The sequence below is a fragment of the Vulpes lagopus genome, chromosome 8, assembly GCF_018345385.1.
Source record: "Vulpes lagopus strain Blue_001 chromosome 8, ASM1834538v1, whole genome shotgun sequence".
Taxonomy (NCBI): Eukaryota; Metazoa; Chordata; class Mammalia; order Carnivora; family Canidae; genus Vulpes; species Vulpes lagopus.
In genome coordinates, this window is record NC_054831.1 from 131,418,262 (window position 1) to 132,539,872 (window position 1,121,611).

A 1,121,611-nucleotide genomic window follows, 5' to 3' on the forward strand; every position below is an offset into this window, starting at 1 on the left:
TAAGAAAAAAGGAGGCTTTTTAGCTTAGTCTTGAAAGATGGGTAGGATTCTAGGTGACAGGAAAAAAAAGATTCTAGGTGGTTGAGCAGGGAGAGATTATATAGAAGAAAGGAAGAGAAGCCAAGAGACCGGGAATAGTGTGGGCCCATCGGGTAGGAGGGGAGGCCAGGAGCTGAGACTGGAAACCGAAGGCCCACGTCAGCCCTCAGACATGTGTGTTTGGCCTTCATAGCATGTTAAAGACTTTTTAAGTAGTTGCTGAAGGGTTTGGCCTCTTTCTGTGGAGTGATGGAGAAACCAATTCCACCTGGTGTCAGCATGAAAGCAAAGTCACTGGTTGGCATAAATGAAAAGTCTAGAGAGAACAGGTGGGCTCAGGCCCAAGGGATGTCATCAGTCCCTGGCCTTCAGCTCTCAGCGATGCTTTTTAGCCACGGGGATCTGAGTTTAGATAGAATCTCTGTATCATGGTCACAAAAGGGCTGCCATAGCTCTTGCCCTTACAGCTTCTCAGCCTTGAATCCCATGGGGAAGAGTGACGGTCTTTTCCCCCAAGTTCCCCCAAAGGCCTCACTGCTTCTCATTTCCTCTGATTGGGGAACAGGCCCATTCCTGAGCTGATAATCGAGGCCAATAGGCTGCTCTGCTCTGACTGGCTGGGCTTGAGGCACATGCCTCTTCCTGTGGCCAGAGATGGTGTCCACACAGCCTCTGAGAGAGTGGGCTGAGACGGGGCAGAGATGTGGTCCCCAAAGGGGGATCATAACCCCATAGTATTTGTAGAAGACGGGTACCGGGTGACAAAAATTTCATGGTGGCCAACGTGTCCAGACCATTTTAATTTACATTAAAATCTGGATTCATGCCTTTTCTTGGAAAATGGGGACCCGGGCTGCATTCTCGCAGGTGGGTCAGCAGCCTGTGAGGGCTGAGCAAGGGCTGCCCTCCTGCAATACAGTCTGTGTTTCCCTGGCCGCCGCACCACTCATATTTCCTCTCTGGCCCCTGGGAGCACTTTGGTTTTCATCCCCAGCGTAATTTGATTCTATAAATAAATCTGTTGCTCCCACCAGAATGGCAGTGCCCAAAGTACGGGGGTCACATAGCAATTCTTGTGCTCCCTTAAAGTCCTGAGGGCACATGCCTACCGTTTTTGACAGCCTCGTTCCCTGCTCATGTGTAAATCCCTCTTTAGAAAGGATCTAATATGTGGTGATTTTAGAAGCTGCATCTGAGAATTCCAGTGTCTGGAGTCCCCGGGGCTGGGGGGGGGGGGGTTGGTGCGTGGTGGTGGGGTCTCGATCCCTTGTCTGCCTCAGCCTGCTCTGGCTCATACTGGCTTGTTTCTCAGACGTATAGCAATTGGGTTTTCTTTCTTTTTTTTTTTTTTTTCTTTATTTATTTATGATAGTCACAGAGAGAGAGAGAGAGAGGCAGAGACACAGGCGGAGGGAGAAGCAGGCTCCATGCACCGGGAGCCCGACGTGGGATTCGATCCCGGGTCTCCAGGATCGCGCCCTGAGCCAAAGGCAGGCGCCAAACCGCTGCGCCACCCAGGGATCCCCGCGATTGGGTTTTCATCTCATTTGTGCCTGAACGTGACCTGTGGGACTCCTGAGGGCGCTGATCCCAGGCTGCCTTCCTCTTAGGAAAGCTTTTTGTTGGGTTCAGCGGGATGCCAGGGATGCTGATAACCTGATAACCTGTGACCACTTACACTGACTCCCTTCGCTTGGAGTTTCCCCGCTGGACAATTTGAACCCCAGACCCACGTGGTTACAGGTCTTCCAGGTGACAGGCATCTTTATTATTATTGTGGCCATAATTAAATTTTCCTCTTCAGGCCCACACTGAAAACAGACAGACTGCCTCCTAGGCTCCCTTTTCTAGCAGCCGAAGAAAAAAAAACTTTTCAAGCCCTCCCTGTGCCGGGATGTACAGCACCTCTGAGGATGCTGGCTGCATCTGGGCACCTGAGCCTTGGCTAGCCCCTGGGCAAAGGTCCTAGTCCTAACCTCCCATTTCTGCACCTGTTAGCTTCCCACATTGGTAGAGGCGTTTATCTGTTTACACTGTGGTTGTAGCTCACTCGACCTGTGCTGTATGCTCGCATGTTCCTTTGAGACTGCTTACATTAAAAACCTGTTTTTATTTATTTATTTTGTTTGTTTATTTATTTATTTATTTCATGGGACTGTTGAAATATACCTGAGAGTAGAGAAAGGGTATAATTCAATGAACTTCAAGGACCCATCATCTCGCTTCAATATTTTCCCAATCTTCTTTCATTTCATTTTTTCTTCCTTTTTGATTTTTTTTTTTTTCTGGATCCATGTAAGCATTTAAGGCAGATTGTGTCATTTCACCCATGGATACTTCCTAACCGAAAGGAAGATCCCATCCCTTTACAGTACCTGCCACCCTCACACCCACACATTGTCACACTGAACAATACTTATAATTCCTGAATATCGTCTAAGAGTCCATGCTCACATCTCCCTGATTCTCTCAAAGATATTTTTTCACAGTAGGTTTGTTAGAACAAGATGCAGACAAGATCCACACATTACATGTGGTTTTTATGTCTCTGAAATCCCTTTTATTCAGCAAAGGCAACCATTCTTTCCACCTGTGTGCCACCCCCCTCCCCCCCATTTTTCAGCCACTGATTTATTGGAGAAACTAAGTCCCTTGTCCTGTAGCATATTCGCATCCTGGATGTGGCTGATGGCTTCCTCATGATTTCCATTGACTTGTTCTTTTTTTTTCTTTTTAATATTTTATTTATTTATTCATGAGGGACACAGAGGAAGCGGCAGAGACACAGGCAGAGGGAGAAGCAGGCTCCCAGTGGAAGCCCGATGTGGGACTTGATCCCAGGACCCTGGGGCCACGCCCTGAGCTGAAGGCGATGCTCAACCCCTGAGCCACCCAGGTGCCCCACTTCACACCCATTAAACCACAGCTCCCCATTCCCCTGACAACCACCCATCTATTTTCTGTTTCTGTGAATTTGACTAAGTGCCTCGCATAAGTGGAATCATACAGTATCTGTATGTCCTGAGCACACAGGTTTATTTCACTGAGCATCATGCCCTGAAGGTCCATCTGGGTTGCAGCAGGTGTCAGAATTGTCTTCCTTTTTAATAATATTCCTGAATAATATTCCATTGTATGTAGGTACCACATTTTGTTTACCCATTCATTCGTTGATGGACACTGGGACTCATCAACTTTTTAACTAAGAGTTTTAGGGTTTTTTTTTTTAAGATATTTATTTATTTATTTATTTATTTATTTATTTATTTATTTATTCATGAGAGACACAGAGAGAGAGACACACAGACAGAGGGAGAAGCAGGCTTCTTGTGGGGAGCCCGACATGGGACTTGATCCCGGGTCCCCAGGGTCACGCCCTGGGCTGAAGGCAGGCACTAAACCGCTGAGCCACTGGGACTGCCCCAATTTTAGCTTTTTTTGAATATCATTCTCTAGATCCACTATTTCCTTTGGGGTTGCTAAGTTTTGTGACTTTTCTGATTGCTATTCATTTGGTAATTATTAGCTAGAATTCTTTGAGAAAGAAGGGTTTTCCTTCACTATTTATCATAAAATACGGCTTGTTCAGGAAAGGCAGAACAAAGGATCGGTTCTTTCTTTTTATGTGTCAATATTCAAAGTGAGAAGCAACTGCCAAGGTGACTGATGAATTTTTAAAAAAATTTCAAAAAAAAATTAGGAATCTTTGATTCAAAGATCTGCAGGGGTGCCTGGGTGTCTAAGTCAGTTGGGCTTCCCACTTTTGATTTCGGCTCAGGTCATGATCTCGGGGTCATGGGATTGAGCCCTGCGTGGGGCGCTGTGCTCAGTGGGGAGTCTACTTGAGATTCTCGCTCTCTGCCCCTGCCCCATGCGCTCTCTCTCTCTCTCTCTCTCTTTAAAAACCAATGGATTAATTTTTTAAAAAATTGTAGATGAAAAAAAAAAGTTGTAGATGTGTCCCAGCCCATTGAAGCCATTATTTGGATTGAGTGTCACACTATGCCATCTCAGGGGTCCGCTGAAATGGGCTCTGTGTCCTTTGTTTTTCCCCGTGGAAACCACGCAATCGTTATTTACAGCCTTCCACGTTTGTACCCCATTGGGGTAGTCTTTAGGTAAACATCTTCGTCTTAGTTTTCCTTCTCTGTACGAGGAAGCTCATCCCTAGATGAGCTCTAGAGCCTTCCTGCCCAAAACTCTACTTTTTGTAGCATTTGCACATATAGTTTGCTCATTGGGCTCTCCCGAGTCTTGTCACCCGAGGCAACTGTCAACATCTTCACTTGACAAACATGGAAATTACAACCTGAGCGATAACATTTTTTCCAATTTCCCATCCCACATTCTTTCCACTAGACTTCAAGCTCTGGTTCTCAGTCGGGGATATTTTGCATCCCAGGGGACTTGTGACAATGTCTGGAGACCTTTTTGATTGTCACACATGGGAGAGGCTACTGGCACCTAGCTGGGAGAGGCCGGGGTTGCCGCTAAACATCCAATGGTGCGTAGGACAGCACGCTCCCCACCCCAGATCGATGTCATCCAGCTCCAAGGGTCAATAGTGCCAGAGTCGAAAAAACCCTGACTTGCATATTCCTTTCTAACCCAATGTTTATTCAATGAAAGGATGTATAAAAATGTACATATCTGAGAATTCAAGGATACACGAATCACAATGATAGGACAGCCTGTTCCTAACATGTCCATAGATACATTCTCCTATGTTTCCCCTCCAGTCTTATTTCTGGCTCCTACTCTGCCCCTTGAGACTGTTCTATTATTGGCCTAAAGGAAGATTAATGGACAATTTTTATTGCTTTCAGGCCAATGGGAAAACTTAACGCATTCATTTTTTTTTTCCCTCTGACCTTGGAAAATAAACATCACAATCAAGTTTATCCCATTTAGTAGTCAGCTTTTTTGGGGTCGCATTTCTTTGCCATTTTGATCAATTGGATGTTTTCAATAAACCTCGCATTACCTTTAAAATTCATTAAAGTTATGGCTCATGGCTTTTCCCCCATATCTCTTTTTCTGCTGCATTTGTACTGAATTAAAACAACCCACTCGGTGGTGGACTAGTACATGAATGCGATTTTTAAAAAGAGAGCTAATTCATCAGAAACAATAAATGCAGCTTTTTATTTAACTGGCTCAATTTTTCAACTGTATTTTATTTTTTTTAAACATTTTATTTATTTATTCATGAGAGATACGAGAGAGAGGCAGGCAGAGGGAGATGTAGGGACCCATCCCAGAAGTAGGGACTCGATCCCAGGACCCAGGGGTCACGCCCTGAGTCAAAGGCAGATGCTCAACCACCGAGCCACCCGGGGGTCCCACAGTGTTTCAGTTTTAGGTGAGGCAGGTGCACTTATTCACTTGCTTATATCAAGTATTCACAAGGTGTTTCTCTTATAAACACCTGCTTACAGTTTGTCTAGTTGCTACCACGTTGTTACATTATCTTTCCCTCTTTTGTGTTTTGTTAAAGTAGATGCTAATAATTTCTCTTGACTGGACACAACTGCCAAGATGCTTTCTAAAATAAGACATCTTGAGGATAAAGAGTAAGAACATTTTTGGGTTTGAAGTTTCCATGCACCTCTCAAAGTTTATACGGTACTGAGCCCAGCTCATCCCTGAGAAGCATACTGTATTACTGTATTACTGACATCTTTTTATTTTTTTTTATTTTTATTTTTGATAGTCACAGAGAGAGAGAGAGAGAGAGGCAGAGACACAGGCAGAGGGAGAAGCAGGCTCCATGTACCGGGAGCCCGACGTGGGATTCGATCCCGGGTCTCCAGGATCGCGCCCTGGGCCAAAGGCAGGCGCCAAACCGCTGCGCTACCCAGGGATCCCTCTTTTTTTTTTTTTTTTTTTTTTTTGAGAAGAATTACATTCCAGAAAAGATCATGCTGTAATTTTTGCTTCTCAAATTATATCCTAGTTGTTTTATTTTGAAATATAGCCTTCATTAGCCTTTTAAGTAACCTAAACTTTCTTAAAAATGTATTTGGGTTTGTAAATACTACTGACTATTCTCTTTCCCACATCCTTTAAATGATAGTTAATAAATTTCAGTGGAGAGTTTTAATGCCCAGAGCAGGGACTGGGGATGGAGAAAAAGAGGAGAGACCTATTTATATCATGCTGTAGAGAATGAGATTTACAGTTCTGGATTGGGGACACTTTGTAAAAGTGACAGTTTTTTTTTTTTCCCTTAAAGGAAAATCATAAATATCATACTCAGGCTGATCTCCAAGGATAGTGTTTCTTGGTTTTTGATGGAGCTGACTCTGGGTGGCCAGGCTCTACTCTCAGAGTCCTCACTGCCCAAGAGAATGGATCTTCCTATGTCTAGGGCAGGATTTGTCAACCTGGGTGGTTGACATCACTGTAGGATGTTTAGTAGCATCCTGGCCCCACCAGATGCCCGAAGCAGCCCCCTTACTGCCACTGTAACATTCCAAATGGCCCCTGGGCAGCAAAGTTAATCCTGGGGGAGAACTGCTCATCTAAGGTGAAGATGTCCAGTTCTGGCATTTGTGTGATTGTTTAACAGTGTCACTGGGAGCTGAGGATGTTTCATCCCATGTTGTGCAGTGTCCCCCATCTCTCATTTGTAAGTGCACTCGTGGGTGGCATATAGAGTTCACCTGGATATTCCAGGATACCCTCATCTCAAAACCTTTAACTTAATCACACCTGCAAAACCTTTACCTTGTAAGGTAACATTCTCAGATCCTAGGAATTAGGTCCTGATTATCATTTGGGGTTACATTCCAGCCCACTACAGGCCCCCAACCTTTCTCCCTCAAGGAAGGTCTAGGCCGGGCAGACGCCCCACAGGATGATCTACTACAGCCCACATTGAGGGACGTTTCTATCATTTGGAACCTTGCTGTTCTCCTTTTTAAAGATGTATTTAAAAGGAGCAGAGGGAGGGAGAGAGAATCTCCAGCTGATTTCTTACTGGGCATGGAGCTCAACGTAGGGCTCTAACACAGCTCTATCTAGCCGGGGCTTGATCGCACGACCCTGAGATCATAACCTGAGCCCAAGTCAAGAGTTAGAGGCTTAGGGACGCCTGGGTGGCTCAGCATTGAGCATCTGCCTCTGGCTCAGGGCATGACCCCGGGGTTCTGGGATCGAGTCCTGCATCCGGCTCCCTGCACAGAGCCTGCTTCTCCCTCTGCCTGTGTCTCTGCCTCTCTCTGTGTGTCTCTCATGAATAAATAAATTTTTAAAAAATTAAAAAAAGAGTTGGAAGCTTAATCAACTGAACTACCCAGCCTGCTAGTCTCCTTTTCTTTTTCCTTCTGTTTGTCTTCCCATCAGGAGGAAGCATAAAGAATAAGCAAAGAACAGGCCCAGCCCACAGATACAAGGAGAGCCATAGGCTGGCAGGCAGTGGGCTGAGACCAGACCAGGCCTCTGGTGTCTTAGCCACCAGGCAGGTCCTTGCAGCTCCTTTGTCATAGATGGATTTGCATAAGTAAAGTGAAAGAAAGGTTGGAATTTAGACCCTGTTGACTATCTGAGATAAGGAGGTGATTCACTCCTTACCTGCTCCCCCTTCCCTACTAAGCTTTCAGGGCCTCAGAACTTACTCTACTCCTAGCCATGCAGACTCCACTTCATGCTCAGCCATACCGGGAAGGCAGCCTTGGACTCAGGTGTATCTTCCCAGACTCCCACTCCATGGGCAAGACCCCAGACGTCACTGTTCCTCTCAGCAGCCAGCCGGCCCCTGGGCATTCTCATAAGCTGTACTGCTTTCCTGGGCTCCAGAGGGCAGGCACTTTGCCCTGTCCGTGAGGACATGCTGACCTGGCCTGCATGAGCATACAGCCCCTCTGGGCCGGGTTTCAGGAGGGGGATGTTGGGAGGTTGTTTAGGGAGGTAGGAGCTACTGTCTAAACAGCCACAATGTTCTCTTGAGCATTCAGTTTGATGGTGCAGCCCCAGCTCTTGGGAAGCACAGATCCTCCTTCCAAGTCTGAAAAAGCCCTTTACGCTGAGTCACACAGTAGAGCGTTGAAAGAACTCAGGCCCTGGAGCCAGACGGCCTGGGTTCAGACTCCAGCTCTGCTACTCACTAGCGATGTGACATGGGGCACTTTACCTAACCTGAGCCTCTGTGGGCTAACCTACCGAATGGCAGTGATACCAGGATGCAGATGAAATGGGGTAACGTATGTGAAATACTTAGCACAGCGCCTGGTGATATGACCTGTTTTGTGCAGATTAGCAATTATTATCATCAGTGATGTTTCTCCCTATGAGGAGCTGCCATCCATGGGAATTCAGTGCCCAAATGTACTACATATAAAATATTTTATTATAAAAAGCTCAATTGCACAGCATTTTAGAAGGAATAAAACATCTCCTACAGCTTTCCTTTCTCGCCCTTACGCAGGAGTCACCAGGAAAGCGTACCGGTAGAGGCTCTGATCTCATGCACCCCCGGGCCTTGGGCCCTCGGAGAACCAACAGCTTCAGGAGCTCCGAGAGAGCCCCACCTCGTCCATCAGCCTCCTGTTTCACTTCATTCATGAAACAGCCCCACATCCTTTCCAGAAAGCCAAGTCACGTCTCCATCCCGAGGCTCAGGACTCCGGTGAAGAAAGCAAAAGGCCTGTCTTGTTCTCTTTTTGAAACAAAACAGTCCTAGTGGAAGCAAAACAAAATCACAACCTAAACCAGCTGCTAGGTGTCCTGTCCTGATTGGAAAGACAAGTGTTGTCACCAACAACTCAAGAGTTGGGGAAGAAGGGCTGGGGGAGGGGGTGCCCTGCGCCCCCCACGGGGTCCACGTCCCCAGCTCCGCGGAGGCAGCTCTTTCCGATGCACCTGCCACGTGTGGCTCGGTGGATGTTGTCAGTCCCTTGTCAGAGGACCCCCCCCCCCCCCCCGTCCCCATCCCCATCAATCTGTACACGTCCGGCCCCTCCGCTTCTCAACTGCAGCTGAAGTGGCTTCCCCGGGGGTCCGTGGTGTGGAGGGTGAGCGCCCGGAGGGACACACCTGCAAGCCCGTCAGTCAGGTGGCCGGGCGTCGGAAGCCTTCTCCTGGACCTCATCGTACTGCGGCGGGGGCGTCAAAGGCTCGATGGAGGGAGGAGGGACGTTTTTGTCGGGGAGGTTGATCCTGAAGTCTTTGAGGTGCAGCTTTTCGGATTTAATCCTTCGAACTTTCAGCGGCTTCAGGCGTTTGGCCAACTTGGAGTTCTGTCTGTCGGGGGGGTTCCCCGGGCTGGTGTCCGCGCTGGCCCTGGCGCCCGTGGGGCTCGTCTCGTCAAGCCCCGTCAAGGACTCGTAGGAGGGGAGAGAGATGCTCATCCTTGGGTTCTGGTCCCGCTCCCTCGCTTCCGAGTAGTTTGTGTTCATCACTTCCTCGTAACTGGGGACATAGTACCTGGAGGAGGCCTCCTCCTCCTCCTCCTCCTGGCTGCAAGACAACAACACCAACACGGAGAGCGTTAGCATGCGCCCAGGCTGCATTTAAAGTCACAAGGAGACGAACTCCGGATCCTGTGTCAGCACTGGGTCCTCATACACCAGCCTTGTGAACAACCAGTGGGTCCCAGAAGTAACGAAAACTAACACTTCAACTGTGTGCTGTGAGTCAGGTACTGTTCTAAGTACTTTCATAAAGTACTAAGTAACACACATCAACCACTTTCACCTTCCTAACAAGGCTATGAGTTAGGTACTGTTTTTACACCCATTTTACAGAAGGGGAAACTGATACATCAAGGTTATATATTTGACTTGGTCGTGTATTTAGGAAGGGGGAGAGCAGGAACTGGAGACCAGTTACCACAGGGACTACCCTGGATTATCTGGAAGCCGTAACACAAGGAAGTACTAAACCCCCTTTGCTTTTCAGGCTCACACTTAACCATATGCCGGATGGGCTGTTCTGGTGCCCAGCTGTGTCCGTTGGCCAAAGGCCACATAAACGTGCATGAAACAGCTGCTGATTTGAGGCAAAATGCTTGTCCCCAGGTAGAGAAGGAACTTCCATTATAAAATTTTATGTATTTCAAGTTATTCTATAATATTGTCTTCCAAGTTCACTATAAGGCTCAAAGGTCTTATCGTCAGGCTTATTCTCATTTGACGGTTGAAAGAAAAAAACCAGAAAGCCAGGGTGTTTTTGTTTTTGTTTCTTTACACACATATAGGGAGTCATGCCATTAGCCATTTTCTAGGACTCTACACTTGACCCTGTGGGGTGATCATGGCCAACACCACCGTCCCCCTACCAGGTTGGTCCAGACCCTGCATGCATTGCCCTTGGGCATGTGTGTGCTCATGGCTAGGGTGGGTAGTTCAGGGTGACTTGATTTTCCTTCTTTGTTCTTTTCTGTATTTCCTAAGTTTTCTCGACTGTGCATGCACGATCTTTTATGATCAGAGAACGGATTTAGTTTTCCCAAACTAAAAGCAACTCCCCTCCCTTCCTGCTAGAAAGATGACAAAGTCATAGAGAATCTAAACAGCCCAGAAAAACAATAAAACCATCCAACTCCTTCCACCTGGAGACAACCACCGTTAACCTTCTGTTGGACACCGTTCCCAGCCTCCCTCTAATCCCACAGCTGCAACATTTGATGCCTTTAGAACCAGAGATGCTGTGTTATAACCTCCCTTTCTCACCGTGGTGTGTGTGGTCCCAAGTTAGCAACTATAGATCAGCTACGGCTGTGCCACAGCCACTGATGGGCGTGCCAGATTGTAGCTTGAATGATGGCTATTTAGGCTGTTTCTCCATTTTTGCTATTCTAAGCAATGCTCTGATAAGCCCAAGGCACAAACCCCTTTGCATTTGTATGATTTTTCTCCCAAGGGTAAACTCTTAGGAACAGAACAGATAGGGACACGCATCTTCAATACCTCCTCTCACTGTGAAACTGGTCTTCAGAAAGGTGGTGTCAGTCAACACCCCCATTGGTGACCCAGTTCCCCACAGCTCTCCCAACGCCGGGGGCTGTCCGTCTTGGCCACTGAGATAGGCAAAGACTCATGACACCTTCTTTTTTTGCATTTCGGTGACTAATGAGGATGAACATGTATTGTCTGAGCATCTACGAGAGGCTTGCTTGTATCCTTTGTCCATTTCCCCACTGGTGTGTTCACCTGTCATACTCATTCGTCGGGGCTCTTTTTATAATAGGGATGTCAGCCTTCATCACGTGTTCCCCAATTTATCGTTTGCCTCTTACATGCGTTCCTGGCATTTCTGGTCAAACAGAACTCTGCTTCCCAACCCTTCCAGCACAAAGCATGTACAGCAGCACAGCACGCCGGAGTGAATGGACAAGCGGCCCCGTCTGGAGGCTCTGGCTACCCCGGGGCCCCATGCAGCTCCCCTGCAGGTGTCAAAATCTCGATACGCCCCTAATCCATTCATACGACATCATCTGGGAAACTCTGAGATAGAAGTATGAAGTTATTTGGCAACTTGTACCCTGCTTTACAGAGTCTTAGGAGGGGGGGAAGTAGAAAGGCAGAGTTTCCCGGACTAAAATAGCCTTGTTGGTGAACCCTATGAGTGTGTCCACCCCCCGCCCCCGGGTCAGGCGTGTGTGCGTGTATAGGGGGTAGTTGGCCGGGCCTCACCTGTCTTCCTCTGGGGTGCGCGGCTCGACCCCCGGCGGGTGCTGGATGTGGGCCATCTCCTCGCCTTGCCGCTGCTTCCTCTTGTCCCGGATGCTGAGGCAGATGGAGAGCAGCAGGAGCATCACCCCGGCCCCGACCAGCACGTAGGCCACGGAGAAGGTCTTGCTCTTGAGAATGCCGCTGCCTATCTCTGTCTTGTTCCCCTGGGCCGTCGGCTTTTCGGAGGCGCTGAAGCCGGGCACCAGGTTCCACATGGCCATGATGACTCCAAGAACCAGCATCCCCAGGCCGATGGCAGTGAGCGCGTAGTGGGAGCCGTTGGCCTTCGACTGGGCCATCATGCCACTGGGAGCAGGGCGAGGCCCGGTTCAGAGAAAGAAAATAAATAAACGAGAGTAGCAGCAGCAGCAGCAGCAGCAGCAGCAGCAGCAGCGAGAACAACAAAATCCCTAGTGCCACGCTAGAGACCCAGCAGCCGCGCTCTTGAGGGCCGCCGTCGAGCCGATGCGGGGCCTCCTGCGTGGACAGCTGCGGCCGAGAGTTCTGGAAGGAAAGCAGGAAGGAGAAGGAGATCAGTGGGGATTCAGGCCGCTTCCGGGAACACAGCGGCTGTCTCCCTAACTCCTGGTGGAGCTTCGGAGCGGGCCGGGCCACGGGCTCGGGGGGCCTCGCCGTCGATGCGTTCCAGATGTCTCACGCTGCGCCGGCTCCTCGGGGAGCCCGCGGCTCGACGGGGACCCGCCTACCCCACCCGAAAAGGAAAAGCCAGACCTTTCCATGCAGGAGGCCAGAAAGGTCGGGTCCTGAAAACATTTTGTGGAATTTAGGGAAGTGCAGTAAAGTCCAGCTCGGAGCGAAGGACGGGGCCCACATCGCCAGGGCGACGGGCATCGGCGGTGATCCGTCCCAGTCCGCACCGCCTGCGGGCTGCTCCCCACCCTCTGCGGCGCCCCGGTTCCCGCAGCGGGAAATCCGGTCCCCTACAATCACACCTGTGACCGCCTCTCGGCCTCCATCTCTCACCTCGCCCTTCCAGCACTTCTGCAGTTCTCTGGTCCCTCCCCCTGACCCCAAGCCACACTCTCAGCCGCCCCTTCCGTGGGCTCCCACAGGCCCCCAGTGACGACTGTGGCCAGTCTCTCTCTTCCCGTGACACATCTCCTCCATCCGTGCGCCGGGATACAGCAGGGCTCCAAACACATCTGCAGCATCAGATGCAGGATAGACCAGAAGAGGGCTCGCCTCCCTTCAGCTACACAGAGTTTTGCTTTTCTTTAAGGGGCAAAATCGTGGCTATTCCTCACCTTAGCTGCTGGCCAAGAAACTCTTCCCATGAAGCAGCTCAGAGACCTTGTGCTAAAGGGAGCAGCCCACGGTCCTGGGATTCCACGGCCATCTGTTGGCCGGAGAGTGGGCCAGAGAAGCAGGTCACCTGAAGGTTGAGCTCAGAATACTTTCAGGGGCCAGGAGGACCAGCGAGCAGCGCCCTTCCTGGACGACTGCTCCTCAATACATTATTCCCAGGACAGCGACCTTTGCAGAACAGTAGAGCCTGACAGATGTTTGGATGGGCAAGGTCCTATTTTCAATTCTGCATTCTTTCCGATCTTTCCAGAAGGACGGCTAACCAGGCCACTTGAAATCTAATGCTGCAGAGATATTTTCTCATCAAACAACGGGCTCGATCTGAATGTGGCCACTTTGTTAAAAAAAATATTCTAAAAATATTTGGGATAATATCCTTCATTGGCTTGAGGCCTGTTCCTTCTTTTTTTCATTCAACAAATATTTCCTGCGCATCTGCTAAGCAGCGTTGGGCAACGGATGGACCACCAGTGAGCAAATTAAGGGTTAGTGGTGCCTCCAGGCCAGCAGGAAAAAGTCTACAAGGAATAATAAGAGAGTGGGAAGAAAGTCTAGAAACAAATTTGGTAGGTGGGTGTCCTAACTCAGGCCGGAGGGCGTATGGAAAGTTGGTGCGAGAGAGAGGTCCCATTTCATATAATAGGGTCTGCACCCTGACTGTGCTGTGCTGGGTGCATTTGCACCTATGCACATATGCGTGCATGCTGGTGTGGGGACGTGTATGTGTAAGCACGCAGGGCACTGCCCAGGGGTCCCATCCCGCTGCAGACAGTTGCACTGGGTCAGCTGAAAGCCCACCATACACACAGGGGTATTTGTTTCTCAAATATCACTCACAGCCAGCAAGGGAAAGGACAAGGGGTTTAACAGTTCTGCCAAATGGATCTGAGACCAGGCCAGAGGAGGGGAAGGGCTCACTGGTGCAGAGGTGCATATCGAGGCTGGTGCGGGAAGCACGGGATGAGAAAGCCCATCACTGACCACCTGCTAGGGGCCCAACAGGTAGGCCTTGTCCCTAGGCTGCCAGTTTTCTAGACCACTGATCGGTGCCCCTTTTACCTTCCACCTTGCTCTCTGGACTCAAGCTTTGCCTTACCCTTCACATGAGTAAAACAGGCCCCTGGTAAGAGTCACTGACCGATGAAAATGTCAGGATTCAGGCATTTGGGCCTGTTAAATTGTCAGTGATTGAAAACAGGCAATAATAGCCGGTGTGAGTAATGGTGTTGGGATAAGCAATTCTATAACAATTTTTCCAGATGGCAAATTTTGGCATTTATGGATCAAAAGTTACAAAAATGCTTATACCCTTGGGCTCTATAATTCTGACTTCTAAGAATTATGTACCAGGCAAGGATATTCATTGTAGCTTTATAGTAGCAAGAAACTAGAAAGTATTTAAAAAGCCAATAATCTGTATCTGGTTAAATAAAATACAGTACCTGTGCTTGTTCAATTATAGTTTCAAGCCAGCTAATGATACATTTTAAATTCAAACAAGGTTAAGAAAAACAACAACCCAGTATGTTCAGTGTGATTCTAATTTTTTTTTAAAAAAAATTCTATATACAGATCTAGATCCGTGAATATATAGGAAGACTGGATGATCCTCCTTATGTTAAAATTAACAAGAGACAAAAGATTTTCATCTGTGCAAACATGTGTGTAAAAATCTCAGACAAATGGCACATTCCAAATGTAGCATGATTGCTTCCGAGAATAGAGAGGGCTTGGGAAGTGTACCTGTTACTCTATTTCTGTTTCTTGAACTAGTTTTAATCAGAACGTATTGGCCCAAGGCAACATAGCTCGGTGGTTCAACATCAACGTTGGAACCAGGCTGCCTGGGCTCAGATCTTCACTCTGAATTTTCCCAGCTGTGTGCCCTTGGGGAAGTTACTTAACCTCTCTGTGCTTCAGCTTCCACAACTGTAAAGTGGAGATAAAAGCTTTCTAAGTTCTCTCTCTCTCTCTCTGTGACTATCATAAATAAATAAAAAAAATTAAAAAAAAAAAATTAAAAAAAGGGATCCCTGGGTGGCGCAGTGGTTTGGCGCTTGCCTTTGGCCCAGGGCGCGATCCTGGAGACCCGGGATCGAATCCCACATCAGGCTCCCGGTGCATGGAGCCTGCTTCTCCCTCTGCCTATGTCTCTGCCTCTCTCTCTCTCTCTCTGTGACTATCATAAATAAATAAAAAAAATTAAAAAAAAATTAAAAAAAAGCTTTCTAAGTATTCACCTCATAGGAGAGTTATGATAAGTGTAAATGTGCATAAAGCACCTACAATGATATGTGACTAAGCACACAGAAAGTTCTTATAGAAAAGTCTGTTATTTAATAGTATTTAAAGCTTGCATTCCCAAAGGGGTGAGACAACCTTTAATGGGGGCAAAAATTCGTTCTTGGGGGTGGTGTAAAATAGTCTTAGATATTACAATGGTTTGTGGCCCGCTGCAATACATAAACAGACACAGAGCCTGTCTGCAGCATTAAAATTTCATGGGGTGGGGGGTGAAGTAGGCGCATAATAAAAACAATATCTAAAAAGACTCTTTGTGGGACAACATTGGAGAAAAAAGGTTGGGAAACACTATTTAGTGTATATTAAATTTCAAAACTCTCAAATTATGCATACCGTGGTGTTTTCAGTTGTCTTCCGTGCGGTGCGGTTAGAATGATTTTTATTTTCTCTTACTGGGAGAGTAACAACTGGAAACACAGAAATGTGTATGTGTTGCTTTTAGAATAAAAAAACGAAATAAAAGTTTTTGTGTTTTGGGTTCGTGGCAGGGTTGGGCGTCCAGTGGTCACTTAAAATTGCCCATCGATTCTGCCCTCCCTCTGGAGGAGACCAGGAGCCTGGTGGGTTCACCAGGGGTGTGGAACCCAGCTCCCGAGCTACAGCTGGTGGCTATTTATCTTGTTTCTGGCTTGTTGACCCATGTTATATTTAGTAAGGTGTTCTTTCCCTTTCAAAAATATGGAAAGAAGCTAATTTTGTGCTTAGAGGATTTGGACCACATAGTTTCCAACACATCCCTAAAACAGAGCAGCCTTGGCGGGCAGACTGGGGTCCCAGCTCAGCCAGACTTACCTCTGGCTGGACCTGTCACGGCTCATGTTCCAGTCGGACCCGAGGAATAAGTGAGGGATCCTATACTTGGGTTTTCATGTAAAGTGGTTATCCAGTTAGGAGAAGCACCTACCTGTTGTTACCTGGGGGCACTCGGGGCAGGCCGAAAACAACTACAACTCTTCATGTTACAGTCTTGAGTTAAGGATCCCTCTGCAAAAAACCAGAAACACAGCTTTCTCAGTTAGCTGTGAGCATTTCTATTTGGGGTGCTCATAGGGAAGGAATGTGTTTTCTCTGTTTTTCTTGGTGGAGGTGGACGGCATCGGGTTGGGGTTGGGGCACATGTAAGGGAAGTTGTGCCCGAAGAAGCCAAGATGCTGTACCAAAAAAGTAGGGCCGCAGAAGGATGACAGTCTGGTAGCTGCATTCACCAGATCCTTCTGAGATTTTATCCATCTTCTACAAGTGCTCCAGAGGCTAAAAGGAGAGGAAACACTCCCCTAAGTCATTTTATGAGGAGTGTAGAACCTTGATACCAAAACCAAACAAGAACAAGGCAAGAAAGAAAATGACAGGCCAATCTGATCTGTCTGCACACAAACCAAAATCCTCAAGAAAATACAAGCAAATGGAATCCCAGTGTGAGACAGGGATCCATCAAAATCCTAGAGGAGAACACAGGCAGCCACCTCTTGCTACTTCTTGCAGCAGCAACTTCTTGCTAGACACGTCTCCAAAGGCAAGGGAAATAAAGGCAAAAGTGAGCTATTGGGACTTCATCAAGATAAAAAGCTTTTGCACAGCGAAGGAAACAGCAAAACTAAACAACCCACAGAATGGGAGGAGATATTTGCAGACATCTTATCAGGTAAAGGGCTAGTATCCAAAATCTATAAAGAACTTATCAAACTCAACACCCAAAGAACAAATAATCCAATCAAGAAAGGGACAGAAGACATGAACAGACTTTTCTGCAAAGGAGACGTGAAAAATGGCCAACAGACACATGAAAGAATGCTCCACATCACTCGGCACCGGGAGAATACGAGTGAAAACCACAGTGAGATCCCACCTCACACCAGTGAGAAGGGCTAAAATGAACAAGTCAGAAAACAACAGATGTTGGTGAGGATGTGGAGAAAGGGGAAGCCTCGTGCACCGTGGGTGGGAATGCAAGCTGGTGCAGCCACTCTGGCGACTGTGTGGAGGTTCCTCAAAAAGTTAAAAATAGAGCCACCCTACGACCCAGCAACTGCACTACTGGGGATTTACCCCAAAGGATACAAATGTCGTGATCTGAAGGGGCAGCTGCACCCCAGTGTTCACAGCAGCAATGCCCACAATAGCCGAACTATGGAAAGGGCCCACATGTCCGTCGTGAGATGAATGGATAAAGAAGGTGTGATTTATACATACCATGGAATATGACTCAGCCATTAAAAAATGAAACCTTACCATTTGGAATGACATGGATGGAACCAGAGGGTATTATGCTAAGGGAAGTAAATCGATCAGAGAAAGAGAATTATCATACGATCTCACTCGTGGAATTTAAGGAACAAAACAGAGGAGCAGAGGAGAAGGGAGGGGAAAATAGAACAAGATGAAATCAGAGAGGGAGACAAACCGTAAGAGACTCTTAATCACAGGAGACAAAGTGAGGGTCGCTGGAGGGGACGGGGGGTGGGGGGATGGGGGAACTGGGTGACGGGCATGAAAGAGGGCATGTGATGTGACGAGCACTGGGTGTTCTATGCAACTGATGTAGCACCGAACTCTATCTCTAAGCTAAGAATACACTATATGTTAATTGAATGCAAATAAATAAATTTAAAATACATTTTAAAAGATGACTACATAATACATCACAATCACGTTGGTTGGGTTTATTCCAAGAATGTAGGATTGGTTCACCATTAGAAAATCAAATTAAAAATAAAATAAAATAAAATAAAATAAAATAAAATAAAATAAAATAAAGTAGAAAAGAAAAGAAAAGAAAAGAAAAGAAAAGAAAAGAAAAGAAAAGAAAATCAAAAAGGCCATGCAGCACCAGGAGAAAGGATAAGCCATGACAGGGTTATCCAGGGGCATACCACATAGCCATGTGTACCCCGAACATGGGTCCCCCATAGCTACGTGCGCCAGCGCGGCCCACTCTGACGAATGTGATGCTGAGCAGAAAAGCACACGTAGCACGTTTCCATTTACCTGAAGCTCCCAGCCAGGTAACACCAAACGACATGTGGGTGTTTATTCATCACATTAGTCCTTAAACTGCACAGATATCTTATAGACACTGTCTTCATTGGCTGAATTACTTTGTAACAGGAATTTCCAACACCCGTCAACATCTTTCCACCACTCTTGGCATAAATTCCAAACTCTTTTGCTGTGGCCTCCAGTCCCACCAGACTGGCCTGGCTCCTGCCTCTCTCATACCTTCTCTCTTGGCTCACCAACTCTCGGTGGCTTCTGTTCTGTTTCTCCCCCACACCAAGCACTTTCTGCCACAGGGCCTTTGTACTTGCTGTTCCCAATGCCTGAAACTCTCTTCCATCTGTCTCTTTGGTCTGGCTAGTTCTTTACTACTTCTGTTTCTCAGTTCAAACGCTGCCCCCTCAATGAGGATTTCCTTAACCACTCTATTTATAGGGTGCCCCTCCCTCACCCGGCTATCCTTAAACCCCAGGCCTGGTGTCTCCCCATGGCTGGATGACATTACCTTACAATCTGTAATAGTCTTGTTTTGCTTTCCTGTTTGCTCCCTGGCTCCCCCATTGGAGTTTAAACTCCTTGAATGAAAGTTCTTGTTAGGGAACCTGGCAGGTGCTTAGTGACTATTGGTAGAATGAATATCTGGCAAGGTAGAAAGTTTGACCCGTGTCCCATATCGAGTTGGGGAAATTCCTAGCCACGGTTGGTCCCGAGGGAGCGAGGATGGGTTGGAGCAACTTTCCGGAGTATCCGTAACGCAAACCATTTGCCAGCAAGGTGGGAGAGGCGCCCAGGTTAAACGTGATTGTGACCGAGAGGCGACTCTACCAACATTCCCCGGTGGAGTCTGAGCCTTCAGGGTTCCCTGGCGTTCCTAGGCAGAGGTCGGCAGGGGTGAGAGCCCCCAAACCGCCCCCTTCTGGGCAGCGGCTCTCCTCCCCGCCACCTGCACCCTTGGCTGACCAGAGCCAGCAGGGATTTCTGGGGTGGGGGTGGACGGTCACAGCCCTGGACACGAGAGCCCTCCACCTGGCTGAGACCCCAGCGCGCCCATCCCGCACCCGCCCTGGAGTCTCTGTGGATCTAATACGGAGACAACGCTTTGAATAAAATTGAACAAAGAAACAAAAAAAACCAACCAAACGGGGCTGTCGGAGCGGAGGCAGAGCAAAGGGTCCCAAGTGATGGCAAAGGCTTCCCGTGCCCCGTTCCCGCTGAATCCCAGAAATTCTATGAGGATTTAGGAACCAGGACCCCATGTGGCCTCCGAGCCCGTCGCCCGGCCCAGGGAAGGCGCAGTCCCAGGGGCGCCCGGCCCTGCTGCCTGGCCCGGGAGGGACCTTGGCCGTCGGAGGTGCCTGGCCGCGTGACGGGTCCCCAGCACAAAGGAGCTCCTTGACCATTCTCCCTGCACCCCAGCCGCTTCCTGCCAAGAGGCATAATTGGGCACCGGGCATCTCATAAAAGGGATCCCCAGCTGCATTCCCAGGAACCAGGCCACATGCCCATCACAAAGGAAGAACTCAGTGGGGCCCAGGCCCCAGTCACTCTGGTCACTAAGTTCTGGTCCCACGCAGGGGGAGAAAGGCGCTGGGCGCCACCACTGCTGCTGTCCCAGTCCTGCCAGGGAGTTTCAGGCCACCTTCCCACCAACCAAGGTCAAAGGTGTCAGGTTCCCATTCTCTTAGAAGGCGTTCTTGTGGACTGAGCATTCAGGAAAAATGACGATCACTGTGCAAATGAGTCATAAAGGTAGAAGGGAGGGAAGAGGGCTGCTGGGCTAGAGAGAGTGGACGGGGGTAGAGGACAAGAAGGGATGCTCAGGAATCTGCTAGGCAGGGCAGTCGCTACGGGAAGGGTCAGGCAAGCACCAGCCGCAGCCGCCCCTCAGGAATGATTAGCCCCGCCACCCGTGAGCCTCCCAGAGGTTACGCCACCTGCCCTCGGGGACACAGCTCCGAGCAGCAGGCAAGGTGCCCCGTCAAATCCAGCTGGCTTTGCAGTGCACCTCCTCCCCTCGCCCCCACCACTCCCTGGGCAGGGCGGCCAGGCCGCGGTGAGCGCCGTACTTTATCCTCGGAGGTATGTCACCACGAAGGCACCGGGGGAACAGGTGTGCCTTTCTTCCAAATGGCTTTTTAAAAAGGATTTTATTTATTTATTCATGAGAGACACAGAGAGAGAGGCAGAGACACAGGCAGAGGGAGAAGCAGGCTCCCTGCGGGGCAGTCTGATGGGGGACTCGATCCCAGAACCCCAGGTTCACGACCAGAGCCGAAGGCAGATGCTCAATCACTGAGCCACCCAAGCGCCCCCTAAAATGGCTTTGTAGAGAACTTGAGTCCAGCAATTCCTGGACTGGAGGCGGACTCTGTGCCAGGCCCTGTGTTGAGCTCCTTCACGTGGTTGTGTGAATGCACAATCACTTGATAGCTACGATTTCTGTTTTACAGAGAAGGCCTCTGGGGCTCAGAGAGGTAAGGTAACGTGTCCTAAGTTCCACAGCTGGTGCAAGGCAGGGATAAGGTGTGTCTCATTCTAAGACCCATGCGTTTATCCACCAGGCGGTACTGCTAAAATGGGGCTTAACAGGAGGCTACAGAAAGAGCAACAGATTAGCTTTGAAGGAGGTGGGGGAAGGAAGATAAAGCAGTTTGGGGCGGCTGAGGGCTCAGTTGGTTAAGTGTCTGCCTTTGGCTCAGGCCATGCTTCCAGGGTCCTGGGATCGAGCCCCGAGTTGGGCTCCCTGCTCAGCGGGAAGCCTGCTTCTCCCTCTGCCTCAGCTCCTCCCCCACCCAGCTCCCTGTTCATGTTCTTTCTCTCTCTTTCGTGCTCCCTGTCTTGCTCTCAAATAAATAAAAAAAAATCTTAAAAAAAAAAAAAAGCAGCAGCTTTGCAAAGCCTTGAGGTGTATGTAAATCTACATTGGATGGAGTCTGGGGGTGGGAGGCGAGGAAGCAGATCTGTGGGACGGGTCCATCCTGAGACACTGCACAGAGCTGGGAGACAGGACGGTTCCCGGGAGCCCACCACTTGTTGTGGAGAAAAGAAAGGCAGCCTCCCCCTTCCCTGCAGAAGATGTCCGTAAATTTTCTAAGACCTGGCATCTCCAGGCTCCTTGCTAATTCATTTAAATGTTGGTGACATTAAGGAAGTCCAGTTCATTCTGAAGACTCCAGGAGCCAGGAACAGAGGAGGCGAGTTAACAAGCCAGGTATCTAGGCTCCTGGCGCCTGACGCAGTGTCTTTCTCTAAGCAAGTGGCTGGCGTGTGACCCGATTTACGAGGCTGGCACTGGGGAACCAGTCTCAAGGGCTCCAGCCACATTCCATATTTCTTGGGAAATATGACATCACTGCCTGTTCCCCTGCCAGGACAGAGTCTGGTGCCCATATGAGCTGCAGGGCAGCAACCAGAGCTCCTGTCACCATCAACTCAAAGTGAGTCTGACATCTTGATCCCTCTCCGGACTCCGGGGATGGGCCACCAGTGGCCTCCCACGCTGAGGAGCCGGGCTGAGCAGAGGCACCACCACCCCACCTGGCCCCAGCGTGCAGCCGGCAACAGGTAGATCTGCTGGCATTTCCTGGACACCAGTGTGTGTGCCGGGCTCACACTCCGCGCTTGCATGGGTTGGCTCATTTATTCCACCCAAGCATCACATGAAGGCGGTGCTCTTATCCCCACTTCCGTCCACAGTATCACCGAATACACGAGGCCCAGAGAGGTTGAGAAACTTGCCCCAGGTCTCACCCAGAGTGTGTAAGTGGGAGCACCTGTGCAGGGTCTTCTCGTTCAGACCTCCCTCATCCACGAGGCAGTAGGGGAAACCAGCCTTTCAGCCAAAATCACCAAGGCAGGGCAGTGGCACCTGTTATGCCCTCCCCACCCACCCCTGCTCTGAAGCTGGTGAGATGTCACAGCCCCGGACAGGGAGCGTATGCAACTTGGCTGCTCGGGTCAGTGTGCTGGCTGCTGCCCAGGCTTGTGTGAACCTGGGCACTTTGTGCACAAAGCCTGTGTCCTTGTGCAGAAGGTCAATTTGGACATTGACCTGATTCATTTGTTCCTCCTCCCCAGGAGGCATTTTGCAGCAATAAGGAGAGGCGGGCAGAGGGGAGAGCTCATATGAGGGAGCTGAGATGTGTTTGTGAGTATCGACCCCTCCTGGCACACGGTGGGGTCCCCAGGGTGGGCTCTGGGCCAGCGGCTGTGTTCCCGTCTCAGCCCGGCTACTTCACACTGGCCTAGAGGCCACCTCTCACCTCCGTCTGCTTCCACTGTCGGGGGAGCTGGACTCCAATGACCTCATGGGTTGTTATGCATTATGGGCTCAAAGTTTGGGGGTTCAGGTATGTAGGGATTCACTCAATGAAACATTAACAGAGTATCTGTCATGTGCAGGGGAGAGAGGAATGGCCAAAATGGACAACCACCTGTTGGAGAAAACTATAGAACGCTGGGTGGGGCGGACGAGCTGGGAGCGATGATGCTGCCGCCCGGCCGGGTGGTAGGAGCACCGGGGTGGGGACTCTAAGTGTGCTGCTCAGGGAGCACAGTCACTGAGAAAGGGATATTTGAGCAGGGGTTTGAAGGAGGCCCGGGAGGGAACCCTGAGGGTATTTGGGCGAAGGACCTTCCAGGCACAGGGAACCGCAGAGCCAAGGTCCTGAGGCAGGAGCCTGCCCGGCTGTTTCTAGGGCCAGGGGAGCTGGAAAAATCAATGCGGGGCTGCACCGAGACCAGAGTAACGGCTCCTGATGGGCTAGCTGGCCCCGAGCAGGGGGGCGGAGGGAGAGGCTAATTCAAGGCCCTTGAATTGGGCACAGAGAGGAATCTGGGGTTCAGCTGGGGGCTGTTTGCCATCACTCCGTGTTTTTCAGAATTTGAGAGAGGGCGTGAGGGAGGCTAAGCAATGACCCCTCCCCCCCACCCACCTACAGACACACCAATATCCAGATCCTAATCCCTGGAATTTGTGACTGTTAACTTGATAGGGCGAAAGGGACTTTTCAGATGTGATTAAGTTAAGGATCCTGAGATGGGGAGATTAGCCGGGATTATCCAGGTGAGTCCAATTTAATTACAAGTGTCCTCAGAAGAGGGAGGCAAGAAAGGTCAGAGGAGGAAGCAGGAGCTGTAAGGGCAGAAGCCAGGGGCTGCGGCGGCGGGGAGGGGCCGTGAGCCAGGGGGTGCAGCTGTCTGGGCCCCAGAGGCGGGCGAGGAGGGGACTTTGCCCCTCAGCCTCCAGAAGGAACGAGCCCCGCAAAGCTGCTGACGTGAGCCCGGGAGCCCGTGCAACCTGACCACGGGCTGGGCTCCTGCCTTAGGAACTGCAAGAGAGTAAGCGGCCACCAGGTCGGGGCTCCTTTGTCGCAGCAGCCACAGGCGGGCCGCACGCCTTCCCCGGGGCCTGCCGGCACGCGGACCGTCTGCCCGCCCGCCCGCCAGCTCCCTTCCCCGGGCCGGTTCCCCGATCCTGCTAGAATGGATCCCGGGGTGAATTCGCCGCTTCCCGTGCCGGCTCGAGGGAGGCTGGGGAGCCCGGCCCTCCCGCACCCGGTTTACATTTTAACCCGAGGTTTGTCCCGAGGCAAGCCTGCACTTGTTCCCAGTCGGCTGGGGTCAAACTGGAACAAAGGGGTGCGGGGCGTTCTCACCCTCTCCTGGTGGCTCTAAGCCCTCGGCACAGAGCTAGGCAGACGACTGTTTTCTGGGGTCGTTCCCTGGGGGGTTCCTAACCACGACCGGAGGTGTGCAGGGAAGGGGGGGATCCCCTGCGGCCCGACAGAGCCCTCCCGCGCCCAGGCCTTCGTCGGGGCTGCCCTTGACTGTGGAGGGGAGGACACAGTCCCAGCGCGGTTATCCTGCCCATATCTGGACATTTTCTTTTTTAGCCACAGTGATGCTGCTTCCACAGAAGTGGTTCCCAAACCTTCTGCCAAGTGCCCTCCTGGAATCCGCTCAAGCTTGCCCATTCCTCTCCCTGCCCCCTCTTCCCTGGCTACCTGTGGCTCCGCGTGAGGCCCCTGCCTTCTCGAGCCCTCGTCTCCTCCTGCTTCTGGTTTTCAGGAAGTCACTTCTCTGAAAGACACCCCCAATTCCTTTCCCAACTGTCACGTTCTGGGATCGTGGCAACAACAGTGGACAGTCTCCTGAGCGTTAACCAAGCGCCGGGCACTGTGCTGGCTGCTTTCATGCATTTATTATGATTGTTATTAATGGTATTTTTAAAAAAGATTTTATTTATTCATGAGAGAGAGAGACACAGGCAGAGGGAGAAGCAGGCTCCCTGTAGGAAGCCCGATGCGGGACTCGATCCCAGGACCCCAGGGTCATGGCCTGAGTCAAAGGCAGATGCTCAATTACTGAGCCACTGAGGCATTCCGGTTATTAATGGTATTTAGATAATTTAGTCTATCTTATTTATTTTATGTAAATATCAAAGACTTATTATTTATGATTTATTTAATATATTTATTTTTATTTAATTTTAAAGATTTTATTTATTTGAGAGGGACAGAGACAGCAGAGCAAGAGAAGGAGCATGAGCTGGGGGGAGTGGCAGAGGGAGAGGAAGAAGCAGGCTCCCCGCTGAGCAGGGAGCCCAACGTGGGGCTCCATCCAGGGACCCTGGGGTTATGACATGAGCCAAAGGCAGAGGCTTCACGGACTGAGCCACCCAGGTGCCCCAATATGCTTATTTTTTAAATGTATTATTTACTAACACAGTTAACATGCCCAAGACCCCTGATGAGAAAGTTTCTAGAGTCATCCCCACTTCACAGAAGAGGAAACAGATGTTCAGAGAAGTTAAGGCACCTGCTCAAAGTCACCCAGCGAATGGCACAGCAGAGAGTCGCGCTGGCTATGTCTGAGCGCAGAGTTAGTGCGTTCCAGCACCCCGCATCCGGCGCCCTGCGCCCCGCGGGGAGACCCCTGCCCATACCTTGCACCGTGGCAGAAGGCCCCCTGTCTGCGCCCTGCACCCCTGTGGGTAACCCCCTCCTGGCACCCGCACCCCCTGCGGGGAGCCCCCTCCTGGCACCCGCAGCCCCGTGGGGATCCCCCTCCTGGCACCCGCAACCCCCTGGAAAGCCCCCTCCCGGCACCCCGGGTGCCTCCAGCCCCTCCTAGGCTGACCTCAGGCTCTGGGGCCAGGTGGTAGTTTCCCTCCACGTTATTTCCCTTCCTTAATAAACCAACTTTCCCGCCTGAGTCACCGGGCCCCCTGCAACCCCGATAGTCATCAGGACATAGTGTAAATAATTGACGCTGGGATGTTTAATCATAAAGCTGGAGCAGAGGTTAGGGTGGGGCAGGCAGGACACGGGGACAGACAGACCGGCAGCCCATGGAGGAGCTTGTTGGCGGCAGCACCTCCTCCACTTGGGACCCGAGGGGAGAAGGACTGGGTGCCGTCCGCAGCCCGAGCTCCCCAGCCTCCTCTCCGTGTGGCTCCCAGTGGCTGGGAGCAAAGTGCTACTGTAACCCCCCCAGCAGCACACGGAGGGCTGGGCACAGCCCTGTGTGATGGGTGCACCCGCCCATCTGTCCGCTGGCACTTAGGGCAGTGTCCACTGCATGGGGTTGAGGAGGGACGCAGTTGAGGCCCGGGTGACATCTGGATTCTATACTCACCCCCACCCCCCAGTCTCTGAAGGCTCACTGTGCCTCCTGTGCGGCCCCCGCATGACACTGAAGTGGTCCCATCGTCCACAGATGAGCCCCCGGATGAAACCTCTGGGGTGCACAAGGATTTCTCAGGGGCCTGGAGGGGGGCAACACCTTGGCTGCCTTTCCTCTGGGCCACGTGGGCCTGTATATGGCAGTCAGGCCCCAGCTAAGTGCTGGAAAGGGCGATGGCCTCCTCGGGATCCGCCAGGGCCAACAGGCTGCAGGGAGACGGCACCTGGACGGCTTGGCTCACCTCCCCGCACAGCTCACCTGGTCTTTCCTTCTCCCACCTGTGCTGGAGCGAGGCAGGAGGAGCAGGTAATGCTGACTCACCAGCCTGACAGTCCCAGTGGGGTGGTTCCGTTCTGCTAGCTCGCGGCTCCACATATGCACTCTGCCCTTCCTCCATCGGAAGAAAACTCCCGATGCTTCCGTTTCCCAGGCCTTCCCAGAATAAAGGACATTACCAGCCTCTCGAGCAGCCAGCTGTGCCGCACGAGCTGCGTCCCACCCAATGGGACATGAGCAGAACTGTGTGTTGGGGAAGGGGGCCTGCAGGAAGGGTCCCCCTCCTTTTTTTTTTTTAGAAGGGGGAGGGGAAGACCGAGAGGGAGGGAGAGAGGGAGAGAGGAGAGAGAGAGAGAGAGAGAGAGAGAGAGAATCTTAAGCAGGCTCCACGCCCAGTGCAGAGCCTGATGTGGGGATTGATCTCACAACCCTGAGATCATGACCTGAGCTGAAAGCGGGAGTTGGGTGCTTAGCTGACTGAGTCACCCAGGTGCCCCTCAGGAAGGGTTCTTAAGTAGAAGAGACATGCCTCTCTCTCTCTCTCTCTTCCCCTTCCTCCTTCCTATTCACTGTGGTGTAGATGTGATGGCTGGAGCTCAGCAGCCATATGGAGCATGAAGAAGATGGCAGAGCAGTTGAGAGAGGAGGAGCCTGGGACCCTGGTGCTTGCTGAGCCATCTTCCCAGCCCTAGCCGGCTGAACTCCGCACTCTGCATGGAAGAAAAACAAACATTTATTTTATTGAATCTATTGTTACGTAGGGCTTTTTTTTGTCACCTAAACCAGCTCAGGCCGGGTGAATAGTAACAGGGAATGTGTTATTATTTGAGCCTAACAGCTCTGCCAAGGATAGTGCTAAAAGCTCTACTTAGGGAGTTTATTTAACCATCCCATGAATGCATCCCATGAATGCCAAGAATCAGATGCTATTGCCCCAGTTTTACAGATGAGGACCCTGAGGTCTTGCCTAAAGCCGTACAGCAGGTCTCTCCGACTCCACGGTCCCATCCTGCCATTAAGGAAGGAGAATCAGAGGGAAAGCCAGCAGGCGGACTCATAAAGTGACCCCACAGTCCCTATCTCCTGGTGTTTGCGCCCTCGCGTGGCCTCTCCGCTTGAGCGTGGGAGGAACCCGTAGTTTGCTTCTGGCCGATAAAATATGGCAAGAGTGATGGGATGCAGGTTATTGTGCGAGACTCTATCACCTGCGACCGTGATGTCCACCTTGCAAGGAGACGTTCTCTTGCTTGGAGAGTTTAATAAAGCGAGTGGACGCTTTGGAGAGAGACCCACTCGGTAAGGACCTGGGGTCGGCTCCCAACGACGGCCGGCAGTAAACGAGGCCCCTGGTCCTACAAGCGCAGGCACCAATTTCGCTGTCAGCCCTGACAGCCACCCTGCAGAGGAGACGCCATCCCGGGCCTACACCCCGACCTGGCCTCGCAGAGGACCCGGCTGCACTCCTGACCCACAAGAACTGCGACATAATACACATGAGCTATTTCATGCCACTAAATTTATGGTGATTGGGTATGAAGCACGAGGGAAACTTTAGGAAGAGGGTAACAGCTTGTTGTCCTGGGCTCCGGGGAGATTAGGAGAGGTCGGCGGAGGACCCCATCTCTCCCCACAGGAGAACTAGGGGTGAGGACTGGAAAGGGTGGGAAAGTCTGAAAGTCAGGCCGAGAGGCTTACAGCGTGGGAGCCGAGCCTGGAGGCTGGCCGTGGGCAGATGTAGCTGTGTGGGGTGAGGACGCCCCGTTCCAGGCCTTGGCAACTAGGCCGCGTGCGGATCAGGACGGGGAAGACTAGGGCTGTGTGTGCGGGCTTCCGTCCGGGCCGTGGCTCCTCTGCTCAACTAGCTGTTCCTGATACCCCCGAGCCTCAGTTTCCACATCTGTAAGGTGGCCATAACTACACCTTCCCGAAGAGAGAATGCGCGGACCAAGTGCTTGTCGGTGCAGCGCTGGCCAAGAAGCAGTCTTTGCGGGAATGAGGGGCACGGGAGACTCGGTGCCGGCTCTCTGAGAGCCCGGGCCTGAACTGGGAGAAAGGACAGTGTGGACACAGAGGCTGAGAAGGACTCTTTAGGCAGAGAGGCGGGGGGTCGGGAACACAGAGGTTCCAGGTGCCCGGAGACGGCCCGAGGCCACAGCTGTCCCCATTCCTGGTGGATCAGTGCCTGGATTTTCTTTTGCCGGGACCTCCCCGCTCTCAGGCCAAGCGCATGACCCTAACCCCGGCTCCAGGGCCAGCACCTGCCCGTCACGAGGGCTAATGAGGGCACTCCCCGCAGCGGGGATGGGTGCTGGGAGAGGAAAGTGGAGCTGGGGCAAGGGGGGCCAGGGGGATAAAATAATAGCAACAGTAATAAAATGAGAGAGAGAGGCCCGACGTGACCACTGAAGAGGATGTGGCACAAGCTAAGGGCTGGATTAACCCAACCTCCAAGCTGAGGCCCAGCACCTCCGCCCACCACCCCACAAACAAGTGCTCGTCCCCTGATTCCACGACAACCCAGCCACAAGAAGCTGCGGAGCCACGTGTGGCCAGTGTGAGCCCGAGCTGGATGTGAGCAGGGATGGGCTGGTGGCTGCTGAGCCCCGTGGGTGGCACCACAGCAGCTGCACCCGGGTCACTGTCTCCATGGGCATCGGCTGTGTGCCAGAGCTGCTCTGACCACTACGGCCGTCGCTGGCCACATGTGGCTGGTGAGCTCTTGAGATGTGGCCAGTCTGGGGGAGCCTGGGGGGCTCAGGGGTTGAGCGGCTGCCTTCAGCTCAGGGCGTGATCCTGGGGTCCTGGGATTGAGTCCCACATCGGGCTCCCTGCACGGAGGCTGCTTCTCCCTCTGCCTGTGTTTCTGCCTCTCTCTGTGTGTCTCTCACGAATAAAAGATAAAATCTTAAAAAAAGAGGAAATGTGGCCGGTCGGCACTAATGATCATCTCTGCCTGTTACTTTGTACTTTTAAAAAAATAACGCGGTTACCGGCCACTGGAAATGACACACGGGGCGTGCATTCTATCTCTAAGGGACAGCGCTCCAGGGCAGGGGGCTTCGCTCTGCGTTGCTCACTGCTTTCCCTCTGTCCTACAGCAGGCCCGGCACGTGCAGGAGGAGCCTCATAAATGCTGGATGAATGAATGGCGTGGCGTAGCGCTATCGCGGAAAATACACGGGTTTTAGAGTCTGTCCGACCTTGGTTTAACCCCGCACGCCCGCGGCCATGCACTCACCTCTGTGAGCCTCGGCTTCCTCCTCTGTGTAAGGAAGCTGCTGCTCCTGAGGGTCCAGGGACGTGCCGGACGCCAGGTCTGGCAGCTGCAGCCACGTGTGCGAGCCCGAGGGCGCTGCCGGGAAGCTGCAGCTGTTTGGGGTTGTGTGAATGATAAACCCAGGTTGAGTGCCAGGCTGTGGCCCCCAGCAGCTGCTAGGGTGTTTGTGCCCACGCAGGGGTATCTCTACTGATCCCACGGAGGGAGCCGCAGCGCGTTCCCCATGCAGACAGGCCCCAGCGGCGCCGAGTAAGGACCGGGGGAGGCACACTCCGCGGACACCTGTACCGGCCGGGATTTAGAAACCTCCAGAGCCATGCGACACGCTGTTCTGTGGGGCCTCTCTGAGTCTGTTCCAGAGAAGAAATGCCGGGGGAAGACATGCCTTCATCTCAGATGTGCTACGCAGAGGCAGGGGGGCCGCCGAGGAGGGGGGAAGGTGGCGTCCTAACACCTGAGGGATGGAAGCCCAGGTGGGATGCCCAGAGGGATGCTCTGCACCTGCGACTGTTCATGATCTGCCTGTCAGTGCAGGTGGAAATCTGAAAAACCACCGCACACCCTCTCCCGAGGAGGGTTGTGTTGGTTTCCTGTTGCTGTTGTGACAAATCACCACACACTGAGTGGCTTAAAGCAACTCCCTTTCATCTTCTCACAGTCCTGGAGGGCAGGAGGTGTCGGCCGGGCCGCATTCCCCCTGGAGGATTCCGGAGAGCATCTCTTTCCTTGTCTTCTTCAGCTTCTAGAGCAGCCTGTGCTCCCCCCCTACACCCCGTCTCCCAGGACGTCATTCCCAGCTCTGTGGCCATCAGCACACCTCCTTCTCTGACACCCCATGCCCCACCCCCTTTTTAAGGACTCTTGAGACCATGACACACCCACCCGGATAATGTGAATCTGCAAAGGCCTTTGATCACGTAAGGTGACATAATCACACAGGCTCTGGGATCAGGTGGGCGTCTGGGGGTGGCGGCACCGTTATCCCATAATAAACTTGTCATCCGGCCTACGGTAAGGGCCTTGGGCTCAGCCCTGCACAATCTTGGGGCCACTGGCCTTTCGGGGATGGTCCCCCAGGATAAGAAACCCCAGCCTGGAATCTACCCGCATGGCGCTCGGAGCTTCAGGTGACCCTGGGTATAGACAACACACGTCAGACACGCACTGGGGGCTGACGCGTCTTACAAAAGGGCCTTTTGTTTTCAAAAGCGTGTGTCTTTACATCAAGATAAGAACAGGCAACTGTTCCTACCTGCTAACTTACCTGCTAACATCTGCTTAACTAAATGCAGTGAATGCTTACTCTGAGCCCGGATTATCTCACTTAATCTTCACACGGAGAAGCCGCTACCATCACCCCCATGTTACGGATGCGCACACTGAGGCCCGGAGAGGTTACGGAACTTGCCCAAAGTCTCATGTTAATAAGTAGCAGGATGAGGCTGGGAACCAGATGGTCTGAGTCTAGAGTCCCTCTAAGATCCTGCCTCTCATCTGCTCCCCTAAACTGGGCTTTAAAAGAACGAGTCTTTCAGATGTCACTACACGGCTTCCGTGAACAAGGTACTCCTTTGTGTGCCGTCGGCAGCCGGGGTTTGCTGTTGGCACCGAGATGGAGGGGACCCGGGTTTGTCCCAGGCCGCTCAGTGACAAAGACAAACACCAGTGTCTTGAGTAATCTGCTTGGGAGCCCAGGGTAGGGCTGAGTGCTGACCTCGTGCTTCTCGGCCACCTGGGCTCAGCCCCTGTGACCTGAGGCTTCAGGTGGCTAGTCACACGTCCCAGGACTCTGCCCCCTCTCAGGCGCCGCAGCACAGCCCGGGGGGTTGCAATTCTTTCCTGGCACTGAGCTGGACACTTCTGCACGTCATTTTTGTAACCATCAACACACTCCCTGGCTGCTCCGCCGTCCCCACTGCAGAGGAAGGAAGGGGGCTGAGGCCGGTGAGCACCCAGGCACCACACGTCCGAAGCAGCGCTGTTTGCATCTGGGCCGGGATCATCCCCCTGGAAGCCCCACAGCACGGTGTCCCGGTCTGCGGTGCCTCTGTGCGCATCCCAGTCGTGTCCCCGTCCCCTCAGGCCAGGAGCTATGCCAGATGGTCTCTACCCTACAGGGGGCCCAGGCAGTGTAGGGCTTTATTAAATATCTGTGAGCTCTGACCCTGATGCACCCATCAGCCAAGGGGATGGTAACCACACATCTGGGCGTCGGATGCAATTACTGAAGCAAAGGGGCGGGTGGGGGGTGAGGTCCAGCAAGGGTCAAGATTGCTCCCTGAACCAGGAGAAACTTCCAGGCTGAACAATAACAATGGCCATGCAGTCACAAGAGTAACTACAACAGGGACGATAAATAATAATGATGACACAGATGGTGATAAAATAGCCCCTATTTCCTGAGTACCCGCAACAGAGGCAGATGGAGGAGGCTGCCCGGTGAGGGTGGGGCCTGGGGGCAGGCCAAGGCTCCCGTCCTCTGGCTTGCCAGCTGTCTCCTGGCAGTCTGTCCCCACCCCCCATACACATGAACTGGGCGCCCACGGCATGCCAGGCGGAAGTCCAGGTGCTGGGGGACTGAGGCAGCCAGCCCCGCACATAGGCCCTCTCTTTGCAAAGATCCGGTATCAAACTGGAAAATCCTGGGGTGCCTGGGTGGCTCAGTGGTTGGGCACCTGCATTTGGCTCAGGGCGTGACCCTGGGGTCCTAGGATCGAGTCCTGCATCGAGTTCCCCTGCATGGAGCCTGCTTCTCCCTGTGTGTCTCTGCCTCTCTCTCTCTCTCTCTCTGGTTTCTCATGAATAAATAAATAAAATCTTTAAAAAAAGGAAATAAATAAAAAATCTTTTTTAAAAAATTGGAAAATCCCAAAGAGGGAGTCCGAGGGTAATCTATTATTATCACAAATGCCTCTGCAGGGACCCTCAGAAGGAGGCACTACTGTGCCCACCACAGTGCCACGTCATCCAGAGCCGGTGGCACATGTCACTCCCAAGGATGGTCCCTGGAGGCCTGGGGTCCGGGCTACACTGGGTTCCGAGAGCCAGGCTGCCCTGGACCAGGACGCAGGTGCCCTGTGGCCAGGCTGGTGCTTGACATCCCAGCCCCCTTCTCCTGGCCCTAAATCTGGGCGCCACCAGGCCTGGCCAATCAGAGCTTCCTACGGCTCAGAGGATGGGGCCTGGCTGGGAAATGCCTCGGAGGGGAACCCCTGCTGGGTCCCTAACCCCCCCCCACCCCCCACCATCCCCTCCACCCCGGGGTTTGCTGGAAGGGACAGGAGATAGCTGGTGGCAGCTGGTGGCCATCTGGTTCTCCGGGGGAAGAGGCTGCCCCAGGAGGGAGCCAGCATTGGAGGAAATGAGAGCGGAGGTGGACGGCGAGCCCCATGCCAGGAGACATCACTTGAACCCAAGAATCCAGCTGGACTTCCCAATGTGTCAGCTGCATGAACCAATATAAACCCTCTTGTCTAATTTAAAATTATTTTTAAAAAATTAATAATGACAAAAAAAAAACCCCAAAGCAAAACCAAACTGGCTAGTTGCCCCCAACCGTCTCCTTTCTGAGGCAAGCCTGGTGCTGACCAAGTGAGCAGTGACCACCACCTCCCCCTAGGGCACCTCCTCACAGTCCTCTCTGATTGCGCCGCCCGGCCGCCAGCACCTGGACAGGTAGGCGTTCTGGAATGCAGGGTCAGGAGTCAAGGCCTGATTGCCAGGTTATTGGATCTCCTTCCTTGGTCGGGATGCTTTGAGGATGACTCTCAGGGCCGCTGACTAACAGAGGCCTGTGGCCGTGGCAGTGACCGAGGAAGGATGCGGTCCTCGGGCTGAAAGCCGGCAAATCTCTCCCTGGGCCGCTGCCCTCCCACACGCCACCCCACAGACACTGCCGTAAGTCACGGGGCTGGGCGTGCCTCTAGGCTGTTGGCAGGAGTCACAGGGCAGGAAGAAGCACCAGGCCTGCCCTTGAAAACGTTACTGCCAAGGTCATAACGCACATAGCCAACGGACACGTGCAGGAAGAGAGGAGGACAGGAAGGCACTGGAAGGGGGAGGAGAGATGACACAGGGTGGGGGCGTGGGGCACAAGGAGACAGTGAGGCACAAGCGACCCAAAGGAGAGAAAAGTGAGCCAAGATGCAGGATGGAGGGGCCCCGGGTGAGAGCACAGGAGGAGGAAGAGATGCTAGTAGAGAGCAGGAGCAAGGAGCACCCCGTCCCCAACAGGGAGGCCCTGGCGGTGGGGCGTGGATCCGGGGCTGGCGTGTGAGCTAAGGTTTTGGGAGGGAGGGTGAATCCGGTGCTGCTGGGCTCCCACGTGGGCAGCTGCCGTGGGCCTGCCTGGCATAGCACCGTGCACACAGCGGGCAGCGGGCAGAGAACCCCCGAGCCGGGCTGCAGGGCAAACATCTGCCTCCCGACCATCATCGGGCAGGGGTGCCAAGCACAAAGGGGACCCAGCAAGCAGGTGGGCCCCTGGGGAGAGTCCACAGCCCACGACGGCCCCCTCGTCCCGCTCCGTAAAGGCCAACCTCACCTGGATGTGGACCATGAAGGCCTCCTCGGTGGGCCCTGCCTCCCAGCCTGTCCTTTCTATGCTGCTTTCAAGGAGGACGGGGTGGGGTGGGGGGGTGTCTTTCCAAAAGGCAAATGTCATCATGCCACCCTCAGTCAAGATCCCTCCATGGCTCCCCAGCACCTCCTGGTCCCTAGCCCCTGCCTGCCGCTCCCCTCAGGCCCGGGCTGATTTCCACGCACTTCCATGCACAATCTTGTTTCCTCGCCACCAGCGCTGGTCTCACCCCGTCCTACAGACAACTGAGGCTGGGAGAGGCGAGGGACCGGTGCCAGTTTCCCACATCGGAGAGTCCCGTCCCCATCTGAACTGGAAAGCCGGCTCATCTGTGGCTGCGGGCTCCCCCGTCCTTCCCATCGGCCCCGGCCATCCCGAAGGCCCATCTCTTCCTCCTCTTCTGTTTCCACTGCACCAGGGGACAGCCCTGCCCCTCGCTGCCCCGACCTGGCTTCCTGCCCCCGGTCTTTCCCTTCTATCCAACTCACCCGGCATGCTGCTGCCACTCTGATCCTCCAGAAACAGCCCCCCCTCCTTTTTTTTTTTTTACCATCACTCTCCTGCTCAGAAACAAACCCTCGGTGGCTTCCCAGGGCCACAGAATCAAAGGCCAAAGCCCTGAGCTTGGTGTTGAGGCCCTTCTGCCCAGCCGGAGGCATCGGGGAAACAGGTTAGGAGCCTTCCCAGGGAGCCACCCCGATGCACCTGCCTGTCCCTCACCAGACGTCCCCCCTGCCGCCCCTGGCCTGCTGGGGTCCTCACTGCTGCCGGAGCTGACCTCCCTGGCCTGCGGGGTCCTTGCTTGGGGTCCTACAGTGGCCGGGCATCGTTCTCTCCACTTCAGGGGGCCCTTTGGGGTCTCCCCCACAGGACGGGAGCATGAGGATGGGAGGGAGGCCCGTAGCGCTCTGAGCATAGAGTCTACACGCAGCGTCGAGGAGCAACAGAGCTAAATCACGTCTCCTCTGTCAGTCACTGTAACCAACCGCACGTGCGGAGGCGCCCAAGGGGAAAAAAAATCAGAAACATAAGCTGTCACCACACATCACATTAAAAACCTGAGATCAAAATCCCAAAATATTAAGAAGAGACTATTTATTATAAAAGGAATTCCCCATTTGCAAAAAAAAAAAAAAAAAAAAAAAAGTCTCTGGCCTTGGTTTTCCCATCTGAGAAATAGGTCGGCCGAGACACTAGATGATCCCGAAGTTTCTTCCAACATTGAAATTCTCAGGTTCCGGAAGTTAGCCCTGTCACAGAGGCTGCCGCATCACAGTGATAGGCAGTTTGTAGACAGCCCTTTGGAAAAAAGGAAGAATTTCACGACTTTTAGAGCAAAGAGGTTTTAGGCCACTTGCTACCTCCCAGCTCCTGTGGCTGGGCCGCGACCATCATCGTGCGGTGAGAGCAGAGCAGATTCAGCAGATTCAGGGAACCACATACCCTCCTCCCGACCCTGCTCCCAAGTTGGGAGCAACTGCCGCACATGCCTTGCCGGCCCAGGTGGTTTACGGGAACGTGCGCATATGCACAGAGCAATGTGGTCATTGGGGCACCGGCAGACGGGGTGACAAAAGGGGGCGACATACTTCTGACTGTCTGCATTTCTCCACCTGCATCACTGCAGGTCAGGCCGACCGCTCTTTGTCGAGGGCGCTGTGCTGTGCATCGCAGGCGTCTCTGGTCCCTACCCTCTAGAGGCCGGGGGCATCTCAATCCCCACTGGGGCAACACGAATGTCTGCAGACATGGCCACGTGTTCCCCGGTGGTGGTGGCGGCAGCGGCAGCAGCGGGGAGATGCCCCAGCCAAGAACCGCTGCTCTACGTCATTACTGGTTTAGGATTTTTTTTTTTTAAAGAAGCATGCACAATGATTTTTATGGAGAGCATCAAGGAGCTCTCTATTCAGCCCCTTGGCAAGTGGTGTCAGTTCCCCTCGCCCAAAGGGGTCACATGCACCTACTCCCAAGCACCCCTACATCTGCTTCCCCGGCTGCCACCATCACCTGGATGGCACACGCGCCTCCTGCCTGGGTCCCCTCAGTTCCGTGGCTCTCCTGCCGGGCTCCTACTGCCCTGAGCGCACGATCCAAGCTCCTTCCGGAGCTCTGTCGCTCTGTCGACTGGCCCCCCACCCCCTGACCCCCTCAGCCTCCTTCTGGTGGCTCAGAGCGGGGTCCCCGGCAGCCCTGGGCCCCGTTAGCAGAGAAGCAGAGGCTCAGGTCTGCCCCGGGACCTGCTGCATCGGGACCTGCGTTGTCACAGCGACAAGCATCGTTGTCAAGTCTGTGAGGAGCTGCTCCAGTCTGCCGCCCCCCCACCCCTGCTCCCACCACACTGCCCCTCGCCACTGGCTCCTGCTCACCCATCACTCAAATGTCACTCCCGTGGGGAGACGTTTGCCGCCAGACGTTGGCGCGCAGTAGCCTCTCGTGTGACCGCGTGTGTTAGCACCTGCTGGTTTGGGACGCGGCGATGAGTGCGGCTCGCAAGCACCTCGTTGCTTAACACGGTGTTTTGTCCGTCCCCATCCCCGGACCCCACACCCCAGGGGAAGCTCTACGCGGTCAGGTATGGGGCGGATGGAACCAGACACACAGAAGGTATCGTGCAAATATTGTTGGAGCCCAGAATGGCCACAGGTATCGCACCCTCACTACGTGGTGACAGTGTTTTGACCCGGACTATTTTGTTTATTTTTCACAAAACCTACGAGGCGACATAGGTAATGGTTACAATAACCCCCGTTTTACAGATGAGGAACGAGGGGCCCATGACACGGGTCTTACAGGTGACGGCAGGCAGAGTAGAGTTGCCACCCGGAGCGGGGGGTGGGCGAGATCTGGCCCCATGACTGCCCCCGTCACCACTGCACAATCTCGCCCTCCTATGCCGATTCAAATAGCATTTTACACGCACACGGGGCTCGACATGGAAACGAATTTCCTGGCGAACACTTCTCCAAAATAAAGACTTCTGCTGGCTGGGGAATCATTATCCCCCCACATGTTTTTTGGGGTCAAAGGCATCTTTGTATTCGGAATCTGTTTAAGCCGGTCTGTCTGTCCCTAAGTTCCCAAAGCCGGTTGCTATAAACCATTGTACCTCCAGACCTGGGTCCAGAAACAAAGCCACCAGGGAAGACACAGGGCCAGCCAAGTGAAGGAACCGTCGATATTTCTGTGTCCTCTGGCCAGCTGGGTCACCTTTCCCCCTCAAGGCCACCGGGTAAGTCACTGTTCATCTTGGGAGATCCAGCGCTTCCCTGCTACGACCTGTCCCATCTGCTCTCCAAGGAGCATCAGCCATGTCCCCCGTCACTCAGGGCCCTACCAGGTACTCCCAGCACCACGACTCTGGAGCCTTCCGGGGAGCGGGGACTTATGGCCCTGCTCGCCCTCCCTGAGAGTGAGGGCCGTTCGTGCCCATCGCCGTATCACTGGCACAACCGCTCCCACGTCTCGAGCACTTGCAGGTCCCAAGCCCTGTGCTGGGCTGAGTTTGGAGGTCATGTCTCCATTTAACCCTCAGGACAATCCTGTACATGAGGAACGCAGGGTCTTAATTTTGCAAATGGAACAACCTAAAGCGCAGAGAGGGGAAGTAATTTGCCCGAGGTCACAGGGCCAGTCACCGAGGGACCCAGAATCTGAAAGTCAACTCAGAAGGGGCCTGGCATACGGATCATCGTGTTAGCTGACGCCAGGCACGGTGCAAAGAGCCCACGACAGCCCCGCGAGGAGGGCGCACGACTGTACCCATCGTACAGATGATGAAACCGAGGCTCAGAGAGGCAGGTGGACGCGTCCCTGAGGTCACACGGCCAAGAAGGGAGGAGGGGTCGGAATCCAGAAGCGCCGTGCTGTGCCGTGGCACCACGCCGCTTTCAGCCTACTGCAGTCGCACGTGTGTCACTTGTAAAGCAGCCCGTGCGGATGTCTCACGTAGGCAGGGGGGCGTCGGCTTGACTTTTGTCTGCGACAAGAGCCCGTACTGTGATTCCCGGGAGGCAGGCAATCAATCAATCATCAATCAATCACACAGAACCAACAAACACAAAGGTGGTTGATGGGCCTGGAGCTCGGTCCTGTGGTCACGGTCGCGGCTCGGTGCAGCAGGAGTGTCTCCCGAGGGTGTCACCGTGATGGTCGTGAGCAGCCTGGGATGAAGGCCTGGAGCGGGAGCACCGAGAGGCTTCAGTCGCAGACCTTCAGATTCCCTGCACACGGTTCAAAGAGGCTTTTGCTACACGTGTTGCCACGGGCCAGGGGGACGAGAATTTATTCTAACCCTCTCCAGGTGCTACAGCAGTCCGGTGGGCGGTAGGGTTCCCTAGGGTCCTCTCTCCTCAGCCCTCCATCCGGGGTGGGGTGGGGAGGCCCCCGAGCTCACAGGACCTGCTCCGGATCACAGAGGAATCCGTTTTCCTAACCGAGCATCATTCCACATTTTGATTCACGTTTAGCTTTGAAAGCTGAGCTGCATCTGGATGGTTTGTTCTGACTAATGACATCAGCTGTTCATACCAGGACTTAAAAGCCCATAGAGATAGTGCGAGGAGTACTCCGGGTGCCACGGCTTTTTTTTTTTTTTTTTAAGATTTACTTATTTATATGAGAGAGAGAGCGTGCACCAGTGTGCACGAATGGTGGGGAGGGGCAGAGGGAGAAGGAGAGAAGCAGACTCTCCGCTGAGCGGGGACCCCCCCACACACACACACAGGGCTGGACCCCACGACCCTGAGATGGTGACCTGAGCCGAAATCGAGAGTTAGCTCCTTCACGGACCGAGCTGCCCAGGCGCCCCTGGGTACCAAGGCTTTGATGGAGTTTCATGGCTCCTTCCCCAATAGTCTCTGGATTGAATGCACTGATGAAAATGCATCCTCTGCAGCCCTTCCTCTAAACCCCACCAGGGGCCCCGAGGGACACCCCCCAATACCAGCTCAGCAGAGGTAGTAAAGCGAGGTGGTCAGAGCCAGGGGTGATCAAATCCAGGTCCTCTGAGCCTCATTCCCCTCACGTGTAAAACGGCGATGCTTTGCAGTAACAGGAGTGAGGATTCAACAGGCCGAGGCCTAGAACAGGAGGTGGCCGAGGTCGGCTGAGCAGCAGACGGGGACCAAGAGGCGGAGGGACTGTAACGTGAGACCCACGGCCAGCTGAGGACTTCCGCATCCCCGACCTTGCACAGGCAGGGCAGGTAGGGCAGGGTTGGCTAAATAAGCAGGTTCCGCGGCTCCATTATGGACTCACAGAGTCAGCATCTGGGGTGGGGCCCCGGATCTGTTTTAGCAAGCTCCCCGAGATGTCCTGATGCGCACAAAAGCCTCGGGTCCCGAGGCGCATCCCGAGTGTGGACCAGGGCAGAGCCCAGGAGGTCAGCTGGACTGGAGGATGTAGCGACAGGTGGGGGTGGAAGCAAGGGCAGGTGGAAGGAGGCCCGGGGCGGCCAGAGATGGATTTATTCCTCCACCAAGACTGCCTGCTGGCTCTGCCCGGGAGCTGCAGCCACGCGTGCCTCACGTGGCCTGTGGGTCAACTCAGCCAAGCGCTATCACCTTAGCAAGACTGGTGTTACTGGGCCAGGGTAGGTTCAACTCCCAGCTACACCATTTCCCGGCTCGATGAACTTGAGCAAGTTACTGCAGTTGAGCCGTAAAAATGGGTCTCATAAAACGTCCGGCTTCGCTAACGCAGCTGCCAGGAGGGGGTCACGAGCTCGCGTGGGTGGGGGATGTGACACACGCCGGGTGGCCGTCACACGGCTAGTGCGGAAGGCGCTCGGACTTCACGTTGCTTCCGCTTTAGGTCTGGGGACGCATTTCCTGACAAGTGAGACACGTTCCTCAACCCGAATGGCGGGGGACGGAGGACACGGCTCTCTGGTGCGTCCGGCGGGGAGCCTGTTTCCCTCGGGCCGTGTTTACCTCGTTCTGTCTCAGCTACCACGTGGCTCCCCCAAGATGCTCCGGTCGTATCCACTTGCTGAGCTCCGCGCAGGTAAGCAACGGGGTCTCCGGCTGCCAGGGCGGCCCAGCTCCGCAACCTGAGTGGGGGTAGCGTGCAGGCACCTTCTCTGCACTGGCTCTCAGTCTTCTCGCCTGTAAGGTGGACGTGATACTGGAACCCACCGTAGCGCATTGCCGTGGGGGCTTACGTCAAACACTTAAACCAGGTGCGCCCGGTGCCTCGCTCATAGTAAGTACTTAACAAATGTCGTCAGACTTCGTGGGCAACTATTACCTCCCGAGCAGCCTGTGTCGCTCTCTCTCCTGCAGGGACTGTGAGCCCCCAAGACCACAGGACCCTCGTCGGACAAAACCACATCCAAACAGGCATGCAGAGGCCTCAGGATGCTCCGCAACATCCCTGACCAGGGAGGGGGCCCGTGGCTGTTCAGGTCCCCTTCCCACGCGGCTGGAAGTCCCTCGATGGTGACAGGAGGTTCTTTCGGGCTGTTTGGGGTGTGCTGTGGTGTTAAGTGGCTGGGGGAGAACAGATGGCAGCAGCTGGAAGTTTCCTCCTCTGCCTTCCACCTCCAGCCGAAGTGTGTTCAGATTTCAAAGGGGACGTCCCGAGACCCAGGACGGGTGAGTGGAGCCACGAAGGACACTGGGTTCAGCCCGTCTGTGTCCCTCATTTCAGAAGAGAAGGTAGGAGCCATGCAGGAGGGAGGGGAGCCAGAGGCAACAGTTTTAACCATCGTGGGTGGGACACGAGCCCTGGGGAGAGGCCGTGGATGCCTCCCTCCAACCCATCAGGGTGGGCATTCTCATCCACGAGGGACAGAGACCCAGGAAAGTGCGGCCAAGAGGGACTTGCCCAACGTCCCTGACGGCAAGGGGCTGGACCAGGACTCCAGCCGTGTCCCTACGGGTCTAACACCCGAGTTCTTACATTTGCCTCCTGCCGGGGGCCGTATCAGGCTATCTTAAGGTGGGGGGCGGAGATAAAACACAAAAACAAAAATTCCAAAATCAGGACAAACCCCTTACAGAAGCACAGCGGCCCCAGGGAGACCCCTTCCATACCCGTCACCGGTTGAGCGCACACGGGCCCTCCCTCCAGTCTCAAACCCACCGCCCTTGCAGTTCAGCAGCTTCCCAGGATGAGCTGTCCTGCCAGGCCGTGTCCTCGGTCATAAGACCATGCACATCACCCCGGCAGCCTCCGCTCCACCCACCCCCTCCTTCCTACTTCCTAATTACAGTGCGAGGCTCACTATTGTCCTGGTGACGGTCTTGAAATCTCAGCGCCCTGGGCATTCTCTCTGCTTCTCACTCTATCCCCCAACACACGCATGTGCATGTGCACGCGCACACACACGCACACACACACCCCTCCAGGTCTCAAACTGGCAGCTGACGGTTGTCTCCGACCTGCAGAAGCATCTTATTTGGACTGTGGAGGGTTATTTATATTATGTAATGTGGAGCGGTAGCCAGTATTGAGAGCATCGGTGATCTCATATATAAAACTTGAAAATCTGGTAAGCCGGGCCCCAATTCTCACATGTTATAAGCAGCTGGTGCTGAGTCAGAGCCGTGTCCCATGGAAGGGGCCTGCCTTCCACTTTGCCATGATCCCCACCGCTCCCTGATGCCTCACACCCGGCCTGACTCTCCTTAACACGCCCTGCTGCCTCTCAGACACCTGCGACTGCAACCCCTGTCCCCTTCCACATTCGGTTGGTCCCAAATTCATTTCTTCTCCTTTCCCAAAGCCTTTCTTTGGACCCCATCCACCTCCTTCCTGCTTCTCAGGCCTGGTGATTGTGATAATTATTATAAGACACTTCTCTAAGGCTTTCTCAGCCCCCAAGGCTCGGTCCAGCCGTGCCAACCCTCCGGCCACAGTGTCTACCAAAGCTTCAGGGGAGTCCCTCACCACCTATGGGACATAGTCCAGCTTTTCCAGGAGTGTCCGACTGCCCCCCACCCCCATTCAAGCTTACCTCTACACCAGTGTTCTTGGAGCACCTGCTTTGTGCAGAACCCGGTACCAGGCACCATCGGTACAGGGTGGAGAGAAATGTGCTTTCTCCCAGGAGAAAGATCAGTGTGATGTGAGGGACGTGTCCAAGGACGGGAAACAGTCCTGCTGTCACAACTCCAGTCACATGGGTCTGCCTTCCGTCCCCTGCACACTGTCCGGTCTCCCTGCTTTTGCTTTCTCCTGTCCCCCAGCTGACCCTGAAGGCCTAACCTTCCACACCCAGCTCCCATGCCCCTTCCCCTTGAAGCCTCCTCCCAGGGCCAGCGAGAAACAGCTCGCCTGCTCCTGAGCTGTGTGAATGCCGGTTGTTTGTATGAGCCACTCGATCCTGGCCATTTGGAGGGGTCCGGAGGGGGTGATTTTCATGCCACCTTCTCTAACTACATTTGAAGTTAGGCAGGCAGGGCTTAATACCTGTGTTCTTATCACTGCTTCTGCATTTTTACATCTCCCTGGGACTCGCCTAACACTGGGCACGGAGCTACATCACAAAGTCTCAACGAGTCTCCCTGACCTCATTCACTCAACTAATGTTCACTGAGCAATACTGGGCGCCAGGTGGAGGAATGAACACAGTGATGAGCAACACAAGGCCTGGGAGATGCAATGTAAGGGATGGACCAAGAATGGTTCAGAAAAGGAAACAGAATGTAAGCATAAAGGTGAAGGTGATTGAGGAAAGCCTCTCAGAGAAGGAAACATTTCAGTTGGGACCCACAAGGTAGCAGCACAGCAGGATGCGAAGGTGGGAGGAGTCTCGGATGGAGACAGCAGTCAGTGCAAAGGCCCCAGGCAGGAATAACCTTGGAAGACAGGCAAGGCACAGGGGCAGCAGGGAGCCAGTTAGGCACCCAGCCAGGTACCGCCCTAGCCCAGGGCAAAGGTGACAAATGGAGATGAACTTATTACAGATTTGATTTTAACCCGAGCAATCAAGAGGAAGCTAGGGCGCTGTTAAGAACCGAATTAAAAAAAAAAAAAAAAGAACTGAATTTAAATCCACGTGTTGAAGCCCTGACCCCCAATGTCATGGTATTTGGAGATGGGGCATTTGGGAGGTAATCGGGGTTAGAAGAGGTCATGAAGGGATCCCTGGGTGGCGCAGCGGTTTGGCGCCTGCCTTTGGCCCAGGGCTCGATCCTGGAGACCTGGGATCGAATCCCACATTGGGCTCCCGGTTCATGGAGCCTGCTTCTCCCTCTGCCTGTGTCTCTGCCTCTCTCTCTCTCTCTGTGACTATCATAAATAAGTAAAAATTAAAAAAAAAAAAGGAAGAGGTCATGAAGGCGGGGCCCTGATCCGATGGGATTAGTGCCCTTACAAGAAGAGACTCGAGAGAGCTTGCTCTCTCTCTCTCTCTGTCCACACACATGAACCAAGGAGAGGCCATGTGATGAGACAGCAAGAAGGCATCTGTCTGCAGGCCAGGAAGAGAGCCCTTGCGAGGACCTGACCACGCGAGACCTTGATCTTGGACCTCCCAGCGCTGTAAGAAAATAAGTCTCTGTTATTAAGCCACCCAGTCTATGGTATTTGTTACAGCAGCCTGAGCTGACTAATACAGATCCTTTACGGAGATGGGGAAAACTCCGCAAACAACGAATGATTCTAGGATAAAAAATCTTGAGCTGAGACTGAGATAGCAAAATAGTGAGATCACGTCGCTGAAGCCAAGAGAGGTGTGTCTACGGTGTGGAATGCTGCATTCGCTCCGGGTCGCCCCGTGTGCCCTGGCACCTCTGCCTAATGTTGAAAGCTATTCTCCAAAGGCCCTCCGCCAACCTCCCCTGATTTCTGACCATTAAAAATCATCATTTCCTTTCTCACCCTTCTAGCAGCTGAAACGCAAAACCCTGTTTTCCTTATTGCTGCTTTTGCTTGGTTTGGGAATAACAGTTGCTTTAAAAGCACACTTCAAAGCCAAAGTTCCTTTTATCAACCAGCCTGGCCCAGGAGGGCTGCTTTCATCCTCGGAGGAGCAGACATTGTGAAATCTTGCAGCTTGCTTTCTTGGAAAAGCGGTTGGTTCCGTCACGCAGACCATAGCAATTCACTGAGTGTCAAAATGACAGGCGTGAGCGGAAAGATGTTTATGGAAATGTTCCAAGCAAACACCAAAGATTCCAGATGCAAGAAAACGTTTTGGGATGCAACAGGGCTGGAGGTTAGAATGGTCTGGACGGACTCATTTGTAGTTAAAGGTGGAATTTGTGAAATGCGCCCAAAGAAGAAATAGGCTACTGATACTTTTTTGTTGTTGTTGAAGAACCTCTTTAAAAAAAAAAAATCCAAGTATAATTAACAGATTGTTATATTAGTTTCAGGTGTACAATGTAGTGATTCAGCAATTGTATACACCACTCAGGACACATCACAACAAGCGCACCCCTTAATCCCCTTCACCTATTTCCCTCTGGACAAACCACCAGTTTGTCCTCTATGGTTAAGAGTCTGGGTTTTTTTGTTTGTTTGTTTGTTTGCTTCTTTTTTTCTTTGTTTTATTTCTTAAATTCCACATATAATTGAAGTCATATAGTATTTGGCCTTCTCTGACGTAATTTCACTTATTATAGTATCTAGCTCCATCTATGTTGTTGCAAATGGCAAGATTTCAGTCTTTCATATGGCTGAGTAATGGTCCATTGCCGACAGACACATCTTCTGTATCCATTCACCCATCGATGGACACTTGGGCTCTTTCCATAATTTGGCTATTGGTGATCACGCTGCTATAAACATTGGGGGGCACACATCTTTTTGAATTAGCATTTTCATTTTCTTTGGGTAAATAACCAGGAGTGGAATTACTGAATCATATGGTAATTCTACCTTTCTTTGTTTTTTTTTTTTTTTTTTTTTTTTTTAGGAACTCTATACTGTCTTCCACAGTGGCTGCACCAGTTTGCATTCCCACCAACAGTGCAGGAGGGCTCCTTTTTTCCCCCTCATCCCCGCCAACATCTGTTGTTTCTTGTGTTTTTGATTTTAGCCATTCTGACAGGTGTGAGGTGATATCTCCTTGTGGCTTTGATTTGCATCTCCCTGACGATGAGTGATGTTGAGCATCTCTTCGTGTGTCTATTGGTCTTTTTTGGATAAATGTCTGTTCATGTATGTCTCCTGCCCATTTTTAAATTGGGTTGTTTGGCTTATTGGGGGTGTTGAGTTGTATCAGTTCTTTATATATTTGGGATACTAACCCTTTATCAGATATGCCATTTGCAAATATCTTCTCTCATCCAGTAGGTTGTCTTTTTGTTGATGGTTTTCTTTGCTATCCAGTAGCTGCTTTTTTTTTTTTTTTTGGTGTAGTTCCAGTAGTTTATTTTTGCTTTTATTTCCCTTGCCTCAGGGGACACATCCAGAAAAATGTTGCTACAGCCAATTTCTGAGACATTTCTGCTTTGCTCTCTTCTAGGATTTGTAGGGTTTCAGGTCTCACATTTAGGTCCTTAACCTGTTTTGAGTTTGTTTTTGTGTATGGCATAAGGAAGTGGTCCAGTTTCATTCTTTTGCATGGAGCCGTCCATTTCTTGATGAGATGGTCTTTTTCCCACTGTACATTCTTGCCACATTTGTTATCAATTGAAAGTAAAAGTGTGGGTGTATTTCTCAGCTCTCTATTCTGCTCCATTGATCTAATGTGCCCATTTTTTTAATGTGCCCATTTCTGTGCCAGTACCATACCGTTTGGTAGTACATCTTGATATCTGCGAGTCTGATAACTACAATTTTGTTCTTTTTCAAGATTGAAGCAACTGATCTTTATTTATTTTTTAAATTTCATTTATTTATTCATGAGAGATACAGAGAAGCAGAGACATAGGTAGATGAAGAAGCAGGCTGCCTGCAGGCAGCCCGATGTGGGACTTAATCTCAGGACCCCCGGATCATGCCCTGAGCTGAAGGCAGACGCGCTTAATTGCTGAGCCACCCAGGCACCCCAAGCAACTGATATTTGTATGAAATAATGCTTGGAGTATGAATGGAGACACAAGAAAAGCAAGTCTGGTTTTCATGATGTGGGAAAACAACATATGTAAAAATATGGCCAGGTTCAGGCCCAGATTCCTAAGAAGAAAGAGAAGACTCTGGGCTTATCTGACATACCCCCAGACATGTCTAGGCACAGTTATTAAGTGTATTAAGTGCCATATGTTATGCACACCAGAAGTTTATGATACATTAGGTCATTCAGTCCCCAGGCCCTTCCGTGAGGAAGGCAGGCATTATGCCCATTTTACAGATGAGTCAACAGTATCAGATCAGGAGGGATAAGCCACTTGCCCACGATCACAAAGCTACTAACTACAGGACCAGAATTTAACTCACGTCTGTCTGGCCCCAGAGTGTACTTTCTGCTTCATATGTCAGGAGTTCCAAACTTGGCTGGATGTCTGAATCAACTACAGGGCAAGTGAAAAATCTAGATTCCTGGGTTCCCGTCAGAGGCCTGAGCTGGGGCCTGGGAACCTCTGTTTCTGTAAGTTTCCTAACAGTTCTAATCCAGCTGATTGATGCTCTGAGCAGAGGATCGATGGGGTGGGCCACATCTGTGCCAGCCAGAAGGTCCTGCTGGGAGAGCTGGGGAACCCACAGCCAAGGGCCTCCCCCCTCCCCAAGCACCCATGAGTTCAGGGAGGTAGCTCCATGGCAGGGACTGATTCATCTGTTATGATAACTTATGTTGTGCCAACTTGATAAAGCTGGAATTGCTTCCCAGAATCTGCCTTCCTATCAGCTCTAGGTTAGGAGTTTGTGGGAAATCTGGAAGTTTGTGGGAAATCTGGAAAGTGGAAGTGAAAAAGTAGCCAGCCATCATGCTCTTGAGGTAGATGCAGTGATGGACAGGCACCATGGGGGCCAGGCAGGTTTGAGCCCATCCTGCTATCTGGTCTGTGTCCAGCTCCTCCCTCTGACTGCTGGTCCTGCTGACCGACAGTGTCCCCAGGCTGCCACCAGGCACCTAGCTAGGCACCCACCAGGCAATAGCTGCCCACGGGCTTCTATGTGGTCTCACTTCGTTGGCTGGACATCCTGGTCTCTTGGGTCCCATTTCACCTGACCTTCTGCCCCTCCTCCCGGTGTCCTCCACCCCCCATAACTGGGCAAGATCTAATTCTTATAATAAATCCCAAATTCCATTGGTCATAGTGGCTCAACTTGCTGAGTTCAGGCTGGATGAGCTCATCATCCGCCCTTTCCTGCAGACCTTTCAATCTTAGACAGTGGTTCTCCAAATGTGGTCCTGGACCGACAGCATTAGCACCACGGGAGCCTGTTAGAAATGCAAGTTGTCAGACCCCAACCCTCCAGACCGACTGAAGGAGAAATTCCGGGGGAGCTTCCGACACGTGCTGAAGTTTAAGGATCTCTCCTGTTGGCATTTAACAAGCCTTCCTCCATTTCTGTCGAGGATGACGAAGAGGTCCTGGAAATACATCTATGGAAAATATGTTGTATTCTTGATGTAATTTTATTATATGAATTTCTGAGGCCTGTCTGTGAGCGCTGGCCTTTACTGAGACATCGTGCTAAGGCTTCGCAAGCTTAGCACCACTTCATCCTCACCCCCACCCGACAGAGATGACATTAAATTATCTCTATTTAATCGAGGTGGAATCCAAATAGTCTGACTCAGACTCCACATGTTTCCCAATATGCCATTATGCCCAGAACCCTGCCGTTATTTCTGTGCAGCAGACAGAAGCCAGACATCAGCCGGAGCGCCCCTGGGCCGACACTTAAAAGCAGTGTCTCAGACACTCGGCGGTGCCCTGTCCTGCAGCAGAGGCCAGGGGGAGGCCGGACCTCCCCAGCACACTGGCCTGCTCACAGGTCCACGCCCCCAGGCCCGCTGCCATAAAGCCCCCACCTCTGGCCACTGGAAATGGTTCATCTGGATATGGAGTGGGCTCATCAGAATGGGAAGATTTTTTTTTTTTTTTTGGAGGGGGAAAGACTTTTAAAAAGCAATTAGGACAATAACAGCATCTAAAACTGTATTGAGCATCTACTGTGTGCCAAGTACTTTCTACACATAGCTCATTTACTCCTCATAAAATCCTAAAACTCTCCTCCCATTAGGGGATGTTCAGCAATTGGCCAAGTCACTGCAGTCATGAGGGCCAGCACTTGAATTTAAATCTGTAACTTTAGTACGTGTTTCTCTATAGGAAATTTAGAAATGGTCAATATTCACATTTTTACACGCTTAGTATCTTTTTTAAAATTAAAAAAAAAATGGACTGGCCTTGTAATCTTTTTTTTGCATTACTAGATTAGAACGGTCTATGTCTCTCAAGGTCTCCATCACCGCCATGTTTAACGGCCATGTGGCATTCCCATGGGTGGTTGTACCATAGTCTATTGTCCTGGTCTTTATGTTGGACATTTGGGTTGTTTCCATAAGAAGACACTTCAACTCGGGAGACACGTTGTAACCAGGGTGCTGAAATTTAGCAAGACCTCCTCCCTATACAAGTGGCAACATGGGGCAATCAGCTCTGCACAGATGACATCTGTGGCAGAAAGACCCAGGCGTCAGGCATCAACACAGCTGACATACATTTATTTCAGGTGCACACTTTTTGGGGGAAAGGGCTTTCACTTATATGTGCAGAAGACGAGGTAAAAACGTCTCTGAGATTTACCCAGCTTGCTCCTTAGCCAGAGGAGCTTGATCCCTTGGCAATGAGGCCCCAGTGTTCTCCAGAACGCCCTGTTATCTCCCTACTTCTCGTTCTGAGGTGACACACCAGGTCAATCTAGCTAAAAGCCAGTGCTCTCATTCCTCACCATGATGTAGTGATTAAGAATACAGACTCTGGAACCGGCCTACCTGGGCTTAAAACCCATCTCTACAGCTAGGGGGTAGTGTCATTAGCTCGCCAAGGCCTTGGAAACCAAGTGCTGCAGATGGACGAAGCCTGGGTCCCTGAATAACCCACCCAGCAGGTTACGTTGTGACCTGTCCTGAGTCCTTGAGATGTGAGGCTGTGTGCACAGCAGCTAGCCTACTCCTGCCTCAGTTTCCCCATGTCACTAAACTGTTATGAAGATCAATGAATTATGAGTTAATATACTCAAAATGCTTAGAATAGCTCCTGGCACACTGCTGTGTGCATTTATTTTTTTATTTTTTATTTATTTTTTTGCTGTGTGCATTTAAACTGACATTGGAAATACCTTGTGGGGTCAGACCCCCTCTCCAGCTTGCCAGCCAGGATCTGCCTCCCAGGGCCACCCCAAAACAAGGGTGTGGGGGGGGCTGTTGGTTCTGCACCCCCAACTCCATCAAGAACATTGACCCCATAAAGGGTCATTTCCGCCAAACCTTCATGACTTACGACACCGACCAGCTATGGCTCTTCTAGCTCCCAGGAATTTCCCTAAAATCTTTTTAAATGTTTTTCTGCCTGAAATCCTCTTTTCGGAAGCAAGTTCTTCTCCTCCTTCCTGTGAGAAGTTCCCAGTAAATGGGTAAATGGGTAACTCAGTCCCGGGCAAGAGCGTGCATGTGTTCTAAAGCTGCCAACACACTTCCCCACAGGCAATGAGTCAGTGAAATGCGGAGGGAAGAGCTCGGTGAAGTTCACGGCCTCTGGCTCGGCCAGGCACAGCTCCCCTTGTCCCCTTGTCCGTCCGGGACAACACTACTCAATCAACGGCTCCGTCGGCTTCCAACCATAAAACTAGGGACTGATGATCCGTAAATTCAGAACTGGTCCCCGCCCCCCCCCAGCTAATTACACATTTAACTACTTTTTAATCAGTAAAGGGTTGCTTCTCTCATACCCTCTGCTCTGCCTTTTTGTGTGTTTCTTCGTGTGTGTGTGTGTGTGTGTGTGCGTGTGTGTGTACACAGGCCCTCAATGAAAACTAACCCTCCACAGGAAAATGCAGAGATGGAAGTTTCCCGTAAAATTTTAGGGGGTTCGTGGGTCTTCATAGGCAATCTGAGGACCCCGACATGAGCAATTACTAGTTTAAAAGTACCCAACAATTTCAGAACGATGCTGACAACTATAACACTTGAACATCAAAAAGCATTTAAAAGCATCTTAGACACCCAGAAAATGTCTGGAGGCCTATGCCAGAAACCGTGAGCCGGGCTCTCTCTGAGGAACGAGACTGGGCTTCTGAGATGAGAGGGAGATTTATCTGTTTTCATTGGGGAGCCCTTTACAGTGTGTGAAATTAAAAAAAAAAAAATTTACCATGTGTAAAAATTTTTTTCTAATTAAATCAAGAGTCAAGAAAAAAGTTATTTAGGGTAAGACCTAGACACAACCCACTGCGACTGTCATTCCTGCAACATGGGGAAGGGACAGGTCACCAATGGGAAAAAGGTCCACTTACCTCCTCCCGGAGCACTGGGGCCCTTTTTTTTTTTTTTTTTTTTTTTTAGAGATTATCATCCAGCTTTATTCACCAGTTACATATGATTTACTCTCAAAGGCTGAGGATGATATAAAAATATGTTCCTAGTTTTGAGCACAAATGCAAAGGTAGTTTTAATGAACATATTGCTTCCTAAGGTGACTATCTGAAGATATAAGTTCTGGTGTTCTTTTAAAAAGAAATCAGTCTCGCTGCTTTATAATTTTGATATTTGAATTAGTTATGGTCAGTGGACGTTAATCACAACTTTGAGAAAATAAATTTAAAAATATTAGCTGGTGGACTTGAACACACAGTTCCTAAGATTATCTTGAAATATTTCAAAATCAGAGTTTATAGTTTCAACTCTCTAGGAAAAAAAAATGGAGAAAATCCTATCATTTTATTCAGATTCAAGTTCAAACATTTCTTTTAAACCACAGTTCTCAGAACATACTTTCATTGCCAAACTCTCTCCAAGGGGTAGGGGTGGCGTGACGCTGTTTCTCCTGGGCGTCCAACATCCAACATTAAAGTGCCACGTTGAGGGAGGGGGTTATTCATCATCTACCAGGTCCCTACACAGGAGGAGTTGGGCAGTTCAGGGGTGTGTGCTCAACCCAGTCGGCTCTAAGCCCCGGCCGGGGGTGATGAAGACAGTAAATGCTAGAACAAAGCTGGAATGTAGAGGGAGGACACGCAGAGGAGGATAAACAGCCTCCCACCACAACCCTGTCCAAGTTCAAAGAGAGTGGCTCGGCATTTATCAGGTCAAAGAGTGTGTAATTGCCTTTTCTGTGGGCAAAGGGGTGGCCGGAGCCCGGTATATCCTTGGCTGAGCTGAGGACCACTGAGGCTGTGCACTGGAAAGCTCCAGGCGCTGGGAGTGCACACAGCAGGTGCTCAGCAAGAGTCAGTGCACACAGCAGGTGCTCAGCAAGAGTCTCCCGCTCCCCTCCCCGGATCTGCAGCCCAAAAGTTTGGCCACTTGGTAGGAAGATCCGCTCACCAGACACACCAGGCAGTCCCACTCCGGGGGATCTGCTCAAGAGAGACGGAAAACGTTTACGTTCATATTAAAACCTGCGCGTGAATGTTTATGGCAGCGATCACCCCAAACCAGAAACAATCCAAATATTCTTCAACAGGTGAAGGGTCAAATGGATCTACATTTGTTACATCCGAGCAACGGACAATCCCAAAGCGTGATGCTGGGTGAAAGCAGCCAGACTCCAAAGGCTTCATACTGCGGGATTCTATTTGTGTGACGTCCTGGCAAAGGCAAAACTCTAAGGATGCCCAACACCAGTGGCTGCCGAGGACCAGGGGGCAGCACCAGGGAATTTGGGGGGTAATGAAACTTTTTAAGAAAGATTTTTATTTATTTATTCATGAGAGACACACAGAGAGAGGCAGAGACACAGGCAGAGGGAGAAGCAGGCTCCATGCAGGGAGCCCGATGGGGGACTCAATCCCAGGACCCCAGGATCATACCCTGAGCCAAAGGCCGAAGCTCAACCACTGAGCCACCCAGACATCTCTAATGAAACTTTCCAATATCTTGATTGTGGTGGCGGTTACACACCTGTATGCCTTTATCAGAACTGGAGAACTATACATGAGAAAAGGTGAGTTTTCCCGTTTGTAAATTTAGAAGGATGTACATGACACGATGACATAGATGACACAGCGCTGGGAGGGTGGCGTCTTAGCTCAGGCTGCTGTAACAAGCACCACGCACCGCGCGGCTCTACCAACAGACATAGGCTCCTCCCCGCTCCGGAGGCTGGAAGTCTCAGGTCAGGGTGAGGGCCTGCCTCTGGCTGTGGATGGCAGGTGGCCTTCAGGCTGTGTCCTGGGTGCTCTCGCTCTCTCCTCTCCTCCTAAGGGCACTAATCCCATCATGATAGACTCGCTCTGGACCTCACCTAAGCTAAATTCCTCCTAAGGCCCCACCTCCTAATACCATCACCCTGGGAGTATGAATTTGGGTGGGGACAAAAACGCAGCCCGTAGTGACAAGTGGCTTTCACAGGTGCAGACCAGTGAGCTGCTGTGTTTTCACCACGTTCACCTCTCAGCTTTTTCAGCCTGGGAAGGGAGAATCAGATGCGCAAAGTTAAAATCATCAAAGGACCACCTGGAGCAGGGGCCAACCTAATGCAAGCCCTCTAGAGCTCACAAATACCCTACCTCGCAGTCACCCTTGGGGGAGCCACTACAGCCCCAGGGGATTTAAAAAAAAAGAAAACATTTTCCTCTTATTATAAAACCAATGCTTCTTTATTAAACAAACATTAATAAATCTAGATTAACAGAAAGGATATGAAAATCACCGATAAGCTCGCCATCTGTGACTACTGATAACATCCATGATGGTGTTCAGACTTTCTTGTGTTTTGTAAGCAAACATACATTTTTCTTTTCCTTTCCTCCCCTTCCCCTTCCTCTTTTCTTTTCTTTCTTCTTCTTTTCTTTCTTTTTTCTTCTTCTCTTTCTTTCTTTCTTACAAAAATGAGATCTTACTGTAACATGGCGTGGTGACCTAACTTTTAAAATGTTGCTATGTAACGAACAATTTTGCACATCATCAGAATTCACTGAAACCATAACTTCTAATGGTTGAGGAATATTCTGGTATGTGAAGGACTCATCATTTACATAACTAACCAGTCCTTTATGGCCAGACACATGGTTGGCTTCTAATTTTATTGCTATTTTTAAAAATAACAGTATTGAAACCAACCCATTACACAATCGTGTTTCCTCTGGATAAACTCTTGGTATTGAAACTACTGTCTTTTTTTAAGCTTTGAGATGCATTTCAGACTGTCCTCATCCCCACCATGAGCTCATGAAAGATTAGCACTCTTTGTTTAACTTAAAATTTTGAAACACTTAAAACATTTAAAATTTCATATGTGAATGATGGTATTGGGTTTTTATGGGTTTTTCAAAAAGATTTTATTTATTTATTCATAAGAGACACAGGGAGAGACAGAGACACAAGCAGAAGGAGAAGCAGGTTCCCCATGGGGAGCCCAATGTGGAACTCGATCCCAGGACCCCAGGATCATGACATAAGCCAAAGGCAGATTCTCAACCACTGATCCACCCAGGCACCCTGATGAATACCATCATGAATTTGACATAAAATTTATTTTATTTTATTTATTTTATTTTATTTTATTTTATTTTATTTATTTTATTTTATTTTATATTTATTTTAAAATTTGACATGAAATTTATTAAGCGGCATTTTCTTTAATATGATGAGGGTGAATGTTGGGGTTTTTTCCCCCATGTGCTTACTGGCTAAGGACATTTCTCCTTCTCCTCCTCCCCTGCCTTCTCCTTCTCTTTCTTCTCTTTCTTCTTCTTTCTTGAGCTCTGACCTCCAGTGCTTCTTGATGTGATGCAATGACAACTATACCACAGCATATGTGAAAATTTCTTGCCATAAAAGTTTAAAACTCAACCAGCCATGAGGTGAAAAGCAAACAATGAAGACATCAGCTTCATCTCTTCAAATGTATCAGTGCCACGGGAGACCAAACATGCTTTGGGGACTATCTTGGAATAAAGGAGACTATCAGTCACCTGTTGCGATGAGCACGGGGTGTTGTACAGAAGTCCGCATCACTATATTGTACACCTGAAACTATTATTACACTCTAGGTTAACTACCCGAAATTTGAATACAAACTTAATAAAAATAAAATCAGTGGGTGATCCTGATATTATGGGGACTCTTGAATACAGACAATTAATTAGAAAACATTGGTGTATCATGGTTACATTTCTTGATTGTTTCTTTTTTTTTTCTCTTCCCCCTGCCCCTACATGCTTTTTGGCCAACAGCATCTTTTCCTTATTCCGTTTCTTTTGTTTGTTTTTTGTTTTTCCATTTCTTGAGGGACTTTGGCTTTTCATACTAAGTGGAAAAACTCGGTCTGTGTTTAGAAAACAGCCCATTGTCCACCCCCTGTTGCAAATTTTGCTCCAGTGTATCATGTGCTGTACTGAAGCTTTTTAATTTAATTTAATTTAATTTAATTTAATCTAATTTAATTTAATTAATTTTTAAAAATTTCTTTAAGCTTTTTAATTTTAGGAGCCTAATCTATCAACCATTTTCAGTCATTTATTTTATGATTTTACTTTTGACTATCATCCTTTAAAAGCCCCCTCCCAAAAGGGGCTGTAGTAATTCTACAGTGGGGAAGTCTTACAGACACCACTTCTAACCAAATGACCAAGGTTAGCACCACAGGTTGAGTCATGTTGCTATATATGAGGTAAATCCCAACATGATGCAATGATAAGGATACTTCACCACTGTCGTATTCTTTCCCCAAACCCCAAATCCCAGTCTAATTATGAGACATCAGACAAACCTGAAGTTAGGGACATTCTACAGAATACTGACCAGTACTCCTCAAAGCTTTCAAGGTCACAAAATTCAAGAATACCCCTAGAAACTGTGATAGGCCATGAGAGACAAAGGAGACAGGACAACTGAATGCAGTGTGGTGTCTTGAAATGGATCCCAGAGCAGAAACAACAACAAAATAACCTGGTGAAATCCAAATAAAGTCCACCATTTTGTGAGCAGTAATTCGAATTCCTCAGTTTTGTTACGTACGTCATGTTAGGTAAGATGCTAGTATTAGGGGAAGCTGAGTGAAAGATATAGGAAAGCTGTATGATTTCTGCAACTTTTCTATAAATCTAACATTATTCCAAAATAAAAAGAGTTTGGGTGTATGTGTGTGTTTTTTAAGAGTTTTGGGGCAGCCCGGGTGGCTCAGCGGTATAGCGCAGCCTTAAGCTCGGGGCGTGATCCTGGAAGCCCGGGATTGAGTCCCACGTTGGGCTCCCTGCATGGAGCCTGCTTCTCCCTCTGCCTCTCTCTCTCTCTCTCTCTCTCTCTCCCTGTGTCTCTCATGAATAAATAAAATCTTTAAAAAAAAAAAAAAGAGTTTTGTTTAGGACAGAGAATGGTCTAGGCAGAAAAGTAGAAGGAATAGAAGAGAAAACCATCATAGTTCATGGCTGTGGGTGGGGGTGTAGGAGGCAGGTGGAGGTGGGCAGTGGTTCTGGTTCTTTACAACTCCTCCATTGGTTGGGGGGAGGAGCTGGGGCAGAAGCAATGGGTTTGGAAAGGGAAACTGAGCCTGAACTCTATGGAGTCCAGTATTTAGGAGACTCCAGTCTTTAGAACTTTGAAGGCTGAGTGTCTTAGCTTAGCCTTGATCCTGTAGGCAGTTGAGGGAGTGGTAAAGATTTTACTTCTTTCTTAGATTCTTGATTTCACTTATTTGTGTCCTAATTTACGAATTCCTTGCTCCACCCCAATGAAATGTCAGCTCCATGAGAGCAGGGACCATGTCTCCTTGATGGACCATGTCTCTCCCAAACCCACAACACCTGGCCTGTAGAAAAAACTCAATAAATACTGGCTGAATGAATCTTACTTCCAAAATGACTTTTAAGAAGAAATTGTACAAAAGGTTTTTCCCATCCCATCCTTCACATCTAGTATCCGCCCATGTGAATTAAGCTCTTCTCTATCTCGGGGCCTTTACTCAGGCTGTTGCTTCTTCCAGGTGCCCCCTTTTCTGCTGCTGACCTTCTGCCCCTCTTCAGATTTCAGCTTAGATTCAGCTTTCTGAAAGCCCGTCCTTGACACTCCAGGTCTGGGTGAAATTTCCTCTTCTGGCTCCTGGGCTACCTCATCACTGTCGGCAGAACTGCCAGCTCCCCACCCCCGCCAGGCCGATAAGCCCCATCTGGGGGGCAGGAGCCGGCCCTCTAGCTCACCCTGGTACACAGAACATACCGGTACATTAGTTAAAAGTCACAGCTTGTGATGAGCCAAAGATAATGTTCCCCGACCACCATAGAAGAATTTGCACCTGTCACTATTTGAAACCAATGACCCAAGGACAACTCTGATACATAATTGCTACCATCCAAACTGCAGTTAATTAAGACATAATATTTGAAAGCGTGTTTTATTTATTTTATTTATTATTTTTTTGAAAGCATGTTTTTTTAATCAGATCCTCCTCCACCAAGTGTCAATGAACCATGCCTGTACCCTAGCCAGTATGGGCATACCTCAGAGATATTGCAGGTTCAGTTCTAGACCACTGGAAGAGAGTGGATATGGCAATAAAACAAGTCAAATGAATGTTTTGGTTTCCCAGTGCATACAAAGTTATGTTTACAACATACTGGAGTCTAGTAAATGTACAACAGCATTATGTCTAAAAAAGAACAATGTACATGCCTTAATTGAGAAGTCCTTTATTGCTAAAAAATGCTAAGCATCATCTGAGCTTTCGGCAAGTCATGATCACTGATCACAGGTCACCATACAAAGTAATAAGGAAAAAATCTGAAATATTGCAAGAACTACCAAAATGTGACAGGGACCCGTAGTGAGCAAATACTTTTAGAAAAATGGCACCAACAGACTTGCTGGACACTAGGTTGCCACAAATCTTCAATTTGTAATAGACACAGTTTCTACAAAACACAATGAAATGAGGTATCCCTCTGCAAGCCCAGCCAGTAGGTGTGGGGAAAATGTAGAACAAGGTTAAGGTAGGTAAATTCTCTCTCTCTCTCTCTCTCTCTCTCTCTCTCTGTCCCGGACCAGATATGGAGAGGACAAAGTGGCAAAGACATAAAATTCACCAAGAATTAGAGCCACCTGGTTCTACATCCTGAATCAAAGAAACAGCAGAACCTTCTGGAGACAACCAGAACTGTACATCCTGTGAGGCCACAGTCTTTAAGAAAGGAACTCACCTACCACGGTGAGTCCTCACCCTGGATCTGCCAGGATTTGCCGGGTGACCTTGGGCCCATCACCTCTTGGATGCTTCCATTAGTGAAGCTCTGGGGACATTAAAAAAAGAAGAAATGCCAAAAGGGACTTACCAATCCTGTGATGGGTTTTAGATGCTGGCATTGAACAAACTAATATTTTGTGCACCGTAGCCATATAAACTGAGCATGACAGTTAATGGGTTTTATGATAAACATGAATTCCTAGTGTACATTAACAATGTGGCCTGTGGGGGACGCGGGCTCATGGTGAGTGTGGGCTTCAGGCCAACAGCTCTGTCTGACACTGACTTTGGCACCTCATCTGGAGAGTTGTCGGGGGCTATGTTTAGAGGTCCTTGAGCGTGTGGCCGGAGAGCCCACCTGCCCCTACTGACTCTCTGTTTTCTGGCCTCTGTTTCTTTTCTAAGAATTGAGGTGGCTAGATGAGCACTGGTTTCTAGCCTGCTGTTTCATTTTGTTTTTAAACCCAAAGAACTTTTTTAAAGGAATCTTTTACACCCCGACATCTGGAACACTTGTAAACAGAGCTTCCTTCCAGCTGGCCCTGCCTCCCACCACTCTGTCCCTGCAAACGTCTGACTGCTTCTGGGACCCATCCAAAAAATTCCCAGTTTCCCAGGATCCCAGTATAAAAAGCAGTGGACCGTTACGCCATACACAAAAATTAACTCACAATGGATTAAAGACTCGAATGTAGGACTTGAAGCCACAAAACTCCTGAGAGAAGACAGGAGCCCTAAGCTCCCTGACATTGGTCTTAGCGATGTTTTTTTGGATCTGACTCCAAAGGCAAGGAAAACAAAAGCAAAAATAAACAACTGGGACTATGTCAAACTAAAAAGCTTCTGCACCGCAAAGAAAACCTACAGAATGGGACGTAAAGAAACCTAAAGAAAACGAAATGAAAAGAAAACCTACAGAATGAGAGAAGACATTTGCAAATGATATGTCTGATAAGGGGTTAATACACAAAATATATAAAGAACTCACACAGCTCAACAACAGAAGAAGCCCACAAAGGATCTGATTGAAAAAAATAAACAGATGATCTGAGTAGACATTTTTCCAAAGAAGACATCCAGATGGCCAACAGGCACACGAAAAGATGCTCAACATCACTCAGCCTCAGAAAATGCACATCAGAACCACAATGAGCTATCACCTCACACCTGTCAGAATGGCTGTCATCAAAAAGATAAGAAATAACATGCGCTGGCAAGGATGTGGAAGAAAGGGAACCCTTGTGTACTGTGGGTGGGAATGTAAATTGGTATGGCTACTGTGGGAAAAAGGACGGAGGTTCCTCAAAACACTGAAAACAGAACTACCCTATGATCCAGCAATTTCATTACTGGATACTGATACAAAGAAAATAAAAAACACTACAAACAAAATCCACGACATGGAAACAACCCAAGTGCACATCATTGGATGAACAGATAGAGAAGACTCGACATAAATATTTATATACACAGATAAGTACTACCTAGCCATAAAAAAGAATGAAATCTTACCATTTGCAGCAGCAGATCCAGAGGGTATTAGGCAAAGTGAAATAAATCAGACAGAGAAAGACAAACACCCCAGGATTTCACAAATATGTGGAATCTAAGAAACAAAACAAACTCCAGGCTCATGGATACAGAGACCAGACTGGTGGTTGCTAGAGGGGAGGGGGTTCGGGGGGGGGGGGCGCAAAATGGGTGAAGGGGATAAAGAAGGACAGACTTCCAGTAATCAAACAAAGAAGTCAGGGGGTATAACGTACAGCATGGGGAACACAGTAACATCTTATTAACTTTGTCAGGTGGCAGATGGCAACTGGATTTGCTGTGTTGATCATTTTGCAATGGATACACATGTTGTATACTTGGGACACATAATATGGCATGTTAGCTGTACCCCAATTTAAAAAAAACCTAACAGGGCAGCCCGGTGGCTCAGCGGTTTAGCGCCGCCTTCAGCCCAGGGTGTGATCCTGGAGACCCGGGATCCAGTCCCACTTCGGGCTCCCTGCATGGAGCCTGCTTCTCCTTCTGCCTGTGTCTCTGCCTCTCTTGCTCTCTCTCTGTCTCTCATGAGTAAATAAAATCTTTTTTTAAAAAAAAAAAAAAAACAACAACAAAAACCAAACCAACGGACAGGAGCAGGGCTACCCAAGGTTCTTACCAGGCAGATGGAAATATATTTATCTGGTGACTCAGTGCATACCCGCACCCAGAAAATTGAGATGAAAGTTTCCTTGAAGAATGCATCATCTCCTGTCGTGAGATGCACGCTGTTTTCTAGTCGGCTTTCTTCTATTTCACTTTTAAAAAGCCAGTGGAAAACTACGTAACTGATTTTCAAACCCACTAAGTTGCTGCCCACAGTCTGCAGGCACTGGCCTAAGGGATCCTCTGAGGCCACTTCTAGCATTGACAATTTATATGGCATTACCAAAGCTGTGACCCCATTAGAGTCTGACAGTTGCCAGGAGACCCTGTCCCAAAGGTGACCCAGCCTGGATCACCTGAGTAGGCAACTCAATTGTCTGCCACTGAAACACTTGCTGTCCAAGAGGCAGGGCTTGGAGACAAGCAAGCCAATACAGTACTGACTTTCCTAGGAACCCACACTTGCCACCCCAGTGCCGAACCCTGGGGAGATTCAGGGCAAGGGTGGTAGCAGTGGGGTGGGAGCACTTGGCTGGGTTAAAACCAACACAGCAAAAAATGAGAGGAAACAAAGACATCTTCTTCCCTTCTGTAATCTTTGGATCCCACCCATGCCACCTGGATGCCTAACTTCCTCCGTTTCTAAGAGGCTCCCCAAGAATTGATTTTTGCATTACATTTTGTAAACATGCCCTTCCCCACACCGCGGCGGTGCAGAGAAATGGCCCCCTGAAGTCCCACGGAGGTGAATAATTTGCATGGCCTGCGAGGATTTTGGTTGCTGGAGGGTTCTGACAGAGCCACAGAAAGCTGGCTCCTGAGTCATCTCCAGCCATCGGATGGTAGAAGCGCGTGAGACTGACAGGTAGGAGCTGGGCGAGCTGTCACACGGGGAAATGCACGTTATGACGACGGACTGAAAAACCAGGGTATGAAGTAGCAGAGCAAGCGAGCGAGCAAAAAAATCTGTGTAAACACCCATCAACAGTGGTTGCCAGCATATCGTGATGTTTTCCATCCAAGTTTTCTATGATGAGCGTGTCCTTCCTTTGTAATTTGGGGGAGAAAACAACTTTAAATGCCTGTATGCTTAGAGGAGCAGCAAATAATGTCGGTTAATCACTAGCTTATTCCCTGGCCTTAATGCCAGTTTGAGCAGATAGAACATGAAAATGTCAAGATATATACTCCTTCTTTCATTTTTTAAAAGATTTTATTTATTTATTCATGAGAGACACAGAGAGAGGCAGAGACACAGAGACGTCCCCTGCAGGGAACCCGATGTGGGACTCAATCCCAGGACCCCGGGGTCACGGCCTGAGCCAAAGGCAGATGCTCCACCACTGAGCCCCCCAGGTGCCCCAAGATATATACTCCTCAATGTGCACCCGTCTTCCAGGTCCCTCAGCATTTACCCCTCCTGGATACGTCACTGTGGATGTCTCCAAAACACCTGCCAGTGTGGAGAGTAGAGAGAAAGAGGCTCCTCTGATTTCATTGCTTTGGTTTATTTTCAAGAACCATCCTTGAAATCAGGAAACGGGGTCTAGTCCTAGCTCTGAACTCAGGCCAGTGCCTTCCTTTCCCTGGGCCTCAGTTTCCCCATTTATAAAATAAGCAGATTAGACTTTCTGATGGCTCTGGTCCCCTCTGGCTTCAGAAGCCTAAGGGCTAAAGGGATCGGCATTCAGGTTTAAAGGCTGCTAAGTCTGATAAATCTAGGGCAAGAGAGAATAAGAGACTGTTGGCAGCTTAGCCCAAGTAAACAACACTGGATAGAAGGCAGGGCCAACCAGCCTCCGGAGATAAGGGTTGGGGCTGAGGGGAGGGAGGAGTCAAGAATCAGGTTGAGGCCACAGCTAGTGGGAGAGCTCAGCTGGGACCCTCGGAGGGCTGCCTCTGGGGGAAAACCAAACAAGCGGCCTGTTTCTTTGGGGGGCCAGAGCTCCCAGGAGGGGCAGCCAGTGTACCAGGGGCTCAGTCCAAGAGGAAGAGAACCAAAATGCCAGGCCACCTGTCCAGGCTGGGGAGGGGCAAGACTCTATGAAGTGGCCGGCAGGAAGGAGAGCCTGAGAAACCACCAAACCTGTACTAAGCTGGAGTCCAGGCCAGGTCTCCTGGGAGGACACAGGGGACCCCGGAGTGCTCAGAAGGTGGGTGGCAGTCCCTGCTGACTTGCTCTGTGGCCTTCCCCACTCTGAGTTTTATTGGTCAAATGAGAGTGGTCCCCTCCACCCAAGACATTCTGGGGTCCTCCTGCGGCTGGTGAAAGACAGTGGGGTTCCCCCTCCCAGCAGAGGAAGACCTCCAACATGGAGATACCCTTACAGCTGCCAATGGCAAGAAATGAGCCGACCAAGCTTCAGAACAGACATGACCAGAAGCCGGAAGCCAGATGCAAGACCCCTCGCCCGCCACATTCCCAACAGAGGACATTTGAGCTTCCGGAACGTCCCCAGCACTTAGGGAGAAAACTCTGCTCAGTCCCTCGAATTCACTTTAATTTGGAACTGGGGGGAGAGAAGCCCAGAGCCAAAGCCCCTCTTCCAGCCCGAGGGTCCTGAGGGGTTTACCGCCAGCCCCAGAGAGGGAGAGAACGTTTACCAGAACAGGCCCAGTGAAACAGGAGCCCTGCGAGGCAGGTTGCCCAGGAGGTGGGCCGCTGGCTCTGCCTCCAGCTTGCCATCCCTCACGTAGAGGGCCTTGTGCCTTCTGGGGCTCAGGGAGCAGGAGAGGCCTCACGGCTGGAGGGGCTTGGGCCCTGCCAAGGTCCCGGGCACCCGTCCGCGCTCTCTGGCAGGAGACAGGCTGGCAGTTTGGGCCTCACACCAAATCCACAAACCTCGCCCTTGAGCAGTGGTCACGTGTGAAGACCACCTGTTCATCTCTGGCTCCCGGGCGGGGCTCCACGCCAGCCCCCCATTCCATCCCCACTGCCCGCACCCCGCAGGCCAGCCTGCCCTCTCCCCGCAGCCTTCCCCCGAGTCTCCACAGACTTCCACGCAGCCAGAATTATCTTCCTCACATATCAACAGGATCAAATGACTCCCCTGCTTAAAGAACGTGAATGGAATTTGTGTCTGTCTTTGTCGCTCTTGTTCAGTGATCTGTCCTGAGCACCCAGAAGGTGCCTGGCCCACTGAAGGTGCTCAGTCAACACACGTTCCTTCGACGGCTCCCAGGCATCCACGTGATAAAGTCCCACGGGCAATGCCCGACCCCCTGCCTATCTAGTCTAGCTCATTCCAGACCCTCCATTCCCTTTACTTTCCCCACCTTTCCACAAACCCATCTGCCACGGCCTGAGCACACTCCCCCAGGCCCACCACGCCCCATGTGCCTTCGCACCTCTGGGCCTTTGCTCGTGCTGCTCCATCTGCCCAGACACCCCTCGTCCCGTTCCCCGAGGGACTCCAGTACACTGTTGACTATTCCAACATTCTTTTCCTAGCAGGACCTCGTGGCACACCCCAGCCTGGGGTATTTTCTCTCTCCTGTTCTCCCCCTAAGCCCTGTCATGGAACTTCCTACAGAGCACGAAGGTCCCACCTAGGAGGCTGTCACTCAGGCTCAGGGAAGCAGGTCACATCACACAACCAGCCTGGGGTGCTGGGGCCTGACTGTATCACCACCTCTAAGCGACACTTGTCATTTACTAGGCTGGGAGCTCTCGAGGTCCCGAGGCTCTGCATCGCGAGGGACAGGCCTGGCCCTGCTTGAAGCCCAGGAAGCCCTCATCATCCAACCACTGGACAGAGCATCGCGAGGGACAGATGCACCGCCAGCCTCTTCCCCTTCCTCTCTTCGGCCTTTTCTCCTAGTCTGGGCAGGACCTCTGGCAAGCGGCGGAGGGAAGCATCTGGAGGGAACCGGGATCCTCCCCAATTCCATTTGTTCCTATCAACCGAGGTCAAGATCTTTGTGTGACAAGTCTCTGCGGGGTGAGAGCCGTTCACAGGTCCCGGAGCAGACCTTCCTCCTTCCACTAGGGAAGCCAGCTCTAGAGGGTAACCCCTCCCCAGCGCTCGCCCACCTGGGCTGGCCCCGGCCCCGCCCACACGGCCCCGCCCCCGCCCCGCCCACACGGCCCCGCCCACACGGCCCCGGCCCCGCCCACAAGGCCACAGGCCCCGCCCACACGGCCCCGCAGGGGTTCCGGGGCCTAGACCACCCACTGCGCGAGGAGGGATCTGGCCTGGGCAGCACAAGCTCGCCTGACAAGGGTGCTCAGGTGCCCCACGGCGGCTGCCGGCCAGGGAGGGCCAGGGGGGCTGACCCCCGCCCGCAGGTTGGGGAAGCTTTTACTTTCTGTAAGTGACCATCCCATCCCATCCCATCCCATCCCTTCCCATCCCATCCCTTCCCATCCCTTCCCATCCCATCCCATCCCATCCCTTCCCATCCCATCCCATCCCATCCCATCCCATCCCATCCCATCTCTTCCCATCCCATCCCTTCCCATCCCATCCAGCCCAGCCCATCCCATCCCATCCCATCCCATCCCATCCCATCCCTTTCCCTTCCCTTCCCATCCCATCCCATCCCATCCCATCCCATCCCTTCCCATCCCTTCCCATCCCTTCCCCATTCCCATCCCTCCCATCCCATCCCATCCCATCCCATCCCCATCCCATCCCATCCCTTCCCATCCCATCCTTCCCATCCCCAGCCCAGCCCAGCCCAGCCCAGCCCTTCCATCCCCATCCCAGCCCATCCCTTCCCAGCCCATCCCAGCCCATCCCAGCCCATCCCAGCCCATCCATCCCATCCCATCCCTTCCCATCCCTTCCCATCCCATCCCATCCCTTCCCATCCCATCCATCCCATCCCATCCCTTCCCATCCCATCCCAGCCCAGCCCAGCCCAGCCCAGCCCATCCCATCCCCATCCCATCCCATCCCATCCCATCCCACCCCATCCCATCCCTTCCCATCCCATTAGACCTGGCACGTCCAGGCCGCACGCCTCATCCCGGGAGGTCATCACGCCCATTTCACAGTGAGGAAGCTGAGTTTCACCTCACTTCGCTCACGCCCGATTTCGCACCGTTTTTGGCTGCCGGGACACCCCCGCGAATCGAAATCCCCCCAAAGCCTCGGTTTCCAGGAAAGAGTTAGGGAGGGGGGAAGGGGCAGCGCTGGGGCGGCGCCAGGGTGGTTTCCAGGGGCTTCCTGGGAAGGTGCCTCGCGGGCCAGGCCGAGGGTTCGAATCCCGCCCCGCGCTGGCACCTGTCCTCGCCAGCAGGGGGCCCCGGAGGCGCGCAGCCTGCCCGGCCGAGGTCGGCGCGCTGCGGGGAGGCGGGGTGTCCCGCACCGGCGGGGCGCGGCTGCAGGGGTGCGGGTCCGCAGGCCTCCCGGCGGCCCACGCGGGGCGGGCAGCTCCCGGACGGACGGACGGACGGACGCATCGACCCCGACGGCCCTCGGCTCCCTCCCGGGCGGAAGGCGCGGCGGCGCAGACTCACCGGGGCGGCTGCGGGTCCCGCTGGGTCGCGGGCGGGCACCGGGGCTCCTCGCCCCGCGCCCCGGGCTGCCTCCGTGGGCGCTGTGACCGGGCCGGGCGGTGCGGGCGCGGGCCTCGCCGAGGGAGGCGGCGGCGGAGAGCGCGCAGCGCCCGCGCGGGCCGGGGATGGGGACGCAGGAAGCGCGGCCTCGGAGCGCGGGCGCGCAGGGGGGAGGGACGGCGGGAGGCGGAGGGCGGCGCCGGCGGGAGCGGCCTCGGGCCCCGGGAGGCGCCGCCCAGCAGCCGACCCCCCCACCCCGGGCCTGCAGAGCCCAGGCGCCCCGGGTCTCGCGCCCGCGCGGGGCAGGGCAGGGGTGCGGGGAGGGGGGCGCTGCGCCAAGCGCCCCGCCCCCCGCCGCTCGGGGTCGGCCAGGCAGGGACGGGGACGGGAACGGAGCCCAGACATCCCCGGGATGGGGCCGGGGCCGGCCACTCGGGACTCCAGGTTAGTTAAGTGTTTAGACCTGGGGAGACCCCGCCCCCCGCCCCCCAACTCGGGCGCGAGTACGCAGGTGCAGCACTGCCGCGCCTTCACCTGGCCGGGCGCTCACCTGGCGCAGGCTGCGCCCGCCTCCCACCGCCCCTCCCCCCTGCTTCCGGGGGAGGCCGCCGCCTTGCTCTTCGGCCTTGGGCGTGTTCGGGGCGCTGGGACCCGCCTGCACCGCCCAGGGCTGGTGGTTTGCGAGGTGACTGATGGGTGGAGGTAGCAAAGGAGGAAGCAGGTTCTTAAGAAGCGAGTCAGATCCTGCCCTCGGCCCCGGCCCCCCACCCCGTCTCCCATCCCCTGCGCGCCCCCTGCGTGTTCCAGGTCGCACAACCCCCCGGGGTGGGGGAGCCCATTCGGGTGCCCGCGCCCGCGGCCCTTAGGCCCAGAGAATCCCCCCTGCTGGCTGCTTTCGTTCCCTGCTTTCCGGAGAACCTTCCCAATGAAACACGGTTGGGGGGGGGGTCACTAACCACCAGGTTGCAAGCGGTGGCCCCCTCTGCTTAGAGCCCCAGAACTGCTGCCTGAAGCCTGGCTCTGGGGAGAGTAAACCCGCACTGGTGAGGGTGCCTCTTAGGTCCGCCCTGCCTCTGCCCCCCACCTGGAGGTCCCCCCTGGAACCTCCCGGGCACCCAAACCCGAGATCACAGCCAGACCAAAAAAAAAAAAAAAAAAAAACCTGGATTCTAAACACAGAGCGAGGAGACAGCCCGCTGCCTCTCCCAATCTTAGATTGTTTTGAATTCCAAGAGAAGCCAGGTGGGGGGCCCCCTTCTCCTGTGACTGTCCAGGCCTTTGAAGTTCAAACCCTGAGGAAGGCCAATAGGCCCTTGGCTGGGTGTCAGAGAACCCAGCGGAGGACAGAAGGCGCCTCCTACTGGGAATCTGCTGTGTCCAGGGCAGAAATCAGAACCCCCAGTCGCCGTGGAACTGCAATCAAGTTCACTGCCCTACTGCCAAGTTCAAGGGTCCACAGCATCCAACCGTGCATGTACCTATATCGTCCCGTGTCGGAATTTCATCCCACTGTTGCTTTTTAACTTGAACAGTAACAGGTCAACAGGTCCCTGGTGTCCACAAATAGGCCAGTCTGGGGCTGACTTGTGATTTGGGGGATGAGGAAAGCATTTAGGGCAACAGTGATGAGTCTCCATGAATATAACAATAAGAGCGTATTCCTCACGTCCTTACCGGGAATCGTGAATCCATCGCCAGGCTGCCGCTCACTTCCCCACCCGTTTAATCCTTACAACAACCCCAGTGGTGCTTTTGGGTGACACCCACTTTATAGAAGAGAAAGCTGAGGCTTCGGGAAGTGAGGTCATCATGTGCCCAAGGCCACACAGCTGGGAAGCATCTGGAGTTAGACCCCAGTTGGTCAGCTCCGGAGCCCGTGCTCTCCCATCTTTGGAAGAATTCCTTGTCACTCTGCACACACTCCCTGCCCTGAGACAAGGTTCCCTGCTTCTCCTGTCTTTCAGGAAGAGAAGTCACTTTTGTCTCACTCTGCACGGTGACCTAATCCTTTACAAGTCTGCCTCCTGCTCTCCTTAGGGATAGGGACCCCTGTGTCCTGCCCATTTCTCCTGCCCTCTCCCCTCGCCGCCTGCAAGCGCTTGATAAATATGTCTTGGCTAAATGAAAGCCCCAAATAGTAACATTAGCTTATTGAATGGCGAGAACTGTTTGTGTAGGCAGGTACCTGTGACAACAAGCTCACGTTGGAGAGCTGTGTATCCCCTCACAACGTTTAGACAATGAATTTGGGAACCTTCCAGGCTCCAAATGGTTGATGAGAAACAGTCATGTAGCTCTCCGATAAGACCCAGAATCTGGCTTTCATTTCACTCTGCAAGACCAACTTTGGAGAGGCCGGGAACTGGGGATGATCATGTCAGGCAGGAGGCAAAGAGCCCCAGGACATTTCTGTGCCAGGGTCCAATTCCAGACCCGCCCTGCTCCGCCACAAACCTAACTGGGCAGGTCTGGCCCATCTCAGCAACTCGTCTTCGGAGTGTTCCTTTCAGGCAGGCTCATCCTGCCTAATCTGGGGAGAGGCTGGAGAAAATCTCCTTCAAAGTGGAGCCACAGACGAAACTAGAAACTCAAGGGAAGCATGTTTCTCCTTGTCATCGTACCCCTTCATGGCCCTCTCCCTCAATTCTTCCCTGGTTCTCTAGGTCCCATTGAAGCGCCTGACTTAATTTAACTGCCAACTTACCTGTCAGCTAACAAGGGCCCGAGATACGTCCTTGAGGAAAGAGCCAAAGAAGTAAATCTCTAATGGTGGAATTTCTGTTACCCGTCACCATAACAGGCAGTGGGGAGGATTACAGTTCCCATTTACTGAGCACGATGTTTCCAGAGCTCTGCAGCCATTGTAGCGTTTGATCTTCTCAACAGCCTTGGAGGGACATTCTATGATTCCAGTGTTTCGAGTCAGGCTAACTTACTGGGACTCAGAGACATTACACACCTCCATCTGCTACCAAGCAGTTGAGCCAGGATTCGAACTGATGTATATGCTTGCTCTTAACCACTATGCTAGGAGCCCCCCGGGGTAGACAGGATAACGGCTGCTGAGCCATGTTCCTGTTCTAATCCCCCGGACCTGGAAGGTGTTACCTGACATGGTAAAAGGGACTTTGCAGATGCCCCTTGAGGTGGGGCGATTATCCTGAATCGTCCTGGCGGGTCCAGTGTAGACTCAGGTGTTCTTCTAAGACGGAGGCAGAGGTGCGGAAGCAGAGTGCAGAGTGATGTGGTTCCTGGGAGGGCCCTGAGCCGAGCCAGGCGAGCAGCCCCTAGAAGCTGGAATCGCCGGGGACGGGTTCTCCCCTAGGCCTCCAGCAGGAGCGCGGCCTTGCTGACGCCTTCCTTCTAGCCTCCCGAGGCCGAGTCTGGGCTTCTGACCTCCAGGACGGTAAGCTCATGGATCTGTGTTCTTCCAGGCCTGGCGCTTGTGGTAGTTTGTCACAGGCACTAGAGGAAGCCAGCAGGTCTGGCAAGCTGAGCCGTGCAGGTGGCTGTTTACGTCACCCACCTTTTCAGCGAAGTGTCCACCCAAGAGGCCGGTGACACCGTGCACGGTGGACTCAGGAGGAACGCAGGATTTCATCAGATCTGTCTCTCGTTTCTGGGTCCCCCGCCGCTTACGAGCCGTGTGACCCTGGATAGACGACATCTCCTCTCTGAGCCTCAGGTTCAAAATCCTCTGCAAAAACAGTGATGCTAATAATACCTACTTTGCGGGACCAAGATGAGGGTCAGGGGAGACAGGATGTGGCCCAGTGCCCCGCCAACGGCCCGGGATCCTTGGAACACGAGTCGCTTGGCGCGTCAGCCTGTCCGTTTCTGAAACCCTGAAATCTAAGAGGAGAGGATGCTGCTCTGAGCCTTCTCCTGGCGAACATTTCTATTTCCTCTGGCTGAGCGGTGAGCGGGCAGGTAGCTAATTTAAAGTATTAGACTGTCGCCGCTTGGTGACCCGACCTTGGTCTGTCAGGAGGTGAGGCTGAGAACCTGCTTAGAGGGACACATCGCCACGTAGAGCTCCCATGGGTGACTGCCAGTGGCAGAGGGGAGCCGAGTTGAGGTGTGGGCTCGGGCCGGAATGCCACGTGGTCGTGAGAAAGGAGGAGCTAGGGCTGCCTGGGAAGAATATCCGAGCTGGATCATGAATTGAGAGAGGCAGGAGACTGAGCATTATGAGGCCACACAAATGTTGTCGTTGTTATTGTTTTTTAAGATGTAGACACACATATATTTGCTTATGCATAGAAAGTATGCGGCGGGGGGGCGCCTGGGGGCTCAGTCAGTTGAATGTCCGACTCTTGATTCCAGCTCAGGTCATGATCGTGGGGTCGTGGGATTGAGCCCCGTGTCGGGCTCACATGCTCAGCGTGGAGTCCGCTTGGAGTTCTCCCTCTCCCTCTCTCCCTCTGCTCCTCCTCCTGTTCATGCTCACTCTCTCGAAGAAGAAGAAGAAGAAAAAAAATATGTAACTTGTATTATGGGAAGGATGAAACCAAACTGTGGTTACCTTTAGCAATTGAAAAGCAGTGTGTGCATGTGCTAAGAAAACACAAGAAGGAGGCGCCAGGAGCCCTGTGTATCGCCCCCCAGGAGCACCCCCTCTGCTGCCCCTGTGTCTGCCCTCGGCTGCCAGTCTTCCACTCCTTTCTGAGCAGGTGGTTTGTGATGAGGGCTCATTTCTCAACCCTTGAGGAGCTGAGCATTGTCTCCACTGTGTGACTCTTGCGTGCAATCAGCAGTAAATCACACATGTACGTGTCCTTCACCTGGAGCGGTCCACATTAGTCACCGGGAAGGGATGTGTCTTACATGCAGGTATCACCGTGACATACTGGCCCGGCCTCTCGGAGGGTTGAGTCAGGTCTGGGTGGCCGAGAGACCTTGCTCATACGGTGCAAGGTGGAATCGTGTAGTTGGACTATTGGTTTAAAATGAAATCCTTTGGGGATCCCTGGGTGGCTCAGCGGTTTAGCGCCTGCCTTTGGCCCAGCGCATGATCCTGGAGTCCCAGGATCAAGTCCCACATCAGCCTCCTTGCATGGAGCCTGCTTCTCCCTCTGCTTGTGTCTCTGCCTCTCTCTCTCTCTCTGTCTCTCATGAATAAATAATGAAATAAAATCTTAAAAAAATAAAATAAAATAAATGAAATCCTTTTCATCCCACTTTCTGAAAAATGCTTTGAAAAATATGTCTCTGCCTCAGTTACCATTATAACGGGGCCTGTGTAGATGAATCAGACAGCCCAGAATGGAGCTAGTGAGGACCTCGTGGCATTAGGGTCCTGGTTCTTGAGGCCCCTGAGCACAGAGAGCCAGAGATTCTTTCTCTTTATCACCCATATTCCTTGGTGCCCCATCCCCTAGAACCTTCCTCTGTGTCCCATCTTCAATGCAATTCACCCAGCTGCTTCCTACCTGGTGTCCTGTGTCCGGGCTATCCCCCTGGAATGCATTCTGCATGTCTCATGGTCAGCAGTGTGACCCAGTCCTGAGCCAGGGTTCCCCGGGGGCCCTCAGCACCGAGTTCAGACTTCTTGCCCAGGACACAAGGGCTTCGTGACCAGGTGGGCCCTCTGACTTGCTCAGGCCTGTTACTCATCGCACCCTCAGGCCCCAGGCCCTGTCACTCCTCTGTGGTCCCTTTTCCATCAGTGATGAAACCTTTCCCAGAAGCTCCCCGTAAACTTCCTTTATACCTCCCTTGCCGGAACTGGGTCACATGCTCATTCTGCAACCTATGTCCGGCAAGGGCCCTCGAGCCTGGTGTAGACTCTCAGGATTCACCTGGAGTCACTGGGGTTGGCGCAGACACCCGAACCACACGGAGGCTCTGCCAGCAGGAAGGAGAGGCCAATGCACCCACCCAGCAGGCACCTAGAGCAGGGCCCCACAGGTGCAGGGAAGCCGCCAGGTTGGGAGCCGGCTGCAGACAGCACGAGACGGAAGCTCCCTGGATTGCGGGCCACCGTCCTTCCTTCCTGATGCTGAGCTGCAGTCCTGTTTTTCCAACGAGTTTCCTTTTTTTTACTTAAACTAGTCTGATGAGTTTCTGTTTCTTGCAAGGAAAAGATCCTAAGAGGATCCATTTGAAGCTCTTGCAAGCGGCTGAAGGCAGCGCCAGAGGCTGGGCACAGATGTCCCGATCCTCTCCGGGTTGAGTGACTGCAGTCACCAGCACCCGGCACGGGGCGGGAGGAGGTGGGGGCGTGAGCATGGGACTCGGATTCTGGATTCTGGGAAACCCATCCACTTCTAGGATAAGTAAGTGACAACAATAGCAGGCCGCACTCCTACAGTGCTCACTACGTGCCGGGCACTGTTCTACACACTTTGCACGTATACACGCACTGTCTCATTAATCATCCTCACAAGCTCAGGAAGATGAGGTGTTATATTTCCCCCTTTTACAGACGAGGAAACTGAGACCCAGAGAGGTTAAGTGACTTGATGAAGCTCACCCAGCGGGCAGGTGTTGGTGTCTGGCTGTGACCCCGGGTGGCCTGCGGTCCATGCACCCACAGGCTTCTCTGCCCTGGCTCTCCTGCTAGTGCGGCTTGCGATGCTCTTAGGGATGTCTGATCCAGGCTTGGAGGATGGGAGATGAGCCTGGAGACTGAGATTCAGCTTCCCCTGGCAGAGAAGGGCCCAAAGAAGGAGCCCGACAGTGTCTTCCCCCATTCCACACACACTGCTGGAGTGGGCTAACACTTAGTGATGAAAGGTTTTGTTCTCTTTTTTTTTTTCTCTCCCCTTTTGTTTTTTTCAGCAAGCAGCTCTTATTTCAGGGTAAACCAGATGCAGCAGGAAAGCAGAGATAACATTTTTGAGTTTTAAGATCCAAGACTTTGGGATTAGAAGAATCTGAGCTTTGAGTTTCAAAAGTGGGAGCCCTGGGCGTAAAGTTTGTGTCATTAACAAAAGGTTTGGGGACTAAGCAGGATCTGATGACCATTTGCCCAGAGCCAGGTCAGATCAGGTGTCTCTGGGCTGGGGGTCCACGCAGAGGGGCAGAGGATGATGTGGGTCTCCAGAGAGGTGAGTGGTGGCCAAAGCGATGGCCCTTTGCCCACTCTGAGAGTGGGTGTGGGCTGGGGGGAGCCCAGGAGAATGTCTGTCATCACCCACTGTGGTTCCGGAGGGGAGGGTCACATGGGGTGGCCGGCAGAGGCAGTGAGACTGCTCTGCTGCAGTTTGCCAGGCCCTGCCAGTGTCTCCCATGTGCCCAAGAGGAGAGCAGAAGCTGAGAGAAGAAAAGAGGGAGAAGCTGGGCAAAGAGAGGGCTTCCAGGAGGCGAGAAGGGCGCGTCTGCCATCCGGAATATAGAAATGAGGCCGTGTCAGCAGGCGCCAGAGAAGACCAGATTGCTGCTGGCTCCTGCCCAGGTCTTGGCACTTTGTGAGCTCCTTTCACCAAAAAGAGAAACACAGACGCAGCCCAGAGCAAGACTGAGTAGCTGTGATTAAGTTTCTCCCACCAGCAGAACGGGGATTTGAAATAGAAATTGAGCCTAGTTCTGAAAATGAAGTTACGTTTCTCGCACGCTCCACGATGCGGACCGAGCATCCTGCTCACTTCCCTGCTGTTCCTAAAAAGGCCTTGCTTGTTCAGCTCTGCTCTCTTGTGCATTTCTGCCCAAAGGAGGTAAGTGAGGTTCTTCAAGGGAAACGGAGGAAGAGAGCATGGGGCAGAGGTGCCAGTCCCCTGCATGTTCTGCGTCCTCTTTCAGGCAGCCCACCAGGCGCCGGCGTCTACCCTGTGCCCTCATCCCAGTATTGATGGAGTGGAGGTGACGGTGCGTTGTGCCTGCTTCATAGGGACCCACATCAGTCCCCAACCTGCGGTGTGCTGCCTTCACCATACCTGCCATGCAAATAATTCTGTCCCGGTGGGGGTGGAGGTTCAATATTACACTGTGCTATCTAGGTGGTCGCTATCTTTGTCCGTGATTCTTAGGGCTCTTTAGACCAGAATTTTGCAACCTTAGCACTATTGACATCTGCACAGGATAAGTCTTTGTCGTGGGGGCTGCCCTGTGCACCGTAGGGCGGCTGGCAGCTGCCCTGAACCTCTCCCTGCTAGATGCCAATAGCAACACCTCTCTCAAGCTTTGACTCCAGACATTGTCAAATGTCCCTGGGGGGAGGAGGGAGTCAGCCCCAACTAAGATCCACTGCTTAAAATACTGCATACAGGATCCCCGGCATGTGCTTTTGCTCTGGAGTTGATGCCTGTGGAGGATAGGTGGCGAAATCTAACCAGAAAAGTAGTGGCCTGGAGGTTGGAAGATGTGGGGTCAAGTCTCACTTCCTACCTGTGTGGCCTTGAGCAAGTTATATAGCCTCTCTGAGCTTCAGCTTTCTCTGATGAGTATTGGGGATAATCAACGAGGAAGGGGGTTTTAGTCTATTTTTTTACCACTATCTCCCCAATATGTAGAATAGTGTATAGTATATAATAAGTGCTCAGAAAAATGTGTTGACTTACTGACCCCCTGAATCTCTGCCCTGCCTTCCTCCCAGGGCTTCTGTAGAGCTCAAATGAAAAAGTCTGTGCAAAAAAAAGAAAAAGTCTGTGCAAATTTCCACGACTGAGGGATCACAGAAAATATTGTACCCTGTCCAAACTCAGAACACAGATGCCACTGGCTGTCATTTTCTGAATTAATTGTATTAAATAAAGAAAGAAAAGGATTCATAATAGCCAAATACTGGAAACAACCTAAATGCCTTTCAATGGGTGAGGGGGTAAACTGTGGTATATCCACACCGTGGAGTACTAGGCAGCAATACAAAGGAACAGGCGAGCTCTTGAGGTATGCAGTAATCTGGATGGCTTTCAAGGGAATCATACTGCTAAAAAAAAAAAAAAAAATCCAATCTCAAAAGGTCCCATACTGTATGGTTCCATTCATAGTATTCTTGAAACTACCAAGTTGCAGAGATGAAGAACATTGCCAGGAGGTGTGCTTGTGCCAGCATAGGTGTGGCTTCCTTGGAGCACACCCCCCCCCCCAACATTCTGGTGGGAACGAAACAGTTCTGGATACTGAGGGAGGCGCTGGTGACCTGAACCTACACACACAGATAGAGACGCAAATGAATATAAGGGAACATGGAATCCAAATAAGCTCTGGGAGTTGTACCAACGTCATTTCAACGTCAATCTCCCCCCTGCGATGTTGTACTGAAGTCGTGCAAGAAACTACCACGGAGAAGGACTAGGCGAAGGACGCACAAGACCTCCTTGTGATTTTTTTTTTGTCCATTTCCTGTGAATCTGTTATTATTTCAAAATAAAGATTTGAACCTGAATAAAATAAATACACAGGGACAAAAGGGAAGAAAGAATTGCCCACAACATGTGCAGTATAAAAATAGTTAAATTCCCCCGGTCACTAGAAGAGGTGTGAGACTCAGACCACAAACTCAAGCTGGCAGGAAATGGACCTATTTTTCCATGACTCAGCCTTATTTATCTTAGGAGCCCCTATTCAGCCAGGTGGCAGAGATGCTTTCCTGCCCCCCCTTCTGCAAGGGTTGCATCTCAATTCTGAAGCTTTTGTTTCATGCCAAAGCTTCCTAGGGGCACATCTGGTGCAGATGCCATCGATCCCTGTTCCCAGGCTGGCTGCCGGGCTGTTGGTCCTGGCAAGTCCATGCTGAGCTTGAGGGAAACCTAGCAGGACAACAGGTCACCACCCGGTATCCTCTGACTCACATGTAGTCCACAGATCCGTTTCATTTGACCCATATGGTGTTTTTAAAGAATCAGTTGCCAGTATTTGGAACGGGAATTTTCACCTAAGAATTAGATAGTTGAAAGAAAAAGAGGATTTTCATGTCTCGTAAAAAAATAATATTTTCTTGTTTTGTAGAAAATAATAATGATTTTCACGTCTTGTAAAGAAAAAAAAAATCTAGGAATCTGGAGCAGATCACTCCAGGAACACATCCCAACAGGCGGCAATCTGCAGGCCCCTTCTGCATGGTGGCTGCCCCTAGACACCAGGCACGCCTTCTGTGGGCTTGCCACAGTCCCCACCATTCCTTATTACACCGGGCCTGGGATCCCTGGGTGGCGCAGCGGTTTGGCGCCTGCCTTTGGCCCAGGGCGCGATCCTGGAGACCCGGGATCGAATCCCACGTTGGGCTCCCGGTGCATGGAGCCTGCTTCTCCCTCCGCCTATGTCTCTGCCTTGTCTCTGCCTCTCTCTCTCTCTGTATGACTATCATAAATAAATAATATAAAAAACAAAACAAAACAAAAAAACACCAGGCCTGGTTCACTCATTTGCAAAACCTGCCTGGCCTACATGGATGTCTGAGTTGGCAACCTCGCTCTTTCCTATTTCTGTGTTCCTTTTGGGTTCCCCGGGCGCATTTTGATCCTGCTCCTTGCTGGGGTGCAGAAAAACATTGTGGAGCTGTCTCAGACCCATCTGCCTCCATCCATCAATCCAATGGCCATTCAGCCCCGGGGCCTGCGGCCCTTGCTGGCTCCACACGGGAAAGGAACACAATGGGACACAGCCCAGGGCCCTCGTTCTCTGTTTCCCTGGTTTCCTTTCAGACACTCCCTCCTCCTGATCTGGGAACTTTGTCCAGTCAAGAGGCAGGAAGCTTCTTGAGTCCAGCATCTGTGTCTCTCCCCGCCCTGCCCCCCCCATCCTATTGTCTATACACACTAGTCCTTTCTGTTTCCCCGTGATTTCCTAGGCTTTCAAGATCCAAAGCCAGGACTGTTTGGTTCTGTCTTTTTCGCTGTGTCATTAATTCCTGGAGGCGTTTGATAACAGCTGCCTCAATTTTGGGGGGTTGGGGGGTGGGTGGGGTGGAGAGGATCTTGAAGCAGCAACAAAAACTGGGAATGCAAAACACATCAGCTAATTTCAGGTGTCAGCCTTCATCATCTCTCTGCATGCAGGGGCTGGGCTAAGCTCCCTAGGAGCCTTACCTCATTTCAGCCTCAGTTTGGAAAGGAGGCTGGAGATGAAGGGTTTGTCCTGAGTCAAGGCCCGCGAAGGGGCACAGCTGGGACTAGGACCCGGAGCTCATCGGAGCCGCCCCGTTCCCCCCAAAGGTGCGGCTTCATCGCACCTCCACCCTGTCGGCTTCCTGAGCTCCCAGGTCCCACCTTCGGGCGCAGGCACTCAGAACCCTCACCTGGGGGAAACTGAAAGGCCATTGGTCGAACTTGCACTAAGGCCCGCCCACCCCCAGCTGATTGGCAGGGCGGCCGTGATTGACAGGGGCCGATCCCTGCACGGCGAAGTATATGACCTCCCCGCTCCCCCCCGCCCCCACCGCATGTCACTTTAGCCACAGCAAGAGTCCAGACGGCCGGGGACAGACAGATCGACGACTCCCTGGAGAAGAACAGTGATAAAAATGGAAGGACAGACAAGAGGTTGAGTCAGAAAGTTGGCAAATCTAGTTACGGGAAAGGGGAGATGCTGGCTGCTATCACTTTGGAAATCAGCAGCCCGCCTTGCAAAGTGGAAAAAGCTTTTTTCTCCGAAAATCTAATTATGAGACAGAGCCTAGAGAGCCACTCTGGGTTTTCTGCTCAGCTCCCTGCAGACCTTCCTCCCCCCCTTGGCTGTCCCTTGGCTGTCTCTGGTCCAAGGGCCTGGCTAGCAATCCCCGAGCTTGCCAGTCACGGGGCCACTGGGAGAGCTGCTCCTGCTCCCTCCAAGCACTTGGGTGCATGTGCCTTCCTGGCCCTTGGTGGGCCCTGCACCCCCAGGGCTCTGCTCCGAGTCTCTGCAGCCAAGCACCTGGGAACAAGGAGCCGGGGCAGCCCCCAGAAGACAGGCCCACCCCAAGCCCTTGGGTGTTCTCCCAGGTGGCATCTGCCCGCACAGCACCTGGACCAGGTTTGGACGGCACCATCGGGCCAACTGGCCTTCTGTTTGGCCAGAAAAAGGGAAAGGTTTTGTTTTATTTTTAGTTCAGTGTAATTCAACGTTAAAAAAAATGTGTATTAATTGAGACTGAGATATTTTCCTGCCAGAAATGTAACCCTTTCTTTGACCTACGCTGCTTTTCTAGCTAACACCGGGCGCCTTCGACATGCTGGCCCCTGTAGTTAGAGTCGTTCCTATAGGAGGAAGTTTAGCTCGGGGCTTGGGCACATGGCCCTGCAGCTGGGCTGCATGGGTTCAAATCCTGGCTCTGCAGTCACTGACTACAGCTCCTTGGGGGAGGCATTTAACCTCGTGGGGCCTCAGCTTCTTCATCTGTAAAATGGGGTCAGTAGGAGTCCTGAACAAGTCCGTGTCTGTGAAGCGCAGCAAGCAGTGCCTGCCTTGCCATAAGCTGCTCTGTAAAAGGAAGCTCTGACTATTGAAGAGAAACTCCCAACACAAATGAAGCTGTTCTAGGCCAAGGGAGGCTAGGGTGACAGGGTGGCTGCCCGTAAGGCGGGGGTCACTCTGCAGACCTATGATTGCAGTGTCAAGGACATAGTCCTGCCAGTTGAACTCTCCACGGCCTTGGCCGCCGCCGGAGAGCCAGCCGCGGGACTGACCCAGCGAGCCGCCTGAGGCCTGGAGGAAGGTGCCAGGCGGCGGTTTCCTGTCCAGCCCATCCTGGGTTATAGGGAACGCTGTTGGGGCAGGAGGGCAAAGGATGGAGAAATGGGGCCCACTCAGAGGGCTCTCAGGAAAGGGGTGGCAGGCGGGAGGAGGAGCAGTGGAGTGGAGGCAGTGGGGCAGGGAGGAGCCCAGGCACCTGGGACCAGAAGCAGCTGTACCCCGGGTCCTCTCTGCTTCTGGGGACCCGGCTGCTCAGAAGGCGGAAGTCTCGGCCAGACATGCTGAGCTCTGAATTAATGACTTTGTGGGCTGCCAGGGGAGGTGGGAGCCGCCACCCAGTCCCGTGGAAATCCCCTGTCGGTGGGCAGCAGGGCATCTCCCTGTGCGGGAAGCCTCCTCCCGCTCCCTCCAGCCTTCGACTGATTTATATTTATTTATTCTTATCGAGTCACAATATACACTTAGCAAAGTGCAAAACGCTTAAGTGGACGGCTCACTGGGTTTCTACCAACGTGCAGACGGTGTGGTCAGCGCCCGCACCAAAATCTAGATTGTTCCCGGGACCCAAGAAGGCTACCTCATCCCCTTTCTCCATCCAAGATTCCCCGGAGTCCTCAATTCTAACCGTCATCCCTTTCAACTACTGTTGCCTGTGTTTGAAGTTCAAATGAACAGAACCACCCAGGATGTATTCTCTTGTGGCTGACTTCTTCCATCCGACGTTCTGTCTGGGTTTTGTACATCAGTCCTCCGTTCTTCTTCACTGATGTATAATATTCCACCGTGTGACTCTCCCCCAATTTGTGTTTTCATCCAGTTCCTTCCTAGCTTGGGACTATTAGGAAAAAAGCTGCTGTGCACATTTCTGCGCCTGGCTTGGGGTGCACAGAAGCCCTCGTTTCTGCCAGGCACGCACCCCGGAGTGGTTTCAGGCCTTTTAGACACTCTGCTTGAAAACGCTCCAAGATCAGGGAAAGGAGAACTAACGTGTTTCCCGCCCCTCCCCTCCCCTCCCCCAGTACAGCCGCCTTGGGATTGCAGGCGTGAGAGTCTGAGAGGCGGAACGGAGCCAGAGGGCACTGCTCGACGGCAGCCACATTCGGAAGAAGATATAAAAGTACATTGGCCAGTCATCAACAGCATTTCCCCTTTCAAAAAATGTCATCTGACCTTCTGGGGGCAGTGCACGGAGCGATCTCCTGCAACTTGGGAGAAAGCCCTGCCTCTTGCCCATGGTGCCTGTCGAAGGCTCGGATGCCAAGTAGGAGCTCAGAGATGATCGAGTGTGTGTTCCCCATTTTACAGATGGGAAAACTGATACCCAGGGAAGCGACTTGCCTAAAGCCTCACTGCTGGTTTGAAGGACAGGACCAGGGACACAACGAGGCCTCTGTAAACTGGGAGGGTGGATCATATTCATTGGTTTTTCCCAGTGCTAGCTGGCTGAACTGGGACTGTTGTTCCCAAAGTGTAGAGTCCTCTGATAATCACCCCTCCACGGCTAGTGGCTGTCAGAGGGTCGATTTCCTCTATGGGTCACCTGCCCTGTGCCAGGTCCTGTTTTAGTCTCTGGGCCTACAGCTGGGGAGGAACAGACCAGCTTCCTGCCCTCATACAACGTTGCATTCTCACAGGGGAGAAGACCATACACTCGCAAGTAAGTACATAAAGTGAAAGGAGTTGGGTGTAGATCGTGCTCTAAGTAAGACGGAGCAGGAAGGGGCAGGGGAAGTGCTGGAGGCTTAGGGGACCGGGAGGGTTGGAGTGTTGAACAGAGTGGTCACAGCAGGTGACATTCAGAAGCCCTGGAGGAGGTGAGGGATGCTGTGGGGTGAGGTGGCCGCTGTGGGATGGGGAGAGTGTTCTGGGTTGGTGGGGAACAGCAAGTACAAAGGCCTCGAGGTAGGATCCTGGGGTATCCAGGAACATTGAGAATTGTTTGGCCGGAATAAGCTGAGCAAGTAAGAGGGGTGTGGGGGGTAAGGTCGGAGAGGTGAGAGGCAGAGGGGCCATCTAGGTGACTAGCGCTTTGACTTTAACTCGGTGAGAGGCAGGGCCTTCAGAGTTTCCCCAGAGGAGTGATAAGATGTGACTTAACATTTCAAGGGGGAGCCGGCTGCTCTGCGGAGAATAGCAGGGGGCGGGGGGGGGGGGCAGGGGGCGAGGACAGAAGCAGGGAGACCAGGGAGGAGGTGGTGGCAGTAATCCGGTGACAGCTGATGGGGCTCGTCCAAGCAGATGGGGATGGTGCCCGGATGTAACGTGCAGAAGGAGCACCAGTAGGACTTCCTGGCCCAGTACAAGACCACCTTCAATGCAGAGCAGATGCACTTTGCAAAGAGGGCCATGAGTTTCAGGTACAAGGTCTTCTTCTAGATCCTTCCTTCAGGTTCCCGTTCCCAGACTCAGCCAGGGAAAGGCCTCACTGTGTCCTCCCCCAGCCTGGGACCGAACCCTTCAACCAAGTAAATGTGCCAGTGTGGAGATGTGTGTGTGTGTGTGTGTGTGTGTGTGTGTGTGTGTGTCTGGGGCAGGGGAGGCCACGTCGATGCTTCTCTGCCTGTCCTTTACCTGCTCTCCCAATTTCTCTGTTCTCCGGGAAGCGTGTTGCCGAAGCTCTGACCCCTCGGCAGGCCTCGGAGCACCTGCGCGAGATCGAGCCTCATGTAGGCTCCTTGAATATGCTGCAGCCTTCACTGACCTTTCTCCTTGCGGCCCCAGGGCCTTTGCCTCCTCTGGGCCTTTGCACTTGCTGTTGGAACCTGCCCTCAGTGGCACCGCCTTCCTCACCTTTCAAGTCTTAGCTCAAATGTCACCTCCTCCTTGGAGAGGCCTTCCCTGCCCTCCCTGCTGGAAGTGAGTCACCCCTGCTGCTCTCTGCTTTCTTGCAACACTGCAGTCTGTAATGATTTATTTATTTGTTTTCTTGTTGATGGTTCCTCGTCTCTCGTGCTGTCAGGCTTTGGAAGGGCAGGGGACGAGCTGGTCCTGTTGACTGTCAATTCCCCAAGTACAAAGCTCAGTACCTAGAGGGACAGATTTGTGAGGAAGTTGACAGAGCCTCTGAGATGGTCTGGGTGCCCCCCCACCTCCTGGTATCACACCTTGAGCATCCCTTCCCACACCCAATAGGGCTGGCCCTATGGGATAGAGTGCACGGTGATGGGGAGGTGACTGTGTACCTTCCGTCACATACATACGTACTCATCATACATAAAGGCTTTTAGAGGTTAATTCCTCCCTCCCTCCTTCCTTTCTTCCTTCCATCTTTCCTTTCTCTCCCCCCTCTCTCTCCCTCCCTCCATTTAGATACATATAAAATTTCCTACTGGTCCTGCTGCTTTGAACCCTGACCGATACACAGGCCATCAAGGATTATGTGCTCTGAAGCCAAATTACCTGGGGGTTCAAATCCCAGGCCTACCATTTACGTGCTCTGGGGCTGTGGACCATTTCTTAATCTTTTGCCTTGGTTGCTTCATGATAAAATAGGAATTATACCTACCCCATTGCCTTGTGCATATTAAATGAATTAGTCAGCATAAATGCAGCTAGAACCCACACACACTTGCTATGGGAATGTCAGCTGTAGCTTTTTTACTTGGCACATAATAGATGCTCAATAAATATTCTCCAAATGCATGGCTGGTCAGCAAGTGAGAGGGGCCGGGGCCCTTGCAGGCCACCATCTGTCCCGAGCTTGCTTTAGAGCTCAGGTCTTTGTACGCACAAGGGCTTTGAGAGGGTATTTTCTGCCTCCCCCCACCCCCTGCCCTTCCTTCCTGGTGCTCTCTTTCCTATTTTTTTCCTAAAAAATTATTCATTGTCTAAAATTCAAACTGAACTGGACATTGGATCTTGGACCCTAATCTTGGCGGCTCAGTGAGGTCACCTCTGTGTGAGGGACACTGATTGATGCACCAACGTGGCCAGGTTCTGCCCTCAGTTTCGCGGTCAGATGCTAATGTGGGTGTTGCTGCAAAAGTGTTGTGCAGATGTGATCAAAGTCCGGAAGGACTGACTCTAAGTGAAGCAGGTTGTCCCAGATAATCTGGGCAGGGCTAGTCAGCTGAAAGGCCGTGAGAGCAGGACTCAGGTTTCCCTGATGCAGGATGAATCCTACCTGTGGATCCTATAGACCCGGCCTCGCCCCTGCCTCAGAGTGCTGGTCCGCCCCTCCCCGGGCCCCGCCCCTCCCCGGGCCCCGCCCCTCCCCGGGCCCCGCCCCTCCCCCATGGACAGCCCTTCCCGGGCCCGCCCCTCTAGGCCCCGCCCCCCATGGACAGCCCCTCACCAGGCCCCGCCCCTCCCGGGCCCCCCCTCTAGGCCCCTCCCCTCCCCCATGGACAGCCCCTCCCCGGGCCCCTCCCCTCCCCCATGGACAGCCCCTCCCCGGGCCCCGCCCCTCCCCGGGCCCCCTCTAGGCCCCGCCCCTCCCTAGTGGACCGCCCCTCCCCATGCCCCCCCGCCCATGGTCCCGCCCCTCCCGGTACCCGCCTTCTTCTGGCCCCGCCCCTCTCCGGGCCCCGCCCCCTCGTGGCCCCGCCCCGGGCCCCGCCCCCGTGGCCCCGCCCTCCCAGTGCCCGCCTTCCTCAGGCCCCGCCCTCCCGTGGCCCCGCCCTCCCAGGGCCCGCCTTCCTCAGGCCCCGCCCTCCCGTGGCCCCGCCCCTCCCCGGGCCCCGCCCCCTGAGCTCAGGCTCACCTCTCCAGCCCATCAAACTCCTTGTATAAATTCCCGAGTATCTGTCTGCCGAGGGTTCTGCTTCTCGGGCCGGACCCTAAGGCATCCGGTCCACTTCTCCGACACGAGGCGGAGGCTGGGTCCCCGTGTGGCTGGTTACTTCAGCTTCCGGCTCTGATGTCGGCCAGTTGCAGGATTAGGTTGGGGAACAGGGTCTCAGCTCGGAGGGACGGGGAAGCCTGTGTCTTTCAAGTTGGAGGGCTGGGGTCACGGAGGTTTGCTCCGGCTGCCCGGCGTCCCTCCGCCCTGTATCCCCACGCCTCTGATGTCTTTTGGGGGGAATTACTCCTCTCTGCACCCAGTCTGGCAGAGAGGAAAGGAAGGTAATTGGGAACTCTGGCCTCCCGCAGCCACGGTGCTGGCATAGGACCCAGGCCTCGCCAACCGGATGCTCCTTCCCTGGATCTGCATTAGGGCAGGTCCATCAGTTCATCGATGCGCTGAGAGCAGCTTCCAGTAAATTCCGTTTTGCAAAAGCCAGGCAAGAGCTGGTGTCAGCTACGGACTTCCTTCTTTATTGGTGTCCTTTCCACTAAAATGTAAACTCCAGGACAGCGGAGACTGGCTCAATGCAATAACCCCCGTGCCTAAAACAGTGTCTGGCACCTAGCACGTGCTCAGTTAAATGCTTATTCAATGAATAGACAACAGTCAGGCTGGAGGAGAGGCTGCCTTCTATTAATCCAGAATAATGGCTAATAATTCAGTCTCATGAGGCAGGTTTTGGGGGTCTCTCTCCTGAGAAGTGGGATGTCTCCTGAGGTTACTGTAAAGATTAAATGAGTTAGCCTCGTTGAAGTAGTCACACCAAGGGCCAGCATACAGGAAGCGCTGTTAAGATTAGTGCTTATTGGGAAACCAGACAATCAACCCTTGTTTGAGACAGGGGTGCCAGCTACCATCTTTATCTAAGGTTTACCAGGTACTGTGCTAAAATCCGTATACACATGATGTGGTTATTTCTTATGCCTTAAATCTTCCACCTGAGAAGTAGGTCACCTGCTGGGGAAGTGAGGCTCCCCTCGGTGGAGAGGATGCATTCATGGACTATTTGTGCCCTGCTTGCTTCTCTGGAGGCAGCCATCCGAGGCTTCAGCGGGCATTGGCTGCTCAGGGCCGGCAGCAAGGAGGGAAGGCCTGCTCCTGTTTCCAGGCCTCTGCTGGAGCAGGTCAGTCCATGGGGGGTCAACTCCAGCTGTGCCTCTGCTGTTGGAGCCCAGTGTTCAGTGTTCATCGGTTTCTGGTTCTAATTCATACACGATCCAAAACAGGGTGACCAAGCTGCTCTGGTTTGCGGGGGACTCTCCTAGTCTTAGCCCTCAAAGTCCCACATTCTAGGAGGCCCCTCAGTGCTGGGCAGATTGGGAGGGTTGGTCACCCTAATCCAAGGTGACCTAGAGGCGTCCTGGCATGTGAGCAGTTCACAGCTATGGAGAAGAAGTATAGCCGGGAAGGCAGTTGGCACCTGGGAAACTTGTAATCAGCTAACAATGCCCTAGTCACCGGTCAGGGGCTCCGGGGCAGGAGTCCAGCTTGAGTATGGTCCATGGTGAAGTGTGGGTGTTAAGTAATGTGATAGGATGTCTTTGCCATTTGCAAGTCAAAAAACAAAACAAAACGCCCATTGACTTAAGCAGAAAAGGGATATGCCAAGTCCAGGACTATAAGAGCTTCCCATGTGGCTGGAGCTGAGTGAAGTAAAATGGTGTCAGCTAGACAAGGTCTCTATCTTTTGGTTTTACTTTTTCCTGTGCTGCCTTATTCTCAAGCAGCTTCTCTCTCATCTTGGTGGTTCCGGCTGCTTTAGGGCTGGCACCCTTCCAGGCATAAAGGGGAAAGTGGGTGATTCTCTTGGCCAACAATTTCAATATGAGTCTTAGGATGGGATCTTCAGGCGTGTGACTGGTCACATGGTCACTGTTGAATCAATCACTGGGGGAGGGGGCAGGTAGGGGATGAACAGGACTCTTACTGGCTTAGCCTATAGCTCCCATGCTCTTCCCAAACCCCAGGGTAACTGGCACGGGGGATACGGGGACAGGTGGCCTGAACTTGCAGCTGCGACCAAATGCAGATGATGGTAGTAAAAAGGCAGGCAGCATTTACACGGCTGTTCAGGTCTCAGCAGCAAGAAGGACGGGGGCGGGGGGGAAATGTTTGGCATCTGGGCTAGATGCACCTGTCAAGTTGTCTTGGGAAACTCTTATATTGGGTAGGGACTTGGGTTAAAATAATCAGTGGTTCATCGTGACTGCATGTTAGGAACACTTTTAGAGAATAACTATGAGCCGCACCTCAGACCAACCGAATACTAATCTCTGGGAGTGGGGCCCTAATATTTGGGTGTAAAGGACACTCCAGGTGTTTTTACCGTGTTTTGCCATTTAGTTAGCTCAGTGTGTTTCAGGAGCCTCTGTATTTTAAACATCCATTCAGGTGTTTCCTATGCTCGGGGACCCCTGAACCAGGGCCCTGCTTTCCATCACAGCTTGGTACCCTGAGGTCAACAGGTAAGACTGCTCTTGGGTAGAGTTGACTGGTCCGGGTGCACCTGCTGGCCTCCTAAAGGCTGAAGGGATGAATCTCTCAGGACCCTTCCGCCACTTAGCAGTGGGGACTTAATCCAAAGTCTTTTATGAATCTACAAATCTTTTCAAATTGCTCTAGCCCCTTTAGAAGGACTCCGGTTTAAATTTTTGGTAGTCTCATTTTCCTGTGAAATGAGTGGTGCCTTTCTTCACTGGAAGGTTTTATTTTTTAAAATTCATTTAAAAAAAAAGATTTTATTTATTTATTCATGAGAGACACACAGAGAGAGACAGAGACACAGGCAGAGGGAGAAGTAGGCTCCCTGTGGGGAGCCCGATGTGGGACTCGATCCTGGACCCCGGGATCACACCCTGAGCCAAAGGCAGATGCTCAACTGCTGAGCCACCCAGGCACTCCCACCCCGAAGGTTTTAAATTAGATCTTGTCCCCTACACTGACTTAAGAGTTATTTCTCCCCTTCCAGGTGTGGAGTTCTACAGATCTGGAGCGTCTTCCACAGCATGGCTGCCTGGGGGAGGAAAAGGTATTTCCATCCTTATTTACCCAATGGCATCGCCAGTGACCATAGCACACTGAATGCTCCTGGTTGAAATATTCAAGAAGGCTTTATGAGAACTGGCCAGCCCGTTATGTTCCAGAGGTGCCTTCATAGGTGTGTAAACTGGAAATCAAATCTGCTTTCTTTCTTTCTTTCTTTCAAGATTTTTTATTCATTGGGGGGGGGGGCGGGGAGGGAAAGCACAAGCAGGGGCAGAGGCAAAGGGAGAGGGAGACACAGACCCCACTGAGCGGGAAGCCTGATGTGGGACTCGATCCCACGACCCGGAGATCATGACCTGAGCCGAAGGCAGATGCTTAACCATCTGAGCCACCCAGGCGCCCCTCAAATCTGTTTTCTTTTAGCACCAATGTTATTAAGGCCCAGGTGGTTTTCCAAGCTAGCCAGCAGATATCTGTTCAACTTGTATGAAGAATTGTTGAACTATATGAATAACTTTGCATGTATATTATTACTTACCTAAGATTATAGATGGAAAAAACAAAAACTGGTTCCAGAGTTAAGAGACTTCGTATCATTTCGTTCGTATCGTTAGAAAAATATTTACATCTCCCTCTTAAGCTGTATGTTTTGGGTTTGTAGGACATTTCTGTCTTCCAAGTCTATATTATTTCCTGAATAATATCAGTACAGCAAATGGGTGGTGTGTGATAAAACACATTTGTCAGGTGGCAGTGGGGAGGGGCAGTCCCGATAACGACAATCCCCGTGGTTGACATACATAATTGAGCCTGCAGTCCATGCCCCCAACTGGACCCCCTTAGCTGAGCCCTGGGGGGCAGTCAGGACAGCCCTGCTGTCCATACGTAGCTCAGCGGCCCCATGTCCCACGTGGTATAAACACTAATTACTGGGGCCCCACTTCTTAAGAGGAGCCAGGAGGGCAGTGGGATGGGCCTCTGAAGAGTAGACACCTCTGGGCAAAGGCAGCGCTCGGGGTGGGGCGGGGGTGGTGGGGGTTGTTCCTGGGGCGGACACCCTCCCTCCCCGCCCCCTGGTGAATGCAGTCCAGCTGAAGCACCAAGCTCAGGGTCAGTCTAGCAGAGGTTCTAATGGGAACTTCACCGTCTTTTCTAGAATCCCCAATCTGTCGGGGCTGGAGGGGCTGCATTGCCCAGATGCTTTCGTTTCTGGATGAGAAACGGGGACCCGTGAGGGCTGTGGCTCCCAGGCTGGGGGGATCACACAGAGGCTCGACCCGTATTCTGATTTGTCCTAAACCCAGCTTCCAGATTTTGTCTGTCCCACTGAAGAGGTGTTTTCACCTTCCGTGGGGGAAACAAAGACAAAAGACACTTCTCCATCAAGAGCCACCCTCTCTGGGGTGCAGGGAGGGGCACAGACCGTAAAGGGAAGCTGCCCATGGAGGCTGTGCCTGCTGGGTGGGGATCCCTGGATGATCTGCGCTGCTCAGCTCCTTCTCGCGTGGAGCTGGATTGGGCGGCCAAGGGGTGTAGGTTCTTGCCATCTAGTGGTGGCTGGTGCGACTGGGAGCTACAGTGGCTCAAGACCGGTCTAGACCAGACTTGGTTATCCCCGGGCCCTCCATCCCAGGTCCTGGATGTGCCTCAGGTTCACCCAAAGAGGTTTTAAAAAATATGAATGTTCTACCCCACACCTGCTGCACCAGAAACTCCGAGGCCTGGAAATCAGTTTAGCTTTAGAATATAGATCCCCTCTAAAGGGGGATCTATAGGATCCACCTCTAAACTACTAGGATTGGGATAGGATTTGGGAATCCAATTCTTTTTTTTTTTTTTAAAGATTTTATTTATTTACCCATGAGAGACACAGAGAGAGGCAGAGACACAGGCAGAGGGAGAAGCAGGCTCCATGTAGGGAGCGTCATGCCCTGAGCCGAAGGCAGACGCTCAAGCACTGAGCCACCCAGGTGCTCCTGGGAATCCAAATTCTTAACAAGACTTCTCTACCAACTCCCATGGGCAACTTGACTTCAACACCATTGACTCAGCTGGCTGCAGGTTAGAGACAACCGTGGGATATGGATTTTTAAAAACTCTGATGCTGTATTTGGTCATCTTACTAGAAGCATAATGCCTGCGTTGGAGAGGATAAAACATAGTGGTTACTTCAATATCTGGGTTCGAGTCCTGCTTTTGTTGCTCCCAATCGTGTAACCATGGGCCCATGTCTAAGCTTCTTCCTGCTTCTGTAAAGTAGGAGATAAGAGTACGTGTCTGTCAGGGTTGTTTCAAGGGCTCAGCGAGATCATGTGCGAAACACTTAGCACAGGGCCTGGCCCCTAGGAAGAACAGTCCCCCTGCTCAGATCTACTGGGGGCACCGAGTGTGATCACGGGAACATATTTATAAGAGGAATGTCCCGAGGAGGAGGGGATGGAAGAGCTGAGGGACCTGGGGGAGGCTTAAGGGTCTCTAAGTTGGGGGTATTTGGGGAGCAAGGCATGTGCTGCGTGGAAATGCCAGGTCAGGCTCTGGCGTGCAGGAGGGAATAGGGATCAGGAGGCGGCAGGTGTGAGCCGACCCCTTGGCAGCCCCGGAGCTAGGAAGGGTACGGACTAGCCGGCGGGTGGGGAGCCTGCTGCCGCGGACCCTGCGGGCGGATGCGAATGAGAGGAAGCGGGTTCCAACGTGCGGCTTGCACCCCTCAGAGGGTCGTGGGGGACTCGAGGACAAGCCTCTGCCACAATAGCCGTGTGTGTGCTTGCGTATACACTTGGCACACACGTGTACGCGTACTCGGTAGGCGCATGCACGCACCTGTGCGCCTACGTTTACGTGTTAGAGCACATAAGGCCGGCGTCTTGGACCTGCGGCCTCACAAAAGCTCCAAGCGACATCAGGCCGGAGCCAAATTTAAAATAGACACGTCGTAGGTGTTAGGGACTGGATGCTGGTTCCCTCTCACATTCCTAGGTTGGACCCTAACCCTCTGGGGACGCCGTTTGGAGGAGGCCCTCAGGGAGGTGACCAGGTCATGAGGGCGGGCCGTCATGGGCGGGCTGAGCACCCTTCTACGAGAGACCCCAGAGAGCCCCCTGACCCCCTGCCAGCCGGGGCGACGGGCACAATGAGCAGGGAGCGGACTGCAGCCCCTGGGAGGGGCCTCACCAGACCCCCTCTGATGGGCTCCCTGGTCTCGCCCTGCAGCCTCGGGAGCTGCGGGGAGTGACTTTCTGTGGTTTTCGAGCCCCCCTGCCCGGGGCACTTGTTACAGCAGCCGGCGGCACGGAGACACCGGGTCTGTATTTGGGGGGCGGGTTCGTGGCCGCGGCAGAAATAGGGTGGTCTTGGGGAATCCAGCCACCGAGGAGCTTTCTGCGTGGATTTGAAGATTGACCTCGATGATGCTGTGGGTTGCTTTTTTCCACAAATGCAGTCTGCACCCCACGCCCCCACCCTGCCAACCCCAGGAGCCAGCCAATTCGAGGTTCACCGAGTTAAGTGGCCAAGAAACCAGAGCCACGGCTGGTCCAGAGAGGGAGGGAGCAAGAGAACCTCCCTCGTGGCGCCTCGCCCACCTACCCACCCCCCCCCCCCGACCCCCGGGCCTCTCTGTTGTCTTTTCCCCTTGCCTGTGTGATTTTTTTTTTTTTCCCTCCTCACACTAGCTTCCATGTTAGGTACTTTTTTTTATCCATCACTTGAGGCCAGAGAGTGGTCCCCAGCTCTCCCGCGGGCGGTGCTGCCTCGGTGGGGTTCCCGGTGGATCCCTGCTCCGGATGTTCTGGGCTCAGTGTTGTCGGGGATACTGGCTCCATCCTCTTGGCTCTGGACCGACCTCTAGGGTGAGCTAGAGCCGGAGTGGTCCTGCTTGGCCGGAGCAGAGTGGCACGGAAACCCCATCAGGAAACCGAGAGACGTGTGACATCCTGTGGGGTGTCCCTAGATGGTGGCTGCATGGTGGCAAGGAGACACAGGGCAGCACTGTCCCCAAAAATGCAATGTCACAGGCTCAAGGGAGCGTGTCTCTAGCTAGGAGGATCAGGTCAGGTAAGAAAAAAAAAGGAATTTAACATCATTTCATCCTTCCGTGTTGTCCTGTGTAATGCAGGGAGAGTGTTTGAAATGCGGGGTGAGGCTGTGTGTGCACATGTGTGTGTGTGTGTGCACGGGTGAGGGCCTGGAGGAATTAGGAGAAGGGACGGGGCACTTCGGGGTCAAGCCCGGGGACAGCGTGTAGCTTAACGGAGGCTCTTCTTGGGTCAGGAGACCCAATTCCCGCTGATTTAAGCAGGGAGTGTGTGTTTCGGGGGGAGTGTTATGGGCTGAATTATGCGCCCCCCCCCAAATGTACATGTTGCAGGCCTTACCCTCAGGACCTCACAATGGACTGTGCTTGGAAACAGGGTCTTCAAAGAAGTGATTAAGTCAAAACGAAGCCATTAGTGTGGGCCCTGATCCAGCATGATTGGTGTCTCTGTGAGAAGAGGGACCCGGGGCACAGACAGGTGCAGAGGGAAGACGCGTGAGGACCCAGGGGGAAGACGGCCACCACACCCCCAAGGAAAGGGGCCTCGGAGGAAACCAACCCTGCTGACACCTCGATGGTGCATTTCTAGCCTCTAGAACCGTGAGAAATTAAATTTCGATTTTTAAGCCACGTTGTTATGGCAACCCTAGCAAACCAGTGCAGGGGGGCAGAGGCTGGCACCCCCAGGACTCAGGAAGCAGGGGTGGGTCTGCAGGGACAGGTTGGTCCGGGGAATGCAACCGTCTTGTACTGTGGCCCTGGGTCGGTCCCATTCCCTGGGCTGTCCGGGTGTGGGAGGGACGTGGCAGCCCGTAACTCTGGGGCCCATCTTACAGCCCAAGACCCGAAAAGTCCCTATTTTGGACCATCTGGGTAAGCATGCGGACTTGCCCTCTCAGATCTCAGGGCCATTTGCATCGCCTGGGGGCCGCGGGGCTGGACTCCCTGCAGCCGGATCCCAAGACCTCCCTGAAGGCAGGGATGGGGTTGCGGGGGGGCGGGGGGGTTGGGGTGCGGGCAGCAGGGGCAGGAGGAGACCAGGGTCGCCCCACCCCTGAGAAGTGAGGGCAGAGCTCTCTCCCCAGGCGGGCAGAGGAGGGGAAAGCATGCTCCGCGCGGACGGGAAGGGAACTGGCCGCAGGCCCCACAGCCTGTCTGTGCTGAGCCTGGGGGGCCGGTCAGCCCGGGGTGGGGCTGGGGGGGGGTCGGGCTCCCAGCAGAGTTGGAAGGGGGAGGCCACTCTCAGGCTCCGTCTAATTTGCCGGGAGGTCTAGGGCAAGCATCCAAAACCCATGCTCCTTCCCTATCGTTTTTGTTTGTTTGTGTTTTAATAAAATGGGGGTGGTGGGGGTGTGGTGTGAGATTAGCTCCCATAGGAGCTCACTCAACCAGACCCTTCTCGCCCCTAAATTACTACCTTGTTTTAAGTCGGGAGCTCACGGGGCCGCCTTCAAACCTGTAATTTACAGAGCGATTTTCTGCCGAGTGGGTTGGGGTGGGGGGATGGAGCTCCCGATAACCTAGAACCTACTACGGAGGAAGTCTGCTCTGCCCTGGGAACATCTGGCTTTAGGGATTTTTTTAATTGTAAACAGCTGGGTGCCGGCGGCCAGCCTCAGGCCCTTGGTTCCGAGCCCAGACTCTGCCAAGAGCCATTTGGCTCCGCCCCTCCCACGTGCTCCTCCAGGACCCTGGGAGTCTATGTGACCGCTCCATGCCTCAGTTTCCCTATCTGTCAGATGAGAAAAGCCATGCCTCTCTGAAAGCCATGGTCATGTGCAGCTGTGACTCCCAACCGGGGCACTTCTGCCTCCCAGGGGACGTTTGGCGACGTCTGGGAGAATGTGGGAGTTGCCAGGCCTGGAGGGGGGGTGATGCCCGCATCTCCTGAGTAGAGGCCCTGATGCCGCTTAGGATCCTGCAGTGCACAGGGCAGGCCCCTGACAACGCGTGTCCCGAATGTCGATGGTGCCGAGGTCGGGAGACCCCGCGGTAAAAGGACAGGGCCAGTCGAGGCTGTCTGTTAGGTCTGACCTCTGGGTCCGACCTGGAACCCTTGAGTCTGTCTCTGGTGCTTCCGTGAGCTGCTGGGCGCCGGGACTCAAATTTCTTTCCTCCTGTGAATATCAGGGGGCTGCTCTCCCCTGGGGTCCATGCTTGCCCCACTGCTAGGGAGAGGAGACCTCTGTCCGGGAAGGAGGAAGCCTTTGGGCCACACGAAAGCACCCGTCTGCTGGAGTCCCCTAAGAGCCACTCATCTGCTCAGGACACGAGCCCCGGTGGGTGCTGCAGACCCCGTCCCACGGAGACTGTGCTAGAACTACCAGGTGAGAGCGTCTCTCTCGTGCAGGGCTTGCTCAGCTGGGAGGTTGTGTGTCTCGTGGTCACTTGCCAACAGTGGGGACAACCTGTCTGAGCATGGCCCTGATATAGAGAAAAGCAAAGCCAAGAGATGAAGGGCGATGAAGATCCTGAAAATATCATCTGACGCCCGGGATCCAGCCGCATCCAAAGCCAGTCACAGTCACAGTCATGGTCCCTGGGCTGTGCTTTCCGGACACCAGTCAGTACATTGCTTGGTACTTTTTAAATTTTTTAAAAAAGATTTTATTTATTTATTCATGAGAGACTTGCAGAGAGAGGCAGAGACCCAGGCAGAGGGAGAAGCAGGCTCCATGCAGGGAACCTGACGCAGGACTCGATCCCGGGACCCCAGGATCACGTCCTGGGTCGAAAGCAGATGCTCAACCACTGAGCCCCCCAGGTGTCCCCTGCTTTGTACTTTTAAGCCAGTTTCTGCAGTGAGTTTCTATCTCCGTTCACTGGCTCATACAGAAGTCCCACCTGCCCTAAAATCTTTTTCCCCCCAGTTATGTTTTTTTCTAGAGAGCCCGCAGCCGTGAGCTTCTGAATGAGGCCGTGTTTGGGTAATAAGCTAAGTTCCCTCTGGACGCTGTAGCAGCCTGAACTTTCTGCCTTGGTGGGAATGTGCTGGATCTGCCCAGCAGGCAGCCGGCAGCCCCAGGCAGCCACGGAGCGGAGCGCTTGAAATGTGCGGGGCGGGGTGGGGGGGCTGAGGAATGGAAGCTTAAATTTCACTTAATATTAATTAATCATTTAAACGGCCCCCTGTAGTCTGTGGCCACCTCTTGGATGGCACGGCTGCACTGCGTCTTGCATGTCTCCCTCCGTGAATTTAAATTTATTTGTTTTCTATCTGTTCACCTGTTCAACCCAAGTGCCTGTCGGACGCGGGACGGGGGGACGTGGTCCGGTCACAGGCGCCACATGAACGGCCTTAATGCAAAGCTGAAGCGCAGAACGTTTGGGAGGACGCCCGGGCTCCGTCCTCTGGGTCACAGACAGAGAGGGCGGACCAAGCAAGGCTTCTCCGGGAATCCACAGGTGCTCCCCCGAGGATCCCTTCTGGAAGGTGGGCCCACGTCGGGGAGGCACCCGGAGGGGCAGGGCCAGGCCGGGTGGGGTGTTTGCAGACGGACGCGCGTGCAGACGGTCCCCCACTCACCGTGTCTGTCTTCTCATCGGTAAAACGGAGATGCTAACGTACGTGCCTCTCGGGGCGGCTTCGGGGTGAAACGGGCCACGCGAGCCACGCGCTTAGCGGACGGTGGGCGGCTGGCGGGGACACACAGACCAAATCCCAGCTGCTCATTGTGTTTGAGAACTTGGCCCCCTCCCCTGGGGGGCCTGGTGAGGCTCAGAGACCCTCAGGGCAACCCAGGCTACCTCCCGCCGCGGAACCCTCCCGGGGAAGAAGCTCTGCGGGCCCCATCTAATCGGGAGTTTGGTGACGTTTCCTTCTAGGCTTTCCCCTTGCTCGTAGAAACCAGCAGTACATCTTTTGACCGGCCTGGCTTAACATAGACATCTCAGATTTCTACCTGGGGTCGTGAAAGAGGCACCTGATGCCTTGTTGGCCTCAAGCCAGCTCTGCCCGGACAGCCCCGGTGCCCCCTCCTGGGCCCACTGTGTCATTCTGTATCCCGAGGAGCCCAATTTGGCGATGAGTCAAAGGGAAAGAGGGACGCGTGCGCAGAAAGTGGGAGCTTCATGTCCAGTTAGGAAGCACTGCTTGCAATTGGGGGTGACCCAGATGGGCAGATGCCACCTGCCCCTCCAGCACTCGCAGGAGATGAGCCCCTCACTTCTTTCTCCCAGCCTGTTTTCAGCCCAATTTACTCTGGGACCTTTGCACATGCTGTCGTGGCGATCTAGAACCCTTTTCCCTTTCTCCTTCTGCGGCTGACCTCTCCTCCGTCCAGGCCTGTCCTCCTTCCGACCACATCAGATGCCCGTGTGGGAAGCCCTCCCACTAGACCTCCGCTCTCAAGGCTGGTCACAGTTACACTCTCACATTCTGGAGGAGTATTTGATTTGTGTCCCCTTTCCCCACCGGACTGGAAGGTCTCCAAGGGCAGATGCTGGGCAGGACTTAGTTCACCACCGTGTCCTCAGCATCTCTCTCGGTTCTGACTGCCTGGAACCTTCTTCCCCCGGGTCTTGGCGGGGCTGGGTCCTCAGAACTTAGGTCTCAGTTCAGAGGTGCTCTGGGAACCCCCATCCCTCCACCGCCCTGGCCACGGGCGAGCTTCTGCGAACCGGGAAGAGCCCTCACCAGGAGTGGGAGCCGCTGGCATCCTGGCCTCAGACGCCCAGCCTCCAGGGCTGGGAAAAAGAAATGTGCTCTGTGTGAGCCCCCCAGGCTGTGCTGTTTCGTCAGGGCAGCCCGAGCTCACTGAGGCCGGCACTGGAGAGCTGATCTGGGAAATCTGAAAACGAAAGAACCCCTTGGAGGGGCGTCTGGGGGGCTCAGCGGTGGAGCGTCAGCCTTCAGGGCCTCACCCTGGGGTCCTGGGATCGAGTCCCGTATCAGCTCCCTGCATGGAGCCTGCTTCCCCCTCTGCCTGTGTCTCTGCCTCTCTCTGTGTGTCTCTCATGAAAAAATAAATAAAACCTTGCAAAAAAAAAAAAAGAACCCCTGGAGGAGGGACGCAGAAAGCCACTGACGCTAAGGGAAGGGTCACTTACTGGACGCTTCCCTCCTGCCAGCAGGGGTCGGGCCCAGACTCTTCCAGCGGGACAGAGCGCATCTGAACTCCACTTTGAGTGATGCCACCTGGTGAGGTAGGTCCTACACTGGGAGGCAGGGGCGGGGGGGTGGTTGGAAGTGCCAGCTGGGCCGGAGGAGCCTGCGGTTGCGATGGGAGGCAGATGACCGAGTCTGAGCCCCTGCCTCGGGAATTCTTAGCTGTATGGAGCTGGGTGAGCCTCTTTGCCTCCCCAACCTCAGTTTCCCCACCTATGAAATGGGCCCATAATCCCCTCTCAAGGCGGCTGCTGGCAAAATGAAATGAGAACGCACGTCGCAAAAGGCTACCTGGTCAGCGGAGCTCTGCGCGGTAGTGTTTATTGTTACAGTGTTAAAATTCACTCCTGGGAAGACGCGGGGGCCGTGGCCCCGAGGAGAGAACCCAGACCGTCATCTCTGCTCGTGGATCACGGATTCCCTTCGCAGCCACGGACTCCGTCTGCGGGGGGCGGTTCCTCTCCCCCGCCAGCCGCTGCTGGCAACGCCGGCCTCAGAAGCCGCTGTGTCCCGGGCTCTTCTTGCCTCGCCACACAGCCGCCAGGAGCCCGTGGGAGCCTCGAAGAGCAGCGTGGAAAAGACGGTGCCACAAGGTGCGGCTTTGGACGGGACGGGGGCGGGCCAGGTGGGAGCAGTGGGGGCCCCCGCAAGTCACGTCCTGCCACACGCGGCCCTATTGAGGGGCCTCAGGATTGGGGGCCACTGTCCTGCCCGCCCCTCCGTGCTGGCCGCGCTCTGCAGACGCCCCTTTCCCTTCTCCTGCATCTGCTCCAGATGCTCGTGTGGCTCCTCCCGCCTCCTACAGCCTGAGCCCTGGGGACGGACACGCAGATTTCTGGGAGAAAGGCTCTGTGGGGCTAAGGAAGAGGGGGCCTCTCAGAAGTGTCTGGGGCAGAGCTGAGTCTGCCGGGCAGGTGCTTTCTGACGGCTCTGGCCCCCAGCTTCTCGGAGAGATGTGGGGTGCCTCCACCCCCTTCTGGGTCACCCCAACCTCTGGCACCAACTGCCTCTTTTTAAGGGGCTAGCACCCATGGGCGCAGGTGCCACCTCCCAAAGAAGCATATTCACATTTTCCCAGAAGCCCTGTCACCCCTTGAGGCCCCTTAGGGCCGAACATGGCAGGTCGCTGCTCTGCAGGTGGCCACCCTCCAGCCTTGGTCAATTAGCCACCCGAATCTCTCCACCAAGTCTGTCTGCACCCCGTGCTCTCCTTGCCCACCCTCAGAGCAGAGTTGACATTTAGGATTTTTTTTTTTTTCAGCAGACGAAGCTCCCGGGATCTGACCCTCTGTGGAGGTTGTTCACTCATCAACCAAGCTGTCCTCGTGTTGCAGAGCCAGCTCCACGCGCTCAGCTGGCCGCCAAGGATAGCAGCGGTGGGCAGGCGAGAAGGTGCCATCGGGGTAGCATTTGGACTGAAAGGTACTTTTGATGTCCACGTGGCCCCGGGCCTGTTGGCCGAATGCTGCAAATTTTGTTGTCCACTTGCCCATCTCATGCCCCGTGGGATTGAAGGGGGGGGATGCAAGCTTCATTTCCGACAACTCAGGTCAACGCTGGCTTCAAGCAATCAGAGCTGCACGCAGGCACCATGTGCCAGCCTTGCTCACCCCGTGGGAATCATTTCCTGCCTGGTTTGCTGCTTCCCAAGAGGCAGATCCAGGGGTCCCAGGTCACCGAGCCTGGACGCTGGCTTGGGAGTGACCTGTGTGCGGCATCAGGCTATGGGGGAGGGGGTTTACTCCCCCTGGCAGGCTGCAGGCTCTGCAGCCTGTGTGGCCGAATGGCATTAACATCCCGGGGTTTGGAACCCCAGCAAAGCCAAGTTAGACGCCAGAGCTTCACCCCTGAGGCCCTGGAATCAGAGATGCCACCCCAGGAGGCTACACATTCAGACAAGAGAGGGGCCGTCCACCTGCCGCCTGCTGGGCGCTCGGCTTCCAGTGGCAAGAAAAGCTGTGCTTATCTTAGGGTCAGAGTCGGGCGTTGGGGAGGAATCGTTCTCAGGTTCATCAGGCCTCGGTTTAGGCTTTTCCTGAGAGGAAACTGTTCCTTGGGTCGAAGAACCTGCGCTTTGGCGGGTCTCGGAGGCTGACACCTGTTCAAGTCTTGGAAATTCAGACCTGCCCTCGGCTCTTGTGCAAAAGGCTTCAACGCTGTGGTCCCGACAAATGATGTGCTCTGACGACCGAGGCGTCAGGAGAACCCCAATGCGTTTGTGCCCCCGAATCATCGCTCGGCGCGGACGTCAATGGACTCGAGCCTGAACACGTGGCTCAGATGGATTTTTCCACGGTCGTCCACGTGAACCTTTCTATCTCTCTCTTTGGTCAGGGCCCTACTGGGGGCTCTGGAGAGTCCGAACGTGAAGCAGTCCTCGTCCTCCTTTTGGCCCAACCAGTTGCGGGGAAACCGGTTCAAGGTCAATTCTGTGTCCCACACGGGAAACCGGACACTTCCTTCTGTCCCCGTACCTTCCCACCTGTCCCCAGAGAGGTTACAAAGCGTGTTACAGACATTAGCAAGTGTTAATGCTCACAGTGTCCCTGGAGGGGACCGGAAGGGTCGTAGATGAAGACGTTCAGGCACAGAGAGGTGAGGCCCCTGGGAAGGAGCCACGGAGCAGAACGGTGGCGGGGCCGGGAAGGGGCTGGGTTCTCTGCACCGCCTTCCTGACTTTGCCCTGCAAGGTTCGTCTCAGCGAGGGCACTGGCGAGCACACCTGTTTCAGGTGCCTGAGCCATCACCACAGAGGCTTGTTGGGTAAACAATGACAAGCACTTCCCTGCTCCCGATCCCAAACCCACTGTTGCACGTGGTTGCCACTGAGTCGATCACCCGTGCTGGCTCCTGTCCTCAGAACATCCTTCATCCTGACGACAGGAAGTCTGCATTTCCTGGAAATGTCGCTGCTAAGCCCCACCCGTGCAAGGATCACCCACCTGCCTCCACTCGCGGGAAGAGAAGGCAAATAGCTTTTCTACAGTCCACCCCCCGCGTGACACACAACTTTTAGGGGCTGGGAGGGAATGACCGTCTCACTGTGCATCCTCCCAATCCCAGTGGAGATTCAGGGACCCAAGTCAGAACCCGAGTTCCCCAGTCATGGGAGGAACGGAGCCAAAGCCAAGGGCTCACCCGGCCGGCCGGAGGGCTCCAGGTGCCCAGGGTCAGCCTCAGGCTTGGCTGGTGCCTCGCCCCGTCCCGGCGCTGGGCTCTGTGTGTCCGGCTGGAGTCCCACCTGCGCCTTCCAGGAGGGTGTTTTGGGGACCCCCTGGCCTCCTTCCACCTTGGCAGCTCAGCTCGAGGCCGCGGAGACCGCGTGGACTGCTCAACGGCTGACAGTCCCTCTGCGGGGGGGCCTGGGCTGCCGAGAGGCTGGGCTGACGGGTCCTTCCACGCAGCGGGAACAAGCAGGTGCCTCCTCGCCCCCTGGAGCCCCCGTGTGACGCTGCGCCAGTCTGCTGGGGTTCCGTCCGGGAGCAGAGGAGCATCCTCGGCCGCGGTCCCTATGTACAGAGTGGTGCCAGCCTCTGGCGACTCCCTCGGCGGGCGTGTCCGCGCTGGGCCTGGCGCGGCGTCCCTTCCTTACACATTGGTGACCTCGAGGCCATTGTAGCCTTCCAGACGGCACTGCTCCGGCCTGCCCTGGGGGTCATCGTCTCCACAGTCTTCATTTTGAAGAGAGCCGTAGTCGTCGTGAAAATCGGGGTCTTTGCTGCTGAAGCCCCTTCCTATCTTCCCCAGGGGGAGCTGAGGAGAGAGAAATGAGATGAACGGGCGAGGAGGAGAGGAAAGGGATGAGTGTTCTCGGACCTGGGGCATGTGGGGTCCCCCATTCTGACCGACGCGTGACCTTAAGCCCCTCGTCCAACCTCTCCGTGTTCCTCCTGTGAGATCTCATGCTCTGTCGCTCAGAGACCCGGAGAGGGTTTCACGAGTTAACGTCGGGGAGAGCTTCGTGTTCCCAACCGGAGGAACTGGACGGTTGCCGAGGGTGAGGACAAATAAGGTCTTTCTGATTGTCCTCAAGAGCCTCCCATCTCCCTCGCCAGCAGGCAGGAGAGTCAGGGACGGGTGTGATGGGGGAGAGGCCAGGGTGTTTGCACATGGGCCTGAAGTCTGACTGCGCCCCCGGGTCGGGAAGAAATGTTCTAGCACCTGCCGGGGTGGTGGAAAGAGCGTGGCTTTCGGAGACTCACAAGCCAGAGTTTGGACTCCTGCCCTGCCACCTCCCAGCTGCGTGACCCTGGAGGGATCACCTGCCCTCTCTGAGCCCCTGCTTTCTCAGCTTCGGAGTGGGAAGAGCACTTCCTTCCTCCCCGAGTTGTGGTCAAGAGCAGAAATCGGATCTGCACGGCGCCTGGCAAGGTGCTGGCAAAGGGCTCTCGCTGTCGTAGGACCAGGCTCCCGGTGCCTGTTTACCTCTTATTTTGAACATCCCTCTGTGACAATGATCCTGACAGCGCTTTGGAACCCTTTAGTTCCTTGACTGGTTTTGTTTCCAGACCAGGGGTTTCCCAACCTTTTGTCCAATGTTGCCACCTTCAAAAAGGAGCCTTTTTAGAGACGTTTCCCCCAATCACGCCCCCACCGTGAAATTTCCACACGGCAGATACACCGTGCTTCTCTTCACGTCCCGTACGTATACTGAGCCTCACACGTAGAGAGAGTGAGGGGTCTGTTCCCCTCCCCTCCCGCCCCGGCACCAACTTTCACCCGTACTCGAGACCACACGTTCTAGACGGAGGGCGCCGTGAGTGGGGGTGGGGGCTCAGTCAGGCTTGTCCCTGTTCATGCCTAGGGTGGTGCCCAAATATGTTTGCTGAACGAAGGAGAAGTTTTGGATTACCCGCCTCTCCCTCTGCGTCTACGCGCTTCCACCGAGGAGCCTGGGTCAGCCTGGGTCCACGCGAACAGGCGCAAACTGATGCACTTTCACAGACCAGAGCCTAACCTGCGGCTGTCGGCCGTCGGCTGGGTCCTTGGAGCTCAAGAGCTAAGTCAGTGGTTCTCGGAGTCTGGGCAGCTTGGCTGCCTGCAGGGTTCCCCGTCACCCCAGAGGCCCGTGGCTTCAGGAGGCCCAGATGGGCCCCAGAATCTGCTTGTTAAGCAACAGCCCAGGTGATTCTGATGCGGGCAGGTGAGACCTACTCTAAGCCTGCGGTGGGGGTGGACTGGGGGCTTAAGCATTACACAGGTCAACTGAAGGTGGCTTCCTCTCTCCTGGTCGCACCTGTGATCTGGCCCCCCCTCCCTCCTCATCCTCAGGCCAAGATTGGAGGTGGGAGGCAGCACCAAGGGCCCAGATGACAAAAAAAAAAAAAAGACCTTGCCCAGGTGCAAGACTCTCAGCCGAAGCCATCCGTAACTTACCCGGCCGGCCTTGTACTTGATGCCACTGCTGTTCTCCTCCTTGCCCGCCCGGGTGATGCTGGAAGCCCTCCCGGGGGGTGTTCCGAAACGCTCAGCCTCCCGGATGCCTGAGGAGCTGGGGAGAGACCCATTCTGAGTCAGCAGTGCGGGGGGGGGAGGGCCCAGGCGGCTTCCACCCCCCGGAGACACGCACACTCACACAGGTGACAGTGGCCTTAACTGCTGTGATCTGCTGCGTCCCTCCTGCGTGCCACCCCGTGCTGAGCACTGTATGAATGCAACCCTTACAACATCCCTGCATGACAGTTGGGGCAACGGGATGGGAGGGCTCAGGCAGGTTAAGCGACTTGCCCAGGGTTACCCAGATGCAAGTGGCCGAGCCGAGATCTGAACCCAAGTCTGTGAGACTCTGAGGTCTCCAGGGTGCTGCACACCTTGCCAGGAGAGGGGAGGCTTGATGGGAGAAGGCCCACATTTGAGCTAACTGGCACGACTGGAGAAGCATCAGCAAAATCCCCCTTACTTTGCATTTGAAATCTGTGTCCCCCACTCCACGAATTTGATGCCTGAAGTGACCCCGTTACTCCCTTCTCTGTGTTAAAGCATCAAGGGCTTCCGTTAGAATGGGACTGGGCAAGCGGCACCTGGCTGGCTAGCTGGTTTTGCAAATAAAGTTTTATTGGAACCCAGGCACGCCCATTGGTTCACATGTTGTGGAAGCCCGCTTTCTTCGGGGTGCTTTACGTTTGACACAGACCAGATGGTTCTCAGGTGCTCCCGTATTTACTGTCCAACCTTTTATAGATGAAATTTGCCTGTGAGGACACCAGTGCTGTGGAGGACGAAGCGGGGAGGACAGAGGGGCACGGGATGGCCCCCGCCACCACCATGCCAAAATCTCTCTCCTTCTTGCTTTTCCCACCGCAGCTGAAATCCCACCCCAGTTCCTCCTTTGGATTAAAATGGTGAAAACATCAATGCTTCAGGGAATAAGCCAAGCATTAGATGAAGGCCTTTGGAGGCTAGAAATGGCCTCTTGTGTACTTCTAGTCACATTGTCAGACCCTGAGGGGATGGAATGCTGAAAGGATGCGTTTTGATAAAGGTAGGCTCTGGAGGACCCGGCATCTCAGTGAGGTTTCTGGAGTCAATGTAGAGGGTATCCTGGACCCTAAAAAGCCATCATGGTGCAGGAGGGAAGGTCAGGAGTGGGAATCAGCCTTGGCTGCAGGCCCACCTGAGAGTTGAATCTGACCCGATCAAATGAGGATTTTTAAGGCCTGTGAGGTACAAGATGCTCTGCTCTGGTGGAGACGAAAGAGGTGGGGAAGGGAAGAGTATGAATGGCCACCTCCTGGGTGCTGGGTGTTAGCCAGGTCCTCACCCATGTGTGGTGCTTGAACCCTTCTGGAAACCTTGAGAAGGAGTGATTATCCCCATTTCAAGCTGAGCAGCTGAGGCTCAGAGGGGGGCAGGTTTCTTGCCTGAAATCACACAGATGGTGAAGATGGAGAAGCCAGAGGTGGAGCCCCAGAGGCCCTGCTGTGGCCCCTCAATACAAGGGACCACCATCAAATGGTCCGGGGCCTGGTCTCTAGGCTCACATTTCAGTAACTGCTAGGGGTTGGGTGGCAGGATGTCACCACACATCACCTAGGTATGGGTGCCCCAAAATCTCAGCATGCCCCTCCCACCCCCACTTGGAGCACCCCCACCCCCGACTCTGTGGCCTGGGGAGCCTGCCAGCCATGGAGGCAGGAGACATGGCAAGGCCTCTTATTCCATGTGCTGGACGGTGAAGCATGTCCAAGTTCACAGAGGAAAGGCTCCTCCCCGCTGTGATGCTAAGGAGGAAGCTGGAGCACAGCCCCGGAGAAGGGCGCCCTGGGCAACCAAATCCAGAGGAAAGTGCATCAAGGAGATGCTTTGGTCCTCGTGTGAGGTTGGGGGCCTGAGCAATTAGGTGCTGGGGGGGTCTGTGTCAGGTGCGCTGCGTACAGTTTGCCTCACTGAACCCTGCTAACGGAGCTGCCAGGAAGGGAAGGCTCCTGTTCCCGTATTACAGATGAGACACTGAGGTGCAGAGGCCTGGAATCACCCGCTTGTGTCTAACATATTAGAAAGCGGCACAGCCAGGATTTGAACCCACGTTCCAGCCATTTCCCTGTGGGGGGAGAAAGGGAGGCAGCAGTGGAGGTGCAGGTAGTGAGTTCAGAGTAATAATTGATAATCGTTGCACTGTTGGACACCTCACAGTGCCCAGGTCCTCTGCCAATTGCATTATGTGTCATTTCACCTTATCTTTCCATCAGGCTCCCCCAGCCTTGGGTTCAATCTGGGATGGAGTCCTGAGCTAGCCCTTGAGAGCTACTCAATAGTTAGGGATATTTCTCCATCTGAATCTTCCCACTCAATCAGGGCATTCTGGAAGGACTCACCCCAAAAAGCCAGCCCCACTTGCCTTGCCCCACCTCTCTCTGGAAAGCTGAAGTCAGCAACAGAAGGAGAGGAAGCAGGAGGGCAGTGGACAGGGCAGCTTCACTGCTTGGACCTCTGCAGAGATGTCCTGGGGCAAAGCCTGAAGAGCCTGGTTAATATAATCCCCAGCATGTGGTTAAACATCACCACAATATTTAACCACATGCCAGGGGATCACCATCTCCACTGGTGTTTTGTTTAGCTGGGGACTCTTGTACCAACAGGGGTGGTCTCTAAAATTTCTTAGGAACTCATAAAGTTCTGTTTCTCCCCAAGCTGACTGAAATTGCTCCCTCTGGCCTGTGTTCTCAGCAAAGTGCTCCAAAATGCGACACGGAGACCTGACACATGGACCACAGGCAGACACGTGTAAGAGAGCAGCACTGTGCGGAGGTAACAGTAGGGAGCCGTGCCTGGGGTCTGGGCTGGCACTGCCTCTCAAGACCCCGGCTGACCAGCTCAGACTCCTCATCTATAAAATGAAGAGGAGGACCGAGGAGTCCACTTTCCTCTTCCTTATCCTGATATTGGAAGGTAAAGGAATCCCTGGCCTGCCGACAACGTAAGAAGCCACCCTATTTGTGCCCCATGAGTGCTCACCCATGAATCCTAGATAGTCCTTGATGCACCTGTTACTTCAGGGGTGGTCAAGGGTTTAAACTAGGCACACGAATGCCTGCTAATGTTTAGCTAGCACTGCCCCTCCAAGGCTCAGAATATATTAAGGTCATTACAGGTCACATGGCTTCAGAAGGAAGGTTCAGGAAGGTGGATAATGCTTAGGAGAAAAGCCCTTTTTCTGCACTGTTGATTCATGGCTCATGGAATAGGGGGTTGTTGTCAAACACTGGTCTCTAAGAAGCTACCTCAAAATGTCCAAAATGTAGATTCCTGGGCTCTCCTAGAAGATCTTGGTCCTGTAGATCTGAGTAGGGCCAGGGGATCTGTATTTCACAAGAACACCAATGATTTTGTTGCAGGAGTTTGTGAACCTTATTTTGAGAACCCCTTGGATATTAGCCTGCCTATGGGGAAGAGCAGTTCAGGACTTTTGGATCATTGCTACCGATGCACAATTTCCCCCCCATGCCTCACTTTCTGTATAACATGGGTTGTGACCCAGCTGCTTCCTGAGGTTTCATGTGGTTTGGGGGTTCAACACTCAGAGTTCTGACTCAGAGAGTCTCAGATTCACATATGAGCTCTGTCAACAAAATAGACAAAGCTTTAGCTATGCTGACCAAGAATTACAGAGTGACTCAAATTACTGAAACCAGGACCGAGAGAGGAGACATTACTACCAACACTACAGAAATAAGATTATAGGGAAATGCTTATATAATCCACTGTATGCCAACAAACTAGCTAACCTAGATGAAATGGACAAATTTCTAGAAAGATACAAACTAACTATTCAAACTGATTCAAGAAGACATAGAAAATCTGTATCTATAACAGATAAAATTTAAGTAGCAAAAAACCCAAACCAAAACAAACAACAATTTCCACGAAGAAAATCTCAGGACCCTGTGGCTTCACCAGTGAATTCTACCAAATGTTTATGGAACAATGAACACCAATCCTTCACATACTTTTCCAAAAAACAGAAGAGGAGAGAATGCTTCCTAACTCATCCTATGAGACCAGTATTACTCTGATTCCAAGGCCACACAAAAATCTCACAAGAAAAAGTCCCTACAGATCAACATCCTTTATAAATATAGATGCAAAGGTCCTCGTCAAAATGCTAGCAAACCTAGTCCAGCAACATATAAAAAGGATTCTACACCACAACCAAGTGAGATTTACCCTACGAATGCAAGATTGGTCCGACATATGAAAACCAATGTAATATGTAATATTAATAGAGCAAAGGACAAATCTGGGGTCTGCTATTTACTAGCTGTGTTACCTTTGGCAAGTACCTTCGTCCCTTCGAATGAGTTTTTTCCATCTATGAAGGAGGGAGAGTGACACCGATTTCTTGGTATTGTCATTAGTGCCCATAGCAAGTATCCAGTAAATGGTCACTTTAGCTTAACTGTAATTAATTTAAGGAGAGAACCCACTGGGAGGGGGTCTGGTTTATCTGTCCAGGTGCTTTTTCTCTGGTCACTTTTCAGATGAGGAGACTGGAGTAGGTAGGTGGACATGGCCTCTCACCTGGACTGTCAGCCCATTGCTATGCTCCTCCCTGCCTCTAAGCCTCTGTCTCACCAGCTCTCCCTGCCTGGAATTGGCCACCTTGACCTCTCCAGCCAGTGAGACTCCTCCCCAGCTCAAATCCCACCCTTGCATGGCCTTTCCTTACACCTGTGCTGCTCGCACTCCCTTCCCTAAACCCCTGGGTGGTTTGGGGGGTTTCTCTACACACTTCACTCAATACCTGACCACTTCTCTGCCTCTTTTTTAGCTGTGATCTTCAGGCTGAAGCACTTTGCTTCTTGGAGCCTCAGGGTGTTGTAGGGAAGAAGTGAGATATAGGGAGCGAGGGGCCCAGGAGGTAGTCAGGATCACCTGCTTCTGCAGCCCACACTCACTTAGCCGGGTGGAAGATGGCGCTCATCTCCTCTGCCAGGTGTCTCCGGAGGATGTGCTTCCCGCTGGGGATGCCCAGGGCAGTAGCCATGGCCTCGGCGTTGAACGTGGGCTCCAGCACCAACACAGCACCGTGAATGCCGCTGTTGGTCAGGTTGTCTGCGTACTCCTGAGGGCAAGGCACAGGGCTGGTTAGCCTGCGGCGGGGGGCTGCCCTGTTAGCTTGACAGGTCTGCCCTGGTGTCCTGCCTTGCTGGTCAAAGTGGGCCACCGTGTTGTCCTGAGGTGTCCTGAGGACCTGCCCTGCTGGCTTGAGGTGCCCTGAGCTCCAAGTGGGGGGGCCTGCCCCCAACAGCAAGGGCTTGTGCCCCTGGGGACCATTAGTTTAAGCCTTAGAGGGATCCCCCAACTCTTTCAGGGCCATGAGGACAGTGACCAAGACTATTTTGTCGCTGATGTATCTCCAGATCTTGGCAGGCATCCCAAAAATACTTGTCTAATGAGATGAGCCTGGATTCAACCCCAGGCTCTTTTCAGAGGACAGCCCAGCCTCTCCACCCCTCCTGCTATGAGAAAGGCATCACTAATGGGGGGTCCCACTGCAGGGGTGGATGTCCCTCTTCTTTAGCGACAAGAGGCAGGCACTCTTGCCAGCCTGGCAACATAAAATGGACACACAGATGTGCATGGGATGTGTATATGCCTGTGAGTCACCCCAGCTCCCCAGCCCCTCACTCACCTTCAGGTCAATGTCCCGCACCCACTTGAGCACCCGCTGGTTGGTCCAGACCACAGGGTCTATGTTCTGTGTCTCGCAGCGGGCGCGGCGCTCCTGGAGGGCCTTGGGATGGGGCGGGGGGAGACAATGGGTCAGCTGGAGGGGGGCATGCAGAGGTCACAAGGGATGAGCGTCCACAGTGCTGGGGGGACTCCAGCATGCCCGTACAAGGAGGAGTCCTGGCTGGCGAGCCCTGGCTTCTCTGGCCACGTCAATCTGGGGCTTGGCCTTTCATTCTGGGAAATGGGGAGAAGCCTGCTTCTGGGGGTGGAGGGCTGGGTGAGACCCCCCAGCCCCTGCTGAATAGGTGTCCAACAATGTGGCTCTTCCATGAGGGGCTAAGTCTCCCGCAGGTCTCCCACGGGTCTCCCCCAGCCCCTGGGGCAACAAGTGTCTCCCTGGTACAAAACATCACCTATGGCGACCTGTAGAGGGATCAGCCTGGTCCCCTTTCACCAGCCTCTGGGGGGCTGGCTCTCAGACAAAGGGCTCCTGGGATGGTGGTGGAGACAGGGACGCCCTGGCCCATGGATTCCTCCAACGTGCCCTGACCAGCCCCAGTGCACCATGCCCATTTCCACACTTTACTGTCACAATCTTCCTGCACATCTGCCTCCTTCACCAGAGTGAGGTTCTGGGGGTCGGGGACCAGGGTCTGCACCTCGCCACTCCCCATGCCCAGGGCCCTGTGGTGAGTGTGTTAGAGGCGCTGAAGAATGGACAGCTCCCTCCTCAGTGTCTCTCCTCCTGACCCTGAGCGGCTGGTACTTTGACATCACTCTAGGAAAAGTAAGCCTTCTGGGCTGACCCTCCTCGCAGGGCCCAGCGATCTGGGGAATATTTGGATCCTAGGGGAGCTGAAGCAGATGCCCCATACTGTCTGACTTGGCAGGGCTCAGAATAAAAGGGGGCATGCAGAGTCCAAACTCTGATTCTCCTCTCTGGGTCCATGGTCTCCTGGCTGGCCTTGTTCACGCCCCTACCTTGGACCCAATGCCGGGACCATATCATCTGTCCTTTGGGCCTTTGCTTGTGCTGTTCTCTCTGCTGGGTTGATTTTCTCTCACACCGCCTGCTAACTGATGCCTGGAATTCCTCTTTCAGATCTCAGTCCAGCTGTCACTACCTTGGGGAAGCCCTCTCTGATTCCTCTGGAAGTTACACCTTCGGGTTTTCATAAAACTCTGGACTTCCCTTCTTGGGGCAGCTTTCCATGGTATGGTGGCACCAGGCTTTTGTGGTTCTTCCTGATAAACAGTGAGCTCTTGGAGGATGAGGGTTCCCCACTTCCCCTACTTGGACACAGGGCATGACCCATGCCCAGTAAACAGCTGTTGGAAGAAGGAAGGAAGAGAGGAAGGGATGGATGCATGGAGGATGGCTAAGTGGATGGATGGCTAGGTGGATGGGTGCATGGATAGCCAGGGGGATGGATGTATGTGTGGAGGGATGCAAGTATGGATGGGTGCATGGATGGCCAGGTGGATGGATGTGTGTGTGGATGGGTGTAAGGATGGCCAGGTGGATGGATGTGTGTGTGGATGGGTACATGTGTGGATGGGTATATGGAGGGACAGGTGGATGGATGTGTATTTTGATGGGTACAAGGATGGGCAAGTGGATGGATGTGTGTTTGGATATGTGTAAGGATGGCCAGGGGGATGGATGGACAGACAGTGGGTGCCAGTGGGGAAAGTAGGGCTGTGGAAGATACCTCCACCTCCTGCCCTGGTCCTCACCTCCCTGCTGAAGTTCACTTGGTACAGCAGCTCGATCCCCAGCAGGATGCTGACCTGGTGGAACTTCTTGGACACGTTCAGATGCTTCTCCAGATCCCGCTTCATCAGGGAATGCAGCATTCGCCCGTCGACCAGGTGGTTTTGGAAGGCCTGAGAGTACTGGGACAGGCCGATGTCATTCAGCCAGGCCTTGGCCACCCAGTGATGGTCCAGGTCAGCGGCTTTGGACAGGCTGGTGAGGACAGACATGGCCAGAGAGAGGGACGGGTGGGGCCAGGTGGCAGAAACAGAGGGACGGGTAGAAATGGGGCAGAGATGGGCAGAATTGAAGATAGAGGGAAAATAATAGGAAGAGATTGGGTGGGGTAGGGCGGGGGACCGAGCAATTACAGAGACGGAAGGAAAAGGGGATGGAGTGAAGAGGCAGAGAGGAAGAGAGATGAAGCAGAGAAGGGGAGAGGGGGGTGCAGGGAGTGGACGGAGAGAGACAGAGACGGACAGATGGACAGAGACAGAGAAACAGAGTGAGCCCCACAGAGCAGAAGAGGGATCGGGAGGGAGGGAGGCAGAGGGAAGAGGGAAAGGGAGCAGGGCTCACTCAGACACCGGTGGGAGGGGACCGTAGCGAGCAGCAGGGCCCTGTGCGGCTGAAGCAGCACCGCGGGAGCCCGCAGCATCCTGGGGCTGCCCCCGGGTGTGGCCCCGGGCCTTGCTCGGCTCCAGAACCCCTGAGCCCACGAAGCTGTGGCCTGGGCCATCTCGCCTCCCTCGACAGCCCCAGAAGCTGGCTTCGCCCAGAGCCACACTGTGGCGCCTTGGAATCAGAATCAAGGCCCCTGGCTTGCCTGTTCCGAGCCCTCTCTCCTCCCCGCCTATCTCACATCTCCCCGCCTCGCACCCCTCGCACCCACATCCTTGCTCGGGCTGCGGGCTGCGCAGTTGGTGCGTGCCACGTGCTTCTCAAATGGTTAAGGAGGTGGACGTGCGGCCTGCGGTCCCCTGCGCGGGCTTTCCCCCGGTCGCCACACGGTGGCAGCGTCACAGAAGGCATGAGAACAGCCCGTCCACCTGCCGGTGACTTGAAAGATGACCCGGGTAGGGACCCCAGGAGGGGGTCGGGAGGTGACAGGGAAATGCGGGCTCACAGAGCGACTCCCTCCTCCCCAGGTCTGGGATGGGGACCAGCATTCTCCACCCTCCCCAGCCCCCGTAGAATACCCTTCACCCGCTTCCCAGCCTGCTCCCTGTGCACCCATCTCTAGCTGGAGACCCCTGTGGGATTTTCACCTCCGCCGGACTCAGCCTCTGGGTTCAAGCTACCACCACCACCTGCACAGATTTCTGCAATTGCCTCCTTACTCTCTCCCTGCTGCCCCCCTGTATCTCCTCTCCCCCACCCTCCCCCGCTCCTTTTTTTTTTATTTATTTATTTATTTATTTTTTTACCCCCGCTCCTTCTTTTTTTTTTTTTTTTTTTTTTTTTTTTACCCCCGCTCCTTCTAATCCACTTTCCCCACAGTGGCCAGATGGTCTTTTAAAACATCAGTCAGATTGTGTCCCTCCTCAGCTTACAACCTTCCAGTGGAGGAACCCTAAATGCACGCTACTAAGAGAAACAAGCCAATCTCGAAAGGCTGCATACTGTGTGATTCCAGTTATATGACATTCTGGAAAAGGCAAAACTATGGAGACAGTGGAAAGATTAGTGGTTGCCAGGGGTTCGGGAGAGGGAGGGATGAACAGGTGGAGCACAGGGGATTTCTTAGGGCAGCGAAATTATTCGGTACGATGCTGTCATGATGGATGCATGTCATCATATGTTCGTCCAAACCCGCAGAATGTACAACACCAAGAGCCAACGCTTCTGTAAACTATAGACTCTGGGTGATCGTGAGGTGTCAGTGTGGGTTCATCGTGTAACAAATGCTCCATTTGGTGGGAGATGTGGATTATGGGGGAGAGGGGGTAGGGAGGATGTGGGAGCTCTTGTACCTTCTTTTCAATTTTGCCATGAAACTAAAACTGCTCTAAAAATTCAAGTTCATTTTAAAAATGAGGGAGGAAAAAGGCTTTTTAAAAAAATAAACAAAATTTAGAGAATTTATCATCAGAGAAATGAACGGCAGGAAATGTTGAAAGACTTTCTTCAAGAGGCAAGAAAATAATAACCGTACGGAAACTTGGCCCACACAAAAGAATAAAGAGTAGAACTCCTAGGAGTCACAATAAAAAACTGGATACGGAAATGGGTAGATTTGAATGGACCTTTCTCCAAAGACAAACAGGTGGCCAATAAACATAGGAAAAGATGCCCATCAATAGCTGTTAGGGAAACACAAATTTCTCTACAATGAGATACAACTTTAGACCCATTAGGATGGCTAAAAATCTCGGAAAACAAGTGTTGTTGGGGGTGTGGTAAAATCAGAATACTCGTGCGCTGTTGGCGAGGATCTAAAATGGTGTAACCACTGCGGAAAACAGTACGCATTTCCTCTAAAGTTAAAAATAAAATTATTATATGATCCAGCAATTCCACTTCAGGGTAGATACCCAAGAGAATCGAAAGCAGGGTCTCAAAGAAGTGTCAATACACCCATGTTCACAGCAGCACTATCCATAGTAGCTAAACCGTCGAAGCCGCCGGGTGTCCACCGACAGAGCAATGGATGAACAAAAGTGCTAGATACACACAGTAGAATATATTCAGCTTTAAAAAGGAAAATGACACCTGCTACAACGTGGATGAATCTTGAGGACGTGATGCTAAGTGACATAAACCAGGCACAAAAAGACAACTACTGTGTGATTCCACTTAAATGAGGTACTGAGAGCAGTCAAAACCATAAATGCAGAAAATAGAAGAGTGGTTGCCACCATACAGGGGGGAGGGAATAACGGGGAGTTGGTGTTTATTGTGTTATTGTGAGCATAGGGTTTCAGTTTTACAAGATGAAGAGAATCCTGGACTGGAGGGTGGTGATGGCCGCACAACAAGGTGTGTACTTTATATCATTAAGATTGTACACTTAAAACCAGTTACGATGGGGGGTGCACCTGGGTGGCTCAGCCGATTAAGTGTCTGAGTCTTGATCTTGGCTCAGGTCATGATCTCAGGGTTGTGAGATCAAGCCCCATGTCAGGCACCACACTGGGCATGGAGCCTACTTAAGATTCTCTCTCTCCCTCTGACCCTCCTCCACCCTTTCTGTCCCTCTCTCCAAACAAAAAAACGAGTTACTATGATAAATATGTGTATTTTACCACAATAAAAAAAATTTTTTTTAAGGAAGGAATAGAGATGATTGGAAATGGTAAATATCTGGGTATTTTTCTCATTTGCTAATCTCCTTAAAAGATAACGGTCAATTTAAAAGAAAAATACACCACTATTACGGAGCATCTAATACACACAGATAAAAATGTATGAAACCAATAGCACAAAGGCAGGGGGAAAACACATCCTACACTGTACACTAAGTTGTATGATATTATTTGAAGACGGTGTGAAGCTAAGGAGGCGTGTTACAAACTGTAGAGCAACAATGAAACGTGAAACAAAGACGTATGGCTCCTAAGCCAGCAGTGCGGACGTTCAATTAATACAAAGTCAGCAAAAGAGGGTGAAAAGGAGCAAAGAGTAGATGTAAGTAAAACAAAAGAAAACAAGAAGCCTCTCCTGGCTGCCCTCTGCGGACGTAACGTCACAAGTCCTTGGAGTGGCCCCAGCAGGGTCGGGCCTCCCCTTGGGGCTCAGGGGGCACGTCCAGGCCCTTCGGGTGCTCCCACCCAGGTCCTGGCCCCCTGGGGCGCTGGGCCTGGCCTCTCCCGGGGCCCACTGCCTCCCAGCCCTGCGCTGGCTCCCTGCTCCCCTGCCCGCTGAGGCTTGCTCTGACGGCTCTGTCTGACGTTGCCCCCCCAGCCTGCGGCTCTGCCTCTAAGGATTCCCTTCAAAGCACCGATCACACGTGGAACTTTAAAAAACGAAGTGATCTGAGCACAGAGACTCTGCGGAAGGGCCGGCCTCGTCTCGACACACAGCCTCCCCGGGAGAGCCGCCGGAGAAAGGAGGGATGGCTCCCCGCGTGGCCGCTGCCTCCTGCTCCTCTGCCCCCCAGGACCGCTGGGCTCTGCCCCGAGGCCTCCTCGTCTCCGGGCCGTGCTCCACCCCACACCACCCCCCTCACCTGCTTGAGTCTGACAGGGCTCGTGCCGGGTCAGAGCCCGCCTCTGCACCCAGAGCCCCCTGGGCGGCCCCGTCCCTGCCGCTGTCACCCTGCTGCTCATCTGGCCTGTGGCCCACCAGATGGCCCGCTCCTGGACAGTGGGACCTGGTCTGGCTCCCCTCCTGGCTCCGGCCTAGTGCTCCACAGCCTCTGCTCTATGGTCCAATGCACAGAAGACAAAGCAAGGCCAGGTGAGGGGGCATTGACTCCAGTCCCCCAGGAGGCCGCCCAGGACAGAGCTCCCACACTGGAAACTTCTGATGCAAGACAAGCTCCCCTCTAGGGAGGAAAAGTGCCAGGCAGGCCCCCTCTTGGGGCTGGGCTCCAGCCTTGTCACTTCAGAGTGGCCCTTCCCAGGCTTATCTGCCACTGTCACGGCTCTCTTGCCTGGGGCCCCGAGTTGGAGCTCCCAGCCCTCCGAATCAGGTGCCACGGGGCCCGGTTGTCACTGGTGGGGACCAGAAGCCCCCTTCTCCAGTCCGAGGGAGGGTTTGCTCAGCAAATCAATGGTGCAACAAGACATGGGGTGGGAGGGTGGGAGGGGCCCCTGGCTGAAGCTACTTGGGGGAAGCCATTTAGAGTCAGCAATATCCATCCGCATGCTGACAGCTAATGCACTCTTGCCCTTCAGAACGGTTCTCTTTTCATTAAAGTTGTCCCCATGGGGCCTCGGCTTGGCAACACTTTCCCAGCTGTTGGTCTGAGCTATTGCAAGCGCCCAAGTTGAAGAAAACGGCACGACTTTAAAAGTAATTCAGATGTTTTGTAAAATTTGACATTTCCCTGCCCCAAACTGGGGCTGGATTAGGCCCTGAAATCCGAGTTTGGGCACAGAATTTAGACATCGTCTAGGTCATTATTCAAAACAGAAAACACAAGGCCACTCTGGCTCCATCACCCTGAGCTCTGGGACCTTGTGTCTCTGTGCCCCAGCCGTCCTCAAAGTGGGGCTAATCGTGCCCACCTCACAGAAGGTGTGGGGGCTGAAAGAGACCGGGGAACATGAAACCCAGGACACCTGGGTGGCTGAGCAGTTGGGGGTCTGCCTTCGGCCCACGGTGTGACCCCGGGGTCCTGGGATCGAGTCCCACATTGGGCTCCCCATAGGGAGCCTGCTTCTCCCTCTGCCTGTGTCTGTGTCTCTGTATCTCTCATGAATAAATAATAATTATTTATTATTAATAAATAATAAATAATTAAGATTTTTTTTTTTTTAAGAAAGAACGTGAAACCCTTAGCATAGAGTCTGGGCTCATTCCATGTTCCATAAACACGAGTAGTGGGGGTCGTCGATGTTTTTGACATTGAGGCGACATGGGATAACGGAAAGGGGATCAACTTGGAAGTTGGGTATTTCATAGTGTGATTTTGCATTCAGGATTTCTCCGGGCCTCACTTTATCCATCTCTAAAATGGGGTCAGAATGTCTACCCCGCATTTCCGTTTTGATGGTTAAATAGAATCATGTCTATAAAGCGACTGGTGACCGGGCTGGTGGATTTGGTGGTCGGTACTTTAGAGATAAGAGGAACCAGGCCCAGGGAGGGCAATGTCATGCCCCAAGCCACGCAGGATGTGTTCTTGAAGATGACCTCACTGGGGTTCTTACCCTAGAGGTCACGGGCCCCTGAAAGTTCCTTTTTTTTTTTTTTTTTTTTTAAGATTTTTATTTATTTACTCATGAGAAACAGAGAGAGAGAGAGAGAGAGAGAGAGAGAGAGAGAGAGAGAGGCAGAGACACAGGCAGAGGGAGAAGCAGGTTCCCTGCAGGGACCCCGATGTGGGACTCGATCTTGGGTCTCCAGGATCATGCCCTGGGCCGAAGGTGGTGCTAAACCGCTGAACCCCCCGGGCTGCCCCCACCGAAAGTTCCATGAGTGAGTCAGAGGGTCCCAGAAAGCAAATCGTGGAGTTTCTGTATATCGCCTCTGGGGCAAGTGTCAATAGTTTTTGTCAGATTCTCCAAGGGGCCGTGGTCTCCAAAAGTTAAAGGAACCGCTGTTCTGATTGAACCCCCTTCACTTCACAGGTGGAGAAACCGTGTCCCAGAGAAGGCAAGGCCACGGCAGGTTAGAGACAGGCCAGATTTCCGCCAGGAACGAGGCCTCCCTCCTGCAGGGAGCCTGGGGGTGTCTGATGTGGGGGCACAGGATCCTCGGAAACAGTCCTGACCACGGCTCTGGGAAATTTCCAAACTCCCTTCACATCTGTCTGCCGATTTGCGTCCGTCCACACCCTTCTGGGTGCTGTTGCATCTCTGTTCCTAGGGGTTCTTGGGGTCAACCATGTTTTGGGGGGAACTTGGGCAGTGATCCTGCATTTTTGCAAGGTGTAGGGGCAGCCCCATGCTGTTCAACAGGCAGCATTTACTGACCACGTTGGGAGTGGGACAAGGGGGCAGGAGGGTGCTCCTGCTTGGGTGGCAGAGGATACGGGGGGAGGCACCGGTTAGAAGGAGGTGGTGAGTGGGAAGTGCTTGTGGGGCCCTAGGGAGGGACAGGCCTCCGAGAAAGCAGGCTCGTGCCTGCTGTTCCCCTCCCCTGCCCATCACTCCCCTCCGCCACCCTTCACCCCCAGCCCTGTCCTGCAGGGTCCTGACTTGCTGACAAGAGCCTGGCACCTTCTGGCTTCGCTTGCTTTCAGTCGCCACCTGAGTTTTGATCTGATCTCACATGTCTCTGCGGCCACCTAGGAATCTCGCCAAGGGCCCAAGGCAGGACGCACACGAGCCTTTGGTTTCCTGCTTCCACACTAGCCTGGGTTCCCCGTCTTAGCCCCCTCACATTTTAATCCACAAAGCAGCTTCTGCAAATAATAGCACACACCACCAGGTTTGATTAATTAACTGCACGAAAATGATGGGGAACCAGTGAAGGAGATAATTATGCAAAAACAGAAAGTGTCAGATTTACTACGTGCGCTAGTTCTTTCTGCATGCTGAGGACTGAGGGGGGTGTTCTGGTTTCCCTGGAGCTGCTTGGGGAATGAGCTCCCCCGCCAGCAGCTCCTGCTCGGAAAAAGGTCAGGAGGGAGGCAGGAGATGGGACAGAGGCGGGGTGTGTGGGAGGGGGTGTGAGCAACGGGGACAGGACACACCTGATGAGAGGGACCACAGGCCATTCCCAGGTGTGGTTGCTAAAGGAGCCCCTCCGGGCCGGCCCTAATCCTCTGGGGGAGTTGGTGCCATAAAGCCCTTTGCTCCATTTCTTCTCTGTCCCATTCTACTTCTCCCTGCCTTACGCCATCCGTCCTCCCCCTGGAAGGGTAGACCCGGGGTTGAGGTGGATGTAGGAAGAGCAGACATTCTGGCCCAGTTCCCCGACCTGCTTGGGCCGGCCCTCAGGGATAGAGGAGTTTCTGGGGGTGTGTGAGGCCCCCCTGCCTCCCGGCTTGGGGATCATGGGGGTGGGACCTCATTGATTCCCAGTAGCTCCATCTTTCTATGGGGAGGCCTGGCCCAGAGCAGGACTGGGGAGCACCTGACCCCCACCCAATCCCCGGGGAATACCCCACCGCCCTCCATCCCTGGCCCAGTCTACAGTGCCCGTTTGCCCCCCACTGTGGGATCTGGGGGTCTCGGGGTACACCTTCGTCCCTTCTCCCTGGAGGCCCAGCCGGGTGGGGTGCCCAGGCATGCCGACCCACCTCCTGCCCGCCTCGGCGTCGCGGTAGTCCTCGATGGCCAGCCGGAGCTTGCGCCGGTGCAGGGAGCTGCACACGCCCAGACCCAGCTCCAGGTCCTCGTCACTCAGGCTCAGCAGCACCTGCTCCCCAGGAAGGTGAGGACTGAGCGCCCAGAGGGAACGTGTGCGGTGGGCGCCCGAGACCCCCAGGACCTGCTGCTGGCTGCGGCTGAGCCCGGAGGGGTCTGTTAGCATGAGGCTGGGGCCCAGCACCCGCCTGTCTCCCTGCACATCCTTCTCTGGGGTCCACGCAGAGCACTTGGTGCATCCCTGCTCCAGGAGGTGGGAGGAATCACATCCTGACCAAAAGAGCCCTCTGGCCAGTCCTGCCTTCCTCCAGCCGGGTACGGAAGGTGAGACCCAACTTAAAGATGCAGAGGCCGAGGCTGGGAGGGCTACGAGCCTTGCCGGGGAGATGCGATGATTTACTGGGGACACTGGGGCCTGAGGCCAGTTCAGCTGGCTCCTGGAACACGGCTCCTCCTCCCCCGGATGGGGTGGCGTGGGGGGTGGAGCAGGCCAGCTCGGGGTTGGTAACGGTCACGGTCACGGGAGGGAGATGCACGCTGGGATCCCGGAGGCGCCCTACCTTCCCGCTCTTCACGTTCTCCGCACAGGCCTTGACGTACATGGGCATGGCCATGACCACCTCCAGCCAGGCCTGGACGGTGCCGGCCTTCCAGTGGGACATGGGGGTGGTCCTGACCAGCTCCACCTGCTGCAGCCGGTCCATCTGCTCCTCGCCCTCCGACAGGCTGAGGCTCTGCCTCGTGGGGCTGCACTGGCTGTCCGAATCTGCAACACACAAGCGGGAGCTGCTGGGGAGGCGGGCGGGGGCTGCGGGGGGGCTGCGGGGGGGGCGGGTGCAGGGCCTGGGCAAGCCGCACCCCTGCCTCTGCACTCCCCGGGCGCAGGGGAGGGCAGGGCGTCTTCCCCACCCATTTCTTCTCTCCAGAGTCAACGGGCTCCTGTTTCATTTTTTTTGCCGCCCCTCCCCCATTACAAAAGCAATCGGTCCCCGCCCCCCAACAGAAGAACTGGGTCTTAAAAACGTAATCCAGGAAAGGATGAAAATAAACCAGAAAGTGAAAGTCGCCCCAGATCCCACGCCACCCGGAGACAGCAGCTGTTAGTTGTAGTTAAATAGTCTTTGGGATACACAGATGCCCACGCTCACGAACACACACAGACCCACGCGCAGACACGGTGCTCCCCGCTGCGCGATGTTCCCATTTACCCCGCGGGGGGCCATCCCCCCACCTCCGGGGACATCTGTGGTTTCCTTCCACAGCGCAGGATGCCTCAGGGGATGCTTTGTACTCTATGTCGCCTGCCTCCTACTGACGGGCATGGGTTGTCCCCGTTTCTCACTATTGTGAACGACGCAGCGTGGTTATCTCCGGGCAGCCGGGTGACAGCCGGGTGACTTATTTCCTTAGGATAAACGGAGCCTCGGCTCCGCTCCTTACTGCACCCACACCTGTTTCCAGAGGAGCCCCTCATCAACGAAAATGTTTATCCCCCTGCATTTCCCAGCCCGACTCTTCGGTCCGTGGTGGGACGTAACAGCACCTGACGAACGGGTCAGGTTCAGGCTACAGAGACTTGACGGAGACAGAGAGAGAGAGAGAGAGAGTCTCTTTCTCTAAAGCAGGGTTACAGATAAACACCCACACAAACCCACTACCACGAGAAATGACAAGTATTCAAAAAAATAATAAGCCTGGTTAGAAAGGACCCTGCCGATACTGTTACATTAGAAATGATCATGACGACGTAAAAAAAAAAAAAGGGCTTATCCATCAAATCAGCCACATGGTTACAAATCTGCGTGCGAAGTCCCTGAGCTCGGGTGCCGGGAAGGATGAGATTACTCTCCTCTTGCTGTACTTACATGTCTCATCAAAGTTCCATGACAAACGTGTGCAAATTTTTAACAAAAATTGGAGAAATTAAATAGGAAGCGGTATAAATGGTTATTGAGGGGAGGTTGAATGATGAGCAATGCCTCATTCGTGTTATTGGAATATATGTGCTTAATGAGGAGTGCGTCACTGCGGAATATTTTTGACAATAATCTAATCGCCAAGTGAAGAAGGACAGGTCACGACAGCAGGTGCATCGTCGGCCCAGCTGCCTTTTCGAGGTGACGTAGACAGGAGTACAGGACGGAGAGCTCTGACTGTGTGTGCATGTGTATACGTGGGCATTGACACGTATAAAATACTAGTTGGGATAAATGTTTAAAGCCTGAGTGCAGAAAGGGGTGACGGGTTAATCGCATGTGAACGTGTGCGTGTGATGGTTTTGTGCCCGTGTGAGTGTGCGAGCGTATTTGCACGTGTGTGCCTGCTTTCCTGTTTCCCACGTTTCCTGCAGCGAGGTATGCTATTTTTGAGGTGTTTTTATTTTCGAAATGGAGAAACGCAGCCTAGAAATCTTTTTCGAGTTACGACGAGTCCGCTCTCCCCGGTGCCTTCACCCCTCCCCGGCCCTCGTCATGTAGACTCTTGCCAAACGGCTCCGTCAGCTTGGGGACCACGCACACACCCCGCTCTGCCAACACCTTTCTCCCCAAGGCCGCGAGCCTCTACCTGGTAAGCCCAGAGCCCTTCCCCCTCCCTGGAGCACGCAGCGGGTGGGCAGGAGGATGCCGCCCAGGCGGAGCCACCTGACTCGGGGTGGGCAGCCCTCAGGCCTCATGCCTCAGTTTCCAGCACTGTAAGATTGGCTCGGTGCTGCTCCCTGCCACCTGCATCCTCCCCTGGGCTGCTCTGGGGCCTCAGTGACTGGGGATGCTGGGGCCTGTCTATGCCAGATGGGGAGGGCTTGAGAAGCTCCTGGAACATCATCGCGTTTCCCTTCTCGGGTGGGAGGAGGCCTCTTCCCTGCCCCCAGGGAAACGGCAGATGGGCACAGAGCTCCGGAGCTCCGTGCAGGTCGCCAGCCTGAGCACACGTTGCCATGACGCCCGGGAATGCGGGAACAGAAGCCTCCTCTGCAGCCCTGTCTGGGGCCCCCGAGTTTCCACTCATCGCCAGCCTAGGTGTCCCTCCCGCTGGTCCCTGGCTCCGCAGGGCAGGTTTGGCTTGCAGGGATTGGGCCCTGCAGGTGTGAACCCCTGGCACACAGTGGGGGTGTCCTCCCAGGTGGGAGAGAGCCGAGAATCACTGCGCTATTCCTGTCACTGAGCCGTGTCTCTGTCACACGCTTCCGGGAAGGTGAGAGACGAACATCACTCCTCCTCGTCGTCGTATCTGGGTACCTGAAGTTCTAGGACACAGCCCGCGATGTCCATTTGGACTGGGCCTGTGGAAAGAGGTTTTGGAGTTGAGCAGACGTCGGCTCTGGGCCAATTTCTTGACCTCTCGAAGCCTCTGTTTTCCCGTCTATAACATGGGTATAACGATCCTACTACTGTCTACCTCCCGGGTTAATGACTCATGAACTCCGCACAGGAAGCGATGGTAGGGCACTGGGGACTTGCCTCAGGCCCGCCGCCTTCCTGGGGTGAACTTGGCTTGAGTTCAGCTCAGGAGCTTAGGGGTCCCACTTGGGGTCAAGCCCACCGGGGCCAAAACGCATCGTCCCAGCAGGACGTGGGCCTGGTCCGGGTGGGAGAGGCCGGGCTCCCCACAAGGTGAGGGGCGGGCTCGTGGGTCCCAGGCCCGGGGGGGCGGGGGTGGCGCGTGACTGGGCCTCCCCAGGGAAAGGAGGAAGGAAGGAGAAGAGAGGCCGCGAGAGTCAGAGAGAGACTCAAAGAGCAGAAGCCTTCAGGAGAGAAGCAGCGCCCAGGAGCGACAGGTGTGCAAATACTTGGGGGTCATTCTGCAGCTCGAGGGCCCGGCCGCTGAGGAGAGCCGGCTGTCCTCACCTGTCGTCACCTGCGGGTGGCGGGTGGCATCCGGCTCCAGCATGCGGGAGGCCCCGCTGGGCTCCTAGGAACAAACCACGCCTTCGCCACCGCGCTACCTCTGTCCCCCTCTGCCCTTGCCCGCAGGACTGCAGAAGGCCCGACGGGGCGGGGGGTGTCTTTGGGGTTGTAAACCGTTAATTAAAGGCAACTTCCAAAATGCAGGCATCACAGGGCCAGGTTTTCTGTTGGGGTTCCATCAGTCCTGGCTTTTATTCCCCTCTGTCTCAGCCCTGACGGGGGGAGTAGCTCCCACGTCGAGTCAGGTGGGGAGGTGGGCCGGCCGGGCCCCTGGCAGAGGCCGAGGGGGGGTCCGTCTGGATCCTTCCAGGTGGGTCCGGAAGAAGAGGCTCTATGTTCTCCCGCCAGATGGATATTGTCTGGTCCCAAGAGCCTGAAATATTTCCTCTCCGGTCTGTCACACAAAATCCTGTTCAGAAACCTTTGGGTTCTGAGGTCGGCGCGGGAGTGGAGAGGCCGGGGCCTGACTGCTGGCTCTTCCGTTGCTCTCAGGGAAGAGTCTGGAATGTGCTTGGCCTCACCATTGCCATCTGTGAAACGGGAGGACGGTAACGTCTAACGTCACAGGCCTAGGTGAGGCTGAGCGAGGGGATGGACGCCGCTCACGGTGCCCTGCCCGGTGTCCCACACGGAGCAGGGGGTCGGGGGCCGAGCAGGGGCCTTCACCCTCTGCAGCCTCACGGCTCGCACACCCTACACCGGCTCCGGCCCGCGAGGAGCTACACGCCACACGTGGCTGTTGAGCACCTGCTCCGTGGCTCGCCCACACTGAGAAGTACCTACGGTATGGAATACATGCTGAATTCTGGAGACTTTGTCCAAAAAAAAAAAAAAAAAAAAGAAGAAGAAGAAGAAGAAAACATAATCTCAAGAATTTTTATGTGGATCTCATATTGAAACGACAATATTTGTGGTAACTACACGTTACGTCACCTAGTTGTTAAAATCCATTCCACCCGTTTTTACTTTGTAGTAGGTCTCCTAGAAAATCTAAAATGACATATGTGGCTCACGTGATCCTCTTCCTGCACCGAGCTGGATTAGACGGAAGGTTTTGTTTGTTTTCCCATCGCCTTTCCCCCCTTCTGTTGGTGTGGAAATGAGGGAGGCACCTGATTTCTCTGCTTTGGGGTCAGTGGTTCTCAAAGTGCGGCCCCAGCGGCACCTGGGGACTCGTTAGCGATGCAGATTCTAGGATCCCACCCCGGAGTTCCTGGGGCAGCGGCTCTGAGGGCTGGGGTCCAATAATCTGTATTTTAACAAGTCCCCGCCCAAGGTGTTTCTGATATACACCAACTTCTAGAACACTCTTTATTAGCTACCCTTGAAAACTTACCATGCGTATTTGACTTAACAAAACCTATGGTTGAACAGGATCTTAATGCTCTGCCCTAAATAGTAAGTTATTTGAACATTCTGATCACCCCTTCTGACTTACCACCTACTGTGTCCATTATTTTAATTCTGTCCTTTGGGGAAAAATAAAACCTCACAATTTTAGACACTGTTGTCATGATGATTTTTATCCTGATAATATTTGCTTAAAATAATTTCCCTGCACGTTAATCACGGTGTTCACCACTTCTTCTTGAGCCTCAGACCTAATGTCTAGGATGATTTTTCTTATTCCTGGAGAACCTGATTTGAAAGTTCCTCTGATGAAGAGTATTTTCTGGGGGGTAAGCTCCTACAGCTTTTGTTTATCTGAAAAAAGCCTGTGTTTCCCCCTCGTCCTTCAAAGAGCTTTGCTGGGCACACAGTTGTAGGTCTACGGTCATTTCTTTCCGGCACCTGGAGGACGTTGCGCCAACACCGATTTCTGGCTCGTTAGCTCCTTTTAAGGTTTTTCTCTTTGTCTTTGGGGTTCTGCAGCTTCATTACGATGGGGCTACCTGTGGATTTCTTCTTATTTTGACTGATTTAAATTGAGCTTCCTTCCTGTATCTCTTGGTTGATTTTTGGAATATCCTCAACCATCATCTCTTAAAATATTGCCTCTTCTCCATTCTCTCTTTGCTCTCCTTCTGGGATTGGTCTTTCTAATTCTATCTTCCCTCTCTCGTAAGCTGGTGCTGTCCACCAGAGATTCCTGTGATGGTGGAGATGCTAGATCATCCGCACGGTGTGTTATGGCAGATGGAAGCCACATATGACTGCGAACACTCAAAATGTGGCCAGTGCACCTGGGGAACTGACCCTAAAGCCTTATTGAATTTTAATCCAATTACTGATTTACATTGCCACATGTGGCTAGTGGCTGTTGCATGGTGGACCAGGAAGCCCTGATTTCTCATGGTTTCCAACAACTTATTTCTCTGCGTTGCAATCTGGTAATTTCCTTTGACCTATTTTCCATTTTTAAAATTCTCTCTTCAGCAGCTTATTCTGCCGTTTAGTCCATCCTCGGATTCTATTTTATTTTATTTATTTTTTTCCACACCAGGCGTGGAGCCCAACGAACGCTTTGAACTCACAACCCTGAGATCAAGACCAGAGCTGAGATCGAGTCAGATGCTTCACTGCCTGAGCCACCCAGGCGCCCCTGGATTTTATTCTTTTAATGTTACTCACTGTATACTTCCAAAGGTTCTAGTTGGTTCTTTTCACCTGGCCTTTTCATATTAGTCTCTTGTTGTTTGCTCATGTTTATGACTTCGTGTTAAATTTTTTAAAGTTTTACATACATATTAGCTTATATTTGATATTGGTAATTACTGTATCTGAAAAGCCCTTGGAGGGTCTACATCTGCTGTATTTTTCTGTGGACTCTCATGCATGCAGAGCTCACATTTGATCTTCTGGGAATCTCTGAGTCTGAACAGCAAATGCTTTCCTCCAGAGAGGATTTCTGTGATCCGCCAGGGGGGTAGGGGTGGGTGGGGGGATGGCACCTGAGAGCAGGGACCATCTCAATCCTGTTAGGATGACCTGGAGAACGAGAGACCACTTTGCCACACCCCAGCGTTTACTTCCCTGTTCACAGTCCTGACATCAGCATCTGCCCCCAGGACAGACCCCGGTTTTCATACTTGGTTATTGCTCACTGCTTCTCTGCTCCCGTTCTGGTCTTAGCTCACGAACTTTTAGTTTTGGATGGGGGCAGCGTGGGGATTTCCCTTACTTTTGGTGAGGCCAGAGACTAACATTAAGAACTATGTTTTATTTTTTTGATTTATTTATTTATTTTTATTATTATTATTTTTAAATATATTTTATTTTAGATTTGGTGGTTTGGTGTGAGAGGACATCCTCTTGCTGTGTGCACAGTCCACGCTGTGCTCTTCACATTCTGCTAGTGCATGGGTCTGTCTATATGCCCTGCCACAAAGGTCAGGGGTCAAGTCTATCCCTCTCTTTATCACCCAGTCCTGCTTCATGGTCATGCCACCATTAAAAGACCAAGTTATGGGAAAGGGATAGTCAATAGTTTTTTTGTTTTTGTTTTGTTGTCATTGTTTTAATTTGAATCTTCCCGGGGATCTCATGTGCTCAACATCCATCACTGTCTCCCTGGATAAAGCCCAAGCTCTTCACATGACAAGGCTGGGTGTGACCCAGCCCTTTGCCGACTTCTCAGTGACACCCCCCCCACACACACACACTTTCCAGCACTCCCGGTCCCCTCTCCCCTCTCGAATCAGTCACGCCTGCTGCTCTCTGCCTGGAAGCACCCAGCTGCGGGCTGCTCTGCTTGGCGAACTCCTATGAAGTCTGTAGGCTCTATCAAAATGTCACCTCTTCCCGGGACCCCTTCTCTGGTCCCCTGGTGTCGGCCGGTCACCACTCCCTACAGCACACGCGCGTCCACGCCTCCACTCCACACGCATGTACTCACAGTACTCTCATTAATCCAGGTGCAGTTCTTGCCTGCACTTCTCACGGCTGACATTAATGAACGGCCATGGGATTATTTGGTGAGTGTGCCCCCCGCTAGGATGTAGACCCCATAAGGACAGGCGCAGGGCCCTCTTTTGCTCCCCAGGTATCCCTGACACCTAGCACGGCCTCAACCTCTGCCGATCTCTGTGGTGTAAACTCATCCACCTCGGCCTGTGTCAGTGACCAACGAGAGGCCACGGGGTGTGGAGCCGGCACCCAGTTTGGGAGCCTGTATGAGCCAGAGTCGCCCACTACTGCCTGGACAGAAGGCACCCGTAGGTTTTGCTTAAAAGAAAGTGAGCAGGGAGGGGAGGCGGTGAGGAGGAGGGAGCAGGCCTCTCGTCTCCTTCACACCTCCTTTTCCGCCACATCCAACTGCTTGCAGGCAAATGCACCACCCAGGCTCATTCCTTTTACTTGGCCGATGGCAGGGGCTCTGGGCCTCAGCACTACTGAATGGCATTGGGGACCAGCTTTCTTTGTCGTGCAAGCTGCCCTGCTCAGGGGAGGATGTTTAGGAGCACACCCAGCCTCCATACCCTGGATGCCTGCAAGCCCACGGCGCAGCTGCTCCCAGTGCCCCGTCCTCCTGTTCTCAGCCTGCCCCATCCGGGCTGCCAGCTCTGGTCAACACTCACCCCCTCGGGCCGTGGCAGGCGGCCCCGGCACCACCTCACCAGCCAGAAGCTGAATTCTCATTTTTAAAATACTGCATTATGAGGGATCCCAGGGTGACTCAGTGGTTCAGCTCCTGCCTTTGGCCCAGGGCATGATCCTGGAGTCCTGGGATCAAGTCCCGCATCAGGCTCCCTGCATGGAGCCTGCTTCTCCCTCTGCCTGTGTCTCTCTGCCTCTCTCTCTCTCTATCATAATAAATAAAATCTTTAAAAAAATACTGCATTATGAGATGAGAAAGTAACGTTTTATGGCCTGACAACCGTTGCTGCATTGGATGGAGATGCTTCGCTGGGGCCTCAGCCTCAGCTCCAGTGAGCTCTGTGCCAAAGGCAGACCCCAGCATGCCCAATCAGACAACACAGGTTCAAAGGGCATCAAGTCACTGGGCGTGTAGCTGCCGGAGTGACAGCAGGACCCAGGGGGAGGGGTGCTGCCCACCCACAACACCCTGTCCCCAACACCCAGTGGGCCCTGGGGGGCCTTGAGCTGAAAAGCTGACCGCGCTCCTGCACCCACATGTCCCTTAAAGTCCACGACACCACGAAGCACACAGAGAGGCCCAACAGAGCTACTTTACATGTTCAGAGAAAATGTCACATTCCTCTGTTTCCCCTCAGTTTTGGTGCCACTGTCTGGCAAGGGCCTAAGCTTGTGCTCACTGTATCTGTCTCCTGGCCCAACAGGACCCCTGGCCCCAGCCTCAGGGGACATCCTGCCCCGGTTACCGTGTCCCACCAGCCCCTTGGAGGCAGGGAGTCCAACCCCTGCAGCTGGCAAGGCTCCGCCCACTCTGTGCTCATTTCCCGGGTGGACGCCTGGCAACTATTTCCTGAGTTTACAGACTTAGGGGCAAGATATGAAGAAGAGGCCCAGGGAAGGCCAGCTTCCCTTCTGCTACGCAGTGACAACTACGGCCTGCTTAAAAAATATACACAGCAACGCTCCTCCTCGTTAACCCGTCCTTGTGCTGAATGGTGCCCACATTTGGGAAGTCCTTCTTAGTCTGCAATTGGAATTTCTTTGCTCTTTCATTTACGTGAGGGGCACATGCAGCTGGGGGCCGGCCTCTACCTGCATTCCCGCCGCCTGTCTTCTCTCCCCACACATTTTCCTGGCTGGCTTTTCCACTGCTGCGTGGGACTGGAAGGTGAAGCAGGGGGGATCTTTGAGAGGAGGCTGTGGGCTGAATGACTCTCCTCCTGGCGTCCCCGTGGAGATAGTGCGAGTTTGCATCTCTACGCCTCTTGGAGGCGAGGCTGGAGCTATGGGTTGCTGTGGGCTGTGGGGGCCCAGCTGTGCCCCGGGCTCCCTGAGCAGATTTTCAGCCTCTTCCAGTCACCGACCCTCCTGACTCCCCTGGGCCTCCGGACCTCTCAGGTTCCTTCTGGCTTGGCCCAACCTGCTTCCGTGAACCCTGTGGACTGTGGTCATCATGATGGTTGTGAGACCCTTATGCATTTGCTCGCTGGCACAGGGGACCCCCGCAGAAAGCCAGGTCCATGGGCCTCTCGTTCAAGGAGAGGCACTTGGAGGCAACGCCTTCCATGGGATCCTCCTAAGCAGTTACTGCAAACTACCCAACATCCTACCTCCTTCAAACTGCATCCCGGCTGCCTAGAAATGTCCTATACAAGCGGGGAGCTATTTTGCTTCTTGCATGCAGGCCAGTTTAGGAAGAGCAAAGACGCCGATGACCAGTATTTCTTTAATGTTCTTCAAATTGAAGACAGAGCTTTGGCGAGGCTCACGGGGATGGGGGGCATTCTTACAACTTCGATGCCTACTAGAAATGCCAAGGAGAAAACTGGTGCCAGTCTTGGCTTTCTGGAAACGAGAGCACTAAGGCACTCGGACAGCCTCACCAGCATCTGCCTGGAAGCGGCGTAGTGCACTGCTGGACCCCAATTCTTACCCCGGTTCCCTCACCTGCTGTCTCCCTGGGCTGTTTCTATCTGGCTATTTCTGTCTGTCCTGCCTGAGCTCAGTTTCCTGAGCACAATAATATACACTTCACACGAGGACAGCATTAGGGTAACTTAGGTGGCCTCGTGTTTACACCTGCAGCCTCAGCCTTAGCCCGAGGCCTGGCATGCAGGAAGTGGCCAGCTGGTGTTTGTTGAATGACTTACTGAGTGTATGCCAAGGGCCTACACTCCCCTGACACTCAGTAGACGCCAGCAAGTCATGTCCTCCTCTCCTCTGCCAGCTTTCCTCACTCCCTTCCCAACCCCCCCACCCCCCGCCAGAAGCCAGTGCTCCTCCTCAGTCCTTGCCCTGACACCTGCACCATGTCGCTGGGCCTGCAGGGTTACAGCTGTCTCCACGCTGGTGACCAAGCATCCTCCTGAGCACCTTCACCTGACCTCCTCCCTCTCCATCTCTGAGTCCTGCAGAGAAATGGCAGAGTCGCCTGGTGGGGCTCTCAGACCACAGGCAGGTTGATCCCCCATCTGACTGCAGCGCCAGCCATGTGGGCCTCTGGGTGCCAGGCAGGCTCTGATTCCTGTGCTGACTCCAGAGTTTGGAGGGCCATTGGGCCCTGCCACTCCCCAAACACCCCAAGCTCTGGAACCCCTGCTCTGGACCCCTGCTGCCTGGCTGCACAGTGAGGGTAGGGCAAGGCAGGGCAGGCAGGAGAGCCCTCTGGTGAAGGCAGACACATAGCCCACGCCAGGCAGGCACCCCGACTCCTTCCTTGATCCAAGCGAAACACAAGCACCCCCCAGAGAGGATCTAGACTGCAGGGAACAGAGCAGGTGACCTGCAGACAAATTGGGGCCATGCAACTTTCAGTTCCCCAGAAGAACTCATGTTCTAAAAACAAACAAACAAAAAAAAAAAGTTGCCAATATTAAGGAGTGTAGTGTATTCTGTGATGTTTTTGACTTCTCTTGAAAGATCAGGACTCTGGAAGCCCTGGAGCCCAGCGGGGCTTGCTTCCTCACGTGGGACAGCCTGCAGCACCCAGGCACCCACTTCCCTGACCGCCCGAGGCCTCGGGGGCTGAGAAATAGCAGGAATGAGGCCGGGACACGGGCAGCCCGGGACCGGCTCACTGGAGCGCTCAGAGGCGGGCCTTGGCATCACCCACAACCCCCCTGCTACAGCTGATCTGAGACAGCGCTGGCTGGCGAACGGCCTTCCAGCTCACACGGGGAGCCCCCGGCACGGGGACAGGGACCGGGACCGCGACAGCTCACCTTGCCTGCTGCTTTACAGCCTGTGGGTGAGCACGCTGCACCCCCGCCGTGAGGCCCATCGCACAGATGAGGAAAGTGGAGCTCAGAAATGTCCACCAGTCATGCAGGCAGAGCACAGCCGGGTCCCCGAGCCTGTGTTGCATGTCACCGGCCGCCGCTTCTTCGCGTGGGAGACTCCGCCACAGCGGGACGAGCAGCTGCCATGGGCTGGCCGTTTCTATCTGTTGGTTATTTCCTCTTTGCAACAGCCCCAGGAGATAGGCAGTGTCGTTTCCATTTTACAGAAGGGAAAACTGAGGCTCAGAGGACCCAGTGATCCGCTTAGGGTTGCACAGCTAAGTACTGGCTCTGGGATCAAGCCCGGAGAGCTGGGTCTCAAAGCCTGGGCTTCCCTCAACACCCCTCCCTGCAGGGCTTGGTTTTTATCGATTCTGCTGGGGTCAGGCTGTCACTAAAATGAATCTGTGTTTCCTGCACGCACAGGAAGGGATGGAGGGACCCTGGCGAGGGTTCAGACACCTGAGTCCCGGCCTGTTATCTCTGAGCCTTGCTCTGTAGACAGCCGTCCCATTCCCTCTGGCTTGCAGAGCCTCCTCTCCTGTCACCATGGTCCCTGCAGCAACAGCTGTCAGGGACAGTCTTCTCTCCTCCCTGGCCTGCCTGCCCCCGAGCACAGGCTCCCTGTCCCCCTCTTCCGCCCCCCTGACACATCAGCGTCCTAACCAGGCGGGGAGCTGGCACCGTGTAGGCACGGAGCCCCTTGGGATGTGAGGCCAGGATCTGTGGCCCGTCCCAGGGAAAGCCATCGGGCCACTCAGAGCTTGGGCAGGGGACAGGACAGGTGGGGCCCGATGTCCGGGCAGGACGGCGTGCCCGTTGCTGTCCCTGCCCCAGCGCCCCGTGTATACCTGGGACCAGGAACAGCAGCGAAGTAAGTATCGTGGGGCTGGCGTTCCTTGGCCAGCCTGTGGGGCCTCCCCCGGGTAGAGGCTGCACGCTGACTCGGGGTCTTTCTGGGCACAGCGGATGCTCAGCCACGGAGACGTCCCCGCTCCACCTGGCCTTGCTCCTGGCGCCCTCCTGAAGGCCCATGCGCATCCCATCTGAGCCTCAGGGACTTTCCAGGGCTCAACAAGGTCAGGACGTGGCGCGCTCAGAGCTCTCCGAGAACCCCCGACTTGGCACCTCCAGGCACAGAACACAGGGGCTGCGGGGGTCGCCGGGTGCAACACGTCCCAGAGGGCGCTCCACGGAACGAGATAGAAATGCACGGTTCTGTGGTCAAGTACATTTGGGAAACACGAAGTGGGAAAAAGGGAGATATTTTTCTTCACTGCAGAACTTGTCAGAGTCTTGAATAAGCTAATATGTTGTGTTCAAGATCTCTAAGGGTTGGAGACACAGCATTGTTTCCAAAACAACTGACCCAAGGATTTCTTCCTTCCTTCCTTCTTTCTTTTTCTTTTTCTTTTTCTTTTTCTTTTCTTTCTTCTTTCTTTCTTTCTTTCTTTCTTTCTTTCTTTCTTTCTTTTTCTTTCTTCTTTCTTTTCTTCTTTTTCTTTCGTTCTTTTCTTTCTCTCCCTTTCTTTTCTCTTTCTTTCCTTTTCTTTTCTTCTTTCTTTCTTTTCTTTCTTCTTTTTCCTTTTGTTCTTTTCTTCTTTCTCTTCTTTCTCTTTTTTCCTTCTTTTTCTTTTCTTTTCTTTCTCTCTCTTTCTTCTTTCTTTCTTTCTTTCTTTCTTTCTTTCTTTCTTTCTTTCTTTCTTTCTTTTTCCTTCCTTCCTTCCTTCCTTCCTTCCTTCCTTCCTTCCTTCCTTCCTTCCTTCCTTCCTTCTTTCTTTCCTCTTTCCTTTTTCTTCCCCCTGCTGAATCTTGTACTCTGCAGCAGCTCAGAACACTGGCCTGGGAGTCAGGAGCCCTGGGTTCCAGAACCAGCTCAGCCACTGATGCCCTGCTTGGCAGTGGGTGACTCACAGCCCATCTGTATCATGAGAGGAGTGGGCAAGAAGCCATCGAGAGCCCTGTCAGCTCTACAGGTCCTGCCCCTGGTCCTACCTGGCAGCCTGGCTACTACTGAGCTTGCCTGGGCCTGCCTTTGCCCCCGTCCCGAGGGGCCTGCCCTGCGTCTCTCACGGGGCTGGTAAAAGGCTGAATCGGGATCTGTCCTCACTGTCACTGTCATCACCAGCATTTACTGTGACCCGAGCTGAGCCTTTTATACCCAGTCACTCGCTTCTTCCTCGTAGCCACCTCTGGAAGCGCCTCGCTGTCCCATTGTACACATTAGGAAGCTGAGACCCAGCCAGGTTCAGTACCTTGCCTAAGGTTGCCAGGTAGCAAATGTCAGAACTAAGGTCTGGACCCGGACAGTTTGCCCAGATGCTACCCCCTTAAGCTTGACCCTGATCTGCCCCTGAAAGAGCATTGCAAACTATAAAGGGCTGTGGCCTGGCAGGGACATCGCTCTGTGTGGTGTTGCTGCGGCTCATCTGGGGGATGGGCATAGCCTCCTGGGGAGGGTCTCTGGCCCTCCATCTGTAGGCTTTCCTGTTCTGCTAGGGTGAGGAGGGAAGGCATCTGGGCCAGCTCTCTCTGGAACAGGGCAGGGGTGAGCAGGGGAGGCTGGGTGCCCACGGGGAGTGGCTTTTCCACAATGGGGGGTGCAGGAGGAGGCCTGAGGATGGAGCTTAGAGACCATCTCACCCATGGGTATCACACTGTCTTGGTGTTGCAAACCCTTAGTGCAAATGGAATCAAATCTGTAAGAGCAATCACCTGGAGCTCTGGGGTGAGGGGAGGGAGCGTGCTGGGGGGTGGCCAGAGGGAGGACCCCAGGGACTTGTAAGGCTCCACAGGCCACCACTGGCCTGCTTTGTTTGGGAGGGAGTCTGAGGCTCAGAGAGAGACTGACTTGCCCATGGGTCACACAGCGAGTCCGTGGCCACGCTGGGAACAGGAAGTGTGGAGCCAGGCCTCCCGACCTGGGGCTCCCGACCGTGCTGGGCTGGGCTGGTAGGGCTTCTGGACTGAGGCCTGGGCCTCCTTAGGAGCCTGAGAACACTGCTGGGCCCCTCCCTCGGGGCCAGCTCCACCCCCGAGCACAGCTTGGGCAGTCTTGCTCCCACTTTAGGGCCCCTTGTCATCACCTGGTGTTCACAGGGCACCACCGGCCCCAGGTGGAGGCCAGCAGGTCCACCTGAAGCTCGGCAGGAGCCTGGTCGGCCGCGGGGCAGGTGCAGTCTGAGACGGTGGATGTCACGCTCAGAACCCGGGCGGCAGCAGGCTTGCCTTCTGTCCCCGCCGCTTCCTGGCTGTGTGCCTCTAGGAAAATTGGGAGCCTCTCTGTGACTCTTACTGCTGCAGGCTTCTGAGGCTGTCCGGGGGCAGCAGATCGGCCACACCAGACCCCTTGTCTCTCCACTCAGCAAGACCCAGCAGAGGTCCTGGCAGCTGGTAGGCTTGAGTACCTTCCTCCCTCACAGGGGGGCCCTGGAGCTGCCCCAGAAAGGTTGGCCGCTACGTCCCTTATCACGGTGCCCTGGGGAGGTTGCCCTGATGGCAAGTCTGTGCTAAGACCCATGGACAGGGTCCTGCCCCCAGAGACCGCCCCGCGCCACCTCTTGCAAATGAGCCCACACTGGGCAGCTTGTTGGAAACGCAGATCCCAGCGTCTCACCCTCCGACCTGATTGCGTAGCTATAAGATGAAGCCAGGAAATCTGCATCCTGCACACTCAAAGGCCTGGTCGGGTTTGACAACGATTCACACGTGATTCTCGAACTTTTTTTTCCTTCTTGATCACTTTTTTTTTTCCACCCCCCGCCATGGGATCCTTCAAACGGACTCCTGCATGAAGGTCCAGCGTGCAACAGGTAAGAGCAGAACTTCTCGCTTGGAGGGGGAGGACTGGAGCCCTTTCCAGCTAGGTCTTTCACCATCTATGGCAACCTCTCAAGGGTCCTCTGAGGAACCCCCAAGTGTGCCATGGAACACACTTTGAAAACTGCTGCTTATTCCAATTTCTTCCTCTACTCGTAGAAAGACTGAGCCCCAAAGAGCCAGCCTGCACAGGGCTTGGCCAGTGAGGCTTTCTCAAGTTCTCTGAAGCTACCTATGGGTCAGTTGTCCCCCGCCGCCCCCGGCCCCCTGGGGGGAGAGCTTGGTCAGAGGCTGCGCAGCCCAACAACCCAGAACACGGACTTCTGCAAGCCTCCTTGGGAGAGCAGGCTGGCTCCGGGCTCTGAGACACGTCTCCTTATTCATGTGCCACCCTGGGGTGACCTTGGGGCTTCTGCCTCAGGAACTCAGGCGTGGGCAGCCTAATTGCTTCCCATGGTCTAAATTTCTCTGCACCGGCCACAGCAAGAGTATGTTTCTCCCTGGAATCTAGAAAGAATATTGGCAAGGCTGGAGGGTTCTGGGGGCAAACATGTCAAAGCCTCCCTGTTCTTAGGCACAAAAGCCAGAGTCTCTCATGGAGCCACACTGGAAAGGAACCTGGACTCGGATGAGTGGACACATAGCTGGAGGGAGGTCAGGTTCACACGGCCCAATGCCCTGGTTTTACCCCTCGGCAACGTGTTTAGATCGAGTCACCTTCGGGCACAAGATGTGTATCAAGCTGCTTCTTTCACACTTCTTTCCTCTGATTGAACTTAACTCCACTCAGATCATGGGGGGCACAGGCCCTGGGGCTAGCCCTTTCCAGGTTCCAAAACCCACTCAGCTCTCATTGCTGAGCCTGTCAGGAGGGCAGGGTTATTGCACCCACTTCACAGATGAGAGGACACCGAGGCCCAGGGGATAAACAAGGTGCCTGGAATCAGAGGCAGGGCCAGAGCTGGAGCGATTATCCACGCGTGGCCTGGCCCTGCGGGTGGGCCGCGAGGGTCCCTCCCCCGACAGAGCATGGGACGCAATTTCATAGAGTCTCTTGTTTTGGTGCAATTAATGGCCATTTGCTGGCAGTCCGTTGAGAAAGCAATCGGACAAAACCTGAAGCTCAGCGATGCAGGCGAGCGGTCAGCCAGTGCTTGCTGGACTCTGATTCGGAAGCGTGGCTGCTGCACGTCCTGACGTCCTGACGACGTCCCAGGGCCCCGGGGCACCTGCTGGGGAACGGGAAGGCCTGCAGGTTCCAGGAAGAAGAGGGCAAGGCTTTCAGTTGCGGCTTCTTAAAGCTCAGCCCTCTTGGGATCAGTTTCTCGTGGATCCGATTGTTGGTTGGGGCTGCTGGGCATTGCCCTGGGGGGCAGGGTGGGCGAGGTGCGCATTTTTCAGTGGCGGGGCTTTAAGATGCCAGGGAGCGATGACTCAGGTATGAGTTGTTCACACCCCAGTTGCCAGCAGGATTTTCAGCCCCTATAACACTTCCCTGGCGAGGTACTTACTATCCTAACGCACAGCCAAGACCAAATGCCTAAGCTATTTTTGTTCAGAGGGCCTTCTTCTATAAAATAAAATTATGAATCCTTTTATAAGATAAGGTGAACTATGTGTACTCCCTCTGGATTCCTTATTACCACCCGGGTCTTTTTCCACTCGAAAGTGGGAACAGGTGGGAGCTGGGGGGGACCATGGTGGCTTTGCCCCGCCTAGTGGGGTTTGAACTGCAAAAACTTAAGAGCCATTTGTTCAAAGCAGGTGGGGCTAGGGGTGGGATTTTTGTGAGGTCCTGTTTGGTGAAATTGCAAGTTTTTGGTGAGAGGCCCCATAGATATTTTAAGAACTCACATTGGTGAGATGGCTGGTGACCTCCTATGCTATGGCCTCATTGCACTGGGAGCCCCTCTAGCCCATCGGGCCTTGGTGTGTTGGGCAGCATGCAGTGGCCAGGACAGGACCCTCACCTCTTCGGGACGCTCACCTCCTGGCTCGGGGGCTGAGCTAACCCCGAGAGCCTGGCAGCCCTGGTGCAGGAAAGGGCTCCAAAGCAGGGCAAGTGCAGGCAAAGCCTTGGCCCCAGTGGAGCGCTAGTGCAGAACATTATTAGCTCGTTTCTACTCTGCCCTCCCCAGTTCCTCCCTGGGGGTGGGTCTCCTGGGCCCGGAGGTAAAATGCTGACAATTGATGGAACAGACGCAGTCACACCAGCAAGGAAGTGCTAGGTTGTGCCGGAGGCGAAGGGTGGGTGAGGTGCAAACCTGGCCCCAAGGAGGCCTCTGCGATGACCCCTGCCCGGGCCCAGCCCCTCCCGCTCAGATGATGGTCAGAGCGCCAGGGACTCCCTAGGTTGGCAGTCCGGCCCTACTGTTTACTAGCTTCTTGACCCTGGACGATTTACTTAACCTGAGTCCTTGCACCAAAAACGCAGATTGTTGGGAGGGTTAACTGAGTTAATGCATGTAAAGTACGCAGCATGGACTGCAGCCCATGGTAAGTGCTTAATAAGTGTTAGATATTATTATTGTTATTATATTACTAGGTTACATCTGTCGGAGCCTGCCAGCATGGGTGGGAGAGCACGCGCGAGGGCCACTGAGTGCAGCCGTGCGGGTTGTGCACTCGGCACCTGAGCACAGTAGTGCCTTCTGGAATAGTGTGGTACACACGACCTGTGGGGCTGTACACTGGCCCTAGATGCCCTGGGCATGCCTGCTTCAATTTCCAATAGGTACCGCTTGAAGCTGGTCCATTTGGAGTCGGGTCTCAACGAAAATAAAGGAGGTAGTAGGACTTTTGAGCAGAGCTACGAAAACTTGGAAGAGGTATGACCCAGTCCTTGAAAAGGTTACAGGACCGTAGGAGCAACAGCTAGGATCTGGGCCAAGTCACTCCGCTCTGGGTCAAAGTTTTCCCCATCCGTGCAGTGGGGGTGGGGTGGGGTCTAGTTTTGGGATGGCAAGTAGGCTTTCTCCCTGTATGCCAACTCTGACTGGTGGTGGCTGAGGCTTCGTAAAGTGAGCACCTCAGCGGCCACTCTGGGCGGGGTGGGGACGTCTGCATGAGGCCAGGGAGCGGGGAACAGCGGCACATGTGCTCGGGCCCCTTGCCCGCTGCAGACTAGCCCAGCGCTTCTCAATGCTGGCCACACCCCAGGGTCACCAGAGAAGGTTTAATGACACCCTGACTCGGGGATACGGCCTGGTACTGCTAAGTGTTTTCAAAAGCTCTGCAGGTGATTCCAATGTGTGGCCGGGTTGAGAGCTGCTGGGTCCCTAAGGCTCCTGGAGGTCCTGAGTGCTACGACTTCTTGGCATGGTCTAGATCTCACGGGGCTTTGAGCTTTCTTCCAGCAGAAATGACGGGGGTGTTAAAAGGCCAGTCTCTCAGTTCTATTGCTGGAGAGGATTCATCTTTAAGTTGGGAGGCAGCGGTTGAGGGCACTGGCTACACTCCAGGATCGGGGCATACAGGGGGACCTCTTCTTGCGCCACACTATGGAGTTTCACTGGGGCCGAGGCCTAGGCTTTGCATCCGGGGGGGACCATGGGACTCACACTGGCTTTTTCAGGGAGGCCCTGTGGCTTCCTTGAGTTATTTCTTAAGCTCCTCTCTGTCCCGAGGGAAGGTGGGATGTTGGCACGGTGCAGAGGCCCAGTGAGGTCTGCAGGAAGTAACATGCCCCAAACTCACAGGCGCACTTTCCGGGCCTTTGGAAGGAGTGCCGGGGGTAGAAGGAAGCGATGAAAGCTGACTGGGGCCGCAGAGCTTGGAGAACACAGGGCCAGGGCGCCAGGCCTGGAGGTGGTGCATTAGGACCACAGGCAGCCCTGGATGTGACGGCTCCTCCCACTTACAGTCGGGGCGGCCAAGATTCGAGGTTTCTGGAGGCCACCTGGCCTCAGCCCCACCGAGGGCCCAGAATTCAGCCAGCTTTCCTCAGCCCCTCCAGACCCAGCCCTGGAATCCAAGGAGCATGCAGGGGCTTTGCCTCCCACCCGGAGCAAGATAGAAGCAATCAAATAACATAGAATTCAATAATATTTTAAAATAAGCTTTATTTAGATTTTTTTTTTATATTTTATATTTGCATCCATGCCTTCGAGAAACCTTTCCCATGGGAAAAGTTATTTTCATCTAATTTACCCATAACTCATTCGCTATTTGACGTAGTTCTCTTAAATAAATCATCCTTAGTAACTCTTAGATTTATCTCCTAATTTACAAAAACTGAAATGAAAAGGAACTACTAAATCATTACCAGGAGTGGTTGTAATTTTCTCATAAGCAAAGGGCAAACCATAAAAATCAACCAAAAGAAGAAGAAAAAAACTCTTGGGGGAGAAAAGTATATTCTAAAATCTCTCTCTGTAGAGGAAGATGCCAGCTTTTCCTCACCGCCAGGCTTGGTTAAACGGCTTAGGGCTTAGCCAAAGGAGGCCAGAAAGATCCTTATTAGGCAGGGCCCTTTGCCTGCTCCTGCCCAACCGCCCCACCAAGTCAGAAGGAAAGGGAGCAGCCTACTGGTGGTTTTTTGTTGTTGTTGTTGTTGTTGTTGGTTTGTTTGTTTTAGAGACTTGGGACAAATATCCTATCCTTCTAATAGAGACTCTCCAGCACTCTCCAATCTCCTTTCTTCGTAAGAGCTGAAAATGTTACTGCTAGCAGAAAGCGCAACTACTGTTGTGCAGGGGGTGGGTGAACTGAGCTGTGTTAGCGGTTAAGGTGGAGCAGGGGACGAGTGACAGGTCAAAAGAAAAGGGGAAGCTAGTTTTAGGCCTCAGGAGGCCCTGGCTTAGCTCACGTGTTCTCCATCACCCGGCGTTACATGCACATGGTTCCTCTGCTGGTGAAGCCTCATTGAGGCCAACACTGCTCCCCAAATAGGCAGATAGATGTTCCTGCCAGCCCTTCTCTCCTGGGGTGAGCGGGCTCAGGCTGCGGTGACAAAGGGGAGGACAGGGCCGGAGGGATCCCGAGAGATTCTGTTAAGTGTGGAACCAACCAGAATGGGGAGGGCAGAGAGGCTCTGGTGCTGGTCCCTGTGTCCCTCGCCGCCCTCCCCCTGAGACAGGCACCTCCCCCAACGGCCCCTGCCTGGCCCACGGGCAGAATTAACCGAGGAGGAGAAAGACACAGCTGCAGGGAAGAACCCATGCGTCTCGAGGACCCTTGTGGCACCGACTCAGGCCCAGTCCCCGTGGTCATGTGACTGGCTGCCTCACTCTGCACTCAACCTCTCTCAAAACAGACCCGAGAGAAGGTGGCCGTGACAGTAGGCCCTCCGCTCACTGGGGTCCGCGTTCCTCATTCCAGATAAACAAATAGATCTACAAAGGCTTGGAAGGGAGCTATTGGGGGAAGGTGGGGGAGAGAAAGGTGGAGTGCACTTCCATGCGAGGGCAGGAGAATCCGGGCGAGGGAGAACAAAGAACGGGAAAAAAGCAAGCTTTGAAATCCAACGGTCCCTGGGTTCTGGCCACCCTAAAGTCTACCTTGCACAGTTTGGCAGCAGCATGAGAACAGAACAGACAAGTCCACACAGAAACACCCGCCTCCCGCCCACCCCGTGGAAAAATATACATTCCATTATTTATGTAATAATTTAGATAGAATAAGTCTTCTGCGTTTGTGCAAATAAATTAAACGGAACAGTCTTTTTCTTTTTTCTTTTGTCTTTTTTTTTCCATAAAGAAAGAAACGGCAACGCAATTTAAAAACTGGCAGGCCGTGAAAAAGAGCCCGGCGGACCTGGCAGCCCGAGCCTGGGCCTGCGGTCCGCACCCTGACCACGTGGGCGGCCTGCGCTCGCTCTGCTGGGAGGGCCTCGGCCGGGCCTGGGGGTCAGGGGGCGGGTCAGGGCCCGCGCTCACACCGGGGAGGGGTGGGGGGAGACATCGAAAACAGACCACATCCTTGGGCAGACGGGCTCCAGAAGTAGCAGTTCGGACAAGGGACATTTACAAGCACGGAGTGCACAACAGTTTTGTTATTTACAAATACACAGCAGTCCTTCAAGTTTTCAAGTTTCATAAAAAAGGAGGATGGAAGGGGGGAGGATGGGGAGGGGGGAGGGAAGGGGGAGGATGGGGAGGATGGGGAGGGGAGGGGAGGGAGGAGGCTGGGAAGGGGGAGGGGAGGGAAGGGGGAGGATGGGGAGGGGGGGAGGGAAGGGGGAGGATGGGGAGGATGGGGAGGGGAGGGGAGGGAGGAGGCTGGGAAGGGGGAGGGGAGGGAAGGGGGAGGATGGGGAGGGGGGAGGGAAGGGGGAGGATGGGGAGGAGGGAAGGGGGAGGATGGGGGGATGGGGAGGGGAGGGGAGAGGGTAGGATGGGGGGATGGGGAGGATGGGGAGGGGAGGGGGGAGGATGGGGAGGGGAGGCAGGAGGATGGGGGGAAGAAAACAAAACAACCCAACGAACCGAACAAAAAGAAAAGAAAAAAAAACACGTAGAAGAAACGAAAACAAACAAACCCAGGTTAACAACACGACTGCATCGCTCCGAGGACGACAGTTGACAGAGTCACACGCGGTCGAGTATGTACAGCAATTACAGAGGCGGCGCCGCGGGAGGGGGCGGGGCCCGCGCTCGGGGGCGGGGCCCGCGCTCGGCCCCGCCCCGCCCCCGCGCCAGCCCGCGCCCGCCCCGCGCCCGCCCCGCCCCCCCGCCCGCACGTCCACACGCACAGACGCGCCTGCGCGGCAGCCAGGGGCGGCATCACCAGTCCGCGTCCTCCTCTATGTAATAATCGGGGGCGGTACCATCAAAGAGGCCGGGGTCGAGGGACTTCCGCTGCTTCCCTCGGGCGAAGACGCGCGAGATGGAGCCGAATCCCATCTTCTCTTTCTTCTTTTTCCGTTTTTGGTCTTCAAGATCCTCTAGTGACTGAGGAGCCGGCCGCGCGGGGTGCGGGGGGAGAGCGAGAACAAAGCCACCTGAGCTGGGGGCGGGGCCTAGGGGTCAGGGGGCGGGGCCTAGGGCGGGGCGGAGGGTTAGGGGGCGGGGCGGAGGGGCAGGGGCGGGGCGGAGGGGCAGGGGGCGGGCCGAGCGGGCAGGGGGCGGGGCGGAGGGGTGGGACGCCGCGGTGTGCCCCGCCCCCGCTCGCGGAGCCCCCGGGGCGGTGGTGGGCCGTGAGCGGGCCGCGGGGGGACCACCGGGCCGGGCCTCTACCCCGCAGTCCCCGCCAGCTGCCGCCGCAGGAGCTGCCACTGTCCCCTACATTGAGGCTGCCCACAGCCTGGGGGCGCCCCCCGGGCACCTGCCTCTGGCTGGCCCCCTGGGCGGGGGCACATGGTTCCTGTGGGAACGGCCCCGTGGGGACAAAGGGGGCCCGGGGAGCCCAGAAAACGAGGAAGGAGAAACCTGAGCCTCGTGCCGCGGAGAGCAAGGCCCCGGGGCCTCAGGGTCCTGGACGAGAAGCAGGCCTGGCCATGGCAGGGCGGGGAGGCTGGGGCTTGGGTTCCAGTCCTGGCTGTCAGGCTGTGGACTCCTGCCCCCCCCATCAAGCCCCCCAGGCTCCCTGAGCCCAGTTACTCATCTGTGACGTGGAGACAACAGTGACCACGGGGACAGCCTCCTGCCTGGGGGCCTACGGGCCGGAGGGTGGGGTCCACAGGAGGGATTTACGAACCCAAAGACCCTGGGTGATGTTATCCACCAAAAAAGGTGGAGGTGAGACTAAAGATTCCCCAGACACATCAGAATGACCCGAATTCCGGGCCCCACCCCACCCCACCCCTGGCGGATCAGAATCAGGGTTAAAGGCCCAGGAACCTGCATTTGCAAAGTTGTTCCTGGTGGACGCTGGTGCAGATGAGCAGCGCGGGGACCAGCCTCTGGGAACCCCAGGACTAAACAGCTGACCTCAGAGACCCCTTCTGACTCCATTCCTATTGCCCCCCCCCCCCCCCGTGGCCCCCTCCTTACTGATGGCGGGGTCCTGAAATGTTAAAAATGAATAAGGAACAGTTTCCTGCAGCCGGGGGCCTAGAGTCATCGGCTGGGCCATCGCCGGGGCAGGAGGATGGAAGGTGCCCTTAACGGGTCCACGGACTGGAAGGAGGGCAGGGGAGTGCAAACCAGGGACTGAGCCTGGTCCAGGCCCCAAGCCATGGCTGACAGGCAGGGGATGAACTCCTCTCTGCCTTAGGTGTCCCCGGTATGGAAGTGGGGTGCTGAGGGCCCAGGGGAACAAAGGGCGGGGTCGGGAGGGGGGGTCATGGTCAAGATGGGGTGGAGGGAAGGCCTAAGTGGCCAGGGGAGGCGCACCTACCTGTACAATGGGGTTGTGCAGGTTCTTCTGTACTGGGCCGGGACTGTCGCCCTGTAGCCAAAAAAGAGGGAGAAAATGAAACCGCAGGGACGCACAACACGTGGGAGCAGAGGTGGCCCAGGGAGAGTGGGGTCTTCCGTGGAAGGAAGCCGTCTCTTGGGGACCGCCCTGCCTCTGTACTGGGGAACCCACCCTCACCCCTGAAGCAAACATCCCCAAATGGCTCAACAGTGGCAGCTGGGCTTCTAGGTGCTGCCTGGACCAGGGGTCCTGGGGTGCTCTCCTGTCTGCTCAGGCCTCTTGACCCCCAACACCCTCTGTCCAGCAAATCAGCCCCTTGAAGGCTTCTAAGTTCCTGTCCTAATTGGTCCAAGTTGGAAATGGAGATTGGTTATACCTGGTGTTGTTCAGAAAGATGCAATTTTAAAGAAAAAAAAAAGGCACAAAAATAAAGAATTTCAGGACAGGAAGGCTTCACTGCATCTCTTCTTTTGTGTGTGTGTGGGGGGGCAGCAGGACTCATTAGTCTGATTTACAGACACAGAGAGGCTCGGGACCAGCACAACGGAACGAAGGGTGGAACTGTAACTCGTTTGGGGCCGTTTCTTCCCGGCCCAGTGCTCCTTTCAGGGGGCACGCGAAGGTGGGTGTGCAAAAGCCTTCACTACTACGTCCGTCCCAGAATCCGGCTGCCCTGCCTGGGGGGACACACAGATCACTGGGATCACGAGTCATTACTAGGGAGGCCCCTGATGGTTGTTTCCAGAATTGCAGGCAAAAAAGCAATAAAGAAACCGTAGGTCACTTGGGCCAGAGTCCATCAATCCCTCCACCTTCCCTGCACTCAGTCCCGACCTCGGCTCTAAATTAGCGGCCAGAGAAGAAGGAGAGGTCCTTCATCCAGGCTGGGCTGTTTCCGCTGGTGCCAGGTCACAGGCCTGAGAACAGTTACCTGGTGCTTTTTCCAGGCTCTTCTTGGCTTACCTACGTGCACAGCTGTTGAAATGGGGGATGAAGGTGGCTGAGGGGGGCGGGGATGGAACAGAGGGTAGTTTAGTCTTTAGTCCCATCCCAAGGTTTGCAATCGGAACCCATCTGGCAGGCAGCTCAGGGGGGTCTACCCTGGGAATAGGGCCATCTTCGCCCAATTCATGGGGCAGAGAGTGAGGCCAGTGCCCACCGAGATGCCCACATGCAGACATGAAAGCACCCGTGGCTTATGAAAGCACCCGTGTCCCGGTGGCAGGGCCGTGCCTACGTGAGGTGATCCTGGAAACAGATATGCTGGACCTGTCGTCTGCTCAGCCAGGATGTGCCGAGGCCAAGTTGGGCAAGAGGGGAGGTCAAATGCACTGCAAGGGGCCTTTAGAGAGCCCCTTCTGCAGAATTTTCCAGCAGTATTCTGGCTCCCGGAGCCACCTTGGGCCTACCAGGAAACTCAAAATATAGCCTCTGGGGAAGCGGCTACTCTAGGTCTCTAACCTGTGCTCTCTACGAGCGAGGGCGCTGTCGGCCGTAGGGACAGCTCAACAGTGGCCCTCGGGACCAGAGGGCAGCTGCCAGAGGCCCCCTTCCTTGCCCTGGCTCTGTCATTCACCACAGCCCTTGTCACGGGGTTCCGTGCCGAGAACTGGTGACAGACCAACCGCTTTAAGGAAGTCGAAACAGAACCGCAGGCTTGAGCGTCGGGATCCCGGCCTTGAGCAGCCTTCCCTGCATCCTGACGGGGCGGCGTGGGGGCGAGGCCCCGGGCCTGCATCCCTGATGCCCTCGTCACCAGGCGAAGGCAACTAATTTTAAGTTCAGTCTTTGCTATTTTTATCAGTAGTCTTTAGCTACTTTTCCACTGTTCTTTTACAGGAAAAAAGTTTCCATTAGGATTGTTCGTATGTAGAAAAGTTACTGATTTTTTTTTTTATATATCTACATTAATTTACAACCAGTACCACTCACGTACGTGGTCATCATTGGTTCTAATAGTTTTACACCTTATTCTCTTGAGCTTCCAGGTAGGTGATCCTATCACGGGCACGTCGTAGTTACTTTGTCCTTCTTTCCCACCGTATTCACCTCCTTATTATCAATCACGCTGGTTAATGAAACATTAGCTGAGCTTTTGAGAAAGCTTCCTAGTGCACTGGGAGGCCCGACCCCGTGGTGTGTCTGTCCTCACGGCAGGAGAGCCTCCATATTTCCTGTCCTCGGATGCTTGACCCACCTTTGTCCCCTCGCTCCGCCCGCCAGTCACCAAGCGTCAGGGGCCTAGGGACCCACAGTCTTGGTAGCTGGTGCCCAGCACGCCATCAAAAAGTGTTTGATTAAATAAGCGAAGCAAAAAATCCTAGTAACAAATTCACGGGACGCCTGTCCAGAAGCAATACATGCCCCCCAACTCCTGGAAATTAAAACATCTGGCTCATTCCCGGAAGAAGGACTGAGAACTGGCTCCAGAGGGGAATGAAGTACTGGTTAGGCCCGAGCTCTGGAAGGTCACATCTGGGAGGAGAGGCCCACGGTCCCAGACACAGCCCACCAGAGGCCGTCCCGGGCCACGCAGACCCTGAGCCGACCCAGGCCTGCCTTCCTCGGGGATTTTCTTGCCCTCCCGGACACAAGGAGCAAACAGGCCTCATTTCTTTCTCTCCCCACATCCATCTCTTCTTGCAAAAGGAAAGAACAGAACAGGAATTGCCTCCGCCAGAGTGCTCCCTGGGTGGACGAGAGGAAACAGCGGGTGCGTCTTCGCCCCCCCACCCCCCCAGCCCTGCGGTCTCCAGGCAGGGCCCCTGGCCCGGGCCCTGCTGCTGCTGGCCTTACGTTGCAGAGGGAGTGTGTCCGGTGCCGAGGGGAGTTGATGTCGCTTGGCGTGGACGACCGGTCGCCTTCGGCGGCAGATGCGTCGGAGATGACGGAGGGCTGCCGGGAGTGGCAGGGGCTCACCCTGACCGCTGGAAGGCAGGGACAGCTGGTCAGTGAGGGGTGGACAGTGTCCTCGCCGGTGCTGCCCTGCAGGGGTGCACCCCGCGCCCCCGTGATACAGAGGAGGAGGCGGAGAGGAAGGGCTGCCTGCTCTCTGCCCCTCCGTCAACAGGCCCACACGTCCCCAGACAGCAGCTGCTGGGGAGAAGCCCCGGGGCCTCTGGATCCAGTCAGGGCCTCCCCTAACCACACGGAAGGAGAAGAGGCAGGAGCTTCCGGGCACCTGGGTGACTGGCCTCTCAGTGCTCCCACCACCTGGGCGTTTCCTGGACCTCGCACGATCCCAACGGCTGGTCAACACCAGCTTCCCTAGCGAGGAGCCCAGAGGCCGCCCCCAGGTCCCCACCTTTTCCCACACCCCACACCCCATCATCACCAGCGCCAACCTCCAGTCTGTCCCCTTGTCTCCAACCCCAAACACAGTTCCCAAGTCCATGTACTTCTCTCTAACCCCAAACACACCCCCCGAGTCCGTCCACTTCTCTTCAACCCCAAACGCCCCCCGAGTTTGTCTACTTCTCTCCAACCCCAAACACAGCCCCTGAGTCCGTCCACTTCTAATCCCAAACACCCCTCCCCCCAAGTCTGTTCACTTCTCTCCAACCCCAAACACACCTCACAGGAGGGACAGGAAAGGAGCAGGTGGGCTGCAGATGTGCAGAGGGTTTTGGGGCTGGTAGCATGGCCAGGGGGTGCAGACGTCACCTGGAGGCTGCACCCCCGCCCGTGAGAACACGTATGACACGTGTGGCCCTCCCTCGCACCCCGTGACTGTGTGGAGCTGCGGATCAAGGAGCTTTGTGCCCCCTGCCACGGGGGTCCCACAAGACCCAGGCGGGAGGGTCAGCGTATCGCTCCTTAGACCCATCACGGGTCCAGGGGCTGGCTGTGCGACCCAGGATGGCCGAGCAGATCCTTCTTTGGGATTTAGTATCAACACAGGGAAAGAGAGAGTTTTTCTTTCTCCTTCAAGCCTGAGCTTGCGGGAGACGGTTTTGCTGCTTCGTGGAAAGAGACGGTGCGGAGATGAGGCCAGATGGAGGCAGGCAGAGCCGAGGCCGTGGTGGACGCACCTGGACACCAACTGGGCCTGGAGACCCGCCCCGCCTGGGTCCATCCCTCAGACTCTGCGTCCCACCGTCCATGCCCTGCAGGCAGCCACTGTGCGGAGAGGGCTGCGGCCCACGCCGGGGAGGTCGGTGGCCCCCGAGAGTCCCCAGAGCCGCAGCAGCGGCAGGCCTCACCTTGCCGGTCCGCAGGGTGGGGGGGGTGTGAGTGGTAGAGAGTCTGCTGGCTCTGCCGGATGGCCGCGGTCAGGGGGAGGTCCGCCTGCACCACCCACTCCTGGTTGCCGTTCAGCACCGTCTCGCCCGGCATGGCCAGAGAATGCCGCTTGGGGACGTCCTTGGTCAGCGTAGCTAAGGACTGCTTGGCCTGGGGACAGAAAGAGACGATGTGATCGAGAGGGGACCTCTTGGCCCGTTGCTCGGCTAAGACGCACGGTGGCGAGGAAGCCGCGGACCGACCTTGGTAGCAGGCCACCTCCGGCTGCGCATCGAGTGCCCCTCAGGGTCAGCCACCTGCCCTGCGGGCTCAGCGGGGGTGACCCCTTAGCTCCCGCTAACAGAAGGGCCGGGATTGGGAGAGAAAGGGGGTCCAAGGACACTTATCACCCGTCCTTTCGGGCTCTCCAAGGAACTGCTGGGATTTGAGTGAGAGTGGGGGACAAGGCACCGCCTTCCTGAGCCTCGGCTTCCCCACCTGCAAAAGGGAAACCCCAGAGCAAGCAATGCTGGGGGCTCGTCTAGCCTGGACGCCCCGCGTCTATGAGCTCACTCCCCTTCCGGGGCAGGAGGCCGAGCCGAAGGTGCCTGCCCATCTCCCAAGCAGGGAGTAATCTCTTCTCTGGTTTAGAAAACGATCATGTGCTCAGTGCGACAGCCCTGGGTTTCGAGGAGGGACTGGGAGATTATCTGTGCTTGACAGAGAAGGAGCCAGAGCCCAGAAGCCACAACGTTCAAGTCGGGTCGTGAGCCGGGGAGTCCGGCCATGCGCCCGCGGTCTTGACAGCACCCACGCTCCTCCGGGCAACGGCATAACCACAGGTAACGCAGACTCCTGAGTCCACGGAGCAGAGGATGGGCTGTGCTGGTCACCGCCGGTCACCGCGGAATCCGCAGGCGCTGGCTGGCAGCTGGGCCAGTGCACGATCAGTATAAATCCTCAGAAGTAACGCAAGCAGCCTACGTCGGGCTGCTGGCTCAGGGAATCAGCTCTGTCGCCCTAGCCTGAGAGCATGGGATGGTCCTGCGGAGGCGGGCGGGCGCGCTGTGACCCAGGGTGCTGCAGGCTTGCGGCCACACGGCCACGTGGCCACACGGTCCGCTCCCGTTTCCGGGCCCGCCGCACACATCTGCCTGCCCTCCAGGGCACGGGCACCTGGCCTCCCGGCCCCCATCCGGGCACCGCTCCAGGCACCAAGCTGCCCTAGTCCCTTGGCTTCCTCCCACCTGATCCATCCCGGCTCCTGGAAGGCACACTCGGGGTTGGGAAGCGAACCCCAGCTCAGTCTGCCCGCGTGATTAACCCGCAGCATCGCCCCCCTGCAAACAGCCCCAGGCAGGTGTGCGGGAAGCACAGGGAAACCCGAGGCAGCGTCGCCTGTGTCCCCACCTGGCTTTCTTCTCCCGGTGGGGCCTCAGCTCTGTGTGGGCCTGGGAGAGGCGCCTCCTAAACTCAGTGGGCAGCTTGGCACCATTGTACCTGCCATCTGCGGGGGCTGAGGGGAGGGGGCGGGTCCCTAATGGTTAGTCCTGCGGGACAGGGCGCATGGTGGTCAGTCCTGTGGGACAGGGTGGTGGTCAGTCCTGTGGGATGGGGCGTGTGGTGGTCAGTCCTGCGGGGTGGGGTGAGTGGTGGTCAGTGCTGCAGGACAGAGTGGTGGCGGTCAGTCCTGCAGGATGGGGTGTGGTCAGTCCTACGGGGCAGGGCAGTGGTGGTCAGTCCTGTGGGACGGGCGGGTTGTGGTCAGTCCTGCAGGATGGGGCAGGTGGCGGTCAGTCCTGCAGGATGGGACAGTGGTCAGTCCTGCAGGACGGGGTGGGTAGTGGTCAGTCCTGCAGGATGGGGAGGTGCTCAGTCCTACGGGACGCGGCAGGTAGTGGTCAGTCCTGCAGGACAGGGTGGTGGTGGTCAGTCCTGCCGGATGGGGCAGGTGGCGGTCAGTCCTGTGGGATGGGGCAGTGGTCAGTCCTGCGGGACGGGGCGGGTAGTGGTCAGTCCTGCAGGACAGGGTGGTGGCAGTCAGTCCTGCGGGACGGGACGGGGCAGGTGGTGGTCAGTGTGGGATGGGGCCGTGGTCAGTCCTGCGGGACGGGGCAGGTGGTGGTCAGTCCTATGGGGTGGGACGGGGCGGGTGGTGGTGCCTCCGAGTTCTGAAGCACAGGGACCCCTTACATGGTCCTCTCACAACACAGCCAACAGAGACAAGAACGACAGAAGAGGCCGAGGAGCTGAACGGAACACAGGCGTGTGTGTGCACGCAGGGGGCTGCGGGGATCAGCTCCCCGCGGCCGTCCACACAGCGTTCCCTGGGCTGACCTCTTCCCCTGAACGCAACTTAGTGCTGGGACTCCCTCCTCCCTCTGAGCCTCTACCCCCTCCTCAACACTCTGCGCCTGGAGTTTCGAGCTACTGATGTCGTCGGTACATTGGCTCAAACACCCTCTGGCGACAGGAGTCAGGACCGGGTTCAAACTCCATCCTACGATTTAACTTGCTGCGTGACCCTGAGCGAGGCCTCACCAGTCGGACGGAGAACGGGGAGGGATCACTTCCACGTAAGGAGCACCCCCTGCAGTCGTGTGACGAAGCGGCCCAGCAACGTGCTTTAGAGTTTGGGCTCAGATATCGGCCTGTTCCCGTCCTGGTGGGGGCTCCGGCGTGAGGCCCCTCACCCCTCCGCGCCCTCCTCTGTCTGATGGGCGTCACACGGTTGCTCCAGAGAGCACGGGGCCGTGGGAAACACGCTCAGTAAGGGTCAGTGCCTGTTACCATAAGCGTCGACGTCACAAGCAGGAGCTGGACGTGGCCCAAGCCCCCAAAGGCCCAGGATGCCAGTCACACGACTGCGTGGTCCCTAAGTCACAGCTGGGGGCTGTGGATCCTTTATGTCCTTGCTAAGACGGGGTGACAAGACCTGGGGGGTGGGCAGCACCCTGCCCTGGGCCTCCCTGCGGGTTGGGCTGATGAAGGCCCCGGGTGGCTGGAGGGCCAGCTGGGGGCACACGGAGTAATCCGTGGTGGCGAGTGAGCCCGGGCGCTGGGAGCGCAGCTCAGCGGAATCCTTTGCTGTCGGGATTCCTGCCTGTCCCGGGACGTCTCTGCCGGCAAAAGGCCCAGAGGAGCCTGGTGCAGAACCTCCAGGGAGACGAGCAGGTCGGTCCACTGCTCCATGACGGCACCGTCCAGGGCCAGGAGGTGTGCTCGGCAGAAGCAGCGCCAGCCCAGAGCCCGGCCGTCCCCGTCATCCCCTCCTGCGTGACCCTGCCTGTCACCAGCCTCCCTACGCCTGACTCTCGCCTGGGCCTGTGGCGACCCCCAGTTTTACAGACAAGGAAACAGAGGCCCGGGCAGGTTAAAAGTGATTTGAGGTCGCTTGGTGACTGGCGAGTGGAAGGGACACGTCATCGTGGTGGCCCCGAGGAAGGATGTGGCTAGGGCAGGATGCCCGTCAACATCTGTGCGCACCTGCCCTGACGCACCGTCGCCTCCCCCCACCGTTGCCCTGGGAGGAGAGTGTTACAGTCCTGACTTCATACAAGTGGGGACTGAGGTTCAGAGAGGCTGAGTGCCCGTCAGAGGTCACACAGCCTGGGGAGGGCAGGACCCAACGGGGACTCCGTTAGCACTGAAGGGCCAGGGCGCAGACCGATGCTGAGACGGGGCTGCCCCTGCTCCACGCTAGAGAAACATTTACAGAAGAGGGGTTCTCACCTGGGGCGGGAGCTGCCCCCACCTCCCCGGAGCACTGGGAAACGTCCAGAGATTTGGGTCTTCCCGGCTGGGAGGGGTGACTGGCACCTCGGGGATGGAAGCCGGGGAAGTGGCTGGACGGCCCCGCCACAAAGGCTTCCGTGGCCCCAAGTGTCAGCAGGGCTGAGGGTGAGAAGCCCCGTTGACAGGAGACCAGGGCAACACGCACCAAGCTCCTGGGGGAGCCTGTGATGTGCGGGATGGCAGTCCTGTCCCCCTCCCCTCCCTGTGGAGGAGGCCAGTGGGGAGGGCCTGAGGGGCAAGCCACGGCGGGCGAGGGGCCTCCTTCCGGCCAGCAGCTGGGCGTCCCGTCGAAGGCCTTGCAGACGAAGCTGCCCCGTCAGGCGGCTCAGGGCCCGCCGGGCTCCCGCCTCCGCCTCTCCACCTGCTGGGCACTCGGGGCGAGCTCCTGCCCGCTGAGCCTATTCCCACCTCCCTAAGTGGGCACAAGAGTAAACGCCGGACTGGACGGACTGCTAATGGGCAGGCGCGCCCTTTAAGGTGGTGCACTTGTCCTGGAGTCGGTCGTGCTGATGGTTGCGCAGCCCTGGGGACATACCGAGATCCGCTCAGTCCTACATCTTGAAAGGACGAGTTTAAGGTACGTGAATCCTATCTCAATAAGGGAACACACACCCCACAGGGTGGTCCCACGGAGCCACGGTGGCTGCAGAGGGGAAACCATGCCACGAGCGGTAATGCCCGGTTTGGCCGGGAGGCGCTCTCAGGACTGTTGCCCCCGAAGGGCAGGTGGCTGAGTGGGAGCGTGGGGGCTGCCAGCACCGGACACCCAGAGGGCTTGGCTTCCTGGGGAGCCGAAGTCTTGGGCTTTCACTCAAGTGGAGCAGGCCCTTCAGAGCCACACGCGGCGGGGGAGACCCAGAGCCCAGCTCCCCGCAGAGGCGGATGGGGTGGGGGGTGACGCCTCCTCAGGAGCATCTGCTTAAGCCCATCAGGCCCCTGCTGCGTCGCATGGTCTTAGCGTCACGGGCAGGTGGGTATTCACCAGCTCAGCTCCCGTCGCCTTGGTGGCACCTCAGGGTCACTCAACACATCACTCCTCACCAGTGGGCACAGCTGGGGCCCCCAGGTACGAGGTAAACAAGTGACCCGTGATGGGCCCTTCTGCTACCCGGTGCTGCTTCAGACTTGAAGGAAAAAAACCGAAGTGAAATCAGGCTCGTCCTCCCCAGGAGGCGGCGCCGAGCAGGCCCCTGACTAGCACCTGGGCCTCCCAGGCCCTGCGGCCCCCCCGGCCGCTGCCTCCCATCACACCTGTGAGCTGACTTCCTCCTGGGGCCGGCGTGTGCCGGGCCGGCCGGAGCCGCTTGCTGCTGCTTGCACCGAGGACACGCGGCACACGCCCGGGGAAGGCGCCCTCCCTCTGCTCTCAGCCTGGCCAGCAGCGCCTCAAGCAGGCAGTCCTGGAAGCTCCAGGTGTGAAATTCTGCATCGCGGGCAACAGAAGGGACCTGCAGTCTGCTGGACACCCCGACACTGGGGCTGTCCTGCCTCTCAGCAAGGCCCTCCTGCAGCCGCCGAGCCCGAGGCAGACGTGGGCCACGCTGACTGCTAAGAGGCCAGTGCCCTAGGCTGCACTCACCGTACCCCTCCACACGAAGCAGGGGGGCTGATGCCTGCCAGAGGACAGGGCAAGACGGAAGCAGCTGCCCATTGTGGGCGCAGGGAGAGGAGGACAAGAGGAGATCTGGTTCCCAGTTCTCAAAGACCCCAGAAAGCCCCAGAATGCTTGACGCCAGTGCCCCGAGGTCAGGAAGACACATGTGCCATCCACGGGGCTCTGGGCACACCCGCACCCACTTCCAGGTCTGCAGCTGGGAAGGCTCCTGTGTGAGCGGCAGGCACCCCCGATGTCACCGGGCAAGGCACCCACCCTGAGAGGGGACCCAGCAGCTGCAGCTTCTTCCGGCCTGGGCAGTTCTCACCACGAGGGGTCAGTGTTGTACAGGACACCCAGGGGGGCCCCAGGGACCTGGCCTGCCACAGGGCGTCCCACGATCCCCAAAGAGACACCTTTGTGTCACCACGGCACCATGACGCACAGGAACCATGCTGAGCTTCCCCTGCACTAGTCCTTTGAACCCCCCAGGAGGGCCCAATGGGGTAGATGCGATGATCCCTATTTAGACTCCAGGGCAGGCCCCGGGAGGTCAAGGCCTGAGGTCACACAGCTGGAGAGCGATGGGGACTGGATTCAAATCCAGAACCCGTGGCCACCACCACACGGTTGGCGGGCACCGGTGTTCTGCAGGAGAACGTCGTGCTCTGAGAGCTACGTGGGACCCGCTCACCCTGCCTCTGTCCCACCCCCCCAGGAGCACCCTGCACGCTCTCCTCCCAGCCACGGTCACACTGAGCCCCTGGTGGTTTCAAAGGCACCTCCCCACATTCCGGCACCGAATAATGGGTGCTGAAGCCCAGAGGTCAGGGCGCCACCCAGGGTCACGCAGGAGTCAGCAGAGCAGGCTCCAGGGCTCTGGACCCCTTCCACCAGCCCCGGACTCGCACCCGGGCTCTTCTGTCCCCACATGCAGGCGGGGCACGTCCATGGGAAACACAGCGTTTGGAAGTTTGTTTTGGATTAGAAAAAAAATAATAACATTTTTTCCTTGACGACCCAAGTAAAACATTTCACTAGAGATTTCTTACAATCCTACCACCCAGAAATCACCACTCTTAATTTTTTGGTGCGTTTTTTCCCAAACGTTTTCCTAAACAAGTACGCGTATTTTAAACAAAAAAAGGGCTTTGTTTGCGGACAGCGGCCTGGGAGCCTGGGAGGGCGGATGGGCTCCCAGCTCACTCACCTGGTGCTCAGGTGAAGGAGAGGCTGTGGCCCCGGCTCAGGGGGCTCAGGGGGCTCAGAGAGCTCAGGGGGCTCAGGGGCCCACGCGGAAGGAAGCTGACGGAGCATCACAGACCTCGCGCCCAGCTGCAGCCCCTCCTCGCCTGCCCTGCCCGACTCCAGCGCGGGCCCCCGGGAGCCCAGCACACACCCTGTCCCCAGCGGGCCACACGGCTTCCAGCAGGGGCCGGGCACCCCGTGAAGGTGGGGCGGGCGCTCACCATGGCCAGCTCAGCCTCCAGCTCCTTCATCCGGTTGTCCTTGAGGTCCAGCTGGGAGCGCAGCGCCGTGGCGTGGTCCGTGGCCTCCTTGGCTTGGCGCCGCAGCTCCCACTTCTCACGCTCCAGCAGGTCCTTCTCCTTGGCCAGGGCTTTGACGGCATCCTCGCTCTCCTGCGGGGACAGAGCGCCAGGCCGTTAGAGCGGGGACGGGGGGCCTCGACCCCTGGACCCCTGGACAGAGGGAGGGGCTGTGCTACAGATTAGCCGGGGGACGGGACAGAGACCACCACTAGCAGATGCTCAGTAAACATGGTTTCCACGAACAGAGGAGCAAACGAACGTGAGGAGTAAGTTGCTTTTACCCCATCAAGTCTTGGGTGGGGGGTGATCCTAATGGTTTCAGAGAAAGGTTATAAAGATGAAATGATTTCACGTGTGGGAAATACGTGGCGTCTGAGGGAAGTTAGGGGGCTTTGTCCAGGTGCTTGGTAACGTGTGTGTCACCGTAAAGGGGAGTCAGAGCAGGAGACCCCCGTCCCCTCGCCCCGGGGTCCTGCAGCACCGCGCAGGGGCGCAGCCAAGGACGAGGCAGGCTGAACCCGGCAGCGCAGTGTGTCTGCAGGCGGCCCGGTCTCCTGCCCGTCCCTCGCCACAAGCCGAGATGCACAGGGAAGGGCCCGGGGCCCCAGCTGCGTCGTGCCAGAGCAAAGCCAAGGAACGACGGCTGCACTGGCGGCCTGACCTCCGGGGGCAAGAGCCAAGCGTCAGATCGGCAGGCACCTGTCCCGAGAAGAAGGGTCCAGCACAGGGCCCTGACCCAAGCAAGGTCATCCATTCCTCGGGGACCGGGTGACGTCCTCAAGGTCCCGTGTGCCTGGGGGCCGTGGGCAGGGGCGGCCGTCCTACCTTGTTCAACGGCCCTGTCGCCGAGGGCCTGACAGCCGGATGGCCAGAGCCGGGGAGGCCAAGGGCTGGCCTTTCCCTGGGGCCATCCCATCCCAGAGCCGAGGCTGGGGCCTGTGGTCTGGGACAGGGAGTGGGGGTCAAACCCTGGCTTTGCAGGGACAGGCTGCAGCGACTACGGGGCCTCGGCACCCTTGTCTGCAACACGGGCGTTATCTTGACACCTGAACGGGATCGTCCATGCGCAGAGCTCAGTGCGGCCCAGCAGTCCCTGCTGACGTCCTCTCTTGGCGGCCTGCACCCCCTGCCTCCCCCAGAGCAGCCCGGGGGACCCCAGTCTTTCAACCGCGTTCAGGGATGCTGTTGGCAGGCACGGGCCACGCAGACATCCTGCACCCGCAGACGTCTCGGAGAAGAACCCTGCAGCGCCGTGGGCAGGGATGCGCCCCTCCAGTCGGCGGCTCACCTGGGTCCCAGCAGGGCAGCCCCCACTGCTCAGGGCAGCCTGGGGGGCGCGGGGGACCGTCCCTTCCAGGACGCGCTGCTGGCACTGCTCTGGGCTCAGGCTGCCTGGGTGACGTGCACCTGCTCTAACCCAGTCCATGGCCACCTGCAGGGCACGGGCCGAGTCACTCAACTTCCCCACACCCGACCGGCCGCCTCGCTCCTGAGAGCGACAGCACCGCCCCCCGGGGGGACGGAGGCTCAGCGGGCCCGGCCATGCAAGCTCCAGAGCGAGGGACGGCGCTATCGCCCAGTCCCAGGGGGAGCTGCTCCCTGAAGTTCTGGAGGCAAGGCTCTGGGCGCAGGGAGGGAGGCCCCCGCGGGTTAGTTCTCCTTCCCGTGTGGAGGGGGGTCAGGTGGGGGCCGCGCACCAGGGACAGGGGCCCCAGCACCCACGGGGATGCAGAGCTCCTTCCCCGGGGGCCGAGCCACATCCTGGGCATCTGCCCCCAGCACCAGCCATGGGCCTGGATCATAGAAGGGCCCGGGAAAGGGGGTGCGGGACTGAGTAACTGCGTAAGGACCGTCCCTTAGAACTGGCTGCTGTACGAGGGGCTGCTTCTGAAACCTTGTTGCACTCGGAGGAAGGTCCCCTGGGGCCCTCAGGATCATCTTCGTCTCTGTGTCTGTCTGCAGTCGCTGACCGCGCTAGTCACGAGCAGACGGGGGAAGGCCCGTGGGTGAAGGCTCTGGGCCCCCTCCCTGATCACGTTCCCTGGCAGCAGGAGAACGACACGGAATGTTCCCAACACAGCCGTGTACGGTGCCGCAGCGTTTCAGGCAACTATCTGTGAACCTCACAACCCCGTGAGTGTGATAGGGGTCTCGGTCCTTGCAGGCAACTGAGGCAGGAAAGCCACAGACAGGAGACTGGCCAGGGAGGCTGGAGCCAGATGGGGATCAGGGTGGCCGGGACTTAGGACGGGAGGGTGTGTCCCGCTGTGCCGGGCCTCAGATGCTGGCACGTGGGGCTCAGTGGACAGAAAGAGGAGGGGGCGGCAGGGGACACGGGCCTGGCTGGAGGACAGCAGCCTCGCCACCCAACGGCCCTGTGTCCGGCCCTTGGTCCCCCACCCGGCTGCCTGTTTTGCTGTGAGAACTTCCTCAGCTGGATTCGTGGAGACTCCCAAAGCCCCCTCCGACCTGCGCCCATGTGCCAGGGAACATGCCTTAGGCACGACTTTCTGTGAGCTTCCTGGGGGGCCCCCAACCCCCCATCTCTCAGCAGCCTGTGTCCGTGCTGACCTCAGGAGCTCAGAGAACTGGGGTCCTCCTACCTGCTCCAGGCAGGCCTGCAGGGGTCCCCCAGATGAGCGGGGTGGGCCGTGGCAGGACCAAGCACGTGGGACACCTGAGGGTTCCCTTAATCCTGTGCACGGGGACACTCATCCTGTGCATACAACGGAAGTCATTTTTTTTTTTTTTTTTATCCAGTTGCAAGGTCTTGGAAGAGACAGGCTGAAGCCAGGGCTTGTGGTTTTCACGTCTCTGGCTCTCAATATGTGGCTGTGGGTCAGTCTCTGGCCCCTTCACGGCCCCAGTCCTCCCATCTGTAAAATGGGGTTGGACCTGGCAGTGATTAAAGACCGTCCCAGTGTTGCTATTTCACTGATGTGCTGGAAGCACAAGAACAATGTGCCCCACGTGACGTTTAAGACGGTAACTTAAAAAATTGTTTTCCAAATTCCATTTTTTTTTTTCTGAATGGATCTGGAGGGTCTTCTGGAGGCACTGCGTACGAGGGACAGCTGCCATTGAGCTGTGGCCATCTACGGCTGTCCCGGTGGCTGCTGCAGCTACCACCCTGCCCCCTGTTGCTGGCTGGACATGGAGGGGGGAGTGGCTCGTTACCTGGGAATTAAAAAAAAATGGCACGGTCCTGGGGGACGGTAGATCTCTGTGGAAATTTTTTCAAGTACGAGCACAATGAGAAAAACAAATTTGATGACCTGCTGCAAGACAGAAGCGCTTGCTTGTAAGCCCCGGGATGGCCGCTGGAGTGCTCACACGCCGCCTGTGCTCGGTGGCCGGGCAGCCAGCAGTGGACATAACCCATCTGCTTGACTAAACTCCTACTCAGCCCCCAGAGCCCAATCCTAGGTCACCTCCTCTGTGAAGCCCCCAAGGTTCCTCCCCTGCAGGCAGACTTTCCTGCTGTCTCTCCGCACACTGTCGTTACGGGAGCAGTAACGCGGGCTAGGATTTACGGAGCCCTGGCTCAACACCAGACGCCACGCTGGGGGCTTTGCTTTCATCACCTCGGCCAGTGTTCCGCACGCCCCTGCACGCTCTGAGGCTCTCCGGGGTTAGGCAAGACGCCCTGGGACACCCCTAGGGGGCGGAATCTGAACCCGGGCCTGCCAGAAGCCAGAGTCCACACTGTCTGGGCTGCACTGGCCCGTCCAGGCTTGTCTGCCCAGCAGGCCAGGGGCCCCCAGCTGGGGCTGTGCCCCTTTCAGCTCCATACCCAGGCCCAGGCCACATACATCGGGAGCCTCCTCAGGCGAGCATCAGGTGACACGGGAGTGAGTGTGTGTTTGGGGGCTGGAGAAGCTAGACCTCGGGATGGCAGAGAAGGTGTCCTGTACGCTGGGGGGTGGTGGGGTGGGTGGGTGGGGTGTCTGGGGGGGGCGGTGGGCAGAGAGGGAGGAGGAAGGGAGGGGAGGAGAGGGAGCTGGTATCTGAGGCGGGGAAGGGAAGAAGCTGGGGTCTGGGGGGGAGGGAGGAACAGGGGGAGGGAATTGGGGAGTCCGGGACAGGGAGGGAAAAGTGGGTAGGGGAGGAAGAGGGAAGGAGGATGGGGAGGGAGGGGAGGCGGAGGGGAAGAAGGGGGAGGAGAGGAAGGGAGAGGGGAGGAAGGGGGAGAGGAGGGGGAGGGGAGGAAGGGAGGATGGGGGAGGAGAGAAGGGGGGAGGAAGGGGGAGAGGAGGGGGAGGGGAGGAAGGGAGGATGGGGGAGGAGAGAAGGGGGGAGGAAGGGGGAGAGGAGGGGGAGGGGAGGAAGGGAGGATGGGGGAGGAGAGAAGGGGGGAGGAAGGGGGAGAGGAGGGGGAGGGGAGGAAGGGAGGATGGGGGAGGAGAGAAGGGGGGAGGAAGGGGAGGGGAGGGGGAGGGGAGGAAGGGAGGATGGGGGAGGAGAGAAGGGGGGAGGAAGGGGGAGAGGAGGGGGAGGGGAGGAAGGGAGGATGGGGGAGGAGAGAAGGGGGGAGGAAGGGGGAGAGGAGGGGGAGGGGAGGAAGGGAGGATGGGGGAGGAGAGAAGGGGGGAGGAAGGGGGAGAGGAGAGGCGAGGCGGGGGGGGGGGCAGGGCCCACCTTGCGGTGCTGCTCGTAGTTGCGGATGAAGTCGCGCAGCTGCTCCTCGCGGCTCTCCAGCGTGGCGTACAGCTGCTGCATCTGGCTCACCAGGTCCGTCTTCTCGCCCTTCAGGCGCTTCCGGTCGGCCTTCATGGCTGCAGGGCACAAGAGCGAGTGAGCGCCTGAGACCCTGCTGCCCCACGGTCCCGGATGCCGAGGAGGGACGCCGCCTCTACCGTCTTTTTAAGAGACCGAAAACGGGGTTCAGGAAGATGGCGTTTCTGCGCCGCGTGCCATGTCCCTTAGTGGCCTTCCCAGGACTCGAACCCGGGCCGCCCGTCTCTAGACTCCGTTTCCACCTCTCGGGTTTACTGATCCAGTCGGGGCAGCAAGTCCTAGATGGAGCATCCCTCCCAGCCCGGACTGAAGGGGTCTCTGCAGGGAGAGGGAGCTGGGTCCCGGCCCCGGAGGCTGCGGGCGCCCGCCTCCCCGCTGAGGGAGCCCCCGCGGTCCACTCTGAGCCCCGGGACCGCTCAGCCCAGCACGACAGCCCATCGTCTGGCTCGTTTCCTCCGCGGGAGAAGCACTCGATTAAAAACACACAGCGACATACGACACGGAAAGTATGCACAGCGGAACAGGTACGACGTCAAAACGTAGACCTGCTTCCAAGGCCACCGCCAGGGACGTAAAAAGGGGATGGGAGGAGACACGTGCACTCCGTCCCTCTGATACGGGGCTTGCGTGTAGAACACATAAAGAACTCCTACAACCCAATAACGAAAAAGACCACCCGAGTAAAGCAGAGGCAAACGGTCTGAACAGACTTTCCTCCCAGAGATGGTCAATGAGCGCCCAAAAAAGAGCTCGGCATCGTTTGCCAACGGGGAAATGCAAATCGAAACCCGAAGAGATACCGCTTCACACTCACGAGAACGGCCAAAGTAAACAAGATAGACTCAAGTGTGGGCAGGGATGTGGGGAAACTGGGACAGCTGCTGGGGCCGGATGGAAGGGTGCTGCCACCAGGCGGAAGCCGGCCTGGCAGTTCCACACGTGACTCAACATCAAGGTGCCTTGTGACCCAGCAGTCCCCTCCTAGGCACACGCCGAAGGGAAATGAAAACATACGCCTACACAAACACACAAACACAAATGTACACAGCAGCATGGGTCCCAGAGGCAAAGGGTGAAAAACCGCCCCAACATCCACCGACCGATGAATGGATTAAATGCAAAACCCCACGTGGTGCGTCCTTACAATGGAACATCATCTGACAACGAAAAGAAGTACCGCTGTAGGCCGCACCGTGGGCGAACCCCGGAATCATTATGCTAAGTGAAAGGAGCCGGTCACACGGTGTGTGATTCCTCGTACTTTAGCAACAGTGCACGGTGGGGACGGCCACGGAGAGAGTACGCCAGTGGTGGCGAGGGCTGGGGGCTGGTGCTGCCGGGGATGTGCGGAGGCGGGGTGGTAGCTCAGCGCATGGGGTTTCTTTCGGAGGTGACGCCAATGTCCTGGTGTTGATGGCGCCGATGGAGGTACAGTCCGTGAATATACTAAAAACCACTGAACCGCACACTGTGAATGGGTGAATTGCATGATATGTGAATTATGGCTTAATGAGGCTCACTGTCTCTCGCGTGCACACACACACACACACACACACACACACGCACACACACGGGGCCGCGAGCCCTAGGCAGCCGCCGGTCAGGCAGGGTGGCTTCCGCTCCCTGCAGACTCCGTCTCCTTGTGCCCTGTACACACTGGCTCTTCGGCAACGGAGGTTGCTGTGCTCGGGGCAGGCTCTGGCTGCAGGGTGGGCTTCACTGCCTTTTCCCAGGGGCCCCAGAACTCTGTTCCCTCCCTGGAGAGGACACTGAGGAGGGAATTGTGGAGACACTAGGGAGGAGGGCAAAGCAACTCCTTGGTTCCAGAAGCTTCCAGCGTGAGAAAGCATAGAGCAGTTAAGTCATTTTCCCGAAGTCACGCAGCCATGTCTGACCCCCAAGCCCACACAACGGACCCTACATTATGCTGCCCTTACAGGGAACGTCCCACATCTGGAGGGTCCTGGCCCCACGGCGAGCTGAGGGCAGCGACAAGGGGTGGGCAACGGCTGTGCCGCCCCACCTCGTCCTGGACAGTCAGCCCTGCAATCTCAGCCTGCCAACATGAGAGGCTGAGCCGCCGGGGGTGGCCTGAGGACCAGGGCCCCTGGGCTCCTGGCCTGGTGTTTGGCAGAAGCTGATGTCCCTCTGGCCCGAGGGGGCCTCCTTCATCCTCCAGCCCGTTGCCTCCCTCCCCGCAATCGGGGTAGAGCAGGGTGGAGGCAGGGCAGCTGGGGCCACGGGGAGCCCCACGCAGCGGGGACCCTGGTGCCTGGGCAGCCCTTCAAGTTCCAGCTTTCGGCCTCCCTCCCGCAGCTGGGCCGTGCCCCTCAGGCAGCCGGGAGGCGCAGCAGCTTGGATGGGCAGCGCGGGGACTCCAGGCCTGCAGGGCTGGGCGCGTACGGGACGGGGACAGCGTGGGGACGGAGAGCTCATCTGTTGTTCCTCCTGTCGGGCAGGGGCAGGGGTGGGAGGGGCACAGGGCTGGCCTAGTGCTGTGCCCCGTACCCCAACACGGTGTCACCGCGTTCCCAGTGAACTTTAGGAAACCCAACGTCTGGAGACCTAAGTGGCTCGGGAGGAACCTTACAGAAGAGCCCAGGCCCAGCCGAGGCCTCGGACATTTCCATCTGCATGTGTCACTAGATCCTAGGTCCTGGCGGTGCTCCTGGGACAGGGGTGCGGGGTGGGGGGGCATCTATCACCCCACTTTATAGGGAAGGACACTGAGGCCACACAGCCAGTAAATGGCAGGGCTGGGTTGGTCCGGGCGCCCAGCTCGTGGGCTTCAGACTGTGGAGGGGAGCAGTTCCTGGGGCGGGGGGTGCTGACCTGAGCAGTCCCCGCTGTGGCTCACAGGGGAGACTCGGGGTGGGACCCTCCACCCCAGGGAGCAGCTGCTGCTGAGCACGTGTCATGACTCCCCCGGGGAGCGCGCCTCCGCCCTCTGGTTGGACGTGAGTCCCCTCTGGGCTCTGATTTGCCTCCTTCCTCAGCCTTTCTGACAAACACCAAATTCCAGGCTTTGCTCTTGGCTACTGGAGCCTCTGGGGGGGGGGGGGTTGCCGCCCCGTGTCCTCCGCAGCACTGCTGGGCCCTCCTTCGCGGCGGCCGAATGGCCTTGGGGAGGGGCGATGGCGAGGCAGCATCCTGGTGGCCCCCACGGGGCCCTCGCACCTCTGGGCGTCTCCAGGGGCTGCTGCACGGGCCACCATCCTGTCCTTCGGTGGAGCAGGTGCGTGTGCACCTGTGTGCCAGGGCCTCGGCGGTGGGGATGGGCCACTCCCGCCAAACGGCTGGTTACGCCCCTTCTGTGTGCCAGGCTCCACGCCCGCTGCGGTCGGGGGACAAGGATGGACAAGACACGGTCCCGACCCCGTGGGCTGCTACACAAGGCACAGCCCTAGCAGGCGGGGATGCTCCACTCCACCCGTCCTCCTCACCACGAGAACCCGACGTGCTCAGTATCCCAGGCTCCCTTGCAGCTAGAAGGGGCCCATGTCCAGTTTTGGCCACTAGGATGTCCAGGGGGTCTCCTGGGAAAGCCCTCATTTTCTTTTCCTTTTCTTTTTGAGACAGAGGGAGAGGGGGAGAGAGGGAGAGCGGGTGAGCAGAGGTGGGGTGGGGTGGGGGGCAGAGAGAGACGGAGAATCCCAACATCCCAAGCAGGCCCCACGCACGACCCAGGGCTTGACCTCACGACCCTGAGCTCACGACCTGAGTGGAAGTCAAGAGCCGGATCTTAACCGACGGAGCCCCCCAGTCGCCCTTCTCCTGCTCCCTATAAAAGTCCTGGCAGGCGGCAGCAGCTCCTCCCTCTGCCCTTCCGTTTCCTTCCTGCTACGAACACATACGCGAGATCCCGAGGCACAGCAGCCGTTTTGTGGACACAAGAACGAAGACACAGAGCGGAGAGACAGACGGAACGGGCTGGACCCCCCCCCCCGATGGCACCATCTGGGCCAGGATTCCTTATGATGGGAGAAAAATAAACCCTGCTGTTGGCGGGATTTCCCGCTTCGGGCGCCCACCACGCTCCTGACGGACACACGGGGGCAGGCTGCGAGCAGCGCTCCCGCCCCCACCACGCACGGCTGTGCCCCGCGGTTCCCGCACACGAGCTCTCGCCGTGGGAACCCCTGCCCTGCGAGTTCTGGACCCCGCCAGGCTGAGGACCGGGAAAGGCGAAAGCGGCACCTCTGGGAATGAAGGCCCAGCGAAGATCCCTCCAAAGGGGAGACGCGGCCCGTCGGGAAGCACAGCGGGAGCCGAGCAGCCGCTGTGAGATGCGCCGCGGCCCTTCAGAGGCACGCACGTCGTTCCCACTCAGCGAACCTCCACGGAGAAGTGGGACCTGGGGGCAGGCCTCGGGGGGCCCGCACCGGCCGAGGTGGGGAAGTGCCCGACTGCCCCCAGGACCAGGGGCTGGGCCGCGCCGTCAGACGGGGCTCCCTCGGGGGCGGCCCCGGCATCCCATGTAGCTCTTGAAGGAAACCAGGAGGCCCGCTCGATGGGTCCCCAAGAAATAGTTTCACCTAGTGATTCGCACGGGGCGCGTCCTTCCTCCCTCTGCCACGGGCCGCGTCTGCTCTCCTGCAAACCCGATCCCAGATCCCACGTTCTCTCTCCAAGGGTCACTAATGCGAGGTGGGGTCTGCGGGGCACGAGCCTCCCTCTCTCAGCCGCCTCCCCACTCGGCCGAAGCCCCCAGCTCCACTTCACCCTCCCAGTCAACCGGCTTCACCCAGGCGTGTCCCGTCCCAGCAGCCAGGCCGCCGGAACCAGTGCCGCGGTGACTCCAGTGGGAATGTGGGGGCTCCGAGGGTGGGAGGGAGGGCGTGCGGGGAGGGACTTCTTTCTCTAACTCACGGGAGGCCTCGTGCACGCGTGAGATGGGGAGGGACCCGCCCGCCGCGGCCCCGCGGAGACGGAGCGTGTCTGGGGATGCCACTCCCTCAGGCTTCTGCGGTGGGCTGTTGGGCGGCGCACCCCCCTTCCTGTCCTGGCCTAATGTGCTGCAGCTCCTCGCAGACATGGGGCGGGGGGCAGGGGTGCAGCGTTAGCCCCCGGTTAGCTTCTGCAGATGCGCATCCGGAAGGGCATCCAGGAGGGCATCTGGGAGGGCGGAAGAGGGCTCTGGGCCCTCGCCCCTCACTCCCGCCAAGGGTCCAGGACCCCCTCAGCTGCAACGCCCAGGTGGAGGGAGGCCTCAGCCCGCAGGCAAGGGAACCGGGAGGCTGGTGCCTGCCTCTGAGCCTCTGGGGGCCGTGCACCTCGAGGGTACAGGATGTTATAGGGCACGCTTGAGCACGAGGGGACTTCTGTTACCCACCAAGGCAGTGCGTGCAGAGACAACCTCGCTGGGGACGGAGGGACCAGGTTCCCAGCCCATGGCCCCCAGCGGGAATGTGGCCGACTCTGTGAGCTTCCTTGGGCTTCTGAGGGCCTGGGAGGCAACACCTCAACCACTGTCCCCCATCCCCGTTGCAGACCTGTCCACGGCCTGGACCAACACCACCCAGTGGGGCAGGATGGGCATCAGCGTGGAGTCCGAGGATCGGGGTCCTGTCCCTGACTCTGAGCCCCGGAGCAAGTCACTAGCCCCCCACCCCAAGACTCGATTTCTTAGATGTTCAAACGAGTCCCGTGTGCCAGGCACTGCTCTAAGCCCCCGACCCGCTTCTGTCACTCAGCTGTCACAACCACTGCATGAGGTCATGCCAGGTTACAGAATGAGAAACTAGGCACCCAGGGAGACTGGGCAACCCGGCCCCGTAGTGAGCGGTGGTGCATCTGGCCCCCATGCACCCTCCCTCCGACTCTATTGCTCCGTCGCTTGCAAAATCATCCACCGCCGACCAACCTCCTGCAGTCCCGCTGGCCCCGTGTGCTCCTCGGGACCCGGAGTGTGTGTGTGTGTGTGTGTGTGTGTGTGTGTGTGTTGGCAGGACGAGCACCTGCCTTATGGAGGAAGAAATTGAGGTCCAAACGGTTAACTTCCTCACCAAGACCCTCACAGCTCAAGTTGCTCAAGGATCCCGCCCGGGACTTGCATCCCTGACACCTGACCTTGAACCCCTCTCACCCTGGCCCACCCTACTGTGAGAGCACGGCCGCTGTAAACAGCAGAACCCGCATCGATCCACAAAACTACTGGATGATCCAAAAATCCACACCACTCACTCCTGCTGCCAGGCGGTTCCCGCAGCCTCTCACGGTCCCGAGGGGGCCTTTGCAGGTTTCCACGAAAGGCGGCCTGACATTCTCGCGCACACCGCGTGACTGCTCTGTGGCTGCTGGATGGAGGGTGCATGTGCACGCGTGTGTGCGTGTGGGCGTGCAGGTCGGCAGCTCCTACAGAATCCTACCCACCCCCCCACCCCCACGGCCTGCAGGATCCCCAGCCCAGGACACACGGTCAGACTTCCCAACGGTCCGACCCCGGAAGTCTGCAGGCCCGGCTCTGGATGGTCCCGAACCAGGAGACCTTATGAAAAGCCCCAGGCTGGTGCACCCCGGACTGGACCTGGACCCCGACGACCCCCAGGGCTCTGGGCAGGGGCGGGCTGGTGCTGGGCGGGTTGGGGACCTCAGCCCCGGAGGACGATCCCGGCTGCCGCCAGCAGGGGGCGCCCCTTTATTCCCATTCGACCTTCGGGGCGGGTCTGGCCTGCAGCTGCGGATTCCAGGAAAGGAGGGCTGAGCAATCCTTCTGGAAAAACACCCTCCAAAGGGGCCCGGGGATAAGAACCAGGGCGCAGGGAGTCTAGTCCGTGGTCCTGTATCGGCTCCGCGGGGCCACAGGTGGGGCTGCGCTTGTGGCGAGCACGGCGGCGAGCTGCTCAATCACTATCTGTACGCCCGAAACTAGCGTTAACACTGGGTGTCAACCATACCCAGATTTAAAAAAATTCCATTAGACCATTTTTTAAGAAATAAAAGAAAGAAACCAACTCTTCCAACTCCACTTCCCTCTACAGAGCGGCAAAGGGCAGACCCAGCATCGCCCAGCAAGCAGCCCGGGTCTCTCGATTCTCAGGCCAACGTGGTGGGGCACAAAGCGTCAGCTCTGGAGTCTAAGCGTAGGTGAACCTCAGTTTCTTCATCTGTAGAAGGAGGACTGGACTGGACGTGCACTCACTCCTGCTCGATACAGAACAGGCTGCTGCATCTGGAGTGAACGGTCAGGCGTGGACCCCAAGCACGTGGGGGGAAGAGAACCCCGGAGAGACGCAGCTGCGTGGCGAGGGCGGTTTAGCGTCCAGCTCTTGATTTTGGCTCAGGCCTTGACCTCAGTCAGAGTCGTGAGGCTGAGCCCCGCGCTGGGCCCTGCGCTGGGTGTGGAGCCTGCGTGGGACTCTGTGTCCCTCTGCCCCCTGCCCCCACTCCATCCCACCCCATGCTCTCTCTCCAAAATAAAAAAAGGAAAAGAAAAAGACATAGTTTCAGATTCACAGCGCAGAGCCCTGGATTCTAGTCTGGCCCCGCATGTAACTTCTCTGGGCGTTTCTCTTGGCTGTTAAGCCGGGGGCGATAACCTCTACCTTGTGAAGCTCTGTGTGACATGACCCAGCACCTGAATGCAGCAGGTGCTCATTAAATGTTAGCACCTTCTCCTGTCTTCCAGCTCCCCATGGCTCCCAGGCCTCAGGAGGCCTCAGCAGACACTGGTTGGCTTGACCAACAGGCTGGAGATTCTGGGAAAAGGGCCCAGAGAAGAGGCCGGGGGCAGGGAGAAGGAAGGACCCACAGACTCGTGGCCCCAGGACAGGCGTAGCCGGGTTTATTTTGGTTCTTCCTGTTTGAAAGCTGAGCAAGGTGAGTTCAGAACAGGGAGAGGTGAAACAGGCTCTCGCCCTGTCAGGTGGTACCGGGGGAGGAGGGAAAAGCCAACCAAGCACTCGGGCAGGTGCAAGTCTCACCACCGTGCACCTGCTGAACCAGGCCTGGTCAGACGTGCACGTGGCTGTGTGGCCCGGGCTCCGACCTGGGGTGGCTCTGCCTCTTGTGAACAGAAACTTCTTTTTATGTCTCACCGCCAGGTGGAGCGGATTGATTGGCCAACTCAGCCAGTGAGTGGCAGCATCGGCACTGGACTCCGGCACTTTGGTATTCGGGTCCCCACGGCTTCTCTCTCCAAGTGCAGCCTAGAAAGAGCCGGGTACTGTGACCTTTTGCAACCTCTTGCCTGCGTCAGGAAAGGCGAGTATCCGGAATACAGGGTCCCCATTCCCCATACCTGACCGTGCAGACATGACTAATCAACCACACTCTCCAGGAACCTGGCTCGACTGGAGATGTCTGCCACGGCCTGGGGAGGGAAACGCGGACTGCGCTGTGCTCGCTTGGTTGCGTCCAAGGTGAACGGAGGGTTCCTGGGTCGACTTACATATTTCTGTGCCCGGCCCTGACGGGCAGTGTAAGATCCTGGGGGGCAGGGACCTGCCCTGCCTTTTCACCACTGTCCCCCAGCATTAGGACGGTGCCTGGCCGGTAGTAAGTGCACAGTAAATACCAGCCAACGAGTGTCAAAGAGGTGGACCTCCCTGGGGACGTGGGGACCTGCTCCACAGCCCTCGGCGAGCAGCGTCCAGTATTTCCTGCACCCCGGGGGCAGAGCCTGCTTTCCTTTGCGTGCCTCCCCTGACCCGCCCTGGGCTTGACGGGGCAGGCTAATTTCCCTTGTGCCTCCTGACAGGCCCCACGAGCCTTGGTGCTCTCAGACCTGACTGCAAAAAGGCGACAGCTCTCGCCAAACTGCCTTGGGCTCTGTGCACTGTGTCCACGGCCACTTCACGTTGCTCCAGCCACATCCCGGGCAGGACACAGGAGACTCCAGCAGACACCAGCTCCGGCTGGCCCAGGGCACCAGTAGGTCAGAGCTGGGGGCGGATCCCAGACACTGTGCTTCCAGCACAGGCAAGACCCAGCGTCCAGGAGCAAGGTGGCCTCCTTCTCCCCCGGGGCTCCCCTGATCCCAGCCTGGCCACAGCTACGCGTTCCCTTCGCCTCAAGGCCACCCACTCTCCTGCTGGCTCCCTGACCCCCACGCTGGATGGTCTGTTGAGGCCGCCAGGCTTGGACAGGCCCGGACCCATCGGAAACTGAGGCCCCCCTTCTGTTACAGAGCCCGCTCCGATATCCAATTCCCTGCACCTGGCTCGTGCCTTCCGCCAGATTTTTCCCAGCGTGGCAGGAATGTGCAATTCTCTCTCACATCACGGAAAACCTGCAAGTGACCCCGCGCAGCTTGCTCTCCAGCTCTCATTCCATCTCTTTTTCCTTTAGGGGCATAACCTCTGGGTTGTGTGCCCTCGTGCCTCATTTCTCCCCTCCCTGGAGACCACCTGGACTTCTCCTCGACTGGTTCTTCTCAAGGTCACCGTAACCTCTGTGCTGTGAACCCCACGGCCCCGTCTGTCATGCTCAATGGGCACAGGGGACGCCTTCTTCGTGGGCCCTCCCAGCCCCCTTCTGCTTTCTTCTCGTGTCTCTGGCTGCTGATCTCTCTGAGGGGTGGGGCTCCAGGCACGAGAACCTTGTCCTTTCGCACCGTTTCCGGTGGCTCGTCCAGCCTCCCCCCTGTAGGTCCAGCCCTGCGCTCCGCATCCCGGCTGTGGGGCTCCAGCCTGGCCCTCGGCCCCCACCCCACCCCCCGCCTCCCCACGCCTCCTCCGGGGGTCTAGCGGCACCTACAACTCAGCATGTCCGGGAGGGAGACCCAGCCACCCCCCTACGCCCTGTTCCACTCGGTCCGCCTCAAACCCAATTCATGGTAACCTTTGCCACCCGGTCCCTCTGGCCCCAAACTCCAGAATCTTCCTTCACTCCACTTCTCTCACGCCCCACACCCAATCCCTCAACAAGCCGAGTCAGCTCTACCTTCCACATGGTACCAGAATCTGGCCACATCTCACCACTCCTCAGCCCCACCCTGGTCCGTGTCACCACCACCCTGTGCCTGCGTCACGTGGTCGCTTCCCAACGGGTCTCACAACCCTGCAGTGTAGCCAGCTCAGCGGGGAGCGGTCCTCTTCGATGCAAATCAGAGGATGACTTACCTGCCCTCTCCCAAGGCTCCCATCGCACTGGTGAGCAGGTGCACGGAGCCCCTGGGATGGTCTCCCGGAGCCAGGTGTTGGTGGCCCCTGCTGCACACCTCTCTGACTCCCCCCCTCCCACCACCCACCTGGCTCCTTGCTGTTCTGGGCTCAGGCAGCTGAGGCTCCTTCCTCCAATGGGCCTGGACCTGGACCGTCCTCCCGCCCAGGACGCCCGCCCCCTCCCAGGTCTTTCCTCCGACGTCACTTTCTCAGCGAGGCTGTGGACACCCTCCTCCCCCTCCTCAGCCCCGTCCATGCTCCGTGGGCTCCCCCCCCAACATGCTGTGTCCTGTGCAGCACCGAGGAGGCCTGGGAGGGCTGCCCAGTGCTCTCCTCGTCGGAGCTCCAGGGCGCTTCTTCCAGGGTTTCCAAGCGTGTGTGGAGTGGGTGCCCGGGGCCCTGCACCAGACCAGCAGCCCGGGCCCCCGGCCCCCAGACCAGCCTAGATCGCAGGGCCTGGGCCCCACCTCGCAGTGCTGCGGTAGCCGGGAGGAGGCACGGCCCACACAGATGAGATGTGTGACGTGGGGGCTTGAATAGGGTGAGGAAGGGGCCACATATCTCCAGCTCCCCTCCCTGGATTCTGTAGCTTAGGGGCTCTGGAGAGGCCCACCCCCGGGTGTAGAGCGTGCGGCTGTGCACGGGGCCCCGGCAGGCCCGTCGCTAGGAGAGGGAGTGTGGGGGGACCTGCAGGGCCACCGGCTGCCAGGAGGCCGCCCTTCCAGGACTGCACGGGGCCCAGCACTGCCACGCTTTCCAACTTTTCCAGACAATTCCATGCTCTTTAGTTTTCAATTTTGGCCATTAATCATGCTACTCAACCACGGCCGTGGGCCTCGTGTGGGTGCTGGCCCGCTGCTCGGAGCAGGTGTCTACAGAGGATGGGACGCAGGTCAGGCATGGGGCCACCTGCAGCTCTGAGACCAGGGTGAGACCAGGGCCAGCTCGGCGGAACCAGGGTGTGTGGACAGAAGCCTGGCTCCGAAGCCCAGCTCCACTATTCACTAGCTGTGTGACCCTGGGTAACTTCCTGAACCTCTCTGTGCCTTTCGGCTCCCGTACAAAGCGGGGATAGCAGTTTGCACCTCGCTCTACTGCAGCGACCCGCAAAGGAGAGCAAAAGCTCGAGCGGCACCTCCAACTGCGTAGCTGTGCCTTGCCATTCTCAGTGGCAGCCAGCAGAGGGGCCTCGAGGGGGAACAGGCACCCTGTCGGGGGCTGCTGTCTGGGAGGCCGGGCAGGGTGGTGATGGGAAGAGGGGTGTGTGGCCTTCATCCATCTCCAGAGTCCCTGTCTCGGGCTTCGACGCCAGGGGCTCCCGACGAGCAGATGAGCAAACCTGAGGTTGGATGGGTGAGGCGGCCGACTGGGGGGGGGGCGGACACAGATACCTGCAGGGAGAGCGGGGAAGAGGTGCTGCAGGGGTGGAGGGGGTCCTAGTTGGGGGTGGGCCCCGAGGACCCCATAGCTCTGCAGTTACCCGGAGCTCACCTGGAGGCCCAGAGGATGGCGGGGGGGGGCAGGAGCCAGGACCCCACTTCCTGCAGAGGGAAATGGGAGGGCTGAGGCGGGGGGAGGGGAGGGGGTGTTTGTTTTCCAGCCTCCAAAGGCGAGTCCAGGAAATGTCCTCCTTCCTCCGAATCACCACTAAAAATAGTGGCAGGGGATGGGGCTGGAACACTGACATTCCCTAGACCCAGGGTGAGGGTGGGGGTGTGGCGCAGAGATTTCTGGAAATGCAGCATGGCCACGGCCTCACACCCCACACGAGGACTATTCTTAACGGCTCACGTTGGTGCGTAAGGTCATTCTCGGGCAAGACAACGGCCTGGGGAGAAGGAGGAGGAGGAGGAGGGAGAGGAGGAGGAGGAGGAGGAATAGGAGGGAGGAGGAGGGAGAGGAGGAGGAGGTGGCAGAGAATGGTCTCCAGGCAGGGAGGCCCACCAGCGTGCTGTGTGGCCTTGGGGACGCATACACCCTCTCTGGGCTTTGGCGCCATACTCTCAAGATGGCCCATCAAGCTCTCTGGAACCCTCGGGAGGCTGCCCTGCGAGCCTAGTGGTTTGGGAATTGGCCTCACCCGGCTTCTCTCCAACAGAGGCGCGGCAGGGCTACGCAAGGTTAAATGCAGGCGGGAGACTGTGGTCATGGTGCGCCTCTTCCCAGGGGAGTTGGGGAGAGGGGCCGGAGACGTCTCCAGAAGGACGATCCTGGAGGAGGCTGCCTGGGTTCAGCCCACTTTTGCCGTCCACCAGAGGCGTGGCCTGGAGCAGGTCCTAGCATCCGGGACTTTGACATCTGCGCAGGAGGGGCTGAAACAGTTCTCCCAGTGCGCACGTCCGACAAGCACGCCTCGGGTCGACCAAGGATCTGCTCTCAAGATTCGCGACGGCACCGTGTGTACAAGCTCCAAACTGGAAGCCGCGTGAGTAATGCTCAGCAGAGGGCCCGCACCCACCAGGTGTGGCTTGATGACCCACACGGACGACCCCGAGGCCTAGGAAGCCAGACACGAGGGCCCACTCGCTGCGTGAGTCCCTCGACGGCACACAGAGGAGGCGAAATGAAGGAGGGAAGAGGCCGTCCCTTGAGGGACGCAGGCGGGAAGGGGCCACGGGATGGCTTTCGGGATCTGGGTGCCGGTGTCCTACACGTGTGCTCCGTTCGTGACAGTTCGCCGAGCTGTAAACTTGCACTTTGCTCTACGCGTGTTCTAAAGAAGGCTTCAGAAATAGCATCTACCTCCTCGGCTGGTTGGATACACGCATCACGCCTGGAACGGGGTCCCGGGTGGGGGGAGCACCCAGGAAACATCAGCTCTTATCACCTGGGGGGGACTAGGCGGCCCCCGTAGCAGCGGGTGACACCCCACGAGATGGGCAGGTCCAGGGGTGGGCAGGGGCCCCGTGGACGTGGGGCGGCCTCGGATTCAGAGCACCCTCCCTGCGGTGCGCCAGCGAGGATTAAGGGGAAGACTTCCATGCAGGTGCCCAGACCGTGCTCGAGCCAGGAAGGTCAACGTGGGCCCGCAGCCCCACGATGACGACGCCACTGTGATCACGACAGTAACAGGGGTTGGTACTTGCTGGGGTTTGAGGGATTGGGTATTGCTCTCCCTTCTGAGTGGTCACTCAGTTTTCCCTTATAGCGATCCTGTGAGGTGGTTCCCATCAGCGATCACCAGTTTACATACAAGTAAGGAAACTGAGGCAGATTGGGTTGCTGACAGCCCGCTGGTAAGCGGTGGAGGCAGGATGGGGCCCAGATGCTCTGGCTCGGAGTCCCTGCCCTTAGGCTCGTCCAGGTGGCCAACGCCCGGTGCAGCGTGGCCGGGGTGATGCTGGCCTTGCTGCGGGAGGAGCGGAGCCTGGTGGCCCCATCCCGTGAGATCTCCCTCTCCTGTAAACCTCCGGCTTCTGACCTCCCTGGGGGCCTACTGGGTCACCTCACAGACCCAGGACAGCGGCTGGGAAAACACGAGTCATCGTCCAGCTGGGGCCCTGCTCTGCCTCCCACCGGCCACGTGGCTCTGGGACGCCACGCGACCTCTCTGAGACCCAGTGTTCCCGGGGAATGGGTGTGAGGAAGGAAGCCCCGCCGACCTTCGCGACTGAGATGCGTCTGAAGTCGAGCTTTATAATCCACAGGGAGCTCCAAAGGGACAGAGACAGCTGTTAGCACGCGGGACAATGGCTGGGGCCCGGCAGGTGCCCACCTGGGCCGTCGGGGGGGGGGTAAGTCTGGCATAAAGTGTTCACCGGCCACGTGGCCGCGCATCTGGGCTCCTGCAGCCACAGAACACACTCTGATCTCCATTCACCTGCCTCTTCGGAGACCCTCTGCAACGGCCTCCCGACTTGGCAGAGGAAGAAAGGGGGGCTTTTTCATCGACTCCCTAAAGCCTTGGCAGCAAGGATTATGATTATTTTTTAAGCTTTGCTATAGTGTCTCCGAATTCCCCTCTTCTAGAAGAAACGTGACTGCAGGTGACAGAAGTGCGGCAGCGAGAAATCACGAGAACAGATTTCACCCTCTCTAACCGTCGGGCCCTGCTTCTGTGATGCGGCCTGGAACCGGGACCCGGGCCACCACGCCTTCCCTGCAATGACGTGTTCTTGCCACCAGCCTGGCCAGGGCCCCGGGCTACCTGACACCACCCTTTGTTGGCGGGGCACCCGAGTTTTATGGCAAGACTGGAAGTCTGCTGTAATTAAGACCTCTATAAAATATTTAGACCGCCATGCCCAGATATATTAATGATCATTTAAAGGTTAACGAGCATAATTAGATGAAAGATTAGCCAAGCCTGTCACTAAATATACATTCAGGACTGATAAACTCCCGTGCTGTAAAATCACACGTGTGGGCGGACAAAAGTACGCAGCCTTCTCCGGCGGACTTGGTCTCACCAAATAAAAGCTCAACGGGTTGCCCAGGAAAGGGAGAATTAGTGGGCTCGGCGAGAAGTGGGGGGGATCAGAGGAGAGGGCCCTAAAGACTCCATAGGGTCCCTGGAAATTGAGAAGATCGCATGGGTTGGTAAATGTAAAAATTTGCATACCTCCATGGATGGAGAACTCACTATTCTTAGGAGTGGCCGGTTTCAGCTCTAATGATCACCTCTCAGAGGTGGGGTCATGCAAATGGTTTCTAGGGGTGACACTGGGGTCTCCCGCTGAATAGTAAGAGTTTAATTCAATCATACAAAACGAGTGAGATCACGGTATCTGCAAACGGTGCTTTAAAACAATGTAAGATCCCGTAGGTCGAGAACAATCGAGCAGGACCTTACTACGGCCTCACTGATAGAAGGCCTTATATTTGTTCATTCAGCAAAATCTTCCTGTGGGCTGACTGTGTGCTGGGCACCGGGCCAGCTGCCGGGAGCCTGCGTCAGCCGGTCGGATCAGGTCTTTATTCTGATGGAGAGTGTGTCGGGGCAAGGGAGATACAGGACAGATGAATTATTTAAACACGCGTGGAGGTCAGGCTGCGGAGGAACTAGCCAGGAACCTGGGGAGCCGTGCTGTGGTGGTGTGGTCCCGGAAGGCTGGCCCTTCTGAAGGATGGAGAGCCGCATGTGCCAAGAGAGGGGAAGAATGTTCCGGTGGGAGGAACAGCAGATGCAAAGGTCCTGAGGCAGCAAAGGGCTGCCGTGGTGAGAGGGCTGGGAGGTGATGTAGAAGTGGGCCGGGGCCGGATCATGCGGACCCACACAGGAGCCCGGGTTTTCTCTAAAGGGTAGTGGGAAGCCACCTGCATTAGTTTCCTAAGCCCCACAAATCCGGTGGCCTAAAGCAACGGAACCGTCTTTTCTCACACTTCTGGAGGCCAGAAGCTTGAAATTGCGGTGTGGCAGGGCTGGGTTCCCTCTGAAGGCTCTAGGGAAGGAAACTTCCTTGCCTCTCAGCTTCTGGTGTGGCCGGCAGGCCTTGGCATTCCTTGGCCTGCGGATGCATCGTTCCAAGCTCCGTCCTCCCCTCGCCTTGTCCTCTCTGTGTTCTTTCCATTCTCACACAAGGACACGCATACAGGATGCTCTTTTTTTTTAACGATTTTACATAGAGGATGCTCTTGAGATCTGGACCCTAACTACACCTGCAAAGACCTGGACCTTACCTACACCTGCAAAGGCCCGGACCCTAACTATACCTGCAAAGGCCCTTTTTCGACACAGGATCACACTCACAGGCTCGGGTGGACCTATCTTCTGAGGGGCTCCCTACGGCACGGAAGGGGGACCTGCCTTACAATCACTGTGTTGCGTCACAGAGACCGAACTGGAGGCAAGTAGAGCCAGAGGCCAGGCACAGGGGACCGTGCCCTGGAACAGTGGGGCGGGGAGGGGGAGGGTTGAGGAGCAGCAGAGGCAAGAGGATGAGTTGGAGACGGGGAGAAGCGCAACTGTGCCTCCCAGAAGGGAAGTGGTCAGAAGGAAACCCTCACATTACAGAGGGGCGGGGTGGGGGGGCAGACCCGGCGAGGTGCACCCAGCCCTGCTCAGGACCCAGTCCTGCCCACGGCAACGCGCTGTCCGCCCGGCGGGTGCCCCGCAGAGCAGAGACGGAAGCCCCACGTCGCTGCCGCTCGGCCCGCCAGCTGGGGACGACCGCAGAGCCCACGCTCAGGGTGACAGCGAGCGCCGGGCGCACGAAGCATCAGGAAACCACACTTCTCCCTGACGAGTGACGGAACCGGCACTGTGGGCTACACATCGGTTTCTCGTGAGTTCGATTCACACGAGTCTGTCACGAGAAATCTGACTTCTGTGGAGCAGAACGTAGAACTGGAACAAGGCAACGCTCCCCCCCCATCACACATCCACTTCACACAGACCTTACTGTGTGCGAGCACCACTCCGAGTACTTAATACATTATTATCCACTACAATAATCCTACAGGGCGCCTGTGGGGCTCAGCGGTGGAGCGCCTGCCTTCGGCCCAGGGCGTAACCCCGGAGTCCTGGGATCGAGTCCCACATTGGGCTCCTGCACGGAGCCTGCTTCTCCCTCTGCCTGTGTGTCCACCTCTCTCTCTCTCTGTTTCTCATGAATAAATAAATAAAATCTTAAAAAAATAATAACCCTACCAATAAGGTACTATCATTATTATGAATTATTATCACTCCCATTTCACAGATGCGAAAACTGATTGGCAGGTTAAATCATGTAGCCAAGGCCCCACCCTGGGAAAGCACCGGCCTTCTGAGGCTTATTTCTCAAGATCCAAGAAAACAATCTGGTGAGAGTCGGGAGGGCTAAGGGCAGGGACCTGGTGTGCGTGTGGGGGTGGCTGGTCCTGGCCCCACCAACTGCCCGACTGTCCCTTTCGGCTTGCCGGCCCCCTTTAGAGCGCGGCTCTCCCTTCCCTCCGGCGAGGGGCCTGGGCCAGGCTCCCCTGGGAGACAGGCTGCCTGACAGCCACAGTGCCCCAGAGTGCCCGGGGGCCGTGGGGTCCCCCTGCCCCGGAAGCGTGCAGCGTGGTCCCAGGGTCTCTCCCAGGGCTCATCAGCCCAGCGGAGCGCGGCTCCTCCATCGCAGCCTTGGCACTCGGGTGGGAGCAGGTGACTGAATTACACACGAGAAGTCACAGCGGCGGCAGTAACAAGCCACCTGACCCCCGCGGTGAAACGCCGTGTCTGACCGGCACCACCCTCAGTCCCTCCTGTGTGCGCCCTGAGCTGGGTGCGGCGGGCCCGGGACTCCCAGCCCACCCACGTGGAAACCGAGGCTCCGAGAGTGAAAGTCACTTGGCTCACAAATGAGTCAGAGATGGGGCTGGACTCAAATCACGGCCTCCTGACCCTGAATCCCCTGCATGGGGCAGACTCTGGGGAGGGATCTGGGCAGAGGGAGCCCCAGCGGTTTGTGACCTTTCCAGAAAGAAGACCAAGGGTGTGAGGTCAGCCTTTCTTCTGGATTCAAAGGTCAAGCTTCCTCCCTACTCAGCCCGTGAGTCTTCCCCAGACGGAACCCTCCCCGGGAACGGGCTCTAGTGGTCCTTCCCACGTGTCCCAGGAGGTGCTACTGCGTTGGGTGTGCGACACGCAGAGGCGAGGACACAGGCCAACGGGCCACAGAGTTCCTGAATAGTAAGATGAGTTTCCCTGATGTGCCACAGAGCCTTGGCACATGCCATTCACGCGGCCTGACATGCCCGACCCCGACCCCAAGCTCACGGCTCACAGCTCTGCCTCCTTTAGGTCTTTACTTAGGTCTCCTCGTCTCTAAAACTGCTGTTACCGACCTGCTACACTGACGATCCCTTCTGTACCTGCCTCCTAAAGCCCTTTCCCGTCTGGCCTCATGTAGGGCTTGCACTTACTTGCTTACTGTCTAGCGGCCCCCACCCCCACCCCCATGAGCCTAGATGGGGACCTCGATGATTTTGCTCCCTGCTAAACCCGCAGCACTAAGAGTAGGCTCTGGCAAAGGGAAGGTGCTCGATAAACATTTGTGGAGGCATTTGAAAGCAAACACTCCCAGCGGGGCGAGTACGGGTACGGAAGAGACAGGAGGGCAGAAGAGGTCTCCTAGAGGGAGGCCCCAAGCTCCCGAGCCTGGGAAACGGAGGCTGAGGGTCAGTGCAGGGGAGGGGATGGGGTCTGCAGAGCTATGACGTGTGCAGCACCCTGCTGTGGCTGGGGGCTCACTCGGTCCAGTGCGGCTCAAGCTTGGCTAATGGGAGGGGGGAAGAGTTGCTCCGGGTGAGGAAGGGGCCGCTGACGGTCCGGGCAGCTTGTTCAGGACCATGCCCGGTACCTGGGCTGGGCAGGGGCAGAGCAAACATACCTGTCCTAAAAGCAACCTTAAATTCATATTCTTTTTGGCCCAGGGTGGGCCTCTGCCAGAAAACTCAGAGGCTCAGAGGTTTCAAAGAAGGTTTACATCCTGTGTGTGCCTCCTGGGTCCAGATTCTGTGCTGTGCCCTACAAGGGGGGCGGACAGGGTGGTGGTGGAAGAAACGGGGTTATCGTAGGCCAGTAAGCCGGAGAGGTGACAGTTTGCATCTCCAAGTGTGGAAGGTTCCATGAGGCCAGAGACCAGGCACCCACTGTCCTCCATCCCCCATCCCATCCCTGCCCGCAATGGAAGAGACGGGCTTCCCCGGGTCTGCCCAGGACAACCCTCCTGGCATTGAGGACACAGGGGGCGATGTTTGAGCAGAACCCACTTTCTCCACCAGCAGGCAGCCGGCACAGCTGGCAGCGGTCGGGCTCCGTCCCTCGTCACCTCGGCTCAAGTCCTGGCCCCTCTACCGACCTAGCTGGGTGACTTTGGGTGACTTTCTCAGTTTCTTTGTGCCTCCATCCACTCATTTGTAACGTGCAGACGGTGCCGGTCCCTGGCTCACAGGCTACTCAGAGAGTTGGACGAGGGGACACACATAAAGACCCTAGAGCAACGCGTGCAAGGCCCAGGGTGTTGGCTGCAGCCGTTATGAGCAGCGGTGGCGGCGGCTGAGAACGGATCCAGCCTGAGGCAGGGGGTGGACAGAGGGGCTCCCCAGAGCTGCCGGCAGCCCTGGGATGGCCGGGGGCAGCAAACGTGCTCACACGGAAGGAAGGGGTTGCAGGCGCTGGCTGGACTGCGTCCCCCATCCACCCTCCCACCGCCCCTCCCCTGCTCTGGACCTAAGGATGATGCTCCGTGGTCCCTCTTCCCCGCCTGTGACCCTGGGTCAGCCGTGCAGAAGACAGATCGCCCGCTTTTGAGGGATTTATGGCCAGGTCAGAAGGAGGTCTCGATACAAACGTTAAAGAGTCACGTTTATTAGTTTTCCTCATTCACGTATTCATTCAGGCACACTTTATGTGATCTGCTTTAAGCCCGGTGCCACGCTAGCGCAGAAACGGAGGTACCCGAAGCCTTGAATAATTAATCCAAGGCAGGGAAGAGATAAAAAAAAAAAAAGGCTGTGGAAACAAGCACGGGACGGGGGGAGAAGGGTAATCAGAGAGAGGGAGACGAGAGAGAGAGGGAGAGAGGTCGCGAGCTGGACAGATCTCTGGAAGGGCCTCCAGAGGAGAGAGGACGGGGCCTCCCCTGAATTTCAGAGCTTTGGGGTAAAGTACAACCAACCGCCTCCCGGGGCTGCAGGTCCTAGTGGCGGGCACTCTGCGTCCACAGAGCTGGGCCCTTGTAGACCTCAGGGCATCTGACAGCAGGGGGGGGGGGCGGGGGGCAGGTGTCACGCACTCAAGCCCCATCACGGGGCCTGGATTCTAGAGAGAACACGGGCAGACACAGAACCACCCGACCTCTGTGCTTGTTCTCACGCACAGCATCACGCCAACCGGCTACAACACCAGGGCCGGTCCCACTCTGGAGCTCAGTCTCCTTGCCGGCAAGATGGGAATGTACGTTTCTCTCCGAAGACTGTGCGGGGTCGTGCCCTGTTCACGAACGCACTGGTATCTGCTACGTTTGTACAGCACCGTTGGCTACCTTGGAGGACACGTCATTTTGCTTGAGTTTTCTAACTAGTTGAGCCCTTTGGCATCAAACTCTAAGCAACCGTATTGCCTGAACCATCTCCTGATGGTCTAAGCTTCTGAAACGGCGATGAAAGCGAAGGAGCGAGCTCCTTATTCTGAAAACCGGTAAATAAAGGGGAAGAAAATCAAGCCTTCGTCCTGCCTCCTCTGTAAGAACTGTCCCGGCGGTAAGTGTGTGGATGGCTGAGGGTCGCTCTACAGGATTCTGGCTACCGCACTGCGGTGCTGCCACGTGTCCTCGGTGCCGGGACTCAGGTGCTGCATGTCCAGGGCTGCCGCGCATGACAAAGGAGGGACAACCAGACAGCCTGTGCCTCCTGGAGGGAGGACCCAGCGTCTTCTTTGAAGGAGTCTTGCAAAAAATAATAAAACGATCAAGCCTCTAGATGAACTCCGAATTTGCAGGGAATACAAAGGACAGAGGAACATGTTGAAAGACACCACGGGGACGCAATTAGCAGACTCCAGACTTCTAAAGGAGACAGAGTGAAGAATCTCCTTGCCGACTGGCTGACGGGGAATAAGGCAAACACCATGGTTCCGTCAACCAATAATTAGCAAGGAAAAAAAAAAAACAGCGAAATGAAGAGGAACTTTTAGATTTTTTTAAAGGACGCTTCGTAACTAATCATACTAGGTGGATTTTACTTGGATTCTGATTCCCACAAAGTTTAAAACGTAAATTTATGAGTCAATTAGAAATTTTGAGTCATGGCTGGATATCCACCTGATTTTTTAGGTGTGATGATAGTTTGGGGATTATGTTTGTTTTCTGAAACTTGACGGCCTCAAGACAGTTTTCGGGGAGCGTCACGTCCCTCGTCTCCATCAGGATTCTGGGTGTGGGAGGGAGAGGCAACTGGTGCTAACGTCGACAGGCACAGACTCTTTCCACACCATCCTGGGCTCTAGCCCTGGGCCTGCTTTGAAAATTGTCCCCGCCTTTGCAGCCCCGTCTGGGCTGCCGCTCGGACAGCTGGAGACCGGGCTGCAGGCTGCCTCTGTTTCCCCGATGTCCTCGGGCCCCTGGGTGGGGCTGGCTAAGGCTGCAGGGCAGGGGGCCTGCAGGCTGCCCTGAAAAACTGCCAACTCAGCGTGCAGCATTTATTTATTTCTGCAAAGAGAAAAGCATCTGGCCTCTTAAGGAAACAAAAGTGAAGAATTTCCTGGCCGATTGTCTGGCAGGGAATAACAGGAACTGAGCTAGTAACAGGCCAAACAAATAGCACTAAGCGTTGAGGACGAAGCAGAGGCCTCTGGGACCGTGGCTGGGAGGGAGCGGGACTTCAGCTTTCGCCCTCAGGGTCCCTAACCACCACCACTGCAGCTTTGCCCTCCCCGCCAGGGGCCTGGCGCCGACTCTCAGGATAGCAGCGGTGCCTTATATAGACCTTGGGCTTGGCAGGCAAGGTAGAAAGAGCCTTCATTTTAGAGCCAGGTACCGAGGCCAGAGGCCCTGGCCTGTGGGCCGGTCACATAACCGATGTCAAGGCTCACAGGGAATGGCTTCTGTGAAGTGTTCTGCTAACTGTGAAGTGCTCTGCAAACACGGTGGGGCACTCGCGCTCCTCACGGTAGATCTCGCACCCATCTGCACTCCGTGAGGACCAGCGTTCCCGTCTTGCGGAAGGACAAGCAAGGCTTAGGGGGGTTAGACGACTTGCCTTTGGTCACAGCCTGGGTGGGGTCTGCCCAGTTCAGGGACTCGCTGCAGCCCCTGCAGCCACGTCCTCACCAGCTGCGCAAAGCCCTTCCCTGCACGATGCTGGCAGCCGGGGGCCGGAGTCCCCGCCAGGTCCCAGCCTCGGGGGCGGGGACGCCTGGACGGGGAGGTCTGGCTCGCGTGCTGGGCTTACGGTAACGGGCTCAGGGCTGGGCCTCCGGGGAAGGCCGCTATCCGCTTCCGTAGGCCACAGCCTGAGACAAACAAAGCTTCCAGATCCTCACTAAGCCTCATGAGCAAAAGAGTTATTTTATTAAAGAGGGAAGGAGGGAGGGGGCCAGGACTTGGCAGGAGGGCCCCCCACCCCACGGGCAGGGCCAGCTCCTGTCCTGGGCGGCCAAGGGGGCAGCCGGGCCCCATGTGCGTGGGACCTGCCGGGAGCTGGTGAATCTATCAGGGAAAAAACTTCTTATGCAAATCAGAGCCCAAGAGTTTAAGGGGCGGCGAGCAGGGAGGTGCGGGAAAGGAGTGTGCTCTGCTCCCCATCCACCATCCACCCCTCTGCTTGGCAGTGGTCTGCCGGGCAGGCGGGCGGGAACGGGCTGGTCGGAGCAGCAGCCAGGGGAGGGGCAGGGGGCCTCCCACCCCGACCGGCCCCCGCCTGAGCCTGCACCAGGTGCTCCCTGCCTCTCCAGGTGAGCCCCCGGGACGGCCCGGCTCACAGCACACCTTCCCAACTCCGGGCCCAGCCCCTGTGCCCTGAGGCTCTCGGCCGTGCACCGTGCACCGGGCACCGTGAGGTCCAGGCCTCACAGGGTTGCTTCTGAGAGAAAAGACCGGGAGTGCCAGCTCTGGGTTCAAATCCTGACTCTGTGGCTCACTTGTGACCTTTTCTCCAAGACAGCTGGGGGTAATCACACTAACAAAGGTATGGCACCTCGGGAGGGGCTACTGTCCTTCCCATTTCACAGCCAAGGGAACCCGATGCTGTCTGCGGACGGACGTGGGGCAGCAGGACGGTGACGGCCGTGCTCCTGGCCCGCGCGTCCGTTGTCCGGATCCCGAGGCTTCCGGCCTTCCCTGGGTGAGTCTCAGGGCTGCTACATGAGTGTCTCGAGTTCTTTGCAGGAGCCTGGACTCGAGAAGGCACTAAGGAAACTCAGCTCCTGTTGTTATTAGTGACATCATTCCTGCCCTGGAAGTTTCTAGAAGTGCCAACAGTGGCGCTTCACCCGCTGCTCTTCTTCCCTGCTTTCTCTCCTCAGCACCTAGTACCAACCACTACCCCCCGTATTTTACTTTCTTGGCACGTCTGTTGTCTACTGCACACCCTTAGTGGAATGGCATCTCTGAGACAGAGGGTCTGTCTGCTCTATTACCTGCTGTACCCTGAGCGCCCAGAACAGCGCCTGGCACACAGCAGGTACTCGGTCGGTCAGCATCCGTGGAATGAATGAGTGAGTGTGCGATCATTACTGCCCGCATTCTCCAGCTAGTCCACCAGGGTCTATGAGGCTTGTGCACAGGATTCACTGTGACCGGAGGACACAGAGGGAGAGCTCCTGCCCTTCTGCGAGCGGGTCCCACGGCACCAGCCTGAGCCACCTGGGTTTCCCTGGTTCACGTCCAATCCAATCCCTCCAGGACTCAGCAAGCAGCTACTATATGCAAAGGCACCTGCCGGGTCGCCACAGACTCCTGCAGGCGGAGATGGGAGCTCCTTCCTTCCCTCAGCCCGACAAAGACCTAGCGCAACCTCCCCTGGCCTGGAAAGCCCGCGCCAACCAACCCCAGTCTTATTTCCGGCTACAGGAATCCTCTTTTGCTTAAACAAAATGCTGGATGCATCCGTTTTGTCAACTGTAAGGTGTCTGACTTCTGTTTTCTATTCGTGAAGCGTTCACTGGGACAGCAGGGCTGGCCGGGGGGTGGAATCCGCAGACCGCAGCACTGCCAAGTCTCGTGGCAGAGGAACCTGTCTCTGGACACAGTTCTCGGGCCAGGGGCTCAATGGTTCACACCTCTGACCCTCCAGCCACCCCAAGACCCGCCTGCCTGGCTATGTGTGGGTCCCCGCATGGTAAAGTGGAAGGAGAATGAAAAACCCAAGCGTCACCAAGTCTCCCGAGGTGCCCGTCCCACTGCAGGAGGGACGACAGCGTGGCACTAATTTCCTGGCTGCCACAGTGTAAACAGCAATCCTCTTCAGGTTCAAATTTAAACTCAGAAGGAGATGGGAAGGGGTAGGCTCGACTCTGGCTAATGGGGAGCCCAGGGAAAGTGGGGCAGTCAGGGTAGAGGAGGGGGCGTGCGCTAACAGACGGCACCTACCCCGTGACTAGACGGCAAACACTGGCCGATGTTTGGAGTCGGTGAGACCAGACTCCCGGGGGGCCAGGTGCACGCCCAGCAATCTGCAAAGACAAAATACTTAGCACAAGTTAAAAAAAAAATGTCTTTTTCCAAATAAAACGAATGATGATTTTAAATTCTGAAAGTGTATCTGTAAAAATACAGTGTGAGTCTCTGTGCCCGAGAACGCCCCGTGCTCTGGATGCGGTCGGCCGCAGTGCCTCGCATCCTCAGGCTGGGCCTGGCTTGCATGTTCTCCTCCTCAATGTGTATGAGGCTGCGAGGTCTCAAGGCACCTGGATCCATCCCCCGCCGTATCCCCAGCTCAGGACAATCACCAGTACCGAGGGCATTAATGAAAACTGGGTGCCTAGGCGCCTGGTTTATGCCCCCAACGAGTGCACTCGAAGTGCCAGGTACTCGGGGCGCCTGGGTGGCTCGGTCGGGTAAGCATCTGCCTTCGGCTCAGCTCATGATCCGGGGTCCTGGTTGAGGCCTGCGTCGGGCTCCCCACTCAGTGAGGAGCCTGCTTCTCCCTCTCTTCCTGGCTCATGCTCTATCTCTCTCTCTTTCAAATAAATACAATCTTTAAAGAAAAAAAATAACAGGTACTCTCTGCTGTTTCAGTGAATTCTCACAGCCACTGTGGCTGTAGGCACTATTATTATGTCCATTTTACAGGCAAGGAAACTGAGGCACAGGATCTAAGTGACTTGGACTCCACAAAGCACAACGCTGGAAGCACCTCTGACCCCAGACTTAGTTTCCCCGGAGAATGACTATGAAGAGACACAGTCTCACCTTCTTGAAGACGGTGGACAAAATCACCTGCCACACGCCTGGGCTCATGCCGGGGGATTCACACAGGCTCACCCTCAAAACAACTCCGAGGAAATGCCATTGTCCCTGTGCTACGGTGAGGGACGTGCCCTGACCTCCCGACAGCAGAAAGCGGCAGGGCTGAGATGAGACCCGAGCCTGGGGCTCCTTCGGCTACGTGCTGGTGCTCGGCACGCCCAGCCCATCCCCGGGGGACGTCCTCGGGTCTCGGGAGCTGGCAGGTGTAGCATGCACCCGCATGTCAGGGGCCATCAGGAAACACCGCCAATGAAACTCTGACCCATCACCCGGGGGGACGCACCCTGACTTCAGACCCTGGTTCAGATTTAGAATCACTGAAACACGGGCCCGTCTGGGACGACCTTCCAACAGCCTTGTGGAATCACCCCGGTGGTGCGGATGAAGGAGCCGAGGCCTGGCTTGGCGAAGACATTAGGTCAGGGTCACGCGGCTCACACGTGACACGAGCCACGGCCTGGGGTGCGCAGGCCCAGGTTCACCCAGTCCTTCCCCAAGTAGGGCCACGGGCCCCTGGGCTTGCCACCCGGGAGCTGACGCCACCAGCCTGGGTGTAAACCAGGACGTAGGACGTTTAAGAGGCAGTTCCTGGGGCAGACCAAGTGGGGGGACCCGATGGTGACGCCCGGGAGCGGGGGCGAGCCCCGCTTCCCCGCAATGGAGCTGGAGCAGCACGCAGGTGAAAGACACCTGGGCAGACACTGACTCCCGGGGGAGTGTGTGTGCGGGTGTGCGGGTGTGCGGGTGTGCGGGTGTGCATGCGGGTCCCGGGCTGGGAGATGAGGAAGGGCCCTCGCGATGACACGCAGCAACGCTCACAACAAAACCCCCGCACCGGCTTCCACAGCCCCCGTCATGCTAGAACACAACGGCCCCCCCAGGGCCCCGGACACATGTCACCAGGCATCTCTGTTAACCTGGGCAGATCCCCAAGTAGCCAGCCGCTAGGGCGCGGACCGATCCCTGCACGGCGCTTCGCATCCTGCACGTGTCACCAGCCAGGCCCTGGGGGTGCTCACGGCCCCCTGCTAAGCCCCGACGGGGAGGCCGCGGGCCGAACAAGTGCCAGCTGACCCGAGTCCAAGTCCCTGGGTGCGGCCTCTGGTACCTTCCTTTGCTCCTCTGGGCCCCTCCCTCGCCGGAGGGAAACCAGAGCACCCGCCCCACGGGTCCGTGGTGGGGAGTCAGAGCCAGTATCGTTCTCGAGAGTCAGGACAGAGCCTGGCACGCAGGGAGGGCTCCGGGTGCGTGAGACGAAGAAGGTGATGACGGTGCTGATTTCCTTTGAGAGGGAACCTGAGGTTCCTGGAAGTTACGTGACTCGCCCAAGGGCATTCAGAGAGCGACGGGCCCAGCGAGGCGTGCACGTGGGCGGCCTGAATCAGCGCAGGGGCTCCTGCCCCCCACGCCGTCGTCTCTGGGAGGGGGGCTCAGAGCCCAAGGCTCCCCGGTGTCCTCGCCCGTGTGGCCGCAGACCCGCCGGCTCCTGCCCAAACCCACTGGGCAGCAGGGTGGGCAGGCGGTGCACCCGGATTTCTCTCTGCAGACTCTGCTGAACCCTTTCTGACTCCCTTGGGCCAATCTGTGTCCTCACCAACAGGACAGGCGCATTGTGGCCACGGCAGGGAACATCCGAGACCCACGTCCAGGCATCAGTCCTGCCCAGGTGTGTCATCCGTGACCTCCGGAGGCCTCCGCCTCGGCAGCCCACAGAGGCCAGCTCCTACCCTGGAGCTCTCCGGTGGGACACGGAGCCCTGCTAGGGCACTCCCAGCTCCCGGCACTAACGCCGGGGGAAGCTGCTGCCCGTGGAAACAGCTCACCCTGGAGGCTGAGAGCCGAGCCGGCCCCCGTGGGCACTGCCCTCCCCTCCTACAGGGGGGGACACCGAGGCCCAGCAACTCGGCTGAGCTTCGCTGCAAAGCCTCCCTGGGGAGGGTGAAGCTCGAATCTGAACTCAGATTCCAGCAATTTCGATCCAAACCCACAGCCGCTGTGCTGCCCGCACCCCATCCTGCTTCTCTGTTGCAGACGACACGCACGACGAGGACAACGACGCCGTAATACTTTCATGCGTGCTGAGCACCAGGGGCCGGGTCAGGGCCTTATGTTCCCAGGAACATCTCCCAAGAATCCCAGGTGAGCTCCGGCTCGCAGAGGTAATCCTTGGGGCTCGGCGTCCCCGCAGCCCTGGCCCGGACGGAGGTGCTCGGGGCCGGGGTGGGTGTGGGGCTGGTACTAGGCTCCCGCTGCTGTGCTAATAAACGGCCACACGCTTGAAACGACACACGTTTACCGTCTTCTGGTTCTGGAGGTCAGAAGTCTCAATCGGGCGTCCTGGACCAAACGAGGTGCTGGCAGGGCCAGGGTCCTTCGGGAGGCTCTGGGCCAGGAGCTGCTGAAGTCTGTTCCTCTGCCTTCCCAGCTTCGAGAGGCGCCCGCTTCGGGGCTCGGGGCGCTGCCTCCGTCTCCAAAGCCAGCCCTGCAGAGCCACGAGCGCAACCTCTGACTCTGAACCTCTGCTTCCATCCTCACATCCCGATTCTTCTCTCTCTCTCTCTCTCTGATGCTCCTGCCCCCCTGGGACCAGGGCCCTTGTGGCCACATCGGGTCCACCTGATAATGCAGGATAAGCCTCGGCCTCGAGATCCTTAACTGTGGGGATGCCTGGGGGGCTCAGTGGTGGAGCGTCTGCCTCTGGCTCAGGGCGTGACCCCGGGGTCCCGGGATCGAGTCCCACATCGGGCTCCCCGCAGGGACCCTGCTTCTCCCTCTGCCTGTGTCTCTCTGCCTCTCTCGGTGTCTCTCATGATTAAATAAATAAAATCTTAAAAAAAAAAAAAAAAAAAAAGAGATCCTTAACTGTGAAGTGGTTTTTGCCACGCCAGGTAACATCTCCAGTTCCAGGGGGGCCGTCGCCCAGCCCACCGCCCGAGCCAGCACCCCCCAAAGCCAGAGCAGTGCGAAGGACAGAGCCAAGCCGAGGCAGGGCAGACTGAGGTATCCGGCACCCAGTGGCACGGAGGTGGGGAGACCCAGGGCACGGCGCCCACACGCCTCCGGCCTGGCTCCAGATGAGGCTCCATCCGCAGGCTTGTTCCTCGAAGAGCAGAATTACTTTTAAGTTCTAAAAATACCTTCCATTGCTAAACAAACACCGGGGCTCTTGTGAAATAAAGTAGCGACATGAAAGGCCTGGCAAGGGGCGCCCCGAGATTCTGATCTGCAAGCGGTTCGGGGCAGTGCTCTCCGCGGCGGCAGCCAAGGCCATTTCCGAAGTCCCCGCGGAACTCCAGGCCAAGGTCAGGCTCTGGACAGGAGCCAGCGCCTGCAGCTCAGGCACCGGGCGGGAGGCAGCCCCGGGGAAGGGGAGGACGCACACACTCGTGGGGTGACCTCTGGGAGGGCTTCGCCTGTGCCCCTCCTCCTGTCCCCCCGCAAAGGGGGCGTTTTCACGTCCACTGTCCTCAAGGTAAGATGAAGGCTCGGAGAGGTGAAGTGACTTGCCTAAAGCCACGCAGCAGGGATTCCCAGGTCCGTGTGACTCTAACACCAGCGTGTCCTTTCGACCTTGCCACCTACACTACCACGGGTTGGGTGTGACCTTGACAAATACCCGCGGACTCCAGCTCCCGGGGGAGCGAGTGGTTGGAGGTGCTAAGCCCTGGAGCCCGACAGCCTGGGTCCGCGTTCAGGCTCCACCGAGCAGAGATCTCAGCCCTCTGTGCCTCGGTTTCTTCATCGGTAAAGTGGAGCCAGTGGGAGCACCTGCCTCAGGATGCAGCGGGGATTTGATGCGTGCGTCCAGGTAGAGGGTTTGGGCTGGAACAGCACAGAAGCCGAGGGCCCGGCCCCCTGTGACCCCTGGAGGCCCCGCCCCCCCGCAGCCCCGTCCGCTGGGTGGGCTCGCTCTGCCTGTCTTCCCGGGAGAAGTTAGCAACATCCTCACGGCTCCTTGGGCTGAGCTGATACGGGGAGAAGGAGCACAGGGCCCGGGCCCCCACACAGCAGGTAATCCCCAAACCCACGCAGGTCAACCTCTGGAGCGTCTTCTTGCTACAGAACCACATCAGTCCCTGAGCAGCAGGAGACGGCCCACCTCCCACTGTGCCCCGAGCTGGCTGGGGAGCCCCTGAGCCAGTTCCCACCTGCGGAGAGTGGGGAGCAAGGAGGACAGGGTAAGAGAGGATCCAGGACCGTATCCACAGCCTACCTCATCCCTAGGGCACAGACCCACATCTCCGCCTCCCGTCTGCCTCATTCCAAACTACACACACTCAAAACTCGGGCTCACCTCCGGACAGTCGTTTACGGGGTGCTCGGCTTCCAGGTACTGCCCCCGAATGCCTTACCCACCTCCCTGCATTAACTCCCACTGAGTTGGAAAGCTCTGGCCCAGAGAGGTTAAGTACCTTGCCCAAAGCCACACAGCAACGAAGCAGCCGAGCTGGGACTGGAGGGGGCCTCTCTGATGTCTTCGCTCCGTGGGGCCCCCGTGTGAGGCCTCTCTGGAGGTCCTACTCAGCCTCTGAGGCTCTGGGTCCTGCTGCCAACCCTCAGCCCAGGCCCTGGCCCCCATCCTCGGGGGGCTGCTCCGCAGAGCCAGCCTGACGCGTTAGCTGCTCCTGGCCGAGCACTGGTCTGTTGGCTTGCTCACCGAGAGCCCACGACATTCTAACTGTGGTCTGGCTGCTGGGGACAGAGCAGAAATACATCAGGCACGACCCCTCTGCCCTCTGGCAGCTGACAGCAAATAACCAAGAGCCTAAATGCGGAAAATAGTCAGAAAAACTATGAAATGTACTGTGAAGGGAACCACTTGGGCCTGACACTGAGAGTACCTGGAGGGATGGGGGGTGCAGAGGGCAGGCCTCCTGGGGAGACCAGGAGCAGCTGGCGGGAGGAAGCACAGGGATGCGGCTGGCGTCCCCCGGCAGCATCTCCCGGGCCGGTCGGCGCACCCTGCTGCAAAGCGTGTCCCTGCAAGACCTCTTCCAGGCCGGGCGGCTCCGTCTCTGCCTGCACCTCGGAGGGGAGGGTAGCAGTGAAGGGGTGGGGTGGGGGGACCTGGTATCTTCCTTAGCACCTCATGCTACGTGCTCTCCACTCCTGGAGCAGCCACGGCAGGCCAGGCCCCGAGCGGGCTTCTGATGACACGGTGATGACTCAGCCACACGCCCAGCCACCTGCGAAGGGACCCGGGAAGTGAAGGGGAAGGTGTGAGTCACTGTGCTTGCCGGCAAGAGAGTGAGAGAGAGGGAGGGGGGTCAGGAAGCAGAGGCAGAGGCTGTGGCTGCAGAGGGAAGCGAGAGAGAAGCCCACCGGGTGACCCAGAGCACATTGAAGGGTGCGGGTGGGGGACCGAGGACTGCGGGCCCAGAGGGCTGGGCCAGCTCTGCTGGCGGGAGGAGACTGCAAGCTGGTGTGCCTGGTCCGGGGGACAGAGGCCGGGCAGAGGGGGCTGGGCGGGGTGCCGCAAGTTGTCTAAGGGGGTGGCTCCAGCGGGCTGCCCATCGGATGCATCAGGGCCCCGAGGGGGGGGTTAGACCTGCCTGTTTTCCAAAAAAAGGTGGAAATCCGCACTGTGAATCACTTCTGACTTGTGAACAGTAGCAACACATTCAAACACGAAATAAGCAGCGCACAGGCTCAACAGAACGTATCTGTGGGTCAGCAGCTCTCCAGCCCGGAATAACTGAAGGAAAAGATGAATAAGCAACGGCGCTGGCGCTGCCTGAGGGTGCCTGGGCCAGGCAGGAAGGGGCTTCTGGCAAGACGGCTGCTTTGCACAAAATGCTGAGGGCAGGAAAGGAGAAGCCAGTTAAGGAGCAGAATGGGTGAGAAGGGCAGAGCCGTGGCCGGCCCCACTGGTGGCTGGAGGCTGGCGTGGGGCCGAGTGCTGGTTCCCGCCTCTCTGACAGCAGGGCTATGGGGATGGAGGCCCAGTTCAGGGACGTGGTGCCCTGGGCTCCCGGTGCCGTGGAGCCAGTAACAGTGAGTGCTGGATGCACCCGGGCTCTGCGGGAAGGCCGTGGGGAAGTCATAAGCTCCCAGGCCTCGCTGCCCAGTGGGATAGTTGGGCCCAGCCCGGCGCTGGCACCTGGGGGAGTCCCGGGAGGGTCACATCCCAGCAGAAGTGCACATGGAGGTGCTAATGCGGAGCTCGGATTCTCCCTCTCTGCCCGTGGTCCAGCGCACGGGGCTCCCACAGGCTCCCGTGTCCCCTCAGCGTCCTCCTGCTGCTGCAGCAGTGGCCTTGGGGGCTCACGGGCTGCTCCGTGCTGGGTCTGAAGCCTGGCGGGGCGAGCAAGAAGGGACCAAGAGTAAAGGTGTCCCTCTGGTCCTGGGGGCTGCTCGTGCCCCGGGCAGCTGGCCGAGCTGACAATCCATCCCCCCTGCCCCGCTTCCAGGCAGGTCCTGGTGTCCTCCCTACTTTGCAGATGAACAAACTGATCCTCAGAGGGGCCGAGGGATGGGTGCAAGATCCTGCAAGGTCCCAGGATTTGAACCCAGCTCCTGCAATCCCAGCCTCCGCACATTATGGCCTCCATCGATGCCAAGAGGCAGCCTGACAACAGACAAGTGACAGGCCGCAGTCTGAGAGGAAGGCTAAGAGAACCCGGTGCAAACGGACTGTGCAACCACATTTTCCCAAGTACAGAAATGAATATTCCCGGGCGACCTTGAGTCATTTAGGAAATGCTGACCTGTGCTCCTTGGAGCCTGGCTGGGAAGGTGGGGTGCACGCGGCTCTGGGAAAGCTCGCTGTCCAGGAGACGGTCGCGTGTGGGGACCCCAAGAGCGGGGGAGGGGGTCCTGCACGCAGCAGCAGTGTGCTCAGAGCTGGGGCTGACGGCGTGAGGGCAGGAGCCAGCAGCCAGTCTTCCCTCAATTCCACGGCCTCCGGGGCTGGGCTGCACACCCGACCCCACCTGGGTCAGGCCGGCCCTTGGGAGCGAACTTGCTGTCCACCGGCTGAGTGACAGCCGCCACCCCCCTCCGCCAAACAGGTAATGATCAGAATACAGCTCGCTGGATGGATTTCACAAATCCAATCAGCACTATATCCGGACTGAACGTAACCCGGGGTTATTGGATTTTCTGGCTTCAAGAAAGCCAGAGCCTAGGACAGCAATTCTGAGAGTGGAGTATCATTAGTCTAAGCAGCCGCCCTGTTTCTAATTACAACCCCCTCCAGCAGGGCTGGGCAGGGCAGCCCTCACTCCTCCCCGAGGCCGGCTCTGCTCCTGCAGGCTGGGAGGAGAGGGCGGGCCGGGTGGGGGTGGAAACCCTGATGCCAAGCCGTGGGAACGCTGCTTTGCCTGGGAACGTCGTCCCCACAGGGGAGAGGCACATTCTCCCTCCCCTGAAGGAAGACGCAGGAAGCCAAGAGGAGGAGGTGACCGTGCAGGACCCCTGGTGAGGGGCTGGAGGCCACACATGAGGAGGAAACAGGCCCCGCCCCTGCCTACTGCATCCTCTGCAGGGAGACCCACCTGCCCTCCCTCCCCTCCTCCCTGGCCAGGCCTCTGGCTCCCGGCTGGACTCTGCGTCTATGCCTCCGGGCTGGCTTCCTAGACCCCAGTGGGACCCCAGCGCGCCCTGCCTGAAAGCCTGCCAGGGCTCCCCACGCCCGCAGGCTGGAGGAGGAACTGCCCCACACCAGGGGCCCAGCCACACCCCTGGGAGATGTCGTCTTCTCTCTCCCGCATCTGATCTGCCAGCAAGTCAGGTGGATTCTCCAAACCTGTCGTGCCGGAGGATGGAGGATGGCGGTAGCCTCCTGAGAGCCTCCTACGACCACCCCTACCCGGGTCCCTTCTGCACAGGGCGGCCAGGGGGCTGCTTCTAATGCAAATCAGGTTGAGCTGCTTCCCTGCTTAAAACCAGCCCAAATAAAAAAATCTGACGCCTCACTGGGATGGCGAAGCTCCGCCTGAACCAGCCTGTCGTCATCGCCCTGTCCCTCCCTGTCCTTCGCCCTCCAGCCACACCGGCCTCTCTGTACCCCCGCCTGGCGGGCTGCCCCCCTGATGCCTCCCCATCAGCCTTGAGTTGGAGGCCCCTGCCTCAGAGAGGCCTTCTGGGCCACTACTGCGAGCCACGCCCCCCCCCCCCCCCCCCCCCCCGCAGCCTTCCAAGCCGCCCCCTCTTAGTCCCTTATGGCACGTGCTTCTATCTTATCTTTTCCTCGTCTGTTCACTAATTTATTACTTGACTCCCCCTCTAAACTGCTGAGCTGTTCTGCTCTCCACGATATGCTCAGCACCTAGCCCTGGGCCTGGCATGTGGCCAGGGGTCCATCGATATTTCTGGAACGAGCGACTCTCTCCGCTTCCGATACCTGGCACGGTGCCCGGTGTTGTGCATTTGATTAAATCGAACACGGAAAAGGCAGCACCAGCCGCGGCTTCTTGAGGACCTGCTCATCACTCAGCCTTGGGTAGATGCAGCCCCCGGGGAGGTGGCCAGCCAGGATCCCAACACAGTCCCACGGCCCCCGGCACACAGCTTAGACTGGGAGATCTGGAGTTGAGCCACTGCCTCGGGGGACTTCAGAGGCGGATGGCGACGGTATCCCCGAGGTCCTGCGAATCCCACTGGAGGAGGGGCGGGCGCACCCACACCGCGCTCGAGGCGCCCCGTGCTCCTCCCGTGGCCCGCGCTCAGGCTGGCCCCCAGCAGGCCGGTACAACTGCCTCGAACGCGCCAACCAAGAAGAGCGGCAGGTCAGCACTTTCTGGGATTTGCTGCTTTAATATTAAAATATTCATCAAGGGAAGCAATATCAGTGTACACGCGTTTCCTATCTGCAAACGAGGCTTAACATCTGCTCCCGGCCCGGGGCCAGCGCAGGGCGCCACTGGGGGAGGCGTCTGGGGCTGAGGCAGGGCTGCGGACCCGCCGGGCCGGCCTGAGCGCTGGGCCGAGCCTCGCTGTGCGCCACCACCGATGGAACCGATGGAACCGATGGAACCGATGGAACCGATGGAACCGCCTCCCCGGCTTCTGGGGCTTTCCCACCCCCTGGGCCACGATCCCAAGCAGAGTCACACATGCCACGGAGCCACCCCGACTCCTGGTTCTCCTTCAACCTCGGGGGTTCCCTTTGCCTTCTCTGGGTCTTTGGTGACGCCGAAGCTGCCCTGCTTCCAATCCAACCAACCCACGGGTGACGTTGTGTCCTCTGGCTGGGTCCTATCAGGAGGCCCACAGTAGGGCCGTTTGCCGGCGCGGGTGCTTTTCTCGCTGATTACACATTTACTGACTAGCTTTCCCTTCTCCCCTCCGTCCCCCGTGAAGAGTCTCATTTTCTCATTGTTTCGGATGTTCCACGGTCTCATCCGTGGCGGCAGCCCTCTCTTCCAACCAGGGCCCGGTCCCTGACTCCTCCGTCCCTTGCTTTCTACAATGTTCTCGTCACACCTTCTTACTTTGCACTGCCCGACACCTGGGATCCTGCAGGTGGGCCTAAGGAGCCCCTCGCTCCTTCCCACGGGGGGAGCAGCGCTGAGAAACAGGGCTGTGGGCCCCAGGCGTGTGCGCTGCTACCCGGGTCACTGCTTCCCCGTCCTCTCTGTGGTTGCGACTTGTCAATCTTAGCTCTACGTGCACATGTATAAAATCGATGCACACAATATACATATAAATAAAATCAAGAGCACATCGATGCCTCCAGCTCCCATCCAACACCTGCTCCCATTTCAAATTCCCGTTTCCCACAGAGACAGTCCTGGTACCTGACAATGTATGTTTACCTATTTGCTTTATTCCATGGTAACAAAGTAAGCCTGGAGCTGTTAGACCAAGAACACTATCTGCAAATCTATTTAAACTTCAAGACTGGCTTCCCGTTCTTCGTTCTTTAAGCCTCGGATGCTGTCTATGAGGAGCATAGAGAAGCTTGTTTCATACTCGCCATGTCTTATCCTCGAAGTGGGTCAGTGGGCAATGCATATGGGATTTTGCTCGATGTACCTCAATTTGCCCCCCTGGGGTCATACCGTCCGGCCTTTCTGCCCATCGTGTGTGAGAGTGCTATTTCCCGCAGGCATGTTGGTGTGACCTTTGCATTTTCACCAATCTGAGAGGTGAACAATAACATCTCTGGGGGGGTTAAATTTGCATCTTCTTAATTTACTGCTTCTACTTGCAGCCCTGGGATGAAGGCTCTGGCCTCCGGGCCAAGTCCGGGGCTCATCCCAGATGTGCCAGGCTGGGCATCCAGCAGGGGCAGGAGGGTGATACATAACCCCGCTGTGCCCACCCACCTGGGCACCAACAAGGCAGACAAGTGGTGCTCAAAATGAAATGCCAGCACTGGTGTAAGGGGAAGGAGTGCTCTGGTGTCTGGACAAACCTCAGGAGCGGGCCCTTCTCATTTCTGGGGTAAAAAAGCTCCCTGCTGTGTCTCCGACAGGCAACAGCAATATTCTGGCCTTTCGTTCTCATGATCAAGGACAAGCTGCCAGGCTCCTCCCGTGGGAAGAGCTCTCTAAACAGTGCTCCGAGCAAGTGGCCAAGGGTGCTGGCTGGAGGGAGCCTGGGTGAGCTGTCGCTATTAACTGGAACTTCTTTTTCTGAGGGAGCACCTGCATGTCCTGTACGAGGCTCATGGGCCACAGGCAGGTGTCTTTAGAAATTCAGGTGGTGAGGGGCGTCTGGGTGGCTCAGCTGGTGGTGTCCGACTCTTGGTTTCAGCTCAGGTCATGGTCTCGGGGTCGTGAGGCTGAGCCCCGTACACCATGCTCAGCGTAGATCTGAGACTTTCTGCCTCTCCCTCTCCTCAACTTGCATACTCTTCTCTCTCTAAAATAAACAAATAAGATCTTAAAAAAAAAAGAAAATCCAGGTGGTGGAGAGATCCAGCATTGTGCCTCCAGTCCTCCCGGCTGTTACAGGGTCACCAGCTCCTGCTGGCCCCCATGCCAGGCACTCCCGAGGTCTCGGGGTGCTAACAACAGTCGCCTCGACTCAGAGGGGATGGGAGGGGAGCCCTTGTCCGACTCTCCCAGGTCCAAGCCTGCTCACCTCCACCCAAGGACTGCATTTTAAGGGCCCAGAGACACTTCAGGCATCAGTAGGGCCACAGGACTGTGTTCGATGGGAAGGGGTGTGTTTTCTTCATCTGTCTGTATGGTTGCTTCTAATTTGCACCAAGACTCCACACAGGGTAGTGGGAGCCCCATTAATGCCTAAGAAAACCCACATTTACAGATTGGTGATCGGTCTACATTTTTTGAGCTAAGATCCTCCTCTACTGGTCAAGATTCCATTATAGTTTTTAGAAATCCATTTTAGGAACAGAGACAGTAAAAAGCGAGGACCCCACTAAGTGTTCGGCGAGGCCGGGAGTCAGGACATGGGTCTGGGACCAGCTTCCAGCTTAGCTGGGGGCACGTCTTGGCCCCCAGAGCCTGGTCTGCAGGTCCTGGCCACCTTCCTCCCTCTCTCTGGGGAAAGGTCTTCCCCGAGCATCTCTTGGACTCCACTATTCCAGAGGGGAGGCTGCTCTGACCCTTCTGGGAACCCAACTCCCCAGAGCGCTCGGCTCCACTGGGACGCACAGGGGCCCTGTGGGTGCGTAACAGCAGTAGCCTGGAACCCTCCTTATCAAGGGTGCAGCGGAGAAGTTCCTCTTCCTGTCCAGCAGGGCAGGTGAGCTCCACGGCTGGCCCCCTCACGGTCACCTGCGGGTACCACGAGCATCCAACCTCCACACCTTGGCCTAGGTCACCCCCTGACCCGGAGTGCCTGCCCGGCATCTGTCCACCTACTCGGACCCCGTGTGTCGCTCAAGGGCTACGGGTCCTGTCTGTCTGGGACAGTCCCAGTTTACTCCTCTGGTCCCAGTACAGCTTTCGTAGGCCCTCCCTCTCCTGTGAAGCCCTCCCAGGTTGGAGCATCAATGGTACAGTCGCACTGGGCTCAGTAAAAGAATAACGACAAAGGAAGAGCAGCTGGTATTTCCTAAATGGATCTTGCTGTTCTAATCTCTTTCTATGAATTTTCTCATTTAACCCTCAGGACTGTGGGGCAGGTGCTGCTATAATCCCTGCGCTGCCCATGGAGACGGGGCGGGCGAGCAACCTGCCCAAGGTTCGAGGGGAGCCAGGTCCTGTCTCTGCCACCCACGCGACCTCAGGAGCTTCTGTTCTTCACACATAAAAGGGAGACTTTGAGGTATCCTGTAGGACGGTGGGGAGGATGCCACGAGCTACCGGTGGCTTTCCCCGTGTGGACGGCACTCTGCAGGTGTTCAGCAGAGGACACTCCCTTCCGGTTTTCTTTTAGTTCTTTTTTTTTTTTTTTTAAAGATTTTATTTATTTATTCATGAGAGACACACAGAGAGAGGCAGAGACACAGGCAGAGGGAGAAGCAGGCCCCATGCAGGGAGCCCGATGCAGGACTCGATCCCAGGATCACGCCCTGGGCTGAAGGCAGGCACCTAACTGCTGAGCCACCCAGACATCCATCCCCTCCCTTCTGGTCTTCATTTCTTTCCTGAGAACTTGGGCTGACCTCAGAAACTCAGAGGAGCACCTTCCCTTCCCTTCTGATTGGTCGGTATGAACAGGGACGTCTCCGCTGGCCCTGCTCCTGGAGCCCCCCCCAGAGTGTGAACATGGCAGGGGGGAAGCCCCCTTACCGCGGGCCACTGCCCTCTCCCTGTAAATCCCAATCCCAAATTATTCACCAACAGAGGCCACCGTGTCTTGGCATCGTGTCCCCTGTGGGGAGCAGCCTGGAAAGGCCGCCTCGCCCCTCCACACCCGCAGGGGAGTAATGCGGCAAGCAGCGCCTGCAGCCTGCCCTCCAGGTGCCCCGCGGCCACCAGCACCAACGTGAAACTGCTCCTTAAATCTGCTCCAGCCTGGTGAGGGGCAGGTGTTTGAGCTTCCAGAAGACTGAGAAGAAGAAGCCCTCTTGGTGGAAAGGAGCTCCAACAAGCAGACGACTCTCTAGGGGCTTCACTGGTGGGTATGGAAGATCCCATAAAGGGGGAACCTGTCATCTGAGGAGGGGACACAACACGCCCATCCAGGGATCACACACCTGTAACTGACCCCACACTCATAATCCAGCAAGTCACCAGGTGCCTTTGATAATCCTGACATCCAGCAAAACACGGCCAACCCGCTCCTCCCTCTGCTCCTCCCCCGGACCCAGGGGCTCTGATGAGCCTCCAGAGTCCTGTTCCCAAACAACAGCCATCAACCTTCGCAGGCCCCGATCCTGGAGAAGCCGTTGGTTCGCCCACGAGCTCTGGGCTGTGAAGATCCAGAAGAACCGTTCCGACTCTGCGTGCAGTGCCCAAGGACTGAAAGAGCCACGGCTGGGGATGGGACAAAGACGGGAGCCCTCGGGGACACAGACTTTGCCTGGAGCAGAAATCCTGCCCTCAAGACACCAACATGCACCTGCCGGCGGGCTCAAGGCTCACCTGGGCGCTCAGCCCAGCCCCGGGGAGCAGGTGAGAGGTCGGGCACTGGCAGGGCGGTGCGGGGCCGGGCCCTCGACGGGCTTGGTCGGTCTGTCCTCCGAAGCCACGCTCGCTCCTTTAGCCAGAAGCGGCCCGGCTTTGGTGGGACCGCCCACAGCCCCCGGTCCTCCCTGGGGTGCCACCCAGGGCCACCCCCGCCGGTCTGCCCAAGAAGGAAGTGCGTCTCCCCCAATCTGCAGCCACCTAAACTATGAGGAAGAAAGGGGTGTGCGCTTCCTCTCCACTGACCCCAGTGCCCAGCGCAGATTCCTTGAATGACTCAGAAGCAGGGGAGCAGGACGCATTCCACTGGTCTTTGTGGCGGGAGACAAAGGTCGGCGCTCGGCGCTCGGGATGGCACCCACAGGTCACAGAACCGGAGAAGCCAGCCCTGGGGCCACTGCCCCACGAGGCAGGACCTTCCGGAACTTGTGACAGCCTGGGGGCCGTGCCTGGGGGCCGTGGGCCCTCACCCTGCTCTTCCCCGGTCCTGAGCAGCTGCTCAGTGCCAGCCCGGGGGGCCCCACAAGCACCTCGTCCCTGCTCGGTCCCTCCTGGCCGCAGCCCTGCGTACTGCTTAGCAGCAGGATGGAGGTTGCAGACATACAGAGACAAGACGCCTCAGACCCTGCTCTCCAGACGCTCCTGGCCCTAAAATGTGCAGTCAACAGCCACTCCCCCGGGAAGTGACGGGCTCAAAGCCTCCAAGATGTTTTCAATCTCATGCCTCCACCTCAGGGCCCACTTTCTGAGCCCCCTGCGGGTGGTGAGCCCGCTGCGGCACACGGGCCGGGAGAGGGGCGGGTTGATCGCAGCAGGAAGGCCGGCGCTCCGGCTGCCCCTGGCTGGGCACCGTCTCCAGGGCAGCCAAGGAGCAAACCTGACAAGGGAAGCTCGGCACGGCCTCCTCCTGGTGCTTGGCAGCGGTGGGGGCATCGACCATCCTGAAGCCTTGGGCTCCTGCTCAAGACTCCTTCCTTCCCTTGGGCCTGAATCACCCTGAATCACGATTCTTCTAGATCTTCATGATCCAAAGCTCGTAGATGAGCCACTTCTCCAGAGTCAGCGGGCGTGTAAACCCTGAGCCTGGGGTACTGGGGGGAGTGAGGGGCAGGCCCCGGGGCATGCAGCGGCCCAGCGCGTGTGACCAGCGACGTGCCCTCCTTCCACGCTCCCGCAGGAGGTCGGAGCCTCGGGCTTGTCCGGGCTCCTGTCCGGCTTCCTTGGCGGTTATCCCCCGCCCCCTCCGGCCCCTGCACTCTGAGGCTGCTGCTCGCAGTGCGTGGCAACGGGGTTCCTAAGAACACTCAGCCCAACCCTCCCATTTTCCAGGAGAGGCTGCAGAGGTCAAGGGCAACGGGCAGGCCAGGGCCGCGGCCTCCGGACCGCCCGCTCCGATGCGCCCCACTGCCTCTGATTCACAGGCCCAGCCTGTTCCCAGGATCCACGTCACCAACGATTTATCATAAAAACAAACTGTTAACCGCTTAAACAAACAGCGTTGGGCCCCCCACGGGGCTGTGCCGCCTACTGGCTCAATCACGTGGGTCCTAGAGCCGGGCACGCCTTCCCGGGTCTAAATTCCACCTTTCCGGCAGGCTACTGCGCCTTCTCTCAGTCCTGGTCTGAAAGAGGTGTGTGTGTGGGGGGGTCACCCAAGAGAACTCACGGGATTTACAGCCCGAGCGTCCCGGGCCCATAAAAATGTGCAGTAAATACATAAATGTTATATCATTTACATACGCGCCAGGAGCCGCTGGGTGTTTCACCTCCACCTCTTCTCTCCAACAGCACCTGGCCCTGAGCGGTCCTGCAGTGCTTCTTTCTAAGTTTCCACATTGTTCTGAGTTTTTAGCTCAGGGCCAAAAAAATGCCTCTCCCCGTTCTGTGCCATTGGCCAGGCTCGGGCACGAGAGCTTGCCTGGTGAGTAGCAGTAGCTTGTGGCCCCGCCTGGCCAGTCCCTGTGCTTGGAGCTTGATTTTTTATTTTTTAAAAGATTTTATTCATTTATTCATGAGAGACACACAGAGAGGCAGAGACACAGGCAGAGGGAGAAGCAGGCTCCATGCAGGGAGCCGGACGCGGGACTCGATCCTGGGACCCTGAGGTCACGCCGTAAGCCAAAGGCAGATGCTCCACTGCTGAGCCCCCCAGACTCCCCTGCTTGGAGCTATTTAAAGAGCTGGGCCGGGAGCCGGGGCCGCAGGCGTGTAGCCTGGGACCTCTCGGGTCTCCGCCTGTCCCTGGAAGGTGAGCCCAGGAGCCCCGCGTGCAGGGCTGTGACAGTACAGGGGCTGGGTCCCCTCTGTGGCCCGCTCCCCGCCCCCAAACGCCCCACCCCCGGGACTCCTGATTCACCTTAGGCTCCTCTCAATAGAGCTTTACTGATTATAAGTGACACGGAATCGGCCGTCCGGATCTAGCCTGGCACCGGCTGTCACCATCCGACCGGGCATCCCCCGGAGAAGCCATCAGCCCGCTCAGCCCTCGCACCTTACGATTCACGTCCATTTGCTAGGGTCTCACGCGGAGGGAAAATCGTCCGGGACACCCTCTGTTTCTTCTCCCCGGCCGTGGCGCTCAGCGTGGTTATCTGGAGATCCGCCAAGCTGCCACACGTATCCACAGTTCTGGGGCTGTCGGGCCAATCAGAACCCCCCGGGAGGACGTGTCTCCCTGCACCTGCGGGTGGTCGTGCGGGCCGCTAAGGGCTTGGAGGCGACACAGGTACCGCGGTGACCACCGCGTGCGGCGCATCTTGGCAGCGACACTTATTTCCTAGGCGAGCAAATGCCAAGAAGGGCCGGCTGGGCCGGAGCTCAGAACTGTCCCGTTGGGCCTGGCCACGTCCCGACACAAAATCATGACATGTAAGGAAAACGGTGGTTGTTTTATGCCACAAAGAGTTGGGGCCAGGGTGTTGCACAGCAGGACCCTTCTAGGATGCAGGCTCCACGAGAAATGCATCTTTTGTCTTTTTTTTGCTCCCAGATCCACCCCGAGGGCCTGATTTGTGAACAGCGAAGCGATACCTAGTGATCAGGAGCTACCAGCGGTGGGCAGTCACGGATCTGCGTCACGCACGGGCTTTCAAGGTCAAACCCTGAGACGTGCAGGCCGCACCATCCTCCCGGAGCCTCAGTTTCCCCAACCATAGCTGGGCAGACTGCACCTGTGTCATGGGGTCGTTCTGAGGATAACACAAAAATAAGGTGCGTGGAGGGCTCAGCACAGGGTGAATGACCCCGGGTGGCTCTCGGGAAGGCTGGCGACCCCTGCTCCCCACTGGTCCCCTGTGTTTCACTCGAGGCGGGGAAGGACCACCTTCTCCTTTCCTGACCAGATATCAGCAGGGGCAGCTCCTTCAGGGAGGGCACCCCCACCCCTGCACCCCTGCCTTTGCCCCGGGTCTCTGAGGCCAGCACAGTGTCCCCAAACCAAGGTTGAGGAAAATCATGGTCAAGACCCATCAGAGGGGCATCTGGGCGGCTCAGTGGTTGAGCATCTGCCTCCGGCTCAGGGTGTGATCCTGGGGTCCTGGGTTCGAGTCCTGCATGTGGGGGGTCCCCGCAGGGGGCCTGCTTCTCCCTCTGCCTGTCTCTGCCTCTCTGTGTGTCTCTCATGAATAAATAAATAAAATCTTTAAAAAAAAAAGAGAGAGAGAGACCCCCGTCTGACTTGACCCGTGTCCATGGCCCTCTTGGGCCCGCGCTCACGCCAGCCGAGCCAGGGCGCCTCCCCGCCTGCTCACACCAAAGCCCCCCTCCGAGGACAGGCCAGCCAGGCTTTCCTTTTCCTGCTCGAGGCCCCGGGCCGTGTCCTGACCGTGTCCGGGGGACGTGGGCTCAGCACTTCACGGGCGGCGGCCACGGCTCCAAGAGGATTTAGTGAGGTCTGGGGCGACGGCTGGGAAAGGCGCTTGGGAACGTGGCTCTTCCCACACGTTTGTTCTCCTTTGAGCCCACCAATCGCCAGCCCTTCCGGGGAGGGAGTGGGGGTTCGCCTACAGCAGAGGCCCAAGGTCTGCAGCCGCGGCACAGCCTCGGGGCAGCCTTCCGGGGCCTCGGTGCTGCAGGGCCCAGAGCGACTGTCATGGACTTACACGGGGAGAGTTGTGAGCCCTCCCGGACCCCCAGGAGAACCCCTCCTAGGCTTTCCTGGTACCTCAGGACCCATCTTGCTAGGACACGCGCCCCACAACCGGAGACGAGCATAGATGCTCCCAGATGTGCGTGACGCTCTGACGGCTGGAGCTCGGATGCGGAGCGTGGTTCCGGGGTGGGGGCACTTGGCGGGGCCACACGTGCTGCCCCTACAACAGCGTGCTGCCAAACAAATGCTGAATCCTATTTTTACTTTTTTTTTTTTTTTGGTAGAAGTAAAAATAATCCTTTCAGGTTTTTTTCAGTTAGCAAAACCAAGTACTAATGTGGGTCTTTCATAAAGGCAAAGTGGCGTGACATGAACTTTCTCAAAGGGAGGGACCCCTGTACCTCCAGGGGTCTCTGAGCTGCGCTCCCACGTCCACACCCGCTCCTCCTTCCTCTCCTCCCATCCCGCTGTCTTCCTCTGCCCCCAAGGCCCGAGCAATCAGAGAAGGGTCTGCTTGGAATCTGCTAAGAATAGAGGCTTGGAAACCAGGCTCAGTGGACATCCAGGAAGTCTGGACTCTAAAACCTACAATCCCAGAGACCTCAGAAAAACTCCTTAACCTCTCTCACTGCTGTGCCACCGATGGGGAAACTGAGGCGAACAAACACTACCCATCTCACAGTGAGCTCGTGAAGGCCATGCAATCAGGAGAGAGCCTGGCACGTTCTGAGAACTAATTAAGTATCAGCTGCAACGTTACTACTCAACAGGGACCCACCTCAATCATCCCACCTGCAGAATGGGTGCATTTCTTTCTTTCTTTCTTTTTTCTTTTTTAAAAGATTTTGTCTATTTATTCACAAGAGACAGAGAGAGGCGGAGACACAGGCAGAGGGAGAAGCAGGCTCCCTGCGGGGAGCCCGATGCGGAACTCGATCCCAGGACCCCGGGATCATGCCCTGAGCCGAAGGCAGATGCTCAACCACTGAGCCGCCCAGCTGCCCTGGGTGTACTTTTTCCCCGAATAGGAAAGGGAAGTTGGGCTCTGCAACATGCTTCTAGAGCCAGTACCAGACGAGAGTGTGTCCAAGAGGGTGTGTCTGCTTATTTCCAAAAAACCCGAGTCTTTTGGTTTTTCTGAGAATAAATGGAAGATTTCTATAATTACAATATTAATACATAGTAAAATCTACTGAGAATTAGACCCAAAGTGTTGAAGGACAGTCCGGAAGGGCCGCTCTTTGGGAAGTGATGGAGGAGACTCCTGACGGGCTTGCCTTCCCGACTCACAGGCCGAACGACTCGGTGTGAAAACCCCCAGACGAGGACATCCGTCGCTCAGCTACAAAGATGGACGAAAAGAACAGTAGCCAAAATGGACAAAGGTGCTGTCATATGCTGAACTCCAGCCCCTGGGCAGATTCTGGAAACGATTCCATTTAAAATACTCTCTGCGGTGGAGCCACAGAAACAGCGGCCAAGGAACCTGCGTCCCTAGAACATCCACAGCCTGGCAGGGTCCCCGTCCCCGTGACACCCGGCTTGGTCACGTGGCTCAGTCTGACCAATGAGACCTCAGCAAACGCAGTCAAGACAAGGCTCCACAAGTACCTGTGCACCCTAGCGGGTAATTTAAGATGCTGACAATGAAGGCAAGTAGGTGTACAGGGACTCTGCAACCTTTCTGCATACCTCAAACAAGAGGATATTTATTATTACTGTTATTGTTTTAAAAAGCCTTCGTTCATTAGGGCTTATGCCCTTTTTAGGGATCCAGCCACCATGTGAAACCGCTAACCAGCTGGAGACAAACGGCCCAGCCCAACATCTGCAACACAACAGCCAAGATTCTGGGCACTTCTTCACCTGACTATAAAATTATTTTCAACTGGACCCAACATGAAGCCTAAGATGCCTTTGGCGGGGAGGGGGGATCTGTCAACAATATTTTAAAGTGGTCGGTAGTGTATTAGGAAGATGTTCTGTTTGTAGAGTTAAAACTCCCTGGAGACTCCCACTGAATTCTAAGCCTTAGCAGCTAAGACTCTTCCACAATGGGGCTGTGGGTCGGAGGGGCTAGCTTTGGGTGTGGCCCCTGTAGGAGCCTCAAGGGCCACCGGGTTGGATCTGGGGCCTAAGAAATGTGGTAGCTTCACGCGCACGACTTAGGGAAGAGGAGCATACACGTTCAATCCAGGGCGATAAGCTGCCCTGGATGAACAAGTCTTAGGTGGAAGGAATGAAACAGAGAATGGAGTGTGGATGTGGGAAGGGAAGCAGGAAACGCCGAGCTACGTTCCCAACCCACACAGCGCTGGGGAGACAAGGATGTGTGTGAGAGGAAGCAGGCGGGCAGAGCCATCCCAGCACTGAGGACACATCATTCTATTGGACGGCCACTTGGGCCACCTGCCACCCGTTGTCTGCAGGTCTCGTTACATCTGCAAAGGCAGCCAGGGCATGGCCACACCTTCTGGGAATGTAAAGGGCACTGGTGTCCTCCACTCCTACCCAAGGGCTAAGGCATTCTCTGCACCCTAGAACTTTCCAAAGCAGGAAAATCTGTGGCACAGATGCTTATCTACAGGTCTGGTTGGCCATTAAAAAAAATATATATATATATAATTCAATTAACTTGCACTGAGTGTGCTGTGGGTTCTAAGCATGTCACTGGTTTGGGGCAGGGCCTGGGTCTGATTTGCCCCTGAATTCTCTGAGCCAAGGCACAGATCCTGATGTGGGGAAGTTTTCAGTTTGTTGAAGGAGCAAATGAAATAAGGCTCGGTTCCTTCAAGAGCCTGGTCTAGGGCGGGTGACTTGTTTTGAGGCAGGCCAAAGGCCCCCACAAGGCCTTATTCCTTCTGCTAAAGAAACTCAGGCTTCATTTCTTCTCCTCACTCAGGGAAGGCCTGCTTTGTGGAGCTAACGAGGCCAGCTTCGTGCTGGGTGCTGTGCCCTGTAGGAGCCCGAGGGTGGCGAGCCAGCCAGGAAAGCGATGTCCCTCACTATATGCTCAGTCCTAAGAGAGGTCAGCATCTAAGGCTGCGAAATACAGGGAGGAGGGGACCTTACCAGCTTTTTCCTCCTGCTCTAAGAAACTACTACAGATTTAGCAGCTTAAAGCAATGTAAATGTGCTGTCTTCAGTTCTGGAGGTCGGAGTCCAAAATTTGGGAGGTTAAAATTAAGGATATGTTCCATCTGGAGGCTTTTGGGGAGAGTCTGTTTCCTGGCCATTTCCTGCCTCCAGAGGCACCCGTGTTCCCTGGCTCGTGGCCCCTGCCTCGATCTGCAAAGCCAGCATAGCAGGTCAAGTCCTCACGCTGTCTCTGTTCTGTTATCACACTTTCTTCCCTGCCTCTGACCTTCTGCGCCCTCTTCCACTTTGAAGGACTCTCGTGATCACACTGGGCCTGCTGGATAACCCTGTATAACCCCTCATCTCAAGGACATGTGATTAATAACCTTGATTCCCCTTTGGGCCAAAGAACCTAACATATTCACAGGTTCTAAGAATTAGGATGCAGGCATTTTGGGGGTGAGGGTGTGATCCCGACAACCACAGGCCTGAACTATCAGACAGAGAACGTTCAGGAAGGTTTCTGGGGGAAGCAGAGCCTGAACCAGGGCTTGGAGGAGAGAAGGGAGGTGATCCAGGAACCATCTGCATGTAATCACACATATGTCCTTGTGCTCAAGGGATAGAGATGAGATTGCAAAGGCTGGGAGACAGGCATCGGGACCTGCTATAACACCCCACTCGATATGGTCTCCTGCCCCAAACCTTCCCAGTCCCCGAACTTCTGAGCGTGCCCTCAAGGTTCTCTAGGATCCTCTCTCACCACCTCCCTACTGCAAAGTCTTGGCACAGGGCCTGCCTTCCCACCCCATACACAGACTGGTCTTCTTGTCTCTGCTCAAGCTGTTTCCCCTGCAGCAGTACCCCCTGTGTCCACCTGTGTCCACCCTGCTCAAGTCCAAACCTGGCTCTAACCAGGTAGTGCACGTACTCCTGGCACACTCACAGCCCACCTCCCAGGCTTGCTGAAAGGATTAAGTGAGCTAAAGGTCTGCAGTATGTGGCATATAAACGATGCTCTGAAATGCTCACTGTCACTACTACCACCAGCAATACCATTTTAGGGGATCCACGAGGAAAGCTATTTTTATTTATTATTTTTTTAAAGATTTATTTATTTATTCATGATAGACAGAGAGAGAGAGAGAGAGAAGCAGAGACACAGGAGGAGGGAGAAGCAGGCTCCACGCCAGGAGCCCGACGCGGGACTTGATCCCGGGACTCCAGGATCGCGTCCTGGGCCAAAGGCAGGCGCTAAACCGCTGAGCCACCGAGGGATCCCCGAAAGCTATTTTTATAACGATACCATGACGATATTTGCCCTTTTTCATTGTGTTTTTTTGCACCGTTGGTACAAAAGCAATGGAGGGGAAAATGCTGACATCTTGGCAAAAATCATGGCAGAAACACCAAACCATATTAGTAGTCATTACGTTCTTAACACCATGCATTTGTTCTTGAAAAACAACAACAACAACAACAACAACCAGGGGGGCATGACTGGACTTATGAATGTCCTTGGTGAAGCAGCAAGAATTATTAATTTTAATCTGGACATGTCTTTTAAAACAATGGAAGTACACCTAATGTTCTTTGGTGTGCCCCCAAAGGCTGTCTTGTGGAAAAACATCTGTAGGGCTGAGTTGCAAGCTAAACTAGCCACTTTTTCCATAGAACGCCACGTGTACTTGAAGGAACGAGTAACTGACATTAACCACGATAGCTGGCAAACTGCGAGGTCTACAAATGAACTAAGTGAGCCTGTTGTAAGAAAAACAACCGGCCGTGTTTGTCGTCAAAGATAAAATCTGAGCTTTTGAGCGAAAGTGAGACTTTCAGCAGACTTGATGTGTCACTATGATTTCACAGCTTTTCAAGACTCAAAGATGTTCCTGCTGAGATGAGTGGTGACGGTAACAAACGTGACTTCTGGATCATGGGTAAGGAAGGATGTCAGCACTGGGAAGGTCAGCATCACTCAGGTGATGTATCATTACTCAAGTGATCGATAGCAGATGCTAAAAAAAAAAAAAATCACGTGTGGTACAGTATCTGCTCATGCAAATGAGACCAATGGCTTTGTCCATCGTTAACAGAGCACAAAACCCTCACCGGCTAAGGTGTGAGATACCACGCTGCCGCAAATCGCTAAGGCGCTACCTTTTGGTGAGTTTTAGTGTGCCAACAAAGAAAAACACCCACTGTTACCTAGTAAGGCAATCAATACACTCCTCCCTTTTCCAACTAATTGTCTGTCTGATGCCAGATTTTCAACCCAGAAGACAAATCACAGTAGCCTGACTGAAGGAGCAGATAGGAGAATTCAGCAGTCTTCCGTAAAGTCAGACATTAAAAGCTTTTTGCAAAAATGTAAAACAATGCTGCTCTCTTCACTCACATCTTTTTGTTTCGGAAAATAGAGTTATTTTCCATTAAAATTTTATTTACATTGCCTTTTTTTTTTTTTTTTTACTATGTATTTGCTGTAATGGGTTTATTGCTGTTGTTTAAAAATAAATTACTGGGATCCTTGGGTGGCTCAGTGGTTGAGCATCTGCCTTCGGCTCAGGGCATGACCCCGGGGTCCTGGGATCAAGTCCCACATCGGGCTCCCTGCATGGAGCCTGCTTCTCCCTCTGCCTGTGTCTCTGCCTCTCTCTCTGGATGTCTCATGAATAAATAATAAAATCTTAATAAATAAATAAATAAAAATAAATTATTGAGGATTTAAAATAGGTTTTCGGCTTTAATTTCTAGAATAGTAAATACCTACAGAACTAAACCACATAAACAAGAGCTCTTCGGGTCCTCAATTTTGTAAGACTGTAAAAGCAGTAAAAAAAATACAGATTCACGGGCACAGATCTCTAGTGTAGTGGGTATGTAACAAAAAGACCAAAAGGAAGAGAGTGGAAACAACTTAAATGTCCAATAATCAGGAAGTGGCTAAATAAATTAGGGTGCCTCCATTTGCCAGAACATTATGTAGTCATTAAAAATTATGTTTCCAGAGAGTATTTATTGTGAGAAAATGCTCAACACGCTCATCACGGGAGGAAGCAAATGTTCACCATCATGTTTCTGTAATGCCTGGATTCCTGGGGGAATTGGGGAAACTCGGGTCGGGGGGGTGGTGCTGAGCAAACCGACAGGCTCCCAGAGGGGTCCCATGGGCTAGGGCCTCACTGCCACGGGTAGGGCTGGAGGGCCTCTGTATGTCTAAACACGCTAAGACACCATTCCTTCTGGAACAATCCTGCCGAGCTTCTCCCTTTACACCCATGACAAGACCAACTCCTAAACCTAATGTTCCGTGCTCACCCCCAAAGGAACAGAGGAATCTTCTACTCCCTGCTCTCCCCAAACTTGATTCTTGTCTTTGCTTCGACACTGGAACCCCGGGCTGACGTTTCCGGTGTTTGCTCGAGTTCCTAAATCTCTCCCAAATCTCCTCATTCTCCTAAATTCTGGGAAATTCTGGTCTCATCCAACCTCAACCCAAAGACAGGGGCAGGTAGCAGGGAACTGCCAGGGGTGGAAGTCTTTGGGGGCTTTGTGTTTTCCCACTGCAGGGACGCCGGCTGCTAACAAGTGTCACCCAACATCTGCTGCTTACTCGGTTTGCACATTTATTCTCATTCTCCTCATTATGGGCATATAAATCCCTTTTCATGCTCCAGCCTCCTTCTGCCCACATCTGTCTGCAATTTACTCACCACGTGCTGGGCCTGGGAGGAAGCATCTTATTTACGACTTTCTGGAATGCCAGGCAGGATGCTGGGGCCGGCTGAAGGTGCCCACTGCTTTTTGGGAACCCTGCTACCTGGAGCTCGAACGGGCTCCAGGGGGGAGGGGGTCTAAGGTCTGGGCCACCCCTAGTGGGAATCAGGAGACCGACATCTCCAGGCAGAGCGGAGGAGGTGTGCCAAGCCCCCCATCATCTGATAATCACCAAGTATCTGCACTAATCGTGCCGGGCACTGGGCCAAGCGCTTTCTATCTCATTTAATCCTGATGACAACCCTCTGAAGTAGCTACTATTATTAGTCCCAATTATGAGACTTTGTTATCGTTACCCTCAGCAGGAGAACTGTATTAGTTCAGAGAGGTTAAGGAAGCTGCCCCAGGCCACAAAGCCAGTAAGTGGCAGAGCTGGGATGCAGGCCAGAGTCTGCCGTCCTCATTACTGAGCTAGGATGGCCTCCTGTCTGTCTCGTCCAGGGGGAAGAAGACGTGTGTCTGTGCAGTGGAGAAAGTTTCGGACTCCGCTGGTAATTCGCTCTGGGCTCTGGCCCAAGTTATTTAGGCACCCTGAACTCCCTTCAGGTGCCTCCATCTGTGGCCGGGGGCGTGCGGGGGTGTTTAACCCCAGTGGGACTGGGGTGAGGGATCCATGCAGTGCGGGCACACAGTGCGTGCGCGACACAGCTGTCCTATCAGCAATACGACAGGTCCTTGCTGTTGAGATTGCTGCTTACAAAGGAGCCGCCCCAGCGGGCAGATCTCTGTGCCCCTGGGTGACCTGGGGTGATGGGGAAGCTACCTCACGGCGCAGTCAGGAAAATATGCCTGCACGGCTGTGTCCTGTGGGCCGAAGGGAGGAGGATGCCCCCCCAACAGCTCTCCGCCCTCAGACATCGCCCCATTTAGTTCACTGCTACTGTCCCATTGCTCAGACTAGGAACCTGAGGTCCAGGGAGGGGGCAGGCGGTCTGTGCCAGGGGCTGGGCAGTGGTGGAGTAAGTGAGCTTCCGCTTGGCCCCTGCCCATGCCTTTGGGCCCAGAAACAGCACAGAGAGATTTGGCTCCCCCACTCCACCCCAAAGGTCCAGAAGGGCAGATACGGGTGAGGATTCTTTCCCCGGGTAAGGACGGACACGCGAGGCAGGCTTCCAGTCCCTGGAATAAATACCAGCTAAGGCGGCTGAGACTGCTTCGAGGCAGTCCCAACTCTCCACAGGGCCAGAAGGCTTCTGGAGACCAAAGGCCGTCAGCTTGCATGGCCCTGGGCCCGGCAGCGCATCCTCGGGGAGACTCCCGTGGCTTGAGTCTCCGACCTGAAGAGGAGGGGGTGTCAGGAGGCCCCAGAAGCTGGGAAGCTCGCACAGCTCTGCCCAGACTCCCCCCTGGACGGTGCGCACGGAGAGAATATGGGTGCGTGCTCGGCACATGACCTCCCAACGAGGCCGCATCTGCTGGACCGCGGCACATGCCACCGCCCGCTCCGGCCTGGAGACACCCCCGTCTGGGCGGCCCCGCTGGAAGCAAAAGGCCAACAGGACAGGGCTGCCCTGTTTTTAGAAGGACCATGCATTGCTGAGAAGAGCTCAAAGGGTGCTGTTTACCCTCAAAGATGATTCCCGAACTTCCTGGGGACGTTAGTGGGATGCCGGACGGACAGCCTGCTTGGCCAGCGTGCAAGCGTCCTGCTGCTCAGGTCCCAGCTCCGGCCAAAGACACCCACCACGACAGAGCCCACGGACCGTCCCGCAAAATCCACTCTCCCTGCCCCCGCGGCTCCCTCCCGGTTGGCCTCATAGCTGGACCCCGACATGCAGCCTCGAACGACGTTTCCCAGCTCTCCCTGCAGGCCGGCGTGGCCCTCCCACCGAGCTCCGGCCAAAGGGAATCTCGGGCTCTGCCCCTGGCTCTCCCCCAGGCCGAGGGGAGCAGGGAAGCCCAGCAGCCTGACACGCTCCTCCCGACGGTGACAGGAGACAGAGACACCCTCTTTAAGCTGCTCTGTTTTGGGGTCTCTTTCCTCGAGCAGCCTGGAAATCAACCTAAGGAACCCGCGCTGGCTTCCGAAATGAAGTTTCCAGAGAACTCATCATTCTAGTAAACCTAAGTGGAAAGCGGGTTGCCAAGGTTTATCACCTTTCTCTTTTCCCCCAGAGAATCAGAGCCAGTCAGGCGGCCTCGAGAGAGCGTTCCGCGTCAGAGCTCTCCAAGCAGGATGAGCAGGATGAGAGGATGACGCCCCCAGACTTTCTGGAATAATCGATCGAGACCCCTCCCGAAGCCCACAGAGTGTGGGTGGGTGGCTCCCAGGAGAGATGGGCACGTCAGCCGCCGTGGCCCGGGTGGAGCACACGGGAGCCCACGGCACGCCTCGTTTCCTAGCGTGGTTTGTGGTGTAGACACACCGGCCACGGGGAGGTCAGGGGTGGTCGGGCTCAGCACGGGAGCACCTGGGCACCTATATGGCACTCTCACCCGCCTCCTCCCCTGTCCTCTCGGACGCGGGACCCCAGACACGGCCCTTCCTGCTGGGCCGGCATCCTGGGTTAGTGGAGACGCCCGCCTGCCACCCGGGCCTCAGAGGGGGCGACCCCGCACGACCACGGACGGGGTGGTCACGCCCACGCGGGACAGCACGAGCATCCCACGCTGCAAGAGGCGGAATTGCACCATTAACGGGCAGGGCGGCCTGAGCGGGGGGTCGGGGGGCTGCAAGGCCCCCGTGTCCAGGCTACCCCCCCAGACGCAGGTCCCTGGTCGTCGGCGGCCCCGGGGCCCAAGCCTGAGCCCCAGGAAACGGGAGGGAGGAACCTGCCGCCGCCTCGCCACTTACCCTGCAAGGCCTCTTTGGCTCTGGCTAGTTCCTGCTCCTTCTGGGCCAGCTGGACCCTGAGCTCGGTGGCCGAGAGGACCTCGGAGGACTTGCCGCCCTGGGTCTCCTCCAGGTCCTTCGTCAGCATCTCCTTCATCTGGCGCAGCAGGTGGACTTCCTCCTGGAGCCGGGACACTTCCTCCCGCAGGAGCCCTAGGGGACAAGGACACACGGTCAGAGGGAGCAAGACACCGGCTCGCGCTCGCTCACTGCTTCTGGGGACGCTTCCAAGGTGCCTTGCTCGGCATTCAAGGGCTTTCCTGCACGGGTTCTGGCGAAGAAAACCCCCAAAGCTGGTAACCTTATTCTGCGAGGCTCAGCCCCACGCACCCGTCCGGTCCGCAGAGCAGCCTGTGGGACCCCCCACCCCGCCGCTGCTCCCGCTGCACCCAGGGTGTCCGCTCCCAAGGCCGACACCACCTTCCCGCCAACAGGCGGGTGTAAGGTGAGAATGGGGAGTGGACAGGAGGCGGCATCCGGCTCCGACTTTGGACACACCAGCTCCTTCAACCCTGTGGACGCCTTCCGAGGCGGCCACCGCCATTGCCCCCACGCCACGGATTCGCAAGTGGAGGATCGGAGACATGAAGGAACTCCACGGGGTCATAAAGGTGGCGGGTGGCAGAGCTGGGATTTGAACCCAGACTCGGCCACCTGCAGAGCCTGAGCTCCCAGGCTGACATGCCTGGGAAACAGTCCCCAGAAAGCACCCTCGACGCGGGTCATGAAGCACGGAGCCTTCCGGAACCCAGCACTGTGCGACGCCTGCAGGAGGATGAGCGGTGGTAATGGGGACGCCGTGGACGGGGGGGGGGAGGGGGGGTGGCTCCCCGCACTTACACCCAGCCCTGTATCCACGAGGGCCCGGGGATGAGGCCGAGGAGAAGGCGGCCCCCCCAGGCCCGCAGGCCAGCTCAGTTCTGCAGGTGCCAGACCCTGTCCGCGAGCAGACTGGTGCTCGGGTGTCCCCTCCTCGGGTAGGGAGACTATACACAGATGCGGGCCCGACAGCACGGCCTCGGCCTTCTTCGTGAACCCCACGCCTTGCTCTGCGCCCCCCCCACGCTGGCCCTCCCTCTGCCACGTGCAGATTCCCCTACCTCAGGGCCTTTGCCCCTGCAGCGCCCGCCACCTACAACGCCCCTTCCTTGTTCTTCCTGAGGCTGCTTCCTCCCTGTGACACAGACCTTCATCCCCGGTCACCTCCTCGGAGGGGCCTCCCCTTCCGCCCTGGCTCCTCCTGCCATGGGAGTCGGGGTGCAGCCCTTGCCTCGGGGGGTTGCGGCGGTGGCACAGCTTTATAGAGCCCCTGGGTCCCCGGCTAGGTTCCCTCCCTGGCCAGGCACGTGGCTGTGAGCACGTCCCTCCTCCCCCGAGCCCCTGAGGCTCCCAAATGGGTCCAACGCTCATTGGACTGTGAGGCTCCCCCAGAGGTGGCCCCCTCACCCGGGCCTGCTCCAGGATGTCCTCACGCGGCACAGGAAACGCCCGGTCCTGGGGAGGCGGTGGCTACCACGGAGGGACGTGTCACCTCCGCCCGCGCCGGGTGTGCTAGAGCACGACGCCTGCGCTCCTCGGGCATCCTGGGCTCACGGTGGGGGGTCCCCCCACCCACAGGCCTGGCGGGAAGGCCACCTTGACTGCGACCTGCCTCGTGCTCCCCCTGCATCACCTTCTCCGAGGCCTCCTGGGTTCATGTGTGGAGGGGAGGCGTCCCCACCGGCCCAGCGCCTCCGGAGCCCCCCTGTCTCCCACCGAAGCCGAGGGCCCCTGAGAAGCTCGGTCCTTCCCTCCCCGCCCGGGCACAGAGCCAGCGGGCAGCAGCCTCCCCTCCCCGATCTCCCTCAGCCCAGAAGGTGGGACCTCAGGGCTGCCAGGACAGCTTCCTCCCGTCCTCACAGGTGCCTTCCTGCCACTCAGTCCCCACCGCCACCCCGAGACCTAAAGCAGGCCCCCTCCGACCACCTGAGCACAGCCCTTATCAGTGTGGGAGGCCCATCTGTGCCCAGCGGGTGCCCTCCCCGCCCAGCAGCACTGGTTACCCCGTCCCGGCGCCCTTGCTGCGGGGTCTGAGATGCTCTGGACAGCGTGTGGTGCCCCCCAGACAGCCGAGCTGACTCCCTCGGCCCACCCGTCCAGCCAGAGTTCATGGGCATTTGCTCCGTGGCAGACACGGCTCCGGGCGCGGGGGCCTTGGGTGAACGTCCCAGGAGGTCCCGACCTCAGGCCAGTGCTCCCAGACCCCACCGTGAACACGGGCCACAGGACCCCCGAGCCGCACTCTGGGAAGGCAGGTCCCCTGCAAGGGGGCGCCCGGTGCTCGGCCGTCGACGGGCTCAGGTACAGGCTGAGAACTGCCCAAGTCTCTCAGCGAGACTGGAAAGCAGGAGGCTCACTGGGCCGCACCCCCCGACTCCCCTTGCCGCAGCAAGCGCTGCGGGCTGCCCACAGTTGAGGCCCGGGGCAGGGTGTCCAGGAAGGAGAGGGGAACACCTTGGCCTCGAGAAATCTCCCATGAGCGGAAGCGGAACACACAAGCAAGCATAACACGAAGACGGAGCTGCATGGGCTTGCAGCACAAGGACGCCCGAAGTGCAAGATGGAGAGGGAGAGGGTGCTGAGCAGAGCAAAGAGCAGGAGCAAAGGCTGCGAGGCTAGGACGTCAGCGGTCCCTGGACAGGTGGGTGGACGGAGTGCACAGGCATGAGATGAGGAAGAGCGGGAGGTGTCCTGGAGAGCCATGCCAGGGTCAGATTATAAAAGGTCTTAACCCTGACCACCTTTGTTGGGACCCCAGCCCTGGCTGTCTCTAGCGGTACTCAAGACTCTGGAATTATCATTCTATATGTACCCTGCCGTACAGCGAGTGTGTCGCCCCAGAATTCACGCTGAACCCTCATGTGTGGTGGTATTTGCAAGTGCGGCCTTTGGGAGGAAGGAGGCCATGAGGGTGGTGCCCTGGTGTAGGATTAGCGCTCTGACACCAGAGACCCCAGAAAGCTTCCTTGTCCCTCCTACAGCACGAAGGCACAGCAGAGAAAGGCAGCCCCCAGGAAGAGGGTCGTCCCCAGACCCGGAATCTGCCTGCATCCAGGACTCCAGCCTCCTGGGGCGGGAGGGACGCTGTGGGGTCAGCTGCTGCGGACGTCCGTTAGGAGCCGGGAGACACTGACGCGCTCTCTCCCACCAATTCTCCTCCCCAGGGTCCGTCCCCACTCAGCGGTCACCTAAGGTCTGCTTCGCAGGACCCCCGTATCCGTGGTCACGGTCGCCTCATCCTGCAAGCGGGGCCTACTTTGTGTGTTCAGGGATGCGCTGCCTTCAACTGCCCCCAAGGAGCCAGGAAGGTTGTCCTCTATGTGCAGGTGGCAGAGAGTTTTCAAGGGACCTGGCTTCAAATCCAGTCCGGGCCAGGGCCTGGCTGTGACCCTGAGTGAGCCCCCTCATCTCTCGGGGTCGCAGGTCACACTACGTGGGGCTAATGCCACCTGTGGGGGGGTTGCCAGAGTTAGGGGGAAAAATAAAAAAAAAAACAACCCCAAAGCCCCCCTGACCTGCCCCGATGCACAGTTCAATCTGGATTTCGGGTAAACAATGTTTTATCCTAGAAGATTCTTTCGGATAAGCGTGTCCTGGATACTCCACGGGACGTATTTATACTAAAACTCACTCGTTGCTGATCTGAAATTCAAGTGTGCCCGGGCGCGCGCTGTTCTATCCTGCAACACTACTCCCGTCCCACGGGGATTCGGGCAATGATACGGACGGTCACGGGATAGGGCTGCGCCCGGGCACCTCAGAGGAGGGAGGTGGTAAAGGCAGAGGCCTCACGGCCTTCTCTGCACCCCGGCACCGAGCTGGGGGCGCAGAGCAGGATGGGGCCGGGCGCCCCTCTCTGCGGCCAACAGTGGCCAAGCAGAGGGTTGCTGTGCTCACCTTTCTAGCAGGTGCACCTGACAACAGGGCCCCGCCCCTCGAGAGAGGCCCTGGAGCAGCAGGAGGGCGGGCCCGGGAGGCGAGGCACCTGCAGGAGCCAAGTCTTAGGAGACCAGGCTGGAAAAACAACTTCAGGGAGAGAGAGGCTTGGCCGGGCTGACTGCACCTGCCCTGGCTGGGTGTGTGCACACCCTGGGACCCTCCCAGGGGCACGACTCGGGACCACAGCCCATGTACAGGCTGGGGGGTGGGGGCCGGGCACGTGGCCTCTCTGGGCCTTGGATGCCTCACTTGTAAAGTGGGGGAGAGGGGACCACACAGCCCTGCTCGGCCAGCGTCTTGCCCCTTCGCCCCGACTCCCGTGCCCCTGTGTGCAGACGGCACTGGCCATCCAGCAGGCGGCAGCTGGAGTTGGAAGTGCGGGGTCCGTGTCTCCGGGGAGCTGCTCCCACGCCATGTGACCTCGGGCGAGCCGCTGTTCCTCTCTGGGCCTTCGTACTATCGGTGCACGCTCTGGGGCTCTGTCGGTTAAGCGCCTGCCTTTGGCTCGGGTCATGATCCGGGGTCCTGGGATCGAGCCCTGCATCTGCTTCTCCCTCTGCTCCCTGTGCCCCTTTCGTGTGTCTCTCCCCACCTCTCACAAAAAGAAATAAATAAAAATCCTAAAAACCCACATGTCGGTGCCCACTGTTAATGCACCTGGATGGGTGCCACTGACCCTGCATTTCTACCCTGGGTGGGGGAGCGGGGGGGGGGGTCCCTCCTCGAGTCCACGCTGCTGAGCTGCTCAGGAGGGCAGTGGGCGAGTCACCTGTGGCTCCTCAAGGGCAAATGCATCAAAATTTAATTATTTTGAATGTAGTTATTTAAATATTTACATTGAATTTAATGGAGAGTCAGATCCTGGGCTGCACCGGCCACGGTTCAGGCACCTGCGCGCAGCCAGTGGCCACGGGGTTGGGGTGCATGGGGCTGCGGGGTGCCGTTCAGTGCTAGTGTGCGGGGCCCAGGGACAGAGGGAAAAGGGGGGATGTGGAGCTTGTTAAGTGCCCGGCGTGGCGCAGCCCCACAAACACCCACACAGGGAGCCCTTTGCCAAAGGCCAGGGGTGCGGAGGAAGAAGCCACCTTTGCCCGAGGGCGGGAAGAGGGAGGGAACTGCGTAGCCCCTGGGAGAGCTGGGCAGCTCGCACCTCGGGGTGGGGGCCCGGAGTGGCTGGGGGGGCTGGTGCCACAAACACCGCACACTCAACAGAGCTCCCCGGGCCCAGGAAGCTGGAAGTCGGCGCTGCCAGGGAGACAGAGGCCCCCCGCCCCCGGGGATGCCGGCGTTGTTAGCAGGGCACTGCCCTGGGAGGGGGGCAGGCCCACTCACAGCCCGCAGGGGCGCCAGGGAGACCCCGCCCTTCTCTGTCTAGCCTGCTATCTCCTTTGGTTTGCAACAGCAATGAGCGCCTGGTGTTTATTATTATTATTTTTAAAAGCCACTTCTAAGCCTTCCTTGCAGCTAGGGCTGTCCGTGCGACCCGGTTCTGGCGGGCAAGATGTAGGAGAAAGCCCCTGAGGAGGATGACCTTTTAAGGAAAAAGGGCTTTGCCCCTTGTCTGCCTTCTCGCCTGGAAAGCGGACCTGCAGCTGGAGCTGCAGCAGCCACCTTGTAACAAGGAGGCAACGTGCACAGGGCCGAAATGCACCAAGTGAGGAGAATAGACCCTGGGGGGCCCGGAAAGCGCAGCTCAGCCCTGCCCCTGCACGGAGACCGAGAGCGCCCGCTGGGCAGGAGAGCCTCTATGTCCCTGCTGACTCACCAGGTCACCGGAACCACCGCACTGTGGCCCACGGTGGGGTGTGTGCAGGAATCCCTGTAGCAGAGGGACGTGGGAGCCCCTGCCCCAGGGAAGCCCCTGCCTCCAGGCTTACTTTCAGGGAGCTCCCGGGGTCAGGGCAGGCGCGGCAGGAGAGGAGGAAGGAAGGGACTTTCCGCGGCTGGAGGCCATTCGCCCGAGCGGCCTGGACAGGGCCCCGGGGGCCCGGGCACCAGGGAGGTCTCCCGTGAGCTGCACCAGCCCTCGCGAGTCAGGGGTCTGGATGAAACCAGCTCTGTAATCACTGCCTCACGGCAGCGGCTCCTCCTTCCCCACACTCTTCGCGGCAGGCTCTGTCCGGAGCGTTTAACGTGGCTTAGCCGGCTCATTCCTCACGGCCCTGCTGTGGTCACCCCCGTTCTACAGATGGGCACGTCGAGGCCTGGGAGTTAGGCCACCTGGCCGGGGCCACACAGAGTAAAGAGCAGCTCCTGGGTAAGGACCTGGACGCGGGGCCAGCCCTTCCATCTCCACAAGAGCAGGGGCCCTGCTCTTGTGCTCGTGCCCGGCATCCAGCACCGAGAGCCCCGTCGGGGCTGGGCTCCCGGAAGAAAGGTGCTGAGCACGGTGCCTGGGCGGCCTGGGCAGGACGGGCGGGTCTGGGGTCACCCCGCCTGGGGCTCAGGCCTGGCTCCTCCGCGTCCTAGCTGTTGACCTTTGAGTAAGTGACTTCTGAGCTGATCTGAAAACGGAGCCCAGACCAGTCTCCCAGGCCTGTGGTAAACATTAAACAAAGCAATCATCTAAGGGGGAACATTCCGGAAGGTTCTAAATAGGGGTCATGCGTAGCTTCTTACAAAACAGGGCACATTTCCCTGATGTGCTGACGGAAGGCCCTGGCCTAGATAATCACAGAGCCCGGGTGGGGAGCGCCCACCCGGGGACAGTGGATTAGGTGGCACAGAAGGCCGAGTGCCGGGTCCGGGGCTGAGGGCAGGGGCTCTGGGTGGAGGCCAGGCTGCATGAATGGGGCCAGCCTGGAAGGGGCCGTCCCTGGTGGCACCTGGGTGTCACCCTGATAAGCAGACAAGCCTGCGCCCGTCAAACCTTGCCAAACTCACCCAGGACAGGTAACACCTGTGTGTTGTGCTGTACGTACATTGTGCTTCAAGGGGTAAAAAAGAAAAAAAAAAATCCAACTACAGCACTAACGTATTTTAGACGTTCCACTAAAAAATCATTTTTATAGTCTGTCCCCCAAAACCCGGGTACGGAGCCCGGCAGTCCCATGCCGCCCAGCAGGCCTCAGTGATAGGTAGTGGGCCCCAACCCTGCCCATCTGGAAGGTTCTGCGGCTGACCTCGGTCCCCGCACGGGAGGCCCGCGTCCCAGGAAAGGCCAGGGCGCTCACCCGAGCTACGCACACGCTGTGGGAGAAGCCAAACGCCAGGAGAAGGCTCCCAGCTGCCCCGGCCAGGGGAGGTCACGTCCAGGGGGCGCACCGAGTGCTCATGAGCTCTCTTCTGGGCCCGTCACCCCTCACGGAGCCCAAGGCGGACAGCGCTGCCATCTCCTGAGCACCCGCCTGCCTGCTCGATGCCACCTGCGGGACGGCCGGCTTCATCTCACTGCTTCCTCCTAGCACCCCGTCCAGGCTGTGGTGACCCCGCGTGAGGATCGCAGGCGCTGGGGGTGCGCGGGGTCGCCCCCTCCAGCCACGTGCCCGGGAGGTGCCCCGCAAAGCCTGCCAGGCGGCGGATGCCGAGTCCCTGCCAGGGCCGGGCTGCAAATCTTCCTGTTAAGGTGGAGCTTGTTCCAGAAACTAGCAATAGGATCGCCCTTAGAGGAATAAGACGTGAAGCCTGAGCTACTCCTGTGGGCAAATCACCGAGAGACGGGGGCTTCTCAGGCCCAGGCCTGACGAGTAACAGGACCAAATGAGGCCGGTAGCCAGAGGCAGAGGGGAACCCCGAGAAGGCGGAGCCCGCTGCCCAGGGCGGGAGGGGGGCAGGTCTTCAGGGCCTAAGCGCACCTCCTCTGCGCTCCTGCCTTTCTGCTGGGGGAGCGCAGGGCGAGGAGGCGCGTCGGGCGGCAGGGCTATTCGCCCTCTCTTCTGGAATTCACTCTTGCCATCATCCCGTGAGACCAGGTGCCCCGTGCGCTGCTGCAGCGTGCCCGGAAGGTCCCAGGTCTTCACACGCACGAACTCTCAATCCTTAGGGCAACCGTCGGGGGGCTCACCCGTGTGGCAGGAACCGAGGCACGGAGACAAGAGAGCTCCCGCAGTTGGGCCTCGCGGTCTGGCCGCAGAGTCTCGGCCTGTGGCCACGGAGTCCCGCTAAGCCCCTTCTCCCGCGGCCGCGGCCGCCGGACTGCAGCTCCCGCACCTGCCCCTCCAACCCTCCTGGTGCTTTCCACGGTCCGCATCCCGCCCGCATCCTGGACGGCCCCAGACCGCGGAACCTCGGCTTCTTGCTGAAGCTGCCCCAACTTCCGAGTGGGGCCGGGAGCCCTGGTTTCGGACAGTCCGGGACGGCGGGCAGCGGTGGTGGAAGCAGCGACGAGACCCTTGGCTCCAGCCCCAACCCCAAAGGGTCCTTCAAGCTCTGTCAACGACCGGATTGGCGCAGGGAAACCCAGCCCGGTCGGCCTTGAAGGTCCCGGTCTGCCTACGGAGAGAGACAGCCTGGCAGAGCCGGGGCGGCGGGCTCCGGGCCCGGTGAGGCCGCCCTTAGCTTCACTCCCCTGCAGGCCTCCCGCACCACGCCTGTTCCCACGCGCCGCGCAGGTTCTCCTGTCCCTGCCTCGGTGCCCCCTTCTCCTGGACACAGAGCCGGCTACGCCAGGCCAGGCCCAGCAGCGGGCAGGGAGCGTCGGGACTGCGGCGTGCTGGCGACCTCTGTGGTCTCTGGGCCTCCGTCCTGACGCTTACAGCCGTGGGGGTGACCAGGATGCAGGACAGCACTCGCCAAACACGACGGGGTTCTCAGATATCACCCGGCACTCACTTCTCGGCAGCACTAGTCCCCGGCAGCTCCGGGTCTGAGAGCCACCTGGTAGCCCCTACTACAGGTGGGGGGGGGGGGGTGACCGCAGGCACCCAGGGGATACAGCCCTTGTCGTTTTCTCATATTTCATAGTAATTATTATTTTTTTTCCCCTTCAGGTATGCCGTTTAATCTGTCCTGCGGAGGCTGCCCCGTGCAGCTGCTGGCCCCTAAACACAGCTTTTAGCCAGACTCTCTGCGGGCCCCTGCCTGCCACACTCATCCTCCGGGCGGGCCTGCTGCCCACGGGCCCGTGGTTCCCACAGGAGCACTCCACATCCCAGAAATCCGATTCTCTCCAGAGACAGGGGCCTGCAGCCTCCTGCTCCCCCCACCCACGCGCTGACTCAGCGGCGATTGCGGGCCAGGCACCAGCGACGCAGACCAGGTCGCAGGCTCAAGACGGACAGTCACAGGCTCAGAAGCAGGGAGTCGGGGCCGGGGGGGCGGGGGGAGTGGAGGGATCACAATCACACAGGTGCCTCATTCACAGGCGGAACTAAGCCTGAGCATCGGTGCTGCAGGACGTGCTCCCTGAGGGCGCCTTGGCCTGATCCCTACAATATGCCCCATGAGGTCCCCGTGTCCTGTGTCCACGGCGCTGCATGCCCAGAAAGCCCTTCTCGGGCCGTGGTTTGATGGTGCCAGAGCACTGACGGCCAGCAGGAACCCCATGGTCCTCTGGGATCTGCAAAAATCACTCAGCAAGTTGTTCTAGCTCTAGACACCATCTGGCTGGGACTGGGAGAGGCAGCATTCCCCTGTCACCTGGGCAGCCTCCAGGAGCCTGCCGCCACCTGCTTGCTGGCCTCCCCTCAGGCCCTGGCCACCCCTGCCCCGGCTCCAGATGCACCGCGTTCCCATTGGGGCGCAGCAGCGCCCGCAGGAGCCAGTCCACGGCCTCGGGTGGGCTGACGGCGGCTGCCCCGGGACCCCGTGTGGTGCACAGAGGAATCTCCGCACACGTGTCACGCTGAGCCACCGTTACCACTTCCTCTGCAAGGCAGGCTCATCCCGCCTTTTCCACCTTTCTCGTTATCCCCTCCTGGATGGCGCCGTGGACGTTTCCAGTCTGCTAACATCTCTGGGCGCCCCCTGCCCCTCCATTCGTCTTTTTTTTTTTTTTTTTTGATGCAGCACTTCCATGTCCCTCTGGAGAGCCGGTCTCAGGACCTGGGGTTCAGGCCTGGAAATGTGGCCCCGTCTGGCCAATCAGAGCCCAGAATCACCCTGGCCTTGGTGATTGGCTCGGGAGGGGCACAAGCGACCCCAAAGCCAGCCGGTCAAGGCCAGTGTCTGGCCCACCCATCCCTCTCCAGACGTGAGCCTGAGGATGAGGCTAGAGATGCCGGCAGCGGGCTCGCCAGGGGAGGCGAGTGTGGACGACATGGACTGAACTCAGGCAGCAGCTGTGTCTCGGGCCACACCAACCCGAGGTCAGGAAAAACCCTGCACGTGAGCTAATTCGTTCTTAAGCCAGCTGGAGTTGTGTTTTCTATCCCATCTCCCTGGGAATGAATTCAGGGAAACTGCTTTTGTGCAGGATCGTTTTCTGGGCACCCGGCATCCCCACAAACTTAAAGGCCATCTGCCGTATGCCAAGCGCTCCGAGCTCTCGCTCTCCTTCCTGAGCTGACAGACAGAATGGATACTGGGGTTCCCTTCCTTGCACAACATCGATGAGCGCTCACGCCGTGCGTACTTCAAGCCAGGCTTGCCTCTGCACTCAACAGTCCCCCTCTGGCTTGAACCCCGGAAGGCACACACTTTCACATCCTGCCTCAAGGCCACGTCCAGACGTCTCCCGCCCACATCAGCCTTTCTCCTTTTATCCCACCTGGAGGGGTCCGTGGACACCAACCCCACCCTCAGCCGCTGGGTCTCCTCCCTTTGCCGGAGGGTTCCAGCTCCCGTCTGGGTGCTGACCATGTGCCTGGCACTGAGCCTCAGCCCACCCAGTTCTCTTGCCGAGCCCGTGGGAGCGGGGCTAGCATGTCGCACAGGCGGGGACACGGAGGCCGGGACAGAGGCACTGGCTGGTTCAAGGTGGTGCAGGTGGCACGGCTGGATCCCAACCCAGGAGTCTGAATGATGGCAGAGCTCGTGTTCCTAACTACTGGACTAGGCTCCCAGCCCAAATACCGTGCTGTGCATATTTCTTGAGCTAAATGCCAGAACAAAAAGCCTGACGAATGGGCGCAGTTCTAGAAGGAATCACGCCTGACTTCGAACTTCGGTAAGAACGTCTGGGCCCTCCGTTCTTGGCTCTTGGAAACAAGCGTCGCCCTCCTCAAGGGCTGGCTTCTAAAGGAACAGATCCAGAACGGGACCCCAACCGCTCCGTGGCGTGGCCTCTTTCCCTCTCCCCCTCACCATGCGTGGCTCTCGCCTCTCACCCCTCCTCTCTCTTCACCACCTCCAGGGGAAAAAAAGAAAAAAAAACTCAAAACATAAAGGGGAGGGCGTGGTATTGGTTACACCCACCAGCTCAGGACACAGCCCAGCGTGCAATGAGCACGAAGCTCACAGCAAATTGGGTGGAATCAACTTGAGTGAGGGAGGCCTTGGCCTGCTCCAGCTTCCTTTCCCACCCCTGAGTGCGAGTCAGCAGCAAAACACCTGCCTCCGTGTCCTTGTCCACCCATTAGCAGGAGGCACCGGGCAGATGGACGCTGCCTGTGCCACGGTTCGAGAGCGGGTTTTCCGGGGCGAGCTCCCAGTGGGAAGAGCTCCTTCCTAGGACTGGGAGAAGAAAAGCATTTCTATCTCCAGCAGTTTATACACAAAGTGAGGCCCAGGGGACGGGGCCTGGAATCCACAGCCTTGACTGCGAGGCCACTGGCCACTATGGCCTGGAAACCAAACTGGAAACACGCTTCGGCTGGAATATTCTGCTCGGCCAGCCTCAGACATCGGCGCAGGGGTTAAAGGCATGGAAACGCGCCAGGCAGGCCGCGGGCCCCACAGATGTAAACGATTAGGCAGAGACGAGAAGCGGGCGACGGGGGCCAGGCGATGGCTCTCCCAAGCGTCGCCTCCACACAAGGGTGGAGGCTTGGGGATCCCTGCATCTTCAGGTCCTTATTGCAACCAGATCTGGGCTTTCAGAAGAATTTAAACCAAGGTCCAGAAGGTGGCCTGAACATGTGGGGAACCTGCAGGGCCCCGTCCCAAAGGCGGCCGTGGAAGGCGAACTGAGGCCGGCGCGTCTGCTAGGCCACGACCTCTGTCTCCCAGCGTGCTTGCCCACGACAGGGCGGCCGTGAAGGCGAAGAGCAGCGGCGGTCCCAGGACCACGTCCTGGCTCTGGCCTTTCTCGCCTGTGTGACCTGCAGGCCCCGTCTCGTTCTCACGCGGGGACCCACACAGTAAGAGGTGCATCTCCTGGTGCTGCCGTGACGTTCGTGGGCGATGGAGAAAAAAGCTGGAGAAGGGGCCTGGCACGGCGCAAGCCCCCGCTCTGAAGCCCCCCCCGGAGGTGGTGGGTGGTGGGAGAGGGGAGGGCATCACTGTGGGGGGGGCGGCCGGGAACCTGCAGCGCAGCAGGGCAGCCCGGGGAACGCGCTCCCGATGATTCTCCGGCCCAGCTGAGCAGCTGCTCCGGGAAGAAATAAAATATGCTCCGCATACTTGGAATGTTTCGCTTACGAGCGCTGGGAGGGCCGCCTCTCTAAATGGTTTAGCAGGAAAGTCAGGAACGAGCACGGGTCGCGGCTCTCACGCTGGAGCCCGGGCCAGGCGGAGCCGCAGGGGTGGGGGGCGCGCAGGAGGGCAGGCTGGCCGCCGGCGTGGAGCCCGCTGGGGCTTCCAGAAGGCGCCATCTGGGATTTTTCAGAGGGGCACTGGGATCACATCCTGGTGTCCTAATGTGAAATTGGATCCTCCCTCTGGAAACCAGGCCCCGGGCAGCCATAGGGGCAGAGGGGAGGGCCCTTCCGGCCTCGGCCGGTTTCCCACACTCCAAGGGCGCCCCGGGTTTCAGCCAATCGAGTTAATTGAAAAATTACCTTGGTCTGAGAAAGAGCAGGCCTAAGCCACGGGGGACGGGTTCCCAGGAGACCCTACTGGGTCCAGCGCGGCCGGCCTCGAACCTCGAACAGCCGCAGCTGGGAGGTCGGGCAGGGCGCTCAGCCTTGCGGGGACACAGGTCCGGTGCGACCTCCCAGCTGCCTCAGGGGGTGGTGCGATGCCCGCGTCACCAACGAGGGCGCTGAAGGGCCTGCCCCGGGCCCATACCTGGCGAGGGGTGGGCCACTGTCACGGGGCCACCTGGCTTCCCCCTGCCATACGTCTTCCCAGGATTTTATTCTCTGACGTGTCCCAGGGCCCCCAGCCCCAAATCCTGACAAATGTAACTCAGAAAGCACGCCCAGGCTGCCCAGCAGCTAGCGAGGCGGGATGGAGGCCTCCGGCCCGGACCAGGTGGCGTTTTCTCACGAACAAGGCCGTGCGGCGGCCTGATCCTGTGGAGCTCATAGGGCACTTCTAACTGCTTCTCCCTACTGACCTCGTTCAGGGCAGTGACCCAGGCCCAGGGAACAGCTGCTCGTCCCAGCATCCATCCGGGGAGCGCGGGGTGCGTGAGGCCTGGGCCCGGCTCCCTCCCCACCCCTGCAGGCTCTGGGGGCGGGGGACAACCTTGCCTCTCGGGCTGCTCTGTGCCTCCTGTCCTCCTAGCCTCTGTCTGAAGGGCTGAGGGAGGGAGCCCACGATCCCAGAGTGGTCCATCCTGTCTCCGGAGACCTTGGTGGTAGCGGATTCCTGGACTTCAGGGCGAGGACCAACAGGGGCCCCCGCGGTCATGTCCCTCCTCCCGTCAGGCTACACCCTTCAGAGCTAAAAGTGAACAAAATTGATTAGAAAAACACCCCTACTTCGCTTGGGGAGCTTCAGCAGCGTGGGCTGTCAACCAAACAGAATCCAGGCAGAAAAAGGTGGGGAATTTTGGGGGGGGGCGAGGGGGCAGGAGGGTCACCTCAGGCCCCTAATGAGCTACTGAGCTTCTTCCCCTCGCAGGAGACCTCGGCCCCAACATAGAACCTGCGTATCCGTCTTCCCGTTTCTGCCAGATGCTTGCTGAGCACCTCCACGGACACGCAGAAACGTGGCAGGGGCGAGGCCGTCGGGGCTTGAGTCCCAGCCTCTCCGTAGCCTCCCTGTGCCTCCGCTCCCTCATCTGTAAATTGGAGCAACAGGAGCCCCTCTCTCCCGGGGTGCTGCGAGGAGGAAATGAGCCACCGTCCGGGGGCCGCGGCTGCGCACAGAACAGGGCTCGGCCTCGGCCGGGCCGACACAGCGGCTTTCCTGCTGGTCCCCGCCCCCCCACCCCCCACCGTGGGAGCCACTGCCTTCTGGTTCTGAGACCAGCCCCAGCCTGGCAGCCTGGTCCCGGGTCCCCAGGGGCGTCTCCTGGAAACTCCTGACCCTGCTAGAACGTTCTCTGCGGGGAGGTCTCCAGAGCGGCCGGGCCGCGCAGCCCACGCGATCCGAGGCTGGAAGCCCACGGGGAGGGGGCACAGGAAGCCCCTGTCTTTGCTGCCCACCACCCCCGCTTTCTCGCTTACGAACCGAAAGAGATGTGACCCGGACCCTGCTCTGAGCGGCCACCAGCGTGCCACCCGACGTCCCCCCGTCCGTCTGGCCCACTCCACCAACATTTCACAAAGGTCAAATGCTTACTCCACTCCGTATGCCGCCTCTTGGGAGAGCAGAGGAGGAAACTATTTGAAAAATGTAAATTGAAAAAAAAAAACCCCACGGTGCCCCACCTCCCATCCCCGTCCCCCACACGCTTGCACACGGGCTCGCACACGCACGCACGGCTCACACCCAGCTCGACGGCACACATGACCGTGCCTTGGCACCGCTTAAAAGAAGTAGGAGGACAAAGAGACGATGCGGAAATTCTCACCCACGGTGACCGGCCCCCAGGCTGCTTTCCCTGGAGGAATACAAACAAGCCTGCCAACCCGGACAGGGGGATCTTGAACGGAACAGCATCCTTCCAGGTCTTTCCGGAGCACCTCCCGGCAGGAGGCATGCGTTATGTGTCCCAGCAGCTCGTGGTCGGGGCCGCGGAGCTGGGGCCCGGGGATGCCGCAGGTCAGGGCTGCCCTCTCCCCACAGCCCTGCGCTCTCTTGGCCCGAGGTGCTTTCAAGACCAAACGTGCTTTTCCTTGAAGTCTCTCTTCTACACCCTCCCCTGCCTGCCCCCACCAGGGAGACAACGGCACCCACTGAAGAACAGCGGGTTCTAGGTTCGGCTGCTGCGGACCCCGTGTGCGGCCCCAACGGAGCAACGATCGGAAGCTGGAGCAGAGACCCTGGACGTGAGCGGCCTGGGGCGGGCCAACGGCTTTCTGTTGGTCCGTGTATCGCAGTCCACGCCAGCCTCCTCCCGCCCTACTCCCTTGAGCTGAACTTCTAGATCTTTCCTCTTTCGACTCCACAAACTCCAAACCTGGAATGTCCAAGGCCTCGGGTTTGCTGACACATCTGAAATGGTCTGATGGCTCACGGCTGCATGAAGGAGGGCACGTGCCGCTGGGGTGAAGCGAACTGGTGGGGAGGGGGGTGTTCAACAAAACCGAACACACAGGCCACGGGTTGCGCGTCCACGGTCGGACAAAGCGGCAGAAAGTAGGCCAAATGCAGAGTCCTAACGAGGAGCAGGTGTTCGCACTGTAACTGACTTGTAATAAGAAAAAGCCCCGTGTCCTGTGGGCACGCTGCCATCTCCCCCTGGAACTGCAGGCTGGTCACCAGCCAGGCCAGTGAGGTCACCCCGTCAGGGGTGGATGGCACATAGCTGCGGACATTCCAGGAATCAAAAACAAAACAAAACTAAACAAAAAAAAAAAAAAATCAAATGCAAGCTCTGGTTATTCTTCAGCCAAAGGCCCTGGATGATGAAGCTCAAACCCAAGAGGCCCAGGGACAGGGGGACAGCACCCCTCCGGTGCCTTTGCAGGTTAGCGGTTAGGTCAGCACAGCTTCCAGCCACGGCCAGGAGCAAGGCCAGAAGGGTGTTCAGCTAAGATCCTTTCAGTACTTGTGAAAAATAACCCGGGATAACCCCCCAGTGCCCAGGAAATTGTGCCCCTGATCCCCAGAGAAAGCTGTAAATCTCCTTCCAAATGAGCATTTTTTTTTTCTCTGTGTGCACACCTGCAAAAAGCTCCTTTGGGGGGAAGTAGGGGGACAACCAGACCCCTGCCCTGGGCTGGCCCGGCCTGGCCTGGCAGGCAGGCAGCTGACTCAAACATTTCCAGGCAGAAACTCAATCTCCTTTGTCACCTGGCCTGCAAGTATTGTTTTTCTCCTCCACCTTTGTCCTCCCCTTTCTGTAATCCCTCGGCTGCCTGAAAACGTTCACAGGACCCTCTTGCCAAGTGGCTGTTTATTTGGCCACGGATGCTGCCTACAGGGCCCCAAAAGACGTATGTGAACTTGTCACTGCTTAGGTTTTGGTTCCTTTTGAACCAGGAGCTGCCAGCAAGGGCGGGTGGGGTGGGTGGTGGTGCAGGGCTTGGAAAGAGGGAATGCAGAAAAGGGGAAAGAATGGTGTCCTAAGTGCACAGCCCCGGCCCCACCTGTCCTAACAGCATCCTGTGGAGTTTCTAGCTGCCTCTCCCCACCCCACCCACCCCCGCCTTGCTCCCAGGGGGTGCTGCTCACGTCTTCAGGACCCTGCTGAGTCCCCTTCGACAAACAGGAGAGACGGAACACACAGCTCGGTGAGGGGACACTGCTAGACGAGCAAGGGGTGCTTCTGGCACCAGCGGCTCTCATCTAGGTCAGAAAGGGTGCCCGGAGGGGGAGGAGAGAGGTGAGGTTGGTCAGGCCGGGGGATCAAGGCAAGATGTCCTGCCCACCCCCTGCCCCTAGCACAATCCGCTCTGTCCTGACTGGGAAGAGAGATGGGGGGGAAGGGGATGAAGCTGAGGTGCAGGGAGGTGTATGGGATCCTGTGCCATGGCAGCTGTTGTCTCGTGTCAACGAAACAGACTTAGTGTGGGAGATCACCTGGTAGGATGTGGGCCAACAGGTGGATGCTACCATGAGATCGGCTCGGGGCTCCCTATGAAGGTGAATGCTTAAAACCGAGCCAACACTGTAGGGGCTGCCTGGAAAGGAAGTGAGTTCCCAATCACAGGAGGCATTTAAGCTCAGGGGGAGCACCTCGACCGGACAGGAGCAGTCAATGTGTCGTCCTTGCCCCAAATTCTCGAAGTTAGCTACTTGCCCACAATCTGGAAGGACGCAGCTACACAGGCCAGGGACCCCGCCACCTGTACAGATGCAGCCGGGCCAGGACAGTCACCTGATCCAGGGTCTGCCGAACTACCGGCCAGGCAGGGACCAGTCAGGTTCCCTCTCCCAGGCACTGACGGGACTGTAAGAACCCGGCCAAGGGGCAGAGCAGCAAGGCCGAGAAGGCAGCTGCGGAGGGTTCTGGGGTGGAAAGGGTAGGGGGGCGTGCTGGGGAGAGACGGCACTGCCCCAGGCTCCCAGGGTTCGTGGCCGGACCCCATGTGGCCAGCCTTGGGCTTCTCGAGGTTGCCTGCGGCGTCCGTCCAACAAGCTGCAGTGCTTTGAGCGGAGCACCTTCCCTCACCTGAAGCACCAGAGCATCGCTGGTGGGACACGCTGCAGCAGGTGCAGGGCCCTCCCGCGGGATGCAGGGCTGGGCGAAGGCTCAGTGACTGTCACTGCAACCTGCCGTTCCTGAGGCTGCGAAGGGGATCAAGCCCCAGAGCACCTCCCCACGGCCAACTCACATTCCCTCGGACTATGGGGTTCACGCCCGGCCTGTGCCCTGCACGTACCTCCCGTCATCACCGCTCAGCACAGCGCCCTGATCCGACCACGTGCCACGGACAACAAGGCTCAAAGCTCAGTCACAGCCAAGACTCTCCGAGTCCCACCAGGCAGCAGAGTGCCCAGGGGGCGCACACTAACCTACCCCCACCCGACCCCGCGGGAAGACGCTTCCGATACCGCCAATGCCAAGTCCATGCTCAATCAACATTTTATTTGCAACCCATTTGAGATGGTTTATTATATGGCAGTGGCTTTACTTAGTAGGGACCTACTGTCCGTCAGGCTGTGCAGGGTGGGCTCCTCATTTCCATTACAGGATGAGGAAGCTGAGGCTCCGAAAAATAAAGCAGCTTCTTCAAGAGCCCCCGATGGGGGCTTCCCACAGTTCGTCAGTCTCTGACAAGCTGCTGCCAGACACGTGTCCCCCCGGCAGATGCTACCTCCGAAAATTCTCCCCAGCCAGGACCTCACCCTGTGTCTCCCACTGATCACTGACGCTGAACTTGGGTGATGTGGGGCGTCTGGCCGGGGAGCCTCATCTCTCCAGCACCCATTTTGGTATCAAACTCACACAAAGGATAGTCACGAGCACCTACTCTGGGCCGAGGCCATGCCGAACACCTGCATAAACCATCTCGTTTAACCGCCACGAAACCTCTACATCCCCGATTCACGGATGAAGAAACCGAGGCTCACAGGGCTTAAGGAGCTTGCTCTAGGTCCCCACGGTTGGAAGTGTGGCCTCGGGGCCCCAAGCACTTGGCACACGCCTCCCGTGTCCCCACACGCGGAGCCCCGGGTCCAGTCCTTGTGTCAGTGGGGGACCTCACGCTCCAGCCTGAGCAACGCCAGTCACAGAGGCAAGCCAACCACCCTTCCCTCTAAATCCTGAGCTTCCGGGCTGCCCACTCCCCGCCCTGCTGTGAGAAGCTGGCATCTGTCTGTGGGGTGTGGATTCAGGTCATCTCTGGGCGGGGGCGGGGGGGGGATCAATCAGTGCTTTCCAGGGACATGGCCAAGCTTCACGTGCAGCCTGGAGAGCCTGACCCCCGATGGAGAGGGTGAGAGAACCAGATGCCATCTGGAGTGCCCGGGACCAGCTGCTGCCACTGACCTCAGTGTGTTCAGCAACCCCAGGGAAGGGGCAAGAGGCTGGCAATGGGGACATCACACATCATGCACTCATGCAGGCCCCCCCGGGAGCATGGAGCACGCCCACAGGGGCAGGGGCGGGAGCGTGCTCACACCAACCCCCGTCCAGGCCCAGGCGCAGGGGGCCAGCAGATCCTTCTCAAAGCCCACCTGGGGCAGGTGTGACAAAAGAGGTACACAGAGAGGGAGGGAAGAGAGAAAAAGGAGGGGCCATGATTACGTATGACTGGGAGACGGAGAAGGAAGCTGAGAGCTGGCCCTTAGACAGAGGGAGGGAGAACGAATGATAAATAGAAGAGAAGCCTGAGCTCCTCCGCAGGGTGTAGAACAGCGGCCTGGCCCATAGCAGCTGCTCAAGAAAACCCGCAAAATCCTTAACTGACAGGATCCGCATCCAAGGCTCTTCCTTTCACCGTCATGGCACCTAGCGACGGGCACAGACACTCACCTGCTGAAGGAATCAGCTCACACTCTGCAGGGGCCAGACCGGCACCCGCCACTGGGTTTCCATTCCCAGGCCGCCCTCCTCCGTTGGCTGACACCCCACTCTCAGCTTGTGGGCTTCACGGGGGGCTCCCAACCCCCACCCCAACTGACTCCAGGGCAGGGCGCAGACCCGGGCCTGGCCAGTCAGTGCATTCTGTGCTACTGGACCAGGTGATTGGTTCGGAGCTGTCACATGGTTGAAGCTCAGCCAATGATAATCAGTCCTGGGATTTCTGGAAATATTGGGAGTGAAAGACTTTCTACACTGGAACCCCAGAAAGGTTAGTGTGGCTTCGACTTGTTAGGGGTCCTTTTTTACCACCAGAAAGGATAAAGGCCAAACAGATGAGTGGAGAGCTGCGAGGTGATAGCATGTGAGCACCTGGATGCAGCTATGCCTGAAGCTAGCTTACCTCCAACTATCTGTTACGTGGAGCTACCGATTTCCCTTTGCAGGAATTGGCTTCAGTTGTGTTTCTATTATTTGCAACTCAAAAGGTTTGCAGCTACATGGCTCTCTGTGCAAGTGGTAGGACAGTAAGAAGTGCAAGCAACACAAAGTTGATTTTTTCCTTAATGGTTTCCTCTGAGCCTCAGGTGCCAGTCTGAATGATGGCGATCACGCCTCCCTGCCTCATCAGGGGCAACGGGAAACACGACCTGTTATCCTTAACGTGTTACAGCCAAGAGCAGCGAGACCCACAGCCCCGAGAGGCGACCACTGTCAGGGAGGCCTGTACAGGGCTCACCCACACCTGAGCCTCTGGCTGGAGTTTGCTGAGCTGCCCCACGACCCTCCCACTTCCTAAGCGCCCGGCCCGGCCGAGGGAGGCACCCGCGGGGAGCGCCCTACCAGGGCTGGGGCCCAGCCTTTGAAGGGATCAAGCCCCTGTGTCACTGCTCACTTCAGACAGTGCCATGCACAGCTGAGGACGGGTACAGGGGACCCTGCAGAGTACACAGCAGCGGGGACAGGAGGGCAAACGGCGACTGCGGGCTCCAGGTGGGGCTCCAGCTGGACCCTGGGTTGAATATTATTTTTCTCTCTGCTTCCTGGCTCCAAGGCCTGGGCCAGGTTTCTCCACTTCCCGGTGCCTCAGTTACGTCATCTGTAAAATGGGGGTGATTCATGGACCTAATTTATTCGGGCTGTTTAATGTAGGCCATCCTGCCAAGGAGTCGTCCCTGGAGCAGGTTCCCCTGCATGGTTCTCACCTGAGTGTTCCCAGGTGACGTCAGACCTCACAGGGACGTGGGGGATGGAGGAGAAGCAGGAGGCCCTCTAAGCACCCAGCTGCTCAGGACACTGGGTCATCGACCTGGCAAACAGCAAGTCTCCGAAAAGGACCCAGGGAAGAGGTCGGGGAAGCAGGAAGGCAGAGCTCGTTCGGGACAGGAGGGCAGGGCTCTGCCCCAGAGGTCGTCGGGGTTGGCCGCAGACAGAGGCCCAGTCACCTTGGAGGGACAGTCACACAGGGATGCATGGGTTTGGGGAGGTCCCTGAGGCTGAAGACAGGGAAGCGGTGCTCTGGGTCATTCCAAACACCCCAGCAACTGCTCAAACACACAGCCAAACCTCTGCTCTCTTTTTACAAAATTTTACTTATTCATTGGAGGGAAACGGGGGGTGGGGGGGGGACGAGCAGGGGGGAGGAGCAGAGGGAGGGGAGAAGCCCGCCGAACCTCTCCTGACAGGGCCCTCTAGCTCAAGTGCCCAGCTAACCAGAACTCTGCTCTAGGCTTGAGGACAAAGAAGCAAGCGATGAAAAGCCTCAGCGATGCAACGGATTCTTACTTTCTTGAACCCGAGCAGGGGAAGCTGTCGGCCACGAGCTCAGGCTCTGAGGTAAAACCCCAAAGGGTCTGCAGAAGTTCGGTTCCAAAACAGGGGTCACCCAGGCTCCATGTCCCTGAAGCAGGGAGGCTTTTAGGAAATTTTCAGTGACACTTAAAACCCTTTCTGTGTTTTCAGTGTCTCGTCCTCTGAAAATACCCTTGACTTCAAGCAAGCGGGCGGGCTGTGTCTGGGGCAGGCCTGTGTTTTACGTACGATCACAGCCGTGACCCTTAAGCAGGATTCTGATCCAGGCAGGGGCACCACAAATATTTGCAGGACAAACGAAGAAAGGAACGGCGGGGCCTTTACCGCGCTCGACGACTCTGGAGACGGAAACACAAACCGAAAGACTTGTTGACGGAGACACAGTGGCCCGGGGACGCAGAGGACCAGCGCAGCCGGGAAGACAAACGGACCCATGATGTCACATCTCAGACCCAGGCGGAGTGAGAACGAAGCCCGGGGCAGGGGTACAGGGCGAGGAGCCCACGGGGCACAACCCAAGTCACACTCTAGCCCTGTCCTTTTCCTGCCTCGATCTTCCCGCCGCCTCCCAATTCCAGAAGAGAAGAGGGATATATTTACTGACCCCCTCAAAACCCAGACAATTGCTGGTGGGGCCGTTAGGTGTTCTCCTGGTGCCACCCCACCTGCCAGGTGGGGCCAGACTGGATTTCTGCTAAGGTCCTGCGGCTCAAACGTCCACGTCCGCGTGTTTGCTCCCAGTCGGAGCATTTCCTGGAGCCCTGTTCTGGGCTCCGGATGAACACGGCGGGAGACAGATGTGTAGGCGCCCTATATGGGGGTCCCTGCCCCCTCAAAGGTCCCAGTTTGGAGGAGAGGCCTGGGTGACACTCAAGAAATGCTCACGCAGGACTTGGTCACAGCCACGCTGTGCTCCAGATGACAAATGCCCGTGGCAATGCAAGGGCTAAGCAGAGGCAGCGGCGTCCACGAGAAAGGCTTTGCGGAAGGGCCAGGGGCCCAGGACAAGGTGCCAGCTGGAGCCAGTGTGGGATGGGGACAGAATAAGGAGAAGGTGACGGGTGGGAGTGGTGAGCTGGCTGGCTCGGCGGACAGTGAGGAGACGCTGAGCTCCTCAGCAGGAGCCAGAGGCAGGTCGTCAAGACGTCCGTGGTCCCCAGCACGAAACCCAGGCCGGAGCAGGTACTGCACACCTGCCAGTGGATGAGCCTTGGCAGATCCGGGGTGAGGCTGAGGGAGCCCATCCTTCTGGGTCAGTTTAAGGGTGCTAGACAGGAAAACCCTTGTCTGGAGTGCAAGCACCCAGGGGGTAGGGGGCCCTCTACCTGTCAGCCCCACGTACCCCATCCATCAGATGACATTTATCCAGGGAGTAATTAAGCAAAAAATAAAAATTAAAAAAAATCAGATGTGATTTTAAAAAGGTGCTCAGTTGGAATCTGAGTTGTGGGTCAGCCCGACCAGCCCGACCATCAGTCCAGAGAAGTGGATGAACTGGGAGAGACCAGCGAAGGTAGACAGGTCAGAGGTCAGGCAGGTGACGCCTTATTGCAGGGGGTGCAGGGCTGGGGTGCGGGGGTCACTCGCCATACAGCAGCGACAGCTGCGCGTGGCCTGCACGGCTGAGTGTCCCAGGACCCGCTGGGGTGCCGAGGGAGTACCGACTGTCCGGGTTTGCCCGGGGCCTGGTGGTGGTGGGGGTGTCATGGTGTGGGACTTCCAGCACTGAAACCAGGAAAGTTCTGGCAACCCAGGATGAGTTGGTCACCTGAGGCACAGGGCTGCCCCCACCAGCATCCCAGAGGGACAAGACTACGGGGGGTGCATGAATCGCATTTCATGAAACAGGGAAACGGAGGCATAGGCGTGTGTGTGCTGAGGAAGGGGGGACCCACAGTGGGTGGGCAGCGTGGCCAGGAGAACGTTCCGGCCCCCACCCCCTCTGCTTGCTCTGCACCCCAGGAAGAGGTGAAGCGCACCTGCACTGTCTGCTGAGCACAGCTGTGAGCTGTGCCCACCTCCTCTGAGCCCCTGGACACAGGGTTGGGAGGAGCTCACAGCCCCGTCCCCAAGAGGGGTCCCAGGCACCCCCTGGGAAATGGGCCCATCTGGCTCTCTGCTCTTCTGAGATTCTGGCCCAGGGTGAGCAGGGGCCACCACCTGGGACACCGGGGGACGGGCACGCTGCTGCTCTGCTGGCCTCCCCTGGGATGTCCCCATTAAGGCCACCCCTCAGGGAGGGCCAGGACCCCCAAAGGCAGATGCATCATGTGGCCACACGCCCTGTGGTCCTTGGGTTTAGAAAGGTCTTGGCAGCTCTGGGCAGCCGGTGAGAAAGTGGGACTCGGTACAGTGGGAGGTGATGGGGCAGGCGAGGGAAGGGAGGACGGAATGGGGGCTTGGGGGGAGATTTAGGTAGCAGGGGCCTCCTAGAGCAGTCCCGTATCCACATCAGTATCCCCCCAGGCGGCCGGGTAAGGCCCACAGTTTCTGCAGTTTCTGATTCTGCAGCTCTGGGCTGGGCTGAGAATTTGCATCACTAACAAGTTGTCGGGTGAGGCTGATGTCACTGGTCCTGGCACCTTATCTCGAGGACCCCTGGCCTGGAGCATGTGGTTATGGTGGGGGATGCGGGGGGATAGGGGGTGGGGAAGGGGCAAAGGCACGTGGTGCTGATGGGTCACTGGGAGCTGGGAAGACCCATGGGAGTCAAGATGGAAGACGCTGGAGGCCTGGTCCCCACCCTTCAGAGAGGGTCAGAGTCACGTTGGAGGGAACTTATTTCCAACGCAGATTGGTGGGCCCATCCCCAGGTTCTGGGCTGTCCAGGTCTGCGAGGGGGCCCAGGAGCTTAGAAACCACAATAAGCTCCGAGGGATCCCTGGACGCAGGCGGTCCAGGGGCCAGAGGGAGGAGCAAGCAGGGCGGCCTCAGAGCAGCACGGTGGGAAAACGCATTTCTCAGGTTTCGTGAGCTGTGCCAGGACCACAGGAACACCTCTTGCCCTAACTCAGGGCCACCTGCACCACCCACCCACCATCTTGTAGCCACTAGCTACATGGATGGAGCCTTTTTCAACGAGGTAAAATGTGAAATTCAGTTCCTAAGTCATACCAGCTACGTTTCAAATCCAGTGGCTACCCTATGGGACAGACATATAGGCCTAGGACGCTTCCCTCTTTGCAAAGAGTTATCAAACAGCTCTGGCCTGGAGAGATCCTATTGCACCTGAAAGAAGGGGTTCCTCCCCCTATCTTTCCCAGCGTGCAAGAGAAAGAAAAGATGCCACAAGAGTGACATTCCCACCCCACACCTGAAGACCCCCTGTACCTGCCGGGGGGAGGAGGGGCTCCAGTTTGGCAGAGGCAGCAGCCTCGTCTGCCCCAGAGCCCCAGAGGATGGTTCTCCTTCCTTCTGGTCGGCTGCTGGTGCTAGATTCCCCAGGGCAAGGAGCAGTCCTTAGCAGTCAGCTTCATAATCACAAACATGCTGTGGAAAACAAACTCGTAAAAGCCCAAGCAATTCCCCTTCAAAGGAAGCGACACCGCACGAAACCAACCACACACAAAAAGGTATGGTTCACGCATCACGGTGGCAGAGGCGTGAACAATGTACTGGACTTAATCACAGAGCAAAGGTGACTGAATTTATTTCTTCCCCAGGGCTTCCCAGAACACGTGTGAGGTGGTCATGGTTTCAGGGAAGGCATCGAAAGAACACTGGAGCCAAAGTCCCGGGGACGGGGGATCTCCGCAAGTGGCTCCCGGACCCCTAGCGTGGGGACAGGGATGGACAGTCTGTCGGGAGACTGGGAGGAGTGCAGGGTCCTGTGGCTACTGTATCAAGTACCCACATTAGGCAAACGCATAAACACAAAGCAGGACGGCGGGTCCCCAGGGGCTGGGGCGGGGAGTCATTACTCCGCAGGTACAGGCACAGGACGGGGCGGTGCCACCGTGCTGGAGACGGATGGTGGTGATGGTTGCACGTGCCGTGAATGCATGTAATGCCACTGGACTGCACACCTAAAAATGGCTAAAATGGTCAGTTTTCCGTTATGCAGATTTTACTGAAAAAAAAAAAGTGCAAGGTCTGAACTCCACTCTGGACCTACTGAGTCCACCCTGGAGGCGGCCTCAGAATCTACATTTGAGTCCCCTGACCCCCGGGACTCAGATCCGGGGAAGCACGACGGAGCACGGCGGCCGTGTGTACGACGATCCAGGTGGGGGGCAGGGAGGCTGTGCGACCTGGGCCGGCGGGGCAGGCCCCAGCAGCCGGCTTGGGAGGAACCAACCACAGGCCAAGAGTGCTCCCCCGAGCATCCCCACCATCTGCTCCGCGCCCTGCCCAGTGCCTGGCTCCCCCCAGGTGCTCAGGGTTGATAGGACAGTGGCTGAGGGAAAGGCCCGGGCATGCTGGTCGGGACGCAGGGGGTAAAGCGGACTACGGGGCCTCCTCGTTTGCTCTAACATTAACCCAACGCCAGAACGGCAGAGGGCAAAGAGCTTCTCAAAGTCAGGTCCATGGAACCCCTGCATCAAAATCACCCAGGGCACTCGATAAAAATACAGAGTCCCGGGCCCCTCCCCGGACCTCCAGGCAGAAGAAAGGGGGAGCCTGAGGATCGGACCCTGGCAGGCACCCCGGAGCACGGCGGGCCCCAGGCTGCAAGCCCCGCTCCCCAGTCAGGAGGAATCCGGGAAGGGGGTTAAGGGGAAATTCCCCGCTAGGCCAGGATCCCGCGGGGATCTGGGAGTCTCCGCATCTGGCCCCGGAAACCACGTGACATCTTGCAGTTCGGTCCCTTCCCCAGGCTGGGCCTGTTCCCTCACCCTGTGCGGGCCGGGAACGGACGCTGTTCCTGCTGCAAGCTCCATGCCAGGACTCTGCCCGGGTCGGGCCTCTTTGGATTCTGGCTGGGGCACACGGGCGGGGTTGTGTCCTGGAGCTGACAGAGCAGCTCCGGGCCCCGGAGGCCCTCCCTCCCAACTGCCTCTGGCTGACTGGAAGTGGGAGTGTCAGAGATGCCACCAGGGAGAGTCCCATGAGCCCCAGCGCCGCTGTCCGCTGCCCTGGCGGCCCTCAGGGAATTGTCAGCTGATGATGGAAACCACAGGGAGAAGCAAAGGTCCTGGGGCAGATGGCAGGGCATCCTGGAGCCACTGCCTATGACACTCTGGGTCACTGCTTCAAGCCCCAACCGTGTCACCTTCAAGGTGGGGAGGGGCCGGCTGTCCCACAGGAGGAGAAGCCAGCAGGAGGGCAGGTAACAAAGCCCCAGTGGTGGGCAGCTCTCGGGCTTCGCTGCTTCAGCATGGAAAGGACCTTCCCCACCCCAAGCGCCAGTTCCTCCCTGCCTGGGAGCACGGGGCTCGAGTTCGCAGGGCGCCAGCGAGCCAGAGCCCGAGCCAGAGCCGCACCGTCCAGGCAGGAGGCACAGGAACTAGCAGCTGCTGTTTCCACGGCTCTCCAGGCCCCCAGGGAGGGCTTTCGGAGGCTTCTGCACAATTAAAAGGTCCCGCACACGCTCCGCGCCTGTGATAGAGTTACAGCCCCAACTAGCTGGGCGCCCGAGCCCACCCCCAGGTCCAGGGGTGACAAGGGAGGAGGCTGTCGGCACCTGCAGGTGGGCCCCCGGGAGCTGGGCGCTCCCCGAAGCGGTCTCCAAGGCCCGGCACACGGGCGGAGGGTGCGTGCGGGTGGGTCGTCACCCCTGAGACTGCCCCCCCCCCCCAGCTCGGGGCCGGACGTGCACCTGTCCTACCTCTCTGGCTGTTCATTTCTTCTAAGTCTGGGGCTGCGGCAGCACCTTGGTGGCTGATGCCACTTGGCAGGGGCTCTGGGGAGTGGCCAGAGTCTTCCAACGGCTTCCCCTGAAGGCGGCCAAGCAGCACAGGAGAGAAAGCGCCGAGTCCCCACCTCCTCGGGGGCTGCCTCCAGGGGCACAGAAGGGTGGTCCTTTGGGATAGGAGTCAGGCCGGACTTCCCCCCTCCTGGGCTGGCGCTCACCCGACACACTCGACATGAAATGCATTCGCGGGGGGTAAGTCCACAGTAACTACACACGCGGGTGTGCACACGCACACCCGCACCTTGTAAACACGGCTTGCCGCCCTCTGGAGTGTTTATGGCCCTTAGTGACTGACTCACAGCCAACACGGCATCCCCACAGTGCTGCTCGGCCAGCCCCAATGACCCGGGGCCGCGGGCCGTGTAAACACCATGACTGACTCCACGTCTGTCAACTGGCTGTGGTGTGGGGAGAGGGGCCGGGTCTAGGCTCACGTTTGCAGTTTTCCTTGAACCGTGCACTCAAGGGACTCTTGAAATGATTACCAGGGAAGTGAACTCTTCCCTCAGAGCGGCTGGAGGGTCCTAGCGAACCCTCCACTTCACCCAGTTAGAGTATTAGGAAGAACACAAACCATGCGTAACGACGACTATGGAAACTTCCTGATTATCCTGAAGGCCAATTACGCTACGGGTCCTGCAGAATCAGCCAATCTCATCAAATCCCCATACTTCAAAGAACTTTTCTTTTTTTAATTTTTATTTATTTATGTATGATAGTCACAGAGAGAGAGGCAGAGACACAGGCACAGGGAGAAGCAGGCTCCATGCACCGGGAGCCCGATGTGGGATTCGATCCCGGGTCTCCAGGATCGCGCCCTGGGCCATAGGCAGGCGCTAAACCGCTGCGCCACCAGGGATCCCTACTTCAAAGAACTTAAAACATTTTACACACACACACACACACACACGTACACCCCATCGATTGGATAAATGGATAAATGGAAACCCTCCTCCCTCTCACGGCCCGGGTAGTGCCCTAACCAGACGCATTCCTGTCCAAGAACTCTGAAGTGGGTAATGCGATCCCCCTTTATAGGTGGGTAAACTGAGGATTGGGGCGTCAAATAACTTGCTTGGGGACACAAGCTCGTAAGCAGAACCAGGGTGCATTTGATTCCAAAGCTGGAGCCCCGTACTCGCTGCCCGGGCAGAGGAATGTTCAACCCGTCTCTGAGCAGTCACATGGGACGAGGGTGCTGCGCCCCAGGAGAGCTCCCTAGGGAAGCCAGTGGGAATTGTTTTCAAGAGCAGTGGCTTTCACTCCCGGTTGGCCAGGACAGCCAAGCCCCAGCTGTCTCCGACCCACGCAGGTGGCCAAGGATGCCCACACGAGGCCCACCTCATGGCTGGCTTTCTAAGAGTGTCCCCAGTTCCAGCGGGGAGATTTAATCTCAGTCTCAATCCAGCAGAAACCCTTTATAGAAGGGAGAACATGAGCCCAACCAATTGCTGAAATTGCTGAAGGCACACAGATAAGCAAATGCTTGACTTGCTTAAAACAAGGAATGTCAAGGAGAGGACAACCCCCGCCCCCTCTTTTTTAAAGATAAAAATTTAAAGAGAAAACAGACCTGAAACTTCGTGTGAGTCTGCGTTTTTAGAGATCAGTATGAGGGCTTTGCACAGTGCTTTGGGGTCTACAATCTGGGACCACAAAGTCAAGTCCTGGCTGTGATACCTACCAGCTGTGGGATCTTGGGCAAGTTACCAAACTTTCCTGAGACTAGCTCCTTCATCTGTGGATGGGACTGGCAACGGCACCTCCCCGCTGGGGTCCCTGGAGGACTGATTAAGACAAAGCATCCCATTTGGTGAGCACCATGCCTGGCCCCCGGGAGGGTACAGTTCAGCACAAGGAACCAGGACATAGACCCACAAGGGCCTGGTGGCCTCGGTTTGGGGGGGGGAGGGGCTAGAGGAGATAAGAACCTAAATAGCTAAGAAAAAGGTGGAGGCTGGAAGAGGCTCCATGAGGTCCTGGGGATGTTACAAGCTGGGGTTACGAGAAAAGCTTAAGGAGGCACGTGAACTGGGCCTGCAAGCCTGGGTAGGACGGGGACAGACAGAGTGCCCAGTCTCTAACTTACCAACAACTTTTAAACAATGACTTGGTGGCTTCAGCTGATCAGCAGCACTCTCTCTAGCCTTAGGGACTCAGCACCCGGGCGGCTCACGTCATTCGCTCTGACCCCGCTACCCCAATAGTCACTAGCACCCGCTGCCATCATGCTAATCTCTCGCTTGGCTTTCCTTTTTTTTTTTTTTTTTTTTTAAGATTTAATAAAGGGACAGAGATAGAGCAGGAGCAGGGTGGAGAGGGAGAAGCAGGCTCACCCGCTGAGCAGGGAGTCTGATGTGGGGCTCGATCTCAGGACCCTGGGGTCATGACCTGAGCCAAAGGCAGACACTCAGCAGACGGAGCCACCCAGGTGCCCCCCTCACTTGGCTTCACTTTTCTGCATAGCACTTGCCATCTCCTGACACATCCTGTGTGTACTTGCCTGCTAGAAATCTCCTCCCACAGATAGAAGCTCCATGGAAACAGGGGCTGCAGATGCCCCCTTTGCTACTACACATCCCTGGCAGCCACAACGGCCTGGCAGGAGTAGATGCTCAAGAAATGTGACTGAATGAACAGACCACCAGGGAAGGAGTAAGTCACATCGCAGTCTAAGAACTCTCAGGGAGCACTTGGTTTACTCTGGGGGGGGGCGGGGGGTGGTTCTGGATGACCTCCCCTCAGGTGGAGTTATTCCCACGGTGCCACCAGTAAACGGAGCGCCTGAGTATCTCAAGGTCACACAGAGATTTGAGGCAGAACCAGGTGCAGACTGAACACATCTCATTTCTGCATCTCCAGCTCTGGTCCTTAGCCTGTGCACGGAGAACGGCCACCTCTCTCGGAAGGGTCCCCACCCTGGAGGCCAGAGCTGTCACCAGCACAGAGCCTGTCACCCTGCGGATGTCAGGATACCCTCCATGAGCAATGTCAAGGTGTCCAGGCTTCCATCCTGCCAAGCCAGCGTCCCCTCTCGCTTCCCCCTTCCCCACACCTCTGAGAGCGCCAATCCCCAGACTCTGCCATCCAACAGGGCACCGCTGAGCTCCTTCAACTGAACATCGCACCCCGCTGGGGGGCCGATGTGCTGAGATGCTGGGACGAGTCACCTCACAGCCTGGCTGAAATGTTTATTTCAACAATAATTTCAGCTTGAAGAGCTCTCATTGGCTTCCCAGAGGAAAACCCCTGATAACAGCCAAAGGTTTGAGAAACCACGACCATGACAGGCCGACCTCAGTGCCCAGCCACCGTGAAAGTTCTCAGAAGCTGCATCTGATCTTTAAGAACCAGGGGATGAAGGGTGGGTGGTGAAACAGAGGATGCAAAACTTTCTGGTTTAGCTGCCGGCTTGATCCTGATTCACGCCAGGGATGCCATCTGCAAATTATGAGATCTCCACTGTTCTCTGCCCTAAAGGGATCCCACCAGGGCCATCGGAATAACCGCCACCCCCAAGACCTTGGAGACAGGCGTTTCTCAGCTACACCATGTCATTAGGATATTGTTATTATGAATACACAAATGGGAGTCTATGTAGACACAAAGTAAACACATCTCTCTCCACCCAGCCATCTCCGACATGTTTACATAATAACAACCCCCGCTGGCACAACAGTCAGCCTTGGGTCACTGAGGTACTTTACAGACAAGACAAATCTCATCGTGACACAGGTCAGGAGGGCGGAGATGGAACAGACAGCATCACATCCTAATGGGACACTGGGTCAACAGGGTCATGGACAGGTGCCCCATAAGTGAGGCTGGTAACTTTTATTGAACATCGACGATGAACCAACGAGGTGATCTGCAAACACCAGCTTTTGAACGATCGGAGTGTTAGCGGACATTAGTCATTACGAGCACTCTTTGGACGGGTAAACCGAGGCTCACAAACATCAAGCAACCTGCCAGGCCCTCCTATTTGCTCGCTCTCCGCACCTGCTCTGTTTTACACCAAAGATGTCTTGGGCTCTAACTGCTCTGTGCAGCCGGGGAGCAAGCAGGACTGTCTCCAGCAGGCCCAGCCCCAGGGCCAAGGGGTCTGTGTCCCATTTCTAGACACTTGGTGACCCAAGACTTCAGTGGCTCCAGGACATTGGCGGCAGCTCGGCTAATCACAGCCAACGGGTCGGTGGTCCCAGCTCCCGTGGCTACGACTGTGATCCTCAGGATCCCGTCTCCTTGGGAGACCAATGCAGGCAGCCTGGAATTAGGGGGCCTTGCTGCTGGCTTTTTCTCATAGGAAAGAAATAATTATTAGGTAAATAAGCCCGGTGTTTCCCAGCTGGTTAAGCCTGCTGTCTGGGAGAGGCATTCCCGCGTCAACTGACGGAGAAAATCTGAAATTGAGGGACCTTGGGCAAGCTGCTGAAACTCTGGCATTTTCTATCCTTATCTTCACGAAGATAACACGACTTCCCTCCCAGAACTGTGATAAAATTTTAAGGAGGCACCGCACGTAAATCACTGCAACGTAACAGGTACTCGGGATCTAATGAATGATCCCATTGGACTCCCCCCCCACCCCCGTCTCCCATTTTTCCTGGAAAAAAGTGTTCAAACTTCAAACTGACGATGACAGACGCTTCCTGGGGGCCGGTCATCTTCCGTCTACTTTCCTCCTGGGGTCGAGGGGATGCTGGGGGTCCTGAGGGCAGCTCAGCTCAGCTCCCCCTCCCCCTCCCCTCCCCAGGATGTACAAGTGGTCCCGCTCCGAACATTTTCAACGTTAAAACGCGGTCCGCGGCCTGCGGCAGACGAGCCGGCGACACCCAGACCCTCGCGCCGAGCCGCCACCGCCACCGCCACCGCCGGGCGCCTTCCCGCACGGGTCCCGCGCGCGCGGCCCCATCACTGCGCCCCGGGGCAGCCGCGGCCAGGTGCGCTACAGGTGCGGCCGCCCCGCCCCCCGCCCCCCGCCCGGCGAGGTCTCGGGCCGCGGGATCCCAGGCAGGCGTCGCGGGCGGGGGGCCCCGGGAGCCGAACCCCGCGCCCCCCCGCGACCCCGGGGCGCGGCGCGAACTTCGCCGCCCGCGCTCGCGATCCCGGCCCCGAGCGCCCCCGCGCGCCCGGCCCCCGCCTCCCCGGCCCCGGCCCCGCCGCCCTCCGCGCCCCGCGCGCACCTACCCGGCCGGCCGCCGTCGCCATCCGCGCCCGCCTCGCAGGCTGCGGGCCCCGGGGGGCGCCCCGGCCCGGCCCCCGCCCCGCAGGACGGCTCCGGCTCGCCGTGCGCCGCGAGCTGCCGGACGCGCTCCCAGCTGCCCGAGTCGGCCGCCCGCATGCCGCCGGGGGGGGGGGGGCCGCTGCCGCGGGGCGCCGCGCTCACGGCCGCCGGGGCCCACGCCGCATCCGGGCGCAGCGCAGCGCCGCCGCGCGCCGGGCCAGGCTCCCCGTCCCGCCGCCCCGCCGCCCGCGGCCGCCGCACGCGAGGACTCCGCCGCCGGCCGCTCACGTGGGAACGACTCGCACTCCCGCGGCTCCGCCTCCCGCTCCTTCCGGGCTGGCGACGGCCGCGGCCCCGCCCCCGGCTCCCGCCCCGCCCCGGCCGCGCCCCTCGGCGGCGCCCGGACTCGCCCCACGGCCCCGCCCCCGCCCCCGGAGGCGCCCGGATTCGCCCCCCGGCCCCGGCCCCGCCCCAGCCGCGCCCCTCGGCGGCGCCCGGACTCGCCCCACGGCCCCGCCCCCGCCCCAGCCACGGCCCCGCCCCCGCCCCTCGGCGGCGCCCGGATTCGCCCCCCGGCCCCGGCCCCGCCCCCGGCCCCGCCCCGCCCCGGCCCCGCCCCCTCGGCGGCGCCCGGACTCGCCCCACGGCCCCGCCCCCGCCCCAGCCACGGCCCCGCCCCCGCCCCTCGGCGGCGCCCGGATTCGCCCCCCGGCCCCGGCCCCGCCCCCGGCCCCGCCCCCTCGGCGGCGCCCGGACTCGCCCCACAGCCCCAGGCCCGCCCCGGCCCCGCCCCCGGCCCCGCCCCCGCCCCTCGGAGGCGCCCGGATTCGCCACAGGGCCCCGGCCCCGCCCACCGACCCGCCCCCGGCCCCGCCCCCTCGGCGGCGCCCGGATTCGCCACACGGCCCCAGCCCCGCCCCGGCCCCGCCCCAGGCCCCGCCCCTCGGCGGCGCCCGGACTCGCGCCACGGCCCCGACCCCGGCCTCTCGGCGGTGCCCAGACTCGCCCAACGGCTCCGCCCCGGCCCCGCCCTCGGCCCCGCCCCCAGCCCCTGGCCCCGCCCCTCGGCCCCTCCGCGGCGCCCGGACTCGCCCCGCGGCCCCGGCGAGCGCTCCGTGGCCCGGTTCCGGGACGCCCGGCGCATCCCCGACGCGACCACTTCTGGACCGACCGCGGCTCAGAAAGGCGGCCCGTGGCGCAGAGGTCGGAAGGAACCGGCTGCTCCCAGGTCCCCGAAAGCCCGGAGCGACTGCGTCGGGCGGGGGGGGGGCGGCCCGGCACCCCGATTTGCATAGTCTCGGCTCTTCTGACACCCCCGCCCCCTCCCCGTGACAGCGCTGCGGAACCGCTGAAGTCCCAACAAGCGGCCAGGAGAGGGCAGAAAGAATGGGACATTCCCAAGCTCATCTGCGCTGTGCGACCAGACGTCCTCTAAGGGGACGTGATGCTGAGCGCGTTCACTGTGCGGGTGGGGGGGAGGGGGGCGGGAACCCACGTGCTCCACCTCCCCCCAGGACACCGTCATCTGCTGGGGGGCCTGTGTCTGCATCTCACTTCCCGAGCCTATTTCCTCATCCATAAAATGAGGCATCAGTAAGTCCCACCCCGTGCACGCTCAGAGATGCTTCTGAATGTCCCTCTGCCACAGCCAGGACTGGACCCCGGAGTGGGTGGGGGGCCAAGCCCGGCAGGAGGTGGCACCTTGCCTGCGCACACATCAACCTGCCTGCTGCAGTGGGTGCTCCAGGGGCTGGCGGTGCTCGCTGTAAAATGAGTTTGCAGCTCGCAGCCCCCTTTGATCTGGGGATTATGATGCTCTTTAGAGGGACTAATTATCTCCCTGCAACCCCAAGAAGCCGGTCTGGTCCCCACCCCCACTCCTCGCAGTGGAGACATGGGGAACTGAGGCCACATAGCCAGGTGAGAACTCACACCCCCTCGGTGATGTCCCCGGCCTCCCCTTCCAGGCAGCACACACCCAGGCCTGGCTCCGTAACCTACGGTTCCCACAGGCCCAGGCCGGAGCTCTGGGAATTTCTAGGTCACGGGCATAGGGCTCTCCAACAACCAGGGGAAGCGAACTACTTCCCTCCACCCAGCCCCAAGTGTCTAAAACTGTTCACAGGTCACTTTCCTCTCTGTGGGCGAGGAGCCCTGCCTCTTAGCAGGCACTGTGGTCCGGCCACCATCCATCATGGCCTTGCCAGCCATCCCCCAAAAAACGTCTTCCTTACCCTTCCTATAATGCAAAAACTGACCCAGTTGTAGAGGCCCACAGGGCTGCCTCAGACCCCCCACCCCTGTTAACTGGAACCCCAAATGCCCAGCAGAAACCTGACCAGTAACACCAAATGCTGGTGGTGCTCCCAGCCAGGAAAGGAAACTACCCAGAGGGTGAAACACCCACACCACGCTAAGGGGAGGAAACGGACCTCACACCACATGAGAGGAGATGCTGGGGATCCCTCGATTCTTTTGCCTTTTCTGGGATAATCGGCAAAACACAACAAAAGAAAGATTGCTCCGAGCCACCCTGGGGGGAAAAACTGGGAATGCCCTTGCATTCTGGAGACACCTGGCACAGGACTCTCCGTTCCAGATGTCTTCAGGGACCCAAATGAGGACATGAATGAGTGCTATGGGCTGTACTGGGCTCACTGTGGTTTGTTTCTTAGGGACTTTTAGGTTGTATTCTTTGGCTTAGACACACTTTGCATAATAAGCAGATAAGAAGGTGCTTCCGTGAGGCCCCTGGGTGGCTCAGGGCATGATCCCTGGGTCCTGGGCTCCCCGCAGGGAGCCTGCTTCTCCCTCTACCTGTATCTCTGCCTCTGTGTGTCTCTCATGAATAAATAAAATATATTTTTTTAAAGGAAGGTGCTCCCACAAAGGAACATGCACTTTCCCATATTTCTTGAAGTACATGGAACTCTTCCTCTATCTTTCCACTTTTGGTAGAGACACGCAATTTTCCCTTGATTCCGTAACAAGAAAACAGCAGCACAAGCATGAATGTGTAGCACTTGCCACTTGGATTCAGTGTCAGGGAGTCTTTAGGGAGGGGTGGGGACTGTGGCACGTAAGAAGCAGTAGATTGCTGTCATACAGGAACGTGGCTCTAGTGTCACCAGAAATTCATTTATTTATTTATTTATTTATTTATTTATTTATAGCTACTAGGAATATGGATTTTTAGGCGTGATCCAAGTTCAAAATGTTGACAACTCTTTAACACGGAGAAGAAAGAGGAGAGGGTGAGGAAGGAAAGAACAAGAGAGTAAACAGGTCTAGACGTTTCAGAAGGCAGAAGGCAGAAGACTCACCTTCCCTTGCTTTCTGGGGGCTCTCAAACTGCCCAGGCCTCCCCCCGTTGGCATTAGCCTCAGTCCCTGCTCCTAACTCTGCTAGTGGGCAAGCTTTTGGCAGCAGCGGCAGCCTGAAGCCTTCTAGAAAAAAAAGCCACCTGCCTTGGGTGGGAGGTGTTTCTTCCTGGAGGTAGGTTTCTCATTAGGAGGATACCCTGCACCCAGGAGACGTTTCTGCGCGGTTCTGCAACAGGAGATCCAGGAACCAGGTGACAACTCACTTTCTGCCCTGAGCACTTGGGCAGACCCTGCAGGAATGATGACGCCAGGGTGGTGTTGACTGGAGGAGACTCCACGACAGAGCCCGCTTCTGAGCATGCAACCTGGGAAGACGTGCCTTGCCCTTGGGTTAATGCTGTGCTGTCGGCGCCTTGAAATTCTTAATTATTTTTGAACTGGGAGCTTCACACGTTCACTTTGCACTGGGGTCTGCACAATTTATGTAGCTGGTTCTCCTCCCAGGAGATCTTCCCAGCCTCTCCTGGGGATGCTGGGAATTGACGTCGGAGACAGCTAGGCCTGGGATTTGGCTCATTCTGTCCTTCTCCCGGGCACGTTGGGTCCGGCCTCTGCAAGGCAGCAGGGAGGGAGGATTTGGGGGCTGGGGCAAGGCAGCAGGCACTGTCCCCGTCCATTCCTCCAGACAACTAATTAAGGAGCCATGGTAGAGAGGGAAATCGGATGGGGGGGAGGGTGGCCCGTCAGCCAGACGGTGGGGCGGATGCTCTGCTTCTGAGCTCTGAGGCCAGATGGTGTCCCCATGACCCTGACCTCAGGTGCCACCAAACAAAACAGAAAGGCAGCTGAGGACAGGGACGCTAGGGATCACAGTATCCCTTGGCTTCCAGGGGGCCTTCCTTTAGATCACTGGAGAAAATGACTAGATAATCTGACTTAAGGGAAAAAAAAAAAACCCTAAACATTGTGTTAAAGGACCCCGCTACACTTGATGTGTGCTCGAAGTGGAATATTGGAACCCACTGGAATTTTCAGGTATTTTTTTTCCCCCTTGGCTGTGCTTTCAGTATTTGTAGAAGAGATTTGACTAAGATCTCCAAGCCAACATTCCTGAAGTCCTCTCCAAACACCTGAAACCAAGACAAAGTTAGCAACTCTAGATTCCTAGGAATCTGCACAGTTTTGTCTGTAACACCTTCAGGAACTCCTGGCAACACTTGCCGGGGGTCTGGAGACCTCGGTAGCCAGGTGGCCACTAGCTTGTGTGGGCCTGTGGAAAAGGACCTTACGCCTAAGCTCCTCACTGGCCGAGGTGGCCTTTGCTGTCCTTCTCGGGGTGACTGCGTGGGGGTGCTCTGTGCGTGGGTCACTAGCAGTGATAGCAAACGTATTAGCTATCTGCTGCTGCATAACAAATCACCCCCAAAACTTAGCAGCTTAAAACCACCAGCGTTTATTATCTCTCAGTCTCTGTGGGTCAGGCCCACGGTTCAAGGTCCCCGGAAGGGCTGCCATCGAGGTGTCCACTGGGGCTATAGTCAACTCAAGGCTCTCTGGGAAAGATCTACTTCCAGCCTCACTCATGTGGCTCTGGCAAGATTCAGCTCCCCGTGGGCTGTTGGCCGGAGGCTGGCCTCGGGTCCTTGCCGTAATAGAGCTACGGGTGTACTCACGAAATGGCAGCTGGCTTCCCCCACAGGGCTCTGAGAGAGAGCAAGACAGGTTGCATGCAAGGTGGACACCAGGGTCTCTTTGTAACCTAAACTCGGAAATGACATCCGTCTCCTTTTCCCTGTTTGTTAGAAGTGAGTCACCAGATTGTGCCCTCACTCAATGGGAGGAGGGGTGATAGGAAGGTGTGGATCAGGACCAGAAGGCAGGGATCGCTGGGGGCCACACTGGAGGCCTCCTGCCGCAGGAGGCTGGGGACACAGGACTCGAATCCTGACTCGGGCACACACTAGTGTATGATCTCAGACAAACAATTTTGCCCCTGGAAGCCTTAGGTTCTTCATCTATAAAATGGAGAGGATCGTGGCTACTATCTCGGAAGGTTGTGCTGGGGGCAGGTTTCAAGGACAATACATACACGTAGAGCTCTGAATGGTGCCTGGCACAGGGCAAGCCCTCGAAAAATGGGCTGGGGGGACATGGCTGGAGGAGGCTGGAGGGACACGGCCATTGCTTCCGAGTCAGACAGGCACTACCTGCTATCTCCATGGAGATCTGCAGCCCTGTGACTTGGAAGGCCTTTGGCAGGCCCTGGGATGCCTTTGTGACCAAGGCCACCAGCAGGGACGGAGCTGGTCTTCCCTTGGCCATCCCTGTAGGACTTTGGGGCACAGGTGCAGCAGGAGGATTAGACAGGATTTTCCCCCAAACCTATTTAGACCTTTGCCCTACGGGGATGGAGGATTTTACCCGCGATCCATCCTGCCATCTGTCCTGGGGAGGCCTTCCTGGCTGGACACTTTTGTGTGCCTGTCATGGGCTCACCGGTACCCTTTGACGATCTTCCTGGGGCCCCAAATGACCTGGCAAAGATGCTGATCCCCTCTGGGGGCTTCCAAAGGGCCAAGGCTTAGCTCAGTCCTCGGGCGGAGCTGGGCATTAAAGCACTTGCACGGAGTGCAGCTGGCCTCCGCGTCCGGCCTGTAGGACTGTCTCGGGTCCCAAACTAGATTCTCAAGTGCAACAAAAGGAAAGAAGCCTTTATCCAGGGGCCGCATCTCCCCCATCTCCTCTAAGCCCCTGTTCTGGGGAGTTTACGTCAAGCAAGGAGGTTTCTGCAAGAAGTTGAAATGTTGCAGCTTATTCAGAATAAAGACAATAACATCAAAATATCACGACTTACAACAGTAATACTGGCAAATACTGACGGGGCACCGACTCTATGTGTTCTAAGAACTTGACACAGTCATTTAACCCTCCCAACAACCCTGAGAGATACAAGTAGACGGTACACAGTATTATCATCCCCATTTATGGGCGGGAAAACAGACACAGAGAAGGCAAGTCACTCACCCAAATACACACAGCCAGGGAGTGATGCAAGCAGAGCTCAAGCTCATGGAGTCTGGCTGCAGACTCAGTGCTGACACCCCTGATGCTACTTTGGCGACAGATGTTACCACTGAGTGCTCCCTTCACCCCAGGGGTGCTCTTTCTAGCTCATTCAACCCTCCAAAGCACCCTATCCCCATCCCAGATGAGACACAGGTTTATGGAGACACAGGATTTACCCAAGATCATGTGGCTGGTAAATGCGGGGGGCGGGGGCAGTCTAAGCTTCAGAAGTGTGGGGTGTCATCTGGGGAAAATCCTCCCCCGTCAGAGTTACGGAAAATGCCTGCCTGTGGGCCGGGGGGATAGCCTGCTCCTTGCCCTCGTTCTGAAGCCGGGAGTCCAGGACTCCCCAGGGTAGTTGGAGGAGGGGGCATGGGGGGTTTGGGGGTGTGTGGGGGTGTGTGTGGGGGAAACGGGTCCTCTGCTGCCCAGGGGGCCACTAGCGGTACTTCCCCTTCTCCAACTGGTTCAACAGCAGGTTTGAACCAGGGGTCGGGGGCTCCCCAGAGTGGGGCTGGCGGCCACCCCCACAGTTTTCAGTCCTTGTGTCTCCCCTTCCTATGTGTGACTCAAAAGACACAGAGGGCCATGGGCCATCAGAGTCCGAGATAAAAATAACATGGACTGGGGCAGCCTGGGTGGCTGAGCAGTTTAGCGTGCCTGCCTTTGGCCCAGGGCGTGATCCCGGGGGTCCTGGGATCGAGTCCCACATGGCGCTCCCCGCAGGGAGCCTGCTTCTCCCTCTGCCTGTGTCTCTGCCTCTCTCTCTCTCTGTGTCTCTCATGAATGAATAAATGGAATCTTTAATAAAAGAATAAAAATATGGACTGTTTACTGAGCACCTCTGCTTTTGTGCCAGGAACTCCTCTGCTAGGTACTTGTTACATATACATATATATTTAATTTAAATTCAATTATTTTTTAAAAGATCATTTATTTATTTATTTATTAGAGACACAGAGAAAGAGAGAGAGAGAGACACAGGCAGAGGGAGAGCAGGCTCCATGCAGGGAGCCCGATGTGGGACTGGATCCTGGGACCCCAGGATCACGCCCTGGGCTGAAGGCGGCGCTAAACTGCTAAGCCACCGGGGCTGCCCAAATTCAATTATTAACATAGAGTATTATTAGTATCAGAAGTAGAGTTTAGTGATTCATCCGTCTTACATAACACCCACGGCTCCTGACATCACGCGCCCTCCTTCAGGCCCGTCACCCAGTCACCCCAACCCCCCGTCCTCCTCCCCTCTGGAAGCCCTCAGTGTGTTTCCTATAGTTAAGAGTCTCTTATGATTTGTCTCCCTCTTTGATTTCATTTTATTTTATTTTTCCCTCCCTTCCCCTATGATCCTGTCTTGTTTCTTAAATTCCACACACGAGTGAGATCATATAACCATCTTTCTCAGATTGACTTAGTTCACTTAGCCTAATACCCTCTAGTTCCATCTGTGTCATTGCGAATGGTAAGATTTCATTTTTTTGGTGACTAGTATATTGTATATACACATACACCACATCTCCTTTATCCATTCATCTATCGATGGACATCTGGGGGCTCCTTCCATGTTTTGGCTATTGTGGCCATTGCTGCTATAAACATCGGGGTGCAGGTGCCCCTTGGAATCACTATGTTTGTATCCTTTGGGTAAATACCTCATTATTTAAATGTTAATTTACCAAGGCGCAGAGGTAGAACCATCACTGTTAAGGGTTATCAGTAGTTTTGGGTAGAGCACTTTACACATAACCGCTCCGTTCAATCCCCACAACACTATGTAAATACTATCCTTATCCTCACCTTATCAATGGGGAACCCAAGAAACTGAGAGCTTTAGTAGGTTGCCTGAGGTCACACAGTGCTATACGGTGGAGCCAGGGTTCGGACGCCTGCCATTCTGGCTCTAGACTGTTCTCCTAACTTTTATTCTGTTACTGTAATTATTGTTGTTTTACAGTTGAAGAAACCAAGGCTTAGAGAGGTAAAAGGATTGGTCTAGGATCACACAGCAGGTCAGTTTAGACCTAGTACTTCAACCGAGCCTGTCTCCCTTTAACCATCCACCGACTCAACAGATACGAATTGCACACCAACCATGTGCCAGGCACTGCACTGGGCTCCCGAGGCGATGCCCGGACAGTGGAGCCTGTCTCGGAGCCCTGCGGGGACACCATCCCTCTCCCCGCTTCGTGTCCACGGCCGTTACCTGCAGGGTGCCCGTCCAGGGACATGGAGCTGATTTGATGGGAGAGGGGCTCTTGCGAGGGGCTGCGGCATGGAGTTCTGCATGCATCTTGCTGCATCTTCCCTGTACTCACTAGTGAAGTTGAACAAGTCAGGCCACCTGGGGCCTCAGTTTCCCCACCTGCGAGATGGAAGCTAGGATAGTCGCCTATCCCCCAAGACTGTTCTGTGACGAGCAGAGGAGCCCCTAGGTGGGAGCACCCATGGAGCTGCAGACGGCAGATGGAAGACAGCTGGGCTCTGGGGCGGGTTCGGTAAAGGATCCATTTGCTCGTTTGCTCATTCGTTTTGTTTGGTCACGTCTGTGCTCGGCGCCTGCCGCGAGCGCACGCCTGTCCTGGATGCTGTGGGAAGAGGCAACAGGACCCCAGCGTGTGGAAAGCTGACACCCCACTTGGACGTTAAGATGAGAAAGGGGGCCTGGGGGCAGATTCAATCTCTCTGAGCCCCCCCACGCCTCATGGGCGGGGCTTCGGTGGGCCTCTGCCACCACCTCTCCAGGGAAACGGAAGGATCCCAAAGCCCACAAGCCTGGTGAACCCCTTCAGGGTTCTTGCATGCAGGGCAGGTGCGGAGGCCAGAGATGCTGGCCTGGGCTGCCCCTTCAAGGCTGAAAGTGCCCATGTCTCCTAGGGCGACTTAACCTCATAGAGGCTAAAGCAAGTTTGAACCACTGGGGTAAGAGCCCTGGGCAAAGGCCGGGCCCTTCGCCTGAAGGTCTCTAAGCTACCGACAGAACCGGGCATCCCAACGCTGCGGTGGGGTGCAGTTGTTCAAAGACAAAGCCGGCTTCTCCGTCTAAGAAAAACAGAAGCCCAGAGAAGTTCAGACACTTGCCCAGACACACACAGCAAATCAGGGCCCCAGGCAGACGGACGTCATGGGGTCCTAGAGCAGGGATTCTCAAGGTGGGACCCCTGGACCTGCTGCATCAGCACCATCCCTGCACATGTATGAGAAATGCAAATTCTCTGCCCCACCCCGACCTCTTGAGTCCCAAGCTGTGTCTTCACAGCCCTCCAGATAGCCCTGGCGATGATAAACTTGAGGGCCAGTGCTGTGCCCAGAGTGAAGGCTGCTGGATCTCTGCCTCTTCCGAGGGGGGGAGGACCAAGGCAGTGGAGCGTAGCAAGGTCACTTTCTGGGTGACTGTGACGTCATAGTTACATAACCACCCCTCCCCTGCCTCCGGTGGATTTCTGCACCCGGACTCCAAGCTCCAGGGCCCTCCCCTGTCAGGAGGCCACCTGCCTGGGCTCCAGGAGGCCCGTCCGCACATGCCTGAGGCTGCTTTCCCATAGATACGGGCTTTACCTGCTTGTCGGCCCGCCTGCCCGCCCCTCGGACCCCGGGCCCATCAGCCAGAGCAAGTCGGGGCTCCTCGGACTCTGCACGCAGAGCAGCGCGGCCTCCATCGCCTCCACGCAGCACCCCAGGGTTCTGCGGCTGCCAGTTTTGCCCCTGGCAGAGCCGGGAGCGGGCCTGACTCTGCCCCACGCTGCTGGGGGGGCCAAGCCCAGGGACCAGGGCAGAGCGTTCTTCACTCTGGACATCAAGAAGTCACTTCGGGCCCCGGGCTCGGGTTCTCAGGGCAGAGATCCGCGACGGCCTCCAGTCCCACTGGGACCAATTAGAATTTGTTCTAAGTTCTTCTTTTCTCAGAATTGTCCTTAAATATCTTTGGGACTGGTTTCAGGAGGCAGATACATAGGAAGGACCGGCGTCTTCCCCTGAAGTTTCTCCGCCAACAAGTAAAAATGCGTTGGGCTAACTGTAAAAGAAGCTGCGTTCTTCTTGTTTTTAAGGCCCCAGGCTTTGAAAGCCGCACGTTTCTCCCAGAGCAGCAGGCAGGGGCCCAGTGGAGGGATTCACGCATATTTCTGGGGTGAAGGACAACCCCACGGGCTGCTGCTTGGGCTTCTCCCATCTCCCCCGGCAATTCCAGGAAGGGGCAGATCTTACACCTGAAATATGCCCACAGCGCCAGGCACACGGCAAGCGCATGATGAATTTTGTGGATTCATGCAAAGATCCCGAGTCCCAGCTCAGGGCTTCCCAGAGTTCCCCTTGTGCCAAACTCAACATGCCCTTTCCGTCACTCCAGTCCCTCCCCATTTTACCTAAGGAGAGCATCCCATGTCCTAATAAATAACAATAGGTCCCATTTGCCGTGGGGCCTGGTATGACAGACCCTCGAGAAGCATTATTGCATAAATCCTGCAACTCCCCTGTAAGAAGGGGATACTGTTATTAGACCCATTTTAAAGCAGAGTCAACTGAGGGTAAGAGAAGGGAGCAGAGACTGCAAACTGGTTGCCCCAGAGCCAAACGCGGCCTTGGAATATACGTTCTTTTCTCAGCACTTGATTAAAAAAACATTTAAAACACCGGTTGCCAACTTTTTAAATAAGGATGATTTACACCAAAAAGCTCAGACATTTAGCTTTACCTCTGGAAAATCAGGAAGTCTGGGAATAGTGACGCCCCATTCCAACCCGCATGGTGACTGCGAGGCCCGCACCACCTCCTTGCTCTCCCTCTGCCCCCCTGCTCCCTACGATCTTACCCTGGGCCCCCTCACTCCTGTAAATGAGCTGCCTGGGTGCTCTGGGCGTGGGGTGTACAACCACCAGTCTTACGCCGCAGCTAATGACAGGCAAAGTCAGTGCTTATCCTGAGTCCATCTGTCTGTCTGGCATAGCTCACCTGGGCCCACCCCTGGGCGACCCGATGGGGCAGGGGATGCTGGTGTTTGTTGTATTGGCTGGGTGACCTCGGGCAGACCCCCTTCCCTCCCTGGGCTTCCCTCCCATCGATACAGCCCAGAGGCTGGACGGGGCGGCCTATTAGGCTCGCCAAAGCTCCCCGCAGCCACAGAGCCAGTTGGGAAACCGTCCTAGGGATACAGAGAGGCCAGGTGTGGACTTGCCCACCTGAGCCGTCCTGTGGAAGTGAGTACCTGGTGGCAGGGGGACCATGTCATTAACCGGAGCTTTGCCATCAGCACTTACAGGGGCCAGCGATCTGACCCTCCCCAGCGACAGGAGGCTGGGTTCCACCCTTGGAGCGGCTTCCAGCAGCAGTAAGCTAATTGCACGGAGCAGAGAGCCCATCAGAGACGACCCGACTCCCTACTCCGAGATGCAGGGTGCCTGAGCTGGGAGGTACAGCCAGCTTGTCCCTGCCGAGGTCAGTGTGAGGACAAAGATGCCCTGTGGGCACCGGGCAAGCTGGTCGGGCTCCGCGCTGCCAAGGGGAAATGCTCATTCAAGTCTCGAGAACAGAGACCATTCATTCAACCTCCCTTCTCTGTCCTCATTCTGCAAACATTTGACAGGAGGCATCGGAGGCCCAGAGAGGGTGGGTGGGGAGTGGTTGCCTAAGGTCACCCAGCACAAGAGTCAGGTGAGGGCGCAGGCGTCTTGAGCCCCTTTTGCGGGGTCCTTCCCATATTCCCTCTCCTTCAGGAATCCTTGAGCCTGGATTTCCGAGCCAGTGGAGTGGCCAGTGCGGGCAGGGAGTATCTGTGTGGTCCAGAGACCTAGTGCGGGGCCTTGTGCACGGTCCCTAGGACACAAACCACGGCAGAGAGAGTAGGGACCTGCGGGCTCAGGGGTGGCATGAGCCGCCTGAAGCTTCTAGAATGGAAGCTCGGTCTACAAGAAAGTTGGCAAAACTGACAGCCAGCAGCCCACATTTGGCTCACAGAAATATTTTGTTTTTCCCCACAGTGTTTTAAAAAAATTCACATTAGCTGCCAACATTTAAAAATTGGGGGATTTCACATAAAAGACAGGATTTCGGGTTTCTCTTGAAGAATCTTAAGATCTGGCAAAAGCTGGGCCACATTTCCACCTGGTAAGGATGGGCGGGAGCTAGGCCTACTCCCTCTGCTTCATCGTGCTCACACATCTTGCCTTGTCTGTGTGACCTCCCTGTATGCAGGTTTGGGGATTTCAAAGGCCTCTCTGTAGCCTCCTGGGCTAAAGTCACCCCTCTCTCATCCCGGTCACCCCGGGGAGGAATTCTGATCATCAGTGGTTCTCCATCTGGGGGCATTTTTGCCCCCCCATACCCAGCCCCAAGGGGTATTTTCGTGGAGACATTTTTGGTGGTCACAACTGGGCGGGGGGTGCTTTGGCTTCTCGTGGGTAGAAAGAGGCCAGGGATGCTGCTGGACATCCCACAGTGCACACGATGCACTAAGAATTATTCAGCCTCGACTGTGAGGTTGGGAATCCCTGGGCACAGTCAAGAGACACCAAAAGCCCCCAGGCCAGGAACAGGGCCCTGAGAGGGAGGGTCAGCCACGCGGGCCCTCTGCGCCCAGTCCTCTCCCGTAGTCACGAAGTGCCAGGGGTGGTCCCTCGGTGGAAGGAAGGGGGAGAAAGCACATACTGTGGCAGCCACTTGTGATCCAGGGTCAGAAAGGAATATTAGGAGGGGCAGGGCAGAGGCATCCGCAGGCGTGGACAATCCACGGGGAAGCCAGGAGCTAACTGGCCTGAATGGGGCTTGGGCCAGGCTTTCGGTCACCGTGCATTTATGAAGCACTGACTGCATATTCCGAGCACTGTGTTAGAAAAGTGCGAGGGGGCCCCGGGGTGGCTCAGTGGTTGCGCATCTGCCTTTGGCTCAGGTCGTGATCCTGGGTCCTGGGATGGAGCCCCACGTCAGGCTCCTGCTTCTCCCTCTGCCTGTGTCTCTGCCTCTCTGAGTGTCTCTTATGAATAAATAAATAAAATCTTAAAAAAAAAAAAAAAGCGGGAGAAAGCGACGATGTGCAGGACACAGCCCTGGCTGTCCAGGTGCGGGAGAGGAGGCCCGCTGAGCGCGGAGGGGCCCGAGGGATGCAGAGGAAGGGGGCCTCCAGCCAGGTATGTCCATAGGGGTGCAGGTGTGACTTCGCCCGGTTTCGGAAGGTGCCACGGGGAAAGGCGGAGATGGGGAGGTGGGCCTTCTGGGCCGAGGAAGCAGCCCAGGTGGAGGTGTGGTGACGGTAACAGGCTCAGAGGCACGCTCCGGCGACAGGATGTGGTCTGTTGGTTGGAAGGGAGACCGGCTGGGACGCAAGCACCTGCCGTGGGGACTGGAGGTTGGAGCGTCAGGAGCCACTGCATCAAGCTAAGCGGGAGACAGAGGGCAGAGCCCGTGGGGGGTCCTTGCAAAGGGAGCAGGACAGAACCATAACCCTGGAGACGTCACTTTTAAATTCTTAGAGCCTTGGTGTCCTGCTCTGCTCAATGTGGATAATAAGAGTAACGGCAACCATCACCCCAAAAGCTCCCCACGGGCCACGGCGGCCAACTGCACGTGATGAACACAATCCCCACGGCAACCCTCCGCAGCACCCACTACTGTTAGTTTCCTTTTATAGAAGAGGAACCTTCCAGGTATGGGCCAGCGAGCGGGCTCTAAGTCTTCTAAGGATGCTCCTAGTAGGTAGCGAGGTAGGATTTGAACCGAGGCACTGGGGCCCCAGTGCACATGCTCTCTTAACCTTCTGCTACTCTGCCTCTCTAGAACCTTCCGAGAGAATGGTCTTTAAGAACAGATGCAACCCAGCACGTAAGGTGCCCAGCACAGTGCTGGCACAGGGTGGGTGCAGGAGCTGTGACGTTTCACGCACAGGCCTGGCCCAGGTTCATGGAGCAAAGTTCAGGCCGTGGCACCAGAGATGTGCTGGAGGGGGCACGTGGGCGCAGGGGAGACGTGGGGGGACAAGAATGGTGCCCCCCCCTCCAGGTGAGCAACCGCTGAGCCAAGCGTCTGGAAGTGCCTCCTCCCTGCCTCCTTAGGACTCCTTCCTTCTCTCCCTTCCAAACGGAGCTCAGGGGACACTTCTTTCTGGAAGCAGTTTGGGACATGCCCGGGCAGAGTAATCACGCCTTCTTCTTTGTAACCAGAGCAATTTTTCAGACTCGGCAGACCCTCTTAGGGTGTGAGGGCATCATCCCACAGGGTTTCTCTGTCTTTACTGGGCATCTGCATCTCCTGGGGACCTGGGGTAGGGTCTGAGGTTCTGCTTTTCCAACAACAAGCTCCCAGGAGATGCCTCTGCTGTTGGTCCAGGCACCACACACTGTTAAGTGCCGTCCTCTGAGTGGAAAAGTCTCAGGGCACTTGCGAAGGGCCATTCCTCCTCCATGGGCAAGGTGCCCTCCAGGGGCGGGGGCTTCATTTTACGAATCTTGGCCTGTGTCAACCCCAGCACTGGGGGACAAGGGGAGGGAAGAGTGTTGATCCTGCCAACTTGAATGCTTCAATCTGACCTCTATCTCCTGTGCTTCAGAGACGCTCCCTGCGCACCCCCCCCCCCGCCCCCCGATCCTCAGAAGAGGGAGGCATATCCAGTGACTCTGCAGCCAAGGGCAGCCTGGGATAATTCCATCACCACCTCACCTCCATCTAGGGTCGCCAGCACGTCCTCTGGAAAACTATGAGATCACGAGTAAGAGTAAAACACAATGATTTTTTCGATTTTAAGAATTAACTCGCATGCTTCAACTGATCGTCTGCTGCGCTTTTTAAAACAAAAAGAAATCAGTTTTCCTGTTTCGTGATATTGAAAAAAAAAAAAGAAATAGAAGCATGCCGATTTATTTATTTATTTATTGATTGATTTTTAATTTTTTTTTTTTTTTAGCATGCTCGTTTTAACATTTTCATCTTAGGGGACAGATGTCAAAACGGCTGGACTCCACGGTGAACTCAGGACACCTGGGCAGGTGCTACGTCCCCCAGATCCCCAGCTGCACCATAACTCACTTCTTTCTCCCCCCACCACCAGCTTTATGAGGATAAAACCCACACGTAGCACTGTGTGAATTTAAGGTGCACCGTGTGATGGTCTGACACACGGATGGTCACATGCTCACCACGCTAAGGTCAGCTAACACGTCCTTCATCTAATGACCATCTTGTCGTGGTGGTGGTGGTGGTGGTGGTGAGAACGTGTAAAATCTACTCTCTCTGCAGCTCTGGATACAACACGATCCTGTTAACTACGGTCATCCCGCCGTGCACTGGATCCTCACAGCATATTCCTTCTTCTAACTGGACGTGTGTGCCCTCCAGCCAACGTCTCCCCATTTCCCCCATCCCGGAGCCCCTGTACCGACTGTTCTACTCTGTTTCTGTGAGCCTGACGGTTTTTGTATTTGTTTGTTTGTTTTCAAGTTCTACTGTGAGTGAAACCATAGGGTATTTGTTTTTCTGTGTCTGGCTTATTTTTCACTTGGCATAGAGACCTCCAGGTTCAACCATGTTGTGGCGAATGTCAGAGTTTCCTTATTTTTTATGGCCGAGTAATATTCCAGTGTGTGTGTGTGTAACATTTTCCTTATTCATCTAACTGTTGATGGATATTTTGATTGTTTTCATATCTTTGTTCCTGCAAATAATGCTGCAGTGGACACGGGTGTACAGCTCTCTTTTTGGGTTAGTGCTTTCATTTCCTTTGGATAAATACCCAGCGGTGAAATTGCTGGGCCGTACGGTAATTCTATATGGAATTTCCTTGAGAACTCCCCGTACTGTTTTCCAGAGGGGCTGCACCAGTCTGCACTCCCGCCAACAGGGCGCGAGGATTCCCTTTTCTCTACATCCTCACCAACATTTGCTGTTTCTTGTCTTTGCCATTCTCACAAGTGTGACGTGACATTTCACCGTGGTTTTTGATTTGCATTTCCCTGATGCCGAGTGATGTTGAGCACCTCTTTGCGTCGTACTCGGTCATCTGTACGTCTTCTTTGGAAGAATGTCTATTCAGTTCCTGTGCCCATTTCCAAAATGGATTTTTTAAAAAAATATTGGATTATCTGAGTTCCTTACATATTTTGGATCTTAGCCCCTTATTGGCTGTATGGTTTACAAATCTTTTCTCCCACTCTGTAGGTTGCCTTTTTGTTTTGGTGGCTGTTTCTTCTGCTCTACGGAAGCCTTTTAGTTCACACACATTTAGTCTCATGTGTTGATTTTTGCTTTCCTTACTTGTGCTTTTGGTATCACATCCAAAAAAAATCGTTGCCAAGACCGATGTCGTGGAGCTTCTCCCCTGCATTTTCTTCTCAGACTTTTATGATTTGGGGTCTTACATTTGCATCCTTTTTATTTTTCCCTGAATGCTCCTTTTTTTAAAAAAGATTTTATTTATTTATTCATAAGAGATACAGGGAGAGAGAGGCAGAGACACAGGCAAAGGGAGAAGCAGGCTCCCCTTAGGGAGCCTGATGCGGGGCTGATCTATGGACTCCAGGATCATGCTTGGGCCGAGGGCAGGTGTTCAACCGCTGAGCCACACAGGCGTCCCTGAATGTTCCTTTTACTTATTTATTTATTTTCATTTGTTTTTATGGAAGTTCGATTTGCCAACATCCTTAACCCATTTTGAGTTAATTTTTGTGAATGGTATAAGATAGGGGCCCAGTGTCATTCTTTTCCGTGTGAACATCCAGTTTCCCCAATACCATTTGTCGGAGAGATTACTTTTCCCCTTGCTACTTGGTCCCATTTTGCAGGTGGCAGCAAGACAAGCCAGCAGGACTTTCTCTACACCAAGTGCATTTCCTGCCCCGTGGGGAACGCCAGCTTTGGAGACAGTGGCACCTGTGAGAAGATGCATGTAAACCGGGATGAGTGGAAAACAACTTCATTTGCATCTGGAGAGACCCAAGCAGTGGCTTCTGCAGCAGGGACTCTGACAAACAGCACACAGACCTGTCTATACCGTTGCCCAACGTGCCTGCAGGCTTCTCAAATCCTTGAATTCTGCAAGCCCACATCCTCACAGCTCCTGTTTGGAACTGGGTTGCAAAGCTGTACTCCCAGCTGGAACTCAGCATCACAGCAGCTGTTATTAAGTACCTACCATGCACCAGGTTTGAGATGCATTTATGTCCTCGACCCAAAACCAAAACCATATAAGGCAATTCCTGTTTCCCTCTTCTGAGGACACGTGGAAGGCGGAAGTAATTTCCACAAGGCCACACAGCTCAGAAGTGGCTGCGCTGAAGCTGGAACCTGGGTCTGCTGACTCAGCCTGGGCCCCTGACAATCTTGCTGCTTAACCAGTTCAATGAGCTAATCACCCAACTAACAAACCAGTAGACCCGCCAACCCTCCACTCCAACCCCCCACATGCGTACGCTGAATGCCAGGCCCTGGAAACAAAGGGAGATGATGACAAGAATCCCGCCCTACCTGTTGGCCTTTAGCAGATTGCTCAACACCCCAGGACTTTAGTTCCCCCATCTATAAAATGGAACAATAATGCTGCCTCCCTCCCTCACTGGGTTAAGTGCCTGTAAAGCACTTAGAACCGCGTCTGCCACAGTTCAAGCATTCGGTAAATGTTATCTACTAACGTGACGTTAATGGAACCGTGATGTTTTCACTTACATTTTGTTTCCAGTGCAATGTGGTGCAATCGATTTTCAAACAAAGCAACTTTTTACAAAGCCTGTACCCAGGGATGGTGGAGAGGGCGGTGAGCTCCATTCTCAGCCCAGCAAATAGATTCACACGTCACCCTGGTACATCTCTATCTTTAGCCACAAAGGACAACAAAACAGGACTCAGCCTTCCACTTTCATCCTCCCTCTGCCCATCTGGTGAATGCGCGGGGGGAAGAGCAGTCCTAACCTCTCTGGTCCCCCGGGTGCCCAGGGGGAGGTCTGCCCCCAGTAGCCAAGAGAGGAGCCCTGGCACCCGCCCCCCGCCCCGTGGCAGAGCGAAGGGGTGCCCGCCCAGCTGCCAAGGCCTGAAGAGCTGGGACGGAACAGAAACCTGCCCTGGTGGCCCACGCCCAAGCGGCCCCAGGGCCACAAAACAAAACTTGCCTTCCTGGTCTCTTTCCTTGAAAAGCATAGTCTGGATCCTGCGTTTGAGTTCACAAGTGTGGAGGCGTTATTAGCATTTATCTGTTTTTTTCTTTTCCTTGCATCCCCTATACCCGGCATCCTAGCAGGTGACCTGAGAGACCATGGTAGGGAAAAAAAAAAAAAAAAAGGCAGAGAGGAGATTATAGAAGGGGCAAATAAAGAATTATTTGTGTCTACGGGGATGACGCCTTCAATTTCCAAGCCAACAACAAACCAACAACAACAACAACAAACAGGACATTCCGTGTTCCCAGGCCGCCTGCCCACCCCTTCATTCCCCGTGGGCGGCCCGCTGGCTCCATCTCCTCTCACTGAGTTTTCTGTAAGAACTTTGCCTGCATTCACCTGGGCTTGATGATGCCATTTTCCAGAACATCTCTAAAGCTGGCTTTTAAAAGGACCTTTCCAAAAGCTGCATAATCGGATCCCCTTGGAAATAACGTAGAAGATAAAAATTGCAGTTCTCCGAACCTCGGGTTTCCTGGCCTGTAAAGTCGTACGTCCATCCGAGCAGGTCGTGTTTGCCCACGGCGTCCTCGGGGAGGCAGCGATGTTGGGTGCATGCTGCAAATCTGGCCGCACAGGCGGTCCAGGTGCTTCACGCTCTGCGGGGACCCCGCGTCCCTAACCCGCCCGGCGGGTGCGTGCCGCGGTGTGTGCGTATCACATCCACCTGCGTGAACTGCCCTGGCCAGGCCCATCAGCGGAGACAGCCTGCCACCGCCGGAGACCCTCCCAGCCCTCTGGTTCAGAGCCGCGTCCCCATAGCTCAGCATGTCGCTCTCATCCCCTCGAACGTGTCAGCGCAGATTTTCAGCTTTGGTCAGACCGACCGGCTAAACCTTGTCACCCAGGGAGGCACCTACGGAAACACAGCTTTAACAGTCCTTTGAGCCTTGATCTTGGACACTGGGCTGCAGGGGGGCTTCTCCCACTGTGGCTGTTCTTGGGGTGTGACCTGGATGGACCTACCTGCTAGCAGGTCCTCCAGGCTCCACCTCCAAATGTACCTTGAATCCAATGGCTTCTTACCACGCCGCCTGCTGCAGCCGGGGGCCAACCCGCCTCCCTCTTTCTCTGGGACCTTGGCAATAGCCTCCCGGTGGCCTCCCTGCCACCACCTTGCTCCTTTTCTATCCAGCCTCCACCCAGAAACAGGACTTATAGCCAATCAGACCATGTGACCCCCCTGCCTAGAACTTTCCACTGACTTCCCTTTGTTCTTTAGGCAAACTCTGAACTGCTGACTGTGGCATAAATGGCATGGTCTATCCCCTTCCCGGTGCTCCCCGAATTCCATCCTTGCCCACTCTGACTTCATTCACTAACCTCCACCAGCCTCATTATCTCGTGACTAAGCCAAGCTGCTTCCCACCTCAGGGCCTTGACACGTGCTGCACTTCCTGCCCAGAGGGCTCGTTCCCTGTTCCTTTTATGCCCCAGTCCCTGTCCCCATTCAAGTCACAGTCAGATGCTAGCTCTCTAGAGGGCCTGCCCCCCTCGTCACCTGAAGCAGCTCCTCCTTTCAGTTTGTCCCCAGCTGATCATCCCACTTTCTTTTTTCTCGTAGCACGGATGCGTCTCAAGATCATTTGCTGGATGCTCATTGGTTGTCTCTCTCTACCATACAATAAGCTCGCTCAGGACACAAGCCATCTGTGTCTCGTCACCACTGAGTCCTGGACCCTGGAACAGTGCCTGGCACAGCGCAGATGCTCGTCATTTGTTGAATGAATAAATCTGTGGACAGTTTGGGCAGCATACCCTGGCAGGCATTGTATCCGACCCTGGAGCCGTGGCGGTCCGGGTAGGGAGGCTTTCTCCCCTGGACTAAGCACGCCAGCAACCCTCTCCTTCCAGTGACCTCCCATGTCCAGACAATGGCAGAAACCAGCCAGACTTCAGCCCAGCAGCACCTGCGAGGTCCTCCCTATGAGCCAGACCCAGTGCCCAACTTCGTCCCAGGCATGCAAGCCTCCCGATGACCCTACAGGGCAGTTACTACTCTTGTACCCATTTTGCAGATAGTGAAGTGGACGCACCGAATGGCTTCAACTCATGCCAAACAGCAGAGCTGGCTGTAGAGCCGGAGCTCTCACCTCTCCCGGTGAGCACCTGCAAAGTGCAGGATCTCCCCCGGGGGAGCTCAAAGCAGAGCTCGAGGCCGGGAGGCGACGGCCCCGTAGGGAGCAGTTCTGGGTTGGGGATGCTCCTTCCTCTCAGCAGCCACCACATCTTCACAAACCCCACGCCACCGGGGTGCTCGGGGTGCTCGGCGGGGAGCTCACAGGTGCAGCTGCTGGGGCGAGCGAACAACCGAGCGCCCCGGGAGCATGCGGGTCAGCAGGGTCTGTCTCCCCAGCCAGCCCAGTCCTCCCTGCAAACTTGGCCTGAATCCCATGAACCTGCTGCGAGAGCGGCCCCAGGCCTGGAGCAGCGGAAGAAGAATGAGGGAGGAAAGACATTACTTCGGTGGATGGAGGGGTGGATGGAGGGGGCGGGCAGGAAGGCAGGATTATGCTGGCTTTTGTTGGCCGAGGGGACAGGGCGGTAGGAACCTGCCACCCTGAATGGTCAGGGCGGAAGTCCAGGGTCACAAAGGGGGAGTGAAACGGGGACACTGCCTCTTAGGAGGGTTGTTCCTATCCTCCGAGGGTGCAGAGGAGGTTGTGGAGTCTTGGGTACTCTCCAGGGACCCAGAGGAAGAGGAGGGGAGGGGAAGAGAGGGGGCTGGGGCAGGGAAGGAGACAAGAGAGGAGGTGGGGGAGGAGTGGAGAGCAGGGGGAGAGGGGAGAGGGATGCCGGGGAGACTCAAAGGAGACTCAAAGCCTGTGTGCATGATCTTGGTCAAGATAGTGCACCTCTCGCTCAAATTTCTTGGGACACTGACACTCGCCGTGTGGAAAGAAAGTCATGTCTGTAGTTCATGAGTCTAACAGAGGCCTGACATCACAGGTGCTTGATAACCTTTCATTCCCTTCCTATTTGCCTCCCCAACCTCACATTTGGAAAAAGGAGATTGAGCCTGGGAATGAAAATGACTTCTTTCCTACGATTCATTCCTCTTGGCCCAGACCCAAGTTCACAGGCCTCAGCTACGGGCAGCAGGTACCCCGAAACCCAGGTGGAGGGCCCTGACCTGCAACAGGTCAGGGGCTGGCGTCCGTTTGTAGGCTTGCCGAGGTACAGGGGTGCTTCAAAAGGGGGGACCCATCACCAGGTGTGGCCACAGCCCCAAGTCTCCGGGTGCCCTGACAAACTACCTCCCCCGTCCCACCTGCGAACCTGACCTAGTGGAATATTCCATGTTCCCTGTCGTTGGGATTCTGAGCCCCTCCCTCATCAGCATCCTCAGGTGCCTCTCTCTCACTGTCTGCGGAAGGCTTTTTGCATCAGTCCTGGGAGCAAGAGGGAGTCTGGGAGATGCAATCAGGATGCTGAGGCATGGGCAGTTCTGGGATATGTTGATGGGTCTTAGGGGCAAAGATACAGGGTCACTCGTCCAACCAGTCATTATAGAGGAGCCACCACGTGCGGTGCTCTCAAGGCTGCAGGTACCAGTCCCTACCCTCTTAGGGTCTTTTGTCATCGGGATCATTCTGCAAGCTGTGCCGTGGCCAGCCCGTCACACCACTGCTCTCCGTTTCCCCTCTGTGCAAGGGCCTGGGTCGTATAAACTGCCTGCCCAGCTCCACACCTCCATGTGTGTGTGCACGTGTGCACACGTGTGCAAAAGCATGTGCACCAGCTGTTCCCTGCAAGCGAGAGGTTGTGACCTTGGCCTGACATGTCGTGCTCCTTCTGCCAGCTGACCCAGGCCTTGCCTGCTCTCCCCTGTCCTGCTCTGACTCCCCGACACCATCTGCTCTTCAGCTTCCGTCCCCGGCTCCAACTGCTGACCAGTGCTGACGCTGGATGCTTCACTTTGGCTTCTGGAGCCTGGACTGTATCTTCCTCTATCTGCACAGGCACTCCTAGAAAGGCCCCAGCTCTGCCCCTGTGACGGACCGTCTGCAAGCCTCAGGCTCACTTGGATCCCCGACTTGTGCCAACTCCGGCTCCTGCCTCCCGTTCTGCTCGGGGAAACGCAAGTGCTCGAGTTAGATGGCTTCAACTGCTTCTTCCCCGGTGTAGAATCACTACGCCATTTCCTTTCCTGTAGCAACGAGGGGGTAGCTTTGCTTTCAGAGTCGTAGCAAGGATGATGGCATAACGGGATGCATGTGGGTGGAGGACCCTGGGGAAGGCGACTGAGAGGTCAGTTCATCTGAGTAATGGGTTTTGCTTTTACCTGTGCTCACTCCTGGGCACCATTTATTAAGCCCTGTGTCGAGTGCTTTACAGACATCATCTCCCTTAGTTCCCTCTTAACAACCCGATGGAGTAGGGGCGATTACTGTCTCCATGGACTGGACATCGTGGGTGTCTCCTCCACACCTGTGTGAAGCGTGATCAGACTCGGGCCAGCTCCAGGGATGAGCCCTGCTTTGGTTTAAGCAAGTGGTTGGTACAGTGTGATCTGAAGACTGCTGGGCTCCCCGAGACCCTTCCCAAAAGTCTGTGAGGCCCCCACTTCCCAAGCCACATATCTGCATGAGGCTGGACCGTCCTCCTAAACTACAACGCCAACGACATACTATTGCAACAGCCTGAGCGCAGAAGCAGCGCAGGGATGAGAAACCTGCTGTCTTCGGTGGAGCCAGATTTTAGGGAGATTTGCAAACACATAAAATAATTGCCACTTGTTTCAGTAACTTTCCCCCCCTTTGGAAAATGTAGCTGGTATTCATAAAAATACGTTATTTCTATCCACAAAATGTAATGGGTTCATTGTTATTTTTACAAAGAGTAAATATTTGATCTTTTCAGTTTTAGTTTCTACAGGGTGACGTGGGCAAAGTGAATCCACAGAAACAACAGCTCGCAGGAGACCTAAGTTTTAAAAGTGTCCTGGGGGCGGTGGGGAGGGGGGCAGGAAGGTGGTCCCGATTCTGTGGATGATGATGCCGGGTCTCGGGGTGATGCTGCGGTGAGCGTGCAGCAGGGGAGAGCGAACCCCGGGGGCGCGGAGCCGAGAGCGTCAGCGTCAGCAGGGATGGCAACGGAGCTGCGGGCCGAGGCCACCGCCCTCTGAGGGCAGCGTCATGACTTAACTCACGTCCTTATCGTCTATGCCAGTTTGGATTCGGATGCCGAGCCCTTACAGAGGAAGGCGCTAAACTGCGAAACTTTTACATCTGCAGAACTTCCTCTTTCACATCTGAGGAAGCTGAGGCCCGGAGAGGGTAAAGGTGTGCGGGTAAGTGGACGGGCCAGGACCCCCACCCACCTCGCTTTGTAAGCCTTCATTTTCCCACCATGCTTTTCCCTGTCCAGGATCCAGATCACAAGAAGATGCCGAGGGCTGCGGCCACGGGACGCGGGGCGGTTGGTCTCAGATACTCAGGAGCGCCTCCCAAAGTCCCCCTCCTGGCCTCAGAAACGACCAGCTCTCTAGCCCACCTCTAGGGGCGTCGAGGCTGGCCCTGGGTCTGCTCCCTCCAGCCCACCGAGCTTGCCCCCCACCCTCAGGATTCCATTCTTTGCCGACCGGATGAGACCAGGGTGCTAGTTAGAGCTCGGTTGCAAGCAACAGAAACCAGGAGCGGCTAATTCAAGCAGAAAAGGCGCGTGCGTGTGTCTGGCCAGCTCATGCATCCCCCGGAGGGTGCGGGAGACAACCGTGCAGCGTGAGACACCAGGGCTAATGGCCCAAATCAAGGCGGGCTCCACTGCTGGGCGCAGACGCTCTACCTGCCCTACCGCTACTATCCATCACGGTCCCGTGGCTGCTCCCATCACAGCCTTGGGAAACGGAACCGAATTTGCACTTCTTGCCTCTTCTTTGGGGGACTGGCCTCCAGGTCTACAGGCGAGACGGTGGCAACTAAGTCACTGAGCTGCAAGGGAGGCTGGGAATACAAGTAGCCAACACTTTTCGACTTGATGGAGGGGCGCAGATTCTTCCTTAAAGTACTTGGAGCTTCTCCAAGCATAGAAAGGAGGTTTGCACGCCATGTGGACCAAATGAGTGACAGATGTCTACTGCAGAAATATGCTCTGGGAGCCACTTGGAGCTCCCACACGGTAGGCGTGGGGGGTAAAAGCTCCTGAGTGCCCGGGGAGCAGGTTTTTCCCAGGGACAAATGTATGGCTTTTGGCAGGGATTTGGGCTGCCAGTCATACCGCACAGTGGGTCCCTCGGCTCCCTAATTAAGTACAAAGGCAAACCCAACAATAACTAGGGCCATGCATGGGCTCAGACTGCCTGAGCTCAAAACCTGGCTCCGTCCGCTGATTTAGCCTCTGTGTGCCTCAGTTCTGTCACGTAAAATGGAGACAACTAGAGTCTCGCAGGGTAGGGCACTGTTAAGCCGGTCAGAAGGTTCAGTATGTCAGGTGCCTGGCCCCCGGCCGTTATCTGTGACCTGGGACACAACAGCAGAGGGTGAGCCACGTGGAGCCCGTCTGAAGCCACCTGCCACCCTCTTCTCTCCCACCGCACAGGATCTGCTTCTGAGATGGAGGAGCAATAGCAAAGCACTCTGTCTTCTAGAAAGCTTCCCTGGCCAGCCCAGGCCCCAGCGGTCTCTCCCGGCGTTCAGTGCCGCCAGCCTGCACTCATTCACTCATTCCCCCGACCAGTTCCTCCCTCGTGCCTCCTCTCCCGGCCCCCCGATGCCTTACCAAGCTCTTGAACACTGGCCTCCCTCCTCTTGTAGTGAGAATCTGGCTTTCCTCGTTTGCTGTCCCTTCTCCTGAATGCCATCCCCCCCGCCCCTGGATCATTGCCAGGCCAGCGTTTCCTTGTCATTCAAGTCTTAGCTCCAATGCCACCTCCTCTGAGAAGCCTTTCAGACTGTGTGAAGCAAAGCAGCTGCCCCTCGTTTTCCCCTTTACTTTCTCCTAGTCTCTGGCCCCTGGTGCTCTGAGCTGACCTGACTAGACTCCCGGGGCCGACTGTGACAGGCGCTGTGGCGGTGGCCCAGGCCGGGGTGCAGGGTGGCCCGGACTCAGGAATGGACGTTCTGACGCCGGGCACCAGGTCTTGGAGTACCTGGTGTAGAGTCACGTGTGGTGAAGGGCTGGAAAGACTTGGGGCCCGAGGTCGGCAGTGAACAGCGGGCGCCCCTCTGCCAAAGCCCCGTCCCCAGGAAGACGAGCCCCCGGCTGGGTTGGACATCCGTGGATGCCGAGGGCAGGCATGGCCCTGCCTGGCTGGCACCCCCACCCCCAGAGCCCTGGTGTGACCCGAAGGAGGCTGCTGCGGGATGGGCCGTGGGGGCTTCAGCAGCTGCCACGGGGCTGGGAGGCGCGTTAATGAGAGGGCCTGCTGATCTGGCGGCTTTGCTAATTAGGCTGCGAGGCTCCAGACCCAGCCAAGGAGAGGAGTTGCTTGCACTAATCAAGGGCGGTCTGCACTTCCTTGGCGGGGCTGCCCAGGCCCGAGCGGGCTGCGTGCGGGGCAGGGCAGGGGAAAGCTGGGGTGGGAGCGTGGGGGTGGACGCCGGGGCCCCCCGGCCAGCTCCGGGGGGCTGCTCCCTGGATGCCGGGGCCACCCTCTGCCCCGCTGCAGGGAGAAAGGCTGGGATGATGCGGAGGCCGCAGGGAGGAGGGGAGAGGAAGGAGAAGGGGCACGGGCCACAGGCACCGCTTAAGAACCGCTCTCTGGAAGGCGCCGCGCAGGAGGGGTCGGGAGCCTCCCTTTGCAAAACTCAGCCCAGGCGCTGGCGGCAGATGGGGTAGCTCAGGGCCTTAGGGCCTGGACTTGGTGCCTGATGGGGACAGCGCCCTGGACGCCCTGGGACGGCCGGGCAAGCCAACCCACCGCACCCCAGCAGGGCCCGAGAGCTGCCCTCCCCAGCCCCAGTCACCCCGGGGACCCGCGTGCAGCTTCACCCAATCATTCGCTCAGGCAGCACCTACTGTGTACCCCGGTCCAGCCCCTGGGAACACGGGGATGAACGGTGCCAGCCCTCTGCCTCGGAGGAGTGTGGCGTCCCAGCCAGGACCACACACCTGCAATGACATGACAGAGAAGTGACGTCACACGGGCTGCGGCGGGGCATCCGGGAGGCCGAGCAGGCTCAGGAGGTGGCCCCTGAGCAGAGGCGGGCAGGGTGTGTCACAGCAGGGGCTGACGCTCACAGAGCAAGGACCACGTGCCAGGCCACACGCTTACCCCCACTGTCGCGTCCAGGCTTCCCAGGGACCCTAGGCCGTGTGACTGTTAAAACGTCTCCATTTCACAGATGAGCAAACCGAGGCACAAAGCGATTAAGAAGCTTTCTTGGCATCGCACAGGTGGTAAGAGGCAAGTCCAGGGGCGGGGAGGAGAAAGCGGCCCGGAGAAGAGGGGACAGGGTCTGCAGCGCCGGTGATGATGACGATGCCGCCGCCGGAGGGGTCCCCGTGAGGGCTGCGGGCCGGGCCGGAGCCACGGAGCTGAGGGAAGGCAGGTCAGCCTGAGACCTGCAGCCAGAAGACCGGAACTGCCGATCGATTATACCTTCGTCGACTACTTAGCACCTCCCTTCCGTGGCTGGGGCAGGAGCGGGGCTCCGGCTGCCTCATCGAGAGTTCAGATGTGTCTTCTTTTCAGCTAAAGATGAGCTTGTCATTGCACGACTTTGAGACACCTCAGGAAGCGAGGCTGTGTGTCCCCACGCTGGGGGCGAGACTTTTGCATGCAGAGGGTGCCTCCCGCGGGAAAGGGACTTTTCAGACAACTCCGGCACCTCAAACAGAGGCTTAAAGGGGACAGATCAATCCGGCCCGCTTTGAGCTCCGACCCTCCCTGGCCACCAAGCACGGGGGTCTTAGGCCAAGTGGTGTGAACAGCTCCAGGCTCAATATGGTCAGAAGTTGTCCCAAGGTTGTCTTTTGGGACCCGCTGGCCTCCCTGTCGGGAACGTGGAGGTGGGTGTGCCCATGCCAGGGAAGGGAGCGGGGTCGGTTAAGGTTAGGGGAAGGGTGAGGGTGGAGGTCTTAGGACGTGCTCTGCACCCTCCCAAGCTCAGCTAGGCCTTTGCTTCCCTGGGAGGCCCCCAGCCCCTCCCCCGGCCAGATCCGGAAGTTTCTACCCTCCCTGGGTAGCTCTTGTCATGGGAGCCGTTTCCCTCTATTTCTTAGAAAGGATTATTTGCTTATGGTGACCTCCTGCTGTAGACCGTCAGCCTCACGAGGTTAGGGAACAAGTCTAACTTTGCTCATTATTACACCCTAGCACCTAGCATGGAGCCTGGCGTGTAGTAGGTGCTCACAAATACTGGTGGAAAGGATGCATGAATGAGGGATAATCTTGGCAGATCCATGATTCATCCCTTCCTCTTCCTCCCTCCCTTCCTTTCTTCCTTCAGGGAACTTTCTCTGGGGGTGCCGGGGATACAAGCTGAGTCGGAGGATTTGGTCTGGGCCCTGGCCATCAGATGGCCGGGCCTGCAGGAGGCCCCCCTGCCCTATGGCAGGAGCCCCCTAGGCCCATCCGCCCACACCTGAGGAGGCCGGGCAGATCTAACCCTCAGCGTGGACACGGATGGTGGGCGATGATGCACAGACCAATAATTCAGAAGCCTGCTTTGGAGACACATTCTGGAAGTTCCCTGCAACCTTCCAGCACCTTCTTTTCTACTCTATTGCTCACAGAGCCTATAGGAAAAGCCTGCAGTGGGCTCCTGTGGGCTGTCAGGGAGGGGAGGTTGGATGCTGGAAGTGTCGTGGGGGAAGCCAGACTTCAAACAACCCAGGGGTTGTAGGATGTGGGGTGGGGGTGGGAGGAGAGAGACAGAGAGAGGTGCCTCTAAAAGACAGAGGACTGTCTTGCCATAAGGAGGGCACTGGGAGGGCATCCAGATACTGGGTCATCAGAGATGACCCAGAGGCAAGCCCCAGGCAGGGACTGAACTCTCTCCTGCCGGGAGTGTTTTCTCCCTGGAGTTCTGGGAGGATTTAGTGCTTGTGGCAGGTGCTTGCCTGCGCTCCCGGGAGACCTTGAGCCTCCACTGAGGCCTTGAATGAGAGCACAGATGAAGCACACATGTGAGCAGGGCCGCCACGCGGCTGCTCTCTGCCCGCCACCTTGAGAGGGCACTTATTTCTGGGTGTCTGCAGGGCTTGCAGACCCTTCAGAGGGAAGCCAGAGAGCAGAGGCAGGAGGGAGCCCCAAACTCCCTTCAAGCTGCCTGGTAGCTCCTGTTCACACCCACAGGCAGGGCCAGATCCAAGAGCAGGAGACACCATAAAACCTCACCCAGTTAGGCCCCAACTACTGCAAATCCCAGGATGCTTCTTCCCATCCCACTCTAACTAGGAGATTACTTTACGGATGACTTTCTGATTTTATTTTATTTTATTTTATTTTATTTTATTTTATTTTATTTTATTTTATTTATTATTTAAGATTTTATTTATTTATTCGTGAGAGACACAGAGAGAGAGGCAGAGACACAAGCAGAGGGAGGAGCAGGCTCCATGGCGGGACCCCAGTGTGGGACCTGATCCCGGGATCCCAGAGTCACGCCTTGGGCCAAAGGCAGTGCTAAACCACTGAGCTACCTGGGCTGCCCATGACTTTCTGATCTTAAAAGACGAATCTACTCATTGCATGAAAGTTGAACAAATCAGAGAAGTTGAACGAAAAGAAAAAAGGATACGTCACCTATAAAAATCACACTTTCCTGGTTGTTACCTTTACTGGCTTTTTTTTTTTTCTCAAACAGATGACAACCTAGAATTTTCCAGAAATCAGGTGGCACTACACAGCCTACCCTGCCTCTTTAAATTAATTAATTAGTTAATTAATTAGGTTAAATTCAGCAATATTCCACGGACATATTCCCATGCAGATTCATACAATTTTAAAGTGGTGGTTTTCAATCCCGCACGTGCATCAGACGCACTACAAAGTTGGCTAAGATGTATAGATTCCTGGGCCCCACCTGGAGACCCATGGGCAGATCCGCTGTGAGGTCTAGAAGTTTCTGTATTGAAAGAGCCCGTAAGATGACTCTGATTCACAGAACCCTGATCTATACGCTACCTTTAAAAGTCACCCTTCCCTATATTTTTAGAAGGTGAGAGAGGGAAAAAAGATTTCAATTTGCTATCAGGAATTTTTAAAGCTTTAGCTTTTATAGGTGCTAAGGATACAGATGGTTGGCCGCAAGTTATGTTTTACTGGATTGTCTTTGTATTTTCACCTGATAATGAATAAAGTCGAATTCTCAGATCATTGATGGCACAGGGCCTGGGTCCCCACCATGGTGGTAATTCAGAGCAAGTAATAGAAGAGAGGATGTCTTTAGTGGAAGGGATGTTTCTCTTTATGTAGAAAGAAAAAACATTTTTTTGAAAAAGAAAAACACATCCGCTTTTGGGGGATGTCATGGATTTGGCAGATTTGTTTCCTTTGTCCTTCACTTTGCGACACAATGTCCCATCGATGGGGACCCATGGCCAGTCTGAGCGTGGGACTGAACACTGTTCTTGGGTGATGGGGGGCTCTGAATGACGTTTGCAAGATGGACTTGTCTATCAGGAAAAAATAGGCATCGGGAAGAAGGGGCTTCACACACAACTGAAAGCTCTTCCCCTAGGGGCCACACGGAAAGGACCTCCTGCTTCATCTTCCATGAAAGAGAAATTTCAATTGCCCAGACCAGCCTGTTTCCAGAGTGGAAGGATCCCAGCTGACCGAGCTGGGCTCACTTACCCTCACTGAGCCCAAACCCAGACGTGCCGAGCTGGAAGGGGACAGGTGACAGTTTGGCAAGTTCCTAGAAGCCCCATGGGTTCCCACGGTGAGCTTCCCGAAGCGGCCCAAACCGGATCCTGACTCTAGGGTTTGGCATCCACCCACAAGGTGCTTGTCACTGATGTCACTACAGACAGTCTGATAGTCACCGTCATATTTGTCGTGTTAAGATCGAGGGCGACAGACTTTTTTTTGTAAAGGGCCAGAGAGTAAACATTTTAGGCCCTACAGTCTCTATGGTCTCCATCCCAACTACTCAACTCACACTGTAGGCCAAGGCAATAATAGCAGCCTGAGACAATATGCAAATGAACGGGTGTGGCTAGGTTCCAATAAAACTTTATTTATGGACCATGACATTTAAATTTTACATAAATTTCACTTATGAAATATTCTTCTTCTGATTTTTTTTTCCCCAGCCATTTAAAGACATTCTTGTTCAGTGGGTTGTACAGGGGGGAGTGAAAGGGCTGGATACGGCCCCTGGGCTGGGTCGGGGGATGGGAGTGCAGACTTTTCCAGAGTCAGGAGCTGTCTCTAATAGGATAGCAATTCTGTCCGGGGAGACAATGAGTGCTAAGGCCTGGAAGCCATCTCAGTTTGGGTTTTCCCTCCAAAGCAGACCCTGAGGCAAGGATGTGGGCACAGTTTATTTGGGATTTGGTCTCAGGTAGCAAGGACGGGGGAAGGGATGGGTTAATGCTATGACAACTGGGGTCAGTCCTCTACGGCTTTCCGAGAGACTGACACACGGAGCATTGTCTCCAGGGAAGGGTGAAGAAGCCGCCGTGTGGCCATTCCAATTCCTGGATGCCACAGCCCGAGGTCGTTCCGGAGGCGTTAGCTCTCGGGCACCTCTGACCCTGCTCCTGGAGGGTGGGTCAGGCATGCTCTGTGGCCATGGCATGTGCTCAGGCGGAGACCCAGAAAGTCACTGGCATGCATGAGAACCATCTGCACAGGCTCCCCGGGGAGGACAGTGGTGATGGGGTGAGGACAGGGACACCCTCTAACCGGAAGGGCGGCTCGATAAAAGATCCTACATGATTCTATCATCCTAACCGACTGGGGACCACACGGACTCCTTTAAACAGACCCCAGCAACGCCTTCTCAGTCTGGACCTGGCTGCCCTGACCCAACCCACACCACATTGCCCACTCTGTCCCTCTGGTGCTGTCGGACTCTGGGATCCATCCCACACATCACCTGTGGTCCCATTTCTCTCCACCCTGAGCTGGAGGCTCTCTGAGGTTACCCTGCTCCGACCCCCAGGGCCCCGCCCTCCCAGGCAGTGCCTCTGCAGGCCTCGCTCACTCCCCACTCCCGGGGGATAACCAGAGCCAGCCTTGGCCCATTTAAGTGCTGTGAAAGGGCATGGCCCCGGGGCCAAGTCTTTACTCAACACTTAATTAATCAATCGCCACTTACAATATAATATCTACCTTTTTTTAAAAAAAAACAAAAGCATTGACTATATGTCTAGCCTCGTGCTAAATGCTCTCTGCACGTCATCTATCACCCTTCCACGCATCCAGGGAGGCAGCTTTTGTCATTCCCACTCAGCAGACTGGATTAGGCAGGCCCCAAGATCACAAGGTCAGCAAATGCTGGGATTTGAACCCAGATCTATTTCCAAAGCCCCTGTTCTTCCCTTCAAAACCAACTCTTGTGTCATATTTGATACATAGACAGTAATATGCACAGGCAGTTATTACCAGGGCCTGCGGGAGGGGAGTTAGAGTTTCAGTTTTGCAAGATCCTGAGAGGTCCAGAGAGGATAGCGGTGATGGTTGCACAATAGGAAATGGCTATGATATGGTGACTTTCATGTGATATGTATTTTGCCACACAAAAAAATAGAAAAAAATATACAACATACATGCCAGTCATGAATGCTAATAATGAAGTATACATCTGTGCATCAGCATCATTAGGATGCTATCTATGTGCCTCCCCCTTATTTCAAATCCTTGCCTTCCCCGTCGGGGGTCGGTACGATGGAAGGGTTTGGGGAATATCAATCCTTTCTTTAAAAAAGATCTTATTGAATCAATATGTATTCTTAACATGTTGTTTAGTCCCCCCCTTTTTTTTTAGCTTTTCAAAAACAGTATCAATATATGTAGTCCTCTGTGACTTGCTTTTTTTTTTCCATTTAATGTTAATTCTAAGACCCCTCCATGGCGATAGTGCATCTATTTCATGGCTTAATGCTATTCCATTAAGAGCATATATCACAATTGCTCGATTTTTTTTTTTTTGTGATTGCTTCTTTTTGTAATTATAAACCGTAAGCCCACTGGGGTAGACTGCTATTTTTCAGAAATATTCACTACTCCTCTCTGGGGGAAGATTATTATGTTTTCCCCCTGATGATGGTGGCTTTGACCTTGGGACTTTCTCTAGCCAATGAAATGTGAACAGAATCAGTGAGTGTCCCCTCTGAGCAAAAGCTTTCAGTGTCGGCATGAGATTTGCCCCTTTCTCTTTTTCCTGCCAGCGTTTTAGATAGAGGCTGCTCCATCAGCCTGGGTCCTGGAATGAAGATAATACGGCTGTACTGGACGGGAGTAGAAGTGAGAAACTCTTGTTTGAAAGCTGTGGAGATTCGGCACCATTTGTCACTGCAGCATAACTGATCCTATCCTAACTAATATATCATATTCTTTCCACTGTAACCCAGTGATTTCTGGTGTAGGGGTCAGAGGTTGCCATTTTTCTGCAAGACTGAACTCGTCAGTAATGCATAAAGCCGTATTCAACAGGTTAAATGGGGTCTCACCCCCTTCTGGTATGTGTATTGACAGTGACTCATTCACTAACAACTAGATAGTGCTTTGAAGGTAATTAGCATCTGGGGGACCGGTTGCACCTTTGACCTGAATTCTGGGGTCCTTCACTTTCCTCCTCCTTCCCCCAGGCCTTTGAGGTTAACACTCATGCACAGAAGGTCCAGGAGGCAGAGGGGGGCAGGCTGGAGCTTCTCCGTCCTTAGGGTCCCAGCGCTGGCCACGCCAGCTGACACACAGGAGGAAAGAGTCGGGGAACAAGTCTGGGCTGGGGCTTTTGTGCTGGAGCCTCCCGGGCGGGGAGGCTCGCAAAGCACTTCCCCAGGCAAGGCGAGTTCACCCCAAACCTCACAAAGGTGCTCATGTGCTGGAAGAAGACAGGAATGTGCCCGGGTCAGTTCTTTTCCTTTTCTCATTAAAGCCGCAGCAATGAGGAAGGACACGCGGAGCTGCGTTGTGCGTCCCTGTTTGCTCCCCACGATCACCCAGAGAGGCCGATAGGAAAGTGGCTCATTCAGTGCCATTTTCGTTCCTTGTCACTTTTCTTCTTGTTGCTTTTTCTTTTTTCTTTATTCCCAGTTCTACAGAGGGCCCCTTAACCATTCCCATCCACACAGCCTGCTGACTCCGGCATCTCCATACCCACACCACAAGGAAACTGTAATGAGAGAGAGAGAAGGAGAGAGAGCGCGAGTGTGCGTGCGGGGCCAGAGCGACTAATCCATCCTAATGATAAAGATCATTATGGACACAGAGAAGGAGGGGAAACAGCACATTTCATTGTAATTAGGCTCGAAAGCTCATTACTGGGAGCAGGGACGGAAAGTGATCAAGTAGTTGCACCCTGAAAAATGCCTCCTCCAGATTCCGCGGGAGCATGGCGGCAAGGCCTACAGCGCAGGGCCCACAGCTCTCAAACCGGGGTTCCCTGGGGCCTGCTGGGGGACGGGATTCACAGGGAGGGCTGTGAGTGTTTTTTAAGAATCTAAAAAACGCTTCATGGAAACTACTATTTTACTCCCGATGACCCCGCATAGGCAGACAAATAAAAAATGTCCAGCTTCTTCGTCTAGGGCTGGAATTTTATCAGCCTAGTGGTAATACCGGCTCACTCAGACCAATCAGAGGTCTCACCAGTTGTTGATGACATTGTAAGAATTTCTGGGATCGCAGTGGTGGCCCAGGCTCCACCTGGGATCAGGGTGTTCCTACGGAACGCAGTCATGGATTCTTCATGGGGAGGCTCATGCTCTGCACAGCCAGCCAGGTCTTGGCTCCATGGTACGGGGGAGAAGAATACGTTATCTCATCAATGTAGGGGAAAAAAAAATCTTTCAAAACCTGGGGTCCGTGAAGAGTCAAATAATAAAAGGGGTCCTTGATAGGGAAGGGGGAGGGGAGTGAAAGTGGAGAAAGGAAGGGTCCTTTACTAATACCAAGCGCTACGCTAACTGCAATACACAGATAACCTCATGTAGTCCTCACAGTCACACCTGGGGAGCTGTGGTGGTGGTGGGTCACACTGCAGGTCATTTACCGAGTTTTTATGAGCACCTACTAGGAACTAGGCGTTGTTCTCAGTGTTGGAAATGCAGCAGTAAACAAAACAAAGGGTGTGTAATACACGAGTAAACACACACGTGTTTAAGTACATATGTGTATATACCACGTGGGCGCATGTCTGTGTATACGTGTGTGTGTGTGTGTGTGTGTGTGTGTGTGTGTGTGTGTGTAATACGTATGTATGTAATCAGTGGTTCCCAACTAAAGGTGATTTTATCTCCTACAGGACATTGGGTCTATGGAGACTGATTGCCATGACTTGGGGAAGGTGCTACCGGCGTCCAGTCAGTAGAAGCCAGGGGTGTGGCTGGGAGAGGGTGGTTTTTGAGAGAGGACCCTTGAATACACTGGGATCGGGGATAGAGCGGTGAACAGACATAACGCTAACAACATTTTAGTGCAACAGACAGGCATGCGACCAACAGTCGCGTGCATAGATACATGCTTATCGTTTTGATGAACGCTACGAAAGGCAATAGGGGGCACAGTGACAGTCTTTGAAGAACCTGGCTGAGATTGGTAGACTCGGAGAATATTTCGCTGGAGAAGCGGGGACACTTAAGAGGGATCCCGAACAATAGTAGGAGTCAACCAGATGGCGGGAAGGGGGATGAGCGCTCTCCACAATGAGCTCAGCAGGTGCAAGGGTCCAGGGGCAGGCGCTGGGAGCTCTGGAGAACCGGACCGGAAGCCAGACTGGCTGGGGAGAGGTGTGCAAAAGGAAGGCAGAAAGGGCCACCCTTCCCCAGGCTGCACTCCTGGGTTAACCTAAGCGAAAGCTCAGTGATTATCTCATTTCCAGATTAATAAAGGAGAATTTAGGGATAATGTTATTTTTGTTGATTCTTGGTAACTTGTTAAAGTGTTCTTTGGAGAAGGCGCGCATAATGACTGGATACCAATGGATAATAGCTTCCTGCTGGGCATTTTCCTGTGCAAATAACGTCCTGCTCTCCCTGGCTGACCCCTCAGTGAGCACAGCTTTATGCTGCATGGTAAATGGTACCCGGTCTCAGGGGCTACGGTCCCCTCTGCCCTGCCCCGTGGGCCGATGGCTTCCACCACCATTGGTCCCGCTCCCAACCACACTCCTCCTTTGCAGGCTCTCCGATAACACCGCTTCCTGCTCCATTATGGAAACTGTTCAGGGAAACGCAAGAGGTTGGTCTGGCCTCCGGCTACACACAGTGCAGATCTCTGGACCAACAGCATGGGCTTCGCCTGGAATTTGCTAGAAATACAGAATCTTGGACCTAAGGGCGACTGAATCCAGAGCTACTGAATCAGAGTTTGCATTTCAATGAGAGCTCCAGCTGATTGCCATGCACATTGAGTCAAGAAGCACTTCTCTAAAAAAAAACCCTCCAAAAATGCTCTCCATTCTGGGTTTCTATGACTCCAGAGACAAATCTCCCCAATTTGGAGAACTTGACAGTATATATACTCAAATCAAAGCCACATAGTCCACATAGTTATACATTAAAGGCTGATTTCATTCTTTAATTCAATGGCACAACAGGAAGGGATGTGTTGGTGTTGGGTGCTCTTTGGGCTTCGTTATTTACAGGCTGCGGAACCCTGGGCGGATGCTGTCCTCTCTTTAAGGCTCAGTTTCTTTATCGGTGAAATGGAGATGTGCAGAACAGATTGGGGCTGGGGACCTGAGAGAGGAAGGCTGATCGTAAACAGGAAGGCCCGGGAACTGCTTAATGACTTCAGGAAAGCAAGAGATTTCCAAGGGGGTGGCACACAAATACGTGGCGTGCTAATTGCAGAATCACAGCTCAGCGTTACAGCAGGACCCTTCACTGTCTCTATTAGAACTATTTTCCTGGTTCCTTAACTAGGACTCTTGTCTGTGCGCGTGAGAGGGAGATGAGCAGCCTTGGAGGCAGGGGACGGGGAATAGTCTTAAATCCTTTGAAATTGGATCCAATGTTGTGGGTTTGTGCATTTTTTAAATAAGTTACACCAGATTCTACCCCAGGGGTAAAAGATAGGGGCATGTAAAGATGCCCCCCCTCCTCTTTTTGGGTCTGTCTCAGGGTCGCATCTTTGGGAAGGGCGCAGCTTTGGCGAAAATGGTCCAGGCACAGCCATGGCCTGTATTTATTTTCCAAGGGGAAGGGTCATCACTTCCATCAAAGTCCTAAGGAGCCCTGTGCCCCTCGACAAAAGTGCTTAAGAACCACTGCTAGAGGGGCACCTGGGTGGCTCAGTCGGTTACGTGGCCGACTCTTGATTTGGGCTCAGGTCATGATCTCAGGGTCATGAGATTGAGCCCTGTGTTGGGCTCTGAGCCCAGTGGGAAGTCTGCTTGAGATTCTTTGTCTCCCTTTGCCCAACCCCCACCCTCCACTCACACATTCTCTTTTTCTAAAATAAATAAATAAATCTTTAAAAAAAAAAAAAAAAAACAACCCAACAACCCACTGCTAGAGTTATCAATAATGGCCAAGGAGCAGCTTTGTAGAGAAATTCCTGAGCTTGAATTCCATTCCCCACTGAATGACCTTTGACAAATCCCTTTGCTTTTCTGTGCCTTGGTTTCCTCAGCTGTAGAAGGGGGATGATAGCAGCACCCACCTGGCAGGGCTGTCATGAGACTTCAGTGAAAATAATCCATGCAAAGTTCTTAGGGCAGCCTCAGGAAGATCAGGTGCTCAGTAAATGCCAACTAATTTTTTAAAGTGCTCCGTAATTGCTTTTATTTTTGCAATCATTCTGACTTGCCCTCCTGAGTGCAGGGAGATGAAGGGAGGTTTTTGGAAGAGCAAGGTTTTGATGGATGGTGCTTTGAGGAGCTGAACTCTAAATGGCACCTTGTTCTTACCCTGAGCCCTCAGAGTTGGTGTGTCACTTTGCACGACCTTACTCGTGTACTCAAAGCTCTGACCTGCCAGAAATAGTAGGTTTAGAACAGGAGGTCTTCGTTTATCAAAACCATCTGTGTGCCCAACCCTGGGGAGGTGGTTTCCAGGCATCATTTCACACCCTAACAGCCCCCAAACAGGCCAGTCCCTCTGCAACAAACAAGGAAACTGAGACTTAGGTAAAATAAACAACTTGCCCCAGGGGAGAAGCTAACACACAGAAGAGGAGTTCTAATTCAAATTCAGAACTGTCTTACCAAGCCACCCTTCAGAAATTTCAAATGGGCTTTTTTTTTTCTAGAAGAACCTGAAATTTTGCATTTAATTTTTTTTATTTATTTATGATAGTCACACAAAGAGAGAGAGAGAGAGAGAGAGAGAGAGAGAGAGAGAGAGGCAGAGGGAGAAGCAGGCTCCATGCACTGGGAGCCTGACGTGGGATTCGATCCTGGGTCTCCAGGATCACGCCCTGGGCCAAAGGCAGGCGCCAAACCGCTGCGCCACCCAGGGATCCCAAATTTTGCATTTAAATATACTCTAGCCATAATTATTCAGAATGACCCTCAGAGTCACAGTAAAATATGCGGTCCAGTCTTAATGACCCAACAGGCATTTGCAGAGTGCCAGCTCCAACGGCAGCTCAAACTAGATCCTGAGAGACACACAGAAGGAGCAGAGACTAGTTTTTGCCCTGGAGGCGCTCATAACGCATCTAGAGAAGGAGAGGAAGTTGCCACCACCCGCGACAGCAGCAACTTGGAGCTTAGGACAATGCCTAGCACAGAACCAGCAGTCAGTAAACACTTGTGGGTGAAGGAATAAATGAACAACGAAAGACCAAAGCCAGGGGGCAAACAGTGCCATGGTATGGGTGGCAAAAGGTCCTGTCTCCTAGTCTTTTTCAAGCTTTAGGGTCCCCAGATGTTTTTTACAGCCCTCAAAAGGGGCTCTGCCTCCTGGTTCTGCCATCGTTTCACCTGCCAGCTGTGTGTGCTGCCACCTATTGCTGCACTCACCAGTCATGACAGATGTTGGGAAGTGGTTTGCCGGTGAGCTCTCTGCCGGGTCACTTTGCTGGCTTTTCTGGTACGACTGGAAACACCCTGCTTATCAGGAGAATTCACGCTTGGGAACGTTCAGCTTAACCTGGTTGAGCACAATGGGTGGAGGATTGGTCACAAGTAACCAAAGAGAACACAGCATTGCTAGCAAAGGGGACAGGGCTGTTAGGCTGCTTCCATGTGCTCTGAGATGAGCTCCATGCCCACGGCAGGACACAGAGGCCTCGAGAGCACAGGACAGGCTGTGGTGTAATTCTTCCAAACCAGAGTCTCCCCCGCACTAGACTGGGAGCTGCTCAAGGGTGAGGGTTTGTCTCACTGTTCTCCCAATCCCTGGCACCACCAGTACAACTATGTCCCAGCCCCTGGAATCTGGTCTGTTGGTGATTGCTGTGACCGGTGACATACAGAAGGAGGGAAGTCATGTGACTTCTAAATTAGGTCCTGAAAGGCCTGCAGCTTCCCATTGTTTCTCTTAGGAAACTTCCTCTTGGAGACCCCTGGGTGGCTGAGTGGTTGGGCGCTTGCCTTTGGCTCACGTCAGGATCCCAGGATCCGGGATCGAGTCCCACATTAGGCTCCCTGTGAGGAGCCTGCTTCTCCCTCTGCCTGTGTTTCTGCCTCTCCCTCAATCTGTGTCTCTCATGAATAAATAAATGTTAAAAAAAAAAAAGAGAAGAAAAAAAGAAAACTCCCTCTTGGAACCCAGTTGCGATGCTCGAAGACGCCCAGGTGACATGGAGAGACCACAGGCAGGTGCTGTGATCATCATTCCCAGCTGAGCCAGCCTTGGAGTCAGACCAGCCCACTTCTTTAGATGACTCAAGATGCCATCCTGAAACGGGCCCTCTGGCCTGGCGGGTCAAGCTCTCAGCTATCCGAGTCAGCTTCAGCTGAGGCCATGGAACTGTGGAGCAGAAAGCAGCTCCCCCAGCCTCGTTGGGTTTCCTGACCCACAAAACTCCCGAGCAGAATAAAATTATTAGTGTTTTACGTCACTAAATTGGAGATGGTTTGTCATTCAGCCATGGGAACTAGAACAACTCGAGCCAGACTGTGTGGGTTCGAACCCTGGCTCCGCTAATTATTACAGACATTTCCCAGAGAAAGCCACTGGGCCCCCGCAGGCCTTGACTTTCTTATCTACAGAATGGGCGTCCACAGAGACTCTGTCTCAGAGAGCGGTTGCAAGCACTAAGCGGGAAAGTGTACGTGAAGCATTTAGCACGGGTCTGGTGCAGAAGCGCTTGCGGTTCTCTTATCATCAGCTCAGAATTTTAAGGGGTACCTCTCTTTTGTCCTATCACCTCCCCCCACTCCCTGGATCCCCCGAGCACGTGACAGAGCCTCTATCCTAATGCGGGTCTAGGCACTTCTGTGTGCTTGTCTGCAGCCGTCGGGTGTCTGAGAAGCCCAGCGTAGGGGCCCACCTGTACTGTGACTTACTTCGCAGTCCTTGGCATGGGATTTAATCTTTCTGAGCTTTTTCATCATTTATAACAAAGGGTTAGAAAGCCATAAGGACTTATGAGATAATGCGCACAACGTCCTTAAGGTGGTGGCTCCCACCCGGGGCCCATTCCGTTGTGGTCATGGTCTCCATGAGGACATGAGGCCCCGAGTGTATCTTAGACACGTCCACTCCAGGAGGGAGGGTCTTTATTCCTATACAGTCGCACGCATCTGATTATACTCTCATCATCCATTTGGGAACCTGCTGGTCCTCACGGAGGTGGGCCCAGCTCTGTGGCACGGATTTGTCAGAGCTAGGCTTTGAGTCCATCTGAGCTGAGCCAACAAGTCCGCATCCTGAATGATTGTTCCAGTGAGAGATCCAGGCTGTTTCGACCCTGAAGCCAGTGCAAGCATCGCCTGACGCTGATGGACTGTGATACTGACAGATCGTATCCGGCTATTTTCCTCTGGAAAGCTGGCAGAGTGATATTTATAATGTTGATAACATCCTCGAATTATTTAGTCTCATAAGTAGCATTGAAGAGTTTACAAAGCACTGGATATAAATAATCCCACATGACTTCTCAATCATAATCTATGTAAACTATTGATGAATGATTTTTTTTATTGAGCATTTTCTATGTGTTAGGAACTACGCTAAGGGCTTTACATGTATTAATTCACTTAATTCCAACAACAAATGCACACGAATGGGGTATTTACTCCAGTCTTTGTTACCTAATTAGAAAACTGAAACTCTGAGGACCAGTGACCTGCCCGAGGTCGCTAGCCAGCTATTGACCCAGTTGGGGTTTGAGAGGAGACCTTCTAATTCCAGGGCCCAGGTGCCAATGTGACACCACACCTGTGACAGAGGTCCATCCTGCTCGTGGCAGGTATGTGTGGGCATTTAAAGGGAAAGGAGAAGGCTCTTCATTTTCTTTGCAAAGCTGAGCTGCAAGAAGATTACCTTTCAAGAAAACCAGGGCAAGTTCCCTCAGAAACATGAGGCCAGGGCCAAGAGGCCACTCTGGTGGGGATGAGGTCATTTCAGGTGCCAGGAACCAGATCAATATCCACCACAAAGTCTCCAGTAGGTTCATTAACACTCAACTGACTCTCCTATTCTCTCTGGGATGCAGGAGGGAGAGGTGTCTCTCCAGCACCTGGGTCAGGGTGGTGGCCAACAGGCAACTCAGCCAGGAAGAAGGCCCAGAGCAAGGGAAGGGGCTACAGAGGGTGGACACACGAGTGTCTGGAGGTCTCTGTAATGGTCCAGCTGAAGCTCCAATGGCCTTTCTCTTCCTTGACCTCCTTGTCCTCCTTGTCTCCTGCTGGTGGAACTTGGCTGGATTTCACCGTAAAATCTGGAGTTGGGGACAACTCTTCTGCTTTGGGGAGGTCTCTGGCTATCCATCTTCCGGACCAAGCCATTCATTTGACAGATGGGGGAACAGAGGCTTGGGGAGGGGAGCCTCAGACCAAATGCAGAGAGATTCTTCTAGAGCAGTGGTTCTCAAGTAGGGGTAGGTGGGTGGGAGGGCTTTGCTCCCAGAGGTCATTCAGCAATCCTGTAGACAGTTTTGGTTGCTTGTTACCTCTAGAGGTATCCGGTGGGTAGGGACTGGGGATGCTGCTTGTCATTCTACGGTGCATAGAAGAGCCCCAGCAAGGAATCACATGGCCTCAGAAATCCTGGTCTGAATCGATGAGCCCAGGTCTGTAGGGGTGTTAGGCTGTTGGGGTCAGAACCTACCAGAAATTGTTGTTCTATTTTAGAGAGAAGAATGTTGAGGCCAACCAAGAGCTATGCACTGTCCTCAAGTCAAGCCCATCTGGGTCAGAGCTGGGGCCTGAAGTCAAGCCCCATGTGTAGGTTGGTTGGACTTCAGCCTTCTTATCTTTCCACTTTGCCACTTTGCATAAGAAATCCCTCCCTCCCCCTCAATTACCGCATAATCGTTCGCATAATGTCTATCTCTCCCCATGGGCTGTAGGGTCCAGCAGGACATCTGGGGCCTGGCATGGGGCCTGGCATATAGCCGGCACTAAAACGTTTGTTTAATTAATGAAAGTATTTGTAGGATATTCACGATAACTGCGAATATCAGATAAGACAACAGGCTTTATTGAGCGTGTATTTCCTAAGTGCCAAGTATCGTTCTCCATTATATGTTACATTTTTTGTTCCCGGGAGCCTCATAAGGTAGGCGCTATTACTACTGCCATGTTACAGACGTGGGAACTGGAGCACACAGAGAGGGGGAATGAGCTTGTCCTAGGGGACCGGGGTAGGCAGCGAAGGAGCCAGGATTTGAACCCAAGCTTTGGAGGCCTCTGGAGCCTTTCTTCTGACCGTTACTCTGCCTTTGGAGAATCAGCTCTTCTGGGCTAGCTGAGCTGGCTCCATCTGCTTCTCTTTCAGTCCAGGGATTAGCCTATGGCTTTCGTCTGTCATAGACTCTACCCTTCTGGCTATTATGATTGGATCAGGGGTGGGCATGTGGTTAAAGGTGAGCCCATCAGAGTCGTCCCTGGGACTTTTCCTGGAGCTCCTAGAAAATATGCTTTCTGTTCCTTGGAGATCCCTAATGTAAGGATGATATTGGAAGCCAGCTACCTCGCTACACGGGAGAAGGCTACCTCGGCTGGAGAGAATGGGGACAGTATACGAGGGGAACCAAACGAAGTGGAGCCACAAGTTTTAAGGTGGGAGGAGAATGTGAAAGAGATGAGGTGACCCTGCTTAGCTCCTGGACCCAGCCATACCTGAAGGATCCACCCCAGCATTTTTAATGACCTGAGCCATATTTATTGCATTTGGTGGTGGTGGTGGCGGTTGCTTAAGACAATTCAAGTCGAGTTTCTCTCACCTGAAACTCAAGCACATTTGACTAACACAAGTTGGTTTCAACTTGCCCAAAGACCTCTTTATTTTCTCTGGTTATGATTCCAGAGTGAATGGCTCTGCAGTATCCGACGTGGTAGACCAGGCTTTTCCAAATCCAGACATGCCCACTGGGAGAAAAAAAAAAAAAAAAAGCCTGGAAGGGGATGATAACAGCTGACACTTATTAAGCTCTATGTGGCAGGCACTGCTCTAAATGTTTTACATAGATTCCTCACGAACCCTCACAAGCACATGACTTGTCGGTGCATCGTCATCATTTCATCGTCCTATTTTTTTTAAAAGATTTTATGTATTTATTCATGAGAGACACACACACAGAGAGAGAGAGGCAGAGACACAGGCAGAGGGAGAAGCAGGCTCCATGCAGGGAGCCCGACGTGGGACTCGATCCCGGGACCTCCGGGGTCATGCCCTGGGCTGAAGGCGGCGCTAAACCACTGAGCCACCCAGGGATCCCATCGTCCTATTTTATGGATGGGCAGGACTCTAAGGTGCACAGAGAGGGCAAGCAATGTGCTCAAGGTCACAGAGGCGGTAAGTAGCAGCGCGAACCTTGACCCCAGACAATGTACCTGCGGACCCCCGCATCTAACTACTCTACGACACCATGTCTGCGTCCCCTGCACAGTCCTGCAAAGAAGTGATGGGCACAGGCACAAGCCCGGCTCCTGCCTGCACACCCAGGGCGGGGCTTCCCGACCATCTGTCCTCTGCTTCGTGGCCGCGAGCAGGTTCAGCCACAGCCCGCAGCAGCCGCCGTCCCTGAGGCCGTCCGGGTTGCCGGCTGCATCTGTGCAGGTCGTAAACACGGATCAGACACTGGACAGGTGACGACCGAGGTGGTGATGTGCCGGTGAGATCGGGGACAGGCAAATGATGACACTAACGACTACGTCAAGCCACCTCCTCACCTCGTCTTTCTCGCCTTTGCCACGAGCCTCTCCAGGGCCCTAAGAGGCGAGATCGTGACATCTGCCATGATCACAACCCCGCTTGGTCCCCTTCTTCCTCCTCTTCTCAGCCAAACTGCCTTCCATCTCCCCGATCACGGGAGGGCAGCTGTCCCCCATCACGCTGTCGCTTCGCAGGGCGTGAAGCTGGGCACACCCCCGTGAGAGTCTGTGGGCAGCACATCTTTCCGAGCTGCTCTGTGTGTGTGACAGTCATGCCTGGGCTCAAGCGCTTTCCTTCCAGGGAGGCAGGACGCTCCCGAGACGGATCCCAGAGGGACAGGTGGAGGCAGTGGCGAGCTGGGAAGCGTCGAAGGATCAGCTCTGGAGGCAGGCAGGAGCCTGGGCTGCAGATGATGCCAATCGCCCTGGTGTAAATACTCTCACCACCATCGTGCTGAGCTGCCAGTGTGAGGCTCCCCACGTCCTTGAGAGGTTAGCCCTGGGCTGCCCGGAGCCTGGCACAGCCGACTCCAGAACCCCTTGGGTGGGAAGCCCGGTCCGAGCCTCAGGCCTCCCAAACTGCCTGATTTTCAGTATCAGGAGAAAGGAGAGGCTGCTTCACGGCAAAGAGGCTTTTTAATTTAAAAACAAAACAAAACAAAAACAAAAATGTGAAGGACAATGCAAGACAGGCTGACTGACTGGGCTCCAGCCTCCGTGCTTCCTGAGGAAGGATACCCAGAGAAACCCATGAAAAGATAAATAGCACTTTGCATAACATCTCTAGCTCCCCGGACTACAACCTACAAGCGCATCTCAAAGCTTTTCTCACTTGGCTTCAAAGTGGAAGAGAATCACCAGGACGCCTGCTCGCAGAGGTAGGTGGCTCTGCAAATCCGCTCTCCTAAAAAGGCAGGGATGTTTGGCAAAGTGGCGGTAAGGCAAATGCAGACACAAAACCAAGTGAATCCAGAATCCCAGAGCTGGCATTTTTTTTTCTCAGCCCCCCGCCCCCCTTTCCCTCCTCAAGCCTCCAAAAGAGGAAAAATTCAACTGAGAGCATTATGGGTAATCACAAGGAGACTAATGAAAGCGGGACGCCAAGATTCTAATCTTGTAACGAGCAGAGGTCACAACAACATTTCCGGGCTAACCCTGGAATTTGGGGAAATGGACAAGATTGGTCCTGATGGCTTTTGGTTCTGGCATCCAGGGCGTCAGGCAACATCTGCTTAATTGCTGGGACAGGTGAAGGGATGCTGCAGTGAGCTGCATTAGTCAGGTTAACCTTCCATCCACCCACCTCGCCAGCCAGCTGGCAGTTCATGCCAACACTCCTCTGAACAGTCCAAGGTCACCACTGACCTTCACGCTCTTAAACCCAACGGTCAATTCTCCAGCTTCATCTCACTTAACCCCCCAGCAGCGTCGAACGGTTACTCTCTCTTCCTCGACACGCCTTGCTTCCGGGCCCCGTGCTCTGCTGGTTTCTTCCTAGCTCGCCCGCTCCTGCTCCTTTTCCATAGCCTTTGCCCGATCCTCTTTCTCCTTCTGACCTCCACGTGTCGGCGGGCCCAGCGCTCAAGCCTTGGGCCTCCTCTCTTCTCTACCCGTATGCACCTGCCCGGTATCCTGGCTTTAAATACCATCCCTGTGCTAACGAGCCCCACATTTATACGACCAGCCCTGACCTCTCTCTTGAATTCCAAACTCTTGAATGACTCGTAGACACCTCAAACATGACATGCCCCAAACTGAACTCCCGACTTGCCCCCACCCCACACTTTCTCAACTAGTTCCTGCCCTTCCTCCTTCCAGCTCCTCAAGCTAATATTCCTGAAGTATCCTTGACTTTTCTGCTTTCCCCTACCTCACGTCCGATCTACTAGTAGAGGGAGTCGGCAGGGATGGAGGGACAGAGTGAGAGGGAGAGGGAGAGCCATAGGCAGGCTCCACGCTCAGTGCGGAGCTCAATGTGGGGCTTGATGTCATGACCTTGAAATCACGACCTGAGCCAAAATCAAGAGTCAGATTCTTAACCAGCTGAGCCACTCAGGTGCCCTGAATCCGCCACTAAGTTCAGTTGGCTCTACCTCTACCCCAAATCCCGAATCCTGCCACTTTGCACTGTTCCCTCTGGTTCCATCACCATCACCTCTTCTTGCCTGGATTAAGTGCCAGGCCTCCTTATCTGTCTTCCCCCCTGAGTATCTATTATCAACACAACCTAAACATATACCGGATCCCCCATCCCTCCTCTTCTCTAAACCTTCTACCAGCTTCCCACTTTACTCAGGAGGAACCCAAACCTTATAGCAGCCTTGAAGGCCACCCCCTCTGGGCTCCCTCTGGATTCATCTCTGCTCACATGGCCCCTGACACACTGGTCCAGCATCCTCACCTCCTTCTCTTCTCTGGGCTCATCCCTCAGGTCCATGCATGGCTCAATCTCTGGCTTTCTCAAATGTCGCTTTACTAGAGGCCTTCCCCCCACCATCCTTGTGAACTAGCTTCCGTCCATGGCACTGGGCCCCTTCTCCTGACTTTATTTCTCTCCACGGCACTACTGCTATTTGATATTATTTTAGTCATTTGTTTTCTCGTGTGACGTTCAATTCTCCTCTTTGGAACATAACCTTCATGAAGGCATCTTCATGGTTCTCTCTCTAACTGCTAGAACAATGCCAAGTGCACAGCCAGTGAGAGGAGAATGAATGGATGAGTCTGTCCATATAATTTCCTACTGGGAATTAGGTTCATGGGAGGTCCAGTGTATTAACTCTTCACATATGGAAGGAGATGTCCAGAAATCAGCTTCTTTTGGGGTCTTAAGCCTTCCTGAGATCACTAGTTACAATAATAATAAGCACGATATGGACTTATTCATGTAACATCTGGTCCCATCCATGGATCTTTCAATTTAGGCATGTGGTGACTAGTCCTTTACTGCCCTTTACAAAGCAATTTCACATTCATGATTCCATTGACTACTTCATAGCTGGGCTGCCTGGTATGGCCGCTACTAGTCACATGTGACCCTTTAAATTCAAATTCAAATTCATTATAATTAAATAAAGTAAAAAGTTCAGTGCCTTAGTCACACTAGCCATATTTCAAGTGCTCAGCAGCCACATGTGGCTAGTGGCTGTCATACTGGACAGTGCAGACATAGGACCTTTTTATCACTGTAGAAAGTTGTTTTGGACAACAAAACATTAGTTGGTTATGACAGTAGTGCTGCCATATAACCAACCCATGAAGTACTTTTTCCCATTCTGTAGATGGCAAAGAAAAACCCCAGAGAGGTCCTACAACCAGCATGAGATGGAGGCTAGCCTTGAATTCTGGCTTTCTGACTCCAAGTCCATTTTCCTCTCAAAACAGGGTGGTTTCAGAGCTGGGTCCCCGAAGGCTTGTGCCCTAATTAATTCCGCCGGCAATATTGCAATCAAGGTGTTTATCTATCTGCAGGTGATGGCCTCTTGCCATGTTGTCTGTGCATTATTCACGCCCTTTTCTCTGGCAACAGCAACCCCCTTTTTCCTGGCCACCTCTCTTTCCCCCTACTCTCAGTTCACCAGCCTCAGGTGGGGTTGACCCCACTCTGATTCCAGGATGAGCTTGTGACTCAATTCTGGTCCGTCAGAGCACTGTTTCTCCTGCATTAAGTGAATGAGTGAAGTCAGAGAATTAATAGTGCTACACGGCATCAGGACCCCCACACACGCACACTGCTGTTCATGCAGGCGGCTAGGTTCCCTGCAGGTGACGTCTCTGGTTCAGACTGGGGTAGTGGGGAAGATGCGCAGAAAACGTCTTCCTTACTTCTCCGTCCACAGGCCCACTAATAATGATGGTGGGACATGCCCCATTGAGATGACAATTTGTGACTGATTTCAGTGCTATGAAGCTCCAGACCAGAGCTACTTAAATGTACAGTTCTCTCCAGTTCCCCTGCTCCAAGAGAAAGCGGGTCCTTCAGCCCCCGGGCCTCCGGGAGATCTGTATACGAAAGGAAAGCAGGGCCAGCTTGAAGGCACACTTCCCTCCTTACCTTTGCTCCTCAGACAGGAAGCTCAGAGGAAATTAGGCCAGGGGAGGGGAAGAGGTGGTGCTTCCAGGGATGGAGATATGGATCATTCTAGGAGGAGGAGATTGGACAATTCTCCAAGCCTTAGAAGGAGAGGTCTGTAGGCCTGTGGATAGTGGGAACCCGTACCCAGTCTCTATCGGCGCAGTGACAAGGTGGCAGGGCTGATAGAGGGGGTGGCCACATGTAGGCACCACACATGGGGTGCTGTCTGGATGGGTCTGGATGTGGGACACGGGGGTTCCCTACATTGCCAAAGAAACCCATAGGCTTAGGCAGAAGTGCTTCCACCCCTGGGGGGTCAGGTGGGCCTGGACAAAGACCAGGTCAGCTGAGCCCAGGGTAGATGGAAGACTCCACCACTCTCTGGTCATCAGATGAACTTCCTGGATTACCGCGGGACCCCAGGCAGGTGTGGGGGGCTCACTGACACGAGGAGTCGTAAATTCTCACCACTCCTGGTTGGCCTTGGTCAGGGCTCTTGCACGTGAGGTTGTAAAGTAGGTTCGGCAGGTAGTAATGAGAACAGCAGTCGGCAGGGCCACCGCCACCGTACAACCCTCAGAGCTACTACCCTGGGTTAGAGCTCACTATGCAACAACTCCCGTGCCAAGCTCCCCTTCCCACCATCCTCAGCCCATTAGACATCATAGCAACTCATGAGAGTGTCGTCATACTTAGCCCCATTATACAGATGGAGAAACCGAAGACCAGAGAAGTTAAGCCATTTGATCAAGGCCACACAGCAAGTTAGGAGCAGAGCTGGGACCCAAACCCACAAAGCCTGTCCCAGCTCCAAAGCTGGTGGTCTTCACTTTTGAGGAGAAGGGACTTAATTTTCCCAGAGTTGAGCCCACAGACCCAACCCTCAGTGGATCTGCCCAGCATGATCAAAGGCCAAGCCCAACCCTGGATGGATTTTGAGACTTTCCACAGAGATGAGATGAGGTGAGACGGAGTCCTCACCTCAATGGGGGAAAAAAAATCTGAACTTGTGAGTTTTCTCACCCTTTTCTCACTCCTCCCTGGAGACTTCGGGACGAATGGCAAAGTAGTGTGGGGCGGGTATGGGGCGTCTGCAGGAAGGAAACGGCAGAGGGCAGGGGGCTGGCACCGCCTGGCAGCCACCGCATGGAGCGAGGCTCTTAATAACGCTGGATTTTTCCAGCAGGTCTGCTTGCTAATTAAAGCTGCTTCTCGCAGCCTCTGCAAAATGAAGGCGCCGCACCTGAAAGCCTATAATTTGCCAACATGAAGGAGAACAGAAGCAAGGATTCAAACGTCACCCCCAACCGCGGCTTCGGGATATCGATTAGCCAGACACGGAGCCAAACCCTTGCTTTCAACCCCTGCAACACAATCAAGACCGGCATTTCTCGCCCTGCCACGCAGGGAAGACCCTTTGCACACGGAGCTGCAGGCAGGCGGTCCAGGGACGGCGACATCTGCCAACCCCACTGCCGGGCTCTGCTTCGCGGAAAACACCACGGCAGGGGAAGAGAGAACCACCACAGAACTCGGCCGGGGACACCGCGACGCCCCAGCCACACGGCCTCGTGACTCACGGGACGACTGGTCTCCGGCCGCGGCCCGTGATTAGAGCCGCGCTGTGCGGAACAGACACCCGGGCCCCTGGGCTGGCGTCCGCGGGCCCGGGGCAGCCCCCCCAATTGTGTTCACATGGGGCAGGCCACGCAGGGTCGTGAGCTCGCCCCGAGAGGCGAGACGAGACATCAGAGCCGGGGAGAAGCTCGAGACCCTCCAAAAACGCAAGTGGCGATTTAAAGAAACAGATGGGAAGGGCCGACGCGGGAGGAAGTGGGTGTAAGTGGGAGGTCGAGCTGAGGCTTTGATCCCAGGCTGGGGCCGGAACTGGGGCGTTCCCGCTCACCAGAACATTCCAAGATGCCAGCAGGGACTGTTCCCGGACGCCCCCCCACCCCCTCCGCTGCTTCCCGTTCAGCATTTCAGGGCCACCAGCAACACCACGGGGCTCCCTGGATGGAGCGGGAGGGGAGGGAGAGCAAGGAAGGGGAGCTAAGCCCAGCAGACGCCCCCAAAGTCAGTTTTCACTTCCTGGCCCCATTTCTGGAAGGATGTGCGGGAGCGAGGCCGGCAGCACAGGGAGTCTTGACTGGATCCCTCAAACTCGAGGCTTGTCCAGGGGTTCCCAGGTCACGTGACTGCAGGCTGCCCCGTTGAGACGGGGCAGCGGCCAGGTGCTCACTTGGCGCAGTGCCCCCCGCAGGGGCGTAAGATCTCAGCCTCTGGGGTCCGTCACCTGGGCTGGAATCCCAGGTCTGTTCTGCGCTGCTTTGGGGGAGTTGCTTCAACTCTCTGAGCCTCAGTTTCCCCATCTCTGAAATGGGACAGTGTCAGAACAGTGCCTGACACCCCGTGAGTGCCCAGCGGATGCAGCGGCGATTATTAGTGGCGGTGAAACCCAGCGTTTCTGGGGGGGCGTCAGAACAGTTCCCCTCTGGGGGCCTTGGAGGCAGCTCTGGCTGTGCTTCTGTGGGGTCGTCTGTGCTCAGCACAGTCTAGAACCTTCTGCACATCTCAGGCTCAGCACAGCAAAGCTGAGGGCGCAGACCCTGGCCCGAGCCCACCGGTCCAGGGTGGCCCACCTGCGCTGCCGTGCTCTGGGCGGCGGGGGGGTGGGGGTCCCGAGGTGCCGAGCGGGGCCGACCCAGAAGGCAGAGACCTCGCTAAGGCACCGGGCAGGGTGGCCGCTGGTGCCATTCACGGAACAAACACAGTCCCCGGGAGACGGGTGCTAGGAGCTTCCCCACGTTGCAGGGCAGGGAACAGGCATAGAGACGCGAAAGAACCCGCCGTGCCCGTGGTCCAGGAAGGGGATGGATGCCCCCAGACTCAACGGTCACTCTGCCTCCGGCAAGGCGGCTGGAGTTGGTCTCGGGGGAATTGAATGCTCGGAACTTTCTGGTTTGGTGCCCTGGCGCCCTGGTTTCCCTCTCAGCCCACGCACAGCCTTGGTACAGACTACATCTCCCCACCCAGTGGAGGGCGAAGGGGAGGGACGGGAGCGACGCCTTGGCTCCGAGGCACGTTTCCATGTTCCACTGCTCGGGGCCTGGCTCCCCTGCCCCTCGGCGGACCCTGGCTCGGCCCTATCAAGCCCTGCGGCCCGGGAGGCCTGGAGAAAATGAGACTGACCTTGGGGTTCAAGGTCAAAAGGTCATGGCAAGGTGGGGCTGAGGGGCTGGGGGAATGGCCCTCCTCACTCAGCTTCCTGCTTCTGTTCTCCTTTCATTTTCTTTTTAAAAAGATTTTATTTGTTTATTCATGAGAGACAGAGAGGGGCAGAGACACAGGCAGAGGGAGAAGCAGGCTCCATGCAGGGAGCCCGACGTGGGACTCGATCCCGGGACTCCTGGACCACGCCATGGGCCAAAGGCAGGTGCTAAACCGCTGAGCCATCCGGGCTGCCCTGTTCTCCTTTCAAATGCAAGTTTATACCACGGTAATAATGGGATTCTCTAGGCCACCAACCCCCACAGAGTTCTCCCCAGACTAGGGTCTCCCCGCAGGGAACTCCACCATGAGAGCCTCAGGCTAGGTGTGAGGACGCACACGGAGCCAGGCTGGCGGCCTTCAGAGGGCTGGAAGGACCCTTGGACTTCTCTGGGCTCAGCAATTTTAGGATTAAGCATTTTCTATCCATTAACTCAGTGCCAGGCTCCAGGGAGAGAGGGATGATAAGGAGAGAGCATCCATCTTACTCCGCAAGAGCGTATGGGCGGAGGCGGGGGCGCTTCCTTTCCGTTCACCTGCTAGAAATAAGGTGATTTCCTAAACACGCCTCTCTGAGCAAAGTCCTCGCAAAAGAGAAGGGCAGGAGGTCCAGGGAGCTTACGACATGGGGGCCTCATCCCATGGGGGTGACATGCATCATCCACTGGCATTTTCAACTGACCAGTGAGCCACAACTTGAGGCCTTTTAGTGGAATGGGACCACCTTTTAGTGGTTGCTGCCTTTTTTTTTTTTTTAAAGATTTTATTTATTTATTCATGAGAGACACAGAGAGAGGCAGAGACACAGGCCGAGGGAGAAGCAGGCTCCATGCCGGGAGCCCGACGTGGGACTCGATCCCAGGATTCCAGGATCACGTCCTGGGCTGAAGGCAGGTGCTCAACCGCCGAGCCACCGGGCCGCCCAGTGGTTGCCGCCTTGTTCCCCGTGGTGGAGGTGGTGCCAGAGGCCAAGAGAGGCTCACAGCACAGCCACGCGTGGCCAGGAATGTCACTCACTTCAACGACTACCGCACATTATCCTCCCGAGGTCCCACTGATGCCAGCGACAATGCCAGGCCCTGAGGACGAGCCAGGGGACAAGACCCACAAGGGTGGTGCCTTCCCCAAACCCACCGTCTAGTGATGAGGACAGACGTGGACATATGGTTATGATAAATCACAATCAGGGTCAGGAAGGGACGTGCAGGGCTCTGGGGGTGTCCGGCGAAGGGGGGCCCCTAGTCTGGGGAATCCAAGAAGGCTTCTCACCTAAGCTGAGGTCCTAAGCAGAGGCAGCACGGGGGACACGTGGCCGGGACAGAAGAAGAAGTTGGGGGGTGGGAGGCAGCCGGGAGACAGTCCCGGGCAGAGATGCTGGAGGAAGGACCCTGCGACACTCTCCTGGGGCTCCCATGCCACGGTGCCACACGCAGGGGGCCCGGAACACAGACGTGCATCCTCCCCCAGCTCTGGAGGCTGGAGGCTGGAAACCAGGGTGTCGGCAGGGCCGTGCTTCCCCGGGGGTCAGGGGCGGGTCCCTCCGGGAGCCACGGGCAGTCCTTGGCATCTCTTGGTTTGCGGATACATCGTTCCAATCTCGCCTCAGTCACCCCGTGGGCTTCCCCGTGTGTCTCCACGTGGTGTCTCATAAGGACCCAGACGTAGGGTTAGGGCTCACTCAGATCCGATGGGACCTTGACTCGTTATATCCACAAGCTCATACATCCAAAGCAGGTCCCATTCTGGGGGTCCAGGGGGACGTGGAACGTTCGGGTGCGGGAGGCAGACGCTTTTCCACCTCGAACAGTCTGGAGGGCAAGCAGCAGGGCGGCTTGCGTGGGATTGTGCCTTCGCAGGGAGGCGGCCGGCATCTCCCTGGCTTGGCAGCTCCCGGCAGGACGCCCGCCGGGTGCGACTTCGAGGCTCCACCGGGGGGACACGGCTACCTGGGCGGCAGATGGCAGGGCTGGGGGCGGGGCGTCAGGAGAAGCCGGGCTGCGAGGATCTTGTTTTAAAATACACCAAACCAGGGCGATCTGTCATCCCCGCTAAGCAGATGCATTGTAGATTCTATTAAAAGCACAAAATGAACTTTAGAAGACAGGTCCTAATAAGCAATTCTAATTATCACCTTCATTAGCTACTCCAGTCCCAGGGCGACCTATTTTCATACTGGGAAGGAGCCGCATCCACATATTTGTCTGGAAAAGTCAGTTCCTCTGGCGTCTCCAGGCGTGGCGTCGGGGGTGGAGAGAGGCGTCCCTGACCTTGGGCGGGGGGCAGAGGTGGGTTTGCCACCAGAATCCCTGGCTCCCTCGTGGACCAGCTTCCCGCTGCGTGGGTCAGTCCGCGTGGGAGGGGAAAGTCCCCCGGGGCCGGCCACCGCATCTGATCAGAAACACGAGCCGGTGAGCCGGGCCTGGGGCTGGGTGACCACCAGCAGCGGCGGGCACCGGGCGGTCAGCGGCTGGGCTCTGGCTGGAGCCTTTTACGTGGAGAAACTCGTCGTGCGCGTCCCCCCGGAACACGACAGCCGCCTTGTGGGGACGATGTGGGGTCCAGGGGGAGAAGTGCAGCAGACACAGGGCCGCTGGTGACCTGAATTCGGAGCCCAGGCTCTGAGTGCGACGCGCGCTGCCACTTGCGGAGGGGACGCCGGCGTGGGGCAGGCTGGAAACCCGACGGCCTGCTCCCTGGCTCTGCCAACATTTCCACTTCAGGGTTTGGGGCTGAGCACCCCCCTGCCCGTCCGTGTTGACACCCCTGAAGCAAGTCCTGCTTGGGAGCCACCGTGGAGATGGTCCCTTTCCCTTGACAATGTGTTTGCAGCCTCTCTCACTTGTCAGAGGGAAGTCATCGCTGAACTTGAACAGCTGCCCTGTAAAAGAAGATTCCAGCTCTCCCGACACTCCCGTGAAGCCGTGAGCGAGTCGGTGGGGGTGGAGTGCCCCCTCCACCCCCAACCTGTGCTGAGCATCCTGGAAAAAGAAGATTCATGTCCTACGGAGTCTGGCTGACGTCCCTCCTGACCCAAGGCCACTCATTGCTCGGCAGTTGCAAAGACTCCGCCGTGGAAAGTGTCTGTGTAGGAGGAGCAGGACCCCCCAGTAGGATGAAATCCCAGCTTTGGCCCTTCCTGGCTGGGCCCATCCCTTAGCCTCTCTTCCCTCATCTGCAACACAGGAACGACACCTTACTCATCTCAACGTTATCACGAAGATGAAAGGAGAGGCGGTACAATGGGGGCAATAATTCGAATAATTAGTAGCCAATACAGCCCATGCATTGTGCCAGGGATCGATAACCGGTGACACGGGCCCTGCGTCCTGGTTTGCAAAGCTGAGCACGTCCTGGGGTCTATCTGCAGGGCCCAGACAGTGTGAGCCCTCCGCGGAGCGTGTAATAGGCCGCGGCCCCCGGGATTAGCACGGCTGTTTTCACGAAGCGCTCCGGTCACCATTTGTCAGAAAGCCTGCTCACGTCCTGGGTACACTCGGGGATGCAGATTTAAAAAATTCTCTTAAATCGTCTTCACCCCTGGCTGATTTTCACTGTAGCCGGTAGGGAGCCTCCCTGACGTGACTAATCTCTCTTCGTCCCCGGGCTGGGGGTTCGGAAGGCACTGGTGGCAAAAATCAATCCAAAGCAATTAAACCCCTACCGGGTCTAATCAGAACAGAGCTGGATTGATGGGAAGTGCACTGGAATGGGAAACTCTCAGGGGTCTCTGCCCCCCCCCACCGGCCTCCCCCCAGGAGAGCCAGGTGCCGCTTCCCAGGCTCAACACCCTGACGCCACAAGACCCCCAACACTCCTCCTTGCAGAGGGCTTTATTATTTTATTTTATTTTATTTTATTTTTTATTTTATTATTTTTATTATTTTATTTTATTTTGTTATTTATTTTATTATTTTATTTTATTTTTTATTTTATTTTGTTATTTATTTTATTATTTTATTTTATTTATTTTATTTATTTTATTATTTTATTTTATTTTATTATTTATTTTATTATTTTATTTTATTTATTTATTTTATTTATTTTATTATTTTATTTTATTTTATTATTTATTTTATTATTTTATTTTATTATTTTATTTTATTTTATTTTATTTTATTTTATTTTATTTTTGCAGAGGGCTTTCTGCAGGCAGATGGCCACAAGGTCATCCGCGTCCCCTCCCGGGTCCCCGGACCCTCGCATCATACATCGCTTACAGCAATCATCAAGTTGTATTTTCATTATGGTCACTCAGTTGTCGGAGGGTTGCGAGGGGGCCCTGCCTCCTGCTCAGGCTGACCCCCTGCTTCCCTCACGGCGCACCCGGGAGATGTCAGGCGGGGTCCTCCGGCGTCAGGCAGGTCCTCTGTTGTCCCACACGCAGACCCCTCGGTGGTGCATGGGTTCACGGGCTCCCGTCCCTGGGACGTGCAGGGACCGATCCACGTTCAGGTACAGGTTTGCCAAGAAGCTCAAACTGTACCACTCCCAGGCCTTTCTCTCCGCCTTCCTGGCTCCCCTGGTCGGGTCGGTTGCTGGCTCAGACGGGCTCCCTCCTCCTGGCGCCAGGACAGCCACCAGCAGCCCCGCTCAAGTTCGCGTGGGTACCTGTGCCTCTCGTCCCGCGGTCTCGGGTAGATTCTCGGTGCGTGTCTCCGGCTCTGGCTGGGTCAAGCCCTGGTCCCGGAACCCACCAGTGTGGCCCAGGGACCGAGGTGCTCAGGACTGGCCTGGGCCCCACCAAAACCACGTGGACGAAGAGCGGGGGGCTTCCTGGGGAGACCCTCAGAGCAACTGACAGGTGGCGGCGGCCAGGACACCTAACGCTCGGGGAAGCAACAAGCAGAGGGAGGAAATCGGACCTTCTAGGAGAATTCCTGCGGCTCTAGGGACAAAATGCCTCACTGCGGTTCCGTCCTGCTCCTTGCATCACCCCAGGCCTCTCTTGGCTTGCTCTCCTTCCATTCCTTCTGCTAGAAAAAGGCCACGCAAATCACCGAGAACTGAGTGAAGGCCAAAGCAGCCCTCTTAGCAACTTGAATCTGATAAGAAGTGATTGTTTTCATGAGCGGCCCCAGTGCCCCAATGCCCACAGATGCTTCATTAACTAGACCCCGCTTCTTCCGATAATTTATTTTAGGTCTCTTGGAAAAAATACTTTGTGGTTTCACTTGATAAACTTTGTTTCGGGGGGTCCCTGGGGTGCTCAGCAGTTTGGCGCCTGCCTTCAGCCCAGGGCTTGATCCTGGGGTCCCGGGATCGAGTCCTACGTCGGCTCCCTGCATGGAGCCTGCTTCTCCCTCTGCCTGTGTCTCTGCCTCTCTCTCTGTGTCTCTCATGAATAAATAAATAAAATCTTTAAAAAAAAAAAAAAACAACAACAACTTTGTTTCGCTTAGCTGTATTCTGAAGACACAATTCTCAATTTGACATACGTGTGTGTTGAGCACCCAGCACGCGTACAGATACCAAAGAGGAAACACCTGCTCTCTTTAAAATTCCCATGGATATTTATAAACACTGACAACACCCTGGACCACAAAGAAAATCTTAATAAAGCCCGGAAGAGAGTCTACGGGCCTCTCTCCCCAACCACAGCGCCGGAAAGAAGAGGAAACATTTTAACGGAAAAGGCGAATCCAGCTACATCTGCCGCATACCTGAGGAAGAGAGACAGGGTCTCCCCACGGAGGGTCTCTGGGCCCAGCGAGCGGAGGTTCGGCTGTGGTTTGCGATGGCTGCTGAGACCACCACCAGGCCCTCCCTAAGCTCACCTCGCCCGGGAGGCCCGGCTGCCCAGGGTTCTGCGCCAGGGGAGCGATGACTGGGATGGGGAACATCCAGGCAAGCCTCCGAGGCTCAGTGGTCCTGCCACCACATCCTGCTCGCTTTCTCTTACTGATGCTTGCTGGTTGATACGAGAGGTCTAAGGAGATATGGTGGGGACAGAAGGACAAACCGCTGGAAAGCTCCAGACACACAGAAAAGCCTAGAAGGACAAAAGAACCCTGCCTTCTCTATTAGTTCAAGCAACAGATGACGGCTACGGTGGCGAGAAGACATTGCTGGACAAGGGGCTTTGATACCAGGCTGTCCCGATGGCCTTAAAATACCGGGAGGACATTCTAATTCGATTCAGAGCAGGTGAGCAGCGATCAGATCGGGGATCAGATCGGGGTTACGTGAAGCAGTGGGTGAAAGGAGTTAAAGACGGGAGGGTTCTACGCCCCACCCTCCACATTCCTCAGGAAGAATTTGAGGCGGATTTTCAAAAATGCGTACAGTCATGCAGACAGCGCTCCAGAGCTCCAGACTTGAGAAGAAAAAGGCGCCAAGATTTGCAACCCGGCTCTGCCAAACTCCTGCCGGGTGACCTTGGGCGAGTCCTCTACCTCTGCTTTCTTGCGTGCAGGGTGGGGGTCGTAAGAGCTCCCGTGTCCCGCGGGCTTGTCGGGAGGCGACAAGGGCTAATGCACGGAGAGTGCTTAGTACGGGCCCTGCTCTGAACAGTCACTAGAGCTGGCCTGGAAATTTGCCTCCGGGCACCAGGGTGAGCAGGGCCCAGAAGGAGGTATGATTACCCACAGGATTCATGATCCATAAGCTGAAACCAAGTCCGCTACTTAGAATTACGGTTCTCACGACGTTGACTTGAGAAAGACCACGTAATTGTAAGAAAGGAAATTTTAACTCGTGGATCTTCATAGGATGCGCAGGATAAACATGTGCAGTGACATCTTTCCAGCTGATTCACGGGGGCGGGGGGGGGGTTCCAGAGGCTGTTTGGTGGAGGCCTCCCAGTGCAAGCCAATGGAATAAGGGGGCAAAGACGGGGTTTTGGGTATCTTTCAATCTTCCTCTAAATTTGTACCTTTCTCAAGTATGTTGTCTTCAGCTCTAGTTAATACTGCCAGTACTTGTTCCCATGGAGATCTGTTTTTAAGGGAGAAACAGAACTCAAAGGAAACTTGTACATGAGTGTTCACAGTAGTATTACCCACAATGGCTGGAAGGTGGAAAAAAAATGTCCAAACGTCCATGAGTGAACGAATGGATACACAAAATGCGATACATCCACGTAACAATATTATCCTGTCATAAAAAAAAAAGGGAATTAAGTCCCGACACATGCTACCATGTGGATGTACCTCGAAGACGTAATGCTAAGTGAAAGGAGCCAGTCACAAAAGACCAATATCGTATAATTCAGTTTAAGTGAAATTTCCAGAATAGGCAAATCTACAGAGATAGAAAGTGGAGTAGCGGTTGCCTGGGGCTGTCCACTGAAAGTGGGCGGGTTTTATGGTATGTGAGTTATATCTCAATAAAATGATTACAACAAGAAGGAAAAAAAAAAAAAAAGTAGGCCAGCCCTGCTGTCAGCCACACGTAAGGGACTCTAAATTGAAACAACTAGGATGGTTTTTCCCAGACAATGAGCAAAATAGCCTAAAGGGAAATCAAGTGACAAAACATTTCAAAAGGTTTTGTTGGGAGAAAGTCACCGACATGCTGATGAATCCGTGAGCATCCTCAAGGTTGCAAAAAAAGAGCTGGGTCCCAGAGAATCTAAGGGACCCCCTTCCCAATCACATTCACCCCAGTCTTTAGAGTCCCACAAGCCCGCGGCTGGGTGGCCGGGGCTCTGTCCGCAGGATTACGGACGTCAGAAGAGCTTCTTGGGGTCTGCGTCCTTTGTGAAGACGTCTCCTGCATTCCCCCGGTGCTCACCCGTTTGCCATTTCACACTGGTAATATGAACAGCAGTGACCGAGTGCTTGACATTCATGACCTCATTTCATCCTCCTGATACCCATTTTGAAAAAACAACAACAACAAAAAAAACCCAACAACCAAACAAACAACAAACAAAAACAAGAAAGCTCTCCTTTTTGCAAAGAAGATCTGTGTGACTCACAAAACCACGTGGCCCGTGCGAGGTCCTGACCCGAGCTCAGCTGACTCCCGAGCCTGTGCTCTTTCCCTTCACGGCTGCTTGGCCCGCGTCTCTCTCTCGACCGCCAACCCGAACCTCTCCTGTGCACTCGAGCCCATCTTCCCCTGTTCCGAGTACAAGTTGGTGTCCCCTGCGGAGAGTCCTGCATGTGGCTGAGGGTGGTTTCTGAGGTCTCTCGTGGCCTTCGCTGCTTAATGAAGCAGCTCCCGTTCCCCCACCTCCCGGGGAGGAGCAACCGAATGAGAAGAACCAACCTGAGTTGCTCTTGAATCGTAAAATCTCTAACTGAGGCCGCAACAGCCCAACAACTCACGCACGCTCATGTGCCTCCCGGAAGAATGGGCGCGATGGGGGATCCCTGGGTGGCGCAGCGGTTTGGTGCCTGCCTTTGGCCCAGGGCGCGATCCTGGAGACCCGGGATCGAGTCCCACATCGGGCTCCCGGTGCATGGAGCCTGCTTCTTCCTCTGCCTGTGTCTCTGCCTCTCTCTCTCTCTGTGACTATCATAAATAAATAAAAATTAAAAAAAAAAAAAAAGAATGGGCACGATGGCTCTCGCCATTGGGAGAATAAGCTAAGACTTAAGAAACATGAAAAATGCAAGTTCCTCAGGGCCTGGCCTCTGCAGAAGCGGGGAATGTGCACTCTTCACATTTATTTGGCAATGGTGTGAGGGTTCTTGCCGCCCCCCTTCCCCTCTCTGCGCCCCTCCCCAGCTGGCAGGGCCATCATCCTCACAGGGCCAAGAGCCACAGTGTCGCCCAACACCTCGGAGGGTCTCTCTGCATCTGATCTTGTAGCGCAGGCCTTGCAGCAACTACTACAGGGCTTACACCCAGGCCCCAAGGATGTAGGTCCTCTCATCGCCTCCCCGCCGTATCCCAACGGTGCCTCGCAATTACTAATGCGCTCCGTGTCAGGAACATAAGGAGTAAATGTACCATCGTCTTGGTGGCTTATTGAAAAATCAATCCCTCAACTGAACCGCTTTGACAAGCAGCAGTGGAAGCAGCCTCTCCCTCTTTTCAAACTTGGGTGTGGGGGGGAGCATGCTTCGTCCTCTCTTTACTCTGGAAGCTTCTATTCCAATTGCACAGGCAAGCTGGTGCCTTAGTGCAGGCGGCGAGCACTCAGAGGTGCTTTCACATTCTAATGCTGCCATTCACCAGGGGGCACTTGGGCAAGGTTGGGCCGGGGGCCAGGATTTCCCTGTGTGAAGCGGGATCCGTCCTTCTCTGCCCAGGCGTGTGCGAAGTGCCCAGCACGTGACGGCTACCCGGAGGTGAGCTGGTTCCCTCCCCGGCTGCAGGTCAGTCACCAGGGTTGTGTTGCAGGCTGATGCCACCGCCAGGGAAGGCCACACACGTCATGGACACTGGTCTGGGTGCCCCCAATGCCACAAGACCATGCCAGCCATGCAAGAGGACACCCGGTCAGGTAGGCAAGGGAGTGGCAAGTGAATGGGACAGGGAGCACAGATGTCTAAGGGTGGGGTTTTGTGTGTGTGGAGGGAGGTGTCGGGTGGGGGGCGGGGACTGTTGACAAAAATCAGATAAGACAAGCCATTTAGCCTTTGGGCGAGGTGCAAATTCATTTAGAAACTCTCCTTATCAGCTGGGCTGGGAAAGGATCATTCCGCCCAGAACAATAGGCAACAGATAAAAATAACCCGCTGGGTAGCAGGGAGACGGACACCAAGGCGAGGAACCAGAGAGGGGAAACGTTCTATTCTTAAAGTCACCGTCAGTTTATCGGGTTGCAAACAGGCTGCTAAGGGCCCTGGTAAATTCTTGGGCCACGTTTCCTGGGACCCCTGATCGCAGAGCTAAATTAAAAACAACAGGCCCCTTCCCACCACCCACTGCCTCAGTGCTGCCGAGCCCTGCTCCCAGAATCATCACACTTGCAGGTCTTTCGGGGCCGCTTCCACAGCCGGGTGAGTTTCGGGCCACAGAACCATCTAGTGTCACCATTTCTGGAAGTCCCCCTCCTGAGAAGAGTGGCTGGACCCCAACAAGCTCAGAAACACCCAAGCGACTGCGAAGTGTGCCTCTCCCACCTTGAACGGGGCCTTGCATTTCATGGATGAGATCCTTTCCCTTCTCTTCCCCCCTCCCCTTCCCCTCCCCCCGCCATCCAACAACTAGGAGAGCTAAGTCATTACTGCAAGGAAAGCCCCAACATGCAAGGGTCTTCCACAAAACCCCAGGGACACTGTCGGTCTTTATGCACCGGGTGGCCTGCTGGTCAACATGTGGGCTCAAGAAGATTTTGTGGGGCAGGTCCTTTCCCTCTCTCTGCCTTAGTCTCTGCCTCTGTAAAGTGTGTGTGGGGGGGGAGCTCAGTCCCAAAGGACCAGCCGCGTCCTTGGGGGGCTTCAGGGATTCTCATGGAACTGAGACTATGGCCCCAGACCTCTGGCGCTCCTCCGGGCAAGCTGGGAAGGGGGCATCGGCATGCAATGCCCAACAGGCCACAGTAGTCGTCCCTACCCACAATTCTGCAGCTTCCCTGGGCCTCAAAGCCAAGGCAGCCTGACCCAGAAGCACAGCCTTGCCCCCTAAATTGGCCGTCTTCACTCTCCCTCGGGTCTCTGTTCCTTGGCCAAGAGCAGTCCACGGGCCACCGGCCCCCTACTGCTGTGGTATCTCAGGCCTAGTGGGAACTTATGAGGTCCGTAGGGGACTCAGGCGGTGGCCCCATCTGTGCCAAGTGGCCCCGGGCCAGGCCCCCATGCTTCCCCGAGCAGGTGCTTCTGGGTCAGCGGCAGGACGGGGTGGGAGTGGGGCCAGGAGGCAGGACGGGAGCCCAGGGCCGTCACCAAGTCAGTGGAACACACACCCTCCGTGGCCTCAACAGCCCCAGCGCTACGCTCCTCTGCCCGGTGGCCCCTGTGTGCCCTCCCACGGTCAGCGCCACGTCGTCGTAGCCATCGTCCTATGGATGTCCCGCCTCCCACTAAGCCGCAGGTGCCCGAGGATGGGATAAAGTCGGCTTCCCCTTGGAGTCTCTGGACCCGAGCCTGCCACACAGGTCCTCCAGGAGAGCTTGTTAAGTGAATGCAGCACGTGGCTGGGCTCCGGAGCGAGCCAGAGGAGCTCACATCTCGGCTCTGTGCTTTCTGGACCCTCCGGGCTCCTCACCTGCAAACGAAGGCCGAGTCTGACTCAGTGTTTCTCAAGCTTCGGCGAGCGCAGGAACCACCTGGGGATCTGCTTGCGATGCAGGTTTGGATTCAGCAATTCTGGGGAGGGCCTGGGATTTTGCATTTCTAACAAGTTCCTGGTGCTGATGCTGCTGGTCCGCGGACCACCCTCGGAGAAGCAAGAGGCTAAGCTCCCTTACCTAAAGACGCCTGCGGTCTGGCACACAGGGATGCTCAGAAGAAGGCTAACTCTCAAAATCCTATTACAGGGGCAGAAAAAAGCAGTGTTTCTGATCACAGGGGTTGCAGTCCATACCCCTGGGCCCCTGGGTCCCATTTCAAAACACTTCTCTGTGCCCACATTTGTCATCTCCTGCCAGTGGCATGAACTCTGGGCCAATGTTCCCAGAAAGACCATCTGGCCCTTTGGAAATGTGCCTGGTGCTGGCGATCCTGGCATGGGTAGAGGCTGGAAACGCTGACCAAGCCCAGACATGGGGGCACCTTGTGTGGGGGCCGGCGGGAGCTAGTGGACGGGGCTTTAGATGCGAGGACATACAGCGCTGAGGCCCCCCAACCCCTCGGCGGGACCCCGGCTCTGACTCCTGCCCCTGTCACAGGCCCTCTAGCATCCTCTGATCACCAGGTGGTAGGATTTGGGCAGCTGGACCACCCCATCCAAGATAAGCCAGGCCACAGCGCAGGTAGGTGCTCTACCCACATCGCCTGGCCTCAGCGTGGCTCCCAGAGCCGTCTGCATCCCTCCTGTCCCCAGGGCCCCAGGAAAGCCAGGCCCCCAAACACAGACACCTGGAGCTCTCCAGGTGCAGGCCTGGGGGAATGGCCCCCGGGTGCAGGGAGGGGAGGCTAGGGATGCCGAGAAAGGGAAAGAGAGAGAGAGGGAGACCCCCAAGATAGAGCCCCACCGGAAGACACACCCCGAGGTATTGCCCACGGGTGGAACTAACGTTGCTTGAGCACGGGTATACGCCAGTTGTTGCTCTCTGCCTTCTAACGGCCTTGCTGTCCCACTTGCCAGCTAAGACCACCGAGTCCAGAGAGGTTGGTCCATGCCCAGGCGGTGGGGGGAAGAGCCAGGATCCAAGCCCCCCGAGGTGAGCCTGAAGGCCTAGCTCCCGGCTCCAACCAGGTTGGAGGCGCCTGCCTGAAAACCCAGGGGAGCCTCTGCGGAGAGGGCGCCTTTATTCCCGTGGCCGAGGCCCCCCCCCCCCCCCCGCCCGTGCCGGCCCGCTCCCTGCACAGCGGCAGCAGCTCCCCCTGCCTCAGGCCCCAGTGCTGGGGGAGCTTCACCCCTGGAGCACTGGGCCAGGGTCACGGGAGTTAGACATTCTGCTCCGAGGGCTGTGGCAGGAGCAGGGACGGAGGACGGCTGGCGGCAGGGGTGTGGGGGCCGCACTTGCCACGGGAGGAGAGAGACCCTAGCTGTGAGGCGTGCACGGCGGGCCTGGCGCGGGGGCTGGTAAGGTGACGGGGTGGGGCCCAGCCGAGGCAGCTCCGACGTGGGCTTCTCGGACGTGCACACACCTGCACTGAGGGAGGGGAGGCGGGTGGTGTGGACCAGCCGGGGATCCTGGTCGTCGAGCACCGGCTCATCCATCAGCAGGAGGGCCCAGTGCAGGAACACCCAGCGAGCCCAGCTGTACCGTGGTGTTAGGTGCTGGCATCCGCGGAGAGGGACCAGGCCCAGCGGCAGGTGCTCGAGGAGCTTGTGCAGCTAACGCACGCGCGTGGGGCTGGCCTGGCAGTGGGGTGGGGGGGGGCACCTGGGCTCGGGCTGCTTAGGCACGGATCTGGCTCCACTAACAAGCTGCAGAACCGGGTGAGCGACTTAAAGTCTCTGAGCCTTGGTTTTCCCATCTAAAAAATGGGGGTGATTTTGGCAGCACCTGCCTCCGTGGGTTGGGGTGAGGATTTAAGGGAACACGGCCTGTCTGCCGTGGCTGGTCGGTGAGGGGGTGGCGTCCGGTGCACGGGGACACTGTTGGTTTAGGGGTGATCTTCCCACGCACATCGGTGTCTCGAAGCCGTGGGGCAAGCTTTCTCCAACTTACACAGGAAGCCTCAGCAGGAAATGAAGCTCTCAACAGCAACAACAGAAAAGTAGAAAATCTACCCACGTGCCTTTCCCTAAGGCAAGCCGGGGCTGGCTTCACAGCCTCAAGGACCGCGGGTGCCCGGCTCCATGAAGCTATTTGGGGGACCCGCGGGGGCGGGGGATGGGAAAGCTTGAAGACGCTTGTCTCTGTATGAAAGCGACCGATGAATGGTAACGACAACAGTCTGGATCCGATTTTTAATTTTGATGACAAAGATCTCAATCAGAAGCAAATGCCTTCTGGGAATCAACATCTCAAAAGAGAAAGCATGAGGGCTGGCCGTGTTCTCTGAGGATGCCTGGAAATGACCCACGGGGAGGCTGGGTGCAAATTCAACGGTGCTGGTGTTCTTTTTTAATTTTAATTTAACTTTATATTTATTTTCATGTATTTGAGAGAGAGAGCGCGCGATCTCCTCACCCTATTCCCCTGAGCCCTGCAGCTTCGGGGCAGGATTTTACAGAGCGTGGGGTTTCCAGGTCACACGGACGGCATGACAGTAGGAGTATCCGTGTCAATGTGTGTGACGAGCTCAGCACAGTGCCGGGCACGTAGCCAACGCTCACTAAGTGTCAGGTGCTGCTGCTGCTGCTGCTGTTGTGATCGCTCTGCTGTGTCGACAACAATGAGTAGAGTTCACCACAGACAGAGTCCTACACACTCAAAGGAGCGGCGGACACCTGGGCTCTAACTCCAGGGTGGCCAATGACTCCGAGACCCTGGTCACCACTTCTTGCAAATCAGCAAGCACCACAGGGCACCTGCTGGCAACTTGAACCCAGTAGGACCCGGGCCCGGGGGCGAGTGAATGACCTCACGCTGGGTGGCCAAACCCGGGGAGCGCGGCTGCCACAGCCCCAGCCCCAGCCCCAGCTGTACAACGTGGGCAGAGACTGGCGACCCCCAGCGCCCTTGACCTCTCTGATCCCTAGCGACCTCTCCTGACCTGGTCCCCACGTCCCTCCTCCAGGCACGCGGGCCACCCGCTGCCTGCCAAGCCCTCAGCAGCGTTTGCGGCCGAGGTGCTCCCGCGCCCCGCAGCCCAGATGTCTCCCGCCACCCCTGCCTCGGTGCAGCCCACGGAAGATGCGCGAAGGCCCTGTGCACACACGGCCTTGATGGAGCGCCAGGCCGCGAGATGATGTATAGTGCGGGGGATGGATGGTGACGTTTTAATCACTCACGCGGAGAGCGGGCAGCTGCCTAATGGAACTGTCGTTCTCGCTGACAGTCGACATCTGTAGCTTCAGACTCCGAGTCTGGATGTTTGAGCTCCCCCCCCCACCCCGGGCGGCCTCCCGCGAAGCTCCGGGTCAGGGGCTCTGCGCATCCCTCACGTGCCCGCCTGCAGGGACATGGGGGGCTCCCTGGTCAGCACCCCCGCAGGGCCCCCGGCTACGGCCGGCTCACTGCCATTGCACCCCCATTTCACAGATGAGGAGGCGGGAGCTCAGAGTGGAGGGACTCAGGCTCCCAGCACATCAGGGACCGACAACCAGGGCCTCTTTGTTCTTGCCTCTTTCTCTCTCCGGGTCACCCCTGAGGTCTGAGCTCGGGGACCTCGTCTTGGGGGAAGGAGAAGACGGTCAGAGGAAAGCAGAGAGAGAGAGAAAGGCCCAGAGAGGGGGGCTGGGCAGCAGGGGAGGGCAAAGAGAGGAGGGACCAGGCCCTGGGAGGGCGGCCCGGGCATCCTCGCCTTGGACTTGCTGATCGCAGAAGTGCCTGCGCCACGCACTTACGCAGCATCTTAGTGACGGGCACCTGCCGCGCAGCACGCGTTGCTCCAGGCCGGGAGTCTCAGTCACTCCAGGTGCGGGCACCACACTTGCCTGGGGGGCTCCGACCTGAGACCTGAACGCGGGTGTGGGAGCCCCGCATGCCTGGGGCCCCCCTGCTGTTCCCCGGCCAGCAAGCAACTAAACCCGAGGCCGCACCTGAGGCCGTGGGCAAAGCCAGGTAAGGGGTGGGGTCGGCTGGGCCTCGGCTGGCACGGGCACCCGGAGCCCCCGGCCGCTGGTTGCCAATGGCAACGTGGGAAGCCCCGGGTGGGGGCGGCTGGCTGCGGGGCGCCGGGGACATCGGTGCCCGGCATAAATCCGACAGCTCGAATCCTGGAATCGCGTAAGCTTTTAAACAGATTGCCGGCGTATCTTTTATTTTTATTGTGCTAGAAACGCAAAGGAAAACAGCGATGATTTGTCCCTCAATAAACAAAGGCAGTAAAAGAAAGGGGGAGAAAAATCACCATCCACTTGGCATTCCCTGAGCCTCCCTCCCGCCGCGATACAGAGCAGGTCATAGCAGCGCCGCTGGGGTGGGGGTGGGGGTGGGGGGCGGCACCGGCGTGCTGGCCTGTCAAGCACGGGAGGGGCACCACGATGCCAGAGGGGTCGCCGGCCGCTCCCTGGCCGCGGCCGCGTAGTGGGACCCAGGTTGGGTTGAGAGTCTGCGGCTCGCCGGCTGTGTGACCTTGACTTGGTCACTTAACCCCTGAGCTGCGGTGCCCTCCCCGTGGGGGAAGAGCGACGCTAATAGAGGGAGAATTGCTTCGCTTAGCATCTGGCACTTAGAGGGCGCCCCGTAAATTCAACACTTATCACCACCGCACACGATGTCCCTGTTAGCGACGAAACGAGGACCGTAAGTCTCCCGCCAGACTGGCTCACGGGATTGGGGTGATCCTCTCAGGCGGCGGCAAATGGGCAGGGGCTTTATCAACTGTAGTGCTCTGTGCACACAGGGGGCCTGATGGGTTTTTTTTTTTTAGAGATTTTATTTATTCATGAGAGACACACACAGAGAGGCAGAGACACAGGCAGAGGGAGAAGCAGGCTCCGTGCAGGGAGCCCGATGTGGGACTCGATCCCGGGACCCTGGGGTCATGACCTGAGCCGAAGATGGGTGCTTCACCGACTGAGCCACCCTGGCGCCCCAACGCAGATTCTTTACACACATCTATCTTTATAGAAAAAATACATCTGTGACATATTTTAATTTAAACAATTTTTGGATGGGGCCCCTGGGTGGTGTAGTTGGTTAAGTGTCTGACTCTTGATTTCTGCTCAGGCTGAGATCTCAGGGTCATGAGACTGAGCCCCGCGTCAGGCTCTGTGCTCAGTGCTCATTCTGCTGAAGTTTCTCTCTTCCTCTCCCTCTGCCCCTTCCTCTCTCTCAAATAAATAAATATACCTTTAAAAATTTGTGTTTTGGGGGACTGCCTGGTGGCTCAGCGGTTGAGCGTCTGCCTTCGGCTCAGGTGATTCGAGATGGAGTCCCACGTCGTGCTCCCTGCATGGAGCCTGCTTCTCCCTCTGCCTGTGTCTCTGCCTCTCTCTCCGTGTCTCATGAAAAAAATAAATTAAATCTTAAAAAAAATTGTTTTGGTATCTCACGGTCTGTCGATACTACCAGCGACACGCCGCTTCTCCCGTGATTTGTGTTTCTGTGTGTGTCCTGCCTCTGTCCGTGTGCAACCATTTCTCTCTCACGCACACATTGTTTCCTACTCTTTCCTTCCCTTTCCTGGCCTGGGAACTCTTGGGCTATACTTAGACCACCGGATCTCAAACTCTATTTTTTGGAACCATTCTATGAAAAAGGCGGCATGGCATGGTCAAATAAATTTGGGAAATGCTGAATTCTATAGGTTTCTTTATTGCAGGGCTTCTTGGCACCTTTGCTAGGCCGACATGCATCCCAAGTCCCCAAGAATTGTGGAATGCAGCAATATCAAAATTTATATGTCTGTAGAACTTTCCTCCCCTCTGTTGGCCAGGAGAATGCACCTTTACGACTTCCAAACACAGGGAACACAAATGATTGAGCGCCCCAGCTGCTGCCTTTGCACAGAGGCCATGCTTCCCTGAGGTCTGCTCCCAGCCAGTGATGGAGCATGATAGGGAAACAAAGTCAGGCCCACTCTTGGGAGACACAGGACTCCTCTGATGGCCAACTTTGATTTGAGGACACCTGGACAGCTTTGCTAAACCTTCCTTAGGGGACGATAGTCTAGGAAGCTTCTACTCAACCCTTTTTCTCTCTTGCTTCATGGTCTGATGGCTCACCAGTGTTCTGTAGCTCCCTCTCCATTTTCCCTCACACAGGCATCTCCCCTGATGAAACCTTCCCATGTTTAATCTCAACTTGGTGTTTGCTTCTTGCAGACTAACACACCTCTTGAAGAGCACCTATTAATATCACAAGGAATATGGGTGAACCATAGAGGAACTAATAGCCTAACTATCAAGGGCCTTCAAGACTGAAGGAGATGCTCACTCCATACTTCTCTCCTTATTTCCCTCCCTCCCTTCATCCATCCATCTGTCCACACATCGATTCATCTATCCATCCATCTATCCATCCATCTATCCATCCATCTATCCATCCATCCATCCATCCATCCACCCAACTCCAAAACCAGCCAGGCACTATGGTGGGATGTTGGACAAGCCACTGAAATCCCTGACTGTGGAGCTGCCAGGTCCTCAGGCTGTCCTTGTCAGCCCCATGAAGGCCAAAAAGAGATTGAGGAAGAAGCTCCCTTTTCTCCCTGTTGGGAAGGGACTCTGTTGTCTGAGTTGATTCCCACTCAGATGAGACAAAAATAAATCCTAGGGCTGCACACATTTTCTTCATTGAGAACAATCTCATTTAAATCTTGGCTCCGTGCCCAAAGATGCCTGCAAGACACACTTCTTCCAGCACATGTTCAGCCAGGCTGACAGCCCAGGAAGGATGCCGTTCCGTGAAGTGGGGCTGAAGGAGTGTGAAGTGAGTATCAGGCCATCACGGCTAATCATGGAAAGGGGAGACGAGGAAGGTCACAGTTGCCAGGTGCCTGCTCTGTCCCAAGCCTGTAACTTGCAGTACCTCGTTTCATCCCCATGACAGCCTTTAGAAGAGGTAGGTCTAACTGTTATCCCCATTTTACAGATGAGGAGACGGAGGCTCAGAAAGGCAAGAGCAATCTGCCTAAAAGGTGAGCCTAGAGAAATACGTGTGAGGGTGTAGGATGGGGCAGGACCCTCAGTTCTGAGGCGGGGGCCCTGTACACTCCCGAGGCAGCCTCTGAGGCTGGGGGGGGCCGGTGCTGCAGGTAGAAACAGGCTCGCTCCACACTGGTGGTCAGAGGCTTGCTAATGAGAGCTCGACACGTATCTTTTCACGAGGGAAACTGGATCGCTCTTGAGGATCTCTGCCTGTCTGCACATTTGGATCGTTGTCTGCACATCTGGAGGGTTGAGGATGAGGGGTAAAGCTCCAAATGTGTTTTAAAGCTGTAACAATCATGCTCTCTCCTGTGGGAGGAGACAGTTTAAAGCACTGGTGGTGTGAGACCCAGCATGTCTTCGCCCTGTTGGCTGAGTGGCCGCAGTGGCAAAGACACACCGAGGTTGGGATTCTCATGGAGACTCCCCAGCACCTGGAGACCCGCTGGTGGGTTCCACAAACTCGAGACCAGTGGGAGTGGCAATGATGTAAAAGAGTCTGTGCAGAGATGAGCACTCAAAGGGGGTATGTCAGGGCATACCCCTGATGGTGGGGGGTATTTCTTAAAAAAAAGTCTTAAGGTTATAAAATGAAGACTTTATTTATTTATTTATTTATTTATTTATTTATTTTAAAAAAGATTTTATTTATTTCAGACAGAGAAAGAGTGAGAGAGAGCACGAGTGGCAGGGGGTGGAGGAGGAGCAGAGGGAGAAGCAGACTCCCCGCTGAGCAGGGAGTGGGATGTGGGGCTCAATCCCAGGAACCCCGAGATCATGACCTGAGACAAAGGCAGACACTTAACCGACTGAGCCACCCAAAATGAAGAATTTAAATTCAGTGACAGGGAAGTAGGTTTGCTGGAATCAACCCTACCTGTGATTCTTGGCCATTCAGATTCCTGTGCCTTGAGTAATCTCCACCCCAGGCCTGCCTGCCAGTGCCTTACTCAACTTTAGGGCCAAGCCAAAAGGTCAGCCCCTCCAATGAGCCTGATTCCCTGTCTGATGGCAGCCACCAAGAGATGCGGACCTAGTGCTCCTCTGCATGCCTGCAAAGCTGTCCCTCTGTCCACTGCTTCCTTCCATGGACTCCCTCCTTCCATCCTTCAGGCTTGGCTTAAATGTGGCCTCCTCCTGCCTCCCGCAGAAATGGGTCCCTTATAATTCTTTTTCTCAACATCTTGTTTCCTTCTTGGACCCCCCATCCTCAGCTCACACAGTGCCCTGCGTCTAGTATACACGCCTACGCACACAGTAGTGTAGATTTGAACAGCATGGCCATTCTGAAAGAAGCTCAGTACACTTCCTGACTCTACAGTGGATGTGTTTTTCACAAATGTCAATGTTGACCACTGACTGAAACTAAGAACTGTGGTCCAGCAATATTAGGAGGATCAGGGAGGGACAGGTGGGTGAAGGGGGTCCACCATCACAGAACATCAATAGGTAATGTCTAAAATGGATAAGCCAGACATAGCAACATAGGAACTATTTCAAAATATGGAGATGAGCGAAAGAAACAGCTAGAAGTGTGGGAAGGAGTTGGCTCTGGGGAGCTGGAATCAGGGGAGAGAGGGGTGGGCATGGGATTGGCATTATTCATTATAAGCCTTTTAATACTCTTTGATTTTTTAATTATGTGCATGTATTACTTTAATAAAAGTAAAAATTAAAAAAAAAGTGCAAAAGGAAAAAAAATCCCATTGCAAATTGTACTGCTCCTCTGATCCTTCCAAGGAACATGCCTTTAAATGATAGCACAGCATCAAGGCAAACAGATTTCTCACAGAAATGAGTAATGGAGGCGTACTGTAAACAGATGTCAATTCCGTTCAGTATGATAATGGCTTTTAGATATTAAAATTCTGGGGGGAGTATTCCACTGAATTATGTGAGACAATGAGACTCCCAGGGCTGCTACCTCACACAATTGAACAGAGGGGTCCTGCCTCAGGCCTTCCTGCTGTTGTAAGGCAAGCCCCTCACTCCTCCCATTGTGTGCCTCACTGAGGTCTGCTGCAACCTGAGTGTCTATCCTTGTTCTGGGAAAAAGAGGCAACACCAAACAGATGGATCCACCAGAGGGAAAAGAGAAAACACAGATTAGACCATTCTTTTGTGCATTCAGCAACACATGAATGAGCACCTACTATATGCCAGGCATGGTTTGAAGTGCTGGGTATAAAAACAGTGAATCCCCATTTCTTTCTGGCACTTATACTCTAGCGGGCGCTCACGGTGAGGCACAAGATGCAAAAGATAAATCAGGAGAGAAAATCCTGAGTGAAATGGTGTTAAATGCTACAGAAAAGGAGTGGGGGGAGGACAGGAAGTGTAGGGGGGACACGTCCATGAAGTCTGAAGGCCATTGGAGAGCCAGGCCTGCAGATGTCATGAGAAAGCCCAGAGGCAGGAGCACAGCAGGCCTGGCCAAGGATGTGAGTGGAAACCACAGCGGCTTCCGCAGGGTGGAAGGGGAGAACAGAGGACAAGAGCTGAGAGGGGTAGCTGTGCAGGTCCTGTTCATTGCCTGGTATGTTCATTCCCAGGGAGGCCCTGCCCGAAGTCAGTGGTGTGCTGGCAAACATTTAAAAGCTGCCTTAGGGCAGCCCAGGTGGCTCAGGAGTTTAGCACCGCCTTCATCCCAGGGCCTGATCCTGGAGACCCAGGATCAAGTCCCACGTCGGGCTCCCTGCATGGAGCCTGCTTCTCCCTCTGCCTGTGTCTCTGCTTCTCTCTCTCTCTGTCTCTCAAGAATAAATAAAATCTTAAAAAAATAAAAACTGCCATAAAAAAAATCTGATCTGTAGCATTTTCTGATTTCTGTGGTGATGTCATTGAATGTAGAGTTGGGACGGAGGGGGCACATCCAGCTCCAGCTCCAGCTCCAGCTCCAGCTCCAACACCCTGTTGCCTGTGTGGGACCCTTGACACTTTAAAGCTGCAGAGATTTAAGAAGGGCCTCCCTCCCATGCCCAGAATCCTTCACTTAAATGCCTTGGACAAGGTATGTCCTTTTCCTATTTTGAGCCTTGTGCATTAGGACACAACCCATTTTTGTCTCCCTTTCTATGAGAATTACACATAAAAGTGTACAGGGCCATGGCCTTGCCAAACTTACTGTTATCTCCAGCTCTCACACTTGTTCTGGAGATTGATGACATTCTTTGTCAACATTCAGACTTTGGCTCAAATGTCCCTTCCTGAGAGTCCTTCTGGTCACCCTTTTGCCTGTCCCCCATTACTATTTTCACATTACTCTTGTTAATTTTCCTCACAGCCTTTATTACTATGTTAAATTATCTATGTACCTACCTACCTACCTACCTACCTACTCTATCATCCATCCATCCATCCATCCATCCATCCATCCATCCATCCATCCATCTATCCACACCTTCTACTATATGAAGAGGGCTGTGGTCTTTGATATCTGGCATCCTGGCATTGCTGTATCCATTCCACATGCCGAGATAGTGTCTGGTGCACAGGAGGAATGCATTTAATAATTACAAATACATGATCCTCTGTCTGATACCTGCGATAAATGAGCGCCCTGCGTGGACTTGGAGGCTGCGTCCCCATCAAAGACTACTGAGGCACGTGGTGGACAAGAAACAAGTTAGCAAGAGACAGCCTCTGGGCTAAATGACCAGGCAGGTGTAGTGGCTTTTTCTGCCTGAATGACAGTTGGATTTTCCAGCTCGAGGGCAGCCTACAGTCGGATGGCAACGTCTATTAAATACAGCTCAGAAAATCACACCCAGAGCCCTTCTGTCACCCACTACGAATGGTGAGAGCAATTTCAGCAGGCAGTTTGCAGCAGAATCTCTTCTCAGCATCAGGAAAGACTTCAATCTCAAGTTCACATTTAAGAGGAATGTAATGTGCTTGCTAAAAGTCTCCCCTCCCTTGCACCCGTATTCCCACAGACCTGGGTTCCAGGAGGGTGGACAATAGGGTGCAAATGTCCATAAAGGAAAGAGCAGCTCATGATTAGGGAAGGAAGGCTGAAATGAGATGATTTGCTAGCAATTCTGTGTGTGATTAGATTCCTCTACCCCAGACTTCCCAGTGCCCAGCCATCTAATCATTTCAATGGTTATTATTTAAATACAGGAGATAACTGACCTCCACAGGGGAGCGTATTCAAATCGACAACGGCCGTGCAAGCGCTCTCCCAGACTCCACGAAGAACCAGAAGGGATTCTTAGTTGGAAGCGGCCAACGAGAGCCACACAATGTGAGGGAACGTCAGCTTTCTGCAACGCCAGGTGGTGAGGAGGGTCAGAAAAACTAATGGGCTGGGGGGCGGGTTTGGAAACTCAGCTTGGCATCTGGCTAGAGATCCTGGAGGAACTGGCGAGGTCCTGGCCAGGGCAGGAGGCAGGACACAGACAATTTGGCTCCTCCTCTTCCCTCGGAATTATTGCAACCCGGAGGAAATGAATGGATGCAGGCAAGCAAGCAGCCCTCCACATGCCTCTAAACCCAGTGCTCTCTCCACTTTGTCTCTTCATTTCACAAACTGAGCACCTACTCCCTGCTGGCCATCAAGGGTGCAGGGATGAGTCAGAGGAAAATAGTTCCTCTCTGGAAGAGATCGTGATCTAGCTGGAGAAACGGAGCCGTGTCAGGAACAAAAATCACCAACAGGGAGAGAAAAACATACCCTGACAGGTGGGATTATGAGCTCTGCACCAAATGCTGTCAGACTAGAGAGGCAGGGAAGGAACATCTCAGTGAGATTTCAGTTGGGTCTTGAAGGACGAATAGGAGTTTTTCTGGTAACAACCACGATACGAAGCTTGCATTTATTAAGGACGTGTTTCACTCGAGAGTTTTCTCAGTACATTCCAGCTATTATTTGGCTTTTGAAAAACAACACCTGGTGTTAACAGAATGCTTGCTCTCTGCTGGACACTGTTTGAAGCAACTCCTACTCTCTTTTAATCTTTGGGATGATTCACTGAGCCTCCTTATCCCCACAATATAGACACTGAGGCCAGGGATAGTGGAGGGTTTGTCCACAACTTTCAGCCAGCAAACGGGTAGGGCGAAGGTGTGAACCCAAGCAGACCAATTCAATGGCCATGGTCCTAACTTCTATCCTCAAAGATTTCTTTTCTCAAAAATCCTTCTTCTGGGATCCCTGGGTGGCTCAGTGGTTTAGCGCCTGCCTTTGGCCTGGGGCACAATCCTGGAGTCCAGGGATCGAGTCCTGCGTCGGGGTCCCGGCGTGGAGCTTGCTTCTCCCTCTGCCTGTGTCTTTGCCTCTCTCTGTGTGTCTATCATGAATAAATAAATAAAATCTTTAAAAAAATCCTTCTTCCATGTATTTGATGAAGAATATGGAAGAAATGCTCAGCCTTAGTGCCCTAAAGTGGCAAAACAGGACAGGTTTGCAAAAAAATACCTATAGTCTGAAGTTTTCTCCATGGGTTGACGTGAAGTCTGGAATTCCCACCATGCCCCTCGTAGCAGACCGTCAAGGGTGATGCGGGCAGCTTGTCCAGCTCTCTTTTCCTTGAAGTCAGTTGGGTAAAGTGCAAACCCTGAGCAGGTTTAAGAGTCAGGACACTAAACCTATTTATAGTTTGTGAGATGAGAATGAGAGGGGAGCCTAGGAAGCACCACTTAGGAACACAATTGAGTGTGATCTTGTGACGTCAAACACAAGAGGCAAGTTACTGGTGCTCTGGGTAGCTGACTGGGATGGTGTGGTTCTTTCTCCCAAGCTGAGCCTTGTACTCTCCAGTTCATTGTATACCCCAAACCCAGAAATGTCCCTCCTACTTATAACCCCAAGAGATGTTCCAGAAGTCATGGATAAGAACATTCAAAGCAGCAGTGTTTATCATTGTCCACTTCCTGCCCCCACAAAACACCATGATGGTCCATCATGGGTAGAATGGTTAAACTGTCTCCTCTTCACACAGGAGAATATGACACAGCAATGAGAATGAATAAACCACAACCACCTAAAAGAACACAGATGCAATGTAGAGAAAGAATGTTGAGTTAAGGAAGCCAGCTAGCTACAAGAAACTACATAAAATATTTTTGTAAATTTTTTAAAAAAATAATCATTATTTAGAGATCTATGAACATGTGATAAGACAAAAAAAAAAAAAGCAAAAGAAAAGAAATGAGAAAGATAACACCGTGTGCTTAGATCAGTTGAGCTTGGGAAGGGGAAGAGCCCAGAGGAGGCCTCGGCAAGGCTGGTCACTATATAGTTCCTCAGTGGGGTGGTGGGTCTATGGGTGCCATTTGTAAAAGTTATACTTTAAAATGTTCAAATTCATTAGTAGGGAGTTTTAACCATATTATCATTATTATTGTTTTTGTTTGTTTGACCTGTATTATATGTCATATAATGAATTCTAAAAGAGGTAATGCCTGGGGGCCTGGACTGGCCACCTCCTGCCCTCCTGGTCCCCGCCCCTCACGCACTGCAGGCTTCAGCCGTACCCTGATCCCCAGTCTTGGGACCTGCTGCCTGCAGGAAGCCCCCTTGCTGGCTGGTTCCTCCATACCTGAGAGCAGGTCATTCCCTTGGGGTAGGGGCCCCATTGGCCTGTGGCTGTCCAACGGCCTGGGTGGACTTACATCCCCATTCCTCTCTTTCCAACCCCGGGGGGCTTGCCGGTAATACAGGTGACATTTTGGTCTCCATCTGCTGACTCTTGTTTTAGGCCACATTTGGTTAAGGATCAGCAGCGATAACTGGAGTACCATTTGTCGGTTCCTCGAACTCCCTTTTGCAGGGAGGAAGGTGACACAGGGGGAGCTTCCTGGCCTTTGGGTGGGGCCGGGGGGGTGTCCTTGGGCCGTGTGTAAGCCAGGGGAGTCCTGGCCAGGGGCTGGGGGCAGGTGGAGGCAGGAGATGGGGTTACAGGGACAGAAAGGCTCTTGAAGTGCCATGTAGAAATGCTGTCTGTAGCTGCCAGCCATGGAGCTTTCCTTTCCTTCTCTTATTTGCCCTGTAGTCACCGGAAAACTTTATGGTAAATTTTTACTTTTTTTTTCCCTTCAAATTTAGAGCTGGCCACAGACACCATCATCTCTCCTTATGGCAGCCTACAGGGCGGCATCTGTTTGCAGCGACCGTAGGGCACAGCAGGTTGCTCACTGCCCTCCTCCACCCCTACCAGTGCTCCCCAGAGCCCCCTCCTCCCCATAAAGAGCATGTGCTCACAAGCGTGTCTGCTTCTGGGATATCCCACCCTAAGGCAGTGTGCAGAGGAGATGCCTGTCCCCCCAGAAACCCTCTGCCACTCTCATCCTGTGCTCGCTTAGCTGGGCTGACTCTACCCCCAAAATCCAAGGGTGGGCACTGAATTCAGGACCCCACTGGCTACACTGCGTGTAGACCAGAGGTTGACAAACTTTTTCTATAAAGAGCCAGATAGTAAATGTTTGGCCTTGTGAGCCACATAGTCCACCCCTTATAGGACAAAAGGGGCCTTCGACAACACAAACAAATAAGCAGGGCTGGGCCCCAATCAACCTTTATGGACACTGAAATATGAATTGCATATAATTTTCTTTTTTTTTTCCTAAAGATTTTATTTATGTATTCATGGGAGACGCAGAGAGAGAGGCAGAGACACAGGCAGAGGGAGGAGCAGGCTCTCTGCGGGGAGCCTGATGCAGGACTCGATCCCCAGACCCCGGGGTCATGCTCTGAGCCGAAGGCAGATGCCCAACCACTGAGCCCCCCAGGCGTCCCTGAATTTCATATAATTTTCAGATGCCACGATACACTGTTCTTTTGACTTTTTTCTCTCAACCATTTAAAAGTGTAAGAAGCCCTCTTGTGTTGTGGGCGACGCAATAACAGATGACAGGAGCTGTCTAGACCCTAGATCCATGACCGTTGCCGAGCCAATCAAAGACGGAGACCGTCAGCCACAGTTCGTCTACGGAAAAATTTGGTGAAAAGACGCCTTCTTGCTGTTGAAGCTGCTCAACTGTAAGAACATGTCTCGGACATTCCAGGGACCCGTTAAGATTCTGCTTAAGAATGAAGCCCATGCACCAGACAAGCGGGCCCCAGAGATGGAGACGGAGAGACACAGAGAAAGAGAGACAGACAGACAGAGACAGAGAGGGAGTATTAAGCACTGCTGGGATCTCTCGAGTGTCAGGATCCAGCCAGACCTGAAGCCACACGCTGCTGGATTTTCAGTTTTGAGGGCTAATCAATCAGCTAATTTTTGCCTGTGCCTATCGGAGTTGGGTTTCTGTCACTTGCAACCCGACAGAGTCTTGAATCGCACAGTGGGGGCCTGAGAGGAGGCCTTCCAGAGGAGGGAAGACTGGAGGTCGTCCTGGAGGCCAGGCAAAGGTGGTCTGTGCCCCAGCTAAGCTCTTGTCCCTTCCCTGTTTCCCACTCAGGGGGCAATGCTCTCTGTCGACGCAGAGTCCAGACGGCAATCTACCCATATTTTTGTAAAACCTTGCAGGTGAGGCTCAATATTTCTTGTCAGATTGAGAGCAGACAAGCCGCGCCGTACGTGGGACCCGGTAAATCGATGCCTCGTGGTGGCGACACCCTGGTGAGGCTGCCGAGAAACTGAACAGAACGCCCCACACGGGGCCCGCGTCCCCACGTTGTGTAGGATAAGATGACCTCAGCATTTTTTAAAAATTAAAGATGGAATTAACCAACGTGGGCCAAGCCGTGCCAGGTGAGGAAGGGAGGACGGTGGGGAAGGTGCCGGGGGGATCCCGTTGCCCCCGGGAGCAGTCATGGGGCAGCGGCAGATGGAGCTAGAGCATGAGAAGCACTTCTAGCCCGGGCGGGGGAGGACCGAGGGTCACTGTCAATGCGGGGGAGCCCGTGTGAGTCAGCGGGTTTGGGGGCAGGGGAGCAGTGGGGGGACGGCCGAGGGGGGACAGGACGGTAGGAGCTGCGTCAACACAGGAGCGGCCCAGACAGCGACAGGTGAGGTGAGAACGAGGCAGGAGGGCGCCGGGCCGCCGGTCTCCTGGAGGGCAGGGCTCTGCACCTCAACTTCTTTCTGTCTTTGCCCCCTGCGTCGGCCCCTGGGGTGGGCTCCTGCCCCAGGCCCCCCCGTTAGAGCCCAGCGCCCATGGGCTCAGAAGGCCGCTGAAGCCTGGCCGTGTCACCCGGGATGAGCCCCCCTCGGAGGCTCCCCTGGAACGACCGCTCCTTCCCTCGGGGGTCCCAGGTTCACAGAACACATGTCCAGAGCGCCTGAGGCTCGCCCGCTAGGATTCAGGCGCAGCCTGTATGAGAATGAAGATAACACAACGGGGGAAAAAAGATCTAGAAGAAGAGAGAGATGCATGGTGACGTCGTTTGACCTCGGGTCCAGCTATGCATGAAGCCAACTATTCTTGAATTTTTTATTTTTTTAAATTTTTTTTAGTAACATGCACCAATCACTACCCTCTCTCATCTTTTTTTTTTTTTTTTAATTTTTATTTATTTATGATAGTCACAGAGAGAGAGAGAGAGAGAGGCAGAGACACAGGCAGAGGGAGAAGCAGGCTCCACGCGCCAGGAGCCCGACGTGGGATTCGATCCCGGGTCTCCAGGATCGCGCCCTGGGCCAAAGGCAGGCGCCAAACCGCTGCGCCACCCAGGGATCCCTTTTTTTTTTTTTTAAATTAAACAATCCCTCTCCCCTGCCCCACTGCCAACCTATCACCATGAGTCTTGACCAAAATACAGCCATGACTGACACTCACGTGCTGGCCAGGTGCTGGGGGGGCCAGTGGTCGGGGCCACTTTTACCTGCCCCTTCGTGGCAAGGGCTGGGGGGGCAGACATGACCCTTCAGATAAGGCCTAAGCTCAGGCTGGCTCAGGAGGTTCTCCGGTACCTGGTGTCTGTCTGTCTTTCCAGGCTCACTTCCCACATTCTGGCCACACTGGCCTCCTCCCGTCTCCGCGCAGGACGGGTCTCACCTCTTGCTCCGTGGAAACCATCATCCATACTGTTCCCTCTGCCCGCAGCACGCTTCTCCTCCCACCTCCGCGTGCATCCACCCCCCCACCCTGACGCGCACACGCACACACGCGTGGGACAAGGCCGCAAACTCTCATCTTTCATCCTCGGCTTAGAGGCCACGTTTACTCATCCTTAACCTGTACTTCTTCTCATATCCTAGCACAATTTCTGACATCCATTGGGCACCTATTAAATCTACATTAAAGGGATGAATGAATGAACACGGAACAACCGAGTCATGCATGGCTCCACTACTGACGCCCGGCGTGGCTCAAAGGTGAGTTGGGGCCCTTTGAGCACCTGTCACAGGCACCATTAGTTGTCTGTCCAATTTCCAGGCTCTCCTTTCTTCTAACAGAAACCCTGCTTGTTCAGAATAACAGCCTCAGTGCAAGAAGGAAGACCATGCTGGGCCTAAGGATACCCTGTGCCTTGCTCTCCCACCTTCTCTTGCAGCAAGCGTGGCCCTGTGACTCTGTCTCGGCCAAGGAGACATAAGGAGAAGCCTCCTCTGGGCTCTCCTGGTAGAAAGGACAAATGTTGCTGTCGCTGTCTCTTCTGTCTTGAATGCAAATGTGGTTCCTGGAGCAACAGCAGCCATTCTGTGACCATGAAGCGACGGACCATCAACCTCCCAGTGATGACCTAGGAAGATGGAAAGAGATGGGGCTCTCGATTCTCCTGTGGAAATGTGGCACCAGGCCAGTTCCACCGACCACTGGATTTCTCATTTGGTGGGAAGACAAAAACAGTCCTGGCAGTTTAAGCTGCTTGCTCTTAGTCAGGGTTTCTGTAACCTTGAGCTGAAAGCATCTGTAATGTGTGTGGCATCGTCCTCTTTGGGGGTGCTAGGGACGGCTACCCCAACTTATAATTGTCAAGTGGGCTGCCCCACAGGTCGGGACTCATTCTTTCTGGTTCTGAGAGTCTGCTTAGCAGAGGAATCAATCCCAGAGCTCATGTACCCCCCACCCCCACTCTCAAGCCAGGAAGGTTCTAATTACCCAGTGATTGTAGTAATTCTTCCATTCAATTGATCTGTAATCACTGTAATTCCTAAACATGCTTTTCCATTAATAATTTGCAATATATTTATTGTTTATACTCAAACAAAACAGGCTGATAATAAGACAGAGATGGGATCCCCAGGGTCCCGAACACTTACACAGCGCAGTGGCATAACACACACGCATCTTAACTGTAATAACGTGTATCGTTTTCCCCTTTCGAAAGAGCAAGTGTTTGCTAATTGCTCAACGACTACAATTCTGGCCTGAAAGTTCCCTGGGCGGTGACTGGGCAGGCCATTCTAGGGGTGACAGAGAGTGTTCGGCGATCAGTTGTGGATGTCTGCCGCGGGCAGAGGAGGGCTGGGGCATGGCATGTGTGCTGGCAGTTTTCACCTCTCTCTCCAGCTGCATCATTTAATAAGACAAACTCTGGGATAAGAAGGTGGGCACAACCAGCTTTTATGCATATGGAGGAGGAATAAAAGGCGCCCAGCCTAAGTCCCCGGTTTCTCCTAAGAATAGGTGAAAGGGGCTCCTGTTCTATCCTAGGAAGGGCTGAGGATTTGCAAGTCCCACAAACAACAGATGCCTCAGGCCCAGCTCGCAGGTGAGGAGAAAGGCCAAGCTGTGCCGAGCCTTGCATGCATCAGTTTATTTGGTCTTACAGCAATTTTTTAAAAAATATTTTATTTATTCATGGGAGACAGAGAGAGAGAGGCAGAGACACAGGCAGAGGGAGAAGCAGGCTCCCTGTGGGGAGCCCGACGTGGGACTCGATCCCGGGACCCCGGGGTCACACCCTGAGCCCAAGGCAAGTGCTCAACCGCTGAGCCACCCAGGCGTCCCCCTTACAGCAATTTTAATGAGTTGGGGTTGCTTCCCATGGTACAAATAAGGACACTGAGACTTGGGCGGGGATTTGGTGAACCCCAAATCACACAGCAACCGAGTCAGGATTTGGACTCTATTTGGTCTGGTCTCAAATGGTCCATTTCCCTGGGGCAGCCTGTCCTGCATGAGACTGTGTGTGTATGATCAGAACCCCGGCACCTGAACTCTTTTTAACCCAGTTTTCCAGCCAGGCATGCGGAGGGTAAAAAAGCAAATGAAACTGGGGATCATCCTTCAGCAGGCTCGCGCTGGCAGAGTGGGTGCGCCGGGTTCCATAGAGACAGACGAAAAAGACCCAGTCGCTGCCCCAGAGGAACTCACAATCTCGCTGGAGAAGCAGATGAAAAATCTGCCAGAACCACCCCCAGGGGACGGGGAGGCCAGGGTGGGTACCAGGGCTCAGGAAGCACAGAGGAGGGGGCGACACTCCCGGAAAACAGGGCATCTCACCCCCAAGGAGCAGCAAGGGAGCTCTGTAGAGGTTTCTGGAAATTGCAACCCAGCTGTCAGAGAGCGCCCGTGAAGGCGGTGCAGGCTGGGGGCAATTTCAGAAGCAGACGATGACTCACTCTTGTGTTTAACAGAAACTCTTTTTCACAATACAAAAATCCACTAAAATAAACCCATATGGCCAGGCTCGGAGCGCCTGACAATGAGGCAAGTTCCTGCCCATTATGAGCATCAACAGATAATTAGAACACGCCTGTCATCAGACGCCGAGAAATTTCCCCTTCTCCTGGTTTCTACCTTCTTTTGCAATCTGGGAATCAGAGAGGAGCGATCGCAGGAGGTGGCCGGGATGGGGGAGCATGGGGGTCCCCGAAGGGGAGGCCAGGGGGGCAGCATTGAGCTGCGGGTTTGGAGGACATAAGCCAAACTGATGTTCAGCCACTTTTTTGCTGCGTGGCCTTGGGTGAGCTTTTGAACGTCTCAGGCCTCGTGACTGTCCATTCAGCTGCCCACGGATGGAGGCTGGGGACACCCGTGTGCCCTCCCAGGGGCTGTGGGCCTGAGAGATGGCAGTGAGCCCACAGGGACAAGTGAGACGTGAGCGCTGGGGTCCTCGAGGCCTGGGGATGGAGAGGCAGGACCAGGTAGAGGGCAGACGGCGGGGCTGCACCAGGAGGCCAGGGGACAGGGCGGCCTGGGACCCACGCACGCGTGCTTTGTGGCCCAACGACCTGCGTTCCAGGCCCGGCTCTGCGCCCCACGGGCTCTGCGCCCTCGGGCAAATGACTTGGTCTCTCTGAGCCTCCGTTTGCCCCTCTGGAAGATGGGGCGGTGACGAAGTGGCCGGCTCCCTGAGGTTCTGTGAGGATGACCGGAGCCTAAGCGCAAAGCACCGACACCCGGACGCAGAGACGGTTCCACGACACGCGGCAGCTCGCGGCGTTTCTCACCCGCCCACGCAGGCTGGAGGCAGTGCAGGACGACCCAGAAAGCATGATGGGGGCGCGGGGGGGTTGCGGAGGAGAAGCGCAAGAAAGGAGCAAGGGCGACTTGTTCTAGGGCCGCTGAAGGGACCTCCAGGCGCAGACAGCAGGAGCGGGCCAAGCCCCACGACTCGTAGGGTCGCAGCGCGTCCCGAGCGCATCCCGCAGGCTGGACGGGGTGCTCCTGGCCCGAGCCTCCCAGCCGGGCACACACGAGCCGGAGCTTCAGTCAACAGGAGTCCAAAGGCAGCTCTTGCTTGCGTGTGCCGAAGGCTTGAACGCCCCCCATTTGGGCCTGGGGCGGGGGCGCAGGCTGGGGGGCTTCCCGGCAGAGCGGGCGCAAAGCTCAAGGCACAACAGTCAGACGCAGGGCCTCATCTCAGTGGCCTTGTGCCCTCGTCTCCATCTAAACAGCCACGAAGGGTGGACCTTGAAAAAAGAAACTTGAAAAAACCCCCAAAAAACCACGAAACCAAATCCTCATGGTTTGTAGAGCCAACCAAGGGATTCACCGCCACCCAGAGTCATGAGGCCACAGAGAACCGGATAGAAAGAGGCTGCGAGGGTGAAGGACAAACGCCATAGAGATTGCGGCCGGAGCAAGAGGAGGCCACCCCGAGGCCGGATGAGGTGACAGGGCGGTGACCACGGGGACCATGACTGCGCGACCATAAATAACAACGGTGGTGCCGCTTCCGGGGACTGTCTCTCCCACCCCTCCTGTTGTTTCATCCCGACGACCGCTTCCACCACATGCCTCCCCCGCCCCCCCTGCCGCCCCGAGCTGCTGGCACAAGCGCTGTGTCCCGCTGGGTCCCGAAAATTCCCGAGGGCCCCGCTCTTTGCCCCGCAGCCTCAGGCAGGGCCGAGGCACGTTTCCCTTAAATACAATGGTGGGACCAACGGTCCCCGTGTTTTTACAGACAGTGTCTGGAGGACAGGTGGTGGCAGCAATCGGCAAGCCTCCGCGCCGCCCGCACCCCGTTGGTCCCTGCCTCCCTCCGGCCTCCTTCCCGCTACCTGGGCCCCCCGGGAGGTAACCGCCCCTTGCGCTGCACCTGCCTCCACTGCTCCTGCTCAGCTCTCGTCCTCATCTGGGGCTTTCTGGAACGCTCGGAGTGGCTCCTCTCCTCCGGCCGCCGGCCCAGCAGCCTTCCTGGCCCTGGCTTCCGTGTTCTGCACACCTGCCCCTGCTCCACACGGTACGAGCCATTCCTTGTCTGGCTCTTTTGCTTTTTCCACGCGGCACAACTGGCATACCCGCCGAACGGTTCCTTGCGTGCGACTGTCCCCTGCATATGGGGACATGTGGCTTCCTTGGCCACTACCTTCTAAATGCCAATAGCTACCCAGGCTGGTGACAAGCATGGCACCCACTCTCATTCTACATCCCAATTCCAAATGCTTCCCTTGGGGGTGGACACAACCTTCTTGTTTAGGTTCTTAAAGCTCTATAGTCACATCCTCATGACGCTTCAGCCCACGGGGCTAGCCGACAGCTCCTGAACCCAGACAGCTTTCTGCCTGAAGATTCCACCTCCACCTCCAGCTCCAGCTCCAGCTCCAGCTCCAGCTCCAGCTCCACCTCCACCTCCAGCTCCAGCTCCACCTCCAGCTCCACCTCTACCTCCAGCTCCAGCTCCAGCTCCACCTCCAGCTCCACCTCTACCTCCAGCTCCAGCTCCAGCTCCACCTCCACCTCCAGCTCCAGCTCCAGCTCCACCTCTACCTCCAGCTCCAGCTCCAGCTCCACCTCCAGCTCCACCTCCAGCTCCACCTCCAGCTCCACCTCTACCTCCAGCTCCACCTCCACCTCCAGCTCCAGCTCCAGCTCCACCTCTACCTCCAGCTCCAGCTCCAGCTCCACCTCCAGCTCCACCTCCACCTCCACCTCCAGCTCCACCTCCACCTCCAGCTCCAGCTCCAGCTCCACCTCCACCTCCAGCTCCACTGGCCCCGGGTGAAGCTCTGTGCGGGCAGTGGCAGTGGCACCACCTGGCTGGGATGAAAGCTTATTTTCCAGGGCTGGGCCATCCAGCGCGGGGGAGGAAATGGGGGACAGCGAATCGGAGGGAGCCAGAAGGGCAGGAGCAGGAGTCCATGGCTGCTGGGAGAGCAGAATCCGAGAACTCCAGGAGAAAAATCATTATTTAAAAAAAACAAACAGAGGCTAGTTTGCTTTAGTGGCAGCAAATTGTTTGAACAAACTAAACTGTAGACAGGGAGATGGTCAATATTTCATGATGGAAGAGGCAGCACGGTGCGGTGAAAAACAATCACTTGCCTGGAGCCGAGAGCCCTGTTCAGTAGACCGGACGAGACCCTCCCCTCTCTGGACCTTAATATTCCCATCTGTGAGACAGGAGATCCAGCTGGGTGACTGTTGATTCTTCTGGGACCGTCAAAACAAAGCACTGCCGACCGGGGAGCTAACCAACCAAGGTTAACTTCTTCCAGTCTGGAAGCTAGAAGTCTGAGGTCCAGGGGTCAGCAGGGTTGGTTTAGGCCTCTCTCCTGGGCGTGTAGATGGCCGTCTTCCCTCTAGGTCCTTATGGGGTCGTCCTTTTGTGCCTGTCTGTGTCCCAATCTCTTCTTATAAAAAATCCTCCTTCATTGCATAAGTAATGCGGAGGCCAGACACCAGTCATGTTGGATTAGCACCAACCCTAAGGACCTTATTTCACTTAATTACCTCTTTAAAGGCCAATATCTCCAAATACAGCACATTCGGAGGCACTGGGAGCTGGTTTCAGCAGATGAATTTCGGGGGGACACAGCTCAGCCTGTAATGGTGACTCTGATCTTTTCGAGCTACAAACCCATCACTTATCAATGTTTCTTCCAGTCTCTGCTGATTTGGTCAGTGGGGCCTCTGTTCCGCAGGCATTGAGACTCAGAATCAAAATGAGGATGATGATGTCCTGTTTTTATTCCTCACTTGCTCCCCTTTCTCCCAACTGTCCATCCCAGAATAGGTCATAGTCCTGCTGCATCCAGAACTCTCCATCCTCAATGGCACGGGGCTTCATCCCTTTCCTCTGTCCATGTCAAGCATGCCCCTCCCCTGCATTAGACCTTCAAGGGGCTCTTCAACATCCCTCATGACCCTCCCCAGTCTCAACCCCACTGCTCCTCCATGAGAGGAGCCTTCAAACCAAACCACCATCATTCCCCAGACCCAACTTGTAGCTTCTCACCTCTGCCCTTTGCTCAAGCTCAGAATGCCTCCCTCACTGGGGCCCTGATCCTCCTCTTGAAATTCTATTCTCCAAGATCCGGTTCACCGACCACGGAGCCCACTTGGCCAGGCACTGCCAACCTACTGTGGGCGACAGTGGGAAACCTAACTTGATGTTCGTGCAGCTCATTCGCATGCTCCAGCTGAACTCAGGCAGCTGTGCAGCCCAGGACCGGGGTCTGCAGCTGTGAGAACAAACCCAGTTGCGGCGCTAACGGGAGCCTATGGAACAGGTCCCATTCGCCATGACTGCCTCCAGGCTGGCAGGCAGACACGGGCTCTCAGGGGCCCTGCCAGATGATGTGGCACTTGGCACTGGCAGATGGCTCCAAGAGCAGAGGCTGTGACTTAGCAAAGTCACCCTGAACCCCCGAGAGGGAACAATCAGGAGCAGTTACTCCAACTGTGCTTCTTGGTCCAGCGGCATCAACATCCTGGTTCGGATGCAAATTCATGGGCCTGCCCCCGTCCCAGCGGATCTGCGTCCCTGGGGATGGGGCCCGGGAAACTGTTTTCACAGGTTCTCCAGGTGATGTCTGAGCACATTAGTGTTGAAGAATCCCTGGATTACAAATTAAAGTTACAGAGGGGGCAGGGTGGCGGGGGCTGGACCATGGGAGGCCCTGGAGAGGAGTCTGGGATCATCTTACACGTGACGGGAAGTTGTTGGAGGGAGTATTCAGCGTTCTCCAGAGAAACAGAACCAATAGGAGATGCTCATTCATTCATTCATTCATTCTTCATTCATTCATTTATTTGAAGGAATTGGTTCACATGATTGTGGGTGCTGACGAGTCTCCAAGTTGTGGGACAGGCTGGAAACTCAGGCAGGTGTTGATGTTGCAGTCTGCAGGGTCTGAAGTCTGCAGGGTGGGTTGGCAGGCTAGAAGCTCAGGCAGGAGTTCGACGGTACAGTCTCGAGGCAGAATTTCTTCCTCCTTTGAGAAATCTCAATTTTAAAATTTGTTTTTAAGGCCTCCACTGATTGGATGAGGTCCCCCCTGCACTATCCAGGGTAATCTCCTTTCCTTGCAGCCAATGAGTGTAGATAGTAATCCCATCAACAAAATACCTTCACAGCAACATCTAGACTAGTGGTTGACCAAACAAATGGGCGCCGGAGTGTAGCCAAGCTGACATGTAAATTTAACAGTCTTAGAGGGCTGGGTCAAGCTCTCCTTGAGGCCTGAGGATTTGGGGCATTTTCTAGGTTTCTCCCAAGTTCCCTTACAGTGAGCTCCCAATGGTTCAAGATAAACTGAATGAGTTCTTTATGCTGCAACTACATGTGCCCATCACCAGGCACCTGCAAGGTTTTTGCCTTCAGCTAGAGGCCCTCTCCCTCTGGGCAGAGGATGTACATCTACTTTTCTTGGGCCTCCTTTATGCTGGATAGCTTCATCCTGCTACCTTTCTCAGAGCAGCAGGAGCCTGCCCTGGATGGCATGCATCAGTGGTCATTGGGCCTGGCGCTTCCCCTTGGGTCTGGCCACTGAGAGGCACCAGGAGGAGCCTGGAGGGTGGAGAAGGTATGGTTCCCTCACTGTTACTGGGGGTTGGGCTGCATGCCTTGAACTCAAAGCTGCAGCTTTGACTGAGCTTCCCCCATTCTGCACATGTACACTATTCATATTCCCTTAAGTGCTCCCTGCCCTTTGCTCCTTGAGACTTAAAGGGGTATCAGCTTTGTGCTATGGCATCCCCAGGGTACTGTGCTGTCCCTGTGGGATTCTCTACACTCAAGCTGAGCCCTCGTCAACAGCCCTTTTATTGAACTTGCTATGGACTAAGTACTTCTATCCCCCGAAATTCATATGTTGAAGGCCTAATCCCCAGTGTGGTGGTGTTAGGAGGTGGAGCCTTTGGGGGGTGATGAAGTCATGAGGGTGGAGCTCTTGTGAATGGGATTAATGCCCTTATTAGAGGAGACACAAGAGGGATGATCTCTCTGCCATGTAGGGGCACAGCAAGAAGGCAGCCACCTGCAAACCAAGAAGAGGCCTCTCACCAGACACTGGATCTACAAACGCCTAGGTTATGGGACTTCCCAGCCACCAGAACAGTGAGAAGGAAATGTTGGCTGTGTAAGCCACCCCATCTATGGGATTTCTGTTACTCTTCTCAAATCACTCAGTTTGAGTGGGCCAACTGTTTCTGGCCATCTGACTAATACACTCTCACAGCCACATGGGACTGGCCACCTCGTGATTAAATGATACCAACCAACTAAATCAAAAGACACAGAATATTCCAGAAGGCTAAGGAGCAACAAAACCCCCAGCATTTTCATCTAAAGGGCCAGGTTTTAACTCCCAAATACGTTGTGCAATAAACCACCAAGGGCAATTAAAGTGGGGGTGCCTACTGGGGGTGGAAGCAAAGGATGACACCGGATATGCAGGGGTTAAGCCTCCAGGACAGGATGGCCAGCACAGCCCACTTTGTGATTTTCTGCCAAAATATTTTAAATGAAACAGCTGTGTATGAGCAAAACTGCTGAGAATTGTTCCAGCTCTAAGCATGAATCTGAATCACTCATGTTCGGTATTTGATGGGCTGTGTAATTGCTCTAAACCCTATTATCTTCTCTAGCAGTTGTTGAAGTGTCATTAGGACACCTCAAATGAAAGGCTAAATTCTCCTATATACACAATTTTAATAATTACAGTCCTTTTTTTTTCTCCCCCCTATTTCGAAATGCAAAGCTCTGCTCAGAAAGGGAGGTGCCAGGATGTGGGATTGCATCAGAGACTTCTGAAGCCAGCCTGGGATGTTATTACATATATTTTTTTTAAACTTTCTCTGGATTTTCCTGACCAATTAATCTTTAATGATTTTTATTTTCTACACTCTGCAGGACAGAAGAGAGCATGGCATGCCAGGTAACAGGACTAGCAACTGTCTGCAAACATTACTAAGCACCTACTATGTGCTAGTCACAGTGTAGGTTCTGGGGACATAAGAATGGGCCAACCTGAGGAAACCATTGTCATCTTTGTGCCACACCACACTACCTCATAAGTTATGTCTGTGCTCTGCGATAGAGTGAGGGGCTGGTGAAGTAGAGTTGCATCTTAATCCTCTCTGTATCCAAAGTACACAGCCCAGCTTAATGAGTATTTGCTGAATGAGTGTTTACAGAGAGCATACCCTGGGCCGGGAACCCCTCTGGGTGCAGGGATTTGGCCACAAACAAGGTAGATACAATCTTTGCTTTCCTAGAGCACATAGTGGGGGTGCAGAGGCAAGATGCACTGAACAAGTACGTTATCAGCACAACGCCTGTCACTGAAGAGAAGGTAGTGGATATTCTGGCCCAAGTGAATCAGGCAAAATCAATGCACAGGTTATCAGCACTTTGCATTGAGGACATCGAAGGGCATGTGTAGAAGTTACCCATTGGCCATTGATGAACTGTTGGAGCTGGGCAAGTTACCTCTCTCAACCCCAATTCCTTGTTTAGAACATGAGGATGATGCCATGTAACTCTTGAGGCCCTGGCGATAAGGTGCGTTCTAAGATGGCTCCCTGGACCTCCACCTCTTGGGGTTAGAGATGGTAGGTGTAATCTCCTTCCCTTGAGCGTGGGCAGGACCTGCGGCTAACTTCTAACAACTATGTGATGAAGATGATGGGATGTTACTCCTGTCATTAGCTTGTGATTGATCTATCATATCTAACTATTGGTCTATCAATCATCTCGTGCTGTATCTATGTATCTATTATCTACTTCCTGTCATCTCTCCATCTCCATCTCTCTACATGTGTATATCCAGCTAGCTAGCTCTATCATCTCTCTATCCGCATAGGTCTACCTACTGATGCATCTCCCTACTAATCTATCTGTGCTCTCCCTTCCTTGTACAAGGAAGAGAGACTCCGCCTGTTGGCTCCATAAAGTCAGCAACCACATCGGGGAAGCCCACAAGGCAAGGAACCACGAGCAGCTTCTGGATGAGAGGGTGGCCTCCAGCTGACTGCCAGCAAAGTGCCAGGGCCTCCACTTACACAGCCACAAGGACACGAATCCTGACAACAACCTGAGGGGTTTGGGAAAGATTCCTCCACAGTCGAACCCCCAGATGAGAATGCATCCCACTTCCCACCCTCACTGCAGCCTTGTAAGACCCTGGGCAGAGGCCCCAGGTAAGGTGTGCCTGGATTCCTGACCCCTACAGACTGTGAAATAACAAACATGGGTTGGGTTAGGCTACTACCTTTGTAGTAGTTGTCTATGTAGCAATAGATAATGGATAGATACCTGGCACATGGGACGTTCTGAGAGTTGGAAGGAAAGAAAAGCACAGGAGGGCAGATCAGTGAAGCCTCTCTGGTGGCCTCTTGTCCCCCTGCCCCGAACCCCAACAGAAGTGGGCATCACGAGAGCCTCAGGCCCACAGCAATGTCAGCCTTGCTAAGATGCCTGGGTTTGGAATGAGAAACATCACCCAAGAACGCTTCCTAGAAGGGCAGATACCCCAAGTTGTCTGCACTCTGGGTTCACTCATCTCAGTACTGGCAGCTGCTACGCTGGAGCTGAGAAGAGACACCAGAGAAACGGCAGGATCCCTGTTATCTGCCCAGAACGAGGACGACAGCGCCAATAACAACGGGCTGTTAGCTTCCGCGTCACGGCCTGATGCAGGCACAGATGTGGAGCGGCGCAGAACTCCCCGGCCTCCGCCAGACAATGCGGTGGCCCTGGGTGGAAGAGCACAGGCTCCACCATCTGCTTGGAAGATGTATGCAATTGCCCAGGTCTGTGGGCACAAAAAGGGAGATGGATGTCTGGTTTGTTTTACCCGATTTAATGTCAGCACCACTTCTGAATGGCTCTGATTTCTCTGGATTCGCTCTGCCCTGCCCAAATCTGTGATGATTAATACTGAGTTTTCAGAGTCTCCAGTTCTCTGTCACGGAGGACCCAAGACCCACTTCAGAAGGTTGTTGGAAGACTATCGTCAGCATCATCACCCAGAATGGTACTAACAGCTTGTACTGCACCAGAGTCAGGCCAACGGCTTGAATGTAGCATCTCCCTGAACTCCCCCAGCACTCTGAGAGTTGGGTGCTCCAGACGGCCCCTGCTACAGGTGCGGAAGCTGAGGCACGGGGAGGCAATGGCTGGCAATGCCACCACACGAGGTGCACTGGATGACACTCAGCACAAAGAGGGACAAATTCCTCGGCCTCCCCTCCCCTGACCCAGTTACACACTATATCATGTGGCCATCTTCCCAGTGGCATCCGCAGCCCCTACTCTGTGACCTTGCTGCCTGGGAAGTGTTAGAACAGGCTGCCCCTGTGTCAGCCCCTCCCCTACAGGTGAGAGTGGGGGAAGGGCACTGAGAGCTCAGGCAAGCATCAGAACAGGCCCATGGGTGGGTGCAAAGCCCACCCGACCCTCCCCACCTCACCCCTAATGCCCTTTGTTGCTGCCTGCTGGGCTGGAGCCCTGCCCAGGGGCATTTCAGAAGTAATAAGCTCCAGAGCCCCAGGAAGCCTTGGCATGTCCCGTGGGCTGGGGGTCAGGGTGCTGATGGCCGGGCACCTGATCCTTGAGCTGGAACGGGACCCGATGGGAGCCCTTCTGGGGTCCATGAAGAGGTCTCTGCATGAGGGAGAGGCCAGTCCCTGGTTTGCCGGTAGTCAGAGCACCAAGTTGGACACTAGGTGCAGCCTTCAACATGCTGTCATATTCAACTGTCTTCTGAGGACACGGGAAGTCATTGGCTTTAAATCCCAGGAAACTTGCCTTGACGGACACCAGGGTGGATGGTCTAAGACTGGGCATCGCCCAAAGGCAATATGCTCCAGGACAGCTGGCGATGGCTACCTTAACAGGTGACAGAGAGCAATGTGAGGTCTAGTCAACACGGAGTCATGGTGATGCCCTGCACCCACTTCCGGGTGGATGACCACACTGTCCCACCGGGACACAAGAACCAGTAACCACATAGATCACGCACTGGTTACTGGCAAGGGAAGGAAGAGAACCTGGCTTCACTCAGGGCCTACTGTGCGCGGGCCAGCACTTGGCCCTACATGCTGGTTCTCCTCTCACTCCCAGCACCACCTCTGGGTGAGGCATTAGTTTTATTCCCACCATTCCATTTACCCGTGAGCACATGACACATCGCCCCGGAACTCGGTGACTCAAAATTACAGCAATCATCTCTCTTGGTCACAAGTCCGCAGTCTGGGCACAGGGACAGCCTGCATCTGCTCCACATGGCATCCATTGAGGCAGCTCCAGGGGGGCTGCAAGACCTGCTTCCAGGAAGGCCCACTTGCATGGCTGGCAGGTAGATGCCGGCCCTCAGCTGGAGCTTCAGCCTCAGGCCTCAGCTCCTCTCCACGTGGACCTCCCCGTGGGGCTGCTCGGGCTGCTTCCCCCACGGAGGCTGAATTCCAAGAAGCCTGGGTGGAATCGCCAAGAGGCTTTGCAGGTGAGCCAGCCCCCAAAGTCCCAGAGCGTCAACTTCTGCCATATTCTTCTGGTCAACTCAAGTCATTAAGACAAGTACAGGTTCCAAAGGCGGGGGTGGGACCCCACCTCTTCTTCTGCTCTGGGAGCATCAACAGAGACCAGCGGTCATCTTTAGCCACCACACCCATGGAGACCAGAGGTTCCCGCAGGGCACGGCTGGCAGGCAGCCGGATCCACACGGAAACCCAGCGCTGAACGAGCTCCAAACACGAGCTCCTTCTCCTCTACCAAGTGGTGCTTCAGACCAGCAGGCTAAGGTAACGGTCGGCTGGCTCAGCTACGAGGCTGTGTCTTCGGGAATGGGCCCAGAAGACCATTAAAAATAAGACCGTGCTTGGATTTCTTCAGACTCTATGAGTTTTCCCAAGCATTCCGTGTCTTTCCTGAGAGCCAAACGTGGTCAAAGTTTTCACAGGCTGACTTCAGCGGAACACAAAAACCAGGCTCAGATGATAAACGTGATCTGGGCTGGAAAAATAATTCCTGAATTTGTCCGCCTCTTCCTCCCATCTGTCAAACGTTTCTGGTCCCACCGCCCCCCCAACTGAAGCCCAGTTGGAGGCAATGCGGGTGCCGTCGGCGCTGGGGTGCTGCCTATGGGTGCTCAGGGCGTGCACGAGGTGGGAGGGGCTGGTCTGTGCTCCTCTCTCCGAGCCCGGTGGCACAGAGTGGGCGTGAGGCCCTCTGCGGTCAGGATGCCGTTTCCTACTCTCTGCTCAAGCAAGGTTGACCTCCCAGAGGAGACTGATATTTGGGGCAAACTTCCAACCAGTGCTACCTACATTTTCTTGAGAAGAAGCTGAACACTTCAAGGGAAGGTGGAGGAGGAGAATGTGACAACTCTTCTGATGCCTCACGTGGTTAGTTCTGCTCTGGTCACGCATCTGTATAATCGGTTCCGAAAAACGGAAACTCTTGCTTTGGGGCTACCTTCCAGAGTGGGCAACTCAGAGACCGTATATCTCTGGGGTTTTCACACGCTTTTTACGGGTCTTGCCCTTCTTGCTGCGTGATCTTGGGCCACGTCTGTAACACCCCCCGGCTTGTCACCTCTCCTGAGAAACAGGGATCGCAATGGAGGGCATCTCATTAAAGCAAAGACACTATTATTTATAACGTGCGTCGTTATTTTTATGTATGATGGAGAAAACAGACCTGCCAGTTAAACTGATGCGGCCTTGATTCTAAGATGTATCCTAATTTCAGAGATAAAAATGGAAGCAAACTAGGTCTTAGAATTGACGGATTCAGTAACGGAGCTGGCCTCCCTATAGGATGTTGTGCAAAAAAAAAAAAAAAAGAAAAAAAAGAAAAAAAGCTTTGTAAACTCTAAGGTGCCAAAAATATGAATTCTTCTCAGACACATAAACTTTCAAAGGACTTCATCTTACGGACTAATGTACTATTAGATCCTCCCGAGTCTTATATAATTAATTGCTTTAATGTCCTCACTAAGTAGTTCAAAAAGCTACATTTTTATAGTGCAAGAGTCTGCACTGCTTTTCTACGTTTGTAACATTCCCACCCTCTTATGATTTATTCGTGTAGAATCAACTTGTGAGTTTTCCCTTGAATGGGATTCAAGATTTGGGGCTTGATTTATGGTTCAAATTGACAAACATTTGGAAACAATGAACTGTGTTGTCTAAACACATAAATACCACCAGGGAAAGCTGAAGTGCTAATTACTGTGAGAGGAGGGAGTGGGGGAGGAAAAGCACAAAATCCTGTTGAGCCTCAGGGTTGGGGGACGGGGTGGGGGTGGTGGGTGGGGGGACTCCTCAGGGCCACATTTCCCAGGCTGCTTTGAGGGAGGAAACGGCAGGGAGTTTTGGGCTGCGGTTTCCCTCTGGAAAGAAAAAGAAATAGTTGGGAGGCCATCAAAGAGCCGTTGATCCGTAATTCTTCCAATCTGAAAACACACAAGCTCTCTGGGGCCTTGGGCGTCCGAAGGCCTCCGCAGGACGAGCTGGCCTTGGCAGCCGCCAGGCGCCAGGTCGCGGGCTCTGACTCCTCCCGCCCTTTGACCCGCCCAATCCCCCCCGCCCGCCCCCTGCAAGCCGCCCTCGTTAGGGGGGCAGCCTGGCGCCTCCAGACAAGCCATACCTTGTAATCAGACAGCCGTGAGCTGACGTCCTGCCTCAATCATCTGTCAGCAGTCCGATACTAGACTTTTCCGGGCCTCAGTTTCCTTACTTGTCAGGTGACACGAGCTCAGGTGAGGGGAGCGTCCATCCAAGTGTCCAGACCCGAGCGGATGCTCATTAAGGGACTCCTGCCAGGAACCCCCCTCTTGGAAGCCCTCTGACTCATATTAAACTAATACTTGCTGAGCCTCCTCCGGGGGTGGGGGGCAGGCGGCGTGGGCATCCGGGACCCTGAAGCGAGGATGACACATCTGGTCTCGGCTCCCACAGTGCTTACAGGCCTCGGCTGGCAGCAGATAAGGAGCCAGCAAACAAACCAACCTAACAGGATACACTCGCTGGGTGGCAAGGGCTTGGGGGACTATAAAGCATGACCCGGGGTGCTCAGGGAGGCCATCCGTGCCCACCCAGGTACCTCAGTCTCCAGGCTGTGATGCCCCAGCCCCAAATCCTTCTCACTACCCCCCCAGTGACCGTCAGCAATGTCTAGTGACGTTATTATTACAGCGGCGGGGGGGGGGGCACTGGCTCTAGTAGGCACAGGCCATGGATGCTGCTAAATACCCCACTGCACGCAGAACAACCCTCACCCCACAAAAAAACCCAAAGATCGATCTGGCCTTAAACGCCGACAGTGCTGAGGCACAGCAACCCTGATCCATCACCCCGTGTGATGTTCCCTGTGACACTCAGTGGAGCTGATGCCCATGGAAACTCCTCAGGGCAAGTGGCCTGGGATGGGTGACCAGGTGTGCAGGCCGTGGTGCGTGGGCCGGCTGCGATGCCCAGCAACACGGTCCCACCCTCCCGGCCTCGGCTGTTCCAATAAGCTGTTCCAAAGCTTATTCTGCTAAGGATCCAAAATAATAATAATAATAATAATCATCATCATCATCATCATCATCATCCAACAACATAGGAATCTGGGGGTGGCTCTAGCCAGCTGTGGGGAGAAGGGACGCAGAAATACCTGCACACCAGTGCATCCGGATACTCAGGAACAGATACCGTCCTGGCCCAGGACATGCACCGCCCCCCGCCCCGAGTTCCTGGACTCGGTTAAAGGAATAGCTCAGACACAGGGGGAGATGCGGCCTCTCGGGGGCATGAAGATAGGGCAGCCTGACAGTCGGGGACGATGAGGGACGCCACGCCAAGGCAGCTGGAACACTTCTGAAAGCACGATGGTCTATGGCCACGTGGATCCCGCGGACACTGCTGTGTTACCCGACACGGGGACACTGGGGCCTGGTGGTGTCTGTCCTGCCTCCGCAGCAGCACCTGCCCCCCTCACCCCTGCTGCCGCCGGGATGGCCCCAAGCCCACCTGAAGTCAGCCACGGCCATTTCATCTGTGTTGTAGGGACGCTCATGTGACCCTGTTCTTGTCAGTAAGACGTAAGGAGGCTAAGTCGACTTGGGCGCTTCTGGGACAGGTTCTCCCCGCTGATAAAACAGAGGGCCACATGCCCCGAAAGTCCATTTTTAAATTTTATGTATTTGTTTTTAACCACCACTCCTTTGTTCCTGTTTGGAAAATGAGCTGACAAGCAAGGATGTGATGCTTGGGGCTGTGGCAGCCATTCTGTGACGAGGAGGGAAGGCTTTGCCAACACGAGTGGATGGAAGGACACAGAACCTGAGTCCTCCGTGACAGTGCTGAACCCTAAGCCAATTCTGCAAACTTATGACTTTTTTTTTGTCATGGAAGAAATGAAAAGCATTTGCCACCTAAGCCTCTGTTAGTGGGGAGTTCTGTTACCTGTAGCCCCAACACATCGTAAGTAAAAATGGCTTCTTTTTGTAGTAAGTACCTCCCAGAAAAATGTCCATCCCCAGAGGTTACCGTTTTAAAAGATGCCGTCTCTAAAAAGGACAAATCATCAGCCACTGAGAAACCTCCTTAATCTGGGACGGCGTCCTCTGCCTCCGAGGGTTCCACCAAGTACAAAGGACTCTACTTAACTGCACGCAGGGTCATGTGCTCTTTGACATATTGTCTCTGCTGCCAGCCGTGACTTAATGCTCATCATCTCCATACAGACACAGAATCTGGATCCTGGGCATGGCCCTCGGAGCCCATTTCCTCCATAATCTCCTCTACTGGTGTCTGTCTCCACCCCCTGCCTCCGATAGGACTGATCTGTTTGCCTGGTGAGTCCAGGACAAAGAACTGAGCCCCCCAAACCAGCCCCTGCTTTTTCCTTCTTCTTGCAACGGAGCTGCCCGCAGAAGGGCTCTGCGCCTCCGCCCGCTCAGGAGTTGACAGGCGGCCTCCGCCGCTGGGGGGCCTTGCTCCAGGCCAGGGCTGCTGGCGTCCGGTGTCTAGCTGGGGAGACACGACCACTTGGGGATCCCGTTTGCCTGCTGACACAGGACACATCCTCCAGTGTCAGCTTTATCGAAAACAAAGAAGATATTTGGGGCTTGTGTGGTGTGGTGGGGTCAGTACAGAGATGCTGGCGGCCCCAGAATCTTACCTCCTCAGCCACAACCCTCCTGCTGCTTCTCCTGCAACCGCATCATCCCTGCCACCTCCCAGGCCCTGCCCGGCCCAGTGGCCACTGCTGAAGTGACCACGGACAGAGTGAGGACCTCAGGTCCTTGCCAGATGACATCTAGAAGCAGCAGGATTGTGTCCCTGCCTCCCCCCTACCTCCCGAACCTCCTCTGAAGCCATCTGTGTGGTCCAAGCAGAACCACGTGCAGAACTCTAGCTGCAAGGGAGTCCCGACACATGTTCCCTGTGCTCCCACCTGCAGGACAGGGTTGGCCCAGGAGAGCGAGGGTGGAGTGGTCGATGGACTTCTATTCTCCACACCCATCTGCACCGTGGATAGGGGGACACACGCCGAATTGGACTCCCTGCCTTCAAACCCAGCTCCACTGCGTACCAGCCCGGCGGCATCGGGCGTGCCCCTGAGCTCCGTGTGTGTAAGTGTCTTCATCCGTGAAACGGGGATAAGAACAGGACCTGCTTTATGTGGTTGTCATGAAGATTAATAAATCTTCCCTTTATGCAAACCCTTGCTGCTGGCTGTCATGAAGACAAAAACAGAGCTGATTCAGACAGAGAGGGAAGCCCGGGCCTGGAAGATGCAGAACTGCAGCCAGCTCATTATACGTGCCGTGGAAACATTTGCTGCTACGGCTTCAAAACTTCAGAAGCTACTCCCCAGTAGCAGCTTAAACTGAGGCTAGGATGGTAGTGGTGAGTAGGGGTGTGTGTGTGAGGATCTGTACAGATCGACACATAATTAACTACGTCCAAACTCCTTAATGATAGCACTGTCAAGAGGCTTTGTGTTTGCCTGAACGGGGGCTGCTGAGACCGTGAAGAGCAGGGAAAGGAGGTCATGCCCGACTGCGCTCCCTCTGCCTCCCCGGGTCTTCCCTGCCAATTGGACTCGTGTCCATTTTCTCCGAGGGCCATCCAGTTGAGGAGGCCCGAATGAGAAGGTGTTCACAGGGGATGATGACTGGCTTCGAGCATAATTCAGTGTCCTGGCAGGAAGTGGGCCTGACAGCTGATGAAAACAAAATATAATTAAATGTCAGCGGATGTGAACATGGCAGGGCATCGGCTCACACGCCTATCGGCCGCCAATACCTGCCCCCCCCCCCGCCCATAAATGCCAATCATGTCTAGCTGCCCGTCCTGGGTGATGTGGCCTGAAGGAGCTGGCATCAGAGGCTGAGACACAAGGAGCAGGTGTCCGGGGCTCACACCTCTGGGGGGCTGCTGGCTTCCCCCCACTGCAGGCCAGGGGGCCCCCTGGAGTCCCTCCTGCCTTCTGGAGCCTGGGAGAAAAGAATGTCAGGGGCTGTGTCCTCACATCCATGTTCCCGTCTGACTTCCAGAACTGGAATATGGAGAGGAGAGATAATGTGCCTGTTCCTCCTAAGGAAGGTTACCCCAAAGGACAGCAGCCACTCGTGGAGTCCGTCCTATGCAGGAAGCCTATACCAACTGTCCTTCAATCGCTTTATCTCGCTAGTGGCAAAGACGGTCCATTTAGTCCCGGGATCCGTTCCCCTTCTGTGTGTGGTTACGGAATGTTCCCTCCACCCTGCATCCCTGAACTCCAGCCCCCACCCATCTAGCTAGGCACAGGGGAGCCCCGGGACTTCACTTTCCCAGCTTCCCTTGCAGCTAAGTTCAGCCACATGGTACTTTCTGATCAATGGAAAGTGACCAGTAGTGGCTCGTGAATGTGCAGGTCGCATGTGTTTAGAGAACCTGTCTCCGCTCCGGCTTACCCCCTCCGTGGGCTGCAAAGGGGATGGAGTCAGCTTCACCCACGGGGCAAGGCCCTGATATTGGGCAGAGCAACACGGTTGACAGAACCTGGGTCCCTGCACAACCTCATGGGCCATGGACATGGACCACCGTCTTCTAGACTTCGATGAAAGAGAAAAATGCACTTGTAGCATGTTTCCTGCCTTTCAGGACTTTTTTTTTTTTTTTTTTTTTTAAACAGCCCTGTAGCTGTACCCTGACTCATGCTTCTTCGATCTTCACTGTGACTACATGAGACCAGGTCTGATTTTTCTCCCCATTTTATCAAGGAGGACCCCAAGGTTCAGAGAGGTTACACAGCCTACCCAAGGTCACCGCGGCAGGAAATGGCACAGCTGGGACCTGATTCCGAACGTGGCTGTAACCACGGCCCTCAGGGATTGCTCGGGGCCCGGCCTCCCGCTGCAGTGCCCGTGGCGCCTCTTGACCTATGTCTGCACATTTTCAAAAGTTGAGACAAAGAACTTGATTTGTTCTCCTCAAAGAGAACAGAAGGGGGGAGGCTCCCTTCTCCTTTGTGAAGCTGAGCGTTGGGGACTTGGAGGGTCAGGGTGTAAGAGGGGTGATGAGTTGACACCTGTAGTGTTTGTCTCCACGCCCCCAGCTGGTACCAGCAACCAGATTCTGTGTGAGAAGCCTCCCTCCATTCTTGATTCACATGCTTCTGTCTGGTTGACCCCACTGGGCCCGAGTTAGGCCGATGCACCCCCATCCCAGGCATCGGCGGAGACACGAAGTCTTTCAGGGTCAGAGATCATTCATTCCAGCAGCAGCTCCCCGCAGGACCATCCATGGGTCCCTGTTACCTGGAATCCTGTGCTGTCCTGAGTCCTGACCCTTCAGAACCTTCCCGTCAGCTCTCCCCTTGATGTGCACAGCTTTGCCACATGCTTCTAGGCAATTCTGTCTCTGCACATTTTTTCCAGGGCTGGTCTTTCTGCCTTGCAAAGACCCTGCGTGCTAGAGCTGCTCTGAGCCAAGAGATGGCACCGACCACGTCCAAACACGACATAGAAGGTTCCAAGCAGACCATCTGGGAGCCCTAGAGCGAGGCTCAGATGCCAACATCACTCGGTCAGGAGCTGGCAGGCCCGGGAAGGGGCCAGGAGAGACTGGGTGGGCAGGGGGGTGTTTATCTTGTTGGCTTCTGGGGTGTAGGTGGGTTCAGATAAAAGGTTCCATGCTGACTGGGGGACAGGCTCTCCCGTTGGAGCTCCGTGTGTCCTGGCACATGGACCAGGCCACAGAAGGAAGCCCACCAAGGCTTTGCCTACTGGCCATGCCCACGTCCCCGGAGCGCCACCGTGGAGCGCCGGCCACCCTGGAGCAGAGGGCAGCACAGCGAGGCCTGGCAGTCTGTCTCCAGGCCCGGTGAGCACAGCGCCTGGGAAGTGCAGCCAGAAAGCCCTCGAGTGCCTCTGTCCCCAGACGGAGCTGGATTTATGGGGCCCACGCGTGGCTCTGCTTCATTTCGGATGCGGAGCCCCAGCTGGGGCATCGATCGTGGCGGACAGCCCGAGAAACAGGCACGCGGCGCGGAGCGTGTGCCCAGCACGGAGGCGGCGCTGGCTCGGGCCCCCTCAGCTCAGCCAGCCTTGCGCCCCCGGGGTTCCCAGAGGGACGGCAGCTTTGCGCCCCGTTTCCGGGTCCTGTCTGCCGGGGCCTCTGCATGGGCTTTCTGTCCCTGAGCATCAGGGCCACCCCGCACAGGGGCAGGTGAGTGCTGGCCAGATGGTGGGACGGCTCACAGGCAGGGGGGCCAGCAGGGAGCACAGTGGGTCTGCAACCTGACACCCCCCTCTGCAATTCTCCGCAAACCTTTCCTTTTCAGGCTATCGCGTGGGTGAAGGAAGGCCTCTACCGTGGCATTTGCTGCATAATGAGCCCTCAGTCAATGGTAGCCCGTGGACCGCAGTATTGGGCACAATAAACACAAAAGTGTCTTACTTTTCTTGCAACCACATCCACGTACATAATCACTGTCTTCCCGACCACACCAGGAGGAGCGCGGGGCAGATGGCAGCACTTCCCTGTTAGCAGCGAGAGAGCCGGGCCCCAAGAGGTCAGGCGGCTTCCCTGCGTCCCCATGTGGGGACAGAACCAGGACTTTCGTCCACGGTGTTCCCTCCCGGTTCACCTCTTATTGCATCGGGTGCGGTGAGAACCCGGCTCTCCGGAGAGGATGGTGAAAGAATGACAGGCACCGAAACTGGTGCTTCCTGGGTGCCAGGCCCCTGGTCCTATTAATAATCTTACTTGGCCCTTAAAAGAAGCCACCTGTGAAGACACGATCAATGTCTGTAAAGAAGTCTTCAGTGTAAACTCTCAGGGTTGGAACCGTGAGTGTCACTGGGGCCGCGATGCAGGGAAACGGAAGGAGCCCTCCTAACGGAAGCTGGTTTCTCACCCTTGGCCTTGTAGACATTGGGGTGGATGCTCCTTTGGGGGGCGGGTGTCCTGTGCACTGCGGATGCTAAACAGCATCCCTGATTCCCAGGCACGAGATGCCACTCACACACCCTGCCTCTCACACACCAGTTAACCAAATATGTGTCTAGACACTGCCCGGTGTCCCACTGGGGCAAACCTGCCCCCCGGCCCCCGCCCCACTGAGAACCATCGCATGGAGACAATGGAGGAAAGCTTCTTGGAAGAGATCACTTTATTTATTTATTTATTTATTTTAATTTTTATTTATTTATGATAGTCACAGAGAGAGAGAGAGAGAGGCAGAGACACAGGCGGAGGGAGAAGCAGGCTCCATGCACCGGGAGCCTGATGTGGGATTCGATCCCGGGTCTCCAAGATCGCGCCCTGGGCCAAAGGCAGGCGCCAAACCGCTGCGCCACCCAGGGATCCCGGAAGAGATCACTTTAAAAAAGGAGGGAATGGAGGGATCCCCGGGTGGCTCAGCAGTTCAGCACCTGCCTTTGGTCCATGGGGTGATCCTGGAGACCCGGGATCGAGTCCCACATCAGGCTCCCGGCATGGGGCCTGCTTCTCCCTCTGCCTGTGTCTCTGCCTCTCTCTCTCTCTCTCTCTTAAAATCTTTTTAAAAAGGAGGGTATGAGCAAGGGGGGTTCTAGAAGGGTCAAGAGAGCAGCCTTCTTCAGTACAGAGAAGGAGGGATTGAAGAGAGACCTTGCAGCAAGCCGTGGTGGAGAATTCATCAGCGGTGCGCGACAGACAGAGGAGCTGTCACAGCCTCCCTGACGCAGCCTGGATGTGATGAATGGCCACCGTTGTGAGAGGCACGTCCTCCTCTTCCTCCTCTTGGGAAATGGAGATTTTACGGAGGGCGGCCCGTCCTAGACCACCCTCCCTTCTCGTGCGGCCCCAGGAGGGCCCAGGATGCCCCCACCCCACCCCAGGTCAAGGACTCTGCTAACATGTGAGACGTCTACAGCCTCGCAGGCACCTGTGTGTGTCACGGGTCCGTGCAACACCGACAAGTAAGCTTGGCCCCAAACACGTGCACGTGCTCCTGCTCTTGGTTCCCGGAGCAAAAAATTCCCCGAGGAGCCTGTCGAGGTGCCACGGGAACACCCCGAGACCGCTCCGTCTGGCGCTGGCGGGCCGGCTGTCGAGGAGTTCCAGAATCACCGTCGGCTCTGCTCAGGGCAACGGTGAGAATGAACGGCTCACCTCATCACGGAGGAGCTTGCCCTGCAGCACTTTTTCTCCTACACGTCTTGTTTCGGGTTCTTCATTCATAGACCATAAAATTCACCTTGGAAGTACACAATTCAGTGGTTTTTAGCAGATTCACGAGGCTGTGCGAACCACCACCACCATCTAATTGCAGAATATTGTCATGGCCCCAGGGAAACCCCCACCATGGGCAGCCACCCCTCCCGGGCGCGGGCAACCACTGATCTGCCTTCTGTCTCCGTGGATTTTGTCCAGTCCGACGTCCCCCACGAATGAAGTCGCACAACGTGGCGTCTCCCGTGACCACCTTCTGACACTTAGCTGATGTTTTCCGGGTTCCATCCAGGTGAGAGCCCATGTCCATGCTACGTTTCTTCCGATGGCCGGAAAAGATCCCATCGTGTGGACATACCCTACTTGGTCTTCTGCTCGGCTGACCCACACCCGGGTTGCTCCCGCCTCCGGCTGTTCCGACAGGGCTCCTGTGGCCACTCACGGGCGGGCCTGTTCCGATGCTGGTTTTCGTCTCTCTCGGATACATACCCGCGAGTGGGACTGCTGGGTCGTGTGCGGTCCTTGGTTTCAAGATCCTCAAACCCGTGGGACTCGACGTGCTGGGTCAGTCTTCGGGTACTTGCGGGCTGGGATTCTGGGCCACCCTACGTCCCTGCTGTCTTCCCGTCTGGCTCATCACGGAACTGCCATCCTGCACGCAACACACCAAGTCTTTCAGAAGCTACTGATGCCGCAGCCTGAGTTCCCGTGGCGCGAGTTCTCTCGGTGCGTACGTAGATATTCTGACAACGCTCCGTTATTCAGGACAAGAAACCTGCCTGGTACGTATAACTTCGCTATGGCCTTTGGGGACATCGATGATCTGATACTGTTTTATCGGTGTCATCAAGATATCAAAGCAAAGCAAGGGGTGGTGGGGGGGACCCTGGGGTCTCCAAAGCTTCTTGTAAAATATTGTGTAAGGTTCCAGAAATGAAACTGTATAGTACAGTAGGTTTTCTTATTTAGTTAGAACCTACTTTTTAGGGATCCCTGGGTGGCTCAGCGGGTTAGCGCCGCCTTCAGCCCAGGGCATGACCCCGGGGACCCGGGATCGAGTCCCACGTGGGGCTCCCTGCATGGAGCCTGCTTCTCCTTCTGCCTGTGTCTCTGCCTCTCTCTGTGTCTCTCATGAATAAATAAATAAAATCTTTAAAAAAAAAAAAGAACCTACTTAAAAATATTCTTCGTTTCATCCGGGCTTCTGGATAAAAGTCAAATCCGCTGGTTCATTACATCCTGAGCCCCGTCGTCACATGAGGAGTTTTGTTTTCTCGACATTGACTTGATCGGATTAAGTTAATGGTCTGGGAGATAATGGCATCCCCTCTTTGCAGAGCTGGCTCAGGCCAGGCCCATTTTTGATCATTTTAACAACACGACTGGGTCCTCTAAAAATTAAATGGGAAGTTAGCCTCAGACCTGGAGGTACTTTCCCATTCACTTACTGCTGGACCACGCCAATATTCTAAAGAGGCTTCAGGTGCTACTCCTTTTTGAATAATTTATCACAGCTAATGAAAGCTTTAAAAATTGGCTAACATGAAAGCAAAAGAGTCATTCCCACAAGTGTCTTCCATGAAGCCTTTCTGGGCAGAAGCGGTGAAAACACCCATTTGGGCCCCGGCAGCCCCCAAGCAGTTCGGCTAGTGGAGCTCACCTTGCCTCGCCCCGACGAGTATTCACTGCTCATCTCCCCTGAGCACCCAGCGTGCGGATTAGACACAAAGCAGTGTGAAGAGGGCGTAGCCGCCAGGACAGGTTGTACCGCGCCAGGTAACGAGCGACCCCACCGGAGTCAGAGCTTTTAAATAGCGAGTGTTTGCTTCTAATTCTTTTTTTTTTTTACTTAATCATTTTTTTTTTTTTACTTAATCATTTTCTACGTATACCATAAGCGAAGGACGTCGTGAGTCCGTGAGCTCTCGGTGAAGGGTGCAAGCAGTGTAAGGCCAGAACCGTGCTTCCTACCTCTTGTTAGCTCTGGTGCCTTCTCACAGGGTCACGTGTGGAGGAGGTGACCAAGCTGCGTGGAAGGCTGCAGAGCGGAACACAGACCGAGGTCACACTCGTGGGTTTGAACGCTGCTTCTGGCGCTCCCGAGCCGTGTGACTCCGACAGCCTTCCTCACCGCTCTGTGCTCAGTCTTCTCATCTATGAGGTGGGGAAGGGATGTACGCTGGTGCACAATGAGGAGCAGCAGAATTATCGCCTGTCAAGCACCGAGGAGGGTCCCTGGCACGTTGCGGGCACTTATATTATTAATCGATCAATAAATGAGCTTTAGCATCTTTCAAGTGTTGATCGAGCAACTGAACTATGAGGATTATTCCGTTACAGCCTCACAACAACTCAATGGAGCAGGCGTTGTTGGGAGGCCACTTTGCACATAAGGAAACCGAGGCTTGAGAGCTAAGCAGCCTGGGGTCCGGTAACTAGTCGGAGACTATCTGAGCCCAAGTCAAATTGTGATTTGAACCCAGGCACTCCGGACTCCAGGGCGGACACTCTGCCTCGAAGCTATGGAACCCATACTTGCACCAAAAAAAAAAAAAAAGTCTTAGGTGGGCAAGACGGTGCCCCTCTGCCCTGATCTGATGGAGCACCCCCTCCGTGCTCTGTCTTCATTCACTCTGTGAGCGTGCTTGGTTCCAACACACTTCCTAATCTTCTCACATCGATCCCGTTTTTGTAGGCTCCCGTCTCCTGGAATTGGTTCTAGGACCCACCGCGCTATTCTCGGATCCTCAGCATTTCTTGCACAAACCAGGGCTTAAAAACAGCACCACGGTCTCCCTTCCCAGCCCTGCTGTGTTACTCAAGTGGCTGTCCAGGGATATGTCCACGTAGCTGATGTCTCAGCCCCTGAGGCCCACGATGCCATCTTTATAATCCGCACCCAGTGGATCGGAAGCTGCTTTCACCACGGAGCTAACTTAGGCCCCGCTTCTCTCTGTTGCACTTGTGCTTTGGACAAAAGGGCACGTCACGCCCTCCTCTGTTCAAGCCTCTTTTCTCTTTCTGTAGAGTTTGTCTCTCTTAAGCTCGCTTCCTTCTCAAGCTCCTTCCTCAAGTGACAGGGGGTGAGGGCTGTTAATGTTAATGCAAAAGGCAGTTCTTTGAGGGAACAACCAACAGGGCCAAGCTTGCTAATGGTGGTGGGGGTGGGGAGGGTGTTATCTTCCAAAATAGGGCAACATGTAGAGCCAAGGTGAACGGGAGGCACTTGTGTGCCCTTTTGCAATAGAAATGCACCCCAGAGCTCACTAGCGGATTCCGGGCTGCTGGAGAACTGGCAGGCACCCTAGTCTTCATGACACCCCTACGATGCCAGGCTCTGTCCGTGGGACTGCAGAGCTCTGGGGGAGAGAAGGCACCAGAACAGGGGATGGAGGCCAGAAGGGAGTTGACCTGGCATTTCCGGTTAGAGGGACACCCTGCAGTTGGGAACAGACGAGAGGTGGGGCCCACAGAGAAGCGGGTAGATTGTCTCGCACAAGGAGCTCATCACCAGTGGAGAAGGTGGGGGAGGACAGGTCATACACAAGCAAGCAAACAGGCCAGACTATAATACATGAGGTGGGAAGAAATAAAAGTAGGCTGCGGGGATGAAGAACGGGGGTGCCAGTGAAGAGTCCCCATTTCAGACAAGGCTTTCTGAAGGGGACACCCGAGCGATGGGAGGACGAGGAGAGGCACGCCCAGCAGGTGCAAAGGCCCTGCGGGAGGAGAGCCGTTGACATGTCACAGGACTCGCAAGGAGGCCAGAGGCTGCACAGAATGAGCGGGAGGCAGGGGATGAGGGCTGAAGAGCAGAGGGAACCAGATCCCACAGGGCAGTCGGAAGGAGCGAGATCGGGCAAATTTAGGTTCTATTTCAGAGGTTCTGATGGATGGGTGGAGAGGGCGCACTTCAACAGTGCCATGAAGCCTGAACTTGAAAATAAGCCTAACTTGCAGGGAGGGTGGCAAGTCTGTGAATGGGACAATAAAAAAGGCTTTTGAGCCGAGCTCCAAGCACCAGGTGGCCACCGACTCTGCACCCTGCATGCAGGACAAAGATTGCAGCTGGGCCTGTGCCCGTGCCCGGCCTGCCCTGGGGCCCCGGGTGGGTGCTTGCAGGCAGTCGGTCACAGGGTCCCCGTACACACGCCCTGCTTCTCACTCCCTTAGGGCCTGGGAGGGACGGGCTGCCGTCCTATCGGGCGCTGTGCTGCAGCCAGCTCCCTGTCCCTGCGAGGGGCTCACCGTGTCCCGGCTGCGCCATCAGGGATGTCAAGTCAGCAGCTGAAGTATTTACACTGAGGCAAGCGGGGGTCCCTGCGAATAGTAACCCCCCCCCCAATCCTGGGGAGAGCTGGCTGTTAAACCCTTGGCAGCACGGCCCTGGCTGTACCCACCTGGCAGGGGAGGCCGCCCCTTTGGGGCAGCAGGGCCCCGAGTCCAGGGGTCCCCTGCCCTCTGTCAAGAATGATCCTGGTGGCAGGTGCTCCAGTGACAGTTAACCGAGATTTCATCTGGATGCCGTGGGAATTTTTAAGGATCTCGACACCTCTTTTGGTTCGTAACTGTCACCTGCTTTAGAGTCAAGCCTTCCAGGAAGTGAGCGACCCCTGCTCCCGGCCCCCGAAAGGTTGCAAGAAGACACCCAGAGAGCTGTGTCGGGAACGGGCTGGGGGTGCCACTGGGGGAGATGCTGGGCTGCATCTTTAGGAGCAGGGGCTCGAGGTGACATTCAGTAAATGCCACCTACATAATTGCTGGGGAACAAAAGGTCGGGCCCTGTGGTATTACTTTTGATTACACTGAAAAAAACCAATCCAGTTTTTAATTTCCTCGAGTGAAGGCTGCGGGCTGTGCGGGTTCATGGGGTGCTGACGGGGGGGGGGGGGCGGGGTGCGCGGCCTGTGATGGGAAGGCTTGTTGGCCAAAGAAGGACCAGCCAGAGGGGCTGCCCCGGGCTCCCTTATGTCCAAACTTGTGGCTGACTTCAAGATCTTATTATTCATGAGACACACAGAGAGAGGCAGAGACACAGGCCGAGGGAGAAGCAGGCTCCCTGTGGGGAGCCCGATGCGGGACTCGATCCTGAGACCCCGGGGTCACGGCCTGAGCCGAAGGCAGACGCTCATCCCCAAGCCCCCCAGGTGCCCACACTGGCTTCAAACGTAAACCGGGCCCTCTTCTGATCTGTCTTGAGCCGCACAGAGCAAGGAAGGCAAAGTAGGGACAATGAGAGCAAATATTTACCGAGCACTTACCGTGCGCCACGCACTTTACACACACACAGACACGCTCGGGTCATGCGCACAACGCCCGTGACTGGATACCCTCACTTCCCTCCCGTCCATCTCACGGCCACCCCAACAGTCACACAGAGAGGCCAAATCACTTGTTTGAGGTCACACAGCTCACAGGTGGAAGCGCAGGGGTTTGAAGGCAGCTGATACGACCCCAGACTCCAACCCCTGACGACTCAACTGCGCGGGGTGGGGGACATTTCCTCAGAGGAAACTGGGGAAGTGCTACGGGTCCTCGGGGCTCCTTCAGAGCTTCTCCTCCTCGGTCCAACAAAGCCTGGTGAGCCCCAGAGACGCCACCACCAAGGCCTCATCATTTGTCGCTGGGGCCACTGGAGGTCCCTGGAGGTCCCCTCCTGAAGCCCCACCTCCTCCACAGCCCTGCCGAGGGGCGTCCGTGCCCATCTGTCTCCTGCAGAAAGCCATCAAGAGTGGCGCTGCCTGGGCACAGCACGCAGACCCCACTGGCCTGACCCTCATGTGTCTGCTTTCCCGGCAAAACCCCACGGGCTGCGACTCAAATGCACGCTGCCCCCCGTGCCTTTCCCTTGCCCACATGCTGTTCCCTGTGCTTGGAACACCCTGGTCCATGTTGTGCACCTACTAGTTCCTCATGATGCTGGTAAGTTCCTCTCCTGGTGGAGACACCTTAACCTCCAGGTGGAGGTGGGAGACCCTCGGGGTTCCACTGCACCTTGCAGGTGGCTGCAAAACTCCTCCCCCTCGGTGTGGTCACTGATGTCTGCCTGCCTGCTGGGCTGGGCAGGGTTGGGGGCAGGCACACGGTCTTGCGCAGTTTTGTCCCCTTAACACCCAGCAGAGCAGCTGGCACATAGTAGGTGCTCAATAAATAGCCGCCGACGGATGAATGAGCGGCTGGCCCCCTTTGTGCTCTCCATCCTTTCCACCAGGTAGCAATCCCTGCTCCTGCCCCACATCTGACAGCCAAAGGCAGCCCTGCGCTTTGGGGGCAGGCAGGCGTGAGGACAGGTCTGTGAAGATGAGAATCAGCGGGACGGGCGTGAGAGGGGCCGGAGCAGGTGTTTCATAAGGACGGTCACAGTAGTGACAACCAAGTGCCCTCAGCACTGACTGAGGTTGCACAGGCTAAGGTGGCTGTTCCTCCAGAAATCCCACCCCCAAGGTCAGAGACGGTGGCAGCCACAGTAACCCGCAGTCCGCGCCGTGGGATTGAACGCGTGCCCGTGGGAGGCCGTGCAAGCACAGATATGAGAGGCCGGCGGCTGCTTCTGTCCTGGTGCATCAGGTGAGCGTGGCCCGTGGGCCGGGGGCGGGGGACGGATTAAGCTTGGCCAGCTCCTTAAGCAGGGACTGAGCCCGCGCTGGGGTCCTCAGGGGAGTCCTGGGCGTCTTCATTGCGGCGGTGTTGGGAGCTTCGTGGGCAAGTGGAGGGAGGTGACAAGGATGGGACACGGGTCCAGTGACTAGGGTGACATTCCTGCATCGGGCCCCCGCCGGCAGGTGTTCGGAAGTCCCACGATGCTAAGTGGCCCGGCACGTGGGCTCACTGGCCCCCCAGAGCCGACGAGGGGCGTTTTCAGTGGGGCTAACGGACAAGTCTGGGAAGCCTTCCCTGGGGACGGGGCTCAGGAGTGGGATTTCAGGACAGAAGCAGGAGAAGGTCGAGTGGCCTCCGACGTGGGCGTTCACTCGCGGAGGCTTCGGGTGCGGCCACCACCACTCATCCAGGCCACCCCCCCCCACCCGCCGGCAGGGAGACGCCCCTGCCCCTTCCTTCTTCATGAGGCCAAGTCAAGGTTCCTGGTGCGAGCTCCGGTTCCCGGGGCGTGAAAGCTTCATGCCGGGAGACACGGCATCCAAACAGGAGCGGCGACGGCACCGAGTTCAACGAGGGATCACTTTTGATGATTCGGACGCATCTCAAGGCCGTTGCAAGCGCGGAGTTCTGTCCTCGGCCACGGTCAGCAGGGGAGGGAGTGGGGGTGCGACGGGGAAAAGGCTGGGAAGCTGGGGGAGCCCGACGGGTGGGACCAGCGAGCCCCGACACCTCCGGGAGACCTGGTCCCAGCTGCCGGGGTTTGCATCGCGACACCGGCGATTTCCAAACAAGAGCACTGTCATCGACTTAAAGTTAGCAACGAGCCCCCGTACTTTTTAGGATGCTGCAAACGTTCTGGAATCAGAGAGCAGCGGCGGTTGCACAACCTCGTGAATACACTAAGAACCACTGAATCGCACCCTTCAAAACGGCAAGTTTTATGGTATGCGAATCACATCACAGTAAAAAGGGCCGAAAAAGCCCCCTATTCCACATCCCACCCTGGGTCAGGCAACGCAGGGGACACCGAGATGCGGCGACGGCGGTGCGCGAGACCATATTCCACAAGGAACGGAAACAAACAAACGACTCCTTCGGAAAAGAGGGGGCCGGGGGTGCCACCTGTCCAGCCCGGGAGCACGTTCAGCGGAGGATAAACGTCAGCGACGCAAGCACACTCGCCGGACACTGTCCCGGCCTCGGGAGTCCCGAGAGATGGAGAGACGGGGCCTTCGCCTCCGAGGAAGAACGGCGAGGAGGACCAGGGAGCAAACAAGTCCGGCGGGAGGCACAACGCGCCGCGGGCGGCGAGAGGCTCTGCTGCTTCACTTCCAAGCGGAATCGTGCGAGGCGACATCCCACCTGGTTACAGGGACTCAGGCCTGAGCCGAGGCCCCGAGAAGTCGGCATCGAGCCGGGGCTTTGAAGGAGGGTGAGCCCCGTGACGGGCGGGGGGACGGGCAGGAGCACGGCTTCGTGGCTGGGACACGCTTCAGGCGGCCGCAAAGGAGGGCGCGTGGAGGCCGCGGAGAAGGACGGTAAGTCCCAGCTGCTCGGAAGGAGGTGGATTTGGTCCGTTTCAGGCCGTCACCTGGGACTGACTTGATCAGGTGCGTCCTTCCCTTCCACCCCCCACCCCCCAGCTCCAGGGGTGGTTCTGGTTCTAAATTGCGAGCAGGCCAGGTTTGCTGGGGGGAGCCCTCCCTGCAACTCGGCCCCCAGTCCCTGGCATCTCGTGCCCTGAAGGCACTCAGCTTTGGTAGGCCTGCCCCCGGGAGATGCTCAGAATATTAGATGAGAGAATGGATGCAAGAACTGACAAATGAACGAATGAATGAGTGAATGAATGCATGCTCCGGGCAGGTCAGACCCTCATCTCCACATCCAAACTGACCCGTCCAGTGTCTCATTCCTTCAGGACTCCGCCAGGGAAGAGCCAGGCGATGGCTGAGCACTGGCGGGAAGTCCACGGTGCCCCTCTGGGTAAGGCAACGGCCTGTGGGCAGTAGTGCCCTTCTCCGTTGCCCGTGGCCGGCCGCGGTCTGGAAGCAGATGGCCCTCGTCCTGACGTCGCGTCCGGCCGCTCCGACACAGCCTAACGCTGCATCACGAAGCCTGCGTCGTTCACCTCATTTCATCCCGTCACGTAGGCACTTTATCATCCTCCATCATCCCGAGAAGAAGGGTGAGTACAGCACAATCAGATACTTTGGGAGAGAGGCCACACTCACATCGTGTCTATCATTACACTCTACTGTCATACCTGTCACTGTCATATCATCTCGTACTGGCCTCATTTCTAAATTAAACACGATCACGGGTATGTGCGTAGAGGGAAATAAAGAGTATAGATAGGGGCCGGTCCTGCACGCGACCTCAAGCATCCACGGGGGGACTTGGGACTTATCTCCCACACATAAGTGCGGGGGCGGGGGGCTGCAAATCAGTTCTCTGTTGGAAATCTTAACCTAGGGGCAACCAGATCTTGTCTGTCCATGCGCCGCAGACAGCACCGCTGCCCTTCTTGGGCCCGACCTGCCCGCATGCTCAACCATCTTAAAGACGATGCAGCTGCAGAAGACAAGCCATCTCCAGGCTGGCAGGTGGGTGTTGGCAGGAGTGGACTCGTTGTGGCCAGGCCTCTGCATCAGGTGCTTTGACAGGGGGCCCTGGGCGCGCTCGGTGTTGACTGCATCTCTGGGCATCTTTTATTCATGCAGACAGGTGCCCGCCACCCACGTCCTCATCACTCTCACGGCCTGATACACGGAAAAGCAGCCTCCTACGTGTTTGTGCTGCATCCGTCTTCTTGGACAGACACCGTTCCTCAAGGTTCTGTGAGCTGCCTCCCCAAGAATTCAATTTACCCATTCCAGCTTCCCCGGAGTGCTCCTTAGTATCTGTGCTTAATCACAATCCATCTGGGCTAAAGATTTCTCTTACGTGCCCGTCTCCAGTTGCAGTCCAAACCATCTTTTTCCACCTGCATGCCTGTCTTTCAGGACGCTCCTGGAGGGAGCAATCTGAAGCCAACCAAGAGATGAGCTCACGAGATCGGAGGCCCCGGAGCCACGTTAGCCCTGTCTCTAGTCCACAGGTTTGGGGGTGGGACAGCCACAGAGAGGCAGGGCAGGCTTCCCGGGCACGTGACCCGTGCAGCTGCACAAGACCCCATGCTTAGAAGCGCTCCGGGCTGGGCTTAACATTCTGCTGTTCCTCTCTTGAAATTCTTTTTTTTTTTTTTTAAAGATTTAATTTATTTATTTGAAAGAGCTAGAGAGAAAACAACCTGGGGCGGAGGGGCGGAGGGAGAGGTGGGTTCTCTGCTCAGCAAAGCAATGTGGGGCTCCATCCCAGGACCCTGGGACCATGACCTGAGCTAATGGCAGATGCTTATTGAACTGAGCCACCCAGGTGCCCTGCTTCTACCTTGAAATTCTTACTTTTTTTTTTTTTTTTTTGAGAAAAAGACTCTGTGTGTGCAAGTGGCGTCAGGGAGAGGCAGAGGGAGAGGGAGAGTATCTTATTTTATTTCACTTATTTATTCATGAGAGACACACCGAGAGAGGCAGAGACACAGGCAGAGGGAGAAGCAGGCTCCATGCAGGGAGCCCGATGTGGGACTCGATCCTGGGACCCCGGGGTCATGCCCTGAGCTGGAGGCAGACGCTCAACCGCTGAGCCACCCAGGCGTCCCAAGAGGGAGAGAATCTTAAGCAGGCTCCATGCTCAGTGCGGAGTCTGATGGGGGTCTGGATCTCACAAACCTGAGATCATGACCTGAGCCATATCAAGAGTCAGACGCTCAACTGACTGAGCCACCCAAGCGCCCTGAATTTCTTCATACTTTTTGCATGAAAACTATATAGTGGGTCCTGCACAGAGGCCTGGCTCTCACTGCTGATTGGCTTGGTTTTCTTCTGGGGCCACCGACACGGTCCTAAGTCTGGGTGATCTTTCAAAAATGTTGAATCACTGATAATGATGCTTCTATGGAATTGGTTCCCCTTGTGCTTTCCCCACTGCCCTGGTCAGGCCTCACCATCTCCTCCCTGGGCTACTGGGGATTCCCTCCTGCCTCTGCCCACTCCGAGCCACCCAGAACAATGCCGGTCAACAGGGCTGTTGTGTTGCAAAGCTCCAGGGGTCCAGTCATCTAGGACCCAGAGCGGAAGGTCCCCCAGGGTGCCCCTGGAGTCATGCACAGGACAGGCCCCGCAAAGCAGCTATTAATCACGGAGCAGCCAAAGTAACTGAGCTCATACTATATTCCAGGCAGCATGCTAAGCTCTTTACGTGCATTTGCTGTAACATTTAATCTTAAAAACAATCCCAGAAGCAGATATTAGTATTGCTGTCATTTTATGGATGGGAAAGATGACGCTCAAAGGGAATAAGCCAAGCACTCTAGGCAAGAGCAGGGATTCCAGAGGCAAGATCCCTGGTTCAAATGCCAGCTTGGTTATACCTGGATCTTGACTCTGGGCAAGTTATCCAACTTCACTGTGCCTTGGTTTTCTACTTGTAATATGGAAATAATAAGAAAAATATCTACCTCGTAGTCTTGTAAATCTAAGGTGTCGACATACAGAAAAAGTACTTAAAATACTCCTTAGTACAGGTAAAGTGCAATATTCATGTTAATACATGTACTGGCTCTTACTGGTATCAACACATTCAAGGGCACATGGACAGAAAGCGGCCAAAACGGGACTGGAATCCAGAGAATCCAAGCTCCGCGTCTGTGGGTTTAACCGCTGGGAAACACTGCCTTCCAGGAAGAGAACCAAGACGGGCCATTCGGAAAGACGTATACAAAACGTGCCTAACTCGGTCTAAATCTTTTTTTTTTTTTTTGATTTTTTTAAAAAATTTATTTATGATAGTCACACAGAGAGAGAGAGAGAGGCAGAGACACAGGCGGAGGGAGAAGCAGGCTCCATGCACCGGGAGCCTGATGTGGGATTCGATCCCGGGTCTCCAGGATCACGCCCTGGGCCAAAGGCAGGCGCCAAACCGCTGCGCCACCCAAATCTAAAGATGCTGGAATTGAGACTCAGAACTTAATAAGCAGAAGAACACGATTCAAAGTGTTGACTCTTATCCCTAAATGTATGCTGTTCGTTAGCTCAGAAATGGGTAATTTTGCAGCACTTCACTGCTTACTAGAAAATTCACCCTGGCATACTTCTGTAGAGCAACAGTATTGTTACAATAGGAGATGTCAGCACAATATCCTTCTATTAAATGTCTCGCAGGAGTGCAGGGGAGGGTGCCGGGGTTACCTGAGAATTACAGGGTATGCAAATTGTTCAGGCACTGCTCTATACACAAAGGTATTTCTTTTTTCTTTATCCTGATTTAGTGAGTTGGGAGAGGGAGCAAGCGAGTGCATTTTAAAGACAGGAATCAGGTTATTTAGATGCAGCGCAGTGGCCTTTCCCTGAAAATGGCAGATAAAATGAAATGCGCTTACAGTGGCTCCTTATTTGAGCTTAATTTTCTTGCAATCCATTCAAGGTGCCAAATCACCAGGCCTGGTTTGGCCCAGTGTGGGGTTTCGGCTCCGTGTTCTCTGCCGGAGAACCCATGACTGAGGGATTGTGCGCTCCAAATTCAGAATTGCTCCAGTGCCGTATGCAAAAACCCCAGCGCCGCTCCTCAGACTACATGCAGATGCCCTTGAAGCCAATGACAGCGCTGCCCAGCTCAGAAAACATTAGCTACAGAGTCGCCAGCGAGAGGAGGCGTATGAGCCGGAATGGTTAATCACCAACCAGGATCGCAGGTGCCGAGACAGAAGTGACGTCAGATTCCGAAAGTTCATCCGATTTAGACCCTTGTTACGATGGAGGCGGGGAGTCATGCTCCTACGTAGAGTTTCTTTGACCAAGTGGTTTAATAATAAGAGTTATAATTATTAGAATGATGAGATGATAGTAATAATGATAAGAATTCCCTTTTATTGAAAGCCTACTATTGGGGCGCCCGGGTGGCTCAGTGGTTGAGCAGCTGCCTTCGGCTCAGGCCATGACCCTGGGGTCCCGGGATCGAGTCCCGCGTCGGGCTCCCTCGGCCTGGGTCTCTGCCTCTCTCTCTCTCTCTGTGTCTCTCATGAATGAATTACAAAAAGAAAAAAGAGAGAGAAGAAAACCTACTATTTAGCAGGCATTTTGCTAAGCATAGCAGGTGCAGGGCCCTCATGTGATCCTGTCAAGGATTCTGCAAGACCATCATTACTGCCCTCATTCTGCAAATGGGAAAACAAGCCCAGAGACGTTGAGTAACTTGTCGCCCAGACACTCAGGGGCGGGGCTGCGGTGTCCGTCCAGATCCGGCTGGCTCCGAAGCCCTCGTCTTCCACCCCCACCCAGGGCCCTGGGCCGTTCGCTGTCCTGAAGCCCAACCGGGCAGCGAGGAACACTTGCCACCACGACACCAATAACAATAAAAGCACGCGACCATTCTACGTACGGGCTAAGAGCCGAGTACGAATTCACAACACTTCTACAAGACAGGTGTAGTTTTCGTGTCCATTTTAGGATGGAGAAGCCCGAGGCTCAGAGGGGGCACGTGTTGTGTCAGGGCTAAGACGGAGAGGTGCTTCTGAGGTCTGCAGGAGGCCAGATGGAGAAGAGATGGACAAGGCGGAGGGCAAGGTCAGCGCAGGAAGGTCACTGAGGTAGGGGCCCTGCTGAGGGCAAATGGCAACCGTGTACAACGCTGTACGAGAGGGGGCCTCCCTGACGACTCCTTTCTGTGCACAAGGTAAGGCCCAGCAGCCACGCGTGCTCGTCACGGGGCATCATCAGGCCGGAGCTGACTGGATGCCAGGTGAACGCCTGACCCAGGCCATCCACTGAGATTCTCCCTCAAGAACTTGAACTGAGAGGCGCTGAGCCTGGTGCCCACTGCGTTTGGTCAATAATAAAGTTTCCGAGAGAAGGGCAAAAATGTGCATTATGGGGGTCCAGGGGGCTGCCCTGTGCCGGACTCCGTGAGCCCCACCAGTGTCCCTTCAGGGTTTCCCGCTGGCTCCAGACTCAGCCTCATGCCCACCCCTGCTCCCCGCCAGGCCAGGTCCCTCGGCTTCCAGGCTTCCCCCTCTGCCAGGAACCATACCAGCTTGCCAGAAAATGCCAAACCCTCAGCTCAGGCCCACCTCCTACAGGAAACCCTCTGTGACATTTTCAGGCAAGCCATGGTGTTTTTCCCTTTATATGACAGTACGGGGATCATTTCTTAGCATTTTTCTGTTTCCTTGGCTTGGCAGGAAATTTTCCTCTTGAGGACAAAGAGTGTGCCTTTTTCGTATCTTATCTCCAGGGTCTAGCTCAGGACCTGGGACAAAGTTGAATTTTTGTTCAATATTAATGCACGAACGTAGGCATCTATGCCCGCCCGGGGTGCTGGTTTTGCAGATGCGACGTTCGGGAGCAGAAGTCGGACCACACCTGGCTTCTCAGGGTCACCTTGAAAAGGCCAGTTGGTCTTTATCAGCTCTGTGCACGCGGACTCTTCCCCTTCGCAGTGGCTCTGTCTGAAAGAGGAGCCGAATCTCGTTGGTGAGATTTCCCTGGCTTTGGGCTCCATTATTAGGATGAATTCCTGCATGACCTTTAAGATTAAAACTAAATGTTCTGATCTCTCCCCAGACAGGTATTAGGTGCTGGAAATGGCATTTTACGGAGACTATGTTCAGTAGCAAACTCCAAATATCAGCCTCATCACATTCTGACATGTTAGGGCCGATCTGAGCTGGGGCTTGGCTGCGCATTCCAAGGCCAGCAGCCACTCTAGGGCAGCAATTTTCTCTTTTTCACGCTGGCCCCGGCGGCTAGCCGTCCTGAGTCCTTTGAGAAGCTCCCGCCAAGGGAAAGGAGGCCGGAGTCCTTGGTGTTGCCTCTGTCTGCTGGGACTGCGGAGGGAACGGGGTTGTCAGCCAACAAAGTTTAGCAGGGCTGTCGGGGGAAAAGGAGCCCCTCCGAGGATGCGACCAGGCCTTCCGCCATAATCCGTAATGAGAACATTTGCCACGAGGTTGGGGGGCAGCCTCCACTCTGGGGTTCCTCCAGCGACTCGGGGAAACCACAAATGGCCTTCATCAGGAAACACACTAAGAGTTCCTAAATGTGGACTCCTTTGATTAAAAGCAAAAACCTAATGAGATCGCCGTTGCCACAGGAGCCTACGCATATTTATTATTTTATGTAATAATAAAGGCTTTTGTAAGCCTCTTCAGTGACTCCAACGGGAGAGCACACTTGTAGGTCACGGGAGGCGCGTGTCGATGGGGAGCTCGGGACCATGAACAAGCGGCTGCTCGCTCGCAGGTGAATGCATTTGCCCAAAGAGGGTGGCCGGCTCATTCCGAGCTCCGTAAACGACTCCTGGCCCAACTAATACTAATTTGATGCCGACAACAGCAAACACAGGGCGTCCTTTACAGGTGCCAGACACTGCGGTGACCCTGTACATTCATTGTACAGGGGAGGACTCCGAGGCTCAGGGGCAAGAGGGGAGTTGCCCGGACGCAGACCTGCGACTTGAAGGCACACGACACAGCTTGGCTCCGGGAGCCCAGCCCTCAGGGGAACTAACAGCTATTGAAGATGGTTTATTCCTGGGGGTCGAATTCATATCGATTTAAGAAATTACAGTAGCTTACACTTACTGAGTGTGTCTGTGCGCGGGGTGTCATGCTAAGCGTTTTCCTTGCGTTGTCTTCTTGTGAATTCTCTGAACACACTATGCGACGGGGGGGGGGGGGGGGCTATTGGACTTCTGGTCTACACCTAGGACAGCGAGGCTCCAAAAGGTTGTTGTCCCCTGGCCTCGATGGGTGTTAAGGTCCCCGGGGGGCGGGGCGGGGGGAGCCGAGCAGACTCGTCATTCATAGCCCTTCGTGACTTTGAAGGCCGAGAAACCCACCTCCTGTTTGCACCCCCACCCCGACCCCAGCTCCAGCTTCTCCACGTGCCATTGTAAGGTAGGGTCCCGGCTGTTCAATCTGCATTCAGATCCTGCTTTTGCAAAGGCTGTTGGGGCACCATGTTCGTAGTCGTAAATATTCTCCTCTGAAGTTGACGCTTTGCTTAGAAAAGACTGTGATTCGGGGCACCTGGGTGGCTGAGCAGTGGAGCGTCTGCCTTCGGCCCAGGTCATGACCCCGGGGTCCCAGGATCGAGTCCTGCATCGGGCTCACCGCAGGGAGCCTGCTTCTCCCCCTGCCTGTGTCTGCCTCTGTGTGTGTGTCTCTCATGAATAAATAAATAAAATCTTTAAAAAAAAGAAAAGAAAAGAAAGAAAGCACCATGGTTCGTTTTAGAATCTGGTAGTGAAGAGGAAGTATTAAAACTGAGGATATGATTTCTCAGCACTTGACACAGGTTTTCTGCCTTTGAACGCAGGTGATTTACCCTCAGGCTTCCGGAGCTCCGCGCCCCCCACCGCCCTCAGCTTCTGCGGCTCCGGGAACTCCGGCTCCAGGCACGCAGGAGATGAGTCTGCTTTTCCAGAAACACCAGCTCCTCTGAGCCCCTCCTCCTCTCCGAGCCAAGATTAAGAACACTTTTTTTTTTTTAAGAACACTTTTGATCTTTAAAGTTTTATCAGTTTCTGCCTCAGTCGATAGCGGAGATCGGGGCTCAGTCCATCCCTGCCCGGTGATCATCATCATGGTCCTTAGAATAGAACCGGGCACAACGCTCCCCCGAGTGCTCACAGTGCGTCAGGTGCTAGACACCATATATTTTATTTATTTTATTTTATTTTTTTAACACCATATATTTTAAAATTCCCCTATGTTTCTGTATCTTTAGTGTCTAGAAGAGAACACTGTTTTGATGGGCTAAACGCCTACGCGCCATGAAAGAGCTGAGATGTTTATTTGTAGTACCTCGCTTGAATTCTCCCACCAACCCTTTGGGGCAGGTTCCAATTAATGTCCCCATTTGACAGATGAGAAAGCTGAGGCTCTGACCAGCTGGGGGAACTTGCCAAGCTCATGCAGGCACTGAGTGAGTGGGTGGGAGACACTGGTTCACTTAATAGTTTTCTATTCTAAATATTTTTAAAATTTATGTACTCATGAGAGACACAGAGAGAGGCAGAGACATAGGCAGAGGGAGAAGCAGGCTCCCTGTGGGGAGCCTGATGCGGGACTCGATCCCAGGACCCCAGGATCACAACCTGAGCCCAAGGCCGATGCTCCACCACGGAGCCACCCAGGCGTCCCAACAGATAATTTTCCAACTACCAAAGGCTTAAAAGGACCCACTGACTAGCTCTTTCACATGTTCCAGAATGGAGAGCACTGCACATCGCCAAATAGAAGAGCATCGCTAGGAATAACACCAAGCAGGGGGTGGAGAGAGATGGGAGGCTGGGAAGGACCAGTGGGCCGAGGGAGGCTCTGAAGATGTGACGCATGAGCAGAAACCTGAAGGACAAGGGAGAGGCACGGTGCAAAGGGCAAAGGATGGGCCGTGGCTTCGAGGCAGAGGTAATAGCAAGTTCAAAAGCCCTAAAGAAGACAACATGTTTAGCTAAAAAAAAAAAGAAAAAAAAAAGTTTGTCTCCGACACTCCAAAGCCTCTCCACACCCTAAAGCTGTCCCTGTGGGCATCTACAATGCATGAGATAGTATCAGGGCCTCCCTCGTGGGTTTATTGGGGGGAATTAATGAGATAAAGCCTGTCAAGCACTTAGCAGTGAGCCTGACACAAACTAAATGTTACCTGTTATTGCAAAGTTATCATTAACCCCAGGTACACGGCAATTAGCATCAGCGAAGGGGGAGCTCGTCTACGCCTGTCGCCAGCAGCGCGGCAGCTCTTAGGGATGAGCAAACTCCCCGCACCGAGCGTGCCCGTCGCTTCACTCCGCGAGGTCACCGGTAGCCTGGCTGCCAGAAAAGCCAAGCCGGATGAATTCTCTGTTGAATAACCGCCTTGTTTAGAATACACAGCACCCGAATCCCAGGAAAAACGGACAAAGCCAGACCCTTCCGCGGCGCCGTGCAGGGGAGCGAGCCCTGGCACGCGGAGATTAACAAAGTGCGCAGCGGATAATCAATAGTCATCAGCCCAGGAAATCAGAGAGAAAGCAATTGCCCTGCAGACCTACATCGTGTTTGTTCAATATTTCTGCGAGGTCAGGAGCCAATGCCAATCCATTATGGTTCTTAAATTCAGAGGTAAATATATTCATGAGCTCCCCGCGGCGAGGGGTAGCCCTGTTTGCCACACAGGACAGGAGCCCGCGCAAAGGGCCGCGAAGCTCTAAGAGAGCCTCCTGGAAGCTTCTGTTGCTACCTTCCCATCACCATGGGCTGGGAACCCGAGGGCACGAAGAAAGCCCCAAAGGGAAGCCAGTGGAGCCCACCCTTCTTCCGAGCAGCAGGATGCGCAAAAGAGCAATCAACTCTGGGGTCTGAAGGAGGCTAACTGGGAAATTGGATGCGGTGGGTCGTGTTGCCGGCGGGGATTCTTCCCATCTCACATGTGATGGGGCTGCTTTGGGGAAGGTGCAGGGAGGGCCCCTCTGGGATAAAGGAACCAAGGCCTGAATGACAGGTGAGGAGGCAGGGCGGTGAGAAGGGCTGGGGAGGACAGTCCCAGAAGGTGAGAGGTGAGAACCAGGTACCTCGACCTTGGAATTGCAATGTCCTTGTCAGTCTTCTGGCCGATAAAACCCAAGGGCAGCGATGCTAGTGAACTCCTGAGTTTAGGCCTCAAGAGATCTGCGAGGGCCCCCTCTCTACCGCAGCAGTCATTCTTGGAATCGCCCCCGCGGGGAAGGAGCCCCAGCCAGTCACATGACAGGAGGCACGTGCAGAGACAGAGAGAGAGAGATGGAGAGAGACGGAGAGAGATGGAGAGAGGTCTCAGGCTCCCAGGTACCAGACACACGAGTAGAGCCACCTCGGGGATGTCAGCCTAGCTGCCACCTGCATGCAGCCTCAGGAGAGACCCCGGCAACACCATGTGAAGCCGACCCGCCCTGCCCAGCCCAGCCCAGCCACGATCTCTGACTCGCAGAATTGTGAGCAGACGACATGGTGGTGGTGCTCTGAAGCCACAAAGTCCTGGGGTTGTTTGTCACGCACCAAAAAGAGAGGCGAAACACCAGATTACCGACGTCTAGGATGTGTGTGCGCCTTGCTGTGTGTCCCCCCTCCCCAAGGACCGCAGGCGGAAGCGGGGCTGTGACAAAAAGGGAAAGGTGGCTTTGGCATTGACCTTCTGCCTCCAGAAGCACATCTAAGAGACTGTCCCTAAACAAGTTCCCGTGGCTCAAGGTGGCCTGGAAGTCAAGGGAGCAGCTTGCAGCTGGACAGAATCCAACAGTCACTCCCGAGGAGCTCCGGGGTTGCTTGGAAACCCTTGGCTAAGCTCCTCCCTTCCACGGGCAGCATCCGGCTCCTCGGGACACGCGCGCGTCCCGGGGCCTCGGAGGGGCCGCCGCTGAGGTGCCATCGCCTGAGACGCGTGGAGCAAGGACACACACAGCAGCGGCCCTTGGGGACACAGGTGCCCGTTCCGGCTCCGCGGCGCGGCCTCCCAAGCTTCGGTTTCCGTATCTGGGAAGCGAGAACCTGCCGTCGCCTTCGCAGGGTCCCGGGGGCAGGAGGGGGCGGCCCACTTCCTGCCTCTTTCCCTCGTGGATCCCAGCGTCACCAGGGCTGGGCCTTCTGTGCCGGGGGCTTCCCGTCGGCGTAATGTAGCTTCACAGAGCTGCTGACGGGGCTGCTTTCTAGAGTTAACACCCCCCTCCCGCACCCCCCCCCCCTTGGGAGCCAGGGCCTGGCCGAGGAGCGGCTTCCCAGGCAGTGCCCCATTCAGGAGGAGGCACAGGCGGGCGGTGCCTCCGATCTCTTCCAGCTTCCTCCACACTCAGGAAGCGGCCACCTGCTCTCTCGGGCCAGATCTGCCACCTGTCCAGGGCCTGGACCCCCGCCCCAGACCCTCTGGGGTGCGTGCCACGGAGTGGGGTGCGTGCCGCAGAGCCCCAGGTGCAGATGCTGCCCGTGGAAGTTCTGGCCTCTCGGTCGAGGGGTCACGTGGCAGCGACGGCTCGTAGTGCAGAATCTGCTTGGGTCCCTAACCCCCGCCCCCCAGCACTGAGAACCCCGGGCGCAGAAGGCAGACGCCCTAAGCCCCAAGTGGAAATTTTGGGGGGCGATGTGCAGCTTCGAAATGGCTCTGAGGTAAGTAATGTGGGCCTGGATCAATTCTTAAGATCAGTCCGTGATTAGAAGTATCTGGTCCATCAGGAAGGGGTCTCAAGCCCGCTCTAGACTCCCCCCAGAAAGCTTGGCCAAGGCCGCCCGGGGCCCCCGCGGTGGCCTGGATCAGCAGCGGCTCACGGCTCCGCCGAGACCAAACGGGCTGAGAGGTCAAGTGCACGGTGGGCCCGTCGTCGCTCAGCTGCAGACGCTCCCGGACGCTTGCGTCTCCACAGAGCACCCAAGACCGGTCTGCTTTTCATTTGTTTTAAATTTGGAGGCATCGCTTTCCTTCTTTTTTTCCTTTCTTTTATTAAATGTCTTTGGTGAAATATTATTTATCAAGACGAATGTCCCAGAGAGTCTTTTTGCAAAAATGCAAATGGGGCTGTGTCACTTCCCTGCTCTGTAACTTCCAGGGGCTTCTCGGCGTTCTCGGAACGAAGCCTAACGCCCTCCGCAGCCTCCGGGCCCCGGTGGCCGTGGCACCTGCTGCTGCTCTGCACCCCTGCACCATGCACCCCTGCAGGGGTTCTGCACACACTCCGCCCGACCGCCCCCCAGTTGGGGTCTTCTCACCTACTGCCTTGGCTCTTTGCAGAGCTGGCTCCTCCCGGTCATTCAGGTCTCTGCTCTGGGGTCACCTGTTTCTCAGGGGACACTTCTCAGGCCTCCCTCGGCCTCCTATCACTTTGCCCACTACGTCGCCCTCACAAACCCGCTATGGCACGTGTGAAGCCATCTAGTTCGTCTCTGGGATGGCGTATCTATCATTCGTCTCTGCCGTCGCCGGGGGTGGGACTGTGTCCCTGCAGACAGATATGCTGAAGTCCTGACTCACGGTAGGTGCGGAGGTGGCCTTGATGGAGCCACCACGCTACGCGGCCTTCCAAGCTGGCTGCACCCATTTGCACACCCCCCCAGCAGAGCCTGAGTCTCCCAGTGTCTCCACGGCCTCGCCTGTGCTCCTCTGTCTCGGACTCCAGCATCCTGACGGGCGGGAAGCGCAGCGCACGGCGGCCAGACGCCTTCCAATGTCACCAGCAGCGGGGGCCCTACCCCGAACGCCTTGCCCCGCGTCCCTGGGAACCTGCTAGGTCACCCTCCCAGACTCTCGTTACCTGGCCCAAAGGGACCTCCTCATTGAGGAAAACGTCCAATGCGGGATGAGAAGAGAAATACTCAACGAGCCAGAGAAAGCCTGACTCAGGCCATCAGGAGCGGACCCTGGCCTTGCTGCCCCGACCCCAAGTATTTGTCATCTCGGAAGCCTCAGTGCTCCCTTCCTCCTCTCCCTCCTTGGCAGCTCGGAGATGCCGTCGGCCTTCATGGCATTTTTGTTTCCAAGCATGATTTTATTTTTGTGTTTTTTTTTTTTTTTTAATTTGTTTTCAAGAGTGATTTTACATCTTTGGTCTCACCTATCCTCAGAACGCTCTTCTAAAGGAGTCTGGGGCAGCGTTTCTATCCCTTTATTGGGTTAAAAAAAAAAAAAAAAAGGTCTGTCTTCCCTGAGGCCCTCCTCCTCTGCAGCAGCATATCGTCGTAGCAGGTCGTTCTTGGCAGGGTCTCGGCCCCCCTGCTCCCTTGTCCGGCAGCAAGGCTGAGGCCGGGGCCTGAGCGCCCAGGAGGTGGGGATTTCCAGTCCCTTGTGGGCTCGGTTCGGACCTTGAGCTGGGACGGACGGGTCTTAGGACATCTGGCCGGGTTCACATATCCTTGGCATTATCCCTACTCCTATCGGAACTTGTCCAATCAGTCCTCCATATTTCAGCGAGAAAGACCTTTCCGGATGCAAATTGTCACACCTCATTCCTCTTTCTTTCTTTCTTTCTTTCTTTCTTTCTTTCTTTCTTTCTTTCTTTCTTTCTTTCTTTTCTTTCTTCTTTCTTTCTTTCATCTAAATGCCTTCATCTATATTTTTTAAATTTTTAATGGGAGAAGATTTGCTTGCAATGAATGTATCTAATTTTCAGAAAGCAGCCTGGGCTTCTTTATATTCTGAAGCGTTATGGTTTAATATTTTTCATCTTTTTTTAATTAAATTTTTTGTTTTATTTATTTATTTATTTATTTATTTATTTATTTATTTATTTATAAATGCCTAATTGCAGCGTAGTCAACACACAGTGTCGTGTGGGTTTCAGTTGTTCAGGGTGCTGACTCGGCGATTCTGTGCGTTACTCGGTGCTCAGCACGGTGAGCGGTGGCGCTGACTGACCCCGGCCTCTGCTCCTCCCATCCTCCACATCATGCCTCATTCCTCCTGTACGCCCCTTGGTGGCTTTCTCTCAGCTATAGGCTGAAATCAAAACTCTCGCCACAGCCCGCTGCAGGGTCTGGCCCAGGCCAGCTCTCCCTCTCCAGCTTTACGCACCTGACTCTGTCCCATGGTCTCTTTAGTTTTTTTGATTTTTTAAAAAAATTTAAATTCAATTGATTAACATAAGAGTGTATCATGAGTTTCAGAGGTAGAGGTCAGTGATTCATCAGTGGCACAGAACACCCAGTGCTCATGACATCACGCGGCCTCCTTCATGCCCGTCACCCAGTCACCCCATCCCCCATCCTCCTCCCCCACGGCGACCCTCAGTGTGTTTCCTATAGGTAAGGGTCCCTTAGGGCTTGTCTCCCTCTCTGATTTTGTCTTATTTTATTTTTTCTCCCTTCCCCTATGATCCTCTGCTTTGTTTCTTAAATTCCACATATGAGTGAGATCATATAATGGTCTTTTCTCTGATTCACTTATTTCACTTAGCGTAATACCCTCTAGTTCCATCTGTGTTGTGGCAAATGGCAAGATTTCCTGTTTTCATGGCTGAGTAATGTTCCCCTGTATGTACATACACCACATCTTCTTTATCCATTCATCTATTGATGGACGACTGGGCTCTTTCCATAGGCTGGCTTTGCGGACATTGTCCCGTGGTCTCTTTAATCTAGCCACCCCGGACTTTTCTCAGTGCTGCTGGCTCTGGACCTTTGCACATCCTGCTTCCTCTGTCTCCCTCTTGCACGGCTCCCTTGACGGTAGCCCTGTTCACCTCCAGCTCTCAGTTTACACATCACTCCTCAAAGGGACCTTCTCTGACCACCAAGCTGAGTTATGTGCACTCCTACGCTTACGATCCTATAGCTTCATCCCCAGCTCAGCACACTTGCTATGACTTCTTCATCTTCGTATCCTGCCAGACTGTTAGCAACCAGCAAGTCTGCACTTCACCCCTGGAGCCCCGCTACTGGCACACAGCAGATGGCCAACCCATGTTTGCTGAACAAATGAAGGCCTAGATTTTATTTCATTCACTGAAATACTAATTAAGAACCAACCATCAGGGCAGCCCGGGTGGCTCAGCGGTTTAGCGCCGCCTTCAGCCCAGGGCGTGATCCTGGAGACCCGGGATTGAGTCCCACGTTGGGCTCCCTGCATGGCGCCTGCTTCTCCCTCTGTCTCTGCCTCTCTCTCTTTCTCTGTGTCTCTCATGAATAAATACACAAAATCTTAAAATAAAAAAAAAAAGAACCAACCGTCAGTAAGACATTATACCAGGAACCTGGAAGGATAAAAATCTGACCAAGATAGACTTTCCGTGCTCAGGGGACTTTCCAAACCTCCTGAGGTCCATCGCCTGGTTCTACAATTCAGATGGGGGTGGTCCTGGCGATCGTAGCCCAAGCAAAACCCAACTGCTACTAGTAAACCACGCTTCTGAGGGTTGAGGACTGTTGATTACCGGCCAGACTCAGCATGGCTCTGCTTCTACCTGTTGCTGGTGAACAGGCTGACAAGGCCTGGTGGGAGAGCTGGGTCCTCCAGTGGGCTCCAGTCGTGACGTTATTAACTCAAAAGCTCTTGTGGAAAGCCAGCTAGCTGTGAAGAGCTGTGAAGGGCTGTGAAGAGCTGCGCGGAGCTCTAGGAGAGAGGGGGCTGCTCGTGGGCCAAATTCAACCCTATGCGGTGGCACTTTGGCGAACATTTCAAATGGGTTTGACAACGACTGCAAGATGGTGAGGTTTCACATACCTCCGATCTCCAGCTTCTCTTGAAAAGGCAAACCGCTCGGTCACATGGGGCCTGCAATCCCACAGGCCTGCAACTAGCTGGAGCTGTGTGCAAACTTCTTCCTTTGGATGGAGCAAGGCCTCCCGCCTCCCCCTGTGTTCCTTGCTGGTCTCCATCATCCGCCAGGCATCTGAGGGCCCTGGAGATGGCATTCAATGCTGCTCGAGGACTACCAACAAGTCAGTAAGAAACGATGGTTCCCCCTTGAGGAGCTCATAACGAAACCTCGCACTGTGTCGCTCGCTCCGGGCGGGTCACATGAAAAATTGGGAGGATGGGGAGACCTTGGAGGGGAGAGGCCACCTGAAATGCTATGTTGTGTGCACTCTATGTGTCCTGCATTTTTATCGCAGGGACGCGGTTTCAGGAAACTCTTTGACACAGTGACAGTGGTGATTCAAGCACAGGGGTCCTGCCACTGAAATCTCCAAGCCTCTATGTCCACGGGCACCAAGTGGGAAGATTCCACCTTCGTACACAACACTGCAAAGTGGTCACTAGAATTATGATGATTCTGAACGTAAGGCGCCGAGCTCACAAGAAGTGCTGCCCAAAGGTTAGTGTCATTAGTATCCCCATCAGTCCACGGAGAACGGATGATCATGTCCCGAAATAGCGTACCCTGGACTCTCAGACCCGGATCTTTTTTCTGTCTTTGGTTTTAATTTCTGATTATCGTCGGAACCCATGCTCCTTATAAAAATGCTCAGAAAAATTCACACCGTAGTGAGAGCGGATGCTTAGACATTCTAATTGCCCCGGCTCCCTGGTCATTACAAAATACAGACCTCGTGACGGTGACATGTACGCGCACGGGAACCGGGCCAAGGCTAAGGCGTGAGCTCGCCCCCCTCTGCCCCTCAACTTCGCCCTTAGGTTGGACGAAAGGCTTGGGAAGGAAAATGAAACTTTGCAGCCGCCTCAGTAATATTCTCCAGGATATTACTGGAGAATAATACTAGTCCCCCTCCCTGGAGCCGTCACCCCAGCTATGAGTTCCACACCCTCGCAGTTCAATTAAAATCCCAGAGCCCTGGCTCAGGAGGGTGGTCACCCTGAGACACCAGCAGCTGAGGCTCTTTCAAGTGGCACCTGCTCTTGTGCCCTGGTGTGTGCTGAGCCCCCCGTGGCTCCCGGCTGCGTGGACCCGTGGACAGGACCCCCCACCCCCAGACCCAGGATAGGGCCACGCAGTGACCTTCCCCGCCATGTCCGGCCGCCCTGAGACACTCCTAAAAGCCGCTTTCCCAAGAAGGACAGCTTCCCACTCTGGTACTTTGATGCTCGTGTGTTCTTTGGGCCCAGCTCTGGTCCAAGTACTTAAGAAGTGGAGTTCTTGCAACAGGGAAAGCACCACGTGGTCCCCAGGCTTTGCCTATCAGCTAAGGAAACCTCTGGGGCAATGAAGGCCTGGCGCTTTCTGTGGGATTCAAAATGATCTCTTCTCGGTTTCTGCGGGTTTTGGCCTCACAGATGGAGCTGGTGTGGGGGGCGGGGTTGCATCAGGGTCCCTCCCACGTGGAGGCAGTGGTTTGGGTAGAAGACAGAACAGGCTCAAATGAGTGGTGGGACTTTCCAGCCGTGGGGAGAAAGGGGACCGCTGCTGTGGGGCCGACGGCTCTGACGGCCCCGCCACCTTCCCCACACGAAGGATGCACACATGCTGTTTAGGTTGCAGCAGACCTCATTACCAGGGTCTGCAAAATGGAAAGGAAGAGAAACACACACACAGAGAAAGTGCACCCGCCCCCTGGTTACCAAATGCCAGGTGCACGTCATGTGCTGGGGATACAGGTACGAGCCAGACAAACGAGGTCCTGTCCCTCAAGGAGCTTGCTGCTTGCTGGACTGGGTTAGGACGGGTGAATCCAGTAGATGACCCAAGGTCATGATGGTGCTCTTTTAGGACTCTTATCTGCCTTAGTGGGGCCTCTACTTAGATTCGTGCACAGGACAACGTGCCCTCGTGGTGACTCAAGCAGAACTGGGTTCCGTTCACCAGCAAAACCCTTTCTCATGGGAGGAAAGGGGCCTGTATGTACAATCCTGGACATGGGATGGAGTCAGAGACTCTTCAGGAAGCCTTTACCTGACAGGTCTGGGGTGTGGAGTGATGCATTCGGGAGGGTAAAGGGTCAGGGAAGAAAAATCTGTTCAGTCTTGCCGTCTTTGGAAACACGGGGCCTCTCGCCCAGAGAAGAGACCACTCGCTGCCCACAGAGCATCCGAGCAGCAGGGGTACTCCCTGCCTGTCTCCCACGTGGGGTGAGACACGCAGACCACACGGCACCTGTGTGCTCAACGGTTGCACCCCAGGAGAGGAACCCCCAAATTATGAGGCTCGGAGCTCACATGAGGTGGCCCAGATATCTGTCCCTTCTCCTGCTCTGGAAGACACTGAGAGCGAAACCTTTACTCTGATGGAAACCGTCTCCGGGGAGAGGAAGGGAGGGTCCCTGGGTTTTCACTGTCCTCAGAAATGCAAATGTCCCCAGGGCAAAGGAGTCTCATCCCTCCAGAGCACTACTGCATCTCTAACTTCAGCCGTGTTCTCCGGTCAGCCGTCCTCGGACCCAGCTCGCCAGGGGAAGGCCCGGGCAGTGCAGACCATGACGATTCTCGTGGCCCAGCGAAGCCATCCCCGGGGAGCCCCTAAATGCCAAGGGCTGTTCTAAGCGGCGACACGAATGGGCACAAAGGTACGAACTCACTTCAGCATCACGACATCCCATGAAGTAGGTGCTACTCTTAGCCCCATCTTACAGGTGCAGGAACTGAGGCCCAGAGGATGTTACAAACCTCATCCACAGACACACAACCAGGGATTCGGGCTTTGAACCCACAGTCGGACTCCGGGGGCCTGGCCTGTCACCACCACCGCACTGGCGCCTCGGTCACCGCTGGTTGGTTTGGGGATCTGGCTGGGGAGCCACATCAGCTGCCACCCGGGAGCTGGACCTCGGAGACTGTTGCACGGCCCCAGTGCGGAGTGTGCTGGCGACCGTCTCCGGCTCTGGACCCTTGGGGAGACGCGTTGCTTTTCCTGTCTCTGTGCACCATGAGTCAGAGCTGCTCTCTCTGTGGCTTTATAAAAAAAAAGAAAATTATGCTCTCAAACAAGCCCCCAGCTCCCCCTAAAACCATTTCGTGGTGTTGTCTGGGACAAACGGGTCACAAGGCAGAGGGGCCCTTCTCAATCCCGCGCGCAGTCTTGTCTGTTTCCTCCAAAGGATCCCACTGGTCGCGACTTTCATTGGCTAAATGGTATTTGCTAAATGATAACAGGAGTCTCCAGTTTCGACCAGTCCGGGCAGCCGGGTCCACTGGCAACGATGGAGGGGGAAGCTGAAGAGAAAGAACCGTGGGGTTGGGCCTGGGTTTGAAGCGCTTCTGGCCGACTGTCTGTCCTCACCTGTGTCACTGTGCCACCCTCGCCCTCGGCGTCCTCACCTGCAGAATGGGGTGCACAGTCCCCACCTCCCGGGGCCACAGGGAGGGCGTAAAGTGCTCCCCTCCAGGCACGCAGGCAGGCCAACCTCGTTCCTGGGGTCACGGCCCACACATAAAGGTACCCGGGAGCCCCTTCCTTCGCCGTCCTTGGAGACAAACTAGCACAATCTGCGTATGATGCTGGAAGGGAGCCAGCCACAGGACTATGAACGCGTGGCCTGAGGATTTGGGGAGCCCCCTGGAACTCCAGTCGAGGGGACCTGGGTGCAATCTCCAGGAGACAAGACTGGAACAGCGGGTAACGACGTCATAAGGACAAACTGCGCCACACCCAGCGGGAGGTGGGCTGCGTGCTCGAAAGAAGGGTGGTGGGCATGCAGGAGGGCCCCGGGGAGGCTGAGACGGGGCTTTCGGGCATGGGCATGACGCCTGGGGGCTGGGCACTCCCAGGACTGCCGGATGGGCCTGGCCGTTGCAGCTTGGCGACCGCAGGTGGGAGGGGCCCCCGGGCACGCATCCTCCAGGGGGTTCCTGCCCAACACAGCCCGACTTGCCCTGCAGATCTCCCTGGGGCGCGGGCGGCCGGCTACGGGGCTGGGTTCCATTCCTCCAAGTAAATAGAAGTGAGGGGTGAGACTCTGGGCCTCAGTTTCTACATCTGTAAAGTGGGGATATGAAGAGGATGTCCCCAGCCGGATTGTTCGGACGACTGGGGAGGTGATGGAAGCACCATCCCCGGCCTGGCAACGGAAGCACGCACGCAGCCCGCCTGCAAGGCCCAGCGCTCAGCCCTTCGGCGGCTCCCAGGCTCCGGGGCTGCTTTCCGCGAACACCGGCAGCTCTGCCGGAGGCTCCTCCCGGCGTCTGGAGCAGGCTCGGCCAGTGCCCAGGGCAAGCAGCGGACCAGGCGGTCTGACCCTCACCGTCGTGCAGCTCTGGGCAACTCCCAGCTGCCAGTGTCCGCACCGCTTTGCCCGAGGGTCTCCACTCCCTCATCTCGGAAAACCCGGAGGCCCATGTCCTACACAATTTCTAGAACTCTCCAGCAGGACTGGGCTCCAGGTCCCTGCAGCGGCCCCTGGCTCCATTATGTGCCCTGCCTGGCTTCCCTCACCCCCGGCTCATGATCCTTTGCCCTTACTGGGACCCCACCCTCACCCCCCCACCCCCGCCTCTAAGAATCCATGTGCCCCATCTCAGGGTCTGCCTCTGTGCGTGCCCGCGCTGAGGACCCAGAGAAACAGCACCGGACTTATGCCAGCGGCCGGCAGCAGCGGTGGTTTGCTCGGATGCGTTAGGCTAGTGGGCCCGCTGCTGGCTGCGGGGGCCTAACTGACCGCGGCTCCAGTGGTGGCCCATCCATGGGGGCCTAACTGACCCTGGCTCCAGTGGCGGCCCTCTGCAGCCACAAGCGGGCTCACGGCAAGGCCGTGGCAGGTTCCGGGTGGTCTGGCCACTGCCCGAGCGCAGCAGCCACCTGCGGGGGAGCAGGGCCGGGGTCTGTGAGGCCTGCCTGACGGGAGCAGGGGACCCTTGAATCAAGACCCGAAGGAGGGAGGATTTAGCCACGGGGCACGCGGAGGAGGGATGCTCCAGCCCAGACAAAGGCTCAAGGCCTCAGACACACTGCAGCCAGCAAGGTGGATTCCTACCCGCCGGCAGGTCTTTCTGAGAAGGCCCACCTGCCAACTGGACATGGGAGTCATCCTTGGGTCCTTCCGGAAATGGATTCCTCTGCAGCAGAATAAACAAATGCCTTAATCTTAAACAAGTATCAATACCCCCCCCCCACAGACCCCCACTTCTTAGCACCAAGTCATAATTGGGACTAATAAGCCACCATTATAGCAGCTCACACGGTTTCAAAGGAACAAGGCTGTTGTTGTCCATTTGTACTTGTTCATTTGCCCAATTCCTGCCTCGAATAATTGCAGGTGATTAAAGCATCACCCAGTGCTCATTCCAGTTGAAATCAGACCCCCGAAGAGCAATGCCACTGCATTCAAGTCCAAGGGGAGGCGGGAGCTACGATCCAACACTTCGATCCTATTCTCTCAAGACAAGCCACGGAGGCTACGTAGCCAGGGACGAGCTTCATCTCAAGGAGCCCGGCTGCTCAAAAACACGGGTCAGTGGGATCCTGTAGGGCGTTCGGATCCATCAAAGTGTGACACTTGCAACCCAAATCATGAACACCGACTGGAGTTTGGTATCGGGACTGGGCCACAGAGGGACGCTGCTTCCTCACCAAGGTCTCCTAAGGCATGTTTGGGTCACGCACAGGGGCACTGCCTTCGGCACCAAGGACACCCCCCACCCCCGCCCCTGTTTTTAATGGTATTTCTTGAACGCTGCTGGTTTTCCCGGTGTGGCTGCTGTACTGGCAACATTAACTAACACTTGGTCAGTAGAGCTGCCAAGAGGCCTCTTAGGGCCGAGGCATCACATGAGGATGAGGAGAAAGTCCACCAAAAACTCACGTACCGAGAAGGTCTGAATAGCTCCTTTTAGTGAAGGATTATAGAAAAGGCACCTGATGACCAATTAAAAGCTCATAAAAGACTTGCTACAAATAAGTTTCAAGCACTCACTATCTCAATCTTCTCAGTAACCCAGAGAAGTAGGTGTTACTCGTCGCCATCAGAGCTGAATAAAATCCAAATTCCCAGAGATGAAGTGGGGGCCTGCCTCCATCTGGCCCATGGTGACCTCGGTGACCTGTCCCTGGGGGTAGGAACACCTACCCCCATGTCTGAATGTATCTCCTCCTCTCCTTTCCCGATGCCACCGTGCCAGCAAGGTCCTTTCACTTCCCCCCTGGAGCTCTAGAGCCACCTCCTGCCCGGGCTCCTGGCCACCAGTCCTCCTCCCTCACACCATCGTCTGCACGGCCACCACGGAGCATCAGCCAGGACCCCCCGCAGCATACAGGATCCTCTCTCATGCTCCCTGGGTAGGATAAAGCTCATATTCCCCAGCACGGCATTTAAGGCCCTCTGCCACCTAATGGCAGCCACATTTCGGACCACCTCTTGAAGCCCCCTTGGCCCTCTTACGATAGTTGATATCCAGGAACCACTGCTCTTAGGTATTAAGTAATAAAAAGAGCCACTGCCATTTAGGGGGTCACATCATGATGAGGCGGATTGCTTCTCCAAACACACGTCCTGGGTTTTGCTGCTCAACACATCACATGTCTTGGCGCCACGGAACCCACAAGAGTCTCAGCTTACGGCCCAGTGGAGTCTCAAGAGGGAGGTGTCAGATGGAACAATTAGATGCACGTATCAGGTGTATCATGATTTCTGCTTCCTTTCTGAAGCTGAGTAGGAAAGGGAAAAAACAAACCCTGCCACCCAGATGTTAAGTAACTCCTAAATCCCTCTTTAATTAACTGGGTAATCTCAATGTCATGTTCAGAGAACACATTCCTCTTGGTGTTTTTAGCCTTGGAAATGGAGGTGTGCAGTCCTAGGCTGGGGCTGAGAAAAGAAAAGTGAGGATTTGCTCAGGCAAATCCTCTGATGAGATGTTCCATTTAGCGGGATAATTGACAGGGAAAGAGGAGAGGATGTTTATTTGGAGTTTCGTGGGTTTGCCTTGCAACCAACATAACCAGTGCAATTCCGGTGCTCCTCAGGCTTCACAAACCCTGTACAGTGGGGGGACAGGGTGTCCTAGAGACCATTAAGCAAACAGACACTTATTGAGCACCTACTAAGTGCCAGATCTTGTGCAACGGCCTAAAGATGCTCCAGGAGACAATCAGATAATGTTGAACCCTGCCTTCCCGACAGATGACAAACAAGTGATTGGGGGAATAAATTAACCACTGGGATGATGTAGAACAGCGGGAATGGAGTGGGGAGGCCTCCGGAGATCTTGTGGGCACATGAACACCTCTTTGAGGAGGTGGGATGTGAGTTGGCACTTGAATGATGACCGGGAGCCAGGTATGCACAGGGCTCCCGGAAGAGGGTCCCAGACCCAGGTATGCACAGGGATCCCGGGAGAAGGTCCCAGACCCAGGTATGCACAGGGCTCCCGGGAGAAGGTCCCAGACCCAGGTATGCACAGGGCTCCCGGGAGAAGGTCCCAGACCCAGGTATGCACAGGGCTCCCGGAAGAGGGTCCCAGACCCAGGTATGCACAGGGCTCCCGGGAGAAGATCCCAGATCCAGGTATGCACAGGGCTCCCAGGAGAAGGTCCCAGACCCAGGTATGCACAGGGCTCCCGGGAGAAGGTCCCAGACCCAGGTATGCACAGGGCTCCCGGAAGAGGGTCCCAGACCCAGGTATGCACAGGGCTCCCGGGAGAAGATCCCAGATCCAGAAAGGGGGCCAGCTGCACAGACGCCTGAGGCAGGAATATGCTGGGATTCTCCAGGAGGCCTGTGCAGCAGGAGCAAATGAAGAGGAGGAGAGTGGGTCAGGGTGAGGCCCATGGCTGGTGAGGGAGGCAGACCCCACACCAGTTAGCTGTCTTGTAGACCAGGGGTCAGCAAACCATAGCCTGTGGGCCAGATCTGTTTTTATGAATAAAGCTTTATGGAAAGCATCCATGTCCATTGGTTGACATATTGCCTGTGGCTGTTTGGTGACACATGGCAGTCAAGTGGTTGCAACAGAGACTCTGGAGCCCACAAAGGCTAAAATATTTACTCTCTGTCCTTTTATAGAAAAAGTTTGCCAACCTTCCCCATTGTAGGTCATGGTGGGAAATCTGGCTTTCGTCCTGTATGGAATAAAGTAGCCATGAGAGGTTCTTACATATTTGATTGGTGTGTTTTAAAAGGTCCTGTGCGCTGCTGTGTGGGGGTGGATTGGGAAGGGGTGGGAGGCACCAGGGAGAGGGGTGAGGAGGTGTTTGGGTTTTCCTCCCACACTTTTTGCAGACCAACCATGTTCAGACCGGGCCAGTGTGTGTCGAGTTTCTACTGTGTGTTAGTCATCGTGCTTCCAGAGACCTTCCTTCGTTACAGCATTCCCAGAGAGAATGCATTTCAAACATGCAATTCCATGCCCAGCACCCCAAAACGCGGAATAAAAGCAACTGAAAATAGTTTGTAAAAAAAAAACTGGCATGAAGCATCAGTCTGCTATCTAAGGTAGGATTCCGTTCTTAACTTTTAATTAATTAATTTTATTTATTTATGAAAGAGTGAGAGAGATAGCAAGCACAAGAGGAGGGAGGGAGAGGGAGAAGCAGACTGCCCCCCTCACCCCCCGAGCAGGGAGCACAATGGGGGGCTCGATCCTAGGACTCCAAGATCTTGACCTGAGCTGAAGGCAGACACTTAACCGGCTGAGCCACCCAGGCGCCCCTAAGGTAGGATTCCTTAGATGCAGACCTTGAGATCAGGGTTAGGGCACAAGTGCCATAGGAAAGAGGTCTTGCAGGAGGCTCTCCTGGAAGGAGGGTCAGGGAAGGAGAAGAAGGCAAGTGAGGGTTGATTTTGAGTAAGGGACAGGCAAGGCGAGGCAGGGAGGGACAGGTAGGGGGCAAGGGGGCTGGAGTCATGGCGGGGAGCCCGGGGTCTATGTAACCAGGCTCACAGGCATCCTACACGGGAAGAAATATACATGATATTTACAGGCACATTTGTTCTCATGACGGTTACAAGTCCACCATGTTTGTTTGAAATAGAGACGAGATGCCGTGATTTCACCAATCCCCATGATACTGACACGAAGGCACCAAGTTCCCTGGTCGGTTTCCTATAAAAGACCAACCGTAAAAGCCCTCAGTGGCAACCCATGGGGACCCTCTCGCTCGAGACAGCTCCTTTTCTATCCTTTCTGTTCTCACCTTCACTTCATAAACCTCCACTTGGGTTCACCCTTTGGTCCACCCTTTGGTCCACCGGATTCATTCCTCAACTCCAGGAGACAAGAACCGTGCAACCCTGCAATGATTTCAGGCAAAGGTGCTCCTGGGGGAGCCCCGGCCTGAAACTGCAGGGGGCTCTGGGGTGCGAGCTGGGCTTCCGTACGCCCACACTGGTCAGTCACTGGCTGAAGGGCTGCCCCGAAGGGACATCGCTTCTCAGGCATTCCCAGCTCTGTGCGTGTGTGGGCAAAGTGGCTCCAGAGGCCAAGGGTGATTTTGGAAGAAGCGTCTCAGGTGCAGGGTGTGGGCTGCAAAAAGACGCAGAAGCAGGCAGGGGTGGTGCACAAGAAAGGCCTAAAAAGGGGTGCAAGGGGGTCCAAGCAGAGTGCTGCCTGCCACCCCCCCCCCACCCCGTGTGGATGAGAAGACCGAGGCTCCCATGCTGAGGCTCACTGACCTGCCCTCCGATGGCAGTCAGGATTCCAATCCCAGCCTGAATTCCCAAATCCCCGCGTCTGCTCTCTTTCCTAGTAAACCCCTCCTTCCTCCCCGCAGTGGTCATGAAAAATTCAAGCCCTCCGATGCCGACACTTCCCACTGCAGGAAACGATCCTGCAGGTACTCTGAGCGCACTCTTGCAGATTGTCTTTTAATGCCTGTAATTGCCTAATCAAAAACAAATGATGGTCATAAAAATTGGGAGTGTTCGGTGTCCTCTGAATAGCCAAGGAAGGTTATCAAAATACCAAAGTTTGGGCAAATAGGACTTCCTTTATGGAGTGTCTCTAGCAGAAGACTGTAAAACAATCCTCTCTCCAAGAGGCGGTGGGGGATAAAGAATTTCTTCTTCCAGCAGTAATAAATCAAACAACACTCCGTGGACAGTGGAAATTGATTTTTCTCACTCCGCACATGGCCACGGCACTACCGGAGCCACAGTGCCACGCTCTCGCAGTGACAAGCTTCAGCTTGGCCACATCAATTACCGAAATAAGAAATGTCAGGGCGATGCCGGGATGTCCACTCTCGCTACCACCGGGGCTGCCCTACATATGCCCCCTCTCCCCAGCTTTTATTTAAAGTCCAACAAAAAAGTCAACCAGACCAAAGCCAAAGTCAATCTGCAGGGGATTCTGCTTCCTTTCCTAAAGTTCCCTTCAAGCTGTTCAGAGAATCTTATATTCAGCCCCAGGACTAATTCCTGGTCCAGGGAAACTGGTGGAGTTCAAGGCTGTGTGGACCTCGCCCGCCCCCCGCCCCCAACTCGCTCTCACGCTCTCACTTTTGCTTTTTCTTCCATTTATTTCTAGATTTCGATGGCCGTGGAGCTGCTTCCCGGAGAAATCACAGCGTAGGGTCATCGTCTGAGAGGCGGAACAGACCTCGAAGTCCCAGTCTCTCCAGAAGTTCTAGTTCCTTCTACTGTGTCCCGCCCTACCCTGGGAATGCAGGAGCCAGGACCTTGAGCGTTGTCCTACAGAACAGAGCGGATCTGAAGTTCCTTCCCGGCTCCTGCCTACAACACAGTGGCTAACATGCCATTGGCCAGAGCAGGTGACGCGGTCGGGTCTAAAGTCAAGGAGGCCATGGTGACAAGGAGTGGAGACGTGGGACAGCAATTCAGCCTACCGCGCGTTCCAGTCAACGCAATGGGGTCACTGTTGTCCAACCTCCCTTCTTCCCTTGCTCCTTAAACAGAAGGTCAACCGTGCTGATGAGACATGACATGAACAGTTAGAGTGGCCAAGGCTGCGGTGTGAATTCTTCATCCATACGTAAGATGTCCAGGGCGCTCCCAAGAGATGACATCAGACGGGCCCCCTGAGCCCAAGGGACAAATTTTGATCCCTTCATACAACATCCGGGTGATATGGGACTGTAACAGCATGTCATCCGAGGGGCGCCCGGGGGGCTCAGTCAGTTAAGCAGCGGGTTCTTGGTGTCGGCTCAGGCCATGATCTCAGGGTTGCACTGAGTGGTGGAGCCTGCTTGAGATTCTCTCCCTCTCCCTCTCTCTTTCTCTCCAAAAACGAAACTAAAAATGGGGCTGCCTAGGGGGGCTCCGTCGGTTAAGCATCTGCCTTTGGCTCAGGTCATGATCTCAGGGTCCTGGGATCGAGCCCCGCAGTGGCCTCCCTGCTCACTGGGGACTCTGCTTGTCCCTCTGCGTCTGCCCCCTGCCTCCCACCCCCACCCCCACCTCTGGCTTGTGCTTGCTTGCCCTCTCTCTCATGCCCATTCACTATCTCTCTCAAATAAATAAAATCTTTAAAAAAAACTAAAAATAAAAAATAAAATGAAACAACAACAGCAAAGTGTGAGCTTATTCAAATAGGTCCCCTAAAAAGCAGTGGTCTGCTCCTACGCTGCCCTCCAGGTAATGAAACCACTAGCAGCATCCGATACCTGTGCAGTACTTCATGCGCTTTCCATAAATGTTCTCTTTCCCCCCCCATAAAACTCCATGAGCGGGGTTGCTGTGTCACTATTTTGCGGATGAGGACAGGCTCAGAGAGGTCAGCTAATTTGCCCGAGGTCACACAGCAGGTGTGTGGCCCAGCCAGGGCTCAGACCCAGTCTTCAGACTGGAATCCCTTTGCTCTTTCCCGTGGATTCCAATCCTTCCCGTGGCTTCTGTAGCCAGCTCCAGCTGTCTTCTGCCGTCGGAAGTGGGACACCGCGGAGAAGGGGGGGCAGACAGGCGCTGGCTCAACCGCGGGCTGCGCTGAGCAGGATTCCGGGTCCCAGGGCGCGCCGGAGGACAGTCTGTGAACGCCAACAAAAAACCCAACAAAACCTCCCCCACATACTGTAACTATTGACGTCCCGGGAGCCCCGGGAGCAGAGCAAGGCTTGGGGACGTCCAGGGGGCGAGTCCTCTAGCAGAGCCTCGCTGGCCTCAACATCCCGGCTCTGGGAGCTCCTGAAATGCCGCAGGGAGATGCCGCGGCCCGTCCTGACCCAGGAGCCAAGCCAGGTTCTCCCTCTTGCATCAGACGCTCCCAGACCCCAGATTAAAGGGAAAAGGACATTTAGCCAAAATGTCTGCAGAACGGCAAGCCTGTCTTTACCCCTCCGCTGGCAGGAAGACACAAGGTTTTGTTTCTGTTCGTTTTTCTTTTTTTTTTTTTTTTTTCCCCTCTTGCCAGTATTGCCATGTGGCCAGGCCGGTCACGGCAGAGAGATGAATTGTTCTCCGTTCAGCAAAGTGCTTAATAAGAAGACCTCCGAGCCCCCCGACTTCTCCCCTCGATGGTTCTCAGTGTGTGGGCTGGGGCGCAAGCAGGGGTGCGGGGGGCCGAGGCGGTTTCATCTCAGAGCCGGGCACGTCCTCGAGGCCCCGAGTGCCCACACCCCCGACCACTCGGGCCTGTGCCACGTCCGCTCTCGGCTCCGCTGGACTCAGCAGTGGGTTTCTTTCTTTCTTTTTTTTTTTTTAAAGATTTATTTATAAAAAAAAAAAAAAAGATTTATTTATTTATTTATTTATTTATTTATTTATTATAGACATAGAGAGAGAGAGAGAGGCAGAGACACAGGCAGAGGGAGAAGCAGGCTCCATGCAGGGAGCCCGACGTGGGACTCGATCCCGGGACTCCAGGATTGCGCCCTGGGCCAAAGGCAGGCACCAAACCGCTGAGCCACCCAGGGATCCCCAGCAGCGGGTTTCTAAGGAGAAATGAGTGGCTAAAGCGAGCGGTACTGGGGATGCGAGGGATGCCGGTCCCACGCCAGAAGGGTTATTTCCAGAACCTCAGCCCCAGATACGCTGCAGTAACAATCCCACTGGCCAGGATCCCCGGGATGCCCGGGTCCTGGGGGTGGGGGGCAGTGCTTTCCCCAGCACGGGCGGCCCGCCTGCCTGGCTCGGGGTGAGGAAAGTCAGGAGGGAGGCGGGGCTGCCCGGAGACACAGGAGGCTCCAACGGGTGTCCGCTCAGAGGCCCAAGGCCACGGGCGCTGGACCACAAAGGCCTGGGTTTGCATCCTGAGTCCGACCTGGGGCAAAAGCCGATTTCTGTTGTGGGCTTCGTTTCCAGCGTGCACTGTTATGAGGGTTTGTTATGAGGTTGAGATTCGGCGTCTCGGTTCAGACTCCTATATATAACAGTTTGCCAGACACTGGTAATTTTAAACAACAGACATTTATTTCTCCCAGTCCTGGAGGCTGCAAGTCTGAGATCAGAGTGTCAGCACATGGCTGGGTTCTGGTGAAAGCCCTCCTTCTAGTGTGCTTGCGTGGGGGAGGGAGAGGGAGAGGGAGAGGTGGGGGGTGGGGGGCAGGACCTCAGGTCCCTTCGTCCCCTTTTAAGGGCACCAATCCCATCATGGGGATTCCACACCCACGGCCTCATCCAAACCCACTTGCCTCCCAAAGGTCCCACCTCCAATTACTGTCCAGTTGGAGATAACAGTTTCCATGTATGAATTTGGTTGGGGTGGGGACCCACAAAGGCTCCGTCTACAGCACGAGGCACTCGCAGATGGCCGGAGGCCTGGCACGCGGAGCTCCTCCAGAAGTATGTGTTCGGGCTCCCTCTCCCCCACAGTGGACGTGGCCTCCCAAGCTCAAGGGTACGATTCCAAAGACGGGTCACTGTGTAGCCGACTTCCTCTCCAGCCAGCGGGGCGTCTGGAAGCCTTTGAGGCCTCTGCTCCAGCCATGAAGTGGCTTTGTGTCCTGCTAATTCTCTAGGTTTCTCCCAAATGGGCAAATTCCCCCAGAACATTCACCCCACTCGGCCAGCACTTTCCTCCCCGCTCTTAATTAGAAACGAAATGCCACTTGAGTGGTCATTAAAGCCTCCTTCCGAGGGGGACCCCGCGGAGCAGGGGCACAGAGGGCACCCAGGCCAGGCAGGGGCTGCCCTTCACGCCGAGCCCCTGCAGGCGGCACAGGAGCCGGCAAACCTCCGCGATTACGCAAATCCAGAGTTTGCATCTCATTTCCTTTTCTATGACTTTGGGGAATCAGCCAAAACGTCCTTCTTAATGAATGGTAGTTACTTCCGGAGATTGTAACTTACCAGAGCGCTTTTTTCTCCTGTCCTTAAAAAAGAACCCCCCCCCAAAAAAAAACCCTACAACCACTTATATTAGTACAAGCTGACTTTCTGCATTTATATTCTTTACAGAAAAGCTTTCAATTTTTTTTTTTTTTAGCTTTCAAATTTTTTTCTCACTTGAGAGTTAGGGTTGCATCTGATATCAAAATCCTCCAGGTGGAGGGGATCCCCAGGTGGCTCAGTGGTTTAGTGCCTGCCTTAGGCCCAGGCCGTGATCCTGGAGTCCTGGGATCGGGATCGAGTCCCACATCGGGCTCCCTGCAGGGAGCCTGCTTCTCCCTCTGCCTGTGTCTCTGCCTCTCTCTCTGTGTTTTTCATGAATAAATAAATAAATAAAAATTAAAAAAAAAATCCTCCGGGTGGAGAGGTGAGGAGGTGGTGGGTTGGGTGGAGATGAAAGAGAGTATAGGGAGAAGCACAGAAAGGCCATTTTGCAAGCCTTGATTAAGTTAATTTTCTCAACCTGGGAAATCCATGATGTTCCCATTTTATAAACGGGAGCAGAAGCAGAAGCTCTGAGAGGCTAAGTGATTCGTACGAGGTCACATAACCGGCAGGCAGCGGAGCCAGGATTTGAAAGAGCATCTACCAGGCTCCAGAGTCCCTTCTCTTCCCCCTGGACACAGCTCTCCCTCTTCTTGCACGAGAACACGTTTCCCCACATGCCACGACCTGAGAACCGCACCCACAGACTTCAGCCACCAACGTCGTGAACTTAACTCAAAGCGTCCGAGTTCGTAGATTTGAACTGGAGACCTGCTCAGTTTGCAAGGTTCAAAATACTGTGTTTTGGATCTAGTTACGCCCCACAGAGCCCCTCTGCTGTCCTCACTGTGTTCCACGGTCCTTTCCCCGTCTACGTCCAGGAGCCAGGGCTGGCCCTGCGTCCTGTCCACCTAAACTGGCCCCAACTCACAGGCCCAAACCTGGGGAAGGGTCCTACGTCAACTCTTCCCAGAGGCTGGAGCCCCACTGCCATCCCCCTTTCTGAATCCCCGGCACCCGAGCCAATTTAGCAGAGGCTGGTTAGAGAAGAGAGCCCCTGAGTCCTGGCCAAGTGTCCCCGGAGGGAGCCCCAGTCACCCACATGCCAGGCTCCCCTCTGCCCCTTCACTCACTCCTGCCTGGCTGGGAAGTTTGGGAGAAGGGAAGAGCCTGCCCAGCGTCTACCTGCCCCCTGGGGGTGTACGCATTCTGGTCTGTTCCTCGCCAGAGGTTAAGTCCTGGGAAAGACCAGGTTCCTGCAGGTGGATGATAGAGGCCTGTGGTCCTTCATCCCTGCCTGCCACTGGGGCCCTTGGGGATGAGAATTGGTCAAGGCCCAGGTGTCGTTTCCCCGTCAGCTCTGTCGGGAAACACCGTGATCCCTACTGTCTTCCTCCCGTGTCTTTACTGCTCAGTGAAAACAAAACTGGGGATGGAAGGAAAAGGGTCCTCTCTATAGGAAGCCCCACCAGTACCACCTTGTCCTATTTGTGGCTTTTGCATGGGTATAAACAGGAGGCGCTCAACGCATGCTTGTTGAATGAGTGAACCGACTCCTTGAAGGCAGGCTTCCTGGACCTCCCATGGTGCCCCCCAGAGTCCCGGACACTCTCAGTAAACTCCTGGCAATTGACATCAAGCCAGGTTTGCTGCCCCCCCTGGGCTGTGGCCACTGCATAAATTAAAAGCACTGATAACACTAATGCGCTCCATTTGGCAACATCTTCTATAAAGTGCGTTGTGATAAAATGATCCTCTGCGGCCCCTCCTCTCTGGTTAACTCTGAGTTATCCAAAGGCACAGCTAGGCTGCCACGAAACTCTGATGAGCACGTGTCCCCCAAGGTAGCCATCGCTTGCTCTGTTCCACCTGGGGAGACAGCGGTGTAGGGTAGGGAGAGAGGGGACTGGTAACGGAGGGGACCAAGCAGCAGCCGTGGCTTTGCTCCTCACCTAGACAAGTCAGTTCCCTCTGGGCCTGATTCCTTACTCTCAAAGGAGGGGAGCAGCATTAAACAGCTCAGGGAAAACATACAGGCATCGTCCCCAAACCTATCCCAGTGGCTCGACAGTCACTGCCCGCGTGGTGATGCATCAAGAAAGAGCCTAAGCCAGTCTGGGATCCTCAGAAGAATGGAGCTGGGCTCAATTAGTAATGTCTGCCGTGGAAACAAGAATGAGAAATCGTGTTCTGGGCGTCAGACGTTCGCCCTCCCAGGAACGGATGAGTTCGGTGATGCCTGGATTCAGGATTGAGCAGCAGAGTAGCCCTGCAAGTAAGAGCATATCCTCTGGCACCAACCGTCTTATTCAAGTGCCTGCCCTGGGTGTGCGGTCTCGGGCACGTCTCTCACCTTCTCCGTGTCTCAGCATTCTCTGCTACAAAAGGGAGGCGGTGATAGTACTCATTCTGTAGAGACGTTGGGAGGAGTAAGTGAGATCGTCTGCAAGCTGCGACTAGTGCTTAGCGTTGAGGAAGGGCCACACATACGCTGGATAGAAGTTGGACGCGGTGATGAAGTGAGGTTTGAATTCGGTGGCGATGGGCCGTAGCCTCTAACGATGCGGATGGGGAAGGTAGGCTTCGGAATGGCCCCCGAGTACACCTTACCTCCATGTGCACACTATCTACGTGTAATATCTACACGTGTCCAAAAGCCTGGAAAGATCTAGGGGAACACTCATCAAAATGTTGGGGCGATGGCATCCGGGTGGAAGAATGGACTTAGCTTAGCTTAACTTAGACTTAGCACGTATCGTTTCCCCCAGGCAGTAAAGTGATTTTTAAGAATTGAAACAGACAAACACAAAAGCCTCACATGGCACATCTCCTCTAGAAGGAGAGAGGCCAGAGTCTAGATTGCGTTAGGAATGATCTCCCCACACGTCACAAGAACCCCGGCTGTGATCAGGCTCTTTCCACTTCTAGCTGGAAACCAAAAAAGGTGTCTCAGGGGTTGAGCTGGACCTGTCCATTGACCCAACAGAAACTGTGGCTTATTTTCAGCAACAGCCTCAGGATGTGAGAACCCTCCCGGCAAGCTCTCTAAAATCATGTTTTCTAAAATGCAGACTCTCTGCGTGCCGCCCAACCAGGCAGCACGGGCTCACATGTAAGCCGTCTTTGGGAGATGAGAGCGGGTTTAGAGGCCTCCCTCAATACAAGAGTAATTAATGAGTCTTCGAATTAATCACATTTTCCCAGGGCTTGAGCTCCTCGAGGCCCTGTAGCGGGAATGGAAGACAAATGGGGTTGAAGGCTTTTTAAAAAGAGAAATCTTGTCATGTACAGAATTGAAGAAACAGCTGCTTTTAAGATAGAAAGCATCCCAGACTATGAATTTGGGAGAAAAACAGAGAGAGAGATGCCAAGTTACTAGTTTTGCCAGGTACCTGGGGTTGCTCTGACTGAGGCCTTGGTGTTCATGTCTGGAGTATGGAGCACTTACAACTCTGATCCCCTCGTGAACTCAGGTAGACAGGTGGCCTGCAAGATGGGGGACACATTCAGCCTCTTGCTGTAAATACAGGGGCTGTGACTCCTTTCTTTTCACTGGACCCTGGACTCCTGGCACCCAGTAGAGGAGTTCACATCTGGAGCTACAGCCCAGGTGTACTGTCTTGAAATGTTTGATGCATTTGCAAGAATTTCATAAAAAAAAAAAAAACCAAAACCTTCTAGGGGTGCCTGGCTGGTTCAGTCAGTAGAACGTGTGATTGTTGATCTTGGGAGTGTGAGTTTAAGCCCCACCACACTGGGTGTAGAAATTCCTAAAAAATAAAGATCATAAATAAATAAATAAATAAATAAATAAATAAACAAATAAACAAATAAATAAATAAAAATGGAAAAAAAAACCTTTCAATTATGAAATAATAACAAACCCCAAACTTCAAAAACAAGACAGAGGCCCCCTGTAGCTATAATAAAGCTTTACCCAGTAATGGCAGCCCCATAACCACAGTGTGATATGTTGAAACCAGGAATCTGGCACAATGTCTCAGGTGCTATCAGTCTTTTTGTGTATCTTTATTTCTTTCTTTATTTTGTGGTGCTGGGGTATGTCTTTGTTCGAGGACATACAACTATATGTATAGTCCCTCCGGACCATCCGAGGACAGTGGCTTCTAGAGCAGGCAGGAAATGGAGAAGCCAGAGAATGTCGATTAGCCCCCAGCTGGAACAGTGAGCTCGTGGTCTCTGTGAGGCAGAAGGGCCCATTCCCAGAAAAACCAACCTAAGGGGAAATACTCCCCTTTCGCCACTGGGAAGTCTGTGGTGCCCTCTCCCCTGCATCCCGCTCTCCTCTCTGAACCGTGGGCACAGCCCGGAGAGGCAGACTGCACCAGGGGTACCTGTCACTTCCCCTTAGGACTAACTCCCTGATTCGTGTTCTCCTCCTCATGCTAGGCTGAAGCCCTCTTCTGGAGGAGGTTTAAGAGTAGCTTGAGAGTACTTCTTGCTCCTTTGAGGGTGTTCTCCGGGACCTGGCCTAGTGAAAATACTCAGAGGCTGTAACTTATCAGATACTTAAAAATCCTAGCACGTCTGCCCATGTTTATGGTGGTGTGGGAGAAAAGTTTGTTGGTGGAGTCAGGATTTCCACTTAGGACATCAAATAGGGTTCGACTCACTAACCAACTGCAGTGGATGATTAGTTGCTGCCTGTAGTGCTGTGTTGAGAAGGACTCTGAGGTTGAGGTTGGTCTCAGTGGGTAGGAGTCCTGGGATCAGTTAGTACTGTCTGCCATGGAGACTAAAGGCACACAGGCCATATTTATTTATCATCTTTGATAAGGTCTGTGAATAGCAGGAAATCGAGGCCCAAAGATTGGAGGGACTTGCCTATGGTCAAACAGAAAACTAGAGGGCAGCCCGGGTGGCTCAGAGGTTTAGTGCTGCCTTCAGCCCAGGGCCTGATCCTTGGGTCCTGGGATCGAGTCCCACGTCAGGCTCCCTGCATGGAGCCTGCTTCTCCCTCTGCCTGTGTCTCTGCCTCTCTCTCTCTCTCTCTCTCTGTCTCTCATGAATAAATAAATAAAATCTTAAAAAAAACTCCCAAAACTGGAGATGGATCAGGAGAATAGAACATGTATCTTTTGACTAATTAATGTTCAGGAGACCATTACGGTGTTTGTGAAGCTTTCTTCTCACAAGCTACGTATGGCTCAACCAGATTTGGAAATCGTCACAATCCTTTGAGCTAAGGATAAGTACTTGCTTGTCCAGGGGCACTGGAGGTTAGCATCAGCCAACCTGGCAGTGACATCATGACCCAGGCATACTGAGCAATCACCGTGTGCCAAGCCTGTCCCAAGAACTTTACATGCATTGGATCCATTAGTTTACACAATGGCCTTTGAAACAAACTATTATTAGCTCCATTTCACAGAAAAAGAAGCTGGGGCTCAGCAAAACTAATGCAAGTTAACAGATCTGGAACATTCCCTATGTGCCAGCTATGGTTACAGGTGACTTATAGGCATTCCATCACTGAATCCTCCAAAAACCATATGAAGCTGACCAAATATCCCCATTTTATAGATAAGGTAACTGAGAAAGAGAGGTTAAAAAAAGGTGTATAACTTTCCCTGACCCCCCACTCACCAAAAAGAGGTCAACTTGCCCAAAGTCACAGAACCAGTAAGTTGTTGGGCTCAGGTCTGTGGACTCCCAACCATATGATGTTCAATCTATTTATAGTTTTCCCCAAAGGGAGGTTCATTCCTGAGCTGAGTTCCTCCCACATTTCTGTGAACTGAAAACTGTCAGAGAAGATGAATTAGTGATTCCCTCCCCCCAACCCTCACATACGGCTCCTTTAGATTCATTGTTATTAAAGATGATGTTCTGGGAGAAAACCTAGCAGACACTGAAGAAATCTGCCTTTCTAGTTGAAAAGAACTGGGTGGAACCTGGTAAACTGTGTCCAGGTCACAACAAAAAGGAACTAAAAGGATGGGCTGGTTTTCCAAGCCAGCATTTGATGACTCAAAAGCTCAGCTTCTCGAAAGGTCCTCTCTGGTTATCTTGCCACAGTGTTATTCAAGAGGGGAAAAGAACAAAAGTTGAAATCTCTGCAAATCAGGAACATGAGCCAGCTGAAAATCTAGGGGACGGTACTCAAACCAAAGAAGTTGTTGCTTGAGCAAATATAAACCTAACACCACTTCGTGTCCATGAAGATGGTTATCAGTATAAAGACGGAAAATAACAAGTGTTGACGAGGATACGGAGCAATCGGAACCCTGGCCCACTGCCGGTGGGAGTTTGAAATGGAAAACAGTTTGGCAGCTCCTCCAGAGATTAAACACAGAATTACTGCATTATCCAGCAATTCCACTTATCGGCATGTACCCTCAAAGAACTAAAAAAGCAGGGATCCAAAAAATAAAAAATAAAAGCAGGGATCCACACAGATGCTAGACGTACACCCACGTTCATTAACAGCAGTATTCACAGTCCCCAAAAGCCGAAAACAAACCAAATGACCCTCAGCACATGAATAGATAAACCAAATGCGGTGCAGACGCACAACGGACTATTATTCAGTCTCAAAAAAGCAAAGACGTTCTGATACACGCTGCAACATGGATGAAGCTCCAGGACGTTCTGCTACGTGGAATAAGCCGGTCACAAAAGGACAAATGTTGTAGGACAAATGCAAGTGTACGCACTTGCATGAGGTGCGTAGGGTAGACACACGCACATTGGCAGAATGTAGAAGAGGCTACACCAGGGGCTGAGGGCAGGCAGGAAGGGACCTATATGGGAGCTACTGTTTAATGGGTGCACAGTCTGTTTAGGATAATGAGAAAGTTCTGGAAATGGATAGTGGTGATGGCTGCACAACATTGTGAAGGTACTTAAAGTCTTTGATGTATACATTTAAAAATTCTTAAAAGGGTGACTTTTATGTTATTTATATTTTAATACACACACACACACACACACACACACACACACACACACACACTTGCCTACCAGGAAGCAGGTGTAGTCGCCGAATCCCGAAAGGTCTGCTTTGACCTCCGGCGCTGGGAAATCCCTACTGGTGCCCCACCTGCCTCCCAGTCATCTGACTCTCAAGGATGTGCATGAGCGGCTTCCCTCACTGCTCCCCAGGTCTGCCCTCCCACCTTCCATTCCAGCTTCCCACCTCCAGCTTCTACCTGCCTCTGCTCATCAATGTCCTCCTGATGCTTTCAGTGCCACCCCTTCTGAGAAGTCTTCCTGGACCATCTCGCCTGCCAGAAAGTCTAAGCCCTCCCTGACCTCCTCAAGCATGTTGCCTACGTCTTGGGGTTTGCAGTTATTTGTCTGCAAGTGGCATCTTCTTCGAGACACTGGGAGCAGAGGTTGAGTCTTTCCCACCTTAATCCCTCTATAACCCTTGCTAGAGGGCCTGGCATCTTCTCAACTGCTCAATAAAATAATAAATAAGTCAGCACACGACTCTGCCATCCTCTCTACTCCAGAAATCCCACCTATGTCTTCAGGGAGAGATGATTTACTTGGTGTGAGAATCAAGAGAAAATCACCTCTTGGATATACTGAGTTCACTTCCCTTGGATATACACCCAGGGGTGGGATTGCTGGGTCATATGACAGTTTGATTTTTAACTTTTTGAGGAACCCCCATATCGTTTTCCATAGTGGCTGTCCCAGTGCACATTCCCACCAATAGCGTACGAGTCACCTTTCCTCGCCAACGTTTGTTATCTCTTGCCTTCAGAGAATAGCCATACTGTCAGGTCGGAGGTGTTATCTCACCGTGGTCTTGATTTTGCATTTCCCTGAGGACTCCTAATGTTGAGCAGCTATTCCTGTGCCTGTTGGCCATTTGTATGTCTTCGTTGGAAAAATGTCTATTCTATTCTTTAGCCCATTTTTCAGTCGGATCATTTACTTGTTTGCTATTGAGTATCCAGTATCTCAAAGAGATATCTTCATATCCATGTTCACTGCAGCACGATTCACGGTAGCCAAGATATGGTCACAGACTAAATGTCCCTCCACAGATGAATGCACGAAGAGGATAAGACACACACACACACGCACGCACAGAAGAATATTATTCAGCCACGAGAAAGAAGGAAATCCTGCCACTTGCCATAAGATGGATGGATCTGAAGGGCCTTATGCCAAGCGAAATAAGCCAGACAGAGAAAGATAAATACTCAAATACTGTTTGGCATCGGTTATATGTGAAGTCTAAAAAAAGAAAGGCCTATTTCATAGAAATAGAGATTAGGGTGGTGGTTGCCAAGAGCTGAGAGGAGGGAGAAATGGGGGTGATGCAAGTCCAAGGATACAAATTTTCAGTTACAAGAAGAGTAAGTTCTGAGGATCTAATGCGCAGCAAGAGGACCACAGTCAAGTAATATGATGATGCACACTTGGGAGTTGCTGGGGGTAGGTCTTAAGTGTTCACACACACACACACACACACACACACACACACACACACAGTTAAGTATGTGAAGGCACAGATGTGTTCATGACTTGATTTTGGCCATCAGTCCACAGTACGTACATATATCAACGATCATACTGTGCACTTTAAATATATACAATTATATTTGTTAATTATTCCTCAATAAAGTTAAAAGAAGTCTTTTAAAAAGGAAAAAAAATCACCTATCCTTCTATCTTTATTAACCTTAAAACTAGAGATTGTGTGTCGTTAATTAGATGCAAAGTACCTGCACTCATACCTGTACACGGTCTGCCAAGGACTTGGGGGTGGGGGGGACTTTGAAGTCGCACGACCTAGTTTGGGCTGCATGCAACTATGATTTTAAAACCAGGGATCCCTGGGTGGCGCAGCGGTTTGGCACCTGCCTTTGGCCCAGGGCGCGATCCTGGAGACCCAGGATCGAATCCCATGTCAGGCTCCGGTGCATGGAGCCTGCTTCTCCCTCTGCCTGTGTCTCTGCATCTCTCTCTCTCTCTATCTGTGATTATCATAAATTAAAAAATAAAATAAAATTAAACTAAATTAAAAACCAAACCAGGGGCAGCTCCTGACAAATCATACTGCACATCTGATGAGATGCTTCCTTGAGACACAACTTCTGTTACATTTTATTTCTGTTGGATTATCCACTCCATGAGGGCCGAGACTGCTGGCTTCCCTGGTGGGGGGGGGGGGGGGCGGGTGTCTCCCTCACATGGGCGGTGCCAGCAGAGGGCTTTGCCAGAACAGGTTCTTGGAGTCCTACTCACGACATAATGAAAGTGCTCTGCCCCCAACAGAAAGGCAAACGGAGCCAAATGGGGATGACAGCCACAGAAGCCAAGAAAATCGTGTCTAAGTCAGCATCTGCCTGCATGAAGCTCTGGCGGAGGAGCCGTTGATCTTGTCATCAGGGGTAACGGCTCCAGGACGAAGGCGACCTCCCTCTCTGCTCCTCCCTCCGCATAAGCGCTGTGCTCCCCATCCAACCTCAGGAGCCCAGGCCAAGTGCCCGGCCCCGGGGAAACGCAGGATCCCCAGTGCTGAGCTTTTTGCCACCTGGAGCAGTTACTCAAAGGTGAGATTTTAAAAGCCTCCTTTCAGTTTTATTATGATTCTTAGTAACTGGTAATTAGAATGTTGTAGAAGCAGCAATCACTCCCCCCTCCCCACTGCTCAGGGTGGTAATTACTCTTGGCTTTGCTACCAGCGGCGGGGCGGGGGGAGCCCCACTATTATTCTGGAGGGTTCCTTATTTACCTTACTCTACTATCATTCCTATCTGTTTTGAGCTGTTTATCACTTGGAAACAGTCATGCGGAGAAGCCCTTTTGTTCAAGGAGGAATGTGGTTTTCCTACTCGGTGGTGTAAGCCCATTCAGCTGCCAGGCTGGTCCTGGCACCACGTGTACTTGGGTCCAGGTGGCACCGGCCCCATCAGGATCTGTCTGGGTGTTTTGGATAAAGCTTCTGGTGAGATTGTGAGGCAAGGGGATCATCCCGAGACCTCCTCTCATCCGTGTCGTCTCCTGAGACTTGAACTACGCAGCAAGGCCTTCAAAAACATAACATGACCCACGGGTGGGAAACCACCGAAGCCGGGAACGTGGCTGGAGGCCAGAGCACCCGGGGGAGCTGCAGCCCCTCCCGTGCTACCGGTCAGGACTGTGGCTGCCTTGCGGAGAGGAAGCGACCGGGAGGGGCTGTGGGTGCTCCTGGGTGCAGGTGATGCTCTGCTGCTTGATTTCAGGGCTGCTTCTATGGAGGTGGCCACTGGGAACATGCTGCCAGCTGTTCACGTAGGCACTAGGCTCTCCTTATTTGTAAAATGGGGCCAAAGATTCCCACTTTACAGGGTTGGCATGTAGACTAAATGAGATAATACTGAACATGGCACTTTGCCAGCGCACAGGAGCCACACATTGCGTGCTGGTGGCCATCAGTCCACTGCTACTGTGATTATCAACGTGGAAATGGCCATGCCATGCCGCTGGGATGTAAGGATGAGTTTAAGGTCATGACGATGCCCGTGGGGAGCAGCTCCATTCTTCCAACTATGGGAGGGGACATTATCAGCTCCTAGGTGGGAAGAAGCCATATCAGCTGACTTTCCCCAATCCCACTGTTTTATAGGTGAGGAAGCTGGAGGTCCAGAGAGCAGGTGCGACTTGCCTGAGGAACAGGAGGATTTGCCCAAAAAGCACACGACAACCTCTCCATTTTCAGCGGGGCTCCCAGGAACTGCGCCAATAACACACATCACTGGGTGGGCACCTGACCCAGGCCAGGTAATCGGCATATTCCAATGTCCTGGCCATTAGGGACCTGAGAGCAACCCCAAGACCCTTGCTGGAGCCACCGAGAAAGTGCTGATGCTAAAATGGTTCTAGAGAGCCAGAAGCAGCAGAAGGCAGGACGACCCCAGAGGACAGTCTGCCTGAAACCAAAGCCAGCCCAGAGGATGAGAGAACCAAGAGCTGAGGACAGATGACAACCCATGACTTTGCAGGTCTGGGAACCAATTAAGGCTTCCTTCCGTTTTATTTTGCGGAAGTCAGCACGGAAAGCATTTGGGCTGCTATCAAGGAAGCCTCACTCCCACCACTGAGTGACCCGTGGCCACCATTGAACCTACAAAGCAGTGTAGTAGCGCAGACCCGTGACCTGGACCCCTGGGCTCCTTCCTCTCCTCCCAGGCTCCCCGGGCCCCACCTGAGACGCACCAACATGCTGCAATTCAGCTTTGCCCTGCCTCCTCTTGCATTTCAGCTCCACCAAAGCAAGGATCGCAAGGGCTGCACGTCTCACGCGTCCACGCACTGAGCGGACGCAGGAGCCTCTGTCCGGCCGGGCTCGCTGCTAGGCGCTGTGTGTGGTTACGAGGAGCGTGAACCTCTGTGTCAGAGCCACGAGGGGCTTTCACCACCTGGGCAGGCAGGTGTGACATACGCTGAACGCCAGTGACTCCCGCCCGGGGTAGAGCCTGGCTCTTTTGTCATCTCTGCCTCCCTGGCTCCTGCCACCGAGGCTACCTGCAGGAGGGGCTCAGGTTTTTGACTGTGCTCAGCGGCGTAGATAAAAAGTGACAAAGTAATCCAAAAGCAAAAGGATTCACATCTCACCAGATGGGATGATTCAACGAAATGGCACACGAACTGACACTTCACGGTTTGGGGAGGCAGAGATGGGAAGATTCATCAGAGCCAGCAAAGCAAGTGAGAAGAAGTACAAGGAGAGACATCTCAAGGCTTAGTGTTCTAGAACTAGAACAAAGGGAAATGAAATTGGTTATTGGCTGGTGGGTTGATGGGCTTATTGTTTTTTTCCAGTCATTTATCCGTTTATTTATTCAATCACGTCTGTGTGAAAGCACTAGCTAATACAACAAATATTTATACGGGGCCCCGAGTAATCCCGGCACAGAGCAGCTGCTGGATGAATGAATGAGCTTCTATTTCGTGCCTGCTATGATGTTAAGCTGAAGGAGCACGCTAGTGAATAAAATAGACATGCACACTGTCCTCGCCATCCCAGGGCCTATAATCTAGCAGCTTGTCGACAAATATTTACTTACCCAGCACCTACTATGCACCGGGCATCGCGGTGGGGAAGGACCTTCCTAATGGATTTGTCCTTTTGTTTATTCTGCTCATTGACAACTGGAGGGGATTGCTTCCTGCACTGGGTTTTGTTTTTTTTTTTTTTTCCAAATGTGAGGAGCCTTTTACTGTGGATGGTTTTGTTTTCCTGCATAGTTAACTCAAGCATGAAGAAGGTGAATGTGCCTTCCTACAAGGAAAACTCTTTTTTAAAAAAAAAAATCACAGTAGACAGGCAACATTGAATTAGTTCACAGAAAGGCAATATTTGGGTTCTGGCTCAAATAGCAAGATTTAAATATATGACAGGGCCGCTCATCAGTTTCTCATAAAACATGCCACCAAACTGAAATTTTATCGAGGTTTACTTTCGTTTAATTTACCTTGAAAGGATTTTTTTTTTTTTTTTTTTTTTTTTTTGGTTTCAGAGGGCCATTCTGGAAAGCCAGTCTCTGAGCAAAAAATGAAAGCCTATGTATGGGCCAGGAGGCAGAGCAGGTTCTGAAACCCTGGAGGGAGGTCCCCTCTGCCCTCCTCCCCATGATAGTCAACATTAGCATCACTTAAGAGAAAAACCACACCACGCAGGTTCAGAAGGAAAGCCCTCGACAGACTACCCTGACCCTTTTACCGTGTGGATTGTTGCTCCCAATCCTCTGAACCTGGTGGGTGCTGCTATTGCACCTTCCCTTCCAGGAGATCCAAGACCCTCAACTGTTAGAACTTTGCAAGGCAACAAACTCAAGAAAGCATTGTAGGTGCCCAGGTCTCCAAATGCCCATGGGATTTGCCTGGGCCGAGGTAATCCAAGTGACTGGTGCTGCCAGCCAACCCCTCCACCAACTTCCTTCCATCGGACATTTATTAAGCAATTATGTGCTTCAGGCCTTGTGCTGGGGCTGGGGAGGTGAAGGTGATGAAGACAGGATCCTCATCCCGGAGTAGCTTGCTTGAGTAGTAGCTTGAGTAGTAGCTTGAGCTTGAGAGAAAGACAGAGCCATCCATCCATCCATCCTCTCAACCTTCCTTCCCTTGCCCTTCCTTCCTTCCTTCCTTCCTTCCTTCCTTCCTTCCTTCCTTCCTTCCTTCCATCTAAAAATCAAGCACTAAAATAAAATAAAATAATAAAATAAAATAAAATAAAATAAAATAAAATAAAATAAAATAAAATAAAATAAAAATCAAGCACCAATGGGTCCTGGACATAGGGTGGATGAACCACGGGCTCCAGCATCCTAGGACAAGTGCTTGGCCAGTACCCAGGACCTCCACAGGAGCATAACGAGGGAGGCAAGTGATTCTGCCCCAGACTCTTGGGGGTGTTCACCGCCCTGAGAAGAATTTCCAAACATTAAGATCATGGCCCACAGAGCTCCCTGTCACTCCCCTCGACACAGAGGGCAGGACCCCCATCCCTACTGGCACCATGGAAGGCAAGTGTCAGTCATTCCCCAGGAAATGACAAAACTAGACTCCCAAATGCTCTGTTATTCCCAGATTTAGTAGCTGGAACCCCCAGCGTCTGGGGAAGATGGAATCTTTCATTCTCCTGGGACCTGGCAGGAAGGGGAGCTAAGGGATTCCAGGCAAAGGCAGGAGAATGAGCGACGAATGGCGAGGAACAGCCTCACGTGTGGCTCAGAGTCACGGTCGCATAAAGTGTAACGAGCAAGTGTCCGCTGCTGGAGCGGGGTCTGCGGGGCCCAGGCCAAGCCACCGAGGGGTTGGAGGAAGTAGAGTGAGGTGATCAGATTCGTATTTTTCTTTTTTTTATTCAGGCACAGGGTAGGATGCAATTGGGGTCGAGGAGACTTTAGTGGGCGGTTGTTAACAATCCAGAGGCGAGAGGCAAACATGTGCAGCTGTAGGAGAGGTGAGGAGGAGAAGGGACCGGAAGGACGTAAGTGAAGGAGTTTGCTTGGGACTGGACGACCGGGGGACACCTCAAATCCCACTCTTCCCCCAGTAATTATCTGGCCATCAGGTTAGAGGCTTCTTGCCCAGGAATACAGTCTGTGCACCTGGGACTGTAGCTCTCCAGCACATCACAGCGTCTTTGGTGCTATTATTCATCACCCCATTGGTTCGTTCCCCGAGCTGTAAGGATTTCTGAAGCCACAGCTCCCTGGAGAAGGACCAATTTGCCTCCTGGGGGCTGCTGGGTATTCAGCACAGCTCTGGTCTGCCCAGCTTGGTTCTGATCGACAACAATGCAGTTGTGCACGGCAGATGGCCTCCTGCTCGCTGCAGATGTGCTTAGGTGCCTTTAGGAAAAGGCTGGTTTCTTTCCTCATTTTCACTGGGTGGCAAACCACTCAACACACCGGCATCCTACCTCCCCTTCTCTCGACCAGACGGGCTCAGGGTCACATTTTCTACAGCAGAATCCCACAGGCTCACCCCAAGACCCCTCTTGCTTGTAACACCCCAAAGCAGATGCAAGCCCCCGTTAAGTGTGCACAGGAATCCCTTGCAGGTAGGCAGGGAGGCAGGTCAACATTTTGTGATTCTGAGGCTCAGTGAGGACACCCCAATATTTCTTTGGCTCTTTGGAGTGCCCCATGCTTTGGGCTCAGCCAGTCTGGCCCCTTAATCCATTTAACTTATTGATTTGAAGGGACAGAAAAAGAAGCGGGGTTGGGGGAAGATGCTGGAAGCTCTTTGATGCACCCCAAGGAGAGAAACAATATGCCCTATTTCCTGAGCCACGTCTGAGAACGGGCCCTTAGTTTCTCTTCTATCCGAAGAGGATGGAACACTCTGGATTTTGGAAGCATTTTGGGAACTCAAGGGGTTTTCGAGGCGTTTTGCTACAAAAAGAGTATGAGAACACTCCCGTAGGGATGCAGGTGCAGCAGACAATGCCCGCGGTCTCTCGCTTTCATTCCAACACCAACATCTAATAAGGCTAAGCCAGGGGAGCAGCGGGCAGAGGACCTCCACGCAAATATTTTCTCGCTCTGCACCATCCTGGATCTAAAATTTGTCTCCACCATTGAAATTATTTGTCACTTGGATCTGCATTTCCAGCATAGCATCGAGGGAAAAGAACATGGCTTTTGGAGCTTAGACTTAGTTTTGAACCTAGATTCTGTTCTCTACTTGCTGTGTGACCTTTGTCAATTTGCTTCTCCTCCCTGGGGCACAGTTTCTTTCTCTGTACAACGTGGATCATAATCCTTTTTTTTTTTTTTTTAAATGAATGAAATCTACTGGGTAAACCTCTTTTGAGGGAAGAATAAGGTCTCATTTATAAAGCACACAGTTCCTAGGGGCAAATACCCTAAAAGTCACCTGCCCCACCTTCCTTCTCCTCTCCTAAAGCTCATTAGAGGGGGGTAAAGCCTAAGCTCCATCCATGCCGGTGGTCAGGAAGCCAGGGAGAAGCCTCTTTGCTGCCCTGAATGAGTGGCCACAGGTTTATGATTTATTTGTTGATTAATTGGACACTTGGAGACAATTCCATTTCAATTACCTTATTGGCATGACAAGATATACAAAGGCTGCCAATGTCAATACATTAAGACTGAGTGTACCGGGGCAGCAGCCAGGGTTCACGGCCGTGCTGTGTCATCTGTGCTGTGGCCCAGGCAGCCTGGCAAGCATTTCATCATGATTGCTTCCTCCTTTCTGCTCCCGGAGAGAGGAGGTCCCTGCACACGATGGGCAAGCAAGGCTGAAACTGGTTTTAGGACCTCCACCCCCTCCCGGTCTCAGCCAAGGTTCTCCCACGAAGGGAGAGAAGCCTCCGTGGCTCTGGTGCCAAGAACCAGAAATCATGCTGGCACCTCGGATGGGAGGGATTATTCTAAGATTCCAACCCCTAGGGGACATGTCTCATATAATCCACTTCCCTTACGTGCACACAGGACCCGTGAAGGAGATGGCATTTCACTCTCACCGTAAGGGTGCGTGCAACTGGTTAGCTGATGCTGACCTAAAGAAGAGTGGCCTGGTCAGGGTGGGCCTGACCTCACCAGGCGAGCCCTGCAAAGGGCCTGGGCCCTAAGCATTGAAAAACTTGAGAGAGGCACTGCAAGGGCAGAGGGGCGAGGGGGTGCATGTGGCAAGGAACTGCGGGCTGCGTCTGGGAGCGGAGAGCCGCTCCTGGCAAATGGCCATTAAGAGAACAGGGGCCTCAGTCCCACAGCTGCAAAGGACCGAATCTTGCCACTCACTGCACGAGCTTGAGAGAAAGAGCACCAGCTCCTGGGGGATCCCCAGGTGGCTCAGTGGTTTAGTGCCTGCTTTTGGTCCAGGGCGTGATCCCGGAGTCCTGGGATCGAGTCCCACGTTGGGCTCCCTGCGTGGAGCCTGCTTCTCCCTCTGCCTGTGTCTCTGCCTCTCTCTCTCTCTCTCTCTTTGTCTATCATGAATAAATAAATAAAATCTTAAAAAAAAAAAAAAAAGAGCACCAGCTCCTGAGAGGCACAGAGCTCAGGCAACGTCTGATTTCCGCCTCGTGAGACCCACGCTGAGAACCCAGGTAAGCTGTGCCCAGACCTCCGGCCCCCGGAGGTGGTGAGCTAGTGTCATGTGAAAGCCACTAAGTGTGAGATAATCTGTCATCCCAGCAACAGTACAACGCAAGGCAAGTGCACGGCCGCTTCCCCAGCCCCTCTCCGCTTAGAGACCTGCGGTGTCGGTGTCGGCTTCGCCCTGCACACCCGCGCCGTTGCTCTTTCCCTAGACGCTGGATCTCTTTGCTCCTGTCTGCACTCTGTGCATGAGGCCAGCCCCGTACCTCCCGAATGGATTCACTCATTCAAAAAATACCTGCTGAGTGGCAGCTATGTGCCAAGGCTTGTTCTCAGTTCCAGCTGCAAGTTTTCTTTGAAATCCAGTTCCAAAATCCGAGAGGGAGTCTGCTTGTCTGGGTTTGATTCATTGTGCAACGGCCGGTGTGAATGGCAAGGTCACCGTGAGCCCTGCACGGCTGCCGCGGCCTCGCCCGTGGACGGCCCCGTGACTCTGAAAGGGTGGGGTCATCACGAGGGGAGGACGTTCCCCTAAGGGGCTTCCAGAGCATTCTCTAAAGGGGACGGACGGCTGTGAATACGTGAGGCTTTAAGGGCCACGTGGTCTAACTTAGCTCTGCCCCTGCAGAGTGCCAGCAGCCCGAGACAACCCGTGACCGGCGAGCACGGCCGCGTGCCAATAAAACTTTATTTACAAAAAGCAGGCAGCGGGCCGAAGTTTGTGGACCTCTGTTCCAGAGTTGTGGTGAAAGAGAAGTCCTTCCCCCAATTCTAGAAGGAGAAGCACCCGACTTCTAGGGACCGGGAGGCAGGAAGGTGAGAGGTCGAAGCGACTGCTCGGTGGAGCCCGAAGCCCCGGGCCACTCCATCATTTGCCACTGGTGCCGTGAACGCGGATGCTCAGAAGGACACGCACTCGTTCCCTCACAGATCTGCAGGTCAGACATCAGGCAGGGGCTGGAGGGCCAACATCGAGCGTCAGCAGGCCTGTGTTCCTTCCCAAGGCTCCGGGGAGCATCCGGAGGCCGCCTGACTCCTTGGCTTGTGGTCCCAGCCTTCAACACCAAAGCACTTCCCTGCACCCTCCGCCTCTCCTCCTGGCGCTGGCCCTCCGGTCTCCCTCTTGGAAGGACTCCTGTGAGGACATCGGGCCCACCTGGGGGATCCAGGCTCATCTGCCATCGCCCCTCTGCAGTCTGCTCTGACACACGAGGTCACCCGGCCAGAAGTCCCAGGATTGGGACACAGGGAACTTCGCGGGGGGGGCGGGAGGGGGGGACTATTCCATCTCCCGCGCCATGGGCTGCCTCTCAAGGGCTCCCCTTTCTCCTACTTGCGCTGCCCGAGTCCGTTCTTAATTCAGCAGCCAGACGGGGCCTCTTGCAATCTAACGAAACCACGTCAGCCCTCTGCTCACCCCCGCCCCCCCGGGGACTGATCTCACTCAGAGCCCCAGAGTCCTTACAGTGGCCTATAAACAGGTCAACGGATAATTATTTTATTGTTCAGACATGGAACTTTCCAGAGCAAAACCATTAATCCATTAATCCAAAACTGATAAACCATTAATGGGGGAACCATTAATCATTGTGCTGGGATTTGGGGCTTCAGCAGGTATTGCCCTGAACAAACAGGACAGACCTTCGCTTCCCCCCCCCACCCCGTGCTCCCCATCTACCAGGTTCCCGCCTCATCACTCCTCCACCACATGCCTCCTTGCACGTCGGGGCGCCCTGAAGTCTCAGGGCCTCTGTGCTTTGTCCCCGAGATCCGCATGGACCCCTCACCCCCCTTCAAGTCTCTGCTTAAATGGCACCTCCTCCGCGACGCCATCCTGGACCGCCCAGTTTCCAAAGTTGCACCATTTGCTCTCACCGTCCTCCCCGCCTGCAATATTCCGTCTCCGGAGTATTTCCCACCTCCTCGCCTACTCCTAAATGTGCCTTAACGTACTCGACATCCTTCTTTTTTTTTTTTTTTTCGACATCCTTCTTCATCTGTCGCATTGTTGAGCTCTCCCATAAGGAAACAGGAATGTTTGACGTCAAGGATTTGGGCCTGCCTTGTTGTCTTCACCCTTAGCTCACCCACGGCAGCTGGCACACAGTTGGTACCCAAGAAATATTTGTTGAATGAACGGATAAATGAACGAAGTGGGACTATGGCCCTGTCTCAACTTCTGTAGCCTAAATCTGTTCTGGAAATTGCATTTCAGGCCATGTGAGTGAACATACTGCTCCTTCTCCCTTGATCATCCTGAGCTCGACAGCTGACTGTCTCTTCTTCCTATTCCACAAACGCACCACCGCCAGTGTTTTGCAAAGTGCAGTCAGGGGACCACCCGCCCCAACAGCATTTGGGGAGCTTGTTAAAAATACGTGCTCAAGTCGGGGCACCTGGGGCAGCCCAGTCAGTTAAGCATCCGACTTGATTTTGGCTCAGGTCGTGATATCAGGGTTGTTGAGATCAGCCCCGCGTTGGGCTCCAGGCTCAGCGAGGAGTCTGCTGGGGATTCTCTCCCTCTCCCTCTGCTCCTCCCCCTGCTTATGTTCTCTCTAAATAAATAAATAAAATTACATATATATATGCTCAAGTCTTTCCCCAGCTTTAATAGGCCTGGGGCCCGGGAATCTATATTTTTGATCGTGAAGAAGTACCCCTCTACCCCATTCTTAGGCACGTGGAAGTTTGAGGAAACCTACAGGACTCACAGGAAACCTACACCCACCGCCCCGTCCGTCTGTCCCGAGCCCGTGCACGGTTTCTGGCCTGGCCGCTGGCGGTGATCAAGCCGGGGACGGCCACCTGCAAACGAACAGGTGGGCTTGGGATTCCCGGGGGCCCCTCGCATCCCCAGGTCGCGCTTCTGCCGGACGGCCCACCACTGCTCTTCTGAGCCATCTCATCCGCCTGCACATTCCCCCTCCCCGAGGCTTTTATTCTTCGAAGGCCACAGGTTGAGACTGTCGCCAGCCTCAAGCTTCAGCTCAAGCTCAAAAGCTTAGAAATCACCAAGTCCCTGGGACAGTAAGTGGTTATTTCACAGCGAGCCCCTTTTACGATTTATAAAATCCAGAGCGAGAAAAGGAGCTTTCTCTTAAAATCGTTGGCGTTTCTCCTTTCTGGTGCCAGAGTGGCTATTACCCGGTGTGTTGCTTTGGAAATCCGGGAACAGGTGGAGGGGATAATAGAGAATGTCTGATAAGTAGCTTGGGCGGCTCCTGCTGCTTCGCCCTGCAGCAGCCGTCTGATGTTTGGGTATTTGGATCTCAATCTGGGGGACTGCCATGTGAAAATGGGTCATTAGGTGTGCTGGGGTTTGGCATGCTATCTCAGAGCCCGGCTGCTTGGAAACCTTCACTACCCGGGCCTTGTGGGCTGTGGGCGGCCTCCGGATCCAGCCCAAGCACCCCAGGTGGGCAAAAACCAGGGGGGGATTGGTCGGAAGAAGAAGGAAATCCTCTCCTGTGTTGCCTTCAAAAAAATAAATGCCTCTTTGGAAACAACATGACCTATTTCACATGGTAAAAGCCACGAAGTGGATCTTCATACGAGCACATCTAACACCCTTTTGATGTGTCAGGCCTTGGGAACTTTCTGGTCTGCCTGGAGATTGGGGAACCCGTAAGGAGTCATGGATAGAAAGGGGAGGAGAGAGTAGAGGTGCGTCTAAGGTCAGACCAGGGTCAGAGATGCCCTGGGCCCACAGCCCGGCTGGGTCACCTGGAGGGAGGGCGGGTGGGCATGCTCTAGAAGCGTCCCCATACACACAAGGAGAGCTACCGCGGGGGCCGGCCAGGCCCGTCCTCTGCACGTCACAGGCCCCATCACGTGTAACGCCACAAGACAGGCGCTTGCTATCCAGAGTGTGGCCCCTGGACCAGCCGCATCCCCGTCACCAGGGAGTCCATTAGAAATGCAGGATCTCAGGTTCCTCCGAGACCAGATGGATGCTCATTGGCAGTTTACTGAGATCCCCAAGTGGTTCCGGGGTACCCTAGCCCCCGAGAGGCACTGAATTACGTGCTATTTTATCCCCATCCTAAGGGTGAGGAAGCCCCGGAGACCCAGGACGTTCCTAAGGGGTGAGGTCATCACTTGAACTCAGATACTCTGACCACGATTTGCAAGGGTCCCCCTTAGAGGAGGGAACCCGTGAGCTGAGCCTGCAAACGGCGGGGGTAGAGATGAAGGGCCTGTGTGCAGAGGGCACGGCGTGAGCCAGGGCAGGGAACACAGAGCAGCTGGGACCAGCTGGGGCTTGAGCTGTGAGGTGAGCCAAGGGAAGGTTCCATCCGGAGAGGCCGGCAGGGGCCCAACCCCCGGCGAGGCCAACGAACCGAGCTTCCATGGCTGAGGCTACAGGTCCTTGAACCCGCCTTGAACATCGAACAGACCCTGGGAAGTCACAGGGCCCCGAGCCTTGGAGAAGTGCTCCATTTGCAGAACCTTCCAGAACTTCCGTGTGCTCCTGCAAGAAAGGTCATGTGGACACCTGGCAAGGAGCATCTACCCGACTCCAGAGGCTCCCAGGAGCCCCCCTGGGGGCACGTGACCACATTTCCAGTCATTAATGGACCTGCTGGAAAGCTGCTCCCGCTGTGGGCAGGTCTGAAAGCGGGTGCGGCGTGAGGGCAGAGGGGCCAAGACCTTCTCTGTCCCCCACCCCCGGAGCTGCCCTCGGGGCTGGGGACAGGGGGCCCTGCTTCCCTAGAGTCCCCCTCGGGCCCCTTGGCTTCACAAAAGACCTACACCAGCGTAGTGAAGTCTTAATTGGTACAAGTGAAAATCCTCCCCAGGTTTCCCCGCACCAAGCAAAACAGGCAGCAGCAGAGATCCTTTGGGAAAGTGGTGTGGGCGGCGCGAGCCCTGGGAGCGGGTGCTCTGCGCTTTACGCCTGGGCTCACGGAGGGTCTCACGGCAGCTCTGCACTTGTGCAGAGTGGGGGAGGGGGGAGCCGCGAGTGCGAGCCCGTCTCCCCCCCCGCCCCCCGCCTGCTGGGATCTCCTGGGCGCCTCTCCCCTTGCTCACAGCCCCACCGTGCACCCGGGCCACTTCCATCACCCGAGCAGCTGGGCTTCCACACCTGTGCGGCAGCAGGTGCAAGGGCCCGGGGGCCACAGGCAGAGCTGATGAGTCTGCAGCCAAGGATCCCAAGAAACCCTCAGAAGGACAAGAGTCCAGCACTCAGCCACTTGTCTTCTCAGAAAGTGGTTTCCCAAGCTGTCTGGAGCTACGTTTTTCTGAGAGGCCTCCACTTGTGTTCTGCGACCCCAGGCGGGAACCCCTCCACTCCATCGCTGCACACAGGGTGCAGAAAAAAGATGTGCTTCCATTCCTCTGTGCATTCAGAAAATATTTACCAAAAAAAAAAAAATCTAATTTGCAGAAGATACTGAGAAAACCCCTGGGTGTGCCTTAGGGCAGAAGTTGCCAGATTTTTTTTTTTTTTCTGGGCAGTCTTAGAGTCTCTATAATTTTTCATGGCACCTGTAAGGCTACAAGAAATCCCTAAAAAGCTTTTTTTTTTTTTCTAAAAAAACATGTTTTGTTTTTTTTTTAATCAAGCAGCTAGGGCCAAAAGCTTCATAAGTCTTTTTGGTCTAATAATGTCATAGCCCGTTGAAAAGAAAATACACACAGATGGAAAGGAAAAGCAAACTGTTTTGATGGGAAAGGGAGAGTCGAGGAAGGAGAGAGAGGCCAGAAGAGGAAAACCATGTCAAGGGCAGGCCCTGGAGCAAGACTTTCAAACTGTTCTTCAATACACACAAGTGTACAAATGGAGTGTGTGGGCCTGTTGGGCACCGCAGAGCTCCTCCCACCCTGAACTCAGATTGGAAACGACCACCCTCATTTCCCGAATGCGCTGACTTCCTTTTTCTCTCTTTTTTTGTATATTTTTTTGTTGGAGTTCGATTTGCCAACATATAGCATAACACCCAGTGCCCCCGTCAGTGCCCATCACTCAGTCACCCCACCCCCCGCCCACCTCCCTTTCCACTACCCCTTGTTCGTTTCCCAGAGTCAGGAGTCTTTCATGGTTTGTCTCCCTCTCTGATGTTTCCCACTCATTTTCTCTCCTTTCCCCTTTATTCCCTTTCACTATTTGTTATATTCCCCGAATGAGTGAAACCATATGTTTGTCCTCTGATTGACTTACTTCACTCAGCATCATCAAGACAGTGTGATACTGGCACAAAAACAGACACGTAGATCAATGGAACAGAATAGAGAACCCGGAAATGGGCCCTCAACTCTATGGTTCAACTAATATTCGACAAAGCAGGAAAGACCATCCACTGGAAAAAGGACAGTCTCTTCAATAAATGGTGCTGGGGAAACTGGACATCCACATGCAGAAGAATGAAACTGGACCACTCTCTTATACCAGATACAAAGATAAACTCAAAATGGATGAAAGATCTAAATGTGAGACAAGAATCCATCAAAATCCTAGAGGAGAACACAGGCAACACCCTTTTTGAACTCAGCCACAGTAACTTCTTGCAAGGTACATCCATGAAGGCAAGAGAAACAAAAGCAAAAATGAACTATTGGGACTTCATCAATATAAAAAGCTTCTGCACAGCAAAAGAAACAGTCAACAAAACTAAAAGACGACCTACAGATGGGAGAAGAGATTTGCAAATGACCCATCAGATAAAGGGCTAGTATCCAAGATCTATAGAGAACTTATTCAACTCAACAGCAAAGAGACAAACAATCCAATCATGAAATGGGCAAAAGACATGAAAAGAAATCTCACAGAGGAAGACATAGACATGGCCAACACGCACATGAGAACATGCTCCGCCTCACTGGCCATCAGGAAAATACAAGTCAAACCCACAATGAGATCCCACCTCACACCAGTGAGAATGGGGGAAATCAACAAGACAGGAAACCACAGATGTTGGCGAGGATGTGGGGAAGGGGGGGACCCTCTTGCACTGTTGGTGGGAATGTGACCTGGTGCAGCCACTCTGGAAAACTGTGTGGAGGTTCCTCAAAGAGTTAAAAATAGACCTGCCCTACGACCCAGCAATTGCGCTGCTGGGGATTTACCCCAAAGATGCAGATGCAGGGAAACGCGGGGACACCTGCACCCCAATGTTCACAGCAACAATGTCCACAGTAGCCCAACTGTGGCAGGAGCCTCGGTGTCCATTGACAGATGATGGATAGGGAAGCCGTGGCCTGTCTGTATATGCTGACCTGCTTTGGAAGGGAGGAAATGCCCAAATCCCAGCTTCGCGAAGAAACGGTGTCATCAAAAGGCGTGTGGCAGCATCTAGGGAACCAGGACTTGCCTCGAGCTAGTCCTTTCCTCAGTGACCGACAGGTGTCGCTGTGGGTTTCTTTGCAAACTGAACACCTGCCACAGCACCCGGCACTGCACGGGGCATCCAGGCACGCGGGTGTCGTTGGGTGCCGTTGGGTGCCGCGACCGCCGAGCCTGCCAGCTAAGGGTTACTCCCCACGCGCTCTGCACACAGGCTCTCACCGCACCGCGCGACCACCGCACGAAGCAGGGACTCCCATCCGCCCCTTTCACAGGTGAGGAAACTGATGCCTGACAGCAGGTGAAGGCGCTTGCTCAAGATCACCAGGCACGGCGGGGACTCACACCCAGGCCAGCCGGAGCCAGAGCCCGTGCTCCTCACCTCCCCGGCCCCAGCACAGTCCAAGGCCTGGGTTCAAGGCTAGGCTGAACTTACTCACCGGCTGTGTCTTTTTTTTTTTTTTTTAATTTTTTTTTATTTATTTATGATAGTCACACACACACACACACAGAGGAAGAGAGAGAGAGAGAGAGAGAGAGGCAGAGACACAGGCAGACGGAGAAGCAGGCTCCATGCACCAGGAGCCCGACGTGGGATTTGATCCCGGGTCTCCAGGATCGCGCCCTGGGCCAAAGGCAGGCGCCAATCAGCTGTGCCACCCAGGGATCCCCCGGCTGTGTCTTTTCACGAGTGTCCCAACCTCTCTGGTGCTTGAGCTCACAACTGCCGTTTGTGTACCTCAGGCAGCTTTCTGCAAGTGGATGGTTTTTTTTCTTTTAATTCTTTTTTAAAAGATTTTATTTATTTATTCATGAGAGACACACAGAGAGAGGCAGAGACATAGGCAGAGGGAGAAGCAGGCGCCCTGCAGGGAGCCCGATGCAGGATTCGATCCCAGGACCCCAGGGTCACACCCTGGGCCAAAGGCGGCGCTAAACCACTGAGCCCCCCAGGGGGTCCCAAGTGGATGGTTTTTACGACAAGGGACACAGGATGTATGGAGAAGGCTCGGCACTAACTCAGAGGCAAAACCTCCTACGATGGGAAAGGGAGAGTCGAGGAAGGAGAGAGAGGCGGGAAGAGGAAAACCATGTCAAGAGGAAAACCTGGAGCAAGACTTTCAGGACCACAGGGAAGGCACAGCGCTCGGCCCGGACGTCCCTGGCTTGGGCATCTTGACGACTGGCCTGGAGCTGACAATGCAGGATTTTTTAATCACCGAGTTCAGAATGGATGGGAAAATGCGTGGTGCCTGATGGAAGCTTTTAGTCCTAATTGCCCAAAAATAATAAGAATAAAACCCCACCAGCCTCTGTAATTCCCAGGCAGTGCTGCTTTTCTTTTCATTAGGCATTTCTCTCTGCTCGTGATGCTATTGTCAAGTGTTCATCAATGCTAATGACGCAGTTCTCCAGAGCCCCATTTTGCCCCAGAAACTGGAAGGGACATTGTTAAGAAAATACATTCCTCACGCCACGATGGATACATCAGACAGGAAAGCGAACAGAACCCGAGCCGGGGCCTCCTCCGCAGCTAAGGGGCTGGGGGGTGGGGGTGTCCTTGCAGGGCTCGTGGAATCTGCCAGGCCTGAGCCCCGGGTCCCCTGCTGTTGCCCACGGGGGAAGAGGCCGCCGTCAGGGAGCGAGGGGAAGGTGACATTCGAGACACCTGTGTCCCGGTCCCGGCTCCGCCACTTAGCGGCAGGTCAGGAGGGAACATTCTCCCGAGAAAGCATCACACCCACTGGGCCGAGGTCTCAGGCAGAGATTTTGGGTGCTGGCCTGGGAAAATCTAAGCACCTCGCCTTCTGGATGCTTCCTTTACGGCTCAAGTTTGGCAGAACCCGGGCAGGCGAGGAAGTGGCCCCACGTGTATACTTTGGCTTCAGGCTCCTGGGCTTGGGTCCTAGGCCTGCCGTTTCCCAGCTCCTGACCTACGGCAGGTCTCGGGACGCTCTCTCTGCCTTTGCTTCGCCGCTGGCAAGGTGGACGTCCTCGGGTCTTATAAGGATTGAACCGGTTAAAACACGGGAGCGAGGTACACAGGAAGCGCTCGGCACGCCAGTAAACACACGCAAGCGTCTTGATAAATGATCAATTATGAAGGGGGGTCAGCAAACTTCTGTAAACGGCTGGACGGTAAATACTTGCAGCTTTTTTTTTTTTTTTAAAGATTTTATTTATTTACTCACAAGAGACACAGGCAGAGGGAGAAGCAGGCTCCACGCGGGACTCGATCCCGAGACTCCGGGGTCACGCTCTGGGCCGAAGGCTGACGCTCAACCGCTGAGCCCTCCAGGTGCCCCTACTTGGGGCTTTCTTTACAGCCTTGCACCCCCTCTGACACAAGTGTTAAACCAAAGCACACGAGCGTGGCCGTGTCCCAATATAGCTTTACTTATGGACTTAATCACCGAAATGTGATTTTCACCTAGGGTGGAATCTTCAGACACTTTTCTTTTGTTTTTTTCCCCGATCACTAAAATATGTCAATGCATCGGAGTTCGTGGGCCGTCCAAACCAGGGGCAGGTGTCTGCTGACCCTGTTTTCGGGTCCTAATGTTATTCATCTCCAGTCAGTGAAGTCTCTGGCCTGAGACATGTCCCTCTTCCTCTTGTTCTTCACGGAGAGCCAGCAAGTCCTGCAAAGGAAAACATTCTGGGGATGCAGAGCGGAGCAGGCCCCGGTTCGAAGGGTGAACTCTTCACCAGCCGCACCGCGTTCGTGAGCCAACACACAGGTCTGAATTTGTGCGTCTTCCAAGCTCTGGGATTCCTGGTTCTTCCTTCAATCTCTTGATGCTGTTGGAAAGGATTCATCGATGGACATTTTACAGATGAGGACACCAAAGTCTGGAGGGGTTAAGGGATTTGTTCAGGGTCATAAAGTCTGTGAGTGCCAGAAGCAGGATTTGAACCTGTGATCCCTGAGCCCCAAATCTGTGGCCTGAAGTGTTAGGCGGGCGAGGCGGCCACGTCAGCGTGCGGGCTCAAGACCTCGGCAAAAGCAATATGACCCCAAGGAAAAAGGCTTGGGACATAGGAAGCTGAGACCTGGCGGCGATGGGACTGTCCTGCAGAATCACCTGGGGGCCCTCTGCCAGCGTGCGGGCTCCCGGGCCACGTCCTAGATGCCCTGAATCAGCCTCTCTGAGGGGGTGGATCCTGGGAACCCGAACTTGAGCACGCAGCCAGGTGATTCTGGGACTCGCTGTACTGGGCCTGTCAGTGTTGATCCACTTAGCTCGTAATTAATTCATCCAAATAATTCACCGAGAGGTGCCTGGGGCACTGGGAAGCAGCTGAGTCAGGAAGGCCTGGATTCAAGTCCAGGGCCTATTTTGTTCCCCTCTGCATCTGCATCCGCTCTGCCCAGTGTTGGATTATCCCACAGCCTTATTGAGCAAGAAAAGGAAAAAAAGAACATTTTGGGACAACCCAGTATTTTATAATCCAATGTTTTGTCAACATCTTTATTTCTTTCAGAAAGAACACAAACAACCCACGCCATTTGGCTTGACAACCTCACATGTGTATATGGTTTATACAGAGAACTGGTTTTGGGCGGGGGTGGGGGGTGCGCGCTCAGAGGATGATGTGCAGATGGCGGCTCAGCCTCTGCCACCAGGGGCCTGAGTCCGAATATTGCTGCCACCACCTTCCAGACGGGTAACGTCACAGAGGTAATTGCAAACAGTTTGCATTTAACAGGGTTGGTTTTAGGATGAAATAAGTTCATCTATGCCTGAGGTCTGCAAACCCAAGTGTGCATCCAAGTCACCTGGAGGGCAGGTTACCACACCGATTCCAGGCCCACCCCCAGCGCTGCTGATGTGTCGGGTCTGGGGTGGACCCCGAGAGTCTGCATTTCCCACAAGTTCTCAAGTGATGCTGCTGTTGCCAGGCTGGGGACCCCCCCTTTGGGAACTACAAGTGCAGGTAAATAGCTCAGGCAACGTGTCTGACCCTCAGCATTGCAATCACTGCAAGGATTTCTTGGTCTTGCTGTCATTCTATATAGGGGCACTGTAATGACCTTTGCAGGGCTCACAGGTGCTTTTTATTTTTTTTCCTTTTAATATTTTTCCAAGGAGTATTTTTTTATGAGTTAAGTCATGATTCAAAATCCCAGGGTGGGGATCACCGTGTGCCCAGCTCTCCCTTCTACATCTGGGGCAAGGACGGAGGGCAGAGAAGAGGTGGCACCAGTTCAGATGACCCCAGAAATGTGCTGTCCACCTGGTGGTCATCCTCGCTGACAGCCGGGAAGCTCGGCCAGCAGTTCCTGGTCTGGGTCTGGTTGGGAAGGCAGCTGCCGAGGGAATAGTCCAGTAGTTCTTGGCTTTGGGTCTTCTGTCTTGGTGCAGGTGCTAAAGCAGCTCAGTGCCGTGGGGCCCAGCTTCTGACGGCCTTTGCGCAGCCTGGTCCGGCCCGGCCTCTACTCGCGGGACACACGCTCTTGGAAGGGCGACTGTGGACAGCGCCCTCCAGCCGACCGCTCCGTGAGAACGATGAAGATTGAGGTAGGTGTGGGGGACCCTGGGGCTCGAGCACACATCTGCTGAGATGCTGGGAACACATCTCCCGGGGGGCACTTCTTCCTGAAAGGAAGTAGGGACCCCCTGGTGACGAGAGCCCCCACCCACCTGCACGGACCCCATATGTGCTCTGGTTTTCCCGGTTGTTCTGCATGATGTACATCTGCTTCTCCCAAGCACCAGCTGTCCGTGCCCAGCTGGGAGCTGCTTCCTCAGCGAGAGCCCAGGTAGCTCCGCAACGAGGGCTCGTCACAAGTCTTTCTAGTCCCTGTGGGTGGCCTCGCCCAGGAACCAAACCATTAAAAGCCTCACACACAAATCCAGTGGCAGGTGAGGTGACGTTGCCATTCGGAATGTCCCAGCCACACCTGTTTGGGTGTTTAGACTGTCACCACACACAGACGTCTGGAGCAGAACTGGCGCCAAACGAGGACAGTGCCCGGCATGACCGGAGGGCTCCGTGTGGATGGCCCCCTGAGCCTGTCCAGTTTCCACTCTCCGAGAGCAACGAATAGCTCGGGCCTTGCTGCTCCAAGAGTGATCCAGGACCAGGACCGTCAGCATCACCGGGACACATTACAAATGCAGGTTCTCAGCCACCCCAGACTTGCAGAGTCAGAATCTGCATTTTGGCGAAATGCCCAGGTGGCTTGTATGCCCAGGACAGTTTGAGAAGCGCTGAGCGAAGGGGCTCACTGGGGAAGGCGCCCACGGGAAACTGGGACTGCAATCTTGGCCTAGTAACTTAGTAACTGGGTGATGAATGGAGTATCCTCCCTGGGCCCTCCGAGCCTCGGCCTTCTCATCTGTAAGATGGGAACGATGGTGACACGGCTGTTGCAGGCTTAATTCATCCCTATGCCAGATATCTGGATGCCCACCATGTGCCAGGAGACATGAGAGGCGCTGGAGCTGCAACAGGAAGAAAGGATAAGACCGGCCCTGCCCCTAGCCTCACAGAACCTAGGGTGGTTAGGGGGCTTAGGAATTCATGACACAAACCAGCGTGAGATGACGTCTGCGGCAGAGTAGAGGCTGCGGAGGAGAGGTGCAGAGTTGCCACCCCTGGGAGCGGGGGTCCCTGATCAAGTGATATCCATACTGACACATGAAGAAGGGCAGGTGAAGGTGAATGAGGTAGAAGAATGTTCCAGAGTGCTGAATGCGTGGGAATTGGGTGCACCTGACACTGCAGTATCTGCCCAGCAAGGAAGGCAGAGTATTAGTCACCGACAGCTGCATAACAAATATCCCCAAACCACTCTGTATTTAGAGTTAAAATTCAGCATGTAGCTCTCTCCTCTCCTTTGGGAAATTAAATTATACGCTCAGGGAAGGAGGATGCTCTGTTTGTATTTTGGGGGGGGGGCAGGTAAGCAGACAACCATCTCCTATGCGCCTTGTGCTTGCTAATAGGAACTCAATGCCTCCTTCTCAATGAACTGCCCTGTGTCCTCAGGCCTTTTGGTCGTTTTCTCCTAACACTTGGGATGCTGCGGGGTGGAGGCAACAGCACCAGCTTCTTCCGAACTTGACAGGGGAAGCGAACATTGATGAAGGAAGAGGGAAGAAGGACAGGAGGGAGTTTGAGAAGCAGTAATTGAAAAACTAGACAGACCGTGGAAGAATTATAAACAGAAAGCCCCATTCTGCTGCGGCCCATCAGAGCCAGAGGGGCGGCGCACGGAAGGGATGAGCAGAGAAATCCCAAAGACCAGGATCGGAAACAAATGAGCTTTAATGGAACATTTCAGTTCTGGAGAAAAATGCGAACACCGAGTAGAGATAACCACAGAGATAACCACTCAGGCACTACATTTGTGGAAGTGTCATCCAGGCACCAAACGGGGAAGAAGGAGGCAGAAACGCAATTGGTTTAATTTTTTAGATTAATTGTGAGCAGTCAGTAATGTGGCTCATCCGGGGGCCCAGAGGCGTCTAAGCTATGCTGAGTAATCTCCTTAGGTTGGTAATTATTGTTTGCATTTACAGAATCAAGGCCACAAAAAGGTGGTTTAGAGAAAGCCTCACGGAGCTGGGGGACCGTAATCCTAGCTTTCCCAGCACATCTGGAATGCGGCAGCGATACTACGGTTTCCAGGCGGAGTGTAAGAAGAAAAAGAAAAAAAGAAAAAAACAAAAACCAAAAAACCTTCCTTTTGTCCCTTGCTTTGTGGCTGATTCACCCCCAATTCCAAAGAACTCACTTTTTCCCCATTTTTTTTTCCCCATTTTTATTTTAATTCAAAAAATTGGTTGGGCGATTTAAAAAGTACATAAAAGAACAAATAAAATAATAGTGCGCATTCCCCTCACCCAGAATTACTCACTGTTATCGTCTTGCCCTGTGTGCTTTCTTTGTGGTTTTCGTTTTAAGAAAACACATTTTTTCTTTTCTTTTCTTTTTTTTTTTTTTTTTTTTTTTTTTGGTAACAACAAAACAGATTCTTTTGAAAAAAAAAAAAAAATCAATCAGTGCAGAACATGGCCAAGGCAGAAAGCGGGAAGATGATCCCCGATTCGACCACATTCGGTGGATGTCGTTGCAAACGGCTTTCTGTGCTCCCGTGTGGGGAGAAACCTCATGAGGGCAGGGCTCCCGTCTGTTCCTATCGCCTCTGGGTTCCCAGGGTCTAGGACAGTGTCGTCTAGTGTAGCTGCTGAGAGACTGGCCGAAGGACAGACGGTCTGGGCCAGGCTGTGCGCCACACTGGGCAGCTGGTTTGAGGCATCGCCTCCCACCCCATGCCCCGGTGTTCAGCTCTGGGGGGCACGCAGGTCCCAGGGGAAAAGCAGAGGCAGGTGGAGGAGGGAGGAGGGAAGGCCAAGGCTGACCTGCCGTCTGCACCAGGCGGCGCTGTGACCTGGCATCGGGCACAGGATGCCCTTCGTACAGCTCACTGGCCTCAAACCGATGAGGCTCCTTGCACCACAGGCCACAGTCAGCAAGCTCTGGCCGCCGATCCCTTGCGCACCTGCAGCCCCCTTCTGGGCCTCTGCTACCATTGGGACGCTCAGGTGGATGCATCTAAGACAGGGCTCAGATCGGAGGGTCAGAGGGTCCCTCCGGGGAGGGCAGGCGGCAGCCCTGCAGGCCGGGATGAGGATCGGAGGACATAACCCACAGGCAGTAGAGTTGGGAGCAGGAAAGGAGATGCTGAACCGAGGCCTGGGATTTGCTTCACCTCCCCCAGGACCTGCGGCAGGGGAAGGGGATGGATCCGGGTTTGGAGGGGGTTGGACCAGCTAAGGGCTGATGGGGTTGGGTGACGTATGTGAGCGCTCTACGGCGCTGTCCATCACTCTGCAGGTTCAAGTCCCCTCAAGCAAAAGATGAAGAGACAGAGAGACACAAAGTCAAAGAAAAAGGAAAGTAACTTCCCCTACGTGCATTTTATTATTATTATTATACAATGAAAGACGTGCTCCCTGGGAAGAGAGCTTCAGCAACCCAGGAGTGCAGGTTGTGAAAAGCATCAGTGAGTGCCTCCCGGGTGCACACACCCACTCCCCAGGGGCCTCCGGACACATCCCTCTCACTGTTTTCCTGTGAATGTGCAAATATCTATCTGGATGTGTAAGGTCAACACATTTCCACATGCACTAAAGCAAAACAAAACGAGGTCACGATGAAGGACTATTTCTTCTCATCCAATCAAACGGGACTGTGAACGAGGTTTTTCCTGCTTTTGAACCATACGTTGTATGTTAACAACGAGAGAGAGACTAGTACAACCACTTTGTGACCTGAGAATGCTACAACGTGTAAGATTTGCAAAGCGCCCAATTTCTCTTAATGACAAGATCCAGCCGGCTCTCCAACGGATATATAATTGCATGTTACAGAAGTGGATCGTCCAGTACACAGAGGCAGGGCAACTTGTATTTTATTTTATTTTATTTTATTTTATTTTATTTTATTTTATTTTATTTTATTTTATTTTATTTTATTTATTTTATTTTATTTTATTTATTTTATTTATTTTATTTTATTTTATTTATTTTATTTTTTATTTTATTTATTTTATTTATTTTATTTATTTTATTTTATTTTATTTTATTTATTTATTTATTTATTTATTTATTTATTTATTTATTTATTTTTTCAACTTGTGTATTTTAAACAACTCTGTCCCCCGGTCACCTCTCTGTGTCCGTGTGGACCCGTCTGCACACCATCTTTAGCAACCTCGCCTACTCCTCCGTATAGGGAGGTACTACCGTGTATTTACCCAGTGCGACCTGCTGATGGTTCGATAGACAATTAGGATTTCAACGCACTCTTACAAGAAGCGCTGCTGCGGTGGGCGGTCTCGTCTATAGATCTCGGCCAAACCTGCTTAGTATTTCTGAAATCCCGGAAATGTGTTGGAAATCTGAGCAGACATCACCAAAGTGCCTTTCAAACAGACTGTACTGATCGCCACTCCCGCTGTCGGAAGAGCAACGTTACCCCTGGGCTAAGGACCCAAGCCCAACGGGATGTCAGCCAGGGACGGGGCTGCGTTCGGGGTTCCCATCTGGCCAAATGACACCTGCGCCGAGCTCTGTGATCCTCCATCGGGGCTACCATCAAGGGCACCACCCTGTCCTGGCTTCTCAGGGAAACCACACATCGCCCCGCGTGTGCACCTGCCTCGGTACACGTGACTGAAATAAAGGAAATAAAGGAAGGGGCCAGCGTAGACGGCGAAGGTCCCAGGGAAACATGCTGGAGGGTCCCCCAAACTCCTTGACCCTGGAGGCAGCAGGGAAATTCCTTCAAAAGGGAAGATGAGGCAGCGAGAGAAAGCAGGGACTCCCGACACGAGTGAAAGGCTCGTGGAAAGTCTGCAAAAACGGTTAAGAAGAGCCAAGATGAGAAGGGGAAGCGGAGACCACACGGAAAGGTAGGCCGAGGGAAATGCTGCCAGGAACGCGAGGCAGGACAGGGCAGCCGCCAAGCAAGACGACTGCGTCCGAGCGAACGCACAGAAGTCATTCGGGGACTGCGCAGGTGGATGCCCCCCATTAGATGTATTCCTGGCAGGTTCCAGAAGGAGACAAGAAACTTTCGGGGCAAGAAAGAAAAACCGGGACTCGGAAAGGAATCCGAGTCCCCGTGGCATCGTTCAGCCAAGACAGGCGCAAGAAGGACCGTGGAGGCATTTGGGATCCAGCTGGGAATTCTGAGCGCAGCTCAGACCGAAACAACGGAGCCGCCGGTTCTTGTCCCGTTGACTAAAGAGGCTTCAGGGGCGAGAGAGGGGGAAGGGCCGCCCTTCTCCGGTCCAAGCTGCCGCTGCAGTAGGCAGGCTCGGTGGGCCTCGGTTTCCACCTCACAAAAGCTGGCATCTTCCAGCGGCGGCCCCTCTTGGTGCATTGAGAGGAGACACAAGAACCAAAACACAACCCCCCCTCGCTGGCTGGGGGGCTTGAGACGTGCCCCTTACGCTCCCCAAGCTTTGGCTGCCTCAACTACCAGCCCCTTCACCCGCCCACCCCTCTCCTGCTCTCCCTCTTGTTCACTCCACTCTAGTCCCTCCGATTTCCTTGCTGCCTCTCAAACCTGCCTCAGGGCCTTTGCACTGGCCGGTCCCTCTGCCTGGACCACCCTCCCCAGCACCGGCGCGGCTCTCTCCTCTCTCTGTCACCTTTGTTCGCATGTCACCTTCTCAGAGAGGCCCACCCCGACCACTGTCCTTAAAACTGTACTTTCCCTCTCCTTCCACGTTTTTTCTTCATAGAGCTCATCACCTTCTAACAGACCCACTGAAGGGAACCTCATTATTTATTTTATTGCCTGAGTTCTCCCCCTGGGATCTAAGCCCACAGGAGCGCTCGGTGGACGCCTGCTTTACTCCTTCATCCCCCGTCGTATCACCGACGTCCAGCGCAGGTGCCCGGCACACGGTGGACGTACATCTACTGACGAAGGTAGTGAGGACAGCTCTGTAGGTCTGTCACCAGTGTCGTCATCGTCATCGCTGTCGCCATCACCAGTGAAAGTATGTCATTAACTCAACCAAAACGTATTCCTCGCCCAGTATGTTGTCCGCTGGACACAATCCCGGAGACCAGCAAGCAGGCGGACGTGTAACAGCCTATGTGCCAAGTGGAGCGTGTGGCTTGGTCACAGGATGATCGTAACCAGATTGCGGCCACATTCCAGATTAGGGCCGTTCTCACAAACCAAGGCCTCACTCCTCAAGGTTCGGACGATCCCGGTCTCGACACAAAGTAGTCGGTGAGGTTGAAACGTGTTGACCTCAAGCTCCCCGTCTTCCCCATCTAGGCCCTGTTGACCACGCCGTCCGAGCAAGCACATGGGGGCCTCCTGCTGCCTCCGTCACACCCCACAAGGACCCAGGGCTCCTCTTGATCATAAGATAAAGGCAGAAAGAAAGGGTGGAGGCTCAGAGACTCGGGGCCTCCCCCATTGCTCCCCCATTGCTTCTGGAGTGTGGGCATCTGGAAGGCCAGTGGCACTCGCCACGGAAGGTCTCCTCAAATACGTGGCTTGTGCTAAACTCCCACAGCTTGAAAACCGAGAGACAGGAGGTACCAAATATTTATTTATTTATTTTTAATTTTTTTTAATTTTTATTTATTTATGATAGTAACACAGAGAGAGACAGAGGCAGAGACATAGGCAGAGGGAGAAGCAGGCTCCATGCACCGGGAGCCCGATGTGGGATTCGATCCCGGGTCTCCAGGATCGCGCCCTGGGCCAAAGGCAGGCGCCAAACCGCTGCGCCACCCAGGGATCCCGAGGTACCAAATATTTAATAGTCGGCTTAGAGGCGGCACCACATGCAAACTAAGTGTAAGGGGCACATAAAGAAGGAGAATCTCATATAATTCGGAGAAAATCATTCTTGCCAGAGCCCAAATTTTGCGGAAATTGTCAGCAATTCTCTTCTTACTACAAAAAAAGATATTGTGAGATACTGAGACCGTCCAGAAAATTCCCTGCAAAGATACCAGCACGCTGGGTCAGGGCGTATTCGGTCTGTTGTGTTTGAAAAGCAGATGATCCAGGGCCCGTGCTGAACGCCGAGCGGCCAAGAGGGCACACCGCCGGGCACCGTTTAATCACACGGCAGGGCAGGGAATGGAAGAGGGCAGTGTCCACCGGGGGAGGCGGCACTTAAGGAACAGGACCGACGTTTTCCTCCCGGAGAAGCAGAATCAACCATTAGGAGGGGTGATGTGAGCAGCTGGCAGCTAAGACACGAAGCTCACTCCCCGGGGTATTCGCGTCACTGTGCTCCGCTCCAGGATGGGGACCAGCGGCTGATGCCATTGGTCTTGGCGTTGTCCCCTGAGTGATGAGCCAGGCGTGGCGGAGGGACCCTCCCCATCTCAGTCGCTGCAGACCCAGCCTCTGATCCAACGGGCTGTGAGGCCCTGTTTGTTGTCATATTCTGAGCCGAGGAGCAAGCCAGTGGCCCCCTGTGCCATCTGGGGGTGGGGCGAGGAGTGTGCGCAGCGGGAGAGCATCCCCTTTGGAGTCAGAAGGCTTGGACACCCCCCTCCCCAACCTGGTTGGGCCTAGTTCAGCCTTCTGGCCCGGGACAAACTGCAGCTCTGGGCCTCGGTTTCCACCTCCACGTTAACCCTGCGAGCACGCCGTGAGGGCCGTCAGAGAGGGTTGCTTCGTGTCCCCATCGCACCCAAAATCACGTCCAGCCAGGACCTCAGAATGCTGTTTAAAATAACAATCTTAGCAAAATTACAGTAAAGATAGAGATGAGGGGCGCCTGGGGGGCTCAGTGGTTGAGCGTCTGCCTTCAGGGAGTGACCCTGGGGTCCTGGGATCGAGTCCCACATCAGGCTCCCTGCATGGAGCCTGCTTCTCCCTCTGCCTGTGTCTGCCTCTCTCTTTCTGTCTCTCATGAATAAATAAAATCTTATAAAAAAAAAAAAAGGAGTGTCCTGATAAGAGACACAGAGACGCAGGGGGAAGGCCATGGGAGACAGGAGTGATGCAGCCAGAAGCCCCAGAGGGAGCCCCAGATGCTGGACGTGGCCAGGAAGGACCGTCCCCCGGAGCCTTGGAGGGAGCATAGCCCTGCCGACACCTTGATTCTGGACTTCTGGCCTCCGGAGCTGGGAGAGAATAGATGTCTGCTGCTGCGGGCCACCCAGTTGGTGGCAGTTTGTCACAGCAGCCCCGAGGAAATGAAATAAAGCCACTTAAAAACTGCCCGGGATCTCGTGCAGCGCTGCCCGCCCTCCTGCCTCGCCTCCCCCACCCCGACCCAGTGACAGCCGCGCTCAGTCCTCCTTCGAGGTCTGGCAGGTGCCCACCCAACCTTCCACACTTGGCCCTCTTGTCCGCCCGGGACCAAGGACGCCTCCAACTCACTGCCGCATCTTCTCTGTCTTCACCGCAATGACCCGTCCTCCAGGGAGCTCCCTGGCCCTGACCAGTACCCTCCACTGCACAGCGGCTTCGCCTTTGTTGCTTTCCTGTCACTTCTCACACAGTTGTCATCTCTGAACTGGTTTTAAAAGTCTCACTGGTAGAACGTACGGCCCATTGATGGCAGAGATGCGTCTTTTTTTATTTAACACGACAGCCCCAGCACCTTGTTTTGGAGAGTTTTTTGAATGAGTGAATGGATGAATGAATGAGATAACTTTGGGCTCAGAGTCCATCTCCAGGGAGAGGCTACCAGACGAGGACGTCACATGGTGGCAGGTGCATGCCCCCCCCCTCCCCATGACAGAGCTGCATCCCCGCACCTGCAGGAGAGAGGGGGCCTGCGGGAAGGATGCTTCTCCGTCCTGGAGCGCAGGCCTCCCAGCTGGAGGGGAGGGCACTCCCCGGGGGAGGGAGAGGCCTGAGTGAAGGTGCAGGGAACAGAAAGCTTAGAGCCTAAGGGAGCTGCAGGGAGCACATCACTCCCGAGGGGCAGGATCTCTCCTTCTAGAAAGCAAGCACGGGGCCTTCAACCGGTGCAGTGGATTTAACAGAGCACGACAGGAGCTGCAACAGATGGAGCCAACAGAGCCGTGTGTGGGGCTGCAGGGGGTGGGTGCTGCGTTCAGTCCCGTCCCCGGGCCCCCCACCCAGGGGCAGGGGCCAACCAGCGCCAAGGGCGAGAGCTGCGGTCGCCGTGGGGGGCAGAGAAGGCCAGACAGGAGGCTGCAGGCCCGGACTCTGGGATGTGCTCCGATCGCAAGCACGACCTGCTGGGGGGGCACGAGCCGGCCGGGAACCAACCTAGCAGCTGAATCCAGCAGGGACGGAGGAGGAGGAGGCGGCTGCAGACCAGGAGGTCACTGCAGCGGTCTGGGGGGCAGGGGGGGGATCATTGGGGCCTGATTGCAGGGTGGCGGTGGGTGGGAGGGGGAAAGAACAGAGAGATGTGACAAAGGACTAGAAAAAGGAAAAAAAGTCTGTTTGGCTGATTGCAGGAAGCCCTTGCAGTGGGGGAGGGAAGGCGCTGGGGACTACACGAGGCCTCGCACTTGCGGAGAACGTGCACTGCCCGGCCCAGAAACGTCGGGAGAAACCTGCTCTCGTTCATGTGAGCGCCCCACGACCACCGGTTCCATGCTTGTGTGGGGAACAGAGAACGTGGGGGGGAGGGAAGTCAAGGAGCCCCTCCCGGCCCGCACACACACGCGCGCACACACACACGTGCACAAAGAGGACTGGAGACCACGGGCCCAGGCAGCTGGCGTCCTGCCTCAGCGAACCCCGGCTCCGCTCCTGAAATCCCAACCTTCCAGTGACTCCAAGGAAATGCCACTTCCTCCTGTTTGCTACCGGCCCTGGCCCCGACTGGAGAACACACCCCAACCTCGGGCTAGAAGAGGGGCGCTGAGCTTCCTGGTGCAGGGACCAGAAGCCAGGCCCGCGTTGGCTGCCGGCGCCTCCGTCTCTGCGGCTCTGGGACGAAGGACGGGAGACCTGAAAACGAGGTACGACTTCATTCTTTGGGTACTGACCCGAGCCCGAGAGAGGAGGCGGCGAGGCTGTGGAGCGCCGCAGAGGCAAGAACACCGGCAACTGAGCTCGGGCCTGCCAGGCGACCCGGGCCCTGGGGGGGAGCAGGCTCTCCGGCGGGAGGGTCCGGTACCGAGGCCCCTGCCAAGCCCGCCCAGCGCGGCGCACGCGGCCTGGGTCCCCCGAGCAGGGCTCTGACGCGGGCGCCCCGCTCCACCCGAGGGCAAGAACACCTTCATTCTCAGAGCCGGTCATCCTTGGACCCTGAGGGTCGCCTCGTCCTGTAAATGTGGCCACGCCCCCTCGGAAGGCCAAGCGTCAGCGCCCTGTCCCTCCCATCAGACTCTCAGGCTGGGACCGGGCCCCGCGATGCAAGGGGCTGCTGGAGACCACGGGCAAGGCCCCCTAAGCCTGTCACCTTGTCCAGCGACCATTCTGGTGCCGCACATGTAGACCCGGGAAGAGTCCCAATCGGGCCGGGGGTGGGGGCGCGGGCGGCATCCCGACCCCAAGGCACGCGGGCGAGGCCTTCCCTGGAGCTGCAGCAGGGGCCCTGTGATGTGTGTGGCCAGCAGCCCCTCCAGCCAGCGCCCTCCCAACCAGCACTGCCCCCCCGGTCAGGGCCCCCCATTGCCAGCACCCTCTGTGGCCAGGCCCCCTCCAGCCAGGGCCCCCCAGCCAGGACCCCCGTGGCCAGAGTTCCCTGCGGCCAACACCCCCCATGGCCAGTGTTCCCTGCAGCCAGGGCTCCCCCCAGCCAAGCCCCCCCTGCCAGCACCACCCCCCAGCCAGGGCCCTCCATGACCAGCACTCCCCCAGCCAGGGGTCCCCCAAACCAGGCCCCCCCAGCCAGCACCAACCCCTAGTCAGGGCCCCGTGGCCAGGGCCCCCTGTAGCCAGAACCCGCTGTGGCCAGCACCCGCTGTGGCCAGCACCCCTGCGGCCAGGGCTTCCCCCTGCCAGCACCCCCCAGCCAGGGCCCTCCGTGGCCAGCACCCCCCGCTGAGTGCCAGCCCATGACACAAGGCTGCTCTGGTGCCGCCGGGTGGGGGACCCTCAGCTTTGCTACTAAAATGTTGGGGCTGCAGCTCTCCAGGGGGAAACAGAGGACGGGCTGAGAGGGTGGAAGCAGGGTCCCGGGGACAGGGAGCCTTCCGGGCGCCTCCTGACCGTGTGGCCACTCTCCGCACCAGGCGTGTTTCACTCCCGCAGCCACCCGTGCCCTGGGCCGCCTCTCGGCTCCTTGGAGTTCCGGGTCTGGCCCCGACAAGCTGCACGACTGTGGCCACACCCTTGGATGCTCCGAGCCTCAGTTTCCACGTCTGTACGAAGAGGATCCTGCCACGGGACAAGCGTCTGCCTCCTCCTCCTGTCCCCTCCCTGTGTTCCCACTGCCCCCGTCACCACGGCCACCACGCTCCGGGCATCCCAGACCTGAGCCTCCCCACGGGAGTGTCGATGGCAGAGACGAGAAGCAGCGGTTTGGGCCTCCTGTTGGCCATGGTTCAGGGAGGGCCCCGTGTTGGTGATGTTAGTGACCTTCGGAGCTGAAGCCTCCGTTCTAGAACCACAGGAGCCGAATTCTCCCGGCAACCATGGGGGTTTGCAGGAGGAAGCCGAGCTCCAGCGGACAGCACAGCCTGGCCCGCGTCTCCATTCAGACCGGCAAGTAGGAAACTCACGCACCCTCCGAGCCCCGCGTCCTGCGCGCTGAGGGCACCCGGGGCCTACTGGACCCGTCCGAGCAACTGGCACGTAATTAAACAAATGACTTCTTGGGTGAGTGAATGAGGAGCAGTATTTTTGGAAAAGCAGTACAGTGAGGTTGTTAGGCTCCTGGATTCTAGGGTCAGGTGACCAGGCCTCTGCCGCTTATCAGCGGCGTGACCTTGGGCAAGCTGCCTGACTTCCCCGGTCCCTGGTTTCCTAATCTGTAATGCGGGGACGGTGACGGTACTTTCGGTCGCTATGAGGATAAAGAGCTCCCTTGTTTAAAGTACTTATACGGCGCCTGTTACGGGACAGGGCTTGCAAGAATTCGGCACTGCTGCTGTTTTATGGTGTTTTATGGGGCCCAGGTTTGTAGCTCACTGTTATCTGATCACGGGGAAGCCCCGATACCTCTGTAAACCTCAGTGCTCCCGTTTCTCAAACACGGGTGATAGTCCTGCTTGCCTGTCGGGCTGGGAGATACTCACGGGAGAAGGTCTCTGCGTGCACCGTGCAAACCGGGAACCACTGCGCACAGGTTTGCTGTTGGGAAAGGCAACTGACCTGGACCCAAGCCCTGGGCAGCCCCCACCCACCGGTCAGGGGGCAAGACTAGGCTCCATGGATGCAAAAGGGAGAGAGTAACGAAGGATCCAATAGAACGTACTCCACAGGATGAGTGTCCTCGGATCCACATCGTCCTCAACCGTGGCACCATCACTATTTCGGGGCCGGGCAATCCCCGGTTGTGGGGCCAGCCTGTGTACCTGCGGACGGTTAGCAGCACCCCTGGACTCTACTCACTGCATCCCCACCAGTTGGGACAACCAAGAATGTCTCCGGATGCTGCCAGAGGTTCCCCCGAGGGACAAAATCACCCCTAGTGGAGAGCCACTGAGCTACCATAAAAGCAGCACCGCCCAGCTTCATGAGGGACAGCGATGAGCAGGTGCTTTTACAAACGTGAGACACCCAGGGGCCCGTGTCCATTAAGGGGAGACTGCAAAACGTCCCTGATTCCTCGCCCCAGGTGCGGCCACGTGACTCGCTTTGGCCCACGGGGATGCTGATGGACGTGGAATAAGCAGGTGCTTGAAAAGCACGTGTCCCTCTGTGCCCTCTGCTCCCCGCAGGAAAATAAGCCCGAGCCAGCCCAGTGAAAGAGGAGACACCGGGAGTGGAGACGAGGAGCCCCCCCACCCCCCAGGCAGCCAGAGGCCTACAGGCACCGGGCCGGCGCGGTCAGCATCCGCGGGGTCTAGCCCACCGTCCAACACAAGCGAGCAACACGCGCTCAGAATCGTTCACGTTTGGTGGCTGCGTGCAGCACTAGCAGCGTGAACAAAGCTAACAGGTATGTGAGCGTCTCTGGGGAGGGGTCACCTCGTAGCACACGCAGACGTCCCGGAGCCCCAGCGTCACCAGGGCCGGGAACACCCGGCTGCTTTTTGACGGCGCCGGTGTAGGAGGGAGCACGGGGAGCGGGGGGGGGGGGGGGCGTCCACTTTGCAGCAGCTCGGGCCCGGCTCCCAGCTCCGTGGGCTGCACCAGGAGGCCCTTCCGGCCTCTCACCATCTGGGCCGTTTCCGCCCTCAACTTCCAGACTTTTCATTTCTCCTTTCCAGCTTTGGTTCTCTGGGTCAGAAGGGTGACCGGGCATCCATCCGGGACCGAGGACACGGAGCACCCGGAGCGCCCACTCCAGAGGTCGAGGGCTGCTTCCAGGGCGCGGCTCTGGCGGGCAGGCCCGGGGGCCCCCGAACCTGAAGGACTGCAAAACGCGCCACTTCCTGGGGTGTGCTCTCCCCTCCCGCTGGACGGGGCTGGAGCTCACCCTGCTTTTCGGGGGGCATCACAAAACTGCCGTGACGAGGACGGTGCAGTTTCAAAGCCGTTGGCATCAACCCAAACCAACAAAGCACCTCACAGGCCTGGGGCTTAGACCAGAGACCGAGGCAGAAACTGTTGAAGCCGCAGAGCAGCCTTGTGACGTCTCCTTCCCCCTGCCCAACTGACGAGTCACCAAGTCCCACGGGACCTTCTCTAAAACGCCGCTAGGACCCGCAGTCCCCATGCCCAGTGCGAGCACCACGGGGGGACTCAAGGCCTCCAACACGTCTTCCCACCCCACTCACTGCCCAGCGAATGGAGTCTCCTCTCTACATCGGCCAAGGTGACCTTGTCAAGGAAAACGTCCAACTGGATGTTGGAAAACTGGCCAACGTCCTCCCGGGCTTCAGCCTTTCGATGGCTTGTGCGGCCTCCCGGGCTGGGCCTCCAGCTCAGAGCCTGGCCTCGTGCCCTTTCTCAGCTCAGCCTGGGTCTCCCTTCCCGTCGCTCACACAGCTCTGGCCTCCCGGCTTCTTTGCACGGTACCTTCCCTGCATCCGTCTCCCCCGAGACTCGCGGGGCTGCCCTGAGCGCCGTGCGCCCCACCTGTGTCCTGCGTCTCACCCGCTCCCGTGCTGCTTCCCTACTGCTGTGCCGCAGATGCTTTCAATCCGAGTGGCGCAAAGCAACGCGGACGAGCTCAGCTTCTGTGTGTCGGGATCCCCGGGTCCCCCGAGCTTCCGTCTCGGGGTCTCCCCCGCACGTTACGAGGTCTGAGCTGTGGCCGCGGGCATCTCTGGGCGGGATGCAGACGGCACCTGCGCCCCAGCTCATGCCCGTGGTTGCCGTGCTTGGTGGCAGTGCCCAGTTCGCTGCGGCTCGCTGGGCTGAGGGTCCCGATTCCCCCCTGGCTGTTAACTCAGGCCTCCCCCTGGCAGGCCGCCCCAGTCCCTTGCCAGGCGGACCTCTCTCCCTCACTTGCAACCTGGCAAGTTGCTTCAAGTGGGCAAACGAGAGCGCCAGCAGGACGGCAGGGGCAGTCCCGTGGAGTGTCTCCTGGACGCGACACCCTTGGCCACACCGCACTGGGTAGAGGCAGGCGGCAGTTCCTGCGCACACTCAGGGGAAGGCAAAGGCACGAGGGCGAGAGCACCAGGAGCTGGGGGATGGGAACCATCTAGGAAGTGGCCTCAGCACCTCCCTTCTTCCAAAGACCTCAACTCCGACGCCCAAACCAAACCGCAGCCCCTTAGCCACGTCTTTAACCCCTTGATAATTATTGATCTGAGCCCACCGTGAGCCGGACACCGTTCTCAGCCCCGGGCACCCAGCAGGACACACAGCCGGCCAAGGCTCTGGCCTCATGGAACTTTCATCCCGCTCGGGAAAGACAGACGATGAACAAATGAACATAAGGAAAACCATATGGTGGGACGTCTGGGTGGCGCAGCGGTTGAGCGCCTGCCTTTGGCTCAAGGTGTGATCCTGGATTCCCAGGATCGAGTCCCACATCAGGCTCCTTGCATGTAGCCTGCTTCTCCCTCTGCCTGTGTCTCTGCCTCTCTCTCTCTCATGAATAAATAAATAAAATCTTAAAAAAAAAAAAAAAGGAAAACCATATGGTGATAACTTCCATGGGAAAAGCAGAGCAAAGAAAGAGAGACGGGGAGGGCTGGGCAGGTGCAACAGGAGCCTGCTCTCCGGAGCCCTAGGGAAGGTGAGGGTCAACGCATATCGATGCAAGGGGGAGCGTGTTCCTGGTAGATGGAAGAGCCGGTGCAAAGGCCCTGAGGTGCAACCAACTGGGGGTCTGCAGGAAGTACCAAGAGGAGGTAGTGAGGCTAAGCTCCAGCTCCGTGGATGGGGAGGGGAAGGAGGAGGAGGAAGAAGGGGAGGAGCGGTGAGGTGACGTGGGCCTCGTGGGCCATGGCAGGACTCTGACCTCTTTCCTGAGCCAAGTGGGAGCCTCTGGGGGCTTGAGCGGAGCAGTACCACCGTCTAATCTGTAGCTCAAAGATCCCTCCGGCTGGCCTGCGCAGAGGCTGGGGGACCAGCGGAGAGACGATGGCGGCTGGGCCCAGGGTCGCGGCCGGGGAGGTGGGGAGCAGTGGGTGAGCCGGGACGTTCTCGCAAGCACGGCCCTTCCCTTGAGCGGCACCTCCTGTGGTCGTGGACAAGCAGCCAGCCGCGCAGCAGGTCATGGCTTGTCGTCTGTTTCTCTCTCCGCCCTGGTGCCAGGGGGGCAGAGGCCGCGTCTGGCATGTTCTCTGTCCTGAGAGCCTGGGACGTGCTCAGAGTTGACCGAGGGGTTTGTACAGTGCACGACACAGCAGCTCCGCGTGTGCTGCCGAGGGTGGCGGGGCAGGACGGGGGCAGGGGGCGGGGGGACGCCAAGTCCAGAGCTTTCCCTTGGATCGAATCCTGATTCCGCCTCTGACTCTGTTCTTCTCTGGGTGAGCGTCTCGCCCTCTCCGAGCCGTGTCCTCCTCATCTGTGGATTGCCGAGCACAAGGCCGATCTTGTTGAAGAAACGTCGGCGGGCAGATGGCGTGCGACCATCACTGGCACGCGGCCGACACGGACACGCAGGGGCTCATTTCCCTGCTAACCTTCCGAATCTGCCTCCGCTCATAGATGGGAAGGCCCAGGATGGCCTGGTTTTTTGCCGTCCCCTGACTTTGCCCCCAACGTTGTCACGTCCTGGGAGCGGTGGCCTCTCAGTGGCCAGCACGAGATACTCCGCTTCTGGTGGGAAACGCCAGCCCCGAGTCCTGTGTCTGCTGAGCCCACCGAGTGGCTCTCCCTGGCAGACTGTGGGGTGCACCTGGGGCTTCCCCAAGGAGCACTCGGTCCCCCTCGGGAGGTGCTTTTGCCACCCTCCCCCCACCCCCGCCCCAGGAGATGCTTCTAGGCCCTGGCAGGCTGACATCACCTCTTCAGGACTTTTTGGGCTCAGTTTGTCATCATCAGGTTCCTGATTCTCAGGATTTCAGTGTCCAGGGTGCTTCACGACGGCCTGGGCCAGGGCCTTCACAACTCCCACTATTCCCGCCCTCGTTGATGCCTCCCACATGGAGCGAGCAGAACCGGAAAGACAGACAGACGTTTTGCACTTGACGAAGCTGATCTTCCGTTCCAGAGTTTAAGACGAGACCTTGGGCTCCGGGGTGGGACCTGTGCAGACGAGGGTCTCAGCTCTCCCGTCCCTGGAGCGTGCCCCCCCCCCCACCCCTGGGATGGTCACATGCCGCTCGCTGCGCATCTGCTTCCTTGTCTGTGCAAAATCAAGATCGTCTCCCCCGAGATGGAAGCTCTAGAACCTGGTGCACAGGACCCCATGCTGTGGAACCACGGGGGTTACAGGATTTTGATGGCAGTTTGGTACCAAAACGCCCTCGGCTGGGGAGCACTTCTCCCCTATTCTTGATACTTCCTTCCATAAAGCTCATTGGTTGGTACAAGCTCTAGGACTTTCCACTTTTGCCCCCAGGGAGCTGGGGTGACTGGTCTGACGGGCAAGTCTGGAAGGAGAAACTGGGTATGCACAGCCCCGCCGCCCCCTTCTCTCCTTCCTCCTATTTTTTTTTTTTTTTAAGATTTTATTTATTTGACACAGAGCGCGCACAAGCAGGGGGAACTGCAGAGGGAGAGGGAGAAGCTGCCTCCTCACCGAGCAGGGAGCCTGACCTGGGGCTCGATGCCAGGACCCCGGGATCACGACCTGAGCTGAAGGCCGACGCTTCACCGACTGGGCCCCCCAGGCGCCCTCTCCTCCCTTAGGGCAAATTGCCTTCTTGCTCCTTCTTACGGGGAACCGCCCAGAGGCAGGGATGCGCTGCAGCATGTGGAAGAGCAGGGTGAGGGGTGAGGGTGGTGGGGGCGGGGGGAGGCCCACAGGGATGCCGAGGTGGGGTCGGGGTGCGGGTGCACGGGGCGGAGGAAAAGCGTGGCAAGGGGCAACGAACGGAGCCAGTGCGCGACGGGTCAAGGGGAGGCAAGGAGGCCGCCTTCTTCTTCCAGCCTCCCTCATCTCGAGTGTGAAATCCTGGTGCCAGGTGCCCGGAGGCTGCTTCCCCACTTCTTAAAAATTAAACTAATGACACGTTTTAAATTATATACCCGTGCCCCGAGGGCGAGGGGGGCACATCTTTGGAACAGCCTGATGAATAAAGAAGCAGCCTTGGGTGGCTCAGCAGTTGGGGGTCTGCCTTCGGCCCAGGGTGTGACCCCGGGGTCCCGGGATCGAGTCCCGCATCGGGCTCCCCGGCAGGGAGCCTGCTTCTCCCTCTGCCTGTGTCTCTGTCTCTCTCTCTGGGTCTCTCATGAATAAATAAATAAATAAAATCTTTAGAAAAAAGAAAAAGAGGAGCCGTGGCTGAAATCTTCTGCGGCTTCGAGGTCGGCCCCCTGCGCGCTGCGCCCCAGGAGAGCAGGAGGGTCGCCGCGGACCAGGCTCGTTCTCTGCCGGGAGCTGGCTGCCGCCGCCGTGCCCTCCTGTGGGTCCCCTCCTGGCCCTGTGACCCGGCTGCTGGGATGGGGACAGGACAGGCCCAGGACCGCCCACCCCGCGGCTCCTCTGCCTCTCACCGCCCTGCTACTCAGCGCGAGTGGACGCGCGTCCTCAGCTGCTGCCCGGTGACATCCACAAGCGGACGGTGGCCGTGAGCACACGTGTCACCACAGGATTTTTTTCCCTGTTGGGGAGTCTTCGAGCCTCTTCAACAGTCTACAGACCATCAGACCCCAGGAGGGCAGGCCGGGGGCGGGGGCGGGGGGCCAGTGTCAAGCACTGCACCTGTCGGGTCAGAGCCACGGGCAAGGCCTCCTCCGTGCAGCGCCCGTCGCGCTCCATGTGCTGCTGCCCAGCCCACTGGTATCGCTGGCAGCGCCACCCCGCCCCAGTATGCGGCCATTGCCATCTGGGGGTTCAAAGACTTGGATGACCCTGATTCCTTCCTAGGGCCCACAGGCGCACGGAACCCAGCCTCTTCCCCGCGGGACCCTCTAAGCATGTTCAGTAAGACCCGGCTGACCTCCTCTCTGTGTTTTGAACGCAACATGCTTATTCCTGCCTCAGGGCCTTTGCACTTGCTCTTTCTTCGGCCTCTACTGCTCACTCTCCAGGCCTTCGCATGGCTCCCTCTAGGGGGTGCTGCGGGGCTCCCACAGCTCACAGGAGCTGAGTGTGCACATCCCTTCCCACGTCCAGGTGACGCCTTGAAATTGGCCATGGTGGGGTAATCAGGCTGCGGAAACTGGTAAACTCTCCGAGTCAGGGTTGGTTCCTCCCTCCCTCCCTCTGTCTCTCCCTCCCTCCCTCCCTTCTTCCCTCCTTCCTTCCTCCTTTCCTCCCTTTCTTCCTCCCTCCCTCCTTCTTCTCTCCCTTCCTCCTTTCCTTCCTCCATCCCCCTTCCCTTCCATCCTCCCTCCCTTCCTCCCTCCCTCCTTCTTCTCCCTTCCTTCCTCCTTCCCTTCTTCCCTCCTCCCTCCCTCCTCCCTCCCTCCTTCCTTCCATCCTCCCTCCCTTCCTCTCTTCCTTCCATCCTCCCTCCCTTCCTCCCTCCTCCCTCCCTCCTTCCTTCCTCTCTTCCTTCCATCCTCCCTCCCTTCCTCCCTCCCTCCTTCCTCTCGCCCTTCCTCCTTTCCTTCCTTCCTCCCTCCCTCCCTTCCTCCCTCCTCCCTCCCTCCTTCCTTCCTCCCTTCCTCCCTCCCTCCTCCCTCCCTCCTCCCTCCCTCCTTCCTTCCATCCTCCCTCCCTTCCTCCCTCCTCCCTCCCTCCTTCCTTCCTCTCTTCCTTCCATCCTCCCTCCCTTCCTCCTTTCCTTCCTTCCTCCCTCCCTCCCTTCCTCCCTCCTCCCTCCCTCCTTCCTTCCTCCCTTCCTCCCTCCCTCCTCCCTCCCTCCTCCCTCCCTCCTTCCTTCCATCCTCCCTCCCTTCCTCCCTCCTCCCTCCCTCCTTCCTTCCTCTCTTCCTTCCATCCTCCCTCCCTTCCTCCCTCCCTCCTTCCTCTCTCCCTTCCTCCTTTCCTTCCTTCCTCCTTCCCTTCCTCCCTCCCTCCCTCCTTCCCTCCCTCCCTCCTCCCTGCCCTATTCACAGCAGGTTAACTGAATAGGGCACACCAGTGGCCGGCTCCTCCCCTCATTCCGTGTTTAGCTCCAGTGGCACTTCAAGCGGTACCTGCAGCATCGACAAGCCCTCCCGCCCACCATCCGTCTCCCTCACATTCCCTGTTTTTATTGTTGTTGAAGCGTTTACAACCCACAACGAGGTTATTTATTAGCTGCTGGTTTTCGGATGGTTTCCCCTTCCCCGTTGTAGGCTAGAGAAGCCGCCAGCCCGCTTCACTCTCCACTGTACTCCCCTGGCCTAGTACAGGGCCGGGCCCCTGGCTGCGCACAGAGATGCTGAAGTGGGTGACAACAAGCCCTTATGAGCCTCCAGTTGCCCAGGAAGGGCTGGGGAGAGGCAAAGGCTGCCCCCGGGAAGAGGGGACCCCGACCACATGCGGCTCAGAGGGTGTCGGGCCCTCCTGGGCCCCGCCTCAGCTGCAAGATCCTCCCTGGGCTCGGAGTTTGCCGGTGGGGACAGCTGTCCTAGGGTCAGCCCCAGGGTCGCCTCCTGCGGTCCATCAGGGGTCCCAGGAGCCTGGACCCCCGCCAGGGCATTCCGTCCCAGTGAGGGACACCTGAGCACCATTTGCTGGGACTTTCTTTCTGGGGACGGGCCACGACTGGATGATGGAGGAGTAGAGATCAGTGGGCTTATCTTCTGCAGCTCTCGTCACCTCCCCCGACAGGCCCTTATGTCCTTGTCAATCCAAGTACCCTCGCCTGTTTTCTTTTCCTCAAGGAGGACTCACGGGGAGACAAACGGGCCTGTTTCTCATTTCCCGTTGGGCCTGGGGTTTACCAGCCCCAGGGGTTTGAACACTCTTTGCGTCTTCATTCAGCAAACTGTGCCCATGCTCTCTGGCCAGGCCTCACCCTGCATCCCGGGAATAGGGGTAAACCACAGGCTGGTGCCAGCCCAGTGGCAGGGGTAGATGGACCAACGGTTCTTGCGTGGGACAGCTCATGCAGGTGTTATCATCAGCACAGGTCCTCCCGAGGATCAGAGGATCATTCCAGAGAGGGAACACTGGGTGGCTTCGTGGAGAAGATGGAATTGGAGCCTGGCCCTGGGACCTGAGCTTCTGGAAGCCCCACGCTTGTGGAGCGCCAGGATGATCTCCATGCAGCAGGCTGTCCACCCCGAGGGGCAGCTCCATGTAGCTGTGTGCCTCCCGGGCCAGGGCCAGATGGCGTGCTGGGGTCTCCGCAGATGTCCGGGTGCACAGGTGCCATCAGGGGCCTGGGCGCCTAGACACTCCCCAGCCCCACCGCCGTGGGCTGAGGGCACATTCCCACCACTCTGGCCAAGAGGGGCTCAAAGCTGAAATGGAAGCTGCAAGTGCTATCGGGAAATCTTTAAAATGTGTACAAGAAACATAACGAGTTTTGCTGATGGAAACCCCCGGGTACCAGCAGCCACAGCATGGAGACTCGCAAAGGCCTTTGGGGAGGAAGCCGGAGAAGCCGAGGCAGGCAAACCTCAGCAACCCGGCCAAGGTCTGGCTGGTCTTGCCTCGCGCTCCAGAGAAGGGGACCAGAATTTCCCGCCACCTTTACTTCATTGACCCACATTTCTTCTTTCCCCGATGGCTCCGCGCTCTGCGCAGCAGCCTTTCTGGTGGGCTCTTTGGCGAGAACCACAGCAGTATGGGTGGGAGAGGAAAGAGGCGGCGGGGAAGGAGGCTGGCAGTCAGGGGCCCGGGCGGGAGGGCATCATCCTGGGGCAGCACTGGCAGGCCTCAGAGACCATGATCTCAACCTAAGAAAATGTGACATCTTGGACTTCAGAACGGAGCTGCTCTTGATCAGCAAGAAGAGCTTTGTCTTGGGGCCCTTTACACCCGCACTCTCCCAGTGGGCTGAAGCGTTTGATGGACCATGAAATCTGGAGTGGGAGGAAGGCCTGGGGAGAGGATTTGCCGCGTGAAGCTGCAGTGTTAGGAGCTGCTGCCCACTGGTGCTGTACCCTGAGATGACCGGAGAGCTGTGAGATGGGAGACTGTAAATCATGGAGAAAATAGGCTTCCAAAATAAAGCCTTCGACGTGCAGCACTCACCCTCCGAGAGACCAGAGACGATGAAAAGTAAAAAGGGAAATGGGTTATGTTTCCGGATGTAGCAAAGTTGCGCACAGTTATGAAAAGGAGGTGATTATTTCCTTACCATAACTGTAGCCAACACAAGCCGGATGAATCCAGGATTATCAGCTGGACCGGAGAACATGAGCTCAAGGACAGCCTGTCCGTGGGCAGCTGCACACTTGGCTCCTTCCCACTGTTTCCTGGCCTGCTTCTTCTCTCTTGCTGGCTTTGGGGGCCACGGTGGCTCCTCCTGGCCGACCTCCTGAACGTCTAAGCAGCGGTTCTAAGTCTGGCCCCGGGGCCAGCTGCAGGATCAGTCTCACCGGGGCACTCGTCAGAGTCGCAGATTCATAGTCCCACCTTAGACCTACTGAACCTGAATCTCTAGGGGTGGGATCCAACCACCTGAGTCTCACCAAACCCCCCAGATGATTCTGATGCACACTCAAGTTTGAGAACCACCGGCCTGTGGTATAGACGCTTCTTCCATAAATGGTAAAACCACCTCCAAGAGCATTCAGTGGGCAGGAGGCACTGCTGTGTTGCCCAGACTCCTCCCCGGCCCACTCTGCGCAGGGCACCTTCCTGCCCATCTCCTTTGCAGGTCTCCTTGCCCATGCCACTCCCTGCTTACCTCTCTAGGCTCAGCAGGATTAACCCACTTAGATCACAGTTTCCACCCTTCTCACCAGCCTCAGGCTGTCCATTGTCTAGAATGCCCATACCCTGTCTCTGATGCACCCCGCCCAGGCTGGTGACCCCACTACCCGCCTCTGCAAACGTTTCAGCATACTGTATAGTCATTCCCTGCTCAGCAGTGTGGGCTCCCGGGAGATAAATGCAGCTTTATTCACATTCCACCAGCTTCCACGAGCACAGAGCTTGGCACACGGAAGTCCTCACCCATCTTTCTAGAATGAACAAACGGACCCGATACTGATCCTAGGCATCGATGGAAGAGAATGACCCTCAGACCCTTGTGAGGTCTTGGGCTCACGTGGCAGGAGGGAGCTCAGCGTGAGTAGCAATTTAAAAATCCTGTGCATGCAAAATTAATTTAATAGCTAAAGGAAAGCTGAATTATGTATAACATGTTGTGTATTAACACATCTCTTGGAAAGGTTCCTTACAGTATTCACCAAAACAAGCAAGATTTATAAACAAATTTACAGGATCATACTTCTTGCAGAAATCAAGGTACACGTGTGCTGGCTGTGGAGGGGAGTTAGAACACCCCTAAGAGTGACGGCTTTTGGGAGTGTGGTGAACAAGGAGTGGGCTGGGAGGCCAGGGAAGGAGGTGGCATTCCAAAGTCGCCTGGGCCCCCTGTTCCCTGCACCCCCCGCCCGTAATTCCTTTAACCTCCTGGGCGGAGAGCAGATGCTGGGGGAGGGCCCCTCCTGCAGACAGTCCAAGAGAATGGGGTTCCACCCCTTTGTAACCCGCCAGACAATGATAAAGCGGCCGGTACGGCGAAGCTTGTACATCCACGAGGCCAGCTGGAGCGGCCCCCGGGACCGCGTAGGAACAGACCCGGATCTTCAGATCTTTCGGCATCTCTATGTGGCTACAAATCGGCCACCCGCTTACCTGGTTTTTCAATGACGGGCACAGCAATACGATTTGTTCATTGCGGTAGAAAGTGCTAGAAATATATGCCAGGTACACACTCCCTATCTGCAAGGACCTACTCATCGAAACAGAAGACAGGGATCCAATTAAGCCCAAACCTGGCAGACTGGGAACACTCACGGGAGTGGTAAACCCCCAGAGAGGGAGCCAGCAGGTTCCTTCCGGCTCCCTGCTTGAACGGGTGGCTTCCCTGACCTCTCGGTGAGGCAACCTTTGCTGTAACATATTCCCTTTGTACCTGGTGCTTGCTCTTTAAAATACAATTTACAATCGCACTCGATAACAAACCCAAGAATTACTGACCGTCCCCTAAGTGTGTTGTTCGCACTCATCTATTTAGACCTTCCGACAGTCCTGTAAGGTAGGTACTGCTATCAGGCCCATCCCACGGACGAGGGAACCGGCGCACAAAGAGAAGTCACACGACTCCCTCCAAGCTGCACGGCCTACGAGCAGCCAAATCGGGTTATGGAGCCTAGACTCTGCGTCTCCAAATCCCACCCCCTAAACGTTCCCAACTTGTCTGGCCAACGTCCATCCCACTGCTAGATGGTCAGCTGATGAAGGCTCGGACCTCACCTGCTGTGTTCATCCCTGAGTCTGTGGCACCGAGCACAGGGCACTAGGGAGGTGCTCCGCAGATGCCTGGTGAACAAATAAGCAAATGAACGGACATGTCAGCTGGGGTGATGGGGACGGGAAGGGTGAGAACATGGACAGAGGCATGACTGGAATGCCAGAGTCCCGGGCATGTCTGGCCACTTCCTCTCCTTTTTTTTTTTTTTTCTCTTTTCCAGATGTGCTGTTTCTTTTTTTCTATTCTCAACATTCCAATAAAGGGCACCAGACCCACTGACCCCTTGCTTGGTCGGTGACAGATGGGCGAGCAGAGGCATCTGGGAGCTGCCTGAGTTCCTCTCGGAGCTGGAGAGGTGGAGGGGGTCAGCCAGCAGGCTGAGGCCAACTGTCATCTTAAAGGCACAGAGCTTGGGAGAGTTTTGCACTTTAGCACAACAGAGGTCCTGCTTTTGGAGGGAGACCCATAAACAATGGCCCCATAGCTTAACAGGATTGAAATATGATGCTATCCAAAGGGAATGTCAAAAGGATTAATAGTCCATCTCCTCCTATCCTGGTGCTAAAGCCGTGCTACTGCCTCAAGTTAAAATCACACTTAGCCTGCGTGCTACATTTTAAATCTTCTCTATTAAGTGCAGACCATCACCATCACAGCGTGGGGCAGGCTCTCGGGACCCCTCTGTGCATTAGCACAATTCTTCAGTTGGGCCTTTTTAATGGGGACCCAGCTGAGCTCCTGGAAGCAGGCACAACTCAATACGCTGCATCCAGAAATAAATATCTTGTCCCTTTCCTGGAATATACTCCTGGATGGATCCCGAAACCCTCAAGAAAAGCAGGGCGCCCTCAAACATAAAGTGACCGTCGTGGATATTGTTGAACGCCAAGAGTCACATGCATGATGGGACTGAATCCTGCCATACACCCCCCCCCCACACAACACACACACACACACAGATTCGTTGGGGGGAGAGGGAAGTCAAGGTAAGGAGGGTGGAGCATTTAAATAAAGAAAATCTAAGCATCTATGCTGGCAGCGAATCTGCTTTGCTGTTCAAGGGCAGGTTAAAATAACACCAGACAACAAACCCAGCAGATTTAAGAGTTTCATATCCAACACTGGGATATTCGCCTTGGAGAGGCAGTTCCCGAAATGCAGATGAGACCCAGAGATGAGGATTCTCCACGTGGCCTGCTGCATAGCGGTGAGCAGCCCCCGACGTTTAGAAGGAGGGCAACGTGGTTTCCTTGCTTCTTTTTTTTTTTAATTTTTATTTATTTATGATAGTCAAAGAGAGAGAGAGAGAGAGAGGCAGAGACATAGGCAGAGGGAGAAGCAGGCTCCATGCACCGGGAGCCCGATGTGGGATTCGATACCGGGTCTCCAGGATCGCGCCCTGGGCCAAAGGCAGGTGCCAAACCGCTGTGCCACCCAGGGATCCCGGTTTCCTTGCTTCTTGATGGCAAGAAATGACGAATTCCATTATCCTTCCCTTAGCATCCCACTGCCAGGAGAAACAACCGCCCCTCTTGCTCGGGTGTTTTCTCCCCCCTCAGCTTTATTGAGGTGTGACCGACAAACAAAAAGTATAGACACAGAGGTCTACAAAACGAAGTTTTGATGTACATCTACGTTGTGAATTGATTACCACAATCAAGTTGTTTAACATCTCCTTCACCGCATAGTTACCCTTTTCTGTGTCTGATGAGAACGCTTGAGATCTACTCTCTTAGCAAATTTCAAGCACACGATACATTATTATTATTTATTTAACTAGGCTCCAGGTTGGGCCTGAACGCACGGCCCTGAGACCAAGACCTGAGCTGAGATCAAGAGCCGGACGCTTGCCCCGCTGAACAACGCAGGCGCCTAGACTAGATTATTATTATTACTACGTGCAGTCGCAACGCTGTACGTGACGCCTCCAGAACTTACTCATCTCATAACTGAAAGTATGCACTATTTGACTCCATTTCCCCATTTCCCACACTTCCAGCCCCTGGAAACCACTACTGTATTCTCTGTTACTTTGAGTTCAGTTTTTTTTTTTTTTCAGATTTCATATATAAATGATATCACAGGGGATTTGCCTTTCTCTGGTTTCTTTATTTCTTTTTTAAAGATTTTATTTATTTATGCATGAGAAACATAGAGAGAGAGAGAGAGGCAGAGACACAGGCAGAGGGAGAAGCAGGCTCCATGCAGGGAGCCCGACGTGGGACTTGATCCTATGACCCCAAGGTCATGCCCTGAGCCAAAGGCAGATGCTCAACTGCTGCGCCACCCAGGCGTCGCTGTCTGGCTTATTAACTTGGCGTACTGTCTTCCAGGTCCATTCATCCACGTTGTTGCTAATGGCAGGATTTCCTCTTTAAGCCTGAAATATGTATATATAACAAATAACAATTTCTTTATTCATCTGTAGACAGTCCCTTACTTAGGTTGTTTCCATACCACGGCGACAATGCTGTAATGAACACGAGGGTGCGACTATCTTTCCGAGATAGTGATTTTACTTCCTTTGGATAAATACCCAGAACTGGGATTGCTGGAACACATGGCAGTTCTATTTTTAATTTTTGGGGGAACCTCCACACTGTTTTCCACAGAGGCTGCACCAGTTTGCATTCCCACCAACAGTGCAAGAGGGTTCCTCTTCTCCACATGCTCGCCCACACTTGTTATTTCTTGTCGTTTTGATCCTAGCCATTCTGACAGGGTGAGGTGATGGCTCGTTGTGGTTTGGACTGGCATGGCCCCGATGAGGAGTGACGCGAAGCATCTTCTCATGTATCTGTTGGCCATGTATGTCTTGTTCAGAAAAATATCTATTCAAGTCCTTTGCCCTTTTTTAAATTGGGTTTTTTTATTTTTTGCTACTGAGTCATGGGAGCTACATATTTTGGATGTTGATCTCTTATCAGATACGTGGCTTGAGAATATTCTCTCCCATTCTGCAGGTTGCCTTTTCATTTTGTTGATCGTTTCCTTCGCTCTGCAGAAACTTTTTAGTTCGAAGTAGTCCCACTGGTTGAATTTTGCTTTTGCTGCCTGTGCTTCAGCTGTCAAATCCAAAAAAAATCATTGCCATGACCAACGAATGTCAAGGAGTTTTCTCCCTGTTTTCGTCTGTAGGATATTTTATTAAGAGAGGCAAATAAGAAGGAGGTGATAGTGAGGTGGATAGTTCTTTTGTTCTATTCAAGTGGTCAGACCAAAACAGTTGGAGGACCACTGCTCTTTGGAGAAGAGCGGCATTATCATTCCCACTTAACGTCGCAAATCAACGTGGAGCTTTCAGACACCAAAGTCAGTCAAAGGTGGTTACTTAGTGATCTAAGTAGAGACATATTTCCATTCCCTTTAAAAATTACCCCAAAGATACAGATGCAGTCAAACACTGGAACACCTGCCCCCCCCCCCCCCCCCAGTGTTCACAGCAGCAATGTCCACAATAGCCAAACTGTGGAAGGAGCCTCGGTGTCCATCGACAGATGAATGGATAAAGAAGATGTGGTTTATGTATACAATGGAATATTCCTCAGCCATTAGAAACGACAAATACCCACCATTTGCTTCCACGTGGATGGAACTGGAGGGTATTATGTTGAGTGAAGTAAGTCAATCGGAGAAGGACAAACATTATATGGTCTCATTCACTCAGGGAATATAAAAATAGTGAAAGGGAATAAAGGGGAAAGGAGAGAAAATGAGTGAAAATATCAGTGAGGGAGACAGAACACGAGACTCCTAACTCTGGGAAATGAACAAGGGGTGATGGAAGGGGAGGTAGGCAGGGGGTTGGGGTGACTGGGTGATGGGCACTGAAGGGGGGCACTTGGCGGGATGAGCACTGGGTGTTATGCTAAATGTTGGCAAATTGAACTCTAATAAAAAAAATTAAAAGAAAAAAAAAAGAAACTGACAGACACAGGATGCCTGAGTGGCTCAGCAGTTGAGCATCTTCCTTTGGTTCAGGGCAGGATCCCGGATTCCCGGGATTGGGTCCTGCATCGGGCTCCCTGCAGGGAGCCTGCTTCTCCCTCTGCCTGTGTCTCCGCCTCTCTTTCTGTGTCTCTCATGAATAAATGAATAAATAAATCTTTATTAAAAAAAAAAAAGAAACTGACAGACATAGAGGATCGTCTGTGATGGGTTCTATTACTCACTCAGGTGGTCGGGATCTACTGTGTGCTCCTCACCTGGCTCATCTCATGGAAGGCTCTCCACAAAGAGAATAAACAGTTATGCTTAAAGATGATGACAGTAAAACCCCATAAACCCAGAGTTAATTTTTGTTGAAATTTTATTTATTCTTCTGTATGTGCATGAGAAGACACCTGGAAAAATGAATATAGTATATATGTCTGTGTATTAGCATAGGTATATATGCATGATATGTGTGCATATATATATATATATATACCCACTACACACTTTGTATATATATATATAATATATATTCACATATATATGCAAAAAGCTACACAGATAAACATACGTATGTGTGTTATGTATATTAGCACAGTTGTGTGTATATCTGTGTGCACACACACGTACATGGGATCACGGTATATTCACTGCTTCTATCTTGCTTGGTTTGCTTATTAATACATTGTGAGCACATCTAAGATGCATTGGACACATTATTTCTGAGACACCAAGACATAAAGCGTAAAATTGGGGCTTTTTTTTTCCCCTCACCTAACATTTGAAAGTACTGAGCTATCCATCAAGAGTCAGAAATTCCCAAAGCTCTAAAAAATTTAACATTCAGCTAAATATCTAAGTCAGCACTTGTTCTGTCAGCAGAGTAATCCCTAGTCATGACTAAAAATTATATATTTGCCTTTAATTGCCACATCATTATCCCTATACACCTGAGATATAAATGTAAATTCAATATTAGCTATTAAAATATGCATTTGTTTTCTAAATGGCCTTCTCCAGCAAATGACTCTGCAAAGTTAGGAAGAATAATAATGGACCAGGAGTGAGAAATAATAACCAGGTATCCCAAGATCTCTGTAAATCACCACGTACACCCTGCGTGTGGTGGGGTGGGGGAGTGTAATTATACAAAAAATAAGATAAACCACCGTGCGGCCTCTGGAGTCTGCCTTCTTGAATGAATTATGGATATTAGAGGCCTATCTAAGGCAAAGTTATTATGGACTTTTATGGCTGGTGTACAATGGTAGTCTGAATAAAAGAATCCTATTCTGCTAAGAAAAGGTTTGGGGTTGGTTTTGGGAGCAGTATTCCTTTCTGGTCAATGGCTTTGGCCAAAAGCAGAGTGCAACCTTCCTTCCCTGCCTTGATTTAAAAGAACTGGGGAAGGAGAAAGAGCGTGAAGGAAACCCCTTTGCATCTCCAGGGGCTGCTGTCACCCCCATCAGTCAGCCAAGCCACGGATGACCCGGGGGACAAGGAGGGGACCTGTCATGACGCTCCATTCCGGGCTGGCCTTGGAGAAGGGCCAGCTCGGGCTTCAGCATGTGTACACAAACGTGCTGCATCCTCTGCCTCTCTCCCCGACGTCTGCTTTGGCTTTGTGGCCTCCTTAAGCCCTGCGCCTTCAAGAAAAACATCAGACGGCCACCTCAGGGTCACTGTCATGTGGGACTTCGCGGAGTCTATGTTTATAGGGCCTTTTGGATATTGCAAGCACTCAAGAAAGACAAGACAAGGGGCGGGGGGAACAACCCAAAGGCCCACAGATGCATAATTCATGACCAGGGCTGCAACTGCCGAGTGTGACAAGCCTCCTGGATGAAATGTGCGGCCCACTTTCATTTGCTCATAGAGGGCGGCCTTTATCCGACCGTAGAAAATGATGGTGTCAACGCAGCAGGTTGCTTTGGCCACGAAGGGAGGTTTGTGCTGCCAGAGGGTCTCGGGAATCCCCTCCAATGCTGAAAACATACGCTGTCAATACGCGGGCAGCTCGGAAGGGGCCCCTCCACCATCCAGTGAGGCGGTTTCCCAGAGAGAAGCCGGCAGCCCTGCAGGCACTCGGATGCCCGCTTCACTCCGTTTAAGGAGAATAACCCTGTGAAATAATGTTCTTTATTAATAATGTTCTCGGTGACACCCGTGCCTGGCTTTGCACACAGCCTTTGTTTTGCACTAGCCAGACTCGACGGGTCCCTGCCATCTCAGGGTCTCACCGGGCCCTCTGCCCCCAGAACAAGCTGAACTTCGTGAACCGAAGCTTCAGCACATCCCTGCCGGGGTCTGATCAGTCCCCAAGGACCGGGCTCTTCTGGTCCTTGCCATCTGGCGAGGGGAGCCTCGATGACGCACCAGGCTCCGGGCCGCTGGGGGTCCTGCACCTGCTCCTTCTTCGTGGCCACTTTAGGTTTCACTGGGTAAACCACTCCCAGTTCTTCCAGCAGAACAAACTGGGGGTCCTGCTGAGGAGTAATCCAGACTGAGCTGCCCTCCCGCATTTCACTTATCAACTCCCCAAAATCCCGGCAGCCTCAAACGTGGACCCCCCCCAACCCCGGGGCAAACATCTGTTGGGCTCCGAGAGTGTTTCCGCGCCGTCTGCATCCCCAGCAGCTTTGCCCCCAAGCCTCCCCCCAGAGGCGAGCTCACGGATGAGGCCCGTTGTACGATCAGAAGTGGGGCGGGGGGGCAGCAGGGATGTTACTCGTTTTGGTGGCCGTCACGTGGATGTGAGTCACTTGTCAGACCAGGTCCTGAGCACGTCTCCATTTCTTTTTTTTTTTTTTTTAGATTTTATTTATTTTTTCATGAGAGACAGAGAGAGAGAGAGAGAGAGAGAGGCAGAGACACAGGCAGAGGGAGGAGCAGGCTCCGTGCAGGGAACGTGGGACTGGATCCCGGTTCTCCAGGATCGCGCCCTGGGCTGAAGGCAGCGCTAAACCGCTGAGCCCCCCGGGCCGCCCCGACATCTCCATTTCTAAGTTTCTTTCTTTCTTTCTTTCTTTTTTTTTTTTTAAAGATTTTATTTATTTATTCATGATAGTCACAGAGAGAGAGAGAGAGAGAGAGGCAGAGACACAGGCAGAGGGAGAAGCAGGCTCCATGCACCGGGAGCCCGACGTGGGACTGGATCCCGGGTCTCCAGGATCGCGTCCTGGGCCAAAGGCAGGTGCTAAACCGCTGCGCCACCCAGGGATCCCCATTTCTAAGTTTCACAAACTGCAACACAAAACTCAGAACGGTTTCACCTACAAACTCTTAGACCAGCCTTCCTTTTTACGGGAAAAAAAGTTACCTCGCCCAAATTCATAATCTCAGTTGAGAAGGGAAATCGGGGCATTACTTTGCTGCTCTGCATGCAGAATAACAGGTAACAGCATCCACGCGTGGGGAGGAGGTGAGCCCCGGAAGGGTCAGCGCCCCTGAACGGTCAGGGCCTCGGGGAGCCCTCGCCCCTCCCACACCCCACGCATGCCCACAGCTGTGGGCAATCTGGTTGCGCTTCCTTCTTTGCCAAGATTCCTCCACTGAGATGAAATGGAATCAAAGAATTGCACAGAGCAGCTGCTCCTGCTGCCACAGGATTTTGTCCCCAGTGGTGACCGAGCCCAGCGCTCTTCCTCCCACGCCTGCCCGGCCACCAGAACACCACTTGGCCAACGGGCAGCGTGTCCGTGAGCCTGTCCCGCGGGTGCCAGAGGCTGGCTATGAAGACGTTAAAAGCAGGGACACACACACACAAAAAAATAAATAAATAAAAAATAAAAATAAAAGCAGGGACACAGTAACAGCAAAGGATCCCAGAGGAGACGTGTCCGGGTTGTGGGGGTGGACAGAGCCAGACGGGGTCGGCCTGATTCCAACATCAGAGGCGGGTGTCAGGTCCCTGCCCCCCCCGCCCCCCGCAGCGGGGGCGCTACAGGGCTCCAGCGCAAGTCACTGGCATGGGGCCACACGCAGACTTTGGGCTTCATGCTGGAAATGAAGAGAATAATTCTTGCCTCTTGGGTTTGCATAATTAAAACTGAAGAGCAGAATTTGCCTATCAACTTAAGCCCCATGAAAATGCATAGAACACTCTTAAAATATGAGTCATGAGCACACGGATAAATCACTCAGGGCTCCTACCTCCTACTTGCGGCTGAGTCCCCTGACATACGACGCAGGTACAGCCAGTGTTCCGGGGTCAAATCCCCGCCCCTTGGCAAGATCCAGAGACCCCACCGGTGGGAGCTTGTCTCCATCTCCAGACTGCTGTTCCCCTGCTTCTATCCTCCGTCCTGGCCTCAGCAAACTCCCGGAAGCTCTTCTAATGCACCATTTGTAAAAAATTATTTATTTATTTATTTATTTATTTATTTATTTATTTATTTATTTTTATTTTTAATGCACCATGTTGCACCTCACCTTGTGCTTTTGCTCAGGCCGCCCTTAGCACCTTCTCTCCTTGTTTAATCCATGCTCATCCTTCCCGGCTCAGTTCAGGCATCCCCTCCTCTGGGTGTGTGCTAATAGGCCCAAACCCTACACACGGAGCTGGAGAAGCTGCCCACCCTCTGGGCCCCTATATTACCCTGCATTTACCTCCCTCATGGCATGTACCGTGTGCCTGCTGCCTCCCATCTCTTGGCCAGTAAAGGGTTATGCCCAAGTTCTGGGACTGCCGTGGACCAGGCCCGACCACAGTAGGCACGCCATACACGTTACCCAACAGGCCCTTTTCACTCCAGCTTCCTAAAAGGCTGCCATTTGGATACCGAAGGAATTACATACCAGCCAACTTGCCAACCAACACATCCTTTAAAAACAAGCAAATAAACCCCCAGGAAAAATCAGGAAGGCTACTTTTTAGATGCCGGTAACCACGGGGTAAGTTGATCAATCTTCCATTCAGAGAGGAGTAAGAACTGCCTTGTGGGAGCTGCATGCCAGCCATCCCCACATTAGTCTGCTGATGGGTCTCCAGACACCGCTTATGGAACTAGTACTCCTGGGTGAGCTCCCTTTCCTAGCCACCTCTGCAGGGAGTTCCGTATCAAATGGAAGAAGGAACCAGGCCAGTCCGAGGGGGTGTTAATAGCTTGGTTAATAAGCTCTGCTTCAGTGGAAGCTTTTCCCTCTTCCCTCAAACAGAATTCGCTAGAGCCTAGACTCAGGCACTCGGGACCAACGTGGAAGCCTCAGGCCCTGCATCCCCCCGTGTGAGGTTCTTCATTGATGTCTGATTCCTGTTGCTCTCATAATCCCAAACCTGGAGATCCCTGAGGGCCAAGGCCAGTGTCAAGGCCATTCCTTAGGGCCTCCCTCTAATGCCCTGAGATTGGGCAAAACAAGAGAGAGAGAGATTGACCAGAATTTCTGTTAACTCATCTTTGCTAGGAGATATAGAGCTGGGCTGACTTTGCTATGATTTTTCAGATGTTCCCATGGTCTATACGAAGTGGTAGTTCATTAATGTCAAAAGAAGTTAAGGAAAGGTAGGATAAAAAAAAAAAAAAAAAAGGTGGGATAAAGATATCATTTCCCTTTTTCCATGAAGGAAGCTCCCAGGCTGGGGAGGAGTAGAATTGCATATATTTGCCTAGAGTCCCTTCCACCAACATAGGATGGTGGTGTCAGCTCCTGGAAGCCGGTCACATTGGAGGGGGTGTGCTCTAGACACCCCGGCATGGCTTCTGAGAGTGGCAGACTGGGGTTGATGGGGAGTAGTGCAGGACCAAGAGGGAGACACCATCATTCAGGACCTGGGGTGATTTACTTAACCACTTTGGGTTTCTTCCCCTATATTCAACAAAATGGGAATAATACCTACCTCATGGTATTATGAAAACTGAACACACACACACACACACACACACACAGAAACCACACCCACAATTCATCATGGGTGACTTCCAGCTTTGAGTTTCTTTAAAAGGAGAAACAACTACCCCTTCCGGAATTCTGTGGTTCTTCCTCCCCTGCCATCATCTTCCACAGCTGTTGAGACATACCTAATTGAGCAGCACTTTTTAAAATCAAATTTACTCCTATCAAGTCTTCATCTTAGCGTCATTAAATAACCATACACGTAACATTCAACTTGGTTTCATTACTTGACTGTACGGCCAGCATAAACAGGTTTGGGGACGAGTGCAAGGGACTCTCAGCAGGCGAATGACCTGACTGCTTGGAGCTGAGGTGCCCAGGCATGGTGATAGGTGGACGGCTGACCATGAGCATTCAAGGGGCCCTGGGTTTCTGTGGGAGACACTGCCGGTTACTGTGCCCACACACCCTTGTCCTTGGCACGTGGCTGCACGTTGGCCTGACTTCCAGCTGCCAATGCCTTCATTTCTTTGCCTTCTCTTACTGCCAGAGCTCACTCTGCCACCTGTACGGCAGGCCAGGGGGCCACAAAACCATGTCAATTCTCACACCAATAACAACGGGAACTGGTGTATAAATACCCTCACTCCCTCACCTGTAAGGCTGGAGGACTCTGAGATATGTTCTGCGTGGGCTCCCCAAGTTTCCCCGACGGGATTAAGCTCTAGTCTGCTACAGTGGTAACTGGCTTGGAAGGTCAGTGTTCCCTTCATCTCTTAGATAAATTATATGCTACTGAATCATGATTCCATTTGCTTTCAAAGGAACCCAAACTAAGGATTCAATGCTAAGTTTTACTCTGGGAATGGAGAACATGGGTCAATATGGCATTTTGGTTACTTGAAGGTCAGCATACCTACAAGTCCAGTCTCCCAAATGTCTTCATTCTAATCCCTGGAACCTATGCGTGTGCTACTTTACATGGCAAGAGGGACTCTGTAGACGTGATTAAATTAAAGATCTAAGGGCACCTGGATGGCTCAGTGATTGAGTGTCTGCCTTTGGCTCAAGGTGTGACCCCAGGGTCCTGGGATCGAGTCCTGAATCGGGTTCCCCAAAGGGAGCCTGCTTCTCCCTCTGTCTATGTCTCTGCCTCTCTCTCTTATTCTTTCAGGAATAAATAAATAAAATCTTTAAAAATAAATAAGATCTATCTTGAAGTGGGAAGATTATTTTAGATGGTCTGGGTGGGCCTGATGTCATTGCGAGAGTCCCCATAAGAGAAAAGGGAAATCAGAGATGAAGGCCATGTGACGGCAGAAGATGTGAGCAGCAGAGTTGGAACAGGAAGATGTTACCCTTGGTTCTGAAGATGAAGGAAGGGGCCATGAGCCAGCTCCTCTGGAAGCTGGAAAAGAGAAGGAAAGAAATTCCCCCTTGGAGGCTCTCAGAGGAATCAGCTCTGCTGACACCCTGATTTTAGCTCCATCAGATTCAGTCTGGACCTCTAGCCTCCAGACCTGTAAGAGAATAAATCTGGGTTGTTATTAGCCACTGTGTTGTAGTGGACACAACTTATCTCTATTTTTCGGATGGGAAAACTATTAGGGCGAGTAGAACAGCTTGGCTCTGACGTCAAAGAGCTGGCAAATGGCAGAATTGGGATCCAACTCAGTGTGTCCAATCTCAACAATTAATTCTACCCACCCACACCCCCAACATTGACTCTAAGAGGCCACCCTGCAAAGCCAGGGGTTGGTTTTCCTGTGTCTACCATGTCATTTAAAGGGTCAACAACAACAAAAAAGAGACATGTCAACCCTTGCAAAGGTGATTGGAAAAGTTCACAGGTGCTTCATATGGGGCCAGAGCCTGCCTTGGGACCTAAGCAATAAAACCTGCTTACATGAGGCCCCAGGAAGTTTTGCTGATTCAGTTCTGGGGTGAAGCAGGATCGCCAAGATAACTCTTAAGGGTACTTCAGAAGAAATACAAATGCTCCAGTGAGTTAGAAAAATGAAATTGCTGCTTAAATGTTATTCAAGAATTACTATGTACCTTTCGGGCTTCCTACTAGGTGCCAGACAGCTGCTAGATGCTGGGGGATCTGAAGAATAAGGAACAACAAGAAATGATAACTGCCTCAGCAACGCCGAGGTTGCAGGGGCAGGAGGTGACACGCACACACACAGCAATAACTAGGATACGACAGGATGTGCGCCGTATTCCGCAGTTAGCCTGGGAACCTTGCCGGGGTACCTACTATGCACCAGGCGATAGGCTGGAGCTGGAGAGAAGATAAGACAATCACTATCATGAAGGAGCTGATAGCCTGATGAGGTTAATAAACAGGTAACAAATAAGGGGCATTCCTTCTGCTTCCCTTTATTTAACAAATATTAGGGAATGTGCTCTGCATGTCAACACTGTGCCATGATGCTACAGCGATGGAGACATTCAGGAAACTGAAGATTGAATGGAGAGTGCTCAGGACCCCCCTGGAGGGTCCAGGAAGGTCTCACAGTAACTCACGATGAGGTCCAGCAGCTGGGGAGCATCCCCCGCCCCCCTGCACCACGGAGAAGGGGTAAGAAGTCTTTGCACCATGTCTCTGCATTAACATCCCATGAATACAGTTTGTGTGTTTGACCTACACATCTTTGGGACAGACCATGACGGTCTAATGTGGGTGACAAGAGTTTGAATTGCAGGTTTGATGGTTTCTTTGCACTCCCGGAGCGACTCAGTGCCCAGGCGGCAATTAAACTCCACCCGTTGTCCTCAGGTTCATTCCCACCAGAGACACCTGGCAGTCCCGGCTCCGCTCCGTGAGGCCGCTGCAGTCAGAGTCAACACAGCTTTCAGCTCGCATTTCCCATCCCATCGCGCATTCAGCAGGCACTTCCTCTCAGGTCTGATAGGAAACTTGCGGGATGTCAGATATGACAAATACGGTTTTAAAACAGCCGAGGGAAATATAAACAAAGAGATCTGCTTTTAGACTCTGGTATGAACAGTTCTGGAAAAGGCAGCGGAAAGAGGATCTTAATGGATTCACTGGGAAACCAGTTCAAAGGAGAGAGAGTAGGTGCTGATGGTGGCAGGTGAGGGGCTCACACTCCTGATGCATCCCGTCTTTTACAGGAAACACAACAGTGGAATCTACTTTGTGTTGAATTATCTGCATTTTGAGGTCTCCCGGACCTAGGATATCATGCGCGCTGACACAGCCCAACGGGCCCTGCATGAGTAAGGGAAGAATTTATAGAGTTTCTGGGTCGGGTCACTGTACGTTCTTTTCAAAACTCCTTTTATTAAATTTTATTTTATTTTTATTTTATTTTATTAAATTAGATTTAATTTTATTAGATTATTAAACTCCTTTTATTAAATTATTTTTTCCCTCTCTTTAAGAAAAGCGAGAAGAAGATGTGCATACACACAATGGAATATTATTCAGCTTTAAAAAGGAAGGACATTCTGACACGTGCCACAGCGTGGATGGACCCTGAAGATATCGCACGAAGTCACGTAGGCCACAGAAAGGCTGAATATTGTATGACTCCACTTATATGAACTACTTGGAGTGGACAAATTCACGGAAACAGAGAGTGGTGGTTCCTAGGGGCTGGAGGAGGGGAGAGGGCAGTTGGTGTTTCCTGGAGATAGAGCTCCAGGTTTGCAAGACGAAAAGAGCTCGGGAGATGGATGGTGGTGATGGCGGCACAATCACGTGAATGTGCTTAACGCCACCGAACCGTACACTAAGGATGGTTAACGTGGTAAATTCTACGTTACGTACATTTTACCACAATAATACCCGTGTAACTACTGCAAACACCACCTTGGAGCTGAAACAGAGTAGTGACGTTTTGGAGCTGAAAGGGACTGGAGTCAAGAGCTGGGCACTGAGGGGGGCACTTGGTGGGATGAGCACTGAGTGTTATGCTATATGTTGGCAAATTGAACTCCAATAAAAAATCGAAAAAAAAAGAAAAAGAGCTGGTCAGTGCAGAGTTGCCACAGCGTCAATGCTGCAATGAATCAGTGAGGGGCAATGCAGGCGTCCCAGTCCTACGTATTTCCCCGGGAGAAATGAAAACATCATCCTCTAAAAGACTTGCGTACCGATGTCCAGAGGAGCTTCGTTCACAATAGTCTAAAACTGGGCCCAATCCAAATGTCCATCATTAGAAGAGATAAACTGATTGTGATATATCCGTACAATTTCGTAATCCTCAGTTACAAAATGAATGAATACGGGAAGACGCAACTTGGACAAATCTCAAAACTGTTTCTCTGAGTGAAGGCAGCCAGGTATTAGGCGCACGTATGGTAGGACCCGTTTCTGCGAATGGCAAAACCCGTCTCTACCGACAGACCTCAGAAGAGTGGTTTGATGGGGGGTTAGGGGGCGGGGAAGGTCAGTAAGGGGAAGGAGCACAAAGGAATTTTCCACAGTGAGAGAAATATTTGGTATCTCCACAGATGTACGGATTACACAGGTGTGTGCACTTGTCAAAACTCATCAAACGGTCCACCAAAGATCTGCGCGTTTCGCCGTACGCGAGTTCCCTCACAATTTTTGAGAAAGGTAATTTTTTTAAAAGATTTTATGTATTTATGATACAGAGGGAGAGAGAGAGAGAGAGAGAGAGGCAGAGGGAGAAGCAGGCTCCATGCAGGGAGCCCGACGTGGGACTCGATCCTGGGACTCCAGGACTGCGCCCTGGGCCAAAGGCAGGCGCTAAACCGCTGCGCCACCCAGGGATCCCCAAGGAAGGTAATTTTAAAAAGAGTCACACAGGGAGCTTATCAAGAACATCATCCCCCAGAGCTTCTGGCTGGCCCGGCACCTGCAGGCTTCAGATAGGCACAGGCGAGCTGCATGGTGCGCAGGCTCTCAGCCGCCCCACCCGCTCCCGCTCCTGCCATGATGCTCAGAGGCAGGAGAGTCTTCCCTGCAGCCCCTCCTCCCTGCAGCCTTCACCTTGGAAGGAAGCAGGTGCTGCCGCCTTGGACCTCAGCTCACAGAGCACAAGTCACTTCTCAGGTGTGCCCACTCATACTAGATCAAACCCCTCCTGATGCAGAGGCCACGAATGAGGTCCTTAGGAGTGCAGACTGTGGGGCCTGTGGGTTCAAATCCCAACTCCTCTCTGACTCACTAAGGAGGCGTGGGCAAGTTCCTGGGCCTCTGATTTCTTATCTTAACCCTCCCAGGGGTAGCTAATTCCTCGAGAGAGCGAACAGCTCTCCTGCCAGCCTGCCTTTGACGTGCATACCCAGCAATCCGGAGCCCACGCCCCCAACCAGCTCCTTTATCAAAGCCTGACATAGTGAACCAGTATTGCCCCTAAGTTGCCCCACGGTCACGAACTGGACATTCGGGAACCCCCCGGATGGCCCAGAATCCACCCAAACTAGTCAACACACACATATATATGTATTTTCCTGTCACCACTAGCAGCTTTTTGATATATTGGTGCAGGCGTCGAAACTATTTTGGACTTGGCAGGTCACATCCTGGGCCCCCGTCACAGATGGGAGCTGGCTCACAGGATCCCCATCAATGAATGATTCTTGGAAGGGGCCTCCCCATGTATCACATAGTTGTAAAGCTGAATCGCAGCCCTTCCTGGAGGGAACCCTGGAGCAGCCTCCCTAGGCTTTGGGGTGGTGGGTGCCTGTCAGCACCAAAGCTTGGGAATGGGTCCCTGTGGTATCTTAGAGCCTTTCATCAACTCTTGGAATTCTTGGATTCCACTCCTAACCCCCTAAGCCAGTGGAGACTGGCTGATGGTCTCATGGGTGAGCAGTTGATGAGCCAGTTGATTTATACAGCTTGGAAGTTCCCCTTAGACCGACCATGGAGATCTCTGCCCTTCCAGTGGGAGTCTGGCTATCACCCTTTAAGTTCCGAGAGCCATTTCAGCACTGGTCACCTCCAAAAACTAAGACTGATTATACCCAAAACCTTGAGCCTAAGCAATAGCAGCATATGACTGAGGTAAAGGTCTTGGCCTTGGGGTCAGACGGACCAGGCCTTGCGTCCCAGTCTGGCCTCTCAGCAGCCCTGGGATCTTGGTCCTATGACTTAAGTTCTCAGATTCTCAGTCTTCTTTTTAAAAATATTTTTTTACGATTTTATTTATTTATTTATTTATTTATTTATTTATTTGAGCATATGCATGAGAGAGACAGAGAATGAGAGAGAGAGAGGGAAAGAAAGAGAGAAAGAGAGAGAGCACAGGTGAGGTGGAGGGGCAGAGGGAGAAGCAGGCTCCCCACTGAGCAGGGAGCCCGATGTGAGGCTCCATCCCAGGGCCCTGGGATCATGACCTGAGCCAAAGGCAGACGCTTAACCGACTGAGTCACCCATGGGGCCCCATTTCTCAGCCTTCTTTATAAAATAAAGGTTCATTATGTGAACCAAGGCATGCAAAGCTCCCGTCATAGTGCCAGGCACACAGTCGGCACTAAATAAACGTTGAAACGTGATGATGCTGTCGGTGATGATAATACTCCAGCTGTATGCATCGTCACAGCCTCTTCAGCCATCTCCTCAGACATTGAATGCTTGGGTGCTTATTTACTTTATTATTGAGATATAATTCATAGCAAAAAAAATATGCAGCCTTTTAGAGCGTATATTCAGTGGTTCTGAGTATATTCAGAAAGTTGTGCAATCATCACCACTGCATAATTTTCATCAACCCCCAAAGACACCCTAGACCTATTAGCAGTCACTCCTCATTCTCCCCTCCCTCCAGCCCCTGGCAACCACTAATCTGCTCTGTCTCCACGGATTTGCCTCTTCTGAGTGTTTTGTAAGAATGGATTCACCATACGTAGCCTTTTGTGTCTGCCTTTTTCCACTTAGCGGAGTGTTTTCAAGGTCCGCCCATGTCATAGCACGTATTAGTCCTTTTTCTTGCCTGATAATATTCCATCCTGTGGACACTCATCCCCTGCTGGGCCTTGGGTTGTCCCTGCTTCCTCGTTCCCATCCATTCTTTCACTTGACCCTCACGACCCTCCCTAGAGGAGGACAGGACAGGTGTGATCTCATCCATCACAGGGACGGGAACCAAGGCTCAGGGAGGGGACGTGAGCCCTTGAGGTTCCCTTAGCTGGCTGTCCACACGCTAGGGATCAAGGTCAAGCCTCCTGACCGAGCTCAGTCAAGGTCACAGAGTGAGACCGGGAGGACGGGTGTGCTGTGCTCATCGGAAGAATCCAACAGCATATTAAGATCATTTCAGCCTCGCCCTTGCGGGCAGAGGGATGAGCATAATTAAAGATCATCTTGCTTTGTAACCCAGCAGGGTGGTCAACAGCTGACTCCAAGTGGATCAGTGCCAGCATCTAAGGAGGGAAGACAGCTTATTCTTACTAACTAGAAAACCCAGGAAAAATCCAGTCTGCCCGGGGACTCTCAGGTCGCGTGTGCCCGTCCCCCTCCCTCCGCCATTCCCGACGTGTCACCTCACAGTCTCCTTTGCCTCCTCTGTATTCTTTGCGCCTTTTTGGTTCTCTTGTGCTCAGACCTGGAGGGGCTGACTGTCCAGCTGGCAGAGGCCAAAGCCAACGGAAAGCCACCCACAGTCGGAGGAAAGAAAGACAGAAATAACCCCCAAGGCCAGAGGGGAGTTCTCGTCTCCCCAAGACAGGACTGGAAATTCCTCTGCAAACAAGTCCGGTTACTCCCGGGAAGCTCCCTGTGCACACGCAACAATTCCTGAGCACGTACTTGTACTCAACATTCACTCGCCAAGGTACCTCCTCTGCCCCCACTGTGTACCAGGCCTGGAGGCATCACAGGGCAAAGTCAGAAGAAAACACGGGGTGTCTCTGAGATTCAAATTCTCATCCTGGAGACAGAGAAGACGTAGGAGAAAATCAAATGATAAAGGAAGGAAATGGGGGTGTCGGGGTGGGGCGGGCAGCGTCAGGCTGTCCTATTGCCCCAGGCTCGGGGGACACAGGCACGAAAGGCCCAGGAGCATCTTCCAGGTGGAAGGGCCCGAGCTGCAGGAATGAGCAGCTGAAGCAGGAGGGGAGGGTTTATGGGGAGCACCCCCCAAAGACCAACCATATGGTCACCCACCACCTCCCCCGTCATCTCCTATGCATGTCCAGGGGTCACCCCGAGGGCCCCTCCTGCTGCTGGGCATCTGCGGCCCATCCCGAGGATGTGACTCTCAGGGCTCCTTCCAGCTGCCCCTCCAGCGGCAGGTCAGGGGGAGACTGATCTTGCAGCATGAGCACGACACAGCCCGTGGCGGGCAGTGGCCTTTGCTCCTAGAGGTTGTGACGTCTCCAGAGGAGGACACACCAGCTGTCCCAACAGGCTACACAGAACAGCAGAGTCAAGTCACTCTGTCCAAGCAACTGACATCCCAGAACTGACCCCAGGGCCAGCACGAGGCACCTGGAAGGGAGGCGACATGGATGCCTCTATGACAGCATGTCATTGAGAACATCTGCAGACAGTGTTTTCCCAACTGATTCTGCTTTGAAACCAAACCTCTGCGTAGCTCCAGCTAAGGGCCCGCTCACGGCGCCGCGGAGACTCGGAGAGCAGCGTCCCGGAGTCGGCCAAGAACCGCTGGGCCCGACGTTCAGCCTCAAGCTGTGCGGCCCCCTCCCCTCCCCACCGGTGAGCGCGAAGGCGGGGGCTGTGTGAGTCTACCTGGGGAGGGCGACCCTACCTCCCCGGGGGCGGAGACTCTCCAGGGAGAGGAGGGGGTACGCCTGGCGCCTACAGCGTGCCCGTGTCCTCCCAAGTCCAGGCCGAGCCTGGCTGCGAGCCGGGAGCCGCTAAGCTTACCGCGCCCGTACCCAGCTGCCCCCGGGCCCTGGCCACCACGGCTGCGTCAGGAGAGGAGGCGTGTTACGGCTTTGCAGGGAACAGCTCCTGGCACCCGGCACGGCGCAACCTGGTCCTCCTGTTCCCCTCAATGCCTCCTAGCACAGACACACCGGAGCTCTGCGGTGGAAGCCAGAGGATCGGGGCCTGGACACCTGGACTGGGGAATCCAGGCTCAGCTCTGCAGGTGGCCATCCGTCTACCATTTTACTCCCCCTAGGATTGACTGATTCATTGATTGATTGATCGATTTGAGAGAGAGAGAGAGAGAGAGAGAGAGCGCACTTGAGCTGGGGGAGAGGCAGAGGGAGAAGGAGAGAATCTCAAGCAGGCTCCCTGCAGAGCCGGATGCAGGGCTTGATCTCGTGATGCTGAGATCATGACCTGAGCTGAAATCAGGAGTCCGATGCTTAACCCACTGAGCCCCCCAGGTGTCCTGACCACCTGCCTACCTCTGAGCAAGTTTCTGCTCCTCCCTAGGGCTCTGGTCCCCCCATCCAAAGACGAGGAGGTTGGATGACATAAGGTGGTTCTAGAACTTCCATGTGCACAAGAATGACCCAAGAAGCTGCATTAAATTCATATCCATGGATATCACACCAGAGTTGGACCCAGTGGGTCCAGGGATGGGGCCCGGGCATCTGCACTAATCAGATCCAGGAGGACTGGGGACCACGCTTTTGACTCTGGACTCAATGACCCACAAGGACCGTTCTCTACATGTTGGCAGTTCCCCACCTATGAGCCCCCATCTTTTCAGATTAGAAGCGAGAAGTTTTCTTTCTCAGCCTCCTTTGCACGAGATCCAGTTGCGCCCCAGCTGGACTGAAGCTTGTGTCTGGGAGAAATGGGCTCGGGGCAGGTCTCAGGCAGGAGCACGGCCACTCCTCCGGGTTGTGGAGATGGCCAGGACAGCAGCGTAGAGGCGACACTTTGTTCCCAGCATCGGGGCTACGCTTTGTCTGTGTCCAGAGGTGGCTCCACACGCATCTTCACAGAGCAATTCTGTGATGACGATCCTGCTCCCCGGCCTCCTAGAGATTCTGCCAGCGCCCTGGATCGACTTGGCCAGAGAGCAATCCCACTGTCTGCACCAACGTGCCTGGACACAGGTGACACACTGGATGCACACAGAGAAGGGAGAAATGATTCTTTGGGCAGGACCTACGACAAGTGAGCTTCCAAAGATCCTCTGAGGCCCGGGAGCTCTTCAAGAAAGAGCCGGAGGGTTGGGGAACTGACCTGTTGAACGGCAGGGCTCAGGCCAACACCACGTTCAAAGGCTCCTCCTCTTCTTGAGGCAACAAGGACCTGTTCACATCACAGCCCAGCTAAGAATATGGGGCAGAAGACATGGGAGAAAAAACCCAACTGGTTCTTCCTCTTCCCCCTCCTCCTCCTTTTCTTCTTCTTCTTCTTCTTCTTCTTCTTCTTCTTCTTCTTCTTCTCCTTCTCCTTCTTTCCTTCTTCTTCTCCTTCTTTCCTTCTTCTCCTTCTTTCCTCCTCCTCCTCCTCCTCTTCTTCCTCTTCTTCTTCTTCTCCTTCTCCTTCTTTCCTTCTTCTCCTTCTTTCCTTCTTCTCCTTCTTTCCTCCTCCTCCTCCTCCTCCTCTTCTTCCTCTTCTTCTTCTTCTTCTTCTTCTTCTTCTTCTTCTTCTTCTTCTCCTTCTCCTTCTTTCCTTCTTCTTCTCCTTCTTTCCTTCTTCTCCTTCTTTCCTCCTCCTCCTCCTCCTCCTCCTCCTTCTCTTCTTCCTCTTCTTCTTCTTCTTCTTATTCTTCTTCTTCTTTTCTTCCTCCTCCTCCTCCTCCTCCTCCTCCTCCTCCTCCTCTTCTTCTTCTTCTTCTTCTTCTTCTTCTTCTTCTTCTTCTTCTTCTTTCTTCTTCTTCTTCTTCTTTTCTTCCTCTTCCTCTTCTTCTTCTTCTTCTTCTCCTCCTCCTCCTTCTCCCTCTCCCTCTCCCTCTCCTTTCCCTTCTGCTTCCCCTTCTCCATCTACTACTCAATTTGGAGGAAATGAACCAAAATAAGTGAACCGTGAAGCAAAGGCTGTGGCATGGGGTGGGCTTTTGTTCCAGCAGAGGGAATGCAAATGCACTCAGAGCTGCCCCCCCCCATTGTGGTCCCGACCCCTCTGACGTCACACTCGTTAGGCAAATCCAGCCACCTCAGGCTCTACCGGTAACCCGTGGGGATGACGTGTCTCCCCAGGGAGGACAAAGGACAAATCCTCAGGCAAGGATGTTCATTTCTAGGCTGCGGAAGCTCTAAAGTAATAAAAGGCCAACAATAATTAGAAAGTGTTTTTGTAATATTCTCCTCTCTGAAGAGAGCAACACAAAGGTTCTCGGAGACTGGTGCTAATGGGAAAATGGGATGTTCTGAAAGGAGCTGCTTTGAATCCGTGCTCCCCGGCCAGCTCCCTGGCAATCGCAGACACACAAATTAAGGGTCTGATTTTCCAATTTTCAGAAAATACAGGGCAAGAACTTTCTGGATGGAAATGAGGTTTAAAAAGAAAAAAAGAGAGAGAGAGAGAGAGAGAGAAGAGAGAAGAAAGGCGGTGAATTAAATGGAGATGTAGACAGTTATTTTTCCTTTTCTTGGCTCCATAGAGATTCCTCCCCGAGCATCATGAAATTAGGATGTTTCCCAAAAAAGTATGGGCTCTCTGCCCATTGGGGAAAACTCTACGCTCTTCTCTGAATGTTCAAAAGGCAAGATCCGAAGACGGTGGCCTATCTCCTAGCCTGACCGTGAACAAACCAAGTGGGTGCCCTGGGAGTCGGTGCAAGGCAAGTCTTTAGGGTACATTTATGAGCGAGTGAGTGAGACGATGCTGTCCCCTTAGGCTGCAGCCCGGCATCCACGTCCTTTCCATTTTCCCAAAGACCCTGATCGCCACTCACTCACGTAACAACCGTCTAACTGAGCACCTACTATGTGCCCAGCCCTGTTCTAGGTGCTGTGGATAACCAAGTGAACCAGACAGACAGAGGACTCTGCCCTTCTGGATCTTTCATCCTAGTAGGGAAAGCAGATTATCCCCCACTCACGTGAGTAAAATTATGTTAGATCGTGGCGGGCGCTACAGAGCAAGAATAAAAGGGAGGCGAGGGACAGGAAGTAGCAGGGGAGGGTGACAGTAGGTCTAATTTAAGTAGTCCCCCCTCCTGAAGTCTTTGCTAGCCACCCCGGCCCATTTATCGATGTTCATCCAACTCCTCAGTGACTGTGTCTACCCAGGGTTTCTCAGGGTCAGCACTGGCCACACACTGTGCTGCACCATTCTTGGCTGTGGGGGTGTCCTGTGCCTTGTGGGAGGTTTGGCAGCACTCCTGGCCTCTACCCACTACGTATTAGGAGCACGTAAACCTTTCCAGCTGTGACAACTAAAAACGTCTCGGGACATTGCCAATGTCCCCCGAGGGGTAAAATCGCCACGGATGAGAACCAACGGTCCACCCCTCCCTATCCAGAAGATGCTCGTGGACCAGCAGCATGGGCATTGCCTGGGAAAGGGCTTGATGTGCAGCAGCTCAGGTGTTATGACCAGATGAGCTTAATCAGCATCAGTATTTTTACAAGATTCTTGGGCGATTCATAGGCATATTAATTAAATATCTAGGAAGCCGAGTCTACACCGCTCATTGGACCCTTAAAGCAATGAGTCTCGTATGCATCCTAATCCCCTGAAAGGCTTGCTACAAAGTAGGGATGCCTAGACCCCTCCTGGATCTATGGAATCAGAATCCCAGGGCACGGGGTCATGGCATCTGGGTTTGTGACCAACATCCGAGGTGACTGATGCACACTAACACCTGAAAACCTTTGTTTCAGGCCTACTGGTTCTCAAAGGAGGGTCCCCAGACCAGCAGCATCAGCATCCAGATTTCTAGTTCTACTAGAAATGCAAATTGTCAGGCCCCATCTCAGCCCCAGTGAAGCAGAAACTCCAGGGCGGGGACCAGCAACCCATTTTAACAAGGCTTCAAGGGGAGTCTGAAGAAGCTTGAGTTTGAGAACCACTGTCCTTGGGGGGTTGGTTATAAGGACAATCGCCGCCGGGGCTGGGCAGGCACGTATGGAGCTAACAAAGAGGAAATATCTTGAGAGGCCCTGTAGTATGCTCGAGAGTCTAAGTTCTTGCTCCTGACATTTGAATAAAAAAAGAAAAAGAGAGAAAGAAAACTCTCCAGCCAAATAAAACACCCCTGTAGACCGGATCGGCTGGGGGCCACCACTCTGCCATCCTGCACGAGACGGCACATTGCGTGGCTGTTCTCCTTCTAAGAAAACCTGGATGCTTCTTCCTCCAGTTAGCAGTGATCTCCTCGGGGACCGACGTCTACCTCTTGGGAACCTGTACTAAGTTGGTGAGACCCACCAGGCGCTGGCCAGATTTTGATGAATTCTCATTGCCCCAACCTGCTTCAAAACAAATGCACAGAGGAAAGTTGCGGCTAAGAGAGGTTTGGCGGTGGAGGGCCGGGTTCTCAGGAAAGGGTTCGATGAGGGGCGGGAAGGATCGGGGGAGGATGGGGTTTCTCAGCCTTAGCTCTGTGGACCGGTGGGGCCGGGCAGGTCCTTGTCATGGACGGAAGGGCTGTTTTGTTCCTTGAAGGATGCTTAGCAGCATCCCTGACCTCTGCTCACTAGATGCCAGCAGCACCCGCAGCCAACCAAAAAGGTTTCCAGGCGCCGCCAAGCATCCTCCGGGGGCAAACTGTCCCTGTTTGAGGACCACTGAATAAGAAACGGGAGAGGATGACAACAGGAGTTGTCTCTTCTCAGGGTGGCCCCGGCCAAGGATGGAGCAAGGAGGCAGGCCGAGGGCTGGCACTGCCACCCAGGACTGTTGGGGACCCTCCTGTTGGGGTCCTCCTCTAACAGGCTGGGCTGTCTTTGCTCTGGAGCAACCTTCGGGCCGCCTGAGCTTTGTCAGGTCCCCGTGACCCCCCCTCCCCACCGCAGGACCTAATCCCCTTCCTCGCCTTGCCCTTCACACCCGCTGTTCCCTGATGAATCCTCTGCACCTGTAGCACCCGCCCACGTCAGCTTCCAACCTGTGAGAGTAGCACGCCGGGCGCAGCAGCCCACGTCCCGAGCCCGCTCTGCCCGCAGCCGTGTGTGTGCTCACAACACCTGCAGAATCGAGAACCCTTGCGTGGTTCTAAGCAGATGAAGATGCCAACGAACCACATTCGACCTCCTGGGGCGGGGGGCAGTGAGGGCTTCCCCACCTGGGGCAGGGGCAAGTGGCGGGCGCCTTCGGGAAGGGCTCTCAGCCTCTTTTTACAACGCCCCCCCCCCCCCTCAAGCAAGAGAAGAAACTTCCTGATGACATGAGGCTAAAAGATATTTACGAACAACATAAATCATTGGAAATCCCTCTTTGTCCGAGTCTGTGATAAATGTTCTCTGTCTGAGGGGGTCTCCGGGGGTCTCCGCACGGCTTCCGGTTCTGTGTGCGGCTCTGCGAGAGGAGAGGTGCAAACCCCAACTCCTTTTAAATACATGGCAGGTCACGGCTACAAATCGATGTCAAGCGCGTGAGCTGCAGCCGGCTCCACGCCACTGGCACGCACGTGTTCTATTATTTATTTTTAAATAATGAGGGGCCTAAGATGCACGTCACAGGAGGGGAGACCCCCGTCTGAATTCCTGCCACGGACTCTCACTTCACCTGGGCCTGGGTAGGAAGCTGCTGACAGGTTTTTAGAGCAGCACCAACATCCCGCAGGAGGTGGAGGTGGGGCGGAGAGCCAGAGAGGGAGGGAGGACACAAGGGAGGGACACATCTCTTCACCAGGCACGCTCTGGGATGGAAAGCACCCCAAATCTCTCCTGGGTGCAGAGAAACAGTCCCTCCGCCGGAGCCAAGGAGACCTTCAGAGGTCACTCTGAGCGTCCGAGGCCTCCAGAGCTCACCCAGCTTCCCCAGCTGAGACGTGAGGCTCAAAATCCTCCTGCCACTTCACATGGGTCCTTGTGAGGTCACGTGACTCGGAGTGAGGGCACCACGTGAGGTAAGAGAGCCCATCTCCGTGTCCGAGAAGGACTCTTGGGGGCACTTTGGGTTCAGTCCAAAGTGGCCTGAGTCTAAGCCATGAGCATCTTGAGTAGCCTGAGGTCAGCCCACAGCCACCAGCTCCTGTGTCCCTCAGGACAGGGAAGCAAAATGACGTCCTGGAGGCCAAGGGCAGGGCGGCCGGGGGGCCGCTGGGTTTCCTCCAAACGCACATGGAGGTATCCAGATTCCTGGATACTCCGTATTCCTGGATACAGAGGTATCAGGATTCCTCCAGACCAATTTAAAGACAAGAACCTGACTTTGTTTCTCTCTCTCTCTCTCTCTCTCTCTCTCTCTCTCTCTTCAAAATGCTGAGTTTAGGAACCAGGGTTGCAAAGAGCAAAGATGTTCTACGTAATGTGCCCAGCAAAGGGGTCCATCCCGTGTCGGGGAGCTAAGCCAGAAGGCAGCCACCGCGCCCCAAGGATGTGTGAGGAGCCCCTGAAGCAGGATCTGGGCTCCCCTGGCCCAGAGCGCACTTGCAGGGGCACACCTGAAAGATTTTATTGAAGATTCTTCTACTTGCAAGAGAGGAAATTCCCGGGTTTCCTGGAAACCAGATTCCACTCCCTGCCACCGACCCCCATTTTTCTCTCCAGCTGAAGAATTTATTTCAAGGTGCAGGAACGTCTCTGCGGGGCCGCACAATCCTAGGCTGTTTAAGCAACATCAGAATCAGTGGGTTTTCCCCCCTAGTTACCTCCCTATCGCCTTACACGAGCGCAGTCACATCAGAGTTCATCCCGCAATGGAGCTTAAAGGATTTCTATTTTCAAAAGGAAGATGAAGAAGATGGATTTGAAGGTGTTAAGTGTGGGGAGTCAGGGTTTTGTCCTGGTTTGGTTCCAAGGAACAACGTGATCACTGGAGTCGTAAATCACGGCATCCAATCTGAAACTGAGATCTATTTTCATTTATTTTTCCTTTCCCCCCCCCTTTTTTTGGAGAACTCATCTACATATAACAGGGGAAGTAGGTTGCAGACGGCACTTATCTGAACCAACTTGACGCCGCTGTGTTTTGAAGATATTCAGTGGGAATCCTTCCACCTAGAAGGCATCGTGGTTCCCACCGGGACGTCCTTTTCCATTTTCTCTGTTTGTTCCAGAATAATTACAACCTGAAGAGAAATCTGCCTGAGGTTAAAGTCAGGTGTTTGGTTCAGATAAAATACAGCCGGCCTGCCTGGAAAAGCACAATGCATCCAGTGTTCCTGGGTTGTGGATGAATTCAGAGCCTCAGACGCAGAATCAGAGGTGCGTGCTTCAGAGGAGGGCACCATCCTCTCATGTTCTTGCTAAAATAGTCATCTCCCCGGCGTCTGCACGCTCAGGGAGCTGGGGGCAAAGGGATCATCGGCTGAACGCTCCCCAGCGTATGCTCACCTGCAAGTCTTCTCACTGGGCCAATTCGGACCCTTTGGAAGGGCCAGGCCTGCACGGCAGGCTCCACACACCGAACACGCCGGGGAAGCCAACTGGCTACGCCAGCTCCGGGGAAAGCAAGGGCTCGTCTGGCCTTGCCTCTCCTCATCTGTCACGTGCTGACTGTGGCTGGCAACGTAGGTAGTAGCCGTAGGGGACGGGACGGTGTCCCACTCCACCAACCCCTTCCCCCAAAGTCAAGTCTACCTGGCATCTCAGAATGTGAACCTTATTTGGAAGAAGGGTCTCCACAGCCGCAAGTCGTAGTGATGAACCTAGAGATGAACTCTTCTTGGATTCAGGGCGCGCCTTGCGTTCCGTAACCGCGTCCTGGTGAGAAGAGGAGAGGACGTGGAGAGACGCAGGGGCGGAGAAGGCCACGGGGCAAACAGATGTTTGCGGGCAACAGAGATTATGACGCCACAAACCAAGGAACTCCTGGAGGAGCTCAAGGAAGGAGCCGTCAGAGGGCGCGTGGCCCGGCTGGTGCCTCGATTTTGTCCCTCCGCTTCCACAACGATGAGAGATTGTATTTTGTTGTTTTGAGCCACCAGTTTGCGGTAATTTGTGATGGCAGCCCCAGGAAACTAATTATTAGTTTAAAGTGATCAATGAACTAATTAACCTTAATTATTAAATGCTATTCTATTAGCATAGATGCTATTCTAGTATGATATCTTAACCGTGCGCCACTCCCCAAATTCTGAATCTCCAGGTGTCTCTTTCTGCAAACCTTTTCCTTCCTACAGTCTCCAAATTGCCAAGGGAACGTGAAACCTCTGGCCCCAGTGGTGGGGAGAGAGCAGCTGCCTCTTACCCAAATGAGGTGACTGTGTCTTCACAAAACAACTGGAATACAAAGAGCAAAGACGGTACCGGTTGATGAGGGTTCGGTGCGAGACAACGGGCCAGCGTGTGCCAAACACCCTCCGAGCTTTTTTAGGCTGACTCCTGGGGGGGTAAGGGTGATTGATCATCACACAATCAATCATCCTCTGCTGCCACACAAGGGGAACCACGCAGCAGAGGTTAAGTTCCTCGGGCGAGCAGAACCGGCTTTGATTCCAGGCCTGCAGCGTCTGCATCCTAAGCCCCTCTCCTGCCGCCACCCTGCCTCTCTTCTCCTCTCCACCCCTGCCGGAACCCTAACAAGCACCCAACGGTTGACTCTTGCAACCTCGGGCTCTGCAACAGAAAATATAAACGTACAGCACTTAAATAATTGATTTTGACGGAAACAAAACCACTGCATAACTTATTCATCAATCGCTCTATCAGCACAGCCAATAAATGTCATTCTTTTGATGCCAAAGCACTCCATGGGATGAAAAGGGGAACAGTGATAACACATTTCCAACGCACGGATCATTTTTTTTTTTTTTTTTTAAAAAGGCAGCTACTGGACTTCTTGGAGATTGCTCAAGGTAACACAGAGAGCGGTTCGCTTAATCGGCTCGGATCTCCCGCTCATTGGGATGCCGCGGTGGCCTGCTCCCGGGAGATGCCGCCGGCCTGATGGGGGACCGGGCTAGTCACGGCCTCTGGTTATAGTGCCTGTGTGGATACGACCCCTTTGTGGGGCAGGGCTGGAAACGGGGATACATGGGCAGCTCCAAATGCCTCGCTGGAATACAGAGCCCGTCACGTTCCTGGGTGGAGGGACTGTTTGTGCTCACGGTTCTGAAACACCAGGAGTCAGTATTAGTCCGAGAGGCAAAGACCATCAATTCAAGACAAACAGAAATGGATGCACACAGACTTCTGAAGAACCGACGTGCCCGCAGTTTTGAGGGGCAGCTGCTACCTACGGTGCCGGGACCCCGTGAGTAACTGACCCCGTCCTCCTCTAACATGCGGTTGTGAAGACCACACTCGAGGAGCAGATGGAGACGTGCCCGGATGGGAGTGTGTGGCTGCCCAGGCCCCACGGCCGACCGACACCGAGGCCCCAGCCTGTGGTGTCGGCTGCCGCTGACCCGCCGCTGCGGATGCCCCAGGAGTCTCGTCTGGACCTGAGCCCAGAACATGTAACTAGTAACAGGAGCAGCAAAGTGCAAAGGAAATGGCCACTGTCCAGTCCGGGAACAGGCCTCTGCTAAAACCCCCCACTGCCGCGTGGTAACGAAGTCGGTGCCCTTGGCCTTTTCCCTGGGAGCCGTCTCATCTCTCCTTCCTGACCCAGGGCACACAGACACCTCATAAAACCCGACACGATAGGTCTGATCACAGACCCACTTTATGGATGAAGACACCGAGGTGAAGAACAGTCCTCAGGATCACCCAGCTAGTCGTGGTGAGGCTGTGATTCTACCCCAGGCCTCTCTGACGTCAGAAGCCATGCCCTCAGGGGTCAGCAGGCTACGGCCCACTACTTGCTTTTGTAAATAAAGTTTTATTAGAACACAGCCAAACCCATTTCTTTATCTATGATCTGCACCTGCTTTCCTGTTACAATGACGGCAGTGAACAGTTGCCAAGGACACTGAACGGCCCATGAGGCCTAAGATGGTCCCTATCTAGGCCTGTACAGAAAGTTTGCTGGCCCCTGCTCTTAGCCATAACAATGTGCAATCAATGAAGGGGTGCAGGGACCGAAGCAGACAGAGCAGGGTGGCTGAGCCAGGTGGAGAAGGTCACAGGGCCCTTCTGGATGGCATCACCAGAGACCAGGCCCACCTCACAGCTCCGACCTCTAGCATTAGAATCATCTCTTCCCGGGGACTCAAGAATCACTCAGTCTCTCAGTGCCTCAGTTTCCCTATTCACAAATGTGGTGAAAAGGGACGCCTGGGAGGTTCGACCGTTGAGCATCTGCCTTCAGCTCAGGGCATGACCCCAGGGTCCCAGGATCGAGTCCCACATTGGGCTCCCTGCATGGAGCCTGCTTTCCCTCTGCCTGTGTTACTGTCTTTCTCTCTCTGTGTCTCTCATGAATAAATGGATAAAATCTTAAAAAAAAAAAGACAAACAAATGTGGTGAACAGCATCATCTTCCTTCGTGGAATTGTCATGACATTTAAATGGGATTTATAAGAGAAAAGCCTCAAGACAGGGCTTGGCACTGAGTTGTGAACTCAGTGCCAAGCTTATTCCCTTCTTTCTAACCAGCGACGTTACTCTGTGTCCCTGGCAAAAGTAAGGGTAGCACACGGGAAGCTCCTGCCACCGGCCTGCTGTGTGACGCACCCATCGGGCAGAGGCACGGAGGGGGCTCTGCTTTCTGGATAAATAAGCAAAAGGCAAAAGCAGCACAGTGGAGGACCATGTGACCCACACGGCCACCACCCCGTCTGGCTGGCAATACCTTAAACAGGGCCTGCCGCTCTCTGACCGGGTACAAGTGGAGGCAGGGATCGCTTTTTTTTTTTTTTAAGATTTTATTTATTTATTCATTAGAGACACAAAGAGAGAGAGAGAGGCAGAGACACAGGCAGAGGGAGAAGCAGGCTCCATGCAGGGAGCCCGATGTGGGACACGATCCCGGGTCCCCAGGATCACACCCTGGGCTGAAGGCGGCGCTAAACCACTGAGCCACCGGGGCTGCCCAAGGGCTCGCTCTTAAATAAAAGTTTTCCAATGGATTTGAGTCTTCCTCAGTTAAGTGCCCAAGCACCCAATCCGGTAGCTCGACCGTGGCAGTGAAAGACAGGGCTCGGCCGCTGGAGACCTGGATTTGAATCCCGACTCTGCGGCTCATCAGCTGGGCCACTCCGGGAAACTTAGGGTCCCCGCTTTTCACATTTGAGAATGGGGGGGGTGTGTGTGGCTATAACAGAATCTGACCTAGATACTAAATGTCTGAATGGAAAGGAGAAAAAGCGCGTGAAGTGTTGAGCCCACGGCCAGGCGTAGAGGGGGCCGTGGGTAAGTGTGATTACTCACCTCATCCCCGAGCCCCCACCGTCCCCCATGGCAGGGGTCCGCTGCACAATCATGGGGAGAAGGGGGCATCTGTGTTCAGCCCCCCGGCAGCCGGCGGTGGCTCGGCAGAGCTCCCACTTCCAAGCTTTCCCTCTGCCTGGTCCCAGCCCCATTCAAGCGAGCGCTAATCGCATTATCGGGATTATCTCCCTGCGGTCGCAGAGCGGCTGCCCTGGGACTCGGGCTTAATTCCGTTTTAATAACAGATTCTTAAACACATTTGAAAACAAAATTATGATGCCCTTTCATCCCTTCAGTTGGGGGAGAAAAGCCTTCCTAATGTACAGAAATGTGTTGGGTTTTGTGTCGTCTATTGTTTTGTTGTTTGGATTTTTTTGTTGTTGTTGTTTTGTTTAAGAGCCTGTATGGTTTGGGAGATGGTTGGGGGCTCGGAGTCCAGGCTTTTTCTCTTTCGGAATGATTTCCCTGGCAACAAAGGAAACAGCTAGTCTTCCCAAATGCAAGGACCTGCCTTATTTGAAAGTTGCCTTGTTGTAGGGCCAAAAGGGATCATGGTTTCTAAAAGCTGCAAACTCGCTTTAGGACGACATATCCAATTCAGGGACAGGCTTGGAATGCTTTGTGCATCTTGTATTTATGGAAAACATAACATTTTACTTTCCCAGGCAGGACCAAGGTGGTGGTTGGTTTTCTAGAAGTTTCCATTGATTATAAAGGACACAACATATAGCGCTAGCTACGGGGGAGAGGAGCTCACTGGGCTTAAAGGTGAGCAGAGAGGCTGGGCACCTGATGATTTTCACTCCTTCCTCTTTTAATACTTTCCTCCATTATGAGCCACATCCTCCTCCCCCCAAAAAACCCCATAGTGTCCTAGATTTCCTCAAGGTTAAATGACATCTCTTCTCCTTGGTGATCCATAGAACTATCCCTAATTCCACCCTTAGTAACACATTCCTTTGACTAGATTCGGCCTTTTCCTGGCAGCCTCCTTGGCACTGAGTGGGGCACTTGACGGGATGAGCACTGGGTGTTATTCTGTATGTTGGTAAATTGAACACCAATAAAAAATAAATTTATTAAAAAAATAAAAATAAATAAAACATAAATATCATCAAAGCAGGTAAAAGTAGGATCTCTTGCTAGTCCCTAAAGATTCACGTGTGAATTAGGGTAACTCCAGGATTACCTGGAGTGCCCTAAGATAGAGCAGAGTGGATGAACCTGGTGGAGAAGGTCTGCTGTCGGAGAACATGGGACGGGGAGAAGAAACGTGGGGACACAGAGAAGCCGCCGACAGACAGTGGCCTGGGCAGCTTATTCGTGGGCACACTTCCACTGCAGAGAGTCTAAACCTGGTTTAAGAGGTGGCTTAGGAGGCCAAAGTCTCCGAGCCAGTGCGCAAAATGTCATTATAATTGTATTTTTCTCCAAGTCTACGGTTTTTATCAGATTCCCAAAGAACTCTGACCTAGAAAGATTATAAATAAGCATAAGCGCCGACGTCTCTTAAGGTCAATCCGGGCGCCAGGCCCTAGGTACCCGGGTGGCCGGCCCGCCCCCTCCCACGGGCGCTAAGTCATCGCTCGGTTCCCTTTCACAGATGGGGAGCCTGAGGCTCAGGCTTGGTCAGGCAGCGGAGAACGCGGCGTAACAACATCGGCTCCCACGTAATCAGTGCTCACCGCACCGGGCGGTGCTTCCAGGTAACGTCAGGCCCCGCAGGCTCTGCCGTGGAGCCGGGAGGTTGTCAAGGACCCCGCCAGGGCCACGGGGCCAGCGAGTGGCAGCGCGCCGTCCAGCGCCCTCAGGAGCTTGCACGGCCCCGACCGCAGCCCCGAGCACGGCTCCTGCCCCTGCCCCTGCCCCTCCCAGCGCCCCCATACGAGGCTCCCACCCAATTTCACATGGGCCTCAAAACTCCTCCAGGAGCAGCGGCTCTGCCCCCCGAGCGAGGCTTGCACGGTCCTCGCCATCAGGAGCAGGAAGGGAAAGCACGTCCCGGCGCCGGGCTCTGAGGTCGCAGCGCCAGGGCTGTTCTGGAAGGTGTTTCGTCGGGGATCAGGAGAAGCCGGGTCCCTGTCTCACAAAGCCCTAGACTCAGCCTGAGGGCCGCAGTCTCCACCTAAGGGCCTCACAACCCGCAACCCCCTTCGGCGAGAGGCACTTCCTAAACTTCAGGTTTTGGGGTCCAGCGCAGGTGACAACCGCCACCTTCTACTCTTTACCAGCCAGGGTCACTCTAACAGCCAGAGGAAATCTCTCGCGGCTGTTTCTTCACCTGCACACGGGTGACAGCAGCACCGCTTTGCATCGTCCTGAGGACGCAGAGAGATGGTCTGAGTGACACAGCTCGGGTGACGGCCCCGGGTATTTCCACTCTGAGGCCTTCGGAGCGCGGCCTGCATGACACGTCCTGCCACCAGCATCCTCTGAGCCGGGTGGACCCACTGGCCGGATGCCCCAGCCCTGAGGGCCTCCCCAGGAGGGATGTCAGTGCTCACACCAGCAGAGCCTCAGGCAAGCTGGGATGAGCCGGTCACCCTGTCCTAAGCAGGCCGCTCCCTCCCAGCCTGGGGACCCCGGAGTGCTTGCTCCCCACCCCAGGCCGTTACCAGCACGCAGGGGCCTGAAGCTGAATTATCTGGAACAGAAACCTAAGAGGCTTTTCCCTTTCTGAAAAACAGCTCTGTATCCGAGCCACCAAAATGTCACCGTTTCCCCATCAAGCTAGAGAAGCAAATTGTTCTAATCTATATCTGTCCCTGCAGCTCAGCCTGCTTGTAATGAAGCACTATCCGAGCACTCACCGGAGAAGGCATTTCAGGCGTCCAGTGATTTAAACCACCTCCGTTAAGCTCAAACAAACAAAAACCTATAAAGAGGGATTTCACTAATTCACTCTAATGACCGGGAGACCCATCTAAATACACTACATTATCAAGGGGATGAGAAAAATAATTAAAAAAAAAAAAAAAAAACCCAAAGAGCTGGTAGGCATATAGATTCACTTCATTGAATCAGCCAAGTACTTGTGAGCAGGTTACGCTACTACTCGGGGCCGGGAGCACTTGGTTGTGGTCTACAGTGGTCGGGGCGGCCCCAGGCACAGAAACCAGAAAGAGCCAGACGGGCATCCCTCAACCTCCCGGGCCGCCCTGTGCTCCGCTTTCTCCGCTGCAGGGAGGACCCAGAGCTCGGGAGGTAGGGAGTGGGCCTCTTCGCCAGAGCTCAGAGGACTGGTCCTCGAAGTGTGGCCCCTGGGCCAGCAGCAGCAACAGCACCTGGAAGCCTGTAAGAAAGGCCAGTTCCTGTGCCCTCACCCCACCCAGGCAGATGCACGGGGAAACTTGGGACGGGTGCCCAGGACTCCACTTGAACAGGCCCCCCAGGGGGTTCTCAGGCTCAAGTTTGAGAAGCACCTGCCTGGATCGGTTAAGGGCCCACTCAGCTGGTTCAGCAAAACCAGCAGCACAGACCTGGGGCGGGGGGAGTGGCCTCCCTGGCCCTGGGGACACACGGGCGGTGCTGGTGGCCCTGGAGCAGAGGGACTAGTCTCCCAGGCCTCTCCCAGCAGGGGGGAGCAGGCCAGCATGTGTGCAGTGTGAGCTGCCGACACGCCCAGTCTCCGAGGCATTTCCGTGCACACTAACCCAGAGGTGACCTAGGCCTTGACGAGCTCCAGAAGCAACGGAGCCACAGGACGGCCTCTGTCCAGTGGGGAGGAGCCCGGGTGCCTGTCTTGGGGGTTGTGGGGGGCAGGAAGACAGAGATGGCCTTTCCTCATGTCTTCCTACGCTCTCTATCCTGGGTTGATGGATGCTCTAAGAGGCCACAGCAAAGCACTCGTGGCGCTGAGTCAGGCTGTACTCGCGGGACAAGTACGCAGTTGGCAATGTCCGGAAGCATTTTGGTCGGCACGTCCAGGGATGAGGGTGGTGCTCCTGGCATTGGCATCCATGCACAGAGGCCAGGGATGTGCTAACTGCCCTATGCAGTTGGCAACGTCTGGAAGCATTTTGGTCGGCACGTCCAGGGATGAGGGTGGTGCTCCTGGCATCCATGCACAGAGGCCAGGGATGTGCTAACTGCCCTACGGTGTACAGGAGAACCCCATGTGACAGAATGATCCAGCTCCAAATGCCAATTACGCCAACACTGAGGAAGACACGCATGGATGAGGTATTCACACCTGAGCCATGTTTACTGCACATCTACTGTCTCCCAGGCACCACATTGCTTATCATAAGCCTTCATTCATTTAATCCTGAGAACAGATGTCAAAACCCCATGGGATGCAGCCCACTGACGCGCTGTTTGGCCAAAGCAGGGCTTTTGGTGTGTGTGTGTGTGTGTGTGTGTGTGTTTAAACAAATGTTGAATTAGTTGTTGACATTTAAAACTCAGGAGACTTCATAGAAAGTCTGGGCTTCTAATCTTTCCTTAAAAATCAAAAGGATCTGGCCGCTCTGGGCCTGGAGTCTTAGATGGAGACTGTTGACGGGAGCCACTGCCTGTTTTACCTGCTCCGGACTTTGCCACAGTCCCTACCGCTCCCCAGGGAGATCGATCAGCTGCCAGTTGTCACTGCTCTTGTCACCTCACCTGGCACCTGCCGGTGTATGAACTTGTTACCTCTGCCTCAGAGCTACGTTCCAGGCCCCAACCTCTAGCCCACACTGATATGTCTCGAACACGTATCTGTGACCCTTTTGTTCACTCAACATCTTTCTCCCTATCTCCAGTTTCTACTAGACCTTCCCAGAAAAGAATCTTCCTGTAGAGCCCCAAATAGACTCATTGCTGAGCTACCCCTCCCCCAAGGGGTAAATGATGGGAACAGCCATGACCTCACCAGTAGCATCAGCAGTTTCTCTGTGTACCTGTCAGTCTCCCCTGCTCTACCGTGAACTCCATGTGGCCAGGTACCCTGTTACTTATCTCTAAGTTGGCAGAGTTTCTCAACTCTGGCGTTATCATGTTTGGAGCAGGTAATTCTGTTGTTGGGGGCTGTCCTGTGCATCATGAATGTTCAGCAGCACCCTTGAGTTCTACTCACTAGATGCCAGTAGCACCTCCTCACTCCTGGGTGTGACAACTAAAAATGTCTCCAGACATTGCCCCCAGGAAGACAAAATTGCCCCACTTAAAAATCACTAAGATGGTGAATGGCCTGGAACATAGATAGCACTGAAATGTTTCATGGATGGATAGATGGATGGATGGATGGATGAGTGGGCAGATGGGTGAGTGGGTAGATGGCTGAAGGGACAGACAAATGGATGGATGGATGGATAGATGGATGGATGGATGGATGGATGATGGGTGGATGGATGGATAGGTGGGTGGATGGCTGAAGGGACAGTCAAATGGATGGATGGATGGATGGATGAATGAGTGGGCAGATGGGTGAGTGGGTAGATGGCTGAAGGGACAGACAAATGGATGGATGGATGGATGGATGGATGGATGGATGGATGATGGGTGGATGGATGGATAGGTGGGTGGATGGCTGAAGGGACAGACAAATGGATGGATGGACAGTTGGATGGATAGACAGTTGGATGGATGGATAGGTGGATGGGAGAGCAGATGGGGTGAGTAGGTAGAGAGGTGGATGGAAAAACAAACATATAAGAGCAAGACTAGGGAGTAGGTGGAGAAGAAAGTAGAAAAATTCAAGTCACAACCAAATGAAACATAATGAAGAGTGAAGCTAATACAATGGCTCTGAAATGGCAATTTTAAACGAGAGCAAATTGGGCTGAAATGCCACACAACTGCCCAGGGCTGCTGCTGGTTATTTAAAGTAAAGAGCCCTTGTTATAGATCATAACGGGATCAAAATGACATGGCCAGGGTAAGTCCTCGCACTCAGAAAGATGCAGCTTCCTAAATAGGATTTGTTTTCTACTATTTAGCTTACTTCACTCTGGATTTTTGTTCTTGAAGCTGGACCCTGAATTGTGGCCCGGTGACCTGGCCCTGCGCAGACGTCATTCCGGTGCCAAAATATCTTATTCTGTAGGAATTCAGTTAAAGCACACGATGGCAAAGTTTGAGAAACTACAGCGTGGTGAGTGGGTTTCCTCTCGGGGGGACTATTTCCATGTCAAAAGCACCTCGTGGGATCAGCAGTGCCATCCAAACTACCCCTGTTTTAGGTAAAGACATTGAAAGGGTGAGCAGGGGGCTCTGGGTTCAGGCATGTTGGCCATCCCACCAGGATCAAGTAAGGCGCGTTACCCAACCATCGAACGTCACGAGCCACATCATGATTTGTCTTTTCTCCTAATGCTGGAGTTCAAATGGTTCATTTAGACCCTACAATTATCCTCTTGGGGGGAAAAAAAGCCCCAATCAAAATTTTGGAAAATAAATCCAATCAAGTAAATGTTGTTCTTCGCAGTGATGCTTCCACAGAATAACACTCATCAAGATCGAGTTAACGGTTTTGTGCGAGCTGATTCCTGCCTCTTGGTGGAAGCGTTCTTGTTTCCAGAGGTCGGAAGGGGACAAACTCTGCTCTCCGGGATTCACACGATGCCCCCCCGCCCCGCCCCCATCTCTCATCCATTTGATAGAAAAGATTAGGAGGAAAGAGGCTGATTTCTTCCTTCTCATGCACTATCACTCCGGTCCCTGTTCATTAACAGGGAAGGCAAGGACGGAAGTTAAAGGAAACCTCCCCGGTCATTACCAGCAAACCCACTGAGATGCTCCCGCGTACAGAGAGGCCTCCTCCCGCCCCCGGACACAAAGGAAGACTAGGCCTTCTGGCCACTAAAGCAAGTCTAAATATTCCTTCGAAACCATGCAGCTAGTGAGAACAGCACTCAACAATAGCTTTTCCCCCAAAGTCCATAAAGCCAAACACAGCAACTTGGAAACGAGGTTGAGGTGAGGAACACCAGGAAGCGCTTCACGCTAACCTTGCTCATGCCTAATGTGGTCACTTAGAGAACAAACGATTTTATCTTGATGCCCTTGGATTTAAAACGCGTCGAGTGACTTTCTCTGAATCCGAAATTCATACAGTTTTAGGAAAACTACCTGACCTGCGTCCAGGTGGGTTTGCCCTCCAGCACGCTCTCCCGCCCTGTGTGCACACGTAGCATTTGGAGGCTGAAGGTTGACCTGTCCTCTCTCTGATTCCCTGAACCGCCTGACCCCAATCTGCTGAGCCGCTGACCCCCAGGAGAGGAGAAGGGGCCCGTGGTGTGGTTTACGTGGTCCCAAAACCCATACATGCACCAAACGCTCCTTTTGCGTGGGCTGCCCAAGATACCGGCCACATCATTTTCAACTGTTTGAAGAAACTACTGATTAATAAAGCGCAGACTTATTTAAAACACCCCTGAGTTCATAATGTCTACGTTAGTTGTGATTTCTATCAGTCAGACGATGTTTAAGGGGGAGCTACGCCACGCGGGATGGGAAGCGTGTTGATGATGAAGTCGGTTGTCATACATGATAACAAGAGAGCGCTTCTGATGACTTCTGGTCCCACTGTAATTCTTTAATACACACTTGATTTAATGTTTCCTTGTAATTTGTTTTTTAAGATTTTATTTATTTATTCATGAAAGACACAGAGGAGAGAGAGAGGCAGAGACACAGGCAGAGGGAGAAGCAGGCTCCATGCAGGGAGCCCGACGTGGGACCCGATCCCGGGTCTCCAGGATCACGCCCGATGGATGGATGGATGGATGGATGGATGGATGGATGGATGGATGGATGGATGGATGGATGGATGGATGGATGGATGGATGGATGGATGGATGGATGGATGGATGGATGGATGGATGGATGGATGGATGGATGGATGGATGGATGGATGGATGGATGGATGGATGGATGGATGGATGGATGGATGGATGGATGGATGGATGGATGGATGGATGGATGGATGGATGGATGGATGGATGGATGGATGGATGGATGGATGGATGGATGGATGGATGGATGGATGGATGGATGGATGGATGGATGGATGGATGGATGGATGGATGGATGGATGGATGGATGGATGGATGGATGGATGGATGGATGGATGGATGGATGGATGGATGGATGGATGGATGGATGGATGGATGGATGGATGGATGGATGGATGGATGGATGGATGGATGGATGGATGGATGGATGGATGGATGGATGGATGGATGGATGGATGGATGGATGGATGGATGGATGGATGGATGGATGGATGGATGGATGGATGGATGGATGGATGGATGGATGGATGGATGGATGGATGGATGGATGGATGGATGGATGGATGGATGGATGGATGGATGGATGGATGGATGGATGGATGGATGGATGGATGGATGGATGGATGGATGGATGGATGGATGGATGGATGGATGGATGGATGGATGGATGGATGGATGGATGGATGGATGGATGGATGGATGGATGGATGGATGGATGGATGGATGGATGGATGGATGGATGGATGGATGGATGGATGGATGGATGGATGGATGGATGGATGGATGGATGGATGGATGGATGGATGGATGGATGGATGGATGGATGGATGGATGGATGGATGGATGGATGGATGGATGGATGGATGGATGGATGGATGGATGGATGGATGGATGGATGGATGGATGGATGGATGGATGGATGGATGGATGGATGGATGGATGGATGGATGGATGGATGGATGGATGGATGGATGGATGGATGGATGGATGGATGGATGGATGGATGGATGGATGGATGGATGGATGGATGGATGGATGGATGGATGGATGGATGGATGGATGGATGGATGGATGGATGGATGGATGGATGGATGGATGGATGGATGGATGGATGGATGGATGGATGGATGGATGGATGGATGGATGGATGGATGGATGGATGGATGGATGGATGGATGGATGGATGGATGGATGGATGGATGGATGGATGGATGGATGGATGGATGGATGGATGGATGGATGGATGGATGGATGGATGGATGGATGGATGGATGGATGGATGGATGGATGGATGGATGGATGGATGGATGGATGGATGGATGGATGGATGGATGGATGGATGGATGGATGGATGGATGGATGGATGGATGGATGGATGGATGGATGGATGGATGGATGGATGGATGGATGGATGGATGGATGGATGGATGGATGGATGGATGGATGGATGGATGGATGGATGGATGGATGGATGGATGGATGGATGGATGGATGGATGGATGGATGGATGGATGGATGGATGGATGGATGGATGGATGGATGGATGGATGGATGGATGGATGGATGGATGGATGGATGGATGGATGGATGGATGGATGGATGGATGGATGGATGGATGGATGGATGGATGGATGGATGGATGGATGGATGGATGGATGGATGGATGGATGGATGGATGGATGGATGGATGGATGGATGGATGGATGGATGGATGGATGGATGGATGGATGGATGGATGGATGGATGGATGGATGGATGGATGGATGGATGGATGGATGGATGGATGGATGGATGGATGGATGGATGGATGGATGGATGGATGGATGGATGGATGGATGGATGGATGGATGGATGGATGGATGGATGGATGGATGGATGGATGGATGGATGGATGGATGGATGGATGGATGGATGGATGGATGGATGGATGGATGGATGGATGGATGGATGGATGGATGGATGGATGGATGGATGGATGGATGGATGGATGGATGGATGGATGGATGGATGGATGGATGGATGGATGGATGGATGGATGGATGGATGGATGGATGGATGGATGGATGGATGGATGGATGGATGGATGGATGGATGGATGGATGGATGGATGGATGGATGGATGGATGGATGGATGGATGGATGGATGGATGGATGGATGGATGGATGGATGGATGGATGGATGGATGGATGGATGGATGGATGGATGGATGGATGGATGGATGGATGGATGGATGGATGGATGGATGGATGGATGGATGGATGGATGGATGGATGGATGGATGGATGGATGGATGGATGGATGGATGGATGGATGGATGGATGGATGGATGGATGGATGGATGGATGGATGGATGGATGGATGGATGGATGGATGGATGGATGGATGGATGGATGGATGGATGGATGGATGGATGGATGGATGGATGGATGGATGGATGGATGGATGGATGGATGGATGGATGGATGGATGGATGCGGGTCTCCAGGATCACGCCCTGGGCCAAAGGCAGGAGCTAAACTGCTGAGCCACCCAGGGATTCCCCTCCTTGTAATTTTTAATATGTATTTGGTATAAAGTTATAGGACAGTGGACATCTCCCAAAACCTGTTGGTTTCCTCTCACACACACAGAGTCATTTCTGTGACTTCTGTCACCTACTTGCCAAGTGACCCTGGAAAAGGTACAAAATCTCTCTAGGCTTCAGCTTCCTTATCAATAAACTAGGAGTGATGATAACAGCACCTAACCTCCCGGGACAGTTGAGAGGATTAAGTGGTACAGGATTTAGGTGTCAAGCCCTGTCCCCGGCACACAGTGGGTTTTCCTGCAAATGCTATCTCTCTAACCTTTACCCTCTTTTCTTTAATGTCATTGCACCCACTCACGCTACCTTAAAATGTGCAAATGAAAAGCAATCAGACACGAAATGTTTTTGGATTTCATGGGATCACGATGATCATTAGAATCAGATCATGTCGGAGTGGGATTTCTGGCTTTTCTATCTCAGCTCATCTTAGTTCATGCTGTATCTTTTTTTTTTTTTTTTCCTAATCCTGAGCTAAAAACCGCCCACGGAGAGACGTTCCTAATTAGCAGGCTTCATGGGTTGCCTTTAGGATCGGTCTGTGTTAAAGCGGCTACCTATTAGAACGGCGTTTCTGCAGTGTGCCAGGAGGCCGACCTCAAGATCTTCCTTGGGCTTCACGTGTGTGTAAACACAACTTCATCACAGTAATAGGCAAAATGTGAACCTGGCCCTATGGCGATGGACTAATCAGGCTCTGGGATATAATGTAAACCACTTCTCCTAAGATCAAGGGCTTTACAGAACACGACTTGGGGTTAAATCCCAGCTCTACCAATTACCTGCTGTGTGACCTTGAACAAATCATTTAACCTCTCTGTGTTCCAATCCCCCAGCTAGAAAGTTGGAAAAACAAGAGTGTTTTTTTTCTCCACTCTTAAATGTAAAGGATGTAAGGCTGGATGTGGCATAAAGTAGGTGCCCTACCGGTGGTCTGAAGGTTAGGTCTTCTGGACGAGTGTGAATCAGAGAGTGGAGCACTCCTTGGCCCAGAGCCTTGGGAATGGGACAAACCTTTATTTGGCTGAAGGACCCAGGGCCTGACCACCATCAGAGAAATGACATGGTGCCCGCTCCAGGCTAACTGATCCCTGCTCTGTCGTGCTCAGACCCAATGGCAAACAAGTTGGGATGATGCACATCACTGTTCCCGGTGGTTTGGGAAACCGTCCTGGAAAATGTAAATGTGTGGACAGAACTGATGCGTTCGTTCGAATTCCTTTGCTGCCAACTGAAAAGAAGTGAGTGCAACAAGCGGCCTGTTTTTAATGTGACGGGACGAACGGAGTTGTCCAACTCAGGGCAGAATGGCCTCGTACCCAAAAGACCCAAGGAACTTCAGCCATTTGCAACTCACTCAGGGGAGAGGCCAGGGGGAGGCCAGGTCCTCATGGGACGGGACCTAAGGCATGCACTTCAGATGAGGACACTCTATTATTTCTCCACTTTTACAACAGTGACTCCCATCCCCTCAGTCCCGTAAACATCCTGGGAAAGAAAAACCCTCCAAATTGAGGGTTCTCTCCCTGTGTCTGAGGGTAGATTGAGGATTGCTCCCCTGCAGGGGTCAGACCCAACACCTCCTCCTCAGAATTCCCAGGGCAGGGACACCTGGACGGCTCAGTGGTTGAGCATCTGCCTTCAGCTCAGGTCCTGATCTTGGGATCCAGGATCGAGTCCCACATCGGGCTCTTTGTGGGGAGCCTGCTTCTCCCTCTGCCTGTGTCTCTGCCTCTCTCTTTCTCTGTGTCTCTCATGAATAAAAAAATAAATAGTCTTAAAAAAAAAAAAAAAAAAAGAACTCCCAGGGCAATGTCCAGCCCAGCCTCTCTGCAATTCTAGTCTCGTCTCCGACAACCTCATCCGAGATGTGTGCTACGGGGGGGTCAAGCCGTTTTTCTTTGGATCAACTGAGGTCAGAATCCCTACCATTGGCCAAGCTAAATAAACCCGTGGGTATCTATCAAAGAGTCTATACTTACTAAGTGCCATTACCGAACTGTCTTTACGTCTCTCATTTAGTCTCCAAAGAACACGTCTCTTTTAAACATGTTTTCTGTTATAAATTAGTAATAGCGCATTCCCAGCACGAAGAGCTTAAGAAAATACAAGAAAAAGGTTGATGGAAAGAAAATGACCTCCAGTCCCAAGCCCAGAGTTAACTACTGCCCATATTCTGCTGTATTTCCTTCTAGTCTGTTTTCCGAGGTGCAATTTATGCAGTTTACTTGTCCCCCAGCTTTAGTGAGATACAAATGAACATGTGACCTCGCCTTAGTTTCAAGTATACGACACAATTATCTGATGTGCGTGTATACTGCAAAATGATCACGGCAGTGTCAGCGCCCACCGCACCCACCGCCTTACAGTTAAAATGTCTATTCCTGTGATGACAATTTTTGAGATCTGTTCTCTTAACAGCTGTCAAATACACAATATGCTATGGTCAACTCTAGGCGCCATGCTGTCCGTGACATCCCCAGGACCTACCAACCTTATAGGCGGGAGTATGGATCATCTGACCACCTTCCCCCATTTCCCCTGCCCCCTGCTCCCCGCCTCTGGCAACCATCGGTCTATTCTGTTGGGGTATTTTTCGATTCCTCACATACGTGAGATCACACGGTACGTGCCTTCCTCCTTCTGACTTCACTTAGCATAATGCTCTCAAGGTCCATCTATGCAGTCACCAGTAGGATCTCCTGCCTCTTTATGGCTGAATAATATTCCACGGTAAATAAATGCCACATCCTCTATCCATTCATCCATCCATGGTCACTTGGGCTGGTTCCACGTCTCAGCTGTTATGAATAATGCTGCACTGGACATGGGAGGGCAGATATCTCTTCAAGAGAGTGATTTTGTTCTCTTCAGACCTAGGCCCAGACATGCAATCGCTGGATCACAGGGTGGTCCTATTTCTAATTTTTTGAAGAATCTCCGTACCAGCTTCTACAGTGGCTGCAACCAACTTACACTGCCGAGTTCTTGCCTGCGATCTTTACGGAACCGTGGTCATTCCGTCCACGCAACTTCATAGCCGCTCTTCTCACGGGGGCTTCCGGGCTTGTGCATGTCCTGCGCTGCTGTGGTTCTGATCACACTGCGACTATTCCCGTGGAAAAGCTCCGTCTTAATTTTAGTCCGGCGAAGGGGAGAAGGGACCCATTCTCTCTTGGCTGGACGGTTGGGGCAGCAGGAGGCACTGAGAGGCCAGCTGGGAAGAAAGAACCCTGGAGGACCAGGGGGAGCGAGGGAGCCCGTGGAGGTTGAGAGCGGGAGTTGTAACCACAGTGAATTTCCTCAAAGGGCGCCCAGCGAGTTGACCTTCAGAGGTTGGGGTGGGGAGAAGTCGCACTCCCAGGGGCCCCAGGACCTGCCTAGCCTGTAGGCTCGTTCTGCACCATCTGAATTTATTGCAGCATTGATCAATCAGGAGGGATCAAACAGAGACTTGGGTTTGCAGCTCCTACCAAGGACACAAGATTTGACGCTCCCAGGCCAGGTCCTGTGGCTTCCACTCGGCTCGCTCCATCGCTCACCTGCCAGCCCAGCGTCGGCAAGCACTGGCGTTTGTCCCCCCGTGTTCTCTGCTCGTCCCTGATTGTACGATAATCCAGCAAACTCCCTGCCGGTCCGTAGGGAGAAGACGGAAACGGAGCGGCCCTTTTCTGGCTCAACGTCCCGAGCCACCTTTGGACTAACTGAAGCCCTTTTGAAAGAAAAGACTCGCATGAGTCCATGATCTTGATCCTGGGCTGGGAAGCGGGTGAAATAGGAAATGCAGCAGAGCAGCAAAGGGGGTCTAGCGTGATGGAAGGCGGGTGGGCTCGGATTTCTTTTCATTACTTTTACATAATTTTGCAATTGGCCGCGGGCTGTGTTGATCATTATTTTTTCACACAACGGGAAAAACTGTGCCCTGGGGTATGATTATTAAAATATGTTGCTCTTCTATAGTTAAATAGTGAAATGGCTTTCCTGAGCTTTCAAATGAGCCACGGGAAATACCTATGGCTTAGGATGTAACTAAAATGGGGGGTTAACACTCCACCTCTTGGCGCCCATCGCTGCCCAGGGCTCAGTCTTCCTTTGCAGGGAACGGATATAGGGACAGAGAGGGGTGACGGGGGTGTGGAGGGAGGGTGTGGGGAAGGCAGACACCTGCGGTGGACAGATGCCCCGGACCGCAGGAGGCGAAGTCGCCTCACAGCCCCGCGTGCCGTGGGGGTCCCGCCCTCCTGGGTGTCCCGCGATACCCTGCAAGTTCTCAGGCGCCTGTCACAGAATCAAGAGCGGAGACAGTGAAGTCGGGGGGCCTCTGAGAAACACACTCGGGCTCGCTCAGTGGTTCTCAACCAGGGGCAACGATGCTCCCCGTGGATGATCCACACTGTCTGGGGACATTTTGGTTGTCCCAGCGGGGTTGAGGGGGACACAACCGGCATCCAGTGGGTAGAGGCCAGGGATGCTGTGAACATCCTATGGTGCACACAGGGCTGCCCCCTCAACAGAGAATGATCTGGCTCTAAATGGCAAGAGCACTGGGATCTGAGAAACCCTGCCCAGGGAATGTGCTGGTGAGGCACCGGCGGGGACCCCCCCTCACACACACCCAGGCCTCCTTTCCACTACTAATAACACCGTTTATAAGAAAACAGACTCTTGGGGGGTGCACGATGTCATGGATGTAACCAGCACCACAATCAGGACACAGAACAGTCATATTGCCCCCCAAAGCCTCCCTATTGACTGCCTCTTTGGAGTGGCCCCTGCCCAGCCCCACCCCGCGGTAACCGTGAATCTACCCTCACTCCCTAGCTCCGTGTTCCCGAGAATATCCCATCAATGGAAGCAGACAGTGCGCAGGACTCTTTTCTTCGACTCAGCCTGACTCCTTGGAGATCCACCCAAGCCGTGTGCTGTACTCGTAATTCCCTCCCTTCCCCCCCTGAGTAGTTTCCCGTTGTATGGACGGCCCACCGCCCCTCCGTCCACCTGCTGGGTCACTTCCTGTGTGGGGCTGTGAGGAGCCACCCTAAACCCTCATGCACAGGTTTCTTTATTGCTCCAGGATAAACGTTCAGGTGCACGATTGCTGGATATACAGCAGCTCCAGCTTTAAGAAGCTGCTTTTTGACTGGCCGCACCGTCCTACGTTCTCCTAGGAGGGCCAGGTCCTCTCTGGACTTGTCTCCAGACTTGCCGGCAGGTGGTCTCGCCCACGTTTTTGATTTTCACCATTCTCACCACTCTAACAGGTGTGGAGCCCGTCATGGCTTTATTTTATTATTATTATTATTATTTTATTTTTTATTTATTGATTTTTTTTCCGTCGTGGCTTTAATTTCTGTTTCCTGAACAGCTAACGATGCAGTGCATCATTTTAGTCCGGCTAAATGGACTAATAGTCCATTTAGTCCATTTTAGTCACCTCCCATCTCTCTATTCTCCTTGAAGAGGTGTCCATTCAAACCTTTGTCCATTTGAAAAAAAATGGGCTGTTTTCAGGGTTTTCAGGGCACCTGGGTGGCTCAGTGGGTTGAGCGTCTGACTCTTGGGTTTCAGCTCAGGTCATGATGTCAGGGTCATGAGGTCGAGCCCCACGTGGAGTTCTTTTTTTTTTTTTTTAATTTTTTATTTATTTATGATAGGCACACAGTGAGAGAGAGAGAGAGAGGCAGAGACACAGGCAGAGGGAGAAGCAGGCTCCATGCACCGGGAGCCCGACGTGGGATTCGATCCCGGGTCTCCAGGATCACGCCCCAGGCCAAAGGCAGGCGCCAAACCGCTGCGCCACCCAGGGATCCCCCCATGTGGAGTTCTGTGCTCAGTGTGGAATCTGCTTGAGATCTTCTCTCTCTCCCTCTGCCCCTTCCCCCTCCCCTGTGCTCGGCCACATGCCCCCTCTCTCTCAAATAAATAAATAAATCTTTAAAAAAAAGTAAAGGGAGGCCCGGGTGGCTCAGTGAATTAAGTATCCGCCGTCAGCTCAGGTTATGATCCCGGGGTCCTTGGATCGAGTCCCTGCTCGGGGTTGGGGGGGAGGGGAGCCTGCTTCTCCCTCTGCCTCTGCTGCACCCCCTGCTTGTGCTCTCAGTCTGTCAAATAAATAAATATTTTTTAAAAAATAAAAAATAAATTAAAAATGGGTTATTCCCTTACTATGTTTGAAGTCTTGGGTATACTATGGATACAAGGCCTTCGTGTGACCTGCAGTGCGTTGCTCTAGTTTGTAGCTCTTTGCTTCATTCTCCTCATTCATGTGTCTCACGGAGGGAGAGGTTTTTTATTTTTTTTAATTTTGATAACATCCAATTGACCAATTTTGTCTCTTACGGACTGTGCTCCTGCCGTCATGTCCAAGTGTAACATAACTTCTGAGCAGCTCATGGGCACACTCCACTTTTCTTGCAGCTTAGGTGGCCACGTGACCAAGTTCTGGTCAACAGAAGGTGAAGAAAGAGGCGGCAGGTTCTGGAAACCCCCCTAAAGGTTGGCAAGTACACTTGGTCTGCTCCCTCCTCTAGTGTCTCCGGTCTGGCTTCTGGGAGCGGGGCTGGAGCACGCGCTGTGCCCTCAGGGCTGCGGGCCATGTAGCAGGGACGGCCCGGTGGGGAGCCAGGAGGTGGCGAGCCCCTGGTCCTGGAGGAGCGGGACCCTCGCACCGGCCATTTATGGGAAAGAACAATAATGTTTTTTTTTTTTAATTTAGGCTACTGTAATTTCAGATTTTCTGCCATCGTTGGCCAAATCTAGACTGGCCAGATGCAGCGAGATTCAGGGATGTCTCGTGCAACCGACTCACCTGGGTGTCCTGGGGCCGTGTGCTGCTATACCGGCTGTCCTGGGGGTTTTCATAGAGGAATCGGTTCAGTGATGGGCAAATGACTCAGGGCTTTTGCTGCAACCACTAAGAATAAGGCCCTGTGATTCATCTGGGGACGATGAGTTCCCGGGCAGCCATGGCCAGTCTGCCACTAAAGAGAGAGCCTTCCTGGGAACACAGCCGGATCAAAGGACAGAAGAGCCAAGCAATGGATGAAAACATGCGGCTGAAGCACAGAGACTCAGAGCAGGGGCCTGGGAGCTCCGTAAGCCTTTCTAAGCAAAGAGACATTTAATCTGAGACCTGAAGCAGCAGAAGTTAATATGGTAAAGGGGATGGAGGTGAGGATACCTAGAATGCGAATAAAGAGTTATCCAGGCAGAGCAAGCAGCATGTGCAAAGGCCCGGGGCAGCCTGGCTACCAGGTCAGAGCACAGGCTGCAGGCCTGCTGTTTGGGCTGAGCTTTGCAGTGAAAGAGAAGCCTCCTTACCAAGTTGCAGCCCTTGTAGTTCTTGCCAAGGAGGCTGCAAAGCACCAGATTAATGCTTCGGAGAAAGTGTTAAAACAAGAACTAACTACCCAGGGAGATGGGTAGTAGTACCCAGCATGGAAACCAAGCACCTCAGAGCACCAGGGTGGCTCAGTCGGTCAAGCATCTGACTCTTGGTTCTGGCGCAGGTCATGATTTCAGGGTCATGAGATGGAGCCCCACGTCAGGCTCTGTGCTCAGCGTGCAGTCTGCTTGAGATTCTCTCTCCTTCTACCCCCCTCGCTCATGCGTGCTCTCTCTCTCTCTAAAATAAATAAATCTGTATTTTTAAAAATTTTATTTTTATTTATTCATGAGAGACACAGAGAGAGAGGCAGAGACACAGGCAGTGGGAGAAGCAGGTTCCATGCAGGGAGCCCGACGTGAGACTCGATCCCAGGACCCCAGGATCATGCCCTGGGCCAAAGGCAAGGGCTAAACCACTGAGTCATCCAGGTGCCCAATAAATAAATCTTAACCCCCCCCCCAAAAAAAAAACGAAAGAAAGGAGGAAGGAAGGAAGGAAGAAAGAAGGAAACCAGGTATCTCTGCTATGCCTGCCCCTGGGAATGCCCACAGTTCGAGGGTGCTCTGGCAACACAGACTCTTCTGGCCTCCTTGCCCCCCGTACCTGTGCCAGCAGCAAGGGCGCAGGTATGGAAGAGGAATTGATGGAATGATGAAAGTCCCAACCTGTTGCCTCCCCCACAGAAACAGGACAGAGGCTTATTCCACCTGCAACCGAATGCACAGCCTCAGGGCACATCCCAGCAGGTCCCATACGGTTGAAACCTGGCAAATACAAATTAGCTTATTAGACTGTAATTTTATTAAGCAGCATCTAATACAGTGAGTAATTTTGAGCTTTATTATCTAAAATGTAAAGGGGTATTTTTAAACCTAGCTGAGCAGCAGATTGGGTTTTTTAAAATATTGCTGTTTCAGGCCCAGCAAACTGAGAGCATTTCTCCAACAACCTTTCCTGGCTTTCCAGATTCCCGGCTGCGCCTGTGGCTCCGCCCTCCACCTCTACCTGGGGTGCTTGGCAACCACAGGGTCCTCATCTTCTCTCTGATCTCAAGGGGATGGGGAAGTGGGGCAGGGATTACAAGTTCCAGAGGCGCAGTAAGATTCGAAGCCCACCTATAGAGCAGCAGCCCTGGGACGTGAGCCTCGCCTCCCCGCCCGGGATGGCAAAACAAATCACAGGAGATGGGTCTGAGGATGCAGCAGCCCCACGGACGGGACGGGACCTACCTCCTCACATACACACACCCCCGGGCTGCATATGGGGTTAGGACGGGAGAAACAAGCTGGGGTTGCAAAAAGCCTCTGAAGCTTACAGACTGCTGGTGAGAGTAGAGACCACGGAGAAAGCTTCTCTGCCGCTTGCCTGGGCCATTTAAGACCAGCTCACCCCCAAACGGCCTCTACTCCACAGGGCATTTATACCATCCCAAACGGGCCCATAGTCATGGTCCCCAATGTCCCCTACGGGGGCAATTTCCAGACCTTGAGCTCCAGGGGGGACATTTGACCACGAAAAGCGTTGATGTTCAACATTAATTTTTAATGTTTCAGAAAACCATTAAGCTGGTTTGTATTATGCATCACATTTTTACAGCTGGTCATTTCATTCCCAGCCTGGAAAGCGGCTGGAGGAACCTCAGTGGGGCTGTTTACTGGTCTCTTTGCCTGAGTCCGCAGGAACCTCCTCGCTTTGCTCCATGCTGTCTGCAGGGTCCCCTGGGTGATCACGCCCTGGGGGCCTGGGATGGTGAGAGACCCTCCTTCCTGGCCAAAGGACCACACAGAGGACGGCCTGAAGAAAAAGCCAGGAGATGGGCTTCTGGTGCAGAAGCACCTTCTGGATGGTGACGTCGGACAGGTAGACTGAGGGGCTCCGAGGAGGACAGCAGGACCCACCCGAGGGCCTCAGCTGAGAAGTAACAAGAAGACTGGCTGCCAGTTGAGCATGCCCTGGGAGGAACGGGGCTGGGCCGGGGCAGGTGGTGGTGCTGGGGTTTGTAGAAGCTGGAAGGCAGGAGGCAGGGAGACCAGGGGGCAGGTTGCCACTGTCTACACAGGTGACAGATGATGACGGCCTGAATTGAGTGAGTGGCCATGTGGATGAGGAAGCAGAAGGACCCAAGACCCATTCAAGAGGAACACTCAACCCCATCTTTCGGGAGAGCACCCATCTCCCCGCTGACTCTCCACCGACACACACAATGGTTTTCTACCGTGGGCAGGGCCTGACCCTTACACATCTCAACAGGATCGCCACCCTTAACACAACCTCAGTTGTCTGTGTGCATGCACCCATGGACGCACACACACACAGGGAGCTCGACCGGGTGCCTCCGGAATTCACGGCCATCGGGGACCTCAGAACGTGACCTCATTCGCAAAGAGTCTTGGCGGAGGAGATCAGTTGAGATGACGCTGGCCTAGTGAGGGCCCTAAGTCTAACGACTGGCGCCCTTCAAAGGAGAGAAACAGACCTACAGAGACACAGACCCGCAGCGAGAGCCATGGGGAGACGAAGGCAGAGACAGCAGCGGTGAGCCTGCGAGCCGAGGACACGGGGAGACGGGCCTGGAGCAGACTCTCCCTCGAAGCCTCGAGAATTAAAAAAGAATAACGTTTCTGTTCTTTTAAGCCACTCGGTTTGTAGGACTCTGTGACAGCAGCGCTTAGAAAGTAATACAACAGGGCAGCCCGGGTGGCTCAGCGGTTTAGCGCCGCCTTCGGCCCAGGGCATGATCCTGGAGACCCGGGATCGAGTCCCGCGTCGGGCTCCCTGCGTGGAGCCTGCTTCTCCCTCTGCCTGTGTCTCTGCCTCTCTCTCTGTGTGTCTCTTATGAATGAATAAACAAAATCTTAAAAAAAAAAAAGAAATACAACACACACAGACACATGTGTTCACATGTACACACACACACATGTACACATGACTGGTTCCTAACCCCAGCTTCCTGCACAATCACCCAAGGAATTGGAAAAAAAAAATGATGCCAAAAAAATGATGCCATATCCAGGCCCCACTTAGGACTAATTAAACCAGAATCTTATCAGGTAGGAGCTGAGGTCCGATCCTTTACAGAAGCTTCCGGACGACCCCCCAGAGAGCCAGCCTTGAGAACTACCATTGTAAGAGGTATCTGAGGAGGGTGGTGACCAAAAGGTAGCACAGGTCCTGGTCAAGCTCCCTGTGTGTCCACCATGTGCCACCCTGGGACCTTGGCGAGTCCCATGACATTCGTGAGCGTCAGGTTCCCCATCTGTGGACCGTGGATAAATAATTGCACCTTCCCCCGAGGACCGCAACAGCACTGAGAGGAGAGAATGCAAAGCAAAGAGCTTAGCTCAGTACCTGGCACGCAGCAGGTGCTCAGTAAACGTGAACGCTCGGGCCGTGATAGGACTTTGGATATAATCACGTCGCATGACTCCGCGCATCCCCACTTCCATCACCTCCTACACTTTCTGATGAGCTCTGCCCAGGTTATTCTGGTTCTGTGCTCACTGCACAATTCCCATTGCACATCCAAGGTACCCGGATTGGGAGGGGTAGGGTGGGGTGGGGGAGGTCCCCATCCCAGAGAGAACACACAGCCGGCCCACAAAGAAACGAGAAAGTCAGCACGGCTGGGCTCTCCCGCCCCCGGGGTCCGGCCTCTCCAGAGGTGCCCTTGGAAATCACAGCCCTCAGAGCTTCGTCTTCCTGTGGAACGTCTGAACTTCAGGTGCGATTTCCCCTCAAACACATGAGTGGGCTTTCAGGGTCCAGGGGTGATGTTCGACTCCTGCCGTTCCCCCTTCCCGTGTCCTCTGGGCTTCCCGATCCCCTCCCGAGGAGGGTGACATCCTGCAGATTAGCTTCATCCAAAAATGAAATTGTTTAGAGTCTCCTCCTTCAAGATGAGCAGCAAAGCAGGTGCTCGGGCCTGCGCTCGGGCCGCTGGGGAGCCAGCGGGTCTCACTTTGTGGTGGAGACACGGCATTCCCAGCTCTTGCTGTGCCTCTGTTTCCCCATCCGTAAGGTGGGAGAAATGAGAGCCCTCTGGCTCACGAAGCCGATGAGTGGACCAAACGAGTGCCTGCAGGGGACCCGTGTTTGGCCCGGCGCTGGTGCCCGGTCAGTGCTCGCTGTCAGCTGCTGTTGTTACCGTCACGGTTATAAGGGTTTTTAGGGATAGAGGGGGGCCAGAGGTGCCCGACAAACACAGGCCGCCTCCGATCCAAACGGCTCAGGAGCAGCACGCAGATGCCTCCAATTCATTTCTCCTCCCTTGGAGCCGCGGGTCAGATAACACCATCCCCAGCAGGACCTAGACAGGGTGACCTCCTTAGTTTACAGTTGTAATTAGGAATTTTAGAGCCGAATAGCTTATATCCAGCCCCACCCTTTCATTGGACAGACGACAAACCTGAAGCCCAGAGAGACACGGTGACTTGCCCCAAATCACCCCATCCAGGAAGCATTGGAAGTGGGATCAGAGTCTTGGAGTCCAGGCCCAGCCAACACCCTCTCCCCTTTCACCCCATTGTGATGCTTTGCCTTCCTCTTTCCTTTGCGATAGTTGTGTTGAAGTTAGCTTTTTTTTTTTTTTTGAAGTTGGTTTTAAACAGTGGGGGCAAAGAGTGTATTTTGACCCTTAACCTTACTTGACAACTGTGATTTTCCATATGCCAACAGACCTGGAAGTGAGCAGACCCCGGAATAAGCAAACCAATGGACTAAAAGCAAATCAACACGTGGAGAAACAATACATCACCTGCGACACCAACTAAGTCAGGCTCTCTGAACCTTGGACTATCGGCATTTTGGGTCAGGGGCTGTCCTAGGCATTGTAGGGTTTTTAGGAGCATCCCTGGCCCCCGCCCACTAGATACCAGCAACCCTCCCCGCTCCGGTTATGACTTCAAAAAAATGTCTCCAGATATTGCCAAATCGCCCTGGTTGAGGACTGCCGGTCTGAGGACTTCCCATCCAGCTGCGACACATACACAGCCACACCTGACGCAGGTAGGGCTCAGAGGCATAGGTGGGTTTCCATTTCCTGCAATCCCGTGGGGAACGTGACGAAAGGGATGGGGGTGTTCGAGGAGGCCTCCCATTACTGAGAACAGTGGTAGCAGCGGAACGAGGAAGGAAGGAAGGAGGAGGAAGCCCCGACGCAGTGCCGGCTGGGGGCCAGCGCCCGCCAGGTACCTCGCACCGTCCCCGCCCAGGTGTGCAGAGGAGCCCCCGTCCGGGCAGTTAGGGACTGGCCCAAGGCCCCAGTGCCAGGTCACGGCTCGGAGGATTTCTAGATGTCCGAGTTGTGTGCTCTACTAACCTATCGCCTCTTCTCACCCAATGGACGACAGCTTGTATTTACCGGGACAAAGCAGGAGCCAACACAAGCAACTTGATATTCACTCCACCCTCCTCTTCCTCCTCCTCCTCCTCCTCCCCATAATGCCCCTGGGGTAGGTACCACTCTTACTCCCCCACCACGTTGCAGGTGGGGAGACCGACTCGTCCAAGTTCGCTCGGCTATGGCGAGGCAAAGCCAAGTTCCACCCTGAGCACCTGGACTCCAAAGCACCATTTCTGAGCCACTTACAAAAATGGTGGTTTTTTGTTGGTTTGTTTTTACGCGCACACAATACGCAAGGGCAAACCTGCAAAGGTACTCACGGCCGGGGCGGATTCCTGCCGAGGAAGAGGTGTTAGCTGACGCAGGAGAAGCGAGGCGGGCAGGAAATGTTGCTCGCGTCCCAGCCCTGGAAGTCGGTGACCTCTGGGGACCCCTCCAGAGCCCGCCGGCAGCTCGCTGGAGGGCCCGGCCTGCCCTGCCTGCCGCCCCTTACAAGAGGCGACCTCAGCAGCACAGCCGGCCTGTGCAGGGCTGCAGAAGCACGAGGCGGCTAAGGGACCGAGTGGGTGGCGGGGCTCGGAAGGGCAGGCAGAGGCCCCCCACCCCCGCGGCACACCCAGCCCGGTTCCTGCCCACCTGCCCTCGCCACCGTGGGCCGCGCCGCTGAGCGACCGGGGACAGGAACACATCGTTCGCGGGCTTTATTTGCGGTGCTTCCTGCACTCATCTGCACGCTAGCACCTGAGTCTCCGACCTCCTGCCCACGGACGGTCCACTTCTGAAGACATTCTCCAGGTGAGGTTATGACACCGAAAATTTTTTTTAAAAGACTTTTTTTTAATTTTTATTTTTATTTATTTTTTATTTTATGATAGTCACAGAGAGAGAGAGAGAGAGGCAGAGACACAGGCAGAGGGAGAAGCAGGCTCCATGCACCAGGAGCCCGATGTGGGACTCGATCCCGGGTCTCCAGGATCGTGCCCTGGGCCAAAGGCAGGCGCCAAACCACTGCGCCACCCAGGGATCCCAACACCGACATTTTTAAGACAAAAAAGATCACTGATCTTTCATCTTTTATCAGCCAGGCTTTATTTGAAAAAAACAAAAGAAAAAACGGAGCCGGGAGGCATCTGATACGCTGATTCCCAGGTCCCGGGGAAGGACGAGTTCAAGCGTGAGCGCAGCGTAAGCCCAGAGCGCGTGTGACAGCCACGTCACGGTCAGTGGCACCTGCTGCCTTCTGAGCACATACACGTTAGCTCCTTGCGACGCTGATGGGAGGTCGGCACGCAAATCACCCTAGGCTCCAGCCTCATAGCAGCGGACACATCCGGGGAACCCTCCAGAACGTGGGAAAACTCGGAACTCAGGACGGAAGAGCTCACGGTTTTGTGAGGCTCCGCAGTAGGCAACTGGGGTGTTCTTCCTTCCGCTCCAAACGATCGCGTTCGTGGCGGTTTTGGTTTTAAGCCAGCCCCGCCGAAGCAGACCCCGTTTCCCGGGCGCTTTCGTGACCAGCACTCATAGAAGGGAAACTTATTTTCATAACCACGTCTCCAAGGCACAGCAGGAACCTCGAGTATCTTCTGGATCGTCAAAGAAAGCACGAATCACGTTCTGTGACCCGAGAGCTGAGGGGTGTGCGTTATTGTAGTGCTCTTGACGGGGGATGTCTGCATGTCCTATTGCTGCCCTAACAAATTGCCACGAACTCCGTGGCTTAAAAAAAAAAATAATAATAATAATAAAAAATTCATGATCTTGCAGTGCTGGAGGTCAGAAGTCTGCAAACACACCTGCCGGGGCTAACAGCAAGGTGTCGCGACGCTGCCTTCTTCTGGAGGCCCCATAAAGACTCCATTTCCCAGACTCTTCCAGCTGCTAGAGGCCTCACAGTCCACGTGGCTTGTGGCCTCTTCCCAGCAGTGACATCTCTCTGACCCGTTGCCCAGGACACACCCTTCTCTGCCCTTCTCTGACTCTGACCCTCTTGCCTTCCTCTTATAAGGGCTCTTGTGGGGATGCTGAGCCCCCCACTCCCCCGACCATGCGTGATAACCTGCCACTTCACATCCACAAAGGTCCTTTTGCCATGTGAGGTTTCGGGGGGATGAGGACGTGGACATCTGGGGGCGGGGGGCACAATCCTGCTGCCACAGCGTCTCAGCGCCAGGAGATGCGGTCGTTGGAGGTGGTGTCCCATCCTCCCTCCCAGCAGGGGACCACCTACGCTAGACAGTAAGTACCTTGAGCTACTCTTCCCGTCTAGCCCCGATGACGGACTGTTCCGGTCCAGCCGCCCCCCACACCCGGCTCGGCTCGGGGGAAGGACGCCAGCAAAGGTGGTCGGTCGGGGACAGGAAGGCAGACGATGCCCGCGGGATGAAGCCAAACAGGGGTCCTCCGCGGGGCCTGCACTCGGGAGTCGTGGCTTCTCCTGCGCGGCCTCGGCCGACGGCAGGACGAGACGGCACGGCTGGCACGAGCTCGTCACCTGCGGCTTCAAGGAAAACGAGCAGAACTGAGGTGAGCAAACCAAACCCATAAATAAAATAAAAGCCTCCAAGGAAGGATTCTCCTGCCGGGGTGGGGGCGGGGTGGGGTCTTGGCCGACTTTCCCAGAACACTTCGGAACCTCTGCCATCACCCTTCGGACCATTTACTCTTTCCGCCGCGGACGATTCTTTCCTTACGGGTACGTTGCTAATCTCACTTTACCGGGGAGGCATTTTCTGGCGGAGGTCCCTGGGGGATTCTTTCCCGGATAGAAGGATTCGTCTATTTATATTGGGATTCACATCTGATTCCCTTAAAAAGAAACCGCTAGAGGGGCGCCAGGGGGGCTCAGTGGTGGAGCACCTGCCTTCGGCTCAGGGCGTGACCCCGGGGTCCTGGGATCGAGTCCTGCGGGAGAGCCTGCTTCTCCCTCTGCCTGTGTCTCTGCCTCTCTCTCGAATAAATAAATAAAATCATTAAAAAAAAAAACCACTAGGGAGACGCTACGCTTCATAAAAGTCTGTCTTAAAATAAAAACAAGTGGGATCCCTGGGTGGCGCAGCGGTTTGGCGCCTGCCTTTGGCCCAGGGCGCGATCCTGGAGACCCGGGATCGAATCCCACGTCGGGCTTCCGGTGCATGGAGCCTGCTTCTCCCTCTGCCTGTGTCTCTGCTTCTCTCTCTCTCACTGTGTGCCTATCATAAAATAAATAAAATTAAAAAAAATAAAAAATAAAAAAAAATAAAAACAAGTATCCCGTCTCCCTTCACCAACATGGTCAAAGCACGTCTTGGCGTCGAACACTCTAGCAAACGTGGTCCTGCGGTTCCACGCCCGCCGCCAGCCTGCCCAGCACACGCCGTTACACTAGGTGCACCTGTAAATGATACTGGGGGGCAGGCGGAGCCCCGAGAAACCTGGCATTGCAATGGGGATGCTCCATGCAAGCTGCTACCTTTCCTGCCTTTTTCTTTTTTTAAAAAAAAACTTAACAGTTTGGCAATCATGCTTCAGTTTGACAGGGAGCTGTGAAAATGTGTCACTTTGTCGTCTCCAAACCTCTAAACCCAACCAAAATAACATTTATTAAAAACCTGGGGGTGCTCGCCAGCATCTGCGGTGTGACATTAAGAGAGGCGACCCCCAACTCTCTCTGTCTTTCCTTTGTGTCTATAAAAACGGCGCCGGTGCCTCAGACACAGCCCACGCAGGTGCGTTATACCCACCAGCGCCCTCGACCACTTTGGGGCTCGGGGGGGTGGGTGGCGGCGTCTGATTCCCTGGGGACTTGATTCCCTGAGGACGCACCGGGCAGCCCAGGGCTGCAGCTCGCGCTCCAGCTCCCTGGTAAGGACGCATGTGACGGGACAGGCCGTGATGCACATGTCTGGAGCCGTGCACCTCGGCCGCCAGCTGGAAGCTTGGAGGACACCCCTGCGGAGGCAGCGACAGGGCCCAGGTGGGAGGAAGCAGGGTCCTGGTGTCTCTGCTCCACCGAGCATGGCAGCGCCACGTTCCCGGGCTCAGCGTCTCCAGGGGTAACGTCTCAAACAGGACTTGGGGGGCTGCAATCGGTGGAAACTCCCAACCCTAACCAGCTTAGAAACAAAAAGAACAGATGGAGGTATGCAAATTAAATATCCAAGGATGAGGCCCTTAATCCAGGCTCAAACTATCTTAGCTCCCGCCATCTGTTGAATCATGCTCCCCTGGGCTCTTCCTCATGGTGGCAAAATGGATGCACAGCCCCGGCCATTGTCTTCCAGGTCTCAGGACAGCAGGGAGTCACTTTCTAGTAGCTTCCATGGAAGCTCTTGGGTGAATTCGGGCTGGTCCCGTCAAGTAGTATCAGTGGTCGGGGGCGGGGGGCAACCTGTGTCCCCTTCTCCCCCTGCCTGCAGCTCCCCCTGCTTGTGCTCTCTCTCTCATTCTCTCTCAAATAAATAAAATCTTTTTAAAAAAATGGCTCGGGTCGCCTGGGGGGCTCAGCGGTTGGGCGCCTGCCTTCGGCCCAGGGTGTGATCCTAGAGTCCCGGGATTGAGTCCCATATCGGGCTCCCTGTGTGGAGCCTGCTTCTCCCTCTGCCTGTGTCTCTGCCTCTCTCTCTGTGTCCCTCATGAATAAATAAATATTTTTAAAAAAAGACTTATAAAAAATTGGCTTTTTCATTTCCTGCACCGTTACATGCTCCATCTTATTCAGTCTTTGCAGCAACACTTCGAGATAAGGCCCGTTATTACCCTCTACTTTCATGATGGGAAGACCGTGTTTCAGAGAGGCCAGGTGTCTCCTCCGTAGTCACGCGGCTCATAAACAGCAGCGCTGGGACTTGAACCCAGGCCCGTCCAGCGGCAACAGGTGCGAGATGCATCAGACGGCCGGGCGGACGGCGTTTCATTTCATCCTCACGATGCCCTTTGAGGGAAAGGTCATTCCTCTCATCTCTTTACGGCGGGAGCTATCAGGAAAGGTCCAAGGACTTGCCCGAGGGCCCCAGCTGGACTTTCTGGCCTGAGCGGCACTGTCTCCGCCGCCCACAGGCGCAGAGAGACGAGCCAGGGCTCAGCAGTGGCCGGGGGCGGACCAGCGTGATGCTGCATCAGGAGATGCCCGGCCGCGCAAGGGACGTGGGCTGAGGAGCCCACATCCACGTCTTTTCCTCCCTTTCCCTTTGGCTTGAGGACTCATCCCGCCCCCTCCGGGGTCCCCAGACACCGGCGGAGCTGTCACTGTGCAGTACTGGCCTTGGCGCCAATCACACAAGCGCTTCCGTTCCCAAGCACATGCCCAGTGGGGCTGCACTGGCTTAAAATCACCCATGGCAGGGTTATTTAGACCACAGAAATGGGCAAATGATGCATTATTATTATTATTATTATTATTATTATTATTATTATTTTGCCTCTCCCTTTGCTTCTGGGGGGTCACCTGTCAGACACTGAGCAGCACGGCCCTGGGTGAGTCCGGCTCTGGATCCGGAGTGTGCAGCTCAGGTGCTGGGACCCAGCCCGGTGCCCCTGTACCCCTCCCTCGCGCTCGCACCCGATCCAATCAGACCTATGTCCAGGCCTTTGTCCTGAAGAAGGGACAGACTTAGATCTTAGCCACTGGATGGGAGTGACCAAGCAAGGGACCCTGGAGCCAGGGGCCACCATCCCGGGGCGGGAAGGGTGAGGGTCACTGTGGGCGACGGAGGCCAGACTGAGGAGGCAAGAGGACGCGGGGCCTGGCCGCTGCGCTGGGCGGCCCGTGGGGTGTGCTGGAAGTGCACGGAATGTGCTGGAAGCCCAAGACGCTTTGCATCCTGAGAGTCCCCTCACCGTTTCAGCCGGTTTAACCCGGAGTTCCTTGCAGCACCTACATCTCAAGCAACACAGGAGCTCATCAAAGGGATGCTCGGCAGGGCCGGGAGCTCGGTGGAGAGCGGTGGTAAACAGAGGAAGCCCGCGGACGGAAGGCTCTCAGCCAAAGAACAGAGGCTCCTGACCCGTGTCAGACGCGAACCCGCCGAAGCCACCCCAGCACCTTGCGCTGCGTATCCGCGACACCCCGCCAGACCGTCCAACCATCGGCCTTTTAAGAATGAAAGTTGAAGATGTGCAAGACTTCCAGTTGCAAAAAATAAAAAATAAAAAAAACGGACTTCCAGTTGCCTTATGGGCTAAAGATGGAAGCGGGATGCGTCGGCCCTCGGAGCGAGGTCGGGGAGCGCCGCCCCGCGTGGGGTGACAGCAGGGACACGATGCAATCAGGCAGGTTTGTGCAAATAGATTCCAAAACGGGCCCGGCGTCCTCCAAATGAATTCCATTTACATGTGCGTCTGAACTATTAAGCCACATAAAATGCCTTCGTTTCACTTGGGACAATAAATGAAAACTCTTTTGACATTTGAAGCATTTCATGTCTCTGGGCTCGCAGAGAACGGTTCCATTTAACTTGAAAGGGGTTTTCAGCGTAATTCACGTTTAATGTTATGAAAGCATTTCTCTCTCACATCGGGCTTTATCTAAATTTTTAAACAAGGCCTAATTTACAGGCCCCAAACGACTTGGCAAATTTCCTACAATCTCATTGAAAAAGTCCTGGCTGCCTATATGCTGCGGGTGTGTTGAAAGGCGGCTTTGTCCTGGGTGCCAACTCAAACTCAAACCGCTCCGCCGACAAAAGGTCAGCCTTTCAAACGAACCCACAGAATCCATAGGCACAGAACTGCCCCCCACGCCAGGCCCCGGAGCACGACGCCGCGGACCAGGTGCATTCGGTGCACATGCCACAGAGCGGGGGTGGCGGGCGGGCCCCCACCGCCCAGGGAGAAAATAACGTGAGAGAGGACGTTGAATTGTTGAATTCGTTCACGAGAGGACGGGTGCAGCCCGCTTCCCGCGGAGGAGAGGGCGAGAGAGTCGGCCGAGCCAGGAACTCTGGGCTGCCTGGTCCTCCTGCCCACAGCGCCGTGGGCCGCCGGGCACAGCATCTGCACGCACGCCCGACCCACAGCCCGGCTCGGGGTCCCATGAGCAGAGAAGAGCCCGTGCCCACCGAGCGTGGCCTCCCCCCCAGGCACCTGAGGCCCCCAGCACAGCACACGCCAGGCTTGGGTGCAGAGCACCCCTTGGGTTGCTTGTTTTTTTTTTTTTTTTTTGCCTGTATTTTTTAGGAGGGTCACGTCACAGAGACCACGAACACGCTGCCCCCCGGCTCTGCTCATGGCTGTGGCCCCCAAGACGAAGCAAAGCTGCTCTGGGGACCCTTTCACCTGCATCGTTAGGTAGCTTCTAGGAGGCAGGACTGGGTGAGCTCTGGGGCTACCAGCACATCAACGACACACAGCCCCTGCCTTCATAGAGCCTATGGGCGGCAGGAAGACCCCAGATTAAATCAGCAGCAGCAGCAGCAGGGAACGAGGGTTGAGGCCCTTACTTTTTTTTTTTTTTAAGATTTTATTTATTTAGTTAAGAGAGAGCAAGAGTAGGGGGGTGCGGAGCAGAGGGAGAGGGACAAGCTGGCTCTGTGTTCAGCACGGAGCCCAACAGGGGCTGGAGCCCAGGACCCTGGGATCATGACCTGAGCCGAAATCAAGAGTCAGACGCTCAGCCGGCCGAGCCACCCAGGCGCCCTGAGGACTGAGTCCTTTTAAATCCTGAGCATGGTATATCGGGCCTGTGCAGAAGCCCGTCCTCTGGCTTCCCAGATCACTAGCTCCCCGTTCTCGCCCATTCTGCAAGGTGCGGGCCAGCTGCCCCTCTGAGCTCATCTCTTACCTCCGACCCCTCTCCTATTTGCTGAGCCTCCTGCTTCAAACACACCCGGTGGCTGTAGCCGCATGGGCCTGTGCACCTGCTTTTCCTTCTGCTCAGACGCTTGTCCCCTGGACAGCCACACGGCTCACTCCTCACCCCCTCCCGCTCTCTGCACGGGGCCTTCCCCGACCCCGACGTAAAGGAGCTCCCACTCCACCCTCACTGTCTGCCTTAGCCTGCTTATTTTCCGTAGAGCCACCCAGCCCCTTACAGACACGTTTATTTTCAGTATGTGTCCCCTTCCTGCCTACGGTTCACCGCCTCATCCCCCACGACTCCAGCAGCTCCTGGAACGCAGCAGATGCTCGTATCTATTTACTGAGAAGCAGGGTGAGTGCCTAGAGCCTGCCATGCGGGCACGCAGTAGGGGCACAGTCTCGGGGAGTCTGGGGGCCTCCTGGAAGCAGCACAGAAGGGCCAGAGGGAGTTTCCTGTGGGAAGAACAGGGAAGAGGACTGCAGGCAGCGTGAGCAGCTTTGAGCAATCTGGGAGAGGCCGCGAGAATCCCGGTGTGGCCGGAACGCGGCCCATGGGGCCAACGGCGAGAAAGGAGAGGAAGGAGGACGGGCCCTGCGGGGCCCCGGGAGCCACGGTTAAGTGTCAGGTTTGATCCTGAACCACTCAGAGCCACACAGCGGGTTTCCAGAAGCAGAGCCGCTCAGAAACGCTCGCATGTTAGGAGGCCCACGCGGCAGGGGCAGGTGCGGGAGGTGCTGCGTGATCCTGGCTCGGCCGCAGGGACCTCAGCATCCCCAGGGCCCGCCCCGTGACCTCCACCGGACCTCCACTGTCTCATCTGCCATATGGGCTCAGGGAACGGCTGCGTCCATGCTGCTGCTTCCAGGGGAGGGTGAGGTTAAGTGCGCCTGGAGAGCAAGCGGTTGGGATGACGACCAGCTTCGCGGCCTAATGGCTCCGGCTTCCCATTATCCTCCCTGCTTAGCACTTAGTGAACGTGTCAGGAGCTAAACTCTGATGAATTTAAATAATGGTGCCAACTGACTGACAGCCGAACGTCAGGCTTTCAGGGTAACGGGTGCAGACGGCCCGAGGGAGCGGGGCCCAACGACAGGCCCCTCATGGCACTCGCGCCCCCCCTGCGGGCTCCGTCCCCCTGGCTGGTGTCTTGATTCCCCAGCGCCGCAGGTGTGATGGGGCAGGAAAGAAGGCTCCTGTGTGGCGCCAGCCCTTCCGGCTCAAGTCTATGCTCCGAGAACAACAGCATCGAGATCAAACTCTATGACATACCAAGTGTCCCTCAAAATCTCTTAGGTCCCCTGAAAACTGAAAACCCCGTAGGCCTCCAGGCAGGTTTGCAGGTGCGGCCGGGGAGAAAGGGCCACCGTTGAAAATCGCCCAGACTCCTCCGCCAGCGGGACTGACTCTCCCCACCCCACATCCTCTGGGCTCCAAGGAAGCTGGAAACAGTCAATGGCACCGTGTGCGTCCGTCCCTGGGAAGCGACCACATTGTCCCCCGCGCAAACCCTCCCGCCCTCTTTCATGTCTAATTGCCTGCCGTGCCGGATTGAGAGACTTTTGAAAGGGGAGGATGATAATTGAAATTTCACATAATTACATTTTAAAGTAACGCTTTTAGCTTCCCTCAACTTCAGTCAAAACTGTACCTTGTCAAAATAATCTTAAAGTTTTTCTCTTAAACAAAGATTGATGTAATACCACCGAAACCTTTCAGCTGCTAATTATAAGTCAAGCCTCTTTGGGGCTCTTTTGAAATATCTCTTTGACTTCTCTGCGTGATGAGTTTGGTCTCTGCTCTTAAACTGTTCACGTTCCACTCGCGGGGAAGAGTGAAATCTCTTCCCCGGTTTTAATTACCATCGGAGCGTCATCCCCAGATAGTCCCCGAGCCAGGCTTCGCAGTGCCAGGGGCCCCTCTGTCGAGCAGGGATGGATCGCGTCTACTGTAAAGGCCCGTACCTTTCATTCCATTACCTTGTTGGTCTAATTAATGGTATTACCCTCTGAACCGTGTGCAGAAGCTTCAAGAAATTCAACAGAAAACATTTTGCTCAAGGGGGAAAGCAAGGAATGTGTAATAAAGCACTGCTCATCGCACCCTGGGTGCCGCTGCTAATTCCTGGCCTGATTACTACCTGGCGGTGGTGGGGGGCGGGGGCAGCCTCCAGGGGACACAAGCTGGGCTCACTTAGAAGCAGTGGCGATGCCTGTATTTTGATTTCTGGCACCGACTGGCAATTTACCTGTGATATTTCATTTAAAAAAACACACACACACACACACACACACAGAAAACAAAAAACCAGACATCACCTCATCGAAACCTAAATGTTGTTCCTGTTCATTCACATGAAGTTTTTGGTAATGTCTGGTGAGAGCAGGTGGGGTAGGTGGGAGGGGTGATCTGGAGGGAACAAGGAAGTCTTCCGCTCTTGGGTCACTAACCCACCTCAAGAACGAATATCACCGTGAAAGGCTGGACTGGACCGTGTGGGTTAGCACAACACCACGAGCTCCACCACTAGAGTACGAACGCTTTGCAGACAGGGGCCAGGTCGGGGTCAGCTGTGACATGTGCCTGGTAAAGACCCACTACGTGTTTGCTGAATGAATGAATGCACTCCCTACTGAGTCCTTAGCTCCGTGCAACAGCGCTCTGCGTCGGTGGCCGGCCGCGCGTGCTCCGTGGAGATTTTGTTGAATCCTCAACACTCTTTACTTGCTTTTTAATTTGTAACTGAACATAAATAAGGGAACTTACATCCAACGAAGTCAGGCAAACTTTTTTAAGGTCATGCAGCTAAAAAATAAATAAATAGATAGATAGATAGATAAATAAATAAATAAATAAATAAATAAATAAATAAATAAAAGGTCGTGCAGCTACTTAAGTAACAGAGGATGTGAACCAGGTTTGTTGGACTCTAGAGACAATGCTCTGGAAACCAGAATGTACAGGTAAATGTGTGATCTGAATTTCATTTCAGGGAAGGTGTAAAGGTGATGTGGAGGTTTTGACAAGTATCAGCGAATGTTTTATGAAAATGTAAGAAATCTCAAAGGTACCTTATTTTATTAAACGTAATATCATTTATCACTGTTGTATTATTTTTTAAAGATTTATTTATTTATTTATTCATGAGAGACACAGAGAGAGAGAGGCTGAGACACAGGCAGAGGGAGAAGCAGGCTCCGTGCAGGGAGCCCAATGCGGGACTCGATCCCGGGACCCCAGGATCACGCCCTGGGCCGAAGGCAAGTGCTGAACTGCTGAGCCACCCAGGCGTCCCTGTTGCATTTTTTTTTAACGTCCCCTGAGAGCCTATGATTAAGCAAACCCATACTTCCTGATCAAAATATGTCAATACAGTCTCCTCCTTCCAAGATGGAATCCCAGAGGGTTCACTTTAGGGGCCTGTGGTCAGTCGACATTTATTAAACGCCCACTGTGTTTTGAAAGAAGTCAGAAGCATATCTGACCTCAGGAAGCTCACGGGGTAAAAGGGAACACAAACCTGTGTGCTTTTCTTCTAAAATCGCCCTGATGAGTGGTGTTGGGAAGGGGAGATGCTGAGTCAGTCGCTGACCGTCTGCCTCACACAAGGTTAGAAGGGTCTGGACCTTGCCCCCTACACTTCACGCCCTGCCTAAGCTGGAAGTACAGGCTTTGTAGGGTTTCCTAAGGTTTGCAGTAAGGTTCCCATACCCTTGCTACTTTCTTGTCTTCTGTCGAGCTCCCCAGAGCAAAGGCCCACGTTCTTTGGAAGCTTTAAGAAGGGAGGCCTGGGGAGACGGTCCCATTCTTCGCACCCCAGTCTTCGGGGGTGAACACTGGGTGGTGACAGGTGCAGAGAAAGCAGACTGGGCCCTGAGAGTCAGAGCGAGGCAGGGAGGCCTTTGTTCCATCAGGGTGGTCCTGAGAGGTATCCGGGGGAGGGTGCAGCCCCGTGGTTCCTCATATGATGTCTTGCAAAATGGACAGAGTTAAATTAGTCGTCAGAGCTCAACTTAAATGCCTGGATGGCTCAGCTGGTTAAGCATCTGCCGTGGGCTCGGGTCACGGTCTCAGGGTCCTGGGATCGAGGCCCACCTTGGGCTCCCCACTCAGAGAGAAGTCTGCTTCCCCCTCTCCTTCTACCCCTCCCCACCTGGCTTGTGCTCTTTCTCTCTCTCTCTCTTTTAAATAAACAAATAAATAAATCTTTAAATGAGCATGTGGATTAAACCACAAACTTTCTGCATGCAAAAGCAATAAAAACCTCTCCGTGAACTACAGCACCCATTTTCGAGAAAAATATAACCTTACGGGCACAGTCATCCCGAAGACCCCAGCGTGGTTCTGGTCATCGCGGGCAGTAAACCCCCCTCTTTCCACCCTCCCGCCATTGATTAGCCCCATTAGCAGATGACAAATGACATGGGTGGCCCTCGTCCAGTCCTTGATGGACCAGCACACAAAGGATTCAGCCTCCATCTCAAGTAATTGTCTTTTCACTTGGCGGCTCCCTTGGGAGGTCAAAGCTCCAACAAAGTGTCCCCCCTTGGAGCTGCCCATCTGCTCTGCGGCCTCCTTCGGGCCAGCGAGGAAGTCCCCGCACAGAAAGGCGGCTGACGGGATGGCTCCGCTTCTCGGGACGAGCAGACGTAATCAGGTCCCATCTGTGCCACCGAACTAGCACGCTGATGGCCGGGACGGGGACACTTCCACTGAGGTTTAGTCCGTGCAAGGGGCACCTCCTGGGATCCTCACGGCCACCCTAAAATGCAGATACTCTCATCACTTTCATTTTAAAAATGATGAAACGGAGGCCTCGGGAGACCACAGACTTCCCTCAAGGCCACACGCAGCTGCGAGCGGAGGGGCCGGGGCTGGAACCCCCCACGTGGGACTCTGCAGCCTCTTGCCCCACACCCCGCACCCCCCTGGGCCTGCTTCTTTTTAACCTGCGGTGCTTCAGGCTCACGCACATTCACTTTGGAGTTGGATTCCTCACGGGAGGGGACCGCTCTGGGGATCGCCGACACCAAAGCCGCTTCCTGACGCCACGGGTCACCCGCTCACCGAGGTTGGCTCGCAGGTGGCCCGCTGGGGACGGAGACTCTGGAGGCAGCCAGGGCCGAGGGGATTCCCTGGGCCGGGCCTTGCTGTCATCGAAGAAGCGAGGACAATCCACACTGGCACCTCACGGGAGGGCTGAGGGGGTTTAAGAACGAAATCCCTCCCGATAAAGGAAGCTGCTTTTATAATAAAGACGCACGGGGCTCACGAGCACGATTCCCGGACACAGTGAGCGCTGAAAACTCCGAGCTACTACTCTTTCTTCACGAGATCCCAAATACGACGTCCGCGGTCCGTTCTAGCCAGAGATATTCTCTCCCCTTTGAACTCCTAAAGGGTGTTAACACTTCCCCTGGGGATTCTCTTTCTAGGATGCTGGGTGGCTCAGTCGGTTAAGCATCTGCTTTCAGCTCAGGTCGCGATCTGGGGTCCTGGGATCGAGTCCTGCGTGGGGCTCCCTGTTCAGCAGGGAGTCTGCTTCTCTTTCTCCCTCTGCTCCTCCTCCCGAATTCAGGCTCTGTCTCTCCCTGTCTCAAATAAATAAAATCTTAAAATATATGTGTGTGTGCATATATATATTTAAAAAAAAAAAAAGAAATTCTCTTTTCCAACTTGTGATACATAAAAAAGCACACGTGCTTTCTCCTTTTTCAGACAATGTTTTTATTCGAGTGCAGCAGACACAGCGTGAGTTTAGTGTCAGGTGTACAGATCCTTTTAATTCATAAGCCTGATGACCGGATATGTTTTCTCCCCCAAATAAAGGTAGAACCAGAGCCAGACTCCGCGGTGCGTGCCATCTTACAGATGAGGACACTGAGGCCCAGAGCAGTTAACTCACTTGCCCGGGGCATGCGGGCAGTGACACCGAGGCAAGGAGCCAAGTCCAGGCCACGCGCCCTGGGGCTGGGGTTGTCGCCGCTTAGTCTAAGTGCTGGGTTATCAACGCCTCGGTCGGACGGACACCAGGGCCTCAACCACTGCCCTCCCCCGCCCCCTGGTGCACGGAGGTCCCGGTAGTTATTCTAGAAAGAAGAGGGACGTTTCTGCAGTTACACTGTCACAGCTCTCTGGGCAACGTGTGCCCCCAAGTCTACGCAGCAGGGTTCCCTCGTAGGCTGGGCGAGGTCTGGGAAGGCCCTCCAGCCTCCTGCCGCCCGGACAATATGGGGCAAAGGGGATGCTGTACCAGTTATAACAAGGATGATAACCCCAGTCCCCGTCGCGACCAGCAGTCACCGGGTGCATCCGATCTGCTCCTGGCGCCTTCCTAAACGGCCACATCCGATGCCCCCGAGGACGCTCAGGAGTGGGTGCCCCACTTCACACCTCAGGAAACGTTTGCTGCGCTTCCTAAGTACAATTTTCGGAGCTTCAAACAATTTCAAAGAGATGTAATTTCTCCCCCATGCCTATGACTTAGGGAGAAGCAGACGGGACACCGTAGCCGACGGCAGAAGTACACACGCAGGTGCGCACGCGGGTTCGCAGGTGCACGAGCATACGGCCGGCACGCCCACACTCCGTGGGGTTAGGGGGCCAGCAGACAGGTCTGAGGAGCGGAGCGGGGGCCAAAACGTAACTTGAAACGGTTCAGCGCCGCTGTTCGCGGCAGCCAGGGGGGAGGAGGGCCTCACGTGCCCGTGGGATGCGGAACGGGTGCGGGCGACAGAGCAGTGCTCGGCCACGGGAGGGAACTGAGGACGGCACTTGCCGCGACAAGGGTGCGCCGGGAAAACGCGATGCCTGACGCAGGAGGTCACATATTGTGTGACTGCGTGATTCCACTTCTCCACTTATGTCCCGAATAAGTAAATCCCACATTTATGCAAAGTAGATGAGTGGTCGCCAGGAGCTGGGGAAGGGGGGAGGGGTACTTAACCAGTACAGGGTTTCAGTTTCTGCCATTAATAGCACCAAATTGTAGATTTTAAAATGGTTATAGGGACGCCTGGGTGGCTCAGTGGTGGAGCATCTGCCTTCGGCTCAGGGTGTGACCCCGGGGTCCCAGGATCGAGTCCCACCTTGGGCTCCCTGCATGGAGCCTGTTTTTCCCTCTGCCTGTGTCTCTGCCTCTCTTTCTCTGTGTATCTCATGAATAAATAAATAAAAATAAAATGGCAAAAATGGTAAACTTTGCATTACGTGTTATCTTTACTACAATACATGATTCTATGCCTCTTCCATTGTACAAGGTGTCAAATTCTTATTTCTTCTCTTCGTTTTCAAGAAACTTCCAACTGTGTCCTCTCCACCTGGTCCTCCCCCACCCCCACCACCGGTTCTTTCTCTCTGGACGCCCACCACCCCTGCAATCACACCCAGACCTGGAGCCCGACCCACCCACACTCTAGCCGTTCCCCTACAAGCCACCTGCCACCCCGCACCATCCCGCGGTCTATGCTCCTGCGGCGAACCCAGCCCAGAGCCCCCTCCTGCACCTCCTTCACCTGAAGAATGTCCACTTGCCCCCCAGGACTCAACTCAAGCACAAGGTCCTTCGGAGGCTGTCACTCGGCCTGGGCAGGGCTGACACAGCCCAAGCACGTACCATCACAGGACCTGTCACAGCATGTAGCAAGCAGGTGCTTTCCTACGACAGAGGAACACGTGCCGGTTGCAAACCTAGGCTTTGGGGGTCTCTGGACTGTAGTTCGAATCTGAACCCTACCTGCTGCGTGAACGTGGACAAACTGCTTAACCGGTCTGTGCCTCGGTTACCTATTTTGTAAAAACTGGGCCAATCATAATACTTGATGTGACGATTAAACACAGAAATATACACACAGCTTTTAGAACAGCGCCTGGTCCCTCCTAAGCACGGAGGAAATGTTGGTGTCATTGTGATGCTCACCCGCACCTTCGTCCTCCCTCTGCCCCAGGAGCTTATGACGAGGGCCTGCCGTGAGGAGCGGATGCCCACGAACCATAAGTTGAATGAAGTTATGATCCATCGACTCAGTCCCTTTCATTTTACTGATGGGCAATTGTGAAGGCCATTTGTCCCATCGTGCAACCGGCTGGAGGTGGAAAGGGGCCGTGAACTTCCCACATTGGGTCCCCACTCGCCACTCAGACATGACGGGGCAATATTCCAGCGTATTTCTACGGACGTGGGCTGCACATCTTACAAACCCCGTCATGCGGCACCAACAGAGCTGCTCCAGGGGAGCGAGGCCAGCGCCGGACTCAGCTGCCACCTCTCGGCACCCAAGGCCTTTCTTTGCCTCGCGTCGAGGGCTGGAAATATCAGCAGGCCAGCTATAAATAACCGAGAGGAAAATAATCCAGAAATTAACGGAGGGTCTGCCCGCGAGTCAGTGGGGCTTCCTCTCCCAGGGAGGATGATGCATGAGCTGTCGGAGATAAGACTTTGCTTGGGCATATTTAAGGTAAGTGCAGACAGCAGTGGGGCACTCTGGGAGTCCCTTCCGCAACCACCAAACGGGAAACCCCACAGATCAAACCACAAAATAAATGAGGACATTAAGGCTTCACACACTCTGGGATTTGTATTTGAAAAACCAAGATTCCAACTTAAAGTGGCTTCTCCTTCAAGGATTCTGGTACCGACCCCAGGAGAAGCCGCTCTTCAGCACTAGAGGTCTTTCTTGGGAGACTACGGCCCATCGTCCTAAATACTCGCGGCTGGTGTTTACCAAATGCTCGGCGTCCGGATGCCAAGCGCTTAGCACAGCACTGCCCATATATTACCTCGACGTTAATTTAATCTTTATAAAAACGCTATAGGGTGTGAACTACTCTCAGCCCCGCTGTGCAGCTAAGAAAACATCTGTCATCCGTCACGTGACTCAATAAGATGACACACTCGAAGGCGGTGGGACTGGCAGTTAAACCCCAGAATCTGGCCGGTCCCAGTTAAAGGAAGGTGGTCATACACCCGAGGGTGCTGTCTTGTAGGGTCCCTAAGAGGCTCGCCAGGAACAAAACGGGAGGCTCCAGTGCCCACAGCGGCTCAGGACACCAAGTGAGCGGCCCAAGGTGTGGGCCACCTTAGCCCCTGCCCCTGCAACGCACAGCCCAGCAGCCCCCTCAGGAGCCCGCTGCAGAGTTAATAGCTATTTGATGGGCACCCACCACTATATTACAAATGGTCAGGAGCAAAATAAATGGAAATGAGACCATGAGGGCAGAAAACCAGCCTTCCCATGCGGGTCCTGTCGGCATTGAAACGCCTTGCTTCCATCCCTCAGCTTAATATTTCATGCAAAAGGCAACACAGAGATCGTCGCTCCAAGAAAAAACCCAGGGGAGGACGATCAGGATGACAAATGGAACCCTCCCCCTTGTATCTTGGAAATGCCAAGAGGTATGGGTGATGGGCTAAAAGACCTAACTTTGAGCGAGCCCTTGGCTGAGGCTGATTTATGGGCAGAGTGGCCCAGCCCTCACCTTTATTTACGTTGCTCGGAGCACATAAGCTGCAAGAAAATTTAGTGTTTTAATTGGGGCATCTGGCTTGTATGGTTTTTTGTTTTATTTTGTTTTATTTTAACCATCCTCTTCCGTGCTCACTGGAAAGCTTGGCCGCGCTGCAAACCCGTGCCGGAGGGCTCTTGCCTGGTTCCGAATGCAAGCTCTTTGAGGGCACAAAGAGGACGTGTTCACGATGCACAAAGGACTGGGCTGGTACCCGTGCGTCTGTGCATCAGTGAGGACCACGCGCGAGGCCGGGGAGCCAGGTCCTCACTCTAGCCTGGGCTCTGTGTCAGAGCACCGCCCGGACGGGGTCTGCTCCCAGGTGCTTTCTGGCCTCAGCTTCCCCAGCCGCTTAAATAAAACCGGATGAGGCAGCCGGCGATGTCCCCTGCGGTATAGCATGGACACTCTGTGATTCCGGAAGCCCACCCGAGTGCCTTTCTCTGGCGCTTCCAGGTTCTCTCCGCCCGTGTTTGAGTCCCTCTCTCCCACGTGTCTGCTGCAGAATCACGGGCTTACATGCTCTCTGCTTAACTCAGGGAAGATGATATTCCCCACATTCAACAACCTGTCTCCTCTAAGACATTCTTTAAGGTCAACCTGTTGGCTGAGTGACGTTGTTAAGGTCACATGTTGTAGGAATTTATTTATTTATTTATTTATTTAGATTTATTTAATTAAATAGATAGACATAGAGAGAGACAGACAGACAGAGAGGCAGAGACACAGGAGGAGGAAGAAGCAGGCTCCATGCCAGGAGCCTGACGCGGGACTTGATCCCGGGTCTCCAGGATCACGCCCTGGGCCAAAGGCAGGCGCCAAACCGCTGTGCCACCCAGGGATCCCCATGTTGCAGGAATTTAAATACGGGAGGGACTTGGGAGAGGTCTCACCCAATGCGCTCATGGTGACCCACCCCACATCCCAGCTCCTGAGCAACTGTCGTGGCAGGTGGAGGTGGGAGTGGCATGAGGCCTGTCTACGGTCCCACCGCTGGCATCACAAGGCTCTGTGGTGGCTGGAGCAGCCCCTTTTCTTCCTTGTTAGCCTCTCAGCTATGAAGTCAGGGTTAGAATCCAGTCTTCTAGAGACCGTCACTGTGCCCTTCCCTGCTGTTCTTTCCTCCTCCAGTTTCCAACAGAAAGCGAGCACCTCTGTTGTCCTGGTATCCCTGGCGCCCACCACGTGCCTCGTCGATCAGAAAACGTGCTTGATAACTGCTGACAACTGGATGAATCAACAAAAAGAACGAACTCCGTCTCCCACCCCGGCACCTGCCGGGATGCTGCACAGGTGTGCACGTTGGCGGCACCCACGTGCGGCCCTTGTGGCACATTCTTCCTGTGGTTTTACAACAGCCCCAGATGTCGGGATTAAGTGTCACGCCTGGGAGGAAACTGAGGCCTGGGCTGCAGGGCAACCTGCCCACCTCGCACAGCTAAGAAGTATTGAGAACAGGGTGTGCACGCAGGCAGCAGGCTCAGCAGGGCAGGGATTCCTGTCCTGCACCGTAAACACTGAACTTGTGTCGGCATCTTAGTGTGTTCAGACGAGTCATTACCGCGAAAGCCAGTGAGGCCCCTTTCTAGTAATTACTGTGTCTCTACATTTCTCTGAGTTGTACCTAGATGATGGCCTGCTGCGGCTGCTAAAATCTGCATTTTCTTTGATGGCCCAATCTGAACGGAAAACACAACCAAAGTTTGTTTTTCTCTCCTCTCAGAGATCACGTTTGGTGTTGCTCTCATTTTTTTACCTCCTCAACTTTAAAACTTGGTGCAGGAGTTGCTTTGTCACCACCCCGGGCAGCTGGTAACCCGGGCTCCGGCGTTGACCATGCTCTGCTGCACAGCTCTCATCCTCAGCAAGGCGGGCCGCCTCCGAGCAGAAACCTGCCTCTCCCTAATGTTGGCTCCTCAGTCCTAGGTGGCCCACCAGCCAGATAATCCCAACCAAACACAAACGAAAAGAAATGAAAACCGCTGCTTGGGTCTTCCAGGTGATTTTAATCACAGGTTATAAACCACTGTTAAAAGGAGGGTTGATAATGAGAAAGTGCAAACCAGCGGAGGGTGTTTGCAGCAGGACGGTGAGATGATTTTGTAAATGCCATCTCCTCTAATAAATCTGAATGCTGCTGGAGAGATTAGGCCATTATCCAGCACTGGCATAAATGAGAAAATGATATGATGGATCACATGCTTGAGGGGTTTTAGGAGTTAGCTGGAGATGGGGCAGGATGACGCTAGTTAGCAATGGCAGTTGGCCAATCAAATCACATTGCCCGAAATCTAGTTTAGGGCCAGTTCTGCTATTCCGACTGTAACTGGTGCTTTCTAATATTCCTGCCAGGAGGTTGCTGTGGAATTTTTTGCCTACATGAAGGAAGGTTTTTCTTAAAGTCAAGGGACCAGACTATAGATCAAACCGATTGTGTTACAGTGAGGCAGAGGTGGACGTGAGGAACAGAAGGATCCTTTAAAATCAGCGAATCGGGGGCACCTGGGGGGGCTCAGCGGTGCAGCATCTGCCTTTGGCTCAGGGCATGACCCCGGGGTCCCGGGATCGAGTCCCACATCAGGCTCCCTGCATGGAGCCTGCTTCTCCCTCTGCCTGGGTCTCTGCCTCTCTCTCTCTGTGTCTCTCATGAATAAATAAATAAAATCTTAAAAAAAATAAAATAAAATCAGCGAAACACTCAAAGTTCTGGAACAGTAGCCCTAGTTTTCCAAGGCCCTTCTCAGGAACCTAACCACATATGACAATACCGAGGATCACACCAACCAGGACCGAACACACACGTCCAGATGCATTCAGTAGCAGCAGTTCCCAACCTGTGGGGCACCTCTGTGTGACCAGAGGGCACAGCTTAGAGGAAATCCCAAGTCTCCAACATGCTGCCTGTGGACAGAATAAATCCCTCTTCTTGCACGTATGCACCATCGTTCTCAAGTGTACGCAGATGCAGAAGCAGCATCCATTTGACAACGCCACAGATGGAATTCACTATATTCTTATCCATTGATGTATTTTTTTTAATTTTTATTCATTTATGATAGCCACAGAGAGATAGAGAGAGAGGCAGAGACACAGGCAGAGGGAGAAGCAGGCTCCATGCACCTGGAGCCCGACGTGGGATTCGATCCCGGGTCTCCAGGATCGCGCCCTGGGCCAAAGGCAGGCGCCAAACCGCTGCGCCACCCAGGGATCCCCATTGATGTATTTTTTGAAAGAAAAATTAGAACTGCTAGTGTTAGAGGCCAGAATTCGTTCGTTAAAAAAAAAAAAAAATCCCTCCCTCTCTCTCTCCATCATCCAAAAGAGCGTATGTAAAAACTAGGAACCACTGTTCCAGTGGGAATACGGAGAGCAACATCATTAAATCTAGAAGAAAACTGATGGGATGGAACAGCCATCTAGGCCAAAGTTAAAAATCATCAAAAACTGGCCTCTGGCTAAGGTTAGAAGCACGCGTGTGCTCCGTGGGGACGTGGTCGTTTTGCTGGTGCTGGTCTGGGGTACATTACCTGCTTCCTCCGAGGACACCCGCCTAGCTCGGCCTTTGCGAGTTAAGCTTTACAGTCTTTAAACGTCCTCGTCCACTCATGTTGCAGACATCTGGAGGATTTCTTACACGAGCTATTTACGGATTCTGACCACAACCTCAGATACAAGTCTAGGGTACACGTGTGTGGAAAGAGCTGGAAGCCATACTCAACAGGACATCGTGGGAAGTTTAGCTCCTCTCAGGAGCGAGGCCGCGAGGCAACACAGAGATATCAGGAAGAAGACCTGAGGTGTGAACAGAAATACTCTTGCCTCTGGGAGACAAAAACCGGCTGGGGAAATAAAGAGAATTTCATTCAAAGGGGCGAGAATTCAGCGTTCAATACTACAATATGTTACTAATAACGAAGAGATCTCTCTGCTGAATCCCGGAGTCCGCCGAGCGCTGTGCCCGGCACACTCTATGTTATTTCATCAAACCAGAGGGGCCCAGCCAGGAAGGAATCTGTCCCCCCTGGGGCAAAACAGTGGGCAACCTCTGAAGACTTTTTTTGGTTGTCACATCAGAGGAGCATCGCTAGCATCCAGGAGTAGAGACCAGGGATGTGGCTAAACGTTTCGTGACGCACAAGACAGCCCCGCCCCCCAATAGCAAAGAATTTTCTGGCCCAGGACGTTCATGGTGCTGAGGTTGAGAAAGGCTGCGTGAAACCAGCCTAATCACCCTGCAAAGGAGGCGCTGTCAAACTCTTGTTCTAGATGTGGACACCAAGAGCCACAAGGTCCCGCACACATAAGTCACGTCGCCAGGATCTGGGTTGGGTCCGTGCCATGACCTTAAACCCATAGATCTGCTCTATTATCTTGATGAAGGAAGTGACCTCCTCATCTCACAAATATGGAAATGCCAAGTGTCTCGGCTTGTATCTCACCGTGACCAGTGACTTTTGTCCCTTCATGGTTCTTTTAAGGTCAATAATGATGCCTAAACACAGATGACTGCACCTCAAACCACAGAGCTGCCAGCACACTCCTCCTTCTCTTGTCTCTTAACCATTACACCCCTAGTGACTGGCTTCTTGTTTCTGCTCCTCTAACACTAATCGAGCGGTTTTATTGTTCACATCTGATCCACTAGCTTTACTCACTCAATCACCATTTATTAAGCTCCTCTTGTATGCTGAGCGCTGTGAAGGTGTTAGAGGTAAACAGGTGAGAGAAGACAAGTGAAAGAGAGCTACAGAGTCCAGGGTTGGCCAACTAACAGCCCAAGGGCCGCCTGTTTTTGTAAGTAAAGTTTTATTGGAACAAAGGCTTGTCCACTCATTTACCTATCCTCTACGGCCGCTGTCCCTTTACCACAGCAGAGCTGGGGAGCTGTGACAAATACCCAGTATTTGGGTAAAGCTTAAAATATTTGCCATCGAGCGCTTTGCAGAGAAAGTCGGCCAATCCTACGCCAGCCAGCTCCATCATTCACGCCACAGGGCAGGTATTGAAGTGAACTCCAGACCAAATCAAGACATATTTCCATTAATACATGCAACCAGCAACTACAACATCTATGGGTGGGGGCGGACAGATCTTAAAAGTTTAACGCTAATACACATCTACAACTCAAAAGCACCAGAACGTTCTGATCCTTAAAAATACTTTCTGCTGGGCAGCCTGGGTGGCTCAGCGGTTTAGCACCGCCTTCAGCCCAGGGCATGATCCTCGGGTCCTGGGATCGAGTCCCGCGTCGGGCTCCCTGCATGGAGCCTGCTTCTCCCTCTGCTGTATCTCTGCCTCTCTCTCTCTCTCTCTCTCTCTCTCTCTCTCTGTATCTGTTATGATTGAATAAATAAAAATTTGAAAAAAAATGCTTTCTGCTTTTCTCGGGTCCATTGTAAATACATCTTCAAATGAAGTTCAAATGTATGTTATTTCTATGCTGCTGTCAGAGGTGTGGGAAGCCCATAGAGAATGTTCCTCATCACACTGAAATTCAAACCAAGCTCAGACCCCAAGCATTGGATTAGCTGCTAAGGGGTCAGCTGACCACAGCTGGTTGTCGGCAGCAGCACAGAGTCCTCCAAGGTTGATACCCCCTTCCATCCTCTAAGACACAAGACTCCGTCTGATTTCCCCTGAGTTTCCTGCCACACTCTTGGCCTTTGGTCTGTGGATGATTCCGGTCCAGCCAAGAACCTGGAGCAGCAGGAGGCCCAGGTATTCAGGCAGTTACGGCCACAGCAGTAGTGAGAACATGCACCTACACAGCCAATAGGTCAGGTGGAGAATTTACACCAATACGTTCTGGTTGCACATCAACTCAAGGACCCTGATGAAAGAGATCCCAAAGGTTTAATGGAGTCTCCCTGAAGGGACAGTGAAGACAGTAAATAGGCACATTTATCGAGGTGGCTAAATCCTGCCCCCAACACTTGGTGAGTACACACACCCGTACACTAAGACCTTAGGTCTCTACCCCGGTGTGCTTCCCAATATTCAAAAATCTCAAATGACAGTGGCAGTGGGTGCAAAACATTTTCCTCCAAAGGACAGTTCATTCAAAGACAAGAAGATCCTTGATGCAGCCCTGTCCTGGTTTCTAGATCCCTAACTGCTTGACAGGTAGGCAAGAAGAGAAGCTCTAAGCTTAGGCATTGAGAAGACAAATCATTCGTAAAGCTGTATTCTCCTTTCACCATAGGCAGATCTGGGGGCTCAGAACAGGACCACACAGGCTTGGGGTGACAGTGTCACCGTCTAGGACAGGGTGGCCCACACCTAAGAAGGAGAGGCCTTCAAGGCAAGGTCAGAGCTCACCCAATCATAAGCTATTGGCAACCTTCTTTTGCCATCATGAAGCCAGGTCTGATCTTGTGATGGAAGAGAAAGAGGAGAATTTAACTCAGTGACCAGCTCAACAATCTTGAATAAGTCAGCTTAAATCACCGTGCCTCAGTTTCCTTATTTGAGAAAGAGACTATTGTGTCTACCTCAATTCAGTCATGTGGGCCAGTGAGTAGAATCCACAGAGGTGATGTCTGTGAACGTCTTTTTATACTGCAAAGAGCCGGGTAGTGATATCATTCAGTGCTTCCCTGGTGCCCTCCTGGATGCAAAGAAAAGAGGAAGAGCAGATAAATGCAGTGGAATCCTGGAAAGTGGGACCAAGCGTTGGTTTTGGAGCCTGAGGGTGCTAGACCAAGCTCTGATTTAGGTAATAAACTGCAAGTGTTGGAAGGTGGTTTCTGAGTTAGCCCGTAGTGACCCGTAGTGGTCAACCCATGTGTTGACCAGCCGACCTATGACAAGGTTCTACTCTATTGGCCGATGACAGTGACCCGCTCCGTGCAACAGCCCACCGTGGAATCATGATGCTCCTCCACAGGATGTCCATTAAGACTTAAACATGCCTCCTTGCTCCAGGAGGGCTGCCTGGCACCACGTCAAATTGCACACAGAGCAACTGGAAGACGGCTGCTAGTTAAGGGGCCAAGAGTCTCTACACAACGGCAGCCAGGCATGGCCTTTCTCTTAACCCTCAAAACTACAGATATTTCAGATATTCCCATTTTTTCTCACTTCATAATAGTAAATCTTGTAGGAATAGGAACAACAATCAACTTGATGAACGCGTTAACTAAGACAGTCGATATACATGTGATCACAGGTCCGTTCCCCCCCAGCCATCATCTACCACGCTCTGGGGCACCACAAGGGCACTCTCCAGGGGCAGCAGATTTCTAAATTTCATACCTAACTCTCATCAAGAAATGGTGAGTGAGCACAGAATTTCAAATGGCACGACTGTGGGTAGGCAGGAGACATAGTCCCACAGTTTTCCAAGTTGTACTTACCGAATTAAGGCAAATACACCACGTTCAATGGTTTTTAACAACAACAACAAAAAGTCCAAGGTAACCAAGGAAAATGAACTAATTCATTTGTTGCAGCTGACAAAGAAGCCCCGGCCTTGGCCAGGAGGATAATACAAAGAATCAGCTTATTTTAAAAGACGAAGGGCTACACCTGCACTGAAATTCATATGTTTCCTTGTTCTCTTCGGGGAAGAAGAAAGCTATTATTTAAGATCAGAGCCCGGCATCACCCACATCTTCCTTCCCCTTAAGGGAAGGGACCTCCTCTGGGCGAGCAGGTCCCAGCCAGCAGCTATTCCCCTGCAGTGCCCAATCCCAATCTAGCCAAGAGGTCGTGCTTTTTAATCATCTCTCACGGTCAGTTTAACCTTTCGTAGCAAAATTAATGTGTTTTCACAGCACGGCTTTATCACACATCGCCGCCGTCATGCACATCTGTGAAGGCTTCTATAGTCGTCACTTTATCTATTTTGCCGTTACATCTGTGTAGACCTTTATTAGAAAATGTAATTATGTTTCCATGTCATTCACACCTGCTAGACCGTGAGCTCTAAGATAACTTGGCCCCTATCTTATTAAATCTGCGGTCCCCGAACCTATGTGCCCAATCTGTCAGGCTGATGGACACAGAGAGAAGAGAGGGAGAAGAAAGGAAGGAGGGAAGAAAGAAGAGGGAGGCCGCGGGGTAAGAGCGTAAGCAACAAGGCGAAACCATCCTACTGGCGTGTCCTGCCCCGTCCACGGCATCCCGATATTCTTGCCGTGGCGCGGCAGGCCGGCTCCAGGGTCAGCCGAGCCTGGGTTCCAGTGGCCCGTTCTTCTGTTCAGCAGACGATCACTTTCCAGAGCGTGGAAAAGCAACCTAGCCTTTCTAAGCCTCAACTTCTTCATCCGTAGAATGGGGGTGATGACATGACCTAATGAACTGCACTACCAAAGTAAGACAGGGAAGCGTCCATCAAGCGTGTGCTGCGGCGTCTGGGAAAGCCAAAGGGCTCAACCCACGCCAGGAGTCACGATCACTATTACTCTCGGATGGTCTCAAAAATACCTCCAGCTCCCCAGTTGTGGCCCCAGAGCACCCCTTTTTTCTAAGAGTAAGTCAAACCCCTGCTAAGAGGGGTCCACTGTCCCCTTTCCCAGAGAGGAAAGAAGTTCAAGCCCTCTCTGGGATGCTCTTGAGTCAAAGCCCAGCACTTTGGTGAAGAAAAAGAAAAAGAGAAAAAGAAAAAGAAAAAGAAAGAAAAAGAAAAAGAAAAAGAAAAAGAAAAAGAAAAAGAAAAAGAAAAAGAAAAAGAGAAGGGAAGGGAAGGGAAGGGAAGGGAAGGGAAGGGAAGGGAAGGGAAGGGAAAGGAAAAGGGGAAGGGGAAGGGGAAGGGGAAGGGGAAAGGGAAAGGGAAAGGGAAAGGGAAAGGAAAGAAGATTCTCTCATATTTGAACACGGTTTTCAGGCACTAGTCTGCCCCCTTACCTCTGGCCAGACACCAACCCTTCCTGCTACAGCTTCTCTGGCAGTGACAAAGCATATTTCATACAGTGGAGCCCTGAGGATTTATGATGAATGACTTAGTGTCGAACATGCAGATCCTAATTATAATTGCCACAATGCCAGCTTTAGAACAAAAATGATTTCTTGGGCAGGAATGGGGAAAACTATGCAAAGCTGTACCGTGCCCTGGTTGAGACAGCAGGCAGTCCCTGGGGACACAGTTCTTTGTGCTTGTCTCCTGGCTCTGCCACTTGCGGGCCGCTTGTCCACGACCCTGGACAAGTCGCATGACCTTTCTGTGTCAGTGTCTCACCTGTAAAATGGCAAGTAAACGCTCAATTAAAGTCCTTGGTGATCACATCAGTGTTCTTGATACCACATACACTGTGATAAGCAGACCAAATTTCACACCCTGTAATTAGCAATCAATCACGGATTCATTCATTCATTCATTCATTCATTCAACAACTATCTATTGAGCTCTTGCTATGTGCTGGGCAATGTTTTAAATGCAATAAATGGAGTTGAAAAGAGACAAGAAGACTCTGCTGTCACGCAGCTATCATTCTAGACTCACAACTAGGTCTCCCCGGAAGCCTGACATAAAAAGCCATCCTCGGGATCTCTGGGTGGCGCAGCGGTTTGGCGCCTGCCTTTGGCCCAGGGCGTGATCCTGGAGACCCGGGATCGAATCCCACATCGGGCTCCCGGTGCATGGAGCCTGCTTCTCCCTCTGCCTGTGTCTCTGCCCCTCTCTCTCTCTCTCTCTCTGTGACTATCATAAATAAATAAAAATTAAAAAAAAAAAAAAGCCATCCTCAGCCAGCGACTATTTCGGCCTCCAGTGGACATGTGACAACTTCTGTAGATGTTGGTGGTTGCCACAAACAACTGGGGTGTGGAGGGTTCTACTGGCATCTAGTGGGCAGAGGACAAGGATGCTTCTAAACGTCCTACAGTGCACACAACAACCTCCGTCCCCAACAGAGAATCATCTTGCCCTAAATGTCAATGCTGCTGAGGCTGAGAAACTCTAGTATAAAAGAATCAGTAAAATATTAAAATATTAATAGGTCCTTGGATGGGCACGGTCTTGGGCAACCAGAGGTTGCCAAGGCCACAGGGAGGGCAGCTGGTAAAGGGAAGGACACCAGGCAGACGGAGAATAAGGAGACCACAAGACTCCAGCTTCACCAGGACTCACGCTTCGCTAGAGAGAAAAAGCACACAAAGTGCACCAAGGAGGAGGCCCCAGGCCCAGGATCAGATGCTTCTTTCTGGTGAAAAGTGACCTCTGAGATCTTGCAAGCAGGATCCAGTTCTCTCTTTGGCAGCTAACTTCACACTCAAGTGAGCGGTATCGCTGTTCCCCTCACTTTTGTCAATGATTTTATCACAAGGACGCAGAAATTACTAGAAGCCTAAGGAAATCCTAAGAATAGAGACAAGCCTACAGCTCCCTCAAATCTTCTCAACATAGCAAATCAAAGGACCTTTCCGACTTTGGAGACAACATAGGTTTAAAGTAGGAGAGGGACCCTGTGGGCTTGGGTTCCTGGCTCTGTCACCGCCCACTGAGTGACCTTCGGCATCGGAGGGGAATGGGCGAGAGCGTGGACTGCGGCGCCACAGCTGGGTCATCTAGCAGAAGAATGCCCTTTTGGGAGTAACATATCATCTCTCTACCCAATTTTTCTTACGTGTGATATGGGTACAAGAATGGTCCCTGCCTCAGAGGTCATCACAAGGACTGAGTGTATTAAGGAAATGCATGAATACAGGAAAGCACTTGGATAGTACACCTGCTCCGGGTGGACACGACGTCAAAGCTTGGTGTTATCAGCGCCATCAGAGTCATTACCATGTCACGTGACTTCAACTCTCCCAGTCCCAGCTTCCTCTTTTGAAGAATGCACAGAAGAGTTGCCGACTCACTGGGCACGGCATCCAATTATGCGTATGAAGCCCTTGGGACAATATTCGATGTTTACTTATTGAAACGTTTGACAAGAGCGCTGCGAGTAGTCCTCATTTAGTCCTACGTTAAACCACTCACCAGGTGAAAACCACACGGTGTCGGGATGGTTCCAGAACGCCTAGTGTTTTGTGATATACTTAAGAGGTGAGCTCCGAGAACCATTAAGAATCGCCGAAGGTGAGCGTAAAATATTAGCGCTGGCCCCACCTTCCTTGAAAGGGTACTTTGCTCTTAATGATCCACATTACTTCAAACCATCTGCAGAGCTGAGACGGTACCGGTGAGAGAAGGCCTTGACACCCCACAGGGGTACTCCAGCGCCTGCTCTGATGGAAGGGGATGGGTCAGGGGTGCGGCGCGAGGCGACCCCTTCTCCCACTTTCCTCCATCCTCCTGGCCAGGCTGCACATCACAGGAGAGCACAGAGACCTCGGGGGTGCCCTGCAGAGCTGCCTGCTAACAAGCTCCACCTGAGCTCTCGTGCGAGGGTCTCAATTCATCAGAGGGAGAAGGGGACGGGAGCTTTTCAGGAGCCTGACCCAAAGGTCCAGGAAGGCCAAGTCTTAACAAAGACACCAAAACAAATTGAGAACCGATGATTTCCCACCACACGGAAGCCACCTGCCCAAACAGTTGTTCTTGCCAAACTCATTAAAACTGCGTTCAGCTTCTTTCATGTTTCTAGCAGCTTAGGACTCCAAGGGGGAAGCAGGAATGCCCACAGAGCACAACCTGGATTCTACCGCTTAGATCTGAGGTTGCCTCAAACAAGCAAGAATGTTCTGGTCTCATCCAACCACATGGGGAGGAAGAAGAGAGCCCTTTGCCTGGCCTTCCTCCAGCTTCTTTTTCCAGTAGGGATGGGGCTGGCGGGGAACCTTGAGGACGGTGACATGGCCCAGCAGGACTCTTACCCGCACTGAACCATCAGATACAATCTGCCACGATGGATGGTCACTCTGTTGGCTTCTGGGAAGCTGGCCTTTCCTAAGTGATCCTGCCTGAACCTGCTCCGCCTGCATTTCAGGTGACTAAGACACTGTGATGAGTGCTGTTGGTGTCATCCCGTGTCATCCCATGTGTTACCCTGATACCCAGCCCAAACGGTACAGACTGATTTTTCACTTACAGGATCCCTTAAAAACCCATTCCCTGGCCTCAGCGGGCAGAGTAAGTAGTGTCCTTGCCTGATGGATGGCAGGGGGTAAGAAGCTAAGCACCAAAGCTCACACAAACCAATCCTGGAAAAGGTTTGAAACAAGAACTGGGGAATTCATGTTGACCGCACTCTCCTTAGCCATATAACTCAGGAATAAATATAAACAAAATAGGCAACGGACATGGCCAGGACCCCAAGCTTGACCTTCCGGGCCCCATATGACTTGCACTGTGCAAGTAGGCAGTGCTCCAACCAGCACTCCCCACCTGCCAGGCCCATCTGCTACAGGCTCACTGGCAGCCAGTAAGTCACAAATTATGACCTACGGGATTCCTAAAAAGTGCCAGCGGTCTTGGAGAGTAAGGGGTCAAGGCATGGGAAGGAAGACAAACCTTGTCTTACCCTGGGAGGACATGGGGCAGTGCTCCCACTAATAAAATCAGTTTGGCTTAGACCCTGGTTAATATCAAAGAAGTTCTGAAAAGCACCAGTAAATCACGGGATATCGGAAGCGTGAAATTAATCAGAGCCAGAAACTTGACTTAAGGGGTCCTCGGAAGGCATTTTCCAAAGACAATGGGAAGACAGTAAATAATAGGCAATCAATAACTAATTTCAACCATGCTGTACTGATCTGTAAGTAACCTCTTTGTGACCATGCATGGGGATTTTTGGGAAGAACTTTGAAGTCCCATCTCTTGACAGCCTAGCAGATGAGGAAGAGACACATGTCTCTCTCGCCCCATTGATACAGCCAGAAAACCAAGACGTACGTGACCCAAGCCCTATACGTTGGGGGCAAGCTAACAGGAGGCCTCAGAGATCCCACCTCATTTTGTTCCATCTTCTCTGCCATTTGAAAAAATCCTTTTTCAAAAAAAAAAGAAGTCTACTTGGGAAAACAAGAGCGTAGGTAGAACGAATTGGGAAGGGGATGCCAAAAGACAGAACTTATTTTGCAAAGCCACAGTGTCTAGCGTCTCTGCAGACTGCTCACACATTCAATTTAGTCCAGAGGTAATTCATACTTCACCGAAGAATTTCCAGTGTTGTAGTGACGCTACATAAGAACAGTCAGACCTGAAGTAACAGTCTATTTTAGCGCCTAGGGAGAAAAATAAAAAATAAAAAACTTGCATCTACTTATGGAAATGTACCAAGGTGTAGAGAACGACCCTGTTCTCCATCCCCATCCTAACACATGCAGTAGGCTGCTTGCTAGTCCTCAACACCCAAAAAAGACGCTATCAGCACTTCCACTCGCATCGGCATATAAATACAATTACTTCAAAAAAAAAAAAAAAAAGCCCACAAACTAATAGCAGTAGGCATACATCCTACTAGGCACACGTATTTTATGGAATATACAGTTAACACCTATTTGAATCGGGTACAATGGAGCTTAATTGTTTTATTCTATGCATAGCAAAGCAACCAATTGAATCTAATATTAGTCATTCATCAGATAAAACATTTTCGGAGAAACAAACTGCTATATTTTCCCCTCAAAGAACAGCAAGCATTTTAAACACATTTTCCAGAGATGTTACGCCGAGGAAAACAGCTTAGAAATGTTACTTTAAACAAATCCGTTCTCTGGCTACCAACAACAAGACAAATTGGAACAAATGCTTGGCTCTGTTCTTTCCGAGGCTCCTTCTGTCCACCTGTCAAAGGCAGTTTTGACCCCCACCCCCCAACCCAAGAGGCAGCTCCGGAGCTGTGAAATGTGCCGCCCTGCACGGATGCCCTCCACACTGTATGCCAGCATCCTCATTAGGGATTATCCAACTCACTCGAAGCAGGGAGAGAGGAGATGGGCTGGCTGCCAAGTGTTCTTTCAACACAGATTCCGAAAGAAGATCCTGCAAAGTGTCGAAAGCCCAGATTTTCAGCAGTTCACTTTCTAGACTCCGTTACATAGCAACCATGCCAGCTCACACAGGGTACCAACCAAGTTAATATTTTGTTTAAATGACACACTGCATTAACTCTCTAGGAAAACCCAAGTTTTCTTCATTGACTCACCTACCGTCAGATACCATCGCCGGAACAAAACTCCCATGGCGAACTGATGAGCTCGTTTAATTCATTAAAGAAAATTTTTAACCAAAAAATTGAAGATAGATCTAACAAAGTCTTGGCGGGGAGAGCAAGAGGTGACTCTCCCCTGTAACCATTTGTGCTAATATTATTAAAAGTGCATTAGCATTCATTTAATATGTGCATAATGCCCTTTGGTAAAATACGACTTCTCCAGATGCATTTTGAAAGATACTCATTTCATTCAAAACTTTGATTTTGCAAAAAGACAACTCAATAGCAACCCAATGCTCCCAGGGTTTGGGCCCGTGAAGTCTCACCAGCACAGACAAAATTAAAACAGGAGATGAATTCGGAAGAACAGTCAGGAACCCCCAGGAGCTGAGCTTCCAGGAGGTGTGTCATGAAGAAGCACGAGGAAACCAATCGGGTCGCACTTTAGACTTCGCTTGAGAGAACCCCACGCTTTCCTTTAGGAACTTCCTTTAGGAACACGAAAGCACCAGCCGAAGAAACCCACCGGACCACGTCTGCAAGGGGTTTCTGTTCTGACAAAACGCTCCCATAGGTCAGGAGAGAAAACCAAAGCAAGAAAATAAAAACAAAACCGAAAGAACTCACGGAGGCAAAAAGTACTAGTTTGAGGTACCCCTGTATAGACAAGTAAGTGATGCCCTATTGGATTATATGGCAAGGGCGGGGGGGTGGGAGGTGGCAGGGAGCTTGTTGTCTTTTCAAGCATCACCTTGGTTTAAATTCACATCAATTTAGAGGGATATGCGGCCAACGATTGAGTTAACCTTTAACATTTTTTAAAATCTTTTTTTAACCTTTAACATTTTATTCCCTGATTATGAAATCACCAAACTCCCCCTTGGTGGAGGTCGAAAAATATCAAGGATACACAGAGGGGAGAAAATCAAGACCATCCTTCATCCAACGGCCCACAGGCGGCTACTGACACGGGCAGTACCTCTGTGAGCACGAGGGAGATGCTGGTTTCGTGTGTTTTTAAGGATATGGGGAGATCCAAAAGTCATTCGGACAGCCTTGTGCATTTTTGTAGGAAAAGAGAAGAAGGAAACCGCCCACCCTTGCTCCACGACAACCACCATTTAACCATCGGCTAAGTGTCTCCATTTCCAAGTTGGGCGCGTGGATCGCTGCCGTCCTGACCTCCTCCGCGTGCTCGCCCTGCAACTGGACCCAGGGCTCGAGGGAAAGCCACTTAACTTTTCCCTGGCTGAGGAAGGGGGCGGACGGTGGGAAATAAGGCAGCCTTGCTCAGCCCTCCTCACCACGGCTCTTGATTCTTAGCAGAATGCCAGGTCGGAGCTATTTCTCTAATGTTGGAAGAGTCTCTGCCGATAAAGAGTAAAGCATTACCGTGCAGTCTGGCTTCCTTTTTCTTTTTTTTTTCCCCCTCCAGATGCCAGCGGAGAGCATCTTCCACACACAATGACAGAGCAAGGGATAAATGATAGAATAAGCCGATACCTACCTTGAAAACTGCAGCAAATAACCGCTTTCCAACACCTTCCCACCATTACATCATGGCTACTTCAGTACCCAGTTCCCGCCCGGATTCCTGAGACTTCTGACCGACTCCCAAAGTCCCAAGTTCACGGACTCGAAACGCCACGTAAGACTGATGTGCAGCCTTAGGATCCCCCAGAAAAAAAGCACCGCTTCCCCGGGAAGGGAAGGAGCAACTAGGAACCGAGGGCGAGAAGGCATCAACACCAACACGGACACTCTCTCCACACTTAGGGGAAAGCTCTCGAAATAGCAACCACACCAGAAAATTCCTCCGAACCACTGAGCTATTGGTACCTCATACTTCACCGAGTGACATATTTATACAAGTGGCCCTGCTGGGCTGGATCGTGTTTCTCTGTCGAACTCTGGATTTCAGCGGTTTGGGTTTTATAATAGGAGATGATATTAATGATCAGTGATACCATTTCTTAAAGAGCAATTAGGCAAAAAAAAAAAAAAAAAAAAAAAGGAAAAGGCTGAAAAGGCCACTCTGCCCTTTTACTTTCCAATCCACAGAAACCAAACAGGACATTTTGGGGATGCTTCCTCCACCTTTAACCCTCCCGGGCGTTTCAGGGGTTCATCACTGTCAATGTCAACACGGTCCAGCTGTCTCCCCCCACCTCCCTGCCCCATCCCCATCCTCTAAAGTGCAAACAGTCCCTTCCAGCAGCGGCTCCCCTGCACCCCAGCACCTCAGCCTTCCTTTCTCCAGGAGCCCATCACTCAGCCTTTGAGGTCTAAGATTTCCCTCTGCAAAGTGCTCTCCTGTTTATATTTGCTGGAAATCGAAACTCCCTGCTGAGCAGAGCATCTACTGTTGCATCGCTGTGCTCCGCTGTCTGCACGATCTCAGATGTGTGTGTGTGTGTGTGGAGGGGGAATAAAGTCCAGATGCAATCGAGCCCAGGGATTCGGCCTCCCTGGAGAAAAGTGCGGGCCGGTCCAGCCCTGTACCCCAACCGAGCTCGCGGTCGCCCCGGGGCGCGGGGGTGCGGGAGGCGCTGCGGGCGCTGCTGCGGGCGCTGTGGGCGCTGTGGGCGCTGTGGGCGCTGTGGCTCCCCACCCTCTCCACCTTCCCACGGCCGCGGGTGGGCGCAGAGGCCCCCCGGGCATGCAAAGTTTGCCCACGGAGCCGGGGGGCCGTGTGCCTCCCAAAGGGCACTTGCATGCGCGGGAGGGGCGCCGCCCCGGGCCCGGTGCGACCGCGTGGACCCGGAATGACAGCAGCCTGCAAGCGCTGCACCGCGCGGCGAGCTGGCCCGGGCGCCCCGCGCGCCCCGCGCCCTCCCCCGCCCCTACCTTGCGCGCCGAGCTGCTGGCTCTCCATGTCCGCCGCCGCCGCCGCTCCCGGGCCCGGGCCCGGGCCGCCGCCGCCGCCGCTCAGCTCCGCCAGCCTCCGGTTGGTGGCCGTGAGCTCGGCCCGCAGGTTGGTCACCTCCTGGCTGGCCGCCTGGACCGCCCCATCGATGCGGAGCGCGAGCTGCTTATTGTCTTCCATCATGCTCAGGATGCTGGCCTGGGGGCGAGAGAGGTGACAAAGAGCTGCATGATGCGCGCGCGCTGGGGGGCGCGGCCGGGCGCCCCCGGCTCTACCTGTTGGGCCCCCGCGGCCCGGCTCCCCCGCGCCCCGACCCCGGGCTCCGGCAGCGCCGGCTGCTCGGGCGCAGGAATGACAGCGGCGCCTCCAGCCGGAGCCGCGGCGGTAGCGAGGCGGCGGGGGAGGGGGAGGAGCCCGAGGAGGAGGAGGGGGAGGAGGGGGGGAGGAGGAGGAGGAGGAGGAGCGGAGCTCCGAGACCCCGGCGGGCGCCCAGCGCGGCCGGGAAGGACACCGCGCCGCCCGCGCTGCGCTCCGGGCCGGAGCCTACCATCGCCGCGCGCTCCGGAGGGGGCCCGGGCCGGCAGCGGGGCGCACCCTCGGCCCCCCGCGCCCCCGCCCTGGGGACACCCGCCCCGGGGCGCGGGGGAGGCGGGCGGCGGCCCCCGGGGGCGCGAGGGGGCGTCCCCCGCGAGGGGCAGGGGGCGCGCGCGCTGCGAGGCCGGCCCTGGGTCCCCCCCGCCCGGGCCAGCAGGCGCCCCAGCACCCTGGGCAGCAGGGCCGGGCAGGGCCGGGCAGGGCCGGGCAGGGGGTGGGTGCTCCGGGGACAGGGGTGCACGGGAGCGGGGCGGGGACGCAGCTCCGGGAGGGGACGGGCGGGGGGGGGGGGCAGCCGGGCTTCACCTCGTGGAGATGCGCGGGGACCGCGCAAGGGGAGCCGAGCTGGAGCTGGTGCCCCGAGTGCCCTCCCCCTGCCCCCACCTGCGCTGGCGGCCCTCCCCGGAAGGAGCTCCCTGCCCTGCCCGGGGGTGCCCCACAGACCCGAACCCCTTGGTCTGTGCACCCGAGCCAGACAGCTGGCCCCAGCCAGGTCCTAAGCTTCCTAGCTTTGGCTACATACTGGAGGGGGGCAGGGGGCAATAGGGCTGAGAAGGAGACTGGAAGCCCCCCCCCCAAAAAAAGGGGCTTACCCCCTTTCTCCTGGGAGCGCTGACGCCCTGCTGCCTCAGTTTACCCATTCCCTCTTCACAGGAGAAGCCTAGGTTACCTTAAAGTTGATAAACCCATCTGGCTCCTCTTTGTCCCAGAGCACAAGGCTTTGCATTTTTTCACTGGGGCCCTGGATTCCAGCCACCAGACCTTGTTACCATAGCAAGCTTCATTCCATGCAAATAGGACAATTTAAAACAGCCAGTGTAACCCCGAGGACAATAGTGCACCACCATTGGAGCTCAGTCAGTCAACCTCCGGAGAGAGTCGCCGGCGGGGAGCCTGCTGCAGGACGGGATGGGATGGCGGGCGCCGGCGCGGGCTCAGGTTGCCCACCCTCGGGAGGTACCGGCGGCATCCACCAGGTAGGAAGCCTACTGTGCGCAGAGGGCTCAGGCTGCATGGTCATCTCTTTGGAGTAAGGATTAGGGATTCTACTTTGGAGATGAAGACACTGAAGCTCCAGGTGGGGGGGGGGGGGAGGTTTAAGCGATTGACCCCAGGGGCCCGCAGAAATCAGGTGGAACTGAGACCGGAAGTAAGCGGTCATCTGATTTCCAATTAGTCCCACTGTGCCTTGGATGCTAGATTTTTATTTGGAACCATAAAAACCCACTCTTGCTCCAACCCCCTGGGGCCACTAACAAGCTTTTGCAAGAGGGCAAGGCGGTGTTGGTGGAACATGTGGCAGCCGGCAGCATTTTTCACTGTCTCCTCTACCGAGCTAACTACTCAGCTGGGGATTGAACCCCTGACCTGAGTCTCATTAGCGGGAATTCTGACCCCACCGGACCAACCAAGAAACTTAGGCGGCATGGTATATCTGTAAATCAGGATTCGGTTCTTTGAAGTCCTTTGGTTATATTATGGAGGAACCTCACTGTGAGTCTTCAAACGAGGGGCGGTCATGGTTCAGCCACTATGGGAAACTATGGGTTTGGTTTGGTGGTCCCTCAGAAAGTCAAACACGGAATCGCATTATGACTGAGCAATCACACCCCTGGGTAGACAGCCAAAGAGGTGAAAACAGTTATCCGGCCTCAAGGTCCTACACAAATGTTCAGAGAAGCGCTTCCCACCACAGCCAGCAGGTGGAAACAGCCCAAACGTCCTACCACAGATGATTGGATAAACAAGTTGTGGTATGTCCATACAGTGGGATACTACCCAGCCATGAAAAGGAATGGGGCACGGACACCTCCCGCCATGTAGATGGAGCTCAAAAGATAGTGTGTTGGGTGAAAGAAGCCACACGCAGAAGGTACCAGGATTTCATTTCCATGGAATCCCCAGATTAGGTACGTCCGAATAGACATGCGTGCCGGGGGCTGGGGGAAGAGGAGAACGGGAAATACCTGCTTAATGGGTACTGGGTTTTATTCTGGGGGGTCAGGAAACAGTTTAGAAATAGAGGTGGTGGGATCCCTGGGTGGCGCAGTGGTTTGGTGCCTGCCTTTGGCCCAGGGCGCGATCCTGGAGACCCGGGATCGAATCCCACATCGGGCTCCCGGTGCATGGAGCCTGCTTCTCCCTCTGCCTGTGTCTCTGCCTGTCTCTCTCTCTCTGTGTGACTATCATGAATAAATAAAGAAAAAAATATTAAAAAAAAAAAGAAATAGAGGTGGTGGTCGCACAACATTATGGACGCACTAGATACCATTGAATTGTTTGCCTTAAAATGGTTCACCTCGGGGGCGCCCGGGTGGCTCGGTCGGTTAAGTGTGTGACTCTCCATTTCAGCTCAGGTCACCATCTCAGGGTCCTGAGATCGCGTCTCAAGTCTGGCTGTGTGCTGGGCATGGAGCCTGCCTGAGGTTCTCTCTCATGCTTCCTCTGTCCCTCCCCCCCTCTTAAAAAAGGTTCATTTTATGTTATGTGACTTTCGTCTCAATAAAGGCAGAAGTCAGCACGTATGCAAATACCGGTAACTGGGGTGGGGGGGGGGAAGGGGTGTCCTGGGAACAAACTTTCTGGGGCGACAATCAGGAGCAGCTCTGCCTGGAGAGCGCACCGGGAGCTTCGGCGTGGGAGAAGGAGGGGGGTCGGCGTTCACGCGCCTTTGCATCCTTGCCACGTAACCCGTAGTAGCCCTCTGCCTGCGAACGGTGTGTGTGAGCGTGTTCGACGGTAAACAAACTGACCAAGTGTTACTCATTTTCCTCTCCAGCGAGATTATTCCCACCCACCAGAATCTTCAAATCAAGTCAAAACAAAACACAACAACAAAAAAAATCTAACACGGAGGAAAGAAAGCAAACACCCATTCCTTGAGTTCCTTTCTCTCTCTCTCTCTCTCTCTCTCTCTCTGCCTCCTCTTCCCCGGTTGTAAAACAGCCATTGAAATGTCAAGAAACTCACTTTAGAAACTCCTGGGGTGCCTCCTAGGATTTTAAAGAATTTTATTTTTGAGGAATTGCTTCTTAACATGAAAAAGGGGGCTTTTAGCAGCTGTGTCTCCTTATGTTCACCCACGTACAAAAGGACCAGATCTCAGACAGAAAGTCTGGGATCAATTACCCTCTAGAGTCTACTTGATTTAAACCAAAAAGAGGACTAGTCTCCCTCTCCCCCCCACCCCAGCTTCCACCACTGCTCCTCCCCACGCGATCTCAGGTAACAAAACGGTCCCAGAACCCACGTCTCTGCCCGCCCGCCCGCCCGCCTCCCGGCAGGCTCATGTGCGTTTACGACTCATTTCTTGGGAGACACACATGAACTTGGGGGAGGGGCTCCAGAGCTGTGTCTCAATCACAGCCCCCCCCCCTCGGGGGCTCACAACTGTGAGCACGTGACGGTGCTCCTTCCTAGAGTAGCCCCGGCCTCCCGGCCCAGTGAGCTGGTGTTGAGAACCATGCTGGGAAATGGGCTTGCTCCATAGGGATCTCCCCCCATTTCCCCGCTGCCGTCTTTCCCCATCAACCAGGCCCCATCCGAGGCTCGCTCAGGCCTTGCCCGCCGGCCCCTGTGCACTCACCATCCTCTACCAGTATCTGCCGAGCGCCTCATCTCCTTGAGCATCATTATGAGCGACTGTGCCATGTGATTTGGTGCCCTTCGAAGCTTACCTGGGCATTTTGGAAAGTCCACAAGACCATCCTCACTCAGAGAAAGAAATCTCCTAGCCCATCGCCGACAGCTGTGCCATGTGTACCTCCCTTCTCCCATAAATAGAATGGCCTTATAATTTAATGTCCAAACTGGGACACTTCTGAGAGCCAACGAGGGTGTTAGGAATAATGAAGCTGGGACAAGTGGCATCTATCGGAACTGTCCCCGGGAAGCCAGTACGTGTGGTTGCGCCACCCAGCAACCAAATGAGGCTACCGGGTCCTGGAAGGCAACGTTGGGTTCATTCATTCCAGCATTCTCCTTGTATAATGATGGATGGAGAAACAAGGACCCAGAGACAGGGAGGGGCCCCGAAGCCCTGTTGGTGAAGGAGTTGGGAGGGATGAAGAGCAGAGTCTTTAGCACATGACCCAGCCTCCTACTAATGTGTACCCAGCACCATGGACTGTCGGGTTCATACTGAACTACTTACTGGTTCCAGGTTTCTAGATTTGAAGGCGTGAGCTCACGGCCTTGTGCAATCTGGCCTCTGACCTCACGGTGTACCCCTCTCCCCTTGCTCACTACCCACCCGTCCGCTTAATTCTTTTGTTAAGATGTAGACCTCTAGCCTCAATGTCTGACCAACCACAGTCTCTGAGGAGGTGCCAGGGATCCACATTTACAGCAACTGCTTCCCGGGAGCATCTAGTGGACCATGACGAAGCTGGAGACTCACTGCCCTGGGCATCCAGGGCAGGTGCTCAGAAAGCACCACGCACATGCGTAAAACACATAAATGCGAGGAAGCCTCGGGACGGCAGGAATGCCTGCAGGGCCCCCGGCTCCCTCTCTTCTGGATGCTTCCACCTGTCTTCCCCACCCCCGTCCACCCGAGAGTCCCTCGGGAGCCCCCCACCCTCCCTGCAGATGGATGCTCTGTTTATTACGATGGTCACGTGCAAATCCCGGCCAATCTGGGAGTCGTATCTTTTGTTCATTCACACGGTTGACTTTGGCTGAGTGGGGTTTAACAGGTGCTCGGGGAAGGGCAAAGCATCTGCCAGACGGGGGCAACCGGAAGTCGGGCCCCTGGGCAGGAGGACGAGGAAGGGGCCGGACCTGTACACAGAGAGTGTGCCCGCCGTGAACCCCAACAGCTAAGCTACAACCCCTTCCCAGCAATGCCCCCGGGCTGCCATGGGTCACCCTCATATCCACGGTTATGAAACGAAGGGATGGAGAGAAAAAAGACACCAGGAGGGGACAATGGGACAGAGGACTGTGGGGCTTAGGGAAACAGCCTGGAGCTGCAAGAGGAGGATGTCTACACAAGAGGAGGGTGTCTACACGTGTCTGCACGGCACACACACACGATCAGTGTGAACACAGAGCACATTTACTAGTGTGAAGAGGGACATTCTCCCCTTGACTCCCCAGCAATCGCTCATCTAAGGGTCAGGAAGTTGGTCAGGTGCCTCCCTCTGTGTGCATTTAAACAACTCGGCCATCGTTGCCTGTTCTCCGCTTGCAAACGCTCTTTCCACATTCACCTGTAACTCAGACGCCCACACGCGTGGGACAGATGACTAAGGACACATGCTCCCCACGGACTCCTACACACACGTAGGTACCCAAAGCCTCTACTTCTTCAGAGAAGTGCAGTTTTTTTTTTCCTTTCTTGAATGTCCCTTGTATTTTTGATGTTTCTTACCTGGTGTGGTGCAGGGCTCACAAAAGGATGTACCTGACGCCCTGGGCTCTTGGCTCTTGGCTTTGTCACCTGTGTGATGGTGACAAGTAACAACAGCCAAGTAAAATGCAAAACCTTGAGACAAATACGTCCACCTGTAGAAAACCATCCCTGCACCCCCAAGGACTGGTTCAACCCCTGGGTATCTTGCCAGACCTCCCTCCTTCTCAGGTCTTGGTCCTCTCCTGTTTTCCAGCGCCACAGAGCAGTCTCTGGGGGGCTCCTTCAACAGGCTAAAGAGCACACGGTCAAGTCTTCCAGCCACTGTGCCTTTGGCTCCATTTCTTCGTCTCAGGGAAGCCCCCTCCCCAGAGCTTGCTGGCAGGACGATGCCAACTGACGTCACCAATGAGCTCTCTCTTCTCCGAGGGCAAGAGTAGAGCCAACACACAGGCTCTGGAGTTAGGGAGACAAGGGTTCGAGTCCCAAACCCACCACTTACTCACTCCATGACACTAGCAGAGTTTCTTAACTTCCCTGAGCCTCAACTTCCCCATTAGTGAAACTGGATGACGTGACTACATGCTTCACAGACCTGTTGAGGAATTAAATGACCCAATGCACCAGGCATCCCACAGGGTACCTGGTGCCCTGATAGGTGTTACCAGTGGTGCAGACACACCCGAGGAGGTGCCGGAGGGGCAGATGGGTGCAGCCAGGGCTGTATGGGCAGCTCCCGTCCTTCGGGCCCCCGCGTGGGCGAGCCTTTCTACCAGCCAACGGTGAACCTCCCCATCACTGAGGTAGGTGTTAGGAGCCCCTTTCCACAGATCAGTAGAAACTCCAAGCTTAGGTTTGCTCGACTCACCCAGCGAGGAGATGCAGAACCAGATTCAGGCCCAGGTGTGTCTGAGGCCAACGCTTCTGCCTTCTCTCCCTTCCCCTTCCCCTCGGATGCACGAGCACAGTCTCCTCCCTGTGGGTCCTGATGCACCAAGGGACCCTCCTGGTTCCTTCCGGCCCCAGGCCCTTCTTTCTCCACCAAAGGCACCAAAGTGATGGAGAAATAGAAGGAGCCACTCCTTGGTGGCCAGTGCATTAGTTCTCCCAGGCCCTGGGGACCCATTTGGTAAATTAGTTCTTTTGGTTCGTGAAATGGCACCCCAGTGGCTTGAAATGCTTTGCAGACCTACCCTAAGTGGGTAATTCATTCTTTTCTCACTGATGGTATCATTTGTGTGATCTCCATCCTAGACAAGTTGCTTTTTATGCTTTCTAGGGGTGGATGAGAAGATAGGTTTTTTTTGGGGGGGTTGTTTTGTTTTAGGGTGTGTGTGTGTGTGTGTTTTAACAGAAATGCGTTAGACTCAGTAAGGAGCACTGTAGGATTTGCCGAGAATGGGATTTTCAGGACCCCTTATCCTTTTTCTCCCCATATTTTGCTCTGCTGTTTAGTTAACTAAGTGATATCTCCAGGAGAGGTTTTTCACTCATTTCTTCTCCCGCCGCCACCCCTTGCTCAGACCCCTGAGCGCTTCTGCTTCCCTCTCTGCTCATTTCTTTCTGCTCCTAGGATGCCTGATGCACCGAGGCCCCCCACCCTCTTAGGACCAGTGCAATAAAGACCAGTGTGGCCCTCGCTCAAGGCCACAGGCAGACACCATATTAGGCACCAACCAGCCTGGAGAATTAAGACCCCGGTGCCCCTAACGACTCATTACAAAGGCATCTCAGATATGGTGACCTGTCCTTTCTCAGGAATTGGAGACAGCAGTAGTAAGGAAGGGCCTTGGAATCTCGCCCCTGGAGTCAACACTAAACCTTCCTGGCACTAAAGTGCCCCGGGAAACCATATTTATTGGCCAAATAGTATACACCGTTCAGCCCATGTGCCATGAGGACTGTATCTGCAACCATCTGCCCCGATATTCAGGATTAGCTGTCCAACTGTATACATAATTAGAAGAGAGCTATTTTACCCAACATTCGGCTCATTGGGATAATGTGTCTCCAGCCAGGAAATTGTGAAGTTGCCATATTTATCTTAATTGACTGCCCCCTTTATCTGTTTACCTGCCTTATTTTATGCGGGGGAGAAGTAAAACAATTTTATAATCCAATATTCGAAACCACGAGACGGCGTTATTAGGCATGTGTGCAGTTCAGGAGGGAGCTGTGTTTGCTCAGAGCCATGTCGGTGATGGTGCTGTGGGTCAGTAACCTCCGGCGTCTGGGTAGTGGAATGACACCCTGACCCCTCGGCCCGGGCACGGCTAGCGGTGGCCGTGCGCCCCGCTGGAAAAGCAAAGAGCTAGGAGGTTTGGTGTTAAAAGCAGTTGGCAGAGACCTAGAAACCAGGGCTGGAGTGGGGGGGGGGAGGCTACCCTGTCCCCTGGTGGGGGGTTCTCTGGGATCCTGCAGCCACGTCTCCAGCCCCGACCCTCCTCCCAGCACGTTGGTTCCACCCCTAGCCCCTCAGACCTCTGGGGCTGTCAGTGAAGGGAAGCAAGTGTCCCGGCTCTGAAACAGCCGTCCTGCATCCGAGAGATGAAATAGTTTAGAGAAAAAGAAACAGAGCTGGGTGCTCCCCCACCCACAGGGGCCAGTGAGGAGTCCCTGAGGACTGGGGGGGCCTTGCAGGTCTTAATCCTGGCAGCCTCAGGGCTTTGGGGCGTAGCGTCGAGCCTGAGTCTTCTAGGCAGCTTCGGGAAGAAATGAAAGACGGATCGAGGTTCTCGTCCTGTCATTCATTAGGAGGCATCAAACCCAAGTGTGAACTTCGATGCCTCCCAAAGGCTGGACCAGGTCCAGGGCCCTGGCTGGGCCCACAGAGCACTTCTGTGCCGTGTAGGAGAGGTGCAGCCTCTTGCCCCAGGCAAATGCAGCCCTGCCTGAGGGCACAGACTCAAAAACAGCGCCCGGGCCCTCCTGTGGGTGAGCTCCCTTCGCACACGAGGCAGGAAGTGATCACACGTGCGTGCCCCTCACCACCGGGATTTCCCCCTAACCCGGGGGGTTTCTACGGTTCTAGCTTTCAAAAGATCATTTCTATCTTCTTACTGTGGGAATTCAAAGTAACGTACCTTCACGCATCTCTGTGCCCTCTTCTGTGAAGACCACCGAATGACGTTATTTTACCTTTTCGATTGAATTCGTCATGGGACAAACTCTTTTTTCCGAGTTTTCTAGACTTTCTAAGAAGATGCCAAATGAGCTGGCAGGTTCAGCATCCAGTTTTGCCTGAGAGTGCGCGGGGAGGGGGTACGGTGATAATAAGACAAGAAAAATGTTGCTAATGGGTTCACCCAACACACCACCAAGTACTTAGCGCACGTCCCTGAAAACAGCCACCTGAGGCAGCTGCTGCTGTGCTCACCTCACAGATAAGAGACCTGCGGTGCGGGGAGCTGAGCCACCCAAGGTCATACAAGCCACAGAGGCAGGGCCGGGCCCTGGATCGATGGGACGCCGGCGGCCTCTACCTCACTGGTATCTTGTGTCACTTCCTTACTCCTCCAAACGCGCCGTTTGGACTGCTGAAGCGAAAAGTGGTGGCCAGATGGGACCCAGGCCACACCTGCCGTGGGGAACTCGGCTCCGGAATTCTCCGCTTTGCCACTGGAAGGACGCCTGAACACCCCTGCTGGGGCCCATGACCCTCGTGGCCCCAACGGGCCTGATTTCCCGGGTGCTCACCTCCGTACTCTGCGTGGGCAGCAGGTGCGAACAGAACGCCCCGTCTGTGAACTTTAGAATTTCAGATCTAGATGGAACCTCAACGTTCAGAGGTCGAACGTGCTTTCTGTACAGGTGAGGAAACTGAGACCCCGGGAGGCAAGCTGACAGGCCTGGACAGCCCAGACATGCAGGGATGGGTTGGGGGGGAACCTACCATCGCTATTATCTGTTTATATTTTTATAAGTGAGCACATGGCCTTGGACGATGTTTGGTAAACATTTGCCGAACTGAATTAGAGACCCAGGCAGAGGGAGAAGCAGGCTCCATGCAGGGAGGGTGACGTGGGACTCGATCCCGGGTTTCCAAGGATCACGCCCTGGGCTGAAGGCGGCGCTAAACCGCGGAGCCACTGGGGCTGTCCGTGCCGAACTGAATTAAATTATGGCATTTGATTTATCCAACTGAGGTGTGCATCAAAAAAACAAAACAACACACACAAAAGAACCCCCAGCCACCACCAAAAAAGCCGACCGGCTCTATTTCTGATCATTCTGTTGTGAAAAGCCTCCAAACTCAATATAAGGTGAAAACCTCTGCTATGAAGCCCCCCTTTGATCTTACACTTCGCTTTCTTGAAAAGGATAGCAAAGTTGCCAACCGATTCTTGCCGAAATTAATAATCAAACCTTAGAGATCTTCCTTGGTTATTCCAACAACTAAAAACCAAAAGAAAGAAAACATTCCCCACGGTGGGTCCCTCCCCCTCGTCCGACACCCCCGCTGGGGAACAGCTGTGTCTGTTTAAAATTGATTTTGATCTCTCAGAAAGGATCTGGTTTCTCTGCGCACGGAGCTGCTGCCTCGAGACGGCCCGTGTGGTTCTGAGTGTTGGGGTTCTGCTGACTGTGTTGAAACTGGAACAGACCCCGCCCTTGGGGGCCTGGGGGACAGGACACCTTCCACCCGTGCGATGGCCGGGATGTCCCACTGCCTCCAGAGTCACTTCACCCCCTCTCCTCATTCCTCCTGCCTGCGGCAGACAGGATGGTGGCTGCTAATCCCTCACTCCCCTCCCAGGACAGCAGTGCCCCCCATGCCCCCTGCCCCTGCCTGCCCCTCCTGCCACTTTTCAGCACTGCTCACTAAGGTGCTAGAGCTGCTTCCTTTGCCCCACCGGGCCATGTGACCCGCTTTGGCCACCAGAGTGTTAGTTGACTTGCAGCAAGCAGGGACCTTTAATGCTTCCACACAGTTCTGCGTGGCCTCTTATGCTCCTGCGATCCTCCACGAGAAATGCACGGCCCTGGCGACTGCCTCATTATTCTCAGCCCCCGAAGGAAGACCCAGAAGGCAGCCAACCTGAGCCCGACCTTCGTTCAGCCTGGAGAAAAAGCCAGCCACACCCTCGGAAGTGTGCCGACCCGTAAAGAGGAAAAATGAATGTTGTAGTAAGTCCCAGAGATTCTGAGGCTGTTTGTTACACACCCAAAATGGACCGATGCCTTACTGAAACCAGCACCTGCCATAAGGCTGTCATCCCCCCTGCAGGCGGAAGGGCGTCAATGTGCACTCGCTTGTGGAATCTAAGAAGCCAAACAGATGAGCATAGGGGGAGGGAAGGAAAAATAAAGTAAGATAAAATCAGAGACTCTTAATCATAGGAAACAAACAAAATCATAGGGGGGGTCACTAGAGGGGAGAGAGGAGGGAGGACAGGGTAGCGGGGTGATGGGCATGAAGGAGGGCTCCTGATGTAACGAGCGCTGGGTGTTCTATGCAACTGGCCTCTACCTCTGAAACTAATAATATGCTATATGTCAACTAAATTGAATTTAAATAAAAAGTTTTTTTAAAAAGATACTAATGGGGTATTTATTGGCTCACGAAGTTGGGAGTCTAGAGGTAGGTCGGGGCTCAGGGACCCCAGGAGCTCAAGCCAGGAGATCTCTGCCGCTTGCTCCTTCCTGGCCTCCTTTCCCATTCTCTTCTCCACCTCTCCCTGTAGAGGAGGCCGGGGAACGCGGCCTTCGGCAGCTCAGGGCTTACGGGTGCTACTTGAGCTACGTCCAAGGACAAGGCCCCTCTCCTGTTGTTCCCAGGCAAGAGCTGGCCTGCCCCCGGGCCGCGGCACGATGCTCTCCCGACTGAGTAGGGGTGTGTGCCCAACATGGAAGCCCCACGGGACCAGGCTGGTGACCCCGCCAGGTTGCAAGGATCGGGAAGGAGCACATGCACGCAGCAGAGGGAGAGCTTCACCAGCAGGAGACAGGCCGTGGCCAACCAGGGCAACGGATGGCCATGCCCATGCCAACGCTGCCCCAACATGAGCTGATGAGCCAGGGCCTATGGGCTGGGCAGCAACTTGAACGTGCAGGCCCTGGCCACTCACTGAAACTTTTCTTCATTCACACGGGGCTGGAGTCCCCATCTCGTCTTCCTGGGTGATTGATTAGCTTAGACTTAACGTCTCCAAGCTGTAGTTCGCTTGATTATAAAGTGGGCGTAACAAGTGCATGACTCATCTTGGTACGGCAACGACGATTAAATGAGATATTATGCAAAATCCTTAGTCCGTGTAGGGGACACCATAGCATTCTCCCCAGCTTTCCTCCTCAGGGCCCACGCACTCACCTGCCAAGGGCTGGGGGTGTCGGTGACTGACGGCTCACACTTGCACCTGCCACCAGCAGTTGTCCTCTGCGGTGGGAGCCTCCCCCACCCAAGGTTGCATCCCCCACACCCAGGGACCAGCCCTCGGTTACCGACTTGAATAAGAAAAGCCCAGACCTCTGCCTCCAATTGGACAACTCTGAAGGGCCACCCCAGCTCCAGAGGTCCCTCTAGGCCTCAGGGGCAAGCCACATTGTCTGAGCTGTTCCCTCTGCCCAAATCTGACCTCTTCACTCTGTCCCGGAGTAGCTCCCTGGCGGACGCCCCAGGAAAGTGTGTGCATGCAGAGAACTAATCTAAAGCTTCCGGGGGGCTGACGCACAGGGAGTGCTCTTGTGTGCTAGTTATAACCACTGTTAACATGCACTTGCTTACTCATCCATTTGGCCACCGCCCACCTGCCAAGGGCACCTTAGAAAAGACAAGAGGATGAGGACAATGTACTAGCTAAGAGCGCAGACTGGCCTCTGGAGCCAGACTGCCTGGGGTCAAATCCCTGGTCTGCCTCCAACAGGCCTGTGACCTTGGCTTCTCTGTGTCTCAGTTTTCTCATCTGTAAGACAGCAGAGCTAACAGTTCCTATCTTGGGGTCATTATGAACATTAAATAAGTTGATGAGCATAAGGGTTTAAGATGCACCGGGCACGGAGCAAGTGTTTCTCAGTGTTTGCTGCGCCTTCTCTGGGTGGTACATTCAGTGCTGGGGATGCAGGGACAGAGGAGACCCAGTCCCTGCCCTCCCAGTGCTCATAGTCTAGTGGCTGAGACAGATACATCAACATATGAGTCCTCGACTTCTCTGGGACTTAGGAGGGCCTCCACTCTTGACCTCAGTGAGATGGAGCCACTGAATAGTTTGAGCAGAGGCACAATATGAGATGACTTCTGCATTAGAATGCTCCCCTGGCTGCTGTGTGGAAAAGACTCTAGTGGGACAGGAGCGGAGGCAGGAAACCATGCAGGCAACTCCTCCTAAGTCCAGAGAGTCATGATGGTGGCCTAAAAGGTGGGAGTACGAGGAGGGAGCGAGGTGAGCATGGAAAGATGGACTGGGTTCTAGACGCTGAAGGTAGAGACACAGGATCTGCTGACAGTGGAATGTGGCACGTGTGCAAAGAGAGAGGAGGCCAGGATGACTTGACTGCTTCGGGTTTGAACAGCTAGAAGAATGAAAACTCCACTCATGACTGGGGGACGCTCTGGGAGGAGCAGGCTTGGGGTGAGGTGTATGCTGATTTTGAGATGCATGTTAGACATCCAAATGGGGCTATCAAGCGGGCAGTGGGAACATGAGTTTGGAGTTCAGGCAGTGGATCTGAGCTGGAAATATGAATTTGGAAATCGTCAGCATTTAGGTGTCATTTACAGGCAGAAGAGACCGAGCTCCCGGCCGTGTGAGCACTGCTGGCCCTGCCCAAGGGTTTCGTCGAGGGACTAAGGATAAGGGGGCTGACATGCATAAAGCACCTAGCTTAAATCCTGGTGCATAGTAGATGCTCGTGACATGTTAGTCCACTCTCTCCTCACCACTGACCACACAACTTGTCCAATGCACAGCTGTGGCTCACTTATCCTTCACCCCCCACGTCTGCTAACGTCAGTCACATAATTCTTCATTGTACATGGCCCTGCGTTGAATATATTTTATAGATAATTCACCAGGGCTGGTGAACACCGAGCTGACTGCAACCCAGTACGATTACCCTGGAGGTCCCAGAGACGACCAGAAAATTTGCAAATATCCTAACAGTCAACGCCGTAAAAGATGCTGGATTCCTGTAGCTATGCATCGCAATCGGTACTAATTGTCCCTTACGTGGAAATTAAATGAGCAGATTTTTCCCCCCACGTGGCTAAAGGACTGTATGATGTCCTAGAAAATAATAAAGTGAATGAGCCCAGTATGAGAGGCAGCAGGCAGCCTCACACTGGGTTCCCTGCTGCTTATTAATAATACCAGCACATTGCATTAATCAGAGGCAGGGCTTGTCACAGGAGCACTACGAATCCGTGCCTGGCTGTCATGTGCAACCCCTGGATTCTGCTCCTCATCCAGCAATACACTAGCCACTCAGTTTGTGTCTTTTAATTTCAAATCTGATGATTAAAGCATGCTTAAAAAAAAAAAAAAAAAAGTTCCCGCAGTGGTCAAATAGTATGCTCATCCTAGCCTTTCTGAGTATACTCATGAGATGTGAAAACTATAATTTTTGAGCATTACCATGTGTCAGATATTGTGCTAAGTGCTTTACATTTCTCCCCTCATTTTATTATCTTGGAATTTAATTATTATAACAATTCCACAAGGTAGGTATTAGTAACACTATAATAATCCGAGGGTCCAAGAAATAAATTCTGAAGGTCGTACTGTCAGTGTGTGCAGAGCTGGGGTTTGAACTCAGGCGCAACTGATGGTAAAGCCGGAGCCTAAACCTCTACCCTGTGCTGCCTTCTAAGAAAAGATTGATGTCTTAAGCAGAACATTTAGGAGGTTCTGCTAAACCTCTGACTTACATTTTTATTAGTCGGGCACCAGGGATTGAAAAAAAGAAAGACAAAATGTCTTGGACCCTGCCTTGAATAAGTATATATTATACTGTCCTATAAAGTGGGAATGATAATACTCACCTCCAACGGTCATTATAAAGTTCACATAAATTTAATAGATATGAAACCATCCTCTTTTCTAGATAAAGGGTGTAATAGGAGGCCGATTGAAAAAATAAATTAATAAAGCTCATTAATATCAACATGTTTTACAGTGCTGAACCAAATCCTAAAAAATGGCCACATTTACTACTCCATCCTAAATTTTAACTTGTATGTGAATGGACCAATTTTTTCTCCCAAAGAAACATGCAATTTTTTGTTGCAGTTGACATAAATCTACTTTGCTTCTATGACTTGATTCATTTAAATTCTTTCTTTTTCAATTAAATAATCACCCAGCATCTAAAAAGACGTATTTCCATTAAGAGACTCCCAAATAGATGACCTTTGAGACCACAAGGGTGTATGCAAATTTTCCTGATTGCTTTTTATCTTCTTGTGTATCGCTTTCCCTAAAAATTCTGTCAGTCAGTGTATTTAAATTCTTTTCTCATCTCCTCATTGCACTGCTATTTACAATAATGAGTCACAGCTGAAAGGGACAGAAATATCATGGGCTTCTCTGAACATATGCCAACAAGAAGGGTGCTTCGCGGTGGGAAAAGGCTAATGCATGATAAGGGCAAGGCTCTCCTCTACCTGTGTGAAATGGAATTCGGAATTTCCATTAGTTACTTTATAGGCTTTGTCTGGTTTGTCTTTTTGATACAACCTGATATCTCTACGAATAATAGCAAACATGTATTAAGTGCTCGTTATACATCTGATCCATAGGAGCTCCTTAAATCTCCCAAGTCAGGGATAGGCACTCTTAATTACCTCCACTTTACAGTTGAGAAAATTGAGGTTTCGCAAGGTGAGATGACCTGCAGCATGTTGCAGAGGCAGGGTTTGAGCCCGAAGCTTGGCTGTGGACTCCAGCTCTGCCAAACGTGGGGCTCGGGGAAAATCGCTTTGCTTTTTAAACTTTCGTTTTCTCATCTGTAAAATGGGCTTGCTGGTCATCTCGGCCTTGTCCCTCCCAAGATGGTTATGGGCCTAAAGGAGTCACTGGGTGTGAGTGCTCTGTAAATCGTTAAGAGCCCAGCGATCACCATCGTCATTGGGAAGCGAGTCCAATGGGGGAACCAAGCGAGTCCATCAAAGGAACTGATGGTCATTCCGTAAGTGGGTTCACATTGGAGACTAAACCCAGCTTTGTTCAGAGAATCCACGGCCTGTGCTGTGTACGTGCTGACCACGAACGCCGAGGGCCTGGCTCCCCGGTTCTCTAATTTCCCCAGTGATCTGATCTTGCTGCAGAAGCGTGATACTAGCCTTGGAAATCAGCCCTTACTACCCTCTAAAGCTACTTCTCACCTCCCCTACATGCCAACGAGATTAGTTTTGCCACCCTCTTTGATTGGTGGCACGCTTCCAAGCTGAGGGTGTCTGTGGAAGCAATCTTTATGTTCAGATTTATTAAAGCCACTGTTGGTTTAATGAATTACTGCGATCCAATGAGCCCATAGATAGCTTGTATTTAACTTTTATGTGGCTGCCCCAGAAACCAGCTTGAAAAGCAGAAATCAATGATTGTGACAAAATCTCGATACAATTTATCTTGAATGTTCAGTTTGGGATTTGATGTATGCTATTGTCACATATATTTTATGCTCTCGGATGAATTTTATACTTACTGATTAAAGGGGTTTAGCAATATCAGTAGGACACGATTTGACAAACCTTAAAAGAAATGTTGCGATACTGCCCCCATCCATTGCATGCTAGTTTCTAGCCAGATTCGCCTCACATTTTAATCAACAGCACCAGTAGCTGCATCTTCAAACTACCAAAGGGAGGCCCTATTTACCAGTTCTTAAGTTAATTAGTAAAAATGCATTTAATTAATTATACCCACTGTGAATATTTGATTCCCCGGTAATTGGGTAGGGTATAGGCAGGAACCAGGTGGTATGGGAGGGGTGGACAAATTGACTAGGAATCTTCCCATTGGAGACCTTGGTCTCAGTAAGTATTATTTGCTCTTGGATTTTTTTTTTTGTAATGCGCCAGCTACTATTTAGAAATAACCTGTTCATAAGCAACACCTGCAGATTAGCATGAAGTTCCTATTTAGAGAGGTTGTCTAGACAGAACCTAAAATAAGAAGTTTAAATCTTCAGCACTCTTATGGCAGCAGGCCATAAGACTTTCATGGAAACCAAGACCAGGTGGCTTTTTCAGTCCTCAGACTAATCAATTTATTATACAGATGCCCACAGAATGGGATTGAAGTTGGCCTGCAAAAGAGCATGACCTAACCGATATATCCTATTCAGAATGTTTCTTTCATTTGTCTACTCATTCATCATCAAATCATCTACACGTCCATTAACATATCCATCCATTCACTCATCCAGCCATCCAACCATCCAGCCAGTCATCTGTCCAGTCATGCACCCATCCATCCATTGATCCATCTACCCACCCATCCACCCACTGTCCACCCATCCATCTACCCTCCCATCCATCCATCCATCATCCCCCACCCATCCATCCACCCCTCATCCATCCCTCTCTCTCTCCATCCATCCATGCATCCATCCACCTACCCATCCATCCATCTATCCACCCCCCTACCCATCCATCCCTCTATTTATCCATCCATCCATCCATCCATCCATCCATCCATCCATCCATCCACCTACCCATCCATACATCCATCCACCCCCACACCCATCCATCCCTCTATTTATCCATCCATTCACCCATCCATCCACTCATCCATCCATCATCCCTCTTTCCATCCACCCCATCCATCCATCTATCCATCCATCTATCTACCCATCCATCCCCCCACCCATCCAACCTTTTTTCCATGCACCACTCACCCATCCATCCCTCCATCCCTCTTTCCATCCACCCACCTACCCTTCCATCCTTCTAGTCTAACTAGCATTTATTGAGTGTTTAGTTTGTGTCAGACACTCTGCTAAACTTTTATCATAGATAACCTCATTTAGTTTTCCCCACAATCTCTGAAGTCCAATATTAATATCATTGTACATTCACAGCCTCTTCATTCCACAGATGAAGGAAATAAGGCTCAGAGAGGTTAAGTAACTTATTCAAGTCACACAGCTCACATGAGAAGGGAAGGGGCTCATGTTCATCTCCCAACTCTAAGACGAGGCCCTTTTTTCCCTACCACTTCTAACCTGGCTGCCTCGTAAGAATTCTGAATTGTCAAAGTTTAACCAGCTTAATACCTGAAAAGAGAAATCACTCCCCACCCACCACATGTTCATCGCAGGGGATGAGGTTTCATCCATTTACATACCAGGCCCCATACTAAGTCCTAAAGATAAGACGGTGGACAAGCAAGACACAGACATTGTCCCTCTACTTCATAAGCTTGTAGACCAACAGACACACAATGGACAACTACTTAGTCGCGTTGTTTGGCAGCTTGAAAAACATTATGCATAGGGTAGGAGAACAATCAGAACTCCCAGTGATGTATCCCTAGCTCTCTAAGCCTCTAGCTCCTGAGTGCCTTTCGGTTCTGTCCTCTCCTCGACCACTGCGCCTGACTTGGCTCAGGTTACCTGCCAACTTGTCCCCAGGATTCCAGCAGCAGCCTCCTCACTGGCTCCCTGACCACTTCCTCCAGTCTTGCTCCTCCCCCAACCAACTGAAATTCTGCCTGGCTGCAGGAGTAGCCTTCAGGAACTAGTGTTTTAATCAACTCTTTCTTTTGCTTAACCCCTTCAATGGACTTCACTATCTTTAGGAATAAACCCCAACTCCTTAATGCGGCCTAGAGGACCCAGTCCCCGCCTACCAGAGCTCTTGAATGTGCCATGCCCTCACATGCCTGAACCTTTGCACCTGCTGTTGACTCAGCTGGAGCCCCCTCACCTGGATACCTCCTACCCTCCTCCTCCTCTCTCCCCTCCCCTCACTCCTCTCTCCACCCCCTTCCTCCTTTTCCTCTGTGCACTTAGGACCAGTTCCTTTCTGAAGTCTTGGTTGAATAGAAAAAGCTCCGGCCCTATTCTCCTGGAGCATTCCTGAAGGCTTTCCTTCACAGAACCTCCTCTGTTATCCCGTAACTGCTGGTTTCCTCTACCAGGCTGAAAGCCTGTGAAGGCAGGAGTAAGTCCTCCCTGACCTTCGCACACTCATTGCCTAAGCCTCCAGCTTGACCCACACTATGTGCTCAATGAACAGTGGTTGAATGAATGAAGGCAAAGCTCTATGGGGACGGAGATAACTTGTCTGGATTTATAAGAAAGAGAACTCTGTATTTCATGACTGTTAATGAAGTTCTGGGAGACATGATAAAATGCAGCTTTCCTGTGCTATAAAGAAGGAAATGAAGGCTAGAGCAGATATCCAGCTAGTTGGTGACTTGCTCCCAGCCTGTCCAGGCTTTTTTATTTATTTTTCTCCAAATAGGAAACTTTCCAGAGTCTCTTTAGAATTTTTGAGATGCACATCTAAAAGTATTGGAAACTTTAGGTCATGAAATCATCGCTGCTTGGAATAACAACATACATTTTTAAAGGAAAATCACCTAGATCAATAGGAATGCTGGACTAAGATAAATGAATCAGAGCTCTGAGCCACCTTTGGCATTGATAACGTATTTGTCTTAATGAGGAGATTTTCTCTTAATTAAGATCTTTCCTGTTTCAAGTACTAGTTACACATCCCTGAATTTCCCCTTCTTTCCCTACCCTCAAAAGTGGCAATCATAGGGGTAAAAAACACTGGCCAACTCAAATAATAAAAAAAAAATCTTTGGTGCACCTGGGTGGCTCATTCAGTTGGGCGTCTGCCTTCAGCTCAGGTCATGGTCCCGGGGTCCTGGGATCGAGCCCCACCGCGGGCTCCCTGCTCACTGCGGAGCCTGCTTCTCCCTCTCCCTCTGCTACTCCCCCTGCTTGTGCTCTCTTGCTCTAATAAATAAATAAAATCTTAAAAAAAATCTTTATATACAGAATGTAAAAATGCTTTTTGCCAGGTTATAATATACTCGAACTCTGCTTGCTTTGAGTCCTGACCCGTATTCATTTAGTTTGGGTTTATTTCTAATGCTTCCATTTTGCAGAAAACAGGTTTATGGGAAAGCCTCAAGTAGATTCCTGAAAATGTGCTTGGCTTTTTACAAAGCTACTTAATTTCTTTTTTTGATGTGCATCCCATGCATTTTTCCCCCAAAATTGTCCAGCTAAATTTCCCCTAAATACATATGGGGGCTTAAAGGAAAGAGCGTGGGAGGCTCTATCTGTTTAGGAGAAGTGGGTTTACTGACCCCGAGGACAGAGGAACTTAATGAATCAGAAGCATATTTCTTCTCATGCATGAAATAGGACTTCCACCCTCTCCCCCATGCACCAGAGCTGCTGAGCCCTTGAGTGGTCTGCTACATGTTCTGGTCTGTTACATCACCCCTTCGAAGGGCTTCCACACGTAGAACATTCACTTTTCTGGTCGGCAGGGAGCATTTTCTCCATTTCTTCTGTGTTTTGACTCAACAACACCCAGAAGAGTGCTCGCTATCCCGGAAGCACTTAATGCTTACGTAAGTGCTTGGTCCCAGTGAGTGTATATGCTCACATACCTACATCCCAAGCCCAAGTAGGGATTCCTGACTCTTGACTCTTGAGTCTTGCCACCATTGGCACCTCCAGTTCTCCCTGTTGCTCTTCCTAGAGCAGGAATGTTCAGCCGGACCAAGGAAGTCACAGATAAAGTGCACACATCTATGTCTTAGAGGCTTTTCTAAATACTCCAACCTGGTCTCGGGCAGTGGCTTTGTTACTCTACTTACAGAAAAGCCCCAGGAATAGGCTCACGGCCACAGAGTTGCTGCCACAGGATGCAGGAGGCCAGGTGGACTGAGTCGGAAGCCTTCACGTTCCTGCTTCCCAGACCTGAGCTCAGAGCCCACAGTCATGCAAACCCTTGACGACCTGGGGACAGGGAGGCATTAGGGTCTCTCTCCTGGGAGACGGGAAGACAAAGAAAGTTTTAGAAGCCTGGGACCGCGTTGGCCCAGGAAGGCTCCAGGAGCACGAGACTATGTGGCTCTTTCTCTTTCCCTGGGTTCCAAACTGGTGCCAGCACTTCCTGAAGCCCTCGAGTCTGACGTCTGGCCGCGTGAGTGCCCAGCCTTCGTACGACACATCAAGAAATATGAAGCTTCAAATGTCGGGTTGGCCGTTTTAAACTAACCTGTAATACGACGTCTGAATGTAAAGTGTTACCTACTGAGTCATTCAAAAGCGTCCCCCCTGCCTGCTGGCCTCCCAAGGGCTGGTCGTGGGGATGATGCAAGAAGGGCCCTGCCCAGAGCGCCAGCGGGCGGCCTTCTCAGCACTGCCTGGGTCCTCTTGGCGCCCGGGCTTCCCCAGAGGCCTACAGGAAAGCAGAACCGCCCCTCTAGGCCCTTTTGCACAGAAGTGGGGGTTAAGGGGAGGCTCTTGACTCCATTCCAGTTGGACTAGCTCCATTGAATTTACCTCCAGCTTGCTCTCCGGCGCCAGCTGAAAGCAGGGCCCGCCTCCCCGTCTCTGGCCTCCTCATTGCCCAGCTAGCCGGCGGGATCATTTGATTAAGGGCAAAGCTCCGTGGGATCCTGGTGGAGGGGAGGCCCTGCTGCTCACCCTGGCCGGGCTTCTCACAGCCCAGAGTGTTCCCAATTCAAGCAGCACAAACGAACACTAAGCCATGCCCGCCTCTACTGGGCAAGATGGGAGGGGGCTCCCCGCGCTCATGCTGCTTCCTCGGCCTCTAACAACCTGCGAGGCTCCCGCAGCGTAGGTGCGTGCAACGCTGGTCCCACGCGGGCATTCAAACCAGCTCTAGCAAGACAGCCAACCGCACCCCCTGCCCCCAACGAGCCCATTCTCCTGAACTGGGCTAAGCAGCAGAAGAAGTTTAAGCATCCTTGGCAATCTTTACGCAGTGAACCTGGTGAACAGGGGACAGAGATTCAATACGTGAAAAAGGTGAGCAATTATGGACAATAACAACTAGTGTCTAATTATGGCCCAAAGGCAGCATTACACCGAGCCTTTTAACCCTAGGCCCAATTTTATTCCTCAATCATAGTTTTAAATGGGTGCCTGGGTGGCTCGGTTGGTTAAGCATGTGACCCTCGGTTTCAGCTGAGGTCATGATGTCAGCGTGGTGAGATCCAGCCCTGGTTTGGGACCCACGCTCAGCAGCGAGTCTGCTGGAGATTTCCTCTGTCTCCCTCTCCCCTGGCCCCTTGCCCCTCTCTAAGACAAATAAACAAACCTTTAAGGAATTAATGATAGTTTTCTAAAAGCTCAAAACAAAAACTGTGCTCACAGTTCTTGTTTCGGATTCTACGTATGTTCCACAAGGTTCTATTTGGTCTTGTTTCTTAAATGCAAGCAAAAAGAAACCCAAGAAGAGTGAAGGATTTTTGTCATGCACAGGCCGTGGGCAGGCAGCACTAGGGTTGGAGTGAAGAGCTTCATGCAGCTGAGGTCAGAGCCTGGAAAACCAGTCTGTACATCAGAAGTTGGGGAGAAGTTAAGGTTTCAAGTTTATAGAGGACAGGGAAAGGCTGGGACTGAGGAATCCAGGGAGGTGGGCAAAGGTTCAGAGGTCAGGAGTAAAGCAGGTGATGTGAAATCCAGGACAGCTGGTCCTTTGAAACCGAGGTACTGCAGAGAGTCCGGAACCTTCATGCAATGCCAGTTGGAAGACAAGATGCTACAGCCCCTTTGGAAAGCAGTTTGGCAGTTTCTCAAGATGCGAAACATAGAACTGCCCCGTGACCCAGCCGTTCCACTAGTAGGTATCTACCTCGGGGGAAATGAAAACATATGTGCACACGGAATCTTGTACACGGATGTTCACAGCAGCATTATTCACAACAGCCAGAAGGTGGGAACAACCCAAATGTCCACCAATGGATGAAAAGACAAATAAAATGTGGTAAGGTCCACACGGTGGGTGAGTATTTGGCAATAAAAAGAAATAAAATACTGATGCACGCTAGGGCATGAATGGCCTCCAAAATATTATGCTCAAGGAAAGAGGCCAGGCACGAAAGAACACGCATTGTTCTCTTCTGCTTGTACGAAATGTCCAGAATAGGTAAAAGCAGAGAGAAAGTAGATCAGTGGTTGCCTGGGGCTTTGGGGGGTGGAAATGGGAAATAAAGAGTTGGGAGATTGCTTTTTAGGATGAGGACGTGGTTCTGAAATCAGAGTGAGCATTGCACAACTCTGTAAATACGCAGAAAAAAACCAGAGGAATGAAGAAACCCAGTTAACAAAACCCAGGAGTGTGAGGCAGGCTCTGAGGATGGGGACCCTGAGCCAGGGAGAAAAGTCATTTGGGGATTCAGCACCAAACCGGCCCCAACCCTGAGGCTGCAGCCTCCTGACCCACGGGAACGTCCCAGGTGTCACTCACTTGCGAATCGGGGCAGAAAATCTCCCAGACTGGGTATTGACGGGTGGATAGTGTTATCTAAAAAAAGGGGGTTTTGTGGTTAAGTTTGGGACCTCATATTATATATGCTTTTGTACTGCAAGACTTCTGAAAGTGTTTTAGGATGTCCAACACACTTTGAGTACTTTGAGAACAACTCTAGTGACAAGAGACCCGTGCATCGGACCTGGGTGTAGTCAGGAGGATCTGAAGGGGAATAAAAAAAAAAAAAAAAAAAGCACAACTGTCAAAGGGATCGCTTTGCGGGGGGGTGGGGGGGGAGTTGAGCAGTCGTCAGAGATTTGTCTGGCACAGGAGTGAAGAGTCGTGGATTTGCTGTGGAATGTTTTGCTATTCCTTCTTTTAGCAAAAAAAAAAAAGTGTGCCGGCCAAACGGGAAGTGCTGGGATACACTGGCTTCCTCCTGCCTCAGTTTCCCCAAAGCAAACAGAACTACAAGATACCTAGCAGGTCCACAACCAGCATTCGTGGCTGGACTGGTCGGAGTCTAATGGGGGAGATGTCTAGGGTTTTAGTTTTCTGTTGTGAGAACAAACTTAGTGGCTTAAACAAAATAAATAAATAAATAAATAAATAAATAAATAAATAAATAAATAAATAAATAAAACGGCCACTTCACCTCATAATTTCTACAGGTCAGACATCCGGACACAGCTCAGCCGAGTTCTCTGCCCGCGCGGGGATCACAGGGCAGAAATACAATTGCCCGTAGGCTGTGTGGGTGTTATCTGGAGCTGGGATCCTCTGGCAGGTGCATGTGGTCGTTGGCAAAAATTTAACTCCTTCTGGTTGTAGGACGGAGGAACCGGGCCCCTAGCGGCCACGGGAGACCCTGTCACACGGCCCTGTCCCTAAGCAGTTCATGTCACAGCTGTTTGCTTCTTCAAAGCCAGTGGGACAGCCTCTCTTGCATTCGTCCAATAAGGACTCGACCCTTTTCAAAAAGGACTCACCTGATTAGATCAGACCCACCCAACAGTAACCTCCCTTTTAATGAGCTCCAAGCCCACTCACCAGCGGACCTCAGTGACATCTGAAAAATCCCTTTTCCTTTTTGCCTTGGATGCAGCCTGTTCCCACGAATCCCATCATCTCTGCAAGTCCTGCCCACGCTCAAGGAAAGGGGGTGTCTGGGGTGGGGGATCTCAGGGGCTAAGTCTTTGAGTTCCGCCTGACAAAGCACGTTCTAAGGATAGCGTCGGAGTGAAGGCCCTGTGGGGAGACGGAGGAGAGGGCTTTTACCTGCTGACTGGGTGAGGAGGCAGCTGGGAAGCCTCCCCAGAGGGGGTGGTTTTTAACGGAGAAAAGCAGTTGACTCAAGACACAAGCCACCCCACCCCCACTTCTCCAAGGTGTACAGCTTTCCCATGCGGGCGTCTGACCCTGGTACTACTGAACACCAGTTTCAGGCTTCAAAAGAGCCTTGTACACGTTAAAAATACTTAAGCACATATTAAGGGACAATGCACGAAAAATAAGTGTGCCTGGCTCCCAGGGAGGGGCCAGGAGGGGAAGGAAAGGTTGATGCACTTAGGGGGGGTACCCGAGGGCGCTGCCTGGCTGCGCGATGCTCCGTTCATCGGCTGCAAGGTGACAGGCCCTCGGCGTTTACTTTTACATACTTCCTGATGTACGTGAAGCTTCATATTAATTTTTTCATGTCTCCTTCTCACCCTGGATCCCCGCGCCTGGGTCCTCCCCGCCCCGCCGCCAGCATCTAAATTTTCTTCCTGTAAGAAATATTGTTGACGGTATCTTGGTTTTACTTCCATGGATGTTGTGCATGATGAGAACAAAGACAGCCGTCACCCGCGGCACTTACTCTGTGCCAGGCGCTGCTCGGGAACTCCACGTACATTCATTCACTTGATCCGGACAACAAGCCCACCAGGTCGCTTCGATCATCGTCCCCATCACAGGTGGGGGCACTGAGGCACAGGGGGGCTAAACAGCATGCCCGGTGCCACCGGTCGGTAAGCGGTAGGGCTGACGTTTGAATCCAGGCCGTCTGGCTCCGAGCGCTACACCGGGCTGTGTCCTATACGGATCCACAATGACAGGTATCTAGTGTCTCTCTCTCTCTTTTTATTTTTTAAAAGATTTTATTTATTTATTTATTCACAAGCAACACACACACAGAGAGAGAGAGAGGCAGAGACACAGGCAGAGGGAGAAGCAGGCTCCATGCAGGGAGCCCGACATGGGACTCGATCCTGGGTCTCCAGGATCACACCCGGGGCTGAAGGCGGCGCTAAACCACTGAGCCACCCGGGCTGCCCACTCTCTCTCTTTTTAAAAGATTTATTTATTTACTTGACAGAGAGAGCACAAGCTGAGGGAGCGACAGGCAGAGGGAGAAGCAGGCTCCCTGTGGGGAGCCCGACGAGGGGCTCGATCCCAGGTCCCCGGGGTCACGACCTGAGCCGAAGGCAGACGCCCGACCGACGGAGCCACCCAGGCTCCCCGAGGGTCTCAATCAGTAAAGGAAACAAGTAGGAAGTCACGAGGCAGAGGAAGTAGGGGAGGGTCTTCCGTACAAAGGGAAGGGGAGCCCGGGTGACGAGAATGGGCAGGAGGGTGGGAGGTGGGTACTGAAGGCCCTCAGACGCCACGGCCTGGGCCCGCTTGGGCCGCTCTCTAACAAAATACCACCGACGGCCAGCTATGGACAGCAGAGATCGATACCTCCCGGTTCTGGAAGCAGGGAGGCCCGAGATCAACCTTCCCATGATTGGATTCTGACACCAGCCCGCTTCCTGGTTCCCAGCCCGAGCATCCTTGCTGCGTCCTCACAGCGTGGAAGGTGCAGGAACCCCCACCCCCACCTCCCAGGGAGCCATGTTATAAGAACACGAATCCCATCCACGAGGGCTTCCCCCTCACGACCTAAACGCATCCCAGGGGACCTCCTCATACCATCCCACTGGGGATTAGGAATTCAACATACGAATTTCAGGGGGATACGGACATTCAGACCACGGCACCACGTTAGGGGGTTCGAACCACACTCTGAGCGCCGTTGGGCACCACTAAGGGATTTTGAGCAAGAATGACAACAAATTTGTACTTCGAAGCATCGTGTTAGTAGCAGTATGGAGACGCTCAAAGATCCAAGACGGGGAGACCGGTTGAAAAGCTCTTGCAGTAACCCAAGTGAGAAGCGATGTCGCTGAACCACGGCAGGGCTAAGGAGACGCAGAGCACGGCCAGCTCTGATTTCTATTCAGGGGACCAAGGCCGATAACTTTTAAAAGAATGAGAGGGAGTGGGGCGCCTGGGTTGAGCATCTCCCTCTGGCTCAGGGCATGACCCCGGGGTCCTGGGATCGAGTCCCACATCGGGGTCCCTGCAGGGGCCTGCTTCTCCCTCTGCCTGTGTCTCTCTGCCTCTCTCTCTGTGTCGCCAATGAATAAATAAAATAAAATAAAATAAAATATAATACAATAAAATAAGACAAGACAAGACAAAATAAAATAAAATAAAATAAGATAAAATAATAAAATAAAATAAGATAAAATAATAAAATAAAATAAAATAAAATACCCAGAATGAGAGAGAGTGAGGTGCTCAGGATGAGGAGCAACTGGAGGCGCCTGCCAAGCTCTGGCTTGGGCCCGGGGGTGGGGGTCGTGCCATCCTATGAGAGAGACCCAGGAAGACGGAGTTCCCCACAATAGGTCTGAGCCAGCGCAGCACAACGGCTGGCCGTTCCAGCCGGGTGTTTTGAAGACAGACCACGATTGGAGGATCTCCTGAACCATGATTCTCAGAGCGTGGTCTGGGGCAACACCTGGTCAGAATCCCTCGGGGTGTGGCTTCATTCACCTTACCAGGCCCCACCAGAAAAATCGAGAATTTTTGGGAACGAGGAATAGTCATTTTTAACAAGCTCCCAGGTGATCCCTACAGATAGCAGAGGGGATCCCCGGGAGGAATGCAACTGGCCATGGGAGCTGCCCAGGGTTAGCTGCACTTGGCAATAGGGCCGACCACATTCTAACTGCAGGTAGGCAGGCTCTCAGTAGATCGAGAGGACCCTGTGCTCGGAGGACCCGGTGCATGGGGCAGAAACCCCACACTCTGCAGGCTTCACCTTCACACAGCGGGCGGCCATCACCTGACTCCTCTGGCTGCTGTGGGTCTGCTTTCGTCCTTCTGATTTGATAGCTCCTCCTGGCCCTTCTGTAGCAGCCACTTGTAAGGCCCTTAAATGATCCGCAGCACTGCCTTCCACAAATCCCCTCGGAGACGAATTGTCCTAAGGAAACACACTCCAGAGTGCTATGCATCTCAGTATTTGGCTTGCCGACCCTTAAACCAGCCGTCTCTTGCTTTCCACAGGAATCTCTGGAAGGCACCGCGCCATGGGCATATGGGAAGAATTTAAGCTCTTTGGAATTTAAGAATTTAAACATTTACTGCAAGGGATCAGAAGATAAATGCGAGGCGTTCTTGCACTCAGTAGGTGCTCAATAAACACCGGCAAGAGTAGGTTGAACTTGCTCGTGCATGGTTCCAGCACGCAGGAGAGTGGGGAGAAAAACAATTTACCGGACATCTGGAGCTATTTCAGAGACCAAAAATCCCCTGGAAGAAAAATCTGCCAGGGAATCAGAGGATTCCAGGATCAGCTTGGAACATCAATGAGAATCCACCACGCAGGTTCTCAGGACCGCTGCCTCTTGAAGAGATGACAAGCCTTCCCCAGGCAGTTTTGTAGTGTGCGGAGGTCTATCTGGTCACGTTCATCCAGGAGAGTCAAGCTACAAAACGTCTAGGACTTTGGAGCTACTATCACCTGCCCGGAAAGTCACAGCCAACGTATTTTTCCCTCACTCCAAATCTCTCAGACGGGTTCCCTCTTCCTGTTGGGATTTGGTCTCAGACACTTTGACTCCCAGGCAATAGCTCATCACTAATTCACTCTTTTCCAAATTAGAAGTTAGCAGCATGGGCAGCTCCAAATTAGCTGGAAGATTTCAATTTATTTGCCCATCACCCAGGATGGCAGTCCCTCGGCCCCGAAGGAGGGGTGCTCCCCTAATCAGAGATTAAGACGTTCCCACTCACCTGGTAATTCTGTGCCGTCGGTGGAGGAATCAGTCTCCCGGGCTCCTAGGTTCTCCAAAGGCTTTCCCTTGGGGGGACAACTTTTTTTTTTTTTCCAATAAAGGAGGGATTTCTGGGACTTTCTGGAGTTTTGAAATGGGGAAAGTAGGATGGTCCCACCCTAGGTTGTGCGGATTGACTGTAGCTCCCCGGCTGGGTGGAGGGAGGGTTCCCACCCGTGGTCGGTTGTGAGCCGCCTCTCCCCACACAGGTGAGCGAGCACAGGTGAGTGAGCAGCCAATCAAGCGAGCGTTGTGAGACAAGCCTCCTAATCCTTATTACCTTTAGTTTATTCCCAGCGCCGGGGCTCCTGTGGGCTTCCCGGCCCTCTCCCGATGCCGCTTCTGGCCCTTCCGTGTCACATCAGCTGTCACATTACCGGGAAGCTACTGGTCAACCCCACCCAGGGGGGCGCCCGGCCAGGAGCCATCCCACTGCTTTGGGAGATTTGCCCCAGCTCAAGGTTTGGCCACCGTCCCCCCCAACCAAGCTCAGCTCACTGGACCAGTGAGGGCCACCTGACGCAAGGGCAGCCAACCCGCTTATAGGCAACGTGGTTGGAGGGTTTTCCAGGTGGATGGTCTTGCCGGAGGCCCCGGACACCAGCCTCCACTGTGGCCGCCAGGAGGGCCCTGAGCCGCGCCCTGTCTCCCCCTGCCTTTTCCTCCTCCTCCATCCCCTTCGCCTCCTTCTCATTATGGTTTTCAACTGTTACTTAACGGCACTTCCTCTGTGCCGGCGCTGCCCGAAGTACTTTCTACCCTGAACGTGTCGGCTCCTCACGCCGGCCTAGCCAGGTGGGCACTGTTATTATTCCCACTGTTTTCAGGTGTGAAACAGAGAGGCCACGTAACCTGCCCGAGGCCGCGCGGTTCTGTGTGGTGGGGTCTGACCTAGCCCCCCGCCGTTTGGCTCCCTGGGTGCACATTCTCGTGCCCCCCTTGGAATCAGATCCTGCCAGAGCCTAAAGGGACCCCAGAGGTCATCCCATCCGCTCACTGTCACACCTGGGATCTCACATACCAATAAAGATGAGTAAACAGCGGGGACAGACACGGGGTTGCCAGCTTCTGATTTCAAAAATAGGACAAGAGTGTAAAAACACAGAACAACCCTTGCGGTCGCTGACCAAAGACCATCCAGCACGAGTAGGGGGGACACAGCTTCAGGGGGATGGACAGTCTTTGAGCTGAAAGAAACCAGGCCCTACGAGAAGGTGTCCGTGTTGACTTATTTTTCCAATTTGGCTGCACAGTGATTCAAATGAGGCCCTGGACCAACATGACTCTTGGATTGGGACGTGTCACTGGTTTTCTTCCGATTTCCCATATTGCCTGTGAGGGAACAGAGGGGCTGGAGGGGGGTGAGCGACTTTGTTGAGGTCTTGGTTTTAGGTGTTTTGACTCCTGTGGCTGACCAGTGTCATTTCCTGGGGGCAGGGGTGTGTGTGTGTGTGTGCGTGTAGTTCACTTCCAAACCGTGAGGACTGAACTTCACAAAAGTGTGCTTTCTGAGCCGTCACTGGCAATGGATTGAAAGCTGTGGCCTTGGGCGTGGGGCACTGGCCTTGAGAATGAGAGCGTCTTCTGCTACGGGCCTGTCTCAGTCTTCACAACTACCGCGCGAGGCAGATGGTTCTGCTCTCGTGGTAAAGATGCGGCAGCCGAGCTCAGGGTAGGCCGGACTCGCAAAGGTTCCAGTGTCCCCTACTCTGAGGGTGGAACTTGGCTGTCCTGAGGACAGACTGGGAGACCTGCCTTGTCAGGGATGGAGAGGTCATCCACGCATTTCCAACTGGTTCTTTCTTTTCCTCTTTTTTAGGAGGAAAGGCTCGATGGTCGGTGAGCTGATTCATTCAATATGTATTTACTGTCAAATACCTACATAATAGATGTATTTCCCTTTTCTACCCACCCTCTATCCCTGCTCTCCCTCTCCTCAGCTCCAGTTCAGCTGAGTGGAACATGAAACCCAAGGGACTGGCTTGGACCAATCAGATTCTTTTTGAACCAAAAGCTACAAAAAGGGAGTTCCAGTTAATAACAGATGCTTGAGCTCAAAGATCATGTGTCCTTGGCTCACATCTTCTTGGAACTAGAACAACCATTTTGGGCCATGGGCAAAAGGAGAAGTCAGAGGAGGCAGAGAGGAGGTGGGAGGACGAGAGGAAAGATGAGAAGTGGGAAGCAAGAACAAAGAAGAAAGAAAGTCTCGAATCTCTGCTCCCCAGGAGACTCTGGATGCCTTTTCGAGGCCCCACTTTTATCTTGAGCTAGTTTGAGTGGATTTCTCTTCTGTGCAACAAAGATCCTTAACCAGGACAGCTTGCTCTGAACCGTACGCTGGGGCACAGAGAACTGGGGTTCAGACCTTTGTCAAGAAGCCCACGTTCCAGCACGGGGCAGAAGACAGCTCTTCCTGGATGCGCCCGCTCACAAGTCCCTGCACTGCTGTGTGAACCTGACACCTTTTTATGCTGAAGATGGAGGCTCCAAGACTTTATCCCAAGTGTCTGATCCAGAAACATGTTTGGAAAAAAAAAAAAAACAACAACAACCAGAAACTAAATGAAGCCTCGTGTTACCGGTTTGTATTTATCACAATGGCCAGCTCACCTGAGGCTCTCTGAGCAAATTTGAATGCTCGTTAAACTCCTCAGCGGCAGATGGGTGAAAAGTCGTAAAAACAAGGATGCTGTGTACCTGCCTCTTGGGAGGTTGGGTGGCTCCTGAAGCACACACGTGACTGGCCCTTGGGGCTGTGCTCTGCTGGACTATTTACCTTCCGAATTTTGCCGATGGTGGCTCGTGTCGGTGCACAGTGATCAAAGGGCACCTCCCCTATGGTGGAAGCAGTACTGACGACAACTGGTGACAAGTCCTCCAGTTTGAAGGGAAGAGCTGGACTTTCTATGCGGAATGTGGTAAGAGGATGGTCATCACCCACCTCTAGGCTACCCAGGAGGAGGCTGGCATTGTCTTATGTTGACATGTCGCTGTAGAACTTGAAAATAAAAAAGGATTCTTCATTTCCTATGTCAGTGTGTTATCACAAGAGTGGCCCTGGGGTCTGGGGAGCCTGTTCTCCTCCTGGAGACATCAGGGTCTGGTGCTGCTCACATCCGCACAAGTCAGATCTGCAAAACTGTGCTCCTCCAGTGGAGGACATTTATGAAGGTCAAGTTCTATTATTAATGTACCTGCTGGTTTCCTACTCTGGAGTCAACCAATCACCAACTGTTTATTGGATGCCCGGCTCTACAGTAGGGCTGGGAATGCAACCATTAATAAGATATATGAGGTCATTCCTCACTTTCATGGATATCAGTCTAGGGCAGAAGCTGAACACTGGTGGTTTGGGTAGTGGGGAGGGCTACTGCCCCCTATAGACTTGCTTTACTTGGCACTTAGGATGCTTTGGAAACCTGGGAGATCCGGGCACAGAATACTGGGCCCATTCCTCATGGCCGTAGTCGGCTGGCAAGGAGTCCTGGCCACCTCCTCTAGCTGAGAAGGCTCCTTTCTCCCCCGTGGTCCTCACCAAGGCCGGCTGTCACATCCCAGGCACCACCATGCCGTCCTCCTTAAATATGGTCGGAAACTCTTCCTTTATTTCCTTGTTTTATGAAAAGCAGGAAACAAAATATAGACCAATATAGACCATATTTATCCACATTTATCAAGAAAAATGACAGAGACCACAGTTCTTTGTGAAGCTGAAGACTATCTTTCACATTCATTTTTGGATATTCATAAACATTTATTATCATAAGTATATTTACTAGGGAAATGTGTCTATGCCAACTTCTCCGACGCCTGCACTACTTCACTCATTTCTATCATGTCTCTGGCACCTAGGGACATTTGCGTTTTTGATCTTTTTGAAGTCCAATGACTTCAAAAACTTTCCCTCTGACTGGTCCCCCCTCTTAGATAGTTGGGGTGCAAAAAGAACCTTTTAAGCTAGCCTCATGTAACGAATGCACAAATTTGGGGTCAAATGCAGGCATTTCCTATATTGTTCTAGTTTAAAACTGAGCACTGTAGCAGGTGTTGGGGCTAATTTGAGATTCATGTTGATTTCTTTTCATGCCTTCTCCTTCCTGTGGCCTGCTAAAATTTCAACTTTACTATTTGCTCATGGTATTTCTTCTTCGGTTGGGCTTATTACGGATTCCTTTTATTTTTTTTTCCTTCTGGTGCTATTTCATTTGTAGCTTTATTTTGCTGTGTGAATTATTTATAGACTAATGCAGCCCTAAGAAACTCCCATCCTCTCCTGCCACTCTTGGGCATAAAATGGATTCTTTCGGCTTCTGAGTGACCTGCCATTTATTGCTTTCTGAATTGGTGACAAACTGCTCTTTAAGACAAGCTAGACCAGCCACGCAAGGATCCTCAGATATTTAGAACTGGGAATGAAGAGCCACCTGTTAGTAGAACCAGGAATCAGAATGTCAGAGGCAAGTGGGCCATGGAAGCTTATCTAATGTCATTGTCTCTCTTAGAGATGGGGACACTCAGGTTGAGAGAGGATCAAAGGGGCTGAAGCCACCCGAGCGCCATGGCCATTGTAAGAGGAAGGTGCAGACAGGAATTGTCCCAGACACACTTAACTTACTTGACAAGGAGCTCATACCAGTTTGGGTAAAAGTGAATATAAATTAAGAAAAATGTCCTGGAGAAAAAAATGTTTGGTCTTCCATAGGTAGGTGTGAAAAGAGAAAAGGAGGGGAATTCATGTAGTGGACTGGCTCGAGGTTTAAAAGGTTTAGCTCCATACCCTTAGGAGCTCCCGTACAAACATTTCTTTTTTTTTTAATTTTTTTTTTAAGATTTTATTTATTTATTCATGAGAGACACAGAGAAAGAGAAGCAGAGACACAGGCAGAGGGAGAAGCAGGCTCCATGCAGGGACTCGATCCCAGGACTTCAGGATCACGCTCTGGGCCAAAGGCAGGCGCTAAACCACTGAGCCACCCAGGGATCCCTGCATACAAACATTTCAATTTTCGTGTACATATGAATTAATGTGCTATAAATGTAGCAACTGCCCTTCCCCACAGAAAAAAACACGCGCCCTGTGGCGTTTGCCAGTTTCCGTGGCATCATGACTCGTACCCTGGGGCTGGTTTCGAGCTACCAGTGTAACATCACTGCATGCGGAGCCGGGAAGCCCTGCACACAACCGGCTCTTGGACGTAACTGCTTTTGCACACGAATTGTTCAGAGACAACCTAAATCTTTATTTCAAGGCAACTCTCCAGTCTCTGTAGGTTATAGGAGGAGCAGGAGGCAAGCCCGGTGCCCCACCACTGTTTGGTACAAATTCCCCGGGTCAGTTGTCTGGGTAGTCAGCAAACCCAGATGGAGGACTTACTGCGTGTCTGACCTGTGGGAAGCCCCGCAGATTCAGGAGTGAACCAGACAGGCAGTTCTTGACACGCTTGGAGCTGGCCATCAAGTAGAAGTCAGAGAATTCTGTTATCTGATGGCTGAGCTATCTGCCCTTTTATCCCTTGCCAGCTTTATCAAATAAGGCAAATGATGCTAAAATGCCTAGAAATCATTTTTTTTTTCCTCCACTGAAGACTTAACAACCCCATCTTTCCTCCACAACATTTAGACCTCCGGGGATGTCAGAAAATATTCCTATTGCCAAAACAGCTTTTTAAAAAATCTTTTTTCTTAAGGTTTTTTTATTTTATTTATTTATTTGAGAGAGAGAGAGAGAGAGCAAGGAAGAGCAAGCAGGCTCAAGCATGCGAGCTGGGGGAGGAGCCGAGGTGGAGAGAGAAGCCGACTCCCCGCTGAGTGCGGAGGCCCCCCGCCCTCCATCCCAGGACCCTGAGATCATGGCCTGAGCTGAAATCAAGAGTCGGCCACTTAACCGACTGAGCCACCCGAGCCCACTCCAAACAGATCTGATGTACATTCCACTGAACGTGTAATTCCTAAAGCAAAGCCACTTCCTACAGACTATGGGGTGGGGGCCGGGGAGGAGGCATTTCCCACCAAATTAAACGAGGCACTGAGAAACCACATGGCAGAAAGGCTGCCGATCTCTTACTTCTGTCTCTTTTGGCAAACGCATCACTGGCAAATCACTATTCCCAGCGATGGCTAAATGGCCTTTTTTGCCTTTGTTCTACGTTGGTGTTGCTCAAAGACTGTGTCCCCTGTGCCTCCCGCCCCAAGTGTGTCGGGGCCGAGGCTGGAGGTTGCGGGTAAAGTCACTACAAGGGAAACCATCCAAGCTTCTCTTGTATGAAACTGTGCAGGGGAAGGTTTGCTGTGCAAGCTCTGTGCCCCATTCAATTGCTAATTGGAAAGGGGACTTGCATCCTTGGGGTAAAGACAGTGAAACTGCCCTTGTCAATTATGACAAGCACGTCAGAGACCCAACTCCAGAGATCTTGGAGAGGGGTGAGGTGACTGTCCCTCCACGGTTATAACCATAGCTACTAACAACCTGCTCTTTGAAAGAAATACAACCCCCCAAAAAGAGCTAAGAGACTCTCACTGTAGCAGGATTGGGGACAGGGGAAGGTGGCCTTGCCCATCAGGTGTATTCAAAGATGCAACATTTGGGGCTGTTGGTTCTGGGCTAGTTTATACAATGCTTATGTATAAATAATTGACAGCTAATCAAGACTTGTCATCCTAGTGGATGCTTAAAAGCTTTAGGAGGCAGGAGGAGTTTCTATCCGATGAGTCCGTTTAGATGAGAGATGACAGTTTTCATCTAATGTTAGGGGATTTACCTGTTGGTGAAAATGTGGACTTCACCGATCTTTCTAGAGCTCTTGGGTACCAGATTGCTACTTCTAAAAGGCTTCACTCTAAATTGTCTTTGTCTCCTTCACATCATACCTCGTGTTCGACTCTGGAAGGGGCTGTGGTGGAGGGAACCATCTGTTGAAAGTTTCAAAAGGGCCACGTACCTGGGTCAGCTAATCCTACACATTCTCCTTACTTTGGCTTGAAGGAGAGGGAAATGGAAGACTAAGCTTTTGAGATACTCCTCAGGGGAGCCTCCCTCATCAAGAGGCAGCTAAACCCCTCGGGTTGTGGGCCCCGTGGCCGTCTGGGGCTCAGCTGTGAACCAGCACTAGGTGTGTGTGCCTGGGTGACACGGGGGTGCAACTGAAGCACCCCAGACTCCGCCCAGGTTGACTGCCCTTTGCTCTTGTACTTGTGTGGCTGTGGCTGGAGGCTGTACTAGCTGAAGGCCGCCTTTAGCTGAATGCCTCCGTACGCCAGGTACCACTTCATGCCCGTACATGCGCACACGTATTCTTCACGGGATCCCGGTGGAGCAGCTATTAGTGCCCCCGTTATAGAGATGAGCACACGGAGGCTCAGAGATGCACACTGGTTTCTCCAAGCTTCCTCAGCCTGGAAGGGGCAGCAGCAGGACTCAAACCGAGGCCTATCTGGCTCCAATACCCTTGCCCCTAATTACTCTTCTGCATTTTCTTATTCCCCAAAGCTTGGGTCTGGCACTTAAGCAGGGGACTGGCCGCATCAGTGGCTGTCCCCTGTGGCTGCACCTTAGGATCATACGGGGAAGCTTTTTGAAAAACACCAATCCGAATTTTTGGAGATGGGGCCCAGGCATTGGTAATTTTATTTATTTGTTTTAGAGATTGTCTTTATTTATTTGACACCTTGAAAGAAAGAACACAAGTAGGCAGAGCAGCAGGGAGAGGGAGAGCCCGATGCATGACCTGGGATATGACATGAGTGGAAAGGAAGACGCTTAACTGACTGAGCCCCCCAGGCACCCAGCATTGGTCATTTTAAAAGGCTCCACTGGATGGGTCCAGTGTTTGGCCCGGCCCGTGAGCCACTGATCTAGCCCAGCGGTTGTGAGACGGTGTTTGGGTTTGAGCTGCCAACCACTCCAGATGGGCCGTGGTGTGACTATGCACTTGGGAGCCCTGAGCCCAGGAGAGGGTTCTCAGTTAACCAGTCCGTGCAGCCGGTAAACTTGCCTACTGGGCACCCATGGGCACCTTCGGGAGCCATGTGGCCCTGGGATCTTCCCACGAGCACTGTGACACTGGGTTTCCCCACTGGAAAAATGGAAGTTGTGCCCTCTCCCTCATTCCAAGGCCAAGAGTACAAATTGGTAACTGGGGATTGGCCCTGATGCACCGACATGTTGAGTCTCACTGGTGTGGAGTTGAACATGGTTTTGCATGAGTTACGAAGACAGATTCTCTTGGAAAACCAGGGACATGACTTTGAGCCTCAGTTTTGTCACCTCTATCCTGGGGTCTGCGGCCCCGAGGGGCATAGTCAGCGTGGTTGTGCTCCCTTACCCTGGCCTCACCAGCCTTGCTGCCTCGCACCAGCCGGGGACATTTATTTCCATCCCTGGAGTGGCCCAGAGCTGAATTGCTCAGTGAACTCCTACGTTACTACGTTAGATCATATATTTTTATTTTCTTTATTTAAAAAAAAAGATTTATTTATTTGAGAGAGAGAGAGCGGAGGGAAGGGCAGAGGCAGAGAATCTTCAAGCAGACTCCTTGCAGAGCCCATCATGGGGCTCGATCTCATGACCCACATGATCACAACCTGAGCGGGAACCAAGAGTCAGAAGCTTAGCCAACTGTGCCAGCCAAGCACCCCTCGAGCATATATTTTTAAAGGGATAACCATTGCTTGGGCTCTGGAAAATAGTTTATAAAGAGGAATTCTGGTTATTTGTATTTTTACTATTACTATTATCCTCTCCTGCCCCGCTGCCGCCCTTGGCATGCTCATGCCCAGTTTTGCACGGAGGCGTTCCTGGGACTCTCCTCCAGCTTTCTCAATGGGAGCAAGGAACCGCCTTTGAACATACCCCTGGTTCTCCCAGACCCAGCTGCCACACACCAACTGCCAGTTGCCACCAGAAGACACAGGGAGCAGTTTCCCTGGCAACCCCCAAGGTGAGGCTTCAAGTTGGCGCATTTTGCAGTTGCAAACCAAAGCAGCCAGTTGCAGGAAGGGGAGGCAGCTGCGTGGAAGGCTGAGCTGGGGTCCGGGCCCCAAGATGGGGCCCCAACCCTCCCGACCTGAGCTCTAGGGCAGGGCCTTGCACCCTCCAGGGTGGCCTCTCTTTGCCAGCCCAGAATCTCTTCCCAAGTGACACGTTAGTAGGGTGCAGAGGATGGGTCCAAGGGAGAGCTGCTACCTGCTTTGGGAGACTCTTGTTCTGCTTCTTGAGTGGAAAGCATTATGAACTATTTATATTCTAAAGGGTAAATTACATTTTAGGGGCACCCGAGGAATAATTCAGATTGTCGGCTTTGAACCAAGTCCTGGAAATTCTGGTCAAGGGCACTCAGACAAATGGTGTCATTAAGAAAGAAGAAAGAGAGACAGAGAGGAAGAGAGGGAGGGAGAAAGGGGAAAAAGAAAACGAGAAATAAAACATAAGATAGGGAAAGAGAGAGACAGAGAGGGAGAGGCCCTGTTTGATGTCCTGAAGGTGAGGACAGAGAGGGGGCTATGGCGTCAGGCTGCTTGTCCACCCCACGGGGTGGAGGAGGGATGACAAGGATTCCAGGTGGCCGTTCACTCTCTTCCTAAGCCCTGGGTGGTTACACCTGCCCTGGCCTTCTTCCGTGCTTCCCCGCCCTGCCGTGGAACACCACTAGCCTTGCCATTCGGCTGGGGTTGGAGCTTGGGGACCCGAGGGGGTGGCCGCGGCGCCTCACCCCTGAGCATCCCTCTCCGTGACCTCCCCCCCCCCCCGCCGCCGGCTGACTCACCGCAGTCTCCACACAGGCTGCTGTTAACATACCGAAGGCCTTGACCTAGAAAGGAGCAGGTGACACCACGCAGTTGCTCTAGTGGCGCTTTGTTATTTGTAGCCAACCAGCCACCAGATATTTATTGGGAGCCTTGGTACGAGGCGCCGCGCGCACACAAATTGCGCAGAGCTTAGCATCTTTACGGAATATTAGATTTGTGCCCAGCCTGGCTGCATAAATAGAGATGCCCCAAATCCTCTACGGGGGTTTAATTCGATTCGTCCCCTTCTAGAGGGTGCAAAGGCTTGCAAGGAGAACGGCGCATCAGTGACTGTCCCTCGTGGGAAGGAAGAGAAGGTGGGTCCCCTCGGCTGCACCCGAGGCCCCCCACCGCGGTTCAGGAGCGCAGGCTGCTCCGGGCACGGCGACGCCGATGCGGGTGATGAACACCCACCCGGTGATAGGTCCCAGGCTGATTGCCAAGGGGCAGAGGAGTAATAGGGCTGATGAGCTGAGACCCACGGGGCCTTATATTTTTTATATTCGTAATATATTTAATGTAAACGGACATTCAGATTTATGTTTATCTATTTGCATTTCAATTTACAACCAGAACGCTTGCTGGATAAAGTCATATTTCTGGAGAGCAGAGAAGTGTGAACAAAACAGAAATAATGGGAGAAGGAATGCGCTGTAAGGATGCAGGGGGGCTCCGGGTTAGGAGGAGGAGAGGCTGGCGTGTGTCAAGGAGGAGGTGTCGCTGGAGGGAGCGCAGGCCGCGTCCTGGCCCGAGGGGAGCTGGGGACAGGTGGCTCCCAGAGGACCAGGCGGGAGGGACAAGCATCCCGCGGGCCGGGCTCTGCTTGGCTGCAGGATCTCAGTTGGATCCTGGGGGTCACATCCAGCCCGGCTGGGGCAGAAGCTGGAGAGGGGGCACCTGCTAGTGCCAGGGCAGGACCCTTATGTGACCCCGTGTCCCGCCGGGGAAGGGGGGGGAACCCCCACTCCTCCGCCTGAACACCGGCCTCTCCCCACCAGCCGTTTCCCGAAGAGTGATGGGAACAGCCGGCTGGGGTCTGCAATGTGTGCCAGAAGCACCTTATGTACGGGGCTCATTTCGGCCAACCAGAGGCCCCCACGAAAGACCTCATGAGCCCCTACAGGGGTCAGAGGCCGGTGGCCAAGGCCTGAGGAGCGGCAGGTGCCGAACCCACCAGGGTCGCCTGTTGCCAGGGATACGGGAGCTGCCTGGGCTGCAGAGCTCGTGGGGGGCAGCGGGGGGTTCACCAAAGCACGGGCCGTCCCGCTTCCCGCCACCGGCCCCCGCCTCTGTGCCCAGGCTGTCACCAGGGACACCCTCTGCTTCTCCCCATCTTGGGAACATCCGTCCTGCGTCACGACTCGGCTCCAGCAAGGCCTCCTCACCCAGGTCCTCTCCAGCTTCACCCTGTCCTCCCCCCTCGGCTGCAGGGAGAGCAGCTCCACGCCCACGGCCGCCCCGTGTCTCCCGTGTCTCCCCTGCGCCCTCGTCACAGAGTCGGGCCCACAGACTGTGGCCAGTGGAGGGGCCTGGTCCGCAGTCCCGAGGCTGGCGCGACGCCTGTCTCAGGTAACGTCCCCCCCGTGGGTCTCCGTACCTGGACACACTGAGGATTGCATTCTCTTTCCGCTTCCGCTATCTTGAAAAAAAAAAAAAATGAGAGGAAGGGAACTCAGGCTGTTCATGTTTTGGCAGCTGCTAATGAACTTATTATATAAAAAAACAAATCCCCAAATTTCCCTAGCCTAAATTAGACGTCTCTTCAAGCAGGAAGAGTAAGTTGCACCCACCGTTGACTCTGGCACAGAGGGAAGAAACAAAATAGGAAAAAAAAAAGAAATAAATCCACTCTGCTGTAGCCTTGCAGAAACATGCCAGTGTCTTCCCCGCCTTGAGGTGTTTGCATTTCTGGTCCCTGTCCCTGGAACCTTTACACCCAGATCTCCATGCGGCTGCCTTCTGGATCCTTAGGCCTCAGGTCGAATGTCTTGATTACCTTCCCTAAGGTTCTTTCCTGTTCCATTCACGTCAGCATGACTGTTTTCAGAGGATAATAGTAATAGTAATAGTTTCCTAGCATTTATCCCTCTCTGAAACCTTCTGTTTCTGTCTTCCCTGCTTATTGTGTGACTTCCCGTGAAACAAATTCCATGAGGGTAGCGGACTGGTTCGCCCCTTTCACCTCGTTGTCCCTGGATCCTGGACAGGGCCTGGCACAGTTAGTGCCTAGCCAGCATGTGTGGAGTACGAGACGCTCTCACCGTGCAAGAGATGTGCTCCGCAACAGGGGGTACACGTAGGATTTCATACATGGGACCACGAGCTACATACGGAGCAGGAGGGACTTCTATTTCCAGTCCGAAGACTCTCCTATGACCAAACCTCCAGAAGTTTTGGATGAAATAGAACAAATCCCTTCTCAGATGCCTCGTTGACCTTGCATTAAAGTAAGAGACATTTCTAAGGACCAAAAACGAAGAAGCAGCTGAAAACCAGAGCAGCAAGTGGGGGTGGAGGCCGCGGCTATTGAGGATGTTGGCCATCTCATCCGTACCCAAGAGGCTTGGTCTTTAGTGGACACAGGAGGAGGGCCTTGGAGCCACCCACCTGGGATTCTTGAAAGATTATGGATCATGGGAGGAAGGTTTACCAGCGGTCAGCGGGATGGCAAGCGTGTGGTCCGTCCTGTCCTAGATACAGAAGAGTGGCCCAGGGAAGTCCTACCAACAGTTTGCTCCTAAGTTCAAGGTTCAAATTTATATTACCCTGTGGTCCAGGAAGCCTCAGGATGAGAAAGGAATGCCAAGCAGTCTGGGGCTGGTGTGGCCCAATGGCTGCACCACGGGTGTGCAGGAGGGGAGCCCTAGAAGCCTCCTCCCAAAGCTTGGTCTTGTATTTGAGCAAAGACTTTGCCTCCCAGGGATGTAAACCTACATTCCAGAGGCCAGAACCGTTTCTCAGGCACCTCCCCTCTCCCAGCTGCAAGGAGACTCGTGGGCTGAGTATTTATAGCTGGGCACAGTGCTGAGGGAATATTTTGGATTCTGCTCACAAGGAAGAAGGGGGATGGGATCCCTGGGCGGCGCAGCGGTTTAGCGCCTGCCTTTGGCCCAGGGCGCGATCCTGGAGCCTCGGGATCAAATCCCATGTCGGGCTCCCGGTGCATGGAGCCTGCTTCTCCCTCTGCCTATGTCTCTGCCTCTCTGTGTGTGTGTGTGTGTGAATATCATAAATAAATTTAAAAAATTAAAAAAAATAAAAAAATAAAAAAATAGAAAAAAAAAAACAAGGGAGAAGGGGGATGGGATCCCTGGGTGGCGCAGCGGTTTAGCGCCTGCCTTTGGCCCAGGGCGCGATCCTGGAGACCTGGGATCGAATCCCACGTCGGGCTCCTGGTGCATGGAGCCTGCTTCTCCCTCTGCCTATGTCTCTGCCTCTGTGTCTGTGTGTGTGTGTGTGTGAATATCATAAATAAATTTAAAAAATTTAAAAAAATAAAAAAATAGAAAAAAAAACAAGGAAGAAGGGGGAATGGGCACTGGATCAGAAGCGTGTTATCAGACACAAGGTGTAAAGATCAGAAAGACAGAAACGGAGACAACATGATAACATGGTTGTCTGCATAGAAGAACCTCAAAGACTCCACTGGAAAATTATTAGAATTAATAAGTGGACCAGCATGTATGCTCCTACAAGACTGAGAGACAAAAATTCATTGCATTCCTATAGACAGGCCACCATGTGTGATAGTAACAGAAACACCGAAGTATCTATGAGCATATTAAATACTACACATGTGAGCCAGTTATGGATAAAAATCATAAAACCATTCAAAGACACAAGATGAATCTCAAATGGAGAGATTGTGTGCGTGGGTGGGAAAAGTTAGCATCTCAACACCCAGCAACGCCGCTCCAATGTAATGCCTGGGAAAACTCTGATGCGTGGAGGGTCAACAATGAAAGGCTTCCCCCAGTGGCATTCTCTTAACAGGGAGAAGGAAGGGACAGTTTAGTTTCTACCAACAAGAGCATAGAAGTCAACTTGGGATATTCATCCAGTGAAATAATCCACAATAGTGATACTGTACAATATGAGGTGCAGCCGATGTGCCCCCCAGGGTAGGTTCTAGAACAGAGCATCAAGCTAAAAACCAAGTCAGTGGGGACGCCTGGGGGGGCTCAGCGGTTGAGCGTCTCCTTCGGCCCAGGGTGTGATCCCGGGGGCCCGAGATTGAATCACACATCGGGCTCCCCGCAGGGAGCCTGCGTCTCCCTCTGCCTGTGTCTCTGCCTCTCTCTGTGTCTCTCATGAATAAATAAATACAATCTTTAAAAAAACAAAAAAAACAAAAATCAGTGAAGGAAACATGCAGTATGAGACCACATAGATATTCTAGATACACAGGATACAATTGTTTAGGGACACAATCATATGTGGTGGGTTGCTAACGAAAGGCTGGAGATGGTGAGGTCTGAGCTACTTCTGGGGTGGGTGGAAAGGAGATGGCTGGCCCAGATTGCTGAGGGTTGTAGAGGGAGCTTCAAATGTGTCCCTCGTGATTTAGATCTCAATTTGAGCAGTGGCTTCATGGATGATTGCTGCAGTATTCTTTATCTCCCTCTCTTCCTCTTTTTTTTTTTTTTTATTTGTACATGTGAAATATTTTAAAATAAATGTAAAAACTTAAAAAAAAACTTAGGGAACTTTGTTTTAGTTCATGTATTTAACTCACCAACTATTTCCAGCTTAAGGGATTTGGTTTGGTTTGGTTTTAAAGATTTTATTTATTTATTTTGAGAGAAACAGAGAGAGAAAAAGAGAGAGCACCAGCAGGAGGAGGGGCAGAGAGGGAAGCAGACTCCCCTGCTGTACGGGGAGCTGGAGCCCGACTGGGGCTTAGGACCTGAGCTGAAGGCAGACACTTAACCAACGGAGCCACCCAGGTACCCACAGTTTAAAGGATTTGGAAAGATGATCTACTCTGACTCTCCATATAATAGATGCTGCTACTTGGGCCAGGAATGATTAACTGAGGTTTTCATAGAGATGGGACCAATTAATGGCAAAGTCAAGACTAGAACTCAGGCCTCTCCTTGTCTAGACCCGTCTTATAAATGAAAGATCTCTGCAATTCACTAGTATGGTAGGGTAGGATTTCGATTTATTGAACTTCTTAAAACAGGAGATAGGGTATTTCAAATATGAACAGGAAACAGGCTGATGGTAGGTTGCTTTGAGAAGGTTACGGAAAAAAAATGCATCATCATACCCTTTCTTTTCAGGGATCTTCCCCAGGGAGAGATCCTGATGTAGGAACAAGGCACTTGGGGCTTAAAACTTAGGCCAGTTCTGGGATTTGGAGAGTGGGCTTGAGCCTGGATTCCATCCCTGGCTCATTCAGTGAACATCATCAAGTTCCCAACATCTCGGAGCCTCACGTCCCCCAGGTGCACAGGAAGGGGACTGGACAGGGTGCATTTAAAGGTGAATTCCAGATCCCAGGAGGAGTTTAATCTCGGGAAGAAAGACTCTAGCCGTCACCCTTTCAAGGGGTGGGATGTTAGACTAGGAAAGATGCTTCTTGAAAAAAATTCCCCCAAAGTTGATTTGCCAAAGCTGATAAATATCCTCCACATCTGTTCACATAGGAGTGTGGGGCCTGATTTTTCTAGGAAAGTCTATTTAGACCCTGACACAGATTGCATTTCTTTTTAAAGCAACAAGAGTGATAAAGTATCTTAGTATAAAATCAATAGAAAGCAGTTTAGTGGCCTCTGAAGTCTCCCAGACAGCCTTTTCCTTTTAGTTCTCACTACAGGAAAGATCAAATGAGAAGTTACCAGCTTCCTTCTGTGTTTTAGTTATTTGTTACGTAAATCACTGGAAAACATTTAGGAAACCATTTAGAACTGGGAAGGGCTTTTCTCTGCTTCTAGCACCTCTCGCCCCCATAAAGGATTTTTTTTTTTTTTTTTAAAAAGGCCCACACATTAAACTAGTTGATGGAACTGAGTACACCTTGTGGGTTTTTTTTTTTTTTTTCTAAAGCACTATGTCATTATTTCTTAAGCTTTGGAAGAAAAAAACAGCAAGTTTGTTTCCATTTTCTCCCTGGAAGCTTTTCTCCCCATCTTATCGTGCAACCAGAATGAAAGGTGGCACTGAGGCTGTCCAAAAAATGATTGGTTATTGCCAATGATATGAGAATAGTGTAGGAGGGAGAGCGAAGGCGGTTCGCTGCCTTCTGTGGTAGGCTAGGCCAGGGAACGGGTGGTCCAGGTCAGTTACAGGAACCTACATGTTTTACATCATTGACATTTTACAGTTTTGCTTGTGAAAATATGAAAAGTACATTGCATCCTATCACCATTGTAAGGACATCAGCCAGCCTCCCCCCCCCTTCCCCCGTGGTGGTTAGTTATACCATAAACCAAATATTTCTGGTTCTCCCAACTTTCAGGCACCTGGCAGGTTCGCACTTCCCTGCCTCAGTGGACCTAAGTGGGGCCCTGTGATGACTTGCTTTGGCCAATGAAATACCAGCAAACGAATCACGTACAATTCCTGGAGGAAGATTCCAGAGCCAGCGTGACTTGCCACCTTCTCTTTCCTTTCCTCTGATGTGACATACAGGGTAGATGGTTCTTTACCTTAGTCTCCTGAGTGGCTTCAATGAACAGAGACCCCCGTCTACCTGGATGGGTGTGTAGCATGAGTGAACAATAAAACCTGATTTCTTTTAAGCCACTGAGAGCTTGGCCCTTTTGTTCAGCAGCACGTCCTAGCCTATACTGACAGATACACACTTAGTAAGTTCTTGCTATGGGTCAGGTAGTCCACTAAACTCTGGCATATGGATCATCTCATTGAATTCTTACAACCCTATAAAGCGGACATGATCATTATCCTTCTTTATGGATGCAGCACCGTGGGCAGCAAGACATTAGGTAATCTGCCCAAGGTCATTGTGTGGTGGAGCTAGGATGCTAACCCGGGCAGTCTGTCTTCAGAGGTTGCAAGGAAAATCACAGCCCTCTACAGGCTCTTTAGGGAAGCTGGAGGTGTTGCACATGGGGAAGAAGAAAGAACACTCTTTAAAACCAACTTTTGACCACCGCCCTTCCCACCTGGCCTACTCCTCACCCCCATATGAAAGAAAGGCAGCTTGTCAAGAAAGTCAATGACACCATGGAGCCAGGTACAGGAATGGCAGGATAGAGCTGCCCTGCCCCTGCAAAACAGCCTGAGCTTCTTTCTAGGGGCCACGTGGAAAAGAAATAACAAGATCATGAGAAATATCTCAGGGCGTTTTGTGGGGAAAAACATCTGATACCAATCATCAGTTTGGTCCAATATTTAGTGCATCAGATCCTTGGCTAATGGGCCCAATGTTCATTAAGACACGGTCCCTGAGTGCAGGAGGCAGACGTGTATGAACGTGCTGAGCACTGTGGGAGGGGTACGCCCTGGGAGAACAGGGGACACCTGGAACAGTGTGAGTGTCCGGAGGGGCTGGATTGGGCATCAAAGGGCAAGGGAAGTTCTCAGTCCCTTGACATAGATATGATCGGAGGGGCTTATCTAAACTCTTCCTCAAGCTACTGGGATTTTTAGCCTGTACTACCTCTTGCATCAAGACACATTGTTTAAAATAGGGCCTCCTTTAATTTACCCGAGAACACTCTCTTTTATGTTCCCAGGCAGGAAGGGAAACACTGGTATTTTTGAATTTCGTTAAAAAAGGCTAAATTTCTCTCTTACGTATCTTTATGTTTTTTGTACATTTAGATCCTACCCACTCATATTCTTAGTCACTTGGGATGAAAGGGAACCCACTTTATCCCCTTTTCACATCTGTGAGAAGTTTAAGAGGGGACCAAGGAAGCAAAAAATAACCCCAAAGCCCCTCAGACCTCAAAGGGGTAGTTTGTGGTTTGTCTACCCCATCGTTGTTGGGATTTTTGAGACACCCTAAGAAAGTCTACAAGAAAAAGAAAAATCCCCCGGCCTTCTATTCAGAAATCTCTATTCAAAGCACTTTCCAAATCAAAGGAAGATTGGGGTGTTAGTTTCCCAAAATTATTCTCTTGATAATGAGATTTTTCTTTAAACTTCTGATTTCAATTGGTGTTCTGTAAAAGGATAAGAGCTCTCTTCTCCTAACCTTTGAAAAGCCTGTTTCAGAATTGGTTGGAAAAAACATGCATTTCACAAAGTCATGAAAATAATGATCCTTTGCCTCGCAGAGTCTGATTAAATGTGTTTTTGGACCCAATCATAGAGAATCAATTCATTATCTTAATAGGGCAACAAAGTGCACAAAGATGAGTAGAAACCTACAATTAATTATCCCACTAACAATGCCTGGGTAGTCCTTTCATTTAATTGGTCATCTCCTAATATGATTCCGTATTTGATTAATTTGTTTACACAAGCAACTCTAATACGTATAACTTTACATTTTCTTATTTCTAGCGTACGGAACACTCATCGTGCAGCAGTCTCCAACGACCCGACGCCGCAGAAACGGATGGCTCTCGCATTAGGATGGAAATGACTATTGCACAAGACCCATAATCTTGTGATTTGTTTGCCACTGAACCAGGGCGGCAAGTCTGAAGCAATTTCTGTAACGGAATGAACGGGGTGTACTAGGGGGGCACTAGAAGGCAATAAAGGGACTCCACCCACGGGAGGGAGGCCACCTTTTAATGAGCCCATGTAATGTTCTCGGGGTAGCCGTGAGCCACCGACTGTGCGGGGCGGCGGGACGGGCGCTGCCACTGTGTCCTCCAGCTCTGTGGCAGGACTGGCTGACTCCAGGGCCAGCCCCGAGCGCAGAGCCAGGGGATCCCGAAGCTTGGCACTGGAGCAGCCCTGCAGGCCCGATCAGTGATTGATCAATCACTGATCGGGCCACAGTCTTGCATCTTATTAATTCAGGAGCGGCAGGCCCCTCACTCTTCCTCGCCAAGGGCATACCCTCATTTCACTGTCTATAAAGAGTTATTATTTTTAAAAATATTTTAAAATCTCATTTAAATTCAATTAATTGACATGTAGTGTATTATTGGTTTCCGAGGTAGAGGTCAGCGATTCATCACATAACTCCCAGTGCTCATTACATCCCGTGCCCGTCCCCCGGTGACCCCACCCCGGACCCGCTCCCCTCCAGCAGCCCTCAGTTTGCTTCCTATGATTAAGGGTCTCTTATGATTTCTCCCCTTCTCTGATTTCATCTTGTTTTATTTTTTCCTCTCTTCCCCCATGCTCCTCTGTTTTGTTTCTTAAATTCCGCATACGAGTGAGATCATATCATCGTTTGTTGATGAACAAATCCTGGTGTAGACTGAAGGGCTGTCTGCATTCATAATTGAGGCTCCTCAAATACTACTAGGATGCTGGTTACCGTTAACCTTTGCACACTAAGATCACACTGTTTGTGATAAAGAATTTTAATCAAGAATGTGATTGTCATTTAGTTAAATTTTTTAAGTAAAAAAAAAAATTTTAAGATTTATTTGAAAAAGAGAGAGAGAGAGAGCAAGCATGAGGAGGGGAGGGGCAAAGGGAGAGGGAGACTCTCACGCAGAGACACAAGGCTCCATCTCACAACCCTGTGATCATGACCTGAGCTGAAATCAAGAGCCGGGTGCTTACCTACTGAGCCACCCAGGCGCCCCTGTGATAGAGGATTTTAAAAGTACATTAAAGGTCATAAAGCCTAATTAAAGACGAGGAACAGGCTTAGAAAGGCAAGGAATGTCAAGGCCACCGAGCTGGTTATGAGCCCATGCTCCCCATCCTGCTATGGACGTGCAAGTAAGCATCTATGGAACCCGCAAGCTGAGCCATGCACGACTGCAGACAGTTTGAGCAGCGGCCCCCGGGGCTGTGCAGTGTGGTGACCCCGTGACCCCAAGCAGAGATGAGGTTTGCTGTTCCCAACTTGCCGACGGGGAGTACACACTAAAACGGAACAAGGGGTAAAGAAAAGTGGTTTCATTTGTGTTTTTCTGGGTCTCTAAACTACGAAATATATATGCATTATAACAAATGTAATATAAATTATTATATTATAAGAAATATAAATATATATTATAGTTATTACCTAGTTCTTTTTGGTGCACATCGCATCTGTGACTATCAGTGAATTCATGAGGTTGAAGGGAGCAAAACAAGTCTCTGAGTCCATGGACACCCCAGGACAGACCACAGAGCTGCTGCTCTCCCGAATGAATTCACACAGGCCGGGCCAATTCATCAATCCCTGCGTTTTGGAGGAAATGCCTCATGATGAATCGCAGAGGCTGGCAACCACCTCAGCAGGCCTCTGCCTTGAAGCCTGATTCTCGGGCTGTCAAGGCAAATACCTGGAAGCTTCGATTGGATGCTCCTGATCATCAGATGCAACATCTCAAAAGTGGCAGAGAAAAGGCTGCCACTGAATGGTTATCTAACCTTTCAGCCTCAGGAAAGGAAAACAAATGCCTTGTTCTTGTGGGGTTAAAAATTGAGGATCGAGACAGATTAGAACCCATAACTCAGGGGCAGGAAGCTGATAGCAACACTTGTAAGAGCAGTAGCTTCAGAGAGCCACTCCCTTCGTGTCAGATGGACGCCAGGTCTTCTGAAATGCTCGAGGCCCTTCCTGGAGCAAATCTCCTTTATTCTCCAAACACTTGGGCAGTTTAAGAGGAAGCACAGAGGGCTGGGTGATTTACTCAAGGTTACCTGGTTCATCAGTAAATTCTGGATTAGTGTCCTGGCCCCAGGTGCTTTCCTTCACCCACCCACCCCGCCCCCCCCTCCAAAAAATGCAAGTTTGAGATTGACCTTCACTGAATGGATCCGAACTTGCCTTGACCTCAGTGTTTTTTCCTGAATGAAAATGGAGGAAACATACATTTATATGTCCCAAGAAAGAACTTACTGTCTCTCCACAAATCACTGTCACAGAAATCAGTTCCTCTTTCATTCGTTTATCCCATAAATTACCTTGGGTGTCTACTTTGGCTTTGCCATTACCATCTGGAGAAGCTGGCTATCATGCAGCTATTTCATTTGTCCTTGGGGGAAGCCGGAGCATAAGATAAATGGTTAAGCTTAACTTGATATCTCTTGACAGACAAGTCAAGAACTATTGGAAATAGCTGGATCTCGGAAGAGCTACGTTGGAATACCTTCTTTGAAAAAGATAATTGGCTTATCCACTTGAGTAGGTGGGTAAACACTCTGTGCCCGAGCTTGTTGCCTACTCCTCAGAAATAGTGCAACTTCTTGCAGATAATTTGCATCTGATATAAAGCTCCTCTCCTTATTGAGCTGATTATTATCGGGGCTTTACAGAGTAGAGAGAGAGGAGAAGACCAAAAAGCAGTAGGAACTGGAATCTCTCTCTTTGGACAGAGATATGCATGCATTTATGTATCATAAATACACTGTGACCCAGATTTTTGCTAATATAGAGAGGAAAAGGGAGAGATCACTTCTATTTGGACAAAGTAAATTTATTTTCCAAATTGGCAGGAATCTACTATGTGGGTTTAACTTGTAACATTTGCCCAGTCTGGGGTTGCATACCGGCTGCCCATGGAAGTATGCAGACTATAGCACTTAAAAAAAAAAAAAAATCTAAACAAAAAGGAGCCATGGGGCAATCTGACTTACAAATCCAGAACTCTGGCTTCTTCTGAAAAAAATCAAATGGTTAGCTGCATCGGGTACACTATTTGCGTGACTACTCCCTGTGGATGGGGCATATTTGGCTAGTTCAGTGTGGTCCCATCATCCAGTCCTTAAGCTCTCTTCCTGAGCCTCAGTTTCTCCTCCACAAAAACAAGGCGATTCACGGCGACCATCTGGCACTTGCCTCTGAGTCCAGTGTCAACATATGTCTCATTAAAAACCCAAAGCAAAACAGACTCCTACTCCAAAGCACTGAAGCAAAACACAGATTTTACTGAAGGTCTCTTGGGGACGATGAGGTGAAGTGACATCATATTTCACTCAGCAACACTTCCAGGGGCTGCCAACCCCTTTATGACACAGAGCAATTTAGTCTTCTCTGGATTTCTCCCATTCCCCCTCCCTCCAGCACGAGAGACTCCTACCTAGAATGCTGGGTGAGGAGGGAGTGTATAAACCGGAGGCGGCAGGTGGGGGGGATAGGCTACCTTTCTACATACCATTGCAACCTAGGGGAGGTGGGGGGAATTTTTTTTTCCCCAAATAAGCAGTTGTAGTGGGTTGTTTGGTTGAGATTGGGACTTCATCTTGGAAAACAGAACGATTTGAAAATTAATTTGTTACATTAAATGTCACATAGTTTAGCTTGCAATTGCTACCGGGTGCTAATTCTTAGAATTAATTAAGCAAATGAGTAAGCTTTTAGGGGGAAAATCTGGTATACTTTTTTTCCAGCAAATTGGAATAGTCCTCCTTCCCTTCACATGTGACATCCATGCCAGCACCATAAAGTCAAGTTCTGCAAAAATATCTGGGGGGCTTACTAACTACCCCCAAGGGCCTCTCTTACTCCATGGATATTAATCATTCTCTTTATTTCAGAGTCACTTTGTATTTAATTAATTTATTTATTTATTTATGATAGGCACACAGTGAGAGAGAGAGGCAGAGACACAGGCAGAGGGAGAAGCAGGCTCCATGCACCGGGAGCCCGACGTGGGATTCGATCCCGGGTCTCCAGGATCGCGCCCTGGGCCAAAGGCAGGCGCCAAACCACTGCGCCACCCAGGGATCCCATCACTTTGTATTTATAGAAAAGTCGCAAAGATAAAACCGAGGGTTCCCATATGTCCTTTTCCCAGCTTCCCCCAAAGTTAACACCTCACATAACTAAGGCACATTTGTCAGAACTAACAAATCACTATTTGGTACATTACTATGAACTAAACAATAGGCTTTATTCAGATTGCACCGGGTTTTCCACAAACGTCCTTCTGCTCTTCCAGGATCTAGTCCAGGACCCCTCATTACATTTAGCGATCATTCTCTTTTGAAGCATCTTTCTTAGCATCTTTTTCAGTTATGACTGGTCTAGTTCTGCTATATCTTTATCGCTCCATGACTTGCCTGGAGCACGATTCATGCAATTCTCCTACATCACTTTTATTGACTTCATGAAATTATATCTCAGTTGCAATATTTGCAATTCCACTTAACAAGAGGCTGATAGTAAAACACTATCATTTGTCTCATTTTTAGAGGGGAGTAGTGGGACTTATACACTGAAATAGTCCTTTGTTGTTAAAAATAGCAAAATATTTCTGTCAGTTTTAGTAAATAACTAAGCCTGGAGGACCCTCCCTACCACCCCCACCCCCGCCCCGTGCATCTCCCTCCTCCAGTGTAGCAACTGAAAGATACGTTCTTGGCTAGCTAGCAGGGGGTACCCAGGACCCTGATCCCGGTAACAGGAATCTGTTCTGAATGGGGTGGGGGTGGATGTCTGTGCTAGACTGGATGATGAATATTTGGACTAGCATCCTTGTATTCAGTAAGAAACAGGGATGATTGTGTAAGGGACCCGTTTTTTGATGAATACTTTTGTGAAATGAGAACTATTTTTTCTCACCTTCTTATAACCAGGGGCCTGGAGCTGAGGCCCCTCCACTTATCCTCTATCACACACGCTTTCTCGTGCTATCTTTTATGGCCTTTGGTCATGGCCATTTTCAGAAAAAGAGGTGAAGCGCTGCACACGCACAGTGTAATTTGTCTAATACGCTAATTAGACAGGGAAGCTCAATATCTATCATACCCAAGAGATGTGAGAGGGTAGGAGCGACAGACCACCAAAGAGATGGAGGGGAGCCAACTTTCTTTAGAGAAACTTGGTATTTTTCTCTGTTCCATCTGGGCTTTCACACACCCCAACCTGCCTGTCACAACGTCGAGAGTGATCGTCTCTGTCTCCGATGGAGCCTACCTCTTAGACATACACGTCCGGTACCTTTAGTCTCTTTCCCAAAGGGTAGATCAACCCAACCTCTAAAAAAAACCAAACTAGTACCAGAGCCTCTCTCTCCAGACGCATGTGATGAAGGACAGTCACGTGAGCAACTCTCCTGCACAAGTGTACCTGTGCTCTCCAAATCACAAAGGAATAGGTAATAGGTAAATGCGAAAGAACAGGAGGGTTCTACATGGGGATAACCTCAAATGAACTCCAAATGGTTTAAAACAAAGAGAAAAGTGTCATCACTCAATGTCGGACCTTGGGTCATTGTTAATAACAAGTTACTTGTGGCTCACGTGGAGATGGGGGTGAGAATCATGCTCTAACCTGCATGGCACCCAAGCCAACGGGAGGGGCCCTGCACAGCCACCTCCTCTAGCCTGCCCCAGTAATTAGGGACTTCCATTTCTAATTAATGAAGAGACTGCTTTGACTGGTCCAGAGAGCTTTGGTGTTTCCATTTGACAAATATTCACAGGCCATTCTGTTTCCTTCAATTTGCCTCAGAGGACTGGGTTCCTGGTTTGGCCCCGCTAGGGGAGAACAGGTTACCCTGGTTTGCAGCCGATGGCTGAGTTCTATCAGACGAAGATGATCACACTGGATACTGTAATAGGCAAATTCGGGAATGTGAGCGTCCAGGCTGAAGCGTCTCGGGAAATGTGGAACAGAGGAGAGCACCAGCGGCTTCTCCACAGCTTGCAAGCCGCACTACAAGAACACGAGGAATCTGATGCCACGGCGTCCCAGCGCCCAAAATCAGCACAGGATACCAGCCTACTGGGAACGTCTTGCAGGTGTGTCCAAAGTCATCAATTCTGCAGAGACAAGATGGGGCCACAGGGGTGATTCAGCATCGAGGATTGTGGCCAAGTGGCTGGCAGGACAGAACCTGGGGTGCTGGTGAGGGAAATACCAAAGAGGGTGGCTCTGGAGTTCAAGCAGGCTGGCAAATTTGTAGACTCTGCACAGGGGTGACAGACTAGGTGACCGGTCAAACAATGAGAAGAACTGGAGGAGACAAAGACTCAGGGCATCCGGGGGGCTCAGCGGTTGAGCGTCTGCCTTCAGCTAAGGTCGTGGTCCCAGAGTCCTGGGATCGAGTCCCATATCAGGCTCCTCACAGGGAGCCTGCTTCTCTCTCTGCCTGCATCTCTGCCTTTCTCTGTGTCTCTCATGAATAAATAAATAAAACCTTTAAAATATTAAGACAGAGACTCTTCTGTTCACTGAATGAAAGAGAAGCGACTGACATCAGGGTCTTGTTTGAGGAGTAGGGTCACGTGAGGATGATGGCTTCAGAAGGCGGCTGGTGTGAAATGGTAGTGGGCACCAGTGGGGTTGAAGCAGATGAATTCAGTGTTGGCTCAGAGGGGAATGTGGGACATGGCCTCTTCCATAAGCGAGTGGTGAAAATACTCGGACACTCAGGGATATTGAATTGTGTAGGCACTTGCTGAAGCTCTCATGGGCTAGAGCCCTTATTATTGGCACACTCCTCCTAGGACAGAGGGTATGGGGTCTAGGGGATGTTGTAAGTGGCTAGAGGTAGAAACCTTAAGTCAACAGTGCTACACTTTTTAATTGACTCTTTTTTTTTTTTATTTAATTGACTTTTTAAGAGAGTCACACACACTTGGGGCTGGGTGGCTTTCCAGGAACTGCACAGGAGATAGAAAATGTATTTTTAATCATATATCAACAGCGACTGGAAATCCTTTGTGGAAAGGCTTCTGAAGCTGAGACTAGGCTCAGAGGGAAAGGGCACCGTGTGAGTTAGCGACATCTGCGGTAGATGCAGGATGGGGCGGGGGTGGCATTCTTGTTTGGGGACATACTACCCACTTGCCTTGTCCTTCTGGGAAGGGCTCCATGGAGCAGTAAAGGGGAAGACCCAGGGAAGGACACCTCCACCCCAGCTGGGGGAACCCCACAAAGAAATAGAACAGTTGAGACCATCTATAGACTTGGTGAATGTTTATGTTGGTTGGCTGAGGATTCAGTCAGAGGGAAGGCCGCATCCTGGCAAGTCTGAACGACCAATCCCCCTCGGGTTTCTTTCATAACCATAATCCTTGTGTGTGAGCAGAATTAAAGAGTAATCAAAGTACAGTATGCTAAAGTCCCCCAAAGAAAATCCCTGGTAAAATATACCATAGTTGTTGATTAAAAGGAGAGGAAATAAGAGTCCTAACCTTTTAGAATTCCACGAAGCCAGTGATGCTTGAGGTGTAAGCGTGAAGAACAGGTGGGAACAGGGGGCGTGGGGTGGGAAGAGGAGAGCATGTATGATGGATTCCCTGCTACTGTGAAGGCAAACAGCACAGCTAGATAAAATTTGTTATGGGTCTGAAGAGACGGCGGGGGTGTGTGTGGGGGGACCAGCCACTTTGCTGCCGACATGATCATAAATACAAGGAGCCTTGGGGCAGGATGCAGAGCTGTGAGTTTGGAAAGATTGCTGGCCTTGGGACATCAAGATGCTGATTCTTTGAGATTTTACCAATATCCAATATGCTGAGCTGGTTGGCTGAGAAAAGGCCACCCCTTCGGCACGTGGGATGTGAAGAGCCGCCTCTGCCACCTTTAACTAGGAGCAGCTGAAATTTCTGCCTGCAGTTGCCAGACATGAGGCTTTTTCAACGTATCTAATTTTTCCCCACTACTCTATGGCTAATAACTTGTCCTGGGGTATTGTGTTTATCCCAAAAATGTTAATGACTTCATAACTCAGTGTGAAATGCTCTGGGCAATTTTTGTATTATTAAGGATTCTATGAAGTATAAAAAAGGAAATGCTCTCAAGGTGCCAGGCCACAGTTATAACTTGATTCTCATTTTGGAGAAAGGAGAAGAATTAAGCTTTTAAAAATACATGTTTTCAAGCAGGAAAGCAGTTCATTTAAGCATAATGACAGCCATTGCCCTTTGGAAATAAGGCACGAGTCTCCAGAACGTCCCTGCACTGTGAATTTAATGTCTCCCTCTCCAACGCCTGTCGGAGTCATGCCAGGGCTTAGGCATCGGGAGTGAGGGTGGCTCTGTGCTTTGAGCGAGTCGAGGACCCACCCCCAGGGTGCTGGAGGGGTGGTGTGGGGGGGACACTGCTCCTGGTAGCTGAGCACTGAGTCAGGGAGGCCGCTGGCAGGGTAGAAAGTAGGAGCAAAGACGGTGGCAAGCTGTTCAGAGGGAGATGGGAGGCTGCCCATGTCCACAGACAGCTCAGCACCATCCTTCCTTGTACCACTTTTCTGAAATCAAGGACTTTCCAACTTTTTTTTTTTTTTTTTTTAAGTCGGTGCATGCAGTCTATGGAGGGAGGGCACATGAAACCAAGAGAAGTCATGTGGCTGCTCTGGTTGAAATCGTGATGGAAGGCGGAGACCCAGCCTCTCTTGCACCTCACTCCCCTCTCCCAAGGCGAGGCTCCAGGGACCCTTGCAGATCCAGGGAACAACAGTTTGGGTGTCACTGCCTCAAATGCTTTAAGAAGATGTATGTGATAGAAATTTGCAACCCCTTAGAAATCTTTTCGTTATTATTAGTTTTAAAGCTTCTCTGGTTGTTCAATTGAACATATCAGGCCGTTTGAATGGTAATGATGGTGATAAAATCTCTTGCAGATAAGGAGAACCAGAAGGCTTGGGAAGATAAAGTAAATTAGCCAAAGTTTGACAGTTACCAATTGGGTACAAACTCTTTCTGTAAACCACAACCTTCTACTGTAGCCCCCCCGCCCCCCTTCCCGCCTCCTCATTTCCTCCCATCTTCTCCCTCTCACCTCCACACTCCACCCAGAGGGGCCTCGGGAACTATCTCTTGAATTAAAATGCTGGCCCCAGGAGAGTGATCTGATCACAGATGGTGCCTGAACTTCCATAGCCTGGCTCCTCTGGTGAAATCCAGGATGACACCGGGGTCTGAGAATTGGGTGTCAACTTGCATTTAGGTGAAAACACACATTTAGGCTTTCCATCGGTTTGACTGGGGGATCTCATGGGATCTCCAATATCTGGGAGGGAAAATTCTACAACTGTTTCTATCTTTGAAGGCCTGGGAGAAGCTCAGCCCAAGATAGATTCATTTGGATCTGCTCATAGGGAGTTTCCATAAATGACGTGTGGACAGTTGGCTGCCAAAAATGGGTCTTGGGCTCTGCAGGGGTGGAAAATTTACACTCAGATGTGCCAAAAAAAAAAAAAAAAGTAGCTTTCTTTATATGTCCATATCTTGCCCAGAAGGACTGCATTCCACAATGGCTGTCCCCTGACGGCCTGCATTGTACCTGCTGGAGGTGGCTGCATCTCTATGGGAGCAGGCCCTTCCCTTCCTTTGGGGTTGACTCAGTCTGCTTTGGGTAAGTGTTCAGTTTTTCATTGACCCTCTGCTCCTGCTTCCTGTTCCAGGAACAGGGCTGTATTAGGGCAGAGGGGCACCCTGCTGTTCTCTGTGTCTTAGCTGGTTTCTACTCAGGACCATTGGCTTCACTTGGCCCCTGAGATTCCAGTATTGGGAACTGCAGAGACGGCTGGCATCATGTAGGTTTTTTGGGTGCTGTGCTGTCTCCTGCTGCTAAAGTCTGAAGTCACTGTCATGGGGTTTGTCCATGAGGTCCCACCTTCTGTATGCTCTATTCTGATGCCACTAGTTCTCCTGGATGGCCTGGGTGTTCTTGTGACAGGAGCATATGACTCTGTACAGCGGCCCCTGGTCCATTCACCTGATTACCTCCTTTCATCATTTTTAACCTTCTGCCCAAGTAGTTCTTTTTTGTTTTTTTTTAAAGATTTTGTTTATTTATTCATGAGAGACACAGAGAGAGGCAGAGACACAGGCAGAGGGAGAAGCAGGCTCCCTGTGGGGAGCCTGATGCAGGACTCGATCCTAGGACCCCAGGATCACGACCTGAGCCTAGGGCAGATGGTCAACCATTGAGCCACCCAGGTGTCCCTGCCCAAGTAGTTCTAGGTATTGTTTCCCACAGGCCTGGAGTGGCCCTGGCTATGTCTGAGCAGCAAGGATGAGTGGTGAGCTTAGAGTTCCTCCACCCTCATCCACTTGTTTCTACCACCAGCATGTGTATCTATTGCTTCTCCTTTCCCTGTCCTTCTCCATCATGGGCAGGCCTCTTTGTCCTGTCTACACACAGCTCCTCTTCCTTCATCTCTGCTGTCCTCCCGACACTGGCATTGAGTACTCCTCATACTCTAAATCAACATACTTGGATTTCTGGAATTTAGAAGACACTCTTCTCTCTCACAAAGCCTATATATATATATATTTTTTTGTGCCATCATTATTTTACTCTCATGACTCATAAATGAGCAAATCAAGAAACAATATAATCTTCCTTTTAAAAATTAAATGTTATTGAAATTTAAGGTAAGTATAAAGTAATAAAAACCAAAAAAAAAAAAAAGCCTATATTTTGATACCATTATCTTGACACAGTGTTGTGATGTTGTGATTTATAGTGAGAAATATATGTTCGGTTTTCACCCCTAGCCCCTGCCACAGGACTCCTAAAACCCTTGTAAATTCCTGGTGGTAAAAGTACCAGGAGCATCTTCTGTTCTATAGCGCAGACTCCAGGTAGGCTCCTGGATGGGGACCAGTCACCAGAATAACCAAGCGATCATTAGAAGCTTAGACATTTCATTCCTCTGCACTTCTCTAAAGAGGGGGGAAAGGCTGAAAATGGACTTATTTTATTTTTTTTAAATTTTTATTTATTTATGATAGTCACAGAGAGAGAGAGAGAGAGAGAGAGAGAGGCAGAGACACAGGCAGAGGGAGAAGCAGGCTCCATGCACTGGGAGCCCGATGTGGGATTCGATCCCGGGTCTCCAGGATCGCGCCCTGGGCCAAAGGCAGGCGCCAAACCGCTGTGCCACCCAGGGATCCCCGAAAATGGACTTAATAAGAGATCACACCTACGTGATGAAGCCTCCACGAAGTCCCAATAGTATGGGGTTTGGAGAGCTTTCAGACCTGTGGACATAACCACACAAGGAGCATGATGCACCCTAACTCTACAGGGGCAGAATATCTTGTGCTTGGGACCCTCCCAGACCTATGTATCTCTTAATTGGCTGTTTATCTGTATCCTTATCATATCCTTTAACAAACTGGTAAATGTAAGTAAGTGTTTCCCTGAGTTCTGTGAGCTATTCTAGCATATAATCAAATCCAGGGGAAGGAGGTCATGGGTACCTCTGATTTATAGTCAAGCTGGACAGAAGTTGTAGGTAACCTGGGGACCTACTACTTGTGACTGGCATCTGAAGTGGGAGGAGGGGCAGGCTTGTGGGACCAAGCTCTTAACCTATGGGATCTCCAGGTAGGTAGTGTCAGATTTGAGTTAAATTGTAGGAGACTCAGCTGAGGTCATAGAATTGTTTGGTGGGGGAACCTCCAACCCCTGCCCCTGCCCCTGCCCCCTACATACTGGGTGACCAGAAGTGCCAGAAATGAAGTGTTCTGTGTGAGTAGTAAAGGAGACACATAGTGGCGAGGAACTGTGTTTCTCCTACTACATCTGTGAATGAAAAAAATGCAAAGCTGGAAGTCAAAAGCTAAACACTGCCTCTTTATTTCTTCTCCATGCATTCCTGTTATAACAATCCTAATCTCCCCCGGAGGTGCTGGATGCTTCTACTGAATGGTAATGTTCGAGGAAGCATGGGAAAGAAAAGCAGATTAATATGTTTCCAAAAAATATGATCCTTGTTACAAGTGCCTCGTTAACAAGACAAGTGGTACCATGGATGGGAGGGAAGAGGTCTGCTTTCCTCTGACTGATCAGTTTCCTGTTTTGTACTTGGCACCAGACCATGACAGGGCCGTGGGAAAATGGAGCATGTTCAGAGGACAGGAGTGACTTTGGAGGAAGAATGATAATATGTCACCTGAGACATGAACGATGAGGAACTTGGAAAAAAGGAGACTCAGCAGAGCAAGGAGAGCCATCTTCAAATGTATGAAGGAGGATCATGTGGAGAGGTAGGAGGAATGTTCTTTGTAGCTCCAAAAATTAGAACTAAAACATACGGACAGGTGTTAGAATGAGGAAGATCTTTCCTGATTGTGAAAAAGAACTTTCTAAGAGACAAAGATGCCACGAGTTGGAACGGGCTGGTCCAGAAAACCAATGAGTGGCCGTTTACCACAGATGTTTCAGGAATGGGTTGGACGCGGACAGCTGCCAGGACAGATTAGATAGCATTTATACAAAGGGGTGGGATAGAATGATGCTCTGAGTTCTCACCCAATCTGTGGTAGGCTAAAGAGAATAATGTCTTTGACATTCCATCCATCAAGAGGTAGGGTCTATGTCTCTCCCTCTTGAATCTAGGAGTGGAGGCTGCTAGAACAATAGAACATGGTGGAGATGATGCTTTACCAGTTCCCAGGCCTGTGCCAAAGGAGACTGGCGACTTCCACTTCATTTGCTCTTGGAGCCTAAAGCTGCCATGTAAGAAGTCTGAGTGCCCTCAAGTCGCCATGCTGTGAGGACACCCAAGCTAACCGCAAGGAGAGACTTCACGGAGAGAGAGACAGAGACCCTGGTCCAGACACCACAGCTGTAGCCATCCCAGTTCAGGCATCAGACAAGAGAGGGAAGAAGTCTTTAGATGACTCCAGCCCCCGCTACCATTTTACTTACAACTTCATGAAATACACCCAACTAAGGACCATCCCACTGAGCTCAATCAACCAACAGAATTATGAGATATAAGAATACGTTGTTTTAATGCATTAAATTTGGAGATGGTGTCCCATGCAATAATAGGTCCTGGCCCATAAGCATCAGTGTTCATAATTCTATCAACTACATATAGGATGAGGATTAGACTTAGTTACAGGTGAATTAGATGAAATTATCAGAAAGTTGTTGGCAAGAACTCAAGCCCACAACATGTCCCCTGGCAGCCTGCCACGCTGCCCCAAATTACACCAAGAGTGAATCATTGCTGGTTGACAGGTGATCTCTTTCAGACTGATATGATTTGGTGCGGAGAGGAGAACACCTTGAGTCAAATAAGCTCTCCCTTCCCTTACCATGACGTGGTTTCCTGACATCTGAAAATGGCCCCAGAGGAAGGAGGTTTTTGGTACTCAGAATGACAGAAGGAGTGAGGGATACATTTAAAAGTCAGGCCGACTAGGAACCTGGAAAAAGATTGGAGCCAAGAGCAGAGAGATAAAAATGGAAAGAGGAACAAAAAATATCCGCTCACATCTTTGTCTATTTCAGTTCATCAATTTTATCCATAGCTGACCTTGAGGGTTCTTTGTTCTCAGCAAACTTTGTAGCTTGCACAGATGCTAAAATATTACTGATGATGGAATGTTTCATTTTTAAATGTCCAATGGACTTGGTGCATGACTGTAACACATGTCTATACCTAAGGCCTCGATTCCCTGATAGACGACCTGCCAGCAGCGCATGCATTAGGAATAGACTCCCAGGGGTTCCAAACATGGCTTCCCCAGACTGCTGCAAAGGGAGTTCTCTTTTGCTTCTTGTTCCTCATTGGGAGCAACTGGAAAATGATTGGCTTGCCTGCTCTTAGGCAGAAGCAAAAGAGTGTATAAGCAAAGAGTCAATCCTACCCACTAAGAAGAATATCCATCCTTTCTTGCAAGATGGCACTGCTGGGGTACTGAAAGCCAGGGAAGGAAATACAACTTGGGGACATCAAACATCCCATGTGTGAACTCTGATTGAAAACACAGTATCAAAAAAAAAAAAAAAGAAAGAAAGAAAGAAAGAAAGAAGAAAGAAAGAAAGAAAGAAAAAAAAAAAAAAGTAAACACGGTATCCTAAGTGGTAATTTAGTCATGCTGAAGTAGAATAATTAGTAGTAATGATGACAGTGATGATAGCTTACTTATGCCGAGGGCTCACTAGTGACCAGGCATCGACCCCCTGCTCTATAATCAGGTGCGTAGCTTTGCTGGGACTATCACTGATCTGAGATCCTAAGACCTTAGTTCAAATCCCAGCTCTGCAGCTTCTTAGTGGAGATGCACAGATCACTTAAACTCTTTCAACCTTCTCCCCATAAGACTGTAATGAAAATAAAGAACAATGTCAAACATAAACCTTCAACAATGTTAGTTACTATATATGCTGTACTTTGGGTTCTTCACGGATTAAATTGACCTTTGTGGATTGATCTGATAACCCAAACAATATCTATAATCATTTTTTCCCCTGTGGGAAATGGCACGCTAAATTATATATTGGCAAATAAATAAATAAATAAATAAATAAATAATATATTGGCAATCTACAGCCCTCGGCCAAATCCAGCCTGTCAGCTGTTTGTGTAGAACTTGCAAACTAAGAATAGTGTTTGCATTCTTAAGTGATTGAATAAAAATCAAAAGAAGCCTAACATTTTGTGACACCTGAAAGTTACATGAAATTTCAATTTCAGTGTCCATAAAACAAATTTGCTTGGAAGACGAGCGTGCTCAAGTGTTCCTAAGTCGTCTATGGCTGCTTTCGCCCTGCGATGGCCAGTTGAGTGGTGGCTACAGATACCTGGTGGTTTCCAAGCCAAAAATATTTACTATCTTTACCCTTTATTTGCCAATCTCTATTTTACATGATTAAAAAAATTCGTTTTCAAGATTTTCAAGCAATCTTTCATAGTTGGCCATTACACCCTCCTATTTATATATTTCTATACACACCTACACATATTCAAACACATGTCAACACACAAATGTGTGGGACAATCTAGACACACATCCACATACCATCTGCCTGGACCCTGAGGTGGCTCTGGGTGCCCCTCCTGGTTGATCTGCTATTCAAAGACCATGTTATATTCCTCAGCCTCTATCCAGCATGGGGTTCGTAGGAGAGCATTGGAGGTAAATGCGTCTGGTCGAGTTGAAAATAGTTGGCTCTCTCCATACCCTGCTGGGTCTCCCAAGAAATATATGAATATTTTAGTACTTTCTTTATGGTAGAAGATTTCCGTTTTCCTTATGGGCTCCCTTAGCAGAGTTTTTAAGAACCTGTACTCATCACAAGTCAGGCACAGGGACTATTTATCATACATATGAGAATCAACATGAATAAAACACCCCTTAGGTATAGCTCACATTTATTTCCCCTTCTCACTCTTGGGCTACTATTAAACTTTAATACGTATAAAGTTTGCTGAGTTTTATAGAGTCGAACAGGTGGAGGTACAGCTGTGGCAAGCTGACATGCCTGAGGGTTAAGCTTAGCCAGGTTCGCAGTTATGTCATGAGCAGGTGCCCTAATCACCAGAAAAAAGGCTCGAACAACGTCGTCTGTTTGCATAAACCAGCACCAAAGACGATCAAAGCCAAAGAGGACTTGGTGATCAACTGGTCCAATCTAGAGATGAGCAAATCTAGAACCAGACTGGAGAACGGGCATCCTCAAGGGCATGGGCTCCTTCGTGGAAAAGCCAGAATGCTGGTTAGTGGCTCAGAGCCCATGCCTCTCACCCTGCCTCCGTGCTTCCTGGATAACGCCGACGCACAGACATCACATCTAGTGAGCCATTAGGATATACACTTTCAAGATAAAAAAAAAATCCCTTGCTTCCCCTTAGCTGTTCAGTTGGTCTGACGTGCATGGCCAGCACGTTCTGCACACACTCAGAACCACGCGTGATGTTTCTGGCCATTAGATTTGTGTGCCTGCCGTAAGACCCCGCAGCCGCCGCTCCTCCTTGCTGACACCGAGGTGGGGGCAGTGAAGAGAAAGTAAGGGCTTGAGAAGGCAAATGGAACGTGCAATGAAATATTTAGCTAAGGACCGGAGCTATGAGACCAGGCCAAGAAAGGGCCAGGATGCACGTGAAGGCTGTTAGTTATCCTGGAGGAAAAGAACTGGTGTCACCGTCCCTGCAGTGACACGTGACCTCATAACATCTGTGGGGCTCAAGGAGGTGTATGCACGAGGCCATCTCCTTCTCCATGTCCGTGCATGTCTATGCACGTGTGTATATATACGCATTGATACGCGGACGGGTCTACATACGTGTGGGGATGCCAGTATACCCTGCTTCGCCGAAGTTCGATTCAATGCTACTTTGTGTTTATGAAAGATCTAGAGCAGCCCCCGTGTTTGCTAAACCAAAAGAAATCTGAAGGGGACATTTGCTTGTATGAATAAAGCAAAACTGACATTTAGCATTTGCTTCGCAGGGAGGCCTTTTAGGGGCAGCGCACACCCCGAGAAGCAGCCACAGTGGCCCCATCAGGCTCCTTTCCTGGGCCCTACACTCAGCAGGTCGGCATCAAGCCGGCGTAGCCTGGAGATGCGTCTGTGAGCGTCTGTGCTTTATCTCCATTTATTCCGTGCATCCATTAGCAAGATGTGTCCTAAGGCATCAGAAAAGCCCAAGAGAGGTTATTTTTTTGAGTCTGGGAACACTCCGAAATTTTTCCATATAAATTATTGGTAATTGCTTCTTCACTTTATGCCATTTTGACTTATGGAAGTTTTCACAGGAACGGTCTCCTTTCAGAGAGCGGACGAGACCCGTAGATGTATTTGGCCACTTCTTCTCTATTTTCCTCTTTCTATTTCTGAAATAGGTCATGAGCTCCGGGCTGGGAGGCTCAGGGCAGGATGGGGAGTTGGAGTCGCCTGCCGGACATTTCTCTCTTCGGTTTGCCAAAGCGTAAAATCCCAGAGATGGACAGTTTGGGGGAGAGAGGGAGTACCTCTAAGGGGAGCAGGAAGAGAGAAGGAGGGCTATAGTCTCTGAATAAAAATCTATTTCCTTGGACCAAAAGCAGAAGAGCATCCTGACATTCGGGGGACCCAGCATGCTGCTCCCCAGCGGGGTCCAGCCCCAGAGGAGTGGTGAGCAAGCCAAGGGGCAGGGCGAGGTGCTTCCCAGCCTCGCCACGGTCTCCCAGCCTCCATGCAAGGAGTGGGAGCAGCGGCCCCAGACGTGAAGGGACCAGTAGACTGGGACAATGTGTGTCTCCATGGCAACCAGTGTAGTCTGGTGACTCACAGCTAGTACATGCTGGGGAGTTGGGGGAAGGACGGGGGGATGGGGGACCTCCCAGCATCCTTGGTGCTAGCAAGAGACCCTCTGGGATGGGGGTGGAGAAGCTCTGAGAATCCCCGAGTTTGGATTTCTTGCCTACATGACAGCCTAGGAGAGTCACCATCGAAACTAAGCTGTTCAGAAGAAAATAAAGGAGTTTCATGCCTATTCCACACCTGAGTCTGTGGTCCGTGATTCGTTCATTCTCTCTACATCTGAAAAACAAAGATCTATATTTCCTTCACGAGTCGTCCAACGCATACTAAGTGTCTAGGTAATTGCGGATGCGTCATCTATCGTTTTGGTGTAGGTACCGCCTGTGTTCTACGGCTCATGCCAAAGGGTGGACAGTCTACACCAATACGCATTTGCATTTGTTCTCTTTTTGGCCACTTACTAAAACCAGGTTTTAAAGCACCACCAGGAATTTCTGTGTAGCCCAAGAAACCAAGCTGTACACATCAAAGGTTTCGATTTGCAGGGCAAGCCTTTCGAAAGGCCTGCTCCTGGATACCCTTAATGGCTAGGACCGTGGTCAAATTAAAAGAGTTAAGGTAGCAGCAGCAAGACACTGTGATCCACTCCAACCTTCCAACCCACACCATCTTCCGCTGCAAAGAACAGACCTTTACAGCCAACAGGGCACTTTGGAGGTAAATAGGTCTCAGAGGGCTTGCTCCTCTGAAGAGGGGATGCAAAACTTATTTTTCTTTCACGTGGGTCAGTTACAGCCATCTCCCCGGGGGGCACAAAGCAGAAATGGTGGAAGCTGAGACTCTATTCCAGAAAACTGTATCTTGCTTAATAAATGTAGTTGATTCGGGAAAAGAACAACCCACTGGCAAGGGGACGGGGGTTTCCGTGCAAGCAGGGGTATGAGTTTACTTTTTTGTTTTTTTCTGTCATTGAAACTCTTGGTGGAGACGGCCCGCGTGAAAGATTTCGAATAACAGCTCCATGTACAACCCTTAACACAAATTTGCATCTACATGCGAAATCTCAGAAGTGCACATTCTTTCAAATTTAGCTGCAACACTCACTGAAATGTGCTGATGTCTACAAATATGAATTTCTTTTTACGGAGCACTTTTATCCACTTAAAAAAAAAACAAACCAGTTTTTAGTGCACATTTGCCAAAGAAATCAATTCTGATAACCCAAACTGTGATGGAGCCGCTTGACCCCCCGACTGAAGGGTGACCTAAGGCCGACACTTTGCTTACCTCGTGTCCTCTCTTGCCTGCCCTAACTTGAAAGAAAAGCAAGGATTCAAAAGCAGGATGAAGCCAACTCGACGCCCCGGGCCGGCCTCTCACCGAGGCGAGGTGGTCATCAGCGCTCGGTTCAAAGCCAAGTGCTTGGCCGGGTCTTTCTTGAGTTGCTCCACGGGGCTGAGCCGACGCGCCACGATGGTGCCCCAACCCGAGCAAGACGCTCAAGGCCAGACCGCGCAGTGCTTTGAAGAGGAAAGAGCATTTTTTTTTTTGATTTAAGGATTTAAATGGAAAAGGCTATTTTAATTTCTCAGCATTACAGTGCCCACATTTCACTAAAAGACCCAGCCTGATTTAATTCTGAGTTCACGATGTCCACGCTTCCTTTTTTTTTTTTTTTTTTTCCTGTTTTACATTTTTCACTCAGGCTCTGGAAAGAGATCACAAATGAGCCCATCTGACCACAGACATGGTTCTGGAGGGTTTGGGGACAGAAATGCCACGGGGGGCGACACTTCTGTTTATTTTTATTTTTTATTTTTTTAAGTAACTTCAAATCTTTTTTTTTTTAAATTTATTTATGATAGGCACACAGTGAGAGAGAGAGGCAGAGACACAGGCAGAGGGAGAAGCAGGCTCCATGCAGGGAGCCCGACGTGGGACTGGATCCCGGGTCTCTGGGATTGCGCCCTGGGCCAAAGGCAGGCGCTAAACCGCTGCGCCACCCAGGGATCCCCGACACTTCTGTTTAAATATCACATCGGACACACGGAGTAGGAAGAGAGGCGGCCACTGCGGCCGGGGCGCCCCTGGAGATGTCTGCGTCCTGCTGACCTGCATCCTGGGGGCGGCCTCCCCAAGGGTCTGGTTTCTCTCCATTTCTCCTAACGATGCTTTGAGAAAATTCCCACTTCTGTGAGCTGCGCCTCTTCCCTTGGCATCACCGGCGGGTCCCCGTGACCTTGGGGCTGGGCTTTGCCTGTTGGCAGCAGGGGGGCCGGGGGGCCAGGTCCTGAGGGCACAGGGCCGCTCTGCCCGCCTGTCTGGCTCCAGCTCCTTGCCCTGCTGGGCACTGCTTGGTTTGAGCTGAGGCACCTTAAACAGGTGCAAACCCGCCACCTTCAGGTGAGGGCCAAAGAATGGACCCCTGGGGGACGTGGGCAGGTGGTCACTGGCTTGGTTCAGTTCCAGCCTCCGTCCTGGGAAATTTGGGGGGACGGGGGCTGCTCGGAGGCCAACAGGCGTGTGCCCCGGGCTCTCCAGATGACGCTCCCCGCCACCTGGGTCATGTTCTCCATCGGGAGCGCTACTCTGGCTTTGGGAGCACAGCCGACTGTCCTACCAGCCTGGTGCCCGGGGCCCTGCGCTTCCACCTGCCCCCTGTTGCCCCCCCCCCCAGGCACCCGGCACTCCTGGCACAGCTGTCCCCAGGGCTCCTGCAGCCTTGCCCTCCCCCCACCCCCGGGTCACACTGCCCTCCTCCCGCTCCTGTGTGCTACTTCCGCTGGTATCCACTCCTGCCCGGCCCAGGATGCCTGTCTCCTCTGTCGGGCTGTGGCCACCAGTGGGAAGGGACCATGTCATGGTCACCTCCGTCCCTGTGTTTCCAGCCTGGCCGTACCCAACCGGTCATGTGGCTGTCTGGTCAACGTGTGTGGAATGGACAGACACCAGGCCTGGATGCCTCGGGACCTGGTGTCATCAACGTGCATCATCATCGAAAGTCATCAGGATGTACACGTGACTATGTCCTCCTTGTACCAACTGCCGCGTGGCATGGGCTACACCTGTGTCAGGTGCCTGGGCTCACGGGAGGCACCCATGGCTTCCGTGGCTTCCTGGGGCTCCGTGGGTGCCTGGAGCACTCAGGGACCCCGTCTCATGCTTGACACAGGGAGTCCGGTGAGGCTGTGCCAGGCCCACGCCCTCCCCCGGCCCCAGGCAGTTCTCCTGATGCGGGGCCCCACCAGATGCAGGGGACTCCGGCTCTTCCCACTTCCCTGACTCTCCGAGGCCCACCTGTGGGCTGGTATGCCCCAAACTCTCTGAGCCTCCTGGAGTCATGCAGAGTTTAGGGCCCATGGGGAGGGCCCGTTGATGCCACATTTTCTCTGCTTTGCTCCTTACTCTTTCTTCCTTCCAGATGTGAAGATGCTCCCTATTTGGATTCCACGTCTTCTGTCTTGTGCCCTGACCCAGCCTTTGGAAATTCAAGGTCAAGTATGAACTTTGATTGGGTCCAGGTCAGTTTTCCACAGGGGTGATGACTGCTACAGGGACGGGAACCCTCAGGAGAGGGAAAAGTCTCGGCTGATGACAGAGCTGCACCGGGGGGTCTCGTGGGCGCCCTCGCAGCCCTGCTCTTGCTGTGGCTTTCCGCTGCTCTTCTCAATACCTCCTTGGCTTCGTTTTCTCAGCCTCTTTTCTTCTGCAGCTATGTCATGCTTCCTGCATTTCTGCCCCAAGAACTGGCCTTAAAGACCATTGACAGCAAAGCAGAGGACGTCTTCTTTCTTTCCAAACTTCATAACCATCTTCAACCCTATGCCTGGGCCCTCCTCTCTTTCCTCATGCTGTTCATGTTGACCTGTGCAGTCAGGGGCTGCTTCTCTGACTCTAGAAAGGTGTTTTTTTTTTTTTAAAAAAAAACATTTAAAATTTTCAACTATTTAGAACTGTAGCAAGTCAGAGCTGCAAGGGATTCAGAGACTCACATTATTTCTAATCTGCACCTGCCTTATCTCCTCCCCTCCATGTTATGGCTGAGAAAATGCTGCTCGGAGGAGAAAGAGGACCACAGAAGATGGGTCACTACACAGAGGGTGTTTTACTCCCATCCCTGTTTCCAGCGACTTTAGTTACAGCACATTTCAATAAAAGTGCTGGCTTTGGCTTTCAGAAATTTTAATTATTAGCATTTATGGAACACCTGCCATTGGCTTGGCACTGTGGACAGCTCTCAAAATAGAGTATCTCAGTTGACCTCCTAATGACCTCATGTTTTCTCCATTCTACCGATGAGGAAACGGAGTTTTGTCCAAGGACAGGCAAACATGCAAATGCTGGAGCCAGGTCTTGAGACCTGGTCTATGAGACTCTTCCCTGGAACATCACACAACGGCGATGGCAAGACCACTGATCTGCCCAAATGCGGTAGACCAAGAGTCGAGAGTAGATCATCTCTTGCTTGCCAAATGCGTTACCTGGGGTACTAATAAGTTTACATTGTTAATGCTTTCCTATTTTCCTTTAAAAATGCTTTCAAACTGGGGCCTGTGGGTGGCTCAGTTGATTAGGCATGTGCCTTCAGCTCAGGTCATGGTCTCAGCATCCTGGGATCGAGCCCCATTTTGGGCTCCCTGCTCAGCAGGGAGTCTGCTTCTCCCTCTCCCTCTGCCTGCCACTCTGCCTATTTGTTCTCTCTCTCTGTGTGTCAAATAAAAAGATAAAATCTTTAAAAATAAAAATGAAAATGCCTTCAAATAGACTCCAGCTAAACAGAGCATGGCTCTCTGATAACGATAGGTTATTTACCATCCCATTTGACAGGTGAAGGAGCTAAAGGCCAGAGCAGCTAAGTGGCTCGTGCTTACAGTCAGCCAGAGGCAGATCTTGGACTTGAATCCAGGACTCTGGTCCTAAATATAGTGAGCTAAAGGATGTAAAGCACCTGTCACTAGTTCTGGAACACACGGTAGGTATTTGGCAAAGTTAGCTTCATTTCCTTGCCTCCTTTCCCCTCACGTTGTTTCCAAGGGCTGAACACACACTCACAGCTAAAGCAATCTGCATTCGTCTGTGTTGTTTTATGGCAATGAAAAAATGTGAAGCCATCCATCCACTTCGCTGCTGTTGAAAAATAATAACTGGATGATGTTCCCCTTGGCAGCTGTCTGGGCCTGGTATTTAAGCAGCATCTAGTTCCAGAGAACTGCCCTTTAAAAAGAGATTAGAATTGCACATCCACCGAGTATGAGCTGGAAGATAAACAAATGCTCTTTCCTACCCAAATATTTTCAGCTTTTGCTTTAAGGTTTTGCTCATGGTTGAGGGCCAACATGTTGTTTACGCAGAACTATAAGAGCTTAAGCTCAAACTGTGAGCCATGGACTATGCTAGGCCATGGGTTCCAGACTGAGCATCATTTTTGGTTCCTGTGTCAGCCTTTTGGTTGCAAATCACTCAAACAGAGCAAGTAACAAAAGGGATTTTTATCACCTCACTGATTAAAAATGTCCGGAGGTAGATTCAATTTCAGGTATCGCTGGATCTAGGGTAGCAAATGGATGCTTGGAAGGCAAAAGCACAGATGACCCCCAAAACTAGATTCCTTATATCTAAGAGAATGCAGAAGTTCAAGAAAATATTTGTCTGATTTCTTTTTCTCACCAAGAAATTCCATGTGTGGAAATTCAAGGAGATAGAACCAAAGAGGAAGCCAGGTACCAATTAGAAAAAATAGGATTGAGGGTGGGAGAAGGAAAGGAACTGATAGGTAAGGATTGATTCCTTGTTCTTTTTTTTCTTCCCTCCTTTCCTTTGGAAATTTGAAAGTAAGATCAGATGGTGCCTGCCCTCAACGAACTTAGAGTTGGGAAGAGAGTCAGAGCTGCAAACATGGAAGAGAAAACACCGCGATACAAAATCACTTTAACCTCAGTCCCTCTCTCATCAGTTCTTTATTCAGAAAATGTTTGTTGAGAGTCTACCATGAGCCCTGGTGCTGTTTAGGCCCTAGAGATACTGGGGCGATGACAGAAGAAGCCAGACAAGATTCCTGTTTATGGAGCTTATGCGTTAGTTGGGAGATATAAAACAAGTAAGTGATCCAATTCATGAGCAGAGGCACTTCATATATATCTGAAACTGCCTGGAAGATAATGAAGCATAAACATGTGTAACAGAGGCCCAGAAGTGGCAGAGTGATCCCTTTAGGTAGACAGTAAGACATCAAGAGGAGGTAATGGCTGATACCTAAGAACAAAGAGCCATGAAGAGCTGTGGGGATGAGGGCTCCAGGCACAATCCCTGCAGCAGGAATAGACTTGGTATGGCTGAGGGCCAGAAAGATGGTCAGTGGCCTGGAGCACAGTGAATGAATGAGAGAGGAAGAGAGAACAGAAGTACAGAGGGAGACAGAAGCTGATTGCGTGATAAGCGTCAAAATCTCCTGAACTTCCCGTGCTTTTTTGAAGGGCATGTCTTCTTTCAACATGCAGTGGGAACGGGAGCCAGTTTCAGGTTGGGCTCCTACATGGCCATGCTCGGCCCCGACCTCTCCTACACATTCACAGTGCCGTGCATATGTCAGACATTCGGTGAGTGTTTTCCCTGGCCCATACTCTCCACTATGGTCCAGTGGAAATGACCGGATTGGAATCCCAGTTCTGCCACCTTATAGCTGAGGAACATCGGACACATCACTTAAATTCACTGGACCTTTCTGAAGGTAAGATACTCTAGGTCTTGTAGGGCATCTTAAAGATTAAGCAAGCTCATGCAGGAGAATATTCATAGTGCAAGTCTGTTCATAAATATTAGTTTTTCTTCCTGATTTCATTGGCAAGAGAGGAAATGATGGCCGGGGATCAAATGGATTTGGGGGGGGTGGGGGGATCTGTCTTTCTAGACAAACCATAAGAGACTCTTAACAATAGAGAACAAACTGAGGGTTGATGGAGGGAGGTGGGGGTGTGAGCTAGATGGGTGATGGGCATTAAGGAGGGCCCTTGTTATAATGAGCAATGGGTGTTACATGTAAGTGATGAATCAATCACTGAATTCTACTCCTGAAACCAGTATTCCACTGTATGTTAACTACCTAGAATTTAAATAAAAATTTGAAAAGAAAAAAAAAATCTATCTTTCTAATTTTTGTTTATTCTAGAAGACTAAACACACGAGGATCAAGGTCTGGAAATGTGGTAGAGTGTAGAATGAAAGGACAAGAAGAAGTGGTATGGAATAGCACATGAATGATGACAACAGCAAAAGCAGGAATTATCATATCGTTAGCTCACACCGTGAGCCACAGGCCAGGTTAAGTCTTTTGCATATGTCGTCTGATATAACCCATCAGCATGAAACAATGACCCTAATCCAACACCGACCCTTTCAGGAAGATTGATTTGTTTGTCTTATTTTATGAATGAGGTTCAGGAAGGAGGCGTAAGAAGACGAAGTCACTTGTTAAGACCATACAACCAGTAAGGGGTTGACCCACATTTTTAACACTACGTTACCCTGACCGTCTTGCTGTAATTATTTATACGGCCCCAAATCCCTGCTATCCCTTTCCAATTTGGGGCGGTGCTCAGATAGTTCTTACTACTCAAAAATCCCAATGTCCTCTGACTTCAAATGGTTAAATGAGTAGCATCTTCAAATGAGGAAATTAATGATACTGAACCTCAGAAACTTTTTTTTTCTTAGAAATTAAAGATACCCGTAAGAATGGTCTCCTAATTGTAGCAACCTGCTACATTAATGCTGAAAAACTCATTTACAATTCAGCTATTAAATGACAAACCATTACCACCATTTTTATTGCTTTATATTCCCCTAACAAATTTATTATGTAATTACCCTGTATAACAGCATCATTTTAGAATGTAAAGTTGAAATAAGGTCGCTATTTTAAAATGCTTACTATTATATGTTTTCAATATATAGTTTATATAAAATAACCAGCAATGATAATCAAGTTTTCTCTTCTGTTAACCAGGGCTCAATAAATAGGCTTGCGATCCCTTATTTCATAAATCTGATTTTCTTTCTGCCCTCTGCTTGCACGTTAGAAAGAGGGAAAAACCAGACCTAGAGGTTGCTCATTCTTTAGTGTGGTGACTCATTAGTCGAAAATGCTTGAGCATTCAACACAAGCTTGTGGAGTTTTATGATTGGGGATTATGAAAGTGGCTCCTATTCCCCGCCACCCAGTGAGTCTGGGCCCAGGTTTAAACAGAAGCACGTCAACAAAAGAATGGGGATTTATGGGTAACCGGAGCAATTTCTCCCTGGTGCTGCTTTCTACCGTGGGAGTCAGAGAAACCTCCCGGACAAAGACAGGAGGGGGGATGCTGACACACAGGCCCAAGACAGTAAGACATGCAATGCCCAAAGGAGAAGCCCGGACACACCGATACTCCTTTTCGTAAAGGCGGAAGAAATCGGATTTTGCTTCCAAGGGGAAGGGGCAAAGGAGTGCGAGCCTGGGGACACCCCCAAGCAGGCCTGCGCTCTCACCGCTGCGCATAACGAGATGGGGGGTCTCAAACTCTAACGAGATCTTGTCTAAGGAAACTCAGTCCCATGTGATGCTTTGGAGATTTCGTTCGCTGCCCTGGTTAGGCAGACAACCCGGGGAGGGACTGCATTCCCAACCTGCCTGCTTTCCAGACTCAAGAAACAAGGTCATGCGGCTTCTCTGGGTGGGAGGAAAGGCTGCCCGGTTCCCTGCGTAAGGTGTCCTCGGGAGAGGACAAGCTCAGCTACCAGACGCCAATCAACTTGTACCTCTTTGCAAGTACTGCCACGAACGGGAGTCAGGCGATCTGCTCTTTGACTTTATCTCCGTTTTAATTTCTCTCATAAACCCAGCGAGGTGGAATCTGGGCAGAGAATAGCTCCTGCGTGACCCTGGGTGCGACCCCACACTTCTCTGGGGCTGTTTTGTTGCCTGTGAAATTGGGGGTTGGGGCTGACTGGTGCTCAGTGCGCCTTCCTTGAGTCAATGATTCATGGCAGGCTGAGAGCCTGATGTCCTGAGTCTTCCTATGAGGCCTAATGCAGTGGTTCTCAAACGGAGCTCTCAATCCCCCCAGGAGACAGTTGGCAATGTCTGGAGGCGGTTTTAGTTGTCGCACTGGGTGGAGAGTGCTACCGGCATCCTGTGGGTAGAGGCCAGGGATGCTGCTAAACATCCGACAACACACGGGACAGTCCCCTGACAACAAAGAATTATCTGTCCCCAAACGTCAATAGTGCTGAGGCTGAGAAACTCTGCCTTAAACCATCAATTAGACACAAACTCACATGGTCCCTCCAAGTCAGCACGCGGCCAGAGGAGATGTCTTAGGCAAACTCCCCCCTCGCGCCCCCTGAACACACAGCAAGTCATCCTAAGTGCCACATCTGCGCGAATTCCTAGGGAGAAGGACCCCCCGCGAATCGGGTAGCAGCCGAGATGCAAGTGGATGTATTTGCCCCCCTAGGGAATAAAGCAGTGTGCCCTCCACGCTGCCCCCGGGAGGAGAACTCGATCTTGACCTCCTTTGCCACCCCCGCGAGAATTCTGTGGTCTCCCCCAGCTGCCTGAGTTATGCAGGGAGGATAAGCAGCTTTGTTTCAGCCCTCGGAATTCTAATGTTTAAACTAATGCATTTATTTATGCTGAATGCAGCCTTCCACCCAGAACATTATGAATTCTTCTTCAGGAGCCCCGAGTGAAATCAGCCTCCCCCAGTCTGGCTTTTAATACGTGATTGTCGAAGCTGCTGGTTTCCGCTCCCTGCATTAACGAGACCTGACTTTGTGGATCATCTAATATTTATCCAAAATATTTGATACACATATAATGACATCATCACTCAGTCCCTTCGCCCGACGTGGCTGCATGAGCACCTGCCGGCTTTGAAAATCTACATTTTTCAGAAGAGGTTGTCAGTTAGTATCATGCATTCCGGGGCACAGATTTCTTGCCAAAATAATTCCGCCCGGTGAATGATAAATGTGTTGTGATTATTTCTTCAGCCTTTGTGAAAGCATACAGTAGGGACAGTGTCTTGGAAGCGGCGCAGGGAGCAGAGGGACACAGTGCCTCTTTGTTTGGTTCTGCCATATTTAGAATTTGTTCCCTAAATTCTTTCCCCAAACTCTCTTTTACTAGTTTCTGCTCCCTGAAGCGATTGGTGCTGGCAGTGGAAGGCCGTGTTCAGCTAATAAGTTCTTGGCTCTAGTACGTGTCTCTCTTAGTGAAGCCCACAAGAACGTAATGAACTGTTGTGTCTCTCCTGGGGAAAGGTCATGGTAGCTCAGGTTTTAAAGTAACCCCATCTTTCAAAACTGGCTTGACAAATGGAAATATCCAGAGCCCCAGATGTCTGCTATTTCTGGCTTCTACCGGAATGAACAGGAATGAGCATCACGTGTAGTCTGGCAACTGGGATTCCCTCAAAGAACTCGAAGGTACAGGAGGTTTGATTAAAAACGTCAAAGGTCAACTCCTAGAGTGTTGGCCACGGCTAGAGAATTAAGGGGGATCGCCAAAGAGCACCAGAATCACCAGGTGTCCTCACCTCTTGGGATGCCTCTTGGGCTGCTTGGACGTCAACTTGTACATCTAAGAAGCTGCCTTGGGCATAGCCCGTAGATGATGGTCTGCTCTGGCAGCTAATCACCACGCTTGATCTACCGTTGCCCTCCCTCCAAGCCTCTTCCCACCCATCCATCACCCCCAATGCACGTCCCGAATCAGTTTATTCCTTTCTAAGCCCGCAGCTATGCCTAATGCAAGGCGCCACCCACCTCTTGCCCAAATGTCTACAGATACTCTCTCTTGCTCTACTGTGATTCGTGTTCCACACAGAAGCCAGAATAAGTTTTTAAAGTGTAAATCAGTTCATGTCACTCCTTGCTCAAAGCGCTTTGGTGACTTCCCATACTTCTTAGACTCGAGTGCCCACTCTGTAGGGTTGCTTAGATTTAGCAAATAAAACTACAGGATGCCTAGTTACACCCCGAATTTCGGAGAAACAATGCACGCTGACAACAACCATAGGCAATACCTGGGATACACTTATCCCAAAAAAGCATTTATAGTTTATCTGACACTCAATGTAATCGGGTGGCCTAGATTTCCTTTAACAGCCTTACGTTCAAGACTTGCTACTACTTTTCTAGCCTCATCATACACCTCCTCACTCTCTCACTCACCTCGGCAACTGGGGCCTCTAATATTCCAAGGCTTTTCCAACCCCTGCCCTTTGCACTAATGACCCCTTCCTTGTTCTCAGTGTCCTCCCTTCAGCACTTTTTGCCTGGCTTGCTCCTTTTCATTCTTCGGAACCCAGCTCAAATATCCCCTCTGCAAAAAAAGGCTTTCTTGATCACGCTATCCCAAAAAGGGCCCTTTCCCCATCCCTCAGAGTTCTTTGTCATAGCATCTTGTTTTATTTTCTTCATAAGGTGAGTATATATTTACTTTTCATCTGCTTGCTTGCTCTTTACCTGCCTCTTCTAGCAGAAAGGGTAGCCCGGCTTTGTCCATCTTGTTGCCAGAGTCTGGCATAGGCCCGGGGCATAGTGGAAGCTCAGGGAAGAGTTTACGAGCCAATGAATGTAGGTTTATCCTTTTGCTCTTAGAATGAAATCCAGTCTTTCTCATGTGTCTGAGGCTCCATGGCTGTCTCTTGAATGTCCAGTCAGATGGGGTCTTTTCTAAGGAATTCTCACCTGTGTAAAAGCCCACGGCGGCCCCACCCATTTGGTGAGCTGGGTCATATATCTAACATCCACCATAAACATACCACATTGGTTGGTAGAAAGACTGTGAGCTTGGGTGATAGAACTGCCTTCGAATCCCAGCTTTGGCTTTGGCTAAGTCACGTCTTCTTTGAGTCTCGATTTCCTTGTCTACATTACAGGAGCATCCAGACCTTATTTGCAGGAATGTAGTAAAAAAATCAAATGCACTGATATATGTAAGCCACCGGGACAGGGCCCGGTGCACAGCTGGCTTTTAACTAGTATTTGCTGAATTTATCCATCATGAAGGTCTCTCTTGAATACCTTGGGAGGCACGTTGTGCTCAGAGGCTGTTAAAACTGTCTACATATCATAGAATCTCCTGCTAGCACTACACACCTCTCCTTTCTCACCACCCTGTTCACTTATTCTCTGTAATCCTTGCACCAAATTTCCACTGGCTCCAATAAGCCACAAGCTCTGTGTGCGCCGCTCTGTGTTGTCGGCTTTCTTAAGAGGACAGGCCAGGCAGGCGTTGATCCCCGACAGACCCTTTCTGGTTTCCTGCACGCACCCAGGTTGGTACCCTCCTGTCTGCTCCTTAAATATCCTCCAGGCTGGATCTGCTACAGATGTTTCTGTTGCTATGGTAACTATTATGGCCGAGATTTTCTCAGACTACGAGCGGAGAAGAGCAGAGGTCCAAAGAGCAAATGTAATTACTCTTCCACTGGGCTTTAAGTGCTCCCCATAAACGCTGGATGGTGCATACCTGGACACTTGGGTCCTTTAAACCATCTTCTAGTGGTAAGCACATCATCTGGACCTGCTGCCTAGTGGCGAGAACTTCCGCTGGGGGGGTGATTCGCTAGGGTCCTGTGAACGTCTCCTATGTACTGTACGTAACGTACTGTCCGGCTGTGGTTGGAAAGTTCTATCCATCTATGGGGGTGTTTCAACCTTCTTTTAAAGGTTGAAATTGTTTTATTAAAGTCTTAAAGCACGTCTGTAGTTTATCATTATATTGTCGGCTTTGGCGTGGCAATTTTAAAACACGCCCAGAAATTCCTACCCTCTCACTGAATCAGGGGATCACCTGATTTTTCACTTACTGAAAGTAGTTCAGTAACTTACTTGAAGCCGACAGGATACTGTGGAGGTGGAAGTGACTGCTGTCCATCTCAGGGCTGCATCACCAGAGGCCTAACTTGCACCTGTTTTTGGAGTCCCGATTGTCGTGTAAATCTGACTACCCTGGGTCACCATGCTATGAGGGAGGCACTTGGAGAGATCACATGTAGCTGCTTCAGCTGACAGCCACAGCTGAGGTCCCAGTTGACAGCCAACATTAGCCATCAGACATGGCACCCCAAGATGTCTCCAAGCAGCAGCCACTGAATCACCTAGCCATGCGTCACCCTCAGATGTTCCATCTTCTCACCTAAGGCCCCAGACATCACGAAGCATAGACAAGCTGTTTCCTCTATGCCTTGCCTTGATTCCTGATCCACAGAACCTGTGAAACTAATAAAGAAAAATCCCTGTAAGCAACTAAGTTTAGGATAATCTGATACTCAGAAACAGTATCTGGAACAGATGGGCTGGCTCTCATTGGTTGTCTTAGGGGCACTTGAAATTCAACTTGTCCAACGTGAAACCCATGACTTTGCTTCTCCTGGTGTGACCTGATGACTTTGCATAAACATCCTTGGACTCTTCTGGGACCTTATTTCCAATGTCACTTAAACCAAGGTCCTTCAGGACTCCTAGATTGATGGTGGAGAAGATAGGGAGGCAGACAGGACCATGGGATGCATGATACTGGGGCCACAGGAATCGGGTCCATTGGATAAGGGTCTTGGGGACATTTTTCTCTGAGTGTGGAACTTTAAACCTTTATTAGACCTTCAGGACGTTTACTGGACACCAGAGTGAAGTACCCATGGGTCTAATTGTTGACTGAATTTCATCAATGCACGATTCATTGTCCCAAGGCTTTCAATTAAGACAAGAAATGTGGTTTCAGTCTGGGGCAGAAAAGACCGCCCTCCCTCATATTGATTCTACTAGGTGGTGTCCATTTCAGCCAGAATCGTCCATGTGATCTGTGCTACTCCCCAAAAGAATTCGGCTCTACTGGTACCATCCCTGGTGGATGCATTCACTATATATTTAGCATTTGATTCCTGGAATACAGGCTCTTAGAGCTTCTAGTCATCACTCTGCAACTTTTGTTTCCATAGAAACTAATGTTTATGTTTATATCTATGCAGACTCTGTTTCTATCAGATTTTACTTCTCAGAGCAGCTGTTGTAAGTCATTTCGCCAAGATGGACGTTAGTGATAGGGAACAAAGCCCCCATTCTAGTGAAATGAGCATTTTGTTCAGCATCGTTATGGGCTCAAAAGTCAGAGAGGCTCCAGATGAAAATAAAGGGGTGCAGGGAGGGACCGTAAGCAGCAGTGCGGTCTAAGAAGCAAGTGATCCAGCGCTGAGGATGACAGACCCAGTCCACAATTAAAGCCTCATTCTGCAAATAAACAGGGGCTCTATCGATCTCCTTCCCCGGGGAAATCTAAAGGCGATGTACATATTTAAGTGCCAATCTGTTCTTCGTAGCCAAAGGATACAGCAGCTAAGTGGAATGGAAATCTATGTTCGGAAAGGGACATTCTGGGCACCTCATTTATGCAGATGTACCACAGTGGGATGGCTATTTAACTTCTCCCAATGTCCTCACTAAGCCTCTAACATTCCCTGAACCACCTCCAGAAACAATATATTCACAGCCTCCTTTACAAAGCTGAGGCCACTGTCAAGTGTAACAGGCTTCTGATGTACCTTTTCTTACTTAATCTTGTTTCCGTTTGTTTTGTCATGACTGACAGTTTATATGCACATACGCAGGGTTTTATTTGTTCCTTGTTTTGTTCATCTATGCAACAGTCACTGAGCTGCCACTGCGTCTCTGATGCGGCGTTTGACAGTGAGTGATGACAATGAAAGCTAACAGGTATTGAGCACTTGTGACCTATCAGTGACACGTACTACGGTTTGCATGGGTTTCCTCATTTAATCCTCATGACAACCCTCTAGGTAGATGTAACGGTCCCCATTTCTACAGTTGAAGAGATGAAGGCAGGAAAGTAGTCCGCCCAAGGTCACACAATGGGTGAAGGGCTCCAGGTCCGCTGTGTCAACCGCTACACTGCCCTCTTCTAATTGGTCTGCTCTGAGGGCGACCCATGTATAAAAAACAATTACGGTATATGGTTTACAGTAATAGCATTCTATGCCATATATGCGGCCATAGAAACACAGGAAGGACATGATGAAGACTGCCTGGGGGAGTAGAGCAAAGCTTAAGAGAGGAGGATTATATTCTCTGGGTCTTGAAGGATGACTAAGAGGTCCCTAAGTAAAGAAGGAAAAGAGTGCATCCAGAGCAAAGGGAAGCATGAATGACATGAATGCTCCGAAGGGCAAGCCATACATCTTTGTGGTCTTCCTTTCATTGGTTCTCTAGTTAAACTTTTATTTTATTTTATTTTATTTTATTTTATTTTATTTTATTTTATTTTATTTTATTATTTTATTTTTTATTTTATTTTATTATTTTAAAAATACTTATATAACATAAAATTTACCGCTCTAACCATTCATAAGCGTATAGTTCCGTGGCATTAAATACATTCACATTGTTGTCCAACGATCACCACCATCCCTTTCCAGAACTTCTTCATCCTCCCAAACTGAGACTCCGTAGCTATTAAACAGTAACTCCCCACATTCCCCTTCCCACAACACTGATCTACTTTCTATCTCACGAGTGTGACTCCTCTAGCTGGAATCATACACTATGTGTCCTTGCGTGTCTGGTTCACTTGACTTAGTATACCGTCTTCAACGCTAGTTAACTTCTGAGCATAGTTTCATCTTTTTGTGGCTTTAGTCAGCATTGCCATACCATTGTGGATGAGGTCACACATCACAGGAGGAAGTATGGACATCTATGGGCTTGTCCACCCAGAACCTATCTTCTGGGATTTGCCCCTTTTCCTCCTTTTGTCCACATGTTTACAAGGGAGGAGCTACATTCAGGCCAAGATATCTGGCATGACATCTGGCATGTCATGTGGCACGAAGACATATGGCCAGAATGGATTAGATCAGGATGGCCCATCAGCCTTTTCTCTGGGGATTTGGAATTGGGGCCGAAAGATTCCCATGAGGATGGCTATTCTTGGAAATGGAGGAGATTTCAATGGGGGAACTACTCAAGGTGGCCATTGCCCACCAGGTGGACAGGGAAGCAGAGAAGCTGTTTTAGAAAGTGCACAGCAGGAAAGGGACGTGGGGAAGGCATCCTGGGTTCTTTACAGAGCTGTGGTTTTACTGATATTTCCTTCCTGAAACTAAGCTTCTTGCTGCACTTGGGATGAAAAGGACAGCCTGTAACCTTCTAATTGGATCTCCTCTCTGCTCGTGTTGTCTCAAGTCATATTTTGTCACTTGCAGCCAAAAGAGTTCCAGTTAACACAGAAAGCTTATCAACCCCCTGCTCTGCTGACCTCCACCTGGGCCACGCGCTTGGCCATTATGGAGAAAGAAGCAGCTCAGTTGACAGCTCTATGCGTGGGGGCAAAATTCCTGATGAATATTTGCAAAGAACTCTGGGATCTTTGAGAAAGATGCTCCCAAACCAGTACAGAGTGATACATTAACTCCAAACTTTGACAAGAAGATGGCTTGTTGCTAGCATCGTCCCTCCAGAGGTCCATCGCCCACCATTTGCTGCTCGTCCCACAAACGCTTCTTGGGTCGCCCTCACCTCCCCTTGGGTAGCTGCCTCTCCTATCAGCTGCTTTCACTCCATGTTGCACCTTTTACCAACCTCCCTCCTGAATTCAGTTTTGCAACTAGGCTGCACTTGTTGGAAATGCTTACTCAGTGGCTTCTTTCTCCACGAGCCAAATGCTTGGCATTAATCCTCATTATGCTGGTTTCACTTCTTTCCATAAATCCCCCTATCTTTTCTAACATTCTGTAGCATTTTGCCTTGAGGCCACTGACTTTCTTTAAACTTCTCTATTCCAGCTTTAAACTGATGGTGAATTTGGCCAGTGCTGGCCCCTGACTCATAATGGACTTGACGCTGACTCTTACTTCCCTATTACCCCCAGGTCTTTCCATATTGTAGTTGAGAGACACTGTAGTTTTGTCAGCTACAAACACAAACCATGATACTTTGTCCTCACTGAGACAAGGTCCTGGGCTTCCTGAGTAGAGGTATAGTGAGGACTGGGATTAGGGAGAGATAAGCAAGGCAACTGGGTGGATGGGTGGGGCATACAGGTTTACGGAGGCACTCAATCTCAGGGACCAGCCTTGCCCTTGCATGACCCTGAGAGTAAGCACCTCCTTAAATTTTGTGTCCTATGTAGGTCAAGTGTCTCACCCATTCTGGCCCAGCTGACAGCTCTTCATTATCCCCTGAGGTTGTTCAGATGGAACCCTATGATCAGGCCTTAGGGGCGAGATGTTTTCTTGAGAAGGAAGCTCTTCCAAGTCCATGCAATGGGTCCTGACCCTATGAGGAGCCAAATGGCATCAATTCATCCAACCTGGTCTGCACCGTAGCTTGTACAATCCTTGGATTTAGCATCTGTAAAGTGGGAAGAATAACTCTCTTCTGCTTGCATAGAAGTTAGGTGGGCTAGATGTGGGGGCTGGAACACATCCAGTGTAGCATCAGACATGTGGTAAGTCAACCAGATAGATCCACTGTAATTACTATTAGGTCTGTGTGGTTTGATGAGGGATCACAACTATTATTTATTGATCATCTAGCATAGCCAAACCCTGCTCTAAGCACTTTACACACATTGGTTCACTTAACTGTAATAATACCCCCTCTAGCCTAAAATTGCTATTGATGCATTTCCCAGAGGAGGGAATGGAGGCAAGGACACAGAGCTGGCAGGTGCAGGAGCGAGGACTCTGAACCAGCAGTGTACTGTCCACCTGCCCCTGGACTCACGAGACTGCACTAGAACCTCACTCCTTGGGTCTGTAAGCCATTCAGGTATTCTGAAGGCAGAACCCAGAAGGCAGTGCACAAGAGAACACTCATGGGCTCTGGAGCCAGGCAGAGCTGAAGTGAAAATTCTGGCCCCTCAACTCATTAACTGTGTCACTGGGCAACATTCTCTGAAAGGTGTCTATAAAATAGGGACCAGGGAACTCTGGGTGGCGCAGCGGTTTAGCGCCTTCCTTTGGCCCAGGGCGTGATCCTGGAGACCCGGGATCGAATCCCACGTCGGGCTCCCGGTGCATGGAGCCTGCTTCTCCCTCTGCCTATGTCTCTGCCTCTCTCTCTCTCTCTGTGTGACTATCATAAATAAACAAAAATAAAAAAAAAATAAAAATAAAATAGGGACCATAAAGTTACTGGGAGGAGGGAATGAGATGATGCTTCTAAAAGCCCTGTGCACTATCTGGCAGTCAGTACACATTCTGTTGACTCTGGCCATTTAGTTTTGTTATGGCTGTGACCCACCTCGCTGGGAGATTGTGATCATGGTACCGTGCCTGGAGCATACCAGGGGCTCAACCGGTATTTGGGGTCTTCTCTTCACCTTTCACGTGTCCCCAACTAAAATGCAGAAAGCACCGGAAAGGTAAACATTTTAAACTGACCTTTTTCCAACAGGTGACATTTTGATAGGGATCTAGGAGGAAGGTTGACCAGACACCTGAATGGAGGACTCCCCCCCCCAAAAAAAAAAAAAAAAGCTCACTGTTTCTCTATCCCCACTCCCACCCTCACCCTACAAGAGGATGGCCTAAAACAAAACAAAACAAAACAAAACCAAACAAAACACTGAAATTCAGAATTAAGCTTCCAGTGGGTATGAACTAAACAGTAAGTTCTCTGAGGCCAGGGATCAGGTCTATCCTGTTCATGTCTGTATCCCTAGTGTCTAGCACAGAGCCTGATACAGGCAGGGTAAGGCACTCAGTTACTATGCAGTAAATGAGCATGCCAAGACACCTCAGTCCAAAAAGATGTATTGTTAGCAGAAAAAGTCGCAAAAGGGAGGGGCAAATGAACACAAAGTTTATCCAGTACAGGAACAGACTCGTGAGGTGCATTCCTAGTGGTGACTGCCAGGGGATGTTTTAAAATACAACAACTTTATTGTTGGTATTTACCATCAAATTCATCCTTTTAAAAATAAACAATTTAGCAGCTTATAGTATATTCACAGAGTTGTGCAACCATCACTAGTATTTAATTCCAGTACTTTTTCTTTTTTTTTTTTTAAGATTTTATTTATTTATTCATGAGAGACACACAGAGAGAGGCAGAGACACAGGCAGAGGGAGAAACAGGCTCCATGCATGGAGCCTAATGTGGGACTTGATCCCAGGATGCTGGGATCATGCCCTGAGCCAAAGGCAGACGCTCAACCACCAAGCCAATCAGGTGCCCCTCAGTACTTTTTCATCACCCCAAAAGAAACATTGTACACACGAGTAGTCACTTTCCTGTCTCCCCTGTCCCATCTCCTGGCAACCATGCATCTACTTTCTATCACCAGGGTTTACCTATTCTGGACCTTTCATGCATATGGAATCCTACTATACGAGGCCTTCATGTCTGGCTTCTTTCACTTAGCATCATGATTTCAAGGTTCATCCACATTGTAATAGGTATCAGAGTTTTGTTCTCTTTTAGGGCCAAATGGTATTCCATGTTTAGGTTGGTTATAGCTGGGATTTTGGAAGAGACTGGTTGTGTTGAATCTGTACATCAGTTTGGGGAGTATGGTCATCCTAACACTATGGCATCTTCCGATCCATGGTCACAGGAGAATGTTTCTGTTTATTCAGTTTTCTTTAATTTCTTTCAACATGTTTTGTAGTGTTTAGCGTAGAAGTCTTGCATGTCTTTTGCTAAATTTATCTGTATTTTTTCTTTATTCTATTGTAAAAGAAATTGTTTTCTTAATTTTGTTTCTGGATTATTCATTGCTGGGTGTAGAGTAGAAATGTGATTGAATTTCATATATTGATCTCACAACCTGCAGTGGTTCTGAACTCACTTATTAATTCTAATAGGTGTACATATGTGTGTATTTTTAGAATTTTCTGTATGTAAGACCATGACATTTACATACAGATCTATCTTTCCAATCCAGAAGCCCTTTGTGTTTTCTTCCTGCCTGATTGCCCTGGCTAGACCCTCTAGCACAATGCTCAATAGAAGTGGCGAGAGCCAACATCCTCGTCTTGTTGCTGATCTTGGAGTGAAAACATTCAGCCTTTCACCATAAAGTACGACGTTGAGTGAGTTTCTAGTAGATGGGCAGGTTGTAGACATTCCTTCCACTTCTGATGTATTGAGTGTTTTGATCGCGATAGGGTGTTGGATTTTTCTCAAAAGCTTTTTTTTGGCATCTATTGAGATGATTGTGTGGCTTTGACCATTGATTCTATTAATACAGCGGATTACATTGATTGAGTTTTGTATGTTGAATCACACTTGCATTCTTGGGTTAAACCCCACTTGGTTATAATGTGTAGTCTTTTGATATATTATTGGATTCGGTTTGCTAGTATTTTGTTGAGGATATCTATGCTCAAATTCACCAGGGTTACTGGTCTATAGTTTGCCTGTGATGTTTTTGTATCAGGATAGGATAGTATTGGCCTCATAGAATGAATTGGGAAGTGTTCCTTCATTTACTTTTTGGAGGAGTTTGTGAATCAATAATTGATTAGTAATTCAATTTCTTTCCTTGTTCTAGAAGTATATACACCCAGGTGTTTCTGCTTGAGTCTGTTTCCATGGTATGTGTCTTCCAGGAAAGTCTCCATTTCATCTAGACTCTATCACTTGTTGATGTACAATTGCTTCTAGTATCCACCTATAACTCATCTTAGTTGTAACTCATTTTATCTTTGTGAGGTGAGTTGTATTAACTACACTTTCATTCCAAGTTTTAGTTATTTGAGTCTTCTCTCTTTCTTTCTTGGTCATCTATTTGAAGGTTTGCCAATTTTGCTGGTCTTTTCAAAGATCTTTTTAAAATTTTTTCAAGACTTTTCATTTTGTTGATATTCTCAATTGATTTTCTATTCTACCTTTCATTTATTTCTGCGCTAATCTCTATTATTTCCCTCTTCCCTCTTGCTTTGGGTTTTATTTGCTCTTCTTTTTCTAATTTCTTTTTTTTTTTTTAAGATTTTAATTTTTTCATGAGAGACACACAAAGACAGGCAGAGGGAGAAGGAGTCTCCCTGTGGGCCCGAAGTGGGAGTTGATCCCAGGACCCTGGGATCACGTCCTGAGCCAAAGGCAGATGCTCAACCACTGAGCCACCCAGGTGCCCCTTTTTCTAATTTCTTAAGGTGAAAGTTTAGGTTATTGATTTGAAATCTGCTTCTTTGACACTATGGGCATTTATAGCTACAAATTTCCCAGGGGGCATATAAAAAATAAATACAAGATTGCACTACTTAAGTTGTGAGAAGTTGTCTAGGCTAAAAAAAAAGTTAAATAAAACAAGTAAAGTTTAGTTTGGTGTTTTTCCAAGTAATCTGTGGTCAAATAAGTTTGAAACTAGCTGGCTTAACCAAAATGAAGTAGGTTCCTTCACTGCAAGTGACTCTGGCCCTTTGATTTTTTTAGAGCGTGATGTGACTCTCCCAAGGGAGGTGCAGCCCTTGGGTTTCCCAGATTTTATTTGCCTAAGGAGTGTCTCCAGGGCCAGCGTACTGCAAAGCAGGACAGCATTAATGACTTCTGAGGGCCCTGGGCACATCTGCCTTTGTAAGTCCTTTCCTTCATGGAAAATATTAAAAATTAAATTTTACAACCACATTGACATAAAGCAAGTATAATCCAGGATGGATTTATTATTACAGTCATCATTATTATATTCATTTTTTCTTCTGAGTTTAGAAGAAATTAAACATAAAAGAATTTCGTGTGCCTTTCGCAGCACTGTGAGCCTCAGACACTTTGCCTACTACAGAAGTCAGTCAGGTACAGAGCCGACAAGAGAAGAGGGGGCCACTCGGGTCAGATGGGGCTCCGGGATGGGCTGGCAAGGACAAAGGCTGGAATACAACCGCCTGAGGCCCAAGCCCCTTGGACCAAGCCAGGGTCATCGCCAGGACTATTGGTCTGAACGATTTCCAGCTCTCAAAAGGAGATAAAAATGTATTTAGTCAGGAGCTTTGAGACCATCTTCATATGAAATAAAATAACCTCTGTCTCTCTCCCCGTTCTCTCTTTAAAGGCTTTGGTTTGCTTTGGGAGGGAGGGAGAAGGAAGGGAGCCTGAACTGTGTACCAGTTCTAACCCAGTTAGACTGCAGAACAATCGATAAGGAGACAATGGGCCATTGTTATTCAGAAATACCACCCTTGTGCACAGTTCCTAAGCCTATAGTCAGCTCCTCACCCCAAGAAAGGCAGGACAGCAATTGTCAGGGGATCGATATCTTCTAGCTCAGGAGCAATCGATCTCATGCCAGAGCCTCAAGGCAGACTTCCTCCTACCTGAGACTTGGCGAGTGGGTGGGGGGTGGAGGGAGGAAGTTGAGCCTCCCCCACCTCCCTATCCCAGCCCCCAAATCAAAAGTGAAGCCGGTAAGAGATCTGCACTTGGTAGGGGTGGGGATTACAGAAAGGGCCGCGAGGTCTCTGCATCTAATTTCCCTTTATACTTAGGCGAAGTTGGAAGAAGCAGAAGCTACCAGTTACCATCCCCAGGCCTGAAGGGGGAGGGGAGGGAGAGGCTCCTAGAATGGGGGGAGCTAAAGCTGTAGGGGAGGGGCTGCCCCACTGGAGGGGAGGCCTTATACTGAGGCTTATTATCTCTGCCAGCCCATGGCTGGGGCGGGGGGCAGCCAGGAGAACACCTGACCCCTCTTCCTTCCCACCTCCACCTCATTCTCCATGGGTACCTTCTCAGCTGGAAGCCGGAGGGCAGGGACCAGTTTGGCATTTTTTGTTTTATAGAATATGTTTAACAGAAAATGAGCCTGAGCCACCCAGAAAGCGCTGAGAAGAGCCAGGGCCCTGCTGCCCAGCTGGAGCTTCAGCCCGGAGGTAGCTGAGAGCCACGGAAACGTGTCGCTGTCCCCAGGCAAGGGCCCAAAGGGCCTCTTCTCTCTAATGGTGCGTTTTGGTCCCTGTGCCCCTTCCACACAGGGCTCCGATGACCCATGACCGGTCACAGTTGGGTCAGCCGCCCCGCAGTCCCCAGGCTCCCTGGGAGGCGGAACCCAACCCTCTAAGTGGCCCGGGCCTGATCCTCTGTGGCCCTTGGCAATCTCCTTTCCAAATAGCACATCCTCAGGGGCCGAAGGGGACAAGCAGGCCTGTAACAGGCAGCATTACACTGCGCTTGACGGGATGAGCATTCAGTGTTATTCTGTATGGTGGCAAATTGAACACCAATAAAAAATAAATTTATTATTAAAAAAAAAACCTCCCTACTTATTTTCGTTGGTCTAACTGCTCTGCTCGTTCACACGGCCCTCTCTAAGCTCACGTACGTTGTCTGGTGACTGTATTCATCCCGAAGTTCGAAAACCTCCCGAAAAGTCACAGAAATTCAAGTTCTAAGGTAGTGAAATAGCTGATTTACTTTTGCGAAACGGTTCCCCTTTGTAAATGACTTAGTACCGTTTGCTGCTATTCACATCTCTTTAGGTTTTTTATAGCTGATTTTTTTTTAAGATTTTTTTTCTCTTCCGTAACAGAATTAGGTAAAACATTAAAAAGGAACAAACTATAAGTGCAATAAAACACCCAATCCCTTATATCTCTCATAATTGAGATTCAATTTCCTTTTCTCCTCTGTCTCTGCTTATTAGTCAGAATCCCAGAGCGAAAAAGGGTGGAGTTGGTGTTTTATTGCTATCAGACTTGGAGAGAGAATGAGGCTTATGGGGTTTTCTGTACCTCCTTTGTGCATGCTCCGTAATTGCCTAGCGTTCTTTTGGTGGATATTCAATACCAGTAGATTGAATCTTGGCAGAGTTGGAAAATAAAACACAATGTTGCATTCAAGTATATGTAATACTTGAGTCTAAGCAAAAAGAATGATAAAGATGTATTCCTCAGTTGTCAAGGCCCAAGATCAATGCAGGGAAACCGAGCCAGCAGCTGTATGGATTCGCACAAAGTTGTTTCTGCAGCTTCCTCCTCCTTTCTCGGTTGGAATTCCAACCCTCTTGCTAAGCTTTTAAAATGCTGATGCTACATGTTCTGCTAGGAATAGCACGCATGGGAATGTCATGCTTTGCACTCGGGCACACGCTCGTTTTCACATGTGTCTCGTTGCCGAAGAGATGCTTCAGCATGATTTAGAGTCTTTGCCAAGCTGTTTTAGAGACGAAAATTTCAAGGGAAAGAGAAATTAGGTGTCTCTTCTTTGTCACCGTTCCTCATCTGTCGTTTTAAACAAATGTATTCAGAAGTGATCAGGGACCTTTTTAAGGGCCATAATAATTAACGTCTTTCAAGAAGCTGCTCTTGTGTCCAAAGGAAACACCTTACTTTTTTCTCTGGCTTTTACGAAAATAAAAATATCAAGGATTATATAAACTCTCTTGCCTCCTAACACCTCATTTACTAGTCTTTGAATATCAATCTGAAGGATATATTCACAGGCCTAAGCACCCCTCAACAATACATGATTTATTTCCTTCCCCCACAGAATTTTCACATTCCTTCGTGTACTTTCTGTATAGTTTCAAACATTCCTTGTTTCCATCTTGATTCTTGATAAGCAAGGAGGAAAGATTCAGAGCATTTTTCCTCATTAGATTCACAGCAGGGATTTTTTTTTTTTTTTATGGAAACTACAGCAGAGTTTGATTGTGTGTGTGAACTAGCAACCAGCAGCTCCTTTAAAGCCTAATTTATTACACACACACACACACACACACACACACACACACACACACGGCAACAGGATTTTTCTTCTTCATTCTCTTGACTCAGTGAAAAGTGAGTCTGTGAAAATAAACAGCAAGTCTTGGGAAAATCCTGTCTAATAAACTCAAAATGCTGGATCAAGTAAAACATACTTTTAGAAAAAGTCCTGGACTATTAAGAAAAGGAAAAAGAAAGGAAGATATAACATTTCACTCCAAAGAACCCACAATTCAAAGAAAAAACGTTGCTTCCATTGGCTCTGAAGACAATGATGGAGAAGGGAAAACCCTTTCCTTCAAATATTCTAATTCCCAGGTGCATTTTGCGAGCACTTGAATCAGCCTGCAAGACCTGAAGGCAATTTTATTTTCTAGAAACCCTCTTCAACCCTAATTTCCTAACCAAGTCAATGGTGGATCTCTGAGTTACACGTTCCCGGGCATCTCATTTCCTCCTGATTTCCTGAGGCTACCTCTAATAAAGAAAGAGAGATAGAGAGACCCAGAGACTCACAAGGCACCGAATATAATCACTTCTGTCAAACTAAAATTCTGACTCATACTAATTCACTGTGACCGATCACTGGGAATTCAAGAATAAGCTGGATCTACACTGTTAATTTAAATTATTCCGATGTGCCCCATCTACCAGAAAAGAAACTAACAGGAGTTTCTTTTCTTTGCCTGGGGGTGTGGACTGAACCATCTGGCTCACGGGGGGTGGTAGTATGCACGAGGTGTGGAGTTTGATGGAAACTAGGGCCTGGAGCCCCTGCCCTGATCTGTGGTTCTAGCCTTCCTCCGCTGCTTTCTAGGTCTGATTGAGCCACAATGATTACTGTCACAGGGCTTCTTTATGGTTTTCTTTTAATCACCAGGCCTGGATAAAATTGCCTATTGATTGACCTTAAATGAAAACTACTTTAACCTGGGAACTCCATTAAAAAAATAATGCAAGAGGCCATCTCACTACCAGCTCGTGGTTAACCTGACTGCCTGGGAATTAATGATGCATACCATTTTGGGGAGACTCATAATTCCTTCCTGGTTTAAATATTTATCTCAACTCCTGAAACTTTGTTATGTCCTCCTTCTCCACTAGCCTACATTTCATTTCTTCTTTCCTTCTCAGAGAAGTGAGTTTTTGTTTTCCCTTCCTTAGAATCAGATTCACTGGTGCTCACTGAGCCACAAATTCTAGTGGGTCTGCTGGGAGGGACTTTCCTTGACTTGCCTGCCTTTCTACACCACCCAGCGTTGTCCCTATCAATGACCAAAAATGCAACATGCTTTCTGTAGTTTCCTTTAGCACTGTACCAAATACATTTCAGTATGTACTAGAAGGGGTCACCATTGGGAAGAAATTGTCCACTCCAGATTTATTTACTCCAGAAGAATCCTAGAAAAGATGCCTGCTGGAGATTTTGGCTTTGCATGGAGAACACAGGTTGGTTCAGGATGTCAGAGGGCAAGGGGACAGAGGATCTTACCCAGTGTAGAGAGGCACGGTAAGAATATATCTACTTCTCCACACTAGAGACAGGGCCAGACACTGTGAATACCAACCTGTCACCTGCCTTGTATATCTGGAAGGAGATATGAAGGACACCCAAAAGGACAATGAGAAGAACTAAGAGGAATTCAACATTCCAGCAGTTACTGCACAGGAAGCCTGGATCAGTCGGGTCTCACTGAGAGAGACCAAAGTAAGGGAGTAAAAACCCAAACTCCATGACATAGACCATATGAAAAAAACAATACTTTGGGAAAAGAAAGAAGGCAGCATCTAATCCCCCTTCCATCTCACCTGTAGACAACATGCTTCTACTATGTGCTCTGATATCACTCCACATGTGTTCTATCCACGGTACTTGTCATATATACTAAAATTTCTTATATAATTGTTTGGTTTCCCCATTCAACTCTACCATCTGTGGCGATAGAGATTTGCTGGCCATGGGATTGCCTCCTGAAGCCTAGCTCAGTCCTAGGTACCGGAAAGGCAGTCAATAAATTTCATTGTTGAATGAATGAATGAATGAATGAATGAAATATCCATAATGCTCAGAAGAAATATATGCTTCTGAAAATGATTTATTCTAGGAACCAGAAGAAAAGTTTAGAAAAAGCCAAAAAGGCATGACCTGTGAGGAAAAGGAGTAGGACATCCTAGGAGGGAAGGAGCAGAGGATGAAGAATGTCTGAGGCACAAATGTGACCCGGAGACGGGAGTGGGGAAACAAGAAAGTCTTGAAAGGAAACAGAGTTGAAGTAGCTAAATGAACGTTCATGTTGAGAGGGGAAAGGACAGACTTGACACTGCAAAAACCAAACCAATGACCTCAATGTGAATTTGAGCAGCTCTTCCAGAACGCAGAACAAGACAAAAATCTATAAAGAAAGAGGCTACAAGAATACAATATATAAGACACCTTCCTGGAACTGGAGAAGTTCCTGGAAACTTAGGGAACAGATGAAAATCTTCTATCATGTTTCAGGCCATTTTAATGAAAAGTGTAGCATTTCCAGACAAATTGTGGTAAAACTTATTATCATAAGGATAAAGATGAAAATCATACAAGTAGGAGTCTGAAACAAGAGGAGGCAAAATGCATTGTGGGGAAGGAGGGCTACTCCCTATTCTTCTTGTCCCACCCTGCACTCTTCCTCAAGGCTGTGGAGCAAGTTACCTGAGGGGCGAGCTAGGAGATGAAGGAGGCCTGAGTAGCTGGCCCTTTCACCCTCCCCCAGTCTTTGAGATCTGCCTACCTGCCAAGGTCAGCTTCCCCACCCAAATCATTCTCCAGCACTGTCACCACTTAGGCTGTGTACTGCTTTCCTCATTCATTCTTTCAGCCAATACGCATTGAGTGCCTGCTTGGTGCTGAGCTCTGTACCTTGTGCTTTTCTGTAGACAAAGTTCTTGCCCTCAAGGAGCTCACCACTAGGTAGGGAGATAGACAATAATCAAAGACAATGATAGGTGTACACACAACGGGGTCAGGCAGTGCTAAGAGCTAGGAGGCAAACAAAGCAAAGCAAAGAGAGGGATTGAGTTGGAGGGAGGGAGGGGTCCTGCCTCATGGAGAGGGTGGTCAGGGAAGGCCTTAACGATGACGCAACATTCAAAGATGCCTGAAACAGATGGGTGGTGAGCTAAGCAGGCATCTGGGGGAAGAACATCCAGGCAGAGGGAATAGTGTGCAAAGGCCCTGAGGAAGAAGCATGCTTGGCCTGTTTGAGGAAAGTTGAAGCCAGGAGGTTGGAGCTTGGGCAAAGCAAGGTAGAGAGAAGGCTTGCTGAGGTAGTGGAGGTGGGGTGTCAGTTTATGTAGGAGCTGGGGGTGATGGAGGGAGCTTTGGATTTTCTTCTAGGTGTGATGAGGAGCTGTTGGAGGGGCCCTCCCTCATGACACTCTCCACCATTTGAAGTTATCGTGTGCTTTTTACTTGTCATCATCTGCTCCCTCCTCTAGAATATAAGCTTTGTGACGACAACTACTTTTTACATCTCCCTTACTGTTGCTCTCCCAATCTCTAGAGTGACACCTGATATGGAGAAAGTGCTGAAAAATTATTTATTGACAGAATGAATGAATGAAATAAAAACTATAAGTAGGCAGATATTATGAAGTAGAGAAAAAGAGTAGAGGAGACACAGCTAATTTCTTGACTTAATGGTGGTGCTGCAGCATGGGGTCCCCCAAATTCCATGGGGTCTGGAAGCTCAGCCCCTGAGGCCCAGCTGATCGACTCTCCTTGGGTTATCTTGTGTGCATGCCTGCATGACTAACCTGTCACGTCTGAGCAAACCTGCTGGCCCCTCCATCTGGGAGCTACTACTTTCCCACATCTGCCCACAGCAGTGCCTAATTCAATCTGAGTTGTCATGCATCCCTCTGGCAGGTTTTCTCTTCTTTCTCATCTTTATCCCAGGGACCTGATCCAGTGTTTTGCCATATAGGCAAGTGGCCAATATTTATGAAATGTCTAACTGAACTGAGATGCTGCAAATCAATGATACAGAAAGATTGAAAGTGGAGAGATAGGCAAAAGTAAACAAATACAGGCAAAAAGATTTTTTAGAAAAGCAGGGTTGGTGATATCCATTTCAGACAAAATAGAATTCAAGAAGGGAAATGCATTAGTAAACAGGACAAAGAGGGACATTTATACAGATAAAAGGTATAATCACAGCATTTATAAATAGCCAAGCACTGCCCATGTGTCGGATAACATTCGACACCCACTCCTAATTAAAAGGGGGAGAAAACCTATTTGCGAGCTAGGAATGTAAGTCCACTTAATAAGTGTGATAAATACTGTCTAGCTCAAGCCAGCAGCTACCATATTTAATGGTGACTACAGAAGGTATTTTCATTAAAATTAGGTGAAAGCCCAGTATCCCTGGTGATATCAAGAGATTCGGTTGTTAATCTCTTAAGAGTTAATCAGTGTTTGATAAAGTGGATGGATTAAGTATAAAATAGAGAAACAGCAATAGCTTTGCTTATATCCACGAAAACCAGTTAGAATATCTAAAGGGGGGAAAACCCATTTTCTTAACTGCATTAACAAACCCAAGATACCCTAGAAAAAATAGGTTAAGAAATGGGTAAGATCCCCTTTTATTCTGGATGATGAAAACTAGAAATCTTTTTAAGATACACAAAATAAGATATGAGAAATGCACATATTTATCTAGAGGAAAAAATCTATGAAGTTTGTGACAATGTCAATATTCTTCAAATAAATGAATAAATCCAGTATCTTCTCAATCATTTAAAAGGCGAACTGCAAAAGGAGAAAATTGTAACTAATGCAGGAAAAGGATAATTTTTTTCCTTATATAAAGAGCTCTCAAAGATCAAAAAAAGGGGCTTTCACTCATTAGTAGAACAAAAGGGCAGAAGATAGGAACAGACAGTTCATGAAGGAGGTCAACTTGACTGGTAATCAAAGAAATTAGCAAATCAAGTCACTGCCTTTTTATGCCAATCAAGCTGTCCAAGATGAAAAAGACAGAAGGATGGAGAGGCTGAGAAGATCTATGTCTCCCTCCTCCGTGGCCGCTGGTGGCTTAAAGTGCTACACTCTTTCTCAGAAGCAATTTGACAATAGATACCAAGGATTTAAAATGAGTTCACATCCTTTGACAAAGAAATTCCCTTCCCATGAAGTCTGTCCTAGAGAAAATAGATATGTGGGCAAAGATTTATAGACAAAGACATTTATTCCTGGGAGAGATTAATATTAAAATCACATTTTGAATAACATTTGAATTATGAGTAAGTTCTTCTGAAGTACTGTTAATTTTAAAAAGGGATTTTGAAACAGTTTATTCCATTTGATCCCAATTTATATAGGTATATAGGACAAATATAGGTGTGTAATATATATACACATAGACTATACATGGACATATAGAATAGACAAACAGAATACGTGTGGATACACGAAATCCCAAAATACCACCAGTGATTATCTCTAGTGGGATTATGGGTAATTCTTATTTTTGTAATAGTCTTCTATATGTTTTTTACTTTGCCAAATTTTCTACAATGATTAGGAGTTACCTCAATAGTAAGCAAATGCTCTTATTGGTTTCAAAAAAAAAATATGAGAAAAAATATCAGAACCAATAATTGCCTAAAAATGTGGCTCTCAAGGTGAGCATGGGACAAAAGTTAACTCTAGTGATATGTCTGTTCCTCTCTCTCTCAGCTCAATTCAGAAAAATGTATCCCAATTTTAGACTCACTCCCAAGGCCTCACTCATAGGAGTTCTGTTTGGAATTGGGCCCCCCTTCTTCTGTTTTGTGTATTCAAAACTGACAGAGGTAGGAAAGAAAAATTTATCCTGGAAGGAAAATTAGATCGAACACTGAACATTTCATATTAAGCCTGGAAATGATGATAACTCTATGTATTATTGTTTAAATAAATCTATTAATCATTAAAAGAAAAGATCATTGCAATAAACATTTACCACAATCCTTCCTGTGAAAAAGGTGCAAGGCTGAGGACAGTGAAGCAGAATCCAGAAGATGCGGATCCTGTCCCAAGTACAGAATTGTCAAGTGAGGAAGATGGATTCCAACTTGGAAGGCCATAAAACGTGGCAGACCGGGCAAAGAGAGACTGAGAAGCCGAAGGCAGATGGACAGGACTAGAGGGGCAGAAAGAAACATTTCACACCTGTCATATCACAGGACACACAGTGAGACAGAGAGGCGGAGAAGATTTTCTTGCATCCCTTCGAGGGACAGAATTTTGAGGGGTTGGAAGGAGGATGGGCACGATGGAGCAAGCAGCCAACACTGGCAGAGCGCTTGCCGTGAGCAGGGGCTGCGCTGAATGCTAGGTGTGCTGTGTCATTCAACCCTCTGACCCAGCTCATGAGGGTGGTGCTATGACGAACCCCATGTTTTCGATGGGGACACAGAGGCCAGCAGTTTGAACAATTGCCTGTGTCTCCACACACGGAGCAAGGCTTTGAGTCCAAGCAATTTCACCTCTCAGCACTTCTTCCTCTGCCGAGAAGAGCATGCGTGTGTGGGCCAGAGCTGAATTGTTCAAGGATGTGAGAAGCCAGGAATGTCACCCTTCTCTTTCTCAATAACCTATCCCCCTTCCCTCTCTCCCACCCTAAACAGCCTCGAGCCTCTCCTCTAAACAAGTGACTAACCAGTAGCTATTTAAAGAGTATGTGTTGAAGATGCGCCATGTTATTAGCTTCGATATGACACTGAAGAGTCTTAGGTCTGGGCCTCTGGAGAGCCTGGAAGGGGGATAGGTTTCCTTCATGAAGGCTCTTCTTTAATTCATGTTCTCTGTTAATTTGATAAGCGCTTCCTGAGTAGGTAATATGCTAGAAGAGTGTGCCAGGTGCCGGGGATGCCCTCGCATCTCCTTAGGCAGAATCTTCTGGTCCGCACCTCTCCTCTGAGCCCACGGCCCACATGAGCTCTATATTGGAAGTGTCATGGGGATGTGTCATCCTCAACACATCCCAAACAGAATCAGGAGCTCTCTGCCAAGCCTCCTGTTCCTTCAGGGATTTCTTTCCGGGCGAAGTAGCTACCCAGATGCGCGAAGCTAGAACTGACTATCTTCCCTGCAGCATCTGATCCATTCCCAAATCTTATTCAGTCTAACCTCCAAAATAGCTACTGCTGTCACCTGCACTGCCACCAGCTCAGTCCCAGCCCCCACTATGTGTCTCCTGGACAATCGCAATAGCTTGCTTGACCGTATTCCTGCCTTCATTCACTTGTCACACAGAGAGAGCCTATCACTCCCTCTCCTTAAACACCCCAGATGTTTCCTTTACATTTGGACAAAGACAAAACAAAAGTCTTTGGCTCAAGCCCCCATTTAGCCTATTCCCTTGTCTCTCCCTATTCTCCTCATTACACATTGAGTATGAAGGCGGAGAAATATGTGGGCATCTGCATTCTAGGCTGTTAACATTGGTCACCTTGGGATGTGAGGCTGGAGGTGGGTGGAGATTTCTTCAGTTATAAATAAAGATATAATTGACTTGTAACATCACATTAGTTTCAGGTGTACCATATCATGATCCAATATTTACATACATTGCACAATGATCACCATCAATGAGTCTAGTTTGCATCCATTGCCACACAGAGTTACACATCTTTTTTTAAGGTTATCAAAAGGCACAGCATTCTGCTTATAAAATAAACAAATCCTGGGGACGTAACGTACAGCATAGTGACTATACATAGTAACGCTCTATTGTCTATTTGAAAGTTGCTGAGAGAGTAGATCTTAAAAGTCCTCGTTACGAGAAAAAAAAAATGTATGACTATCTCTTCTGTTGATGAGTTGTTTCACCAGTTGTTGTGCACGCAAGTTAACTGTGTAATATCAGAAAAAAGGAAATTAATGACATAGGTTTCCATGGGGGCCATTACTTAGAGAATGATTGTCTATCAGTCGTATGGAAAACCTCGTTGTAATGATATTTGCCTTCTCTTTCCCAGGTCACACAAGACAGAAAATAAGGTGGTGGCCTGAGCACTCATACTAAAGTTGGATCAAAAGCTTTCAACCAAGTGTAGAAGCAAATAGTAACCCTGTTGATTTAGCCCCAGCATCCTAAATTGCCATAAGAAAACTCACTACTCTAGCTGTTAGTGCTGATTTATGGAATCTCATTTAGATCATTTTTAGCCCCACCAAAAAAAAGTTGGTCTCGCTGAATACACATGCAGCTGATGGATCCTTCCATTTCAACGTGGCCACCAGCAAAACCACGCTGAATGTGAATAACTGCTTCAGATAAAATGACAGAAGCCATAATTTATAGGAAGCTCCCCATGAATTTAGGAGAGAGGTCAAGCTGATGGCGCATCAAGTATGATATTATGCCTGGTGCTTCCCAGTGGTCAGTACGTTTGGAATCTAGCCAGGTGGTTCTGTGAACCTCACCACAAAGGACAAAGGACAGTATTCTCCCAAACCAGAAGGTATTCCAGGCATGGTGTCAACTCTTATTACCTAGTTAAAAATTGATTATCAAAACGTCTATCTGCCGAGTCTATCTGACTCAACCATCTTCACTGCACATTATCTTTTATGGATCTTAAATGTACGAGCTATTAAAGCGGCCAGCTCCTCTTATAAAACAACACAGAGGGAAAGGAAGGATGTTTCCCTGAGAGCTCCTACATGAGAAACAGGCAGTGGTGGAACAGTCAGCTACAATCCTGAATTTTCATCATGGAATTTTATGTCCCATCTTTAATTTATTTTCCTGGAATCTGGAGTCGGCACCAGGATTTCAACCACAAGCCTTGGTAAGTGGGGACTGGGAGTTTCACAGCATATATCATGTTCAGAATAATTTCATCTATGACCTACCCAGTGGGTCTTTTTTTTTTAAGACTTTATTTATTTATTCATGAAAGACCCACAGAGAAAAGCAGAGACATAGGCAGAGGGAGAAGCAGGCTCCCTATGGGGAGCTTGATGTGGGACTCAATCTGAGGACCTGGGATCACACCCTGAGCTAAAGGTAGATGCCCAACCACTGAGCCACTCAGGTGGCCCTACCCAGTGGGTCTAAACTGAATTGGTGGAATGGAAGAGTGAGTTCTCAAAGTTCCATCCATTAATTGGAGCCAAACTATCTGAAATGGTAAGAAATCATAATTTCTTTAAAGCTATTTTTCATTTATTTTTACATGGGTATGTAATTCCTGGCACATGAAGGTCTTAGAGCAGGATGGCTGGAAAACTCTCCTCTGGCGGCATATCTGGATTCATTCAAAGTAGGCGGGACTAGAAATGTTGACAGAGATTTTAAGATGGTAAAGAGTGAAATGTGAGACTTGATGTTTCTTTGAATGCAAAGGGTCCATAAAGGGATATGTCACGTAATACCCTCAAAGTTGCTTGTTTCATGGGTGACTCTGGCTCTCCTTTCAGTGGCTTTGGTCTCTCGTCGTTTTTCTCTCTCCTATCCTGCAATCAGTGTTGGCAAATCATTTGGACTATGTGAGCAACTGATGGGCAGATGTACAATAGACAGACAATTCTATCCCTTCCAGGATTAAAACCTTTTGCTGTGTAACTTTGCACTACCTCCTCATTATGTGTGCGTGGGGTGGGGGTGGGCGGTGAGTAATCCTGTCCCATCTCTTTGAGCTAAGTCATGACATTGGTTTTGGCCAAGGGGATGGTAGCAAACAGGAGACAAGCAGAAACTTGATGCGTTTCTGCATTCCCACTCACTCTTTTGCTTTTGCTGGGGAAGCGTGCCCGGGCTGGCCTGCTGGGGGAATAAGAGCCGTGGAGCAAAACTGAGACAACCCAACAGAGGCCCCAGACAAGGGAGAGCTCTGCTAAGATGGCAAGACTGTCCGGCTTTCCTGCAGCTGACTGTTGACGTGGGAGTGGGTCCTGCTGAGCCCAGCCTCAGATCAGCAGAACCAGTCAGCCAGCCCACAGAACTATGAACCAAAACAAATTTTTACCATATGCCACTGAGGCCTTGTGGTTGTTTGTTATGCAGCATCATTGGAAAGATAGTTAACCGATACAGGTTGTAAGTCATTTTCCCCTTGTATTTGTCTCGAGGAAGAAATACAAGCACAGAATATCTCCCACGGACAAGTTGTTCTTTCGTTCCTTCTTGGACTGGTTGATGTTTTATGTCAGGGAGTGCTCTATGCTGCTCTGAGCCCCTGACTTTGGGTTGTGAGCACCCCTGTTGATGTTTTTGCTTCTTTCTGAAGTGCAAGTGAGGGATCTGCTCTGGTGCATGAGAAAAGGTGGGCCCCACTCTCTATCTTCGTGTGAATATTGGTGGTTTTAATATTCTTATTTTGATAGAAAATGGCCTGGATGTTTGGATGGGTTTTATTGTTGGAAGAGATATCATATTTGAGATCCTGAGGGATTCTAACAGCCGAAGTGTAAACTTGGATGGAAACAGAATCAGAATAATAATTGTTAATGTCTGTAGTGTGCATCAGTTTGCCAGGAAGGAAGGCTTAGAGAAGCTCCTGGCTTCTGTTCATTCATCTAAGCCTCTGGATAAGTTTTTTTTTCAAATAAGAACTAGCATTATCCCCATTTTACAAGTGAGACTAACCCAAGGATAGTTGCCCAGTTAGTGAGTAAGATCGGTCCAGCTTGTTGGATGCCAGAGCCCATGATCTTGATCACAAAATTATATTGGCTCTTATCAGGTCGGAGCACATGGGGGTCACCTGCTTAATGCTTAATCCATAAACCAAACCCACTCTTTTGCCCTCTCACCATGCCAGTGAGTTTCCACCATGGGCTGGCTAAGGATTCTCGTGAATCTTTGCCACCAGGACTAACAGCAACTCCATCCAGACCCCTCCAACCACCCTTGCCCCAAGATCCCTCCCTAACTCCTTCCCTTCTAATGAGGATATTTACCTACATTTATCAGATGCCTAGCATGAAACAAGCTCTCAGGTTTCTATTTAGCATGTACAACCTCTCAGAAGGTATTATTACCATGTCTATTTTACAGATGAGCAAGTAGGGTAGAAGAGAAAGCAAGTACCTGGTCAGCTCATAAGAGTAGACCAGTGTCCAATCTTTTAGGATACTAAACTCTACATTTTTCTTTTTTTAGGTGAGGGAGACACAGAGAGTGAGGGAGAGAGAGAATCTTAAGTGGGGGCCATTCCCAGCATGGAGCTGGATGTCTATGGGGCTGGATCTCATGATGCAAAGGGTCCATAAAGGGATATGTCACGTAATACCCTCAAAGTTGCTTGTTTCATGGGTGACTCTGGCTCTCCTTTCAGTGGCTTTGGTCTCTCGTCGTTTTTCTCTCTCCTATCCTGCAATCAGTGTTGGCAAATCATTTGGACTATGTGAGCAACTGATGGGCAGATGTACAATAGACGGACAATTCTATCCCTTCCAGGATTAAAACCTTTTGCTGTGTAACTTTGCACTACCTCCTCATTATGTGTGCGTGGGGTGGGGGTGGGCGGTGAGTAATCCTGTCCCATCTCTTTGAGCTAAGTCATTAGCTCATGAGATCATGACCTGAGCAGAAATCAAGAGTTGGACACTTAACCAACTGAGCCACCCAGGCGCTCCCTAAACATCCACATTCTTAACCAAAGTTCTATCTACTGTTTCTATATGGAGATTTCTGACTTTGTTTTTGTTCTGGGTATCTATAAGAAATATAGCTCTGCCTTTCCATACCTGAACATATTTGGGTCTTAGTTCCCTGTTGTGGTAGGAATTTCATCTTGGTCTCCTTTCTACCTGGTCTTTGGCCACCCATCCATCCAGGTCACTGTTGCATCCTCCCTGAGCCATCAAGCATTGCATCAGGCCTGTTCGCTCTCAGGGCTTCATTTGTGCCACTTTTAGGGAAGTGTTATGCTGTCCCTGGTCACCCTGGGCTGGAGAAAACCATGAGGGTGTCTTGAGGCCATCTGTCTGGACAGTCCATGCAGATACGTACTTTGTTCCTGCACCACTGCACCACTTGACTGACCTGCAGAACTCAAGTCCTCTACAGCTCTACCTGGAGATGGGAGTTCCAGAACATTCCCATAGAAGCAGGGCCCAGGGCTCCTTCACAGGCATCCTCCAGCACCTCCTCTCCTCCATCACACTTTTAAGCATACCCCTTACCTAACATCCTCTCTCATCATAGTTTCTAGTTGTCTATGCACATATTATCTATTTTTCCAAGATGGTTGGATTTTTTTTTGCCTAAAATAATTAAGTACTACAATAGATGCTTAGTAATTTCAAAATATGCAGTGCTCTGATATTTGAGGCATTGGGCAAAATTAATTTGCAAGTCTTACTCTTGTCATCTAAAAACTTGAGATCAAAAACACATTCCTTAGGGAGCAACTATGACTGCTCCCACTGCCTTCAAAAGTTCAGTGGTAGAATTTGAAACCTGCCCTCTTACTTAGACTAAGTTCTCGTATTTCTTAGAATTTTCCAGAAAATTGGCACTAGCACTGTACCATGGTGTAAATAATTTTAACAACAACAACAACAACAACACTAATAATAATAGCTAGTCTTATTGAGGGCTCAGGATGTGCCTTAAAAGTGTTTTCATCTCCTCAATCATTTCACTGTCACAGAATTTTATGAAGAGGGTTCTTTTATCACCCCCACTTTGCCGATGTGGAAACTAAGTGGGCAGGCACATCGCTCAAGATGACAGAGGATGTAGGAGGCATAGGTAGGATTTGAACTTCGGTGGTTGGATGCTGCAGCTGTCCCTCTTAAATATTTGAGGTTGATCTACTCATTACACACTTAACTGGGTTAAAAGGAAAGGAAGGGAAGGGAAGGGAAGGGAAGGGAAGGGAAGGAAAGGAAAGCAAAGGAAAGGAAGGGAAAGGAAAGGGGAAAGGAATGGAAAGGAAAAAGGGAAGAAATGAAAGGCTACGTGTAGGAACACAAGACAGGAAATATATGATGGAAAGGCAATGACTGAGTGTACGTTCATTTATCCCACATTATTCGTCAGTGTAAGTACGTTCCCTGCTCCCCCCCCCACGCCCTTGTACATGCGTACAACCTCTATGTACAGTCCTCACACTGTTTTCATGACACCACCCTGCCACTGTGTTCCTATGTGTCTATCTCCCTTGCCAGAATGTATGTGAACTGAGGGCAGAGATGGCTCCCCTTTGAGCCAGGGGCTCAGTAAATGTTTGCTATGGGCTGTGGCCCCCTGTGCACAGTACAGGGAAAGGTCTTCTTTCCAGATAATAGGGGACAGCTTCAGTTGGCTGCCCTTGCCCCCAGGGTGGATACCTGTCTGTAAGCACAGAGGAGGAGAGGATGATGCCCTCTGTGACAGTTGAGGACAGGCTGTATTGACAGTCTCATCTTGATTCAGCTGTCTCTGTCCTTCTGTATGACTTTCCAGCACTGGTCACACAGATGTCCCAAGGCACGTCAGGTATTTTTTATCTCATTTTCTTATGTTGTGTCTAAAGCAGTAACTCAGCTCTTTGGCTGTCCAACAAATGTTTGTTGAATTGAATTTACTATCAGAGCTGTCACCTTCTTGATGGACACCTGGAAAAATGGCTGATGCGTCCTTAAACAATTGTGAACAGATGGTCCAGACTATTTGGATTGGGATCTAGTGAGATAGCAAACCAAGATGCCTTGCATAATGTGGGTTCTGCTTCTCCCTAAAGCCTCGGTCCTTTTAAGTTGCCAGGGCCACTTTCTGTTCACTAAGTCTACACTGAAGCTTTTGTGCATGATTCCAACAAGCCAGCCGCTCAGCAACGCCTCTTGTGTTCTCCCTGGGAATTTGGGAAGCCAAGAGGGAGTGGACCATTTATGTCAGTATGCCCAGTGATCTCACTGTCTAAGTAGTAGGGGAGGGGAAGCTCCTCAAATGGCAATAATTATTTTTTAAAATGTGTAGGAGCAATGATAGGAATATGGACAGGTGCTAACTCTGCCTGGAATCATCAGCTCCTGTTTCCCATAGCAGCAACCTTGACAATATTCTTTTGTATTGACTGGCTTTTCCTTCTTTCTGGATTCATTTCCCTGCTTATCCACTCCTGTTTTCTAGGATGTCCTTCCAATTAACCACCTGCATCGAAGCCCTTGCCTCAGGCTCTGGTTTCAAGAGAACCAAAATTGAGACACATTCTGACCATAGCTGAGTCTGGATGTGGTTGAAATTGGCAGGGAAACCAGCTTGGTTGCTAGGGTACCACCAGTCCTATGAGACATTATGAAGACCTGAGTTAGAATATTCACTGTAGAGCATGAGGTAAGCATAGAGGCTAGTGACACACGGGAAGCAAAATGGGAAAGAGGTACCTATAGATTAGGTGAGGAAGAATTTATGGGTTGGGAAGGAAGAGTAAGAAGAAAGTAAAATGCTAAGGAAGAGAAAGGTTATTTTAGTTTCAGACATCTTGGGTTTGAGGCATATATAGGAAGAGGTTGTCCCACAGGGAAAGACAAAAATAGCGACCTTTTTGATTTTTCATTCATCCCATTGGCCCTTGAGCACTTGAATTGCCATCTGTCCAACCATCCATCCGCTGTACATACATACGTATGTACGTACATACATCCGTTCATCCTCTGTATGTTGGGTGCTTTGTATGTACTAGGAAATGTTCCCAGCCCTGGGGATGGCCATGGTCCAGATTCTCTAGAAAACAAAGCTTGAGGCAAAGACTAAAATGCTTATGTTTCATTCGGGAGGCGCAAACTCAGGGCAGCAAGAACGGCAGCAAGGAAGTGAGGCGAGTAAGAACGTGAGTGATGTGTTATTGTGCTGACTTTCACTTAAGGACGAGCCACGGAGAGACAGAGACAAGGCTAGTTGCTCAGCAGATTCATCCACTTGGCAACGGACTTCTCCGAATGGCACGCAGGAAGAAACCATGCCTCAAAGCAGTTTCCGGGAGCAAGGAAGGAGAGATGGTCTCTCTGATGATTCCTCCTATCCCATTCGGTTCCTGTTTCCTATTGGTCACAGTTTGCCCCATGGAGAGTCAACTCTACTGGATGTCCTACCCTGCAGCTGGACTGTCCCTCTGATGGTTGCTCAGGAAGTCAGATCCCACTCGCCCTGCACGGTGTGCTCTTTCACATCAGGAAGTGGCAGGAACTCTGGGGCACGGGCCTCCTTAGTCTGAGGCGGAAGGCCAACCCACGTGGGCTCAACGGGGCTTAGTAGGGCACGGTGGACGCTGTATGAGAACCAAATGGCTGGAGGCTCCAAGGGAATCAGAAAATATGCCAAGATTTTGTCTGATACAGGGTAGAGCCGAAACAAGACAAGACTTTGGCCCGATGAAAAGTAAACTAAGAGACACAGAGAGAAAAAAGGTGAGATACCTTAGTTAGCCCTTTTCAGGCTGGTGACCTTTGCGTCGAAACGTGAATGATGAAGAAGAGATGGCCACATGCCAGCCAGTCTTTCGAAAGAACATTCCAGGCAGAGGGATCAGAAGGTGTAACAGCCTTGAGGTACAAAGAATTTTGGTACAGTTGAAGAACAAAACAGATGCCGCCGTAGCTACAGAAAAGCAAACTAGGGTGAGTGGAAGGACGTAGGCGGGAGTTGGGTCATGGAAAGTGGAGCAAAGAATTGGAAACCCCATTGCCAGGGCAATCATCACATATCCACACATGCCTATCAGTCTTCCACCCAAAACGGGGGTGATGGGGCTTTAGATAGGAATCAGGTTTGCAAGGTGGGTGGGGATGGCCGCATTCCAGAGGGAAGCCATGATTTTGAAGAGCTTTTAAGCAAACTGAACGCATAATGTCAGAATTGCACTGATACAGTAACTGTTACTTGATAGAAAATCGTCATTATCAATAATTATAACTATATCAAGAAAAGTAATTATTAGTACAAGTTTGGGAAGCTCCTGGCTGTGGACTGCTCATTCTCCGTTGTTTGCTTTCTGATAGTAATTTCATGATGCTACAGAGCACTGGGTGGGGAAAACATATTTAATCTAATAAAGGTCGCCCTCGCATCTCTCCTGCTCTGTGACATGCCATTTACTGAATCATCCATTATTGCCCAAAGAACAAAGATGAGCTTCACTAAGCAACGGATGATAAAGTTCACTTGGAAATTGGGGAAGAAATTGCAGAACTATTTGAGGCCAAGGGCACCATCATGCACAAAAATCAATAGCTGTCAGGCAACTAGGAGGGAGGGGAATGAATAAACACAGTAAATAATGCTGAGAGATGACTCGGTGCCAAGCAGCCAATCCAGGAGGAGGCTCGGAGTGTGGCAGAGCGCTCCAGGGCTGGAATCAGACCAGCCTGAGTGTGAATCTCTGCTCCACTTGGGCACGTCTGGTATCCTGTGAAAGCCTCAGTTGGCTCCTCTGCACAATGGGAAGAGAAACAGCGCCCGCCTCCTGGGTTGCTGGGAGCCCCACACGAGGGAGTGAATACGAAGCTGTTCAATGCTCAAGCAGCAGCAGCAGCACCGCCCCTGCCCTCCCCCTCCTCTTTCTCCTTCAGTTCAAGGTTTATCAAGGCAACACAAAAGATAGGATAGTGCAGTGAGGAACCTTCCAAAACCTACTTTCTTAGACTGGGAAGAGAGAAATAATAATAATAAAATCCCACAAAATTAGTTAGTGTAAAAAAAAGATGCCTATTGGGTTTTCGTTTGCCTCACATCATTGACAGTGAAATGAGCTTCTTCCAAGTTATGTTCAAACTCAAAAAAAAAAAGTTTAATTATTCACACATATTCACAAGATCCCTCCCAATATTAAAAAACCATCAAAGGGAATTCAGGATTGTGAATTAAAAAAAAACTGAAATACTGAATAGTTTATAACACTTCCCACACTGCATCATCTCTTCCTTTCATAAAAAAAAAAAACTTTAAACATTTGATATAAATGTTTTTGTTTGTGCTGGGTTTTGGTGCAGTCGGAGAGAGTCTTAACAGTTTGAAACTAAGTGATAATAAGGGTGATGAAAAGACATTTGAATAAGTTACAAATTGATATGGAAGATACTGGAGGTAAATAACAGCAACTACTGTGTTCTGGCTCTGGTATAATGAGTCAGGAGGCATTATCCCTTTAATTCCTCATGTCATTTTGATAATGCACATATTACTGTCCTGTTTTTCAGATAAAGAAAGTGAGGCTTAAAGCTGAGCTATTTCTTTAAGGTTGCTCTGCTCATGAGGGTGTCAGCTGTAAGATTCTTTTTTTTTTTTTTTTAAGATTCTATTTATTCATGAGAGACACACGGAGAGAGGCAGAGACACAGGGAGAGGGAGAAGCAGGCACCATGCAGGGAGCCCGATGTGGGACTCGATCCTAGGACCCCAGGATTACGCCCTGAGCCAAAGGCAGATGCTCAACTGCTGAGCCACCCAGGCGTCCCCAGCTATAAGATTCAAAAGGATATTGATCTGGGTCCAGAGTCTGGGCTTTTAATCAGTATGTTTTACTTCCTCATCCATCTATCATCCACCCACCCATCCTTCGACCCATCCATCCAACCATCATCTACTATTCATTTTCCATCTATCGTTTATCTGTCTGTCCATCACCCACCCATCCAATATCCATCCACTATCTATCCATCAATGAATCTGTTTGTCCATCCTTTCACTCACCCATGCTTTTTTTTTTCATTCCTCCCACTAATTAATTAAGCAATTTATGTTGGTGATGCCTCACACCAACTTCTTAAATCTGTCCCGTTTTCTCTCCATTGCCAATGCTAAAACCTAGCCCAACCCACCATCTTCTCTTGCCTGGACAACTGCAGTGGCCTCTTATCTGGTCTCCATGTTTCCACACTTCCTTCTCTACAGTTCATTTGATCATCACTGCTACCAGAGCGATCTTCCTGGGGAGGCATATTGCTCCCCTAACTGAGCTTCCCCAGTGTATTATCAATGCATTACCAGCCCACTCTGGCTGTCTCTCTGACACCTCTCTCATTGGCTGCTTTCTGGCTCATGCTCTTCCAGACATGCTGGTCAACTATCTATTCCTCAAACAAGCCAAGGTTGTTCCTGCCTTAGGAACTTTACAATTGCTGCCGCGCCCTGAATCTTCTCCCCTTAAGGGACTCCCTCTTTCTCGTTATATAGAACTCAGCTTACATTACCTCCTCAGAGATGCTTTTCCTAATCAATTCATTGAAAAAAGAACCCACTCTGTTTGGCATCCTCAAGTGGTCTTCGATATATTGCTGTCCTTTTTTTCCCCCCAATATATATATATCCCTATAATAAATTATATCATTTGGTTGTCTAATCCTCCTCTTTTTAACTTCCTCAGATATACAAATGTACTAGAGGGCAGGAGCCATGTGCAAACTAACACATAACTCAACTCATACATGCTTACTGCTTAACCTACTATGTTCCTGGCCCTGTTGTCCTTGCCGGGATATAATGAAGAACAAGGCATACACGGCCCCTGCTCTTGGAGAGGCTACATCACAGCAAAGAGAGACACAGAGGGGAAACTAGCATAATTGCAGAGAGTGGCAATTGTTGTAAATAAACACAGTGACGTAGTAAAGCTGCGGAGACAGAGCGAGACGGTGTGGCTCTAGATCACCTGATCGGTGGAAGTCCCCCTGAGGTGGTGGCATTTGAGCTAAGATGGAGAAAGAAGAGAAGTCAGCCTCTCAAGGAACCAGACTGTCCCACCCAGTGTGAATAACACAGGCCAAGGCACGGAGGTAGACTCAGACCAAGTATATTAAAGGAACGGAAATGAGACCATTGTGACTGGTGTGGCATAGTAGCAGTAGGGCGGTGGCAAGGGGCAGCCGTACAGAATGAAATTAGAGGTGGTTGCGGCTTCCATAAGGATGAGGGGTTCTTACGATAGGTTTTCCAGATTTGGCAAATAAAACTACATGATGCCCCACTTAAATTTGAATGCTACACGTTGAATTTCAGACCAACAACAGGTAGCTTTTTAATAGAGGTTTGTACCAAATGTTGCTTGTACTAAAAAGTGTTTGCTGCTAATCTGGCATTTTAATTTACCTGGACATCCTGTATTTTATCTGGCATCCCTGTTTTAGGACAACACCCCAAATCAGATCAATGTATGACAATGTTCTAGAATCCTGGACCCGATCATGGAGGAGAATCCAGAGAAGAAATTGGAACAGGCAATTAGTTGAATTATCACTCATTTCCATCTACTTGGGGAAAAGAAAAAAAGACATGAGAAAATTGAAATGTGCATTTATCTCCGGAACATATTAAATAATGATTATTCCAGGCGATTTACTCTCATAATTATGTTAAAACTGAGAGGCCATATGCTTCCCTTAAGGGAGGGACCATATCTAATTGACTTTATATCCCTTCCACAGCATGCAGCACAGTACCTTGCACATATTAGGTCCTTAGTAAATAAGTGTTAATTCATTAAGAAGAAGAAAAGCCAGTTTAGGATTTCCCTTGCTCTGTTCCTATCTCATGGAGAGACATAGATCTCAGGGATTCAAGCTGTGATTCCTGAACTTTTCCTACTCTTCCCACTAAATTATGAAGAAGAAAAAAAGAATCTTCCTTGTTGTCGGCATAAGTGATACTTGTCAAGATTCAGTTCTCTTCTACTTCCAAGGGTGTGTACGATCATGCTTTCTCCCCTCCAACAAGATGGTGTTGCCTCATGACTGGTTTTGGTTGATGAAACATAAACAGAAATGCAAAAAAAAAAAAAAAAAACCCACCCAGAAATGCCTTGTGGTACTTGTGGCCCGAAGCATTTCATTCTCACCCTCTTTTCTCTGTTGCAGCACGTTGGTGTCATAGGAGGTGGAATCTCATCCGCTTGGGCCCCAGAGTAGCTCTGATGACCAGAGACTCCTCCATCCTGCCCTGAAGGTGTAGCATGAACAAGAATTGAAACTTCATTGTTTTAAGCACTGAGCTTTGAGCTTTGAGGGTTGTTTATTACCACGACGAACTGACCCATAGAACCCTCGAGCTTCTGAGAGTCTGTAACACTGTGATATTCCCAATGGGTCTTTAGACCTAAGTTGGGCAATCTCAGACCAAGGGACAGAACCATTGTAGCTTTTCTGAACATTTGCCCACAAGCAGAATGCCCTGATTCTTTCCTTTAGTTCACTCTTCTTACTTTAGGATCAACTCTAAGATACAGCCCACGGGATAGGAGGAGTGAAACTTTTCCCTGGTAGAGTTGAATATAAATGAGCCTGGAAACACCTTGAGGGCAGGAGCTGGTCAACTTTATCCCCAATGATCCTCCTCTTGCACATCCCTGGGTACCTAGTAGTCTGGACAATGGGACTGTCCTCTGGACACATTAGTTAGGTCATGTAGCTCATCTGCTCAAAATCCTCTAACGGCTTTTTCATCTCGCTCAGAGCAAAAGCCAAAGTGTGTATAATATCTTATTAGGCCTTGTAGGTGATGTAGCTCCCGACTTTCAGATGAGATAATACAGGATATTGCTTTATTGGCTTTTATTGCATAGGACATGCATTTAAGGATATGTAATTTTACCCTTTATACCTGAATTTATGTTACTTGTTCTATTATCTTTTCACATAAACGTTTGAAATGCTTTAATATTATAATCATAGAAGCAAATCCCAACTCATATGTGGAAATAAGAAATGGTAAAAGGGACTATAATGGAAAGGAGGGAAACTGAGTGGGGAAAAAATTAGAGAGGAAAACAAACCATGAGAGACTCCTAACTCCAGGAAACAAAGGGTTGCAAACGGGGAGGTGGGTGGGGAATGGGGTAACTGGGTGACGGGCATTGAGGAAGGCACATGATGGGATGAGCACTGGGTGTTATACCATATGTTGGCAAATTTAATTTAAATATATTTTTTAAAAGAAGCAGATGCCAAATTAAGAATTATAGCCAACTGTATGAGTCAACTATTATGGCATAGCAAGATATCCCAAAATTTAGTGGCTTAAAACAAAGCAAAAAATATTGTCTCATAGGTCCTATAGGTCAGGAGTTTGGGAGAAGCCTAGTTGGGTAGCTCTGATGCCAAGTCTGTCATGAGTTTACAGCTTTGATGTTGGCTAGGACTGTAGTCGTCTAAAGTCTAGACTGGACTTGGAGAATACACTATTCAAGAAGGTGCTCTTCCATGACTGTTGGCGGAAAGCCTCAATACCTCACAACACAGCCCTCTCCATAGGGTTGCCTGAGTGTCCTCACAACATGGTGACTGGCTCCCCACAGAACAAATAATCCAAGAGAAAGAAGGGAAGCCACGATGTCTTTTATGGCGTAGTCTCAGAAGTCACTCCGTACCATTTCTGCAGTGTTTTATTGGTGATGCAAGTCATCCCCATTCACTGTGGGGCCACCAAAGACATAAACAACAGGAGGTGGAGGTCGTTGGGAGCCACCTTAGGGAGTGACTGTATTTATATCGTTGCTGGTGGTATTGATAGGCTGGAGGAGCACAAGGGAACTTTTGAAAATAGCTCCCCATATTTTCCAAATTCACCTATTCCTTCCTTTGCTTGCGAACAAAGGAAACTCTGGTTAACACGCAAGGTGCTCACAAATGAAGAATTTCCAAGGGGAAAAAATTCTCCTTTCAGTATAGAGCTGCAACTTTTTGGCTACTGTGGGTCTTTTCCCTAAAGACACAAACCTACGTTCAGGCCAACATTCTCTCCCAAGAAAGTTGCTCCCTATAAATGGCAGAAATGTTTTGTCAAATGGTGGATGTGACGTGCCCTCTCTCTGGGTTTGTAGGCATAATGGCTGACTCTCCTTCTTTCCATCTTCTTCCCGGGCTCCAGCCCATTTCCATGGCCTCACCCTTTTCTCCCTTTCCAGGACCTGGTTGCCGTCCCCAAGCATGGTTTGCGAGGGGACCACAGACATGCCTCTTTGGAGGAGGCTGTTTGTGCTTAATCTGTCTACTTGACATAATATTCTGCCCATATCTATGTTTCCTAGTTTCCATAACAGGACTTTCAAACTGGGCTATCCATCTTCACTCGGCATTCATTCTTATTCTATCCATTGTACTTTGCTGGACATTTCTCAAGCACGTTGTTTATAAAATATGTAAGCACGCAGCCTTAAAAAGAACCTGTTCCTGTAAAATGGTCAATAACAATAGCTTTGCTGTTCAACATTATCACCGCCCAGACTCACTTATCCCCTCAAAATAGTGTTCGCTGTATCAACGCGACGCCATCCATTTTGCTCCCGATCATGACACTATTTCTTGGTGTTTTACAGAACAAGACATTATTCAAAGCCAAAAACCTATATGGAATGCCAATAAGGAAGAGCTAACCCAGCAAGGACAGAGAAAATAGTCACTTAGTCCCAAATCCTCCAGGAAGATTTGTAATGTAAGGTTCAGAGATTTTGTCGAGCAACCCATCATTAATGCTAATAAGAATCTGACATCATGGCCTCCTTTCTAGAAACCTCTGGTGTCCACCAGGACATGCACAGTGGGAAACACATCCACCATCCGCCTTCCAGCCTAGGAGACCAAAATTCATTATTGCCATCCTGAAACCTAGAATTTTTTTTTAACTTGTTAATGCTGCTGAGGATGGCAAAATAATGCCTCCGGCAACCCTGTATATTTGCTGTTGCCATCTTCACTGATAAATTACCCAATTTTCTTAGCAAATTCAGCAACAATAACAGTTTTCTGCTAGCAAAATAACCTTTCATTTCATAAAAAAAATGGGATGGAATGGAAACAAGTGAAGAGGTTTCATGTCTCCTATAAAGCCAAGTTCCTACGTTTCTGTTTTCACTAGCTGTGGGTGGGGACTGGTTTTTCATTCCTGATAAATAAAAGTGCTACATTTTAGATTTAGACTATTGCTGTCCTTGGCCTGGCTGACCAAATAATTTTGGTAGAAACGATCTATTGAAACGCTTTATAACCTCATAGGAGATGTAGTGGATGGGGTTTTTTTTTTGTCTGCCTGACAGGTATCCCCCCAAAATCTGATAGCAGCACCCCACTTTCCTATGGCTGAGATTCTTGGTAATTGTGTTCAGCAGAACATATTGTGGGAATTACTGCCTTTTTTAAGAAAAAGATTTTATTTATTTATTCATGAGAGACACAGAGAGACAGAGACACAGACAGAGGGAGCCCAATGTAAGACTAGATCCTGGGCCCTGGGATCATGCCCTGAGCCAAAGGCAGTTGCTCAACTGCTGAGCCACCCAGGCGTTCCAGGAATTACTGCCTTAATCCATCGAAAAGGAGAGAAGCATCTTCAAAGATAGATCTGGATGAAGGGACCTATCTGATTTCAACACTAGTTATGCGCCTCTGCCAAAGAGGAGGCAGAGAAGGAAAAGTGAAAGAAAAAGTGTGGCAATCCATTTTCATCTCCACCCATACGTAAAACCAAGATGAAGCCAAAGACTGAAAATCTGGTGTGATGTCAACTGGAACCAAGAGACAAATAAAAGAAATAGTCACAAGCCATTGTCATGGGGAGAGCATCTTGAAAACTGCCGAAGATGCCTACCCTTAGAGATGCCTAGGCGGGTAAAATATAAGCATACAAGTTACAAAACCACCAAAAAACAGACACTGATGTTGCAATAATTTTCCAGTAAAGTGGGAAAGCCAAGAAACTCTGACTCTGTGCTTTATTGGTGCTCAATCTTCAATACCCCTGATTTAGCTTTAATCCTAATATTCAAGACCACATTTCTGGTGAAGTCAGACTCCACACTGAGCATATCTATGGTTTCTTCCCAGTTCTCAACTGGACACAGACATGTAGAAAAATACATAACTATAACATGTTATATGATATGATATGGGCAATGGAGTACAGAAAAGAACTCTAGGCTCTAGGGTTGTGTTGAGTTGGACAGAATCCTGACTCTACCACTTGGTAAATGGGCACACTGGAAAAATGACAGCTCCCCTTGTGCTTCAGTTTCCTCATCTTCTAAAAGCTGAGAATTCCATCTAGTTCACCAGGTTTAGCATAGCTTGAGTGAGATTAAGTATGTAAAGAGGATGGTGCAGATCAGGTGTTTCATAGTATGAGATTCCATCTTTCCTTTGCTCAATTTCTCAGAACTCCATTGGAATATGACCTATATATCAAGGGGGGGGGTGAAAATATTTTAAAGATTAATTGATTTGATTTTCCTTTAGACAGTTAAAATATAGACAGAAAGAAGAAAGTTTCAACTCTTCATAGTTTAGTTAGCTTTGCTTTTCTCTATAGTCAGAGACTGTCCCTCTGACCCAAGATGATCCAATGCATGTGTGGTGGGCATTTGTTGTTTAGTAATCAGCCAAGTATTCGCTCTCATTTACCTGATTACAGCCCCTCGGCCTTCATTGTAGAAGCACCCTGCACCTACTCTAAGGCATATTGTTCAGGAGAGACTAAGACAAAATGCCTCTGAATTCAGGGTAGGGAACATGACTCACACTTGATCACTGGAAATGGTTCAGGTATGACTATTTGACCCAATCAGGTCAATGAACTCAACTAGGAAGTTTGCTGGTACAGTAGAGAAAAAGTTTACTTTGCATTGGATTTGCTAAACCTGAAGCTCCTGGGGTGCTGCCAGTGGAGGCCGAATTGCTTGAGAGTAGAACTGACACAGAGAAATGCTGAAATGAGTAAGATGGAGTCCTGACAACATCATTAGAACTCCCAGATCCAGCTGATGTTGATGCAAGTTCTTTTCTCTTGCTCTTTGGATACATGAGCCAAACCTTTATCTTTTTACTCTTATACTTTCAACCTATTTGTGTCTTTAAAGTGCAACCCTTGTAGACAACATATAGTTGGATCTTGTTTTTATCCACTCTGCTAATCTCTCTACTTTTTGACTGGAATGTTTGATTCGTTTACATTTAATGTAATTCTTTAAAGGTTAGATTTACATAGTCCACTTTGCTATATGTTTTCTGTATGTCTCGTGTCTTTTATGTTCTTCTATTTCTCCATTAATGACTTACTTTGTATTAGGTAGATATTTGCAATTTACTATTTTATTTTCTGTGTTCTTTCTTTTACAATATATTTTATTTTTCTTAGTAACTGCCCTAGGGACTACAAATAGTATCTTAACTCAAAATAATCTAGTTTGGATTAATGCTAACTTAATTTTAATAGGACACAGAAATTTTGCTTCAAATAAGGCACAATTCCCTCTCTCCCCCTCTATGCTATTTTTTCTCATCCAAATTACATTTTTATACATTATAAAGCACTAGCTCAGTTTAATAATTATTTGTTAATGTAGGCATCTTTTTTTTTTTGAAGATTGTATTTATTTATTCATGAGAGACACAAGAGGGAGAGGCAGAGACACAGGCAGAGGGAGAAGCAGGCTCCCAGTGGGGAACCCGATGTGGGACTTGATTCCAGGACCCTGGGGTCACACCATGAGCCAAAGGCAGATGCTCAACCACTGAGCCAGCCAGCATCCCGGTAGATGCCTTTTAAATCAGAAGAAGAATTACCAAAAATATAGATTTATACTGTATTTGATGCAGTGAAACAGCAGGACACCTGCACTCCAATGTTCACAGCAGCAATGTCCACAATAGCCAAACTGTGGAAGGAGCCTCGGTGTCCATCAACAGATGAATGGATGAAGAAGATGTGGTCTATGTATACAATGGAATATTCCTCAGTTATTGGAAATGACAAATATCCACCATTTGCTTCAACAGGGATGGAACTGGAGGGTATTATGTTGAGTGAAGTAAGTCAATCGGAGAAGGACAAACATTATATGGTCTCATTCATTTGGGGAATATAAAAAATAGTGAAAGGGAATAAAGGGGAAAGGAGACAAAATGAGTGGGAAATATCAGTGAGGGTAATAGAACATAAGAGACACCTAACTCTGGGAAAAGAACAAGGGGTGGTGGAAAGGGAGGTGGGTGGAGGGTTGGGGTGACTGGGTGATGGGCACTGAGGGGGGCACTTGACAGGATGAGCACTGGGTGTTATGCTATATGTTGCCAAATCTAACTCCAATAAAAAAATATACAAAAAAAAGATTTATACTGTGTTTACCTAGGCAATTACTTTTATATTATTTATGAATCAATACTTTTCTTCTCTTTTTTCTTATAAAAACTTAATGTTCAATTATTTGTATTCTAAACTGTCTTTTGTGATATTCCATATCTAAACGGGACATCTAAAAGGGCAGTGGGCACAGGGTAGAATGAGCTATCTTTTATATAAACTTATCTTCTGTTTCTGGGTTCAGGGATATCACATTTATGAAATATAGTGAATGATTATAACACACATATATTTAGCCTAAACAGTATCACCTAACTCAGGGCAATAAAATTTAAATAATAAACCTGTAGATTAGAGATATTATGAATTCTTTCCTATTCTTCTTATTGAGTGTAATTCCTCTCCCCATGACTAGGCTGGCCTAGTGACTTGCTTGACTAATAGAATAGGCTGAAATGATGTTCTAGACTAGGTTTCAGGAGGCCTTGTAGCTTCTGCCTGAGTTTCTTAGAATTCCCTCTCTGGGACCCTTAGTCACCATATGAGTATAGCCACCTAGATTCTATGCTGTGCTGGGGAAGTACCATGGGGGTGCTCCAGGTGCACACCCAGGAAATCCTAGACTTCCAACCACCTCTGCACCTGGGCATCAGGCATGTGAGTGGCGCCATCCTCAGCTCTCTGCACCAGCTCATCCACCAGCTGAAGAGCAATGAGTAACCTCTGCTAACATCAAATGAAACAGAAGACATGCCCACCTAAGTCCTGTGGAACTCCTGGCCCACAAAGTCACAAGCTATAATTAAACAGTGGTTGTTTCAAGTCACTGTGTGTTGGAACAGTTTGTTACGCAGCAAGAGATGATGTAACGAAATGATACAACCTTGTTCATCTGAACCAGTCAGAATTGGCTGCTGGAAATCATCTAGATGCAGGGTCTCAAGCTCAGGTACCAAGACAGGCCATCCAGGCAGGTAATGTAAATGAATGAATAATCTGGGGGAGGGGCAGGATTTATGCAACCCAGAGAGTATATGTCATGTCTGGAGAGGAAAGCCAATAGGTGCCTTGAGGGAACATAAGCCTAGTGTAACCAGACTTTTCAAGAGCTGTCAGATTTTCAAATGCAAAAATCCTAATTTTTAACAGTTGGGAACTAATTAAAATATATATAACGTTACCTTGCAAGCCAAGTAACACACACCTGCAGGCTGCACGAGCTCCCCAGCTACCAGTTTCTAATCTGACTCAACCCCCTTAGGTACAGATGAGAAAATGTTAGTTCAGACGGGGGGATGTGTCATGCTTAAGTTCCACTGTGTGTTAACATTCTAAAAATGCCTGGGGCCCATGGCTTGCCTGCATGGTCCGGGACTCTTGTGTGGCTGGTCAAGACAGAGAATTCTCAGACAGGTGGCACTCTTGGGGTTCTCAGGTTTAACGGAAATGAAAACAATATTACTTAAGGCCTCAGCAAGCTCTCAGAATGGAACTTTCCAGAATTAGCAGAGCCACAGCTCATAATGCCCGAGAACAAATACCCATATCACTAATGGGAGGGGGCAGGATAGAAATCTCTGGCCTTCCACCAGAATTTCCCTCTCAGCAATGAGACTTTGATTTGTTTCATTTGCCTATGCTTGCCAGTGACATTTGCTTTGTGCCACAAATTTGTATGGTAAATAAAAGTATGGAAATGGATGTCCTCTTCCATCAGGACTTGTTGGGATGGTACACTCAACAATCTGCTTAGTTTGTCTTCCCAAATAACTGAAGACTCTGTATTAATTAAGGCAAGCTCACCGCTGTGACTAAGATTCCCGAATTTTAAGTACCTTCACATAATAATAAGATACTCTTGCTTATGCAATAGTTCGGTGTGGGTGTGTGCATTTGTGGGCCAAGTTCCCTCAGCCCCATGTCTCTGATGTCACCTTGGGCCTTGAAATACCTCATTTCTAGTCTTATGGGTGGGGAAGATGTAGACATGAAGGGTTGCATTGGAGAAATTGGTTTGTTTGTTTGAGAGGCTAGGACTGGACAACCATGTACATCATTCTGCTCACATTTCACTGGCCAAGGCACAGTCACATGGTCCCTCTCCACAGCAAGCGTGGCTGGGAAATGTAGTCTATCTGCGTGTCCAGGAGGAGGGGGAACTGGACTCTTGCCTCCAGCAAGCCCCATTCTCCAGGGCAGGCTTCGTGCGAGGGGCACCCTGAGCTGGGCTGGGCTGAATGCTGAAAGCACCTAGACCTTGCAAGATGGGGCAAAATCATTATTTTCAAGCCTCTTCGGCATTTCAGAGATTGTAGAGCTGCCTGCTGCTTCTCCTATAGAAAGACTCCTAGAGAGGCCTGGTCCCAGATTTCCTGTTGCTGTTCAGATTAGAAACAATAGTTACTAACTACACAGCATTATCTGGGAATTGTCATACTATATATCAAAAGCTCAAAGGGAATGTATGCTGCTGATGTGAAGGGCCATATTGTTAATAATAATAATCACTAATGCTTATTGAATGCTTACTCTACACCAGGAACTGTTTACACGAGCATTTTACAGAAACAAATTAGACACATATCGGGGGTATAGCCGGGGCTGGTCAAAAAAGCTTTGTGCAGCATAAGGTATTTAGGTGGGATTAAAAAAAATGTCAGGATCAAGGTTCGAGTGGAGGTCTTAAGGCAGTGTTCTGGTCTGATAGAGTGAGATTTATATCAGCAGGTTGATACAGATGTTGGCCTCCATTACCTTTGAAATATATGAGTGCAACCGCAGTTGGCAAATATACAGATGCAGAGAGTGTGTCTCATGCACGGTAGAGCGTCCTGGACCCAACGTGGTCCAGAGTTCACCTAGGGCTCGCCCACCTAAGTTGCAGGCATTCTCTACTCCCAGCTTCTTGCCCTGGTGACCAGGAGTTTGGCGAAAAATAAAGAGAAACCAATGCACAGTTTAATTCTCTCCCTCGCTAAGATAAATAAGAAGAGCATTGCAGTCTAGCATTTGGTGATACTATGGAAAATAAAAATACTCAAAGCCAGGAGTCTCCTCTGCTTTCCTTGGGAGAGAACCTCCGGCTGACGGTGGAAGAACCAAGCAGATCCCTCTCAGGAAGGTTTTCTGCTTCTGATTTCTTGATTTGCTTTATTTTGTACTCCTGGCTACATGCACAGCTCGCACGTTTCTGTATATAACTGGATGAGCGAGGTCATGAAGTAGGTGGGCTTCCTTCCTGTCTCCACCCCCACTCAGCATCCTCCTTCTCTGCTTGTCTGGGCTTCAGTCGTGTCCTGTTCCCTCAGATCAGAAGAGGATGTCAAATTAACCAATTTTAATTAATTTGTAATTATATGAATGTCTTTTTTCCTCCAGGAGTATTTGAACCCTGAAAAAAGCGGTGTCAGCTAGGAGCAGGTAATTTCTCTCTTACTGAATCCCAGGTACCATGACGAAATTAGGTTTCTGTGGGGCTAACAAGCAGTGACAACTTCACAAGACGCAAGAACCTGCACCAGGAAGCAGTTTTACACCACTACGGCTGCAGATGAAAGGTTAGGCCCGAGAGCCTGGTTACACGGAGGGGCCGGCTGTGGAGCTCAGACAGGCTGTGTCCGAGCCCCAGCTCTGCCACTGACTTATTGCATAGCCTGGGGCAATTTATTTTACTTTTCTGAGACTCCACTTCCTGACCGAGAAATGGCCATCGACTGCCTTAATGAGGTCAAATTAATGACAAGGTCAGATTTGCCAAAATGCTCCCGAACTGTAAAGTGCCAAATCTAAGTGAAGTGCCTCTGTTTTCCTAAGGAGGCTCTATTTCTGATTTCTGATTGGAGGGTCCTGATGAGGAAGGGACTCAGCATCCTCAGCCACCTGGGGTCTTCTGCTTGGTGTGTGGGGGATGGAGACATATCTTGGACAGGGATTTAATGGAAATTAGGAAAAGAATGTCAGAGAGGAGGGGAGGGGCATTCCAGGACTAAGTAAATGCTGATGGACCATCTGGCCAGTGGAGGCCAGCGCACAGCCTCACGGGACATGGCCTGGGGAGTCCTGTTCAGGGTATAAATTGGTGCCAGTGCCAGTCACTGCCCTCTGAAAGGTGAGCAGAGCCAAAAAAAAAGAGAAGCATATATCCCCAGGGAGTGAACAGGTCCAAGGCTGGATCCTCGCTGCCACTTGACATTCTGACTATTGCCAGGCTGCGTGTGGGGCCTGCCAGCTGGGCTGTGTGCACTTGTCTGTATGAATAAATGAGGCCCCGGGCAATGCCGAATGTCTGGGGGCAGCTTCGTGGTGTTGGCTGGGCCTTGGCCTTGCATCCAGTGGGGGTGTTAGTTTGAAAAGACATAGGGGGGACTATGTGGCTCTGGGTGCTTGATCAGATGTTGTCTTGGGGGTAACCGGTTGCATCGTGTCAGAATGGGGGGTGCTGTTTCATGGTGTCACATGGTGTCAGCTCACACCCCCAGGGCTCAGGCTCAGGCTCAGGAATTTAGGAGCCTGAGCAGCCCCACCCACTGATCAGAACTCATGGGTAAGAGAAAACTGATTTGCTATTACTCTCTAAATGTCACCTGCCTAATGCTTATCCACTTGTTGAGTATTAATCACTCATGTGGCTCTGGTTTCCATGGGATCATATGAGCATAAGAGAGAAGGAAAAAAAAAATCCTACAGAAACTAGAATATGGGGACAGCAGCTCAAGCCTTATCTTTCTATCCTTCCTCCTTTTATATTTATGCATAAAATATAGCACAATTATTCCCTGTGCTGCCACTATTTAGATATTTGTTTACTTTTGCAATAAACAAGGGTCTTTGTCTTCCTTTGGAGGCCGGAACGTTCTAGCTCTCCCATTGCTCAGAAGATACTGGATCAGCGTTTCTTGCTGTGGCTGATATAGGGCTGGCGAGTTGCCCCTCACCCTTCTTGTGCCCGTGGAAGACAGTAATCGATCATGTCGTGCTTCTCTGCTGAGCCAGAACCCAGCCTCAGGATCCTTCACGACACAGTGGTCCAGGCAGCCAATACCAATTGATTGGAATTGGTCTAAGAGATAAAAACAGTGTGTCATCTTTGAGTTAATCCCTCCCTCCCTTAAATTCATCTGATTAGGAAAAGGGTGCAGAGGCTTCCTTCCCTTGACCATGATGTTTGCTTCACTTTAATCAGAGAGCTTTGGCTCAATGAAGAGTGGTACAGAGCCAGAAGCAAAATAAAGTTTAGAAGCTGTGCAGACACAAGTCCAAAGGGGTCCTCTCTCTCTGCCCACCCCCCTCCTTTTCCCCACGTTGCAACTCCCAGGGCAGCAGAAGATGAAGGCACATGGCAAAGTCTAGGGAAGAGCCTACCCATGGGGAGAGGGAGCTAGAGTTCTGAGTAGTGTCACTTCTGTCTGGATTCAAGCTAAGGAAATGGGCCAAAGCTTGGAGGAGTCCAGTCACTGAAGGTGCCAGGCAGGAAGCAAGTAACAGGGCCACCCAGTATGAAAGACAAAAAGGAAACAAGGGTTACCATAGTTTCCCCTTCTTGGAGTTTGGATTTTTCCAGAGTTGGCTAACATAAGACTCTTTTCAAAGAGTGAGCCCAATGTTAAGTTAGATGCATTTCTAGGATTGCCTCCTCATTCATTCACTCAACAGTGTTAATTGAAAACCCACTAGGAGCCTGATGCCGTACCAGTTACTTGGGACACCTCCGTAAACAAGCGACCCAGTCCTACCTTCAGGGAACCTACAGCCAATCAGGAAAGCCTGAAATAAATGCATAATTGTCATGAAATCTGATAAGGTCTGAAATGCAGGAAATGCAGAAACTTGCGGGCACTATTTATCTAAACACGTCCATACACGTTGGCATGAGTACCACACTTCAAACCCACGCTTGCCCTGAAATCAGGGTAACAGTCAATTTTAACTCTGCCTTTAGGAGCAGGGATCAAAACACTGCCAGGGAGTTTGGTCTGCCGAGATAGTATCTGACTTGTGGTTGCCTGTTCATTCAGCAGTTAATTCACTGAGCAGCAACCCTGATGCTTTCTTTCTTTTTCAACAAAACCTGTCTTTGGAGAATTTACAGAAAACGACCATGCTGCATTTACCGCCAAACCTCCTCTGAGTCCGACGGGCATAAACAGGACACACAGCATGTGCCCTTTGCGGAGTCAGGTCCAGCGAAATCCTGACTTAAACCCCTCATGTGTGTGTGGTAGGGTCAGTCCTACAAGCACGATTAGAAATAAGAGCCTCTAACTCTGGGAAACGAACTAGGGGTGGTGGAAGGGGAGGAGGGCGGCGGGTGGGGGTGACTGGGTGACGGGCACTGAGGGGGGCACTTGACGGGATGAGCACTGGGTGTTATTCTGTATGTTGGCAAATTGAACACCAATAAAAAATAAATTTATTATTAAAAAAAAAAAAAAGAAATAAGAGCCTCACAGGACTAACGTCAGAGTTGAGGTTATCATTCCACAGTGTTTTTTCTGGAACAGCCCATGCCAGGTCAACTTATAGAATTGTGAGTTTTTTTCCCTTTTAGCTCAGTGTTCACATTCACTGAAATAAGCTAATAATCCCAGTCCCTTGGTAGAAAAATCAATTTTACCTGCCAGTGCTAAAAGAAAAGGAAGAGCTACAGATAAGGGAGCAGTGGAAAAGAGAATTTTTAGTTTTCCAAGAGGAGTCCCTAAGCCTCTTTGAAAACAACACTGAATATTGACTATCCTCATTGAACAAATGCAGCCCCTGATCGTCGCGGCCTCCTGCTGCTCCCGCCCTCGGACAGTTCTCTCCCACACACGGGTTAGCTTTTGTCTCGAATGCTCTCTCTCCTTTTCTCTCAGATGTCTCTCTCCAGGGAAGCCCCTGCTAGGTTGTGAGCAGATCTGTGAAGACCACTAGGCAAGGAAGTGAGATTTCCCGCCCCGGCCCCACTCAAACCTTCGGATGACTGCAGTCCTGGCCAACAACCACTTGATGGCAATCTCATGACAGACCACCAGCCAGAAGCATCCAGCTAAGGTTCTATCAGCTTCCTGATCCCCACATAATAAATGTGCGTTGTTTAAAGCTGCTACTGCTTGGGAGTTATTTGTTACGTGGCAGTAGATAACTCATACACGTCTCATTTATTTTCTTCTCTGACCAAGGACAGCCAATGCATCCTCCATCCAGAGGAGACAACACCTTTCTCATTTTCTACCAATCAGTGATTGATGTGTCACTGAACATTTCTGTCCTCATCACTGATATCCTCAAAAATGCAACATGTCCCAGAGTTAGCAGAATTCTTTCATGTATTTAAGTCAACAGACACATACTGGGATCCCACTAACCATGGACAAGGCAGTGGCTGTGGACTGTGATACTGAGATGAACAAACACACGCACTCTCTCTCTTTTTCAAGGGGAGGATACTACCAATGTCATGATAATGCAGAGTAGAAGGTTCCAGAAGAATCTGGGGAATTCAGAATGAGACACAGTATTCTCTGTCCTCAAACAGCTTACTGGAATCTAGGTAGGGAGATAAAACTTTGAAATTGGAAACAGAGATGATATTCTCAGCCCACAGTTGGAACTTGATATTTTTATGACAACTGCATAGATGTATGGCTGCTAATAGATAAATACTAAATGCCATAAAATTTACATAAGTATGAAACATTTTTCAGTTTCTTATTTTTTATTTTAAGTTCCTTAGGTTTCAGTGAGTTACTGGAGGGAAAAAAAAAAGTTTTTTCAAAGAACAGAATGAAACAATAGCACAAAAGAGAACCCCCAGTTCCATTCCAGGGCAAAGTTACACCTCTCTCCCCTGGCTCCCTATTGCACATAAAGAAAATTAATCCAAATTTCTCAATTCCCTAACACTCCATGGAGAATTTCCTGTACTGGCTTATGCCACCCTATTGTCCAGTTGAAGGAAAGGGCTCATTACACGTGAAATATGCCAGAACCTCACTATAATACTTCTTAAAAATGCATGCTGCAAAAGTTCTTTTTTGCAAGGTCCTTTTATGTCTTTGTTGAATACAGTAATAGAAAAACTGCATTAGAAGTTTCTTTTGCCTCCATTCCTATTCTTGGTTTGGGCTCATGATAGGAAGACTGTTGAAATAAAGTACACATGGTAGAGCAGGCTTTACATCCATGGTAGACCAGATGTCTTAAGACTAGTTCTTTTTTTTTTTTTTTTTTAAAGACTAAATTTGGTCTGCATGGTGTGATGGCTGTTGATATTGTGTTTTTAATTAAGCAATAGTTTATATTCTCATTATTACCCTTAAACTATGGCTAAGGAGTACTTAAATAATTTCCTATAGTATTTCCTTCTATCCACGTTTCTATCAAAAATGCGAAAATTAAAAAGTAGATTTAAAAAAAGCACATATTTCAAGAAGAATGGGAATTGTAAAACATTATTTTTCTGGCCTGCTTTACTCATTACCATCACTTGCCTGGTCTTTGTGTGCATTTAAGTCCACAATCCCAGCAACAGACCTCTAGATGGCTATTGCCCAATACTCCTGGGAATCGCTTGATGCTTGGTCCTCAATATAGCATATAATTTTCTCCATAAAATGCGGTCAAGGGTAACTTAACGAGAATGCACATGTGAATATGGTAAAACTTAGGGGTAAGGCTGTTATGCTGGGCTGCTGACTAGGTTCACTCACTTGCTTTCTGATGCTTCCCTAGATGCTACCTCCACAGCACCCACCACTCAAGGTCCTGCTTCAGCCAACTGGCCACTTACTGCACCTGGAACTCCTTGGTGAATAGTAATAAATCCAAGTCCTACCAAACCCTGGTACTATGTGCCCTTTGCCTGTCCTTGTTAGCCAGATCCACCAAGCTTTGATAAATTCTCACACATTAAAGCCAAACTTTAAAAACATTTTCTAAGTTTAATTTTAATTTTTTTCTTTTCTTTTTAAGAGAGAGAGAGTGCATACACATGTGAGCGGGGGGAGAGGCACAGGGTGAGAGAGAATCCCAAGTAGGCTCCGTGATCAGCATGGAGCCCAACGTAGGGGTCAATCCCACAACTCTGAGATCATGGCCTGAGCTGAAATCAATAGTCAGACACTTAACCAACTAAGCCACCCAGGTGCCCCTCAAACTTTTTTTTTTTTTAATGGAATGATTGCTATACTGACTAGATGTATAATGAAATGCCAGTGTTTCCAAAGGTCCCAGAAACGTATCTTCAAACAGAAGAGAAAATGGAAGCTTGGAGAGCGCATGCCGCGGGACACACTTCTAAGATAAGACTGCCCAGCAGGTCAGTGATACAGGCCAGGGTGGACTGTTCCCACATCTTGCTTGGGCTGGACCCAATATGAGGTACACAGCTTTTTCTGCAATTATCAAAAATGGATCTGCTTGGTTTAATGTCTCAAATTCTGAGTCTCAAATCTTTCCTCAATATCATTCAATGAGTCAACCACCACAACAGGCACTGTTCATACCTAATCCTACCCTGGGAGGAAGGAATTATCTGTCCTGTCTTTCAGATAAATAAGACCGAAAGCACTCAGTGAATTGTTCATTCTCACAGTGGTGGAGTGAGAACCTAGGACAGGCTGGCTCTATGGTGCAATCTTTTCAGGAGAAATGGTTAGAACTGTGATGCATTTATCTGTATGATTTCCCTTTCCATTTCCCCTAGGATTTTCTCATTTGTGTGCTTCTCACTTTCTGTTTCCCATCGATCTTTCAAGATCCAAATCAATTCTGCCTTCTGGTGAAACTTCCCTGAAGCATCAGCCACATTGGCATCTCCTTTTTCCAACCATTTCTGCCTTTGAAGACGCTCCCATCCTATAAATGTCTTTCTGCACACTGGAGCATTTTATTTTAGAAAATGGTGTAATATATAGTCTTTATTTTTTAATTATCTTATGTATAATACTGTGTCTTTAGCTCCTCGTGTGCAGGGAATTTATTTTATATTTGTCCTCTGTTTTTAGTGTGTGTGTGTGTGTGAATGTTGACTTCCCAGAAAACATTCCCCTTTCCCGCAGAAGCTCAGTTTCCCTTTGGGGAATTACCATTCCCCATCGCGCATGGGGTTGGAGAGAAGGTAATTATAGGCGATGGGCATGCAGTAGGGAAGCTAACGAGGCCAGATCCTCGGCACCCCAGTACAGCCGAGGTGAACACATAGCCTAAGCTTAGTCAGTTGGAGGCTTTCTACTGGGGACCTAAGATCCAGCTGGTGGCCACTTATTGCCACAGAATCATGCTCATCAGGCTGCCCACAGTTGGGTTTTCTACTAGCCGAACCTCACCGTGACCTTGGCTCTTGCTTTGTCCTAGGTAAGCCTGGTCCTCTGGCCCCCCATCAATTCTGTGAGCCCTCAGACATTCCAAGCACTTCTCCTTTGTTTTAGTTTGTTTATAACCATCTGCTCCCGCAGAAACTAAGCCCTGGGCGGGTTCAGATAAGCACGCAAGTATAAATTCTTGCTGATTGTCTTTTTGAGGTATCAGTATAATTTCCACCCAACATATGTGATGAATAATGAGTATTTGAGTCTGTTTCAGAGCCTAAGCTTCTGAGGGGGCCGGGACCACGTTCTGGATAACAACTGGATGTTCTCCAAGCAGCCAACTCCCTTCTTCCTGGCTGTCCTTTGTAAACCCAAATAGCTTACCCTGCTTTTCTCCACGCTTGGTGCTTGGGGTGGGTATAATGTTCAAAAGGGGTGGGAGAGGTCATGTCTCCTGCTCTCCACCTTTATCACAATGGCACTGCCACATGGCATTTCCATTTAGGACAAATTTGCTGTATGAGTTTATCATGAAACTACATGTCATTCCTCAGATTGGCCAGAAACTGGGAAAACAGAAATTAAATACAAAGCAGGAGGGATGGAGAAAGGCCAGGAGAGGCAAGGCCAGGTGCGGCTGAAGGGCAGGCAGAGGGCGGCTGCAGGTCGGGGTGCAGTACTCTCCCCAGCATCTCCAGGACCATGCTGTGTCTCATATTTGCATGAGAGCACTTGCCCAGGAACAGCAAATTGGAGCACCAAGATGGAGCCAGGCACAAAACGATAAAGCTCTCCCCAGAGAGGCCATTAAGAGTTAAAGTGGGCAAAATTCTTTTCAACACAATTTCCCCTGAAACTGGGAATCTATGCCATCATTTTTCTCAAACTTAGAGTCAGAAGGGGCTCGTTAAACTCACTTACACATTCTCCAAGTGTATTTGAAATCATGGAGATGAGGGCGGGAGAATCACCTCTTAGGAGCAGCCCAATGCTCAAAAACCAGTGGACTGCATGATCCCTGATCTTGCAAACATCCCTCGTTTCTAGGAACTATTGGTGGAAGTCTACAAAATTCAAAGTTCAGCCCTTATCTCAAATGAAATTCTCCCAATAACCCTGAAGGAAATTCTAGTTTTGCTTGTTCTCTGTCCCTTGGAGAACACGCTACCCGACTTCCCTTTTAAAAATCCAATTTTACATAGCGTTTCATTTAGAACAAAAGCCCCAACCCCACAGCCTAGGGAAGCGTGGACTGCCCCCACCTTCACCCCAATTAGGAGCCTCTGAGTGTAAGCACATCATCTGTGTTCTGAGGCTGGCACTGAAAAATTCCTATAGATCTGTATTCTGATCTGAAGTCCAGTTATGGGAGCCAATCAATCCCCTTTGGTTCACGCTCATCTAAGTTAGATTTCTGTCACTTAGCAACTCATGTGGTCACCACCACTGTAGTGGATCATGGACTGAGTCAGGAGCCCAAAAGCCTCCAATTTAGATCAGCTTCTGCCACTGGGACCCATGTTAGGCAAGTCTCTTCTCTGGGTCTCAGTTTCTCCACCCGAATAACGATGGGCTTGGGTGAAATGCCAGTTTGGCTTTCTAGTTTCTGCTAGAATTTCTTTAGCATTCCAGTTCTTAAGTTCTGCGATGAGGGGCAGAAATGTGACCTTGTCTATCAGCTACCTGTGAATGAAATAGGAGATGAAAAGGGGGAAAAAAAAGTGCTTGTATGTATAGGGCAGAAACGGGCGGGAAATCAGGCATCTCATTTAGGTGAGGTGGGGGGCACCTGGCGGGGGGAGTGTCTGCCTCCATCGGCCCTGAGCTAGACCCCTCTGCCTCTCCTGCCTGCTGTTCCACGCAGGTCCACTCCTGTACCAGCACCTACTTCCTGTCTGGGGCTGGTGTCAAGTCAACAGTCACTGGGAGGCTGACAGGTGACTGGAGTTTAGAATGTGTGTTTGGTAGATCTGCTAAGACAGTGTTGTCCAGAGCTTTGGCTTTGGTCTTTCTTTACCTGTGTTTTAAAGAGGGAAGATTCCAGAACTATAGCTTGAATGACCATGTACACACTGATCATTCGTCTTGGGGACAGAGCATGCATTGCAGGTGTCTCCCGGTTAACAGTGACTCAGGAAGTATCACCGCAGATCCCTTTGATCCCTTCTTCCCTCTTGGTCCCTGCCACCTCCCAACCCCGTGAGCACGGGGAAGGCACATTCTGGTGTCTTACGCCCTAGGTCTTGGACCATAAAGATCTGAGCTCATGTCCGTCTTTGGCCACTACCAGTGGTATGACCTTGAGCTGGTGACCTAATGTCCTTGGGTCCCAGTTTCCTCTTCTGTAAAATGGACTACTGTACTGATGGTGTGTTGTTTCACGGTGGCACGATGCCCAAGGAGCTTAGCACAGATCTTAGCCCATCACTATTATTTAACCAATGCCACCAAGGCTTGTTGAGAATGATCCAATGACAATTTGTCCTCTGGATAAGCTTCTAAGTGGGTATTGTGCTCACTCACTTTCTAAGCTCAAATTGCAAGTCTGTGATTTATCCAGTTATCCAGCTACACTCGGCTATCCTGTTCTAGGCTTTATGTTATAATGTGGGGGTGACAGAGATGGTTCTAATTTCTCCTGATCTGCTTTCTAGCTGGGCAATATTCAGAAGGTTATGTAATTTCTTTTAGTCCTTTTTGTTCCTTTGGCTGTAAAATGCTGATCTGATCTGCCTTACAGTGGTGTTATGAGATCTGAGGTGCATCTAGGGTACTTAGAACAGCACCTGCTCCTGGAATGAGAGACCTGCATGTGGCTGAGGAGGTGAGCTGAATTCCAGAGCCAGAATCTGAGTTTTACAATGCCTAAGCCATCGCCTGGAAATATGTAGATGAAAATTAAGAGTGAGGGACAGCAAAAGGAAGTCAAGCAGGGGGTGTACATTTTGCAGGTGCAGAAAAATTTCTAACAGAAAGAAAAAGATTCTAAATGTCTAGGTTGCTGAAATGTGGTGGAAACACCGGTTCCTGAAAGCGACTTGGGAGAATTATCGGTCTCCGCTGCATGACCCGGGGGCATTGGCTTTAGAAGCATCAAAAGCCCTTCTGTGTAGGAACCCGAAGAGAGTAGTTTTCCAGCTGAAAGGCACAGAGGTTGCAGAGGGGGAAACTTTCCCAGGAGGCAGAGTCTCCAAACGCAAGCAGAGCCGCAGGATGGGTCAACTCACCAATAATTATGGTTGTGGCCCAGGACTTGGATTTGCTTTTCACAAGGCTGTAGAGAAGCCATCACTAGGTCAGCACCCCCCCTCCCCGCCGATGAAGACCTAGAGGCCACCAGCCCAAGAATCAAGAGGAGAAAGGAATTGGGAGGCTGTGAATATGTTGAATGGGGAAGAAAGATGCCTCAAGTAAGGCAGGTGATGAAGCCACCATTGTTAGCTTTACCATTTGCCACCATTTCCCCTCGATGGTAGCATATACCATAATTAACCTTTGCGTTGGAGCTTTCTCTCCATTGGGCTTGAGTTCATGTAGACTGGAGGCCCCAGACTGCATAGTGGACCCACCAGCATTACGGGGAGGCTAAAACCAAAGTATTTGCAACCACTCTTCTCTCTCAGACACCACTGAGCCTCAGTCACGGTCTTGGGCAATGGGAATCTCAATGTGGATTGCTGTAGACGGGCTGTGGAAACATCACTTGGCCAGGGATTATGTACCTGCACTTGGACTAGATTGTTTCCCAAATTGTGTGTGTGTGTGTGTGTGTGTGGCTGATGTCTACGTTAGCATTCGCTGTCCCGGTACGTGTCAACCACTTCTTATGGCAAACACACAGGACTCTCGGACAGAGAGCTCGCTCAGCTGCCAGGAATTCCAGGAGCCTTAGCTAAAGACAGATGAACACCTCAGCCTCCTTCTCCTTCAGCTGGGGCAATCCTGAGATCTGTGTCTACACTGCCTGCCAGCACTCCCCAGGGAGACTGAGCCTCAGTGGTCTCACTGTGGAACCCAACTCAATATATTCCCTTCATTGGCTGCCTTCCCATCGCTGTCTCGTTTCCAACTTCAGCCAGTGCTTCCTGGGACCACTGCTCACATTCGTCTGCTCCGGCTGCCACCACAGAGCACCACAGCCTGGAGGCTTGAACAACAGGATTTGTTGTCTCATGGCGTGGAGGTAGGAGATCTGGGATTAAGTGAACAGAGGGTTGGCTCCTTCTGAGGACTGTGAGGGAAGGCTACGTTCCAGGCCTCTCTCCAAGTTCTAGGGCTTTGCTGGTCATCTTTGGTGTTCTTTGGCTTGTGGATCCATTACCTTGATCTCTGCTTTGATGTCCATGTGTGGTTCTCTCTGTGTGCATGTGTGCCTGTCTCCAATCCCTTCTCTCTTATAAAATCACCAGTCATATTGGATTAGGGCCCATGCTATGATCTCATTTTAACTTGATTACCTCTGTGAAGACATCAGACCAAGTAAGGTCCCATTCTAAGGTACTGGGGGTTAGGACTTCACCATATGATTTTTAGGGAACACAATTCAACCCATATGCTACCCAAATAAATGGTCTGTGTTCAAGTCCTTGATTCAGGATCTATTTTCATCATAACTGAAATTGAGATAGTAGGTAAAAGACTAGTACTGTTATTGTGTGTATATATATGTATGTATATAGGCTATTGGACTCTTATTAAAAGGTGGGGCATGTAAAGGGCATCTGGGTGGCATAGTCGGTTAAACATGGGCTCTTGATTTCAGCTCAGGTCATGACCTTAGGGTCGTGAGACCGAGCCCCATGTCAGGCTCCAAGCCCAGCACAGAATCTGCTTGAATTTCTTTTTCCCTCTGCCCCTGCCCCCCTCTCTCTCAAATAAATACATCTTTAAAAAATAAATAAATAAAACTGGGACATGTGAGATCTTTGGTGTAGAACAAATTCAAGTTTTGAGTTCCTGCAGGAATCTCACACACTCTGGGAGAAAAGACCCAAGCTGCACTGACTAGAGCATCTGATTCTCCCAGCTATCAGGGTGAATTGCACCTAGCACCAACTGAGCACCATAAACTATCACGAAAGGTTGGTTTTTGAACTTTGAGAATGAAGTCTTTAATTCCTTTAAGCTTTAAAGTTAATTTGGAAAACTTGAGATGGGAATCAGACTAGGAAATGGATTTTCATCCTAGCGCCCAGCAGGGCTTTGGAGTCAATTTAACTGATATGCTGCTTTTACTATTTAAAAACTTCTGGGAGCAGATGTTGAACTGCCCACCAGTGCTCCCAAGGCACCTGCTGAGGCTTGGGATTTGGTGTTGAGGAGGTGCTGGCATGGCTGTTTTGCCTGTTCTGATGGAGCTGATCTTCTGTCTAAAGAGGCACCCACAGACCTGGTTGGCCACGGGTTTAATGTTTCAACCCAACAGATCAAGAGAGACACAAACTGGAGAAATTTTTGGTGGTTAGTTGGTTCTCTATGCCTACTTGTGTCAGTAGGCTCTGGACTTGCAGAAGTTAGGGGTGAGCTCAGTCCAGAAAGCCTCAAGTACACGGAGGTCAGAGGGCAGAGTAGAGATTGGATCTGTATCTCTCTTAGGCTCACTCTGAGGCTTTGGGAGGAAACAAAGCTGCTGAATGGAGGAGGTCAGTACAGACATTTGAAGAATTTCATATTTTAAAGGACATAACTAAAGAAGTAGACACATGGTACACTGTCACCGGAAGCTTTACCACCTTATAACATCTGAGGATTTTAGGAAGAAAAACTCTTTACTTCTCTCCCTTGACAGTTATCTTATAAAGAGGGGTGTGGAAGTCTCAAGACCAACTGTAAGTTATTTTAATTAAAAACATGAATTTAGGGCAGCCCTGGTGGCCCAGCGATTCAGCGCTGCCTTCAGCCTGGGGTTTGATCCTGGAGATTGGGGATCGAGTCCTGCATCGGGCTCCCTGCATGGAGCCTGCTTCTCCCTCTGCCTGTGTCTCTGCCTCTGTGTGTGTGTGTGTTTGTCATAAATAAATAAATAAAATTTTATAAAAATCATGAATTTAGTTTATTTTTGAGACTATAGAAAGGGGGGCAGGTGACCCCAAAGAAACCACAAGGTAGGGACCACTGTTCTAATGGATTTTTTAAAAAGTTTTATTTATTTATTCATGATAGACAGAAAGAGAGAGAGAGAGAGGGGCAGAGACACAGGCAGAGGGAGAAGCAGGCTCCATGCAGGGAGCCCGACATGGGACTCGATCCCGGGTCTCCAGGATCACAGCCTGGGCTGAAGGCGCCACTAAACCGCTGAGCATTCCAGGTTGCCCTGTTCTAATGGATTTTGACATCATTTTCCTTAAGGGGTGTATATCCTCCAAAAAGGTTTTCACTGGAAGCCTTCACAACTCAAAGTCTGAGAGTTATTTTGTGACCGTACCACACACCATGAAACCCGCCAAGGACCACTACTATTAAGATCCGGGTACAGTTAGGAAGAGAAATTATGCTCTGCAGTTAGCAGAGGAGTCAAGGTGACCAGATTCCTTCAATTTTACAACTTTCAATTTACCTAAGTTGAGCAAAATCTTACACTTTCTTGACTAGGTGCTGGGCTTACTGCTCTAAAATATATTTTTTTTGGAAACTCCAAGGACACTTGAAGGCCTGAAAACTCTTATATCTGAAGTGCAGGAAAGCGGAGCCACCGTGCTGTAAAATTAGTCAGAGAAACACAGACTTTTGACAACCGAAGACCACGGAGTATAATTAGAATTCTACCAAAGCAGATTAATACATAGGTCAGAGGAATAAACAATGCGCCTTCAAAGCCTTCGCATCCCCCTGGGAGGCCCAGGAGGGATGAGTCACTGGGGATTAGCTTCTGGAATAGAGGAGACAGTTCTCCTCCATTAGTGGCATCTCGCCTTATCTTCCCATTCCAGTTGATACCACAATCGTCCTTCATCAGAGCCCTGGAGGACGGGCCAAGAGGCTGGCACCCTCCTGTCCGACGGCGATGCCACTCTGCCTTGTGATTTCAGTGGGCCTTGGGCTCCTGTTAGGATGGTTTCCATTTGCCAGTGGGATGGGTTGCTCCTGATTTATTTCATTCATTTGCAAAGCTCCACCCTTTATCTCTGGATGTGTCTTGTCTTATCTTCCCAGAGCCCCCTGGCCCACAGAGGTAGCCTGCTGGCTGGAACTTAATTAGGCAGCTTTTGAAGTTCCTGCGGCCCTCCGGCAGCCAGCCACTATCTCACCATGCAGAGATCCCTCAGGGAGCACCGGGCCCTTCGGAAGGGGCTAGAGATGTATTTTTGATTTTGCAAAACAACACAATACAAAATACAACCTATCTTTTACTGTAGTACCTGGGAAGCCCAGATCACCTTTGGCAAAACCAACCCATTTCAGGGTTGCAAGGAATCATAGAGGTCATATAATTCAAGGGTCTGGGAGGCTGATAGAAGGAAAAGAAAGAAGGGGGACCAGAGAGAGACTTGGCTGATATAGGCCAAGTTCACCCTGGGACCCAGATATCTCAACAGCTCACTGGTCCCTCAAAAGGGACACTGGGGAAAGGAACACAAAGATGTTCCCAACAGAGGGAAAATCTACAGGAGTCCCAAGTGCCCCCAAAGCAGGTATCTGTTCACCTTGCTTGGTGCTATAGTGCTAAGCTGCCACAAGGTGGCAATGAGCAAGACCACGTTTGCTCTTACAAACAAAAAAAGTGCTCGTGGGTGTTCAATTTTAGGTACTTATGAAGTCAGGTCAACAGGGACTTTGTGATGTCCCACCAAGGAAGTCGGGGCTCCCAATGCTAATAACAGAAATGAGTCGTCTTTCCTCTTCAGCACACAGTAAACAGAAGTCCAGGCCTGCCTCACGTCCAGGGGTCTGCTGCCCCATCCAAGAGTCTGTGGGTTCTCTGGTGCTTCTGGTCCTTTCTTGTGTGGACCACTCCCACCAGGCCAGCTCAGCTGCACCCAGAGCAGATGCTGCAAAGCACCCAGACATACTAGGTAGGGAGGGTTAGCGACGTCATCCTGCAGACTGTCTGCGGTCATCTCACAAAGTGGCGAGGGTGCAGGAAGCCCCTCCTGGAAGTTTCTGTCCCTGACACTAAGAGGTCTTGCTGGCTTCCCGACTGTTGCAGCAGGAGCTTTGCTGGACAGATGGTGATTTCTGTGCAATTAGCATATTAGGTCTTTGGTCAGCCCGGCTGAGTGAAATGGTCAACATGTAAGAGCATCATTGCAGCAGCAGTCGACATAGCATCCTATGCCGTATTATATCGTATGTTGCAGTTTCGATGTGGCTTTCCTACTCTTCATCTTCTGACCCTCACACCTACTTGACCAGGTGGGCAGAGGCAGGTATTCTCAGAAGCTCAGCTGGCTCGCAGGGTGCCTCTGAGTGAATGGGACAAAGATGCCCCTTCCTCTCAGAGCAGACGCAAAGCCTAGCTCGGCTGGACATCAGCACCCACGTGCCCTTCTGCTGGATCCTCTTGTGCAGAGACAACACGCCCGACCATCCATGACAGCCCGGGTGTTATCTCCAATTTTTAGGTGAAGAAATTAAGGATCAAAAAGTCTGACTTGTGCAACATCACGTATCTTGGAGGTCATCTAGCTACGGGGCCAGCGTTCCCTTTACCATATGCATCTCTCCTCCTAACTCACCTTCTAGCTTTATGTCAACCAATAGTCCTTTTTGTTGTGGGTACATATATTAAAAAAAAACACATACATTTAATACAAGAGTTTTATCTTTCCTCTCCTAACCCAATGTCCTACTTTCTGAGTCCAATAAATACCCACATATCAAGAAACAACCTTATAGGATTTTGACTCACTATGTAAAATTTTATCACCAAATTTAATCCTTTGAGACTTTGAAGGATGCAGCTGCTAACAATTAATTTGTATTAAAATCCAAATACATCTGGGAGAAAGTTCCACGAAGTCACTGCCTTCCAAAGTATTCCTTAGAACACTAGTACTCTCAGATGACGGGCATTTGATTTACCCCGAACACTTGTTCTAACAGACATCTCTGGGCGCCACCCCCAGAGTTCCTGATTCAGTAGAGTTGGGGTTGGGCCTGAGAGAATTTGCAAATTTGCATTTCTACCAAATTCCCAGATGAGGCTTCTGTTGTAACTTCCAGAACCACACATTGGTTCCAGAGGACGCTAATAGGAGTTCAACCTGGCTTTAGTTCATATACATATGCCTATAAATGTAAATAAAAATGTTTATTTGTGTTCTCATGAAACGATAATTCAGAAGATAGTTGGAAAAACTCTATCACAAGCCATAAGAAGCCAACATCGCCATCTGGATTTAATTCATTAAGTTATCCTCCAGTCATTTAAACAAATATTAAGTGTTGAAAATGTTCCAGGGTCTTGTGCAAGTCCCTGGGGATTCAAGGGCCTGGTCCCTGTTCTCTGAGACCTCGCGATCCATCAGGGGCACAGAGAAGCAAACAGACCATGACAAGCCAATGGGCTCTTGACTCTGCCTGAGGAAGATGGATGCTAGGGCTCTGGGAGCTGGGGGCCGTGGGTAACCTGGTGAGCCAACACGAGAAAGAGGAAGGTGGAGACCAGCCCTCAAGAACCTTATGCGAACTACTCTTTACGTCAAAGGCAGCAGCTCTTATGCTGTTAGAGTCCTAGACCTGGGCCCCCCACCTTTATAGGTATAGGAGACCCAGGAGCTCACGGAACATCAATAGTGACCAGGGCCTGTTCCTGGATGTGTTCTCACAGCCCCGGCAGGAGAACCCCAAACTTGGTTTAATGCTCTCCTGTTGCCATCTTGAAATTCTTTTTTTAAAGATTTTATTTATGTATGTATTTATGTATTTATTTATTTATTTATTTGATAGAGTGAGAGAAATCACAAGCAGGAGGGAGAGGGAGAAACAGGCTCCCCACTGAGCAGGGAGCTCGATCCTAGGGTCCTGAGATCATGACCTGAGCCGAAGGCAGATGCTTAACCCACTGAGCCACCCAGGCGCCCCTTGAAATTCTTACTGATGTTTGAACCAGAGGCCCTACATTTTTGCTTTGCACAAGGCCCTGAAATCATGCAGCCTGTTGTGCTAGTAACTAAACTAGCCATTCCAGAAAATCTTTTCAGTACCTACCACGTGTCTAACATGAGTCACACCTCAGGGGGTCCGGGTTAGGAAGGATGCAGTGCCTGCCGCAGGAGCCATTAGCCGAACGCAGGAGACAGAAGCAGGAACGGGGATTGACAGCCAGTGTGGGAGGTGAGGGGAAAGCAGAACACGCCCAGTGCTTCAAGCCCACAGGAGAGAATTCCTCTCTGCCAAAGCCATCTCAGGCTGTCAGCAGAACGCTCTGCGTCTCCCCTCAGCGCTGCAGAAGACTGGAGTCCTCGCCCAGATAATTCAGGGTGGGAGGAGCGGGGGTGTCTGCAGTCACAGTGCACATCACCCTCGTGTCAAGTTTGGCTTTTGTCAAGGTAACATCATTAATGTGCACTTTCCAGAAGCTTGTCAGACAAGCCAGGTGGTCCTGACACTGTCACAAATTTATTTATTTTTAAAATTTTTTTATTTTTTAAATTTATATTCGATAAGCCAACATAGAGTCCATCAGTAGTTTCAGATGTAATGTTCTTTTTAACTGAAAAGTCAACCTCCCATCCCAAGCTTTGAATTATATTCAGTGTCCCTGGCCATTTGGATGTAAGTCAACAAATATCCATCTCTAATCAGCTGACCCGAACTTCAGGTTACCGGTGTCTTTTTTTTTTTTTTTTTGACAGTTCATTTATTCATTCATGAGAGAGACAGCCAGAGACATAGGCAGAGGGAGAAGCAGGGTCCCTGCAGGGAGCCGGATGTGGGACTTGGTCCCAGAACCCCGGGATCACGCCCTGAGCCAAAGGCAGACGCTCAACCACTGAGCCAGCCAGGTGCCCCAGGTTATGGGTGTCTTGCAAAGAGTGATCCATAGACCATTTGCACGAGGATGGCCTATGATGCTTGTTAAAAAGGCAGATTCCTAAGCCCCAGTCAACTCTGAGGTCTGCATTTTTTACTTGCTCTCCAGGTGATTCTTAATCACATGGAAGCTTGAGAAGGTTCCTAGGAGCCCTAACAGGAGAGGCCAGCAGACTACTGAAGTGTACTAAGTAGATATTGAGGCTTACTGGTCTCTCCAAAGTACTCAGCCCACCAAGAGGCCCTGTTAGGGGATGTCAGAGATGAAATCCCCCCTCCAGAAAGGAGGTGAGTCTGCTTGGAGACGAGACTCGCACACAGCCACAGACCAGAGGAAGAGCTGAGCTCCCGACGCCGTGAGTGCTGCAGCCACGGTGCTTCAGACTGAAGCTCCTGGGATCCTTGGGCTCCGTGAAGGTTCCCGAGGGGCCATCAGGAGACCCAAGAAGAGGCAGAAAAGGTGTGGCTCCAGGCTTCCAACCTGCCAAGACAGCTCTACTTACCGCTGTTATCTGGGGCCTTCTGCGTAAGATCTCACTGGGGCGTGTTGTGCAGTCAGAAAGACGTCTTAGGCAACGAATGTTCTAAGAGTTCAGGGAAGGAGATGGGAGCCAGCTTCAGTGCCTGGAGAAGAAGTACTAGAACTGGCCCTGCATCTGCCAGGCCCTGACTGATCCAGGCTCTGTCAACCTCAGTGTTCACTCACATCCCACATCCCCACGTGTCCTGGAGCCTCGATCCTTCTCCCTGCAGGAACCATAACACTCGCTGCTTCCATTCATTTTATTTTTCCCTGTAATAGTGTACTGTCCCCCGGCCTCTGTGTAGCTGGGTCCTTCTCTTCCTTCAGAAAGGCCTTCCTTGTCTTCATTCTCCGATTCAGCCTCCATCCCACCTTCCTCGTTCTCCATCACGGCCCTCCCTTCTTCCCAGCACCCACTACGCTCTTCTCATTTGCCTGTTCAGGGTCTGTCTCCCGAAGCGAACGTCAGCTCCCTGCGGGCAGAGGTTCTTGCCTGCCCTGGGCACCGCCGTGTCCCCGGCACCTAACAAGACGCATGGCAAAAAGCAGGCTCTCTGATTATTTGATGAATGATGGATGAGTGTGGTTGGACAGGTGGCAGATGGTGTCCCAGGGGAAGAGACCAACATTTACTGAGCAGCTTCTATGTGCTGAAACTCTTCAGCGTGCTGGGGACCCAGCGGTGAAGCAGACAGATAAAGCTCTCCATCCCGGGGGAGCCGGCCTTCTAGAGGACAGATGTAAAACAACAGGGCTCGTAAATAAATGTGCTATGCAACCGGCCAGAAGGCGAGAAGTACCGTGGATATGAAAAAGCAGAGTAAGGCAAGGGAGATCGGGAGGGGATGTGGGCGAGGGCAGGATGGAGGTGTCTACTGGGCAGATATCTGGGAAGGACCCTCCGGGAGGAAAGGACAGAGCAGAGAGCAGGACTGAGCCTGGAGCTTTTGAGGAATAAACAGTAAGAGGTCAAAGTAGCTGGCATGGGGCAGCTGTGGGGGCGGGGATGGGACAGCAGGTCCTGGGCCTTGTACGTGTGCACTGTTCAACCTCGTAGCCACCGGGGACACGTGGCCATTCAAATTTAAATAAATTAAAATGAAATCAATTTTAAAGTGTAGTTTCTCAGTCTCCTTAGTCGCATTTCAAGTGTTCGAAAGCCACATGCGGCCACGGGCTGCCATACTGGACCCTAGAGACATGGGACACCCCCGTCGCCGCAGGAAGTGGGGAGCGGCCAGCCCGGCTGTAGATCGTGGCTTTCGTGCAGGCTTTGAGCAGAGGGGGGGTGTTCTGGCTTCTAGGTTAGGACAGAGTCTAGGTGGGTAAAGACGGGGCTCAGGTAGGAGGCCGTGGGGTGACCCCGGCGAGAAGGAGCAGTGGTGGCTCAGATCGGGGCAGCCGCAGAGGCCCGAGACTCGGTATTTTGATCGCAGAGCCAACAAAACTTCCCGACTGGCTGGATGCGGGGTATGAAAAGGAGAGAGAGAGGCCCGGGGGGGACCCCGAGACCTGCAGAGCCCGGGGGAGGGGGCTGCTGTCATCCGAGGGGGGCAGGCTGCGGGGCCGGGAGGCACATTGTGGGCTCCGGTTTGGATGTCTGGGCTTTGTGATGTCTGTCAGGTCCGAGTTGGGTGCACAGAGCTCAGGAGAAGGTTCTGGACCAGAAATATCCATTTGCCGGGACATGGATGCCCACAGAGTCCCAGGATTGGGTGAGTTACCAAGGGCACAGACGCGGAGCCCCCAGGAGAGAGGGGAGGCCTTGCTAGCACCACGGGCTTGCGTGGGGCGCCCGCAGGTCCTGGAGGAGGTGTTCGCGGTGGGTGGGACCTTCTACTTGACTCTACAAGCCATGGAGAAATCTGGAACGTTTTCAACAAGCACGACCTGTACCGGCCCGAGTCCTAGTACAGGTTCTCACCCATCGCACAAGCCTAAGGGAGTTTCTCACCCACAGGGAACCTGAAGTCCTCTCAAGGCCAAGCCTACGGCCGCTTCCCCCAGGCCTCTGCTGCCCCCCAGCACCCCTGGCCCCCGCCTGCCGGGGCCCCACTCCGCTTCCCCCCCCTCCAGGCCTTCCCTCCTCCCTCCCCGCACCTTGATCGCCCCACCCTTCGCATCCAGCCTGGTGGCCGCTGAGCTGGGGCCACACGGGGAGTGTCGTGCAGAGTAAATCAAGACACGAGTGCGCCCGCAGGACGGTCATCAAAAGCCTCCACGAAGGGTAAACACAGAGAAGCAGGGTGCACTGCGCTTCTGCATTTTTTTTTCTCAGCCTCAGAAAAATACACACTTTTCGACCTCCCTGGGAATTTAACCTGGGGAGGAAAGGAGTGAAAGGAGCCCCACAGACGGGAGGGAGCCGAGGACAGGAGCCGACTTGTTGCTTTCAGAAGAACTGCAGCCAGCACCAGGCCACCAGGCCACCACCTTTCGGGGACAGGCCGTGAGAAAATGGGAACACATCCTCCCACCCCCGGGGTGACAGCAGCAGCTCCCCCTCCATCTCCTCCTCCTCTCTCTCCCTCCGTCCCCTTCCCTTTTGCTGTCACTTCAAACGCTGCTGCCCCCTTTGACTTCTCTTCAGCAGCCAGGGTGCCCCTGGTGGGGGGCAGGTACCCGGGCTCCCTTTGCTGTCAGCAGGGGGGTCTCCCCAGCTCCTGTGTGCAGCCTGGGCGCAGGGCAGGTGCCTCACTCGGCCAGGGCCCCCGGCGGGCAGCGCAGGGGCGGGGAGGAGACAGCGGCCGTCTGGCGGTGCCCCCTTCTTTGCTTTCTTTTAAAAAAAAATTACGGCAAAATGATCATGTTGGAAAAATTGGACAATTATTTTCACAATGCCTGGTTTCTGACGGCCAGGGGCGAGGTGAGGAACAGAGAACAAAAGACAGGGGTGTCCCTGTCTAATCTCCTCGTCCAGCATAAAGCATCATTTCTCATGATTGTCGAAAATTGCTCACTGGCCTCAGCGAGGACTTTAAAGGGAAGCTGAGGCCTTTAGACATGCACATTCCACTGGCTTTGTTCTGAAAATTATCCTCATCACTGTAAATATGCTCAAGTTTTATGAGTTAAGGAGCAGTAATAGGCTGGTAGCAGGCTCGAGCCCCCTGGCTGCGGGCTGTGGGCTGTGAGTGGGATGCCTTTGAGCAGGGGGGCAGGGATCCTCAGATCAGAGGCTGACATGGTTTTATCTAGAAGAGACACATGGCTCTCTGACTCACCGAATTTCCATGCAAGCTCTAACTGGGACGCATCAAGGGAACAAGAGTGTTTTCAGAACCAGCTTCACGGAGGAGGAGAATGAGACACAATTTTTATCACATTCCCCTGGAGGACAAAAGGTCTTAATCCAAGTAGTTGGTGAAGAAGGTAAAGTGCCAGGCAGGGAAATAGCCCTGAAAAATAATGATAATCAGATCAAATTAAAAACAGCTGGGCGTGCTGGCGGTGTCTCTGCATACGGCCTCTTGCTTGAGAAACGGACTCTGGGATCGGGCATGCCTGAGTTAGACCCTGTTTCCTCCCCTGACCAGCCGTCCGACCTTAGGCAAGTCACTTAACACCTCAGGGCTTTGACTGTCCTCTCTGTAGAATGGGCATAATAATAGTGCCTACCTCTCAGGATTGTTTTAAGATCTAAGTGTATGTCAGTATTAGGCACAAAGACCTCAGTGACTGCTAGCTGCCTCCACCACCATCACCACCACCACCACCACCATGACTCTCACCATCACCATCATCACCACCACTACCATGATCATCACCATTATCACCACCACCACCACCATCACATCATCACCATCTATCTAAGTCCTTGGCTCCACTACCTCCTGCCTAAGGGACTCCAGGTAGGCCATCTAAGTCTGTGTACGTGCCCATGAGTTTCCTCATCCATAAAAAGGAGATCACAGGAGTATTTGGCTCATATGAAATGAGATATCTGGGTTAAAGACGTGACTCAGTGGCTGCAGGCACAGTGTCCCATGGCTTTTAGGCCCCGCCACTATCCCCATTCTAAGATGAAGCAACTGAAGTTAAAGTGCTTGCTGAAAGACGAAGATTGAAGTGGGGCTCTTAGCTGCACATTTCCAGAGCAGCCCTGAAGATCGGGATCTGGGTGCAAGGGGGACCTGGCAGGAAGTGGTATAGAGACAGGGACAGGAGGCAGGGGAGGGGAGGAAGCCAGGAGAAAGTCTACTGAGGAGCAGGATGTCCTGCAAGCCTGGGGTTCTGTTCTGCTGGGAAACCCCAACAGACACCACGAGTCACAGCTCTGAGCTGTCCCTCTGCAGCATCACGGAAGCTGGGTATTTATCCCCCTTCTTGTATTTGCTGTAGCCACGGCACTGCGACTGGAAGTCTGAGTTCAGGGTACCGGCGGGGTTGGGTTGAGGAGAGGTCTCTCTTGCCGGCTTGCAGACAGCCACCTTCTTGCTCTGTCCTCCTTCATATGGCCCTTCCTTGTGCGTGGGTGCGAAGAGAGAGAGCACTCTGGTCTCTTCTTACAAGGGCACTAATCCCATCATGGGGGCCCCACCCTCATGACCTCATCCAGCCCTGCTCACCTCCTAAAGAACCTGTCTCCAAATATCATCCCACTGGGAGGGGAGGGGCTAGAGGCTCCACATACGAATTTTGGGGAGACACAAACATTTAGTCCATAACTCCCAACTTCATATAAAAGAAACTGCACAGATGAATCTCAAAAAACTACTTTGCTGAGTGGAAGAAAGGGGGCATAAGGATGCACACTCTATTTTTAAATGAATTTCTAGCATAAGTGAAACAAATCTATGGTGGTAAGAATCAGAAAAGAGATGGGCCCTGTGGGGGGCGGGTATTGCCTGGGAAGGGGCCTGAGGGAACTTTCCGGGAAGGTGGAAATTTTCTAGATCGTGCCTGGGGGCAATGGTCACATGGGGGTAGATGTGTTCAAAGGGCACTGAATTGCACAATAAAACCTGTGTGGTCTAAGTGGATTGTGCATCATCAAAAATCTGCATCAAAAATAAACAAACAGGGCTGGGGAGGAGTGAGTGCTGTAACGTTCAGGGAGAACAAAGACTTTGTGTTTGTGCGTGTGCTTGTGTGTGCATGCATGTGGGTGTGCATGTGTGCGTGTGTGCACATGTGTTGGTGTGCGTGTGTGCATGTGTATGTGCATGTGTGTGGGTGTGCACGTGTGTGCATGTGGGTGTGCACATGTGTGGGTGTGCACATGTGTGGGTGTGTATGTTTGCATGCACACACGTGCGTGCACATGTGTATAAACATGTGTGTGTGCCTATGTGTGTACATACATGTGTGCAAGTGTGTGTGCATGCATCCTCCTGGGCACACACGTGCACACTCAGCTCCCAGGAGGAAAACCACAAGCCATCACAGCCCTATGCCCAAGGACCGAGGGAAGCTCCCCGAGCCCGGTGGGAAGGGCACGCTCATGCCCGGGCCCGAGTTGCTGGCGTCCGGGGACTGCGCCCGGGAGCTCCCAGCTGTCTTCCGGCCTCGGCGGGTCCACGGCCACATTCCACGCCGCAGAGCCCACGGGGACTCACGACGCATGATGCACACAGTTGATTGATTTCATGTCCTTTTGGCGGTTCGGCCACATTTTCAATAGCAACGAGCAAAAGCTGTTCCCCTGGGGAGTGAAAGGGGCGTATCTGCCCCCCCCACTGCTGCGAGGCCCCCAGGGGAGGATGGGGGTGACAGGGACGCACTGTGCTTCAGCCGCCTCGGGCCCCTGAACCCTGTGGCACTTGGAGTGACCGCAGCTTTATGGGACAAAAAGTTTGTAATTACAAACTGTGATAAGATCTCTGGAGAAAAGGGACATTTCACGTCTTCTGGTTGTGAAACAGCAGAGCTCAACTGAGGCTGTGGGGTCGTGGGGTGCTTCCCCAGGAAGGGGGCACGTGAGCCAAGGTCGGAGACCAGGGAGGATACGCACCCTGTACATCTGTCCATTGCAGCCTCTATGGCTTTGTCCCTACTTTCTATCCATTCCCCTCCCTTAAAGACCCAGCTCGATTCCTGTCCTCTCCATGAAGTCACTTTCCAACGAGGCCGCCTATGGGGGGGGGGCCCTCTGGGAATTAGAGCCTGTCCCCCCGCCCCACAGCCCACCAGTGAACAGAATGTCTTGTCCTGTGTCTTACTGGCCCAACCTAATGATAAGCCCCGAGAGTAGAGGCTGTCCTTCCGTCTGCCTCCACGATGCTGAGCACCACGAGGATGGAGTGGACTGGACTTCTGTGTGGACAAACGTTGCATCACGAATGAAAGAGGGCAGCACCAGCTGTGCGCAGAGGTGGGGCGCTGTCATTCAGACCTGACAGCCCTACCATTCACTGACTCATTCACTCTTCCAACAGATCTTCACCGGCTACAGTACATCAGGGGCTACTCTGGTATAGGGGATGCATCAATGCATCAGAGGTCCCTACTCTGGACGAACTTCTTATTTGGCAGAGCCCAACACACACGCATAAATGTATAAATAAGTTAATTCTATAGTAGGCTAGAAGATGGTAAGAGCAAGGGGTGCCTGGGCGGCTCAGGGGTTGAGCATCTGCCTTTGGCTCAGGTTGTGACCCCACAGGCTCCACAGGGTTGCTTCTCCCTCTGCCTGTGTCTTTGCCTCTCTCTGTGTGTCTCTCATGAATAAGTAAATTTTTAAAAAATTTAAAAAGGGAACAGAAGGGGGGAAAATGGAGTTTAAGAGATCACAGGGCAGAGGGAGAGGTGGCAGGAGGCATTAGAATTTTAAGCAGGGGAGTCGTGATGAGTTTCTTCGAGAAGATGACATTTGAGCACATTCTTGAAATTAGACATGTGGTCACCTGAGAGCAAGTGTTCCAGACAGAGGGAAAGGTCTGTGCAAAGGCCTCAAGGCAGGAGCCCGTCCAGTGTGTTGGAGAAACGTCCAAACAAATGTGGCTAAAGCTGAGTTCTCAGGAGTGTGCATGCATCCTCCTGGACACACATGTGCACACTCAGCTCCCAGGAGGAAAGATGGGAGTGGTTGAGGACACAAGGGGGACAGGATCATGGAGGAAGGACCTGTGGGCATCACACACACACACACACACACACACACACACACACCTGACTTTTACTCCTGGTGAAACAGATTTGCACCCCAGCTCTGTTAGCGGTGAGAACCTGGGGGATCAGTTCAACCCTCCAAGCTTAGTGGCCTCATTCATGCAACAGAAGTGCTGCTGCTGCTGCTGCTGCTGGTCACATCGACTCGCCACAGGAGCCCATGGTAAGCATGACAGGAGGTGAGGCTCTCGCCCAACCAGCAGAACCCCACGGTTCCCCCCAAATGCACCACAACTGTTCACACTTGCTATTATGGTTGCACTGTTGTTTCTATGATCTCTATTGATTTTGGACGGGGAAAGGTGCTACCCTCCCCTTCAGTGAGCACCTGTTGCCTGTCACAGTAGGTACCTGCCCTTGTTTCCCAATTAAGCCACGACCCAAGTTCTTGAGAGAAGAGGTCCTACCCCTGTTTTAATTGATGAGCAAACCAAGGTTCCAGAGAAGCGAGGTGTCTTACGAGCGGCCTGCGAGCGGCCCACAGCCAGTTTATGGTTCAGCAGGACTTCGAAGACTCACCACTTTCTACTCAACTGGAATAAGAAGAAAGGGAGCAGGACGTGATTGCAGTGCTGGAATGTTCCTGATGCCCTCACCTGCAATGACGCCCTTTGTGTGAACAGAGCACAGAGACTCAGGAGGGCCGTGTGGGGCCCCGTTCCTCGGAGATGCTGACGGGATTTCACATGGCTATTCTTAGGAGCGCTCATCATCTCTATTCTGTTTATAACTTAAGATCCAATTTTCTAGAGCTTTGCCGAAAGATCCTTGAATTATGATGGGAGAATAAAAGCCACCATGAATTCCAAGTACCAGTAGAGACCTAAACATTTAGATATTTCCTGAGGTTATTCTGGCCGCACCATGGAAAGGAAGAGGGAGCACTTGGGCCTGGGGTATCTCTGCCCTTGTCCAGAAGGAAGAAATATTGGCGCATATATACAACCCATTTAAAGGAGTTCCAGATTCAGTAAAAATCTGTATGGAGTTCAATTGGAGCTCAGTATAATGAACTGTTGGTACTGAATTCTTATTCCTGTCTGATCTGATTGAATGTAACTATTCCTTTCATGTCCTTCCCACACTTTTTTTTTTTTTTTTTTTTTTTTTATGATAGTCACAGAGAGAGAGAGAGAGAAAGAGGCAGAGACACAGGCAGAGGGAGAAGCAGGCTCCATGCACCGGGAGCCCGATGTGGGATTCGATCCCGGGTCTCCAGGATCGCGCCCTGGGCCAAAGGCAGGCGCCAAACCGCTGCGCCACCCAGGGATCCCCCCACACTTCTTTTGAATGTCAGAACTTACAGGGGGCCTTTTAGACCGTATTGCAGTTTCGGGTTTGCAAGGACATTTGAGTTGGTGGGGAAGGCTCGCCTTGCGGAATGTCTACACGCATCTGACTCCCATAGGCGCTCCCTCAGCGGAAAGAAAGCAGGGGCCTTTCTGAGCTCATTTATTAACCTGAACTCTTGGGCTAGCACCATAAAGAGTCATGGAATGTTCGGGAATTAAGAGCAGAGGCTGTGCTAACTTGGTCTCACTGAATTTCAGTCCCGTCACAGCCTTTAATTAAGATAAGCTATCCTATGTGGCATTTAGACTTGACATAAATCAGAATGTGAGGCTTACACAGAATATGGCTATAACTTTGCCAGAACCCTTGTTCAAACTTGATAGATTTCAGGTCGGGAAAGCCAGCCAAACGTTTAGTGAATCCATTGATTGGGCTGGTGCCAATAGTCAACGCGAAACAAATCCATTCTCTAGAGCTGGAGCTGCAGTCCACCGCAGTAGAACGCGTTGGGAAGAACTTACAGTTTGAAGTTCATTTTCAGGTGATCCACTATGAGTCTGTGTAATCATTTAGATTAATGAAGACCTAGAAACTGGAACACCACCAGAGGATGAAGGAACCCACCATGCAAGACCAAGGCAAAAGCAGAAAGGCCCCTGCTTTTGCCTTGGTCTTGCATGGTGGGCAGCAAATACACACCAGCCACAGTCTCCCTAAATTGGGAGTGTCACGCAACGATGACCAACAATTCTACATGGATGACACTTTGTGCTTGTGCTGACAAATATATACGCACATACACAACACACACATGTGTTAAAGGCTTTGCTATTTATTCGCTTCTCTTCTTTACAGTTGACCAAAAGGCTGAGTGAGGTGGGACAGCCTCACAGAGGCAACTACAATAGTGTCCACTCTGTGTTGTAAGAGGTTTCATGCATACCAGGTACCGTAACAACACGAGGAGGCAGGAATCGTTATGACCCCCAATTTACAGATGAGGAAAATGAGGCAAAGAGAGCTCAGGGAATTTGCCAGCAGTCATGGAACAAGGATTGGAAAGCCGGAGGGAAGGGTAACCAACACCATGAACGTCAGTCTTGAGGACGCTTACACACCCTGCAGGCCCACCCCAAATGTGCCTTCCCTAGAAAAGCATGTCCTGACCCCCACAGGCTGAGTCAGTTCTGCCTTAGGATGTCCCATAAGTCGCCATGGAGGCTCATGTTTCCACATTTATTTGTGGCACCAGTTGGTTAACACCGGTCTCCCCGGTGCAGGGGTTCTGCTCATTGCTGTGCGTCCAGTACCCGGCCCTCTGCCTGGTGCACAGTAAGTACTTTGTCCATAACTGCAGACTGAGTGAGTGAATAATCCAGAGAGTGTGAGAGAAAAGTTAAAGGGAATGAAGGACCAGGAGGGGCCAGAACTGCGGTCCCTGAGGTTATAGTTGGTGTGACTAGTAGCAGAAGACATTCTAAGGGGCTATCTTCCTCTTCCTGGCTTAGCTCTGCACATCGGAGCCTGGAAGGCACTGGGCCGGAGCCAGAGGACTTGGGATATTTGGTCTCTATTTCCTTGGTCTCCCTCCTGCCCATCTCAGGCCCTGGAGTCCCACACAGAGGTCCCCATGCGACTCCGGGCTTCGGAGTAGGTTGGTTTGGCATGGCCGGTGAGCTAATTCCGGGGTAATGACACATCACTGATGTCATCCCATGGCAAAGGGTGGATGACAGCTGGGTCAGCCTGGGGTCTCAGTGCATCACTCATTCGTCCATTTGGTCATGAATACTTAGAAAGTACTTTTGTGAGCCAGGAACTGTGCTAGTCTGGGCACATGGTTGTGAGTTCATCAGAAAAAGTCCCTGCCCTCATGAACTATACAATCAAGTGGGGTTGGGGAGGGGGATAGGGAGACAGACAATAAACACAAAAACAGGTAAGTCTGGTGCTGATGCATGCTGTTCAGGGAAGTGCAGGGGGTAAATGTCTCAGAGTCAAGGTAGAGGGGATAAAGGGTGAAGACCTGCCGTTTCAGACAGTTGCCAGGGTAACGCTCGCTGATGCGTGACATCTGAGCAGAGCCCTGAAGAAAGTCAGTGTGGGAGCCATGTGGACATTGAGAGGAAGAATGTTCCAGAAAGAGATGATAGAAGATACAAAAGCCCTGAGGTGGGAGTGTGCTTGGTTGTGTCTGAGGAAGAGCCAGGAGCCCAGTGTGGCCAGAGCCGAGCGAGCAAGGGCTGGAGGCAGGGAGATGAGGTCGGGGAGGTCATGGGACTGTTAAATCTGAGTGAGCTGAGAAACCACTCTGTTCAAAACAGTCTCTCATTTAAGCTGAAATTTCAAAGAGCTCTCTTCCTTCCAAGTCCAGATAAAAGAACTTTCCAGAGAGTGGGGGGTGGGTAAGGGGTAGGCCGTAGAGCATGTTGGGCAAGAGCATGGAATCAGATAAGCTCAGGTCTGAATCCCAGCTCAGCCACCTCCTGCTGGGTGACCTGGGACAGGCTATGCGACCTCTCAGAGTCGCGATCCCATCACCTATGACCTGGGACCCAGAACGCCTCCCACACTAGGGTCATCGGGAAGACCAAAGTAGAGGGTGGATGTAGAGCATTTGGTTCAAGATTCAGTCCCCAGGACTTGAGAGATGTCTCAGTCTTATTGCATTGTTGTTTTTATCCCTTAGAGATTTAACTCTGGTTCCCAGCACCGGAGCTGAGGCTTATGATCTCATGGCAGGGCACTTCCGGGACTCCGAGGGGCGGGGATCTAATGGGAACTCTTGAGTTCACCGAGAACCTTTGTCTTGGTAGCCTGGCTCCCAGGGAAGCAAGAGGACAGCACAGCTGGACGTCTAAGCAGACTGGCCAGCTGTGGCAGGAGCGTCCTGGGGCTTTGGAAGGTGTCAGGGCAGGCTCCATCTCCCCGAGCCTGACCCTAAAGACAAGCGTTCAAATGCAAGGCGAGAACACGGGCCTGCCTTGGCCTGTCCTTGACTCGCTGGGTGAATGCGTGGGTGCAGGAATGACCCCCTTCGTCCCCACTTCAGCTTTGAAGCGCACACCTTCAGTGAGTTCCAGAAACCCATCAAGAGCCAGAGAGAGAGCCCTGTTTTGTGCAAGTGACTTACTGTGCTTCATGATGTGCTTCTGCATCACTTTATTCCCCGCTGGAGAAAGCCAAAAAGCCAAAGCCAATGGAAGAAAAGCTTATGTTAAACCAAAGCGTATTTGTCAACCCAGGGAACAGGTTGGCAGTGGCTCAGCAAGCAACAGGGGCCTGGAAATCTATCTGGCCCTTCTCCCCTCTGGCAAAGCAGGTTAGGGGCCTTCGGTAGGACCAGCTGGAGGGGGGCCAGAGAGGTGGGAAATGGGAGTGGCTGGGAGGTGTTGGGAGTGCAGTTTAGATGAGCAAGTAGGTCCTTTGCAATGTTAACATCTTGACTATCTCCCTGGTATTTGCTCCTACGAGGTCCCCGGTGTCTGTGTGACCTTTGGGACTGTCACCTATGGGGCAAGTTGCACACTGCACAATTCTAGAGGGCATCAGTAAGTCAGTGCCCCTGTGAATGGTCCTCCAGTGGGGGCTCTGAGCAGCGTGGGTGAACTTATAAGTCTCGCAAGCCAGGGGCCTCACTCACAGCGTACCTGGGTGAGAAGGGACCATGACATCAGACCTGAGCTTAGATCCTAACCCTCTTCCTCGCTACCGACCCTAAACGAAGGGTCTAATTTCTCTCTGCCGCAGCCACCTCATCCGTGAAGTGAAATAATTCAGCTTCTGAGCTCGGCCACGGAGGCGACGGAACGGAACAAGGTAGGCAAAGTCTGCCGATCTTGAGAGTCCCGGCTGTGGAGCGTGATCTTGGCGCCATGAGCTCCTGCAGTCTGCACAGCAGCGGGAGGTGCGTGTGCCTCGTCCCCTAGGACAGAACGTTGAGGCAGAGGTCAGGCCGCCTGTCCAAGGTTATCGTGTGGGTTGGGACTCTTGGCTCTGCAGGAAAGTCAACCCAAACTAGCTCGAGTGAAGGAGTGGATTTTGTTGGGGCAGGACACATCCCACTGAGCTGCCTTCAGGCACGTCTGCACCCAGGGGCTCACGTTCCGTGCCCAGCACTCCGTCTCTCCCACCTGCTTTTGGCTCTTTCGCTGTTGCCAGCGGCGGCTTCATTCTCAGGCAGTTTCTGGCTCATGCGGCCTTTCATGCCTGCCCTTCTGAGACAGACGGCCTCTTCCCAGCAGAGCCAGCCGAGGTCCCAGGGAGAGCTTTGGGGGGCCGGCCTGGGCCCTGGGATCACCTCTGGAGCCAGGCTCTTAGGAGTCAGGCCACCTGAACCACATGGAGGTCTGAACCAAATGAAGGAGGAGCCGGTTTCCAGAGGGACAGGTCCACTGTGGTTACCGAGTGGATCCGTGCGGGGAAGGGGATGTGAATCCAGCGCCGCCTGTCACGTCGGTGAGTGGCGTCTGCTAAATAGACCTGCTGCAGCCTTCGTGCTTGCGCGCACTGTGGGTGGTTCACGTCTTCAGAAGCTTGGTTTCTGGACAGCATTTGGATTTTTTTCCCTAAGGTATTTTACATTTATTCGTATGTGCCCTACTGCTGTTTCAGGGATGTTTTAAATAGGAAAGCAAATTACCAGACGCAAAAACATGTGGATGAGTATAAAATGCCAACTATTTTAGTTTATCGGTTTATCTGGTCAACTCAACACGATCCTGCGAAAAAAATTAGAGTCCATCCTATAGAAGAGGAAATAATGAAACGGAGTTTGATAATTTGACCAACTCCAGCCTGGGGTTTGTGTTCGAGCAAGGATGAAACCCAAGCCTCCTGACTCACAGAGCAGAACTCATCGATGGATGATGTTTCTCAAATTCTATTCCAGGGAACACCAGGGTTCCAAAGAGGTGCCTTGCAGGGGGCAGGGGCTAAGCGGGCAGGGCCTGAGGATCTTCAAATCAGTCTCTATGGAACTAGTTCCTTGTTTGGTTGGTTGGGTGGTTTTGCTTTATAGAAATAATAATTTATGCAAATTTTATATGCAAAACGGGTTTCACGGTTCTTAAAAGTCACAAAGCCATTGCTGCAGACCACGTCAGCCCTTAGACAAATAAGCCCCAGCCTGTTTCATAGTCGGAAGTCAGAGTCGGGGAAGTCTATTAGATGAGCTTCCACAGGGGGAACGTCTACGAGAATCATAAGGAGAATGGAAGGGACTCGGATCTGAGCCTTAGGCAATGGTCGAAGGATGTTCACATCGCTCACGGGGGGAGGGCCTGCATGTCTTGGGGACCCACCTCCCTGGCGGACCACACAACAGAGGGTCACAGGGGCGAGGCTTTCTATGCATCACGCCTTCCGGGGGTAGGGATGCTGCGTGGGTACCACAGAGCCGAATGTGAGGCATCCTGCTCCGAACCCCTTGGGGGGGCATCCGGACCAAATACAGCCGCCCGGTGACGCCCTTCATTTCCATCCCTCGCAGGTACAGGGCAGAGAGGCTAACGGAGACCAGAAACCAACAACGGCTGCAGGTATATCACCGGGCCTGAGGCTCCAGTAGGACAAGGACCTGCGAGCGGGGCCGGGCCCAGGTTCCTTGAGGAAAACGGGAGGCTCCTCCCCACCGGGCTTGTCATAGGGACTTGACCCTTGGCCTCGACCCACCGAGCCAGGGTTCTTGGGGTAGTGTGCTGCGTAAGCAAGGCCGGGCGGGTGCTCCCTGAAGCACGCCCTGCCATCAGACCTCACCAGGCCCAGCGCAGGAAGTTGCCAGCTAGAGCCGAAACGCCGCTACAACTCCAGTTTATTTATTTTATTTTATTTTATTTTATTTTATTTTATTTTATTTTATTTTATTTTATTTTTTTTACAACTTCAGTTTGAAGTAACAGAGGGAAAAAGACGGATTTGCCTCCTTTTTTCCTTTGTTCACTGCGGCCTGGTCGGACGGGTTCCTCGGCCGGTGACATTTCTCAGAACTTCCCCTCCGCCAACACACACTGAGAAGATCAAAGGCAGACTCTCCAAATCCCAGTCACAGAGGCGTTTTAAGACTCATTTTGCAAAGTAATGACACCCGTTTTGGAGACTTGGCCTGGCCGCCCGGGGACCAGGCACATACTCGTTACTTGGTTATAATCACCCGCTCGGTGGGTGGTCCTGGCCCGCGTGACGGGAAGACACCTGACAAACAGGTCGTAGTTTAAGAGTTCATTTGCAGCTATTCGTTTGGACCCTGGAAATGCCTCATGGACCCTAAACCCAGGGCTCCACTCGGAGCCCGAGGGTCCAGCCACATCAACATTCTGAAAAGAGATACGCACAGGACTCTGTGGCTGAAAGGGCCCTGGAGACTCTTTTTTGAAGAATCACAAGAGGAGTGTGCCTACAGCACAATGAAGGTCCTGAAAAGTCTTGAAGAAAGACACCTGTTCAACAATAGTTAACCCAGAAAATTCCAGACTTATCAACGGAATCTGCTCAGAACCCAAAGACCACCCGTGGGAAATGTGGGTTATTTAACGTACAATGTCTCAATTATACTTCCGAGGAGGCAAGGCCTTGGGATCTTCCGTCGCTGTCCTCCTATGATGACATCTAACAGTCAGCTGAGCTTTGTAGGGTCTTCCTAGGAAAGAACGTTCCGCGGGCTAACCAGGGACCCAGAGCTGTGTCATCTGTCGGCGTGGCTCTGCCGGTGATCCCCTAGGATGGAGATTGCAAAGCGGCGGGTGGAAGACAGATCCCAGCATCTCGACAAAGCCTTTGACAAGAGAAGACTGTAAAGTGCCAGGTAATCGAGCGCTGAATGGGTGCTGGGGGTGTCCCTGCTGCCTGAGGACCGTGCCACTGGTTGCTCCAAGTAAGGTCTCGAAACTCAACTGGGAGCTCTTCCCCAATTATTTAGCAATTTACTTATTTATTTAAGCAATTATTTATCACTGGTGGCAAACCATTGACATCCCCTAAGGCACAGCGTGCAAGACTGACCCCTGCAGAGAGAGAATGTGCCCTAATCCCTGACGACTCCGGGAAAACGGTGAATTCTTCACGGGGCAGCGTGGACAGGGCACAGGGCCTCGGGTACTCATGCCCTGTGACAAGAGAGGTCCTCGGAGGGGCAGCAGCTTCACAGGCAGTAAGATGAGGGGTGGCCGGGCACGGCTGTCAGCCCAAGGTTCACGTCCTGTCGTTCCCACTTCCCCACCCTGACTTTGAGAAAGCCATTGGAGCCTCAGTTTACTCTCTGTGAAATGGGACCAAGAACATTGGCTTCACAGGGGCACTGGGAAGACGAAACAAGGCATATTTATTACAGCGTGTGGCCTAAGCTGGAACTGCAGGCCCTGTCTAAGGATGGAGAGCTTCCAGAAGACAGGCTTCCTCCCCTTGAAAATGCTCAATAAAACTCACATAAGAATGAAAAATATAGGATCAACTGTCCTTTCTCATATGCTTACTGAGCGCTCGATAGGGACAACTGCACTTGAACTACAGGCTGGGGGTTCCAGACAAGAATTCACAGGGGGACAGTCCTGCATGGGGAGGTGGTCACCACAAAGCCTCCGTCTGGCCATCATTTCTGCAGAAGCCTGGTTTTTCTCTGTGCTCACGGAAGCGTCCTGGTGACGGGCTCACCAAGCTCACGAGACACTGAGGCATGAGCCAGAAGCTAATTTGAGGGCCTGCAGTGGAGTGGCATCGGGGACTGTCCTGCCCAGCCACGTGGCCTGTCCTGCTGAGGTCAACCCGCAGACAAGAAGTTGCTTGGGGAGCGTAGGACGAGAAGACAGGAGCCAGATCTCCTAGAAAACTCCTCCCTCAAGCCAGAAACGTTGGATTAATTGTCTAAAACACAGACTCGCTCCCTCGAGAGTCTCAGTTTCCTTGCTTGATGCTGATACATTCTGACAGATTCCTAATCTCCAATTGTGTTTTCCTTTTCTTTGCACCAAGGGCGCCAGAAAATGTACAACATGCCTCTACAGGTAGAACTTCCCATAGAATTCTCTGTAGGGTAGAATTTTCTTCCCGTTGTTTGTGGGCTGACACTAATAATAGTTGCAGGCACCACCTACTGAGTGATTATTGTGCGACGTACACTATCTTCTTCACTCACTGTAACAGGCCCTCGTGGCCTTAGACTTGACAGACGAGGAAACCAAGACTCAGGGAGGTTAAATGACTTTCTGCGGGATCATACATACACCTGTGGACTTGTGAAAGCTGAAATCTGAACTCGGACCTTCCTGACTCTGAGCTCCTAACTTCTCATCCGCTCTTCCCCTAATAAGATTTTTCGAGGGTCCCATGATGCTCACGTCTATGGGGCCACAGGTTCTTTGAATGGCTTTGGGATAAACGTGGTTCCATTAGGAACTCTGTTAGGACCATCTCCTGTGACGGACAAGCCCAGGGATGTCAAGTCTTTATACGTAGCTCTCTCGTACTTTCCATTTCAAATAATGACATTTTCTGATGTCCCCAAAGCCGGCGACTCTTTCTTAGGGCCTCCGTGCATAGCCTGTCCCTACAATATCCACCCAGCTCCCTGCTTTTGCTCCAGCCAGTAGGGAGTAGCTCGCTTCACTGACGGTCATTTGAAGTGATGGGTTTCATTGACTCCACGGCGCAGTTTAAACGCATTGTACACTGAGCAGCCAAGGCTAGCTTTCCCGGGGACTCCTTTATTCACCTTTATGAGAAGGCGGAAGTCAATTTAAGCATCTCTCCTTCCAAATCAGCGGCCAGACAAATGCCAAGAACCTTACTACGATGCTTTTGCTGTTCACAACAGTCAGATTGACTCAGTAGCCAGATGCCACGGGCTTAACAAAAAAATCACCCTGCTTAAAGCTGACATATTATCGGCTGAATAACACATGATGCGAATTCCTAAGGGCTATCATCTGTTTGTTTTTTTTATACATAATAAAATTACAAATTTAAGTCATCATCCCTTATATTGCTGTCAAGGTGAATGTCTTCTAATTTACTGCTGAAATGTCACTTTGGGGAAATCAGATGGTCGCCTGATGCTGCGTCAAGGAGTCTAGTGACATTCAATAATATTTTCTATCAAACCAGAATCCATCAGTGTCCAATCCTGCTCTGCAGATACGTCTGGAATGTAAATGCAAATAAATGACATCACAGTGGGATCAGACACGGGACCGCGCGTAATCAGGCGGTGCCAAACTGCCCAGGCGGTCAAGGGAATCCCCGAATGAGGCCCTGCTACAAGCGCTGGCACCGGCCTGGGGCTGCTCCCACTGGACCCCGGCGTTTCATTTCTTCCCGTTTCTCTGCAAATCCTCCAGCAGCCCGTTCCCCTCCTGCCCCAGGGCCATGCTTCCTCCTGTAGGCGGCGTATCTCCCCCCTGTTTGCTCACAGCCCTTGGATTCGGTCTTTGCTTTTTGTCCCCCTTCTTCTTGCCGGACCAGAGTGACCTCAGTGAGGTGCTCGGTGGCACGTGTCACTCTTTGGAAGTGAGCTTGTGGCCTCAGTCTAGGTTCCCCCCAGCAGCTCGGAGACAAGGACCCGAGTGGAAAGAGGCTCACTGGGGAAGTTGGGCCGCGGTAAATACGTCTTGGCTTTACTGGCTTCTTTATCAACACGCGGGAGTCTTTTTTGGGTATATTCCTAGAATTGGAAATGCTGAATCCTAGAATATGCGCATCCACGGTGTCACTAAATAGGGCCAAATGCCTCTCTAAGTCGATCTGATTTGCTCCCCTGCACGGGCTATGAAGGGTCCTGGTTCTCGACCTCCTCACCAACTCTTGATGTCGTCATTATCCATTTTTTGCCAGTCTAGGCCAAAACATGCCGTGAGTCTCGAGCGTTTCTCCACCCTGCCTTCCTGCCTCTCCCGGGGCATCTGGACAGAGGGCCCTGCCAGGGTTGATGGGGTGGAAAAGACCCCCTTGCCTCCTCTTGCATCCCCTGATGATTAGTGAGGCTCAACGTCTTTCTCATGTGCTGAGAGGCCATTCAGGTTTTGTCTTTTGTGGATTTTTCTATTTCTACACCTTATCTTCAATTCTATCGGGTTATTTGGCTTGTTCTTACTGAATCGAAGGCCCGCTTTTTATAATCCGTATGCTACCTTTTGTTTCTGTCCTTGTTTTATGCGTAAGGACCCATTTCCACCCTGATTTGTGTTTTTACTTTTTCCGTGACTTCTGTTCTCTAGATATTTTCAGTTGTAATATAGTCAGATTTATGATATTTTCTTAATCTTTTGTACATTTTGAGGAAATGTCATAGGATATTTTCCTATATTTTCTTCAATGTGGTAAAACTTCGCCTTTGTAATTTAGGTTTTATCCACTTGGGATAGATTTTTATGTGTTGAGGTAGGGCTCTAATGGATTTTGTTTGTTTGTTTGCATGTGGAAAAATGGCAATCCCAGTACTACGTTTTGTCAGTTCCTGCTCTTTCTTACTGATTTATAATGCCACACCTATTATGGATTAAGTTCTTGTATATGGGGTTAGGGCCGACTGCTCTATTTCATTCCACTGATCAATGTGTCTACCTCTGAGTCGATCATACTGCTTTAATTATTACAACTTTATAGTGTCTATTCAGGGAGGAAAGTCCCTTCCCCATATTGTTCTTTTTAAAAGTTATGTTGCCTCCCTGCTTTTCCATATAAATTTCCATAGAAAATTCTGTTAGGCTCATGATTAGAATTATATTAACTTTATAGACTGATTTGAGAGAAATTTCCATTTGATAATATGGATTCTCTCCACTAATGAATATAGCCTATCATTGCTATTTCTTTGGGTCATCTTTTATGCCTTTCAATAAGTTAGAAATTACTCCATAAAGGCTCATTTCTAGGTACCTTGAAGTTTTTATTGTTAGTGCATATGACATATTTTTAAAACTACATATTCTAATTGTTTTCGCTGATGTACACAACGGAGTTTTATATACTTGAACTTGTTCCTAGCAAAATTGCTGAATTCCCAACTTGGTTTTATTAGTTAGTATGTACATCCTGTGAGTTTTTGGTGTAGAAAATTTTGTCTTTAAATAGTTGAGGGTTTTTCCTTTCCAATTCTTAAGTATTTGAGTGCTTTCATTTTAGATGTTTCCTGATAAAAGCACAGAGCATGCAGATTTTGTTTATTCATCAGGGAGTCTGTCTTTTAAGTGGTAGGATTAGTTTGTTTATACTGTTTGTGATTCTTGCTATAGTCGGATTTATTTTCTGATACATTGGGATATATCTTGCCACTCTTATTCTGTACTGGCCGTACGTGATGTGTATTCACCGTACTCCTCCCTGCTTTCCTTCCTAGAACCGACTGTATTGGCCATTTCCTGTTAAGCTAACATATTGTTTCTACTGTTACTATTGTGTATTTTAATTCTGTTTTCTTTTTTTTTTATACTGTCTAAGTCACCACTTTTTTATTGTTTGATTCATTTAATGCTTATTTTTATGTATGTATGTATGTATTTATTTATTTACTTATTGGAGTTCAATTTGCCAACATATAGTATAACACCCAGTGCTCATCCCGTCAAGTGCCCCCCTCAGTGCCCATCCCCCAGTCACCCCCACCCCCCGCCCACCTCCCTTTCCACCACTCCTTGTTTGTTTCCCAGAGTTAGGAGTCTCTCATGTTCTGTCTCCCTTTCTGATATTTCCCCCTCATTTTTTCTCCTTTTCTCCTTTTCCCTTTATTCCCTTTCACTATTTTTTATATTCCCCAAATGAATGAGACCATATAATGTTTGTCGTTCTCCGATTGACTTACTTCACTCAGCATAATACCCTCCAGTTCCATCCACGTTGAAGCAAAGGGTGGGTATTTGTCGTTTCTAATGGCTGAGGAATATTCCATTGTATCCATAGACCACAGCTTGTTTATCCATTTGTCTTTCAATGGGCATTGAGGCTCCTTCCACAGTGTGGCTATTGTGGACATTGCTGCTATAAACATCGGGGTGCAGGTGTCCTGGCGTTTCCCTGCACCTGTATCTTTGGGGTAAATCCCCAGCAGTGCAATTGCTGGGTCATAGGGCAAATCTATTTTTAACTCTTTGAGGAACCTCCACACAGTTTTCCAGAGTGGCTGCACCAGTTCACATTCCCACCAACAGTGCAAGAGGGTACCCCCCTTCCCCACATCTTCTCCAACATTTGTGGTTTCCTGCCTTGTTAATTTTCCCCATTCTCACTGGTGTGAGGTGGGATCTCATTGTGGTTTTGATTTGTATTTCCCTGATGGCCAGTGATGTGGAACATTTTCTCATGTGCGTGTTGGCCATGGCTATGTCTTCTTCTGTGAAGTTTCTGTTCATGTCTTTTGCCCATTTCATGATCGGATTGTTTCTTTGCTGTTGAGTTTAATAAGTTCCTCATAGATCTTGGATACTAGCCCTTTATCTTATAGGTCATTTGCAAATATCTTCTCCCATTCTGTAGGTTGTATTTTAGTTTTGTTGACTGTTTCTTTTGCTGTGCAAAAGCTTCTATCTTGATGAAGTCCCAATAGTTCATTTTTGCTTTTGTTTCTCTTGCCTTCATGGGTGTATCTTGCAAGAAGTTGCTGTGGCCAAGTTCAAAAAGGGTGTTGTCTGTGTTCTCCTCTAGGATTTTGATGGATTCTTGTCTCACATTTAGATCTTTCATTCATCTTGAGTTTGCATAGTACCAGAAGTCCTAGTCTCAGCAATCAGGCAACAAAGAGAAATAAAACGCATTAAAATTGGCAAAGAAGAAGTCAAACTCTCCCTCTCCACAGATGACATGATACTGTACGTAGAAAACCCAAAAGACTCCACCCCAAGATTGCTAGAACTCATACAGCAATTTGGCAGCATGGCAGGATACAAAATCAATGCCCAGAAGTCAGTGGCATTTCTATACACTAACAATGAGACTGAAGAAAGAGAAATTAAGGAGTCAATCCCATTTATAATTGCACCCAAAAGCATAAGATACCTAGGAGTAAATCTAACCAAAGAGGTAAAGGATCTATACCCTAAAAACCACAGAACACTTCTGAAAGAAATTGAGGAAGACACAAAGAGATGGAAAAATATTCCATGCTCATGGATTGGAAGAATTAATATTGTGAAAATGTCTATGCTACCCAGGGCAATTTACACATTTAATGCAATCCCTATCACAATACCATGGACTTTCTTCAGAGAGTGAGAACAAATCATCTTAAGATTTGTGTGGAATCAGAAAAGACCCCGAATAGCCAGGGGAATATTGAAAAAGAAAACCAGAGCTGGGGGCATCACAATGCCAGATTTCAGGTTGTTCTACACAGCTGTGGTCATCAAGACAGTGTGGTACTGGCACAAAAACAGACACATAGATCAACGGAACAGAATAGAGAACCCAGAAGTGGACCCTGAACTTTATGGCCAACTAATATTCAACAAAGGAGGAAAGACTATCCACTGGAAAAAAGACAGTCTCTTCAATAAATGGTGCTGGGAAGATTGGACAGCCACATGCAGAAGAATGAAACTGGAACATTCTCTTACACCAGACACAAAGATAAACTCAAAATGGATGCTTACTTATATTTAATAACATATTTCTCCATTTCACGGCTTACCGTAGTTTTTTCTGTCTTACTATGCCTTTCTGGATTTTTTGTCCTTCTTTCTGAAGTATTACCTATGACCAGCTCCTTCAGGAAGGTTTGATTAGTGGTAAACTCAACCTTATCCACCTGAATATGTCTTTTCTTTTTTTAAAAAAATTAATTTTAGTTACATTCAATTAATTAACACATAGTGTAGCTGAGTTTAGTTCAGTGGTTCATCTGTTGTATATAACACCCAGGGCTCATTACATGCTGTGCCCTCCTTCGTGCCCGTCACCCAGTTACTCCATCCCTCCACCTCCCTCCCCTCCAGCAACCCTCAGTTCGTTTCCTGTGATTAAGAGTCTCTTGTGGTTTGTCTCCCTCTCTGATTTCATCTTGTTTTATTTTTCCCTTCCTTCCCCTATGCTCCTCTGTTTTGTTCCTTAAATTCCACATATGAGTGAAATCATACGATAATTGTCTTTCTCTGATTGACTTATTTCATTTAGCATAATTCCCTCTGGTTCCATTCATGTCATTGCAAATGGCAAGATTTAATTTTTTTGATGGCTGAGTCATATTCTGTTGTATATATAGACCACATCTTTATCCATTCATCCGTCGATGGACATCTGGCTCTTTCAATAGTTTGGCTATTGTCGACATTGCTGCTATACACATTGGGGTCCAGGTGTCCCATTGTTTCGCTACATCTGTATCTTTGGGGTAAATCCCCAGTAGTGCAATTGCTGGGTTGTAGGGTGGCTCTATTTTTAACTTTCTGAGGAACCTCCACACTGTTTTCCAGAGTGGCTGCACCAGCTTGCATTCCCACCAACAGTGCAGGAGGGTTCTTTCTCCACATCCTCGCCAGCATTTGTCATTTCCTGACTTGTTAATTTTAGCCATTCTGACTTGGTGTGAGGTGGTATCTGAACATGCCTTTCCCCCCACACACTTTTGAATCCAGTTTATTTTTGTAGGCAATTTAAAGCTACCATTCCACTGTCTTCTGGATTAATTAACCTCTAACAACTGTACATTCTCTTTGGTCACTGCCCCCTGCACTCTTCCTCTCGGTGCTTTCAAAGTCTTTTCTTTGTTTTTAGTGTACTATGATTCCATTATCATACGTCTAGCTGTGGATTATTTTTGTTTATCTTTCCTGTATATTCTCAATCTGCAAATATATGTTGCATTACAGCTGTAACAAATTATGACAGACTTGATGACTTGTCACAGCTTGAATTTATTCCTCTGGTTCTGAAGGCCAGAAATCCAAGATCAATGTCCCAAGCCAAAATCAAGGTGTTGACAAGGCCATACTCCCTCCAGAGAAGGGCTTTAGGGCTGAGCCTGTTACTTGCCTCTCCCAGCTTCCAGTGGCTACTGGCTTTCCTTGACTATTGACCATGTCACTCCCACCTTCCAGGCCAGCATCTTCAAATCCTTCTCTGTTTCTTCTTCCCATTGCCTTCTGCTCTGTGTGTGCCTGTGTGAATTTTTCTTCTGCCTCCTTCTTATCAAGGACCACTGTGACTATGTTTAGAGCCCACCTGGGTAATCCATCTCCAGAGCCTTCACATAATCACACCTGCAAAGACTCTTCTGCCTAAGGTAACATTTAGGGATTCCAGAGACTAGAGATTTGGGGGGCCATCATTCAGCCTACTATACATGTCTACCATCAAAAGCCTGTAAAGTTTCAGCCATAACAACTTTCAATATTGCTTTTACCCAATTTTCTCTATTCTCAGATTCTGGAACTCCAATTAAAAGTAAGTGGACTCTTTCACTGAGGCTTCTACTTCATTTAACCTTTCTGCCATGTTTTTGTTTTTGTTTTTTGCCTTTTAACCCCGTGCAACACAATCTGAGACATTCCCTCACGTCTATCTTCCCGTTTATTTTTTTCCACATCAGGCTAATTTGTTTAATCTCTCACCTTAAAATTTGGATTTACTATTTTTGCCTAGAAATTATATTATGCTATTTTTAAAACCTGCCCATTACTTATCCTTAGAGCGTCCGTCAAATTCTATTTTGTAATGGCCTCTTTCATGACTTCAATCATTTTAAATACACTATGTAACTTTCTGCATGGTTATCTGACCCAGAGATCTTAGGGAGGAGGGTCTAGCCCTTCAGTTTACTGTACTCTATAATCTGATGTTTGCGCATGGTGGAACTTTTCTTTGTTAATTTGTAATTTGAGATTGGAAGCTCATTCTCAGCAGGGCTTCATCTGTGGGAATTTTGTATGACCTGGGTTGAGGACAGTATGCCTCTCTCTCTCTCAGGCAGTCATGTCTTTGCCGTTTTTGGATTCCCCTTGAACTCCAGATTCCCCAATGCTGTTTTGCACTGGTGTGTGAGTTCCTTCTCTACTTGGGGATTCTGGGGTGACGTGATTGTGTAAATATTGATCCTAAGGCAATGTGAGAGCAAGTTCTTGGTGTTAATTTTTAGAGGGTTATTTTTAACAGAACTGAGACCAAGTAACACCAGCTTTGTTGTTATGTATTGGAGCGCACAGGTCCTGTCCTCCCATCTGTCCTTTCACGGGGCAGGGAGCATTAGCCCTCCCAGTGTCCTAGCTTAAAGGGGAGACTCATTTCTTACTACCTCCTTCCCTTGAGTCCAAGACCTCAATCTCTGTACATTTCTAGTCATTAAAAGTTCTTGTGTCATCAGATAGTTTTTCACTTCTTCTCTTGTTCCTGGTCCATTAAAACACTTTTACTTCTTGGAAGTTCATCTATGCATTTAAAAAATGATATTCGCTTTATTTGTCAAGCATTTCTAAGTGTTTGTGTGGGAGAGTTGCCTCCTCAATCACTATGCCCTAGCCACAATAGTATTTCTGACAATTCCTAGAACACATCATGATTGTTTTGAATAAAGTCTTTGCATTAAAAAAAAAAAAAAGGTTCTGCATTTTAAAAAGTTTCCTCTGCCTGGAACATTTCTCCATGGCTGGCTTTTCCCCATCCTTCTGATCTCAGATTGCATGTCAGCTCCTCTTTGGGAGTCCTTTCTGAGCTCATCCCCACAGAATGACTTCCATTATCCTCCATATACCCTCTTCACTTCCTTATGGACTTGATCATGATTTCAAATTGTCTTGTTTACTTATCTGTGTACTTGTTCATGGTCATCGTGCCTCCTAGAATAGATGCTGCAGGAATCTTACCCGGCCTACCCCACTCTGTATCTCCAGCATCTACAATAGTGCCTGACACATGGTGAGTATTTATATTTCCTATAAATATCTACTGGATGAACAAAGGCATGTCCTGAAGCTGCAGGCTCTCAAGAGACTCCATCCATGCTCCGTCCACACTTGCAATAAAACCATGAGGTTCTAAAGACCTAGGAAAGATACATCCTCATGGCTCATGGGCCTGAATGCTTTCCCCACACTGTACAAATTCTAATACTTAGAAAATCCAGGCTCCAGCAAAGTGAAAAAGTTTGCATAGAACGTGTTATTATAATCAAACCATTAGATTCCTCTCCTTGATAGGTTCCCACTGGGGTGTCATTCTTACCTTGTGCAAGTCCTGGTGCTAGAGATAACCCTTTGCGAATCAGGACCTGCTCAACTTAACTAAAGTCAAGCAAATCCATCCTCCAGCTCCCCATGCAGGTGATACTTTGAGCTGAGAGGTGTGTGAGTAAGTAAAAGTAGCACACAGAATCCACACAAAGTAGCAAGTAATGGGACCTTTAAAAAACAAATTAATTTTCTCATTTTGAAAACAATATAATCACTTTCCAGGAGCTCTAAAAATAAAAGAAAAGAAACCACTCATAATTTAAGACCCACCATAAGCGTCAGTATCATTCTAGTGAGTATCTGCCTCATTTTTAAAATCATATTTCTCTCTCTCTCTCTCTCTCTCTCCATCCTTTATCAAGTACTTACTATATGCATGATCTCGGTTTATATGCTTTGAACTAGGTGTGATCAATTAGTCCCATTTAAAAATGAGATCACAGGGCACAGAGAGGTCAGGTTGGCCCCAGGTCTGATTCCAAATCTTGTACAAGCCTTTTCTTGCAGTTCTGATATCGCATTGCTTGGACCCACTCCCTTTTTCTAGGGGGCTGTGATCACATCAAACTTTGTATCTCTTCTTCTTATTTTTCCCCACTGAATATTACAAGCTGTTTTTTTCCTATTGTTGGACAGTCTATAAGCACCTCTTTTAACGATCAGTGAGAGGATATCTGATCATTATTCCCTCATTCCACAAGGGCAAACTGACCACTTTGGGGGAAAATTTAGCCTGATCTTCTAAAACTGAACACTTGCATACCCTATGCGCAGAAATCCTTCTCTTAGGGATATATCCTAGAGAAAAAATTAAAGGTGGGCCCCGACTGCTATGGAGCACTGTTCAAAGGGAAAGACTAGGAGAGATGGACATGTCCATCAACAGGATAGATGCTCATCAGTGGTATCTGAATACCCAGAGCCATATGCAGTGGCATTGGGTGAATGTTGCTAGCACAATCCTGGGTGACCAAAATGAGTCTCTAAAGCTACCATTATTAGGAGTCACAAAAGGAATCTTTGGTTTGGCTACTCATACATGACTCCTAAAAATATGTGAAAAAAAAAAAAAAGAACAGACTCAGAAACACAAAATTCAGACAGGATTCCACTCTGTGTTCAATGTATTAATGCATTTGGTGAAGATTTACTGATGATTTAACTAAGTCCCCACTCCTCTGATTGCTCTTCATCTATTGTCCCCACGCCAATTCCATGAGCTATTTACTGATATTAGCTACCTTTTACAGATAAGGGAACCAAGACTCCGAAAGGGTGTGATGGATAATTTTCTATGTCAACTTGACTAGGCCACAGAATGCCCAGATATTTGGTCAAACATTATTCTGTGTGTTCCTGGGAGGATGTTTTTGAATGAGACTAGTACTTAAATCAGTAGACTGAATAAAGCAGATTGCTCTCCTTAGTGAGGGTGGGCCTCATCTAATCAGCTGAAGGCTTGAAGAGAACAAAAAAAGGTTGCTCATCCCCCTGAGTAAGAAAGAATTTCTCCTGCCTAACTGCCTTCAGACTGAAACACTGGATCTGTCTGGGTCTCCAGCTTGTTGACTCACTCTGCAGGTCTTGGGACTTGTCTGTCCACATATGGCCTGAGCCAAATCCTTATAATAATCTCTTTCTTTGTGTATATACCTATATCTTACTGGTTCTGTTTCTCTGGAGCAGCCTGACTAACATAGTAAGTAACACACTCAAATGCCATCCAGTTAGGAAATGGTGAACAGGCCTGTTGGATTCCAGAGCCAGAACACTTATCCACTACAACCCACCGCGCCTCTCCAACTCTACCTAAAACTACTCTTACAGGACTCCCAAGATCCAAAAATAATTTTATGTGTCAAAACTTTATAATGTGAATGGACAGGCTTTCTGAAAACCTGTACGATTCTTAGTTTAGATGCTTCATGAATCATACACTTTCTTCTCTGCTGGGCATACAACCAATTTCTAATGTCACATTCGGACTCCAACAGGCTCCTGTCCAATACAAAGTATTCTATATTCCTCACTGGTTTCCTTCAGAGTAAAAGAAAGAATCTGCATTTCAAATCATTGTGTTTGTTGTTATGACAACACACAGCCTGGATCTGTTCTCAGCAGCGGTATGCAAAGTCCCAAGTTTGAAAGCATCTCATACATGTAATTCAGGAGGTCTCGGAAAGAGGTGGTTCTATTCACACACACCGCCATCTGCCCCAACCCACCACACGCAAAGATGAAAATGTTTCTTAGCTACCTTAATGCAATGGACTAGATGTAAAGAATGCACAAAAGCACATAATAAGAGAGGTTCTCCCAGCAGGGAGGCTGGAGCATTTGTGCTTTCTTCCACACCCGTCTTTGAAATAATGTGACAAAATGTCAGGCAACGGAGAGCTCAACGAAACTTAATATTCCAAAGAAATTTATTGAATGTCCTTCAAGTGAACTTTCCTTATTCTTTTGCAAATATATAAGTATTTGCAATATATATATTTATTTATTGCAAACAAATGTGTGTGTATATATATACATATATATATATATATATCAGTGATAGTATGTTTTCTTTTGTGTACATGCATTTATTCCATATTTTTTTTGTTATTACTGGTCACTATTACAGTTTCTGAGAATCGTCAGTATCTTATTCCTTCGAACGTGTTAAGTTATCATCTTAGGAGGAGAGCCCATTGTTCTTCTCTTTGTAGGCATTTGAATTGTCTCTAGTTTTTCCTTTCTTTCCCAGAGTAAATGGTGCTGCAGTGAACACCTTCACAGGGGTCTCCTTCGGCGCACTGGGGAGAATGCTCAGGTGTATGGCTGCACTGGATCGTTGGCACCTGGTGTGCACACTTCTTGGTTGTAGCTTGATATTAACGAGATGATACCAAATTGCTCGTCGCGGGGGTTGTTTCAGCGTTATGCTTCCAGCAACAGTGCATGCTAGGCCCACTTCCCCAGCCCCTTACCAATGTTTGATACTCTCAGATTGTAGGCTTTCCTCAGTGGGTGGCTCTGAAACAGTAAGTTTGGTTGCTGGTTGTCATCCCCAGGCTACTAGTGTGCTTCGTTCTCTCCTCCACATGTATTGGTGTGACCGACTCACAATTCTCTGTTCCGTTTCTTCTGTTGTTGGTTGGTTGTCCTTCTCTTATTGATGTGTTGAAGATTCTTTATGCACCCCAGATACTATCTCAGTTATATATTGCAAATGTCTACTGCCAGTCTGTAGTTTGTCTTCTAACTTTCTTCACAAAGTGCAATGAGAGAAATGTATCAGTGTTTCGTTCTACTCATTTTTTTTTTTTGTAAGGGGGAAGTGCAGGGTCTTTACTAAGAACTCCTCTCCTAGTCTGAGGACTTAAAGATACTCTGTTTTGTTTTCTTCTAATACGTTGAAAGTTTTCTTTCTGCATCTAGGTCTGAAGTCCGAGTTTTATTTTTGTGTATGGTGTGAGGTAGTGATATAATTCCATTTCTTTTTCTTATGTGGAAAGTTAATTGGCTCAGCATCACTTTGAAATATGTTTAATGGTTCATATTTGTCCTGTTAGTTTGCAATGCCAACTCTATCATGTATTAAGTTTCCATATATGTTTGTGTCCACGTCTGAGATCTTTATTCTCTTCCATCAATCCGGTGGTCTATATCACCATCACATTGTTTCTATTAGGATAACATCAGTCCTTGTAAATGGTAGAGCAGTTCTTTCTTCTTGTTCTTTTTGTTTTGGCTACTCTTAGATGTTTACCATTTTGTGTGAATTTTAGAATCGGTTCATCTGGTTTCATTCCTCTGCCATCACCCCAGTAAAAAAATTCCTGTTAGGATTTTGACCGAACTGTTTTGAGCTTTTTAATTAATTAGGGAGAGAGTTTGATATCTGTAACATATATATGTTGAGTCTTCTCATCAAACAATATGGTACATACATATTTTCATTTATTGAGTCCTTTATGCCCTACAATAACATCATATACTTTTGTCTATAAAGTTTTTATAGGGCTTCTGTTAGATTTAGTTGTAAGTTAGGTTATACACTTGCTATGAGAATCAAATAAGGTAGGAGATGTAAATGCTTAGAACACAGGTAGGAACTCAGGAAGTGATAGCAATTATTACTATTCTCTCATAGATCTGTTGCTATTGTGAACAGGCTATTTTTCCAATTATATTTTCTAATACATCTATGGTTTGTAGGAAAGCTATTGATTTTTTTAAAACTGTAGATCTTGTATCCAACAGTCTTTAGGGATTCTCTCTTCAAAAAATTTATATGTAGAGATTCTTATAGTATTTCTGCATAGATAGTCATAACTTCTGAGGATAATGAAATTATCTTTTCCAATTCTTGTGTCTAATTTTTTTTCTTTTTTTATTATTCTATTGTATTGGCAAAGAATTTAAATATGGTATTGCATAACATGTGGGAAAGCAGGTGCTTTTGCCTTGTTCCCAACTTTCACATAAATGCTTCTAGAAATCATGATCAATATGCTGCTTGCTTTCAGGTTTTAGCAGTTATTTTATTATGTTAAGGACAATTTTATCTATTTTCAGTTTGGTAAGAGGTTTCTTTTTTTTTTTAATCATGAAGTGTATTGATCATTTATTCCGTATCTACTGGATAATCTTATTACCATTTCCTTTAGTTGATTAATGTTTTGAGTTACACTGATAGATTTTAAAACTTCATACCATCCTTGAATTCCTACGGTAAGTTTCATTAGTCATAACGTATTTATTTTAATTATCTTCTGGATTCAATTTCCTGATACCTTATTTAGGATTTTTCTATCTGTGTTCTGTGAATGAGACTGACCTATAACGATATATTCTTGTACTGGAAGCTTCATAAAATTGGTCTTACTCCCCCTTTTGTGCTTCTTCTGAGAAATTACGTAGAGAAGAGATTAACTGCATTTTCAAGCTCTGGTAAAACTCACTTTTAACATATTCTGGGCTCAAGTTATCCTCTTGATCTGGAATCCTTCCTCCTTTCCTCACTTGAAAAAATTCTGAAGTTTCCAGGTCTTGCTCAAATATTACCACATCTGTGAAGCCTTATTTGAATCCTTCCCTGCCTCCCCCCATCCTCTACCCTCTTTGGAAATCCCTCACACTCACTCTCTCCCTGGCAGACCAATTTGTTTGTACCATGCTTGCAGCATTTATGTTTCATTTTTTGGGGATGTGACCCCACTGTCGTCAAAGTGCTGAGCACAAGGCCTTTCTCTTAGAGTCCCATTATATGTCAAATGAATGTCTATTTAACATTATTGCTCTTGCTCATTATATTCCAAATACACATACACACAAGGCAGATAGGAATATTATGAAAACAAATTTTGTAATTCTTAATCAGTTTCTGGTGCTAATTCTTATGATCCAGCCATATCTGATAGGGCCTTGCTGTTATGTATGAAATGCTGTTCCTTAGGCTCCAAAGTGATAGGCAGGGCAGCAGGGGCTGGGCCTGGAAGACCGCAGCTAGGCAACAACATTTACTGGGGATTAATGGGCCAAGGAAAGTCTCTGCATTATATCCTTATCACAGAGGTTTATTACTCTGTACTAGTAATCACAGTGCCTATTACAGTCAATGGTGTATCTTGGAGACAATAATCCATTCCTTCCCCGCCATCCCCGCTCAGCATGGGGTAGTGAGCAGATGCTGGTTAAGAAGCCAGAGAGTTCCAGCCCAGCTCAACTACCAGTTTTATGTCCTTGGGCCATGTGCATCTGTACAATGTGTGGACTGGGAGAGAAAGCACCTCCCAAGGAGTGCATATTTTAATGGGTGGATTGGACAAGATTTCTAAATGTCTGTCTGGCATTATGACTTTATGATTTATGAGAGTCTAAAATGTTAAGAGTCCAACTCAGAGTGTCTGGCTTGACTAGCTTTAAATTCACTGACAATGGGACTTCTCAAGGCCAAGTTATTTCCACACTGCTCTTAAAGATGCTGATATTTCTTGCTTTGTGATCCTATTAGGACAAAAACCGCCTGAGCTGAAGAAAAAGGAAGACATGTGAGTGAAAGGATCTCCTTAAGCACTTTGTCCTTGTCCCAGGTACCCCAAGGATGACAGCAGAAGTGGTTCAGTACAGCTAGAAGCTATCAGAGCTTACAAAAGGAGGCCTGGGTTTGGAGATTCACATATCTGGGAAGAAGTGCAGGTTTCACCTCCAAAATAGATGAAATAACTGTGAGGCCACTCACTTAAAAAAAAAAATCCAACAACTATTTCCTAAGAACTTCATACACAATTGGCTGAGTCATGTGGGAAGGGAGGAGATGCCCCATACATGGCTACTATCTTCAAGGAGCTCACTGTCCAGTGGAGGATTGGAGAGATTCCTTTGTAAAGGGCTATGGGGAAGCCAGAGGAGACAGGGTAAGGACAGCCAGAGCCTCGGGGAAGCCTTCCTGAGAGACATGGAACAGGGCAGCCTTGAAGGACAGGTAGGGTTCATAACTGTAGAGCAGACAGTGGAGGGAGGAGAGTTAGTATTGATTTAAGGGAACGTGTACAACAAGGCACTTGGATGTCTCCAGCTATTCCCCAGGACAGAGGGCCTTGCCATGATCAAGTGATCTCAGGCCCTCCCACTGGTGACTCATAAGCCCACCTCAAGGCTCAGGATTGGTCTTCATGGGTTGCTCCCTGTGTGTTGTTGAGAGAGTCCTGAGTGCCTGTTTGCCCTTCAGTTAGCTTGCCATTGACCACCAAAATGTTTGGGTTTCCCACCATTCGATCCAACTTTCCATGATAAAATATTATTTAAGAAACATGGTAAGCAGCAAATAGGTTACTTGAGAGGGCTGATTTTTTTATCAAGCTAGCTGTTATGCAAAAATCTTTGTCCAGGGGCAGCAAATGCCCTGAGTGAGGAGGGACACGGGGAGGTTGGAGGCATCCACAGTGGTCGTGGTGGCAGCCCTGAGACCTGGGGAGACCTAAATAATCTGGCTGCACAGCATAAGAATGGCGAGTGCCTCGATGTGGGGAGGACAGGGAGGAAACACAAAGGGGTCTGTTACCCTTCACCGTGGTTTTCCACACTGGAGTCACCTCATTGATGCCTCCCTTCTCTGCCATCGCTTCTACACAGAGAGAGGGAATAATGCCATCAAAACGCTAATGCATTTTATTTCTCAGAGAAGATAAGCAAGAGTCATCTCAGAGAATTCTAAAGCAGTCTTGATTACATTTCCTATTTTGGGAAAAGCGAGCTTGTCTCATGCTAAGATGTGAGATCAAAGACCTTTATATCATAGTGGAACAAATGTTACCTAGGGATCAACTGGCTTCCCCTCCGGCCTACCCTGCCCAAGTCCCAAGCCCTTTAAAAGGGATAATAGCAAACTCTTCCCTGCTGCTTGCTCTGCATCACGCACTGTTTGAAGTACTTTATATGCATTGACTCATTTAATACTCAAATTGCCTTATGCAATCCTGTTACTGTATCCATTTTACACATGAGGCAATGGGAACATCTTGCCTAAGGTCGTACAAATAGTAAGTGGCAGAGGCAGGATTAAAATTTGAGAAGTCTCAATCTACTCTGTGCTTTTAAACACCACAGTTGACTTCCTTTCTAGGAAGAGGATAAATAATAGCAATTATCCAGTAACCAAGGTGTATCAGCTAGTTATTGCTGCATAACAAACCACCCCAAAACTCAGCAGCATAAAACATAATCATTGATTACTAGAAGTCATGCATTTGTAGGTTGGCTAGAGATCTGCCAATGTAATCTGGCCTCCATGATTTGGTTAGACTCATTCATGTAGCTATGGGTCCCCTGGGAGCTTAGTTCTAGGCTGGAAATGGCCGGACCACCTTAGCTGGGGCAGCTTATCTCCCCTTGTCTCTTTTACCCTTGCAAGAGGCCAAGAGGAATCACGCAAGGGCCTCTGAAGCCTAGTCTCAGAACTGATGCACTATTATTTCTGTTTTATTCTATTGGTCAAAGTGAGTCACATGATATTACAGAGTAAATGTTTGCGTCCCTTCCAAATTCACATGTTGTGGTCTTAAACCCCAACATGATTATATTTGGATGTGTGGCCTTTTCTGGGAGGCAATTAGATTTAGATGAGGGCGTAAGTGTGGGGCCCCCACGAGGGGATCAGTGTCTCTATAAGAAAAGGAAGAGGGGAGGAGGGCGGGTGTTGGAGGGGAATGGGTGACGGGCACTGAGGTGGACACTTGATGGGATGAGCACTGGGTGTTTTTCTGTATGTTGGTAAATTGAACACCAATAAAAATTAATTAAAAAAATAAAAAAATAAAAAAAAGAAAAAAAAAAGAAAAAGAAAAGATTATCAATCAAAAAAAAAAAAAAAAGAAAAGAAAAGGAAGAGACTAGAACTCTCTCCACCATGTGAGGGCACAGTGAGAAGGCGGCCATCTGTAAATCAGGAAGAGAGTTCTCATCAGAACTCAACCACACTGGCATCCTGACCTCAGGCGTCCAGCCTCCAGAAAAATAAGAAATAAATTTCTGTCGCTCAAACCAGCTCTCCACCCTGCCCCATCTATGGTATTTGGTTGTGGCCCCAGAGCTAGGACGCATGGTGAGGGAAAGTGTAGTCTGCCTTTATGGGAGCTCCATAAAGTGACACGATTAGGGTGTGGATACAGAGGAAGAGACATGGGGCCATTACTGAAATCGATCCCCTAACGTCCGGCAAAGGTCCGACTCTAGGCTCTAGAAGAGGGCAGCGGTGAAGCTTCAAGATCCAATGCCACTGAAGTCACCGGCAGGGAAGCATGTCGGGATAGAGATGGAGACACAAACTCTCTGTAGGTCTCACTTTACTTTTCAGATGCCAATCTTGTTCTAAATAAAAAAGACTCATAGAGGAGAGAAGATGGAATCTGTCTCAAAAGGATGGCTGACGTTAGTAAAAAGGCATTTAGGTGAAAGCACTTTTTCAGTCTTGCTGCTATGTCAACAGATCCAGGCGGTGTGGCTTTAACTGAGTGGCCTGGTCCCCTGCATTTATCGTAGATGCTTATGACCAACCTACGGTTTTCTTCTACGCTTACAACGATGTGTCAAAGGGGTGAGGTGAGGATAACACTGGCCTGTTTCTCCATTTTAGATTATCTTCCAGAAAATCGAGTACAGCCACAGAAATCATCCCCAGCAATTTCAAGTTGGCAGAGTCAGGCTAATTATCTGCAATTTCATCTGTCAAAATAGTTTGGAGAATTATCACGTGTTAGGGGAGTGAGTCTGATGGGAGGGCTTCTCCGAAGCTCTGGAACTTTCACAAGTTTGAGAAGGTGTTGGATGCCGGCCTTGGGTGGAGGGCGCTTCGCCGTCCTTCTTCTGAGCCCGTGTGTCTGGGCGACCGGGTCAGTCTGTGGCTGGTGAGGACGCGTCTCTGCTCTGAGCCACAGCTGATGCCGCTAGAGTTCCTACAGGGCTGGCCAGGGCGGGGAAGCTGTGTGCATGCTGCGTGGCCCCCCCGGAGGGAGGCAGACTTAGAAAGGCACAGTACGGCTGTCGCTCTGCTGGTGGGGGCCCGGCTCTGTGTGCGCCCCTGCTGTTCAGGTGGTTCAATATCTTATCTACTCCTCTCGTAGAGGAAAAATCCCTGTTGCCCCTCCCATCCACTCTCCATCTGTCTCTGGAAGGCTGGGGTCTCTGGATCGAGGATGCCCTTGCCATCTAGCTTCCTGTTGGCTTTGCTCATTGTTGGGGGGTGGCGGGGAGGGCACTGGCAGGTGATCGAAGGTGGGAGGGAAGGAGCTGGGCTAAGTCAGTCCCCTGGCTGCCTTCTGCAACAGCTGGGCGGCAGCTGGAGTCCTCCTCCAGGGCCTACAGCTCCCTCTCTGGGTTCCAGCACCCACCCACCCTCCACCCTATTTAGCCCTAGAGGTGGCAAGGGACTCCGCCAGGCCCAGAGTGCATCCCCAGCTCTCACCGGTCTCCTTCTAAGCGGCCCTCACCTTTTTAAATGGACCCCAAGTTAAACTCTTCCATGGTCCCATCTACTTCCTGCCAGGACCCTAATGTGGTGGTGGTGGTGACGGTGGTGTTGGTGGTGGTGGTGGAGCACCCAATGGTGTTTCTACATTAACGAAACAATCAACAGTCACAACAGCAACACAGGCTTCCAGCTCCGTTTGCAGAGAGTTCTGGAAACAGGACTCCTTCCTCCTTGTCTCCCCACTGCTTTGTCCCGCCCCCCAGGCCACCTCTGCCCCTCCTGGGGCCTCCATCTCCTTCTGTTTCCTCCTGTCCCTTCTTCCACCTACAGCTCTAAGAAGCGGTGCCAGCTTCTGGGGAGACACACGTGAGTCCGGTGGTCTCTGACCTCCATGAGCTCCCAGCCTAGGACCTGGCCCATCCTGGAAGCTGCCCGCATCCAGGTGGACTGGACAGAGCAGGGGCTCCTGAGTCCACAGGTGTCCCCCGTGGGCTGGGTGACCTTGGGCACCGCCGTCGCCTGTATGCACTGCTGCTCCCGCGTCTGTAACGAGGACCCCTTCCTGCCTGCCCCCCAGGGCTCTTCTGAGCTCTCGACGACGTAACGCACAGAAAGCACGCCCCGCCCGCCAGCGAACAGCAGCTACTGATAACGGTGAGGTCGTTCTCATTTTATTAGGGGAGGAAAACAATGACAACATCACCTCGTGGGGAAGAGGATCTTAGGGCAAGCTACGTAACCTCTGGGTTTAAGTGGGGTCATCACACACCACCTTCCACCCTTTTCTCTGGGGGCCGTGTGATTGTACACACGTTACACAGCTGCCGTCTATGTACACTGCACCCGCATGTATACGGCTCCAGATTAGAAAAATAGTAAATACCCACCAAATCCCAGCACCTATTATTATGTAACGTCGGCGCACATTTCAACAAGCTTGTAACTTATTTCCTTCAATGGCTGGACAAGTGACCTCCCCACCCCACGTCATCCCAGGGCCCCTCATTATGTATTTATTGAGAACCTTGAAACAGTCTGGCCAGGAGAACATTGGAAATCAATCCGACTGCTGAAATGGCAGGGATGGCAAGAGGGTGCCAGGGTCCCAGGGTCCCAGGCCGTTGCCACTCCTCCCGGACACACGAGGATGTGCCGTTTCTAACCCCCCATGAGCTTTTTCACATCTTATGAACGTCCTAAAGCAAACAGCATCAAGAACGCCGACGTGCTTACCAGCACCCCCTTGTACTGCTGGGGTGGGGTCCCTACCGTTAGAAACGGGCTCATCTTCCATCCTGAGCATCTGGTGGCAGGAGGACATCAAAAAGCCTGAAGCAGCTGCGCGGTGTCAGATAAATGCGACTGAGGACGGCCTGCCTTTGATCAGCAAATCCTTACAGCAAAGCTTTAATTCTCCTGCTACCATTAAAATTAGTTTAAAGGGCTTCCCAATGTTTTCTTTCTCTTCTTTCTTTCTTTCTTTCTTTCTTTCTTTCTTTCTTTCTTTCTTTCTTTTCTTTCTTTTTTTCTTTCTTTTCTTTTCTTTTTTCTTTCTTTCTTTCTTTCTTTCTTTCTTCCTTTCTTTTCTTTCTTTCTTTCTTTCCTTTCTTTCTTTTCTTTTCTTTTTTCTTTCTTTCTTCCTTTCTTCCTTCCCTTCTTTTCTTTCTTTCTTTCTTTCTTTTCTTTTCTTTTTTCTCTTTCTTTCTTTCTTTCTTTCTTTTCTTTCTTTCTTTCTCTTTCTTTTCCTTTCTTTCTTTCTTTCTTTCTTTCTTTTCTTTCTTTTCTTCCTTTCTTTCTTTCTTTTTTCTTTCTTTCTTTTTCTTTCTTTCTTTCTTTCTTTCTTTCTTTTCTTTTTCTTTTTTTCTTTCTTTCTTTCTTCCTTTCTTTTCTTTCTTTCTTTCTTTCCTTTCTTTCTTTTCTTTTCTTTTTTCTTTCTTTCTTCCTTTCTTCCTTTCTTTCTTTTCTTTTCTTTTCTTTCTTTTCTTTCTTTCTTTCTTTCTTTCTTTCCTTTCTTTTCTTTTCTTTTCTTTCTTTTCTTCTTTCTTTCTTTCTTTCTTTCTCTCTTTCTTTCTTTCTTTCTTTCTTTCTTTCCTTTCTTCTTTCTTTCTTTCTTTCTTTTCTTTTCTTTTTCTTTTTCTTCTTTCCTTTTTTTCCCCTAACCTTTCCTCCATGCGGGGAGTTTGCAAATACAGCTTTTCCTGACATCCACAAACAGCAATTCCCGTTTCAGGTGCTGAATGCAAGCAACGGCATCTGGGGACCTTCTGAGAAAATACCTGTCAACGCTAGAGCTCCAGGACCATGAGTGTTGATGGCCAGTGACCGGGGAGGACGCCGCAAGTCACTCCTGCCAATGCGTCCCCTGGAGCCAGCCTGGAACGGTGGACACTACCCACCGCTGCAAGTCTCTGCGAGGCTGCTGTTTCCTACCAACTGTTAGGCCATGGGGCCTGCGCAGTCTCATGTTTGAAGAACAGTGGAGTTTCCCAGCCCCGAAGGCACAGGATGTGACTTGGCACCAAGTGACGTCCCTAAAACTAAAGGAGGACGTCTGCAAGAGTTCATGCCCTAAATATCTTTATTTACATACATTTATTCTTGCTGCACATCGGTAAAAGCTCTTAGCCATGAAGGCGCGGCCCCGTGTACCGGTTGCCAAGCACCTGCCCTGAGCCAGGCGCCCGCGGGCCTGGTGCCCGGATCTCAGAGGTGGCGACACTCGCAAGGGGCGCCGCGCTCCTCCTGGCACCAGGGGCTGAGACTGTCCGTGCGGGGCTCCCACGAGGCCTGTGCTTTGTTCCTGAGGGTCGGCCGCTTGGCTCGGCATCGCTGGGCGCCTGGGAGGAAAGAGAGCGGCCAGGACGGCACCTCACAGGGCACGGGACTCGAACACGCGATCGGCGTGAGAAAGCCCAAGAGGCTGCCCGCGGCGCTGGGCCCTGCGCTCGCTCACCGCGCCCAGGAAATACGCGCCGAGGGCAGAAAGGGCCCCGCTCCTGCCCCACTAGCTAGGGGACCCCCCCACCCCGCCGTTAGCAAGCCCACAGGCTGGCCGGCTCCTGCCCCCCGCCCGGAGTCCCCGGGAGCGTTCCAGAAAGGGACAGCATTGTTTCAACGGGGCTAGATCCCCAGTTCTCAGTTCTGTCCCCTACCCCTGCCCCCACCCCGGTGACATTTGCTAATATTTGGGGCCATTCTTGGTTGTCACAAGCTGGCAGGGGGTTGCTACCAGCATCTGGTGGGTAGAGGTCAGGGGCGCTACTGAGCACCCTGCAATGCAAGGGCAGCCCCACGCAGAGGGTTAGGGGGCCCCAGATGTCAACAGTGTCGCAGGTGGGAAAGTCCGGGGTTGGACGGAAGCTCTGTAGGGCCCGAGTCCCTGTCTGTCAGGGGGATGCTGTGTCCCGCCAGCACCTTGCAGGGAGTCCCCGTGAAGCGGGCTCCCCAAAATGCCTGAAGACATCACACATGGACCACCCCCAGCTGCCCAAGCCCCGACGGGCTCCCAGTAGACAAGGCTGGGAGCCCTTCAACCCCTCCGTCCCCTCCAGGAGCGCCTCAGGGACCAGAGGGACGCCGTCGCTGCCCGTTCCTAACTGCCATGCCAAGCCCTCTTCCTCCAGCCCTCAAACCATTGTTTCCCTCCTCCCGATTCCCTGTCTTCTCGGCCAAACAGTCCACCGCCCACACGACAGCTCCCACGGCAAGGGCGATCCAGCCCCGAGCCTGACGACACCGAGGACACCGACGACACTGATGACTCCGACGACACCGACGTCCGGGAAAGCCCGGTGTAAGCCTGGTGGGCAGCTTGTCAGCCTGTGCATGGGACCCACGCATTGGCAGCCAACTTAGCGGTGGCTGTCCCCACGGGCAAAGTCACCGCTCTGCCCCCAGGCAGACAAATCCGAGCCGGGGCCTGCTGCCCACCCGTGCTCAGGGGCTCGCCCTGTGTCTCTAGGGCGGCAGCTCGGCTGCGCCAGGGGTCAGGGCGGCCGCAACCCGCAGCGGGTGGGTGGAGGCTCCTTGGGTTGGGGAACTGCTCTTCTGACATTTGCTGTCACTGTTGCCATGGAGAGCGTTTTCTTTGAGCCGGAGGGGCGCGGGATGGCGAGCTTCACCGGGCTCGGTCTTTCCACGGGGGTGGAGGCTCCAGGACCAGCCCCTCCGGTTCCGCAAGGGGCCTGCGTGGTTGTCAGCTCTGGAGCACACGGAAGCTTCTGCCGGGCTCACTGGTGGGGGGAAGCCGATCCTGGGGTGAAACACGTGCACACACTCACGGCCCGTTGATTCCGCCCCTGCACTATTTTTAAAATGTCTTTATTACACGGAGCAGCTCGACGTCTCCGAATGTGTCCCGTCCAAACACCGCAGCACACGGCCCTCACTCCCATTAGCTTTCACGCAGGAATAACGAGGAAAGGAGAATATGGGCGAGCAGCCACCCCTCTTCGGTTATTATGCAAGACGAGATTGCTTTTCCAACATAAAAAATACATAAATGTCTGGCGGATAGGGAAGATCCCGATACTAAGCAAATCCCATTTGCAGCTCCTTACAGCCGACTCCCCCCGTCCCCACGACGCCGCAGGAGCATTGGCTCCACAAATGAAAACCCTCCCTGCCGAGACCATCTCAGTCACGGGCCGCGCCCGGGGCTGTTGTGCTGCGACGAGCTGGCACCGGAGCTGAGGACTCACGTGCCCACCTGTTTATCGAGCACCTACTATGCACTTCACTTGGGTCCTCTCATGGAACCTTAGACCACAGCGGCTCCGAGGGGGCTGCAGTGAGCCCCCCTTGTGCGGCTGAGAGACGCTGACTCAGGCCGCTTCAGACTTGGTCTCAGACACTAATGAACCTGTGCTTTCCGGGTACACTGTACATTTGGGGACCCAGGGCACACTACTGAGGATGATCAAGACGGCGAAACTTCCCCCAAGAAACAGTGAGCTGCTTTGCATTCTCATTCACAGTATCTGGGCTCTGGGTCCTGACTCATTCTTCTTCTTCTTCTTTTAAATTATTTTATTAAAAAATTGTATCCAGCTTTATGTACATATGTTTTTTTTAAAAAAGATTGTATTTAATTATTCATGAGAGATACATAGAGAGAAGCAGAGACACAGGCAGAGGGAGAAGCAGGACTCGATCCCAGGACCCCAGGATCACGATCTGGGCTGAAGGCAGATGCTCCACCGCTGAGCCCCCCAGGGCCCCTATGGACATGTGATTGACGTGTAACACTTCCAGGTTTAAGGTGACCACGCATTGACTTGATACACTTACAAGTTGCAAAATGATCACTCCTTTTCCATCTGCTCTTTGCACCTCTCTCACCTGTGGGTTAACTAATGGCCCAGAGTCACACCTGTCCCGGGGAATATTTGCAAAGGAGGGTCTTGCCTCCGTGCGGACTCCGGACTCCAAGGACTATCCTTGCATTGACTTGATCATGTACATTCAGCTCCAGGTACGTTCCTCGAGGTGCCCTTACACCTTCTGGCAAGTGTGAAATGAGAAGCGCCAAGCAGGTGAGTCTTCAGTGGGGCTTGGTGTGAGCGTCTCATCGCAGGAAGTGTGGGATCCCACAGTTCAGGACACACGGTTTCCCTACAGTATTACCAAAAATATAAGCCACTGACTTCACCCTGGACCTGAACAAAGGCATCGCCCCAGGCCTGGGGCCAGCTGCCCATGTTGGACCGACTTACAGAGAAGGTGTGTGGGTCACCAGCACACCTGGGGTCTACCTGTGGGGGGGGGATGCCTCTCTGATTTCTTCTCTTTTCTGAAACTGACCCCCCTACACACCCTTTGTCAAGTATGTGTGATGCTACTGTGACCGATAAGAGGCAAACTGGACGTGTTGCTGAATTCTAGACAACTTTTCCATTATCATCAGTCTTTTTTTTTTTTCAATTAACAGTCACAAAAGTACTCTGCTTCCTGGCAGAGGTCACTGAAATTAGGGGTCATCTTGCCGGAAGATGCCGGGGACCGCTAGCCCGGGGCTGCAACAGAGGGCCCCAAGCCACGCTGGAAGTATCCCAGCCTCTGCCCTCAAAAGGCTGCAGTGTATTTAGGTAGGACATGGTTTAATGGACTGTAATTCTTCGGAAATGGATGATTCCTTTTCTTTTGTGCTTTTTAAAAAATTTACAATTAATTAACATACAGTGCATTATTACTTTCAGAGGTAGAGGTCAGTGGTTCGTCAGCCGCACATAGCACTCAAGTACTCTGTACATCACGAGGCTCCCTTGATGTCCACCCTCCGGTTACCCCATCCCCCCGGCCTCCCACCGACCTCCTCCCAGCAGCCCTCAGTTTGTTTCCAATACTTCAAGAGTCTCCCTCTGGTTTGTCTCTGATTTTATTTTTCCCTCTCTCCCCCTACGATCCTCTGTTTTGTTTCTTAAATTCCACATAAGAGCGAGATCATACGATAATTGTCTTTCTCTGATTAACATATTTTGCTTAGCCTAACACCCTCTAGTTCCACCCATGTCATTCCAAATGGCAAGGTTTCTTTCTTTCTTTTTTTTTTTTTTTGATGGCAAATATTCATTATACACACGCACATACACATCTTCTTTATCCATTCATCTGTCGATGGACATCTGGGCTCTTTCCATAGTCTGGCTGTTGTGGACATGGCTGCTGTGGACACTGGGGGGCAGGTGCCCCTTCAGATCGCAAAGGTTTTTACCCTTTGGGGTAAATATACCTGGCGGTGCGATTGCTGGGTCGTGGGGTAGCTCCATTTTTAACTTTTTGAGGAACCTCCACACTGTTTTCCAGGGAAATGGACAATTCCAATATGATACATGGGATCACTGTTGGTCAATCAGATTATTCAATTTACTATCCTGTCTCCCGTGCCCATTCCCAGCACAGACACAGCCTGTGCCCGCCCGTTCTGACGTGTGTAATTTACTGTCAAATCCTGCAGCATCGCGCGGGTGATGTTACGTACACACGAGCTGGATTCAGCCGCTCTCCAGGGGGACAGTCAGCATCGTGGTCCAGAATCTCCTTCCTCCCAGGGGTGTGGACCTCAGTCCTAACTCGGGAAGACCACGCTCCTGACAGTTCCCATGAGGGCTTCCCCATCTTTCCTTACTCCTGAACTCTGGTCCACATCGGAGGCTTTGAGCCCAAAGTAGGTTCCAAATGGATTTTCACTGGCATAAGTGGGGCTTGCCAGTTTGCATAATGCATGTAAGAAGGGGGTTCTCGGGACGCCTGGGGGGCTCATGGGTTGAGCATCTGCCTTCAGCCCAGGGCATGATCATGGAGTCCCGGGATCAAGTCCTGCATTGGGCTCCCTGCATGGAGCCTGCTTCTCCCTCTGCCTGTGTCTCTGCCTCTCTCTGTGTGTCTCTTGTGAATAAATAAATAAATAAATAAATAAAACCTTAAAAAAAAAAAGAAGAAGAAGAGGGTTCTCATTGGTGGAATTCATGTCATTCAAGATGCATGGAGTATCTTCCAGAACTCCCCACCCTTGCCTAAAGCGGGTGTAAGAACCTCACAGGCATTTCCCCAATCTTCCTTTGGGATAGGGCTTGAGACTTAGGCCCCACACAGTCCTTGGTCCAGCCAATGACTTGAAGGCTTCTGTCTGTCTGTTGCCCACTCTGAGATGAGCCCTATTCTCTCCCTTGAAAACTGTCTTGTCTGCCTGGGGTGAGGGTGCCATGGGATGTGTGGACAGAGCACCTACAAGGACAGGCAGCTGCATTTCGTGGTGCTCACACAGCAACTTGTACGGCCTGCTGTCTGCTTCCTAGAAAACATCTGCATGTGGCGCAGGCTTTGGTTTCAGAAATGCTTTCCTTAGAACCTGGGAGCAAGGTTGCAGGAGAGCAGCTAATTCCCAGTCGCCTCCAAGGCCTGGTGGCTGTCAAGAGCTACCAAAAAGAACTCAATAGGCGAGCACATTCCAATGGGCTCCTGTCAATTTGCACAAACTGGTTTTGCAAGAAGGGGAGGGATTTTACTTACCCATGTGTATATGCGATCCATTGAAGGATCAACAAACCCCTAGAAAAAGGCGTCGCTTTCATCTCTGAAATACTCTTCAATTCCCCGTGAAGCCTGGAGCCATCTTTCCTCTTGACATATTACTTTGGAGTCAGAGAGGGAAACGGCGTCCCAGGCCTGCCTCCCGGTGCTCCAGGACCCAGTGGGATGCATCCCTTTCCCTCATGTCTGCTTGGCCGGTGAGGCTGCAGCAGATTCCTAGCAGACTGGGGCAGCCCGGGTGGCTTAGTGGTTTAGCGCCGCCTTCAGCCCAGGGCCTGATCCTGGAGACCCAGGATCGAGTCCCACGTCAGGCTCCCTGCATGGAGCCTGCTTCTCCTTCTGCCTGTGTCTCTCATGAATAAATAAATACAATCTTAAAAAAAAAAAAAAAAGATTCCTAGCAGACTGCCTCTGTAGTCCTCATCTGCTGTCCTAACTTCCTTCGGTTCAGTCCTTCTTTCGCGTGGACCGTGGTTCCTCCGGCGATACACGCGGCTGCTTCCTACTCACCCTGCAGGACTCAGCCCAGATGTCACCTCCCCAGGGAGGCCTTCCCACATTACTCTGCTTACACAGGCTGTTTCCATGTCAGTCTCTGATTCTACTGTTTTTCATCATTTTTTAGAAAAGATTTATTTATTCATGAGAGACAGAGAGAGGAGAGGGGCAGAGACAGAGGCAGAGGGAGAAGCAGGCTCCATGCAGGGAGCCCGACGTGGGACTCAATCCCAGGACCCCGGGGTCACGCCCTGAGCTGAAGGCAGGCGCTAAAGCACTGAGGCCCTGAGGTGCCCCTGTCTGAGAATATCTTGATGATCAGTTTCCACAAACTCAAAGTCCAAGAACATACACTCAACTCAAGTGATCCTTCTTGGCTGACTATTGATGCATTTTAATTCTTTTTTTTTTTTCTTAAAGATTTTATTTATTTTAGAGAGAAAGAGAGAGCACGCGTAGGAGGGGAGGTGGAGAAGGCGAAAGAATCTGAGCAGACGCCGTACAGAGCGTGGAGCCGGATGCAGGGCTGGATCCCACGACTGCAAGGTCATGAGCTGAGCTGAAACCAAGGGGGGGGGGCGCCTCACAGAGCCACCCGAGCGCCCCCAATTCTCTTATTGGACCTCAGGTGGAGGATGCGGCGAGCAAGACTCCGCAGCACCGCGGCTCTAAGGAATCACCGAGGCAGCCAGAGGTGACCCAACCAGACACGCATTAGACGTTTAACAAGGAACCTCTGATACAAGCTTGTCGATCGTTTTCTCCAAAGTAAGAATGCAGAAAAGTTCCTCTTACTTGCTTCCAGGCCGCTCAGAACTACCAAAATGAAAGATCGAAGCTAATCAGGTCGATAAACGAGAGGGACGATTATTCACATTAGTAAGCGATGCCTCTTTTTTCCAGAAGGATTCTCTGCCAGGTTCCTTTAAACAGTTGGCTCCTCTCGTGCATGTAGAATCAACTTGCTACACAAAGGCACTAATTTATGTGCACAATTTCAGGCCCACATCCATTGTGGAAAGCTAACGGCGTCTTTCATGGGAAGCACATCTGCCTTGCTTCCCAAAGATAATTCCCCTGTTTCTCGATTTTCTCTTCAGAGTGTGGTCTCTTTGGAGGCCAAGGCCCGTGTCTCTTGGATGTTTGGTTCTGCTTCTTGCACCCCAAGCATTTTGGGAGGCCAATAAATATTTATCGATTCTGACGAGGCAAACGGAACCAGAGAGGCATTTTCTCACATCCTTGTCGTTCTTCAAGGGGCGTTTTTTATCACTGTCTGCAAACTGTGCATCAAGAAACTCCTTCCAAACATGAAGCCTCTAGAAGGGCCTGGGAGGCTCGTTGGAGGCCTCGAGACCACTGTCCTGCACGCCAGGCCTCGTGAATCTCCCGCCTGCACATCGCAGGGGCATAATCCCTCACCCACCTGCCCTTTTCGGATTCTATCCCAGATGCAGGGGGCGGCTCACCCTCGGCCCCTGAAAGCAAAGGCTCTGGCGTGTGAGATGCTCTTGCAGGACGGGATGAGGCTCGCAGCCGATGTCCCCATGTCACAGTGAAGGACGTGGAGACGGAGAGGGTTTGCATTCGCCTCCACGAGAGGCCTGATAGAGCAAGAGCCCTCACGGCGGCTCCCGGGACCAGCGGCGTCGGCGTCAGAAATGTCGATTATCACCCCCGCCCGCCGGCCTGCTGAGCAGAGGCCCTGCAGCTGGAGCCCAGCCACTGGTGTGTTCATAAAAGCCCTTCAGGTGATTCAGGGGCACGTCAGCTTTGACAACTGCCACGCTGGAGGCTGCGACGCTCTGCTTTCCCTCAAGCGCTGGGTTCAGGCCACATCGGCGCCCAGAGCTGTGCGGAGCGACCTCTTAAAGAGGTGCCTTCGTCCCACGGTCCCCAAAAGAAGCTTCAGGGATTCAGGTCCCTGGGGTGGTGGCCAGTCAGCCCGAGCGGTGGCGAGGAGGACACAGATGTAAGGGGCCGCGGGTTCATCCCCCAAGAGAAGGGCATCCTTGTGCATCTCCGCCCTGGACCCCCGCAAGCCACAGCCCCTCCCCAGGAAAGCCAAGGGCCTGCCCTCCCCTGGACCACAGTGCCCCCCGCCTTACAAGGCCAGGGCCCGGGAGGCAGCGGAGGAGAGCCGAGCGCACAGCGAGGAGCCCGAGCGCCCAGGGGCCGAGCAGCTGCTCACCCACGTCGGCCCGACCCGCACACAAGCCCTTAGCAGCCCCGTCTGCTCCCCGGCAGGGGCCAGGGGTCCCGGAAGAAGGACGGTCCCGCTCCACCCCTCTCTCCTGCCCAGGACCAGAGTTCCCCACCCCTCTGTCTTCCCCCGCCGCCCCACCTCCTTCTGCCTCCTTCCCTTTCCTCGCAGCCCCCAACCCTGCTCTCTCTCAAGCCCTGATCTTCTCTGGCTTCGGGGTTCTCTGCAGAACCGTCTCGCGCAGCATCCTAGTTAGAGTCTCTGTCTTCTGGAAACACAAGGCCGGTCTCCGGGGCCGATGCAAATCCTCATGCCCGAGAGCCCGGGCTGCCGAGGGCTCAGAGGCCTTTCATGCATGTGTGGGCGGTGGGGAGGCTGGGAACGCACCCAAACCACAAAGAGGGGGACTTAGGATCTAACCCCACCGTGTGGTCACTAACTCCTTGAACCATTACACTGATCGTGACCCCGACCACGCAGCCCTCACGACTGCGTGAATCACCCTAACGATGCTCTGTTTGGGACTTCTCTGCGTTTTGTTGAATCGGCATCTCCAAGGCAGAGGCTCAGAGTCTCCCACGGGGTAGGACGGCAAAGCCACTTTGTGTAACCCACACTAGGGCCGTGACCATATTTCTTCCCTGGGGTTCTCGCTCAGCCCTGCCTCTGTGTGAGACACCTTCCCCGGGAGACACACCGGGTCCGCGGATCAAGGCCGTCCCGAAGGAGCAATTGGTGGACCAGAGCCCACCCCAGCCTTGGGCAGCTTCTCATCCTTTCCTCGCCCCCCTCCGGACACCCCACTTCCCTCCCCGCTCTCCAGCGTCTAGGCTGGTCCATCCCGGTTCCCTCCTTGAAGCCTGGTGTCTCCCCGCCGCGCCGCCCACCCGCGGTCATGCACATCCTTAGGGTAACTACGGTCACGAGAGCACCTGGACGGGGTTCACGTTAAGGACCCAGTGTCCAGTGGGGAAATTAGAGAAGGAACAACACGTTTCTGACACTTCTGTCACCTAGACAGCAGCGGCGGTGTCGCCATCACGTGCGGAAAATAAAGAACCTCGCTCCTCAGAGGAAACATCCAGACGGGGGATCTCTTACTTTGCATTTAGAAATGTGTCCCCAGCCTGGCTCTTTCCCGGGGCGATGCCGCCGAAACCCGTCCTGGGAGAAGGCACCTTCCACCTCCGGCGGTCGCACCTCCCCGCGCGATTCAGCTCCTGGCAGCCCGGGGCTCCGCTCGGCTCCTGTTGAAACGTGGCCCAGAGGAGGGTGGGCCCGGGGGAGCGGGACCAGGACTGGGACCAGAACCGGGCTGCCAGGCCCTCGGGCACCACTGAAGTGCCTACAGGACAGAGGAAAACAGACAGTATTTCTGCACTTGGTCATCCCTCATTTTTTTTTTTTTTTTTTTTTTACAAGGAATTCTCTAGCAGGTAGAGGAGCTGTGACTCTCACGAGTTATTTTCGATACTATGAGAATCCAGCTGCGGAAAATTAAAGCAGCGCCTTCTCTGTTTGGCTGCAGGGGCTCCGGGCGGGGGGCGGCTGGAGGCAGGACTGGGCGGGCGGGGGCCCTGGGGGGGTGGCGGGCAGGACACGTCTCAGGTCCTACCCACCTGCGCCCAGTGCCCGGATCGCCACGTGTGCCTCTGACCTACTGATGAAGCGGGTTTTCCGGGTCCCAAAGGTGTTTACAAAGGTCAGTTATGTCAGAAATCGTGGGAGCCGGTTCTGTGGCTGATGAGCCGGTCAGAGACCCATGAGGGCATCCCAGGAGGGCCTCCTGGAGGGGGGGGGGCGTTCGCAAAGCCTCTGAGAACAAGATACAGACACGTGCTTCTTGCTAAACAGCCTCTTGATGCTAAGCAGCGAAGCTTCAGCTCTCAGGGATGATCCTGTCAGGAGACAGACGTGCACCGGGGCCACCGCCACCGTCCGAGGACGGCACGTTCACCCCAGAGCCACGCCGGGGTGCAGGGCGAGCTGAGGACCCGCTGGCTGGCCTTGGCCCGGCCTTCCTTCCGTGCACGGTGCCCCCCCAAGTGATCAGGGCACCGTGCTGCCCCTTGCCCTGTGTCCTCTGGCCCCGGACAGGTGCCGAAACGGTGGCTCAGGCCTTCCCAGGGGGCTCCGACGGGGATCCCCGCTCTTCCAGCCAAGTAGGGATCGGAGACGTCGTTTCGGCGGGGCTCGAACTCCGGCTGCCCTGACTTCCCCCGGGCAGGTTGTCCTGCAGGGACACGGCTCAGGTCATCCTGGAGGGCGCGGAGGCTCCGGGTGGGAAACAATCCAACTGAAGAGTCCCCGCTGCGCCAGGAGGAAAGGGGCGCTCGGGGAGGACACCGGCGATGGGGGGCACAGGAGTGGGAGGGCGTGCACAGAGGGGCGGGAGCCCCCCCAACCCCGCTGGACACCTGCCGTCCGCGCTAAGCACCGCGAGGCTCAGCTTCTGACTGGTTTGCGTGGAGAGCCACGGACACCAGTGGGAGAGACGCCGACCCAGCCCCAACCCCCTCTCCGCTGAGCAGAGGGAGGTGACACAGGGGACCAGGGGCTGCGGCACGTCCAACGTACCGATGATGCCTTTTTGGGAAAATCTTCCGAGCGTCCAACTGACCATTTCGTTGTCCAGAAACTCACCATCCCCTGTCCCCTGGACGGTCCCCACGAGGTCTGAGTCCGTGGCCTCGGCGGAGAGGGAGGCACAGCATTCTGTGTTCCGTGGGTGCGCCCAGGGGCTCCCGAGGGTCACACGCCCAACAAGCCTCGCCGACCGCCAGACCCTCGCCGCAGACTCTCGTGGAAGCGTCCTCCGCAAACTTCCCACCGTAAAGGGTGATGTTTAGGCGTTTAGTTTTTAAATGGAAACAGCTGCAACGGACCAGCAGCCAGCTTTGATGAACAGATGTGTATTTCTAGAGAAATCGACTTTCCTTTTTATTATTATGTCACCAAATTTGGTTTATTTCCACGCCATTTACATCGGAAGCTATGACTCGCTTAGGAACCCACAGTAAAAACTGTGGCTTCCAGGTAGAGGAATTCATCTCGTCAAAACAGATCTGCTTATGCGACGCAAAATTTTCAGTTATCGTTATTATTAGAGGAAAATTGACACTTGACAACCTACACGCAGTGGCAGCCACTTGTGCAGTCTCGTCGGAGGAAGACTTGGGGTTTTGAGGCCGTTTATAAAGTTTTATTTATTTATTTATTTATTTATTTATTTATTTATTTATTTATTTATATTTTATTTATTCATTCATGAGAGACCCAAAGAGAGAGGCAGAGACACAGGCAGAGGGAGAAGCAGGCTCCATGCAGGGGGCCCGATGCGGGACTCGATCCCAGGACCCTGAGGTCACGCCCTGAGCCAAAGGCAGAGGCTCAAGCCCTGAGCCCCCCGGGTGCCCCAAGTTTTATATTTTTAACCCAGTCGGGGTGATCTTGCCCCACAAAGGATATTGCTGCTTATGGGGCAGCCCCGTAGGACACGACGACTCCCCCTTTAATTGAGCGAAGCTCCCTTTTCCGTAGAGTGATGGCTGCAGCATTGGATTAGGGGCCCCTCCTGGTTCCCCGTGCTGGCTCTGCCCCCCTGGTGATTATAACCCTGTGGATCGGGCATCGCGGTCCGCACCGTGGAGACGAACCAAAACAACAGCCAGCACCTGTGCTGAGCCCTCTGTGCCGTCCCCGCGCTACATGCACCACAAACTTAATGCCTCATGAGATTGTTCAAGGGCCCCAGGACGCAGCTGCTATGATCACTCCCCATTTTGCAGTGGAGGAAACTGAGGCACAGAGCGGTAAAGTGCCTTCCCCAGGTCCCACGGGTGGTAAGTGGAGGATGTTTCAAACCCAGAGCCCTCACTCTTCCCACGTGCTCTCAGGCTTTGAAGCGTCGGAGGCTGAACGACCCACAGAACTCATGCAACCAGTCAGTGCCAACCCTGTCTACCCAGGCTCCGTGGCCCCGTTGACAGCACATCGCCAACAAAGAGGGTCTTAATATAAAGCAGTTCCTGAACCACATCCCACTAGAAAAGGGTTCTGGGGCAAAATAAGAGTAGGATTATTGCATACGATAGCCTTCTTTTTGAAATTAAAAAAAAAAAAAGTCATTACTAGAGGCTCTGATAAAGTGTGCACTTGCCAAACAAACCCCGAACGCCTATTTGTTGTGTTTAAATCCAGCAGTTTCCCAAATCACTTGACCATAGACACTTTCTTGTAGGACACTGTCCATATCTAGAGCGGAGAAAAACAAAATTTTTCTAGAAAGAACCAGTAAATATCGAAGGCTTTTCAGGCCTCACATGATTGGTCTCTGTCCCCCTAATTGTCTTTGTTTTTCTTTTTACGACCCTTTAAAAACTATCCTTAGTGTGAGGGTCGCAGACACACCAGTTGCTGGCTGGGTTTGGCCTAATGACCAAAGTCTGTTGACCCGTCTAGAGTTGAGACACATGAACAGAGGACAGCTCTTGGATTGTTTTTTCACTAGCATTTCACTTACTTGGGTTATTAGTTTTCACGAGGACAGAAATCCAGGAACAGAAACCTGAAATTCTGTGCATCGCCCCAATGTTCTTTCCGTGGAACAAATGAGGGAATATAAAAGTCTGAGCAGTAAATTGTTTTTGGGTTGTGCTTCCTCGGTTGGAGCGAAGGAGGCTCCCAGACAGAAGGTGGGCGGACGGGAGTCGGCGCGGAGCCCCGTCTGGGCTGCTGCACCTGCTCAGGCCCTCCCGACGTCCTTCGGCCCGCGAGGTGGGAGACGTTAACCATCATCTCAACATATGCAGATGACTTTCTCCCCGTCTTCCAGGCTGCGGTGGATGCTTGCCAAGGGGAGTTTATAGAGATCTCAGAGTCCCCAACTGCCAACCTTAGCAAGATAGTGAGGACTTTTATGGGCGCCGGATTGGATTTCCTTTAAAAATGCAACCGCGGCTCCCTGGAGTGAAGCGCTGGGGGCCTTCTGGAGCCAGGGTGCCAGTTCTTCGAGATCTATATTGAGCCGTGGCTGCTTCTTTGTAGGAGGAACCGTGGAAGATGCAGCATGGGCCCCGGAGGGCAAGACCTGGAATTTGGATATGGCTCTACCATCGCCTCCGCCGGGGATGGGGGGCCTCATGGATGCTGAGCCCCCCTTCCGTGTCAGTCTCTCTGTGTGTAAAGTCTCTCCAAAAGACGAGAGAGAGACACAAATGAGATACACGTATTAGTAAGTGTGGCAGGAACCCGTGGCAGAAAGACAAAGAACACATGCTGCGGAGTCACGGGGAATCTGGATTTGCATTTTCGAGCTGTTGGGACTTGGAAAGACGAGTTCGCCTTTTGGACGGTGGATTCCCTGTCAATGACATGGGGACACTAAGTTTGATCTTGAAGCTCATGGATGAATTAAGCCACTGGGTCTGTGTGGAGAGGCCAGAACAACACCTGGGGCCTAGTGAGTACGTCGGATCTTAGGCTAAGGGTCGCACGGGCCACTGTAGACAGACTCAGGTCTGCTGCCGCGCTCACCCTCTTGTGTGATGCCCTCCCCTTGAGTGTGGGTGGGACCCGTGACTTGCTTCCTCCTAACAAATCAGAGCAACGGTGGTGAAATGTCGATCGCGTGCGGATGCTGCATGAGCGGGATGGGAGTCTCTGTCTCGCTGGCTTTGGAGAAGTAGCTGCCATGCTGTGTGCACGGCCTAAGCAGAGGCCACGGGGCGAGCCCTGAGAGCCTCCCCCCTACAAGAAACAAAAAGCTGCCCATTGTCCACAGCCTCGTGAAGGTCCTGTCCGACCCAGCCATGCTTCTCAGGTAGAAGCTGCACACAGTGAAATGCAAAGCTCTTAAGTGTGCACCATTCGATCCTCTTGGGCAAATGCCTACACCTATGACCCCAGAAAGCTGCTTCTTGCTCCCACTCCGTCACGACCTCCCTGACCCAAAGAAATCACCGATCTGATTTTTTTTAAACTGGCAAGTTAATTCTGTTGGCTCTGAAATGTCGCGTAAGTGGAACCATACGGTTGGTGCTCTATTGTGCCTGACTTCTTTCGCACGCCACACAATACGATTGAGATTCGCCCTCCTGCAAATCAGCGGTTGGTTGGCTGGTTTCTGTTTTGGGTTTTTATTGTTGTTGCTCACTAGAATTCTGTTGCGTGAACACACCGGAGTTTGCTCGTCTGTTCTGTTGTTGAACATCTAAGTTAACTGTTTTGGGCTATGAGGAATAGAGCTGCTCTTGAACAGCCTTGGGCACTCCCTTTGCAGACGCACGTTTGTATTTTGTTTTGGTAAATACCCAGGAATTTCTGGATTACAGGGTAGACGTATATTTGACATTTTAAGAAAATGCCAATTTTCAAAATCGGTGCTATCATTTTATACTCCCACCAGCCACGTATGAGTGTTCCAGTTGATTCGTATCTTTGCCAACATTTGGCATCATCAGTGTCTTTACCTTTAACTATTCTAGTAGGTGTATAATGGTATCTAATTTCAGTCTAAATTTGCAATTTTCCTGACTACTGATGTTGAGTCCATTATCATGTCCTTATCGATTATTTATATACCTTCTTTTGTGAACATTAGCTCTCTACTCCAGTGTTTTGTTCACTTTTTAAAAATTGAGTTGTTGTATTTTTAGAAGTGAACTTTGTAAATTCCTTACATATTCTGGGTGGGAGTCCTTTGTAAGATAGAGATATTGTGGAAAATTTCCTCTTAACTCATCGGTTGTCTTCTCATTTTCTTAATGATGTCTTTTCATAAGAAAAGTATTTTAATTCTCAGCCTAACTTATTGACCTTTTTCTTTTCTTTTTTTTGCACTTTCCTATCCAAGAGATCTTTGCCTAATGTGAAGGTGTGGAGATATTTCCCTATGTTTTCTTCTAAAAGCCCTGTAGTTTGTAGCTTTACATTTGGCCTATAATCTATCTGAAATTAATTTTTATGTACAGTAGAAGGGATTAGGGCTCTAGCCCCCATGATGCCAGTTGTTCTAGCTCTGCTTGCTGAACGTCCTTGAAATGCTTTGACAGTCTTGTCAACCATCCATCCGAGTAGCTATTTCTGGACTCTGATCTTCCAACGATGTCACACTGTCTTGATGCCTATAATTTTATAGCAAGTTTTGAAGTCACAGGGAGTACATTCTCCAAACTTGTTTCCTCGTGGTTGTTGTTAAATTTTGTTCTAGCAATCCTAGGTCATTTGCATTTCCAAGTACATTTTATAATCAGCTTACTTATTCCTTGAGGGAAAAAAAAAAGCCAGCTAAGATATTGATTAGGAAGGGTATTATTTACAGATTAACTTAGGGAAAAGATGACACCTTTCCTATACTGAGTTTTCCAACCCACAGCAGGCTCTGTCTACCTCTATACTTATTTTGTTCTTTGATTTCTATGATTGATGTTATCTAGTTGTTAATGTGAAGATCTTGACATCTTTGAAACATCTATCCCTACGCACTTTGTGACTTGGGATGCTATTTTAATTAATTAATTGCTGTATATTGACTTGTGGCCTGTGACATTGGTAAATTCACTTATTAGAGCTAGTAGAGTTTTTGGTAGATTCCTTAGAATTTTCCACACATAAAATTAGGTCGTCTGCAAGGAAAGCTTGGCTTCCACCTTCCCAATTATCATGCATTTGTTTTCCCGCCTTCCTGTATGGGCTAGGACTTCGAGTAATAGTGAAAGCAGGTGTTCCTGGACTCATCTCCACCTTCAGGGGGAGAGCGCCCACTGTTTCAACAATAAATATGCTCTCAACCCCTGAATTTTCACAGATGGACTATAAATAGATCAATAAAGTTTCCTCTATTCCTACATTTGTAAATTTTTTCTTTTGATCATGAACGGGTGTTAAATTTTGTCCAATGCGTTTTCTCCAGCTCATAGTAAAAATCACATTATATTTATTGGATAAGTTATATATAGAATAAATGACATTATATTTATTGTACTTTATGTATGTTATATACAATGTGTTAATATCATGAATTTCATTAATTGGTTTTCATTTGTTAAGTAAACTTTGCGTTTCTGGGAAAACCCCCAACCAATCATGATACCTAATCTTTTTTAAGATATCAATCTGTAATTTTCTCCTCTTGTAATGTCTTCATCCAGTTTGTCATTTTTCATATATTTGTCTTTTTGCTTAAAATGTGCTTGTCAGCTTGGAATCATGTCTCTTTGGATCACCTTTTTTTTCCCTCGTGTGCTAGGAATGTAATAATAGGTTGTTGGAATGAATTAACGGGTTGATGAGTGAATACATGAATTATTTCTGGTCATAATATGTTGAAATGTGCTTTATAAGCATGAGAACATAAGGCATACAGAAACATGGGTTGAATTAGGGCTTTACTGGTGCTTTTTATAGAGTTCAGAGTATGAAGCAATCAATGAGACTGTTGTAAATGAGCTCAGAATCAGGAGGCCTTACCCAGGTGGACACCAGGAAGACCCTATTATATTCTTTTCCTACCTGCAGGGCCTTTTAATGTTCTATCACTCCTCTGAAGCCAATAAAAACTCAGGGCCTTACTATTTACTCTTACAAATGTTCAAGACTCTCTTTCCTACAGCGGAAGAAAAAATGCTACTGATCTGATTCTGTGCCTAATTGCACATAACCATGGACCTCTACAGACATATGAAAACATCCCTTCCCATCCCTTCACAGTCAGGGATGTCATAAGCATAACACTGAGGACCAATGAGATTTTCAGAGACGTATAAATATGTCCAAGATCTGAAAATACTTTGTAGCTTCGGCATATAAAGAAAAATGCTGAAGAGAAGTCAACAAAGAAGTGTCTGTGAAATGCTACACTTCCCAATCACACTAAATGTTCGATTTTGCATTCAAAGTTTTCATGACATTCGAAAATAATTAATGTTCAGGGTTGTTTGTTTTTTTTTTTTCACTTCAGAAGGATTCCTGTGTGTTTATGATTCCCTAGGAGAACAGAGCGCATCTTAAATCAAATGAGCTTCTGGTAGCCAACTAATTGCAAAAGCTTCAAAAGTTATGAAAATTCATATACAATTTATACAGACCAACAATGGCATTTACTATACAATCCAATCACTGGCCTGTGTTTGGTGTGGTGTGGGGCGGGCATCAGAAGTAGGAGTGCTTCCTGTCAGCCTGTTCTTGGTTTGGGGGAAATGATCATACGTAGTTTCCCTGGATCTATTATTTCCTTTTAGGAATGATAGAGTTTCCCTTTGCTTATTGTGATGAGGCCTCTGGTTCCATTGTTATTATGATAATGATTATTTTATTATTGTTATTATTATTATCATTGAGAGAGAGAGTAGGTGAGGGGCAGTGGGAGATGCAGAATCTCAAGCAGGCTCACGCCCAGTGCGGAGCCCCACGTGGGGCTTGATCTCACGACCCTGAGACCATGACCGGAGCCAAAACCAAGAGTTGGGTGCTCAACCAACTGAGCCACCCAGGCGCCCCTGGTTCTACTATTTTAGAAGTAAAATATCATACGTTTCCAAGAAAGGAAAGGATGTTCTCATTCTCTAGTCCCTTTCCAGTATTGGTGAAACAGGTAAGAGCCTGGCAGTTCACACGCCAGAGAGAAAGGATGCTAAGGTGCGGGCATGATGTGGGGCTCCTTGCACCTTCAGGGTTCCAAACGCCGAGGCCGCTGCCTGGACGAGGGGCTGGGTCAGGCTCTGCTCCACTCCTATACTCCTTCTTTACAAACAGGCCCTAGTATCTGCTAAATCAAACTAGATTGCCCAAACCTGCCCCTAGCAGTGGACCACGGACACCCCGGCCTGAGAGGCAAAGCCCCAACAAAACACCTGGGGCTGGAAGGCGTCAGAGGTGCACGAGAAGCTGCCTCCTGCAGGCAGGTATCTGTCAAGCCTGGCAGGGGATCGGAACTCTGGGCAATGTTACCAGAATGTGACCTGCAGGAGCAGCTTCCAGGTGGGCTGATGCAGGACCTCGGGAGGAAGGGCAGGAAATCTGTGTTCTTAGCTTCCTTGCTGGGTGACTCTGTGGAGCTGGTCCTCAGTAACCGCTGCCGGAGACCTGGCGGGCTCTGTCCCCACACTGTGGGCACCTGGGGCTGGCTCACTCTTGATGGAAGCAGTTCTGCGCCTAGGAGGATGTTTAGCAGCTGCCCGGCCTCTACCCACTAGATGCCAGTAACATCCTGTGTCCCCTCCCACCCCACAGTATGACACCAAAAATTATCTACAGATATTGCCGCACGACCCCAGGGGTCAGATCCCCACCCCCGCCCTGTGCCCCCGCAACCATCATCTTAGACCGGTCTACATCACTAAAGATGATGATGACAACGATGAAGGAACGGGGCTCTGGGCCAAGCGCTTACCCCCACACCCCACAGCAACACGGTTAGACGCTATTGCCATCACGGTTTTAGAAGCTTTGGAGCAGACTCGGAGAATCAAGACACTTTTCTCAAGGTCATGGCGATCGGTCAACACGGCACGAATCAGCCTCAGTCTGACTCCAAAGTGAACATTGGGGCAGCCCGATCCGGGGAGCCATGGGCCTTCTCCCTGGCTGGAGGCTCTTCCAACGCACGTGCCCGTCGCGAGTTGACCACACACAAGGGCTCTTCCACGTGTCGTCCAGCAGGGCCTCATGCTTTGGGTGCAGGCCAGACGGCCTCCCCTCCGCACCCCTGGCCTCCTATTACATTCTGACCTCAGACCAGTCCCTACGTGTGCCCCACTCATCTCCACACCCGGGCTGTTTCTCTCATTCTGGGGTTTCCCACTCGAACACCTACAGGGGTCTAGAAGGCAAGGTCGAAAAGCAAAGTGGGCTCAGTGCAGGACAGTGAAGGGCAACCAACCTCGCAGCCTCGTCTGGGGAGGCCGTGGGAAGGGTGGGGGCCGTGGCAACTGAGGGGCCCCCGCCTCTCCGTCTTGCCCTGCGGGAATGTCTGTGAACTGAGATTGCTGGAAGCTGTGATAATATGTACAACATCGATTTTTAAATTTTGGTAGGTCATTCAAGTAAAATAAATTAAAAAATAAATAAAATAAAATAAAATGAAATAAAATAAAATAAAAATAAAATAAAATATAAAATAAAATATAAAATTAAAAAAGTAAAATAAAATAAAACAAAATAAAATAAAATAATATAATATAATATAATATAATATAAAATTAAAATAATAAAATAAAAAAATAAAATAAAATAAAAATATAAAATTAAAAAAATAAAAAAATAAAATATAAAAATAAAATAAAATAAAATAAAATAAAATAAAATAAAAACCAAAACTGAAAAACACCTGTAGCCGACCTGTGGGCTGAATCTCAGCTTCCACCTGGAGACTCCTGCCCTAATCTGCTTCCTAAGACTGTTTCTGCATCTGGCGGGGCCCCTCTCACCCTCCAAGGCTGGGCCCGGGCTCGCAGCCACGCACCCCTCCTGCGTCTCTCCCGGCCTCTCCAGCGTCCCCTCGCACTGCACCCCAGGCCCTGGCCCTCGGCCCTATCTGTGGTCTGATTTGTCCTTCAACCCACGGGCTCTTTCATCTTGTCTCCCTCATAATAATGCAAGTTGCCAGGAGGGACGAGGCTGTGCCTTATGTTTTCTTCTGGATTCCTTGCGACGGGCACCAAGCTCACCACATAAAAAGCGCTAGTAAGTATCTGTTCAGCTGAATCAAAAGCCTTCCTCAGAGCCAACCCCAGTCTCTCTTGCACTGGGACATAAACCTGCTTCCTCTCCTTAGTCCCTTGCAGCCTCTCCGGCAGATCTGCATATAGAATCTTCAATGCCCTCAAAGTCCACAATCTACTCGGTGCTTAGCTTTTCCTCTCAGTCAAAAGCCCCCAAATTTTTGAAGAGATTGTAGGAGACCGTGCACTTTGATTTGCTCAGCTCTGGTGGTTGTTTAACAACTAGATCCCTGTTCACACATTTCCTTTCATCGCTTCCTTTGCACTCCCTACCTCAGAAGAGGGGAAAATGCGGATCATTCCACTTTCCTCATTCTTTAGCAACGAAGGCGATAGATTTCGGGGGTGTGTGAAACGGAGATCTTTTTGTTGATCGTGTCTGGGATGCAGAGAGATGGCCAACATCTGAATACCCGAATCCCCAACCAACTGTCAACGGCCATTTGGATTAGCATCACTGGGGAAGGCTCCAGGCAAATGCAAATTTATTTATAAATAGGGCTTTGGCTTAAATCCCCACGGTCTCTGCTAGGTGGGAGCTCTGTGCAGTTTAGTTTTTAACTTTTCTTGTTAAAAAGTAGTATGTGCTTCTTGTAGAAACTTGAGAAGATACAGATTCTCAAAGAGAAAATAAGAATCATCCATAATCTGACTACTAGAGAATTGGATTTTTTAGACAAACATGCACACATAGTATAGGTATAATGTACAATATATATGATCTACATATATTCAGACACAATTTTTTTATATAAATGGAATAATTTTATACCTACTCTTTCAACAACTGCTGAGCGGTCAGAGTTTTGTGGTTGTATGTGACAGAAACCAACTCTGGCTGATGGCACAAAAAGGAACATACTGGAAAGATATGAAGAAGGCCCAGAGATTCCAATACCAATTTGAACAATCAGGTCTTGAGAAGCTGGGGTCGGGTGTATCTCAGACCCTGGGTGGCAAGACTAGCACTCTTCAGAGCGCTCCCACTGGGGAGATCCAGCTGTAATTCCGCTGGTAATGGAGCATTTCACTCAAGATCTGAATTTCTGGGAGAGGGGTGTCTAACTGGCCGGAGCGGGCCACATGCTTGGACCGCTGGTGTAGTTGTTCAGGTTGTACACTGCATAACCCTTGGGTTATAACGTTTAGACTGTAGCTAAGGGTTGTGCAACGCCCAACCAGAACAACCAACATGGTGGCTTCACACATACAAGCCCATCCCGAATGACAGCTCCCTTGCCAAGTCCCCGGGGTTAGGGCAGGGAAGTTCTGCAAGGCAAAGGGAAGGAAGCTGAGGCCTGCCACCAACAGAAGGGCGAGGAAATGCAGGGCAGACAAAAGCAAGAGGCGTCTGCTACCTCTTTTCTCCTGAACTTACGGTCTCAAAACGCCCTTGATATAATACAATATTCTCTCCCTTGGCAGTTTATTTGGGGGGCGGAGGGTGGGGGTAATAGTCTACGATGTGGCTACTCCATACTGTATTTAGTATCATTAGACATTTTTGTCCCTTTTGATCACAGCTTTTTCCTACCACCTAGATAGTCCTAGCACGCAGTAGGTGCCTAATAAATATTTGTTGAATTGATTTGTGTTTGAATTGTTTGCTATTGTACACAATAGTGCCACGATGGAGAGCTCACAGGGAAATCCTAGGACGCACACTTGGCTTGTCGAGGTTTACCTGGCGCTCTCGGAAGATCCTGTGTCCCAGCACCACCCCAGTCCTGGGCACACAGTGTCACCCTATCGAGGACTGTGGGGCTCTTTGCCCACACCAGTAAGCAGCTCTCCGACGCCGCTGGATGTCTTGCAACTCAACTCAATTCTGACACTATTGGAGAGAGCACCAGAGCCCACAGCTTAAGGGATTGGTCCCACGGGACTGTCCCCTCTCATCCTTCAGATGCCAATCACAGGCCCAGGTTGTCCCCTGCGCTTCTGACCCGACTGGCCACGGACTGTAGGTTCTAACAACCCTCTCTTCGGGTTTGATCAGTTCGCTAGAGCAGCTCACGGCATTCAGAGAAATAGTTTGTTTACTATGTTGCTGGTTTATTAGAAGAGGAGCCGGCCCAGGAACAGCCAGGTGGAAGACACGCCTAGGGCCCGAGCTTCCACTCCCTGTCCAGGTGAGTCACTGCCGAGGAACCCCACATGTTCACCCACGAGGAAGCTCTCCAAACCTTGCCCTTTCGAATTTGTCTGGAGGCTTCCTTACAGAGGCAGGATTGACGAAATTGCCGGGTCCATGACTACTGAGTCAACCTCCAGACTCTCTCCCCTCAGGGGATCCGGGGATGGGACTGGAAGTTCCAATCCTCTAATCACAGGAGCGGTTCCCCTGGCAACCAGTCCCCTATTAGGTACATTCCATCAGCCACCTCATTAACATAATAAGACACATCCCCATCGGTGGCTCTCTCTACAGGAAATTCCAGGGGTTTTAGCTCAGTGCCAGAAAGGGGGGCGGAGATCAAATGTACATTTTGTATTATAAGCCTTCATGTCAGACCCTGCAATCCAAGTGAGTCTTCTCCCATCTGAGCCCTTGAGGTCTTACCTTGCTGGTGGCGTAGGAAGTACAGAAAAGTCCCCCCCTGGAGAAGAGAAGCCTGCCCAAAGCTCTGAGTATCTCCTCCTAACCAGGCCCTCCAAACCTCCTTCCCTGAGCGCCCCACCCCCCCTCCGCCTGCCTTCCCAGGGGGCAGTCACATGGGAGGGACTAGAAAGGAGCTCAGGCCAAGGGAAGGACAGGGGGTGACCCTGGAGCTACAGGCTCCAGTCAGAGGTTATGCATCATCCTTAGTCAATCCCCCCACAGTTCCCCTCCGTGACCGGGTGACCCAAATGTGTCACTGGAGAACATTTTAAGGCCAAAGCATTTCTTCCTCCGCCTTGGGCACAGACCAAGGTCGGCGTGCCCCTTTTGCCCCCATGCAGGCAGTGATGAGCCACACGGGGCAGGAAGTGGTCACCTTGGCGTCAGGCTCCACCTGGAGGGTAACTGTGTGATGTATTCCCTCTTCCCAAAAATGCACAGCAGAAACTTTCCAGCGCCCAATGACAAGTGCCCCCTTTGTCATGTATGTTTCTTCTGAGGATCCACCTTCTATTTCTATCAAAATAACACACGTGTGGAGTTTTTAAAAGCCGGACGGTGCTACAAGGCTTATAACAGACATTAGCCGCCTCCCGCCCGTCTTCCCTGCTAAAAACAAGACAGCAGGTCCAAATGGAGCCACTGGTGCTAAGCCCCTCGTCACCAAACGGAGACGTCATCACAGTTTCAGCTCTCCCAGAAGCAGAATCGTAAACCAGTCCATTGCCTGAACAGGTCTTGAGAAGCTGGGGTTAGGTATCCACCTGGCGGACCCAGGCCTCTCCTCAAGGAGTAACCTGGCTGCATAACTGCTTTTTGGCCCCGCATAACTCCCTTGTTCCCACCCCCACCCCCCCGCCTGCCATGTAAGTTTGATTTTTCTGCAGCTCCTCCGAGCTCCCTTCTATCTGCTGGATGGGATGCGGCCCAATTCGAATGGACTTTTGCTCAAATAAACTTGAAAAGTTTCAGTATATGTGCTGCCAGAGTGAGCAAAGCTCTTTACATTTTTAATATGCCTCAGTTTATCCTTTCGCACCCCTCCTTCCTGATTTCGCCTTGCCTGAGGCAACAACCTCTTTTGCTCTCTGAACTATTTCTCACGTTGTCATCACCGCGGTTATAAATAACATGTTTATTTTTCTACTTGTTGGCTTTGAAAATGCAGGTGTTGCCTAACACAGTGATGCTCAAAGTTGGGGGGGGGGGTGTCCCTGGGCCTCCAGCTGCAGCAGCAGCAGCACCTGGGAACTTAATCAGAAATGTAGATTCTTGGGTCCATCGCAGACTGAGATGGATTAGAAGCTTTGGGGGACGGGGGCCACCCATCTGGGTTCCAACAAGCCATCCAGGTGATGCTCATGCACCTGGCGTTTGGTTACCACTGATCTCACGTCTCCTCCAGGGCTGCTGCAGATATAAAACCAAACTGTCCCTTTTTTCCTTAACCTGGTAGGAGTTTTTGCCACTTTACAAGCCCTGACCAGCAAGGACACGATGAACATTTTCTTCCCTACGCTGGCCTCTTGCAAGGTAGACTCACTTAGCACTGGCAATTCTCTTCCAAAAGTGTATCATTTTTTGGTGAGACCTCTCCTGAACTCCCTAAATAACAAGCCTCTCCCCTCCCACCCTCCAGCTGCCTGCCCTGTTTTATCTTTTTTTTTTTCCTGATAGCACTCAATGCAATCTGATATACTGTATACACTTTAATTTTTTTCTTCTTTCCATCCTCCCTTTCTTTCTTTTTTGAGTTCTATATTCTCTCCATTGAAATGGAAGTTGCTTGAAGATATGAATTTTCGTTTGTTTGGTTTCCCCCAATACATAGACCAGGACTGTTCCCTAGAAATATATTGTGAACCACATATGTAATTGAAAATTTTCTAGCAGTCACATTAAAAAAGTAAAAAGAAACAGGTGGGATTAATTTTTTTTTAAAGTTTTTATTTATGAGATGCCTGGGTGGCTCAGCAGTTGAGCGTCTTCCTTTGGCCTAGGGTGTGATCCTGGAGTCCCGGGATCGAGTCCTGCATCAGGCTCCCTGCATGGAGCCTGCTTCTCTCTCTGCCCCTTTCTCTCTGTGTCTCTCATGAATAAATAAATAAAATCGTGTTTTTAAATATTTTATTTATTTGATAGAGAGAGTAAGAGGGAGAGAAAATCTGAAGTAGACTCTACACTGAGTGCAGAGCCCTATGCAAGGCGCGATCCCACAACCGCGAGATCACGACCAGAGCTGAAACCAAGAGTCAGATGCCCAACTGACTGAGCCACCTAGGCACCTTGGTGGGATTAATTTGAATAGCATTTTTTATTTGATGGAACATACTCAAAATACGATTTTAACTTGTAACCAATATGCAAAGTCACGGAGAAATTTTATATCTTTTTTTTCATGCTATGACTTCAAAGTCTGATTTTTTTTTTTTTTTTTTATAATGCTAGCACAACTCAGTGAGGACCAGCCACATTGTGGGAGCTCAGTAGCCACGTGTGGCTGAGGGCTATTACCTTAGATAGCACAGGCCTGGGTAGGACCTAGGTCCCAGGATCCTTCAGTAAATATCTGATGAAAGAGAAGTAATAAGTGAATAAATGAATAAATACTCCCTCTCTGGTGGTTAGAATGCCCATAGTTTGCAGGGTGACATCTTGGAACGTGACCCCACTGGCTTCAGTTGAAGAACGAAAGTTCTGGTTGATGGGCCCGGAGGGTTTAGACCGGTTTTAGTCCTATTATTTTAGCAAGTGAGTGTTGGAGCAACATCTGAGTTGGAGCAAACTCAGACTCTGGTCCTGACCTCACACAGCACAGCGGTTAAGGTACGGAGCTTTTAAAAAACAAAATGGCACCCCAATTTCTTTGCATGAAAATGTCGTAATGCATTTTTAATTGGATGAGTTCTCTGAAGGAGACGAAAGGGAAGTGGCTGCCTGCCAGTGTTAAGTGTCTCAAAATGGGTCTCAAAATCAATTAAAGCTAAAACTAATTAGCAGAGGAATTAATTGAAAGGGAGATTTCAAAAAAAAAAAAATTCCATTGGTTTCCAAACTATTTTACGAACAAAATTCAGATTGTGGTGTAAATCAATCCAAGTGAAACATGGTTCTCAAAAGTCGGGCCGCTAGGACCGAAGCGATCATCCTTCGTGAGGGCAGCTTGCTAATGGTTCTGAGGTTTTCAAAGCATGGCACATCCACAGCGTGGTGCCTCATGGAGATGGGAAACCCTGGAGTCAGCGAGACTCAGAAGACTGTCACAGAGATCCGTCACCCACATCTGCATTGGCTGACCTTCATATCAATAGCTCTTAACCAAGGAAAAATTATCTTTCATTCCTGCAATCAAGCACTTCAGTGCAAAGCAATTTCCATTTATTTGTGCCAATTTTCCTAAATTGCTCAAGTGTGGCAGAGAAATGTATGAAGTGGACTCAAATAGTCTTTCTGATCTTTCTCCTCGACATTCTCCCCTCTCCCACCCCCAACCGTTGAGGCTGCCGCAGGTTTCTGGTTCTGGCTTCCCTCTGAACACTGGGTACAACGTGGCAGGTGCCAGCCACTGACTAAGGGGTCTAAGGGACATGAGTTCATTAAAATTCCTTCTGACGGGGACAACCACAGCTCTCTGGATCTCTCTCTGGTCAGCCCTCATCCCTCATGGTTCCTGAAAGGGCCTTTTTCATTTCTTCAGGAATCCATGTCTTTGCCAACCTCCCTCCACCTTGGTGCTCCTCACTGTCTTTCATTTTCTTTTCCTTTTTTTTTTTCTAAGATTTTATTTACTTATTCATGAGAGACAGAGAGAGAGAGAGGCAGAGACACAGGTAGAGGGAGAAGCAGGCTCCATGCAGGGAGCCCGATGCGGGACTCCATCTCAGGACTCCAGGATCACGCCCTGGGCTGAAGGCAGGCACTAAACCACTGAGCCACCCAGGTATCCCTCCTGTTTTTTTTTTTTTTAAGATTTTATTTATTTATTAGAGAGAGAACAAGAGAGCAAGAGTGGAAGAGGGTCAGAGGGAGGAAGGAGCAGACTCTCCACTGAATAGGGAGTACCATGCAGGACTCGATCCCAGGACCCCAAGATCATGACCTGAGCTAAAGGCAGACACTTAACCAACTGAGCCACCGAGACGCCCCACCTCACCGTCTTTTTTTAGTGTTCTAGTGACAGGTGCTATTTGGGGTCCTTCCTGTGTGTCAGGCATGGGGCTGAGGCTGAGCACTCTATGTGAACTATCCTAGAGCCCACCACGTGCAGGGCATTGTTCTAGGCACTGAGGAGAGCGCGGTGAGCAGAACAGACAAAAATCCCTGCCTTGGGGAGCTCACATACTATTGAGTTCACATAAAAATGTTAATTTTACTCATAAGGAGGGAGGGAGGGAAGCAAATGTTACAATTCACTCAAAGGAGTTGTCAAAGACACGTTTGGAGGTCAGGAAGGACAGAATGAATGACAGAGGGAGGGACCTGGCTTCTTCCGCAGTGGGCCAGGGGCGTCGGATGGGATCTCAACAGGACAGAATGTGATCTGGATGTTGACAAGAAGGGTTCTTGCACTGCTGTCCCCGTCTACCACTTAACACAAAATCAGAATCAGATAACCTGGAGAGGTATCTTCTGGGCAATGCATAACTTTGGACTGAAATGCACTTTTGCTTTTTTTATAGGAGGAAAAATAGTTTGAGGCTTACGGGGGTTAAGAGACATGATCGAGGTCACCTGCGTAACTACTAAAGCTGGAGTCTGAACCCAGGTTTTTCTGATTCTACAGTCAATGCCCTCAACCTTTCACACCTGCCAGGGATTTAGGAAAATCAGGGACCTGCTAAAATGTTTTCAGGTATTTGGAGGGCAGTAAAACTTGGTCATATAATGTAACCTTCTCAAAAGAGCTGTACAGTTTAACCTCCAAATCAAAAAATATCTCCTGAATGTCTGCTCTGTGCAAAGCATCTCAGAGGGACCCAAGAGGGCCCAAAGATAAATAAGAAATAGCTTCTAATGAGCCAGCAATTTGATGACGCAAAGGGCGACCCCGACACAGTGGGGGTGTTCAGAACGGCTGCGCGTATTAATCTAACACACTTCCAGTGAAAGACCTTTCAGCTGACTCCCCTGGTCCATGTTTTACTGGCCACATAGTCAGTAACAAGGGATGTGCAACATCTAGATATGCAAATATGTCCACTGTCATGCAACACTCCGCAGAAAACTAGGGAAATTCACAGCGGTGCAGGGTAGAAGAGCCTCTTTAATGTTTGCATTCCAAATTGAGAGGCACTTTGTTAACCTTGATAAAAAGTGAAGGGTCTAAGTATAGCTTATGGGAAGGAGCAAAGACTGTATGTATTTTTAGAGAAAAGCTGTTGCTGCTATTATGCTTAATTTTATGTCACATTGGGCCACAAACGGTCTAGATATTTGGTCTGTCATTATTCTGGATATTTCTGTGAGAGTGTTTTTGGATAAGTCCAACATTTATTTTTTTAAAGTCAGTTCTATGCCCAACGTGGGCTTGAACTCACTACCTCAGGATTGAGAGTTGCATGCTCTACCAACTGAGCCATCCAGATGCCCCTAGATAAGTTTCACATTTAAATCGATAGACTGAGTAAGGCAGATTGCCTTCCCTGATGCAGGTGGGCCTCGTCCAATCAGTTGAAGGCCTATTCTGAATAGAACCAAAAAAATGGACTCTCCCTGCATAAGACTGAATCCCTCCTGCCCACCTGCCCTGGAGCTGGATATCCTTTCCTGCCTTCAGACTTGAACTGGAGCATCAGCTCTCCTGGGTCTGCAGCTTGCTGACTCATCCTGAAGATCTTGGGACTTGTTAGGCCCCGTAATCACGTGAGCCAATTCCTTATCATAAATCTCTCTGTATACAGATCTATACCCCATTGGCTCTGTTTCTCTGGAGAACCCCGATTAATATATAGCTCTGCTCATTCTAATTTCCTTCCGGGGAGGGAAGTATTATTAGAATACATGTATTCTATAATGCAGTATGTATTAGAATACATAAATACTTCATTCATATTTGTGGGATACTTAATTGGCTCAGGATCTGAGCTGGATACTTAATTTGCTTAGGATCTGAGGTGGTTCAAGCCTTCATTGTTTGGCTGCTTTATTCTGAGCCTCAGGAACATGTCCTGAGGCATGATAGCATTTGGGAGTTCTGAATGTCTGCTTTTATGTGTTTTATTTTTACACTTCCCATATTCTTTCTTGTTTCACAACTAACCTAATCTCTCTCTTTTTATTCCTCCTCTTGCTCATCTACGAATTCCCACCAGAGGAAGATGAGAGTTTCGTTGATTTTTTTTTTTCTTTCTCTGGGCAGTTGAACGGTGACACCTTCACCACTTTGGTCCTGCAGACTGAATCAGTTTCCTACCTCACTAGGTGGCTGTCTCCTCCCACCATGGGTCTTCTATGTGGGTTTCTCCTAAAATAATGCCTCTTCTAGGGTACTTTTCACTACAAGCAACAGAAGACTTAACTGAAAGTATACTAAATGGATGAGACACTTGCCATTGTCTAACTATCAAGAAGTCTGAAGATGGGACAAATCCAGGCCGGCTAATTTGCTCACTAACACCAACTGAAGACTCAGGTACTTTCTGTGCCACCCTGTTGGACACAATGGATTCGTCTTCTGGAATCCATTCTACACATGGGCTTAAGTGGCTCCAGGCTCTGCTTGTACACACAATGGCATACAGCGAAGAGGAGAAGCATTTCCTCCCATTAGCTCTCTTCATTTCTGAGGATAGCTTCCAAATGACATGAAGTAGGCTTTTTTTTTTCTTATATAATTAGCTGGGAGAGGGTCAGTGTCATTTCTAAAATAACCACTGGGCTGGAGGAGAGGTCCATGGGCTTAGGAAGATTGAGATCCTCTCCTTAAGGTGGGCAGCTGTCTAAGCTCAGCAGAGCGATATGATCACTCTAGGGAATGTGGATAAAATCACTTGCTCTGAACAAAGAAGAGGGGAAGATAAGCATTGGATAGATAACCAGGAGGGTTGGCCACAAGCAGCACTAGAGCAAAGTTCTCAGAAAGAAGGAGCCATTCTCCTCTTACAAAGGAACAAACAGGTGCTCGCCTGGGAGGCAGGAGAGGAATCAGGGAGGAGAATTTAGGGATTTCAAATTCTATTTGCCTGCATCTAAATTCTATATCTTGGTTTTTTTAGGATTTTATTTATTTATTTATTTATAAGAGACAAAAAGAGAGAGAACGAGAGAGAGGCAGAGACACAGGCAGAGGGAGAAGCAGGCTCCGTGCAGGGAGCCCGACGTGGGACTCGATCCCGGGTCTCCAGGATCAGGCCCTGGGCTGAAGGCGGTGCTAAACCGCTGAGCCACCCGGGCTGCCCTAAACTCTATATCTTGACACTGTGTAAAACGTATCAACGGATAACAGTATTTTTTAAACAGGATCCCAACAATGTTTTCCTTCCTGAAGGTTGAACTTTTTAAACTATTGCCATGTCAGGGAAAGGAGGCTCATTTAAAGCGATTCTTTTCCATCACGGATGCTTCCCAAACCATTTTCTCTTTCCCGTTCCCCCTAGACAATCTGGAGTGACTCTGGACAGAGACCAAGAAAAAGAATTGTGGCATCTGCCTCCACCATATTTACTCTTTCTAAAATTACATATCAAACACTTGTGCTAGACTCCATAAAAGTGAGCATTTATTAGGCACCCACTCTGTGCTAAGTCATCTCATCTAGTTGTCTAACAACCTGTGAAGCTGCTAATTATAGTGAAGGTTTGTTTTGTGCCCACTTGGCATCTCTTCTTACCTCCTACTACAAATGCCATCAGATTTTTAACTTGGATAAGTATGCACACCCTGTCCAGACAAGCCACAAAAGAAAAGCTACAAAAAACAGACTTTGTCAAAATTAAAAACTTTTATGCATCAAAGGATTGCTTCAAGAGAGTCAAAAGATGACCCGCAGCATGAGAGACAATATTTGCACATCACATATCTGATAAGGGCCGTGTGTTGGATTGCATAAGAAACTTACAATTCAACAAAAAGACAAATGAGCGAATTAAAAATAGTCAACGGAGGGGCGCCTGGGTGGTTCAAGTTGGTTAAGCATCCGACTCTTGATCTCATCTCAAGTCTTGATCTCAGGGTCATGATTTCGAGCCCTGCGTGGAGCCCACTTAAAAAGTAATACTAAATAAAATAACAATAAAAATTAAAACACAAAGGATTTGAATTGACATTTCTCCAAAGAAGATCCACAAATGGCCAATACACACAAAAGAGGTTCAATGTCATTAGTCATTATTAGGGAAATGCAAATCAAAACCACAAGGAGGCATCCCACCACGTCGGGGTCTTTATTCTCTTGTGAAATCAGTTCCCTCCTGCTGAGCATGGGTTGGACCTAGTGACTTGCTCTCGAAGGAACAGAGTGAGGAAAAAGTGACAGTCTCTCTGTTTGTCTCTGTCTGTCCCTCTCTTGGATCACTTGCTCTGGGGGAAGGCAGCTGCTGGGTCAGGGGCAAACCTATGCGATGCCATGTGATAAGGAAGGAAGCCTCCTGCCATCGGTCACGTGAATGACCCTGGAATCGGATCCTCCGGCTACAGCCTCCCTCTCTCACCTGTTTCGGGTCTTGCCTTAACTATCAGACTCCAGGCCGAGGGCCACCCGGTCCACCTTATTATATGAACTGCCTCCCCCGTGCCCAACCTGTTGTTTCCCAAGCACCCAGACAAGAGGAGATGGCAAGAAGGAGATGCTCATACAGTGGAGGGTCCCAGACAGACACTGTTTTTCCGACGGCAGGGCCCAGGGGGTGTCCACGAGATCCCTCCACCGAGTCCCAGAGAGGCCGTCACTTCTCCGGCTCTGCTGTCTGCTTCCATGTTATCGGTACCTGGAGTGACTTCTTTTTTTTTTGTTTCCAAAAATCCCTTTATTTTTTTTTTTTTATTTATTTTTTTTTTTAGTGAAATTTTATTTTTTATTTTTTTTTTTAATTAACTTTAATTGGTGTTTAATTTACCAACATACAGAAAAACACCCAGTGCTCATCCCGTCAAGTGACTTCTGATCGTGAAGGGAGGCACCGGTCTTCTCACTGCTTGACGGAGGTAAAACTGCAGCTCAACGCATCGAGTGTCCTGACCTGGTCAAGCAGCTGGAAGCAGCAGGGCCTGGACTAAAGTCCAAGTCTAAGGCTGAAGCCCACATTTCTACCGACTGCTCCAGAGACGGGTCCAGTGGAGACGCTGCCACAGGCCACGCCTGGGAAGGAATCACACATTTGGGCGGGATTGTGAAGGCACAGAAAGTAAAGCAAGCCCACCAAAACGCCTGGAGAGAACAGAGAATGACAGAGAAGCCTAGACGGTGGGTAAATGGTCTCAGAGGCAGCACAGTTCAGTGACAGTGAGGTTGGGGCAGCCTCATCTCTGAAATGCCACCCTGGGCTCCCTCCCGCCCCCCCAGGTGGACGCTCACACCCTGACCCAGCAATTCCACTCCTGCGGGAGCTCCCCCAAGAATTGCCCGCACCTGCATAGCAGATGATGTAAGCACACTCCCTCCGACAGCAAAAGCCCAGAGATAAACCAAGTATCATTAATGGAAGAACCGACTAATAAACCACAGTACAACTAATATTAGAGAGCGATCGCCGCAGATGCACCAGAGCAGAGGTCAGCAAGCCACATTCTCGTCTGGTCTGCAGGCTAAGAACGGCGTTTGCATTTTTTCGAGGGCTATAGAACAAACAAAAAGGAATATATGACAGGCCGTGTGGGGCCTACAGAGCCTAAGATGTTTCTCATATGGCCCTTTACAGTTTGCAGAGCTCTGACCCAGAGCAACTTGCAAAAATGTGGATGTAGACAACATTAAGTGAAAAGAGTCTCAAATTTTTATATATAGGATGACATCCTTCTTATAAAGACAAAATCAAAATAACATGAAAATGGGCTTTAAAGGAGTACCGATGGATACACTGAGGATCTACCTGAAGAAACGCAAAGGGGCGAAGCAATTCGGGAGAAGGATTCGGTGTGCCAGGGGATGGATGACATGTGTGAGATGACGGCGATGGTCAAGGTCCCCCTTCTGCTGGGGTGGGGCGGGGACTGCGGGGTGCGGGCACGTGGTGCCTGATGGTTTTTTTTTTTTTTTTAAGATTTTATTTATTTACTCATGAGAGACAGAGGCAGGGACACAGGCAGAGGGAGAAGCAGGCTCCTCAAGAGGAGCCCGATGCGGGACTCGATCCCAGGACTCCGGGGTCACGCCCTGAGCCAAAGGCAGACGCTCAACCACTGAGCCACTCGGGCGTCCCTGCCTGATGTTTCTTTAAAGAAATAACCAGTGAACTAGATAAAGGCAGGCCCTGCGCGACCCACGAGGAGGCTGTACGTGAGCCGCGGCCGGTAACTACCGCAACGCTGGCACTGAGGTCCATAAAACGAACAAGCTAAAACGTATTAACTACAATATTTGAAAAATATCATGTCAGGTAAAAAAGTGAGATAGTAAGAACCCGTCTCCCCTCACTTGCCCGCTTGAAGGCCTCAGAGGCGACCGCTGTCCGCTGTGTAGGGGACGCCAGGGTAGAAAGCACCACGAAGCTGGCGAGCGGCTGTGTCCCCCCATGTCCGGGGCGTCCCGGCTGCATAACCACGTGCGGCTTGGGGACCCGCGCAGCTGACTCACCGCCCCGGCAGCTTGGGAGAGGGCCAACCGGCACTCCCGCGCCTGGGAGCCCAGGGCCACCAGAACATCCCCCTCCACCGCAAGGAGATGCCACCCTGGGCTCATCCCAGATGGACGCTCACCCCCTGACCCAGCAATTCCGCTCCTGCAGGAGCTCCCCAAGAAGCGCCTGCACCTGCGTAGCAGAAGACGATGCAAGCACACTCCCTCCCTCCGACAGCAAAAGCCCAGAGGCAAACAGGAGCCGGAGCCCAGGGCCCACAGATGCTCCGGGCAGTGGTGGCCACGGGGACCGGGCCCCTCCTGGGCACACGTCAGCAGGTCAGCGCGGCTGCGTCTCTCTTTGGGGAACTGCCCGCGCCCGACAACTCCCTGCGGTTCTGCAGGTTGAGTTTGTTCCGAGGGTGATAAGCCCTGGCCATCTTCCTGGGCTGGCACCGTCCCCAACCTTGTCACCGCTGTGCACCGGGCCTCTGTTCGCAGGCGACACGGCCTCTGTGAGCTGCTCCCTGTCGCTGACGCTGAAGGGGTCTTTCCCCGTCGCCTAGGATCTTCGAAGCCTCGGTGACCACACGTGCCACCGCGAAGCAGGGCCACCCGGCTCCTCGTGAGAAGTCCAGCTCTCCGAGGGATGCTCTGGCCCGCGGCAGGCCCAACATGTGCAGCGAGCCCCAGGGGGCGGCTGGAGCCGCGGGGACCCTGAGCCTTGCTCCCCTGGGTTGCCAGCACGACTCTGGGGATCCTGGGGCGTGGGGAGGGAGGGACGACAGCGGGGTGGACAGTGGGCCCTGACCTCCACCCTCCCAGCGCCCAGTGGGAGGTCATCGGCCAGCGGAAAATGAGACTGAGTTTGCACCTGCTTCAGGGAAAGGGAAAGGGAAAGGGAAAGGAAAAGGGAAAGGGAAAGGGAACATGCTCCATCCTCCCAGGCCAGTCGTGCTCCCTTTGCCCAGGGCCCTGACCAGGCACCCCACTCCGCCTGCACAGCCCTGGTCATGCCCCCTCGGGGGGAACCACGCAGCTGCGACAGCTGAGGCGCCCCAAGCGGCTGCCAGGTGCTGGGAGCTGGCGACACCCGTCCTTGTTAAGGGATGTGATTAGCAGCTTCAGGAAGTGTCAGGCAGTCTTTAATTGCGACTTTTAGGAAATTATACTCTTCCATCGCAGAAGGCAATCCTGAAAGAAAATTCCTTGAGGCCCCCAGGACGGCGAGGGGCTTTGGGGGGAGGCCACGCCCCCCCGCCCTGAGCCATGACTTAGGGCGCTGAGCACCCAGCTGGCTGCGGCCCAAGGGTGGCTCATTGGAGCCCTTGAAACAATCCTTTGAATCTGGGGAATCGGACCCCCAGGGTGTCAGACACCCAGGCCGAGTTCCCGGGAGGCTGGGCTTCACCCTTGAGTCTTGCCGGTTCAGGGGGTCCCCCTCCTGTTTGTGCCACACGGGGGTGCAGCTTGGAGGGGGGCAGGAAGCCAACACGGGCTCAGGGAGCGGGTTCCCCTGCGGGTCCGTGATCCACGCGCCCCTCAGGGATTACATCTGATTGCTCGCCCACACCCCAGATTGGGAGGTCACGTCCCCACCAAGGCTCCTCCGACCTGTCACTCTTTCTTCCTATGAAGCAGAACAGCGGGGACCTGCCGTCTTTGTCTGACAGCCGTGCCCTCTCCTGCTAACAGCACTCGGAGTTTCTTTGAGAGCCATTTTCTCTCACACTCTCGGTTTCTGTGGTCCAGGTGGCGCTGCCCTCAGCCTCCTCGGACCACAGGGCTGGGCTCAGAGGTGAGAGCATTCCCCAGGCTGGCCCAAGGGAAGATTTCCTTGGGATTTGTTCTGGAACCACTGAAAACGGGCAACTTCTTTCTGTTGGATCTGCTCCCCTAGCAGGTTGTAGACTCAGCATGGCTGGTGGCCTTCTTATCCTATAGGAAGGGCACCCCTAAAGCAGATCCCTAGAAAGGGAAAAGCAGACCCGAGACAAGGAGCGAGACTTCTGGCAACGTTGTTTCAGCACTTGGCTCTAACTAGGCCTGCAGCTCGTCTGTGCTTAGACCCCTTGGTCACATGAATCATTAAAAATTTCTCTTTTGGTGAATGTAGCTTGAGTTATATTTCTTTACTTTCATCCGAAGAGCCTTGACTATGTGCTCTGCATCCTTCCACATCCTCATCACTTATGTTCCCCTAATCATTTTGCTAATATTTCTCTTGAACATGACAGCCCCCCAATAAGTCTTACCAAAATGTAGTGTCTAAAAAAGTACAGTTTGATAGGGACATCCTGACCAAGGCACAATCCTGTGATCCGCCGCGTGCACACAGAATCTACAGCTCCGTAACTTAGGAATGCCTTCTCTGCCTGCCTCCGCACGCGCACACACGGGCACGCACCCGACCTCACAAAGTAATGGAGGTTTTGGAAGGAGGAATTGAAAGCAGAGAAAAATGGAAACGCGTAACAAATGCCAGGAATGTGTCTCCTCTGAAATTCACACACGTGTATCTACTACAACTAAAGAAACTTAAGATTTATGGAAGGAGGAACCGATGGCGGACAGAGATGAATTGGTGTTAGTAGATGAGGGGCAGTAGGGACATTGCTAGGAACTTAAATTGCAACTCCACAGCAGAAGAAATAGGTAAGGTTTTTTTTTTGTCTGCCTGGTCTATAGTTGAAGAAAAATATCGAAAGTTATTCCCACTGATATGAGCCAGAGACACTTCTGTTCATTAAACACACAAAAATATTCTTAAGGAAAAAGTAAGTGACCCAAGGGCTTAAATAGTAGGATCTTTGATGCTAATGTAATTTTATTCTGTAAGAGTCACTTCCAGAAAGCTTAGCGAGACCATCTTCTTTAATTTCCCCTTTCTCTGAGTAATCTTATGTGGGCACAATTGTTTTGCCACGGTCCGTGAAAAGAGACCCTTTTCTACAGCCACCTGTAAATGTAGTTAGTGTTTGCACAGACGCCACTGCAGGGCTGAGAGCCCACTGTCTTCTGAGCAAACAGAGGGGTCACATCAGGGGTGTCCTGAGAAAGGGTTTTATTTTTTAAAAGATTTTATTTATTTAAAATGTGAGACACACACACACAGAGGCAGAGACACAGGCAGAGGGAGAAGCAGACTCCCTGCAGGTGGCCTGGTGCAGGACTGGATCCCAGGATCCCGGGATCATGACCTGAACCGAAGGCAGATGCTCAACCACTGAGTCACCCAGGTGCCCCCCAGGAAAGGGTTTTAAATAGGGAGGGTGGGGAGTCAATCTATTACAACTTTCTAGGTTTTTAGTTCACCAAATCTTTATTGATGGCCCCTTGCATTCAAGGAGCTGTGGTGGAATCAGGCAGGGATAGGATACAGCTCTCCTAGAAACAGAGAATGGCCCATATGTTATCAGACTAGAAAAACAGACTAGAGAGAGAGCTTCTTCTCTGGGGGAGAACACAGAAGGGACAGGTTGAGGCCCGCTGGAGGAGCGAGAGGACTTCCTGACGAGGTAGCATCGGTGCAGAGAATGGCACTACCCATGGCAAATGAGGTGGGTTGGAGAGTCCAGGCAGGGGTGTTGGAAAGGGTGGGCAGGGGTGGCATGTTGGGGAAGAGTAAATGGGGCCTGAGGTGGTTGAGTCTCAAGACATGTGTGGTCAGGGCGTCCTGCCCTATTGGCTGTACTTCCAACCCTTTTTCCACTACTTAGGAGAATAAATTGAAACACAAGCCAGTCACAGAGACATTATATTATGAATAACTTTGAAGCCACTTTAATTTATGAAAAAAATCCTTTGGAAGCATGAACACTTTATCTTTTACTTTTTATTTTTTAAAAGATTTTATTTATTTATTCATGAGAGACAGAGAGAGAGATGCAGAGGGGGAAGCAGGCTCCCCACGGGGCTGGGAGCCCGATGCAGGACTCCATCCCAGGACCCCTGGATCATGATATGAACTGAAGGCAGACACTTAACCTACTGAGCCACCCAGGTGCCCTATCTTTTTAAATAAGCATCTTCGGGACACATCTCTTATGCTAACAGATTTCTACAGTCATGAGTGAACATTTCTGAGCACAGTGTCCCAGACACTTCCAGACAGCAGGGACATACGAACGCAAAGGCAGAGAATTGCCCTCGTGGAACTGATGTCTGACAGGAGGGGACTCATGACAAGCCAACAAATAAATATGTAGTATGAAAGCTCTAGAGAAAATACAGCAAACTGAGGGGGATAGACGGTGACGGGAGGGGTCTGCTATTACCCGTGGGATAATCAGAGAAAATCACCCTGAGAATATTAGAAGCCTACAGGTGAGCACAGACCTGAAGGAGGTGAGAGAGTACTTAGCACAGCTGAGCATCACTCAGGGCTCCAGCGTGGCTCAAGCAGAGTGAAGGCAGCGGAGAGAGGGAAGGGGGAGGTGAGAAGAAGCAGGGGAGCGAGGACGTGAAGGGTCTTGTCGGCAAGGATTTCAAATTTTATTGTTTTTGTTTTGTTTTGTTTTGTTTTTTGTTTTTTTTTGTTGTTGTTGCTTTGTTTTGTTTTAATAAATTAATTTTTATTGGTGTTCAATTTACCAACATACAGAATAACACCCAGTGCTCATCCCGTCAACTGTCCCCCTCAGTGCCCATCACCCATTCCCCCCCACCCCCCGCCTCAAATTTTATTGTGAGATGAGAAAAGATTGGACGGTTTTGGGCAGAGGTAGGATTTGACATGAATTCATATTAAAAGATCATTCTGGCTACTGTTTGGTGGAGAATAGAGTGTAGAGGGCAGAGTATATCCAGATGCCCTCTGAAGATACACTCAGGTATACGCCACAGCAGGTACAGCCCTTTCCAGATGGATTCTATACGACATGGATAAGAAAGAGCCACAGAGAGGATGGCTCTGAGCTTTACAGCCAGAGTGACAAGCAGGACAAGAGTTCTCCTTTCCTAAGGTGTGCGGATGGCGGACACTCTAGGGGGGTTTGAGAGATGAAACCAGAACTCGGGTTTTAGCTCTGCTGAGTTTGAGGTGACCACGTGACATCCAACTGGCGATGTCAAGTCATTGGATATAAGAACGTGGAGTTCCCAGCGGAAGTCTGGGCTTGAGACTTGAGGGAGAGTCCTCAACGTAGAGCTGGTTTTCAAAGCCGGGAGATCAGGTGAGTTCACCCGTGGGACAGGTATAGACTGGCACGAGCTCCCTGGACTGGAACCCGGGGGACTCCCCCACTAAACGGCCAGGGGATATGGAGAAATCCGCGAAGAGATGGAAAGTGGCTGGTGTGGTCAGAGGAGAATCAGGAGAGGTTTGCCCCAAGGCTGCGCAAGTGAAAGTGCTTCAAGAACAGGGGAGTGATCGGCTGTGTCAAATGATGCTAAAAGGTCATGTATAATGAATGCTGGTTTGGGTGACAGATCTTTGGTATTTTCTCAGAGATATTCTAAACGTAGAATAAAGCTAATTTGGAAATGTAGGGAAGCAGGCACTCTGTGGCCATGTGGCAGCATTTTCAAGTTAGCACTGAATACTGTGAGATAATAGGGAAGATATATGTTGGTCTCTTCCCCCACCCCCGTTTCTGGCACAGAACTCCTGACATTCCCAGAAGAGCACCAGGAGCATCTTTTGCTCTGATATTTGCTCTTTGACCTGCTCCTAATGCAGAACTCCTAAATCCCCCGGAATTTCTTGGGTGATAAGAGTGTCTTTTGTTCTAATGAGATGACATGGTGGGCTCCTAGATGGGAAATACTATATCAGCTATGATGAGAAGCTTAAATTTTCAGCCCCACCCTCCATTCTCCAGAGAGGGGAGAGAGGCTGGAAACAGAATTCATGATCTATCATGCCTATGGATGAAGCCTCCATAAAAATTCCCAAAGGACCGAGTTTGTAGAGTTTCTGGGTTGCCAAACAAGTGCTGGGAGTGTGGCACCTCGGGAATGGCTGAAAGCTCCAAGCACCTTCCCACATACCTTGCCCTATGCCCCTCTTCCATCTGAATGTTCCTCTGTATCCTTTAACATATATTTTTTTTAATTTTTATTTATTTATGATAGTCACAGAGAGAGAGAGAGGCAGAGACACAGGCAGAGGGAGAAGCAGGCTCCATGCACCGGGAGCCCGATGTGGGATTCGATCCTGGGTCTCCAGGAACGCGCCCTGGGCCAAAGGCAGGCGCCAAACCGCTGCGCCACCCAGGGATACCCCTTTAACATATATTTTTATAATAAATTGGTAAATAGTAAGTAAACTGGTTTCCTAAGTTCTGTGAGCTACTCTAGCAAATTAATCAAACCTGAGCAGGTGATCACGGGAACCTCTGATTTGTACCCAATATTCAGAATCACAGGTGACCGCCTGGATTTGGGATGGTCATCTGAAGTGAGGAGGGCGGTCCTTAGGATTGGCCCTTTGGCCTGAGGGATCTCCTGGTAGATGGGGTCGGAATTGAGTTAAATCGTAGGACACCCGGCTGGTGTCAGAGAGAACTGCTTGCTGTCAGAGTGTTCTAAGTGTGCTAGGGTGTGAGAAACCTAGAGCAGAAGGAGTATTATACATAACACTGTCGGTGACCGCAGCTCTACTCTGTTTGGCCCTAATGCTCACAGAGATGGCGCCTCATCTTTGTTTTTAATCCCCATAAGGAAAGACCATCTGAGGTTGGAGAGGTGAGCGGAGGGAATGCACACAAAGGAACGTGTCCACGTGAGTGACTCAGGGTAGTGGGGGTTACAGACAGGGCTCAGACAAAATCATAAAGCACATGACTTGGTCTCTATGTCCTCTTTCCTCCCCCTTTCAATTCTTTTCCATCTTTCTAGAAAATTTTGTGCATGGAAGTTCCTTGATAGAGACCTAATAACGGCTACCTTCTCAAGGTACCACCTGCGCTTCTAGGGTCACAAAAGTAATTATGTGGGTTCACGGGTGATTTTCATAATTTTACACAGCCTTATGGAAATTGTACATTAATTTTCAATAAGGTTACAGAGATAGTTTTGATATTGAGTTACTGTTGAGAGAGCAACATCTGTATTTGCAGCTGTGAGTCTCAGTCTATTTCAGGCGGAGAAGCTATTACATAATTAATGTGGTTTGACTGGTAAAAATCTTTTAAAACATGGAGCCCATGGGAAGGGACTAGGGAATAAAAGTGGTGTGGTGGAAATCAATACTGTGAGTACCTTCTTTCCTTCCAGAAACGTGGTAGGCTAGCACTCCCGTTTACCCTTGAAGTCAAATAAGGCCTGTGTCCTATTGTGGGCAAGGAAATGGAAATGATGCCTGACCATCTCCAGGAAGAAGCCTTTAAGAGTCAATGTAACGGGATCCCTGGGTGGCGCAGCGGTTTGGCGCCTGCCTTTGGCCCAGGGCCTGATCCTGGAGACCCGGGATCGAATCCCACATCAGGCTCCCGATGCATGGAGCCTGCTTCTCCCTCTGCCTATGTCTCTGCCTCTCTCTTTCTCTCTCTGTGACTATCATAAATAAATAAAAATTTAAAAAATTAAAAAAAAAAAAAGAGTCAATGTAACATTTGTAGCCCTCTCTTCTGTGCCGTGGTTTCTGGAGACATTTCAGACTGTGGAGTCTTTATGAGCATGGATCCCTAAATAAGAAGTTCATGGGGCAGAAACTTCCCCTAATTGGAAATGCGCATGTGATGTGAACAGAAAATAAGTCTTTGTTGCTGTTGTTGTTTTCGGTGCTGAAATTTTAGGGGTGCTCATTACTGCAGCTCACATAGGCCCGTACTCACTAATACAGAGATTAGCACCTTGAAGTCAGCTGTTCCTATAACCCAAACCTAAAATATGTGACATTGGTCTACCGATCAGTAGTAGGTAGCAAAAAAACTGTAGTGAGGGATTGGGAAGATACAGATCCATGTTACAGAGTAGAAAAACATCTGACAAATTGTCATCTGTGTTTGCACTGGGAGGCACATCACATCCCTAAACAATTTGCATGTTTAAGTAAACTGGTTGGATAACATAACGTAATTATCATGTGTAGGTCGCTATTGGCTGCATTTGGCAAGGTATTACAAAAATGAGACAGACTCAGCAAAGAGCTGGTCCTTTTGCAAAGAGGAAAGAAAAGGAAAAGAGGGGTTCATAAATTTAAGGACTTGTATCATTAAAGAACAACTACTTCTCAACTACACTGAGTTAAAATTGGTCAAGTCTCAAGAGCAATAAAGGTCAACTGAAACTCAACTTGTGGCAAGGGTCAGATAAAAGGTATAACCATCATACCTCACTCAAACCTTTGAATGGATTAAAGTGGCTCAAGTAAAGATCTATTGAATCCTATCAAGTGGGCCAGATATCTCCAGGGAAAGAAAATAAGCACGTGCTCCTCAGATCCCACACCTGATAGGCTCCAGGTACAGGGCATTAGGTGGAGAAAGGACAAAGTGACAAAGTAGAGAAATACAACAAATATGAGGATTGCATTTTGAGATGAATGGTAGGTGTGGGTTTTGGCACCAAGTTGTTGGCTAGAATCAGAGAGTTAAGAAGCCATCTGTTTGGGAGGCAAATTGTAATAAAACAAGATACATCACTGACACAGAGAATTTGATGCTTCTAGATTTCAGATGACCTTTTGGATCCACCTCTGTACCTGCAGTGCATGAGCTGAGAGGTGCTCATCTCCCAAGGAGGACTTAGTCCCCATTCAGATGTGACCAAGGGAAACCTTTTGCAAAGGAAAAATCTTTGAGAGGACAGAGCCAGAGTTCCCAAAGGACAACTGACAGGGGAGGATCTTCCAGGGAATTGGATCATGGCCTTTTGAGGGAATGTCCTCCATTTTTGATTTTTTTTTTTAATTTTATTTTTTTTAATTTATTTATGATAGTCACACAGAGAGAGAGAGAGGCAGAGACACAGGCAGAGGGAGAAGCAGGCTCCATGCACCAGGAGCCCGACGTGGGATTCGATCCCGGGTCTCCAGGATCGCGCCCTGGGCCAAAGGCAGGCGCCAAACCGCTGCGCCACCCAGGGTTCCCTTGTCCTCCATTTTTGAAGAGCGAAATCTCACAATGTCTGCCCAGCAGTATTACAGAATTGCCCCAGGCCAGTGTCCTTCCCCTCCCTGAATGGGAGCATCTACCATGCTTACTCTGTCCCTATGCTACCATTATGTAGCAGATGTGAGAGAGGGAGCTTCCTCATCTTTCTAGTTCTGGATCCAGATCAGATGTAGAGACTATCTCATATCACCCAGAGACCCTGGACTTTGAGCTTAATGTCTTACCTGAATGGAACTTTCATAAGGGGTAGGGTATTTTGTGTATAAGAAAGAAGGTGAATTATTTGGTGACTGGAATGACCGACCACGTGGTTACTAGTGCTACTACTATCAGTGTAGTTATTAGCCAGTCAATATTTTCAGGTCTCCTCCTGGGCCTATGGTTGGATCGCACTGCTCTGCTCACCCATAAGGTGTGTCCAGGTAAGTTGATTTGGCCATATGCGATACAACTGAATGCATTTCTTAGGGGTGTGTGGGTGGCTCAGTTGGTTAAGCGTCTGGCTCTTGGTTTGGGCTCAGGTCATGATCTCAGGGTCAGGAGATCAGGCCCTGCAGCAGGCTCTGTGCTCAGCTCAGCACAGTGTCTGCTTGTCCCTCTTCCATCCTGCTCTGCCCCTCCCCCTGCTTGCATGTGTGTGCTTGTGCTTTCTCTCTCTCTCTTTCTCTACAATAAATGGATAGATAGATAGATAGATGATAGATAGATAGATAGATGATAGATAATATTTAAAAAAAAAAAAAAAGAAAGTACTTCTTAGAGAAAGTCTTTAAGAATGAATGTGTGATTTGCTCTGTTCCCTTCCCTAGACACGGTGATTAGGTGCCTCTCACCTAATGGTGAAGACTCCATCTGTCTTGGTTCCTGAGCAAGAAGGCATTAGAACCTCCCCACCCCCGGCCCCCAACACTATGACTCAAAACTGCAAATGGTCTGAATGAGAAATTAGGCTTTGTTGTTGTATGTCACTAAATTTGGGAACTAACCTAGTCTGTCTATTATCAGAGGCCTTTCCTTTAGACAAAAGAGTGGAAACAACTGATTCCAGAGGTCACTCCCCTATTACACTTGCAATCAAGAGGCTGTGTATAGAGCCGATGAGAGGCAGATCGGAGGACTCCAGGAGCTACCTGGAGGCTGTCTGAGAAGCAAAGAGGCTAAAGTTACAGGTATGGGGAGGAGACCTAAGCCTTAACACACAAGAGTTTACTTCAGACAGAAGACCATTTCCTGTGGTTCAAATGCAGCTGGTTAGATAATGTCACGTCGTCATCTGTACTTCAGACAACCTCTAACAAGTTTGTTAGGATTGAACACACAATGGATAATCTGAGCTTCAAAAACTAGGTCCTGAGTCTTCAGTCATATTTGGCTACAAAACCCTTCCAGTGAATAAAATGTGGAATGTATAATGTTGAGGTGAATAAGCCCTTGCTGGGTTGTGTTCTAATCCAAAGGGAGCCCCGTGAGAGTTAGTTTCTCCAGGGACGCCCTTGAGTGAAGAGCTCCTCTTTCAGAATCCAGTGTCCACCTTATTCGAGGTCTATAACTTATAAGTCTTGAATTCTGGCACTAAACATTCATTAATAGGAAATCTGCTCTCTTTAATGAGTTGTAATCACTGAATTTGGACTATATGATTAATCATAGAAAAATATAGCTCCACCACCTGCCATTTGAAATTCCTGGCAAGATCTGAGTGAAACTCTCTGGAGATCAATGGTAATAGGAAATGAATGATGCTTTTATAGTACACAATAATCATTTTCTGATCAAATAAATGCAAATGACTTTGACTGCACAGCTGGCTAGGGCCGCCTTAAGTGAGCCAGGGACAAAATGATAAACACTAGGTTCTGTTACCATCTTTTACATTCTTGGTAATAAAGTCCAGGTTTAGGCTTCAAATTCTGTATGACCCTTTGCAATTAAATACCCTCTATGCTACACTTTAAGTAAGAGCTACTCAACAATTAATAGTATCTTATAACTCAACACTCCCATTTGAATAAAAAAAAATGACTGGGCAAAACCACTTCTTAACACAGATAAAAATCTTGATTTTTTTTTTTCCTTTGGCCATCCTCAATGCAAAACATTCTGGCTGGTTTTGACTTTCAGATGGATTTTTTAAAAAGACAAACACTCAGCATTTCCTTTGATTGTTTGCCTACACCTTGATCAATAAATCTTATTCACCTTGACAAACCACATTTTGTAAGCTATGCTGTACACTTCAAAGAGCTTGAATGAGCATTTCAGAAGTGGAGAGGGTGCTCCATGGTGCATTCTTGCCATTCGAGGCAGCAGGAAATGCTTGTACATTCTTTTGACTTTTATTATTAATTTCAGAGAATGTAATTTTAAAAACAAAATATCCTCACAATAGCTTAAAAACAAAGCAAAACCACTGATAACTTTTTTCGCTATTTAAAAAACCAATATTTTAAATAACAAAATTTTAGAGCTGAACAAGACTTCAAATATCTAACCCATTAATTTAAAAAACATGGAAACTGAAGTCTGTAGGGTGCTTCAATCCAAAGTTTAAAACACTGTGTTTAGATATAAGCATGACTTTGTAGTTTGAAGCTTTATAATTCAAAGCAGGTGGTATCAGAGGCTAATTGAAAGCCTGCTGACTGTTGGGGATTTTTTAACCAAAAAGTCACTATATTTAAATGCAAATGACAAAGAGCAGGTATAGATAATTGCCAGGAAACACTTAGTTTTTCAGCATGGAACTGATTTTATGGTTGAAATTCCTCCTTCTGTTTTGATTTGGTGGAATGGGGGATGCTGGAGGTCCTAGAGTTCAAATATTTGATGCTGGAATTGGGAAACATCTGGGTAAATGTTTGTGTATAAGAACCTCCTGAGAGCCCAAGTGAATATAATTGCCCAGAAATTATGACTCAGACATTCCAAGATGGATCCAGGAAGCTATACCCTCTTGCCTCACCTCAGCTTGGAAAACACTAATATATAGCTCTGTCATAATCAGATTACCATAATCACATGAATCTCCCCCTTTTCCTCATTCCACTAAAGGTGTGGTAAAGTTAAGACACATAAAGTGGGTTTCCAAAGAACAGTGAGTTTGAATCCTGACTGCACTTCACTCACTCACTGAGTTTCCTTGACCTAAACATACTGATAATAAAAAGAATAGCTATAAAATGCTTAGCACCATAACTGGCAAATAATAGATAGTTGATAGTTGATAGTTAATAATTGATAGTTATTATTCTTTTATGATTTAAAAACAATAGCAACAATAAGAGCAGTAATATTCTAGCCAAATCTATATATAAGATTATAGTTGGAATAAATTATAAATGGGTCAGAGTTAGGGATAAAATAATCACATGTGACTCCAATCACATTTGCTTTAAAATGTTATAGAAAGAACCCCCCCTACTTCTAGTCATAATGGGAAAACAGGAAGCAGATTTACCCTCCTGCCATCAATAAACGGAAAATTGGACACAAGAGATGAAACAACAGTCTTCAGATATTAGGCAACAGAGAGATGGTATCTGTGATCCCTGAGAGGAGGGAGACAAAGAAGGCAAGCCTTAGAATTTCCCTGACATTCTTCCTGGAGGCACAGTACAGACTGCAGAAGAGACAAAGGTCCCAAGCAGAAAACTTGAGTTGAGGAGACAGAACTGTGAGTTCAGAGAATCTGAGAGCTGAGTTCTGAAGACGACGGGGCTTTATAGAGAGAGCGTGCCAGAAATCTGCAGGGGGGCAGAGGGGTGTCCCCTGGAGTCTTGGCTGAAAACAGAGACATGCAGGTAGAGGATAAATCTCCTTGAGGCCCTCAAAGGCCAACCCATGAGCAATCCCCTGAATAGTCCTGAGAGCTCACACAGGCTTGGGAATCATTCGATCCTAGCCAGTTATCACTGGTGAGTCAGTAATCACTGGGTCATTCAGTAGGGACCCTCGAAAGACCACATTGAGCAATAGCTTAGGAGCATAACAACGATGTCAGACTCACCCTACCAAAGCTTAAAAATACACCTTGAAAGGATGAAGCTGACTTGTAAGTAAGTGAACTGCTCCACGGAATAGAGCCCAACACTCTCTAAAGGAAGACAACAGAATCTAACCCCCAAAATGGAAAAATTTACAGTGTCCAGTACTCAATAAAAAATTACCTGGCAGGCCAGGAAGTGGGAAAGCAAAACCAACAAACAAGAAAAAAAATAAATAAATGATCAAAGAAACGGGTCCAGAAGTGATAGAGGTGATGGAATTTGCAGAGGAGATTGAAAATGTTATCTTAACTATTTTCAAGTATTTAAATGAAAACCTGAATATAATGAGAAGTTGATAATGTAAGGAGAACCAATGGAATGTCTAGAAATGAAAGTTACAATATCTGGAAATTTAAAATTCATTGGATGGGATTACCAGCAAGTTAAATACTGAAGAATAAAATGTTAGTGAACTAGATGTTGCTACAGAAACTGTCCAAGGGGGGGGAAAACGGCATAGAAAGAAAAATAACAGAATTTCACTGAATTGTAGGACAATATCTACAGATCTAACATGTGTCCTGGGAATTTGGAAAAGGAATGAGACAAGTATTTGGAGAAACAGATAAAAAAACTTTCAACCTTGATGAAGACCATAAACACACATCCAAGAAACTTAATGAACCCCAAAGGAAATGCACAAAAGAAAACTATCCCAAAGGACATCATAGTAAAATTGCTGAAAACCACTCACAAAGGGAACAATCTTAAAAGCAGAAGGGAAAGGAGACATCGAATTTAGAGGAACAAAGAAAAATGACGAGAAAGGGAGACAGAACACGAAGACTCCTAACTCTGGGAAACGAACTAGGGGTGGTGGAAGGGGACGAGGGCAGGGGGTGGGGGTGAATGGGTGATGGGCACTGAGGGGGCACTTGACGGGATGAGCATTGGGTGTTATTCTGTATGTTGGTAAATTGAACACCAATAAAAAATAAATTTATTATTTTAAAAAAAATGGAAAAAAAAGAATCTTCTTGTCAAAAGCTATGCAATACAGAAGAAAGTGAGATCACATTTTTAAAGGGCTGAAAGAAACATAAACAGTCAATAAAAGATTCTAGAGCCAATGGGAAGCCGATGAGTGCCTGCTTTCAGCTCAGGTCATGAACCTACGACCCTGGGATCAAGCCCCTCATGGGGCTCCCTGCTCAGCGGGAAGCCTGCTTCTCCCTCTTCTGCTCCCCCTGCTTGTGTTCTCTCCCCACACCCCATCAAATAAATAAACAAAATAAAGTAAATAAAATCTTAAAAAAAAAGAATTCTAGAGCCAAAAAAAAAAAAAAAACTTTAAAAAATAAAGGGAAAATAGACTTTTTCAGACATGCAAAAGTTGAGAGAATTTGTCATTGAAAGGCCTTTACTACAGGACAGAGGACGTGAAGGTACCATTAAGTAAAAAGACTAAAAAAAAATGAATATGTAAATATGTTTTTAAAGTCTCACTTTAAATTTCTTTAAAAAGTAATTGCTTGTTTAAAGTGAAAACAATAGCAAGGTGTCACATTGAAGTAAAATATTTGAAAACAGCACAAAAAAGGAAGAAGCAAACCAGAAGTTATTTTGGTGTAAGGTTCATGAAGTTAAGCTGTGATCCCTGAGAGCTGTATCATATAGACCACAGAGTAACACCTAAAAAATAAATTAGAGCTAATAAATCAATCATGGAGAAAAAGATGGAACTTAAAAATACTCAAATGATCCAAAAGAAGGGAGGAAAAGGAGAACAAAGAACAGATAAGTCAAAAAGAAAACACAGCAAGGTTCTAGACTTCTGCACACACATTATCGTACACCCGTCAAAAGTGACCTAAACGTTACAATTTAAAAAGCAGCGACTGTCAGACTGGATTAAAAAGTAAAAGTAAAAATTTTTTAAAAAGCAAGACCCAACTGTATATTATGTACAAGAAACCTACTTTAAATATAAAGACACAAATAGGTTGAAAGTCAAGGGCAGGAAAAAATTGTAGCACATCAACAATACTCCTAAGAAAGTTGCACTAGCTATACTGACGTCAGAGAAAACAGACTTCTGCACAAGGACTGTTAACAGGGATGAAGAGGATTATTATAAAATGATACAGGGCTCAATTAATCAAGATGCCATAACAATCCTAAACAACAGGGCTTTAGAGTGTATGAAACAAAACTACCGGAACTGAACGGGAAAGCCACATATCCACGGATATCATTGGAAACTCCAGCACTCTTCTTTCAATGATCAATAGGAGAAGTAGACAGAAAATCAGTAAATATATAGAAAACATGAATGACACTTTAAACCCATCTGACCGAAGTGACATTTATAGACTGCTCCAACAAAGAACAGCAGTGTAGACATCCATTTCAAGTACATAGGTAATAGTCGCCAAGATAAATCACATGCTGGGCCCCCAAGGGAGGCTTTTGGCGAACGTAAAAGATTTAAAATCACACAGAATATGTTCTTTCAGCACAAGAATTAAATTAGAAACCAAGAGCAGACAAATGACTGCAAAATTCCCAGGTAATCAGAAATTAGGGAACATACTTCTAAATAATCCATGGGTCAAAAAACAAATCATATGGGAAATTAGAAAGTATTTTGAACTAAATTAAAATTAAAGCACAACATATAAAATGTAGGGATTTATAGCTTTTAAGGCTATACAGAGGGAAAAAAGGCTCAAAATCAATGATCTGAGGGTTCCATTAGGAATCTAGCTAAAGAAGAAAAAATTAAATTCAAATGAGTAAAAATAAGAGCAGACATCATTGAAATAGAAAATGGATAAACATTAAGAAAAATCAATGAAGCAAAACAAAAGAAGAAGTCAATAAAATTAATAAACTTTTAGCTAGATTAATTCAAGAAACAAATGAAGGAGACACAAATAACTAATATAAGGAATGCAAGGATCCTACTTCACTAGAGATCCGATAGACATTAGAAAGACATTAAAAATTTGAACAACTTTTTGAATGTTAAAAATTTAACTGAAATAGACAAATTTCTTGAAAGACACAAATAAGCAAAGCAGATACGAAAATGAATACATGAATAATCCTCTATTTATTAAAGATATTAAATTCATAGTAAAAACCTGACCAGAAAAAAAATCATACCTTCGTGCCCACGGGGCTTTACTTCTGAAGACCATCAGTCATTTAAGGAAGAAATTAACCAATTCTATGCAAACTCCTTCAGAAAATAAAGGGAACCTTTCCCAGCTCATTTGATAAGGTCGGAGTCACTTTGACATCAAAACTAGACAAAAATATTATATGAAAACTATAGGAATCCAGATTTGAAAATTCTTAACTGCTGTAAGTAAAAGCATTATGTGTAAGTAATATAAGTAATATATATATATTATATATAGGAATACATCATGATCAAATGAGATTTATCCCAGGAAAGCCAAGATGGGTTAAAACTTGAAGACCAATCAGTATAATTCACCTTATTAGCAAAATAAAGGAAATCATAAGATCACCTGAACAGATGTTGAAAACACTTGACATTTTCAATGTACCTTCATTATAAAAGTCCTCAGCAAGGTAGAAATAGAAGGAAAATTTCTTTAAAATGATTAAAGGGCATCTACAAAAAACCTACAACCAATATCATATGTAAGAGTATAAACTTGAATGTTTTTCCTCTAGATCACAAATAAGACAAGGATGCCCACTCTTGTCACTCTTATTTGACATCATATGAGACCCTAGGCAGTAGGGTCTGTCAAGAAAATGAAATAAAAAGTATATAAACCGGAAAAGAAGTAAAACTTTGTTTTCAGATGACATGATCATCTGTATAGAAAACTTGAAGGAATCTTTTTAAAAAGCATCTATAAATAGTAAATGAGTCTAGCAAGAGAAGAATTCAAGGTCAGTATCCAAAATTAATTCTATTTCTATATGCTAATGATGGATAATTAGAAATTAAACTTAGAAATAATATTTACAATAGTATAAAAACATGAAATGCTTAGGGATAAATATACTAATATATATATATATATGTGAATACTGAAAACTATAAAATATTACTAGGAAATTTAAGTAAGATCTCTTTTTAAAAAAATTTTTTTAAGTAAGACCTTTAAAAAACCTTGAGAGATTCATCATGTTCATGGATTGAGAGTGTCAATATTTTTAATGTGTCAATTCTCCCCAAATTGATTTGTTCATTCAATGCAAATATCAATCAAAATCCTATCAGGACTTCCTATAGAAATCAACGTGATTTTCTGACCTTTATATAGAAATACAAAGAATGTAGAATAGCAAAATCAAGTTTTGAAAAAGAACAAAAAGGGAAGACTTACACTACCAGATTTGAAGATTCATGACAAATCTATAGTAACCAAAATAACATGGCACTGACATAGGATAGACATATAGATCAATGAAACAGAATTGAGACTTCAAAAACAGATCCACGTATGTACGGTCAATTGATCTTCAACAAGAAGACGAGGAATCAAACAGAAAAAGGATAGTCTTTTCAACACATGATGAGCCCAGCCTGTCTGGGTAGAGATGAATGAGCTTTAACCCAAATATCAACTCAAAATGGATTCTAGATCTACTTATAGAAGCTAAAACAAAACACTTAGAAAAGACACAGGAAAAAAATATCCATGATCTTGGTGTATGAGAAACTTCTTAATTGGGGCACAAAAAGTATAGTCTATAAGGGAAAAAGGAAGAGTAAGGACTTTACCATTTATTACCTTTTGAAAAACCATTAAGAAAATGAAAAAGCAAGCCAAAGACTATGAGAGAATATCTTCTGTATGGTTATCTGACAAAAAAACCTCACATCAAGGATATAGAAAGAACTCATCACTCAGGAATAAGATAATTCAGAATAACATGGGTGAAAGTTTGAACAGACACTTCACCAAAGTCCAAAAAACACATGAAAAGATGCTCAATAAAATTAAGCCATCAAAGATACTCAAGTGAAAATCACAAAGAGATCCTAATACATATCCACTCAGATGAATGCAATTTAAAGGCTGATAATATGAAGTTTGGTGATGACGCGGAGCTCCTGAAAAGTTCATACATTGCTGGTGGGAATATAAAACAGCGTAATTATTTTGCATAGAGTTGGGCGGCTTCTAGAAAGTTACGTACCATTTCCCATTAGACCCAGTGATTCTACTTCTGGGTGTATACCCAGGAGAAATGAAAACATACGTCCACACAAAAACTTGCGCGTGCATGTCCATAGTAGCCTTATTCATAAACAGCCAAAAACTGGAAATAATGTCACTACCCCTTACCTAATGAATGCACAACCAAACTGTGGCATGTACTTAGAATGGAGCACTATTCGGTAATAAAAGGGAACACAGTACTGATACGTACAACAATAGGGATAAATCCTAAAAACATGCCAAGCAAAAGACTTGAGACATCTAAGAGTACGTACGGTATGATTCCATTTATATAAAATTCTGGCAAAGGCAGATCTAGTCTGTAATGTTAGAAAGTCGAACAGTGTTTGGCTGGGGCTGGGGCTGGGGGCTGGATATGGGCAGGGACGGGCATCAGGGAACATTTTAAGGTTATGTAACTGTTTTCCGTCTTGGCTATGGTGTCTTATATCTTGATTGTGGTTGTGGTGCTGGTTATACAGGTGTATACATTGGCCCAAACACATCAAATTGTACGCTTAAAGTGTGTTTTACTGGGCCCCAGGGTTGAAGGTATTGTGTGAAATTCATGGTAACGATAAAATTGATCTTTAAGCTATAATACTATCGGTTTCGTGGTTTTGTTATTTATGTATTTGTTGAACAAAATTTGTCTAGCTGCCCAGCACTGTGCTAGGGCTTTAGGGAAATCCCAGTGAACCAGACAGACAAGGAATTTGCACTCATGGACGTTTCATTGTGGTTGTGAACGGATGGAGAATGAGTCTGTTAAATGAAGGAAATGAGGGGCACCTGGGTGGCTCAGTCAGTTGAGCGTCTGACTCTTGATGTCGGCTCAGGTCATGATCTCAGGGTCCTGAGATCGAGCCCTGCACCGGACACTCTGCTCAGCAGGGAGTCTGCTGGAGATATTCCTTCTCTCTCTTTCTATCTCTCTCTCCCCCTCTGGCCTTCCCTCTACTCATGCACTCTCTCTCTCTCAAATATAATAAATAAATAAATAAATAAATAAATAAATAAATAAGATAGAAGGAAATGAATGTTCACAGAAGCAAAGAAGGGGAAACAAGCCCATTGCCCAACAACTGAGGAATAGATCAATAAAATGCTGTACATACAACAGAATGTGGTGTATACAATGGAATTTAGGTCACTCTTAATGGGAACGAGGTTCTCACACGTGCCGCAACGTGGATGGACACGGAGAACATCGTGCCGAGTGAAAGCAGCCAGCTACAAGGGCTACCTACTGCAGGATCCTGCTTGTCGGCAGTGTCCAAAGTTGACAAATCCATAGCTACAGAAGTAGATTCATGGCTTCTAGGGGCTTGTGGAAAGGGAGAATGAGGACTGGCTGCCCATGGTTTCTTTCTGGGGTGATGAGAACGTTCCACAGTTAGAAAATGGTGCAATTGTGGGACGCCTGGGTGGCTCAGTGGTTAAGTGCCTGCCTTTGGCCCAGGACATGATCCTGGAGTCCTGGGATCAAGTCCCACATCGGGCTCCCTGCATGGAGCCTGCTTCTCTCTGTCTCTGTCTCTGCCTCTTTCTCTCTCTGTGTCTCTCATGAAAAAATAAAATCTTAAAAAAAAAATGGTGCAATTGTATGAATATCTTAGAAACACTGATTCGTATACTTTAAAAGAGTGGTATGGCATGTGCATTGCCCCTTAATAAAAAATTTACTTTTAAACAAGCTGAATGGAAGGATGATGGTGACATGTCGCTGTAAGAGTTAAGGGAAGAGCAGAGAAGAAGCCACTGAGTGGGGTGGGCGGGGAAGCCTCCTGAAAGGAGCTTTCGGGAGGGGCCAGTTCTGTACCAAAAGGGCCTGGAAGCATGAATGTTTTGTCTAAACCTAAGAACTGATGGGAACTCCCTGTGATCCCCAGAGCATGGGGTGGGGGGGCAGGGATAATTCACGATGAAGCCCAAGAAGATGAGCAAGGCCAGACCATACACATCAGAACGATGATTTTGGATAATGCTTCTTTCCATTTGCTTCAATAAAAAAGTGATTTGGTAAATAAGGTGTGGAAATTGTATGGTTCTGAATGTGATCAGCTTTAAGTTAGAAGGCTATCCTAGAAATTCTAGAGAAGTCTAGCTGCAAGGTGACCACAGTGGGTGTCACGGGTTCGGGACACAACAGGCTCCTGCAAACTCACTTCTCTTTTCTCCAAGGAACACCGTGCCTTCCTGACGCATACACAGGGCTCTACAAAGCCAGAATGACCAAAAGGAAAGTATTTACATGTACAGATGTGGAAGGAAACCACCAATGGGAGTGGAATTGCTTTTATTCAAGGCTAAATTTTCAAGCCTGTATCAAATATCACAGGGCGAACGGCTTTTTCTAGGATTCATTGCCCAGTTACCCACTTACCCATAATTTGCCACTGATTAGAAGTAGGCAATTATCATTGTAATTTGTCTTTATTGGCCTCATTTTCCACTTGAAAAAGCCAAACCATCATTTTTTTTTTCCAGCCCTATGATTCCTAACCCTTTTGGAATTCACATCTTATGTATTATTTATTTCATAATATCTCTTCATCCCAAGTGGTAGGTTTTATGTGTCTTTGAGATGGATTAAAATTAAACTAGATTTTGAAAATTACTTAAATTTGTCAACACGCCTGAGTAAAAGGGGTGACATCATGGAGTATGTCACGATCTAGGCTAGAAGTTCCTCTAACAAGTTTAGGATTCCACAGATAGAATTTAAAATTAGGCCAAACTATCTCATTTTACACAAGTGGAGACCTTGGCCCAGAAACATGAAGTGACTTTCCCCAAGGTGTCTCCTAGTGAATTTAGGGGAGAAAGGGACAGGAACAAAAGAACCCTTCAAGGGAGTTCGGTTTCTTTAAGTGGTTTGTAAAAAGTATAAACACCACAAACAGGAAAAGCTGACCTTTTTTTTTTTTTCTTCAGCTATGTTTTGGGGTAATTTGTTATGCAAAATACACAGAATTAGTTATATGGGATGCATGAAAATCACAGCAAGATGAATAATGAAATTCACTTGTTCCATTGATGAGGAAGTTTAGGGAGTGATTAAGAAGGCAGGCTCCTAGGGGCACCTGGTGGCTCAGTTTTTTGAGTATTCAATTCTTGGTTTCAACTCGGGTCATGATCTCAAGATGGTGAGATCGAGTCCCATGTCGGGCTCTGCACTCAGTGGGAAATCTGCCTGGGATTCTCTCTCTCCCTTTGCCCCTCCTTTGCTCCCCCCTCTCTAGAAAAAATAAATAAGTCTTAAAAAAAAATAAGGCAGGCTCCAAAAGAGAAGTCAGACACAGAAGAATACTTATGCATCAATTCCATTTATATAATGTTCAAAATCAGGCAAAACTAATCTATGGTGTTAGACATCAAGAGAGAAATCTTCGTTGGGAGGTGGGCACCATGAGGAATATAGCTTCTGGGGTCCTGAGGAATATAGCTTCTGGGGTCCTGATTTATATCTTGATTACATCGATCACTGATCGCAGTTCTGGTTACCAGATGAGTTTCCTCAGTGAAAATTCATTAAGTTGTACAATAGTGACTTATACACTTTTCTCTGTGTGTGGTGTGCTGCTGTCTATGGCTACCCAACAAACTACCTCAAAACCTAGGGGCTCGAAACATTTATTATCTCACAGGTTCTGTATGTCAGGAGCAGGGGCATGGCATAACTGAGATCTCTGCTCCTGGGTCTCTGACACAAGATGTCAGCTGGGGCTGCAGCCTCACCCCAAGGCTCGCCTGGGGTGGTTCTGCTTCCAATTCACTTATGTGGTCGGGGGCAGCATTCAGTTCCTTGTGGGCTGCTGGACTGAGGGCCTTGCTGCATGCTGGCTGTAGGCCAGAGGCTGTCCTCAGTTCCTGACCACATGGGCCTCTCCGATACGGCAGCTTGCTTCACCAAAGCATGCAAGCCAAGAGGGAAATAGAGAGCTACCAAGATGGAGGTCATGGGCATTTGTAACCCAATCATGAACCATCATTGCATCACATGTCAATTTTTTTTTTTTTTTGAGAGTGAGAGAACACGAGCAATGGGGGAGGGACAGAAGGAGCAAGAGAGAGAATTTTAAGCAGAATCAGATGCAGGGCTCAATCCCATGACCCTGAAAACATGACTTGAGCCAAAATCAAATTAGATGCTTAACCAATAGAGCCACCCAGGTGTCCGCATGTGTCATATTCTGTTCATTATAGTCAAGTCACTAGGCCTAGCCCAAACTCTAGGGGTGGGGATTACATAAGGCGGTGAAGACCCAGAGGGAAGAATCCCTGGGAATCATTTGAAAAGGCTGTTCATCCTATGCATTCTACTTCAATACAAGCTTATTAAAATCATAATAATAATAAGACAAGCTGAGGCATCAGGCCAACTTGGGTTTGAATCTTATCTCTCCCGTTGTCTGGAAGAGATTGCACAACTCATTAAGGTGCCGTCCAGCTGTTTCTCCATCTATCAAAAGGGGCACTAGCTACCTCTTTCCTAGAATTGTTATAACTGTTAATTTAGGGAAAGCAGGCAATGGTTGCAAAGCCCTGTTGCAGGCTCTGCCACAGATTAAGTACTCAGCACTGTTATGATTATTTAAAAGATATTCCTAAAGTGATTTTATTACAAGTAGAAAAGAACAGGACTACATAGCAAGACATTTTGAGGAAACAGACTCTGAGATGGTAGGCCACTTGTCTGAGCCAGGATTTGAACCTGGATTCATTAGCCCCAAAGTCATTTCTATTTCCTGCACCCTCTGCTTCCCTATGGTAGGCACTGACTGGCTTTCCCCTCCTATATCTGTCCCCTCGAGGTCTCCGTTCACACTGCTGTCAGACTAAATGTCCTAACATCTCTTTCTTCATCTGAAATTCTCCAGCTGAAGATGTCCCAGTTGACTTCATTTATCAAGTGAGCATTCTCTCCTCAGCCTACAGGAGGCCCTGAACTTGGTTCTAACATCTGCGCACTGGCTTTCCTGCAGTTCTCTAGTATATATCCTCTGCTCCAAGCATCATGAGCTCATTATGAGCCCAAACCATGTCATGACCCATGTGAGCCCCACCTCCATACATTTGCACTGCTTTTCCTCTTCCCTAAATGTTATTTCCTTAAAATTTCTGTCTTTACATCCATCCATCCATCCATCCATCCACCCATACACGTGTCCACCCACCCATCCAATATTTGTTAATCCATTTCTGGGTGTCTTGCATTGTGCTAAGCACAGGAACCATTACAAGAAAGAACAGGCATGACTCCTAAGAGTCAGTCATACCTCAGTCAGAACATACTGTATGAAATGCTATAGGAGAGAACTATAAAACCCTGTTGACATACTTCTTGTGGTCTGAGGATCAGCTATAATTTCTGGTCTCCATGCTGCCTTCCTGATTATTCTATTACACTGACGTTTCTTTAAAATTCTACTGCTCCATTGTCCATCTAACGGCTTCATGTAGAAAATTGCCTTTGAGATGGTTATATGAGAAAGGGGATTTGTAAAGCTTTTTGGGGAACTTATTACGAGATAAAAGCAGTATACAAGTTGTCTTATTGAATAATCCCGACAACTCCGCCAAGTAGTTTTGATCATGCCGTTGTATAGCTAAGGAAACTAAAGATGTAGAGAGATGAAGTTCAATGTCTTAAAGCAAAGTAGTGCTAGTGCTTGGACTCGAACCCTGGTCTACCTGACTGCAATGTCCTTACCTGCTCTGAACCTCTCATTACACCCTTCTTGTCTTCCCTTTGTGATGCAGCAAAGAGCGTTGGCCCTGTAGCTCAATACGTGATGAGAACAGTGTCTAACCTTTAATTTTTCACCACGGTTACAAAGGCCTTTTCCAACCACTAATTCAAATATTTACTGAGTGACAGAATGATCTGTAGAAGCCCCAAATAGGGCATCTCATCAATAAGACAAGAAGCCTGATGGATCTCTTATCAAGCTCATCGCTGTGGGCTTCCTTTGGAGTTGGACTTCTCAAAATAGTTGGCCACACTGTCAGGGGTGGTGCCTCTGTTGTGACAACTTCACTCCAGCACAGCGTCCTTTGGAAAGAGCTCGGGCTGCCAGGCCTTTTACAACAAAACCCTCTTTTTCTTGGGAATTCTCAAATGTGGCAGTGAGCAGATGTGCTCACAGAGCCTCTGAATGCAAGCACAGACGGAACGCTCTGCATAGAAATTGCGAGTAAACCTCACAACTGGGGAACATAAAGATCTTTTATTTGCAGAAGTTGGAGGTTGTAATTTGAATGTGTGAAATTGCCAATAGTCTGGTAAATACGACGGCCCACCAGCAGCCTTAAAAGGGAATTGAAGCCGTTTTAAAAATCAGTGAGGTAGGCAACGCGTGGGTGTGTGTGTTTTCCATGGAACCAATAGAGAGATTTATACGAGATGCAAAATACTCTTTAAGTCATTGAGTACGAGAATGGGTCATTAGGAAGGTGGTGGACTTGTTCTAACCAGTGGAGGCCTGCTGGGACTTTCCTAGTCTTCAAAATCCTGTGGTGGTTCCATATTGCCTGCAGAAAGAAATTCATTTTCTTTGCTCTGGTATTTTCCACTCCAGCTCCAGCCACATCCACCTCGCTTTTCCTTTTGGCACCTCATTCTCCAGAAAGATTCCAGTTCCTCCTACCTCCTTGGACACGGGCTCCATCTTCTCACCGTACATCTCCGCTCACGCTTTCCTGCCTGTAATACCCTCCTTGTCACCACCACATGTTTAAATCCTACCCATCTTTCAAAACTAGGATCATCCTTGGCTCCTGCCTCTCTCTCATCACCCCTCAATGCAACCCAACCCAATCTTACTGGCAAGCCGTGCTGGTTCTGCTTCCAAAATAGCTCTGAACTGGGAACTGGTTTCTCTCCCCAGTTCTCATCCTCGCCCAGCACCATCATCTCTCGCCTGATGGATTACAATAGTTTCCTCTCTAATTTCCTCGCCTTGGACTTGGCCCACACAACAGCCAGATTTTTTTTTTTTCAAATATAAGTCAATTAATCCACTCCTATGCTTAACCCCCTTCAGTGGATTCCTGTAACACATCACATCAAGCCCAAATGCCTCCACATGGCTTCCGAGGCCCCTGAAATCTGGCCCTGGCCATCACTTTGACTCCATCCCACTACCCTCTCCCTCTGGTCACTCTGCTCCAGAACTGAGGTCCTGGGCGGTGTAACCTGCAAACAATCCCATGTCTTACTCATCCTCAAGCCCCCAACAATGTCCTGCACAGTGCCTTGTTACCAGTAGGGAGAAATTGATCTTTATTAGTTCAACAGTAATTCTCTGACTTAAAATAGGAGTTTAGACCATCAGTGGTATATCACAAAAAGCCAACCATCATTGTTTAAGGGCACCTCCGTTGCATTCTGGGGGAACCCTATTTCTTTTTTCATGATGCTAGTTATTTTTCTTTTGGGTAGCTGCCATGTGGAAAAATAAATACATAAATCAGGCAAACCTACAGGTGGCATTGTTCTGGGAAAAATGTGGAGACTTAATTAGCAATAAGACTCCACACATTTTGACTGGGCCAAACCAAATCAGGCTGCCAATTTCTCATTAATTCTTGTTAACTGCCTTGCATTCAAGCCCTTCAAGGACAGCATGTGTTTGATGAAATGGCCTCCAAATCTCATAACAATTTGCTCGTCTTTAGAAATGCACCCCTGGAGAGCGTCTGATAAAACAGGAATCCCTACATATCAGGACAATACTGAAGAAATTGGTACAGTTTGACCTTCACACGTACTGTTAATCTTAGCTAATACTTAGTGAGTGCTGATGAGGCCCCAGGTTCTACTCTGCACATATTAGCTCATTTAATCATCAGAAAACCTTAAGAGTAAGCACTCCATTAGCTCCATGCTGTAGGCGAGGAAACGGAGACACCAAGAAGTTGGGTATCTTGCCTAAGGTCACACAGCCAGTACTCGGCAGATCCAGGATCTAAGACCAGTTAGGTCAACTCCAGAGCCTATATTTTCAACAACCACTCTAAAAATTTTTGTGACTTTTAATTTTGATGTATTTTGAAAATTACAGCAAAGTAAGAATTGTACATGAAACTCCTATATGCCATTTACCCAAATCCACCTATTGCTTATAATTTGTCTCACTTGCTTTATTATTCTTTCCATACATGTTACATACTTACACGCTATTAGGTTTTCCTGACCATGGAGTTGACTGGAGATATTGTGCCTGGATAACCTTAAATATTATGGTATGCATTTCCTAAGAATATTCTACTATATAACCACAGGGCTGCTATCAAAATCAGAAAATTTAACATTGACACCACTTAACATTGATACTACTTTCTAATCTATAGTCCATATTCAAATCCCATCAATTGTCTCAGAGATGCTCGATACAGCTAATTTTGCCTTGGTTGAGGTACAACCCAAGATCATCATGGCATTTAGCTGCTTCTAGTCTGGTACCGTTGGTGTCCTTAATCTGGAGTAACTCCTTAGGCTTTCTTTGCTTCCTGACCTTGAGACTTCAAGATTTTGTAGGAGGTTCCTAACATTTTCTCATGATTAGATTCAATTATGCATCTTTGGCAGGAAGACTGGAGTGATGTGTCCTTCACATCATATCCTATAAGATAACCTCTTGTGCCCATATGGATGATGATGGCTCTTACTACTTGGTTAAGATCATATCTCCAGTTTTCTCCAACATAAAAGTTACTATTTCCCCCCTGTAATAAATAATTAGGGAGGAGATACTCTGGGACTTTGTATATATCCTCTTTCCCATAAAACTTTCACCCAGTACTTTAGCACCCAGTACTTTAGCATCCATTGGGCATCCATATGCCCAAGTAAATATAGCTAACCACTATACTTACTGCTTCTTTGTACATAGGGTTTGTTTTCCAGCTCAAGGGTAGAAACCACTGCCCAGCCAGAGGCTCTATAATGGGTACCTGAGAACGGGCAGTGTCTCATAGTGAAGCCACAGCACAGTCTTTTGCAGTCAACAGACTCGAGTTCAAGTTCTGACACTAGCATAGCTAATGGTCAGGGGGGAAGCTCCTTGATCTTTTTGAATCTCAGCTTCCTCATCTGTGAAGGAGGATAATGATGGTGGACTATGGCAAGTGGTATGCATATGGCATAACACAGACAGAGTGTTTGGACCATAGTGGTGTCAGCAATAGCTGTGTGATTATCACTGAAGGGAGAAGCAGCCCAAAATGTCAGGGCTGGGTAGACCCTTATAATTAACCAAAATGTTTATGCTAGTTATTGAGTATCTTGCATGGCAGGGGGAGAATTTAGAGATGGGGGTCCCATATGAGTGAATAAGTCATGGTCATGGCAGTTTGGGGTGTTTTGTCACACAGGTACAGAGAGGGGCAGGTGTGGGACAGAAGCTATTTATTTCAATGGGAAGACCAGAGAGGACTTTGTGGAGAAGGCAGTAACATATGAACTTGGGACCACTTGGGGCAACTTCTCTTTTTTCAGTGCCCCGTGCACTCAGCTTTCTGCTCAGTGCTTTAAGGTTCAGCTCCATGTAAATGAGCAGATCCTGGAGAACAAATTAATTGGGACCAGTGCCAGAATTGGGTCCTTTGTTCACAAAGTTGAGTGAAATAGAAATCACCGGGGACAGGGAGGTCGGTCACATTTTGCTAACTTCACCTCTAAGCCTCCAATGGGGCCGAAAAAGCAAATTTTTATCTGTCCTTTGAAGAATGAACTTTGATTGTGAATGTGTCTTTGTAGGTAGATTTGGCAACATCTAGACCCTATCAGGGAGAACGAAGTCCAGCAGCTCACCTGGTCCATATGGTGGACAGAAGAAAGCATTCCTTTTCCAGAAATCACCTAGGACAGCTCACTTTCACAGCAAGGGTGGGCTGGGCAATTTTCAATAGCAGAGTTTTGGATCCAAATAGGCTAGAGTCAGGAAAGTGTGAAGGGGAGACCAAAGTCCATCCCATCCCTAGCTCACTTCCTTCCTGTCGAAACATGTCTCTCAATCCTTTCAAGGTGGCCTGTCAGAGAGGCTGGGCACCTCTGACAAATTGGCCATGAGCAGTGAGAACCACAAAGCAAGGGCCAGTTGGGTTTGAGCTCGGGTGTGGTCCACAGGCTTGCAGAACCAGCCCCCAATACACTGGCCTTCGCCAAAGCCCCCTTTAAAAGCCTGTGCTCTGGGAGCAGTTGCAGAGATGGAGAAATATGGGTATTTAATTTTCCCACAAAGCGCTTTTGCCCAAGCTGTGCTAATGTTCTCCAGCTAAATACTTTTCAAAACGATCCACCAAAAAAAAAAAAAAAAAAAAAATGCGGCTACACATTCCATTAACGATGTCTCGTTTCGTCCCACCCAGGGCCACAACAGTCAGCCAAGCAATTTAATCTCTCGAAACAGAAATTGTTATGTTTCCTGCCCTAATGGGGAGAAGGTGCGATGACCAGGCAGGCAAGATGAGTGTGTTTTCCAAAGGGCGGGAGAGGTCTCATATTTTCTGAACTCTCGTGGGGCTACCAAAAGCAGCAAGAGCTTCTCCACTCCATCCCATTAACACTGGAACTGCTGAATCCACGATGCTTCTGCTGGATTTTTCTTAGAGCAGAGCAAAGATACGTGAGCCATAATTTTAGAAGCAAAAGGGAGTGCTTTGCCTCCACTGAAGACTGTGAGCCCTCTAAAGACAGAGCTGAGGTCAATTCATCTTTGGAATTCTTGTTCCCAGCAGAGACCCTGCCACCCAAATGTTCAGTGAAAGGCTCATGAATTAAAAGAATGGAAGAGTCCACTTCTGTCCCTTAGCTCATTCCCCAGTCAGACAGCCATATGCCCTACGTAGTCTGGAGTAATCTTGATTTCAGCTTTTCCTCCAGTGTCTTCAGAATTACTATCATTTTGATATACAATGCAGCCTGCTGTCGGGTTCAGCAATCAGGCGTACGTGATCTTGAATGCAGCAGTATGCTTCCTCTTCAACCTTTACTGGGGTCATAGACCCTTTTGAAGATCTGATGAGAGTTATAGACTCTTCCCTCACTAAAACTCAAGTTTGCATAGACATTCGCACTTCTGCATTCAATTTTAGGGAGCTGTCAGACCTTCAAAATATCCCTAAATGCCAAGAAATAAATTGCTTCTATAATGTTACCATCATGGCTTGTATTTAATTTCCCAAACCCTGGCAGCAGACTCTGCTCCCATCATGGATTTTACTGGCTTGTGCATTATGGTAGAGAATATTGTGGTCTTTTCCTCGGCTGGCTGTTTTCTAGCTAGGAAGTGCTCAATTCAAGTTGTAAAACCTTAGCTGACACAGGCCAATGAAAATATGCTGGACTTATATCCTTTCCAAAATGCAGGGGGCTGTGTGACTAACAGAAAAAAAAAAAAGAAGAAGAAGAGCCAGGTTGTGTGTATTATTAATTTTTAAAACACTAATCCTTTTTGGAAAGGCTCATAGATCTATCTTCTTTAAAAAGAATGAGCTTTGGCCGCAGAGCCATCGTGCTTCTTGAGGCTTCCAAAAAGTGTATTCTGATAAAAGGCAACGCAGTCCTAGGGCTTCATCAACTTTCCACAGTTGATGTCTCTGTTATGAGTTCCAGAAGCAGCTACTAGGCCAACTGTTTGAGAATAAAGGGACAATGCAAGAGTGAATTACATCATGCATTAAGACTGTGGTGTAGTAACACCACATGCACTTGAAAGGAGATTTTGAATGGTTTTATAAAACTCAGATGCAGCCTTGGGAATATATTTGAAGCCCACTGGTTTCAGAAGCCTACTGAATCGTTGCAAATGCACTGCAATCAATTCCTTGTCTGATTTCTTATGGATGACTCCTGAAAGAAAAACAGCAATGTCTGACACGAGGCTGGGGAATGAACCCAACTTTCTCAGGGTGGAACGTGATTTTCACAACCTTCCAAAATTCCAGATGCTCACTGAAGCTTATCAAAGATACCCAGGCCTCGTGAGACGGAAATCAGGGGTGAAAATCACACAGATGTGCAGCCATCTCGTGCACATTTTGGCCCGAGCTCCAATCAATCCTTGTCTCAAAGTCCTGACCACATCCTCAGGGAAACAGTAAGATTAACACCCTTTCCTTGAAGTCTTGAACCTCAAAGAAAGTGTCCCGTTGAGCGGCTGGATGAAAGTCAAGCATTGGTAGATGAAACTCCTTGAGCATTTTGCAAACTACTGTGGCCCGTGAGTTTTTTTGCACCAGCTCATTGCACCTTTGAATGCAATCCAATTCTTCAGGGCCTATTTCCTACCACTTCCCTAGGAAATACCAATAGGAAGGGCATCCGTGGAAAACCAAAAGAAACAGCAGGAAGGGACCGTGATTTCCAGATGGCAAGACATGTCCACCATCAACACTCGAGGTTGGTAAGCTAAGACGATTTGCTTTCTAGTCGGCAAAGTTTAAAACAGGCTTACTGACATTCTGAGAGGCAGGTGTCCCTGGAAGAAAGGTTGTTTACTGGATATTCCCCTTCCCCCTAGAGATAAATGAGGCATTGGATTGAGCACAAAGTAGCCTCTGAGAAGTTCATTTTTTTCTAACTGAATTAAGGAGACCAGAGGGACATAAATAGAAAGGAGAATAAGGCAAGACTTCTGGGTGCCAAAGTCATGAAAAAAAAAATCAGTGAAAACTGGAGGAGTTTGAAAAACACTTCTTGGATGTAATGGGAGATGAGGTAAGCTTAAAAGAGAGGAATACAAGCACACGCAGTCTTTGTTCACTCTGGGGTCAACTTGGAGAACATTTGTGATCTTCAGCTAGGGTCAAGGTTCACATTTTGTTATGAATCAGAATGACATGGGAAGCCTCTTCAAAAATGTAGATCCCTGCTCCCCACTCTCGTAGATTGATTTAATCTATCAGGGCTTGAGCCTGGAGATCTGCATTTCTAGCAAGTTATCCAGATGATTCTTTTTTTTTTTTTTTAAGATTTTATTCATTTATTCATGAGAGACACACAGAGAGAAGCAGAGACACAGTCAGAGGGAGAAGCAAGCTCCATGCAGGGAGCCCAATGGGAGACTCAATCCCAGGACCCCGGGGTTACGACCTGAGCCAAAGGCAGATGCTCAACCACTGAGCCACCTTGGTGTCCCAACCCAGATGATTCTGATGTAGGTAGCCCTGGGTCACATTCTGCAAAACACTGACGTCTACTTCCTGTGGCCTCTTTATGCAATCACTGAAAACCCCAAGCAGGGCCATGTTCCTAAGAATCCTGAGTCTATAACTTGGAATGAAATGTACCTCCAAGAGCTAAAGCACGATGCCTTGAGGGCCAAGGTTCCCAGGTAAAGCCATACATAAAAGTGCCACGAGCTAGTGTCATGCTGTCCTTGTTCACCACCACAATCACCACTCCCGTAACCGCAGCCGGTTCATAGCTGATACTGAACTCCATCAAACCACCCTCTTTCCACGCTGCTCACCCTGATCGGCAAGACAAGGGGAGGGGTGATTCTTGGGGACCAAGACAGAAGATACAGTCCTGCTTTTAGTTTCTATAGACTTATGACCTGTATGACCTACCCCATAAAGGAAATCTGAGTTACCGCCTTTAACCCTTTTTTGGAGATCATAGACTCTTTCAAAAAATAACTACAATCCCGCTTTTCAGGTAACTCCACATGGACACTGTACACACCATTTGGCACATAATTTCATGGAGTTCAGCAGGGATAATCAACTACGAATGTTCTTGCTAAACCCAGAAGCCTAACCTCTAACCTCTACTCATCTAGTTCCCTCAACATTAACACTTTCATCCATTCAGCCTGTTTCAGTATCATTGCTACACATCTTGACTCTTCTTTGGGATTCTGAGGAAATGCTCACAAACCCCCCTTTGAGATTCCTACTTGCTGTTGATCTTGGCTCACTTTCTCAGGTCCTTTCTGGTGCAAGATGGGAGATGCCCTACCTGCTTCCACATTATCATCTACACCGATTTGAGAACAAGAGACAACTTCATTATAGACCTGTCTGCACTGTCCAACACTTTGCTGTGATTCTAGGGACTTCAACTCCCAAATTTGTCATTCATTACAACCACAGCACTGAGTTGGAACCGTTTCAGGGAAGCTTGTCAGTTCTGAATTAGGCAAAGATATTATCAACAAATGGTCCTTGCTTTCCCCTGTGCCTGTCCTCCCCCCCCCTTTTTTTTTCATTTCATTCAACCAATGTCCAAGTGCCAGATCCTGTGCTAGGTAGTAGGACACAGTGCAGGCGGAGGTCTCAGTCCTCAAGAAGCATATGGTCTAACTGGGGAGAGTCAAATAACCAATGAGTAAATAAGATTATTGTAAATGCCACAAAGGGAAAAACAAGGTGGTGTAATAGGAAAGCAAAAAAAGAGAGACACAAAAAAGAGGCTTTGGTAGAGTAATCAAGGAAGACCTCCTGGCAGAGATGACATCTGGGCTGAGACCCAGCAGACAAGGGGCCAGCCTTGGAAAGCAAGGTCCGCCTCACACTTGATGACTTCTCCATGTCTGGTACTCGGCTCCTATGAATGTCTGCCAAGCATCTTCCACATAGGAAAGGCCCCTACAGTCGTGATCTGAAGAGGTTTCTGTGTTTAGTGCACGCATCCTGCTGCTGGCATATGTCTTGCTTCATCTGCTGACAGGCCTGTGAAACATCAAACCAAGTTTCCTGACAGGAGGCGCACCCTGTCAAAGAGTGAGGCGGGTGCTCACAGCCTGATATGAGTCACAGATCAGTTAGATCCCTGCAGGGTCAGGCTCAGGTGTACTCTAAAGAGGTGTGTCTCTACAACCCCAGCGGCCTGACTCAAATGCCAAAATCAATCCCCTGATGAACACCTATAGATGTTTTTCCCAAGCTGACAGGTCTGGAATAAAGAGCAGGGAGTTGGTAGGTCTGAAGAAGACGGAACCATTGGCCCAAAGAACACCCAGGATCAAACCCTCCTCCACCGATTCTGGCCTGGAGGTTCCACTGTCATCACTTCTCATTCAGCAGCTGCAGCAAATGCAGTTACAAGAGCGCACTTGTCAACCATTGTCAACCTCCTGGAGGGAACACTAAGCCCAGCTGTGGGGAGGACCTGTGGTCTGGGTGTGTAACACCCTGGGCTCACTGAGCCATGAGACTGAGCCTTCCGTCCGAGACATTTTCATAGATTCTTTTGATGAAGCCTTCATTGCTCCAACATGTGGATTTTATCAACCCTCCCCAAGGCTGAGCCTGACATTGGTGTGAATGTGGTTTCTTTCCCAAGCCACAGCTTGCAGAATGTAGGGTAGGTCTCCAGTGGGGTATATACCTTCACATCCAGGCTACACGAGGACTCTCCACCTTCCCCGCCCCCTGATTCTTACATGACAGATGGTGTTCACAGGTGGGACACACCCCAGGGATGCACTCAGATTTCATGAAATGCTGAACAAATTTGTGGAAGAGAGAGATCCTCCTTGGTTTCTCTAGAAAAGGTGTTGCAATATCTGGCAATTGAACCTCCTGCATATGTGGCCAACTTATCTACTCTTCTCCATTGATGGGGCCACCATCTTGGTCAAAGCCATCATCTCTATCTAATCCCTGTTCCTCAGCATAGCTGTAGGGATCTTTTGAAAATATAAATCAGATCACATCACTCCACTGCCTAAAATCCTTTAATGGCTGCCCTTTGAATTTAGAATAAAACCCAAATCCTTAATGTCTGTAAGATCCTGTCCCATACTACTTTCCCATATCACCTCTTCAACATCCCACTCTCTCCTTGCCCACCACACTCCAAGCCACTGGTTCTGTTGTTGCACCAGGACACCAAGTACTTTCCTGCCTCAGGAACTTTGCATTTGGGGGTTTCTCTGCCAAGTAGACCATTGTCCCCTCTTCACAGGGTACATTTCTTCTAAGCTCTAACGTCCCCCAGTTCCCTCCAAAGAGGTCTTTTGAAATCATGTGGCATAAAACGGCCTCCCCATCCTCAGCACTATTACTTCCTTCTTAATCAATGCTTGTGATCGACTTGATTATTGTTTGGTAAGCATTTGCTCTCCTCTTCCTGTACCCTTCCCACCCTGCTGACCCTGGGCTTGTCCATGTGACTCATGGTGGCAAATGGACTTGCACAGATTGTGACCCAAGCAGAAGCTTTAAATGTGTTCGGATGGCCGGGTCTGCCCTCTTGATCTCCCGCCATTCGCTGGGAGAAGAACCTATCCAAGGCGCCACTGGACCAAGGAGAGGGTAAGAGGCTCATGGTGCAGAGCTGAACTTGACCTTCAGCCTGAGGTCAAGCCCAGCTGAGGCCAGCAAACAGTGACTCAGAAGTAAACACCTGCTGTTGTAATCGCCTGGGCTTTTGGAGTGGCTTATTATACGGGTTATTTCAGCAGTGACTGGTTAAATGCAGCACTTCATCACAGGCTAATAATTTTCTCTATTTGTCTCATTTCTTCTCTATGTCCCCCACCAGGTTGCAAGATCCGTGAGGGCAGGGATCATGTTTGCATTTTCCCTGCTGTATTCCCTAATAAACAGCTCAATAAATAGTTGTCAAATGGATGGATACCTTGTCAGCACCCCCACAAGAGCCCTCAGTTTTTTGGGGGGCTGGTAAAGCATGTTTTTGCTTGTGCTCAGCATCCTGCTCACAGCCAGAGGGCCACCCCTGCCCTCCCTCTTCAGGCCGCAGGCTGCAGTGGCCATCACCATGGCCGTGGCTGTGACCGAGAAGGGGACGGAAAATCTTGACCTTAGCTTTAGTTTACGAAACGGGGAAAAGAGAAAATCCTTTGTAAGCTCCATTATTAGTAACGAGCCACATGCACTACACCTCCTACCACGGTTGGGAACCACCATTCAGGTTTAACAAAGCAGGGGTGAACCTGACTCCCGCCTCAACCCATTTCCAGAGATTTGCAGATACGTACCGAGAAATGGCAGCAAGCAGATACCACAGGCTTTGTGTGCCAGGTGTGCTTTTTATTCCTTTCCGAAATTTTAGTCCGCATGCTAAAAATAATCCATGGAGTAATTAAATGAAAATAAGAGAAATGAAGCCCACACAGAGAGATATATCAAAAGAACATTAAAATAATGTGTGTGTGTTGGGGGAGGGAGGAGAGCGAGTTCATAAATCTAAACTCATAAAGAAAAAGAACCGCATTCCCTTGAACATAAATCAAAGGAATAGCTTCCATCTTCAACACGATCTAATGGGTTTTTATATACAGACATCCTGAGTTTCACCAGGGAGAAGACAGAGAGGAGTGACGTGGGCAGTACGGCATGGGCAGATTTGGGGCTGATTTTTGCACAATCTGCAGGGAAGTCCATTTAAAATGTCCCCCTTTAAGACAGAACCAATTTAATCTATTTTAAATTGGTTTCTCCTGCGGATCGGCCACTTCAGCCTGCTATACAGGGCTGCAGTTCCCAACCTCAATGTCACAACCCACGAGGTGTTTCTCATTGTTTGTTACTCATAGTGAAGCCCTCAGTTTGTAAGACTTATGGTTTTAATGCAAATTTGACCAAATTCAAGGCCATTCCTCTTGTGCTTGTTTTCCCCCCCATGATGAATAAGACTGAAAGAAGGGAGACAGGGTTCCAGGCATGATGGGGAACAGGGGAGCGGTGCATGGACAGAGGTCCCCGGAGGGTGATGCGAGATGCAAGAGAACAGCACCCGTCACCAGGGTCACTGCTGGGGGCAGGGGTGTAAGGACCGGTGTGGGGGGCAGGAGACACCGAGCCCCACAGCACTGCAGGTGGCCCCCCTCAACTCTTCTCCCTACTGATACAGTCCTGGCCAAGGAGACACCAGCGGAAATCTGTATTTGCTTTTCTTTCTTCTTTTCTTTTCTTTTTTTTTTTTTTAAGATTTTATTTGAGAGAGAGAGAGCACACAAGTGGGTGGAGGGACAGAAGGAGAAGCAGACTCCCCGCTGAGCAGAGAGCCCAATGCAGGGCTCGATCCTGGGACCCCGGGATCATGACCTGAGCTGAAGCAGATGCTTAACAGATGGAGCCCCCAGGTGCCCCCGTATTTGCTTTTCTGACAGGAGACGCCAGAGCACTCCTGCCATCCCCTCTCCATCCTCCTAGCTTGATGCAAACGTGATGCCTGCCCCCGTAGCAGGCACTGGCCTTTTCACAGAAGCAACAACCTCAGGGAGGACCTAGTGGACCGGAGCACCGTGGCTCTGACGTGGAGGAGCCGCAGACCCCGCTGACACTGCCCACCTCCTGCTCCTTATTAGGGGGAGAGCAGTAAGCCCCCCACTCGAGCTCAGGACTCAGATCCTCTGTTTCCTGCAGCTGACATCATTGCTGATTAATCAATGACGGAGCCACAGGGCAGTGGCTTCTGGATAATTCCAACACAGCCCAGCATGCCACAGGGAGGCACACCCACATACACACTCACACACACATCCCCCAAAGGCTCAGCACCTTAGGAAGACTGAGGCTGTGTCTGGAGAAGCAAGTGCTGCCCCCAGATGGGGCTGGGTGGGACATGCCGACACCAGCTGTTTGGGGGCCACAAGAAGATGTTGACCTGTGAGCTTGGCTACCCCAACGTGATCAGTCAGGGGTCTAACCCGGGACTCTTCTACTCTGAGCACCCTTGATGCTTTCTGGGCACACTCGACACCCTCGTGGGGATCAGGTGGGGGGCAGGAGAGCCTGGTGTGAAGGGCAGCGGAGCAAGACCAAGACTTGACGAAGGCACAGAAAAGGGCCATGTCCCCACCTTCCAAGTGGTTTCATGAGCCCTGCAGAGACCTGTGGCGAGGCCGCGGCCCACACAGTGAGGAAGGGATTCCGGCTTAACTGGTTGGAACACTGATGTTCCTTAAAGGAAGAAGGAGATGAGGAGGAGGAAGGGGAGGAAGAGGAGGAAGAGGAGGACGTCTCCAGGGTCGTGTGAGGCTTCCAGACAAGCAGGACACAGGGCGCCTGTGGCTCCGCTGGCTCGCACGTGTATCAGCCCGGCCTCCTGCGCCTGCGCCTCCGCTGTCCCCGTGTTGCTGGGCGGCCGCCGGGACCCGTGAAGCCTGCCCAAGGGTCCTTCACCGCACACCCACGGTGCTCCCCTCACCTGGCCAGGCCGCCTCCGCTCCACCCGGGGTGCGCATCCCCTCGGGCAAGGGAGGGCTGCTGGAGGAGGCAGGTGCACGGAGGAGGCCGGGCCCGGCTCACCCGTCGAGGTCAGCCCGTGGTGACGGAGGAATGACAGCCGTCCCCACGCACGGACGCACGGAGAGAAGGAAAGCTGGGGAGGCAGGAGCCCACTTATTACCCAGAGCCTGCCAGCCTCACCGCTGAACCTCTGCAGGGGAGGGGAGGCCGGGCTGGCCTGGCAGGAAGCTTCTGGAAAGTCAGATGCCCACGGGGAGCCCATGTGTCAGCTCTGCGCCTGCCCTACCCCGATGCACGGATCACCCCTTGCCAACAGAGACCCCTGGAGGGGCCGGCCTCCCCCGCGGTCCCAGCTCCTCCTCCCAGCCTCCACCATCACTGAACCAAAGCCCCAAAGGGCCGCTGGGCAGAGAAGGCCCCTCCGTGGGGCATCGCCCAGCACCTCAGCCCACCCATCTCCCCCCGGACCCTCTGCCCCCTAACGTTGCCAGAGCGCAAACCAGCCGGGTCTGACCGGCCAGAGACGTTGTTTCTGCGGAGCTTGGCGCCTCCTGCCCCACGGCCACCCCGTCCCCTCCCGCTGAGGCCCTCCTGTTTGCTGTGCCCCTGCCCCGCAGGTATCTGCACACACTCTCCCGCTTGAGGCCGCGCAAACCCTAAACCGGGGGCTCTGTGGATTATAGCTTTTTCAAACATCCCCCAAAGTACTCCCAAAGGCATTGAGAGTGTCCCTGATGTCCCCTAGGAAGGCGCACATCCCGACAGCAGCTGGCGGCGGCCGCATGCCAAGGTCAGTGTGGCTGCTTCTCCCGCCACCGGGAGCCCAGTTGGCTGGACGGCTCGGGACGCTCCGGGCCGCGCCCCCCTCTTCCCACGCTGCTATCTGCAGCGCTTCGCCCGTCGCCCCATGGCCCCAAGGTGACTGCTGGGGCCCCAGACATGACAGCCGTGTTGGAGGGGGACAGGTGAGGGCGCAGTGCGGGCGGTGGAGGGTGCCAGCAGCGTATTTATAAACGAAAATGTGTTCTAGTGCCTTCTCCCCACAGGGCTGCCCCTGGGCCTCCTCTAGCTCAGGAAGGGAAACGAGCAGGCTGGGGGGTCCCGAGTGGCCACGGACATGGAGCATACAAGCCTCAATGGTCTGTCATAAACCTCAGGTGAGCCTGGATCAAGGTAAGGGAACCAAACATCCCCAAAGGTCTCAGAGTCAGCGAGGCCCCCTTCCCCACAGCTCCTGTGCAGAGGCTTACCTGGAGAGGCTCACCTGGAGAGGCCCACCTGGAGAAGCTCACCTGGAGAGGCCCACCTGGAGAGGCTCACCTGGAGAGGCCCACCTGGAGAAGCTCACCTGGAGAGGCCCACCTGGAGAAGCCCACCTGGAGAGGCTCACCTGGAGAGGCACACCTGGAGAGGCCGACCTGGAGAGGCTCACCTGGAGAGGCTCACCTGAAGAGACCCACCTGGAGAGGCTCACCTGGAGAGGCTCACCTGGAGAGGCTCACCTGAAGAGACCCACCTGGAGAGGCCCACCTGGAGAGGCCCACCTGGAGAGGCTCACCTGGAGAGGCCCACCTGGAGAGGCTCACCTGGAGAGGCCCACCTGGAGAGGCCCACCTGGAGAGGCCCACCTGGCAAGCTGGAAACTCTCATTCACTGAAATCATTAGCTGGATTTGCAAACACTAATAAAAACATTAGCATATATAAAGATCAACCGTATCCCAATTACTCTCCCCCTTGTCAGATCAAATATTCCCTCATTCATATATACGGTTCCTTAGGAGGAGTCATTCCCTCTCCCCCGACACACACAGCCCCTAAAAGAGTTAAGATCCATTAGCACAGTTCACATAAATGTGTGCGGCCAAGAGGGTGAAAATAACCACAGGTCCGCAAATTTGAAGACTGAACATCAAGGCTTTTATAAAGGAAATTCAGGAGATGAGTGTTATAATCCCAAGACCCTCGTTAAGAAAGTCAGGTAAATTCTGTGCTAAATTAAGGATTTGGGCTACCCGCACGTGTTAATCTAGGGGCCCCGGTCGATCTGCAAAGTAGGCTTAAGGCTTGTCCCGAGAAGCTGCCTAGGTTTTGAAGGATTATTTACCCATAATTACAAGACTGAGTGACTAGGTCTACCAGCACTACACGACAGCCACAGATAGTACTTAATGCAGTGCTTATTATGTGCTGCTAAGTACTTTGCAAGAGTATTTACCCCAGAGATGCAGACATAGTGAAGTGAAGAGGCCCCTGCCCCCCAGTGTTCCCAGCAGCAGTGTCCACAACAGCCAGACTGGGAGGAGCCTCGGGGTCCTCGACAGATGATGGATGAGAAGCCGTGGCCTGTGTACAGGGGGTGTCCCTCAGCCACCAGAAACGACGGCCACCCACCATTTGCTTCGACGTGGCTGGAGCTGGAGGGTGTGATGCTGCGTGGAGTTAGTCGGAGAAGGACAATGAGCATATGGTCTCGCTCACACGGAGAATATAAGACCTAGTGGAAGGGATCATAGGGGAGGGAGGGGAGCTGAGGGGGAAACAGAGGGGGAGACAAACCACGGGAGACTCCTGACTCTGGGGAGCGACCAAGGGGCAGTGGAAGGGGAGGCGGGCAGGGCTTGGGGTGCCTGGGTGACGGGCATGAAGGAGGGCACGTGATGTGATGAGCACTGGGTGTGCAATGCACCTGATGAATTATTAAAAACCACATCTGAAACTAAGGATGTACTCTACGTTGGCTAATTGAATTTAAATCAAAAAAGAAAAAAGAAATACCAGGGTATCTAATATAACCTTACAGCTGTCCGAGGAAGGATCTCCATTTTATAGATGTGAAGACTGAGTACCTGCCCTCTGTCTGCATTCTTAGTGCCACTCGGGCGGCGCTCTGCTGCACGCAGCGTAGGCCGGTGGAAGGGCAGCAGAGCAGAGTGCCTGGACTCGGTTGGGCCTGTGAGAGCTGTTTCAACTGAAAGCAAAGCCTTTGGTGGACACTTGTGTCCCTGCACACACAGACAAGGACTTATCTCAGGGTCCTGGGGCGGTGTGTTCATGTGGCCTTTCCAAGGAGCCACTATCTCCAAGGACCCTGTCATAAGCTGAAACGTGTCGTCCTCCGTGTTACTCGGGGGTCTCTAGAACCAACAGGTTCTTCCTGGGTGCGTACACGGGAAGGGGAGGTTACTAGGAACTGGCTCTTGTGATTATAGAGGCTGGAAGTCCACGATGTGCGGTCTGCAAGCTGCGGATGCTGGAGAGCCGGGGGTGCAGCTCGGTCTGGGTCTGGAGGCCAGAGAAGGAGGAGGGCCGAGGGCAGCAGCAGGTGGGTGTCGTGCAGCAGCAGGCAGGCAGGGAAGGCCTGATTCTTCCTTCCTCTGCCCTTTTGTTCCACTGTGGCCCTCAACAGATTGGATGATGCCAACCACACTGGGGAGGGCAAACCAGTGTACTGAGTCCACTGATCCGATTGCTAATTTCATCCAGAAACACCCTCACGGGCGCAATGATGTGTAGCCAAACATCTGGGCACCCCACCCAACCAGTCGAGCTGCACACCAACCATCACACCCTCAAATTCCTATGTTGAAGTCTCAACCCTCAATACCCCAGAATATGATCTTATTTGGAAATATGGCCTTTAACTAAGTTAAAATAAGGTCATTAGGATGGTTCTAATGCAACATGACCGGTGGCCATATAAGAAGAGGAGATAGGGACACAGGTACGCACAGAGGAAGTACGTAGACGCGGGAGAAGACCATCACGGACAAGCCACGGTGAGAGGCCTCAGAGGAAACCAACCCTGCCAGCACCTTGCTCTGGGACCTCCAGCCTCCAGACTGAGATCCATTTGTGTTGTTTAAGCCTCCAGGCTGCGGTACTTTGCTACGGCAGCCACAGGACACTAGCACAGACACAGGGTGGTTCTTAGCCTGAAGAGATACTGGGGCACTCAACTATGTGTGGGGTGGGGGACAGAGTGGGGGTGGTTCCTGGGCCCCTTTAGCTCTTGATATGGATGCTCCAATCTTAAGCTCTACCTCCCACACGTGCTTGGAAGCCAAGCGTATGCCCATGGCCACAGCCGGTGCCAGGTTTTCCTTACTGACTCCAAGTCGGCCAATGGCTGGTCTCCCATATACCACGCTCCCTGTGCGTGCTGGTAGTTGGAGGGGCAGCAGGGACACATCGTAAGACCCATGGTATCATTCGCAGGGACCAGCACAAAAGGAAAAGTCAGAGAGGGCCCCCTTGCTCAGAGTCTATTAAGGATTTCAAGACAGCAAGGGCAGAGCACTGAACCAAGGATGGGGCCCTTCTCCGCACGGAGCCCTTGGCAGCCACACAGGCCACACACCCAAGAAGCTTGCTCTGGTCTCACGCACGGGCTTGAATGAAGTGGTCAGGGGGCAGGGAGCCCTCTGCCTCCATAGGAATGCAACAGGGACAACGCAATAGACACAAAGGGACAGATGCGGCTGGGACAGGGACTTTGGATTCACGCGCCACCTCTCCTCCAGCCCAGCACCAGCCTCCTGGGCCTCCGTCTCCGGTCTCCATCGGCCGTCAGGACCAGAGGTGGACGGCTGCTTGCCACAGAGGAGATGCAAGAAGAGAGTTTGGCTTAAGACTAAAATGCTGAAGCCACCGGCTGCCTGCTGGGATGCGAAGGGCACGCCTGCTGCTCTACATTTGCTTTTCGTTCAAAGACCTAGCAATTAGGAGAATGATAACAACGGCCAACTTTTATTGGGCCCTTGACATACACCAGGCTCTGCTGTGAACCTGTTATGGAGACGGCTTCACCTCGTTCCCTCCAGAGCCCCCTGAACTGGGCACCTTACTGCCCGGGAAGGGGGAAGGGCACAGACAGGTTAAGCCCAAGGCCGCGCTTCATCAGGGGAAGAGCTGGGATTCCTCTGGGGCCTGTGTCTCCAGGGTGCAGGCCCGAGTATTTGGCATCGTCACACTTCCTTTCAGCAGACCCAGGAGGAGAGAAGTAAATCCATGTGCTCCGAGGACGAGGAAACAACACAAACGCCAACTTGGCACAGGCCCAGCGCCGAGAGAGAGGAGATCTGTTCTGGGGTGAGCGGGGGAGCAGGGTTTTCCTATTTCCATCAAGGGGAAACCAGAGAAACCATCTCCGCTGTAATTTGCTCAATGACCTCACGCAAAAAAAAATCTTTGACCTCACTCAGCGCGTCAAATAGATGCTGATTGGGGACGCATTTACTTCTCAGGGTCCCCGTGATAATCAGGGACTTCCAGAGCTGCTCGTCATTGAACTGCTCCAGGATCAGCCACTGGCTCTTAGCTTTGCTCTCTACCTTCTCTCCATTCTCCACACTGGAGCTCAGGCCATTTTTTTCATGGAGTAAATCCGATAGTCATTTCCCGTAACGGCTTTCCATGGTCTGAGGATTAAGGCAAAACTCGCTTCCCTGGCCTGCAAAGTCCTCTAGAATTTGGCCCCAACCTGCTGCCTGCCCATCCTCCCCGCCCCCTGCTCTCCATCACTCCCCGGGCCTCAGCGCCACCGGCCTCCCTTCAGAGGACGACCTCCATCCCGCTCTCCCCGGCCGCAGGGCCTCTGCACACGCTGCTCCTGCTGCTGGGAGGGAAGCTCTGCCTTTCTTCTTTCACCTTGGTGACTGTCACTTGGTCCTCAGCAATCAGTTCAAGAGCCAATTCCTTCCTTTTTAAAATAGTGGCCTTATAGAGACATAATTCAAATGGCACATTATTCCCCTACGTATCGCGCACAGTTCAATGGTTTTTGGTAGAGGCACAAAATGTGCAGCCGTCATCGCAATCAATAACTTCAGGACGTTCTCATCACCCCGAAAGGAATCCCTTACCCGTCAAAAGTCACTCCTCATTTCCCCCTTCCTCCTCTTTCCCCACGCCCCGCCCCAGGCAACTCTAATCTAGTTTCTTCTCTGGATTTGCCTATTCCAGGCATCTCACAGCAAGGGAACCACACAATGCATAGTCTTTGGTGAATGACTTCTCTCATTTTAGCACCTTGTTTTTCAAAGTTCACCCATGCTGTGACTTGTACCAGAACTCATTGCTTTCTTCTTTTTTTTTTTTTTTTTAATTTTACTTATTTGCTTGAGAGAGAGAGAATGCACACCAGTCGGGGCGGGGCAGGCAGAAAGAGAGAGAGAGAGACAAGCAGACGCCCCCGCTGAGCAGGGAGCCCAACGAGGGGCTCGATCCCAGGACCCTGAGATCATGACCTGAGCTGAAGGCAGATGCTTAACTGTCCGAGCCGCCCAGGAGCCCTGAACTCGTTCCTTTCTATTGCCAATAATATCCCGCTCTGTGGATATGCTACGTTTTACTTATCTGTCCATCAGTGGATGAACATTGGAGCGGCTTCCACTCACTGCCTGTTACGAATCGTATGTTGCGAACTTTTATTTTTTTTATAAATTTATTTTTTATTGGTGTTCAATTTGCCAACATATAGCATAACACCCAAGGCTCATCCCATCAAGTGCCCGTCACCCAGTCACCCCCTCCCCCTGCCCACCTCCCCTTCCACCACCCCTAGTTGGTTGCGAACATTTATATACACAAGTGCTCGAGTGGACATGTGTTTTCCATCCTCTTGGATAAACACCTCGGAGTGGAATTTCTGGGCCACATGGTAAATCTGCTTAACCTTCTGAGGAATTGCCAGTTTGCTTCCCAAAGTGGCTGCACCACCTCCATTCCCACCAGCGATGTGTGTGCACATGCGTGCGTGCTCCAGGATCTCCACAGCCTCCACGGACCCTATTAACTGCCTTTATGGTTAAAGCCAGTCACCCTAGTAGACGTGAAGGGCGTCTCCTTGTGGATTTGCGTTTCCCTGATGGCTAAGGATGGCAAAGCATCTTTTCACATGTTTATTGACCCTCTGTATATGTTCTTTGGAGAAATGTCTCTTCAGATCCTTTGCCCATTTTCCTTTTTTAAAAATTTTTATAAATTTATTTTATTTTATTTTATTTAATAAATTTATTTTTTATTGGTGTTCAATTTGCCAACATATAGAATAACACCCAGTGCTCATCCCCTCAAGTGCCCCCCTCAGTGCCCGTCACCCAGTCACCCCCTCCCCCTGCCCACCTCCTCTTCCACCACCCCTAGTTTGTTTCCCAGAGTTAGGAGTCTCTCATGTTCTGTCTCCCTTTCTGGTATTTCCCACTCATTTTTTCTCCTTTCCCCTTTATTCCCTTTCACTATTTTCTGTATTCCCCAAATGAATGAGACCATATAATGTTTGTCCTTCTCCAATTGACTTACTTCACTCAAGCATCATACCCTCCAGTTCCATCCACATTGAAGCAAATGGTGGGTATTTGTCGTTCCTAATGGCTGAGGAATATTCCATTGTATACATATTTGCCCATTTTCTAATTGAGTGGAGTTATTTCCTCTTGAAGTCAGCTGCCTCCACTGTCAACAAGCTGTTTAAGAATAATCCTAGAAAACGGGTTGTTGTTGTTTCTCTCTTAGAATGAAGAACACGTTTCTGCTGTGACAAGCAGGAGTTCAGCCTCAAAAAATAATTTAAAATCTGGGGACCTGACAAAAATGCCTTTGGAGAGTCTGTAAATCCAGAAGGGAAGACTCAGACTTCAGGGAATTATTTTGTCTGAAAAACTGCAGCCCAATTAATATTCTGTGAAAGTTAAAAAAAAAATGTAAAAAAAAAAAAAAACTCGGAAGTGCCAAGCTCTGGATAATCTTGTTAATCGTGGCTTGCTCCCCCAAATCTTGCTGTGCTCTGTGACTCTTCCATTCTGTTAGTTTCCCTAGAGGATAAATAAACTCATTTGTCTGACCTCATTCTCTAGCAAGGGCAGATCGACATTCCTTGGAGAAATTACAGAAACAGCCCTGCACTTCTTGCAAGGTGATTCTCCCCCGAATCTCCCCCCTCCCCGGCCTCCCCGCCAAGGCTCCCCTTCTGACATTAGCATCTATTATGTCCCCAGCTGAATTCTTCCCTAAAGGGCACTCAGCATCTCTGGCCCACGCCAGTGTCAAGGCAACCTCACGGACCGTGAAGGAAGCAGGAGTTCCTGGAGGAGGGCGGGAAAGAACCCAGCGGAAAGATTCCGGGGTCAGGGCGAAGCTGTCCTGACCTCTGCAGTGAAAGAAGTCCCAGGAGCTGGAGGTACACACCATGCAGAGCTTCTGTTTCCTTGGTAAGACCATCTCCACGCAGGCAAGAATGCTCAGAACCCCAGGGCCTCTGTGTCTTTGCTGAGAGGGGCATCATGTCTTGGAAGGAATTAGAGCATCCTGTAAGGAGGGTCACCGGCCTGAACCCCCAGGACAACAGGGATGCTCCGCCGTACATACCCTTGCAGAGCAAGATGCTTGAATAGTCAGGCACAAGGGATCTCGAAGGTGCACTGTGGCTTCTGCACTCTCCGGAATAAGGTTTGGTTCGGTAAGAAGGAATCGTCGGAGCACATAGGTAAGTCGAGGATCAGACTTCCTGCCTAAAGACCCGCGTTTCAGGTTGGAGGTGTATTCGCGGGAGTGATGTCCAAGTTCAAAACACAAGCCGCTCCCTCCGTGGGGATTCCAAGCAAGCACTCACCGCCCCATTCCACAGGCTGAGAGGACTTCTGCTCACGTGTTCTGTTCCAGCCCCTGAATCACATCTGGAACAGGGGATGAGCAGAACGTTTGCAAGAGAAGCAGTCCAGAGAGTAAAGCATGGAGGGGAAGGAGTCAGGAAAAGCTTTTTTTTTTTTTTCTCCTTAGGTAACAAAAATGGTTTTCAGACAAAATCTTTCTTGAAAATTCACTGTATGTGTGATAAAAGCAGAACGAAGCTGATCCAAGTGGATTACTTAAAACGTATGTTTGGGGAGCTAGGGTGTTGGAATGAGGGCAACCAGCAATTGGTCTGGTTTGTCTGGGACTTTCTTGATTTCAGACTCATGCCCCTGCAACCCCTCAGTCCTGGGCAAACTGGGACAGGTGACCAGCCTATTGGAAAATGCTCACTGGACTAGTCAGTCCCCTGTGGCTTCCCATGGGAACCTCCAGGGCTCCAGGAAGTGATACAACAACAGGGACCAGGGTCCCTGTGTCTGCTTCTCGATCTCCTGGGCCAAGCTCTATGCTTTGCCTATGGAAGTACTTAAGAAATGTTGCTCAGATAGAAGTGGCAAAGGACCCCCAGAACAACACCTAAAATATCACTGTCAGCAAGGAAGCATCAGGAAGAAAAGGGGACAGGAGAGGTACATCAGGTTTCTAGAATGCTCCAGACCTGGGTCAGATGCTTCACTGCATTACCTCGGAAAACCCAAGGTGATGATTTGGAGGTAGGACAGTGAGGCTGGCATGGGGGCTGATAGGATGACGCAGGCGTGTCTGCTTCTAGCACCCTTGACCTTGGCATCATATTGCACTTTTCTAGTCTCAAAGGGACCCCGGCAGGGCCCCACCTTTCCTCACCGCCTTCCCCATATGCCTCGGATCACCATTCTTCCAGCAAGCCGTCTTGGCTCCAACCCCCTGCTGCCTGCCAGGGCTGCTGGCCAGGATACTGTTTGGCAACATGTGCCCTTCCTGCCCACCCCAGGGCTTGGAGACTCTCTGCCACTTCTGGCTTTGGAGGAGGGCTGCACGAGAATAAAATCCTAGCTTACGGCAGCTGCAAAATCCTGAAGTGTGGGCCAAGCCAGGCTCTGCACCGCCCCACACCAATGCGTGCAGTTCAGAGGGAGAAAACAGCCTGACGAGACCCAAGGAGGGGAGGCCCAAGACAAGGCTCAGCCTGCCCACGGGGCCGTGCTCGGTGATAACAGGGACAGTCCCTTGGGTCTTGGATCATGTCAGGCCATGGCAGTCCTAGGATTCCCATTTGGCTCAGTGGCACCAAATTTCCTTTAAGTCCGGTGCCTGCGATGTGCCTTCCAGCTGATTCGCTCTATGTGTGCGGAAGCAATCCCCCAAGCCACTGCTGCTGATAAATATATACGTGCATCTCAGTTGCCTTCGCCCTTCAATTTTGGTGGAAAGACGAGGTTTGCATATTTGTAGACTTGGAGACAAACACCGCTCTTTCAGGGACCCCAACTGGAGCGACTCTTGGATTTTTGTTTTGACTATTTGGATCAAAGGAAGTCAAGAGAAATTGGTGGCCTCCTGACATGGCATTGTGCCATGAGAACGGTCAGGAATCATTCCAGAAATACCCAGTGAATTGGTTTCAAGTGCCTCTGGACAAAGATTCGACACTTCAAGTTTAAGTGTTAACTCCGCATTAGAGTTGACAGATTTTAGATGTGCTGGGTTTGAATCCTGGCCTGTGTGATGGGTGGGCTGCTTACCCTCAAGCTCAGGACCCTGAGATCCTAACCTGAGCTGAAACCCAGAGCTGGACACCCAACTGACTGCACCACCCAGGAGTCCCCGCAGTTCCCCTTTATATAAGGATGCTGATCATATTAGCATATGGATTAGCAATACGTAGCCCACCCTATACCTGTATGATGTCATTTAAACTAATTACATCTGCAACAACCTGGTTTCCTAGTAAGGTCCATCCTGAGCTACCGGAGGTTATGATTTCTACATACGGATTTTGGAAAGCCACAATTCAACCCATAACAGCTATTTGCCTTCTAGACTTGTGAGTTCTTTTTCCTGCAGCAAGCAGGCAGAGGAGGGGTCAGCATTCCCTCCTCCCGTCTGGACCAGCAAAAATGCTCCTGCTCTGTTCTACAGCCTTCATCCCAGCTCCTGGTTCCTGCAGCCTGAAGGCCTGTCTAACTCACTGGGGCAACTTTCTCTTTCTCTCTCCCTGCCCATCCCGGCAATCTAGGACACTGCTGTGCACATAGCAGACACTCCATAAATATTTATTAAGTGAATGAATGTGCCATTTCATTTAATCCTCAAACACCTCTAGCAGATAAACATCATTATCCTGTTTCATGATAAAGAAAATGATCTGTTTATATTTGAAGCTACTGTCTTTGGACAAAGGTGCCACCGGTATAACTGCTGGTTTTCTAGAACACCCCAGACCCCTGACAGTACTAAACTCACAAGACACGTCTGCCTAACAGGTCCCAAGGCCTCTCCACAAATCTCCTAGTGAGAATCTCCTGGCATCTCTTGTTTTTAACAAATGCCTCTGTGTGACTCTAAAATCAGTTCCAGGGATGCCCGGGTGGCTCAGCGGTTTGGCGCCTGCCTTTGGCCCAGGGCGCGATCCTGGAGTCCTGGGATCGAGTCCCGCGTCGGGCTCCCTGCATGGAGCCTGCTTCTCCCTCTGTCTGTGTCTCTGCCTCTCTCTCTCTATGTCTATCATGAATAAATAAATAAATCTTAAAAAAATAAAAAGTAAAAAATAAATAAAATCAGTTCCATTTGGAAACAACAGCCTGAAGATATAAATGTGAAGGTGGAGGGGGCAAGGATCTCTCTTCTTTTGATTTTGTGTTTTCCTCTGAAGGAACAGGAGTCTGGAAACACCCCTAGCTTCTCTCTCCTGCTAATTCAGCATCTTCTCTGGTGAGTTTGGGACAAGGGATCAGACATGCCTGACTTTGCCCCTTCCTTTCTCCTTCTGCTGCCTCGGGTATGCACATTTGGTCTGGTCTGTTCTCTGCCAGGCAATGGGGGTCTTGGCGGGAAGGCGGGGGACAAGATATCAAACTACTTTGGTTTTTTGATAACATTGGAAACATTCAAACAATCAATACGATTTTTATGTCAACATTTAGAATATGTCCAAAGTTACATTCTTTGGAACTCCTTAAACCTATGACAAATACAAATCAGATGACTACTTAAAAAAAAAATCCGTGCAAAGGTTCATAGTTTCACAAAACAGACACAATACACAGCACCATTAGTGCTGAGGAGAGAGTCTTGCCAAAAACAAAAAACAAAAAACAAGAAAACTATTCTGATCGGGCCTCTGGGTCTCACCAGCACCAGTTTATAGAAAATAAAAGCAGAAAGAAGAGAATGTTAACGGACACCACGTCTAGATTACAAAATACCCAAAAGGGGGGAAATTTACGGGGTAAATGATCTAGTTTCTTCAACAAATAAATGGCCCCAAATCAGATCAATAAAAAGAGAAGAAAACCAGAGATGCCAAAAGGCTTAAGGAATTGATCAACTAAATGCAACATGTGACTTTGCATCAGATTTAAATAGATCAGCAGTCAGAGAAAGCATGAGGCCATAATGGAAACATGAACACGGGCCAGATACTTGATCAGATTAAGAAATTATTGCTAATTTTTACTTGTTAAGAAAGTAGTGCAGTGCTGTTAAACAAAAGAGACCTTATCAGTCAGACGTGGGAACGAAAAAGGTTAAAGTTACGATGGAGAATGCCTGAGAGTTGCTTCAAAGTAACTTGGGGTGGTCGGGGTGGGACTTGAGACGAGTTGAAAATTATCACAGCGGAGAAATGGGCACAGGAGAGAGCCCATTACACTGTTCTAACTTTGTGTATTTTTAAAAGGAATTTAGGCATAATAAATGGCACTGTGCCTATGGTTTTGAAAGGATGCCTTACCTTTTAGAGACATGCTGGTACAATTGTGGATAAAAGATATGAGGTATGGAATTTACTTTAAAATAACTACAGGGTCTTTTCCGGTTACTGCAGCACGAGCTACCATGAGCAGCAAAGTCTCCCGCGACACCCTGTACGAGGCGGTGCCAGAGGTCCTGCACGGGAACCAGCACAAGCGCAGGAAGTTTCTGGAGACGGTGGAGCTGCAGATCACCCTGAAGAACTATGACCCTCGGAAGGACAAATGCTTCTCGGGCACCGTCAGGCTTAAGTCCACCCTCTGCCCCAAGTTCTCCGTGTGTGTTGTGGGGGACCAGCAACACTGTGATGAGGCCACGGCAGTGGATATTCCCCACATGGACATGGAAGCGCTGAAGAAACTCAACAAGAATAAAAAACTAGTCAAGAAGTTGGCCAAGAAGTATGATGCCTTTTTGGCTTCAGAATCTCTGATTAAGCAGATCCCACGAATCCTGGGTCCAGGCTTGAATAAAGCTGGCAAGTTCCTTCCTTCCTGACCCACAATGAGAACAGGGTGGCCAAAGTGGTGAAGTGAAGTCCACCATCAAATTCCAGATGAAGAAGGTGCTATGTCTGGCAGTGGCTGCTGGCCACGTGAAGACGATGGACGATGAGCTCGTGTACAACATCCACTTAGCTGTCAATTTCCTGGTGTCCTTGCTCAAGAAGAATTGGCAGAACGTCCGGGCTTTGTACATCAAGAGCACCATGGGCAAGCCCCACTGCCTTTACTAAGACCGTTTAATAAATCCTAGTGCTACCGTTAAAAATCATAATAATAATTAATAAAATAAAATAACTATAGGAAACAACTGAGAGTCGCTGGAGGGGCAGTGGGTGGGGGATGGGGTAACTGGGTGATGGGCATGAGAGACACAGAGAGGGGCAGAGACACAGGCAGAGGGAGAAGCAGGCTCCCTGCAGGGAGCCCAACGTGGGACTCGATCCCGGGACCCTGGGGTCATGCCCTGAGCTGAAGGGAGGCGCTCACCACTGAGTAACCCAGGCGTCCCTAAGGAGGAACCTGATGGGATGAGCACTGGGTGTTAAATGCAACTGATGAATCACTAAATTCTACCTCTCAAACTAATAGTACACTATATGGTAACTAAATTGAATTTAAATAAAAAATTTAAAAACAATAAATAATTGAAATAAAAAATAAAGACATTGAATTTAATTTCTATGAGAAAAACACAATAATTCAGGTTGGGTGTGTGCTATGGATTGAACATCTTTGTCCCCCATCCCCACCCAAGTTCATATATTGATGCTCTAAGCCCTAATGTATTTATAGGTGGGGCCTTTTGGAGGCGATTAGGTCATGAGGATGGAGAATTTAGGAATAGGATTAGGGCCCTTTTAAAAAGAGACACTAAAGATATGATCTCTCTCTCTCTACAATGGCAACCTTCTGCAAGCCAGAGGAAGAGTTCTCATCAGGAACCATATCAGCCAGCACCTGCAATTTGGATTTCTCAGTCTCCAGAACTACGAGAAATAAATGTTTCTTACATCACTAGTCTACGGTAATTTGTTACAGCAGCCCAGGCTGATTGACACAGTGGGCAATGGATAAAATACAATTGGCTGTATATTGTTAATTTTGGAAGTTGAGTAATGAGCCCAAGAGTCCTCTTTTCGTTATTTTCTCTACCTTTATGTTTGAAAATTTATAATAAAAACTTTTTTAAAACAGAAAAAAAGAGGAACTACTTCCTAAAACCTATCTTATGAGGCTCCTATAATTTGGATATCCAAGCCAGACAAAGACAGTCCAGTAATGAAAATTACGTGCCAATCTCATGGATGAATATACAGGCAGAAGTCCAAAGTTAAATTTATTTATTTTTAAAGATTTGTCTATTTATTTATTTGAAAGGGGAGGGGCAGAGAGGGAGGGAGAAATAATCTCAAGCAGACTCTGCCCTGAGCTCAGAGCCTAACTTGAGGCTCAATCACACAACCCTGAGATCACAAGCTGAGCTGAAACCAAAAGTCAGATGCCCAACTGACTGTGCCACTCAGGTGCTCCCAAAATTAAATTTAAATAAAAGATTAAGAAACTAAACCCAGGATGCCTGGGTGGCTCAGCAGTTGAGCATCTGCCTTTGGCCCAGGCTGTAATCCTGGGATCCAGGATCGAGTCTCATATCAGGCTCCCTGCCTGGAGCCTGCTTCTCCCTCAGCCTATGTCTCTGCCTCTCTCTTGCTGTGTGTCTCATGAATAAATAAATAAAAATCTTTAAAAAATTTTAAAAAAATAACGGAACTAAACCCAACAATATAAGTATAAAACAGAATATCATGATAAAGGAATACAAGGTTGGTTCAACATTGGGAAATTATTCACATATGTTATGGCTTGACTTGCATCCCTCCAAAAACTGTTGAAGTGCTAACCCCGGTACCTAGGAATGTGAGCTTATTTGGAAATAGGGTCTTTGCCAATGATCAAGATGGGATCATTAAGGTAAACCCTAATCCAATAAGACTGTGCTCTTACAAAACAAGAAAATATGGACAAAAGGACAGATGCAGATGATGTGAATAAATAGGGAGAATATCATCTATAAGTTAAGAAATGCTAGAAGCTACCAGAAGTTAGGTAAAATGCCTCCAAACCCTCAGAAGGAACCAATCCTGTGGACATGTTGATCTTAGATTGCCAGCCCCCAGCACTTAGAGACACTACATTTCTGTTGTTTAAGCCTCCCAGTTTACAGTACTCTGTTATGGTAGCCCTAGGAAACCAGTATAATGTAATTCACTATGTGAATAAAGGAGAAAAAAACATATGGTCATTTCAATAAAAATTGAAAGAGTAATCCATAAAATTCAGCTGCTATTTATGAAAAACAAGAAGGGAGGGAGTGCCTGGGTCACTCAGTTGGTTAAGCATCTGCCTTCGGCTCAGGACATCGTCTCAGGGTCCTGGGATCGAGCCCCACATTGGGCTCTCTGCTCAGCGAGGAGTCAGTTTCTCCTTCTCCCTCTGTCCCTCTCCCTGCTCTTGTGCACTCCTCTCACTGTCTGAAATAAATAAATTAAAAAAAAAAAAAGGAAGAGGAAGAGGCAGCCGCATAATTCTTAGCAAACAAGGAATAGAATCAATTTCCTTAACTTAAAAAGACATCTATAAAAAACTTACATCAAATTGTATGCTAAATGGTGAAACTTAAGCTTCTCTTTAAAAACAGGAACAGCACAAGAACACACCCAATGATTACAACTTCTGTTCAATAATGTGCTGGTGGGGGCCTAGTCAGCACAGTAAAATAAATATTTTTTTAAGTGAGGGCAAGAAAAAAAAGTTAATGATTTATAAAAATAAAACTGCCATTTCTTCCACATATAATTTTCATCAGAAAATCCAAATAATTTATAGACAAATTATTAGAATGAAGAAAAGAATTTAGCAAGTTTCCTGATATGTGAAAGGCAATGAATTCTATACACCAGCAACCAAGCATGCAATTTAAAAATACCATTTACCTTAGCATAAATGAAGTACCTAAGAACAAATATAACTAAAGATATATAAGACTTATGTGTAGAAAATTATACAACTTTATTTAATGAATGAAGAGACATACCATGCCCATGGATATGAACACTTAATATTATAAAGATATGAATTATTTTTTACAATAAATTTATTTTTTATTGGTGTTCAATTTGCCAACATACAGAATAACACCCAGTGCTCATCCCGTCAAGTGCCCCCCTCAGTGCCTGTCACCCATTCACCCCCACCCCCCACCCTCCTCCCCTTCCACCACCCCTAGTTCGTTTCCCAGAGTTAGGAGTCTTTATGTTCTGTCTCCCTTCCTGATATTTCCCAACATTTCTTCTCCCTTCCCTTATATTCCCTTTCACTATTATTTATATTCCCCAAATGAATGAGAACATATAATGTTTGTCCTTCTCCGATTGACTTATTTCACTCAGCATAATACCATCCAGTTCCATCCATGTTGAAGCAAATGGTGGGTAAAGATATGAATTATCTGAAATCTAATGCGATTTCAAAAAAAATACTGAAAATTTTTTCATGGGACTCAATAAGTTGATTCAAAAATCAATATGGAAGAAGAGAATACTTCCCCTAACAGCCAAGGCATTAAAAAAAAAAAAAAGCCAAGTAGGAAAATGTGCCCTACTTATTACCAAGAATTATAAGGCTACAGTAGAAAATATAGTCTTCATCAAGGGCTATACAATAGGACAGTGGAACAGAACAGAAGCCCAGAAACAGATCAATGCAAAGGGAACCTGGAATATGATAGACCTAACATCATAAATCTGTGGGGTACTTGAAAGATTGGTGATCCATAAGGGAAAGATATGAAACTGGATTCTATCACACCAGGGAGAAAATACCAGTTTCAAATGGTCCAGCAACTAAGAGCAAAATGCAAACATTTTAAACTTCTAGAAAACAATGTAGGAGTATATCTTATCTCAGGCTAAGGAAGGATTTCTTTAATAACACACAAAACTTAATTATACTGAAAATTTAAAGAATAAAAAAGACAAGTCACAAGTGAAGATTTTTGCCATTTGCAACAGTGAACAAAGGAGTATTATCCAGAATAAGCAAAGAGTTCCCAAGAATCAATATGAAAGTTACAGTTAAAAAACAGAACACATGAACAGGCATTTTATAGAAAAAAGATGGATAATAAACTTATTAAAATATATCATCTTCATTAGTAATCAGCAAAACATCTAACAAAATATAGTATCATTTCATACCTTTCATACCATTTTATACCCTGGCCAAAAAAACCCAAAAAAACAAAAAACAAAAAAACAAAAAACTCACAATTACCAATTATAGTTTTCTTAGGATGACAATCCTGTTATCCCTGAGGCACGTAGGTATACCTAGGGATGGATGGAATTCCTGGGTGGTTGTCTGTGGCCATAAATTAAATGGGGTTTAATGCTCAAAACAAAAACCATTCTACGTATTTAAAATGGAGAATGATTTCCTATTGGGAATTAGGCATTTAGAAATTTGTCCGAGGGGCTGAGGGAGCATTCTTGTTGTCATGACCCCCAGGTACATACAGAATGGAGTCACTTTTGGACCTACTACCCCTGAGATATCCCTGGAGCTATGATGGAGGCCTATCCTCGCTCTCTCTGCAACTGACTGCCACACACGGGAAGCTAGAAATGAGGCACGTGGAGCCTCTGTCCCAGGATTAGGGAAGCCAGGTTAGGAAGGTTGCCCTTCCCATTGTCTATTTCCTTCCTCCCTCCCTCTCTCCCACCCACTCTTCCCTCTTTCCTATCTGAGGCAGAACTCACACACCATAAAATTCATGCTTCCAGTGCACAATTCAGAGGTTTTCATTCTAGAACATTTCCATTTCCTCCAAAAGAAACCCGCAGCAGTCACTCCCCATTCACCCCCATGGTGCCCCTGGCAACTGCGCGTCTACTTTTGGCCTCCATGGTTTTGCCTGTTCTGGACATTCCATATAAGTGGGATCATACAACATAAAGCCTTTGGTGGCTGGCTTCCTTCCCTTAGCATAATGTTTTCAAGGTTCATCCACGTTGTATGTAGCACTTCGTTCTTTATTCCAAGTATTTACTCCTTTTTATGGCATAATAATAATCCATTGTACGGATATGGCACATTTGGTTTTTATGTTCAGGTGGACATTCGGGCTGTTTCCACTTTGTGGCTACAAATGAATAATGCTGCTATGAACATTCACGTACAGGTTTTTGTATGGACACATGCTTCTATTTCTCTTGGGTGTATGCCTAGGAGTGAAACTGCCAGGTTGCCTGGTAACTATGCTTAACCTTTCGAGAAACCAACAGACTCTGCCAAAGCCGCAGCATCACGTGCCAAAGGTATGAGTGCTCCAACTGATCCTTGACAACAATTGCCACAATATGTCTGTTTGATTATTTGATTACAGTCATCCAAGAGGGTGTGAAGTGACTTGTTTTTTGTTTTTGTTTTTTAGACAGAGGGAGAGTGGGAGAAGGGCAGAGGGAGAGAGAGAGAATCTGAAGGAAACTTCGCCTGGTGTGGAGCCCAACTGGGGCTCGATCTCAATACCCTGAGATCGGGACCTGAGCAGAAATCAAGAGTTGGATGTTTAACTGACTGAGCCACCCAGGTGCCCCATGATGTGACATTTTATTGTGGTTTTGATTTGTATTTCCCCTGCGATTGTTCCTTGTCACTCAGATGTATGAAGGAGGACACAGGGAGGCTATTCCAGGGAGCTTGCTAGTGACAGTGGCCAGGAGCATCTGGGAAGATGGCTTTGGCCCCTAAAAGGCCTTCTCTATCTTGTGTGAGTACATTTAATTGGGAAAATCTCACTTTTGCTCTAGAAACCCAGCTACAAGCCAGTCTGAGATTTTGTTGTTTTGTTATTGTTGTTTTTTTAGATTTCCAATCTCTCTATATGAAAGGACAGTTGGATAAGAGTTCTGAGAACCAAGACTACAAATTCACTCTAGGCCCTGAGAAGCCTGTTTACCTCTGTTTACAAATATTATCACTTTCTACTCTGCTCACTATGACATGAAAAAACTAGGAAGCACTTCCCTAGAGACACCCTTTTGCACAGGTGCATCAATTAAATATTCAAGAATGTTCATGCTAGCATTGCTCCAAAGAGCAAAACATTAGGAAAAATCTAAATGTCTACTGGCTCTAAAATGTTTAAATAAGTTGTTGTATTCAACAATGGATACTATATGGCTGTAAAATACATGATCTTATGATGTACATATGAATATGTTTCTGTCTTCTCTCTCTCTCTCTCTTAAAACAGAAGATAGAGAAAACAGAAGATAGAGAAAAATATCAAGGAGCAAAAGAACACATAAAGTATGATTTCACATTGGGAGGTCAATCAAAATCAGATAAAAGTAAATAACATTACTTAGGGATACACCAACACACACATGTAGAGACACACAGCATCTACCTACTATAAAACTGTAGTTTTCACTGGGCATCAGAAGCACCTGGAGCACTTCTCAGAACCCACATTTTAGATCTCTCCTCCAGAGTTCCTAAGTCAGTAGGCCTGGGAGTGGAACCCAAGAATTTGTATTTGTAACAAATGTCCCAGTAATGTTTCTGCACATGGGGATGAGAAATACCAAATAATGAATAGTACTTACCCTGGTGGGGGAGGGAGATGTGATTAAGAAAGCACATGCAGGAGACTTCAATATTAATTGTGACCCATTTGTTAACTAGGTGGTGGGTGCTTGATTGTTTTGCAAGGTGGTATTTTAAAGATTATTCCTTACATATACATATGCATTACAGTCACACTCTTATAAAAACAATCGATTTTATAATTTTACAATGCAAGTAAAATAACACATAAAAAATAAATTGGTCCCATACAACCCTTCCATTCCATGCTAACTTTTTTCCCCTCTGTTGAGTCATGTTCTTGAATAAGAATGAGTCATGGACAACTGGGTTAGTCTTCAGAAATGTTAAAGACAAAACTCCTGGGACACCTGGGTGGTTCAGTTGGTTAAGCTCCTAACTCTTGATTCTGGCTCAGGTCATGATCTCAGGGTCATGAGATCAAGCCTTGCATTGGGTTTCATGCTGGGTTCAGAGCCTGATTAAGATTCTCTCTCTCTCTCTGCCCATCCCCACCACTCATACACACTATCTCTAAAAAAATAAGAAGAAGAGAAAAGAAAGAGAGAGAGAGAGGGAGAGAGAGAGAGAAGACAGAAACTCTTCTGGAAAAAAAATTTTTTTTTTACAATCCTTTACAACCATACATTAATTAAGCTCCATCTAAGATTATAGACCAATATCCCTGATGAACATGGATGCCAAAATTCTCACCAAGATACTAACCAATAAGATCCAACAGTACATTAAAAGGATTATTCAAGTGGGATTTATTCCTGGGCTGCAGGGGTGGTTCAACATCCACAAATCAATCAATGTGATACATCACATTAGCAAAAGAAAGGACAAGAAACTTATGATCCTTTCAATTAATGCATTTAACAAAATACAGGATACTTTTTTGATTAAAGCTCTCCATAGTGCAGGGAAAGAAGAAACATACCTCAATATCGTAAAAGCCATATAGGAGAAGCCCACAGCAAATATCATTCTCAATGGGGAAAAACTGAGAACTTTTCTCCTAAGTCAGGAACCTGAGAAGGATGTCCATTCTCACCACTGTTGTTCAACATAGTAGTGGAAGACCTTGCCTCAGCAATCAGACAACAAAAAAGAAATAAAAGGCATTCAAATTGGCAAAGAAGGAATCAAACTCTCACTCTTCACAGATGACGTGATACTTTATATGAAAAACCCAAAAGATTCCACCCCCAAATTGCTAGAACTCAGACAGGAATTCAGGACCGTGGCAGGATATAAAATCAGTGCACAGAAATCAGTTTCACTTCTATACATCAACAATGAGATAGAAGAAAGAGACATTAAGGAGTCAGTTCCATTTACAATTGTACCTAGAGCCATAAGATGTAAATTGTAGAGAAGTTGGCACCGCTTGTCAACTTACCTAAAGAATAAGCTTAGCCAAAGAGGCAAAAAACTGTACTCTAAAAACTACAGAGCAATTATGAAAGAAATTGAAGAAGACACAAAGAAACGGGAAGCCATTCCATGCTCACGGACCAGAAGAATAAACATTGCTAAAATGTCTATACAAAGAGCAATCTGGACATTCAAAGCAATACATATCAAAATACCATTGACATTTTTCAGAGCTGGAACAAATAATCCTAAAACTTATATGGAACCAGAAAAGACCATGAATATCCAGAAGAATGTTGAGAAAGAAAACCAAAGCTGGTGGCCTCACAATGCCGGAATTCAAGCTATATCACAAAGCTGTGATCATCAAGACAGTGTGGTACTGGCACAAAAACAGATACACAGATGAAGGCAACAGAATAGAGGACCCAGAAATGGACTCTCAACCCTATGTTCAACTACTCTTTGACAAAGCAGGAAAAAATAGCCAATGGAAAAAAGTCTCTTCAACAAATGGTGCTGCAAAAATTGGACAGCCACATGCAGAAGAATGAAACTGGACCATTCTCTTACACCACACACAAAAATACACTCAAAATGGATGAAAGACCTAAATGTGAGACAGGCATCCATCAAAATCCTAGAGGAGAACACAGGCAACAACCTCTTCAACTTTGGCCACAGCAATGTCTTGCAAGACATGTCTCCAAAGGCAAGGGAAACAAAAATAAAAATGAACTCTTGGGCTTTCATCAAGATAGATTTTGCACAGCAAAGGAAACAGTCAACAAAACTAAAAGGCAACCTGTGGAATGGGAGAAGATATTTGCGAATGACATATCAGATTTAGGGCTAGTATCCAAGATCTATAAAGAGCTTATCAAACTCAACACCCGAAACCAAATAACCCAATCAAGAAATGGGCAGAAGACATGAACAGACATTTCTCCAAAGAAGACATACAGATGGCCAATAGACACATGAAAAAATGTTCAACATTACTTGGCATCAGAGAAGTAAAAATCAAAACCACAATGAGATATCACCTCATACCAGTCAAAATGGCTAAAATTAACAAGTCAGAAAACAACAAATGTTGACGAGGATGTGGAGAAAGGAGAACCCTCTTACTCTACTGGTGGGAATGCAAGCTGGTGCACTCACCCTAGAAAACAGTATGGAGTTTCCTTGAGAAGTTAAAAATAGAGCTACCCTGTGACCCAGCATTTACACCACTAGAGATTTACCCTAAAGATACAAAGTAGTGATCTGAAGGGGAACTTGCACCCTAATGTTTACAGCAGCAATGTCCACAAAAGTCAAACTATAGAAAGTGCTGAGATGTCCATCAACAGATGAATGGATAAAGAAGATATGATATATGTATCACTCTGGATGCCTTTGAAATGAGGATCAGTGCATTAAAATTAGGCACTTCCATGTGAAGTGGGGTGGAGTCAGGGTGGAAATGAGGTGGGATATATAGAATATGGAATAAATATATGGATATATATATATAATGGAATATTATGCAGCCATCAGAAAGGATGAAATCTTACCATGTACATCAATGTGGATGGAACCAGAGGGTATTATGCAAAGTGAAGTAAATCAATCAGGGAAAGACAATTATATGGTTTCACTCATATGAGGAATATAAGAAACAGCACAGAGGATCATAGGGGAAGGGAGGGAAAACTGGGAAGAAATCAGAGAGGGAGACAAACGATGAGAGGCTCTTAACTATAGGAAACAAACTGAGGGTGACTGGAGGGGGACAGTGGGGGGGATGGGATAACTGGATGATGGGCATGAAGGAGGGCATGTGATGTCATGAGCACTGGGTGTTATATGCAACTGATGAATTCCTGAACTCTACTCTAGAACTAATGATGTTCCATATGTTGGCTAATTGAATTTAAATCTTTAAAAAATCGAGCTCCATCTAGATACCAGAAACTCATCACTTAAGATGGTGCTGCAACATATATATCACCCTATGTTACGGATGAGGAAATTGGAGAACAAAGTGAGTAGTAAGTAACATGCTCACAAAATCACAGCTATTCCAGGATGGAGCTGGAATTCAAACCCAAGTTGGGTGGCTGAGAGCCCACTCTCCGTGACCACACCAGTGTCTCACAAGGTCTTGTCCACCGATCACCTGCATCCAAGTTGCATAAAGCATTTTATAAATCAGATTCCCAAGCTGCAAGTCAGCAAACCATATTACACTCTGTAGGTGGGCCTTGCAATCTGATTCTATTATGCTCCTTGGAGGATGCGGACGTGTGAATGAAGTCATAACAGAACCAACAGTTTCCCAGATGATAGTGGACAACAGGACTCATCAGATCCTTGGATGGCTTCACTCTCGATGCCTTTGAAATGAGGACGAGTGCGTTAAAAATAGGCACGTCCATGTGAAGTGGGGTGGAGTCAGGGTGGAAAGGAGGTGGCATGGAATATACTCAACAAGAGAAGCCAGCAGACTAGAGATGTAAGATTTCAAGACAGTGGTGAAGTCAGCAAGGGAGCTATCTTTCCCATTTCATACAACAAAGTGGTTCTGTTTAAAAGCATTGTAATAACTAGAGATGTGCAAGTGTCCATTTCATCACATTTTTCATTTATAAAAATATTAACCCTGAGGCGATGTTTGTAGCTCACAACTCACATCCTTTTTAACGTTCAAAAGCAGACAACAAAGCATCAGAATCATCTTGGGTGCTGCAGCCTTTGTGTGCCCTAGCATGGGGTACCCTGGAAAAGAATACATAAATAGGAAAAGCCAACCTCCAGCCCTCCCAGATGGGAGAACTTCATTTGACAGTAGTAGGAGTTTGGCTTCTCTATGACTGCAGGATGAGTGTCTCATCATTTGCATATTTTGAATCTGTTGCTCTTTACCCAAATGCTTTTACTTAGAAGATCTTTTACACCAAGGCCTGAGAGAATAATAAAAATGCTTTCACCAGCCTTCAGAATTTGAGAAAGATCACGCTTTCAGAACAGAAGGGTTAAGATCAAGAGAAGATGGGGGACAGGACAAAACTGTTGAAACGACTCAAAGAAAGGAAGATGGTCTAGGAGCTTTCACGTAGCACCACGAGGGGCACCTGGGTGGCTCGGTCTATGCCAAACGTCTGACTTGGGCTCAGGTCATGACCTCCAGTCCAGGACTGATCCTCACATTCGGTGGGGCAGGGGCCCTGCTCAGCAGGGGGTCTACTTCTCCCTCTCCCTCTGCCCCTTGCCCTGACTCATTCTCTCTCTCAAATAAATAATTTTTTTTAAAAAAAGAAGGATCTATGAGGCAGAAAACATTAGACTTTATTTTTGTTTTTTTCTGTGTATTTATTATCATTTTTCTTGCCCTTAATTCAGTACTGAACTTTGAACATGAGCTGTGTAATTTTTTTTACAACTAGATGATTGTCTAGCATTTTCTAAATCTCCAGTTCCCCTACCAGTGATTTTGTCATGGTTAATAGTCAAATCCTCACAGTAGAGAAACACAAATAAGCAATTCAAAAAGAGGTTTGTATATACATACATCATTAAGACTTATTTCATAAGGAGTTTGAGGGCCAAGAGGCTGGTGAAAAATCTGGAGAGCAGGTACAAAATTGTCTTCTCAACTCAGCGAGCCAACTGCAAATTCTCTCCCACTCTGACTCACGCCTTTCTGTTTAATTTCCAGATTTCTAGATAGGGTCTGAGAAATGATGAATAACACCTTTTGGCTAAATCAAGTTAGGTTTGATCCAAAACAGAAATAAAAATCCCAGACATATTAAAATTAATCTGCAATTCCCTAGCATCACCAGAATTTCCCAATTTTATTCGATCCGAGTTTTATTTAGCCCAATGTGAGACACATTTTTGGGATCTGTTTTGAAGCCTTGGAGAAGTCATTTTACCTCTCCAAGCTGCAGTATCTCTAACTTGTGAAACAAAAGAGGAATGTCTCCCAGTCTCAGAGTTTTAACGTTTTGCAGATTCTCTAGTTTAAATGAAGAATTCAATGAAAACACCACTAAACAAGTAAAATTTGATGGAAAAGAATCAAGAATCATGAAGGCAATCAAAAAACCAAGAATGTTTGAGTTTTACGTGTCCTGCTTCTTGGAGTAAGGAGTGCTGATGAAAATCATGCACTAACATGAACTCAAAAAGCATGAGTCCCTGAATATATTTTAGTTTTGGCCATGAAAGTGTAAGGGATTGATTCGCCACACATGTAACACTTATTAAGCTGTGACCCAGGCGGCTTCATCCTAGGATGTACCACATTTAAAGAGAAAACACCAAAGACAGATTCCTAAGCATTAAGAAGACTGTTGGGTTCCGTTTGGATTCCGGAGCCTCCCATGTCACCATGAGAAGCAAATCCTGGCTAGTGCACTGGCTCCAGGAGGAGGTGAGAGCCCTTTAGAGCACAACCACCCTAATCTGAGCTCAGCCTAAATGAGCCAACATCAGATAACCCGCAGATCCATGAGAACAACTGATGGTTGTTGTGACTTGTCACTGAGTTTTGTTACAGGGCAATTTTGGGTCAGGCGCTCACTGATGCAGGGACATAGCAACGTAATTAGTAAGCTCTTGTTCAACTCTACAAAAATCTCACATGCTTCAGGGTCACCAAAGAAGTCTGCAACTCATCATCTCATCTCTTCTTTAAATGACTCTGTGAAGTGCATATTGTCATGTCTCCTTTGCAAATGGGAATGCTGAGGTTTAAGCTGTGGGCATAGTATGGATTGTGTGTCCATGCTTCAGCCTCCACACACGGGAACTCCCCTACCTTAATATTTGCTGAACGGATGAGCCTGGGAAACATTCGTATTACATAGCTCTGCTCCCCTGGGGCTCGGACCCAGCCGCCTGGACCAGCAACGGGCAGCTGACTCAAGACCAACCAGTGAGGCTGGCCAATGACCAATTAGATTTTCTCTCTTGAGACTTTAAATGAAGATTTAGAGACTAAAGTCATTTGGTGGTAAAAGATCACACTAGCTTGGCATTACTTGCCTTGTTGGACCATATGTAAGTAGAGTAAAAGATAAGAAGGAGAGAGAGGGAGGGAAGGAGAGGAGGAGAGGGAGAGAAGGAGAGAGGATATAATAAAGCAGAGATGGGAGCCACGTTGTGAGTCCTGAGAAATGGAGAGAGGATGGTTGGATTTCAGTCGTCTTAGGAAGATCACAATCTTGCAACTCTTTAAGCAAACTTTAATTTTACTTGTGCTGCCTTGAGTGGGTTCCAGTTCCTTGCCTCTAGGAAGGGTTTTAATCACAACTGCTTGGTTGGGAGACTTGTTCACAGCCTCCAGCTTACAAGTGGTTATTATGGGCTGAGTTGTGTCTCCACCCCCCAACCCCACCTCCCAGTTCCTATGATGAAGTCCTAACCCCCAGTATCTCAGGATGTGGTTGTATTGGAAACAGGGTCTTTAAGAACTCAGGAGGTGGTTAGGCCCTAATCCAATACGGCTGGTGTCCTCCTAAGAGGAGATGCACAGAGGGAAGCCCACGTGAAGACAGAGGACTAAGACAGCCATTTAAAAGCCAAGGAGAACGGCCTCAGAAGAAACCAACCCTGCTACTACCCTGAGCTTGGGCTTCCAGCTTCCAGAATTACGTAACAATACGTTTCTGCTGTTTCAGCTCCCTGTCTGTAGAGCTTTGTTGTGGGCGCCTGAGCAAACCAGTGAGTGGCAGACCCTTTCTCACTGCACCATGAGGATCCCTTCCCTCCTCAGGGGACGTATCCCATTTACTGGCAAACTGTGTCATTACCAGGCACCATTCAAGGGAGGATAGCAGGGGAAATCTCAAAATCAGAGCAAGGCAAGGCACTGAAAGGACGATGGGAGTACATCAGTGCCTTATAAGGTCTAGAAAAAAAGAGGGACATTGAAAAAGGAGAAGAAAAACAACCCTGTGGAGAATTAGTGAGTTAATAAGCTCATTGAAAGCACACAGTTAATGAATTATGAATTTCAGCAGTGATTCTCCTCATTCAATCACTTATTGTGGACACATATTAATCAACATAAACCGCATTTCTTTGGTAGGAAAGGATTCCTCAGTAAGGAGGAAAAAGAGCCACAGTCCCTGAGGACTGACAAGATGCCAGACACGTTACCTTCGTTTCACATCCAATCCTCACAACAAGCCTGTGTCGTTGGTCCTGCTCGTGGCCACACTCACTGTAACGGGTGTGGCTGAGGCTCGGAGACATGACCCCGGTGTCCAGGGTGCCCGAGCCAGGTTGGAAAGCAGCTCTGTGTGACGCCCTGCTCAGCGTCAGCTGGCCTCCTTCCCCCAACATCCAGGTCTCTGTTCTTTCAGCAATGTCCTAATTGTCCTTGGAGATATCTCCTTCCCCCATCGTTCACCTACACAGTCTGAGTAGGGCTGGCCCCACTGCCATTGATCGAGGGCTGGCTGTTCCAAGGGGACTGCTCAGGAATGAGCACATGGAGGAAGCTGATCCGATTAGAGATATTACTCACACTTTGGAGGAATCAGAGATTTCAGAGCTGGTGCCTTTTCCATCACTCGTGCCACCTTCCCTAACGTACATGTGTGGAAATGCCCTGTTCCAGCCTTGCCTTGGGTCAGCCCTCATGACTGTGTCCCTTTGTTCATTAACTTCTACTCACCACTGCCCACCTTGACATGGTGTCACCACACATTGCCCCCCCTAGCATGGCTCTCTAGGATTTCTACTCATCCCATTGCTTTCTCTGACCTGACCCATATGGTTCTACCATTGTCATCCAACTCCAGACTCTGGCTGCCATTTATTCCTTTCTCCCAAACTAACTTTCTCCCAGGTCACACTGATAGCAGACATTTCATTTCTGTGGTTAAGTCTAGCTCTCTAGTTTCTCTGCATAATGCCTGTCTTATATAGCCCTGTTTGGGCTGCTATAGCAAAGCATCATAGACGTGGTGTCTTATAAACAATAGAAACTTATTTCTCCTGGTCCTGGGAGCCGGAAGTCCCAGATTGGGGTGTCAGCATGGTCATATTCTAGTGAGGCCCTCTTTCAGGAGACCCTGTGTCCTCACAGAGTTGAAAGATGGCAGGAGAGCTCTGGGGGTCTCTTTTACAGGGGCACTAGTCCCATTGGTGAGGCTCCACCCTTAAGACCAAATCAGCTCCCAAAGGCCCCACCCCGATGCCATCAGAGGGGTGTTTAGGATTTCAAGGTGGGAGTCTGCTTGGGGAGGGACAAAATATTCCATCCATTAACACTGTCATTTGAAAAACATGAAGACACATTCTCTATCACAAAGTGGGGAGATGGATCAAAATCACATGTACAGAAGTCTTGAGCTGAGTTCCTCAAACTTTTTTTTTTTTTTCAAATTATCATTATCTCCCTAAGGAGACTTTTTAGACACTTTTCCCATTTACCATCCCACTCCATAAAATTTTAGTACCATAGATATACTATCTCTGTTAATGTACTGTGGCCTTTGGAGAGTCATGAAGTTGTAATATCTGAGCTCCCCATCAAGGATCAGTTTTTACCCTTTTTGGGGGCAATACTGCCCCTCCTGAAAATTCGAGAGAGACAGAGAGATTTTGATAAACCAACCAAACCAAAAACTTACTCATAATAACATCTCCTTAATTATTCCGTACTATATAATATGCAGAGTTGGCCACAGTGGCAAGTAAAGTCTGGTAATTTGTACTCAAACATATTGAAAGGCATTAAAAACTTTCATTTGCTTCTAGCGCATTAATGACTCTGCGAGCGTGAGAGATGGACTTACTCTGGCTAGGGTACTCTTCTTTGAAAAATGATGGAAGTTGCTTTTTTAAATTAAGGTAGCAACACCATTGATAATTTAAACATTGCAGGCATTCCAAAATGCTGTGATTTGCAGCACCGGTTTTAATTAATGCCTGCAACCCGGCTGTGAAAATTGGGACCTGTAATTTGTGAGTTACTGTAACTGCTAGTGTTTATTAACCTAGCAGGTCAAATTCTGGTTTCATGGCCTTATATATACATATATATCATCATCCTATTAAACTTCGAGTTGAAAGCCAACGGGAGAGGAAAATAATCACGCACAGGTAATGTGTCACCTTTGAACACATGTGAGAGCAGAGTGTAAGCTTTTCTCCTTCTCCTCATCCTGACTCCCTTGATTAACCCTTCCCTCTCAAAGTGTTATTGAATTTCTTTGTCCTTTCTGCAGCTCCATCACTGTATTGTCATCCTCCTCATCCCACAAGAAAAGTCCTCTGGGGATCCCTGGGTGGCGCAGCGGTTTGGCGCCTGCCTTTGGCCCAGGGCGCGATCCTGGAGACCCGGGATTGAATCCCACGTCGGGCTCCCGGTGCATGGAGCCTGCTTCTCCCTCTGCCTGTGTCTCTGCCTCTCTCTCTCTCTCTGTGTGACTGTCATAAATAAAAAATTAAAAAAAAAAAAAAGTCCTCTGGTTGCCAAGCCATATTTTACAATAACTCCTGGGGCTTTCTCCCACCTTCCTAATTTCCATCTGTTCATTTGAGAATATGAGTGGAGACTATGTGGTAGGAACCACGGTGGACTCCGGGAGACACTGAGAATGACATCGGTACACAGTTAGCTCTTACAGAGCACGATGGACCCGGCACTATGCAAGTCTCTTTACATAGATTAACCTCTTTAGACTTTGCAACCTCCTATGACAAAGCAGACCGAGCCCTCAGCCCCCAGGGTACTAATTATACAACAGAACTAGTTGCGCTGGCCTCGCTTGATTGTAGGTAACTGGAGGGTTCTCTGTGCCTTACACAGAGCAAGGGCTAGGTTCAATAAATGTTGGCTGATTTAATTTCATTGGAAGCAAAATGAGTTTAAGAACTTTTCAAAAAGTGGGGCAGGATGGGACACAATGAAGAGATATCAAATACATGCTTTAGCCTTGAAGAGGTATGCAGCATGGTGTTTAAAAGCACAGCATTATGTCAGGCAAACAGTGGCTGACTTAATTACTATGTTCCACCACCCATCAGCTGGGTGACCTTTGGGCAAGTTCTCCAATCTATCTCTTTAAAAAAAAAATATTTATTTTAGCGAGAGAGGACACATGCGCTTGAGCAGAAGGAGGGCTGGGAGAAGGGAGAGGAAGAGGGAAGGTCCAATGCAGATTGTGCACTCAGTGCGGAGCCCAATTTGGGGCTTGATCTCATGACCTGAGCCAAAACCAAGAGTCGGACACTTAACCAGCTGAGCCATCCAGGCACCCTCCAATCTCTTAAAACTTATTTCTTCATCTGAAAAATGGGGATCGTATCATTTCTAACATATAGGAGCATGTAGTGATCCAATGACACAAACACAAGAAGGGCCTAATGCACTGCTTGGCATCGATCACACCATCAACCACAGCCAATAAGTTTAGCTATTATTAGTATGATGATCCATCATATTCTCCATGGCAGTCCGTGGAAATCCTTCCCGTAATATCAGGACACTTCAAACTGTCAATTGACTAAATAGTTTTTGAGCATCTACTCTTGTGAAAGCACAATGTAGTTATGGGGGGGGGGGGGGGGACTCAGAGCTTGTAATCGATCTCTCCTAACACCTGCACTAATCACAACTGTGGTTATAGATCTGTGTACATGTGAACATCTCTCTCCCTACCCAGGGCTGGCTTCATGGGCATGTGACCTGTGTCATTGACAAGCCCTCATGCTTGGTTTCCATCTTTAAATTCTTACTGATTTTTGACCAAGAGCCCTCATTTTTCTAGCAATCTTGGGTCTTTGTTAGTGAAGTCAACTCTAATATGGCAGGAAACACACAAGTGCTACTTTTAGTTTCATTTTGATCATTGTCACAAAATTAATATAGGCCATTTTTAAAACATGCTACCATCTCTGAGGGGTCTTGGTGGGTAATAAAAATGCTTATGAATATATAATAAAACAGAGATATTATTTTTAAGAGAACTGATAAAAAATGTGTATGGATGAGAGGGAGCAGAAGGAAAAAGATGTAGGTATTTCCTTCCTTGGGAGGAATTTTTCTCCTTTCCCTCCTTCTGTAAATACAAGAACATACTCTTTATGAGTCCCATCCTTTCAACCAGCAAAAAGGTACCGCTGGGTTCGTATGTGCAAAAGCACTGAATCTGTGTGTGTACAGATAAAAAGGATGATTCAGACGTGGTGACAGATTTCACGCACTCACTCTAGTGCTCCCATGGAGAGAGGCACAGGCTGTTGAGACATCACTGAGAAATGAGCAAGGGACCCAACAACCCAAGGGATCACCTATGGCTGTGGCATTTGAGCTGGCTTCTAACTTACTTGTGATCTTGGGCCTGATTTCTCCACCTACAGCACGGGGATGGTAATTTATACTTGTGATGATCAGAAATAATGATTTCAATGTCTTTGCCAAGGGCCAGACCCATGGTGCACAGGAAAAGATGTCAAATGGCACTGTCCCAGGTGCCACTGCTGTATCTGTATGTTTGTGTGTGCTGGCAAAGAAGGCAGAGAAAAAATAATAATTACTAGTTACGCTAATCTAATCTGATGAATTAGATCACACACACTGTCTAACAGTGTGGTACATTCAGGATTCTTATTCCATGGGAAGAGATAAGTAGTTCCAGGAAACAAACATGGTTTATCTGCCAGGAATAATTAAGGCAGTGCATACACGGTAGCCTTTCTGGGTATAGTATCTTTTGTTCTTTTAATCATGATTATATACATTTTGAATTATTTGGTTATATTTCTTCTTAAAGCAAAAATGCTGTTATTTTAACTCACATCTTCACAGCGCAATAACAATGCCGGTAAATATGATGTGATTACCTCTTGGCTGCATGATTAAGTTTAACATCCCAGCCAGGCATAGGCAAAGAGGACACCAATCATAATTACCCATTCGCTCCATCTGTCTGTCCATCTCCCCATCCACCCACACATCTATCCACTTATCCATCCATCCATCCATCCATCCATCCATCTATCCATCTATCTACAGTGCCAGGCACAGGCCACAAGAAAAAGGAAGTTGCTCACATCAAGTACAGGCAGGATTCAAATTTGTCATCTTTGGTTTAAAAGAAGCAACACCGCAAGGAGCAGCCAGTCCAGGTAAATCCCAATCTGAAACATCTGGCACCTGTTCTCTTTGCGGAGTCACGTACAGTTAATTTCCAAACGCTTCACTAAGAGATGGAAGTGGAAATTCGGGGAGAGGGCAGCTCACCACCTGTTTGGTTAAGTCCCACTGGAGAACATACCCCACTGGCCACAATCAGGAGTCTTGAGCCCTAGTTGCCTTTCACCATGGTGTCATCTTTGATGAATTACTTAATCACTGTCTGCATCTGTTCCTTTCCGAATCACAAGGAGGCCGTGGGGGCATGTGAAAACAAAAGTGGATTATTTTGGAAAAAAGGCAGAAAACTTCTTCTACACTGAGGATCAGATTTCTGGTTTTCTTACAGAGAATAGGGGAGAAATGGCTGCCTCTCCAAAGTGCTGAGGTCAAGCTCAGGATGAGCAGGGCTGTAAGGAAGCATCTCGCTCAGCCTGTCGTACGATCCTGGTTGTCACCTGAGTGCATGCAGAGATGCCTGCACGAGGCCAGTGCCTTGCACAAGGCTCTTCCTACTTCCATTCCTGTTGTGTGTCTCACGACGCAGCCAGCAGCCTGGGATGGCCCCATATCACCAAGCTTGCAATCCTTTTCCATCCATACCCAGTGTGGTTGTCATGAAGTATGCATCAAATAATAATCTTGGTGTCTTTTTGTAGCCATTTTCCATATAACCAACTTATCATATTTAATTAATTAAATTAATTAAACTGAAGTGTCAGCACCTCTGGCCCTAAAGACAGTGAGTCCACAAGGTGGCCAGGCAAATCCTTGATCCACAATAATATTAGACCTTCTCTTTGCTTTGTGAACTTTCATTATTTTGAATTGCACTAATTTGGAATAATAAGTGGTAGATGGGATATTGTCTGGGCCAAACCTAAGTTTGTGGTCTCTGTAGCAAGGAAAGAATTTGCTAAATTTAAATGATTAAGGTGGGTAAGATCTAGGGTCAACATTTAAACTACATGAAGATAAAATATTTTCATGGATGTACAATTATGTGGCAATCACTCATGCATCCCCTCTCCCCAAAGACGCCCATGCCCTAATCCCTGGATCCTGTGAAGATAGTACGGTACAAGGCAAGAGACTAGGCAGATCCTGCATTATCTGGATTGTCCCAGTCTCAGGATGAGAATTCTTTTTTTTTTTTTTTTAAGATTTTATTTATTTGTTCATGAGAGACACAGAGAGAGGCAGAGACACAGGCAGAGGGAGAAGCAGGCTCCATGCGGGGAGCCTGATGCGGGACTCGATCCCAGGTCTCCAGGATCACGCTCTGGGCTGAAGGCAAGCATTCAACCTCTGAGCCACCTAGGGATCCCATCATGACAAGAATTCTTAAAAGCAAAGAACTCTCTTCAGCTGGAATCAGACAGATGAGGAAGAAGAGGAAGTTGGAGAGATGTTGAGTGTGAAAGAGACTTGACCCCCTTGTGCTGGAAGGAGGATGCTGGGGACGCATGAGAAAGATGCGGGCAGCCTCTAGGAGCAGAGATCAATCCCCAGCAGACAGCCACCAAGGCTATGGAGCCTTCAGTCCAAACCCAAGGAAGTGAACTTGACCAATAACCTCAGTGAGCTTGGACGCAGGTTCACGGAAGCAGATTTGCATCTAGAACTTCCAGAAAGGAACACGGCCCTGCTGGCCCTTGAGCTTTGACCTCCTCAAAGCTGAAGAGTCCACTGAGCCATGCTGCACCCACACTTCTGACCCACAGAACTGGGACATCATCAGTGCATGTTGTTTGCAGCCACTAAATTTGTGGTAGCTTGCAACAGCGCCAGGAGAAAATTAATAGGACAGGGGGCACCTATTCCTAGCGGGAGCCAATATGGCCAGGAGCTGGAGACCCACTGGTCAGAGGGCCAGAAGGCTGATCTGGTGCGTCCTGCTTGAATCATCAACCGTGCAGATGAAGCATGGAAGAGGGGGTGACGCCCTCCGCTTCGCCGTCCCTGACGACAGGGCTCTGCGAGGATCTCCCGGCCGCGGCCCCCTCTAGGCCTGGGCTCCGTTCGCGGCGCGTCCTCAAGATCCGTGGAAGGGACACTCCCTAGCGGTTCTTCTTTAGCAGTTTGGCTCGGCTTTGTGCCTCCTCCGGTAAGCAAGTGTCCTTCCCGTGGGTTTGCTTTTACAGTTTGGATTGAGCCCGTGACACGCGTGTTGCCCCAGCCCCCTCCGCGCTGAGCTCTTCTCCCGGAGACCATCTGTGGATCAAAGGAGACTCTGGTCCTTGAGTTTAGAAGCGGCGGGGCCAGCGGGCTGCCACCGTTCCGAGGGAAGCTCCGCGTTGCCAGCGTCCTATTAGAGGGAACGAAATGAGCCCAATATGTTTGTGAGCCGTCAGCAGGCTCGGCCTCCCCAATTATCCTGTCTAATTAGATTAGAAGCTGACAGCTGAGAGCACACCCTGTGACATTTCGGTTTGCCACCTAAAAATGAGGCGCACACAAGCCGGCTCTCGTTCCTCATTGAGACCCAGAGCCTCTTCCGAGCTGTCACAGGAACTGCTGTCCAGGACTAGCCGTCGGTGCTATTACGGACATCGGGGACATCAGTTTAGTCTTCCCTGCTTGACATGAAATATGCCCGGAGGGGTAAGGAGAGGTCGCAGGAGGCTGCAGGCTGGAAAGCTGAGCTCCCAGCGTCTTCAAAAAACTTTGCAACGTGCAGAGGGACGCTGAATTTGGGTTTCCCCTAAAGTCTAAGAGCAGAGTTGTACATGGTCGTCGGTGGCGTCCGAATCAGCCCATGGGGCTCAGACTCACGGGGGCACCGTGTGGCCTGGCTCAGAAGCGAAACTCGGGGATCGCACGGTGGGAAGTGGGTAGGTGACACGGCGACAGGCAGAGGGTGTGCAGACGGTGATAAACCTCCGCTGGGATGTTGGAGGGGAGTCAAACTGCCGCCCCCCCAATGCCGTTCTCGAGCGCTCCCGCTCCGGCGCTGCTGGACATTGCACGATGCCTTCTTGCCGCGACCACCGAGCGATTTACAACTCACACGAACACCTGCCGAGAGAGAGCCGGAGAGTCGGCCTCAGCGAGGCCTGTATTTCTTAGTACAGAACAGTTTCAAACAATAAATTTGAACAGAAGGCTTAACAAGGCTTTTGAGCAGAGATTTAAAGTGTTTTTATCACGAGGGTCCTTTAAATGACATTGGACAGTGTCCAGGGCGGCCGCCCGTGCTGGTCGCTGGATTCTCCGGTGTAAAATGCGAGTGTTCGAACCAGGCCGCGGCGCAGAACCCAGTGAGCGGGACCTGAGGGGTGAAGGGGCTGGGGGCACTGGCAACGGGTAGAAAGGCTTCAAAAAGCTGCCATCGTCAAATCTGAACTGTTATGTACTTATGGCCTCGTGAGCCAGCCAGTGCCTCTTATGTTTTTCCAAATTTTAGTTGTAAGAACCATAATGATGGTTTCTGCCTTATGTGCCATTTGCATGATTTGCTTGATATATTTTTTAAAGATTTATTTACTTATTCATGAGAGACACAGGCAGAGGGAGAAGCAGGCTCCAAGTGGAGGGCCCGATGCGGGACTTGATCCCAGGACCCCAGGGTCATGCCCTGAGCCGAAGGTAGACACCTAACCACTGAGCCACCCGGGTGTCCCTACTTGATATTTTTATTTTTATTTTTTTTTTAAAGATTTTATTGGGATCCCTGGGTGGCGCAGCGGTTTGGCGCCTGCCTTTGGCCCAGGGCGCGATCCTGGAGACCCGGGATCGAATCCCACGTCAGGCTCCCGGTGCATGGAGCCTGTGTCTCTGCCTCTCTCTCTCTCTCTCTCTCTCTGTGACTATCATAAATAAATTTAAAAAAAAAGATTTTATTTATTTATTCATGAAAGACACATAGAGAAAGGCAGAGACACAGGCAGAAGGAGAAGCAGGCTCCATGCAGGGAGTCTGACGCGGGACTCGATCCCCGGACTCCAGGATCATGCCCTGAGCCAAAGGCAGGCGCTAGACCGCTGAGCCACCCAGGGATACCCCCTACTTGATATATTTTTTTTTCTACTTGATACTTTTTTAAAAAGGAACTCACCGATGGGATAACTGGGGGATGGGCATTAAGAAGGGCATGTGATGTCGAGCCCTGGGTGTGCAAGTGATGCATCACCGACCTCCACCACTGAAACTAATAATATGCTATATGTTAATTGAATTTAAATAAAACGGAATTACAAAACTAAAGAATAAAAAGCAACTCATCTTCTTTTTCTCAGACAAATTTAATTTTAAAAATGTGCATCGCTGGTTTGATGTGTTGGTTCTATTTTTTCCAGTCTGTATTAGCTACATACCTGACTATTAAACCCTGAGAGTTCCTCCACGGGTGCCCTCAAAACACACCTGCCCGGTGTTCACCCGCCCATCACCATCTGGGTACTTTCGGGTAAAGTGAGTCCCCAGCTGTCTCCCTGCAGCTGAGCTATGGGAGCTGCAGGCTGCGTGGATTCTCCGAGCACACTCCAGAGCCTCTGGGGCCGGGGGGAGAGCCCGGGGCTGCACAGCAGAAGGCGGGGAGCAGCCTGCCTAGGCCTTGGCCCCAGAGTCGCGGGAAAGTCTCCACCCAGAGGGGCGCCCATGGGACCTGGAAAGGGACTGGGAGGGAGTCCCCCTCACCGTGACACAGCACCTTCCTGGAAAACGTGCGCGATTTTGCGAAGGATTACGCTGCCTCCTCTTGACCTTCCAGAAGGGTCAGTGGCTCACGTGGAGAGGGAACATCATCCAGGGAGGAGACGCAGGTTGACCAAAAGGCCCAACAGCAAGTCAACAGCCACGGAAGCACCTGATCGGGCCTGTGGGCACCGCCTGGGTTCTGTCCCGAGGGCCCAGCTCACCTTCTCCCAGGTGGACAGAGCACCAGGCAGCGAAACGGGGGCTTCAGATGAGAACAACCACAAACTGAGGGTGATGCTCGGAGCAGAAACACACTGCTGTGGCCCCGGGGGCCAGGCCTCGGAAACCCAGTATTTTATTTCACCTTAAGACCTCCTCAGGGCGCCTGGGGGGCTCAGTCAGTGAAGCACCTGCCTTGGGCTCAGGTCGTGGTCCTGGGATCCCGGGGTCGGGCCTCACATCAGGCTCCCCGCTTAGCGAGGCGCCTGCTTCTCCCTCCACCGTCGTCCTGCTCGTTCTCCCTCTCAAGTACATAAATAAACACGTCCTCACAAGCCCCACTCGCGCTCTTTCCATCTGCAGTATGTGCTAGGGCGGCTGGCACAGCACCACGGGGCGGGGGGCTGCATGGCAGGAACACTGGCTCGTGTTCTAGAGGCTGAACGTCCCCACCAAGCGTTGGGGGTGCTTCCTGGAGGACCCGTCCGTGGCTGTCCCCCAGCTCCTGGGGCTTGCTGCAATCCTTGGTGTTCCTCGGGCTGTAGACACGTCACCCGATCTCGGCCTCCATCGTCCCTGGCGTTGAGTGTGTATGTGCCTGTGTCCTCCCCCTTTTCTAAGGACACCAGTTATTCTGGATTGGGAGCCCACCCTGCCCCAGGGGCCCTCGTGTTGATTTTAATTATATCCCCAACAACCCTATCTCCAAGCAAGGTCACATTCTGATGTCCTGGGAGTTAGGGCTTCAATATACAAATTGGAGGGGGGACACAGTCCAACCCATCACACCACCTTACAGCTGTGGAATGGGAGCCACATATGGTGAGGTGCCTTGTCTCAGGTGACAAAAGAGGGAGCAGATCCAGGATTTGACACCAGGAGGTGTAAGGCTCCCCTCTACCTACTGAAACACCCCTGTGGACTGAATGTCCGCGTCCCCCCCAACCTTCATAGGTTGAACCTAACTCCCAATGTCAAGGGATCGGGAGGTGGGGCCTTTGGGAGGTGCTGAGGTCACGGGATGGGTGCCCTTATAGAAGAGACCCCAGAGAGTGCCCTTGCTCCTTGTCAGCGTGTGGGGACCCAGCGAGAAACAGTCCCCTACAAACTTAGGAGCTGGGCCCCCGCCAGATGTCGCATCTGCCCGGGCGCTGGCCGGGGGCTTCCGCCTCCGGAACTCCCAGCAGCCAGCGTGTGCGTTTAAGCCACCAGGCTGCAGTGATTTTGTTCAAACTGCCCACGTGTGCTAAGGCCGGCAGCTTTATTTTATTTTTTTAAGATTTTATTTATTTATTCATGAGAGGCACAGAGAGGCAGAGACACAGGCAGAGGGAGAAGCAGGCTCCCTGCAGGGACCCCAATATGGGGGTCACACCCTGGGCCGAAGGCAGATGCTCAACAGCTGAGCCCCCCAGGGATCCCCGACCAGCGGCTTTAGAACCCATCCAGGAATGTCTCACCGCAGTTCCACGGCCTCCTGAATAGGCAGTGCCCTATCCTCCTCCCTCGTGGGGCGTGGGATTAGGGTCAAACTACGTGTGTCCTGGGCACACGCCACCACCATCCAAGGAGCACGTGGGGCCGGATGCCATCGTCCTGCCACCACAGAGGGGGTGCATGCACCCCGCAGGTGGTCCGCGTGCTTGGAACCCCCACGCCTCACGCAGTAGCCATGTGACCGTGACCGGGATTAATGGCTTGCAGCCTCAGGAGCCTCCTGCCGTGACCTGGGCCAGGGGCCGGTGCCGAGCGTGAACAGCGCCGCCCGCAGCCCCTGTGCCACCCCACGCCTGGCACCTGCCAGCTGCAGACCGCAGCACCCCCGGGGCCAAGCCGTCGCCAGGCTGCAGGGCCCACGGGAACGGCACCTCCCCGTGGCTGGAAGCGTGGCCGGGATTCCGCTCGCCCCTCCCTCGCCCTACGCCCTGCCCCTCCACCTCTGTAATAATCACTCCGAATCCCAAACCCTTCTCCCACCCCCTGGCCGCCACCCAGTTCCAGCCCACCTTCTCACTACAGCCCCCCACCCCGGCTCCCCCTTTCCCCTGATGCAGGAGCTTCTGGCCTTTCTTAGGCTCAGTCTACAGCCTCTGCTCAAAGCAGCAGCCAGAGGGAGCGTTTTAACAAGTCAGACCATGTCCCTCCTTTGCTCAACTCTCTCCTCTGGCTCCCGTGTCACACGAAGTCAGTCCACACCCTTTGTCATGGCCCCACATGCCCCGTCTCCCCACAACTGCTCTCTGCGCCCTGCGGCTTGCTCTGCTCCAGCCGAACTGGCTCTCGGGCCGACCCCGAAACACACCTGAATGCTCCTGCCTCAGGGCCTTTGCACTTGCCGTTCTGGCTGCCTGGAGTGCCCCGGGGATGGCTGTCTCACCTCCCCAAACTGCACCCAAATGGCCAGACCACCCTCTCTCCCTTATAATTCTTCGCTTTCTCTGTACACTTATATGCCATCTGCCATTCTGTGTATTTTCACTTGTTCCCCTTGTTCGCGGTCGGCCCCCAACACCAGAGTCTCAGCTCCACAAGGGTGGGGACATCTGTCTCCTTTGCTCACAGCTGTGTCTCCAGCGTGTAGAAAACAGCCTGGCGCATCGCAGGGCCTTAATACAACATCTACTGAACGAATAAGGAAACGGAGGGAGCCAAGAAAGGAGGTGATGTCCTGCAACATCTGTCAGGACGCCAGACAGAGCGACTTCGGGACTCCAGGAATCAGAAGCAGTGGCGGCAGGCGACTCAGAAAATGGGAAGGAGAGTCGGCAGCGTCATTCCATTCTCAAAAGGAACATCCACTTGCCTCGTGCTTCTGTCACACCTCGCAATTTGGTGAAAGCCCATTTGCACGCTCAAGGGCATGGTGAGCACCTCCACGGCCCTCCGGCTTCCCGGGCCCTGTCAGAAGCCTGAGGTCGCCCGAGGTCACCCGAGGTCACCCCAGTCACTGCTACAAGGAGGGGGATTAAGTCCTGGGGGATTTCCAGAGCTCAGAGAGGACCTTCCCGTTCTTCTAGAGCCTTCCTGCCGCGCCTCACGGTGCGGAGTCCTCTCCCACCCCTGCAGCTCCTCAAGCCGAGGACAGAGCATTGAAGGGACCCGTGTCTGTCACACGTCCGGAGTTCCTAACGTCTCCTTTGGGAAGGCTGATAAAACCCAGGCTGATGCAATTAATGTGTTCCTTCCAGATGGTTCCTGAACTAGAGCCAGGTCAGCGCGATGGATGGAGGTCTTGCCAGGACACTCGGGGACAGGAGCTGGAATGTTCCTAAGGCTGAAAGGAGAGGCATCCCGCAGGGGGCTGGAGGTGCTGGTGCTGGCGTCCGGGCGCCTGGGGACATCCCGTGCCTTCCTCTGCGCCGTGGCCGCTGTCCCAGCTCTGCACAGTGACAGCCTGTGCTGGCGACGGCAGCCCCGGCCGGGAAGGAGCGAGCACAGTACAGAGAGCCGGGCCGCCGGCCCCCGCGGCCCACAGCTGTGCGTCCCGAACAACCTCGAACACACTGTCCTGCCCGGGGCCGCACACGTTCTCCTGCAACCCTGTGCTGGGACACCGACCCTTTGCGGTTGTGACCTCAACTCCGAGTTGAAGGCGCGCCTGCCGCTCACTTGTCCTGTGGTTGGCCCGAGATGTCAATAACCCCGGACACCACTGGGGCTCCCCGGTTGCCCCTAACCCCATTACCACCTCTCCCCCACCCCCCAAACTCGAAGTTGCCCTGAACTTTGTTTTTGAAATCTAAACTCTGGTGCCGACGACATGTGTTGACCATTCACCATGAAGACCCAAATGTCAGATTCTCTTCCTTCTATTAAATCACTTAAGTGTCACCTGTTCCTGCATTCTGTGGGAGATTCTAAGAACAAAGGCGACTTTCGTGAGGCTCCACTGCCAGGATGTGGGGGAGCTGGGATTTAGACCTAGTCTCGTCCGACAACACGCCCGCCAGCTGCCGTGAAGTCAAACACTTGAGAAATGAATTTAAAATGCTGAATCAAAAATAAATAAATAAATAAATAAATAAATAAATAAATAAATAAAATAAAATAAAATTAAAATTAAAATTAAAATTAATAAAAATTAAAATTAAAATAAATAAAATACTGAATCAAAGCAACTCAACCAGCCAATGCATTTGACTCTGGCTGGTAGAGATTCTTGATTAAACAAGAGGCGAAAGACATCTCTCGCCCAGAAATACAGTTGACCTCTGTCTTAAACAAAAAAGAAAAAAAAGTAATCTTGAAACGGTCCTCAAAACATAATTTTGGGACTGTGGATGGCTCATTGTGGGATACTGCAGTGGGGCTCTCAGTTTCTCCTTCCTCTCTTCTCTTTTCATCTCCTTAATATCTGACCCTTCATAGAAACATCTAGACTTCCCTCAAATGGCCTCTGTTTTCTCCTTTCTTGCCCTTCCCCCTTCTCATCAATGCTGCTTTGAAAAATAAAGACAATGTACTATATTCAGGGCTGAACGAGCAAAAATAAGTTAGAGCAGAAGAGCCCAAAGAGATAAGGATACATTTTCTGATCAAAAGAGTATTTAAGCATTGATAGGGCCTCTGAACAACAACAACAAAATCAGTCAAATACACTTATTTATCATGTTGGGGGAACGCAGGAAGGACTCCAGTTGTACCATTGGGGCAGTGGGTGGGGAAAGGAAGAGTAAGTAAAGACACTGAGGGCATGTCTGTGCTATTTAGATCTCCCAATTCAAAAAAATAAAAATAAAAAAAAATAAATCTCCCAATTCAATGAAGGCCTCACCAGGAGGAAGGATGCAAAGCCCTCTCTGAGGAAAGAACGCACCGTGTCCGTTAAATATGCCATCTCATTGGATTCTCCCAACAAGGCTTTGAAGTACATGCCATTATTCTCATCACTTTATGGAAGACAAAGCCAAGACTCAGGAGAATTAGGTGAGTCACCCCATGCCTGAGACGGGATCGGCTCTGAGAGGACCCGACTCGAAAGCCAACGCAGCTTCCTCTGCCATTATGTTCTAGTGTGACCCGAACAAAAATTTTAGGGAGCAGGTGGGCAACGTGGGGCTCTCCTGTTCCCGTCCCTTCCCCCCTCCCCTTCTTTTCCCTTCCTTCTTCCCTCCCTGCCTCCTTTCTTTCCTTCTTTTTAATTTCAGAAAAAAGACGGTCAGTTCATCATGTGGAAGATGGGAGGGTAGGTAGGTAAGCTGGGGTATCTGTTTTTCCGATATCCGTGTGCATATGAAACACTAACCATGGCTAAAGCCACTTGGCTCACCTTTTAAAGGTACAAGGAGCATCCCAGTGAGCGGTGATGACACGTGTGGCAAAGTCTCATCCGCCCAACCAGCTAGTAGGTCGAGTTAGAGGCCTCGTCCTTCCCGACAGGCAGGCAGAGAGGCATGTTGGCGAGAACTACATGAGAGGTTTTGATATCAGGGAAAGACAAACTCCAGGCCCCGAATCTAAGGCGTAACAAGCATTTTATTTCGACTTGCCAAGGGCAGACACATAGGGATGAGGGAGGCTGGCACGGGGAGACTCTAATTGACACAAGGAAATAAAACCAAGCTCCTTCCTAGGCTTCCCTCGATTCAAGTTATTTTCTTTTCCCAGTGAGGTTAGGGGTCACGACTCACAGGGCGGTGCCACCGAGCGGCACGCACTTTGGAGGCCGTCAGACCTTGGGTCCCATTAATTGGCTGTTTATTTGAGCCAGTGATTTAACTTTGCAGTGATCCAGCATCCTCATCTATGACACTATCTACTTCACCGGGTTTTGGAAAAGATAAAATGGCATCTCACTTGTAAAGGGTTTAGCCCCGCGTGCCCTTGAGGCGCACTGTAAGGTCTCGATAAAAGATCCGCATAGAAGTCATCCTGTGCGTCATTACTTGGGTGACTTCAACAGCATTAATATGACACAGACAGACATGTCGTCCCGACCGGTGCGCGTCTGCCCATCATTCCACTCGACATGCATAAGCCCGGCGCAAGTTGGCAGAGCCGACTGCGCCATCCCTTCCCTGATCTCAGTCCTGGGGTCTCCACCTTGCTAGGCCGACTATGCCCGACTATATGTGCCTCTATAAAAACAAGACACAGAGGCTTGTGAGACGAGTCCCCTACTATTGCCCTCAATGCTTCGTCATAAGAGAGTGAGCTGTTCCATTTCTGGGGTGGGGAGGGGGGAGGAGAAGACAACAGACTATGTGGACAATTTAAGGAACTCTATTTATGGCCATTCACAAATTCATTTTACCTTATTCACTGATTTCTGAACCTCACCCCTCTGCGTGAGGCTGTTGGCGCTATTTGGTCCACCATTCGGGGCGTCGGCTTGAGTTGCCAACAAAAGAGATGGTTGTGTGCAGCTTGACCTCTGCACAACAACGTGGAGGAGGACGTGGAGATGGAGATCAGAGCACCGGGGTTAATCCCCAGGAGCCTCCCCGACTTTCTGCAGATGTCGGTGCAAACTTCAAACACAGACGAGATTCTGAGCACATCTTATTAGCACAAGTTGCTGGATACAACAAAGTCTATCAAATTATTTGATAAAGATCTATTCATTACCCTTATCCAGCCGAAAGAAAAATATAATTGAAACACGGTCACACGTTATAATAATGGGCACAGGAATAAAACTTCCTCTTCCTTCCCCCTAATTAGAAAACCAGAGGCTTCAAAAAAAATGCATAAAGGCAGATCAGATAGGAGAAGAGACTTTATGTCTTTTTAGGTGGAGAATTTTTTTCTGGGTGACTTGCCAGTCAAGACATTTTATAAACTCCAAAAACCGAACAGCCTAAACCAAAAAGACGGTGCTCTCCCCTCCTCTATTACAGAAACGTAATGACTCCCCTGCCCGTGGAATCCACTCATTAAATCCTTGTTGAGTGTTTGGTGATTGATAACGGCTGTAGGAACTCACACACCCGCTCACGAAGGCTGGGCAGCGAGGACCTCGGGAGACGGAAGCGAGCGCGCCCATAAGGAAGGCCGGGGCCTACTTGGTATGCTGAGGGGCTCTCCCCCCGCGGTCCACGGAGGAATCAGAGAGGCTACAGTGTTGGGGGGGGAAGCCCGGGGACGTGGGGGCAGGGAGGAGCCTCCGCCATGGGGGAGAGACTGTTCCACCTGCAAGGGAGACCAGGAAAAACAACCTGCCACCAAGGCCTCCACCTGGACTTTACCTGCAATGACGGGGGTCACCTCAGGCCCCCAGCCTGAACACCTCCACAGCCTTGACTCCCTTCCTCGGCTCCTCTGTGTGCCTTATTTCAGAATGCAGACTGCGATCTGCGGGCAGCCATGCATTAACCCATTACTAGGCCACTCACTCCACCAAATGGCTTTTTTTTTTTTTTTTTTTACCAAACTGTTTTCTGATGTGGGGAACCCTCCTCCTTGGCGATCGTGGTTCTGAAGAGCTGTGACTCTGGGCAGACAAGTCCCCAGGAGCAGGTGGAGAATTGGGAGGGCCGAGGTACCACGCCCAGGTGGGTGGCTAAAATGGGGTGAGGAGCCTGGAAACTTATAATTGTGATCACACTGCAGAAACCCCAAACGTTCACCAATGCCACAGACCTCTTCTTTCTGGGGGGCCCACTTGCCCACACACCCCTGCCCCATGTAGTCAGGTGGCGGGGTCGGGGGGCAGGTGCACTACTTCCTGGCCAGCTTGCAAAGCCTCTTCACGGTCCTCTACCCCCTTTGCCGACCGCCACCGGGTCCACACGACTCAGGGGTGGAGGAGATGCGGGAGCGCATGCCAGAAGGAGCCCACGGGCCCCCAAGGCCTGGGAGGAACCCAGCCTTCCCTTCCATGGACCCGCCCCGGACTGCAAGCTGAGCGAGAAATGCCCCCCTACCGTGATTAGCCCTTGCGATTTCCAGGTTGTACTTGTCGAAGCAATCAACGTTACTTATTCTGATGATACAATAATGAGCATCGTAGCCAATATGCACCCAGGACCTGTCTCAGTACTTCAATCCCCGCAATAGCCATATGCAGTGGCTGCTGGTGCCATCTGCATTTTATAGGGAAGGAAACTAAAGCTCAGAGAGGTTAGGTAACCGGGCCGAGGCCACCCGGCTAGAGAATAATGAAAGCCCCGCGTACAAACAAGGGGAGGAGGAGGCGCAGCAGTGAACACAGGTGGGCTGCGGATGACGAAGTCTGCAAGCTTCACAGCTCTCACGAGGGAACGCGAGGGCCCGGGAGAGGCGCCGTGTTGCAGCGGGCGGGAGACCGGCCTCTGCAAGCTTCCGTGTCACCTGGAGAGCGGGGCCAGGTGCCCTCCCCGGCTGGGTGAGCGAGCCGAGCCTGCTCGGTCCAGCACATGACTGGGCGCGGCGGGTCCTGATGAACATCTGCTCCCTGCCCCCCGCCCCCCGCACGGCGAGATGTCGTTTTTGCTGGAAGAGGGGCATAAAGAGCTGGGGAGAGACCCACTGTCCCCTCTGCTAGCAGATCCTAGTTTGCACACAAAAGGCCTTCGCCCACCCACGACCAACCCATGGGAGAGCAGCGAGTAGCTCACACGGCCCTTGGCAGTGCCAGGGGACTTGCAAACCAGCGCCACTGGCCCGCTGCTTTCCTCCAGGGACCTCGCCTCGGGCCCGCTTCTCAGGTGTTCATGCACTGAGTGCAGATTTACCGAGCACACACCGTGCACCAAGCACTGGGCCAAGCACGAGGCCAGGCACGGTGGTGAACCTGAGAGGGAAGGTTTCTGCCCTCACAGGCCAGGCCTCCCCACGGGGGCTGCGGAATGAGCAGATACCAGGTAAGCAAACCAACGAGATAGTCACACTTACTGTTGTGGGTTATGAAGAAAATAAATATGGGGTATGAGAGAGAAGAAGCGGGCTGGGCTTGGGCTTATACCAACAGAGACCAGAGTAGGGGACCCTCGGACTAATGTTTGAAGGATGAACATGAGTCCCCCGAGTTGCTAGGAAAGGAGTGGTCCAGGTAGAGGGAACGCTCTGAGCAAAGGCCCTGGGCTAGGCCAGGCTCTGGCCTACTGGAGAAACAGAAGGGAGGTCAGTGTAATTAAGAGAACGGTGGTATAGGTTAACGCTCCTTATTTGTTTTTCTGGAAAAAAAAAAAAAAAAAGATCTAGGAAAAAAAAATCACCATCACTCACATTCTGGCCTGTAATTAAAGCCACGGTAATGAGATTCAGTTGTAGACAAATCGTGCTGGGAGTATGGACTCCACATCTCTCCATCAGCTTGCTACTCTTGAGGTAACAGATCTGAAGATGAAATGAAGGGTACGATGTCCATCCCTGTGACCGAATGGAAACCAGATGGACCAGACACCGTTACGGACATCTGGATCCCCGGCAAACAGTTTCTAGCTTGGAAAAAAAACGTTTTCAGATAAAATCGCACTGGACAACACAGGCAGATACCTGACATAAACACAAGGAAGGGGCCACTTTCTTCTCTCTCGCTGCCACCCCGGTGTTGGGGTCAGGGCTCCTCTGGCCAGACAGGGCTGTCCTACTTTCCTGGACACTGTCCAGCAGTTGGAGAGACTTGAACTTGGCCTTCATGATGGCCCTAGGGATCCAGGAGGAACTTCAGGCTGTGCCCGATGGCCCTGGATACACCCGCACTCAGCTTGGCCTTCTGCGTCTCCCCAGGCCCAGCTGAAGAAAAGCCTAAAAAGGTAGAGCAGGTTCTCAGCTCTGCCTCCCAGGATGTCCGACATGGAGTGTGAACTTGGGACCCTCTCCCTCTCCTACCTGAGTGAGGGTGGATCTAACACAACGGAGAAGAGACCACCCGACGAGAGAGGGAAGGAACCCTGCCTGCCTGGACGTGACGATGGAAGGAACAAGGCGGTCCCGGGGAAGGGAATGCTGGAGCCCTGCCTAAGCGCTCTGATGACTTCCAAGATTGAGAGCTTCTAAGAATGATTGAGACTTTTATCCCAATTAGCCTTATTATCTTAAAAGAGACCCAGAGCCTTGGCTTCATGGGACAGAAGTGCCGGCAGTCAGAGCAGATCAGCGGAGGGCCATTCCAACGGCAAGGCCCGTGAGGTCACCACTGGCAGTGCAGTCCTGGGAGCCTTGCAGTGAGGAAGATCCCAGAATTACGTGAAGAGCCACATAAGCACAGCTCACACAGATGAGATTTAGGTCTCGGGCCAGGATCTTGCTTGCTTGCTCAAGTTCATGGGGGGTCATGGATCAAGCCAGGAGGGACGGCAGGCTCTCTTTTTCTTCTAACTCTCGTACTACGGTTTCCATGATGTGGGTTGTCTTGTTCCCTCCTTAGATCTCTGTGTCTCTTCTCCACCTTTTATCCATAATGTATAAGGCGGCTTTTGAATGTCTTGCTGATACCGGGTCTCTTTTTGTTCCACTTTATTGATTGGCCCCAAGGAAAAGTCCTAGATCCTACGCACACGTGTTCTGGCATCTTGAGGTTGATGATGAGCTTCAACACGAAGGTGCTGAAGCAAGAGAACACGTGGAAAAGGCACTTGTATAGGGGCCTTGGGGCTTTATATTGCATTATTTGAGTAAAACATAATGATCAGAATAGACCCATGAAACTAAATATTTTCTTTTCAATAATAGACTATGATCTGGAAGGAAATTTGGAGATGGTATTTCCATTTTGAGTGTTGAGTAAAAGCATGCATAAGAGAACGCATCATTAAAATTCAGGAATGTTTATTAATTAATGATAACGAAAAAGAGAATGACAGAAGCATGGGTGTGAGGAATTCCCATTACTCTGTGAATCTGGGAAGTATTTCTCCACACCTGTACTGGAGGTACCACTGCTTTGTTGCTTTGGCGTTAACAAACCCTGTGAAAGGGAGCAGTACTGGGTCATGCCAAACGGGAACAAGAAACTTCTGCCTAGGGAGATAATCTGTTTTCTTTACTTAGCAAACACCTATTTTTCCTTCTGAGAATACAAGAAGTAGCAACCTTATTTCTTCCACTGCTAGGAATTCAGAAACATCTTCTGGCTCTCAAGATAGAAATGTGTCCCAGGCCTGGCCAATCAGGGGACCGTAGTCACAGGTGAAAGACAGGTACGCAATCTGAGCTGGGGTCCAGTCAAGGCCAGTGAACATCGGTCACCCCTGGAGGACGTGCCAAATGCCTGGGGAAGAGATGGTCTCTTTCGGTGGGTGCCAGTCATGGCCGTCATGCCCCTACCTGGGCGGTGTCCGCCTGGAAACTAAACAACACAGAACAAGCAGAATCGGAGAGAATCAGATTCCAATCAACACCTGAACACCTGGGTCCTGATGTGCTGGACTCACAACTTGACTTTCCCACTTGTGTGAATTAATAAGTCACTTTTGTGATTAAAACAATTTAGGTTTTGGGGACCTGGGTGGCTCAGTACATTAAGCATCTGCCTTTGGCTCAGGTCATGGTCCCGGGGTCCTGAGGTCAAGCCCCACATCGGGCTCCCTGCTCAGTGAGGAGTCTGCTTCTCCCCCTCCCTTGGCCCCTCCTCACCTCTCTCTCTCTCTCTCTCTCTCTCTCTCTCTCTCTCTCTCAAGGAAATACGTAAAATCTTAAAAAAATATTTAGGTTTGTTTGCTATAATTTATCTGGAAAATTCAGTGTCTTTCTTGATGTTGCTGCAACCATTTTTCTTCAAACCAGAAGTTCATGTATTCAGAGCTTTCTTTTTGAAGGATAGGAGGATATACTTGGGTTTTACAGAATAACTAAATTTTAGAACTGAAAGGTTCCTGTTCCTGTTCTTTATTACCACCCTAAAACCTAATGGTGTAAAGCAACGACTGTTGGATGCTCACGGATACGGTGGGTCAGGAGTTCAGAGAGAGCACAACGTGTGTGTGTGGGGGGGGGTAGTTTGTGTTTCGTGATGTCGAAGGCTTCCACAGCCAAGACGTGGCTCATGTGAGGTTGGAGTCCTATAGAACTTTCTTTGCTCATACACATCTGGTGCCCAGGCAGGGATGACACAGAGGCTGGGCTCAGCTGGGGCTTCCACACAGAAATCCCACCCCTCTGGCCTCTCCCTGCGGCTAGTCTGGGCTTCTTCACAGCATGGAGGCCTTGGGATAGCTGCATTTTTTACGGGTCAGCTCAAGGCTCCAAGAACGAACGTCCCAATGAACAAGATGGAATGATCATGATCTAGCTTCACGTGACACCACTTCCACCAGCTTATACACCTTCCCAGGTTCCTGTCAAAGAATTGGGAGCCGTGTTCTAAGAGTATCATGCGTGTGGAATTTCTTCCCCCTCACAATTCTAGCCTTTGAAGATACTTCTCCTGTCAGGTAATGATCTCCCCCAATTCTAGTCTCCTCCCAGTTGACTTTTTCTTTATCTTCCAAGGCTCTGCGGCATGTTACCCTGCCCCCCAAGAGCTGTTTCCTGATTCTTCTGAACTGGGCTGGGGCTCATTTTGCTCTGCTGGATTCACACCTTCTGCTCATTTCTCCATGTCTTAACGGTCTCATTCTTCTTTGTTGCTTGTCTCCAAATTGGGGACATCCTAATGAGCACAGACCATGCGTCCTATTACTTATATATTATTCATAATTATTTCTTTGGATCCTGATACACAGAAGATACTAAAAAAGTATGCATTTACTGAAAATGTCCAGCCCCTCTCACTTTGCAAATGAGAAAGCACCAGCCCAGAAAGAAAAGTACAGTGTTCAAAGCCACACAACTCATTTTTAATTGTTCTCGATCCCACATCTCCTGTCTACAATCCCCGTTACTCTCCCTACACTACCATGTTGTTCCAAACATAAAGCCCCAGGGGCACTCGAGAAAGGTTGCATATGGCAGCCATGAAACCAGGAGCATCTGTGCAGTCAACCTCTGCCAGTGAAATCACTGGCTTACGAACCCCACTAATTTGTGATGCTTTTCGACCTGGGAAGAAAACGCAGTAGATTGAGAGTGGCATTTTACATTTGCAGAAACAAGAACCGATTGCGTTGGAGTTCATGCCTAATTAGCTTATGCATTTTGCCAGCAGGCTCTGTACTTCCCGGCTGAAATGTGTGTTATAAGCACTGCTGGTTCCCCGCACACGTGGGCCAGATGTTTGGCACGCCGATATGCAGAAGGATGATCACGAGAAAGAAAAGAAAGAAAGAAAAAGAAAGAAGAAAGAAAGAGTGAGAGAGAGAGAAAGAAAGAAAGAAAGAAAGAAAGAAAGAAAGAAAGAAAGAAAAGAAAGAAAAGAAAGAAGAAAGAAAGAAAACCCAGAAAGGTGAGCAGTTGTTCTGAAATGCTTTAGAACATTCTGAACAATTTTCACTTCTCATGCACCTGTCACATGTGCAAAGTAAAACTGTATTACCAAGAAATCTGCATACAAAGAACCTAAATTCAATCAGCGTGGGGCTCCCTATTCACATGGCCCCGTGTCATAGGTACTGATCAGCAAACTCCTCCTAGAACACGAGAACACACTCTCTTACCTACTGATCCACACATTCCCTTTTTGTACCAAGGCAAATTGAACGTTTTTGAATGGAGGTCCAGAAGAAATTAGTTCGGGGACTTCTTTTACCTTTTTGGTAGAGCATTCTCACACTGATCTTATCCACAGCTCCAAAGAGGAGAGTATTCCGTTTTGTTTTGTTTTTTTTAATAGTGTAACCATCTCTTGCGGCAAATTGTCTCCCAGATAGCTTGTTTTCCTGGCCCTAAAATTACCTCAATTTCTAACGGAAGTTCCGATCATTTTCAGCTTAATGAAAAGAACGTGCTGCCTGCCTTCTTAGTATTCTGGGAACGCTAACACAAACTAACAAACTAATATTTTTTCTAAATCCACGATTTTTTCTCTATCTAGCTACCTCTTCTAAGAGGTCTTTTTTGTTTCTTTTTTTTTTTTATCAAAACGTTCCTTTTCTTTCTTTTCTTTCTTTCTTTCTTTCTTTCTTTCTTCTTTCTTCTTCTTCTTCTTCTTCTTTCTTTCTTTCTTTCTTTCTTTCTTTCTTTCTTCCTTTCTCTCTTTCTTTTTTTCTTTCTTTCGATCAAAACATTCCCTGTCTGTTCCCATTTCATGTGTACTAGATGAGGGAGAAATAAGAAGTCTGACTATCTTGGGAAGGATGTGGACAAACGAGGAGTCTCATATATTGCTTACAAAAAAATAAATTGTAAAAGTCACTTTGGAAAATACTTTAGCATGCGCTAGTAAATGCTAAGATACGTATTCCTTGGGACTTAGAAATCCCCCTCCTAGAGAAATTTTTGCACAGTTGCACTGAGAATGATGAGCAACAATACTCACAGCAGAAGGAGCCCCCGTGTACAGCAGCAAGAGAATACATAAGTCAAGGGCACGCTCGATTTTTCTCACTCTAGGAAAGTAGGTGAACCACAGCTTGGCTTCAATATGGAGGAAACTCACACACATAACCATTGTTTGAAAATAGCAGATCACGAACGATACACATCGTATGATCATATTTACATCAAGCACGAAACCTTGCAAAAATAAAACCGCACTGTTTAGGAAGTCATATGCACCAGCTAAAACTATAAGGAACAGCCCTGGAATCATCATCATCAAATTCAGGAGAGTGAGTAGTTGGGTTGGGCTCGGGGAGGAAGGGGCATGCAAACGGGTATTCCTTCAGCTGGGTGATGCGTACATAGGGCTTTGCTGTATTTTATTCTTTATATCTTTTATAAATGTGTCATATTTTACAAGAGTAAAATTTACACTTATTTACATTTCATAATGCCTAAAAACTAAAAAGATTATATGAAAAAATATTTACAAATCTGCAACATTTTTGACAGTATGTCTTTAATATATGGAATGCTCTTAAAAACACTTTTGAAAATGGCCAATAGCCCAAATAATACAGGGGTAAAGCCATAAAATGGCAGTAAGTAACAACAAAAATACCATTTTTTAAAGACTTTATTTGAGAGAGAGAGAGAGAAAGCATGAGTGGTGGTGAGGGACAGATGGAGAAGCAGACTCTCCATTAAGCAGGGCTTGGCCCCAAGATCCCAAAATTATAACCTGAGCAGAAGACAGATATTTAACCAACTGAGCCACCCAGGGGACCCCCAAAATACCATATTTTAATCTAACAGATTAGCAAAGAATAAAAATAGTAACAATGCTAAAACTGGATTGGGGTAGGCGAGGTGACAAGCACAAGGTCCGTGGGCATGCGCCCTGCCCGGCGTATCTTTCCTTGCAGGCAATTTGTCAACATGGATCCAAAGCCTTCAACTATTTATAGACTTAGATCCAACAGTTCTAAGCCTAGGACTCCATCCATCTCGCAGAACTACTTGGTTAAGTGAGTGCTCAGGGATGTATGTTCAAGAATGTTCACTGCAGGACTGTTTATTACAGTTAAAAAATGCAAAACACAACACTGCTGAAGTGTTTAATCCAAGACTGGCACATCCATGCAAGGTAACAATACAAACACATTAAAATTTGATATAGCTCCGTATTTATTGATATGGAAATACGTGGACGGCGTATTAAGGGGCATCGTAATAGAAGAGACTACACGAATGCAAGTTCACTCTATTACAAAAGTTTGTGCGTGTGCACGTGTGTGTGCACGTGTGTGTGTGCACGTGTGTGTGTGCACGTGTGTGCACAGGTGCCGCTGACACGACCGCCTTCACCCTCTCCTGCCCAGGAATAGGCCAGAGCCTCCTAAACAGTCTCTAGCCCTTGCCTTCCTGCAGCCCATTCTCAACATTGCAGCCTGAATGGACCCTTTAAAACACAAGCCAGATCCTGTCCCACCTCTGGTCAAACACCCCAACGGCCCCATCTCCCTTGGAATGAAATTCAAAGTCTCCATTGCCTTCCTTACAAGGCCTTACATCATCTGCACTCCCCTCTTCTCCCCGTTTATCTGACATCCTTGTCTCCCCACTTGCTCACCCTGCCCCAGGCACCCTGGCTTCTTGATTTTCTATCAATCTCCTGAGCATACTCCTGCCTCAGGGCCTTCGCACTTGCTCTTCTCTCTGCCCAGAATGCTATTTCTGTCTGTAAAAAAAGGCAAGACCTCCCCTGACCTCCCTGCTTACAGCTGCAACCACCTCACACCAGCACTCCCTTCTCCCTTCCTGGCTTCTGTGTCCCCCAGGCACTTCCCACCCTCTTCGAATCCCATAGAACACTGTCCCGTCATTGCCTGTCTGTCATCTTCCGTTAGAATGGACATCCACATGCAGAAGAATGAAACTGGACCACTCTCTTGCACCATACACAAAGATAAACTCAAAATGGATGAGAGATCTAAATGTGAGACAAGATTCCATCAAAATCCTAGAGGAGAACACAGGCAACACCCTTTTTGAACTTGGCCACAGTAACTTCTTGCAAGATACATCCACAAAGGCAAAAGAAACAAAAGCAAAAATGAACTATTGGGACTTCATCAAGATAAGAAGCTTTTGCACAGCAAAGGATACAGTCAACAAAACCAAAAGACAACCTACAGAATGGGAGAAGATATTTGCAAATGACATATCAGATAAAGGGCTAGTTTCCAAAATCTATAAAGAACTTATTAAACTCAACACCAAAGAAACAAACAATCCAATCATGAAATGGGCAAAAGACATGAAGAGAAATCTCACAGAGGAGGACATGGACATGGCCAACATGCACATGAGAAAATGCTCCGCATCACTTGCCATCAGGGAAATACAAATCAAAACCACAATGAGATACCACCTCACACCAGTGAGAATGGGGAAAATTAACAAGGCAGGAAACCACAAATGTTGGAGAGGATGCGGAGAAAGGGGAGCCTCCTGCACTGTTGGTGGGAATGTGACCTGGTGCAGCCACTCTGGAAAACTGTGTGGAGGTTCCTCAAAGAGTTAAAAATAGACCTGCCCTACGACCCAGCAATTGCACTGTTGGGGATTTACCCCAAAGATTCAGATGCAATGAAACGCCGGGACACCTGCACCCCGATGTTTCTATCAGCAATGGCCACAATAGCCAAACTGTGGAAGGAGCCTCGGTGTCCATCGAAAGATGATGGATAAAGAAGATGTGGTCTGTGTATACAATGGAATATTCCTCAGCAATTAGAAACGACAAATACCCACCATTTGCTTCAACGTGGATGGAACTGGAGGGTATTATGCTGAGTGAAGTAAGTCAATCGGAGAAGGACAAACAGTGTATGTTCTCATTCATTTGGGGAATATAAGTAATAGTGAAAGGGAATATAAAGGAAGGGAAAAGAAATGTTGGGAAATATCAGGAAGGGAGACAGAACATGAAGACTCCTAACCCTGGGAAACGAACTAGGGGTGGTGGAAGGGGAGGAGGGCGGGGGGTGGGGGGGAATGGGTGATGGGCACTGAGGTGGACACTTGACGGGATGAGCACTGGGTGTTTTTCTGTATGTTGGTAAATTGAACACCAATAAAAATTAATTAAAAAAAAAAAAAAAAGAATGTCAGTCCCAGGAAGGCAGGGATTTGGTTGGCTCTGTCCCCTGCTGTGTCTCCAGAGTCCAGAACAGAGCTCGGCACATAACAAGCCTCCACAAACAGTGATTGCCTGACGACGTCACTGGATAATGACGCATAATGGCCAGAGGAAGAAGGTAGTTTCGGGCAGTGAAATGTATGATGCAGCAGGCAAACCAAACAACGGATTAGAGTCCCTGGGCCAGGCAGACAGGTTGCTTCCTTAAATAAAGTTGGCCAGAGGTGGCTTTTCTGATGCAGAGTCATCTGAGCACGACCTGAACGAGCAGAAGTCAGGTACTGAAGGACTCAGAGGGAGGATGCTCCAGGCGGAGGCCACAGACAGCACAAGGCCACAGGAAGGGCCTAAGGAGCTGAGAGATGGGCCCCGAGGGGTTATCTCGGTTTCTACCACGGCCATCACAGGGCATTTTTTTTTATACTTCTTTTTCTCTATGTGATGGCTTTTTCTATTATTTTAACACCAAACATGGCTTGACTGCACACTTGGGAAGCGCGTCGGTCTCAGGCTGCCTCCTGGGCCGCGGGTAGCTGTGGGGTTTGGGATCGCGGGCAAATGATGTCCACTTTGTGTCACATCAGGACGGTCGGGCTCCACGTGGTTCAGAACATGCACGACGGCCTGTTTTTCCCCTTCTCCCCAGAGAGAGGTCAGGGACCCCTTTCCCTCCTTGTGGAGCGCAGGCCCTGTCTTAGCCCGACACACAGCTAAACAGGGTTGCCCCTAGCAACAGCTGGGGACGCTCCTTTACAGCCTGGCCCAGACAGCTGGCAAATTCATTTATTTATTTGCTTATTTCTATTGTTGCACGAACAAACGCTTAACTCGAGATCTGCCCTCCTAGCAAATTCCCAAGTGCACAGTTGACTACATGCAAATCCTTAGCCCCGAGGTCGAGGCTTCCCTCTCCCCTGACATCATCCCAGAGCAGCTGGGGGAAGCAGGAGAGCTACCTGCAACCAGGACCCAGCAGCATAATTGTTGTTTTCTTATTGTCGATGTTACAATAAATCACCCCATTCTCTTCTCCTCCCCCTCCTCCTCCTCCCAGACAGTGGAGGAAAAGATAAATGAAGGGGGAATTTGCCTTCTGCCTGCTGAGCGCCTGACTGCTCCTCGGGTGGGTGCAGGTGCACCCAGAGGCGACAGGGTGAATTTGCTCTCAGTGAATCGGGAGTAAGTCTGAGTCTCTGGAGGGCGCTCAAGAAAAGACAGGAGAACCAGACGGAAGGCCAAACTCAGGGTGTGTGTACGGTGGCAACTGGGGGGGGGGGACATGTTTCAAGCAACAAGGCAGGAGGCCCATGGAGGGTGGGTACCTGGAGGACTTGGGACTGAGGTCCACGCTGCTGTCAAGGGGCCTCCAACGTGACTTCAAGTCATCGGAAAAGCCTGACACACACCACACACGCCTTCTGTGAGGGATTTTCCTTCATTTTATCTTGCTCCTGAGCGTGGCTGGATTTTTGAGTATTTGCTTTGGGAGGTGGAGAAAAAGGGCTTGTCTTCTCCACTGGGCAGGGCTGCTCCAGAAAGGATATGTGATGGTGAGGTGGCCAAAGGAGGCTGGTTCCAGAAATTGGACCCAGTGGCGGCTGAGGATAATGGGAACTAGCATCAGGTCAAAGTTCAAGCCAGCCTCATGCCTCAGTTGTACCTGGTCAGCATCAGATGCGCACCTGAGGGTTGCCGTTGGTCTTCTTAGTTCTCGTCACCCTTGAGGTAGTGCGCATTAATTTCTAGCCTTCCATTCCCGCATCTCCCCACCCAAATATCGGCCTCGTGAGAGGAGGGACTTAGTCTTTTTTTGTTCAGTGTTACAGTCTCAGCTGCCACAAAGTGGGCACTCAGTAAATATTTGTTGTTTGAATAAATACATAATTTTTTTTCAGTTCTTTTTTTTCTTTCTTTCCCTCCTTGAATGGCGATCACATATGCTGGAAGGCAACTCTCTCCGAAGTCCTTTGTTGCGTTGGCTGGACTTCCTCTCGAGAAAACTTCAGACAACCTGAGTTCCCCCTCTTGCTTCATGTGCTGGTTTCCATGTTTCTTCGTCTGTTAACCATTGTACACGACTGGCAGCTATAAACAGAGGCGTTTTCTATTTATCTGTGTAATTCTTCTCTTGGTTGGAAAGTTCACAATTTCTGGGTTCGTTTCCTCCTCTGCTATTTAAGATGAATTTTAAGTGCAGGAATATGACCTGTCTTCAGAGAAAATCAGAGTCTGTTGGCCAAAGGAAAATGTGGGCTCAGGCGACACTTTCTGGAAAGCATCATTAAGACGATCCTTCATGCAGTAACAGGTCAGAAAACAGGGCAGAGTCGAATTAGACAAATGATTTGTGCAAACAATTGTGGGGCCTCCTTGCAGCTGCTTTGTGTACAATTTCCAACTGTTGTCTATGAGTACGGAGCGTCTGGCACACTTCAGAGGCGGGAGGTTGGGAGGGGGTTAGATACTAAAAGCAAATATCATACACGGCCTTCAAAAAGTTGGATTGCTTTTATTTATTTATTTTTTAATTTTTATTTATTTATGATAGTCACACAGAGAGAGAGAGAGAGGCAGAGAAAAGATCGGTGTTAAGAAAAGCAAATTCTTCTATTTTCTGAGGCTTGCCAGGAACTCAAAGTCTCTTTGACAGCCCACTCTCCTCCTTTCCTGCTTCTAGAGCACCGCCCCCCTGCCCCGCCATCCATTACAGTCTTGATCAAGTCTGTCTCTGAGCCTCTCTTTCCTCACCTGTAACATGGGAAGAATGTACCCATCTGCCCCCCCCACACGTGCACACGTGCATGCACACGCACGGGGAGGATTGAGGTGGACTGCAGTAAGAAGCAGCCCAACCGCTGGCTCACAGTAGACAGGCAAGAATGACTTGGTGAGGAAATGAGTGCTAACTTCTCTTATTGACAACATTTATTATTACTATTCTATGTCTGCTTCCGTCCTCCGAATACAATGTGCCTTCTAGAGCTGCCTTCAGTGCTACAACCCATAAGAGACAACGTGGGCCTTTCAGGGCCAGTAGGAGAGAGACTCCCATCACTAAGGGAGGCTGTGGAGGGCAGCCAGGGCCCTTGAAGCTGAGGTGGGGGGGCACCTGGTCACTCTTTTCTTAGTACCTTTATTGAGGCACGACTGCTACACAAAGAGCCGCGCATGTGCACAATTTGATGAATCTGGACATCTGTAGACATGATGCCGTCCCCACGATCAAGGTAAGAGACCTATCCAACACCTCCCAGAGTTTCCTTGCATGCCTCTTGGCTTTTTTTTTTTTTTTTTTTTTTTGCTTTGATTTGTGGCAGGAACACTTAACATGAGACCTACCCTCTTAAATTTTGAAGTGCATAACACCTATTGTCAACTCTAGGCACTGCGTCATATGGCAGGGCTCTAGAACTTACTCCCCCTGCATAACTGAGACTTCATACTCACTGAACGAAACCCCTCATTTCCTCCTCTCCCAGCCCTTGGCAACCGCTGTTGGATTCTCTGCTTCTGTAAGTTTGACTATTTTAGATACCTCGTATGGGTGAACTGACGCAGGACGTGCCCTTCTGTGAGCAGTTTATTTCATTCAGCATAATGTCCTTCAGATTCATCCATGTTGTCTCAAATGACAGGATTTTCTTCTTTTTAAGGCTGAGTAATGTTCCATCATGCGTAAGTACCACATTTTCTTTTTCCATTTATCTGTTGATGGACACAGGGTATTACTCTAACTTGGGCACTGTGAATGATACTGTAATAAACATGGGAGTGCACATATCTCTCTGAGATCCTGATTTCAATTTTTTTTTTTTGGATATATGCCCAGTGGTGGGATTGCTGGATCATAGGCCATTCACACCTTTGAAGAGACAGCCCACGTGTGTAGCAGAGGCCACAGCTCTAGAAACCAGAGGCTTGCGTTCTAGTCCCAGTTCTTCACTTCCTAGACAAGTGGCTTCCGTGGGTGTTGCTTTCTGCATCTGCCAAATGAGGGGGACAAAAGACCACCCAGCCCAAGGATGCTGGGGCAATCAGCAAATGAAGACTGTGACAAGACCCAATACAATGGCTTCTGTAGCCTCCACTACGTATCCAGGACTCTGGCTAAACACTTGACATTTATAATTTCATTTAACGTCCATCCCCACTTTATAGGGGAGACTATGAAGGCTCAGAGAAGTTTAGAAAAATTTTTGCTGTAGGCCATACCCTCAGTCTTGGTGGATCGGAGAGGTGAACTCAAAAAGTGTGAATCCATGGTAGCCCTGCTCACGGAATGCCCCTCGGTCAACAGAAATGGAGTGTTCCTGAATCCCACAAAGCTGGCTCCAGGAAAAGAAGATTCCATAACCTGGTATAGACAGAAACAGAAAGAGATGACACACAACATGGTCTAAGAATTCTGAGACCCCCAGATAGGGACAGTAGGTTCAAGAGAGTTGGATCTCCACGTAGCAGAATGACAGCCTTATGTGATGCCTACATTTGTGGGTGCTGATGAAGCAGGTCCTTGCAGCAGCAGTGGGGGTCCTAGGGGACTTCTGAAGCCCCGTTACTCCATTGTTGGGGGCTTTTTGGGCCTGGCACATGTCTCATCCTGGGCAGATTGTCATCACCCCTCCCTGCATCCCCAGGAGGGGCAGAAAGAGGAGCCAAGCAGGACCCGTTGTGTTGGCTGCCAGGTGAAAGCAGGGGTGAAAGGCACCGACAGGCTGCCTCTGCCCTGTGTAGTCAGTCCATGGGACTGCATCTGCCTGGAGGACACCTGTGCTCACAGAGCAGCACAGACGCTCTTGTCTAACCACAGAGGTGCCCCCACGGGTGTGGGAGGTCCCAGGTCCTGGGGAGCTGTCCTTGTCCAGACGTTTCCTTCATCTCCCCATCCCTCATTTCCTTCTTGTGCTGGTTCAGTTTCAGGAGAAATGACTAGGATCCATGCCTTCATCTTGCTTTCAGGCCCAGGCCTCTCCTGCTCGCAGCACATGCTCTGATCGGGGGCCATGCTGCCCATCTGCAAGCCTGAGTCTCAGCAGGCGAGGCTCCAACACGCAGGATGGCAAGGGGACAATCACTGCCACCGGCCCAGACCTCCACTGCTGTCACCTCCAGCACACATGTAATCAAGCCCCAGCAGAAGACCTGTGACACGTGGGGCCCGAGAATTTTCTTTTGGAGGGCACGGGGCGTTGACGGCATGCTGAGCATGTACCTTGCTCGGCAGCACCCCTGCCCTCCACCCACCAGATGCCAGTGACAACCACTCCACTTCCAGGCAAAGAAAAAATAGTTAATGCAAACGTCTTAGTTTCCTTTTTAGATTTCAGGTTCCCAAGCTCCGAGTGCTCAGAGAGCTGGCAGCAAGGACGCCGAGAAACTGACACCATGTGAACCAACCTCCCTGAAGACTTCTGGGGTGGCATCGCGGGAAACAAGAATGATTAAAAACTGCTATTTTGCTGAAAACTAGAATCAAGGTATTACCTCTGCTCGTCCTTGTCCATTAAAGCACAGTATCGATTGCTGTATTGAAGTGGGAAACAAAAGCATGATTTACTGAAAATCAGGAGTTTGGGGCTTCCTTGAATTTTTTTTTAATTATTATTGAAGAACACACAGTCCAGCCATTCAGCACCAGAAAAAAAGAGAGAAAAAAACCACTAATTTGAAATCCCGAGAGAATCTATGAAATCCTAGCCAAAGTTTTCACGCAACCTGAAAGCAATCAGAACCCCAGGGCCCTCACCTACCTGGGCACACACGGAAGTGACAGCTTTAAGAGCGTGTTGGCCATTCAAAAGCACCTGGTCAGCCTGGATTAGACGCTGCACCTCTGCCCAGGGTAACGAACGCAAGGATGGTGTTTGTACTGGGGATTCAGACACATGCAAACACTCTAAAAATAACGCTGAAGTTGGAAGAGTCCAGATCCCTTATCCTTTCCCCTGCCAGGATCGCAATACTTTGGAGCATCCATGCGGTATGAGAGGCGCCTGCTGCGCTTGGCCAGCACCCTCCCTGGCCAGCTGGATGCTTCAGGAGCAAGAGGCGTCCAGAGGGATGTCTGGCCCCTCATGGGCTCCAGCCGTAAGGGCTAAGAGGAGCTAAATTTAGCTCAACAACCTCTCAGAAGTGCGTTACTACTTGTTTGTTTGTTAACATGTCGGAGCGTGATGGCCAGGCCTAATAATATGCAGTTTTGAATTGAACCCACCCAAATCATTCCCAAATGGCTCCTGTCAAGTCATGTTAGTTGGCTTGATATTGGGGCTGGAACATCATCCACTAGCTGAGAAGAAGGACAGTCTGTCACTCCCATCTGGTAAGGATATCCAGGCAGTGGAGGGGCGCGCGGTCCTTCCCTCAGAGTCTGGCTCTGGCACCCTGTCCTTTCTGCCTCCCGTGATACCGGCCCCAGTCCCAACCGTGGCATCAAGAATAACCACCAGCAGAAAAATGTCTATGAGGTGTCCTGCGCCGAGTCTAGTGCTTTATACACATTATCTCATTTCATCCTCCCCCTTGGAGGCAGGTCCTATATTGAGTGTGGTGGTGGCTGCATAACTCTTGAATATGCAGGACGCCAATGAATTACACGCTTCAAATGGGTCCACTGCATGGTCTGTGAATTCCATCTCTATAACGCTGCTAAAAATAGCACTTAAAAAATATGGAGGCTGCTAAAGAAAGAAATGTAGAGCCTTAACTTTGCACATTAGAAAAGAAGAAAGGCCAAAAATTAATGAGCTCAGTATCCAACTTTATAAGTTGGAAGAAGAAAAAAAAAAACAAAAAACAAAAAACAAAACAACTCTGAAGCCAAATCCATTTCCACAGCTGGGGCCGCACAGCTTGTCTGTGCAGGGCGGGGTCCCTGTCCAGGTTTCCCGCCTCCTGGCCGGTGGCCCCGCGGCCCCTCTACAGTTCCTGGTCGCCCACGCGGCATGAGCTACCAGGAGAGGGTGGCACTCATCTTCACCTCCCCGTGGCCTCACACTTAGGACGTACTTCATAAATGTTTGTGCAATGGATCATCCGCTTGAATTATTATACTGATTACACCAATCCATTCTGTAGCCGTTTGCTCTAGCACGTTCGTTCGCGGGTGATTTATACGCATTATAACGGAGGATTAGCGCTCACTGCCAGGGAAAGGGCGTCATGAAATTGAAGATATTCAGAGAAGAGCTTCTGTCACCTGAGCGCTCAACATGGATTTGGAAATGAAAGAGGCCAAGGAGCGGTAGATGCCTCGAATGATTTCCTGGGACTTGCAGATGACTTAAAGCAAAAGGTCAGAGCTCCTTGCAATTAGTTTCCCAAGCAATCGGTACTCAGGCGCTCTCTGGGCCTTGTGGCTCCTCGGCCACTAACAACCGCGTTAATGGGAAGATACACTTGAGTCCAGAACAGTCCAGAGATTCATTAACATTTTCCTCCTCTGTGCTTCTTCTCTCCTGACCCCACTTCCCACTTTAGAGGAAGGAACAGGTCCTGAGTACCGGTGAGTGAGATGCTACAGGTGTCACAAACCTGTGCCCTCTGTGAACCTGTTCCATCCCCACCTGCTCTCCCTAAAAATGAACCTTAAAAAGACCCCCACCCAGTATTTATTCATGAGAAAAGTAGTGCAAGACAAAAAATAAAAAAGGTATTTCCTGCCCCCCTTCGGTGTTTTTCATTGACATCCACCCCACCACCACCACAGATTAGTTGATTTTTGCTGTTTATATGTGATTGCTTATTTTGTTCCTTTCACATTATCTCCAGAACATTTCCTTGCATCAATACTCCTTAGAAAATCTGACAGTGGGTGGGGGTAGCCCCGAACCGTGGAGCCCTCCATCTAAGTGCCTGAAGCGGGGCTAGACGAAGCTGGCGTGCTGTTTCTCTGGTCTCTTTCCATCCAATGCATCAAGTAGCCTCTATCTGGGGAAGTGAACTGAGGGCAGCCATGCCCTTGTGGGGAGGGAGGGGAACAGCTCATCTCTTCCTAATTATCTTCACCCAAGGTCATCCCACTGCAGAAGAGGAAGACTCAGGTGATAGATTCTGGGGGGAACTCTCCCTTCCCTCTTGGCTTCTGGGAGTCAGTTGGGCCTTTATTCTTAAGCATGGAAAGACCTGAATGCTTTAGAGATACTGCAGGCTCTCCGTACCTCCCTCCTGCAAATAAACCCTCACGAAGGAAAATGGAAGTTGGGCAGGAGCTCTAGCCTAAAAGTCCTATGACTGGTGTGGCCCAGAGTGGGAAGGGCAAATTATCACCTTCACAGTACTTTCTTCCCATTTCCCTTATATCTTAATAACTTATCTTTTTGTTTTAAGAGAGGGGTGGGGGAGGGGCAAAGGGAGAAGGTGAGCAGCTCCAGCAAGCTCCACTCCCAGCACAGAGCTTGAACTCACAACCCTGAGATCATGACCCGAGCTGAAATCAAGAGTCAGACACTTAACTGACTGAACCACCCAGGCACCCCAAATTATCTTTTTAAAGTGGGATTTCTGCCTCCTCTTGTTATAGGCTGAATTGTGTTCTCCCAGAATTCACATGTTGAAGACGTCACCCCTAGTACTAGAGAATGTGGCTCTATTTGGAGTCAGGGTCTTTTAAAGGGGTGATTAAGGTAAAATGAGGTCATTAGGGTAGGCCCTAATCGTGGGTAGTGTCTCTGTAATGAGAGGACACAGAGACACATAGAGGTAAGACCATGTGAGGACACGGACACAGGGAGAAGACGGCCACCCACAAGCCAAGGAGAGATGCATCAAGAAACCGACCCTGCTGACACCTTGACCTTGGACTTCCAGCCTTTAGACTGTGAGACAATAAATTCCAGTTCTTTAAGCTCCTCTAATTGTTTCAGCAGCCCCAGCACACGAATATGCCACAGAAAATTAACGGGAAGGTTCTCTGTTACTCTTTAGGACAACATTACATAGATATCTCTTCTCCTGCAGATAGGATGGCGATGGTCGTAGAGCTTTGCTCAGTGAAGAAATAGTCTCAGGCAGCATGGGAAGGAAACCAGAGTCAAAACAAGCCAAAACAAAGTAAAATTCAAGAAGCTGTCCCTGTACTCGAGTGGAGAGGTGCTCAGAAAGAGACGGGGTCACTGTGAAGCAGACTGTCTCCAGGATTAAAGCCAGAAGGGACTCTTGCATTGAGCCAAAAAAAATTGTTTAAATGGATGGCAAAGAGTCCATCCGGTGCCCGTATCATTTTCTTATTTCACTTGTGGTTGACATTTAGATTGTTTCCATTTTTTTTTACCCCTAGAGAAAAAAAAAAGGCATGTTTTTGTGCACAGAACTTATTTTTTTATAACAGCTTTATTGATATATAGCTCACATATCATAAAATTCACCCCTGTAAAGTATACAATGTAGAGGTTTTCAGTTCAGTCACAAGGTGTCTGACAATCACCACTATCAAATTTTAGAACATTTTTACCATCCCCGAGAGAAACCCCTTACCCATTTAGCAAAAACTCCCCATGCTCCCCAACCCTCATCCCCTAGTAGACACTAAATCACTTTCGGTCTCTATGGACTTGTCCATCCTGGACATCTGATACGGTTGGAATCCTAGACCATGGGGCCTTTGGTGACTGGCTTCTTTCACTCAGCACGGTGTTTCCAAGGTTCATCCGTCTTACAGAACTCCATCTTATAGCATCCCATCCCTTTCTCTGATCAAATAATATCCCGTTGTACAAATACCACACGTGATTTATCCACTCATCAACTGATGGAAACATTGGTGTGCTTCCACTTTTGGGCTACAGTGAATAACACTGCTGTGAACGCTTGTACACAAATTCCAGCCTGGGTGTGTTGCACTCTGCTTAGGTGTATGCCTATGAGTGGACCTAGATGTTCAACATTTTGAGGAACTGCCAAACTATTCTCTAGAGTGGCTGGCCCATTTTATAATCCCACTGGCAATGGGGTTATGTCCATTGTGAGGACAGATTTCCACCTTAAAGCCTCTAGACACACACTGCCAAACCGGTTTGCTGAAAGGGGGCATGAGCACTTTCTTTAATAGCTTTCCTTTGGGGTCATTAATTCACATCTATCACCTTCTGAGTCTGGCACAAAGTTTATTTGGTCCAGGAAGGTTTATCCGACGTGCGCTTTACTCTGCTCTCCATGCACTGCCCCCCCATCCCCCCACCCCCAGCTCTTCAAGTTCAATTTGTAAATTACTTAGGCATTTTCTCAAACACTCTTCACCTGTGAGTACCTTTCAAGCTCCTGAAGGTCAGGTACCATGTTTCAATTTATTTTCTATTTTGGCAGAGCAGGCAGGGAAGGAATCTGCATACAAAAGATATTCAGCAAAGGCTTTCTGACCAGTAATTTCAAAAGATGTAAGATGGGCAAATGGTTGTGCGTTTGTATTATTAAGAACGCTGCCCAGCAGGACTGAGGTTCCTGCCTCTGGGTCCTCTATCGGACTGGAGAATCTTCGAAGGCAGAGAATTAGCCTATTTGGGCTTTGTAGTCCCACCAATCCCATAAGAGGGTGAGGAAACCGTCCTGTGGTAGGCAACCACCCGTTCCAGGCACCTCTGCCATATGCTTTGTAACTTACGTCATCTACTCTTTTCTTTTTAATTATTTATTTATTCACGAGAGGCACAGAGAGAGAGGCAGAGACACAGGCAGAGGGAGAAGCAGGCTCCATGCAGGGAGCCCGATGCGGGACTCGATCCCAAGACCCTGGGATCACACCCTGGGCTGAAGGCAGACGCTCAACCACTGAGCCACCCAAGTGTCCCTTATCTAATCTTCAAAAGAGTCCATGTAGAATTTAGTAACCACGTGCTACTATTGTCATTTTACACAAGAGACTCCTGAGACCCAGAGAAGGACACTTGCAGAATGCAGCAGTCGCCACAAAGGTCCCTATAGTCTGCTGCTTAGTAGACCCTCAAAACATGGGCCATGTTGTTAAAATTATAGGGAAAAAAAGAGAACATATTCTAAATATGAAAGAAGCTTCGTTTTTTCCCCCTTTTTTATAAATATTCCTTACCCTAAAGATGGTGAACACATTTGCATGTGGTATCACTGTCTTGTAACCTAGCTTTTCTCCTTCATGATGGATTTGAACCTTGAGAAATTCATACATTATTTTCTTTTATTTGAAAATACTCGTTGTTTTCTTGAAAGTAGTTGTACTATGAAAATAAATTAATAAAATAGTAATTTTAAGAGTTAAAAAAGATCAAACAACAGTGGAGAAAATCTGGCAGGAGGACACAAGAGAATTGGGGACAATATGCAACACTTCTCTTGGCCAGAGAGAAATGCTTTAGATCTTGCAGTAGGTAAGGGGACCCTTGTACCTCAGCCTTGTATCACCTGGGATAACGTGGTATCCAGCAGCCAACTCAGAGAAAGCCAGGGGGTCAGAATATCAGAAATGGAAGAGCCCTTGCTGGCCTCTAAGGGGAACTCAAGTTTTCCCCTCCAGATCCGGAAAAACCCAGGAAGTGGAGTAGGGTTTTTGTGACCTTGGTACCAGGCACTAGCAATAGGGGATGGAGCTTCCCTGTGCTTTGGCCAGAAGCTAAGACCTCAGGATCTAGAGGGATGAGAAAATAATCCACCAACTATTTTCAATATTTCAAAAAGGTTAGTAGAAATGTCATATCTCCAAGCCCTCCATAGACACGCATATCCCTGGCCACCAAACTATCTAAAACTTTAAGTCTCATTGCTTTAAACTCTAATAAAAGACATGCTATGCGTCAGTACCAGTCCTCTAATATGGACGAGAAGATGTTTACCACACGCATGACCTCTTTCTCCTGAGTACCCAGCCAGACTACTTTCCCACCCTCCCTTGTGGTTAGGTGTGCTGGTGAGCCTGACTCCTACCCAAGGAGTGTGAGTGGAAGTGATGTGTGCCACTCCCAGGCCCGGTTCACATAACCTCCACCAGCCACCCCCCAGACCCTTCCCTTAAGCTGGCAACCTTGGAGTGCGTATTGACGACAGCAAAATCACAAGACAAGAGGAGCCTGGATCCCTGAGTTACCACTTGGAGGGGAGCTATCTGCAACTCAGGGGCACCTGTTCAGAATTTACATGCATGAGAAATATACTCTTACCATGTTAAGCCAGGGGATTTGGAAAATTATCTATTACAGTAGCTAGCATCACCCTAACTCACCCAGATGTGATTAAGTCACTGTAGACAAAGTAGTTTCCAAGTCATAGTTTGTACACTGGACACTGATAACCAGTATCATAACCAGGTAACGGAGAATTCTTGGGGTTGAAATTCTTCATCTCACAAGCGGATCAGATGAGAATTCAAGCGATTTGTATGAGACCATAGAGGTGGGAGTCAGATCCATGCTTTTGGGTTCTGCTATAGGTCACACCATCGTGTGACCTCTCTTTATATTTTACATACCATAGCAGCATAGACAGTTACAAGCCAAAGGTAGATATTAAATAGTCAGGAATCTAAGCCATGCTGAGGAGGAAAAAAAGAAATCTCAGGAAGAGTCTCCTCTTCTATGTGCATTTGTTAATTGCATGGGAAAATAGCATTTTCTCAGAGTTTTTCCCCATTATATACCAACCAGCAATTCAGGTGCTGAGTTGATTGTATCTGCCTCTTGGGAGAGAGAAAAAGTCATTTGATAAGTCATCTTGTTGGTTTCGATCTGTGTGCTTTTTTTTTTTTTTTTTTTAAAGATTTTTTTTTTTAATTTTTATTTATTTATGATAGTCACAGAGAGAGAGAGAGGCAGAGACACAGGCAGAGGGAGAAGCAGGCCCCATGCACCGGGAGCCAGATGTGGGATTTGATCCCGGGTCTCCAGGATCGCGCCCTGGGTCAAAGGCAGGCGCGAAACCGCTGCGCCACCCAGGGATCCCCGATCTGTGTGCTTTTTATTGCCATTATCTCTTTTCCTTCATATTAAAAATCAGGTAAGAAATTTACAGTCAACCCAGCACGAATTGAAGTGGATGCAGAGTAATAATAATAACAGGAGCCTGAACATTCACTGAGCGCTTGCTTCTGTTATATAGGCACCATGCTAAACACTTCAAGTACGCTCTTTCGCTGATCCACAGAAAGGGGACTCCTGAAGTGGGAATTACTATTATGCCCATTTTCCTGATAACAAAACAGAGGTTCCAAAGATAAAGGGACTAGTCTGCGGTTGTATAAAGGCCTTATGGATCAGCCACCTTTGAGACCACAGCTGGTGATGTAGCACTAAATTGGACTGTCATGTGATGAGACGAAAGGCAAAAGCAGTGTTTTTTAGCACCTCAGAAGGCCATGAATTATTTTTATAACTCTCAGACTGGGAAAGGTGGGCTATCAAGGGGCTAGTAGACATTTCAGGCAGTTATGAATTCAGCATCTTAGGGTCACCTAAGACAGAGCTCAGAATCTTAAGAGAGAGTCTCATATGGAAATGGAACTTTCCAGAAAAAAAAAAAAAGTTTGTTTTATCCAGTCAGTAGGGCCTTTTGAATTTCTGGTTAGAGGAAAGTGTGAATTCTGACAAGGTATTTAAGGAGAATATGAAACACTACACACAAGCACTGGGCTCAGGCCTGAGTTCAAAGCCTCTCTCCGCCAAGAACAAGTTGTGGTCTTAATCTTTCTAAGCCATGGTTGGTATTTTTTTTTATATGAAAATAAAAAAGGTGGGTGCAGACAATAATACTTACCTCATAAAGATGTTATGAGGGTTAAATAAAATAATAAAATAAAATAATACTGCAAAAGCTTTTAGCTCACACCTTGCCTGGCTCCTAGACGGTGCCTAATAAATGGTAGAGTTTATTTCAAGTGTTATTGGTTTCTTGTAAAAGGCAACTTTCCAAGTAATCCTAGAAGATTTATTCAACTCAGACTGAACTCTGATTATATTCACCTCTGTTTTTTTGTGTGTGTTTCTGATTTTTTTGGGGGTATTTTTTGCAAAATTTCTAGAACTGCATGGCCAATAGGTCTGTATGGTAGCCACTAGCCACATCAACCTATTTAAATTTATTAAAATTAAAATGTCAATTTTTTGCACCTCAAGTATTCATATCCACATGAATTTATTGGCTACAGACAGAACAGACAGAATATTTTCATCATTGCATGAAGTTCCTTTGGACATTGTTGGTCTAGAAAAAGAACAGAGCTGGAAAGAATTTAGGAAATACATTCACTTGCATGGGGCAATTTTGCATCTGTCTGCTGGAGGCAGGCTGATGGACCAGATGGACCAAAGGGGCCCTTCTGTAACCATGAAAATCTGATGCTCCCTGGAGAGATGCTTCATTTTTCAGAACATCTTCCCGGACGGATATACGTTAAATAATGACACTAGGTTCCCCTGGGCAGGAAATCTCAGAAACTAAGGTTGGTGTTCCCCGAGTGCTTGACTTCTGTCCAGGTCTTAGGTCCTAAAAGGATCCAAGCTACTGAGATATGATGAAGGACACCACACAAGGGCACTTGTGTGAATAAAAAATCATACATGTTGTGAAAATACCATTCAAGGAAAACAAAACAGTAGAGACATTGTTTCCCGTAGAATCAATGGTCCGAAAGCGAACAGGAGTATGAATTTTGTTTACATCTGTTCATCTTTTGCATTCCCCCCTCCCGACCAATATGACCATATTTTTACATAAAATATGTTACATGGGCATAAAATATGTTATACTCAGGCTGTTGTTTTTTTAATTTGGAGAACAACACCTCAATAACACTTCTTTCTAAAAATGTTGTTATATTTCCGAGAAGCACTCAAAGGCTTTTATAAACAAACTTTTATAAAACATATATGCAATGTTAAAGCAGGGTATGTTATGTGCCAAAAAAGCATTTATATTATAAATTTGTTTTGTTTAAAAAAAAAAAAACGAAGAGAGAAATCCAGTTGGTTGCAATTAAATTACGGAATGGCAAGCTATTTTTCTTTCTTGTCTTTCGCAGTTCATGGTGCAATTTCATTTTTCCCATTTTTAAAGATCATACAAATCTAGTTTATAAACTTTTCTTACTAACTGAGGGCAACTCATTAGCAGATGTGAGGATGCATAAAGCATTTCTAAGGCTTTGGATTTTCTTCAGTTGAATCACAGATCTTCAAAGATCTCCCACTGGATGTAACTGAGTGGTTCTGTGAGTCACATGGATAATACCCTGAGTGCAGTTCTGAGAATACGGACCAGTAGAGACAAGGAGAGTGGTCAAGGCAGGGACACCTGGCCTCCCTAGTGGGGTGGAGAAAACAATGCAGATACCTCACCAGGGAACAGTGAATAGACCAGGATGTCTCCATTCTCACACCACGATCTAGAATTTTGCATCCAACTGAAGTTTAAAGGCTCCACACTCTTCCTTTTGTTCAATATTAGAACTATATTTGCTTTGCTCCCCAGGATTCCCAAAAGTTATTGGTAGTGACTCCGCCATCTTCTCTGAGAGTTTGAGAGGTAATTTATCTGGCCCACAAGAGCAGGCTAATGTTCTTTTACAATTTCCACATCTATTTTGAGCTTCAATTTTCTATTGTTCATTGTACTAGAGACGCTGATCATGGTGCCTGCCTGTCCATAGCCCTCGTCAGAGGGAAATATTCCCAATTATATACACAATGCTACTTCTCTCCACTCAGCCAAAGCTAATTGGAGAGAGTCACAATGTCATCTGAAGCTGTCCAGAGGCCTGGGAGGAAAACTGAACTTCTTGGTTCTCTAATTTCTAGCTTTGTGATCTTGTGCAAATTATTTAAACTTTATAAGCCTCTGTTTCCTCAAGTGAAAAACAGACAGGGACACTTGCTTTTTGGTCGTGGTCACTGTACAGGGAGATGACCCATAACGTAATAAAATCTCTGGCAAAACAGAAGCGCCTGGTAATGTGAGCCACTGGTTTCACTGTCATCGTCATCATCATCATCACCACCATCACCACTACCACCAATATCAATGTCATCATCACCTTCATAACCAGTATCAACATCATTATAGCCACCACCATCACCATCATCGCCAATACCACCAGTATCAACATCACCGCCATCAGCAATATCAGTATCATCATCCTCATCACCCAGGTGAGAAGAAGAGAGAAGCGGAAAAGCTTAGAGATGTGAGGTTGATCTACAGGCAGCACCTTGAGTAAGCAGAGGGAAGCAGTGTGCAGGGGAGAGATAATGACTAATGTGGGCAGTACTGGCATTTAGTGGGCAAAGGCCAAGCATACTGAGCATCCTTTAATGTGCAGGAGTATTGTATATAATACTCAAGAAGCAGCCTGAATCCCATGGGGCTTTCAAAGCTTCTGCTGGACAATGCGTATAAAACTCAAGCCTAGAATCTAACTACATATGACATAAACACAAACATACTGTTTACCAGGTTTTAATACACACTGAATTTTCCAAGAATGTATCTACTGTGTAAACCAAAGAAAGGCCACAGTTTGTTCTGTTGGAGATTTGCTAAGAGTCAGTCACTGTGGTGGTTTCAAACATAGCTGCAAACTCTTTGATGCTCTTCCCATCCACAAGTGGGATCTACATGCTCATACCCTCCCCACTTGCTACCCCCACCCTGTATGACTACTTTGATCAAGAGTATGGCAGATTTGATGTGTGACTTTCAAGGATAAGTTGTAAAAGTCCGTGTGGCATCTACTGTGACACTCCTCCTCAGAACCCTGGTTGCCATGTAAGAAGTCTGAACGCCCTGAGATCACCAGGCTGGATCACCACATGTAGGCAGTCCAGTCCTCAACCCTTTGGCCCAAGGTCCGGGCAAGTGAATGAAGCGTAGCCGTCTTGAGAGAGATTCAGCTTCAGCTGTTCCAGGGCCAGCCACTGGGAGTCATTCCAGTTGAGGGCCCAGATATCATGAAACAGCAAAGAGCCATTCTTTCTGTGCAATTCCTGAATTCCTGACCCATAGGATTTATAAACATCATAAATGATCACTTGGGGTTTTGATTTGTTCTACTGCAATTGATAATTGGAAGCCTCATCTTTTGGAAAATCATGGCGGTGGTACAATCGGACTCCATCAGTTTATACTTGAAAGTTGTCACATTCATGGTGATTCTGTAAATCCATGGTCACTTCATTTTTCTTTTCCTGTCTTCACATTTATAGATGATGCTCTATCTTACTTTTTGTTTTAGATAAATTACATCCCGGGCCATCCTCTTTCATATTTCAGTTAGGGAATTACATTACTTTCATTTTAAATTAGCATTTAGGCAGGTTATATTATCTAAAAAGTTCATTTTAAGAAAACAGATGTTGTAAAAATATTTTCTTTCTTCTTGTTATTTAAATTCAAGTAGCCAAAATAAACTACATAGTTTCAGATGTAGCGTTCAATGATTTATCAGTCGTGTATAACACCCAGGGCTCATCACCTCACGTGCCCTCCTTAATGCCCATCACCAAATTACCCCCATTCCCCCAACCACCTCCTCTCCTTCACCCCTCACTTTGTTTCCTATAGTTAAGAGTCTCATGGTTTTTCTCCCTCTCTGATGACTTCCCATTCAGTTTTCCCCTCCCTCACCCTATGATCCCCTGCTCTGTTTCATATATTCCACAGATCAAGGGGCGCCTGGCTGGCTCAGTTGGAAGAGTGTGTGGCTCTTGATCTCAGGATTGTGAATTTGAGCTCCATGTTGGCTGTAGAGATCATTTAAAATATTTTCTATAAAAAGAGAATTGGAAAAAAAAAAAAGAGAGAGAATTGGGTCCAATAGGTTGAAACCACTGAATAAGGCACTTTTTCCCCCTGAGACCTGGGGAGGGCGCTCGTTTTTGTTAACCATGTTCCGGGTTCCCCCAACATCTTGGCTGCATTTGTTTCCACTCCGTGAATTCTGTGACATTTTTGTAGTATTTCTGTAACCACCTGTTCTTAGCCAGCTTGGGCAGGTTCTTTCAACTCAAGGAGACTTGCCTGGGACATCCAGTTTAGTTCCAACAAGGCTCTTCTTTTCTTCTTGACAGAGAAAACAAAAGCCCTAGGAAATTAAGCCAAGCTGAGTTTTCTCAGGCATCTGTCAGCATTACTTATTAGATCCAGGAGACAGTGTCCTCTTCCTTCTCTATCTTCTTGTTCATTGAAAGTCACGTGATATTTCTTCTGTTTTCTCTTAGAATCTTCTATACTCCATTGTTTGATCTGGTATAAGCTTTAAAACCCAAATATTATTTCTCTGGGCAGCTCTCGGAATGTTCAACTCTTCCTTCATTGCTTGGTCTGCCTTTTTCCCTATTTCTTCCGGGCTTGCATTCCCCCATGAATATGTCCTGCATCTTCCATTCTTAAAGTGAAGTCTGAGCTTGTCATATGCATCCTGGGTATTACATTAAGATGCCTTTTGACTTTCACATCAAAAGCATTGGCAGTTTGGGTATCAGGAATTCATTTTTGACAGCCATTCACCCCTGGGGTCCTTAAAAATCTCTTCCCACATAAGTATATTTTTAAAGTCTGCCTCACTAAAATACAAAAAGGTTGGAGATCTTGCTCTGGGGGACTGGCGCCCGTGCGGGGGCTATCATAAATTATAAATGGCACATTCACTCCCTCAGTGTTTGCTGAAGATCCTTTTTGGGGTGTTTTCCTACTTCGTATTGATTACCTCCCTTGTCCACCCATGTGGGCTCCCAACTGCCTTGTCTGTACCAGCTACGACCCCACCCCTCTGGCATCGCAGATTAGCCCCAGGGAGGACAAATGATCAAGCTAGACCAACGCGAGCCTCTCTTCAGTGAACTTCAAATTGCTTCCAAGAGGTCAGCAAGATTTTAGTGTCGTTTGGGCTGGGCACTTGAGAAATAAATAAAGTAATTAAGTAAAGAAGTAAGTAAACAAATAAATGCTAAGATTGTGAGACAGAGACATTCTTCCTCCAGAAAAAAGAGGAAACACTCAGACATTTTGCAAGCACCAAAAACAAAAGAGAGACAGAGGGTCCTGGTGCTTCTGAGTGCCTGGGCTCAGTACCTGGCCCAGGCCCAGGGCCGTTTCCCACAGGTCCCCTTAGACACTTTATAAATCTCCCCACCTTTTGTTCTCTCCAGCCAAATCAATGTTGTTTCCCTCACATGCAAGCAGTCTTAACTAATCCAGAGATTTTTCTTTTGGATCAGTTTCCTGGTCGAGATTCCTGTTTTATCTGAAAAATCAGTTCAAAGAAGTTTAACAGTCATTTAAGCGTGATTTCCTGTCAAATTTGGCCTAATATTTGGAAAAAGAATAGCAATTTTGGAGAATATTCAAATCCGGGGCTTTTTTTCCTCAGGGGGGGAAAAGAAAAGACTGACCAAAGAACACAAAAGAGGAGAATACACAAAAAGAAAATTATCATTGTAGATTACAAAGCTGCCACACTAAAAGGAGTGTGGGCAGGGAGCTCACGTCGTGGGTGAGCCAGCATCAACTGGCACTAAGTGGGCTCTCTCTCAAGTGGCTGCTGATGATAGGATTTGTGAAGATTGGCTTTACGCAGACCCCAAATAGCCACCACAAAGTTCCTCAGGCCTTGGCACTGGGTTCACAACTTATTCCAGGAAAAAGCCTGCTTATAGTTTATTTTTGCAAAGCTCCGGGAAGGAAGCAAATTCAAAGGAGCCTGCTGCTAAGCAACCATTCCAGGCTGCCATCTTTGTTTCTGCAAGATACCAGGATAACCAGCTTTTTATGCCCTGGTGGGTTGTTTCTTGCTCTTCTGATGACTGTGGACCAGCTCGGTCCTGAGCAACCCAGAGAACTTCTCTAGCCATTGAGTGGCTGCAACTACACTCTCTCCAACAAGGGCTGCACCCCAGCCTGGGGCAGGAGCCCACCTTCCATATTTGCTCTTCCCTGGGTGCTCTCCTTCAGCCCTTTGGGAGCCCTTTAGAGTTCTTTATATCTTTATAGCTAGTCTCCTCCTGTAGCTTAACAATTCTTTAACTTCTCTAGTTTAAATAATATACCACTACTAATAACAACAATAATAGTAATGATAATGATAATAAAAGGCTTTGGATGAGCTAAATGCTAGGTCATAAAATTATCCCAAGATGCCTAAGCATCATGGTATTTACAAATTCCATGTCCTGGGGCATCATGACCTTGGTAGATTTTACTTTATTTTTTGAAGATTGATTGATTTGACAGAGAGAGAAAGAAAGAGAGAGAGCGAGCACATGGAAGGGGAGGGGCAGGCAGAGGGAGAAGGGGAAGCAGGCTCTGCAGGGAGCCTGATGTGGGGCCTGATCCTAGGACCCTGGGATCATGACCCAAGCCAAAGGCAGCCAGCCAGATGCCTCTCATCTATGGATTTTAGAACAAATAACTCACATGCTTCTTGAAAGATCTGTACTGGATCCTCAGTGCCAAGATTTTCTCTATTTTACAAATTATGTTTTAACTTTTGGAATAAAGACTATACCAGCCAGCTGATAATATTCCACAGCACAATGGGGTATCATACTGACTTGTGGAAGATTCTACAAATGTTTGGGCACGAAGCCAGATCTAATGGCTCAAAGCTAAGCTTGCACCACCACCTTCCCCCACTCCCCCACTCCAACCACAGACCAAAAGCCAGAAAATGTGCTCCTTTATGAAAGGTGATATCCAAGGAAGGTAAAGCTTTAACCAGGCACCTAGTTATTGCTAGCACTTAAATAGTTACATGTGCTAAAATTCAGAGAGCAGAGAGTAGAAAAAGGCTCCTGATGTCTGCTTCTAATAAAGCACTAAGCCTCCGGTCCTTTGCCCTCCCAGATTCCCACGGGCATGGCTATGACCAGCTGGAACGTTAATCTTGCAGGTATAATTTTATCACACAGAGAATGGAGTTGGTACCCCCTAAAGAGATATCTAGAGCCAGAAATTCTGAGATTTCACACCCTTAAGGCCTGAATTTGTCAAAGAACCCAGAGCAAATTAACCTATTTCTCTACTCAGGAGAGAAGACAAAATATGTCCGTCTTCACTGACAAGGACTTCTGGCAAATTTGGATGGATGGAGCCTCGAGAGAAGACAGCGATGGATTATGAACTTCCTAAGGAGATGAATCTCAAAAGAAACCCCAAACATCACGAATCTCAAGCTGCTTTGTTTTCTTATTCATGACCTTCATCTACCTTCTATTCCATAAAGCAAATGGAAATGTGTCATTCTGATTAACGGTGATTGCTTCCTTGTCATACATCAACTAAAATGAGATGTTTTATCGTGACAGATTTAAGGGGACATGGGCATGTATTTAGAGGCACTTTTTAAAAAACGCTCTTGATTATCCATGGCACTTAAAAAAAATCCCTGTTATCTTCTTCCCACCCACCCCCTTTGCTGTGTGTTTTTTAAAGGTAGAGAAATTACATGGCATTCAGTAGTAGCTGATTACTGCCTTGTGTGTGTAGCTGTAGTATTTACAACACTGTTGTAATAATGTTGACCGGCCTCAGGATTGTGATTAGCCAAAGAATAATCCTAGCTGACAAGCTCTACAGTGATTTTCTTATGGAAACAGTACCCCCAAACTCCTGCTTTAAGGAAGCATTTTTTATGCAACTTATTATTTCCTTTCTTGGAAGCAACTTGTCTATGCAGGAAGTAAAACGAAACTAAAACAATTTAGACTGATCATGTTTATAGCTGTTGTGCTTTCTTGAACATAAATTCCTAGAGGGCAAGGACAGTATGGACACCTGCGTAATGTTAACGGGGGACCCACGGGGCAGGGATCACGCTATGGGCTTCCTCCAGGATTTTCAAGTGCTAGTGCAGTGCCTGTACTAGCTTTGGAACTCGGTGATTATCTATTGACTGCAGTTGTGAAGGCCAAACAAGGAATCTAAAACACATCGAAACCCATCAGCAAATGGGTACGGGTGAGGAACACATTGGAAAGGCAGCGTATGGACAGAGGAGTGAGTGAGTGAGTCCATCCTCAGGGCTCATGACACGAGGCAAGCAGATTGATGCAGTACAACCATGGCCTAGAGAGTGAACTCCCTGGGGGGCAGGAACTGCACCATTCACCTAACTGACCAGCAGCTAGCACCAAAGTTAGCTTTCAGTAATGCTTGTTGAATGAACAAACAGCTAGATAAATAGACGAAGGGCTTCAACTTAACCCAGGACAAACAATAGTACTTGTGCTTATAATACGTCTTTTTTCTCTTATTCATTGTGAACTTAGGCAATTTCCTCAGCAGAAAAAAAAAATAACCTGACAAATATGAGTATAGAAAGGAACAGAAGCCCTGGAGGGTAACTGTGGGACTGTCCCTGTTTGACAGCCCCCACCTTCGCCAAAGAAGCATTTGCAACTTTATTCACTTGAAGCTCGCTAATGTCGATGGCCGTGTTAACTCAGGGACGCATCACCTTGGCTCGTGGTACGAAGTGCCTAGCACAGAGCCCGAGACTGCCATCACCAAGTGAGAGGCAGGCACATCATGGCTCAGCAAAGAAGGAGTGTGCACTTATGCCGATGATGCCACCAGAGAAACCTTCTCACTGCATTTGGGTGAAATCCATTTAAAGCCTTGCACATGAAGCAGTTCTAGAGAGGACATAAGTACGCCCGATCAACAGAAACAGAAGCTTTCCAAGTGTGGGACACAGCCTATCCACAGGGCAGCGAGGGAGGAGTGAAAAGATTCAGTCGAGACCAGAGAGGTAGAGGGACTGTCAGTTGAATTGGCAAGGTTAGGAAAGGGATTTGGTTGGGCGGGGGGAATGGGTCCAATTTTGATCATGTCAATTTTGAGGGGATAGAAGACATCCAGAAAGAAATAATGAGCAGTGAGTCAGAAGTACATGTCTGGGGCTCCCACCGGGCAAGATAGGTACCTCAATGTTCATACCATGTAGGGTGGCAGGTGAACCCAAGACAAGAAAGTAGTGAGAAAAAGGCAGAGGGCATAACCATGGAAGTGGGAAAAGGCAGCCAAAGGACACTAAAGGGACAGTTGGAAGGTAGAAGGAAGATCAGAGTTCCCTGAAGGTTCAGAAGAAAAGGAAGAAAAAGGTTTCTAGAAGATAGCAATACTCAACAGTGATACATTTGGCAGAGTCTATAGAGGGTAGGAACTGAGGGAAATTTGTTAAGAAATGACCAAGGACCCTCAAGCACTGGGTTTCAGCAGGTTGTGTCGAATGGGTTTCAAGGGGCTTCGATGGGTTGTGCTGAACACCGGAAACCAGAATATAAGGGTTAAGGATAAGTAGTTATTGAGGCAGTGAGTTATAAATATTCTTTCAATATGGATTGATGGTTTTAAAAAAAGAACATGCATTATTCATGTTACAGGATTCAACTGAAGTGCTATTGCCCTGTTATGCTTTTGCTAATCCCAACCAGAAATAAAACTCCCACTCCTCTGTACTCTTATAATATATAGCATCTCCCATATTATACTTTGTAATATAATTGCCTCATTTTGGGTGCAGTGCTTCTCTGATGCCTACACAAGAGTCAATTGTTCAAAAAATATTTGTGGCATGAACTAATAAAACCCTACATGCTTACAGGTCTCTCTACCCAATGTGATGTGGCTCCTTAGAAGCCAATTGCACACAAACTATGGAGGAGATAAATAAAAAGTTCAGTTATACCAATTTTGTTGAAGATTTTATTTGTTCGAGAGAGAGAGAGAGCATAAGCCGTAGGGAGGGGCAGAGGGAGAGGGAGAAGCAGACTCCCTGCTCAGCAGGAAGCCCAACTCAGGGCTCTATCTCAGGACCCGAGATCATGACTTAAGCCAAAGGCATCCACCTTAACTGACTGAGCCACCCAGGTGCCCCAGTTATGTTAATTTTTAAAATTTTTCTTAATTAAAAAATATAATAGATACAGAAAATAAAATAAAATAAAATTTTAGTTTAATAAACTATTATAAGATGAATGTTTTGTAGCCATGACCCAGCTCAAAACAGAAATTTGCCAGATACGTATAAGCCCTCTAAGGATCCGACTTAATCCAATTTTCTCCCCACCCCTAAAAAGTAACCACTTTCCTCATTTTTATGGTATCTACCTCAGAGCTTTCCTCTATGATCTTATACAGCTGATGATGACATCCCTAAACACTTCAGTTGTGTCTATTATTTTTATATGCCTGTCTCTATAGTAATCTATAGCTCTGTCCCTGTACATTTCTTTCTGTAATTTATTTGTTGAAGAAAAAACAAGCTGTTTGTCTTACAGAGTTTCGCACAATCTGGATTTGCTAATTGCATTTCCATGGATCTACAGGGTTGATCATCAGCTTTAAATTTTGGCAAGACAATACATAGGCAGTGTTGTGTCCTTCTATCAGAGCTACGTGATGGATGGTTACCTCTTTTTGTGATGTTAGCAGCCAATGATATAGAAAACTCCCATCGATTAACTCATTAGGGGTGAAAAATAGTAATATTCAAATTCAATCAGTCCCTCTTTAGTTATTAGTTGGAATATTTCTAGGAAGAGAAATTTTTATTCATCCCTCATTTGTTTCCCAGGGTAGAGTTTATATAAGAAAGCAGGCTAAAATGACTTTCTCTCCCACTATTCACCAGTTTTAAAATAATGGGTGTTTTCTTCTTCTTCTTCTTCTTCTTCTTCTTCTTCTTATTATTATTATTATTATTATTATTTCCTTGTTATTCTCCAAAGATGGCAAATTAATTTTTAATGTCTTTATGAACTCACGGATTTAAATAAATTTGTTGAGTTTCAATCCACTGAAATTATTATCTTTATTGAACATATATGGTCTAATTTTGTTCCAGTGGGAACACTTTTAAGTTAGTTCCTAAGTCCTTTGGACATAAACTTAGTAAGTCTTTTAGCTTACTTGCTAACTGGTATGATCCAGAGTCCTCAGTTTATCTCACATATATTCTGCTCAGACCTAGAGTCATCTCTTTTCCCAAGAATTCTTTGTTTCCTTTTCATGGAAAACAGTATTTCAAGATCACAATCTGGGTCCCACAGATGTCATCGCTACTGGATTTTTTATCATTCCTGAGCCTTTTCTATGCATATGGATCTCATACTTCCAATTCAAATTCAGTACTGCAGTGGTTTTACTGAACCTCTTCTACCTGACATTTGTACTGACTTTCATTCACACCAAGAATCTTGATTCTTGAGGACACAAGAGATTAGAGAATTAGCATATCACATAATGGCTCATATGCTTTATCTCATGTCATCCATGAAACAATCTCAGTTAAAAATAGCAATGCTTTAACCAAAAATATGGTTTTTGAAGACTGGTTAATATCCTTTTTACAGGTCACATTTTTATACTTTCTTATATTTTTACAGTTGTATTATATCTACGTTGTGAGAGCACATGGACATTATAGACCATACTTTCTCCTTTCTGACTCGCGTTTGATCTTAGGTCCACAAGAGAATATGTATTTAGTGCTTACTGTCAAGCCATATGGCAATAGCTCTTTACTTATTTCAGCTGATTGGAATTTGCTCTCCGTCAAATTCCTCAGAAAAAAAACTCCTAGGAAAAAAATTCCCCAGGTCACCGAGCTTGCCTGTGCAGTATGTCTGCACCTTTCACTTGAAAGTCATTTTAGCTGGATATAACATCCTCACCACACATTTCTCTCCACAAGTACCTTAAAGATGTTACTCCATTTCCTTCTGTTAGGAAGCACTGTTGTAGGGAAGTGTGAGGACAGCTTAATTTGCTTTCCTGGTCTTTTTGCCTTAATGCCTAAAGTTTTTCATTTCCTTGGAAGTCTAATAACTTTACTAGTTTCTGCCCCATTGTTGCTCATTCTGGATCAGTGTTCTCAAGTATGTCATGTGCACTTTCAATGTGTAATTTCAAAAAAATCATCTTAGAAAGTGTTTAAACTGTAGCTTTACTGTTTCCTTTGTTCTCTTGTTTTGGTTTTCTTCTTTGGGACTTTGTATATTTTGTCTAATATGTATGCTGGATCTTCTTTGTCTGTCTTCTAAATTAATCATTTGCTGTCAAATCCTATTTTTGAGCCTTTTTTTCTCTTTTATTTTCTTATCCTTTCCTGAGTAATATAATCTCATTTCTGAGTCTTTAAGTTGTAGGGATATATTTTATTTCTCATACTATATATTTTTCTTTTTATATTTTAGCTTTTTAGAAATAGCGGGTTATAATTTTATTTGAAGGGTAGGAGGGCCTATCTTTCTAGCACTCTTTCATTGTCAGGGGGGCAATTTTACTACTTATTATATTTCTTCCTTATAGTAACTTCGTATGAAGTATACTTGATCCTTTCCTGTTGCTTGTTTTTATGTAAAATTAGTTTTTCTGAGCTTAAATCTATGCGTAGCTCAGGATCTTCTAATTTTTCTGACAACACCCTCTTCTTTTTTCAAGGAGTTTTCAAAACATAAGGCAGCTTGTTTCCTGTGATCTTGCACCCCTATGCTCTTCCCCCACTTCATGCATACCTTTTCTTTCCCTTGTCTTTGCATTGCTTAGTTTGGGTTCTGCTCTCAGCAGTTTGTGTCTACTAAGTGACTATGCTGGAAGGAAGTTTTAAGAGTTCAACCGAACGTGGTGTTCCACTCTAGACCTTACCATGGACTCTTCAGGATGATATACAAAACCTCGCCTGGTTTTGGCTACTTTCCAGTGAGGACTTGTTGGTAATTTTGGGATTCTCAACTATGTCATCTGTCTTGTTTCTGCCCCCAACTTCTCCCTGATAAATTATTGCTAATTGTGCATATCCTTGTTGCTATTAATGGTTTGTCCCTCCCCAAATCCTATTTTATAATTTTGGGGAATACTATGTCAGCTTCATTTGCTGATGATACTCATGTGTCTCAGTTTTGCTGTCTCTCTGCTCTATTTTGTAGGGGAGGGATTGAGAAAATTTAAAAATTATGCTGTCACTGCTATAATACTCCAAAATATCTATATGTTTGTATGTTACCGCTATAGTAAGAAAAAAATGAAATATATGGTATGTTTTATTGGAAATAAAGAAAAATGTTTACAGATATTGTTTATGTAGACATTGGATGAACACTTCTTTAATGAGAATAAGTTTAGGTTATCGACCTCTTGAAGTTCTTCTCTAGTTCTGGGATTCTATAGCATGAGCCCTGATGGAGCAAGAATGGAGTGGCAGACATAGGACAGAGCCCATCAGACCTGGGTTTGAATCCAGCTCTACCACTTACTATTTGTATGGCCTTGACTAGGCTCCTCTGTGAGCTCTAGTTTCTTCACCTCGAAAGTGGAGACAATGCACCATTATAAGCCAAAACACCAGGATGATAGCCATTTCCTTCACTTCTAGAAGAAAGTAACCCTAGAAGGATCAGTCCTTGTACAACAAGTTAAGGTCACTTAAATGAAACTTAAAATAGTAAAATTCACTCTGATGTGGTACTATTGAGATGTGGCTTCAGAACATCAATAGATAATAGAATACTCAGTTATTAAGATAAATGTGAATATTTAAGGGATGACAGTCTAAGGCACAGAGGATCAGGTCCTTCCCACATTCCTTCCCTGCTTGTCTAATGCTATAAACATTTTGTCTAAATAAATAAGCCCTATAGCACTGTGCTCTGCAGAAATGCATGGCCTAAAAAAAAAAAAAAAAAAAAAAGACACAATGACCTTAACATAGCTCTAATTCTCTCTACCTCATAGTGACCTCATGAATTGGTATTGGAATTACTGGAGTAATCTTCTGACATACTTTCTGAACCAGATGAATGACTCTCTAAAGGAGCAAAAATTAATCACAAACCTGAATGAAATAAGGAAGTAAACCATACCCCTATTTGGAGAAACAGTGTTCCAAGCAGAAAGAAGAGTAAATGCAAAGGCCCAGAGGTGGGAATGTGAGCCAGAGCAAGGTCCTTGGACTATTTCTGTATTCACTTACTTTCACAGCTTTGATGATCTCATCCAATCTCATGGTTCCAAGCACTAATTATACACTGATGAGCCCCAAATTGAAATTCAGGCTGATATATCCAATTGCCTACTCCAGCATCTCCTCTTGGACATCTAATAGGCATCTCAAGTTTGGTATTTCTAATTCTGCACTCCTGAACACCACACCAAACCTGCTCACACTATGGTGTTCACTCTTTCAGTAAGTGGCCACCTCCATCCTTCCATTTGTTCTCTACTCTCTTCACATCCCACATACAAGCCATCAGTGAATCCTGTTGCTTCTTTAAAAATATGCCTAGTCTCCCAGCACTTCCACTGCTACTGTGCTAATTCAAGCCACCATCTCTCTTCTGGATCAACACAGTAGCCTCTTAACTCATCATCTTGCTCCTAACCCTTCTTTGCTCCCATAAGGACTACACTACAGTCAGAATATTCCTTCTAAAAGTCAGCCAAGTCACATCAGTCTTTGTCTCAAAACCCTCCGCTAGTTTCCCAGAATCAAAGACCTCCAAAGGTGTCAAAAGGGGCTGTAGGTTGTCTTTCTAATGCCTGCGTCTCCCCCCGCCCGCTCACTGTTTCAACCACACTGGCCTCCATACAGCTCCTCAAACACAACAGGTGTACTCCAGCCTAAGGACCTTTGGACTCTCTCTCCTCAGTCCTATAATTCCTCCCTTATATATCCTTCAGGTCTTTGTTCAAAGGAAGTCTGCCCTGATTGGCCCACATAAAACCACAATTTGTGCCTCTGTGGCCTCCTCTGTCATGCTTTCTGGCTCTATTTCGCTGTTTAGGCCACAAGAAATGGGAGGCAAGGTGAATAGGAAAATAAATATATTAGTGGCACAAGAGAGGGGTCCTGCATGGGGTAGCAATGATACTAAACCAGCAACTAAGGGGTGAGATAAATCCGGCTCTGCACACCTGATACTTGCAAAAGAGGATACAAGCACTCTAAAAACATAAACGGTTTTCGGTATCTACTGAAGAAATAATCTGCTAAAAGAGCCTTTAAATAGAGAGAATTTACATATAAGAAAAATCTTCCCAAGTAAAGATTGTTAAAGACAGGTGTGTACCTTGCTTTACAAAATAAACATGATCCTGAAAAGTGAAGTGTACATTTAATTTCTAAATACCAGATGCCATTTCAAATGTATTATAGGAGTTTATTACTTGAAGGAATCCTATAAGAATCCTAATGTAAAGTGAATCATCAGTGTCTTCTTCGACTTCATGTCAAACTGGACTTTGGTGTATCTGAAATGCCTAAGATCGGGGCATATGGGCCCAAGAATTAGGTGGGTGGACAGGTGAGTTTTCAGAGTACTTTTAAGGACAAGATTCATAAAATTCTTCTACAAGCAGGGATAGACAAGTATAATCTGTTTTGTTCCTGGAGGCAGGAAGATAGAAATAGAAAGGCTTTTCTGACTTGGGCTGGTGCTGGCATCTGACAACTAGATATAATGGGATTCCTTTGGAAGCACCTACCTGCTCTTATTTCCCTGCTGGCAGTTGGGATATTGCAAAATTTATCAAATAGGTCTCAGGGCTGGTGTCACTTTCCATTCCATTCAAAGAGAATCATGATTTAGATCTTAATTAAAAACAAATGCAAACAAAATTTCCTTTTTTCCTGGTTTGCTATCTGTGCTAGATTGACCCACAGAAAAAGAGCTAGTTACTTAAAAGCTTTCTTTTGTTTTTCTTTAAAATGAAACTTTAAAGAAAGCGTGTGATGATTTAACATAATTTCCCTCAACTTCTAAGGCTGTGAAAAGCAGCGCCTCGAAGCAAATGAACAGATGGTAAGAGAGAGGTTCGTAAATCACAGCTCCCCACCCACTCTCCCAAAAATATGGAGCCATCATTAATTTCCAAATAATAGTAAATCCTCACAAGGAATAATGCCAACCGTCTGCATAATGCAACCCGTGCCAGGCCCTGGTGCTACTTTGTCTCCCAGAAGAGAATTGGCTGCTGTTTCTAAACCATTTCACCAAAACATTCTTGGCAAGCACCGTCCCTGTAACATCAAGAGCAGGAGTAAAAGACATGGGCTTCTCGGAAGAGACATTCCGGCCCCCACGCAAAGGAGGAAAACCTGGAACCACACACACAGACATGAATGCCTATGAGGCCTATAGGAGTCTATAAAAATATATGAATCAGGCTGGGGACTGGGACAAAAAGAACTGGGTGATGGGGAGGTGGGAATATGGAACTTGCCTGCCCCCGTACATGCGCTTAGACTGAGCCCCTATGAACAAATCAAAAACAAAGCAAGCAAACAAAAATCTACTACACTAAGCAAAAGGAAAAGCACGTGGGATGGGTGATGCCTTGGGCTGTCATTTTGGATCTCTGGTGTAAGATCACCTCAGCAGTGGTCTGGTAAACCAGCTCTCTGAAAACAAATGCTTCTTTGTCGCACTTGCCTAATGCCATGGTGGAAATACCCCCACCATGACCAACTGCAGGCTAGTCCAGGGCTTAACAACTGGCCACATTCCTGAATCTTCAATAACTAGCTCTTTCAAGTCCACAAAAGCTAGGTCCAGAACACCACCGACCCTACCTCTCTGTCAAGAATTTCTTTTCCAATATCATGGTCCCTGTCTTCATAATGAAAATTAAAACTAAAAAATAGGTCTGAATATTTGCACACTGACTTAATTACAAAGAATCTTACAAGATTTGGGTACATGAGTGCCTTCAGTTAATGCACACTTATTTTTTTTTTTTTGGATTTTATTTATTTATCTGACAGAGACAGAGACGCAGAGAAAGTACAATCAGGGGGAGCAGAGAGGGAGAGGGAGACGCAGACTCCCCACTGAGCAGAAAGCCCGATGCGGGACTCGATCCCAGGACTCCAGAATCATGACCTGAGCTGAAGGCAGACACTTAGCCGACTGAGCCACCCGGGTGTACCAAATGTACAGTTATGATTAGAATTCCACACAAAAGGGGGTCTCAAAATGTCATCTGGAAAACTGCATGCTCCCCCAAAGTCCTTTCAGGGCACCTGTGGAATCAAAATTATTTTTATGGTAATTCTAAGGTGTTATTTGTCTCACCACCCTTATTCTCTCATGAGTATACAACGGAGCTTTCTCGTATTTACGTGACGTGCCATATTGCAATAGATTAATTGCAGGAGCAGATGCAAGAATCCAAATGTCTTCTATTAAGCCACACATTAAAGAGATTGCCGAAATGCCACACAATGCCACTCTTCCCAGTACTTTTTGTTTAGTAGGATACAGAAATTTATGGATTATACCTTGTAATGTTAATATAAAAGGGGTTTATCGTTCTAAAATGAATTAGCAAACAATTACAAGCCCCTCAGTTTCAACTGCAATTGTGGTAAACATCGATAGATTTAATGTACACAAGAAACACTCAGGGATCTTGAGTGATTGTCAAGAGTATAATGGGGTCGGTGTCCAAGACCAACAAGTTTGGAAAGCACTGCCATACAATAATGCATGCCCAATGAATGCATCCATTGCAGAGAAAGACCTAGACTGTCCTGTCAACAGGTGTTTCACCTCCATGGAGCTGCCATCCCACTGGAGGATGATCACACATATTAGTGTCTTCCACTCTCATGAGGCTTTGGGCACCAGCACCGCCGCTGGCCCAGAGCAGGTGGGCCTCTGCTTGCCGGAAGTGTGAGCAGGAGCAGGGAGATGAGATAAAGTCACATCAGAGGGAGACACCCAACCTAAGAATCAGGCCCCCGTGATCCCAGACGCCCTAAAGAGTAGCTGCTTATCTGCAAGGGCAGCCCTTAGTAGGTACCAGGAGGAGGACTAGCTTCACGCTGGAGTCCACGGCCTCATCTTGGTATGCAGACAACCGTCACTCGGGACACAGCAACTCCGTGCGGACCACCTGGCATGGGTGTGCAGAGCCAGGTGCGTGTTTACCCGAATCGGACTAACAAGCTAGGACGATCAACTCTAGGGATGTGCAGCGTCACCTTGATATTCACTGGCTTATAAAATTGGAACTTGCATCTAGATCTATAGATTAATCGTTAGTAGGAAATTTATTAGGGTCATACTTGCATTATAGTTATCTACAATAATCACCTGCTTATTCAATTTATTTTTAAAGATTTTATTTATTCATTCACAGAAGACATGCACAGAGAGAGGCAGAGATATAGAGAGAAGCAGGCTCCTCACAGGGAGCCCGATGTGGGACTCGATCCCAGGATCACAACCTGAGCCGAAGGCAGATGCTCAACCACTGAGCCCCCTGGGGGTTCCTCACATGCTTATTTAAAGTGATGTTGGTACCTAATTTATTATCGCTCTTATCACTATAAAAGAAAACATACATAAATTTCAGAAGTATTTGTGAATGGCAGGCAGATTTTTTTCAAAAGTTAAAGTTGCCCCGACGGCATAGGGTTTTGGTTCCTGTAGGCAAAGGGGGCATAGATGGGGATGGGCATGTGCTGGGAAAAACACCCTGAGTCTTAGCCTTTCCACGCGGGGGGACCTCCAGGCATTTTGGGCCAAGCGCCCACCCCCGGCGCCGAGGAGCAGGGAGCCAGTCCCCTAACCCCTAACCCTAGTCCCCTAGCAAGTGACCTAACTTAGTCCCCTAAGTCCCATGATAGCCAGGGCCTCCTGGCTCCCCTTTCTCCGTGGGTGGAGCTGAGGCAGGAAAATCCGCAAGCACTTGACATGGGTTCTCTTTTCTTCCCTGTCTGTGTTGAGTCCATGAGAGGCTGTGACATCGGGTAATCACATTTATACAGACTCTGAAGATCCCAATCCCTCGGGGGCCTGCCCCGGTCTGGAGTGGGCATGTGGGCAAACCAAGCAGAGAGGGTTCAAAAGCCTTTCAGGTGCTTAGCAAAGCCATATTCTCCCAACAGCTTTATCCAAGAAGGCCCTACTGGGTGCCTACGTTCAGGTCTCACGATGGCTCCAAACTGAAACCCAGGGAGGCAGGAAGGTCACCTGTGACCATGCCGGAACCTCAAGAGGAGGACGGGGTGGGATTTGGCCGACAAAGGCCTGGAGAGGCAGCTGGAGCAGAGGTAAGACAACTCAGCTCTGGGGTAGCACCTGCCTCGACGTCCCCCTGGCCCCGGAGCCCCGGGCAGGTCGTGAGCTGTCACCAGCCTGTGCTCTCCTACTAGCAAAGCGCACAAAACTGCACCCACAGAGCAGCGTTCCTCTGAGGCTGGAAAGACAGCACAGGGCCCGGCAGGGTGCGGGCCCTCGGGAGGCGCTGGGGCACTGCGCCCCTCCTTCCACGCTCCACACGAGGAGATTTATGATCACGAGGCGATTATTCTATTTGTTTCCTGTCTCCCCCCGCCCCATCCCGTCAACTCCATGAGGGCACGGCCTAGCAGGTGTTTACCTCGGTCCAGCCAGAGGCCAGCCCCGGTACCTGGCACGTACTAAATGCTCCGTAAATTTTGAATGAACGAGCTAATGAACGGGAGTTATTACTCTCTGTCCCCTGAATCACTTTAATGGATAATTTTGTAAGAGCGATTTTTTATACAGCCCTGAGCACTGGCAACCGTGTGCATGTTTACGTAAGAAACACTTGAGGATTAAAATGAGGACTTGATTTTTAAATGCACGTAGCTGGCACGATACGACCAGCTACCACCTCTCTGCTAACCATTAGCCTTTGTGTCCCGCACGCCAGGGCACACGGAGAAGTATCATTACGGGTACGGGAGATAATCCCCGTTTGCTTTGGTGTTAAATCAGCACAAACAGCATGGACACTCTTTTAGCCTGCGATTAGGCTGGAAAAGATCAAAGCTGAAACTAATAGGGCACATGGCTCCAGTAAACGATATTTTTAACTGATGGGAGGGGAATGGAGGGTCTCGGGAGAAATCTTAGTGAAGCGTTTGCATCGGGAGAATAGAACAGCTTGTTGCTAAAGCTTCAAAGCAAGTTCGATGCCTCCATTATCTGCCATCGGCCACGACGGGCCCCATCCCGGCCTGGCCCTCTCCCCCGATTTGGAGATGCTAAGTGTGCACACCACCCCCTAGAAGGTCTTGTATCATTCCCAGGCAGCTGACTGTCCCTGATCTTGGCACAAGGTGTTTCTTCTCAGGTATCATGAACATCCCCGGTCTCCGGACACAGCAAAAGGCCTAGTGTAGATACTGGGTTCCAACCTCCATGGCTGGGACTTGAGGTCCCCTCACCTCAGATGCTAAATGAAAGGGGTGCCACAAAAATCCCCTGCAGTATTGTAATACTATATATTTCTTTAAAAATCAAGATTAATACACAATAATCCATAAGGTATGAAATCATCAAGATTCGAAATAAAAGCAGGACCTGACACAGTCAGGGTCAGGTGGAGTGAATAAGGTCACCCGCAGGGCTGGATCCTGTCTTTATTCCAATTTTTGGTATTTGGGGCATCACGGCAAAGCTTTGAGAAGACGTGGTACCCAGGTTCAGAGAGGACACTCACAACCTCCAGCAGCAAGTGGGTTTGATGGTCTGAAAGGTCGGGAACTTGGCAATGAGCTGTAAGATCCTTTAAGAGGCGTTCGTTCCCTTTGACCTCTTAGCAGCACCTCCAGCAATTGATGGTAGGGCGAGATCTAGAAATGCATACAAAGGTTCACTTACAGTGGCTTTTATCACGGTGTTATTTATAGCACAAACCTGGAAACAACCTTAATGTCCAGCCACAGGGGATTGGTTAGCTCCCCCCAGCACGGCACACGGTGGCATGTTATGCTGCAGTAATACCAGGACACACCTACGGTTTTCCTCCCAAGTACGGAAAATCCCAGTTCTTCCCCAGTGTGTGTTTCTTGCCTGTTGGGAGAGGGGGGATCCCCTTTACTACCCACACCGAACACTTCCCTTCTGGTCACCAGGTGTATGGGACTTTTCCCCACACCCCACAATTCTCCACACCACCAGCCAGACGTCCTAGAGTTTAACTCAGTTCAGACACCATCTACCTGGCGACAGCACCAGATCCCACAGGTTCCGGGTTGGTCCCACTAGACTGTCCCCTCTCCAGACCCCAATTGCAAGCAGTAGGGCTCCAGGTTACCCACAAAGTCTGTCCACCTTGGCCACAAACTGCAGGTTCCCGTGACCCCATCCTTGGGCTTGATTAATTTGCTGGAGTGGCTCACAGAACTCAGGGAGCCGAGAACTTACTGACGGATCTGATAGAGGATACGGACAGATGGCCAGGTGAGGAGAGACACAGGGTGACGTCTGAGGGAGTCCCCAGCCCCGGAGCTTCCGTCCCTGTGGATCGCGGTGCCTCACCTTCCCTGTGTGGATGTATGTGTCCACTGCTCTGGAAGCTCTCCAAAACCCAGAAACCCATCCTATTGGGATTTTTATGGAGGTCTTATCCTATTGGGATTTTTATGGAGGTCTTATCCCATAAGTATGATCAATCATTAACTCCCTGTTTAGCTCTTCTCCCTTCTCAAGAGAATGGAAGGCAGGGCTGCACACTCCAAGCTTCTAATCCCGCTGGGTCTTCCTGATAACCAGCCCCCATCCAGGAACCCACCCAGAGCTGTGGCACTAGAACAAGACAAGCCTACAAGACCGCCCAGGCCACTACAAGGGTTTCAGAAGCTCTGTGGCAGAGACCAGGTCAAAGACCAACTATGAGAACAAGAGATGCCCCCAGGGTTCTTATCACTTCGAGAATTATGAGGGTTTCAGGAGCACTTTGCCAAGAATGGAAGCCCGGGACCATATACTTTCTATGACCTCCAAGCAGCCATCAACGCTTCCATCCCGAAGAACACGTACCGGCGTGGGAAAATGCTCACGAAGCAACGCTGGGTGGAGAAAGGACAACACAGAGTATGGACACAAAGGATATTTAAGATGAAGGTGATGACATCTGATCGCTGCAGACTCTGCAGGAGCTGCCATGACGTGCACGTCCCTACACAGCCCGCAGAGAGGATTTCTGCCCAGGTTTTGCCCCAAGACACCCTCCTGTCCACTGAGGTTGTTGCAAGGTACACTGAGCAGAGAGGAGTATCACTTTTTCTCTTACCATTGACTGAAAAACAAAACTGCAAATAAAACATAAACACGACCACACTGTCTCTTTTCTGCAGGCACTTACCTGCTTCCGAAAACAAAAACAAAACCGAACGACACTGAACTAGAGAGGCTAGACAACAGGATAAAATATTAACCACTTGTGTTTTGCAAATGTTCTTTTACAAAGTTACATTACTGCAAAATTGAAAACAGAGGTGGCTGGGAATTTGGGCCTGTACTCATTCCACCACTTTCTCATTAATTTTAGTTATGTGTATATATTGCCCGTGCAGCACTGCTCACCTATATTTGGATGGAACTTCAATTAGATATATGTGCTCACCTGGAGATTAATGTGTTTGAGCAACGGCGGCTCTACAGAAAGGCCTGTTTTTACCACCACAGTGTATTGTTCCCATTAAAAATATCTTCACAATAAATGAAATTGGAAATGTGTGTCTAGAAAGAGTTAAGATGCTGTCTGGGGCCACAGTACAATGTGCGCTGCCCTACATTGGGAGTGTGATGATGCTGTTTCTTTTTTTTTTTTTTTTAAGATTTTATTTGTTTTTTCATGAGAGACACAGAGAGAGAGGCAGAGACACAGGCAGAAGGAGGAGCAGGCTCCCTGCGGGGAGTCGAGGTGGGCCTGGATCCCTGCACCTGGATCACGCCCTGGGCTGAGGCAGGCGCTCAGCCGCTGAGCCACCCGGCACCCCAACAACGCTATTTTCATTTCCTCTTGACAAGTCGCTCCGCCATTGTAGCTTCACCCAACTCTTAGATCTTCTTTCAAACTCCAATTCCTCATTCCTAATCCTCAAGGACTTTATTCTCTGTGGCAGACTGACTGCCAACCCTGCTTCCTCAGTCCCTGGAGCCAGCCGATGGGCATCTTCCAGCCTGTCTGGAGAATTATCACAGCATGTGGCCAAGTCCCAGCCAGTTAGAGTAGATAGAAGTGGTGGAGGCCCGGCACGGCCCATCCAAGCCTCCCACACGCCACCTCCGGCCTCCTTCCCTTCTTCTACCACAGGCAGAGGAAGCAGCCATGAGGAGAAAGGTGTCTGGGTCCCTGAATGACCAGAGGGAAAGCCAGGCACTATTTAGAATTCCCGGGAAATCAGAAACACCTGTTTTGAACTTCATCCTGGCAGGAAACCAGCTTTGGGTGGTTACATTTCTGAGACCTCAGGTGGACCTTTCATAGCGATGCACTTCCCCCTTCCCATTCCCGAAGTCTTCCAGGGGCTACAAGAACTTAGCTCCAAGATTTCGTTCTCCCATTAGGTCTCGTCTATCACGTGAGCTCATGTGGGCTGCACCAGTTTTAAAATGCCATGACTCTGGGGCGCCTGGATGGCTCAGTTGGTTAAGAATCCAAGTCTTGATTTTGGCTCAGGTCATGATCTCAAGGGGTAAGATGGAGCCCCAAGTTGGGCTCTGGGCTCAGCGGGGAGTCTGGTTGAGAGTCTCTGCCCCTCCCCCTGGTCCCTCTCAATCAATCAATCAATCAATCAATCAATCAACAAACCTTAACAAATGCCATGAATTTGCTACCTCGTATCCCCTGGGAAAAATTAGCCTGTGCCTTGTTGAATTTGTGTGCATTTGTGGAATTACGGGTGTACAAATAAAACTCTTTTATTTCCAGAAGTTTGGCCCTTTTGTACATTTGTCACTTTTCAATAATTCTAAGGCCATGTGACTAAATATGTCACTTGCTCACTTTTCACTTACAGGAATAGAGGACAGTACATCAGAGAAAAGGGAAGAGATAAAATCAAACTTCCTTGTGGAACAAGAAAAAAAATGTAAACGCTCTTGTCCCATTTTTAACATGCCATAACTTAACCTCAGTTTTATTTACTATTTGAAGGTAGGCTTTAGCAGTTTAAAAGGCGTATAATTGGACCATCCTCCTTTGAAGATAAAGTCGCCTACAGTAATCCTTTCTGTGCTCCGTGACTTCTTCCTCGGAGGACAGGTATGACAAATGAAGCCTGGCACGTCCTGTGCAAGGTTATATAGATCAGAAGTGTTCTGCTTGTTTGTGAGAGGAAAGAAAAACAGTGAAGAAACAGTTTCTGTGGATTGTTTGGAAAATAATGAGGGAACCAGAACGAAATGGTAAAGAAACCTCGGGTTTAATAAAACATGCGAACGTTTCAAATGGAAAATCTTCCCAAAAATGGCTCAACTAGTCGTGCCCGTACCATTCTCCTTTCCCCTTCCTCAAAAGCAACAACCTGTAAAATAAATGGGCAAAGCTTCCTTCTTTGGTTTTCCATTAAAAGTTTAATTTGCAACACACCCAAACGTGGGTTCTATTCCACTGTCTGGAGAAAATTGATGGTCCCTCTGTCGTGGAAGGAGCGCAGGTTGGTGGTTAAGGAGAGGGCCATTCGTTTCCCTCTGTGACAGGAAGCCGACCCCAACGGCAGCTGTAGCCACGTGTGCTCCTGTTGCTATGAACATTTGGGCCACTAAAATAAATTGATTGCACCAAAAGATTCTTCTACTCTCCCCACCACATCATCTTAATGGGGAATTCATACCACTTTGAGCTGCACTTACTGCTGAAACAGAATGATGGCTTCTGAAATTACTCCAGCACATATTGAATCGGACCCAAGTTTATTGGGTTATGGGACAACATTTTGGTTTTAGCGAAGGCCATCCTTCCAGAAGGCCCTGGACTCCAAGTCAATTATTCCTTTGTCAAATCCAGGGATGTGAATCTCTGCTTTACCTCCAAATCTCTTTTTTTTCCCCCTCTGCTTGAAATGCCTTCATTTCTTAAACTCCCAAACATGTTCTTATATCCAAAACTAAGACCGAAGAGTGTTACAGATCCCAGAAGTGAGCAATTAATACAGAGCAAATCCAAAGAACAGGATAAAGGAGGGGAGACAGACAGCTGTGGGTTGATTGGTACACACACAGACGGGAAAGGTCTTACGGCTTACGAGGACACTGAAGCTGTTCTCCATTACCCACGTCTAATCCTTTACTGACCCCTTCCATGCAGGGGCACTGGGCACCTCCTCCTGCCCTCCATTCTCCCAAGAAGATCTGCTTGATGCATTATTTAGTATAATGCAGCATGTTTCTATTTGGATAATTCCTTATGTTTGCAGAGCACCTGCTCTAAGTGAAATACCTCCGATCTCTGATCACAATTCTTCCCTTTGCGTGGCTATTGCAAACTTCAGATGGGGAAATGTGAAAACACCCAGTGCAGTGACTTGCACTGGCAGATGCCCTTCTTAATAATAGCTGCCTCCCTCGTTATACTCCTGAGGCCGCTAGCTAAAATAGTAGTGTCCCATTTTTGCAGACACGAACGCCAGCCCTGGAGATTAAAGGGCCTTTCAGAAAGTCACCTAGCAAGTTAGTAGTTGGATTGGACCTGGACCTTGTGCCCAACACGCCATCCCCACAATGGCCCCAAATGCTGGGGGTGTCCGGGGTCTCTCGGACAATAAGCGGGAAGCCCCTGCTCTGAATAAGCTTGCACATCACCCACAATGCCCTGCATCAGATCAGGCAAGATCAGATCAGCAAGTCCCACATTTAGAACGCCTCCCCTGCAAACCTCAGGGAAAGGACTGATGATTGTTGCAAAGCAGCCCCAGCTGTAGCAGACGGCACCATGTCTCCTGCGGCTCAGAAGCAGCTAAAGAGGACCCGAGGACACAGCCCGCAGGTTAAGTGCAGGAGCTCCTGGATCATGTGTGCGGTTCTAATCCTGCGTCTGGCACTGACTATACGTTGCTGTCCTGGGCAGGTCGCTAATACCCCTCTTGCTCTCCTGTCCAATCAGAACATGGGAATAATTTAATATGTACCTCATCAGGTTGCTACAGATTAGATAAACAAAAGTGCTTCCAACACAGCCTGGCATTTAGGAAGCACTTTGTATTTGTAAAAACAAAATAATTAAATAAGCTAAGAGGGGAACGATGTATAGGGACATGGACCCTCACTCGGCTTTCTTAGATCAAGTGCGTTGGTGTTAAAGGGAATAACTATGGGATAAATGTCCGCTGGGGCTTTGTCCTTGCAGCCCATACACAAAGGCCCCTTTCAGAAGCAGCCGGGCCAGCCCGGGTGAGGATGTTGGTAGGGGAGGGCAGCCTGACCTGCAAGACAACTGCCAGGCTCTGCCAGCAGCTCCAGGGCAACCAGGGCCCAGTGCCAACCGGCCATCTCGTCTGAGCTGCTGGGACTTTCAAGGCCCCTGGACTAGAGGACTGGCTGCCATCAGTAGCTCACTGCAGATTCTCCGCCATGAAAATGAACTGATAACATCCCATCTACTCCTTTGAGAGGGACTTGGAGAGAGGGAGAGGGAGGAGGAGAAAGGGAGGAAGGGAGGAAGGGAGGAAGGAAGGAAGGAAGGAAGGAAGGAAGGAAGGAAGGAAGGAGGAAGAGGGAGGGAAGGAAGGAGGGAGGCAGAGAGGAAAGAAGGAAGTCCAAAGCTTTACCAAAAAAAAAAAAAAATTTAGTTAAATACAATATGGCTCAAAAGCAATGTCAATTATAGGCATTTAAGAATGAGAATGTAGTATCCATCAAGATGCAAAATCAGATTCCCAAAGGCCATCCTTGCTCATCATTCATTACCTCATCTGACACCCACCCCTTCCCCCAAGTGGGACTGGGCTGGAACAGGCCATGCACCAAGCCAGTGAGGAGGCACAGGTGCCTTGGGAGCACTCCTGAGGAAAGCCTGTGTTGAGTAACAAATACTAATGATGCTGCCAAGAGCTCCACGGTCCTCTATGGGGCCAGCCAGCTGGGGGCTTTATCTTTCAAAAAAGTCTCATTAAAAAAAAATAATAATAATAATAATAATAATAAAAGGAGAAGAAGACAGAAAAAAAGAAAGAAAAAAAGCAACTAAAAACCATGCAGTGTATGTTCTCATTCATTTGGGGAATATAAATAATAGTGAAAGGGAATATAAAGGAAGGGAGAAGAAATGTTGGGAAATATCAGGAAGGGAGACAGAACATAAAGACTCCTAACTCGGGGAAACGAACTAGGGGTGGTGGAAGGGGAGGAGGGCGGGTGTTGGAGGGGAAGGGGTGACGGGCACTGAGGTGGACCCTTGACGGGATGAGCACTGGGTGTTTTTCTGTATGTTGGTAAATTGAACACCAATAAAAATTAATTAAAAAAAAAAAAAAACCATTGGTGGGCGTTCGCTTCCAGCACAGGTGTGACGAGGGATTACATTATAAATTGATTATCTGAATAGGATGCGCGTTGTTTCACTTGGAAAAATAAATTTAGCAAAACAATATACCGAATAAAGGGCAAGATACATGCATAGAAATGATATATAATGTCAACGCAGAGCTATACCCGGGAGCATGCGCCGGGTCACGCACTTCAACAGTATGTTTTCTGCATTTCATATACGTAGCCTGAAGTATTTTACAAAGAACATATATTCTGTACCACATATGGATTCCAGGCCCATTCTGAATCTTCAGGAGACTAAGGGTAGTTCTGCAGAATAATAAATATTAGTGAGACACATTTCTAATTCTCAAACTGGCGTTTACTTTTTCTGTACAGGGGAAGAGCTTTCCCCTACTGGTTAGGAAAAGAATACGTCTTCACTACAGAAATCCAGAAAAACAAAATGGAATAAAGAAGAAAATTAAAACTCTATTATCTCACTGTTCAGAGATTGCATCTGCGAGCATTTCTGTGCATTTCTTTCCGAGCTTTTTTCTTTTTTATTTACCGATTTATCACAGACATGTTTCCACGTCAGTGAACATAGATCTACCTAATTGTGTTTAATGGTTCTAGAGTATTCCACTCCAGGGATGTGCCAAAACTCATTTACCCCATCAAATGTTATTAGATCTGTATTTGGTTTCCAATTTTTCACCATTACAAGCAAAAGTTTTAAAATAATACCCAAACAGGCCTGCACTGGACATGCACATTTTTTTTAAAGATTTTATTTATTTATTCACGAGAGACAGAGAGAGAGAGAGAGAGAGGCAGAGACACAGGCAGAGGGAGAAGCAGGCTCCATGTAGGGAGCCCGATGCAGGACTCGATCCCTGGTCTCCAGGATCACGCTCTGGGCCGAAGGCAGGTGCCAAACCACTGGGCCACCCGGGCCACCCCCAGGTGTGTTTTTGCTGCCAGCTCTCTTGGTGACTTTTCTGGGAGCTCCCGGTGAGGAAGTCCTGACTGCACCAGCACGTGTCCTGCCGCCCCTGTGGGCGGTTTCTGTCCCCCCTTCTTTCCACGTGTACGCAGGTGACCCAGACAGACGCGGGCCCTCCCCTTGTGGAGCCAGTGCCGGAGCTCGGGGACTCACTCGTAATCCGATAAGGCTGTCGACCCCGTCATTCATCCTGGGGGTGGGCTGCAGGAAATCGGGGGTCGGCGAAGCCACCGCGAGGGTGGCCCTGAAGCTGAGAGTGAAGGACCTCAGGAGCCAGGTGCCAGGTGCCAGGTGGGGAGCCGTCCACAGGGAGGACCCATACCTGCGAAGGCCGAGCGGGGCCAGGCCCACCCATGTGAAGGGAAGGCCGGTGCGGCTGGGCAGAGGGAGGGATCGGGGTGGCAGGAGGGTGAGCCACTCGTCCTGGTTTGCCAGGGAGTCCCCGGTTTTAAGCCCAAAAGGCCCACGCCCTGGAGGACCTCTGGTCCTGGGTCAACTGGCGCTGGTCGCCGTCTGGGCCGGGCGCTCAGCGCAGACTCACCAGAGCAGAGGAAGAGTGTGGCTTTATTCTCAAATTCGGGGCGGTTGGGGGGGGGCAATTAGACTTCCATTCAAGCAGGGACGTGAAGTCATGTCAGCAGAAGCACCGCCGATTTGCACAAGGCAGTAATACAGGACTCATTCTTTTTTCCTTAATATTAAGTTCTCACACTTTTTTAAAAAGATCATATCTGTGTAATTGAGAGAGGGGAATAAAAAACAGAAGCAGGGGAGGGGCTGAGGGAGAAGCAGGCACCCCCCTGAGCAGGGAACCCCAGTGGGGCTCGATCCCGGGACCCTGAGATCCTGACCCGAGCCGAAGGCAGACGCTTAACTGACCCAGGCCGCAGGCGCCCCTGTCACACAGGAATCGTTCCTGACTCATTTCTTCCCCTTCCCCCCGCAGCACCCCCTGCCCTGCTGCCGCCCAACCCCCCGCATCTCCAGTGTCCCCTGTTCCTGCTCTGGTCCCAAGCCCTCGAGGTACTGGCTCAAGCCTGGGCCCTGCGGCCAGAGGAGCCAGGTGCCACCCCGCCCCGCCGGCTCCCGGCCGCGTGACCTCCAGGAGTTGTCCCTGCGTCAACTTCCTCATCTGCCCGGTGGACGGACTGGAAGGGTCGTGGTGGAGACTGAACAAATCAGCCCCCGCGGGGTGCTCAGTGCTCGGTACTTCTCCAGCTCCCTGCCGACAGCGCCTGCCTCCCGAAGGCGGGGTGCCCACCGCTGCTCCCCGGGCCTCCGGGCCTCCACGGCCACCCGCCTCCCTGTCCTCCCCATCGCACCTCACCAGACGCCACACACGGCTTTGGAAAGGGACCCAATTTTCGCCACCGCCCTCCCACCTTCTTAAAACTCGTCAGTGACTTCCATTACTCTCGGAGTAAAATTCAAGCGCTTCTCTTGACCTCGAAGACCCTTTGGACCGGGGTGACAGCAGCCTCTCGTCTAGGGGCTTTTCCATTTTTCCCTCCACCCTGGATCACTGGAGAGGTGTCCCCAGTGTTCCGATGGCCGAGCTGCCACCACCCCACTGCGACTCTGACCACCGCTATCCCCCGCCCCCCCCCCCTGGGCTGGAACCCACGCGCGGGCCCAGGCTGGGGACACGTGCCCTCCTCCAGCTGAGTCTTCACGCAGCGTCTCCTTCCTTTCCCCCTACGCCTCTCAGCTTCTCCTGCCACCTCCGGTCCACATCTCTCCATCGTTCCTTTAGAATTCCCACTTTGGTTCCTTTAGGCTGCACTGTGGGACAGGGTCCCCCCTGACATTCCTGGTCTCTCCTGTTTATTCTTCAGTGCTACTCAGAAAATGAGGTGGTGGCGGTAGTTTTTCAGTATTTGTATTTTGTCATTTCCAAGATTTCTAGTTGGTTCTTTGAAGATTTTTTAAAAATTTAACAGAGAGGGAGAGAGAGAGAGCGCGCGCGCACAAGCTGGGGGAGCAGCAGGCAGAGGGAGAGGGAGAAGCAGACTCCCCACTGAGCAGGGAGCCCAACACGGGGCTCAATCCTGGGACCCCAGGATCATGACCTGATCAAAGGCAGAAGCTTAACCGACTAAGCCACCCAGGCGCCCCCTGATTTATCTTCTAAGACACTCAGCCTTACTCATCGTACTCCAACCACTTTGGTCTCCTGGTTGTTCCCTGGAGAGTTTAGACCTCCTCCTGACTCCGGACCTTGACACCTGTTGTTCCTTCTGTCTGGAACATTCTTCCCCGCCCTGAGGGTCACTTGGCTCATCCACCCCCTCACTTCTTTAAGGGATGTTCTGACCATCCTATATAAGTAGTATCCCCCTCGCTATTCCTGTACCTCTTAAGCTTCTTACCCTGCCTTATTTCTCGCCACAACACACATCACCTGAGATATATTTACTTGGTTATTTTTTTGTCTCCCCTAACTAGACTTTAAGCTCCACGAGGATCAGGACTTCGTTTTACTTACTATTCACTCCCTAGCACACCAACTGTGTCTAACATATAGTAGCAGCTCCTTAAACACTGGTGCGATCAATGAGTGGGTACACGGAGGACCCCTGTTCTGATTTCTTGGATGTAATACTCCATGTTATCTCCCTGAGGATATTAATTATATCTATTTTAAAATCCTGTTCCAGTTTCTCTATTAATTATTTTCTCCTATGTAACTTTTTCAGTCCGTTGAGTTTGTAATTCTATCATTTCTGTCTCATTTTGTGGCTGGTCTTGAAATGTTTGGTGATTTTTTTTTCAATGTCAGTCATTTTTGTAATTGAAATTCCTTTTTTTTTAATTTTTTTTAAATATATTTTTTTTAATTTTATTTTATTTATTTATGATAGGCACACAGTGAGAGAGAGAGAGAGAGGCAGAGACACAGGCAGAGGGAGAAGCAGGCTCCATGCACCGGGAGCCTGATGTGGGATTCGATCCCGAGTCTCCAGGATCGCGCCCTGGGCCAAAGGCAGGCGCCAAACCGCTGCGCCACCCAGGGATCCCCTGTAATTGAAATTCCTAACAGATAATGATCTGGTTTTATATAGACGGTCCACCCTGCACAAATCCAGTTGTCCCTCCATCTTCTGCTCTCTGGGCTCCTGGGACCCAAGTCTAGCAAACACCTGGGCATAGACAGGAGCTGTCAGCAATGCCATACGTAAACGAGGTATGCAAGGTCCCCAGAAGCTCAGAGAAGAGAAGGTAGAGAGACAAGTGACACTAAATGATACCAATCAGTTGGCTTTGGGAAAGTAAATCTGTCCACATTGATGAATACGGGAGAGGCTTATCAATCAATTAGAGACATTCTATTAATGAGGAAAAAATTCAGGTGTGCTTATAGAAGAAAAAAAATCCTTCCTTTCCTATATAAAAGATCATTGTTTCTATAAAAAGAATATTGGCCCTTTCCTGAATAACTGACCTCCTTGGCATAAATGCATTTTCCAGCCAACTGGGCCTACTTAACTGTACTCCCCTGAAATCAAAACTGTGCTCAAATGTTCCAACACAATCCAGAGAGGGGTTGGCACAAGAGAAACAATACTGCACTACAGTGAGATGAGTAGGCAGTTCCATACGAGGCTGAGATTTCTCAACCCCAAATCTCTATCCTCACCAGACTTTAATGTTGCCCAACTACTGAAAATCAGTTCCTTTTGGCAGTGTTGGCTGGCATCCTTTCCCCCTCCCTCGGCTACTCGGGTGTAGGCTGGTAACTGTCCTCCCAGCACCCCAAGCTCCTCTCCTCCACGGGACTCTTCACTGTTCTGCAGGACCAAGAAGGAAGGGCAGTCCTTCTGCTATCCTCCAGGATAATGTGTGCACAGCCTTCCCGAAGCCCGGTGGGAGAGGAGGGGTCTAGGGCCGCAGAAGACAGCGTGGAAGGGGAAGCCTGACCAACGGAAGCCCACTGAGGACCTGGGCCCACAAGACAGAAGCCTGATGCAGAAGAAGACCCGACAGTGGTGGGGGAGGGGTGTGCAGAGTCCTGGGAGAGAGTTAATCCACTTCGCAATTCCTCCAAGGGACGGCGGCAGAAGGAGGACAACCAGATTTGCCACAGTGAGCCAGACGCTGCCTCCTGGGGGAGACCGGACTCTTGGCGGAGCCGCGGGACTCTGCTGGGGCAGCAGCTGCCCGTGAACTTCGCTAGGTCTCCATCTCTCTTGCTTACTTGCCCCCACTGTCCTACCAAAGTGCCAAGGTTGGGCTGAAACCCATTAAGAAGCCCTAATGATGATCTGAAATGTCAAGGGCTCCTCTGCGCTAATGATATGCATCCGGAATCCTTCCCAGATGAGAGAAGACACGCTTCCCTTTGATCTAGAGTTGGAAGGATGACAGAGTGGAGGCAGTCATGATGATGAAAAGAAAGGAATAAACTAGGTGGCAACTTCCTGTCACAAAGAGAAACCAACAACAGGGAATCAACAAATTACGTGTGATGTTGGCATCGCAGCGGAAGCAACAGTGGTACCACCTATAGCAACTGCTGGTAGGACGCGGCCGCCTGCCATGCCCTGCCCGGGCCCTTACATCAGCCTTGACTTATCTTGGATGAAATAAAACCTCCGGGTTTGACATCCAGCGCTGTGACTCTTTGGAGAGTAGGAAACATGCACGCTGGCCTTCCGTCACAATCCTTTTCATCCCTTTGTGAAAACAAAAATATGCAGCTACTGGATCGCATTGTACCTGGTATAAAAAGGCCTCACATCTTTTAGTCTCTGATTTTTCTCATCAGCAGGGATGTATTCACTTCCTGTGGCTTCCATAACACAGGGCCACAAACCAGGTGGCTTAAAGCAGGAACAATTCATAGCCTTACAGTTCTGGAGGTTAGAAGCCCAAAAGCAAGGTGGCACCAGGTTTGCTTCCTTCTGAAAACCCTAAGGGAGAATCTGTCCCGGGCTTCTCTCCCAGCTCCAGGGGCCTCAGACATTCCTGGGCTTCTGAACGTACCTCATGACAATCTCCCATGACTTCACATGCCTCCCCTTGGTGTGACTCTGTGTCCAGATCGCCCCTTGTTACCATGTCACCAGTTGTCCTGGACTAGGGCCTCCCTCTAATGACCTCATTTTACCTTGATTCCCTCTGTAAAGACTATAGGTCCAATGAGCCATGTTCTGAGGTCATGGATGTTAGGACTTCCAACAGGTCTTTTTTGGAGGACACAATTCAATATGTAACAGTGGAATTGGTCCCTTTTGGCAAAGCTAGAGAAAACGCCATGTAGGGCATCCATGACCAAACTGCATTCTGCGTATCTGTAGGGTTTTATGGAGGTATTTCAAAGGTTCTGCAAACACGGATTCAAATTTCCTTTAGAAGCACATTGAAGACATGCACTGAGATTTGATGCACATCACTTATGAACATCAAGGAATAGTTTGTGCTTCCAGAATAACAAGTTGGGTTTCTTGGGTTTCGGGGTTTTTTTTTTTTTAATTTTTTGGTTGGTTTTGTTGTTGTTGTTTTTGGTCCAGTCCCATGAAAAAAAGAATTTCTTGTGCCACCTCTGTGCATATATTCAAACTTCTTAGTAGGTTCCTGATTTAAACCAACTGCTGTTTTATACTGGTCATCAGTGATTTCAAGCCCTGTGCGTGACTCTGCGTAAGTGTATAAGCAACTGTGTAAAACTGCTTACGTGTGAAAACCCAGGCAAGAAGGTTCCTGGAGCTTAACTGCAAAGGGGGCCAGATGCCCCTGCTCAGGGAAACCTCCCTCCTGGCTCTGTGGTTAATCATGGGAGGGAACACATGGCATGTTGATGGGATGACACGGGGGACAAAGGAAGGCATTTCTATAAAGTTTAGGTGCCCTGCTAGTCAAGGTTGCCCAGGCTGCAAATGACAGCAACCCATCTCAATGGAGTTGAAGTGAAAAGGAGACTTTTTGTCTCCTCTGCGGTGTTTCTTCTTCCGCTCCTCACTGTGCAGGGTCCCCGTGTGATGTCCTCTGTGCTCGTGTTGGGGGTACGATGCATTGGCTCCTTCACACATCTTCTAACATTCTCTAACCTGCTTCCCTGAATTACAGAAAATGGAAATCTCAAACTACATTTCCCAGACTCCCCTGTAGCTAAGGTTGCCAGGGAGTCTGGGTTCTTCCTCAATGAGGTGGAAGCGGACCATAAGGTAGCCATGGCGTGGGAAGGGACTGGCTCTTTCAGCCAGAGGCAGAGGCATTTGGTTCTCCAGAATGGCCCCGGGGAAGGGTCTGCGTCCAGTCCTCATGTTGCAGGTGCTGTCCTGGGGGAGGATGTCACCAGATGGTTTCCACTAACAGTCTTGACTGGTTTCTCCTGGATACTGTTACTCCTGGCTATGTAGCCTCCAAGCCTAATTTTCAAGACCTCCTGGAGATTCTGGGAACTACCAAAAATGTCTCCAGAATTTCTTATAAAGGTCTATTTTCCATAAATTGAAGTGGAATCTGTTATGTGCTACTGAGAACTTAAGGATCCAGCATGACTCCAACATACGGCACATACACTCACGAGTCCCAGGGCCCCTTCAGCCACAGCTTTCTCTGAAAATGAAGAAGAGTTTTGACTGCCTCCCAGAAAACACCGCCCCCCCCCCCGATGTCTTACAGGTCCCTCAGTCTTCACAGACCCCAAACCAAATTCTTCACTCTCCCCTCCAAGCCTGCTGATCCTGTTTCCTTTATCAGATGCTATCATTTCCCCTGGAACCCACACCGAAATCTAAGACACCTCCTAGACTTGTCTCTCTCCTTCACCCTCAAACTTCAATGAGTCCTACTTCTTAATCCTTCTCTGAATAGGCCCCTTCTTGAATCTTCCTGCCCCTATCGTAGTTTCTGCCTCTCCTCTCCCGCTTCAATCAATTCATCCTTCACGCTTCCTCCATAGTGATGTTTCAAACACCCAAGTACAACCATGTCATCCCTTGGCTTGAATGCATTAAACGGTTTCCCACCATGATTGTGGTTTCAGGCTGGATGAATGGTGTGAAACCAGAGGTGTGGCAGAGGGTGGCTAACGATTCACCAAATCCATTTCTTCTTTCTCCTGAGACCATGGCCAGGCCCCATTCCCCAGCTCCTCTCCCAGTTAGAAGGCTTGGGTAGCTGTCAGACCCGACTTCAAACACTGGCTCTATTGCTGCATCCGTTAGCTCTTGCTGCGTAACAAACCACCTTGAGACTTGGTGGCTTAAACCCACCACCATGTATTATTTCTTGAGAGTCGACAGAAAGATGGTGATTCTGCTGCTCTGGGCTGAGATCGGCCCACTCGTGCATCAGTACCACAGGAGGTCAGTGAGGGGCTGCCTGGCCTGTGACAGGCTCAGCAGGGAGATGCCCCTCGGCTCCATGCGGTCTCGCCTCTGCCAGGTGGATAATGCAGACTGTCCTCACGCCAGAAGTCAGGCTCTGAGGGCATCTAGAGTCCTACTCTTCCACCACATTCTCTTGGCCAAAACAAATCACAGGCCAGCTCAGATTCCAGGGGTGGGAAAACAAACCCTAGTTCTCAGTGCGAAGGGCTACAGAGGCATACTGCCGAGAGAGGAAGTAAAGAACTGCAGGCATTTTTGCAATTAAAGCAGCACAGCTACTCACTAGATATGTGACCTTAAGTGAGTTCTCCTCTCTGGGCCTCATTTCCTCATCCATAAAATAGGGGAAATAACACATTCCTCACAAATGAGATTTGGAGGTAAGGTAAAGTCCTTAGCAGAGGGTTTGGCACGCAGTGAGAACTGAATGATCCTTTACTACTTTTCTTGTTCATACCTCCCTGCAGTGTAAGTTTACCTCTGTACCTGTTTGTGTAAGCTCAGGAAGCATTTGTTGAACAAATTAACCATGCACCTGGCTTGAATGACCAGCTAGAACAATGGGATTTTAATGGCTCACCGTGTTTCTAGAGCTAGCACAAGCACACACGTCTCACACTTGGTCACGGGCCCATTTGAAATCATCCTGTTCAAGCCTGACATAGAGCCCTCTTAAAATATATCCTCCAGCTGCTCAAACACAGTCTGTCCTCTGTGCTTGGAGAAGGGCAGGAGAACACAATTCATGTCCCTCTAAACAAACTGACTGGTTCAGTCTTTCCAAAAGAGAATGTGCATGAAGCTTGCTAATTAGGACATTTCAGACTCTCATTTCCAAAGGATCAAATACCGCCAAGAATTATGCTAAGAAACCTTTGGCTACTTTGCTTTGTTTATGTGGTAGATTGATTGTATAACTGCCCTATGCTTTATACATCTTTTTGGTCGTGTCATCTTACACTGACTCTGGGTTTGGTAAATTGGACTCGTTTTGGCCAATAGAATAGTAGCAAACTTGATACAAACATACATCGGAAAAGTGATTGTTTTGTCCACTTGTTCTTTTTCTTTTTTTTTTTTTAATGGACCCCTGTCACCAATATGAGAATATTCCAGAGTTAGCCTGCTGAATGGATAAAAAAAAGATATGTGGAAGACGGCTGAATCATGCCATCCAAGGTTCTCTTAGACCCACCAGGCCCTAAGGACCACAAATATGGGAGTGAGACCGGTCAAGACGACCCCTGCCTGCCCATATTAGCAAAATACCCAGTCAATCCACAGACTTAAAGAGGGCAATGAAAAGTTGTCATTTTTAAACCACTTGATTCTGGGATGATTTTTTTTTTTTTTATGTGGCAGTACTTAACTGATACCAATCCACGCCCTGATTTTCATTATCAATCTTATCATGAGCCTGTTTCTTTTTCATATACTTTATGAGGAAAGAGAAAGAGACTGTAGGTGCATACCAGTAAGCCAAGATAAGAAGGGCCATTCAGAAATTAAGTATCCTGGCTACCAAGCTGGCTAAAATGACTGCGTGTATTTAAGTTCACGAGTAAGAAGAACTTGGAAGAGCCAAGACAGCATCTCACTATTAAACTGCTTCTAAGTGTGATTTACTAAGAGAACAAGGGAGTGAAGGAACGTGAAATATTGGTTTGTGCCGGCATCAAGGAGATCCGCTGGCTCTACTCCTAGACCTAACATAGGATGGGAATGATGGCGCTCGGCGAGACCATGCCTCGGTTTACCTGGCTGCTTTACAGGGACTATTTGAGTTTCATGTGACTACCAATATCTCTGCAGAGGAATTATTATTCAAAGCATAAGTTATTTTGGGAGTATAATTCTATGGCATCTGTTTGGCTCTCTACTATCTGACTAATGGGTGGGAGCCACAGCATTAAAAAGTAGCAAGTTGGGGATCCCTGGGTGGCGCAGTGGTTTGGCGCCTGCCTTTGGCCCAGGGCGCGATCCTGGAGACTGGGATCGAGTCCCACATCCAGCTCCCGGTGCATGGAGCCTGCTTTTCCCTCTGCCTGTGTCTCTGCCTCTCTGTGTGTGTGTGTGTGTGACTATCATAAATAAAAAATTTAAAAAAAAAACTTTCATTAAAAAAAAGAAAAGTAGCAAGTTACTGATACTAAAAGTCTACTGTGGAATTCCATTATGGCAATATATATATATATATATATGCAATGAAATGACCCTTCTAATTAGGTCTCATTTAGACTAACATCGGTTTACATTTCCTGAGTGCGTGCCACCAGGGAAGGAAGGCTTTACCCATAGATAATCCATCAAGTTACTAATCTCTAGGTGCCTAATTGAGAACTGACTGCCCGCCAGGTCCTCTACAGCAGCTCTTCTATTACATATGAGCAGGCCCCACCTCTTCATCTCCAGGTCTGCATCTTCCCAGAGTTGCCTTCGCCCATCTGGCTCCCGTGTCTCATGTAGCTCACACAGCTCTGACGCTAGCCTTCCTCCATGTGTATCTCTACATCCACAGCATCTCGCAAGAAAAGACAGAGATCCTGGTTCCTCGGTGGACACCCACAGGCAAAAAATACAAGCTTCTCTGTTCCTGGGGGACCAGTTAGAATTTTCATATTCTCTAAATTAAATGTAAATTTCTGGAATAAATAATTTGCTTAGATCTTTTGCCACATCCCAGGGGATCTCTTTCAGTTACCTCATGGAGTAGTATTAAATACATACAACTAAATTAAAGTACAAATAATATGCAGTAATGCACGAGTAGAGGTCACCTTCTCCCCCTCCTCCTCTCTCTCCCTGAAGATCTCAGCTGAAATGTTGCTGTGCTCAAAGAGAAAACATTTGGACCCTTACCTAAACTGGGTCTTGATGCATCTTTAAGACAAGTATTGAAACTCGTAATTATTCGTTTACTTATATACTTAGAGCTACCCGCCCACTAACACAAAATCCTTGAGGGCAAAGATCACTTCTTTTGCTCTTACTGTGGTTCCACACAGTCTAGCACAGTTCTTGGCACATTACAGATGCTCAATAAATGATGACAAAAATGATAACTAAGATATATCTTGACGACCAGTTATGATTAATTGTAGGGCTTCAAACAAAGTGATTCTGAGGCTGGAAGAGTTTCATGATCAATGAAAAAGGTAGCGTTGGTTCTAAAAGAGTGTTTCTCAATGACTACTCTATTGGCGTTTGGAGCTGGATAATTCTTTGTCATGTGGGGGGGCCATCCTGTGCATGGTAGGAAGTTTGGCAACATGCCTGGCCCTGACCCCACCAGATTCCAGTAGCACCACCACCCCTGCGCACCAAGCTACACCAGCTGTGACCATTAGAAATACCTCCAGATATTGCCAAATGCCTCTGGGTAGAGCAAGAATGCTCCCCTCCCCTCTCGGTGGAGAACCACTCACCCAAAGGGTGATGGCAGCATTGGGTATTATTTTTGGAGGCAGATACCTGCCAATAGAACTACAGGACACCATGAGGAGGCTAGAATATCAGAGGTGGGGGGGGGGCTGTAATACCTTTTATATTCCATTTCAAGGTTTTTGAAAAACAAGTTCTTAGAACCCTAAGTCTTCTTAGAGTCTGAAAGGGTAGAGCTTAGCGTTGGGAAAGCACTGCATATTTATTAACGCTAAAAACATTTTGAGTTAGGAGTGCTGTTGGACGTCTGAAGCCAGGTTTTAATCTGCCTCTTTTCCCAAATTACACCCCCACTTTCCCTCTATTGAATAACACCTTCAGGAAGCAAATACACTCTGAGGGTCACCACCTACAAGTAGGAAATCATTTACGCTTGCTTCGTGATGGGCTGGATGGAACAATATACAAAAAAGTCTATTTTATTAAGGCTTAATACCCAGTTTTCAAAATAGAGATCATACTCAAGAGGAAAAGAGGAGAAAATGCTGGCAGAGGTACTTTGTAAACAGTAAAGTGATCTGCAAACATCAGCCACTTCCTTCTCTGGGCTTCCATGGCCCCCACACACGCCTTCCTGTATTTATCACAGGGCACTTCAGTGTCTGATCACCTGCCCCACTGTATCCGGAGTCTCTCCAGGGCAGGGCCAATGTTCTGTCCCTCTCTGTCCCTAGTGCGCTGCCAAACCCCACGCTGGGACCCAGCACCAAGCGCATGCAAGTGGAGTGCACGGTGGGTTTATTATCACCCCCATGTGCCCGGCATCCTGTCTCCCTCCTTGTGGTGACTGGCTCCCCACATGGCACACGATCTAGGTGGGCCCATCCATCCCTCAACGTGCACACCCTCCCACGGTCCATGGGGAAGAGGGCCCATTGACCTAAGACATGCCAGTCAGACTCTTCTAAGAATTGGAATTTGGACCAAAGAGACACCAAGAGAGAAGATGGTTGGAGCCAATTTATCCCAACCACAGCGCCCTGAAGCAACTTCTCTTTAATTCCTGAGACCTAATTCTCCCTTGCTGTCCCCTTGCTGTCCCCTTGCCTGTCTTTCCCGAGATGTGGTTCTCCAGCTTCTCAGAAGGTCAACCCTATTTGCTTCCATCAAATGTTACCCTTGTTATTTTTGTTTTTTTCAACTAACATCTTCTTTCGGGAAGATAGTAGCTTTCTCTTTCTAAAAAAAGAAATTTATTTAAATTCAATTTAGGTAACATATGGTGTATTATTAGTTTCAGGGGTAGGATTTAGTGATTCGTCAGTTGCATGTAACACTCAGCACTCATCACATCACCTGCCTTCCTTAATGCCCATCATCCAGTCCCCCCATCACCCCACTCACCTCCCCTTCCCCAACCTTGTTTCCTACAGTTAAGAGCCTCTTCTAATGTGCCTCCCTCTCTGTTTTCTTCTTATTTTATTTTCCTTCCCTTTTTATGTTAATCAGAGCTGGCCTTTGTTCCTGACAACCAAAGAACCCTATTGAAGTCCTCACCCCTAACCTTCTTTCCACCATTTTGCTGCTATTTCAGATTCCCTTGCTACACCATGGACCATCAGCTATCAGAGGAGCATAAATCCTAGTTTATTGTCATCTAAAATGTAATATCATTGTAATAAACACGTAGCATCTAAAAATGTGGCATAAAGTTTCTGTGGTGTGAAAATAAATTCCCAAATTTCCCTCTAGCACCATATGGACATATCTGTGGAAGCTCCATCAGTTTGATAGAGACGATTCCATGCACACAGGACCCATCCTAAGAGATGCTCCTTGCCTTCACAGCCCAGCCATGGACAGGAGTCCAGCTTTTCCTGAGTCTCATTTCCAACTGTACCCAGATCTTTGCATGGGAAATTCTGAAAGCAAATTTCAAGGTTTTAGAACCTTCCCTAAAATCCTGCCTTATGGGTTTTACAAAGATGGAGGAGACCTCAGAGGAGGTGACCTTTCATTATTAGTATAAAAAGTACCTAGACTCAAGCTTATCAGAGGAGCAACACTGCAGTTTTATGTGTCACCCTCTGTTTGAGCCGGGAAGGTGACTGTAGAGGCTCTGTAACCGATGAGCTTGTCCCCAAGCCTGGCAATGCCTACCAGTTACATTTTAATTTATTAAAAAAAAAAAAAAACCTTTAGAAGACCAATATCACCACAGCACAATGAGAAGAGGGCTCGTACAAGTTATGCAAGAAGTCGCAAGTGAAAAAAAAAAAAAGAAGTCGCAAGCGTTGGACCTGCTGGTGCCACAGTCTTGCATCTGAGACAGGAGAGCAAGCGCTGCCTTTCCAAATGCCCAGGACAGACGGTACCGGGGCACAGGGACTGCTGGAGGAGATAAGCTGAGACTCCTCTGAATAATCACCTCACCCCCGTGGCTTCCTGCTTAGCTGAACTAAACTCTTTAGCATCCATTTAAGTATTTCTTTCTCCTGTGACCTGTAAAAGGTGGAAATCTGACAGCATGAATAGACTTGAACACATCCCCAGGTGATTTTCTTTGGTGGAAAACTTTGCCTCTTCGCTGTCGCTCTCATGTCAGAGCTGCTTCTTGGCTTTGCCACAGGGGTAGGGACATTGCCGTTCTTGCTCCAGTATGGGGTCGCATTTCAAAAAATACTACAAGAAACCTGTCCTCAGGGGCAGGGGGTGCTACTAACAGCCACAGCCAGCATCTGTGACCTTGAGAGCCACCCACCCTTCTGGTGCCTCAGTCTGTGTGACGTCAGGGCAAGATCCTTCCTAGGGGGGTTGTTGACAGGGGGCAGTGAGGGCATGACCTTGAGGCCTGCTGCAGCCAGAAAGCACCAGATTTCTGCACTAGTACTAACTACCAGATCTGTGCCGTGAGCATGGTGTGGGCTTCAGAAAGCACATGGAGGGATGGAAAGTGCTAGAAAACAGAGAGATCCTCCTTCCAGTGTATGGCTGTCATGACTGTGTATCAATTACCTGACTCCTAAGGTCTCCTTCCCCAAAACAAGCTGAGGAGTCATCCCTCCCTCCCTATTTGTTGGGAGCCTGAGCCAGTTTTCCTCTGGCAGGGGCCCTGCTCCAGATCACACTTCCCCATTCGAGGCCAGTCCAGAGAGCGACAGTGTGTGCGGCTCAAACGGCCGCCAACTCATGGTAAATTCGCTCAGTGTTGCCGGAAATCAATCAGAAGGCATCATCAACCGCCGAGAGTGGTTTTCTGGACCATCCTAGGACAGAAAAATCACACTACCCAGGGGGCCATCACACAGAGTCTTGGATCCTGGCAGGAACCCCGTCTGCCTCCCGGCCCCCAGGCTTGTCTCCTGCTGCTCACCCCACGTCCTGCTGCTCTTCTCCCTCGCGCTTGGCAAGGGGAATATGTGGTTTTGGCAAATATGCTTTCAAGTGCCCTGAACACAAATAAGAGAAAGAAAGGCTGATGAGGAAGGGAAAGGGGAGAGGAAGGAAGGCTTCTCACCTACCACTTACTTTGCCAACAGGGAGAGAGTAGAAGCGTAGAGGATGAGAAGATGGGAGGAGAGGAGGGGATGGTGGGGTGGGATGGAGGGAGGAGAAAAGAAAAGGAAAAGGAAAAGAGAAGAGGAGGGAAGAGCCGGGAAAGGGCAGGCCAGAGGATGGAGCGGACTGCACTGATGGCCCTGCCAGCCCTTGACTTGGGCCAGGCCGGAAGCACGCGCTGGCGCAGGGAGGATGGTGGGGCGGTTAACTTTTGTTGTTAAAGTCTTGCTTCCTCCCTTCCTAGAGACGGGCCTCTGGGAAGGGTGCATCGGGGCCCTGGCCTTGCTCCTGACAAGCCCTACCTTCAAATCCAGGCTGTTCCAGGGAGAAAGGCCTGGCACGCGGCGCTCCGCACCCCGGGGCCCGGGCAGCAGAACCCGGGCCCTTCCTCGCTGCCCTGGCGCCGAAGGACAGCGCCCGGGGCCCACAGAGTCTCTGCCTTTGGGTGTCCAGCCTTCCAGGAGAGGATCTTGCTGCCAACAAAGCGATCTTATTGTTTTCCCAAGCATTTGTTCACCTCTTAATAAATAATGATATTAGGTCTTTGGGGGGAAGGAGGAGGGAACTGCCAATAGGAGATTTAATTTGCTGTAATCAACCCCTCTTAGCATGCAGAGTCACACAGGACGAGTAAAAGAATTAATCTCTACCAGAAAGAACTGCCTCTTCGGTGTTATGAATCTAATCACTCATGAGGCTGAGTTGGCACTTCGGGTTTAGCCAGAGCTCCAAGGAACAAAACCCACAAGATCGGGCTTCAGATGTGGTCTGAAGGGGACATGTTATTGAATTGGGGGGGGGGGGGCGGCTGCGGACTACAAGGGGAATGGAACGCGAACAGAGGAGCCCTGCCTCTTTTAGACACCCCCGAGATGCTCAGATAGACAGTTAGGGAATTTATAAACAACTGCAGGCCTCTGGGCTGCCCGCGTGAGACGTTCCTCCTTGCTTCCATTCTCCAGAATGGACTGTCACACCTGCCAATCACGCCCGGCACCCCTATTATACTTGGGAGATGTGTTTGCGCTGCGCCTACTGTTTTATAATCCTCAGAGGTAGAATTTCATAGCCCAGCAATGCTTTTGCCTTTGACATTCTCCTAAGCAGGATTTATTGCTTCCAAGACAGATGTGACTTGAATCGATTATGCCTTTTAAGCGGCCTCCAGATTCTCTGGAATACTTTGTGCCTGACTTCATTCAACTCGCAGGCTGATGTCAGAGCATTTCATCATAATCTAATGCTATTAAGAGTCCTCTGGGTGTGGAAGTGAGCAGGCTATTATACCAACCAAGTTAAGGGATGTGGTTACTACTCTTGAGAAGCCTGCGTCCTCCGACACGCAAGCCAATTGCACATCTATTAATACCACAAAATGCAGCTGAAGGGAAGGGGCACACAGAATTTCTATTCACATTCTGTTGACCTCCCATTATTGATGAACTCAGAATATGAAATAAGTACATTCACTCGTCTTTGCAATTGAGGTAAGAAGCAATGTCAAACCATGAACGGAAAATCACTGAATTTTCAAAAATGCTCAATAGACAGTCTCCTTAAAAACTGTGTATCCCTAGCTATCTCCTTCAAAACTGAAAACCACACATCACCCCTGGCCATACCCAAAATGTTGGGGTGCCTTAGCATTTTATAAGTTGGGCAGCACTAATCTTAAACGGACAAGCTCTGAGCCTGAGGGCATTAAGTAGCATGAGTCTAATTGACTTTAGCCACAGACCTAGAGATAACCACAAATAATGTTTCAAAAAGTTAGTGGTCTGGGGAGAAAAGAAATGAGGGTGGTATTTTTAGACCAAACTAATCACAATTTGCCTCATCCTACATTAGTCTGAAAGACAAGAGGGAAGAGTCTTTGAGCAAAAGTAGGCAAACAAATGATGGGTCCAAGACACCACAGCACTTCTGCTACCTGACCTTCTGTTTTCTGCCCCCTCAGGAGGACTCAACCCACCCTCCTTTTGGAGGCATGGCTTTAGGGGAATATCCACCATACCCTGCTCCATTTCATCTGGCCATGTAAGTGAGAAGATTCCAGCAGGCATTGACTGGGGATCAGGAGAGAATGAGATAGTAAGACGATCCTACACAGTAACCACATTTTATGGGATATTCTAATCTCATTAGATTTAAAAAAGGGGTAAATGGTGACCAACACCATGAAGGATGACAGTTGTCAAATGGATCCAGCATTGCAGGCGGGGGGGTGGAGGGGAATGTTTTCTTAAGCAATATTGAACACTTCTGAAATCCCGTTCTAGACATGAGTGAAGGAGAGAAAAAGAATGGTTTTTTATCTTCTCATATTTTGCAAACTAGAGTTTACACAATATATCTGGGGAATTATTTAGCTAGTTCCCTTGGCTGGTGTGTTAGCTATAGGATTGGGCCCAGGCACTGAGGAAAGCTAATCCTTTCAAGGACAATTTGCTCTCTTTTATTTGGTAAATTGTTCGAATTTCCCCTTTTTTGCCCCAAGTCTTAAAATTGGCTGTTAGAACTTCAGAAACTTTCCTTTTTCCACCAGGCAGGCTCAGGAAGAAAGGAGAAGTGGAATGGGCTGCTCATAATAAAGGGGAGAAGGGAGAACAGTGAATAAAAATGAAAGGCTTTGCATAATTTGGGTCATCTGAACAGAGGGCCTCAAAACTCCCATGGGGCAGCTTCCGGCATTGACAGGTGAGAAACGCACCAAAGCCCTGCCAGTTAAAGTCTTACTGGTACAAGATACCGGCTTCACGATTGATTTAAAAAATCAAACATAAAACACCACCATGGTAGAAACAAAAGCAAAGAAACCACAGTTCAAAATCTGATACAGAGCAGAACACAGGAAACCACCAACCACTCTGACCTCACTGCTGTCGAACAGAAAACAAGCTCAGGAAGAAAGCTCCAGGGCAAACTAATACAAAATCACCAAAACCAAAGAACATTTTCTGAAACATTTCTAGATACTGAGGGGGTAGACATGACAATAAAATCTAGTTCGGCTTGGCTTCACGAACACAGCAAACTACCACTTTTCCTAAAACACCTGGTGTTTGCCTACCAACATATCTGGAGAGACCCACCAACAAAGCCAGAAGGAGTATATCGATTACCTTTAAATATTTCAATAAAATAGTGCACGAGGAGAAACCTTGAAGAGGAATCTCAACAAAAGCATGCAATGAGCTAAATCCCTTCTGTAATTAATTCATTGTGAGCATTAAAACACACACACACACATACAACAGTGCTGATTCGCTTACTGGTGGTGCATCAAATGTACCAAAATATTCATTAGCTGCTCAGTGATGCTGCTTGGGATCCGTATCGCTCCACTCCAAAGCATTTGCCAGCTTTGATGCCTGCCAAGTTTGTATGTAAATGGATTTTCACTTTTCCAAGGCTAATGAGAGATCTGTTAAATTCTCAGGAACAACACATATATTCTTTTTAAGCCCTATTACTTTGACTTAAAACCAAGCTATTTCAATACTAAATCCCAAATAATTCCTAATCAGAAATCTACCACCCTGTATATCAGAATGCCTGCTACGTGGCTGTTTATCACAAAGGCAGTTTCCAGTAAGGGTGGTGGTCGAACAGTTTTGCACAATTTCTACCAAAAAGAAAACAAACAGAAAGATACCACGGACTCGTCAATCTCTGTACCTGAGCATCCATTAAGAGGTGTCTCATCAGTATCATGGAACTCTTCAGAGTCTCTTTCTCAGTGGGTAGAAAGGGGTCTTTGTCCTCTTCTAGCGCCTTCGACTTGGTGACAATAAAATGGGATATCTGGTCATTTAGGGTGTGCAGTGACTGCACAGCTACAAAAAAAAAGAGAAAGAAGGAGAGAGTGATCAAAACAGGTAACTTTCAAAGAGAACTTGGCTAGTACTTTTAAAGGGAGAACTAGAGGTGTGCGTATAAGGTACAAGCCATGGAGGTACTGAGAGACCAGGATATCCACGAAGCTCTTCAACACATATGTTTAACAGCTAACAAGTATTTATTGAGTGCTCACCAAACACTAAGCCTATACGGAGTGCTTGGGGGTATAATGGCAAGCAAAGGCAGACACGGCGCCTACCCTCATGGAGCGGCCAGTCCTGTTGAGAAAACTGAAAAGAAACAAGTCAGGGAACACTTCCCTGAAGATGACTTTGTGGTAAGTGTTTATAAATTACAGAGATTAACAGGGCATGAGGGGACAGTCCTAGAGTAGATTTACATTTATGGTAATAAACTTGGCTACTTTACCTCTAAGCAGATGGCCTCCATCATTAAAGTACATGAAGGGACAAAGGCCATGTTTTCCAGTCAGTGCTGCATGTGTGCTGGGAGGATTATTATTTCTCTGTAATTCACATAGCGCTTGCCATCTGACCTGTTATAAATTCAAAGATTCATTTATCTATAATGCTTGTTGCCTCTTTCTCTACAGTCTCTACAGTGCATTCAGGAAGAGCAGAGATTTTTTAAAAAATCTTTGTGTATGGTGATATCCCCAACAACTAGGGCAGTGACTAGCAAATAGGAGGTGCTCAATAAACATTATAGAATTTCTTTATTTCTCCTTGAATTCAAATTTCTTTACTTATGGGATTTGTGTAGGTTTCAGGTAAACCTAGCCTCTTGAACGAAAAAAAGTAAAGCTTAGGCATCCTCAGGAAAACCACTGTACCAACCACAGTTCTGAAGATGAAAGTTATCATCAAAAACTCATATACAATAGAATAACTCCGAGCACTTCTGATTCTGACCAGGAGGGAGTATGAGGGTTCAAATTACCCTCTTGCATAAATAACTAGAAAACTTCACAATATCTTCCCAACAAGTATTTTTAGACCTTGAACAACTGGCAGCATAATACTGTGATCCTTTAGAAAAGAGAAGGAAAAAAAAAAGTTGAATCCTATCACCACCAGGCATTCTGTAAAAAAGGGATGGCTAGACTTCAGCATAGGAACAAGAAGGACAGTCCACTGATCACACTGAATTGAGAAGACAGAGACTGGGAAAGCTGCATTTGCTACAGTCTGTAAGACAAAGAACTGAAGGGGAGGGAGCTGCACAGAGATCTCCAGAAATCTGCACAGGGGTCCCTTTGAACTCTTGGCTGAATGTCAATCCTGTGTATGAGAAGGATGAAACCCTCCATGAACAGGCAAGAAAAAATTCCGGAAGAGAAGAGTTATAGTCTGACCAACTCTAAACCAAATGATTCCATGAGATCTCACAGGGCCACAAATTGTGCGCATGCTCATCAGCCAAAGTGAATGGGCTTTGCTGGAATTCAGGGCACATTCAATAAAGACTCCAGAAGGATCACGCTTTAGAAATGAAGCTAAATAATCCATAGAATAAAGGCTACTCTAGGCCTATCCAAAAAGAGTTTAAAAGTAAGCCTGAAAGAATCAAACTGATCTGCAAGTAACTAAAATACCCTCCAGGGGGGGAAAAAATGGAGCATCTTTTGTGTAGAAGTATGACAAGATCTAGCACCCAAAAGTACAAAATTCACAATGCTCAGTATTCAATAAAAAATTACCAGACATGTAAAGAAGCAAGAAAGTGTGACTCATAGCCTGGAGAAAAATCAGTATATAGAAACAGACACATAAATAACAAGTGATAGTATTAGCAAGCATGGCTATTAAAACAGCTATTATGGATGTGTTTTGCATGTTCAAAGTGGTAAAATAAAACATGATTATAATGAGGAGAAAAATAGAATATTCAAATCAGAACCAAATGGAGCTTCTAGGAATGAAAAATGGAGTATCTAAAATGAAATTTTTACTGAGTGAGATTAATAGCAGATTAAAATGCAGAAGAAAAGACCAGTGGATTTGATACTATAGCAATAAAACTCTCTAGAATGAACAGAGCCTCTCTGACAATATAAAGCTGTCTGACATACATGCACTTGGAGTCTGGGGGTGGGGTGAGGGCAGGGACTGAAATAATGTTTGAAGGATTAATGGACAAAATGTTTTCCAAATTTGATAAATTATAAACATATAAATACCAGAGTATCAATAAACCCCAAACAAGACAAACACAAAGAAAGCTGCATCAAGGCAGATTATAACCAAATTGCTAAACACACACACACACACACACACACACACACACACACACACAGTGAGAATGAGAAAATCTTAAAATCAGCCAGAGAAAAGGCATATTGCATTCAAAGGAACGGAGATAAGAATGATGTCAGACTTGTAATAAGAATCTATGCAAACCAGAAGACAATCTGTGCATCTTTAAAATACCGAAAGAAAAAAGACACTTGTCAACCTAGAATTCTATAACCAACAATATCCTTCAGTAATGAAGGTGAAACAATGACTTTTTTAGATAAACAAAAGTTGAGAGGAAAATTTTAGTTTACAGAAATGTAAAAAAAGAAGGCTTAAAAGGAACAACATGTAACATATAAAGACTTTTTCCTTCCCATCTTTTAATTCATTTAAAAGATAATAGATGTTTGAAAGTAAAACAATAATTTACGGGGTTAACATATATAAAAGTAAAACATACGACAGTACAAAGAATGAGAATATTCACAAACACATAAAGTACAATATTATTTGAAGGTGGACTGTGTTGTCAGATATGCAGTGTAAATCCTATAGTAAGTACTACAAATAATAAATAATAAAGAAATAAATGATGGTTTTGAACTACAGAGAATCAAACTTGGAAACCAGAGCATAGTGTCACAACCATAAGCCACAGAGTAGACAGAATATAGGATATGACATCAGAGAAGTTCCTCACCGCCCAGGAAGACTCTCAAATCCTGCCCTGGACTGGGGAAGGACCTTGGCCCAGACAGGGAAAGATGAACAAGAAAGTATGAGGCTGATTCCCGTCTCCCCGAATCTTCATTCTCTGAAGGAGATAGTTAGAAACACCCAGATAGATTGGGGGATTTGAAAACTGACGTGACTTACTGTCTTATGTCCTGCCCCAGGCATATGGATGGGGCATTCGGCATGCACATGTCAGTATTTGTGTAGAAATGATAACCACATGGTCTACTATGCCAGGGAGGATCTGAGATTGCACTACTGCTTTACCACCATCATCCCCCAACCTCCAGTCTTTTCTAGCATCCTGGGGGACGAAGCCATTTCCATTGAGTTCATGGAGCAGGCACACATCCCCAAGACGGGACAACACAGAAGCCTCCTGACAACCCAAAAAGAGGGGGAAGTGGGTGGACACCTGGGTGGCTCAGCAGTTAAAGTGTCTGCCTTCAGCTCAGGGCTGATCCTGGAGTCCCGGGATTGAATCTTGCATCGAGCTCCCTGCACAGAGCCTGCTTCTCCCTCTGCCTGTGTCTCTGCCTCTCTCTCTCTCTCTCCTCTCGCTCGCTCTTGAATAAATAAATAAAATCTTAAAAAAAAAAAAAGAAGGGGGCGTGGGTAAAGAGCAATTTGAATTTATTTGATAACTACCCAGAAAAGATACTAAGTTTTCAGCCAGAAGTGCTGAGTCACCATTAGTGAAAATGCAGGTTCCAGATCGAAGCTGAGTTCTGTTGCAGAAAGTTAAAAACAACAAATGACTTTTTTTCAGTATGGACCCTAAATTTTTAGACTCTCTATATTTCCTGCCAATAGGAAAGTTGGGGTACAGGTAAGAAAACTGAAGCTCTAAAATATGCCCTAGGGGCACCTGGGTGGCCCAGTCTTAAGCATCTGCCCTCAGCTCAGGTCCTGATCCCAGGGTCCTGGGGTCAGGCCCTGCTCAGCAGAGGGCCTGCTGCTCCCTCTCGCTCTGCCTGCTGCTCCCCTTGCTTGTGCTCTCTCTCTCTCTCTCTGTCAAATAAATAAATAAATCTTTAAAAATAAAATAAAATATGCTTTAAACTTCACTTTGTCCTAAATTCGAAAGACAAACTGCAAGAGGTAAGGACTCCCTCTTCTGCTCAAAGAATAGACACTTCCATTGAAGAACCTACCATACTGTGTTACAATCGCTTACAAATCCATCTGTGATAGATTTAATGATTAGTTCCAAAACCCCTCTCTGAATCTATTCCTACAAAACCCTCCCTCCTCATGACTCTCCTTGGTGGAGAAACATACTTCCTGCCTTAAATAATATCAGGTTTTTCCAAATGACTTGCTTTAGCCCGTTACATGTGAGCAGACACGAGCTATGCCATGTCCAAGCAGAAGCGTTAAGAGCAATTTTGTGGTTCCACTGTGACTCTTTTCCCTTTGCCGTGGGAAGAGCTCAGATCCCGGGATGCAGAAAACATGTATGTGAAAAGCAAACTTTCACTACTGACAAACACCCAAGACTGGGGGGGCTATTTGTTACTAGCGCACAACCTAACGAATGTTGTTTCATAGTCTCTGGACTCGATGGTGACTCTCTTGAAGGCAAGAATAGAACTTTGTTCACCATTTATCAAGGGCGTCTAGCACAGGAAAGCCACTCGGGAAATGTTTATTGAAAGAGTAAATCCAGCTGGTTTGACGGTTCAGATTCTAAAGCCAGTTGGCTTGGGTCTCAAGGCTGCCTGCCCCTCTGACTAGCTATAATAATAATAATGACAACAATTATGGTTTATCGAGTGCCTATCATATGTCAGGGGCTTTTAAAACCTTTGTGCCGACTGATGGTTCACTGATAACGTGGGCCCTGGGGTCAGAAGCCTGAGCTCTGACTTTTACTAAGCAGGTGAATTTGGACAAGTTCCTTTATATCCCACAGGGCCCGGCGTGTTGTAAGTTCCCAACGAATGTTGGCTGCTGTTCTGGTTAAAGACGTCAGAGATGGGGAATCTGAAGCCCAGAGAGGTTCACACAACAGGGATGAGGCCCAAGGCCATGACTCTCCAACGCCTCTTCTCACGATCTTGCCATGATACCACACTCTGGGTCCAGAATAACATCATGAGAGACAACACCGCCAAGTGGCGTGCTAGACCCCCAACACCAGTCACGTGGGGCACAATAAAAGTAAGAGCAGGGAACATTTCTAGACTCTTTTTTTTTTATTTTTATTTTTTATTTTTAAAATGAATTATTTTTACCTTTTTTATAAATTTATTTTTTATTGGTGTTCAATTTGCCAACATATAGAATAACACCCAGTGCTCATCCCATCAAGTGCCCACCCCAGTGCCCGTCTAGACTCTTTTTAAGCAGATGTAAAACAAGCAGATGGCAGAGTGCCTGGCACACAGTAAACATTCCATGTGCTCAAAATGGCTAGGATCTGAGCACGCTTCTGGATGTTTCCTTGCCTCTATTTCTTGAACCCCTCCTCTCCGTCACACAGTTCCTGGGCCCACAGTCAGCAGCAGCAGTGGTGGGAATATTATAGCAAACGTCTACGGGCGACTCTGCATGGCAAGCGCAGAGCTGCAGGCTTAACAGGCACCGCCTCAATTAATCACCAGGACAACTCTATTGAAGTGTGTGCTGTTGTTTTGCTCCATCTTACAAACAGAGGAACTCAGATGAAGTGTCACCCAGGATTACCTACCTAGTCGCTGAGGGGGGCAGGACGGATACCCGGGCAGCGAGTGTGCCCATTGTGCTGCCCCCACTCTGTGGGCCACTTGCTGCTCTGTCCCAGGCTCCTCTTGGGCTAAACCCAGCTGCCTGTCTGGTTCCCCGACACCCTCCCACCCTGCTCTCACCACCGCCGTTAGGACACGGCCAAGGGCTCACACTGATGTATTTCCCCCGGGGCCAGGGACCACCCAGGCCCAGCCTCCAAGTACAGTGACAGACTGGGCGTGGAGCGGCACCTGGGGAGCCCCTGCACATTCCCAGGCGAAGAAACAGGCAAGATCACAGCTCCCCGAAGACACTGCGGCAGTTTGAGGGTATTGACCCTGGAGCTCGGCGCCGTCTGCCCCTCCAGCTGTCAGGAGCTTGGAGGAGTTACCTGGCCCCTCAGTGTTCCCATCTGCAAGTGGGGAGGATAACAGGAACAGCTTCCTAGGGTGACTCTGTGAATTATATGAGGCAGTTTGCACAAAGTCCCCAAACACAGCATCTGTCACATGACAATTCTATGCAAAGCTCAGACTATTATGATTATTAATCCGCAGCCTGTGCCCCAAGTCTTCAACCTGATGTTAACCAGTTGCTATGTTTATAACCGGGGATAATCGTGAACTCCTCGTTACATAAATCAGCCAAGATGGTCTGAATTGTTTATTTCTTCACTGCAGGCTGAGACCCATTAATTCAAAAGCCAGCAGGTGCCAAACTCAAAATTTTTACATATCCACTTGTGTTAAATATAGCCCAAATAGGCAGATTTTTAGCTATTTGGAGCCCGTCTCCTCTGCGTGCCCCACAAAACTGCACCCAGTATCTGCTAGCCATGGAAAAGACAAGCCTAAGCGGCTCTCTGACCCCCAGAACTGTGCTGCTAGGTGCTAGGTGACATCTCCTAGATGCCCAAGTCCCCTCTAGGATCCCCCTCTCCCCTGGCACGTTCCTCTGCCCTCCTCGAGCTCTCCAGGAGGTCACCTGCTGTGAGGGACTTCCTGGAACCCAAAACTTGTCAAAGCCTCACCCAAAAAAGCCTGCGTGTGCTACTGCCACCTAGGGGTCATGTCTTTTTCCTTGAGGAGCCCCCAGATCCTTGGGACCCCCTATATTTCATTTTGTGTTCCCAGGTACAAATTGTCTAGTGCTACGTAGACAGTGAATACGTAAGAACGGCAAGTGGACTGATGGGAAGGAATGACAACAGGGAGGAATATTTTCCCCTTGTGTCTCCGCGTGGAGCTAATCTTCAGGGTTCTTCGGCTTGTGCGATGGGTACCTTACGTGTGTCGGGTTAGCATCTTTCTCCAGTGTGTTCTCATAAAAGAAACTCTCTCTCCTTTTCCTGGAAACACGTTCCCCACTTGTAGTCCAGGGAGGGCTGGTCCTATTCTGAGGTCCCGGAGGTAGGCACACGGTCCAGACCCGGACCATCTAAAGCTTTTCATTTCCCTGGCAACAGAAGTTGGCTCAGAAGAAGTGTAACCTAAACGTGGCCAATCAGATTTAATCCCAGGACCACTCGCTGGAACTATGAAGAGGTAGAGCGTATCCTTGTTGGTTGTGATTGCAACACTGGTAGCAGTATGGAGCAGCTGATGGCCTTTGTAGCCATCATTTGAGGAGCCTCCCCACCCACCTGAGAATAAAATCACCTGAGCCAAGGGATAATTATCACTGACAAATAGGGGAAAAGATTCCTGACCGCATCATTACAGCATCGGGATTCAGTCACCGACTTCTCATTTACGTGGGTCAGCAAATTCCCTTCTTTCCATTAGCCCCTCTGGGTTGAGTTTCTGTCATTTGCAATCAAGAAGCCCGATTACGATAAAGAGGCCTGTACTTTTCTTATTGCAACAGTAATTTAGGTGATTATTTCTCTAACGTATGCTTTCCTCTGTGGCAGACTCAAATGATCCTAAATTTTGTGTTACTCCTTCCATTGAGACGTAGGGTATAAATCCCCTCCCAGGAGTCTGGCTGGCTTTAACGACACGGTTCACCATTATTAGTAAGGGGTAGAAGTGACACTGTGGGATTTCTAAGGCTAGGTCGTAAGAGGTCTTGCAGCTCCTGCTTGAGATTTCGGAACAACTGTCCTGAGAGAAGCTACCTGCCATGTAAGAAGTCTGACCGCCACGAGACCACCATGCCTGAACGAAGCCCACACACATAGACTACGTGGGGGAGGAGAGGGATGCCCGGCCAGCCTCAGTTCTTCCGAGCAGCTAGCCAGACCAGGTTCCAGATGTCTGAACAAAAAAGCCTTCTGGAATATTCCAATCCTAGAGGAGGCAATGTAGAGAAGAACCAGGGAATCTCGCCATCTTCCATAACTGATGCTTCCGACACATGGCCCTGGCCATCTCTACCATTTAAGTCACCCAAGATATGGCCCCGCCACTCTGGAGCAGGGCTGAACCACTCCTCGACACCATACCCAAATTCCTGGCCCACAAAACTGTGAGTATGGTAAGGTATTGACTCACACCATTCAGTGTGGGGAGGATGGGTCACTGTGCAACACCAGGTAACCCTAAGACCTTCACCGAGTCCTAAGTTCCCAGAGGCCAGCAACAGGGTTTACTCAATTAATCACTATATACCCAGCATCTCGCACATAGTAGCACTTGAACAAACCAATATTTATCCAGAAGTATTTAAAAAAGAATAAGTGGGGAAAAACGGCAACCTCACCCCATTCTGTCCCCCCCCCCCCCGCTACCCCATCATAATACCCTAGAATCGGGTATTATGTACACTCTGCTCCATTTGGCATATAAAAATCTCAGCCAAATAATACTGTTCTTAAATGTATGATGGATTATGGAATGAAGAGCCATATATATGCTTTCTTACCTACCTGAGGTTAGGAAATTGAGTCATAAAACCAGTTTACTTGCTTGGTGGCTCGGAATGTGAAATGATGTTAAATTTATTGCATGTTATTCTGGTCTACAAATTTGAAGAAACACGTATTTCTATAGCAGGCTTATTTATATAAAGTGCTCATTTGAATTTCACTGTACATTAATGAGTATTTATTTAGGTTTCAGATAAGGATGGTACATTCATGGGTTGGTGGAAGAAAAAATAACAAGTTCCAACATTTTGTGTCATTAGCAAAAATAGAAGGTACACATAAAATTTCTTAATGTTTTCTGAAGAGGAATAACAGCTTACCACACTGTGCCTCTATTTTTATAGATCGGATGAAGTATAGAACATGAAATAATAATAATATGACCCTAAACACTCATTTTATGCAGACGAGTCCAGATGTCACCGAGATGGGCCATTGTACATTTTTATAGAAAAATATACCAAATGAATCATATCATGGGGCACAGCCTCGCCACCAGAAGCTCCATGGATTTTATGATCTTGTCATTTATATGGTCCATAGATGTGAACTAATGATCAAATTTATCCCTACATGTTAAACAACCTTTGCTTTTCACGTATCTCAAATTCTGTGATGTATTTTGCATTAAAATGCTCACGAGTTTCCAGTTCTTGCTTTAATATGGTCTCATTAAACAAATGAAGCCTAAATAATTCAGGTATTTTTTTCCCCCCGTCGTTACAATAAAACTCATTCTGCAAGTCAAAAGTTGATGCTGGAGGAGAGGATGTGGAATTGGAACCCTCGTATGTCGCCAGTGGGAATGTAAAGTGGTGCAGCCGCTGTGGAAAACAGCCTGGCAGTTTCTCAAGAAGTTAAACTCAGAAGGTTAAAGAATCTCAGTAAGTTAAAAATTTCCAAGTGACTCAGCAATTCTACTCTTAGGTAAGTAACCAAAAGGACTGAACACAGGTGCCCGTAAGCGTCCACAGGTGGCCAAAGGTGAAAACGACCCATATGCCCATCAGCTGATAAACGGATACACAAAATGTGGTGCCCATACAACGGAATATTATTTGGCCATAAAAAGGGACGGCGTTCATGCTCTCACATGCTACACATCATACACACGTAACATGGGCGAACCTCAAAACGCAGGCGACATGAAAGAAGCTACAAAAAGCTACACGTTGAATGACCACATTTATATGAAAGGTCTCAAATGGGCAAATCCACAGAAAAGGAAAGCAGATGAGTGGTTGCCAGGGACTGCGGGGATGGAGGCGAGAGTGACCGGGTTCTCTTTCCTGGTGACGGAAATATTCTGGTCCTAGGTGGTGGCGAGGGTTACATGACCTTGTGAGCACACCAAATTCCACTGAATTGTGCTCTTTGGAACGGGTAAGCGGTAAAGCTTTTTTTTTTTTTTCTTTCAAGAATGTTAGAAGACTAACATCTCCTGACTTTTTTTTTAAGGTTTTATTTATTTATTTATTTATTTATTTATTTATTTATTTATTTATTATAGTCACAGAGAGAGAGAGAGAGAGAGAGAGGCAGAGACACAGGCAGAGGGAGAAGCAGGCTCCATGCACCGGGAGCCCGACGTGGGATTCGATCCCGGGTCTCCAGGATCGCGCCCTGGGCCAAAGGCAGGCGCTAAACCGCTGGGCCACCCTGGGATCCCTAAGCAGTAAATCTTATGTTAGGTATATTCTATCGCGATTAAAACAATAAAATAAGGGTTGGGCAACCAGCTCAAGATCACAGATCTAAAACAAAACCAAAGTCCGATACTGGGACATGGAAGGACGACAACGTTGACTCCACAGTTAGAGTCTGTCTAATGGTGGGATCCAGGATGTTAGGATCAGGATCCAGGATGTCACCTTGGCAGCACCGGGAAAGACGGAAGTTAGATAACTGGTCAAGGTCAAAAGGAAGCAACAAAATAAACCCTTAGGACCAAGAGTCTTCAGGCTGACCGTGAATCTGCAGCCAACTTCTCTAAATGGACAGACGCGCAAGAGACCCCGAGTTACGTCGTGGGTGCTGAGAAACGCACGCAGGTTAGACGCGGTGCGGTATCGCAGTGTGGGTGACAATGCAGACCATGACAAGGGTGGTGGCAACGTGTACAGTGATGGGGAGGGAGCCAGGTACGGTGGTACAGAATCAGGCCCTGATGGAGCCTGCAGGGCTTGAGAGCCAAAGGGCTACGGGTCAACACAGAGCTGGGGCGAGCCCCACAGAGGGGATGTGGTTGAGGCTAAACTTTGGAGGATAGATGTGACGGGGTCTTAGAGACCCGAACCCGTGGCCAGGGAGAAGCTTAGGGAGGTCCAGCCTGCCTCCCATTGAAGGGGGCATCCCTTTTAAGGGGCATGGGCCTTGGAGTCAGCCACCCTGAGCTCCATCCTGCCTCCATCTGTCACTAGCTGTGCACACTTGGGAAGGTGACTGCATCTCTCTGGGCATCACTTGTCTCATCTCTCACACGGAGGTGAAGCCGTGTCTGCTTCAGAGTAATGAAGCCTAAAATAATTAACGCAAATGAGGTCTCAGAAGGGTGCCTGGCCCAGAGCTAGTCTTCAGGGACAGGGCTCAGCTACCGTCACCGCGAGTAGTGCGCGGCCACCGTCTGGAGCAGACCTGGCCCTCACCTGCCCTCAGAACCTGGCGGGGTGCGCGGGGCAGCTCTCAGGGATCCGGGGTCCTGGCAGCCTCAGAGGCTCGCTGGGGAGCCCTGCTGGGAAGCCCCGTCGCTCCCCCAGCCCTGGCTCTGCCCACCTGCCTGGACGTCCTTCTCATTCCTCTCCCGGTCTGGAGCAGGGGGTGAGACACGGGCGCGGGCACGCTGTTTGGACGGACGGCCGCAGGCTGGGGTACAGTCCGGAGGGAGGAGGGGCGGCTGGAGAGGCGAAGAGAGAAGCAGGGGACAGGAAGGTGGTGGGGACCACAGAGCAATGTGAAGCAGCGCCGAGTCCCCTCCTTTTCCTGAAGCCCACCTCCTCGGCCGCTTGATTCAAGCCCCGCGCCCGAAGTTCTCGTTCCGCGCCCACCCTCCAGCCCTCTCCCCAGGCCTCAAGGCCCCTCCGAGGGCGCAGCAGGGGCAGTGACAACCCCCCCGCCCCGGGGCTGCTGTTCCCACTTCTGGAACCCACGGCACCGGGGCACCCTGCGGCACCAGCACGTCTCCTCCCATGCAGCTCCTGGCCCCGTCCTTCCACCGGGGAAACTGAGGCCCAGCAGCTGTAGGAACCTGGCCACAGCCACAAAACCACACGCCGTGAAAGGCTCTGCGGACACGTCGCGCTGGACCAAAGGCGACGGCGAGCCATCCTACCTGAAGTCCAGTGTCCAAACAACACCGTCCTGTGGCCTGTGAGCGACGCCAGGTGCATGCACGGCGCCCCGAGAAGGCTGCACACCTGCCGGCCCTGCCCTGGCACTGGCACCAGCATGGACGCGCTCCCACAGGTAGCAGGTGCTTTCCCTTGGCACCCCCCCGGGCCCCAGAGCCCCCATCCCCTTGGTCCAGAGGCCCCCTCCTCCTGTGCAAGCCCCACGAGCCCTGCCTCACCTGAACCTATGGGAGCCCCCGAACCGGGCGCAGCAGCCACGCTCTGACACACGGGTTCGGGCACAGTCGCGGAGTCACAGGCCTCGCCTGGCACAGTGGGACCCGCACCCCCCCCCCGCCCCTGCCCATGCCCTTGTCCAGGCGGAGACTGCGGAGCTCAGAGATCCCGGCTCCAGGACCAGGAAGTGGCGCCAAGGGCCATCAAGCTCCTAGCGGTGACAGAGGAGTGACCGTCCTAACCTGGGCCCCGCAGGAAGGGGCTCGCCAGGGGCGGGAGGCTGACTTCCCTCCTGAAACCAATTAATTCCCCAAAAAGCAGCTGAGAGGCCATTGGGCTCCTAGAGGTGGGATTCACCGGCCTCCGAAGGCCAGCTTTGTCCTGATTCCTCGATTCCTCCTCGGGGCCCCCATCCCAGCCCACATCTGCATCCCAAGACCTGCCCTGCTTTGCTCCCTCTCCCTCCCTGTTTCACCAGGGTCGCTCCTGGGGTTCCTGACTCCACCTTTGCATTCAGAGCAAGAACTCAGGCCCCCCCCCCACTTTTCAAATGAGACGCTGGTCCCCTGTGCCGGGTGCAGGCGGCTGGCGCCCTCTCCCAGGGCCCCTCCAGGCGTTGGGGGCACTGACGCAGGCTGACCATTCTTTTTAGGATAAAATACACAGTGATGAGATCTGGAAGGGAGCGCAACGTTCACATGAAATTTTCAGACAAAACACGAGATTTCAAAGAAGGTTCCAGCCCTGTCCTGACTTTGTTTGAGGCCAGGGCGGGGGGACAGAGGGGGTGTCCCAATTCCTTTGCTCTTCCTTAGCTGCATTTTGATGGCGGAGCCTGAGAATCCTGGAGGTGGTAACCTTAAGTCCTGGCGTGTCATCACCATGTCCTGCGTCCTGCGGTGTAGAGCGGGCTCTGGTCCTTCCCTTCTTCACACAGAATCTACAACTTTCTCTTCACCTGCTAGCCTAGTCCATAAGACATCCTTCGCTCAGATCTAAATGAAAGGAACTGAAAAGGCAAATATGTTCCCAAGCACGTAAAACTGGAAGTTTTACATCAAATATAAGTGAATAAAGCTGAAGTATCTGTTTTTAATAATAGATAAGCTTTGCCATTAGCGTATCAACTGCTCCTAAGTATGACTGACGTGCTGGGGAGGCTCAGAAAGTTGGACTCCACTGCAATTCAAAGGTGGCATGAATTTATTTACTAATCACTCTACAGTAATAACAACTTTTCTTACAGTAACACTTATAATAGTACCTCATTCCTATGCAAGTAAACCCACGGCACTTCTCCTTCATTGTCCACCTGCTGTGGTCCACAAGCCACACTTACTTGGTGTATTGTTATAATTCTTACGAAAACCCAGCGAAGGTCTGATGACCTGTAGTTTGCACACGAGGAACCTGAGGACAGAGACGTGGCCTGCCCAAGGTCACAAAGGCAATCAAGGGCGGCCTGGCATTAGGATCCAGTTTTGTCCAACTCCAAGGCCCTGGAGCAGCACGTGAACCATCAGCCAGATGATATGGCTTCACATTATGAAGTGAGGTGTATCCTGTGTGTTGTTTTACTTTGGGGTGCTAAGCATCCCCTTCCTGGCCCTACCCACATCCCCCCTCGATGTCAGCTCTTTGTATCACTGTGAGAGCATCTGCTGGAAGGAGACTGACAGCCTAACACAACACAACGGTCACCATCCATGAAGGCCTCGGGCTGCAGCACATCAGTCCACTCTTGGCAGCATCCACTGCTTGCCCGCCCACTTGCAGAGCCCTGCCACCACCCTTCCCCTAAGACGCTAAGCAATGAGCAAAGCGGCCAAACTTCAGATTCCAGGCAGCTCCTAGAAGGAGGACAAGAGAGACTGCTCCGGGTCCGAGGGTGTGAGGGACAGCAGACTGTTCTTTCCTTTTCAGAAAGAATCCAAGGAAAGAGCACCCTGGGCAGCTTCCATTGCTTTGGGAGGCAACACAACTTCAACAGCTGATATGAAGGAGCTGCTGATATTTTATTATGCAAGGCCAGATGCTGCATTGTAGAGCTCAAGGATACAATCTGCATGCAAATGTCACTGAGAAAGTCCCAGAGACCTGGGCAGCCATGGGCCGGAGGCTTCCTGCCAACGGTCCATGCCAAGGCAAAGAGCGAGGACCTGGAGAAGCAAACTGCATGTTAAATAGATCTTTATGATTCCTGCTTTTAATGGGGGAGGCACAGTGCTGGGGTGGGCACTGGGGTGGGTGTTGGCATGGGTGCTTGGGTAGGGCGGAATGAATGAGAAACTGGTTTTCCGGAGGGAAGGACGCCCTTCTGGTGCCATATCTGACCTAAGCACAGCCCAGTAAGGCAGTAGGTGTCTGCTGAGAAACATGAGCCTCCCAATGTCCCAAAGTGCTAGAGTGTTTTAAAACTAAAAGACACATTCCAAGACTGTCAGGAACACGTAAAACTGACCATGTCACTGTGACACATAATTTCCAGTCCTGAGTGTTCAGTGACAAATTCAAAAGTTGCAGAGATATCATCAAGACAGGAAATTATAAAGAGGAAACTCTATGGCCCCTTTGCCATAATCTGACATATGCGTCAATTGAACCATCTCGCAGTAAGACCAACATCAGGAAAAGGAATCTGCAACTTTCCCCTCTCGATAATTTATTTCAGCCAGAGTCACTTCCAAAAAATCGAAATGAGTGTCCTCAGAAGTGAAAGAGGCCCAACATCGAGTCTCCCTCCTTTATTTTAAGAGGGAGTCCATGGCCCCTGGAAGGCAGGCTCTGGTGGAGAGAAAGCTTACACTGTCTCTGTCCATCTGATGGCACGAATGCTAACATCGCATGCTTTGAGACACGCCTTCTTCCCACAAATCATTTTACTTTAATGGAGGAGCCTGAGTAAGAGCCCAGGCAGAGGTCAGTCCAGCAATGAACCAAAAAATCAACAAATATTTAAGTTTCTACACAGCACCAAGCCCTGGGCCAAGTTTCAAGGACTGCAAGAACTAATTCCCCCCATAAGAACCCTAAAGTCTACTTCTGGGTCACATTAATTGCATAGATTACCATTGGGTTTGAGAATGGGGGTGGCAGTGTTCAAAACAATTTTGTAATCACTCTGAAGAAAAAGAAAACAGCAGTTTGTAGGGTTTCCCCTTCTCCAAACAAAGGTGCCCCACTCAGGCCTCCTTTATCGTTAATTCTCGACCGGTAACAAAGGTTTATCAAAGGAAATCCTGTTCTCAATTTTAATTACCACTCGTGCTACTTAATCCTTTTTGTCTGTTAGCATTTTCAATGTATTTCACTCTACTAGATCCTCACCTATATTCTTAAGTTCAGCAGGAAATCACTTTGTATCTCAAATAAATTCTGTTTTTAGCATAGGGCAACCTACAGATTGATGAAAGGGAGGAAGAAACCAGTTAGTGTGGAGCCATATTTTCTCCCAGATGAATCTGTTCTATTTGAAAGACTCTACATTTAGTTATTCAGTCAACAAACAACATGGCGTGGGGTTAGAAGTCAGGCTCTGGAATTCCAAATCATGCCTCTTCCACTTGCTAACTACAGACTGTGGGCAAGTTAGCAAGTGTCTCTGAGCCTCAATTTCCTCATCTGTGAAGCAGAGATTAGAGCGTTACCTACTTCAAAGTCACTGTGAGTAATAAATGGATCACTGTGTGCAAAGAGCTTCCAACAGTGCCCAGGCGGCAGCAGATACTCAGTGAACTTGTAGTTTGATTATGACTACAATGAGGATGATGATAATGACCATAGTTGTTGATATTTTTGAAGTTCCAAATCATATAACAATGGACACAATTAAGACATCTGCCCTGGTAGGGCTTACAATGTCACAAGAGATGGACCATGAATAATTCCAAGTACAAGGGGTTCTGTGAATCAGAGTAAAGGAGACAGGCCCATGTGCAAATAGAGATGTGAACATCCTACCTACCATTATGGTTTGCTCATGCATCTGCTCCCTTCCACAGTGCCAAGAAATCCAAAATGAGCATGATACTTAATTTTTATTGCTTTCAAAAATATTGCTGTAATCAGCCTATTTCAGACTTTCTGATAGAGGCAAAGTGAGGGACTCATGAATCTGCATCCTTGCTCTCCCCACACCCAGCTAAAATGACAGTAAATGGTATTCTTTAAGAAAGAAATCCACAAGACAAAGGAAAAAGAGAAAAAGTCACAAAGACAAAAATTTAGAAGCTTGAAGAAGACGTAGAAGCAGACCTAAGAAATTCAGAAGCCAGAGTCCGGAGAGGAATAGGTCAGACACAGCCCTGTTGGGTGCATCAGACGCTCTGGGAGTTACAGAGAAGTCAGTGATGAGAACCAGAAGAGTAACTAAAGCTCTAGACCCCTTCCCACGTCTACACAGTCAGCCCCACACCCACCCAGGCTGAACACTGGAGACTCATTCTCTGAAAAGGATAATACCGTGGGCCTCTGGATTGGGGGACACCAGGCAGTGAAAATGGGGATACTTTACTGACAATAAAGGTAAATTGGCTGATGTATGTTAAATGCTGAGATCCCCAGCTGATCCCCTAACCCAGCTCTACTGAGGATAAGGATGAGGAGGAAGAGGATGATACCATCTAACACCTGTTCTGCGTTTATTTTGTGGCAATAACTGTTCTAAGTACTTTATGTATATTATCTAATCCCTATAACAATGCTACTGTTAGGTAGAGGTAGACTCTACTAACATCCTCCATTTTCCATATGAGGACATTGAGGCTCAGAGAGGTTCAGTTACTTTACCAAGATCATACAATTAGTAAGCTGTTGAATCAGGGTTTGAGTGCAGGCCAAGGGCAGACAGAATGGTTTCATCCAAGGTATGACACTGACAGTTCTCCTGGGGAATGAACCAGCCCAACAGATACAACCTGGAGATACTAACGTGGATTCTGATGAGACAGCTCAGCCGGGCCACCCTACAAAGAGGCCCACAGCCAACAAGCCACCCCTATGTGCTCAGAAGCTCTGATGATCTGTTTGGTGTACCTCTGAAATAGGAGCAGACAGCAAAGGACCACCAGACTATGAAGAAAACCTTCAAAGAGAAAGGAAGAGAGAAAATAAGAGAGAAGAAAAAAAGAAGGGATGAAAAGAAGGAGGAGAAAAAGGAGATTTTAAAAAGAGAAAAGATCATGGACGGAGAGAGAAGGAAGAGGAAGGAAACTGGAAGAAACAGCCTTTGCAGGGAAATGGAAACCTTGTAAAACCCTCACTAATATCCACAGAGGGAATATTATCGTGAAATCTCAGACGTTAGAAGCAAGGGGTTGATCCTACAAGCCATCAATCAAAGAGGGAAAAGAGAGAGAAAGAAGAGCAAACAACACTTCATGTATTAGCTATCTATTGCCACATAACAAATTAATCCTAACCTTAGCAGGATAAGCCAGGAAATGTTTACTAGTTGACACAGTTTCTGAGAGTCATAAATATGGGAGCAGCTTAGTTGGGTGGCTCAGGCTTGGGGTCTCTCATGAAATTGCAGTCACCTAGTGTGTTTGAAATTATTAAGAAGAATTTAAACAAGGGGAAGAGTTTGGAGATCAATTATTACTAGAATCAAAGAAAACGAAATAAGAAAAAAATATAATTATTGACTCTAAGGTACAATATTGAGGAGAGTAGCAGGAATCGTAGTGTACTAACCTGACTGCCATGATTTGTACTCACACAGCCATGTTGTAAACACCTGAATATTAAATTAATCAAAATTACATATGGATATGTGGATGGTGATAGGGAGGGGGGTTATGGAAGAGCTAAATACTCATTTTCCTTAGTTGCAATCAATAGATAATTAAAAATGAAAAATCAAAGAAGTATTATAAATGAGTTCTTTAGACATCTAAAGATAAAAGTAAAAAAAAGAAGCTCATAAGAGTTGAGAGTGATTGCCTCTGGATCCACAATTTATCTCAACTATTAAATGTTTTTAAGAAGTGGTTGCTAATGTATGGGTCCCAAGAAGTTGAAATATCGCCATTACTACTACCCAATGGCACAGAAAGGTGAATGTGGTAGCCAGGCTCTAAGACAACGCCTGATGACTCTTGCCTCCCTCGTAGTCACAGCCTTGGGTAGTCTCCTCCCACACTGAATGAGGTGCACCTGTGTAGCCGACAGGATCTTGCAAAAATGATGGAGAGTCACTTCTGAGGTTAGATCCAAAAAAGGCATTGCATTTTCTCTGTTGGATCACTCCTTCTGAGGGACGTCAGCTGCCAGGTCATGAGAATACTCAAGCAGGCCTTATGGTGAAGAACTGAGGTTTCCTGCCAGTAGCCAACTAAACTAACCAGCCATTAGTGTGGCAACTGAGAGAGATCCTCAGAGCCACAGTCAAGCCCTTGGATGACAGCATCCAGCTGATGTCCTGACTGTAACCTCATGAGCAACTGTGGGCCGGCATCTCAGCTAAGCCACTCCTGATTTCCAAATTCACAAAACCTGTGACATACTAAAGGTTCATCGTTGTTTTTAAGCCACTATACTTTGGGGCAATTTGTTAAGTGGCTACAGATAACTGATACAGATTTGTGTACCTAGACAACAACAGGAAAACACTAGCGATATGGGCGTGGCTTTCAAACCAAGCAGTAGGCAAGAGCTGAAAGAACTTTGGGGGAGAATATTAGTGAAACCCTGAAGTGCCTCAAAGAGACTGTTAGCAGGGTCCTGCTAGCCTTCAAGGAGGCTGTGCTGGCAAGGGCATAAAGGAAACTGAGAGAAATGCTATCGGAAGGTAGAGGAATGAGATCCTTGCTATGTAATGGCAGTTGCCTGTGGTGTAATGGAACTGTGGTGTAATGGCCCTGTTGCCTGCAGTGATGTAGAAAGTAGAAAATGTATCTAATGAGCTGGATGATCTAGCAAAGGAGATTTGCAGCCAGAGCGTGAGAGGTGTTGCTTGATTTCTTCTTGCTTCTAATCATAAAAAGCAAAAACAAAAACCAAAACCAAAAGAGAGAGAGAGAGAGAGAGAGAGAGAGAGGTAAGCTAAAGAAGAATCATTTAAAAACAAATAAACAAACAAAAAAGCCAGGACTTATTGGTCTCGGAAATTCCATTCTCTCCAGATGACGAACAGGGCTAAAATCAAGAAATGGTTCCCGGGCCATGAGCAAGTTCAGAGCCCTCTTGGGAAAACATGGTTCAAACATAAGGCCAAGGGAATGGCTATACAGCCCTCTGTTCAGACCTTAGAAATAGCTAAGGTGGTGCCTCAAAAAAAACATTCAAACAATCGGGCTCCTAAGAAGGTTAGGTCTGTCCCTCAGCAGTTTTAACAAAAACCCAAGATACAGAAGGGCTTATCTCAAAGACATTTGGAATGTGGTTTTGTCGAATGGAATAAAACTCCAGGGACATCCACAGTAGACTCAAAATGTTTTTAAGAGAATAGTATGGGCAGGTGCTTTATCAGCTTGGTCTGTAAGGGACAGAGACAGTACAAAAGGAAAAACATAAGTCTAAAAACCCTGGGTTCTATCACAAAATGCAGACTATGAAAACTGTGAAGACAGACACACGAGCTATCCTTCACGTAAAAGGAACAGTGACTCAGAGGGTGTAACCAAGAGCTCAGACGGTAGACCCGAAAGCAAAAGGAATTATCTCTAGTCCTTAAGTCTGGGTAAAAAACTATCAACCTGTGCCTGCTAGGTCTTAGAACTCTTTTGGTCCATTTTCTGTGTGCTTTGCATGTCCCCTTTCTGAACAGGAGTATCTATAGCAGTTGTTCTGCACTGGTCCTGCCATTATACACGCATGGGGAAGATACCTTGCCTCCTTAGTTCACAGGTCTTCAGATTGAGAAGAATGGTATTAACAAAACTGCACTTAAGGAATTGTACCTGGACCTGATTTAAATGACAAGATTCTAGGGCCTGAGCTGATGGTAATGGGATGATATTTGAAGGCGCATCTTTGGAAGGAGGGAGTCAATTTTGTATATGATGCATTAGGACCAGAAGGTAGAGACTCCAAAACATTATGCAGTGATTCTCACACCTCCTGGTAGGTCACACCCTGATATGATCTCATCCCACAGTGAAGAGGGCTGACCTGTGTGACCAACAGGATATTGTAGAAATGTTGGAGTTTGACTTCTCAACTCGATCGTAAAATTCACTGTGGCTTCCGACTGGTTATCGCTCTCTGATCATTCACTCTGTGGGAAGTCAGGTGCCCTGTTAAGACTATAAAAGTAGCCCTTGAAAAGTCCACGTGGTGAAAAACCAAGGCCTCTCACCAAAAGCTAGCACAAACTTGCCAGCCATATGAGTATGCCATCTTGGAAGCAGTCCAGTCAAGCATCCAATGGCTCAATCAAGCCACCCAATACTATGTTTACATCTTCAGGAGAGGCAGTGATCCAGAACCACCAGTAAAGCTGCTTCGGAGTTCCTATCCCACACACATTGTGAGATAATAAAATTTGCTATGTTTGGATATAATTCTTTATACAGAAATAGGTAATAATTTAATATGGCGAAGATCTGAATTCCATTGTAGTCAACAGCTTTGATATCTGCTCCAATAATTTGACAAGACCCCACCCTCTACACAACTGTACTCTTAAGGACTTATGTTTAAGAAGCAGTTAATTCTGCTAATGCTGTCTTGGTTTCCTTCCAGAGTAAAGAAGGAAAGTTCCATCCACCAGGGAAATGATTTCACCAGTCATGTGCTTGAAGGACAAGTCATAACACAACCACCAAGATTCTACTGAGCCACAAAGATAAGTCGTCTTATCAGTGAGAAATTATTTCTGTTCTGATAGAACTGGAGAAAGATGTAGCCTTTTATTTGTCATCAAATGCAATCTTCTAAAAAACTCATACATAACAAAAAAAATTCAGCTTCAAGAAATGGTAGCAATTGAATAGTCACCCATCGGCCATGAGTAATTTAGGCATAAATCCTTCATGGAAATGGAAAGATAAACGTGAACCCCTGAATAAACTCACAAATTCACTTACTTCCGACTCAGCAAGAGCTGTAAGGCAAAAACCTAATTATAGGACTTAAAGAAACAGACAAAAACAGGAAACAAACAGCAAATCAAATTCTCCTTCTCAGGATTTTATTACACTTTCATATTGTTTTCTTTCTACAACTGACCATGCAGGGTCTGTCCCATATCATGAATTCCTTCTTGCCCTCCCAAAAGAAAGCTCACCATTGGAGAGCTCGTCACCTGCTACACTGGGGCAGTCGGTGCAGAGGGAATGGGTCACAGGTATGAGGCTGTGTTCAGCTCTCAGCCCTCAGGAGGCTGAAGCCCCAGGTGATCAACTCAGCCTTCCCATAGCCTTGTCCATCTGCCCTAATTTACTATAAAAATATGATCACTTTCTCTGTGTGCCAAGAGTTGGGGAACAGAAATCACTGTTGACTTGCTCACTGGACTAGAAGGTCTCCGATGAGAAGACTCATGTTTGGTTTGTTTTCTCCATATGCAGAGCACCTAGCACAAAAGGTCGCGACTCAATATGGCATAGTTCAATTAATTATTTAACTTGCTACAACGAATGAAATGGGAAGTATGGCCAATTCCTGACAGGCAGACGTGAAGATACCAAGCTGATTATTTTCATGTCCAGGGCAGAACACACTATTGTTTACTTTTAGAAAAAGAACTCCAATAGGGAAAACAGCTAAGAGATGACCTTTCTAGGGTGCTAAATCATGTAGATCGCGTCCTGAAAAAAACTAACGCATGGTTCAAAACTACTAGGTTAGTGCCTTTTTGAGACTCCTGGGGAGACCATCAAAATTACTTTACCTTCATCTCTCACATTGCTTTCTTTGTATTTTTTCTTCTGTAATAGGAGATAGAGTTAATAAATGAAGATGAAACTCTGTGATGCCATTGTAAACGATGTGCTAGAAGACTATATGTCATGGGGAAATATTTCAAAACAGTGTGAACAGTGTGACCTCAATATGCAGTTAAAATGGAGACCACCCGTCCACACAGTTTTGTAATAAGAGGATATACACATATATAGTTGAGTCCCTCTCTTGCTCTCTCATTCTATGTATCTATCTGAAAGTTAAGAGTCTATCCTTACCTGATGTTATTACCTGTGACTCATTTTCTTCTTACCTGTATCTTTTATTTTTAATTTCTCACATTGAATTGTTATGCTATACAATTAGATTGCAACTATTTACTGATTGTATTAAAAATGAAAATGCAACTCATGCCAATAATTACTAGGAAGAGTATAAGCATGTTTACATTTGATGAGGTCTCCTTGGTAATCTCCAAATGAGGTCAGAAGTCTATTGTTGCATTTCAGTGCTTTGAGGATCAGCAATGGGAATGTGGAATTATCTCTCTCCAGACATGGATTCCAATAACAGGTTCGAGCTGGCCTGGTACTTGATACCATCTTTCACAGGCTCTATTGTATTAACACACAAATGAGCATGTAGGATATAGGAACTTTTTCTCAGGTGATAATTCAGAGGAAAATGCAAAAGCACAGATTGAAAGTATAGATTTCAGTGGCACAATGGAGCTGGAAGTTCAGAGGGTATATGGTTTTCTGTTGTAGGCCAAGTGAAAGAGCGCAGGTTTGGTTCACACAGAGCCAACTCATTGTTTCTGGAAACCTTCTACCAAAGAGAAGTATTAAATTGTCCTTGAGATACTTAGATGAGAAGTAAAGATTTCAGACTGTATGAAGTTACACAAGTTATTTGGCACCAATTTTAAGCTAAGCCACCTACTATAGTTAATGCTACGCAAACCATTAGCAGAAGGGTGGGGTTGCAGTGGACAACAGGGGTGGTTGCGTAACCTTTGGCAAATCCTTAGTCTCTGTGATTTTCCTTGGCTGAAAACAGAGATATAATGCTTATAGGGAATATGGTGTCTGTGAGGCAAGAAAATGCATGAGAAAGTGCTATAAAGGGCTGGGAAAATGTAAATATGATGTTGCCAACGTAATATGACTACCGTTGCTGTTAGTGTCATCAGTTCCTGAATTCACAGAGAAATAGTTAATCCAGGAGTTTCCAGGATATATTTTAATCATTAGAGAAGTGAGATTTCCTCTTTGGGTCTTTGAGTTGCTCCAAATGCACATCCCACAAAAAACGTGCATATTTTAAAACAATGTATTTCCATTCCATGCTATATCCTGGCCCTTCAACAAGGCTTTTAAAAAAATCATGGTATTTGAAGAGGCTAATATTTATTAGGCTAATATTTATTTATCTTCTTGCCCTGCTCATTAAAATGATGGTAGGAAAGAAAAACAGCACAGACCACAATCATGAATAAAGGCTATCAGAAAATTCGAGACTCCAACAAATTTCTGCACAATATAAGTTAAATGATGTAGTGGCAACTGAGGAAGGATGGCCAAGAAAGGGCAGCACTGAGAAGACTCAAGTCATGGTGCTTAGGAAAGGTAGATGGATCTGAGTGAGTGTGGATGTAGAATGTGGAACTCTAGACAGACTTAGGACCGAGCAATATCATGTCCAACATTATGAGTGTACACCTGCAATAGGGAGATTAACTCAATGGTTGTGTGCGGGAGTGTGGACTCCCACCTCTACTTCCAAATACAGAACACCCTGCAGCTAGGCCTTACCTGAGCAACCAAAAAATAAAAGCCACAACAAAATCCAATCAAACAAAGATCAAGTGATGCAGTCTTTTTCAAAAAATGAAATGAACTCTCTGAAGAGAACAAGGGCATCTGATGTGGATATTGGAAGCCTAGAGCAAAACTACAGAAATTCTGACATTTAGGGGACTCTGGCATAATGGCTGCGCCCCCCCACCCATTCACCATAAAGTAAAGCCTTTCCCCAACATGCACATAGTTCCCCACGTGACTTTTCATCTCCTGATTCTTAAGCACGAACAGACCACCAAGAGTCTCCTGACATTGAGGGACAGTCTGAAACATGAAAGAGACAAAACAAAACAATATAGCCCTAGGGAGAACAAACAGTTTAGGAGTGAACGATAACATACCAGCAAGACAAAGATTTCAAATTATATTTTATCCATAACACAAGAAAGGGGTACAGAGACAATGGGACAATCGGAAAATTTAAAAAAGCTCTTGGAAATTAAAATTGTTATTGCCAAAAAAAAATATAGAGGGTAAATGTTAAATTTAAAGGTATCTTCCAGAAAATAAAACAAAGACTCAAGGAAAAGGTAAAAAATATATATAAGCAACAGAGAGAATATGCCAACATCACAGAGAAAGAACAGGGATGATGAGAAAAGCAGAGAGGAAGGAAGAAAACCATCAAAGAATTTAATACTTGCACCATAGAATTGAAAGCAATAAAGTTTTACATTTAAAGAGACCATTGAATAAATGGCAATAATAGTAATAATAGCTAAAGGCTATTGAGAACCTACTACATGCCAGGTACCACTTTCAAAAGTTTTACATGTAATGACTTATTTAATCCTCCCAATAAACGTAAGAGGTAGCTACCATTTTCATCCTCATTTTACATCTGAGAGAATAGTGGCATTGACTGGTTAAGACACTTAAACAAGCTAGCAAATGGAATCACTGGAACTTAAATTCAGGCACGCATGATCCATAATCTGCATTCTCAAGCTTTATACTATACCTCCTAAAGCACCCTTGTATTTTGCGTTTTAAGAAGACTGAGGAGAAGAAAATGTTCCTAAAATCTTCCAGAGGAAAAGAAATCCCAGGTCACCAAAAAACAAACAAATAAAAGATGAACATAAGACCGGCATTAAATCCTTCTCAGGATCCTATCATGCCAGAGGACCACAGAGCAATAATTTCCAAGTTGTGAAAAAAACAGTAATAATTTCAATCTAAAATTTCATTCCCAAATTATCAATCCACAGAGGACAGAATGAAGATATTTTTGAACCTACAAGGGTTTAGAAAGTTTACCACAGCACCTCTTTCTCTAAAAGTTACTTATGGATCGCTCTAGTAAATGAGAAGTAAATTTAGAAAGAAAAATACATGGAATTCAGGAAATAATAACTACCCAAAAGCGTATTAAAGGGTCAGGATTATTCAGGTAACCCAGAGAGATTGGAGCAGAGGAACAAGAAGAAAGAGGTTTTCAGGAGAAAGATATCCATAAATTAAGGAGAATTAAGAAGTTTGATACTTTTAGAAGAAGAAAAAGAGATTAGGATAAATAAAGTCAGACAATTTAAAAAAAAACTAATAATTCCAAAGGGGAGTGGGAAGCTACAAGAAAAAAAGGAAATGTAAACAAAGTAAACCATTTGTGATAATGTTGTAAAGCTATATATTAAGAAGAGTTAATTCTGCTTATAAGGAAAGTTATGGGTGTAAAGTGGGAAAAAAGTAAAAATAAGGTCAAGAGAACATTGTAAAGCAAAAGTTAGGAGGATTACAGGTTGTGAAGGGAAGAGTAAGGGTAATACCCTTATCTTACAAGAGATATGGTTTTGAATTGATTAAAATAAGAAATAAAAGTATGACATGAAAGTAACCAATAGAGGAACTAAAAGGGACATAACTATTATGTTGTATGTGTGGACTCTCAAGTAAAAGACACATCCCAGGTACCTTTTCTATAAGATGTTCCAGAAGAAGTGGTCCACTAAAGTGAGATGACACGCTATTCTGGAAATATGGGACCCAACACGGAGCAAAGGATCAAGAGAACTTCTAGCGTGACGATGAAGGGAAACTCCCAGTCAATGGCTAAGGAACAAACCTAGACAGTCATCAGGCCACGCTGACCAGGAGGATGAAGGAACCCTACGTCCAAAAAGAAACTGAAACTGAGAGCTTATCTGATGTACTTAAACAAATAGGTATGCAATTACAGAAGAGAACTTGGGAATGAATGGCTAATAGGCATGTAGAAAATAGAAAAAAAGGGGGCACCTGGGTGGCTCAGTTGGTTAAGTATCTGCCTTTGGCTCAGGTCATGATCTCAAGGTCCTGTGATTGAGCCCCACATCAGGCTTCATGCCCTGCAAGGAGCCTGCTTCTCCCTCTCCCTGCCAGTCCCCCTGCTTGTGCTCTCTGTGTTGTTAAATAAATAAATAAATAAATAAATAAATAAATAAATAAAATCTCAAGAAAGAGAAAAGAAAATAGGAAAAAAAATAAAAGGCAATGATAAACTCCAGGGAAAGCACATTTGTGCAAGACGTATAATTATGACTTTGTTGTTGCTAAAATGTATATTCTCATATTAACAGAAATCCTAAATAGTCATTTTATGAAAATTCTGATACAATCACATTGGAGGAATTAAGGGAGGATAAGTATATGTATGTGGAGAGGCAGGAAGGATGCAAGATCTAAATGCCCACCTTTCACAGTAGGAAATCAAAAATTAATATGCAAAAACCAAGAATGACAAAACCACAGTGTAAATATTCCATTAGAAAAGGAAGGTACATAATTAAAAAATAACCCAAAATTGAAAGGGTTTTCTAGTATTATAAAAGGGAAGAGGGGATCCCTGGGTGGCGCAGCGGTTTAGTGCCTGCCTTTGGCCCCGGACGTGATCCTGGAGACCCGGGATCGAATCCCACGTCGGGCTCCCGGGGCATGGAGCCTGCTTCTGTCTCTGCCTCTCTCTCTCTCTCTCTCTCTCTCTCTCTCTCTCTCTGTGACTATCATAAATAAATAAAAAAAAATAAATTAAATTTAAAAAAAGGGAGGAGGAATTAGTAGGAGGATGATATTTTTTTCACCTCAAGATTCAAAGAATTATCTAACTTCTTAAGACTATGTGCATATAAAGTATAAAATCATACTTTAGATTAAAAATTGCAAAATCATTACATGTTGCAGCTCAAGCAACAATGCTATTTTCACCTAGATCTTTCAACCTAGGAACCATCATTCTAAGCAATGTTCCCTGGCTCTGGCAGCAGTCCATTGTCGTGCTATAGCAGGGATCAAGCTGACAGCAGCCTTGGAACCCGTGCTGGCCTCATTAGGTGGTGTCCCCTCTCACTGTTCCATCCTCGAGATAATTACTATAAACTGTGACACACAGTGACCTCAATTAGACATGTCCTTCCTTTCAGGGACATAACTGCATGATGGCAGTTTAGCCAGAAAACTAGTAAGCACTTGAGACGAGATGTGGGCCCATCTGCGAATGTGAAAACACAGCCCAGGGTGGCCTCTTCTAAAAGCTTCCTTCATTACAGAGGCAACGCCTACAATTCAGGACCCTGAGAAAACGTACTTTGTGCAGTCGTTGAATTGAGGGGCCGCAGGGCGTAGGAGGGATTTTATTGTTTTAAATGAGTACAGGGCTGTCCTCCAGCTCCAGTGGGTCCAACAGTCTCATGTGATGGTGTCCACGAAAATGAAGTGAGACAAATATCATTTAATGGGCTCCTCCGCTCCCTAAAGAGCGAACAGCAAATGCTGGGCTTTTAAGCTGAAGGGCTTTCTTCACATACAAGCCTTGGAAAGGATGCAAGAATTGCACAAATCTGGCACCTCCCCCCACTCCTCCTGTGAGGAGCGGCCACCCCACATGGCAGGTAAAAGCACGTGTGCTGTATGTCTTGCAGAACGCATTACGGCTCTTGAAAAGAAAGTGCTCGCCTGCAATAATGTGAACATATTTCCAAAAGTCATCGCTAAGAAGCTCGAGCCCTCCATCCATTTACATTCACGGTTAGGGACAACCTGGTAGCTAGAGCTAAGACACTTTTAGACTGCGTGTTTTATTGGAATTTTAAGTGCTTCTAACTGTGAATGCATGGGGGCACTGAAAATGGAGGTTTTAAAGATTTCAGGCAGACACAGCTAGACCTCTCAGTTGAAGGCCACGTTTTCCCGAATTATCCTTTGTGATGGGGACACACTGGGGTCTTAAGTTGAGCCTATAAATCTACCTCCATCCAATTTTAAGGCAAGCCAAGAAAAAAAAACCACACCACGAAAATGACAGAGGAGGGGAAAGGCGGTGTGAAAGTGGGAAAGGAGAAAAACTCTCGCTTTTAGAGTAGTTAAATCCATTTACATGGACTTCTCATCAAAAGTTTACCCTTTATATCAATAAGAGAGCAAAAATTGAGGCAAAATATTTAAAAAATCCCATTCTCCACAAGCACTAACTCTTAACATTTTCACTCACATCCTCAAACTTACTGGCGTGCAACAATTTTCCGCAATTTCAGTAATAGCCGAGACATTGAAATGTGCAGTGACAACAAACAAAAACACACCATTATCCATGCACAGGTATAACCTTGCAACACAAAGATTTTTCTCTAGGACTTTTAAGAAATTGCCTTCGGTTGCTTATTCCACCAAAATGCACTCTTTTCCTTCCTATTTTCACTGTTTGTTCTTGGCCTTAAGCTATTGACAGTCCAGAAAAGGATTCGACCCCACTGGGTCTCAAATTACTAAAACCCAATTGGCTTTCAAGTTGTTTTCGCTCTAACATCAATTCTCTGAGGTGTAAGGGATGATTGACATGGGGAATCTATTCCACCATCATCACTCCCTCTGAGAGCGTTGGCATCACCAAGGAGAGCAAAGGAGTTGGGGGCGGGGGGGCAGTTTGGGTAAATGAATCCTTTCTTATGTCTTGTCCCATCAGCAAGCCACATTTCAGCTCCCTAAAAATGTCTGTTGGTCTGAGTCTGGGGGACAGTCCGTGCCAACAGGTGGGCATTGGAAACCTCACGCCTACATGCCTCGCAGGCAGTGAAGCCCAAGCACAGGGTCCCGTGAGAGCTGGTGGCCGGGCGCACCTGCCCATGTCAAAAGCTCACGTGATCACCAGCAGCGAGCCTGCCATTCTCCCCAAGCTGTGATTTTTAGTTTTTTAGCAGTCATCACTTCAACAGCAACGTGGAGAAGATCCAAACACTTCCCTGCAATTTCCAGCGTTTCCAATTCCTTTTCTGGGAATTTTATGGAGAAGTTTAGAAGTATGATCTAGAAACAGCTTGGCAAGAGAACGGTGCCCGAGGCAGGGAGCTCTTTGGCAGCACGCAGATTCTTGGCATTGTTCCTCCAGGGCCATAGGGACCATCCTAGCAGGACTTGGGCACCTGCCCAGAATTGCTGAGCGCAGGCTCGTTCATATGCCACTCATTCTTGGCAGGCGAGATTCTGAAGGCGTCGGTCTGCAAGCATCCTCTCTCCTCCGCCGCCTGTCGGACACCTTTCTTGCTGGAGAAGGTGGCGTCCTCCCAGGCAACCTCCCATCGCCCGGGCAGGTACGGGCTTGGCTGTCCATCCTTAACCCTCATTAGGATGAAGGGCACTGAGTAAACCTTCAAAAGAAGCCTGACATCTCTGCAGAGGGTTTTCACTAAGTGCAAGGACCACAGAAAGAATGAGTTTAAAGAGCTGCTATATAAACGATGGAAATCTGTTAAAAATTTCAAAAGAAGAATGAGGTTATTTTTCTTTCAAAAGTCAACAAGGGGAGGGAAGAAAATATAAGAGAGTTAAAAAGAGGAGGGTCCCTCTACACTTACACCAGAACCCTAAGTTTATTTCATATTATCAGGAGGGAATGAAGATCATACAAACATCTCCTGGGGGCCTAACATTTAAGGGTTTTCATATTAATAATAATTAATATGTGCATCAATAATAATTATCATTATCTTACTGTGTATGTGTCAGGCCCTAGGCTGGATGTCTTCAGTTTATAATTTAATCCTCATAACATGTACTTTAGGTATATTATGAAATTTAATCATCCTATCGTCCCACTTTTACAAATAAGGAAACCGAGGCTTGGAGAGATCAAAGAGCTTGTCCAAAATGACACTTTTTAATTGATAGGGCCAGGATTCAAATCAGCTCTGTTGAATTATATGAATTATAAAGCTTCTACCTAACCTGGAAATTGCTTCTTTTATGAAAAGAAAGGTTTCCCACCTTCCTCTGTGTTAGCTCCCTGAGCCAGTCCCGCTCAGAAAGCTTGCACAAAAGCCTATAAGGTGTGTCAAGGAGGAAGCTAGGCCATCCTTCCCTCTGCTCGGCACACACACACACACACACACACACACACACGTCTAAAATTTCCCCCTACCTGCCATGCAATTTCACTTTATCAGCAGCCTACTTGGCCATAAAGAATTTTAAAGATAATTTTATCCAATCCGTTCATTTCATGGGTAAAGAAAACCAAAGCCCAAAGCATGGCCTGATGCCAGGTTGGGATGCAAAATCCCTCTCCCCAGGACAGTGCTCCTCTCTCTGCGCCCAGTCCCCCAGCCCTGATTGGGCTCTGGCTAGGAGGCAAACACAACTGGGCCATGGCCACTGGCCCTTTCTCCAGAAGCTAAGTGTCCACAGGAGAGAAAATACAAGTTTATCAGTAATCGAACTATCAGAGTGTACCAAGCACGGCAAGAGTGCGACCCAGGAACGGCACTGCAATGTCAGAGGAAGGAGCGATCACCTCCACTTTGCCCCCAGCGAAGAATCTGGCAAAGAGGTGGTGTCTGTTCTGGACGTGGGAGAGCCAGTGAGACGTGGATGTGAGACGACAGGAAGGACACCGGTCTGGAGCCTGAAGACACTGATTTCAGGTAGACCAAACCAAACAAATTAAAACATTTAGAATCCGCTGGGTCTTGCCAGGATGGTGACACACCAGCCCTCATCATGGCTGTCTCAGTCTCAGTCTAGTCCCAGGCCGAGGGGCTGCTATGACCAGTTCCCCGAAGCTGGGTGGCTTAAACAACAAACATTTATTTGCCCCGGTTCTGGAGCACGGGACATCCAAGATGAAAGTCCTGGCAGATCCAGGGTCTGGTGAGGGCCCACCTCCTGGCCACTTTCTCATGGTATCCTCACCCGGAGGAGAACCAGGCTCTCATGTGGTCTTCTTGCAAAAGCCCCGATCCCATTCACGCCAGCTCCGCGCTCATGACCTAATCACCTCATAGAGGCCCCAGCTCCTCACACTATTGCACTGGGGGGTCAGGATTTCAACCTGACTTTTGGGAGGGACCCAAACTTCCAGTCCAGAATAATAGGAAATAGCTTGGTCTTCATACCAGCTTGCTCTCTCCAGGCTCCGAGAACCTGCTCTTCATGGGCAGCCCCCATGGGCAGTGACCCCCATGGGCTGCAGCTCCCCTGGGCAGCTCACGCCCTGCATGCCTGACCGGTGGTCACGGCACCCACAGGCACAGAGACGCTGGCCCCCCGACGTGGGCCGACCGCGCATCTTCAAACCCATCGAGTCAGGCACGTTTTGTACAGTCCTGCACCCTCCTGAGCATGTGCTGGAAGAGCCATGCCTCCACCCGAGCACGGCAACATCTGTTAGCCCAAGGAACGTGGAGCTTGGCTCCTCCATTCCACCCGTGGGGGTGAAGGTCCTGGAGAAGAAAGAGCATGAAAGGATCCTTCCAAAATCTGAAAAGGGATTAAGTCTGTCGTGGTTGGAGAGGCGATGGGGTGGGGAAGCTACCGAGAACTTCGGCCCCGTGATGGGCACCCTGCCCTCTCGGTGTCTGCTCCCCATCACCCCAGGTGGGAGCAGCACCCTCCTCAGATGCCCACCACCCCCCTTTATAGAAAACGCCCCATGGTAGCTCCAGGGCACACCGACTGGTCTCAGGGTGTCCTGTGCCCCTTTCCAGTGGCGAGTACTGGGTACAGGCATGAGACGCACACATGGTCAGGGGGACATTGGGGAGATTGTGCTGTGGGGGGTGGGTACCCCCAGGGCAGGTCTCTAACTGCTAAGAGCCAGTGACTCTGAGACCTGCTTACGTCATGTGGCCCCCAACCTTAGCAAAGCAGCACGGAGAAAGGGAAGGAACCTGGGTCCTTGGTGGCATCGCGGAGCCTCCGAATCAAGCAGCCCTGAAGCTCCCTGCCTTGGAGTCTGCTGTCAGACGCTGTTACACGTTTCTGTATGTTTAAGATGGCAGATTTCCCATTCCTTGTACCCGTATCCTAACAAGGATGCTCACCCCTGAGAGGCACAGCCAACACGCAACACACACACACACACACACACACACACGGGACACGGCGATCCTTAATGCTGGACGATGCCCCGTACACAGAGATGCTCCTTTATCCTCTCCCACAGCCTTGCGAAGCCTGCACTAGTGATTATCCCCCTTTTGCAGCTAGAGAACCACAAAGAGCTCCTCCTTTCTGTAAAAATTAAGTGTCTGTTACCTAGGAAAGCGCAGATGGCCCAGATGTCTGTTCCCTAGGATCGCACCCAAGCACGTCGAAGAAGGAGCCCCCTCGCGTGAGGCCTGACCAGGTGCAGGACGGCTCACGAGTGTCAAGGGCCTACTCCGTGCCGGGAACTTTGCTCTGTATCTCCCACACGTGCGCAGGGGCGATTCCCCCTCCCCCCATCGTTCTACGACATGGGCTATTCTTATCACCCGGGTTTGTAGACGAGAAAGCCAGGCCACAGAGAGGTTGATGGACTTGCCTGAGGACACCCACAGGGAGGTGGCAACCACAGCGTCTGAACCTAAGCCGTCCGGCCAAGTCTCGTGTTCTTAGAACCTGTTGAGGCATAAGGTCAACCCCCGTGAGGTCCCTGCCAACCAGACATCTCCGGGTGTGGCAGGTGGACCACGTGCCCGAAGGGCCAGCGCCCCGATGCTGTCCGGGAGCCTCCAGCCTCTTACTGGAACCTACATTCTGGATCCCAGCAGTGTTGCTCTTGGCCGCTTTGAGGGCGGGAGGGAAACGTCTGGGCTGGAACCTGCCTGACTGTCTGGTCTGGTGTGAACGACCCCACCCAAGCGAATTCCTAGGACTGGGCTTGGGAAAAATCCCTCGGAGTTTTGGCTGCGATGTCTCTTTAACAAAAGTATTTCCCTTACGCCTTCCAGCAGCTTCCTTGCCTTTATCGCTCCTTGGGCAAACCCAGGGCAAGTTAGTTCCTGCCTCAGAAGACAAAGAGGAGAAATCCTTCCCCAGCTTCAAAGGGCATTCCACAACCCCGAAGGGAGCGGAGCGGGGCGGCCTGGCTGGCAGGCTCTTTCTCCCCCTGGCTGTGGGGTCCCCTGTTAGCCTGAGGAGCGGCCCCCCTCCCCCTGCCCTAGTCCTCAAGCAGACTCCCCAGCAGAGCTCCCGGCAGTAATTACTAATGCTTTGGCTCATTAGAGGCTCTTCCCACTTGGGCAGGGGATTGGCAAAGAGTGGCAATTTGGAGCTTTCTGTTTACAAACAAACTACCCTCGTAGACACTGAGCCAGGAGGCAGCAGCTGGGGGGAAGCGCCAGGCTCCCATCCCCTGCCTTTCCCCTCCTGGCGCCTGAGCTGGCTTCTTCCTGCAAAAGCTCTGCACACCTAAGCCTTGTGCGGCAGGGAAGGCTCCGGGCCTGCGGAGATGCTTTCCTACGGCCTGTTGTCCTACTTGCGTGACCCAGGGGGCTTTTGCTGCTGCTCCACGGTCTCTCAACAAAATGTCCCATTTGCATTTATTTTCAGATGCTTTGCAACGGTTTAATAATACTAATGTGCCAGGCCCTGTGTTAAGCACTGAATAAGCTTTACACAAATCGTGTCCTTTAGCTCCCCAGACAGTTGGTGAGTTGGGTGCTATCACCATCCTTCCCTACAGGGACGGCACCTGAGGGGCTCGGTGAGGCTGAGGAATTTGTTCAAGGTCATGGGGGGCAATGGGGTGCAAGCCAGAGTTGGGCCCGTGGTCGTCCCCAGCTGAGCTGGGGCTCCCAACAAATGCACTTACCACTTTCCCCAGAGGGAGATTGGGCGTAAAGCAAACGGCCACCCTGGACGCCCACACAACCCAGCACTCCCACCTTCCCCCGACGGCGCATCCCTGACTCTGCTCTCTGAGGCCTTACGGGTTACATGAGGACCCTCGTACCCCGTTCCTGACCCTCAGAGTTTCCTACTCCTCCTCCTATCCTGCAAAGACACCCAGAGAAAAGCACTGCTGAGGAACCAGGAAAAAAATAGCACCAATCCCCACCTGGCTCGAACCAAATTTCTATTAGGGGCTTTCTGTGTGAGGCTTTCCTTAGAGCAAGCTCCTTCCCTCCACGTCTTCACCTCGAACCTCAGATTTCAGCAAAATTACAGCAGGTGCATCCTTTTGGGATCTTTTGAGCGGCCCACATCTTGACTCAAGATGGCAACTTAACCCTCACATAAGGTTTAATTAAGCTCCCTTCGCTTCTAGAAGTAATTCCAGTTTGGTCAAAAGCAGCATTTCTCTCCTCTGAAAGCGAGGGTGGGGTGGACGAACAGGGAAAAACCAAATGCCCCCAACTCGTCCGCTCACCTAAGACCTTGCTGCATTCCATCCGTCAGTGAGAAATTAAAACAGCTCCCGAGTCGAACTTCCAATGCCTCAGAAGGAGAATTTCTGAAGAAAAATCCTTGCTGCCCAAGATGTTTGTAAATAGTGTCACGGTCTTCAACCTCAAAGGCCCCAGGATTCCTGAAGCCTTTGATAGTCTAAATTTAGCCATTTTCATAAACATTGCAGGCAGCGGGTTAATTTTTATTCCCTGGAGAGCCTCACGCAGGCTACAAGTCCAGGAAGAATGTCGACTTTTAAGAAATATCCGGAGCCTTGCCAAGACTAAGAGCCAGATACCAGCTACGTTGGCTGACTTTCCATCTGCGTAATTTCTCCCTGTCCCTTGGAGGGACTGTGTGTTGCTTATAATTCAACCAAAAATTACTGAGCAGGTAATAGGAGCAAAAGGTCCCCTTTCGGGGTGCTGTGAGGGGAGAAAGGATGAGCTAGGCACGGGTCCTGCCTTTGTGGTTTAGTGAAAGAAAAAAGATACTATTCTAATCAATAAGGTGTGAGCGTGTTGTACACACGTGCATGTATGCGAATGGGAAAACACTCCAAGGACAATTTCTTGGAAAGGGTAGTATTTAATCTAGATTTTAAAAATGGATAGAAATAGCAGTGCCCGGGTGGCTCAGTCAGTTAGTGTTTGACTCTGGATCTCAGCTTCAGGTCTTGATCTCAGGGTCATGAGTTCAAGCCCCATCTTGGACTCCACACTGTACCTGGAGTCTACTTAAAAAAAATATATATATATATATATATATATATACACACACCCACACATTTATATATATATATTTATACATATACATATATATACAATTTTTTAAAAATGGATAGAAGTAGAGGTCATTTTTCTGTCTTTCTATTTTTCCTTTTTATTGCTGTGAAACTCTCCCCGAGCAGGGAAAAACAGGAAGGAAGTGAAGGCCACCGGGTTCTAAAAGTAACAGAGGACAAAAGCCTCAAAGCTAGAAAGTCCAAGATGGGTCATTCAGGAAAGACACGCTGTTACGATCTTACTCTGAAAGCACAGTCGGGAATTCACAGCTTTACTCGCCCGCGTCATGGTGTTTGAGCACACCACTAGGAGAAAACACCGTCACTCACGGAACCTTGACAAAGATGAAATAATGATCTAAAATAATGGCCAAGAGGGACCCCGCCTGGGTGGCTCAGTGGTTAAGCGTCTGCCTTCGGCCCAGGGCATGACCCCGGGGTCCCGGGATCGAGTCCCACATCGGGCTCCCTGCATGGATCCTGCTGCTCCCTCTGCCTGTGTCTCTGCCGCTTCCTCTGTGTCTCTCATGAATAAATAAATAGTATCTTTAAAAAAATAAAATAAAATCATAATGGCCAAGAGGACCTGATGTACAGGTGGCCTGACCACTTACAAACGCAAACCCTACTGTTTCCTGGCTGCATGACCTTGGGCAGATCCTACTTGATTTGAGAATAACGGTAGTACCTGCACGATAGGGATGTTGGAATTATGTGAGATAAATCTCTCTAAAAGTGGCTTGTGTGTGACGTGACAGATAGAAGGTGTTCCCTGAACATCCACGGTTGTTCCAACATCTGAGGGGGATCCTTCTGGGCCACGTCTTCCTGGAGCTACTGATCTGATCATTTGGAACTGTAGGATGATTTTTCAACTATGTAGTTTAATAAAAATGGTCAATCGTACCCACATTTCATCATTCTGCTGTATTTTACCACGTTACATTATCCAGGTTTGATCTTGAAAAGGGAACGCCAGTCAGAGAGACGAGGAAACTGGCTCAGTCCCCATGCCTTGCTGGAGGTTGGTGGCATCAGGCTAAATGCTAAAATACCCAACTTGACCCCATTTTATTTTTCACTATTTGATATAATCTATGAGATATTTTATCATCATAGACCCATTCACTAGGATTCATTCTGTAACAGAAGCAGGAATAAGAAGTGTATTGTCTCATGGGAGGAAAAGTCCACACTAGATTTTCAACTGCGGCAGGATGCACAGGCCGCAAGGATGTGACCAGGCTAGCAGCTAGTGGTCTCATGCTTCCCCTTGTGGCTTCAGGACCCAGGTGGTAGCAAACAGCTGCCAGCATCTCCATGCCTACATCTCAGAAGTGATTCCAAGCAAACTGCTTTGGGTCTAGGTGTCCATCCACAAACCCATCATGGTGGCCAGTGATGACATTATGACAATCAGCCAGGCCAGAGTCACAAGCTCACCACTCAACAAACCCCTTGGAGCACGAGTACCCTGGCCAAGAACCGATCACACATTTCACCACTGGCCCACATGAGCCTTCCAGGCAAGCATGGAAGTAGAGCAGGTCCACAGAGGTCATTCAGGATCATGTTACCAGAAGAAGGGAAAGAAGGGACACTGGACAGGCCAAACAAACACTGGGCCTCTGAGGAACCTTGTACAAAATGAGACACCAAAGCGATAAAGATCTGATAATATTCAGAAGTCAGCCATTACTAGATGACGGAAGAGATATGTATTTTCTGGTTAATAGAGAGTTAAATATACATAGAGCTTCTATTTTCAAATAACAGGAATATAATCAAATACTCCTCAAGTGTTGATCACCCTACGTCCACAATCTCTCTACCCAGGGTTACCTCTGTGCACAACCACTCTTGCTGCAAGAGACCTGCCCCATCTTTCCTGTTGTGCTCCACTCACAAAGTGACGGGAAAAGAAACGAAATGGCAGAGAGGGGGTTAGTTGGAAGGTGGCCAAAACCACAAAAGGGACCCGAACGAAGTTATTGAAGAACAGATATATTATCCGATTTGGGCCAAAGACAAAATGAAAATCCCCCAAATGAGGAAAGAACCACTGGTCTGGTGTCATGGGGAGAATGAGACTGAATCTATCAGAGGCCACCAAGCAGAGCCCAAGAACCACGCCATCAAGAAGGAAATAGGGATGACGCCTGGTGACACCCTTTGAGCCCCAGATCAAGCTAAGCCTGAAGCCTCATCCTGCTCAATATCTTAAAAGTGATGTGAACCAATAAATTCCCGCTTTAGCATAATCAGATTTTTTTTTCCTTCTCTACCACTTGCAACCAAAAGGTGCTGAACTAAAACCACAAAGAATCTGTATTTTATCTGTATTTTTTCAAGCTATTAGCACATCCAACAATCAAAAACCCTGCCCTAGGGATCCCTGGGTAGCGCAGCAGTTTGGCGCCTGCCTTTGGCCCGGGGCGCGATCCTGGAGACCCGGGATCGAGTCCCACATCAGGCTTCCGGTGCATGGAGCCTGCTTCTCCCTCTGCCTGTGTCTCTGCCTCTCTCTCTCTCTCTCTCTCTATGTGACTATTATAAATAAATTTTTAAAAAAAATTAAAAAAAAAAAAAACCCTGCCCTACAAAGTGTTGAGGTTTCCATACTTGGAGAGATTCATGCAGAACCCAATCAAGCATCCATCCTATGCTCTGGAGAAGGATTTCCTTCCACATTGAATTAGTTTGAGGTCTTGGGGAGGCAAAACTACACAAATTCTAAGATCCGCTTCAATTCGAAAGTATCAGATTGACCGATAAAAATGAATGAGTCGGTGCCCAAGCTCTCTGGCTAGCAGGTGATCAGGCGACGCCGTTTCCTACTGTGTCCTCCCTCACCCGTCACCCTGCCGTGCTTGCCTGGTCATTAACCACTGATGTCTCACCTGTGAGTCACTCTTCCTCCTACTGTCCACCTACCCTCTGGCAATTCAGATTGCTAATGCTTATTTGAAGATATTCTGTTCAAAACTGCACAAGTACTTCACCAACTGCTGGCATCGCAGGGCTGGTGGGACACTCAGCACATGCAGCATTAATTGAGGGGCCCCCCAAAAAGATGTTTTCCTGAGGAGGAGTCAGCAAACCCCAGAGGCAGTGAGAAGAGGGATTCACAGCTTTCTGCTAAAATAACAACTCCAAGTAGCATACTTTCACTCAGGGCAAGTCTAATTATCACCTCGATGGCAGGAAGTTCAGATGTGTTATACACAGGCTCACCAATCCCCCACAAAGACCTGCTCCAGTAACGCACACTGCGCATTAATATTTATTTTTGCAGGATTAGCATGCATTAACCAAATGAGTAAGGCAGCAGGAAATAACTAATCTCTGACTTTTTTTTTTAATAAAGAAAAATCAGCCTATTAATGGTGAAAAATATACCGAGAGGCTCTTGGTTTTAAGGGCGATGTCCTACTTTGCATGCAGAATGAGCCTCTGGGCATGGTTGGCTAGAGCGACCTACAGATGAGAGCCAGCCCCCATCAAGGGCTGGATGGAGGGGCCCCGCCACTTGCCCCCACATTTGGAAAGAGAGACGGCCAAGCACTGATCGGGGCTACATGACGGGAAGACAGGAAATGGGGAGATGGGTGACATCTCTTTAAACTTTGGGCCAAAGGAAAAAAGCTTTTAATCAGAGGGCACTAATTCGCCTCTAGGCCAGCAGAACGAAAATAAAAATAAGAGACAGACTCACCGTCGTAAAGCATAACTGATTCGGTTTCTGAATCATATTTGCTTAAAAATAATGTTCCGTCTTGTAAGCTGATATACGTACGGTTTGCTTGCTCTATTTGTTCACTTTCTTTCAATTATCTGCATACATAAAATGTGACAAGGGCTGCCTCTCTTAATTTATTTTTCTGATCTGATGAGCTTCATCCCACAGGCAGCAGAATCGTGAATGTCTTCCTTTGCACCAAAGCCAGCCCTGCTGTACACTCACAAACGAGGGGAAACGTGCATATTCAGGGTCTCTCTCTCCCTCTCCCTCGACCTGGTGGCCTTTCCAGGCTGGGGGTGGGGGTGGCTGCTGGGAAATGGAGAGAGGTCTGTAACCCCTGCCATAAGAGGGGCATACCCAGGACCAAGATGTGAGCTGAGTGAGCTCCAACAGCCTTCCCCTCTAGGGTCATGGCCCTGCTTCGTTTTTAGCTCTTGGAAGACACAGCTCAGCTCCAGATAGCCAGCCGGCCACGAGGCACCCCCGGCTGCCAACTCTCCCCTCGGAGGATGGAGGATCTGGGGGAGAGTCGGGGGAAGGTGTGGACCCGATGCATGAAGGCAAATCCCTGGATGGGTAGGAGGAGCAGGCAAGCTGGCTGGATTTGTAGGATGGGCAGCGTGTCCACCAGGCAGGGGCACGGGGGCACAGAGTGGAATAGGGAACCCAAAGACTGCAAGTCTATCCAGGTTCTCTGCTGCCTGGCCTCCAACTAAACATCCCCTTTCACGCCTTCTTTTCTAGGTTCAGAGACACCCCCTACCCCCACCCCGCTCACCTCTGAACACAGCTCCCACAGATTCAAAGTCCACCGCAGGGGTGGTGCGTGTCCGTCCCGTGTGCCAGGCCGTGTGCCAGGCTGGGCCCCGGGCAGCACCCCAGGGAGACAAGGAAGCCACATGCCCGCCTTGCAGGGAGCATGGTCCGGCAGGAGAAGGGGGCCACACGTAAGTAATCAGGAAGCCAGCGCGCTGGCACCATCGTGCTCGGGCCCACGGCGGGGCTGCCAAGGTCCAGGCCATTTGAAGCTCCCTCGAGCTGTATTTCTGGCCCCAGAGGGCTCCGTGCACTAAATTCCTGATCATTCGGGGGTGTCTCCCCAGAGGCGAAGGGGAAAGCGAGGCTTCCTGATGCTGTGGTTAACGCACTGCCTCCTCCGGGGAGGCCTCCCGACGTCTCAGCTCACCCCGGGGCAGGGTGGGGGACAAAGAGAGGGGGCGCCTGCTGTGGGCCGCAGTGTGGCCCCCACAAAATCCGTGTGTTGGAGTCTCAACGCCTAGTTGCCCCCAGTGTGACTGTATTTGGAGACAGGGCCTTTAGAGGGCAGGGCGATCCCGCTCAAAGGAGGCGGTGAGGACGGTCCTGGTCCCACGTGTCCCGCGTCCTTGTAAGAGGAGGGGACACCCCGTTCGGGACACGAGCTCCCAGAAGCGCAAGCCTGGGGCACGGGAGCCAGAGGGTGGCCGGCTGTGAGCAAGGAGGCTGCCCTCGGGAGATGCCACCTGCCACCCCCTGACCTCTGACCTCCAGCCTGCAGAGCTGTGGGAAAATCAGGCCCCGCTGCCTGGGCCCCGACTACCTCCGGGGCCCCCCAGTCCGTGGGGTGGGCATCGTTCCGTCTTCTCCTGCTTCCACCCTGAAGCCAGAAGCCTGATGAACTTACCGACCACGGGTCACCACCTCGGCGGATCATGAGGAGCTGATGGCCAGCCCCCCTGCACCCCGGCCGCCAGCACCCAGAGCCGTCGCACAAAGCCTGGGTGCAGGAGCAGCTCGCAGGCGCCAGCGCAGTGAAGGGAGCCCCCAGCACGTGGGCTGGGGGCCAGGGTGCTGGCTTGATGATGTCCACAGGGGTGTGCCCCACTCGCAGGCCTTTAAATCCCACCTCCCCCATTCCCACCTGGTTTCCCAGAGGCTTTTGGATGCTCTGGGCCGCACCCCCTGGCTGGCTCCCACCCTGGCTCCTGCACCTCCTGCCCCCAGGTCTACTCCCTGGGCTGGGGGCACACCGGGTGCCCGAGCCCATGAGCCGCCCTGCACCCTCTGTATGCGGCACAGCACACACTCTTCAAAGCTCCCTTCTCTCCACACCAAACCGCCCCCCCCAGTGGAGAGCGTGGGTCTCCTGTCCACCGGGGTGTCCCCCGCACGGACCCAAGCCCCGCACACCCCCGGCTCCACATACGGTCCACGGTCAGTCGCGCAGGCCGCGTGTGCGCTCCTCGTGGCAGGGCTGGAGAGCCAGGGGAGCACGCCACGTGGCCCATCTGGAACGCAGTCTCTCTCCTAGCAAGGACGGCCGGGGAGGTAGAGACAACCCCAGGGCGCCTTTGGGCGGAACAGAGGCAGATGAGCACTCAGCATCGCGGCTGAAGTCCCCTGGGAGAGGAGCACCCTGTACTGTGGCATCCGACCCCCTGGCCTCCCAGTTGCACCACAGCTTCGGGGTCACATGCGCCTTTGCGTGCACACGGCACCCAGTGCACACCGGGCCCGACGGCCGGGATGGGTGAAGGCTTTCCCAGCTCTCGGGAAGCACCTCCAGGCTTCGTGGACCCCACGCTCCCTCGCAAGTCGTTGTCAGACCCAGCGTGTCCCACATCAAGCCCCCTCCTTGCGCCTGTTCTTTTTCCTTGCGGCCTTCACTGCGACAGAGTTTTGCGTCTGGACAATGAACCCGAACCTGCCTCAAGGGCAGGGAACGACACATGATCATAAATTGAAACCTTGCAGGTTGGAAAGAGGCCGCTGGAGGCAAAGAGCCGCCGGAGGACCGGAGGAGGCAGGTGTGGGGGCGGCTCTCCCAGCAGCACCAAGACCCGCAGGGCCGGGGCCGGGGCCGGGAAGACCCGCCGCTGGGGCGGCTCTGCCCACGTCTCCACCTGGGCCTGCGGAGGGACCGCACGTCCTCCTTGGAGGCCTTAAGTGCTCATCTTAAGACGAAATCAGTGAGTGAACCATCCGGGGTGCGTGGCTCCATGGAATGTGAAACGCAAGGCCTCTTCCGTCGGAATTGCCTGCAGGAGGAATCGCGTTCTTCGGGGCTGCCCCCGCCCCCCGGGTCACTTTTCTGTGATTTGCTATAACAGATCATGGCCAATTTGGGACTCAGAACAACAGAACTGGATTCTCTCCCGGCCCCGGAGGCTGCAAGTCCACAATCAAGGTGCTTGCGGGGGTCTTGCTCCCTCCGAGGGCTCCAGGGGGCACCGTCCTCCCTGCCTCCTCCAGCCCGGGGGGGGGGGGGGGCGGTCAGCACTCCCGCGGTCTCTGCGGGAGACATCACCCCAGTCTCTGCCTTCCTTGTCTTCACGCGGCCTTCTCGTCCACGTTTATGTCTTCCCCTCTTCTGGCCCCACTTGCCATTGGCTTTAGGTCCCACTTGGATCATCCAAGATGAAACCAGCTCTCAATCTCTTTTTCTTTTTTTAATAATTTTTTAGAGATTTATTTATTTGAGAGAAAATGAGAGAGAAAGAGAAAGAGAGAGAGCACAAGTGGGGGGGGGGAGGCAAGGAGAAGCAGCCTCCCGTCTGAGCAGGGAGCCCCATGTGGGACTCGATCCCAGGACCCCAGGATCACAACCTGAGTCGAAGGCAGACGCTTAACCGACTGAGCCACTCAGGAGGCCTCAGCTCAAGATCCTTATCCTTGATCACATCTATAAAGACGCTTTTGCAAAAAAGGTCATATTCACGGGCTCCAGTGGTTGGGTCAAGGACAGAATCTTTGTAGGAGGTCACCATTCAACCTACTGCTAGACATTTCACCAATGTCAAAGGGCGTCTGTTATCGCCGTGACTTGGGGGGGGGGGGTGGAGGGTAGGACGTGCTGCTGGTTCCGAGACACAGGGGCCAGAGACACTGCTGAACCCCCCACAACAAAGAATGATCCAACCCCAAATGCCAATAGCTGCAAGCTTCAGAGACCCTGCCTTAGAGCTTTAGAGCACCTGCTAGTCCCTGTTCCTTAGAGATTCCTCACCGCACACGTCTTGTTACCAGCGAGGCCCCCCAGCCACCCCCGATCGACCCCCCGAAGCGCTGCCTCTCACCACCGCAACTGCGTGCTGAGTTCCCCGGAGCACCCGTCTTTGTGGAAATCCCCTTCCGTGTGCCCTCCCCTGGCGATGTCTGCCTCCGGCTCCTGACACACACACGTACTACACCGACCACAGGCTCCAAGGGAGCGGGACACTGTCCCATTCAGAACCGCACCCCTGTGCTGAGAACGGAGCGGACGCTCCATAAACACTTCCCGATGGGAGCGTGGACGAATGAGCGAACCCCGAGGGAGGGCTTGGCACCCAGAGGCACCCTCCGCGCCATCCCCTCCTGCAACTCCTCAACGTGGCAGTGCCTTTGGGGTGATGCGGCTTCAGGGACCGGGCATATATGGACGCCTTCTCCTCTACAGGTCCTAGACAATAAGAAAATATTTTTCTTCTCTGTCTGCTGAGTTTAAGTCCACACAAGAGGTTTTTGTTGTTGTTGTTGTTTTAATTTTATTTATTTATTCATGAGAGAGACAGAGAGAGGCAGAGACACAGGCAGAGGGAGAAGCAGGCTCCATGCAGGGAGCCCAAGGCAGGACTCGATCCCGGGACCCCGGGGTCACACGCCCTGAGCAGGAGGCAGACGCTCCACCACTGAGCCGCCCGGGTGTCCCCAGTCCCCACATGAGAGTTTAATGCCCGTCTGTGCTGTGCTCAGGATTGCGATAAGTGCCCGATACCACGGATGCGGTTGAAGGCACATTCCTGACAGTTCGGAGGCTAGAAAGCCCACGATCCAGGTGCCGGCAGATTCGGTGCTTGGGCCGGGGGTGGGGGGCTGCTCCCTGGTTTACACACAATCATCTTCCTGATGCATCCTTGCAGCAGCGGGAGAGAAAGCGAGCCGTCAGGCGCCTCCACCTCCAAGGGCACCGATGCCGGCGCCACCCTCACGGCCTCATCTAAAACTCGTCACTCCCAAGGCCGCACCTCCCGACGCGTCCCACCCGGGCTGGGGCCCCACAAATGCATTTTGAAGGAGCACAAGCACTCGGTCACAGCAAGTGCTGAAGTCATCACAGGAGAGAGGGACCGAGACCTTGGCCTGAGTCTGGATGGATGGGGAGGGTTTGTACTGGGGAGAGCTCTTCCAGGGGGGCAGCCGCATGTGTGGGGTCCCGTGGAGCCCCCGGGTGAGGGCAGCAGCACGGACGGTCGAGGTAGAGTCCAATCACCACCACCTTGACCACTGGGACCGAGAACGTGTTTGATCCATAGGTACTACGGGGCCCCTGGAGGCTTTTGGGTTTTGTTTTTGTTTTTGTTTTTTAAGATTTAGTTTTCTTAGAGCAGTTCTAGGTTCACAGTAAAATTGAGCAGAAGGTACAGAGACTTCCCACTTCCCTGCACCCACTCCTGCATGGCCTCCCACTGCCAACATCCCAACATCCCCCGGCAGGGTGGCAGGTGCCCTTGCCACCGCTGAGGACGCCGCACCGACGCGTCCCTACCACCCGGAGTCCACAGCTGACATTAGGGTTCACTCCCGGTGTTGTATCTTCTGTGGGTTTGGGCACAACGACAGGTGTCCGTCATCACAATATCAGGGCAGTGTCGCTGCGCTACAAATTCTCTGTGCTCCGAGCATTCATCCCTCCACCTACCCACCTGCCAGGCACCCCAGGGGCAGCCAGTGGGCAAGAGACGTCTCATAGAAACAGAACAGCCGGGAAAGGGGAGCGGGGGATGCAGAGGGGGACCCCTACTTGCATTGCAGACGGTGGCAGCCACCTAGGCACAGAACGGTCAACTCCCCTGGAGCCGACGACTCCCCCTCACTTTTCCCTCCTGGCCTCTCTCATCTCCTCGCCCCTTCCAAGCAGCTGGATTCTCACCTCAGCGTCCACCGGATCGCCCACGCGCCGTGGAGTGGTGCTCTCCGCTACAACCACCCACTAATTTCCATTGATGAAAACGGGAGCCCCTGATGCACTGGAGGGAGTGCACGTGAGCAAGGCCGACACCCCCTCCCCCACACCGATGGGTCTACACTCCTTCATTTAGTTAAAACCGGGGGCCCTGGGCACCCCGGGTAGCTCAGCGGTTTAGCACCACCTTCAGCCCAGGGCGTGATCCTGGAGACCCGGGATCGAGTCCCACGTCGGGCTCCCTGCATGGAGCCTGCTTCTCCCTCTGCCTGGGTCTCTGCCCGCCCCACCCCCCTCTCTCTCTCTCCTTGTGTGTGTCTCTCATGAATAAATAAATAAAATATTTAAAAAAAAAAAACGGGGCCCTGACACTTCATGAATGCAGCTTTGCTGGTGGGGGGATGGGGAATCACACTGCATCTCATGTTATTCATTCAGAGAAGTGTTAGGACGCAGGGAAGCGGGGCTTCACCCTTTGTGGGAATATGGCAGTGAAAACCCCAAATATACAGTTGTCACCACGACAAGAAATTCGGGATGCCCAGGCTGTGGCACAGGAGTCGCAGGGAATACCTGGCTTAGGCTTTGGCACACACGGCACCCCCCACCCCACCCCGCCCGCCCCAGGTACGTTTTGCATCTCCTCTAGGTCCCAGAACTCTGCCCACCGCCCAAGCCCCAGCTTTGCTCCCAAGCACCCCTCTCTTGCTTATCAAACCAGCCGGGTGGAGACACCCTCTCCTAAAAGATCACGAGTCGAGTTCTTTGCATCCAAGCAGGGGAAAGCAAGTATGTCACGGCAGAAACAACCACAACCAGAAAACAAACAGGAGCGGCAGCACCGAAGGCCGGCACTCCAGTCGAGCAGGACGTATCACAGGCGCATTGAAAAAAGCAAGGGCGGAACATTCTAGATCTAAAGGCGTGATCCTGGGATCCCTGGGTGGTGCAGCGGTTTGGCGCCTGCCTTTGGCCCAGGGCGCGATCCTGGAGATCCGGGATCGAATCCCACGTCGGGCTCCCGGTGCAGGGAGCCTGCTTCTCCCTCTGCCTGTGTCTCTGCCTCTCTCTCTCTCTCACTGTGTTCCTATCATAAAATGAATAAAAAAAAAAAAATTTTAAAGGCGTGATCCTGCAGAGAGTTACAAGCCCACGGAGAGAGTGTGTTTACAGAGAAGGCTTCAGAAGGACCATCGATCTCAAGGATTTTGAGACACTCACCGCTTCAAACTTACAGACCACGGAGATCACAAAAAGGAAGGCGGTAGGCGCGGTCTGCTAATTTATAACCAGAGCCTATTGCTTCTCCTGTGACATAAAAAAAAATAAAAATAAAAATAAATAAAAATAAAGTAGACTATTCCTCTATTGCCATGGAATAGAATAGAGAATGTGAGCTAGGCTGGGCGAGCAACTATCTCCTGGAGCCTCAGTTTCCCCTGGTGTCAGGTGGGAGGGGAGCCTCGGGAATGAAATGGGATGATGCGAGTGGGGATGCTTTGCCACGAAGCACACATACTCCCAAGGGGCCACTTTCCGATAGAAGAAAACACTGGGCGCAGGCAAAAGAGGCACAGGTTTTTGGCCACAGGAATGAAGCTCAAAGAATTTTGCGTTCAGCTGAATCCTTCAAATCTTGCCCCAAAACTGAGTTGTTTTGACATCCCCTCTTTTTCTGCCCCACCACCTGGAATCATAAATCATAAACTCTTTCCTCTGTTGCATCAAAAGACCTTCAGAACCCGACCACCTGTCCCCACCTCCAGGGCCGGTGCCATCGCCGCGGGGCTCGGTGCCAAGGGCTCCACGCTGACCTCCCTGCACCTGCACTTCCCGCCAGCAGCCCCCGGCCCCACGGCGGCCCGAGCCACATCGTGTCCCTCCTCTGCTCAGAACCTTGCAGAGGCCGCTCTTCCCAGAGATCTGCCCCTGCCCCCAGTCGCTGCCCTGACCCCATCTCCTACCACATCCTGCGCACTCGGTTCCAAACTCACGAGCCCCCCTGCGGCTCCTCCAGGATGCCAGGGGTGCCCCTGCCTCTGGGCCTTAGTGCCGGCTCTTTGCTCCATCTAGAACGTGCGCTGCTCAGGTGGCTCCCGTTCTGACCGCGGTGCCAAGAAGGCTGCCGTGGCTCCGGATTAGACACCTTCCTGGAAGCCTCCTTGGCGCTCTGCTGCTCTCAGCGGTTCCCGTGCCAACGTCTGACTCCATCACAGTGGCAGAGATGACGTTCTGATTAGCTGAAGCCTGGGTCAAATGCTTCCTGAGTCGGGGGCGGAGGCCCTCCGAGGGCACACGGGCCGAGAGTGAGAGGCGAGGTGAGACACAGTTATCAGCAGAAGGCTGCCTGGGTACCTCCTCTGTCCCGAGAACACGGGCAGTGCCGTCCCACCCCCCCTGGGTAATCACAAACCCACGCACCCACTGCTCCGTAAGAATACAGCTCCCGTTAGCCCTGGGCCCGGTGAGGAAAGATGAGGAGCAAGCGCTCACTGACTCTAACCCAATCTTCAGCTCAGCTGAAGGCCAGACCTTTGGAAGAAAACCAAATATAAGGGCAAGGAGCCTGTCCTCTTTTTTTTTTTTTTTTTTTTGGAAGCCCGTCCCTCTGATCGCTCTCCTCTACTTCCCCGTTTTGTGCCTGTGAACAAGTTACTTAGCCCGTTTCCTCATCTCTGATCTCAGTTTCCTCATCCCCGGCAGGGCTGCCGGGAAAACGAAGTTGGGTCCCGCACCTAAAGCCCGCAGAGCGGTGCCCGGCACGCGGCAGGGACCCACTGATGGTTAACGACGATTACCGTTCTTGGTGTTACCAGCAAGAGGCCACAACCCACTTAGCGCAGAACTGTGTCTTTTTTTCTTTTTTAAGATTTATTTCTTTATTTTAGAGAGAGTGAAAGAGTGAGAGAGAGAGAGAGAGAGAGAGAGAGAGCACGAGAGGGAGAAGCAGAGGGACAGGGGGAGAGAGTCCCAAGCAGACTCCATGGTGAGCGCAGAGCCAGGCTCGGGCCTCGATCTCATGACCCTGACATCACGATCTGAGCTCCGACCGAGAGTCAGATGCTTAACTGACCGAGCCCCCCGGGCGCCCCCCGCTGCAGAACTAAGTCGTATGACAAGAGCTCGAAGTGTGCGACGTGATTTGGCCCGGGACTCTCTATGTCTCCCCGGGGAGGAAGGTCGTCCTTGGGTCTCAGCACCGGAGACCAGACTGGAGCAGACTGTCGCTAACCAGTCAGCTCGTCGCACTGGTCCTGTCTGGTGCTGGCTCATCAGCAGAGGGCTGGGGCTCTGGGGGTCTATGCCGAGCAAAGTGGAAGACAGGGGCGGGGGGAGCCGCCCCTAAGGGCGTTGGCATCAACACTCGGAGAGGCTCTGCCCCATGGTCCAGGTGCCGAACAACGGAAGTGAGCGCTGCGACGCGTTCACACCAAACTGCCACAAACGCCTCCTGGCCCTTTGCCATCTGACTCCGAAGTGTCCGAGCAGGGAAGGTAATGACCCCGACACGGTCGGCTTCAACCCCTGATCTGCCTCCAGCCCCCAAGACTCGGATGAGGGCAAGAGGCCCAAGCCCGCCCGGCGGCAGCAGGTCACCCGAGCTTCCGAGCTGAGCTTCCAACGTGACAAAAGCCTGGGGACAGGGAAGAAATGCCCTCCCCGTTGCCAGCCAGGTGGGGTTGGCCTGTTCCCCTGAAGGCCCTGGCTTGCGGTTCTGTTTGCTGAGTCCCGTACGTCAAGTTTCACGTCCTCCAAAGGTTGAGAATCACTGAGCAAGAGAAAGAAAGGAGCCGAAGGGAAGTCTGTAGGCTGGCATCTGAGCCTTCAAGCCACTTTGCCTTTACCATAATGACCAAACCCCAGATGGTGACAAGCAGGGGGTTGGGGAGCATGAGTAGCACAGTGCTGCTCGACTATGGGGTTTGACCCATTCTGTACTAAAAACTCACGGAGCCTTGGGGCACCTGGGGGCCTCAGTCAGTGGAGTGTCTGTCTCTTGATGTTGGCTCAGGTCATGATCTCAGGGTCGTGGGATGGAGCCCTACCTCGGGCTCCACACTCAGCAGGGAGTCTGCTCGTCCCTCTCCCTCTGCTCTTCCCCCCTGCTCTCCCTGGCTCGCTCTCAAATAAATAATAAATTTTAAAAAAATCAAGCTACAGATTCATTTCTTGCTGCAGGATTAAGCAAGATTGCATGTGTAAAGAAGCATCTGGCACAGGACCTGGTACCTGGTAAGTAGGCGATACACGCGAATTCTGAACGTAAAGCTTGCGTTTCCAGTAGTCTTTGGAAAACTGTAGAGAACGTGGCTGCCTGTCCTTGCAGACTGGGATTCCCTGTGCCCCATTGCCCACCATACAGCTGTCCCACACACACCCTGACGTCCTGTCCCTCGGTGCCCTGGGGAAGGTTCCAGAGTCAGCAGAAGAGTAGCAGTGCAATTCTCCGCCGAGCTCTCGTGTAGGAAACCTCGTGGTAAACTGGAGAACAGTACACCCCAATCATCACCCGTCTGGCCAAGGGGGCCGAGCTGGACCCTCTTGAGTTGGTTGCTAATTAGCCGATGTTTGCACACTCACCACGTCGGGGGGAGGAAATGAAAGATCAGAGAGGCCAAGTGACTTGGCCAAGGTCACTCTGGGGTTATGCTCAAGGTCACAGTGGTGGAGCTGGGATTCGGTTGGGTGAAGGAGATGCCAGTCTTCCTCCGTCACCTGCCCACGCCCTGACGAGACCTGCTGAGCCTCCTCCACACAAAACACTGAGAACTGGATTGTGTCCCCCAAAATCCTACACCAGAGCTTAACCCCCAATGTGTGGAGGTGGGGCCTTTGGGACGTAATTAAGGTTAGATAAGTCACGAGGGCACCCCGTGGTGGGAAGAGTGGCTCTAGAAGGAGGGAGAGAGGGAAAGAGAGGCGTGCGAGCTCGCCTGGAGACCCAGCGAGAAGGCGGCTGTCTACAGCCAGGAAGGGCGGCTCACCAGAAACTGCATCAGCGGGAACCTTGACCTTAGGCTTCCAGCCTCCAGAACTGGGAGAAATAAACGCCTGTTGCTTAAGCCTCGCCCGTCCGCAACATTCGTTTCTGCAGCCTGGGCTGGCTCAGAGCTCCACAGAGCCGCCAGGCGTGGGGCCTGTCCACGGCCCGTGTGGATGCCAGCCTTCCCACCTGCGAACACCGCATGGACTGATTTACCCGTCCTGGCTCTTAGCCCCCTTGTCTCCATGTGGGACTAGACACACCTGCCTCGCGGCGTCATCCTGGGCACGACGCTAGAAATGCTCAGCATTTGGCAGCACGCCGTGAGCTCTCAAGAAGCATTAGATCAAAACTAGGTGGACGTGGGTCTAAACTGACACTGGGTCATCCCTTCAGGGGAGGGTATTGAAAGTCACTACTTAAGGGACAACCTGGTATCCGAAAGGAAAAATCCATCGGCCCATTACCATGATTGACGGTAAGCCGCGGAGAGGGCGACAGGGCGGGAGGTCCCAAGGAAAGGCCCCCAAGCACGGGGCAGGCCCCAGTGTGCCGGGGGAGCCCTAGGGGTGTGGGGACATGATCCTGGTGCCTGGAATCATGGGGTTCCAGAGAGCTCCAGGCCTCACAGGAGAGAGTGGCATCAAAACCTGGAACCACCTCCTTCCTAAGTCAGGAACCCCCTGGGGCCACATCCTGACCCCCCAGGGGTAGAAGGCAGCCCCTTCTAGAAGGACATCTGCTTTGCCCAGGTAGCTGGAACCCAGCACTTCAGTCACCCCATGTGCTGCCTCCATGGCCCGGACGTGACCAAGCTGCCTAGACTGTGAGGGACCAAGGGGTCCGGGTCGGGCCTTACCCGCATCACCATGGCCCAGAGCACAGGGTTTCTGAGAGGCTGACAGCGCTGTGGGGAGACGATTCTCGGCGTCCTTCCTCCTCGCCCCATACGGGGAGGCCTCAGAGGACACAGTGCCTTCGCCTGGACATTCACGCTCAGGTGCAGGGAACCTAACCCCCCGCTGACATTTGCCCTCCTTCCCACACTAGGAAGCAGGTCCAGGGCAACTGACGCCCGTCAGACTCAGAAGAAGGCCTCAGGTCACCAGCCAACAGATGTCCCCACTGTCTTCTTGAGCATTTCTACTGGTGTTTGAGAGCTTCCACAGTGCAGAGCCCTTGTCATGAATGATTTCATTGGGTTTTCAGCAAAACTCTCATGGAACAGGAGATCGGGCTCGGGAAGCCTCAGTGGTTGCCCAGGGTCAGCACAGGGCTAGTCAGTGCGGAGGCACCGCGGTCAGGACCCCAGCCTCTGCAGCCCGCCTGCCTGGGTCCTCACCTCAGACCGTCCACTCAGTAGCGTGTAATTCGGGGAAAGTGACTTAACCCCTCTGAGTTTCCATTCCCTCATCTGGAAGACAGGGGAAACCCACTCAAACATGGAAAGATGCTAGAGAGATGCCAAGCACAAGGTAAGCATCTAATAAATGGCATCGACGGTCACCCCCATTTGTCTGACGTCCACGTCCTGGTAACTGTGCATCTGCGTTTTTGTGTGAACGTTCTCTTTGAGTCACTATCCGTGTAACACAGCATTTGGAGGGCTGAGCTAAGAAAGTGGCGCAGTGTTGGCTCTTCCTTCCCCATTATTCCTTAGCTGCATGTCACAGCGTTGACAGGGCATTTGCCACCAAACATCTGCATTCTCTGCCAGCCCCAGCTCCCAGAAGACGGTAATTGCATTGTTCTTATGCCAAAGAGACAGCTGAGGACCAAGCAAGTCCACTGCTGGGATATTACTTAGCCAGCCCTGACATTGCACAGGGCCGTCCCCGATGCTGAGGACAGGAGGGCGTGAAGGAAGGAGCATCTCCCCAGAGACAAATCTACACGTGGAAATAAAGAAGACGACGTGAGGGAGAGGGTCACAAGACAAAGTGGAGGAGCTTCTGCCGAGGCCTGTCGGGCCCAACGCTGCCCCGGGACGCTTCCGTGCATTGTCTCATCGACTGCTCGTGTGTACTTGAGTGAGGTGGTTACTATTATTTCCCTCCCTTTTCACAGATGAGGCTCAGGGACGTCACCTGCTCATGGTCATACAGCTGATAAAAGGTGAAGCTAGCTCCCAGAAGGGGAACTTTTCAGACCTATAGGCTGGGCAGCAAACCTGTTTCCCCGGTGGATGCCATCCAGGGTCCCATGGTGTATTAGCTTCCACTGCTGTGTAACAAGTTACCCTGGACTTCACAGCTTACGGCAACACCCTCTTACTATCTCCTGGTTTCTGTAGGTCAGAAGTCAGGAGGGCGTGGCTGAGGTCTTTCTTCACGGTCTCTTATGGCTGAAATCAGGGTGTTGGCCGGGCTAGGCTGTTATCAGGAAGGTCTGGGGGACAATGTGTTCCCAAGCTCATTCAGGTTGTTGCAGAATCAGTTCCTTGTGGGTGGAGGACTGATGTCACTGCTCCCCCAGGGCTCTTAGAGGCCAGGTACGGTCCTTCTTGTGTGACCTCTTCCACCTTCAAACCAGCAAGTCAGGTCCTCCTCATGCTTCCAATCCCTCTGGCTTCTTCTGCTACCAGCCAAGAACACTCTGCTTTGAAAGGCTCATGTGTCACATATGCCCACGTGGGTAAGGTCCCTTCACCATATAACATAACATAATCATGAGAGGGATATTTCATCGTACCCACAACGCACGAGGAGTGGGTGATATAAAAGCGAGGATCGGGATCCCTGGGTGGCGCAGCGGTTTGGTGCCTGCCTTTGGCCCAGGGCCCGATCCTGGAGACCCGGGATCGAGTCCCACGTCGGGCTCCCGGTGCATGGAGCCTGCTTCTCCCTCTCCCTCTGCCTATGTCTCTGCCTCTCTCTCTCTGTGTGACTATCATAAATAAATAAAAAAAAAATACCTTTAAAAAAAAAAAAAAGCGAGGATCACTGGGAATCATTCTGCCTGTGAGGAGCCAAAGATTGGAAAGGAAGCCAGGAGTTCTGAGCCTCATTCTCCAGCTTAGACACTTGGGCTATGCTCTGGGATGATGTGGGTGGGAAGCATCTCTATAACCCTGGCTACAGCACCTGCTCCATTTAGGGAATCCTGATCTCAAAACCAAGAGTATGACTCAGCATCTCTGTGACACATAGTTCATGGAGCCAGTAATAAGCTGCTGAGCTAAGATGATGGAAAGGAGAGCAGTGGAGGAAAACCACAGGCCTCTCTTCCTTCCTTCCTTCCTCCCTCCATCCCTCCCTTCCTTCCTTCCTGTTTATTCTTACTGGCACCTTCTATGTGCCAGGCGACGTACTAGGTTCTGGTGACGGAGCAGTTAGCAAGTCCAGCAAAATAAAGCATCCACCTGAACTATATGATCTTGAGCAATGGTCAGCAAACTTTTCTGGAAATGGCCAGATAGCAAACCTTACCAGCTTTATAGTCCTCTGCAGCAACTACTCAACACTGCCATTGCAGCAGGAGAGCGACCACAGACAATGGTACAAGACTCAGAGGGGCTGTGTCCCAATAAATCTTTATTTATAAAAATAAGTGGTGGGGGTCTGCAGAACGTATCCAGTCACCCTTGGTCGACGGGGGTAAGACGGAGAACATACAGAGAAATAAATAAGCAAGGTCATTAGAGATCGCCGTAAGTCCTTTGAAGGAAATACAAAGGATGGTGCAACAGAACAAACTAGAGGAGGAAGTTATTTCTGTAGATAGGGTGGTCAGGGGAGACAGCGTGAAAGAGAACATGAAGACTCCTAAGTCGGGGAAACGAACTAGGGGTGGTGGAAGGGGAGGAGGGCAGGGGGTGGGGGTGAATGGGTGGCGGGCACTGAGTGGGGCACTTGACGGGATGAGCACTGGGTGTTATTCTGTATGTTGGCAAATGGAACACCAATAAAAAATAGATTACTAAAAAAAATAATAAATAAATAAACAGGGACCTAAAAGAGAGGCAAGAAAGAAGCAGGCGACAAAGGAAACAGAGTTCTGGGTAGGACGACCAGCTGGTGCAAAGGCCCTGAGGCAAGAAGGAGCTTGCACTGTCCCAGCCCAGAGAAGAGACCGGACACGATGAGCGAGCCTTCTGCCCCGAGGAGGGCGCTCAACCACGGAGGGCCCGGTGTGCATCCTAACACCCAGCTTAGGAAAGGGCAGTAACTGTCCTGGGCATTGTTCCCCTGAGTTGAAACGACGTCTCCAAAAGGTGGGAAAGCACACAGAGCCTCACACAGTCCCCAGAACAGACACTCACTTCTAAAAAACAGTTAAAAACAAAATTTGAGGGGGTGGGGCTGGGTGTGGGAAGGGGGTGAGGGAGAGCCTGCGGTGCTGTCATTGTCATACGCAGAGAACTCTGCTGGAAGCCCCCGCTAGAGACACCGCCCCTGTTCTGGGCCAGGCCGCAGGCTCCACAGACAGCCACCTGCAAGGACCAGATCAAAGCAAGATGGGGTTCGTTAAGGCTGAGCTCAGCGCCTTCCCCCATCAATCGCAAGTCCCTTCATGGCTACATGTCCTATTTAAAAAACAAAACGGAAGCAAAAAAAAAAAAAAAAGAAAGAAAGTGATGTGAAAGCTCAGAGCCATTGCGACATGGATTTTGCTTTAATGACTCCAGTGGAAAATATTCAGAGCTGGGGGGGCGGGTGGGGGGGTGAGGCATGGACAGGGGAAAGGGGACTCTGCGGCTAACCAGGCCTCGTCCATAGAGGCAGGGTTTTCTCCGGCATGCGCTTTGGGTTTTACTCCTGGGCAGGTGCGATGCAGAAGCCCGGGCGAGTCGCTGGGCTTGCCATCCTCGGAGCCCCGTGGGGGTCACAGAGCTGTGGAGCCACCATGGAGCAAGGGGCCTTTCACCAAGGCCTACTGCACAGTGCCCTGGTCCCCTGTCTACAAGAATTATAGGGCCTGTGAGCATCCCCGGGGCGCAGGGAGCCTTTTCTCTCTTTCTGATCGATCCCCCAGCCCCCAGCAGCCAGCACAAGTCCAGAGGGTGAAGACACGGTGCTTAACAAAGTCAGGAACTGCACCACAAATCAGGAAAGGCTGCCCGGCTGCCCCACGCAGAGGTGGCCCGGAGCCCTCCACACACGCGGGAACCATCTGAAGGATGACCAGCCCCCCGCCCAAGGAGTGGGAGCACCGTGGGCCGCAGACCCAGGAGCAACGACGAAGAAATAAAGAACGCCCCCAGGTGTGGGGAGAATGCTCTGCAAATGGGGGGCAGAAAGCAAAGGTCCAATTAAAGATTCTAGAGTGGGGCTCAGGAGGGAGGACGCGTGCAGCTGCGTCCCCACAGCTCGGGCGGAGAGGCCCTACCATGATCCAAGCAAAGTCTATGCTCCTCAACGGCAGCCCATCAAATCCTGGAACTGAGACACAGGACAAGGGACAGTGACCAGAGGGACACCGAGCCGCGCCGCAGCCCTGCCTCACCCAGGCGCGACGGCCGCGCCCGGCCCCAAAGCCTCGGCGTGTTCCCACGGTGCCCCCCGCACTGCAGGGAGCCCACGAGCCCGGCCGCCCCGGGGCCTGCGTTCTAGAGAAGGGAATCCAGGAAACGGTGGAAACTAGAGCATTTTTTACTGAAAAGAGGACAAAGAAGGAGCCTCGCTGGCCTGCCTGCCTGCGGCAGGTGTACACGGGGAGGTCAGCACTGGGCCTGGGTCACGGATCTGTGGTTGGACGCGCGAGCTCTCCATCTGGAGGGTCTCAGGCTCAGGAATTCAGGCCAGAGGTTAGAATATGATAAAGAGTTGGGGTCACAGGTGTGGGGCTCCAGAAGCAGGACAGACGGGCTGGTGATGCCCACAGAGGACCTCGTCCTGGGGGTCCCTGCTGGACAAACACAAGCCCCCAAGGGACATGGTGGGGAGAGATCCTGCCCCCCACCCCAAGGGACACGGGGGAGAGAGATCCTGCCTGAGTGTGTGAATGAGAAGGAGGAACTGCGTCGTTCTGGCCCAGACCCCACCCAGACCCCTGCCCTAGGGGACAAGACGTGTAATCCCGTTTGCCCTTGAGCAGGGCCCTGGAACACAAGCCCTGGACACCGATGCCGTGGATCCTGTCCCCGGGGATGTCTGGCACAAAGTAGGCCCTCACGGATGAACCCTCGTGGACGTGGTCGGATGAACCCGTGGCCTAGCCCTGCTGCACTTCAAGCGGAGGCTGTTTTAAGCCCCCGGCCCTCTGCACGCTCCCCGGGGCAGCTCCGTGGACAGAAACAGAATGTGAGGCCTGTGTGCGATTTACATTTTCTAGTAGCCTCGCTACAAGAGGAAAAGAAAAGAAATTGGTGACATCGGTTCTAATCGTATATGAAGTCAACGTATCCAAAATATCATCATGATAATTTTGACACGCGGGTAATACAGAAAGTCATTAATAACTTGTCACACGTTCTTTCTTCCTGTACTGAGTCTTGGAGATCCAAGGCGTATTTTACATGTGGAGCACAATAAGAGGAGCCACAGTCACGGGCTCAGTAGCCACCTACGGCTCATGGCTCCCATGTTATCTAGAACCTAGGATTTCAAGGGAAAAACAGTTCTGGAAACCTAGAAAAAAAAATCATTCCAAACCATGCTAATAAAGCCCAAAAGAGGTCAGAAAATTAATAAATTATTCGGATCAGGGGGGGGGGCTCAGTCGGTTGAGGAGCTGACTCTTGGTTTCAGCTCAGGTCATGATCTCAGGGACGTGGGATTGAGCCCCGTGTCGGGCTCCAAGCTTAAGTCTGCTTGAGATTCTCTCTCCTTTTCCTTTGCCCCTTCCTCCACCTCTCTCTCTCCCCCTTTCTAAAATGAATAAATACTTTTTTAAAAAAATTGCTTAGATCATAAGAGCACCTTGCTCCTTGCATCGCTCTGAGTGCATATGCCATACTTGTACACGCTCAGCGGAGGGCCTGGTACTTAGATTTATGACGCCAACAGGCCAAATTCTACTCCAAATGGAGTCTAAATTCCTACACGGTTATATAAAATTGCACCTGAAGTGTGACGTGGATGCACTTAAGGTATCTTGTGTGATGCGGGAGGCGGCCCTCCAAAACCCTGAGTTCCTAAGGGTTAGAGAGGTAGCAAGCGTGCCTGCAGCCTGCAGGCCTGGCATGTGCAGGTGAAAAGAAATGGAATATCCGGCTGAAGCGGGGAGCTGAGGGCCAAGGAGCCAGACAAAAACCATCCTGCTGACTACATACATTTTTCAAAAAATAGCAAATTTGCACAGCACCCTCGATGCAATGAATAAGATTTGCTTTTTTTTTTCCTGCCTGTCGAGCCACTTATTAATCATAACATATTATTGCTCTGCTAGTTCAATATGTGCAGTGAAACACCAGGATCCAGCTGAGAACAGAACTGAAGAGAGCGAAATTGGACGGCAAGAAAAGAGCAAAATTAACGTGGGCCTAAGTAAAGGGGGGGGGGGGGTCCTCCATCCTCTTACAACTGATTTTCACAGCGATCAGCGAAGTAAAGGGCGAGCTTGAATCAAACGTTGGTGCAGCTACTACTTTCTACCCCGGGCTTCTCGGCTGGGGGTCCACGTGGTGCTGAGGCCCAGCGGAGCCGCCACTCGGGCTTGGCCCACACGGCTCCCAGGCAGCGGCGCGTCGGCATCCTCAGCGGCGGCGCGGGTAGGAGGTCAGACTTGGGCGGCCCAGAAGGGATGCATCCGAAGGGAGGCTGAGGCTCGAAAGCACTCTTTTTTTTTTTTTTTTTTTATGATAGTCACAGAGAGAGAGAGAGAGAGAGAGAGAGGCAGAGACACAGGCAGAGGGAGAAGCAGGCTCCGTGCACCAGGAGCCCAACGTGGGATTCGATCCCGGGTCTCCAGGACCGCGCCCTGGGCCAAAGGCAGGCGCCAAACCGCTGTGCCACCCAGGGATCCCATCGAAAGCACTCTTGACGCAGCAGAAAGGACGTTCGGGGTCGTAGCAGAGCATCAATGACAAGAAAGAAGGTGGGTCACAAGTGCTGGGGGGCACCTCCCGAGACTTCAAAATGAGCGAAAGAACCAATAGGAGAAAAGGATTTAAACACACTCACCCCTTGGAGAGGCATCAAAGTCCCTAAGAAGTGAGTCTATACCTGGCTGCGCTCAAAAGGAGCTTCAGGGGCGGGTGAGTTCCCAGAGCATCGTGAGGGCTCCAAGCGGAGGAGTGGAGCGCGGCCACCACGAGAGGCCCCGAGCCCCCCGTTCGCAAAGCCCCCTGCGCCCCCGCGACGTGTTCCCCCCACAGGATGGACTAGAAAGACCAGGCCAAGTGCCAGGGCCTCACTGGGGATTGACCGCCGCCCATCAGGGCGCTGCACTCTCAGATCATCGCTCGGGGTCCTTGGTACCAAGCCCGGCGTCATCTGCGAGGGGGCACGGCTCAGCCTCCGCCTCCGCCTCCCTGCAGTCCACCGGGGCTTCAGCCCTTGACTTCAAAGGCCAAGACGTGGCTCACAGATGCAGGCGCAGCCCCGGGCTGCCGATCGCTCCTGGGCCTGCCTGTGCAACACTCACACACGTGACTTTTTTTTAAAAGCATCTTAAAATCCTACGGCACAAGGGGCGCGTATCCAGCCACGCTTGATGGAATTAGAAATATGTTGGGGTTGGCACATGCAAAGCTGCGTGTTCTCCTTCCTGCCAAAGATGGGAGATGATTGACGGAATGGGAACAGGAAGCGGGCTTGCCAGAACGGATCTAAAACGGGCCGGGCGTCCTTGGTGGAGCGGCGGCGCTGTACTTGAGAAAAGGAGCAAACACGAGTGTCCGCACGGTTCCCGGCTCCTTCTAGTCACTTCGGGGAAACGCGCGAGGACGGGGCACACACGGAGTCCAGTTCCACCCCCGGGAGATTAGCTGGGTATGTTGGAAAGTGGGGTGACCGTCGCCTGGGTCAGGTCACCAGAGAGCATGTGCAAGGTGGCCCCCGGCCTGCCTCCTGCTAGAATGTTCTGGGGGCAGTGCAGCCGCTTAGTCATGGTTCTGGTGACATGTATTGATGGCTCGTCAATGCTGCACGCCAGGCACTCACTGTGTTAGGGACGGGGGGGTGGGGAAATCGGGGGGCTCGGGGCAGGCAGGCCATGGCCCCATCCTCTGAGTTGCCTCTGATGCAGCAGGGGAGGGGACAGAGAGGAAAACAGGGGCCACGCTACTCTGCTGTAAGAACTGTTTCGGTGGCAGGTCCAGGGGGCACACTGGAGGTGAGCCTGCCCCAGGCTTGGGCTGGGTGACGGGAAGGCGTCTCAGACGTTCAACTTAAGAACCAAGGGTCCATAGCAGATGAAGAAGTGATGGAGCCGGAGTCCTGGGGGGCGGTGGGGGGGGCACTCACAGGGGCCGCAGGCCGTGGCAAGCTCCTGGAGCACCGTGCGGTCCGTGGGGCTAGGGTGCTGGCGGCGGGAGGAAGGGGCAGGAGATAAAGCCATGGGGGCCAGGTCCTCCCGAGCCACAGATGCCCAGCTAAGAAGCCTGGGCTTCACCCTGAGGGCAACAGGAAACTGCAGGTGTGCCAGGTGGGGGGAACCTTGGATGAACATGTGGGGTTTTGTGTGTGTGTTTTTTTAAGATTTTTAAAATCTATTTTAGAGAAAGCAGGAGAAAGAGAGAGAGATCACAAGCAGCGGAGAGGGGCGGAGGGAGACGCAGACTCCCCCACTGAGCAAGGACACCCCCCCCCCACCGCGTGCAGGACTTGATCCCAGGACCCCGGGATCATGACCTGAGCCAAAGGCAGACGCTTAACCGACTGAGCCACCCGGGCGCCCGACCATGTGTTTCAGAACGAACAGTCTGGCTGCAATGTGGAGGGTGAGGTGGAGATGGGTCACATACACACAGATTCAGAAATTCAGCAGACGGGGGCATTAGAAATCTTGCCCGAGCCCCTGGCTTTGTACGTGAGGCACAGAAAGAGGACGAACCCTGCTCAAGCACGTAACGCTGGGGTGTGCCAAGCAGGCCAGGCGGGCCTCGGATTCAGGTGCGCAGACTGCATTTACCGAACTGAGGAGTCGCGTGTCCCTTTCCCGCTTGGAAAGTCACCAACAGGCACATTCTCTCTGGGGCACGCAGCCCAGCACGCCGAGCTCAGGGGTTTACGGGCCACGGTCTGGCGTAGAAAGGGCTCCCGCCCACACTGTCTCGCAGGATCCCGAGCATCTCACACTCCCGGCCCGCGCGGCCTTGAGCGGAAGCTCGCCTGAGACCTGCAACACGGACACGGGGAGCCAAACCTCTGCCTTGAGGGGCCCCCCAACCCCCCAGACGTGCTGGTCTCGGCCATTCCCCTTCCGTAAGTGCAGGTCTGCAGAGGGCCCGGGAGCAGCATGACTTTTACTAGGTTTTCCTGCCGCAGAGGGGGATCTTGATGCAGGAAATCCAAGCAGGCCAGAAAACCCTGGGGCTAGTGGGTCTCACCGGGCATCCAAGACACTGACGGGCACTGAGGGGGGCACTTGACGGGATGAGCACTGGGTGTTATTCTGTATGTTGGCAAATTGAACACCAATAAAAAAATAAATTCAAAAAATAAAATAAAAGACACAGACTGCTGGCTCGGCTGCCCCTATCGGCTCCCGCCCACGCTGGCTCCAGGGCCTGAGTTAGGACAGCGGGGACTGAGGTCACTGACCAGAGGAAGGCTGTTCGGCTCGGGAAACGCCAGCCCTCTCACCTGGGCCCCACGTGAACCGGGGGGCGAAATCCCCCATACGACAAGCCAGGCAGCAGGCCGGGATGAAGGGGACCAGGTGGGGGGACGGCTGAGTGTATTATTATTGGAGAACTGGGGGGAGAGATTTATTCTGCACGCACCGACCCCGCTGACGTTGGCCAAACACCTGTGCGCGGGCAGGGGTTGCGAGGTTCCCACTTTAGGACAGCCGGGAAAACCTCCTCGCCCTCGGATACGGCCCCCACGCCTCCTGCGATCCCACCCGCTGGAGACCCGCTTGGGTTGATCCGCATCACCACGATGAGAATACCTCCCCGTGAATATAAGGGGTCACGAGCACTGGGTGATGTGCTAGATGTTGGCAAATTGAACTCCAATTAAAAAAAAATGAATAAAGGCAGTGAACCTACAAAAAAAGACGGGGGGCTCACTAGCCATCATCAAACCCTAGGGGGAGCAACTGAAAATCAGATTTACTCTCCACGCTGAGCCCACTGAGGATTAAGGGGTTGGGACGTGGGGGCCGGGCCCACGGAGGGAGGCGTTGGGCAGCAAAATCGTGCAGCCCTGGAAGGCCGGGGAGGGGGCGCGGGCTGGAGGTGGGCTGCGAAAAGGGATGGGATCATTCCAGAGGGAGCACGTTAAGCAGCCACATATGGACACAGACTAGCTTTCCTGGAGGCTACTTGTTCTAAATATATAACAAGTCTGGCTGAGCCCCTGCCGCCCCCACAGCTGTCGAATCCATCTCCTAGGGCCACCTGGGGATTGTGGAGACAACATCCCTTTGTCTTCCCCTGCAACACTGGGAAGGAAGCTTGGTCAGAGTCGCTTTGGGTTTTGCCCGGGAGGTTTGGAGAATCCTTAGAAACCCCTCAGATTCCCCAGCGAGGAGGGTTTAGGTCCTTCCTTCCCGGGCCGGGTTCACTGCCGGCAGGACGGAGAATTCAACGTGAAGCTTCCTTCTACTTTTCCAATCGTGGGTTGTCTTTCTCTCTAAAGGACTACGTGGCTGTGTCCTGGGGCCGAAAGCAATTTCAAGCATTTTATTCAAGGAGGATGGGAGAGAGGGTGAAGGAGGAGGTCACTCCTCTGGTTAAAAATACCCCTTCCGTGACCTCCAACCCATCCCTGCTGCCAGTCCCTCACACACTCATCGTGAGAGCCGTGGCATCCCACGGGGACTCTTTCACCAGGGGCAAAGGTGCACAAGCATCTGTAGCACCTCAGAGTCTTCCAAGAAATTCAAAGACCCTAACTCCCCTGATCTCATGGAACCCTACGGGACTGTCTTCACTGGACGGGGCAGACCACTGTTGGGTGGTTGTGATCAGGTCGGGATAACGAAGGGGATGCTTGGGTCCTTGGCTGTGTTCCATGTGGTCACTGGGGACAGGGGTTCCCGGGTGAAGCCATTCTTCAAGGCCCAATAATGGGGCACCTGGGCGGCACAGCAGGTGGGGAGGCCGACGTTTGGTCTCGGCTCTACTCTCAGGGTCGTGGGATGGAGCCCTGCAAGGGCTCTGCGCTCAGGGTGGAGTCTGCTTAAGTGTCTCTCTCCATGGGCCCCTTCCCCCTGCTTCCTGGCTCGTGCTGTCTCTCTTAGAAACAGATAAATGTTTAAAAATACAAAAACAAAAGCAGAAAACAAACAACACACAAAAAAAACCATAATAGGTTCTGGGCATAATATCCAGGCAAGGGATAGGTGGGACCCAGAAACACAGAGTTCCCAGGGCAAAGCTCAGTAACATCTGGATCAGGAACCAGGTAGCCAGAAGGAGAACAGTTCCACAAACATACCAAATCTCCTTCTACCCCAGGGCCTTTGCACGCGCTCTCTCCTCTACATGTAATGTCTTCTCTCGGCTCAATATTACCAACACTCCAAGCGTTAGCCAAGGTGAAGCCTTCCCCAACCCCTTCCCAGCCTCTACCCGCCAAGTCAGGTTGGTTGTTTTTGTGATTCACACTCAGATGACGCTACTTCCCCCCGCAGATTGCTTCTCCTGGGTCTCATGTAACTGAATCATGCCCTTCCCTCCCTGCCAGGCTGACCCGCCTAGAGGCCAAGGGTCTGTGTCTCCTGTGCGGTGTAGAACCCGGCACGTGGTGGGTGCTAAAAAGCAGAGCAGAGTATAACGTGTCACCACGAGACACGGAGGGACAGCGCTACGGGAGTGCAAACAAGACCACACTCTGGGAGGAAAAGGAGAAATGTAATTCAGCTATCCAGTGCCATTCCAACTCAAACCACAGAGGGCTGGAGGAGACTTGACAAAATATACATGCAACGGCCCAAAAACAAAAACAAAAACAAAAAAAAAGAGAGAGAGAGAGAGAGAGAGAAAAAGGATAAAATAGTTTCAGGAATGAGGGCTAGAAGAAAAACCAAATCAGCTGAACAGTAGGAATAAAGTGAAACCACTCAACTCACACAAACTAAAATGGCTCATTCCTTCAAGGACAAAGAAATTGGTGACCTGCTCTGAAAAATGACAAGTAGTACTGATTCCTGGAAACACCCACCAAATAGAATAGTCACGAGGTTAATATTAAGTCTTTGGGGAAAGGAAAAAAAAAAAAAAACCCACACCCTGTTATAAGGGTGGTAACGCGGTAGAAATAAGACCATATTTGCAGTTGGAACATCCAGGGCTCAAGGCCTAGGACGGCCACGATGCAGCCGGTTCCCCCGGAGCGTCCCTTACACCCTGAGCTCCCGCCCGGGGACGAGGTGAGGGGCTCCCCTCTTGCGTCTGCTCCGCAGGGAAGGGCAGGGAGATGTTCCCCACCACCTTCCCTAAACCAGATGGCCGGAAACTTTTTTTTTTTCTTCTTCCCCATCAAATTATCCACTTGGGTGTCAAAATGCTCCTTAGGAAGGTTTTCAGAAGCGAAGCGGGTAACTGCTTGGCTGCGGCAAATCATTTCCCCTCGGGAGGAGAGCAGCTGCTGAGGCCGGGCCCCTGCAGCCCCGGGATGGGGCGATCCTGGTGTCTGGGGGGGCAGTGAGGCCGGAGCCTGGAGAGCCTGGAGCGCACACCTCCTTGGCTCAACATCACAATGTCCCCGGTTATGAGGCTCCCGCTCTCCTGAAAGCCCCACAGCCCGACGCGGGACTCCTGGCAAATTCTTAGGGAGGTCGTTTTGGTCTGTTTGCCTGCAGAGTAGAGGGATGTTCCCCGCCCTGGGGGAGCCTTACCCCCGAGACTCGATCTGGGCCAACACGCAGGCTCCGGGATCCTACTGGGCAGAAAACGGACCCAGACGTGTCTCCACCGCCAGCCCCGGGACCCGGGAGCACATGAGGTTACAGGGCAAGGGGGAGCTGAAGCCGCAGGTGCAGGGCAGGTTCCTAACTGGCAGACAGTACCTGGATGGGCAGGGGGCCCAACGTAATCAAAAAGGATGCGTACGAGGGCAGGAGGGGCCAGAAAAGGCACCGGGGGTTGGGGGGTGGGATTTGGGGAGCAGTGGGAGTGATGGGACGAGGGAAGGCTTCACCCACGCGCTGACTCTGCAGCTGGGGGCAAAGTCAGGAACGATGCAATCCCGAGCCCAGGCAAGGGAGCTGCTGACGCTTGCTTTTCGTCCAGGGAGACCCAGGTCCAGGTGTAAGGTAATAAATTTGGGTTTCTTGAGTCGATGAACTTGTGATGCCTTGTCCCAGCAGCTGTCAGGAACTGAAGGGCGCTGCCGGCCCCGAAGTCCCAGCCCTTGTGACCAGACCTGGAGCCGCAGTCCTCGAGATGCAGCGGGAAGTGGTGGTGGGGGGGACCGGGACCCCATCCGATGTGACCTACAAGGAGACCCTGGGACGCTGACACACACGGGGAAGACCACGTGAGGACGTGGGGACAAGATGGCCAGCCACACCCATGCCTGGGAGGAGACCAGGCCTCCGACCACGGGCCTCAGACTCCTGGCCTCCAGCGGGAGGCGGCGGGCCAGCGCCTGCAGGTTAATGCAGCAGCCACACGGCGCCACACACGGGGCTGCAGAGAATCCAGCCGGGGACCCCGGGCGGAGGGCCCTAACCCGGGCGGAGGGCCTGTTGATGCCCCCGGCAGGGCAGCCCACCGAGCGGCGCGGCCGCTGGACACAGGACACCAGCAGTGGTCTGCACACCAGAAGACACAGGGCCAGATGCTCGGGGAGCAGGAGCTGAGGCCACCTCCCTCCCGGGCTTGTTCCATCAGGGTCCGGTCAAGCGGCAGTGATTCCTTTGAGCAGCTCAGGGGGACCCCGTGGGGCTTCCCCAGGACGCCGGATTTTGCTCTGTTCAAACTTTGCTCTGGGACTAGCTGCTGCTTCTCTCCTTGACTTAGTTGGTAGACGTCCCACGACGTAACACCCCATTTATATGAACGCCACGACCTCGGTCACCAAAGTTGGTAAGAATCAAGCTCCATCCCTTTTTTAAAAAAAAGATTTTATTTATGTATCCATAAGAGATGCAGAGAGAGAGGCAGAGACACAGGCAGAGGGAGACGCAGGCTCCACGCAGGGAGCCCAACGTGGGACTCGATCCCGGGACCCCGGGCTCACGCCCTGGGCCGAAGGCAGCGCTGAACCGCTGAGCCACCCAGGGATCCCCTCCATCCCTTTTTCATCTTAAGTTATTAAAAGGAAAGTACTCTTCTAGTTTGGGGGGTTTGGGGATTGCCGGGAGGCGCATCTCTAACCTGCGATGATTATTTTTTTTTTTTCCTGCGATGATTATTAATCGCGAGCCGACGCCGCCGGGGCCCGGCGGCCGCATCGAGGGGGCAAGGTCCTGCTAAGCAAACTCCAAGGGTAAACAGCGTCGAGGGAACCTGTTACACCTGCTCAAGAGAACAAACTGGCCTCAAGTAACTTAGCGCCGCTCATCTGCATCCCGACACTTAACCTGCCTTTATAATTAGGTTTATTTATATATTAAAGGAGACTCACCCAAAATTCTCCATAAGATTAGTTCTGATTAAACAATATATGTCCTTCAGGGATAAAACACAGATCATACCAATGCCCAAAGAAGAAACTAGAGATCGTCCATAACAACGCCACCTGCAAATAGGTACCAGTCATCGTCTCTCCTCCGCTTCCACCCCACTTGCCTCCCTCCCCCAACCTTTGATGGACGACAGTGGAGCCAGGTCGACCCGGATTCTAATCCTGCCCTCACCGCGTACGTGCTGTATCACGGTGAGCAGATATTCACCTACACAGGGAACTAAAAGCAGTGTCCACTTTACATGCTGTCATCCAAAGAGGTGATGGGCCTCTCCTCCAAATGCAGCGCCCTGCGCGGAGCAAACACCCCGCAGATGCTGCTGCGGGGCTTCGGAGCTGCGCGGGAGGAGTTCACGTGGCAGCTGCTGCTGCTGGAAAGGTCTGCGGAAGTCCAGTCCAGGTTGGCTGGCCAGCCCGGGCATCCGGGAGCTTGCAAATGGGGAGAATTCCAATATCTCTCCTCGACACGAGTGGCTTCAACTGTTTGTATAAAGAAGAACACTATAGGTCGGCAAATCGAACTCCAGTTTAAAAATATACAAAATATAGGGCCGCCCTGGGTGGCTCAGCAGTTTAGGGCCTGCCTTCGGCCCAGGGCGTGATCCTGGGGTCCTGGAATCGAGTCCCATGTGGGGCTCCCTGCATGGAGCCTGCTTCTGCCTCTGCCTGGGTCTCTGCCTCTCTCTCTCTCTCTCTCTCTCTCTGTGTGTGTGTGTGTCTCATGAATAAATAAATAAAATCTTTAAAAAATACAAAAAATAAATAAATAAATAAATAAATAAATAAATAAATAAATAAAGACGGCTTAGGCTGAAGCCCTGCCTTTCCTCTGGGAGTCTGGGATCTGGGTACGTGCCAGGGAGCAGGTGTGCCTGCACGAGCAGCCCCCATTAAAAACCCCCAGGCACCGAGCCTCTGAGTTTTCCCGGTTGTCATTCCACATGGGTTGTCACAACTCCTCGCTAGAGGAGGTAAGTACAGGCCTCGCGGCTCTACCGAGAGGGGCCCTCTTGGAAGCTCGCGCCTGGTCTCCCCAGGTTGTGCACCACGCACTTTGTTTCTGCGCTGATTTTGCTTCGGATCCTTCTGCTGTAATAAATCATAGCTATGGGGACAACTACACCCAAGTCCCATGTCATGTCGGGGGGTAGAGACAAGCCGTCACACCTAGGGGTTCTCTTGGGGACCTCCCAACACGTGAACATGTCTCTGGAGTTCGGCTGTGGATTCTAACGCCACTTCTCCTACCTATTGCCTCAGGTTCCTGGCAGGACTCGGAAGGCCGCCTCCAGTGCAGGATCTAAAGAGCCTTCAGTAAAGAGCTATTGTTAAGGTGTGAGCAGGGTCTAAGGAAAACGGTGGGGAGCTAGCGCAGGATCCTGGGGCCAGCGGGGGCTACTTGTGACAACTGGAGAAGTGGCAGGGGTCAGGAGCAGCGGTAATCATCACTATTATTATGTTGACTACAGATGTGGTTTTCATGTGATTATTTCTCAGTTGCTTTACAGCCATCCCCAAATAATATTCCCTCTAGAAAGAGAAGGAAAGAGGGAGGGAGGAAAAGAGGTGGGGAGGGGGGAAGGAAGGTAGGAGGAAGGATCAATTCTTGGCTCTTTAAATTTTGATTCTCCTCTTACCCTGTCCTTATACAGGTGTTTCCAGAATCTTATACCCAAGGGCCATCCTGAGATGCGAGCTCCAGTTGATCAGCAAAGGGCCCTGACTGCCTTTATGTTCATCCCATGGTGCAATTCATGCCACCTCTCTTGGCAGCGTTGTCACGAAGCAGCTGCCCCATCAAATCCCAAGTGAGGTTGAGGCCTCCTCTCTTCCCCAAGCCTGAGCCTGGGCCCCAAACCCCGAACCCCAGTTTAAGAGAGGACGGTAGATGCCCTACGTGATGGGCGAACGGGCAGGTGGGATTTCTCCTGGCCCTCTGAACTCCCTGTGTGGGGCATGGCTACCTAGCGCAGTACTTTATGTAAACCCTGCTCCCCCTCCCTCCCTCCACCGCGCCCCCATTCATTCCCCAGAGAGAGTGGAAGCAGGAGGTATATACATGAGACTATAAATTGAAGTAAATCAAAGACAGGCCTTGGGTAATGAGGCAGCTGGGAGCCCCAGGGAAGCTCAGAAGTGTCCAGAATGCATGAGACGTTTGTAAGAACTGAAAGGCCCAAGTCTCCCAAGAGGGGAGGCCAAATGGCCCCAACCCGAGAGCAATAATGAAGGAGAAAATCAGGTAAAGGAGAGATAAAGGGCAATACATCCGGGTAGCCGATGCCGGAGGGCATTTTGAAGGGAAGCCGGAGGCAGAAACACAGGGAGCCTGAGAGCAGCTCCTCAAACTCCCCGTTGCCCACAGCAACCCGCTTCCTGGCGGTCATTTACATAATGTTGCAATTGTCACTGCGCCGCCTGCTCCTGCACAGGGAGGCCCCGCATCAGAGGACACACTATAACCGCGCAGGTTCATTCAACTCTCATTAACCACTGGCCAAATAAAACCCACTTAATCACCTACTTAACTTGGACGCGCAGTACAGAGGCCTATTTTGTTTGGAAGGAGCTTCCGAGGAGCAGCGGGCCACACCCCGCACCCTCGCGGCCGCGGGACTGGCCTGCGCCCATGGGCATGGGCCCTCCTCGAGCCCCAGGGAAGGCGGGCAGCACCCCGCAGGGTGGCCACTCGCTCGGGCTCTGGGCCGGCGCACGCCGACACCGCTGAGCCTCCCTTTCCCCTCCTGTAAAATGAGGAGAAGAGAGAATCCAACGTGTAAAACCGTGGTGAGGATTAAGTGAGATGATGCGAACGTCCTGGCACATCCCATCAACACGAATGGCCAGTACCTTGATTATTGGTGCCACTCCTGTCACCGTGACGCCAGGTCACGACTCTAAAGACAGTACTTTCATGTCCAAGATAACACTCATCTGAGGAACGGATTTAACTCCTCTGCCTGAATCTACTGATGCCCTCAAACAGCTTAACTGAGGAGTTATTAACACAGCCTGCTGGCCAAGGTAACCACATCCGAGGGCCAGATTTGGCCAAATGACTGCAAATGAGAGGCAGCGAGGCATTCTATGGTCCAGTTTCAATTCACGAAATAGGGAACAAAGAAGATCTTCACTGGGAAGAGTTCCCCCTGGGTCAACACACACACAAACACCCGTTATTCTGTAATGGGAGCTGTTGCCTGCTTCTATTAGTGTGTGCACAATATGAGTGTTCCTCAGGTAAGTAGAAAACCTTTGAATCAGGGAAATCAAATTTCTCTTCTGTCTCTTACTTTCATCATCCTACCGTACAACTGTTACTTTCAAGTTCATGCTATGGTCCTAAATGGCTACCAGAGCTCCAGCCATCACAACTAACATCCCAGGCACCAGGATGTGTGCAAAAGGTAGGTGGTAGTATGCAATGGTCACTCACCTGGTGATCTCTGCCCTAGTAGAAGGAGCCTGAGGCCAGAGCTCCTTCTCACCTTTACAACTGCAGTGGCCTAACTAGCTTCCTCCCTCCAGCGTCTTTTTCCAATCTATGCTCCACAGCACTGACTGCAGACTCAAGTCCATCTACACTTTCCTACTCCCACCTGCGCAGAAGTTGTCCCCCAACAGGAACTCTCTTCTCCTTCACCTCTGAAGGTCAAATTCTCACCATCATCTCCAATGACACTTGCCTGATCAGAAGTGTCACCTGAGACTTAGTAAAGACACCGCTTCCTGCCTTAGACGACTGAATTGGAATCTCCATGACAGGAGCCTGGGAATCATTGTTCCCCAAAACTCCGGGTGATTTTCTAAGGTAGAAGTAGGTCAAGTTTTTAACACACCAGACTCCCCATCACAAATATAGATGCTCCTGTTTCCATTTCAGAAGGTCTGAGATAAGCCTGGTGGGGCAGTGGAGGTCGTGGGGTGGGGGGGGGGGGGTATTCACATTTTGAACAAACCCCTTCGGGCAATGGTGATGACCTCCAGAGTCTGAGACCCTCTGCTCCTATGTTTCAGCTTAAATCCTACGTCCTTCCTCAAGTCTTCCCAAATCAACTGGAGTTCGTGTGTCCTCCCTGTATTCTGAGGGCGGTTCTGAGAAATAACGTCGCAACGCAAACAGCGCCCTCCATGTAGCAAAGGCTCAATACATGTTAACTATTGATCGCTTGTCTAGTTACCGTCCTTTCCAAGCAAGTTAATCATAGCACCTCTTCCACTCAACGCTTAGCTATTGCATCAAATCACAGAGGCTGTATTTTCTGATTTGCTTGTGGATCCAGAATAATTTTTATATCTATATCACTGATAGCAGTTCAAAGTTCCCTACTTCTCTCCTATTCCACTTTTATAAGACCATTTCTATGATGAAGGTCAAATATCGTCCCTTAAAAAATTATATGAGTAAATATATGGACTTGTTATCATCGTAAAGGACACCTGAATGACGGATAAGGTGAAGTTTGCCCTGAATTACTGTCTCCCCACCCCAATCTTCTCCAAACACTACTATCACTAGACTAACTCATATAAAATTGCCAATATGCTAGCGTGTTTAGTCCATAAAATCATCTTATAGATTCCCTTAATAGATTGATGCATATCCTTTCAGAATGCTTTCACTAGGTTTGGTAGTTTCAAAATATGGCTATAAATTCTTTGATACCCCTGCCATTAAGAGGTAGAGTCTACATCCTGGATGGACTTGTTGCTGCTTAGATGAAAAAGTTTTCGTAATTCACGCTGTGTAACTTGCAAGGCTAGGTCATGAGGGACCGCGAGGCTTTGCTTATTGGCTGGAACACTCACCCTTGGAGCCCTAAAGCCACCATGCATGTAGGTAAGGTTGCCATGTTGTGAGGAACCCAAAGCCACATGAAAAAGCTATAGGAAATCAGAATATGCCACCCTAAAACACACCCCTTTGAAGACAACTGAGAAATAGCAGACGTGCCTGCACACAAAAGCTCTCTGCTTTCCCTTCCATCTGCAAAAACAACAGGCTACTCCTAATCCCCAGAAACAACTCTAAGGTTACTAAAATAGCCCTTATGTCTCATTAGTTTCCCATACATATTTCCCTCCCCCACCAGTATGTCACGCCTGAAAGTCTAAAAACTTCCTTATCCTTCATCTTATCACTGCCATACAAATTTACTGTCCTTCATTAGGATGCTGTGTGAGCCCCAAGCTCTATCTAAATGCCCCTTAGGGTTACTCGTCCCTGAGCTCCTCCCACGTGTATGCTTACTGCATGTGTTCATAAACTCTATTTTTCTCTTGTTAAGCTGTGTTTTGTAAGTTGAGTCTGCAGGGCCCTCAGCCAATGAACCTAGGAGGGTAGAGAGAAAAGAGCTTTTCCTCCCCTGCAAGGCCTTGTGTACATGCTCCAGCCCCTTCAGATGGGCTCCAACCCACCAAAACCCAGCCTTTGAGTTATTATCAATGCTCTCACATCCCAATATGTGAATAAAAACACTTCCAGATGATTCAGCCCCCAGCCAGAGTCCAGCATAGCCTTGCAAGTCTTCTGACCTGAAGCCCCAGATACTGTGAAGCAGAAGCAATCACTGTCTACACCCTTTATCTATAGACTCCGTGAGCATAATAAAATGGGATTTTCCTAGGCCACAATATTTTAGATGCTTCGTTATAAAGCAATAGATAACTGCAATAGCAGGAAAGTACCCCTGGAGCATAAGCTTATAGGAATTCAACTACGAAGATTCCTAAAGAAAGAGAAAAGTAATTTTTAAAGATCCTACTTTCACCGAGCAGATGACTCCACTCAATGATGGTTATATACAATGAGCATGTGCCTAGACAAGAGGGAGAATGAACTGGGAGATGTGGATTCTACTCCAGTGGTTCTCAGGCAGGGTAAGTACTGCCCCCTAGGGGGCATTTAGAAATATCTGGAAGAATGTTTCCTTGTGCAATGAAGGGAAGGGATGTTAAGCATCCAAGGCAGTGAGGCAAGGATGCTCGATACGCATCCTGCACAGGGTCACCCAACATCCACTGTCCTGACCTAATGTTTCCATGCTCCTGCTGGGAAACACTGTATGGTCTCAGCTTCGGAGGGCCTGTCACGGTGTGAGCATATTTATTTTTGCTTGAATAGGGTGGCCCCAAAATGCAAGCTGCCATCCTCAGTTTGGAAGAAATTGCCTGGAGAAACAGTAAGCTGCTCCAACACAACGGGAAATAATACAGAGCTGCATTTGACTTAGTAAAGACGAACTGTCTGACTCCAACGTGGTTCTGTCTCGAGGGGTTTTAGAAATAAATTTTGCCTGCATCCAATTGCCACCTTGCTCACGGACCTGTCTAGAACCTCATTCCCATGAGACACTCAGGTCTACTAGAGGGAAATATAAAGATTCTATAAATACAAATGCACAGAAATGTCTAAATTTTGTGGGATTTGCCTTTAAATTATAAACCGTAGAGACTAATATTATTTCTAAATGTTTTTAAAAACTAAAAATATGTTTTAGAAATGTTGTTATTATGTCAGTCTACAAGGATCTATTATACTGGGTACTCTGTAGTTAATTTACACATTTACATATTGATGGACATTCCGTTGTTGCTTTTCTTCCCCTAGTCTTTTTGCAATCACAAATAATACATTGGAGAAAATCCTTGTCCTTGAATATTTGACTCATCTGAATGCATATCCTTAGGACAGGTACCCCAGTGAGGAATTGCTAGGATGACTATTTACAACCTTAAGAGAGCCTGCCATATTGCCCTACAAAATGATTGAACCAATTTCCATTCTCCCATAAGTATTTGAAGATATCCTGATTGTCTCTGGATTTTTCCTGGGCAATTATTCAAAGGTCCCAGGAAGAGAGGTCAGGGCAATTTACTTATCTGTCATATCAGGCAGAGAACGAAAGAATTAGTCCCAATGAATTGAATTCAGCAAGTATTTAGTGTCTCCTCTAAAGCAAGCACATTGCCAGAGGGATCCCTAAGAGAGCTAGCTCAGTGCCTACACTTGAAGAGTTCAGTCTCTTCCACAGACAGATTTCAGACTTCTGGCATTAGAACTGGAATAGGCCAATACAGAAGTTCTTGGTTCTGGACCTCTGAAGAGGGGGCGATGGCATGAGTCTATCGGGCCATGAAGCTTTCTGAAAGAAGGTGTGCCCTGAAATGCATTTGAAAAATGTGCCCTTTAGTCACTTGAAGAGAATTCTGAACGGGAAGGGGACACAGAAACAAATGGCAAGAGAGAGGATGCAGAAGTAGGTCAGGGGGGAGATGGCACATGGAGATGCATGTGGCACACTGTGGGGGGCAGATGCCATCGTGGCTTCCATCCTGCTAACAGAGGGTGAGAAGGGAAGAAATGGAAGCGCTTGCTGAAAGGCAGGCAAGTTCTTGCATATCAAAGAATATGCATAGCCAACACTGAATAACAAGACGTATCTAGTTCATAGAGATACCTGAAAAAGATTATTCCATAAATTGCATCTTTATTGATTTTAATAGCACAGAAAAATGAATTTTACAAAGTACATTACACAGCACTTATTTGTAAATCGATGCAAAAATTGCACAAATATGTTGGACAACTACTCAACCAGGAGATACAAGGTTGAGGAGAGAAAACAGAGGACAAGAACAAGAAGCACGTTTTCAGTGTAAATAGATGATTATACTGTTATAAATCCTTTCAAAAAAATAAAATATGTGTATGCTTGCATATGAGTGTATATACATTTATGTGTGTGTGTGTGCATTTACTACACAGTTAAAGAACATTAAACTCTTACAAGAATTTACTACAACTTTAAAAACCACCTAAGAGCCCTTATTAGAAATGATAATGATGGTAACCATAGTAACAATCATCATCACAAGAAAAGTATAGTATGTTTCCACAACTCTTGTAAAGTATTTTGACACTGCCAGTGTGATCTTTCATAATAACCCTGCAAGGTAATACAGAGAAGAAATTATAATTTTTTTGATCACCAAAGTAACAAACAAAGCAATATTAATTAGAGCAGGAGTTCTCACCTAGCCTAGATAGTCCTCCAAGTTCCACAGGGGAGAATCAGGGATTAGTTTTGCATTTTTTAATTTGCATGCTAATGTGTATGTGTGACCATGTGCATTTTTCAGAGTGGGTTATAGATTCATTAGATGATCCATAAAAAAAAAAAAGTTAAAAACTGCTAACATAGAAAAATAGCTGAGTCTGACATTAACAAAATGTTGACATTAACAAAATGTTTTGACATTTTTTAAAATGTTATCGTAGGACATATAATTGATGTCTTTTACCTGTAGCTACATAGATACATGCAAATAAAGTATTAGGCAAGACTCCTACTCCTGGCTATGATGGAGTACCCAGGGCAAAATTTATCTTCCTCTCTGATGACTAAAAGCTGAATATATATGTGAATGTATATTAATGGTTTTGCAGACATTAGACAACAAGCAGCACAGGAAAATTACCCTCAAAAGAAGAGAAACAGGGGCGCCTGAATGGCTCAGTCAGGTAAGCATCTGCCTTTGGTTCAGGTCATGATCCCAGGATCTTGGGATTGAGCTCCACATGGGGCTCCCTGCTCAGCAGGATGCCTGCACCCCCTGGTTGCACTTACTCTCTTTCTCAAATAAACGTTTAATCTTAAAAAGAGAGAGAGAGAGAGAAATAAACAAGGTGGGCCCTACCATTTCTTTAGCTTACTTCCTGGAGATAGTTTCCAGACCAGAGTCCAGTGAGAGGGAACCAAAAGAGCCTCGTGGTCCTGCTGAGTTGAAGAAACAAAGTGGTCCTCCTTGGGAAGGTCAAGGTGCCTGGGATTTGCATGACAAAATACCAAAGAGGAGAGACCTACACAGGCAGAGAACTCTAACAATTTGTAGAGGTTTCTGTCAAGTCTGCTGAGTGTTGATCTGTGCACATTTGGGAGGAAACTACTTGAGGCCAGGAAAGGACACACATGGTAAGAGGAGATAAAGCAAACCATTATGCCTGCAAGGAGCTGAGAAGAATTCATGCTTCCATCAGCCAATATGGAAACACGGGGCATTACACAGAATTCTTGACTAGGTGTTGCCTCAGCAGTAGGGACAAACTAGCCCTCAATTAAAGGTTGCTCTGGATCAACCAGAACTAGGGCTAAACGCCAACGTCAAAAGAATCAAACTGATTTCAGTAACTTGAATGTGTCCCAAGACAATATCCAACAGAAATTAAAGAACGGCAATATGGAAAACAGTAAAATACAATAATCTAGCTGTCTATAATGTGATATTCACAACACCAGAATCCAATAAAAAAAAAATATGAGGAATAAAAAGAAATGCAGAAATAAGAACTCACAACAAGAGAAAACTCAAATAATCTAAACGGATCCAAAAATGACAGAGATGATGGAATAAATAAACAGGACACTAAAATCGCTACTATAAATATAACCCATATGCCCAAAAAAGCAGAAGAAAACATAAGTAAGAAATGTAAGCTATCAAAAAAGATTAAACTTCTGGAAATGAAAAATACAATATCAGAGATGGAAAATCTACTATCTCGGATTAACAGATTAGACATTGCAGAAGAAAAGATTAGTGAACTTGAAGAGAAAGCAATAGAAACTGTCTGAAATGAAGTAAAGACACAGACAAAACAGTGCAGAGTGTTTCAGTAGGTTGTCAAGACAATAACTAGTGGCTGTCATACATGTAGTTGGAGTCGCAGAAAAGCAAGGAGTGGGTAAATATTGAAAGAAATAATGGCCATTTTGTCCAATTCTGATAAAAACTATAAATCCACAAATCTAAGTAGCCCAACAAACCCTCCAAGACACAAGAAGGACAACACACCAAAGCCCATAATATCAAAATTACAGAAAATTAATGATAAAGACAAAATGTAAAACCAATAAGAGAAAAAAAACGCACATATAGAGGACCAAAGATAATAATAATACAAAAAATTCTTATCATAAACTATTCAGGCTAGATGACAATGTAGTGATATCTTTAAAACACAAAGAAAAATATCTCTAAGCCAAGAATTCCAGAGAAAACCAAAATATCTTTATAAAGTAATAAGACTAGATGGAAATTTGGATCAACATAAAAAATAATGAGTGCCAGAAACAGCAAATATGGACGTAAGTACAGAAAGCCTTTTTCTCACTTTTATAAATCTTTTAAAAAGATAATTAAAGCACAAATAACAATAACGGGTTGTAAAAATCAGACCATATATAAAATAATGAATGATTAAAATAGCACAAATCATAGATGGGAAGAAATGCAAGTACATTGCTGCAAAGTTCTTATGCCATAATATTATTTGACAGGACACTGTGATAAGCTGACGATACATATTGTGAACCCTAGAGTCACAATTTTTATGCTTTTTAATATATTATTTTTATACATTATAGGACAATAATGAATAGCTAATAAATTAAAGTGGAACGATAAAGAAATACTTAATCCAAAAGAAATTAGGACAAAATATAAAATGACTGAAGATCAGATATGAATAGCAAGATGGTATATTTAAATACAACCATATCAATACTTACATTAAATGAAAGTGTTCTAAACACCACAATTAAAGGAGATTGTCAGACTGGCTAACATAGGAAGATTCAACCATATTCTAACAGCTAAAAATCACATTTTAAATATAAAGACAGAAAAACGAAAAGTAAAAGGATGGAAAATGATATAGCATGCAATCACTAATCAAAAGAAAGCTGGAACAGTGAAATTAATCTCCAAGTGCGTCTCAAATATTACCAGGGATATAGAAGGACATTTCATAATGATAAAGGGGCCAATTCATCATGAGGACAAAAGACTATGGGGACCTAATAACAGAAAATCAAAGTAGATGGGGCATAAATGGTAGAACTAAAAGAAGAAACAGACAAATCCAAAGTCACAGAGATTCCAACATCCTTGGAATGATACAAAGAACTGATACAAAAAAAAAAAAAAAAACTGATCCTAAGAACTGATACAAAAGGCATGTAGGTGCTCAGTAAGGATGAAAGACATGAGCACTACTCTCAACCAACTTAACCAAAATGGCATTTACGTATCACCCCACCCAACAGCAGCAGGATGCAAGCTCTTTTAAGTGTGCACAGAATATTTACCAAGATAGACTATGTTCTGAGCTATACCACAGCCTTAAAAAAAAAAAAAAAAAAAAAAAAAACTTGAAAAAAAAAAGATGCTGGTAAGAAAATCAAAAGGCAAGCCACAGACTGGGAGAAAATATTCATAAAACATATTTCACAAGGGATTTGTATCTAAAATAGCTCAAGACCTCTAAAAATTCAATTACATGGAGTGACAAATAAAAAATTAAAAATGGTCACAAGGTTTGAACAGATACTTCACCAAAGAATATGTAATATAGGAATCAAGAATAGAAAAATAGGGCAGCCCAGGTGGCTCAAGTGGTTTAGCGTCGCCTTCGGCCCAGGGCCTGATCCTGGAGACCCGGGATCGAGTCCCACGTCAGGCTCCTTGCATGGTACCTGCTTCTCCCTCTGCCTGCATCTCTGCTTCTCTCTCCTCTCTGTGTATTCTCAGAAATAAATAAATAAAATCTTAAAAAGAAAGAATAGGAAATATTCTCAATGTCAATAATCATAAGGGAAAAAAAACATTAGTTTTTTTTAAAAAACTAAAGTTTAAAAAATTAAAACTACTTTGAGGAACCACTCTATGATGATGGCCATAATTTAAAAGTCTTAAGCAAAAAAAAAATAAAAATAAAAATAAAAATAAAAAAAAATTAAAAAAATTAAAAAAAATAAAAGTCTTAAGCAGGATATGGGAAAAGTGAGGACCCCCCCCCCCCGCCCCGCTACTGAGGGACAATACAAACTGTCACAGCCCCTTGGAAAACAGTTTCATAGTTTCTTGTAAAATCACACACACACACACACACACACACACACACACTCACCCTATGGGCCCCTAGTCCCACCCCTACGTGCTCATGAAGGGAAATGAAATTCCACATACAGACTGTGGATGTCAGTAGTGGCCTCAGTCATCATTGCCTAAAATGGGCAAGAACTCAGACGCCCGTCAGTTGTGGACCGTCACGCAACCCTGCGGTGGGAGGTTCCTCAGCAGGGCACAGGCTACCAGCGCAAATAACAGGGTCACTGCACCGAGTGAAAGAAGCCAGACATAAAAGTTTACACCCAGGGTGATCTCAATTACATAAAACTCTAGAATAGGAGAAACCATAGTGATAGGAAGCAGGTCAGGGGTTGTCGGTGATCACGGAGGGGTGAGAGGGACTGTAAAGGAGCCTAAGGAGATTCTCTGGGCTGATGGAACGTTCCAGATCACGAGTGTGGTGGCTACAAGACTATGAACGTTGTCAAAACTCATTGACTTGTAGGCAGAAAATTGATGAGTTTATCGTATGCTCGTTATACCTCAATAAGAATGGCCAAAAAGATGCTTAAAGAACCGTAGTCCAATTTGCTAAGAATTACCTAATTACCGTGAGGCCAAGCACCTTGGCTGCGGGTCCCAGAGATGAACGGCTTTGTTCTAGCAGGCGGCAAACTCCAGGGCGTTCGGTGTGACCGCGCGGGGCAAGAACTGTGCGGTCAGAGCGCTGGAAACCGTTAAATGAAGGAAGCCAAGGATCATCTCAGAAGTTCCAGAAAACCTCCCTTTCTTACAGGGATCCACTTTACTTGCTCCCCGATAGCCTGTCCCTTCAGCGTCACGGAGCGGCGGGCGGCTGCTTCCGCTCCACGGTGTGTAGGTATCCCAAAGAGGAGGGTAACCCAGGCATGTGGGCGCGCGGTGGGCCAGGAGGGCCCGGGAGGAAGGCTCTCATCACAGGGGCTCGGGGTGGACGTGGCCAATCTGTCCCAGCTGCCTGGCACCCCGCCTGGGTGTCCACACTGCATTCACACCTCCTGCCCACAACCCGGCCTTCTCGTGCCCTTCCTCCCCCTCGAGCTAGAAACCAGCCGGTGCCTCCTGACCGCTGCCATCTCCACCCCCACCCCCTGACCTGGTCTCTTGATTCCTCCTTCTGACCATTCCCTGGCACCCCCACTTCCGTGCATCCTGCCACATAATTCCTGATTCGCCGTCACCTTGCCGCCGGGGTGGCCCTGTTAGCGTCCTCGGGGGTGCCCTGCCTGCGTGGCTGCCTTCCATCCCTTCTCATCGCAGCCAGACGGGTCCTTCAAGATGTAAATTATCTAATTATTACCTGTCTGCTTCCAACCGGACCCTAAAACAGACCTTATCTGGGTCGTTCACAGGTCCTGATACCATGGCCAACACACCATGAACGATTAATAAAATTGTGGGAAACTTGCATGATTTCATCAAGATAGAGAAAAAGGAGGAAGAGTGTTGAGAATACGTGGGCCGGTGCCAGCCCCCAGCGATGCTGTGAGGCGGTCATCTGACGTACACCTGCCGTGTCATCCCCGGGGGCTCAGGGGAAGGTCTTCGAAGCTGACGACCAGCGTGCGTGCTTGCACATGCACCTGTTGCCGGGGAAGAGCAGTGGTGGCCCCTGTAACCTGCTACCTCACTCAGACGCCTCATGCCCCGGGACAAAGGGACAAGAAAGCTCCGTTAGGGGAAAGGGCACTGGCACCAGGAGCAGCTCCCACTTCCAGACCACTTCTCCGCGCCAGGCTCCTTGCTAGGCAGTGGCACAAGTCACTTCGTCGTCAAAGCTGTTCTATCAGATGTTGCTCATTATCGCATTTTCAAGAAGTGACAACCCAAGTTCAGAGGGATTAGTAAACTTCCAGGGACGGACCGCTGGCACGTAGCAGAGCTAGCGCTCGATTCCAGGGAGCTGATCCCAGGGCACGCTCACTTCATCTCCGGAGTTTACTGCTTTCTGCATTTGTTTTATAGTAAAATGTACCCTGTCCCCTCCGCCGATGTTATTCGTCATCTCATGGTCATGGCAAACCAGGAGAAAATGCCACGTGCACAGAAGAACGGAGACCGAGCCACACATGCAGGGCGGGCTTGGGAGGAGCCAGAGGACGCAGAGGGTGAGGACAGTTAGCCCGGGCCTCCCGCGTCTGCACAGGGGGCAGGGAGACCTCACGTTGGCAAAGGAAGTACGAGAAGGAGACGCAGGACACGGGATGAGCGAGAGGAGGCGTATGGAGGCTTGGCAGGAACGCAGGCCCCTGCCCCCCCCCCCAGGTTGCCGTGGCGCCAGCCGCGATGCCGTCATCCCCCTGGGCGGCCCGCCCCTCAGCGCAGGCCTGGAACACACGCCACTGACTCTCCTCGGGGTGCAGTCAACGGTTGGCTCAGGCCTCAGAACGACCGTGTAGGAAGACAGCTGGGGAGACGCATCCCGAACCCAGCCCTTGTCCCAAGACAACAAGGAGGGGTGTCCGCTCTCTGGCCGCAGCTGGCACCTCTGGATGCCCCCCCAGCCCGCGCCGCCTGGGCCATCGCGGTGGTCCGCTCCCTCCGGAGCCGGGAGGCAGTGATACGGGCCAGCACACCTCGCGCACCTGCTCAGGTCCAAAGCTCACCTCGCAGGAGACCACAGCTCACTCGCTCAGGAGAAGCCAAAGGGGTGCGCGTCCCTCGTGACACTGCCTTCCCGCTCCTCCAAGGCGTAAAGGTGCCATGGAATGTGCGGTGTCCGGGCGGCCCCGTCACAGAGATGCTAAGTGAAGGGACAGCATGTGTGTGTGTGTGAGTGACCTCAAGGTGACCTTCGGCGTCACAGGGATCATTTGACTCGGGGTCGGCCACAGGTGGTGAGCTGATGAGTGGTCACAGCTGGGTACCAATAAAGCTTTATCCAGGGACACTGACGCTTCCATTTCACGGAAATGTCACGTGCCATGAAATACTTGCAATCACTCAAAAATGTAAAAACTGTTCCGGGCTCAAGGATCATACGAAAAAGAGAGAACGGGGTTTGACCTGTACCCCCAGTTTAAAGCACGTCTCATCGTTTGGGGGAAAAAAATTGCTGCGCAATATTTATCCATCAAACTCAATCTTGGGTCTTCTTTCTTGCGTCCCAGGGAGATACCAAGTGACCGTGTCGTGGATAATGTATTGCAATTCAGGGCCACCTTCAACAATGGGTCCCCAAGTGGCAGATTGATCCTTAGGAGTGCCTGGACATGGCCATTTTAATTAACACCTACATTTAATCGGCAACTAACAGCCAGCAGGCTTTCCCGCTTAATAAAGCAAACAAAGGATTTATTTGAAGGAGGATGAGGTTTTTTTAATTTAATTTCCTTAAAAAAAAAAAAAAAAAGAAAAACAACTCTATGTGTGCCCACAGAGCGATGGAGAGATGTATCCATTGGATAATTTTTAATTAAGGTGAATGAACCCTCACTAGCTAAAAGGTTTTCTTAGGGGAAAGGTCTCAAACTGTTAACACGTCAATATGTTTCTGTCCATTAGCTTTTCCCAGGGTGACAAGGATGGCCTTAATGGCAATTTCAAGGAAGGTTCTTTCTGTATCTTCAGGGCTGTTTAATGATGAGGTTCTTAGAAACCATGGAAACTCCTGGGGTGGGGGGTGGGGGTCAAATTTCAACTGCAGCTCCTAATGACAAATCGTTACCTGGGGTTGTCAAAACAAGTTATACGAGCTGGTTACGTGCTAAGCCAGCATTGGGAACAGGTGCATATGCCCAAAGCTCTACATGCCACTGAGGCTTTTACAGAAGAATCCAGGAAAGGAGTCAAATAAAAAAAAAAAAACTCATATTGGTGTTTGTAGCACGCGACACATCCCGCTCCACTTATAGCATCTCACCTAATCCTCAGGACAATCAATGAAGTAGGCACCATGAACAGTTCTCCTTTCCAAGTAGGGAAAAAAAAAAAACAAAACGGGGCTTTGGAAATTACAAATGACGTGCCCAAGGTCTTTTAACAAATACTTCTTATAGGGGTGGTGGAAGGGGAGGAGGGCGGGGGGTGGGGGTGAGTAGGTGACGGGCCCTGAGGGGGACACTTGACGGGATGAGCACTGGGTGTTATTCTGTATGTTGGTAAATTGAACACCAATAAAAAATTAATTTATTAAAAAAAACCAAACAAATGCTTCTTGAATACCTGTCAGTCCTGGGTGGGATTCACTTCTAGTGGGGGAAGTAGATCATCAAATAACTATAGAGACACACACAAAATTACAAACTGTGGGAGCCCCCCGGGCGGCTCATTCGGTTAAGCCGCCGACTCTTGGTTTCAGCTCAGGTCACCATCTCAGGGTCGTGGGATGGGCCCTGCCTCGGGCTCTGCGCTCAGCAGCGGTCGGCTTGAGGATTCTCCCTCCCTCCCTCCTCTGCTGCCGGCCCCCACCTGCTCATGTGCACGCACACGCACTCTCTCTCAAAATAAATAATTCTAAAAATTTTTTTTTTAATTACAAATTGTGCTAACTGCTACTAGAAAACTGTAGGGAGCCGCAAGAAGTACGTAAAGGCGAGTAATTGCCGGCAACGTGCCCCGACCTCAAAGTCACTCTGTGCTAAGCTATCAAACGGTGTAAGATGCAAAACTACACATTTTCCACAATAATTATCGTGTTCAATTTCTTACGACTGCCATAATAAAGTACCATAACTTAAAAACAACAGAAATTTATTCTCTCACAGTTTGGGAGGCTAAAAGTCCAAAATCAAAGTGCCCATAGGGTCGGTTGCCTCTTGGGGACTCAGAGGGAGAACGTGCTCCGTGCTAAGGAGCCAGCTCGCTGCTGAAGACAGCAACCCTCGGTGTTCCCCGGCTCGTAGACACGTCACTCCAGTCTCTGCCCCCATCTTCACATGGCCTGTGCTCTGTCTCTTGTCCTTTTCTTTTTGATTTTTTGATTTTTTTTAATTTTTTTTTTAATGATAGTCACAGAGAGAGAGAGAGAGAGGCAGAGACACAGGCAGAGGGACAAGCAGGCTCCATGCACCGGGAGCCCGACATGGGACTCAATCCCGGGTCTCCAGGATCGCGCCCTGGACCAAAGGCAGACGCTAAACTGCTGCGCCACCCAGGGACCCCTTTTTTTATTTTTTTTATTTTTATTTTCTCTTGTCCTTTTCTTACAAGGACACCAGTCATTACTGGATCAGGGTAACAGCCTAACGACTTCGCCTGAGCTGCAAGTGCAGCCACAAAGATTGTATTTCCACCAGGTACTGGAGCTTAGGACTTGAACACATCTTCTTGGGGGAGGGAGGAGACACGATTCAACCCCACGCGGTTGTCTACATTGTCTTTTCTGGACTTTTCCCCCCTAAGTTTTCACTATTGCCTCAGAGCCTGAAGGAAGCGGTAGAGGCTTGACCTTGTAGGTCCTAAAAGCAAGACACCCCTGGAGGGATGATGGACAGTTGGTTCTAAATTGCTGCTGCTGTAACCAGGGGACTAAGGGCCAGAGCAAGAGAGACAGGACACGAAGCCAAAGACAGAGGCTTTCAGTCACATGTGGGTCTTCGAACAGCGTCTACACCGAAGGGACTCCTTTGCCTGCCCAAAGCCAGAGGCCTCGAAGACCCCTCTCATGACTCCCAACTGGAATGGCGTTTACAGGCATCTGTTGCAGAAGGCCTGCTTAGCAGGCTCTGAGCCCCGGCACCTGGGCACACCACGGGTGGGCACAGCGGCAAGCGGGCGGAGCACCAGGGACCCTAAGACTGCACGGAGCAGAGCCCAGGGGGCGATGGCCTCAAGGAGCACAAAGCCTGACCTCGGGGAAGCGGAGCCTTTCCAGCTTCCAAATCGGCACAGGTCACAACTCGTACAACGAAGCCACCTGTCACACAAAAGCTGTTCATCCCGGGCAAGCGAGCTGTGCAGCTGCGCGAGAGGAAAGGGGTGAAGTAAGGGCTGAGAGGCGAGGACACCCAGACGGACGCCGACTGTGCGCTGTCGCCCGCCTCCCCACGACGGTCTACTCGCCGGGCACCGCTGCCATCCTCTGTGGCTCGGGGACCAATTCCACAGCTCAAGGCTGAGACCAAGCCCAGTGTGCCTCCAGGTGCCACAGCCAACAGGTGTGCCCCAGGACAGGTCCCACAAGGGAGGGCCAGCCAACTCTCGGGGGTGCCCCAGGACAGGTCCCACCAGGGAGGGCCAGCCAACTCTCAGGGGTGCCCAGGACAGGTCCCATCAGGGGGGCCAGCCAACTCTCAGGGGTGCCCAGGACAGGTCCCATCAGGGGGGCCAGCCAACTCTCGGGGGTGCCCCAGGACAGGTCCCACCAGGGGAGGGCCAGCCAACTCTCGGGGGTGCCCCAGGACAGGTCCCACCAGGGGGGGCCAGCCAACTCTCGGGGGTGCCCCAGGACAGGTCCCATCAGGGGGGCCAGCCAACTCTTGGGGGTGCCCCAGGACAGGTCCTACCAGGGGAGGGCCAGCCAACTCTCGGGGGTGCCCCAGGACAGGTCCTACCAGGGGAGGGCCAGCCAACTCTCGGGGGTGCCCCAGGACAGGTCCCACCAGGGGAGGGCCAGCCAACTCTCGGGGGTGCCCCAGGACAGGTCCCATCAGGGGGGCCCAGCCAACTCTCGGGGGTGCCCCAGGACAGGTCCCACCAGGGGGGGCCAGCCAACTCTCTCTGTAAAGGGCCAGGAGGGAAATCTGGGGGGCCCTGGGGACCACGCCGTCACAACTCCTCGACTCCGCGGTGGCTGCGGCTGGATGAAAACACCCTGGACAATACTTACTCCAGGGCTTTCCAAGCCAGGGCAGTTTGCCCCCAGGGGACGTTTGGCAACGTCTGGACACATTTTGAGCTGGTCACAACCAGGGCTGCCAACACGGGGTACACAGGCGGGGCAGCCTAAGCAACAGCAATCTGTCATGTCCTGTTCTGGGACGGGAAGTCCAAAATCAAGGTGTGTCCGCAAGGCGGGCCCTTCTGAGGCTGGAGGGAGAACCTGTTCCACCTCAGTCTTCTAGCTTCGGGTGCTTTGCTGCTAATCTTTGTCTTCACTCAAAGGCATCCCCAGCCTCTGCCTCCATTTCACGGGGCGATCTCTCTGTGAGCATCTGAGTTAAATCTCTATTTTTTATTTTTAAGACTTTATTTATTTGAGAAAGAGAATGAGCAGGGGGGGAATGGCAGAGGCAGAGGGAGAAGCAGGCTCCCCGCTGAGCAGGGAGCCCGATGCAGGGCTGATCCCAGGACCCCAAGATCTTGACCTGAGCTGAAGGCAGACACTTAACTGACTGAGCCCCTCGGGTGCTCCTCCAAGTGTCTTTTTATAAGGACAGCAGTTGGGTTGGACTGAAGCCCACCCTAATGACCTCATCGTAAGTAATCACACCTGCAACAAACCTATTTCAAAATAAGGTCTCATGCTAAGATACTAGTGATGTGGGAAACAGGCAGAAGAGAAATTATTGAGTTGCCTTCCTACCTACAGCCCAGGGACAAGTCCTTGAAACAGGCAGAGGGACATTCCTCTAGGGACTCAGCTGCCTTGAGGTTCAGACTTTGCTAAGGGCAAGAGGCAATCTTAGCCCGACCCCCAGGACCCTGTGACTCTAACATATAAAGATTCCTTTGGAAACTTCCTTTATCTCTACTCCCCAAGATACTTGTTGGCGATCATCCCCCAAGCACATGACCCACCGATACACATCTGAAGGGTCTCATGACTCAAGTTATATTAGCCGGTAATAAGTGACCTTTCCCCAGTAATAGCCCCAGTAACCCTCAAGGTCCTCAAGACCTTACTCCCAACATTCCTTAGAGGCTCACGCTCTCCCTAACCCCCTCCCAACTTAACAGTCTATAGTGGGCCCCTCCTCATCACCCCAATGCAGCTCTTTCTACCCACGGGTCCCGTCCCTGTCCTTTAATAAAACCACCTTTTTGCACCCAAGACGTCTCAAAAATTCTTTTTTGACCATCAGCTTCGAACCCTAACATCTCTCTTACACCGCTGGGGGTTAGGATTTTAACATATGTATCTGAGTGGGTGCGATTCCATTACAGGAAACCACTGATGTCTTATAGGTGGAGGCCTGGGATGAGCGACACATCCTACAACGGCCAGGGCAGCCCCTGATAAAGAACCAGTCAGCCCAAATGTCCGTCTCACCGAGGCTCAGGTGTACACAGACTCCCGGGTGTAGGGTGTAGACCCATCTCGGAGACGTCACTTCCCAACAGGATTGCCCACTGTGGCTGTGGCTGCGGCTGCTGCTGCTGGGAAGAAGCAAAACCACCATTTGGAAAGAAACTTCCCGTTTTTGTTTTGAGCGTGTCTGTGTCCAAATGCTTTGGGGCTCTTTTGTTTGCTCGTTTTTAAAGGTTTACCCAAATCAGTTTTTTTTTTTTTTTTCCAAGTGCAAAATTCCTTCTATCACCTTCACGTTTAATTCCCAACCCTTATCGGGACGGCTTCAAAATTCTCAACGAGCACTGCTGGTGTCTGTTGTCTGCACCTTGGCGTGTGCAGAGGCAGATTAATACTACTTCCAAAGAAATTCATTTTCTCCTCTCCGGCAACAAAGGTGATACACAGGAGAAGCAAATCACAGGCAACAACCATTAGCGCAAGAGTGAGCTCCGCCAGCTGCCACAGAAAGAAGCCCGGTTCCAGTGGCTTTAACTTACATATATTTCAGCTGGGAGACCAAGTGGTAAATAAAAATAAAAATTAACATTTAAATGAACTCTGATGGCGGTTGAGGATTTTTGTTTTTCACATGATTAAAGAGAAAGGATTTATACCCAAATTCCCCATTACACAACCACTTAGCACAAGTAATTAGCAATAGGAGCCAAATATTTCATTCCTGGCATCCCCCCCACCCCAACACCCCCCCACACACACAACACTTAGTGACCAAAAAACAGGAGAAAACTGTTCTCAAGTGAGAAATAAAGATAGCAAATTTACAATTACTTCCTCTCCTAACTTCTGCAGAAAATCAAAGTTGATCACGGTCCACGCAAACGGGAGCAAATGTGTTTCTTTTCAGGGGGTGGAAACGCACATCGCAGATAACCCAGCTCAACACCTTCATTTCATCCAAGAGAAAACGGAGACTCACAGAAAAGTAATTTGCCCAAAGACACGGAGAGAGTTCACAGCAGATGCTGGCCTGGAGCTGGGTCCCCACATCCGGGTCCCCTCCTGTGAGATGCACTTGGGGTCCTTTCAGGCATCTCATTGATGCCTAAAAGCCTCCAGCTCTGCCCTTAGGCCTGGGAGGAAGGGGTCCCACCCTGGGCTGCACACAGCAGAGGGCCCTGCTCTGGTCTGCTCTCTTGACTCAGAGGGAAGCCGTCCTGATCCTAGATGATAAAGCCCAGGACACATTGGAAAAACACAAACACAAAACTAAAAACACTTAATTACATTAATTTCTAATAATATAAATTAACACCAACCAGACCCTACGCAGAAACACAACCCAATGAGGTAGGCAGCAGGAGCTGCATCATCATTACACCCACTGTCGGCCACGGACACAGAGGTACGGGGAGATGGGGTCACTCCGAGGTAGCACAGCCAAGACCTAACTGTGGGCCCTCAACATACCTGAGTAAAGGGGCTTTGGGGATTCCTAAGTCCAGAAGAGTCCGTTCTGCAGCAGATACCACGAACAAGGCTGAGGAGATACAGCAAGGCCTGTGCCCCACTAGGACCTTCTGAACAAGCACATACATACGTGAGTCCCAAGTGAAGATGCTTCGTAGCAAACATTAGTCCTGCATGAATACCCGCAGCTGAGGAGCTCCAGAGATGACCTGGTTACCGTGGGACAGGACAGGAGGCGGCCTTGCAGTCCCGCTACATCCTAGCGTCTTGCCCTGCTACCCTCGCGCCGCTGGTCGGCCTTCAGATTATCCTTGCAAATAAATGGCTGTTAACTGAATTCCCGATACCTTTGTCGTTAAGGCATATCTGAATGCTTTTCCTCTCTCCATAAATTGGCGGATTTGTGAAAATTCCTGACAAATATGAGGCTGTTTCGGCGATAAATAAAAAGGTACAGTCTTGGTTTCAGGTCTCAAAATAAACAAATAAAAAGTAATCCCTCCACTGGCACTTTCCAGCTCGCTTCCTCCCTCCCTCCCTTCTTAACCACACACAAAGAGCAATAGGAGATGGAAACTTCTGTGGGGTTCCCCCAGCTTTCTCTCGGGATGGCCGGGGCCTGCAGTCGATAGGGAATAAATAGCCAGTGGGAGCGAACTCTGAAAAGGCTCTCCTCCCTCTCCTAAAGAACGCCTGCCCTTCATGAAACCGAAGGATGGCTTTTCAGAAATAAAAATGGGAGATTTAAAAAAAAAAAAATGCATTATGCTCGGCTGAAAATATGAGGCTTTCGGCATTTCCCCTGGCTGCAATTAGGTCTGTAGCTGCTCTGAAAGCCCGCTAAGTCTTCCAGGCAATGCAGACATGGCCCCAAATAACAGATCGCTGTTGTTGGGCTCTATTTGTACAGTAGAGATGACTTGATATTTATAATTACATCGGTTTGGAAGTAAACAGGTTTCACGTTCATAGCTTGAGTAAAAGCTTTCAGAGTCCCCAGGCCCCGGGCGTGAAATCCAGCTTCAAAGGACTCTCACCGCCCCGTGCGAGGGTCGTTGTGGGGCGCACGGAGGGCATCAGGCCACGAGGAGCCCTGGTCACCGTGGATCCCTGCCACCAACCCCGCGCGTGTTCCACTCGACATGCCTGCGACACCAGCTGTCCCTCCCCACGCTGAGCCGCGGACGACGCCCGGTACGATGCCGCCACGGATCTACTGACCACAGCTCGCCCCGCCCCTGTTGACCCAAACCAGCGCCCAGGTCCATCATGAAGACCATCAGCTGACAATTAGCGGAAGGCCTTGGGTGAGAACCCAGCAGCCCTCACTTCTCCACCAACTGTGCCGGCGTGAAACCGAGAAGGATGAGGTCAGAGCGCGGCTCGTGCCCTGTGGTAGGGAAAGGCAGCTGCCTTGGTCGCAGGATCGGGAGGGCGGCGGGTGCAAGTCCTCGAGGTCCACCCTCCTGCCCTGCTCAGCCACCGAAATTCAAGGGGTTAAGCCAATGGCTTCCTGACCCGGCTCCATGGTAGATACATATATATATCAGAGTATATATATAAAATTATTATTTTTTAATATATATTATTATTTTTCTGATATATATATCAGTGTGTGTATATATATATATATTTATTTATTTTTATTTATTTATTTTTTTGCACACCCCTGGCTCTGAGACAACTCACCCAGTACATTTACCGACTAATGCTTGAGAGTCACAGGTTAGAAGTACAGGTGAGAACACTCTCTCTACGAGGCAACGATGAAACTGAAACTCCCTTGTAAATGAAGGGGTTGCTGCCTCCAAAAGCTCATCATGTAGATTAATTGATTGGATGAGACGGAGGGGGGGCGGGGGGGGGAACTGTCTCTGTCTCTAAGGGAGAGTTCAGTACAGAAAGAGGTTGGCAGATTAGAAAGCATCTACGGTTTGGGGTGGTTTTTTCTTTTTTGCCCCACGTGTTTGGAAAGAGCACCTCAGCTTTCCTTCTGGCCTACCACCTTCCCTTCCTCACTGTCTTGCCGGTGAGAAAGGTGGGCTCCGCCCAGGTCCAGCTGCAGGAGTGGGCATGGGATCCGGCCTGGCCCATCAGAACCTTCCAGGCCCTGGGGAGCCCTAACTGGTTCCAGCACTAGTGTGTGATCACCTAGGCCCATCTCACAACCCTCCAGGGACGCCACTTTCTGCTGGGACTGCTGGCTCTGAGAAGAGGGCCTCCCCATGGGGTGGGCGTGACACGGACCGAAATGAGGGCAAAGCCAGCCCCGACGGCCTTGTTCGAGCGCTGGTCCCTGTGTGGTTACCCCAGAGCTCTCGGGCTTTTTTTTTTTTTTAATTTTTTTTTTTTTATTTATGATAGTCACAGAGAGAGAGAGAGAGGCAGAGACACAGGCAGAGGGAGAAGCAGGCTCCATGCACCGGGAGCCTGACGTGGGATTCGATCCTGGGTCTCCAGGATCGCGCCCTGGGCCAAAGGCAGGCGCCAAACCGCTGCGCCACCCAGGGATCCCAGCTCTCGGGGTTTTGAACCAACTCTTGCCTCCGGCTTCTCTGTTCCTTCGCAAGCCTGAGCTAGACTCCTCTCGACCCAAAGCCTTGGAAACCCAAGGGACCGGCCCAGGAGCCAGGAGTGGTGTGGGGGTGCTAGAGCGGAGGGTGGAGGGGGAGCCTTATTTCTCAGATGTTCCCCGAGCCCCCCACGCCCCAGGCAGGGAGAACCACCTCGGGCCCAGCAAATGCAAAGATAAACAAGCCCCTGGCCTTGCCCAGGGGAGCTCCTCGAGTGCAGCCAGGTGACCCTGCTGCGGGCGAGCAGCCGTCGGGAGGCCACCGCTCTCCTCCTCCAATTGTAGGAAATACCATAAAATCACTTTTGAGCTTCAGCCGCCCCCCTCGCCCACCCCCGGGGCAGCTGAAGGAGCTCTCCCCTCTCTTCCCAAAGGATGGGGAGGGTGTCACAGTCCCCCCAGACAGTGAAGAGAAGAGAAGCTGAGCTCTCTCATTCGTGCAGCAAACATGCGGGCAGGGCAGCCTGAGAGCGAGGCTCCCGGCAAGCCGCGGCAACCAAGACGGACGCGTCCCTGGGCTCCCGGCTCCGACGGTCTAGGTTTTCAAGGAGGTAGGGGTGGGGGGAGAGGCGAGGAGGAAGAAAGCAAATAACTAATACTGGAAAGCGATCTGTCCTACGGAGAAAACGATACCAGACACTGGCGGTGACGCCGTCGGCGGGGTGGCAGGGCCGCGGGGCTTCCCCAGATCCGACAGCCAAGGAAGTGTTCCCGAGCCAAAGACATCTAAGCTGAGTCAAAATAATTGTCTCTTCCACTGAGGAGCAAAAGGGACCCAGGCCTCCGGCTGGAACCGCAGGGGCAGAATGCGGGAGACGCCGGCAGCTCCCAGGCGCAGCCCCCTCCGGTTCAGCCGCTGCTGATGCATCTGGGCGCCCGGATCATACCTGGCCTGAAACCCGCCCTCCCGCCACGACCGGCTGTCAGGAGGTTGTTGGGAGAGCGGCATGACAGCCCTGCCACTGCCGCCACCTCCCCGGAGCCTGGCGCCCGGCCGGCCACCTACACGGGCGGCGGGGCTGAACCCGAGGCCCAGGCCCGCACCTCCGGGCTCTTATGCACAAAGGGCCTTTCTGATGGTTAAGGCACCAAACATGTTCTAGCCTTAAAATCAACAGCTCATTCTCCTGCCTGGAAAAGGAAAGCAAATCCCACTGAGCCAAGCCCCCCTCCCACCTCCCCAGCAGCTGGGATGAGAGGACTCGCGCCCCTTTGCCTTCCTCCTTGGCGAGAAGTCACGGCTGTGTCGGCAGCAGGGCTCCAGGCCGCGAGGCACACGCCAAGCCCCCCTCGTAGGTATCGATTCTCGAACAAGTCTGGGGCCGTGTGGATTAGGTACCCGGCCCGAACCCGCCGGAGTAATTGGGAGATCAGACCAGCGCTTTTATGCTCTATTTGAAGCCGCTTTCCTCTGGGGGCTTTCTTCTTTAATGCATTTCAGATTTGGCCCAGGATTCTAGAATAACGGTAGCTTACGTGTGCTTAGAAAGACAGGAAAGGAAAAACAAAAGATTCAAATCGCGCTTTTAGCTTTCAAAGGCGAGCAATCTTTTTGGCAGAACCTGTTTCAAAATGCATTAGCCTCTCCTCCCCGAAGTCGCTGCTTGCGCGTGTGCGTGTGACATAAAAGCCTGTGCCTTCTGTTCACTGAGGCTTCGAGGCCTGCCAAGACGATGCCAGCAAACACTCACCCCTACTCATTTCCACCCAAGCCCTCTGTCCCTTTGCCACCATGTGTCTTCACGGGCCTTGTCATGCTATCAAGACCGAGGGTAACACTGAACGGCTGCCCCTTCTGAGGATTTTGCAATATTCTTTACAACAGTGCATGACATTCCACCCAGAGCATGCGTCGTCAGAACCTGGGGTGGGGGGACAAATGGAACCCTACACACATCATAATCAAGACCCACGCAGGGCCGGGCCCCCTTCTTCCCACCCTGTGCTCCACAGCCTATTCCCTGGGACCCACCTTCTGGACCTGTTCTCACTGGCCACTGGCGAGCCTCAGTGGTGGCAAGCAGGGCAGGGTGGAGGCTGGGCCAGGAGCCAGGACTCCTGGGGGTGACCAGACCTGCACCAACCTGGATTAGAGGGTGACCTGGACAAGCTCCCCCAGGAAGCCAGGTCTTCAGGCCCCTCTGCTGCCCAGGATTTCCAGACCATTGTACACACGTCCCAAGTACACCATCTGAGCAGAAGGAGAGGGAGAAACCCCGTCCTCTGGGGAGGCAGGTCCCAGTGGTTGGGGGTAGGCAACCCCACACAAGATCATGTTTTCTCCAGTTCCCAGGCTGGATCTCCACTTGCCTCCTTGCCCCCCACGCCCCATGGGCCCCATCAGCTTTCCCAATTCTTGCCTGTTAGGCCCATTTGCTCAACTGGCTACCAAACGCTCAAAATGCTTCCTTATCACACCAAAACCAACCAACCAACCAACCAAACAAGGTCTTTATTTTGGTGGTTCTGACACATAAGGCCTTCTACAGCATGGGCCCTGGGCAGGGATCCCTCTTGCTCAGATGTAAGGAGGGGTTTTGGCAGAATGAACCAGATGGGCTGTTGGCCCGGCCGAAGTTTGCTGGCCAGTGGCAGTGGACTTAGCTGATGGTGCCTATTTGGCAAGAGTCCTTCGATTTTCCACTGAGAATGTATCGTCTTCGGCATCACTGATCAGGACGCCCTGGCCTCCCCTGGCCGGGAGGTTGGCCGCTCAGAGCTTGCTTCTGGCCGTGTGAAGACCAGGGCAGAAGAGAGCTGGAGACGTTCCATCCTGATGGACACCCTCGTTGGACACATTTGAGGGTCTACGAGCTCCTGTTTTGTGGGTCTTCAAAGCTTCCATGCTTTTCGCCCTCCCAAAGTCATTCTTTAGCTTTTCCCTCCACTCCGCCAGGATATGCACTTCCTAAGTTCCATCCTACTAACTTAGCCAGAGTTGTTTTCTAGTGCTCGCATCCAAGAAGCCCTAACACATGCGTTAATCATGCGGCCTTCACGGGGTGGAGCAGAGAGCTGGACTTCACTTACTCCAACACAGGAGCGGAGAATCAAACTTGAAAGACTATGAGTTTTCCTTTGGACTGTGCCAATGTGCCTGCTAAAACCCACCAATAGATGGATTCACGTCTCCATCCTTCTCCTATCTCCCATCTCCCTACCACTGCCACCAGCGGGCTCTCTCTCCTTGGTTATCACTTCCCTCTTATCCAAAGCCTCCAGTCTAGAAACACTGGTCTACTTGACCACCTCACTATCAAGCCCTACATAATTTACTTTTAAATATTTCTTTCTGGACAGTGTGATATTAGGAATGTAGCAGTTAAATTTCCAACTCTAAGGGCAATTGCTGCAGAGAATCCCGATGATTCTTTCAGAAGAAGCAGCCTCTGGACCTGATTGTAATGAGGACACAGTCTCAGTTTGGAATACATTGGCCTTTAACATCTCTTCCATCGATCGACTGATCGATCAATCGATAGATCTATTCATCTATTTGATCTCCATCTTGAACAAACGGAGATCACACCCTGAGCTAAAGGTCTTCTACAGGCAAACACAGCTAATTAGGAAGGTGGTTACAAAGCATTTTTTTAATTTTAATTATTTTTATTATTACTTCCAGGGAAATAGTGTTCGGGGTTGCGCAACTGATGAACGTCTTGGGAAACACTGATGTACACGACAGCTCCCCAGTTAGGACATTAGGGATGTTTTATTCATCCCTGCAAGCCTTGAGCATCTGGTCCTCTGGCTGATGGTAGGTAATCAGAGGTTCAGTATAAAGTGGCTGAATTAATAAGTAAAAGACCATGAATTCGGTGTCAGTGATTTGGAATTGATAATGCAACTTGAGCAAAGCAAAAATAATAATAATAACAATATAAAGATGTGCCTATTGCGTTTGCTAAAGATAATATGTTTTAAGCATTTTGTAATTGCTTTGCCTACAAAGCAACCACATCTCATCTACTCACGGAAACAGACCCGGTGGGACCAGGTGGTTGTTGATCCTGGACTACCTGTCACCCGGATCCACTGTGTGTCAGCTCAAGCATCATTATCATCGGGGTTGCCTTCCCCGCACCGTCCCCACCCCCAAACGCTATTTGGCTTTTCTGCTAGATGATGCTCCAGCCCCCGAAACTGTTCCCTCGTAGCCCTGATCCATTTGTAATTATATACTGACTTGGATGCTCGTTTGATTACGGTTTATCTTTTGTGCTAGACCCTAAGCTTCCTGAGCAGAGGCTCCATCCGGTCGACTCCTCTTCCCAGCTCCCAGCATTGAGCTATCACTTAGTAGGTGCTCAATAAGCACCTAACAGATTAAGAAACAGACTGCTTGTGCGTGTGATTATTTTAAACAAGTAGGCAATTGAGCCTCTTGCAGTAAATTCAGACAAGCCCTGCCTCCAGAATTTGCCACCTTGAATAAATAAGCAAGGTTTTACACTTACCTGTCAGACAAGACCCTAACAAAGCAATTTAGAAAGTACTAAGTCTAAAGATCTCGGTGGGTGAGGAAAAATGCCCTCGGCACAGTCCAGTGCCTCACGCAGGCTGGGCTTCTCTCCTCACTTCGGCCCCAGGATAAAATAATGGAAGGACATTCCCTCTGGGAACACTAGCAACTGGGACACCATTTCATTCTTGGCTCTATCTGCTCCTCTGGTCATCTTCAAAAATCCATTGCTTCACCCTGAATTATTCAGTTTTCACGCCTGGGGAACGATTCCTTGTATTTGACTCTTTCATGGCTAATACTCCCAACGTGGAGCTGGTCCTTGTTCCATGCTTCTCCTTTCTGTGCTGCTGCTCCTCAGGGCACAACATTTCATCCATCTCCATAGTCCTTGTGTTGGGATTTCCAAGAAAACAACTCATAACCTGATCTGCCTCTGCCTCCTTTTCAAGAGCAACACCCCCCCCCACCTTTGCATAGGGTGCACTTAACACTGTGTTTGTGATGCTTCCGAGGAGTCACAGAAGGTGACTCTGGCAGAGGAACCCCATTACCACTCAGGCCTTTGTGTGAATCTGAGAACACGACAGGACTCGTTCTCCTCCCCTAGATTAGCAAGTCTGCAGAGGAGAAGGTGACCACTCACTCTAGCCCTGCCAAGCGGCCCTTGGCAGCCGTGACCGCCACCTGATGTCTCACCACTCGGGTGCTCAGCTGGCATCCATTAGCCCCTCTGCACTTATGTGGTTTCTTAAAACGCAGATCATATTCAGCCCCCTGGGAAATCCATTCACCCTCCTGGTAAACATTTAGGAAACATCCACCGGGATGCTGTGGGCAAACAAGAAGGCAAGTTTCTGCCACTGTGGGGTTTCCGTTTTCTGCTGGGGAAAGTGGACATGAGCAGATACCACAGGTGCCCACCGCCCGGAGGGTGAAGCCCAAACCTTCTTTGGGGGCAATAGAAGCCCTTCAGGATTGAGCCTGCTTGACTGTTTTCAGTATTTGTTTGTCATATTTATCACATGTTCAAGGCCCATCCTCAACCTCACGTTCAGGGCCTTGCATGTTCCAAACTACGTGCAGGCCATCAGGCACGTCACGCTCTTTTGCAGCTCTTGGCTCACCCGTGCCCCTTCTGTGTGTCTTGCTCCTGCTGCTTTCCTCCCCGACCCTCTCCTGGAAACCACCTACTCATTCTTCAGTACTCGTGTACAGGTCACTCCCTCTCCAGGAAGTCCTCCGTGGCGCCTTCCTCCCCGGCTGGGGGCAGGTGCCCTCCTCCGCACCGCACAGTAGCCCACGGGCACCGCATCACAGCACGTAACCCCTGGTTTAGAATGGCCCCCTGCCCTGTGCACTGCTGACATGCCCCCATTTGTTGGCCGCCAGCTAACTTCTGCGACCAAGTAACCTCTGCAACCAACACTGCAACTGGTTGGCACTGTTAGTCTCATCTCCCATCCTGGAACCCCTATACTTTACTCTAGAAAAGTTTTACACAGAGTCAGAGAGTCTCTTGACCTGTCAAAGGCTGTGAGGTAGTGCAAGGAAAAGACAGGACGTGAACCCACATCTCCTTTCTCCAAATCTGGTGCATTGGGCGCTCACCTGCCTGCAGAAGCAAGAGGCCACATGTAGGAACAGCTGATGAGGCTTCGGGTGATTTATATGGAAGGTAACCACATGCCCCTGTTTGCCCAGGACAGTCCCGGCTGATGCCTGTGGTCCCAGCAGAATTATTAACAAAACCATCTCTCACTTGTAAGAGTCCTGCTTGGTCACTAATTTATAGGGTCACCTGTTCATATGGCATCAGGACATGGTCTGATCTCACCATATCTCAAGGGCATTCGCTGAAGGCTCTCGCAGGGCCCTATTCACGGTGCAGCCGGGGGTTCCGCGGAGCGCCAGGACCATAAACCAGCAGGGGCCCTATAACTGGACCCGGCAGTGCTCTCTGGAGTCCTATTTAACGAAGCCTGTTTAGAGTGACTGTTTAGGGCTCTCTGGTCTGGAGGTTTACCCAGCACCCCAGAAACTTGCACAATGATTGCCAGGAAGCCAGGTGCGGGGAGGGGGCATCCAGACTGCAAAAGTGGGTATAACTGGCGGGAAAGGACTCTGGCTCTTTAAATAACATTGAAAAGCCCTACAGATGGTACCAGCCACTTGGCCGACTCCATTGCTTAAACAAAGCCAAGAAAGAAAAGTAAACCTAGAAAAACGGTCCGCTCCAGCCGCGAGCAGAGCGGTTTCCGTGATGCTCAGTGAAGGGTAGTCTGCTGGTCGCCGTGGGAGAGGCATCAGGGGGACAAGCAGGCAGAGGGGAAGGAGAGCCTGTCTGGTGAGCCTCCAGCCAGGAATGCCCCAGGCCTGCGGACACAAAGCTCCCCCTTTCTTTTTTTTTTTTTAAATAAATTTATTTTTTATTGGTGTTCACTTTGCCAACATATAGAATAACACCCAGGGCTCGTCCCATCAAAGCTCCCCTTTCAACAGTTATAGGAGTCATCCCTCCCCCGCCCAGGCTCACCGGGGACAGTGGGGAGGAAGAAGAGAGGTCGGGCAACCTGTCTCCACCCTCAAGGGAATTCAGAGCAGAACCGCTGCCTCTCCACACACTCCTGAATTAATCTGAACAAGGGCATTCTGATGACATGGCATGAAACAACACTGTCCACGCTCTGAGAGAATGTTCTAGAACCAGCTGGAGTTCTCACCCTTGTGGCTCTTGTTATAAATAAAGAACACGGAATTCTGAATCTTCTTCTCTTTCTCTCTTTCATTCATTTTTTTTTTTTTAAGGCAAGATCCAGGCCCAGCATGGAGCCCAGTGCAGCGCTTAAACTCACCGCCCTGAGATCAAGACCTGAACTGAGATCAAGAGCTGGATGCTTAACCGACTGAGCCACCCAGGGGCCCACGTGGAATTCTAAATCTAAAAAAAAAAAAAAAAAAAAAAACCTACAGAATCATGGAAATACAAATCATTTTCTTTCTAGACAGTGCTGAGAAGTCAAGGAGGAAAGAGGGACTCAAAGACTTCCCACCAAATATACCTAAAAGAAAGAAAGGGGGGTAGCCCGGGTGGCTCGGCGGTTTAGCCCCTGCCTTTGGTCCAGGGTGTGACTCCGGGGTCCAGGGATCAAGTCCTGTGTTGGGCTCCCTGCATTGAGCCTGCTTCTCCCTCTGCCTGTGTCTCTGCCTCTCTCTCTGTGTCTCTCATGAATAAATAAATAAAATCTTAAAAAAAAAAAAAAAGAAGAAGGAAAAAAGGTACCTGAGAACGTACTGCCAGAAACTGGAGCAGGCCCCTGCACCCGCAGGGGAGGGGGAAGCGGGGAGAGCCGTCTGGTTGGGACCCAGGGAAGGTACTAAAGCTGCCGCTGCAAGATGCATCCCCAGAGGTGAAGGCACCGGGAGGGCTAGCCCGGGGGGGGGGGGGGGGTCCCAGAGGGCCGTTTTCCCCAGCTCCTAAGGCACCTCTGCCGAGTTCCCCGTACTGTAGGCAGAGCACAGCCTCTCGGAATATCGAGGTCGGGGGCACCCACCATCCAACCACGAAGCCCTCAGCCCGCCCCGAGCTCTACATTCCCAGGTCAACGAGGCTGCAGGGAGTCACTTCGGCAGCAACCAGGCTGATCCCGCGGCCTGGAAAGTTCCGGTCGCCCCTCCCTTTGCATGTTGACTCCTTTCCATCCCGCGAGTATCAGCTTCAACATCGTCCTCACCGGGAGGCCCTGCTGACCGTTCCACCAAAGGAGGTCCCCCTTCCCCTTCTTGCTCTCACCCAGCATCCCCGCACACACCACAGTGAGCTTTACACACTGCTGTTCCACAGACCCTAAATAGTTACTGGACACACCAATGAATGGATTCATGCTTCCTTGAGTCTAACTAGTCTCTTTTTCCACACCGTCCACACCCCCTCACCCACTTCCGCATGCGCCATCCCGAACACAGTGCCCAGGACAGAGGAAGTGTTACCGAAAATTTATTATGTGGCTGGGGGTGATTAGGAGATATAACCTAAGCGGCGGGGGAGGGGGTCTCTCTTTCCTATTACTCACATAGATTTCCCTTCCCGTGCCCACTGCCTTCAGGAAGGCACACGGGAGAGGAAGGAATGAAGCAGGCCCGTGTCCTGGCTCTGTTCTCACAAAGACCCTTATAAGCTCTCAGTGGATTTGGAAGTAAAGCAGAAAGTCTTAAAGAAACTTGGAATGGGAAAGGATTATTCCCTGACTCAAGATTCTGCAGAGAGAGGGAAGGAGGGACAAGAGAAAGGGTCTGTAGGAGAGCCCCTGGAGCCAAGAGTACGCTGTTTCTCAGGTGAGACCAAGGGGATGTGGGTGGGAGTGGAGTCAGGGAGGAGAGGTGAGGCCCAGCTGGACGAGAGTGGACCCTCCTATAGCCCCCATTGGGGACAGAGAACAGCAGGAAGACACGGGACCAGAGGGGGTCCACGAGGACAGAAATCTTGGGGGGCTCAAAGGTGATGCGTGTGGGCAGAGGACAGAGGACCAGAGGAGCAACCTCCCAGCCAAACGCCTTGATACTGCTCACGGCACCAGGGCTGCAATATGACCTGCTAGGCACAGGGGACTAAGGGTTCAGAATATACGAGGCTGCGATATAGAAAATGGAGAGAATGGGGCACCTGGGTGGCTCTGGCTGCTAAGCATCTGCCTTTGGCTCAGGTCCCAGGGTCCTGGGATCGAGTCCCACGTCGGACTCCTCGCTCAGCAAGGAGTCTGCTTCTCTCTCTGCCCCAGCTCAAGCTCTCTCTCTCTCTCTGTCTCTCACTCAAACAAATAAAATCTTTAACAAAAAAAAAAGAAAGAAAGAAAGAAAGAAAGAAAGAAAGAAAGAAAGAAAGAAAGAAAGAAAGAAAGAAAGAAAAAATGGAGAGAATGAGTTTGTGCATGAAGACTCAGAACTGCTACAGAAGAATAAATAAACTATATGGACAGGAGAGCTTTGCACAAAGCTTAGGGGTAGGTCCTTTGGGACCCCATCAAATGCTGTTAAATTCATGGTTTCTCTTAAAGACCATGCACGAGGCAAATGTCTCCACCCCTTAGTTACAGTGGGGGGCGGGGAGGGCTGGGAAGAAAAGTCTCAGCCTGGAAGTCAGAGGGTTCAGTTACCTACACCTTGTGACCCTGGACAAGTCACTTCACCTCCCCGAGCCTCGCTATTGGGGGGATTACCATGAGCTAATGCGGACCTAGTACGGATGGTATTTAGCACAGAGGAATGCCTCATAACTCGTGCTTACAAAAGATTTTCAACTGAAGTGTTCCTGGGTACCTTCCCCCTAATCCCAAAGCATGCTCAGAAACACCCCATGTTTCCCCCCATTACAAGTGAAGGGACTGAAGAGGTTCAGAGAAGCTAAGAGACTCGCTCAAGGGCCACCAAGTAGCAAAGAAACTGGCACCTGAAGCCACGGCAGCGAGACTCTTAGTCTAGTGCTCGAGCCACATTCATTTTTATCAAATGTCTCTGTTGAGGGCCTACCAGGTGCCAGGCACTGGGTGTGCAGCAGAGAAATAAAAACAGCGAAGCAATCCCTGCCCTTGGGGAGCACGCATTCTGGAAGAAACGCGGCTGGGCCAGCCTGCCATCCGCGAAACACTCGAGTTTCCAGCATCGAGGTTGGGTCTGACCTAGTCCCGGGCTCTCTCCTATCAGCTCCTTCAGAAACATGGACTTGCTGACAGAGAGAGGAGGCGCGTTCGTGAAACACCTACGATGTGTCAGGCGTGTCGTAGGCACCTCGGATTGAAAGGCAAACTGGAGTCGGGACCACAGATTGGGCCGCTAGCACCCGACCAGGGTCTGAACACACCCAAGTGGAAGAGCGCCCAGGCTGCGGGCTACCAAGACCGCCCAGCGTGCACGTCCCCTGCTCTGAGAGCCGACTTTCAGGTCTGAGTATTTGCTGTTTGTTCACTTGCTCGTTTTATCCTCGAGAAGCTTAGCAGGGGGCCGAGGCCCGAGCCAGGGGGGGTCTCCCACCGCGTCCCGGTGGAAAGACCGCGTCCCGCAGTGCCCCAAGCAGACGTGGGCTCCCACGCCAGGCCTGTTTGTGCCTCAGATCCTTACTCGCCTGCCCAGAACCTCTCTGAGCCTCCGTCCCCTTACCAGCGACAACGTAAGGTTGGTGCATTCGTTTCCTACTGTTGCTGTAACAAATTATCACAGACGCCGTGGCCTGAAATGGTACGAACTTATCTTACGGTTCTGGAGGTCGGAAGCCCGACGTGAGTCTTACAGGCCTAAAATCAAGGTGTCCGCTGGGCTGAGTCCCTTCCCTGGAGGTTCCCGGGGAATCTGTTCTTTTCCCGGCCTGTTGGGCTGCTAAAGGTTGCCTGCTTTCCTTGGCGCGTGGCCCCTGCAAGCAATGGGATCATTCTGACGTCGCTTCTCTCGCCACGTCTCCGACTCTGACCCGCCTGCTTCCGTCCCGCAAGGACTGCAGTGATGACACTGGGCCCACCCAGACAATCCAGAATAATCTCTCCGTCGCAAGGACCATACCTCTAATCCCATCTGCCCCTTCTGCTGCGGAAGGTAACGTGCTCCCAGTTCCCAGGTTTGGGGCCGCGGGGGCAGCTACTCAGCTCCCCGAAGGTATGCAAGCACCTGCCACGCTGCTGGGGCTCCCTGAAAGTGAGTTGCCTTCCTAGAGGAGGAGGCTTGGCGGGGCGGGGGCGGGGGGGTTAGATCTTGAAGTCAGGGAGAAGGTGCATTGTGAGCCACTGAGTGAAGTGTAGAAACTACCCGTTGGGATGAGGGTGGTGGGCGCAGAAGCAGGCCAGCTGCGTCAGGGTGGACACACTGACAGTGCGGGACATGATAAAGGCCCGGCGGGCAGGGGGCGGGTGGGGAAGAGACTCCATAGCTATTTTTTCCCCCAGAACGTGAGGTGTTAACATTCCCTCTTGCAGAGTTCAGCCTGGGACACATCGTCGGGCCCGGCTTTCTGGGGTGCACAATGGCATCCCTTGTCCTGCGCAGCAGGAGAGCGGAGAGTCAGTCCAGGATGCTGAGCCAGGCTCCCCCTCCAGTTCATCCCATTCTTGGCAGAACTCCGAGTCTACCTGCTGGGGACCCACAGCACGTAGCCTGGGTGGCCACGAATGGTTTCAGTTTCCAGGGAACTGTTAGCCAAACCCGCTCTCTGAAGACGTGACGGAGGCAGAAGGGCCTCCCCTCGTGGATGCCCGGGAAATTCCACTTGCCATTAACACAGCTCAGACGCCTTCTCGATCTCCATCACGTCCGGACTCGAGCACGGACTTCTCCCTTTGGTAATCAGGGCTCCCCAAACCTCCATCACTCACCCAGCTGACAAGCCCCTCGACACATGGATCGTACGCCCAGACCTTCGTGAAGGATTGGCTCTGGACCACCCCCAGCGTGTGCCAAAGCCTTTCCTGCACGATGGCACCAACCGCTACTTCTGCTTCCTGAGAACTTACCATGTGCCAGTTAGGGTTCTAAGCACTTTACACCTATCATCTCGTTTAGTCCTTCCCATAAGCCTGTGAAATAGGTCCTGCTTTGTCCCTATGGATTAGGAAACTGAGGCACTAATGAAATAACCCACCCAAGGTCCCACTGTAAATTCTAACCCAGTGCTTCTCAACCAAGATAAGTCCATCCCCGGGGTTGGGGGGACGGGAGGCACTTGGCAATGTCTGGAAACACTTTAGTTCGTCACAACTGGAGGATGAAGGGAGATGCTACTGGCATCCAGAGAGCAGAAGCCAGAGAGGCTGCTAAACATCCTACGAAGCACAGGACAGCCCGACAACAAAACATTATCCGGCCCAAAATGTCAATAGTGCAGAGGCTGGGAAATCTGCCCTGGAAGCAGGCTTCATACCCAGGAGCCTTCCCGGACGTGCACCTATCAGAGCCCTCGCCACGCGGGATAACAATACTTTGGCTCCTACACGAGCTTATGGATTTCTCGGAGGCGGGGACCACTTCTTATAGACATTTCTATCTCTCACTCACAACCTACAGTTCAATAAATGTCTGTAAAATAAAGGAATCAGCCCGCAGGCAAAGGAATGAATAATTCCTGGGACAGAGTCTTCTCCTTTCCTGAATGCTTCATGCTCTTCTCTCTCCTGCGGCCCTTCCCATCTTGGTCCTAATTTATCACCACCCAGGATTGGTCTCATCTCTGCTGTTACAAAAGAATCTTCCAGAAGTCAAGAGCTGAGCTACCCTCATCCCTGTGGCCTCAGTGGCTCCAGCATTTAACCCACAGGACAGCTTCTGTAAATATTCATTAAGATAGAATATTCTCCATTTCTTCCTCTCCCTCCCATTTTCCACTTCATCCACCTTCACTCACTCATTTGATCTACTCAAAATTCCAAAGTGGCTGACCGGCTGGAAAGGCTGGGGCTATTTATCCACCAGGCATCACAGGCACATGCTGGGGACCTAAGATGCTTTTAGGAGTACATGAAAATCTTCTCATTTTAAATAGAAGAAAAATAAATATAATAACGAATATATATAATAATGAGCTCAGCCTGGATTATACCCATCCATACAATAAGTTAGGCATAAAACATACCTTTATTGGATTTTTTTTGTTTAATTGAAGATAGAGTCCACAGTGGCAAAAGTGCCCAGGCCCATAAAAGCCATGATGCAGCCTTGGGTTACGGTCAGTCCTTAAGGCCTCCTATTCCCTGCCATCAGACAGGTTTCCCCACAGCCGAGCAGAAAAAAGGTTCTGGGGTCGTAACTGCATTCATTACCTCCCGTTGGGTACCAAGTCACCACGAGCACAGCACTTTGTGCCTGTTCGCCAGCTCCTGCTGCAGGGCCTCGCTGGGCTGCAGCCAGGGTGCTGGCTGGGTGAGAGTCTCATCCGGAGGCTAACTGGGGAAGAGTCCGGGCCCAGGCTCGCTCGGGGAAGGGACGACCCGAGGGCGCGCACAGCACAAGGTGGGGATCAGGACGGCTTCCTCGGGTCCTGCCAGGCCGACCTTGGGGGCATTCCACAAGCAGGGTGTCCACAGAGAGCGTCCAGCACCGTGGAGCATGTCACTGCTCCCCCTGCCCCCGGCACACACACAAATCATCCCTTGCTTCATCCAGGTCTCTGCTCAGATGTCACCTCCTCAGGGAGAAGAAGACATCTCCCGATGCCTCCCCATCAAACCCCTTCTGCGACTCTGGCAGAGACGGTCAGCACTGAGCACACGGTCCTGTGCTCCCCCTCCCATCCCAGCAGCCCAGGCAGCCAGAGGAGGGCCAGGCTAGTGGGCCCCGACATAGCACATGCAAACATGCCACCTTCCAGAGAGTTTTCTCTTAGGCTTTACACCTCAGCACCTTCTCCTTCTACTCAAAGAGCCTGTGAGCATAACAGGATATGATGTCGCCTGGACCCTCCCGTAGGGCCTCCTCCGGGGCCTGGCCTGGCCGCAGCCACCACCAGCGCACATGAAGCATGGGATGAACAAAAGCATTTTTGATTATTATCGCGATGCCCAGCGTCGCTTTTTTCTTCCTGACCCAGTTCTGAAACACTGAGGAGGTCAGCTGACGGAGAGGGCTCCGAGAGGCGGCTGCCTTTGCACAAAGCAGGATGTGTAAACACGTAGATAATTATCACAGACGTTCTATGTAATTCTCCGCCCGGCACTCAGAGTCAAGGACCTGGCTGGGTCGGGGGAGCCCAGCTCTCCGGCAAGCCCCTGCAGGGGCAGGAAGGAGACAGAGGCCATGTGCCAGCTCTGGGGTCTGGAGCATCCGGAGATCCGGGGTCTGCTCCCAAGGTGCTTACAAGCCCACAGAGGAGCGAACAGGTGCACGACGTCCACACCTCGGGGCAAAGCGGAGGTCCCCCTGGCAGTTGTGGACCACCTGATACTCCTTGCCCAGGACGCAGAGCTTTCCCCAGTAGATAATGGGTCACCACTGAAGGGCTTTGAACAGGAAGTGGGAGGTGATGTGGTCAAACAATGTATTACAGAGAAATCGGTCTGGCTTGTCCAGAGCAGGAGGCTGTGAAATGATCCAGACAAGAAGGTAGGGGAGCCTGAGTTAGGACAGTGGTGGCAGGCACGGAGAGGGTGAGATGCGTTTCAGAGATGCTGAGATATATTTGGCCAGAATTGCTGACTTGGAATGGATGAGAGGGGACGTCCAGCATTCACCAAGCATTTCTGCCAGGCTGGGCACCCTGCCAAAGGCTCTGCAAACACTATGCCATTTAATCCTCAAAACCCAACAAGGTAGGTGTTGTCCCATTTTGTGGCTGAGCAAAATGAGTCAAAGAGAGGTTAAGGAACTTGCACAGATCACAAGGCTACCTCCAGACCCAAACCCTTAGCCACTGGGTCAGCGAGGTCCCCATGAGATAGAGTCACACCAGACACGAGTCCTATTCCCTTCACGGAGCTCACAGTCCAGTGTTTTTAAACCTTCCCTTTAGAAGCAGCAGAAAATAAGGAGCCAGTCTGAATTTCAGGCTTGGACAGATGCGTAGACAGTGGTACGATCAATTTTAAGTAGAAGAGGGGTTGCTTGTTTGGAGTGAGGCCTGAAAGTAATAGGTTCCCCGTGAAGTGTTGTGTTTGAGTAGCTGTGGCAACATCCACCGGGCAGTGTCCAGTGGGCTCCTGGATGTGCAAGATGGAGTTTGAGAAGAACCTCGATGGATATTTGAGAATAAAATTGGGAATGAAAGCTAAGGATTAGGCAAATGGCCAAGAGCAATGGATCTCAAAACGATCCTCAGAGCTTAGGGTTCTACAGAGGTGCTCCAGGAGCCAGCAATGGAGCAAGAAGGAATATGCTCCCACTCCAACTTCCACCAAGTCAGAGGACCAGGCTTCAGTGTACAATTCCATTAGTTCTGCCTCCAGACAAAGAGTTTAAGATGGAAAGATGGGCAAATGGATGGATGGATGGATGGATGGATGGACGGATGGACAAGGGTACAAATAAGAAGCATCCACTAGACAGAGAATTCTTTGGTTCAAAGACTCATGCAAGTGCCCCAGATGCCCTGAGCCCAAGCCAGGTGACATCAAAAGATTACAAGAATATTTCAGATTGTCCTTCTCTAACAAAATGAACATTCCGGCAAAAAGGCTGCCTGGGTTAGTATCGGCTCAAGAATTAACAGGGAAATTCAGAGGCTGCCGATAACAAAACACGGTTCTTGTGGCCACGTGACCCTGAGAGGAGCAAGGGCCAAGACCTGGCACCCGGACCACACCTTTGTCCTGGGAAACTCGGTGACTATAGGTGAGGAAGAAAGCATGGCTGGTCCTGGCCATCGGCCACATGCATCTTGCTCAATAAACCGCCACCGTTTACTGTAGCAACAATGCAGGGAGACCGTCTGTGGGTCCCCTCCGTGGGTCTGACCCATGCAGCTGTCTTCAATAATCGCTGAAAGCAAAATTCCAAGCAGGAGGAAGAATGACTTCTGTTTTGTGTCAAAAGCCAGCAAACAAGATGTGATAGTGGAATGTACTTGGATTACACACATTTACCCTCTGGCTCCTTTCTTCCTTTTTTTTTCTTGAGCGGGGGGGACTAATTTAGGAATACATAAAAATATATGTGTATCTATTCGTGCCTGAACGTTCAACAGCAGACAGGAATATGAAACCACAAGGGGACCATCTCTGTACATACTTTGGATGTATTTTCCCCATTTTTGGCTCTAGGAATGTTTGTTCTGGCTACATCTGGGATGGGGATTTTTAAATTAATTTTTCGTTTGGTGAGAAGAGTGTGTCATATTGAAAATGGTTCTCAGTGAACCTGTAACAGATGCTGTCGCTGCCTAGTCATCATTAGCTGAACCCATCGTCCATGATTCCTATTAAATTTTTTATCAAACTGCTGGTGATTTCCAATGAGATAATTCAAGCTAATTTTTTGGAGACTTCACATAACAAGTGCCTCTCTCGAAATAGAAAAATCCAGGCAAACAGACCTTGTCTATTCTCTGCACTCTGAGTTAAGACTTCCAAGCTCTCCTTTGACGGTGTCTTCCTGTCTTTTCCCACCATTTCCAATCACAACCATCTGTGGGTAGGAAAATAGTAGGAGCCGTAGTTCATCTGTGTAATATCTCGGATAGTATCATCCGTCTTCTACAGATGAAGAAACTGAGGCTCAGTGATAAATAATCTGCTTGTATGGGATCCCTGGGTGGCGCAGCGGTTTGGCGCCTGCCTTTGGCCCAGGGCGCGATCCTGGAGACCCGGGATCGAGTCCCACGTCGGGCTCCCGGTGCATGGAGCCTGCTTCTCCCTCTGCCTATGTCTCTGCCTCTGTGTGTGTGTGTGTGTGTGTGACTATCATAAATAAATAAAAATTAAAAAAAATAATAATCTGCTTGTGAAGATGCAAGCTACGACGTGACAAAGCCTGGGTGGAAACCTCTCTCCACACACACACACACCCCATGTTGGTGTTCCTTGGCTTTTCTCCTTCACACGGCACCTCATCCTCCAGGACCCGTGTGCTGCAGGCTTCTCAGGGCAGGTGGGCTTCCTCTACGGTGGCTGGATTCCCCCGAGCATCCCGCTCAAGCCCCCCGGCAGAAGCTGCAAGTCTTCTTCTGATTTAGCCTCAGCAATCCCACTATATCACTTCCATCTCATTCTGTTGTCAACCAAGTCACTCGCGTGAGTCCAGATTCAGAGGGAGAGGACACCTCAGTGGGAGGAGCTGCTGAGAGAACCTGCACCTGCCCTCGTTCACGACATGGGCTCACCTATAAACCGAGAGTATATTCATCCACCTCAGAGGCCACACCAGGACTGGAGAAGACGAGTCTCGGGTACCGACTGCCTGTTCGAGCGTCTCCGGGCTTATCCTATCGGGCCCAACGGTAAAAGCAGTGGTAGTAAGAATATTAGCCGCTGTCATTCACTGAGCTCTCACGCCATGCAGTCACTATTCCCAGCCCCTCAGTAGATCATAGGTATCATTAGGATTATTATTTCCATTCTACAGAAAAGAAAACTGAGCTACATGAAAGGCAACTCACCTGCCTGAGGTTACATGGCTTGGAAGGAGGACAACGGCGAGTTTCCATAGCCTGCGCCTTACACTTCCTCTCTCTACTCTTCACTGCCTCCTAAGGTACCCTTTGAGGCAAGAATTCAACGCTTTTTTTAATGGTTTTGAAAACTACTGGACTTGGTGATCCCTGCGGATTCTACTTGTTCAGGCTTTGACAACCACGAGAACAAAGCTAAACCAACAGAAATGCAGTACTACATGGTGGTTAGCAAACAGGTGCCGGGGCCACACTTCCGAGGCTCAGATCCTGACTGTGGGAGGCTTCGCCATCGAGGATGGTGGTGGGTGGTGTGGCACTGCCCGTCCCGCACGCTCTTCTGTGGCTCTCCCTGCTCTGCATCTCCGAAGACCATCAGATGGCACTGAACGTGACAGATGTGATGCTGGGACAGTGCTGGTGACTTGCAGCCTCCATGTCCCACCTCCAGGACCCCAGAGCACCATGAGGAGGCCCAGGCTCCTCTGCTGCACAGAGACACACATCACATGGGGGAACGTGGAGAGGGCAAATGTGTGTAAAGCAGCCATGTGGATGCCCACCCCAGTCGAGCCTTCCAATAACTCCAGGTCCAGCCACCATGGGGCCCAACTCCATCAGAGACACACCTGACCACTGCCCAGCTGAGCCGTCAGTCCTGTAACTGTGACAAATCATAACAGATGCTGTTTCCGAGTCCCTGAGTTCTGGGGTGGCGAGCTGCGCATCACAGAGAACCAGAACACTGGCTCTGTCTCGTCCTCACCGTATCACCTCGGGCAAGTCACCAGGCCGTCTGGACATCAGTTTTCTCATCTGCAAAATGGGGACAGTAGTAGTGCTGTCCTCAGAGAGTTTGTGTGAGGATTAAAGGAGGTATCGAGGAGGAAAAAAAAATGGGCCTGACGGATTGTCTGACAGGTTTGACTGAGTGGAAAATTGTATCAAGAGGCACTTTATAAGCTGTTGGCAATTACAAGGTGACGCAAAATGACTGCAAGAAATGGAAGAATGAAGATTTTATTAGTAGGCTGACTAATAAAGAAAATGTAACCACCAAAGTACAATCCTACATTCTCCCTCCCTGACTCAGCTGCAAACGTCACATAATCATAATGATGGAAACAACACAACTTACAAGATGCGGAATTGTATCGTTGGGGGTAAGGGATGGGGAGAAAGGGAGGAGAGTAAGAAGGCCAGAAATCCTCACCCATGCATGGCACGGAAGCAAGAGATGATGTCTAACACCCATGATTCAAGGGACAATACAGATATCACTTAGAAACATGCAAGCAAGGGGCACCTGGTGGCTCAGTTGGTTGAGCACCCAACTCTTCATTTCGGCTCAGGTTACGATCTCAGGGTTGTGCGATCAAGCCCCACGTCAGGCTCTGAGCTGGGCGGGGAACCTGCTTAACATTCTCTCTTTCCCTCTCCTTCTGTCCCTTCCTACCACTCTCTGACGCGTGCGTGCATGCTCTCACCCTCTCTAAAAAAAAAAAAAAAAAAAAAAAAAGATAACATATGGAAGCAAATACAGAAGAAAAAGCAAAAATGAATGCAGAGGTGGTTGCTTCTGGGGGCAGGGTGGACAGAGGATGCAGAGGGAACCACGGCACTGCTGGGTTTCATTAGAAGCCTTTCAGCATTATTTGATCCTTAACTCCATGCACATATAACAAAAAGTCATTTTAAATAAAATAAGACACAGTTTCTCACTATACGTTAAAAAAATGTAATTTGATTTTCATATCAACTGCACTAATTCCCAACATCTCAGGCGAGTATCTAAAGTGAACAAGAATAACGCGGCTTCCTGCAGGACCCTGAGGAACCTCACCCAGGTTTTTAAGTCCACTCAGGTCGCAGGAAGGAGGCCCCCCCACCCCACCCCACCCCACCCCACCCCCAGCCTCTGGGCTTTGCAGGTGCCCAGCCCCGGCTCCTTCCACCTGGCTCAGCCTGGCCCCTTTCTTCTCCCTGAGCTTCAATTTCCTGCTCCAGACTCAGCTGTTTCCAGACCGAAAAGGTCAGGTGCGAGCGCTATTTCCGGGCATTCACATTTGGAGAAAATGACTCAGGCAGGTTTCGGTCTATTTCCCGAGCCAGGTAAACATGAAATCTTTCCAGTTCAAATATCACAAGCAGAAATCTCTCTCTCCGTCTCCTTCTCTCAGACACACACATGCTTTTCCACCACGTCCAGCCCTCTGAATTTATTACCCGACTAAGATTTACTCAAGTTTACATAAAAATCCCCAGCCTAAGGGTGATGTGCATGTCAGAACAGTTGCCAGCGGGGTGATGCTGTAATAGATTTGCAGTGCACGCCTGTCTATCTAGATGGATTGGAAACAGGCACACATGACAATGCAGAAAAATCTGGATAATCCACAGTTGCCCGTGCTCCCTTTCCCCTGCACAAAGAGGAGCGGGAGGTCATCCAGTGCGGCAGGTGCAGGCACGTGAGGTTTGCTCTGGATCTCCAAGGAGGCAGCCACACGGAGCTGTTCACACTGATCAACAGCAAGCGTGGAAGTTAACATAAATCAATTAGCAAAATGTGTATGTGGCAGCCACTGCTAGACCATAGTGTGTAAATAATAGTTTTAGGTGTAAAACATGACGATAAAATCTATTAGCCATGCTCGGCTCGGCCGAGGGCCTCCGTGACCTTCAGCAGCAGCAGAATGTCCGGCTGTCACTCCGAGGCCGCTGCCGACTGATGTGGACAATCCCGAGTCACGAGGCGCCAGGGTCATCTCAGAAATTAACCCCGAGTCCCATCCATAAGGACGACGACAACGGACATTTATCCAGCGCCTGACCATCTGCCGGCTCCTTTCAAATACCTTCTCAGCTGCCTTAGTCTTCCCTGCAAGTCTGGGGAGCTCATGAGAGCGGGAAGGCGAGGAGGAGCGGGAGCGCAGGCGCCTTGAGCCCCGGGCCGCCGCTTAGGGGCCGCGTGAGGGCAGCAGGTCCAGCTCCCTCCAGCAGAGCCGCTGTACTCAGGGGCTGCCGAGCCGTCCCCGCTCTTGCGGGCGGTAAAACTGAGGCTTGGGGAGGGCCGGTAACTCACAACGTAAGTGGGAACATTGGGATTTGACTCCAGATCTATTGTCTCACTTCCAGCCCAACGCTCCGGGTACCTGCCCCTCTCTCCGGGAAGGCCCCTGGGCCACCTGCAGTCTCCTTAGCACAGTTAGGACCTCAGGCAGGTCGGCAGGGGCCCGGCTCCCCAGGATTCCCTCCAGTGGGCCCGGGACAGGAGGAGCTGGTGCGCCGAGCGGGCACTCAGCTCTCCACCCTCTCCCTTCCATGACCCACCTGCTGTCCTCGGCAGCGCCGAAGTCACCGGCAAGAGTCAAAGGTACCTTCGCAGGCCACACGTCCCACAGGGCACCAGAGGAGCCGAAGCCTTGTGCTCGGCCTGCCTCTCCTCCTGCTCTGCCCCAGGCTCACGCGGCGAGGGTGTCTCCCCCACGCGCTGGGCCCTGAACCCACGGGGGGCTTCTGCTTAGCTAGCTTGCTCCGGATGCACCCTTTGCCTGACCCCTCCTTCCTCCGAATCCCTGCAAGACCAACTGTCTCACTCCACTCATCACTGGAAGGTTAGCCACCCAGTGACGGCCGCTGCTGGAAAATCCTCCAGTGACCCTCCCTAAAGGTCACCGTAAGGAAAACCTTATCCGAGGCGGGCTATTACGACAGGGATAGGGACCGCCACAACGGGGTCTTGCAGTGGGGGAGGAAATTGGGCTCAACTCCAAATATAACAAGGAATAGTGGGAATTTATAGCAAGGGGCAGGGTGGGGTGAGCGGTTGGAAACTAAGAAGAAACATCAAGGTTAAGGGGGAATCCTGGCTAAATAGACTACCAGGGGTCTTGCTGAAGGCAGGGCTGGATGGTGAGATGTCACCGGAGGTTGGAGGGGGGATTAGAAGCCCCATCACATGTCAAGGATGGGGGATCCCGCTAAATAGACTTAGCAGCATTCTTGCTAAAATCAGACAATGTAGAGATGAGCACAGAAATCCCAAAGTCGAAGCCTGGTTGAAAAAGAGCTCTGGGGAGCTTGACCTGAGTTTGGTCAAGGAGAGAAGCTTCGGACACCTGGGGGGTCAGTGCATGAGCTTTCAGGGTCCCGGGATTGAGCCCCACATTGGGCTCCCCGCGGGGAGCCTGCTTCTCCCTCTGCCTGTGTCTCTCCCTCTCCCTCTCTCTCTGTGTCTCTCATGAAAAAATAAATACAATCTTTATTTTAAAAAAAAAGGAGAGAATCTTCAGCAGGCTCTCACTCCCCTCCTTAGCATCACAACTGCCCCCCTCCATCCGCACCGGGTATTCCAGATTCCCCCTCCCCTGCTCCGTTTTCCCCCCCAAAGCCCTTAGTGACTCCTACACACGATGAAACATTTATTTGCTATGTTCCTGCTCCGCTGCCTGCCTCCCACCGCTGGACGTGAGCTCTGGGAGGGCAGGGATTTTTGTCCCTTTTGTTCATTCGGTGTCCTAAATGCATATAGATGCTCACCAGATATCATAATGAGTAAATAAATGGATGGACGGATGGACAGATGGATGATATGCAGACAGACAAGAGTTGTTCCACTGTCTCCCCCAGGGTCCTACCGGGGTGGGGCCTCCTCCTCCGCGGGCTTCTCTCTGTGGGTCGCGTGGACACCAGGTTCTCGAGCAGAGTTTGAAGCCGGTTGCCAGGGCAGTCAGTCTCTTGCCCTGGATCCCAGAGCCTCCAGACACACACACACACACACACACACGCACATGCACACACGCACTGAATCCTGGAGCTTTCCCTGAAACACAGGCCCGTGGGAGAGCAGCCCCCACAAAGTCACTGGTGCAGAAACACTATTTCGCTCAGCCAAGGTCTGCAGAGCATGGACACAAAATGAAAAAACCAGCCCGAGCAGCACGGCCGGGAGACTTAAGAGGCTTAATTGAACCTCATTTCTCCACGATGTGGGCAGCTTATTCGGGGCCAGGCTGCCACCGTGCCAGTCACCGCGCCAAGCTGTCGGCTGCCTCGGCACCGCGGGTCTCAGAAGCAACTGGAGGAGGGGAACGGACGTGGCCAAATCAAACATTCTGTCTCCTGCAAGAAAGGCGATGGCCCACGCTGCAGGAGCCGGGCCTCCGGGGCTGAGGGGTCTAAAGCCGGCCGCACCCTCCGGGGACCCACGGGGGCGTTAGAGCAGAACAAACGGCGGAAAAGAACAGCTTGGGACAAGGGTCGGTGCAGACACATCCCTGCTTTGTACGAAAGCCTCCAAACGCTGTTCCTGCCCCGGGGAGGGCCGCTTTACGTGGCCCTGGAGCATAAGAGGGTGAGGCCCCCGGAACGGGCTGGTGGGCTCGCAGGGCCTGTGTCCGAACTGGATGCCTGACGACCGGCAGCTGGAGAAGAAATGATGGTGCCTGTCACCAAACGATGCCGGGCCGCGGTGAGGAGGAGGGTGGCGGGCGGCTCGGCCCGCAGCAGGACACGCTTCGGTGTGGTCGGTGGGAAGAGCAGGCAGGGGTGTCTGGTGGGGGGGTGGTCGGGGGTTGAGCAGCTGCCTTGGGCCCAGAACGTGACCCTGGGGTCCCAGGATCGAGTCCCAGCATCGGGCTCCCTGCAGGGAGCCTGCTTCTGCCCCTCTCCTGTGTCTCTGCCTCTCTGTGTCTCTGATGAATAAATAAAAAACATCTTTAAAAGAGAAAAGAAAGAAAGAAAGAAAGAAAGAAAGAAAGAAAGAAAGAAAGAAAGAAAGAAAGAAAGAAAGAAAGAAAGCGAGCAGCTATAGCAGAAGCCACACCGTGTGATCCTGTTTGTTCAGGAAACACGCGTAAGTGTACACAGATGCCTACGAATCCCGAGAGGTCACGAGTAGGTGACTCAGACATCTATTTTCACTACATTTCCCAAACTTTCTGCAACATGGATAATTTTATCAAAAACAGCCCGACGTTGGGACTGCAGGCCCATCCAGGGAGGGAAAGCGGCCTTGCCCGAGCAGCGCATTCGCCCACCTGCCCCCAGCAGGAAGCCCCGGCTCCTCAGATGGCGCTGAGCTGGGGCAGCCACGTGCTTTCCAGTCCAGATCTGGGCCATCCCAGCTCCCCGCCTCCCCCGACGCTGCTGAAGGCCCCGCACGCCCGGGCCTGAGGCCGCCCAGGCTAGGACACAGACCCCTCCGACCAGCTCGGCGACTTCCCCGCCACACTGTCGGCTCGACTTGTCCCAAAAGCAAGGACAAGTGCCTCTTCTCCTGGTTCCCTTGCCAGGGATGCTCATTCCTTCCAAAAATTTCCTAGAAAAGCTCTCTTCGTGGATCAAAATCCAGCTAAAATGACACCTCCTCTATGAAGCCTTCCTGATTCTCCCAAAGAAGCACTTCCTAAGACCTGTGCATTCACCTCCATAGACAGTGGACCCCACGCAGGCCTGAAGCTGAGCTCACTGATGGAGGTTTCTCAGCAATGTTTTCCCTCCATCTCTTGGAGACTTATTTTCCAGAAGATACTTGCATCTGATAAATGGGCAGATGCACAGCTAGAAACTTCAGCCATAGGGATGGGGGGTGGCGAGAGAGTCAAAGTCCCCACGGGAATGACAAATCACGACCCTCTCCCATCTGGCCAAATCTTTGCTTTGGGGCAGGTGAGGGGTCATTGGCTGGAAGCCTCCGGGGGGCACCTGGAGGGCCCGGGAAGCCCTCCCTCCCCTGTGGAGGGGCACTCTGTGCTATTTCCTGCCTTAGGAAACCACAACCTTCCGCATGGAGCAACTGGACAGCCTCGAACACCGTCTACCGGCATTTTCTGTCAAGCACAACACAACTGCACTGTGGCCGCCTGCCTACGGGCCCTCGCATCAGACTAGGACCTCCGGAGAGACGCAGGGGATGTGCCCACGCCCCCTCACGTCCCTGCAGAATGAGCCAAAGCAGCTGTGTGTGTTGCATGGGCAGGGGCCGTGCCAGGACACTCCTGCTGCTTTTCAAGGCTTTGCCGGACAAAAAGAAGAGACTTAGGGGATCCCTGGGTGGCTCAGTGGTTTAGCGCCTGCCTTTGGCCCAGGGTGTGATCCTGGAGTCCCGGGATTGAGTCCCGCATCGGGAGCCCAGCATGGAGCCTGCTTCTCCCTCTGACTGTGTCTTTGCCTCTCTCTCTCTCTCTCTCTCTCTCTATGTCTATTATAAATAAATAAAATATTAAAAAAAAAAAAAGAAAAGACTTAAAACCGCACCTCTGGGGGCGCCTGGCCGGCTCAGTCAGGTGAGCATCCAGTTCTTAGTTTCAGCTCAGGTCATGGTCCCCAAGTTGGACTCTGTGCTGGGCATGGGGCCTGCTGGAGACTCTCACCCTCTTCCTCTGCCCCACACATGCACACACACTCTCTCTCTCTCTCTCTCTCTAAAATAATAAATAAATATTTATTTAAAAAATAAAAATAACAAGATTGCACCTCTCTGTTCTGTCTCACTTAATGAGAGCCTTCCCGTGGCCCCCTGTGCTCTGCAGAGGGCACAGAGCCTTCCCCATCACTGTCACCTGCCCAGGAAGTACCACGGGGATGTCACTGCAAGGCCAACTCTCCCTTTGGGGCTTCACGCTTCCGACCAGTCCTTACAGGGTGAAGAAAGGGCAGCGAGCCGGGCCTCGTGCCTTAATCATACACAGTAGGCTGATAATCAAGTAATAATTGGATTGATGTCCCTCTGCATTCTCATCAGGCACTAAATGCTCCCAGTGAACCGTGAACTCTCTCTTCTGGCCGTGCTTTAACTCCGCTGGAGGTAACCATCGCATTATGTATATAATGGGGGGGGGGGATGCACAGAAGCCCACAGACTACCATCAATGTCCACTAGAATTTTCAAACCCAGCACATTTAATCCAGAGCGTAAATGGCAAACGCCGCGTTCAGTTGAAAAACAAAGAACCAAATTGTGCGTGACCCAGCTCAGCACCTTTGAATTATGCTGTTTGTTAAAGACACTCCGCATGCATATAATTAATCCAATTTGGCTTCGTGAAAAAGAAACCGTTTCCCTTAATGATGCAATATTAGGATTAACCAATTCGGTCCTCGGCCCAGATTCTCTGGTTGCAAACGGCCATGCTGGGTCGTGTCCGCTGGGGGCCTTCGGCCAGTTTTTGCAAAAGCGCAGAACGAAAAACAAAAAAGGATGAGCTAAAAAGGAAACAGCAACGTGTCTCCTGCCACACTTAAATTGGCTTGTGATCACGTACATGTGTTTTCTGTTTTGCGCTCGGGTCCAGGACCACCTTCCCCGTTAGGTGCAGCCACCTGATACGGGTTGTTGGGGAAATCGAGGTAAAAAGGAGCATTTATGTATTAGTCACGGAAGAGATTGGCATTTAGATGACACTCTTCGTGTAGCTAATAACTCAGGTCAGCCATCAAAGGCATCCGATCGAGACACAGCCTTGCTGGGCCCAGCCCTAGTCCGGAGCGGAGACTTGCACGCACATTTCCCACCGACTACCCCCGGGTCCTGGATGGAAGTGCAAACCCTCTGGTTCCAGCTCCAGCAACGCGCAAGCCGGGGTCGCAGCGATCTGCAGTGGCTGCTTCCCGGGGCCACTTCCCTTTATGATTGGAGGCTCCCGTGCATGTGCTGGAGGAGGGAGGGAGTAAAGGGAAACCGTTTTCGCTCGGAGAGGATTGCAGTGTCGCTTTTACCTGCTTAGCTTGACGTGGGCTTCTAGAAGCTTTGCAATGGCTGCTGTGATTAGATATTAACCTAAAGTCCGCCGGTAGCCTGGGGAGGGCTCGAGTGCTTTAAACTACTTCCCAGAGGCTCTCCAGAGCTTACGGAATAAAATCACGGGCCCTCGGCAGAGGCCGTCCCAAGCCTGCCCTCGCGCCTCACCCCGTGCGCCTGGGCCCAGCGAGCAGGTGGCAGGGAATCGAACCTGCGGGATCTGTCCCCGCCCCGGGGTGCGGCATTCGGAGCCTCCCAGGGGGGCACCTTGCTGTCTGCCCCCATCGGCTCTGGGAGTGGACACAGACCCAGTCGCCCAGCTGTGGCTCTCTCATGCCGCCTTTGCCCCCCAGGTCCCTCGTCTCCCCGATCACCCCCACCCTGGCTTCTCCCTTGGCTCACTGGCCCCCTGGGCGCGGTCCCTCTCTGATGTGGGGCGGCAGCAGCAGTTTCTGAACAGCAGGCCGCCTTCCAACAACCAGCTTGACGGGCCAGGCGCAGCTCTGGGCAGGAGGCTCCCGGGGGGCAGCCGGGGTGGGGGGTCATGGCTCGGGACGCCCGGCTGCAGAAGGCACTGGAAGCAGAACCAGATGGCTGAAGGGCTGAGCGAGCTGAGCACAGCGCCCCGCCTGGAGCCGCCAGGGAGGGGACCCCTGGGACACTTCGGGTGCTTGGCACGTGCTCAGGACCCGTCGGCCCTCAGCATCAGTACCCGGTGCTGCACAATTTCACTACTGTCTTCGTCCGGGGCCGTCACGCGTTCAGGAGTTAGAGCCACACTTGGAAGGCCCCATGGGGCCATCCAGGAGGCCGGGCCAGGGCAGCGCGGGCGGGACCACCAGGTGATTCAGGACCAGCACCCTGGCGGCTGCGAGCGGGTGACACAGGCCAGGCTGGGAGACCGGGCCATGGGCAGGGGGCGGGGGCAGCAGCCGGGAGCCCAGGAGCTGGGGACCGGGCCGGCCACGTGCACAGGCCCTGCCGTCGAGCCCCGACCCAGCCATCTCCGTTCCACATGACCTTGGGCGTGCCCTTGGCTCTCCTACGCCTCTGTATTCTCATCTGCATTACCCAGGACAGTGAGGAACGTTACCAGTCCTCACGGAGCTGGCGTCAAGGACAAGTCTGTCAGCCGCGTAATGCACTCAGGACAGGGTCCGACACCGAGCAAGCACCCAGCAAACACTGCTTACTGTTCTACAAATGCCAGGGCTTGGTGACCCTTAGACGGACCAGCGGGGAAGAGCCTAAGATGACCCAGGCGGATGGGGGAAGACATGCAGGTTTCAGAGAGGGGGACCCCAGAAGGAGTAGTTGGCGGGTGAGTCAAGGAAACAGAAGGTATTAATGACTGCACTAACCACCAGCCAGCGGTAACACATACACATCCCCAAACTGGGAGATGACTTTTGGGGGGGGGGGGGGCGGAGTTCGGAGTTCGGCCGGGGGGTTCAGACAGATGTTGGGGGTATGAAGGTGGTTTTGTTAAATAAGAAAATCAAGTTTCTTTAGGTTTTTCCTCTCAAGGATCCCACTCCGTAGGAAACTCTCGGGAAGGCGGGCGAGCCGCATACCCGCTTCTTCATCTGACATCCAAAGCTGTCAGGCCTCGTGCCCTTGACGCAGAGTTTCAGGAAACTTTCAGCAATTCGTGAAATAAAAGTAGCACCAAGAAATCAGCCACAATATCAAAACTAAGGCACGGGAGGTGTTGCTATGACAACCCAACTCCGTTATTTTCAGATCCCACGGCAAAAATCTAGCCAGCAGTGAAACCGAAAGGAAGCTTTCTGCCTTTTATTCGCGGGAGGGAATGGCGCATGCGCTAAGATGGATCTTCTCATTGCCTTGAAAATTGGACAAGACCAAAGCAGCAACTTCCCCAGAGTTTCTGGATCAAAGAGAACCGCTCTCTCCGGGTCCACGGGACACTGAATGATGTCGGTACTGGTCACCTACAAAATCCTCACTGAGCATCCTTGGCCTGGCCACGGCTAGCCACCCTGTAGGAATTAGCTCATCCGCATGAATCGTTTGAGAACCTTCCTGTGCTACTGATGACTTTTTTTTTTTGGCGTGTCATATTAAACATAGGATCCTACCGAAGGCGACCTATTGATTCACACGTGGCATTTGGACGCACCCTCTCCGTGTGCCTCCAGACCCAACCCTATGAAATGAATGTCCGTTAATCACACCTCGATCCAGGCAAACGCCAGTCCCGTCTGCAGTCGCGAGCGCTACAACTGGGCATGCCAGGCGGAGTCCCACAAGGCCTTTTCAACCCATGCCTGGGATATCTTTGAGAAAGAAAGACTATTTTTAAGTCAGGAGAAACGGCAAAGCACAGAATAGATTAGCGGCCGCTCCAAAGACATGAAGAAATTCTGGACCTTAAGATAAATATTTATTAAATACCCACAGTGCAGCAGCTGCTAGGTCAAGAGGCATAGTTCGTGGTTTGGAGGAGACTGTAAATTCAATTTTCCTGCATACATGAAACAGGTAGCTCCCCTTATATCTGTAAAATCTGCAAAGTCATTTTTTCTTGGCAGCCAGTCCTTAAATCTGTAGTAATTGGTGCTACCCTCATTCCCTGCAACCCCTTACCCTGGTAATAAACATCCATCTGCCCACGCTGGAGGAGAAGCGGTTGTAACTTGAGGAGAATGGATAGGTTGAGGTGTGCGTGTGTGCGTGCGTGCCATGTGCACGTTGTCAGCTTTTCCTTTCATATCCCAAGACAAACCTTTGGAAACTGCAAATCGGAGCATGTTTTTGCAGAGGAAATATTGGACTTTGGAAAATAAATGTCATTAATGAACGTAAGAAAGTCAAAAGGGGGTCTCCACAAATCAAAGGCAGGAATGATAAGCCTGTATTGATCTTTGATTTTTTTTAAAAAAATTCCCATCGAAAAATAAATAAATAAATAAATAAATAAATAAATAAATAAATATAAATAAAAAATTTAAAAAATCCCATCGATAAAGAAGGGAGCCACGTCTTAGCTCTACCATAGGTGGGCTTTGGGCAATCTTCCCTCGCTCACTCCTCAATCCCGGGAGCCTAGCACAGAGGCAGGCCAAGGCAAGGTTGCACTTGGTTAGTAGACGTGCGTGGGAAGGCAACGGATGGTGGACAAATCCGCGTTCCAGGACCTACCAGGATAGCACCATCGTGTCTTAGGCTACAACCCGAGCGGGTCTCTGGCACACTCAGCTTGCAAAGCGCAACGCTAGATCATTCGTACAAGTCTGTGCTTGCCCAGCAACCTTCTAGCAACTCCATTCCTGACACAATGAAGAAGCAAGCCGCTGGGAATGTCAGTGGCATTCACCTGCGTGCAGTTTCCCAGAAAACAGTTTTTACCATCAATAAAGAGCTGTGCCCCAAAGCTCGGAGAAAGAGGCCAGAGCATGCTAACCGCTGTGCAGAGAGAGTTTGAGGGACCGGGGCTGCTCCAACAAGATTAGCAAGGCTCACACTAAACTTGCCAGCGTCCGCGCCCTCCAGCGAGTGGCAGGTTCTAGGAACATAACCTTGTTTGGAGGGACCGGTCCTCCCATCATCTCTACAAAGACAGAAAGTAAAGAAAGGCCAAAGCTGGCTCGTTTGAAGCCAGATGAGCCCACAGGCATGTCCGACTGTCTCCCAGGACTCCCCACCACCCCCTCGGGAACCGCAGCTCATGAAACCAGCGCTGCAAAGTTGCAGGGGGCATCGCCTGCCTTAGAGAGAGATGGTGTGGGTGTCGAAAACAACGCCGGAAAAGACTGAAGAAAGGGAGATACGACATATTCCATACGAGTCATCGGATTAGCAGCTACCTCTTGTCCTTCCAATATTCTGGCTGTTTTTTCTTGAAAAAATCCAAACGCTTATAAGCTAACTATCTGACAAGACAGCTGATTGTAGACCTGTGAAAGCCAATTATTCTGACATTGATTACTTTCTACATAGGAGCAGAGTATTGTAATTGTAGTTTGCTGGGAGCCACGGCAACCTTCTCTGATGTGCTCCCAATTTGGCTGCAGTTAATTAATGGGTGCCGGGGGAGGGGAGGGTGAAACAGGCTTGCAGCTTAACATACAAATTAACTGACATGAAATAAGCTAATATGTTTAATTTAAATGTTATGAATTTACCAAACAGAGAGAAACAGGCATAGGGTTTAGGGAGCTATGGCATCAGTATCCGCTACAGGGATGTCACCCAGTTACCATGGCAACTGCCTCATTAGGCTTCCAGGGGACGCCAGCGCACCATCGCATGGGGCTGAGGAGCAGTGGGCAGAGGATTCCAAACATCAAACGGGTAATCAGAATTATCAACCAGGATCAAGCGGTGCTTTGAGGATGGGATGCAGAGGAAGCTGTTCATCTGCAGGTGACCTGACTCCAGCCGGCAGCCAAGAAACGGCAGGGCTTGAAAGCCAACGCGCCGCCCTTTAGATGAGGAATTTGCTCTGGGGGGACCAGGTGCACCACAAGATGTCAGGACGGTTTTCGTATCCCCGGATGCCCCATGTTTGCTTGCACCTCCCATTCTTCGCACCTGCCGTTCCTTCTTCCTGGAACACTCTTCCCTTACTGTCTTCACCCGCCCTATGGCCTGTGCCTCTTCCAAGTGCAGCTCAGATGGCGCCTCCCTCAGGCTGGCTGTCCCTCCAGGCACCCCACTACCCCGACCTACTGCATCGTATCAGAGCAACCATCCTTCTGCAACGTCACTGTGAATTCGCTCCCGCCACTCCCCCACCGTAAGCCCCCTGAGAGCAAGGCTGTGCCAGTCGCTCTCCAACTGCAGCTCCCGGGCCAGGGGCACTGGCGTCTCCAGGGAGCTTGTTGGAAATGCAGGATCTCAGGCCCTACCTCTGGCCCGCTGAATCAGAATCTGCATTTTAGTAAGATTCCCCAGAAGATTTGCATGCCCGTTAGAGGTTACAAAACACTACTACTGCACAGCGCTGCTTCCCTGGGGTACAGCAGATGGCAGGCATTCAACAAATCTTTTACAGTCAAGCCTTCCCTTTACATCTAAATTTTGCCCCTGCCTCAGGTGGCACAGATGAATCCTGAGGAAGCCCCAGCTGGGCCATAATTCATGAAGGCAGTGACACAGGCTGGCTATGCACGCACGGTGCTGGGATGGGATCTGGAGCCCACACTACAGGAACCTAAACCCTTGCTCCGCCACTCTACGGTCCGACTACTTACCTACTTTGTGCCTCAATTCTGTCGACTATAAAGTGGGGAAAACAGTTCTTCCATTCAACAGATATTTCCTTGAACATCTACTACGTGCCACTCACCATCCCAAATACTTGAGAATTAACGGTGACCAAATCCATGGAAGTCTGTACCCTTTTGTTGTGAGGATTAAATGAAATGATGCATATAAACAACTTAGCCTGGGACACAGATAAGGCTCAAGGAATTATCATTCTTCTTCCTCCTCTTCCTCCTCCTCCTCCTCCTCCTTCTTCTTCTTCCTCTCCTTCTTCTTCTTCTTCTTCTTCTTCTTCTTCTTCTTCTTCTTCATCCTCTTTTTCTTCCTCTTCATCTTCTTCCTCTTCTTCCTCTTCTTCTCCTTCTTGGAAGGACAAGGTATGATCATGTAGATGGCCCACTGGAGATGTAAGATGGAGCCAAACTTTAGAAGGATCTAGAGCTATCTAATACGATAGCCATTAGCCCTTTGGGCTGTTTAAATGTAACACGATTACAACTAAATTTGAAATTCAGCTTCTTAGTCGCCCTTCAAGTGCTCAATGACCACATGTGGTGATGTATCCACCATACTGGATGGTGCGGATCCAGAAATTTCCATCACTGCAAGAAGTTTTATTGGATAGCGCTGGTCTATAGCCACATTTCTCCAACTTTAAGGTGCATATGAAAATCCTGAAATCTTGTCACAATGCAGGTTCTGCTTAAGTTTGCACTGGAGCCTAGAATTCTGCATCTCTGTTCCTAGGTGATGCTCACATGGCTGGTCTACCAACCACACCTTGAGTCAAGAGGATCTATTGTCAAAATAAAGACACAGAGTCAGAAAGATAAGGAATTTCCAAATCTTCTTTAGACAGGCCTGAGTAGAGCTCCCCTACAGACTGGGTACTTGCCCAGTGCTCTTCCGCTGAGAAGCATGGAAGCCAGGGTCTTCAGACAGGCAGTAAGGCTCTAGTGATCACTGCTGTGTGAGGCAGATGACAGTCATCTTTTTGACCACCCCCCTCTCTCCAAGTTCAAATCCAAGAAATGTCTTCCCCCCTGGACCAACGAACTCATCAGTGGCCTGTTCTGCTCAGAATTCTTTAAGGAGCCAAGGAAAAATGTAGTAAGAAGACAGGGCAGTTACTCCAAAGACCAAATATCTCATGGGGACATTTTCTAAGGTGGCTCCTTCCCTCTTGGACCCTTGGCCTTCCATCCCAGGTGTATAGGATAGTCAGCTGGAGACATTATTAAAAATACTCATGCCTTGTTGTCAGTTTCGACAATTTGGTGAATTGGCCAGGGGTAGGGCCCAGGCATCAGTGTTTTCGCACTCTCCAGTTTATTCCAATGTCCAGCCGGGGGTGAGATCCAGATTTTGAATAGCCAGTTCTCTTGTACAAATGTACCACTCCCTCCCCTGGATAAACCCACACCTTGACTCCATGTTCGGCCACCTCCACAATTGACAACTGGGTTCTAATTCATTTGAAGCTCCACACCTGCTCCAGGATGGACCTCCAGTATTCACCTGCCAGTTCCGTGCACCTGGTGAGGTACGCACTCCCGCCCCTTGTCAGGTGACCATTGTCACAGGGATAAGGACTGAACACATCCCTTGATTTTTTTTTTTCTAAATGAATGAAACAGACATGCTACTAACTAGATAATTTTTACAGGAAATAATCATCAATATCTTGACTGCCTCCAAGGCTAATTTGCTGTTTCGTTTTTCCTCTTAGTCTTTCTGCATGAATACATGGAAACTTTCAAATAATTTTGGTATTTTTTAAAGATTTTGTTTATTCATGAGAGACACGGAGAGTCAAATAATTTTGGCATTTTGAAGGAGTTTTATATTAGCAACACTTCCCAGAATGCTACATCGTCTTCATGGCCATCACTTTAAATGTCTGCATAAACTTTCACTGAGACAATTAATCATAATTTAGTTCCATGTTGCAGGGCGTCTGGGTTGCCTCCAATTTGTCGCTGTTGATAAACAAGACTGCCGTGAACGTCCTTCTGCATTGGTCTTTTTCTGGGTCATGGGCTTGGAGTTTCTCTCTTGTCAGCATATGAGCGTCTCCCGCTCTGGCTGGACCACACCTCCAATAAGACAGGCCGAAGCAGGATTTCCTCTGACATATTTCAGTGGAGTGCTCTAGTCATTTGGGTGGGATGGTGCTGTACTGCGTGGGATTTCCCTGCACTCTGTATGAGGCTTGGCATCCCTGCCCTGTCCTGTCGCTACCCATCATGTCCCTTGGTTATCATGACAACCCAGAGTTCCCAGTAGTCTGAGAAACTGGGGTTTGGTAACATTTCAATGTTCTCCATCAGTTTCTGTCTTAATTTGTCAGACTCTGCTCAGAGTGCCCCAGGAGAAAATCTCATCAGGAGAGGTTTAAGAGTCAGCCATGCATATAGGATCAGCTCCAATCTGATTCCAAGTGACAGCCCTCATCCTCATGTGCCCACCTCTCTTCCCAGGATCTTTGCATTTAGCTTCTGGCCACTCACTTCTACCTTCTATTGCTTATTAAAAAGACTTTTTCTTTTTACCCTTCCTTAATTTTCCCTCCACTTACATGTCCTCCTGCAACTTGTCTTATAAACCCCCAGACAAGGCACTTTTCAGCCAGTATGCACCCAACAGACACATAGGCACAGCCTACGGGTTAAGATCTCAAACTCAGAACCAGACCACGTGGGTCTGAATCCTGCCCGGGCCACTTTCCAGCTGTGTCACTGCAGATGAGGAGGGTATTTGAGGCCCAGAGAGGCACAGTTCCTCATCTAGAAGATGAAACGATGATATTGATAAAACCTCCTCATTGGAATTCAGTCAGGGAACCTGCACAAAAGTCACCAGGATACTTCACGGTGGAAATGGAACTTAAACCCAACGCAACTGCAAGCCAAAAATCAGTATCCTTCCTCCAAACTAGCCCACCTCTTTTCCAAGAAAATCTGGAAGTCTTTATTATTTTACACTGTCATTATACTATTTAAGCCATTTGGAGGGAAAAGGTACAAGACTAGAAATGGTACAATCTCGAGAGACATGAAGAGAACAGCTCTGCGTTGATGTTACTAATGAGGACTACTCAAGGTCTCTGGTCTTCAGATAAAGCACAGTAATAGAGAAATGCTACACTGCCTGACATATGAAATCCACAGTTTTGTTTGTTTGGCTTTTGCTTTCAGTTTTAAAAAAGAGTGCTATAATACGCATCCACTCTTTCCAAGACCTGTAGTCTGTATAGGTCAAAGGCTCCTTAATAATCAAGATTGCTATTGCTCATTCCATCCTTCCAATTCTCTTATAATAGCAGCCTTCGGGCTAACATTTATACAAAGCTTACAGTGGATTTGCAAAGGTGAAGTTATCGAAGAAGATTTTAAGTCACTCAGATTAGATATAAACACCATGACCGAATTTAATGAACTGGAGAAAAAAGAAAAGTCAATTTTTGGGATCCCTGGGTGGCGCAGCGGTTTGGCGCCTGCCTTTGGCCCAGGGCGCGATCCTGGAGACCCGGGATCGAATCCCACATCGGGCTCCTGGTGCATGGAGCCTGCTTCTCCCTCTGCCTGTGTCTCTGCCTCTCTCTCTCTCTCTCTGTATGGCTATCATAAATAAATAAAAATTTTAAAAAAAAATAGTTAAAAAAAAAAAGTCAATTTTTGTCCTGTATAAAGAATTTGCTAGAAACAGTGCACATTCACATAACGTACACCCAGCATGCACACACACACACACACACACACACACACACACACACAACCGAAGGACCCTACTCACTATGCAGTCCCAACCCACCCCTCACCATCACTCAACAAGATACGAAATCAATTGTCATTCTCTCTCTACTTACCAGGTGCAGCATGGGAAGTCTGGCTGACATCGAGGCTAACTCAACACAGAACAAACTGACACACTGCACCTGAGAAGTCTTCACCCCCCAAAAAAGCATGTTTGTTCACAACCCATTTCCTCTTAGAGAATATCAACCCCAGAGAAAACCATTTCCAGTTTGCATTTCATAATTGCAAATACTGTCGAATTTCTATTTGGAATGCAGCCCTTGGAACAAATTGGCTTTTCCGAGGGGATGTGAAGGGCTTGTCACCTTCAATGCTTGAGATGTGACAAGATGTTGACCACCAGGACCCCTTGCTTGGGTCCCTGAACAAGATTACTGCATCTAAAATCTCCCTTCCAGGATTTTAAAATAATGTTCAGGCACTAGCCTCAGTACAGAAGGTGGTTTATTTTCTGGTTTTGTGGTTTTAAAGCGGTGATTCTCATACTTTGGTCAACATCAGATCACCTGGGGGACTTGGAAAAAAACACAAAGATGCAGGCGCTCTCCTGCTTCCACGAGGCTAGCATTTGTGTCACTCCCAGGTGATGCTGGTGCTTCTGATCTATGACCCACACGTAGCAAGACTCTGAGACAGTGGTTCTCACCTGGGGATGATTTCACCTCCCTGGGAACATGTGGCAATGTTTGGAGACATTTGGGGTCGTCAGAACTGGGGGTGGAGGAACTGGTGTCCAGTGAGTAGAGACCGGGGATGCGCCTCAACACCCTACATTGCAGAGGACACCCCCAACCAAACCCTGCCTAGTTAAGAACTAATGAAGAGTCAAGATCTTAAAAACCCTACTCTGGACACGTGCACACAAAAAGAAAAACGATGGTGAGAAACTTGGCTGACAAAAGAGAGTTCAAACGGCAAAGTCACCGCATTGCTTAATTAAAAGAAAGGATACAATTAGCCTCCTTCTCTCAGAGCTGCAGCCATAGGATGATTCATGATTTCCAGAATATGAAACTACATAGTTGACCCTCGGGTTCTGAGAGTTCTCAGACACCTAAAGGAAAAGGGACAAGTGCTACCCATCATGGGAATTCTTACAAATATCCTTGATGCTCTACATTTTTTACTTTCTGTCCAGACACCGCAAGATCCTATGTACCCACAGAGGAGAAACTCTCCTGGAAATCAGATTTTGAATGGCTCCACTGGCTCAATTCATTAAATCTAAAATCTAAGGAAGGATAGGCGCACCAAAGTGAGTTATCCTGCCTTTCGGATTGCCCTAAGGAACGGGACCGATATACCCAGACTCCACTGCTTAATTACACAAAGCAGCTGGCCAGTTACCTTGACACATTTAATTTTGCAGCAAGAATAATGCTAGATTCCTCAAACATTTTACGGAGAGTTGATGCTTTCTGTTCAGCCCACCCGAGGGCACAAATGGGTTCTGTCCTACAGGCGGGGGGCGTAGGGTGAGTGAGCTGGGAGGAAAGAGCGTGGCGTTGCAAGGAGCTCCTGCCCGAGCTGTTGAGAATCCCACAGAGCAAGGGACAAGTGCTGACAGCTCTGAAACAACACACTCTTTGCCGTTGCCCCCACCCTGTTAGAATAATCTGAGGACAAGATCTCACAGCAGCAGGGAAACAGCGGTTCTAGAAAACTCTGGAAAATGCCTGCCAGCCAAGAGTACAGCCATCTGGCACCCTGGGATCAACCAGAGGGGAAATCACGTTCACCTGCTCAGTATCCATTCAGGTGAAGAGCTCCGAAAGACTCTCAACTACCGAGTGATGCGTACATTCTTGACATCACCCACAGGCTGGTGGGGGGCCAGTGGGTGAAGCCGTGGTGGTCGTGGTGGGGGACAGGGAACCTTGGCTGAGGCAGGCCCATAGAAGACTAGGGGTGAGAGAGCTGGGTGATTAATGAAGGAGGAATGGTCAGAAGAAGGGTGTCCACAAACATCCCAACCCACCTGAAGTGCGCGGTGCTCAGCCTTCATGACCTGGTTCAAATGTTCCTGCTTCAAACAAACCTCTGCCTACTTCCCCAAGAAGAATGGTGGTTTCCTCCTTTGTGTTCCCAACAGCTGTGTTGGCACATAGCTTGAACACAGGGCTCAATGATGGGTGAGAGAAGAGAGAGAGAGAGTGTGTGTCCCCCCCACAGATGATGAGGTCTGGGTGTGAAAGACCTGTGCCTTTATCCATCTCTGAACACTATGTGAAACCCTGCAGAATCAGTCAGACCCTAGAGTCTAGTGACTCCAAGGAGAGCCCGTCTGTTGTCTTCCAAGCCCGGCAACATTCCTTCTTTTCTTTGATAGCCCTATCCCCTCCTTTTCTCCTGAGGAATACCCATCTCTCCATCAATTTGGCCCAGGAGACTCACTACTCCTTCTCTATATCTCAGAAATGGGCACATAACCCAAGCCCGGCCTGTCAGGGTATCCCATTTCCCTCAGGCTCAGTGATTCTTCCAACAGGGACCCATAAGCCAAGTCCAATCACTGAGCCTTACATCTGGGTTTTGTTGGAAGCCCTCTTTCTGCTGGGGTTGCCATCTATAAGGACATCACTGGGAGAGCTCTTCACTGTGGAGAGCCTGCCTGAAGTGAAGCTAGCACGGAGCCGGACAGAGCTGAGAGATGAAGAGAAACCAAGTCTTGAAGATGCTAGTGAGCCCCTGACACCTGCTCAGTCTTTCCAGAAGCTTCTATTTACATGAGCCAAAAACTTTCCCTTTTCTGCTTAAACCAGTGTGAGTTATGCTTACAATGGAGAGATCCATTCTCCATTTCCTGGGGTGCCTCTAGATGACCCAACACAATGCAGGGTCTAGTCATTCTCTTGCCAGTAGCTACAAGCCCACCAATCAAAGATCCAAATCAGCCAGGGTATAATACAGTCACAGCATGTACCCCCACCAAGGCCTCACGCTGTCCCAAATCCAAGGGTTTGGGAGCAACTGGAATTCCCCGACACATCAAGCCACTGGGTGCAATGGACTGTGGGTTTCCCCACTTGGCCATGTAGCCATCCTACGGCACAAGCAGTGGGTTCAGGTAAGGGAAGACGAGAACTGTCGGTTCTAACCAACTCTGCGCTGGGATTTCTTTTTTACTAATACACGCTGCTCTTTTGGCCAAAACAGACACACAGAGATAGACAATCTAATGTTACTGGAACAGCAGGCAACAATTACCAAGGAGATGTGGTTCCAATTACACCAAGACATCAGAAATGTAGCAGTTAATTAATCGTTTGGGGGTGTACGGTATCTTTCAAGCATCCAATACAGACTTAAAATCATCTTACATAAAACAAGTCATTTCTAAATAGTAAGTTTGCAAGTAAGAACCAAGTTTCTCCCGGCCCTTTGCTAGTCAGGACTAATTAATTCCATATATGAGAGCAAGCTCTTCAAAGTTAAAATGCACATACACACAAATTACCACGACTACCAAATTATAGCTATTATCATCAGTTCTACAGCGTCCCCCTGGAAGGGTAAGACCATCAAGTTCACATTTGGAGATTAATACGCTCTCGCTCTCTTGTCTTGATTTCCCTTGTCGGTACGTTGTGCCTAGAAGCAAGCATCATCATATCATGACATCAGCTCGCCCACTGCCTGTTAGGCCATAAGCTGTCAAAACAAGCTTCACACTGCAGATAGGACAAAAAAACGGGGAGTGAAGGCCAGTAGCCCCGCTAGCTCAGACACTTTATGAAGGTTTTTCATTCTAAATTCACTCATCAGGGGAAATCTGCCCAGCTGCACCGATCGGAATCCCTCTACTCATCCGTGCTGCAGATTAAGCACCTTACAGGTACATGTTGAAGACCTGTGTCTTGGAAGGGTAGGTCGTGGTCACGTGTGTGCACGTGTGGCCACGCGTCTGCACGTGTGCTGAGAAACGGGGCGAGAGAAGAGACCTGTCGCCCCAACCTCCCCCACGGGTGGAATTCTGATCCTACAAGAACAACCTGAGTAAACTGTTCGAATTGGGCTTCTCTATTTAAATAAGTCTTCTCATTAATCCTTGGGGGAGATCCTTCCAGAAGGCATTCATCCACGTGAGGAAATGAGCCCTTCCCAATTACCCATATAATCTACGCGCATCCTGTTTTGCTGCCTAAAAGAATCTTGCAAATATAAATGTCGATATAGGCGCTCAGCCGGCTCGTTTGGTTTTGTTTGGTGAATTTTTATTGGTGTTTGAGGAGCTTTGGCTAATCATTCAAACAAAATCGACTGACATATAAGAAAGCACATGGGATCTGAGTGACGGGGGGAAGAAGAGATGGAGATACGTCAGGAAAGCTTGTGTCAGAAAGTGTGACGACTTGGCTTACTTTTGATAAAGGGAGGAACAGAGATGGTTGGGAAGGAAGTCAGGGGAGTGGAGAAAGCCAGGAAAAGTTTCCTAAGGAAAGGGCAGGGTTGGTTGGTTGGTTGGTTGGTTGGTTGGTTTTGCAAGGGTTAACAGCCTCTTGCTCTACATGTTCAAGCCTCCTTGCCCCGGTTGTGCCCCTCCCATCTACTCTGCACTTACCTGCATGGGATTAAGCGTAACTGGGTCCAGGCCTGCCCGTTTGGACAAAAAGTACCCGGAGAGCAGGCACCACAGCCTGTGGGGAGTGCTCAGCAGACAAGTCACCGTGCTCCCCCGGGGAGGAGCCATCAGGCATCGGTGCCCGTACCCCCATCTCCTGGGAAATTCCACCCACAGAATCGCCTGCCACGGGGATGATTTATTTGTTCATTCATGCAGACAGTTTGCGTGCAGAGGGCCAGGCACGGTACCTGGCCCCAGCCAGTGCCCGGAGAGTCACAGGTTTCCCAACCGAGGCACCCGCCAGGATGCATCCGTCTTGCCACCTCCAGGAGCCCCTGGGGGACCGGTCAGTGAAGCCGACTGGCCAGCGGACAAATAAACACACGGAGGTTCTAGAGAACAATCCAACCCAACCCATGGGTGGCTTCCGTCTGTCTCCATTCCACGTGACTTCATTCATCCCATAGTATTTATGAGGCACTTGCTGTGTACTTAGCGCTTTTCTAGGCAGTGGGGCTACAACAGTAAACAAATCGAAAACAAACAAACAAACAAAAAACCCTGTCTTGAGGAAGTTTACAATCTAGAGCGAGAGACAGATAAATAATAAAACAACTATATGTTAGCCAGTGATGAGTAGTCGCAAGGTCAATGAGCCTCAGCTTCTTCATCTGCCAAATGGGGAAGATAATGTAATGATGGGGATCTTGCAAAAATTTAAGAAGTTAATTCACATAAAGCATTTCCATCAGTGTCTGGGGCTACATGTTCAGTAAACATCAGGTCGTTATTATCATGATCGTTATCCGGGCTGGTTCCCTGCATTCAGGTGTCCACTGCTTAGCAACACCACGGGGCTTCCGTGGAGTCTTGGCGAGGGTGCTTGGCACCCAGGCACCCAGGCCTGACAGCTCTGGGTGAAGATAAATCACGCTTTGTTTAAGCTCGACAACTGGAAACAGAATACCAACAGTCTTCTCCCTCACTGGAAAAATCCCACAAGGCGGGCACAATGCTTTTTCAAATTAGAAGAAAAAAAGGATTAGGACACAGCGGAGGATTTTGGCCGAGAGGGCGAGAGCTGCATTGAACCCAACAGAGAGCCTCCGAAGCGTGGTGAGGCGTCAGGGTCTCACGGAACACGCCCTGCGGTCACAGGCCTGCTTTAAATCTCAGGTTACTGAGGGGGGCACTTGATGGGATGAGCGCTGGGTGTTATTCTATATGTTGGTGAATTGAACACCAATAAAAAATAAATTTATAATAAAAAAAGGAAAAAATAAAAAATAAAATAATAAATCTCAGGTTATCACTTAGGTGGTAAAGTGACTTGGGCACCAGGCACCTTGTGCCCGCCCGGGCCTGCACAAACAGGGTAGGGGAAAGCGCAGGGAGGCAAAGAAGGACCAATGCACGTATCTGGATGAGAGGAAGTGCTGGGCTCCTGCTGGATGACACCGCTGTGTCCCCCCTGAGACGGAGGGTGGATCAGTTTCCTATGCTGGAGAGTCTAACGCTGCACACTTTGCTTTCTGGGGTCAGGCCTGAATCAGGAGGTAAGTGTTTATAGACACACATCTCGGGGTACTGGGTCTTCTGTAGAGAAATAGGAAGAACGTAGGGAGTAACGGCCTCAGGGCAGATGCCAGCGTGTAAAGGACAGCATTTGCGAGGGAAGATGGTAGAGAGGAGGGAAGGGTCCCCAGGCCTCTGCCTCCAACTGGCCTAACATCCGTCAGAGAGCACAAGGGATGTGATCTATTTTTGCAAACATACTACCTGCTACCCAGAACGAGGAGGGGAGACACATGTTCTCCTTGCTTTCTGCCAGACTAACGGGAAGTAGACTAGGATGGCTGCCAGCGCGTCTCAAAAAGACATTTCTAAAAGAAACTATAGAACAGGCAGGCTTGATCAAGATAAGCCAGTTCCAGAAACCCTGCCAGAGCGGCAGAGGCATTTTTATTCATGTTAATGCCCTAGAATTAACCCAGAGGAAAAAATAAAATAAAATCCCAAACATACACACAAAAAATGGCTGCACTTATTTTCTTGATGCAATAGAATTGGCACAAGGGCAAACCCCAGTTTCTCTGTTTTCTTCCTGGATCTTCATGGAAACTGTACGGTTTTGTGGGTTTTGTAAAACGCATGCTTGGTGATGTGTCGGCTCTGAGAGGCAATGGGAAACAAAGGCCATCACACCAGGACAAAGGTCTGGGGGAAGCAAAACCTCAATAAAATCTATTTGGGGGATCCCCAGGTGGCTCAGCGGTTTAGCACCTGCCTTTGGCCCAGGGCGCAATCCTGGAGACCCAGGATCAAGTCCCGCGCCGGGCTCCCTGCATGGAGCCTGCTTCTCCCTCCTCCTGTGTCTCTGCCTCTCTCTCTATGTCTATCATGAATTTAAAAATAAATAAATAAATAAAGATTTATAAATAACTAACTAAATAAATAAATAAATATCTATTTGGGAAATAGCTGAGGGAAGCCTATAAAAGAATATTAGGAAAACGTATCCCAAGGGAGGTTCTCTGAGATGTCTGACAATTCGTGGAAGGCCTGCATGGGTCACAGACACCATAAATGTGCCCAGACACTGACCCTTTGGGAGTCAGGAAGCCTGCTGCACCCATGGCCCTGATTTTTAGTGTTGGAACCCCAGGTACATGATTTCAGTCAACTGCTCCTCAGTCTCCTCACCTGCGAAATGGGTACAATATTTAACCCCGAGGAACGCACATCGTAAGGTCACGTTCAGGAAATTGCTTGGCGAGCCCCAGTCCCGAGCGTGAGATCCCACTCCTCCAGGAAGAGTTCCTCGGTCTTCCCCGGCGCAGCTAGGACTATGCGCCAAGTATTCAATAAACACAGCAACAGTTCACCTAGGAGCCCCAAATTGTCCTTTTCATTTAACACCAGGCTCTGGCAACACTTCATGCACCGGGGGAGAAGAGAAATGAACACCCACCCTGAGATGTGCAGAACTGAGATACGCTCTAATTAGCTTCCCTGGAAACGCAGCCAGCCTAGCAACGAGGCTTAGAACCAGCGCGCTCTTAAAGAGACCGGAACTTTGAGGCCTGAGTGCACGCGGCCCTTCGTGGAAGGTTCCAGAGTCCCCGGGTCCCTGGTCACGGTGGAAGGGCCATCGACAGAGGCCCTCAGTCCCGAGGTGGTGGCAAGATCACAGAGCCCTGGAGTCAGCCTGGCCTTGGATTCTTACTGCATCACGTAGCAGCTGTGGGCGCTCAGGTTAAAGGATTTCAGCCTAATTTCTCTCCTCTGAAACTTGCCACCGTGAATCCCACGTACCTCCTGGGATTACATAAAATCACACATATAACACGTCTGGCTTTCTAAAGTCATTTAGGGCTGCAGCAGAAGGGTTTTGCGTGACGCCGAGGCCCACTGAGGGCGTGTAGGCCCCCTTTGCAGGTAGCTCTACGAAGCCTTCCTAACACACAGGGGGTCGTGGAGCATTCCTGTCCTCGTCAGCTCCCCCTTTTGAAGCCAAAAGAAGACCAAGGGGAGAGAAAAACCTAGCAACTTAAAAATACGTTTTCCTCGATTGGCACACACATACTACGGGCCAACGGTGGGAAAACATAATTATCATAATACGTTTTCTTGAAGGTTGGTTTTTACATCTTCAACTGTGTTAAAATGTGAATTTTGTCCAAATCAAGAAATAACTTGAGAGTGTAAAAAAAAAAGAAAGGGAAAGAGATTATAGTAAAATCAATATTAGCAAGAGTGAAATTGCAAGACTAGAGGCAATAAAATCTTTCCCAAGCCAAAGGAAAGAGATCTCATCATAAAATTATAATAAATTACTTCGGTTTTATCACTTGGTAAATTGCTTGAATATTAGTATCACTGAGGCTACATTTCCTTTCAACCAAAGAACGCATTTCAGCCTTGGCCCCAGTGCAAATCAGATTAGGGCGGCATCATTCGACAGCATTATCTTATTCACTCGGATAGGAGCTCATTATTTTAACCACGGCCCCACTTCCTTGCCCTCAGACTTTTCTCCAAAACATCATTTTTATTTAGATGCTGTGTCCTGGTCCTTCCAACAAGGCTATTTATGGACATTGATGTTTGAATTTCACATCATTTCTATACGTTACTCAATATTATTCTTCTTTTGATTTTTTTTCCAGCCATGAAAAAAATGTAAAGAGCATCCTTAGCTTGCAGGCTCAAAGGAACAGGCAGGGTTCAGACCCAGAGTCTGCAGACCCTTGTGCTGTCTTCTGAAATGGTCCCTGCTCTAGGCGGTGCAGGAACATCAACAGCTGTGTGTCCGGGCATCTTCTCCTCCTTAGCTCCGGGTCCTGGGATAGCTCAGCATCCTCATGCTTCTCTGAGATTTTGACCGGGCTGGGGGGGGGGGGGGGTCCTCTCTTGCCTGACTTAGGATAACACCACTTCCGTGCGGCCTGTGCAAGCGTCCTAGTCAGGATGACTTGGAGGCTCCTTTGAAAGCCTCCACTCCTGGGCATCTCGACTTGTTCAGGAAACTCCAGATTATGCAGAACAATTGCAGCAGACGTAGCTACCACACGGCACCGAGCCTTCCTCGGCGTAAGATACTACCGCTCTATTGCGATGTAGTGGGAAGCGTGAAGATGGTGGTTGGCAGGGTATGGCGTTGTCGGGAGAACGAGATGCAAAAATTACAAGATGTAAGTTTGAGACACTTTACAAAAAGTGCTAACGAGGTCCACGTCCCCCCAAAACCTTCTTCTTTGGTGCCTTTCTCTGAGTTTTGGTAAGAATTCCATGACTTGGGAGTATGATGTTCCAATGATCATCTGCTGCCAAATGACAGATGGGGGCACGTACCCCGCAGCAAAGCTCCTGAGGCCACTGAGGAAAAACACAGCACACAACAGACACCCTCTGTGGACTGTTGTCGGGGGACTTCTGGTTGGTTGGTTGGTTGGTTGGTTGGTTGTCTTTTCTTCTCACTGAAGGGTTTTCGGGGCAAGATCCCTCTCGTTGTGCTGGATGGAGCCCTTGAACATTGCCTCCCGCACGCAAAGCCCAAACCGAGGCCCAACTTTGTTTCTGCAGATTTGAAAGAACAGGTTACAGTTTCCTACTTAAGGTTGGCTTTTCTCTCGGGAGTGGCACTGAGAGGAGCCGCAGCATGCTTGGGGCAGGTGGGGGGGGGGTGGGAGAGCCAGGAGAGCGAGGATTCTGGAAGCCACATCATCAGAGAAGAGATTAAAAGGGCCAGGGATGACCATTTTGGAAAACTGAAGATGCACAGAGGCGTGAACAGGTGAATGCTATCGCCCTCTTCAAGTCTCTGAAGTGCCATCACAGGGAAGGGAAATTAAGAAGCAGACCTCAGATCAACAGAGAGGTGCCACAGGGCAGAGATGCGCATCCCTATCAGACTCGAAGTGTTCTTTTCATTTTTTTTAAATTTTTTTAAATTTTTATTTATGATAGTCATACACAGAGAGAGAGAGGCAGAGACACAGGCAGAGGGAGAAGCAGGCTCCATGCACCGGGAGCCCGACGTGGGATTCGATCCGGGGTCTCCAGGATCACGCCCTGGGCCAGAGGCAGGCGCCAAACCGCTGCACCACCCAGGGATCCCGAAGTGTTCTTTTCACAATATATGTAGGGATTTCTCTTCATGGCCCGAATTTAATTGTAAAGGAGAGGTAAGTGCAAGGAATATGTGCTAAAAAATAATGTATATTTTGAAAAGTAGGTTCTCAGGCAGGGCTAGCCTACGGATCACCCTGACGTCATTCGGAGTCAAGAGATAAGCAGTTGAATATTGTCAACACTGGCATTTTGGAATAAGAATTAAATTAGTCTATTTGTATGTAGGTGAAGCAGCTACAAAAATTCAACCATACAAAAAAATTCTACTATCGTATCGTTGTAAACAGGTTCTTCGCCTGCATATACACCCGCATCAGGTGGTTCACAAAACATGTAGGAGGAGCAAAAAAAAATCTCTGAGAACTGCGGAACAATTAGCTCTTTTTCCTGCCCACTAAATGCCAGTAGCTTGCAGGCAGCCTGGCTCCACTGCCCAGGCTCACGAACCCCACACTATCCCACCTCCCTATATAGAGTCGATAAGTTTAGGGTATCCAACCAACCAACACTCTCACTACTTCCAGAGGCTGGAGGTCTAACATCAAGATGTTGGCAGGTTGGTTTGTTCTGGGGCTGCGAGGGAAGGATCTGCCCCTCTCCGTGGCTTGTAGGTGGCTCTCTCTCTTCTGTGTCTTGTCTTTTCTCTAAGTGAGTCTCTGTATCTAAATTTCCCTTTTTTACAAAGACGGAAGTCATACTGAGTTAGGGCCCACCCTAGTGACCTTAATTGCATCTGCAACTTCCCCATTTCCAAATAATTCTGAGGTCCTGAGGATTGGGACTTCAACATATGATTTTTCGGGCTGAGGGGTGATAATTCAACCCAGAACAATGTCCTAAATTAGGCGACGCTTATAACACACCTAGCGCATGCTGTGCACACCTTAAGTGTTCGATAAATGGTTTTTATTACCACTGTTATTTCTATAATTAAGATCCTTTCTCCAAGAAAGAATCAAGGAAGACCATAAAATAAAAATCTCAGAGGGGATCCCTGGGTGGCTTAGCGGTTTGGCGCCTGCCTTTGGCCCAGGGCACGGTCCTGGGGTCCCGGGATCGAGTCCCGCATCAGGCTCCCGGCATGGAGCCTGCTTCTCCCTCCTCCTGTGTCTCTGCCTCTCTCTCTCTCTATTTCTATCATGAATTTTCAAAAAAAATAAATAAAGATTTAAACATAAATAAATAAATAAATCTTTAAAAAATAAAAATAAAAATCTCAGAGACACTCAAATCAGCTAGATCCATGGATTTGCAAAAGATAAGAAAAGCAAGGACACATGTCTGGTTGGACTATTTTTTTACCAAACACACCCATTGTTAGCCTAAATTAGGCCTCCCCGGACTTAGCTAGGCAGATTCCAAGGCTAGTCCACCTTATGCACTACGCAGCCTACCAGAGTCTGTAATCTGTTCTACAACACTGTGACTAAACCAGTTCCGTAGAACTTAACCAACACTTATTTTCTGCTCTCATTAACCAATGAGTCCATCCTTTCATTCAAAAACATTTGTATATCTAGGGGCGCCTGGGTGGCTCCGTCAGTTACGCATCTGACTCTTGATTTCAGCTCAGGTCACGATCTCAGGGTCGTGGGATCGAGCCCCACATCGCACTCCGCACCGAGTCTGCTTGTCCCTCTCCCACTGCTCCTCCCCTCCCCCCACTTGCACTCTCTCTCAAATAAAATCTTAAAAATTATTTGCATAACTGATCTGGGCCACATCCTGTTCTAGGCACTGGGAATACATATGGAAACACAGAAGGAGACTCTATCTTCAAGATGCTACAGTCCCAAGGGCAAGACAGATACTAAACACATAACCCAATAAAGAAGATACTTTAAGAGAGCAAAAGTGTCATGAAGAAATAAGACGAGGGAGAGAGAGGGGACAAGAGAAGACCCGCCACAGGCAAAGGGATTGAGGAGGTTTCGCATCAGTCTAAGGCTGGGATGATGCAGAGGAAGTGACCACATGAAGACACGGTGCGGGGTCGGGGCGGGGCAGGGGGCTCTAAGCAGCAGCAACAGGTGCAAAGGCACGAGCGTGGTGGGGGGAGGAATGGAGAGACCTGGAACTGGAGCCTGATGAGCCAGGGAGAGAAAGCAAGAGAAAGCTGCACCAGAGGGCAGCAGCCAGACCACGCAGGGGCTTCTTTTTTTTTTTTTTTTTAAGATTTATTTATTTATGATAGACATAGAGAGAGAGAGAGAGAGAGGCAGAGACACAGGCAGAGGGAGAAGCAGGCTCCATGCCGGGAGCCCAACGTGGGACTCGATCCCGGGACCCCAGGATCATGCCCTGAACCAAAGGCAGGCGCTAAACCACTGAGCCCCCCAGGGATCCCCCATGCAAGGGCTTCTAAATCTCAATGGGAACCTCAAGTGTCGTAACAACAGCTTTCCCCTCTTCTTGTGATTTGCATCCGGGGACAGCAAGGGCAGGGGCCACGTCCACCCAACAGAGCCATTCAGGTCTCCCTGCCTCGGGCTGGGGGCCCAGTGGTGAAGAGAGAGGTGGGATTACAGGGCAGAAGCTGAGCTGTAGCAGCAGTGACTCCAGTGGAGGAGGCGGCAGGAAAGACGGGGAGAGACACGGGCGGACGATGAGAAAGGAGGTAAGGTCGGAGGAAGAGGGGAGGCAGGGCCGAGGGTCACGGGCATCACCAGGAGCTTTCAGCCGGTGGCACAGAATCAAGCTCGGAAGGTCAAATACACACGGATCTTCCTCCGGCCCCACGATGCTTCGTCTAACCTTTCCCAGGAGGACGTCAGGCTTCCTCCAATGCTACTCAGCTCATCACGGCCTCCGACACGTCCGCTTGCATCGCCGTCCGCCCTGAACGCAAAACATCATGGGAACGCTTCAGGGACACTGGTGGAGACACGTGAGTCTCAGCCCTGCTCGCAGGGGGCCACGGCCGCGCCTGGAGCGCGTCTCCACGCAGAGGCCCGAGGCGGTCGGTCTGCGGACAGTCTGCTCTGCTCTCACGGGACGGTAAGCCTGGGAAACTAGAGCTGAGCACCTGCGACGGCCCACCCCAGGCTCACGTCTCCACGCTGGACCCCTTCATCCTGAGAGCCTTCCCCCAAACGTAGCTCTGATCATAAATTTCAAGTGGTATTTTAGCATTTCACTACTTCCATATTCTGAGTTGGCACTCGCCCTTGTTCCTGGGGAAATTAAAAGTCCCCAAGATGAAACCTCATTAGCAACACAACAGGGGACAGGCAACCGCTGCCATGCAGGGCACAACACAGGGTGCTGCAGGTGACTCCTCCGTGGCGGGCCGCGGGGGGATTTTCTACGGGCCGTGGATGGTTTTTATGTGAGTTGCGCAGTTGGTTTGTTAAAGATTTATTTATTAGAGAGAAGGAGTGGGAGAGGGGCAGAAGGAGACGGAGAAGAGAATTTTTTTTTCTTTTTAATTTTTATTTACTTATGATAGTCACAGAGAGAGAGAGAGGCAGAGACACAGGCAGAGGGAGAAGCAGGCTCCATGCACCAAGAGCCCGACGTGGGATTCGATCCCGGGTCTCCAGGATCGCGCCCTGGGCCAAAGGCAGGCGCCAAACCGCTGCGCCACCCAGGGATCCCCCGGAGAAGAGAATCTTAAGCAGAGTCTACGCTGAGACCCTGAGGTCATGACCTGGGCCGAAACCAAGAGTCTGACGCCCAGCTGACCGTGCCACCCCCGCCCGCGCCCCTACCGGCGGACATCCGGAAGAAACACAACTAGTGCCCCAAATCCGTGGTAGGATGAGTCTGAGTAAAAAGGGAAGATTATATAGTCGATTTTTCAAAGGTATTATTTAGATAATAATACAGATGTCACTGATTTGGCAACTGCATAACCGTTCAGGCATTTCTTGAAAGCCGAAGGCCTATTTAGTCTTGGGATACACACTTGGCTAAGAGCAAACAGGGAGCCAGAGATGTTTCTGGGCACAGAAGAGACCGTTCAGCCACCAGACGGGGGCACCTCCTGCGTGGATGTGCACAGGGGGCTTTTCCAGATTGACTCCGCAGCGCCCTGCACGTGCCTCCCCTCGCAGACTTCCACGTGGTGGGCTGTGGGCTTCCCCGGGGTCTGACCCACCCCTGGGGAAGGCCCCTGACCTACCACGTCCTCGCTGTGTGACCTTGGGCAAGTACCTCCACCTCTCCTCTGCCCCAAATCTCTTCTACTGTAAAATGGACAAATTTAAATTAAAACCTACCTCCAAGGGTTGTCGTGAGGATTAAAGGAGTTAATACACGTAAAGCCTCTGGAACGGCGCCTGGCTATGGAAAGACACTCTCTTCACCCTCCAACCAAAAGGTAGCGTGACTGTAAAGCAAGAATGTCATCGGTCACCTAGTTTATATATATGCAATTATGCCTGTACTTGCCTATCCCACTAAACTCGAGGCTTCCTAGGCCTGAACCCCCTTTCAGAGCTGAACCCCCGAGTGCTCTGGGTTGGCACACGTTAGTTACTAAGTACTCGGCTCGTGTTTGAATGAGATGAACAAATGAACGGCCCCTCCTGAAACCCTAGGACGGCCTCTTTTAATATAATAGCAACAGCAGGTTTATCACCCAGCAGGCTTGGTATGTCAGCCCCAGTCTGCTTTTTCATAACACATTTTAGCATTCCGGGGCACCTGGGGGGTTCATTCGGTTAAGTGTCCGACTCCTGACTCTGGCTCAGGTTGTGATCCCAGGGCGGTGAGATCAAGCCTCGCATTAGGCTCCACGCTCAGCCACAGAGTCTGCTTGTCCCTCTCCCTTCCCCTGCTTTCTCTCTTTCTCTCTCTCTCTCTCTCTCTCTCATAAATAAATAAATAAATAAATAAATAAATAAATAAATTTCTTTTTTAAAAGAACGTTCTTGCATTCTGTGAACGCATACCTTGTACTAGCTCATTAGGGAGTGTGGCAAGCAGCTGCGGGGAAGCTGAGGTTACTGATGCATGTGGAGCTGCCCACCCCCGAGGAGAGCTCACAGGAGCTTATTTTTATCCTCAGATGCATTTAGGCACAAGATGTTCTTGCACAACCAACTTGATTTCCAGGTTAGGAAATGAACAGAAAACACCGAGGTCGGGAGCGCTGTGCCTGGGCCCCCTACCTTTGTACAGGACGAGACGCAGGCCGCCACTCCAACGACTTCTAGTAGACTTAGAAGTCCAACACGCCTTTTAAATTTAGAATCAAAGAAATTCATCAGGGGAAAGAGTCCATGAGGCAAAAGAGTAAAGACCTCTCCTACTCCAGAGGAGGCAACCGAGGGCCAGGAGGAAGTCAGCGGACCAGAGGCACAAGGATCATTGTCCTCAGAGTCGGGATTCAAACCCAAGACTCCTGACTCCCAGTCCAACACCTTTCCTCTGCCTCCTGCAGGCTTACGATCAAAACCACTGCCAAGGGGTCCCTGGAAAGCCTGCTGAGTTACAGGAGCAAACAGAACACGTGTTTTCCTGGTCCATGACTAAAAGGCAGATACTTGTACTCACACGCCAACGTGCCCGTGTTTGCACTCTGACATGATCTCCATGCTGCAGCTGATCTGGAAACTAATGTGATAGAACCGTGGTCTGTACATCTGCAGAAAGGGGACTGTGGGCCCCATTAGGTAGTGGGGGCACCGACTTTTCAGATGTGCGTGCCAGACACAGATACCTGCTACTTCCTGGCAGGGCTACCTGGACGTTACTGGTCTGTCTCACTTTTCACCAGATGTGCTTCCTTCCCAGTTGGGTGTGTGGTTGTGCTTGTGACCAGTGTTGTGTTTCAATTGCCCGAGTGGAATCTGGCCATCTTTGGTGAAGGTATTTATTTAAAAGAGAGAGAGAATCCTTTCACGCTGTCGTACAATTTTAGAATTAGAAGAGTAAAAATAGCAACTAACCGTTTTTGGAGCATAAATATGCTCTGGAAATTGTGCTAAGTGCTTTACATGTATTACCTTATGTACTCCACACGACCACCCATGAGGCGGTATTATTGCCATTCCTACTCTAGAGAGGAGAACACCGAGGCATCATGGTGGACAGACACAAAAGTGGCTCCTAATGACCCCTGACTCCTGGTGTTCATGCCTCGTGTGGTCCCCTTGAATGCGGGCAGGATCTGGGACTTGCTCTGATCAATAGGATAGCGCGAAGGTGATGGATGCCGCTTCCATGATAGGCCACTTCAGACTCTAACTTCCATCCTGCTGGAGACAGTCTTCATGGACCCTCTTCATTGCCAGCTTTGATGAGTTAAGCCACTGTACAGAGAGCCCCACACAGAAGGAACGCAGAGTAGCCTCCAGCTGACAGTTAGCAAGGAGTTAAGGCCCTCAGTGCAATCTCCCGCAGGGGTTTGGATCCTGGAGCATGTGAGCTTGAAGGCAGATCCTTCCCCAGGCAAGCCTCAGAGGACAGCTCAGCCCTGGCCGACCTTCAATCAGCCCATGAGGGACCAGGAGCAGAAGACCCAGCTGAAGAGTGCCCAGGATTCGTGCCCCACAAATCATGTCAGATGATACGTGTGTGTTGATTTTTTGTCACGCAACTACAGGGAACACAAGCATGGATAAGTTACGTGATTTGCCCAAGGTCACTTAGCTGGCAGGTGGCTTCCTGAGAGCTGAACATTGAGAGTTTATCTTCTAAACCAGACCTGGAACAATCATGAAGTCCAAACCTCTGAGCTCCTTCACAGACGGGCAGATGGACATAGTCTTTTCTCAGAGATTTCTTCTAATAGAAATGCTGTGGCGGCCCTCGCACGCTCATCCGGGGTCCCTAACACTGCAGTCCACTGAGTCACAGGATTCAACAGCAACGCTCAGAACTTTAGGTCGGAAGATCTGAATCTGGAAATCCCTGCCATTCACCTTCCTACCCACCTCCTAAAGCTCAGTCCATCTGAAATTTGCTTAACTTCTCTGAGCTCACCTCGCATTTTGGTTAACATCACGTGCTCACAGTATCACCATGGACATGGGACCTGAATGACATGGGCAGAGTGTTTAGCCCAGGGGTGCCTGGCATGCGGATAATTGCTATTTCTTTATTCAAAAGATTCAGTTCAAGTTCCACTTCTTAGAGATCAGTTTATTAATAGCTTGCCGTTCAAGCCTTTCTTCTGGACTCCAAACCTACATAGCCAACTGCCTAGGCATACTCTCTGGAACCCCAACTTCATCTCTACCACCCGCCTGCCCAATAACCTGCCCCCCCTCCAGTGTGCCCCGTCTCTGGGGAAGCAAACACCTGTGTCTGGTTATACAAGTCAGCACCTGGGAGTCAATCTTGACACCTCCCTTACACGCATCCTGCCCCAGCTAATGCATCACAAGGGCCTCCTGGTTTTCTCCAGAGCCTATTCTACTACTTCTCAACGACCAGCCCCATCCTGTGCCTGGATTCTTGCAAGAGCTGCCTGATGCCCCACATCCAGACTGCCCACTCTGCTATCGTCTCTACTCTGCAGGAATTATGGTTATTTTCTAAGTGAAATTTTACAACATATACACAAATCATAAAGATACAATTTGATGAGCTTTTGCAAAGTGATCACACCCACCAAACCAACACCTGGATCAAGAAGCAGGATACCACCAGCATCCCCCCTCCACCTGTACCTCTTCCAGCCAGAACGTTAGGTACACCACAGTACGCTACATTGTGCTTTTGCAATACAGTGTAAATGTTCTAGAATTTTCCATACATGTACTTGTGCAAACATATGCTTATGATTGGGCCATAAACATTTCTGACGGGTCTATCTACAAGAGTAGCCCAAGGGTTGGGTCACAGCATGGGAATACATTCAACACTGGCGGACACAGTTTTCCAAAATAGCTGTGACCCATCTGCACTCCTCCCAGCCCCGTATGATTGTTCTGATCGCTCCACATCCCTTTCAACATTAGAAATCATCTGTCACTTTCAATTGACCTATTCCGGGGGCGGGGGGTGGGGGGTATGAATGTATACCATCGTGCTTTTAATTTGCATTTCCCTGATTCCTAATGAGGCCGAACAGTTTTCATGTGCTCTTTGGCTATTTAGAAGTCCTTTTTGTGAGGTGGATGAGAAAATCTTTTGCTCATTTTTTTCTATTTCTGCCTGCCTTTTTTACTGTTGATTTATATAGGTGTTTATGAAAAATAAAAATAAAAAAATAAAGGTCTTTATTTTATGGAAATGAGTCTTCTGTCAACTATAAGTTTTGCAAATATCTTCTTTATTCCAGGAACTCCCTTTTCACTCCCTTAATAGGATCTACTGAAGAACAGAAGCTCTTAATATTAATGTAGTCCAAGTTACCTATTCCTTCTTCCTTTTTGGTTAGTTTTTTTGTATCCTTTTTTTTTTTTTTTTTTTTTTTGTTTTTGTTTTTTTGTTTTTTTGTTTTTTTGTATCCTAAACGTAATTTTGCTCACCCCAAAATCATGCTCCCCTACATTTTCTTCTGTGACAGTTTTTTGTTTTGTTTTATTTTTGCTTGCTTGGTCTTTCACGATTAAGTCTACAATCCACCTGCCATCTTTTTCATATGAGTATCCAACTGACCGGCACCATGTATTTGAAAAACAAACAAACACGTATTTCACTACCACACTTCAGTGTTGCCTTATAAATCAAGCGACTGTCTTTGTGTGTTCTCTGTCTGGATCCTCTATTCTATTCCACTGGTCTTTTTTTGTTCATCCATTTGTCAATTTGAAGGTCTTAATTACCATAGTTTTTAATATGCTTTGGTATGGGGGTGCCTGGCTGGCTCATTGGGTGGAGCGTGTAACTCTTCACCTTGGGGTTGTAACTTTGAGCCCCATGATGGGCAAAGAGTTTCCCTAAAAAATAGTAATAATAAGCCTAGGTATGTAACAGTGTGAGTCCTTCATCTGTTTTTTCTTCTTCTAGATTGCCTTCATTAGCCTTAACCCTATGTACTTTCACATTGATTTTAAATTATCTTGTCAGCCTCTGCCCCAAAAAGGTAGGACTTTTTTGAGGGGATTGCAGTGAATCTATAGATCAATTCAGGAAAAACTGACATTTTTACAATACTGGATTATCTGACCCACAAATATGGTATATCCATCTAATTATCTGTCTTCTTTAATTTCATTAATGTTCAATTTTTAAAGCTTTAATTAGATTTCAAAATACCAAATTCTTATACTATTATTAAATGTGCCTTTATTAAAACTTTCATTGCTGCTAGCATTAAAAACAACGTATTTTTGTATATTGTTGTATCCAGTAACTGTGCTAAGTTCATGTATTAATGTAAAAAATTTGTATGTAGATTTTTTGGAATTTCTCTATACATAATCATTTTCCCTTATAAATAGTGGTGGATTTTTTTTCCTCAATAGTTATGATTTTTATTTCTTTTTCTTTTATTTCTTATTACAACTGTCTACAACTTCCAGAAAGTAGTGATAAAAGAAATCCTTGCTTTATTCCTGGTCTCAAGGGGAAAGGCTTTAAATATTTCACCACGAAGGATGATATTTGCTATAGGCTTCTTGTAATCTTTATTGTATTAATGGAGTGCCCTTCTATTCCTAGTTAAACATATTCTTTTCAAAGAAGAAATTTGGTCATGATGTTCCTTTCTTAGAGGTTTTCATTGTGCTCTTGACTGTCTACAGCCTCCCCATAGACAATATATGCTTCTTGTTCTCTACTTTCCAACCTCAGTTACTTTCAGTTTCTTTTTTTTTAATAATAAATTTATTTTTTATTGGTGTTCGATTTGCCAACATACAGAATAACACCCAGTGCTCATCCTGTCAAGTGCCCCCCTCAGTGCCCGTCACCCAGTCACCCCCACCCCCCGCCCTCCTCCCCTTCCACCACCCCTAGTTCGTTTCCCAGAGTTAGGAGTCTTTATGTTCTGTCTCCCTTCCTGATATTTCCTACCCATTTCTTCTCCCTTCCCTTCTATTCCCTTTCACTATTATTTATATTCCCCAAATGAATGAGAACATATAATGTTTGTCCTTCTCCGATTGACTTACTTCACTCAGCATAATACCTTCCAGTTCCATCCACGTGGAAGCAAATGGTGGGTATTTGTCGTTTCTAATGGCTGAGGAATATTCCATTGTATACATAAACCTTCTTGACAATGCCATACTCCCATCACCAGAGTTCCTTTGTAGGTGCTTTTCCCCCTGCCCTGGAAGGCTCTCACAGCACCCTCTTCATATGCCCTTTTCCTTATTAATCTTACTCATCCTACAGACCTCTGCTAGAGAGTCCCCTCCTCAGGGAATCCCTCCTGAGCCAGTGGCCCCAAAGCCAGATCAGGCTACTTAGGGACAGTTTCTTTGCCTTTCTTTCAGCTCTTATTCCCACTACACATACTACCCTGTAAACTTCCTAGAAACAAAGACTTTTGTTCCCCATTATAATTGCAGGGACCAGCATGGTGCCCAGCTCCATGTGAGTTGGTGCTCAATAAATATCTGCTGAATGAATGGATGAATAAACAAACAAACAAACTCAAACAACTCATTTTAATCTTGGTCTCAATTCCCATAACTATAAAATGATGAGCTTCTTGTCTTTTACCTTTGACATTTTAGGATTCTGACTGGAGAATAGAATTGTTGCAACATGTAGGAGTCAACTTTTGATGATTATGACTAATTCTCTACTTTTATGGTTTTGTTGGCTTCACTGAATTTAAAAACATAAAAGCCAGTTGGTATGCTTTTTGTGACTGTGACCATTAGTACTCTGAGCTCAACTTAGCCTTGTTAGAGGCGGATGGTAGACCTTGTCCGCAGGGGAGCCCTGCTATCAGAAAATGGAATGCCCTAGATCAGAGCTTCACAGAACACATGGGGACCGTGTTCTGGAACCAAACTAAAGTTAACTGCCCTGTCATGGAGCTTCCCTGGCTGCTTCAGAAACCAAAGTCTTTATGATGTCATTCAGGAAGATTTCTCTTCAACACTGGAATGAAGTCCTTTTATACATAAAACTCAGACTTAACTCCAGATAAATTAGAAGAGGAATGTTTATATCACAAAAAGAATATCTGTAAAAGTAAATGGCTCTCAGCTTTAAATTATTATTATTAATTATTATTATTTAAATTATTATTATTATTAAAGGGATTGACATAAAACTATGATCCTGTTAAAAAGGGGGGGAAAGGCAATTGTGCATGTCAGTTCTATTTCTCTGTAATGCATAAGGAGGAACATCTATATGATGAATCAAAATGCTATTCAGTGACCCCATGCCCTTCCCTTACTACACAGTTACTCTCATCACTTTATCCTCTTTTATTGTTCTTACAATCTAATCACTTTCTGAAGTTACCATGTTTATTTAGTCTTTTTTTTTTTCCCTAACCCAACCAAAGTGAAACCTTCATAAGGACCAAGACCTCGTCATTTACCACCATGTCCCAGGACCCAACACAGTGCATGGATGATAGCAGGCACTTGATACATATTCAGAGAATGACTAGACCAACCACCAATCAACTTATCTGTAGAAACATAAAAGATAATGCCAGGTTAGAGACAATTACATAAAGAGGAGATGTTTATTATATATCTACTTACTTCCCTCTAAAATAAGTTAATGTTGGGATCCCTGGGTGGCGCAGCGGTTTAGCGCCTGCCTTTGGCCCGGGGCGCGATCCTGGAGACCCGGGATCGAATCCCACGTCAGGCTCCCGGTGCATGGAGCCTGCTTCTCCCTCTGACTATGTCTCTGCCTCTCTCTCTCTCTCACTGTGTGCCTATCATAAATAAATAAAAATTTAAAAAAAAATAAAATAAAATAAGTTAATGTTGATGAAAGCCTTTTTAAAAAAATTAAGCTCCTTCCCTTCATTTCTTTATGAAATCTGGTAATCTGATAAGCTCTAGGACAAGATTTGCCTTAGTAACAAAGAACTTCCACATCCCAGGGGCTTAAAACCATAAGGATTTCACTTCATTCTCATTGTCCCCCCTACCCCATCCCAGGTCAACTGCAGCCCCAGCCATGTTGCCCTCAGTCTGAGACCCAGTCTCAAAGAGCAGGGTTTTTTTGGGGAGATCAGCCCTTAAAACATGGGATTTGACATGACACAAAATACTTCTACTCTCACTGCCTTGGCCAAAGCAAATCCCACGGTCAAGCCTGCCATCGATGGAGTAGGGGAGGAGCACCACAGGCAGGAGCTGGAATGTCGGGTCGACAAGTTGTATTCTCTGTCACACTGCGGTTTCAGCTCAGGGAGATGAGGAGAGAGAACAATGGAGATTCCAGGTCCAAACTTAGGAACATAAATAGGAACTGTTTTCATTTTATCCTTGGAAGCCACCTGAGCTTATATAGAAGTTCTCTTCTGATGGGCTGCAAAGACACTCTCGGATAACCAATCTGCCCACCTGCCATCAGGTGGCAGCGTCAGTACAGTAACTTGCTCATTCCTCTCCTGCTTTTCACCTTCCCCGGGAGCTCAGAGTCCTTCATGGAGATTTTCCTTTTACTTTCCTGGATGATTTTGCCTCTAACAGAGATGCATAATTCTGGAAACTGTAAGCCTTTAATTCCCAATGACATTATCTAAAGGTGGGCTGATTTGACTGATAGCAGCCAGCATTCAGGAATAGCCCTTTAGTGAAAGGTATTCCTCTGAGCCACCACTTTTAGGAAATTATCTCTTCCCTCCCCTGACTCAACTACTTACGAGGAGGAAATTTCTTTCCAGAGACTAAGAAGTGATACCAGAAAAGGAGAGTAAAGATCGATTTTCGAGACCCCCAATTTCAGGCTGGGTACACGGGAATGGAAGAAATAACTCAAGAGGAGAATAATTTTGATAAGAAGGATAAGAAAGATTTACAAATTAGATAGCATTTATGGATTTCCTACTGTGTACAGTGATGTGCTATATTATGCCTAGAAACAGCTCTAAAAGGCAACAGTGCACATATCCGGGGTTACCTACAGTCTAATAAAAAGACAACAAACATTTTCCATGAAATGTTTAAAGTGAGGTTTGTTCTGAAGCAGGATGATCACTCATCCAGCCTGGACACTTGGGGAGCAACCCTATCAGTGCTTAATTCAGAGATAAGGATAAATAAGAGTTAGCTGGAAAGAATGGGAATTAGCTGATTTGTAGGAGGGTAGGGAATGATGGGGGGAAAGGCATCCAGGAGGAGGGGACAGCATGAGCAAGGAACAAAGGGATGGGAATGAGATACATTGCCATCTGTGCCCAGTTCAAGGAGGCTGGGGCTCAGAACACAGACAGGGAAAATGAACCTGGGGAGAGAAGTCAAGATGCACATTGTCAACCATGGTATTTGGTGAAGGAAACTGGGGGAAGAGATGCCAAAAGGGGAAGAGATGCTCTACCCAATGGTCATTAGAAAGTACCCCCACGACCCCAAGTGTAAACAATCAGCCATCAGCTTTCCTCAGTCAAACCCCAAACAAAGCTCGACAGAACAGCTGACCTCTAAAAAAGCATAAAAGGAAAGAACATTTGCTCCATAATAAACACAATAAGACTCATCTCCCTGCAATGCCAAGTTGTTTTCTGCTAATAGCAAGATCACGCGGTCCATTCCAAAATAAAATGTGGTATCACTATGGTTTTCCACTTCTCCAGGCACATGCTGTCAAGAGTTTGAAGCAAATCCTGCTCTGTGACATCATGAAAACATACTGGCTGATTTCCTGTAGTGGTGTGCTGGAGCCAGCTCCTACCAGACTGCAGTTATTACATATTCGGGAACTTCGTAAGCCAATAGTTAAGCAGAACGACATAAATTTGCAATTAAATAAATTACATTAAAGACAAAGATAATACATACTCAGAATACATTGCTTCCTAATGATTTTACTGCAGTGCACTGTTTATCTTTGCTCTTGAAGTTATTTATTTCATCCGTGTGGTAGAAATGCTATGTTTTCCAGCTCCGTGCTCCGTAACATCACACTGGTAGCTTGAAAGCAGTCACAGTTGGAGCACGTACACCACAGAAGCTGGCAAACGCTCCAAACCAGGCCCTCCCCCTGCACCTCACTCCTCCCACCAAGAGCCAGCCGTTCATTACCAGCACACCACTGACTGCATCAGATGTGTTCAATAACGTTCCTCTTCCCTGTTCTTGCTTCTTTACCTCCACCCTCCACCACACATCATGAAGCCACGTATGCACACAAACCCCTGTCTCTACCTACCCTGGTCTCTCCTCTTCATTGGCACATCATCATCCTGGAATATACTCTACTCTTCCACTTCTCTTCCTAAACAAACTCCAGGATGTACAATTCAAACTCCATGTAGCTGGGCTTCCAATAATAATTGCACCTCAGTTTTCTTGTCTATAGAATGGGAGGGTAAGATAAGAAAATCTCAGAGGTACTATAAGAATTGGACACCCTTAGTTTTGATCATCTACACCCTAAAACACTCCACAGCACCAGTGTAAAGTCTTGTTTTACTGAGCACGAGGCAGAGGCCAATTCTGTCCTCCCTGCCTAACTCTGCTATACAATCATCATGTACGTAACCTTAACCAAGTTACCAACCAACGTATACCTCAGTTTCCACACTGATAAATCCACCACTGTCATTGTCATTATCACTGTCCTCAGCACTGTCCACTGGTTCATCTCCGCTGTGAAGCAATGCAATTTCAAAGAAAATTTCAGAGGTGATTGAAAGAGGATTTTAAAAATGAAAGGATCAAAAGGCAGCAAAAGTACACATGCAATCCTAACTACATGGTAGTAATGATCTCAGAAATGGGATTTACCTTGAGTACAATAAAACCAACACTAAACAGATCAATAGAAATCCTAAATAATCATTGAGGATTAGAAACCCAAATAATTATTTAGTAGAATGAGTGTTAACTCTGGAAAAAAAAAAAAAAAAACCTTCTATTGGGCAAGAGCACATGCAAGCAAAATTGTACACTGACTCAAGCTGAAGCCGAGAAATACAGGTGTGAGCCTAGGTTTCAGAGGCTGAGGCAAGCAGATACCTGTGGTCTGGCCCCTGGACTAAGGCAACTCGACTTCTGAAGGAAGCTCCACGAGTACCATACGCTGATGGTCCAAAGTCAGCATAAAGTCAGTCTCTTTAGGGAGAGAGATGACATAGTTGCCCTGGAACAAGTATGAAGCAGGATGGTCTCAGACCAGCCTGGAGGTAGGGTCCTCACGCCTCCACTACCTTCCAGTAGAGTTGATCTGAAAGCAAAACGCTCATCCCAAACCTCAGTCTAGGATAAAGCATTACTAATTCAAACAGGAAAATTTATGACCTGACGGAAGGAAATGCCCTCAATGAGGCAATCCACCTAGAAAAGGCACAAATCGTCTGTAAGTATGGTGTTTTTCACTTTAATATAATCCATAGGCCCAGGGCAGAGAATCAGTAATTGGTCTATTGCAAAGATACATAAAATTCATATTCTACTCTTATGCAGAGATGAATCCAGGGTTCTGTATTTTGAAATGTACATAATTTGGGGGCATTTTTCAAGCAAAAGAAAAATCAAACTTACAAATCCAAAATGAAGTTGAAAGTAAATATTTGTTCAGAACGAATAAAAGAAATCACCACAATTTTAAAAACCATTTTCAAAAACGGGCAAATAACACAAACACCACAAGATTTAGAAAAATCTGGGAAACAGGATAAAATTGGTATCAGTCAACTTCCTAACATACCTCCATAGTCCTTCTTTTCCTCTGTATTTGAACTACATTCTCCCTGGCTGACTCCACATTTGATAGTGATTTTATAGTATTTTCTTTAAAAAAAAAAAAGATTTTATTTATTTGACACACACACACAAAGAGAGAGCACAAACAGGGGGAGCAGCAGAGGGAGAGGCAGAAGGAGGCTCCCCGCTGAGCAGGGAGCTGGATGAGGGGCTCTAGCCCAGGCTCCTGGGATCATGACTTGAGCCAAAGGCAGATGCTTAATCGACTGAGCCACCCAGGTGCCCCTATGGTATTTTCTACCTAGAATATAAAATATAAAAGTAAGGCAACTTGTCCTACAGAGTGGTTGGTCAAAAAACTGGGGGTAGATTAAGGACGGCTGCAAATTCTTATCACTCCTCCCACTGGGGGATGGACTACATTTTCCTTCCCCTGAACCTTTAATGCGGCCAAAGTAGCGCTGTGTGATTTCCCCATCCAGGCCTAACTAATGAAGACTGGCAGCTTCCACTTCCTTCCTCCAGGGACTTCCCTTTTGGAAGCTGGTCACCATGTCATGACAAAGCTCAAGTAGCCACTTGAAGAGGTCAACAGGGGAGGGAACCAAGGGGCCTGGTTGAGTCCCTAGCTGAGTCCGCAGCTGATGGCCAACACCAATGGCAGTTAAGTGAGATCATTTGGGACCTTCTGGGCATCTCAATATCCCAGCTAAAATCTTCCAAAGCAGAACAACCATAGAACAATGACAAATAAGAAGTTTTTTAAGTTAGCAAATCTTTGAGTAGCTTATTGTTCAACAATAATCATTCTCTTCCCAGCATTTTATTACAAAGAAAAGTTGAGGGGCACCTGGGTGGCTCAGTCAGTTAAGCATCTACCTTCAGCTCAGCTCATGATACCAGGGTCCTGGGATCAAGCCTGCGTCTCCCACTTCCTCTGCTGCTCCCCCTGCTTGTGCTCTCTCTCTCTCTCTCTCTCTCAAATAAATACAATCGTAGGGGAAAAAAAGAAGAAAAAATGAAAAGTTGGGGGGCACCTGAGTGACACAGTCAGTTGAGCATCCTGCTCTTGGTTTCAGCTCAGGTTGTGATCTCATGAGATCAAGCCCTGCATCGGCTCCATGCTCAGCGCAGTCTGCTTGGGATTCTCTTTCCCTCTCCCTCTGCCCCTTCCTCTGCTCATGTGCATGCGCTCTCTCTAAAAATAAGTAAATATATCTTTAAAAAAATAAGTTGAAAGAATTATGCAGTAATTATGCTCCTCTTTGATTCTATAGTTAACATTTTATTATACTTGCTTTATCATATTATTTATCCATTTGTCCATTCATCTCATTTTTTATGCATTTCAAAGTTGCAGACATCAGCACATTTTACTCCAAGCACTTCAGCATGCTGCATACCATTAACTTAAGACTTTTTTCATTGAGGTAAAATTTACATAAAACATAATAAACAAACCCGAAGAGTACCATTCTGAGTTTTGACAGATGCACATATCTGTGAAACCCAAACATCTAAAAAGATATAGAACATTACCATTGCTCAGAAAGTGCCCTCCTGTCCCTTCTCAGTCAACCCTGCACCCTACTCCTCCATGGGAAACCAACCACTCTTTGTTTCTACCCAAAGTTAGCTTTCCCATTCCAGAATTGACAAACAGCAAATTATACAATATATTCTCTTTTGTATCTGGCTTTTTTCACTCCGCATAATGTTTGAGATTCATTCATGATGTTGCCTGTGTCAGGAGCATGTCTCTTTTTATTACCGAATAGCATTCTTTTGTATAAACATACCGTAATTTGTTTATCCATTCTCTCGTTGATGGACACCTAGGCTGTTTCCAATTTGTGGATATTAGGAATAAAGGTGCCAGGAATGCTCTTGGGCACGTCCCTCTGTGGACATAGGTTTTCACTTCTCTTGGGTAGATGCCTACGAGTAGAATCGCTGGGTCAGAGAGTAGATGTATGCTTAGTCTTATAAGAAATGTCCATGCCTTTTTCTGAAAGGAACTCTGTTTTTTGTTACCGATGGTTTAAAAGGTTCCTTTCTGCTTTATCTCCTTATTGGTGATGCCCCATCTTTAACACCCTCTCTGCAGTTCCTCACTCAGTGTTGTTTGTTGCCAGGGAAAGGCTTCCGAGGGCTCCAGCCATTTGATCTTCCTAGGCATGTCCTGCCTAGGGCCACAGCAGGTATCTGCTCCAAGGATGGAGGACAAGGTGGCCGTGAAGTCTGGGTCACCCATGCTATCCTCCAATCCTCCTTGGAATCAAAACTGAATCTAAATGCTTGATGGGTTCGCCAGGGGCCTGTGGTCACTAGGTGACTTAAAATTGTATTTCTTTGCTACCATTCTCCCTCTGCCTCCCTGTCTTCCCAACTAGCATATAACCTCCCCTGAGAGAACCTTGCTTCCCTCAATCACTGCTTCATCGCCATCACTTAAAATAGTGCCCAGAAGAGAGTAGGAACTAAATGAAAAAATGGGAAAATGAATGAATCAATGAGTGAACAAATGAATGGCTAGCCCCATTTTTACTTTGTAACCCAACCCTGAAGAATTTACTTCGATACTGGCCTGTAGCTGTGCGGACTGGTGCCTGAGGCCCCATCTTGGTCAGCACTTGGTGCCTCCAGAATAGCACTTAGCTGGTCTATGTGACATTTCCTTCTCTGTCCACCTGAGGCGTGAGAAGCCTCCCTGGGCACGGACCTCATCCGCTTCACCTGTGTAACCCCCTGGTACCCAGAAATGTGGTCTGGGCATAGCAGGTGCTCAGTACGTGTCATCTCGGTCTCTGCTTACCACATACACCAAGGGCTCTTAAGCTGAAGACCCTCAGATTTCAGGAGGAGCCTAAACGGCCAAGACCACCTGCAAAATGTCTTCATACATGTATTCTTTAGGGCAATGACTTTGACACATTCTCAAAAGAACTCGCGACCGAAACATGTTAAGAATCACTGAGGTGGATTTTGACAAGAGCTCCTTTTGCTTCCCTTCATGTGCAAAGGAATTCTGACAAAGCCTCTGCTCACCAAGCTCATTTCCCTCTTATATGCCATGCTTTGTGGTCGTCGTTGTGGGTATGCATAGTATTTCCAACTAACCACGATTACTTAACAAAATCCCCACTGCTGAAAAGTTAGACAACGTCCAATTTCGCACTATTATAAACAACACTGGGATGAACATCTTATCCCTATAAAGTTATCTTTATCCACCTCTTCCATTCTTTTCTTAGAAAAGATACTAAGAAGTGCAATTACTAGGTCAAGAATACAAATGTAAAAAGAATAATAAAAATAAAAAATAAAATAAAAAACAAAATAAAATAAAAAATGAAAAAAAATACAAATGTGCTAACGCTCAAGCTGCTTTCTGGGGCATTACTTGAATTTGCACTTCCACATATAGCATACGAGAGAAACACTGTCCTCTCTGTTGATGATTCCCATAAGGACCAGCCCATTTTCCACTTCCTCAAAGTTTACTGGACTATCTGATCAATAATCCAAAGAAAGGCAACCCAAGACATGTCTACGACCACTCCCAAAAAAGGCTGGGGAAGCTTGAGCTTGCGTTTCCCTTTCCTTGCTACTCTCACCTTCCACCCTTATGACTCAACCTGTGTACCATGTTAGTTTGGGGGAGTTTTTTAGTACTTTATTTATTTTAGAGAGGCAGAGAGAGAACAAGTGCATGTGAGTGGGGAGAGGGGCAGAGGGAAAGAGAATCTCCAGCAGACTCCCCACTGAGCAAGGAGCCTGGTGCAAGGCTTGACCTCACGCCCCAGGAGATCATGACCTGAACCAAAACAAGAGTCTGATACTCAACCAACTGAGCCACCCGTGCACCCCTGTATTAGGTTTTGAAAAGGAAAGAAGAGATCCAAAAATGAAATACGCTTCTGAAATATAAAATTACTTGTGAAACATAAATGAAGATGCCTTAGTTTTGTAAGGGCAAAGAGAAAGTATAAATGAGTATACTAAGACATCGAGAGAAGAAAAGGAGGTACCCGTGAGACGCCAAGGCATTCCGAGGCAGTCTGCTCTCGCTGAGGGGTAGAAGCTGGTCCACGGCCCACCGGAACAGAGCCCACAGCTCTCCCTCCGGCCTGGAGACAGCTCTGGCCCTCTCGGGCGTCTTCACCCAGGAAAAAGTGCAATCAGTTGCTAATGATTCCTCTAATTATTCTCCAGGGCATGGGAATCAACACTGAAGTGGGAATCTAGCAAAGCAGGGTCACAGCCCTCTACCCGTGTGTGTGTGTGTGTGTGTGTGTGTGTGTGTGTGTGTGTGTGTGACGTTGACCAAGCTGCTGTCCCCCTCCAGGTCAGTCTTATGGTTTTCAGAATAAGAAGATCCCACCCAATAAAGTGTAGAACAGGGCTGTCCGAGTCAGCAATAATGACGACATAGCCACAACTGCGATGTATCACGGTGTCTCTAGAAGCATCCACAGTTCTACAGCATGGGACCCTCTCTGGACTATATATGGGGCCAGCAGAGGAGGCTCTTTAAAAAAAAAAAAAAGATTTTATTTATTCATGAGAGACACAGAGAGTGAGGCAGAGACACAGGCAGAGGGAGAAGCAGGCTCCCCGCAGGGATCCCGATGAGGGACTGGATCCCCGGATCTGGGATCACACCCTGAGCCAAAGGCAGATGCTCAACCGCTGAGCCACCCAGGCATCCCAAGCAGAGGGGACTCTTAACTACCCTGACCTCCCTTTGTCCAGGCACTGGAGGAGAAATTTCTCACAGGAACCCGTAAACAAGACCTCGTGCTTTGTCACAGGTTCAGGTTCCCTCCCACCCCTGTTTTGCATGGCCTGCTTAGTGCAGCTTGGCCCCTGCCCCAGCTCCATGACTGCAGCCATCTACAGAATGTTTATTCTAGTGGATTTAAATGTGGCAGCAAATCCCTTGAGGAGCTTCCCATTAAGAGGTAGGGATCTATGTCCCTCCCTTGAACCTACGCAAGTTTGTGACTGCTTTGACCATTAGAGTATGCTAAAATGACACTATGGAATTTCTAAGGCCAGGTGGCTGCTTCTCAACCTTGTTTACTCACTACTTCCTCCCTAAAAAAACCTTTTGAGACATTTTTTTCCCTAATCACTTCCCCACTTCCAAAATATTTTAATTGTACAGATATATTTCTTATATTGCATGTATATCTGTTTTATTTTTTACATAAAAAGAGTAATAGTTTTTCACACTTCCCCATGGGCCAGCTTTTGTCCCCGAGGACAGTACCACACCTGTTAAAATGCATGTGCTGGGTCATAAAAGGCCATGCAGCTTCCCCTCGGGTCTCTGGAAACTCTTGTTCTTGGAGCCTTTGGATGCTGCGTACAGAGTCTTGCTACCTTGAGGCTGCCATGCTGCAAGACCGGCCGGAAAAACAATATAGGCAGGAAGATGCCCGATGAGCTCAGCTATGCCAACCACCCATCATTTGAGTCTTCTGGGCCCATGTGATGAAGAAGTCTGCAAGAGACCCAGCTCCAGCAGCCTGTCTGACTACAATCACATAAGAGACCCCAAGCCAGGCCCCCAGAACCAGAGAGATAATATCAAAGAAATCATTGTTGCTGCTTAAGCCACTATGTTCTGAGAAGCTTTGTTACTCAACAGCAGGTAACCAGAGCGGTTATACCAAAAGTTACCCTAAATATTCAACATTTATTAATTCATTTTATCTTCACAACACCCTATGAGGTAAGTATATTCGTTTCACAGATGGATTCAATTCTGACAACTCATCTAGGACAAACTGAAGAGCTACACACTGCTTAGGAACCAGGGCTCTATGGTTTCTTCCAGCCGTACCCTTTTTGGGTTCTTCTACCCACCATGATGCCTGTTTACACATTATTCGCTGAGCATTTATTCATCATATATTCTGGGTACTATGCTAAGCATTTGGGATACAAAGATGAAAATCATGGCTTCTATGACCCAAGGAACTTTCGGTCTAACAGAGGGATTAAAAAATTAATTTAGTGTCATAAGAATTAACGGGAAGTGTAAGCACCGAATGCTATGGATCACTCAAGTGGGGACCGAATCCAGATTGGGGGTCAGGAGGCAGTGGAGGACAGGGAAGCCTTCTTGGAAAATGTGATCTTTGACAGAGCTCAAGAAAGGGGAGAAAAGGACCTAATCAAGAGACCAAACAGGGGTTGGATATCACAGCAGAACAATGGCTGGGCCAAGGCAAGTCAGAGTCAAGTGCATGCAGTGAGCTACCAATGACCTTCAGGAATCTGGGCATGTGTGAGCGGAGAGGAGGTGCAAGGGGAGTACCTGTCCTGTGTGCCTGAGACTTTTCTAGATTTCAAAATGGAAAGCCTTGCGTGCTGTGAAGTCCCTCAGCCGCCACCCCAGGCAAGCCAGAGGGGAGCACAGAATGTGGGAGACGGACTAGAGATTGGGGAGTGGCAGCGAGGCAGTAGTGAGCCTTCCAAGCCACGCTACGGCGGTTTTAACTTGATGCCCAGGATAAATAGGAGACAATGAAGAAACCTATACAGGGCCTGTGATTTGATTTTTTTAACAGAGAACTGGGGTGGAGCCAGAGCTGAACCCCAGAACTACTCCATGTACTGTGAACACAACTACGTCTTCACCTCCCCACCAGTGCTCAGGAAACCTTTTACGCACCATGGGGCATCTGCAGACACAGAGCTAGATGCCCACCTGCACTCCCCGGCTGACACAGAGCCCAGAATCCTGGGCGAAGAAATCCGCACTTCCTTCTCCGCTGCACACAGCCACATCCCCGACCTTCCACAAAAGAAAAAGAAGAGAACCCGACAAAGACCTTCCTTGACCCCATGTTGCTCTTCAGCCCCCGTCCTACTTCCCTGTTATCCTGGATGGGGAAAAATAAAACTACTCTGAAAATTGTCCATTCCTGCTGTCTCCAAATCCTCACCTCCTGTTCTCTTTTGAGCTTCTGAGAGTCAGTCTTTGACCTTGACATTGGCCTGCTCTACTGAAAATGCTCATTCCAAAATCGCCACCAAGTTCCATATTGTCACATCCAGTGGTTGACTCTCCCCTCACCCACTGTCAGCAGCACTTGAAACAGGTGATGACTCCCTCCTTTTTAAATTTTCTCCAGAAAATCTACATAGATGTCTGTGTAGACATCTTACATACTTTTGTTAGATTTATTCCCAGGTATTCAATACTGAGGGCTATTTTAAAGGCACATCTTAAAGGCATTTTTAGATTTTATTTTTAAATTATATTTCAGTATGTATGAATACAATTAATTTTTCCATATTTAATGTATCCAGCATCCCAGCTAAATTCACATGTGGATTCTTTTGGATTATCTGCTTACACAATTATGTCTATAAATTACCAACGGTTTATCTGTTTCAGTTGCCCCACTGCATTGGCTAAAAGTCCAATGTTGAGTAAAAGTGGTGATGGTAGATATATTTGTTTGATTCCTGCCCTCCAAGAGAACACTTTCACTATCACCATTAAGTCAAATTCTTACTATTGGTTTTATGTAAATGCTCCTTATCAGATTAGAACTTCTAGTTTGCTAAGAGTTTTGTTATGATTGGATGTTAAATCTTATAAAATATCTTTTCTCCATCTATTTAAATGATCTTACAGGTTTTTAAAAATATTTTGTCCTTTAATAGTGTCATAAATTCACTGATTTTAAAATTTTAACCTGCCTTTACTCCTGAGATAAACCCAACTTGGTCATGAAGTATTATCCTTTTTATTTAGCACTAGATTCAGTTTGTTAATATTTTCTTTATGTTTTTCTTTTCTCTTTTTTCTTGATTACCCTTGCTGGGAAGTTACCGATTTTATTAAGGGTTCAAAGAATCAATTTAGAGCTCTGCAGATGTTTCTACTATACATCTGCTTTCTATTTTTCTGATTCGATACTTTATTTTTATTATTTCTCCTCTCAGTGTTCCTTGGGCTTAATATGTTGTTCTTTTTAGAGATTCCTGAGATGCAAACTTAAATCACAGAGTTTTTTTTCAACTTTTACTTTTTTCTAACATATGCCTTCTGTGTTTTCTTGTGTGTTTTTTTTTTTAATTTTTATTTAAATTCAATTTAGTTAACATATAGTGTATTATTAGTTTCAGGGTAGAATTTAGTGACTCATCAGTTGCATATAACACCTGGTGCTCATTACATCAAGTTCCCTCCTTAATGGCCATCATCCAGTTGCCCCAACCTTCCACCTACCACCCATCCAGCAACCCTCAGTTTGTTTCCTAGAGTTAAGAGTATCTTATGGTTTGCTTTTCTCTCTGTTTTCATCTCATTTTTCCTTCCTTTCCCTTATGCTCATCTGTCTTAAATTCCACATATGAGTGAAATTCTATGGTATTTGTCTTTCTCTGACTTATTTCATTGAGCACGATACCCTCTAGTTCCATCCACATCATTGCAAAATACAAGATTTCGTTCTTTTCAATGCCTGAGTAATATTCCATCATATCATATGGCACTCTTGTTTATCCATTCATCTGCCTTCTGTATAATGATTCCCTTCAGGCACTGCTTTAATTTAATGGCTTGGATGTCAGATTTTTATTGTCACTAAGCTCAAAATATTTTCTAATTTCCATTATGATCTTTTCTTTGATTTGTGGATCATTTTGTAATGTTCTGCTTAACTAACAACTGCAAAATACACATCATTTTCAAGAACACACAGAACCTTTACCAAAGTAAAATAAATATTTGCCCATAAAACATACCTCAGCAAATTTCACTGGATTAAAATTTATTCTTTGACCATAGTGAAATTAAGCAAGAAATCAATAATACACATTTATGACTGAAGATTTTAAGATACTTCTCTCTGTAATTGATAGGACAAGCAAACAAAAAATGAAGAAGCTTAACTCCTAAGCATTTGGAAATTTCTAGTTATCTTTTCTTTATTGATTTCTTGCTTAATTTCACTGGGGTAAAAAAATATATTTTGTATAATTTCAATCCAGTGAAATTTAAGAACAAATTCAGACTTGTTATATATTCCTGTTGAAAGACACTTTATCACTGTAAAACTTTTTGTGTCTAGTAATACTTTCATCTCAAAGTCTATTTTGACTGATATTATCAATACACCAGGAATTTTTTTTTTTTTTGGTTTGGATTCTCAGGGTGTATCTTTTTCTACCCTTTTACATTTAGTTTTTCAATGTCTCCTCCTTTAAGGCATATTTCTTATAACCAGTATATAGTTAGTGTCTCCTTAAGTCTAGCCTGGTAATATTATCTTTAAATTGGAATATTCAGTGCCTTTACACTTGGCACTTTAGTATTGTTTTAGTGGTTACCATAGAGACTGCATGCTAACCTTCTTAAAATCCACCTATGTTAGGACATAATCACTTCTTGGACAATGCCAGGACCTTCTAACATTTTAACCCTACTTGCTTTTCTCTTGCCTTTTGTGGGTACTTCATCATGTATTTTAATTCTATTTATATTTTAAATTCCACAAGGCATTACTACTATTATGAATTTGACAAATTTCACTTAGATTTACCATAAATATACTCTTTCCAATTTTTCCTAGATAACCATGCTTCCATCTAGAAGTAACTTCCTTTTGCCTTAAGCATTCTTTTTAGTGCAACTCAGTTTTGTTTTCTGAAAATTTTTCATTGTATCTTAATTTCTTAAAGTTTTTTGTTTTGTTTTGTTTTGTTTTTACCAGGTACAGGATTGTAGGTTGGCATGTATTTCTTTCAGTAATTTAAAGATGTCATTCCATTGTCATCTACCTTCTATCATTTCTGCTTAGGAACTGGCTATTGGTCTTATTGTTGCCTCCTTGAAAGTAACGTATCTTTTTTATCTTGATACCTTTAAGATGTCCTCTGTATTTGGTTGTTAGTATTTTTCATTATGATATGATTAGAATGGTTTGGTTTCTATTTATCTTGAGGTTTGTAGAGTTTCTTGAATTGAGGCCTTGACGGTTGTGATGAGACTAAAATTTTTTCAGTATTTTCTTCAAATATTTCTTCTGCTCTATTTATTCTTCTCTGATTATATTTGCACACATTTGACCTTTTAGCACATCCCACATGTCTTTTAAACTCTTCAGTATTTGTCAATCCTCTGTTCTACCTGAACTTCACTCTGGATATTTTCTACTCACCTACCTTTCTGTTTACTAATTCTCTTTTCTACTGTGTCTAATCTACTTTTACATTCACCTATTGAATTCCTAACTTCAGTTATTTTATTATCAAAGCACAGCATTTCCATGTACTTTTTAAAATAAATTCTATTTCTTTGGTAAAATTCTTCAGGTTCTTTTCTTTTTTCTTGAACAAAACCATAGTTATTTGAAAGTCTATGTCTGAAAATTCCATATTTGGATCATCCATAGATCTGTTTTCTGATGATTTTGTCATTTGGTACTATTTCCTATAATACGTGGTAATTTATTAAATGCCAGACATTGTGAATATAGAAACTGTAGAGGCTCCATTTAACCGCTAAAACTCCTGTTTACCTCTTTAATCTTTTAGCAGCTGCTCTGAACTTGTTTTCTGAGTCTTGCCCCCATGCACATGAAACTTCAGAATTTGACAACTGCATCAATGTGAAACTTCTGAGCCCATTTTTCTGTGATTTCCTCCTTTCTGGGACATTAGCTCTTCAAGTTCCAACTGTCTTGGCACAAAAAAATTCAAACTCCTTTCTCCTCATGCATCAACACTGCTATAACTCCAGGTCATCTCTTTCTGCTCAACCTCTATTGCCCTCTGCTGTGAATCAGCAAATGCCTGAGTGGGGAAAGCAGAGATAAACGCAGGACTCATCAGAATGAGATTTTCTTCTCTCTCGAGGATTTGGTTTCTTAAGTCCTTGTTATCTTGACTGCTCTCTGGAATCTTCAGAGAGATTTTTTTCTTCTCTTTTTAATGCATTTCATCTGGTTTTATCATTGTTTTCAGAGGGAGAGGAGAGTTAATCTCCCCATGCTACTCCAATGGAATCAGAAGTTCCACATTACTTCTTTAAAACTTCAGAATAATCCTATGCAATAATTATCCTCACTTTACATGTGAGGAACTGAGGCATAGGGGTTTTAAGTTATTTCACAAGAAAAAACATCAAAATAGAAATGCTGAGTTGTATTTCAAGTTCCATGTTCTTTCCAAACTACCATTGATACCTCATCCCCAGCACTCTTTGGATAACATCCAGAACAAAGAAACTCAGCTGAAAAACAAGGATAAAGGACAATTTTTCTGTACAGTGAGATCCCTCCTCTTTTCACCTCCTCTCTGATCCTCACCAACAATAGAGAGCCAACCTATATTTCTGAAGTGGGAAACTGTTGAATAATTCATAAGACAGGAGGGCTCCTAGCTCAACTCAACCTTGGATGAATTGTCTTTGTGGCCCTACTGAGATGAAGAAAAATATTTTCCTTGTGCAGTAAATATGGTTCAAAGAGAGGATTCATTAAGGAAGATGCAATTTAAACACATACGGTTTTCTGACTAGTACCACACTTTTAACGGAAGGTGATGCTTAATAGAGTAGAGACGCTTTAATCTCTCTGCATACTGACTTCCTAAATTTAAAAAAACACACAACATTGCCACTAACATTTTAAGGAAGATAGGTGGATGCATCCATACACACTTCATTTTAAGTGTCTGTCCTTAAAAAGGCATCTGTTATTGACTGTAATAGTGTGAGTCATAACAAAGGCATTTATATTCATGTAGATATAATCTACACTTCCACAGGTGTCCAAGTGTAATGTACAATTGCCTAATGAACCCTTAAAATAAAATGCTGCCAATGAGAACTGAGTTTGCCTCTCCTATAAAGAAAATGAAACTCCATCAGGCTGGCAAATAGGAACTTCGGCATCCTAGATATTTTTAATATGATGGCTTTCCTAGTACAATTTCTGCAGGGAATAATATATAGGAAAATAATGTTTCTCCTTTGTGATTACATTACCATATGGAGTAATTTTTCCTGACGGGGAGGTCATTTCATCTGATGAGTTCTTGAACAGTGAAATGGAAGCTTGGTTCTATGACAGCAAAGGACAGATTGACTTATTAAAACAGTTACAGTATGGATTTTATTAGTCTATTTCACGTTGCTCCCTTATAAGATCAAAAGCATGAATGCATTTGGTAAGTCCATCAGGAAATATTAGGGATAAAAATTAGACAGAATGGTCATTATTACAAATGGGAAAATCATCTGGAAAGTAAGATTCTAGAGGCTGACTCTAAGAAGTCTCACGAAGATGTAATTTGGAGAGCAGAACAGATGGGATGTGAGTATTAATGGGGGAGTCAGCCTCATAAGATCAACAGCCAAAGTTTTAGAAAAATCACTCAGGCATTTGAATTCAGGGCAGGTTGCAATGGACTGAACAAAATTAATTGTCCTGGACAGCTAAACTCAGAGGAAAAATGACCCAAATCTAGGAGAGACTTCCCAAGTACTCTGAGAAATACTGCTTTAATTTTTCATCAAAACACTTTGCAAAATGTGTGCTTATTGTGAAAGTGCTTATATTTATCCCCTTTGATTTATTTTCATTCAGCAGGTCTTAGCTGAACCCTTTGTTGTGCTAGGACCACAAAAACACTTTGACATGATTGGTGCTCCCATGGAGTTCATGGTCTGCTGGGGGAGACAGATGAATCAATATTAACTGCCTGATGGTGTGGGTGTGGTGAGGCCTATTTAAAAAGAAAAAAGGAATTCGTTTATTTATTCATTAATATTTAGTGAGCACCGACTACGTGCCAAACTCTGTACTCAGCACTGGGGATAAAAAAGTGTCCTTGGGTGGCACGATTTTAGTGGGGGAGACATATGATAAGCAAATAAGCAAATAACTACGTATGCAGAATCCACATTATGGTTCTAGCTGCAAGGAAGTACAGTGAACTGTCCACGTGTAGCTCTTTTCTGCAGCACACTGTTCTCTCTCTCTCTCTTTTTTTAATTTAAATTCAATTAGCCAACATACAGCACATCATTAGTTTCAGATGTACTCCTCAATAATTTATCAGTTGTGCGCAACACCCAGGGCAGCACACTGTTCTAAAGCCTAGATTAACGACTGGACCCTCACCCTACGCATATCTCAAGCTCCTTCTGATTCAAAGCGCTCTTAGAACAAAGAGACCTTTTTCATGTGCTTGGCCTGGGCTCTGATGAAGTAACCCTGGGTTCTCAACAGTGATCTTGGGCATGCAACACAATCAATCACCCCGGCATCCACCACCTGCCTTTCTGGGAAAGTGGCAAAGTTCCTCAAAACACACTTGGAGGTAGGGCGAAGCAACTGACTCAACATCTAGCCTGAATGACGGTCTGCGGTCTATCCTCCTACTGTAGCTTCCCGTTGTCGGATCTATAAGGACAGAGCCCCTGTTTTCCTTATTACTAGATACCTAAAAGCTAGCACAGTGCCTAGAATATATATAGGATGTATTCAATCAATATGTGTGATATAAATGACTACGACAACAGCATGATAGGGTAAGAATCATGCCAAGAGCTGGTGCATCAGTTTTCTGCAGCTGCCATAACAAATTACCACGGACTGGGCAGCTTAAAACAATGGGAATCTATTCACTCACAGGTGTGGAGGCCAGAAGTCCCAAACCTGGCAGGACCTTGCTCCCTCTTAGAACTCTCCAGGAGCATCTGTCCCTTGCCTCTTATGTTTCTGGTGGGTCCAGGAGTTCCTGGACTTGCAGATGCAACCTCTGCCAACCAACCTCTGCCTCAATGGTCACGTTGCCCCTCCCCCTTTGTCAAATGTCCCCTGCATGTCTCTTATAAGGACACTTGTCATCCAATTTAAGGCCCACTGAGATAATCCAGGATGCTGTCTCCATCTCCAGACTCTTAATTGCATCTTCAAAGACCCCTTTTCCACATAAGGTCACATTCACAGCTTCCAGGAATTAGATGTGGGCAGGTCTGAACGGGGGGGCATCATTCAATACACTATAGCTGGCATCTATGAATTGGAATTGAAAGTGGTTCCCGACACTGATATAAAACTTTCCCAAATGGTAACTGGGGCTCACTGTGCGTAGACTGTTTGTACAAACAATATGGCTTATTCTGAGTGACTACTTTCCTTCTGGGAGTCTAGAATTTGGGTACATGACAGGCAGAGAACACCTACGTAACCATCCCCCCAATAAAACCCTGGACACTGAGTCTCTGATGGGCTTCCCTGCTAGAAAACATTCCACGCACACTGTCACAATTCAGTGCCAGAGGAATTAAGCACATCCTGTGTGGTTCTGCTGTGGGGGTGGGGGGGAACCCTTGGTAGCTTGTGCTGGAGTTCCCACCAGGCTTTGCCCCATGCACCTGCTCCCTTTGCTAATTCTGCTTTAAAGTCTTTCACTGTAATAAGTCATAGCCATGAGCACAACTATATGCTGAGTCTTGTGAGTCCTCCTAACGGATGGTTAAACCTGGGAGTGGCCTGGGAAGGACGCTGGCCCCAGGGGATGTTTAGGGCACCAGGGAAGGCTTCCTTGAGAAGGCAGTATTTGAGCTGAGAGCTAGGGTCATCACACAGCTCAGCAGTGGCAGAGCCGGTGCTGAAGTTCAGTTTCCCCTTGTGCAAAATGGAGCTTATCAGTCAAAGTTGGCAGGAAACCCATGGTGCACTCAAACTGAGTTACGGGAGGAGAGTTTAATGAAGAGATGACACACAAGGACATGGTCAGGACTTAAACAGCCAAGAATAAGGCAGTCCCCTTGGACGAGCAGCAGTGGAAAACTGAACCACCCTAAGGCCCAAGAGACAAGGACAGAGTGGTGACCAGGATGAAGAAGAGGCAGCTATACAGAAGGGACGCCTGACCTGAGCCAGGGTCCATGGCAACCTGGTAAGATGGGACCCAGGTAAACAAATACACTGAACGCACTCTCCTCTGACCCTCTGCCAGTCTCTATTGACCAAACCCACACGGAAGCCTAAGAACAAGGAAGCCACTTGATGAGGTCGGCTTCCAGGGCATAAAGCAGGGTGAGGAAGAGTGGACAGTGGATGTGGAGGGGCAAATGGCAAATACCCAGGGCAGTGGCAGGTACAGTCCTTACTTTCACGGGGCTATCATAAAAGTTAAGTAAGGTGGTACATGGAAAGAGAGAACTTCACACATTGTACGGAATGGCGTTCGTGCCAAATCACTCTTCTACAGATGGTTCCAATGAAGATGAAGGGGAGGAGGAGGAGGAAAGGGAAGGGTGAAGAGACGGGGAAGTAGGAAGATGAGGAGGAGGAAGAGGAAGAAGAAAGAAGATCCAGGAGAGCAAGAATTTCTTTATCACTGTAGTATCTACAGCATCTAAAACAGTTCCTGGCAGGTGTAGACACTCAGTAAACATGTTGAATTAATGACTCATATAAGGATTTGCGTACCCAGATTCTAAACCCTGACTCAACACAGGGACTTGGCCTTAGAGACGGAGAACAAGTTGAGAGACCTCAGCCAAAAACGTTAATCGTGTAAGTGGTAACCAGAGCCCAGAGAAGGAATGTGACTTTCCCAAAGGCACACAGGAAGTCAATGAAAGAGCTCAAGACAGTACCCAGATGTTCTGATTCCAGCCCAGCTCTCTTCCAATAAAACTAGGCTGCCTCTGGTGATGCCATCTGAGAATCCCAACTTTGAGGCCAAGGGATGGCTTGGTTCTGTCCTATCAGCAAGACAGCCTCTCAGAGTAAAAGGCTCAGGGTCTGGCTTCCGGGCTCTCCAGCTGATTAATCTTGGTGTTACAGACCATCAGAGACCCTCTGGCAGCATGGCCCAAGCACCCGCCTGCCCTCTGCCAGTACTCGACCCTGACTATTGGCCTAATAGCAATCGACAGCTGAACTCCTCTTAATCAAACCAAAGGATTGGGGAGCGTCCTAGCACCTCTGTTTATTTCCAAAGCACGGTGGCATCTCACAATCTCACATCTCACATCTCATAAATACGAGTTTATTATTTATTGGAGGCTTCTCCGGTGCTTGCCTTTACTTCTTGAGTTTTACTGCTTACTGAAACGTTCTCTTTTCCCTTTACTCACGCCCCATCCACTCTAATTTAACAAAAGACCATTCCCTGTGATGCCGTAACTTTGGAAGTTGTGAAATTCCAAACTTTGGGAAGTTTGAAATTCTTCCCAAATGAGCCAAAATGAAAATTCACAAGACACTCAGTAGACGGGCATCCCCCAAATCAGGGACTCATGTGTCTTGGTCTGGCAATCTAGGCACATGACGATGGCCAGGGATGTCATTGCAGCCCACGTTGAGAACGCATTCGCATGTAACCACAAAATGTGGAAGACGGATTGTATTAGTGACCCCATTATCAACTCCCTGAATCCATGCCCTCTGAGCTCCATCTGTGGCCCACCATGCACACAACCTGATTCTGATTCTGCGCTCAGCCCTGGGACTCACTGTGGCTTAAGCAGTGCTAGCAAGGGTGAAGGAAGCAAAGACTTCAAAGTCACATGCACACTCCAAGTGTCTTCTACACTCAGGGTCGCTCACTGTCATCTGGCTGTTAGGCCTTAGAGGATTCACCTGAGCTGGCCTGCTGGAGGAGAGCTGAGCTGTATTCTGGCCAAAGTCATCCTAGATCCGATCCCAGACGGACAGCTCGCCGGCATGTGAGGAGTCTAGCAGCGAGCACAAGAACCTCCCCGCTGAGCCCACCATCGATCGCCCACCCAGAAGCAAGCTGAGCAGATGCTTTCTATTTGAAGACACAGAGTTCGAGGTGGTTTGTGGCAACAAACAGCTGATGTACAAAATACATCACTGTTCCGTTTCCTCAAAGCCATAATGAGGTCTGAGTCAGCACTGACCTTCTCCGTTCCCATTACAATCACAGAATCAGAAGATCTTTATGCCTACGTTCTCTTTTTCCATTATTGGGTATTTTGATTGGCTCAGATAGAAGCTACAATCCCATGAGAGAGCAAAAAATGGCCTATTTTTAGATAAAAATTAGAGGCAGCCGGCATGGAGGCCATGCCAGCAAATCAGAGTAGAAATATGAACCAGGCAAAGCCCTGTACTCATTGTGTCTCAGAGAAACCAAAAACATCCTGACGTTTTGGTTAAATGGAATGACCTTGAAAACGAATCACCTTAAGAGGTCACACCACCCATCCCCCGGCCCCTGAGCAGAATTTCATCTGATCCAGGCTTCACCATGGCCCAGACTCCACCTGTCCCGTTATCAAAGAGTGAGTTCTTGGGACTCAGACCCTCAGGGTTCAAACTCCCGCTCTAGGGTGCCTAGGCTACGTGAACACAGGCGTGGCTCAGCATATCCTGCCGGAGCCGTCACAGATTAGACGAAGCATGGATGGGCTTAGCACACGGCCTAGCACACAGGGTACCCTCCATAAGTAAGCGCTATTACCAGCTTTTATCAGCCTCCACTAACAGTTAATGACTTAGTCATTCCCTCACAGACACCACTGTCTCCCGACAGAAGAGAGACCAAGAGCAGATGGTATTTGGAATATTCCTTCTGCAGAAAAACCAAGACTATAATTATTTGACTTTTAGACCTTTTTTTCTAAATTAAATATTTCTGGAATCTAGGACATGAGTGACAAGTGAACAGGAACATTAATCCACTTAGGAGAGTGGAATTTTCCTTGGCGTTAAATAAACCACAGTTTGCATCCGTCTTTGGCATTTACCAGCTCTGCGCCCTTAGGCAGGCTACCTAACCACTCTGGGTCTTGGTTTCTTCTCCTGGAAAATGGGAGTTGCCTACCCCACAGGATCATTTTAAGAACCAGTAATTATCAACTAACATTGGCCTCCATGTTTGAATTCAAAAGGCAATGCCACCCCAAGCTCTCAAATCACCCATGGAGCCTACCTGGTGTTGTGTAGCTTAGAACACATGTGCTAGTTCTCTTCTGTCATCCAGTGAAGACGACGCCATGCAAAGCTTTGGCCCAAAGAACCGACCAGATGGCAGGTGAACCAACATTTGAAGAATGCAAAGGATTAAGGCCCATGATGAAGAGCTGGAAGAGGGCATTCCAAGGGAGGAAGAGCTGGTGCAGAGAACCAGAGGTAAGAGCAGGCTGGGTACACTCACCACTGGGCAGGGAGGCCGGGGGGCTAGAGCAGAGAAAGCAGGGAAAGAGGGGTGGGCAGTGCACCCAGAGCGGGGCCGGTGGAAGACCTGGCCATCCCTTGGAGGGAGAGGGAAAGGCTTCAGGGCCATTGAGCAGAGGAGAGAAATGATCTGACAGGCTCACCCTGGGGGCTCCGTGCATGGAGAGCAGACTTGTGGGTTTGAGTGAGAACAAATGGAAATAGGAAGCTCTCTAGCCGAGAAGTTTCTATAATAATCCAAGGAAAGATGAGGACAACTTAAAGCAGACAAGAGCAGTGGAGATAGGGAGCCGTGGCTGCATGTGGGGTATATTCTGAAGGCAGAGCCAATAGGATTTGCTGTTGGGTTGGATGTGGGGTGTGAAGGAAGAGGAGGGATCGAGGACACCTCCCGGATTCTGGATTGAACATAAGCACCTGTCCCCACCAGAGGGTCTTTGAACCTGTTCCTCCTTTTGCTCGAATGTTCTTCTTGTGAATCCCCTGCACGGCCCCCTCCCTTTCGTCCTCCAGGCTACAGCCACTCCATCAGTGAGGCTTCCTGACCACCATGTGGAAAATCACCACCCCCCCTTCCCAGTGCGTCCTAACTCCCTTGCATTGCCCGGTCTTGCTCCATGACCTGTAGCCCTGTTTGACGTACTAGATGTTACGCGTCTGTACAGGCTCCGTCTTCCCCTGTAGGAGTTGGCTCGGACTGCTGTAAGGAAAGCCACAAGGTGAGTGGCTTAGAACAATGGAAATGTATTGCCTCACAGAGCCAGAGGCTGCAAACTCAAGATCAAGGAAGGCTGCTTCCTTCTCAGGGCTGGGAGAAAAAATTTATTCTGTGCCTCTTGCCTTGGTTCTGGTGGTTTAGCTGACTATCTTTGGTCTTCCTTGGCTTCTAGAAGCATCACCCTGATCTCTGCCTTTATGGTCACATGATGTTTTCCCTATGAGAGCGTCTGTGTCCACACCTCTTTCTATAAGGACATCAGTCCTATTAAATCAGGAGCCCACACTACTCCAGCTGATCTTATTTTAACTAATTACATCTGCGATCTTTTTTTTTAAAAGGTTTTATTTATTTATTTGACAGAGAGAGAGCACGCACACAAGCAGGGGCAGAGGCAGAGGGAGAAGCAGATTCCTCGCTGAGCAGGGAGCCCCACGTGGGGGCTCGATCCCAGGACCCCGGGATCATGACCCGAGCCGAAGGCAGATGCTTAACTGACTGAGCCACCCAGGCGCCCCGATCACACCTGCAATCTTATTTCCAAATAAGTTCACATTCTGAGGTACTGGAGATTGGCACGTCAACATATGAATTTTCCAAGGACATGATTCAACCCCTAACACGCCCAACTAGAACATAAACCCCATGAGGGCAGGAACTTGACTTTGGTTTTCTGCTTATCTCAAGTACCTAGAAGACTCATGTTTTTTGTTCAGAAACACTGAAAACACTGAAAAAAATGAATGACTAGAGAAGACTTGGGGAAGGAGGGCTCGCAGGTCTCTAAATCAAGTGTCCCACTTGAGGCCTGTTGTTTGAGATGCTTATTAGAAATCCAAGTACAGATGTCAACTAAACCATTGACTACGGAAGGAAGTAGCGGCAGGAAGCACCGTCGAATCCTTGGAGGGGTCTGGCCGTGAAGGATGAACCAGACTTGGGCAGGTTCGGGCGGCGAAGACTCAAAGGCTTCTCGCCCATCTCGTATCCCAGGGATCCTCAGAACAAGCTCCAAAGACCTGTCCTCCCCAGACCTTCCCCCAAACCCAGCAAGCCTGTCCCGCGTCCGGTTAGGAAAGTCAGAGGCCACAGCTCGAGACTGCTCCGGCTTTAGCGCCCCGGTCAGATGGCCTCGGGAATGGCCGTGCAGGTACCCCGCCAGGTGAATCGGGGTCCCAGGAGGCCCTCGGGGATGAGGCTCTCTCCGCGGCCCATGCCCCCCATGCCTGCGGGGCAGCAGGCCCCCCAGCACCAGGCACCACCACTTAGCAGCTTAAAACCGGGCTCTCAAACTGGTCATTTTCTCCTCAGGGAATCACAGTAAGAAATGACCACCCTGGGAGAGTGGAGCTGGGGGGCAGGAGGGGGCCCCGAGAGGCCTGCAAGCCTGAGGACCCCGAGGACCCCGAGGACCGAGGACCAGTGCCCTGGGGGAGGAGGCCCGCCCAGCTCCGTGGTTGCCATGGTTTGCGCCTGCTGCCTGGGGACCGGTGATGCCCAGCTCGGGGCATCAGGGCATTGGGGCAAGGGGGTGCCCTTCAGCGCCCACCCCACCCCGCCCACAGCTGCCCGGAGGCACGTGCTTCAACCCCGAGGTCACTGGCCCACCTGCTGGCAGCACCTGTCCCCGGCGGCCCTGGGGCACCCCTGGTCCTGCCCAGGGAAGCCGGCTCTCCTGTCTTAGGAAAACAGAACCCCTGGGAGCTCGGGGCCTGCCGGCTAAGCCACCGCTTCCCTCGCCCACCGCACCCCCACCCACAGGGCGGGGATGGCATCGCTTCGCCTGCACGTCTGTGGGCCCAAGCCCCAGCCCAGGGGAACAGCGCCGGCCGGCTCCCTTCTGCAGGCGGCCTCGAGTCGCGGGGTGCAGCGCCCTGGCCGCCACGGGCAGTGGGGAAGGCAGGACTTGAGCGGGCCAGCCGGCCCCAGGCTTTTCCGTTTTCCCCTCTGGAGCACGCTGCATCCGTGTCTACACCCCTGGACGCCAGCCACCAGAGTCCTCTCCGTGGCTCTGGGTGCGCAGGGTGCTGGGCGGCACCCTTGGAAGCCCCACTGTGGTGACCCTGGGCAGCCGGGGTTCCAGGCCTGCAGGCCTCGCGTGCCCCGGGGTACACACACGACTCCGTTCGTGCTGCAGTCAATCAGCACACGTTTGTCAAAACCCTCCCGTGTCACCTACCGAGGTCACCGGGGAAGCTGAGCGCCGGGCACCTGTGACCTGAGGGCTATTTTAGCAACTTCGCTAGAGTTTCGGATGCCTCCAAAATAAAAAGCAAGACAAGATAAACGCAAAACAACCTAATCTGCGCCACATGTCATCTAAGGTGCTGTGGAAAGTAGAGACGAGGGAGCCCTTCTGGGGTAAGACTTCAGGAGGTCACAGGAGCGGGAGCGGGTGTGAAGTGGGAACTGGAGAGTGGCCCGACGAGCTCCCACGTGGCCCGAACACCCAGACTCTAGACCCTCACCATCCCGTAGACCCGCAACGTGAGCCACACAGGAAGCTTCTAGTTTCCTGGCAGCGCACGTAATAAAGCAAAAAGGAAAAGATGCAACTAACTTTAATAGTTTGACCTAATATGTCCCAAAATGTCCTAATATGTCCCAAAATGATCGTGTCAGCGAGTGATCAGTATAAATGATTAGAGATGAGATATCTACTTCCTTTTTTGCATCCTGACTTCAGAATCCAGTGTGTGTTTTGTCCCTAAGGCACATCCACATCCGAGGGGCCTGGCCACCCTTCACCGCCCAACAGCGACAGGTGGTTCAGGGGCCACCTCGGGCCGATGGTGCAGGTCCACACTGGGGCTCTCTGGGCTCAGACCCGGCATCCCCACTCACCTGCCGTGTGGCCCCCGACGGGTCTAAGCCTCGGCCTGTGGCTCCTGGAGCCCTCGACTGGATTAGAAGGTCCTGTCACCGTGGCTGCAGGACCCAGCATCTAGAAAGTTCTGTGGGTGCACTGCTGCTCTTCCAGCTGATGCTCAGGGCAGATGGGAGCCAAGGCTAAGGGAAACCCAAGCAAAGAGTGGTGGGATCGAGAAGGCTCCATGGGGTGCCCTGCTTGCCTCATCGCTGCCCCTGGAGAGATGCTCCTTATGCCTACTGATCCCCCTAATCCCCCCCAGCCGCCCTCTACCCGAAGAGCAGGTGGGGTGTATGAAGGGAGGGGAGGAGGCAGGAAGCCGCAGAGAACAGCAGGGAGGGGAGGGGCAGGGAGGAGGGTGGGGGGGGTGAGGAGGCCTGGAGCCTGGAGCCTGGAGCCTGGCCCCTGTCCGGCCACCACCGCCATCCCCGCAGGGCCCGAAGCCCTTGGTGCCCTCCGTGCTGTGCTCTGCTCCCCCCTCCTGGGCTCCCCACGTGGGCCTGAGTCCCGGAGCCCAGCCCGGCGGCTGCAAGGGGGGTCACCCGGCGAGCCCCAAGCCCCCAGGTCACCCAGGAAACTACATCTGGGTGAAGGCAGCAGACGGCAGGAGTCCAAGGACCCCAGGCAGGGAGCAGCCCGGCTCCCTGGGGAGGCAGGGGGTGGGCACCCGGGGCCCCTTCACCACGAGGGGCCGGGAGCGCCGAGACACGCACCCACCTGCCGGTGCCCACGGGGAAGGGGCGCCCACAGGCTCCAGGACCAGCTCCGCACACAAATCCTCGTGCTGCCGGGCGGTCGGCGCCCCGCAGGTAGGTCCCAAGTGTCAGAAAGGGACTGGGTCTGGAACCACAGGCTCCCTGCGCAGGAGCAGGGCCACACTGTGAGGCCCAGCACACACTTTGCCCGAGAGGTTGGCCTTCAGGCCTTAAGGCCCCGCTGTCACCCACCCCCACAGGCTCGCGTCGGGGTCACTGCAGGAACCCGCCAGCAGGGCTCCCCACTTGGACCCTCGCCTCCTACCCCCCGCTCTCAACACAGCACTCGAAATCCCCTATTTAAAAAAACGCCCGTCAGATCCTGACCCTCCTCTGCTCCAACCCCTCCCCTGCCCCCATGCACGTCCCTGCTCTGGGTGTGGGAGGTTCCCGTGGCCTCCCTCCCACTCCCCAGCCTCAGCCCTGCTCCTCCTGGAAGCCCCGGGCTCATGCTGCCCCAGGGCCTTTGCACTGTGTGAGACACACCTCCCTAGACTCCCCCCTACTGGCCCCTCAGCGGCTTCCCATCTTTGTCTAAATGTCACCATCTGGGGGCTCATGGCGGCATAGCAGGGACATAGCAGAGCCCAGGGGAGAGCCAGGCAGCGGAGCCCAAAGCCTCTGCTGCCCAGGCACCTACACCCGCACCTACACCCGCACCTACACCCGCAGCCTGGGCAGGAAAGTTTGGCCTCTGAGCGCAGCACAGAAGCAGGAGAGAGGGAGGAGGGACAAGAGGGACAAGACGCTTCCCCGGGCGATGGCAGCCGGGCTGGACTTTGTCGCATGAACAGAACTTGGAGAGAAAAGAGGCAGTTGTTACTCCGAAAAGCCTGCGCGGGGCCCAGGGGCGCTCCTGAGGCAGCCAGAGGAGGAAGGGGCGCCCCGACACAGAGGCCCCGGGCAGAGGGGGGCAGAGGGGGGCAGAGGGGTCCGCAGCAGACTAGGGGCCTGGCCAGGACACCTGCTGCCCGAGGGCCGCGCTCCCAGAGCTTGCAGAGCTAAGGGACCTGAGGATGCACCTTCGCGTCCCCCCCACCCGCAACCTCCCTTCTCGCCCCCCAACTTCCACTCTGCCTCTAAGTCAAGTTGTCTCGCTCCCGAAGGCGGCCCCCCAGCGACCTGACGTGGGTCACAGCTCCCCGGAGCACCGGCCGCCGCTCTCCCGCTCACCGCCGAAGCTGACATTAGACCGACTTTTAAAAGACGTATTTTATTGGGTCCCCTCCTGAAGTTCCCACGCTGTGTGATCCACGGCCGTGCGAAGCCCCCCGCCCGCATCTCCTACAGGCCCCCCCACCAGGACCTCTCACCGGGACACCCCCGGGTCCCGCATCCTCCACGCCCCAGGGGAAGCTGCTCCTGGGACCTGTCCCCGCTTCGGTTTTCTCATCTAGGACTTGGGGAGGGCATCCGCCGCTCAGGGCGCCGTGCCTGGCCTGGCCCCGGGGAGCCCGGTGGCACCTGTCTCAGGCTCCTCCATGTGGGGAAAGTCACTCTCCGTCCTGAGCAGGTGCTGCCTTCACACCCGAGGCCCAGCTCAGTCCCAGGTGCCCTCCGAAGCCCCACAGGACGTTGGCCTCACCCCCGTCCTCCCCTTCCCGTGTCCCTGCAGCCATCACTCCCCTCCTTGCTCTGCCCCACGCTCCCGCCTCAGGGCCTTTGCATCTGCTGTTCCCACTGCCCAGAATAGTCTTCCCGAGTGTCCACCAGCCTCACTCCCCCACTTCCTTTAGGTCCCTCTCCGGGGCCGGCGTGCACGGCGGCCGGGCAAGGACTCCCGCGGCAAACCCTCCAACAGGGAAATTTGAATTTGAATTTCGCCCTGAGTTGCTGCGTCTAGAACTGCTGCTTCTGAACAAGTGAAAACACGTTTGCATGTGTCGGCTTCTGCGGGATTGGGGGGGGGGGGAGCAACCAGAACGAGAAACCGCACCCCCGGGCCCCTCTGCCTTCCGAACGTGCTGCCTTACCAGACGCTCTCCCAGCCACGCGCCACCACCAGCACCCACCCCAGGGCCCCCTCACCCGCGTGCCCCTGCGCCCAGGCACCTGCCATCACCTGCTGACTTTGTCCCCCCACCACCACTAGAGAGTAAACGCCCCACACGTGACTAGGGGGTGCTCCGGGCTCGGTCATCCCCATGTCGGGGCGGAGGCCGGGCTTCTGTCCCCCCAGGTGCACCCAGAGGCCGCGCAGCCCCCGAGGAAGGAGTGAGCTCAGGGGAGGAGGGGGAGGGCTCCGTCCCCTAACCCCTAGCCCCTAACCCCTAGCCCCTAACCCGGGCACAGGGAAGGCGGGAATTCTGTCTCAGTCTCTGCTTCATTCTCAGCACCTGGACCGCGCCCAGCACACAGCAGGTGCTCGATAAGTACTTGCCCAGTGACTGAATGAGCTGGGCTCCGTGGGCCACGGCCGGTGCCCGGGAAGCCAGTGTCCGCGGGGACGTGGCTGCAGCCGTGGGTCCTCGGTCCCGGCGCCCTGGGACGGCAGCCCGGATCTCGGCCTGCACAGGACACGCGAGTCCCCACTCCGACCACGGCCCCTCCCGTGCCCCACCCCCGTGCCCCACCTCTGAGGACTTGGCCCTCCTGTGCACACAGATGCAGGCGACCCGGGGACCCACCCCCGGCCTCTCCCGGCTGCATCCCGCGGCCTGCCCCTGCTACCCGCGCTCTGGCCACACGAGGTCACTGTTGTCACACGCGCCAGCGGAGCCAGACCCACAGGCCGTGACAGTCCTGCTTCTCCGCTAGGCTCTGAGGCCCCGGCTCCTGCGGGAATGTCCCTGAGAACAGCGCTGGGGCTGATTCCAGAACTTCCAGAACACACGTGACCTCGGTGTGTCTTTATAAAGGCAATAGATTCGATCAACGGTGGGCTCGGAGGTCAGGGCGTCTGGGTTAGAATCCCATCCCATCTGCCTGTGCCATCTTCTTTTTTTTAATTAATTAATTTATCTATCTATCTTCCTTGTATTTTTTATTTTTTAGATATTTTTAAAATATTTTACTTATTTATTTATTCATGACAGACACACAGAGAGAGGCAGAGACACAGGCAGAGGGAGAAGCAGGCTCCCTGCAAAGGAGCCTGACGTGGGACTCGATCCTGGGACCCCAGGATCACGCCCTGGGCTGAAAGCAGACGTTCCACCGCTGAGCCACCCAGGGATCCCTTTTTTATATTTTTTTACATTTGTTTTTACTGGAGTTCGATTTGCCAACATAGAGCATCACGCCCAGTGCCCATCCCGTCACGTGCCCCCCTCAGTGCCCGTCACCCAGGCACCCCAACCCCCGCCCGCCTCCCCTTCCACTGCCCCTTGGTCGCTCCCCAGAGTCAGGAGTCTCCGTGGTTTGTCTCCCCCTCTGATGTTTCCCCCTCAGCTCCCCTCCCTCCCCTGCGATCCCTTCCACTATGTCATATTCCCTGTGTGAGTGAGACCATATGCTCATTGTCCTTCTCCAACTGACTCCATGCAGCATCACCCCCTCCAGCTCCAGCCACGTCGAAGCTAATGGTGGGTCGTCGTCGTTTCTGGCGGCTGAGGGACACCCCCTGTACACAGGCCACGGCTTCTCTATCCATCATCTGTCAAGGACCCCGAGGCTCCTCCCAGTCTGGCTGTTGTGGACACTGCTGCTGGGAACACTGGGGGGCAGGGGCCTGTATGATCTTGGGCAAAGCTGTCTGCCTTGGTTTCCCTTTCTGCAAAATGTGATAATACGAGTGCTTTCCTCGGCCATTCTGTGAGGACTAACAGAGTGATGCACATAGAACTCTCTGAACAATGACCCAGAAGTGGTAAAAGTTAACTGTTCATTATCACTTTTTCTCCATATCGCTAAGCATGATCTGTAGTGATAATGTTGTGATTAGATTTTGTGATTATTGGGAGCACCTGGGTGGCTCAGAGGTTGAGCATCTGCCTTCGGCCCAGGGTGTGACCCTGGAGTCCTGGGATCGAGTCCCACATCAGGCAGGGAGCCTGCTTCTCCCTCTGCCTGTGTCTCTGCCTCTCTGTGTGTCTCTCATGAATAAATAAATAAGTCTTTAAAAAAAAAAAAGAAAAGAGAAAATAAATATGGAGTTTATATAATTTTTTATTATGAAAAATTTCAAATGTACATAAAAGTGGAAAGAATAGCCTCTGTTTCTACTCATTATTGCTCCCCCCCAACCCTGTCCCAGCTCCCAGACCAGTGTCTGGCACGTCGGGGGCCTTCAGTGCATGATTTCCTACCGGCTACTTATGAGGTGCTGTTACGCAGGCCAGGTCAGTGTCAAGCAGCGAGGCGGAAAGAGTGAGTCAGACCCAGGCCCGGTGCTCAAGGAGCTCCCGGTCTAGTAAGAAAGGCCGACCTAACCCGGCAGCCTCCCAGGGTGACGATGAATTACTGGAGGGTGTGAGGGGGAATCTCATCTGGTCAGGCGAGGTTTCCTGGAAGAAACATCTATGCTGAGAACCGAAGGATGCACAGGAGCTAATGAGGTGAAGAGGGTAGGAGAAGAGCGTCGTAGGCAGAAGGAACAGCAAGTGCAAAGGCCCTGAGGCGGCACAGCCGGGTTCGGTAGGCAGCGGGACAGAGGGCCAACTGAAGCGTCTTCAGAATGAGAATAAAGAGAACCAGTCATGAACCCTGCCTGTTAATCCCTCCCTGCCACCTGCAGCCCATCCAGACCCTCTAGTGCTCTGCGTGACCTCCTGTCCCATCGGTGTTTCCAGCCCCGGACGGCCTACACCCAGCTCCAGGAGGGCAGGAAGCTGAGCCAGTGAGAGCAGCCGAGAGACATCTGCGGCCACTTGGACGTGGAGCTGGGCCGGGCACCACCGCGGTGGGGGGGCAGTGCAGACAACAGGAAGAAAGGCTGTGGGTGGGGCAGGGCAGATGTGAGCCGGTGAGGTGGGGTGGGGTGGGTGTCAGACCCTGCCAGCGTGGTGGAGTCGAAAACTCTTACCACGACCCAAGCTCTCTGGTCCCTGCATCTTTCTCCAAATGCACCTGTCGCTCAGCCCGCCCCCCTGTGCTCCACCGCACTGCTGTCCCCTGTTCTCCAGCCCACCAATCCCTTCTGCTGCCCAGCGCCCACCCTCCCACAGCCTCCTCCTCCCCAGAGGCTCCTCCTCACGCCACCACGTCTCCCAGACTGGGCAGCTCCTAGTCGTACCCCCACATGTGCTGCCCTGGCTTCCCCCCCAAGCGGATTCTCCTCAGCCTGTTAATCTCCCTAATTAAAACTTTGCTCTTCCCTCAGACTACTTACCAAGTTAGCAACTGAATATCTGTTTATGTAGGAGTAACTTCCGTCTCCCTCCCTCCACTCCATCATGAGTTCTGGGGACACCCCATGGTTTCACTGTTCCCCACAGTGTACCCAGGGCTCAGGCAGTGTCTAGCGTGTGTAAGTATTTAATAAACGTCTGAATGAATTAGTGAACGAATGAATGAATGGGGTCAGCACTAGGGTACAAGCCCATTCAATAGCCAGCAGGATTACTGCTATCAGGTTCCCATCCTTAAGTGTCCAGCACTGACCGATCTGGTCTCCTGGGTATCAGTGTCACTGCCATCATCGCTATTATCATATTTATAATGACAGTGGCCACCCACATCCTACTAGAAACAGGGGCACCCAATTCAAAGTTGCCCCGTCGTTGCTCCATATCTCATCACGCTCTTGATGTCTGAACTCATCACTGTCACAAATTATTTATTTGCTTGTGTTTTTGTTGTCCAACGCCCTGGCCCAGAAGAGCAAGGGCCTGGATTATCCTGGCCACGGCCCTCATCCCCGGCATCGAGAACAGTGTTTGGCATCCAGGGGGTATTAACTCTCACGTGTTCGCCTGCATATACCATCTCATTTTGCATTTCCATATGCCTCTATGGAGCACATGCAAGAAAGCCCACGTTACAGACTAGGAAAGAGAAGTCCAGGAAGGCCGTCTGACTTCCAGGTCACAGCTAGTCAGTGGCAAGCAGTAACGACTGCAGCCCTGGTTCCTGGATTTGGAACTTTCTCTAAGTAATCCGGTGGCTCACGAGGCTCTGACACTGGGCAGGATTTTTTCCTCTACTTCCAAATCCTAGAACTTCATTAGTAAACACAAGACAAATGCAGGATCATCCTGTAGGGAAGACCCACACTGGCTGTCCCCAACCCAGGAAGTCCTCACCCACCCAGAAACCCAAAGACAAAACAAGGAACAACTATCATATGCCTAAACTCACAACCTAGGATGCCAAGGCCTCACTTAGTAACCAGCACCTCCCATGACCTGGAAAATACCCTTCCCTTCCCTGAGTCTTTACCTACTTATCTAAGAAATAAAAAGTAGGCAGCAGCTCTCCACCTTTTTATATATCTTCTCTCTGTATCCTTCAAGTCCTTGATTTTTTTTAAAACCCTGCAAGCAATAATTTTTCCCCCAAAACAAAATAGTTGGTGGACATGATGCTCCAAACATATGCACAACTGGGTTGTGAGCACAGACTTCCTGCAGGAGCCACATCATTAGGTGGGCCACACTTGGAGGATACAAACATAGTGATGAGAGCCTTGGAGGGCTGCCCAGAAAGAAAAGAGCGACCATGTGTGTGTTGGAATCCTTTCCAAGAGACACTTCTAGAATTTCCTTTCAGAACGTGAGCTGGCAAGGAATTGGAGGACAGTTTTGTCATAAGTCACGAATAGATAGGAATTAAAACACAGAGACAAACAAAGAAGTTTCTGGGTAGAAGACTGTAAACTTAAATCCACCCAGAGAATCAGGGCTAAAACCAGGACATTTTGACGTCTTCATAAATGTTCAAAAAAAGAAATGATGGAGTAACACCTACAGACATCATTAAAAATTCCAGCAGGCTGACATGCCAAGCAAAGAAGAGTCAAAGATTGTACAATTGGTGACAACAACAACAAAGAGAGTACCAACAAGAGAAAATACAGACTAATGATTTAGAGGAAATCATTGCAAAACAACTTCAACTCGATTAATAAAATTAATAAAAATGAAAAAATATTTTCCAGGTCCACGCAGGGTTAATGCATTCATTACTCATTCATTCAGCAGCCTTTCCAGAATCTTGACCTCAGGTCTCACTAGGTACCGGTGTGATGAACATTCACCATAAGCAGACATCAGTGATGGGGGCAGTGCAAAGACACCTCCTAACAGAATCACGGGTGTGACCCAATAACCTGTGACCAGCCTAGTTATAATTCTGGTCCCCAGAGAAGAGATGCCCCATCTCAGTGTTTAGAACCCTGAGCAGTCACCCTTCCTCTGCTTGTGCTGAGCAGCCAAGGAAAGCATTCCTAACCTGAAGCCATGGGTGTAGCCCTAGGGCCAGGGAGCTGGGAAGTGTGAAAAGAGCTCCAAAAGGGCAGAGAACCCCTGCACTCTGGAAGATAAAGTACCAGCAGACTCACCAAATTACACGTCCCAATCATCCTTCACAATCCCTGGACACAGACTGCTGAATAGAAAGAATATTCAGAAGGAAGAGAGGAACAGGGAATCTTAAACATGACTACGAGCACATCGTCAAGACTCACCCCACTCTTGAGGGACACTTACACCCAGAAAAAGAAGTCCCAAACTGAACAAAGGAATGAACACCTGAAGAAATGAAAATAGCAAAGAAATGATTTTTTTAAAAATAAACATAATTAATTAATTTTCTCAAAGGGACAAGAGAGTCTAATAAATCAGTAAGATAAGAGCCAACGATTATAATCACAAACAATTAGAGATGGTTAACATTTCAAAACACGACCACCTGAATGAAAAATTCAGTAGGGGTTTGAATATAAGAATAGACATAGTTGAAGATGAATTGTGTAAGACAGAAGCTTGAGCTCAGAAGTCCCTCAAAATACACTTCAAAGATCTGAGAGCTATAAAATATCAGAGAAAATGAGATCAAAGACAGAAAGTGTAAGGGGAAAGTTAATAGACATACAAGGGGAAACCCTGGTGGTCCCAATAGCTCTCTGATATAGCACAACCCGATAGAAATATAGTGCAACCCATAAATGCAAGCTGCACGTAATTTTACATTTTCTAATACCAACTTAAAAAGTAAAAGGAGGGCAGCCCCGGTGGCTCAGCGGTTTAGTGCTGCCTTCAGCCCCGAGTGTGATCCTGAAGACCCGGGATCGAATCCCACGTTGGGCTCCCAGTGCATGGGGCCTGCTTCTCCCTCTGCCTGTGTCTCTGTGTCTCTGCGTCTCTGCCTCTCCCTCACTGTGTGTCTCTCATGAATAAATAAATAAAATCTTTAAAAAAAGTAAAAGAAACAAGTGAAATTAATTTTAATAGTATATGTTAATGCATTACTTATGAAATATTACCATTTAAACATGTAATTAATATTAAAAAGTTAATGAGATAGGCTCTATTTTTTTAATAAGTCATAGAAATCTGGAGAATATTTTAAACTTAACAGCATGTCTCAGTTCAGACTAACCACACCCCAGATGCTTAACAGTCAAATGTGTCTTGGGGCTACCACAGTGGGCAGTACAGATCTTTTTTTTTTTAATTTATTTATTTATGAGAGAGAGAGGGGGGGGGCAGAGACACAGGCAGAGGGAGAAGCAGGCCCCATGCACTAGGAGCCCAACGTGGGATTCGATCCCGGGTCTCCAGGATCGAGCCCTGGGCCAAAGGCAGGCGCCAAACCGCTGCGCCACCCAGGGATCCCCGGGCAGTAAAGATCTAAGAGGACTTTAGAACAATTAGAGAACAATTAAAATGTAGGAGAGGACGTTAGAAACAAGGTGAAGACATGAATCTCCAGATTAAAAAAGATTCACCAAGTTTATGAAAAGAGACCCACATTTAGAAATGCAATAGAAAGCTTGCAGATCAGCACAGAGAAAATCCTGAAAGCTTCCAGAAAAGATTACTAACACAGGAAGGAAAATAAAATTGAGATCAGACTTGTCATCAGCAACACCAAACACTGCAAGAAACAAGGTTAACTTCTGAGGGAAAATTACTTTGGATCAGGAATTCTTTACTGAGACAAATTAGTCACTCATTTAGAGGTGAAAATAAAACTTGCACTCAGAGGCTGTACTCAGAAGTTCATCCGAGACCCTTTCTAAAATCTATGAAACTGAGGTTCTCTTACATCGACCGCCTAAGAGTCGCGCTGTAAGAAGCAACAACCTCTCCTCTTCGCCACCCGCCCGGCAGCCGCCAAGCAGCAACCACGCGTGAGTGTATCTCGATCCACGTTGGCCAGGCAGGAGTCCAGATCGGCAATGCCTGCTGGGAGCTCTATCGCCTGGAACACGGCATTCGGCCCGATGGCCAGATGCCAAGTGACAAGACCATTGGGGGAGGAGATGACTCCTTCAACACCTTCTTCAGTGAGCCGGGCGCTGGCAAGCATGTGCCCAGGGCAGTGTTTGTAGACCTGGAGCCCACAGTCAGTGATGAAGTTCGCACTGGCACCTACCGCCAGCTCTTCCACCCTGAGCAGCTCATCACAGGCAAGGAAGATGCTGCCAATAACTATGCCCGAGGGCACTACACCATTGGCAAGGAGATCATTGACCTTGTCTTGGACCGAATTCGGAAGCTGGCTGACCAGTGCACGGGTCTTCAGGGCGTCTTGGTTTTCCACAGCTTTGGAGGGGGAACCGGTTCTGGGTTCACCTCCCTGCTGATGGCAAGAAGTCCAAGCTAGAGTTCTCCATCTACCCTACCCCCCAGGTGTCCACAGCTGTAGTAGAGCCCTACAACTCCATCCTCACCACCCACACCACCCTGGAGCACTCTGATTGTGCCTTCATGGTAGACAATGAGGCCATCTATGACATCTGTCATAGAAACCTCGATATTGAGCGCCCAACCTACGCTAATCTAAACAGGCTGATAGGTCAAACTGTGTCCTCCATCACTGCTTCCCTCGGATTTGATGGGGCCCTGAATGTGGATCTGATGGAGTTCCAGACCAACCTGGTGCTCTATCCCCACATCCACTTCCCTCTGGTCACATATGCCCCTGTCATCTCTGCTGAGAAAGCCTACCATGAGCGGAGATCACCAGTGCATGCTTTGAGCCAGCCAACCAGATGGTGAAATGTGACCCTCGCCATGGTAAATACATGGCTTGCTGCCTGTTGTACCGTGGCAATGTGGTTCCCAAAGATGTCAATGCTGCCATTGCCACCATCAAGACCAAGCGCAGCATCCAGTTTGTGGACTGGTGCCCCACTGGCTTCAAAGTGGGCATTAACTACCAGCCTCCCACTGTGGTACCCGGTGGAGATCTGGCCAAAGTACAGCGAGCTGTGTGCATGCTGAGCAACACCACAGCCATTGCTGAGGCCTGGGCTCGCCTGGACCACAAGTTTGACCTGATGTATGCCAAGCGTGCCTTTGTTCACTGGTACGTGGGTGAGGGCATGGAGGAAGGAGAGTTTTCTGAGGCCCGTGAGGACATGGCTGCCCTGGAGAAGAATTATGAGGAGGTTGGTGTGGGTTCTGTCGAAGGACAGGGTGAAGAAGAAGGAGAGGAATGCTAAAGTTAAAAATGTCACAAAGGTGCTGATTTTGCAGGGAAGCTTATTCTGTTTTGAACATTGAAAATTTGTGCTCTGATCAGCTAATTTGTATGTAGCAGTGTATACTCTCATATACAATTACTGACCTATGCTTTAAAACACAACGCTTTGTTACAGACCCAAGCTGTCCACTGCTCTGATGGGTTTGAATAAAGTATTCCCTGTCTTAAAAAAATAAAATAACATAACATAAAATAACATAAAATAAAATAAAATAAAATAAAATAACATAAAATAACATAACATAACATAAAATAAAATAAAACAAAATCTACAAAACTCTCTCTCCCACAGTCAGGGAGACAGGAAACGAGCTTGACTTTTAGAGCAGTAAGTCCTCCACTGGCCAAAACGTATCTCCAGATGATAAGAGCTAAGTGTCAATTTAGACCATCCCAGGACCCTAGGAATAGCCATGACTCCTCCCTGAGTAAATGGACCTAAAACTCACCTCCTGCACGTGAGAAGCGAGAGAAAAGAGAGGATATATAGTCCCAGGAAGAATCAGAGCAGCTCTGGGCCTCCCAGGCCAACTGGCCACTGGAGTCAGGAAGCCTCCTCACGGCTTCCCCAACAGACTGTCCCCAACAAACCCTGCTTGAATGACCCCAACCACAGGCTTCTCACTACTCCTGAGACAGCCCATTCCACTCACCGCTGGGCAGTTTGGGCCTGTTAGAAGGCCCTTTGTGTTGAGTTAAAAACTTATCTCGTTTTATCTTAGGAACAAAAGAATTCTATAATTAGGAGGAAAGTCAAGATCATTTTGATCCAATCCTCTCATTTTGCAAATGAAGAAGTGGAGGCCCAGAGAGGAAAAAAAAAAAAAAAAGACATTCCCAAGGTTACACAGCATAGTTGGGGCCCAGCTGGCACTACTGGAATTTGATCTGTGCATAGAGGTCAGCTAGTGACCTTGCAACATGGAGAGCTTTCCATGATGATCTAGTAGAGAGATTTTTCAGGATCATGGTCAAAGCAATATAAGTGGGCCATCACCTCTGCGCTATGGCCCAGAGGCTGGCTTTAGAAAATTAAGTGCTTTGCTGCTACAAACACTGGGGTGCAGGGGTAGTGGAAAGGGAGGTGGGCGGGGGGTTGGGGTGACTGGGTGACCGGCACTGAGGGGGGCACTTGACAGGATGAGCACTGGGTGATATGCTATATGTTGGCAAATTTAACTCCAATTAAAAAAAAAAAAGAAAGAAAGAAAAAGAAAAGAAAGTGCACTGAGCTAAGGGTGATGCCCTGGAATCTGGGAAGTTTATATCTGTTCCCTACAGACACTGCCCCAGCTTAGTGCTGTTTGTTCTCTGTCTTTCCACTGAAAGGCCCAGGGCAGGGTATTTGGAGCAGCTCAGAAAAAAAAAAAAAAGAAAAAAATTAGCCCTAAGGAATCATGAAATCCTCTCTCCCTTCAAGTAAGAAGCTGCTGGAAGGAAGATTACCCATGAAACAGCCCCAATCAGCAGCTCCCATAGGCCTGCAGGAATCTAGGTTAAGACACCATCCTTTATTTACAGCAAATAGCCCTGACCTGGTTCAAGGTTTCCCTGGGAAACCATTACCAAAACTGCCCTGAGAATAAACAATGAAGCCACCCGAGACAAGATAACCACAGGGCGCAGGGCTGGGGGTCATGCCTTCCTCCCAGGATGCCTGAATGCTTTGGACACCATGTTCCTCACGATGCATTCGCTTTAGAGGTTTTAATGGATGCAGAAACGGAGGGGAAGGGAATCAGGGGACCAACCCGAGTCCATAAGGCTTACCTGGCCTCGGAGCCTGAAGAACCACAAATGGCATCACCATAATCGAGACCAGCCCTGCGCAAGCCTTTCTGCATCATCCCATCAGCCCCGACTGGGCCCAGCAGCCGAGTCCGCTGACCAGCAGGTACTAGTGCTGCAGGTCCTACTGTTGCCCGTATTTGAGCTAAGACCCCAAGCAGCCGTGCAGCTGAGCCGAGTGTTTGACACTAGTAACATAGTGTGTGGACCTTACGACTTATCTCCAAGTCAAAATTCCTTTGAGAGTGAAGGGGTAATAATAATGTTATTATCAATAATTATATGATTAACACAGTAATTGTGCCAGGACCACAGGCATTCTTAGGTGTTGTCCTGAGCTCACCTGGAAGTATGGTCCCCTAACCGGGTTCCTGGCTTTGGCTCTAAGTGCTTTGCATGTGTCAGCGCATCTCGTCTTCAAGTACCACTCTCCCCATTTCACAGGTGGGAAAATCACGGCACACAGCTGTGAGGCGGTGGGCCCAGAATTTGGACCCAGGTACCTTAGTTCCAGGTCCCGTGGCCTAACCACCATGCAACACTGCCTCTCCTGGAGTCAGGAAACACATTCAAATGGGGCTGACCCCGACGCCGTGCTCTATCCCCCCTCTCCAGAGTCCTTGCTCAAAGAATCTCCACCTGACAGCACTACTTTACTGCCTGCTAGTTCAGAATATAAACGTGAATACAGGATTGTGTATTGGCATAAAAAGCTGAAACTAAGAGAAATCCTAGGACCCCCAAGCATGGCCAGGTCCCAGCAAGACCAGGAAGGTTCTGTTCTCCCCTCTCTGATGATTTCCTGAGAACCACGCCACTATCGTGTCCCTCGGGAAAGCCACTCACCCCTCCCTTCTCACATCCATTTATCACTAGGTTCTGGATGGACAACCACACCCCTGCTGTGCCCCAAGAGCTAGACCCATGCCAACTGCGTCAGGGGATCTGCTTGGCCTGTGGCCGTTCAGCGGGCTCAGCCAATGGGAAGTGTGGGGCGGGTGGGGTCCGAGTGTCATTCCTCTGTTCTCTCCCTATCGGGTGGCAGGGAACCGACCCCAGAAACCCTCTCCAGGTTCCAACAGAGCCTTCCTTCCCCTGCCCCCTCTCGGGTCCAGAGTTATAATTTGCACTGTCCCATGCAGATTCCTTCCATCCTGCGCCCCTGGGTCTTTGCTAGCACCCCTACCCCAGCTTTACACGCCGACGACGTCCTGCCAGCCTACTGAAGCAATCAACAAGTGGACAATTTGCTTATTCAGAAAATATCTTGACCTTGAGCTCTCTTCCAGGCCGTGTGCTATGCCCGGGGATCTGCAGTAAGGACAAACAGACACACTCCCTATCCTCACAGAGCTTAGAGGCCGGTGCGGAAGACAGTCAAATCCCAGAGACAAGTGCAAAATGCCAGCTCTAAGCACCGCAGGGGAAATGCAGGGCTCCACGACAGCTGGCCTTGGAGGGCACTGACCTGGCCTTCAGGTCAGGAAGGCATAAAGGATATCACGGCAGCGTTATGCAAAGCCATCAGGAGGGCAGGGAGGAGAAGGCCTTGGCGCCTAACTCTGCCCAAGGGTAGAGGGAGAGCAGCCCAAACAGAGCAGAAGCACGTGGAAACGCAACGAAAGAGGCCTGAGAGACACAGGTGCTCCAGGAACTCAAGCCCAGGGGCTGGGGGGGAAGATGCAGAAGATGGGGCGAGAGGACAAGGCAGGGATGAGATCGGGGAGGCCGCCACAGCCGTTCAAAGACCTTTGTACCTTACCTGGTCCTGATGCCTCCGAACTGTGGCCAGCAAGACCATCCCAACGCCAAACCCCATCTTGTAACGAATGGCTGGCGCAGGAATTCCCCTGGGCCCGCAGTTGAGAGGTGCCTTGGCTGCATTTTGAGCAGCTCCCTGATTGCCTTTGACCTTAGAGGCTGAAGGTGGATCAGGTGTTAAATGCTATTATCACCTGCGGCCTGGGCACCCAGAGACCTTCCCTGTAACATGGGGACGGTAACACTTCATTCCCTGCTAGGACGTTGCCAGGCTGGACTGTGACAAGGTTCAAGGAGCACTTGGAAGGCTGCGTGGCCTGGGCAAAGGGCCCCGAGGACGTCAGCTATTATGATCTTCATTATGGAACCCCATTCAAAGGCGTGAAAAGAATTCCACCCTAAAAATGTTTCCTCAAACCGAGACGCTCACAAAAAGCCACGCAGAGATTACGAACTGTTTGGTAAGGTCCACTGCCTGGTGTTCGGAAGGCCTGACTCTTTCTAAGCCCTGAGCCACCTGATTAGCCATCATTCCCAGCGCCAGCCGACCTGGAGTCTCTCCTGCTGCCACTTAAACACGAGGCACTGCCGCTGGCCCAGGGCCCCTGCAGGAGCTGTGTCTCCAAGCACAAGAGCTCACAGGGCATTCTTGGGAATGATTCAGGAACAAAACGGTATTTTGTGCAAGCAGATGTTTTGCGATAATTAAATGTGGTCCCCGAACATAAAAATCAGAGCAGCTAGAAATAAAAATCTTGAGAGGAACTGCAATTTCTGAGACAGCTACTCCCTCTGGGAGGCGCGGGGGGGGGGCGGGGGGAATGATGTCCTCACAAAAATGTTGGCTGGAAAGAATAATAAATTAGATCCAGAAGGCCTGGGTTTGAGTTTTGCCTTACTCAGCACTTCCTGGAATATTTGTTGAGCATCTCATACATGCTAAGTGCTGTGATACGTTTAACCGGAGAGGCAGCACGTGTGTCACTGGAGAGTTGGGACACTTGAGTTACACATCAAGTCAAGTCATGATTTTGCCTCTTGCTACTCACGTGACCGCGGGGGAGTCACTTACTAGATTTCTAAGCCTCCACTTTCCCATCTGCGGAATGGGAAGGGCCCTGGGGCAGAACCTTGAGCACACACCTTCGTTGCCAGAAACAGCAGCCGAACGCAGAGGAGCCAGCAGAGCTTCTAAGAAGCTCGCAGAGATGGAGCAGGGAAGCCGTGAGACCACGGGTGCTGTCGGTGAAACAGGAGAGACTGTTGGCCTAAAGAAGAAACAGTCCATGATGTCAAAGGCTACCGAGGGGTTTTAGAGGTAAGGCTCCAGCAGCGAACACTGGATTTCAGCACGGGAAGGTTCCATCTTGCAGAAAGTGTTCCAGCTGCCCTCTCCCCACACGCAGGGTGGCTTTAGTCAGCTGGCATCCTCACTGCCCTCTGTCCTTTCCACTCCCTCCCTACTCCTAGTAGGCCGAGTAAGGGCCACCCAAGGAAACTGGCCCTTAATCCCTGAAACCTGGCAATGCTGCCTGGGAGGGGAAGCAGTTCTTGCAGGTGTGATTAGGTTAAGCCCCTTGAGATGGAGGAGATGATCCCAGATTCCCTAAGTCAGTGATAGATAAAGGCTATCCCAAGTATCCTCGTAAGTAAGAGAGAAGCAGAGGGATTCTTGAAGGGGGGGGGGCAATGTGACCATGGAGGGAGAGGTCAGAGGGAGGCAGACACAAGCCAAGAAACACCTGGGAACACCAGAAGTTGGAAGAAGCCAGGAAGGGACTCTCTTTCTCTCTCATAGTCTCACAAGGGAACACGGCGCCGTTGACACCTTGATTTCAGGCTTATGGCCTCCGGGACTATGAGAAAATACCTTTCTGCTCAGCCCCCAAGTGTGTGGTCATTTGTAACAGCGGCCCCAGGAAACGAAAACAGTACCTCATTCTATAATATGACACATCTTCAGTAGGAGCCGGTGGCAGGCCTGGTAAACGAGGACGGGATTAAGACAGATGAAGAAAGTGTTATATTATCTTGAGAAATAGAAAACCTTGGCCCGTTAGGATCTTTGACATATGCTTTGGGACACAAAGGCAGAGATCACAGGTCTTGGGAATACCAGTTCAACACCTGCTTGTTGAGAACCTACTAGATGCGGTTTACAACAGTCAGATTATGGAAGCCGCCCCAGTGTCCACCAGTAGATGAATAAAGAATATGTGGTTTAAAAATTAAAAAAAAAAAAAGAAAAAAAAAAAAAGAAAGGGGATCCCTGGGTGGCGCAGTGGTTTGGCGCCTGCCTTTGGCCCAGGGCGCGATCCTGGAGACCCGGGATCGAATCCCACATCAGGCTCCCGGTGCATGGAGCCTGCTTCTCCCTCTGCCTATGTCTCTGCCTCTCTCTCTCTCTCTGTGACTATCATAAACAAATAAAAATTAAAAAAAAAAAAAAAAAAAAAAGAATATGTGGTTTATACAGACAACGGAGTATCACCCAGTTATCAAAAAGAATGAAATCTTGCCATTCGCGATGACATGAATGGAGCTAGAGAGTCTTATGCTGAGTGAAATAAGTCAGAGAAAGATATAAACCGTATTGATTTCGCTCAGGTGTGGAATTTAAGAAACAAATGAGCAAAGGAAGGAAGAGCGAGACAAACGAAGAAACAGACTTTTCACTGCAGAGAACAAACTGGTGGTGATCAGAGGGGACGTGGGTGGGGGAATGGGCGAAATAGGGGATGGGAATTAAGGAGAGCACATGTCACGATGAGCACTGGGTGATGTATCAAAGTGCTGAATTACTGTATCGTACACTTGAATCTAATATTACACTGGATGTTAACTATACTGGAAATAAAAATAAATTTTATAAATAATAAAATAAAATAAAATAAATAAAATAATAAAATAAAATAAAATAAATAAAATAAAATAAAATAAAATAAAATAAAATAAAATAAAATAAAATAAAATAAAATAAATAAAATAGAACCTACTAGATGCCAAGGATTATCGTTGGAGGGACAGGTGAAACAATTCCAATTTTCTACAGGGAGCATAATAATTACTATTGACCACTATGGTGGCCGACTTGTGTTCATGAGCTCTCTTAATCCTCAGAACTACCCACTTTTATCCCCATTTTCATGGATGGAAGAAAAAGAAAAGAAAGAAGTCATTTGTCCAAGGTCACACAGCTAGGAAGAGGAGAACCCTCTTTTGGAACCCAGGAAAACTGGCCCCAGGATCTGGATTCCTCATCACTCCATTACGCATTTTAGGACTGAGGAAATAAAAAACCCCATTTTAAAAGTCAGCTATGTGAGGTTTCTCCTGATCTATCAATAAGACTGTGGTAAGCAGATTAGAGTAAAGGTACTTAAATCAAGACAAGAGGGATTCAAGTCAGCCAAAAGAATGCACTCCTTGATAGAAAACCACCAGAAACTGCTGACCAGGGAAAGAATGCAGAAAGGCTAACTCTGGGTTTGTTTAAAAATAGGATAGTTTCATCTGAGTGACTCTCTCCGAGGACTTAGGAGCCCAGATTGTCTGATGGTGCCGTCTGGCCACGCTTGCTGCTGGAGAGATGCCTCCATGGAACACCTAAGACCTGCCACTGTTCTTCCTCAGGAGGTGGTCGTGGGAGCCCCAGCAGAGAGGGGACCAAAGCAAGCCTGGGAACCATCACTGATGTCTGTGGACCACACCCCCACCTCCTTCCCCATCAGGTGGTCCCTGCCAGAACCATCATTCCGGTCCCCAATATCCTAGCTCGCATACCCATTAGCTCCTTAAAAATCTCCTCTCCCTCTCCTCACTCCCCCTTCACACACACACACACACACACACACACACACACACACACACACACACTCACAGGTCACACCACCAAGAGCAAATGTTATTTTAAAAAAATCATCCCGAGGCACAGTTGTGGTAAAAACCCCCACTGTGATTGTGTACACTCTTAGTTCTATCATTTATTGCTATATGTATTGTGAGGCGATGTTAGTAGGTGCATATGAGTTGTTTATATCTTTCAAATTTTACATCTTTCAGGTGGATTGAGCCTATCTTTGCTATTTTATGAAACGTTTCTCCTTAAATGTAGTAATGGCTGCTGCCTTAAGGCCTACTTTCTCTTATATTAACAAAATGACAGCAGTTTTCTTTTGGCTAGTGTTTGCATGATATCTACATCCCTTTACTAGAAATATTTCTATATCTTATATTTAAGGTTTATCTCTTGTAAGAGCATAGCATTGGGATTTTTTTCTTTGTTAATTGAAATCTAATTTATTTACATATACAGTAAAATTATAGACATATCTGAGTTTAAAGCCACTTATATTCTATTTGCCAAACTATTTTATGTTGTTTTTTTTTTTTTTGCCTTCTTTTGGATTAATCAAGTATTTTTATTAGACTTATCTCCTTATTGGCTTTACATAGTTCCACTCTCCTTTTAACAGTTACCACAGAGATAATGACACACATCTTTGACTTATTAGAGTCCAATAAGAATTATTATTTTTACCAGTTTGTGATCAATTCAAGACATTTATAATGCTAACTCCCTTTGGCTTCACTTGCTTTTGTGTCATTGTGGTTATATTTTTAAATCTACACATATATGAAACAACTTTATTCGGGTATATGATATACCCTAAAATTCACCCATCTCAAGTATACAGTTCAATGATTTTCAGTAAGTTTTACCCAATTGTACAGCCATCAGCAGAAATTAGTTTTAGAGCATAAAATCCCCCATGTCCATTTAGTTAACACCACTCCTATTCCCAGCCCCAGGAATTTACTTTGTGTCACCGTATATCTGTCTTTTCTGGATGTTTTATTTAAATTAAATCACAGTGTGTGGTCTCCTGTGCTTCTTTCACTTAGCATAGTCTTTTTTTTTTTCTTAAGATTTTATTTACTTATTTTAGAGAGAGAAGAGAAAGAGAGAATGAGCAGAGGGGAGGGGCAGAGGAAGAGGGAGAAGCAGACTCCCCACTGAGCAGGGAGACAAATGGGGGGCTCGATCCCAGGACCCTGAGAACATGACCTGAACCAAAGGTAGACACTTAACCAATGGAGCCACGCAGATGCCCCTAGCATAGCCCTTTTAAGGCTCATCCATGATACAGAGTATGTGTCAGTAGCTCATTCCTTTTTGTTGCTGAATAGTGGTCTACTAGATGATGTGCTGCATTTTATCTATGGATATTTATGTCTTCTCCATTTTCTTGGCTTTATGAACAAGGCTGCTATAAATATCTGCATAAAAGTTTTTGGACAAGGCACCTGGGTAGTTCAGTTGCTTGAGCATCTGCCTTCAGCTCGGGTCACAATCCCAGGCTCCTGGGACCGGGTCCCACATCGGGCTCCCTGCTCAGTGGAGAGTCTGCTTTTCTCTCTCGTTCTCGTGAGAGGGAGACTCACCCCTTCCCCTCTGCTCATGACCTCTCTCTCACTCTCTTTAATAGATAAAATCTTTTTTAAAAAATAATAAAGTCTTTGGACATTTGTTTTCATTTCTCTTGGGTAAATACATAGGAGTGAAATTGTTGAATCATAGGATAGTTTTAACTTTTGCAGAAAATGCCAAACTATTTTTCAAAGTGGCTCACCATTTTACATTCTAACCTGCGGCATATGAAAATTCTCATTTCTACAAATCTTACCAACATTTGTTTTTGCCTCTCTTATTACAACCATCCTTGTGGATGTGAAATAGCATCTTACTGTGATTTTTTAACTTGCCTTTCTCCCAAGGACTAATGATGTTGAGTATCATCTTATACTTATATCTTTTCTGTATACCATAGGCTTCTTTTTTGATCTAGGTTTTTCTGTCTTTGCATTATATTATTTACTTTATAAAATCAGGTTATATTTAGATTTACCCATAATTATCCTTTGAATTTTTCTTCAACCCTTTTTGCATTTCTGTTCTTCCTAAAATCATATTTCTTCTGGCTAAAAACCCTCTTTTAGTATGGTAGTATTTATTTTAATATGGTCTGCTGGCAGTAAATTCTCTAGATTTTTGTTTGTCTGAAAACACCTTTATTTCACCACTGTAATAGAACATTATTTTCTCTAGATATAGAACTCTTACATAGCTATTATTTTCTTTCTTTTAAGTAGGTTCCACACCCAGCATGGAGCCCAACACAGGGTTCAAATTCCCTACCCTGAGACCAAGACGTGAGCTGAGATCAGGGTCAGGTGCTTAACTGACTGAGCCATCCAGGCACCCGCTATTATTTTCTTTCTGTGCCTTAAAAGCAGTGTTCAACTGTCTCTGATAATATGGCTTTCACCAAGTCTTTAGAAAAGTCAGCTGTATGGGGACACCTGGCTGGCTCAGTCAGTAAAGCATGTGACTCTTCATATCAGAGTCATGAGTTCAAGCCCCACATTGGGTCTAGAGCTTACTTTAAAAAAAAAAAAATTCATTTGCTTGTCTTATTGCCTGTTTGCAGTATTTTCCCCTCTGACTTCTTCTTTGTCTTTGGTTTTCACAAGTTTTATGATGATGAACCTAGGGTGGTCTTTGTACTCACTCTGCTTGGGATTTATAAAACTTCTTGGGCCTATAGCTTGATGTTGTTCATCAGTTTTAGAAAATTCTTTGCCAGTATCTCTTCAAATGTTGCTTCTGCTCCATTGTCTTGCTCATTTCAAGATTCAATTATACATATTAGATCTTTTCAACATGCCTCACATGCCTCACACTATTTTCTGTACTTACCTCAGTTTTTTCACATGCCTCACACTATTTTCTGTACTTACCTCAGTTTTTCTCTTTATGCTTCATCATGTATATTATATATTGATTTTCCAGGTCGCTAATCCTCTTTTCTGCTATGTCTAATCTGTTATCAAACCCATATATTGAGTTAATTTCAGCTACCTCATATTTCATTTCTAGAGTTGTCATGACTTTTTAAATTTTATTTTATTTTAATTCAATTTATTAACATATTAGTTTCAGAGGTAGAGTTCAGTGATTCATCTGTTGTATATAACATCCAGTGCTCATTACATCACTTACCCTCCTTAATTTCCATCACCCAGTTATCCTATCCCCCTACCCCCTCCCTCTCCCGCAACCCTGTTTGTTTCCTATGATTAAGAGTCTCTTATGGTTTGTCTCCCTCTCTGATTTCATCTTATATTTCCCTCCTTTCCCCTATGATCCTTTGTTTTGTTTCTTAAATTCCACAAATGAGTGAAATCATATGGTAATTGTCTTTCTCTGATTGACTCATTTCACTTAGCATAATACCCTCTAGTCCCACCCATGTCATTGCAAATGGTAAGATTTCATTTTTTGATGGTTGATTAATATTCCATTTTATATATAAAATATGTGTATATATATGTATATATAATCTTTATCCACTCATCTGTCAATGAGTATCTGTGCTCTTTCCATAGTTTGGCTACTGTGGACACTGATGCTATAAACATTGGGGTGCGGGTACCCCTTCAGATCACTGTTTATATCCTTTGGATAAATATCTCACGATGCAATTGCTGGGTTGTAGGGTAGTTATATTTTTTAACTTTTTGAGGACCCCCATCTGGTTTTCCAGAGTGGTTGTACCAGAGCTATCATATGATTTTTAAAATATATTCTAGTTCTCTGATAAAAAGTCTTCATCTTTTCCTTTAAAAAGCATATTAAGGGAAGACCGGTGACTCAGCGGTTTAGCGCCACCTTCAGCCCAGGGTGTGATCTTGGAGACCCAGGATCAAGTCCCGCATCGGGCTCCCTGCATGGAGCCTGCTTCTCCCTCTGCCTGTGTCTCTGCCTCTCTCTCTCTCTCTCTCTCTCTCTCTCTCTTGCGCGCGCGTGCGAATAAATAAATAAAATCTTTTTAAAAATTAAATAAATAAATAAATAAATAAATAGCATATTAATCACAGTTATTTTAAAGTCCCTGTGTCTAACCCCAAGTCTTTGTTTTTGATTTTGGTTGTTTGGTCCTGTTTCCTAGCATGTCTGTAATTTCTTGTTGAATGCAAACTATTATGTATGTATGAAAAAGTATGAAGATAATTTGAAGCTCTAGTGAATTATATCTTCCTCCAGAAAGGATGTGTTTTGTTTTGGATAAAGTGGAGGCATGTCACGCGAATCCAGATGAACACTGAGAAATCCAAAGCTAGGCTTCAATCTATTCTGAGGGCTGCTCTATTTTTAATTTACTGTAACTCCTAAAATGTAGCCATTCCAGGACACTAACTGGAAGTCTGAGTGTTTTCCAAGGACTCTCTTCCTTGGCAGACCCAAATTTCAACATGTGTCTCCCAAAGCCATGAGACTTCCATAATTCTGGGTCTTACAGGCTTTTGATTCCACTGCTTTCTGCTCAATTTCCTATCCTCACAGCTCCATGCAGCATGCAACTCTCAAATGCCTTAAGGGGAAGACACAGCTTCTCCTGGACTGACCTCATTGGGCTTCTCCTCTCTCTGGAATCCTGATTCCCGAAGTCCTAGCTGCCTTGTTAGCTCCTTGATGTTCTCAAACACATGAGTTTGGTTGTTTACATTGGTGGTGATGGGGTTTCTTTTTATTTGGGGCCCATATCTCTAGCTCTCAGTGAGAATATTTGTCTGCAACAAGTTTCTTTTTCATTACTGGAAAGAGAATCTGAAACACAGCTGTACTTGTTCTAAAGCACCATTTACTGCCAAAACTCCACAACACAGAGCCTCCAGGAGAGGATGCTTCCTGGGAAGGAATTCACAAATCCCATTTCTTCACCAAGGCACTTGCCAAACAACCACTGTCCTTGACCTGACATGGCAAGGTTTGGGGCTGCCAGCATGAGAGGTGATCTGTGTAATCTAAGTATGAATCCCATGTGTAGTAATGACTATTAGTTCCCTGATCTGTGCCCTATTCATCTCCAGCACACAGTAAATAATAAATGTTTGACAAAAGAAGGGCTGGGGGTGGTGTTTGAAAGAGTGTGAGCAAGTGTACAAAGAGTCCAAGAGAATCTAATCTTCCTATAGTAGCTGTTGAACATACAGATTTTTCCCACTTCATATAATGGATATATATTTCAAGTGTCTCAGGTATAAATAAAATTCATATTGATCAGTTATTTCAGATAAAGTCCATTCAAGAATCTTTATAACTCATTCTACAAATTTAAAAAAAAAAATTGAACAAAAAAAACACATCAAGAACAGCAGCTAAAACTTTCTCAGTTCTAGTCATATATAAGGCACTACATATATTTCTTTTCTATTCATCTTTCAGTTTACTAATCTTCTCTTCTGCTGTGTCTAACCCATAAATAATGACTTACTTTAATTTACAGTATTTTTCAACTGGAGAGTTGTCATGGATTCTTTTTTATAGATTCTAATTCTCTGATAAATTATCTGATATGTACATATTGTAAAAAAAAAACTGGAGTGAATCATATATATATATATATATATATATATATATATATATATATTCACATGCACACATATATATAGCAAATATAACTATATAAGCATACTTAATCCTAACAATTTTGAGAATGATGTATACATATTTATCCTTTTTTACAGATGGAGAAGCTGGGGCTCACAGGTGTAAAGTGGCTTGCCCAAAGCTGCAGTCAGTATTGTAATGGTCAGCGAGTCAACTATCAAATTTAGTTCTGTCAACTCCAAAATTCATTATCTACTATCTCATGCTATAAACTCTGATATTTATATCTTAGGCTTTTTTTTTTTTTAAGTAGTTTTCATGCCCAGCGTGGAGCCCAGCACAGGGCCTGAATTCATGATCCTGAGATCAAGACCTGAACTGAGATCAAGGACCAGATACTTAGCCAACTGTGCCCCCCAGGCGCCCCTATATCTTGGCCTTCCTTACTCAAAGTACAACTATACATTTGTTTGAGGCTTATAAACCAGCTGGTATTCTCTGCTAGAAATGGAACTTCCCAAAAATGAACTGGAAACCAGAGCACCAGCTCCCTTCCGCAGATCTGAGCCATAGCAGGACATCCCTAAAGTCTTGGACAGAGCCCAGTAAGCTCTCTTGAGTAGACTGGTGGCAGCACAGAACAGCAGCTAAGAGGGCAGGCTCTGCTGCCAGACTGCCTGGGTCTGAATCCCACCTCCTGTCCTTCCTCCCTCTGGCACCCTGCACAAGACTCTTGTACCCTCTAATCCCTACTTTCTGTATCAGAAAATGAGAAATAAAATAGTTCAGCTTGTTGGCAGGATTAAATAACAGGATATCTAAAATGTGTAGCATATATAAGAACTGAAGGATTATTAGCCTAGTTCAATTCCACTTCATCTCAAAGCAAAAGCACTCACTGGACTTTTGCTAAGGGCAGTTGGGCTGTGGGGCAAAACTGATAAGTAAGACCCAGTTTCTACCTTGGAGGAGCTCTAGGTGAGTAAACACAACCCAAGGAGACAATGTGAGTTTTGCTCCAGGACTATATACAATGCCTGGGAGCCCAGTGGTGAGAGTAGCTCCTCCCACATCAGGTCTTAGAGAGGAAAAGGAATTGGGGTGGGGGTGGGGGCAGGGAAACAGTAAATAAGAGGCTCAGTCACTTACACTGCATATCTGGACAGGCCACGGGGAGTCTGGCATGATTTAGGGCAAGAAAACATTATCTCCTCCAGGTACCAATACAGGGAGGTTTTCCCAGCAGTGCGCACGCGCCGCCTTGTCCACCTCCCCTGACACAGGAATTTCATGGACTTTGACAAAACCACAAGTGACTTTAAATTCATAGGTAATGATTTGCCACCAGCTGAGCTGCAGGCTCATCTGTCCCACTACCTTTTCTAGGCAGCCCTTTCCAGAAGCTTCCTTCAAGAGCGAAGTCTGGAGGTGGTGGTTCTCCTTCCACCCCCCAACCGCACCCCCCCACACACACACACACACTGCAAAGGTAATAGTTGTTTTTGCTTCTGTGAGTCTAGTGACAATTCATTGCTGTTTCTTATCTTCTACGCATCTATTCTGTTTTAGTTACCAAGGAGAAATGCCTGTGTTATTAAAAAGGATTAGTACTGGCTACTTCCATTTATCCAAAGATGAGGGGGTGGATATTCTCAGAAATTTCATTTTCCTTCTTTTGGCTACGGACTAGCTCCCTCTTGGCATCCGACACCTCTTTGGCTTCAGGCTGTATTCTATAAGGATTCATTCATTTATCACCAAACTGGTTTTCAAGGCATCAGCCTTGAGGCAGAGAGGCCCAGGGGAGAAGACCTGATCTGCCACTAACCAGGGACATGCCTTTAGGAAAGTTACTCAACCTTTCCAGGTTATCAGTCACTTCCCTGAATCACAGCCTCAATCAAATAAGCTGCCACAGCGCAAGCGCCCAGTGAATAATCAGCCTTTATTCTCATCATTCAAAGGATCATTCAACAAACTGTTAGCAGGTCAACTCCAGGAGGACAGGATTTGGGTTTGTTCAGCTGGGCCCCTAGAGCCTGGAACTGAGTCAGGCACAAAGCAAGGGTTCAGTAAACATTTCTCAAATGAATGAGTGAGTGGATGAGCACTTACTGCATGCCAGACTCAATGGGTAGTTTTAATGGGAAAAAAAAAAGTGCTATGGGGAAGGGGTGTCAGGATGAGGCTCCAGAGCACAAAGAGGACATTGATACAAAAATTGGTGAAATTCAAACAAAGCCTCAAGTTTACTTAACAGTATTATACCAGTGCTGGTTTCTTAGTTGTTTTATTTATTTATTTATTTATTTATTTATTTATTTATTTATTTATTTTTGAGAGAGAGAGAGAGAGAAAGCGTGAGCTGGGGGAGGGGCACACAGAAGAGGGAGAGAGAATCTCAACCAGGTTCCATGCCCAGTGTGAAGCCCAACACAGGGCTTGATCTCAGGACCCTGAGATCATGACTTGAGCCAAAATCAAGAGTCAGATGCTTAACCAACTTAGCCACCCAAGTACCCCTGGTTTCTTAGATGTGCCAAAGCACCATGGTCATCTAAGATGGCATCAGGGGAAACAGGCTGGGGACTGCATGGGAACTCTCTTATCTCATATCTTTGCAACTTTTCTGTACATCTAAAATTCTTGAAAAAGAGTTTATTTTTTTAAAAAAGAGTATTTTGGGGGTGCCTGAGTGGTTCAGTCAGTTTAGCATCTGCCTTCGGCTCATGTCATGATCCCATGGTCCTGGGATGGAGCCCAGCATCCGGGCTCCCTGCTCTATTGGGGGTGGGGGGGGTCTGCTTCTCCCTCTCCCTCTGCCTGTCACTTCCCTTGTTTGTGCCTGAATCATGCACTCTCTATCAAATAAATAAATAAAATCTTTTTAAAAAAATATTTTCCCAGTATCTTCTTAAAAATAAACTTCTTATTTGGGGATAATTTTATAAAATGACAAAGTGAAACTCTAGTGCACTGATCATGGCAGGATTGTCAGAATAAAAGGGTTCAAGGAGAATCAGAAAGTGCATGCATGGCATCATCCTTCCAGATACTGGAACGGTCCTGATGCCAAACACTTAATCAATCAACACATATTGCTAGTGATCAGGAGCTCAGGCCCTAGAGCCAGACTGCCTGGGTTCAAATCCCGGGTCTCCCATTTGAGAGCTCTGTTACTATGGCCAAGTAGCTCCTCGTTCCTGGGCCTCCATGTCCTTTTCTATAAAATGGTGATAAAAATGATGCCTATGTCTGGAAATGCCACGAGGATTCAGTTAATAGGTTTAAAGATCTGAGAATTACGTCTGGTGCGTATACGTGAAGCTGAGCTAGCTAATAATCTTACTTCTTTGATGGATGAGTCATTAAATGTAAAACTTAAGCTGTATGTCTCCGTAAGGTGTCTCATATATACACATTTACCCATCAGAAAGTTTAACCGGGAGACGTTTGCCTCCTAATTTTTGGTTCTGAAATAGCTCAGACTAAGCCACCCTTAATAATTAACATTAACATGCCAGGGGACAAATACACACATGCAAAAAAAAAAAATGACAATCACTAGGGACTATCCATGTTTTTGACCATCCACACCCTTGATCTTCTCTCATTAGTCTGGATAATGGGGAAGTGAGATGCTGCGGTGCATGACTGCTTCCAGTCTAAGCTGCTCTGAGACCGCATGCTGAGTCTCAACCCAGCACCTTTCGAGAAAGAGACAGGTGTCCATGTGTGCACACACATACACACACACATCCCTCCGCCTGAAAAACATTGGCAATTCCCAAAGAAGCAATTTGCTCCAGTCACACCCGGCCAGGGTTTCCTGCACCACGGAGCGCAGCAATTAAAACGTGTCAGGGAAGCTGCACTGGTATTTAGAGGGAGAATTAGTAATTTATGTTTACAGTTTACAAATCCAATCATAGCCATGTACTTGGACCATTGCAGTCGTGTAATAAAAATATGGTGACTGCTTTTATTTGGCGGAAACTATCGTTTCCTTAGATTTTGCAATTTACTCACATTAATTGGCAAAATTGAATTCTTCCGGCATGAACAGAGATGAATAGCCCTTCATTATTTAATCAGGAGAAAATGAAAGGCCCTGTAGGCAGATATTCTGACCACAAGATTTAACTGGGAACCTGCTGTTTCTTGCTTCATTCAAGTCCAGACAAATGACAGAGGCTTTAGACGGGAAAAGGCACTAAACGGATAGAGCCTGAGACCAGAAGGCCTTGGAGGAGAGCTTCCTCTTCCAACCTATGACTGGGTGGTTGTCACGTCAGACTCCAGGGATGCAGAGACTCTAAATCAAGCACTCCCTTTCTCCTAGAATGGCAGTTTTGGCAAACCCCAATGAATCCCGCAGAAAAGCTCAGGCCGAATGCTATCACCTGGGTAAAATCTCCGAACTCCCAGGCTGAGTCAATGACTCTCATCCCTTCTGGTGTGTCAAGTATAGTGGCTTCAGTTCATCTGCCTGTCAACAAACTCCCCCAGAGGATTGGGGTCTGTGAGGGAAGGGACTGTGCCTATGTTTTCCCAAACCCCAGCACAGCCCCCACCACGTAGTAGGTGCTTAATGGAAGAGAGAACAAGGAGACGGTTCAGCACATCTCACCCTATCAGCCAGCTCCTGCTCTGATAATGCTGCGTAATGACCCCCGAACTCCGGACTTACAAGAAGCACGTGTTTCTCACTTGGTGGATCCGTGGGTATGTTGTGCTCGGCTGCTGTGGCTCAGTTTAGCTTCAGGCTGTGGTTTGAGTTCAGGTCTATTGCTTCTCCAAGGTGTGGTCTTGTCATGGCAGGTAGCAGAAAGGTGAGAATCCAAGCTAAGTCGTATGAGCATTAAAGTCTCTGCTTGAGGGATCCCTGGGTGGCGCAGCGGTTTGGCGCCTGCCTTTGGCCCAGGGCGCGATCCTGGAGACCCGGGATCGAATCCCACGTCGGGCTCCCGGTGCATGGAGCCTGCTTCTCCCTCTGCCTATGTCTCTGCCTCTCTCTCTCTCTCTCTCTCTCTCTGTGACTATCATAAATAAATAAAAAATTAAAATAAATAAATAAATAAAGTCTCTGCTTGAATCACGTCCACTAATTCTTCACGGGCCAAATCAAGTCACATGACCAAGTCCAACATCAAATAGTTGGGGGGAAATAGGAGAGATACTCCCTGTACTCTTGGGATGTATAGCAAAGTTATATGGACATACATAGTGTACAGGGATGGAGTTGGGAAGGAGAGGCCGTGGAGGGTAATGGTTAGGAGACTGTAAAATCAGATTGTCTGAGTTCAAATCCCAGCTCTCCTTGCCCCCAACGAAGACTATAACCTTGGAGAAGTGACTCAAATGCTCAGAGCCTCAGCTTCCCCATCTGTCAAACTGATATAACGATAACACCTAATTCATAGGGCTGCCATGAGGAGTTAATGAAAATAGTCCTTGTGCAGCATTTAGCACAGGGTCTTGTTACCCATTTGTTTAATCCTCCCTTCTCTGCACCGGATCTTCTCCCAGAAAACACCAAACAGGCTCCATCCCTTACCTATGCCAACCTTCCTAGGGCCAGACCCCCTAGTGTCCCCCCCCCCAACCGACCCACATATCTTATGTCATTAATAAGATTCCTTTCTTAACCACGAGTAGGCCTTTAGCAGCTGCTCAAAGAAGCCCCAGACACCAGGCTTACATCAGGCACAAAAGCCCGGGGCTGACATTGATGCGAGTCACCAAAGTCATTCTGCCCATAAAGAAGGTGTCTCCGTGACGGATGGCTGCAGGCTGCTGAGCTGCAGTACGCCTCCAGGACCATCCATCTCCCCCTCGGAAGCCAGAAGGCAGCCACGAAGACGAAGAGCGCACGGTGGGAGTCAACGTCGCCCCTAGACGAATGCGCAGCGGACGTCCACAGCCTGAGTTTTCAACCGGATTGAATCAAGACAAAGGTGTTCAAGATAAAACACACGCGGGTGCCTGTCAGGTGCCTCTCCCGGGCCCCCTCGGTTAGAATCAAAGAGCGTTGGAGCCACCCGACCTCGGTCCTCGGCTGGCCCGGATCTAGTTTACAATCGGGGAAGCTGATTCCCAGGAGAAGAGTCTACAATCGCATGACTAGCTTGGGAAGCAGAAAAGGGTTAGAGTCTATCCCAGTAGGGCTCTTTCCCCCAAGTTAGATATCGGGGGTTGGGAGAAGGAAAACAAAGATTTCCTCCAAAAACGGGGGTTCTTTTGCCCCATAACATCTCTTTATTCAAAATTAAAGATCACAATATTTTCATCGAGAGTGACGCTTAGCTTACTTTGAAGAATTCCCCTCCCTGGAAGGTCGCTGCCCAGACACTATGCCCACACGCCCCCGACCGTCACGGCCACCCACAGCCTTGCCCGATGAATGTTTTCTCCAGAGCATGAGTCCTATTTTCTGGTGTTTTTTTGTTATGTCGGTCACACATGACACAGATGGCAGGGCCCAGGCACACTGAGTGTCTAGACTCTACGTCAGGTGTACAGCCCAGAAAAGCAGGGACAAGCAGAGCTCCAGAAGCAGGGCTGATGCTGTGTAACCCTGGGCATGTCACCCACCCTCTGAGCGCCAGCATCACCACAACAGCGGGGGACGAGGGGGCCTTCCCGCCTCGGAGGGGTTCAAGGAGGGGCCCCGCAGAGCGTTCAGGACAGAAGAGTCCCCAGGGTAAGCCACGACGCGTGAGCATCACCGCTGCCGCCCGTGACCCCAGCAGGACCCAGGAGGCAGCCCCGCAGGCTGTGCACCCAGGCTGGCCCACGACCTGGCAAAGCCCCTCGGGAGCAGCCCACGCAGGCCGGTGTGGAGGGCCCCGGGCGGCTACTCTGCAGAAGGCTGACCTCCACCCGCCACTCGCCCCCGCCACCACCGCCGAGAAAGCTCGGCCACCCCGCGTGGCCATGGCCTAGCTTCCCCCCACCAGGGCGGATCCCCTCTGCGGTGAAGAGCCCCCTGCCACCCGCCCTCAGCCCCAGGCACCCCAAATGCCACTGCACCTGCCTGTCTCTGCACCTCATTTCTCTCCGTCACCCCAGTTCAGCCCCGGGTACCCCGAATGCCGCCGCACCTGCCTCTCCACACCTCTTTTCTCTCCACCCCAGTTCAGCCCCAAGTACACTGAATGCCACTGCACTTGCCTCTCTGCACCTCATTTACCTCCATCACCCCAGGTCCGGCGCTGTGGCACCCTCGCAGTACGTGAAGGTGGCCTCATTCTTGCTTCCCCGTGGGCCGGGAGCTCCGTGGGGACAGGGGCACCTCCATCTGGCACCCACAGGCTCCCCACGAGGGAGGCAGGCCCTCAACCCAGAGCGGCGAGGGCAACACTGACGCTGGGGCTCAGGCACCGTTCAGCCTGCAGCCAAGACCAGCTCTTGGCCCCCCTCCCCCCCGGCTCTGTCCCCAGGGTCCCACCCGCCACCTGCCCTGCCGCCTGCACAGCCACCTCCTGGCGGGAAGCCTCCCAGGGCTCTGCAAAGGGCTCCTCGGCCGGGTGAGGGCTCCTCCGCGGGACCCCAGCTCGGTGGCCCACAGAAGGCTTCCGCACGTGCCTCAAGGCGCCCGTGTCACCCCGACCCCCGACGGGCTTCTCCAACGGCACAAGGGCTGGATTCGTCCCAGGGAAGGTGGCCCGACGCCCGGCGGGTCCATCGGCACCTGCGCCTTGATGCTGGGCCCGCAGCCGAGCCCAGGCTGCAGCGCCCTGGACCCCACGGGCCTCGGAGCAGGGAGGCCGGCGGCCCACGGAGGACTCGTCCCGGAGCCGCTGCACCACGTCCTCACCCCGCGAGCACAGGCGCAGCGACACAGCAGCCGGGGGGTCGCCGCGGGAAATCAAGACGGAAGGGAGGTGGGTCGGATTCTTAGCCTCTTTAAAATAAATGCATATTTAAAACACATTTTTGCAGGCGTTTTTTACCCCCTTAAAGCTCAGCGACGATACTGACCTCTGCAAGGCAGAGAGACCCCAGATGATGAATGTTTCGTGTCTCCCTGGCCCTTCCCTCTGCAGCCCTGACTCAGAAAAATAGCAAATGACGAGGCTGCTCTTTCCACTGTCACCTCAATATTAAATATAATCGGTCTCCCCAGCCAGCCTTCCGTCACCTTAAAGGGCTGATTTGTGCTCAGGAAAATTTACGGCCGTTTATTTCAGTGATGCACTGAAGTTCTCGGGGGGTTGTTAACCCCTAAAATATAAATCTCCGTCTCGCATTTTCATGCCTCGTGATTTTCACGCATCAAGAACAGGGAGCCGCCGGTTTCGCCGTCATCGGCCCCAAAGTCACTTCCCCCGGGTGTCCACCAACTGAAAATGGGCAAAACCAGAGAAACCAGAAGACCAGCGCCGCCACTCGCACGCCCACTTGTTCGTGGCCCAAACACCGAAGAGAAGCCTCGACGAGGGAGCCGGAGGCACTTCACAGGGTGCAGGCAGGGATGCCGCCCGGCTAAGAAGGGGCACCCCCGGGCCCGCCCCGCAGGGCAGAGGGCCACCCCGCCTACGGCAGGTGGGCCCAGGCCGCAGAGATGCTGGGTCACAACCAGACTCTGCAGGATGAGAACCACCGGGCCTCTCCCACCATCCCGCCCCTGCCCTCTCACAGGCCTGCCGAGGGCCACCTACGCTCCTGGCCACACGTGGGAGGCCCCCAAGGTCAGTGTCGCCTCTTCTCTCGTGCTCGTCCCAGACATTCAACACATCAGCACACCCCGTAGCACGACACGCAAGATGCACCCGAGTGCCTTCACGCCTTCCTGTGCCGGAGTCCAGGTCATGGTCACCCTCACCCCCCGAACGGGACTCTCTGCCTCCGCTGTCTGGTCCTTACCGTCCATTGTTGATGCTGTGGCCAGAAGGTCCCTGAACTTCTAGGTCAGTAAGTCAGTCCTCCACTCAAAGCCCCCTTACAGCTGCCCATTTCACCCAGAAGCAAGGCCAGATTCACAATCCACAAGGGCCGGAGGGATCCCCCACCCTCCCGGCACACGCCGTACCTCTCCGACCTCACTGCCTACTATTCCCTCCAGCCCCACAGCCGTCATGAGCCTCCTTGAACCATCTGAGCTCCTGACACTCACCACCTCCTCCGTCCGAAGCACCTTCTCCTGGGAACTCATGGTTCTTCCAAATCTTTGGCCAAACATCACCTCTACATGGACCCAGTTTATAACTGAGCCCAATCCCCTGCATTCCTCAACCCCCTTCCCTGCTTTATTTAGCTCTCATAGATAAGAGAATTCTTTCAGGGGTGTCTGGATGGCTCAGCAGTTGGCCATCCAACCCTTGGTTTCAGCTCGAGTCATGATCTCAAGAGTCGTGAGACTGAGCCCCGTGTTGGGCTCCACGCTCAGTGGAGAGTCTGCTTGGGATTCTCTCTCCTTTCCTCCCCCCCGCCCCTCCCCACACAATCTCTCTCTCTCTTTCTAATAAATAAATCTTTAAAAAAAAAAAAAAAGAAGAAGAGAGAATTCTTTCAACATAACCACAATAGATGTTACAGAAAAGCACAAGGAACCATAGCAACCATACAAGACGCAAAGCCCTGACACACGCAAAGACAGGCCTGAAGCTTGAGAACGTGATGCTGAGTGAAAGAAGCCAGAGGCAGGGGCCACGGATTCTAGGATTTCACAGATATGAAATGTCCAGAATATAGAAGTCCGTGGAGATGCAAGCGGATTAGTGTTTGTCGTAGGCCGGGCGGGGAGGTGGGTGGAGAGGAAAGCGACATCTAGACTCTCAGGGTTTTGTGAGGTAATCACAAGGCACCAGAACCGCACAAACCTGTGACCATACTAAAAAAAATCACTGAATTGTACATTTGAAGTGGGTGAATTTTATGGTGTTGAGAATAAAATCTCAATAAAGTTGCATTCTGAGAAAAAGACTATAACATCACCTGGAATTGGTAAATGATCACCTTACCCTGTTTGCTCTGTTTGCTTCAGATTTTTTTTTTAATAAAAGCAGATAGTACTGTACCTGAGGTCTCTTTCATACGCTCTCCCCAACTTAAGTGTTGTTACATTAAAGAAAGTTTTTTTTTTTTAAGTTCTTAATTGCAGTTTTAATACTGAAGCCCTAAACCTGGTCTCCAACCACCCAACCCCCACCACTTTTAAGTATGAAATTTTCAGCCCAACTTTTTTTTTTTTTCAGAGCATCAGGACACCCAAGTAGGGTGGTCACATTTTTTTAGTTTATTTTATTCTAATTCAATTAATTAACATATAGTTATCATTTGTTTCAGAGGCAGAGTTTGGTGATTCATCTCTTGCATATAACACCCAGGGCTCATCACATCATGTGCCTCCTTCATGCCCGTCACCCAGTTACTCCATCCCCCCCCACCTTCCTCCCCTCCAGCAACCCTCAGTTTGTTTCCTAGTTAAGAGTCTCTTATGGTTTGTCTCTCTCTCTGATTTCATCTTATATTATTTTCCCTTCCTTCCCCTATGATCCTCTATTTTGCTTCTTAAATTTCACATATGAGTGGAATCATATGATAATTATCTCTCTGACTTATTTTGCTAGGCTAGTTCCATCTATGTGGTTGCCAATGGTAAGATTTCATTTTTTGAGGCTGAGTAATATTCCATTGCATATGTACACCGCATCTTTATCCATCATCTGTCAACAGACATTGGGCTCTTTCCGTAGTTTGGCTACTGTGGACATTGCTACTGTGAACACTGGGGCGCAGGTGCCCCCTCGGATCATGACATTTGTATCCTTTGGGGTAAACCCCTAGTAGTGCAATTGCTGAGCCATAGGGTAGCTCTATTTTTGACTTTTTGAGGACGCTCCACACTGTTTTCCAGAGTCGCTGCACCAGCTGCATTCCCAGCAATAGCGTACGAGGGTTCCCCTTTCTCTGCATTCTAGCCAATATCTGCTGTTTCCTGACTTGTTAATTTTAGCCATTCTGACCAGTGCGAGGTGCTATCTCACTGTGATTTCTATTTCCCTGATGCCAGGTGATGCTGAGCATTTTTTCATGTATCTGCTGGCCACTTTCGTGTCTTCTTTAGAGAAATGTCTGTGTCTTCTGCCCATTTCTTGACTGGATCGTGTGGTTTTTTGGGTGTTAAGTTTGATAAGTTCTTTATAGATCTTGGATACAGGCCTTTATCTGATATGCCACTTGCAGATTTCCTCTCCCATTCTGTAGGTTGTCTTCTGGTTTTATTAACCATTTCCTTTACTGTGCAAACGCTTTTTATCTTGATGGAGTCCGAATAGTTCATTTTTGCTTTTGTTTCCCTTGTCTTTGGAGACATGTCTAGCGAGAAGTTGCTGTGGCCCAGGTTACAGACGTTGCTGCCTATGTTCTCCTTTAGGATTTTGATAGATTCCTGCCTCACATGTAGGCCTTTCACCCATTTTGAGTCTATTTTTCGTGTATGATATGAGGAAATGGTCCAGTTTCATTCTTCTGCATGGGGCTGTCCCACTTTCCCAACACCATTCATTGAAGAAAGTGTCTTTTTTCCTTGGATATTCTTTCCTGCTTTGTTGAAAATTAGTTGACCACAGAGTTGAGGGCCCATTTCTGGGTTTTCTATTCTGTTCCACTGATCTATGTGTCTATTTCTGTGCCAGTACCACACCGTCTTGATGATTACAGCTTTGTGATACAGCTTAAGTCCGGAATTGCAATGCCTCTAGCTTCGGTTTTCTTTTTCAACATTCTTTCAGCTATATGGAGCCTTTTCTGGCCCCATACAAATTTTATTTATTATTTGTTCCAGCTCTGTGAAAAATTTTGATGGTATTTTGGAAGGGATTGTATTGAATATGTAGATTGCTCTGTACTATAGACATTTTAACAATATTTATTCTTCCAATCCATGAGCATGGAATGTGTTTCCATTTCTTTGTGTCTTCTCAATTTCTTTCATCAGTGTTCTATACTTTTCAGAGTTCAGATCCTTTACCTCTCAATTTAAACGGGATGTATTTTGAGGGGCCTTTTCCAATTCCAGCCGTCTGGGTGACAGAGACCTCAAAGAATAACTGAGATGGTGCATGGGAGGGGGGCTCACCTGGGTCCAGGACACACCGAAGACACAGGACAGCTAGCCACTGCCACTCCAAGTACTCTCTTCTCAATCCTCTGAGCTGTCCATGGGGCTAGCCCAGCAACCTCACTGCATCCTCACTAGTTAGATCCAAAGTCTCTGAGTAACTAGGATGTGCTAACCAACATTCTAAGCATTAAGCTAGAAAAATAAAATGATACAGCTTTGAAAACACAACCAGGAGTAGGAGAAAAAAAAAAAAAAAACATTCCAAGGGAGCCCAATTTTTTACCTAAGCTGGGAAGTCATGGCACGTGGTCCTGCCACGGACTCTAAGAATGACAAGCCAGCTCATGCTGCACAGGACATCCTCATAACAGATGCCCCTGATGCGCCATCAGCCTCAAAGGCTGTGTGATCTGCTGAGTCACATCACAGCTCAGGGTGACTAGTGACTGTGTGTGCGGAGCTATAAAACAGGGGGAGAAGATCACCCCAGGCCATGCTTGGCCATAATTCTCTTCCTTCCCACTCAGTGTCAGACCACAGCAAAGCTCCAAGTGCAGCAAGCACAAAAGTCCCTGCCAGGTAGAGCTGGAAAAGCTGCCCCAAGTGAAGCCTTCGCTAGGAAGCCAGGTAATCTTTTTCCAGCCAGGAAATCTTCCTTAGGGATTTCCAATGGGAAACAGAAGTAGAAGCTTCTTCTCCCTTAGTGGTCCATTTATCCACTCACAGCTCACAGAGTGCCATGCTAGGGGGCCAGGAGATCCATAATGCAGGCTGGCTCTCAGGGAGCCCAAAATCTAAAACATGAATGCTCTTTCTGTATGTCTAAGAAAAACCCCAGAGCTTTCCTGGAAGGATACAATATGAGGGAAGCTGATAATTCATGAGGAAGAGACAGCCGAGATGTGGGGGCCGGGGTTTCCCCTAAAATACTACAGAAAAGTCAGAGAAAGCCAGGAGCCAGGGTCCTAAGGGTGAGCCCCTCTCCTACTTCCTCATCAGTGTCAGATGGAGCCAAATAACTCACTGCACCATTCTGTGTGCCAGGCCTTGTATAGCTCACCAGGGGAATAAGAGAAATAGAGAAGGGGTGATAACACCAGCAGCCCCCGGTCTCAAATAGCTCATGACCTGATCAGATCCCAGTAAAAATGTAAATAAGTATGATGCAGGCAGGACAGGAGCATGAGGAAGGGATTATGAAAGGTAGTGGAAGGTAAGAGCTACGGTTCACACTTCAGATTTCACAGAGCAGGAAGGTATGAAAGAACTTGAAGGAGATGCTCATGCATTAGAGCAGGACTCAGGGGCAGCCCGGGGGCTCAGGGGTTTAGCGCTGCCTTCAGCCCAGGATCGAGTCCCACGTCGGGCTCCCTGCATGGAGCCTGCTTCTCCCTCTGCCTGGGTCTCTGCCTCTCTCTCTCTGTCTCTGGGTCTCTCATGAATAAATAAATAAATAAACCTTTAAAAAAAAAAAAAAAAAAAGAACAGGACTCAGCAAACTGCAGCCCAGGGCCAAATCTGGCCCACTGCTTCCTTTTGTAAATAAAGTTTTATTGGAACACAGCCACATTCATTCATTTGTATCCTGCCCACGGCTGCTCTCACTCTACCACGGCAGAGTCGAGGAGTTGCAACAGACACCATCTGTCCTACAAGGACTAAAATATTTACTATCAGGATCTTTACAGAAAAGATTTCCCAAATCCCTGCATTAGAAGATTCAATATTCGAAAGATATATATTCTCTTCAAATTGGTCATGAAATCAATAAAACCCCAATCAAATGATATCAAAATTGCATTGTGAACATGGATAAAGTGATTATAAACATGAACTACGGAGGGGCGCCTGGGTGGCTCATTTGGTTAAGCGCCTGACTTCAGCTCAGGCCGTGATCTCGGGGTCCTGGAATGGAGCCCTGCGTCGGGCTCTCTGCTCAGCAGGGAATCTGCTTCTCCCTCTCCCTCTGCTGCTCCCACTGCTTGTGAGGTCTCACTCTCTCTTTGAAATAAATAAATAAAATCTTTTTAAAAAATGTGTTATGGTGGGGATCCCTGCGTAGCTCAGCAGTTTAGCGCCTGCCTTCAGCTCAGGGCATGATCCTGGAGTCCCGGGATTGAGTCCCATATTGGGCTCCTGCATGGAGCCTGCTTCTCCCTCTGCCTGTGTCTCTGCCTCTCTCTCTCTCTCTCTGTCTCTCTCTCTCTCTATCATGAATAAATAAATAAAAATCTTTAAAAAAAATAAAACTAAATGTGCTATGGAAATGCAAAGGGCCAAGAACAACCAAGACCATCTAACTTTGAGGATTTTTTTTTCCCAATATCATCCTTGGATAACAAAGACCCCAAAGAATAACTGAGATGATGCACATAGCATGGGTCTGTGTGCAGTGAGCATGCGGAAAAGCTACCTTTCACCATTCTAGGTGCATTATTCACATTCCTCTGAGCTGTACATCTGACCTGTTCACCTGGCCAGCCTGTCAAGCTCACTGGTTAGATTCCAAGCAAATCTGGAAGACTCATACTCCTATACAGCAAGACTCGTAAACCATAGTAATTAAGACAGTGTGGTGTGTCAACAAAGGCAGATGAACGGGTCAACAGAAGAGAACAGAGAGTATAAAACAGACCACACATACGGGCACTTGAACAGATAGCACTGCAGGGCATGGAGAAAGGACGACCTTTTCAATGAATGGTGGCCAGTCAACAGGAGAGTCGTGCCGTAAAAGAAGAATCTTGACCCCTAACTCACACTATACACAAAAATCAATGTTAGGTATATTTTAGATCCAAATATAAAAACCACATAGTAGGCAAAGAGGTCTTAAATAAGACTCGAAAAGTGCTATCCATTGAGGAATAGATTAATATTTTGGATTATATTAAAATTAGAAATGTCTGCTCATCGAAACTCCAGTAAGAAGGTGACAGGCAGGACGCCTGGGTGGCTCAGCCGTTGAGCGTCTGCCTTTGGCTCAAGGTGTGATCCTGGGATCCAGGATTGAGTCCCACATCCGGTTCCCTGTGGGGAGCTTGTTTCTCCTTCTGCCCCCCACCTCTCTCTCTCTCTGTCATGAATAAATAAATCTTAAAAAAAAAAGGGGTGACAGGCAAGCCATATAGTGGGAGAACATACCTGTGACCCAAAGACTTGTATCCATGTTATAAACAAACTCCCATAATTCAATAAGAAAAAGACAACCCAGTCAGGAAATAGATAAAAACTTTACACAAACACTCCACAAAAAAATTATACAAATGGCCAATAAAAAGAGGTGTTCCCTGCCTTTAGTCATCAGGGAAATGCAAACACAAATAACAATGATCTGCTACTTCATACCCGCTGGAATGGCTAAAGGAGAAAAGAAAGACAAAACCGAGTGTTGGCAAAATGATACAGAACCCCTGGGACCTCCCATACTTTCAGGGAAGGGGCGGGGGGCGGTGTGGGGAGCCAGAAAGTAAAGCCCGCGCCATTCAGAGGAAGCTCAAAAACAGACAAAGCTGCACCGTAAAGCAGGAAGGCGGGAGGGAGGTGACCCTTGGAGAAGGCCGGGCGAGGGGCCGGGAGGAGGCCCCAGGAGAGTGTCCGGGTCTGCGGTCACGCAGGGGAGGTCGCCGTGATACCCCGTGGGCGGCGCTGCAGATGCGCGCGCATTTTGCTCCAGCCCCCCCAATTTTCACGTCCAGGGCAGTCCTGGCTCCCAGTCTTAGCCTGTATCCCAGCTACACTCCCATCACGTCCACGTGAAAGATGTCTCAAACCCAACCTGCTCAACCCTGACCTCCTGCCCCAGATCTGCTCCATGGCAGCCTTTACCCTCCGTGTGGATGCGGGTACGCCACCCTCCAAGGGTTGCGACCAAACGCCTTGGGGTGGCACCTGACTCCTCTCATCACCCACACGTCTGTTAGGAAGTTCTATTGCCTCTACCTTCCAAACGCACCCAGAATCCAGCCCTCCTCACCTCTCCCTCTGCGGCCACCCTGGCTGACATTCTACGTTTGTGTTACATGCGCGTGTGTCGCCAGGGAGACTCTTTTCTTTTTTAGATTTTTGTTTATCTATTTGAGAGAGAGAGACAGAGAGAGCATGGGAGAGGGGAGACTCAGAGGGACGGGTTAGGGGAGGAGGAGAGTCTCAACCGCACTCCCTGCTGAGCACAGAGCCCAACGCAGGGCTTGATCTCATGACCCTAAGGTCATGACCTGAGCCGAAATCGAGAGCCTGATGACCACCTGAGACAGCCAGGTGCCCCCAAGGGGACACTTTAAAAAGTGGATCTCAAGTACAGGTCATTCTGCTCAAAAGCACAAGTCCCGCCTGGTGGTCTAGGAGTCCTTGTCTCCGTGCTCATCTCCCATGACCCCCTGGCTGCCCCTCAAACACACCTGGAGCCTCTTGCCTTCGAGCCCTTTGCACACCAGCTGTTGCTTCAGCCCTCAAAGCCCTTCCCGGTGAGCTGCACGGCACACTCTCCGGTCTGTTGCAGGACTTTGCTCGGATGTCACCTTCCCAACCAGGCCTCCTCTGACACATTATTTAGCAGAGCAGCCTGCCTCCACCTCCCGCTCCACCCCTGCACTCCCAGGCCTCTTCACGTTTCCTACTTTTCCTTTTGTCCACAGGCTGCATCGCCTTCTAGCATACTGCATAATTCACCTATTCTGTGTGTTTCCGGCCTCTAGCTCCCCTGCCACAATACGAGCTCCAGGAGAGGGGCTATCGCGGACCAGTGTTCGCTTGTATGTTCCGAGAGGCCACAAGAGTGTCTGGAACATAGCAGGTGCTCCATAGACATCTGCTCAGTGAACATACTGGTGATGCCATCCTTGGGCTTCCCTTCTCGTGGCAGCTGGACATTGAAAGCCACGGAGAAGTTCCACTCCAGGGGCAGCCTGGGTGGTTTGGTGGTTTAGTGCCGCCTTCGGCCCAGGGCATGATCCTGGAGACCCGGGATCGAGTCCCACATCAGGCTCCCCGCATGGAGCCTGCTTTTCCCTCTGCCTGTGTCTTCACCTCTCTCTCTCTCTCTCTCTCTCTCTGTATCTCTCATGAATAAATAAATAAAATCTTTAAAAAAAAAAAGAAGTTCCACTCCATCTGGGGCTCCTGGAAAGAGCGCAGAGATGCTGGAGGATGATCATTGGTTATGTGATATGGATGGAGTGCAGTCTCTGCGCCTCACACTGCTGCAGGCCCTGGGGATACAGCCGTGAACGAGACTGGAACAGGCTGCTCCTCACCTGCTGACTTTCTGGTGGCAGGAGACAGAGGAAGAGCCTCAACAAGGTGATGTCAGAGAGAGGAAAACGGAAACACCCAGACAGGCCGGAGTGTGACTCGGCGGAGACGGGGCCAGCTTAGCTGTGCGGTCAGGCGAGGCTGCTCTGAGGTCCCAGTGAAAGGAGAGGAGCTGGATGTGCAGTGATGGGAGGGGAGGCAGGGAGAACATTCTATTTTTTATTTATTTATTTATTTATTTTATGATAGTCCCAGAGAGAGAGAGAGAGAGAGGCAGAGACACAGGCAGAGGGAGAAGTAGGCTCCATGCACCGGGAGCCTGATGTGGGATTCGATCCCGGGTCTCCAGGATCGCGCCCTGGGCCAAAGGCAGGCGCCAAACCGCTGCGCCACCCAGGGATCCCCGGGGAGAACATTCTAGAAGTGATGGGAGCCTATGGAAGGTTTTAGATCTCTGCTGAGAACAGACTGAAAGTGGGCAAGCATGGAAGCGGGGACGCAGATGAGCTATTACAGGATAAGCCTGCCCAGCGGTGGAAGAAAGTCACGAGCGCTCACCACCTACTTTAAGGGAATCGTGTGTGTATTTCCCACGTGCAAGTGGACACACTCACTCACTCACTCCCTCCTGAAGGGCAAAGGAACTAGAAGCTTGGCTCATCTTCGCATTCAGAGAATTCTTCTCATTAAGTCAAATAAAAACCAAAACTGGTTTCTCCTCTGCTCAAAACCCTTCTGTGGCTACCGACGGCTCCCACGCTGCGCAAAGCCATACATGCACTAGCCCCACTCTTTCCCCTACTGCTCTCCCTGCACCTCAGCACGGTGGCCCCTTGCTGCTCCCCCAGCAGCCACGTCCCCTCCAGCTCAGGACTCTCGCACGTTCCATGGTTGTAATTTCACATGTAGTTGTGTGGTTTGATTAATGCTGGTCCCCTCCCCTACTCTGTGAACAAGGAGACACAGACCCTACAGGTTCTGTTGGCTCCTCTCTCTGAGCACCTGGCGTAGAAGTGCTGAATGGGTGGAAAAGGGGAGTGTTAATTAAAGCAGTCTTTGAATACCTGCTGTCTGCACCAAGCAGTGTGGGGCATAAGAATTGGGGTAAATAAATAAATAAATAAATAAATAAATAAAAAAGAATTGGGGTAAGATACAGCCCCTCTCCCCCTACACTTAGAGTCCCCATAAGGATCAAAGACACAGACTCATGACACATCCAGAAAATACCAGATAGAACAAAATCAAAGCTGACACCTGCTTCCTGGCATCCCTTCTTCCTTCAGGCAAACATCACCCTGGGGAGATGCTCCTTGTCCATCATGTGCAGCTCTGGGGGTCTCTCCATCCAGGGGTCCTACTCTCCCATCAGAGCAGGTGAGCTCCTGACCGAAGCTCAGCCAAGAACCTCACTCCTGGAAATCTACATCTGACTCCAGGATGCAAGCACCAAAGTAGGGGTTGATGGCCCGACAGGTAAAGCCTCAGAGACCCTGCTGCTTGGGTCCTGTTCCCGAGGTTCCCTTCCCTGAGTGCTGCCCTGCTGCCAGTCATTTTCAAAGCCTGGTTCTTCACCTCTCCCTTAGTTCTTTGAAATTTCTTTTTGAATTTCTTTTTCCATCCAAAATTAGTTGGTATTGTTAACAACCAAAAAAAAAAAAAAAATCCTAATCAAAGCAATGAGTAAGCACTGACATGTGGCACACACCACGTGTAGAAGGTATTCAGAGAAAAGGGGGCGCCAAATAAGGCGGAGCTGAGCCCAGACTCTGGCCTTTCTCCTCCAGGATTAAGAGGGGCACATCGAGGCAAGTGACCTCACTCCCCGGGGCCTCTCTTCCCTTTATCTGTAACAGCCACCAGATTGGAGATGGTCCAACCAGGGTGGAAACGGGACAAGAGGGGTGGAAGGGAAGCTCCAGGTGCACAGCCTCAGCACCGGCGCTTAGGGAGGGAGGGAGGGAGAGAGGCCCAAAGAAAGAGTCAGTAACTGAAATCACTCCAACGTCCTCTGGACCGTCCTCTGTGTCACAGACACCATGCTCCGTCGTTGATGAAGAACCGGCGCACTTAAATGGTGTGGCAACCAATCCCCAGCTCTAGGTGGGCGCTAGGATGCTCAGCCACGTTGTGCGTGCATTTGACACTTTTCCACCACGCTCCACCCAAGGGCCAACTCTTCCTCCGTGGAGAGAGCTCAGCAGACCAGACAGTGGCCCCCGGCTGCGCTGAATCGGTAGGTCTCATCCGTCTACAGGCCGTAACGACCAGGAGAAGCACAAACTCACTTTGCAAACGAGGGCAGCCTGAGCAGCGGCCTTGTCCCTCCTCTTCCTGGTCTTAGAACGTTCGCGTTTATTTTATGTTCTCCTCCAGCTCAGGCAAGTCCTTAGCCGCGCTGTCATTACGCCGTCTGGGGCGAGCGTAGGTCCCATAACCACGGATTTCTGCACACGCAAATTCTGCAACTCAGCATCCCAGCTCGGAGCCCGTTTTATCACTTGAGAGGTTTATGGCCCTTGAAAGCAAAGTGGAGGCCCCACAATTCTTTAGTAGACCAAGGGACGAGATAGTCGCAAAGGGTTCTTGCGCCGCCCTGGGCTCATTTATCAGTGATCAACCAAGAAAAGCTGCAAAGGCTCCGCCGGCTGCCTTCGGGCCTCCACACGGCTCCGAGGTTCTATTCTCAAGTGCCAGTGGCCACAAAGGAACTTTTGTTTAAATCAGGGACAACCGGGGTGGTACCACCTGACAAATTGGATTTTTTAATGAACGCTCAGTGCTCAGGGGAATGAGCTATTTCAGCTAGAGCTTTCTCAGCCACAGTGTCATCAGGCCAAAGAGCTAAAGTGGGGCCTACAGCAATAGGCTTTGTGCAAGAAGGCATGCACTCCCCTTGACACCCTCCAACTTTCTCATGACCTTTCTCTTGGCCCTCAAAGGCAAGTAGCTGGCCCTTCATGCTAGAGCAGGCGAGAGGGTCTTTCTAGGCCACAAGACAACATGCTGATCCAGCCTGTGATTCACTGGCGGGCCAGCCTTCTGAACTACCCGTGTTCCTGGCTCCCCGACGGACCTAAAAATAAACTCTGTCTTCACATAAAACAAAGTCTTGGAATTCTGTTTCAAGCAGAAAAATCGACCAGCTGCTAAAATGTGGCCAGGGCTGTCTTTAAACCAAATTCTTCAATTTCTACAGGCCGGCTGAGAACAAAGGCTCTCTGCTCGCGCTGTTACTTCTGTTACTGCTAATCCACACTATAAATTTGTGTGTGGGTATCACTTTCTTCGGATCCCAGGAACTCTCCTTGAGAATCTAGTTTAGGACGCACATAGTCTCTTGTCCCCTATTGGACTACACGATCTTAAGACTCCCCCAGCTTGGGCACAATAATCACCATCTAAGTCAAAAAACGTTACAGTGGGAGAGGTTATTCCCGACCCCCCATTCAGAAACTTCTCACCAGGAGACTGAGCTTTTCACCAGACTAGCCTGACCTCATGCTTCCCAGAAAATGGCTTTGGAACTGGGTGAAGACAGCAGAAGTTTGATTTGTCTGTGGAAGAAATTCTGGACAAGGAGGTATCGTCAATGGCTCCAGGGGCAGGTGACCTTTACAATATCCTCCCAGAGGCATGTCTGCGTCTGAGAGCAAAGCAGACATAGGTGATGCCAGCCTAGGTCATTCCAAGACCCGTCCCCACCTACCTACACGCACAACCCCCGAGACATACCTCTCCCAAGGCTTGCCCTGTCCTGCCACTCCTTCTGCCATGACCGGGCCTGGAGCCCTGGGCTGGGGTCTTCTCTGCCAGCCCTACTGATTTAACAGAAGTTTAGATCCTAGACCCCATCCTGCCAAGCTCCTGGCATAGCTCCTGGGGGGCTTCACAAGGGGTCACTCAATCTCAACATGAAGAGACATTGCCAGTTGATCCTAATCCTGGTAGGAGAGACAGAAAGCACATTTCCAGCCTTCAGTGGAATTCTGGATCTGAAGGGGGTGCCTTGTGATTCTAGAAAGTTCCATCTATCTCATGGTGGAGATAACCTCACCAGGGGGAGGGAGGACAAAATTCTAGATATAAAAACACTTTCCATCAAGGTTTCAGCCACTAACTGAGGTTAGGGACACTACTTCACGGGAGGAACACCACCCATGCGGGGTATTTCTTCCCTCGGGTTAATGGAGCCAGGAAGCCACCGTTAACTACTCCATAGATGCCCTTACCTAAGGGCAGACGTGGTTTCACTTGGCAATGCCACAAGCTGGTGAGTTTCAGTTTCCAAAGAGGCACAAAAGCGCAGTTTTTCTATCTCTAGGAATAGAGATCTGCACCCAGAGAATTTTCAGGAATGCATTCTGTTTCTCCTATGATTGGGACCAACGGCTGCAGGAAAGTCCTACTCTACGTAATGGTCGGTTCTGGTCCTACCCCTGCTCTGGCTTTGGTGATACCCAAGTGGCACAGAGGAAGTTCCCGAGATACTCCAGACCAGACATCTGGCCCGGTGCTTGAAGCAAAGGGGATGGACAGTGAGAAACAGACTCAAGGTCTAGTCCCGGCTGTCGGAATGGAAGATGCTAAGGGTCAAGTGGGAGAAGAAAGCCAGGTCACTCACACACACAGGAAAGCCAAGAGGCAAAGTCAGGAAGGGGCCAAAGCAGCCAAAATCTAGGGAGACGTGAGCCAGGGAACTGGGGCCCGTCCGACCATTCCAGACAGCAGCGTCCTGTTCGCCAGAGATCAGGTCAGCCTTTTGCCGCACCGGGTTTTAGCAGGTCCCTCCCTGACACAGGTTGGCACCTACGCCTCACACCTTCAGCCTCCGGCCCTCTGAGGAGCAGCCTGCCACGTGGGTGGTGCTTTTCTCTGTCCAGCCCTGAGGTTCGCTGGTGTGTTTCTCCTCTGGGGAATATGGCAGGCTGGGGAAAAAAAAAAAATGCCACAAACATTTGCAAATATAATGGGCAGCCTTATACACACAAAGCTGAGCTCTCAAAGCCAGGGAAGTCTGCGAGAAGTGTGGCCCCTCCAAAAGATCGCCAGAATTTGTCAAAGTTACCGCATTTGGGGAAAGGGTCTCTGCAGACATGATGAAGTTAAGGTGCTTGAGAAAAGAGATTATTCTTGATTTTCCAAGTGGTCTCTAAATGCAACCACAAGTGTCCTTACAAGACAGGGAATCGGAAGGTCACACGCACAGAAGAGGAGGAGCAATGTAGCCACGGGGCAGGTCCCGGAGTGATGCGACCCCAGGGAAGGGATGCCAACCGCTGCAGGGGCTGCAAGGGGCAGGGAACAGATTCTCCCCTGGAATCTGTAGGCAACGCAGCCCTACGACACCTCGATTTCAGTCCTGTGACCTTGATTTCAGACTCCCGACCTCCTGGACAGTGAGAAAACAAATGTGTGTTGTTTTAAGCCAACTTTATGGTAATTAGCTAGAGCAGCTGTGGGAAACTAATATATCCACAAAACAAACTAACAAAAAAAATACAAAATTGAAACCCAGAGTGATAGCACACACCAACACCCACCCAGGCTGCTCAGAGGCATGTGCTGATCTTACAAAATGGGTGCTGGAGTCCTACCGGCACATGGGGGAGGTAACAAGGTCTTAGGTTACCCTGGGTAGAGGAGTTAGAACTGCACTTCACACACTCACAGGCGTGCACACACTCCAGCTGCCTTAGATGGCTCTGCCATCAGGAAAAGAGGGGACTAGGATAAGGGTCATGCACACAAGCAAAAGGCATAAGGGTCTGAGTCCTGGATTGAACAGGGCAAGAAGCCAATCTTCCTTCATAGCTCGGTACTCCAAGCCTGCCCTCAAATGGGTTTGGGTTCAAATATATACTGCCTGGGGCTTAACAAAATCCTCAGCTCAGAAATTCCCACTGCCCAAGGCAATGGCATCATACAGATAAAACCCCAAACATGAGCTCAAGATCTAAACCTACAAAGCACATGGGGTAATAAGTTCTCCTGGACATGTGTCAATAGAAAAACAGAAGAACGGGATCCAAAAATACCAGAAATAGATGATCCCTTCTCAGATAAATGTGATTCTCAATTATTAAGCAGCTTAAATATAAAATCAAGATTGAGAGCAGAGAGTCAAGAGATTGCATTAAAAAGAAAAAGAATACCTGGAAAAATGTTTTTAAGATTTTATTTATTGGGCAGCCTGGGTGGTTCAGTGGTTTAGGACCGCCTTCAGCCCGGGGCGTGATCCTGGGGTCCTGGGATCGAGTCCCACGTCGGGCTCCCTGCATGGAGCCTGCTTCTCCCTCTGCCTGTGTCTCTGCCTCTCTCTGTTTCTCTCATAAATAAACAAAAAATATTTTATTTATTTATTCATGAGACACACACACACACAGAGAGAGAGAGAGGCAGAGGGAGAAGCAGGCTCCATGCAGGGAGCCCGACGTGGGACTCGATCCCGGGTCTCCAGGATCACACCTTGGGCTGAAGGCAGGTGCAAAAACCACTGAGCCACCCAGGAATCCCAGAATACCTGGAAATTTATTTTATTTTTTTATTTTTTTATTTTTTTATTTTTTTTATTTTGTGGAAATTTTTTTTAAATGACTTAAAAAGAACTTCTAGAGGTTTAAGGTTTTTAAAGCTATTAAATGAAAAACCTTATTGCCCGAGTTAGGCTAAATATTAGACACAGCCAGAAAGAAAATTAATAAACCAGAAAGTGGTTTTTCAGCCCCTGTCCAGGAAGCAGCAGAAAGATGAAGATAGGCAGTACGAAACACAGGTCAGACGGAGAAGTCCGAATCAGGGCACAGGGAGACTTCTACAAGAGACAATAGGAAGAGGGGGCGAGAATCAGGATTCAGAGAAATCAACTGGCTTAACATTTTCCAGAACTGAGCCACCAACCTTCAGACCTGAGAAGCTCAAAGCCCGAACAGGATACATGAAATGCGATGAACTCCCAGACACTCAATAGTGAAACTACAGAACGTCCAGGATAAAGATTTTAAAAGCAAATACAAAGAAAAGGCAGATCACCCCCAGAGAAATGACCTCAAGAGCAAGAGAGGCAACAATGGAGACAGGATTATCCTACCCAAATGCTGAAAGAAAAATAAGCCGACCTAGAAATCTATACCCCGCAGATCTCATTCAGTGACACTGGCCAAAATAAAACTAAAACTCTTGGAGATCCTCGTATGCAGTCCTTTCTGTGGCTAGTCCCAATCTCCACTGTAGACTGGTCCCAACCGTTGATGAACATCCCAGCTGTCACCGGCCTGGCCCCTAGAATCCAGCTCTTCATACCCTGGAGCTCTGCTGCCAGTAGTCCCTGCACAACTGGCCTTGGGGGTGGCGGGGTTTCGAGGGTTCTCTTCCTATTTCCCTTTTGACCTGCCTCTGCGCTGTGGACTTCCTTGGTGCTGATGATGGTGCATGATGGCCTCCAACACCCTGGGCACATCCCAGCTCTGCCTCCTGCCTCCCCATCCTCTGCTCTTCTGGCTAAACCAACGTCTAGTCCCTCCACGCAGCCCTGTGGACAACTGCGTCATTCAGAGTACAGGCCAGGTGGTGGACCCTGCCTTGGCCCCATGCAGACCCTGTTTTCCCATAGCTTTCTGGGTCTCCCACCGCCCCCGAGAGGTGGCCCACCTGTTTCTTCTGAGCACTTTCTACCACCCTGTCACCCAGCAGCTCCCAGCTGCTGCTGCAGTCTCCCCGGAGATGCAGAAAGACCCACTACATAAATCCCTCCTTAGATTCACTTCTCACCTAGGAATCAAGGCCAAGACTCTGGGCTTCTCAAGGAGCCAGGAGCACTTGTCTCTCAGACCAGTTTGCAATCCCTGAAAATCCCTCCCAAGAACTGGCTTCCTTCCCAAGCACTTCCTTGCTCCTCCCTTTGCTTCATCCCCAAACCAGTCCTCTCTTCAAGCCTCCTGACTGATCCTCACTACAGGTGACTGCTAATGACCCCAAGAGGAGGAGTCTAGGACTGCTAATGACACAGAGGAGATTTTGAGTTTTGAGAAGTCCTAAAATGCAAGTGGAGCCTGGTCTGAGCACTCGGCTGCCTTCATGCTGTGTCTTCTTCCTTAGATGGAAGCCAGCTGGACTGATACTCCCCGTGGTGTGTGAGCCTGGGGCTCCCTCCTAGCAACAGCGACACTAGACCCTGTAGGTCACAACAAAGGGAAACACAGGCACTAAGCGAGGCTGGTGGATGGAGAAGACCAATGGAAGCACGTTTACCTTCCTGGGTAAAGCCCAACTGGGTCTGCTTTTTCTAGCTTATTCCTTACATCCTTAGAAGGGGAGATGAGATGGGAATTGGTCAAAGGAGCCGATGTCCAAAAGAAAGACACTGTGTGAGAACACAATAGACTAGAAAGGGTTTATTCTTCAAGGTCTAAATGGCATCCCCACAAAAGGTGGAGGTGGGGCTGAGGAAGGAAGAGATGGTGGGTGGGCGGGCAAGGCGGAGGCATCTGTCTGCATGAGAGCTTTGCCCTTGGTTTAAATGTTCATCTGGCAGAGGGTTTGGAAATGATGAGGAGACACAGCCATGAGTTTTTCAGGAGCTGGTTCATCCACTGGGGCCTCGTGAGAACAGCCCACATGAGGCCGATCGAGTGAACGTGACCAAGAGCAAGAGTCTAAAGACTGACTATACCTGGGGCAAGAAGTGCCTCCAGGTCTCACTCCTTGGTGGGCTCTTGGTACTACCTAGGCCAGCTTCCAGCAGGAAGCCCACCAGTCACTTAGCCCCAGCACTTTCTGAAGAGAGGACTGAGGGTGAAGTGGGGTCTCTCCCCTGTTCTCCCGCAAACAGGCCGTTTTCCTTCTTACTCAGCAGTACATATTAACTCACCAAATCACAGATGTGCCCGAAAGCCCCGGGGGCTGATCCAGCAGGACCATATTTGTTATATAAGGGAATGTGGACAAGAGCGGGGTTAGAGGCTCAACCTAAAGCTTTTATTTTATTCAAGGAAAATCAAGGGAATGGGAGACCAGAAAGTGGGAATACCGAAGATGGAAGTGACCCATGACCTGGAACAAGAGACCTGTCGGCGACAGCTGAGGGCTTAAACCAGACATTGTAAACTGGTGGCCCACAGGCTGGACACAGCTGTCACGGTCGGACCCTCCAGAATTTGAAATCTTGCATTTGCTGATACACATTCAAAAACTGGGAGATTTTATAGGAATATCAGGGCTCTAGGGTTCCTCCAGAGAGTAAGGTCTGGCAAGAGCAGCAACCCTGCCCCCGCCAGTCATGCTGAGAACTGGCGACCAGTTCACCTGACCTGTCTGACCCCTGTTCCAAACCAAATAGTCACTCCTTCCGCTGTCTCTTAACCTGAAACTTTTTCCTCCAAGATCAGATGCTCCACATTTTAAGTAACATGTGAATCTTATTTATTCAGCTGCCATTATTAAGGCTGACCATGCAACTTGTCACGTGAAGGGGAACATGCTTGTGAATGAATGCAGGTGCTGCAGTGGTGACGCTGGACGACTGACGTGCACTAGGCCTGTCCTAGCAAGCCAGGGCCAGTGACGACCTTCTGCTTCAAACACACTTTTGTGATTTAGTGGATGGAAGTTCTCACAGATCTGGTGATCCCTGGCTTTGGGGAGGACAAATGTTGAGTTTGGGGATATTTTTTTTTTTTTGACCTCAATGATTAGCCAAGGGTAAAGAAGGAGCAAGTTTTTACTGGTCAGAAGGACAAGAGCATAAGGAATGTTTTTTTTTTTTAAGATTTTATTTATTTATTTATTCATAGAGACACAGAGAGAGAGAGAGGCAGAGACACAGGCAGAGGGAGAAGCAGGCTCCGTGCAGGGAGCCTGATGCGGGACTCGATCCCGGGACTCAGGATCACGCCCCGGGCTGCAGGCAGCGCTAAGCTACCAGGGCTGCCCGGAATGTTTTAATTCCTGGCGTAACTAAACTGTGTCTCACTGGGCAGGATGGTGATGATGTGCTGATAAGGAACAGTCGTAAGGACGGTGTTAACAGCTGAGTGTCCTCCCCAAAGTCACATGTTGGAACCCTAGTCCCCACTGTGATGGTACCTTGGGGACGGGGCCTTTGGGGGAGGTGCTGAGGTCACGAGGCTGGAGCCCTCAGTGTGGGATGAACGCCCTTAGAATAAAATAAAATAAAATAAAATAAAATAAAATAAAATAAAGTAAAATAAATTAATTAAATAAATAAAATAAAATAAAATAAAATAAATTAATTTAATTTAATTTAATTTAAAAATAAAATAAGAGAAGGCAGCCGTCTGCAAGCCCAGAAGCAGGCCCTCACCAGACACGAGATCCGCTGACACCCTGATCTCAGAGTTCCCAGCTTCCAGAGCTGTGAGAAACACATGCTTTTGTTGTGGGCACCAGGCGATGGTATAGACTGTCAGAGCTGCCTCAACTATCTAAAGCAGATTGCACCTGTTTACACATAATGCATTCTGCGGCCGGCACTGAGAAAACATTGCACTCCTACCAAATCATCATCAGGCTCACCACAGCCCTGTGAAGTAGGTAAACTACTATTTCCATTTTACAGGTGTGGAATCTGTGGCACAGAGAAGTCAAGCTACTTGTCCAAGGTCACACAGCTAGTGAGCAGCAGAACTGGGATTTGAACCCAAGCAGTTGCATTCTTCAGTCCACGGCCTTGCCCCTGACAAACCGGTCTCTGGAGAAAGAAGTCAACGAGAGACCAGCTCCTGCTTCTAACGTAAGGACCTGCCGGGAGGCCGGGCTGCTCACAAGCCAGGGCTCCTGCGCACAACACTCATTCTGCCGTGATGGGGATCCAGGTGGTCCCTGTTGCTTTGCCCTCAGACAAACACCACTGGCAGGAAGTCCCTGAGGTCAAGGTAGGATACAGGGGGTGTCGCTAACAGTAGCTGCATCCTAAGGACGTCACCAGGATGCTGAGAAAACCCTACCTGGGGGCTGAGGGTAGGAGATTAGGCCAGGGGGAGACGCTGAAGAGGGCCACATCGTCCTCACACCACCAAGGAGGCCTCTTACCCTTCAAGAGCTGGAGTCAAGAGTGTTCGATGTGATCAGCCCAAAGGACCACCGGGATGAGCCGTTCTCCGCCCGCCCTGATTGCACAAGCCACCCTGAGGCCTAGGGAGAGCTCGTCCCGAGAAAGAGAATGAACTAACGGCCAGTCTGCTCTGCCCGGCTCCACCGACAGCACCGCGCTGCGCTGACGGCTGCTCGCCCGCTGACAGTTGGCCTGCAGAGCCATCGACACCCTGGCCGCGTCCTACTGACAAGGACCACGCCGCCGCCGACGCCACCTGAGGTTTGGAGGATGCGAAGACGGCCCTGATGGTCGTTCCTTACCTCGGGGCGCCCAGGGCCTAAGGCAGAAGGTGCCGATGAACGGATCACAACACAGCGTGTGGCGGGTACCGGTGCAAACAGTAGGCCGCGTCCGCTCTAAGCCACAACCCCCTGGACGGCGGGCACCGTCTCCCACAGCTCTCGATACCGCAGAGCCCACGTTCATGTAGCCAACGTCCACTTGCCAGCACAGGCGATCAACACCTGGAGGTGAGGCCCCGAGGAGCTGGGCAGTTTGACAGAGTCTGGCCAGAAGACCAGGAATAAGGGGAGACTTCAGACGCAGGCGGCTTGAATCGGAATCCCTGGCCCATCCGCTGACTAGCTGAGAGAAACACTTCCTCTTATGGGCCTCAGTCTCCCCATCTGTAAAATGGGATTGACTTCCGTTGCCTTACAAGGATGCGATGAGGAGGAAAGAAGGTAACGGAGGCGCTTAGCATAATGGCCCGCGCAGAACAAGCACCTGATCAAGTGTCAGCTATGGTCAGGCCCACCTGCCGGCAGCGGCCACGATAACCCCTGGTCCGGGATGTCAAAGCACGCTGCTCCCACCGGGGACCCTGGCAGGCCGGGACCAGGTCCTGGGCAGCCATCTCCTGGGGAGCTAAAAGGAGACCTTAAAACCGTGTTAACCATTTCCCACAGACGGGAATACAGGAAACAGGGCTCCTTGCTCTGCTCATCGTCATCTATTTAACTTTTGCAAAAGTGCCCAATGTGCTCGGCTCACAGCAGATGGCAGGACTCCTAGTTCTCTCCTCTCCTGGTTATAAATACGGCAAGTGGCTTCCAGACACGTACAGACTGCACGTCCAGATAAATCCCTATACTGTTCAAAAGGCAGGAAAGGGGGTTCCTCTGGCAGCCTTCAAAGGGAAGCAATGAGGTAATAAAGTCAAAAGATGACCAGACCCTGGTCCCAGGCATCAGCCTGACTTATGAGACAGACAGACAGACACGGCTTGCCTACTTGCGTGTTTCTACTCGGCACAGAGCTGGAGCTGATCCTTAATCATGGTGCAGACGGGGAGCTTGCGGGTGGCTTCCGAGCGGCACCCCAGGAGTGACTCAAGAGAGCAGCAGTCCAGGCGTGGAGGCCCGTCCGCCTTCCTGCTCTCTCCCCTCCTCCACCCTCCCCCTGGAGCTGTGCCCAAGTCTATGCAACACCATGGGATATGTCGGACTGAGTGGCTTTGGTCATTGTGGTCAAGGAAGACAGCCCTGCGGGAACGCCTGCCACCCAAATCACATGGGGGGGACGTGGACCCAGAACGACACGGGGCAGCTCAGCAAGTGAGAGCCTGGTACAAGCGACAGAGCCCGCAGCAACCCGGGCCTGCAGACGGTCAGGCCCAGGGGTCAGTAAGAGCAGGCAGCAGGGACCCAGCCAAACACCAGGGGGACCAGAGGCTGGCCCCCATCCAACGCTCCGGGGGCCCAGGAGGAGATGGGCGAGAGGAGCTACGGGGCTACCCCGGGACTACAAGGATGCCAGCCTGAGTCTGTACTGCCCCTCCTTGGGATTCCTCCCACCATCCTCGGCCGGGTGCCAGAGACAGCAAGAGGCCAGTACAGCGGACTAGTGAGGTCCCCAGCAGCCTCCCTGGGAGGGCGGCCCACGCTCCCACCTGAACCATGTCAGGCGGGAGGAATAAAGAGCAGCAGCCTCCAGACGACAGCAGGGCCCTGAGGGAAAGGGGTGCAATCTGGGCTGCAGGTTAGAAACAGAAGGGAACTAACCTCGAGGGCTAGGCTTCCCGAAGCCGGTGGAGGTCCCGGAGGGGGATGAGGGTGAGCAACAGCATCAAAGCCGACAAGAGAGCCAGAGCGCCACTCTGTCCACTTGAGAAAGACAAGACACGTTTTCTTAAACCCCTTTGTGAAAAAAATAAAAAAATAAAAAAAATAAAATAAAATAAAATAAAATAAAATAAAATAAAATAAAATAAAATAAAATAAAATAAAATAAAAAATAAACCCCTTTGCGGAAGCTGCAGGATTGCCCGATTTGAGCACAGGTTTTGGGGTCAGGCTGACCGGGGTTTAAGTCCCAAGGCTGCCAACATCTAAACTCACCCATTAAATAGGAAAGGCAAAAATTTCAAAAAATTTGGGGGTGAATGGGTGATGGGCACTGAGGGGGGCACTTGACGGGATGAGCACTGGGTGTTATTCTGTATGTTGGTAAATTGAACACCAATAAAAAATTAATTTATTTTTTAAAAAAATAAATAAACATAAATTAATTAATTAATTAATTAATTAAAAGGAAAGGCACCGTCTGCCTGCAGGGTGGCCCTAAAGAGGAGGCAGGTACGAGCTCACCCAGCACAGGTGCTACAGATCTGGGAGCACGGTGGGAATTGCTCTTGCTAGAGCTTTCAGACCCACCCTGAATGCTTCCTGCCCAGGGCACTGCCTGCTGTGCAGGGCGAAGCGGGGAGAGGGTGTCGGGGGAGGGAGAAGACAACCGAGGCACCATGCAGTAGCAAAGGTCCCAGCAGGGAAGCATGGCTGGAGTGCGGCCTTCCACGCCGGCCCACACAGGTTCCAGCTACCTCCGTTCCGGCTCCGCAGCTCGGTCCAGGGCAGGGATCAGGACCCTCTTCTCTGCGGAGGGCAAGGTAGCAAGTATGTTCAGCTTTGCCTTATCTTAGTAACTACTCCTCAACTTCGGGCCCACGAAAGCAGCTACAGATAAAATGTGCATGAACAGAGGTGGGCGTGTACCAATAAAACTTGGTGTACAAAGGCAAGTGGTGGGCGCCACGGTTTGCCACCTCCTGGTCTAAGGTTTGGGGGTTCATCGGGTTCACATAGCCGGCAAACAGCCGGCTCAGAAAAGCTGAATTGGGACTAAATAAGAAAGAACTCTCCATACTCTTTCCATGGCCCCACCAGACCTTCCCAATCCTACTACCGCTAACGGGGTCAAGGGTTCTCACTGGGCCGCCCATGCCCAATTTCACCCTCGCTACCCCCTTAAGTCCGAGGGGCCCTTTTATGTCCTCCCTCCCCCAACCAAGCATCCTTGGCTGCTCCATCTCTAAAGAATCAACTTCTCCTGAGACATGGGATACTTTCAGACATAAAAGATTAAGCCAGGTCATCACTGGGGGCCGCGTGCTTTAGCGGCAAAAGGCACAGGCTTGGGGTCTGACAAGGGCCCCCGCCTTTGACTACTTCCTAATGGGATGAACATGGGCAACTTGAGTGTTTCCCTTGCCTGTAGAAATGGCTTAGGATTTGTGAAAATTAATTTATGTAAGACAGACAGGAGGACTGTCCCAAAAGGGAATCATTAAAAAGTCACCTCCTATAGAATTCTCCTTCCTCGATATGCTTTACAGGCACCAGGCAGCTCTTCTCCTTGAGGGAGATCATCTCCTTTTGACTTACTCTTCAGCTTCTGTGGCTCTGGAAACCATGCAGGGAAAGCACCCAGCAGGTGCTCAGTGCGCAGGGTGGCCGGGGGCTGCATCTTCCTGGGGAACGGGCGCGATGGACCCGGGAGTCAGCCCCTGGAGCCGCAGGGTCATTGCTCACAAACATATCATTGGTGATGCCGACTCAACTCCACGTGGCCGGCTGGAGAGGATCCACATTTTCTCTCGCCCTCTCCCACCTCTTAATCGAGCGAGCTCTTCTGACTTAGCTTTTTCGGGGTCTCCTTTGTGTGTTTCTTTAGGGAGATGGTTCTCCCTTGAGACTGCTGGTCATTATTGTTCCATGTTGCATTGCTCCCTTGACATAAAGGGTTTTTTTAAAAAAAGAGAGAGAGAGAGACACCGGGGATTTCACAGCCTGATCTGGGCCCAGGTGCCTCCAAGAGCTTAGAGAATAAAGCCACAGGGGACAGCACCCGGGCCCTTTAGAAATCCAATCTGCTGTCTCACAGTAACTTCAGAGAAGCAGGTCGGTGTGTGACCTTGGCCCACACAGGCTCCCAAGCCTTCCTTCTCGGGTGGAAGTAGAGGCACCGAAGCCCCTGCAGACCAGACAATCCACGGATGCATGAGGTGGGAGATTCTCAACCTTCTGGACAAACCAGAGCCAAACTTCGCGTGGAGAGTGTCCAATGCTTCGGGCCCCTAGGACCCAAGGCAGCTGCGCAGAGGGGCCCTGACCGGCCCTAGAGGGACGTGTGCCCAGCTTTCCCCACACCCTCTAGAAACATTATTGAACACTTGCCACTCACGGCGCCGGCAGTTCAAGGCTTTCCATGCACTAACCTAAACTTTGCAGCGACCTTCTGAAGTACATGCAGTGTCCCCATTTCACAGACGGAGAAACAGAGACAGGGTCACCTGCCTGAGGTCGCCCAGCTTGCCGCGGGTGAGGCCAGAGGCCCGGCAGTGTAGCCGCAGGGCCCTCCTCCGCCGCTGCACCAGCGCCACCCCGTGTAGACGCGCCCCATCCTTAGAAACCAGCTCGTGTGCTTCCTCCCGTGCGCAGGGACCCCAGAGCCCCCGGACGGGAGGTCTGGGTGGATCAGGCTGCCAGGAGCCCGGTTCTTGTTTCGCAGCCAAAGACGGACAGCCCAGGGGAAGGGGCCCGCTGTTGCCCAAGTCGTGCAAGCACCTAGCGAAAGCATCAGCACCGACAGCGGCCCCCAGACTCCTGCTGCAGTGCTCGTCACCCCGCCAGACTCACGGCCAAACTGCACGATCAACTCCTGAACACGCACGAACCCTCCCCCGGCAGGAACGGCCTCAGGGAGCAGGGAACTGGGCTGACAAGAGGCCACCGGGAATCCCGAGCACCTGTCACGGCCCGGACCTGGACCCACCGGCCGCCCTCCCTGGCCCTGTCTACAGCCCGCGGCCACCTGCGCAGAGACCGGGGCTGCAGCCACGCGGGAGCCGCGAGGCAGGAGCAACGGGCGGGAGGTGCCCGCAGCCACCCCGGGGGCTGGAGGACAGGCCACCTGCCCCAGGAGGACCCAGCCACCCGTGTCAGCCGCTCCTGCCACCCGCCGCCTCACCCCCGGGAGCCACACAGGGGAGACGAGAGCCCGGGGGCCAGGCCACCTCACCAGGCCCGGGGCCCGTGCCCCCGCGCCTCCTACCTGCCTCCATCAGCTGGCACTGCTGGCCGAAGGCGTGCGAGAAGGTGACGGTGCCTGGGGCCGGGCTGCGGGGCGCCGGTGGGGGCTCCCCAGCTCTCCCGGGGGCGCTGGCTGTGCTCATGGCAGCGTCAGCGCGCAGGACGGCAGCTGCCGGGCCGGCTCTGAGGCTCCGTGTCCCCGCAGGGCAAGGTCCCACTCCCGGGTGGCCAGGCGGTGGCTCCGCGCCGCTCACACCTCGCAGTGTGGCTCGGACCCCAGCCCGGCGACAAACGGCCCCCGCGAGCTTGGGCAGGTGCTGCGCCGCTGCGAGAGTTAGACGCCCGGGCAGGTGGAAGTTTCCCCCGCAGGAGTCCTGCCCTGTCGTGGTGCGGGACGCGGCCCTCGGCGCCACCTGGAGGGACAGGGTCCGGCTGCGGCTGGAGAGCTCAGGCCCCGCAGCTGCGGCAGCTGCAGCGGCTGCTTCCAGTCCTTCCAGGGCGGGGGCAGGGGCGGGGGCAGGGGCGGGCTGCTCCGGGCCTCACGGGCCCCCCACTCTCCACCCCGGGGCCCCTCCGGCCGCCCTCCTGGAGCCCGGGAGCCGGTGGCCGCAGGGTGCGGGCGGGGGACTCCACAGCAGCTCTGGGCCGAGGTGTCCCCGGCTCATCCTCCACCCGCGGTGCCCCCCCCTGCACCCCCTCCTTGCAGCGCCGGGGAGCGACGGAGACCCAGCTAAGGAGCCCCGCGCCCACCTACTGCGGGGGGGCCCCTAGCCAGCCGCCCACGCCGCCACCCCTTGCGGTGATGCAAAAGGGACTTGGGAGATATTCTGGATGCGGAGGGAAGTGCTAACTCAGCCCAGCAGGCTCCGGGCTGCTGTAACCTCTTCGTGCCCACAGCCCAGGAAGTGCCAGACGGCGGCAGGGGAATGCCAGCCGTGAGCCCCGAAGATCAAGGGATGGCAGATGCACCCGGAGACCCGGAGATGCCCTGGGCGCCGCATCGTCACCACCCCGGACCTCCCGTGGGCACAGAGCCTCCAACCTGCTCCACCGCAAAGGGGCAGCTTCCCCGAAGGAGGGGCGGGAAGGAGAAGAACCGTCCACAGGACTGTAACCGCTGCTGCAGGGGCGCAGGGTCTGTATTTCGACGCCCCATCTGCTGAACACAAAGGTGCTACCTTGAGAGAGAGACAGAGAGGCCGCCCCCCGCCCGGTGTTTGCATGTCGGGGATCTGGCTGCAGGGCTGACAGGCGACACCTCGTCCACCAGGAGAAGCCCCCAAGGGTGACAGGGCTGGAAAGCCATTTGCCTCCTGAGTGTTCAAGATACAGAGAGTAAAGTCGCACCGATCTCGGGCCCTAAGGCTCTCAGACAGAAGCCGCTTCCACGGCAGCTCGACGTGGGTGCGGCTCCGTGACGCCGGGGTGCGAGCGAGGCCCCCGAAGCCCACCGCTGCGGAGTTAGGGGAGGCCCACTTCGCGTCCACGCCCTAAGGCGGCTCCAACAAGCCTGCAGCCCCTCCTGGCACGACAGGGCCTCTCCTCCAAGCCACGGCTTTGCAGGCGTCAGCGGCCCTCCCCTCGGACGACGGGGCTCTGAGGCCATCGGGGAGAAGACCAGACCTCCCGAGAGCCGCAGAAACCCCACGTGAGATGGGCAAAGGGTCCGCTTCCCACGTCTCGGCAGTGCCGCAGTCATAACGCACCCCCACCCCGGTACTGTGCAGCCACCGCAGAAGCCCAGGTGGCTTGTGGGGAGGACGGATGGACAGACCAACATCAAGAATTTCTAGGGCAGTGAAAATTCTCCGTGTGATGCTATCAGGATGGATACGTGTCATCATACATCGTGTGAACCCAGGGTCACAACGGCGAGAGGGAGGCGGCGCCAACCATGGCCTTCGGGTCATCACGTGTCCCTGCAGTTTATCAGCCAAAACCCATGTCCCACTCTGGCGGGGGACAGATTATGGGGGAGGCCGTGCACGAGGGGCCTATGGGAAATCTCTGCCCCTTCCTCTTCATTTTGTCATGAAACTAAAACTATTTTTAAAAATTTGTTTAGGGATCCCTGGGTGGCGCAGCGGTTTGGCGCCCGCCTTTGGCCCAGGGCATGATCCTGGAGACCCGGGATCGATTCCCACGTCGGGCTCCCAGTGCATGGAGCCTGCTTCTCCCTCTGCCTGTGTCTCTGCCTCTCTCTCTGTGTGTGTGACCATCATAAATAAATAAAAATTTTAAAAAATTGTTAAAAAAAAAAAAAAAAAAACAACCCAGGGCACCTGCGTGGCTCAGTCAGTTGAGTGTCTGCCTTCAGCTCAGGTCATGATCCTGGGGTCCTGGGATGGAGCCCCACATCGGGTGTCCCAGGCACCCAGCCGAGAGTCTGCTTCTCCCTCTCCCTCTGCTGCTCCCCGTGCCTGTGCTCACTCGCATTCTGTCAAATAAATATTTTTTTAATAAAATAATAAAATTTGTTTAAACCCCAAGGCAAACCTTTATACAGTAACTCAACCTGCGGATGTCTGTTTGGAAAACCAGGGCCTCCTTTCCTCCCGTCCCCATGCACCCAGCCGGCACCCAGCCAGCACCCAGCCCACCCCAGCTCCCCGCCCTCCCGGGCTCTGTGTCCCAGTCTCCATCTCACTCTGCTCTCTGGGCTCAGGCGACTCCGGGGCCTCAGAGCCTCGGGACTGTGCACAGCACAGTAATGATGCCACCTAACGGCCAGTCACCAACACGTCACCCAAGTGCCGATACCATGAGTGAACCTGAACCGCTACTGGTAATTACACCAGGAGAAGTGGCATCAACTGGGAGGGTCGATCTGTGCGAGAATTGTCCTGCCTGCATACCCTGAAGTGGAATTATCCAAAAATATATGCAAATTTGAATTCATTAAAGGATGCCAAGTGCCACTCCGGGATGGCTGTGCCGGCTCACGCCCTCCCAGGGCTGCCTGCGCATCCGCCTCTCTCATGGTTTACAGATCCGCAAAACTGAGGAAGCTGGGCAAGCTGGGCAGTCCAACGGCTATAAAGTCACAGTTCATCCTTTTGCCCCTCCTTAATCATTGGGAAGTGGAGCACTCCTTGGCAAGCCTATTAACACTGAGGCTTCCTCTTCAGGAAATTTCCTGTTCATAGCCTCTATCCGCTTCTCCATTTTTCTCATTTCTGACTTTCTCGTTGATTCCCTTGACCTTGCCAGATATCCATTTAGACCTTGCCACTATCTCCTCCCTACAAGCCATCTGACCAATACCTTCGTGCATGGTGTCTTCCCTTGATGAGAAATATTTCAACTGAATGTGCTCAGATCCATGGCTTCTTGGACTTACTCTGTTCTGAGGGTCTTGCTCAAAAGATCCTTCCCTAAGGCAGCAAAGTCAGCCTCCTTTATAGCTTTACCTTTCCCACGCAGGCCTTGTCTACCTGGAGCCTGCTCTTATATCCGAGCATAAGGTAGGGTCCAGTTTTGTTTTTCTCGAGACTGTGAACCAGTTTTCCCAAAACCATCTTTTCCCAACCTGCCCTTTCCCCACTGTGACCCCACTATTATCTATCAAGTTCCCACACCCACAGGTCTCTTCCTGAGCACTCTCCGGTTCTATTAGCTCCACCCCATACTGTTCTGTCAATGGTAACATTTTAGAGTCAGTGACCAACATTTTTAAAAGCCTAGATTTCCAATTTTTCAAGCCATGTCAGATTTGATGGTGCTGAGTCTGTGCATCTCTTGCTAGTTATCAGATGGAGCAGCAGACACCCCTTTCTGTGCGATGCATGCCTTCCCGTTATACCGAATCTAGTCTGCATTCATTTACAATACAAGCCTATTTCTCCCAGAGATGTGTTCAGGTATTAAAAACACCTCCAAAGATAAAAGTCAAAAGAAAACCACATTTTTTTAAATTTTTATTTATTTATGATAGTCACAGAGAGAGAGAGAGAGAGGCAGAGACACAGGCAGAGTGAGAAGCAGGCTCCATGCACCGGGATCCCGGGTCTCCAGGATCGCGCCCTGGGCCAAAGGCAGGCGCCAAACCGCTGCGCCACCCAGGGATCCCAAGAAAACCACATTAAAGAAAATATTTGCTGACCCCCAGGGCTTTTGTTACATCTGGGCTAACAAAGATCATTTATTAATCATCTATTTGATACCTGATACGATGCTAGCCATGGGTTGATGGAGTAGAGGTGGGCCATGGAAAGGGGTAGAGAGGAAGGACGAGGAAACAGTGGGAGAAACAACACATAATCTGCACAGACGTGACAAACGCAGAGAATGATTAATTGAAGCAGAAACAGACCACACTGAACCGTAGACCATGAAAGCTCTTCCCATTCCAACATAGGTGAGGGTCAGCACCTTCAGGGAAATCTTTAAGGGAGGGACTATGTCAAATGGATCTGAGAATGGAAGTGCGCTTTGCATCAGTAGAAGAAAAAGCCTGGGTTGGGAGGAGGGGTTGGCACAAGCCAGTCATTTGAGCAATGCTCCCTTAAATGCTGTGTTATACCAAAAAGGTTCCAAAGGCCACTTAGGGCTCTTTACACTAGAAAAGAGAAATATTCACTCTACTTCAAATCAATGGTCATAACTATATTTTTAAAATCTCCCCTGGTACCTTTTCACGCTTTAAACTGATCTGCTGCAGAGGGCTCCCTTGACTTTGCTGAGACTCCTACTCCCAGAAGAGTTAAAAACCAATTCTCTGACTGATAAGGCTCAACTCATCAGCTGTTGTCACCCATGGTTCCCAAAAGGTGCGACATACCACAACCAGGCATCATAGACAGGTGGAAGCAAAGTGAAGAGCTATTTAGGAAAACCCAGCCCTGAGCTCAGAGCAACTTGTTTTATGATGCTCTGTGTCTCATAGCAAAAGACCACTCAGCAGAGGCTGTTCCGTGCCACGAGCTCCATGGACATTCTTACTTAATAAAGATACTAACATGCCCCCTTCCCAGCTGAGGAAACGTGCACCAAGGGAAATTCAGGTGCTTTGCCCGAGATTACACAGCTGTGAATAGGTGATCCACAAGATGAGCTGTTCTACTGGTTCTCTGCTTCGTGGCTGGCTATCCCCTACTTCACTGAGAAGTTGTGCTGCTGGTGCTAGGTCCACAGAGGTCTCCATGCTGACTTAAGGTTCCAAGCAAGGCACAATCAATGTCATTTTTACAAAATCTTTCAAAAGGGTTAGTGGCATATTAATTCAAATGCCATACAACTTACCCATTTGAAGTGTGCAATTCATTGTATCCTAGTATATGCATACTAAACATCAGCATGTTAGAACACATCACCTCAAGAAGAAACCCATACACTTTACCTAGAACCCCCTAAACACCCAGCCCCCTTCAACCGAAGCAACCGTGAATCATTCTCTATAAATGTCCCTATTCTGGACTTTCACATGAATTGAATCATAGAACACTTGCTATATAATCATGTCTTGATGTGGTACTAGGTACTGAGTTATCCTAGCAACCTTAAAGGTAACAAAAAGAGTACTTGGCTCAAAAAGAGCTTAATTAAATCTCTAAATTGACTCATTTAGAAAAGGTAAGCCTTTCTTTCACCAGAGAAGTCACTGATCAGTAAATCTAGGCCACTCTCCTTTTACTCTGTCACAACTGAACCTGTAGAAGTAAACAGATGTTTCTTTGGAGTCTTAAATTCAATCTCATCAATCCTAGGTCTTATTTCTCTAATTTCATGTACACTTTCTAGCACTGAATCAAAAATAGCCAGTTATCTACTTTCCTTCCCTCCTGAGTAATTTAATTCAATCCAAAAGAGGGGACAACATAGATAAAAAATCTATGCCTGAGGTGGTGGGGCTGGGGCTCAATGCTGAGTCAGAACCCAAGCAAGGTGAGGGGGTATCTGTAAGATAAGGAGTGAAGGCAGAGGGTTAGAGCCCAAGAAAGGCAAGGAGGGCATTCACACAGATTGTATAGATCTACAGACATCCACAGGGATACACATATCTATATTATCTAATATATAACTATATATACCAAGAAATAAATCTAAATTCAGATGTGTGTGTATATGTATAGTATGTCAGTATATATACCCTACTTTATACCCTACTTCTGTCCCCCGGTAGTGCCTAGAAGCCATGACACCCCCACAGCAATGATCTCATAGATTCTAAATACCATTTTTCCCTAAAAGGAACCAGAGCTGGTTGATTCCAAGGCGGAGATGAGGAAAACACAAGAGACTTGGATGTCTTGTTCAGCCTGAAAGTATAGAAATGTTCAAAGATGGATGGAGACATTCCAAAAACCACATAGAAGCCAGCTTAAAGAGGGTCCCCACTGGCCAAATCAAGGATAATCTGAGCAGTAAGAATAATAATAATGAATTTAACCCACTAAATAGAAACTTATGAATCCATATGGATAGATGGATGGGTGAATACATAATACATGCAGATGTACATAAATAAGTGCATAAATAGATGAGAGAAAGCTCTCCCTTGTAGCAGGATGCCAACCAATAACTGCATTCTAAATAATGTAACTGGAAAGCTGCCATTCGACAGCCATTCAAAGTTATAAATCAGGCAAGAAACATCAATGAGTGCCAAAACTATAGATGAAAGTTTGATGAGGAACAGTAGACTTAATGTCTCAAACTCTGTCCCTATAAAATATTTATTAATCGCAAAGTGAAAAGGGAGTGATTTCACAGTGGGGAAACCCAATGAAGACACTATCTTAACCAAGTGACCCAAGTTAACATCACTAGTAACAGAATAATTCCAAACCATGTACCGCTAAATAGGGTGCAGTAAGACAAAGTCAGCAGGACATTTCTGCAATGTCCCTAACAAAGATCTGTTTCATGAATCTAATCATGAGGAAATCAGAGAAGCCCAAACTGAGGAGCATCCTACAAAAATAACTGATCTGTAATCTTCAGAAGTGGCAATGTCATAACTGTTAAGAAAAATCTAAAAAGTATTCCAGATCAAAAGCCACTAAAGATGCAAGGCAACCAAATGTAACCTGTGATCCTGAACTGCTCCAATAAAACCTGAATGGAGTCTATGGACTATACTGTAATGACGGGTCAGTGTTAATTACTTGAGTGTGACGGCTGCACTGTAGCTGCAGAGGAGAGTGTCCCTGATGTGCAGGAAATGCACCCTAAAATGTTTGGGAGTGATGCAGCATAGTTTCAAATGGCAGGTGAGAGAAATGTTCTTTGTACTATTCTTGCAGCTTTTCTGTAGATTTGAGGAAAAAATAACCAAACACAACAAAGACAACATGATCGAAATGCAAGAGAGAGACAATCACAGGTAATCCAGATAGCTCTCACCCCAGAAACAGACTATAAGAAGTTTGCTTAAGATGGTCAAGGAAACAAGAAAAGGTAAAGAATTATGGTAGTGAAAAGGACACTATAGAAAGTCACCTCGTTGAAACTATAAGTAGCCAACTGATATTAGACACAAGTAGAAAGAATTCACAAGCTGGAAAATCAGAAGAAAGTCAGAACGAAGCACAAAGAAGAATGAGACAGAGCGATGCAGTGGAAAGGTTACACTGTGGACAGTGACACTGTCGCCCCAGAAAGGCAGAAAGGAGAAAACGGGGTAGCAAACTGTCAGAAGAGATCATGGATATACTTTTTTAATGACTAAAATAAGATTTAAGAGGCTCAAAGGACCCTAAACAGGATAAATAAAGAGAATACCACACCTCGGCAGAGCACAGTAACATACTGAAAACCAGTAACAGAGAAAGTCTTAAAAGCAGCTGGCGGTGGGATGAGGAGAGAACACAAAAGAGACGGGCACCCGCCATCATCACAAACTAAGGAAACCTGAAGTTCCTGGGATGATGTCCTCCAGGTGCTGAAAGAAAATAACTGTCACACAGAATTCTACACCCAGTGAAAATACCCTCCAAGAATGAAAATGAAAGAAAGACATCTTCGGACTAAATAAATCCAGAAAAGCTGATCACCAGTAGATCCAGTCAAAAATATACTAAAAGGGTCTTTCTCCAGATGAGAGCTTGGAGCTATAAGAATGAACAAAGAGAAGTAAATGCTAGTTGTAGCTAAATCTAACTCAGATATAAATTGATATTAACATGTAATATTAATGTACAGTCACACACATTTATAGTTATTAATAGTTATGATTAATTTGTTCCTATTAATATATCAGCAATGCACTGGAATGTTTAAAGTACATGTAGAAATAAAATATATGACCAAGATAGCTTAGAAATTGAGATGGCAAATGGAATTAGAATGTTCTGAGATCCTTGCGTTGTCCGGGAAAACAAAGGAGCCTTAGTGTGTATATCAGGCCTTGATAAGACAAGAACGCATGTCGGGATCTCTAGTGTAACCACTGAGAGTATAGGAAAAGAGTAGATGAACACCAGATTAATAGAGGAGGACAATGAATATCAAAATAATAACCAATCCAAAAGATGTCAGGAGAGAAGGGAGAACTGAAAAGAAAGCTGGCCCACCTCTGTTATGATCAAACCAAGGGGAAAAAAAAAAAAGCAACTTTAGCAACCACAAATATCCTTCCTAATAACAAAATTATCAATTCTAGAAGCCTCAAAACAGGAGGCCAAAAAAAAATGGATAAACTATATGGAAAAATAAACCCAGAAATGAAAAATGGAAAAATTAAACAAACAAAAAAAAGAAAATATTGACAAAAGGAACATAATTAACATATTGACCAATAGGCACATTTAGATTATTATGCTCGACAACTGCCAGATAGACACTTTTTAATGTAGAACATTACAAAAGTTGTCCCTATGTCACACTTTGTTTCACAAAAACGTTCTTCAGCTGACAAAGAGTACATATTTAAAAGCCCAGAGAGAGGGATGAATGGGACGAGCACAGAGGGTTTTTAGGGCAATGAAAAGACCCCATATGACACTATGATGGATTACATCATTATACAGCTGTCCAAGCCCATAGAATGTGCAACACCAAGAATGAACCCTAAGGGAAACCAAGAACTCCGGGCATAATGACATGTCAACACACGTTCGTCGATTGTAACAAACATACTGCTCTGATGGGGGTATTGATCATGGTGGGGGCTGTACACGTGGGGGACCAGAGGACTATGGGAAATTTCTGTACCTTCTTCTCAATTTTTCTGTGAACCCATAACTTCTCTAGGGAATAAAGTCTACAAAAAAAATCCCTAATCTAACCAGCCTCCGCCCAGACAGGATAGGGACAGAAAGAGCCAAATAAATAAAAAGGTAACATATCCAATTAAAAAGAAAAAGAATCCCATAGAAGACAAAGTTAATAATGGTAAATATGCAAAAACATAATTCATGATGGTAAAATGTTGGAAGCTTCCCTCTAAAATTAGGACTGAGATAAGAATGACCACTATCATCACCTCTATTCAGGATTATTCTAGAAGTTTAAAAAAATGAAATTGGAGGGACACCTGGGTGGCTCAGAGGTTGAGCTTCTGCCTTTGGCCCAGGGCGTGATCCCAGGATCGACTACCACATCGAGCTCCCTGCAGGGAGCCTGCTTCTCCCTCTGCCTGTGTCCCCATCTTTCTCAGTGTGTGTCTCTCATGAATAAATAAACTTTATAAAAAAATGAAATTGGAGGTTTGAAGTTAAAAAAATAAAATTGTCCCTATTTGCACATGACATGACTATTGTAGGAGACCCAAAAAAGAAAAGTCTATAGATAAATTATTAGAATAAGTTCAGCAAGGTTGTTAGATATAAGGTATATACAAAAGATAAATTATATTTCTGTACATAAAACAGAAAATAAAAAATTTTAAATATAACATTGAAACATATCAAATAACTAGGACTAAGTCTAATAAAAAATACTCAAGACCACCCTAGAGAAAACTCTAAAAGATGGAGAGAAAGTAAACACATGCAGAAATGTACCAATAGGCCTTGGATTCATGGAGTCAATGTTGTAAAATGTTCAATTCTCCCCACAACGATCTAAGATGTGATCTTATCAAAATTTGAACAGATTTTTCTATGAACACTGACAAAATGATTCTAAAATTTAATTAGAAAGGCAAAGAGCCAAAAGCTCTTGAAGACCATCAAAAAATGAGAAGACCTGCTCTACCAGGTTATCCAGATTTGGAAGCCTCGGTAATTAAGAGAATATATTGGTCCAAGGATACACAAATGGACTGAGGGTAAGAATAAAGGGTCCAGCAGGTGACTCACCACCGCAGAGCAACAGAGATGCTCAGTTGTCCTCCACCGGAAATCCATATAGGAAAAGAAAAGTTTGACCCCAACCTCACAGCACACTCAAAAGTTGATTATTGGATGGATTATAGATTCCAATGGGAAATTAAAACTGCTTGGGGCCCTGGGGTGGCTCAGTCGGCTGAGTGTCCCAACTCTTGATTTTGGCTCAGGTCATGGTCGTGAGACTGAGCCCCTAGTCAGGCTCCATGCTCAGTGGGGAGTCTGCTTGTCCCTCTGCCTCTCCCCTCTCTCAAGCTCATGGTATCTCTCAAATCAATAAATAAATAGATCTTTGAAGAAAAAGAAAACCGAACTGCCCGATGATAACAAAGATTATCTTTATAAACTTGGGGTGGGCAGTGATTTCTTAAATGAGACACAAAAAGCGCTAACCACA

General features: G+C 51.0%; 3 protein-coding genes and 2 pseudogenes across 7 annotated transcripts; 2 read left to right on the forward strand and 3 right to left on the reverse strand.

Annotated features, from left to right (window-relative positions):
- Window positions 1-8,371: 8,371 nt before the first annotated feature.
- Window positions 8,372-65,126, reverse strand: TMEM51 (transmembrane protein 51). Its single transcript, XM_041766190.1, has 4 exons — window positions 65,018-65,126; window positions 16,249-16,328; window positions 11,676-12,218; window positions 8,372-9,498 (listed from the first exon to the last, which is right to left on the reverse strand). The coding sequence occupies exons 3-4, from the start codon at window positions 12,014-12,016 to the stop codon at window positions 9,087-9,089; spliced, it is 753 nt and encodes a 250-aa protein (XP_041622124.1). The 5' UTR covers window positions 12,017-12,218; window positions 16,249-16,328; window positions 65,018-65,126; the 3' UTR covers window positions 8,372-9,086.
- Window positions 65,127-94,807: 29,681 nt separating this feature from the next.
- KAZN (kazrin, periplakin interacting protein) lies at window positions 94,808-880,130 on the reverse strand. Of its 5 annotated transcripts, none has more exons than XM_041767723.1 (16): window positions 879,985-880,130; window positions 519,755-519,971; window positions 207,302-207,493; window positions 155,001-155,137; window positions 150,282-150,452; window positions 143,405-143,594; window positions 141,999-142,129; window positions 139,182-139,232; window positions 137,671-137,794; window positions 115,927-116,132; window positions 115,300-115,418; window positions 107,483-107,660; window positions 105,651-105,752; window positions 104,914-105,080; window positions 99,896-100,010; window positions 94,808-98,272 (listed from the first exon to the last, which is right to left on the reverse strand). In XM_041767723.1, the coding sequence occupies exons 1-16, from the start codon at window positions 880,018-880,020 to the stop codon at window positions 98,108-98,110; spliced, it is 2,301 nt and encodes a 766-aa protein (XP_041623657.1). In that variant the 5' UTR covers window positions 880,021-880,130; the 3' UTR covers window positions 94,808-98,107. The 5 variants fall into 5 exon arrangements, with proteins under 5 accessions (XP_041623657.1, XP_041623656.1, XP_041623658.1 ...); XM_041767722.1 differs by having other exon boundaries at window positions 107,429-107,660; XM_041767724.1 differs by lacking the exons at window positions 519,755-519,971; window positions 879,985-880,130 and adding an exon at window positions 239,455-239,732 and having other exon boundaries at window positions 107,429-107,660.
- LOC121497918 lies at window positions 182,957-188,171 on the reverse strand. Its single transcript, XM_041767728.1, has 2 exons — window positions 184,485-188,171; window positions 182,957-184,220 (listed from the first exon to the last, which is right to left on the reverse strand). The coding sequence occupies exon 1, from the start codon at window positions 186,762-186,764 to the stop codon at window positions 185,694-185,696; it is 1,071 nt and encodes a 356-aa protein (XP_041623662.1). The 5' UTR covers window positions 186,765-188,171; the 3' UTR covers window positions 182,957-184,220; window positions 184,485-185,693.
- LOC121497919 lies at window positions 777,916-778,602 on the forward strand (annotated as a pseudogene).
- A 169,012-nt stretch (window positions 880,131-1,049,142) lies between the features above and the next one.
- LOC121497820 lies at window positions 1,049,143-1,064,157 on the forward strand (annotated as a pseudogene).
- The last annotated feature ends 57,454 nt before the right edge of the window (window positions 1,064,158-1,121,611 follow it).

What these genes read in the sequence shown, in the direction of transcription:
- TMEM51 (XM_041766190.1), bottom strand. Translation starts at nt 12,016, where the DNA reads ATGATGGCCCAGTCGAAGGCCAACGGCTCCCACTACGCGCTCACTGCC. An exon ending in CGCACCCCAGAGGAAGACAG is followed by an intron (nt 9,499 to 11,675) that starts GTGAGGCCCGGC and finishes GTTGTCTTGCAG; the next exon opens with CCAGGAGGAGGAGGAGGAGG.
- LOC121497918 (XM_041767728.1), bottom strand. Translation starts at nt 186,764, where the DNA reads ATGACTCAAGGTCGCCCGGGAATATTCATTTCTGTACTTGGGAAAATG.
- KAZN (XM_041767722.1), bottom strand. Translation starts at nt 880,020, where the DNA reads ATGATACTGATGAGACACCTCTTAATGGATGCTCAG. An exon ending in GGACACACTCCCTCTGCAAC is followed by an intron (nt 139,233 to 141,998) that starts GTAAGGCCAGCA and finishes TTTTGGCTACAG; the next exon opens with GGCGACAGTCCCGGCCCAGT. An exon ending in TGCGGGACATTGACCTGAAG is followed by an intron (nt 105,081 to 105,650) that starts GTGAGTGAGGGG and finishes CCTTGCCCTCAG; the next exon opens with GAGTACGCAGACAACCTGAC.